Source organism: Hyla sarda, chromosome 3 (genome assembly GCF_029499605.1).
Source record: "Hyla sarda isolate aHylSar1 chromosome 3, aHylSar1.hap1, whole genome shotgun sequence".
Classification (NCBI taxonomy): Eukaryota; Metazoa; Chordata; class Amphibia; order Anura; family Hylidae; genus Hyla; species Hyla sarda.
Genome location: NC_079191.1, coordinates 293,519,545 through 294,511,306, shown reverse-complemented (window position 1 = coordinate 294,511,306; position 991,762 = coordinate 293,519,545). Strand labels below are relative to the sequence as shown.

Sequence of the window (991,762 nt, the reverse complement as noted above, 5' to 3'; positions counted from 1 at the left end):
ACTCCACGGGCTGGGGATAAGTGGGGTGGGGGGGACATACTCCACGGGCTGGGGATAAGTGGGGTGGGGGGGACATATTGCACGGGCTGGGGATAAGGGGGGATGGGGGGGACATATTTCACGGGCTGGGGATAAGGGGGGTGTGGGGTGGGCATATTGCATGGGCTGGGGATAAGGGGGGGTGGGGGGGACATATTGCATGGGCTGGGGATAAGGGGGGGTGGGAGGGACATACTGCACGGGCTGGAGATGAGGGGGGGGACATACTGCACGGGCTGGGGATGAGGGGGGACATACAGCATGGGCTGGGGATAAGGAAGGGGTGGGGGGGACATACAGTGGGGGGAGGGGGGGACATACAGCATGCACTGGGTATAAGGGGGGGACATACTGCACGGGCTGGGGATAAGGGGGGGTGGGGGGACATACTGCACGGGCTGGGGATAACGGGGGGGGGGACATACAGCACGGGCTGGGGATAAGGGTTCTGGGGATAAATGGGGGTGCGGGGTAATACTCCACGGGCTGGGGATAAATGGGGGTGGGGGGTAATACTCCACGGGCTGGGGATAAGGGGGGGGGCGGACATACTCCACGGACTGGGGATAAGGGGGGTGGGGGGGACATACTCCACGGGCTGGGGATAAGTGGGGTGGGGGGGGACATATTGCACGGGCTGGGGATAAGGGGGGATGGGGGGGACATATTTCACGGGCTGGGGATAAGGGGGTGTGGGGTGGGCATATTGCATGGGCTGGGGATAAGGGGGGGTGGGGGGGACATATTGCATGGGCTGGGGATAAGGGGGGGTGGGAGGGACATACTGCACGGGCTGGAGATGAGGGGGGGGACATACTGCACGGGCTGGGGATGAGGGGGGACATACAGCATGGGCTGGGGATAAGGAAGGGGTGGGGGGGACATACAGTGGGGGGAGGGGGGGACATACAGCATGCACTGGGTATAAGGGGGGACATACTGCACGGGCTGGGGATAAGGGGGGTGGGGGGACATACTGCACGGGCTGGGGATAACGGGGGGGACATACAGCACGGGCTGGGGATAAGGGTGGGAGGGACATGCTGCATGGGCTGGGGATAAGTGGGGGTTGGGGGGGACATACAGCACGGGCTGGGGATAAGGGGGATGGGGGGGCATACTGCACAGGCTGGGGATAACAGGGCGACATACAGCACGGGCTGGGGATAAGGGTGGGGAGGACATGTTGCACGGGCTGGGGATAAGGGGAGGGACATACAGCATGGGCTGGGAATAAAGGGGGGTGGGGGGACATACTGCACAGTGCAAAGGCTGGGCATAAGGGGGGGGGGGGGACAAACAGCACGGGCTGGGGATAAGGGGGGGGGGACATCACTCCACACATCTCCCCTCCCCTTGTTCTGCCTTCGGAGGACGCATGTCTGCACTGGAGAAAGAAGACAGAGCAGGGGGCTGGGGATGTATACACTGGAGGGGCCAGGGATGTATACACTGCAGGGGCCGGCAATGTATACGGTGCAGGGGCCGGGGATGTATACACTGCAGGGGGCCGGGGATGTATACACTGCAGGGGTTGGGGATGTATACACTGCAGGGGCTGGGGATGTATACACTGCAGGGGCTGGGGATGTATACACTGCAGGGGCTGGGGATGTATACACTGCAGGGGCTGGGGATGTATACACTGCAGGGGCTGGGGATGTATACACTGCAGGGGCCGGGGATGTATACACTGCAGGGATCTAGGGATGTATATACTGCATTGTGTGAAGGGGGGGGGGGGGTTCAGGACTCCTGAGTGACACATGCTGGGAGTTGTTGTCCCTGTTATGTGTGTGTATGCTAGTGTTTCCGAACCGGGGAATGCTGAGAGTTGTAGTTCTGGAACTACTGAGGCAGCTGCTGGTGTTATACCACAGACTGAAGTCTCCTGAATGACACATGCTGGGAGTTGTAAGGCTGAGTTATATTAGTGTGGTGTGTATAACGCAGGTTTCCAGGGGCTGCAAGGGGAGGACAAACTGCACAGGCTGGTTTCTGCTTTTTCATGGGGTGTTCATTAGCCACAAGAAGAGGACATAGAAATGCATGGGGTTTGAACATGACATGAACATCACTGTATGGACCCCGTGCATCACTATATGGACCCCTGGCATTCTCTTCTATCTCCGGTGGACTCTATATACATCTGTCCATGCCTCCTTCCCTCACCTATGTATTTGCTCGCATGCACTGCTCACCATCATAAACTACCCAAAGTCACCTCTACACTACCTGCCTCTTCCGGAACCACTACAAACTTTAACTGCGCTCTCCTAAACTCTCGATCTGTGTGCAATAAGCTCACCCAGATTCATGACTTATTTCTCACTAATTCTCTTAATCTGCTGGCTCTCACAGAAACATGGATACAACCATCTGACACTGCTTCTCTCGCTGCTTTATCTTATGGTGACCTTCACTTTTCCCATACCCCTAGATCTGACACCAGGCATGGTGGAGGAGTTGGGGTGCTTCTAGCCCCACAATGCACTTTTCAAGTCATCCCCCCATTACCCTCACTCACATTTCCCTCTTTTGAGGTCCACACCCTCAGGCTCTTCCGCCCATTGTCTCTCAGAGTGGCGGTCATCTATCGTCCTCCTGGTTCTCCCCAAATGTTCCTGAATCATTTTGCCACCTGGCTCCCTCACTTTCTTTCCTCAGAAACACCTACACTCATCATGGGTGATTTTAATATCCCCATTGATACCCCAATCTCCTCTTCTGCCTCTCAGCTTCTGTCTCTAACCTGCTTCTTTTCCCTTTCACAGCTTACTGACTCTCCCACACACAAGGATGGGAATACACTGGACTTGATCTTCTCTAGACTTTGCTCTGTCTCTAAATTCACTAATTCTCCTTTTGAGCTCTCTGACCACAACCTTCTCTCTTTCTCTATCAGTAACTCCTATCCTCTTCCGGACACTCCAACCTTGTACACTTACAGAAACCTGCATGCCATAAACACTAGTCAATTTATAGACATTCTACAATCTTCACTATCACCAATCTCTTCTCTCTCCTGCCCTAATCTAGCAGCCAAACATTACCATGACACCCTAAAGTCTACCCTGGATCAATGGCACCCTCTAAATTACGAACCTCCCGACACAGACGGCAGTAACCCTGGCACATGATAACAACCCGCTTTCTCAGGCGATGCTCTAGGTGTGCTGAACGTCTGTGGAGGAAAACTAAGACTTCTTCAGACTATCTGCACTATAAATTCATGCTTAAATCCTATTACTCTGCTCTTCATCTCGCCAAACAAACATATTTTACCTCCCTCATCTCCTCTCTGTCTAACAACCCAAAACGCCTTTTTGACATGTTCAACTCTCTCCTTCGGCCTAAAGTACAGACCCCAATCACTGATCTCTGTGCTGAAGACCTGGGCAAATACTTAAAAACTAAAATCGATGACATTCGTGATGAAATCCTCTCCCAGTCCCCTAAATGTCCTGATCCAATTCCCAGCCACATCTCCTCTTCATCACTCTCAGTTTTTGAGCCTGTAACGGAGGATGAGGTTTCCAGGCTCCTCTCCTCCGCCCGCCCCACTACCTGCTCTAGTGACCCCATGCCTTCACACCTCATCCAGTCTCTCTCTCCTGCTATCAGCTGTCACCTAACTAAAATCTTTAACCTCTCCCTCTCTTCTGGGGTCTTTCCCTCCTCTTTCAAACACTCTGTCATAACCCCACTATTGAAAAAAACATCTCTGGACCCATCCTGTGCAGCCAACTATCGACCCGTGTCAAATCTCCCCTTTATCTCCAAACTCCTGGAACGCTTTGTCTACTCCCGCCTTATCCGCTATCTCTCCGAGAACTCCCTCCTTGACCCCTTACAGTCTGGTTTCCGCTCCCTTCACTCCACAGAAACGGCCCTAACCAAAGTCACTAACGATCTTCTGACTGCCAAATCAAATGGCAATTTCTCTTTACTGATTCTCTTGGACCTCTCTGCGGCTTTTGACACTGTGGATGACCAACTCCTCCTCAGTAGTCTCCGCTCCATCGGTCTCATGGACTCTGCTCTCGCCTGGTTTTCCTCCTATCTCTCTGGCCGCTCCTTTAGCATCTCCTTTTCTGGCTCTACTTCTTCTCCTCTTCCCCTTGCTGTCGGGGTTCCCCAGGGATCGGTCCTGGGTCCTCTACTCTTTTCACTCTACACATCCCCCATTGGAAAAACAATCAGCAGATTTGGTTTCCAGTACCACCTCTATGCTGATGACACCCAACTCTATACCTCTTCCTCCAACATCACCCCTGCACTCCTACAGAATACCAGTGACTGTCTCTCTGCTGTCTCAGACATCATGTCCTCTTTACATCTGAAACTAAATCTTTCGAAAACATAACTTCTTGTTTTTTCTTCATCAACTGATACTGTACCTAACCCTGACATCTCATCTCGGTATGTGGGACTACCATAACTCCCAGGCAGCAGTTATACAGGAGTTATACTTGACTCTCATCTGTCTTTCACTCCCCATATTCAGTCCCTTTCACGTTCTTGTCACCTGCATCTCAAAAACATTTCCAGAATCCGCCCGTTTCTCACTACTGAAACTGCTAAAACTCTCATTATTGCTTTGATTCACTCCCGCCTCGACTACTGTAACTCTTTACTAATAGGCCTTCCTTTATCCAAACTCTCTCCTCTCCAGTCCATCCTTAATGCCGCAGCCAGACTCATCTTCCTCTCCAGCCGCTACACCGACGCCTCCTCCCCATGCCAGTCACTACACTGGTTACCAATTCAGTCCAGAATACAGTACAAAATCCTCAGTCTCACACACAAAGCTCTCCACAATGCTGCACCTCCCTACATCTCCTCTCTCATCTCCATCTACCATCCTACACGTTCTCTCCGATCTGCTAATGATCTCGCACTAACATCTTCCCGTCTCCAAGACTTCACTAGTGCTGCACCGATTCTCTGGAATGCTATACCTCAATCCCTCAAACTCAACATCCATAGTTTCAAACGTGGCCTGAAAACACATCTCTTCAGACAGGCCTATAATATTCTTTAATTGGCCTCAACATATCCTCAACATATCCCCACACCTCTTGTTTGAATAGTTATTGTGTAATATTATGTCTGATACTTGTCTTTGTTTGTACCCCATAATTGTAAGCGCTGCGGAATCTGTAGGCGCTATATAAATAAAATGATTATTAAATTATTATTATCATGTCTACATCCCTGTATGAACCCCGTGCATTTCTACGTCCCTGTATGAACCCCGTGCATTTCCCCATCCCTGTATGAACGCTGACATAGAAATGCACGAGGTTCATACAGTGGTGTTCATGTCCTGTAACAAACCCCATGCATTTCTATGTCCTCTTTATGGGGCTAATGAACACCCCATGAAAAAGCAGAAACCAGCCCGTGCAGTGTATACATCCCCGGCCCCTGCATGGTATACATCCCTGGCCCCTGCAGTTTATACATCCCTGGCCCCTGCAGTGTATACATCCCCGTCCCCTTCAGTGTATACATGCCCGGCCCCTGCAGTGTATACATCCCCGGCCCCTGCAAGGTATACATCCCTGGCCCCTGCAAGGTAAACATCCCCGGACCCTGCAAGGTATACATCTCCGGCCCCTGCAGTGTATACATCCCCGGCCCCTGCAGTGTATACATCCCCAGCCCCTGCAGTGTATACATCCCCGGCCCCTGCAGTTTATACATCCCCGGCTCCTGCAGTGTATACATCCCCGGCCCCTGCAGTGTATACATGCCCGGCCCCTGCAGTGTATACATCCCCGCCCCCTGCAAGGTATACATCCCCGGCCCCTGCAAGGTAAACATCCCCGGCCCCTGCAAGGTATACATCTCCGGCCCCTGCAGTGTATACATCCCCAGCCCCTGCAGTGTATACATCCCCAGCCCCTGCAGTGTATACATCCCTGGCCCCTGCAGTGTATACAGCCCCTGCAAGGTATACAGCCCCGACCCCTGCAGTGTATACATCCCCGGCCCCTGCAGTGTATACAGCCCCTGCAAGGTATACATCCCCGGCCCCTGCAGTGTATACAGCCCCGACCCCTGCAGTGTATACATCCCCGGCCCCTGCAGTGTATACAGCCCCTGCAGTGTATACATCCCCAGCCCATGCACTGTATACATCCCCGGCCCCTGCAGTGTATACATCCCCGGGCCCCTGCAGTGTATACATCCCCGGGCCCCTGCAGTGTATACATCCCCAGCCCCTGCAGTGTATACATCCCCAGCCACTGCACTTTGTCATCCTCCCCTGCTCTGTCTTCTTTCTACAGTGCAGACCTGCGTCCTCCGAAGGCAGAGCAGGGGAAGGGGAGATGTGTGCAGTGATGTGCCCCCCCCCACCCCGCCCCCCTTATCCCCAGCCCGTGCAGTATGTCCCCCTCACCCCCCTTATCCCCAGCTCGTGCAGTATGTCCCCCCACCCCCCCTTATCCCCAGCCTGTGCAGTATGTCCCCCCCACCCCCCCCTTATCCCCAGCTTGTGCAGTATGTCCCCCCACCCCCCCTTATCCCCAGCCTGTGCAGTATGTCTCCCCCACCCCCCCTTATCCCCAGCTTGTGCAGTATGTCCCCCCACCCCCCCTTATCCCCAGCCTGTGCAGTATGTCTCCCCCACCCCCCCTTATCCCCAGCCCGTGCAGTATGTCCCCCCCACCCCCCTTATCCCCAGCCCATGCAGTATGCCCCCCCCCCCACCCTCTTATTCCCAGCCCGTGCAGTATGGCCCCCACAATCCCCCTTATCCCCAGCCCGTGCAGTATGGCCCCCACAATCCCCCTTATCCCCAGCCCATGCAGTATGGCCCCCACAATCCCCCTTATCCCCAGCCCGTGCAGTATGTCCCCCCCACCTTATCCCAGCCTGTGCAATATGCCCCCACCTTTATCCCCAGCCTGTGCAGTATGGCCCCCACACCCCCCCCCTTATCCCCAACCCATGCTGTATCTCCCCCCCACCCACCCTTATCCCCAACTCGTGCTGTATGTCCCCCCACCCCCCCTTATCCCCAGCCCATGCAGTATGTCCCCCACCCCCCCTTATCCCCAACCCGTGCTGTATGTCCCTCCACCCCCCCTCCCCCCCCTTATCCCCTGTCCATGCTGTATGTCCCCTTCACACATAGGAATCATTAGGCAGGGGAGATGAGTAGCAGTGTACGTTGTGGAAACCTGTGTCCTCCGAAGGCAGAGCAGGGGGAGGGGAGGAGCTGTGTACATCCTCTCTCCCCCTGTTCTGTCTTCTGTCTGCCATGCAGAACTGCGTCCTCCGGGAAGGGGAGATGAGGGGGCATGGCTTATCTCTCTCATGCAAACGTGCGACCTCCGGGCTCTGACTTCGCTCCTCCCAGCTCTAGCTTCGGAAAACTTCGGAGAGCTGAGGGGAGCGGTCGCACGTTTGCATGGGTTGCAACATTCCACCTCACAATGGTAGTGAGCAGAGCACGGCTGCTAAATCAGAGTGACAGGGTGAGAAAAAGAGAGACACAGAGAGCTTTCTCTGAAGATGTTTAGCAATAATTACCAGACAGGGAGAGGAGACATCTGCTTAAGTCTCGGCCGATGTCTTCTGTTTTAAGGTGACGGCGTCCTGGGACTGGGCATCGGGCTGAGCAGGTAGAGTCCGGTGGGCCCTGCCAGGCTGCCTGGAGCAGAAAACAGCTATGTCCCCGGCAGCTGCATTGTGGGCTAACAGTTCAACAATTGCAGGCTCCTTAGGGTCTATTCACACATACAGTATTCTGCGCAGATTTGATGCGCAGGATTTTCTGCTGCAGATTTCAATGTAAATTGAATGACTTGAAATCCTGCGCATCAAATCTGGGCATCAAATCTGCGCAGAATACTGTACTTGTGAATAGACCCTTAGGGACATTGCTAGCTGCTGTGATCAAGCTGCATCCTCCTCTGCTCTGAGTGGAGCTGACAGGCCAGTGACCACAGCAGCTGGGGTAAAGTGAAAGTGAGTTCAGAAGTAGTCTCAAGTTCTTAAAATCACAGCAAAGGGTTCTAGACTTCAGAAACATGTCGCTGGCTCATCTTTTGTCAGATGTGGGCTGTGTTCGTCACATGACAGGACATACACAGAACACAGCATTTATGCCCCTAATGTTCCTCAATGAGACACAGTCCATCTTCAGTTTCCTATATCCAGGGGCTGCCATAGAGCATCTGTGAAGGTGTTGTAAAGTGACGTCATCACAGATGCTCTTAGTAATGGCAGCCCCCAGTTCAAACTTAATAAATAAAATGTAAAATACTTTACACATACATGTAATTCCCAAATGAGCTTAATTTATGTTATATCACAATTTTAGTAATATATATATATATATATATATATATATATATATATATATATATGTTTAAAAAAAAGTGACACATTCTCTTTAAGGCTATGTTCACACCTTAGAATTTACACATAGGATTCCGCATTGGAATCCAGCTCGAAGATTCTACTGCAGCAGAGTCCTGTTGAATTCAATGGGATTCTGCTATGCTGTGCACACAGTGTAATTTGCATCCCATATGTTTCCGGCATGGAAATTCCATATATCGGTTGCCACATTGGGGGGACACAGGAACCATGGGTATATGCCAGCCATTAGGGGGCTGACACTAGGCAAAGAAAAAGAAGTCTGCTCCTTCCGTCAGGATATACCCGCCCCCTGGCCCTGAGCTAATCAGTTTTGGCTTAGTGTCAGTAGGAGGCAGACACAGGTACAGATTTCTCCAGACCTCGTCCTTCCTTTTTTGTTTTTCTTGCTTTCTTCGGAATATGGTAAGGTTTTTCCTTTCCTTTGTCATAAGGTGTGCACCGCTAATCCCTTCTCGCCAATGACCAGCGCCAGGTGGTTGTACCCTAGGTTGAGGTCGGTCCCCTCTTACCCCTGCTTGCCCCACTATGGCAGTCTGACATGATGCAGCTTGGTGTTAAACTGGCTGAAGACTTCAGCAGGTGGGTATGAAGTGTCCCTGTGGGTAAGTATGCCCCCCCCCCTTCTCTTTATTTTCCTTTATTTTTTGTTTGGGGTCATTTAGGGATCCCTGAGGGGGCCATCTTTTATTGTGCTGGGCAGGGGGTGACTCTATTCGGGGGGTTTGGGGAGGGTCTGCTGTACTGCGGCTTATTCCCCCTCTCACCTTACCTTGGCTCTGCGGCACATTTGCATCCCGGTGGCAGCCCTTCTCTCCTCCTCTCTGCGGGGGGGGTGGAGGGGAGCTGCAACCGGTAGGCAGAGTCTGCTCCGTTCTCCTCAGTGTCGATAGCCGCCCCATCTTCCATCTCTCTGCCGGAACACGTCTAGGAGCCGGGCCCACAGGCAGCATTAAATTTAGCCCGTGGCCCTGCTTCTCATTGCTCCACCCACTTCTCGGTGCGCACTCCGTAGGTCAGAGCACTCTGCCTACCCCAGCATCTCTGGTACTCTTCTGGTAACCTTGTAGCTTTCTGTCACTCCATGTGGCTTAAGACTTGGAATGCCAATGCCGCTTCTAAGCACTTGCTTACAGAACTTGTTTGCCATTTTTTGGTGCCCGTCTCTTTGGTAAGCGATTGGAGGCGTCCGGTGGCAAGAGCTCTTTGTTTCCCCCAAATTTCGGTCCTTTACCTCGGGCTGCTCGTACTAGCTTTCAGCCTCCCAGGACAGGAATGCCCCCTCTTTCAAGGCTCACACCTCCCATCTTTGGTCTCCCCTCAGGGGGGGAGGGGGGCTTTTGTCTGTCTTTTCGGGACACTTAGTTGGCACAGGTACAGGACGCCTGGGTCCGGGACATTGTTTCTTAGGGTTATCGAATAGAATTTGGTTCTATTCCCCAGGATTGTTTTTTACAGTCCCGCCCCACGTGGTCTCCTTCCCTGGCTGTGGCTTTTCAGTCTGCTCTTCACACCCTTCTCTCCCAGGGGGTGATTGTGCCGTTCCCTTATTGGGAAAATTTTCCATGATTCTATTTGGATCTCTTTGTGGTTCCCAAAAAGGGGGGTGCCTTTCGGACGATTCTGGATCTAAAAAAGCTCAACCGCCATCTGCGCCTGCAACATTTCAGCATAGAGGTTCGTAGATGTGTCCATGGATCCTTGGTGGACATGCAGGATGCTTACCTGCATGTCCCCATTTTTCCGGCCCACCATTTTCTCTGTTTTGCTGTCCCTGCAGGTCACCATCAGTTTGTGACTCTAGCAGCGGTGGTGACCATCCTCCGCTCTCTTGATCCTTTTGCTGGATGCAGTCTCTGCATCACCCTGCAGACTCTGGCCAATTTGGCTGGATCGTCAATCAGGCAAACTCAAACCTCTCCCTGTCTCAGTCCCTAGTTTTTCTCGCGACTGCCCTGATAACTCTTCCGGAGGACAAGAAGCCTTCCCTGAGTGCAGGGGGTTCGCATTCTTTGTCGCCCAAAGCCGGTTTCCATTCGCTCCTGCATGGAGGTACTGAGCAGGATGTTGGCTGCCATGGAACAAGTTCCCTCTACCCAGTTCCGGTATTGTCCTCTCAAGTTGGCCATCCTGTCTCAATAACCACAATCCACCTCCAAAAATGGAACTTCAGGCGCTGAGGGTCTCAATGGTACAGGTTCCCTTTTTCCCTTCACCTAATGATATGGCTCCCTCCCAGGGTGCACTGCTCCCTTCTCTGCTAGTCTCTGTCACCTATTCTCCAGGAGGGTCGTTCCTTTCTGCCGCTTTGCTGGCAGGTCCTGACAACGGACGCAAGCATCCTTTAAAACAGGGTTAGATACATTCCTGAAACAAAATAACATTAATGCTTATGAAGAAATATAAAATCCCATCCCTTCCCCAATATCGCGCCACACCCCTACCCTTCAATCCCCTGGTTGAACTTGATGGACGTATGTCTTTTTTCAACCGTACTAACTATGTAACTTTCCTAGCCTGGGGAGGGAGTGTTCCAGGACATGGCGATTCAGGGCCAGTGGACCCCTCGTGAGCCCCCACTCTCCATCAATGTTGCCACACCAATTCTCTTCGTTTAACGGCGTGGTGGTTAAAACCATGGTACTGAAGGCCCAGGGTTTCTCTACCCGAGTTATTCCTACCATGCTTTGGACTCGGAGGCCCTTGTTCACCAGGATGTACCATCGCACCTGGCGAGCCTGTTTCCGTTGGTGTGAAGCGCGGTCTTTGTCCCCCAATGCCTCTTCCTTGCTGAACCTTCTGGGGTTTTTTTGCAAGCCACTGCGTCCCCTGCGTCGTTGCTATGCGCTGCACGGCGCGGCGCAATGACGTCACTTGTCGTTGCGCCGCGCCGTGCAACACATAGCAACAAGGGCAGCGGCGCTGGCAATGGGTGCCGCTGCCCCTTCTCTCCCCCTGGCTATCGGCACCACTGCCCCATTGCCGGCGCCGCTTCTCTCCCCCTGGCTATCGGCGCCGGCAATGGGGCGCCGGCACCGATAGTCAGGGGGAGAGAACGGGCAGCGGCGCCGATAGCCAACGGGAGAGAAGCGGCGGCAGCAGGGCTCTAGACCCCAGGAAAGGCAGGGGGAGAGAAGCGGGCAGCGACGGCCTCTCTCCCCCTGCCTTTCCTGGGGGTGTATCGGGGTATACGCATGCTTACACACGCACCCTCATTTTACCAAGGATATTTGGGTAAAAAAAAATTTTACCCAAATATCCTTGATTAAATGAGGGTGCGTGTTATAGGCCGGTGCGTGGTATACCCCGATAAATACGGTAATTGATATGTTTTATTATGCAGGTCAAAATCATTATGGAAATAACAAAAATGTACTTACTAAAATTGTCATTTCCTGGTGTCTGTAGGCAGCACAATAACTTATGTTGCGGAGGACAGTCTGGAAACCTAATTAATATACTTTTTATAAGGTTTATTATCTTTTTGCTATAAAAACTAATTTTTGTGAAAAAAATAAAATAAAATCACTATATTCTGAGAGCCAGAATCTTTTTAAATATGTTTTTTTTGTGTTGTGTTAATATTTTTTGGTTACTATTTTTGGGTACATGTGATATTTTAATCACTTACTATTTCATTATTACAGAGGTGGGAGTAACAAAAAATTGGTCAATTTGGCAAGGTTTTTTCTTAATACTTTATCACATTCATTGTTAGGATTAAATAATGTAATAGTTTTATAGGCCTGGTTGTTACTTATGCGGAAATACCAAATATGTATGTGTTGTTATATTCTTAAAAAAATATATATTTATAATGAAGGTTAAGGGAAATGTATATTTTTATTTTTCCTATTTTATTTGTATTATTTTTTTTCTTATTGCTTATTTATTGTCCCACTAGGGGACTGGACTATGTGATCTGCTAATCTTTACTGCAGTGTCAGTGTTACCATCAGCAGCCCGCAATTGCATTTCAAGGTGCGATGAAGGATCATCCCTCTGTTACCTGGTTAGATGCTCCAGTCACTACTAACAACATCATCTAAAGTGTTAACTGTCATGATCAGAGCTCAATGGCAGAAGGCCAGCAGCATTTTACAGTTGGCTCCCACCAGAGTCATTCTCAAGGTGTACCTGGTAGATCCTATTGCCGTTAGTTCCGGCAAAATTTGCCATACAGGTACTTCATTATGCCAGAAAGGGTTAAGGGCTTAAAGTTTGCTCTGAAATAGTGGAACTATTATTGAATTTTTAAAGGGGTTTTCTACCCTTCGACATCTTATCCCCTACCCAAAGGATAGGGGAAAGATGGCTGATTGCGCGGGTCCCGCCACACCACACCTCCTCGTGATGTCATTTGGGGGGGGCATGCCTTGTGCTGCACAGAGATCCAGCGGTGGGACCCCTGCGATCGGACATCTTATCTCCTATCCTTTGGTTAGGGAATACGATGTCTAAGGGCAGAATACACATTTAACACCTTAAGGACCATGTACGTGTATACACGTCCAGGCTGAATGCACATTCAGCCATTAGGACGTGTATACTCGTCCATGGCTCTCGTGGGTGCTGCCCAGTGCACCCACGAGATCGCGGCAGGGACTCGGTTGTAACACACAGCCGGGACCCTGCCGCACTGCCGGGACCGAACTAAACTTCGGTCCCGGCAGTTTAACCCTTACAGCCGCGGTCGGAAGTGACCGCGGGCTGTAAGTGTAATGACAGAGGGAGGGAGCTCCCTCTGTAACCCGTGCAGCACCCCGCAGCGCGATCGCGGGGTGCTGTGTGTGATCCCCGGCGGGCGGGAACCTGCCGCACTGCCGGGACCAAAGACAACTTCTGTCCCGGCAAATTAACCCTTACAGCCGTGGTCGGAAGCGACCGCGAGCTGTATGGAGTTTTGACAGAGGGAGGGGGCTCCCTCTGTCTCTCCTTTAGCACCCTGCAACGACAGCAGGGTGCGACTGCTTACCTGGGCAGCCGGGGGTCTTTACTAGGACCCCAAGGTCTGCCCTGGTTATTGCCTGTGAGGACGTCCTCATATCCTACCTGCTAGTGTAAAACTAGCAGGCAGTATATAGTTGCAATGCTTTGGAATACTAAGTATTCCAAAGCATTAAAAAAAAAGTGTAAAAAAATATAAAATAAATAAAAGTGTAAAAAAGAAAGTGTAAAGACAATAAGTGTAAAAAAAATGTAAAAAAGTGTAAAAAATAAAAATATATTTATTAAATAAATATCATGAAAAATTAAAATGCATAATGTGTGGGATCACACTGCGCACATCCGCAGCATATCACGTGCGGATGCCCGCCAACAGTCACAATAATGAGCTCCCTGCTGCGGCTAGGTAGCTTTATGTGTCCACTCATAGCGGCGGATTTCCCGCCGGCAGTCATGAGCAGACACATTGAGCTACCGAGCCACAGCAGTGATCTCGCCGTTGTGACTGCTGGGGGGCATCCGCGGTGTGAAATAAGCCGCGGATGTGCTCTATGTGCCCCTACACTGCGGTCCCGTTCATACTGCGTTTCCGCAGTGTTAGAGGTATCCGTCAGCATCACATCAAAAAGAGTGATGCTGACGTATACTGTAGCAGCTCCATCCATTTCTGAATGAGACGGGTACAGTATACATTGGCATCCCTTTTTTGACGTGACAACGCACACCGATACTGCAGAAATGCAGTATGAATGGGGACTATTCATATAATGATGCCCTGAAAGCCAAAGGGGGCTCCTCTCCTTCTTGGTCCTACCAGGCGGTCAGGCAACCAGATATGGCCTAAGAAGGGGTACTGCCCAGCCCGGGACTAACAGCGTGATAAAATATGGGCGCATTTCCTCCATTTCAAAAGCGACATACCAAAATGATGTTCCACAAATAAATAATTTGTGGGGAAAAAAGCTAATTTCTATTTTTTCCATTGACTTTGAAATAATTCTAGCCACACAATAAGGGCTCAATGTGCTGATTTTTGCCCTAGGTGAATACTTTAGGGGGTGTAGTTTTGAAAATGGGGTCACTTCTGGGGGTGCGGTATTGTTCTGACAGCTAGAATGCTTTGCAAGATGAAGTACGGACTATAATTTGTATAATGATATCCTGAAAGCCAAATGGTGCTCCTCTCCTTTTGGGTCCCACCGTGTGGCCATGCAACCAAATATGGTCTAAGCGGGGGTATTACCGAACACGGGACGAACAGCGTAATAAAATTTGGGGCGCATTTTCTACTTTTCAGATGCCATGTACCAAAAATGTGTCCCACAAATAATGCATTTGTGAAAAAAAATTGAAATTTAAAATTTTTCCACTGACTTCCATTCCAGCCACACAAAAAGGACTCAAAGTACTCACTTTTGGTTAGAAAAATACTTTAGGGGGTGTAGTTTCCAAAATGGGGTCACTTGTGGGGGTGCGGTATGGTTCTGGCAGCTAAAACCCTACAATCCATTCGGCCTAAAATGATGGCCTGAAAGCCAAATGGCGCTCCTCTGCTTCTGGGTCCTACCACGCCACCAAGGAACCAAATATGGCCTAAGCGGGGATATTTCCAAACACAGGCCGAGTAGCTTAATAAAATATAGGGTGCATTTCTTGCAATATCAGAAGTGATGTACAAAAAATATGTCCCACAAATGATGCATTTGTGAAAAAATGCAAATTTCGACTTTTAACACTGACTTTGTAATAATTCCTGCCAAAAAACTATAGTGTTAAAATACTCACTGTACCCCCTAACGAATGCCTTGAGGGGTCTAGTTTTCAAAATGGGGTCATTTGGGGGGGTGTTCCTATGTTCTACCACCTTCAAACTTCTGCAAACCTTGCATAGCACATAAAAAAAGATGTACCGTACTTTTCAAATTTTCAAAATTTCAAGTTAAATTGTTAGGCTTCTAATTAATTTAAAATGTTAATTAAAAACAAAAAAATGCTGTCAAAATAAAGTTGACATCTGAAAGTATAAGTTTTGTAAACTATTTGGTCAGTAAGTATAAATATATGCAACCTATTAGTGTTAAAATAGCAAAAAATCGTAATTTTTAAAAAAATTTCATGATTTTTTGCATTGTAAAAAAAAAAACTACAAATGATATCGGCTTACTTTTACTATATACATGAAGGACAACTTGTGACAAAAAACAATGTCAGAATTATCGTGCTTGGCAAAACTATACCAGAGTTATTTTCTAATAAAGACAGACATCCCCCATTTGAAAAAACAGGCCTGGTCTTTCAGGGGCGTACAAGTTTATTTGTGCTGTTCCTTAAGGGGTTAAAGAAGAAAATTGCATTAAGGGGTATTTGCATTATTTATTATTTTGTTTTGCTGTGGGTGTTTTTGCAGAAAAATTAATGTTTTCTTTTATCATTGCATACATGTATATAGTAAGTACCCGTTGGAGACGTTTACCACCAGAGTATGCTTCTACTTCTGAAGATGAGTTTGGAACCAACCGAAATTCTCCTAAACTCTCCAGGCCACGTGCCTCTCCAACAATTAAAATTCAGAGGTCGCAAATCAATGGAAGTAGCCCTGTAGTAGCACAATCTGGAGCCTTACATGCATCAGCGCTTAAACATAAAGTGAAAGAACAGGAAGATTATATCCGTGACTGGACTGCACATCGTGAAGAAATAGCAAGGCAAGGAAGCAGCCATTGATTACAGTTTACAATAGATAATGTAGTTAACTTGATAAAGCTGAACAATAATACTAATAATAATGTGTAACAGGTGTTAGTATATTAAAGGGGTCCTCCGGCCCTAAGACATCTTATCCCCTATCCAATAGGATACTCTGTCCCCGTGGTCCCGAGGCTTCACACACAGAGCCTCCAGCGCTGAGTGCAGCTCACACAGGTGGGTGCTACATGAGAGATTGCGGAGGTCCCCAGCAGCGAGACCCCCGCCATCAGACATCTTATCCCCTATCCTTTGGATAGAGGATAAGATGTCTTAGGGCCAGAGTACCCATTTAAAAGTACTGAAATGAACCAATGCATTCAAATGCAGATGGTGATTAGATGTATTCTGCTAGGTGCTGTGATTTCAATATACACTGCTCAAAAAAATAAAGGGAACACTAAGATAACACATCCTAGATCTGAATGAATGAACTGATTGTATGAAATACTTTCATCTTTACATAGTTGAATGTGCTGACAACAAAATCACTGAAAGATTATGAATGGAAATCAAATTTATCAACCCATGGAGGTCTGGATATGGAGACACACTCAAAATCAATGTGGAAAACCACACTACAGGCTGATCCAACTTTGATGTAATGTCCTTAAAACAAGTAAAAAAAATGCTCAGTAGAGTGCGTGTGTGGCCTCCACATGCCTGTATGACCTCCCTACAATGCCTGGGCCTGCTCCTGATGAGGTGGCGGATGGTCTCCTGCGGAATGTCCTCCCAGACCTGGACTAAAGCATCTGCCAACTCCTGGACAGTCTGTGGTGCAATGTGGCATTGGTGGATGAAGCGAGACATGATGTCGCATATGTGCTAAATCGGATTCAGGTCTGGGGAACAGGTGGGCCAGTCCATCAATGCATTCCTCTTGCAGGAACTGCTGACACACTCCAGCCACATGAGGTCTAGCATTGTCTTGCATTAGGAGGAACCCAGGGCCAACCGCACCAGCATATGGTCTCACAAGGGGTCTGAGGATCTCATCTCAGTACCTACTGGCAGTCAGGCTACCTGTGGCAAGCACATGGAGGGTTGTGCGGCCAAACAAAGAAAATACCAGTGCCAATGTCACGTCTGTCACCAGCTCAATGTGAACCTGCTTTCATCTGTGAAGAGCACAGGGTGCCAGTGGCTAATTTGCAAATCTTTGTGTTTTCTGGCAAATGCCAAAGTTTTGCATGGTGTTGGGCTGTAAGCACAACCCCCACCTGTGAACATCGAGTCCTCATACCACCCTCATGGAGACTGTTTCTGACCATATGAGTGGACACATGCACATTTGTGGCCTGCCGGAGGTTATTTTCCAGGGCTCTGGCAGTTCTCCTCCTTGCACAAAGGCAAGGTTAGCGGTCCTGCTGCTGCATTGTTGCCCTCGTACAGCCTCCTCCACATCTCCTGATCTACTGGCCTGTCTCCTGTTAGCGCCTCCATGCTCTGGACCCTACGCTGACAGACACAGCAAACCTTCTTGCCACAGCTCTCATTTATGTGCCATCCTGGATGAGCTGCACTACCTGAGCCACTTGTGTAGGTTGTAGACTCCGTCTCATGCTATCACTAGAGTGAAAGCACCGCCAGCATTAAAAAGTGACCAAAACATCAGCCAGGAAGCATAGGAACTGAGAAGTGGTCTGTGGTCACCACCTGCAGAACAATTCCTTTATTGGGTGTGTCTTGCTAATTGACTATAATTTCCTGCTGTCTGTTCCATTTGCACAACAATTGATCGTCAATCAGTGTTGCTTCCTGAGTGGACAATGTGATTTCACAGAAGTGTGATTGACTTGGAGTTACATTGTGTTGTTTAAGTGTTCCCTTTATTTTTCTGGAGCAGTGTACTTATTTCCTGTTTGTAATGCTTGTTCCTTCAAATGGTAATAATAGGTTGTATATTTTATACTTGTTGTGCTCCACCCTCCTTGGCCTCAGTTTCATGTAAATAATGTAACTGTGATTCAGACCATTCTTGGACTGGGCCCCTTCCTTTCTCACAGTGTCAAGTATCAAGGAAAAGCTGAATCAGAGCATCAGCTGTTTCATTTATTGCACACCCCACAAGTGTAACCACCAGCTATCAGGCATTTATGGCATATACTGTTGATTTATCAAATTGAAAAACTTTAAGTTTTAATGCAGCTTTTTTGATTGGTACAGTCTGACAGTATGACACCCAGTCGACAAACTCTTGTGCATCATCTATATATATATATATATATATATATTTCAATGTGTGTGTGTGTGTGTGTGTATGTGTATGTGTGTATGTTCCAGCATCACATCCAAACAGCTAAAGATATTAACATGAAACTTGGCACACATGTTACTTATATGTCAACAACAAACATAGGATAGGTAATTCCATACAAGTCTATGGGAAATATATGTTACTGCATAACTTCCTAACGACTGGAGATATTTCGATACTATTTGGTCACATGTTACTTATATGTCCACTTAAAATATAGGATAGTTCATTTAACCCTTAACTAACCCCATTTGTGAGGGTCAGGGTTTTTGTTTAAAGTCCCATGCAAATCTATGGGAAATGTATGGAAATGACAGGATATAACGACAAGATATGAGTTCAAGATAGGAGGTCGGGATATGAGGACAGGATATGAGGTTGAGATATGAGGACGCGATAGGAGGACAGGATATGAGGATGGGATATGAGTTTGAGATAGGAGGACGGGATATAATGACGGGGATATGAGTTCAAGATATGAGGTCGGCATATGAGGATGGGATAGGAGGTTGGGATATGACAACAATATATGAGGATGGGATATGAAGTCAAAAGCTTCCTCCTTTGTTGATTCTCCTCCCCAACAAGGATTAGGAAGGAAAAACCGGGCAACGCCGGATACTCAGCTAGTAGGTACATAAAAAAGTCCAAATTGAGCACACCCTGAGGTTCATGTTTCCAATTTGATACACCAAATGCTATTATGAAGTTAGCAAACCATCCATTGTTTGGGATGAGAACACCCCAAAAAAGTGCATACACAATTCCAAAAACCGATGTATTTTGAGGCATATCATAGGAGCTTGCATTTATTTTAAACTGTAAAATTACCCTCATAACATTTTTCTAAATGGGAATTTCCAGCCATTTTCCATTAAATGTATTGGCAACATTCATTGATATTTCATAGGTATTTTTGAGCTCTATTCACGGAGATACAAAATGTAGAACAAGACAAAATCCCGACACTCATTAGAAATCTTCTGCAATTCAGCAAGTGTTTATTCACACATTGCAAATGACAATAAATGGCGTGTTCCCGCCAAAGCCTTATTCAGACTGATATACACATCACGGAAAATGCTTCAACTTTATACAAAGAAACTTATCCCACTTCCGGGGTTTAACCCATTAAATGTAATGGAAACCAGATTGTTTACACAACAGTGATATATCAACAAACAGTAACTATATACATCTTATCCTAAATAGATACATACTAAATGCAAAATGTAGTATACTGATCTTTATGATCTGCATGTTTCTGGATATTCTTCCATTTTCAATGAGGTTGTATCTAAAATAATTTAAAAAATCACATTCGGTACCAATAAAAACAATTTACAAAAAAACATTTACAAAATTGAAGATAGTTCATAATCCCTTTTTAAACCCCTTGGTTTCAGGGTAGACAGTCTGTGGATCCAAAATACCTCCTTTTTATGTAATAACCTTTAATATCCACGCCTCTTCTCGGGCACTGTAACTGATCAATCACTGAGAAATATTATGGCCCATTTTCTCAAAATGATACGGGATGGGATAAAATAAATTAAGAATAAATTAAGAGAGACCCCAATTTGAGGGATTTACTTGTTCCTGCAGATGTGGGGTCACAGAAAAAAGAATGAAGACAAGCAGTCCTTAAAAGTCAACATAAAGGCACATATGCATGCTTACGTTGTGCACAAAGCAGTAATGTAATTCAAGAGGACAGTATACAACATCCTCATACTGGTGAAATCATTAAACATTTCAGTACTTGCTATTCAAGGAAAGTGATTTACACTATTAAATGTCCATGCTGTCTCCTTTACGTTGAAGAGACACCCAGTGTGTAGGAGACTGCATAAATAGACATAAGTCATCCATCAGGTGTAAAAATGTATTATATCCCATCCCGTATCATTTTGAGAAAATGGGCCATAATATTTCTCAATTACGTTACCAAGTGATTGATCAGGTAGAATGCCCGAGAAGAGGCAGGGCTATTAAACAGTTATTATGTAAAAAGGAGGCATTTTGGATCCACAGAATGTCTACCCTGGAACCCAGGGGTTTAGATAGGGATTGTGAACTCTCTTCATTTTTGTAAATGTACCTAATGTGATTTACATTTTAGATCAAGCTCATTGAAAATGGGAAGAGACTATCCAGAAACATGCAGATCATAAAGATCAGTATACTTATGTTGCATTTTGCATTTAGCATGTATCTATTTAGGATAAGATGTATACAATTACTGTTTGTTGATATATCGCTGTTGTGTAAACAATCCGGTTTCTATGACTTTAACACCAGAAGTGGGATGGGCTTCTTTGTATATAGTTGGAGCATTTTTCTTGATGTGTATATCAGTCTGAATAAGGCTTTGGCCAAAACAACGCGTCATTTAATAATTTTAAAATATTTCTAGTGAGTGCCGGGATTTTGTCTTGTTCTATATATTTGAGCTATAAACTGACTGTTTTGGACTGTTAAAGGGGTACTCCGTTGCTGAGCAATTGGAAGAAACTGTTCCGAGTCGGCGACAAGAGCTTGTGATGTCATAGCCCCACCCCCTCTTGATGTTACGCCTGCCCCCTCAATGCAAGTCTATGGGAGGGGGCGTGACAGATTGCTGCACATTAGCTGCACTTGAAAATAAGCCATTTAGGACTACCCTGTAGGAGGCTTTTGTGGATGGTACTTACATTTTTATCCACTTACAGGACTATTCTATCAAATCAATCTTGAACAGTAACCAAAGTGAGGTACAAAAATTGTGAGAAAATTATTGCAATTACTGCCAGACCTTTTCCCATTTGCTCACTACTTAAAAAGGTACATATTTTTTAAATCTTTGAATACACACTTATTCATATTCAATACAGGACTGTGGTGGTAGTTTGAATGGAGTGACTGATGAGCGTGTACTCTACTGCCCTCATTTAAAGTCTGTGAGACAAATGGAAACAGCTATGTGATTGGTGGAGCTTCAGTAAGGTCCAGAGTGATCATAAATGATAGTCTCTATATGAAAATACCAGTACATTTTCCAAGGACATAAGAAACCAGTAGAATTGTATTCAACCTCTACAAATCATTTGTCATGTCTCTTTTTTTCTAGGATCAGTCAAGATTTGGCACTCATTGCACGAGAAATTAATGATGTAGCAGGAGAAATAGATTCAGTGACTTCATCAGGCACTGCACCTAGCACCGCAGTAAGCACTGCAGCTACCACACCTGGTTCAGCTATAGACACCAGAGAGGAGGTAGGAGATCTTCGTAAAGATGCACAGGTTTTTTGTTTTTTGTTATTTGTTATTCTTCTTTGTCTTTTGTTTTTCTTGTACAGTGACCCCCCGACTTATGATGGCCCCGACATATGATCATTTCAACATATGATGGCCTCTCAGAGCCCATCGTATGTTGAAGGCAGCATCGACATATGATGCTGCTGTGTCGGGTCCATCATACAAACAGCTATCTGACAGCGCTGACAACTTCAGCAACTGACAGATAGTTGTTTAATGTGCCCCGTTCTGCCTCCTGTTACTCACATGCTGTCCTGCTAACTCACGCAGGCTTCCACTGTGAGCTCCGTGTAAGCCCCGCCCCCCCAGTGCAGCCATAGCCAATAGCCTGCAGCATCTTGCTGCAGGCATCCAATGAGCTGCTGGCTGCCCTCCCCTTCCTTTCCTATAGAGCTGTAGTCGGCAGGATCGTAATGGAGGACATTCCCCCCTGAAGGTATTTAAAGAACTGTACAGTACTGTATGCGATGTCACACATCACATACAATACATATATACACAATACACCTCATACATCAATGTTTCCCTATCAGTGTGCCTCCAGCTGTTGCAAAACTATAACTCCCAGCATGCCCAGACAGTCAATGGCTGTACATGCATGCTGGGAGTTGTAGTTGTGCATCAGCTGGACGCACCCTGGTTTGTTAAACACTCCCCATACACTCCACATACAATGGTCATCACAGAACCAATTAGCAGTTTCCCATAGAGATATGTATTCAACATACAATGGTTCCAAGGCCCCAGAACCAATTACCATTTTTACATAGACATATGTACTCGACATATGATGGTTTCAACATATGATGGTTCTCCTGGAGTTGAGGAACCACTGTATTTTCTATTCTTTTTGTTATCGATTTCTTTTACTTTTATGGTTTAAAGGTTTGCTTTAATTTTTGAATATAAAATGTCACATTTTGCATTTCCTTCCATTGCATCAGGTGAATAAAGTAGGGCTGCAATTAATAATTATTTGACTGTTTATTGTTTTGATTAATTGACTAATTGGATAAAAATAACCATAGTGGAAAAGAAGATAATGGCCCTTATTTACTAAGAGTGGAGTGTAGGTTTCTTTGTGGGTTTTAATTCCCTACAATTAATTTTCCATGGTATTTACTAAGGTTTCCCTACATTTTCACCACTTTCCCTACACTTTGCTTTTTTTATACGTGCTCTGATCTGTAGGGTTTTCCTTAGTAAATATTTTCCTTAATAAATATTTTGGGGTTTTGTGAAAATGTCGGAAATTCGCCCCTTTTGGGAGACCATGCCCCCTTTTCCCCAGCGGCCATACCCCTTTTTCGCGTTTTCTTAGCAAAATGGAGGGTTAGTCGGTGTTTTTTCAATTCTGGCGCAAAATCTGGCGCAATGTGACAGAATCTGGTGCACAACCCGACAAAACATGTCGGGTTTGCAATAGTAAATGATGGACAATTTATGTGTTAGATTAGGGAGAGGATCGGCCTGAAGGTCTTGTGTGTGTTTTAGGTAAGGAATGCATTGTGTGTTATGAGAGTTTGTGGGGTCGGCTAGATGCTCAGCTTTGCGGAGGCTGAGAAGAGTAGTTTTTTATTATCTCTGAATATGTATAATAATTATTTTAAATATAATTTTCCTTTTTTTTTTTTTTTTCTTGTAAGGGATTCTTACCTTTGGCCAGATAGGAGGTCAGCACATTCCCTGGTTGTCCATCCTATGTGCTAGAGCCTTGCATTGGGATTGGAATCCTGCGAGACCCAATAAAAAAGCCTACTGGCTGAAATGAGGCTGCACATAGTGGCTGTGGTTTCTGTCACGACCACAGTGCTCTCTGCTGACACCTCTGTTCATTTTAGGAAATGTCCAGAGCAGCATATGTTTGCTCTGGGGGTTTTTTCCTGCTCTGGACAGTTCCTAAAATGGACAGAGGTGTCAGCAGAGAGCACTGTGTGGTTGTGACAGAAAAGAAATCCAAAAAGAATAGAATTTCCTCTGTAGTATACAGCCGATAATATGTACTGGAAGGATTAAGATTTTTTTAATAGAAGTAATTTACAAATCTTTTTAACTTTCTGGCATCAGCTGATTTAAAAAAATAAAATAAAGTTTTTCACCCTAGTACCCCTTTAACCCCTTAAAGACACAGCCCATTTTCACCTTAAGGACCAGAGTGTTTTTTGCTCATGTGACCACTGTCACTTTATGCATTAATAACTCTTGGATGCTTTTACCGATTATTCTGATTCCGAGACAGTTTTTTCGTGACATATTCTACTTTAACACAGTGGTTTTCATCGATACTTGCATCCTTTTTTGGTGAAAAATCCCCACATTTCATGAAAATTTAGAAAATTTAGCATTTTTCTAAATTTGAATTTCTCTGCTTGTAAGGAAAATGGATATTCAACATACATTATATATTGATTCACATATACAATATGTCTACTTTATATTTGCATCATAGAGTTTGCATGTTTTTACTTTTGAAAGACATCAGAGAGCTTCAAAGTTCAGCAGCAATTTTCCAATTTTTCACAACATTTTCAAAATCTAAATTTTTCAGGGACCAGTTCAGTTTTGAAGTGGATTTGAGGGGTCTTCATATTAGGAATACCCCATAAATGACCCCATTATAAAAACAGCACCCCCCCCCCCCAAAGTATTCAAAATGACATTCTGAAAGTGTGTTAACCCTTTAGGTGTTTCATAGGAATAGCAGCAAGGTGAAGGAGAAAATTCAAAATCTTCATTTTTTACACTCGCATGTTCTTGAAGACCCAGTTTTTTAAAGGGGTAAAAGGAGAAAAAGACCTCCAAAATATGTAACCCAATTTCTCTTGAGTAAGGAAATACATCATATGTGGATGTCAAGTGCTCTGTGGGTGCACTACAAGGCTCAGAAGGGAAGGAGCGACAATGGTATTTTGGAGAGTAAGTTTTTCTGAAATGGCTTTGGGGGGGCATGTCACATTTAGGAAGGCCCTATGGTGCCAGAACAGCGGGGAAAAAAAACATGACATACTATTTTGGAAACTACACCCCTGAAGGAACGTAACAAGGGGTCCAGTGAGCCTTAACACCCCACAGGTGTTTGACGACTTTTCGTTAAAGTCGGATGTATAAAAAAAAAATTTCACTAAATTTCATTTACGTTTTACATTTTTACTAGGAGTTATAGGAGAAAATGCCCCCCAGAATGTGTAACCCCTGTGGAGTGTTAAGGCTCACTATACCGCTTGTTACGTTCCTTGAGGGGTGTAGTTTCCAAAATAGTATGTCATGTTTTTTTTCCCCGCTGTTCTGGCACCATAGGGCCTTCCTAAATGTGACATGCCCCCCCAAAGCCATTTCAGAAAAACTTACTCTCCAAAATACCATTGTCGCTCCTTCCCTTCTGAGCCTTGTAGTGCACCCACAGAGCACTTGACATCCACATATGAGGGGTGTAGTTTCTTTTTTTTTTTCCGGGTCACCAGGGACCCGTTTGGTCCGGAATAGCTGCAAATCGCTGGTCTCAATTGACCGGCTATTTGCGACGATTGCTGACATGGGGGGGGGGTCAGGACCCCCTTGGGTGATGTGCCGGGATGGCTGCTGATAGATATCAGCAGTCATCCCGTTCCGATCACCACGTCTGGAGATGCGGTGATCAAGGAGAGCTGCACCGTATTGTACGGCACTGTGCACTAAGTACTTCTTAGCAGCACCGTACATTTAGGGCGCATTTCCTTAATTAAAAGTGGCAGTGGCGCCAGCAGGCTGTTCGGGATCTGCAGGATTTTTTACCCCTTCCCTACCCATCACATACCTGTACATCATGGATCGGGTGGGCTGACATGACGGGGGCCCGCGGGTCAGGTCCATGTCATGACCGGGAGATGTCCGCTATCAGCAGCGGACATCTGCCGGTAGTCACGGACATGGGAGATTGCGCCGATGTCTGTCATTTAGCTGTTTTAATACCGTGATCTATACGGATCACTGCATTTAAACATTAAATGCCACTATTCTCTGGTGTCTAGTGGCCCCATAGGACTATGGCTTGCTAGGGAAGCCCGAGGTCTTACCGTGTCCTCGGCGTCTTCTCTGGCTCTGAGATTGCTTAGGGCTCCCTTTTGGCAGCCCTAAGCAATCGAGCACAGATTTCATAGATCAATGAAATGCAATAGCATTACATTGATCTATGTAAGCCATCTGATGATGGCATATGTTAGGCCCCAAGGGGGGCCAAAAAGTGTGTGTAGAAAAAGTAAGAAAATGTTTTAAAAAATATAATAATAGATATAATAATAAAACATTTAAATCACCCCCCTTTTCCCATTTTTTTTATAAAACACTGTACTAACAAAATACATACACATATTTGGTATCGTTGAGTGCGTAATTGTCCAAGTAATTAAATTATTGTGTTTCTGATCCTGCATGTTGAACGGCGTAATCGCAAAAAAAATCCAAACACCAAAATTGCAGATTTTTTGTTACATTACATCCCAAAAAAATCTTAATAAAAAGTGATCAAAAAGCCAGAACTACACAAAAGTGTTACCATTAAAAACTACAGCTCATGCTGCAAAAAAACAATCCCACATCCATGGTTGGAAAAATACAAAAGTTATAGGGGTGAGAACATGGTAATGAACAAAGTTTTTTTTTTTTTTTTTTTTTAACCATAAAACAAAACAAAAATATTCAAGTTTGGTATCATTGGAATCATACTGATTCATAGAATAAATATGGAATTTCAGATTTACCGCATTTTGAACTCCCAAAAAATGATTGCCCTACAAACTTGTGCAATGCCATATTTTTTTATTATTTTGCCCTGCATATAACTTTTTTTCTGGCTTTGTAATTCATTGTATGATAATAAAAAGTGAATCAGTGGAAAGTCCAACTCGTCACACAGAAGATAAGCCGCAAAACAACTTTGTCATTCGAAAAATAAAAAAGTTATGGGTCTTAGAATGTAAGGAGGAAAAAAACGTGAGCCAGAAATCAAAATTTGCTGGGCCATGAAGGGGTTAAATCAGTTAGCCGTCGCGGCTGCCATCACTCACATTTTAATTCCCCCACCTACCTCCTCTTTGCCCTCCCACCAATCATCTTGCTGTTACCTGTCGTGTGTCTTCCGGTGGGCTCCCGCAGGCTCAGATACAGGGTCTCGGTGGGTCCACTTCAACTGACGAGTCACATCCTCCCGCCCTGCAGCATGACATCAGCGTCGTCACTCGTCAGTGCAGCGCAGAGGACGTCAGACCAGCCGTGACCCTGCACCTGAGCCCTCGAGAGCCCACCGGAAGACACAGGACAGGTAACATAGTAACATAGCTTGTAAGGTTGAAAAAAGACAAGAGTCCATCGAGTTCAACCTAAAACCCTACTGTGTTGATCCAGAGGAAGGAAAGAAAAAAAAAGCATGAGGCCCCAATATGGCGATCAGAATAAATCCCTTGATCAACTTTCTATTCCCATAAATCTAGTATTCATAACCTGTAATATTATATTTTTCCAGAAAATCATCCATGAACTTGTTTTTTGAGTCAGACATCACAACATCATGTGACAGTGAGCTCTTACAGTAAAAAAATCTGTCTTTGATGATGGTGAAACCTTCTGTCCTCTAGACGTAGAGGATGCACCCTTGTCATGGTTATCAGCCTAGGTATAAAAAGATCACTAGAAAGATCTCTGTACTGACCATTCATATATTTGTACAATGTGATCATTGACCCCTAAGACGTCTTTTCTCTAAAGTAAATAACCCTGAGCTTGATAACCTGTCTTGGTACTGTAATCCTCCCATACCATCAATTATCTTTGTTGCCCTCCTCTGCACCCTCTCCGGTTCAGCCATGTACTACTCCATATGTGGTCTCACTATTGTTTTATACAGAGGCAAAACTATGTCCCTATATCTTGTCTCTATGCCTCTCTTGATACATCCCATGACATTGTTAGCCTTGGCAGCCACTGCCTGGCACTGATCACTAAAGTAGAGTTTACTGTCCACCAGTACCCACAAGTCTTTTTCAGTAGAAGTTTTACCTAATGTCTTATTATTTAGCACATGTTTGTACATTTTGTTTTTTATGGCCCAAGCCCAACCTTACATTTATCCACATTAAACTTAATTTGCCATGTTTGTGCCCAAGCCTCCAGCTTCCCCAGATTCCTCTGTAATATTATGTTATAATTCTCTGTGGTGATCACCCTACTCAGTTTGGTATCAATCAGGTTTATTATAAACCCTTTGCAAGAGAACTGACCGTGTGCCAACACGTCTTCTGATTGCATTGATCTGCTACGTGCACCGGGTTAGCTGCAATGCTGACCGTTTCGTTGTGTTCCTACCCAGTTTCGTGTCATATGCCAATATAGAAATTCTACTTTGCAATCTCTCTACAAGGTCATTAATAAAAATATTGAAAAAATGAAGACACAGTACTGACCCCTGTGGTACCCCACTAGTAACTAGTCACCCAACCAGAGTAAGTTCCATTGATACCTATCCTCTACTTCCGGTTACTAAGCCAGTTGCTAAGCCATTTACATATATCCTCCCTAATCCCAGCATCCTCATTTTATGTACTAACCTTTTGTGTGGCACAGTATCAAATGCCTTGGAAGAGTCCAGATATATACAGCTTCACCCCGATCCAATCTATAACTGACCTCCTCATAGAAGCTGATCAGATTAGTCTGACAGGACCCATCCCGCATAAACCCATGCTGTTGCTGTGTCAGAAGGTTGTTTTCATTAAGATACTAACTGAGTACCCAGCGCTGCCCGGTTTTTCCTACCTTATCCTTGTGGGGGAGGAGAAGAAACAAAGGAGGAAGCTTTTGTCCTCACATGCCGTCTCTTAATCCTGAACACATATCCCCTCCTCATATCCCGACCCCAAATCCCCTCCTCATATTCTGACCCCATATCCTATCCTCATATTTTATCCTCATATCGCGTCCCCATATCCCATCCTCATATCCTGTCCTCATATCCCATACTCTAATACTCACTTCTAATCCTCATATCCCGTTCTCAGGTGGGGCTGAGTTGTGATGAAGATATTGGAAGCTGAAAATAAAAAAGGGATGTGGCTTAAAGGGTTGGGCGTATTTTTGCAAGATGTAGGTGGAAAGTGTGGCTTGCCAGCCGGACTGACGCAATCACCAGGAGATGCAGAGCGGAGCTTGTGAAGTAATGTAACGGAAGTCCCATAAACTTGCATGGGACTTGAAACAAAAACTCCATCCTTCACATATGGGGGTAGGTTAGAGTTAATTTAACTATTATATATATTTTTATTCCAAACATTGGAAGAAATGATCTCCCGGGAATATAGTGCAATCAGCGGTGCTCTCCTCTCGGTAAGGACAGGTTAATAAATGATAACCGGCAAGGAACGGACTGCACTACCTCGACCCAGCCGGGTCTGAATCGGATGTGATACTCGGGCCGTCTCCCCGTGCTGATTGCACTATATTACCGGGAGATCATTTCTTCCAATCTTGGGATTTTACAAGACCGTCCACCAGCTGGACACGGGACCTGTGCAAGCTGCACTCCTCAACATACCACTCATTGTGGAATCAAGCAAGCTGTGGTGTTGTGCTCACCAATAGGTGAGCAAACCTAGACTTATTCTTCATATCTTTCTCCTTACATGGTTAATTGCGCTTAGATGCGCATCGGTCTGTCTGTTTTTGTGTATTTTCATATTGATATATTTTTATTTGACATATAAGTAACATGTTGCTAAGTATCAAAATATCTCCAGCCGTACGGAAGTTATGTTGGAACATACATTTCCAATAGATTTGCATTGGACTTTAACCCCTTAAGGACCAAGGGCGTACAGGTACGCCTTTGCTCCCTGGTACTTAAGGACCAAAGGCGTACCTGTACGCCCGTGGGAATTTCGGTCCCCGCCGCGCGCCGGGGCGGGGACCGGGCCGGGGTGACTGCTGATATCTATCAGCAGGCACCCCGCGCAAATGCCCAGGGGGGTCACTAGACCCCCCCATAGTCGGCGATCGGCGCAAATCGCAAGTGAATTCACACTTGCGATTTGCGCCGATTCCGGGTCATTACGGGTCTGTAGCGATAGGAGTGAGGTGGCAGGGTTGCCACCCCTCCTATATCTGCTATTGGTGGTCTAGACGCGACCACCAATAGCAGATCGGGGGCGGAGGGGTTTACTTTCGGTTTCTCCGTTCTGCCCACTTACTCCACTACTCCACTCCACTTACCCATCGGCGACGGCAGCGGGCGACGATCGGCGTAAGAAGAGGACCGCGACGCAGCTTCCTGGATCCAACGGAAGCCGGTGAGTTACTTAGCAACAACTAGAGGGCTACAGTCTGAGACCACTATAGTGGTCTCTAAACTGTAACCCTCTAAATGTTGCAAAACTACAACTCCCAGCATGCCCAGAGAGCTGTTAAGGCTTGCAGTTTAGCAACAGCTGGAGGTCTACAGTTTGAGACCACTGCAAAGTGATCTCTATACTGTGCACCTCCAGATCTTGCAAAACTACAACTCCCAGCATGCCCAGACTCTGGGCATGCTGGGAGTTGTAGTTTTGCAACATCTGGAGGTCCACAGTTTGGAGACCACTGTGCAGTGGTCTCTAAACTATAGCTCTCCAGATGTTGCAAAACTGCAACTCCCAGCATGCCTAAACAGCAAACAGCTGTCTCTGCATGCTGGGAGTTGTAGTTGCGATCCCTCCAGCTGTTGCATAACTACATCTCCTATCCTGACTAAGAGTTGTCTCTTCCTTCCTGTGCCACGTTACACCTCAGCAGCCTGTGTAGATGAGTCGTATCAGGGGTGGCGACCTGGGTGCAGCCTGCCGCAGCAAGTCCATCCCACTTTGCGGGGGGCTCTGGTGAAAACCAGCGGCACCTTATAGTCCGCTCCCTGGTATGGCCCACGTCATCATCCACACAGGTACAGCGGATCCACTTCACCTCAGCCGTAACAGTAAGATCTGCCCATGGATCCCGCCAAGGTGTCACTGCCAAGTGTCGAGGATCTCTCTTCAATTGTGGCTCAACAGTCGCAACAGCTGGCTCAACAGGCTCAGCAGCTGAATCAGCTGTCCACCATGATGCAGCAGCTCCTCACCGTACAGCAGCAGCAACAACCCCCTCCTGCGGCTCCTTCAAGGACGGCAACTTCTGGGACATCTCTTGGTCCCAAGCTTCGTTTGTCTCTGCCCAGCAAGTATGAAGGGAACCCTAAATCTTGCAGAGGCTTCGTTACCCAGTGCTCTATGCACATGGAACTCTTGTCTGATCAGTTCCCGTCTGAGCATGCTAAAGTGGCTTTTCTGGTGAGCCTTATTTCCGGTCTCTGGGACAAAGGAAATCCTGTGACGTCCAATCTGCAAGCTTTCCTGTCAGAATTCCACAGTATCTTCGAGTCTTCCTCGGCAGAAACCGCGTTTCTGAATCACTGTCAAGGGGATTCCTCCGTTGGCGACTATACGGTCCAATTCCGGGAATGATGCGGCCCTGTGTGGGACTGGCAACGCAGGACCCACCATCTTCTCTGTGTGAATTGATTCTGCTGGCTATGCATTGATGTGCATTTTTATGAGAGGCAAGAGGAGCTCCGTCAAGAACGTGAACCTGCCCATCCACGCTGTCTTGCCCATTTGGCTCCGGTCTTTCAGCGGCCACCTCTGCCTACTTCTTTGCCTTCTTCAGAAGAGCCCATGCAAGTGGATCAAGTTCACCTGTCTCTACAAGAGAGGTCACACCGTCGAGAAGAGAATCTGTGCCTGTACTGTGCCAGCCTGGAGCATTTTCGCAATGATTGCCCTCTTAGGCCTCAGCATGTACGCACTTAGGGCACGTGGGAGAGGCGTCCCTAGGTATGAATACTCCCTCTCCTCGCTTATGCATGCCAGTCCAGCTCTTCTCCTCGTCCGGTTCCTCATTCCCTGTTTCTGCTTTTGTGGACTCAGGTTCAGCAGGGAACTTCATGGATTCCTCTCTAGTCCATTTTGCAAGGTCTCTGTACATCTCTACTATCAACGGAGAATGCCTGAATTCCGCTGTGAGATTTATCACTGAACCTCTGAAGATGCAAGTGGGCGCACAAGGAGTGGATCAAGTTCTATGTGCTTCCTCACTCTTCTTCCGCAGTTCTCTTCGGTCTGCCGTGGCTGCAACACCATTCCCCTTGTTCTTGATTGCCGCTCCGGGGATGTTTCCTGTTGGGGTCAAGATTTCCGGAACCACTGTCTGGTGACTATTCAACTGAAGAATCCAATTCCTTGTCCCTCTCTGCCGGGTCTGCCGACTTCGCTGATATGTTTTGCGAGAAGCAAGCAGAGAGTCTTCCTCCACATCGATCCTACGATTTTCCAATTGATCTTCTGTTTGGTTTTCGCCCACTCAGGGAAGAATCTATCCTTTGTCAGCTCCTGAGACTAAGGCCATGTCAGAATACATCAGTTAGGATCTTCTGAAGTGCTTCATTCAGAAGTCTACCTCTCCTGCCAGAGTTTTTTTTCTTTGTAGAGGAATAGGACGGTTCTCTCCATCCCTGCATTGATTACCGGGGACTTAATAAGATCACCATCAAGAACCGGTATCTTGATCTTCATCGCACTCATGTGCGACGAGTCCTGTGATGCCTTCGGAGCAACCTCCTCTATGCCAAGCTTGAGAAATGCCTCTTCGAGAAAACCAGTCTGCTGTTCCCTTGCTATATTGTCTCCAACCAAGGTCTCCAGATGGACCCTGACAAACAGTCTTCGGTCCTACACTGGCCTCGACCTTCGGGCCTGCTGTCTATTTAACGCTTCCTTGGCTTTGCCAACTACTATCGGCAGTTCGTTCCTCACTTCTCTACCCTGGTAGCTCTGATAGTGGCACTTGCCAAGAAGGGTGCTAATCCCAAGTCCTGGCCATCTGCAGCGGAAGAAGCATTCTCTCGGTTGAAGTCGGCATTTGCCACTTAGCCCTTGATAAAGCCACAGCCTGTGGCGAAACGTCGGGCGGGCGGGCAATGTGTTAGATTTTTAATTGTCTCACACTATAGATTGTGGACTGCAGCCACAATCTATCTTTTCAATTCACTTAATATAGCATGCAGTGTCATGCCAATCAATGTATTATGGATCAATATGTGTGAGGTTATTTTAATCTTGGCTCATTAAACGTTAAGTTTTATATTGGGTGGGAAATTTAGGGTCTTAGTGACCGCTTAGCGGTCAAATGTTAATAATAATGGCATTTGCCACCACACCCGTCCTGAGGAGACCTGACCCTGACAAGCCCTTCTTCCTCGAGGTGAATGCCTCTTCTGTAGGGGCCGGAGCAGTCTTAAACCAGAAATCCTCCAAGGGCAAATCGGTGACCTGCGGATTCTTTTAGAAATCATTTTCTGCTGCTGAGAGCAATTATACCATCAGAGATCGTGAGCTCTTAGCCATTAAGGTAGCCCTTGAAGAATAGTGTCGCCTGTTAGAAGGATCAGCTCATCCTGTCACTATCTATTCGGACCATGAAAATCTTCTATTTACAGTCCACACAACGTCTGAACCCCCAGAGCCTCCAATGTGGTGGACCAGGATTCTACGCCTCGTCATATTGAGTCTCCTGATCGACTGATTTTGGCAGCTCCGATCAATTTTCAGAAAGTTCCCCCAGGAAAGACTTTTGTACCAACTCGCCTTAGAGCTAAGGTGTTGAACTGGGGACACTCCTCTCTTCTGGCCGAGCATGCAGGAATTCGAAAGTCTATTTTGCTCATCTCCCGTCATTACCGGTAGCCGAACCTGGAGCTGAATTTGTCTGTTCCTGCGCTGTGCCCATGACAAAACCCCTCGTAAAAAGCCGGCGGGTCTTTTACAGCCTCTGCACGTCCCTGAGTGTCCTTGAACCCACATAGCCATGGACTTCATCACTGATCTGCCTTCTTCCTCCACTTGCACAGTCATTGGGGTGGTCATTGATCTATTCTCTAAGATGGCTCATTTTATTCCACTGCCTGGACTTCCCTCGGCTCCTCAGTTGGCAGATCAATTCCTCCAACATATTTACCACCTGCATGGTCAACCGCTTCACATCCTGTCTGACAGAGGGGTTAAGTTCATCTCCAAATTTTGGCAGGCCATCTGTTCTCACCTCAAGGTCAGATTGGACTTTTCACCGGCATATCACCCGCAAACCAATGGCCAGGTAGAGCGGTGAGACAAATTCTTGGGGAGTATCTTCGCCATTTTGTTTCTGCCCAGCAGGACAATTGGTCCAAACTGTTATTTTGGGTGGAGTTCTCCTACCAACCATCAAGATTCTGAATCTACAAGAACCTCTCCGTTCTTTGTTGTCTACTGTCGCCATCCTCATCCTCCTCTTCCTCTACCAGCAGTTGATGTTCTGGTTTGGGACTTCCAAGCCATTTGGCAGGATACCCTGTGCTCTTTAGCTCTCGCCTCCTCCCGCATGAAGTCCCAGGCAGACAAGAAAAGGACATCACCAACAGTTTTTCTCCAGGGGACAAGGTTTTGCAAAATTTCTTTCAAAGTCTTGCGCCAAATTAACCCGGTTTCTTACAAACTGCCTCCTTCCCTTCGCATTACGAACTCCTTTCATGTCTCCCTCCTTAACCCCTTGGGGACAGAGCCCATTATGACCCTAAGGACGGGAGCATTTTTTTTTTTTCAAATCTAACCTCTATCACTTTATGCAACTCTGGGATGCTTTTACTTATAAATTTGATTTCGAGACAGTTTTTTTGTGACATATTCTACTTTATGTTAATGGTAAATTTTCGATACTTAAATTTTCTTGGTGAAATATGCAAAAATTTCAGGAAAAATTTAAAAGTGTTACATTTTTCTAACTTTGAAGCTCTCTGCTAGTAAGGAAAAGGGACATGTCAAATAAATTACACATTGATTCACATATACAATATGATTACTTTATGTTGTCATCATAAACTTGACATGTTTTTACTTTTTGAAGACATCAGAGGGCTTTAAAGAGGGCTTCAAAGTTAAGTTTTGAAGTGAATATGAGGGTATTTATGTTGGAAATTCCCTATAATGGACCCCAATATGAAAACTGCACCCCTCAAAGTATTCAAAATGACATTCAAAAAGTTTGTTAACCCTTTAGGTGTTTCACAGGAATAGCAGCAAAATGGAGGAGAAGAATCTAAATCTACATTTTTTACACTGACATGTTATTTTAGCCCCATTTTTTTTTCATTTTTACAAGAGGTAAAAAGACCCCCCCCCCCCCCCAAAAAAAAAAAACAAACTTGTAATTAATTTTCTCTCGAGAAAGGAAATACCTCATATGTGGATGTAAAGTGCTCTGTGGGCACTAGAGGGCTCAGAAGGGAAGGAGCAACAATGGCATTTTGGAGAGCGAATTTTTTCTGAAATGGTTTTTGGGGGGCATGTTGCATTTAGGAAGCCCCCATGATGCCAGAACAGTAAAAAAAACACATGGCACACTGGCACACTATTTTGGAAACTACACCCCTCAAGGCATGTAACATGGGGTAAATTGAGTCTTTATACCCCACAGGTGATTGACGAACTTTCGTTAAAGTGGAACGTGAAAATTAAAAATTAAATTTTTAACACTAAAATGCTCGTGTTACCCCAAACTTTTCATTTTCACAAGGAGTAATAGGAGAAAATGCCCCCCAAAATGTGTAACCCCATTTCTCTCGAGCAAGGAAATACTTCATAAAGTGCTCTGTGGGTGCCCTAGAGGGCTCAGAAGGGAAGGAGCGACATTGGGCTTTTGGAAAGCGAATTTTGCTGAAATGGTTTTTGGGTGCATTGTCGTATTTAGGAAGCCCCATGATGCCAGAACAGTAAAAAAATAAAAAATAAAATAAAAAACACACATGGTACACTATTTTGGAAACTAAACCCTTCAAGGAACGTAACAAGGGGTACAGTGAGCCTTAACACCCCACAGGTGATTGACAAACTTTTGTTAAAGCGGGACGTAAAAATAAAAAAAACAGTTTCTTTTTTCAATAAAATGCTGGGGTGGCCCCAAATTTTTCATTTTCACAAGGGGTAATAGGGAAAAAAGCCCCCAAAAACTTGTAACACCATTTAGTCTGAGCATGGAAATACCTCATATGTGGATATAAAGTGCTCTGCGGGCAAATTACAATGCTCAGAAGAGAAGGAGCGCCATTGGGCTTTAGGAGAGAGAATTTGGTTGGAACAGAAGTCGGGGGCCATTTGCGTTTACAAAGCCCCCCCGTGGTGCCAGAACAGTGGACCCACCCCCACATGTGACCCCATTTTGGAAACTACACCCCTCACAGAATTTAATAAGGGGTGCAGTGAGCATTTACACCCCACTGGCATTTGACAGATCTTTGGAAAAGTGGGCTGTGCAAATAAAAAAAATTTAATTTTTCATTTTTATGGACGACTGTTCAAAAAATCTGTCATACACCTTTGGGGCGAAATGCTCACTGTACCCCTTGTTACATTCTGTGAGGGGTGTAGTTTCCAAAATGGGGTCAGATGTGTGTGGGGGGTGGGATTCACTGTTCTGGCACCACCGGGGGCTTTGTAAACGCACATGGCCCCAGACTTCTATTCCAACCAAATTCTCTCTCCACTGTTCTAGCACCATGGGGATTTTGTAAATGCCTTCAATTCCAGTCTAATTCTCTCTCCAAAAACCCAATGGCGCTCCTTGTATTCTGAACATTGTAGTTCACCCGCAGAGCACTTTACGTCCACATATGAGGTATCGCCATACTCAGAAGAAATGGGTTAAACATTTTGTTTTGTTTTTTTCCTATTTCCCCTTGTGAAAATGAAAAAATTGGGGTAACGCCAGCATTTCATGAAAAAAAAAATATTTTCACGTCCAACTTTAACGAAAATTCGTCAAAGACCTGTTGGGTGTTAAGGCTCACTATACCCCTTGTTACGTTCCTTGAGGCGTGTAGTTTCCAAAATGGGGTCACGTGTGTTTTTTTTTTTTGCGTTCATGTCAAAACCACTGTAAAATAACCAATTTAGGCCTCAAATGTACATGGCGCTCTCACTCCTGAGCCTTGTTGTGCGCCTGCAGAGCATTTTACGCCCACATATGGGGTATTTCCATACTCAGGAGAAATTGCATTGCTAATTTTGGGGGTCTTTTTTTCCTTTTACCTCTCGTGAAAATAAAAAGTATGGGGCAACACCAGCATGTTAGTGTAAACATTTTTGTTTTTTTACACTAACATGCTGGTGTAGCCCCTAACTTTTCCTTTTCATAAGGGGTAAAGGGAGAAAAATCCCTCCAAAATTTGTAACGCAATTTCTCCCGAGTACAGAAATACCCCATATGTGGCCCTAAACTGTTGCCTTGAAATACGACAGGGTTCTGAAGTGAGATAGCGCCATATGTATTTGAGGCCTAAATTAGTGATTTGCAATAGGGTACAAGGATGGCGCTTGTCTCCACCAAAACCCTACGGCAGTGTTCCCAAACAGGGTGCCTCCAGCTGTTGCAAAACTCCCAGCCTGCCAGGACAGTCAATGGCTGTCCGGCAATATACTTGGAGTTGTTGTTTTGCAACAGCTGGAGGTTTTGTTTTGGAAGCACTGCCTTTTGAGACGTTTTTCAATTTGTTGGGAACTGTAGTTCTGCAACATCTGGAGGGCTACACTTTGGAGACCACCATATAGTGGTCTCCAATCTGTGCCACTTCAGATGTTGCAAAACTACCACTCCCAGCATGCCCAGACAGCCAGTGCATGCTGAAAGTTGTAGTTTTGCAACATTTGGAGGACCACAGTTTGGAGACCACTACACAGTGGTCTCCAAACTGTGGCCCTCCAGATGTTGCAAAACTACAACTCCCAGCATGCCCAGACATCCTATGGCTGTCTGGGCATGCTGGGAGTTGTAGTTTTGAAACTTTTAGAAGGCCACAGTGAAGATCGCTTACCAGCGATCTTCACTGCAGCCTCCTCCAGCGCTGCACTTTCCGGCCGCACTCCTCCTGCTGCCACCGCGGCTGCTCCATGCCACTTTCACTGCTCCTTGCCGCCGATCGATGTCTGGACTATACCGCCACTGCTCCGATAAGCCGGCCATTCCCCCGCTCTGCTTGGACTTTGATCGGTGGGCAGAGTGGGGGAAATTAACGTTAACCCCCGCCCCCAACTGCCATTGGTCGGTCAGTCCTGAGCGACCAATGGCAGGGGATAGGAGGAGGTGGAACCCCTGACACCTCGCTCCTATCCTTTAGGATGGTCTAAGCTGTCTCTTGACAGCCCCGATCATTCTTATTTTCCGGGCTATCGGGTCACCAGTGAGAACCGATTGGCCCGGAATCACCGCAAATCGCCGGTCTGAATTGATCGGTGATTTGCAGCCATCGCTGACAAGGGGGGAGGAGTCTCAGTAACCCCCCCCCCCCCGGCATTGCCACGGGATGCCTTCTGATAGATATCAGCAGTCATCCCTGTCCAATCACCGCCTGGTGAGCGGTGGTGAGCGGAAATACGGAGGGCGTACAGGTACCCCCTCCATCCTTAAGTACCAGGGTGGGGTACCCCTAAGGGTTGCTCTGCGGCCAGACATGCTGGCCGTGAGTGCAACCCTGTTCCGTCCCCCGGTGCCGCTGTCCGCACCTTGGGATGCGGTCGCAGGCATCCGCCGGCCCGTAACTCACCCTGTCTCACTCCTGCTTCCACTTTTTGCTGGTGCGCGCCGGCTCTCAGAAATGTAAAGGGCCAGTCATATCAGGGGTAGCGACCTGGGTGCCGCCTGCTGCAGCAAGTCCTTTCCGCTTATCGGCGGGCTCTGGTGAAGCGGCACCTTACACTCTGCTCCCTGATACGGCCCACATCATCCACACAGATTCACTTCACCACCGCCATAACATTGGGGTAGGTAATTGTCCTTTATGAATGCCAAAAATCTGTTTCCATTGCTGGACCTACAGGTTTCAGCTTCTCAGTTGATGTCAGGATAGTTAAAGGGGTACTCCGGTGCTTACACATCTTATCCCCTATCCAAAGGATAGGAGATAAGATGCCTGATCGTGGGAGTCCTGCCGCTGGGCAAGATCCCGGGGGTCCCCAGCGGCGGGACTCCCGCGATCAAGCATCTTATCCCCTTTCCTTTGGATAGGGGAAAAGATGTGTAAGCACCGGAGTACCCCTTTAAAGTCCCCCATAATAATGACTTCATCCTTTTTTGATGTTCCATCTATTTGTCCTATAAGTAGGTTTTCTGCAGCTTTTGTTTAAGATGGTCAGAAGGGTAAAGGAGTGTTTAAATTAGGGACTGGAGGGGGATGGAACCTACAACATGGAGCAGGAAGATAGTGTAGTTAGAGAGGTGGGACTTATTAATGTACTTGAGGGTGCAGCGGAGGGAGGGATTAGAATAGTTAATAGGGATAGGCTTCATAGGAAAAAAAAACACCTTTGAATTCCATGTTGACTAATACCAGAAGTCTGACCAATAAAAGTGACAAATTTGAGTTGATAATGTCTGAGGAGAATTATAACATATTGGATATAACAGAGACTTGGTTGGACGATAGCTATGATTGGGCAGTCAACATACAGGGTTATAGTCTATTTATGAAGGATCGGACAAAACGGAAACGGGGAGGAATTTTCTTTGCGTAAAGTCCAGTCTGAAGGCCGCACTACGGGAGGATATATACGGAAGGGAAACAATAATGTGGAGTCATTATGGGTAGATATATATGTAGATAAAAATAAAAAAAATCTTAAAGGGATTTCCTAAGCCACCAAATATAATGGAAGAGCCAGAAGATCAATTACTGAGGCAAATAAACAAGGCAGCAAATCAAAATGATGTGATATAATGGGGGACTTTAACTATCCTGATATAAACTGGGAAACTGAGACCTGTGAATCTCATAAAGGAAACAGGTTTCTGACTAGAGCTAAAGACAATTATCTGTCCCAAATGGTGCAGAGCCCGGCCAGAGTGGGCGCCCTACTAGACTTAATATTAACCAACAGACCAGAGTAACTAATGTTCAGGGAGAAGGACAACTAGGAAATAGTGATCATAATATAATACATTATAACTTGTTCTGCAATAACAGAATCTCTCTAGCTGCCACAAAACTGATGAACTTTAGGAAGCTGAAGCACTCTGTGGCCTTTGTTGTTGGGAACATCACAATATATTTCAAAGTGTAGGTTTACTGTTTGTAAGAGAGAGATGGAATTTCCCTCTTCCTTGTTACCAGGGCTGTGGAGTCGGTAGATAAATGTTCCAACTCCGACTCCGGAGTTTTCTGTGCTTCCAACTCCGACTCCCCGACTCCGACTCATCTGTATTAATATGTGAATGTATTTTATACATTCCTTGAAGGGAAGCCAACAGTCTACTGTATTGAACAGTTTGTGTGCTGATCTGCTGCTGAAGATAGGGCAGTGGGAGGATCCAGGAAGGGGCATTTATTATAAAACATGATTTCCCTAGTAGAATCCCATAGTCAAGTTTAAAGGGGTACTCCGCCCCTAGACATCTTATCCCCTATCCAAAGGATAGGGGATAAGATGTCAGATCGCCGGGGTCCTGCTGCTGGGGACCCTCGGGATCGCCACTGCGGCACCACGCTTTCATTACTACACAGAGTTTGCTCTGTGCGTAATGATGGGCTATACAGGGGATGGAGCAGCGTGACATCAAGGCTCCGCCCCTCATGACATCACGGACCACCCCCTCAATGCAAGTCTATGGCAGGGGGCGTGACGACCCCCACGCCCCTTCCTATAGACTTTTATTGAGGGGGCAGGCCGTGACATCATGAGGGGCGGAGCCGTGATTTAACGATGCTCCTGCCCCTGTATGTCATTACTCACTCGCTCTGTGCAGTAATGAGCGCGCGGTGCCACAGCGGCTATCCCGGGGGTCCCCAGCAGCGGGACCCCAGCGATCTGACATCTTATCCCCTAAGGATAAGATAGGGATAGGGATAAGGATAGGGGATAAGATATCTGACATCTTATCCCCTAAGGATAAGATAGGGATAAGGATAGGGGATAAGATGTCAGATGGCCAGGGTCCCGCTGCTGGGGACCCCCGGGATCGCCGATGCGTAATGCGTAATGCTCTGTGCGTAATGACGGGCGATACAGGGGCCGGAGCATCACTACATCACGGCTCCGCCCCTCGTGATGTCTAGGGGCGGAGTACCCCTTTAAGCTAACAATCGAGTTTACAAGTTTTTATAGCCTTAGCTGAATGGCAGCAGTTTTTCCAATGGTTTACAGCTTCAGTCTTGAACTATTGACCCTCCATTCCCTTCACTTATGCAAGTGTCTCTAGTCCTGCAAAAAACATATTTCCTTAATCCCTTATCAGTGAGAGGCTAGGTTACCCATGGGTTCCCTGTAACAGCAGGACATAACACTATGGAAAGTATAAGTATTGCCGCTCCTAATTGTGCGTTGTGTGCCAAATAGTAAAGCACATGAAAAGCATGCTTCTTCACAGTCACTTAACGTGTTCGTTTTACGGTTACATGAGGCACTGCATGCATTGATCTTTATTCTTATAGTAGAGAATTCATTAATTATAACTTTTTGTGAATTGGGACATTTAAACTTGCTTTTTTTTTTTATTCCAATTTAAATTTAGTAGGAGTCGGAGTCGGTGCATTGTTTGCCGACTCCGACTCCAGGTACCCAAAATTTTCTCCTCGACTCCGACTCTGACTCCAACTCCACAGCCCTGCTTGTTACTGTGTTTTGTAATACCATTTAATAAAGAAACAATGTATTCTATTAAAATGAATAAAATAATTCCCCACATTTTTACCTATGTGAACTCATTAACATGAAGATTTGCTTGTGTGAACGTATACAACACAAGACATTCACAAACACACGTAAATGAATTTGTGTATATACTTGAATAAATTCCCATATAAAGATTCATGTATACTGAACTTGTAAAATCAAGAACAATTAATAATTGAACCTACATTATGTCAGTGTGTAATCACCTTAAAATTCATTTATATTAAAATAACCCTGATATAACCTAAACTTTTTAAATTTAACTAGAATAAAATAAAATACCTCTAGAACCTTCAATAATTCACAATAATATTTGAAATCATGTGATTCACAAATTTCTCCATATTAACATAGAAATATATGTATTTTCATGTCAATATGTAATTATCTCTATAAATTGGTATAGAATGAAATATTGTGCACTCATATTTTATTCCATATAAGACCAATTATTATTAACCCTTTATCTTTTGCATTTCAAACATTATTCTATATTTCTTAGAACATAGTATACTTCAATCACTAAACTCCCAGTCACTACAATCGCCATTTATTCACTCACTAAATACACTTTTTCATACATTTAATAATTTGAATATGGTACCATAAAAATTCCCAAGAATTCAATTAATTAATTCAAGACATGTCTTGAAAATATCCAATAGGACTTCTCCTCAATACTTACTTACAAACACTACGGTGTCATTCTCCCAAAGACACATTCCGTAGTACATAACTTGACATATATATTCTTAGCCATATCTATGGTCACACATGGTCCCTGTCAATCAAACTCCAAGCTCGTGCACAAGTCTTTTACTTATACACACCACGTGTAGTTACAATGGAGGACAGACATATGGATTCAAGGTTAGTTAAATGGAGAAGATAGAGAAGAAGCATGCTTACTTTTAAGAGCAAAATGGATTTCTTTATTCTTCATGCTTTTTAAACATATACAAGATGCAACATATATGTAAGTAAATACAATACATTATTTAAACTTCATTAGCTAATGTTAGTCACAAAACTCTTTGCTAATAAGCTATTGTACTGCATCTCTGTTAACCATATCCTTGGGACAAAATAACTTTTATTTTTTCCCCAACTTTTACTTCTACTAAGAGATAAAAGCAGAAATCATTAGTTACATATTCCATTATCATTGCAGAATTACAACAACATATGACAGTGGTCTCCAAACTATGACCCTGCAGCTGTTTTAATACCCCATGATTCTTCTCTCTCTTATTAATAATGTATATGCATACAAACATATTACTAAAAATACATATTTAAATAGCTATACACAGATATAGTTACATAGTTACATAGTCACATAGTTAGTACGGTCGAAAAAAGACATACGTCCATCAAGTTCAACCAGGGAATTAAGGGGTAGGGGTGTGGTGCGATATTGGGGAGGGGATGGGATTTTATATTTCTTCATAAGCATTAATGTTATTTTGTTCCAGGAATGTATCTAATCCTGTTTTAAAGCTGTTCATTTTTCCTGCTGTGACCAGTTCCTGAGGTAGACTGTCCCATAAGTTCACAGTTCTCATGGTAAAGAAGGCGTGTCGCCCCTTGAGACTAAACTTTTTCTTCTCCAGACGGAGGGAGTGCCCCCTCGTCCTTTGGGGGGGTTTAACCTGGAACAGTTTTTCTCCATATTTTTTGTATGGGCCATTAATATACTTATATACGTTTATCATATCCCCCCTTAACCCCTTAAGGACACATGACGTACTGGAACGTCATGTGTCCACTCCCGATCTATAACGCGGGGCCACGGCGTGGCCCCGCGTCATAGCGGGTCGGGCCCGGCCTCTAACAACGGCCGGGACCCGTGGCTAATAGCGCGCGGCATTGATCGCTGTGCCGCGCGCTATTAACCCTTTAGACGCGGCGTTCAAAGTTGAACGCCGCGTCTAAAGTGAAACCGAAAGCATCCCGGCTAGCTCAGTGGGCTGTTCGGGATAGCCGCGGTGAAATCGCGGCATCCCGAACAGCTGACAGGACAGCGGGAGGGCCCCTACCTGCCTCCTCGCTGTCCGATCGCCGAATGACTGCTCAGTGCCTGAGATCCAGGCATGAGCAGTCATCCGGCAGAATCGTTGATCACTGGTTTCTTATGAGAAACCAGTGATCAACATAGAAGATCAGTGTGTGCAGTGTTATAGGTCCCTATGGGACCTATAACACTGCAAAAAAAAAGTGAAAAAAAAAAGTGAATAAAGATCATTTAACTCCTCCCCTATTAAAAGTTTGAATCACCCCCCTTTTCCAATAAAAAAAAAAACACAGTGTAAATAAAAATAAAAATAAACATATGTGGTATCACCGCGTGCGGAAATGTCCGAATTATAAAAATATATCATTAATTAAACCGCTCGGTCAATGGCGTGCGCGCAAAAAAATTCCAAAGTCCAAAATAGTGCATTTTTGGTCACTTTTTATATCATTTAAAAATGAATAAAAAGTGATCAATAAGTCCTATCAATGCAAAAATGGTACCGTTAAAAACTTCAGATCACGGCGCAAAAAATGAGCCCTCATACCGCCCCATACACGGAAAAATAAAAAAGTTATAGGGGTCAGAAGATGACAATTTTAAACGTATTAATTTTCCTGCATGTAGTTATGATTTTTTCCAGAAGTCCGACAAAATCAAACCTATATAAGTAGGGTATCATTTTAATCGTATGGACCTACAGAATACATATCAGGTGTCATTTTTACCGAAAAATGTACTACGTAGAAACGGAAGCCCCCAAAAGTTACAAAACAGCGTTTTTTTTTTCAATTTTGTCGCACAATGATTTTTTTTCCCGCTTCACCATAGATTTTTGGGCAAAATGACTGACGTCATTACAAAGTAGAATTGGTGGCGCAAAAAATAAGCCATCATATGGATTTTTAGGTGTAAATTTGAAAGAGTTATGATTTTTTAAAGGCAAGGAGCAAAAAACGAAAATGCAAAAACGGAAAAACCTCCGGTCCTTAAGGGGTTAAACGTCTCTTCTTAAGACTAAACAATTGTAACTCCTTTAATGGCTCCTCATAGCTAAGATGTTCCATGCCCCATATTAGTTTAGTCGCACGTCTCTGCACCCTTTCCAGCTCCACAGTGTCCCTTTTATGTACAGGCGACCAAAACTGAACAGCATATTCCAGGTGAGGCCGTACCAATGCTTTATAAAGGGGGAGTATTATGTCCCTGTCCCTTGAGTCCATGCCTCTTTTGATACATGACAATATCCTGCTGGCTTTGGAAGCAGCAGCCTGACATTGCATGCTATTCTGTAGTCTGTGATCTACAAGTACACCCAGATCCTTCTCTACCAGTGACTCTGCCAGTTTAATCCCCCCTAAGACATATGACGCATGCAGGTTATTAGTACCCAGATGCATAACTTTACATTTATCCACATTGAACCTCATTTGCCAAGTGGATGCCCAGACACTGTCTATCCAAGTCATCTTGTAACTTATGCACATCCTCTATAGACTGTACCGTGCTACAAAGCTTGGTGTCATCTGCAAAGATAGAAACAGAGCTGTTAATACCATCCTCTAGATCATTGATGAATAAATGAAACAACAGCGGGCCCAGTACTGAACCTGGGGTACACCACTAATTACTGGGGACCAATCAGAGTACGAATCATTGACCACCACTCTCTGGGTACGATCCATGAGCCAGTGTTCAATCCAGTTACAAACTAAAGTTTCCAAGCCCAAGGACCTTAACTTACCTGTCAGACGTCTGGAAGGGACAGTATCAAACGCTTTAGCAAAATCCAGAAACACTACCGTATTTATCGGCGTATAACACGCACTTTTTAGGCTAAAATTTTTAGCCTAAAGTCTATGTGCGTGTTATACGCCGATACCGCCCCAGGAAAGGCAGGGGGAGAGAGGCCGTCGCTGCCCGCTTCTCTCCCCCTGCCTTCCCTGGGGTCTAGAGCCCTGCTGCCGGCCCTTCTCACCCCCTGGCTATCGGCGCCGCTGCCCGTTCTGTCCCCCTGACTATCGGTACCGGCGCCGATAGCCAGGGGGAGAGAAGGGGCAGCGGCACCCATTGCCGGCGCCGCTGCCCCGTTGCCTCCCCCCATCCCCGGTGGCATAATTACCTGGGTCGGGTCCGCGCTGCTGCAGGCCTCCGGCGTGCGTCCCCTTCGTCGTTGCTATGCGCTGCACGGCGCAGAGCATGACGTCAGTGCGCCGCGCCGTGCATAACAACGACGCAGGGGACGCATGGCGGAGGCCTGCAGCAGCGCGGATCCGACCCAGGTAATTATGCCACCGGGGATGGGGGAGGCAACGGGGCAGCGGCCCCTTCTCTCCCCCTGGCTGTCGGCGCCGCTTCTCTCCCCCTGGCTATCGGCGCCGGCAATGGGCAGCGGCGCCGATAGCTAGGGGGAGAGAAGGGCCGGCAGCAGGGCTCTAGACCCCAGGAAAGGCAGGGGGAGAGAAGCGGGCAGTGACGGCCTCTCTCCCCCTGCCTTTCTTGGGGATGTATCGGGGTATACACGCGCACACACGCACAATAATTTTACCATGGATATTTGGGTAAAAAACTATTTTTACCCAAATATCCTTGGTAAAATGAGGGTGCGTGTTATAGGCCGGTGCGTGGTAAACCCCGATAAATACGGTATATCCACAGCCATTCCTCTGTCAAGGCTTCTACTCACCTCTTCATAAAAGCAAATTAGATTGGTTTGACAACTTCTATCCTTAGTAAACCCATGCTGGCTATCACTTATAATACAATTATCCCCTAAGTATTCCTGTATGTAATCCCTTATAAGTCCTTCAAACAATTTACCCACAATGCATGTTAAACTTACCGGTCTATATTTTCCTGGGGAAGACCTAGAGCCCTTTTTGAGGATTGGCACCACATTCGCCTTGCGCCAGTCCCTTGGCACAATACCAGACACCAGAGAATCTCTAAATATCATGAACAGGGGTACAGATATTACTGAACTTACCTCTCTAAGAACTCTTGGGTGCAATCCATCTTGCCCTGGAGATTTGCTTACATTTCTATTACTTAACTTACCTTGTACCATCTCTACATTAAGCCAGTTCAGTACATTACATGATATGTTACCAGCACTGACCTGGCCAATGTCAACTCCTTTTTCCATAGTGTATACAGAACTAAAAAACCCATTCAGTAGCTCCGCCTTCTCTTGATCGCCCGTGACAACCTCCCCATTATCATTATTAAGGGGTCCTACATGCTCTGTCCTTGTTTTTTTTGCATTTATATATCTAAAAAAAATATTTAGGATTAGTTTTGCTTTCTTTGGCTACCTGAATTTTTGCTGTTTTTATTACATTTTTACAGATTTCATTAAGCTCTTTGTACTGTTTAAATGTTATAGCTGACCCATCAGATTTGTATTTTTGAAGGCTATTTTTTTGTTGTTTATTGCTCTTTTAACATCATTTGTCAGCCATGTAGGATTTAGTTTTAATCGTTTATATTTGTTCCCCTTTGGTATATATTTAGCTGTAGATTACACCAAGTATTATTTTTTCAGTATTTCCCTCCTTTTGTAATTCTACCCACAATGATTCCACATCCTCAGAATCATCACACACTGTGGTATCGTTCACACTGACTTTCATACCACTTCTTACATACAGACAGACTCCACCACCTTTTCTGTTCATTCTATCCTTGCGAAACAATGTAAACCCCTGCAGATTGACAGCCCAGTCATGCGAGGAGTCCAGCCATGTCTCAGTGACCCCAACTATATCAATATGTTCCTCCAGTATCAAGGCCTCAAGCTCCCCAATTTTATTTGCTAGGCTTCTGGCATTTGTGAACATACACTTTACATTTCCATCCTTTATGTTTTTGGGGTTAATGGGATTCAAGGGTGTAAGTTTTATTTTCCTATTAACTATTCTAACCCCTCCCTCCGCTCCACCCCCAGGTACATTTATAATTCCCACCTCTCTATCTACACTATCTTCCCCCTCTTTGCTGTAGGTTCCCTCCCCCCAAGTCCCTAGTTTAAACACTCCTCCACCCTTCTAGCCATCTTCTCCCCAAGCAAAGCTGCACCCTCCCCATTGAGGTGCAGCCCGTCCCTACGGTAGAGCCGGTAACCGACAGCGAAGTCAGCCCAGTTCTCCATGAACCCAAACCCTTCCTTCCTACACCAGCTTCTGAGCCACTTGTTTACCTCCCTGATCTCCCGCTGCCTCTCTGGTGCGGCTCGTGGTACTGGTAGTATTTCAGAAAATACTACCTTGGAGGTCCTTGCCTTAAGCTTGCGGCCTAAATCATTTTTAAGGACACTCCACCTACCTCTTACTTTGTCATTGGTGCCAATATGTACCATGACTGCTGGGTCCTCTCCAGCCCCGCCCAGCAACCTGTCAACCCGATCCGCGATGTGCCGAAGTCGTGCGCCAGGCAGACAACACACTGTTCGGCGATTCCGGTCTTTGTGACAGATTGCCCTGTCTGTCACCCTAATAATTGAGTCCCCGACCACTAGTACCTGTCTGGCCTGCCCTGTACTCCTCCCTCCCTCCTTACTGGAGCAGACACCCCCCTGGCGGTCAGAGGCGGTATCCTGCTGCAGTTCTGCTAGCTCTGTAATGGCATCCCCCTCATCTGCCAAGCGGGCAAACTTGTTAGGGTGTGCCAGTTCAGGACTAGCCTCCCTAACACTTTTTCCCCTACCCCTCTTTCTAACTGTAACCCAGTTAACTGCCTGACTGTCCTGCACCTCCGTCCCACTATCCTCCCCCACCTCTACCCCAGAGAGTACTTGCTCAGTGAGCAGGAGACTCCTCTCCATGTTGTTAATTCTTCTCATTGTTGCCAGTCGCCCCTCTAGATGCAGGATCTGGGCTTCCAAACGGACAACTCGCACACATCTCGCACAACAATATGCACCCTCAAACTGTTGTTCAAGGATTGCATACATTGAACAGGATATACATTGGACTGCATTTTCCAACATGGAGGCCATCTAGTTATGGGGATTTCACAAATGTATAGGCAAAAACATATACATAACCAATCTGTCTTCTTACTTTATAGATTATATTTTTTTTTTACTTTTTACCATAAAAAATGTAGCAAAGAGGAAAGACATATATCATTTATTAAATCCCTCACTAACATATAACATAACTAACATTTTTTTACATAATATTGCCAAAATCCATTATACTAGCCAAAAATCAGTCACCATATAATCTATACTTAAGATTATTTAAAACTGGTTTAGCCAATTGCTACCTTTGGTTTAATCATTTCTTTCATAAGAAAATCAGTAAACAATCCAATCAAATCTTTAATTTCACTATGCTCTATTTTTTCTGTGAACTTACCATTTTAATCCTTTTTAACCATTTAACATATGTATTTGTGAAACTGTCACTCATCCTGCCAGAGTCACTTTTCTCTGCAGCTGCCTTAGCTACACTACCAACAGCTGAGCTAGTTAAAGACGGAATGCACTCTGAAACTTTGCAACTAGTTGTCACTTTTAAATGGTCTTTAGTTTTTTCACTACCGTATATACTCGAGTATAAGCCGACCCGGATATAAGCCGAGGCCCCTAATTTCACCCCAAAATCCCAGGAAAAGTTATTGACTCGAATATAAGCCTAGGGTGGGAAATACAACATCCCCCCCCCTGTCATCATCCAGACCCTCATCATCATCACCCTGTCATCATCCCCCTTTCATCATCACCGCCTGTCATCATCCCCCCCGTCATCATCCCACACCCCCACTGTGCATGCTGGGAGTTGTAATTTTGCAACAACTGGAGGTCCCCCCCCCCCTGTGAATGTACAGGGTACATTCACATGGGCAGGGGCATACAGTGAGTATCAGGCTGCAAGTTTGCGATGCAGCAAATTTTGCGCCGCAGCTCAAACTCTCAGCGGGAAACTCGCTGTAATCCCCCACCCGTGTGACTGTCCCCTAAAAACACTACACTACACTACACTAACACAAAATAAAATAAAAAGTAAAAAACACTACATATACACATACCCCTACACAGCCCCCCTCCCCTCCCCAATAAAAATGAAAAATGTCTGGTACGCCACTGTTTTCAAAATGGAGCCTCCAGCTGTTGCAAAACAACAACTCCCAGTATTGCCGGACAGCCGTTGACTGTCCAAGCATGCTGGGAGTTTTGCAACAGCTGGAGGCACCCTGTTTGGGAATCACTGGCGTAGAATACCCCTATGTCCACCCCTATGCAAATCCCTAATTCAGGCCTCAAATGCACATGGCGCTCTCACTTTGGAGCCCTGTCGTATTTCAAGGCAACAGTTTAGGGACACATATGGGGTATCGCCGTATTCGGGAGAAATTGCCTTACACATTTTGGGGGGCTTTTTCTCCTTTCACCCCTTATGAAAAGGTGAAGTTGGGGTCTACACCAGCATGTTAGTGTAAAAAATTTTATTTTTTACACTAACATGCTGCTGTTGCCCTATACTTTCCATTTTGACAAGAGTTAAAAGGGAAAAAAGCCCCCCAAAATTTGTAATGCAATTTCTCCCGACTACGGAGAAACCCCATATGTGGGCGCAAAGTGCTATGGGGGCGCACAACAAGGCCCAGAAGGGAGAGTGCGCCCTGTACATTTGAGGTGATTTGCACAGGGGTGGCTGATTGTTACAGCGGTTTTGACAAACGCAAAAAAAAAAAAAAAAACACATGTGACCCGATTTCAGAAACTACACCCCTCACGGAATGTAATGAGGGGTGCACTGAGAATTTACCCCCCACTGGTGTCTGACAGATCTTTGGGACAGTGGGCTGTGCAAATAAAAATTTTTGTACAGCCCACTGTTCCAAAGATCTGACAGACACCAGTGGGGGGTAAATGCTCACTGTACCACTTGTTACGTTCCTCAAGGGGTCTAGTTTCCAAAATGGTATGCCATGTGGGGGTTATTTTGCTGTTCTGGCACCATAGGGGCTTCCTAAATGCGACATGCCCCCCGAGCAAAATTTGCTCTCAAAAAGCCAAATATGACTCCTTCTCTTCTGAGCATTGTAGTTCGCCCGTAGTGCGCTTCAGGTCAACTTATGGGGTACCTCCATACTCAGAAGAGATGGGGTTACAAATTTTGGGGGGTATTTTCTGCTATTAACCCTTGCAAAAATTAGAAATTTGGGGGGGAAACACATATTTTGGTAAACATTTTTTTTTTTACGTATGCAAAAGTCGTGAAACCCCTGTGGGGTATTAAGGCTCACTTTATTCCTTGTTACGTTTCTCAAGGGGTCTAGTTTCCAAAATGGTATGGCATGTGGGTATTTTTTGCTGTCCTGGCACCATAGGGGCTTCCTAAATGCGACATGCCCCTGAGCAAAATTTGCTCTCAAAAAGCCAAATATGACTCCTTCTCTTCTGAGCATTGTAGTTCGCCCGTAGTGCACTTCAGGTCAACTTATGGGGTACCTCCATACTCAGAAGAGATGGGGTTACAAATTGTGTTTTTTTTCTGCTATTAACCCTTGCAAAAATGTGAAATTTGGGGAGAAACACACATTTTATTGAAATTTTTTTACATATGCAAAAGTCATGAAACACCTGTGGGGTATTAAGGCTCACTTTATTCCTTGTTACGTTCCTCAAGGGGTCTAGTTTCCAAAATGGTATGCCATGTGTTTTTTTTTTCCTGTTCTGGCACCATAGGGGCTTCCTATATGCAACATGCCCCCCAAAAACCATTTCAGAAAAACGTACTCCAAAATCCCCTTGTCACGCTTTCCCTTCTGAGCCCTCTACTGCACCCGCCGAACACTTTACATAGACATATGAGGTATGTGCTTACTCGAGAGAAATTGGGCTACAAATAGATGTATACATTTTCTCCTTTTACCCCTTGTAAAAATTAAAAAATTGGGTCTACAAGAACATGCGAGTGTAAAAAATGAAGATTGTGAATTTTCTCCTTCACTTTGCTGCTATTCCTGTGAAACACCTAAAGGGTTAAAATGCTGACTGAATGTCATTTTAAATACTTTGGGGGATGCAGTTTTTATAATGGGGTCATTTTTGGGGTATTTCTAAGATGAAGATCCTTCAAATCCACTTCAAACCTGCACTGGTCCCTGAAAAATTGTGATTTTTGAAATTTTGTGAAAAATTGGAAAATTGCTGCTGAACTTTGAAGCCCTCTGGTATCTTCCAAAAGTAAAAACACGTCAATTTTATGATGTAAATATAAAGTAGACATATTGTATATGTGAATAAAAAAAAATATTTGGAATATCCATTTTCCTTACAAGCAGAGAGCTTCAAAGTTACAAAAATGCTAAATTTTCAAATTTTTCATCAAATTTTGGGATTTTTCACCAAGAAAGGATGCAAGTTACCAAAAAATGTTACCACTATGTTGAAGTAGAATATGTCACGAAAAAACAATCTCGGAATCAGAATGATAACTAAAAGCATTCCAGAGTTATTAATGTTTAAAGTGACAGTGGTCAGATGTGCAAAAAATGGCCAGGTCCTAAGGTCTAAAATGGCTGGGTCCTTAACCCCTTAAGGACCGGGGGGTTTTCCGTTTTTGCATTTTCGTTTTTTGCTCCTTGCCTTTAAAAAATCATAACTCTTTCAATTTTGCACCTAAAAATCCATATGATGGCTTAGTTTTTTGCGCCACCAATTCTACTTTGTAATGACGTCAGTCATTTTGCCCAAAAATCTACGGTGAAACGGAAAAAAAAATCATTGTGCGACAAAATTGAAAAAAAAACGCAGTTTTGTAACTTTTGGGGGCTTCCGTTTCTACGTAGTACATTTTTCGGTAAAAAGGACACCTTATCTTTATTCTGTAGGTCCATACGATTAAAATGATACCCTACTTATATAGGTTTGATTTTGTCGGACTTCTGGAAAAAATCATAACTACATGCAGGAAAATTAATACGTTTAAAATTGTCATCTTCTGACCCCTATAACTTTTTTATTTTTCCGTGTATGGGGCGGTATGAGGGCTCATTTTTTTGTGCCGTGATCTGAAGTTTTTAACTGTACCATTTTTGCATTGATAGGACTTATTGATCGCTTTTTATTCATTTTTAAATGATATAAAAAGTGACCAAAAATGCACTATTTTGGATTTTGGAATTTTTTTGCGCGCACGCCATTGACCGAGCAGTTTAATTAATGATATATTTTTATAATTCGGACATTTCCGCATGCGGTGATACCACATATGTTTATTTTTATTTTTATTTACACTGTGTTTTTTTTTTTATTGGAAAAGGGGGGTGATTCAAACTTTTAATAGGGGAGGAGTTAAATGATCTTTATTCACTTTTTTTTTTCATTTTTTTTTTGCAGTGTTATAGGTCCCATAGGGACCTATAACACTGCACACACTGATCTTCTATGCTGATCACTGGTTTCTCATAAGAAACCAGTGATCAACGATTCTGCCGCATGACTGCTCATGCCTGGATCTCAGGCACTGAGCAGTCATTCGGCGATCGGACAGCGAGGAGGCAGGTAGGGGCCCTCCCGCTGTCAGCTGTTCGGGATGCCGCGATTAGCCGCGGCTATCCCGAACAGCCCGACTGAGCTAGCCGGCCACTTTCGGTTTCACTTTTAGCCGAGCGGCTCAGCTCTGAGTACCTGTACGCCCTTGGTCCTTAAGAGGTTAAGGGGTTAAGTTTACTCAAATAGTGTAATTCTGTTAACAAATGCATTGACCTGTCACTTTGACAGATGTCAACAGCTAACTCCCTTAAGTCTTCGCTACACTGAGTAGTAAACATTCCTTGTGACTCTGTATCCAGATCAGATGTCAGCAGATTTTGACTCTGACTTGTTACGTCACATTGTATAGCAAAATCTCTTTTGGATACAAAATCACCACCCCCATGTATCAGAACATGATCATGGAAAACTTGTGACATATGTACCAAATTAGCTAGCTTACTTTGTTCTGTAATCTTAGTTTAATATTCTGTGACTAATTTCATCCATAATTTGTGTAAGTCTATTGTAGATACATCTGACTTAAAACAAGGCATGTCTGAAACATGCATTGTACATTTTTCTGCCATAATATAGAGTAATTAAAACAATACTCACAAGATAGCCTCTTGTCTCTCAGTCTGCTTTGCTGAAACGTCTGGCACGTCTTTCCTTTAGCAATTTCCCGCAGCTGAATTATTTTTCTGGCCCACTCCAATGGTCGTCAGATTCTAGGTCCTCGTTTTTCTGGAAAGCTTATATAGTATATGGCATCCGTAAGTCTCACCCCCTGTGCAAGCTGAACAAAGACGAATGGCTGGCGGCCCCAAAATGTTAGATAATTATACCGGTCATATCGTATGACACGGTCACTATTGGAGAAAATTAATTATTTGGATTAAGTAAACAAAAATAACATTTATTATGGGCTCATAGACAAATATGGCAGACAGAACAAATTAGTAAATCTCATGTAAATAACAGTGGCATAAATGTTACAATAAGTTCATTAGGAAGTGTAGGCATGTTCTTAGAACCATCTAACCAACAGGTTTGTGTGGGCTGGATCCATCATGGAAAGTTCATCTAAGATGACTTCCTCCTTCATCAGACTGGTTTGGCTCTGCCTCCTTCCTCCTTAGCTTGGCTTTCTCCATCAGTCTTGCTTCCTTCGTCCTTGATTCTTCATGACTGAGGCCTGTTACTTCATGAATGAGGCTACCCCCTGGTGACGCAGTCTTCTTATATACAATACTTATGGGTGTGTTCTTTACATATGTGGGCGTGATTATACTAAGTCTTATATCCATAAATATACTTATCTCTATATATCTCCTCCTAGTGGGTTGGTTTGAATATATATATTTACCTTAAGGGTGTATACATTATGTCATGCTTAACCCCTTAAGGACATAGGGCGTATCCATACGCCCCGTTTCCAAGTCCTTAAGGACCGAGGGCGTATGGATACGCCCTGAGCATTTCCGGCCCCCACCGCTAGCCGGAGGGGAGCCGGAGCCGGATGCCTGCTGAAATCGTTCAGCAGGCATCCCGGCATATCGCCCAGGGGGGTCATTATGTCCCCCCATGTCGGCGATTGCCGCAGATCGCTGGACAATTCAGTCCAGCGATCTGCGGCAGATTCCGGGTCAATCGGGTCTCCAGTGACCCGATGACCCGGAATTACTGGCTGATCGGGGCCGTCAGAGACGGCCCCGAACAGCCATTGCCAGCAGGGGTGAGGTGGCACTTGTGCCACCTCACAATCGCCCTGATTCGTCGGCCGGATTACCGGCCGACCAATCAGGGCGCCTGCTGCGGGTGTCACTCCCGCAACCCGCTCCGCCCCTCTTCCGGAGGACGTGAGCGGGTGCGGGAAGACGACCCCCGGTGCTGGGGACCCCGATCCCCGGCGTCCCTGTTGGGATCGGGGCCCCAGGAGCAGCGGCGGCGGAGACGACGAGGGACTGACCTGTGCTGCAGGATCGTTGGAGGTGAGTGACAGCCTCCTGCTGTTGCTTAGCAACAGCTCCCAGCATGCAACAAGGGCATGCTGGGAGCTGTAGTTATGCAACAGCAGGAGGCAGACCACCACAACTCCCAGCATGCCCTTATGGGCATGCTGGGACTTGTAGTTTTGCAACAGCTGAAGGCACATTCTTTCTATGTAAAAGTGTACCTTCAGCTGTTGTGTAACTACAACTCCCAGCTTGCACAATCAGCTAAAGTGCATGCTGGGAGTTGTAGTGGTGCATCTGGTGGTTGCATAACTACAACTCCCAGCATGCCCGTTGGCTGTCAGTGACTGCTGAGAGTTGTAGTTTTGCAACAGCTGAAGGCACACTGAGTTAAGTAGTAAACCAGTGTGTCTCCAGCTGTTGCATAACTACAATCCCCAGCATCCCCAGCCAATGTAGTATGCCTCCGGCTGTTGCATAACTACAAGACCCAGCATGCCCTTCCGCTGTCCGTACATGCTGGGGGTTGTAGCTTTTGCAACAGCTGAAGGCACACTGGTTGCAAAACACTGAGTTTGTTACCAAACTCGGTGTTTCACAACCTGTGTGTCTCCAGCTGTTGCAAAACTACAACTCCCAGCATGCACTGATAGACCGTACATGCTTGGAGTTGTAGTTTTGCAACAGCTGGATGTTTCTCCCCCCAATGTGAACGTACAGGGTACACTCACATGGGCGGAGGATTACAGTAAGTATCCGGCTGCAAGTTTGAGCTGCGGCAAATTTTCTGTCGCAGCTCAAACTGCCAACGAGAAACTACTGTGAACCCCCCGCCCGTGCGACTGTACCCTAAAAACACTACACTACACTAACACAAAATAAAATAAAAAGTAAAAAACACTACATATACACATACCCCTACACAGCCCCCCTCCCCTCCCCAATAAAAATGAAAAACGTCTGGTACGTCACTGTTTCCAAAACGGAGCCTCCAGCGGTTGCAAAACTACAACTCCCAGCATGCACTGATAGACCGTCCATGCTGGGAGTTGTAGTTTTGCAACAGCTGGATGTTCCCCCCCCCAATGTGAACGTACAGGGTACACTCACATGGGCGGAGGATTACAGTAAGTATCCGGCTGCAAGTTTGAGCTGCGTCAAATTTTCTGCCGCAGCTCAAACTGCCAGCGAGAAACTACTGTGAACCCTCGCTCGTGTGACTGTACCCTAAAAACACTACACTACACTACCACAAAATAAAATAAAAAGTAAAAAACACTACATATACACATACCCCTACACAGCCCCACTCCCCTCCCCAATAAAAATGAAAAACATCTGGTACGCCACTGTTTCCAGAACGGAGCCTCCAGCTGTTGCAAAACAACTACTCCCAGTATTGCCAGATAGCCACTGACTGTCCAGGCATGCTGGGAGTTTTACAACAGCTGGAGGCCCCCTGTTTGGGAATCACTGGCGTAGAATACCCCTATGTCCACCCCTATGCAATCCCTAATTTAGGCCTCAAATGCGCATGACACTCTCACTTTGGAGCCCTGTCGTATTTCAAGGCAACAGTTTAGGGCCACATATGGGGTATCGCCGTACTCGGGAGAAATTGGGCTTCAAATTTTGTGGGGTATTTTTTGCTATTACCCTTTTTAAAAATGTAAAATTTTTGGGAAAACAAGCATTTTAGGTAAAAAAATTATTATTTTTTTTACATATACAAAAGTCATAAAACACCTGTGGGGTATAAAGGTTCACTTAACCCCTTGTTACGTTCCCCGAGGGGTCTAGTTTCCAAAATGGTATGCCATGTGTTTTTTTTTTTTGCTGTCCTGGCACCATAGGGGCTTCCTAAATGCGGCATGCCCCCAGAGCAAAATTTGCTTTCAAAAAGCCAAACGTGACTCCTTCTCTTCTGAGACCTGTAGTGCGCCAGCAGAGCACTTTTCACCCCCCATATGGGGTGTTTTCTGAATCGGGAGAAATTGGGCTTCAAATTTTGGGGGGTGTTTTCTGCTATTACCCTTTTTAAAAATGTAAAAATTTTGGGAAACCAAGCATTTTAGGTAAAAAAAAAAAAAAATTTTCACATATGCAAAAGTCGTGAAACACCTGTAGGGTATTAAGGTTCACATTACCCCTTGTTACGTTCCCCGAGGGGTCTAGTTTCCAAAATGGTATGCCATGTGTTTTTTTTTGCTGTTCTGGCACCACAGGGGCTTCCTAAATGCGGCATGCCCCCAGAGCAAAATTTGCTTTCAAAAAGCCAAACGTGACTCCTTCTCTTCTGAGACCTGTAGTGCGCCAGCAGAGCACTTTTCACCCCCATATGGGGTGTTTTCTGAATCGGGAGAAATTGGGCTTCAAATTTTGGGGGGTGTTTTCTGCTATTACCCTTTTTAAAAATGTAAAAATTTTGGGAAACCAAGCATTTTAGGTAAAAAAAAATAAAAAATGTTCACATATGCAAAAGTCGTGAAACACCTGTAGGGTATTAAGGTTCACATTACCCCTTGTTACGTTCCCCGAGGGGTCTAGTTTCCAAAATGGTATGCCATGTGTTTTTTTTTTGCTGTTCTGGCACCATAGGGGCTTCCTAAATGCGACATGCCCCCAGAGCAAAATTTGCTTTCAAAAAGCCAAATGTGACTCCTTCTCTTCTGAGACCTGTAGTGCGCCAGCAGAGCAATTTTCACCCCCATATGGGGTGTTTTCTGAATCGGGAGAAATTGGGTTTCAAACTTTGGGGGGTATTTTCTGCTATTACACTTTTTAAAAATGTAAAATTTTTGGGAAACCAAGCATTTTAGGTAAAAAAAAAATATTTTTTTTTACATATGCTAAAGTCGTGAAACACCTGTGGGGTATTAAGGTTCACTTTACCCCTTGTTACGTTCCCTGAGGAGTCTAGTTTCCAAAATGGTATGCCATGTGTGTTTTTTTGCTGTTCTGGCACCATAGGGGCTTCCTAAAGGTGACATGCCCCCCAAAAACCATTTGACGCTCCTTCCCTTCTGAGCCCTCTACTGCGCCCGCTGAACAATTAACATAGACATATGAGGTATGTGCTTACTCGAGAAAAATTGGGTTTCAAATACAAGTAAAAATTTTCTCCTTTTTACCCCTTTCAAAAATTCAAAAATTGGGTCTATAAGAAAATGCGAGTGTAAAAAATGAAGATTTTGAATTTTCTCCTTCACTTTGCTGCTATTCCTGTGAAACACCTAAAGGGTTAATACACTTACTGAATGTCATTTTGAATACTTTGGGGGGTGTAGTTTTTATAATGGGGTCTTTTATGGGGCATTTCTAATATGAAGTTCCTTCAAATCCACTTCAAACGTGAACTGGTCCATGAAAAATAGCGAGTTTGAAAATTTTGTGAAAAATTTCAAAATTGCTGCTGAACTTTGAAGCCCTCTGGTGTCTTCCAAAAGTAAAAACTCATAAATTTTATGATGCAAACATAAAGTAGACATATTGTATATGTGAACCCAAAAAATATATATTTTGAATATCCATTTTCCTTACAAGCAGAGAGCTTCAAAGTTAGAAAAATGCAAAATTTTCATTTTTTTCATCAAATTTGGTGATTTTTCACCAAGAAAGGATGCAAGTTACCATAAAATTTTACCACTAAGTTAAAGTAGAATATGTCACGAAAAAACAATCTCGGAATCAGAATGATAACTAAAAGCATTCCAGAGTTATTAATGTTTAAAGTGACAGTGGTCAGAATTGCAAAAAACGCTCCGGTCCTTAAGGTGAAAAAGGGCTCGGTCCTTAAGGGGTTAACTTGCATTCTGGACATTACTACCCTTCACATATATGGTAGTCCTGTGACTTATCCTAGAATAGTATACTATGCATAGCTCTAGCTAATTAATATCTATCTATAGTATTCAGCTATAGCTTAACTGTTTTAAAGGTCATGGCATCCATTTTAGGTTTGACTCTTGTCAGCCATCTTGTATACCCTCGATTTACCTTTCATGAGTTATAATTGTATATTAAATATTTTTACACTGCGGCAGTGCGGTACTTTGAATGGATGATCGGATCGCTCGCAGCACTGCCACGGCAATCCGGTCATCCAGCATGACGGCCGGAGGTCCCCTCACCTTGCTCCGGCCTTCTCCCGGGGTCTTCTGCTCTGGTCTGAGATCGAGCAGACCAGAGCAGAAGATCACCGATAATACTGATCAGTGCTGTGTCCTATGCATAGCACTGAACAGTATTAGTAATCAAACGATTGCTATAGATAGTCCCCTATGGGGACTATTAAAGTGTAAAAATGAAAGTAAAAAAAAGTTTTAAAAAAAAGGGAAAAATCAATTAATAAAAATGTAAAATGTCATTTTTTCCCCATTTTACCCCATAAAGTGTAAAAAATAATAATTAATACACATATTATGTATCGCCGTGTGCGTAAATGTACAAACTATTAAAATATAATGTTACTGATCCTGCACGATGAACGGCGTGAACGTTAAAAAAAAATTTGCTAAATTTCAGCTTTTTTGTCACATTTTATTAAAAAAAAAAAAAAAACTATAAAAAATATATAAAAGTTTTATATACACAAATGTGGTATCAATAAAAAGTACAGATCATGGTGCAAAAAATTAGCCCTCATACTGCCGCTTATACGGAAAAATTTAAAAGTTATAGGTCATCAAAAAAATAAGGATTTTAAACATGCCAATCTGGTTAAAAAGTTTGCGATTTTTTTTTTAAGCGCAACAATAATAGAAAAGTATATAATCATGAGTATTATTTTAATCGTATTGACCCACAGAATAAAGAGCACATGTTATTTTTACCATAAATTTTACTGCGTGAAAACAAAACCTTCCAAAATAAGCAAAATTGCGGTTTTCTTTTTAATTTCCCCACACAAATAGTATTTTTTTATTTGCGTCATATATTCTATGGTAAAATTAGTGATGTCATTATGCAGGACAATTAGTCGCGCAAAAAACAAGCCCTCATACTAGTCTGTGGATGAAAATATAAAAGAGTTACGATTTTTAGAAGACCAGGAGGAAAACACGAAAATGCAAAAATAAAATTGGCCTGGTCCTTAAGGTCAAAGTGGGCTGTGTCCTTAAGGGGTTAAACACATTCTTCTCCACAGTATTCATAGAGGAAAATGAAATGCCAGGTGAAATACAGCGAGATAAGGTAGAATCCCCAGTACAGGTCACCTGTCTAACCCAGGAAGACAGGAAGTACAGTGCCGCCTACAAAAAATCTAAATAGACAAATCACCAGGTCCAGAAGCCAATCACCCCCGTGTTCTAAATGAATTAAGTAATGTAACAGACAGACCCCTATTTTTAATATTCAAGGACTCTATAGTGACAGGGTCTGTTCCCCAGGATTGGCGCAGAGCAAATGTGGTGCCAATATTTAAAAAGGGTCAAAAGTCGACTGAGGATTATAGGCATGTTTGTTTAACCTTTGTTGTATGTAAATTGTTTAAGGATTTTCTAAAAGATGCTATTTTAGAGTATCTTGATAAAAATAAATGTAGGACCCCATATCAGCATGGCTTTATGAGGGATCGGCCCTGTCACACTAACCTGATCAGCTTTTATGAGGAGGGGAGCTCCAGATTGGACCTGGGGGAATCCCTGGATGTCGTATATCTTGATTGTTCCAAAGCATTTGATACGGTGCCACGTAAAAGGTTGGTGAATAAAATGAGAAGAATTGAGCTGGGGGAGAATGTGTGCAAGTGGGTAAGTAACTGGCTCAGTGATAGGAAACAGAGGGTGGTTATTAATGGTACTTATTCTGATTGGGTGACTGTTACTAGTGGGGTACCACAGGAGTCAGTCTTGGGTCCTATTCTATTTAATATATTCATTAATGTCCTTGTAGAGGGGTTGAATAGTAAAGTAGCAATCTTTGCAGATGATACTAAACTCTGTAAAGTGGTTAACACAATAGAGGACTGTGCACTGTTACAAATGGATCTGGATAGGTTGGAGGTTTGGGCTGGGAAGTGGCAGATGAGGATCAACACGGATTAATGTAAAGTAATGCACATGGGGAGGAAAAATCCAGGCTGGGATTATGTATTAAATGGGAGAACACGTGGGATGACTGATGTGGAAAAGGACTTAGGAGTCTTAGTTAACAGTAAATTTAGCTGTATTGACCAGTATCGGGCAGCTACTGCCAAGGCAAATAAAATCATGGGGTGCATCATAGATGCCCACGACAAGAAAATCATTTTACCGCTGTACAAATCACTAGTCAGACCACACATTGAATACTGTGTACAGTACTGGGCACCAGTGTACAAGAAAGATATAGTGGAGCTGGAGAGAGTTCAAAGTAATATGGGGAATGGGAGGACTACAGTACCGAGAAAGATTTTCAGAATTAGGTACTTTAGTTTAGAAAAAAGAAGGCTTAGGGACAGTACAGGAGATCTCTCCCATGATCTATTAATACCCAGGACTGTATCTTTAACAAGGGGGGCATCCTTTTCGTTTAGAGGAAAAAGGTTTCTACAACAGCACAGACGGGGGTTCTTTACTGTAAGAACAGTGAGATTGTGAAACTCCCTCCCGGAGGAGGTGGTCATGGTGAACTTGGTAAAAGAGTTTAAAAAATGTTAAATGCCTGGATGCATTTTTAACCATCAAACGATGAAGCTTTATTGAAGATTCATGTAATACAAACACAGTATAGAAACATGGGTAAGAACAAAGGATCCGCAGATCCAACAATAAACAAACATTCCAGGTTTGCATAGTCAGATAGTAATATAAAATCCACGGAGCGGATTACCCGCATCAAATACAAAGAACATGAAAGGACTCGTGGCATTCAGGTGAGAAGTGACATCGTTTAAATAAAACATACATACTCCCCCCAACCCCCCCCCCCCCCCGGCAGACCCCGGCAGGCCTCAATAAAGCGTAAAGGTATGTGACATGTTGGGACAGTATGAGGAGGCTAACCATGGTTCCCACAGAGTATTAAAGCCCTCTACCCGATCTTCCCGTATGGCCGACAACTTTTCATTGAGCATGATAGTATTAATTCTGTCTATCACTATAGAGAAGTGTAAATCTGCTTTCTGCCACTGCATCGCAATATGGATGCGGGACGCCATAAGGACATGTTGGGAGAACTTGAATGTGCGAAATACCATTTGGGAGGGTTTATGACTCAACAGGCAAAAAGCAGGGGTGTGTGGGATCCGAGCCCCCAATATGGAGGAGAGCATGTCCAGAACCTGCGACCAGAATGACTGCACCACTGGACAGGTCCACCATGTATGGTGCATTGTACCCCTGGACTGACAGCCCCTAAAACACAAAGGTGAGATTAAAGGATAGATGGCATGTAGGAGTGCAGGGACTTTATACGTGCGGTGAAGTATTTTCAACGATGTCTCCATCAGGGATACCTGCCAACTGCCCCTAGTTATAGCCGTACAGCACTCTCTCCACTGTGACATCGTTAGAGACATATTGGTATCCCTCTCCCAATCCAACATAAATTTCAACTTCGACTCTGCCGGGGGAGAATTAAGGTGGGCATACAGGAGGGAAAGTAAACCCGTCGCAGCAGGAGTGTACAACATATGTCTCTCAAAGGAAGTAGCAGTGACGGGTGTGCGATGTGGGACACAAGAGTTATAGTAAGAGAGAATCTGGCGGGCCCTAAAAAACTCTGACAAGGGTAACTCGTAGTGTTGGCGCAAAGATTCCAGAGTATGCAATGATTGACCCCTCAGGAAATGGTGCATACAGAATAAGCCCTTCCCATGCCACCACCGAAAGGAGAGGGGAGTACAGCCAGGAAGAAAGGAAGAGTTAGAAAGAAATGGAAGCAAAGGAGACGGAGTAGACTGCAGAAGATATTTAAAACGGACCTGACGCCAGAGAGACAAAGCATACATCGTAATTTGTGCTGAGGAGGGCAGGCGGGACGCTATTGGGGCATTGGACCACATCAAGACAGACAAAGAGTGTGGAGCAACCAGCGCCTCCTCCAGACCCACCCACCTCGGGGCGCCCCGCTTAATATTAATTTGGGCCAATTGAGCGCTGCGCGCTGCGTTGTAATATTTAAGGAGATTGGGAACCGACGCACCTCCTAGCCTCTTATTGTAGTGCATTACCGCTCTCCTAATCCTAGGTCTCTTATTAGACCAGATATACTGAAATACTATCTTTTGAAAGGCATCTAGGTCCCCCTTGCTAATCGGTATAGGGAGCGTTCTGAACTAATATAACAAATGTGGTAATATCACCATTCTAATTACAGTTACTCTCCCCATCCATGATATATATGGGTAGTCCCACTTCGATAGATCCTCTTTCAGCGTTTTATACATAGGGGCATAATTGGCATGATATAAGGTGGCGAGTGAGTCGGTTAGCCGAACTCCCAGGTAAGTAAGGCCCCTAGAGGAATCCCTGTACCCAAAATTAAGTAACACTAACTGTCGAACCCGATCTGACACATTACAAAACATCACCTCCGATTTAGCTGTATTTACTTTTAGCCCAGACACTACGGAGAAAGTTTCCAAAACCGAGTGCAAGTTGGGAAGAGACACCAGTGGACCGGTCAAGGTAAGTAAAAAATCGTCTGCAAATAAATTGCATTTGTATTCCTTGTCCCCCACCCCCACGCCCCTAATATTGGCATTGGATCTTATATGGGCCGCCAGTGGCTCCATGGCCAGGGCAAACAAAGCAGGAGACAACGGGCAACCTTGACGGGTGCCTCTCCGTATTTCCAGGGGGGTAGGAGTGGTGGACGGAATTTTGAGGAAAGCCCTGGGGGAAGAGTATAGATGACGTAATACTGTTATGAAAGGTCCCGTAAAGCCGTAAGTATGAAGTACAGAAAACAAGTAAGGCCATGTCACACTATCGAAGGCCTTTTCAATATCCAAGGCCAGCGCTAGCATGGGGGTCTTAGAAGTGGTGGACCAATGGATCAGGTTAATAATTTTGCGCACATTATCTGGGGCCTGCCTCCCCGGGACAAAACCCACCTGGTCGGAATGGACCAGGGAGGGCAAGAACCTATTCAGCCGGGCAGCCAAAATGGACGTCAGCAATTTAGTATCTATATTTAAAAGGGTGATTGGCCGGTAATTAGCAGGTTGCAGAGGGTCTCTATGTGGCTTAGGTAGCACCGTAATATGGGCATCCAAAAATTCACTGGGGAGCGGGGCAGGGGTTCTCATAGAATTAAACAAGGCCATCAGATGGGGGATTAAGTGTTTAGCAAATTTTTTATAGTATGCGGCCGAAAAACCATCCGGCCCGGGTGACTTGCCATTCTTAAGATGTTTAATCGCATCTTCCACCTCCTCAGCAGTAAATGGGCCATTCATAATCTCCAGAGCGTCAGAATCCAAGGTAGGAAGAGCCAAGGAAGCAAGGTAGGAGGAAACCGAAGGGATAGAGGTAGAAGAATCAGGTGGGGGAGAATACAAAGAGGAGTAAAAGGAATGGAAAGCAGAGTACACCAAGTCCGGGTTAGAGGTAGTCACACCAGGGCGAAGTCGCACCGCATGCACTCTATTATAAGAGGTAGTATTACGTAACATTGTCGCCAACAGGCGGTCTGGTTTATTTGCATACCTATAATAAGTGGACCGAGTCCATCTGATAGCTTTGTCCACCTCAACAGAGAGCAATGCATCCAGCTGCACCCTAGTGTGCCTAATCTCAGCATACAGAAACATAGAGGGAGACAGCTGATGAGCATAGGTCAGGCGGAGCAATTTAGCTTCTAAAGCAACCCTAGTCGCTGAGCGGTCTTTTTTAAGACCCGTGGCTATAGATATAATCCGACCCCGCATGTAGGACTTATGGGCCAGCCACAGCCAATACGGCCCACCAGTTGACCCCGAGTTAACATGAAAGTAATCAGACAGCTCAGTATCTAACTGTGCACTCACCCTGGGAATGGTAAGTAAGGACTCATTTAGCCTCCAGCGGAAAGGGACTGTGGAAGGCTTAGCTAAGTGGAACACTGCAAGCACTACATCATGGTCCGACCAGGCACAGGGCACATGTCTCGCATACAGCAGGGAGGGTAGCAGTGGTGTGTTAGCCAATATCCAATCAATGCGTGTATACGTGTGCTGGGATTGAGAGTAATAGGTATAGCCCCGCGCTCTCCCATTGTGTTCTCGCCAAACATCTGCTATGTGCGTGTCACCAAACAGCCCCTGTACCTGTCGGTGCCGGAGCCCGGATCTACGAAGCGGGGCGGTATGAGAGCGATCCAAGTCACTGTTGTACACAAAGTTAAAATCACCTGCCCAAATCAGCCAATCGTATCTCATGGAACCGAGCAGCGAACATAATGTACTAAAAAAAGAAATAGGGTCAGCAGTGGGTGCATATGAGTTAACGACACATAACTGTTTATCATACAATGTCCCTTGTAATATCACATATCGGCTATCAGGATCAGTGGTTATAGTACTCACATCGAATGGCAGTGCGTCATTAAGAAAAGTAATGACACCTCTACTCTTAGAAGGGAAGGTGGACAGGAAGTAACGTTTGTACGATCTATGAAAAAACCTCGGGTGGGAGGCAGGGGTGAAGTGAGACTCTTGGAGGCATATAATATCAGGACGTAGCTTTGCATAGTCTCTAAATGATTTACTACGTTTGTGGGGGGAATTAAAGCCCCTCACATTATGTGATATAACCCTACACATTGTGACTAATCAGCACCATGCAAGGGGAGGTCAGGACAGGAGCCCATAGATAAACAGAACAATAATGCAAAACTTCACCCACCACGGTCAGTAAATGTCCATATAAACAGGCATCCCTCCGATAAGACCTGGAAACAACAAAAAGACAGACAACAAAACACAAACCAAACAGACAAACAATAAAACAAGTCCAAGTGGGGAGCACGGGTCCGGTCCGTCCGGGACCCAGCACACTTCCAAGTCCCCTGTAGGGGTGGTGAGGTCACACTATTCCGGACTATGCGCCGCCATCTGCGCATAGGTCCAAGTCCCATCCGAGGCAAAAAAAAAAAAAAAAAAAAAAAAAAAAAAGTACAGATGCATAGTTCAGACAGTGAGGCAAAAAATACAGGAAACATACAGGAATGGCACCTCGTCAGTTGGAGCAGACCACGAGGCTCACGGGGTAAGCAATTGCAGTCCGGTCACTCAGGTAAATGTTCCTCTGTCAGGTATGCTTCTTAGGCTTGGCAGGCCTGGTCACCGGAGTCCAGGTACGAGTGGGACGGCGGACCCTCTGTGGGAGCGGCGGCAGATCCACGGGCTGAATGTTTTCGGCTTTCAGGGCCACAAGCGCTTCTTTCAGAGTGCGGAGCAGGTAGGAACGGCCATTTAGTTGAAAGGAGAGGGAGAAATGGAACCCCCACCTATATTTCACCTTCCTCTGGACAAGCGCTAAAGTTATGGGTCTGAACTCCCGGCGACGTGCAAGTGTGGAGGGAGCGAGATCGGAGTAGAGCTTCGCAGTGGGCGGCAGGCCCGGCAAAACTGCCAAATCGCGGGCAGCAAGCAGCAGCACATCCCGCACCTCCGGATAATGCAATTTTAGGACAATGTCCCTTGGTAGCTCAGCGTTTTTGGGCCTAGCCAGAGCCCTATGGATCCTGTCAAATCTCAGCAGTTCAGGTTCGAGCTGGGGCGCCAACTCAGAAAACAGATCTGTAAGTACCTTAGCGAAGTCCGTAACCGACTCCGGCAGTCCCCTCAGCCGCAAGTTAGCTCTCCGTGACCTGTTTTCCAGGTCTTCCAGCTTGTATTCCAGGGCCGCCATCTTATCTGCCTGTTCGTCCAAGTCCCGCCGGTCCACATCCACCGCATCCGCCAGTTCATCTATTTTCGCCTCGTTATCCGCCACCCGCTGAGTCAGCTCCTGGATCTGTGACGAGAACGTGGCTACCGCCTGCGAAAGCTCGGCCTTAAACATCTTCTGTATATTGCGGTACAGAGTTGTCGGCGTGAGGTCATCTGGTGGAGGCAGGGCCTCGTCCTCAGAGTTCTCCTCCGACATAATGGAGCTCGCGGCGGCCATCTTGGATTTCGCCCCGGTCCTGAACAGGTCAGGAATAGACTGAGAAAGGCCGTGGGAAAGGTTCTGGAGTTTCCTCCTAGAGGATCGGGAGACACTCATGGTATCCTCGGTGAGCTTGGAGTAGCTGGGGAGCCGTGTTAAGCCGCTGAAAATGGCGGTAAGTGCACAACCGGCACGGAGCTCACATGAGATGCGACTTCCTCAGTGAGCCGCGCGCATGCGCCTGCCTGGATGCATTTTTGAAGACTAATAACATTATACGTTATGGATACTAAATTTATAGGGACAGAAGGTTGATCCAGGGATTTATTCTGACTTCCATATTTGGAGTCGGGATGGAATTTTTACCTCTAAGATGAGGGTTTTTTGCCTTCCTCTGGATCAAGTCAGTAGGGACTCATTAGGGATATAGGTTGAACTTGATGGACTCTGGTCTTTTTCAACCTTATGAACTATATTTATAATAAACCCTATCAGTCATTTCTTGTTCTTACCACCTCCCCTTATTTCTACCCACAGAGACTCCACATGATCATTTTCCTCACCAATGTCCTCATGCAGAAAGGGCCTAAAACAGGATTTTATGTATAAGCAGACCCCTCCCCCGTTCTTACTTGTACAGTCATTTCTGAAGAGACTGTACCCCTGTACATTAACCCCTTAAGGACCAGGCCATTTTACACCTTAAGGACCGGAGCGTTTTTTGCAATTCTGACCACTGTCAATTTAAACATTAATAACTCTCGAATGCTTTTAGTTATCATTCTGATTCCGAGATTGTTTTTTCGTGACATATTCTACTTTAACTTAGTGGTAAAATTTTATGGTAACTTGCATCCTTTCTTGGTGAATAATCCCAAAATTTGATGAAAAAAATGAAAATTTTGCATTTTTCTAACTTTGAAGCTCTCTGCTTGTAAGGAAAATCGATATTCAAAATATATTTTTTTGGGGTTCACATATACAATATGTCTACTTTATGTTTGCATCATAAAATTTATGAGTTTTTACTTTTGGAAGACACCAGAGGGCTTCAAAGTTCAGCAGCAATTTTGAAATTTTTCACAAAATTTTCAAACTCACTATTTTCAGGGACCAGTTCAGTTTTGAAGTGGATTTGAAGGGTCTTCATATTAAAAATACCGCATAAAAGACCCCATTATAAAAACTACACCCCCCAAAGTATTCAAAATGACATTCAGTAAGTGTATTAACCCTTTAGGTGTTTCACAGGAATAGCAGCAAAGTGAAGGAGAAAATTCAAAATCTTCATTTTTTACACTCGCATGTTCTTGTAGACCCAATTTTTGAATTTTTGCAAGGGGTAAAAAGGAGAAAATTTTTACTTGTATTTGAAACCCAATTTCTCTCGAGTAAGCACATACCTCATATGTCTATGTTAATTGTTCAGCGGGCGCAGTAGAAGGCTCAGAAGGGAAGGAGCGACAAATGGTTTTTGGGGGGCATGCCGCATTTAGGAAGCCCCTATGGTGCCAGGACAGCAAAAAAAAAAAACACATGCCATACCATTTTGGAAACTAGACCCCTCAGGGAACGTAACAAGGGGTACAGTGAACCTAAATACGCCACAGGTGATTCACGACTTTTGCATATGTAAAAAAAATATATAGTTTTTTTTACCTAAAATGCTTGTTTTCCCAAAAATTTTACATTTTTAAAAAGGGTAATAGCAGAAAATACCCCCCAAAATTTGAAGCCCAATTTCTCCCGATTCAGAAAACACCCCATATGGGGGTGAAAAGTGTTCTGCTGGCGCACTACAGGTCTCAGAAGAGAAGGAGTCACATTTGTCTTTTTGAAAGCAAATTTTGCTCTGGGGGCATGCAGCATTTAGGAAGCCCCTATGGTGCCAGAACAGCAAAAAAAAAAACACATGGCATACCATTTTGGAAACTAGACCCCTCGGGGAACGTAACAAGGGGTAATGTGAACCTTAATACCCTACAGGTGTTTCACGACTTTTGCATATGTAAAAAAATATATATTTTATTTTACCTAAAATGCTTGGTTTCCCAAAATTTTTACAATTTTAAAAAGGGTAATAGCAGAAAATACCCCCCAAAATTTGAAGCCCAATTTCTCCCGATTCAGAAAACACCCCATATGGGGGTGAAAAGTGCTCTGCTGGCGCACTACAGATCTCAGAAGAGAAGGAGTCACATTTGGCTTTTTGAAAGCAAATTTTGCTCTGGGGGCATGCCGCATTTAGGAAGCCCCTATGGTGCCAGGACAGCAAAAAAAAAAAACACATGACATACCATTTTGGAAACTAGACCCCTCGGGGAACGTAACAAGGGGTAAAGTGAACCTTAATACCCTACAGGTGTTTCACGACTTTTGCATATGTAAAAAAATATATATCTTTTTTACCTAAAATGCTTGTTTTCCCAAAAATTTTACATTTTTAAAAAGGGTAATAGCAGAAAATACCCCCCAAAATTTGTTAGGCAATTTCTCCCGGGTACGGCAATACCCCATATGTGACCCTAAACTGTTGCCTTGAAATACGACAGGGCTCCAAAGTGAGACCGCCATGCGCATTTGAGGCCTAAATTAGGGACTTGCATAGGGGTGGACATAGGGGTATTCTATGCCAGTGATTCCCAAACAGGGTGCCTCCAGCTGTTGTAAAACTCCCAGCATGCCTAGACAGTCAACGGCTATCTGGCAATACTGGGAGTAGTTGTTTTGCAACAGCTGGAGGCTCCGTTTTGGAAACAGTGGCGTACCAGACGTTTTTCATTTTTATTGGGGAGTGGAGGGGGGTTGTATAGGGGTATGTGTATATGTAGTGTTTTTTACTTTTTATTTTATTTTTTGTTAGTGTAGTGTAGTGTTTTTAGGGTACAGTCGCACGGGCGGGGGTTCACAGTAGTTTCTCGCTGGCAGTTTGAGCTGCGGCAGAAAATTTGACGCCGCTCAAACTTGCAGCCGGATACTTTTGCAACCGCTGGAGGCTCCGTTTTGGAAACAGTGGCGTACCAGACGTTTTTCATTTTTATTGGGGAGGGGGGCTGTGTAGGGGTATGTGTATATGTGGTGTTTTTTACTTTTTATTTTATTGTGTGTTAGTGTAGTGTTTTTAAGGTACAGTCGCACAGGTGGGGGTTCACAGTAGTTTCTCGCTGGCAGTTTGAGCTGCGGCAGAAATTTTGCCGCACCTCAAACTTGCAGCCGGATACTTACTGTAATCCTCCGCCCATGTGAGTGTACCCTGTACATTCACATTGGGGGGGGGGGGAACATCCAGCTGTTGCAAAACTACAACTCCCAGCATGTACGGTCTATCAGTGCATGCTGGGAGTTGTAGTTTTGCAACAGCTGGAGGCACACTGGTTGTAAAACACCGAGTTTGGTAACAAACTCAGTGTTTTGCAACCAGTGTGCCTTCAGCTGTTGCAAAAGCTACAACCCCCAGCATGTACGGACAGCGGAAGGGCATGCTGGGTCTTGTAGTTATGCAACAGCTGGAGGCATACTACTTTGGCTGGGGATGCTGGGGATTGTAGTTATGCAACAGCTGGAGACACACTGGTTTGCTACTTAACTCAGTGTGCCTTCAGCTGTTGCAAAACTACAACTCTCAGCAGTCACCGACAGCCAACGGGCATGCTGGGAGTTGTAGTTATGCAACCACCAGATGCACCACTACAACTCCCAGCATGCACTTTAGCTGATTGTGCAAGCTGGGAGTTGTAGTTATACAACAGCTGAAGGTACACTTTTCCATAGAAAGAATGTGCCTCCAGCTGTTGCAAAACTACAAGTCCCAGCATGCCCATAAGGGAATGCTGGGAGTTGTGGTGGTCTGCCTCCTGCTGTTGCATAACTACAGCTCCCAGCATGCCCTTTTTGCATGCTGGGAGCTGTTGCTAAGCAACAGCAGGAGGCTGTCACTCACCTCCAACGATCCACGCAGCGAAGGTCAGTCCCTCGTCGTCGCCGCCGCCGCCGCTCCTGGGGCCCCGATCCCAGCAGGGACGCCGGGGATCGGGGTCCCCAGCACCCGGGGTGCACGTCCCGCACCCGCTCACGTCCTCCGGATGAGGGGCGGAGCGGGCTGCGGGAGTGACACTCGCAGCAGGCGCCCTGATTGGTCGGCCGGTCGACGAATCAGGGCAATCATGAGGTGGCACCAGTGCCACCTCACCCCTGCTGGCTATGGCTGTTCGGGGCCGTCTCTGACGGCCCCGATCAGCCAATAATTCCGGGTCACCGGGTCACTGGAGACCCGATTGACCCGGAATCCGCCGCAGATCGCTGGACTGAATTGTACTGATGGCCGACATGGGGACCCCCCCTGGGCGATAGGCCCCGATGCCTGCTGAACGATTTCAGCAGGCATCGGGCACCGGCTCCGCTCCAGATGGTTGCGGGGGGCCGGTAAAACACATGACGTCGTCATACGTCATGTGTCCTTAAGGACTCGGAAATGGAGACGTATGAGAACGTCATGTGTCCTTAAGGGGTTAACCACCCAGGCATAGCTCACATCCAGTCATGTCTCACTTATTCCCAATATATAATTGTCTTCCTAAAACATTAAAGGGGTAGTCCAGTGGTGAAAAACTTATCCCCTATCCTAAGGATAGGGGATAAGTTTGAGACCGCGGGGGGTCCGACCTCTGGGGCCCCCTGCGATCTCTCTGTACGGGGCCCCGGCTCTCCGCCGAGATAGCGGGTGTCGACCCCCGCACGAGGCGGCGGCCGACACGCCCCCTCAATACATCTCAATGGCAGAGCCGGAGATTGCCGAAGGCAGCGCTTCGGCTCTGCCATAGAGTTGTATTGAGGGGGCGTGTCGGCCGCCGCTTCGTGCGGAGGTCGACACGCCCCCTTCCCGCGGGCTGTCGGGGCTCCGTACAGGAGATCGCGGGGGGCCCCAGGGGTCGGACCCCCCGCGATCTGCAACTTATCCCCTATCCTTAAGATAGGGGATAAGTTGTAAACCACTGACTCACCACTGGACTACTCCTTTAATAGTTACAGCTCTTTCATCTTATTATTGAGGCTTCTGGCATCAGTATACATGCACTTCATGTTTTATTTTCTATTTTCTTTCCTCTGATCATTTATGACTGACCTAACCCGTCACTCCGCTCCACCCCCAGTTTTATTACCTATCCCCAGTTGTTTATCTACACTATCATCCCCCGCTATAAATAGTTTCCCTCCCCATGTCCCTAGTTTAAACACTCCTTTAACCCGTTCAGGACCCATGACGTAACGGTACGTCCCGACACCCTGGGTCTTAAGGACCCATGACGTACAGTTACGTCATGGGCAGTTCCGGTCCCCGCCGTGCGCCGGGCGGGGTTCGGAGCGGGATGCCTGCTGAAATCATTCAGCAGGCATCCCGTGCAAATGCCCAGGGGGGTCATTAGACCCCCCCCATGTCGGCGATCGCGACAAATCGCAAGTGAATTCACACTTGCGATTTGCGCGATTCCGGGTCATTACGGGTCTATAGTGACCCGGTGACCCGGAATGTAAGGGGGATCGCGGGTGTCAAAGACACCCAGGATCCCCCTGAAGCGATAGGAGTGAGGTGGCACGGGTGCCACCCCTCCTATCCCTGCTATTGGTGGTCTAGACGCGACCACCAATAGCAGATCGGGGGCGGGGGGGTTTACTTTCGTTTTCCCCGTCCTGCCCTCCCACAATAGGCGGGGCAGGACGGAGAAACGACAGGAACCGGCGCCGGAGATCCACTTACCGATCCGGGCGGGCGTCGGAGGCTGCAGGCGACGGAGATCGGCGGGCGGCGGGCCTAGCAACATCTGGAGGGTAAAGTTTGAGACCATTATACAGTGGTCTCTAACTGTAGCCCTCCAGATGTTGCAAAACAACTACTCCCAGCATGCCCAGACAGCTGTTTGGGCATGCTGGAATATGTAGTTTTGCAACAGCTGGAGGGCTACAGTTTGAGACCACTATATAGTGGTCCCTAAACTGTAGCCCTCCAGATCTTGCAAAACTACAACTCCTAGCATTCCCAAACAACTGTTTGCTGTCAGGGCATGCTGGGAATTGTAGTTTTGCAACAGCTGGAGGACCACAGTTTGGAGATCACTTTGCAGTGGTCTCTAAAACTGTAGCCCTCCAGATGTTGCAAAACTGCAAATCCCAGCATGTCCAAACAGCAATCAGCTGTCTCAGCATGCTGGGAGTTGTAGTTGCGTACCTCCAGCTATTGCATAACTACTTCTCCCAGCATGCCCGTCGGCGATCAGTACATGCTGGGAGTTGTAGTTTTGCAACAGCTGGAGGCACACTGGTTAGAAAATGCTGAGTTAGGTAACAGAACCTAACTGAAGGTTTTCCAACCAGTGTGCCTTCAGCTGTTGCAAAAGTACAACTCCCAGCATGCACGGTCTGTCAGTACATGCTGGGAGTTGTAGTTTTGAAACAGCTGGAGGTTTGCCCCCCCCCCCCCCCCCAATGTGAATGTACAGGGTACATTAACACGGGCAGGCTTACAGTAAGTTTCCTGCTTCAAGTTTGGGCTGCGGCAAATTTTTCGCCGCAGCTCAAACTCCTAGCGGGAAACTCACCGTAACACGCCAGTGTGACCGTACCCTAAAAACACTACACTAACACATAATAAAGAGTAAAACACTACATATACACCCCCTTACACTGTCCCCCCCAATAAAAATGAAAACCGTATTGTATGGCAGTGTTTCCAAAACGGAGCCTCCAGCTGTTGCAAAACAACAACTCCCATCATTTCCGGACAGCCACTGACTGTCTAGGCATGCTGGGAATTTAGCAACAGCTGGAGGCACCCTGTTTTGAAATCACTCGCGTAGAATACCCCTATGTCCACCCCTATGCAATCCCTAATTTAGTCCTCAAATGCGCATGGCGCTCTCTCACTTCAGAGCCCTGTCGTATTTCAAGGAAACAGTTTAGGGCCACATATGGGGTATCTCCGTACTCGGGAGAAACCGCAGTACAAATTTTGGTGGGCATTTTCTCCTTTTACTACTTATGAAAAGGAAAAGTTGGGGCTACACCAGCTTGTTAGTGTAAAAAAAAAAAATTACACTAACATGCTGGTGTTGCCCTATACTTTTTATTTTCACAAGCATTAAAAGGAAAAAAAGACCCCCAAAATTTGTAACGCAATTTCTCCTGAGTACGGAAATACCCCAGATGTGGGCGTAAAATGCTCTGTGGGCGCACAACAAGGCTCAGGAGTGAGAGCGCACTATGTACATTTGAGACCTAAATTGGTGATTTGCACAGGGGTGGATGATTTTACAGCGGTTCTGACATAAACGCAAAAATATAAATACCCACATGTGACCCCATTTTGCAAACTACACCCCTCATGTAGTGTATTAAGGGGTACAGTGAGCATTTATGCCCCACAGGTGTCTGACAGATTTTTGGAACAGTGGTCCGTGAAAATGAAAAATTTGAATTTTTCATTTGCACAGCCAACTGTTCCAAAGATCTGTCAAACGCCAGTGGGGTGTAAATACTCACTGCACCCCTTATTAAATTCAGTGAGGGGTGTAGTTTCCAAAATAGGGTCACATGTGGGGGGGGGGTCCACTGTTCTGGCACCACGGGGGGCTTTGTAAACGCACATGGCCCCTAACTTCCATTCCAAACTATTTTTTTCCCAAAAGCTCAATGGCGCTCCTTCTCTTCTGAGCATTGTAGTGCGCCAGCAGAGCACTTGACGTCCACACATGGGGTATTTCCATACTCAGAAGAGATGGGGTTACAAATTTTGGGGGGTCTTTTCTGCTATTAACCCTTGCAAAAATGTGAAATTTGGGGGGAAGCGCACATTTTAGTGAAATTTTTTTTTTCTCTTACATATGCAAAAGTCGTGAAACCCCTGTGGGGTATTAAGGCTCACTTTATTCCTTGTTATGTTCCTCAAGGGGTCTAGTTTCCAAAATGGTATGCCATGTGTTTTTTTTTTGCTGTTCTGGCACCATAGGGGCTTCCTAAATGCGACATGCCCCCCAAGCAAAATTTGCTCTCAAAAAGCCAAATATGACTCCTTCTCTTCTGAGCATTGTAGTTCACCCGTAGTGCACTTCAGGGCAACTTATGGGGTACCTCCATACTCAGAAGAGATGGGGTTACAAATTTTGGGAGGTCTTTTCTGCTATTAACCCTTGCAAAAAAGTGAAATTTGGGGGAAAACACACATTTTAGTGAAAAAAACATTTTTTTTTTACATATGCAAAAGTCGTGAAACACCTGTGGGGTATTAAGGCTCACTTTATTCCTTGTTTTTTTGCTGTTCTGGCACCATAGGGTCTTCCTAAAGGCAACATGCCCCCCAAAAACCATTTCAGAAAAACGTACTCTCCAAAATCCCCTTGTCGCTCCTTCGCTTCTGAGCCCTCTACTGCGCCCGCCGAACAATTTACATAGACATATGAGGTATTTGCTTACTCGAGAGAAATTGGGCTACAAACATAAGTATAAATTTGCTCCTTTTACCCCTTGTAAAAATTCAAAAATTGGGTCTACAAGAACATGCGAGTGTAAAAAATGAAGATTGTGAATTTTCTCCTTCACTTTGCTGCTATTCTTGTGAAATACCTAAAGGGTTAAAACACTTACTGAATGTCATTTTGAATACTTTGGGGGGTGCAGTTTTTATAATGGGGTCATTTGTGGGGTATTTCTAATATGAAGACCCTTCAAATCCACTTCAAACCTGAACTGGTCCCTGAAAAATTGTGAGTTTGAAAATTTTGTGAAAAATTGGAAAATTGCTGCTGAACTTTGAAGCCTTCTGATGTCTTCCAAAAGTAAAAACACGTCAATTTTATGATGCAAACATAAAGTAGACATATTGTATATGTGAATCAAAACATTTTTTATTTGGAATATCCATTTTCCTTACAAGCAGAGAGCTTCAAATTTAGAAAAATGCAAAATTTTCAAATTTTTCATCAAATTTGGGGATTTTTCACCAAGAAATGATGCAAGTTACCACAAAATTTTACGACTATGTTAAAGTAGAATATGTCACGAAAAAACAGTCTCGGAATCAGAATGATAACTAAAAGCATTCCAGAGTTATTAATGTTTAAAGTGACAGCGGTCAGATGTTCAAAAAATGGCCGGGTCCTACAGTGAAAATTGGCTGGGTCCTTAAAGGGTTAAAGGAGTACTCCGGTGCACACTTTTTTCATGTTATCCCGTTGGGGCTGCAAAATAAAAGAAAACACACGTTATCTTACCTGCCAACGAGCCCCCGGAGATCCGGTACAGGTGTTCGGTCCCCGGGCTGTATTCTTCTTACTTCCTGTTAGCCCGGCACGTCACACGGAGCTTCAGCCTATCACTGGCCGCAGCGATGTCCCGCCTCGGCCAGTGATAGGCTGAAGCTCCGTGTGACGTGCCGGGCTATCCGCAAGTAAGAAGAATACAGCTCGGGGACCGAACACCTGTACCGGAGCTCCGGGGGCTCGTTGGCAGGTAAGATAAAGTGCGTTTTCTTTTATTTTGCAGCCCGTACGGGATAACATGAAAAAAGTGTGCACCGGAGTACTCCTTTAAGCACATATTTATGTGCTTATGCTGCTGCATAAGGCCGCTCTTAGTGTTTTGGGTCATTCATTTAACCTGTTAACCACACAGGGCGTACGCAGAGCATACCTGTACGCCCTTGTCCTGTTACCGTGGTTTAAAGCGTGCTCACGAGCAGAGCATGCTTCAAACCCAGTGGGTCCTAACTGCAATTAGCAGCCAGGATGCAGCGTTAAAGGGGTACTCCACTGGCCAGCATTCAAAACCTTTAGTTCCGAACGCTGTGTGCGCTGCGGAAGTCGACCATGCCCCCTCATGATGTTAGGCCACTCCCCCTCAATGCAAGGTTATGGGAGGGGGCGTGGTGGCCATTATGCCCGCTCCCATAGACTTGCAATGAGAGGGCATGGCCTGATGTCATGAGGGGTGTGGCCGACCCCTGCTGAGCACACACAGCGTTCGGAACTAAATGTTCTGAACGCTGGCCAGTGGAGTACACCTTTAATGCCAGGCTGATAGGGCCGATGCCCTGCATTAACCTTTTAGACACCATGATCAAAGAATAAAGAGGTGTCATTTTTACTGAAAAGTGCACTGCGTAGAAACGGAAGCCCCCAAAAGTTACAAAATGTAATTTTTTTTATTTCACCCCACAAATAGGTTTTTTTTGTTTTTGTTGTTTTGCCGCAGATTATGTTATAAAATAAGTGATGTGATTACAAAGTACAAGTGGTGAGCCAAAAAACAAGCCCTTATATGAGTCAGTAGGTGCAAAATTGAAAGTGTTCTGATTTTGTTAAAGGGCTACTCCGCTGGAAAACATATATTTTTTTTTAAATCAAGTGGTGCCAGAAAGTTAAACAGATTTGTAAATTACTTCTGTTTAAAAATCTTATCCAGTAGAGTACCCCTTCAAGACCAAAATGGGCTGAGTCCTTAAGGAGTTAAGGACCAGGGTATTATATGGCTTAGGGTGCAAAAAAAAATAAAAATTTGACTGTTTCAGTTTATCCAAATTTGACTGTGATGCATACTTGTACATTTTGTTTTTTTATGATTTTTTTTGCTGTTGTAGATAAAAGTCAACCTGTTAGGTCCCTGAGGCCTTACACATCGACCCCAGGACCTGACTGGCCCGGAGCTGTTCCAATGCTGTTCTCTACAGCCCTCTGTGCTGCCACATTGGAATGCTGTTCCTCTGAAATGTCAAGTCCTAGGGCTGATGTGGGAGACCCTTGGGACCTGACAGGTTCACTTTAAAGGGGTACTCCCCTGGAAAAAATGTTTAATCAACTGGTGATAGAAAGTTAAACAGATTTGTAAATTATTTCTATTTAAAAATCTTAATCCTTCCAGTACTTATCAGCTGCTGTATGCTCCACAGGAAGTTATTTTCTTTTTGAATTTCCTTTCTGTCTTACCACAGTGCTCTCTGCTTACACCTCTGTCCACGTCAGGAACTGTCCAGAGCAGGATACGTTTGCTATGGGGATTTGCTCCTACTCTGGACAGTTCCTGAAATTGATAGAGGTGTCAGGAGAGAGCACTCTGGTCAGACAGAAAGGAAATTCAAAAAGAAAAGAACTTCCTCTGAAGCATACAGCAGCTGATAAGTACTGGAATGGTTAAGATTTTTAAATAGAAGTCATTTACAAATATGTTTTACTTTCTGGCACCAGTTGATTTAATGTTTTTGTTTTTTTCCCAGTAGCGTATCCCTTTAATATGTATTAGTTTGCATTACCAAATATATGCTCAATGGGGGGAATTTATCATTGTATATAGAGCTTTTTTTGTTGTATTTTTTAACTCAAAAATTTGCGCAGGAGGTTTTTTGCGCATTTTTTGCGCAAAATCTGATTTTTTCATGGTCATGTCTACAGTTAAGTTTAACATAGAGCACTTTCTACTGTAGTATCGAATTATTAACTGTGGGTTTTTTTTTACGCCCAAAAATGCGCAAAATCACTTTTCTTGCGCAAATATACACCACCTCGAAAGACACGTAGCGAAGTGTCTATTTTGGGACATTAAGGACTGCTACTCCCATCATGGACAGGCTCTGCCCGTGATGGGAGTTGTAGTCCAGGGGCTGAGGTGCAGATCGCAGCAGGTCATTCTGCAGAGACCCGCTGCGATCCGCATTTATTAAACTTAAAAAGCCTGCGGCACATGCGGCTACACTGCGCTGCCCGCGGCTTCTGCATACACTGTCATAATTCATAATCCCCACCGCCAGGATACAGGAGCTCTGATTGGTCAATAGCTATCCACCAATCAGAGCTCCCCTCTCCTGGCGGGGATTATGAATTATAAGAACTGTATATAGGAGCCAGCGGCACCGCAGTGTAGCCGCATGTACCGCCAGCTTGTGTAGTTAATAAATGCGGATCGCAGCAGGTCTCTGGAGAATGATCTACTGTGATCTGCCCTTGGGCTACTACTCCTATCATGAGTCTGTCCCATGATGGGAGTAGTTGTAGTACCGCAGCGCTGAGAGATGGCACTTGCACATCCCCCGGCTGCAGGACTTTATAGGACTACTACTCCCACCATGGACAGACTCTGCCCATGATGGGAGTTGTAGTCCAGGGGCTGAGGTGCAGATCGCGCGGGGTCATTCTGCAGAGACTCGCTGCCATCTGCATTTAAGTTAGCAAGCTGAGCGGTACATTCGTCTATATACACGGCTTCTATATACACTGACATAATTCATAATCCCCATCGGGAGACGGGAGCTCTGATTGGTCAATAGCTATTCTCCAATCAGAGCTCCCATGTTCCAGCGGTGGCGATTATGAATTATTACAGTGTATATAGAAGCCGCGGGCAGGGCGATGTAGACGCATGTACCGCCCGGCTTGCTAACTTAAATGCGGATTGCATTAACTATACAAAGCGGCAGTACATGCGTCTACATTGCGGCTTCTATATACAGCTGTCATAATTCATAATCACCGCCCCCGGAACACGGGAGCTCCGATTGGAGAACAGCTATTGACCAATCAGAGCTGCCCTCTCCGGCGGCGGCGATTATGAATTATGACAACTGTATATAGAAGCCGCAATGTAGACGCATGTACCACTTAATAAATGCGGATCGCAGCAGATCATTCTCTGAAGATCCGCTGCAATCCGCATTTATTAACTATACAAAGCAGCGGTACATGCGTCTACACTGCGGCTTCTATATACACTCTCATAATTCATAATCCCCGCCGCCGGAACACGGGAGCTCTGATTGGAGAATACCTATTGACCTATCAAAGCTCCCGTGTTCGGGCGGGGATAATAAATTATGTCAGTGTATATAGAAGCCGTGGGCAGCGCAATGTACAACAACCTAAAAAGAAGTCCTGTATACTGTGGTCTAAATAAAATTGGGGAAAACCCAAAACAACCACTAAATAACCTATAAATACGCCACTACAGCGTATAGGGTAAACCCACCAAGAATAAAAATGTATATAATAAAATAAATAAGACAATATTAATCTAATAAATCCAAATAAACATCAAGTTAATAAATATAGTTTTATTTTACAAAAAATACATATATCATACACAAGTGAAAAGAATAATGATGATAATATATAGCTATATAACATACATAAAAATAATAATAATCAATAGCGCAATTTGATAATGTGTATAATTATTTAATAAAATATATATATGTAAATATATAAAATGAGCTTAAAAAATGCAAAAGATGGCAGGGACGGGAAAAGGATGTAAACAAAAAAGGAGTGAATGCGGAGGTCAATTGATCACCAATGGATCATAAAAACACCTGTTGCTATAAAGTGCGTGCAATGTGACACTATGTTTGAAACATAACAAGTGTATTTAACCTTATAAAATACAAGTATGCATAAAGTGCAATGTGCAACACAAAAATATATGTGTATGAGATAAATACAAAAAAGCAGTGCAAGAGGAACAAAACAAAATAGGGTGCTGAGTGTGAAGGTGTCAGAATGTAAATACTTGACCCCACATGTAAAAAGAAGGTAGGTTCCACGTCCCTGCGATCACCTCCAACGCGTTTCACCGTGACCGGCTTTATCAAGGAGTATACTCCTTTTTTGTAAAATAAAACTATATTTATTAACTTTATGTTTATTTGGATTTATTAGATTAATATTGTCATATTTATTTTATTATATACATTTTTATTCTTGGTGGGTTTACCCTATATGCTGTAGTGGCGTATTTATAGGGCAGCGCAATGTAGGCGCATGTACCGCCCGGCTTCCTAACTTAAATGCGGATCGCAGCGGGTCTACAACTCCCATCATGGACATAGTTTGTCCATGATGGGAGTAGTAGTCCCGCAATCTGGGGATGTGCAATTGCCATCCCTCAGCAGCGCTGCGGTACTACAACTACTCCCATCATGGGACAGACTCTGTCTCATGATAGGAGTAGTAGTCCAAGGGCAGAGGGACAGATCTCTGTTCACATTATGCGTTTTGCATAATGGGGACAGAGCAGTGTGTTCCCAAACAGGGAGACTCCAGCTGTTGCTTAACTACTGCCCCCCATTATGGGAGTTGTAGTTTAGCAACAACTGGAGGCTCCCTGTTTAGGAACATGATGCATTATGTGCGCTCTTCCGAGGGGAGAGCGCAAAAAATGTACTAACCCATATTTCTTGTTTTTCTTTTTGTCTCATTTCAGATACGTGAATGCGGAGGACTCAGATTCGGTGGACTACGATAATGACCAGCTTTTTTTTATTTCATTAAAATGGTTAACGAGGGCTGTGGGGGAGTGATTTTTTTTTTATAATTTGTTTTTATTAATGTGCCGTGTTTTTTATAATTGAATTTTCAGGCTTAGTAGTGGAAGCCATCTTAAAGATGGAATCTATTACTAAGCCAGAGCCCCAAAATCAGCTAGCGCTAAACCCCCATTATTTAGGCTGAGGAGGGCCAGTAACAATGGTCCTCGCCCACCCTGGTAATGTCAGGCTGTTGCTTCTTGTTTGGTATCTGTCTGATACTGAAAATAGGGGGAACCCTATGCGTATTTATGTTTTTTTTTTATAAATAAATTTTAAATTTTTTTTAAGTGTCTGGTTCCCTCATTTTTTCAGTATCGGCCAGATACCAACCAAGCAGCAATAGCCTGACGTTACCAGGGTGGGCGAGGACCATTGTTACTGGCCCTCCCCAGCCTAAATAACACCAGCCTGTTACCACCTAGGTCCATGAGCACCATTTTTGACGCTCCGGGCCTGTTGGTACCAGCTCTTCCCAGCACCCCTGTGGCGGTGGGTACCGGGGTAATAATTGGGGGTTAGCGCAAGCTGTTTTGGGGGGCGAACACTAAGTCCCGGCTTAGTAATGGATTCTGTCTACAAGACGCCTTCCACTTCTAAGCCTGAAAATTCAATTATAAAAAACAACATGTGGCAAAAAAAATTTTATAAAAAAAAAAACACTCCCCTTTTATTGACATAAAAAAAAAGCTGTTCATCGTCGCAATAAAAATTCATCGTCGCAATAAAAATTTTATTAAAAAAACACTAACCCTTTTATTGACATTTAAAAAAAAAAAAACGCTGTTCATCGTCGCAATCCACCAAATCTGACATAGCTCTGAACATTCATGGATCGAAATTTTCTAAGAAAAAAAACAACAAAAAGTTTTGTACATTTTTTTGTTTCCACACACCAGCAAAAACGCAAGTAAAAAAACGAAGAAAAAAAACTGACAAAACACAGGAAAAAGCTGGGACAGTTTTTCTGATGTTTTTTGCTGATGGACAAAAAACCTCAATACACAAATCCAAGGAGCCTCTAGGAGAGTAGCAGATATCAATGGGCGCTGGACATACTCGTGGGGTAAAACAACTTTAATCACCCATCATGCAACGCGTTTCACAGATTATCTGCTTCATCAGGCAGAAGTCTTTTATCCAAACTAAATAACCCCAAGCATGATCAAACAGCTTTGGTTTTTGTTTTATGCAATATGACATTAACATGTTGTAGATCTGCAGAAAACCTGCAGATTTGCTATGAATTTCCACCTGTGCATTGCAAAAGGTGAGATGCATTACGAATCCACAGCAGGATTGGCATTCTATACATTGACCAATTAACCTGCACACCCTCAGTTCTGCCCTGATTTTTGTTAATTACATGCAGATGGGATTTTTAGAGAATTCCTAAATTTGCAGGATGTTCAGCGCGGAATCCACACACTAAGTCTGCAGCAATTCATTAACATCTGAATTCTCACCTTTTGTAATGATATATGACTCATTTATGATTATTGTTTGAATGTTTTGTTTATTTATTATAACATTTTTATTTTTTAGCTGGTAGATCGTGTTTTTGATGAAAGTCTAAACTTTCGAAAGATTCCTCCTTCCTTAACTAAATCAGAGGCGACTTTCCGGGCAAATGATTCAAAGCCTCTGCCAATCGAAGCCCCAGAACCTCAAACTATCACTAGAAGAAAAACTTGGAGCAGAGATGAAGTAAGTGCAAATGAACAAGCATTCCAGACTAGCTTTGATTTCTTTTGCCCTGCAAACCATTTTACAATTTATTTATAGAATTATTCATAAAAAAAGTAATATCAAAAATGATGTGAACATGCACCAAGGATGTCCTGTGAATAGAGCCTAAGTTTGATCAGCACAAAGTTAAAGGGGTATTCCAGGAAAAAACTTTTTTTTATAAATCAACTGGCTCCAGAAAGTTAAACAGATTTGTAAATTACTTCTATTAAAAAATCTTAATCCTTTCAGTACTTATGAGCTTCTGAAGTTAAGGTTGTTCTTTTCTGTCTAAATCCTCTCTGATGACACCTGTCTTGGGAAACGCCCAGTTTAGAAGCAAATCCCCATAGCAAACCTCTTCTAAACTGGGTGTTTCCCTAGACAGGTGTCATCAGAGGGGATTTAGACAGAAAAGAACAACCTTAAGTTCAGAAGCTCATAAGTACTGAAAGGATTGAGATTTTTTTATAGAAGTAATTTACAAATCTGTTTAACTTTCTGGAGCCAGTTAATATATATAAAAAAGTTTTTTCCTGGAATACCCCTTTAATCATAGGTTCACTCTTTAAGTTTCTTGGTTTATTTTATTTAGGTAATGGGTGATAGCTTACTGCTTTCTTCAGTATTCCAATTTTCAAGGAAAATTCGACAAACTATTGACAAAACAGCAAATAAAATAAGGTATGGTATGTTGACTTTTGTTTTCAATATGTTATACACAAACCTTGATTCTAAATAATGCTGTGATTAAAGACGAGTAGGTGTTGTATACTATAGGGCATAACATGAGTCTGATTGGGATAATAACAAAAGTATTTATTCACATAAAATACCATGTAAAATAAATTAAAATTATGTATAAAATATACCAATTTAAAAGTATAGAATTGTATACTGTGAACTGTCTATAAGAATATTTAGCAAATGCTCATATGCATAAAATCTTCCTCGAGCTTACTGCAGGGCCCTTGCAGTAGCTTCTACTTATATATATATAGTTATATATACATCAGTATATATTTTTAAATGTCACAATTAGGAACCAGTATTTACACATATACTATATTGGAGCCACAGAGTGCTATAGACTCTATAACAGTGATCTCTATCACTGCAGAAGTGGGCAACTGTATGTTTGGACACAGTCTATATACTTTATTGCCGCTTATCCATTGAAGTAGAAATCCTGTTTGAGAGAATAGTTCATACACAAAGAAAAGTTCTTGAGAAAATCTAAGTAGCTTAAAGAAGTTTTCCACTTCCATAAATTATAATGATACTGTGGTGCTGTGCACCTCTCACCAGTTCCAGACGATGGTCCCTCGGTGCTCTCACAACTTACGCTCTGTGGCTCCAAGCCAGCTCTTTACGTCTGCTGCTGAGATGGGACTGCCGACGAGCCCGGGGAGGGAGAGATCTCTTAACGTGGTCCTGGTAGGTTAGAAGCTGTGGTGGTGAGCGGCTGTGTTTGCGGCAGCATCCTCGTGCACTGTGCTAAGTCTCTGCGGCCGGAGATGTCCGGTATTTCTTTCTCACTGCTAGTGGTAGCGGGGTGGCTCCTTAGTGGTATATAGGTTCCGAGTTGTGCTAGATGCATTTCGAGGCGCATGACTAAGGGAGCTTGCCCCTGAAACGTTGGGCCATGACTGAAGGGAGCACGGAGCTTGTTTCCACCTTTGCTGCTTCAATGTATTGCTGCTAACCTGATGTCCTGCAAGACAACGAACTACCTGAATACACTTGAATAAATCTGAAAGAAACTTTCTACTAAACAGTGAGTCACTAACATTTATGTGCACACTCACCCAAGTCTTTGTTGCCGGCGTGTCAGCTGGAATTGTGCTCTATACACGTGTGTTTAATCATGAACTGTTGAACAGAGAGGCTGGAGCTCTGTCGTATGGGCGTTGTTCATACGTTTAATGTATTGACATAACTCGGTTATAATCGTATTTATTGGATATGCTGGCATATTTCTAAGGACTCAAGTTCAGTGTAAATAGGTAACAGTTAGGAATTTCCAGAGGAATATACTATTATACTATTACTGATATTATTTATATTAGTTTCTGTATTAGGGGAGATATATACAGTGGTCCCTCAACATATGATATTAATTGGTTCCAGGAGAACCATCATATGTTGAAACCATCATATGTCGAGTACATATGTCTATGTAAAAATGGTAATTGGTTCTGGGGCCTTGGAACCATTGTATGTTGAATACATATCTCTATGGGATACTGCTAATTGGTTCTGGGATGACAATTGTATGTGGAGTGTATGGGGAGTGTTTAACAAACGAGGGTGCCTCCAGCTGTTGCACAACTACAACTCCCAGCATGCATGTACAGCCATTGACTGTCTGGGCATGCTGGGAGTTATAGTTTTGCAACAGCTGGAGGTACACTGATAGGGAAACATTGATGTATGGGGTGTATAGTGTGTATATGTATTGTATGTGATGTGTGACATCGCATACAGTACTGTACAGTTCTTTAAATACCTTCAGGGGGGACAGAATGTCCTTCATTACGATCCTGCCGACTACAGCTCTATAGGAAAGGAAGGGGAGGGCAGCCAGCAGCTCATTGGATGCCTGCAGCAAGATGCTGCATGTTATTGGCTATGGCTGCACTGGGGGGGGGGGGGGGGCTTACACGGAGCTCACAGTGGAAGCCTGGACAGCATGTTAGCAGGACAGCATGTGAGTAACAGGAGGCAGAACGGGGCACACGGGGCACATTATACAACTATCTGTCAGTTGCTGAAGTTGTCAGCGCTGTCAGATAGCTGTTTGTATGATGGCCCCTACACACAGCAGCATCATATGTCGAGGCTGCCTTCAACATACGATGGGCTCTGAGAGGCCATCATATGTTGAAATGATCATATGTCGAGGCCATCATAAGTCGAGGGGTCACTGTACATATATATATAGATAGATAGATAGCTATACAATTGTAAGTGATGAAAACATTCTCGAATAAATAAGTGGATAAAATATAGAGATATATTATCGTGTCATTATTTCTATTGGTTCTTGTAATATGAGATCTTATATATAGAGAGCTATGCAACTATAAGTGATGAAAATATTTTCAAATAAATAGATGGATCAAATATAAAGATATATTGTAGTGTCATATATATTTGTCATCAGAGGGTGGTGTTTATCAAGAATAGGAGGAAAAAATATCTTTCTAGTGTCACTATTCTTAGTTAGCATCTTACGAAAAAAAACTTATAGAAATATCTATAGCTGTCTATATGTACCATTATATAAAGCATATAAATATCATATGCAATGTGTACCTAATTGATTAATTAATATTATTGAACAGATCGTGCATGGTGGATATAGTATAATGTGTCTCCTGTGTATTTTGGTGTCTATGTATAGTGGTACTTGACTATTTAGTGTCCCAGTGGGCACGCTGATTAATTTGCTAGTGGAGGACTGGCTATAGGAAAAGGTAAACTCTCGGGCAGGGGGAGTTGAGACACTGGTAACAGCCTGGTCACTGACTCCTCGTGCTAGACAAGAGTCTGCCTCTTGCCACAGAAATCCAAATATTTCCAGTCCTGCATTGAGACCTTTTGGAATTATTGTTTCCATTTCATATATCATTTTCGACTCTGCCCTGGACATTTTGGAAATGAAATCTCCCCCCAGTCAGGATGTACTGGTAGGAGGGCAGCAAATGTGGTGCCTCGAATATGTCTGTTGTGGAATTGTTTGTAGTGTGCAGAAAGTGTGTGTTTCTCAAAACCACGTTTGATATTATAAAAGTGCTTTGATATTCTCTCTCTCAGGATTCTTGATATATGATCTATATATTGTTTGCCGCATGGGCACTGTATGATATAAATATGACACTATAATATATATATGTGTGTGTATGTATATGTGTGTATGTATATGTATATGTGTGTATGTATGTTTGTGTGTATGTATATGTGTATGTGTATATGTATATATGTATATGTGTATATGTGTTGTGATAAGGTGGCAGGGAAAGGGTGTATTTCCTTTGCTCACCCTGAAGAATCTCTCACATGCTTCTTAAGTAATGAGGCAGCAGGGAAGGGAGGTGTATATAAGAGGGAGACTCAGTCTAATCTGTGCTCTCCCTGGGAAACAGCATGTCGCTGTAGGGGGAGACACTCGGACCCTGTTGAGGAAGCACACAGCTGGAATCTGTGAGTGGTCCAAGAAGTGGTGTGAACTGTGAGTAACAGGTTGCAGGAGTCACATGTTTAACTGGCTGAGGGTAGCTCACCAGTTAGTAGTCAGGGCATGCTAATATGTGTAGTCAGTGACCAGATGGTCTAGGATTTTATTTTGTTCCTGCGTTATGTTTGTTTTTCCCCTGCAACCTGTCTAAATAAAGCTGGCAAGGTGCCAGGCTTGCATGAATAACTGTTGCCTGCGGGTTTATTGAGTGGAAACGTGTCCCATGGCAGTGTCCAGGACGATCCCGGAGCTATCCCCAAGGAGGAATCCTTACATTTTGGTGGAGGATGCAGGCACGCCGTTGACAAGGGCAACCAACTGGCGAGTTGGAGAGGAGCCGTTGCTAGGAGCAACCCCCTGCAAGATTACAAGTCGGAGGAGCCCAGCAGAGGAGTTTAAGCACAGGATGGTGTCTGTGGAGGAGCGTTGCTAGGGGCAACAGATCGAGATTTTTTTTTCTGGAAAAAGGACATCGGCAGGCCGTTGCTGGGGGCAATCGGCGTGGGCCACAACCGGTGGTCGCCAGGATGAAGCCGAGGTCCCGTGAGTTGTTGGTGGGCGGAATCCCACTGTGGGTGGACTTGGATGGACGTAAGACTGTGTTTCAGATAATGCCGGAAATAATTCCCTTTGTGAAGTCCCGCCCGGAGCCCGGTAAGACTGTTCAAATTACCTTTAATACATGTTTTGGGGCAGTAAGCCATATGATGGAGGTATGTTCGGAACTTTTAAAGTTGAAATGGTACTGGGCAGAGACTTTTCCTATTTCTGGCAGCTAAGGGATGCCGAGAGTGCACCTGAGAGTTAGCACCCAAAGGTTCTGGAAGTAGGGAGGACTGGGGTGTCTCTACTGGACTGTGTGAATGGTGCTGTATATTGTGAACCCATGCAGGCTGATAATGTTTTTCTTGAAACACTTATGTAAATGTGTTCTGATGTAAAGAGTACTGTTGCCACCTCTCGCAGGACAAAAGAAAACCTGTGTGAGCTGGAAATAGAAGGTAAAAAGAGGGTTTTGTTAGATCCAAAACGTGTAATAAGTCTGGTAAAGACCAGCTGCAGAAAGCCAGACCCTACTGTAAGGTTTATACAAGCTGGTATTTGGGGTTATAAAACAGTTAATGTGTGTATTTCTACTCCCTATGGTACCATAAGTCACAAGGTTGCAATAGAGCCTACCTTAGAGTATGAAGTAGTGCTGGGGAAAGATTTTCCGTTTTTTTCAGCAGTTGTGGGAAGATAGTCAGGTGACTAGAGCAGGAACACCTGATAGGCTCACAACACTTGATTTGCACCACATAGCAGGGGACAGTAACTCAGCAGAGGATGAGGACGGGGAGTGTCAGCAGACCCTTGGTATATGTCAGGTGGGAGTGTGCCAGACCACTAGTGGAGCTGAAGAACAGTCCGCGAGTCAAGTTAAAGAGGTGACTGGAATAGAAGCTACGGAGAGGGTTGTGGAAAAACCAAAACTCCAGAAGAGAGTACCGGTGGAGCTGGGGGCTGCACTTACCGTCACAGGCAGAGTCCTAAGTGAAGAAGATGTGGCGTCTGAACCAGAGAGAGGTTGTAACCAGGAAGGTCGAACCACTGGACCAGATATTGTTGCAGACCCAGAAGCCCTAGTAGTTTTTGCCAGGCCGTGGAGAGAACTGTTCGGGAATCACCCGGATTCGCTGGTGCCAAGAGCCATTGAAGTTGTTGCTAGGGGCAATAAACTTACCGTCAAGGGATTGCCGGTCCAAAGGCAGTGTTTAGCGAGAGTCTCCAGAGTTGCAAACGTGGTGGGAGAGGAAGAGTGCCAGGTGTCGGTGGCACCTATTGATGATAATAACAAGGCACAAGTGTCCGCAACCCCGAAAAAGGGGGAGACTTCATCTAGAGATGGAGAATTGCTGGGTCGAGTGTCTGACAGAGGACCAGAGGATGTCTCAAGGTCTAACAGCGAGAGTGAGGAGACCGCTGTCAGTAAATGGTCTCGGAAAAGACGAGCTGGCCTTGAAAATAAAACTGGAGCAGATCCAGAATCTGGAAGAATCCCTGCAGATGGTTTCTGGGAAGTTGACGGAGAAAGAAAAAGAGGTACATTGCTTGACAGAGGAGAGGGACAAATCGCTTGCTGACTTTAAGAAAGAGCAAGAAGCGAGGCTTCAGCTGGAAAAAGTCATGGAGCACCACAGAAGTGAGTTTGTGGCTCTGCAGGATGAACTGTCCCACTCCCAGGGTCTTGTGACCAGCAAGAAGATTGAAGTGCAGAGTCTGGCTAAGCAGATGTCATTCCAGGAAGCAGAAGTGAGTCTTCTACATGGTGCATATCAGGCTCTGCTGAGTGATCACAAGGCTAGGCTGGTAGCCATGGAAAAAATAGAAAAAAAGAATGAAATGAAGAGGGAAGTTGATGATCTTGCCAGCAATCTGGAGAGTGTCTCTAAAGCTAAGAGACAACTTGAGGAGGAAGTCAAGGCGAAGAATGCCCTTGCACATGCTCTTCATTCTGCTCGTCATGACAATGACTTGCTCCGTGAGCAGTATGAGGAGGCCCTGGAACAAATTGAGACTCTGCAACATGAAAACAAGAATTTGCAACAGGAGATCTCAGATCTATCTGAACAGATTGGTGAGAGTGGAAAATCTATCAATGAGTTAAAGAAGACCAAGAAACAGTTGCTGGACAGTGAAAAGATGATCTCTGCAAAGCTTAAGAGTGAGCAACTGAAATATATAAAGCTGGAAGATGACATGAAAATCTTAAAAGAGAGCCTGGAAGCGCAGAATGAAATGCGCAGAAGGTCCCACGTAGCTGCCTTGGTTTTGCTGGGAGTGCAACTCTACGAGCAGGTGGCTGTGCTGGCGGACAATGAACAGTTAAAGAAACAATTGCTGTCTTCGGAAGATACTGTCAGGGACTTGACAGAGTTACTTGACAGTGAGAGGATGAAGTCCGCTAAGCTCCAGTGTAAACAGTGAAAATGTGAGAAAAAGGAAGAGGACCAGTGTTCAATCCAGTTACAAACTAAAGTTTCCAAGCCCAAAGACCTTAACTTACCTGTCAGACGACTATGAGGGACAGTATCAAATGCTTTAGCAAAATCCAGAAACACTATATCCACAGCCATTCCTCTGTCAAGGCTTCTACTCACATCTTTATAAAAGCTAATTAGATTGGTTTGACAACTTCTATCCTTAGTAAACCCATGCTGGCTATCACTTATAATACAATTATCCCCTATGTATTCCTGTATGTAATCCCTGATAAGTCCTTCAAACAATTTACCCACAATGCACGTTAAACTTACCAGTCTATAGTTTCCTGGGGAAGACCTAGAGCCCTTTTTGAAGATTGGCACCACATTCGCCTTGTGCCAGTCCCGTGGCACAATACCAGACACCAGTGAATCTCTAAATGTCATGAACTGGGGTACAGATATTACTGAACTTAGTTCTCTAAGAACTCTTGGGTGCAATCCATCTGGCCCTGGAGATTTGCTTACATTTATATTACTTAACTTACCTTGTACCATTTCTACATTAAGCCAGTTCAGTACATTACATGATGTGTTACCAGCACTGACCTGTCCAATGTCAGCTCCTTCTTCCCTAGTATATACAGTACTAAAGAACCCATTCATTAGCTCTGCTTTCTCTTTATCGGCTGTGACAACCTCCCTATTATCATTATTAAGGGGTCCTACATGCTCTGTCCTTGTTTTTTTTGCATTTATATATCTAAAAAAATATTTAGGATTAGTTTTGCTTTCTTTGGCCACCTGTCTCTCACTTAGAATTTTTGCTGTTTTTATAAAATTTTTACCGATTTTATTAAGCTCCTTGTACTGTTTAAATTAGGGATGCACCGATATCGGCGGCCGATACATATCGGCCGAAAATAGCTATTTCGGGGAAATGCCGAAACAACAAAAAATGTGCCAATAATGACCCACCTCCCCTGCCCGCCCACAGCACAAGTTACAAACACTGCCAGTGGCAGAGGCGTAGCGTGGGGGGTGCAGGGAGGGCCGGCCACACCGGGCGCAACATCTGGGGGGGGGGGGGGCGCGCTCTCCGGGATAGGAATACTTCTTTTTATGTGCCCGGGCCGGCTCCCGTGTGTGGCTGCAGGCGGGGGCCGGCCAGAGCATATAAAACATAATACAGTACTGTATACTAAAAACCAGGGGGCCTCCAGCTGTTGTGAAACTAAAACTCCCAGCATGCCCGGACCGGCAAAGTCTGTCCGGGCATGCTGGGAGTTGTAGTTTCACAACAGCTGGAGGCCCCCTGATTTTTAGTATACAGTATTAGTTTTTATATGCTCTGGCCGGCCCCCGCCTGCAGCCACACACGGGAGCCGGCCCGGGCACATAAAAAGAAGTATTCCTATCCCGGACATCCCTGTGTCCCCAAAAATCTTTTCGGGACATAAGGATGTCCGCCGGTCACTCACCATTCCCCGGTTTCCTCCTGCGATCCTCCTTCGGTCCCTCGCTTCTCCGCCTCTATGGTCGTACGCACGGGACGTCACTGACGTCCCGTGCGTACAACCATAGAGACGCAGGAGGACCGCAGGATCGTCGCAGGAGATCTTCAGCGCGTCATCTTCAGTGTTCCGGTCACCGCTCCCCCGGTCCCGGCACCTACTGCTATGGTCCAAAGGCCATAGCAGTAGATGTGACCCCGGGCTGGAGGAGCTGTGACCGGATCACTGTGGGGGCAGCAGTACAGACATACAGCCTCCAGCCATACACTGTATATGGCTGGAAGCTGTATGTCTGTGGGGTAGGGGGAAGCTGCCTACTATTGTGGGGGAATTGCTGACCTAATGTGGGGGGGAGCTGCCTACAAATGTGGGGGGAGCTGCCTAATATTGTTGGGGGGAGCTGCCTAATATTGTGGGGGAACTGCCTACTATTGTGGGGGGAGCTGCCTACAAATGTGGGGGGAGCTGCCTAATATTGTGGGGGAACTGCCTACTATTGTGGGGGGGGGGAGCTGCCTACAAATGTGGGGGGAGCTGCCTAATATTGTTGGGGGGGAGCTGCCTAATATTGTGGGGGGGAGCTGCCTACAAATGTGGGGGGAGCTTCCTAATATTGTTGGGGGGAGCTGCCTAATATTGTTGGGGGGAGCTGCCTAATATTGTGGGGGAACTGCCTACTATTGTGGGGAACCTGCCTACTATTGTGGGGGAACTGCTGACCTAATGTGGGGGGGGGGAGCTGCCTACAAATGTTGGGGGAGCTGCCTAATATTGTTGGGGGAGCTGCCTAATATTGTTGGGGGGAGCTGCCTAATATTGTTGGGGAACCTGCCTACTATTGTGGGGAACCTGCTTACTATTGTGGGGGAGCTGCCTAATATTGTGGGGGGGAGCTGCCTACAAATGTGGGGGGAGCTGCCTAATATTGTTGGGGGGAGCTGCCTAATATTGTGGGGGAACTGCCTACTATTGTGGGGGGGAGCTGCCTACAAATGTGGGGTAGCTGCCTAAAATTGTTGGGGGGGGAGCTGCCTAATATTGTGGGGGGGAGCTGCCTACAAATGTGGGGGGAGCTGCCTAATTTTGTTGGGGGGAGCTGCCTAATATTGTTGGGGGGAGCTGCCTAATATTGTGGGGGAACTGCCTACTATTGTGGGAAATTGCCTACTATTGTGGGGGAACTGCTGACCTAATGTGGGGGGGGGGAGCTGCCTACAAATGTTGGGGGAGCTGCCTAATATTGTTGGGGGAGCTGCCTAATATTGCTGGGGGGAGCTGCCTAATATTGTTGGGGGGAGCTGCCTAATATTGTTGGGGAACCTGCCTACTATTGTGGGGAACCTGCCTACTATTGTGGGGGAGCTGCCTAATATTGTGGGGGAGAGCTCCCTACAAATGTGGGGGGAGCTGCCTAATATTGTTGGGGGGAGCTGCCTAATATTGTGGGGGAACTGCCTACTTTTGTGGGGGGGAGCTGCCTACAAATGTGGGGTAGCTGTCTAAAATTGTTGGGGGGGAGCTGCCTAATATTGTGGGGGGGAGCTGCCTACAAATGTGGGGGGAGCTGCCTAATATTGTTGGGGGGAGCTGCCTAATATTGTTGGGGGGAGCTGCCTAATATTGTGGGGGAACTGCCTACTATTGTGGGGAACCTGCCTACTATTGTGGGGGAACTGCTGACCTAATGTGTGTGGGGGGGGGGGGAGCTGCCTACAAATGTGGGGGGAGCTGCCTAATATTGTTGGGGGAGCTGCCTAATATTGTTGGGGGGAGCTGCCTAATATTGTTGGGGAACCTGCCTACTATTGTGGGGAACCTGCCTACTATTGTGGGGGAAATGCTGACCTAATGTGGGGGGGAGCTGCCTACAAATGTGGGGGGAGCTCCCTAATATTGTCGGGGGGAGCTGCCTAATATTGTGGGGGAACTGCCTACTATTGTGGGGAACCTGCCTACTATTGTGGGGGAAATGCTGACCTAATGTGGGGGAGCTACCTACTATTGTGGGGGAGCTGCCTACTATTGTGGGGGAGCTGCCGACTATTGTTGGGGAGCTGCCTATTAATGTGAGGGAGCTGCCTATTAATGTGGGGGAGCTGCCTACTATTGTGGGGGAGCTGCCTATTAATGTGGGGGAGCTGCCTATTATTGTGGGGGAGCTGCCTATTAATGTGGGGGAACTCCCGACCTAATGTGGGGGGAGCTGCCTATTAATGTGGGGGAATCTAATCTAATGAGCGGAGCACTTCATTTTACCAGAAGACGGGGAGAAGTCATTTTCGGTTTCGGTATCGGTTTCGGCCGGACATTTTTTTTTATTTCGGTTTCGTTTCGATTCTGAAATTTCCATTTCGGTGCACCTCTAATTTAAATGTTATAGCTGACCCATCAGATTTGTGTTTTTTGAATGCTATTTTTTTGTTGTTTATTGCTCTTTTAACATCATTTGTCAGCCATGTAGGATTTAGTTTTAATCGTTTATATTTGTTCCCCTTTGGTATATATTTAGCTGTATAGTTATTTAGAGTTGATTTAAAGATGTCCCATTTACCTTCTGTATCAGTATTTGATAAAACCTCCCCCCAGTCTGTCCTGTAGTGCTTCTCTCAGCCCAAGGAAGTTTGCCTTTTTAAAGTTATATGTTTTTGCCTTCACCGCCTGTCTTTGTTTTTTACATTTTAAGTCAAAAGTAACTATATTGTGGTCGCTATTACCAAGGTTTTCCCCCACAGTTACATTACCAACCAGCTCTGCGTTGTTGGAAATGGTCAGATCCAACAAGGCATCACTTCTTGTTGGGTCCTCCACAAACTGGCCCATAAAATTATCCTGCAATAAATTTAGGAATTGTCACCCCTTTGTAGTTTTAGCCAACCCCGGACCCCAATCTACATCTGGATAGTTAAAATCTCCCATTATTACCACTGTACCTGCCCGGCGGCCCTCTCTATTTGTTTATGCAGCCGACCTTCTATCTCTTCAGTGATATTAGGGGGTCTGTAGATTACACCAAATATAATTTTTTCAGTATTTCCCTCCTTTTGTAATTCTACCCACAGTGATTCCACATCCTCAGAATCATCACACACTATGGCATCGTTCGCACTGACTTTCATACCACTTCTTACGCAAAACAATGTAAACCCCTGCAGATTGACAGCCCAGTCATGCGAGGAGTCCTGCCATGTCTCAGTGACCCCAACTATATCAATATGTTACTCCAGTATCAAGGCCTCAAGCTCCCCAATTTTATTTGCTAGGCTTCTGGCATTTGTGAACATACACTTTACATTTACATTTACATTATGTTATTGGGGTTGATGGGATTCAAGGGTGTAAGTTTTATTTTCCTATGAAGCTTATTCCTATTAACTATTCTAACCCCTCAATCCGCTCCACCCCCAGGTACCTTTATAATTCCCACCTCTGTATCTACACTATCTTCCCCCTCTTTGTTGTAGGTTCCCTCCCCCAAGTCCCTAGTTTAAACACTCCTCTACCCTTCTAGCCATCTTCGCTCCAAGCACAGCTGCGCCCTCCCCATTGAGGGGCAGCCCGTCCCTTCGGTAGAGCCGGTAGCCGACAGTGAAGTCGGCCCAGTTCTCCATGAACCTCCTGTTTTTAAAACTCCTCTTTCAAGCCCCCTCTCACTCCTTCTCTTCTGAGCATTGTACTGCGCCTGCGGTGCACTTGACGTTCACATATGGGGTATTTCCATTTTCGGGAGAGATGGGGTTACACATTTTGGGGGGCATTTCTCCTATTACCCCTTGTAAAAATGTCAAATTTGTAAAAAAAAAAAAAAAAGTCATTTACACATCCAAAGTTGTCAAACACCTGTGGGGTGTTAAAGGGGTACTACCGTGCTGACAACTTATCCCCTATCTAAAAGGATAGGTGATAAGTTGCCTGATCACATGGGGACCTGCCGCTGGGGACCCCCGCGATCTCGCACGCAGCACCCCGCTCTTATCAGGCCCCAGAGCGGTTCGCTCTGGGTCTCTTGACTGCTGATCACGGGGCCGGAGTATTGTGACGTCACGGCTCTGCCCCCATGTGACATCACACTCCGCCCCCTCAATGTAAGTCTATGGCAGGGGACGAGACAGCTGTCTCGCCCCCTGCCATAGACTTGCATTGAGGGTCGGAGCGTGATGTCACACGGGGTGGAGCTATGATGTCACGATCACCGGCCCCGTCATCAGACCCAGAGCGGATGTTCGCTCAGGGGCCTGATGAGAATGGGGTGCTGCGTGCGAGGGGTCCCCCGCGCGATCAGGCAACTTATCCCCTATCCTTTAGATAGGGGATAAGTTGTCAGCACGGTAGTACCCCTTTAAGGCTCACTGTACCCCTTGTTACGTTCCTTGTGGGGTGTCGTTTTCAAAATAATATGCCATGTGTTTTTTTTTTTTGCTGTTCTGGCACCATAGGGGCTTCCTAACTGCGACATGCCTCCCAAAAACCATTTCAGCAAAATTTGCTTTCCAAAAGCCAAATGTGACTCCTTCTCTTCTGAGCATTGTAGTGTGCCAGCAGAGCACTTGACGTTCACACATGAGGTATTTCCATACTCAGGAGAGATAGGGTTACAAACTTTGGGGGTGCATTTTTTCCTATTACTCCTTGTAAAAATTTTAAATATAGGGGAAAACCAGCATTTTAGTGAAAAAATAAGAAAATAATTTACACATCCAACTATAACGAAAAGTGGTCAAACACCTGTGGGGTGTTAAGGCTCACTGTACCCCTTGTTACGTTCCCTGAGGGGTGTAGTTTCTAAAATACAGGGTGGACCATTTATATAGATACACCTTAATAAAATGGGAATTGTTGGTGATATTAACTTCCTGTTCGTGGCACATTAGTATATGCGAGGGGGCCTTCAAAATGGCTTTTCAAGATGGGTGGTGACCATGGTGGCCATTTTGAAGTCGGACATTTTGAATCCAATTTTTGTTTTTTCAATAGGAAGAGGGTCATGTGACACATCAAACTTATTGGGAATTTCACAAGAAAAACAATGATGTGCTTGGTTTTAACGTAACTTTATTCTTTCATGAGTTATTTACACGTTTCTGACCCCTTATAAAATGTGTTCAATGTGCTGCCCATTGTGTTGGATTGTCAATGCAACCCTCTACTCCCACTCTTCACACACTGATAGCTACACCGCAGGAGTAATGCTAGCACAGGCTTCCAGGATCCGTAGTTTCAGGTGCTGCACATCTCGTATCTTCACAGCATAGACAATTGCCTTCAGATGACCCCAAAGATAGAAGTCTAAGGGGGTCAGATCGGGAGTCCTTGGGGGCCATTCAACTGGCCCACGATGACCAATCCAGTTTCCAGGAAACTGTTCATCTAGGAATGCTTGGATCTGACACCCATAATGTGGTGGTGCACCATCTTGCTGGAAAAACTCAGGGAACGTGCCAGCTTCAGTGCATAAAGAGGGAAACACATCATCATGTAGCAATTTTGCATATCCAGTGGCCTTGAGGTTTCCATTGATAAAGAATGGCCCCACTATCTTTGTACCCCATATACCACACCATACCATCAATTTTTGTGTTCCAGCAGTCTTGGAGGGATCTATCCAATGTGGGTTAGTTTCAGACCAATAGCTGTGGTTTTGTTTGTTAACTTCACCATTCACATAAAAGTTTGCCTCATCACTGAACAAAATCTTCTGCGTAAACTGAGGGTCCTGTTTCAATTTTTGTTTTGCCCATTCTGCAGCACCTGAAACTACGGATACTGGAAGCCTGTGCTAGCATTTCTCCTGCGGTGTTGCTATCAGTGTGTGAAGAGTGGCAGAAGAGGGTTTCATTGACAATCCAACACAATGGGCAGCCCATTGAACACATTTTATAAGTGGTCAGAAACTTGTAAATAACTTATGAAAGAATAAAGTTACGTTAAAACCAAGCACATCATTGTTTTTCTTGTGAAATTCCCAATAAGTTTGATGTGTCACATGACCCTCTTCCTATTGAAACAACAAAAGTTGGATTCAAAACGGCCGCCTTCAAAATGGCCGCCATGGTCACCACCCATCTTCAAAAGTTTCCCCCTCACATATACTTATGTGCCACCAACAGGAAGTTAATATCACCAACCATTCCCATTTTATAAAGGTGTATCTATCTAAATGGTCCACCCTGTAGTATGCCATGTGTTTTTTTTTTTTTTTTTTTTGCTGTCCTGGCACCATAGGGGCTTCCTAAATGGGACATGCCCCCCAAAAACCATTTCAGCAAAATTTGCTTTCCAGAAGCCAAATGTGACTCCTCTTCTGAGCATTGTACTGCGCCTGCAGTGCACTTGACGTCCACATATGGGGTATTTCCATTCTCAGAAGAGATGGGGTTTCAAATTTTGAGGGGCATTTTCTCCTATTACCCCTTGTAAAAATTTACAATTTGGGGGAAAACTAGCATTTTAGTGAAAAAAAAAATCATTTACACATCCAACTTTAACAAAAAGTCGTCAAACACCTGGGTTACACATTTTAGGAAGATTTCTCTCATTTTACCCCTTGTAAAAATTAAAAAACTGGGTCTACAAGAACATGTAAAAAATGAAGATTTAGAATTTTCTCCTTAAATTAGCTGCTATGCCTGTGAAACACCTTAAGAGTTAACAAACCTTTTTAATTTAATTTTGAATACTTTGAGGGGTGCAGTTTTATAATGGGGTCATTTGTGGGGTATTTCTAATAAAAAGGCCCTTAAAATCCACTTCAAACTGAACTGGTCCCGCAAAAATGTAAATTTTGAAAAATAAATTGGAAAATTGCTGCTATACCTTGAAGCCCTCTGATGTCTCCCAAAAGTAAAAAAACATGTCAACTTTATGATGCCAACATATAGTAGACATATTGTATATGTGAATCAATATATCATTTATTTGGAATATTAATTTTCCTTATAAGCAGAGAGCTTCAAAGTAAAAAAAAAAAAAAAAGCTAAATTTTTTCATGAAATTTTTGCATTTTTCACCAAGAAATGATGCAAGTATCAACAAAAATTTACCACAAACGTAAAGTAGAGTATGTCACGAATGTTACGCCGAGCGCTCCGGGTTCCCGCTCCTCCCCGGAGCGCTCGCTTCACCTCCTCCGCTGCAGCGCCCCGGTCACGTCCTCTGACCCGGGGCGCTGCGATCCTGCTGCTAGCCGGGATGCGATTCGCGATGCGGGTAGCGCCCGCTCGCGATGCGCACCCCGGCTCTCCTACCTGACTCGCTCCCCGTCTGTTCTGTCCCGGCGCGCGCGGCCCCGCTCCCTAGGGCGCGCGCGCGCCGGGTCTCTGCGATTTAAAGGGCCACTGCGCCGCTGATTGGCGCAGTGGTTCCAATTAGAGTTATCACCTGTGCACTCCCTATATTACCTCACTTCCCTTGCACTCCCTTGCCGGATCTTGTTGCCTTAGTGCCAGTGAAAGCGTTCCTTGTGTGTCCCTTGCCAGTGTTTCCAGACCTTCTGCCGTTGCCCCTGACTACGATCCTTGCTGCCTGCCCCGACCTTCTGCTACGTCCGACCTTGCTTCTGCCTACTCCCTTGTACCGCGCCTATCTTCAGCAGCCAGAGAGGTGAGCCGTTGCTAGTGGATACGACCTGGTCACTACCGCCGCAGCAAGACCATCCCGCTTTGCGGCGGGCTCTGGTGAAAACCAGTAGTGGCTTAGAACCGGTCCACTAGCACGGTCCACGCCAATCCCTCTCTGGCACAGAGGGTCCACTACCTGCCAGCCGGCATCGTGACAGTAGATCCGGCCATGGATCCCGCTGAAGTTCCTCTGCCAGTTGTCGCTGACCTCACCACGGTGGTCGCCCAGCAGTCACAACAGATTGCGCAACAAGGCCAACAGCTGTCTCAACTGACCGTTATGCTACAACAGTTGCTACCACAGCTTCAGCAGTCATCTCCTCCGCCAGCTCCTGCACCTCCTCCGCAGCGAGTGGCCGCTCCTGGGATACGCTTATCCTTGCCGGATAAGTTTGATGGGGACTCTAAGTTTTGCCGTGGCTTCCTTTCCCAATGTTCCCTGCATCTGGAGATGATGTCGGACCTGTTTCCCACTGAAAGGTCTAAGGTGGCTTTCGTAGTCAGTCTTCTGTCCGGAAAAGCCCTGTCATGGGCCACACCGCTCTGGGACCGCAATGACCCCGTCACTGCCTCAGTACACTCCTTCTTCTCGGAAATCCGAAGTGTCTTTGAGGAACCTGCCCGAGCCTCTTCTGCTGAGACTGCCCTGTTGAACCTGGTCCAGGGTAATTCTTCCGTTGGCGAGTATGCCGTACAATTCCGTACACTTGCTTCAGAATTGTCCTGGAATAATGAGGCCCTCTGCGCGACCTTCAAAAAAGGCCTATCCAGCAACATTAAAGATGTTCTGGCCGCACGAGAAATTCCTGCTAATCTACATGAACTTATTCACCTAGCCACTCGCATTGACATGCGTTTTTCTGAAAGGCGTCAGGAACTCCGCCAAGATATGGACTCTGTTCGCACGAGGCGTTTCGTCTCCTCGGCTCCTCTCTCCTCTGGTCCCCTGCAATCTGTTCCTGTGCCTCCCGCCGTGGAGGCTATGCAGGTCGACCGGTCTCGCCTGACACCTCAAGAGAGGACACGACGCCGTATGGAGAACCTCTGCCTGTACTGTGCTAGTACCGAACACTTCCTGAGGGATTGTCCTATCCGTCCTCCCCGCCTGGAAAGACGTACGCTGACTCCGCACAAAGGTGAGACAGTCCTTGATGTCTACTCCGCTTCTCCACGTCTTACTGTGCCTGTGCGGATGTCTGCTTCTGCCTTCTCCTTCTCTACAGTGGCCTTCTTGGACTCTGGTTCTGCAGGAAATTTTATTTTGGCCTCTCTCGTCAACAGGTTCAACATCCCAGTGACCAGTCTCGCCAGACCCCTCTACATCAATTGTGTAAATAATGAAAGATTGGACTGTACCATACGTTTCCGCACGGAGCCCCTTCTTATGAGCATCGGATCTCATCATGAGAGGATTGAACTTTTGGTCCTCCCCAATTGCACCTCGGAGATTCTCCTTGGACTTCCCTGGCTTCAACTTCATTCCCCAACCCTGGATTGGTCCACTGGGGAGATCAAGAGTTGGGGGTCCTCTTGTTCCAAGAACTGTCTAAAACCGGTTCCCAGTAACCCTTGCCGTAACTCTGTGGTTCCTCCAGTAACCGGTCTCCCCAAGGCCTATATGGACTTCGCGGATGTTTTCTGCAAAAAACAAGCTGAGACTCTACCTCCTCACAGGCCTTATGATTGCCCTATCGACCTCCTCCCGGGTACTACTCCACCCCGGGGCAGAATTTATCCTCTCTCTGCCCCAGAGACTCTTGCCATGTCCGAATACGTCCAGGAGAATCTAAAAAGGGGCTTTATCCGTAAATCCTCCTCTCCTGCCGGAGCCGGATTTTTCTTTGTCTCCAAAAAAGATGGCTCCCTACGTCCTTGCATTGACTACCGCGGTCTTAATAAAATCACGGTTAAGAACCGCTACCCCTTACCCCTCATCTCTGAACTCTTTGATCGCCTCCAAGGTGCCCACATCTTCACTAAATTGGACTTAAGAGGCGCCTATAACCTCATCCGCATCAGAGAGGGGGACGAGTGGAAAACGGCATTTAACACCAGAGATGGACACTTTGAGTATCTGGTCATGCCCTTTGGACTGTGCAATGCCCCTGCCGTCTTCCAAGACTTTGTCAATGAAATTTTTCGTGATCTATTATACTCCTGTGTTGTGGTATATCTGGACGATATCCTAATTTTTTCTGCCAATCTAGAGGAACACCGCCGGCATGTCCGTATGGTTCTTCAGAGACTTCGTGACAACCAACTCTATGCCAAAATTGAGAAATGTCTGTTTGAATGCCAATCTCTTCCTTTTCTAGGATATTTGGTCTCTGGCCAGGGACTACAGATGGATCCAGACAAACTCTCTGCCGTCTTAAATTGGCCACGCCCCTCCGGACTCCGTGCTATCCAACGCTTTTTGGGGTTCGCCAATTATTACAGGCAATTTATTCCACATTTTTCTACCATTGTGGCTCCTATCGTGGCTTTAACCAAGAAAAATGCTGATCCCAAGTCCTGGCCTCCTCAAGCAGAAGACTCCTTTAAACAACTCAAGTCTGCCTTTTCTTCGGCTCCCGTGCTCTCCAGACCTGACCCTTCCAAACCCTTCCTATTGGAGGTTGATGCCTCCTCAGTAGGAGCTGGAGCTGTTCTTCTACAAAAAAATCCTTCCGGGCATGCTGTCACTTGTGGTTTTTTCTCTAGGACCTTCTCTCCAGCGGAGAGGAACTACTCCATCGGGGATCGAGAGCTTCTAGCCATTAAATTAGCACTTGAGGAATGGAGGCATCTGCTGGAGGGATCAAGATTTCCTGTTATTATCTACACCGACCACAAGAACCTCTCCTACCTCCAGTCGGCCCAACGGCTGAATCCTCGCCAGGCCCGGTGGTCTCTGTTCTTTGCCCGATTTAATTTTGAGATTCACTTTCGTCCTGCCGATAAGAACATTAGAGCCGATGCTCTCTCTCGTTCCTCGGATGCCTCAGAAGTTGATCTCCCTCCGCAACACATCATTCCACCTGACTGCCTGATCTCCACTTCTCCTGCCTCCATCAGACAGACTCCTCCAGGAAAGACCTTTGTTTCTCCACGCCAACGCCTCGGAATCCTCAAATGGGGTCACTCCTCCCATCTCGCAGGTCATGCGGGCATCAAGAAATCTGTGCAACTCATCTCCCGCTTCTATTGGTGGCCGACTCTGGAGACGGATGTTGGGGACTTTGTGCGAGCCTGCACTATCTGTGCCCGGGATAAGACTCCTCGCCAGAAGCCCGCTGGTTTTCTTCATCCTCTGCCTGTCCCCGAACAGCCTTGGTCTCTGATTGGTATGGATTTTATTACTGATTTACCCCCTTCCCGTGGCAACACCGTTATTTGGGTGGTCGTTGATCGATTCTCCAAAATGGCACATTTCATTCCTCTTCCTGGTCTTCCTTCTGCGCCTCAGTTGGCTAAACAATTTTTTGTACACATTTTTCGTCTTCACGGGTTGCCTACGCAGATTGTCTCGGATAGAGGGGTCCAATTCGTGTCTAAATTCTGGAGAGCTCTCTGTAAACAACTCAAGATTAAATTAAATTTTTCCTCTGCATATCATCCCCAGTCCAATGGACAAGTAGAAAGAATTAACCAGATCCTGGGTGATTATTTGCGACATTTTGTTTCCTCCCGCCAGGATGACTGGGCAGATCTCCTTCCATGGGCCGAATTCTCGTATAACTTCAGGGTCTCTGAATCTTCCTCCAAATCCCCATTTTTCGTGGTGTACGGCCGTCACCCTCTTCCCCCCCTCCCTACCCCCTTGCCCTCTGGTCTGCCCGCTGTGGATGAAATTTCTCGTGACCTTTCCATTATATGGAGAGAGACCCAAAATTCTCTCTTACAGGCTTCTTCACGCATGAAGAGGTTCGCGGATAAGAAAAGAAGAGCTCCCCCCGTTTTTTCCCCTGGAGACAAGGTATGGCTCTCCGCTAAATATGTCCGCTTCCGTGTCCCTAGCTACAAGTTGGGACCACGCTATCTTGGTCCTTTCAAAATTCTGTGTCAAATTAATCCTGTCTCTTATAAACTTCTTCTTCCTCCTTCTCTTCGTATCCCTAATGCCTTTCACGTCTCTCTTCTCAAACCACTCATCCTCAACCGTTTTTCTCCCAAATCTGTTCCTCCCACTCCTGTTTCCGGCTCCTCGGACGTCTTCTCGGTCAAGGAGATTTTGGCTGCCAAAAAGGTCAGAGGAAAAAATTTTTTTTTAGTAGACTGGGAGGGTTGTGGTCCTGAAGAGAGATCCTGGGAACCTGAGGACAACATCCTCGACAAAAGTCTGCTCCTCAGGTTCTCAGGCTCCAAGAAGAGGGGGAGACCCAAGGGGGGGGGTACTGTTACGCCGAGCGCTCCGGGTTCCCGCTCCTCCCCGGAGCGCTCGCTTCACCTCCTCCGCTGCAGCGCCCCGGTCACGTCCTCTGACCCGGGGCGCTGCGATCCTGCTGCTAGCCGGGATGCGATTCGCGATGCGGGTAGCGCCCGCTCGCGATGCGCACCCCGGCTCTCCTACCTGACTCGCTCCCCGTCTGTTCTGTCCCGGCGCGCGCGGCCCCGCTCCCTAGGGCGCGCGCGCGCCGGGTCTCTGCGATTTAAAGGGCCACTGCGCCGCTGATTGGCGCAGTGGTTCCAATTAGAGTTATCACCTGTGCACTCCCTATATTACCTCACTTCCCTTGCACTCCCTTGCCGGATCTTGTTGCCTTAGTGCCAGTGAAAGCGTTCCTTGTGTGTCCCTTGCCAGTGTTTCCAGACCTTCTGCCGTTGCCCCTGACTACGATCCTTGCTGCCTGCCCCGACCTTCTGCTACGTCCGACCTTGCTTCTGCCTACTCCCTTGTACCGCGCCTATCTTCAGCAGCCAGAGAGGTGAGCCGTTGCTAGTGGATACGACCTGGTCACTACCGCCGCAGCAAGACCATCCCGCTTTGCGGCGGGCTCTGGTGAAAACCAGTAGTGGCTTAGAACCGGTCCACTAGCACGGTCCACGCCAATCCCTCTCTGGCACAGAGGGTCCACTACCTGCCAGCCGGCATCGTGACAACGAAAAAACTATCTCGGAATCAGAATGAAAGGTGAAAGCATCCCAGAGTTATTAATACTTACAGTGACAGTGGTCAGATGTGCAAAAAATGGCCAGGTGCTACACTGAAAATTGGCTGGTTCCTTGAGGGGTTAGGGACCAGGCCAATTTTATTTTTAGCATTTTTATTTTTTCCTCCTCGCCTTCTAAAATTCATAACTTTTATATTTCCATCTACAGACCCATATAAGGGCTTGTTTTTTGCGTGACTAATTTTACTTTGTAATGAAACCTCTCAATTTACCATAAAATGTACGGTGTACCCCAAAAAAAGTTTTTTAGGGAGGGAATTTACATGAAAACCACAATTTTGTACATTTTGGAGGGTTTCGTTTTCACACTGTACACTTTAAGGTAAAAATGACATGTGTTCTTTATTCTGTTGGTCAATATGATTAAAATGATACCCATGGCTAGATACTTTTATACTTGTACCACTTAAAAAAAAAATCTAATAGTTTTTGTATAAAATCAGTAATCTAAAATAGCCCTATTTTGACCACCTATAACTTTTTCATTTTTCCGTATATAGGGCAGTATGAGGGCTCATTTTTTGCACCATCATCTGTACTTTTTATCAATACCACATTTGCATATATGCATAGATCATTTTTTTATAAATTTTCTTTGGATTAAAATGTGACTAAAAAGCAGCATTTTTGGACTTTTATTTTTTATTTTTTACGTTTACGCCGTTCACCATGGGGGATCATTAACATTATATTTTGATAGTTCGGATGCTTATGCACGCGGCGATGCCAAATATGTTTATGAAAAAAATTTTACGCTTTTTGCGGGTAAAAGTGGGAAAAACTGACAATTTTCATTTTTCAACTTTTTTTTTTTTTTTCCACTTTAATAGTCCCCATAGGGGACTATCTATAGCAATCATTTGATTGCTAATACTGTTCAGTGCTATGCATAGGGCATAGCACTGATCAGTGTTATCGGCTTTCTTCTGCTCGATCTCAGACCAGAGCAGGAGACGCTGGGAGACGGACACAATGCTCGAGGACGTAAATGTACATCCTGGTGCGCTAAATACCGCCGCACCAGGACGTACATTTATGTCCGTTGTCGTTAAGGGGTTAAACAAAAACTCAGACCGACACAAATGAGGTTAGGTTAGGGTTAAATTATGCCCCCTTTTCGGTTTTCTCAGTAAAATGGAGAGTTTTTTTTTTTCATTTCTGGCGCAATGAGACAGCATCTATCACGAAACCTGACAAAAAACGTGGGTTTACAATAGTAAATCAAGGCCATTGAGATCTTATATATATATATATATATATATATATATATATATATATATATATATATATATATGTGTGTGTGTGTGTAAATACTGGTTCCTAATTGTTACATTTAAAAATGTATATTGATGTATCCTAAGTCTATTGTATATAACTATAAGTAAAAGCTACTGCAAGGGCTCTGCAGTCAGCTCAAGGAAGATTTTATGCATATGAGCATTTGCTACATAATCCTATAGACGGTTCACAGTATACAATGCTATACTTTTATATTGGTATATTAATACATAATTTTTACTTATTTTCTATGTTATTTTATGTTAATAAATACTATTGCTATTACCCCATTAGGAATTACAGTATATTTATACACCTACTCATCTTTAATCACAGCAAACCTCATATGCCTCACTAGAGGACAGCAACACCCAATATTTGAAAGCTAGATTGTATTAGGTACACAACTTTTCTCTTGTGCCAGTCCTCATTGGTCCTATTCCCTTTTGTGTCTGGTGTTTAGCAACCTATACCCACGTTTCTTGATTCTAAATAGTAGTTTAATAACAAAAAGAACTGCAGTGAGCATCTTACCCTTTTAACTTTTGTCAGATTTTTTTTGTTTTTGTTTCTTAGAAATCTAGATTATCAATAAGGTAGATATTGCCAGTATAGTACCTTACAGATTGTCTCCAAGCTTCCCCAGTCTTGTAAACAGGATTTTTTTATCCTATTGTTGCATCATTAGGCACATTACTAACTAAACCGAACCTGTCAGGGATTCAAATACTGGCCCGGGACCTGACAGATTAGAAGAACAGTGTTCTGACATGGTTCTTCTCAGTTTATGGCTATCTAGTTAAAAGGTGAAATATAACAAATTGTCACCAGCCATGACTGTTATCCAGTAATGGGAGCAAACACGTCAGTTTCCAGTGGAAAGCAGTGTGAGACCCTAAAGACCTAACAGGTTCTCTTTAATGTCAGAAAGCACCCCTATTGAATTAGATTTTGCCAATCACTTGAAATAATGTGGGAATGTGGGCATCATAGAGGAATGTTAGGGCTCGTTTACACGACTCCCGTTATTGCAGGTTTAAAACGTGTTTCAAGCTATTGTAAAATGAATCCCATTGATGTTAGTGGGATATCTTTACAATCCTTTGTCACCAGTCTGCTCTTATTTCCATTATTTTTGGCAGGAGAAAAGATGCATGCAGTATTTTTTTTACCGTAAAAAAAAATTTAAAAAAAAGGAAGATGAACGCTGTGAAGGATCCTAGAGTCACCCTACCTACTTGGATGGACTTTAGGATATCACTATTTGTACCCCTCAGTTGATTTTGTCCAGTGACATAAAGCTCAGAGTTAAAATACTTTTATTTACTGTTTAAATACACCTTTTTGCACACTTTCGACCTTTTGCACACTGTCCACCTCCTTTACACCATACACCTTTTGCACATGGTTCACCTTTGGTACAATGCAATAATTCTACACATGCTTCTCCTTTTTGCACACAGTACAACTTCTGAACACTTCCACCTTTTGCATTAATTTTATTGGATTAATTCCCAGACTCACTGTCAACTGTATAGTCTTTACTGACCCTTCCCCCTGTGATGTCCTTCCTATAAAAGAAAACCTCCAAACCCCAGTCACCAAGGTGACGGAGTAAAAAACCCCTATTGAAGATTCCCTCCCTAACTATATAAAACTTCACTTTTATTGTACTATTATTAAAAAAGTCCCCTGTAGTGAATAAAATTAGCAGACTATTCCCTCAACTAATGTTGCTTCTCCTGTCTGGAGTTCACAGTAATATGTACTTGACAGTGGCTGCAGACCACTGTCTATTGGGGAAAATGCTGCAATTAAAATGTAATCAATCTGTCTCCCCTACATGTTTCGTGGTATGACCCACGTCCTCAGGGGTTAAGAGACAAATGGCCACGTGTATATGCAAGTGCTTCCTTTTATAACGTCCTTTGGACACTCCCCATACCTTAGAGCCAATGATGATCTCACATAAACTTACCTGTTCCTATGCCACCTATCACTTGACAGTTTATTACAGGTCCCTCGAATTAAAGGATAACTTCCGGCGCTTGTTGATGACAGTCATAGGTCGCCGCACTTACCCGTGTTTTCCTTTGTTTACATGTTCCGTTCCGTAGATCGCTCATGCGCCCTATCTCTGGGCTCTGAGAAGAAGCATTCCTGTAGGGCAGTTCCTAAGGGCGAAGCGTAACTGCTCTACTCAAGAAACCTTTGAGGCAGAATCTAGAGAGTTATCCAGGAGGTTTAGAGTAAGGGGTTACCCTCTAGCACATGTGAAGAAGGCACATAGGAGAGCAAACAATAGTGATAGGAGACAACTATTAACCTCAAATAGAGCAGCTACAGAACACAAAATCTGATGTATTGGTACATATGATGCATATAGTACTAGGATTTTCAGTATCTTACGTAGATTCTGGCCGATTCTATATTCAGATCCAGATCTAAGAAGAGTTGTAGGGGTTAGACCACAAGTAATCTTTAGGAGAGGATCCAATCTTAAGGACATTTTAGTCCGTAGTCATTTATCCTCATTGGGGGAGATCCATAATAGACCTCAGATGGGGGTCATAGGATCTTTTCCGTGTGGCCATTGTGGTTTCTGCAAATACTTACCCAAAATTCAAGAGTTCTCTAACCCACTTGATGGACGTCAGTATCAAATTAGACAATTTATTAATTGTTCAAGTAAAAACATCATTTATGCAGCTCGCTGTAATTGTCGCAAACTCTATGTCGGTAAAACAACGCAAACATTTTGGAGGAGAATCTCCAAACACCTGAGCACTATACGTACAAACAGTGATACGCCACTTGCTAGACACATGAGGGCAGTTCATAGTCTGAATGTATTTGAGATCGAATTTTGGGGTATTTGTCAGAAACAGCTGGGTTCACGTAGAGGCAATATAGATAAAATATTGTTACAAGAAGAATCCAGATGGATCTATAGACTGGGAACTCGTAGCCCCTATGGCCTTAATGAAGGCTTCTCCTTTGCGGCATTTCTATGAGTAGAGATGGTACAATCTCTATAATTTTGATTATTTAGAGTTGGCGATGGTATTATTCTGGGCAAATTTAAGTATCATATAATTTTTGATTGATATATAATTAATGCGGTCCCCCGTTTTTCTATTTGTTTTGCCATATAATGTGTATATATGGATAGATACATACTTAACCAACAAAAGATAGAGGACAACCAAATAGATTATATATAAGTGCAAGTGTATAAATTAATTAAGAAATAATTAATTATAAAGCCATTAGGGTTAAACTATACTACCACTTTATTAATAGTGGGAATTAACTGTTAATACACTTGCTAGATATACAACTATAGAGATTATAATCTACAACTAAATGATTATATGGGTTGTCTATTACAGATCCCTATAAGCCTCCTTTATCTAATACCTTAATCCTAACATACAGATCAAGAGATCCTTGGGATCTATATATGTCACTAATACTGGGTAGATAACTTTCCATCAGCCAGACTCTAAGTCTGTGCAGATGCGCATTGACATCCTGAGATACGGACTTAAGTCTAAGTCCACATGCGCGATCTACGGAACATGTAAACAAAGGAAAACACGGGTAAGTGCGGCGACCTATGACTGTCATCAACAAGCGCCGGAAGTTATCCTTTAACCCGAGGGACCTGTAATAAACTGTCAAGTGATAGGTGGCATAGGAACAGGTAAGTTTATGTGAGATCATCATTGGCTCAAAGGTATGGGGAGTGTCCAAAGAACGTTATAAAAGGAAGCACTTGCATATACATGTGGCCATTTGTCTCTTAACCCCTGAGGACGTGGGTCATACCACGAAACATGTAGGGGAGACAGATTGATTACATTTTAATTGCAGCATTTTCCCCAATAGACAGTGGTCTGCAGCCACTGTCAAGTACATATTACTGTGAACTCCAGACAGGAGAAGCAACATTAGTTGAGGGAATAGTCTGCTAATTTTATTCACTACAGGGGACTTTTTTAATAATAGTACAATAAAAGTGAAGTTTTATATAGTTAGGGAGGGAATCTTCAATAGGGTTTTTTTACTCCGTCACCTTGGTGACTGGGGTTTGGAGGTTTTTCTTGGTTTATTTACCCCCTTTCCCGTCCTGGGCATCCAAGTGTTTGTCCTATAAAAGAAGACACTTGTTCCACAATAAAGAGTTCTGATTTTATACCTGAAGACTGGTGTTGCCTGGTTCTTTGGGTACAAGGATGCAATAATCTCTAGTTCTGCCTGGGGATATTGCCTGGGATATGCTGGGGCTTGTCATCCGGAAGGAGAAGTCACTTTTGGCGGAGTCAGTCCGTCACAATTGGTGGCAACGGTGGGATCTGACTTCTCCAGGATTGACACTGAGACCAGCCCAGCTGGGGGAGATGCAGCCGCTGGCTTGACCCCGGTCTCAGCAACTTACCCTGGCGAGGAAGAGCCTGTAAGGATGGAGGATTTCTGAAGAGAGGTGCAATGGTTCCTGGGTCTCTTCAAAGATCCTCCATGAGAGAGTGTGAACAGGGTCCTTACACAGCTGACCCAACTCTGTATAGCGAAGCTGCAGTATGCCATGGAAGAGATGTCCATGCAAGAGAGAGCCTTAATTCGCTTACAGATTTGGGAAGTTGTTCTTGAGGAGTCAGTGAGAAGCCGAGCACAAGTCCTGCCCACCCAAGAACAGCGCTTCAGGGAACAGGTCCACTTGCGGCTTCGCTACCTCAGAGAGCAACCCACGGGCAGCGAAATGGTTGAGTTGCACAGATTGGTGCAGAAAGAAATGGAGCTCGATGCTCATTATAGTGCCCTGTACTGGTGGGCAAGCTGCAGGCAGTCGGAGCCAAACACAGCCTGTTCTCCGTTAGGGACAGACTTCGGCTGGCCTGGTCTATTGTGGGATGCATTCGAGGAGCGGTGCGACTTTGGCCGTACCGAGGCATACAGACTCTGGGAAATCCAGGACAAGCGGAGAGAGATGCTGCCGCAGTCGGAGGTGCCAGACCTGGAACCGGATCTATCTTGGCTGACGTATCAGGAATGGTACCTCGAGGAAGACTACCTGTCCTTGTTTGAGGGGGATTTCTATGGTCACGAGCCATGTACAGCAGAGGAAACCAGCACAGATGAGATGGCTGGTCTCTGTCTTCCCCTGGATTGCACACCGGACCGCAACGCTCTAACAGTATACGGTCAGGACACCAGAGTGGAAGTGCTGGCATTAGGACTGAGTTCTGCTACACTCTGTCCAGCATCAGACACCAGTGCCAGCTCTACAGCTACAGAGGGGTCAGTGATCCCTGTACCAGTCCACCCTGGATCGCAGGCAGTTGGCCTGGATCCACAGAGACTGTTTAACAGCACAGGAGCAAGCACAGACGGTGCGGCTCCCCAGATGGAGAATTTTATGCCGGGAGATGGAGCAGTCGGCTCATCTCCCCAGCGCAAGAGGTTGCAACCGGATGAGGAGGCAGTTGACCTCCCTCTCCACCTACTGAGCACAGCCCCAGCTGAAGCGCCGGCTTCAGGGCAGAGTCCTACTATACTCTGCTCAACAACGAATACTGCAGCTACAGAGGGAACCGTGATCCCTACACTGGTACAGCTGGGATCGCAGCCAGTCGGCCTGGATCCCCAGCGACTGTTTAACGGTACTGGTGAAAGCACAGTTGGGGCAGCTTCCCCGCTGCACAATTCCATATTGGGAGATGGAGTGGTCGGTTTACCTCCCCAGTGCCAGACATTGCAAACAGGTGAGAAGGTAGTCGACCTTCCTCTCCACCTAGTGATCACTTCTCCAGCTGAGATGCTGGCATCAGGGCAGAGTTTTGCTACAATCTGCCTAGCACTGAAGACTGCTGGCAGGTCTGCAGTTACAGATGGGACTGTGGTCCCTGCATCGGTCCACTCAGGATCCCAGACGGTTGACCCGGATCCCCAGCGGCTGTGTAACAGTGCAGGGGCTGGCACAGTCAGTGCGGCTCCTCAGTGACAGATATTGCAACCGAGTGAGGAAGCAGTCGGCCCCCTGCTCCTTCAACTGGTGAACAGATGGAGTTTTCCTTTGGGAAAGGTTGCTTGGGAGGGGCTCAGAAGCTAGCCTCCTTCCCACAGACTATGGGCCAGGCCAGGCCTTCCCTCTCCCCTGGCCGGGGAGGGGAGGAAAAGCAGAAACATTTTTTGAGGGGAGCCCCAGTAAGCTTCATACAGGGTTTGCTGGTATTGGATTACATTGTTGCCGCACACCCCAACCAAGAGGAGGACCAGGACAACTGCGTCTGGTGGTTGAAGCCCGGATAGCCCCAAGTGGATCCGTTGGGATTGCACCGGGTCTGCCGTTTTATTAGGTGGAGCACTGTGATGGATCCTAGAGTCACCCTACCTACTTGGATGGACTTTCTGACATCACTATTTGTACCCCTCAGTTGATTTTGTCCAGTGAAATAAAGCTCACAGTTAAAATACTTTTATTTACTGTTTTAATTCACATTTTGCACACGGTCCACTTTTTGCACACGGTTCACCTTTTGTACAATGCACTAATTCTACACATGCTTCTCCTTTTTGCACACAGTACAACTTCTGTACACCTCCACCTTTTGCACTCAAGGCACTGTATAGGGAGAGCTATTTTTATTGGATTATTTCCGAGACTCACTGTCACCTGTATTGTCTTTACTGACCCTTCCCCCTGTGATGTCCTTCCTATAAAAGAAGACACTTGTTCCACAATAAAGAGTTCTGATTTTATACCTGAAGACTGGTGTTGCCTGGTTCTTTGGGTACAAGGCTGCAATAATCTCTAGTTCTGCCTGGGGATATTGCCTGGGATATGCTGGGGCTTGTCATCCGGAAGGAGAAGTCACTTTTGGCAGAGTCAGTCCATCACAAACGGCTTTAATAAATTTAACACTGAAGTCTTTGGCGAACGGATACTTTTGAAATGTCATTCGTTCGGACCCATTTTTTTTTTTTTTACTTCTGGGCATGCTCAGAAGAGAACCAGGAAGTCCAGAGAGCATTCCAAGCAAGGCACCCGTGTGAGAAAAGTTCATCTGTCCCTTCAGCTCACATCCCTGCAGATATCCCGCAAATACGGTCCCGATTAATTTCCGCAGCATCCATACTTGTGTAAAGATTACCATTTGGGAAGGTGAGTATAAGGATTGCTGAGATTTTATATGGATTGTGTTTGTTTACTGTTTTTGTGGTGAACATGTGTGTAGATAATGGGAAGTAGCTGTATATTATCAGTGTGACTGATGTTGGGGTAAGTGGGGGGGGGGGGTATGAGTCATAAATACAAATGTTGTAGCCTGTTTTTTTGTGAAAATGTCCCACAGAGACAAGCACCACGTCCACGCTTTGTAAGTATTTTTTTTTAATTACCTCTGATGCAGGGTGTATGGGTGCCTCCATCTGTTGCAAAAATACAACTCCCATGCTATATGGTCTGTCAGTGCATGCTGGGAGTTGTAGTTTTCCAACAGCTCGAGACAGATATTCTTTCCCCACCAGTGTGCTTCCTGCTGTATCAAAAATACAACTCCAAGCAGGCATGTGCTGTGCAAACAATTTTTCACTTTAGTTTTTTCTACCAAACAGGGACAACTGCTCAGATTTGATTCTGAAGTAGAAGAAATGAAGGACCCTGAGTTTATAAGTATATTTCAAATGTTTTCGATACCTTTCAGTCCTCTCTGTTTTATCTCCTATCCTAATGATATGAGATAAGTGTCAGATGGAGTTTGCTTCCAACTCAAGTTGATCTTTAGTTTAGTACCAATTTTGTTTTCACCCAATTATTTATTTATTTTTTTGTTGTGTAAATATTCAGTTATCCGACCAAGAAGACATATCTGACATGGACCCTCAACAGCAGACTGTTCAACAAAGTGTAAGTCTAAAAAACTTGTTCAATTGTGCATTTTTTAAATGGTGTGTTTTTTTTAAAGTACGATGACAATCCTTATTTTGGGTACTACAGGAACAGAACAGCAGACAGCCCAGCAGCCGCCCTAGCAGCAGACTCAGCCATCCCACCAAAGGGGAAAGGGCTCACGTGGGTCTCGCGGTCGAGGGGGAACTGAAAGTATATAAACTTGAAAAAAAAAAAAACTTATGGTATTCTATCTTGGAAAAAGATATGTTTAGGTCTCTGGGGCAATCCACGCACAATTTGTTGTCTTTTTCTATGCTTTCTACAAAATTACCCCACAGTTGTGAGAGAGATTGTTTCCGTGACCTCAGGACGGAGAGGGAGGCACCTCTCAAGTGGGTCAGCACCAACAGCCAAGAATGCCAACAAACATATCCAGCGGCTACAGTTCCTATGCAGATGTTCAGAGCTCAGAGAGCAAGTATTTTTAAATATTTTTCCATCTATTCCTTCCATCTATTAGGGATATTTGTTGAGATTTCTTAAAACCTGTCTAGAGGAAACATTTCTAATTTGACCATAGCAACCTATCCGATTCCTTCTTTCTTTTCAGATGCGTCATGTGATTGGTTGTCTAGCGACAAAGAAACTTTGTCACTAGACAGGTTTTGAGAAATGTCACCCATTGTTTAATGATGTACATATTCAAATAATAATTTTTTTTTTTCAGAACAATGTCGAACAAGCCGCCGCCGACAGGTGACTTAGCTACTGAGACTGGGGGAGAAATAGCTTGTCAATCGGACAATTCTCCCCTACCATGATCTTCCTCTGCTGGACCATATCCCACTAGCATTTCAGCTTCCTGTGGGTCGGTGGTCCACCAGGGAAGATCTGGTAGGAGAAGTCAGAGTGACCTTGAAGATCTTATCAGGTTGTTGCAAGATGCCCTGATAAGATTAGACCAACAGATGACTGAGTTGAGGGACGAAGTCACCAAGCTTGTTGCATGGCAGGAGGGAGCAGTGTCGTCAACAGATCCCCGAGCTGTCACCGTCACTCCGCTTCTTGTCGTTTTTGCTGCTGGACCCTCTGAAGCAGGACATCAAACCTGAAATTAATATATGCAGGGAACTTTTTGATTAAGAGAAAGGTCAAGTGTGGCAGCAGAATCATATACTCTTCTCCTCAAGGTCTGCTCCGAGACTGAATTCCTCTGTTCTTTCATCCTTTTTATGCCCTTTTCTAGGCCTGGAAAAAAGGAGGAGTTAAAACCTGGAAAAAAAGGTTAGGCAGGTGTTAAAAAAAAAAATCGGACAAAAACTAACAAAAACGCGTCAAAACGTGAGTAAACGGGTCAAAAACTAGTCATCCGTTTACACCCATTTTAAAATCCGTTTACATCTGTTAATTTCCATTTTTTGCATGTCCTTTTTTTCCCTTGACGGGAGAATAATGGGATGGGTCTAAACGGCCGTGTGAACATAGCCCTTAAAAAATAAATAAAAAAAATGTCTGTAAGCAATGCATTGAATGATTTGCACACTTATGACTCAATTATGGTGTATCCTAGATATTTATCGTTTGAAATACCCCTTTTAGCACACTACACCTTTTACATGTATGTTATTTATTTTTCTATTTAAGATTATTATTTAAAGACAAAGAAAGGAATTGGGATGAGATTGAGAAAAGAATAAGAGCAGAGAGTGAAGTGCCTATTTTGAAAACTTCATGTGCGGTATGTTTTCACTTTGCAACTGTCACTATTTAAATTAGGTTATGTTTACATTACATTAAGGTTGTTCAGAGCTGTAATCCCAGGGGTATTTTGTTTTTGGTATTTTCTTTACTTACCAATCAGATACGATATGTGCTTCCTTTTGTTTTTTTTGTTTTTTTAATTTGTGCCAAAGTAGTAAGAGGCTCAGCACTTGTACATCTAATCACCCCTTGCAGACGATTTGTCGAGAACATGGCTCCCTTTGATCCTTTCAATTATGATGATGTGGTGAATGTGTGTGTTATATAGGCAAAAAAAGCATAATAAACTGCAGTTTCAGTAGGTCTTTTTGGGAAGGTTTATCAAGCTGCGCCAGACAGACAGACTTTCTATAAAGTCACAAATTTTTCCGCAGAAATGCTCGTGCCAAGGGAGTATGCTCAAACATTGCAATTTCTGTGCAATAATGTGAGGATTTACACTGCTCATGCCATGGGAGTGTGAAGTAGCCTAGAAAAGGGCCCTGGGGTGCACCCTCACCACATATAACATACGGCAAACTTGCGACACATAAAGTTGCACGTAAATTTGTGTGCCGAGCATAACGGCAGCCACAGAGCCAATTAATTTTCTAATAAGCAAAGCTTTGTGTCTAAAACTCTTCTTGGGTCATCCCTTAAGCATCAAACTGAATATTTATGATTTTTTTCAAAACGCGCTTTGATGCAAAATTACATGAATTTGTATAGATGTAATAAACTTGTTTTTCTGTGCAGGAAATTTTGTCAATACTACAAGAACTGAAGCGAATAGAAAAACAGTTACAAGGTATTAAAGTTTTATATGTAGTGACACATGTAAACACAATTACTAATATAATAAATCCTTTTTTTTTTACTCTGCATGATTAAATCAAATGTGCCATTAAAATTGTGCTAGACAATTGTAAATCTGTATATATGTTAAAGTACATTAGATTTGTACCAGAAAAGAGCAAAAATGCATATATCCAACTCCTGAAAAAACATATCTAAACTAACTTTAATAATACATGTTACATACTTGAACTTTATAATACATGTAAAGAAAATAGCAAACTGAAACGTGTCACTTAAAAGAAGTGAAACTCCAACGCATTTTGGGCCGAGCACTAGCTCTTATTCATAGCAGTGATACAACATAAACCAAATGTATAAATACCTTATGGTAAATGACGCTTGATGCACTTGTCCAACATTACCTATAATTTAAGTATAAGAGAACGTTCCACCCTTAAATCGCTCCAACTTAATTTACACATATGTATTAGATAAACATAGAATGTGTCAGCAGATAAGAACCATTTGGCCCATCTAGTCTGCCCAATAATCTGAATGCTATGAATAGTCCCTGGCCCTATCGTATATGAAGATGCTTATCCCATGCATGTTTAAACTCCTTCACTGTATTTGCAGCGACCACTTCTGTAGGAAGGCTATTCCATGCATCCACTACTCTCTCAGTAAAGTAATACTTCCTGATATTACTTTTAAACCTTTGCCCCTCTAATTTAAAACTATGTCCTCTTGTGGTAGTTTTTCTTCTTTTAAATATGCTCTCCTCCTTTACCATGTTGATTCCCTTTATGTATTTAAAAGCCTCTATCATATCCCCTCTGTCTCTTCTTTCTTCCAAGCTATACATGTTAAGGTCCTTTAACCTTTCCTGGTACGTTTTATCCTGCAATCCATGTACTAGTTTAGTAGCTCTTCTTTGAACTCTCTCTAGAGTATCTATATCCTTCTGGAGATACGGCCTCCAGTACTGCGCACAATACTCCAATTGAAGTCTCACCAGTGTTCTGTAAAGCGGATAAAGGGGGGTTCAGTGATCATCCTGGGATCATCCTTGTATGTAAAATTGGTCATGGAAATGTTGGATGTGAAACCACGTATAGAAGAATCAGGTCAAATCCCACAAAACAGATACAAAGTAAACTCAATGGGGTAGATTTATCAAAACCTGTGCAGGAGAAGAGTGGTGCACTTGCGCATAGCAACCATTCAGATCGCTTCTTTGATTTTTAAAGGTGCCTGTGAAAAATGAAAGAAGCAATCTGATTGGTTGCAATGGGCACCTGCACCACTCTTATAACTTTCCCACAATGTTCTTTTACAAGAGGGGGTTAGTCTGCACAAAAAGAGTTTCTTTCCCCCACTTCTCTAAGTGTTCAGTATTCCATGCTTTACCAAAAGGGCATAAAAATGTTTCCCCCCTCCTTTCTGGCCAATCGTGACAGGGATAGATTCCTTACTTGAAAGATTGGGCGATTGGCTTGATCACCTGCTCCAACTCTAGGTATCCAGAACATCTGGCTATATCCAAGACACCAAGGCGTTACTAGAGGCGATGACACAATTGAAATGGGAACCAGGTTGTATGTGGGTAGCATGTGATGCTTACAAATGCATCCTACATACCTGTGCAAGTTAAGCATCAGTCATTGAGCTTGGACTCCAATATTGTTGAGTGGATCAGGCAGTGGCTGAGTAACAGACAACAGAGAGTTGTAGTCAATGGAGAATATTCAGAGCAAGGTCTTGTCACCAGTGGGATACCTCAGGGATCTGTACTGGGACCAATATTGTTTAATATCTTCATTAGCGATATTACAGAAGGTCTCGATGGTAAGGTATGTCTTTTTGCTGATGACACAAAGATATGTAACAGGGTTGATGTTCCTGGAGGGATCCGCCAAATGGAAATGGATTTAGGCAAACTAGAAGAATGGTCAGAACTCTGGCAACTGAAATTTAATGTAGATAAGTGCAAGATAATGCACCTGGGGCGTAAAAACCCTCAGGCAGAATATAGATTATTTGACACAGCCCTGACCTCAGTATCTGAGGAGAGGGATTTAGGAGTAATTATTTCAGAAGACTTAAAGGTAGGAAGACAATGTAATAGAGCAGCAGGAAACTCTAGCAGAATGCTTGGATGTATAGGGAGAGGTATAAGCAGTAGAAAGAGAGAAGTGCTCATGCCATTGTACAGAACACTGGTGAGACCTCAATTGGAGTATTGTGCGCAGTACTGGAGGCCGTATCTCCAGAAGGATATAGATACTGTAGAGAGAGTTCAAAGAAGAGCTACTAAACTAGTATATGGATTGCAGGATAAAACGTACCAGGAAAGGTTAAAGGACCTTAACATGTATAGCTTGGAAGAAAGAAGAGACAGAGAGGATATGATAGAGACTTTTAAATACATAAAGGGAATCAACATGGTAAAGGAGGAGAGCATATTTAAAAGAAGAAAAATTACCACAAGAGGACATAGTTTTAAATTAGAGGGGCAAAGGTTTAAAAGTAATATCAGGAAGTATTACTTTACTGAGAGAGTAGTGGATGCATGGAATAGCCTTCCTGCAGAAGTGGTTGCTGCAAATACAGTGAAGGAGTTTAAACATGCATGGGATAAGCATAAGGCTATCCTTCATATAAGATAGGGCCAGGGACTATTCATAGTATTCAGATTATTGGGCAGACTAGATGGGCCAAATGGTTCTTATCTGCCGACACATTCTATGTTTCTATGTAAGCAGTTAAATATCACTTGGGAAATTGTAGCAATTATGGTTATGATTTACAGGGATACATACTTGATGTTCTAATTTTTCTGCTTCACCGTAACAATTTTGAAGGACATTTATCATTGTTGCTTAGGTAAGCATGGTCAATTTTTTCATACTATAACAGGGGGTTGATAAATTTGGCTCACATAAGCAACAAACAATAAATGACTTCAGAACACACAGTTGTGGGAAAAAAATGTGCTATAGTTACATAGTTACATAGTTAGTACGGTCGAAAAAAGACATATGTCCATCAAGTTCAACCAGGGAATTAAGGGGTAGGGGTGTGGCGCGATATTGGGGATAATTAATAAATATATATATATATATATATATATATTTATATATATAAATATATATTTCTCTATCAGCTCCATTGGGGGACACAGACCTTGGGTATATGCTGCTGTCTCTAGGAGTCTTGACACTATGGTAACCAAAAAGTCGGCTCCTCCCAGCAGGATATACCCGCCTCCAGGCCACTGAGCAATTCAGTTTTTGCTTAGTGTCTTAAGGAGGTGGACACTGGTCTGGTGTTCTCCAGACCAGGTCTCATATTTTTTAGGTTTAGGGAATATGTTAGTGCTTTATCCCTTTTTATTTCTGTTTTCAGGTGGGGACTCAGGAACCGCGGTTCACTGTTTCCCCATTGCGAGAGGTGGCAGGCATCTTGGATGTACTGTTAACCCCCTCTCGCCAACGGTCAGCGCTTGGGGTTGTACCTCATGGGTCCGGGTCCCCCTACCTCCCTGTTCGCCTTGCTATGAGCTTGGCTTGCTGCAGGTGAAAATGCTGACTGAAGACTACATTCTGAAGACTTCTTTAGGTAAGTTCTTCACCATGTGTTCCCCCCACATTAGGCAGGCAGTGTTCCCCCACATTAGGCTGGCAGTGTTCCCCCACATTAGGCAGGCAGTGTTCCCCCACATTATGCAGGCAGTGTTCCCCCCACATTAGGCAGGCAGTGTTCCCCCAAATTAGGCACACAGAGTTCCCCCACATTAGGCACACAGAGTTCCCCCACATTAGGCAGGCAGTGTCCCCCCACATTAGGCATGCAGTGTTCCCCCACATTAAGCAGACAGAGTTCCCCCACATTAGGCAGGCAGTGTTCCCCCACATTAGGCAGGTAGTGTTCCCCCACATTAGGCAGGCAGTGTTCCCTTACATTTGGCAGGCAGTGTTCTCCCACATTATGTAGGCTAGTGGTCTTCAACCTGTTGACCTCCAGATGTTACAAAACTACATCTCCCATCATGCCCGGACAGCCAACAGCTGTCCGGGCATGCTGGGAGTTGTAGTTTTGCAACATCTGGAGGTCCACAGGTTGAAGACCACTGATATAGACAGTGTTTCCCCACAGACATACAGCCTCCAGTCATATACAGTGTATGGCTGGAGGCTGTATGCCTGTGTACTGCCCACTTCAGTGCTCCGACCACCACTCTGGCTATAGCAGTAGGTCTCGGGACCTGTGGTCGGAGCACGGAAAATGACGTGCCGCTGGTCACTTACCAAGCTGTCCAGCGCGCGTCTTCCTTCTTCTCTATCCTCCGGTCCTCTGCACCTTCGTTTCCATGGACGCACACACGGGACGTCAGTGACGTCCCGGTGTGCGCTATGTCCCGGCGGCCCTGCGTTTTTAAACTTAACACGGGGCCGCAGGGACTTAATAGTGATGGGGGGAATTGCCCCGTCGCTACAGGACGGGCAGACACCGGCTCTGCTCTTGGCCCTGGGCCAGCTCGGGGCCCCAAGCAATTGCTTGGTTTGTCTGTCCTGTTGCTACCTCCCCCGCCGAACCCCCGGGACTGACTCGATCGAACCCAGGTTAAGAACCACTGCTCTAGAGTATCTATATTCTTTTGGAGATACGGCCTCCAGTACTGCGCACAATACTCCACGTGAGGTCTCACTAGTGTTCTGTACAGCGGCATGAGCACGTCTCTCTACTGCCTATACCTCTCCCTATACATCCAAGCATTCTGCTAGCGTTTCCTGCTGCTCTATTACATTGTCTTCCTACCTTTAAGTCTTCCGAAATAATTACTCCTAAATCCCTCTCCTCAGATACTGAGGTCAGGGCTGTGTCAAATATTATATATTCTGCCTGAGGGTTTTTGTGCCCCAGGTGCATTATCTTGCACTTATCCACATAAAATGTCAGTTTCCAGAGTTCTGACCATTCTTCTAGTTTTCCTAAATCCTTTTCCATTTGGCATATCCCTCCAGGAACATCAACCCTGTTACATCATTGTGTCATCAGCAAAAAGACATACCTTACCATCGAGTCCTTTTGCAAAAACACAAATTAAGATATTAAACAAAATTGGTCCCAGTGCAGATCCCTGAGGTACCCCACTGGTAACAAGACCTTGCTCTGAATATTCTCCATTGACTGTTGTCTGTCACTAAGCCACTGCCTAATCCACTCAACAATATGGGAGTCCAAGCTCAATGACTGCAGTTTATTGATAAGTCTTCTATGTGGGACAGTGTCAAAAACCTTACTAAAATCTAGATATGCGATGTCTACTGCCCCTCCACCATCTATTTTAATCACCCAGTCAAAAAAATCTATAAGATTTGTTTGATATGATCTCCCTGAAGTAAACCTATGTTGTTTTTCTTCTTGCAATCCATTGGATTTTAGATGTTCCACAATCCTATCATTTAGTAGGGTTTCTATAAATTTCCCCACTATTGATGTCGGACTTACCTTTCTTGTGAATGGGCACGACATTTGCTAATTTTCAATCTTCCGGGACGATTCCTGTTACAAGGGATTGGTTAAATAAGTCTGTTAACGGTTTTGCTAGCTCAACACTAAGTTCTTTTAATAATTTTGGGTGTATCCCATCAGGCCCCTGTGACTTATTTGTCTTCACTTTAGACAGCAAACGTCTTCCTCCCTACTTGAGGTCCTTTTTCTTCTGTAAAAACTGTAACAGAGCTGGATGTGGATCCTCTACCTGTGTGGCTGATGACTCGAACCGTATCGGGGAGCAGAGTCAAAGGTGCCGCTGGTCTTCATGGGCTTGCTTTGGCAGGCGACACCCAGGTCGCTACCCCCGACACGTCTCAACCACACTGGTAACTGGGCAAGGCGAGGTACCGAAGGAGGAGGCTGTAGAGTAGTCAACGTAGCAGATGGACTAGGCAGGAGGCAAAGGTTTGTAGTCAAAAAATGTAGCAGAAGGTCTGGATACATGGGTATGGCCAAACAGGCAATAGGGAATGCTTTCTCTCAGGCAATAGGCACTGAAGATCCGTCAGGGGGGATGTGGGAGGTGCAACAACTTATAATGTGCTGTCAGGTGCTTTTACTAATTATGGGCGTACTGGCCCTTTAAATTTCAAAGCTCTAGCGTGCACGCCCTGAGGAACGGTGACGCGCGCCAGAGCTGAGAGAGTGAGCGCGCTTCAGGTGTGCGACGAGGTGAGTGACGGGCCGGGATTCGCATGTGGGACACTGCGCTCACAGCCGGCGCTTGTGGCCGGAGCGCAGTGTGTAACAGTAACACCCCCCCCCTTTGGTCTTCCCCTCTTTTTATGGCTTAAGAACCTTTTAAGAAGATCCTGATCTAGGATGTTAACCTGTGGTTCCCAAGACCTCTCCTCTGGTCCCAACCCCTCCCTATGTACAAGAAATAAACATTTTCCTCTGATGAGTTTGAAGTCCAGAATTTCTTTGACCTTTATATACATCCGAGGTACCCGAGATGGGAGTAGGAGAAACATCCTTTCTAGAGAATCGGTTATAGATGATGGGTTTCAAGAGGGAGACCTGAAAAGAATTTGGAATCCAAAGGGAGGAAGGGAGATGAAGAGAGTAAGCCACTGGATTTAGGCGTTTTTTGACTTTGTAAGGACCCAAATAGCGTGGACCCAGTTTGTAACAAGGTACTCTGAAGCGGATGTACTTAGATTATAAGCACACTTTGTCCCCGGGTGAGTACTTGGGAGGAGGAAGCCTTTTCTTGTCCGCTTGAAATTTCATATGGGTCATGGCACGAAGGAGGGAGAGACGAGTCTTCTTCCAGATGGAGGAGAAGTTCCGTACAAGTTCATCAGCCATAGGGACACCGGTGGGAGAAGACAAGGGCAAAGGTGGAGGAGGATGAAGTCCATAGACTACAAAGAAAGGTGAAGATCCTGTGGATTCGGTATCCTTTATGGTTGTACAAAAACTCTGTCCAGGGTAGTAGATCGGCCCAGTCATCTTGGCGGGCAGAAGCAAAGTGGCGAATGTAATCTCCCAAGACCTGATTCACCCTCTCAACTTGACCATTAGATTAGTCCAGGGCAGGTCAGGAACAGGTAAAGGATGTAGAAGACCGGCTGGCTTGGCACGAGGAGTTTTGTCCCGGGCACAGACTGGGCAGGAAGGAACAAAGTCTGTGACATCCCTTTTCAGAGTGGGCCACCAATATTGTCAGGATATTAGTTGCAAAGATTTATGGATACCGGCATGACAGAGAGGAATGACCCCATTTCAAGATTTGGAGTCTCAGACGAGGAGATACATAAGTCTTCCCAGGGGGCAGATGCTGAATACCTGCTGGTGCTGCGGAAATAAGACTGAAGAATCAGGAAGAACAATATGTTGAAGGTGTGATTCCAGGTCTTGTACCTCAGAAGATCTTGATAGAGCGTCAGCCCTAAGATTCTTCTGTGCTGGAAGGAAATGAATAAAAAAGTTAAACCTGGAGAAGAATAGGGACCAGCGAGCCTGTAGAGGGTTGAGATGATGGGCAGACTGAAGATAGAGTAAATTCTTGTGATCTGTGTAGATGGTTATTGGATGCACTGAACCCTCTAAGAGATGTCGCCATTCTTTCAAGGCCAACTTAATAGCCAGTAGTCACGATCTCCTATAGTATAATTTCTCTCCGCTGTAGAGAAGGTCGTAGAGAAGAATCCGCAAGTCACAGTCCTGCCCTTGGAAGAGCTTTGTGTCAAGGCTGCTCCTGCACCAACTGAAGATGCATCCACTTCCAAAGTGCAGAAGAGAAGGCAGACTAAGTGCTTGAAGGCTTTCTCAGCCTCTGAAGTCCAGAGCTTTGGATTGGCAGTTTTCTTGGTAAGAGACACGATGGGGGCAACCAAGGTGGAATAGTGGAGAATAAACTGCCGGTAATAATTGGCAAAGCCAAAGAAGCGCTGAATCGCTTTCAGACCAGAAGGTTGAGACCACTTCAGTACAGCAGATAATTTGTTAGATTCCATTTGAAGTCCTTGACTGGTAACAATATACCCCAGAAACAGACTGGTCTTTTCAAAGGTACACTTTTCAAGTTTTGCATAGAGTTGGTTGTCTCGGAGACGCTGTAAAACCTGCTGGAAATGGAGACGATGAATGTGGAGATTGGGCGAATAGATCCAAATAGACAACGACACAGGAGTAGAGAAGGTCCCGAAAAATGCCATTGACAAACTCCTGGAAGACTGCTGGAGCATTATATAGTCCGAATGGCATTACAAGGTACTCAAAATGTCCATCTCGAGTATTAAACGCTGTCTTCCACTCGTCCCCTTCTCTTATACGAATCAAATTATAGGCACCACGAAGATCCAGTTTGAAGAAGATCCTGGCACCTCGCAGCCGATCAAAAAACTCAGAGATTAAAGGAAGGGGATAACAATTTTTTACTGTAATTTTATTCAGTCCTCGGTAGTCGATGCAAGGACGCAACGACCCATCTTTTTTTTTCCACAAAGAAGAACCCGGCTCTGGCAGGAGAAGAGGATTTCCTGATGGATCCCTTCTGAAGATTCTCCTGGATGTAAGTTCATATGGCCTGGGTTTCAGGAACTGACAAGGGGTAGATTTGGCCTCTGGGAGGTGTGGTGCCAGGCAGTAAATCAATGAGACAATCGTAAGGACAATGTGGAGGCAAGACTTCAGCTTACTTTACACTGTAGACATCAGCAAAGTCCTGGAGGAACCAAGGGAAACCTGTCAGAGGACTAGAGGAAGATTTCAACTTGGTCACACATTGCAGTACGGGCCCCCATCGAAGAACTTCTCCAGTTTTCAAATCAATCTGTGGAGCATGGAGTTGAAACCACGGTAGGCCAAGCAATTGAGAAGTATAATGTGGGAGAACGTAGAAAGACAAGTTCTCCTTATGGGAGACTCCGACTTGCATAGATAATGGTTCTGTGCGATATAGCACGGTACAGTCCAGTCTTTCTCCACTGACCGTAGAGAGATACAGTGGTTTTACGAGGCGGTACACCGGCAGATGATACTTATGGACTAGGGAGGCATCAATTAATTTTCCTGCTGAGCCAGAGTCTAGGAAAGCCAGAACAGAGATGATCTCATTAGAACGAAGAAGAAGCTGGACCGTCATATTTAAGCATGGAGAGGTGGAACTCACACCTAGGGAGGCCTCTCCCACGAACCCTAGGTTCGAGTGTTTCCCTGTGGCTGTGGACGCAGAGGACAATCCTTAAGGAAGTGGTCTGCACTGGCGCAGTATAGGCATAGATTTTCGGTTCGTTGGCGAGTTCTTTCCTGCTGGGTCGGGCGAGACCGATCCACTTGCATAGCCTCCACTGCGGGAGGCAACATAGAAGGTTGCGGTGGTTGCTGGAAAACTGGTGCCAGATGAGGAAAGTGCCGAGGTCGTGCAGATTCCCTTTCTTGTCGCAGTTCCTCTTGTCACTCAGAGAGACAGATATCAATCCAGGATGCCAATTGTATAAGTTAATTCAGGTTAGATGCCAATTCCCGGGCAGCGAGGACATCCTTAATTTGACTTGATAGTCCTCTCTTGAAAGTAGCGCAGAGAGCTTAATTATTCCAAGACAACTCCGACGCCGGGGTCCGGAACCGGATGGCATACTCGCCCACAGTGGAGTTGCCCTGGGAAAGACTCAGCAAAGCCAAGAAAGCTAGGGCAGGTTCTTCAAAGACAGTTCGAAATTCCATCAGGAATGCCTGGAGATTGGTAGTGATAGCATCACTGCGATCCCACAGTGGAGTTGCCCAGGCCAAGGCCCTACCAGATAGGAGACTGATGACGAAGGCTACCTTTGTTCGTTCCTTGGAGAACAGGTCCACCATGAGTTCAATGTGCATGGAGCACTGCGTCACGAAACCACGACAGGACTTGGGATCCCCATCAAACTTCTCTGGAAGCGACAAATGGAGATTGGTTCCGGAGGAGACTGCAGCAGCGGGAGGCTGTACTGGAGCTGGAGAAGGCTGTGGCTATGGCGGGTGCTGCTGGGCAGATAGCAACTGCTGCATCATGGCGGATAGCTGGTTAAACTGCTGTGTTTGCTGGGCCAACTGCTGTGACTGAAGCGCCATGATAGAAGCAAGATCCGCATTGTCAGGCAAAGGAACCCCAGTGGGATCCATGGCCGGATCTTACTGTAACGGAGCTGGATGTGGATCCTCTACCTGTGTGGCTGATGACTCGGACCGTATCGGGGAGCGGAGTCTAACGCCTCAAGGCAGGATGGGCTTCCCGTGGCAGGCGACACCCAGGTCGCTACCCCCGACAATGCTCGACCACACAGGTAACTGGGCAAGGTGAGGTACCGAAGGAGGAGGCTGTAGCGTAGTCAACCTGGCAAAAGGTCAAGGCAGGCGGCAAAGGCTCGTAGTCAAAAAACGTAGCAGGAAGGTCTGGATACACGGGTATGGCAAAACAGGCAATAGGGAACGCTTTCTCTCAGGCAACAGGCACTGAAGATCCAGCAGGGGGGGGTGTGGGAGGTGCAACAACTTATAATGTGCTGTCAGGTGATTTTACTAATTATGGGCATACTGGCCCTTTAAATTTCAAAGCTCTGGCGCGTGCGCACCCTGAGGAACGGGGACACGCATGCCAGAGCTGAGAGAGTGAGAGTGCTGCAGGAGCGGGACAAGGTGAGTGACGGGCCGGGATCCGCATGTGAGCACAGTGTGTAACCAAAACTGAACAGAAGTATTCATTAAGGCAGTCACCTTCCTTCCATTGTTTTTTAATTTAGACATTCCTTGTTTTAATTTCCTTTTTTCATTTATATACAGTGGGGATCAAAAGTTTGGGCACTCCAGGTAAAAAAAATTATTAATGTGCATAAAGAAGCCAAGGTAAGATGGAAAAATCTCCAAAAGGCATCAAATTACAGATTACACATTCTTATAATGTGGGGAGAAATGGTGGAAAAAAGCCGGTACAGTGGAGGCGCTCTTCAAGTGGTGAAATTACTGAGAAACTCAGGCGGTGCAGGATAACGATTTTTATTGAAAGTATTGGGACAACGCGTTTCGGCATCTGCTGATGCCTTCCTCAGGTCCACTTAACAATTCCCAAACTCCATTGATGTTCAATGTGAGAGAGCTGAAAGATGATCCTGTGTGACGTCTGCACCGCTGCTGGTATGTCAGCAGCAGCGGTGCAGACGTCAGACAGGATCATCGTTATCCTGCACCGCCTGAGTTTCTCAGTAATTTCACCACTTGAGCAGCGCCTCCACTGTACCAGCTTTTTTCCACCATTTCTCCCCACATTGCATATCGGTTCCTCACTTAAGAGCTCGATGCCGGTGGGAGAGCAGCAGCTCATCCAACATTAGGGCTGCACAGGTCCCAGTGCGGCCCATCCAAGGTCGGTATATCACTGTTGGTGTGGTGGAGGGTGCACATCAGTGAATACATTTCTCTCAGGGAGCGCCCCCTGCACCTTTTTCTCCCCTCTCGTCTCCTAGCTACATTCTTATAATATGTCAACAAAAGTTACATTTTATTTCCATCATTTACAATTTCAAAATAACAGAAAACTAAAAAATGGTGTCTGCAAAAGTTTGGGCACCCTGCTGAATTTATAGCATGCACTGCCCCCTTTGCAAAGCTGAGACCTGCCAGTGTCATGGATTGTTCCCAATCATCATCTGGGAAGACCAAGTGATATCAATATCAAAGGTTTTAAATGCCCAGACTGATCTGACTTTGCCCCACAATCAGCACTAGAGATGAGCGAACTTACAGTAAATTCGATTCGTCACGAACTTCTCGGCATGGCAGTTGATGACTTTTCCTGCATAAATTAGTTCAGCTTTCAGGTGCTCCGGTGGGCTGGAAAAGGTGGATACAGTCCTAGGAAAGAGTCTCCTAGGACTGTGTCCACCTTTTCCAGCCCACGGGAGCACCTGAAAGCTGAACTAATTTATGCAGGAAAAGTCATCAACTGCCGAGCCGAGCAGTTCGTGACGAATCGAATTTACTGTAAGTTCGCTCATCTCTAATCAGCACCATGGGTTCTTCTAAGCAGTTGTCTAGAAATCTGAAACTGAAAATAGTTGACGCTCACAAAGCTGGAGAAGATAACAACACGTTTTCAGATGTCAATATCCTCTCTTCGGAATGTAATTAAGAAATGGCAGTCATCAGGAACAGTGGAAGTTAAAGCAAGATCTGGAAGACCAAGAAAAATATCAGACAGAACAGCTCGCAGGATTGTGATAAAAACTATTCAAAACCCACGTTTGAGTGCACAATCCCTCGAGAAAGATCTGGCAGACACTGGAGTTGTGGTACACTATTCCACTATAAAGAGATACTTGTACAAATATGGTCTTCATGGAAGAGTCATCAGAAGAAAACCTCTTCTACGTCCTATGTCTTCTACAAAAATCAGCGTTTGAACTTTGCAAATTAACATGTAGACAAGCCTGATGCATTTGGAAACACGTTCTGTGCACCGATGAGGTTAAAATTGAACTTTTTGGCCGGAATGAGCAAAGGTACGTTTGGAGAAGAAGGGGAACAGAATTTAATGAAAAGAACCTCTGTCCAACTGTTAAGCATGGGGGTGGATCAATCATGCTTTGGGGTTGTATTGCAGCCAGTTGCACAGGTAACATCTCACGAGTAGAAGGAAAAATGAATTCAATAACATTTTCAGCAAATTTTGGATGCTAACTTGATGCCATCTGTAAAAAAGCTGAAGTTAAAGGGGTACTCCACCCCTAGACATCTTATCCCCTATCCAAAGGATAGGAGATAAGACATCTGATCGCGGGGGTCCCGCCGCTGGGGACTCCCGCAATATAGCACACGGCACCCACCTGTTTCTGCTCCGGAAGCGCTGGAGGGTCTGGGTCCCGACCATAGACTTTCTCCCATAGACTTGCATTGAGGGGATGGGGCGTGACGTCACACGGGGGCGGAGTCGTGACATTACGGACTTCCGTTCCGGTGGTCCGGACCCAGACCCTCCAGCTCTTCCCGAGCAGAAACAGGTGAGTGCCACATGCCCCAGCGGCGGGACCCCGGCGATCAGACTTTAAAAAGAGGATGGCTTCTACCAATGGATAATGATCCTAAACACTGCGAAATCCACGGGGCGTTACATCAAGAGGCGTAAACTGAAGGTTTTGCCATGGCCTTCACAATCTCCTGACCTCAACATAATTGAAAATCTATGGATAGACCTTTCAAGAGCAGTGCGTGACAGACAGCCCAGAGATCTCAAAGAACTGGAAGACTTTTGTAAGGAAGAATGGGCAAAGATACCTCAAACAAGAATTGAAAGAATCTTGGCTTGCTACAAAAAGTGTTTACAAGCTGTGATACTTGCCAAAGGGGGCAGTAAAAGATATAAACTCTGCAGGGTGCCCAAACTTTTGCAGATGCCATTTTTTTTTTTTTCTGTTATTTTGAAAGTGTAAATGATGGAAATAAAATCTTACTTTTGTTGACATATTATAAGAATGTGTTATCTGTAATTTGTTGCCTTTTGGAGATTTTTCCATTTTTCCTTGGCTACTTTATGCACAGTAATACAAATTTTTACCTGGGGTGCCCAAACTTTTGATCCCCACTGTATCTGAAGAATGTCTTATCCCCTTTTTTCACAGACAGAGCTAGTTTTTCTTCTGCCTGTGCTTTAGAAGTTCTTATAACTTGCTTGGCCTCTTTCTGCCTAGTCTTGTAGATTTCCCTATCTTCATTGCTCTGGGTTGTTTTATAATTACTAAATGCTAGCTTTGTTTTTTTATGATTTTGGCCACTTCTGCTGTGTACCACAGTGGTCTCTTCCTTTTTCTGCTTTTACTGACAAGTCTAATGCAATTTTCTGTTGCCTTCAATAATGCGTCTTTAAGTAGTCCCATTTCTCCTGGACTCCATGTAATCCGTTCCAGTCTGATAGGGACTCATTGTATGACTAATCTCTTTTTTGGAAAGTCTGTTTTTCTAAAATCTAAATCTTTTGTTTTTGTGTGGTGTGACTCCTTCACTGTTCTTATATTAAATCACACTGACTGGTGATCACTAGATCCCAAACTTTCGCCTATAATATCATAATATCATATACCAAATCCAAAATGGCCTCCCTCCAGGTTGGCTCCTCAGCCACTTGTTGTAGAGATAATCCCAATAGGGAATTTAGAATATCTGTTCTCCTGGCAGAACTACCGTATTTATCGGCGTATAACACGCACTTTTTAGGCTAAAATTTTTATCCTAAAGTCTATGTGCGTGTTATACGCCGATACACCGCCAGGAAAGGCAGGGGGAGAGGCCATCGCTGCCCGCTTCTCTCCCCCTGCCTTTCCTGCGGTCTAGAGCCCTGCTGCCGGCCCTTCTCACCCCCTGGCTATCGGCGCCGCTTCCCGTTCTGTCCCCCTGACTATCGGTGCCGGCGCCCCACTGCCGGCGCCGATAGCCAGGGGGAGAGAAGCGGCGCCGACAGCCAGGGGGAGAGAAGGGGCAGCGGCATTACCCAGGTAATTATGCCACCGGGGATGGGGGGAGGCAACTGGGCAGCGGCGCTGGCAATGGGTGCCGCTGCCCCTTCTCTCCCCCTGGCTGTCGGCGCCGCTTCTCTCCCCCTGGCTATCGGCGCCGGCAATGGGGCGCCGGCACCGATAGTCAGGGGGACAGAACGGGCAGCGGCGCCGATAACCAGGGGGTGAGAAGGGCTGGCAGCAGGGCTCTAGACCCCAGGAAAGGCAGGGGGAGAGAAGCGGGCAGCGATGGCCTCTCTCCCCCTGCCTTTCCTGGAGGTGTATCGGGGTATACACGCGCACACACCCACCCTCATTTTACCATGGATATTTGGGTAAAAAACTTTTTTTACCCAAATATCCTTGGTAAAATGAGGGTGCGTGTTATAGGCCGGTGCGTGGTATACCCCGATAAATACGGTAGCTATTTTGGTTTTCCAGTTTATACAGTGATCCCTCAACTTACAATGGCCTCAACATACAATAGTTTCAACATACAATGGTATTTTCTGTACCATTGTAACTTGAAACCAGACTCAACATACAATGTACAGACAGTCCAGATCTGCGAAACGTGTCACAACTGGAGGAACCGACAAATCAGAATGGGCATTTTACTGGTAAATCACCTGTATTACTGAAGTGCATGCACTGACTGGCTGTCTGGTACCGCCCCCTACAGTACAGGCAGGAATTACAAGTTCTGTACTACTCCTTACCTGTGCCAGGGTTAGCTTCTCCTTTGGACACCAAGTAAGGGCGGCTCCATTTGGGACACTGTGTGTACTGTATAGGTCCTCTACATAAACCATTGTTTCCCAACCAGGCTGTCTCCAGCTGTTGCAAAACTACAACTCCCAGCATGCCTGAACAGCCAACGGCTGTCCGGGCATGCTGGGAGTTGTAGTTTTGCAATAGCTGGAGGCACCCTGGTTGGGAAACACTGACATAGACAGTGATTTACAGCTCCCAGCAGATCTTTCTTACTTTTATATGGAAGGATTTGCTTTATCTATATTAGTTATCTACTTATTTTTCTTTAATCCTCACTTTTTCCTATTTTTGGATGACATTTTGGGGCTTCAGAACCAATTACCAGGTTTCCATAGAGTTCTGGTCTCAACATACAATGGTTTCAACATACAATGGTCGTCCTGGAGCCAATTAATGTTGTATCTTGAGGGACCACTGTAGTCGGAAGATTGAAGTCTCCCATAATGATATATTCTCCTTTCATTGTCATTTTAGCTATTTCTTCAACTAGTAGATCATCTAATTCTTTAACTTGGCCAGGTGGTCTATATATCACACCTACACGAGTTACTGCATGATTACCAAAATGCAATGTAACCCAAACTGACTATGTTGGCCTCACTAACTTGGATTAAGTTAGATTTTATGCCATCTTTCACATATATGACCACTCCTCCTTTATTGCCTTCTTTGTCTCTTCTGTATATAGAGTACCCTGGTATGGATATGTCCCAGTCATTACTTTCATTAAACCATGTCTCCGTCAGGCTGGAACCCTACTGAGTTATTTTTTTGCAAAAACGCCATTAAAAAGGCCAATTTTCCCACACAGCGTTTTTTCCGTGAAAAAACGCAGCGTCCAGATGTTAGCTGCAAGTCAATAGTAAACTGCAAAATGCCAGTTTCACATGGAGTTTTTCAGTTTGGCGTTTTTTTTAATCCTTTTGTTGTTTTTCAGCAATTTCGTGATCAGAGGCTGGATTTTCAAATCGCCCGACAAAACCTAGTTTGGCATTTTTTTTGCCCTGAAATCGGGGCGTTTTCCTCCCATTGAAGTCTATGGGAGAGCAAAAACGCCAAAAAAAACGCCATGTTGGTATAACATTTTGCAGGCGGTTTTTATTCTTTTTTGGACTTTAGCGATCCAAAAAAATTATGGAGATACCTTTTTTCATTAAAATTCCGTAGGGTACCATAAAAAAATAATAATAAAAAAGATACAGTAGTGATGGAAAAAATTGTATCTAACGAAATTTATCTTTTTTATTATGAAATGTTTATTAATTTAACAGGGATCAATTTATGTGAGTGGGTAAAGCACTAAAAATGTATCCGACAATAATAAAAATTTATTGTGTGTGTTTTTCACATTTTTTAGGTAGTACTACTACTCCCAGCATGAAACACACTGTTACATGATGGGAGTAGTAGTACCTGTACAAATCGCCCTTTGTGATCGTCCTGTATAATGTATAGATGCGGCGGCCGCTCTTCTATGGTCCCTGCACTGACGTATATATACACCTATTCATATTTCCCGCAGAGAGCTGTGATTGGCCAGATGGTTCCAGCCTATCACAGCTCTAGGAATATGTGTATATATACAGCAGTGCAGGGGACCATAGAAGAGCGGCCGCTGCATCCATACATTATACAGGAGGATCACAGCGGGTGTCAGGAGTGATACCCGCTGTGATCTTTCCTTAACTACAAGTACTAATGCTCCCAACATGGAGTACACTCTGCCCCATGCTGGGAGTTGTAGTACCTGCATTAATAGACAGATCGCAGCGAGTGTAATTTCTGCCACATGATGCGATCTGTCTATGAATGCAGGTACTACAACTCCCAGTATGGGGCCAGATCACAGCGGATGTCACTTCTCCTGACACCCGCTGCGATCCTCCTGATGTGAATTTCGGGATCTGCTGTCCTCAGGGCTACAGAGCCGGGAGAACAGCTGATGCTGAGCCGTGGGCATACATCGTATACCTACTGCCCAGCAAGAACTTACAGTGAGCCTGCAATGTGAATACAGAATGAGTATACACATTGCTGGCTCACTTAACCCCTCGCTGAGCTATGCGCAAGCCCCGCAAGGAAAGAGCTAACTTACACTGCTGGACAGTGTAGGTTAACTCTTTGGGCGGTATACACTATATACAGCTATCTATAGATACCTGTATATAGTGTATACAGAAGACGAAGTCCGCTTACTTCCCTCGAGTCCCGGGCAGGTCAGTGTAGCTCTGCCCCCTTGTGATGACGTCATTAGGGGTGGAGCTACAGAAGGGAACCAGGCTAGTAAATCTGAAGCTCTGTTCACATTGTCCGTTTTGTATAATTTAAACAGACCCTTCTGGCAGTGTCTACCCAGACAGGGAGACTCCAGCTGTTGCTAAACTACAACTCTCACCATGCCCAGACGTTGCATCATGGGTGCTCTCCCCAGCGGACAGCGCCAAAAATGTCATAACTAAATTTTTTGTGTTTGTTTTCTTCTCGTTTCAGAGCCGTGTATGCAGAGGATTACGGGGATTAATTTTTTTTTTCTTTTAATAAAATTGTTAACGAGGGCTGTGGGGGAGTGTTTTTTAAAATAAAATAATTTTTCCAATGTGTTGTGTTTTTTTTAATTGAATTTTCAGGCTTAGTAGTGGAATTATTACCCCGGTACCCACCACCACAGGGTCGCCGGGAAGAGCCGGTACCAACAGGCCCGGAGGGTCAAAAATGGTGCTCCTGGGCCTAGGCGGTAACAGGCTGGCATTATTTAGGCTGGGGAGGGCCAGTAACAATGGTCCTCACCCACCCTGGTAACGTCAGGCTGTTGCTGTTTGGTTGGTATTGTGCTGAGAATGAAAATACGGGGAACCCTATACGTTTTTTCTTTTTATTTAAATACATTTAAGAAAACGCATAGTGTTCCCCGTTTTTTTTTTATATATAAATAAATAAATTTAAAAAAACGCATAGGGTTCCCCGTATTTTCATTCTCAGCACAATACCAACCACATAGCAACAGCCTGACGTTACCAGGGTGGGCGAGGACCATTGTTACTGGCCCTCCCCAGCCTAAATAACGCCAACCTGTTACCGCCTAGGCCCAGGAGCGCCATTTTTTTACGCTCCGGACCTGTTGGTACCCTGTGGCGGTGGGTACCGGGGTAATAATTGGGGGTTAGCGCTGAGCCCTGGCTTAGTAATGAATTCCGTCAAAAAGACCTGCTTCCACTACTAAGCTTGAAAATTCAATAAAAAAAAAAACACAACACAGTGGAAAAATTATTTTATTTTAAAAAACACTCCCCCACAGCCCTCGTTAACCATTTTATTAAAAGGAAAAAAAAATGTATCCGCCGTAATCCTCTGCATACACGGATCTGAAACGAGAAGAAAAAAAACACAAAAAATTTGTTATGACATTTTTGGCGCTGTCCGCTGGGGAGAGCACCCATGATGCAATGTCTACCCAAACAGGGAGCCACCAATTGGTGACAAACTACAACTCCCAGCCTTTGGCTGTCTGGGAATGCTGGGAGTTGTAGTTTAGCAACAGCTGGAGTCTCACTGTCTGGGTAGACACTGCCAGAAGGGTCTGTTCACATTATACAAAACGGACAATGTGAACAGAGCTTCAGATTTACTAGCCTGGTTCCCTTCTGTAGCTCCGCCCCCTAATGATGTCATCACAAGGGGGCGGAGCTACACTGACCTGCCCGGGACTCGAGGGAAGTAAGCGGACTTCGTCTTCTGTATACACTATATACAGCTATCTATAGATAGCTGTATATACTGTATACTGCCCAAACTGCTCTAGGAGCAGGGAGGGAGTCCTGTCAGCATAATGACAGGATTCTCGGCGCCTGTATAGTATATATATGGGTACACTATGCCCCCCTGTATACTATACTGCCGGGGAGGTGAGTATTGATGCTATACATCACTCCTCATCTCCTTGCACTCAGTGGACCGGGCGCTCATAATCCGACCCACAGAGTGAGAAAACTGCCACAGGGGACAAAACGGGCTATTTCCACACACCAGGAAAAACGCCAGAAAAACTGCCAACATGCAAGGAAAATTCGTGGCAGTTTTCCTGGCATTTTTGCTGTTGGGGAAAAAATCTCAGTTGAGTCTTAGCCTCACAGCCACTAAATCTACATTCTCAGATGCCATTATTGACCCAAGTTCATTGAGTTTATTACCTAAACTGCAGTCATTTGTAGACAGGACTCTGAGCTTGTCATTTCTTAAAGGGGTATTCCAGGGAAAAAAAAACTTTTTTATATATCAACTGGCTCAAGAAAGTTAAACAAATTTGTAAATTACTACTATTAAAAAATCTTAATCCTTTCAGTACTTATGAGCTTCTGAAGTTAAGGTTGTTCTTTTCTGTCTAAATCCTCTCTGATGACACCTGTCTTGGGAAACGCCCAGTTTAGAAGCAAATCCCCATAGCAAACCTCTTCTAAACTGGGCGTTTCCCGAGACAGGTGTCATCAGAGAGGATTTAGACAGAAAAGAACAATCTTAACTTCAGAAGCTCATAAGTACTGAAAGGATTAAGATTTTTTAATAGAAGTAGTTTACAAATCTGTTTAACTTTCTGGAGCCAGTTGATATATATAAAAAAGTTTTTTCCTGGAATACCCCTTTAACCTCAGTGCTACATAAATGCAAACCATCTTTTTTGTACAGTTCCTTTCTATTCCAAGTAGAGTTATCATGAGACACAAAGCCAAATCCTTGCTCTTGACACCATTTACTAAGCCATAAATTGAACTCCTTAATGCGCTGCTGCCTATCATTCTGAACGTTATGCACAGACAAAACTTCAGAAACAGTGGATGCAAAATCCTGTACATCATTACCAAATGTGATAAGATTCCTTCACCTCTGAAACTTCATTGCAAGCCAGGTCATTTGTCCCTAGATAGACAAGAACAGCCACGTCCCTTTCCTGCTTTGCTTGCTTAAAGGGGTATTCCAGGCAAAAACTTTTTTTTATATATCAACTGGCTCCGGAAAGTTTAACAGATTTGTAAATTACTTCTATTAAAAAATCTTAATCCTTCCAATAGTTATTAGCTTCTGAAAGTTGAGTTGCTGTTTTCTGTCTAACTGCTTTCTGATGACTCACGTCCCAGGAGCTAAGCAGCTCCTATGGGGATATTTTCCCATCCTGCACAGCTCCCGGGACATGACATCATCATTGAGCAGTTAGACAGAAAACTTCAGAAGCTAATAACTATTGGAAGGATTAAGATTTTTTAATAGAAGTAATTTACAAATCTGTTTAACTTTCCGGAGCCAGTTGATATATATAAAAAAGTTTTTGCCTGGAATACCCCTTAAACAATATTAAGAATATGTCTTATTTATTCTAGCAGTAGCACCCGGGAGACATCTCACAAAACCATTTTCCTTAAGCGCCACACTTCTTATGATTGAATCACCCAGCAACAGCTGCTTCCTTTAAGACTTTACTTTATCTTTTTTGTCCTTGGCTGCAGTCTTGTACATTAGACATAGGAGTCGATAGCTCCTCACCTTCTGTGCTTGAGCCAATATCCATGTTGCCCTTGAGAGTGCTGCAAATGAATTATGGAGAACCATAGACTGTGGGACATGTCTTCTATCCACAACTCTAACTCTTCCAAAACCTACAGTAAACCATCTGCCATTTCTAGGGGTCCTCTGTGACAGTGGCATTGCAGCAGTCCTAGTCTAAGTTTGTTTAACAGATAATTTAACCCCTTAACGACGCAGGACGTATATTTATCATATCGCGTCGGTCCCGGCGCTCATCAACGGCCGGGACCGCGGCTAATACCACACATCGCCGATCGTGGCGATGTGCGGTATTAACCCTTTAGAAGCGGCGGTCAAAGCTGACCGCCGCTTCTAAAGTGAAATTGAAAGTGACCCGGCTGCTCAGTCGGGCTGTTCGGGACCGCCGCGTTGAAATCGCGGCGTCCCGAACAGCTGACCGGACACCGGGAGGGCCCTTACCTGTCTCCTCGGTGTCCGATCGCCGAATGACTGCTCCGTGCCTGTCACTTTTGGTCACTTTTTATACCATTAAAAAATGAATAAAAAGTGATCAAAAAGTCCGATCAAAACAAAAATCATACCGATAAAAACTTCAGATCACGGCGCAAAAAATGAGTCCTCATACCGCCCTGTACGTGGAAAAATAAAAAAGTTATAGGGGTCAGAAGATGACATTTTTAAAAGTATAAATTTTCCTGCATGTAGTTATGATTTTTTCCAGAAGTGCGACAAAATCAAACCTATTTAAGTAGGGTATCATTTTAACCGTATGGACCTACAGAATAATGATAAGGTGTCATTTTTACCGTAATATGCACTGCGTAGAAACGGAAGCCCCCAAAAGTTACAAAATGGCATGTTTTTTTTCGATTTTGTCGCACAATGATTTTTTTTTTCCGTTTCGCCGTGCATTTTAGGATAAAATGACTAATGTCACTGCAAAGTAGAATTGGCGATGCAAAAAAATAAGCCATAATATGGATTTTTAGGTGGAAAATTGAAAGGGTTATGATTTTTAAAAGGTAAGGAGGAAAAAACGAAAGTGCAAAAACTGAAAAACCCTGAGTCCTTAACCTCTTCAGGACATAGGGCGTATGGATACGCCCTGCATCCCGAGTCCTTAAGGACCAAGGGCGTATCCATACGCCCGTGGGAATTCCGGCCCCCACCGCTAGCCGGTTGGGGACCGGAGCCGGATGCCTGCTGAAATCGTTCAGCAGGCATCCCGGCATATCGCCCAGGGGGGTCATTATGCCCCCCCATGTCGGCGATCGCCGCAGATCGCTGGACAATTCAGTCCAGCGATCTGCGGCGATTCCGGGTCAATCGGGTCTCCAGTGACCCGGTGACCCGGAATTACTGGCTGTTCAGGGCCGTCTCTGACGGCCCCGAACAGCCAGAGCCTGCAGAGGTGAGGTGGCACTGGTGCCACCTCACGATCGCCCTGATTCGTCGGCCGGATTACCGGCCGACCAATCAGGGCGCCTGCTGCGGGTGTCACTCCCGCCCCCGCTCCGCCCCTCTTCCGGAGGACGTGAGCGGGTGCGGGACGTTCACCCCGGGTGCTGGGGACCCCGATCCCCGACGTCAATGTTGGGATCGGGGCCCCAGGAGCAGCGGCGGCGGCGGTGACGACGAGGGACTGACTCTCCGGCGTGGATCGTTGGAGGTGAGTGACAGCCTCCTGCTGTTGCTTAGCAACAGCTCCCAGCATGCAAAAAGGGCATGCTGGGAGCTGTAGTTATGCAACAGCAGGAGGCAGACCACCACAACTCCCAGCATTCCCTTATGGCCATGCTGGGACTTATGGTTTTGCAACAGCTGGAGGCACATTTTTTCTATGGAAAAGTGTACCTTCAGCTGTTATATAACTACAACTCCCAGCTTGCACAAACAGCTAAAGTGCATGCTGGGAGTTGTAGTGGTGCATCTGCTGGTTGCATAACTACAACTCCCAGCATGCCCGTTGGCTGTCGGTGACTGCTGAGAGTTGTAGTTTTGCAACAGCTGAAGGCACACTGGTTGTGAAACTCAGAGTTTTTTTTTACCTAACTCAGTGTTTCACGACCGGTGTGCCTCCAGCTGTTGCAAACTGCAACTCTCAGAAGTCACCGTACACCATGCACCGTACATGCTGGGAGTTGTAGTATTGCAACAGCTGGAGGCACACTGGTTGTGAAACACTGAGTTAGGTCACAAACTCAGTGATACATAACCAGTGTGCCTACAGTTGTTGCAAAACTACAACTCTCAGCAGTCACCGACAGCCAACGGGCATGCTGGGAGTTGTAGTTATGCAACAGCTGGATGTCCCCCCCTCCCCCCCCCCCCCCCCCAATGTGAACGTACAGGGTACACTCACATGGGCGGAGGCTTACAGTAAGTATCTGGCTGCAAGTTTGAGCTGCCGCAAACTTTCTGCTGCAGCTCAAACTGCCAGCGAGAAACTACTTTGAACCCCCGCCCGTGCGACTGTACCCTAAAAACACTACACTAACACAAAAAATAAAATAAAAAGTAAAAAACACTACATATACACATACCCCTACACAGCCCCCCTCCACTCCCCAATAAAAATGAAAAACGTCTGGTATGCCACGGTTTCCAGAACGGAGCCTCCCATTGTTGCAAAACAACTCCCAGTATTGTCGGACAGCCGTTGACTGTCCAGGCATGCTGGGAGTTTTGCAACAGCTGGAGGCACCCTGTTTGGGAATCACTGGCGTAGAATTCCCCTATGTCCACCCCTATGCAATCCCTAATTTAGGCCTCAAATGTGCATGGCGCTCTCACTTTGGAGCCCTGTCGTATTTCAAGGCAACAGTTTAGGGCCACATATGGGGTATCGCCGTACTCGGGAGAAATTGGGCTTCAAATTTTGGGGGGTATTTTCTGCTTTTACCCTTTGTAAAAATGTTAAATTTTTGGGAAAACAAGCATTTTAGGTAAAAAAAAATTTTTTTTTTTTACATATGCAAAAGTCGTGAAACACCTGTGGGGTATAAAGGTTCACTTAACCCCTTGTTACGTTCCCCGAGGGGTCTAGTTTCCAAAATTATATGCCATGTGTTTTTTTTTTTTGCTGTCCTGGCACCATAGGGGCTTCCTAAATGCGACATACCCCCAGAGCAAAATTTGCTTTCAAAAAGCCAAATGTGACTCCTTCTCTTCTGAGACCTGTAGTGCACCAGCAGAGCACTTTTCACCCCCATATGGGGTGTTTTCTGAATCGGGAGAAATTGGGCTTCAAATTTTTAGGGGTATTTTCTGCTATTACCCTTTTTAAAAATTAAAAATTTTGGGGAAAACAAGCATTTTAGGTAAAAAAAAATTATTTTTTTTTACATTTGCAAAAGTCGTGAAACACCTGTGGGGTATTAAGGTTCACTTTATCCCATGTTACATTCCCCGAGGGGTCTAGTTTCCAAAATGGTATGCCATGTGGGTTTTTTTTTGCTTTTCTGGCACCATAAGGGCTTCCTAAAGGTGACATGCCCCCCAAAAACCATTTCAGAAAAACGTACTCTCCAAAATCCCCTTGTCGCTCCTTCCCTTCTGAGCCCTCTACTGCGCCCGCCGAACACTTTACATAGACATATGAGGTATGTGCTTACTTGAGAGAAATTGGGCTACAAATACAAGTAAAAATTTTGTCCTTTTACCCCTTGTAAAAATTCAAAAATTGGGTCTACAAGAACATGTAAGTGTAAAAAATGAAGATTGTGAATTTTCTCCTTCACTTTGCTGCTATTCGTGTGAAACACCTAAAGGGTTAAAACACTTACTGAATGTCATTTTGAATACTTTGGGGGGTGTAGTTTTTATAATGGGGTCATTTATGGGGTATTTCTAATATGAAGACCCTTCAAATCCACTTCAAACCTGAACTGGTCCCTGAAAAATACAGAGTTTGAAAATTTTGTGAAAAATCGGAAAATTGCTGCTGACCGTTGAAGCCCTCTGGTGTCTTCCAAAAGTAAAAACTCATCAATTTTATGATGCAAACATAAAGTACACATATTGTATATGTGAACCAAAAAAAATGTATTCGTAATATCCATTTTCCTTACAAGCAGAGAGCTTCAAAGTTAGAAAAATTCAAAATTTTCAAATTTTTCATCAAATTTACGGATTTTTCACCAAGAAAGGATGCAAGTATCGACAAAATCTCGGAATCAGAATGATAACTAAAAGCATCCCAGAGTTATTAATGTTTAAAGTGACAGTGGTCAGATGTGCAAAAAACGCTCCGGTCCTTAAGGCCAAAATGGGCTCCGTCCTGAAGGGGTTAAGGGGTTAAACATCTCAGATTTCAAAAATGCAATTTCCTGCAGTAAGGAGAACTGTCTACAGATCTGACAGAATCCAAACCTCCAAAGAGTGGAACATGAAATAAATGCACAACAATTCAAAGCAGCACTTTGGATATACAGCTAATGAGTCAGTGCCTATCTATACACACACTCTCTCACAAGCTCCTCCCCCATCAACAAATGTAACACCTTGCTGAGCTAGGCTCATTAGCAAACACACAATAGCAAACACATGTACAAATTCCTTACCTGTTCTCAAGCAGCGATCAGCAAAAACACATGTTGTAGTTGAAAACTCCACAGGGTTCAATTAGCAGAAGAATTCAAATGCAGTTCTGCTTTTTAACTAAGTCTGGTACTAGAAAGGAAAGATCTACTCCCTCTCTTTTTCTAAAATAGCTAACATTAATCTATGGACACAATTAAAGGGGTACTCCGGTGAAAACTTTTTTCTTTTAACCCCTTAAGGACCGGGGGGTTTTCCGTTTTTGCATTTTCGTTTTTTGCTCCTTGCTTTTAAAAAATCATAACTCTTTCAATTTTGCACCTAAAAATCCATATGATGGCTTATTTTTTGCTCCACCAATTCTACTTTGTAATGACATCAGTCATTTTGCCCAAAAATCTACGGTGAAACGGTAAAAAAAATCATTGTGCGACAAAATTGAAAAAAAACGCAGTTTTGTAACTTTTGGGGGCTTCCGTTTGTACGTAGTAAATTTTTTGGTAAAAATGACACCTTATCTTTATTCTCTAGGTCCATACGATTAAAATGATACCCTACTTATATAGGTTTGATTTTGTCGTACTTCTGAAAAAAATCATAACTACATGCAGGAAAATTAATACGTTTAAAATTGTCATCTTCTGACCCCTATGAGATTTGCGCTGTGATCTGAAGTTTTTAACGGTACCATTTTTGCATTAATAGGACTTATTGATCGCTTTTTATTCATTTTTAAATGATATAAAAAGTGACCAAAAATGCACTATTTTGGACTTTGGAATCTTTTTGCGCGCACGCCATTGACCGAGCGGTTTAATTAATGATATATTTTTATAATTCGGACATTTCCGCACGCGGTGATACCATATATGTTTATTTTTATTTACACTGTGTTTTTTTTTTTATGGGAAAAGGGGGGTAATTCAAACTTTTAATAGGGGAGGGGTTAAATGATATTCATTCACTTTTTTTTTTCACTTTTTTTTGCAGTGTTATAGGTCCCATAGGGACCTATAACACTGCACACACTGATCTTCATCATTGATCACTGGTTTATCATAGGAAACCAGTGATCGACGATTCTGCCGCATGACTGCTCATGCCTGGATCTCAGGCACTGAGCAGTCATTTGGCGATCAGACAGCGAGGAGGCAGGTAGGGGCCCTCCCGCTGTCCTGTAAGCTGTTCGGGATGCCGCGATTTCGCCGCGGCTATCCCGAACAGCCCACTGAGTTAACCGGCAGCTTTCACTTTCGGTTTTAGCTGCGCGGCTCAGCTCTGAGCGCGCGGCTAAAGGGTTAATAGCGCGCGGCGCCGCGATCGGCGCTGTGCGCTATTAGCGGCGGGTCCCGGCTTCACTATGACGCCGGGCCCGCCGTGATATGACGCGGGGTTACCGTGTAACCCTGCATTATATCACGGGAGAAGGACCAAGGACGTACCAGTACGTCCTTGGTCCTTAAGGGGTTAAATCAACTGGCTCTGGAAAGTTAAACAGATTTTTACATTACTTCTATTAAAAATCTTAATCCTTCCTGTACTTATTAGCTGCTGAATACTACAGAGAAAATTCTTTTCTTTTTGGAATGCTCTTTGATGACATCATGAGCACAGTGCTCTCTGCTGATGTTATTATAATAATAATGTATTTATTTATTGTTGTCCTTAGTGGGATTTGAACCCATGGCCCCAGCACTGCAAGGCAGCAGTGCTAACCACTAACCCAACATGCTGCCCTTAGCATACATTTGCTATGCACGGTTGCTAAAATGGACAGAGATGTCAGCAGAGAGCACTGTGCTCGTGATGTCATCAGTGTTCCAAAAAGAAAGGAATTTCCTCTGTAGCATTCAGCAGCTAATAAGTACTGGAAGGATTAAGATTTTTTAATAGAAGTATTTTTCAAATATGTTTCACTTTCTGGCACCAGTTGATTTAAAAGAAAAAAGGTTTCACCGGAGTACCCCTTTAACCCCTTAAGGACGCAGGACGTAAATGTACGTCCTGGTGAGGTGGTACTTAACGCACCAGGACGTACATTTACGTCCTATGCATAACCGCGGGCATCGGACAACCGGCAATGGCCGACGCCCGCGATCTCTAGACTATTCAAGTGTAAAAAAAAATGTAGAAAAATGTAAAAGTAAAAGTAAAAAAAAAGTGAAAAATCCCCTCCCCCAATAAAAAAGTAAAACGTCCGTTTTTTCCTATTTTACCCCCAAAAAGCGTAAAAAATTTTTTTTTATAGACATATTTGGTATCGCCGCGTGCGTAAATGTCCGAACTATTAAAATAAAATGTTAATGATCCCGTACGGTGAACGGCGTGAACGAAAAAAAAAAATTCCAAAATTCCTACTTTTGTAATACATTTTATTAAAAAAAAATTATAAAAAATTAATTTAAAGTTTTTCATATGCAAATGTGGTATAAAAAAAAAGTACAGATAATGGCGCAAAAAATGAGCCCCCATACCGCCGCTTATACGGAAAAATAAAAAAGTTAGAGGTCATCAAAATAAAGGGATTATAAACGTACTAATTTGGTTAAAAAGTTTGTGATTATTTTTTAAGCGCAACAATAATATAAAAGTACGTAATAATGGGTATCATTTTAATCGTATTGACCCTCAGAATAAAGAACACATGCCATTTTTACCATAAATTGTACGGCGTGAAAACGAAACCTTTCAAAATTAGCAAAATTGCGTTTTTCGTTTTAATTTCCCCACAAAAATAGTATTTTTTGGTTGCGCCATACATTTTATGATATAATGAGTGATGTCATTACAAAGGACAACTGGTCGCGCAAAAAACAAGCCCTCATACTAGTCTGTGGATGAAAATATAAAAGAGTTATGATTTTTAGAAGGCGAAGAGGAAAAAATGAAAACGTAAAAATTAAATTGTCTGAGTCCTTAAGGCCAAAATGGGCTGAGTCCTTAAGGGGTTAAATCATGACGTGATACATATACAATCAGTTGCAATGGGACGGATCACAGGGATATGTTATTGTCGGAGAGTTACCCTCTGGTATACTAGACACGCCTTCCTGCAGTGTCTACTTATGACATTATAACCAGCATCCTGCGCCAAACCCACTAATATCCTCTCTCACAAACTTCTGGAGTGATCATTAGTTAACTCCGAAATTCAATCCCCCAGGAGACCCAGTCCCTTCCCCCAGGATCCCGCTTATTCACTCACTTACACTTCATACACACTCGGGTAGCACATAGTTACTTATGACAGGTTTAGTTAATAGACTCTGCGCAAGAATGTTACCTGCCTTTTGCTGGCCATGAGACAGTCGACTAAGGTACAAAGATAGACCAAACGGGGAGACAATGGTTGGTACTGGCTAGGTCACAAGAAATTTGTCCTACCGTAAATCTTAGAGATGATTGGTCTTCCGTCTGCGACCTATCTCTTTGGTCCAACTCAATACCTTGTGTTGAAACTGCCTCTCGATACCATAACCCAGAGTCCCTGTTCGGGCACCAAAACTAATATGGATTTTATCAGTGACCTAGTAAATATCTGACCCCCATCCTAATTCATTAATCAGAATGCATTCACAAAAGTAAATCAAATGGACGCAGTGTCAGTTGTGAATACTTCTTTATCTTTATTTGGCAGTCATCCAGTTATATAGACAGTGCAATTAGCATAAGTTCCCGCCCTCACTAGGGAGGTGTGTATAGCCTTGCAATACCATATAAGGTATGATCTTTTCTTAGGCGCTGGCTAGAACAGGAAAAAAAAATTCTCGTGACGTAATAGATATACATATAGCTAAACTGTTCACAGCATGTTATACCTAATTTTGAATGCCCCCTTTTTTAGTACTGCAATTCTGTTACCGTGGTTCCTAGACGCTTTTTTTCTTCTCCGTTTGGAGCACTCATATGTCTCCCATTAAGTGATAGTATACTTAATTATACTTCCGGCTGGACGTGTGCTCCTCCCTGTTTTTGACATGTGCATCAAGTGTCATTTACCATAAGGTATTTATACATTTGGGTAATGTTGTATTTCTGCCATGATTAAGGGCTAGTTCTGAGCCCCAAACGTGTCGGCGTTCCACTTTTTATAAGTGACATGTTGCTGTTTGCTATTTTTTAACATGTATTATTAAATTTCACAGTTTTAGATATAGTTGTATATACTGTTAGGTTCGACCCCAAAGGTCGAGACGTCTTCTGTCGGCGGATTCCCAATAGTGCGTGGAAGGAAAGCCTGTATGGGGCTGCAGTCACCCAACGTTCCTTCCAATGCTACCTGCCATTCAAAATCACGACACAAACACAAGTGTCTCTGTAAGCTGAAGGCAGAACTGGTCTAGCCCTCTTTTCAAGTGTATTATATAGGCAATTTTCAATAAGACTTGCGCAGTAAACTCTACATTGTAAGAAGTCACAGGAAACTATAAATCTTTTGCAGAAGAAAGTTAGATACAAAATATACATTGCTTAAGCTCAAATATAATGAACCATTGTTTCAAGGACGCATCTGGGGTAGAAAAAGATAACAGTGTCTGCATCCTTAAAGATAAGATGCCCATTGTCTCTTTAATTGGTTCATAAGTTCAGGAGTTAGTTATATAGAAAAATAAACAAGAAGAATAGAATACAGTCACTTAGATCGAGAATAATCATGTCTTACACAAAGATGGGGTTCTCCTCTACCCAATTCCATCAATATACATTTTTTCTACATGGGAAACAGCCCTCTGCTGTCTTTAGTTTTGACCATTCCTGTGCCACATAATCCATCCTCGTTCAGACTGGTGGTGAGCTGACTTGCATTTTTTCTTTATTTCTTTTTATTAGATATGTACATATTAGCTGATTGTTTTTAGCAAGCAACATACGTTTTGCACAGCGAGGAATATATAGATATTTGTTTTTTGCCATCTCATTATGTAATTAAAATTCATAGCCAACAAAGAGTTTATTGGTCGTCCTGGAGCTATCTGCTTGCCCTGTTACTTTTTTTTTCACCATATAGGGGGATACAGGTCTAATTTTGGGGCTTTTAACTGCTTCGACTCACATAGAAAATGAATGAGCTGCTGCACATGTGCGTGATCGCTGCCTAAGTGTTGGACAAACAATTTCTGTGCTTGTTTTCAAGAATGCGGGCACGGTCGCACTGCACCTACATCTTTGGATAGAAAATAAGTTGTTTTGGTGGGACAACCTCTTTAAAAAGAGAATTTTAGAGACACATGCCATGGGATTTGCTAAGATTTTTTGGCTGTTTATGGCTGTTTACCTATTTCTTCCAGTTTACATGTTTTGTATGTTTTCAGCTGTCTCCAGTTATAAAAACCGAAAGAGCAAAAGTAGTTTTGCTGCCTATTGTTACAAAAAATCTTTATTTTTAAGGTTTATGGTCCTGATTTCTTAAAGCATTGCTTGACAAACCCAGGCACCAGGTTGCCATGGTGACTAAGAATTTTGTGGTGGCACTCAGGCTGCAAGGGGTTTGATGAGGGAACGTTAATAACTGAACTGACACACGGGGAGGGGGGTGGTGGTGAGGAAACATAACTGACACACATGGAGGAGATGAAGAGACAGTAGTTACTGTGACTCATGGGGGAAAAGAGGGGGCACAGGAGGAGATTAGGGGACACTAATGACTGACACAGGGAATTGAGGAGACATTAATGACTGAGACAGAGTTGATTATACACTAATGACTGATCATATGGCATCATGTTACATGATGTGCGGCATCCTGGCTCCTAACTTTTTTGTTGGCTCCTAGATTTTTAACAAATTTGTCAAGCCCTGTGTTAAAGGGGTCATCCAATCTTGTCACTTGGCTTTTCCTGTCCACCTCTGGCCTGTTTGCATTAGTGTAACTAAATTTGCATAACTCTCTTTGACTTTGTAACATGATGCTATATGGTCAGTCATTGGTGTCTCTTCATCTCTCCCTGTTCAATGGGAGTTGCGCAAACAGTGTAGCCCCATTGGCTACTGTTTACGTAACTCCCAGAGTTACTGAGTAGCCTGCGTGGCTATGCCGTTTGTGCAACTCTTAGTAAAGTCGCTTCTCTGCCTTTTAGCTTAGATCAAGTGTAGTACCTTTCCTGTTAGTTGGCGGTGTGGAAGACCACCAAGGCAGAATCGGCAACCACACAGAATGATCCAGGTGTACCAGGGTCAGCCATGTGCATCCTGAAGTGACCTGTGCCTTCTGGATCTGACCCTAAGGTTTGGGTAGAGTGAAGGCCGAGGTGCAAAAGTGCCCTGGGAGTGGTGACCCTGGGGTGCTGGAACTCACTTGGGATTGGCAACCCCACTTGACCGATGGCATGAAGCACACACTTTTTCTCTCACTCTTCTGAGCACTCACCTCAAGCGTTCCGGCCTTCTGGCTGTTGATCTGCAGAGAAATTTTATAGATCCAGGAGGTTTTACACTGCGCACTTTCACTTACCGTATTTATCGGCGTATTACACACATTTTTTTAAGCTAAAATTTTTAGCCTAAAGTCTATCTGCATGTTATATGCCGATAAGCCGCTGCAGTTCAATGATTTAAAACGGGCGCTTTAAATCAATGAACTGCAGCGGCTTTTGCAGGTGCAGAGACCTGCCGTCACTGCTGGCTTCTTTGCCCCAGCCTATCCGGGGGTCCAGAGACTGCCAGTCGCTGACCCATTGCCCCCCCCCCCCCCCCTTCTCCGGTTTTTCTAACCTCGCACAAGCCCCCAGGAAAGGCAGGGGGAGAGAGGCCGTCGCTGCCCGCTTCTCTCCCCCTGCCTTTCCAGGGGTCTAGAGCCCTGCTGCCGCCCCTTCTCTCCCCCTGGCTATCAGCGCATTCGTCATTGCATCTCGCAGCGCATAGCAACGACACAGGGGACGCCACACCGGAGGCCAGAAGCAGCGCGGACCCGACCCCGGCAACAGGTAATTATACAACCGGGGATGGGGGAGGCAACGGGGCAGCGGCGCTGGCAATGGGTGCCACTGCCCCATAGGTGCCACTGCGCCGTGGGTGCCACTGCGCCGATAGCCAGGGGGAGAGAAGCGGCAGCGGCGCCGATAGCAAGGGGGAGAGAAGCGGCGGCAGCAGGGCTCCAGACCCCAGGAAAGGCAGGGGGAGAGAAGCGGGCAGCCCTCTCTCCCCCTGCCTTTCCTGGGGGCTTCTGCGGGGTCAGAAACAGTATATCGGGGTATATACACGCACACACATGCACCCTCTTTTTACCAAGGATATTTGGGTAAAAAACTTTTTTTACCCAAATATCCTTGGTAAAATGAGGGTGCGTGTTATAGGCCGGTGCGTGGTATACCCCGATAAATATGGTATTTATTTTATATGTTTTTTGTCACTGTGCCCACGTTTGTGTTCTTTTTTGTGTCACAAGGATTTGGTAGGGTGTGGTAGCCCTTCTGGGTGTCCAGTCGTCTAGGGGAGGTGTGTGTGGGCATTAGGTTCCTCACCTCCCTGCCATACCCCATGGTATTTCTGCTTCGGCGTGAGTACCAAACCGGTTTTACTGGTTCCTTGGTGGCAACCTGGTTAACGCCTAGTTGCCAGCCGGGAACACTTTGCAGTCCCTGAGTAGCTTTGACAAAAGGGGACATTGTACCTGGAACCTCACAGGTGCCTTATGGCCCGGAGGCGAAGGGTTTTGTTTTGTTGGGAGGGCCTCTCTCCTTTCGGAGAAGGGCTTGTGATGGATCTCATCCTCATGTTCGGTTTTTTTTTGTGAACACATTTGCACTTTTTATTTGAGAGCACGTTCCTCGGTTCTTCAATAACTCCCAGTAAAGTCAATGAGAGTTATGCAAATTGCATAACTTCCCCGCTTCGGCTGTTTTCAGCTTTTTCGACCACCTCCAGCCACTGATAACATGCCAGAAGTGGCTGAAGAAAGCCAATTAACAAGATGGGACAACCTCTTCAAATTTCCTTGTGTTGCAGCCAATGAAATTTAATGACCCATTTAGTGTAAAATCTGAGAAAAAAATCTGAGATCTAGAATGTTAACTAAAACATTTAATGGTATAATTCTTTCTTTTCTAGTAATTAATGCAATGATCGATCCGGATGGCTCACTGGATGCACAGAATGCCTTGGGATTTGGTACTTTACACTCAAAGCTGAAGCAAAGTTCCCCATTACACTCTGTCATGTCAGCACTACCAGGCCATTGTCAAAGTGAAAGTAGAACCTCTCGACAAAACATTATACATGCTTCTTCGGACATGGATGGTGCTGAGGCTGATGCTCATTTTGGCATAACCCTAAATAGGTTCAATCCTGATGGCAAAGAAGATGCTACTTTACATGAATAGAATTTGCCTTGTGTTAAATCACACAAAATTGAAAATAAAGTGATGCAATTCTGGCTTCAGTTTTATGCATGTAGGTCTTGTACAGTTGTATGTTAAGCTGTTAAACATCATTTCTTCTTAGAAATGAGCTTCATTCCCATACTACTGTGCTAACAAAGATGCCATTACTCTTCAAAACAGTAGATCAAGCTGATAAATTCTGTCCATACTACATCAAAAGTACAGTTACAAGTATATTTCAAATATGTTGATTATTTTAAGGAAAAAGATACAGTGTGATGTGTTACTGTAAGATCACATGCAAACACACAGATTGTAATGTCACTACACCTGTACTTTCGTTGACTTTACTGACGAACCTGAAGCTCTCAAGGATGCAAAGCGTACCTGTACGCCCCCTGCGCCCGTTCCCTTTCTATAACGCGGTGTCACGCCAGGGGGCGGTGCTGGCGGCCAATGAAAGCCGGGACCCGTGGCTAAGAGCGTGCGTCACAGATCGTCAGTGACATGCCGCATCTAAAGTTAAAAAATATGCTTCCCGGCAGCTCAGTCGGGCTTATTGGGACAACCGCGGTGTCCCGAACAGCTGTATGGACACGAGGAGGGTCCCTACCGGCTTCCTCGTTGTCCGATCACCGAATGACTGCCCGTGCCTGAGATCCAGACAGGAGCAGTCAAGCCGTGATAACACTGATCAATGCTATGCAGTGATCATTGTAAGAGAAAAAGTGGGGAAAAAAGTTAATAAAGATCATTTAACTCCTCCCCTAATAAAAGTTTGAATCACCCCTTTTCCCCATTAAAAAAAAAATTATAATTTATTGTCCACACTATAAAATTATATTGTTAATTAACCTCTTAAGGACCAATGACGTTGTGAAACGTCATGGCACCCTGCGCTTTAAGGACCAATGACGTTCCACAACGTCATGGCCTTTTCCGGTCTCTGCCACTCGCCGGGCAGAGATCGGAACTGGATGCCTGCTGAAATCCTTCAGCAGGCATCCAGGGCAAACGCCGAGGGGGGCCATGTAGGCCCCCCATGTCGGCGATCGCCGCAAATCGCAAGGGAAATCGCCCTTGCGATCTGCGGCGATACCGGGCTGATCGGGTCTCTGGGACCCGACCACCCGGTAATTTCGCATGATCCCGGCTGTCACAGACAGCCAGGACCATGCTGAAGTATCGGAGCGAGGTGGCAAGCCTGTCACCTCCTCCTATACCCTGCGATCTGTCGGTTAGTTAACCGACCAATCGCAGGAGGGGGGGCGGTTACTTCCTCCCGTCCTGCCCGGCCCCTTGAAGTCCGGAGAGGACGGGAGGAAGACCGGAGGACGCGGCGGGGGACGGGGGAGTGCTGGGGACCGGCCCCGGTACTTACCTCGTCCCTGAAGACCCGGATCCTGGCGGCGGAGACGGCGGCAGCGGCGACAGGTGAGTAGATCTTCAGCCGCGGTCGGGCCCTTTACAGCAATGCACGTCGCCGTAAAGCGACATGCATTGCTGTAATGGGACCCTGTAAACTACAACTCCCAGCATGCCCAGACAGCCCTTGGCATCTGGGCATGCTGGGAGTTGCAGTTTTGCACCATCTGGAGGTCCACAGTTTTGGGACCACTGTGCCCTTCCAGATGTTGCAAAACTACACATCCTCAGCATGCCCTTACTGTCCAGGCATGCTGGGAGTTGTAGTTCTGTAACATCTGGCCCTTCAGATGTTGCAGAACTACAACTCCCAGCATGCCTGGACAGTTTTGGCATACTGGGAGTTGTAGTTTTGCAACATCTGGAAGGGCACAGATTGGGAACCACTGTATTAGTGGTCTGCAAACTGTAGTCCTCCAGATGTTGCAAAACTACAACTCCAAGCATGCTGGGAGTTGTAGTTCGGCAACATCTGGCTCTAAAGATGTTGCCGAACTACTACTCCCAGCATGCCTGAGAATGCTGGGAGTTGTGGTTTTGCAACAACAGGAGGCACACTGGTTGGGAAACATTGTCTGTTTCCTAACTCAGTGTTTCCCAACCCGTGTGCCTCCAGCTGTTGCAAAACTATAACTACCAGCATGCACTGATAGACTGTGCATGCTGGGAGTTGTAGTTTTGCAAGAGGTGGAGGTCCCCCCCCCCCCCCCCCCACTGTGAATGTACAGGGTACATTCACATGGGCAGGGGGCTTACAGTGAGTATCAGGCTGCAAGTTTGCGATGCAGCAAATTTTGCGCGGCAGCTCAAACTCGCTGTAACCCCCCGCCCATGTGACTGTACCCTAAAAACACTACACTACACTAACACAAAATAAAATAAAAAGTAAAAAAACACTACATATACACATACCCCTACACAGCCCCCCCCATCCCAATAAAAATGAAAAACGTCTGGTACGCCACTGTTTCCAAAATGGAACCTCCAGCTGTTGCAAAACAACAACTCCCAGTATTGCCGGACAGCCGTTGACTGTCCAGGCATGCTGGGAGTTTTGCAACAGCTGGAGGCACCCTGTTTGGGAATCACTGGCGTAGAATACCCCTATGTCCACCCCTATGCAAGTCCCTAATTTAGGCCTCAAATGCGCATGGCGCTCTCACTTTGGAGCCCTGTCGTATTTCAAGGCAACAGTTTAGGGCCACATATGGGGTATCGCCGTACTCGGGAGAAATTGCACAACAAATTTTGGGGGGCTTTTTCTCCTTTCACCCCTCATGAAAAGGTGAAGTTGGGGGTCTACACCAGCATGTTAGTGTAAAAAAAAAATTTTTTACACTAACATGCTGGTGTTGCCCCATACTTTTCATTTTGACAAGAGGTAAAAGGGAAAAACGCCCCCCAAAATTTGTAATGCAATTTCTCCCGACTACGGAGATACCCCATATGTGGGCGCAAAGTGCTCTGGGGGCGCACAACAAGGCCCAGAAGGGAGAGTGCGCCATGTACATTTGAAGTGATTTGCACAGGGCTGGCTGATTGTTACAGCGGTTTTGACAAACGCAAAAAAAACGAAACCTCACATGTGACCCCATTTCGGAAACTACACCCCTCACGGAATGTAATGAGGGGTGCAGTGAGAATTTACACCCCACTGGTGTCTGACAGATCTTTGGAACAGTGGGCTGCGCAAATTAAAAATTTTGTACAGCCCACTGTTCCAAAGATCTGACAGACACCAGTGGGGGGTAAATGCTCACTGTACCCCTTGTTACGTTCCTCAAGGGGTCTAGTTTCCAAAATGGTATGCCATGTGGGGGTTATTTTGCTGTCCTGGCACCATAGGGGCTTCCTAAATGCGACATGCCCCCGAGCAAAATTTGCTCTCAAAAAGCCAAATATGACTCCTTCTCTTCTGAGCATTGTAGTTCGCCCGTAGTGCACTTCAGGTCAACTTATGGGGTACCTCCATACTCAGAAGAGATGGGGTTACAAATTTTGGGGGGTATTTTCTGCTATTAACCCTTGCATACATGTGAAATTTGGGTGGAAACACACATTTTAGTGAAATATTTTTAACATTTTTTTACATATGCAAAAGTCGTGAAACACCTGTGGGGTATTAAGGCTCACTTTATTCCTTGTTACGTTCCTCAAGGGGTCTAGTTTCCAAAATGGTATGCCATGTGGGTATTTTTTCCTGTTCTGGCACCATAGGGGCTTCCTAAATGCAACATGCCCCCCAAAAACCATTTCAGAAAAACGTACTCTCCAAAATCCCCTCGTCGCTCCTTCGCTTCTGAGCCCTCTTCTGCGGCCGCCGAACACTTTACATAGACATATGAGGTATGTGCTTACTCGAGAGAAATTGGGCTACAAATATAAGTATACATTTTCTCCTTTTACCCCTTGTAAAAATTCAAAAATTGGGTCTACAAGAACATGCAAGTGTAAAAAATGAAGATTGTGAATTTTCTCCTTCACTTTGCTGCTATTCCTGTGAAACACCTAAAACGCTGACTGAATGTCATTTTGAATACTTTGGGGGGTGCAGTTTTTATAATGGGGTCATTTGTGGGGTATTTCTAATATGAAGACCCTTCAAATCCACTTCAAACCTGAACTGGTCCCTGGAAAATTGTGATTTTGGAAATTTTGTGAAAAATTGGAAAATTGCTGCTGAACTTTGAAGCCCTCTGGTGTCTTCCAAAAGTAAAAAATCGTAAATTTTATGATGCAAACATAAAGTAGACATATTGTATATGTGAATAAAAAAAAAATTATTTGGAATATCCATTTTCCTTACAAGCAGAGAGCTTCAAAGTCAGAAAAATGCAAAATTTTCTATTTTTTCATCAAATTTTGGAATTTTTCACTAAGAAACTATGCAAGTATCGACAAAATTTTACCAATAACATAAAGTAGAATATGTCACGAAAAAACAATCTTGGAATCAGAATGATAGGTAAAAGCGTCTTAGAGTTATTAATGCTTAAAGTGACAGTGGTCAGATGTTCAAAAAACGCTCTGGTCCTAAGGTGTAAAATGGCCTGGTCCTTAAAAGGTTAAACTGGTCAATGGTATACACACAAAAAATTCCAAAATTGTATATTTTTGGTCACTTTATACCATAATTGTTTTTTATAAAAGGCGATCAAAAAGTCAGATCAAAACAAAAATGGTACCGATTAAAGCTTCAGATTACGGCCCAAAAAATGAGCCCTGATACCTCACCGTATGCAGAAAAATAAAAAAAAGTTATAGGGGTCAGAAGATGACAATTTTAAACATATACATTTTCATGCATGTAGTTATGATTTTCAGAAGTAATACAAAATCAAACCTAATAAGTAGGGTATCATTTTAATTGTATAGCCCTACAGAATAAAGATAAGGTGTCATTTTTACCGAAAAATGTACTGCGTAGAAACGGCTTGTTGGGATATATTAAGTACTTTGCTGCTCACCTTTTAAACTGTGTTGTAAATCCACAGTAAGGCCCCTTTTCACACTATAAAGTTGTTCTGTTAAAAGATGCGTTATAAACATTCGTTAGAAAAGCCTTAAAACGGATGTTAAACGTCCATTACAAAATCCCATTTAAGTTTATGGGATTTTTTGATTATCCGTTATGACCTGTTATAACCCGTCATAATGGATGTTATGAATAACATGCACTCATTTTTCTTCTGTCACAAGAAACGTGTAAATTAACAGCCGTTATTATTTAACATTGAAGTCTATGGCAAACGGATGAGCCTTTATGTCATCCGTTTACACCTGGTTTATAATATCCGTTATTACTTCTGAGCATGCTCAGAAGAGGTGGCATCAGCAGACTCCTGCAGTGCTGAGGGACTACTACTACTCCCATCATGGAACAGACTTGTTTCCATGATGAGAGTAGTAATTCCTCGGCAGGGGGAGTCTGCCGGTGGCTGGGGAGGCGACATTAGTGTTTGTACTACTACCCCATCATGGAACAGACTCTGTTCCTTGATGGGGGTTGTAGTACATGGGCTGAGGGATTGATCGCACTGGGTCTCACTTCTGAGACCCCATGCAATCAGAAATTATTAAACAGGGGAGCTGGCGGCACGGTCCGCTCCCCTGCGATGTATTATATGTTTTCACTTTAATTTTTAAATCCCCGTGGGTAGCCCTGAATGATCGGTACCGAGGAGCCATTCAGGGCTCTCCGCGAGGTTTTTAAAATGAACATTGTGAGTGGCAGCGGGGGCCATAGGTATATTAAAAGCGCTGTGGGGGGCAAGATATATTGCACTGCAGGGGGGCAGACATATAGACTATATATCTAGCCCCCCAGCGCATTTATAATATGCCCCCCGCAGCGCATTAATAAAGATATGACCCCCCGCGGCACATTTATAAAGATATGACTCCCGCCGGTGCATTTAAAAATATATACCCCCCCCGCCAGCGCATTTATAAACTTGTACCGACCCCGTCGGCGCATTTATAATGTGTACCCCCCCCACCGGCGCATGTATAATATGCCCCCCGACGGCCCATTTATAATGTGCCCCCCATTTCTCATATTATGCCACCGCACCACTATATGTGAAAAGTATTTCTATCAGCAGAGCATAATGCCAGCAGCCAGGGGCATATGTATATAGAAGCGCTGGGGAGGGGAGGTGACATATGCCACCGCAGCGCTATATGTGAAAGGTATTTCTATCAGCAGCCGGCCGACCTGATGATTCTGATAGAGATACTTTTCATTCATAGCGCTGCGGTGGCTTATGCATATAGAAGTGCTGTGGGACAGATGACGCTATATATCTGCCCCCCCCCCCCCCCACAGCTATATACATTTGCCCCTGCAGCGCTATGTATGAAAAGTATTGTATCAGCATCTCGCCGGACAGCTGCTGGCCATGTGCGCTGCTGATAGAAATACTTTTCACATATAGCGCTGCGGTGGCATAATATGAGAGATGCGCCAGCAGGGGGGGTGGGGGGGGGGGGGGCATTACAGTGGGGATCAAAAGTTTGGGCACCCCAGGTAAAAATTTGTATTAATGTGCATAAAGAAGCCAAGAAAAGATTGAAAAATCTCCAAGAGGCATCAAATTACAGATTACACATTCTTATAATATGTCAACAAAAGTTAGATTTTATTTCCATCATTTACACTTTCAAAATAACAGAAAACAAAAAATAGCGTCTGCAAAAGTTTGGGTGCCCTGCAGAGTTAATATCTTGTACTGCCCCCTTTGGCAATTATGACAGCTTATAAACGCTTTTTGTAGCCAGCCAAGAGTCTTTCAATTCTTGTTTGAGGTATCTTTGCCCATTCTTCCTTACAAAAGTCTTCCAGTTCTTTGAGATTTCTGGGCTGTCTGTCACGCACTGCTCTCTTAAGGTCTATCCATAGATTTTCAATTATGTTAAGGTCAGGAGATTGTGAAGGCCATGACAAAACCTTCAGTTTACGCCTCTTGATGTAATCCCCCGTGGATTTCGAGGTGTGTTTAGGATCATTATCCATTTGTAGAAGCCCTCCTCTCTCTTTAACTTCAGCTTTTTCACAGATGGCATCAAGTTAGCATCCAAAAATTGTTGAAATTTTACTGAATCCATTTTTCCTTCTACTCGTGAGATGTTCCCTGTGCCACTGGCTGCAATACAACCCCAAAGCATGATTGATCCACCCCCATGCTTAACAGTTGGACAGAGGTTCTTTTAATTAAATTCTGTTCCCCTTCTTCTCCAAATGTACCTTTGCTCATTCCGGCCAAAAAGTTAAATTTTAACCTCATTGGGCCACAGAACTTGTTTCCAAAATGCATCAGGCTTGTCTATATGTTAATTTGCAAAGTTCAAACGCAGATTTTTGTGGTGAGGACGTAGAAGAGGTTTTCTTCTGATGACTCTTCCATGAAGACCATATTTGTACAAGTATCTCTTTATAGTGGAATAGTGTACCACAACTCCAGTGTCTGCCAGATCTTTCTGGAGGGATTGTGCAGTTTTTCTCACAATCCTGTGAGCTGTTCTGTTTGATATTTTTCTTGGTCTTCCAGATCTTGCTTTAACTTCCACTGTTCCTGATGACTGCCATTCCTTAATTACATTCTGAACAGAGGATATTGACATCTGGAAATGTTTTGCTATCTTCTTATAGCCTTCTTCAGCTTTGTGAGCATCAACTATTTTCAGTTTCAGATTTCTAGACAACTGCTTAGAAGAACCCATGGTGCTGATTGTTGGGGCAAGGTCAGATGAGTCTGGGTATTTAAAACCTTTGAGATTGACATCACCTGGTCTTCCCAGATGATGATTGAGAACAATCCATGACACTGGCAGGTCTCAGCTTTGCAAAGGGGGCAGTGCATGCTATAAATTCTGCAGGGTGCCCAAACTTTTACAGATGCAATTTTTGGTGTAAATGATGGAAATAAAATCTAACTTTTGTTGACATATTATAAGAATGTCTAATCTGTAATTTGATGCCTTTTGGAGATTTTTCCATCTTTACTTGGCTTCTTTATGCACATTAATACAAATTTTTACCTAGGGTGCCCAAACTTTTGATCCCCACTGTGTAGAAATGCAGTGGGGGGCACATTATAAATGTGCCGACGTGGGGCACATTATAAATGTGCTGGCGGGGGTACATTATAAATGCGCCGGCAGGGGGGGTACATTATAAATGAGCTGGCGGGGGCTTTATTATAAATGCGTCGGTGGGGGGTACATTATAAATGCACCGGGTGGGGGGGTACATTATAAATGCTCCGGCGAGGGGTATATATTTATAAATGCGCCGGGGGGGGGTAATATTTTTATTAATGTGCTGTGGGGGTGTTACGCCGAGCGCTCCGGCTCCTTCTCCGGAGCGCTCGCGGCGTCTTCTACCCTGCAGCGCTCCGGTCAGCAGCGCTGACCGGAGACGCTGCTCTGTTGTGCCCGGCAGGGATGCGATCCGCCCAGCAGGACGTGCCCACTCGCGGATCGCACCCCGTCCCACTCACCTGTCCTGATCTCCTGCTGGGTCCCGGTGCGTGCGGCCCCTCTCTCTAGGGCGCGCGCGCGCCGGGGCTCTCTGATTTAAAGGGCCAGCGCACCGCTAATTGGTGCCTGGCCCAATCTTCCTAATTAGCTCCCACCTGCTACATGTGAATAAAAACCCACTTCCCCTTCCTGTCCTTGCCGGATCTTGTTGCCTTAGTGCCCTGAGAAAGCGTTTAGTGTGTTCCCAAGCCTGTGTACCCAGACCTTCTGCTGTTGCCCCTGACTACGACTCTTGCTGCCTGCCCTGACCTTCTGCTACGTCCGACCTTGCTCTTGCCTTGTCCCTGTGTACAGCGCCTGTCTCAGCTGTCAGTTGGGGTTCAGTCGCTATCGGGTGGAACGACCTGGGGGTTACCTGCCGCTGCAAGTCCATCCCGCTTTGCGGCGGGCTCTGGTGAAAACCAGTAACCCCTTAGACTTCGTTCCCCTGGTACGGACCACGCCATCACCCCACTGACACAGAGGATCCACCTCCAGTGTTCTCGCTGCATACCAGTCCGGATCCTGACAGGTGGGCATATTATAAAGGCTATATGTCTACCCCCCCCCCCCCCCCCCTGCAGAGCTATATATCTTGCCCCGCTGCCACTCAGAATGTTCATTTAAAAAAAAAACCTGAATGGCTCCTCGGTACTGGCCATTCAGGGTTCCCCATGGGGATTTAAAAATTAAAGTGAAAACACACAATACATTGCAGGGGAGCAGACCGTGCTTCCAGCTCCCCTGCTTAATAACTTCTGATCGCATCAAGTCTCAGAAGTGAGACCCTGTGCGATCAATCCCTCAGCCCCTGTACTAAATCCCCCATCATGGTGGTAGTAGTACAAACACTTATGTAGCCTCCCCAGCCACGGAAGTTTGTAGGCAGAGGTGTTAAAACAGCCGTACATGAAGGATGTTATAACGGGTCTTAATGGATGAATATGCCCGTTATTTTGATGGACATTATTCAGCCGTTAGCACCAGTTATTTCATCCGTTATTATACATCCGTTTTTTTACACAGAAAATGGATGTTTAGTAACGGATGAATATTCATAGTATGAAAGAAACCTAACAGTAAAGCAGGTTTGTTTATTTAAAAATAAGTATTTGTAATATTTGTAATCTCTAGATTTGTATTACAAAACAGGAGACTCATATTATGCTATTATCTTTCATCTACTACTCCACAGCAGCAACAGTTAATTAAACAGGTGAAACGAAGAGTGATGTCACATATGCAAATGAGTACCATAATCAATCAGCATGTATCAGAGGTGATATGAGTCCCTTCTTGTATAACTTCCTCTTTCATTGCTGCTTCGCAGAAAGATAAATTACCTATATCAATGCTCCATTGTACTTGTTCACTGGCACTGTATACTTAAATCTATTAGTTGTTGTATTAAGTCATTATTATATATACTTTCTCCTGTATATTGTTTTTCTACTTCATTTTTATCATATTTCGTTTAATTTATATTTCATATTTTCTGCCTGTCTTTCTTTTATCTCTGTTCCGTTCACTGTCGCGGTTACTGGAGTGCCATCCGACTTCACTTATTCTCTTTTTCAATTTTTATATTCCTCTCCCAGATCTTGTTGGGGTACTGCCCCCCCCATTATTCAGTTGATTTATTTTACCCCTATTATTACCCCCAATCATTTTATAATATTCTTATTGGTAATACTGCAATTTTTGTTTACCTCAGAAATTCTTATACAGTGCATAGTGAACGTATTCGGCCCCCTGGAACTTTTTTACCTTTTGCCACATTTCAGGCTTCAAACATAAAGAGATAAAACTGTAATTTTTTGTGAAGAATCAACAACAAGTGGGACACAATCATGAAGTGGAACGAAATTTATTGGATATTTGAAACTTTGTTAACAAATAAAATACTGAAAAATTGGGCGTGCAAAATTATTCAGCCCCTTTACTTTCAGTGCAGCAAACTCTCTCCAGAAGTTCAGTGAGGATCTCTGAATGATCCAATGTTGACCTAAATGACTAATGATGATAAATAGAATCCACCTGTATATAATCAAGTCTCCATTTAAATGCACCTGCACTGTGATAGTCTCAGAGGTCCGTTTAAAGCGCATAGAGCATCATGAAGAACAAGGAACACACCAGGCAGGTCCGAGATACTGTTTTGAAGAAGTTTAAAGCCGGATTTGGATACAAAAAGATTTCTCAAGCTTTAAACATCCCAAGGAGCACTGTGCAAGCGATAATATTGAAATTGAAGGAGTATCAGACCACTGCAAATTTACGAAGACCTGGCCGTCCCTCTAAACTTTCAGCTCATACAAGGAGAAGACTGATCAGAGATGTAGCCAAGAGGCCCATGATGAACTGCAGAGATCTACAGCTGAGGTGGGAGACTCTGTCCATAGGACAACAATCAGTCTTATACTGCACAAATCTGGCCTTTATTGAAGAGTGGCAAGAAGAAAGCCATTTCTTAAAGATATCCATAAAAAGTGTTGTTTAAAGTTTGCCACAAGCCACTTGGGAGACACACCAAACATGTGGAAGAAGGTGCTCTGGTCAGATGAAACCAAAATGTAACTTTTTGGCAGCAATGCAAAACGTTATGTTTGGCGTAAAAGCAACACAGTTCATCACCCTGAACACACCATCCCCACTGTCAAACATGGTGGTGACAGCATGATGGTTTGGGCTGGCTTTTCTTCAGCAGGGACAGGGAAGATGGTTAAAATTGATGGGAAGATGGATGGACCAAAATACAGGACCATTCTGGAAGAAAACCTGATGGAGTCTGCAGAAGACTTGAGACTGGGACGGAAATTTATCTTCCAACAAGACAATGATCCAAAACATAAAGCAAAATCTACAATGGAATGGTTCGCAAATAAATATATCCAGGTGTTAGAATGGCCAAGTCAAAGTCCAGACCTGAATCCAATCGAGAATCTGTGGAAAGAACTGAAAACTGCTGTTCACAAACGCTTTCCATCCAACCTCACTGAGCTCAAGCTGTTTTTCAAGGAGGAATGGGCAAAATTTTCAGTCTCTCGATGTGCAAAACTGATAGAGACACACCCCAAGCGACTTTCAGCTGTAATCGCTTCAAAAGGTGGTGCTACAAAGTATTAACTTAAGGGGGCTGAATAATTTTGCATGCCCAATTTTTCAGTTTTTTATTTATTAACCCCTTAAGGACACATGACGTTCTCATACGTCTCCATTTCCGAGTCCTTAAGGACACATGACGTATGAGAACGTCATGTGTTTTACCGGCCCCCCGCAACCATCTGGAGCGGAGCCGGTCCCCGATGCCTGCTGAAATCGTTCAGCAGGCATCGGGGCATATCGCCCAGGGGGGTCATTATGACCCCCCATGTCGGCGATGGCCGCAGATCGCTGGACAATTCAGTCCAGCGATCTGCGGCGGATTCCGGGTCAATCGGGTCTCCAGTGACCCGGTGACCCGGAATTATTGGCTGATCGGGGCCGTCAGAGACGGCCCCGAACAGCCAGAGCCAGCAGGGGTGAGGTGGCACTGGTGCCACCTCACGATCGCCCTGATTCGTCGGCCGGATTACCGGCCGACCAATCAGGGCGCCTGCTGCGGGTGTCACTCCCGCAACCCGCTCCGCCCCTCTTCCGGAGGACGTGAGCGGGTGCGGGACGTGCACCCCAGGTGCTGGGGACCCCGATCCCCGGCGCCCCTGTTGGGATCGGGGCCCCAGGAGCAGCGGCGGAGACGACGAGGGACTGACCTGTGCGGCGAGGATCGCTGGAGGTGAGTGACAGCCTCCTGCTGTTGCTTAGCAACAGCTCCCAGCATGCAAAAAGGGCATGCTGGGAGCTGTAGTTTTGCAACAGCTGGAGGCACATTCTTTCTATGGAAAAGTGTACCTTCAGCTGTTGTGTAACTACAACTCCCAGCTTGCACAATCAGCTAAAGTGCATGCTGGGAGTTGTAGTGGTTGCATAACTACAACTCCCAGCATGCCCGTTGGCTGTCGGTGACTGCTGAGAGTTGTAGTTTTGCAACAGCTGAAGGCACACTGAGTTAAGTAGCAAACCAGTGTGTCTCCAGCTGTTGCATAACTACAATCCCCAGCATCCCCAGCCAAAGTAGTATGCCTCCAGCTGTTGCATAACTACAACACCCAGCATGCCCTTCCGCTGTCCGTACATGCTGGGGGTTGTAGCTTTTGCAACAGCTGAAGGCACACTGGTTGCAAAACACTGAGTTTGTGCCCGTGTGACTGTACCCTAAAAACACTACACTACACTAACACGCAATAAAATAAAAAGTAAAAAACACTACATATACACATACCCCTACACAGCCCCCCTCCCCAATAAAAATGAAAAACGTCTGGTACGCCACTGTTTCCAAAACGGAGCCTCCAGCGGTTGCAAAACTACAACTCCCAGCATGCACTGATAGACCGTACATGCTGGGAGTTGTAGTTTTGCAACAGCTGGATTTCCCCCCAATGTGAACGTACAGGGTACACTCACATGGGCGGAGGATTACAGTAAGTATCCGGCTGCAAGTTTGAGCTGCGTCAAATTTTCTGCCGTAGCTCAAACTGCCAGCGAGAAACTACTGTGAACCCCCGCCCGTGCGACTGTACCCTAAAAACACTACACTACACTAACACAAAATAAAATAAAAAGTAAAAAACACTACATATACACATACCCCTATACAACCCCCCTCCCCAATAAAAATGAAAAACGTCTGGTACGCCACTGTTTCCAAAACGGAGCCTCCAGCTGTTGCAAAACAACTACTCCCAGTATTGCCAGATAGCCGTTGACTGTCCAGGCATGCTGGGAGTTTTACAACAGCTGGAGGCACCCTGTTTGGGAATCACTGGCGTAGAATACCCCTATGTCCACCCCTATGCAAGTCCCTAATTTAGGCCTCAAATGCGCATGGCGCTCTCACTTTGGAGCCCTGTCGTATTTCAAGGCAACAGTTTAGGGCCACATATGGGGTATCGCCGTACTCGGGAGAAATTGGGCTTCAAATTTTGGGGGGTATTTTCTGCTATTACCCTTTTAAAAAATGTAACATTTTTGGGAAAACAAGCATTTTAGGTAAAAAAAATATATTTTTTTTACATATGCAAAAGTCGTGAAACACCTGTAGGGTATTAAGGTTCAAATTACCCCTTGTTACGTTCCCCGAGGGGTCTAGTTTCCAAAATGGTATGCCATGTGTTTTTTTTTTTGCTGTCCTGGCACCATAGGGGCTTCCTAAATGCGGCATGCCCCCAGAGCAAAATTCGCTTTCAAAAAGCCAAATGTGACTCCTTCTCTTCTGAGACCTGTAGTGCGCCAGCAGAGCACTTTTCACACCCATATGGGGTGTTTTCTGAATCGGGACAAATTGGGCTTCAAATTTTGGGGGGTATTTTCTGCTATTACCCTTTTTAAAATTGTAAAAATTTTGGGAAACCAAGCATTTTAGGTAAAAAAAAAATATATTTTTTTACATATGCAAAAGTCGTGAAACACCTGTAGGGTATTAAGGTTCACATTACTCCTTGTTACGTTCCCCGAGGGGTCTAGTTTCCAAAATGGTATGCCATGTGTTTTTTTTTTGCTGTTCTGGCACCATAGGGGCTTCCTAAATGCGGTATGCCCCCAGAGCAAAATTTGCTTTCAAAAAGCCAAATGTTACTCCTTCTCTTCTGAGACCTGTAGTGCGCCAGCAGAGCACTTTTCACCCCCATATGGGGTGTTTTCTGAATCGGGAGAAATTGGGCTTCAAATTTTGGGGGGGTATTTTCCGCTATTACCCTTTTTAAAAATGTCAACATTTTGGGAAAACAAGCATTTTAGGTAAATTTTTTTTTTTTTTTTACATATGCAAAAGTCGTGAAACACCTGTAGGGCATTAAGGTTCACGTTACCCCTTGTTACGTTCCCCGAGGGGTCTAGTTTCCAAAATGGTATGCCATGTGTTTTTTTTTTGCTGTTCTGGCACCATAGGGGCTTCCTAAATGCGGCATGCCCCCAGAGCAAAATTTGCTTTCAAAAAGCCAAATGTGACTCCTTCTCTTCTGAGACCTGTAGTGCGCCAGCAGAGCACTTTTCACCCCCATGCGAGGTGTTTTCTGTATCGTGAGAAATTGGGCTTCAAATTTTGGGGGGTATTTTCTGCTATTACCCTTTTTAAAAATGTAAAATTTTTGGGAAACCAAGCATTTTAGGTAAAAAAAATATATATTTTTTTTACATATGCAAAAGTCGTGAATCACCTGTAGGGTATTAAGGTTCACTTTACCCCTTGTTATGTTCCCTGAGGGGTCTAGTTTCCAAAATGGTATGCCATGTGTTTTTTTTTTTTGCTGTCCTGGCACCATAGGGGCTTCCTAAATGCGGCATGTCCCCCAAAAACCATTTGTCGCTCCTTCCCTTCTGAGCTACCTCTGAACAATTAACATAGACATGTGAGGTATGTGCTTACTCGAGAGAAATTGGGTTTCAAATACAAGTAAAAATTTTCTCCTTTTTATCCCTTGCAAAAATTCAAAAATTGGGTCTACAAGAACATGCGAGTGTAAAAAATGAAGATTTTGAATTTTCTCCTTCACTTTGCTACTATTCCTGTGAAACACCTAAAGTGTTAATACACTTACTGAATGTTTTTTTGAATACTTTAGGGGGTGTAGTTTTTATAATGGGATCTTTTATGGGGTATTTCTAATATGAAGACCCTTCAAATCCACTTCAAAACTGAACTGGTCCCTGAAAAATAGTGAGTTTGAAAATTTTGTGAAAAATTGGAAAATTGCTGCTGAACTTTGAAGCCCTCTGGTGTCTTCCAAAAGTAAAAACTCATAAATTTTATGATGCAAACATAAAGTAGACATATTGTATATGTGAACCCAAAAAAAATATATTTTGAATATCCATTTTCCTTACAAGCAGAGAGCTTCAAAGTTAGAAAAATGCAAAATTTTCATTTTTTTCATAAAATTTGGGGATTTTTCACCAAGAAAGGATGCAAGTTACCATAAAATTTTACCACTAAGTTAAAGTAGAATATGTCACGAAAAAACAGTCTCGGAATCAGAATGATAACTAAAAGCATCCCAGAGTTATTAATGTTTAAAGTGACAGTGGTCAGAATTGCAAAAAACGCTCCGGTCCTTAAGGTATAAAATGGCCTGGTCCTTAAGGGGTTAAAAAAGTTTGAAATATCCAATAAATTTCGTTCCACTTCAAGATTGTGTCCCACTTGTTGTTGATTCTTCACAAAAAATTACAGTTTTATATCTTTATGTTTGAAGCCTGAAATGTGGCAAAAGGTCAAAAAGTTCAAGGGGGCCAAATACTTTCACTATGCACTTTATATTTATGTATTAATTTAACCCCTTAAGGACCAAGGACGTATGAGTACGTCCTTGGTCCCACTCCCATAATATAACGTGGGGTCCCATGGTGACCCCGCATCAGATCACGGCGGGCCCGGCGTCATAGTGATGCCGGGACCCACCGCTAATAGCGCGCGGCACTGATCGCGGTGCCGTGCGCTATTAACCCTTTAGCCGCGCGCTCAAAGCTGAGCCACGCAGCTAAAAGTGAAAGTAAAAAGTGCCGGTTAGCTCAGTGGGCTGTTTGGGATAGCCGCAGCGAAATCGCGGCATCCCGAACAGCTTACAGGACAGCAGGAGGGTCCCTACTTGCCTCCTCGCTGTCCGATCGCCGGATGACTGCTCAGTGCCTGAGATCCAGGCATGAGCAGTCAAGCGGCAGAATCATCGATCACTGGTTTCCTATGAGAAACCAGTGATCAATGATAAAGATCAGTGTGTGCAGTGTAATAGGTCCCTATGGGAGCTATAACACTGCAAAAGAAAAGTGGGGAAAAAAAGTGAATAAAGATTTAACCCCTCCCCTATTAAAAGTTAGAATCACCCCCCTTTTCCCATAAAAAAAAAAACACAGTGAAAATAAAAATAAACATATATGGTATCGCCGCGTGCGGAAATGTCCGAATTATAAAAATATATCATTAATTAAACCGCACGGTCAATGGCGTGCGCGCAAAAAAAATTGCAAAGTCCAAAATACTGCATTTTTGGTAACTTTTTATTAATAAGTCCTATCAATGCAAAAATGGTACCGTTAAAAACTTCAGATCACGGCGCAAAAAATGAGCGCCCATACCGCCCCATACGCGGAAAAATAAAAAAGTTATAGGGGTCAGAAGATGACAATTTTAAACGTATTAATTTTCCTGCATGAAGTTATTATTTTTTTCAGAAGTATGACAAAATCAAACCTATATAAGTAGGGTATCATTTTAATCGTATGAACCTACAGAATAAAGATAGGGTGTCATTTTTACCGAAAAAATGTACTACGTAGAAACGGAAGCCCCCAAAAGTTACAAAACAGCGTTTTTTTTTTCAATTTTGTCGCACAATGATTTTTTTTCCCGTTTCACCGTAGATTTTTGGACAAAATGACTGACGTCATTACAAAGTAGAATTGGTGGCGCAAAAAAAAAAGCAATCATATGGATTTTTAGGTGCAAAATTGAAAGAGTTAAGATTTTTTTAAAGGCAAGTAGCAAAAAAACGAAAGTGCAAAAACGGAAAAAACCCCGGTCCTTAAGGGGTTAAAATTAATAGTTATATCTTCCATAATAAAAAAAAAAAATTGTTTCCCTATTTCATTTATTTACAATAAATGATATTATTAGTTCATACATAATATACGGTATATTACCATTTTTATATATTTACAGGTATGTACTTTATTCATAAACAATTTCTAATGACGAGAAAGTCTTTCCTCACTGAGGAACACTCTCAATCTAAGAATATTTAATACATTACCACTGACCATATACAAGACATGGTAGACCAGTCTGTGTCTAGGTCAGTACAAGGCTCTATAGCCAAGTCTGTGGCTAAGGCTATTACTCAACAACCTCTCAAAAATCCCCTCACCTTAGACCTACTACGCCTTCAGACCAATTCTGGTAAGAAGAGGACTCTACCTCCCAGCTGGCTAGTGGTCTTCAGAAAACTGGCAAATCAGCTGAAAATAGACATTTTATGATGACCATCCTTCCCCAAAAATTAAGAAAATAACCGCTATGGGAGCAGGTAAGTTACCTTTTGAAGGTGCACTACCTTCGTGCAGCCATGAATCAGGTGGCATACAGTCACACCATAGACCCTCCGCCCTAGAGGAAGAACGTTTGAAGCGGGCTAAGACCGCTAAGATATGAAAACCGGTACTCATATGCGGAATCTTCATGCCAGTCCTCCTCAGATCACTGATTCAGAGTTTGATAATCCCAATAATTATGGAGAGTATTCAGATGAATATGAGAGTGTTACCCTCTATGTTGAAAACCCAGGAAATGTGGTCCTAGATAGTAAGGATGATGCACCTATTTGATACATCTCACATAAAACATCCTTGCTGAAGCGAGTGGATCCCCCATCCCAATGTGGTAAAATATTTGATACTATGGCTCAGGCGAGCTCTTGATAAATCATAGTTACATAGTATGGTTGAAAAAAGACATACGTCCATCAAGTCCAACCAGGGAATTGAAGTGAAGGGTGTAAGGGGATAAGGGAAAGAGATGTAGTTTTATAATTCGGCATAAGCATTAATGTTATTTTGTTCCGGGAATGTATCTAACCCTGTTTTAAAGCTGTTAATTGTTCCTGCTGTGACGAGTTCCTGAGGTAGACCGTTCCATAAATTCACAGTCCTCACGGTAAAGAAGGCGTGTCGCCCCTTTAGACTAAACCTTTTCTTCTCCAGACGGAGGGAGTGCCCCCTCGTCCTTTGGGGGGGTTTAACCTGGAACAGTTTTTCTCCATATTTTTTGTATGGGCCATTTATATACTTATATACGTTTATCATATCCCCCCTTAAACGTCTCTTCTCAAGACTAAACAATTGTAACTCCTTTAATCGCTCCTCATAGCTAAGATGTTCCATGCCCTATATTAGTTTAGTCGCGCGTCTCTGCACCCTTTCCAACTCCGCAGTGTCCCTTTTATAAACAGGCGATCAAAACTGAACAGCATATTCCAGGTGAGGCCGTACCAATGCTTTATAAAGGGGGAGTATTATGTCCCTGTCCCCTGTCCATGCCTCTTTTTATACATGACAATATCCTGCCGGCTTTGGAAGCAGCAGCCTGACATTGCATGCTATTTTGTAGTCTGTGATCTACAAGTACACCCAGATCCTTCTCTACCAGTGACTCTGCCAGTTTAATCCCCCCTAAGACATACGATGCATGCATGTTCTTAGTACCCAGATGCATAACTTTACATTTATCCACATTGAACCTCATTTGCCAAGTGGATGCCCAGACACTTAGTCTATCCAAGTCATCTTGTAACTTATGCACATCCTCTATAGACTGTACCGTGCTACAAAGCTTGGTGTCATCTGCAAAGATAGAAACAGAGCTTTTAATACCATCCTCTATATCATTGATAAATAAATTAAACAACAGCGGCCCAGTACTGAACCTTGGGGTACACCACTAATTACCGGGGACCAATCAGAGTATGAATCATTGACCACCACTCTCTGGGTACGATCCATGAGCCAGTGTTCAATCCAGTTAAAAAACTAAAGTTTCCAAGCCCAAGGACCTTAATTTACCTGTCAGACGTCTGTGAGGGACAGTATCAAACGCTTTGGCAAAATCCAGAAACACTATATCCACAGCCATTCCTCTGTCAAGGCTTCTACTCACCTCTTCATAAAAGCAAATTAGATTGGTTTGACAACTTCTATCCTTAGTAAACCCATGCTGGCTATCACTTATAATACTATTATCCCCTATGTATTCCTGTATGTAATCCCTTATAAGTCCTTCAAACAATTTACCCACAATGCACGTTAGACTTACCGGTCTATAATTGCCTGGCGAAGACCTAGAGCCCTTCTTGAAGATTGGTACCACATTAGCCTTGCGCCAGTCCCTTGGCACAATACCAGACACCAGAGAATCTCTAAATATCATGAACAAGGGTACAGATATTACTGAACTTACCTCACTAAGAACTCTTGGGTGTAGTCCATCCGGTCCTGGAGATTTGCTTACATTTACTTTACTTAACTTACCTTGTACCATCTCTACATTAAGCCAGTTCAGTACATTACATGATGTGTTACCAGCACTGACCTGGCCAATGTCAGCTCCTTTTTCCATAGTGTATACAGAACTAAAGAACCCATTCAGTAGCTCCGCCTTCTCTTGATCGCCCGTGACAACCTCATTATCAGTATTAAGGGGTCCTACATGCTCTGTCCTTGTTTTTTTTGTATATATATATGTAAAAAAATATTTAGGATTAGTTTTGCTTTCTTTGGCCACCTGTCTCTCATTTTGAATTTTTGCTGTTTTTATTACATTTTTACAGATTTTATTAAGCTCCTTGTACTGTTTAAATGTTATAGCTGACCCATCAGATTTGTATTTTTTGAAGGCTATTTTTTTGTTGTTTATTGCTCTTTTAACATCATTTGTCAGCCATGTAGGATTTAGTTTTAATCGTTTATATTTGTTCCCCTTGGAATAAATTTAAGGCCAAGAGTCCAAGACGTCCTTACCATCTAAAGTAGCTAGTACACCAGAACTTGATCCCATATTGGTTGAAGGGTACCTCTCATCAAATAAACTTTTGATATATTTTAGATTAATGAATGTTGAATAACTTTCCAATAGCATGTTAATGAAAAATATGCTTCTTTCTATTGTATTTTTCCCGATCAGTCCTGTCAGCAAGCATTTCTGACTCATGCTGGAGTCCTAAACACTCAGAGCTGCCAGCCTGCTTTGTTCACAGCCAAACAGGCTGTGAACAAAGCAGGCTGGCAGCTCTGAGTGTTCTCCTTTGTGAACAAAGCAGACTGGCAGCTCGGAATGTTTAGGACTCCAGCATGAGTCTGAAATGCTTGCTGCCAGGACTGGTAGAGAGACCCCTAGTGGTCATTTCTCCAAAGTGGAAAATTAAATAGAAAGAAGCATATTTTTTTTATAACATGCAATTGTAAACTTATTCTGCATACATTAATCTATAATATATCAAAAGTTTTTTTGATGAGAGGTACCCTTTAAGTACCTCTTAAAGTCCGGGGAAAAAAAATCCAAAAAAGGGGTCAATCAATCCTTTAGGACTTGCCAAGACAAAATTTTTGACCTACTTGGACCACAAACTGAGATCCTGGATCTCTCCTAGGAGGCTTATTCCTCAGGCAATCTGGTGGATGTCAATGTATTAAGGGGATGGGCTTAAAGAGCCATTTGTACTTTTGGCAATGCCAATGCTACTATTTGTGCTGAGCATCGTCACTCAATCCTAATAAAACTAGATCCAAAATTGTCCCACCTGGCTACCACAGAAGTTTTATTATTTGGGGACTCTTTTATTAAAGAGATATGTACGTACGTGGGCTTATTTTCATCTCTGTATAAAGCCCACAGTTCTTTGAAGAAAGAACAACATTTTTGGTAGGGCTGGAAGAGGAAAGGGTCACTCTTCCAGCCGCACATCTCAATCCGGACAATTTTCTAGAGGTCCTCCCGAAACGGAAAGACATACCTTCCCAACCCCTCCTGTACAAACCACCCCCTTTTTTCCATATGGAGGACCAGAGGACAATGTGGTTTTCGCCGAACCACACATCCTACAGGTAAGTCCAATTCCAGTATCATCTTCCCAAATTCCATTAGGAAGAAAATTAATACATTTTCCCCACAATTGGGATATAATTACTTTTGACTCTTGTATTCTCAACACAATAAAAGGTTTCCAAATAGATTTTGTATGCCTTTCAATTCAGATTCTCCTTCCCCATTCTATCCACTTCTCTGCCCTAGATCAGGATTTTATAGATTCAGAATTCAAAGAATTACATGCCAAGGGAGCTATAACTCCGATTTCATTTCAATCCTCGGGGTTTCTGAGCAACCTCTTCCTGGTATAAAAAAGATAGAGGTTTCAGACCTGTAATCAACCTAAAATTTCTGAACAATTTGGTCAGATACCATCATTTCAAGATGGAAGGGATGCATCTTTTAAAAGACCTTCTTATTAAAGAGGATTGGTTAGTCAAAATAGACCTGAAAGATGCTTATCTTACAGTCCCTATTGATCCTCCACATCAACCATACCTTGGTTGAAAAAATCAAAAGTGGCAGTTCACTTGCCTGCCCTTCAGACTTTTCATCTCCCTAGTGTTTCACCAAATTCCTGAAACCCGTGAGGAGCCACGGTGTTCATCTTATAATTTACCTAGACAACATTCTCATCATGGCTCATTCTCTCCCTCTTATTCAACTTCATCTTCAAAGAACATTATCACTTCTGACAAATCTCGGTTTTCTGATAAACCATGAGAAAATCAATTCTTTCTCCTTCAAAAAAATTAGAGTTCCTAGGCTTTATTATAAACACATGTTCAGCTCTTCTGAGCCCCCCCCCCCCCCCCCCAGAAGATTGAAAACAATCTGAAAATAAATTTGCTCTATTTTAAACGGAGATCTAATATCCCTTTGATCTATTGCCCGAATCGTAGAGTTACTTTCAGCTTCCATCCAAGCAATATTCCCAGCTCCCCTACATTACCCAGCACTTCAGTGCCTTAAAGCCTCCCAAAATTTGAGAAACGATTTAGGATATTCAGACAAAATATCCCTTTCACCAGCATCTAGAGAAGAACTGCTTTGGTGGCTGCATCACATCCAGGAATGGAAAAACCATTTTCCATTCCAAACTCAATCTCATTATCGAATCAGATGGGAGACTATTAGGATGGGGTTTTTGTTGTGGTCCTCTTTCCAAAGGAGGGAAATGGTCTTTAGACGGATCACAACTTTATATCAACTGTCTGGAGATGTAAGCATGTTCCTTTGCACTAAAGAGCTTTGCGAAGGACAAATTGCATTGTTGCATTCTGCTAGGGATGGGCAACAAACAGACTGGGAAGTACGAACTTGAAAATTCTGGCCGATATAGCAAAATAAATTTGGCACTTCTGTCTAAAGACAAGGATATCATACTATAAGCAGAATATCTTCCAGGACTTTTCAATTCTGTAACAGATTGGGACTCTCCCTTTCTAATAGATTCCAGTGATTGGAAATTGCTTAGTTTTCAATAAATCAATTCTCTTTGGGTCCACTATAGCTAAAAAAAAAATGAAAAATAGGGAACCTTTTTAAAACATATCGATTTATTTTGTCCTTTAAAAAATTGTAGAAAATTATTTAGATAAAAATATATTAACATTGACCGCCACCAGTGCTATGGAGTATACAACTCCACTGTCCATATAGTCAGTACATTCCATCAATGTCCATGGACAGTCCACACACTATATTCCGTACGTGCTAGATGGTGTAGTAGAGTAGATTAGTAACACACTATTCACGTTGGTCCTTTAACTCACAGAAAGTGTCCTCAAGGTACTGTGCTTAACATGTTGAGTGTTTACATTCAGTTGGATACTTATATTGTGAGCAATGTCCCAGATTATTGGATGTTGTATCCTGATCAATCCGTGTTAGATTATACAACTGTTTCCAGTATAGATGAAAAAAATGTATGATTATATTTCTCATAGTATTATGTTCACATGAGTTATATCTTTCCCAGTCCTTGCTGGCAGTATTTGACGAATTTTTCGACACCTAGGTGTAATTTCTTCCAATGTTGGCACTTTTAGTCATAAGTCTCAGTTCAGACCATGGTGCGTTATTATGTGCAATCTTTCATTATATGCTTATTTGACATACACCATTGTTCAACATATTTTATACCATCAAATAGTGCGTCTGCTGTCACAAAACAATATAATAAACAGATTGTTGGACACCTGGGTGTAATTTCTTCCAAGGTTGGCACTTTTAAATATAAGTCTCAGTTCAGACCATGGTGCGTTATTGTGTGCAATTTTTCGTTATATGCTTATTTAACATACACCATTGTTCAGGATATTTTGTACCATCAAATAGTGCGTTTACTGTCACAAAACAATGTAGGAATAGATATAGCCTATATTCGCATTGTTAGAGCATATTTTAGATTATCATTTATGTAGCATCCTTTTTATTCAATTATGGCTATATTGCTTACATCCACCTACCCGTGCATTCATTCATATGCTGGAATGATTGGAAATAAAGCGGCACTGATCATGATATTAAACCATATATATAATATCCACTGAGCAGTGTCGCTAGTACTACTTGGATTTTTGGATTCCTAGTGTAGTTATATGTAACCTTTATATCAGCATTGATAACCGCTGTATCCTGGTATTATTATACACTGTCAAGTATATTATAGCAAGCACTCACTCATGCCTAGATAACACATTCACTCAGAGTTATCACCAATATGTTTAGTAACTATAGTAGCATGGTATTAAGTTTAGAGCTGGATCCTCCGTGAGGATAAAACAAGCACTCAATATATTAGGGCTGTGTTCAGATACCAATGCGTTTTTTGTGCGTTATGTGTCGTATTATGGTCACTAACATTGTATGAATATTGGACAGTTGTATTGCACATTTATGGAATCCAACAGTTGTTTATATAATCCTCATGAGTGACATTATTGCACAGTTATCCATTTTTATGATCTCAGCATGTAACTTTGTGCTTGCTTAATGCGCTTAATTATAGGCAGGTGAGGTTAGGTGCAGTGACCTGCTGCATCTCCACATTTAGGTCTTACATAGAGGAAACTCCAGGGTATTTACGAATGGATGTAAGTATTCCATAGTATATGGTAAAAAACGCTATGTTAATTGCTAAGTCCCATTTTATGACCATATATTATGCTGCATAGTTCATTCAAGTCCAACATTATGGCACATTATGTGATTGTTATAGGTATTTTTTGAACTGAACCTGATATTGATCCCAGCCGAGTTGTGGATCCTCTTTATGTTCTGGTTCAGATGGATATTAGATCACTTTATATATTCCGGTTCAACGCGTTTCCTTAGCCAGATCCTAAGGAACCGTTTCCAGGCTGATGTTTCGGGATCTATTGAAGTTGATGTCTGACACTGATGGCGGTCAGCATCAAAATTAACTCACTACTACTTCCTTTTGTAGGACGCTTTTCCCACCCCTTACTACAACTTCCCTGGCTCTCCCAATCCTGCAGCTATACATCAGTACTCTGACGCTCCTATTCACAGGTATCGGGTTATTTTTGCTCAGGTGTTACTAAGTGGGCGGGTATACTGATTTGACAGGAGAGTTAACTACGTTCTGTCTAGTCACTACAGGGAAATGTATTTACAAGGTATTTTAAACCTGAATTTTGAAGGTTAAACATCTGTGGATTATTTCGAATATTGAGACAATACTGGAATTTTAGTCTTATTCTATTATTGACAGTGAATATATAGATTACTGAGACTCTTCCTTAGTTTAGAATGGGGATTCAGTGATTTTAAGATACAGGACCTACATTTTAAAATTTAAGGGGTATGTCCGAGATATTTCGTTACATAACAGAGACCTAATTCATGACATTTCTTCTTATTATGTGGATAATCTATACACTTAGTATTAGATAAAACTAGAATAGGCAATAAACTCATTTATGCCTTTAGGTTTAACAGAATCAATATAAAAAGTCCACCTTGCCTCTGTTTGAAGGAGTATTTTGTCCCAGTTTCCACTTCTAATGGGTGGAGGGACCACTTCCAATACTTGGACTTTGAGTCCTTCTGGGGTCCCTTCATGATATTGAGAAAAATGGTTACCCACTCTTTGATGCCTAATGTCTGCAAGATGCTCCTGTATGCGATTTTTCAATTTCCTGTAGGTCTTACCAACATAATTTACTGGTCAAGGGCACTTCAACATGTAAACTACCCCCCCCCCCCGTGTTGCAATTGGAGAAGTGTTTTAATAGAAAACTCTCTCCTGTACTTGCACTTACGGTAGACTGTCCCTTTTCAATAAATGGACATATGGAACATCTCCCACAGGGATAAGTTCCTTTGAGTCCTGTCCTGAGCCATGTATCTTGGCTTTTTAGTGGCTCAAAATAGCTCTTGGTAAGTCTATCTTTAAGGTTCTTCCCCCTACGATAGGTGATTTGAGGGCTGTCTGATAGGATTGGAGATATTATTTTGTCTCCTTGCAAGATCGCCCAGTACTTTTGCAAAATATCTAACCTAGCTTGATTTCTCATCGAATTTGCCTATAATGCGGATTTCTTCATTCTCCTCTGCTTTTGGTTTAGGCCTCAGTAGTTGATGGCGTTTTTTCTTCAATTTCGTCGCACAATGATTTTTTTTTCAGTTTCGCCATAGATTTTTGGGTAAAATGACTGATGTCAATGCAAAGTAGAATTGTTGGCGCAAAAAATAAGCCATAATATTGATTTTTAGGTGCAAAATTGAAAGGGTTATGATTTTTAAAAGGTGAGGAGGAAAAATCAAAAGTGCAAAAACGGAAAAACCCGTGGTCCTTAAGGGGTTAATCGTATTGGCCCAAAGAATAAAGAACACATGTCATTTTTACCGTAAATTGTACGGCATGAAAACAAAACCTTCCAAAATTAGCAAAATTGCAGTTTTCTTTCTAATTTCCCCACACAAATAGTATTTTTTTGGTTGCGCCATACATTTTATGGTAAAGTGAGTGATGGCATTACAACAGACAATGGGTCATGCAAAAAACAAGCCCTCATACTAGTCTGTGGATGAAAATCTAAAAGAGTTATGATTTTGAAGGCGAGAAGGAAAAAACGAAAATGTAAAAATAAAATTGTCTGAGTCCTTAAGGCCCAAATGGGCTGAGTCCTTAAGGGGTTAAAATTCATAGATGTACAAAAACAAATTTTACATTCCGTGTTTAATCCGGCGTTCCCTCAGTACGACAAACTATGTGTAGTTTGTTACCTAAAATCTTACAGTAAAACAGAATCTCTTAGAAATCCTTCTTTCTTCCACCTGTACTTTTCCTGTTGCAAACCTTTCTTACCCTTTTCCTTCTCAACCTTAGCAAGATGGGTTATGCAATCTATGTGTCTAGCTGGTATTGACATCTCTCTATTTGGTGCACATTCCTCCAGAGGAGCTATGTCTACTAAAGTCCTGCAAACAGGAGGATCTCTATCAGATATCCTTAACCCCTTGCTGCAAAATGCCGTTTTTTAAACGGCGCTGCGGCACGGGAGGGTTATGAAGTGAGCTCAAGAGCTGAGCTCGCATCATACCTGCACGGTCCCAGTCAGCAGCCAGGACCCGTAGCTAATGCCAGACATCGCCGTTCAGGCAGATGTCCGACATTAACTCTTTAGACGCGGCGATCAAACTTGATCGCTACGTCTAAAGTGAAAGCTTCCCGGCAGCTCAGTCGGGCTGATGGGGACAATCACGGTAAAATCACGATGTCCCAATCAGCTAGGACGCATCAGGAAAGTGCCTTACCTGAATCCTGTGCATCTGATCGGCGATTGATTGCTCAAAGCCTGAAATCCAGGCTTGAGCAATCAACCGCCGATAACACTGATCAATGCATTGCAATGTGCTGCATGTTATAGTCCCCTATGGGGGCTATAACATTGCAAAAAAAAGCTAAGAAAGATGATTTCATCCCTTCCCTAATAAAAGTTTTAATCACCCCCCTTTTCCCTTAAAAAATAAGTGTAAATAAAATAAACATATGTGGTATCGCCTGATGTGTAAATGTCCGAACTATAAAAATATATTGTTAATTAAACTGCACAGTCTATGGCGTATGCGCCAAAAAATTCCAAAGTCCAAAATAGCCTATTTTGGGTCACTTTTTTTACCATAATTTTTTTTTATAAATAGCGATCAAAAAGGTCCGATCAAAATAAAAATGTTACCGATAAAAACTTCAGATTACAGCACAAAAAATGAGCCCTCATATCGCCCCATAAATTTAAAAAATATAAAATAAAAAAAGTTATAGGGATTAGAAGAGGACAATTTTAAACATATACATTTTCTTGCATGTAGTCATGATTTTTTTCAGAAGTAATACAAAAATCAAACCTATTTAAGTAGGGTATCATTTTAATCGTATGGACCAACAGAATAAAGAAAAGGTCTAATTTTTACCGAAAAATGTACTGCTTAGAAACCGAAGCCCCAAAAGTTAGAAAATGTTTTTTTTTCTTCTATTTTGTCGCACAATATTTTTTTTTCCCATTTCGCAGTAGATTTTTGGGTAAAATGACTGATGTCATTACAAAGTAGAATTGTAAAATGACTGATGTGATTACAAAGTAGAATTGGTGGTGCAAAAAATAAGCCATCATAATGTTTTTTAGGTGCAAAATTGAAAGGGTTATGATTTTTAAAAGGTAAGGAGAAAGAAACAAAAGTGCAAAAACAGAAAAACGTTATGTCCTTAAGGGGTTAAAGCAGCTAATTGGTCCTCTAAATCTACCATCAAGACTTTTACTTCAAACCTGAATCTCATGTTTCCATGCCTATTCTCTAATTATGTCACTATTCTCTCTCTTTCTTTTAATTTGATATTTTTCTATGCTAGCTTTAAACTTGCATAATATGAGTCTCCTTTCTTGTAATAAAATTGGAGATTTTCCTAGCCTTGGTGCTGGAAAATACAGATTTTATTAAAGACAGGAAGCAAATATTATCCCTCCCGATTATCCCAACCCTATGATACAATTTTATTTAATTTCAGCCTTCTAGATACCTATTGATAAAGCAACTGTTTGAAGATTTTTCTGGTTTTATCTCCATCGTTTGGAAATTTGTTTTGGTGTTCTACTTTATCTTCTCCATGGCAATGAAAGAGGAAGTTATACAAGAAGGGACTCATTATATCACCTTTGATACATGCTGATTGGTTATGTTACTTTTTTGCATATGTGACATCACTCTGATTGAACTTTCGTTTCACCTGTTTAACTGTTGCTGCGAAGTAGTAAATTAAAGATGCTTGCATAATATTCGCCTCCTGTCTTTAATAAAATCTATATTTTCCAGCACCAAGGCTAGAAACATCTTCAATATTTTTAACAAATTGTAACAAGAATTCTAAAACTTCACAGTTGCAGTTCTTTTTAAAACTGCTACATGTCTTATTTCTTTCTTGTTAAAAAAACAATGTTAATAAGCATAAATACCTGTAGCATTGAATTTTAGTTGGTCACTGCTCTTTTAAGAGAAATCATATCAGTGGATCATGGAATAAACCAAACCATGAAGCCGCCAGCCATTTGTATCAGGTTGTTCTGACAAGTATATAGAAAAACTGGGGAGTGAATAAAACGTCACTTTTAATAGATCACTTTAAAAGGGAAAACCATATATGTGTATGTATCATGGAGAGAGACTAATGATGTCTCTCCATAGTATAACTCAAAGCTAAATACTGTTAAATGAGTATACACGTGTATTAGGTACTATACAGATGTCCTCCCACACAATCCGACGCGTTTCTGCCACAATATGTGGCCTCCTCAGGGACCAAATGGGGAATTAAATTATATCAGTATATATCATATAGAGGCATCTGTTCCCGTAAGTGTAAAAAACCACACAATGCATATATACATAGGGACCGGTGATACAGTATCCGTCCCTGTTAATGTCTGTGACCTAAACACATAGGGTCCCCAAGTCCTGGGGCAGACAATCCCATAATAATAATGAGCCTTTTTCCGGGTCTGGTCATCCCTGCAAAAGTAATCAAATCGAAGTGCCATCAGGCTATGTCCGGCGTCCATGCCCATCCTGCAAAATCATATATTTTTTACTCACGGTTAGGCGGCTTCTTTATCTCCTGTGCGACCCGCAGTAGCGGGGAGCCGTGCTGTCCCACCAGCTACTGAATGCACATGGAGAGCGGTGGTGGCATGTGACCTCATATCCGCTTCCTGGGGCGGGGGTGCTGAGCTAATGATGCGTCCTCCGACCAACACCATGGGCCGGGGGAGGCGTGTCAGCCGCTCTGAGTCAGGGAGCTGAGACCCAGCAAAGAGGTTAACCCCCTCCATCTTCAGGGCCAGACTAGTGAAACGCTGAACTTGAAAGCTGTCAGCTAGCTATATGTAATTAGGCTTGATGGCTAAGCAAAAACACACTAGTATAGATGGCTGGTACTAACTGTGAAGTGAGAGCCGATATATGCATGATAGCAATAAAAGGGAAGGCTTAAAGAAGAGTGAGGAGAGGCGGAGCTGTAGCATCATCAGACAAATAATGCCCCTATCTATAAAAATCGTATCTACAGCCATGTTGCTCATAGCTGATATTTATGACGTATAAGTGTCTACATTAACTACACCCCATAATTGTTTAAGTGTAGTGGAGTGAAGCAAAGTTATGCAGACGAGAGATCCCAAAAAGGGAGAGGTGGGGGGGGGGGGATGGAACCACACGGTAGAAGATAGGGTAAAGCTGACACAGTGAAAGTATAAGACACTGACGGGATAGGGGTCACCTCCTACAAAATAATAAAAAGGGTGGCCAGGAGTAAAACAGGGGCCTAGGGAGCCCAACACTCAACATAGTAAAGGACTACACTAGCCCCTATGCCTCGGCGGGGTGGCCGCCCTTAAAAGGGTGGTCCCGCTCTGGAACCTAAACTGTCAGATGCTACCAATCCCTAGGAATCTGCTTAGGGGTGTAATATCTCATGGGTTGACTACAACCCCCACTAGCTATCTGACCAACACCCAAGGTAAATTCCCCTGTCACTATGTCTCAATAAAATTGGTGAAGCATAATATCTCATTGAGGCCATTGGGTGTGACCATATCAAGCGTGTATGTCCAGCATGCCTCCCGTTGTGACAACACCATATCAAGATCCCCATCTCAGACTGATGGACATATACTATCAATGCCATAGATGCACAGTTGTTTGGCATGATTAATGTGTCTCTCTTGTTTCTCACGTCGCCAACGTGTTCCAAAGCACGTCTGCAAAGTTCACGTATTGTCTTGCCTACATATATTAGGCAACATGAACATTCGGCTACGTAGACAACTGCCTTGGTGCTACATAAAATTATATATCTTATGAATGCGATTAGATCTTGGCGACAACACAGATTGTGTCTTTTTCATAAACGTGCATGCACGGCAGTGTCCACATGCAAACGAGCCAACAACTGTGCTTCTATTGAGCCACGTAGTGGCAGGGGAGATCGGTGAAAGATGGCTGTGCCTGACCATATCCCTAATACTTTTACCCTTACTATAGGTTATTTGGGGATATTCTCCCACAAACGCTCGGAGATCCTTGTCCATGAGCAGAATTTCCCAATGCCGCTGTAGAACTGGTCCTGATATATTGTCGAATGTGCTGATGATTCTGCATACATTTGACTCCTCTGTCCGAGGCTTAGGGATGTGAAGTTGTTCTCTCAGGATATTTTTTGCTACAGAATAGGCAGATGTAAGTATATGATCGGGATAGCCCCTTTCACGGAATCTCCCTCTGAGATCTCTTGCCTGCACTATAAACTCCGCCTCCTCAGAACAGTTCCTCCTTAGGCGCAGATATTGCCCCTTCAGAATCCCCCTTTTCAGTGGGCCCGGGTGGCAACTATCCCACCCCAGGAGGCTGTTCGTTGAAGTGGCTTTATGGAAAACATGTGTTGAGGCCTCCATGTCCATTTTTTTCAATATTCACGTCCAAGAAGGCCAATGACAGGAAGTCTGCAGTAAGCGTGAAAGTAAGACCAATGTTGTTAATGTTGATAAGCTCCATAAATCCCTTGAGTTGTTAAAGAGAACCTGTCCACAAGATGAACACATCATCTATATAACGTACCCACAGAGGAACCATCTCACTGAACCATTCTCTCTCCTTGACGAACGCTATTGTCTCCTCCCACCAGCCTAAAAAGATGTTTGCGTACATTGGCGTACAGGGACTGCCCTTGGCAGTCCCTTTCAGCTGGTGGTAATAGCGTCCGTTGAAGAGAAAGTAATTATGGCTCAGGATGAATTCCATTAGTGTCAGTATAAATCTATTATGGTTCTGCATGTACCTGGGGTGTGTGGACAGGTAGTAATCCACAGCTTGGAGACCCTTTTGATGGGGAATGGATGAGCATAGTGCTTCCACGTCAACCCCTATTAGTAGTGTATTGTCATCCACCTCAATGCCTTCCAATTTAGACAGTAACTCCATGGTGTCACTGATAAAGGAGGGGAGAGAGGTTAACGAAATGTCTCAGGACTTTGTCCACATACACCCCACGTTCTGTGAAATGCTGCCGATTCCCGAAACAATTGGGTGCCCCTTTAAGGGGGCCGTGCCTTTGTGCATTTTTGGCAAAGCATAGAACGTGGGGGTGATGGAAGCAGTGGGAAACAAACTCATATTCTTTGTCAGTGATTAGCTTATTTATTTTGGCCTCCCGCAGGATATTGATAAGAGTCTCTTTATATCCTGCAGTGGGATTCTGTGGTAGGATCTCGTATGATTCCCTGTCGTCAAGAATCTTATGACACATTCTCCTGTATTGGTCTTGTCCCAGAACAACTATGTTGCCCCCTTTATCTGAGGCTTTAATGATGAGCCTATTGTTATTCTCTAGTTCTTCACCTGTCTTTCAGGGTAAGATAAGTTGTTCCTCAGGGACCTGTAAAGGCTACTCAGATCCCTTGTAACCAGGTCCCGAAAGATCTCAATACAGGAGATGTCATTTGGAAGTGGTTGGGCTTTGCTTCTTGGTCTCAGATCCGTAAAGGGGCCCTCACCCCTATCTCTTTCACTCGTGTCTAGTAAATCCGTGAGATCCTTGAGAGTGGCCAAATCCTCCGTTGACACCCCCAAGTCCAGGCACCTCTTGCGTTCTACGTTTTTAAAGAATTTGTGCCAACTTAATTTCCTTGTAAGTAAATTATCTTTCGTCCAAATTAAGGAATCATATTGGACTGTGGGGACAAACGAGAGGCCTCTACTCAGGGCTCTCAACTGGATCTCAGTAAGGGGATAGTCTGAAAGATTTAGAATCTGGGGAGCACTAGTTTTAGTCAGGGTTATGATTTTCCCCTGCCCACTATTGGGTGGAGGAGGTACAGGTTCTCCCCGTCTAAAAAAAAGGAGGAGGAAGAGGCAGGGTAGGAGGTAGCCAGCATTGCCGGGCTATTTCCACATGTTTCTCACCATTGCTCTAGAATGGGCTCTGCCTATGTATCTCTGAGATCTAACCCTGCGATCTAATCCTGTCTCTCTCTCCACGTTTCCGCTCTCTATCAGAAAGGTCCATCTTTGATGAGGAGAGTTCAGTTTCTGTTTCTTTTGGAGGGTATCCCTTGTCAAAGACCGTATAGGCCTTGTTATCACGGAATTCTTGGAGGTCTATGACAAATTGAGTATGTTTACGTTCCTTCAGGTGGTAACAGAACCTTTCGATTGTACTCTGTAACTGTGTCTCTTTAGTCCCAAATTCAGGGTCACCCCTGAATCTGGCTGTCACCTCCTGTTGTTCCTTCAATCTCCTGCCAGAGACCTCCAGATTCTGTTTATCTTCCTCCAAGAGTATCTGAAGAAATTTAATAGAGCAAGTAGTTTGTTCCTCCTCCCACCTTTTAAAGGGGTACTCCGGTGGAAAACTTTTTTTTTTTTTTTTAATCAACTGGTGCCAGAAAGTTAAACAGATTTGTAAATTACTTCTATTAAGAATTCTTGATCCTAACAGTACTTATTAGCTGCTGAATACTACAGAGGGAATTCTTTTCTTTTTGGAACACAGAGCTCTCTGCTGACATCATGACCACAGTGCTCTCTGCTGACACCTCTGTCCATTTTAAGAACTGTCCAGAAACTGTCCAGAGTAGGAGAACTGTCAGGAACTGTCCAGAGTAGGAGAAAATCCCCATAGCAAACAAATGCTGCTCTGGACAGTTCCTAAAATGGACATAGATGTCAGCAGAGAGTGCTGTGTTCAAAAATGAAAAAAAAAATGTCCACTGTAGTATTCAGCAGCTAATAAGTACTGGAAGGATTAAGATTTTTTAATATAAGTAATTTACAAATTACTTATATTAAAAACTTTCTGGCACCAGTTGATTTACAAAAAAAAAAAAAAGTTTTCCACTGAAGGAGAGGTACGTAGCCTGATTGCGGGCAAAATAGAAACTTGCAGTCCCCAAGGGACTATTTTGTGCTTGATATATGATTCAAAACTTTGAATTTCCCAGAAACTGGTAATGTATGTTTTATGACACTGAGTGAGTTCTTTAAACGCAGCTTTAAGAGACGGCGTGTACTTAGTCTGAATAAATGTTTTGTCTGAAAAAACAGCACAGGCTTCACTTAGCCAGTCATCTACATTGGGTGTACCGGTAATCAGACTAGCCATTGCCAAAAAAGAATTAATTAAGAGTTGTTGAAAAATTTAGGGTATCTACCCACCACTATTAGATGCAAAGCTCCAAGTCACTAAATAATATAGAAAAACGGGGGAGTGAATAAAACGTCACTTTTAATAGAACACTTTAAAAGGGAAAAACATATATGTGCATGTATCATGGAGAGAGACTAATGATGTTTCTCCATAGTATAACTCAAAGCTAAATACTGTTAAATGAGTATACACGTGTGTTAGGTACTATACAGATGTCCGCCCACACAATCCGACGCGTTTCGGCCACAATATGTGGCCTCCTCAGGGACCAAATGGGGAATTAATGTATATCAGTATATATCATATAGAGGCATCCGTTCCTGTAAGTATAAAAAAACACAAAATACACAAAAGGAGCGATAGCATGCACTCACCGCAATGCTGGTATCTATACATCCGGAGGTCCGGGGCACCGGGAGGACATCAGGCTGGAAGCGAAGCGCTCAGAGGCCACGCCGGTTGTTTCACTCGTCTATGCGCGCTTCTTCCGGCCTCTCCATCTACGTAATCGCACTGCGATTTTATGCCATGTGACTGTGAACAGAACCATAGCAGCGAGTAAACAATGACGCTTGACTTAAGCAATGGAAGAAATAGGTGCAAAGGTGAGATTAAAAACATATAAACTGTAAAGTTAGAGGGCTAGGGAGTAGAATAAACAGATTATTATTATATCGTATATAGGAAAGGAGACAAATCGGTACGGTCATTAAAACCTAATGGAACTTGGGCATTGCATTTAATTATCCAGCGAGTCTCCCTCTGTAACAACAGAGAGAGCCTATTACCACCTTTTTGAATTCGTGTCACACATTCAAGACCTCCAAATTTGAGAACATTATAATCATTATCGTGACATTTTACAAGGTGTTCTACTAACCTCGGGATTCCTTTGCCTGTTTTAAGAGCATAGATAAGCTCACGAAACCGGGTAAAAAGCTGACATTTTGTCTTCCCTATATAGAACCTGTTACATGGACACACGATATAGTAAACTATAAAGGTGCTCCTACATGTAATGAGTTGTTAAATTTTATGGGACACGCCACCTAAAGTGCAGAACATTGCCACAATTGCGATTGCTGCAAAGGTGTCTGTCTGTGAGCCAGTTGCTGGGTTCTTTTGAGGATAAAAGCTTTTTTTTCTGTTTGATGTAGTCCACGACAGTTTTATTTTTCCTGTAGGTGATGACTGGTTGTTTTTTTTTTTTTAGCTACATTCGATAAATCTTGGTCATTTTTTAGTATGTACCAGTGTCGTCATAGAGCATTGTTAATCTATTGGTTCATTTGAGTATTTTTAAAGGAGAATACAAATTTCTTGTCTTGATTTTTATTATTTTTATAGTATCTGCATAACATGTTCTTCCGTTCCATTTTACTAACTTTATTGTAGGCTGAATCTATGAGATTCAGGGGGTAGTCACGTTCCATCAGTCTGATCTTCAGTTCTTCTGCTTGTTGCTCGTATTTTTCAGGATTGCTATTTATTCTCTTCAGCCTGATAAATTGGCTGAAGTGGATGCTTTTTTGGTATGCATCGGGTGAGAACTGCGAAGGTGGAGGAGAGAGTTCTTTGCAATACTCTTTCTGTAGCCTTCACTGATGACTCCTTCAGATCTTGCAGAGATTTTAATATCTAAAAACTAAATTACTGATCCTCCATAGACACTGGTAAATTTCATATTCATGTTGAGGTATGTAACGAATTCTGTGAATATTTCTTGTGGACCATACCAGACCATAAGGATGTCATCGACAAACCTTTTGATAAATTTAGAAGCGGAGTTGCGGGTGGAGAAAACAAATTTACTTTCGAACACAGCTAAAAATAGGTTTGCATACGTGCAAGAAATGGGTGTGCCCATTGCTGTGACGGTTTTCTGCCTGAACCACTGCTGGTTGAACTGAAAGATGTTATTATAGAGAATAAAGAGTGTCGATTCTGTGATGAAATCAATATACTCGGCTGATTTACCTGAAAATTCTAGGAAGCAACATATGGCCTGTACACCCGCATCGTGTGGAATGCGGTTGTACAGGCTTTCTACATCTATCGATACAAGCTGGTATGTATCTTGCCAGAAAAAGCTGTCAAAGAAGGTCAGGACGTCATTAGAGTCCTTCAAATATGAAGGAATGGTTTGGAGCAGAGGTCGAAGGGCCCAATCTAAATATTTGGATAGAAATTCGGTCGCGGATCCGATCCCGGCCACTATAGGGCGGCCTGGGGGATCAGCCCGCGACTTGCTGATTTTTGGTAGTAAATACCAATTGGGCTTTTAAGCATAAGTAGGTAGTCATTTTTCTGTTGTACGGTGTTCTAAAACTCCTTTTTCTGTTTAACGTCTTAGTAGTGATCTCAAAGCATTAAGGATTTTGTTCGTGGGATCCATAGTGAGACGCTCGTACACTGCTGCGTCCAAAAGTTGCAAGTTGGCTTCTTTATTGTACTCAGTGGCGTTGCTACCGGGGTGCGGGGGGTGCGGACCGCATCGGGTGACACCATCCTTGACGGGTGACACCACGTCCGCCAGCACAACCCCCACCCGGAACGGAAATCACTTGCCACTTCCAGAGGTTTTCACCGGGGTCGGGGAGCTAGGAGTGACATCTCCCCAGCAACCCCCCGGTCCTCATCTGCACAGCGGCACATGGGTCTCCACGTCCGCCAGCACCCACCCCCGGTCCTCATCCGCACGGCGGCACATGGGTCTCCATGTCCGCCAGCACCCCCATAACACCCCCCCCCCCCCCCCCGGAAATCACTTGCCACTTCCAGAGGTCAGAGGTTTATATTGGCAGCAGTGTGTGGCATCTCTACACCAACCCATCACCCCCCCCCGTCCTCATCTGCACGGCGGCACGTGGGTCACGGTGCACCTGCCACCAGCACCAGGAAACCTCACTTGTAGAGCAGCTCGGAGCTCCCAACCTGCGGCGTTAACCTGTGAGGCTGGGGCAAGGCACCCCGCCACCTAGGCTGCCTAGCAATCCCTGAGTCCCGACGCCCTTCAGCCCCTGGTCCTGCGCAGCACCACAGACAGCATGACTGCCACCACCGGTCCTCCGCTGCTGTCCGGCGACATGCTGGCTAGGAGCAATCCTCCCACCTGGTCTTCACCTGTCAGGATAGGAATAAAAGGAGGTCCAGAGTGCAGGTCATTCAGAACTTCAGCAAGCAAGCCATCACAACTGAAGAAAGCCAGCACAAGGGAGACTGGGGTGCATCTGACCCCTGTAAGGTACTAAAATGATGGAGATGCTACTGGCAGGAGGATGATCCTGCGGATGTATGATGGGGGTGCTACGGCCGGGGAAGGGGGGCCGCAGTAGCACCCTCATCATCTATTGGGAGGATCATCCTTCATACCGGATGATGGGGGTGCCACTCCCAGGAGGATTATCCTGCTGATGTATGATGAGGGTGCTACTGATGTATGATGAGGGTGTTGCACACCCATCATCCATCAGAAGGATCATCCTCCTGCGAGTAGCACATCCATCAGCAGATCATCCTCCTGAATGATGGGGGGTGACACTGGCAGGAGAATGATCCTCCTTATGTATGATGGGGTTTATGCACCCCAATCATCCATCAGCAGGATCATCCTCCTGCCATTAGCACCCCCATCATCCATCAGCAGAATCCTCCTCCTGCCATTAGCACCCCCATCATACCGGATGATGGGGGCGCCACTGCCAGGAGGATTATCCTGCTGATGTATGATGAGGGTGTTACTGATGTATGATGAGGATGCTAATGATGTATGATGGGGATGCTGCACCCCCATCATCCTGGATGATGGGGGGGTGCCACTGGCAGGATGATCCTACTAATGTATGATGTGGGTGCTACTGATGAATGATGACCCCCATCATTCATCAGTTGCACCCCCATCATCCACCAGCAGGATCATCCTTCTGCCATTAGCACCCCCATCATCCATCAGCAGAATCATCCTCCTGCCATTAGCACCCCCATCATACCGGATGATGGGGGGTGCCACTGGCAGGAGGGTAATCCTCCTTATGTATGATGAAGATGCTACTGATGTATGATAGGGGTGCTGCACCCCCATCATCCATCAGCAGGATCATCCTCCTGCCAGTATCACCCCCATCATCCATCAGCAGGATAATCCTCCTTCCAGTAGCACCCCATTATCCATCGGCAGCACCTGGATGGTAGGGGTGCTACTGCCAGGAGGATGATCCTACTGATGGATGATGAGGGTGCTACTGGCAGGAGGATTATCCTGCTGATGGATGATGGGGGTGCTACTGTCAGGAGGATGATCCTGCTGATCGATTATGGTGCTACTGGCCTCCGCCCTGGCAGTAGCACCCCCATCATACATCGGCAGGATCATCCTCTTGGCAGTAGCACCCCAATCATCCATGTTGATGACCTATGTCGATGACCAGCATTTCTTAATTTTTTTTTCTAAAATTGGTAACAATGGCTGGTTGTGACGGAGTGTTTTTTGTAATAAAATATTTTTTTCCATGTTGTGTGTGTGTGTGTTTTTTTTATATTTACTTTACAGGCTTAGTAGTGGAAGCCGTCTTATAGAGAGAATCCATTCATTACTAAGCCGGGCTTGGCTTTAGTCCCAAAACCAGCTAGCGCTAACCCCCAATTTTTACCCCGGTACCCACTGCCCCAGGGGTGCCGGGAAGAGCTGGTACCAACAGGCCCGGAGCATCAAATACGGCACTCCTGTGTCTAGGCGGTAACACGCTGGCATTATTTAGGCTGGGGAGGGCCAGTAACAATGGTCCTAGCCCACCCTGGCAACGTCAGGCTGTTGATGTTTTGCTGGTATCTGGCTGAGAATGAAAAGGGGAATCACCCGTGTTTTTATTTTTGAAAAAATAAAAAAATGTGTAGTCCCGTCTTTTTATTCTTAGCACGATATTAACAAAACATCAACAGCCTGATGTTACCAGGGTGGGCTAGGACCATTGTTACTGCCCTTCCCAGCCTAAATAATGCCAGCCTGTTACCGCCTAGGCACAGAAGCGCCATATTTGATGCTCCGGGCCTGTTGGTATCGGCTCTTCCCAGCACCCCTGGGGCAGTGGGTACCTGGGTAATAATTGGAGGTTAGCGCTAGCTGGTTTTGGGGCTAGCCTAAAAAGTAAAGAGAAAAAAAAAACACAACACACAGAAAAAACATTTTATTACAAAAAAAAACACTCCCACAGCCCTTATTAACATTTCATTTAAAGGAATACTCCGGAGTAATTGTTTAATCTCCCCTGTGCCCAGCAGGGACAAGCACAGGTTGAATAGAAAGGGGGCTTGAGCCCCTGCGGCCCTTTGGATATTTCTCCTACAAGTTCCCTGGGCAATGCTGAGTTGTCTGGGATCATTATATGGCAGGGGTGTCCAAACTGTGGCTCTCCAGCTGTTGTAAAACTACAACTCCCAGCATGTTGGACTATATAGTAGTATATGGTAATGGTAAGTGTTTCCCAATCAGGGTGCCTCCAGCTGTTGTAAAACCACAACTCCCAGCATGTTGGACTATGTAGTATAGGTCAGTGTTTCCCAACCAGGGTGTCTCCAGCTGTTGCTAAACTACAACTTTCAGCATGCCCAGACAGACAATGGCTGTCCGGGCATGCTGGGAGTTGTAGTTTTGAAACATCTGGAGGGCCGCAGTTTGGACACCACTGTTATATGGGCATTTATATAAATTATTATGAGATGGGTCCTTTTTTTTCTGTTCAGCCCCTGCCCCCCAAAATGTCTGTGCTTGTCCCTGGTGCCCTTGCTGCAAAAGTATACAAAACAAACTTGGACTCACCTGCCTACGCTCCCCCATTGCTCCGATATCGCTGTCCCGTTCTCTGGTCCCTGTCTTTTTCCGCTTACTGTGGGTCGGTGACTTACGCTGTGCTCAGCGTATCACCGGCCGCAGCAGGACATTGCTGCGGCCGATGATACACTGAGCACAGCGTTAGTCATGACCCACAGGAAGAGGAAGAGACAGGGACCGGAGAATGGGACGGCGAGATCGGAGCAATGGGGGAGCGTAGGCAGGTGAGTCCAAGTTTGTTTTGTATACTTTTGCAGCCTGGGCACAGGGGAAGATAAAACAATTGCTCCGAAATACTCCTTTAAATAAAAATAAAAAACGCTAGTTATCAACGTAGTCCACCAAATCCATAGTTATCCTCAGCATACACGTATCTGAAATGAGAAGAAAATGGGTTAGTACATTTTGGCAGTGTGTTCCCAAACAAGGAGCCTCCAGCTGTTGCTAAACTACAATCCCCATCATGATGACGAGGCTGACTTGAGGAGGCACAGTATTGTGAGGGTTGGAGGGTGATGATGAAATTGACATGAGAGGGTGATTGGGGGGTTAAGGATGCTTGGGATGGGGGTGGGTGACCATGGAGGGCACAAGGCACAATATATAATATATAGGAGCACTAGTGTATAATTTATTTGTGGGGCATAGGTTGTTTTGCATTCAGAAACCATAGTGTATATTGTATGGTGTGTGTGTGTGTATATATATATATATATATATATATATATATATGGTGGAATGTTTTTTTGTGGGCTATAGTATGTTGTGGTATTATATGCATAGGGTACAGCGTGTGGCAGTATTTAATACAGTATGGGACAGGGTTATATACACAGGGAGTGACGTGTGTGTGGTAGTATTACATTTAGAGGATACAGTGTCTGGTTGGGTTATATTAATTATTGTTTTCACATAGAGGCTCAGAATCCGCCGACACTGTGAGGAGCAATCTAGGTTCTACAGAGTGAAAATGTAGCTGGAACAAGTCCCGGTGGTATGTACTAACTGAATTAGATAAGGAAAAACTATAGAGATGTCACCTGTAGTCACTGATATTATTGTGTATTCTCCTCACTATAGAGAAGATGTCACCTGTAATCACTGATATCATTGTGTTTTCTCCTCACTTTATAGAAGACATCACCTGTAATCACTGATCTCATTGTGTATTCTCCTCACTATAGAGAAGATGTCACCTGTAGTCACTGATATCATTGTGCATTCTCCTCACTATAGAGAAGATGTCACCTGTAATCACTGATAACATGGTGTATTATCCTCACTATGTCCTATCAGAGCTGGAGTCTGCAGTGATGATAGATAAAACAACAACTCACAGTGTTTTGTACAGCGGCATGAGCACTTCCCTCTCTAATGCTAATATCCCTCCCTATACACCCATGAGCACTTCTCTCTTTCTACTGCTTATACCTCTTCCTATACACCCATGAGAAATTTCTTCTTTCTACTGCTTATACCTCTCCCTATACACCCATGAGAAATTTCTTCTTTCTACTGCTTATACCTCTCCCTAAGCACCCACGCATTCTGCTGCCATTTCCTGCTGCTCTATTACAATGTCTTCCTACCTTTTAAGTCTTTTGAAATAAATCCCTTTCCTCAGATACTGAGGTCAGAACTGTTTCAAATATTCTATATTCTGCCCGAGGGTTTTTACGTGTAAGGTGCATTATTTGGAAACCTATCCCAATAAAATTTCAGTTGGCAGAGTTCGGACCATTCTTCTAGTTTTCCTAAATCCTTTTCCATTTGGCATTTCCCTCAAGGAACATCAACCCTGTTACATATCTTTGTGTCATCAGCAAAAAGACCAAAACCATTAAGACCTTTTACAATATAATTTATGAAGATATTAAACAAAATGGGTCCCAGTACCGATCCCTGATGTACCCCACTGGTAACAAGACCTTGTTCTGAATATTCTCCATTGACTACAACCCTCTGTTGTCTGTCCCTCAACCACTAATCATCTAATCCACTGAACAATATGGGAGTCCAAGCTCAATGACTGCAGTTTATTGATAAGTCTTCTATATGGGACAGTGTCAAAAGCCTTACTAAAATTGAGATATGCGATGTCTACTGCACCTCGGCCATCTATTATTTTAGTCACCCAATCAAAAAAAATTTATGCAATGACCTTTCCAGTTTTACCACAACAAACGTTGCATGGTGATGCCATAAAGTGGGTGGTTTACATAAAAGCTTAAACCATGGGACGTTGTATTATATGGCAAACAGGCCATAAAAATACATGAGGCATCCAACTAATGAAAAATTACACACTGGGAAAACCAGTCTATCCATACAATTAGCAACATATGGTAAGCACAAGAAACAAATTATATGTTTTCATTGTGTCCTCTTTTTTCCCCGATTGAGTTTCATAAAGCAAAGTCTGAAGGGAATATTCCACCATGCCACATGGAGTGCATAAGTCAAAGAGGCCAAGTGGATACCAGCAAAGGAAAGCAAAGGAGGCAAAAATTGAATCAATCAAAACTCTTGCTGGATACATGCTCAAATATGTCAAAAGACCAGATGATGGCCAGGGTTCATCAAAAGACACCGGGCCAATTGATCAAGCTGAGTCTTCTGATGATTTTTTGCGAAAGCTTTCTCCAGAGGAGCAAGAAGTGAAAATTGCTGAATCTGAAGAAGAGCAAGGAGGGGAAATAGAAGAACTTCAAGCAGAACAGCAAGGAATGGAACGACAGAATCTGAAGCAGAAGAGAGTGCTGAAAGTGACTCAAGCCATAGTCCTGATACTATGAAAGAGATGAGTGCAGTAAAGGAGGAAGATCTGCAAATTTTATCCGATGTGTCCTTTTGGGAGATACAGGTTCCAGATAATTTTCGAGTAGAAATTGTGAAAAGAGGAAGTGCTTCTTTCCAGAACAAAGATGGTCCTTTTAGTGTCACAAAAAGGCCTTGTAACGACCCGGACAGGGGACTGGAGGTGGATCCACTGGACCAGAGGAGTGATGGCGTGGGCCGTACCCAGGGAACAGAATCTAAGGAGCTACTGGTCTTCACCAGAGCCCGCCGCAAAGCAGGATGGTCTTGCTGCGGCAGGTAGCCCCCAGGTCATTCCACCAGATAGCGACTCAACCCCTCTGGTTGCTGAGATAGCACGGTACAGGAGGAACAGGCAGAAGCGTAGTCAGATGTAGCAAAGGTCAGGGCAGGCGGCACAGGATCAGAAGCGGTAGTCACTAGCAATAGGTCTAGGCAGGCAGCACGGGTTCAGAGGCGGTGGTCACGGGCAAGGGTCGGCAACAGGCAGGGAACACTTTAATAACAGGGAACGCTTTCTCTTGGCACGAGGCACAAATATCCGGCAAGGGAAGGAAGGGGCAGGAACCGTTTATAGGAGACTTTGGGCCAGGCACCAATTAATGGTGCGCTGGCCCTTTAAATTTCATGAAGCCGGAGCGCGCGCGCCTTAGAGAGCGGGGCCGTGCGCGCCGGGACACAGAGGGGAGACGAGGAGCCGCAGAAGGTAGGGGACAGTGTCGGGATGCGGCGCGTGAGCGGGAACCTCCCGCCAAGCTAACCGCATCCCCGTCGAGGATCACTCTGCACTCCAGGTCAGCATGTCTTAGAGGACCGGAACAGGGGCAGTGAGCGTTCCGGTCCAGGAGCGGGGACCGGAGCGCACACTGTAACAGGCCTGATGCAAAAGCTGCTGCAAAGGGAGAAGTTCGTCAACTTTCAAAAGGATGGTTTTATAAGGTCATGCCAAACGGAGAGAAAATTCTGAGGACATGGATGCTTTACTCACCTGTCAGTAGGAAAGTATCAAATGCTTTAGCAAAATCCAGAAACACTATATCCACAGCCATTCCTCTGTCAAGGCTTCTACTCACATCTTCATAGAAGCAAATTAGATTGGTTTGACAACTTCTATCCTTAGTAAACCCATGCTGGCTATCACTTATAATACAATTATCCCCTATGTATTCCTGTATGTAATCCCGTATAAATCCTTCAAACAATTTACCCACAATGCACGTTAAACTTACCGGTCTATAATTGCCTGGCGAAGACCTAGAGCCCTTCTTGAAGATTGGTACCACATTCGCCTTGTGCCAGTCCCTTGGCACAATACCAGACACCAGAGAATCTCTAAATATCATGAACAAGGGTACAGATATTACTGAACTTACCTCTCTAAGAACTCTTGGGTGTAGTCCATCCTGTCCTGGAGATTTGCTTACATTTACTTTACTTAACATACCTTGTACCATTTCTACATTAAGCCAGTTCAGTACATTACATTGTGTGTTACCAGCACTGACCTGTCCAATGTCAGCTCCTTCTTCCTTAGAATATACAGAACTAAAGAACCCATTCAGTAGCTCTGCCTTCTCTTGATCGCCCGTGACAACCTCCCCATTATCATTATTAAGGGGTCCTACGTGCTCTGTCCTTGTTTTTTTTGTATTTATATATCTAAAAAAATATTTAGGATTAGCTTTGCTTTCTCTGGCCACCTGTCTCTCATTTAGAATTTTTGCTGTTTTTATTACATTTTTACAGATTTTATTAAGCTCCTTGTACTGTTTAAATGTTATAGCTGACCGATCAGATAATTTTTTTTGAAGGCTATTTTTTTGTTGTTTATTGCTCTTTTAACATAATTTGTCAGCCATGTAGGATTTAGTTTTAATTGTTTATATTTGTTCCCCTTTGGTATATATTTAGCTGTATAGTTATTTAGAGTTGATTTAAAAATGTCCCATTTACCTTCTGTATCAGTATTTGAGAACACCTCACCCCAGTCTATGTCCTGTAGTGCAGCTCTCAGCCCAGGGAAGTAAAACCTTTTTAAAGTTATATGTTTTTGCTTTCCCCGCCTGTCTTTGTTTTCTACATTTTAAAGTGTAGCTCCCACCAAGTTATATAAGTAGTGAGGGGGGATACCTTTCGTCAAACCGCCCACTGTAATTAAAAGTGACAGGTGGCCACGCCCCCTGAAACTTCTCGTCAACCCGCCCACTGGAAGTAAAGTGACAGTTGCCACGCCCCTTTGTGACAGTCCCTGCACAGCTGCGCCCCCCTTCCTTTCCCCCACAGTCACTGCCATAATCTCCTAAATGGCTGTGACTGTTTATATATATATATATATAAACATGTTCCGACATGTCTTACGACCCTCCTCCCTGCACAGCTTTACCCCCCCACCCCCTTTCTCTCACAGCCAGTGACGTAATCGCCTTAGGGGGGTGAATGGGCATAGTAATACGAATGTCCAGCAGCAGACTGCTTCTACGGCAGCTGTCACAGTTTATAAACATTTCACATTATATAGAAACATTTGCTCAGTATGTTAGTATGTTTTATAGAACGTGTGAATATATATACATTTTATATCAGGTCAGCGCAAAATGTTATATAAATAATTATATCACATTATATAGAAACAGCTACTTTTTATGGTATATTCACACATGTAGATATAATCTGATAATCCATCATCATAGCTGAATAGTTGTCACGATGCCGGCTGGCAGGTAGTGGATCCTCTGTGCCAGAGAGGGATTGGCGTGGACCGTGCTAGAGGATCGGTTCTAAGTCACTACTGGTTTTCACCAGAGCCCGCCGCAAAGCGGGATGGTCTTGCTGCGGCGGTAGTGACCAGGTCGTATCCCCTAGCAACGGCTCAACCTCTCTGGCTGCTGAAGATAGGCGCGGTACAAGGGAGTAGACAGAAGCAAGGTCGGACGTAGCAGAAGGTCGGGGCAGGCAGCAAGGATCGTAGTCAGGGGCAACGGCAGAAGGTCTGGAATCACAGGCAAGGAACACACAAGGAACGCTTTCACTGGCACTAGGGCAACAAGATCCGGCGAGGGAGTGAAGGGGAAGTGAGGTGATATAGGGAAGTGCACAGGTGTAAACACTAATTGGGACCACTGCACCAATCAGCGGTGCAGTGGCCCTTTAAATCGCAAAGACCCGGCGCGCGCGCGCCCTAGGGAGCGGGGCCGCGCGCGCCGGGACAGAACTGACGGGGAGCGAGTAAGGTACGGGAGCCGGGGTGCGCATCGCGAGCGGGCGCTACCCGCATCGCGAATCGCATCCCGGCCGGAGGTAGTAACGCAGCGCCCCGGGTCCGTGGAACCGACCGGGGCGCTGCAGTGAGGGAAGTGTAGCGAGCGCTCCGGGGAGGAGCGGGGACCCGGAGCGCTCGGCGTAACAGTACCCCCCCCCTTGGGTCTCCCCCTCTTCTTGGGGCCTGAGAACCTGAGGATCAGACTTTTGTCCAGGATATTGTCCTCAGGTTCCCAGGACCTCTCTTCTGGACCACAACCCTCCCAATCCACTAAAAAAAAAGTTCTTCCCCTGACTTTTTTAGAGGCCAAAATCTCTTTGACAGAGAAGATGTCCGAGGAGCCGGAAACAGGAGTGGGAGGAACAGATTTAGGAGAAAAACGGTTGAGGATGAGAGGTTTAAGAAGAGAGACGTGAAAGGCATTAGGGATACGAAGAGAAGGAGGAAGAAGAAGTTTGTAAGAGACAGGATTAATTTGACACAAAACTTTAAAAGGACCAAGATAGCGTGGTCCCAACTTATAGCTCGGGACACGGAAACGGACATATTTAGCGGAGAGCCATACCTTGTCTCCAGGGGAAAAAATGGGAGGAGCTCTTCTTTTCTTATCTGCGAATCTCTTCATGCGAGAAGAAGCCTGTAAGAGAGAATTTTGGGTCTCTTTCCATATGGTGGAAAGATCACGAGAAATTTCATCCACAGCGGGCAGACCAGAGGGCAAGGGGGTAGGGAGGGGGGGAAGAGGGTGACGGCCGTACACCACGAAAAACGGAGATTTGGAGGAAGATTCAGAGATTCTGAAATTATACGAGAATTCGGCCCAAGGTAGAAGATCTGCCCAGTCATCCTGGCGGGAGGAAACAAAATGTCGTAAATAGTCACCCAAGATCTGGTTAATTCTCTCTACTTGTCCATTGGATTGAGGATGGTATGCAGAAGAAAAATTTAATTTAATCTTGAGTTGTTTACAGAGAGCCCTCCAGAATTTAGACACAAATTGGACGCCTCTATCCGAGACGATCTGTGTAGGCAACCCGTGAAGACGAAAAATGTGTACAAAAAATTGTTTAGCCAACTGAGGCGCTGAAGGAAGACCAGGAAGAGGGATGAAATGTGCCATTTTGGAGAATCGATCAACGACCACCCAAATAACAGTGTTGCCATGGGATGGGGGTAAGTCAGTAATAAAATCCATACCAATCAGAGACCAAGGTTGTTCGGGGACAGGTAGAGGATGAAGAAAACCAGCGGGCTTCTGGCGAGGAGTCTTATCCCGGGCACAGATAGTGCAGGCTCGCACAAAGTCCACCACATCAGTCTCTAGAGTCGGCCACCAATAGAAGCGAGAGATGAGTTGCACAGATTTCTTGATGCCCGCATGACCTGCGAGATGGGAGGAGTGACCCCATTTGAGGATCCCAAGGCGTTGGCGTGGAGAAACAAAGGTCTTTCCTGGAGGAGTTTGCCTGATGGAGGCTGGAGAAGTGGAAATCAGGCAGTCAGGAGGAATGATGTGTTGAGGAGAGAGTTCAATTTCAGAGGCATCTGAGGAACGAGAGAGAGCATCGGCCCTAATGTTTTTATCAGCAGGCCGAAAGTGAATTTCAAAATTAAATCGGGCAAAGAACAGAGACCACCTGGCCTGACGAGGATTCAGCCGTTGGGCAGACTGGAGGTAGGAGAGGTTCTTGTGATCGGTGTAAATAATAACTGGAAATCTTGATCCCTCCAGCAGATGCCTCCATTCCTCAAGTGCTAATTTAATGGCTAGAAGCTCTCGATCCCCGATGGAGTAGTTCCTCTCCGCCGGAGAGAAGGTCCTGGAAAAAAAACCACAAGTAACAGCATGCCCGGAAGAGTTTTTTTGTAGAAGGACAGCTCCAGCTCCCACTGAGGAGGCATCAACCTCCAATAGGAAGGGTTTAGATGGGTCAGGTCTGGAGAGCACGGGAGCCGAAGAAAAGGCAGACTTGAGTCGTTTAAAGGCGTCTTCCGCTTGAGGAGGCCAAGACTTGGGATCGGCATTTTTTTTTGTTAAAGCCACAATAGGAGCCACAATGGTAGAAAAATGTGGAATAAATTGCCTGTAATAATTGGCGAACCCCAAAAAACGTTGGATGGCACGGAGTCCGGAGGGGCGTGGCCAATCTAAGACGGCAGAGAGTTTATCTGGGTCCATTTGTAGTCCCTGGCCAGAGACCAAGTATCCTAGAAAAGGAAGAGATTGGCATTCAAACAGACATTTCTCTATTTTGGCATAGAGTTGATTATCACGAAGTCTCTGAAGAACCATACGGACATGCTGGCGGTGTTCTTCAAGATTGGCAGAAAAAATCAGGATATCGTCCAGATATACAACAACACAGGAGTATAGTAGATCACGAAAAATTTCATTAACAAAGTCTTGGAAGACGGCAGGGGCGTTGCATAGACCAAAGGGCATGACCAGATACTCAAAGTGTCCATCTCTGGTGTTAAATGCCGTTTTCCATTCATCCCCCTCTCTGATGCGGATGAGATTATAAGCACCTCTTAAGTCCAGTTTGGTAAAAATATGGGCACCTTGGAGACGATCAAAGAGTTCAGAGATGAGGGGTAGGGGGTAGCGGTTCTTAACCGTGATTTTATTAAGACCGCGGTAGTCAATGCAAGGACGTAGAGAGCCATCTTTTTTGGACACAAAGAAAAATCCGGCTCCGGCAGGAGAGGAGGATTTACGGATAAAGCCCTTTTTTAAATTTTCTTGGACGTATTCAGACATGGCAAGAGTCTCTGGGACGGACAGAGGATAGATTCTGCCCCGGGGTGGAGTAGTGCCCGGGAGGAGGTCAATGGGACAATCATAAGGCCTGTGAGGAGGTAGAGTCTCAGCTTGTTTTTTGCAAAAAACGTCCGCAAAGTCCATATAGGCCTTAGGGAGACCGGTTACATGAGGAAGCACAGGGACACGGCAAGGTTTACTGGGAACCGGTTTTAAGCAGTCCTTGGAACAAGAGGGCCCCCAACTCTTGATCTCCCCAGTGGACCAATCCAGGATTGGGGAATGGAGTTGAAGCCAGGGAAGTCCAAGAAGGATTTCAGAAGTGCAATTGGGGAGGACCAACAGTTCAATCCTCTCGTGATGAGATCCGATGCACATTAGAAGGGGCTCCGTGCGGAAACGTATAGTACAGTCCAATCTTTCATTGTTTACACAATTGATGTAGAGGGGTCTGGCGAGACTGGTCACCGGGATGTTGAACCTGTTGACGAGAGAGGCTAAGATGAAATTTCCTGCAGATCCAGAGTCCAAGAAGGCCACAGCAGAGAAGGAGAAGGCAGAGGCAGACATCCGCACAGGCACAGTAAGACGTGGAGAAGCAGAGTAGACATCAAGGACTGTCTCACCTTTGTGCGGAGTCAGCGGACGTCTTTCCAGGCGGGGAGGACGGATAGGACAATCCTTCAGGAAGTGTTCGGTACTAGCACAGTACAGGCAGAGATTCTCCATGCGGCGTCGTGTCCTCTCTTGGGGTGTCAGGCGAGACCGGTCGACCTGCATAGCCTCCACGGCGGGAGGCACAGGAACAGATTGCAGGGGACCAGAGGAGAGAGGAGCCGGGGAGAAGAAACGCCTCGTGCGAACAGAGTCCATATCCTGGCGGAGCTCCTGACGCCGTTCGGAAAAACGCATGTCAATGCGAGTGGCAAGATGGATGAGTTCATGTAGGTTAGCAGGGATTTCTCGTGCGGCCAGAACATCTTTAATGTTGCTGGATAGGCCTTTTTTAAAGGTCGCGCAGAGTGCCTCATTATTCCAGGATAATTCTGAAGCAAGGGTACGGAACTGTACGGCATACTCGCCAACGGAAGAATTACCCTGGACCAGGTTCAACAGGGCAGTCTCAGCAGAAGAGGCTCGGGCAGGTTCCTCAAAGACACTTCGAATTTCCGAGAAGAAGGAGTGTACAGAGGCAGTGACGGGGTCATTGCGGTCCCAGAGCGGTGTGGCCCAAGCCAGGGCTTTTCCAGACAGCAGGCTGACTACGAAAGCCACCTTAGACCTTTCAGTGGGGAACTGGTCCGACATCATCTCCAAGTGTAATGAACATTGGGAAAGAAAGCCACGGCAAAACTTAGAGTCCCCATCAAATTTATCCGGCAAGGATAGTCGTATTCCAGAAGCGGCCACTCGCTGCGGAGGAGGTACAGGAGCTGGCGGAGGAGATGATTGCTGGAGCTGTGGTAGTAACTGTTGTAGCATAACAGTCAGTTGAGACAGCTGTTGGCCTTGTTGCGCAATCTGTTGTGACTGCTGGGCGACCACCGTGGTGAGGTCAGCGACAACTGGCAGAGGAACTTCAGCGGGATCCATGGCCGGATCTACTGTCACGATGCCGGCTGGCAGGTAGTGGATCCTCTGTGCCAGAGAGGGATTGGCGTGGACCGTGCTAGAGGATCGGTTCTAAGTCACTACTGGTTTTCACCAGAGCCCGCCGCAAAGCGGGATGGTCTTGCTGCGGCGGTAGTGACCAGGTCGTATCCCCTAGCAACGGCTCAACCTCTCTGGCTGCTGAAGATAGGCGCGGTACAAGGGAGTAGACAGAAGCAAGGTCGGACGTAGCAGAAGGTCGGGGCAGGCAGCAAGGATCGTAGTCAGGGGCAACGGCAGAAGGTCTGGAATCACAGGCAAGGAACACACAAGGAACGCTTTCACTGGCACTAGGGCAACAAGATCCGGCGAGGGAGTGAAGGGGAAGTGAGGTGATATAGGGAAGTGCACAGGTGTAAACACTAATTGGGACCACTGCACCAATCAGCGGTGCAGTGGCCCTTTAAATCGCAAAGACCCGGCGCGCGCGCGCCCTAGGGAGCGGGGCCGCGCGCGCCGGGACAGAACTGACGGGGAGCGAGTAAGGTACGGGAGCCGGGGTGCGCATCGCGAGCGGGCGCTACCCGCATCGCGAATCGCATCCCGGCCGGAGGTAGTAACGCAGCGCCCCGGGTCCGTGGAACCGACCGGGGCGCTGCAGTGAGGGAAGTGTAGCGAGCGCTCCGGGGAGGAGCGGGGACCCGGAGCGCTCGGCGTAACAATAGTTTGTTTCTACAATATATGTCTATATCATTGAATAGAGACGCCTCTATGTAAGGGATCTTGAATTATTTTAGTGTGGGATCTAAAACATATCATTTATAGTATCGCACATTGCATAATATTAATACAGACTTCTAATATAGTGTTCCATAACCCATAAAATTTATAAATGCCTAATATTGTGTCCCAGCAGCTATAATATTACATTTTCATCCTTACAAACTGTTACTATGTGTCTTTGATATAGTTTTTGATAGATATATCAAACACATTTAATAGAATATGCGGTTTTCTTTTGTACATTTGTAAAGTTAAATAACATTTACAGAAATAAAGTAATACTAGCTCTTAATATTGTGCCCCCAATCAACCATAACATTAATACCACACCCAATATTGTGCCCAACAGTCATAACATGAATACAGTGATCCCTCAACTTACAATGGCCTCAACATACAATAGTTTCAACATACAATTGTCTTTTCTGGACCATTGTGTGACACTCACCGGAGAAGACTGGAGGTGGATCCGCTCAGCACCGCGTGGCAGATGTAGAGAGCCGCACCAGGGAGCGGAATCTAAGACGCCGCTGGTCTTCACCAGAGCCCGCCGCGAAGCAGGATGGACTTGCTGCGGCAGGCAACATCCAGGTCGCTTCCGCTGGTACGACTCGACCACGCGGGCGGCCGAGGTGGTACTTGGCACAGAGAGGAGTCACCGGGAGGTAGGGAGCGGGCAAGCTGTCGGGCTGATGGTAGGTCGTGGGCTGGGTAAAGCTAAGGTCAAAGGCTGGAGACTGGGTGCGTAGTCAGGGACGTAGCAGAAGGTCAAGGGCTGGCGGCTAAGGTACGAAGTCGGGGACGTAGCTTAAAGGTCAGGTAGCACAGGTATGTAAAACAAAGAGAAAAACAGGCGCTCCCTTGTGAAGAACCAACGGGATCACAGGTGTGTGGGAGGGGAGGGAAAAAGTGAAGGCTCACCCTGCCAGGTTGTGTGCACTCCCACACAACCAAGATGTGCGTTTGATATAATGATCTCGGTCTGCAGCCTTCCCAGAGATAGCGGAGAGATGTAAGGCGAACTTCGGAAGAGATGGGAATATCGGCGCTGACCAAGGAGAGGACAATAGAGCCAGGTGTGTAGCTACACACCTGGCTCTATTGTCCTCTCCTTGGTCAGCGCCGATATTCCCATCTCTTCCGAAGTTCGCCTTACATCTCTCAGGTAGCACAGGTAGTCAACAGTAGTGGTACGCTTTCTCTAGGGCAATAGCACAAAGATCCGGCAGGGAACAAGGGAAGTGAAATGCTTAAATAAGGTGGGACCAACTAAGTGACAAATAGGGTACTGTCCCTTTAAATCTCACAGAGTGGCGCGCGCGCGCCCTGGGGGAGAGACGCGCGTGCACCAGCACTGCAGGAGGATGCACGGGAGACGCGCCGAGAGAAGCCCAAGGACGCGGCTCCCGTGCGAGCGGGACGAGGATGCTGCCCAGCGGGAGAGACAGAGGAGGAAGGTAAGTGGCGGGGAGGAGAACGGGCACACAGGAGCGGGAGAGGAGGCGCAGACGGCCCCGCGCAGGGCACCGGGACACGGAGCGGGCCGTGACAGTACCCCCCCCCCTTTGGCCCTCTCTTCCTTTTGAGTTGCAGGAACTTCTGGATTAAGTTCTTGTCCAGGATGTTCTCTTCGGGTTCCCACGACCTCTCCTCAGGACCAAATCCCTTCCAGTCAACCAAAAAGAACCGTCTTCCTCTGGAGAGTTTGGAGGCAAGAATTTGTTGCACTTCAAAAATGTCGGAGACACCAGAGATTGGAGAGGGAGTACAAGACTTGGTGGAAAATCGATTCAAGACCAACGGTTTGAGGAGGGAGACATGGAAGGTGTTAGGGATACGAAGAGAACGAGGCAGGAGCAACTTGTAGGCCACCGGGTTAATTTGACGTAGAACCTTGAATGGGCCCAGAAAACGGGGTCCTAGTTTATAACTGGGCTGTTTAAGGCGAACATGCTTGGTGGAAAGCCACACCTTGTCACCGGGACGGAAAATTGGTGGAGGCCTTCTCTTCTTGTCATCCTGGAGTTTCATACGGGAGGAAGCATGGGTTAATGAACGTTGGGTGACTTTCCAAATGGCCTGGAAATCTCGAACCAGGGAATCAACCGCAGGGACCTCGGAGGAGATGGGCAGTGGGAGAGGAGGGTGGGGATGGTGTCCATAGACAATGAAGAACGGGGAGTTGCCGGAAGAACCAGAGTCATAGTGATTATAAGAAAATTCGGCCCAGGGTAGAAGAGAGGGCCAATCATCTTGTCATGCAGAGACGAAGTGACGAAGATAGGTACCAAGGGTCTGGTTCACTCTTTCCGCTTGACCATTGGTTTGAGGGTGGTACGCAGAGGAGAAATCCAACTTGACTTTGAGGCGATTACACAGAGCACGCCAGAACTTTGAGACAAATTGCACCCCCCTGTCAGACACAATATGGAGAGGGAGACCATGGAGCCGGAAGATGTGACGGAAAAACAAACTTGCTAGCTGGGTTGCGGATGGTAGACTGGGGAGCGGGATAAAGTGGGCCATTTTAGAGAATCTGTCCACTACAACCCAGATTACAGTGCAATTGGAGGACGGTGGCAAGTCCGTGATAAAATCCATGGCTATATGGTCCCAAGGAGATTCCGGAATGGGAAGCGGTTGCAGTAAGCCAGCAGGCCTCTGGCGAGAAGTTTTATTCCAGGCACAGATGACACAAGCACGAACAAAATCGGAGACATCGCGGGGTAGGCTGGGCCACCAATAGTGACGGGAAATGAGGGAGATGGAGTTCTGGACCCCCGAATGTCCTGCTAGGAAGGAAGAGTGGCCCCAGTTCAAGATCTTGGTTCTCAGGTGAGGAGGTACAAAGGTCTTCCCAGGAGGTACCTGAAGAAGGGAAGCCGGTGCTGCAGGAATGAGGCGGTCAGGAGGAATGATGTGCTGAGGCTGCGAGTCTAGTCCCGTTACATCAGAGGCCCTGGAGAGAGCATCAGCTCTGATATTCTTATGAGCTGGACGGAAGCGGATCTGGAAGTTAAAACGAGAGAAGAACAAAGACCACCTGGCCTGTCGGGGGTTCAGCCGTTGCGCGGTTTGCAGGTAAAGGAGATTCTTATGATCCGTATAAATGGAAATTGGGAGGACTGTCCCCTCCAACCAATGACGCCACTCCTCCAGAGCTAATTTAATAGCCAAGAGCTCCTTGTCCCAGATGGTATAATTTCTCTCTGCTGGAGAAAAGGTCTTTGAGAAGAAACCGCAAGTGGACATTTTGCCCTTGGTGGATTGCTGCATTAAGACTGCTCCAGCTCCCACGGAGGAGGCGTCCACCTCCAGAAAAAAAGACTTGTCTGGGTCGGGGCGTGTCAAGACTGGAGCAGAAGCAAAGGCAGACTTGAGTTGGGAGAAGGCTTCTACGGCAGGGGGAGGCCAAGACTTGGGGTCCGCTCCCTTTTTAGTCAAAGCCACAAGGGGTGCTACTAGCGTAGAGTAATGTGAAATGAACTGCCGATAATAGTTGGCAAAGCCTAAAAAGCGCTGAATAGCTTTTAATCCAGAAGGCTGAGGCCAGTTCAGAACAGCGGACGATTTATTTGGGTCCATGCGAAGCCCTTGGCTAGAGATGACATAACCAAGAAATGGGAGGCTGGTCTGCTCAAAGAGGCACTTTTCGAGTTTGGCATAAAGATGGTTGCTTCTCAGGCGACGAAGAACTTGGCGTACTTGGGTCCGGTGAACCTCTAAACTGGGGGAGAAGATGAGAATGTCATCGAGATAGACGACAACACAGGAGTACAGGAGATCCCGGAAAATGTCGTTGACGAATTCCTGAAAAACTGCTGGTGCGTTACACAGGCCGAAAGGCATTACAAGATATTCATAGTGTCCATCTCGGGTATTAAATGCAGTCTTCCATTCGTCCCCCTTTCTGATCCTAATCAAGTTATAGGCACCTCGAAGATCCAACTTAGAGAAGATCTTAGCTCCGCGTAAGCGATCAAAGAGCTCGGAAATGAGTGGAAGAGGATACCGATTTTTGATAGTGATCTTATTCCACCCTCGATAATCAATACAGGGGCGTAGCGAACCATCCTTCTTTTCCACAAAGAAGAAGCCGGCTCCCGCAGGGGAGGTAGATTTTCGGATGAATCCCCTCTGTAGGTTCTCCCGGATGTAATCCGACATGGCCCTGGTCTCGGGCGCGGACAGTGGATAAATCCTACCCCGAGGAGGGGAGGTGCCTGGCAGGAGGTCGATAGGGCAGTCATAGGGACGGTGAGGAGGTAGACACTCCGCTTGCTGCTCAGAAAAAACATCGGCGAATTCTCGATAGTGGACTGGAAGGCCAGGTAGGGCAGAACTGGGAGGAGGAAATCTAGGTTGAACCGATTTCAGGCAACGGTTCTGGCAATCCGGACCCCAACGAGTAACCTCTCCGGAGCGCCAGTCCAAGAGTGGGGCGTGAAGCTGCAACCAAAGAAGACCCAGGAGAGCATCAGAAGTGCAGCGAGGTAGAACGTAGAAGACGATCCTTTCCTTATGAAGCACCCCAATCTGCATCTCGAGTGGAGCAGTCACCTCAAGCACTGCGGTATTAAGGCACTCCCCACTGATGGAAGATATGTACAAAGGTTTAGTGAGCCGAGAGACTGGAAGGCGGTACTTAGAAACTAGGTGAGCGGAAAGAAAATTGCCGGCAGAACCAGAGTCCACAAGAGCGGGGACAGTAAAGGTATTACCCGAGGGAGAAGTGATCTGAACTGGGATATTCAAGCGGGGAGAGGAGTTCCTCTCACCTAGGGTCGCCTCTCCCACGTCTCCTAGGTGTGAGCGTTTCCCTGGCGAGGAGGACGGAGAGGACAACGATTCAAGAAGTGTTCCGGGCTGGCACAGTAGAGGCAATGATTCTCCTCCCTTTGACGGGTTCTTTCCTGAGGGGTAAGACGGGCCCGGTCCACTTGCATGGGCTCGTCAACAACTGAAGATGAGGAGGCCTCTGGTGGGTGTTGCAATACCGGAGCCCAGCCTAGGGAAGCGACGTGGTCTTGGCTGCTGGCGCTCCTGGCGGAGTTCCCCTTGCCTCTCCGCAAAACGGACATCGATGCGGGTAGCCAAATGGATTAAATCCTGAAGAGAAGAGGGGGGGTCACGAGTGGCCAGGGCATCCTTGACCATACTTGACAGGCCCTTCTTGAAGGTGGCACACAGTGCCGGTTCATTCCAGTCCAGTTCAGATGCTAGGGTGCGAAACTGGATGGCGTAATCACCGACTGACGAATCTCCCTGACAAAGGTTCAAGAGGGCAGACTCGGCAGAAGAGGCTCGGGCAGGTTCCTCGAAGGCGCTCCGGAACTCGGTAAAAAAGGTTTGCAGGTCCGATGTAATAGGGTCACCTTTGTCCCAAAGAGGAGTGGCCCAGGCCAAGGCTCTTCCAGAAAGGAGACTGAGGACAAAGGCCACCTTGGCCCGTTCCGATCGGAACTGGTCTGCCATTAATTCAATATGCATGGAGCATTGGGACACAAAACCCCTGCACGCCTTGGAGTCACCCTCAAACTTGTTGGGCAGGGAGAGTCGCAACTTTGGACCGAGAGCAGAGGCTGGAGGCTCTGGTCCAGGAGCAGGCTCGGGAACGGGTTGCCGTGGCTGCGGCTGCTGAAGCTGCTGCTGCTGCATGGTGAGAAGCTGCTCCATCATGGCGAATAATTGGTTCAGTTGTTGAGCCTGTTGTGCCAACTGCTGGGACTGCTGAGCCACCACAGTAGAGAGATTCGCGATGCTGGGAAGAGGCACCTTGGCGGGATCCATGGCCGGATCTTGATGTGACACTCACCGGAGAAGACTGGAGGTGGATCCGCTGAGCACCACGTGGCAGATGTAGAGAGCCGCACCAGGGAGCGGAATCTAAGACGCCGCTGGTCTTCACCAGAGCCCGCCGCGAAGCAGGATGGACTTGCTGGGCAGGCGACGTCCAGGTCGCTTCCGCTGGTACGACTCGACCACGCGGGCGGCCGAGGTGGTACTTGGCACAGAGAGGAGTCACCGAGAGGTAGGGAGCGGGCAAGCTGTCAGGCTGATGGTAGGTCGTGGGCTGGGTAAAGCTAAGGTCAGAGGCTGGAGACTGGGTGCGTAGTCAGGGACGTAGCAGAAGGTCAAGGGCTGGCGGCTAAGGTACGAAGTCGGGGACGTAGCTTAAAGGTCAGGTAGCACAGGTAGTCAACAGTAGTGGTACGCTTTCTCTAGGGCAATAGCACAAAGATCCGGCAGGGAACAAGGGAAGTGAAATGCTTAAATAAGGTGGGACCAACTAAGTGACAAATAGAAAGGGTACTGTCCCTTTAAATCTCACAGAGTGGCGTGCGCGCGCCCTGGGGGAGAGACGCGCGCGCACCAGCACTGCAGGAGGATGCACGGGAGACGCGCCGAGAGAAGCCCAAGGACGCGGCTCCCGTGCGAGCGGGACGAGGATGCTGCCCAGCGGGAGAGACAGAGGAGGAAGGTAAGTGGCGGGGAGGAGAATGCCGGGGCACGGGCACACAGGAGCGGGAGAGGAGGCGCAGACGGCCCCGCGCAGGGCACCGAGACACGGAGCGGGCCGTGACACATTGTAACTTGAAACAAGACTCACCATACAATGCTATGGACAGTCCAGATCTGTGAAACGTGTCAATGACTGGAAGAAATTACCAATCAGAATGAGCATTTACTGATAAAACACCTGTCTTACAAGTAGCACCCCCTACAGTACAGGGAAGTATTACATGTTCTGTACTCTATATCTGTATTTCTGAAGTGTATGCACTGACTGGTGTCTGGTAGCGCCCCCTACAGTACAGGGAGGTACTACAGGTTCTGTACTACTCTCAACCTATGACACAGTTAGCGGCTCCTTTGGACACCAGGTGAGGGCGGCTCCATGTTACTTTTTTAGGACATTGTGTGTTCTGTACAGGACCCCTAAGACGCTCCTGTCCTCTACATGGACAGTTATTACATCTCCCAGCAGATCTTTCTTACTTTTATTTAGAACTTTATCTGTATTAGTTATCTACTTTTATTAGTTATCTACTTTAATTCTCATTTTTCCCTATTTTTGGATGACATTTTGGGGGCTTTAGAACCAATTACCAGGTTTTCATAGAGTTATGGTCTCAACATACAATGGTTTCAACATACAATGGTCGTCCTGGAACCAATTAATATTGTAACTTGAGGGACCACTGTACCAACGCCTAATATTTTTCAGCAGCCATAATATTAATACAGACTTCTAATCTAGCAGGCTGTGACCCATAAAATTAATAACACTGCCTAACATTGGGTCCCAGCAGCTATAATGTTACATTTTCATCCTTACAAACTGTTACTATGTGTCTTTTATATAGTTTTTGATACATATATCAAACACATTTCATAGAATAAACTGTTTTCTTTTGTACATTTGTAAAGTTAAATACCATTTACAGGAATAAAGTAATACTAACTCTTAATATTGTGCCCCAACAGTCATAACATGAATACCACCGCCTAATATCTTTCAGCAGCCATAATATTAATACCGCCTACTAATATAGTGTTCCATGAACCATAAAATTAATAACACCGCCTAATATTGGGTCCCAACAGCTATAATATTTATACCACAGTCTGATATTATGCCCCATCAACCATCATTTTAATACCACTGCCTAATATTGTGTCTCTAGCTGGAAATCTTTTTTCAGCCTTACAAACTGTTACAATGTTTCCCTTTGGTGCATTCTAGGTTTTGTTTTCTTTCTTTGTAAGCCATGATATGCTGAAAGCTCACAACTTAGAGTTACAATTATTTTACACCGCTCTATAAGTTCTTTAGGTACTGTATACATGACAAAGATTCAGGAAAATATTATCCCCCAATAATATACAGCACAATCAGGTATTGTTCCAAATGTAAGGAAAAGAAATATATCCAAATCAAGCTGTATAAATAGCTTTTATCCAGCAGAACCACATTTATTCTGTACAGAAGCCATACATTCCACAGAGTAGTGAAAACGGGGTACAGGCAGGTTTTTCTATTACACCCTTAAAAACGGTGCAAAAGCAGCGGTGCAGTAGAGATCCATGACCCATAACATTAATACCACCCGCTAATATTGTGTCCCATGAGCTATAATATTAATACCGCGACCTAATATTATGGCCCATCAAACATAATATTAATACCATTGCTTAATATTGTGTCTCTAGGTTGAAGTCTTTTTGCAACATTACAAACTGTTACAATGTTTCCCTTTGGAGCATTCAGGGTTTTGTTTTCTTTCTTTGTAAACAATGATATTCTAAAAGTTCACAATTTACAGTTAGTTATTTTACACCGCTCTATAAGTGCTTTAGGTACTGTATACATGACAAAGATTCAGGAAAATATTATCCCCCCAATAATATGCATTGCAAACAGTTGTTGTTCCAAATGTAAGGAAAAAATATCCAATCATACAAATATTACTAACATATAAACCAAAAGAAAATACTATATTGATGATGTTATATAATTATAATACATAAATAATTCCATTTATTATTATCAGTGAGTGTAATAATAATAACAGGACATGTATGAACACATATTAAATACTAGATTAGGGGTATTTTAGGCTTCTGAGTCAAAGTATTTACATGAACAGGTCCCATTCATTTAATATAAAGCTTAATTTTATACAATAAAAGGGTTGCTGGAGAACGCAAGTAAGTAACATAGACAAAATAAATCTGTGGAAAGGATCTCATCCCTAATAATTATATATATAGTCTATAATGAAGGCACTACCAATGTAATTGCCTGGCAGTGCTGAAAATCATGGTATATCCTTAGGATCGGTAACATGTAATGTTCTGCTGAACTGTAAGGTTATACAGCTTCAATGTAGCCAACTATGTCAGGAGGGTCAATTCAAACATACAAGGCCTGAGAGCGTAGGTTTAAGTGGTAGACCAAGCGAGCTACATTACTAGTGTTTGTCATTTGCTGCTGTAGTTTTAAACTCCAATAGTAGAGTTTCATTTATAAAATAAACATCACACAAATTTGCGGTGGATGTACAAATGAGTCTATTATTTTGAGCATTTTTGTGTTTTATTTGCTTTATTTGTAAATTACAGGCAGGCTAATACCGCTCCTAATTTTGGCTAAATAATGGCCAAAATTCCAAGAATATTCCTAGGGGCCATTTGAAGTTTGTATCTAAATAGCTGATAGGAAAACAATACAAGAACAAAAAGGGATGAATTAATTGAAAAATGCACACAACATTCCATGAGATCTTTGAGGCCTTATGGTATATGGTATATATACAGCTGAATAGTTTGTTTATACAATACCTGCATGGGTTTAGCCAGCACAAAGACAAAGTCCTACAACACATTTCAAATTTGCGCTGTTTGGACATAACCAAAGGTAAATAATTTCAAAGTGCACAATTTATAGTTACATTTATTATGCACCCACTCCATAAGTGTTTCAGGTACTATATACATAACAAAGATTCATGAAAATATTGTGCTAACCAAGTAATAACCAGGGAAAACGGGCACTGGGCCTATTGTAAGTAAAAGAAATGTGGCCAATCGTAGAAGATTTAGTAACATAAACTTAAAGAAAATACTATAATAAAAATAATAATAATGATGTTATATATTTATAACACATGATAAATAATGGCATTAAGTGTTGTCAGTGCCAGTTATATTAATAGGACATGTATGAACACATAGTAAATACTGGAGTAAAATTATTTCAGGTTTTGCACATCATTCTCACATGTACGAACATCACAGGACACGCCATGAATTGGCTCTAAACACAGCACAATTCTATGGTATTCTCACAAAGGCCTTATACTTACTGCACTTTCACTAATAAACAGGCGGCATTCTCTAGAGGTGCGGAGACACCTACCTGTAAGCTAGCGGTTTCTCCCTACACACACGTAGCGGCCCTCAACTCTAGCAATGTGTAGGGACGCACCATGAAGAAACTGTAGGCGGTGTAAAAGTTTACAATAGTGGCTCTATAGAATTCCAGTCCTGAAATAACCAACACAAATCTGTTTCGTATCACATGAAAAATGTATAACAGTCCCTTATTGTTGATATTTAATATGTATTTATTCAGCTTTTCTATTATTTGTTGTTGAATGATTTGTAAACACAGCCAACTATTCAGGGTTATATTAAAAACTTTAAAATAACAATCAATTTGTTGCTTTCAAAATAAGCAAAAATGTTGTTTTATGTTAACAATGTCAGTGTGATTACGGTGTTTCCTGTATAGTGCCGCTGTGTGGAAAGTGTTATGGTAACAGTTTTGGGGCGCCAGTGAAACAACCACATTAAAGACTCTATGGATTGCCCTCTCTAAAACCCTAACTGGGTGGAAAAACAGTATATGTGTTTCAGGTTTGCTCCTCTACAAGGCACCTTGGGTCTCTGGGGATCCCTCACAAGCTCGGCTTTTACAACACTCAAGCTGGGGCAGATTTTAGACCCTATGCAAAACTAAAAAGTATGACCTAAATGGTGAAATATTGTACCAAAATACTGTAATGTACTATATAGCAGGACTTCTATGTTTCACCATCACATGAACAATGAACAAATAATACCACACAACACTAAATAAACACTATAGTGACCACCCTTGTTATACCTATCAATGCCAACTAAATAGCATCAAGTAACCCACATAATATTCACCACACCAAATACCATAGTGCAGTACAAAATATTTCCTCTAAGTGCTAAATAAACACGATAATACAACCCAAAGTAAAACACCAACAGCACCAAACACAAAACAAATCCCACAATGCACAAAATATCTATCCAGCAACACAAAACTAATACTAAGACCGCATATAAGCATATATGCTTATAGTGCGGCATAAAATAGCGGAGGTCCCGACATGGTCGCACAGCCACAACATAGTAACATAGTTCATAAGATTGAAATAAGACCAGAGTCCATCAAGTTCAACCTATAACCCTAATGAGTCCCGACTGAGTTGATCCAGAGGAGGCAAAAAACCCTCATACTAGAGGTAAAAATTATTTTACAGAGTTCACCATGACCACCTCCTCTGGCAGAGAGTTCCATAGTCTCTTACAGTAAATAATCCCCATCTATGCTGGTGTAGAAACCTTCTTTCCTCTAGACATAGAGGATGCCCCCTTGTTATAGATACAGTCCTGGGTATAAATAGATCATGGGAGAGAACTCTGTACGGTCCCCTGATATATTTTTACATGCGCAATGATCTAAGGCTTCTCAGCCACATTTATTAAACAAAAAGGTTGTTAGTTTACTTTATGGCCATGAAGTGCCAGTCCGCTAGCCGTAGCACGGCCACCTGTGAGTACATGCCCCCTAACGTCCCTAGTATAAAATGGCGAAGCACTGAGCGGCACCCATTGTCGCAGCAACACCAGTGCCCACAGGGGGAATGACCCACTGGCTGAGCAGACCCAATCCACCTCAAACCAGACCTAGGGCCGAGCCTTCCCACAGACACGGAGCAGAAGCAGCGGTGGCGTTTGCACAGGGTGTAAAGTCTGCCCCAGCTTGAGTGTTGTGCACTTTGAAATTATTTACCTTTGGTTATGTCCAAACAGCGCAAATTTGAAATGTTTTGTAGGACTTTGTCTTTGTGCTTGCTAAACCCATGCAGGTATTGTATAAACAAACTATTCAGCTGTATATATACCATATACCATAAGGCCTCAAAGATCTCATGGAATGTTGTGTGCATTTTTCAATTAATTCATCCCTTTTTGTTCTTGTATTGTTTTCCTATCAGCTATTTAGATACAAACTTCAAATGGCCCCTAGGAATATTCTTGGAATTTTGGCCATTATTTAGCCAAAATTAGGAGCGGTATTAGCCTGCCTGTAATTTACAAATAAAGCAAACAAAACACAAAAATGCTCAAAATAATAGACTCATTTGTACATCCACCGCAAATTTGTGTGATGTTTATTTTATAAATGAAACTCTACTATTGGAGTTTAAAACTACAGCAGCAAATGACAAACACTAGTAATGTAGCTCGCTTGGTCTACCACTTAAACCTACGCTCTCAGGCCTTGTATGTTTTAATTGACCCTCCTGACATAGATGGCTACATTGAAGCTGTATAACCTTACAGTTCAGCAGAACATTACATGTTACCGATCCTAAGGATATACCATGATTTTCAGCACTGCCAGGCAATTACATTGGTAGTGCCTTCATTATAGACTATATATATAATTCTTAGGGATGAGATTCTTGCCACAGATTTATTTTGTCTATGTTACTTACTTGCGTTCTCCAGCAACCCTTTTATTGTATAAAATTAAGCTTTATATTAAATGAATGGGACCTGTTCATGTAAATACTTTGACTCAGAAGCCTAAAATACCCCTAATCTAGTATTTAATATGTGTTCATACATGTCCTGTTATTATTATTACACTCACTGATAATAATAAATGGAATTATTTATGTATTATAATTACATAACATCATCAATATAGTATTTTCTTTTGGTTTATATGTTAGTAATATTTGTATGATTGGATATTTTTTCCTTACATTTGGAACAACAACTGTTTGCAATGCATATTATTGGGGGGATAATATTTTCCTGAATCTTTGTCATGTATACAGTACCTAAAGCACTTATAGAGCGGTGTAAAATAACTAACTGTAAATTGTGAACTTTTAGAATATCATTGTTTACAAAGAAAGAAAACAAAACCCTGAATGCTCCAAAGGGAAACATTGTAACAGTTTGTAATGTTGCAAAAAGACTTCAACCTAGAGACACAATATTAAGCAATGGTATTAATATTATGTTTGATGGGCCATAATATTAGGCCGCAGTATTCATATTATAGCTCATGGGACACAATATTAGCGGGTGGTATTAATGTTATGGGTCATGGATCTCTACTGCACCGCTGCTTTTACACCGTTTTTAGGGGTGTAATAGAAAAACCTGCCTGTACCCCGTTTTCACTACTCTGTGGAATGTATGGCTTCTGTACAGAATAAATGTGGTTCTGCTGGATAAAAGCTATTTATACAGCTTGATTTGGATATATTTCTTTTCCTTACATTCGGAACAATACCTGATTGTGCTGTATATTATTGGGGGATAATATTTTCCTGAATCTTTGTCATGTATACAGTACCTAAATAACTTATAGAGCGGTGTAAAATAATTGTAACTCTAAGTTGTGAGCTTTCAACATATCATGGCTTACAAAGAAAGAAAACAAAACCTAGAATGCACCAAAGGGAAACATTGTAACAGTTTGTAAGGCTGAAAAAAGATTTCCAGCTAGAGACACAATATTAGGCAGTGGTATTAAAATGATGGTTGATGGGGCATAATATCAGACTGTGGTATAAATATTATAGCTGTTGGGACCCAATATTAGGCGGTGTTATTAATTTTATGGTTCATGGAACACTATATTAGTAGGCGGTATTAATATTATGGCTGCTAAAAGATATTAGGCGGTGGTATTCATGTTATGACTGTTGGGGCACAATATTAAGAGTTAGTATTACTTTATTCCTGTAAATGGTATTTAACTTTACAAATGTACAAAAGAAAACAGTTTATTCTATGAAATGTGTTTGATATATGTATCAAAAACTATATAAAAGACACATAGTAACAGTTTGTAAGGATGAAAATGTAACATTATAGCTGCTGGGACCCAATGTTAGGCAGTGTTATTAATTTTATGGGTCACAGCCTGCTAGATTAGAAGTCTGTATTAATATTATGGCTGCTGAAAAATATTAGGCGTTGGTACAGTGGTCCCTCAAGTTACAATATTAATTGGTTCCAGGACGACCATTGTATGTTGAAACCATTGTATGTTGAGACCATAACTCTATGAAAACCTGGTAATTGGTTCTAAAGCCCCCAAAATGTCATCCAAAAATAGGGAAAAATGAGAATTAAAGTAGATAACTAATAAAAGTAGATAACTAATACAGATAAAGTTCTAAATAAAAGTAAGAAAGATCTGCTGGGAGATGTAATAACTGTCCATGTAGAGGACAGGAGCGTCTTAGGGGTCCTGTACAGAACACGCAATGTCCTAAAAAAGTAACATGGAGCCGCCCTCACCTGGTGTCCAAAGGAGCCGCTAACTGTGTGATAGGTTGAGAGTAGTACAGAACCTGTAGTACCTCCCTGTACTGTAGGGGGCGCTACCAGACACCAGTCAGTGCATACACTTCAGAAATACAGATATAGAGTACAGAACATGTAATACCTCCCTGTACTGTAGGGGGTGCTACCTGTAAGACAGGTGTTTTATCAGTAAATGCTCATTCTGATTGGTCATTTCTTCCAGTCATTGACACGTTTCACAGATCTGGACTGTCCATAGCATTGTATGGTGAGTCTTGTTTCAAGTTACAATGGTCCAGAAAGGACCATTGTATGTTGAAACTATTGTATGTTGAGGCCATTGTAAGTTGAGGGATCACTGTATTCATGTTATCACTGTTGGGCACAATATTGGGTGTGGTATTAATGTTATGGTTGATTGGGGGCACAATATTAAGAGCTAGTATTACTTTATTTCTGTAAATGTTATTTAACTTTACAAATGTACAAAAGAAAACCGCATATTCTATTAAATGTGTTTGATATATGTATCAAAAACTATATCAAAGACACATAGTAACAGTTTGTAAGGATGAAAATGTAATATTATAGCTGCTGGGACACAATATTAGGCATTTATTAATTTTATGGGTTATGGAACACTATATTAGAAGTCTGTATTAATATTATGCAATGTGCGATACTATAAATGATATGTTTTAGATCCCACACTAAAATAATTCAAGATCCCTTACATAGAGGCGTCTCTATTCAATGATATAGACATATATTGTAGAAACAAACTATTCAGCTATGATGATGGATTATCAGATTATATCTACATGTGTGAATATACCATAAAAAGTAGCTGTTTCTATATAATGTGATATAATTATTTATATAACATTTTGCGCTGACCTGATATAAAATGTATATATATTCACACGTTCTATAAAACATACTAACATACTGAGCAAATGTTTCTATATAATGTGAAATGTTTATAAACTGTGACAGCTGCCGTAGAAGCAGTCTGCTGCTGGACATTCGTATTACTATGCCCATTCACCCCCCTAAGGCGATTACGTCACTGGCTGTGAGAGAAAGGGGGTGGGGGGGTAAAGCTGTGCAGGGAGGAGGGTCGTAAGACATGTCGGAACATGTTTATATATATATATATATATATAAACAGTCACAGCCATTTAGGAGATTATGGCAGTGACTGTGGGGGAAAGGAAGGGGGGCGCAGCTGTGCAGGGACTGTGCTTGGCGTGACGTCACAAAGGGGCGTGGCAACTGTCACTTTACTTCCGGTGGGCGGGTTGATGAGAAGTTTCAGGGGGCGTGGCCACCTGTCACTTTTAATTACAGTGGGCGGTTTGACGAAAGGTATCCCCCCCTCACTACTTATATATAATCTAATATGTCCCTACCTATTAGTAATCTAGCCCTAACCCCCTGCCTGGCTTTAAAAACATTTTAAATCGCTTTAATAGAGCAGATTTAGTGCTTCTAAATCTGCTCTATCAAGCAGGGCAGGAAGCAGCGCTTCCCAGCAGGCACGACGTCACTGATGCCTTGCTGGGCGCTTGCTTCCGCCCTCAGATCGTCTATGCAGTGCTCCTGTCAGGAGGGCGCATAGATGATCTGCCAATAGCACGGCAGGCAGCTCCGGGGTCTCCTCCTCCCTGTATAGCTGTGCATGTGCTATCCAGGTAGGAGGAGTAGAGGAGCAACGCCGGCCTGCCGTGCACGATATTACTGCCGGTGTGAGGTGGTTTTTTGCACCCCCGTAGATCCATGCGTCCACCTCACACCGGCTAATATAAGACCTCAGATCAGACTTACCCATCCGGAGGATCAGCGCAGCAATGAGTGCTCGCGCTGCCTCCGGACAGGGTAACGGGGGCGGACGGGGCCGCGCCCAAGGCCAATGTTGCTGGCCAATGCGCGCAGCCCCAGCTATCAGCGTGCTCGCTCTTGCCTGTTTGATTGACAGGCGGGAGCGAGCACAGCAGTGTCTGAATTTCGACTCATTGCCAGGCTGAAATGAGTCGAAATTCAGTGGTGACGTCACTGCTGAATGCATTCGGCCACTAGGAGGGCGACCCCTAGTGGCCGAATTTAAAAGTGATTTTAAACTTGTTTAAAATCACTTTTTTTAATTAAAGTATATTAGAGATATGTTGTAGTGCTTAAGTACTACAACATATCAATTTTTGTACTTCATGACAGTGCCCATTTAAGTCAAAAGTAACTATATTGTGGTCGCTATTACCAAGGTTTTCCTGCACAGTTACATTACCAACCAGCTCTGCGTTGTTGGAAATGATCAGATCCAACAAGGCATCACTTCTTGTTGTGTCCTCCACAAACTGGCCCATAAAATTATCCTGCAATAAATTTAGGAATTTTCTCCCCTTTGTAGTTTTAGCCAGCCCCCGACCTCAATCTATATCTGGATAGTTACAATCTCCCATTATTACCACTGTACCTGCCCGGGCAGCCCTCTCTATTTGTTTATACAGCCGACCTTCTATTTCCTCAGTGATGTTAGGGGGGGGGGGGGGTCTATAGATTACACCAAATATTATTTTTTCAGTATTTTCCTCCTTTTGTAATTCTACCCACAGTGATTCCACATCCTCAGAATCATCACACAATATGGCATCGTTCACACTGACTTTCATACCACTTGTTACATACAGACAGACTCCACCACCTTTCCTTTTCATTCTATCCTTGCGAAACAATGTAAAACCCTGCAGATTGACAGCCCAGTCATGCGAGCAGTCCAGCCATGTCTCAGTGACCCCAAATATATCAATATGTTCCTCCAGTATCAAGGCCTCAAGCTCCCCCATTTTATTTGCTAGGCTTCTGCCATTTGTGAACATTATACTTTATATTTCCATTAAGTTTTACACATATAGTCTCACTAATGGGATTTTCTGAGTTATTGGGGTTAATGTTATTATTTGAGTTATAAGGGCTAATTGTACTATTTAAGTTATTGGGGCTAATGGGATTTTTTGAGTTATTGGGTCTAACATTATTATTTAAGTTATTGGGGCTAATGGGATTTTTTGCGTTATTGGGTCTAACGTTATTATTTAAGTTATTGGGGCTAATGATATTTTTTAAGTTAATGGGGCTTATTGTAGTTATTGAGTTATTGGGGCTAATGGAATTTTTTGAATTATTGGGGTTAGAAGTTTTTGGGCTACATTTATTTTTACGGCTGGTTTGTAACCCATGGATCTCCTTATCCACTGCTCTTATCCTCCCCCCACAGGACTCCTCTCCACCCACCATTATATCCTGACCCCTCTCTAACCTATCCATCCCACTGTCTGCTTTCTTTGCTTTATTATCCTCCCCAACTCACCTAGTTTAAATACTCTGCCAACCCTTCCAGGATTCTCTCCCCCAGCACAGCTGACCCCCTTCCATTCAGGTGCAAATTATCCGTAGAATAGAGTTTGTACCCCAATGAAAAGTCAGCCCAGTGCTCTAAAAACTCAAACCCTTCCCCCTTACACCACGACTTAAGCCATGCATTTAACTCCCTAAGCGCCCGCTGCCTTTCCTGCGATGCGCATGCACAGGAAGTATTCCAGAGAACACAACCTTAGAGGTCCTTCCCTTCAGCTTGGCACCTAGTTCCTTGTAATTATTCTTCAAGGACCTCCACCTACCATGTATTCTGTTGTTGGTTCCCACATGGACCACGACAGCTGGATCATCCCCAGCCCCCCCTAGTAATTTGTCCACCCTTTCCACCACATGCCGAACCCTGGCACCAGGGAGAAAGCAAACCATTCGGTTGAGGTGGTCTTGGCGACAAATTATTCTATCCGTCTTCCTGATTATAGAATCCCCTACCACAACTAACTGTCTTGGCCTACCTGCTTTACCATCCCCCACACTACTAGTTGAGCTGTTCCCCCGGCTGTTAGGGAGACCAGTATCCACTAGGGTTGCCATCTCTGATACTGAGGCCCTCGCATCATCGCCCAACTTGGCAATTTTACTTGGGAGATCAGAAGCAGAAGTGGCCTTCCTTTTCCTTGCCCCCTTTCCAGTCCTTCTAACTACATTAACCCAGCTCCCTACTTGGGCCTCCTGGCTAGTTTCTCCAACCTCCATTTCTACCCCACTAACTGCTTGCTCTGTAAGCAGTCTGCTCCCTTCAAGATTGTCAATCGCCCTCAACATTGCATTTTGCTCCTCTAGATCTCTAATACGAGCTTCCACAATACTCTATTTTCTAGAGCTTTCACGCTCATCATTTTAACTTCATCCACGACATTGCATGCCAAGAAAAAGGCTTCAGCATCCAGCCTTCCCATGTCACTGGTTCCTGCCTGATCCATCCCTTGTGGTTCAGTATCCATAAAAAACCACACACTTCATATATACATAGGGAAAAGAGTATCCGTACCTGTTAATGTCTGTGACCTAAACACATAGGCAAAATCGTATTTGTTACTTTCACTGTGTCACTGAGATTTTTACCCTGCGATTTTTGTGGCATAAAAACGCCAGAAAGAATGCCAGAAAAACTGCCACAGTTTTTCCCTGCGTTTTTGCGTTTTTTCTTGCGTTTTTACCTTTGTGTGGAATTTTACGTTTTTGTTTTTTTTTACAAAATAGTTGGGTACCAAAAAAAAAACACACTGTTCCATGCTGGGAGTAGTAGTATCTGTACTATAGACATATCGCCCCGGATGTCAGTCCTGACACCCGATGCGATCGTACATTATATAGAAGAGAAGCGGAGCGGCTCTATACAACGCTCGCACCTCTGCTATGTACTCTGAGTGATGTTCTATTCACATCACTGGCCGTTCATATTTTCCACCCAGAGCTGTGATTGGCCGGATATTTTCCTGCTGGACCTAACACAAATGGTTCCCAGTTCTTTGTCTACACTGCTAAAACTGAATGGCTGGACGGAAAGCACGTGGTGTTCGGCCAAGTCGTTGAAGGCTAAATTGTTCGGCCAAGTCGTTGAATGAATGAGTGGCCGGCCCGGAGTATAGTGCAGAGCAGGGATGCGAGTGCTGTATACAGCCACTCCATCTCTGCTATAGACAGGACGAACGCAGCGGGTGTCAGTAGTGACACCCGCTGTGATGTGTCCTTAACTGCAGGTACTACTTCTCCCAACATGGAGCACACTGTGCTCCATGCTGGGAGCTGTAGTACCTGCATTAATAGACAGATCGCAGCGAGTGTAATTTCTGACACCTGCTGCGATCTGTCTATTAATGCAGGTACTACAGCTCCCAGCATGGAGCAGAGTGTAATACATGTTGGGAGTAGTAGTAGGAAAGATCACAGTGGGTATCACTCCTGACACCCGCTGTGATCCTCCTGTATAATGTATGGATGCAGCGGCCGCTCTTCTCTGGTCCCCTGCACTGCCGTATATATACACATATTCCTAGAGCTATGATAGGCTGGAACTATCTGGCCAATCACAGTTCCCTGCGGGAAATATGAATATGTGTAGATATATATGTCAGGGCAGGGGACCATAGAAGAGCGGCTGGCCGCATCTATACATTATACAGGATCGCAATGGGCGATCTGTCTATTAGTACAGGTACTACTACTCCCATCATGGAACAGTGTGTTCCATGCTGGGAGTAGTAATACTACCGAAAAAATGTAAAAAAAAATAAGTGAAAAACGCACACACACACTACATTTTTATTATTGTCGGCTACATTTATAGTTCTTTACCCGCACACATAAATTGATCCCTGTTTAAAAATGAATAAACATTTCGTAATAAAAAAAAAATTTCACTACCGTATCTTTTTTATTATTATTTTTTTTAATGGTACCCTACGAAATGTTAATAAAAAAGGCATCACCATCACTTTTTTGTGTCGCTAAAGTCGAAAAAAGAATAAAAGCTATGATTTCAGGGCAAAAAACGCCAAACTAGGTTTTGTCGGGCGTTTTGAAAATCCAGCCTCTGAGCCCGAAATTGCTGAAAAACGCCAAAAGGATTAAAAAAAAAAAAAAAACGCCAAGTGAATCTGGCATTTTGCGGTTTACTATTGACTTGCAGCTAACATCTGGACGCGGCGTTTTTTCACTGGAAAAATGCCGTGCGGGAAAATTGGCATTTTTGCAAAAAAAACCTCAGTGGAGTTCCAGCCTTACCCTATCTTCTACCGTGTGGTTCCCCCCCCCCCCTCTCTACCTTTTTGGGATCTCTCGTCTGCTTCACTCCACTCCACTTACCCATAAACAACTATGGGGTGTATTTAATGTAGACACTTATACGTCATAAATATCAGTTATGACCTTCGTGGCTGTAGATACAATTTTTTTTAGGTAGGGGCATTATTTATTCACAGAAAAGGACCTAAAAACATTCTTTATTACGTGCCCCTAAAAAGAAACCAATCAGATTTCAAAAAATTGCTCCAAGAGCCACATAGAACAAAAATACAGCAAACCACATTATTGAGCAGCCAGCTCCCAGATACTGTAAGACTGATAAAGCATATAACACAGTGCGTGCTGAAGATAAATAGACCAAAATGATTTAGATAAATAAGTATATAACTTGTTTCTCCCTGTTACGGATCATCAGGAGAGAGATGTAAACGATTAGGCTCGATCCACCGGAGCTCCTGTACTCATGGTCCAGCTGGGGCTGGCGGCCGCCACCCCCAGCTGGACCATGAGTACAGGAGCTCCGGTGGATCGAGCCTAATCGGTTACATCTCTCTCCTGATGATTCGTAACCGAGAAAAACGCATTATGTACTTATTTATCTAAATCATTTTGGTCTATCCTCAGCACGCACTGTGTTATATGCTTTATCAGTCGTACAGTATCTGGGAGCTGGCTGCTCAATAGTGTGGTTTGCTGTATTTTTGTTCTATGTGGCTCTTGGAGCAATTTTTTGAAATCTGATTGGTTTCTTTTTAGGGGCACGTAATAAGCGTTAATTTTTAATGTAAATTTGTTTTCCCTTAGTCCTAACAGCAGCACAAGTGGGTGTTCTGCCCCTGTGAAGCTGGCAGGACGGTGGAATTTTTAATTCCGCCCAAGCAATTTAAATTAATTAGCCCCCCCATAAAAGGCCTCCTCCCCTAGGGCATCTCGCTTAAATAACAAGTAACAAAAAAGTTTAGGGCGGGAAATTTGTGTGCTGCTGTTAGGACTAAGGGAAAACAAATTTACGTTAAAAATTAACGCTTCCCTTACGTCCTAACCAGCAGCACAAGTGGGGACTTAGCGAGTAACAACACAAATAGGGAGGGACAACGGCAGAGTGGCACTTAGGATTGACTGCCCAAAGGCCAACTCTTCCGATCGTTTGGCATTAACCCTGTAATGACTCAAAAAAGTATTGTGGGTGCTCCAAGAAGCAGCAGCACAAATCTGTTCCAGAGGAACAGACCTTTTCTCAGCAAAGGAAGTAGAGACTGCCCTAGTGGAATGGGCAGTGACAAAGGCAGGAGGAGTTAGCTCCTGGACTATGAAGGTCTCTCGGATTGCCTCCTTAATCCACCTACTTAGGGTAGGTTTAGAGGCTTTCAAGCCCTTGTTCTTTCCAGAAAAAGAAACAAGGAGGTGTTCCAACTTCCTGAATTCTCCAGTTCTTGAGATATAGACTCTGAGAGCTCTAGAGATGTCCAGAGTGTGGTCAACCGCTTCTTCAGGAGAGGATGGATTAGGGAGTAGAACTGGAAGGGAAATAACCTGGTTGGTATTGGAGAAAGTCAGAACCTTAGGAAGGAAGGTAGGTAAAAACCTCAACAGGACTCTGTCCTGTAGAAAAACAGTATAAGGCTCGAAGGCCGAAAGGGCCTGAAGCTCACCCACTCTCTTGGCTGAGGTTATGGCCAATAAAAAAGTGACTTTAAGGGACAAATACCTAAAGTCTACTTCTTCCAGAGGTTCAAAGGGGGGGAACGCATAACCCCCTGAGAACAGTGGTTAAATCCCAACTGGGAATAGGTCTGAGAACTGTAGGTTTAAGTCTTTCAGCCCCTTTGAGGAATCTTCTAACCAGGGATTCTTGTGATAGAGACCTGCCTAGGAAGGCAGAGAGTGCTGCGACCTGAACCTTTAAGGTGGATGGGCTAAGACCCTTGTCAAGGCCATCCTGGAGAAAACGCAGTATTGCAGAAAGAGGAGGATCTGAGGTAACTTCCTCTTTCGTTGCACACCATTGAAGGAAAATCTTCTTTATCCTGGAGTAAACCTTGTTTGTAGACTCTGCTCTAGAGTGTGCAATAGTTCTCAAGACCTCCGCAGGAAGCCCACTCCTTAGTAGGGTCCTGTCAATCTCCAGGCTGTCAGATTGAGTCTCCTCAGATCTAGGCAGGAGCCTGTGTTGTGAGACACAAGGTTCTGCACGTGGGGAAGCCTCCAATAACACCCCTGACTCATCCTCATGAGTTGGGTGAACCAAGACCTCTTCGGCCAGAATGGGATGATGGCAATCACTGAGGTCTGGTCTTGTCTGACTTTCATCAATACCCTGGGTATCATGGAAAGTGGAGGGAATATGTAGGCCAGCCTGAACCTCCATGGGATGGACAGAGCGTCTTATCGCCACCGGATTGTCCTCCTTGTAAAGGGAACAAAACTTGCTCACTTTGGCATTCAGCCAGGTTTTCCAAGTATTGGACAACTGAGGTTTCTATGACAGCCTGTTTTGGCTGAGGAAGTAACTTTGTTAAGACAAACTTCCTTGGGGGAGGGGAGGTAAATTCTATCCTGTACCCCGACTAAATAACCTTCAGAACCCAGGGATCCTGGATTTCTTGCATCCAGGTTGTAAGGAATAAACTTAAACGTCCTCCTACTGGAGGAGGATGGGCAGATAGATTCTCTGCAACAAACACTTGAGGGGAAGGGAGAGGGAAAACGTTGGTGGATGTCAGTGGAGAGTCATAGCTCGGCCTTCCGGTCTTTACCGCGGCCGCGACCTCCACCACGTTTTTGAAAGGACTGACGTCTCTGGGATCTAGGAGGGCCCTGGGACTTCCCCCCTCTTGCTCTACCTTTACCCCGAAAGGCCTGAACAGGAAGGCACCTGCCTTTTTTGTCAGCATAACCTTCCATTATGCGATCCAGTTCAGAACCAAATAGCCAAGTAGGCTCGAAAGGCATCCCACACAAGTTAAACTTGGAGGTGTTGTCCGCTACCCAAGGGCGTAACCACAAGGGACGTCTGCTAGCAGAAGCGAGTGCCATGGACTTGGCAGCTAGCTTAAGGTGTTGCTGGGAGGCCTCGCAGAGGAAGTCTATACCAAGGAGGAGTGTCTTGAAGCTGTCCAAGATGTCTTCCCTGGGGACATTGTTGTCAATCTCGGTCTGTATGCGCTCCACACGCTCCTTCACGAAGTCAGACACTTCTCCCGAGGCAATAGCCACAGAGGCAGACGCTGATTCTGAATATGTGCGTCTGAGAAGGGAATCCACCTTCCTATCAAGCGGGTCCTGGAGGTTGCTTCCATCATCCGCGGGAACCAAGACTCTCTTGGACAGTTTATTTACTGCCATATCAACCTTAGGAGGTGGCATCCAGGAATCAGATTCCGCGTCCGAGAGAGGGTACATCAATTTGAAGGTACGAGTGACAAGCGCAGGTTTATCTGGGTGCTTCCACTCAGCCTTCATCATCTTTTTGCGTGCATCATTCACCTTGAAAACCCAAGGTTCTCTAGAGGTGGATGCAGAGGCTTCCCCTTGGTCAACATCCTGGTCCCTTGACCGGATGGACCTAAGTAATCTCTGCGTCTTTTCCGCAGGGAAAAGAGGCGGAAACATCTTCACCTCAACAGGCTGTTCAGACTGTACAGATGACCTCTGGTCCAACACATCGACCGACATAACGGATTCTTCCGCCACAGAAGGAGGAGTGGATTCAGTTCTAGCTCTTTTGGGAACAAGAGCACTCTTAATTTCAGATATGGAATTTCCCATAAACTCCTTCATCCAGATGAACATGTCCTGGACAGTAGGTTCAGCTGGATTAGAGGGTGGACGGCAACCGGGACACCTGTTATATTCGTAAGCGTCCAGAAGCGGAGTGCCGCAATTGGTGCAAGTTAGATGGCGTTTTTTGGCGCTAGCCTTACGACCACCAGAGTGTGGGTCACTAGAGGAAGGAGTAGACATGACTCTGGAAAGAAAGAAAATAAGTTAGGGATAATAAATAAAATTATTATCGCCCTAACGCCAAATAGAGAGGGAGAGATACCTATAATGCAGATAGGAGCTCTAACCACTAATGCTAGGCTTGTAAATAGGACTAGCTATGATGGCAGCAGAGACCGAATGAAGGTCTCAGCTGTCTTTATATGGGAAGGGGCCCGGAAGCCCCGCCCCCTTCAGAGAAAGACCAGCCTGCAATAGGCTGAAACACCCGGAAGGGAATTTTAATAAAAATTATCCACTGAGCCCTTCCCTAACTAGGAAAGGGCTCACGCCTGAATTTTCACCTAAATATAAAACTTAAAAGGCAGCGCAAAGCGCTGAAGAAAGTGAGGCCGGGACCGGAAGTCGTCAGATGACGTACTTCCGGTCCACGGCTCGCACAGTGTAATGGAGGCGAGCGTGCGGGACACGTGGGACGCCAGGCGGGTAAGAAAAAACCCGCGGCGGCATCCCTAATGCTATGAGGGATCACCGGATCCCTCTAGCAACATAAAATAGTCAAAACAAAATAGTTTTAAGATAAACCAGGCCGGAGGCCCAGATAATATAAAGAGAAAAAAACAGGGGGCAGTTGGAAAAGGTACTGCGCCCCAAAAATATCTCCCCAATACAGGGGAGACATCCAGGCAGGCTCCAAAGGAGCCTGCACCGTCCTGCTGTCCTTACACAGGACAGAAAAAAAGCGAGATGGCCTAGGGGAGGAGGCCTTTTATGGGGGGGCTAATTAATTTAAATTGCTTGGGCGGAATTAAAAATTCCACCGTCCTGCCAGCTTCACAGGGGCAGAACACCCACTTGTGCTGCTGGTTAGGACGTAAGGGAAAGAATGTTTTTAGGTCCTTTTCTGTGAATTATTGATTTTCGGACTAAGTATTCCCTCTCTGTGTTGCAAAAGTAGGGGCATTATTTGTCTGATGATGCTACAGCTCTGCCTCTCCCCCCCTCCCCCTTCTTTAAACCTTCCCCTTTTATTGCTATCATGCATATATCGGCTCTCACTTCACAGTTAGTACCAGCCATCTATACTAGTGTGTTTTTGCTTAGCCATCAAGCCCAATTACATATAGGTAGCTGACAGCTTTCAAGTTCAGCGTTTCACTAGTCTGGCCCTGGAGACGGAGGACGGATATGTTTTTCCCTTTTAAAGTGATCTATTAAAAGTGACGTTTTATTCACTCCCCCCGTTTTTCTGTATAATTTAGTGACTGGGAGCTTTGCATCTAATGGTGGTTAGATACCCTCAATTTTTCTACAACTGTTCTGACAAGGTAAGTTGCTGCATCTAGCCAAACACTATCATCTTGCTGCATAAAAAATGTCCTGATAAAATTTGTCGCCATTGCTAATATTTTTACCATGCTTTGAGGGAGTTGGGAATTACAGTTGCTTGTTGCTTTGGGTATTGTCCATTTGACCAGTTATGGCGCATACGGCCTATTGTGTGGATTATTTTTTTTTTATCGAATTAATGCTATATTGTTCAAAGACTTTTACCAGTTATACATGATTAGTAGGAGTCATTGTGTAACCTTTTTTATTGCAATTTTTAATCCCTATACCAAATGGATATTCTTATTTAACAAACGTATGTTATATTCACAGGACGCACCTATCAGGCATGCATGTCTTGTGTATATTCCATAGTTGCCAAAGATGGGAATACCCCTTTAATTAATCTTTATTTTAGGAGAGCTAGTAATAGTTAAAGGGGGCTGTAATAGAAAAAAAAAGAGCTAATTTATTCTAAGAACAGCACCACACTAAGCAGCGAGACTATGGAACTCTCTGCCAGAGGAGGTGGTCATGGTGAACTCTGTAAAAGAGTTCAAAAACGGGCTGGATGCATTTTTGGAGAAAAATAACATTGCTGGTTATGTATGCTAGATTTATAGGGACAGAACATTGATCCAGGGATTTATTCTAACTGCCATATTTGGAGTCTGGAAGGAATTTTTACCTTGTTGCCTTCCTCTGGATCAACTCAACTGAGTAGGGACTTATTAGGGGTATAGGTTGAACTTGATTGACTCTGGTCTTTTGTCAACCTTATGAACTATGTTACTATGTTACACACCTGTCCTCTTTCATTTCAATTGAACTGAGCTGCAATACCACACACACTTTTTGAAAGGAACTGGCTCTGTTCTAATCCTGGATAACCCCTTTAAAACTTTTGAAAATAGATAAAACTAGTTACACTAAAGAAAAGTTACAGATGAAAAAATGGAATGTCCACCGCAAGACTCAAGAACAATGTTTATTAGGAAGCCACAGTAGACCTCATACAGAGGTATCAGTAAAGAAAAGTTACAGTGGGGGAAAAAAAAGTATTTAGTCAGCCACCAATTGTGCAAGTTCTCCCACTTAAAAAAGAGAGAGGACTAATTTTCATCATAGGCACACTTCAACTATGAGAGACAGAATGTGGAGGAAAGAATACAGAAAATCACATTGTAGGATTTCTAAAGGATGTATTGGTAAATTCCTTGGTAAAATAAGTATTTGGTTACCTACAAACAAGCAAGATTTCTGGCTCTCACACAACTTCTTTTATAAGAGTCTCCTCTGTCCTCCACTCATTACCTATATTAATGGCACCTGTTTGAACTTGTTATCAGTATAAAAGACACCTGTCCACAACCTCAAACAGTCACACTCCAAACTCCACTATGGCCAAGACCAAAGAGCTGTTGAAGGACACCAGAAACAATATTGTAGGCCTGCACAAGGCTAGGAAGACTAAATCTGCAATAGGCAAGCAGCTTAGTGTGAAGAAATCAACTGTGGGAGCAATTATTGGAAAATGGAAGACATACAAGACCACTGATAATCTCCCTCAATCTGGGGCTGCATGCAAGATTTCACCCTATGGTGTCAAAATGATCTCAAGAACGGTGAGCAAAAATCCCACACAGGGGGACCTATTGAATAACCTGCAGAGAGCTGGGACCAAAGTAACAAAGGCTAGCATCAGTAACACACTAAGCCACCAGGGATTCAAATCATGCAGTGTCAGATGTGTCCCCCTGCTTAAGCCAGTACATGTCCAGGCCTGTCTGAAGTTTGCATTTGGATGATCCAGAAGAGAATTGGGAGAATGTCATATGGTCAGATGTATCAAAGTAGAACTTTTTGGTAAAAACTGGGGCCATGTATCATGAGATTTTGAGTGAAAACCTCCTTCCATCAGCAAAAGCACTCATTATGAAACATGGCTGGGTCTTTCAGAATGAGCATGATCCCAAACACACCACCCGGGCAACAAAGGAGTGGCTTTGTAAGAAGCGTTTCAAGGTCCTGGAGTGGCCTAGCTAGTTTCCAGAGTTCAACCCCATAGAAAACCTTTGGAGGGAGTTGAAAGTCTGTTGCCCAGCGGTAACCCCAAAACGTCACTGCTCTGGAAGAGATCTGCATGGAGGAATGGGCCAAAATACTAGCAACAGTGTGTGAAAACCTTGTGAAGACTTAGGCTGCTTTCATACTATGAAGTTCACCCGTTAATAAACGTATGTTATTATGTATTATTAACGGACGTTTAATAACGGGTGAATTAAGGGATGCTAACAAAACATCCTCATGTATGGACGTTTTTACACCTCTGCCTACAGACTCTCACAGCCAGGACTACTACTACTCCCATCATGGAACAGACTTGTTTCCATGATGGGAGTAGTAATTCCCTGGCTGCGGGAGTCTGCAGACAGCTGGGGAGGTTACATTAGTGTGTGTACTACTACCCCCATCATGGAACAGACTCTGTTCCATGATGGGGTTTGTAGGGGTTTGTAGTACAGGGGCTGAGGGATTGATCGCGCCGGGTCTCACTTCGATGCGATCAGAAGTTATTAAGCAGGAGAGCGGGCGGCATGCTCCGCAACCCTGCGATCACAATGTATTTTTTACTTTCATTTTTAAATTCCCCGCGGAGATCCCTGAACGGCCGGTAATGAGGAGCCAATCAGGGATCCCCACAGGGTTTTCAAAATGAACAATGTGAGGGGACATATGTATAATAGAAGTGTTGTGTGTGTATGGGGGGGGGGCATAGAGCGCTATATATCTAGCCCCCACCAGCGCATTAATAAAAATATGACCCACGCCAGCGCATTTATATGTATATATCTATACCCCCCGCAGGCGCATACTGTGACCCCGCCAGCGCATTTGTTCTAGTTTTCTATTGCAGTGCTATATGTGACAACCATACCTATCAGAACGTATTCAGCAGTGGCCCGGCCAGATGATCCTGACAGATATACTATTCATTCATAGCGCCGCCAGTTGTATATGTATATAGATGTGCTGGGGGGGGCAGACATATAGCTTTATCTGCCCCCCACAGCGCTTCTATATACATATGCAGCTGCCGCGATATGAATGAATAGTATATCTGTCAGGATCATCCGCCGGGCAGCTGCTGAATGCGCTCCTGACATTTATAAAATTAGGACAAATGCGCTGGCGGGGTCACAGTATGCGCTGGCGGGGGGTATAGATATATATACTTATAAATGCGCTGGTGGGGGTCACAGTATGCGCTGGCGGGGGTATAGATTTATACTTATAAATGCGCTGGCGGGGGTCATATTTTTATTAATGCGCTGGCAGGGGCTAGATATATAGCGCTCTATGGCCCCACCCCCCACACCCACAACACTTTTAATATACATATGTCACCTCACATTGTCCATTTTAAAAACCCTGTGGGGATCCCTGATTGGCTCCTCAGTACCGGCCATTCAGGGATCCCCACGGGGAATTTAAAAATGAAAGTAAAAAATCGTGATCGCAGGGTTGCGGACAATGCCGCCCGCTCCCCTGCTTAATAATTTCTGATGTGTATAGGTTACAAGATGACTTGGATAGACTAAGTGTCTGGGCATCCACTTGGCAAATGAGGTTTATGTAAATGTAAATTGCAAATGAGGTTTATGTGGATCTGGGTACAAATAACATGCATGCATGCGTCATAACATGCATGCGTCATATGTCTTAGGGGGGATAAAACTGGGAGAGTCACTGGTAGAGAAGCATCTAAGTGTACTTGTAGATCACAGACTACGGAATAGCATGCAATGTCAGGCTGCTGCTTCCAAGTCTGGCAGGATATTGTCATGTATAAAAAGAGGCATGGACTCAAGGGACAGGGACATAATACTCCCCCTTTATAAAGCATTGGTACGGCCTCACCTGGAATATGCTGTTCAGTTTTGGTAGCCTGTCCATAAAAGGGACACTTCGGAGCTGGAAAGGGTGCAGAGACGTGCGACTAAACTAATATGGGGCATGGAACATTTTAGCTACGAGGAGCGATTAAAGGAGTTACAATTGTTTAGTCTTGAGAAGAGACGTTCAAGGGGGGGATATGATAAACGTATATAAGTATATAAATGGCCCATACAAAAAATATGGAGAAAAACTGTTCCAGATTAAACCCCCCCCCCCCCCAAAGGACGAGGGGGCACTCCCTCCCTCTGGAGAAGAAAAGGTTTAGTCTAAAGGGGCGACACGCCTTCTTTAACATAAGAACTGTGAATTTATGGAACAGTCTACCTCAGGAACTGGTCACAGCAAGAACAATTAATAGCTTTAAAACAGGGTTAGATACATTCCTGGAACAAAATAACATCAATGCTTATGCAGAATTATAAAACATCATCCCTTCCCCTTATCCCCTTACACCCTCCCCTTCAATTCCCTGGTTGAACTTGATGGACGTATGTCTTTTTTCAACCATACTAACTATGTAACTATGATCGCATCGGGTGTCAGAAGTGAGACCCGGTGCAATCAATCCCCCAGCCCCTGTACTACAACCCCCATCATGGAACAGAGTCTGTTCCATGATGGGGGTAGTAGTACAAACACTAATGTAGCCTCCCCAGCCACCGGCAGACTCCCGCAGTAGGGAATTACTACTCCCAGCATGGAAACAAATCTGTTCCATGATGGGAGTAGAAGTAGTCCCTCAGCACTGCAGGAGTCTACTGATGTCACCTCTTCTGAGCATGCTCTGTAAAAATAATGTCTGTTATAATAACGGGCATTAAGGGGTGTATTTACTATCGTATGTTGGCCATAAACTTCAATGTTAAAAATAACATACGTTAATTTACCCGTCTCTTGTGATGTGCGAAAAATTAGTGCATGTCACGTTATTTCTCCTGTCACAACTAAGTTAGTCATGACGGGCTATAACGTGTGACAAAGGGTAAGCGAAAAAACCCATTGACTTGAATGGGGTTGTTTAACGTGTGTTAATAATTATGTTTTAGAACGTACGTTTATTAACAGGAGAACCTCATAGTGTGAAAACAGAAAACGTTTGAACTCTGTCATTGCCAACAAAGGGTATATAACAAAGTATTGAGATGAACTTTTGTTATTGACCAAATACCTGTTTTGCACCATAATTTGCTAAATACATTCTTTAAAAATCAGACAGTGATTTTATGGATTTTTTTTTCTCATTATGTCTCTCATAGTTGAGGTATGTTGAAAATTACAGTCCTCTCTTGCACAATTGGTGGCTAAATACTTTTTCCCCACTGTATGTAAGAGGTAGCTAAATGGAATAGTACAGCAGCTTTTATTAACCCCTTAACGACGCAGGACGTATATTTAGGTCCTGCACCGGCTCCCGCGATATGAAGCGGGATCGCGCCGTGATCCCGCATCATATCGCGTCGGTCCCGGCGCTAATCAACGGCCGGGACCCGCGGCTAATACCACACATCGCCGATCGCGGCGATGTGCGGTATTAACCCTTTAGAAGCGGCGGTCAGCCTTCTAAAGTGAAACTGAAAGTATCCCGGCTGCTCAGTCGGGCTGTTCGGGACCGCCGCGGGTCCCGAACAGCTGATCGGACACCGGGAGGGCTCTTACCTGCCTCCTCGGTGTCCGATCGACGAATGACTGCTCCGTGCCTGAGATCCAGGCAGGAGCAGTCAAGCGCCGATAATGCCGATCACAGGCGTGTTAATACACGCCTGTGATCAGGATGAGCGATCAGTGTGTGCAGTGTTATAGGACCCTATGGGACCTATAACACTGCAAAAAAAAGTTAAAAAAAAGTGTTAATAAAGGTCATTTAACCCCTTCCCTAATAAAAGTTTGAATCACCCCCCTTTTCCCATAAAAAAAATAAAACAGTGTAAAAAAATAAATAAATAAACATATGTGGTATCGCCACGTGCGTAAATGTCCGAACTATAAAAATATATAATTAATTAAGCCGTACGGTCAATGGCGTACGCGCAAAAAAATTCCAAAGTCCAAAAAAGTGATCAAAAAGTCCGATCAAAACAAAAATCATACCGATAAAAACTTCAGATCACGGCGCAAAAAATGAGTCCTCATACCGCCCCGTACGTGGAAAAATAAAAAAGTTATAGGGGTCAGAAGATGACATCTTTAAACATATAAATTTTCCTGCATGTAGTTATGATTTTTTGCAGAGGTGCGACAACATCAAACCTATATAAGTAGGGTATCATTTTAACCGTATTGACCTACAGAATAATGATAAGGTGTAATTTTTACCGAAATATGCACTGCGTAGAAACGGAAGCCCCCAAAAGTTACAAAATGTTTTTTTTTTTTCGATTTTGTCGCACAATGATTTTTTTTTCCGTTTCGCCATGCATTTTTGGGTAAAATGACTAATGTCACTGCAAAGTAGAATTGGCGACGCAAAAAATAAGCCATAAGATGGATTTTTAGGTGGAAAATTGAAAGGGTTATGATTTTTAAAAGGTAAGGAGGAAAAAACGAAAGTGCAAAAACGGAAAAACCCTGAGTCCTTAAGGGGTTAATGAACCTTTATGCGCACACAATGCTGTATATACTTTAAAGGGGTATTCCCCTCCTAGCCATCTATGGCATATCCACAGGATATGCCATATATGTCTGATGAATGCAAATTCCCCCTCTGGAATCTGTTCCTGTGTCTAGAACCAGTGCTTCCTTGCTCTGGCTAGCCTGTGGATATGTCTAGGATGGGAATACCCCTCTTGTTAGTCGTTGTCTTTAGAAACAGCACCACACCTGACCATGAGCTTTATCCTTTTACAAATAATTTTAAATGGATTTCTGTACGAAATTCCGCTCTGAGATTCTGACATGTCAACATAACCTAAATGTATAGCTGGTCTCTTGTATTGCAGCACAGCTTCACAACTTATGGACTAGAGCTGAGCTGCAATACCACACAGAAAAAGGACATGTTTGGTTCTGTCTTTAACCTGTTAAGGACCCAGGGCGAACAGTGCAGGTATGCCTTGACACCCTAGTGAGATGGCAGGGGTGCCACCCCTCCTATCCCTGATATTACCTATTAGAAAAAGTTAAAAAGAGAGGGACCGCGCCTCGTGTATTACCCAAGACAATGGAGTGGGACTAAAGGAGTGGCTGGATTGCACCAGACTTGCGGATGGCCGCTCACCTTAGTGAAGTAAAAATGCGCTTATCACCCCTGAATCGATGCTTAGTGGTAGTAGTTACGATGGAAGTGAACTGCGAAGCCCGAAGGGTCACAGGGATGGAGAGTCCAGTCCTGTTATGTGTAGTGGATAAGGGGGAAAAAATGAACCATGCATCAGGGGCTGTTCGGATTTCCAATATAAATAAGATCCAGATCCAAATGTAGCATTAAAGTACGAGGTACTTTATTTTTTTAGCACACCAATGATGTGTTTCGGAGGTGGCACCCTCCTTCCTCAGCTTGGCAATGCCGAAACTCGTCATTGGTGTGTTCAATAAATATAGTACCTCATGGTACTTTAATGCTTCATTTGGATCTGGATCTTATTTATATTGGAAATCCGAACAGCGCCTGATGCATGGGTCATTTTTTTCCCTTATCCACTATCCCTACTATTGCTCGTCATGAAGAAACGATCAATAGCAGATCTGGGGTGGGGGGTTAACTTTTGGTTTCCCCGTTCTGCCCACCCACAATAGGCGGGGCAGAATGGGGAAAGTGACAGGGACTGGCGCCGAAGTCCACTTACCCATCGGCGGCGGCTGCGGGCGACGATTAGAGGCAGAAGAGGACGGCGATGCGGCTCCCTGGATCCTACGGAAACCGGTGAGTTGCTTAGCAACACCTGGAGGGCTACAGTCTGAGACCACTATACAGTGGTCTCTAAACTGTAGCCCTCCAGATGTTGCAAAACTGCAACTCACAGCATGTCCAGATGGCTGTTTGGGCATGCTGGGATTTGTAGTTTTTGCAACAGCTGGAGGGCTGCAGTTGGGAGATCACTGTGCCCTGTCTCTAAACTGTCGCCCTCTAGATCTAGCAAAAATACAACTCCTAGCATGCCCACACAGCGGTTTTCTGTCTGGGCATGCTGGGATTTGTAGTTTTGCAACATCTGGAGGGCCACAATTTGGAGATCACTGTGCAGTGGTTTCTAATCTGTAGCCCTTCAGATGTTGCAAAACTGCAAATCCCAGCATGCCCAAACAGCTTTCTCAGCATGCTGGGAGTTGTAGTTGCGTACCTCCAGGTGTTGCATAACTACATCTCCCAGCATGCCCTTCGGCGATCAGTACATGCCTGGAGTTGAAGTTTTGCAAGAGCTAGAGGCACACTGGTGTGGAAAATGCTGAGATAGGTAACAGAACCTAACTGGAGGTTTTCCAACCAGTGTGCCTCCAGCTGTTGCAAAAGTACAACTCCCAGCATGCACGGTCTGTCAGTACATGCTGGGAGTTGTACTTTTGAAACAGCTGGAGGTTTGCCTCCCCAAGTGAAAGTACAGGGTACATTCACACAGGCGGTTTTACAGTGAGTTTTCTGCTTCAAGTTTAAGCTGCGGCAAATTTTTCGCTGCAGCGCAAACTCTTGGCGGGAAACTCATCGTAAACCCGCCAGTGCAAATGTACCCTAAAAACACTAAACTACCACATAATAAAGGGTAAAACACTAAATATATACCCCCTTACACAATCCTGCTCAATAAAAATGAAAAACATATTGTATGGCAGTGTTTCCAAAACAGAGCCTCCAGCTGTTGCAAAACAACAACTCCCAGCATTTCCGGACAGCCACCGACTGTCCAGGCATGCTGGGAGTTTAGCAACAGCTGGAGGCACCCTGTTTGGGAATCACTGGTGTAGAATACCCCTATGTCCACCCCTATGTAATCCCTAATTTAGTCCTCAAATGTGCATGGCGCGCTCTCACTTCAGAGCCCTGTCGTATTTCAAGGAAACAGTTTAGGGCCACATATGGGGTATTTCTGTACTTGGGAGAAATTGCACTACAAATTTTGGGGGGCTTTTTCTCCTTTTACCCCTTATGAAAAGGAAAAGTTGGGGGCTACACCAGACTGTTAGTGTAAAAAAATGAAAAAATTTGCACTAAAATGCTGGTTTTGCCCCATACTTTTTATTTTCACAAGCGATAAAAGGAAAAAAGACCCCCAAAATTTGTAACACAATTTCTCCTGAGTATGGAAATGCCCCATATGTGGGCATAAAATACTCTGCATACGCACAAGAAGGCTCAGGAGTGAGAGCGCACTATGAACAAACATTTGAGGCCTAAATTGGTGATTTGCCCAGGGGTGGCTGCTTTTACAGCGGTTCTGACATAAACGCAAAAATAAATAAATACCGACCTGGGACCCCATTTTTGAAACTACACCCCTCACGGAATGTAACAATGGGTATAGTGAGCCGTAACACCACAGGTGTTGGACAAATTTTCATTAACCTCTTAAGAATGCAGGGCGTACCTGTACGCCCTGATCCCGGTCCCGGTGTGAAAAACGGGGTCACACCGTGACCTTGCATCACACCGGGTCGGTCCCGGCTGCTAATCATAGCCGGGACCCTGGGCTAACAGCGCACGGCATCGATCCTTGTGCCGCGCGCTGTTAACCCTTCGTCTGAAAACGAAAGTAAACGCTTCCCGGCAGCTCAGTCAGGCTGATCGGGACATCGGGATAAAATTGGGATGTTCCGATCAGCTGGGACACAGGCGGAGTTCTCCTTACCTCTCTCCGTGTCGTCCGATCGTCGATTGATTGCTCCAAGCTTGAGCTACAGGCTTGAGCATTCGAGCCCCTATCTGACTGATCCGTGCAAAGCTATGGCTTTGCAGGAATCAGCATAGGAGATCAGTGTGTGCAGTGCTATAGCTCCCTATAGCACTGCAAAAAAAAAGTGAAAAAAAAAGTTAACAAAGGTTGTTTAACCCCTTCCCTAATAAAAGTTTTAATCACCCCCTTTTTCCCATAAAAAAAACTGTGTAAATAAAAATAAGCATATGTGGTATCACCGCGTGCGAAAATGTCCGAACTATAAAAATATATTGTTTATTTAATTTGCACGGTCAATGGCGTGCGTGCAAAAAAATTCCAAAGTCCAAAATAGTGTATTTTTGGTCACTTTTTTTATCATGAAAAAATGAATAAAAGCGATCAAAAAGTCCGATCAATACAGAAATGGTACCGATAAAAACTTCAGAATACGGCGCAAAAAATTAGTCCTCATACCGGCCCATATGCGGAAAAATAAAAAAGTTATAGGGGTTAGAAGATGATAATTTTTTTCCTACATGTAGTTATGATTTTTTTTCCCGAAGTAAGACAATATCCAACCTATATAAGTAGGGTATCATTTTAATCGTATGGACCTACAGCATAAAGACAAGGTGTTATTTTTACCGAAAAATGCACTGCGTAGAAACGGAGGCCCCCAAAAGTTACAAAATGAAATTTTTTCTTCAATTTTGTCGCACAATTATTTTTTTTTCCGTTTCGCCGTGGTTTTTTCGGTAAAATGACTGAAGTCATTACAAAGAAGAATTGGTGGCGCAAAAAATAAGCCATCATATGGATTTTTAGGTGCAAAATTGAAAGCGTTATAATTTTTAGAATGTGATGAGGAAAAAATTTAAATGCAAAAACGAAAAAACACTGAGTCCTTAAGGGGTTAAATTTGGATGGGAAAATGAAAAAAAAAAATTTTTCACTAAAATGCTGGTGTTACCCTCATTTTTTTTTCACAAGGGAAAATAGTAAAAGAAAGCCCCCCAAAATTTGTAACCCCATTTCTTCTGAGTATATAAATACCCCATATGTGGATGTAAAGTGCTGTGCGGGTGCACTACAATGCTCAGAAGAGAGGGAGCGCCATTGTAATTTTGAAGAGAAAATTTGTCCGAAATTGAAGGCCACATGTGTTTACAAAGCCCCCATAGTGCCAGAACAATGGACCCCCCTCCCCCCCCCCACTCATGTGACCCCATTTTGGAAACTACACCCCTCACAAAATGTAATAAGGGGTACAGTGAGCATTTATGCCCCACAGGTGTCTGACAGATTTTTGGAACAGTGGTCTGTGAAAATGAAAAATGTGATTTTTAATTTGCACAGCCCACTGTTCCAAAGATCTGTTAAATGGCAGTGGGGTGTAAATGCTCACTGCACCCCTTATTAAATTCTGTCAGGGGTGTAATTTCCAAAATGGGGATCCACTGTTCTGGCACCACGGGGGGCTTTGTAAACGCACATGGCCACTGACTTCCATTCCAAACAAATTCTCTCTCCAAAAGATAAATGGTGCTCCCTCTCTTCTGAGCATTGTAGTGCGCCAGCAGAGCACTTTACCTCCACACATGGGGTATTTCCATACTCAGAAGAAATGGGGTTACAAATTTTGGGGGTCATTTTCTCCTATTACCCCTTGTAAAAATGTGAATTTTTTTTTCTCATTTACACATCCAACTTTAACAAAAAGTCGTCAAACACCTGTGAGGTGTTAAGGCTCACTGTACCCCTTGTTACATTCCTTGAGGGGTAGAGTTTCCAAAATACTATGCCATGTGTTTTTTTTTCTGTTCTGGCACCATAGGGGCTTCCCAAATGCGACATGCCCCCCAAAAACCATTTCAGCAAAATTGCTTTCCAAAAGCCAAATGTGACTCCTACTCTTCTGAGCATTGTAGTTTGCCCGCAGAGCATTTTACATCCTAACATGGGGTATTCCCTTACTCAGAAGAGATGGGGTTACAAATTTTGGCAGGCATTTTCTTACATTACCCTTTGAAAAATGTAATTTTGCACTTTAGTTCAAATTTTTTTTTTCATTTACACATCAGACTTTAACAAAAAGTCGTCAAACACCTGTGGGGTGTTAAGGTTCACTGGACCCCTTGTTACGTGCCTTAAGGGATGTAGTTTCCAAAATGGTATGCCATGTGGGGGTTTTCTGCTGATCTGGCACCATAGGGGCTTCCTAAATGCGACATGCCCCCCAAAAACCATTTCAGCAAAATTCACTCTCCAAAATCCCATTTTTACTCCTTCCCTTCTGAGCCCTCTACTGCACCCACCAAACACTTGACATTCACATATGAGGTATTTCCTTACTCAAGACAAATTGGGTTACACATTTTGGGGGGGCTTTTTCTCCTATTACCCCTTGTAAAAATTGAAAATATGGGTCTACAAGAACATGCGAGTGTAAAAAATGAAGATTTTGAATTTTCTCCTTCACGTTGCTGCTATTCCCGTGCCACACCTGAAGGGTTAACACACTTACTGAATGTCATTTAGGATACTTTTAGGGGTGCAGTTGTTATAAAGAGGTAATTTATGGGGTATTTCTAATAAGAAGATCCACTTCAAAATTGAACTGGTCCCTGAAAAATTCAGATTTTGAACATTTTGTGGAAAATTGCTGCTGAACTTTGAAACCCTCTGATGTCTTCCAAAAGTAAAAACATGTCAACTTTATGATGTAATCATAAAGGAGACATATTGTATATGTGAATCAATATATAATTTATTTGGAATATCCATTTTCCTTACAAGCAGAGAGTTTCAAAGTTAGAAAAATGCTAAATTTTCAAAATTTTCAAAATGCAAGTAACAGTGAAAATTTGCCACTGTGTTAAAGTAGAGTATGTCACGAAAAAAAACCTCTTGGAATCAGAATAATCGGTAAAAGAATCCCAGAGTTATTAATGCATAAAGTGACAGTGGTCAGAATTGCAAAAAAAAAAAAAAAGGGCTCAGTACGTAAGGTGAAAAAGGGCTCAGTCCTTCGGAGCAATTTTCACCTTATGGATTTTTGCACTTTAATTTTTTTCTCCCCACCTTCTAAAAATCATAACGCGTTAAATTGTGCACCTGCAGACCCATATGAGGGATATTTGCATCACCAATTGTACTTTGACATTACTTATTTTATAACAATCTGCGGCAAGATTCAAAAAAATTTATTTGTGGGGTGAAATGAAAAAAATTAAAAAACACGCCACATTGTAACTTTTTAGGACTTCCGTTTCTACCCAGTGCACTTTTTGGTAAAAATGACAATGTATCTTTATTCTATATACGTTATAATGATACCCAATTGATGTAGGTTTTATTTTATGACTTTAAAACAAAATTATAACTGCATGCACCAAAATTAGTATTTTTACAATTGTCATCTTCTGACCCCTATAACGGTTTTATTTTTTCGCATACAGGGCTGTATGAGGGCTTATTTGCGCCGTGGTCTATAGTTTTTAACGGTAAAATTTTATTTTAATGTGACTTTTTGATATCTTTTTATTAATATTTTTATGGTATATGAAGTGACCAAAAATGCACAATTTTGGACTTTGGTATTTTTTTTACATGTACATCATTGACTGTGCGGTTTAGCTAACCTTTTAATAGTTCGGACATTTACGCAACGCGGTGGTACCACATATGATATTTTTTATTACATTACATAGTTACATAGTTAGTACGGTCGAAAAAAGACATATGTCCATCAAGTTCAACCAGGGAATTAAGGGGTAGGGGTGTGGCGCGATATTGGGGAAGGGATGGGATTTTATATTTCTTCATAAGCATTAATGTTATTTTGTTCCATGAATGTATCTAATCCTGTTTTAAAGCTGTTAATTGTTCCTGCTGTGACCAGTTCCTGAGGTAGACCGTTCCATAAATTCACAGTCCTCACGGTAAAGAAGGCGTGTCGCCCCTTGAGACTAAACTTTTTCTTCTCCAGACGGAGGGAGTGCCCCCTCGTCCTTTGGGGGGGGTTTAACCTGGAACAGTTTTTCTCCATATTTTTTGTATGGGCCATTAATATACTTATATACGTTTATCATATCCCCCCTTAAACGTCTCTTCTCAAGACTAAACAATTGTAACTCCTTTAATCGCTCCTCATAGCTAAGATGTTCCATGCCCCATATTAGTTTAGTCGTGCGTCTCTGCACCCTTTCCAACTCCGCAGTGTCCCTTTTATGGACAGGTGCCCAAAACTGAACAGCATATTCCAGGTGAGGCCGTACCAATGCTTTATAAAGGGGGAGTATTATGTCCCTGTCCCTTGAGTCCATGCCTCTTTTGATACATGACAATATCCTGCCGGCTTTGGAAGCAGCAGCCTGACATTGCATGCTATTCTGTAGTCTGTGATCTAAAGTACACCCAGATCCTTCTCTACCAGTGACTCTGCCAGTTTAATCCCCCCTAAGACATACGATGCATGCAGGTTATCAGTACCCAGATGCATAACTTTACATTTATCCACATTGAACCTCATTTGCCAAGTGGATGCCCAGACACTTAGTCTATCCAAGTCATCTTGTAACTTATGCACATTCTCTATAGACTGTACCGTGCTACAAAGCTTGGTGTCATCTGCAAAGATAGAAACAGAGCTGTTAATACCATCCTCTATATCATTGATAAATAAATTAAACAACAGCGGGCCCAGTACTGAACCTTGGGGTACACCACTAATAACCGGGGACCAATCAGAGTACGAATCATTGACCACCACTCTCTGGGTACGATCCATGAGCCAGTGTTCAATCTAGTTACAAACTAAAATTTCCAAACCCAAAGACCTTAACTTACCTGTCAGACGTCTATGAGGGACAGTATCAAACGCTTTAGCAAAATCCAGAAACACTATATCCACAGCCATTCCTCTGTCAAGGCTTCTACTCACCTCTTCATAAAAGCAAATTAGATTGGTTTGACAACTTCTATCCTTAGTAAAGCCATGCTGGCTATCACTTATAATACAATTATCCCCTATGTATTCCTGTATGTAATCCCTTATAAGTCCTTCAAACAATTTACCCACAATGCACGTTAAACTTACAGGTCTATAGTTTCCTGGGGAAGACCTAGAGCCCTTTTTGAAGATTGGCACCACATTCGCCTTGCGCCAGTCCCTTGGCACAATACCAGACACCAGAGAATCTCTAAATATCATGAACAGGGGTACAGATATTACTGAACTTACCTCTCTAAGAACTCTTGGGTGTAGTCCATCTGGCCCTGGGGATTTGCTTACATTTATATCACTTAACTTACCTTGTACCATCTCTACATTAAGCCAGTTCAGTACATTACATGATGTGTTACCAGCACTGACCTGGCCAATGTCAGCTCCTTTTTCCATAGTGTATACAGAACTAAAGAACCCATTCAGTAGCTCCGCCTTCTCTTGATCGCCCGTGACAACCTCCCCATTATCATTATTAAGGGGTCCTACATGCTCTGTCCTTGGTTTTTTTGCATTTATATAACTAAAAAAATATTTAGGATTAGTTTTGCTTTCTTTGGCCACCTGTCTCTCGTTTTGAATTTTTGCTGTTTTTATTAAATTTTTACAGATTTTATTAAGCTCTTTGTACTGTTTAAATGTTATCGCTGACCCATCAGATTTGTATTTTTTGAAGGCTATTTTTTGTTGTTGTTTATTGCTCTTTTAACATCATGTGTCAGCCATGTAGGATTTAGTTTTAATCGTTTATATTTGTTCCCCTTTGGTATATATTTAGATGTATAGTTATTTAGAGTTGATTTAAAGATGTCCCATTTACCTTCTGTATCAGTATTTGACAACACCTCCCCCCAGTCTATGTCCTGTAGTGCAGCCCTCAGCCCAGGGAAGTTTGCCTTTTTAAAGTTATATGTTTTTGCCTTCCCCGCCTGTCTTTGTTTTCTACATTTTAAGTCAAAAGTAACTATATTGTGGTCGCTATTACCAAGGTTTTCCCGCACATTTACATTACCAACCAGCTCTGCGTTGTTGGAAATGATCAGATCCAACAAGGCATCACTTCTTGTTGGGTCCTCCACAAACTGGCCCATAAAATTATCCTGCAATAAATTTAGGAATTGTCGCCCCTTTGTAGTTTTAGCCAACCCCGGACCCCAATCTATATCTGGATAGTTAAAATCTCCCATTATTACCACTGTACCTGCCCGGGCGGCCCTCTCTATTTGTTTATGAAGCCGAACTTCTATCTCTTCAGTGATATTAGGGGGTCTGTAGATTACCCCAAATATTATTTTTTCAGTATTTCCCTCCTTTTGTAATTCTACCCACAGTGATTCCACCTCCTCAAAATCATCACACACTATGGCATCGTTCACACTGACTTTCCTACCACTTCTTACATACAGACAGACTCCACCACCTTTTCTGTTCATTCTATCCTTGCGAAACAATGTAAACCCCTGCAGATTGACAGCCCAGTCATGCGAGGAGTCCAGCCATGTCTCAGTGACCCCAACTATATCCATATGTTCCTCCAGTATCAAGGCCTCAAGCTCCCCCATTTTATTTGCTAGGCTTCTGGCATTTGTGAACATACACTTTACATTTCCATCCTTTATGTTATTGGGGTTAATGGGTTTCAAGGGTGTAAGTTTTATTTTCCTATGAAGCCTATTCCTATTAACTATTCTAACCCCTCCCTCCGCTCCACCCCCAGGTACATTTATAATTCCCACCTCTCTATCTACACTATCTTCCCCCTCTTTGCTGTAGGTTCCCTCCCCCCAAGTCCCTAGTTTAAACACTCCTCCACCCTTCTAGCCATCTTCTCCCCAAGCAAAGCTGCACCCTCCCCATTGAGGTGCAGCCCGTCCCTACGGTAGAGCCGGTAACCGACAGCGAAGTCAGCCCAGTTCTCCATGAACCCAAACCCTTCCTTCCTACACCAGCTTCTGAGCCACTTGTTTACCTCCCTGATCTCCCGCTGCCTCTCTGGTGTGGCTCGTGGTACTGGTAGTATTTCAGAAAATACTACCTTGGAGGTCCTTGCCTTAAGCTTGCGGCCTAAGTCCCTGAAATAATTTTTAAGGACACTCCACCTACCTCTTACTTTGTCATTGGTGCCAATATGTACCATGACTGCTGGGTCCACTCCAGCCCCGCCCAGCAACCTGTCAACCCGATCCGCGATGTGCCGAACTCGTGCGCTAGGCAGACAACACACTGTTCGGCGATCCCGGTCTTTGTGACAGATTGCCCTGTCTGTCCCCCTAATAATTGAGTCCCCCACCACTAGTACCTGTCTGGCCTGCCCTGTACTCCTCCCTCCCTCCTTACTGGAGCAGACACCCCCCTGGCGGTCAGAGGCGGTATCCTGCTGCAGTTCTGCTAGCTCTGTAATGGCATCCCCCTCATCTGCCAAGCGGGCAAACTTGTTGGGGTGTGCCAGTTCAGGACTAGCCTCCCTGACACTTATTCCCCTACCCCTCTTTCTAACTGTAACCCATAATAAAGTTGGAAGCCATGGTGTCAAGAATGGGCATAATGGCAGTTTCCTTACTGACAATGCGTCTGGCTCGGAGCATCTGACTCCGTGGCAGAGATTTAATCATGGATTTAGGGTGTTGACTGGTGAAATGTAAAATGGAATTGCAATCAGTGGGTTTGGTGAAAAGAGTAGTAGATAGTTTGTTAGAATCGATAGAGACCAGTGAATTCAAAGTAAATTGGATATGCGGGCAGATAGTGTTCAGAAAAGTGTGGAAATCAAGAAGAGAATCGCCGGAACTGTTCCAAATGAGGAACACATCATCTATGTATCGCCACCACCCCAGGACATTCCTGAAGTGGTGGGACACATAGATGTGTGACTCCTCCAACGACGCCACCACCATGTTGGCGTACATTGGGGCCACATTGGTCCCCATGGCGGTTCCGGCGATTTGTGCATAAAAAGAATCATTAAAGGTAAAATAATTGTTAGATAGCACAAAATCAAGAAGAGAAATAATGAATTGGGTTACAGACAAAGAAAAATCAGGTGAGATCATAGAGGCTACAGCCGCTATACCGAGGTCATTAGGAATGGATGTATACAGAGATACAATGTCGAATGATGCCAAAATGACATCACCCGAGATTGTAACAGAATCAAGTTTTTTGAGAAAATCAGAGGTGTCACGTAAGTATGATTTAACACTCATTGCATAGGGGCGGAGAAGTTGATCCAGAAAAATAGATACACGGCTGGTTACAGAATTGCGTCCGGAGACGATAAATCGTCCCGGAGGGTTAATTAGGGATTTGTGAACCTTTGGTAATAAGTAGAGAACCGGCGTAACCGGATGAGGCACTTTCAAAAAGTCTTTTAAAGACTCATCAATGAGATGTGAATCAAATGCATTTCGTAGAATTATGTCAAGTTTAGCAGAAATATCTTTAATAGGGTCATGAGCAAGAAGGAGATATGTGCTAGAATCGCTCAACTGACGTTGAGCTTCGCTAATGTTTTTGCTACGATCGAGAACCACAATCGCGCCCCCTTGTCAGCAGGTTTTAGGATTAGACTGTGGTCCTGGATCAAAGAGTTTAGTGCCTGTAATTGAGAATGTGTGAGATTAGGGTGAACCAATTGTTGAGGTTCAGACCTCAATGATGCAATTTCTTGACTAACAAATGCACAATATGTATCTAATGCACAAGATGAGACTGGTGGCATAAATTTACTTTTTTTAGGTAAGTCATAATCGGCAAATTTAAAGGAGGCTGAGACTGAGAGTGTGGAGGCGGGTAAAGGCTTCCGGTTAGCCGAATCCGTGAACCAAACTCTGAGTCTAAGTTTACGAAAAAACTGATGTAAGTCAATTTCCAAAGAAAACCAATCAACATAACTTGCTGGACAAAAGCTTAAACCCATGCTAAGTCCAATTGAGAAGAAGATAATGAAACAGAGGAAATAATTACCACGTTTTGTTTGGTTTTTTCACAGTTGTCTTTGGGAGGGTTTTCGGTGGACGGCCTCTGGTTTTTACGGTACCGCCAGTGGCGAGATCCTCCCCGTCTGGTGGGTCGGTGGATGCTGGAGGTAACCCTAAAAAAGGCTGCTGTCGGGTCTGGGATCTGTCATTCGGTACATTGGAGGGTCGATGTAGGGTGAGGTTTAAAGTTCTTAAAGTCTCTAATCCTTTTGGAGCGTTTATTGTTCATGTCGCTCCATGAGTAAACACGTGAATTCTCATAGTCGAGGGAGTCTCGGTGCCACTTCTGACGTTTTAAATTTTCTTGTTCACTCCTAGATCTTTGTAAAGATGTAATCTGTTTTTGCAGAAATGAGTCTACCTCATTCAGTGGTAGGATAGATTTGAGGGAATCTTCTAGGGAGGACATTTTGGTCCTAGTTGTGATGATATCGCATTGTAGAAAATCTATATTCAGAAGAATGAGTTCCAAAGAAAATTTATTGGCAATGGCCTCATATTTAGCTTTATAATCAGGATCACTTGAGTAAGAGTTTTCTTGTGGTTGAATCCGTTGACCTCGTGGAATACGCAGGGTTTTGTAGTATTCGCCCATAGTTGTCAAGTGCAGAGTGAGAGAGAGCATCTTTTTAGATTCGTCCTCATATTGTCGTTGGATGTCAATACTCGAGGGAGTATGCAAAAAGGTTGCATCGCCATCAACGCACGACAATAGCCTGTCAATGTCACCTGTAGTATATGCTGTTGAGCTGGATGGTGCTGCCATACCATTGGGTAAATTGGATGAAGGCGAATCCATGTTCGCAAGAGACACAGTCCAGTGGGTGCTCGCTCTGTAGACCAATAATAGAAATCCAATATGGAGCAGAACACCAAATAGCGGTGGGTGCTATCAGTCAAACCCAGGTCACGGGATGCACGTAGGTATATTCCAAAAAGAACTGCAGCACTCCAAGTTCAGATGAAAATAAAAGTGGCGTTTATTCCATCTAGTTCAAAGGCAACGTTTCAGCTGCGTACCTGCAGCCTTTATCAAGCAAACACACATGCCCTCATTTACTATTCTAAACCTGACTTCTTTTGTCGGGTTTTTTTGTCGCATCTTTGACATGGTGCGCCAGTCTGCGACACGATGCAACATTTTTTCCCGACGGACCCAATGTGGATTCTCCCAAACCCGAAAAAGGGGTGTAACCCGACATTTCTGAGCTTTCCCATGTATTTATAAAGGTTTCCAACCCGAATTTGTTGAATTGTTGTGGATTTTTTCCCGACAGCTCAGATGAGTTGGAAACCAAAACCACCAAAATGCACGTGCGACAAACAAGATGCAACATAATAATAAATACCAGGGGAAAAAAGCAGTCGGGTAAGAAAGCAAGATAGACTTACAACCCGATTTTCTGAGTAAATGAGGGCCACAGTGTACAGGTAGTGATATAAATATGGTGGAAACTGTGACATCATCATTACATCACACATTTGCATAAGAAAACAGAAGCGATCTCGCGATCGGTACAAATATTCAATCAAATGTACATACAGTAGCATAGAACATATCAATAGTGATACAGGGTGATATCAAAATGGTGCATATGTATATAGAATAAACATAATAATAACATGAAAGTGACTCACATGGACGGAAGCTCTGGGCGGAACCTGTTTGATGCAAAAAACAAACGCCGGCTGCGTCATCACCCTGTGACAGGCGCGAGCGCGGCGTGTACAGAGTAAACGGAAGCACAGGAGACCAACCGGAAACAGGCGCATTGGCGCACGCGCAGTAAAGCGGAGAATCCTCCGTGGCCATCATGTAAAGGGCTCAATTAAGGGCAATGTACAAAATTAATGGGGCAGAGCGAACAATACTCCGCGGCCGTCATATTAAAGAGGTCAATAGAGGGCAATATAATATAGATGCAGAAGAACGGCAACCAACATTGGCGCATCAATAAGCAAGAATGTAAATAAATGGCGCAATTAAAGGTGTAGTAGATAATGGAAAAAATGAAAAAAAAGAAAAAAACTGATGAAGAACAGAAATAAAAAGTAATAAAAATAAAAAAAAAACATAAATAAAAAAAAAATAAAAAATAAAAAGTAACTATAGGAAGGGACTCAATCTGTGTCTGCACGTTCAGGGGACCAAAATGATAGGTATAAAAAACTACCGCAGAAGTAATAAGACTCTTTTGGAAATAATAGACCAGGATCCAAAACGTACAGGAGACCATATGCAACCGGACACTGCATTCTGGACTCCCTAGGTGTAAAGTCTGGTGCCCGAAACAAAGATGGTACGGGAACCCGACAGCGGGGAGGCATGGGGTTAACCCATGATATACGAGAAACACCCCAGTCTCCACCAGTCCCATAATTGGGAGTGGCATAATTGTAGCCCTAGCCAGAAGTGTCCCACATCCATGCACACATACATAATCGATCCTAGAAAGGTCTAAATGGTTAAGAGAATAAATGATTAGGTCAAAAGTCAAGGTTGTTATCCCTGTTGCCACTGTATAAATTGTTCCAAAATGGTCAAAGGGCCAACATTTATCCATCCACAACATGGCAAGACCTACAAGATTAGACACTATCTTACTTGTTCGTCTAAATTTGTTATTTACATTCTTTTATGTTTGTGTAACCTCTTATATGTGGGAGAAACCACAGGGGAATTTCGTACACGCCTTAATCAACATCGCTACACCATTCGGAAGGGGAGGAGAGATCTCCCTGTCCCCAACCATTTCGTCGAATGTGGCCACTCAGAGCGGGACCTTCGTTTCGCTCTGGTTGACCACATTCCCCCCTCAAAAGAGGAGGCGATCGTTGCAAACTACGTTGGATTTTCGAGTTACAAACACTCAAACCCAACGGCCTTAATGTGGACTTCCCCATTGCTAATATTTAATCAGTCTAATTATATTCATTATTCATTAACTGTCACGCCCTTAGCCTTTGTATATTGTCACCTGTGGTTATGCTATGAATATACTGTGTAAAAAATGTTTGAACATTTTTTTTGAGATTGTAATCTCCTCTTTTTTAATTTCACTTTCTAGAGACGGCATGACGGAACCTGCATGAACATTCATTCTCCTCATCATTTGTTATATCTGGGAAACAGAAGCTCAACTGGAACCTATATTGTTTTCATTATGTGATTTATCATTCATCAATCATACCTATTACTTTTATTTCTCTATAACTCTTTTTAATAAACTTTTTTGTTTACATTTTTAGTATTTTTATCCCTTTGAGCTATGGATGTACAGACTCCATGATAGATGTGTCTTTGCACAGTGGGTGACCTAATAATTTATTCCCTTAACCATTTAGACCTTTCTAGGATCGATTATGTATGTGTGCATGGATGTGGGACACTTCTGGCTAGGGCTACAATTATGCCACTCCCAATTATGGGACTGGTGGAGACTGGGGTGTTTCCCGTATATCATGGGTTACCCCCATGCCTCCCCGCTGTCGGGTTCCCGTACCATCTTTGTTTCGGGCACCAGACTTTACACCTAGGGAGTCCAGAATGCAGTGTCCGGTTGCATATGGTCTCCTGTACGTTTTGGATCCTGGTCTATTATTTCCAAAAGAGTCTTATTACTTCTGCGGTAGTTTTTTTATACCTATCATTTTGGTCCCCTGAACGTGCAGACACAGATTGAGTCCCTTCCTATAGTTACTTTTTATTTTTTATTTTATTTATGTTTTTTTTTATTTTTATTTCTATTCTTCATCAGTTTTTTTCATTTTCTTCATTTTTTAATTTTCTCCATTATCTACTACACCTTTAATTGCGCCATTTATTTACATTCTTGCTTATTGATGCGCCAATGTTGGTTGCCATTCTTCTGCATCTATATTATATTGCCCTCTATTGACCTCTTTAACCCCTTCAGGACCAAGCCCATTTTGGCCTTAAGGACCAGAGCGTTTTTTGCAATTCTGACCACTGTCACTTTAAACATTAATAACTCTGGAATGCTTTTAGTTATCATTCTGATTCCGAGATTGTTTTTTCGTGACATATTCTACTTTAACATGGTGGTAAATTTTTGTGGTAACTTGCATCCTTTCCTTGTGAAAAATCCTAAAATTTGATGAAAAATGTGAAAATTTTGCATTTTTCTAACTTTGAAGCTCTCTGCTTGTAAGGAAAATGTATATTACAAATAAAAAAAAATTTGATTCACATATGCAATATGTCTACTTTATGTTTGCATCATAAAAGTGACGAGTTTTTACTTTTGAAGACACCAGAGGGCTTCAAAGTTCAGCAGCAATTTTCAAATTTTTCACAAAATTTTCAAACTCACTATTTTTCAGGGACCAGTTCAGGTTTGAAGTGGATTTGAAGGGTCTTCATATTAGAAATACCCCACAAAAGACCCCATTATAAAAACTGCACCCCCCAAAGTATTCAAAATGACATTCAGTCATCATTTTAACCCTTTAGGTGTTTCACAGGAATAGAAGCAAAGTGAAGGAGAAAATTCATAATCTTCATTTTTTACACTCGCATGTTCTTGTAGACCCAATTTTTTTATTTTTACAAGAGGTAAAAGGAGAAAATTTATACTTATATTTGTAGCCCAATTTCTCTTGAGTAAGGACATACCTCATATGTCCATGTAAAGTGTTCGGCGGGTGCAGTAGAGGGCTCAGAAGGGAAAGAGCGACAAGGGGATTTTGGAGAGTACGTTTTTCTGAAATGGTTTTGGGGGGGCATGTTGCCAGAACAGCAAAAAACCCTCAAATGGCATACCATTTTGGAAACTAGACCCCTTGAGGAACGTAACAGGGAATAAAGTGAGCCTTAATACCCCACAGGTGTTTCACGACTTTTCTATATGTAAAAAAAAAAAAAAAATTCACTAAAATTTGCGTTTCCCCCCCAAATTTCAAATTTTTCCAAGGGTTAATAGCAGGAAATACCCCCCAATATTTGAGTATTGAGGTACCCTATAAGTTCGGGTACGGAGGTACCCCATAAGTTGACCTGAAGTACACTACGGGCGAACTACAATGCTCAGAAGAGAAGGAGTCATATTTGGCTTTTTGAGAGCAAATTTTGCTCGGGGGGCATGTCGCATTTAGGAAGCCCCTATGGTGCCAGAACAGAAAAAAAAACACATGGCATACCATTTTGGAAACTAGACCCCTTGAGGAACGTAATAAGGAATAAAGTGAGCCTTAATACCCCACAGGTGGTTCACGACTTTTGCATATGTAAAAAAAAAAAAAAACATTTCCACTAAAATGTGTGTTTCCCCCCAAATTTCACATTTTTGCAAGGGTTAATAGCAGAAAATACCCCCCAAAATTTGTAACCCCATCTCTTCTGAGTATGGAGGTACCCCATAAGTTGACCTGAAGTGCACTATGGGCGAACTACAATGCTCAGAAGAGGAGTCATATTTGGCTTTTTGAGAGCAAATTTCGCTCGGGGGGCATGTCGCAAAAAAAAAAAAAAAAACACATGGCATACTATTTTGGAAACTAGACCCCTTGAGGAACGTAACAAGGGGTACAGTGAGCATTTGCCCCCCACTGGTGTCTGACAGATCTTTGGAACAGTGGGCTGTACAAGTTTTCATTTTCACGGACCACTTTTCCAAAGATCCGTCAGACAACTGTGGGGGGTAAATTCTCACTGCACCCCTCATTACATTCCGTGAGGGGTGTCGTTTCCGAAATGGGGTCACATGTGGGTTTTTTTTTTTGCGTTTGTCAAAACCGCTGTAACAATCAGCCACCCCTGTGCAAATCACCTCAAATGTACATGGTGCACTCTCCCTTCTGGGCCTTGTTGTGCGCCCCCAGAGGACTTTACGCCCACATATGGGGTATCTCCGTAGTCAGGTGAAACTGTATTACAAATTTTGGGGGGCTTTTTTCCCTTTTACCTCTTGTGAAAATGTAAAGTATAGGGCAACATCAGCATGTTAGTGTAAAAAAGAAAAAAATTTAAACTAACATTCTGGTGTAGACCCCAACATTTCCTTTTCATGAAGGGTTAAAGAAGAAAAAGCCCCCCAAACCTTGTAACGCAATTTCTCCCGAGTACTGCGATACCCCATATGTGGCCGTAAATTGTTGCCCTGAAATACGACAGGGCTCCAGGCAGGGCTGTTGCACCAGCTGTTGCAAAACCACAACTCCCAGAATGCATGGTCTGTTAGTGCATGCTGGGCGTTATAGTTTTGCAACAGCTGGAGGCACACAGGTTAGGAAACACTGAGTTAGAAACAGACAATGTTTCCCAACCAGTGTGCCTCCAGTTGTTGCAAAACTACAACTCCCAGCATGTCCAGACAGCTGAAGGGCATGCTGGGAGTTGTAGTTTGGCAACATCTGAAGGGCCAGATGTTGCTGAACTAAAACTCCCAGCATGCCTGGACAGTCAGTGCATACTGGGAGTTGTAGTTTTGCAACAGCTGGAAGAGCACAGATTGGAGACCATTATACAATGGTCTCCAAACTGGGGCCCTCCAGATGTTGCAAAACTACAACTCCCAGCATGCATGGTCTGTTAGTGCATGCTGGGAGTTATAGTTTTGCAACAGCTGGAGGCACACAGGTTAGGAAACACTGAGTTAGAAACAGACAATGTTTCCCAATCAGTGTGTCTCCAGTTGTTGCAAAACTACAACTCCCAGCATGCCCAGACAGCAGAAGGGCATGCTGGGAGTTGTAGTTCGGCAACATCTGAAGGGCCAGATGTTGCTGAACTAAAACTCCCAGCATGCCTGGACAGTCAGTGCATGCTGGGAGTTGTAGTTTTGCAACAGCTGGAAGAGCACAGATTGGAGACCATTATACAATGGTCTCCAAACTGGGGCCCTCCAGATGTTGCAAAACTACAACTCCCAGCATGCCCAGACAGCCAAAGGCTGTCTAGGCATGCTGGGAGTTGTAGTTTTCAGATTCCTAGAAGCAGCAGTGAAGATCTTCACTGCTGCTTCTGAGGACCATATACTTACCTGCCGGTCCCGTCGCTGCTCGTCCACGTGGCCGGTCCCGCGCTGCTCCTCGGTCCCGCCGCTGGTTCAGGTAAGTCCGCCGGTCCCCACGTGTTCCCCCACCTATGCCGCGAGCCCCCGCAGCCATCGTCCCCCGTTCTGCCCGACTTCCAGGGACGGGCAGTGCGGGGGATCTGAACTTTCACCCCAGGTCACTGTGATTGGTCCACAGGGACCAATCACAGTGATCGCTGACCAGGACCATCAATAGATGGTCCTGGGGATGAAGCAGAAGTTGTCCCCTGCTGGAAACAGCGGGACTTCTGCTGGTTAACCCGTGCGATGCTTCGCATCGCCGGGTTAACTGAATGTCATTTATAAACGTCGGAATGCGCGAACGCACTGCACAACCCGGCGTTTATATATGATATTCTGCAGGAAGGGGTTAATATGACGGCCGCGGAGTATTCTTCGCTCTGCCCCATTCATTTTGTACATTGCCCTTAATTGAGCCCTTTAGCATGATGGCCACGGAGGATTCTCCGCTTTACTGCACGTGCGCCAATGCGCCTGTTTCCGGTTGTTCTCCTGTGCTTCCGTTTACTCTGTACACGCCGCGCTCGCGCCTGTCACAGGGTGATGACGCAGCCGGCGTTTGTTTTTCACATCAAGCAGGTTCCGCCCAGAGCTTCCGTCCATGTGAGTCACTTTCATGTTATTATTATGTTTATTCTATATACATATGCACCATTTTGATATCACCCTGTATCACTATTGATATGTTCTATGCTACTGTATGTACATTTGATTGAATATTTGTACCGTTCGCGAGATCGCTTCTGTTTTCTTATGCAAATGTGTGATGTAATGATGATGTCATAGTTTCCACCATATTTATATCACTGTGTGTTTGCTTGATAAAGGCTGCAGGTACGCAGCTTAAACGTTGCCTTTGAACTAGATGGAATAAACGCCACTTTTATTTTCATCTGAACTTGGAGTGCTGCAGTTCTTTTTGGAATATACCTACGTGCATCCCGTGACCTGGGTTTGACTGATAGCACCCACCGCTATTTGGTGTGCTGCTCCATATTGGATTTCTAATATATATACATGATTATATTTCTTTTCAGAGTCCTTGCTCCAACTTCATTATAATCTGGTAAGTATTCAATATTTATTTTTTGTATGATTAACTGTGATTTATTATTTCATTTTTTGTTTTTATTATATATAATTTACTGTAACCTGTTATCCCATTTTTTGGCTCTAATATTACTTCTGATGTAAACTATATAGGTAATAGTTATGTGGTAAAACCTTATGTTTGATGATCCTAATTTACACATCCTTTTTCCACCTCCTTTGGAATGCTGTCTCGCTATGATTCTCGTCATCCATTTTTGCGGCTGGGTGAGTTTTGGAAATAATTATTTGATCAATATTCTATCATAAATGTCAGTTTAAATAAACGCTGCAAAATTAAAACCTTCATTTAGTCCTTTTGGACTTAAACTTTGTAGTCTGGGAATCTACTTGGATTCTTCACACAGCAATTTCTTATCCAAGTTCACACCTTTTGGCCTTAACTTCGGTTGTGCCAGACCCCAACATTTAAAATCAAATACATTCCCGCTATGGCAATCAGAGATATGTCTTGCCAGGGGGGTATCTCCTCCTGTATTCATTGTGCTAAGATGCTTTGACACCCTTCTGCATAGTTGCTGTATTGTTTTGCCCACATATATCTTGGGACAATTGCATTGGGCAATATATATTACTTAATATATAGTCCCTGATTTCATATTTACTCCTGTCCTCCAGATTAATGCAATCTTTTCTTCTGGGCATAATTTTACAGAAACTACAATTACCACATGGAAAAAATCATGTGGTTCTAGACCTCAACCAAGAGGTGGTTGGACTCTCATGTGGAAGCTTTTCTCTACATGTACTTTAACTTTTATAAGTTACCAAGGGATATGGAGCAAGTACTTCTTTCAGGTCCTCATCTACTGACAGTAGGGACCAATATCTCCGTAAGATGTTCAATACTTCCTGGTTGCTCTGATCAAAGGTGCCAATGCACCGTACTAGTTGGTTTGATGCCAGGGTTTTAATCTCATTAAGTAGGATTTCTCTGGGGGTATCACAAGCTCGCAAAGGCTCTGTGTAACACTTTTTTAGGATACCCCTTTGCTCTAAATCTTTGATACAACAGGCTATTTTCTCTCAGGAAGGATTCATGCTTGAACAGTTAAGTTTAGCCCGTAGGTACTGTCCAACCGGTATTCCTCTCTTTAGTGGACCTGGATGGTAACTTCTCCACTGCAAAAAACTGTTGGTGGAGGTAGGTTTCCTGTAAATTTCTGTACTGATGCCTCCATCACACTCTATGGAAAGCTTGTGATCTAAAAAATTAAGATGGTGCTCATGTATTTCATATGTGAAATGCATTCCAATATCATTAGTGTTCAAAGCCTTTACAAAATCATAAAATAAGGTGATAGTGCCGTCTCAAAAAAGCAAAACATCGTCTATAAATCTACCCCAAAATAAAACGTGATTAGTGTACATAGTATACATTAAAATACATTAATGTGCGCAGTGTTAAAGTTTTCTTGCACCATTTTCTGGGCAGACATTCACAATCACTGGAGCGCAGTATCCTGTAAAAAATACAGTGTGCACAGCATCGGGTGCGCATGTAGACCGGATGGCATAAGGACCAATAGGATAAGAGCCCTTACACCCTCACCTATGATTAGTGGTCACCTCCGATGCAATAGAGGAGGATGAATATATCAATCAAATAAAAGAATGCCTCGATAGGCTAGATCAGATATAATGACACCAGATTGGCTGTACAGACCCAGAAAAATCGTATTGAGGTCATCTAGGGGAAGTTTTAAAACCCCTGTCAGCGGCATTCAGCTTTCAGTCCCAGACCTCTTGATAAAGCCACGGATGTGACAAAACTGTTGGGGGGGACCTGAGCATAAATTTTTTAACAAGCAGGATAGCATCCTGCACATATCCTGGCGATCTGCAGACGCCAGTAAATGTGTATATAAACACACTACTAATGAGCAGAGGTCCGCCCATGATGATAAAATGATTTAGAAACCTAGCCATACCTGCTTTTTTAATCACTTGGTGTGTGAGTTTAAAGTGAAAAGAAAGTACAACATTTTAAGTGGTGTGGGAAACTAGGTTTTTTTTGGACCACCTTTCAGTTGGTCTATGAGTAAAATAAGTACTCACTGTAACCCTTGTTAGGTTCCTGGCAGGGTCTAGTTTCCAACATGGTGTCACATGTGGGGGGTTTCTGCTGTTCTGGCACCATGGGAGGTTTGAAATTGCATATACCGGGGGCATGGCTTGGTGCGGCATGTGAGCGGTTGCACCGGCACAGGGCTCTGCTTATATCCTGTCTATAATCCTGGGACTTGGCATATTTATTCTCTGTGCATCCACCTGCTGCTGTCGGAAGGTGCCTGGAGTGCCTGGAGCTGTAAATGACTGGGTGCAAGAGAAACAAAAAGGCCCCGGAGCCGCTGGACGGTGTGGAGGCAGAAGGACTAGGAGGTTCGGCGCCATCTTGCCTTGCTCTGGTGACGGAGCGCTTGCAGCGTTTCACACGTGTCACTAAGCTGGCTGCTGAGGCTTGGGACGGAGCCGGAGTGTACTCCTCTACCATCTCCCCCTGCCCTCATGTGCTGCTGCTGATTCCCTGCTGGCATTACCTACCACTGCTGTGTCTTCCCCTATGCATATTAACCCCTCCACTGCTGTATCTTCTCCTGTGCATGTTAACCCCTCCACTGCCGGAATAGACAGTGTTCATTTGCATACTCCTGCATCCTCCTCTCCTCCTCCTAGCCCCACTCTGAAGGATATTTTTCTGGCCGTATCTAAGGGCAACGCAAAAGTTAAATTATTGCTGGGCAGCTTGCGTGAGGACGTTAATCTTATCCGTCATGACATGTAAAAAGTGTCCGAGATGGTCAGTGCAGTGGAGGAGAGAATGGGAGATATTGAGGACCAGGTCCCTCCTCTCCAGAGAGACATGCACCGTGTGATTACTCATCTGACTGCTCTTGCCGCTAAGTCGGATGATATGGAGAACCGTCTTAGGCAGAATAATGTGCACCTGGTGGGTGTTCCGGAAAAGGCGGAGGGTTGCAATCCTGGAGAATTTTTTGAAAGTTGGGTCCTTAATGCATTTGGCCGGGAGACTCTGACCCTTCTGTTCGCTGTGGAACGCACTCATAGAGTGCCTACTCGCCCTCTTCCACCTGGGGCACCGCCAAGGGCCGCTCTTGTCCGGATTCTCCATTACAAGGATCGAGACACTATCTTACGCAAGGCCAGGGACATGGACTCTCTTGCTATTGATGGTCATCGTGTCTCCTTGTTTCCTGACTTTTTGGCTGAAGTTCAGAAGAGGCGTGCTAAATTTACTGACATCAAACGTCGCTTGCGTGCATTGAATGTGATGTACTCTATGCTTTACTCTGCACGCCTCCGCGTGGTTGCCCTCGGAACTACTCATATGTTCGATACTTCTATGGCAGCTGCGGAATGGCTGGATGGTCATGAGGCTCAGATCCGACGTGCTGGACCTTGAAGTTACCTCGGGACTGTTCTCGGAGCTTATTGGTCATGGCGGTGTGCAGTAATTTCTTGATGGCTGCTAAGTGACCCAGCTACTTGCGTGGAACTAGGAGAGTATCCCCCTGTGTTATCATTTGTGTTTCTTGCCATTCTCATTGTTTCTGCTGGTTATAATTTGTTTTTATTCTCTAGGCACCCTGTACTGTTGCCAAATGTCCTCGTATATTTTCTTATGCTTTTCCAAGCTCGGCCCTGGGCGCAGGATGTCGGTACTGTGACCTACTTGTTACCCATGCTACCTGCTCACCCTACTTGGGCTATTTGTTTGCCTCCTGTTTATTTGGTTTGTTGTTTATCTGGAGTGTTTTTTGTTACCGTGTCTTCCCTTCTGATCTTTTCTGCAGTATTGTCTTTTCTTTGAGATTGCTTGGCCCCCACTTCTGCCTGTTCACATTTGTCCCTGCCTTTTTTCTCTGGTGCTCTCCTCTGTGTGCTGTGGCAGAATGTGTGTTATATTACTGCTTCAGCTCTATGCCTTTCTGTCTCTTCATGGCCTCTGCCCTGTCCTTTTGTTAAGCTTCCCTGTTCTGTTTTTTTTTTTTTTAAAGTATTTCAGCCTATCTTTTATCCGGTTGTCATTTATATTCCCCTGGTGGTCTCATGGCTAATCATCTGACTGTGGTGGCGTGGAATGTAAGGGGTCTTATTGACCCTACTAAACATTTAGCCGTTTTCCAGGCTCTCAAGCCATATCAGCCTGCCATATTGTCTCTCTGAGACGCACCTCACTAGTGATACTGTACATTTGTTGAATAAACGATGGTTCGGCCATACCGTCCATGCCACCTTTTCCTCACATGAAAAGGGTGTCAGTGTGCTTATCCATACTAGTATTTTATTTACGCGTACTTCCAGTCTTATTGACCCGGAGGGCAGGTTTGTGTGTTTATATGGCATGTTTAACCGTCTTTTGTGTGTAATAGTTGCTCTATATGTTCCCCCTCCCCGTACTCGGGTGATGCCTTGCGTAGAGTGGTATCCTTTCTTTCCTCTCAGCCTGATGCACCGCTCCTGGTAATGGGGGACCTCAATAATGTGCTAGATCCAACTGTAGATAGGTTTCCTGCTGGGGGGCGGACTGGGACTACTGGGGCTACAAGCTTGGCTAGGATTTTGGAGGAGGTGGGGTGGGTTGATTTGTGGAGGCGGCGACATCCTGGTGATCTACAGTTTTCTTGCTATTCCAGTTCTCATGGCTCGCTCTCTCGCATTGATTTTGCGCTAGGCAACGATTTGCTTCTTCCCTTGGTTGGGTCGGTGGAATATCTTCCCCGTACCCTCTCTGATCATTCTCCCATCCTCATATGTTTTGTTCTTGATCCCCATCCCAGAATGTGAGGCTCTCTGTGGCGCCTGAACCCTTTTTGGCTTCAGGTTCCCGCGGTGGGTGCTACTATTCAAGCTGATATCGTTGCCTTCCTTGAGATTAATGTGGGGAGCGCCTCCATGTGTACAGTTTGGGATTCCCTAAAAGCATATGTCCGAGGTATCTTTATTAGAGATATTTCGACTTGTAAATCGAAGAATAGGGCTATTCAGACCTCCCTACAGCGACAGGTGCTTCTAGAGGAGTGTAAGTTTCTCGAAGACCCCTCTGACCTTAATAGAGAGAACTGGCAGTCTACACAAACCTTATTGGACGCGCATTTGTTAAAAATGACGGAAAATAGGTGTTTTTTCAACAGCAACGTTATTTCGAAAGTGGCGAGAGTACGGGTCACCTGTTGGCTCGTACCATTAAGGCTCAGTCGGGCTCGACATGTATTCCTTGTCTCTGTGATAGTGCTGAAGGGCTGATCAACGATGATCAGACTATTCTAACTGCTCTAGTCTCCTTTTATGAGGAGACCTATTCCTCTAAATTGACGTACAGCTATGCTGATATTGATCAGTTTGTAGCTGGTATGTTGGACGAGCCTATTACAGTTGAGGAATTGGAGGTAGCATTGGGATCGTTATCTTCTGAGAAGTCACCGGGAGTTGATGGCCTGCCTAATGAGTATCTCAAGCAATACCGAGAGGTGTTGCTGCCCAACTTGCTGGAGGTGTGGCGGGTAGCGGCTGAGGGAACGGGACTACCGAGATCTATGTCAGAGGCTATTATAGTGCTGCTTCTGAAGCCGGGTAAGGATTTCTTTATTGTGTTCTGATGTTAAACTACTAGCTAAGGTTTTGGCCAATAGGTTGCTGAGGGTGATCACTACTTTGATTCACGGGGATCAGACTGGATTAATGCCTGAAAAGTCCACTGCTGACAATATTAGGAGGCTTTACTTAAATTTACAACTGCGCCCTGATGATGCTTCCTGTAGGGCTGTGCCTTCCCTTGACACTGCCAAAGCATTTGACAGCGTCGAATGGAACTTCTTATGGAGTCTTATGCGCCAAATGGGATTTGGACCAGTATTTTTAAATTGGGTTCAGTTGTTATATGCTTCCCTCTGCGCTAGTATTAGGGCTAATGGCCTGCTGTCCCATTCTTTCCCTTTTTATTTGCTATTGCTATAGAGCCACTAGCTGTGTTGGTAAGAGCCTCCCCTGATATTTCGGGGTTTTGTTACGGGATATTGGAAGAGCGTAGTGCTCTTTTTGCGGATGACATGCTCCTTTTTCTGGGCGATGCTCTGCGATCACTTCCCCCTTTAATCAATCTTATTGAATCCTTTGGCAGTTATTCGGGCCTGGCTATCAACTGGGATAAGTCCACACTACTTCCCTTGGATCCTCTCCCTCTGATGCCTATAATTGCTAGGGTTGGGCTACCCATAGTCTCTAGGTTTAAATATCTAGGTGTGTATGTCACAGCTTCTGCCTCTGATTATGTTCCTCTCAATCTAGTGCCACTGTTAGATCGTAGTTCCCAAAAGGTGTCCACTTGGCGCAAGCTTCCCTTATCTATGATAGGCAGGTGTAATTTAACTAAAATGGTTCTCATGCCCCAGTTTTTGAATATTTTGCATAACACTCCTATCTGGATTCCCATGAAATATTTTCATAGGATTCAGTCCTTATTTCGATAACTTATTTGGAATGGCAAATTAGCTAGGATCCGCCTTGAAACGTTACAATGTGGTAAGGAGGCGAGTGGTTTGTCTGTCCCTAACCCCAGGTTGTATTTCTTAGCATCGCAGGTTCAGGAGCTGAAGGGTTGGGCACGGTTGGATACTATGGGACGTACAGGGGCTCTGATCTCACAACGTATCGGGGGTGTGACCCCTCTCTATATGTTGGAAATGGCGGCACATACGCGCCCCCCAGACTTCCCTCCTACTTTTCTTCTTCTCCGTAAGGTGTGGTTGAAGTTTAAGTCTCTCCTCCACTATCCTGTTTTTGTGACATACTCACCATTGTGGTTTAACCCAGGTCTTCCAGAATTGCATTACTGAAGTCATTTGCTCAGCTGCAGGAGGAATTTAATTTACCGCACTCATTCTTCTTTCGTTATCTACAGCTACGGCATGCACTAGATGTGCAGTCACGAGCGGGTGCCTTGACTATCGGTCCCTCAACAGTGGTGACTGGCTTATTCGGTCAGGTTTCTACTAAAGGAGTGATTTCCATGCTGTATAGGGAACTGTTGCTTTCTTACCATGAGGCCTATCCCCTCCATGTTAAGGAAAAATGGGAGACGGACGTGGGTCCCCTGTCAGATAAACAATGGGCACAGATTATGACTATGACCGTGCCTTGCCGTGTCAGAGGCCCACCGGGTATCTCAAGTTTTTCTGCTCCATTGGGTGTATCGCACCCCAACATTTTTACATAGAATTGGGGTATGCCCCGATTCCTGTTGTCCCAGATGCTCCATGTCTGATACCTATTTACTTCGTATGATGTGGGACTGTACTACTTTAACGCAATTTTAGGCTGATGTGGGACAATTGCTTGGGAGAGTATTTGGTTGCCCGTTTCGCTTGTCTGCCTTGTCGTGTGTTTTGGGGTATTTGGATGGTTTGGATGAGGATGGTGGCTTATACATTGGTACCAGTAGAATTCTCTATCAGGCTCACAAGTTGATTGCACAACATTGGCTGCGAGCCACTCCACCTACTATATCTGAGCTTATTACTAAATTGAACCATATTATTAGGTTGGAGAAAGGTGTATATCTTAAACGGAATGCCATACACAAATATGAGCGTATCTGGGGGCCCTGGATTGACACTCCGGGTCTGCCTTCCATAATATCTACGGAGGACCCCTATGGAAGTGTTGTTGGGGGGAGTGAGATAATTTGCCTGTGTTTTCTGTTGTCTTTTCTGTGTCGCTTCTGTTCTGCTTGTCTTGTATGTGTTCGATGCGTTGTTATGTCCTAATGCTGTGAAACTCTTTATGCGTTTCTGTGTACGGCCCTCTTCATGTTCTCTTGTTACCTTCCCTAAATGTGCTTACTGCATGTCACAAACCGGCAGGATAGGTAGTGGATCCTCTGGACCAGAGAGGCGATGGCGCGGGCTGTACTGGAGGACCGTTCTAAGCAGTTACTGGTCTTCACCAGAGCCCGCCGCAAAGCGGGATGGATTTGCTGCGGCGGTAACTACCAGGTCGTGTCCCCCAGTAACAACTCGACCTCTCTGGCAGCTGATATAGCGTGGTACACAGGGAGAAGGCAAGAGCGTAGTCGGACATAGCAGAAGTCAGGGCAGGCGGCAAAGGTTCACAGGCGAGTAGATGGTAGCAACGGGTTCGGCAACTGGCAAGGCAACAAACACAGTAGGGAACGCTTTCTCAGAGGCACAAGGCACAAAGATCCGGCAAGGCAGGAAGGGGGAGGCAGCTTATATATGAAGGACACAGTAGGAGGTGAGGAACCAGCGAACCAATTACTGGTGCGCTGGCCCTTTAAATTTACTGAAGTCGGTGCGCGCGCGCCCTAGAGAGCGGGACCGCGCACGCTGGGATGCAGGAGTGCAGGGAGCCATGCGCCGAGGATCAGGTTAGCCGGGCAGGGACGCGGCAAGTGAGCGGGAACCAGGCGCCACGCCAGCCGCATCCCTGAAGCTGTGGAACCCGCGCTCCCAGTCAGTGCGTCTGACCGAGAGACGCCAGGACCCCGGGACTGAGGGTTGAGGAAGCGGGCACTCCGGTCCGGAGGTGATGACCGGAGCGCTCGCTGTGGTCTCCCCCTCTTAGGTCTCCCCCTCTTTTTGGCACCAAGAAAGCTGAGGATGAGACTGCGGTCCAAGATGTTATTCTCAGGCTCCCAAGACCTCTCCTCAGGACCCCAGCCCTCCCAGTCGAACAAAAAAAATCTTTTCCCCCTAACGACCTTGGTAGCTAGGATTTCTTTGACCGAAAAAATATCTGAGGTACCAGTGACAGGGGTGGGAGAAAGAAGTTTAGGAGAGAAGTGATTAAAGATAGCAGGTTTGAGAAGGGAGACATGGAAAGAGTTATGAATTCTGAGGGAGGGGGGAAGATGGAGCTGGTAGGACACCGGATTGATGCGGCTCTTGACTCTGAAGGGACCCAAGTAACGAGGGCCCAGCTCGTAACTTGGTACCTTAAATCTGATGTATTTCGAGGAGAGCCACACCTTGTCACCGGGACTGAATTCCGGAGGAGCTCTACGACTTTTATCGGCCTGGGACTTCAAACGGGCCAAGGCCTTGAGGAGGGCTGAGTGGGTCTCTCGCCAAATAGAAGAGAAGTCCTGAAGGAGGTCCTCTACAGCTGGTACAGAAGAGGGGGCGGAGGTCCGAGGTAGAGGTGGCAGAGGATGACGACCATAAACCACAAAAAATGGAGACTTATTGGAGGCGGAAGATTGTTTGAAATTATAAGAGAACTCTGCCCAAGGGAGTAAGTCCGACCAATCATCTTGGCAGGAGGACACAAAATGGCGTAGATAATCTCCCAGAATCTGGTTCACCCGTTCTACTTGGCCATTGGACTGAGGGTGATACGAGGAAGAAAAGTCCAGCTTGATCCCGAGCTGACCACAGAGAGCCCTCCAAAATCTGGAAACGAACTGCAGCCCACGGTCAGAGACAATGTGTCTGGGAAGACCGTGGAGGCGGAAGATGTGTCGAAAAAACTGGCCAACTGAGGCGCGGACGGGAGACCAGGCAGGGACACAAAGTGAGCCATCTTCGAGAATCGGTCCACCACGACCCAAATGACCGTCATACCATGGGAGGAGGGAAGATCAGTGATAAAGTCCATGGCGATGTGCGACCAAGGGGTCTCCGGAACAGAAGGGGGCAGAAGAAGACCCGCAGGTTTCTGACGAGGAGTCTTGTCACGGGAGCAGATCGCACAGGACTGGACGAATTCTGTGACGTCTCTCTCCAGCGAGGGCCACCAATATCTTTGGGAAATTAATTGAAGAGACTCCTCAATCCCAGGATGACCGGCAAAGAGGGAAGCGTGACCCCACTTGAGAACTTGTAATCGCTGACGAGGAGGAACATAGGTCTTACCCGGGGGAAGAAGCCGCAAGTCCACAGGTGCAACCGAGATGAGACATTCTGGTGGGATAATGTGTTGAGGAGTGGGTACGTCGCCCACCACATCTGAAGAGCGAGAAAGGGCATCTGCCCTGATGTTCTTGGCAGCGGGGCAGAAATTAATCTGGAAATTGAAGTGGGCGAAGAAGATGGACCAACGGGCTTGGCGGGCATTTAGTCTCTGAGCTGACTGGAGGTAGGCTAGGTTCTTATGGTCCAAGAAAATGGTCACAGGGTGAGGAGCACCCTCGAGAAGGTGTCTCCACTCCTCCAAGGCTAATTTAATTGCCAACAGTTCTCTGTCCCCAATAGCGTAATTCTTCTCGGCGGAAGAAAACGTTTTAGAGAAGAAGCCACAAGTTATGGTCTTGCCTCTGGATGACTTCTGAGTTTGTACAGCTCCAGCTCCCACCGAGGATGCATCCACTTCAAGATAGAATGGCTTGGAAGAATCTGGCCGGGAAAGAACAGGTGCAGAAGCAAAGGCGGCTTTCAGGGATTGGAAGGCCTCTTCAGCGTGAGGAGGCCAGGTTTTGGGATTAGCACCCTTTCTAGTCAAAGCCACAAGAGGAGCCACCAGGGTGGAATAATGAGGAATAAATTGTCTGTAGTAGTTGGCAAAACCCAGGAACCTCTGTATTGCTCGGAGACCAGAGGGGCGTGGCCAGTGCAGAACCGCAGAGAGCTTGGCTGGATCCATTTGAAGTCCTTGGGCTGAGATGAAATACCCCAGGAAGGGCAAGGAGGAACAGACATTTCTCAATCTTAGTGTAGAGGCGGTTGCTTCTGAGACGGGTGAGAGCTTATCGGACATGGACTCGGTGTTGATCCAAATTAGAGGAAAAATAAGGATATCATCCAGGTATACTACTACGCAAGTGTAAAGAAAGTCCCGAAAGATGTTGTTAACGAACTCCTGGAAGACTGCAGGTGCGTTACAGAGTCCAAAAGGCATCACTAAGTATTCAAAGTGACCGTCCCTGGTGTGAAAAGCGGTCTTCCACTCGTCTCCCCTCCGAATGCGGATCAAATTGTAGGCCACGCAGAGATCCAACTTGGTGAAAATTTTGGCTCCTCTGAGACGGTCAAACAGCTCAGAGATTAGAGGCAGAGGGTAACGGTTTTTAATGGTAATTTTATTGAGTCCTCTATAATCAATGCAGGGACGGAGGGAACCATCCTTTTTAGACACAAAGAAAAAACCGGCTCCAGCAGGAGAAGAAGATTTCCTAATAAACCCTCTCTGTAAATTCTCACGTACATAGTCAGACATGGCCTAAGTCTCTGGAGGTGAGAGAGGATAAATTCTGCCCCAAGGTGGAGTAGAGCCAGGTAACAGGTCAATAGGACAATCATAAGGCCTGTGAGGAGGAAGAGTCTCTGCTTGCTTTTTACAGAAGACATCCGCAAAATGGTGGTAAGGCTTGGGGAGACCTGGTGGCGGAGGAACTGGCGGGTCTCCTTTGATAAGAGCAGGCTTGAGGCACCAGTCAGAGCAGGAGGGACCCCAACGCAGAATCTCACCGGTGGACCAATTCAAGACAGGACAATGGCGTTGCAACCACGGTAAACCCAGCGGGAGTTCGGAAGAGCAAAAGGGAAGAACAAAAAATTCTAGAGAGTGACTGAGAGACGCTGGGACCCCGGGACTGAGGGCTGAGGCAGCGGGCGCTCCGGTCCGGTGATGATGACCGGAGCGCTCGCCGTGACACTGCACTTTGTGCGTACTCTCGTAGGTCGTGACCCCCCCTTTTGCTGCTATTATGGCCTTCCTGATCCCTATTCCCCTTATACCGAGTATATGCAACTTATGGACAGATATTGCACTATTTTTCTATTTTGAAGTGTTACACGTATTCTTCTACCGAATTCTTCCAACTTCAATTTCAGCAAAATTCTCGCTTTAAAAGACCAATGGCGCTCCTTCTGTTCTGAGACCTGTAGCGAGCCAGCAGAGCACTTAACATCCACATATGGGGCATTTTCTTAATCGGGAGAAATTGGGCTTCAAATTTTGTGGTCCATTTTCTCCAATTACCCCTTGTGAAAAAGAAAAAAGAAAAATCTATTTAGTGTTAAAAATCAAATTTTCCATTTTCACGTCCAACTTCAACGCAAAGTCGTCAATCACCTGTGAACTGTTAAGGCTCACTATACCCCTTGTTACGTTCCTTGAGGGGGGTAGTTTCCAAAATAGTATGCCATGTAGATTTTTTTTGCAGTTCTGGCACCCTGGGGACTTTCTAAATGCAACATACCCCCCAAAAACCATTTCAGCAAAATTCTCTTTCCAAAAGCCAAATTTTGCTCCTTCTCTTCTGAGCAATGTATTGCGCCAGCAGAGCTTAACATCCACATATGGGGCATTTTCTTAATCGGGAGAAATTGGACTTCAAAGTATGATGTCCATTTTCTCCTATTACCCCTTGTGAAATGAAAAATTTGGGGTAACACCATAATTTTAATGTTAAAAATAAAATTTTCCATTTTCACGTCAAACTTCAACGCAAAGTATTCAAACACCTGTGAGGTGTTAAGGCTCACTATACCCCTTCCTTGAGGGGTGTAGTTTCCAAAATAGTATGCAATGTGTTTTTTTTTTTTTTTTCTGTTCTGGCACCATGGGGGCTGGCACCTAAATGCAACATGGCCCTCAAAAACCATGACAGCAAAATTTGTTTTCAAAAATCCCACAGTTGCTCTTTCCCTCTTGTGCCATGTTGTGAGCCCGCAGAGCACTTCATGTCAACATATGAGGTATTTCCATACTCGAGAAATTGGGCTACAAATGTTGGTGTTTTTTTCACCTAATACCCCTTTAAAAAATGAAAAAAATGGGGCTACAAGAACATGTTAGTGTAAAAAATGCAGATTTAAATTTTTCTCCACCACTTTGCTGCTATTCTTGTGAAACACCTAAATGGTGAACAAACTTTCTGAATGTCATTTTGAATGCTTTGAGGGGTGTAGTTTCTATAATGGGGTCATTTATTGGGTATTTCTCACAGAAAGGCCCCACAAATCCACTTCAAACTTAACTGTTCCCTGAAAAATTCAGATTTTGAAATTTTCATGAAAATTTTGAAAATTGCTGCTATACTTTGAAGCCCTCTAATTTCTTCAAAAAGTAAAAACTTGTCAACTTTATGATGCCAACATAAAGTAGACATATTGTATTTGTGAATCAATAAAAAATGTATTTGGAATATCCATTTTCCTTACAAGCAGAGACTTTCAAAGTTAGAAAAATGCAAAACTTTGGGGATTTTTCACCAAGAAAGGATGCAAGTAACGACAAAAATGTACCACTATGTTAAAATATAACCACGGTCACGAAAAAGCAGTCTCGGAATCAGAATAATCAGTAAAAGCATCCCAGAGTTATTAATGCATAAAGTGACAGGGGTCAGAATTGCAAAAAAGGGTCCTTAAGGAGTTAACAGATCCATACCTGTCAAAAATCATTCCAAAACAACCACGGCTCACATACAGAAAATCTGCATCATTAAAGTCCATCCTGGCCCCCAGTCAAATCAGAAGACAGAAGAATAATTTTCTTCATACCAATTATTCCAGTACTTCTACTATCAAAAAAGGTTCTTACAAATGCCGAAAGGCACGTTGTATCTGTTGTCAACAGATTTCACATGGACACACAGAGTACACATCATCCTCGACTGGTGAAAAATTTCCCATCAAGTTTAATCTTGTCAAACAGACCATGTTATCTACATGATACAATGCCTTAACTGCCCGCTACAATATGTATAAAGCCCGCAGGGCTGTATTTGTGTGAGGGAGGAAGTAATTATCGCATCCTACATTTCCAGGTGGGGCTTATTGGGAACAGGTGGGGGACGTGTGTGTGCATATAACTCCCCCCTCTCCTACAGGGGCGGAGCACGTGACTTTTGTGGAAGTCCAGGGTCAGTGTCTGGTTTGAATTCTGAAAGGTAATATACGTGCGGCATGCATCAGCTGCCGGTTGGCTCTGCCCACAGCGGTGTCGGGGTCCGGGAGCAGCAGGCAGGTAAGTTATTACTGGAGGTGGTGCGGGCTCGGCACCTCGCACAGCCCTGCAGCTGCCTCATGGCGGGATTCCTGGCCGCCCGCCTCCAGTACACATGCATTAAGCAAACTCACCCTGCTCTGCAAATAACAGTAACCAGCCCACCGCACATAGACAGACATATCAAGGTGTTCACAAGCGCTGCAGTCACCAGGAGTTACGCCCACGATCTGGGCTTTCCGCTCCACGATGCACTCTCAGCTTTCCACTCTTCCAGCGGTTGCTATGGCACGTACCTTAGTCTCTGTACGGCTCATGCTCTCGTGGCTTGCTCTGCTTGGCAGATTGGTGCTGCGCTTTCACTCTTACTAGTCATGCACGCACTGTAGCATTCCGCATACCAGTTAAATTATTTGGGTCACACGCTCGTAGCGGTTCGGTACATACGCTCAGAGCAAAATCCATAGCAACCATACAACACACACTCCCATAGCACTTGTAAGGCACGCACGTTCCCAGTAAAATACAATGCACGTACTCACTCAGCATTGTACACTGCACGCACATTCTTTAGTATCGTGCACTGTATGCTCGTTTACAGTAACTATACTATTTTTTTTTTGTTTGTTCGCATGCTCATTGCATTCATGGTGTACGTACACTCATAGATTTATTCTGTTCATACAATTACATCATTTGTGCCGCTCATAAGCTCATTGCAGTCAGGCGGTACATATGCTCTTAGTTTTCCTGTTATACACGTATAATAGGTACACGGTTCATACACTCAGGGTATTTAATGCAGTACGTAAGGTAGTGCTGGTTATTTGCCTGTAGTATTGTTCATACGCTCATCACTTTATGGCCATAGCTTTGTGCTGTTTATCTGCTGTTAGCATTTATATGGTTCATACGTTCATGACATTATATCATTCACATGCTCGTAGTCCCCACTTGCAAGGGTCTCGATGTTTACTCGCTCGTAGCGGTTACATACATAACCCCTCAACATTTTAGGTTCACAAGCTTGTAGCATCGCTAAACGTCATACGTAGCATTTACCTATACATAGGTAGCTTATACTATATATATGCTCATAATATTATACTGTTTCACACTCTCGTTGCTGTCTACACGCTTACAGTTGATACTGTTCATACACTCATTGCTTTCATGCAGTGCATACGCTTATAGTGTGCGGATTATTAACACTTATTATTGTACGATCATGGTATCCATACGATTCATAAGTTTTGGCTTATACTGGTCATACACGCATTACTCTTATAATGTGCACACAGGTAGAGCATATTCACGTTTTGTAAACTCATGATGTGCTATCGTCCGTACGCTCATGGTTTAATTCATAAGCTTATGGCACACTACTCATACGCTCATACGTTATACAGTTTTATATGCCATAGCATTTATACGGTACATATACTTACAGACGATACATTCATAGCATTCATACTTGGAAAACTCGTTTATTCTGCTCACCTCATGGTGGTTGTTCTCCAACACACTTAGTGTTTTTATAAGGTCCACAAACCCTTGACTTTCATGCTGTTCATATGTTCTTGGCATGTACGTGGTCTTACGTTCATTTCATACGATGTTACATTCATGACAGCCAAACGCTTCATACTGTATTACTGGTTCACACGCTCAAACTTCATACTGTTCATTTGCTAAGGGCATTTCATACTGGTTACGGCATTATACTGCCCATACTCAATTATACGGTTCATACGCTCATGGCAGTTACTTTGTTCACACGCTCATGGTTTTATTTGTCATACGCTCACGGTTCTTAAATTGGTCACACGCTCATGGCCTTCGTACATTCAGGGTTCACACAAAGTGTCATGCTGTCTCATGCGGTTGTGGCATGCGCTCGTAGCAGGTATACAGCATTATACTGAGTATAGTATTTATACCTCATAGAATTATACCGCATTCGAATGAGCACTGTAGCACTTAGGCTGCACATGCTAATAGGCGTTATACTGTACTCGTAGTAGTCATACTGCACATTCACTTAGTGTTATATTGCACATACGCTCTTAGCGTTGATACCGTAAGTATACTCATAGCATTATACCGCTCACAGTATCATACCGCATATACGCCCATATACATGCTCATGTCGTTTATATTGCACATATAATTAGAGCAATACACTACACACACTCGCAGCATTTATTTCTGCTTATATGATTGTAGCAGTCATTCTGCTGTGTACTTGTAGCTTTTATTCTGTTATGTTCAGGGTGTCCTCAGGACTGCCATATTGGGCACTGTAGGGGTCTCCTCAGGACTCCGCCATAATGGGCACTGTAGGGGTCTCCTCAGGACTCCGCCATATTGGGCACTGTAGGGGTCTCCTCAGGACTCCGCCATATTGGGCACTGTAGGGGTCTCCTCAGGACTCCGCCATATCGGGCACTGTAGGGGTCTCCTCAGGACTCCCCCATATCGGGCACTGTAGGGGTCTCCTCAGGACTCCGCCATATCGGGCACTGTAAGGGTATCCTCAGGACTCCGCCATATCGGGCACTGTAGGGGTCTCCTCAGGACTCCGCCATATTTGGCACTGTAGGGGTCTCCTCAGGACTCCGCCATATTGGGCACAGAAATTGTTACTAAAGGAGAATGAACGTCGGAATTGTTTGTCAGAATATTCTCCTCCAAAAACGTCACCAAAGGGTTGACAGCCCTGGCTCCGCCCCCTCCATTTCCCCCCCATTCTTCCTCACATAAAGCCTCTTTGTTCCCGATGGCCGCTCTCATGGGGTCGCCCGCAGCCAAGTCCTGCTCCTTCCGTCCGCCTCATCTGGATCCCAAAACAAGTCGTCGCTGACTCATTTCAGAACAACTGATTTTTGATGTGGTGTGGAGGTAATCTGACACGTTTTCAGATCTCATACAATCTCACTATTGCATTTCACTCTGACGTATTAGAAGTAAAATAAATAAATAAATAAATAAAAAAAATTTAAAATGTAAAAATGGTTTACAAAGACCTCTCATGGTTACAGGCACGATGATTTCTTTAAGACCTATCATATCTACAGGCTCGATGGTCTCACGGGAACCTGTGAGGGGTACAGGCACGATGGTGTCACAAAGACCTGTCAGGTCTACAGGCATGATGGTTCATCTGGTCACGTCTGCAGGTAAGGCACGTTGCTCACGCAGGGACCTCTCATCTGCAACAGGTCATCACTCCCAAGTTCAGTTGGGTCAGTACATTGGCTAGTTAGGTTCATCTGTTGGTACAGTTTCAATCAGGTAAGGTGGCTTTGGGAACCTTGTCAGGCGACATGACCCACATGGTCTATCATGTAGATAGGTATTTCTTGTCATTTACCTGTCAGTTTAGTTTTTGCCTCCTAAATAGCAGGGGATTGGTGCTTGTCAGACCTGCCATGAAGTTAGCCTTTTCGTGTCCATTTGAAGTAATGTCACAAGTAGGGATGGTAATAGGTATAGTTCAGTTAGTATGTTTGGCAGGGCATGTTATCATTCTCAGGTCGTTTCTTTACAGATGGACGTTACTACCACAGTTTCCAAGGTATGGTTACCACCTCTAGTAGTACTAGTAGTCACTAGTTGGTTGGGGCTACTCTCTCAGCACACTAGGTATAGTCTACTTCGGGTATGTGAAGATTGACGCTGGGTGTAAGATGCATTATTTCAGGAATTGTATTTATCCTAGCATGGTTGCTTTTTGCCCTCTATAGGCGTGCCCTCATTACGCGGTTATAGCACAACTCAGACCGCTATGCTAGGGTAAGATCTTTGTATAGGTATGTAGGCTACGTTTCCTGTCACTAGTACATGGATGGAGCCTGAACACAAGTATAAAGCCAGCAGGGCTGTATTTGTGTGAGGGAGGAAGTAATTATCGCCTCCTGCATTTCCAGGTGGGGCTTATTGGGAACAGGTGGGGGACGTGTGTGTGTGCATATAACTCCCCCCTCTCCTACAGGGGCAGAGCACGTGACGTTTGTGGAACCCTCCCAACCCTCCCTTATTTTATTCCTTCACTATAGGGCATGCCCTCTATAGGCGTGCCCTCATTACAGGGTTATGGCACAACTCAGACCGCTATGCTAGGGTAAGATCTTTGTATAGGTATGTAGGATACGTTTCCTGTCACTAGTACAGGGATGGAGCCTGAACACAAATAGGACGTACTACTCGCCCCCTTCATCTGCGATTATACCAGCATAGACAAAACATTAAAAAGAAATATTTACTGCATGGAGTCTCCAAGCACCTTGCTCTAACACATCCGGACAGCGATCCCTCGATTTCTATCACACCGATCGATTTTGTTCCTCCCAGAGTTAATAACAGATTTTAACAATTAAAAAGGTTGGAGATGTATTGGATCTACAAAATGCATACCTTGGTCCCCCATGGTCTTAATGAAGTGCGAGAGATCATTTCTTAAATATTCATTCTGCTGCATTGACTTCTCTTCACTTGCATCCCCTGTCACAGAACATTGCATCTTTTTCTACCGAGTCCTTCTGACATCTGCGACTATACATAAATGCGCATGCGCCACATCATTATGCCTGTATGCAGCTTCTCCATTCATAAAATCCATCACTGTCAAGTCTTTATCATTTACACACACCTGATCTCAACATTTCGCCATTTGCGTGAGTTTTATATATATCTTATTTTTCTTACTTTTATTCAGTCAAAATGTTTATTAATACAATGATCTCACTCAATTTAGTGTTTTTAACTATGCTATGTTTGTGATTATGTAACAGTGTTTTTTATGCTTCCGGTGTGCAATCCCGGTTTTTCCATATTGTGTTTTTAACTTGTGCTTCTCACTAAATTTCATTAATACCTGACGAAGAGCCTGGTTCGGGCTGGAAACGCTCTTTTATACGTTGCAAACTCCAAATAAACCTATGCACCTTCTACACTTGAGAGTCCTGCGCCCTGATTGATGTCCCAATTTTCCTCAGAAGTTCCTTCCATCCATTGGCTTTTCACCGGTTTCCCAGTCCAGGACTACCGGAGGGACCCAAAGGGTGCGTTCTCTAACTACATGCCAACACAGATGTTATGCTCTTAGCATAACTTCCAGAGGTAAGGGGCCATCCTTACGGATCTCGTCCTGTGTTTTTTTTTTACATCTTGTCTACCTGGTAATCCGCACGAGGTGCGCACCTTCTTTTCCTTTTCTTCCTTATTCATTTAAAGAAAATGTTGTGTAAATGCACCTGTAAATAGGTATTTATATTCCGTATGTACAGGCTTGGTTAGGGGCATGGCTGAGGGAGTCATTAAGGGTGTGGCTGATGGAGTGGTCAGGGGTGTGGCTGGGGGGGCAGTTAGGGGCGTGGCTTGTCCCACTTTTCTCTCAGCAAAAGTGGAGAGGTAGGCAGTAGCGCTGTAGTGGGGCAGAGAAGAGTTGCCCTGCTGTTGCTGTGCGGAGCCTGCTACTGCTATGCTGGCTACCGAGGAGGAAAGCAGCGTCAGCGACATGAAAGGATGAGGAGCCGGAGCCTGCCCTGAGGACTGGAGGGTACTGTAAAAAAAATATATATATAATATGACTTGGGGCCAGGGGAGAATTCTATTGCAGTGGCAGGTAGCTGGGGCCTGCTGCCCTGGGGCAAGGGCTAAGGCCTACAAGTATATGGGGCGGGGGGCGGTGGCAACAATTAGCAGCAGAGAAAGGCCTACAACTAACTTGTTGTGCCCACATAGTTGTTGTAGGCCCTGTTTTGAAATAGTATCCCCCATTATAGTTGTAGGCCCCTCTGAGAGGGACCCAGGCCTACAACAACTATAAGGGGGCAACTATTAACAGAGGGGCCCACCCAAACTATATGGAGCCCCCAAATAGTTTGGGTAGGCCGCTCTGTTAATAGTTGCTTTCATTGCATAATCCCTAAAGGACACAGGGCATAAGTGTATGCCCTGCAACTACTTTTGCAATTTAAAGCGTGCTCAAAAGCGGAGAGTGTTTCATACCCAGTGGGCCCAGGCTGCTATCAGCAGCAGGGACCCATGGCTAATGGCTGACAACACCGAATGGGCAATTAACCCTTTAGAAGCCTAAATGGCTCCAGCAGGCTAATCACCATGACAAAATCATATCCTTTAGGGATAACATTTTTGTGAAAAAAAATGTGTAAAAGAAAAAAAAAAAGTAATAAATGTGAACATGCTCCTTCCCTAATAAGTTTGCATCATCCCCCTTTCCCCCTTTTTCAAATAAAATTATTTAAACATATACATATGTGGTATCGCCTCATTCATCACACGTGTCCAAACTATTTAAATATAGCATTAATATATTAATTAAGGTCTGGGAGCGGAGTCATGGGCTTATGGGGGGGGGGGAGGGGCAGGCCTTGAGCTGTGTGAGGGGCCCCCAAGTTTCTGATGGCAGCCCTGCTCATATCTATCTATCTATATATATCTATCATCTATCTCATATCTATATATCTATCTATCCATCTATCAATCATATCTATCTATCTATCTATCTTATATCTATCTATCTATTTATCTCATATCTATCTCATATCTATCTCATGTCTATCTATCCATCTCATATCTATCTATCTCATATCTATTTCATATCTATCTGTCTGTCTATCTCATGTCTATGTATCCATCTCATATCTATCTATCTCATATCTATCTGTCTGTCTATCTCATATCTATCTATCTCATATCTAAACAAACGGTCCAAGCTATTTGGCCGCCAAATTGCAAGCTAAGTACCTCACTATTTCATTACTTCATAATTTTATACTTTCATTTACTGCAACATAGCTGAATAGCTTTTCATGTTGTATCTATATACTCATGTTTGATCTATATCTTTGTGCTAGCAGTGTGCTGCCGTATTCTTCTGTTGCTGTATATTTAGCCCAGCAGCCTGCACCTGTAAGCCAGGTCCATATAATAGTTTGGAATCAATAGTGCTGGCCAACTTATTCTTTGTTTGTATTACACATATGGGGGAGTGGCTACCTCCATGTTGGCTCTTGCACCCCACCCACCTCTATCAGGTGTATATAAGGTGATTTGGATGTTTCAGATCCTGCAATGCCTGCTGATCTATTCACACAGAGGCATATTCATAGTGTAGGGTCTGTCCCAAAATGAGGTCACCTTACCGTGGTGGGACGGTCCAAGCTATTTGGCCGCCAAATTACAAGCTAAGTACCTCACTATTTCATTACTTCATAATTTTATACTTTCATTTACTGCACCATAGCTGAATAGCTTTTCATGTTGTATCTATATACTCATGTTTTATCTATATCTCATATCTATCTATCTATCTCATATCCATCTGTCTTTCTATCTCATATCTATCCACCTCATCTGATATCTATCTCATATCTATCTATCTCATATCTATCTCATATCTTACTATCTATCTATCTATCTTATATCTATCTATCTAATATCTATCTATATATCTCCTATCTATCTATCTTATATATATCTATATAGCTCATATCTATCTATCTATCTATCTATCTCATATCTATCTATGTATCTCATACCTATCTATCTCATATCTATCTATCTCGTATCTATCTATCTCATATCTATTTATCTCAAATCTATCTATCTCATATCTATCTATCTCATACCTATCATATCAAAAGGGGGGGCAGGCCTTGAGCCGTGTAAGGGGCCCCAAAAATTCTGATGGCAGCCCTGGGTGGTGTCCAAACTGTAGCCCTCCAGATAATGCAAAACTTCAACTCCAAGCATGTTCAGACTGCCCAGGCATGATGGGAGTCATAGCTTGGCAACATCTGAAGGGTCAGATGTTGCCAAACTACAACTCTCAGCATGCCTGGACAGTCTCGGCATGCTTGGAGTTGAAGTTTTGCAACATCTGGAGGGCTACAGTTTGAACACCACTGTATAGTGGTCTCCAAACTGTGTCCTTCCAGATGTTGCAAAACTATAATTCCCAGCATGCCGAGACTGTCCAGGTATGCTGGGAGTTGTAGTTTTGCAACATCTGGAAGGGCAAAGGTTGGAGACCACTGAACAGTGGTGTCCAAACTGTGGCCCTCCAGATGTTGCAAAACTACAACTCCCAGCATGCTGGGAGTTGTAGTTTCGAAACTCCTAGAAGCAGCAGCATCTTCACTCACTCCTTTTTTCTGCCGGTCCCCGCATGTCCTTCAGGTATCTGCCGACGGTCCCTCCCCCAACACCCCCCCCCCCTCGCATCAACGGCCTCCGCAGCCACCACCGCCGCCATCTTCCACCGCTCTGCCCGGACTTCTAGGGGTGGGCAGAGCAGGGGAACTTTCATCATTTCTTGGTGAACAATTCCAAAATTTGATGAAAAAATTTAAAATTTTGCATTTTTATAAATTTTAAGCTCTCTGCTTAGCAGGAAAATAGACATTCCAAATAAATTACATATTGATTCACATATACAATATGTCTACTTTATGATTACATCATAAAGTTGATATGTTTTTACTTTTCAAAACAGGATGACCGTAAATTCAGGAGTTAGTCCGGCGCAGAGAGGAACCATCAGGGAGCCAGATAAAATCAAAGGATTTATTAGATGCAACGCATTTTGCTGCGCATGCGCAGCTTCATCAGGCATGATGAAGCTGCGCATGCGCAGCGAAACGCGTTGCATCTAATAAATCCATTGATTTTATCTGGCTCCCTGATGGTTCCTCTCTGCGCCGGACTAACTCCTGAATTTACGGTCATCCTGTTTTGATTCTACTTCTACCCAGGAGGGCTGCAGTGGACCTATACATATATTCATTCTACACTTTACCTTGTTGTGTGTGGACACACAACCAACTCTGGTAAGCGGCTTATGAATTACTGTCCCCTTCCCCCACTAACAAGACCTGTTGATCCCCGCACATGAGGCGCCTTCTTCCCTCTCTCTAGATGTTTTTACTTTTGGAAGACATCAGAGGGCTTCAAAGTACAGCAACCATTTTCCAATTTTTCACAAAATCAGAATTTTTCAAGGACCAGTTCAATTTTGAAGTGGATTTAAAGGGCCTTCATATTAGAAATACCCTATAAATGACCCCATTATAAAAACTGCACCCCTCAAAGTATTCAAAATGACATTCAGTAAGTGTGTTAACCCTTTAGGTGTTTCACAGGAATAGCAGCAAAGTGAAGGAGAAAATTCAAAATCTTCATTTTTTACACTCGCATGTTCTTGTAAACCCAGTTTTTCAATTTTTACAAGGGGTAAAAGGAGAGAAATATTCCTAAAATTTGTAACCCAATTTCTCTCGAGTTAGGAAATACCTCAAATGTGTATGTAAAGTGTTCAGCCGGCGCAGTAGAGGGCTCAGAAGGGAAGGAGCGACACTGGGATTTTGGAGAGTGAGTTTTTCTGAAATGGTTTTTGGGGGGCATGTCACATTTAGGAAGCCCCTATGGTGCCAGGACAGCAAAAAAAAAAAACCACCAAAAAAAACACATGGCATACTATTTTGCAAACTACACCCCTCAAGGAACGTAACAAGAGGTCCAGCGAGCCTTAACACCCCACAGGTGTTTGACGACTTTTCGTTAAAGTTAGATGTGTAAATTATAATTTTTTCACTAAAATTATGCTTTTCCCCAAAATTTGTAATTTTTACAAGGGGTATTAGTAGAAAATGCCCCCCAAAATTTGTAACCCCATCTCTTCTGAGTATGGAAATACCCCATGTGCAGAAGTCAAGTGTACTGCGGGCGCACTACAATGCTCAGAAGAGGAGGAGTCACATTTGGCTTTTGGAAAGCAAATTTAGCTGAAATGGTTTTTGGGGGGCATGTCCCATTTAGGAAGCCCCTATGGTGCCAGGACAGCAAAAACACGCTCACATGGAATACTATTTTGGAAATTACACCCCTCAAGGAACATAACAAGGGGTACAATGAGCCTTAAAACCCCACATGTGTTTGACAACTTTTCGTTAAAGTTGAATGTGTAAATGAAATTTTTTTTCACTAAAATGCAGTTTTTCCCCCAAATTTTACATTTTTACAAGGGGTAATAGGAGAACATGACCCCCAAAAATTTGTAACCCCATGTGTGGACATGTATGGAAATACCCCATGTGTGGACATCAAGTGCTCTGCTGGCGCTCTACAATGCTCAGAAGAGAAGGAGCGCCATTGAGCTTTAGGAGAGTGAATTTGTTTGGAATGGAAGTCAGGGGCTATGTGCATTTACAAAGCCCCCCGTGGTGCCAGAACAGTGGACCCCACCATATGTGACCCCATTTTAAAACCAACACCCCTCACAGAATTTAATAAGGGGTGCAGTGAGTATTTACACCCCACTGGCGTTTGACAGATCTTTGGAATAGTGGGCTGTGCAAATGAAAAATTTAATTTTTCATTTTCATGGACAATTGTTCCAAAAATCTGTCAAACATCTGTGGGGCGTAAATGCTCACTGTACCCCTTATTACATTATGTGAGGGGTGTAGTTTCCAAAATGGGGTCACATGTGGGGGGGTCCATTGTTCTGGCACTATGGGGGCTTTGTAAACACACATGGCCTTCAATTTCAGACACATTCTCTCTCCAAAATCCCAATGGTGCTCCCTCTCTTCTGAGCATTGTAGTTCGGCCGCAGAACACTTTACATCCACATGTGGAGTATTTTGTTACTTAGAAGAAATGGGGTTACTAATTTTGGGGGTCTTTTTTCCTATTTTCCCTTGTGAAAATGTAAAATTTAGGGTAACACCAGCATTTACGTGAAAATGTTTTTTTTCTTCATTTTCCCATCCAACTTTAATGAAAATTCGTCAAACACCTGTGGGGTGTTAAGGCTCACTATACCCCTTCTTTGTCAGAACCGCTGTAAAATCAGCCACCCCTGTGCAAATCACCAATTAAGTGCTCTCTCACTCCTGAGCCTTGTTGTGCGTCCGTAGAACATTTTACGCCCACATATGAAGTATTTCCGTACTCAGGAGAAATTGCGTTACAAATTTTGGGGGTCTTTTTTTTGCTCTTACCGCTTGTGAAAATAAAAAGTATGGGGCAACATCAGCATGTTAGTGTAAAAATTTTTCTTTTTTTACACTAACAGGTTGGTGTAGACCCCAACTTTTCCTTTTCATAAGGGGTAAAAGGAAAAAAAGCCCCCCAAAATTTGTAGTGCAATTTCTTCCGAGTACGGAAATACCCCAAATGTGGCCGTAAACTGTTTCCTTGAAATACAACAGGGCTCTGAAGTGAGAGAGAGCGCCATGCGCATTTGAGGACTAAATTAGGGATTGCATAGGGGTGGACATTGGCGTGGGGTGGACACATTCTACACCAGAGATTCCCAAACAGGGTGCCTCCAGCTGTTGCTAAACTCCCAGCATGCCTGGACAGTCAGTGGCTGTCCGGAAATGCTGGGAGTTGTTGTTTTGCAACAGCTGGAGGCTCTGTTTTGGAAACTTCCGTACAATACGTTTTTCATTTTTATTGGGGGGGGGGGGTGGGGGGGCACAGTGTAAGGAGGTGTATATGTAGTGTTTTACCCTTTATTTTGTGGTAGTAGTAGTAGTGTAGTGTTTTTAGGGTACATTCGCACTGGCGGGTTACGGTGAGTATTCCGCTAGGAGTTTGCGCTGCGGCGAAAAATTTGACACAGCCCAAACTTGAAGCAGAAAACTTACTGTAAACTCACCCATGTGAATGTACCCTGTACATTAACATGCGGGGGCAAACCTCCAGCTGTTTCAAAACTACAACTCCCAGCATTTACTGACAGACCGTGTACTGGGAGTTGTACTTTTGCAACAGCTGGAGGCACACTGGTTGGAAAACCTTCAGTTAGGTTCTGTTACCTAACTCAGTATTTTCCAACCAGTGTGCCTCCAGCTGTTGCAAAACTACAACTCCCAGCATGTACTGATCGCCAAAGGGCATGCTGGGAGATATAGTTATGCAACAGCTGGAGGTACGCAACTACAACTCCGAGCATGCCGAGACAGCTGTTTGCTGTTTGGGCATGCTGGGATTTACAGTTTTGCAACCTCTGGAGGGCTATAGTTTAGATACCACTGCACAGTGATCTCCAAACTGTGGCCCTCCAGATGTTGCAAAACTACAAATCCCAGCATGCTTAGACAGCAAACAGCTGTGTGAGCATGCTAGGAGTTGTAGTTTTGCAAGATCTAGAGGGTCATAGTTTAGAGATCACTGCAAAGTGATCTCCAAACTGTAGCCCTCCAGCTGTTGCAAAACTACAACTCCCAGCATGCCCAAACAGCTGTCTGGGCATGCTGGGAGTTGTAGTTTTGCAACATCTGGAGGGCTACAGTATAGAGACCACTGTATAGTGGTCTCAGACTGTAGCCCCCCAGATGTTTCTAGGCAACTCACCGACTTCCGTAGGATCCAGGGAGCCGCATAGCCGTCCTCTTCTGCCGCCTGCTGCCACCACCGATCTCTGCCCGCTGCCACCACCGATGGGTAAATGGACTTCGTCCCCGGTCCCCTTCGGTTTGAAAGCGAAAGTTAACTTTCTTGACGACAATGCAGGGATAGGAGGGGTGGCACCCCTGCCACCTCACTCCTATCCCTTCAGGGGGATCATGGGTGTTGTAGACAACTGCGATCCCCCCTTATATTCCGGGTCAGCGGGTTACCATAGACCCGTATGACCCGGAATCGGCGCAATTCGCAAGTGTGAATTCACCTGCGATTTGCGCCAATTGTCGACATGGGGGGTTTGATCGATATCAGCAGTCACCCTGGTCCGGTCCCCGCCGCACGCTGTACGTCCTTGGTCCTTAAGTACCAGGGAGCTAGGACGTACGTGTACGTCCTTAAGAGGTTAAAGGGGTACTCCCGTAGAAAACTTTTTTTTTTAAATGAACTGTTGCCAGAAAGTTAAACAGATTTGTAAATTACTTCTATTAAAAAATATAAATCTTTCCAGTACTTTTTAGGGTCTGTATACTAAAGAGGAAATGGTTTTCTTTTTAGAACACAGTGCTCTCTGCTGACATCATGACCATGGTGCTCTCTGCTGACATCTCTGTCCATTTTAGGAACCATCCAGAGCAGCATATGTTTGCTATGGGGATTTTCTCCTACTCTGGGCAGTTCTTAAAATGGACAGAGATGTCAGCAGAGAGCACTGTGGTCAGACAGCAAAGAGCTCTGTGTTCCAAAAAGAAAACCATTTTCTCTGTAGTATTCATCAGCTAATAAGTACTGGAAGGATTAAGATTTTTTAGTAGACGTAATTTACAAATCTGTTTAACTTTCTGGCACCAATTGATTTAAAAAAAAAATGTTTTCCACAGGAGTACCCCCTTTTTTTTTTTATTTTTTATTTTTAATCAACTGGTGCCAGAAAGTTAAACAGATTTGTAAATTACTTATATTTAACAATCTTAATCCTTCCGGTAATTAGTCCAGAGGAAGTTCTCTTCTTTTTGAATTTCCTTTCTGTCTGACCACAGTGCTCTCTGTCCATTTTAGGAACTGTCCAGAGCAGGATAGGTTTTCTATAGGGATTTTCTTCTATTCTGGATAGTTCCTAAAATGCTTAGAGGTGTCAGCAGAGAGCACTGTGGTCAGACAGAAAGGAAATTCAAAAAGAAGAGAACTTCCTCTGGAACAAACAGCAGCTGAAAAGCACTTGAAGGATTAAGATTTTTAAATAGAAATAATTTTGAAATCTGTTTATCTTTATGGCACCAGTTGTTTAAAAAAAGTTTTCCAGTGGAGTACCCCTTTAACCCCTCAAGGACGCAGGGTTTTTCAGTTTTTGCACTTTAGTTTTTTCCTCCTCACCTTTTAAAAATCATAACCCTTTCAATTTTCCACCCAAAAAATCCATATTATGGCTTATTTTTTGCGTCACCAATTCTACTTTACAGGGCCATTAGTCATTTTACACCAAAATTCACGGCGAAACAAAAAAAATAATAATTGTGTGACAAAATCGAAGAAAAAACCCCATTTTGTAACTTTTGGGGGCTTCCGTTTCTACGCAGTGCATATTTCGGTAAAAATGACACCTTATCATTATTCTGTAGGTCCATATGGTTAAAAGGATACCCTACTTATATAGGTTTCATTTTGTCGTACTTCTGGAAAAAATCATAACTACATGCAGGAAAATTTATACGTTTAAAAATGTCCTCTTCTGACCCCTATAACTTTGTTATTTTTCCACGTACAGGGCGGTATGAGGGCTTTTTTGCGCCGTGATCTGAAGTTTTTATCGGTACCATTTTTGTTTTGATTGGACTTTTTGATCACTTTTTATTCATTTTTTAATGGTATAAAAAGTGACCAAAATATGCTTTTTAGGACTTTGGAATTTTTTTGCGCGTACGACATTGACCGTGTGGTTTAATTAATTATATATTTTTATAGTTCGGACATTTACGCACCCGTCGATACCACATATGTTTATTTTTATTTTTATTTACACAGTTTTATTTTTTTTATGGGAAAAGGGGGGGTGATTCAAACTTTTATTGGGGAAGGGGGAATAAAATCAAATTAAAAGATTTTCATACATGTGATTCTAAACAGGTTATTTATATGTTAAAATGTCCATGTGGACAGATGGTTTGTGCAATGAAAATTAGACTAAATGAGCATAGAAGTTCCATCAGGTTGTTTAAAAAGAAAATGGAGAATGGAGATAATGTATCAGGAGATTATGGCAATAAAGAGAAATACGGGGAGTCAAGTCTGGGTAGACATTTTGTAGAGAATGTTCATCAGATAAGTGAGTTAAAATGGTTAATACTGGAGGAGATAGAGGGTATTAATAGTGAACAGGTAAAGAAGAGATTAAATCAAAGAGAAGTTTTTTGGATACATTGTCTCGATTCTTTGGCCCCAAAAGGGAGTAATGAAAGCTGTAATTTTAATGTGTTCTCATGAATACTGTCCGATCAGAACCCTGGTTTTAATTATTTAATATTATTTTGTATATAGAAATGAATTCTCGCGAGAAAACGTATCTGTATAAGTAGGTGGTGATGGGTTCACAGGAACTATGTTGAGAAAGGCAGGAGACTCCTGAAACGTCCAGCAGCTTGCATGCTAGTGAGCTTTTCCACACCCCCTCAGAATTAACATCCACATGGCCAGGAACATACCGTCCAACAAGCAGCAAGTCTCGGATGGAGAGTTCTGAAGACACAGAGTGGATTGATCTCTGAACAGTTCATTGAGCACCGGGTGATTATGTTCTGTATATCTCATTGCAAGTTTGTATATGAATGAATATTAAGATAAATAACTTTTTAAGTGCAATTCCCAGTCGTATGTCTGTTTCTACATTTCTCGGTTTATTGCACTCAGGAAACGGAGCCCTGAGAAAAACATAGGGAAGCCACCCAGTATGTGCACACCTGTGGTCTAATTGTATTGAAAAGTTAAATGACCTTTATTAACACTTTTTTTGTTATAGGTCCCATAGGGTGCATTAACACGCCTGTGATCAGTGTTATCGGTGCTTGACTGCTCCTTCCTGGATCTCAGGCACGGAGCAGTCATTCGTCGACTGGTGTCCTGTAAGCTGTTCGGGATGCCGCGATTTCACCGCGGCGGTCCCGAACAGCCCGACTGAGCAGCCGGGTCACTTTCACTTTCACTTCAGACGCGGCGGTCAGCTTTGATCGCCGCGTCTGAAGGGTTAATACAAGGCATCACCGCGATCGGTGATGTCCTGTATTAGCCGCGGGTCCCAGCAGTTGATAGCCGGGACCGACCCGATATGCCACGGGGACACCGCGTGATCCCGCGGCATATATCGGGAGCTAGCGAAGGACGTAAATATACGTCCTTCGTCGTTAAGGGGTTAAGGATGTATTGTTGTGTTGACATTAAAAAAATAAACCCAGGCAAAGTTTGGACTTGGACTTTACCTAGCGTATCGCTGTCTGTACATGTTAAAGCCCAGGCTGCCAATCGAGGTTTGATGCTATTCCTTCCACATATGGTGCTTCGGATGCTGGCATTGGGATTCGTAAAGAGATATAAATGTGTTAATGGGCATTTGCGGCAACCGTTGCTAAGGACAACGGCCGGTTGGAAAAAGTATTGAAAATCTATGTCCTGGGTAAGAACTGTGCAGCAATCAGAGATGGCCAGGATGATTAAACTTTTAAAACAGCTTATCCAGGCTAACAGGAACCTCCAGCTGATGACAGCAAACGAACAGAAAGTACATGAGAAAGCAATGTGTGCCCTGCGGAAACCAATGCCCTGCTGATAGAGGCTAACTGGCTTGCCACGTGGCTGTGGTGCAAAATGTGCAGAGGCCACCAAGCTCGCTTCCCACCACTCGTGCTGCTGTACTGTTGTCCATGCAGAAAATTATGCTCATCGAGGATGTTGAGGCTTATCTCGAGGTCTTCGAAAGAGTGGCAGAGAGAGAGAAAGAAATTACCTGTGGCTCAGTGGGCTGAGGTAGTGGCACCTTTCCTGGTTCTGGACAAGTTTGTCTGCTCTTTGCCCCTGGAGATCCAGCGCTGGGTTGGACAAGGTGACCCCAAAGATGCAGAGCACCTCATAAACTTTGTTGAGAGATGTAAAGCCACCGAGGACTTACTCCAGACCACACCTCCTGGACGATACAGCCCAGGAACAGCAAATCATCCAGAACCTCCAGTAAGACTGTTCCATGCATAAGAGAGGTGAAAAATGTCCCAAAGGTAGGTGGCTCAGGAGGGGAGAGTACAGAGGAGAAAATGGGAACCAAATGGACAGTATGGACTAGGCCAGATTCACAAGGGGATTGGGGATGCATATTATGTTGGCGGTGTCATGGACCTGGGCATATTGCAGCAAACTGTCCCCTTACAGTAGAGCCAATGGAATGTGACTCAGCGAGGCGGAGGTCTTTGTTCGCACGACAGGTTTGCTCAGAGACTGTGTTAGAAACTGAACAACAAATGTGTCATATCAAAGTGAATGACTATCCTGTAGAGGCTCTACTGGACTCTGGGAGCTTGGTCACACTGGTGCACGCCAGCCTGGTAGACCCTGCGTCAGTCATCATGGGACATCTTATAGGGGTCCTTTGCATCCATGAGGACACCAAGGCGTACTCCAGCGCCGTAGTAAAGCTAGAGACTCCATGTGGACTTTCCTCTCACGAGGTGTGTGTTGTGAAGTTCCTTATGCACACAGCAATTTTGGGACGAGATTTCCCCCTGTTTTGGGACTTGTGGCAAACCAAGGTTTCATTTACTCTAAAAAAATAATAATAGAGGTAATGCATGCCCTGTTTGACCCCAATGCTACGGTTCAGGCAGTTGGGGTGACCCAGGAAAATGGGGATAATTTCCCCCTAGCGGTTCTTGCCGGTGAGACTGAGGAACATGAAGAGGTGGCTGCTATGCCTGAACTGAAGGTCTCACAGGATAATTTTGGGAATGCCCAGCTCTGAGATCCCACCTTAGCAAAAGCTAGGGAGAATGTTAAGGTTGTGAATGTAGAACCTCAATATCCCGGGGCTGATACAGTGTTTCCTCACATGGCAGTAAACCACGATTTATTGTATCAGGTTGACAAAGTCCGTGGCAGGTAGTAGAACGGCTGGTAGTGTCACAGCCTTTTCGTAGCATGGTCTGAGACCTTGCCCACAAACATGGCAAGGACCCTGTGAAATAATTGAAAAGGTTGAAAATGTGAATTACAAGGTGTACCAACCTGGTAAATGTAAGCTGGAACGGTTATACCATGTTAACTTAATTAAGTTGTGGAAGGACAGGAAGATCCTAACTGCTGTGGGCATGCCCCATAGTGAGCTCCCAGAGGTCTTTGTGTCAGAGTGCTTGACAAAGTCGCAGAAACAGGAGATCCTGGAGTTCATACAGAGGAATGCTGATGTGTTCTCTGAATTACCGGGGGTGTACCAACGTTATAAACCATGACATTTTGACCGAGCCAAGGGTAAAGGTCAATTTGAAACCTTACCGGGTCCCAGAAGCTTGTAGACAAGCTATATCAGAGGAGGTTAAGAAAATTTTGGACCTCAGCGCGACTGAAGAGTCAAGGAGCGAATCCTATTGTGCTCATCCCAAAACCGGATCGCTCATTACGCTTCTGTAATGATTTCCGGAAGCTAAATTAGGTATCAAAGTTTGACGCATATCCAATGCCGAGAGTTGACAAGTTCATTGAGAGGCTCGGTCATGCCAGATCTTTCTCTACCCTCGACCTGACTAAAGGTTACTGGCAGGTTCTCCTAACAGATAGGGCCAAAATAAAGACGGCTTTTGATGGACTGTTCCAATATGTCTGCCTACCATTTGGTTTGCATAGGGCTCCAGCCACCTTTCAAAGGTTGATTTGTCCTCAAGCCCCATCGTCATTATGCATCAGCGTACCTAGATAACACAATTATCTTTAGTAAGGACTGGGATAGCCATCTAGCGAATGTACAAACCCTAGGAAATGTATAGGTATTGTGGGTTATTATCCTCAGTTCATCCCAAACTTTGCGAGTATAGCAGCTCCCCTTACGGATTCGACAGTTAGGCTACGTTTCTACTAGTTTTTATTCTTTTTGCGTTTTCCCCCCAAAAAAAACTAAACTGCCCCATGTTAGCTGTAAATCAATGAGAAATCTTAAAATTATTTTTCCACTTTGCAATTGGCGTTTTTTTTTATCCTTTTGTAATTTTTAGCCTATGGCGATTTTTTTCCCTGAAATCGTGGAGTTTTTCTCCCATAGAAGTCTATAGGAGTAAAAAAAACGCCAAGAAAAACGACAAGTGGGTTTTAACTTTGGCGTTTTTGCAGGCATTTTTTATTCTTTTTTTGACTTTAGCGATCCAAAAAAAGTGATGTACCTTTTTTAATAACATTTCGTAGGGTACCATTAACCTCTTAAGGGTGCAGGGTGTACCTTTCTATAACGCGAGGTCGGGACCCGTGGCTAATAGCGATCAGTGCCGCGTGCTATAAACCCTTTAGACGCGGCGTTCAAAGTTGATCACCGCGTCTAAAGTGAAAGTAAACTAATTCCGGCTAGCTAAGTGGGCTGTTCGGGACTGCCGTGGCAAAATCGAACAGCTGGAGGACACAAGCGGCAGAATCATTGATCAATGTTATCCTATGGGATAATAATGAGCATTGTAAAAGATCAATGTGTGGCTATAACATTGCAAAAAAGAAAAAGTGAAAAAAAAAGTTAATAAAGACCATTTAACCCCTTCACAGAAGAGTAAGATTAGCTCACTAAAACTTAGCATTTAATAATAACAGCATAAAATAGTAGTCCTCAAGAAAATATTAATCAACACCAAAAATACACAATGGGTGTAATGCCAGGGCCATTAGCCAATGGCCCCAGTCAATAGTTTCCTATAATCACAATAAGTGTCACCAGATAAGACACAAATAATGCAGTAATCAATCCCGACGCATTTCCGCCCCTCCCATATGGATATTTAGGAGCAATCAGGGGAATGGATAGGAAACCAAAGAAATACTTGATACTCTGGCAATAAGTCTGTAAGTGCCAGCTATATAAATGATAAAACGGTCCGATAGGGACCACTCACTCAGACCCACGGAAAGTAGTCCTCCTAGCCGAGACCCGGGATGGAGGTCCCAATTAGCGATGCACGGTATAGGTAGCCAGTGACCAGATGCAGATCCCTCCTGGTTGGTGAATACGTGTGATTCCCTCCAGACAGTAACAGCAATCTGCCCAGAGGTACCACCGGAGGTTAAATGTACTGTTTGGGCGCGAATTACCACGTCCGCCCCTAGAGGGGAGGGGTCAAAAAATGTGTAATTCCTCCCCGCTCTCTATATCCAGAGCGACGGCACCCGGCTGTGTGTGCGGCTTACAATGTAAGGGAGGCTTCGGTGCCAGCGCATGCGCCGTACAACAATAACAAAGCCATGTCCTCCTAATGCGGGCGTACGAAACAGGCGCAGCAGCTTAAATGTGTATATAAAGCCGAGCGTCATAATACACTCCGGTACGGCGCATGCGCCGTACAATAACAACAAAGCCATGTGCTCAGTACTCTGTTTTCTGTATATTGACACCAACGGCCATGCGCTAAGATAAAGCGCTTAGCGTGATTCTGAATAATGTAAAGCGCAAACACTAGGCTGGTGACTAGTCAGAGCCAGTGATGTGAGAATGAATGATGAGAATAAGATATATTAACCCCAGTGCTGCCAATACTGTATTAGTGTGATAAATAAAGAGGTAGCCAGAAGGGACAAAAACAAGACAAATAAAGTAAGGTAAGATACATTGCTAGGTGGACTAAACGTACAAAGGTAGGGACACCCGTAGGATTGCAAAGATATGAAGAGTTAATGGTTTACATGAAGGATGGTAGGGAGGGAAGAAGATGGAAAGGCAAGGGCGTAGTCTGAGCAGACCAGTGTAAAAAATGATGTAGAAATAAGATGAGGATAAAAAGATGAAGGAGGGAGAAAAATGTAGGATGGGAAATATCATAATGATATGAAACAAAAATGATAGATAAATTAATAAGCTTAATTCTGTTCTCCAAAGGGGTTTGTCTTTTTTGCCGGTAACACGACATGACACATTTACCTGCATAAAAGATTTACACTTATTTATTCGGAAGCTCAAGTGGCATAAGTTGTTTAAATACATTGATAATCGTAATTGCCATGAGTTGGGTATTGACCCTGAGGACCTGGCCAATGTGCGTCTTTTGGCTGAACTCTATGATGAGGGCCAAAGACCACTTTGCGAAGGTCCATTTACTGTTCTAAAACTACGTAGTAGGAAATTACCACCCATTGAGAACACACACCATATTGATATATTTTTAGATATGGTTATCCGGGATCTTGAATCCTTAACAAAAGCGCATTCTACACCAAATCTTTCTCGCTCAGAGATGTCTTCCTTGTTGCAACTTGAGAAGGATACATCAATAATTATCAAGCAATCTGATAAAGGGGGTAATCTTGTCATTCTTAGCCATGAACAGTATACATCTATGTGTCTGAAACTGCTTAATGAGAACACGTGCTATCATGTACTTGATCATGACCCCACTAACATCTTTTTACGTCAGCTACAGGAGATCTTGACCCGTGGTCTTGAACTTAAACTGATATCTAAAGAGGAATATAACTTTATGTTGCCTTCTCACCCCCGGATACCAACTTTTTACTGCCTGCCCAAGGTACATAAAGGCCTAGACCCCCTGCGTGGCAGACCCATAGTATCCGGAGTTGACTCCTTGACACAAAATGCAAGCGTATATATTAACCGTATTCTACGGGATTTCGTTACTGCCCTTCCTTCTTACACAAGAGACAGCATGGACCTACTACGCAAAATTGAACGGCTTGAAATAGACACTAACACATACTTGGCAAGTATAGATGTCGAGTCACTATACTCGTCTATCCCGCACGAGCAGGGCTTAGAGGCTACTCATTACTTTCTTAAAACTCGGGGTAACCAATTTTTACCACACAACAAATTTGTTATTGAACTACTTCAATACATCTTGACTCATAATTTCTTTCTTTTTAACAATAAGTTTTACCACCAACTCAGGGGGACGGCGATGGGGAGTCCTTGTGCCCCATCGTACGCCAATCTCCTCCTGGGTTGGTGGGAGGACATCATAGTCTTCCCTGGAGAAACGCCTTGGTGGGTGGATAAGATCCTTCTTTGGACCCGTTATATAGAGGGCATCCTAGTGCTATGGACAGGTACCATTGAGGAGTTCTCCACCCTCATGAGTGTCTTAAACACTAATACAATCGGATTGAGCTTTACACACGAGATCCATACAACGGAAATTGCCTTCCTGGATCTCTTACTCAAAAAAGAAAATAGCAAGATAACCACTACGGTTTAAGCCACATCCACTAACAGTCTTTTGCAATGGGACAGTTTTCACCCTGTGGCCCTGAAGCGAGGTATCCCAAAAGGCCAGTATCTGAGGATGCGTAGAAATTGTTCCACTGAGAGGGAATTTCATCAACAATCAAAGAAACTGCTACAGAGATTTACACAATAGAGCCTCTGAGAACAGCTTTCAATTTTGCAGCATCAAGAACACGGGGGGATTTACTGGTACCTAGACAGAGACAGATTGAATCCAAAACCATCCGTATGATTGGTACGTATGATGACCAGGCTGAACGTGTCAGAGGGATTCTTTCTAAGTATTGGCCAATCCTCCTGGCAGATGAAGATATTGCAGATGTAATACATAAATACCCTAGTAAGGGCCGATCTTTACGAGACAGACTAGTCCACAGCCACTATGAGAAACCGGTTCCTGAACTAACATGGCTACAATGTAAACCATGCGGCACTTTTAAATGCGTTAACTGCAGGGCTTGTTCATCTGTGGTTTGGACCAAAACATTTACCAGTGCTGCTACTAACATTAAATATGAAATAAGAGATTTCGCTAATTGCCGCACTAAAGGGGTAGTGTACCTTGCTAAAGGCACATGCCCTTTTGACTATATCGGAAAAACCAAGAGGGATCTCCGTAGGGCATCAGAGGGATACTCCGCTTGCACGCCACATTAATGAGACACACAGTGGCAGCCCCAAGGCACTACAGTTTTGTGTCATTGAGGTAATCAGACCTCCCCTCAGGGGAGGTAACTGGGATAACTATATTTTGTGCAAGGAAGCGAGCTGGATTAATCGATTGAGATCACAGACACCGCAAGGCGTTAATGAGAGACTAGATTTCACTTGTTTTATCGATACCTAGTTATTATCATTTATTATAATAACCTCATTATTATCATCTCTTTTTTACTCTAGCACATTTGGCTTCTATATTGTGGTACCGGTCAATTATTCTATACCTGCCTTTAGTTTGGTTATATCGGCCTACCATGTTAATTTATTTTTACTGGGAATACATCTGGCTATCCTCATTATCTTATTCCCCTTCTCTGTCCTCCCTTCATTGTTCTCTCACTCTGTCCACTCATTATTGCAAAAATTGGTAGGGTACATCTGTACAACAATCCTGTACAACATTACATCTGTACAACATTATTGCAAAAATTGGTAGGGTACATCTGTACAACAATCCTGTAGGGTTTAAATAGGGTATATGGTTAGGTTCCAGGCGGGTCGCCCTTTGTAGGGCGAGTGCACCGAAGCCTCCCTTACATTGTAAGCCGCACACACAGCCGGGCGCCGTTACGCCGGCACTTGTATGCCGTCGCTCTGGATATAGAGAGCGGGGAGGAATTACACATTTTTTGACCCCTCCCCTCTAGGGGCGGACGTGGTAATTCGCGCCCAAACAGTACATTTAACCTCCGGTGGTACCTCTGGGCAGATTGCTGTTACTGTCTGGAGGGAATCACATGTATTCACCAACCAGGAGGGATCTGCATCTGGTCACTGGCTACCTATACCGTGCATCACTAATTGGGACCTCCATCCCGGGTCTCAGCTAGGAGGACTACTTTCCGTGGGTCTGAGTGAGTGGTCCCTATCGGACCGGTTTATCATTTATATAGCTGGCACTTACAGACTTATTGCCAGAGTATCAAGTATTTCTTTGGTTTCCTATCCATTCCCCTGATGAACCCCGCATTGCTCCTAAATATCCATATGGGAGGGGGGGGGGGGGGAAATGCGTCGGGATTGATTACTGCATTTTTTGTGTCTTATCTGGTGACACTTATTGTGATTATAGGAAATGCTCTATTTGACTGGGGCCATTGGCTAATGGCCCTGGCATTGCACCCATTGTGTATTTTTGGTGTTGATTAATATTTTCTTGAGGACTACTATTTTATGCTGTTATTATTATTAAAGGATAAGTTTTAGTGAGCTAATCTTACAATTTTTGTCCATTGGCTCCGCATACATCTGTATATCTTTGAATTTGCAGTGAAATTTTTTTTTTTCATTTAACCCCTTCCCAATTAAAGTTTGAATCAAGAGAAAATATATAATCAGATATAATTATATGACCAGTCCTCAAAAAGTAGTGATAAGAGAAAAAAGAAAAAGAAAAAAACAAGTGATAATAGTGATAGTGATTTAGGGTAAATATATACGATATTATGTGAGTGAATGAAAAAATCTGAGTGGAAAAAAAAGAGTGATAAGTATGAGCTATGAAGGGTGAGTATAAATGGTTTATACTCTGCAGAGTAATAGTCGGAAAAATTGGGGGTAATGAAAATATTAATAATTACTAGACATCAAAGATAATGTATATAGATAATTAAAATGCCTGCAAAAGACAATAATCTTAAACAATGATATGCATTTATTAAATGATAACAAAATAATAATCAATGCCTGAGCAGGGCCCTTGCTCAGGCATGCGATGTGAATGTTCGAAAATATATAATAATTAAAAAGAGCCAACTATCTCAAAATGTGGAATTAAAAATAGTCCTTTGTAGCCAAAAAAAAGTCTTATAGAATAGATCTGTATGAACAGCAGCAGTATTGAATATATTGTCCAGCGATCAAAGAGTCTGTATAATCAAGTAGCACTCCAATGTAAAACACAGTCACTTTAAACTGTAGCAAATATGTTCCAATGTTTCATTCAGAAGATACAATGTAATTGATCACTGCTATCCACAAGTCCAACAACAAGTGTTTGTAGGATACCAGTGTTGTTAGCAAAGTATAGTTACAGTTGCTAAATTAAATCAGGCACAGTACCTTATAGTTGTATATTCACCGTGATAGTCGGCAGCTGAATGTCTCCAGAGTTTCAGGCTCCAGGGACTGTGGAAGTTCAGTGCCCGCACGGACCAAATCGATCACCACCCTGGCATGGGTAGGAAGGTAACTTTAGTGCCGTAGTTGGAAGGATGCGATAATCCAAATAAATAAATAGCTTTGGTGTAAAGCGCTGGATAAATATGAAAACAAGCAGGAGTATCGTGCTTAGCACAGCTCAGTAGCCGGTCTGTAGGAAAATCAGCAGCGGCTGACGTAATGTCGCATTCTTCAGTAGCCTGATTAGATTAAAAAAATATTTTTAATCTAATCAGGCTACTGAAGAATGCGACATTACATTGTGAAACGTGTCTAGCCTTATTTTATACCTATGAGCCATTTCTATCTCAACCTCGTTTAACATTTTTATCAGCCGATACCGCCTAGACATCGCTGCAGGACCCGGACAAGTGGACCACTGTGAATTAGCGCGCTATTCACACGCCACGAGGACGCCGGACAGCCGCTGCTGATTTTCCTACAGACCGGCTACTGAGCTGTGCCAAGCAATCGTGCTTGTTTGCATATTTATCCAGCGCTTTACACCAAAGCGATTTATTTATTTGGATTATCGCATCCTTCCAACTACGGCACTAAAGGTACCTTCCTATCCATGCCAGGGTGGTGATCGATTTGGTCCGTGCGGGCACTGGACTTCCACAGTCCCCGGAGCCTGAAACTCTGGAGACATTCAGCTGCCGACTATCACGGTGAATACAACTATAAGGTACTGTGCCTGATTTCATTTAGCAACTGTAACTATACTTTGCTAACAACACTGGTATCCTAAAAACACTTGTTGTTGGACTTAAAGGGAACCAATCATCAGATTTTACCCTATATAATGCTTGGCAAAGTGTTAGATAGGGTAAAATTGTTGTCCTCACCATCCCAGGGGGACGCTCCTGCCCCCAGGGATGGTGAAGATATGAAGTTATAAACTAGTCACCGCCGCCGCCGTAAGTAGTCACCTGGGCGGGGAGCTCTTCTCACCAACTCCCGTTCTTCGGCCGGGAGCGACGCCCCCTCCGCTTGATTGATGGGCAGCGTCATTGTTCCGCTCATTGAACAGATGGAGCAGAGCGATGACGCTGCCCGTCATCAAGCGGAGGGGGCGTAGGTGAGAAGAGCTCCCCGCCCAGGTGACTACTTACGGCGGCGGCAGTGACTAGTTTATAACTTCATATCTTCACCATCCCTGGGGGCAGGAGCATCCCCCGGGAATGGTGAAAATAAAGATTTTACCCTATATAACGCTTTGCCAAGCGTTATATAGGGTAAAATCTGATGATTGTTTCCCTTTAAGTGGATAGCAGTGATCAATTACATTGTATCTTCTGAATGAAACATTGAAACATATTTGCTACAGTTTTACATTGGAGTGCTACTGGATTATACAGACTCTTTGATCGCTGGACAGTATATTCAATACTGCTGCTGTTCATACAAATCTATTCTATAAGACTTTTTTCAGCTACAAAGGACTATTTTTAATTCCACATTTTGAGATAGTTGGCACTTTTTAATTATCATATATTTTCTAACATTCACATCGCAAGGGCCCTGCTCAGGCATTGATTATTATTTTGTTATCATTTAATAAATGCATATGATTGTTTGTATATAGATAATTAAAATGCCTGCAAAAGATAATATATCTTTTGCAGGCATTTTAATTATCTATATACATTATCTTTGATGTCTAGTAATTATTAATATTTTCATTACCCCAATTTTTCGACTATTACTCTGCACCCATTCACTCTTTTTGATATCGTATAAACCTTTTATACTCACCCTTCATAGCTTATTCTTATCACTTTTATTTTTCCACTCATATTTTTCATTCACTCACATATTATCATATATATTTACCCTAAATCACTATCACTATTATCCCCTGTTCTTTCCTTTTTCTCTTTTCACTACTTTTTGAGGACTGGTCATATAATTATCTCTGATTATATATTTTCTCCTGTTCATTTCTAAGTCTTTTGGGGTTTTTCAGACCTACCAGTTAACCTCGGAGTAGATGGTTGATTGAGCTGCACTGCCTCTCTGTTATTTATTGCAAAAGTTTGAATCACCTCCCTTTTCCCATTTAAAAAATAAATAAATAAATAAATAAACATATGTGGTATTGCCGCGTGCGGAAATGTCCAAGTTATAAAAATATATTGTTAATTAAACCGCACGGTCAATGGCGTATGCGCAAAAAAATTCCAAAGTCCAAAATAGCGTATTTTTGGTCAATTTTTATATCATGAAAAAATGAATAAAATGAATCAAAAAGTCTGATCAATACAAAAATGGTACCACTAAAAACTTCAGATCACGGTGCCAAAACCTAGCCCTCATACCACCCTCTCTGTGGGAAATATGAATAGGTGTATATATACGTTAATGCAGGGGACCATAGAAGAGCGTCCGGCCGCATCTATACATTATACAGGAAGATCACAGCTGGTGTCAGGAGTGACTGCAGGTACTACTGCTCCCAACATGGAGCACACTCTGTTCAATGCTGTAGTACCTGCATTAATAGACAGATCGCAACAGGTGTTAGAAGACACACTTGCTGTGATCTTACTATTAATGCAGGTACTACAGCTCCCAGCATGGAGCAGAGTGTGCTCCATGTTGGGAGTAGTGGTACCTGCAGTTAAGGAAAGATCACAGCGGGTGTCACTCCTGACACCCAATGCGATCATCCTATCTATTGCAGAGATGCGGAGCGGAGCTCCACATGTCTGCAAAATACTCCAACAGACCAGTGATATGAATAGAACATTACCTATTCATATTTCCCTCTGAGAGCGGGGATTGGCTGCAACCATCCGGCCAATCCCGCTCTGGGCGGAAAATATGAATGAGTGATGTTCTATTCACATCACTGGCTGGCCGGAGAATAGAGCAGAGATGCGAGCGCTGTATAGAGCCTCTCGGCATCTCTGCAATAGATAGGACGATCACATTGGGTGTCAGGTGTGACACCCGGGGCGACATGTCTATTAGTACAGGTACTACTCCATCCAGGGGCGGACATATCGCTTGTGCAGCTGGTTCAGCTGCACAGGGGCCAAACGTGTGAGGGGGCCCACACATGTGAGGGGGCCCACCACTGTTTGAAAGGGCAGCGGGCCCCCTCACACAACACACACATGAGCGCTGCTCACGGCTCTAAAGCGGCCGCGGCGCTAGTATGTGGGCACTTTAGACCAGTGATTCCCAACTGGGGTGCCTTTAGGGTCCATCATGGGTGCCACAAAAATCCGGTGGGTAGCAAATTTATTATTATTCCCCCCTCCCCCTTTTCTTTTTTGTAATCTCCCACCAAGCAGTAAGCGTCATACCACTGACTGATGCGTCATGACGCTTACCGCTGGATGAATCGGATGTCGGGCAGGTACCACCCATGACGTTGGACGCATCCCGTCGGAAAGCAGCCTCCATTCACCACCTTTAGGTAAGATAGTCGGAGGTCCCCGCCAGGGATGTGTGTGGTCTCCGAGATTTGCGTCCTCCTGACTGGTGTAGTGCCATATTTTGTGTTTTGCCGTGGAATGTGTTACATGACTCAGCTGAGACAGCATAATTGTGGTCACATGACACGTGCACCCCCCCCCCCCCCACAGGAACCAATGGTAGGGGGCGGGTGTCTGCGTGTCAGCCAATGGAGCTGTCTTAGTCCAGCACTGGAAAGTGCTAAGTCATGTAACATTCCATGGCAAAACACAAAATATGGCACTCTCCTCCTTAGCAACAGGTTTAACATGCTGGTGCCCCACCTTCTGAAGTCCCATCAATAAGGGCAGTGTTTCCCAACCTGATTGCCACAAGCTGTTACAAAACTATAACTGCCAGCATGCCTGGACAGCTAAAGACTTGCATGCTGGGAGTTGTAGTTTTGCAACAGCTGGAGAGACATTGTTTCGAAAACACGACCTTAGTCAGTGTGTTCCAACCTGGGTTCCTCCAGCTGTTGCAAAACTACAACTCCCAGCATGCCCGGACAGTCTTTAGCTGTCCAGGCATGCTAGGAGTTATAGTTTTGTAACAGGTGGTAGGTAGGTCCTTAGTCCAGTGTTTCCCAACCTGAGCGCCACCAGCTGTTGCAAAACTATAACTCCCAGCTAAAGACTGTCCAGGCATGCTGGGAGTTGTAGTTTTGCAACAGCTGGAGGCACCCAGGTTGGGAAATACTGACTAAAGCAGTGTTTTTGAAACAGTGTCTCTCCAGCTGTTGCAAAACTTGAACTCCCAGCATGCCCGGACAGTCTTTAGCTGTACGGGCATGCCAGAAGTTACAGTTTTGCAACAGCTGGAGGCACTTTTGTAGGTAGGCCCTTTTCCTGTTTCCCAACCTGAGTGCCTCCAGCTGTTGCTAAACTATAACTCTCAGCATGCTCAGACAGCTAAATGCTTTCCAGGCATGCTGGGAATTGTAGTTTTGCAACAGCTGGAAAACACTGGACTAAGGGCCTACCTACCAAATGTGTTACCTACCAAATGGCCTACCCACTAACCAACCAAACATACACCTACCTACCAACCAAATGTATTACCTGCCTACCTAGCAAATGTATTGCCTGCCTACCTAGCAAACATATAACCTGTACTACCTGCAAACATACTACTTGTCTACCTAGCAAACATACTACCTGCCTACCTACCTAGCAAAATGTTCTACCTACCTAACTAGCAAATGTACTACCTGCCAACATACTACCTGTCTACTTAGCAAACGTACTACCTGCCCACCTTGCAAACGTACTACCTGTCTACCTAGCAAACGTACTACCCGCCTACCTAGCAATTGTACTACCTGCCTACCTACAAAACGTACTACCTGGGGGGGGCAGGCACATTCTTTGCACAGGGGCCCTCTGTGGTCTTTGTCCACCCCTGACTCCACCCATCAAAGGGCCCAAAAATTTATTTTCCACTCAAAGGCAAAAAAATTCCAAACACAGGAAAATGCTGTGGCGTTTTTTTCTGGCGTTTTTTTTTCTGGCGTTTAATTGGGCCACAAAAAAAAAAGGACCAGGACTTTGTAAAGGGCAAGTCCTGATCACCCCTAACTTTAAAAAGAGTTGTTTATTGTGTGCCTAACGTGGGACTGGGTGCAGTAATTTCTCAGGAGGTAGATGGAGAAAAGCATCCAGTCACATACTTAAGTAGGAAGCTTACACCTGCAGAGAGGAACTATAGTATTGTTGAGCGGGAGTGTTTGGCCATCAAATGGGCCCTTGAGTCCCTCAAGTACTATTTACTGGGTTGTGACTTTAGGTTGATCACAGACTACTCTCCACTAACTTGGATGTATCAAGCCAAAGAGAGCAATGCCCGGGTCACGAGGTGGCTCCTGACACTACAAAATTTTTGTCTCTCCGTTGAACACAGTATGAAAACTAAAGGGCAATGTCGACGCACTTTCAAGAGTTCACTGTTTGATCGCTAAAAGTGTCTGATTTCGCAAGCTCGAACAGAGGGGAAGGGTATGTGAGACATTGACAGGCGGAATTATTGAGGGTATATATATCTCTCCTAGGATGCTCTCCTATGCTGCTTTAGGCAGTTTGTGGACAGATACGTCTCACCGTTCGGTGATTCGGTGGTTCGGTGAAGGAAAACCAACAGTTTTGTGTGTCAGTGATACCATTATACTGACACATCCTAGTTGTAGTATTGAGGTTCCAGCCCGCTTAGTCTGGGTCATTTCTTCCTGGAGTGGCCAAGTGATGGTCACTCCCATGTACCAGGTGAGGCTGAGTCCAGGCGTTATAAAGCCTGGGTCTGCAGGCCTGTGTGTGGCTGCTGGTGGAATGCCACTTGTAAGAGGCCGTGTTCTTCTGTTTGTTTCATGTATGGGGGCACTTAGTGTGTCTCTGGTATAGTGAGGGTTGTTCCTTGTTTAGGTAGAGCTCAGCCGAGCAGGGTTTTATTTTGTATGTTTGGCCTGACATTACGGCTGTATAGGGGGCGGATTGAACATCGCATATGTTCGCACGGAGCTGCGAACGTGAACAAGCTATGTTCGCAGGGAACCGTTCGTCGGCGAACAATTCGCGACATCGCTAGTCAACAGGCTAGAGATGTCGCGAATTGTTGGCCGACGAACGGTTCCCTGCGAACATAGCTTGTTCGCGTTCGCAGCGCCGTGCGAACATATGCGATGTTCAATCCGCCCCCTATTCGTCATCATCATTTGATCCTATGTGTCACAGTCAGCAGACACATTACAGCCAATCAGCAGCAGAACCTCCCACCTCCTGCACGGACTCCATTTTAGCTTCATTCTGAAGCTGCATGGTTAGAGGGAGGGGTAGGGAACTTGCTCCTGATTTAATAGGGAAAGCAATAGCTAGGTGGTTTATTCAGGGTCCACTACACTCCTGAACCACTAATTTGATCTCTGCTGTAAGGACAGCACCCAAAAAAGCCCTTTTTAGGGCTCAAACATCAGTCTGCATTTTTTTCCCCTGTGTACTCTAATAGCAGAGAAATTGGATAAAGCCACTCAGCTCACTCAGCATTCAGCCCAATATGATCCTTGTAGAGAGACACCACTAGTTCTTAACCGCTGGAGCTCGGAGAAGTGGGCCACCTCCCCATGGCAACTTGTAGAGATGAGGGAGGGTATACAGCTTCACAGCATAACTGTTAAAATTTCAAGCGTTATTCGAATCCATTAAAACATGAATGTGCAAGATAAAAACAGGTGCGCCAACGCGTTTTGGACCTAGAATGGGTCCTTAGTCATGGCAGTTAACTAACAGAACTGTGCTGATTTATATAGTGTACCTGATATGATGTTGGATCACGGTCTTTCCATCCACCTGGGCCGGCGTGTGACGGCAGTTCCGGTGGATGTCAGGTGAGCAAGGCTTCGGACAAACCGAGCCAAATGCAAAACCCATGTTGGACCAATATATAAATAAAGATTGCCACAAATGTGAACGCATATCTAAATTAAGTATACATCAAAGCCAGTGGCAACAAACAAGGCATATGAACATACACTTAGAATGCAATAGCAGTTTTTAGACATTATTAGAAGTTATAATTAGAAAAATTGAAGATAGAAAATTATTATTCATATTCTTGGTAATTAACAATTACAGTCAGGCAGCTAGCTGGGTTACAGTTAGAAAACGGGGTAGAGGCATAAGTGTCAGGGAGGCTAGTCCTGAACTGGCACACCCCAACAAGTTTGCCCGGTTGGCAGATGAGGGGGATGTCATTTAGTGTTGCTCGCGAATATTCGCAATTCGAATTTTATTTGCGAATATCGCATATTCGCGAATTCACTAATATTGCGAATATAGCACTATATATTTGTAATTACGAATATTAGTTTTTTTCGCATATGCGAAAATATATGCGCATATTTAATGGTATAGGGAACTGTGACTAGTGCATTAAAGGACATCTGCAGGGCTCATACATAAAAAAAAAAGTTTACCTCATCTGATAGCTCTTTCAAAGACCTTTCCAACGATACCTCATTTGTCAAATTTGGCCCAGCCATTCTCTTGTAATTGCCACCTGTAGCAGTAGGCAGCCATGTCATAAAGACTACATTTCCCATGACTCCCTGCGTCAGCTTCCTGTTAGCTGCTGCTCTCCCTCCTCCCCTTCGCTCTCCGAAGTTTTACGAATGTAGAGCGGGGAGGAGCGAGGGCAGAGGCTGAGATCGCACGTCTGCAGGACATAATTAAGCCACGCCCCTTGGGTCCGGAAATCTCACTTCACACCCCTCGCTCTACATTACACAAGAAGCAGGGGGAGAGCGAGGATGTATACAGCTCTGTACACAGCTCCGTACACAGCTACGTACACAGCTCCATCCCCCGCACACAGCTCCATCCCCTCCCCCTGCTCTGTCTCCCCAGGACCTCATCTACTACGGGGAGGCTTCAAGTTTGCACGGGGAAAACACAGAGCGGGGGAGGGGAGAGAGGACGTCCGTGCAGAGCTCCTTCACCTCCATAATGATCTTTGAGGAGGACAGACTGCACTGCGCCGAGGATTTCTGTGTGTGAGGAGGACAGACTGCAGGGGAATAAATATCATACTGGGGATGATTTCTATGTGTGAGGGGGGGGGGGACGGGACTCTTGAATGACACATGCTGGGAGTTGTAGTCCCTGTTATGTGTGTGTATGCCAGTGTTTCCCAACCAGGGAATGCAACATCTGTAGGCACCCTGGTTGGGAAACACTGGTGTCATTCAGGAGTCTTCATTCTGTGGTATAACACCAGCATGCTGCCTCTGTAGTCTCATGGGGGTTGTAGTTCACCAACACCTATATTGTATCTCAGTAGTCTCCTGGGAGTTGTAGTTCACCAACACCTATATCTCCAGGGCCAGATGGATTGCACCCAAGAGTTCTTAGAGAGGTAAGTTCAGTAATATCTGTACCCCTGTTTCATGAACGTGGCTTATGTCCTGCAGACGTGCGATCTCAGCCTCTGCCCTCGCTCCTCCCCGCTCTAGCTTAGGAAAACTTTGCAGGGTGAGTGAAGCAATCCCCCGGCGCATTATGGGCATTTGTGACGTACCGTCGACCAAGATGGCGGCTCCATAGAGAATAATAGGTTGACGCTACGTGCGTTAGGGGACCAGGAGATGACTTCCGGTGGCGGCATAGCAGAGAAACGGGACCAGCCAGGTAATGGATCCCATTTAGAAACTTATATAGCTTGTGTTATTTTTTTTATTTCGGTTTCGTTTCGGTTCTGAAATTTCCATTTCGGTGCACCTCTAGTAATACTAGAGGTGCACCGAAATGGAAATTTCAGAACCGAAACGAAACCGAAATAAAAAAAATTGTCCGGCCGAAACCGATACCGAAAATGACTTCTCCCCGTCTTCTGGTAAAATGCAGCGCTCTGCTCATTAGATTAGATTCCCCCACATTAGGTCGGGAGTTCCCCCACATTAGTAGGCAGCTCCCCCACAATAGTAGGCAGCTCCCCCGCAATAGTAGGCAGCTCCCCCGCAATAGTAGGCAGCTCCCCCGCAACAGTAGGCAGGTTCCCAAATTAGGTCAGCATTTCCCCCACAATAGTAGGCAGGTTCCCCACAATAGTAGGCAGCTCCCCCCAACAATAGTAGGCAGTTCCCACACAATATTAGGCAGCTCCCCCCAACAATATTAGGCAGCTCCCCCCACATTTTTAGGCAGCTCCCACCAACATTAGGTCAGCAGTTCCCCCACAATAGTAGGCAGTTCCCCCACAATAGTAGGCAGTTCCCCCACAATATTAGGCAGCTCCCCCCACATTTGTAGGCAGCTCCCCCCCACAATATTAGGCAGCTCCCCCCCCCCCCACAATATTAAGCAGCCCCCCCCACAATATTAGGCAGCTCCCCCCCCCCCACAATATTAGGCAGCTCCCCCCAACAATATTAGGCAGCTCCCCCCAACAATATTAGGCAGCTCCCCCCAACAATATTAGGCAGCTCCCCCCCCAACAATATTAGGCAGCTCCCCCCACAATATTAGGCAGCTCCTCCACAATATTAGGCAGCTCCCCCCAACAATATTAGGCAGCTCCCCCCCTCCCCCCCCCACAATATTAGGCAGCTCCCCCCAACAATATTAGGCAGCTCCCCCCCCCCCAATAGTAGGCAGCTTCCCCCCCACCCCACAGACATACAGCTTCCAGCCATATACAGTGTACGGCTGGAAACTGTATGTCTGTACTGCTGCCCCCACAGTGATCCGGTCCCCGCTCCTCCGGCCCGGGGTCACATCTACTGCTATGGCCTATGGACCATAGCAGTAGGTGCCGGGACCGGGGGAGCGGTGACCGGAACACTGAAGAAGATGATGCGGTCACTTACCAGGCCCCGGCTGGCGTGCGTTCTCCTGCGACGATCCTGCGGTCCTCCTGCGTCTCTATGGTTGTACGCACGGGACGTCAGTGATGTCCCGTGCGTACGACCATAGAGGCGGAAAAGCGAGGGACCGAAGGAGGATCGCGGGAGGACGCCGGGGAATGGTGAGTGACTGGCGGACATCCTTATGTCCCGAAAAGATTTTTCCGGACACAGGGATGTCCGGGATAGGATTAGGAATACTTCTTTTTATGTGCCCGGGCCGGCTCCCGTGTGTGGCTGCAGGCGGGGGCTGACCAGAGCAGGTAAAAACTAATACTGTGTACTGAAAACCAGGGGGCCTCCAGCTGTTGTGAAACTTTGCCAGTCCGGGCATGCTGGGAGTTGTAGTTTCACAACAGCTGGAGGCCCCCTGGTTTTTAGTAAACAGTATTAGTTTTTATATGCTCTGGCCGGCCCCCGCCTGCAGCCACACACGGGAGCCGGCCCGGGCACATAAAAAGAAGTATTCCTAATCCTATCCCGGAGAGCGCAACCCCCCCCCCCCCCCCCCAGATGTTGCGGCCGCCCCCCCTGCACCGCCCACGAGTGCCTCTGCCACTGGCAGTGTTTGTAACTTGTGCTGTGGGCGGGCATGGGAGGTGGTCATTATCGGCACATTTTTAGTTGTTTCGGCATTTTGCCGAAATAGCTATTTTCGGCCGATACGTATCGGCCGCCGATATATCGGTGCATCCCTAATTATTACATTTGGGCCCTAATTTGCTAGCGCTGCAGTTGTCCTTTAACTCTGTGATTGTTTACCCATTGAAACCAATAGGTCGATTGTGGTCTATGGGGATCTCACGGCGTGTAAAGCAGTAAACTAAGCAGGACTGTCTTGGCAGCACAGTGGATGGGAGACCACCATGGGTTTGAGTCCCGGGGGGGACAGAGTTTAACTTTACTTTCCTAGAAACGCTGCTGAGTTGCTCATAGCAACCAGATTGCTTCCTCCATTTTTCATAGGCCTTTTCAAAAATGAAGGAAGGAAGCAATCTGATTGGTTGCTATGGGCAACTGCACACCTCTTCCTCTACACTGGTTTTGATGAATCTCCCACATAGAGGGAGATTAATCAAAACCTGTCCAGAGGAAAAGTTTCTGAGTTGCCCATAGCAACCAATCAGATCGCTTTCTTCATTTTGCAGAGGCCTTGTGAAAAACTGAAAGAAGCGATCTGATTGGTTGCTATAGGAAACTTTTCCAGAAAAGTAAAGTTAATCCACAACACTGTAAAACTCTGTCCCACCCTGGGACTCAAACCCATGGTGGTCTCCCATCCTCTGTGCTGCTGAGACAGTCCTACTTAGCTTACTGTTTTACATGGCTTGAGATCCCCATAGACCACAAAGGGCCTATCGGATTCAATTGGCAAAAAAAATCACAGAGTTAATGCACTAGTCACAGTTCCCTATACCCATTAAATAAGGGAGGGCTCAATATTCACGAATACGCGCATATGCGGAAAACCAGTGTAGAGGAAGAGTTGGGCAGTTGCCCATAGCAACCAATCAGATTGCTTACTTCATTTTTGAAAAGGCCTTTAAAAATGAAAGAAGCAATCTGATTGGTTGCTATGGGCAACTCAGAAACTTTTCCTCTGGACAGGTTTTGATAAATCTCCCTCTATGGGGGAGATTCATCAAAACCAGTGTAGAGGAAGAGTTGTACAGTTGCCCATAGCAACCAACCAGATTGCTTCCTTCATTTTTCAGATTACTTCTTTCATTTTGTAGAGGCCTTGTGAAAAATGAAAGAAGCAATCTGATTGGTTGCTATGGGCGTTTCCAGGAAAGTAAAGTTAAACCAAAACACTGTAAAACTCTGTCCCACCCTAGGACTCGAACCCATGGTGGTCTCCCAACCACTTTGCTGCCAAAACAGTCCTGCTTAGCTTACTGTTTTAAATGCCATGAGATCCCCCATAGACCACAATGGGCCTATTGGTTTCAATGGGCGTAAAATCACAGTTACTGCACTAGTCACAGTTCACTATACCATAAAGTGACCGCGATGATACAGATGCCGTGATCTGTATTGATCACAGCATCTGAGGGGTTAACGGATGTCCTCCATTATGGGCGGGTCCCTGGCTGCTATCAGCAGCCGGGACCTGCCGCGCATGACGCGAGCATCGCTCCGATGCTTGCGGTTATGCATAGGACGTAAATGTACATCCTGCTGCGTTCAGTTCCAGCTCACCAGGATGTAAATTTACGTCCTGTGTCGTTAAGGGATTAATCCATAAGAAATTGTAGTATTTTTAATAACCTACGTGTTCACCCGTGACTCATACTTTATTAATCAGCCAAAACCATGTGCCAAAATCCAACAAAAAAAAATCCAAAATCAGCCAAAAGTTGACTTTGCTGTCAGACAGACATGAAATGTAGCAGGAAAGACATAAGAGGAAAAAACGACTTCAGTAATAATAAATTTGGTGCACAGCTGAAGCAAACACAAATATGGCGCATGATCACCTAAAAAAGTAGATTTAAAACTATGATAGATTTCCCCCTGTGTGTTATTTAAGCCTAAGCCTTACGCAACCGATTTACTGTATAAAATATGGACAATCTGCACCATATTGTGTGAATTTTGTTACTTATTTGCCTCTTTGATTTAAACAGCTGATCATCTGTCCTATACTGTTCCAATGTCGACACTTCTATGGTTCCCTGACAGTTTTTGTTGGACCAGGTCCAGAAATGACGTGTGGACACATGACCCCTACAGTCTGTGATTGACTGTAGCATTTATGAATTGACACAACACATCTTTCTGGAGCCTGAAAAACAGAAACTGGTGAGGTATCAGGAAAGCATCAGTACTAAAGCAAAAGAGAATGGTAAGGTCAATAAAGTAATTTTTTTTGTATGTGATTACAAGCAAAAATAATGTGATCAACTGCTATTTCTAGAGAATGTTGCCAGGAGGTTCGCATTTGCTGTCTTAACATAGATAATATAATGCATTACATAACATTTATTTCCTTATGTTTTGTATGAAAATTATATTTTTTACAACTTTTATTATACAGTAATTATGTTTATTTGTCTGTCTGTTGACATGCATAATAAAGTAGAGCCATTACAATGTTATCTAATAAACCAATAACAGAGATGTTATGACAATTTCAGAATATTTTATTTCAAATGTGAAAACATTTTTTTTTTTTTTTTTTAAGTATTACAGCTAGCTAGTTTGGAGACTGAAGGCAAGATCCCACATGGCCATTGTGTTGCTTTTCTATTTTGGATGATTCTTGAAGAAAACAGTGACTTTACTCTTAATTAGAACTTTTTGTAAAAGCAAAGTTTGGCAGGGAAAGGAACCGAATTGATGGAAGGTGCAGTGCAAGCTGTGTAAATGTTTCCTTCTTACTAATTTGAGGTAGATATTTTATTAGCAGGTAAATGCCACAGCATGTCATTGTGCATCCACATGTCACAAGTCCTGCATTTATAACCTATAAAAAAAAGAAAAATAATACATTTCAGTATATCAGTTTTATTCTATTCTTGCGCAATGTTATTAAAATGCAAAACATACATTATAGTGTATTTCTTAGGCATATTTAAAGAAATCGGTCATCAGTGTCACCTGAACTAACCTGTCAGTAAAAACAGGTAGTGCAGGTGACACTGATGACAACTATACTTATCTGGTCCTGTTCTGTGGTTCTCCAACAATCTTCCGACATATGTGCCATTCCGGACTGACATGGAGCATGGGTGGAGCTTAGTGATGTCATGCTCTGACCATGCTCCAAGTCAGCCCTGGAACGGAACATACAGTGGAAAATTGAGGGAGAACCACAGCATGGAACGGGACCAGGTAAGTATCATTGTGATCAGTGTCATCTGCACTACCTGTCTGTACCAACAGGTTAGTGCAGGTAACACTGAAGACAGATTTCCTTTAATGATGGTCATGCATTTGCATGACCATCATTAAAGGAAATCTGTCTTCAGTGTTACCTGCACTAACCTGTTGGTACAGACAGGTAGTGCAGATGACACTGATCACAATGATACTTACCTGGTCCCGTTCCATGCTGTGGTTCTCCCTCAATTTTCCACTGTATGTTCCGTTCCAGGGCTGACTTGGAGCATGGTGAGAGCATGACATCACTAAGCTCCACCCATGCTCCATGTCAGTCCGGAATGGCACATATGCATGTTCAGCCAATCCGAGCATGTATGTTTATAAGTTTATGTAGTTGTGGGGACTTTAAAGGGGCTTTTGGCTAAAAAGGGCTATCTTATTTAAGATAGCCCTTTTTAGCCAAAAGCCCCTTTAAAGTCCCCACAACTACATAAACTTATAAACATACATGCTCGGATTGGCTGAACATGCATGTTAATGCTATAAGGAGAGGGTTAAAAGCCTCTGAAGGACACCTCTGGCTGCTCCCATTTTCCTAAGACAGAACTATAATCCAAACAGAAAGAAAAGAGACATGCAGGTTGTGTTTACATGTTGCTGCTAATTAGTTGTACTGCAGCTACTTACCACATGTGTTTTTAACAACAAATCACCTAAATCGCAGTAAAAATAACACCATTTTTACAGTGATTTGCATACTTTGCATAATGGCTGTAAAATGCACAATTTTTTAACAATGATTTTGGTAATTTGCAGCAAAAACACATGTGGTGTGCAGCCCCGATAATTAGCTGCAATGTGTGAACACAGCCTCACCATGCTTATTAGAATGTTGGCAGGATCAACTGTGCATCGCCCACTTAAAGATGTATTCCAATTTCAGTAGACCATATTATCAGTGAAAGAATATATGTTAACCCAGCCTAACAGTTCTGAATTACAACAGTTTGTTTTAAAACTCAAGAATAATAAGTAATATTAACCTAAGATAACTGCAATGATAATAATATATAAGATAAAACACCCCATACATAAAATGATTCAAATATTAGAAATTACTAAGGGAGTTCCATGACCATATGAAAGCATAACATTCTAAGCTAAGTTAATTTTTTAAGACCAGGGAACTCAAGATGGCTTTTAATACTCTTTTGATATATCATTCAATTTTATACACAGCCACTTTTGCCACATTTTGTTTAGGTGCTTAAATTTACCCATTAATCTGCACTCAGTACTCCATAATGAGAATGTAAAAACAAAGTTTCTAGAAAAACTAACATTTTTATCCTCTTTGAGATGTTTCTACCTCTGACCATGAGTCTACTTGTGGTAAATTCAGTTGACTGGATATGATTTGGAAAGAAACACCCAGGGCCGGATTAACGTAGGGGTGGATGGAGCTGCCGCTCCAGGCCCCTACATGAAAATAGGCCCAGTGGCCTGCACAGACGGCCCGCATAGGCCGCCCGGCACCCGCGATAAATATGATAACAGAAAAAGAGGGCCGGCCCTGCACTGTCCCAGGCCGGCCCTGCTTCTTACTTAGGGCCCTAGGTCAGGCCGCTGCAGCACTGTTTTCTTTTTATAAATAGTTAGCCTCCGGCCCTTTAAGGTGAGTGCAGGGGCCCTGGCCGCAATGCATCTCTGGGAAGAGAGCCGAGGGATGCTCCTCCCCCTCCCCCCACACTCCTCTGTGTGCAGGCTGCAGCCCTATTGGAGCAGGCAGGTGCTTTGCTTCCTGTTCCATTGCTGACTACATCACCTGCCCGCGCCGAAGGGGAACAGGAAGACTTCCCCTGCCCACCGCTGCGGCCCTCCATACAACAGGTAATTTTCTGGGAGGAAAAGGTTGAGGGGCAAATTGCTGTTTGGGGGGTCAGTGGGAGTTAAATGGGCAATTTCTTAATGTTTCCTGACCAGGGTGCCTCCAGCAGTTTTAAAAATACAACTCCCAGCATGCCTTTGGCTGTCCAGACATGCTGGGAGTTGTAGTTTTGCAACACTTTATCTATCTATCTCCTATCTATCTATCTATCTCTCATATCTATCTATCTCATATCTATCTCCTATCTATCTATCTAATTTCTATCTTATATCTCAGTGTTTGCTGACCATGGTGCCTCCAGCTGTTGCAAAACTATAACTCCCAGCATGCCTTTGCCTGCCCAGACATGCTGGGAGTTGTAGTTTTGCAACACTTTATCTATCTATCTCATATCTATCTATCTATATCATATCTATCTATCTCATATCTATCAATTTCTCATATCTATCTATCTATCTCCTATCTATCTACCTATCTACCTATCTATCTATCTATCTATCTATCTATCTATCTATCTATCTCCTATCTATCTATCTCATTGTTTGCTGACCATGGTGCCTCCAGCTGTTGCAAAACTATAACTCCCAGCATGCCTTTGGCTGTCCAGACATGCTGGGAGTTGTAGTTTTGCAACACTTTATCTATCTATCTCCTATCTATCTATCTATCTATCTATCTCATATATATATATATATATATATATATATATATATATATATATCATATCTATAAATTTCTCATATCTATCTCCTATCTATCTATCTATCTATCTATCTACCTATCTATCTATCTATCTATCTATCTCCTATCTATCTATCTCAGTGTTTGCTGACCATAGTGCCTCCAGCTGTTACAAAACTATAACTCCCAGCATGCCTTTGGCTGTCCAGACATGCTGGGAGTTGTAGTTTTGCAACACTTTATCTATCTTCTATCTATCTATCTCATTATATATATATATATATATATATATATATATATATCATATCTATCAATTTCTCATATCTATCTATCTATCTATCTATCTCCTATCTATCTATCTATCTATCTCCTATCTATCTATCTATCTATCTCAGTGTTTGCTGACCATGGTACCTCCAGCTGTTGCAAAACTATAACTCCCAGCATGCGTTTGGCTTTCCAGGCATGCTGAAAGTTATAGTTTAGCAACAGCTGGAGGCACCCGGGTTAGGAAACACTGATCTATCTATGTATCTAATACCTATATTATATCTGTGTACCCAATATACCAGTGTACCCAGTGATACAGTGTAGCCAATATACCAGTGTACCCAGTGATACAGTGTACCCAATATACCAGTGTACCCAATATACCAGTGTACCCAATATACCAGTGTACCCACTGATACAGTGTACCCAATATACCAGTGTACCCAATATACCAGTGTACCCAATACAGTGTACCCAATATACCAGTGTACCCAATATACCAGTGTACTCAGTGATATAGTGTACCCAATATACCAATGTACCCAATATACCAGTGTACCCAGTGATAGTGTTCCCAATATACCAGTGTACCCAGTGATACAGTGTACCCAATATACCAGTGTACCCAATATACCAGTGTACCCAGTGATACAGTGTACTCTCCCCAGGGCACCGGCTGCTCTTCTGCCCCACATAGTGGATAGTCCTAATGGGCAGGGGCATATACTGTCACTGGGGTCCGGGTATATATACTGTCACTGGGGTCCGGGTATATATACTGTCACTGGGGTCCGGGTATATATACTGTCACTGGAGTCCGGGTATATATACTGTCACTGGGGTCCGGGTATATATACTGTCACTGGGGTCCGGGTATATATATTGTCACTGGGGTCCGGGTATATATACTGTCACTGGGGTCCGGGTATATACTGTCACTGGGGTCTGTATATACTGTCACTGGGGTCCGGGTATATACTGTCACTGGGGTCCGGGCATATACTGTCACTGGGGTCCGGGCATATACTGTCACTGGGGTCCGGGCATATACTGTCACTGGGGTCCGGGCATATACTGTCACTGGGGTCCGGGTATATACTGTCACTGGGGTCCGGGTATATACTGTCACTGTCCCAGCACACCCCCTAGGAGCTTATAGTTAAGCTCACCCATTTGGAATGGATGTTCTGATAATTAATAAATTATCAGTAAGTCTAAGTTTGGAAGTGTTTTTTGTGATTATGATTTTTTTCCCGTGTCCAGCGATCAGTCTCTCATGGTGGAAAGCACCGGCAGAAACTACAGAATATTAGAACAGATTCATTCGGGTACAACGCGAATTCTCAGACCAACTGCACTATGACAATAATGTTAGTGTCACTGAACTGCAAGGGGTTGAATTCCCCATTTAAGAGGAAACTTATGTGGAGTGAGGCGATAAATTTAAAAGCAGACATCCTTTGTCTTCAGGAGACTCACCTGAAGGGAAAGGATGCACATAGATTACAGCACAAAGCTTTCTCCTTCATTACACAAGCACAAGCAGCAGGGAAGAGATCCGGAGGGGTGGCAATAGCAATAAATAATAAAGTGAAGATCGTAGTATCAGGGAGCATAGTTGACCAAGAAGGGAGATACTTAATTAGGTGTAAAATAGATGGAAATCCATATGTCCTGATAGGTCTTTACGCCCCCAACACAAAACAAGACACATTCCTACAGAAGGTCTTACGCAAGGCAGCATTTTCCCCAAAGGAGAGAGTAGTGGTTATGGGAGACTTCAATCATGTAATTTGGCCCTCCATTGATTCCACCTCTAAAATAATCCGATCAAAACCAACAGCAATCTCAAAGGTCATAGCTCAACACAATATCTATGATGTATGGAGAATCCGGCACCCGTTAGAAAAGGATTACACTTTTTACTCATCACCACACAAGATTTACACACGAATAGATTACTTTTTAATTACAAACACAGTGCTTAATATATCAATATCATCTGAAATAAAAACCATTGAGTGGTCAGACCATGCGCCAATTATACTAACATTAGAAAACTCTAGTAGGGAGAGAGTGAAACATCAATGGCGAGCTGACACCGAGACAATTTTCAACCAAGAAATGAAGGGAAAGCTTGATGCTTGGATTAAAGATTTCTATGAGATAAATAAGGGATCAGTATACTCTGAAACCACATTGTGGTGTGCCTTTAAGGCTACGCTGAGAGGCCAACTCATCTCCCAAACGGCCCATATTAGAAAAGAAAAACAGCAGAAGAAAATAGAACTCCAACTAAAACTGACAGATCTCCATAGGCAGAATAAAACAAATTTCAACCCCCGCCTAGTAGAAGCCATAAGTACCGTTACGTCTGAGCTGCATAATTTAGAATTATTCCAGTTTTATTTAGCTCTAAAAAAAATGAAGTTAGGTTTTTATTGGTTGTCCAACAAACCAGGGAAATTCCTGGCAAGTCAGATTAAAGTCAGGGAAGCCCAGAGGGCTAGCAGCTTACTTTCGGGGGTTATATAACCTAAGAGAAAACAACAGCATTACCCAACCATCAATGGAATCTATAAATTTATTTCTGACTAGAATACAGCTCCCATGTCTATCGGAAGAGGAGGGCACAGTACTCACAACATCTTTTACACCAGCAGAAGTGGAAAAAATTATTAATACACTAAAAACTACCAAAGCACCAGGGCCAGATGGTATAATTAATGAATTCTATAAAGCACACACAGCAAGAGATTGTTACCACATTTAACAGAATTATTCAATAACATATTGCATACAGGTCAAATAAGTAAGGAGATGCTGGAAGCCACAATTATAACGATTCCAAAACCAGGGAAAGACCTAAGTGACCCATCACATTTTAGACCCATCTCCTTGCTCAATAGTGATATAAAGGTGTACGCAAAATTAATAGCAAATAGGCTGAATGGTCTCCTCCCCTCCCTGATAAATGAGGATCAGGTCGGGTTTGTACAAGGAAGACAGGGCCTGGATGGGACAAGACGAGTCCTGAACTTGATCTCAAAAGCAGTGTCCGATCGGGTGCCTTCTCTGCTACTATCCTTGGATGCGGAGAAGGCATTCGATCGGGTACACTGGGGATACCTCGAGTTGGTGCTGAGGAAATTTAAAATATCACCCCAGCTGATAGCGGCAATAATGGCGCTCTACTCTCATCCATCAGCTAGGATAAGGTACGGAGGCGCGAGTTCATACCAAATAGAAATCACCAAAGGCACTAGACAGGGGTGCCCCCTATCGCCCCTTCTTTTTGCCTTGATGATTGAACCTCTAGCACAATCCATAAGCAGAAATTAGAGGAATAAGTATTGGAAAAGATACATATAAGATTGGACTTTATGCAGACGATATCCCTGCTATCCATTACAGAACCCCAGCTCTCTTGATTGCCGTTAATGAGAATCTTGGACAAATTTGCGTCAGTAAGCCACTACAAATTAAACATGTCCAAATCAATAGTCCTCCCTTTAACGTTAGATAAGGAAATGAAAGCTGAATTGATGTCAAAATTCCCTTTCCAGTGGGCAGAAGAGGCTATTACATATTTAGGAATCAAATTATGTATCTCTCCAGGACACTCGGTAGCAATGAATACAGGGTCACTATTGGAGAGATTACAAGGAGACATTAAAAGACTAATTAAACTACCCATTTCTTGGGTAGGTTTAATAGCCGTGATAAAAATGGTGTTATTGCCCAAAATATTGTACATGTTCTGCAACCTCCCGTTGAAAATATCAAACATCTTTATAAAAAACACTCCAATCCACCTTATGTCTGGGGTAATAACATCGCAAGAGTGTCTGCAGAAATTTTATATAGGCAGGTTAAGGAAGGTGGACTGGGATGTCCGGAACTCGTAAACTATTATAGAGCAGTTCCCCTTACACAACTACAGAAGTGGTGGCATAATGATATAACGACAAAATGGATAAAAATAGAAACATCCTTAGTGGGAGCAAGGTCACTAAAATCAACACTATCCAGGATCTCAATAGAACAAAATACAATCCCTACAACTAGCCCAACAGCAAAAATAAGTATGGAAATGTGGAAATTTGCTTTAGCTAAAAATATAATTCACCACATCCCATACGATAATATCCCGTTAGAGGTAATAAGAGAAGCGCTCCCAGACACAGAACTCTTAGCATGGGTAAATAAAGGTATTAGCAGCACTAAACGACTATGCCATAACGGCTTATTGTTACCTTTTGAACACATTAGGAAGCAATATGACCTCCCCTCTCAGGATTTTTTTAAATACCTACAGATTCGTCACTTATTAGGAAAATGTAAGGGAAATATGCAAATCACACCGTACGAGAAGTATTTCTTATTAAATAAGGGAGGGAGGGGAGCCATATCAAAAACATATAAAGCATGCCAGTACACAACGCGGGGGATTTCTCTTAGTTTTCAAAGAAAATGGGAAAAAGATTTGAATGTACATATCCCGCCTGAACACTGGACGAAAATCTATGCCCTACCCTCTAGATTGTCACACTGCGCCTCTCATTTAGAAAATTCACGCAAACTGGTACCTTACACCAACACGAATTAAGAAAATGTACCCGAGTGGCAATAATGCACTATGCTGGAGATGTAAGGAGGCCCCAGGCTCGTTTATGCATATCTGGTGGTTTTGTCCCCAAATCCAACCCCTTTGGAAGGAAATAAATAATTTTATAATTTACATGATAGGGGTAGGTTTAAAATGGGGTGCGGGAGTAGCCCTCATTAATATGGGGCTTGAAACCCTCCCCTATAAAGATAGAGTAATTTGTTTCCATCTGTTAGCTGCAGTTCGCATTGCTATAGCTAGAAATTGGAAAACACCGGATCTTCCCAGTAGAATAGAAATTCTGAACACCTTAAGTCATGCATGTATAATGGAAAGATTACGGTTGGATAACTTAGAAAACATGGTAAATTATAAGAGCAACTGCGAGATATGGGACCATTGGAGGGATAAAATCACGGAACTCCAAGCGTGGGTGATCTCAAGCTCTAAGAAATAGAGTACAATTAGGTCTTCACTCTCTGCCTTTAGGTGAACACACCCTTGAGAGAGTTAAAGAGTCGCTGGCAGTGGAATTAAGAGAAAAAACGTACATATAAACGGGTGTGAATGTACCCAGGTTCTCTTCTTACCCATTCCTTTCTCAACTCTTTTCTTTAGCGTTATGAGATCTGTTTTTTTTTCTTGTTGTTGTTGTGTTTATTGTGTAAAAAAAAAAAAAAACATGCATCTGGGTACTAATAACATGCATGCATCATACGATGCATGCATGTTAGTAGTACCCAGATGCATTTTTTTTTTTTTACATTTTATTTTCCATAGGGAGGGGGGGGGGGATTAAACTGGCAGAGCCAGACGGATCTGGGTGTACTTGTAGATCTTGTTTAGTCTTGAGAAGAGATGTTTAAGGGGGGATATGATAAATGTATATAAGTATATTAAAGGGGTTCTCTCTTGTTTATAGAGTTTTTTGTTATTATGTTTGTGTGTTATGTGTGTATAAGTATGTGTTTTTTTATGAGTGTTGTGATTATGTATATATGTATTTTCTTACCTTTTGTGAAGATCCGGAAGCTGGCCCCTTTTTCTTCCACTGGCTTGCTGTGTACCTCGGCCTCCGACATGTTGTGTTCGGTAAGTGGGATGTCAGGTCTGAAGAAGCAATGCTTATGAAGAAATATAAAATCCCATCCCTTCCCCAATAGCGCGCCTCGCACCACACCCCTACCCTTCAATTCCCTGGTTGAACTTGATGGACGTATGTCTTTTTTCAACCTTACTAACCTATGTATTGTGGTTAGTATGTTTTATTCTGTGTATTCGGTTAGCTGGTTTTATCACATGTCACGGTTAGTATGTTTTATTCTGTGCATACGGTTACAGTTATTCTGTGCATGGGATTAGTATGTTATTAGGTGCATACGGTTAGCTCAATGGTTCACAAAGACCTGTCACGTCTGCAGGCACGATGGTTTCACAAAGATCTGTCATTTCTACAGGAATGATAGTTTCACAAAGACCTGTCACATCTACAGGTACGATGGTTTCATAAAGACCTGTCATGTCTACAGGTACGATGGCTTCACAAAGACCTGTCATGTCTACAGGCATGACAATTTTCACAACACCTGTCATGACTACAGGAATGATGGGTTCACAAAGACCTGTCACTTCTACAGGCATGATGGTTCACAAAGACCGGTCACGTTTACAGGAATTATGATTTCACAAAGACCTGTCACGTCTACAGGCACGATGGTTTCACAAAGACCTGTCAGGTCTTCAGGCACGATGGTTATGATGATGTCACGAACATAACATTTTCCGTTCGCGAACGGCGAACGCGAATTTACGCAAAAGTTCGTGAACGGGCGAACCCCCATAGACTTCAATAGGCAGGCGAATTTTAAAACCCACAGGGACTCTTTCTGGTCACAATATTGATGGAAAAATTTTTCAAGGGGACTAACACCTGGAATGTGGCATGTCGGAGGGGGATCCATAGCAAAACTCCCATGGAAAATTACATAGTTGATGTAAAGGTTTTAATCTATAAAGGGCATAAATCACCTAACATTCCTAAATTGTTTGGAATAATGTGCTTTAAAACATCAGGTATGATGTTGTTTCGATCAGGTAGTGTAAGGGTTACGCCCGCTTCGCAGTGACAGACCAAACTCCCCATTTAACGCACCCAAAACAACCGCAAACATTCCATTTGCACAACCGCAAACTCCCCATTTACACAAGGTTGGATACCAAGCCATAGCCATGTCCCGTTCCTTGTCCTCACTGATGTCATTGAAGGTCTCTTCCTCCACCCAGCCACGTTCAACACCAAGGGTCCCCGAAAGGTGACAACAAGCCCCCTGGGACGCCTGCTGTGTTTGGTCTTTCACCTCCTCAAAGCCACCTTCCTCCTCTGACTCCTCTTCTTCAGACTCCTCTCTCTGCATTGCCTCTCTCTGCGTTATTGTAAGGTGTGTTAAGTAGTACTATTCCTAGCAGTTTAATCCCTGTTACGTCCCCTATCAGGGGACGTGTATATGGCATCGATTTTAGGACCCGGGAGATGGAAAAAGATGCTTGGTCGGACCTCCTACTTAAAATTTGGGGCACTGCACGAGCAATGTAATGTGCCACCAGATAGGAATAGTACTACTTAATACACCACTCCTATCAGTTTAATCCCTGTTATGTGCCGTTTTTTTGGTTTTGGGTATAGAAAAAGAGAACGGTGCGCACCTCGTGCAGGTAAACTAAGGTATGATGGTATATAGGCAGATAAATTCTTGGGCCAGCAGGATAGACCCTTACCTTAGGGTGTTATGCTCAGAGCATAACACCTGCATTAGCTTTGAAATTTAGTTGGAAGGTCGGAGCATCCAGGTTCCTCTATGCTCTCTAGGAGTCCAGTGCATCAATAAGAAAAAAAAAACGTATCAGACCGATCATGGAAAACTGGAACATCTGAAGGAGCGCAGACCTCTGAGGCTTGATAAAAGGGTACTTTATTGAAGGTGCACCTTCAATAAAGTACCCTTTTATCAAGCCTCAGAGGTCTGCGTTCCTTCAGATGTTCCAATTTTCCATGATCGGACTGATCCGTTTTTTTTCTTTCCTTTTTTTTTGGTTTGGTTTTTGAAGCCACAGTGCAGCACCAGAGGCCAGAAAAATTAGGCATGTACACATGCCTGAAAAATTAGGTATTGTTGCAGCAGCATTAGCAGCGGCCAGAAAAATTGATGTTTGTTTCCCAGGCAGAAAGTGCCCTAAAACATTGCAGCTTGAACCCTAGTTGGTGGTGGATAAGTCACGCAAGTCATCCGGCATTCGGAGATTAAAATACAGCAGCATGTGCACCATTTTTAGCCCAAGGCAGCTCATCTCATCAGGCCTTTTTTAGTGGAATGTATCGCCCACTGTCAGTCCCTTCGGGATCCATCCCTCATTCATCTTAATAAAGGTTGGCAGTTGGCATTAGCTTGGCAGTATAGATCCCCCACATTAGGTTGTAGTTCTCCCACATTAGGGTTGGCAGTATAGTTCCCCCACATTAGGTTGGCAGTATAGTTCCCCCACGTTAGGCTGGCAGTATAGTTCCCCCACATTAGGTTGGCAGTATAGTTCCCCCACATTAGGTGCAATATAGTCCCCCACATTAGGTGCAATATAGTCCCCCACATTAAGCTAGCAGTATTTTCCCCCACATTGGGTGCAATATAGTTCCCCACATTAGGTGCAATATAGTCCCCCACATTAGGTGCAATATAGTCCCCCACATTAAGCTGACAGTATGTTCCCCCACACTAGGTTGGCAGTATAGTTCCCCCACATTAGGCCGGCAGTATTAGGTGCAATATAGTCCCCCACATTAGGTCGGCAGTAAAGTCCCACCACATTAGGTGCAATATAGTCCCCCACATTAGGCTGGCAGTATGTTCCCCCACATTAGGTGCAATATAGTCCCCCACTTTAAGCTGGCAGTATATTCCCCCACATTAGGTGCAATATAGTCCCCTACATTAGGCTGGCAATATGTTCCCCCACATTAGGTGCAATATAGTCCCCCACATTAAGCTGGCAGTATGTTCCCCCACATTAGGTGCACTATAGTCCCCCACATTAGGCTGGCAGTATGTTCCCCCACATTAGGTGCAATATAGTCCCCCACATTAGGCTGGCAGTATGTTCCCCCACATTAGGTGCAATATAGTCCCCTACATTAGGCTGGCAATATGTTCCTCCACATTAGGTGCAATATAGTCCCCCACATTAGGCAGGCAGTAAAGTCCCACCACATTAGGTGCAATATAGTCCCCCACATTAGGCTGGCAGTATGTTCCCCCGCATTAGGTGCAATATAGTCCCCCACATTAAGCTGGCAGTATGTTCCCCCACATTAAGCTGGCAGTATGATCCCCCACATTAGGTGCAATATAATCCCCCACATTAAGCTGGCAGTATGTTCCCCCACATTTGGTGCAATATAGTCCCCCACATTAGGCTGGCAGTATGTTCCCCCACATTAGGTGCAATATAGTCCCCCACATTAGGCCGGCAGTATGTTCCCCCACATTAGGTGCAATATAGTCCCCCATATTAGGCCGGCAGTAAATAGTTAGGTGCAATATAGTCCCTCACATTAGGTGCAATATAGTCCCCCACATTGGGCCGGCAGTAAAGTCCTACCACATTAGGAGCAATATAGTCCCTCACATTAGGCTGGCAGTATGTTTCCCCACATTAGGTGCAATATAGTCCCCCACATTAGGCTGGCAGTATGTTCCCCCACATTAGGCTGGCAGTATAGTCCCCCACATTACGTTGGCAGTATAGTTCCCCCCACATTAGGTGCAGTATGTTCCCCACAGACATACAGCCTCCAGCCATACAGTATGGCTGGAGGCTGTATGCCTGTGTACTGCGCCCCACTTCAGTGTTCCGATCATCGCTCCTCAGGTCCGGCCATAGCAGGACCGGAGGATTGGTGGTCGGAACACCGAAGCTGATGTGCCGCTGGTAAACACTTACCAACTGCCAGCGCGCGTCCTTCTTGCTTCTTCTCTGTGCTCCGTTGCCATGGGCGCACGCATGGGACGTTCCTAGTTCCTGGCGATCCCCGCGTTTTGAAAGTAAACGCGGGGCCGCAGGGACTTAAGCATCTTTCGGAACACAGGGATGTCCTGAGGCAAAAACACCCGGCGGGCCTCCCCGCCGAACCCCGGAGACTGTCTCACCGAACCCCGAGATCTGACCTCCTGGCTTCTCTTTTATATCCGCCCTCTCATTCACCTTAATTCAGGGGAATTAAGGTGAATGAGAGGGCGGATATAAAAGAGAAGCCAGGAGGTCAGATCTCTCTCTCTGGCTGAGGACACAGAATGCCTGTCTGTGGAGAGACTCATGTGAGTAAAGGTTGCTGAAAGTATTTTTGTTAGGCTGGGTTCACACTACGTTTTTGCCATACTGTTTTCAATCCGTTTTTCTAAAGAAAACCGTATGGCAAAAAAACGGATGGAACAGTATGGAAAAAAAGTAAACCGTATGCGTTTTTAAACAGTATACTGTTTTTAAAAGTGCATACAGTTCCGTCAGTTTTTATTTTAAAAAAACCCATACGTTTTTGAAAATTTTGTCCATTTTTAATGGGAGGGGTCTTGGGTGGGGACTTTAGGATTCAAATGCGCATGTGCAAAGTAAAAACGTATACGTTTTTCCCGTATGGAACCGTATACATGTGCGTTTCCCATTGACGTCCATGTTAAAAAAACGTATGCGGTTGCAGTATGGTTTTTAAACCAGAGACAAAATTGTGGTCAACCACGGTTTTGACTCCGGTTTAAAAAACGTACTGCAACCGCATACGTTTTTTTTAAACATGGACGTCAATGGGAAACGCACATGTATACGGTTCCATACGGGAAAAACGTATACGTTTTTACTTTGCACATGCGCATTTGCATCCTAAAGTCCCCACCCAAGACCCCTCCCATTAAAAATGGACAAAATTTTCAAAAACGTATGGTTTTTTTTTAAAATAAAAACTGACGGAACTGTATGCACTTTTAAAAACAGTATACTGTTTAAAAACGCATACGGTTTACTTTTTTCCATACTGTTCCATCCGTTTTTTTGCCATACGGTTTTCTTTAGAAAAACGGATTGAAAACAGTATGGCAAAAACGTAGTGTGAACCCAGCCTTAGCTGGCAGAGAGAAGCTCTCCAGCTGTTAGTGAGGGTCATCACTGCATAGTTAGTGCTGAACAGGCAAGGTTGTTCTTTTGCACCTGTATTGTTGTTTTTATTTGGCTTGCAACCTTTCTAATAAACCTGAGTCAGATTGCATGAACTTGCTGCTGTTTGCCTGATTTGGATAAAGACAGACACGTGTCCCTTTCCCTCAGCAAAAAGGGTGATCCTTAACACTTCTCACAATATATCTATATATATCTATATATATCTATATATATATATATATATCTATATATATATATATATATATATATATATATATATATATATATATATATGTGTATATATATATGCACCCGTGTATTAGGTTGTTGTGCTGGCTATCTTTATTTTTGCTTGTTTGTACAACTCAGGGGGAATGGCACCCTCTTTAGCTGTGCACCCCTCCCACTTTTTTACAGGTGGTGTTTTAAATTGTTAACCCCTTAACGACCATGGACGTAAATGTACGTCCTGGTTTGGCGGGACTTCCAGCACCAGGACGTACATTTACGTTCCTGTGTATGAATTTTTTTTTTGGTTCTCTGTACATTTTATGGTAAAATGAGAGGTTTCTTTACAAAGTACAATTGGTCACGCAAAAAACCAGCCCTTATATGGGTCCGCAGATGGAAATATAAAAGATATAAAAATATTTTAATCACACCTCAAGAGCATCACCCTCCTGGGTACACAATGAATATCAATTGGGAACAGCCAGTTTGAAACAAAATGACAAATTTATTAAAATACAATAAAAAATATTAATACAAACATAAAATATTTATCAGAGCAATATTAGATGTTACACTGATCTGCCATTGGGCCCTAATGGCAGAATACATTATATCCCTTGCAGCAATCGCTGATGTTTAAAGTGCTAGCAATATTGAATGCCGATAGTTCGGAATAAACTGTTAATCCGGCAGATGTTATGTAAATGAAAACTAAGATGAATAATCAGTCTCGCAATGGATCTAGACTGTACTGCCCACAATCTATGGATGAAAAGTTATGCGCTACCTCACCGTAACAGCTGGTCCTGTATTGCAGCGGGCCGAAGATGGTATATTCCGTAAGGTGCTGTGTAATGGTGAGCGAGCAGTATGATCCTCCTGTGCCTGTTGCGAATGGAGCTCCGGCAAGAGACTTCCAGGTGACTGGTCCGCAATAGCAATTTACACCTGTTCTCGGTTTCGGACCTTTCTCTTTGTTGCAAGACCAGGGCACACGTGGAGTTGTGTAGTGGTTCTAATCTTACGCCCGGTTGGTAGGATGGATTTATTGCTGCAAATGCAGGGAGCAGCTCAATGAATTTGCAGAATATCGGCTCAAATTCAGGCAATGCGTTTCAATTATCGCTCTGTTCAGACTGGATGCCTAGACGCATTTCAGGGTGCTGAAATCGACCCCTTCCTCAGTAGGCAAAATTGGATATAGAGTGGTGAACAAACGACTTCTTTAACCCCTTCAGGACCAAGCCCATTTTGGCCTTAAGGACCAGAGCGTTTTTTGCACATCTGACCACTGTCACTTTAAACATTAATAACTCTGGAATGCTTTTAGTTATCATTCTGATTCCGAGATTGTTTTGCATTTAGGAAGCCCCTATGGTGCCAGAACAGCAAAAAAAAAAAAAACACAAGGCATACCATTTTGGAAACTAGACCACTCGTGGAAAGTAACATGGGATAAAGTGAGCCTTAATACCCCACAGGTGTTTCATGACTTTGCAAATGTAAAAAAAAAAAAAAAAAATTTACCTAAAATGCTTGTTTTCCCAAAAATGTTACATTTTTAAAAAGGGTAATAGCAGAAAATACCCCTCAAAATTTGAAGCCCAATTTCTCCCGATTCAGAAAACACCCCATATGGGGGTGAAAAGTGCTCTGCTTGCGCACTACAGGTCTCAGAAGAGGAGCAGTCACATTTGGCTTTTTGGAAGCAAATTTTGTTCTGGGGGGCATGCCGCATTTAGGAAGCCCCTATGGTGCCAGGACAGCAAAAAAAAAAAAAAAACCCATGTCATACCTTTTTGTAAAAGCAGAAAATATCCCCCAAAATTTGTAACACAATTTCTCCCGAGTACGGCGATACCCCATATGTGTTGCCCCAACTGTTGCCTTGAAATACGACAGGGCTCCAAAGTGAGAGCGCCATGCGCATTTGAGGCCTAAATTAGGGACTTACATAGGGGTGGACATAGGGGAATTCTACGCCAGTGATTCCCAAACAGGGTGCCTCCAGCTGTTGCAAAACTCCCAGCATGCCTGGACAGTCAACGGCTGTCCGACAATACTTTAGTTGTTGTTTTGCAACAGCTGGAGGCTCCGTTTTGGAAACAGTGCCGTACCAGACGTTTGTCATTTTTATTGGGGAGGGGGGCTGTGTAGGGGTATGTGTATATGTAGTGTTTTTTACTTTTTATTTTATTTTGTGTTAGTGTAGTGTAGTGTTTTGAGGGTACAGTCACACGGGCGGGGGTTCACAGTAGTTTCTCGCTGGCAGTTTGAGCTGCGGCAGTAGTAAATCTCCGCCCATGTGAGTGTACCCTGTACATTCACATTGGGGGGACATCCAGCTGTTGCAAAACTACAACTCCCAGCATGCGCTGACAGACTGTACATGCTGAGAGTTTTAGTTTTGCAACAGCTGTAGGCACACTGGTTATGTATCACTGAGTTTGTGACCTAACTCAGTGTTTCATAACCAGTGTGCCTCCAGCTGTTGCAAAACTACAACTCCCAGCATGTACGGTGCATGGTGTATGGTGACTGCTGAGAGTTTTAGTTTGCAACAGCTGGAGGCACGCCGGTCCTGAAACACTGAGTTAGGTAAAAAAAAACTTTGAGTTTCACAACCAGTGTGCCTTCAGCTGTTGCAAAACTACAACTCTCAGCAGTTGTAGTTGTAGATATGCTGGGCATGCTGGGAGTTGTAGATATGCAACCAGCAGATGCACCACTACCACTCCCAGCATGCACTTTAGCTGTTTGTGCAAGCTGGGAGTTGTAGTTATACAACAGCTGAAGGTACACTTTTCCATAGAAAAAATGTGCCTCCAGCTGTTACAAAACTATAAGTTCCAGCATGCCCATAAGGGAAAGCTGGGAGTTGTGGTTGTCTGCCTCCTGCTGTTGCATAACTACAGCTCCCAGCATGCCCTTTTTGCATGCTGGGAGCTGTTGCTAAGCAACAGCAGGAGGCTGTCACTCACCTCCTGCTGCTGCTCTGGGACACAGGTCAGTCCCTCGTCGTTGCCGCCACCGCTTCTGGGGCCCCGATCCCAACATTGACGCCGGGGATCGGGGTGCCCAGCTCCCCGGGTCCACGTCCGACAACCGCGCACGTCCTCCGGAAGAGGGGCGGAGCGGGTTGCGGGAGTGACACCCGCAGCAGGCGCCCTGATTGGTCGGCCGGTAAACCGGCCGACGAACCAGGGCGATCGTGAGGTGGCACCAGTGCCCCCTGCAGGCTATGGCTGTTCTCTGACGGCCCCGATCAGCCAGTAATTCCAGGTCACTGGAGACCCGATTGACCCGGAATCGCCGCAGATCGCCGACATGGGGGGGCATAACGACCCCCCTGGGCGATATGCCGCGATGCCTGCTGAACGATTTAAGCAGGCATCCAGCTCCGGTCCCCAATCGGCTAGCAGTGGGGACCGGAATTCCCACGGGCGTATGGATACGCCCTTGGTCCTTAAGGACTCGAAATGCAGGGCGTATCCATACGCCCTATGTCCTGAAGAGGTTAAATAGTAAATCCACATGTGTGTTTCATCAATGGGATGAGGCAAACCTGTGGGATGGACTTGGCAGCAGAGGACTGAATGGATACAAAAATCTTTATAACAGGATTTAATTCGAAAGACATCTTATATAATTACTATTCTATACATATATAACCTTAAAAAGATATTTAGTCTCCATAACAAATGTTGCATGTATAGTGTCTATCTTAACTCAATTTCTATATTTATTCAGACTCAGATTGGTATAAACCGGTCCTGAACTATAGTAGTTGTGTGTGAATAGGAACATATCTGCATGAAGTGCTGAATTGTAAAAGTAAGAATCAATGAACCGTGAAAGGTGATGTGTAGTGGTGTGAATAGATACCAATATGAAAGTGAACCTTGTGTCCACTAGTGGTGCTGTTTATAGATTCAGTATATGATGCGTAGTGTGAACAATGGTTACTGTAGGAGTGAATAAAAATAAGAATAAATGTTGAAAAATGCAGGTGCAGAATCAATGTGTATATGCGGACATGATAGTAAATGTGATATGAGAAGAATGTTGCGTATATGGTTAATAAAATAAAGTAAAAATGTAGGAAACATTTTTTTAATTGAGTGTGAATAGTGGTGTATGGGTTAAAAGTGGTGATAACAGGTAGATGCCGGATGAACTGAATGAGATACCCTCCTAACGTGTGTAATATTTGTGCAAATGAATAGTTTGAATAGTGATATATATTGACTAGTAATATCGTACTTGAATGATAAAATTGTACATGATAAACACTAGAGATGAGCGAACTTTTCAAAAATTCGATTCGGCCGATTCGCAGAATTTTCCCGAAAAGTTTGTTTCGATTCGAATTTATTCGCGGCGAATCAATGTTAAAAAAAGGCTATTTCTAGCCTATATACAGCCTCTATAGGGGTATAGAACACTTTGCTGTGTCCTAAAACGCATATGGAGTGTGCTGGGTGAAATAATACTGTTATTCAGAATAGCATGCAGATTACCGGCATCGCTCTTAGAATCAGTGCCGCACAGCAGCACAATGACAGAGCCTGGTGGTGGCATCAGTGTCAGGAGACCATATAGTGACTGAATGACATAGCGTGGACATATTGGCAGCAAGAGGCAGCATTTAGAGGCACCAGGGCTTCACAATCCCCCCCAAAAAAACAACACAATATATGAAATTTTTGACAAAGATTTCTCATTGGTAGCACCCGCTATCCAAAAATTAGAAATTTCCAGACCCAGTCCCCACCTCTGCGGCATCAGTAACCCATATATTGCCTGTAGGACACAGCCTGGAGTTGGCTGATGCACCAGTACACACCAGGGCTTCACAATCCCCCCCTCCAAAATCAACAAAATCAGACATTTTTGTCAAAGATTTCTCATTGGTAGCACCCGCTATCCAAAAATGTGAAATTTCCAGAACCAGGCCACACCCCTGTGGCATCAGTAACCCATATATTGCCTGCATGGCACAGCCTGGAGTTGGCTGATGCAAGAGTACACACCAGGGCTTCACAATCCCCCCCCCCCCCCAAAAAAAACCAACACAATATATGAAATTTTTGTCAAAGATTTCTCATTGGTAGCACCCGCTATCCAAAATTTGAAATTTCCAGAACCAGGCCCCACCCCTGCGGCATCAGTAACTCATATATTGCCTGCATGACACAGCCTGGAGTTGGCTGATGCACGAGTACACACCCGGGCTTCACAATCCACCTCAAAAAAACGCAAATTTTTTTGAAATTGTCTGACAAAATACCTTTTTGTTAAAACAAGCGCATATAGAGCAGTTCAGAAGACTCTATAATGCAGGACGGTGGACTACCCAAAGACATTCTTCTATAATATAATAAACCACACAAAATGTTAAATTTTTTTTAATAATTGAAATTCCAAGGCCCCACCTCTGCTGCATCAGTAACCCATATATTGCCTAACGGACACAGACTGGAGTTGACTGATGCACGAGTACACACTACACACCCGTCACCCGGGCTTCACAATCCACCCCAAAGAACCCGCAAAATTTTATCAAAATTGTCGGACAAAATACCTTTTTTAAAAAAAAAACAAGCGCATATACAGCAGTTCAGAAGACTCTATAATGCAGGATGGTGGACCACCCACTTCTCAAAAGTAATAAACCACACAATGTTTGAAATTTGGTTAAAAAAATTATTACATGTGTGTAAGTGCATCTGTCTCCAAAAAATCAGATGGCAAAAGGATTCTATTCGCCAAAAATGATTAAGCAGAGTTAATCCCTCTCCATCTATTTTTTTTTTCATTAAAAAATCACACGCAACAAGCGTTCTGTTGTGTAACGGTTAGCATTCTGCAAAATTCTATTTTATTACCGATAAAATTACCAGTAAATTTAACAATAACACTACCCAAGAGTGTTTAATTACCCCATACATTGCACCAGGAGCAGTCAGGAGTAGGCCTCAGCAGAGGCTTTATTAACCCCTTACCTTGCCCGATCAATTGCGAGATTGAGCAATAACAGGTGTGTTATGGCCTCAGATGTCCTGGGCCACACTAGCGCTCTACTGAACGGATTAACGACAGGTGCGTGTTGCACGCTGAAACCAGTTCGTGATAGGGATCTGTGATTGCAATCATTTAATCTTACAACGAGGAATTTTTGAGGGTCATAAGCTGGCGTTTATTAAGTCCCTGCCCTTTGTACACACCGCCTGTCGCTATAAGCGATTGGATTAGTTAGTGAGTTGGTTAGTGAGGTCCTCAGATCGGCCCAGGCGGGGTAGGAGAAGGCCCTGGCAGAGCGCCGAGAATTTAATGATCATTGTTGAAATTTGCATTAAGCATGTATTTAGCTACTGCTAAACATCCAAAAATTTAAGGCCCAAGGCCAGAGGCACCAGGGAGGCAATTAGTTCCTGAAAGACACAGAATGAGTCTGGAGCATGCATTTGCAGTACCCAAGAGGTTTTCATAACCCCTTACATTTAAAGATCAATGTTGACATTTGCATTAAGCATGTATTTAGCTACTGCTAAATTTCAAAAAATTATAGGCCCAAGGCCTGAGGCACCAGGGAGGCAAGTAGTTTGTGAAAGACACAGAATGAGTCTGGAGCAGTCATTCGCAGTACCCAAGAGGGTTTCATAACCCCTTACATTTAAAGATCAATGTTGACATTTGCATTAAGCATGTATTTAGCTACTGCTAAACTTCAAAAAATTATAGGCCCAAGGCCAGAAGCTTCAGTTTTCCCCTAAGAGCATAGTTGTCCCCCAGATTAGGCAGCATAGATGTCCCCCAGATTAGGACCATAGTTGTCCCCCAGATTAGGCAGCATAGATGTCACCCAGATTAGGCAGCATAGATGTCCCCCAGAGTAGGCAGCATAGATGTCAGCATAGATGTCACCCAGATTAGGAGCATAGTTGTCCCCCAGAGTAGGCAGCATAGATGTCAACCAGATTAGGCAGCATAGATGTCCCCCAGATTAGGAGCATACTTGTCCCCCAGATTAGGCAGCATAGATGTCCCCCAGATTAGGCAGCATAGTTGTCCCCCAATCAGCGTGGGCCGGTCAGAGCCAATCAAAGGGCCGTATGTGTCAAACGGGCCGTACAATATCCAGGTCTGCCCCAGAGGGTTTCATAACCAACAACAATAGAGAAAATTTTGTTGTAGGAGCATGGTCAATCTACTCAGACCCATCTGTCATTGGTGGCTAGAAATCCTGGCTGATCCATCCCCGATTCATCTTGAAAAACGTCAGTCTCTCCACATTTTTAGTGGACAGACGAGTTTGCCTTGGCCCCTGCCGCACTAAACACCCGCTCTGATAGCACACTACTGCTTTTCCAGGGCAAACTCCGCTAGTTGCGACCATAAATCGAGTTTGGCTGCCCAGAATTCCAGCCGATCTTCAACGATTGTTGGCAGGGTCATGTCGAGGTAAGCCATCACCTGCTGGTTCAGGTCCTGCTCCATGTCCACCTGCTGCTGATGAGCAGCTTCACTATGCGGCTGAAGGAAGCTACTCATCAGCGACTGTAGACTCAGGCTGCTGCTGATTGAGACGGTACTGCTCCTGCCACCCCTCCCCTCCCCAGCAGCCGTGGCAGTGGAAGGTGAGCCCAGAGGGCCTCCCGAGTCAGACCTGCGAGTGGGTGGACCATGTGGCCGATAGGCATCGGCCAACCGACTACATAGAAGCTCCCTGAAGTAGGTCAGTTTGTCCTCCCTCTCAGTGGGTGTAAATAAGGCCCCCATTCTGGGCCGGTAGCGAGGGTGGAGATCCAGCTGACGAATTTTGGCAATTCGGGGGTCACTACGTAAGCAACTCAGCATGCATCGTGCCATTTGTGACAGTGACTCACTGGGACTACCTGCCTCCATCTCCACTGCATACTGCCACGGTGTGTCTGGGTCCTCTGTTTTGCCTCCCTTGTAATAACCCTCCAGCTCCTCTGGCTACTCCTGGTCCTCCTCTCCTGTCCAATGACCAGAAACACCGGCCATCTCATCCACCGTAAACTGTGCACCGCTCTGCTCCTCAACATCCTGCTCCAGTTCATCCCCCACAGGACTCATGTAGCCTTCTGATGTAGGCGCAACATCTCCATTGCCGTGATCAGCCATGTTTTCAATAATTTTTTGGAGTAAATGTAGGAGTGGAATTATGTAGTTCATGGCGTAATTCGAGCGACTAACAAAAAATGTGGCTTCCTCAAAGGGCCTCAGCAAACGGCAGGTGTCACGTATGAGCTGCCACTCGTTCACATTGAAGTTACACAGGGGAGTAGTCCTATCTGCTTTTATCATCAAAAAATCCGTGATGGCTTTTCTTTGTTCGTATAGTCTGTCCAACATATGGAGGGTGGAATTCCAACGTGTGGCAACATCACAACTGAGACTATGTTGTGGGATACCGTTCTGAAGCTGCAGCTCAACAAAGTGTGTTTGGCTGTGTACGAGTGGCTGAAGTGCATGCACAGTTTCCTTGCCATTGTCATGATGTCATGAAAATCGGGTGAAGACTTGATGAACTTCTTGACAACCAGATTCAACACGTGTGCCATGAAGGGCGAATGGTTCACACTTCCTTGTCGCATCGCGGCCACAATGTTCTTCCCATTGTCGGTAAGCCATACTGGGATTAAGCCATACTGGGATTTCTTCCGTAATGAACTTCAGCAGTTCCTCCCCTGTGTGACTCCGTTCGCCAAGGCTAACCATGTGAAGGACGGCTTGACACCGTTGTGCCCTACACACGTGGTACGATGAAGGGCCACTGAGATTTGGATGTGCAGTGGAGGCCGAGGACATGGGGGAGGAGGAGGCGCACACTGTAAAAGGACCAACTGCCTGGGAGCGAGAGCGTGGAGGAGGAAGTGGTGTGACCTGTCCAAGTTGCTGCTGTGGCTGTGCAGGAACAACATTTACCCAGTGGGCCGTAAAAGACATGTATTTTCCCTGCCCGTAGTTACAGCTCCACACGTTGGCGCTGCCGTGCACTTTTGAGCACACCGACAGGCTCAAGGACTGGCTCATCTTCTCTTGTACAAACTTATGCAGGGCTGGTACTGCCTTCTTCGCAAAGAAATGACGGCTTGGGACTCTCCACCTCGGCTCGGCACAAGCCATCAATTCCCTGAAAGCTGCAGAGTCCACCAGTTGGAAAGGGAGGGACTGCAAAACCAGAAACTTGGACAGGAGCACATTCAACTTCTGCGCTGTTGGATGAGTGGGCACATACTGTTGTCTCTTGGACATGGCTTCGCCGATCGATTGTTGTCGGAATGGCTCACTACGAGCAGAGGAAGCAGGAGCACAAGAAGGATGGTTTGACACAATGCTCCCTTCGGCTGAGGTGGTGGAGCCTTGGCTGGATGACGGAGGGTGCGGATGGCCACTGGGTGATGCGGCAGGCTGGACCACTACCTCGGAGCCACGGTTATCCTAGGCCGCTTTATGGTGGCGAATCATGTGTTGACGCAGGGTCGTGGTGCCGAGATTGGGACCCTGTCCACGCTTCACTTTCTGCCCACAGATTTTGCATGTGACTACGCTAAGGTCCTCCGGATTCTTTATGAAGAACAACCACACCGCAGAGTAGCTGATTTTCCCACCCGTAGTTCGAACTATTTCACTGCTATTGGCGACGTCTCCAGGAACGTCTTCCACTACCTCCCTGAATGGTAGCTTGCCGCGAAGCAGGTGGTCTCAGCCTGGCACGAAGCACGTGGTCTCAGCCTGACCCGCGGCTAATACCACACATCTCCGATCGCGGCGATGTGCGGTATTAACCCTTTAGAAGCGGCAGTCAAAGCTGACCGCCGCTTCTAAAGTGAAACTGAAAGTGACCCGGCTGCTCATTCGGGCTGTTCGGGACCGCCGCGGTGAAATCAACAGCTGACCGGACACCGGGAGGGCCCTTACCTGCCTCCTCGGTGTCCGATCGACGAATGACTGCTCCGTGCCTGAGATCCAGGCAGGAGCAGTCAAGCGCCGATAATGCTGATCACAGGCGTGTTAATACACGCCAGTGATCAGCATAGGAGATCAGTGTGTGCAGTGTTATAGGTCCCTATGGGACCTATAACACTGCAAAAAAAATGTAAAAAAAAAGTGTTAATAAAGGTCATTTAACCCCTTCCCTAATAAAAGTTTGAATCACCCCCCTTTTCCCATAAAAGAAATAAAACAGTGTAAAAAATTAATAAATAAACATATGTGGTATCGCCGCGTGCGTAAATGTCCGAACTATAAAAATATATCATTAATTAAACCGCACGGTCAATGGCGTACGCGCAAAAAAATTCCAAAGTCCAAAAAAGCTTATTTTGGTCACTTTTTATACCATTAAAAAAATGAATAAAAAGTGATCAAAAAGTCCGATCAAAACAAAAATCATACCGATAAAAATTTGAAATGAGTCCTCATACCGCCCTGTACATGGAAAAATAAAAAAGTTATAGGGGTCAGAAGATGACATTTTTAAACGTATAAATTTTCCTGCATGTAGTTATGATTTTTTCCAGAAGTGCGACAAAATCAAACCTATATAAGTAGGGGATCATTTTAACCGTATGGACCTACAGAATAATGATAAGGTGTAATTTTTACCGAAATATGCACTGCGTAGAAACGGAAGCCCCCAAAAGTTACAAAATGGCGTTTTTTTCGATTTTGTCGCACACTGATTTTTTTTTCCGTTTCGCCGAGTATTTTTGGGTAAAATGACTAATGTCACTGCAAAGTAGAATTGGCAACGCAAAAAATAAGCCATAAAATGGATTTTAGGTGGAAAATTGAAAGGGTTATGATTTTTAAAAGGTAAGGAGGAAAAAACGAAAGCGCAAAAATGGAAAAACCCTGAGTCCTTAAGGGGTTAATACACCGACAGGTGTATAACGTGTGGTATAACACTTAATTTAGCTCAGAGACAGAAAAAGGTGGTCTATGGTACACTATTTGCTTGAATTTAGGCATTTTGCAATCATAAGGCCACTGTTAAGCGTATTTTTACGCAGGAAAACCTTTTTTTTCTTTAATACACCGACAGGTATATAACGTGTGGTATAACACAGAATTTAGCACAGAGACAGGAAAAAAAGGTGGTATATGGTACGCTATTTGGTTGTATATAGGCCCTTTGCAATGATAATGCCACTGAAAAAGCGTATTTGTACGCAGGAAAAACTTTTTTTCTTTAATACACCGACAGGTATATAACGTGTGGTATAACACTGAATTTAGCACAGAGACAGAAAAAAAGGTAGTATATGGTACGCTATTTGCTTGTATTTAGGCCCTTTGCAATGATAAGGCCACTGTTAAGCGTATTTTTTACTCAGGAAAAACTTTTTTTTTCTTTAATACACCAGCAGGTGTATAACGTGTGGTATAACACTGAATTTAGCACAGAGACAGAAAAAAAGGTGGTATATGGTACGCTATTTGCTTGTATGTAGGCCCTTTGCAATGATAATGCCACTGAAAAACCGTATTTGTACTCAGGAAAAACTTTTTTTTCTTTAATACACCGGCAGGTGTATAACGTGTGGTATAACACTGAATTTAGCACAGAGACAGAAAAAAAGGTAGTATATGGTACGCTATTTGCTTGTATTTAGGCCCTTTGCAATGATAAGGCCACTGAAAAAGCGTATTTGTACTCAGGAAAAAAAACATTTCTTTAAACACCGGCAGGTGTATAACGTGTGGTATAAGACTGAATTTAGCACAGAGACAGAGTAACAGGTGAAAAATTGTAAAAAGGCACTAAAGTCCACACTAAAATGACTTATTTCTGAACAGCAGCAGGACCCAACAGTGCAGCACCACCCAAAAAAAAAATCCAGGGATTAAACCCCAAATTGCACTCTGTCACACAATTCTGAGCAGCAGAAGATTTGTGGAGAGAAAAAAAACTCAATAGAGCTGAAAAATGAGGAGATAAGATTTAGGCCCTTTGCAATGATAAGGCCACTGAAAAAGCGTATTTGTACTCAGGAAAAAAAACATTTCTTTAATACACTGGCAGGTGTATAACGTGTGGTATAAGACTGAATTTAGCACAGAGACAGAGTAACAGGTGAAAAATTGTAAAAAGGCACTAAAGTCCACACTAATATGACTTATTTCTGAACAGCAGCAGGACCCAAAAAAAAAATCCAGGGATTAAACCCCAAATTGCACTCTGTCACACAATTCTGAGCAGCAGAAGATTTGTGGAGAGAAAAAAAAACTCAATAGAGCTGAAAAATGAGGAGATAAGATGCTTCAGAAAGTTCAGGCAACTTGGAGATCTGTATGAGGCAGCTGACAGCTATCTGCCCCTCTCTGCTGCAATGCTCAATAACGTGAATAGGAGGTTTAGCTATTAATGATCCTTCTCCTGCACTCCTGCCTTTCCCTAATGCTGATGTGACTAGCAGTTGCAGTGTAACGCTGTGATATGAGCTATTCACACACACACACAGTCCCGTCCTCTCCATCTGAGTGCATAGATGAAATGAAGAGAGGCAAGATGGCCGCCGATTATATAGCGGCTGTGACATCACAGGGGTCAGTGAACACAGGCTGCATCTCATATGTGGTTCAGGGTCAGCCTGCCTACCTTCATTCCCGCCACTGTTTCCCGCCCTCCCATAATCCCCTGCCCCATTTACTCACATGTGGATCCGCCATCTTAGCTCTACAATAGCCTGGAACGCTGTAAAATGGAGTTTAATGAAGCGATTTGTGCGATAGAATCGCGGCGATATTCATATTCGTTGTGAATCAAATTTTTCATGAAATTCGTAACGAATTCGGGTTCGTCAAGTTCGATTCGCTCATCTCTAATAAACACCGTAGAAATTGAAGAACCCGTGGTGTTATATATATTATACTATATACAATAATAATAGTTCTATTTGTAATATAGATCAGGTAAAGTATAAAAAAATAATAATAATAATAATAATAATTATAAATAGACAAAAAGTTAAAAAGAAGAAGATCAAATAGAAAGAAAAAGAAGAAAGAAAAAGAAAAAGAAGAAAAATAATAAAAAGAAATAGAAAAATGAAATAAAATAAAATATATTAAAAGAAAAGAAAAAGAATATAAAAATAAAAGAAAAAGAATATAAAAATAAAAGAAAAATAAATAAAAATAAAAGATTAAAAAAAAAAAAGAGAAAAAGAAAAATAAATGCAAAGAAAAATAAAATAAAATAAAAATAAATATAAAAAGAAAAAGAAAGAGAAAAAGAAAAAGAGAAAAGGAAAAATACTAAAATAATAAAACAGAAATATTGTATGATGGTAAAATAAAAATAAACCTATAGTGAGAAAATGCACATATGAAATATAGCACTATAATGTCAAATAACTGTTAGATTTTACAGAACTAAGTATATGAGCTAACAAATGTTGTACAAATTCACAAATGCACAATAATAAATATATCTTCATCTCCCATTTACTTGAACTAGATTTAATACCTAAGGGTCTGACTCTATCCAAGTCCCCAGCAGGAGACTTGGATGGTCAAGTCTTTAATAAAAAATGGAATGATCACTCGAGATGATTGGTGAGACTCATTATTGACAGGAGAACGGAACTAATACGGTTTTGATGCAGAAATAGAGAAATTGAGAACAGATCTTGAAAAATTTGAACAAAATGCAGAATATATGAAACAACAAGAGTTTTTATGCAAGAAATTAGATTAACTGGAGATAGAAATAATGAACAAAAAAACTTAAAACTTATTGTGGCAGAGAACAAACAATTCAATTAAGTCTGGTAGCAATCAAGGGGAGGATCAAAATTTACTCCTCACACAGAACAGATCTCTTCCACTTATAGATGAGGGACAACAGCATTTTTTAGAGCAGGGACACCAAAACAGGTTTCCAATAAAAAAAATTACCATTTCCACGTTGGAAACCACGTTGGAAACCATACAGGTCATACAAAAATGATTATCAGAATCAAAATTACCACTCACATCACAGACCCCACACTCCAAAAAGATTCACCACTCAACCAACACAGAACCAATCACAACTTCCATCAGTTTCAAATATAACCAACAATATAAAATCAAGGACACACGGTGGTAGCAGAAATCCACCAACCAGTACACACAAACCCAACTCCAAAAAAAAGAACACTCGTAGAAGAATCCGAAATAGAAATCATATCCCAACCACCTTACAAGATAGGGACACAGAATTAGACATTTCTAAAACCTCTTTTATAAATCTAAGTAGTCGTGAGCTTACAAAAGCACAAAAAACACTTCTAGAAAAAGGTTTAAAGTTTGCACCAAGTTATCCTGTAAAAAGATTTGTTGTATACGTGGGATTAGAAAAATTCATTCGCAATTTATGTTTGAAAAAACATTTTGCAAAACATGCATTAGAAAAACAAATAGCAGAAACAGGTTTTATACAAACAGTATGTAAACCCAAATCGTGTTTTTTTCCAAAACACGAAATGGGCCCAGAGATAATTACTTTAAAAAAAACTAGTTTAGTGCGATTTGCGCAAAATGAAAATCCCACGATACACCAAGGGAAATATTAATTTCCAGCAAAAACAGGCTACTAAAGAATAACAGAGCAATAAGGACATAACAATTCGATCAGCTGATAAGGGGGGGGAGGAGTAGTAATACTCAACACAATAGATTACAATCAAGAATGCCTGAGACAGCTCGGGGAGGCCCTTACATACAAGAAGCTGACCAGTGACCCTACGGAAAATGATATATCACAATTACACACACTATGTCACGATGCACTTGGTAAAGGGGTTATCACATCCACAGAATCCAAATTATTATTATTATTATTATTATTATTTTGAGCACCCAAGGGAGATTGCCCGTGTTCTACTGTTTACCTAAAACCCATAAAAACCCATTAAATCCACCAGGTAGACCAATCATATCTGGGATAGGTTCTATAACATCAAACCTATCCCAGTACGTAGATACATTTCTACAACCATTTTTTTCAGAAAACCCAATTTTACTTAAAAGATACCTCTCAAGTAGTGGCCATGGTGGAAGCCTTTCCGTGGGAGGAGCACCACATTATGGCCATTCTTGATGTATCTTCACTTTATACCAGTATTCAACATCATTTGGGCATACAAGCTGTGAAAAATTGTTTATCAAAAGGTGACATCAAACCAGAACAGGTTGACTTTATAACGCGGGCAATTCACTTCATTCTCACTCACAATTATTTTTACTTTAATGGTGATTATTATTTAAAGCAGACTGGTACTGCCATGGGCTCCAAGTTCGCCCTAAGCTACGCCAATCTTTTTATGGCGGCATGGGAACAAGATACCATCAGTCCCAAGCTTGGCGCGAACCTGGTGCTCTGGCTGCGGTACATAGACAATATTTTTCTTATTTGGCAGGGGTCCTTTAGAAGATTTGCATTTCTTTATTCACAATTTAAACACTAACTCTCACAATTTAGTTTTCACTTCCACCATCAGTAAAACACAATAGAATTTTTGGATCTTGAAATTAAAACTAGCGATGGCAGTTTAAAATGTAATACTTTTATAAAACCTACAGCCAAAAACAGCTTTATTGATTTTGAAAGTTGTCATCTTCCACAGTGGTTACGTAATGTCCCTAGTGGACAATACCGCCGTTTGAAAATAAATTGTACTGATAATGACAAATTTTTGGAAGAAGCAGAACAATTGACTGGTCAGTTTCTTGAGAGGGGGGTATCCCCGGGCTGTTTTAGACAAATCACTGGACAAAATAAAAAATTTAGATAAATTTTTTTTTATTTCTTCAGAACCCACCCAGATACCAAAAAAAAAAACAATCCAGAATTCAAATTAATTTTGCTCTCTACACAAAAGTAGAACATATTATAAAAAAAAAAAACACTGGTACACCTTAAAACAGGATAAAATAATTGGAGAATCACTACCTCAACGCCCCCCCCCCCCCCCCATAATATATACAAGAGCACCAAACCTGGGTATTACAGTAGCCCCATTAATTAAAAATCACATTAATCACAACAGAACACAATCCTGGATGGACACGAGGGGGTTCTTTCATTGCGGTACTTGTACTGGTCGCATAACAACCAAGGATGCGAGAAAGACATCCATCGTGCACTCCAGGACAAATAATTTCAAATGGAGAATCGATCAGTGCATCACATGCAATTCAAAAGGGGTGCTGTACATCCTGGAATGTGGTTGTCAAAAACAGTATGTAGGGAGAACTAAGCGACAACTAAAGATGAGGATAGCGGAACACGTAAACAGCTTGCTCTTCTGAGTTTTGCAGTGTAAGAGGGGGCGTGAAAGAGGAGTTTCAAAAACAGAAGTTTGAAAGCAGGAGGTTGAGATCGCTGTGAGTGTTAATTTCTGAACCCACAAGGTCTACAAAAAATTTTAAGTGTAATTTTGACTGTCTGTTTTTGCCTATACATTTGTGAAATCCCCATAACTAGATGGCCTCCATATTGGAAAATGCAGTCCAATGTACATCCTGTTCAATGTATGCAATCCTTGAACAACAGTTTGAGGGTGCATATTGTTGTGCTAGATGTGTGCTAGTTGTCTGTTTGGAAGCCCAGATCCTGCATCTAGAGGGGCGACTGGCAACAATGAGAAGCATTAACAAAATGGAGAGGAGTCTCCTGCTCACTGAGCAGGCACTCTCTGGAATAGAGGTGGGGGAGGACAGTGGGACGGAGTTGCAGGACAGTCAGGCAGTTAGCTGGGTTACAGTTAGAAAGAGGGGTAGGGGAAAAAGTGTCAGTAGTCCTGAACTGACACACCCCAACATGTTTGCCCGCTTGGCAGATGAGGGGGATGCCATTATAGAGCTAGTAGAACTGCAGCAGGATACCGCCTCTGACCGCCAGGGGGGTGTCTGCTCCAGTAAGGAGGGAGGGAGGAATACAGGGCAGGCCAGACAGGTACTAGTGGTGGGGGACTCAATTATTAGGGGGACAGACAGGGCAATCTGTCACAAAGACCGGGATCGCCGAACAGTGTGTTGTCTGCCTGGCGCACAAGTTCGGCACATCGCGGATCGGGTTGACAGATTGCTGGGCGGGGCTGGAGAGGACCCAGCAGTCATGGTACATGTTGGCACCAATGACAAAGTAAGAGGTAGGTGGAGTGTCCTTAAAAATTATTTCAGGGACTTAGGCCGCAAGCTTAAGGCAAGGACCTCCAAGGTAGTATTTTCTGAAATACTACCAGTACCACGAGCCGCACGAGAGAGGCAGCGGGAGATCAGGGAGGTAAACAAGTGGCTCAGAAGCTGGTGTAGGAAGGAAGGGTTTGGGTTCATGGAGAACTGGGCTGACTTCGCTGTCGGTTACCGGCTCTACCGTAGGGACGGGCTGCACCTCAATGGGGAGGGTGCAGCTTTGCTTGGGGAGAAGATGGCTAGAAGGGTGGAGGAGTGTTTAAACTAGGGACTTGGGGGGGAGGGAACCTACAGCAAAGAGGGGGAAGATAGTGTAGATAGAGAGGTGGGAATTATAAATATACCTGGGGGTGGAGCGGAGGGAGGGGTTAGGATAGTTAATAGGAATAGGCTTCATAGGAAAATAAAACTTACACCCTTGAATCCCATTAACCCCAATAACATAAAGGATGGAAATGTAAAGTGTATGTTCACAAATGCCAGAAGCCTAGCAAATAAAATTGGGGAGCTTGAGGCCTTGATACTGGAGGAACATATTGATATAGTTGGGGTCACTGAGACATGGCTGGACTCATCGCATGACTGGGCTGTCAATCTGCAGGGATTTACATTGTTTCGCAAGGATAGAATGAACAGAAAAGGTGGTGGAGTCTGTCTGTATATAAGAAGTGGTATGAAAGTCAGTGTGAACGATGCCATAGTGTGTGATGATTCTGAGGAGGTGGAATCACTGTGGGTAGAATTACAAAAGGAGGGAAATACTGAAAAAATAATACTTGGTGTAATCTACAGACCCCCTAATATCACTGAAGAGATAGAAGGTCGGCTTCATAAACAAATAGAGAGGGCCGCCCGGGCAGGTACAGTGGTAATAATGGGAGATTTTAACTATCCAGATATAGATTGGGGTCCGGGGTTGGCTAAAACTACAAAAGGGGCGACAATTCCTAAATTTATTGCAGGATAATTTTATGGGCCAGTTTGTGGAGGACCCAACAAGAAGGGATGCCTTGTTGGATCTGATCATTTCCAACAACGCAGAGCTGGTTGGTAATGTAACTGCGCGGGAAAACCTTGGGAATAGCGACCACAATATAGTTACTTTTGACTTAAAATGTAGAAAACAAAGACAGGCTGGGAAGAGCAAAAACATATAACTTTAAAAAAGCAAACTTCCCTGGGCTGAGGGTTGCTGTCACGATGCCGGCTGGCAGGTAGTGGATCCTCTGTGCCAGAGAGGGATTGGCGTGGACCGTGCTAGTGGACCGGTTCTAAGCCACTACTGGTTTTCACCAGAGCCCGCCGCAAAGCGGGATGGTCTTGCTGCGGCGGTAGTGACCAGGTCGTATCCACTAGCAACGGCTCACCTCTCTGGCTGCTGAAGATAGGCGCGGTACAAGGGAGTAGGCAAAAGCAAGGTCGGACGTAGCAGAAGGTCGGGGCAGGCAGCAAGGATCGTAGTCAGGGGCAACGGCAGAAGGTCTGGAAACACAGGCAAGGAACACACAAGGAACGCTTTCACTGGCACTAAGGCAACAAGATCCGGCAAGGGAGTGCAGGGGAAGTGAGGTGATATAGGGAAGTGCACAGGTGAACACACTAATTGGAACCACTGCGCCAATCAGCGGCGCAGTGGCCCTTTAAATCGCAGAGACCCGGCGCGCGCGCGCCCTAGGGAGCGGGGCCGCGCGCGCCGGGACAGAACAGACGGAGAGCGAGTCAGGTAGGGGAGCCGGGGTGCGCATCGCGAGCGGGCGCTACCCGCATCGCGAATCGCATCCCGGCTGGCAGCGGAATCGCAGCGCCCCGGGTCAGAGGACGTGACCGGAGCGCTGCCGCGGGGAGAGTGAAGCGAGCGCTCCGGGGAGGAGCGGGGACCCGGAGCGCTCGGCGTAACAGTACCCCCCCCCTTGGGTCTCCCCCTCTTCTTAGAGCCTGAGAACCTGAGGAGCAGACTTTTGTCTAGGATGTTGTCCTCAGGTTCCCAGGATCTCTCTTCAGGACCACAACCCTCCCAGTCCACTAAAAAAAAATTTTTCCCTCTGACCTTTTTGGCAGCTAAAATTTCTTTGACCGAGAAGATGTCCGAGGAGCCGGAAACAGGAGTGGGAGGAACAGATTTGGGAGAAAAACGGTTGAGGATGAGTGGTTTGAGAAGAGAGACGTGAAAGGCATTAGGGATACGAAGAGAAGGAGGAAGAAGAAGTTTATAAGAGACAGGATTAATTTGACACAAAATTTTGAAAGGACCAAGATAGCGTGGTCCCAACTTGTAGCTAGGGACACGGAAGCGGACATATTTAGCGGAGAGCCATACCTTGTCTCCAGGGGAAAAAACGGGGGGAGCTCTTCTTTTCTTATCCGCGAACTTCTTCATGCGTGATGAAGCCTGTAAGAGAGAATTTTGGGTCTCTCTCCATATGATGGAAAGGTCACGAGAAATTTCATCCACAGCGGGCAGACCAGAGGGCAAGGGAGTAGGGAGGGGGGGAAGAGGGTGACGGCCGTACACCACGAAAAATGGGGATTTGGAGGAAGACTCAGAGACCCTGAAGTTATACGAGAATTCGGCCCATGGGAGGAGATCTGCCCAGTCATCCTGGCGGGAGGAAACAAAATGTCGCAAATAATCACCCAAGATCTGGTTAATCCTTTCTACTTGTCCATTGGACTGGGGATGATATGCAGAAGAAAAATTTAATTTAATCTTGAGTTGTTTACAGAGAGCCCTCCAGAATTTAGACACGAATTGGACGCCTCTATCCGAGACAATCTGCGTAGGCAACCCGTGAAGACGAAAAATGTGTACAAAAAATTGTTTAGCCAACTGAGGCGCAGAAGGAAGACCAGGAAGAGGGATGAAATGTGCCATTTTGGAGAATCGATCAACGACCACCCAAATAACAGTGTTGCCACGGGAAGGGGGTAAATCAGTAATAAAATCCATACCAATCAGAGACCAAGGCTGTTCGGGGACAGGCAGAGGATGAAGAAAACCGGCGGGCTTCTGGCGAGGAGTCTTATCCCGGGCACAGATAGTGCAGGCTCGCACAAAGTCCACAACATCCGTCTCCAGAGTCGGCCACCAATAGAAGCGGGAGATGAGTTGCACAGATTTCTTGATACCCGCATGACCTGCGAGATGGGAGGAGTGACCCCATTTGAGGATTCCGAGGCGTTGGCGAGGAGAAACAAAGGTCTTTCCTGGAGGGGTCTGCCTGATGGAGGCTGGAGAAGTGGAGATCAGGCAGTCAGGTGGAATGATGTGTTGCGGAGAGAGTTCAACTTCTGAGGCATCCGAGGAACGAGAGAGAGCATCGGCCCTAATGTTCTTATCGGCAGGACGAAAGTGAATCTCAAAATTAAATCGGGCAAAGAACAGAGACCACCGGGCCTGGCGAGGATTCAGCCGTTGGGCAGACTGGAGGTAGGAGAGGTTCTTGTGGTCGGTGTAGATAATAACAGAAGAACTTGATCCCTCCAGCAGATGCCTCCATTCCTCAAGTGCTAATTTAATGGCTAGAAGCTCTCGATCCCCGATGGAGTAGTTCCTCTCCGCTGGAGAGAAGGTCCTAGAGAAAAAACCACAAGTGACAGCATGCCCGGAAGAATTTTTTTGTAGAAGAACAGCTCCAGCTCCCACTGAGGAGGCATCAACCTCCAACAGGAAGGGTTTGGAAGGGTCAGGTCTGGAGAGGACGGGAGCCGAAGAAAAGGCAGACTTGAGTCGTTTAAAGGCGTCTTCTGCTTGAGGAGGCCAGGACTTGGGATCAGCATTTTTTTTGGTTAAAGCCACGATAGGAGCCACAATGGTAGAAAAATGTGGAATAAATTGCCTGTAATAATTGGCGAACCCCAAAAAGCGTTGGATAGCACGGAGTCCGGAGGGGCGTGGCCAATCTAAGACGGCAGAGAGTTTGTCTGGATCCATCTGTAGTCCCTGGCCAGAGACCAAATATCCTAGAAAAGGAAGAGATTGGCATTCAAACAGACATTTCTCAATTTTGGCATAGAGTTGGTTGTCACGAAGTCTCTGAAGAACCATACGGACATGCTGGCGGTGTTCTTCTAGATTGGCAGAAAAAATTAGGATATCGTCCAGATATACAACAACACAGGAGTATAACAGATCACGAAAAATTTCATTGACAAAGTCTTGGAAGACGGCAGGGGCGTTGCACAGTCCAAAGGGCATGACCAGATACTCAAAGTGTCCATCTCTGGTGTTAAATGCCGTTTTCCACTCGTCCCCCTCTCTGATGCGGATGAGGTTATAGGCGCCTCTTAAGTCCAATTTAGTGAAGATGTGGGCACCTTGGAGGCGATCAAAGAGTTCAGAGATGAGGGGTAAGGGGTAGCGGTTCTTAACCGTGATTTTATTAAGACCGCGGTAGTCAATGCAAGGACGTAGGGAGCCATCTTTTTTGGACACAAAGAAAAATCCGGCTCCGGCAGGAGAGGAGGATTTACGGATAAAGCCCTTTTTTAGATTCTCCTGGACGTATTCGGACATGGCAAGAGTCTCTGGGGCAGAGAGAGGATAAATTCTGCCCCGGGGTGGAGTAGTGCCCGGGAGGAGGTCGATAGGGCAATCATAAGGCCTGTGAGGAGGTAGAGTCTCAGCTTGTTTTTTGCAGAAAACATCCGCGAAGTCCATATAGGCCTTAGGGAGACCGGTTACTGGAGGAACCACAGAGTTACGGCAAAGGTTACTGGGAACCGGTTTTAGACAGTTCTTGGAACAAGAGGACCCCCAACTCTTGATCTCCCCAGTGGACCAATCCAGGGTAGGGGAATGAAGTTGAAGCCAGGGAAGTCCAAGGAGAATTTCCGAGGTGCAATTGGGGAGGACCAAAAGTTCAATCCTCTCATGATGAGATCCGATGCTCATAAGAAGGGGCTCCGTGCGGAAACGTATGGTACAGTCCAATCTTTCATTATTTACACAATTGATGTAGAGGGGTCTGGCGAGACTGGTCACCGGGATGTTGAACCTGTTGACGAGGGAGGCCAAAATAAAATTTCCTGCAGATCCAGAGTCCAAGAAGGCCACTGTAGAGAAGGAGAAGGCAGAGGCAGACATCCGCACAGGCACAGTAAGACGTGGAGAAGCAGAGTAGACATCAAGGACTGTCTCACCTTTGTGCGGAGTCAGCGTACGTCTTTCCAGGCGGGGAGGACGGATTGGACAATCTCTCAGGAAGTGTTCGGTACTAGCACAGTACAGGCAGAGGTTATCCATACGGCGTCGTGTCCTCTCTTGAGGTGTCAGGCGAGACCGGTCGACCTGCATAGCCTCCACGGCGGGAGGCACAGGAACAGATTGCAGGGGACCAGAGGAGAGAGGAGCCGAGGAGAAGAAACGCCTCGTGCGAACAGAGTCCATATCTTGGCGGAGTTCCTGACGCCTTTCGGAAAAACGCATGTCAATGCGAGTGGCTAGGTGAATAAGTTCATGTAGATTAGCAGGAATTTCTCGTGCGGCCAGAACATCTTTAATGTTGCTGGATAGGCCTTTTTTGAAGGTCGCGCAGAGGGCCTCATTATTCCAGGACAATTCTGAAGCAAGAGTACGGAATTGTACGGCATACTCGCCAACGGAAGAATTACCCTGGACCAGGTTCAACAGGGCAGTCTCAGCAGAAGAGGCTCGGGCAGGTTCCTCAAAGACACTTCGGATTTCCGAGAAGAAGGAGTGTACAGAGGCAGTGACGGGGTCATTGCGGTCCCAGAGCGGTGTGGCCCATGACAGGGCTTTTCCGGACAGAAGGCTGACTACGAAAGCCACCTTAGACCTTTCAGTGGGAAACAGGTCCGACATCATCTCCAGATGCAGGGAACATTGGGAAAGAAAGCCACGGCAAAACTTAGAGTCCCCATCAAATTTATCCGGCAAGGATAAGCGTATCCCAGGAGCGGCCACTCGCTGCGGAGGAGGTGCAGGAGCTGGCGGAGGAGATGACTGCTGAAGCTGTGGTAGTAACTGTTGTAGCATAACGGTCAGTTGAGACAGCTGTTGGCCTTGTTGCGCTATCTGTTGTGACTGCTGGGCGACCACCGTGGTGAGGTCAGCGACAACTGGCAGAGGAACTTCAGCGGGATCCATGGCCGGATCTACTGTCACGATGCCGGCTGGCAGGTAGTGGATCCTCTGTGCCAGAGAGGGATTGGCGTGGACCGTGCTAGTGGACCGGTTCTAAGCCACTACTGGTTTTCACCAGAGCCCGCCGCAAAGCGGGATGGTCTTGCTGCGGCGGTAGTGACCAGGTCGTATCCACTAGCAACGGCTCACCTCTCTGGCTGCTGAAGATAGGCGCGGTACAAGGGAGTAGGCAAAAGCAAGGTCGGACGTAGCAGAAGGTCGGGGCAGGCAGCAAGGATCGTAGTCAGGGGCAACGGCAGAAGGTCTGGAAACACAGGCAAGGAACACACAAGGAACGCTTTCACTGGCACTAAGGCAACAAGATCCGGCAAGGGAGTGCAGGGGAAGTGAGGTGATATAGGGAAGTGCACAGGTGAACACACTAATTGGAACCACTGCGCCAATCAGCGGCGCAGTGGCCCTTTAAATCGCAGAGACCCGGCGCGCGCGCGCCCTAGGGAGCGGGGCCGCGCGCGCCGGGACAGAACAGACGGAGAGCGAGTCAGGTAGGGGAGCCGGGGTGCGCATCGCGAGCGGGCGCTACCCGCATCGCGAATCGCATCTCGGCTGGCAGCGGAATCGCAGCGCCCCGGGTCAGAGGACGTGACCGGAGCGCTGCCGCGGGGAGAGTGAAGCGAGCGCTCCGGGGAGGAGCGGGGACCCGGAGCGCTCGGCGTAACAGTTGCACTACAGGACATAGACTGGGGGGAGGTGTTCTCAAATACTGATACAGAAGGTAAATGGGACATCTTTAAATCAACTCTAAATAACTATACAGCTAAATATATACCAAAGGGGAACAAATATAAACGATTAAAACTAAATCCTACATGGTTGACAAATGATGTTAAAAGAGCAATAAACAACAAAAAAATAGCCTTCAAAAAATTCAAATCTGATGGGTCAGCTATAACATTTAAACAGTCCAAAGAGCTTAATAAAATCTGTAAAAATGTAATAAAAACAGCAAAAATTCAAAACGAGAGACAGGTGGCCAAAGAAAGCAAAACTAATCCTAAATATTTTTTTAGATATATAAATGCAAAAAAAACAAGGACAGAGCATGTAGGACCCCTTAATAATGATAATGGGGAGGTTGTCACGGGCGATCAAGAGAAGGCGGAGCTACTGAATGGGTTCTTTAGTTCTGTATACACTATGGAAAAAGGAGCTGACATTGGCCAGGTCAGTGCTGGTAACACATCATGTAATGTACTGAACTGGCTTAATGTAGAGATGGTACAAGGTTAATGTAGAGATGGTACAAGGTAAGTTAAGTAATATAAATGTAAGCAAATCTCCAGGGCCAGTTGGATTGCACCCAAGAGTTCTTAGAGAGGAAAGTTCAGTAATATCTGTACCCCTGTTCATGATATTTAGAGATTCCCTGGTGTCTGGTATTGTGCCAAGGGACTGGCGCAAGGCGAATGTGGTACCAATCTTCAAAAAGGGCTCTAGGTCTTCCCCAGGAAACTATAGACCGGTAAGTTTAATGTGCATTGTGGGTAAATTGTTTGAAGGACTTATAAGGGATTACATACAGGAATACATAGGGGATAATTGTATTATAAGTGATAGCCAGCATGGCTTTACTAAGGATAGAAGTTGTCAAACCAATCTAATTTGCTTTTATGAAGAGGTGAGTAGAAGCCTTGACAGAGGAATGGCTGTGGATATAGTGTTTCTGTATTTTGCTAAAGCGTTTGATACTGTCCCTCATAGACGTCTGACAGGTAAGTTAAGGTCTTTGGGTTTGGAAATTTTAGTTTGTAACTGGATTGAACACTGGCTCATGGATCATACCCAGAGAGTGGTGGTCAATGATTCGTACTCTGATTGGTCCCCGGTAATTAGTGGTGTACCCCAAGGTTCAGTACTGGGACCGCTGTTGTTTAATTTATTTATCAATGATATAGAGGATGGCATTAACAGCTCTGTTTCTATCTTTGCAGATGACACCAAGCTTTGTAGCACGGTACAGTCTATAGAGGATGTGCATAAGTTACAAGATGACTTGGACTAAGTGTCTGGGCATCCACTTGGCAAATGAGGTTCAATGTGGATAAATGTAAAGTTATGCATCTGGGTACTAATAACCTGCATGCGTCGTATGTCTTAGGGGGGATTAAACTGACAGTCACTGGTAGAGAAGGATCTGGGTGTACTTGTAGATCACAGACTACAGAATAGCATGCAATGTCAGGCTGCTGCTTCCAAAGCCGGCAGGATATTGTCATGTATCAAAAGAGGCATGGACTCAAGGGACAGGGACATAATACTCCCCCTTTATAAAGCATTGGTACGGCCTCACCTGGAATATGCTGTTCAGTTTTGGTCGCCTGTACATAAAAGGGACACTGCAGAGCTGGAAAGGGTGCAGAGACGCGCGACTAAACTAATATGGGGCATGGAACATCTTAGCTATGAGGAGCGATTAAAGGAGTTACAATTGTTTAGTCTTGAGAAGAGACGTTTAAGGGGGGATATGATAAACGTATATAAGTATATTAATGGCCCATACAAAAAATATGGAGAAAAACTGTTCCAGGTTAAACCCCCCCAAAGGACGAGGGGGCACTCCCTCCGTCTGGAGAAGAAAAAGTTTAATCTCAAGGGGCGACACGCCTTCTTTACCATGAGAACTGTGAACTTATGGAACAGTCTACCTCAGGAACTGGTCACAGCAGGATAAATTAACAGCTTTAAAACAGGATTAGATACATCCCTGGAACAAAATAACATTAATGCTTATGAAGAAATATAAAATCCCATCCCTTCCCCAATATCGCGCCACACCCCTACCCCTTAATTCCATGGTTGAACTTGATGGACATATGTCTTTTTTCGACCGTACTAACTATTTAACTATGTAATATAAAAAAGGGGGAACAAAAGCACCCCTTATCATCACACTTCTCAAAAGTACACAAAAATCCATCTAGTTTAACCTCTTAAGGACGCAGGGCGTATGGATACGCCCTGCATCCCGAGTCCTTAAGGACGCAGGGCGTATCCATACGCCCGTGGGAATTCCGGCCCCCACCGCTAGCCGGTTGGGGACCGGAGCCGGATGCCTGCTGAAATCGTTCAGCAGGCATCCCGGCATATCGCCCAGGGGGGTCATTATGTCCCCCCATGTCGGCGATCGCCACAGATCGCTGGACAATTCAGTCCAGCGATCTGCGGCGATTCCGGGTCAATCGGGTCTCCAGTGACCCGATGACCCGGAATTACTGGCTGTTCGGGGCCGTCTCTGACGGCCCCGAACAGCCAGAGCCTGCAGGGGTGAGGTGGCACTGATGCCACCTCACGATCGCCCTGATTCGTCGGCCGGATTACCGGCCGACCAATCAGGGCGCCTGCTGCGGGCGTCACTCCCGCACCCGCTCCGCCCCTCTTCCGGAGGGCGTGAGCGGGTGCGGGAAGACGACCCCCGGTGCTGGGGCCCCCGATCCCCGGCGTCCATGTTGGGATCGGGGCCCCAGGAGCGACGGCAGCGGCGAGGGACTTTCCTGCGATGGAGCAGCAGCAGGAGGTGAGTTACAGCCTCCTGCTGTTGCTTAGCAACAGCTCCCAGCATGCAAAAAGGGCATGCTGGGAGCTGTAGTTATGCAACAGCAGGAGGCAGACCACCACAACTCCCAGCATTGTCTTATGGGCATGCTGGGACTTATGGTTTTGCAACAGCTGGAGGCACATTCTTTCTATGGAAAAGTGTACCTTCAGCTGTTGTATAACTACAACTCCCAGCTTGCACAAACAGCTAAAGTGCATGCTGGGAGTTGTAGTGGTGCATCTGCTGGTTGCATAACTACAACTCCCAGCATGCCCGTTGGCTGTCGGTGACTGCTGAGAGTTGTAGTTTTGCAACAGCTGAAGGCACACTGGTTGTGAAACTTAGAGTTTTTTTTTTTACCTAACTCAGTGTTTCACGACCAGTGTGCCTCCAGCTGTTGCAAACTACAACTCCCAGCAGTCACCTTACACCATGCACCGTACATGCTGGGAGTTGTAGTTTTGCAACAGCTGGAGGCACACTGGTTTTGAAACACTGAGTAAGGTCACAAACTCCGTGATACATAACCAGTGTGCCTACAGCTGTTGTAAAACTAAAACTCTCAGCATGTACAGTCTGACAGCGCATGCTGGGAGTTGTAGTTTTGCAACAGCTGGATGTCCCCCCCAATGTGAACGTACAGGGTACACTCACATGGGCGTAGGATTACAGTAGGTATCGGGCTGCAAGTTTGAGCTGCAGCAAATTTTCTGCAACAGCTCAAACTGCCAGCGAAAAACTACTGTGAACCCCCGCCCGTGCGACTGTACCCTAAAAACACTACGCTACACTAACACAAAAAATAAAATAAAAAGTAAAAAACACTACATATACACATACCCCTACACAGCCCCCCTCCCCTCCCCAATAAAAATGAAAAACATCTGGTACGCCATGGTTTCCAAAACGGAGCCTCCAGCTGTTGCAAAACAACAACTCATATACACATACCCCTACACAGCCCCCCTCCCCTCCCCAATAAAAATGAAAAACATCTGGTACGCCATGGTTTCCAAAACGGAGCCTCCAGCTGTTGCAAAACAACAACTCCCAGTATTGTCGGACAGCCGTTGACTGTCCAGGCATGCTGGGAGTTTTGCAACAGCTGGAGGCACCCTGTTTGGGAATCACTGGCGTAGAATACCCCTATGTCCACCCCTATGCAATCCCTAATTTAGGCCTCAAATGCGCATGGCGCTCTCACTTTGGAGCCCTGTCGTATTTCAAGGCAACAGTTAAGGGTCACATATGGGGTATCGCTGTACTCGGGAGAAATTGGGCTTCAAATTTTGGGGGTATTTTCTGCTTTTACCCTTTTTAAAAATGTAAAGTTTTTGGGAAAAGAAGCATTTTAGGTAAAAATTTTTTTATTTTTTTTACATATGCAATAGTCGTGAAACGCCTGTGGGGTATTAAGGTTCACTTAACCCCTTGTTACATTCCCCGAGGGCTCTAGTTTCCAAAATGGTATGCCATGTGGGTATTTTTTGCGGTCCTGGCACCATAGGGGCTTCCTAAATGCGGCATGCCCCCAGAGCAAAATTTGCTTTCAAAAAGCCAAATGAGACTCCTTCTCTTCTGAGACCTGTAGTGCGCCAACAGAGCACTTTTCACCCCCATATGGGGTGTTTTCTGAATCGGGAGAAATTGGGCTTCAAATTTTGGGGGGTATTTTCTGCTTTAACCCTTTGTATAAATGTAAATTTTTTGGGAAACCAAGCATTTTAGGTAAATTTTTTTATTTTTTTTTACATATGTAAAAGTCGTGAAACACCTGTAGGGTATTAAGGTTCACTTTACCCCTTGTTACGTTCCCCAAGGGGTCTAGTTTCCAAAATGGTATGCCATGTGGTTTTTTTTTTCTGTCCTGGCACCATAGGTGCTTCCTAAATGCGGCATGCCCCCAGAGCAAAATTTGCTTCCAAAAAGCCAAATGTGACTCCTTCTCTTCTGAGACCTGTAGTGCGCCAGCAGAGCACTTTTCATCCCCATATTGGGTGTTTTCTGAATCGGGAGAAATTGGGCTTCAAATTTTGGGGGGTATTTTCTGCTATTACCTTTTTTAAAAATGTAAAATTTTTGCTAAACCAAGCATTTTTGGTAAAAAAAAAAATTTTTTTTTTTACATATGCAAAAGTCGTGAAACACCTGTGGGGTATTAAGGTTCACTTTATCCCTTGTTACGTTCCTCAAGGAGTCTAGTTTCCAAAATGGTATGCCATGTCGTTTTTTTTTGCTGTCCTGGCACCATAGGGGCTTCCTAAATGCGACATGCACCCCGAGCAAAATTTGCTCTCAAAAAGCCAAATATGACTCCTTCTCTTCTGAGCATTGTAGTTCGCCCGTAATGCACTTCAGGTCAACTTATGGGGTACCTCCATACTCAGAAGAGATGGGGTTACAAATTTTGGGGGGTATTTTCTGCTATTAACCCTTGCAAAAATGTGAAATTTGGGGGGAAACACACATTTTTTTTTTTTACATATGCAAAAGTCATGAAACACCTGTGGGGTATTAAGGCTCACTTAATTCCATGTTACGTTCCTCAAGGGGTCTAGTTTCCAAAATGGTATGCCATGTTTTTTTTTTTTGCTGTTTTGGCACCATAGGGGCTTCCTAAATGCAACATGCCCCCAAAAAAACATTTCAGAAAAACGTACTCTCCAAAATCCCCTTGTCGCTCCTTCGCTTCTGAGCCCTCTACTGCGCCCACCGAACAATTTACATAGACATATGAGGTATGTGCTTACTCGAGAGAAATTGGGCTACAAATTCAAGTATAAATTTTATCCTTTTACCCCTTGTAAAAACTCAAAAATTGGGTCTACAAGAACATGCAAGTGTAAAAAATGAAGATTTTGAATTTTCTCCTTCACTTTGCTGCTTTTCCTGTGAAACACCTAAAGGGTTAAAACGCTTACTGAATGTCATTTTCAATACTTTGGGGGGTGTAGTTTTTATAATGGGGTCTATTATGGGGTATTTCTAATATGAAGACCCTTCAAATCCACTTCAAACCTGAACTGGTCCATGAAAAATAGCGAGTTTGAAAATTTTGTGAAAAATTGTAAAATTGCTGCTGAACTTTGAAGCCCTCTGGTGTCTTCCAAAAGTAAAAACTCATAAATTTTATGATGAAAATATAAAGTAGACATATTGTATATGTGAATCCAAAAAAAAAATATTTGGAATATCCATTTTCCTTACAAACAGAGAGCTTCAAAGTTAGAAAAATGCTAAATTTTCAATTTTTTCATCAAATTTTGGGATTTTTCACCAAGAAAGGATGCAAATTACCACAAAAATTTACCACTATGTTAAAGTAGAATATGTCACGAAAAAATAATCTCGGAATCAGATTGATAAGTAAAAGCATTCCAGAGTTATTAATGTTTAAAGTGACAGTGGTCAGATGTGCAAAAAAGGGCTGCGTCCTAGAGGTGAAAATGGGCTGTGTCCTTAAGGGGTTAATTAAATTGCTCGGTCAATGGCGTGCGCGCAAAAAAATTCCAAAGTCTAAAATAGTGCATTTTTGGTCACTTTTTATTTCATTTAAAAATAAATAAAAAGCGATCAATAAGTCCTATCAATGCAAAAATGGTACCGTTAAAAACTTCAGATCACGGAGCAAAAAATGAGCCCTCATACTGCCCCATACACGGAAAAATAAAAAAGTTATAGGGGTCAGAAGATGACAATTTTAAACTTATTAATTTTCCTGCATGTAGTTATGATTTTTTTCCAGAAGTCCGACAAAATCAAAACTATATAAGTAGGGTATCATTTTAATCGTATGGACCTACAGAATAAAGATAAGGTGTCATTTTTACCGAATAATGTACTACGTAGAAACGGAAGCCCCCAAAAGTTACAAAACTGCGTTTTTTTTTCAATTTAGTCGCACAATGATTTTTTTTTCCGTTTCACCGTAGATTTTTGGGCAAAATGACTGACGTCATTACAAAGTAGAATTGGTGGCGCAAAAAATAAGTCATCATATGGATTTTTAGGTGCAAAATTGAAAGAGTTATGATTTTTTAAAGGCAAAGAGCAAAAAACGAAAATGCAAACACGGAAAAACCCCTGGTCCTTAAGGGGTTAAAGGACGCTGGAAAAATGACAGAAGCACTCCACTCTCAAAACCAACATGTGAATCTGCAAGCAAATACTGCTGGGAGTGATCTTATATACTGGTCGTGCCAGCAAGTTTCCATTGGTTGCTAGGGAGGTTGCTAACCTCTGACAACTGTGGTTGCAGAACTATCATTGGCTCAGAGGCATAAGAAGGGCGTGGAAAATATTTGCGAATATTCGCAATGCGAATATTTGCAATACGAATATTCGCATGCACAAACTAATCGCCTTAGATTCTCCCCCCCATGGTCTCTAATCATACCAGCAATGCAATTATCTGTCGATGGAGATCACTATAATGTGATCTGTGTTTAAACAAGTTTGGGAAAAAAACAAATATTCGTAATCACGAATATTATTCGCGATATTTTAAATATTCGCGAATCCGTGAATATGCTATATTCGCTACGAATATTCGCATTGCAACACTACTGGCATAGAATATCCCTATGTCCACCCCTATGCAATCCCTAATTTAGTCCTCAAATGCGCATGGCGCTCTCTCACTTCAGAGCCCTGTCGTATTTCAAGGAAACAGTTTAGGGCCACATATGGGGTATTTCTGTACTCGGGAGGAATTGCACTACAAATTTTGGGGGGCTTTTTCTCCTTTTACCCCTTTATGAAGAGGAAATGTTGGGGGCTAACATAGCCTGTTAGTGTAAACAAATAAAATGTACCCCAAAATTTGTAAAGCAGTTTCTCCTGAGTACGGAAATACCCCATTTGTGGGTGTAAAATGCTCTGCGGGCGCACAACAAGGCTCAGGAATGAGAGCACACTATGTACATTTGAGTCCTAAATTGGTGATTTGCACAGTGGTGGCTGATTTTACAGCGGTTCTGACATAAACGCAAAAAAATAAATACCCATATGTGACACCATTTTGGAAACTACACCCCTAATGGAATGTAACAAGGGCCTTAACACCCCACAGGTGTTTGAAACTAGGAAAAAAGCCCCCCAAAATTTGTAACCCCATTTCTTCTGAGTAAGAACGTACCCCATATGTGGATGTAAAGTGCTCTGCTGGCGCACTACAATGCTCAGAAGAGAAGGAGCGCCATTGGGATTTTGGAGAAAAAATTTGTCCGGAATAGAAGGCCACGTGTGTCGCCCCCATAGTGCCAGAACAATGGACCCCATTTTGGAAACTACACCCCTCATGTAATGTAATAAGGGGTACAGTGAGCATTTACGCCCCACAGGTGTCTGACAGATTTTTGGAACAGTGGTCCGTGAAAATGAAAAATGTGATTTTTCATTTGCACAGCCCATTGTTTCAAAGATCTGTCAAACGCCAACATTCTGTGAGGGGTGTAGTTTCCAAAATGGGGTCACATGTGGGGGGGGGGTCCACTGTTCTGGCACAACAGGGGGCTTTGTAAACGCACATGGCCCCAGACTTCCATTCCAGACAAATTCTCTTTCCAAAAGCTCATTGGCGCTCCTCCTCTTCTGAGCATTGTAGAGCACTTGATGTCCACACAAGGGATGTTTCCATAGTTAGAAGAAATGGGGTTACAAATTTTGGGGGCAATTTTCTCCTATTACCCCTTGAAAAAATTTAAAATTTGGGGAAAAACCAGCATTTTTGTGAAAAAATATATATTTTTTCATTTACACATCCAAATTTAACAAAAAGTCGTCAAACACCTGAGCAGTTTTAAGGCTCCCTATACCCCTTGTTACGTTCCTTGAGGGGTGTAGTTTCCAAAATAGTATGCCATGTGGGTTTTTTTTTTTGCTGTTCAGGCACCATAGGGGCTTCCTAAATGCGACATGTCCCACCAAACCATATCAGCAAAATTTGCTTTCTAAAAGCCAAATGTGACTCCTTCTCTTCTGAGCATTATAGTTCGCCTGCAGTGCATTTTACATCCACACATGGGGTTACAAATTTTGGGGGGCATTTTTACCCATTACCCTTTGTAAAAATTGTAAATTTGGGGAAAAAATGCACTTTAGTGAAAACATTTTTTTTTTCATTTACACATCCGACTTTAACCCCTTAAGGACTCAGCCCATTTTGGCCTTAAGGACTCAGACAATTTAATTTTTACGTTTTCATTTTTTCCTCCTCGCATTCTAAAAATCATAACTCTTTTATATTTTCATCCACAGACTAGTATGGGGGCTAGTTTTTTGCGAGACCAGTTGTCCTTTGTAATGACATCACTCATTATATCATATAATGTATGGCGCAACCAAAAAACACTATTTTTGTGGGGAAATTAAAACGAAAAATGCAATTTTGCTAATTTTGGAAGGTTTTGTTTTCAGCCGTACAATTTATGGTAAAAATGACGTGTGTTCTTTATTCTGACGGTCAATACGATTAAAATGATACCCATTATTATATACTTTTATATTATTGTTGCGCTTATAATCCCTTTATTTTGATGACCTCTAACTTTTTAATTTTTCCGTATAAGTGGCGGTATGGGGGCTTATTTTTTGCGCCATGATCTGTACTTTTTTTTGATACCACATTTGCATATAAAAAACTTTTAATACATTTTTTATAATTTTTTTTTTAAATAAAATGTATTAAAAAAGTAGGAATTTTGGACTTTTTTTTAATTTTTTTTCGTTCACGCCGTTCACCGTACGGGATCATTAACATTTTATTTTAATAGTTCGGACATTTACGCACGTGGCGATACCAAATATGTCTATAAAAAATGTTTTTTACGCTTTTTGGGGGTAAAATAGGAAAAAACGGACGTTTTACTTTTTTATTGGGGGAGGAGATTTTTCACTTTTTTTTTACTTTTACTTTTACATTTTTTTACATTTTTTTTTACACTTGAATAGTCCCCATAGGGGACTATTCATAGCAATACCATGATTGCTAATACTGATCTGTTCTATGTATAGGACATAGAACAGATCAGTATTATCGGTCATCTCCTGCTCTGGTCTGCTCGATCACAGACCAGAGCAGGAGACGCCGGGAGCCGCACGGAGGAAGGAGAGGGGACCTCCGTGCGGCGTTATGAATGATCGGATCCCCGCAGCAGCGCTGCGGGCGATCCGATCGTACATTTAAATCACGAACTGCCGCAGATGCCGGGATCTGTATTGATCCCGGCACCTGAGGGGTTAATGGCGGACGCCCGCGAGATCGCGGGCGTTGGCCATTGCCGGCGGGTCCCTGGCTGCGATCAGCCGCCGGGATCAGCCGCGCGTGACACGGGCATCGCTCCGATGCCCGCGGTTATGCTTAGGACGTAAATGTACGTCCTGGTGCGTTAAGTACCACCTCACCAGGACGTACATTTACGTCCTGCGTCCTTAAGGGGTTAATGAAAAGTCGTCAAACACCTGTGGGGTATTAAGCCTCACTGGACACCTTGTTACGTGCCTTTACGGGTGTAGTTTTCAAAATGGTATGCCATGTGGGGGGGTTTCTGCTGTTCTGGCACCATAGGGACTTCCTAAATGTGACTTGACCCCCAAAAACCATTTCAGAAAAACTCACTCTCCAAAATCCCATTGTCGCTCCTTCCCTTCTGAGCCCACCGAACATTTGACATACACATATGAGGTATTTCCTTACTCAAGGGTTACAAATTTTGAGAGGATTTTTCTCCTTTAACGTCTTGTAAAAATAAAAAAAACTGGGTCTACAAGAACGAGTGTAAAAAATGAAGATTTTGAATTTTCTCCTTCACTTTGCTGCTATTCCTGTGAAACACCTAAAGGGTTAACACACTAACTGATGTCATTTTGAATACTTTGAGGGGTGCAGTTTTTATAATGGGGTCATTTATTGGGTATTTCTAATAAGAAAGCCCTTTAAGTTCACTTCATACCTGAAATGGTCCATAAAAAAATTCTGATTTTGAAAATTTTGTGAAAAATTGGAAAATTTATGCTGAACTTTGATGTCTTCCAAAAGTAAAAACATGTCAACTTTATGATGCAAACATAAAGTAGACATATAATTTATTTGGAATGTCTATTTCCCTTACAACCAGAGAGCTTCAAAGTTAGAAAAATGCTAAATTTTTAATCTTTTCATCAAATATTGGAATTTTTGATGAAGAAATTATGTATCGACAAAATTTTACCACTAACATAAAGTAGAATATGTCCCCAAAAAACATACTCTGAATCAGAATGAAAATTAAAACCATTCCAGAGTTATTAATGCTTAACCCCTACAGGGCCCATGACGTAACGTTACGTCATGACACCCTTGGTCTTAAGGACCCATGACGTACAGTTACCTCATGGGCAGTTCCGGTCCCCGCCGTGCGCCGGGCGGGGATCGGACCGGGATGCCTGCTGAAATCATTCAGCAGGCATCCTGTGCAAACGCCCAGGGGGGTCATCAGACCATGTCGGCAATCGCAAGTGAATTCACACTTGCGATTTGCGTGATTCCGGGTCATTACGAGTCTATGTTGACCCGGAATATAAGTGGGATCGCAGTTGTCTAAGACACCTACGATCCCCCTGAAGGGATAGGAGTGAGGTGGCAAGGGTGCCACCCATCCTATCCCTGCTATTGGTCGCCAGAAGCGGCGACCAATAGCAGATCGGGGGCGGGGGGGGTTAACTTTCGTTTTCCCCGTCCTGCCCAACCACAATAGGCGGAGCAGGACGGGGAAATGACGGGACCGCGCCGAAGATCCACTTACCCATCCGGGCGGCCGACGGAGGCAGCGGGCGACGGAGATCGGCGAGCGGCGATGTCGTGCGGGTGGATCGCACGGAAGCCGGAGAGTTGCCTAGCAACATCTGGAGAGTAAGGATTGAGACCACTACACAGTGGTCTCTAACTGTAGTTCTTTAGATGTTTGCAAAACTACAACTCCCAGCATGCCCAGACAGCTGTTTGAGCATGCTGGAATATGTAGTTTTGCAACAGCTGGAGGGCTACCGCTTGAAACCAGTATATAGTGGTCTCTAAACTGTAGCCCTCCAGATCTTGCAAAACTACAACTCCTAGCATGCCCACATAGCTGTTTGCTGTCTGGGCATGCTGGGATTTGTAGTTTTGCAACAGCTGGAGGACCCCAGTTTGGAGATCACTTTGCTGTGTTCTCTAAAACTGTAGCCCTCCAAATGTTGCAAAACTGCAAATCCCAGCATGTCCAAACAGCTGTCTCGGCATGCTGGGAGTTGTAGTTGTTTACCTCCAGCTATTGCATAACTACATTTCCCAGCATGCCATTCGGCGATCAGAACATGCTGGGAGTTGTAGTTTTGTAACAGCTGGAGGGACAATGGTTGGAAAATACTGTGTTAGGTAACAGAACCTAACTGAAGGTTTTCCAACCAGTGTGCCTCCAGCTGTTGCAAAAGTACAACTCCCAGCATGCATGGTCTGTCAGTACATGCTGGGAGTTGTAGCTTTGAAACAGCTGGAGGTTTGCCCCCCCCCCCCGCCCCCCAGGTGAACGTACAGGGTACATTTACACAGGCAGCAAGTTCCTGCTTCAAGTTTGGGCTGCAGCAAATTTTTCGCCGCAGCGCAAACTCCTAGCGGGAAACTCACCGTAACCCGCCAGTGCGAATGTACCCTAAAAACACTACACTAACACATAATAAAGAGTAAAACATTACATATACACCCCCTTACATTGTTCCCCCCAATAAAAATGAAAAACTTATTGTATGGCAGTGTTTCCAAAACGGAGCCTCCAGCTGTTGCAAAACAACAACTCCCAGCATTTCCGGACAGCCACTGACTGTCCAGGCATGCTGGGAATTTAGCAACAGCTGGAGGCACCCTGTTTGGGAATCACTGGCGTAAAATACCCCTATGTCCACATCTATGCAATCCCTAATTTAGTCCTCAAATGCGCATGGAGCTCTCTCACTTCAGAGCCCTGTCGTATTTCAAGGAAACAGTTAAGGGCCACATATGGGGTATTTCCGTTCTCAGGAGAAATTGCACCACAAAATTTGGGGGGCTTTTTCTCCTTTTACACCTTATGAAAAGGAAAAGTTGGGGGCTACACCAGCTTGTTAGTGTATAAAAATTAAAAAATGTACACTAACATGCTGGTGTTGAGCCATACTTTTTATTTTCACAAGGGTTAAAAGGAAAAAAAGACCCCCAAAATTTGTAACGCAATTTCTCCTGAGTACGGAAATACCCCATTTGGGGGCGTAAAATGCTCTGCAGGTGCACAACAAGGCTCAGGAGTGAGAGTACACTATGTACATTTGAGGCCTAAATTGGTGATTAGCACAGAGGTGGCTGATTTTACAGCGGTTCTGACATAAACGCAAAAAAAAAGAAATACCCACATGTGACCCCATTTTGGAAACTACACCCCTCACGGAACGTAACAAGGGGTATAGTGAGTCTTAACACCCCAAAGGTGTTTAATGAAAATTCTTCAAAGTTGGATGGAAAAATTAAAAAAATAAATAAAACATTTTTCACTAAAATGCTGGTGTTACCCTCAATTTTTCATTTTCACAAGGGAAAATAGGAAAAAAGCCCCCCAAAATTTGTAACCCCATTTCTTCTGAGTAAGAACATACCCCATATGTGGATGTAAAGTGCTCTGCGGGCGAACTACAATGCTCAGAAGAGAAGGAGCGCCATTGGGATTTTGAAGAGAACATTTTTCCGGAATTGAAGGCCACGTGTGTTTACAACGCCCCCATAGTGCCAGAACAATGGAGCCCCCACATGTGACCCCATTTTGGAAACTACACCCTCACATAATGTTATAAGGGGTGCAGTGAGCATTTACACCCCACAGGTGTCTGACAAATTTTTGGAACAGTGGTCCGTGAAAATGAAATATGTAATTTTTCATTTGCACAGCCCACTGTTCCAAAGATCTGTTAAACGCCAGTGGGGGGTAAATACTCACTGCACCCCTTATTAAATTCTGTGAGGGGTGTTGTCTCCAAAATAGGGTCACATGTGGGGGGGCACCACGGGGGGGGGGGGGGCTTTGTAAATGCACATGGCCCCTGAATTTTTTTCCCCAAAAGCTCAATGGTGCATTGTAGTGCACCAGTAGAGCACTTGACGTCCACACATGGGGTATTGCCATACTCAGAAGGGATGGGTTTACAAATTTTTTTTTTTTTTTGGGGGGGGGGGGGGGCATTTTGTCCTATTACCCCTTGTAAAAATGTTTAATTTGAGGAAAAACTATCATTTTAGTGAAAAAAAAAAATTTGCACATCTAACTTTAACGAAAAGTCGTCAAACACCTGTGGGGTGTTAAGGCTCACAGGACCCCTTGTTATGTGCCTTGAGGAGTGTAGATTCCAAAATAGAATGCTGTGTGTTTTTTTTTTTTTTGCTGTCCTGGCACCATAGTGGCTTCCTAAATGGGACATGCCCCCCAAAAACCATTTCAGCAAAATTTGCTTTTCAAAAGCCAAATATGACTCCTTCTCTTCTGAGCATTGTAGTTCACCCGCAAAGCATTTTACGTCCTAACATGAGGTATTTCCATACTCAGTAGAGATGGGGTTACAAATTTTGTGGGGCATCTTGTCCTATTATCCCTTATAAAAAAAAAAAAATTTGAGGGAAAACTAGCATTTTAGTGAAAAAAAAAATTCATTTACACATCCAACTTGAACGAAAAGTCGTCAAGCACCTGTGGGGTGTTAAAGGGGTACTCCGGTGAAAACCTTTTTTCTTTTAAATCAACTGGTGCCAGAAAGTCAAACATATTTGTAAATTACTTCTATTAAAAAATCTTAATCCTTCCAGTACTTATTAGCTGCTGATTGCTACAGAGGAAATTCCTTTCTTTTTGGAACACTGATGACATCACGAGCACAGTGCTCTCTGCTGACATCTCTGTCCATTTTAGCAACCATGCATAGCAGATGTATACTAAGGGCAGCATGGTGGCTTAGTGGCTAGCACTGCTGGTTCAAATCCCACTAAGGACAACAATAAATAAAGACTTATTATTATTATAACGTCAGCAAAGAGAACTGTGCTCGTGATGTCATCAGTGAGCATTCCAAAAAGAAAAGAATTTCCTCTGTAGTATTCAGCAGCTAATAAGTACAGGAAGGATTAAGATTTTTTAATAGAAGTAATTTTCAAATCTGTTTAACTTTCCGGAGCCAGTTGATTTAAAAGAAAAAAGGTACCCCTTTAAGGCTCACTGGACCTCTTGTTACGTGCCTTTAGGTGTGTAGTTTCCAAAATAGTATGCCATGTGTTGTTTTTTTTGCTGTTCTGGCACCATCGGGGCTTCCTAAATGTGACATGCCCCAAAAACTATTTCAGAAAAACTCACTCTCCAAAATCCCATTGTCGCTCCTTCCCTTCTGAGTCCTCTACTGCACCCGCCGAACACTTGACATACACGTATGAGGTATTTTCTTACTCGAGAGAAATTGGGTTAAACATTTTAGGAAGATTTCCTTTTACCACTTGTAAAAATTCAATAACTGGGTCTACAAGAACATGTAGCTTGTAGCTTGTCTACTCCCTCCCATTGTATGTGTGCCTAGTCCACACTGGAGGTGACTGAGTAGCAATCTGCAGGTTGGACCTATGGCTGCTGTATTTTGGTTCCTGGTTTTATTTATCTAGCCAGGTATCTTAGGGGATAGGTCCTGCACCATCTGAGAAACCTTGGCGTGGTGTGCGGGCTCAAGTGTGTCCTTCATATAAGGATATACTGGCTAATGTCTCAGTTTTACATCAGTTTTGAGGGTTAGCTAATGTCATTGTTTACATTAACCACAGTAGTGAAACCATATTGTGATCCATAGGTACAGGTCCTCCACTCCAAAGTAGGTGCACAACTGCACTTGGGGTTGAGCACCTTGTATCACCTTAGATCACGTCAATGTAATTGTCTACAAGAACATGCCAGTGTAAAAAACTAAGATTTTAAATGTTCTCCTTCAATTTGCTGCTATTCCTGTGAAACACCTAAAGGGTTAACAAACCTTTTAAATGTCATTTTAAATACTTTGAGGGGTTCAGTTTTAATAATGGGGTCATTTGTGGGGTATTTCTAATATGAAGGCCCTTCAAATCCACTTCAAATTTTGTGAAAAATTGGAAAATTGCTAATATACTTTGAAGCCCTCTGATGTCTTCCAAAAGTAAAAACATGTCAACTTTATGATGGAAACATAAAGTAGACATATTGTTTATGTGAATCGATATATAATTTATTTGGAATATTCATTTTCCTTAAAAGCAGAGAGCTTCAAAGTAAAAAAAAAATCCAAAATTTTAAATTTTTTCATCAAATTTTGGAATTTTTCACCAAGAAATGATGCAAGTATCGACAAAATTTTACCACTAACATAAAGTAGAATATGTAACGAAAAAAAAATCTCGGAATCAGAATGAAAGGTAAAAGCATCCCAGAGTTATTAATGTTTAAAGTGACAGTGGTCAGATATGCAAAAAATGGCCGGGTCCTACAGTAAAAATATGCTGGGTCCTTAAGGGGTTAAGGACCACACCCATTTTGGCCTTAAGGACCAAAGCATTTTTTGCACATCTGACCACTGTCACTTTAACCCCTTAAGGACCCAGCATATTTTAACTGTAGGACCCGGCCATTTTTTGCACATCTGACCACTGTCACTTTAAACATTAATAACTCTGTGCTGCTTTTACCTTTCATTCTGATTCCGAGATAGTTTTTTCGTGACATATTCTACTTTATGTTAATGGTAAAATTTTGTCGATACTTGCATAATTTCTTGGTGAAAAATTCCAAAATTTGATGAAAAATTTTAACATTTTGCATATTTTTTTACTTTGAGGCTCTCTGCTTATAAGGAAAATGGACATTCCAAATAAATTATATATTGATTCACATATGCAATATGTCTACTTTATGTTGGCATCATAAAGTAGACATGTTTTTACTTTTGGAAGACATCAGAAGGCTTCAAGGTATAGCAGCCATTTTCCAATTTTTCACAAAATTTTCAAAATCTAAATTTTTCAGCGACCAGTTCTGTTTTGAAGTGGATTTGAAGGCCCTCATTTTAGAAATACCCCACAAATGACCCCATTATAAAAACTGCAAAGTATTCAAAATGACATTCAAAAGGTTTGTTAACCCTTTAGGTGTTTCACAGTAATAGCAGCAAATTGAAGGAGAAAATTAAAAATCTTCATTTTTTACACTGGCATGTTCTTGTAGACCCAGTTTTTGAATTTTTACAAGGGGTAAAAGGAGAAAAATCTTCCTAAAATGTGTAAGCCAATTTCTCTCGAGTAAGAAAATACCTCATACGTGTATGACAAGTGTTCGACGGGCGCAGTAGGGCTCAGAAGGGAAGGAGCGACAGTGGGATTTTGGAGAGTGAGTTTTTCTGAAATGGTTTTTGGGGGGCATGTCACATTTAGGAAGCCCCTATGGTGCCAGAACAGCAAAGTTGTAGTTCGCCAGCAGAGAACTTACATCCACATACGGGGTATGTTCTTACTCAGAAGAAATGGGGTTACAAATTTTGTGGGGCTTTTTTCCTATTTTCCCTTGTGAAAATTAAGAGGTTTTTTTTTTTTCATTTTTCCATCCAACTTTGAAGAATTTTCATTAAACACCTGTGGGGTGTTAAGGCTCACTATACCCCTTGTTATGTTCCGTGAGGGGTGTAGTTTCCAAAATGGGGTCACATGTGGGTATTTCTTTTTTTGCCTTTATGTCAGAACCGCTGTAAAATCAGCCACCCCTGTGCAAATCACCAATTTAGGCCTCAAATGTACATAGTGACTCTCTCTCCTGAGCCTTGTTGTGCACCTGCAGAGCATTTTATGCCCATATATGGGGTATTTCCGTACTCAGGAAAAATTGCGTTACAAATTTTGGGGCAACACCATCATGTTAGTGTAAACATTTTTATTTTTTTACACTAACAAGCTGGTGTAGCCCCCAACTCTTCCTTTTCATAAGGGGTAAAAGGAGAAAAAGCCCCACAAAATTTGTACTGCAATTTCTCCCGAGTACGGAGATACCCCATATGTGGCCCTAAACTGTTTCCTTGAAATATTGAAATACGACAGGGCTCTGAAGTGAGAGAGTACCATGCGCATTTGAGGACTAAATTAGGGATTACATAGGGGTGGACATTCAACGCCAGTGATTCCCAAACAGGGTGCCTCCAGCAACAGCTGGAGGCTCCGTTTTGGAAACACTGCCATACAATATGTTTTTTTTTTTATTGGGGGGACAGTGTAAGGGGGTGTATATGTAGTTTTTTACCCTTTATTATGTGTTAATGTAGTGTAGTGTAGAGTTTTTAGGGTACATTCGCACTGGTGTGTTATGGTGAGTTTCCCGCTAGGAGTTTGCGTTGCAGCTTAAAATTTGCTGCAGCCCAAACTTGAAGCAGGAAACTTACTGTAAACCTGCCCATGTGAAAGTACCCTGTACGTTCACATGGGGAGGCAAACCTCCAGCTGTTGCAAAACTACAACTCCCAGCATGTACTGATCACCGGAGGGCATGCTGGGAGATGTAGTTATGCAACAGCTGGAGCTATGCAACGACAACTCCCAACATGCCGAGACAGCTGTTTGGGCATGCTGGGATTTGCAGTTTTGCGACATCTGGAGGGCTACAGTTTTAGAGAACACTGCAAAGTGATCTCCAAACTGTGGCCCTCCAGATATTGCAAAACTACAAATCCCAGCATGCCCGGACAGCAAACAGCTGTTTGGGCATGCTAGGAGTTGTAGTTTTGCAAGACCTGGAGGGCTACAGTTAGAGACCACTGTATAGTGGTCTCAAACTGTACCCTCCAGATGTTGCTAGGCAACTCACCGGCTTCCGTAGGATCCAGCCGCACAACGTCGCCGCCCGCCGATCTCCGTCGCCCGCAGCCTCCGGACGGGTAAGTGACCTTCGGCGCTGGTCCCTGTCGGGTTTCCCCGTCCTGCCCCAACTATTGTGGGTGGGCAGGACGGGGAAAACGAAAGTTAACCCCCCCCACTCCCGATCTGCTATTGGTCGTCGCTTCTGGCGACCAAAGCAGGGATAGGAGGGGTGGCACCCCGGCCACCTCACTCCTATCCCTTCAGGGGGATCGTAGGTGTCTTAGACAACCGTGATCCCCCTTATATTCTGGGTCACTGGGTGACCATAGACCCGTACTGACCCGGAATCGCGCAAATCGCAAGTGTGAATGCGCTTGCGATTTGCCGCGATCGCGACACGGTGTCTGATGACCCCCCTGGGCGTTTGCACGGGATGCCTGCTGAATGATTTCAGCAGGCACCTGGTCCGATCCCCACCCGGCGCGCGGCGGGGCCCGGAATTCTCCATGACGTACGCGTACGTCATGGGTCCTTAAGTACCAGGGTGTCATGACGTACGCGTACGTCAAGGGTCTTTAAGGGGTTAAGGGGTTAAGATACCTTTAGGCTAGGTTACCACTTGTTTTTTTTTTTTACACCTAAAAAAACGCCAGCAAAAATGCCAGAAAAACTGCTACAACTTTTTCCTACGTTTTGCCAATTTTTCTGCCGTTTTTTCTGCCGTTTTTGCATTTGAGTGGAAATTGCATTTTTTGGCCCCTTTGGCCCCTGTTGGGTAGCAAAAAAAAAAAAATGCAGTAGGGATGGGAAAATTTTTTTTAACAAAGTTTCTCTTTTTTATAACGAAATGTGAATACATTTTTTTTTATAAAGTGTGTGTTTGTGTTTCACTTTTTTTTCTCAATTTTCTACATTTTTTAGGTAGTACTACTACTCCCAGCATGGAACATACTGCTCCATGATGGGACTAGTAGTACCTGTACTAATAGAAAGATTGCCCCGGGTGTCACTCCTGACACCCGATGCGATCGTCCTGTCTATTGCAGGGATGCGGAGTGGCTCTATACAGCGCTCGCATCTCTCCTCCGTTCTCCGGCCGGCCCGTGATGTGAATAGAAATTCACCTCACTCATTCATATTTTCCGCCCAGAGTGGAGATTGGCAAGATGGTAGCAGCCAATCCCCACTCTAAGCGGGAAAAATGAATCAGTTCTATTCCCATCACTGGCCTGCCAGAGTATAGTGCAGAGATGCGAGTGCAGGAGAAAGCCACTTTGTATCTCTGCAATAGAATGGACGATTGCAGGCACTACCATGCCCAACATGGAGCACATGTAGAACCTTCATTAATAGACAGAGCACAGCCAGTGTCACTTTTGACACCCGATGCGATCGTCCTGTATAATGTATAGATGCGGGTGGCCGCTCTTCGATGGTCCCCTGCACTGATGTATATATACACCTATTCATATTTCTCACAGAGAGTTGTGATTGGCTGGAACCATCTAGCAGTGCAGGGGACCATAGAAAATTGGCCGGCCACATCTATAAATTATACAGAAGGATTGCAACGGACCAGGGGCGATCTGTCAATTAGTACAGGTACTACTACTCCCATCATGGAACAGTGTGTTCCATGCTGGGAGTAGTAGTACTACCTAAAAAATTTAAAAGAAAAAAAAGGGAAAAACACACACACTACATTTTCATGATTGTCGATTACATTTTTAGTGCCCTGTCCACACACATAAATTGATCCCTGTTTATTATAATAAAGATAAATTTCGTGAAATACAATTTTTTCCATCACTACTGTATCTTTTTTTTTTCATGGCACCTAATAAAATTTTATTTAAAAAGGATTGCTAAAGTAATAAGTAGTAATAAGTATCTGGATGCGTTTCAGGACCCCCTTAGGTCCTTTATTCAGCAGCTAGGTATAGTGTGTTTGTGGGTCATTCTCTAAGATGAAAGTGAAAGAAGAGTGAGAGTGAAAGAAGTGCTACAATATATCTATATATACGATTACATTGGTGTGCACCAACTCAGAATATATAGTTAGGGCCACACATTTACATTAGTGTCATTATTCTATATTTTTGGTAACACGTATTTATATGCCTTTATTGTCATCAATTTGCATAATTATTCCGCATATCTTGGGATACACTACATCATTTTAAAGCATCCTTATTTGTGTGTAGCCATGTAATCTTATATAGATATATTGTAGCTCTTCTTTCACCCCCATTTTTTTTTGTCAATGTCAACATAGAAATAAAGATTTAAAGATTTTTTTTAATTCTTTATTTCTATGTTGCTCTAAAAACTTTATCAAATTGAATGTGACATTTCCTCAAAGAGGAGGGGTTTAAGGCATATATATCTTAGAGAATAACCCCCAAACACACTAGCTGCTGAAGAAAGGACATAAGGGGGTCCTGAAACGCATCCAGCTACTTATTACCCAAGTGACCACCACTATCTACAATACTGAGACATAGCACAAGTCTCAAACATATTTGTCCATCTTACCTGCATAACTAGACCTGCCAATCAACCCGTGACAGCGTGCGCTACCTCAAACGTGAGGACACTGCTGGGATCTACTACCTCTGCATCCAGGAGAAGCGCTGCAGTCCACACAACTGGAGCCCACTGCGAATCAAGGAGACAGTCGAGTCTCTAGCAGTGCACTCCCTGCCAGGAGACACCGGAACGTGGGCTACAACTGACACGCATCTCAAGGTACCATCCACCTACCTGCACAACTGTTACTTAAAGGACATCTGCAGCGTGATTAACACTTATCCCCTATCCACAGGATAGGGGATAAGTGTTTGATTGCGGGGGGTCCGACCGCTGGGACCCCCTGTGATCTCCTGTACGAGGCCGCAGCTGTCCCGTGCAGGGGGCGTGTCGGCGCAGCATGACGTTGCAGCCAGCACGCCTCCTCCATACATCTCAATGGGAGAGGCAGGGAGGCAGCGTTCGTGCCTCCCAGTCTCCCCCATAGAACTGTATGGGGACGGGAAGGAGACGGGGCGTCACCAGGGAGGAGACGGTCATCGTCGACGTCTAGGTCAACGCTACGCGCCTTAGAGCTCACCATGAGCGCTAATGGCGGCGCCCCGTTAGGGAGATCTCCGGGGGTCCCAGCGGTCGGACCCCCCGCAATCAAACACTTATCCCCTATCCTGTGGATAGGGGATAAGTGTCATACCACTGCAGTTGTCCTTTAATATTGCAGTACAACTGATAACATTGCACAGAGACATTGCATTTTTCCATACTCCCCAATCAGAGAGTCATAGACTTGTCACCATACCTGGACATTACTGGCTTACTGAACTGAGTCGCATGATAAGAGTGAGCACTCCAAAACAGAACAAAAAGCACAATATACTGCGCAGTATTTTATCCAGGTTGTACTTATTATAGTGTGTGGTCACATTTTATTATTTTATTTTATTACCCTATTTTATTAGCCCTTTTTTGCCATTATATATTTTATATATATTTTATATTGCTATCTTGTGTCCCTGTTGACTCACAAGGGCCCTGTGAGTCACAACACATAACGCTGATTAATATATTATTTTTTAAACATTAATAAATACTATTTGGTTCAATATTCATGATCCTGAGCCCCAATTTCCTCTTTTAATCTGCCTATTGTTCGACACCGTGGGTATAGGTGCCATTTGGGTAGCTCGGGTCCACAGGTTGCTAGTCTAACAAGAGCCTCTCCAACATTTTTTATCTTATATTTTAATAGTTCGGACATTTACGCAACCAGTGGTACCAAAGAAGATTATTTTTATTTTATATTACATTATTTTATTTAAAAATGAGAAATGAGGGAGTAATTCAAACTTTTATTAGGGGAGGGGCTTATTAACTTTTATTATACCACGCAATCTTTTGATGTCATACACTGATAGCATAGCATTGATCAGTGTTATCAGTGCTCTGCTGCTCCAGCCCGATTTCATTGCAATAGTCCCGATCAGCTCCGCTGAGCTGCTGGGATAGCTTTAGTTTCAATTTTAGATGCCATGATCATCTTTGATTGCTATGTCTAAAGGGTTAATGCCGGGCATCGGCCCGATCTTTGATGTCGGGCATTAAACCTGGGTCATGGCTGCTGTAGCACTAGGGACCCACTGGGTTTAAAGCGTTCTCCGCTTGTGAGACCAGGACGCACAGGTCCTTAACAGGTTAAAGGGGAGATTTCTGTCCACCATTTACTGTCATCACATATCATATTATTTTAGCAACTCTGACACAGAACTGTGAAGTAGAGCTCTGCCCTGTTTTCTTAACCCGACTCTCTCTGGATTTCTGACCAGTCCTGCCCACTTCTGCACACATTTTGTCAGGGCTTCTAGAGATAATACCCTTCACGCTATTTCATAACCCTTATGTTTCATTTCATCACCACCTTGTGCCATTTCATCACCACCTGTGCCATTTTATCACAACCTTGTACCATTTCATGAGTCCCCTGTGGCATTTTTGGTACCACTTTTGCATATGTGTGACTTTTTAATCACCTATTACGTTTTTTGGAATGTGATATGACCAAAAAGCAGCAATTTTGGCCTCTTTTTTTCTTACATTTAAGCAGTTCACCGTACGGGATCATTAACATTATATTTTGACATTTCGGACATGTACCAAATATGTTTATTAGTTTTTTTGGGGGGGGTAAAATTGGAAAAAGGGGCGATTAAAATTTTTTATGTCCCCAATAGGGACTATTTATAGAAATCATTAGATTGCTAATACTGTTCAGTGCTATGCAAAGGCATAGCACCGATCAGAATTATCGGCAATCTACTTCTCTGGAAGGCAGACCAGAGAAGAAGAACCCATCAGAGTGGCCAGAGGCAGGTAAGGGGAGGGGGTCTGTGTTTTTTTTTTCTTAGCAGCAAGCTATGGGTATAGCTTTTTTAGCATTTCATGGAATTTTGTCTCTAAAGGACAAAATGCACGTACAAAATAAGAACACCCCATACATAAAATGATTCAAATATTTTAAAAAAAGTTGGTTTAAAATTTCTTTTTTTACGCATTTCAAAATGCTATAAAACACTGTGTGAAGATGCCCTTACTAATTTGCCACAGCACAACTCAAGCTGCTGTGTGAGTGTAGAGGGAGTGCATTGAGATGTCAGAAGTTTAGATCAGTTGGGGTCTGCGTGTTGAACAAGCAAGAAGTGCTCAGCTAGGCGGAAGAAGTAAATACAAAATACATAGGTGTGGGAGCTCTACATAAAACGGAAGGGGCCTGAGTTGAGGATATGTGGCACCCAATGTGCCAAATATAACACTATAAAAATATAAATGAAACAGTCCTACAAGGCTATAGGTGGGAAAAAAAGGGAGAAAAATTGGGACAATTAGAGTGAGAAAAGAAAGGAAGGGAAATCGGGATTGTGTCTAATAAAAATACATTTATTGTGACTAGTAAATTATATAAAAGTGAGATCCCAAGCAGGGCCCTTGCTTAGGACACCTCACAATACAACAAATTTATAATTAGTAATTATATACATTAAAAACTAGCAATGCACAAGATAAAATTAATAAAATATTGGGGACCTATGTAAACTGCGCTATAATGAGCACGATGCGATAGTCCAATTTATGCTGGTGACTTATCGCTAGGGTGATATGAGTCACAGTTCATTAAACAGTTAGTTGGCGCAAGCGGGCGCTAATAGATTAAATCCAGTATGGGGCGGCTGTATACTTCGTGGCTGCGCTCAGCGAGACTCCTGAATGGGAGCCCACTGGATCCTTGTCTACGCAAGGCTGGTCGGATGCGCAGCCCGGCACTCCCTATACCAAAACGGGAGAATAGGAAGAATAGGAGAATAGGAAGTCCGGCATTATGTGCCTCTTACCAGGTTTGTTGGTGGTGGGTTGGTGATGTAAATCCAGTATGTGGCAGCATAAATGGTCCTGTGAGATTCTCCCTCTCTACCTCGATGGCACGCGGAAAGGTGTGAGAGTGGAATGGAGGTCCTGTGCTGGAGGCTTCTTACCGGCTTTGCCGGTATAAGGTTGAGATATTTGTCAATATCTTTAGTGATGCGTCCCAATCTTTGTGCATGCCTGCAGTCTCGGACCAGACGCGTTTCAGGGAGCCTTGTCCCCTTTTTCAATGGTGAGAAGGAAAAGACTGAATGCTCGTGGTTGAAGATAGCAGTCTTATATAGCCAGTTTTTGGCAAGTCATGCAGGTAAGTTACAAACTCCGGTTTTGGATTTTACTGGGAGGTGGATGGGTTAATTAAGGCTAGCATGCTTGTTGGACACCAAGGGAGAAAGGAAAAATATGGAAAATAGATGAGACAGAAATAAAAAATAGGTAAAAAAAAAGACAGATAAAGATAGATAGAGAAAATAGATATAGTATGGGCAAGCTGGTATAGATATGAGGTATGTATGTTAAGTCTGAATAAGCACAAAATTCATGAAATTGCATAAGATATATGCAATTGGGCTGTGTAAAATATGGCATACGCTTCTTTACTGACCTAATGCGGATGATGGGACATGTAGAAGCTTTAGTGATGTAAGAGGAGGAATTTTTTTAGAATGTAGATTGTGTTGTATTGTGGCTAATTGGAGCATACATTTCTAATATTGTGCACTATAAAGGACATATTATTGTAAAAAAAAAAAATTTAAGTAAAAATTTAAGAGCCATACTAAAATTATATGTAAAGCATGTCTATGGGTTAGGCTAGAGCCTGATTTATGTGTAGGGGAAGTGTGTAGGTGAAATCACATTGTATCAAAATGCAAACGGACATTTAGAGGAGGCAAATGATGGTTTTAATGATACAACTAAAATTGGATAAGAGAAAATGATTTTGATGTATTTGTATTTAAGAGTGTGTGTAGATAAGTTTTCAGCTAATATTCATTCTAATATTCATAGGAAACCAAATAATTCCAGGTCTGCATTTAGTCCTCTAGGTTTGAGGCTCCCAAATTCATAAATTTTCCTTGCCTCTGCCCTGGACATCTGTAGGATATAGTTGCCACCTCTACAATTCTTTTTAACCATTTGAATGGCTGCAAAGGTAAGGCCTGATAGATCCGAGTTATGGTATGTATGAAAATGCGCTGATAAGGGGTGTTTGTCATTGCTTTTTTTAATATTGTACATATGCTCTGCGATTCTGGTCTTTAGGGTGCGTTTGGTTCTCCCAATATACTGTTTGTGGCAGCTGCATGTTATGATATAGATAACACCCTTGGAATTACATGATAAAAGCTATTTAATTTCCCATTGAAAATTGCTTGCGGTTGATGTTACTTTCTCAATTAGTTTCCGGGAATTTAGTGGTTTTACAACATGAGCAAATGCCGCACCAGTGAAACCCTTTTGTCGACAACCATGTGTCTGATATACCTTCTTGTTTGGTGAGTATAGTGGGGGCTACTTGAATACTTAGGTTAGGTGCTTTTGTGAATACTATCGGTGGAGTGTTGGGTAGGGATGGGCCTATAACTTTGTCTTGCTGTAATAGGTGCCAGTTATTTGGGCAAGTGGCAGCTTGAGAATAGTACTAAGCTATTTCTTGCCGTTGGTTTGTTAAAAGTGCTACATAATAATTTAGTTGGGGTAGAGGTGACTAAAAGGTCGAAAAACTCGATGCATTTACTGCTGATGTGCGGGGTAAAGTTTAGATTCCAGGTATTAATATTCAGATTACCAATAAAAGAGTTAAGGTCCTCTATAGATCTATCCCAGATTAAAAAGATATCATCTATATAATGTCGCCAGAGCACCAGGCCCGCACCTAATTTTGGAGTAATATTAAAATGCTCCCAATAGGACATAAATAAATTTGCATAATTTGATGCGAACCTGGTACCCATGGCTGTGCCATTTATCTGCAGGAAGTATTCTCCCTCATAGTAAAAGTAATTGTGTGTTAAAATATATTTAATGGCCTCTAAAATAAAAGATATCTGTTCTGGAACAATTTTGGCTTTTAAAAGGAGGTGTTCCACTGCGGTTAGACCTAGATCATGTCTGATCACTGTGTATAAGGAGCTAACGTCTACATATGTAGAGTTCCAGGGAAACTGCTCAATTAGTTGTACCATTTGGGTCGTATCTTTGAGATAGTATGGAGTTGTCTGGACATGTGGTTGGAGAAACTTGTCAATATACTGGAACAGTTTGGATGTTTAGATGACAGTTTGGATATCATACCTGATATGATTGGATGGCCGGGGGGTGTGTGTTCGGTTCTTTAGAATTTTGGGTATGCAATAAAAAACCGATAAATTCTCTTGTGTGCCTAAAATAAATTTAACTTCTCCGCCTGTTAAAATCGCTTTATCTTGGGCATCATTTTTTGAGTTCCCAATAAATGATGGTAATGGATCACCATTGAGTTTTTGGTATGTATTGTAATCTGATTGTTTCAGACATTCTGCATTATAATCAGCAGTATTCTGTATTACTATTCCGCCACCTTTGTCAGCTGGTCGGATAGTAATCTGTGCATTTTTTTGTAGCTCGGAGATGGCCATTCTCTCTTTGTATGTTATATTAGATTTATTTTTCTGTCTGGTGGGAAGCTGTGATAGTTCGCTCTCGACTGCATGTTTAAAAGCAGTCAAAGAGGGGCCTGCTTCTTGTCTGTGGTAAAAATTAGATTTGAGGGCACAGTTGGTGTGAATGTAAAGGTCTGTATTGGGTGGTCTAGGTGTGGTGGGATGCTTAATGAAATATTTTTTTAAACACAATTGTCTAATGTACTTTTCAATTCCGATGTATGCGCTGAATTTGTCTAATGGGTGCGTTGGAGCGAACTTTAAACCTTTATTTAACAGTGAAGTTTGGGCTGGGTGAGACTATGGTCACTCAGATTAATAATGGCACTGGGCTCTACTGTATTTTCCCTATCTTGGATGGTGGTTGTGTCTGGGTGTTTGCTTCTGTTCTTTTGTCTAGTCCTCTTTTTCGAGGGGTGGGTGGGAGGTTGTGTGTTGGTATAGTGGGGAGAGGTGTTAATGGTATTGGGTGTATGTCTGCTGTGATTGTGTGTTTTTTGATTACAAGGAGAGGTAATGGGTTTCTGTTTGGGTGTGATGGGGTTGCGAGGGGCGTGGGTAGTAATGGGGGAGGCCTGTGTTGTGTATTTTGGTGGGGGGGGGGGGGTTGTGAATAAGGTGGATATGAATGTTTTCTCTTGTATGTGTTTGGATAATTGTGTCTCCAGGGAGGGTGATATGTGTGATTGGGTCTGTTGGTCCTTCATGATGAATTGTGTGGCGTTTGTCTAAAAAAGGGGAATTGGGTTCTGTGAGAGGGGTGTTGTAAGCAACACTTGCAGCGGGCACGTTTACAGGGAAAGGTGCCCGGTGCAGCCGCCGCTGACGGGTCAGGGGGAACATTATTAATTTTTAGCCTACTGGTTTGATCCTTAGGGATGATCCCATTATGAAAGGAATATTACCCCCACAACTAGGGGTTACCTTTCGTAGATCTCCCAATCTGAGAAATCTTATTGCCCCCTGTAGGCTAAAAATTAATAATGTTCCCCCTGATCCGACAGCGGTGGCTGGTCCGGGTACCTTTCCCTGTAAACGTGCCCGCTGCAAGTGCTGCTCTCTGATCAGAGTTGCGGACTTCAATACATTGGCCGCACAGTTCAGACTGTGCGGTCACGTATGAACAAGCACGGCTCAAATATTATCAATGGATTTATGTTAGATAGTGTATCTCGTCACTTTTTATTTAAGCATCAGAAATGCATTGATCAGTTAAACGTATTTATATTGGAAATAATACCACAGAATTCTCCAAGCCGTATACAAAGGTTAAATAATAGAGAAGCATTCTGAATATTTACTTTGTCAACCATGGTCCCGGATGGTTTAAATTAACCCCTTAAGGACCGGGGGGTTTTCCGTTTTTGCATTTTCGTTTTTTTCTCCTTGCCTTTAAAAAATCATAACTCTTTCAATTTTGCGCCACCAATTCTAATTTGTAATGACGTCAGTCATTTTGCCCAAAAATCTACGGTGAAACGGAAAAAAAAATCATTGTGCGACAAAATTGAAAAAAACCCACAGTTTTGTAAATTTGGGGGCTTCCGTTTCTACGTAGTACATTTTTCGGTACAAATGACACCTTATCTTTATTCTGTAGGTCCATACGATTAAAATGATACCCTACTTATATAGATTTTATTTTTTCGGACTTCTGGAAAAAATCATAACTACATGCAGGAAAATTAATACGTTTAAAATTGTCATCTTCTGACCCCTATAACTTTTTTATTTTTCCGTGTATGGGGCGGTATGAGGGCTCATTTTTTGCGCCGTGATCTGAAGTTTTTAACGGTACAACTTGCATTGATAGGACTTATTGATCGCTTTTTATTCATTTTTAAATGATATAAAAAGTGACCAAAAATGCACTATTTTGGACTTTGGAATTTTTTTGCGCGCACGCCATTGACCGAGCGGTTTAATTAATGATATATTTTTATAATTCGGACATTTCCGCACGCGGTGATACCATATATGTTCATTTTTCTTTTTATTTACACTGTGTTTTTTTTTTATTGGAAAAGGGGGGTGATTCAAACTTTTAATAGGGGAGGAGTTAAATGATCTTTATTCACTTTTTTTTTCACTTTTTTTTTGCAGTGTTATAGGTCCCATAGGGACCTATAACACTGCACACACTGATCTTCTATGCTGATCACTGGTTTCTCATAAGAAACCAGTGATCAACGATTCTGCCGCATGACTGCTCATGCCTGGATCTCAGGCACTGAGCAGTCATTCGGCGATCGGACAGCGAGGAGGCAGGTAGGGGCCCTCCCGCTGTCCTGTCAGCTGTTTGGGATGCCGCGATTAGCCGCGGCTATCCCGAACAGCCCGACTGAGCTAGCCGGCCACTTTCGGTTTCACTTTTAGCCGTGCGGCTCAGCTCTGAGCGCGCGGCTAAAGGGTTAATAGCGCGCGGTGCCGCGATCGGCACTGCGCGCTATTAGAGGCGGGTCCCGGCTTCACTATGACGCCGGGCCCGCCGTGATATGACGCGGGGTTACTGTGTAACCCCGCGTTATATCAGGAGAGCAGGTCCAAGGGCGTACCTGTACGCCCTTGGTCCTTAAGGGGTTAAACCCTTGAAAATGCTTGTTAACCCCTTGGGGACGGAGCCCATTATGACCCTAAGGGCAGGAGCATTTTTTGCAAATCTGACCACTGTCACTTTAAGCATTAATAACTCTGGGATGCTTTTACTTATAAATTTGATTCCGAGATTTCATGAAAAATTTGAAAATTTTGAATTTTTCTAACTTTGAAGCTCTCTGCTTATAAGGAATATGGATATACCAAATAAATTATATATTGATTCACATATACAATATGTCTACTTTGTTTGCATCATAAAGTTTCAACTTTTCTATATAATCAGACCACAGGTGTGCACAAAATGGGTGGCTTCCCTATGTCTATCCCAGGGCTTCGTATCCTGAGTGCAGTAAAGCGTATGTATAGAAACAGACATACAATTGGGAATTGCACTTAAAAAGTTATTTATCTCAATTTTCATTCATATACAAACTTGCAATGAGATATACAGAACATAATCACCCGGTGCTCAATGAACTGCTCAGAGGTAATTCCACTCGGTGTCTTCAGAACCTTCCATCCCAGACTTGCTGCTTGTTGGACGGTATGTTCCTGGCCATGTGGACGCTAATTCTGAGGGGGTGTGGAAAGGCTCACTGGCATGCGAGCTGCTGGACGTTTCAGGAGTCTCCTCCCTTTCTCAACATAGTTCCTGTGCACCCACAGTATATCTCATTGCAAGTTTGTACATGGATAAATATTGAGATAAAGAACTTTTTAAGTGCAATTCCCAGTTGTATGTCTGTTTCTATATATACGGTTTACTGCATCATAAAGTTGACATGTTTTGACTTTTGGAAAACATCAGAGGGCTTCAAAGTTCAGCAGCAATTTTCCAATTTTTCGCAAAATTTTCAAAATCGGAATTTTTCAGGGACCAGTTCAGGTTTGAAGTGCATTTGAAGGGTCTTCTGGTTAGAAATACCCCATAAATGACCCCATTATAAAAACTGCACCCCTCAAAGTATTCAAAATGACATTCAGTAAGTGTGTTAACCCTTTAGGTGTTTCACAGGAATAGCAGCAAAGTGAAGGAGAAAATTCAAAATCTTCATTTTTTACACTCGCATGTTCTTGTAGACCCAGTTTTTGAATTTTTACAAGGGGTAAAAGGAAAAAAATCCTCTCAAAATTTGTAATCCAATTTCTCGAGTAAGAAAATATCTCATATGTGTATGTCAAGTGTTCGGCGGGTGCACTAGAGGGCTCAGAAGCGAAGGAGCAACAATGGGATTTAGGAGAGTGAGTTTTTCTGAAATGGTTTTTGGGAGGTATGTCCCATTTAGGAAGCCCCTATGGTGCCAGGACAGCAAAAAAAAAAAACACATCGCACACTATTATGGAAACTACACCCCTCAAGGAACGTAACAAGGGGTACGGTGAGCCTTAACACCCCCAGGTGTTTGATAACTTTTTGTTAAAGTCGGATGTGTAAATGAAAAAAAAAATTTTTTTCACTAAAATGATGGTTTTTCCCCAAATTTTACTTTTTTACAAGGGGTAATAGGAGAAAATGCCCCCCCAAAATTTTTAACATCATTTCTTCTGAGTATGGAAATACCCCATGTTTGGACGTCAAGTGCACTGCGAGCAAACTACAATGCTCAGAAGAGAAGGAGCGCCATTGAGCTTTTAGAGAGATAATTTGTTTGGAATGGAATGTGATCCCATTTTGGAAAATACACCCCTCACAGAATGTAATTAGGGGTACAGTGAGCATTTACACCCTACTGGCGTTTGACAGATGGCGTTGACTTTGGAACAGTGGGCTGTGCAAACAAAAACATTTCATTTTTTATTTTCACTGACCACTGTTCCAAAAATCTATAAATGCTCACTATACCCCTTATTACATTACGTGAGGGGTGTAGTTTCCAAAATGGGGTCACATGTGGGTATTTATTTTTTTGGTTTTATGTCAGAACCGCTGTAAAATCAGCCACCCCTGTGCAAATTACCAATTTAGTGTAGTGTAGTGTAGTGTTTTTAGGGTACATTCACACTGGCGGGTTACGGTGAGTTTCCCGCTAGGAATTTGCACTTGCTGCAGCTCATACTTGAAGCAGAAGCAGGAAACTTACTGTAAACCCGCCCGTGTGAATGTACCCTGTACGTTCACATCGGGGGGGGGGCAAACCTCACACTGTTTCAAAACTACAACTCCCAGCATGTACTGACAGACCGTGCATGCTGAGAGTTGTAGTTTTGCAACAGCTGGAGGCACACTGGTTGGAAAACCTTCAGTTAGGTTCTGTTACCTATCTCAGTATTTTCCAACCAGTGTGCCTCCAGCTGTTGCAAAACTACAATTCCCAGCATGTACTGATCACAGAAGGGCATGCTGGGAGATGTAGTTATGCAACAGCTGGAGGTACGCAACTACAACTCCCAGCATGCCGAGACAGCTGTTTGCTGGGTGGGCATGCTGGAATTTGTAGTTTTGCAACATCTGGAGTGCTACAATTTAGAGACCACTGAACAGTGATCTCCAATCTGTGGACCTCCAGATGTTGCAAAACTACAACTCCCAGCATGCCCAAACAGCAAACAGCTGTGTGGGCATGCTAGGAGTTGTAGTTTTGCAAGATCTAGAGGGCAGTATAGATATCACTGTGCAGTGGTCTCTAAACTGTAGACCTCCAGCTGTTGCAAAACTTCAAATTCCAGCATGCCCACACAGCAAACAGCTGTCTGGGCATGCTGGGAGTTGTAGTTTTGCAACATCTGGAGTGCTACAATTTAGAGACCACTGAACAGTGATCTCCAAACTGTGGACCTCCAGATGTTGCAAAACTACAACTCCCAGCATGCCCAGACAGCAAACAGCTGTGTGGGCATGCTAGGAGTTGTAGTTTTGCAAGATCTAGAGGGCAGTATAGAGATCACTGTGCAGTGGTCTCTAAACTGTAGACCTTCAGCTGTTGCAAAACTACAATTTCCAGCATGCCCACACAGCAAACAGCTGTCTGGGCATGCTGGGAGTTGTAGTTTTGCAACATCTGGAGGGCTACAGTCTAGAGACCACTATAGTGGTCTCAGACTGCAGCCCTCTAGATGTTGCTAGGCAACTCACCGGCTTCCGTCGCATCCAGGGAGCCGTCCTCTTCTGCCGCCCGCAGATCTCCGTCGCCGCCCGCCGATTGCCGTCGCTCCGCTGCCTCCGGACGGTAAGTGATCTTCGGCGCCGCTCCTCTTCGTTTTCCCCGTTCTGGCCCGCCTATTGTGGGTGGCAGGACGGGGAAAACTAAAGTAAACCCCCCCCCGCCCCCGATCTGCTATTGGTGGTCGAGTCTAGACCACCAATAGCAGGGATAGGAGGGTTGGCACCCGTGCCACCTCACTCCTATCGCTTTAGGGGGATCGTGGGTGTCTTAGACTCCTGCGATCCCCCTTATATTCCGGGTCACCGGGTCACCATAGACCCGTAATGACCCGGAATCGGCACAAATCGCAAGTGTGAATTCACTTGCGATTTGCACCGATCGCCGACATGGGGGGGTCTAATGACCCCCCTGGGCATTTGCACGGGGTGCCTGCTGATAGATATCAGCAGTCACCCCGGTCCGGTCCCCGCCCGCGCGCGGCGGGGACTGAAATTTCCACGGGCGTACGCATACGCCCTTCGTCCCCAACAGGTTAATATTACCCCTTTTATTTATGGATCCTCTGTATATAATTGGTGATATAATAATATTCTATTGATTATTTCTATATTAATTTTTGTATTAATTTTTGTGGTATTGTATACCTATATAATAACTTTATATGTTTTAAGTAATTTATATAATTTTTTGTATAGTTGCATGAACTTTTGTATGTATTATTATATATGCTTTATATGCTCAAATGTATATGTATGTTTAGAGATATTGTAAAGGGTTAATGCTTCTCCTGCAAGGGGTTAAGTATTCTCACTATAAAAACCACACACTTTGTTGTAACCCTTATGCCTGATGAAGCGGAACTTCCGTGAAACGCGTTGCATTGTGGGAATAAAGAAAAGTAGCATTTTACCTGATCTCCAGCGCCTTCATGATCTCTGCCTTTTTGGAGGAAATCTGTACTGTATCTGTGGGCTGCGCATCTGACCAGCCTTGCGCAGACAAGGATCCAGTGGGCTCCCATTCAGGAGCTGAGTGCAGCCACAAAGTATACAGCAGCCCCATACTGGATTGAATCTATTACCGCTGCTTGCGCCAACGAACTGTTTAATGAACTGTGACTCATATCACCCTAGCGATAAGTCACCAGCATAAATTGGACTATCGCATCGTGCTCATTATAGCGCAGTTTACATATGTCCCCAATATTTTATTAATTTATCTTGTGCATCGCTAGTTTTTAATGTATATAATTACTATTTATAAATTACTTGTATTGTGAGGTCCTAAGCAAGGGCCCTGCTTGGGATCTCACTTTTATATAATTTACTATTCACAATAAATGTATTTTTATTAGACACAATCCTGATTTCCCTTCCTTTCTTTTCTCACGCTAACTGTCCCAATTTTTCTCCCTTTTTCCCCACCTATAGCCTAGTAAGACTGTTTCATTTATATTTTTATAGGTGCAAGAAGCGATGAAATGGCACAAGGTGGGTAAAGCAAGCTTCTTGCTTCAAGAGACAGATTTTATAGAAAGTCTATCTCCTGCACTCAGGAATCAGGGAGAGAAACACAGTACTTTTCTCCACTTGTTCTATCGGTGAGGGTCCTAACACCCAGACCCAAAGTGATCTAAACTTCTGACAAATCTTTATGGCATGATAAAAGTTAATGACATGGAATTTGCCAACAGAAAATCCTATTGCTTAAAAACATGTTTAACATAAAAACTTGATTTAAAGAATTTTTGGTAGATGGTTTTCCTAATTTTCCTATTTTATAAGGCCTAATTTTAAGCTAAAACATCCTGTCCTGTCCTATACATCACTAATCAGCAGTGTCCTTATGATCATCACAGACAGAAGTACAGTGGAAAGTGACACCAGTATATAAATAAGACTATAGCTGAAGTACAGTGGTCACCGTCACCCTCCCTGAGGAATAACCTCTGAACAGGTCTATGTCCATTGCTGTAAAGCAGATCTCTAAATGCTGTTCAAAAAACCTCAGACAAAATGGCTCCCCCTGTAACAATGTACTAAAAAAATAAATAAATAAAAAATACAAATTCAGAAAATAGACACAGATTAGAAAAAAACATGTTTTAGTATCTAATCAGTAAAAAAAAATCTAGGTGATACATTCACTTTAAGTTATTTACATTTTAGAACATCATTTACAAATTAGTATAAAATATGCATTTATGGCAACTTAGGTCAGTTATCTATCCACATATATTTACCCTATTTTGCCACTTCCAGCGGAGGACAACTTTGTGGTATCGTATCCTAGTGAATGTTACCTAAGAAACAAATAAAGGGAATATTTGGTAGCGGTATTTTAAAAAGCCTGGTAGTGAGTTATTAGGTGTTTAAAGGGGTATATTTTGAGGAGTAATTTTGGAGATTGCAAGTGGTCCCTGCAGTCGGCCCCCCCCCCCTACTTTAATATCCTCTCCTTTAAGAAAAGCTTAACACTCGTTGCTCTGTGGCAAGTTACATTATCATCCTAGAAATTCCCTTTTTATCATCACCAGACCTATTTTACATGAAAACAATAGGAAAATTGTCCAACATTTCTATATACACCCGTACAGTGACCATTTATGTAACGGACATGTAACTGTGTATCTTAAATACTTTGAAAAATTTAGCTATCTTCTGAACAAAACCTTTTAGCATCATGATAAGGTGTTATGTCGTTTGCAAGTTTTCAGTTTAAAAAAAATTTCCGGATGCAAATGTAAATGTTCACTAAGGCTGGGTTCACACCACGTTTTGTTAAATACGGTTCCCGTATACGGCTGGGAGGAGGGGGGGTGGGGCTTAATCGCGGCGCCCACACTCAGCCGTATTCGGGAACCGTATTTAATGTATGTCTATGAGCCGACCGTAGTGAACCGCAGCCTAAGGTCGGCTTCGTTTTCGGCCGTATGCGGTTTCCCGACCGCAGGCAAAAACGTGGTCGACCGCGTTTTTGTCTACAGTCGGGAAACCGCATACAGTCCGCCTCCCAGCCGTATACGGGAACCGCCTCCCAGCCGTATACGGGAACCGTATTTAACAAAACATGGTGTGAACCCAGCCTAAGCTAGTTCGTATAGTTCTGTCACAAATATTTACTCTTATTTCCATCCATTTGTTTTTTGGCAGTTTTCTATTTTAAAGGCTTTTGCTTCAAAGGGGTACTCCGGTAGTCAACGTGTTTTTGCGTTTTTGACTTTCCCTATTTGTTTTGTTTCATTTCTATTCTTGTTGTTTAGCCTACTCTATTTCCGTTCTTTGTTGTCTTTTTATCCCCCACTTTGTTTTCTTATCTTTGCTTTCATTTCCTGTTTCTTGCTGTGCTGAAAACTACAAATCCATGCCACATGCCTTGCTGGTTTGGGGCGGCTCCTTTTTTTTTTTTTGTTCCGCCCTTTACCCATCCTACTATTTTCCCGGGTCGGCCCCCTTATACACAGCACTATAATATAATCAGCCTTGGTTGGGATACACTGGCATACACACACAAAAGGGACTACAACTCCCAGCATGTGTCATTCAGGAGTCTTCAGTCTGTGGTATAACACCAGCATGCTGCCTCTGTAGTCTCCTGGGGGTTGTAGTTCACCACACCTCTATAGGGCATATACCAGTGTTTCCCAACCAGGGTACCTCCAGGTGTTGCAAAACTACTACTACCAGCATGCCCGGACAGCCAAAAGCTGTTTGTAATATACTGAATAGGCTAGGCCAGTGTTTCCCAATCAGTGTGCCTCCAGCTGTTGCAGAAGACAGAGCAGGGGGAGGGGGAGATGAGGAGCTGTGTAGGAGCTTCCTGCTCTCATGCACACCTGTGACCTCCTGGAGGGGGAGATGAGGGGGCGTGGCCTATCTCTCATGCAGTTTTGAAAGAACAGAGAAAAAAATAACAAGACATCTTGTCCACAGCCTAATCCTAACGTGTGAACAACAGTCAGAGATCCAACAAATATAGTTACATAGTTAGTATGTGTGAAAAAAGACAGAACTACAGAACTTCCTGGCCCACAAACAGGTAAGAAAAAAAAGACACATGCTACACAAACATATAATACATGTCAATTGCAAAAAACATGAACATTAAAAGAAGATACAAAATAGCCAAAAATCTTAACCACCGGAGTACCCCTTTAAGTTTTTCGAATGTAAAATATGTTTTGTATACAGGGAGTCATTTTCAATCCAGTAATGCTTTAAGGAACTTCTCTTGCTGTGAGGTCCTCCGTCCCAATAATATCCCGAATTTTGTTTAAGTGCATGGCCATCATCAGAGGGCATTCACATAAAAAAAATGTGTCCTATTTTACAAACCAACCACAATATACAGTATGCAATTTAGATCAAACCCAGTACAACAATAGGAGGCTAAAGCCCACCACTTGGATCTGGCTTGAAATAGACAACCCTCTGTTTTTTTTTATAAAAAGACACACATAATGCCTTTTCCCAATCTGCAAATTTATTGAGGACAAAGATCAGAGGGGCAAATTAGCAGTTTGTATAAACACGATAACAGTCCTATCCCCTGGGTTTAATAAAGAATTCTGTCTCTTGTCTCAACCCCATTCCTTATAGACGATAAGCTCTCACGAACAGGGCCCTCACTTCTTTTTGAATAATTAATGTGTAATATTGTAATGTCTGATACTGTATTTGTACCCCCAAAATTGTAAAGCACTTCCTCAGCCGGGGACGCCATGCCGTGAGGACTCCCCCACCTGCCTAGGTGCCGCTGACTTGGCAAAACTGGATCCGAAGTTGCTGGAGGGATGTCTGGAGCCTGGGATGAGATGGTCGGGAGCAACATGAATGATGGAGATGATTATGAGTCTGGAGCAGGGCTGAGTCACGTGAGGAAGGGGAAGCAACTTTCAGAATGGACGCGGGCACCATGCAGAGGTGCATCCAGGCAGACGTCTGATGACCCCATTGTGCCAGAGGAACACTTGATCTGAAGTTTTTATCGGTATGATTTTTGTTTTGATCAGACTTTTTGATCACTTTTTATTCATTTTTTAATGGTATAAAAATTGACCAAAAATGCGCTTTTTTGGACTTTGGAATTTTTATGCGAGTACGCCATTGACCGTACGGTTTAATTAATGATATATTTTTATAGTTCGGACATTTACGCACGCGGCGATACCGCATATGTTTATTATTTTTTTTTTACACTGTTTTATTTTTTTTTTTATGGGAAAAGGGGGGTAATTCAAACTTTTATTAGGGAAGGGTTTAAATGACCTTTATTAACACTTTTTTTTTTAAATTTTTTTTTGCAGTGTTATAGGTCCCATAGGGACCTATAACACTGCACACACTGATCTTTTACACAGATCACAGGCGTGTATTAACACGCCTGTGATCAGTGTTATCGGCGCTTGACTGCTCCTGCCTGGATCTCAGGCACGGAGCAGTCATTCGCCGATCGGACACCGAGGAGGCAGGTAAGGGTCCTCCCGGTGTCCTGTCGGCTGTTCGGGACGGCCCGACTGACGATTCGGGACGATTTCACCGACTGAGCAGCCGGGTCACTTTCACTTTAGAAGCGGCGGTCAGCTTTGACCGCCGCTTCTAAAGGGTTAATACCGCACATCGCCGTGATCGGCGATATGTGCTATTAGCCGCAGGTCCCGGCCGTTGATGAGCGCCGGGACCGATGCGATATGATGCGGGATCGCGGCGCGATCCCGCTTCATATCGCGGGAGCCGGCGCAGGATGTAAATATACGTCCTGCGTCGTTAAGGGGTTAATAAGGGGTGCAGTGAGTATTTACACCCCACTGGCGTTTGACAGATCTTTGGAACAGATCTTTGGAAATAAAATTTTTCATTTTCACGGACCACTGTTCCAAAAATCTGTCAGACACCTGTGGGGCATAAATGCTCACTGTACCCCTTATTACATCACATGAGGGGTGTAGTTTCCAAAATGGGGTCACATGTGGGGGGGGGTGCATTGTTTGGCAGTATGGGGGCTTTGTAAACACACGTGGCTTTTAATTCCGGACAAATTTTCTCTTCAAAATCCCAATGGCGCTCCTTCTCTTCTGAGCATTGTAGTTCGCCCGCAGAGCACTTTACATCCACATATGGGGAATTTTCTTACTCAGAAGAAATGGGGTTACAAATTTTGGGGGGCTTTTTTTCCTATTTTCCTTGTGAAAATGAAAAATTTAGGGTAACACCAGCATTTTAGTGAAAAAAAATTTTTTTTTTTCATTTTGCCATCCAAATTTAATGAAAATTCATCAAACACCTGTAGGTTGTTAAGGCTCACTATACCCCTTGTCACGTTCCGTGAGGGATGTAATTTCCAAAATGGGGTCACGTGTGGATATTTATGTTTTTGCGTTTATGTCAGAACCGCTGTAAAATCAGCCACCCCTGTGCAAATCACCAATTTAGGCCTCAAATGTACATGGTGCGCTCTCACTCCTGAGCCTTGTTGTGTGCCCGCAGAGCATTTTACGCAAACATATGGGGTATTTCCATACTCAGGAGAAATTGCGTTACATACAGGAATACATAGGGGATAATTGTATTATAAGTGATAGCCAGCATGGGTTTACTAAGGATAGAAGTTGTCAAACCAATCTAATTTGCTTTTATGAAGAGGTGAGTAGAAGCCTTGACAGAGGAATGGCTGTGGATATAGTGTTTCTGGATTTTGCTAAAGCGTTTGATACTGTCCCTCATAGACGTCTGACAGGTAAGTTAAGGTCTTTGGGTTTGGAAATTTTAGTTTGTAACTGGATTGAACACTGGCTCATGGATCGTACCCAGAGAGTGGTGGTCAATGATTCGTACTCTGATTGGTCCCCGGTTATTAGTGGTGTACCCCAAGGTTCAGTACTGGGACCGCTGTTGTTTAATTTATTTATCAATGATATAGAGGATGGTATTAACAGCTCTGTTTCTATCTTTGCAGATGACACCAAGCTTTGTAGCACGGTACAGTCTATAGAGGATGTGCATAAGTTACAAGATGACTTGGATAGACTAAGTGTCTGGGCATCCACTTGGCAAATGAGGTTCAATGTGGATAAATGTAAAGTTATGCATCTGGGTACTAATAATCTGCATGCATCGTATGTCTTAGGGGGGATTAAACTGGCAGAGTCACTGGTAGAGAAGGATCTGGGTGTACTTGTAGATCACAGACTACAGAATAGCATGCAATGTCAGGCTGCTGCTTCCAAAGCCGGCAGGATATTGTCATGTATCAAAAGAGGCATGGACTCAAGGGACAGGGACATAATACTCCCCCTTTATAAATCATTGGTACGGCCTTACCTGGAATATGCTGTTCAGTTTTGGGCACCTGTCCATAAAAAGGACACTGCGGAGTTGGAAAGGATGCTGAGACGCGCGACTAAACTAATATGGGGCATGGAACATCTTAGCTATGAGGAGCGATTAAAGGAGTTACAATTGTTTAGTCTTGAGAAGAGACGTTTAAGGGGGGATATGATAAACGTATATAAGTATATTAATGGCCCATACAAAAAATATGGAGAAAAACTGTTCCAGGTTAAACCCCCCCAAAGGAAGAGGGGGCACTCCCTCCGTCTGGAGAAGAAAAAGTTTTGTCTCAAGGGGCGACACGACTTCTTTACCGTGAGGAATGTGAATTTATGGAACGGTCTACCTCAGGAACTGGTCACAGCAGGAACAATTAACAGCTTTAAAACAGGATTAGATACATTCCTGGAACAAAATAACATTAATGCTTATGAAGAAATATAAAATCTCATCCCTTCCCCAATATCGCGCCACACCCCTACCCCTTAATTCCCTGGTTGAACTTGATGGACATATGTCTTTTTTCGACCGTACTAACTATGTAACTATGTAAATTTTGGGGGTCTTTTTTTCCTTTTACTGCTTGTGAAAATAAAAAGTTAGTGCATGTTAGTGTAATTTTTTTTAATTTTTTTACACTAACAGGCTGGTGTAGCCCCCAACTTTTCCTTTTCATAAGGGGTAAAAGGAGAAAAATCCCCCCAAAATTTGTAGTGCAATTTCTCCCGGCGAGAAATGAGAGAGCGTTGAAATGAGAGAGCACCATGCACATTTGAGGACTAAATTAGGGATTGCATAGGGGTGGACATAGGGGTATTCTAACAGTGATTCCCAAACATTCCCAGTGATTCCCAAACAGGGTGCCACTGCCTTCAGCTGTTGCTAAACTCCCAGCCAGTCAGTGGCTGTCCATAAATGCTGGGAGTTGTTGTTTTGCAACAGCTGGAGGCTCCGTTTTGGAAACACTGCCGTACAATATGTTTTTCATTTTCATTGGGGGACGTGTAAGGGGGTGTATATGTAGTGTTTTACCCTTTATTATGTGTTAGTGTGGTGTAGTGTAGTGTTTTTAGGGTACATTTGCACTGGCGTGTTACGGTGAGTTTCCCGCTAGGAGTTTGCGCTGTGGCGAAAAATTTGTCGCAGCCCAAACTTGAAGCAGGAAACTTACTGTAAACCTGCCTGGGGGGAGGGGGGGGGAGCAAACCTCCAGCTGTTTCAAAACTACAACTCCCAGCATGTACTGACAGACCATGCATGCTGGGAGTTGTACTTTTGCAACAGCTGGAGGCACACTGGTTGGAAAACCTTCAGTTAGGTTCTGTTACCTAACTCAGTATTTTCTAACCAGTGTGCCTCCAGCTGTTGCAAAACTACAACTCCCAGCATGTACTGATCGCCGAAGGGCATGCTGGGAGATGTAGATATGCAACAGCTGGAGGTACGCAACTACAACTCCCCGCATGCCAAGATAGCTGTTTGCTGTTTGGGCATGCTGGGATTTTCAGTTTTGCATCTGGAGGGCTACAGTTTATAGACTACTGCACAGTGATCTCCGACTGTGGCTCTCCAGATGTAGCAAAACTACAAATCCCAGCATGGCCAGACAGCAAACAGCTGTTTGGGCATGCTAGGAGTTATAGTTTTGCAAGATCTGGAGGGATACAGTATAGAGACCACTGTATAGTGGTCTCAAATTGTAGCCCTCCAGCTGTTGCAAAACTACATATTCCAGCATGCCCAAACAGCTGTCTAGGCATGCTGGGAGTTGTAGTTTTGCAAGATCTGGAGGGCTACAGGTTAGAGACCACTGTATAGTGGTCTCAGACTGTAGCCCCCCAGATGTTGCTAGGCAACTTACCGGCTCCCGTAGGATCCAGAGAGCCGTCCTCTTCTTCCGCACGACATCACCGCCCGCCGATCCCTGTCACCCGCAGCCTCCGGATGGGTAAGTGGATCTTTGGCGCCCAGTCCCCTTCGGTTCCCCGTTCTGCCCCACCTATTGTGTGTGTGGGGGGGAGGGGGGGGGCAGGACGAGGAAAACAAAAGTCGCTTCTGACGACCAATAGCAGGGATAGGAGGGCTGCCACCTCACTTCTATCCCTTCAGGGGGATCGTAGGTGTCTTAGACAACCGCGATCCCCCTTATATTCCGGGTCACCGGGTCACCATAGATCCCGGATGTCCCGGAATCGGCGCAAATTGCAAGTGTGAATTCACTTGCGATTTGCGCCGATCGCAGACATGGGGGGGGGGGGTCTGATGATCGATATCAGCAGTCACCCCAGGAACTGTCCAGAGCAGCATATGTTTGCTATGGGGATTTTCTCATACTCTGGCCAGTTCTTAAAATAGACAGAGATGTTTAGCAGAGAGCACTGTGCTCGTGATGTCAGCAGAGAGCTCTGTGTTCCAAAAAGAAAATAATTTCCTCTGTAGTATTCAGCAGAAAATAAGCACTGGAAGGATTAAGATTTTTTAATAGAAATAATTTACAAATCTGTTTATCATTTTGGCACCAGTTGACTTAAAAAAAAAGTTTTCCACCGGAGTACCCCTTTAACCCCTTAAGGACGGTGGGTGTATCCATACGCCCCCGTTTTAAAGCACTTAAGGGCTGAGGGCGTATGTATACGCCCATGGGAATTTCGGTCACCACCGATAGCCCGCCTGGGACCGGACCGGGATGCCTGCTGAAATCATTCAGCAGGAGTCCCATGCAAATGGCTGGGTGGGTCCTGAGACACCCCCCCCCCCCCCTTGTTGGCGATCGCCGCAAATGGCCGATCAATTCAGATCGGACATTTGCGGCAATTCTGGGCTGATCAGGTCTCTGATGACCCGATCGCCCGGAAAATAGGGATGATCGGAGCTGTGACAGCCCTGATCATCCTAAGGGATAGGAGCGAGGTGGCAGTGATGCCACCCCCTCCTATCCCCTGCCATTAGTCAGTAATGACTACTGACCAATGGCAGTTGAAAGCGGGGGGGTTACCATTGAAACCCCCTGCTCTGCCCACCCCTGGATGTTGGGCACAGCGGGGGGAGAAGATGGCGGCTGGTACCTGGGGACTTGCATCATCGGTGGCATCAGCGGAGATTAGCGGCGGAGGTAGAGAGACGACCGCACGGCAATGAATATAGCAGTTAAGCGATCTTTACTGCGGCCTTTTAGGGGTTGCCGTTGCCAAACTGCAACTCCCAGCATGCCCAGAAAGCCAAAGGCTGTCTGGGCATGCTGAGAGTTGTAGTTTTGCAACATCTGTAGTGCCACAGTTTGGAGACCACTACACAGTGGTGCCTAAATGGTAGCCCTCCAGATGTTGCAAAACTACAACTCTCAGCATGGCCAGACTGCCCAGGCATGCTGGGAGTTGTAGTTCTGTAACATCTGTCCCTTCAGATGTTGCAGAACTACAACTCCCAGCATGCCTAGACAGTCTCAGCATGCTGGGAGTTGTAGTTTTGCAACATCTGGAAGAGCACAGTTTGGTGTGGTCTTTAAGCTATAGACCTCCAGATGTTGCAAAACTACAACTCCCGCCATGCTGTGACTGTCCAGGCATGCTGGGAGTTGTAGTACTGCAACATCTGAAGGGATAGATGTTACAGAACTACAACTCCCAGCATGCCTTGGCAGTCTGGGCATGCTTGGAGTTGTAGTTTAGCAACATCTGGAGCGCTACCGTTTGGGCACCACTGTATAGTGGTCTCCAAACTGTACTCTTCCAGCTGTTGCAAAACTACAACTCCCAGCATGCTCGGACAGACCATGCATGCTGGGAGTTGTAGTTTTTCAACAGCTTGAGGAAAAGTAGTTGGGAAACACCGAGTTAGGAAACTGACAATGTTTCCCAAACTAACTCAGTGTTTTGCAACCAGTGTGCCTCCAGCTGTTGCATAACCACAACCCTCAGCATGCACGCACAGCTAAAGGGCATGCTGGGAGCTGTAGTTTTTTAACAGCTGGAGGTTTGAGTCCCCCCATGTGAATGTACAGGGTACATTCACACGGGCGGGGATTTACAGTTAGTCTCTTGCTGCAAGTTAGAGATGCAGGAAATTTTCCGCTGCAGCTCAAACTCCCAGCGGGAAACATTCAGACTCCCCCCAGCAGTCTGAATGTACCCTAAAAACACTACACTACACAAAATAAAGGGTAAAAAACAACATATACACATACCCCTACACAGTTACCCCCCTTCCCCAATAAAAATGAGAAACCTCTGGTATGGCACGGTTTCTAAAACGCAGCCTCCAGCTGTTGCAAAACAACAACTTCCAGTATTGCCAGACAGCCATTGACTGTCCAGGCATGCTGGGAGTTTTGCAACAGCTGGAGGCGCCCTGTTTGGGAAAAACTGCCGTAGGGTAATTTTGGTATCCAAGGCAAGTCTTGCTTCCGGGTCCGTCCCTATTAGTGTTGCTCGCGAATATTCGCAATTCGAATTTTATTCGCGAATATCGCATATTCGCGAATTCGCGAATATAGCGCTATATATTCGTAATTACGAATATTCGTTTTTTTTTTGTTTTTTTTTGTTTTTTCACAGTACACATCACAGTGATCATCCCTCTCTGCTTCCAGCTTATGTGGTGTAAGAAGGCTCTAATACTATTGTGTGAGACTGGCGCGCGAATTTTCGCATATGCGAAAATTTGCTTATGCTAATTTTCGCATATACAAATTTTCGCTTATGCTAATTTTTGTATATGCAAATTATGCGAAAATAAAACGAGAATATTACGAATATGCGGATATTCGCGAATATGACGAATATTCGTCCATATATTCGCAAATTGGAATATGGCCTATGCCGCTCAACACTAGTCCCTATGCAAATATATAATTTAGGCCTCAAATGCGCATGGTGCTCTCTCACTTCGGAGCCCTGTCGTATTTCAAGGCAACAGTTTAGGGCCACATATGGGGTATTTTCATTCTCGGGAAAAATTGCCCAACACATTTTGGGGGTCTTTTTCTCCTTTTACCCCTATGAAAAGGTAAAGTTGGGGTCTACACCAGCCTGCTTGTAATTTTTTTTTTTTTTTACACTCTTACATGCTGGTGTTGGCCCATACTTTTCATTTTCACAAGAAGGAAAAGGAAAAAGAGACCCTCAAAATTTGTAACACAGTACGGATATACCCCATATGTGGGCGTAAAATGCTCTGCAGACGCACAACATGGCTCAGAAGTGAGAGCGCACTATGTACATTTGAGGCCTAAATTTGAGGCCTAAATTGGTGATTTGCACAGGGGTGGCTGATTTTACAGCGGTTCTGACATAAACGCAAAAAAATTTATTAATTTCCCATTTTGGAAACTACACCCCTCACGCAACGTAACAAGAGGTATAGTAAGCCTGAACACCCCACAGGTGTTTGACGAATTTTAGTTAAAGTTGGATGTGAAAATGAAAAGTTTTATTTTCTTCACTAAAATGCTGGTGTTATCCCAAAATTCTCATTTTCACAAGGGGTAATAGGAAAAAAAGCCCCCCAAAATTTGGAACCCCATTTTTTTCTCAGTAAGAACATACCCCATAAGTGGATGTAAAGTGCTCTGCGGGCGAACTACAATGAGGAGCGCCATTGGGCTTTTGGAGAGAGAATGTGTCTGGAATTGAAGGCCATGTGTGTTTACAAAGCCCCCATAGTGCCAGAACAGTGGAACCCCCCCACATGTGACCCAATTTTGGAAACTACACCCCTCATGGAATGTAATAAGGGGTACAGTGAGCATTTACGCCCTACAGATGTCTGACAGATTTTTTGAACACTGGTCCGTGAAAATGAAAAATGTAATTTTTCATTTGCACAGCCCACTGTTCCAAAGATCTGTCAAACACCAGTGGGTGTAAATGCTCACTGCTCCCCTTATTACTTTCTGTGAGGGGTGTAGTTTCCAAAATGGGGTCACATGTGGGGGGTTTCTGCTGTTGTGGCATCATGAGAGGTTAGTAAATGTACATGGCCCCCGACTTCAATTCCAGCAAAATTCTATCTCCAAAAGTCCAATGGTGCTCTTTCTGTTCTGAGACCTGTACTGAGCCAGAAGAGCACTTAACGTCCACATATGGGGTGTTTTATTAACCGGGAGAAATTGGGCTTCAAATTGTGGGGTCCATTTAGTAGGGTGTAGTTTCCAAAATAGTATGCCATGTGGGGGGATTTTAGCTGTTCTGGCTCCCACGGGACTTTCTAAATGCAACATGCCCCCCAAAAACCATTTCAGCAAAATTCAATTTCAAAAAGCCAAATTTTGTTCCTTCTCTTCTGAGCACTGTAGTGCGCCAGCAGAGCACTTAACGTCCACATATGGGGCATTTTCTTAATCAGGAGAAATTGGGCTTCAAATTTTGGGGTCTATTTTCTCCTATTATCCCTTGTGAAAAAGAAAAATTTGGGTTAACACCATCATTTTAGTGTTAAAAATCAAATTTTCCATTTTCACGTCAAACTTCAACGCAAAGTCGTCAAACACCTGTGGGGTGTTAAGGCTCACTATACTCCTTGTTACGTTCCTTGAGGGGTGTAGTTTCCAAAATATTAAGCCATGTGGGTTTTTTATGCTGTTCTGGCACCATGGGGGCTTCCTAAAAGCAACATGGCCCCCAAAAACCATGACAGCAAAATTCATTAAAAAATATTCTACAGTTGCTCTTTCCCTCTTGAGCCATGTTGTGAGCCCACAGAGCACTTTATGTCAACATATCAGGTATTTACGTACTCGAGAGAAATTGGGCTACAAATTTTGTGGGGCTTTTTCTCCTTTTATGACTTTTAAAAATGAAAAAAAAATGGGGCTACAAGAACATGTTAGTGTAAAAAACACAGATTTAGATTTTTCTCCTCCACTTTGCTGCAATTCTTGTGAAACACCTAAAGGGTTAACACAGTTTTTGAATGTCATTTTGAAAACTTTGAGGGTGTAGTTTCTATAATGGGGTCATTTATGGGGTATTTCTCACAGAAAGGCCCATCAAATCCAGTTCAAACTTAACTGGTCCCTGAAAAATTCAGATTTTGAAATTTTGAAAATTGATGCTATACTTTGAAGCCCTCTACTGTCTTCAAAAAGTAAAAATAGGTCAATTTTATGATGACAACATAAAGTAGACATATTGTATTTGTGAATCAATATAAAATGTATTTGGAATATCCATTTTCCTTACAAGCAGAGAGTTTCAAAGTTAGAAAAATGCAACATTTTCAAAATGATTTTTCACCAAGAAAGGATGCAAGTAGCGACAAAAATTTACCGCTATGTCTCGGAATCAGAATTATTGGTAAAACATCCCCGAGTTATTAACCCCTTCCCGCAGAATGTCATATATAAACGCCGGGTTGTGCAGTGCGTTCGCGCATCCCGGCGTTTATAAATGACATGCAGTTAACCCGGCGATGCGCAGCATCGCACGGGTTAACTGGCAGAAGTCCCGCTGTTTCCAGCAGGGGACAACTTCAGCTTCACCCCCAGGACCATCCATTGATGGTCCTGGTCAGCGATCACTGTGATTGGTCCCTGTGGACCAATCACAGTGATCTGGGGTGAAAGTTCAGATCCCCCGCACTGCCCGCCCCTGGAAGTCGGGCAGAACGGGGGACGAAGGCTGCAGGGGCTCGCGGGGACCTGCGGCATTCGGGGGGAACACGTGGGGATCGGCGGACTTACCTGATCCAGCGGCGGGACCGAGGAGCAGCGCGGGACCGGCCACGTGGACGAGCAGCGACGGGTAAGTATGTGGTCCTCAGAGGCAGCAGTGAAGATCTTCACTGCTGCTTCTAGGAGTCTGAAAACTACAACTCCCAGCATGCCTAGACAGCCTTTGGCTGTCTGGGCATGCTGGGAGTTGTAGTTTTGCAACATCTGGAGGGCCTCAGTTTGGAGACCATTGTATAATGGTCTCCAATCTGTGCTCTTCCAGCTGTTGCAAAACTACAACTCCCAGCATGCACTGACTGTCCAGGCATGCTGGGAGTTTTAGTTCAGCAACATCTGGCCCTTCAGATGTTGCCGAACTACAACTCCCAGCATGCCCTTCAGCTGTCTGGGCATGCTGGGAGTTGTAGTTTTGCAACAGCTGGAGACACACTGGTTGGGAAACATTGTTTCTAACTCAGTGTTTCCTAACCTGTGTGCCTCCAGCTGTTGCAAAACTATAACTCCCAGCATGCACTAAAAGACCATGCATGCTGGGAGTTGTAGTTTTGCAACATCTGGAGGGCCCCAGTTTGGAGACCATTGTATAATGGTCTCGAATCTGTGCTCTTCCAGCTGTTGCAAAACTACAACTCCCAGTATGCACTGACTGTCCAGGCATGCTGGGAGTTTTAGTTCAGCAACATCTGGCCCTTCAGATGTTGCCGAACTACAACTCCCAGCATGCCCTTCAGCTGTCTGGGCATGCTGGGAGTTGTAGTTTTGCAACAACTGGAGACACACTGGTTGGGAAACATTGTCTGTTTCTAACTCAGTGTTCCCTAACCTGTGTGCCTCCAGCTGTTGCAAAACTATGACTCCCAGCATGCACTAACAGACCATGCATGCTGGGAGTTGTGGTTTTGCAACAGCTGATGCAAGCCCCCCCCCGCCCCGCCACCCCCGTGAATGTACAGGGTACATTCACATGGGCGAGGCTTTTACAGTGGGTTTCTCGCATCTTGAGATGCAGCAAATTTTGCGCTGGGAAACTCGCTGTAATCCCCCGCCCATGTGACTGTACCCTAAAAACACTACACTACACTAACACAAAATAAAATAAAAAGTTAAAAACACTACATATACACATACCCTTACACAGCCCCCCTCCCCCAATAAGAACGTCCGGTACACCACTGTTTCCAAAGCAGAGCCTCCAGCTGTTGAAAAACAACAACTCCCAGTATTGTCGGACAGCCGTTGACTGTCCAGGCATGCTGGGAGTTTTGCAACAGCTGGAGGCACCCTGTTTGGGAATCACTGGCGTAGAATACCCCTATGTCCACCCCTATGCAAATCCCTAATTTAGGCCTCAAATGCACATGGCGCTCTCACTTTGGAGCCCTGTCGTATTTCAGGGCAACAGTTTAGGGCGACATATGGGGTATCGCTGTACTCGGGAAAAATTGCGTTACAAGGTTTGGGGGGCTTTTTCTTCTTTAACCCTTCATGAAAAGGAAATGTTGGGGTCTACACCAGAATGTTAGTGTAAAAATTTTTTTTTTTTTACACTAACATGCTGATGTTGCCCTATACTTTACATTTTCACAAGAGGTAAAAGGGAAAAAAGCCCCCCAAAATATGTAACACAATTTCTCCCGACTACGGAGATACTCCATATGTGGGCGCAAAGTGCTCTGGGGGCGCACAACAAGGCCCAGAAGGGAGAGCGCACCATGTACATTTGAGGTGATTTGCACAGGGGTGGCTGATTGTTACAGCGGTTTTGACAAACGCAAAAAAAACAAAACCCCACATGTGACCCCATTTCGGAAACGACACCCCTCACGGAATGTAATGAGGGGTGCAGTGAGAATTTACCCCCCACAGGTGTCTGACGGATCTTTGGAACAGTGGTCCATGAAAATGAAAACTTGTACAGCCCACTGTTCCAAAGATCTGTCAGACACCAGTGGGGGGCAAATGCTCACTGTACCCCTTGTTACGTTCCTCAAGGGGTCTAGTTTCCAAAATGGTATGCCATGTGTGTTTTTTTTTGCTGTTCATGCACCTTAGGGGCTTCCTAAATGCGACATGCTCCCCAAGCAAAATTTGCTCTCAAAAAGCCAAATCTGACTCCTTCTCTTCTGAGCATTGTAGTTCGCCCATAGTGCACTTCAGGTCAACTTATGGGGTACCTCCATACTCAGAAGAGATGGGGTTACAAATTTTGGGGGGTATTTTCTGCTATTAACCCTTGCAAAAAGGTGAAATTAGGGGGGAAACACACATTTTAGTGGAATTTTTTTTTTTTTTTTTTACATATGCAAAAGTCATGAAACACCTGTCGGGTAATAAGGCTCACTTTATTCCTTATTACATTCCTCAAGGGGTCTAGTTTCCAAAATGGTATGCCATGTGGGTATTTTTTGCTGTTCTGGCACCATAGGGGCTTCCTAAATACGACATGCCCCCCGAGCAAAATTTGCTCTCAAAAAGCCAAATATGACTCCTTCTCTTCTGAGCATTGTAGTTCACCCATAGTGCACTTCAGGTCAACTTATGGGGTACCTCCATACTCAGAAGAGAAGGGGTTACAAATATTGGGGGGGTATTTCCTGCTATTGACCCTTGGAAAAATGTGAAATTTGGGGGGAAACACACATTTTAGTGAAAAAAATAAAAAAAATTTTACATATGCAAAAGTCGTGAAACACCTGTGGGGTATTAAGGCTCACTTTATTCCTTGTTACGTACCTAAAGGGGTCTAGTTTCCAAAATGGTATGCCATGTGAGGGTTTTTTGCTGTTCTGGCACCATAAGGGCTTCCTAAATGCAATATGCCCCCAAAAACCATTTCAGAAAAACGTACTCTCCAAAATCCCCTTATCGCTCTTTCCCTTCTGAGCCCTCTACTGCGCCCGCCGAACACTTTACATAGACATATGAGGTATGTGCTTACTCGAGAGAAATTGGGCTACAAATATAAGTATACATTTTCTCCTTTTACCCCTTGTAAAAATTTAAAAATTGGGTCTACAAGAACATGCGAGTGTAAAAAATGAAGATTGTGAATTTTCTCCTTCACTTTGCTTCTATTCCTGTGAAACACCTAAAGGGTTAAAATGATGACTGAATGTCATTTTGAATACTTTGGGGGGTGCAGTTTTTATAATGGGGTCTTTTGTGGGGTATTTCTAATAAGAAGACCCTTCAAATCCACTTCAAACCTGAACTGGTCCCTGAAAAATAGTGAGTTTGAAAATTTTGTGAAAATTTGGAAAATTGCTGCTGAACTTTGAAGCCCTTTGGTGTCTTCTAAAAGTAAAAACTCGTCACTTTGATGATGCAGACATAAAGTAGACATATTGAATATGTGAATAAAAATTTTTTTTATTTGTAATATACATTTTCCTTACAAGCAGAGAGCTTCAAAGTTAGAAAAATGCTAAATTTTCAAATTTTTCATCAAATTTTAGGATTTTTCACAAGGAAAGGATGCAAGTTACCACAAAAATTTACCACCATGTTAAAGTAGAATATGTCACGAAAAAACAATCTCAGAATCAGAATGATAACTAAAAGCATTCCAGAGTTATTAATGTTTAAAGTGACAGTGGTCAGATGTGCAAAAAACGCTCTGGTCCTTAAGGCCAAAATGGGCTTGGTCCTGAAGGGGTTAATGCATAAAGTGACACTGGTCAGAATTGCAAAAAAGGGCTCAGTCCTTAAGGTGAAAAAGGGCTCAGTCCTTAAGGGGTTAAGGACTCAGCCAATTTTCATTTTTGCACTTTCATCTTTTCCTCCCCCCTTCTAAAAATCATATCCCATATAAGGGCTTGTTTTTTTTTGCATCACCAATCATACTTTGTAATGGGATCACTTTTTGTTATCACATAATCTGTGGCAAAACAAAAAAAACTTATTTGTGGGGTGAAATAAAAACAAATGCCATTTTGCTACTTTTTAGGGCTTCTGTTTCTACGCATTATTTTTTGGTAAAAATTTTACCTGATATTTATTCTGTAGGTCAATACAGTTACAAGGATATCCAATTTATGTAGGCTTTCTTTTCTTTTTTTTTTTTACTACTTAAAAAGATTATAACTACATGCACCAAAATTAGTATTTTTTAATTGCCCTCTTCTGATCCCTATAACTTTTTTACTTTTCCTCATACGGGGATGTTTAAGGGCTCATTTTTTGTGCCATGGTTTTGGTACCATTTTTGTTTTAATGGGACTTTTTGATTGCTTTTTATTAATATTTTTATGATATATGAAGTGACCAAAAATGCACAATATTGGACTTTGGTATTTTTTTTTACGTGTACGCCATCGACCATGCAGTTAAGCTAACCTTATATTTTAATAGTTCGGACATTTACGTACGCGGTGGTACCAAACATGATTATTTAAAATTTTTATTACATTATTTTATTTCAAAAAATGGGAAATGTGGGGTGATCCAAACTTTTATTAGGGGAGGCATATTCACATTTATTACCTTTTTTGTTACACTTTTCAATTCTTTTTAGTCCCCATAGGGGGCTATACCATGCAATCTTTTGATTGCATACACTGATCAATGCTATGCCATAGCATACCGCTGATCAGTATTATCAGTGCTCTGCTGCTCCAGCCTGCATGGCAGGCTTGGAGCGATAAAGTACTGATCGGACAGTGAGAAGAGCACCCTCCCGCTGTCCTCTTAGCTGACCGTTACATCGCTATTTTGTCAACTTTGCAGCGTCTTAAGGGTTTGATGCCGGACATCGGCCCGATCGGTGATGCCCGGCATTAACCCTGGGTCCTGGCTGCTGATAGCAGTCGTGACCCACCGGGTTTAAAGCGTTCTCCGCTTGTGAGGATGCTTTAAATGCCGGTAACAGGACTCAGGACGTACAGGTATGCCCTGAGTCTTTAAGTTCTTGGGAACGGGGGCATACTTGTATGCCCTAAGTCCTTAACAGGTTAATATTAATGGTTAAAAAATGTATTTGTGCCCGGATTTCTCCAGGTCATCCTATATGCAGGGGGCATCTTATAAAGACATCAAGAAAAGGTTGATAGTGGTGTGAGGTGCAAAACTGCGCCCCATGCAATTTTGCGTCCGCCCCTCCCCGAACATACAACAAGGGGAGGGGAAGGCAGAGTTCAACAGGACGCAGTTCTGCACCTCCCTCGGCCCCCGTGCATAGTTTCCTCCTCGCCCCTCCCTCAGGAGGAGAGAAGGGACGTAGATTCTCACATTTGCAGATGACACCAAGCTTTGTAGCACAGTACAATCTATAGAGAATGTGTATAGGTTACAAGATGACTTGGATAGACTAAGTGTCTGGGCATCCACTTGGCAAATGAGGTTCAACGTGGATAAATGTAAAGTTATGCATCTGGGTACTAATAACATGCATGCGTCGTATGTCTTAGGGGGGATTAAACTGGCAGAGTCACTGGTAGAGAAGGATCTGGGTGTACTTGTAGATCACAGACTTCAGAATAGCATGCAATGTCAGGCTGCTGCTTCCAAGGCCAACAAGATATTGTCATGTATAAAAAGAGGCATAGACTCGAGGGACAGGGACATATTACTGCCCCTTTATAGAGCATTGGTACGGCCTCACCTGGAATATGCTGTTCAGTTTTGGGCATCAGTCCATAAAAGGGACACTGTGGAGCTGGAAAGGGTGCAGAGACGCGCGACTAAACTAATATGGGGCATGGAACATCTTAGTTATGAGGAGCGATTAAAGGAGTTACAATTGTTTAGTCTTGAGAAGAGACGTTTAAGGGGGGATATGATAAATGTATATAAGTATATTAATGGCCCATACAAAAAATATGGAGAAAACTGTTCCAGGTTAAACCTCCCCAAAGGACGTGGGAGCACTCCCTCCGTCTGGAGAAGAAAAGGTTTAGTCTCAAGGGGCGACACGCCTTCTTTACCATAAGAACTGGGAACTTATGGAACAGTCTACCTCAGGAACTGGTCACAGCAGGAAAATTTAACAGCTTTAAAATAGAGTTAGATACATTCCTGGAACAAAATAACATTAATCCTTATGAAGAAATATAAAATCCCATCCCTTCCCCAATAACGCGCCACACCCCTACCCTTCAATTCCCTGTTTGAACTTGATGGACTTATGTCTTTTTTCAACCCTACTAACTATGTAACTATGTAACTATGTAACATTTCCCCTCCTACAGTGGGGATCAAAAGTTTGGGAACCCCAGGTAAAAATTTGCATTAATGTGCACAAAGAAGCCAAGGAAAGATGGAAAAATGTCCAAAAGGTATCAAATTACAGATTAGACATTCTAACAAAAGTTAGAGTTTATTTCCATCATTTACACTTTCAAACTATCAGAAAACAAAAAAATGGTGTCTGCAAAAGTTTGGGCACCCTGCAGAGTTAATATCTTGTACTGCTGAGACCTGCCAGTGTCATGGATTGTTCTCAATCCTTATCTGGGAAGACCAGGTGATGTCAATCTCAAAGGTTTTAAATGCCCAGACTCATCTGACCTTGCCCCAACAATCAGCACCATGGTTCTTCTAAGCAGTTGTCTAGAAATCTGAAACTGAAAATAGTTGACGCTCACAAAGCTGGAGAAGGCTATAAGAAGATAGCAAAACGTTTTCAGATGTCAATATCCTCTATTGGGAATGTAATTAAGAAATGGAAGTCATCAGGAACAGTGGAAGTTAAAGCAAGATCTGGAAGACCAAGAAAAATATCAGACAGAACAGCTCGCAGGATTGTGAGAAAAACAATTCAAAATCCATGTTTGACTGCACAATCCCTCCAGAAAGATTTGGCAGACACTGGAGTTGTGGTACACTATTCCACTATAAAGAGATACTTGTACAAATATGGTCTTCATGGAAAAGTAATCCGAAGAAAACCTCTTCTACATCCTCACCACAAAAATCAGCGTTTGAACTTTGCAAATGAACATATTGACAAGCCTGATGCATTTTGGAAACAAGTTCTGTGGACCGATGAGGTTAAATTGAACTTTTTGGCCGGAATGAGCAAAGGTACGTTTGGAGACGAAGGGGAACAGAATTTAATAAAAAGAACCTCTGTCCAACTGTTAAGCAAGGAGGTGGATCAATCATGCTTTGGGGTTGTATTGCAGCCTCTGGCACAGGGAACATCTCAGGAGTAGAAGGAAAAATTGATTCAATAAAATTTCAGCAAATTTTGGATGCTAACTTGAAAAAGTTATCTGTGAAAAAGCTGAAATTGAAGAGAGGGTGGCTTCTTCAAATGGATAATGATCCTAAACACACCTCGAAATCTACAGGGGATTTACATCAAGAGACGTAAACTGAAGGTTTTGCCATGGTCTTCACAATCTCCTGACCTCAACACAATTGAAAATCTATGGATAGACCTTAAAAGAGCAGTGCGTGACAGATAGCCCAGAAATCTCAAAGAACTGGAACACTTTTGTAAGGAAGAATGGGCAAAGATACCTCAAATAAGAATTGAAAGACTCTTGGCTGGCTACAAAAAGCATTTACAAGCTGTGACACTTGCCAAAGGGGGCAGTAAAAGATATTAACTGTGCAGGGTGCCCAAACTTTTGCAGATGCCATTTTTGTTTTCTGTTATTTTGAAAGTGTAAATGATGGAAATAAAATCAAATTTTGGTTGACATATTATAAGAATGTCTAATCTGTAATTTGATGCCTTTTGGAGATTTTTCAATTTTTCCTTGGCTTCTTTATGCACATTAATACAATTTTTTTCCTGGGGTGCCAAAACTTTTGATCCCCACTATAGACTTTTACAGCTGTGATAATCTACGAACAGGGGACTGCGCGAGCGGGTTGTGAGAATCCACGGGCTAGTTCAGGTTTAGTTTGTGCTGTGTTTAGTGACAGCCCAACTCAAGGACGTAGGCACGGGCTGGTTTAGTTTATGTAGGATGTTTACTGAACACGGGGAGGACATAGACTTGCACAGAGTGCTAATTTTGTTTACTAAACACAGCACCCTGCAAAAAAAAGAAACCAGCTGATACATATGTGCAGGGAAGGAGTGCAGTACTGATCTCACCCACTCCCTCTATCCCTTAATACTTGCCTATCCACCCTAAATAGCGGATTGACAACCACGGTGACAGTCCCTCCCTAAATACGTGATGGAAGACACTGTCAATACAGGATACAGTAAGGGAGCAAACAGATTAAAATAAATAATATCTAACACGCACACACAAAAAGTCAATGTCCACTAGTCGAGTCAATACCAGGAGTTGTCTAAGTACAAAAACAAAGAGATCAAACCAAAAGTCACAGATACTGGGTTAACAGGATTAAAGATATATCGCTAGCTACAGGAAAGGACCTCTTTCACAGGCAAAGCCTGGATGTAAACTGTAGGTTTTAATAGGGAGTACACAGGTGGGTTCTGACAGTACCCCCCCCCCTCCCTTTTAGGAGGGGCCACCAGACGCTTAAATTTGGGTTTGGGTTTGTCCAGAGGAGAGTCGTGGAATGTTTTGACCAAGGTGGAAGCATGAATGGAAGAAGCTGGAACCTACAATCTCTTCTCCGGACCATACTCTTTTCAGTGAACCAAATATTGGACCGCGTTTTGTACCCGACAACTGTCCAAAATTAAAGACCTCATACTCCAGTTCTCCATCGATATCAATTGGAGGAGGAGGCACAGAAACATGAGATTGTGTAAGAACGTACAATTTTAGTAAAGACAAATGGAAACCATTATGGACCTTAAAGGAGTACTCCTGCCCTAAGATATCTATCCAAAGGACGCAATCTTTCATGCAGCACCTCGCTATCAAAGAAATTCACCAAACTAAGGCCACACCATTAATCGTGGTCAAAGTACAGGATAGAAGTCACAAGGTAACCAGTACAAGGAATTCACCGAAAAAGTCCTCCTGATCTATTAGATATTGTAATAAAACATAACCTTTATTGTCATATGCTTAGAATATAAAAATATCAATAATTTTAATCAAAAAATGTGAAGCAAAAAAGTGTATTAACAAAAAGAACTGGTATAAGGAGCCCAAGGGGTGTAATATCCAAACCTATGAGGTATTAGGTTGAGAAACATTTAATTAGCTTAACAGGCATCTGGGCAGGCACAGAGGATGAAGATGTAAATAAAAGTGGTGCTCTTGTATGGCAGGATAAATCTAGCAGTAAGATGGTATTACGAAAATGCCTTTTGAGGGACCCACCTCCTTAACAGGGTGGCCTCAACCACGGTGCCGTTCCCTACACTCTCTAAGTGAGGGAGAAAACAATAAACAAGGGGGTATGAGATTAAATTACAGAATGATGAAATAAAGGATATAACACCCAGTGCTCCAAATTGACCAAAAAATGACAAACCGTAATCAAACGTATATATCAAAAGTACAGATGAAGCCAAGAAAAGGGTAATATCCCAATTTTCGCTGCATTTCACCTGCAGTACATGCAGGATCATCAGGAAAACCCTGGCACTTGTTTAAAACAAAATAATTACTTATACCAGAACTCAGATATATCAATATTATTTATATCAACAAGACTGGCTATACAGCATCATGACAGAGACAATACATCAGCAAATAAACAATTATAGCCATCCATATATATATAAGCAGCAGCGTATTAATATATTCCTGGCTAGCACATCCAACAGGGGGCAGACAATTGCCGATATCTATTAGCTTAGTTCAAAATAACAGATGTAAGCCAAAATATAATAAGCCAAAATTTATAAGCCTCTAGGATAGAAATAGATCCACAAGATAGAACCAAATTATGCTGACATTAAAGTTATTTTGTATATATCAATACCGCATATATATCATATAGTGGTCAAGCTAAAAATGTGCTATGCATAATAAATACATCAATGTCCACAGTTGCCACTATGCTTTAAGCCAAATAGATAAAGATACAATGGTCTGCATCAACGATAAGATCCTATAGCTACACATTGGTGATAACTAGTGGATAGAGAAATCCCACGGTGTGTAATGGCACACTGTGGGGATAAATACTTATCGCCCCCTGAGGATTGCGTACTGGTATAAGAACGCCCCACTTGTTAGCCTATTCCACAGGTGTCATGCTGCAGGCTGATTGTACATGGCTCAGTAAGTGATTTATATAGGCCGCGCGGATCACCTAGCTTCCGACATGGTTAGTTGATGTCAGACGCCATGGGTATGTGGAGTGCGCAGCAGTGGAAGTGAGGTAAGTCACGTGTGCATTCCAAATGCTGTGTGTCTGCACAGCACAGCAGCAGTGACAAGGTAAGTCACATAAGCATAGATCACGCCGCATGTTTTACAATTGGTGAAATCAGGGTTGATATACCTACGGCCATCATGAGGGCCCGTGAGATATCCTCACACCCTTTGCAGGATCCACACCGATAGGTGCCGATAATTTTTGTACGTGGCTCAGTAAGTGATTTATATAGGCCGTGCGGATCACCTAGCTTCCGGCATGGTTAGATGATGTCAGACACAGTGGGTATGTGGAGTGCGCAGCAGTGGAAGTGAGGTAAGTCACGTGTGCATTCCAAACGCCGTGTGTCTGCACAGCGCAGCAGCAGTGACAAGGTAAGTCACGTAAGCATAGATCCCATCACATGTTTTACAATTAGCGAAATCACGGTTGATATACCTACGGCCATCATGAGGGCCCGTGAGATATACTCACACCCTTTGCAGGATCCACACCGATAGGTGCCGATAATTTTAGGGCCCAACCATGTCCCCTTGCTCAGTGGACGTGTGAAATGATTATGTATGAGTCTATCACCCATGTTTCTGCCACGTCTGTATGTTATCTGGGGGCGCTTTCCCACCAATTCAGATATTGACGCATCTGACGTAAGAATTTACCAAAATTGGGTGATGATTTGAGGGTAGAGTGTGCTGCTGTGCCGTACGTTCCAATTATTCTTAAACAGTTATCCTCCTTTTTGGGTTGTGGCACTAGGAGAGTACTCCGATCCCTTGGTTAGCTTTGCCAAAGGCCTTTTTGAGGATATGTTCTGGATAACCACGCTCTCTAAATCTTTGTCTTAGTCTGTTTGTCTTAGTTTGTCTAAGTTTCAGATCTAAAAGATTCACGATTTGAGAAATTTCTTCTCATACGAAGATATAGGGCCTTGGGGATGCCACTTTTCCCATTGAAGAAAATTATTACCTGCGGTCGGTTTTCTATATACACAGGTATCTAGCCACCCCAAGGAGTTTCTGTTTAAGACCACATCAAGAAAGCACATTGCTACATTTATACTGCCATACAAGAGCACTATTTTTATTTACATTTTCATCCTTAGTGCCTCCCCAGATGCCTGTTAAGCTAATTAAATTTTTCTCAGCCTAATACCTCATAGGTTTGGATATTACACCCCTTGGGCTCCTTATACCAGTTCTTTTTGTTAATAAACTTTTTTGCTTCACATTTTTTAATTAAAATTATTGATATTTTTATATTTTAAGCATTTGGCAATGAAGGTTATGTTTTATTATAATATCTAATAGATCAGGAGCAAACCGCTATCTTCAGCCTCTGGAGCGAACATCTTCGCTCCGGCTCTGATGAATCATGATCACGGGGCCGGAGTACCATGACGTCACGACTCCGCCCCTGTGTGAAGTCACCCACTGCCCCCTCAATGTAAGCCTATGGGAGGGGCATGTCAGCTGTCACGCCCCCTCCCATACGCTTGCATTGAGGGGGCGGAGCATGACATCACATGGGGGCGGAGCTGTGATGTCACTATACTCCGGCCATTGATCGTGATTCATCAGACTGATGATGGGGCTGATGATAGGGGGGTACTGCATGAAAGATTGCGGGGGTCCCAAGCAATCCCCTTGGATAGGGGATAAGATGTCTTAGGGCCGGAGAACTCCTTTAACCCATTGGGGACCGAGCCCATTTTGACCATAAGTACCAAAGCATTTTTTGGAATTCTGTCCACTGTCACTTTAAGCATTAATAACTCTGGGATGCTTGTACTTATGAATTTGATTCCGAGACAGTTTTTTCGTGACATATTCTACTTTATGTTAGTGGTAAATTTTCGGTGATACTTGCATCATTTCTTGGTGAAAAAATCCCAAATTTCATGAAAAATTTGAAAATTTAGCATTTTTATAACTTTGAAGCTCTCTGCTTGTAAGGAAAATACATTATATATTGATTCACATATACAATATGTTTACTTTGTGTTTGCATCATAAAGTTGACATGTTTTTACTTTTTGAAGACATTAGAGGACTTCAAAGTATAGCAGCAATTTTTCAAGTAAATTTCAAAATCTGAATTTTTCAGGGACCAGTTCAGTTTTGAAGTGAATTTGAGGGTATTTATGTTAGAAATACCCCATAATGGACCCCATTTTGAAAACTGCACCCCTCACCGTATTCAAAATGACATTCAGAAAGTTTGTTAACCCTTTAGGTGTTTCACAGGAATTTTGCTGAAATGGTTTTTGCAGGGCATGTTGCATTTAGGAAGCCCCCATGGTGCCAGAACAGCGAATAACACCCCACATAGCATACCATTTGGGAAACTACACCCCTCAAGGAACACAACGAGTGGTACAGTAAGCCTTAAATAGGCACTGTCAGATATAAAACATTTTGATATGTTGTAAAGCATGCAAAACCAATAGGTTTTGCAATTGCTTTCATTAGAAAATTTTCAGTATTAACTACTGAAAAAGCCAGTCAAAGAATTCCTCCTGGAATGCATCCAGTGCTTTGTCTACACAGCTTTGTCCTGGATTCCAGGATGTTTTTAGAGGGGGGAGGGGCTGTACACACTGCAGACTCATGTGAAGAGAAGGGGAGGGGCAGGAAGACTGCTGCCGACTCTCACACAGCAGACATCTATGAGAGAGGCAGAAAAATGCATTGCAGCCAAAAAAGTAAGTGTCCATGCATGTATGTGTGTGTGTATATATATGTATGTATATATATATATATATATATATATATATATACAGGGTGCCTCCAGCTGTTGCAAAACTCCCAAAATGCCAGGACAGTCAATGGCTGTCCGGCAATACTGGTAGTTGTTATTTTGCAACAGCTAGAGGCTCTGTTTTGGATAAACTGACGTACAAGAAATTTTTTTTTTATTGGGGGGGGGGGCGGCACAGTGTAAGGGTGTGTGTATATGTAGTGTTTTACTCTTTATTTAGGGTTAGTGTAGTGTAGTGTTTTAAGGGTACATTCACACGGGAGGGGGTTTACACTGTGTTTCCCGCTCCAGCGGAAAATTTGCCACATCTCGAACTTGAAGCGGGAAACTTACTGTAAACCCCCACCCATGTGAATGTACCATTTACATTCACATGGGGGGGGGGGGGGGGCAAAGCTACAACTCCCAGCATGCACTGACAGACCGTGCATGCTGGGAGTTGTACGTTTGCAACAGCTGGAGGCACACTGGTTGGAAAACCTTCAGTTAGGTTCTGTTACCTTACTCAGTATTTTCCAACCAGTGTGCCTCCGGCTGTTGCAAAGCTACAACTCCCAGTATGTACTGATCGCCGAAGGGCATGCAGAGATGTAGTTATGCAACAGGTGGAGGTACGCAACTACAAATCCCAGCATGCCGAGACAGCTGTTTGCTGCTTGGGCATGCTGGGAGTTTAGTTTTGCAAGATCTGAAGGGCCACAGTTTAGAGACCACTGCACAGTAATCTCCAAACTGTAGCGTTCCAGCTGTTGCAAAACTGCAAATGCCAGCATGCCCAAACAGCAAACAGATGTCTGAGCATGCTTGGAGTTGTAGTTTTGCAACATCTGGAGGGCTACAGTTTAGAGACCACGTCGGTTCCACAATTTTGCCCTGTGCCGAACAGGGGAATTGAACTTTAACCCCCAGCCCCTGATCTGCTATTGGTTGGTCGCTTCTGACCGACCAATAGCAGGGATAGGAGGGGTGGCATTATATCACATTATATCACCTACTTTAATTTAATACCACAACTACGTCTCTTGTTGGCAAATTTACTTTGTACCTCTTGGGCATTTCTCAGGTTCTTCTGAACCTAGGCCCAAACTGTATTAGTACAGGAAGAAATTTGTGGACAGAACCCGTATACACAGACTAGATCCTGTTGCACGAACTCCACTCACCTGCCTTCAAACTGTGATAGCTGCTAAAGACCTTTTGGAAAAGACTTCGGACATCATTCTTGGACATTCTATCATTATCCTTGTTTCATATGATCTTAAAGGGGTACTACCGTGCTGACAACTTATCCCCTATCTAAAGGATTGGGGATAAGTTGCCTGATCGTGCGGGGTACTGCCGCTGGGAACCCCCGCGATCTCGCACGCAGCACCCTGCTCTCATCAGGCCCCGGAGCGAACATCCGCTCCGGGTCTGATGACTGCAGATCACGGGGGCCGGAGTATCGTGACATCACGGCTCCGCCCCATGTGACGTCACGCTCCGCCCCCTCAATGTAAGTCTATTTCAGGGGACAAGTCAGCTGTCTCGCCCCCTGCCATAGACTTGCATTGAGGGGTGGAGCGTGACGTCACACGGGGGCAGAGCTGTGACGTCACAATTACCGGCCCCGTCATCAGAAACGGAGAGGATGTTCGCTCCGGGGCCTGATGAGAGCGGGGTGCTGCTTGCGAGATCGCGGGGGTCCCCAGCGGCGGGACCCTGCGCGATCAGGCAACTTATCCCCTATACTTTAGATAGGGAATAAATTGTCAGCACGGTAGTACCCCTTTAAAGCTATTTTGACTCAGTGCCAAAGAAATCCACTTTCTCTACAAAGACAAGTATGTGCTCTCTATTACTCCCGGATAAAGTCACTCTTCAAAGATGCACAATCTTGAATCCAGCTACCCTGCTTCCTCTCTCGGGGGGCGTGTGGGGGAGGGATGATGAAGAAAAAGAGACTGAACAAAATGATGAAGACCTCAGTGACCCTAAGCACAATTGTTTAGAGGTTATGGAAATGGCGACATCACATCTACCAACCGTCCAAGGAACACCATTGGTCAATGCAACCTTTACTCTCTACACAGATGGGTCCAGATATGCTCATGAAAGTGGCAACTTCCACACAGGATACTCAGTGGTTAGCCCATTCAAAGTTCTGCGAGCAAGACTACTCCCTCCTTGTGTTTCAGCACAAGAGGCGGAACTCATTGCCTTAGCTGAAGCCTGCCGCATCTCGAAAGGACAAACCGCCAACATCTACACAGACTCTGCCTATGAGCATGGAGCTGGACTTCGGAATAAAATGGGCCTTGAGGGGGTACATGACTGCAAGTGGAACCCTATAAAGAACTTTGAAGCTGTCAGGACCCTGATTGAAGCCTTAAAATTGCCTACACAATTGGCAATCAACAAAGTCAAATATTGGACTCTGAAGAAGCTGAAGGAAATTTCTTCGCAGACCAGGCAGCTAAAGAAACTGCAATACTGCCCCTTGCTCGAGAGGAATCAGGGGTATACATGGTGACAAGAAGACAGAAGAAAGGATCAGAAGAAACAGAAGATGAAAAGGAAAACCCCGGACTCAAGACACTGAAACAGTTCCAGACTCAAGCTTTGGACAAGGGAAAGAGGTATATGGGAGAAAATGGAAGCTGAACTCAGTGAATCAGACGGCCTATGGAGAAAAGCAAGCAAGATTTGTCTTCCCCAAGCCCTTTACCCGGGGGTGACTAAACGGGCTCAGAGGAAGAAACCAAATGATCACTTCTATCAATAAAATCTACCTTGCACCAGGAATAACAACACCAGTTGAACAATATGTCAAGAGATGTGACATTGGCAATACCTGTAACCCTGGAAGAACAGAAGCTACTCCGAAGAAACACTTGTCCAAACCTTGCTATCCATTTCAGAGGATCCACATTGACCACATGCAATTGCCCAAAAGTGGAAAGTTGAGTACGTGCTAGTAGCAGTGGACATGTTCCCAGGATGGACAGAAGCCTAAGGTAACTACTAGCAGAGCTGGTGTGCATATTTGGAGTCCCTGAAGTAATTGAAAGCGACCAAGGACCGTGTCACTCGCTGCGCTCCGTCTGCTAGCTCCGGCCGTTGGCGCAGTCTCCCGGGGTCTCTGCCTGTCGACGGGGCTAGGATTCGCATTGTGGGACGTGCCCGCATGCGAATCCCAGCCTGTCACTTATTCCGCTCTGCTGCTTCAGGAACTCCGCTCTGCCGCGCTCGTCCCCGTCTCCTAGGGCGCGCGCGGCGGAGCTCTGTAATTTAAAGGGCCAGCGTGCTCTTATGTGCACCTGACAATGCATTAAAAGTTCCTGCACCTCCCACACACCCCCTGCCGGATCTTCAGTGCCTATTGCCTGAGAGAAAGTGTTTTCTATTGCCTGATTGCCATACCCATGTACCCAGACCTTCCTGCTACGTTTCTTGACTACGAACCTTTGCCACCTGCCTAGACCTTCTGCTACGTTGACTACGCCTCTGCCTCATCCCCTGGTACCTAACCTTGCCCAGTTACCTGTGTGGTTGAGCCGTATTGGGGGTAGCGACCTGGGTGTCGCCTGCTGCAGCAAATCCATCCTGCTTTGCGGCGGGCTCTGGTGAAGACCAGCGGCACCTTAGACTCCACTCCCCGATACGGCCACATTCATCAGCCACACAGGTAGAGGGTCCACATCCTGTTCGTGACTGACTTCATCCAGGTTTGTGACAGACCGGCTGTCATTGCGGATATTACAAGAGAAAATTTGAGAAATGGTGGGAGCAGACTTCGGACTCCATACCCCATATAATCTCGGAGCAGTGGGAAAGTTAAAAGACTGAATGGCACCCTAAAGAACAAAATCCTAAAAGCCAGTAAAGAACTGTCCCTTCCATGGCCAGAAGTGCTGCCCATAGCTTTGTATTCTGTTAGAAACACACCCTGGCAGCCAACAGGCGTAACCCCATATGAGACACTCTTGGGGGGGGGGGGTCCCTAAGCTAGAATGTTACTACCCTCAGTACCCTCAGTGCAGGAAATGATAGTTTGCTAAAGTTTGTTATTACACTGTGTAATGAGCTGAAAGTAACACGTTGCAGTTTTATTCTTCCATTCAAGATCCAAACGCTGAACCAGGAAGTCACAATCTGCAGCCCGGAGAGTTTGTCCTTGTGAAAAGACACGTGAGGGGGGCCACTGGAACCTAGATTTGAAGGTCCTTAACAGGTTCTACTGACAACTCTGACTTTGGTGAAAGAGGAAGGAAAATCACATGGATACGCCCTACACTGCAAGAGGGTTCCTACACCATGCTCCTGATACATATCCTTTTTCGTATAAGTGGAGTGCAAACCCAGCAACTCAATCAGACTCCACCACACTACTGGGCAGACTTGACAATGACCCAAGAGTTGTATCCCACATTATGATATAACTCTTCCAGTGCCCAAGTGACTAACTTTAAATTTGACTACTGTGACATTGTGAATTGTCCCGAGGTGCCAAAACAATGCCTTATGTTTTTGGACAATTCTATATACACATGTGTGACGGATGACTACTGGGGGGAACAACTGTGACTATTGGAGTGCAGTGGGATGGAACACAGGGACTGACTGGGACTATAGACCACAGAGTGCCAATAGAAGAAAAGACAATACCGGCAAGTCTCTACTGCAGGGAATAATAATTGGATGTTACATAGTCCCCAATGTAAAGAAAACAATAATCTCCACTGTAGAAGCCACATTTTAAACAGGGGCAATGTATGTGGATATTGAACATACTATTTCATCTTATCTGAACCTAATTGATACATCAGATCCAAGCATGACCGAGAGAATTCCCCCCAGGAGAACAACCATCCTGTATGCCAATGGTGCAAGTGCCAACCCAACAGAGTAGGGCTAATATAGTAGTCTCAGGTGAAGGATCAGTCTGGGTACAAAGGGGGGTGGTTCACAATGAGCCGCTCGTCTCAAACCAGTGAAGCATTCCATACCCATTTTTTCTTTATCCCACCTGAACCTGAGACTATTATGCGCAATATATTCTAGGGAGAGATGCTGTGTACGGTAACAGATATCTTTTAGGGGTGAATTGATAGGGATGACCCATATGTTTCTAATGACAGATCAATATATTAATACTAATATGCCATTGCTGCTGGAAAAATATATCTTTTACCTACCCCTTAACCCATATACATCAGCTTGCAATATGCTCGTGACTACGATTGAGGCCTTGCCATGACTCCGATGCAACTGAGATAAGGAGTAGAAAGACAAAATATGTGATGAACAGAGAACTCTGAAATTTCCCAGTGGAGAAGCTTCTGCCAATAAATGAATGGACACTAAATATGCTAATATACACGGACACAATAATCAAACAACCAATCAAAATGTAACATGCTAATTCTGACATCATAACTAAACCTCCTTCTTTGTCCAATGTAAAAACTAAATGTACTTCCTGGAATTAAACAGAACTCTTTTGGGAAACAACTCAGTTTCCTGCTAAGAGAGAGTTATACCAACATCCTGTGTGGTGTATATTTTCTTATGTCGACACTTGGCAGTATATATCAGCACAGTCAATCACATTTGAAAGCCCTCGGACTATCCTTAACAATACTAGTCAAGCCCTCCAGCCAAGTTTACTGGTGCCTGATACCGGTGAACTTGTCTGGACTCAGTCAGCGGATCACGAGCCCATGATTCCTGAGTTTGTTGGGGACTCAGGAATCAAGATTGACATAGTCGGGTTCACTGAAATGGACTATTTTAGTTTTTTTTTCAGTAACGACTTTCCCAATCTGATGGTTGACCAGCCGAAAGTGTATGCCCAACAGTTCATCAGGGGCTCCTATTTTGCTAGGCCCAATGGCTGGTTCCCAGTCAGTGCAGCCGAAGTAATGACCTTTTGGAGCCTTGTGGTGCATATGGGCCTAGTTAAAAAACCAAAGATCAGGCAGTACTGAAGTGGGGATGTCCTCTACCAGACCCCACTCTATAGTATGGCCATGACCCACCCCCGGTTCGAGGCTATTTGGAAATGTTTGCATTATGCTGATAATGCGGCATGGCCCCCTCGAACTTATCCCGCGTATGACCGCTTGTATAAAATCAGGCCAGTCATCAATCACTTCGGGGCCAAATTTTGGGAGGACTATGTCCCTGGAAGGGAGGTCACTATTGATGAGTCTCTCATCAGCTTTAAGGGGAGACTCAGCCTTCGGCAATACATCCCAACCAAGAGAGCACGGTATGGCATGAAGATGTATAAACTTTGCGAGAGTTCCTCAGGGTACACTTGCAAGTTTATAGTGTATGAGGGACGAGATTCCCGTTTTGAACCCCCAGAATGTCCCCCCACTCAAGGTGTTAGCGGGAAAATCATTGGGGCCTTTTGCACCCATTGCTAGATAAAGGTTACCACCTTTACGTGGATCACTTTTACACTAGTATCCCTCTCTTCACATCCCTCGCTGCCAGATTCACGTTCGCTTGTTGGACAGTCCGGAAGAATCAAAGAGGCCTTCCGTCCTATCCCCTGCAGACTCCTATCCCCAGGGGTGAGACCCGTGAAAATCTGTTGCTGGTCCGGTATAAGGACAAGAGGGATGCACTCCTGTCTCTGTGCGAGGTACCGTGGAACCGGTCCTCAAGTTGGATTGTATTCTGGACTACAATCGGTATATGGGGGGAGTTGATCTTTCTGATGTATAACTCTTTTGTACTGTCCCGGCACGCTGGCAACACAGAGACATTCCTGGAGTTCCAAGAGGGAGTTCTAAAGGCCCTCATCTTTGGTAACCGCCAAGGAGTAGGCCAGAGCACCTCTGGAACTTCGGTTCCCCGGCCAACACTTTCCAGGTGAGGTCCCCCACACTGGAAAGAAGGAACGATCCCAGAAAAAATGCCGAGTGTATTGCAAGAGGCGATTTGAAAGGACACCACCACTCAATGCGACACTTTACCCCGATCATCAGGGCATCTGCATTAAGTGTTGCTTCAGAGAGTATCACACTTCCATGGAGCACTAAATTTATACCCTTTTCCCTGATTTTAATTCCCCAGAATTCAACTCCAATGTACCAGTCCAGAGTACACGGTCTTCCAAATTTTAAAACCAAACAACCCCCCCCCCCCAAAAAAAAAATTTGTAATAAGTTTCTAATAGGCTCACATGTGGGTGCTACTGTTAGGTCCGTAAGAAACGAAAGTGCAAAAATGGAAAAACCCTTAATTATTCATCTAAACCAATTAGGAAATTAACCCCTTAAGGGCCCTTGACGTACACTTACGTCATGACACCCTGGTACTTAATGACCCATGACGAAGGCGTACGTCATGGAGAATTCCAGCCCTTGTCGCGCGCCGGGCGTGGAACGGACCGGGATTCCTGCTGAAATCATTCAGCAGGCATCCCGTGCAAACGTCCAGGGGGATCATCAGACCCACCCATGTCAGCGATCGTGGCAAATCGCAAGTGAATTCACACTTGCGATTTGCGCGATTCCGGGTCATTACGGGTGTATGGTGACCCGGAATATGAGGGGGATCACGGTTGTCTAAGACACCCACGATCCCCCTGAGGGGATAGGAGTGAGGTGGCAGGGATGCCACCCCTCCTATCCCTGCTATTGGTCGCCAGAAGCGACAACCAATAGCAGATCGGGGGCGGGGGGGTTAACTTTCGTTTTCCCCATCCTGCCCACCCACAATAGGCAGGGGAAGAATGGGGAAAAGACAGAGGATCGACGCCGAAGATCCACTTACCCGTCCGGAGGCAGCGGGCGACGATGTCGTGCGGCTGGATCCTACGGGAGCCAGTGAGTTTCCTAGCAACATCTGGAGGGTACAGTTTGAGACCAATATACAGTGGTCTCTAACTGTAGACCTCCAGATGTTGCAAAACTACAACTCCCAGCATGCCCAGACAGCTGTTTGGGCATGCTGGAATATGTAGTTTTGCAACAGCTGGAGGGCTACAGTTTGAGACCACTATGCAGTGGTCTCTAAACTGTATCCCTCCAGATCTTGCAAAACTACAACTCCTAGCATGCCCAAACAGCTGTTTGCTGTCTGGGCATGCTGGGATTTGTGGTTTTGCAACATCTGGAGGGCCACAGTTTGGAGATCACTGTGGCCCTCCAGATGTTGCAAAACTGCAAATCCCAGCATGCCCAAACAGCAAACAGCTGTCTCAGCATGCTGGGAGTTGTAGTTGCGTACCTCCAGCTGTTGCATAACTACATCTCAAAACTCACAGAACTAAATAATATTTAGTTTCTAACAAAATTACCAATCACCGAAAAAACACTAAAACATAACTTTTAATGGATAATGTAGCATAAAATTTGTCAAAAACCACCACAGTGCTACTCAAATAAAGGAGCTAAAAATGATAATGCTCAATCACAGGATCTATGGATGTCGATCCTTGATTTAATTCACATATATCACCCAAATGCCATAAATTTGCTCCTCAAATGAGGAGACTTATTTGCCAGATGAAATGCAGATATTATCTCTATAGGATAGAAGGGGTACAGGTAAGTGAGGGGGGATGGGGAGGGAGGACCTAGGGTGGTGCATGCCTGGGGTTAAAGTGGCCAGAGGCCGGACGAAGTGGGTTGATCCCGCATAACTACCAGTGTAGCCTCCGAGCGCTCCAAGAAGACACCGATCCCACCTGTGACCCCGGACTCCATGGATGAATGACCATAGCCTAGCGGTGAGTGCATACTACCTTTCTTCTTTGTATTACTTATAAAGTGGCCACTACCTCAGTGTCCCTACGGTTCAGGCCCTATGCTACCCCTATACCTAGGCGGGTTGGTCTGTCCTAAAAAGGACGGGCCTGCACTGGAACCTACCCCTGTAATCCTAGAAATTCCCTATTTTGATAGACAATGAGGGAACTGACTGTCTCACTGGATCAGCCTGTCTAACTAGGTGAGGGTAGGAGTAGGATAGACAAATGGCCTATTGCCAATAACCGATGTATGTAGGATAGTACCTCACTGTTGTATTGAAAAGCAAATGTTGGATCCACAAATACACTCAAGGTAAGTGATCCAATGCTTGTGGGCCAGTAGCCAACTATAGAAACCAATGAAGTTCTATTTATATAACGTAGCACAAATATATGCCTAGATTATTATTCCCTGTAATAGATGGTACTGAAAGAATATAGGATTGTTCCCAATAAATATACAGACAGCTATGTAAAGATGAACATAGATCTGGAGATAACTAGACAGTTATAATAACCATGGCATTAGGACCCACAATGTGGCCAGCAGCAAATAATAAAGAGTCCAATTTATCTGGATCTTGTAACATTATTAGTGATACAACTTATCTGGATCTTATGGCATTGTTGGTGGTAACGATTCGACGCGTTTCTTGCCCCGATCATCAGGAGACGGTGAAGGGCATGAGCGATGTCAAATCAGATATCTATGATGGTCGGTCCCGGTAGCTGATGAATGCCGGAAGTGATGCCGCCAAGGCATGTTCCTATTTATATGGTGGATGCTGATACCTCCACCAATCACAAAAAAGTTTACCTGCTATGGATGAACCAATCAGTGGCGCTATTACAAACAGCGGTGTGTGTAGCCGGAAGTCCCAGTCGGCGCTACGTCACATCCGGCAAGCTGATACTATAGAGGAATGGAGACGGAGCGTGTATTGGTATCCAGGATACTGATCACGTGAGTAGTCACCTGACAGTTCCCATACCTACGCGTCTTGTGGAACGTACATCCGGGTATAGGATCACATGATGGATTGTAACACCCGATCATGTGACATCCTTCGTCATCTAGGAGGATTGACGTGATGCATTCATTCGCGCAGCCACATACGAATAAGATCCTGGTCATATGACCTGGGTAATTGGAATGCATCATTACGCACCGCAAATAGAAAAAAAAAACAATATTAGTTAATCGGCATGTTAGGACCGAACTGCCACGATAGTGAACCACTGAAAGTAATATGGGAAAGAGGAAAACTTAGATACATTGGATATAGTTATAGATCTTAAGGTAAGTTTTCCGGTTGTATGGGACTATTAGGAGACATGTAATAATAAGAAATTGTTGATAAAAATTGGAAAAAACAAACTGAGGGAGTTATAGATACTGATAAAACTCCTATCAGCCTTATATAATTTACAGCCCTGAATGGGCTGATAGATAAAAATCGGGGGAATGAGCACTTTGGTGCAGATTCCAAAGTAGGCTGGAAAAATTAGACTAGTTGGTCACCTATACACTAGGGTCTATTATAGATGAATAGCCCCAGTTGGTGATCAGCCAAACTCGTCATGGACTAACAAATGTTAGATAAAACTAGTGAATGGCAATGTCTCATTGAGACCATGTGGGGCCACAGATTGAAATCTGTGACTCCAACAGGTCTCTTTTTGAACCAACAGTTGGTCAAAATTGCCGCCTCGCTTGGACGGACGGACCACTTCAATAATGGAGAATTTGAGGCTCTGGAGATTGCCCTGATGACATTCGTGGACATGTCTAGCTATAGGTGTTATTCTAGCGTGCTTGACATAATTGATGTGTTCACATATTCGTCTGCGAAATTTTTCCTATGTAGTCCATGGGGCAACTGCACTGACACAGATACACCACTCCTTTAGATTTGCAATTACAAAAGTCCCTAATGATGTAACTGGTCCCTGTTACTGAACACATTACTGTTTTGGTTTTTTGTACAAAGGGACAAGCACGACACCCACCACATTTGAAGTTGCGACAAATGCGGTGTTGAAGCCATTATGATTCGGTGGCTGGTCTGGTGTAATGACGATGGACTAGTCTGTCCTGGAGGCTACATCCCCTCCGATAGGTAATCAACGGGCGTGATGATAATAACCTGTCTAGATAGGGATCGGCTTCTAAAATGGACCAATGTTTAGATAGGATGTTATACATTTCTTTGGAATGGTCATCATAGGTGGCGATAATACGTGTTACTCCATCAACTGCTGGACGTTCTCGAGGTGTCAAGAGATCATCCCGAGGTTGATCCCTCGCATATTGAAAAGCAGGTTTTAAAGTTTCATAGGGATAACCTTGTTCTTGAAATCTCATTTGGAGTTTCCTAGCCTCTTTATGGAATTCAATATCAGAGGAACAATTACGACGTACTCTCAGGTACTGTCCCTTTGGAATCCCCTTCCCGAGTGCTAATGGGTGGAAACTCGACCAATGAAGCAAGCTATTAGTAGCTGTTGTTTTGCGGAAGAGAGTGGTATAGATGTTGCCGGATTGATCTTTCTGTATCAGAACATCTAGAAAAGGAAGGGAGTCACGACCTATCTCATAGGTGAACTTCAAACCCAATTGATTGACATTAAGATGTTCAATAAAGTCAAGAAAACTTGACTCACTCCCATTCCACAGCAACAAAATATCGTCGATGTATCTAACCCACAATATTGGGTGTCCAGGTGTTATAGTCCGGCGGGAAGACCACGGTTTCTTCCCACCAGCCCAGGAGGAGATTTGCGTACGTGGGGGCACATGGGCTCCCCATGGGTGTCCCCCTGAGCTGGTGGTAGGTCCTCCCGTCGAAGGTGAACAGTTTGTGGGTTAAAATAAATTCGACTAGCTCAACGATAAAGTTGTTGTGCGTTTGAAAGACATTACCTCTGGATGACAGGTAATATGCAATTGCGCGGAGACCTTGTTCATGTATGATGGAACTATATAAGGCTTCAACGTCAATGCTAATCAGAAGGACTGAGCTGTATACTTGTACCCCTTCTAATCGTTTCAGGAGGTCCATTGTGTCTCTGACATATGATGGCAATGAGATGACGAAACTGCGCAGGATCTTATCCACTTACACTCCTACTGCCTCAGTCAGAGACCCATTGCCTGAGACGATGGGTCTCCCTTTCAGTTTTTTTAGGCCTTTGTGTATCTTAGGCAAGCAATAAAATGTAGCCAGCCTAGGGTACTTGGGGTGCAAGTAGTTAAACTCTTTGGAATCAATCAGTTTATTTTGTTTGGCCCCATCAAGGAGAATTTTAAGTTCCTCTAAGTGACTTTTGGTAGGGTCAGAGGGAAGAACAGCATAATTCTCCTCCATGGATAAAATATCCAAACACATTCTCTTGTAATTGGAGTGGTTTAACACTACCAAATTGCTCCCCTTATCTGCCGGCTTTATAACCAATTCATGATTTCTCTCGAGCTCAAGCATGGCCTGAGTTTCTTGAGGAGTCATGTTGGCAAGATAAGGTTTTGATCTAACCGTCAGTTGTTCAATCTCATTAGTCACGACCTTTAAAAATATATCAATACTGGTTAGGTCGGACGTTGGTGGGACCATTGTGCTTTTGGGTCGAAGCTCTGTGAAGGTTCTTTCTCCTGGGTTTCTTTCACCGCTTTCTAATAAGTCATGTAGCAGCCTCACATCAGGAAGATCTTCCTCACTGATCCCAAGTTCCTGGCATTGTTTCTTGCCATGGAGTCTAAAAAATCGGTGCCATTTTAACTTTCTACTAAATAAATTCAGATATTTGATCCAATAAAATTTGTCCAAACGGTTGGTTGGTACAAAAGAGAGACCTTTCTGTAAAACTCTGACTTGGTCGTCCGATAAATGGAAACTTGACAAAAGAATAACTTTCTAATTGTCTACCTCTGATCCTGAGTCCGAGGTGGCTGAGGTTGTGCCACCTCCATTTCTAAAAAAGGAGGATGAAGATGATGGGCAAGGTGGTAAGGCTGATGTAGCCCCACCCATAGGGGCACTTTGGGTATTCCCCACATTTGCCCCTCGTCTGGGATTGCGACAGGGCGGTTCTCCAGTGTCCCATTTGCGACCTCGGGCTACTAGCCCACAAGCATTGTATCATTTACCTCGAGTGAATTTGTGGATCCAGCATTTGTTTTTCAATACAACAGTGAGGTGCTATCCTACATACACCGGGTATTGGCAATAGGCCATTTGTCTATCCTACTCCTACCCTCACCTAGTTAGAGAGGCTGATCCAGTGAGACAGTCAGTTCCCTCATTGTCTATCAACATAGGGAATTTCTAGGATTACAGGGGTAGGTTCCAGTGCGGGCCCGTCCTTTTTAGGACAGACCAACCCGCCTAGGTATAGGGGTAGCGTAGGGCCTGAACCGAAGGTACACTGAGGTAGTGGCCACTTTAACCCCAGGCCTGTACCGCCCTAGGTCCTCCCTCCCCATCCCCCTCACTTACCTGTACCCCATCTATCCTATAGAGATAATATCTGCATTTCATCTGACAAGTAAGTCTTCTCATTTGAGGAGCAAACTTATGGCATTTTTGTGATATATGTGAATTATATCAAGAATCAACATCCATAGATCCTGTGATTGAGCATTATCCTTTTTAGCTCCTTTATTTGAGTAGCACTGTGGTGGTTTTTGACATATTTTATGCTACATTAACCATTAAAAGTTATGTTTTAGTGTTTTTTCGGTGATTGGTAATTTTGTCAGACACTAAATATTATTTAGTTCTGTGAGTTTTGTTTTTGGTCTAATTGGTATGGCTGGATTTTTAGACTCAATAGCCAATAATGAGTCATGGCTTAAAAGTGCTGCATCAGTCTTTTCCGACCAAGAATGGACTCCCTCTGAAACAGAGGTTCCAAACTTGAGGAGCACGTTCCGTGAACTCCACCAATGTTATAAAAATGAAATTAAATCTTGGTGGGAATATCAAACTCTAGACAATTCATCAAAAATAACATCATCCCTAAAGGTCTGCGTATTAAAATACGGCCAGCAGACAGGAGCTGAACCCCTGCTCTCCTAGAGAAATGGGAGAAGGAAGCAACTGATCGCTCAGTTCGCTTTATGCGGATCCTCCTCAAAGAGGAAATTAACACACTATCTACTGCTTCTAAAACTTTAATTGAAGTAGCAAAAAAGGCCCTGACATTCAAATCTGACCCTGATTTCGGTAAACAGGCATCAATCTTACAGGCATCAGTTGAAAAATTCCACAATTACATTCAAGAGAGGAAACATAAGCAGTTCCTCAAAGATTTGTCGGAATTTAAAAACAAAAAGGCCTATAACTTCGAAAAGTATCCACAGAAGGGAAATCAACCACCCTCAGAGATGTCTTCCTCAGACCAAGATACCTCTGATTCTGAATACAACAGGTGGCCTAAACCAATGGGCAAAAACCAACGTGGTAGAGGTTCCAGAGCCCGAGGTCGCAAATGGGGCAGTGGACAACCGCCCCGTCGCAACCCCAGATGAGGGGCAAATGTGGGGAATACCCAAAGTGCCCCTATGGGTGGGGCTACATCAGCCTTACCACCTTGCCCATCCTCTTCATCCTCCTCTTTTTTAGAAATGGAGGTGGCACAACCTCAGCCACAGGATCAGAGGTAGACAATTTACAAGTTATTAATTTGTCAAGTTTCCCTTTATCGGACGACCAAGTCAGAGTTTTACAGAAAGGTCTCTCTTTTGTACCAACCAACCAATTGGACAAATTTGATTGGATCAAAGATCTGAATTTATTTTGTAGAAAGTTAAAATGGCATAGATTTTTTAGACTCCATGACAAGAAACAATGCCAGGAACTCGGGATCAGTGAGGAAGATCTTCCTGACTTGAGGCTGCTACATGACTTATTAGAAAGCGTTGAAAGAAACCCAGGAGAAGGACCCTTCACAGAGCTTCGACCCAAAAGCCCCCTGGTCCCACCAATGTCCGACCTAACCAGTATTGATATCTTTTTAAAGGTCTAGACTAATGAGATTGAACAACTGACGGTTAGATCAAAACCTTATCTTGCCAACATGACTCCTCAAGAAACTCAGGCCATACTTGAGCTCGAAAGAAATCATGAATTGGTTATAAAGCCAGCAGATAAGGGGGGCAATTTGGTAGTGTTAAACCACTCCAATTACAAGAGAATGTGCTTGGATATTTTATCCATGGAGGAGAATTATGCTCTTCCCTCTGACCCTACCAAAAGTCACTTGGAGGAACTTAAAATTCTCCTTGATGGGGCCAAACAAAATAAACTGATTGATTCCAAAGAGTTTAACTACTTGCACCCCAAGTACCCTAGGCTGGCTACATTTTATTGCTTGCCTAAGATACACAAAGGCCTAAAAAAACTGAAAGGGAGACCCATCATCTCAAGCAATGGGTCTCTGACTGAGGCAGAAGGAGTGTACGTACGTTGATAAGATCCTGCGCAGTTTCATTATCTCATTGCCATCATATGTCAGAGACACAATGGACCTCCTGAAACAATTAGAAGGGGTACAAGTAGACAGCTCAGTCCTTCTGATTAGCATTGATGTTGAGGCCTTATATAGTTCCATCATACATGAACAAGGTCTCCGCGCAATTGCATATTACCTGTCATTCAGAGGTAATTTCTTTCAAGCGCACAACAACTTTATCGTTGAGCTAGTCGAATTTATCTTAACCCTAATAGCTTACTTCACTGGTCGAGTTTCCACCCATTAGCACGCAGGAAGGGGATTCCAAAGGGACAGTACCTGAGTGTACTTCGTAATTGTTCCTCTAATATTGAATTCCATAAAGAGGCTAGGAAACTCCAAAAGAGATTTCAAGAACGAGGTTATCCCAATGAAACTTTAAAACCTGCTTTTCAATATGCGAGGGATCAACCTCGGGATGATCTCTTGACACCTTGAGAACGTCCAGCAGTTGATGGAGTAACACGTATTATCGCCACCTATGATGACCATTCCAAAGAAATGTATAACATCCTATCTAAACATTGGTCCATTTTAGAAGCCGATCCCTATCTAGACAGGGTATTATCGTCTAGATAGGGATCGTTGATTACCTATCGGAGGGGACGTAGCCTCCAGGATCGACTAGTCCATAGTCATTACACCAGACCAGCCACTGAATCATCATGGCTTCAACACCGCATTTGTCGCAACTTCAAATGTGGTGGGTATCGTGCCTGTCCCTGTGTACAAAAAACCAAAACAGTAATGTGTTCAGTAACAGGGACCAGTTACATCATTAGGGACTTTTGTAATTGCAAATCTAAAGGAGTGGTGTATCTGTGTCAGTGTAGTTGCCCCATGGACTACATAGGAAAAACTATAAGAGAATTTCGCAGACGAATATGTGAACACATCAATGATGTCAAGCAGGCTAGAATAACACCTATAGCTAGACACGTCCACAAATGTCATCAGGGCAATCCCCAGAGCCTCAAATTCTCCATTATTGAAGTGGTCCGTCCGTCCAAGCGAGGGGGCAATTTTGACCAACTGTTGGTTCAAAAAGAGACCCGTTGGATTGACAGATTTCAATCTGTGGCCCCACATGGTCTCAATGAGACATTGTCATTCACTAGTTTTATCTAACATTTGTTAGTCCATGACGATTTTGGCTGATCACTAACTGGGGCTATTCATCTATAATAGACCCTAGTCTATAGGTGACCAAATAGTCTAATTTTTCCAGCCTACTTTGGAATCTGCACCAGAGTGCTCATTCCCCCGGTTTTTATCTATCAGCCCAATTTTTATCAACAATTTCTTAGTATTACATGTCTCCTAATAGTCCCATACAATCGGAACACTTACCTTAAGATCTATAACTATATCCAATGTATCTAAGTTTTCTTCTTTCCCATATTAGTTTCAGTGGTTCACTATCATGGCAGCTCGGTCCTAACATGCCGATTAACTAATATTGTTTTTTTTTTCTATTTGCGGTGCGTAATGATGCTTTCCAATTACCCAGGGCATACGACCGGGATATTATTCGTATACGGCTGCGCTAATGAACGCATCCGGTCAATCCTCCTAGATGACGAAGGATGTCACATGATCGGGTGTTACATAGTAAGTACGGTTGAAAAAAGACATACGTCCATCAAGTTCAACCAGGGAATTGAAGGGTAGGGGTGTGGTGCGATATTGGGGAAGGGATGGGATTTTATATTTCTTCATAAGCATTAATGTTATTTTGTTCGAGGAATGTATCTAACCCTGTTTTAAAGCTGTTAATTTTTACTGCTGTGATCAGTTCCTGAGGTAGACTGTTCCATAAGTTCACAGTTCTTATGGTAAAGAAGGCGTGTCTCCCCTTAAGACTAAACCTTTTCTTCTCCAGACGGAGGGAGTGCCCCCTTGTCCTTTGGGGGGGTTTAACCTGGAACAGTTTTTCTCCATATTTTTTGTTTAGGCCATTAATATACTTATATACATTTATCATATCCCCCCTTAACCCCTTAAGGACTCAGGCTTTTTCCATTTTTGCACTTTCGTTTTTTCTTCCTTACCTTTTAAAAATCATAACCCTTTCAATTTTCCACCTAAAAATCCATATTATGGCTTATTTTTCAGTCACCAATTCTACTTTGCAGTGACATTAGTCATTTTGCCCAAAAATTCACGACGAAAAGGAAAAAAAAAATCATTGTGCGACAAAATCGAAGAAAATACACCAAGTTTTGGGGGCTTCCGTTTCTACGCAGTGCATATTTCGGTAAAAATGACACCTTATCATTATTCTGTCCGTCCATACGGTTAAAATGAAACCCTACTTATATAGGTTTGATTTTGTCGTACGTCTGGAAAAAATCATAACTACATGCAGGAAAATTTATACGTTTAAAAATGTCCTCTTCTGACCCCTATAACTTTTTTATTTTTCCACATACAGGGCGGTATGAGGGCTCATTTTTTGCGCCGTGATCTGAAGTTTTTATCGGTATGATTTTTGCTTTGATCGGACTTTTTGATCACTTTTTATTAATTTTTTAATGGTATAAAAAGTGACCAAAATACGCTTTTTTGGACTTTGGATTTTTTTTTGCGCGTACGCCATTGACCGGGCGGTTTAATTAATGATATATTTTTATAGTTCGGACATTTACGCATGCGGCGATACCACATATGTTTATTTTTATTTTTATTTACACTGTTTTATTTTTTTTTTATGGGAAAAGGGGGGTGATTCAAACTTTTATTAGGGAAGGGGTTAAATGACCTTTATTAACACTTTTTTTTAAACTTTTTTTTGCAGTGTTATAGCTCCCATAGGGACCTATATGATTTCACCGCGGCGGTCCCGAACAGCCCGACTGACTAGCCGGGATACTTTCTCTTTCACTTTAGAAGCGGCGGTCAGCTTTGACCGCCGCTTCTAAAGGGTTAATGCCGCACATCGCCGCGATCGGCGATGTGTGGTAATAGCCGCGGGTCCCGGCCGTTGATGAGTGCTGGGACCGACGCGATGTGATGCGGTGTCGCAGCGCGACCCCGCTTCATATCGTGGGAGCCGGCGCAGGACGTAAATATACGTCCTGCGTCGTTAAAGGGTTGAACGTCTCTTCTCAAGACTAAACAATTGTAACTCCTTTAATCGCTCCTCATAGCTAAGATGTTCCATTTTAGCTTAGTCACGCGTCTCTGCACCCTTTCCAGCTCCACAGTGTCCCTTTTATGGACTGTTGCCCAAAACTGAACAGCATATTCCAGGTGAGGCCGTACCAATGCTTTATAAAGGGGGAGTATTATGTCCCTGTCCCTCGAGTCCATGCCTCTTTTTATACATGACAATATCCTGCCGGTCTTGGACATACGACGCATGCATGTTATTAGTACCCAGATGCATAACTTTACATTTATCCACATTGAACCTCATTTGCCAAGTGGATGCCCAGACACTTAGTCTATCCAAGTCATCTTGTAACCTATACACATCCTCTATAGACTGTACCGTGCTACAAAGCTTGGTGTCATCTGCAAAGACAGAAACAGAGCTGCTAATGCCATCCTCTATATCATTGATAAATAAATTAATCAACAGTGGGCCCAGTACTGAACCTTGGGGTACACCACTAATAACCGGGGACCAATCAGAGTACGAATCCTTGACCACCACTCTCTGGGTACGATCCATGAGCCAGTGTTCAATCCAGTTACAAACTAAAGTTTCCAAACCCCAAGACCTTAACTTACCTGTAAGAAATCTATGAGGGACAGTATCAAACGCTTTAGCAAAATTCAGAAACACTATATCCACAGCCATTCCTCTGTCAAGGCTTTTTTATAAAAGCAAATTAGATTGGTTTGACAACTTCTATCCTCAGTAAACCCATGCTGGCTATCACTTATAATACAATTATCTCCTATGTATTCCTGTATGTAATCCCTTATAAGTCCTTCAAACAATTTACCCACAATGCACGTTAAACTTACTGGTCAATAGTTTCCTGGGGAAGACCTAGAGCCCTTTCTGAAGATTGGCACCACATTCGCCTTGCGCCAGTCCCTTGGCACAATACCAGACACCAGTGAATCTCTAAATATCATGAACAGGGGTACAGATATTACTGTACTTAGTTCTCTAACAACTCTTGGGTGCAATCCATCTGGCCCTGGAGATTTGCTTACATTTATATTACTTAACTTACCTTGTACCATCTCTACATTAAGCCAGTTCAGTACATTACATGATGTGTTACCAGTGTAGTGGATGGGGGTCTTGTGATATGAAATATACCTTAAAACATTAATCATATATGTCTATAATAATGTAATGTCTATGTCTCTTTAATTCACACTGCTATATTCAATCTTGCATCTCTGCTTCTAGAAAATATCAGCTTAAAAGTAACAGATGGCAAAAACCTTCCTTCCAACGTGGCAGTATTAGGATATTAAGATTGAACTTTGTTCGATTACTAATATTTCTGTTGAAAGGAGATAATGATGGCCATATCAGGATGTGTGTCCTGGACACACACTGATATGGGGATATTGCCTGCTTGTTAATACCCGATCGATAGAATGTCAGGGTGACCACCTGGAAGAAAAGTCAAACTCAGCGCTTAGGCAGCATAAAATAGGGCTATAAACTTATCGCCTGACAGATTGCACACACATACACACACGTCATGGAAAATATGATCAGTAATATGGGTGTTGATTTTATGATGATCTTGAGTCCTTATAAACCCATGTAAGACGTTTGAATAAACAGAAGAGATTTGGTTATCTGAATCGTGTGTCAGTTGTCTCATTTCTCTCCTCAGATGCATGCATCTTCTCATACCTTCCAGTCTGCCCGACAATAGATAAACCAGTAGCCTGACCAAAAAGGCTTTCTATTACAAGTGGCGCCCGAACAGGGACTCGAGTTTGGCCTGATGCCAATTGCGACCAGAGCCATTGGGTTAACCAATCGTTGGATGGAAACAGACGAGAGTTGATCGCCTCCTGTACGGTAGGACAGAATTTTTCTTGTAACCTAACCAGTACACTGTCTCCCCCGCTTGGTTGCCTTATGGTTTAGTCAATTGTCTTACAGGCCACAAAAAGACAGGTATAGTTTTTGCTCGAGTTCTATTTACTGGACCTGTCAAAAAGTGTGTTTATCTATTGTTCGGATCTATGTGTTGATACGAGTGTGTGTGCTTGCTCATTACTTGTTCCCGGGAATGTATGGTGTATAGGTCTCTGGGGAATTGAATAGACCGAGGGCACTAATAACTGTTGCTGCAGAGACTTTTTGTTCTGTCAGTTATCAGGGTATTAGTGGATTAAATTGGGTGTTGGACACCTGGAAATTCAAGGAGTCTCTTGGGAGGCGGAATCTTGAACATACGTGTTGTGCTGCAAAGTATAATACGTGAGTCCCTCGGGTTATAAGATATTCCTGTAAGCCTTCTTTTACACAGAGTGTGTGTGTGGACAGATTCACAGTTTCACCGAGGAGTTGTATTACAGGGAATACTAATAACCCTTCTTCCAGGAATCTGTGAGAGAAGGTATTAGTGATTATTGACGTCTGGCCAACAGCCAGGAGATAAGTGCGTGAGCACGGGAGGAAATTCCCTGGTAATAAGACACCTCTGATCTGCCCAGAGCAGTGTGTTAGTGTATTGTACTTTGTTTGTATATGTCATGTCATGTCCTGATTGTGTTTGTGGGTTAATGCTAGGAGTTTCAGCAAAAGGTTGGAGATTGATTCAGGTTAACGTCCCAGGTTATCCTATTGAGTTGTTGGGGCGTCACCCTGTTTGGCCAGAGTTGGAACCTTTTTTAGTTTTCAGATTGAATATCCATTTTCCAATAGGAAACTGGAGAGTGGGATTGCTTTGGAGCGAAATAGAAAGTACAGCAAGAGCTAGAGGAATTGAACCAGTTAGGTGCCCCTGCCACCAGGAACAGCCAGAGGACTGTGAGAAAGACGAGCAGGAAAGAGCAACAAGGGTCTTTGAACTCCCACTGGGAGGGCCAGAGTAAAGATGGGACAGAAACCGGTAAAGCCGAAGAAGGGGATTTTAGCATGTGATTTGGTGGCAGAGAGAGAAGGTGAAGGGAATGTCAAAAAGATGAGGAAGTTGATGAAAATATGTAATATGCAACCTGTGATTGGTGGAAGGTTGCAACCAGAAGAGTGGCGGAAAGTGCTTAGAGAGAAAAAGGGATTGTTGGTTGATAATGATCTGTTGAAAATAGCAGAAGCATGGTACAATACAGCCAGATTTGTGGAGCAGGAGAATTGGCTAGAGCAGGAGACGGAACATGGGAAGAAGAAAATGTATGTGTATCACAACTGTTCTGATAGAATGCCCCCTGGCAAGACACATGTTATGCTTGTGGTGCCCATAGGCCCCGCCCACTTTCCTCCCCTGGTAAGGACTCAAAACTGCCTGCCCCCTTGTGTCCTATAATATCCAATCCAGCCCCACCCAGGGTGACACCAACTTCCGGTTGTGGCCATGCTGCTACTCCCAGAACTACCTCAATTTCCGCATCCGGAACTGGTGGCCATCTTGGTACTCCCGGAAGCATGGGTACTCCCACTTCCAGCCCCACCTCTATGTATCCCGTACTTAACCCTGATGGCTCATATTATGTTCCACCCACCCCTATCCTCCCTCTCTCCTAGGCAGATGGGTCCGAGCAGGGTGATGAATCAGTCAGAAACAAGTCCGGTATAGCTACCGGCGGGATAGAGGTGGATGACGGCACAGAACCACCCCCTGTAGGGCCAGACCACAGACGGCCGGCAGATTTGTATACTACCCCTGCCCGCTTCCAGATATCTGCCTATAATCCATCTAGTAATCATACCTTCCAGTCTGCCCAACAATAGATAAACCAGTAGCCTGACCAAAAAGGCTTTCTATCGGATGCCCCTACAATGTATGTCACTTTCAACCCAAGTCAAGCAGCCACCCTTGTGTCTCAACTCCCAGACCCAGAGAAACAGCCCATGCCTTTTTACCGAAGGATCAGAGAAATCCAGCAGGCTTACTCTGCTTCATTTAAAGATTTACAGAGCTTATGTCAGATAAAAGCTGGTGACACCTCCTGGCCAATAATGGAACCGCATCTCCAGAAGCGGTATTATCCTGAACACACCAGTTACCAGTCAGGTACGTTTTTCTGTGAGCGCCTCCTAAAGTGGGCTCAAGATAGATTGGCAGACCAAGCTACAAGTGTTCATGGTGTTAGCCAGGATAAAACTGAGTCTGTTGAAAAATATTATGCCAGGCTCAAACAGCTTTTTCATGATTTGGGATTTGATTCAACCAACAAATCCCATACCCAAATGTTATCCTCTGCTTTTGTAAATGGTCTTAAGGACCCAGTGAAAAAAGGCCTTGTCCTCTCACGCCCAGAGTATAGAGTACTGCCACTTGACACCCTGCTACTTGTAACAAAAGGCCTAGAATCCAGTCAAGCCATGACCAGAAAACCTGCCCCTCTCATGGTTACTAGGGACCAGCCCACCGACCATTCCCCACCTGAACGCAGGCAACTCCTTTGCTTTAACTGTAAAAAGCCTGGTCATTTTAAACGTGACTGCAGATCACGAAAAAGATCTGCATCCCCCCAATCCGATGGCCCATCTGACAATCAGGGGCAAAGATCCAATCAGGATCATGTTGTTCGGCTACCATAGGTCCTGGGCAAGCCTGTGTCTCACTCCCCTTCTATGGCAGTTACCTCAATTAATAATGATGGCCCTCTGGCTAAAGTGACACTACCCATTGAAGGGCACCCTACAACCTTTTTAATAGACACAGGTGCAGCCAGAAGTGTAATAAGGGCCCAGGATCTGCCAACTAAAACCTTTCTATCTAAAATAGATGTATCATGTGTGGGAGTTGATGGAGTTCCCCGTACTAGCCCCCTCACCAAGCCCCTCCGTATAGCCAACATACCCCACTTGTTTGCAAGATTTGTGGTCTCAGACACCTGTCCTCTTAATCTACTAGGTGCAGATGTCCTTTCTAGACTCCAGGCCTCAATCAAATTCAGTCAGGATGGTACTGTATCCATCTCATCCCCTCTGGAGGCTGATGATGTATCTGCTCTGTGTTCTCTTCCGATTATGTTGGCTCTTCAACAAACTCCCACCCACGCCATCCCACCAGAGGTGCTTGCCCGTATCCCAGAAAGTCTTTGGTCCACTGGTCCAGAAGACATTGGTAAACTTAGAATTCCTCCTGTTATGGTTACTCTTAAGCCAGGAGCTCCACTGCCTAGGAAACCCCAGTATCCACTCAAGATTGCCCAATCAGAAGCCATCTCAAAACAAGTTCAGACACTTGTTAATAAAGGGGCTCTTATCCCATGCACCTCCCCCTGTAACACGCCCCTATTCCCAATTAAAAAGAAGACTGCAAAGGGGGAACCTGAAAAGTACCGGATGGTCCAGGATCTCAGAGCTGTGAATGAAGCCGCAGTGCTGGAAACTCCTATTGTGCCTAATCCTCACACTCTGCTGTCAAAAGTACCTCCAACTGCTAAATACTTCACTGTTGTTGATTTAAGCAATGCATTCTTCAGTATTCCTCTAGATCCCAGCTGCTGGTATCTGTTTGCCTTCACCCATGAAGGACAGCAATACACTTGGACTGTCATGCCCCAAGGGGCTCAGAACTCACCTAGCCAATTTGCTAAAGCCATGACTCTAATCCTATCCACCTGGCAAGAACCGAACCCATCCGTAGTGCTTATCAGCTATGTGGATGATCTTCTGTTATGTGCTGATGACCTCACATCTGCAGAAAAGCACTCTGAGAGTCTCCTCTGCTATCTAGCAGATCAAGGCTGCAAGGCCTCAATGCAAAAGCTACAGTGGTGTGCCACTTCAGTTGTCTTTCTTGGTCACTGTATTTCACAAGGCACAAGACACCTTACGCAGGACAGGATCAAAGCCATACAGGCTATACCTGTGTCAACAAAGCCTAAGGATTTACATGCTTTTCTTGGACTAATATCTTATTGCAGGTCCTGGATCCCAGAAGCCTCTCTATTGATGCAACCTCTCTACGATGCTTTGAAGACGGATCCCTTCGACCTCTCACAGGAGGCTATCTCAAGCTTCCAGAATCTCAAGGCGGCCATCTCTACAGCACCTGCACTTGGCCTGCCAGACTACGACAAACCTTTCAAACTCTTTGTCTCTGAGAGACAAGGGCATGCCACTGGTGTCCTGGCCCAGTCTCAGGGCAACAAGACACGACCTATCGGATACTACTCTTGCAGACTTGATGCTGTAGCCAGAGGAGGTCCCTCATGCCTCAGAGCTGTCTTTGCTGCACAAGCATTGCTGGACAAAACATCTGACCTAGTTCTTGGTCATGATCTCATCCTCTTGGCTCCTCATGACATCTCTGCAATCCTTAATCAGACTCAACCAAAGCACCTCTCTACAGCAAGACACCTCAGACTGCAGTGCTCACTCTTGATCCCTGATAATGTCACCCTACTGAGATGTAATGTTCTCAATCCTTCCACCCTGCTTCCACTTCCTGAGGGGGGAGATGAGGAGGGTGATGGGGAGAATCAAGGTGAAGAGGTTATGGGTGATCACCCCCATGACTGCTTTGAGCTGATGAAAATGGAAACAACTCACTTACCATCTGTAAGTGAAAACCCACTGCCAAATCCAGACCTTATCCTCTTTGTGGATGGCTCAAGGTTTGCAGATGAACATGGAAAGTACCACACAGGATATGCTGTCACTACAGAGGACACAGTTCTAAAAGAGGAGGCTCTCCCTCCAACAGTGTCAGCACAGGAAGCTGAACTGCAAGCCCTTATCATGGCATGCAAATTGGCCGAAGGCCAGACAGCGAACGTATACACGGACTCCTCCTATTCTTTTGGAGCCGCCCACAATTTTGGCCTCCTATGGAAAAATAGGGGCTTCCTGACACCAGCAGGGACCCCAGTAAAACACGGCAAGGCCCTTAAAGACCTAATGGATGCCTTGCTCCTCCCAACGGAAGTAGCAGTTCTGAAAGTGAAGGCCCATGGAAAATTGAACTCTAAAGAAGCAAAAGGCAACAACCTGGCAGACTCTGCAGCCAAACAAGCGGCTAGGAATTTACAGGAAGTGGAGAGCAGAGTGGAGGATACACCTACATTGGCCTTACAGACCCTACCAGTGGAAAGATCCCAGTTGAAGGTATTGCAGGAGGCAGCAAGTCCTGAAGAAAAGAACATATGGAAGCAAAAAGGAGCTGTGCTGAACAGGAATGGCCTATTTGAAAATGACAGGAAACCATGCCTACCAAAGAGTATGTACCCAGCAGTGGTACAGTGGGCACATGGAGCAGCCCACTTATCAAAGACTCTTATGAATGCTCTAATTCAAAAGTACTACACAGCACCAGGAATTACACCACTAACAGACAACTACAGCAAATCCTGTGCCATTTGTGCTAAGTGCAATCCAGGACGCATGGAGAAGACACCCCAGAAGCATTTGGCAAGAGCCCAATACCCATTTCAAAGGATACAAATTGACCACATACAGATGCCAAAGAGTGGAAGATTTGAATATGCCCTTGTGGTAGTGGACATGTTCTCAGGATGGCCAGAAGCCTACCCAACTGCCAACATGACAGCCAAGACAACAGCTAAAAAGCTTTTGAATGAAGTAGTGTGCCGATATGGAGTACCAGAAGTCATAGAAAGTGACCAAGGACCTGCCTTCACAGCTACAGTCACCAAGGAAATCTGGTCTGCCCTAGGAGTCACTTTATCCTTTCACACTCCCTACCATCCCCAGAGTAGTGGCAAAGTGGAGAAAATGAATGGTACTCTTAAGACCCGAATGCTGAAGATGTCTCAAGAGACTGGTTTACCCTGGCCTGATAGTCTACCCATTGCCCTCTATAGCGTCAGGTACACCCCTAGGGGGGAACACTCTCTATCTCCCTATGAAATTTTGTTTGGCACTGCCCCCAGACTAGGGTGTTATCATCCTCAGCAGCTACAAGTACAATCTGATGCACTTACTAATTATGTGACCGCATTGTCTAGGGAGTTGACTAAAATACATGCCCGAGTGTTTTCTTCTCTTCCAGATCCTGAAGCAGTTACTGGGACTCACAGGCTATTACCTGGTGATTGGGTATTAGTCAAAAGATTCGTGAGAAAGAATTCTCTTGAGCCCAGATTTGATGGTCCGTTTCAGGTTCTGCTGATCACATCTACCTCAGTCAAGGTGGGAGGCAAAAATACTTGGATCCACGCCTCCCACTGCAAGAAAGTGCCGCCACCAGACGAAGAAACCAGTCCGACTCAATCATGAGTATCCTACACTGCATCATGCATATCCTTTGTATAATATTAACAACAGTAGGCAAATGCCGCCCAGATATTGCCATAACTAACAAAAATGGGATAGTACAATTTTGGTTTAACTCTGAAAACACTACTACAGCATCATATGTCTTTGATGCTTGTACAATACTACCCTGCCCAAAGGGTGCCACTAGAACATATAAATGGTATCATGAGGCATATGGGGAGGGATATATATGTGTCACTGGAGGAGAATGGGGGGAAGATTGCAACTCCTGGGTAGCAGCCGCATGGAATTCCGGTCCCTCATGGGGTTACAAACCTAAAAATTCAGTGGCCACAAACAGTAAGGACAAAGAAGGCAGACCGTTATCAGAACGTATGAAATTGGTTAAAATAGGCCCTAGTATGCGGCTTTCATTAACCATTCAGAACCCAGTCCCTAGTGATTCAGGAACTTATGTTCTTGGATGGTGGTTTGGTGGAACTACTCAAGGACACCAGACAAAGTTTGAAATCAAGGATATAAGTACCTCAGGAGATTGGAAAGAACCCAGTAAAGAACCCTTAGTCCGTGCTTTGGAACATCATATTCAGGCTTATAATAAATTTATAGCAATAGCAAACCCCACCTTTGTAGATACCATGGCCATAGAAACAGGTTATTCGGATATTAATCTCTGGCTCGAGTGGATGAGGTATACCGCAGGAAAAGGTAATAAAACAAATTGTTATGTTTGTGGTAGTGCTAGACCTCATTTAGGTACAGTCCCGTTAAATATTCCAGAGCAGGTAGAGGACTGCTTCCTCAGCCTATATACCAATAGCTCCTCCGATCCCACAGATTGTGAACGGTGGAAGAAAGAATATCCTATAACCACTAAAACCCCTAGACCAGGAGAAGGTATCACCATTTACCCTGGAAATTACACTTGTTATGTCATTTCAGGTGACCAAGGCAGATTCCTGGGAAATTTCTCTGATGATTATTGTTCCATCTACCGAGTTATAAATAAAGCCAAACTGCAAGGCCAAGTCCAGTCTCTAGGTGATATCTACTGGTTGTGTGGAGACATGAAACTAAGAACCCGATTGGAAGGAAATTGGACTGGAGAATGCACCCTAACCAAAGTCATCATGCCTGTACATATCTTCAATCATGAGCCTACAGAGGAACCAGAGGTCCACCACAGGAGCAAAAGAGAAGCTCCCAGGGGAAGTCTAGACCCGCATGTATACATAGATGTCATTGGGGTCCCAAGGGGGGTCCCAAATGAGTTTAAGGCTAGAGATCAAGTAAAGGCAGGATTTGAATCTTTCCTGATGCCCCTAGTTACGATTAATAAAAATGTAGATTGGATTAATTACATTTATTATAATCAACAAAGGTTTATCAATTTCTCAATAGAGGCTCTTAAAGGACAAGCTGAACAACTCAGTGCTACATCTACTATGACATTCCAGAATAGAATGGCCTTAGATATGATTCTAGCAGAGAAAGGAGGGGTATGTAAAATGTTCGGGGATACCTGTTGTACATACATTCCAGATAATACAGGCCCCAATGGTAAAGTAACTCTAGCTATAAAGAAACTAGAAAGCTTCTCATCAGAGCTCAAAAGAAATTCAGGAATAGCAGACCCCTGGGACCAATATTTTACTGGGATGGGAGGATTGCAAAAAATGCTGATGCAAATAGGAATATCAATACTAACAATTCTCATCCTCCTAGCCTTAATCGTCTGTTGTGTGCTACCATGTCTGAAGAAATTGTGTGAAAAAGCTGTGGACAGTACAACTCCCTTGATGGCAAACATCGACTATGAAGAATATCCAGACGAACCCCATGAACCCCTGAAAAGATATTCAACTACTCTAGTATTAAATATATAAGGGACAGCATCTGAAAACCTATGTACAAAGTCTGTGGCAAGGGGGGTCATGGAATAGCCATGACTCGTCTAACGTGCAGCAAGAAGAGAGTCGGAGAAGTACATAGGACAGATGAGATAGGAATCTAATTTTTAGGGAAAGAATCTTGAAAATGTTTTAATTTATATTATCAAAAGGGGGAAAATGTAGTGGATGGGGGTCTTGTGATATGAAATATACCTTAAAACATTAATCATATATGTCTATAATAATGTAATGTCTATGTCTCTTTAATTCACACTGCTATATTCAATCTTGCATCTCTGCTTCTAGAAAATATCAGCTTAAAAGTAACAGATGGCAAAAACCTTCCTTCCAACGTGGCAGTATTAGGATATTAAGATTGAACTTTGTTCGATTACTAATATTTCTGTTGAAAGGAGATAATGATGGCCATATCAGGATGTGTGTCCTGGACACACACTGATATGGGGATATTGCCTGCTTGTTAATACCCGATCGATAGAATGTCAGGGTGACCACCTGGAAGAAAAGTCAAACTCAGCGCTTAGGCAGCATAAAATAGGGCTATAAACTTATCGCCTGACAGATTGCACACACATACACACACGTCATGGAAAATATGATCAGTAATATGGGTGTTGATTTTATGATGATCTTGAGTCCTTATAAACCCATGTAAGACGTTTGAATAAACAGAAGATATTTGGTTATCTGAACCGTGTGTCAGTTGTCTCATTTCTCTCCTCAGATGCATGCATCTTCTCATACCTTCCAGTCTGCCCGACAATAGATAAACCAGTAGCCTGACCAAAAAGGCTTTCTATTACACCAGCACTGACCTGTCCAATGTCAGCTCCTTCTTCCTTGGTATATACAGAACTAAAGAACCCATTCAGTAGCTCTGCTTTCTCTATATCGCCTGTGACAACCTCCCCATTATCATTATTAAGGGGTCCTACATACTCTGTCCTTGGTTATTTTGCATTTATATATCTAAAAAAATATTTAGGGTTAGTTTTGTACTGTTTAAATGTTATAGCTGATCCATCAGATTTGTATTTTTTTTTTAAAGCAATTTTTGTTGTTGTTTATTGCTCTTTTAACATCATTTGTCAGCATGTAGGATTTAGTTTTAATCGTTTATATTTGTTCCCTTTTGGTATATATTTAGCTGTATAGTTATTTAGAGTTGATTTAAAGATGTCCCATTTACCTTCTGTATCAGTATTTGACAACACCTCCCCCCAGTCTATGTCCTGTAGTGCAGCTCTCAGCCCAGGGAAGTTTGCCTTTTTAAAGTTATATGTTTTTGCCTTCCCCGCCTGTCTTTGTTTTCTACATTTTAAGTCAAAAGTAACTATATTGTGGTCGCTATTACCAAGGTTTTCCCGCACAGTTACATTACCAACCAGCTCTGCGTTGTTGGAAATGATCAGATCCAACAAGGCATCACTTCTTGTTGGGTCCTCCTGAAACTGGCCCATAAAATTATCCTACAATAAATGTAGGAATTGTCCCCCCTTTGTAGTTTTAGCCAACCCCGGACCCCAATCTATATCTGGATAGTTAAAATCTCCCATTATTACCACTGTACCTGCCCAGGTGGCCCTCTCTATTTGTTTATGCAGCCGACCTTCTATCTCTTCAGTGATATTAGGGGGTCTGTAGATTACACCAAATATAATTTTTTCAGTATTTCCCTCCTTTTGTAATTCTACCCACAGTGATTCCACATCCTCAGAATCATCACACACTATGGCATCGTTCACACTGACTTTCATACCACTTCTTACATACAGACAGACTCCACCACCTTTTCTGTTCATTCTATCTTTGCGAAACAATATAAACCCCTGCAGATTGACACCCCAGTCATGCGAGGAGTCCAGCCATGTCTCAGTGACCCCAACTATATCAATATGTTCCTCCAGTATCAAGGCCTCAAGCTCCCCAATTTTATTTTCTAGGCTTCTGGCATTTGTGAACATACACTTTACCTTTCCATCCTTTATGTTATTGGGGTTAATGGGATTCAAGGGTGTAAGTTTTATTTTCCTATGAAGCCTATTCCTATTAACTATTCTAACCCCTCCCTCCGCTCCAACCCCAGGTACATTTATAATTCCCACCTCTCTATCTAAACTATCTTCCCCCTCTTTGCTGTAGGTTCCCTCCCCCCAAGTCCCTAGTTTAAACACTCTTCTACCCTTCTAGTTATCTTCGCTCCAAGCACAGCTGCACCCTCCCCACTGAGGTGCAGCCAGTCCCTACGGTAGAGCCGGTAGCCCACAGTGAAGTCGGCCCATTTCTCCACGAACCAAAACCCCTCCTTCCTACACCAGCTTCTGAGCCACTTGTTTACTTCCCTAATCTACCCTTGCCTCCCTGGTGTGGCTCATGGTACTGGCAGTATTTCAGAAAATACTACCTTGGAGGTCCTTGCCTTAAGCTTGCGGCCTAAGTCCCTGAAATCATTTTTAAGGACACTCCACCTACCTCTTACTTTGTCATTGGTGTCAAAATGTACCATGACTGCTGGGTCCTCTCCAGCCCCGCCCAGCAACCTGTCAACCCGATCCGCGATGTGCCGAACTCGAGCGCCAGGCAGACAACACACTGTTGGTCGATCCCGGTCTTTGTGACAGATCGCCCTGTCTGTCCCCCTAATAATTGAGTCCCCCACCACTAGTATCTGTCTGGCCTGCCCTGCACTTCTCCCTCCCTACTTACTGGAGCAGACACCCCTATGGTGGTCAGAGGCAGTATCCTGTTGCAGTTCTGCTAGCTCTGTAATGGCATCCCCCTCATCTGCCAAGCCGGCAAACTTACAATCCACGTTACAATCCCTGTAATCCAATCCAAACGTTACAATCCATCATGTGATCCTATACCCGGACGTACGTCCCACAAGACGCGTAGGTATGGGAACGGTGACTACTCACGTGATCAATATCCTGGATACCAATACACGCTCCGTCTCCATTCCTCTATAGTATCAGCGTGCCGAATGTGACGTAGCGCCAACTGGGACTTCTGGCTACACACACTGCTGTTTGTAACAGTACCACTGATTGATTCATCCATAGCAGGTAAACTTTTTTGTGATTGGTGGAGGTATCAGCATCCACCATATAAATAGGAACATGCCGTGTGATTCGGCATGGCGGCATCACTTTCGGAATTCATCAGCTACCGGGACCGACCATCATAGATATCTGATTTGACATCGTTCATGCCCCTCACCATCTCCTGATGATCGGGGCAAGAAATGCGTCGAGCCGCTACCACCAACAATGCCATAAGATCCAGATAAGTTGTATCACTAATAATGTTACAAGATCCAGATAAATTGGACTCTTTATTATTTGCTGCTGGCCACATTGTGGGTCCTAGTGCCATGGTTATTATAACTGTCTAGTTATCTCCAGATCTATGTTCATCTTTACATAGCTGTCTGTATATTTATTGGGAACAATCCTATATTCTTTCTGTACCATCTATTACAGGGAATCATAATCTAGGCATATATTTGTGCTACGTTATATAAATAGAACTTCATTGGTTTCTATAGTTGGCTACTAGCCCACAAGCATTGGATCACTTACCTCGAGTGTATTTGTGGATCCAGCATTTGTTTTTCAATACAACAGTGAGGTGCTATTCTACATACTACAAATACCGGGTATTGGCAATAGGCCATTTGTCTATCCTACTATGCAACAGCTGGAGGCACACTGGTTGGAAAATACTGAGTTAGGACCTAACAGAACCTAACTGAAGGTTTTCCAACCAGTGTGCCTCCAGCTGTTCCAAAAGTACAACTCCCAGTTTGCACGGTCTGTCAGGACATGCTGGAAGTTGTAGTTTTGAAACAGCTGGAGGTTTGCCCCCCCCCCCTCCATCATGTGAATGTACAGGGTACATTCACACAGGCAGGTTTACAGTAAGTTTCCTGCTTCAAGTTTGGGCTGCGGCAAATTTTTCGCCGCAGCGTAAACTCCTAGCGGGAAACTCACCGTAACACGCCAGTGCGAATGTACCCTAAAAACACTACACTACACTAACACATAATAAAGGGTAAACAGTACATAAACACCCCCTTACACTGCCCCCCCAATATAAAGGAAAAACGTATTGTACAGCAGTGTTTCCAAAACTGAGACTCCAGCTGTTGCAAAAAAACGTCTGCCAGCATTTCCGGACAGCAACTGACTGTCCAGGCATGCTGAGAATTTAGCAACAGCTGGAGGCACCCTGTTTGGGAATCACTGGCGTATAATACCCCTATGTCCTCCTCTATGCAATCCCTAATTTAGTCCTCAAATGTGCAAGGCGCTCTCTCACTTCGGAGCCCTGTCCTATTTCAAGGAAACAGTTTAGGGCCACATATGGGGTATCTCCGTACTCGGGAGAAATTGCAGTACAAAAAATGGTGAAAATAGAAGAAATGGGGTTAAAAATTTTGGGGACTTTTTTCCTGAGTAAGAACATACCACAAATGATGATGTAAAGTGCTCTGCGAGCGAACTACAATGCTCAGAAGAGAAGGAGCGCCATTGGGCTTTTGGAGAGAAAATTTGTCCAGAATTGAAGGCCACGTGTGTTTGCAAAACCCCCATAGTGCCAGAACAATGGACCCCCCCACCTGTGACCCCATTTTGGAAACTACACCCCTCACGTAATGTAATAAGGGGTACAGTGAGCATTTACACCCCACAGGTGTCTGAGAGATTTTTGGAACAGTGGTCCGTGAAAATGAAAACGCCAGTGGGGTGTAAATACTCACTACACCCCTTATTAAATTCTGTGAGGGGTGTAGTTTCCAAAATAGGGTCACATGTGGGGGTTCCACTGTTCTGGCAGCACGGGGGACTTTGTAAACGCACATGGCCCCTGAGTTCCATTCCAAATATTTTTTTTCCCCAAAAGCTCAATGGCACTCCTTCTCTTCTGAACATTGTAGTGCGCCAGCAGAGCACTTGACCTCCACATATGTGGTATTCCATAATCAGAAGAGATTGGGTTACACATTTTAGGGGGCATTTTGTCCTATTATCCCTTGCAAATTTTTTTTTTTTGGGGGGAAAACTAGCATTTTAGTGAAAAAAAATATCATGTACACATCCAAATTTAACGAAAAGTCGTCAAACACCCGTGGGGTGTTAAGGCTCACTGTACCCCTTGTTACGTTCCTTGAGGGGTGTAGTTTCCAAAATAGTATGCCATGTGTTTTTTTTTTTTTTTTTTTTGCTGTCCTGGCACCATAGGGGCTTCCTAAATGGGACATATCTCCCAAAAACCATTTCAGCAAAATTTGCTTTGCAAAAGCCAAATGTGACTCCTTCTCTTCTGAGCATTGTAGTTTGCCAGCAGTGCACTTGACCTCCACATATGTGGTGTTTCCATACTTGTGGTGCATTTTGTGGTGCATTTGTGGTGCATATTGTGGTGCATTTTCTCCAATTACCCCTTGTAAAAATGTAAAATTTGGGGGAAAACTAGCATTTTAGTGAAAAAAAATAATCATTTACACATCCAACTTCAACAAAAAGTTGTGAAACACCTGTGTGGTGTTAAATGAGGAGGAAAAAGGAGGCCCTTGTGTCCAGCGCTGCTCGGTCCAGAGATGGTTCAGGCAAGATGTAGGTTTAAAAAAGATTTATTTATATATTAAATAAATAAAACTATTATTTAAAAGTGCATGCAGGCGTGCCTTGAGGGGTGTAGTTTCCAAAATAGTATGCCATGTGTTTTTTTTTTTTTTTTTTGCTGTTCTGGCACCATAGTGGCTTCCTAAATGCGAAATGCCCCCCAAAAACCATTTCAGAAAAACTCACTCTCCAAAATCCCATTGTTGCTCCTTCCCTTCTGAGCTCTCTAGTGCACCCGCCGAACACTTAACATACACATATGAGGTATTTTCTTACTTGAGAGAAATTGGGTTACACATTTTAGGAAGATTTCTCTCCTTTTACCCCTTGTAAAAACTGGGTCTACAAGAACATGCCAGTGTAAAAAAATGAAGATTTCGAAATTCCTCCTTCAATTTGCTGCTATTCCTGTGAAACACCTAAAGTGTTAAGAAACCTTTTGAATGTCATTTTGAATACTTTGAGGGGTGCAGTTTTTATAATGGGGTCATTTGTGGGGTATTTCTAATATGAAGGCCCTTTAAATCCACTTCAAAACAAAACTGGTCCCTGAAAATTGCTGCTATATTTTGAAGCTCTCTGATGTCTTCCAAAAGTAAAAACATGTCAACTTTATGATGCAATCATAAAGTAGACATGTTTATATGTGAATTAATATATAATGTATTTGGAATATTCATTTTCCTTATAAGCAAAGAGCTTCAAAGCTTAAAAAATGCAACATTTTCAATTTTTTCATCAAATTTTGGAATTTTTCAACAAGAAATGATGCAAGTATCGACAAAATTTTACCACTAACATAAAGTAGAATATGTCACGAAAAAACATTCTCGGAATCAGAATGAAAGGTAAAAGCTTCCCAGAGTTATTAATGCTTAAAGTGACAGTGGTCAGATGTGCAAAAAATGGCCGGGTCCTACAGTGAAAATTGGCTGGGTCCTCACGGGGTTAAATGTTTGTCTGTTTTAGTACCAACAACAATGCCACTGGTTCAGGTGGTGTTAGATGGTTTCAACTTGTAAATGTAAGTGCTCAAAATTTCTAAATTTGATAATATATCCGAATATTGTGCTTTTTGTATTATTCATACTGTTTATTACTTATCTATATGGTAAGATTAAGGGTTCTAGGATGATTCCTCAGTCACAAGTGGAACTGACAGGAATATGGTGATTGCATTGAACCACTTCTATTCCTCCCTATGATGAATAGTGGGGTTCCTGCTGACAGGGGAGGTGGGGTTTGCCCCCACCACACCTCTCAGAATATAGCTGTATGGAAATTTGAGGAGAGAAACTAGGTTTCTGACAAAATCAAAGGAGGGTAATTGATATAGATAAATGTTGCTTATGATAAGGAATTCAAATAGTTAAAATAATTGAACTTTATATAATACTTAAAATTACATTTTGGATTACATGCTAGATAAAATAGGGAACTAAATACAGACCGTTAGTTATTTTGAGAATATGTTATTTAGCAGAACTCGTATTTTTATATTAACGGTTCATAATTATTCTGATTGGTTGTGGTTGGTTGTTTGTATCAAGGCAGATAGTATCTGCTCATTGTCTTTTTTCCATTGAAGTATATGGAAAGATTCACTTCCTTATATAAATAGTAAATAGGGGAAATAAGTCTGATTGTCTGTGTGAAAGACATCTGTTTTTTTAAATGTCAAGCTGAAATATCACATGATGGTGTAATGATATGCTTAGATATAAAGAGGGGAGGTTTCTCTAAATAAACAGGTCAGTTATTCTTGTAATAAACTGTTTCTGTGTATTTCTTGATCAGAGCTCATGGCTGATCAGCTTATTCCTCAAATTTGAACCCACACTTGTGACCCGAACCAGAACTTTTTCTGTATAAACCGTCTATATTATATCCCACTTTTCCTATGGAAAATTAAATGCAGGGAGGATTCGCTGTGTCCTTAATGAAAATATGAATCAACTTATATGGAATTGTAAAAAAGTTGGTATATTTTTTGCTGAAAAACATTTTTTGTAGAGGAGCAGTTTAAAGTAAAAAAAACTAATATAGATGAAAATGGCCATTCTAGAGGATGTAACGGACAAGGGCAGGATAAATGAATTGTTGATATCTTAATTTTTGGTTGCCAAACAACTGATTATGAGATCATGGTTTGCCCCACATTCACCAAATTCACAAGGAGGCAATTTGATTGAGTTTTTGGTGATTTATGGAGAGTATAATTGTTGTTGTTTTTTTTTTTTTTTGCTAGTCCAGGGGGGAGAGAGGGGCTGCAAGATTCAAATATTCTGTAAATAAAATAAATTAAAATAAAAAAGTGCTGCAGAATCTGTTTGCCCGATTATAAATGAATATTATTATTAGTGTCATTTCTGATAAATCTGCCAAGAGAATAGAGTGCAGGGCTCAGTGATCAATTGTGGTTGTTGCGAGTACATCCATCTAGTTCCTTGGAAAAGTGTTGCAGGAGGAGAAATAACAGATGACGCTTTTGCACCAAATTTCACACACAAACAAGTCGGAACAACTAACATCTTTTGCCAGACATCATGTACGATTTACATCTTGAAGAAGTCTTACGAACCTATTTTATCTATTGTTTTATTCAACAAACCTTTTGCTAGTGTTACGCCTAGCGCTCCGGGTCCCCGCTCCTCCCCGGAGCGCTTACGGCGTCTCTCTCTCCGCAGCGCCCCGGTCGGTCCCGCTGACCGGGAGCGCTGCACTGTCATGGCCGTCGGGGATGCGATTCGCACAGCGGGACGCGCCCGCTCGCGAATCGCATCCCAGGTCACTTACCCGTCCCGGTCCCCTGCTGTCATGTGCTGGCGCGCGCGGCTCCGCTCTCTAGGGCGCGCGCGCGCCAGCTCCCTGAGACTTAAAGGGCCAGTGCACCAATGATTGGTGCCTGGCCCAATTAGCTTAATTGGCTCCCACCTGCTCCCAGACTATATCTGATCACTGCCCCTGCACTCCCCTGCCGGATCTTGTTGCCTTAGAGCCTAGTGAAAGCGTTACTGTGTTTGTCCATACTGTGTACTTGACCTCCTGCTATTGCCTTATTGACTACGATTCTTGCTGCCTGCCCCGACCTTCTGCTACGTTCGACCTTGCTTCTGTCTACTCCCTTGTACCGCGCCTATCTTCAGCAGTCAGAGAGGTTGAGCCGTTGCTAGTGGATACGACCTGGTCACTACCGCCGCAGCAAGACCATCCCGCTTTGCGGCGGGCTCTGGTGAACACCAGTAGTGACTTAGAACCGGTCCACTAGCACGGTCCACGCCAATCCCTCTCTGGCACAGAGGATCCACCTCCTGCCAGCCGGCATCGTGACAGTAGATCCGGCCATGGATCCCGCTGAAGTTCCTCTGCCTGTTGTCGCCGACCTCACTACACTGGTCGCCCAGCAAGCCCGACAGATCGCCCAACAAGATCACCAGCTGTCGTACTTGACCACCATGACACAGCAACTCCAGTCGCAGCTACAGCAGCTTCAGTCACAGCTACAGCAATTTCAGTCTCAGCTACAGCAGCAACAACCATCTCCTCCGCCAGCTCCTGCACCTCTTCCGCAGCGAGTGGCCACTCCTAGCCTCCGCTTGTCCTTGCCGGACAAATTTGATGGGGACTCTAAGTTTTGCCGTGGCTTTCTTTCACAATGTTCCCTGCACTTGGAGATGATGTCGGACCAGTTTCCTACTGAAAGGTCTAAGGTGGCTTTCGTAGTCAGCCTTCTGTCTGGGAAAGCTCTGTCTTGGGCCACACCGCTCTGGGACCGCAATGACCCCGTCACTGCCTCTGTACACTCCTTCTTCTCGGAAATTCGAAGTGTCTTTGAGGAACCTGCCCGAGCCTCTTCTGCTGAGACTGCCCTGCTGAACCTGGTCCAGGGTAATTCTTCCGTTGGCGAGTACGCCATACAATTCCGTACTCTTGCTTCTGAACTATCCTGGAATAATGAGGCCCTCTGCGCGACCTTTAAAAAAGGCCTATCCAGCAACTTAAAGATGTTCTGGCCGCACGAGAAACTCCTGCTAACCTGCATGAACTCATTCATCTAGCCACTCGCATTGACATGCGTTTTTCTGAGAGACATCAAGAGCTCCGCCAGGAAAAAGACTTAGATCTCTGGACACCTCTCCCACAGTCTCCATTGCAATCTTCGCCTAGGCCTCCCGCCGAGGAGGCCATGCAAGTGGATCGGTCTCGCCTGACCCAGGAAGAGAGGAATCGCCGTAGGGAAGAGAATCTTTGTCTGTACTGTACCAGTACCGAACATTTCTTGGTGGATTGCCCTATCCGTCCTCCACGTCTGGGAAACGCACGCTCGCACCCAGCTCTCGTGGGTGTGGCGTCTCTTGATGCTAAGTCGGCTTCTCCACGTCTCACGGTGCCCGTACGGATTTCTCCTTCAGCCAACTCCTCCCTCTCAGCCGTGGCCTGCTTGGACTCCGGTGCCTCTGGGAATTTTATTCTGGATTCCTTGGTGAATAAATTCCGCATCCCGGTGACCCGTCTCGTCAAGCCACTCTACATTTCCGCGGTCAACGGAGTCAGGTTGGATTGCACCGTGCGTTACCGCACGGAGCCCCTCCTAATGTGCATCGGACCTCATCACGAAAAAATTGAGTTTTTGGTCCTCTCCAATTGCACTTCCGAAATTCTCCTTGGACTACCCTGGCTTCAACACCATTCCCCAACCCTGGATTGGTCCACAGGGGAGATCAAGAGCTGGGGTACCTCTTGTTTCAAGGACTGCCTTAAACCGGTTCCCAGTACTCCCTGCCGTGACCCTGTGGTTCCTCCTGTAACCGGTCTCCCTAAGGTCTTTACGGACTCTGCCTGCCATAAGAAGTGCCTCTCCCCCCCTCCCAGTCCAGTCAGGCAAGCCTCGGTGCCTCCTCATGGCCCCCGTCCTGGTGTCACACTGCCCCGTGCCAGGCCTCGCCCTCTGCCCTCCCTCCCCATTCCCACTCCTGCTGTACTGCCTGCCGTTGAGGAAACCCTCCATTCTTTCCCGGTGTCCTCATCCCAGGGGAGGCAGTTACCGGACAAAGAGAAGGGGAGACCTAAGGGGGGGGGGGGTACTGTTACGCCTAGCGCTCCGGGTCCCCGCTCCTCCCCGGAGCGCTTACGGCGTCTCTCTCTCCGCAGCGCCCCGGTCGGTCCCGCTGACCGGGAGCGCTGCACTGTCATGGCCGTCGGGGATGCGATTCGCACAGCGGGACGCGCCCGCTCGCGAATCGCATCCCAGGTCACTTACCCGTCCCGGTCCCCTGCTGTCATGTGCTGGCGCGCGCGGCTCCGCTCTCTAGGGCGCGCGCGCGCCAGCTCCCTGAGACTTAAAGGGCCAGTGCACCAATGATTGGTGCCTGGCCCAATTAGCTTAATTGGCTCCCACCTGCTCCCACCTGCTCTGATCACTGCCCCTGCACTCCCCTGCCGGATCTTGTTGCCTTAGAGCCTAGTGAAAGCGTTACTGTGTTTGTCCATACTGTGTACTTGACCTCCTGCTATTGCCTTATTGACTACGATTCTTGCTGCCTGCCCCGACCTTCTGCTACGTCCGACCTTGCTTCTGTCTACTCCCTTGTACCGCGCCTATCTTCAGCAGTCAGAGAGGTTGAGCCGTTGCTAGTGGATACGACCTGGTCACTACCGCCGCAGCAAGACCATCCCGCTTTGCGGCGGGCTCTGGTGAACACCAGTAGTGACTTAGAACCGGTCCACTAGCACGGTCCACGCCAATCCCTCTCTGGCACAGAGGATCCACCTCCTGCCAGCCGGCATCGTGACAGCTAGTTCAAGTTTTCCTTCAACTGGCCAATGACAACAGCTAGGTAAGGTCTGTAAGAACTTTCTTTTAAGTACAAACTAATTTGTATTTTTAGACTTTTTTTTGTTTGTTTTAGAAATACCAGTTACAAAGTGATTCCATTTTTGTCAACTTGATCTCGAAAACTATAATACATTAGTCAGAATAATTTACAGACATGGACAAAATTGTTGGCACCCTTCCGTTAAAGACAGAAAAGCCCATCATGTTCCCTGAAATAACTTGAAACTGACAAAATAAAAATTAATAAAAATTCTCTGAAAATTAACTGATGAAAATCAGACATTGCTTATGAATTGTGGCTCAACAGAATCATTTTGAAAACAAAAATAATGAAACTGGCCTGGACAAGAACTATGGTACCCTGAACTTAATATTTTCTTTTACAACCTTTTGAGGCAGTCACTGCAATCAAGCAATTTCTGTAACTCTCAATGAGACTTCTGCACTTGTCTACAGGTATCTTGGCCCGCTATTCATAAGCAAACTGCTCCAGCTGTCTCAGGTTTAAAGGGTGTCTTTACCAGAACATCCACAGACAGGGCCGGACTGGGACCAAAAATAGGCCCGGGCATTTTAGAATAAGCAGCCCATTGTTTTGTGGGAGTCCAAATGCTTGGACCCCCACCAATCACCTAGTTTCAAGTGACTCTACAGCTGTTGCAAAGCTAGAATGTCTGGAGAGCCTATTATGGGAGTTCTAGTTTTGCAACAGCTGGAGAGCCACAGATTGGGGTACATCGTCAGCCATCATGACTGCAGAACTAACAAGTGACTACAGCTCTGATGGGACAGTCAGGAGAATACACAATGGTATCAATGACCTGAGTGATATCTTCTCTGTTGGTCCGTCAAGGCACCAAGACTTCTTCCAGCTACATCTTCTCTGCAGAGTCTGATGCCTGTACATCATTGGTTCCTCACTTTGACAGCAGATTCTAATCCTCTGTATGAAAAAAGTACGATTTGACGATATGGTCACTGTATTCCGGGGGGTGGTATCTCATTCATCAGCTCATTTTTGCCTCGTATCCGGTTTTGTGACCGGACCAAAAACCACGGCATGTCGTGGTTTTAGTCGAAATGTAGTGTGAACCCAGCCTAAGGGTGCATGCACACTACGTTCCTTAAGATACGGGACCGTATACGGCTGGGGAGAGGGGGGCGGAGAGTCGGGGGCGGGGCAACCGCACGCTGCCGTATGCGGTCCCGTATCTAATGTATTTCAATGAGCGACCGGAGTGAAACGCTGCCTCCGGTTGGCTCCGTTTTGCCCCGTATACGGTTTCCCGACCGGACCTAAAAACGCTGTTGACTAAGTTTGTATGTCCGGTCGGGAAACCGTATACGGGCCAAAACGGCAGCTTTCACTATGGTCGCTCATTGAAATACATTAGATACAGGACCGCATACGGCAGCGTGCGGTTGCCCCGCCCCCGACTCTCCGCCCCCCTATCCCCAGCCGTGTACGGTCCCGTATCTTAAGAAACGTAGTGTGCATGCACCCTAACACTGGCAGACACTGTGCCACCTGAATATATCCCTGACACACATTGCCACACATTCATTCTTCTAAGTTCGGCTGAATTCTATCCTCCTGCACTGTCCTCCTTCATCTCCCTCCTCCAGACCCCTCTTTCCTCCTTCGTCCTCCTCCTCCAGACCCCTCTTTCCCCTTTCTTCACCAGACTCCTCTGAACTCCTCCATCATCCTCCTCCAGACTCCTCTGACCTCCTCCATCATCCTCCTCCTCCAGACCCCTCTGTCCTCCTTCATTCTCCTCCAACAGAACCCTTTTTCCTACTTCATCCTCCTTCTCCAGAATCCTCTCTCCTCCTTCATCCACCTTCTCCAGACCCCTCTGTCCTCCTCTACCAGACCCCTCTTTTCCCTCCTTCACAAGACACCTCAGTTCTCCTCCTCCAGAGCCCTCTGACCCCCCCCCCCCGAATTCTTAGGCCACAGAAGACACATGTGGACATGCTACACATTCAGGCACTAGGACTGCTCAGAAATGCACTCATAGATGGCAATGCATTTCCAAGTGAAATCTGCAAAAGGATAGACGTGTCTATTCTTTTAGCAGTTGCCAGAATTGGGATTTCTGCGGCAGAAACAAATAAATTCCCGAGTGTGCATAGTGTAGCAGAATCACCTTGAAAGCAATGAGACTCTGCTGCAGTGGAATGTCCGTGCCATGTGAATATACCTGGCTCCTCTGTTACACTCCCCACCACCAAACCAAATCTCTGTCAGACTTCTCTGTACCCCCCCCCCTAAACCCCTAACTAAGTCTTCTCCAGGCTCCTCTGTCACCTTTCCTTAGACCCCACAAATCTATCATACACACATCTATTATACATACACACACACATCTAACGTACACACATCTATTATGCATACACACAACATACATACACACATCTATCACACACACACATCTTTCACACGCATATAATACATACATACACACCCATATAATACATACATACACACATCATACATAGAAGAATAAACGATGATCCGCCACCAGATGAAAGTTATGCAGCTTTATTTTCTCTGTATCAAAAATAGACAAACATCACACAGTAAAACCGACTCCCTCCATAGTCATACGCGTTTAAAGCGCATGCGCGCTCTTCCTCAGTGACGTCATGGGTCTGACAGGCAAGAGATTTTATTCGTACCAACTCAGGTGAGGAGTAATCAATTCACTCCACTCCATTCAGGTTACTTGCACTTGCCCGTGAGACCTCCCAACTGGACAGAGACTTCACTTGTTAAACACACAATTTAAAAAAGGAGGTGTTATAAAATAATAATAATAACAACACTGTATTCAACACCATGTGCATGGTAACAAATAATTTTTCATCCATTATGAGCAGTTATTATATTTCTCATTCTATTTTCTGATATTAATGTTACAATGTTTGCATCAATAATGGAATAACAATTCCCGTCTGACATTCATGCCAAACGGGGCACGTGTGCCAAGAGTGAATTGCCAGAAGGCTTCCCTATGTTCCAACTTTCTTCTAATGCATCCTTGTCTTATGTCCAGTTTTACCAATTCAATGCCATATATTTTAAATCCAGATATATATCCACCGTGTACCATTTGGAAATGTAGGGAGGCAGCAGATTTGTTCCTATTTAATGCTCCCACATCATTTAGATGTTCTAGAGCTCACATTTTTTATTTCCGAGTGGTATATCCTATGCATTTTAATTTACAATGTGTGCACTCGATCATATAAACCACATTTTTACTATTACAATTCATGTAGTTTTTAATTGCATATTTTTTGCTGCCCTCCGCATTTTCAAACTCCTTCACTACCTTCACATAGTTACAAGTGCGGCATATTTTATGTCCACACTTGAAAAAGCCCTTCTGTGAGAGCCACCCATTTGTATTCGATCGGGACTCCTCTACAAGGCTTGGCGACAAGTGATTTTTTTAGTGTAGGAGCTTTTTTTGAAACTATACGACACCCCTTTTCCAATATTTTGGACACTATCTCATCTTGTTTTAATATGTGTAAATGCCGTAACACTACACTTTTAATTTTATTGAAATGAGGGGAATATGTTAAAGATAAGGTTGGTTTGTTCTCAAATTCACTTTTATTCGTTCTTCCCTGAATAAGATCTGTTCTGTTTTTATTGGATACTACTTTTTTTGCTCTATTTAACTCCTTAAGGACACATGACGTACTGGAACGTCATGTGTCCGCTCCCGATCTATAACGCGGGGCCACGGCGCGCTATTAACCCTTTAGACGTGGCGCTCAAAGTTGAACGCTGCGTCTAAAGTGAAAGTGAATGTATGCCAGTTAGCTCAGTGGGCTGTTCAGGATAGCCGTGGCGAAATCGCGGCATCCCGAACAGCTTACAGGACAGCAGGAGGGTCCCTACCTGCCTCCTCGCTGTCCGATCGCCGAATGACTGCTCAGTGCCTGAGATCCAGGCATGAGCAGTCAAGCGGCAGAATCATCGATCACTGGTTTCCTATGAGAAAGCAGTGATCAATGTAATAGATCAGTGTGTGCAGTGTTATAGGTCCCTATGGGAGCTATAACACTGCAAAAAAAAGTGAAAAAAAAAGTGAATAAAGATCATTTAACCCCTTCCCGATTAAAAGTTTGAATCACCCTCCTTTTCCCATAAAAAAAAAAAAAGTGTAAATAAAAATAAATATATATGGTATCGCCGCGTGCGGAAATGTCCGAATTATAAAAATATATTGTTAATTAAACCGCACGGTCAATGGCGTACACGCAAAAAAATTCCAAAGTCCAAAATAGTTTATAAATTCACATAATTCCTGTGTGTAATCACCATAATTCCTTTATGGAATTATGGTGATTACACACATGAATTATGTGAATTTATAAAAATGTCAGTTTGGTTTTTGATGTCTCGGAACTATTTTGTATTCGATCGGGAGTTCTTTTTGCAGAGAAGTGGAGTCTCGATGGGGGCCAGACACTCCCCATCATTAGCAAACCTAACGATGTCTTACTGGGAATCCCAGGTCATTTTTTTCAAATGCCAATCCATACTGTACAAACATACAGTGGTACGGGAGATTCATTGATGATCTCCTTTTAATATGGGAGGGAGATGAATCTCTCGTACCACTGTTTGTACAGTACATCAATCAAAATCCATACAATTTAAAATTCACTCATCACATGAATAAAAGCAATATAACATTTTTGGACTTGGAATTAAGTAGTGTAGTTGGAGAAATTTTCACAGTGGCCACACATCATAAACCAATCTCAGGTAATACAGTTTTGAGGGCCAACAGTAACCATCCAACACATACAATAAAAGCCATACCAGTAGGTGAATTAACCCATCTAGAATTGCTCTAACAATGAAACATATAATATACAGTCAGACAACCTGATAAATAGATTGAAGGAACGAGGGTACACAAATAAAACATTAAATAGAGCAAAAAAAGTAGTATCCAATAAAAACAGAACAGATCTTATTCAGGGAAGAACGAATAAAAGGGAATTTGAGAAAAAAACAACCTTATCTTTAACATATTCCCCTCATTTCAATAAAATTAAAAGTGTAGTGTTATGGCATTTACACATATTAAAACAAGATGAAATAGTGTCCAAAATATTGGAAAAGGGGTATCATATAGTTTCAAAAAAAGCCCCTACACTAAAGAATCACTTGTCGCCAAGCCTTGTGGAGGAGTCCCGATCGAATACATATGGGTGGCTCTCACAGAAGGGCTTTTTAAAGTGAGGACATAAAATATGCCGCACTTGTAACTATGTGAAGGTAGTGAAGGAGTTTGAAAATGCGGAGGGCAGCAAAAAATATGCAATTAAAAACTACATGAATTGTAATAGTAAAAATGTGGTTTATATGATCGAGTGCACACATTGTAAATTAAAATACATAGGATATACCACTCGGAAATAAAAAATGCGAGCTCTAGAACATCTAAATGATGTGGGAGCATTAAATAGGAACAAATCTGCTGCCTCCCTACATTTCCAAACGGTACACGGTGGAAATATATCTGGATTTAAAATATATGGCATTGAATCGGTAAAACTGGACATAAGGCAAGGATGCATTAGAAGAAAGTTGGAACATAGGGAAGCCTTCTGGCAATTCACTCTTGGCACACGTGCCCCGTTTGGCACGAATGTCAGACGGGAATTGTTACTCCATTATTGATGCAAACATTGTAACATTAATATCAGAAAATAGAATGAGAAATATAATAACTGCTCATAATGAATGAAAAAGTATTTGTTACCATGCACATGGTGTTGAATACAGTGTTGTTATTATTATTTTATAACACCTCCTTTTTTAAAGTGTGTGTTTAACAAACTAAGTCTCTGTCCAGTTGTGAGGTCTCACAGGCAAGTGCAAGTAACCTGAATGGAGTGGAGTGAATTCACTCCCTCTCTCCCTCTCTTACTCCCGAATAAAAACTCTTGCCTGTCAGACCCATGACGTCACTGAGGAAGAGCGTGCATGCGCTTGAAACGCGTGTGCTATGGAGGGAGTCGGCTTTACTGTGTGATGTTTGTCTATTTTTGATACGGAGAAAATAAAGCTACATAATTTTCATCTGGTGCCGGATCATCGTTTATTCTTCTACGTTGGATATCAGCACTTTGCCGAGTGCGGATCCGTGCACAGGAATTGGTAGAGGTGAGCTGAACTGAATATGTACCTTGTCTGTTTACACATCATACATACATAACTAATACATATATAACACATAATACATATATAAAAAAAAAAAGCAAAAAAAGTATACTTTCAGCTACCAGATTGGATGCTCTGTCGGTGCTTTATTAATTTTTAGTATACCTGCTAGCAGAAGATCACGGACTGTAGAGAGTGGTCCGTGTCCTGAATATCAGAACAAAGGAAAAAAGAATGTTGAAACCAGCTCTTCCAAGAAGAACAGTGCTTGCAGTATTAAAACATCAAATATTTAATCTGTATACACAAATAGTAAAAAGGCGGACATCAATCTTAAAAGAGAAGTGAAATGGCAACGCGTTTCAAGCTACATGTAGCTCTTAAACATGGCTACATATAGATTGAAATGTGAATTCGAGTAGAATACAGACATAGTGCACATCTACAATCTTGTATAATGATCTGATTGCTTCTCAGCACAATATCAAAAACTAACAGGTTGTTAGTATACATTTTTGATCAAAAAGTACAAGCCCACTCGCCACGTCAAGGCCACCTATTCAGAGTGGGTCCCTAACATCCCTAGCATAAAATGGCGTAGCACTGGGCGGCGACCACCACCGCCGCAACACAGGTGCCCTCAGGGGGGAGCGACCCACTGGCAGAGCGGCCCCAATGCCTCTCAAACCAGTCTATAGGCCGCACCCGCCCGCAGACACAGCGCCACAGCAGCAACAGACACCGCCCCGCACCACACCAGTGTGAACAAGGTGTAATGGCTCACTTACCTTGCTCTCCCAGTCAGACTGGGAGGCAGCTAGGAGTGAAATGGCCCTAGTGTGGCTAATTACCACCTATATAGGTTTGGGCTGAGGGGGTGGGGAAGAGTGCAGCACATGTTAAAAAAAAAAAAAGGGGGAAGATAGAAATCACAATATGAATTCGAGTAGAATACAGACATAGTGCACATCTACAATCTTGTATAATGATCTGATTGCTTCTCAGCACAATATCAAAAACTAACAGGTTGTTAGTATACATTTTTGATCAAAAAGTACAAGCCCACTCGCCACGTCAAGGCCACCTATTCAGAGTGGGTCCCTAACGTCCCTAGCATAAAATGGCGTAGCACTGGGCGGCGACCACCATAGATTGAAATGTGCTGACGTTTCACTATTCTTTTATAATTGATGTCCACCTTTTTTCTATTTTTAATGTATACAGATTAAACATTTGATGTTTTAATACTACAAGCACTGTTTTTCTTGGAAGAGCTGGAGGCAACTTTCTTTTTTCCATTTTCCTGATACAAATATACACACGTCTTTTTTATACATTGTGGCAGTGTGGCAAGGAAAGGGTGTATTTCCTTGGCTCACCCTGCAGAAGCTCTCACCTGCTTCTTAAGTAATGAGGCAGGAAGGAAGGGAAGTGTATATGAGATGGAGACTCAGTCTAATCTAGGCTCTTCCTAGGAGACAGCATGTGGGCTGTAGGGAAGAGACAGAGCCTGCTGAGGAGTACACAGCCCAAGCTATGAGGGGCTCAAAGAGACTGCCATGAATTGTGAGTAGAAGGTTGCAGGGGACATAAGTTTAACCGGCTGAGGGAAGCTCAGCGGTTGTTAGTCAGGACAAGCTGATCTGTTTAGTCAGTGACCAGACGGTCTAGGATTTTGTTTTGTTCCTGCTTATTGTTTATTTCTTTCCCTGCAACCTGTCTAATAAAACTGGCAAGGTGCCAGATTTGCATTATAAGCATTTGTTTGCTGGTTTATTGAGAAGAAACGCATCCTGTGGCGTGGTCCAGGACGATCCCAGAGCTAATCCCCAAGATGGATCGTCACAACATGCACACACACACACACACACACACATATACATATATATACACACATCATGCATACATAATACATAAATAAAAACATCATACATACTATATGCATACATACACACACATCATACATATATAAAACATACATCATACATACATAATATATACATACACACATCATACATAATACATACATAATAAACGTCATACATACATACCACCCCCTCCCATCCTCAGTCACCTCACCCTCATTCCGCGCACTCGTCTGACATGCGGCCGCCATGTTGGGGTCAGAGGCAGGTCGCGCCGACTCCCTTCTGCTGTGGTGTGTGTATACACCAGCCTGCGTGGTGCATGTCTGTTCATAGCAGCCCCTGCACCAGCAATTTTATCAGCAGTGTGCGTGCCTGGAGCTACACACTAAAAAAAGAAAATACATATTTTAACATTGCGCCGAGACAGACGGCCCACTGGCCGGCCTGGCCCACTGGGCAAATGCCTGGTTTGACCGATGGCCAGTCTGGCCCTGTCCACAGATGTTCAATAGGATTTAGATCAAGGCTAATAAAAGACCACTTAAGAATAATCCAATGTTTTGCTCTTAGCTATAATTCTGTTGGAAGATCCATGACCTGCAACTGAGACCTGACACTAGGCAGCATCCGTGCTTCAGAGTAGGTATAGTGTTCTTTTCTTTTTATGCCTAATTTTTGGGTATGTGAACATAGAGCTGATTTGACTTGCCAAAAAGATCCAGTTTGCAGTGTCTGATCTGTCCAAAAGATCATTCTACCAGAAGCTTTGTGGTTTAGATAATGATCCAAAACACAAAGCTAGAAACACCCAATGGTTAAAAGTAAAACATTGGACTTTTCTGAAATGACCTTCTATAAGCCCTGATGTGAATTCTATTCAATATCTGTGAATGGAGATGAAACATAGCTTAAACACTTTGCTTATGTGCAGAAGTCTCATTGAGAGTTACAGAAATCGCTAGACTTTTGTCCAGGCCAGTTTCATTATTTTGTTTTCCAAAATGATTTTGTTGAACCATGATTTAAAAGCAATATCTTATTTTTCGTCAGTTAATTTTTCAGTAAATGTGTTAAGGCTAATACATTAACCTGTATTTGTGGGAGGGGGCAGAGTGCCTATAAGAAGCCTCAGCTTCAGCTGTGCTGCATGTTTTTCATGATATGAGAGTGCCTATGAGAAGCTTCACCTCCAGCTGGGCTGCAATGTTCCACATTACGTCACGTTCTGTGTACATGCTGTTGCCGGGAGTTCTGATTTGCTGCAGGAGAATCTGTGAGCTAGTATGCAGGAGGGAATGCTACATCAGATATCTAAGGGTGAATTTACACCACGTTTTTGCAATACAGTTCCTGTATCAGGTTTTTGATGAAAAACAGATGCCTCAAAACCGGAGTAATCTGTATCAAAATGTGTGTACAAATTTTAACCTGAATACGGTTAAAAACCTTATACGGTTTGAAAGATGATGTCCGGTTGCATCCGTTTTTTAAGAAAAAAAGGATACGTTTTTAACTTTTCACTCCATTATGAATAAAGTTTTATTTGTTTGATTGAAATTCCAAGAAAAAAAAAACTGTGCAAAGTCAAAAACCGTATGGTTCACACATGGTTCTGTACAGTTCCCATTGACTCCCATGTTAATATAACATAGTATACGGTTTAATACGGTTTTTCACCTGGACCAAAAAACATGGTAGGCTATAGTTTTTGTTATGGAAAAAAAAACGGACAAAACCGTACAAGACACAAAATGGATGCAACCGGATGCATCATTTGGCATACGGTTTTCTTTCTTTTTTTTTTTATTAATCTAATTTTTATTGCGTTTTCAGTTTCTTTAACGTAGGAACAGGAACGTGGTAACATGACACATGAGCATACATCGCAGTGCAGTAGTGATAGAACAATACCATGGGTACTCAAGTGGCACGCAGGCCAATGTGTTAGTGCAAACATAAAAGCACAGAGAGTACTTTAAGAACGTTGCTATTATGCAAAGACACACCAGATAAGGGTAATATCAACTAAACATAGTTGGAAAGGGAAGGGGGGTGGAGGGAGAGAGGGAGTGAAGGAGATTGGTTAATCCCAACTATATACAGTCCAGGCAATATAGAAAAAATTAACAATGCTTTAGCAATGTGCAGAGAGGTATATATGTAATGAAATGCAACAGAAAGAATGATGTTGCGGAATACTTTGTAGTTCCATGATCAATTTAAAATTTAAGAGTCACTTGGAAAACAAGGCTATTTGAAAAATTCCGCTAGGGGGTCAAATAAGTAAGGAGATTAATCATCTCACAGGGTAGGGGACGTGGGGTTTTGAAGTGAGGAGCAGTACAATCGCCAAGGCGCCCACATTTTCAGGAAAAAAGCGCGTCTCCTCATCTCCCAACTCCTCCATCCTACATATGTAATCGATTTTTGCAAACCATGAGTAAATTGAGGGAGGAGTAGACTGTCGCCAGTTTGTGGGTATTAATAGCTTGGCAGCTGTCAGAAGCAAGGTGGGTAGGTTCGATTTTTTGGGGGCAAATGCAGGGTTAGGGGCCAGAGCAGGTGAAGGGGAGCTGAGAATGGGATTTTCACCCTAGTAATCAGTTCAATGGTTCTTAAAACTTCCTCCCAAAAAGGCTTGATTTTAGGGCAATACAGCCAAATATGTGATAATGAACCTGTTTCAGCACTGCATCGCCAGCAAAGGTTGTTACTGGTAAGGTTGAGGCAAAAAAGCCATTCGGGGGTGCGATACCACATAGTCAAGAGCTTGTAGGAGTTTTCTTGGATTCTGACACATCTAGAAAACCCATGAGAGCGTGATAATATTTGCTTGATCTCTGCTTTTGTAAGGCAAGCAACTAACTAGTTGTCGCAGGTGAGGAGCAAGTGAACAGTTCGCCATACAAGCATGAGATGGAGGGAGCATCTAAATACATCTGAAACCTCGAAGGATAAATAGTGCTTGTCCTTACGCAGGTGAGTACTAGATTGTAGTACTAGAAGTACTACAAACCAAGGTAGCTGGTTAGGATCCACAGTTGAAGAGTTGTTGTAGAAAGCGAGAGAAATCTTCAATGCTGCAGCGTGTGGTGAGGGACATAAGACCTTCCCACACATGCAGACTTCGAGTCTGTGCCAATCAGTCCACCTATAAGGTAGAAATGGGAAAACAGAAAACAAATGACAACATGTAAAACACATTATAGAATAGGTATCTTGTGGGAAGGAAGAAATGGGTTAGTATTCTATTCCAAAGAGAGTCCATTTTCTATCCTTGTGGCTCCTCAAATTGAGGAAGGAATTCAAGAGTCCGCCATGTCAATTTGTCTAGGCGTCAGCTTTCCCGAGCGCTTTTTAGCTTTGGATGTGCCAGCAATTTCCCATGTGTAGGGGATGGAATGGTAGGGAGCTTCAGATCCATAACAGCTGCCCAATCCGGAACATCTTCCTCTCCCCACTCCAAACTGGACATGGCATCTGTGAGGTCTGACCGTGTATGAATGATATATCTCTTGCCGCCCGCGGAAAATGATAAGCCAAATGGAAACAGCCATTTGTAGGCTATAGATTTAGAGCAGAGAAGTTCTGTGAATGGTCTCAGGAGGTTGCGTTTAGATGCGTTTAGTAATGCGGGCTAAGTCCTGATAAATTGAGAGCGGAGAGTCCTCAAAGGAGTCCTTCTCAACTTACGAAGGATATCATCTCTCACAGTGGAGTTCAAAACATGACATATGACATCTCTAGGGGCTTCCTGTGACTTGGGTTTAACTCTGAGAGCTCTGTGTGCCCTCTCAATCCCCATGTTGTGTTGGTAGGAGTCTCCTAATACTTGGATGAAAATCAGTTTGAGAGTGGGCATTAATGATTCAGGTAGTACGGATTCTAGAAGTCCCTTTATACGTAGGTTATTGTGCCTTCCTCTATTATCTTGATCTTCCATCCAGTCAATTATTTTGTGAGGTGTAATTGGCACTTTGCGAACGAAGATGTGGAAGATTCGGTGTAGGAGATGAGGTGACTTTGTGTTCTCTCCAATTGCTCGACCCTGTGCCCTACTTGTTTCATGTCTTATTTGAGTTCAGTAAGGTGCCTACGGATAGGATCTAGGGCAGTGGAGATTAGGTCACTCATGAAAGATCTGGAGACAGGCAGTTCAGCAGTTTGGGACTGGTCCTCCATTTTGCTTTCCGATTCTTTGTCTGCTCACTGCCGTTGTCGGCTCGCTGCTTCCGACATACAGATTAGGTGATTCTGGGTCATCATCAGTTGAACCAGTGCAGTCCAGACAGTGCATTTAGAGCAGGTTCAATAAAAGTTAATGGGAGATTCTGATGGTTATTGAGTTAACTAGAAGGAGACTTATAATACGGACAGGTTCGCCGGCTATTGGCTACTGGAATGCCGGGGGGGGGGGGGGGTTGGGAGGAGAGGGGTAGGTAGGAAGGAGATGATGCACCAGATGCTGTAGCAGGAGCAGTAGTGAGGAGCGTGTTTAAAGTAAGATAAGTAGAACGCAGTATTGCTAAAGACAGTGTATGGAGAAATGAGAAGACAAAGCACTAACCCTTGGTTCAGCAAACGTGGAGGGATTTTATTAGGACATCAAAGTGCAGTTACATCACGCGGGAGAAGCTAGAAGACGCAGCTACGGGAGCTGAAGGAGGAGCGGCGACGGCCGTTTCGCGGTCAAACACACCGCTTGGTTATGCCTATCCCCACTGTTGCGCACGGCACCATGTTAAATAGACATGGTATCTGTGGGAGGGCAACAGCTGACAGGTCCAGAGTCATGGCAACAGGTAAACAAATAAGGCTCCTAAAGAGCAACAACTGGCCAGCGGCCAGAGAGCATGTGCAATCCATCTGGAGTTGGATTGATGTTGTTTTGTATACCTGCAAGGCCGACAGGGAAACAGGAGGTACCTGTACAAACACAAAAAATGCGAAAATATATAGCTAAAGACCAATACAAGTCCTATGGAGTGGGAACAGGGGAAGCTGGAAAAGAAAAAGCTGAAAAGGAAAAAGAGCACAGGTTAGATAAAGGCATTAAATTAGTTTCTTTCATTAAGTCCGAGGGGGCCCGTGGCTCTGCTTCTGGATATAAAACTTTCTTCTCTCTGCAGCAAGAGCGTGTGAAGATTTTGACTGGGGAGAGTATTTTTGACTGTCTCTATTCCAAAAAAACGGAGGCAAGTCGTAGATCCGCCATGTACGTCCTTTACACCAGAGCCACACAAGAGAGGCAGCGGGAGATTAGAGAGGAAAACAAATGGCTCAGAAGCTGGTGTAGGAAGGAGGGGTTTGGGTTCATGGAGAACTGGGCCGACTTCACTGTCAGATACTGGCTCTACCGTAGGGACGGGCTGCACCTCAATAGGGAGGGTGCAGCTGTGCTTGGGGAGAAGATGGCTAGAAGGGTGGAGGAGTGTTTAAACTATGGACTGATGAGGAGGGAACCTACAACATAGAGTGGGAAGATAGTGTAGATACGGGGGGGGGGGGGGAACTCAATAATGTACCTGGGGGTGGAGCGGAGGGAGGGGTTAGAATAGTTAATAGGGATAGGCATCATAGGGAAAAAAAAACATACACCATTGAATTGCATGTTGACTTATGCCAGAAGTCTGTCCAATAAAACTGACAAACTGAAGTTGAAAATTTCTGAGGAGGATTATGACATAGTGGGTATAACAGAGACTTGGTTGGACGATAGCTGTGACTGGGCGGTCAACATACAGGGTTATAGTCTATTCAGGAAGGATCGGACAAAACGGAACGGGGGAGGAGGTTGTCTTTATGTAAAGTTCAGTATGAAGGCCGCACTGCGGGAGGATATTTGGGAGGGAAACGATAATGTGGAGTCACTATGGTTAGAAATATATGGAGATAAAAATAAAAAAATTCTGATAGGGGTTTGCTATCAGCCACCAAACATAATGGAAGAGCCAGAGGATCAATTATTGAGGCAAATAAACAAGGCAGCAAATCAAAATGATGTGATAATAATGGGGGACTTTAACTGTCCTGATATAATATAATACATTATAAATTGTTCTACATTAAGGGAATCTCTCGAGGGGGCACAAAAACAATGAACTTTAGGAAGGCAAAGTTCGATCAACTCAGAGAAGCTGATTATCCAATATAAAATTGGATAATGTCCTCAATAAGAATAATAATGACACTAAATGGAAGACTTTTAAAAATATCTTAAATTCTCACTGTAAGATGTATATACCTTATGGGAATAAAAGGATCAGAAATAAAAGAAAACCAATATGGATGAATAAAAATGTTAAGGTGGCAATAAATGACAAAAATAAAGCATTTAAACTATTAAAACAGGACAACAGTGAAGAAGCATTAACAAGCTATAGAGAAAAATGTAACATATGTAAAAAACTGATAAAAGCCGCAAAAATAGAGAAAGAAAGACTCCTTGCCAAAGAGATTAAAACTAACCCCAAAATGTTCTTTAACTATATAAATAGCAAAAAGGTCAAAAATGAAAGTGTTGGCCCTTTATCCCCTTAAGGACTGAGCCCTTTTTCACCTTAAGGACTCGGCCATTTTTTGCACATCTGACCACTGTCACTTTAAACATTAATAACTCTGGAATGCTTTTAGTTATCATTCTGATTCCGATATAGTTTTTTCGTGACATATTCTACTTTAACATAGTGGTAAAATTTTGTGGTAACTTGCATCCTTTCTTGGTGAAAAATCCCAAAATGTGATGAAAAATTTGAAAATGTTGCATTTTTCTAACTTTGAAGCTCTCTGCTTGTAAGGAAAATGGATATTCAAAATATTTTTTTTCTATTCACATATACAATATGTCTACTTTATGTTTGCATCATAAAATTGATGTGTTTTTACTTTTGGAAGACACCAGAGGGCTTCAAAGTTCAGCAGCAATTTTCCAATTTTTCACAAAATTTTGAAACTCGCTTTTTTTCAGGGACCAGTTCAGGTTTTAAGTGGATTTGAAGGGTCTTCATATTAGAAATACCCCCAAAATTACCCCCTTATAAAAACTGCACCCCCCAAAGTATTCAAAATGACATTCAGTCAGCGTTTTAACCCTTTAGGTGTTTCACAGGAATAGCAGCAAAGTGAAGGAGAAAATTCACAATCTTCATTTTTTACACTTGCATGTTTTTGTAGACCCAATTTTTGAATTTTTGCAAGGGGAAAAAAGGAGAAAATTTTTACTTGTATTTGAAACCCAATTTTTCTCGAGTAAGCACATACCTCATATGTCTATGTTAATTGTTCGGCGGGCGCAGTAGAGGGCTCTGAAGGGAAGGAGCGACAAATGGTTTTTGGGGGGCATGTCACCTTTAGGAAGCCCCTATGGTGCCAGAACAGCCAAAAACCCCACATGGCATAACATTCTGGAAACTAGACCCATCGGGAAACATAACAAGGGGTAAAGTAAACCTTAATACCCCACAGGTGATTCACGACTTTTGCATATGTAAAAAAAAATATATATTTTTTTCCCTAAAATGCTTGGTTTCCCAAAAGTTTTACATTTTTAAAAAGGCTAATAGCAGAAAATACTCCCCAAAATTTGAAGCCCAATTTCTCCCAATTCAAAAAAAAAATTGCTCTGCTGGCGCACTACAGGTCTCAGAAGAGAAGGAGTCACATTTGGCTTTTTGAAAGCAAATTTTACTCTGGATGCATGCCCCATTTAGGAAGCCCCTATGGTGCCAGAACAGCAAAAAAAAAAAAATACATGGCATACTATTTTGGAAACTAGACCCCTCGGGGAACGTAACAAGGGGTTAAGTGAACCTTAATACCCCACAGGTGTTTCATGACTTTTGCATATATATATATAAAAAAAAAATAATAATTCACCTAAAATGCTTCTTTTCCCAAAAATTTTACATTTTTAAAAAGGGTAAAAGCAGAAAATACCCCCCAAAATTTGTAACACAATTTCTCCCGAGTACAGAGATACCCCATATGTGACCCTTAACTGTTGCCTTGAAATACGACAGGGCTCCAAAGTGAGAGCGCCATGCGCATTTGAGGCCTAAATTAGGGATTGCATAGGGGTGGACATAGGGGTATTCTACGCCAGTGATTCCCAAACAGGGTGCCTCCAGCTGTTGTAAAACTCCCAGCATGCCTGGATAGTCAGTGGCTGTCTGGTAATACTGGGAGTAGTTGATTTGCAACAGCTGGAGGCTCCGTTTTGGAAACAGTGGCATACCAGACGTTTTTCATTTTTATTGGGGAGGGGAGGGGGGCTGTGTAGGGGTATGTGTATATGTAGTGTTTTTTATTTTATTTTGTGTTAGTGTAGTGAAGTGTTTTTAGGGTACAGTCACACGGGCGGGGGTTCACAGTAGTTTCTCGCTGGCAGTTTGAGCTGCGGCAGAAAACTTGCCGCAGCTCAAACTTGCAGCTGGATACTTACTGTAAACCTCCGCCTATGTGAGTGTACCCTGTACATTCACATTGGGGGGGGGGGGGACATCCAGCTGTTGCAAAACTACAACTCCCAGCATGTACGGTCTATCAGTGCATGCTGGGAGTTGTAGTTTTGCAACAGCTGAAGGCACACTGGTTGTGAAACACCGAGTTTGGTAACAAACTCAGTGTTTTGCAACCAGTGTGCCTTCAGCTGTTGCAAAAGCTACAACCCCCAGCATGTACGGACACCGGAAGGGCATGCTGGGTCTTGTAGTTATGCAACAGCTGGAGCATACTACTTTGGCTGGGGATGCTGGGGATTGTAGTTATGCAACAGCTGGAGACACACTGGTTTGCTACTTAACTCAGTGTGCCTTAGCTGTTGCAAAACTACAACTCTCAGCAGTCACCGACAGCCAACGAGCATGCTGGGAGTTGTAGTCATGCAACCAGCAGATGCACCACTGCAACTCTCAGCATGCACTTTAGCTGTTTGTGCAAGCTGGGAGTTGTAGTTTTCCATAGAAAAAATGTGCCTCCAGCTGTTGTAAAACTATAAGTCCCAGCATGCCCATAAGGGCATGCTGGGAGTTGTGGTGGTCTGCCTCCTGCTGTTGCATAACTACAGCTCCCAGCATGCCCTTTTTGCATGCTGGGAGCTGTTGCTAAGCAACAGCAGGAGGCTGTCACTCACCACCAACTATCCACGCCGCATAAGGTCAGTCCCTCGTCGTCGACGCCGCCGCCGCTCCTGGGGCCCTGATCCCAACATTGATGCCGGGTATCGGGGTCCCCAGCTCCCGGGGTGCACGTCCCGCACCCGCTCACGTCCTCCGGAAGAGGGGCGGAGCGGGTTGCGGGAGTGACACCCGCAGCAGGCGCCCTGATTGGTCAATCAGGGCGATCGTGAGGTGGCACCAGTGCCACCTCACCCATGCTGGCTGTGGCTGTTCGGGGACGTCAGAGACGGCCCCGAACAGCCTGAAATTCCGGGTCACCGGGTCACTGGAGACACGATTGACCCGGAATCTGCCGCAAATCCCTGGACTGAATTGTCCAGCGATCTGCGGCCATCGCCGACATGGGGGGTCATCATGACCCCCCTGGGCGATATGCCCAGATGCCTGCTGAACGATTTCAGCAGGCATCGGGCACCGGCTTTCCTCCAGCTAGCGGCGGGGGGCCGGGATTTGACAGGACGTACTCAAACGTCCTGAGTCCTTAAGGACTCGGAAAGGGGCCATTTGAGTACGTCCTGCGTCCTTAAGGGGTTAAAAAATGATGAGGAAGAAATTATAAACGGGGATCAGGAAAAAGGAAATGTAATAAACATTCTTCTCCACTGTCAATTCGTAGAAGTATAGGAAACAGAGGGAGCACTCAGGGTTTAGGAGAAATGGACAGGCTTCAGGCAGCGGGACGCCACGGACCCTCGTCCCGCTGCCTGAAGCCTGTTCATTTCACCGCTTGCCGAATAAAGCTTCCACTTGCTTTATCTCCTAAACCGTGAGTGCTCCCTCTGTTTCCTATACTTTTACGAATTGAATTGAATCAGCATTCTATGAGGTTGCAGCACGGGAGGATCATGCTGTGTTAAGTGGGACCGCAATTGAGGGACTGCTGCTGCTCAAAAAGTGGTAACAACTGTGAATACCTGTGCTAAGATATGGTAGTTGCCGATCACTGTACCTTATTGTTTTCTATTCTTCTCCACTGTGTTCACGAGGAAAATGAAATGCCAGGTAAAATACGGCGAGATAAGGTAAACTCCCCAGTACAGGTCACCTGTCTAACCCAGGAAGAAGTACAGTGCCGCCTACAAAAAATCAAAATAGACAAATCACCAGGTCCAGATGGCATTCACCCCCGTGTTCTAAAGAAATTAAGTAATGTAATAGACAGACCCCTATTTTTAACATTCAGGGACTCTATAGTGACAGGGTCTGTTCCCCAGGACTGGCACATGGCAAATATGGTGCCAATTTTTAAAAAGGGGTCAAAAGGTGACCCCGGGAATTATAGACCTGTTAGTTTAACCTCCGTTGTATGTAAATTGTTTGAGGATTTTCTAAGAAATGCTATTTTGGAATATTTTGATAAAAACAAATGTATGATTCCATATCAGCATGGCTTTATGAGGGATCAGTCCTGTCAAACTAATCTGATCAGGAGGTGAGCTCCAGACTGGACCAGGGGCAATCGCTGGATGTCATATATCTGAATTTTCCAAAGCATTTGATACGGTTCCACATAAAAGGTTGGTGCATAAAATGAGAGGGATTGGGCTGGGGGAGAATGTGTGTAAGGGGGTAAGTAACTAGCTCACTGATAGGAAACAGAGGGTTGTTATTAATGGTACTAATTCTGATTGGGTGACTGTTACTAGTGGGGTACCACAGGGGTCAGTCTTGGGTACTGTTCTATTTAATATATTTATTGATGACCTTGTAGAGGGGTTGAATAGTAAAGTAGCAATCTTTGCAGATGATACTAAAATCTGTAAAGCGGTAAACACAATAGAGGACAGTGCACTGTTACAAATGGATCTGGATAGGTCGGAAGTTTGGGCTGGGAAGTGGCAGATGAGGTTCAACACTGATAAATGTAAGGTAATGCACATGGGGAAGAAAAATCCGGGCTGGATTAAATGGGAGAACACTTGGGACGAGTAACATGGAAAAGGACTTGGGAGTCTTAGTTAACAGTAAATTTAGCTGTACTGACCAGTGTCGGGCAACTGCTGCCAAGGCTAATAAAATCATGGGGTGCATCAATAGGGGCATAGATGCCCATGACAAGGAAATAATTCTACCGCTGTACAAATCACTAGTCAGACCACACATAGAATACTGTGTACAGTACTGGGCACCAGTGTACAAGAAAGATATGGTGGAGCTGGAGAGGGTTCAAAGACGGGCAACCAGGGTAATATGGAGAATCGGAGGACTACAGTACCCAGAAAGATTATCAGACTTTGGGTTATTTAGTTTAGAAAAAAGAAGGCATAGGGGTGATTTAATAACTAATGCATAAATATATCAGGGGATAGTAGAGAGATCTCTCCTATAATCTATTCATACCCAGGACTGTATCTATAACACAGGGGCATCCTCTACATCTTAAGGAAAGAAGGTTTCTACACCAGCAAAGATGGGGGTTCTTCACTGTAAGAGGAGGTGGTCATGGTGAACTCTGTAAAAGAGTTCAAAAAGGGGTTTGATGCATTTTTGGAGAATAATAACATCGCTGGTTATGTATACTAGATGTATAGGGACAGAACACTGATCCAGGTATTTATTCTGACTGCCATATTTGGAGTCAGGAAGGAATTTTTACTTCTAGTATGAGGGTTTTCTTCCTTCCTCTCGATCAACTCAACTCAACCCGTTGAGCTGAAATAAGTTATTCTTTAATACAAGGTCCAGGGCATTGGCAACAAAAGAAGCAGTATTCCGCTGATTTGCCTGCCACCAGCAGGAACTCTTTGACAGCTCTAACACCTGCATCTAGTGGTATCCTGGTGTATAAAGAATCCACGTCAATCGAGGCTAAACAGTCCCCTTCTTCCAGGACCACGTCTTGCAATGATTCAAGGAGGTCCCCTAATAAGGGTCGCAGCAGCCAGTCAATATACTGGGAAAGGAATTCCGTAGCCCAGCCAATGCCCGCTACTATGGATCTCCCGGGGGGGGTTTGAGGTTTGGCTGGGCTAACAGGAAACAATTTTTTTGCTCACCTGCTGTCTCAGGAAAGTCTGCAAAGTGGACATGACTTTCTGTGTTGGATCCTGTTTGACCTGGATATACGTCTTTTCATCGCTCAATTGTCTGAGGGCTTCTTGTAGGTATTTCTCCTTGGACATGACAACAAAATTGTTGCCTTTATCGGCTTTCTTTATTAGCAAATCGGTGCGGCTTTTTAGTGAGTCCAAGGCAGGTTTTTCCTTTTTTAGCACTCAAATTAGATGTGGGTTTTGGATACACCAGTGCTTTGAGATTGCTTGTGACTGCTGTCGTGAATTGGTCCAGGCTGCTGCCTGTCTGTATCGGGGTGCTGAAGGAGGACTTTTTGCCTCCTGTAAAGGCAGGCACCACAAATTCTCTTGGTTGCTGGACCATGGGCTCACTTTCACTGAGACTGATCAGCAATTCGAGATCTCTAGTCTCTTCAGGACTTCCAGAGAAATGGGCACTGAATCCTACAAACAAGAATATGAGTCTACCACGGTTGAGTTGTGTAAATGCAAAACTGAACTAAGGAGCCGGCGCAGTCAAGAAGAAGTGGACTCTTTCTTTAATAAACTAGAAAACAAACTGATATAACAACAGAAGGAGAGAAAACGAGACAAGTTCATATGGGATTGTTTGGATTTTGAGAGTGGAAAAGTCTTCATGTGGAGACAAGTGGTGAGAGCAGGTCGCAGAAAGATGCAAAAGAAGAAAAAGGTGAGCCATGATTACTGGACCACAGAATCCGAATCTAGTTCCTCAGGGGGGCAATCTGGACCAAGTAAAGGAGGGGATAAACAACAAAAGAAGAGAAAACAAATAGAGAAAAAGAACGTGCAAACAACCTCTGAGTCAGGATAAGGAGAGTAGGCCGCTGCCGGCGGAAGACCAACAAGACAGAGTGTGAAAAGGAAAACCGTAACGTGGAGGGAAAGTGCAATGAAAGGAACTATGTAGTTAATCTCTCAGACACATCGCTAGACAGTGACTGCGTATATCTATTCAGTAAAGGACTCAACTTTTGTATCTCAGAAGAGTTCGATTTCACGTCATTTGAAATTGACTTGTATAAAGGCATCAGAAAAATGAGCCTTTGCAAATATTTTGATAAAAATAGTCCACCTATTGAACAACCAAGCACAGGAGAAGTACCTGATGTCCTGGGTCGCCTAGGATTCTGTGCCCATTTCGCTGGAAGTCCTGAAGAGACTAGAGATCTCGAATTGCTGATCAGTCTTAGTGAAAGTGAGCCCATGGTCCAGTAATCAAGAGAATTTGTGGTGCCCGCCTTTAGAGGAGGCAAAAAGTCCTCCTTCAACCCCCCAATACAGACAGGCAGCAGCCTGGACCAATTCATGACAGCAGTCACAAGCGATCTTACAGTACTGGTGTATCCAAAACCCAAGTCTAATTTGAGTGCTAGGGGAAAATGTGCCTTGGACTGGCTAAAAAGCAGCACCGATTTGCTAATAAAGAAAGCCGATAAAGGTCGTTGTCATGTCCAAGGAGAAATACCTACGAGAAGTCCTCAGACAATTGAGTGATGAAAAGACGTATATTCAGGTCAAACAGGATCCTACACAGAAGGTCATGTCCACTTTGCATATTTTCCCGAGACAGCAGGTGGAGAGAGGAATTCTGTCTAAGAGGTCAGCAGAAACATTGTTACCTGTTAGCCCAGCCAAACCTCAATGGTACCACTTGCCCATAAATCCATGACGGACCCCCCCCCCGGGGAGACCCATAGTAGCTGGCATTGGCTGGGCTACGGAATTCCTTTCCCAGTATATTGACTGGCTGCTGTAACCCTTATTAGTGGACACACCATTGTATACCAAGGATACAGATGACCTCCTTGAATCAGTGAAAGACGTTATCCTGGAAGAAGGGGACTGTTTAGCCTTGATTGACTAGGATACCGCTAGATGCAGTTTTTGGAGCTGTCAAAGAGTTCCTGCTGGCAAATCAGCAAAATACTGCACCTTTGTTGCCAATGCCCTGGACCTTGTATTAAAGAATAACTTATTTCAGTTCAACGGGCAATGGTTCAGACAACACCTTGGCACAGCGATGGGCTGTGTTCTGCACTTTCGCTAATCTATATTTAGCATTTTTAGAGGCCAATCCTTTCACCAGCCGGATCAGTTTTTATAAAAGATACATATCTAAATGATAGCAACACTTTGAACATGCAGTTCACATCAGTCTTCAGCACCTTGGAGATAGCATTTTTGGATGTTCTGATATCAATTAAAGAAAGACAATTTCAAACCAAAGCTATATTAAACCCTCAGCACCTTTACTGTATTTGCACCACAACTCTTTTCACCTGCCACATACGAAAGAGGCAATTCCTTTTAGCCAGTTCCTAAGACTGAAAAAAAATCAACAGTAACACATCTGACTTTGAGCAGCAATCAGATGACCTGAGACAAGAGTTATTATCAAGAGGGTATCCGGCCCAAACATTCAATCATGCCCTCGATAAAACTGAGGCGTACTCAAGAGAGGACCTCATTTTCAAAAATAAAAGCAAAAAAAGTAAGGACAGAATGAGAATCACTTTACTTTTTCCTTTAAATACAACAATTGGCACCAGAAATTCGGAGATCTATCTCCAGACACTGGCACTTAATTGAAGACGACCCTGCACTAAGTGAAGCAGCCATAAGGAAGCCACTTGTCACCTATAGGAAGAGCACAACCATAAAAAACAAGCTGGTCAGAAACAAATTCAGTATGGAATTCAACAACCCCAAAAAGAAGACGTGGCTCGACTTACCCGCTCTAAAAGGGAATCACAAAAGAAGATGATGTTTTCTGTCAGTACATGCTTATAGGCAGAAATTTCAAGATAGGTGGATTGGACATATGTGTCAATGACTTAGTCACCTGCAGGACCCCCAATGTTGTCTATTGCATCATGTGCCCCTGAGGACAGTTCTATGGAGGATCTACAATAAGACCTCTTTTTATGAGGGTACGTGAGCACCTGCGACTGGCAAGAGAATGACTTGGAGTCCCCAGGATAGCGCAGCATGTAAAGGACGTACATGGCGGATCTACGACTTGCCTCCAGTTTTTTGGAATAGAGACAGTCAAGAATACTCTCCCCGGTCAAAATCTGCACATGCTCTTGCTGCAGAGAGAAGCAAGGATGATATCCAGAAGCAGAGCCAAGGGCCCCCTCGGACTTAATGAAAGAAACAAATTTAATGCATTTATCTAACCTGTGCTCTTTTTTCCTTTTCAGCTTTTTCTTTTCCAGCTTCCCCTGTTCCCACTCCATAGGACTTGTATTGGTCTTTAGCTATATGTCTCCACATTTTTTGTGTTTGTTCAGGTACCTCCTGCTTCCCCGTCGGCCTTGCAGGTATCCAATAGCACAAAAGTCCATCTCCAGATGGATTGCGCATGCTCTCTTGCCGCTGGCCAGTTGTTGCGCGTTAGGAGCATTGTTTGTTTACCTGTTGCCATGACTCTGGACCTGTCAGCTGTTGCCCTCCCAGGGAGACCATGTATATTTAATATGGTGTTGTGCGCAACTGCGGGGATGGGCTTAACCAAGCGGTGTGTTTGACCGCGAAACGGGGCCGTCGCTGCTCTTCCCGCAGCTCCCGGAGCTGCGTCTTCTCGTTTCTCCCGTGTGATGTAACTGCCCTAATAAAGTCCCTCCACGTTTGCTGAACCAAGGGTGAATGCTTTGTCTTCTCATTTCTCCGTACACTGTATTTGGACTTTGTTTTCTGAAGAATGCACCCCCTGTCCTAGCTGTACATGGACATCCTAAACTACACTCTGGTGCCCAGAGTCTCTTCCTCCCTGCCTCAGTATTGCTAAAGGACCACTGGGTGGCAGTAGAGGACTGTTTATAGAAACTGCTGTTATTTCAAGTCTGCAGAGTAATATGGTGAATGGCAGCTCAGTAATGCAGAGTTAAAATGAACAGTGAGTTCAAATGGTTAATAATAGTGAAAAAGTCACAAGAGTGTAATCCAGCTTCTTTACTGTGTGCTTTTTCTGACAGAGAAAGAGAGGGGCCACAACTTTGGTAAAGCAAGCTCCGTGTGTCTTTGCAGAGGTGCAGTCGTTTTAAAGCCTTGAGGAGGGTTAAAAGGGCTGTGGGGTCTTTGGTGCCTCCTGTACTATTAATTGAGTTGCACAGCAGCAAAAGGTAGTTCAGGCAGCTGATGGATTGAGCGCCGACAGAGTGGGGCTGGAGCCCTGCTTAGCTGCTGGCCAGGTATTGCGTGTGTCCCGATGCCTCCGTACAGTGAGGCTGGCAGGGAATAGCACAAATGGAGCTGCACTGAAAGTCCCGTGCAGCAAGCTCTTAGATGACCATTGAGGACTCCAACCAGGTAGGGAAGGGTGTACTTACAGCTTAGTGTGTCTCTGTCCCCTGTTCCCGTGGGTGCTTGGCGCTCAATGGAGTCAGTGTGCCGAAGCAGCAGGAAGGGTATAACAGCTCACGTGTAACACGCGGTCTCTACAGGCGGGATCCGTAGATCAGGAATCGGTGGCTCCGGAGGTCGGATGAGGGCTCAAAATGATCCTCAGTGTGATCCTCCACAGCAATAAAAGCCACTTTCCAGACAAAATAGCCCCGTTGTAGCTCAGTGGGCAGCAGTACACCCAGGCCTGGGCGAGGAGCTCTGGGTCCGTGCGTCCTTCCTCGCTCGCGGCTAGCTCCGCCCCTCTGGCATACGGTTTTCAATGGAGAGTCAATGCCTACGGTTTTCAATACGGTTTCCTATTTAAAGCGTATACGGGAACGGTATTGCAAAAATGTGGTGTGAATGCACCCTAAGTAAGATTGTGCCCTGTCACAGCTACAGGCTCCGTTGCTTATGGCACAGTTGCAATATAACCACGAGGCAGGCTCACTACAGTAAGGTCATGTTGGTTCACTTCCATGTGAGCAGTTCGACTGGCTGTGAATCGTTAATTTCTAACGATAATTTGTTTTCCCTTAGTCCTAACAGTGGCACAGAAGGGGTATTCTACCCCCCGTGGACTGGTTAGGACCGGTGGAAATTTTATTGACAACCTTTAAATAAATGCTATAGACCCTCCCACCCCTCCTATATATAGGGGAAAAGAGCCCCACCCCCTTGTGTAATTACAAGCAGAGGAAAGAAACGAATAGACAGAAAGGGAGGGATTGTTGTGCCACTGTTAGGACTAAGGGAAAACAAATTATCGTTAGAAATTAAAGATTCCATTATGTCCTAACCAGTGGCACAGATGGGGATTAAGCAAGTAGATACCCCCATGGGAGAGCACTCATGCCTGGCGGAGGATAATACCGACCGCCCAAATGAGGAATAGCTAGCTATTCTAGAATCTACTCTATAGTGAGAGATCAAAGTGGAGTGAGAGATGAAAGCAGGCCCGTCGCTACAGGACAGGCAAAACAAGCAATTGCTAGGGGCCCCGAGCTGGCTGGGGGGCCCCGAGCACAGCCAGTGCTTGCCAGTCCTGTAGTGACAGGGAAATTCCCCCCCATCACCAGGGCCGGATTAACAATCGTGCTCTTGGAGTTTGAGCTCCGGGCCCCAGAGCTTTGGAGTTCTTCTCACTTCCCCACAATCACGCTCCCCCCACCCCAGCTGCACTTGGTATCTTCCCTTCTCAGCCTTCAGCCGTCTGAGCAGGAGGGGGGGGGGAGAGAGCACAGAGCTGTGAGGAATAGAGACCGCAGAGGCTGTACAACATGGGGCCTGACTACAGTAGGTTTCCCTGCCTGTATATATATGTGTATATATGTGTGTGTGGGGATATATATATATATATATATATATATGTGTGTGTACATATGTGTATGTCTATGTACTGTGCCTGTGTGTGTGTTACTACTGTGGATGACTATATGCAAAGTGCATGTGTGTAGCTATACCAGTGTGTCCCAACCAGGGTGACTCCAGTTGTTGCAAAACTACAACTCCCAGCATGCCAGGACAGCCAAAGGCTGTCTGGACATGCTGGGAGTTGTAGTTTTGCAACCTCTATAGGCCCACTGGTTGGGAAACACTGATCTATTCTATCTGTGTGTGTATGATGCATGTATAGTATCTAATGTGTACAGTATGTGTGTGTATGAAGCATGCATGTACAGTATGTAATGTGTACAGTATGTGTGTGTGTGTGATGCATGTACAGTATGTAATGTGTACAGTGTGTGTGTGTATATAATGCATGTACAGTATGTAATGTGTACAGTGTGTTGTGTGTATGATGCATGTACAATATGTAATGTGTACAATATGTGTGTGTGTGTATGAAGCATGCATGTACAGTATGTAATGTGTAGAGTATGTTGTGTGTGAATGAAGCATGCATGTACAGTATGTAATGTGTACAGTATGTGTGTATGAAGCATGCATGTACAGTATGTAATGTGTGCAGTATGTGTGTATGAAGCATGCATGTACAGTATGTAATGTGTACAGTATGTGTGTATGAAGCATGCATATAGTATGTAATGTGTACAGTATCTGTGTGTGTGTGTGATGCATGTACAGTATGTAATGTGTACAGTATGTTGTGTGTGTATGATGCATGTACAGTATGTAATGTGTACAGTGTGTGTATATATATAATGCATGTACAGTATGTAATGTGTACAGTGTGTGTGTATGATGCATGTACAGTATGTAATGTGTACAGTGTGTGTGTATATATAATGCATATACAGTATGTAATGTGTACAGTGTGTGTGTGTATGATGCATGTACAGTATGTAATGTGTACAGTATGTGGTGTGTATGAAGCATGCATGTACAGAATGCAATGTGCACAGTATCTGTGTGTGTATGAAGCATGCATGTACAGTATGTAATGTGTACAATATCTGTGTGTGTATGAAGCATGCATGTACATTATGTAATGTGTACAGTATGTGTATGAAGCATGCATGTACAGTATGTAATGTGTACAGTATGTTGTGTGTGCATGAAGCATGCATGTATGTAATGTGTATTGTGTGTGTATATAATGCATGCAGTGGCGGATCCAGGGGGGGGAAACGAGGCAATTGCCCCGTCCCGTGCATACGCCCATTGGAAAGCAACGCGGAGGAGCGGAGAAGTGTACAGGACATGCACTGGCCAGCATGGTAAGTGACCAGCGGCACATCAGCTTCAGTGCTCCGACCACTGCTCCTCCAGTCCCGGGAGCTACTGCTATGGTGGCCGGGCCAGAGGAGCAGTGGTCGGAGCACTGAAGTAGGGCAGTAAACAGGCATATAGCCTCCAGCCATACACTGTATGGCTGGAGGCTGTATGTCTGTGGGGGAACATACTGCACCTAATGTGGGGAACTATACTGCACCTAATGTGGGGAACTATACTGCACCTAATGTGGGTGAACTATAGCCTAATGTGGGGAGAACTATACTGCACCTAATGTTGGGGAACTATACTGCACCTAATGTGGGGGAACTATACTGCACCTAATGTGGGGGGAACTATACTGCACCTAATGTGGGGGGACTATACTGCACCTAATGTGGGGGAACTATAGCCTAATGTGGGGAGAACTATACTGCACCTAATGTGGGGAACTATACTGCACCTAATGTGGAGTAAACTATTGTTACGCTGAGCGCTCCGGGTCCCTGCTCCTCCCCGAAGCGCTCGCGGCGTTTCTCTCCCTGCAGCGCCCCGGTCAGACCCGCTGACCGGGAGCGCTGCACTGACATTGCCGGCGGGGATGCGATTCGCATAGCGGGACGCGCCCGCTCGCGAATCGCATCCCAAGTCACTTACCTGTCCCAGTCCCCGGCTGTCATGCTCTGGCGCGCGCAGTGGTCGGAGCACTGAAGTAGGGCAGTAAACAGGCATATAGCCTCCAGCCATACACTGTATGGCTGGAGGCTGTATGTCTGTGGGGGAACATACTGCACCTAATGTGGGGAACTATACTGCACCTAATGTGGGGAACTATACTGCACCTAATGTGGGGGAACTATAGCCTAATGTGGGGAGAACTATACTGCACCTAATGTTGGGGAACTATACTGCAACTAATGTGGGGGAACTATACTGCACCTAATGTGGGGGGAACTATACTGCACCTAATGTGGGGGGACTATACTGCACCTAATGTGGGGGAACTATAGCCTAATGTGGGGAGAACTATACTGCACCTAATGTGGGGAACTATACTGCACCTAATGTGGGGTAAACTATTGTTACGCTGAGCGCTCCGGGTCCCTGCTCCTCCCCGAAGCGCTCGCGGCGTTTCTCTCCCTGCAGCGCCCCGGTCAGACCCGGTGACCGGGAGCGCTGCACTGACATTGCCGGCGGGGATGCGATTCGCATAGCGGGACGCGCCCGCTCGCGAATCGCATCCCAAGTCACTTACCTGTCCCGGTCCCCGGCTGTCATGCTCTGGCGCGCACGGCTCCGCTCTCTAGGGCGCGCGCGCGCGACAGCTCTCTGAGATTTAAAGGGCCAGTGCACCAATGATGGTGCCTGGCCCAATCTTCATGATTAGTTTCCACCTGTGCACTCCCTACTTATACCTCACTTCCCCTGCACTCCCTTGCCGGATCTTGTTGCCTTGTGCCTTGAGAAAGCTACTCTGTGTTACCACTACTGTGTTCTTGACCATCTGCTATCACCATTGACTACGAACCTAGCCGCCTGCCCCGACCTTCTGCTACGTCTGACCTTGCTCTTGTCTACTTCCTTGTACCGCGCTTTTCTCAGCAGTCAGAGAGGTAGAACCGTTGCCAGTGGATACGACCTGGTTGCTACCGCCGCTGCAAGACCATCCCGCTTTGCGGCGGGCTCTGGTGAATACCAGTAGCAACTTAGAACCGGTCCACCGGCACAGTCCACACCAATCCCTCTCTGCCACAGAGGATCCACCTCCAGCCTGCCGAATCGTGACAGTAGATCCAGCCATGGATCCCGGTGAGGTTCCCCTGCCAGTTGTCTCTGACCTCACCACGCTGGTCGCCCAGCAATCCCGACAGATCGCCCAACAAGATCACCAGCTGTCGTACTTGACCACCATGACACAGCAACTTCAGTCACAGCTACAGCAGCTTCAGTCACAGCTACAGCAGCAACAACCATCTCCTCCACCGGCTCCTGCACCTCTTCCGCAGCGAGTGGCCGCTCCTAACCTCCGCTTGTCCCTGCCGGACAAATTTGATCGGGACTCTAGACTCTGCCGAGGTTTCCTGTCACAATGTTCCCTACATTTGGAGATGTTGTCGGACCAATTTCCTACAGAACGGTCGAAGGTGGCTTTCGTGGTTAATCTCCTGTCTGGGAAGGCTTTGGCTTGGGCAACACCGCTCTGGGACTGCGATGACCCTGTCACCGCCACTGTACACTCCTTCTTCTCTGAGGTTCGCAGTGTCTTCGAGGAACCAGCCCGAGCTTCTTCTGCCGAGACTGCCCTGCTGAACCTGGTCCAGGGTAATTCTTCAGTAGGCGAGTACGCCATCCGATTTCGTACTCTCGCTTCCGAATTATCTTGGAACAACGAGGCTCTCTGCGCGACCTTTAAAAAAGGCCTATTCAGTAACATCAAAGATGTGCTGGCAGCACGAGAGATTCCTGCCAATCTGCATGAACTTATCCATTTGGCCACCCGCATTGACATGCGTTTTTCGGAAAGACACCAGGAACTCCGCCAGGAAAAAGACCTTAATCCCTGGGCACCTCTCTCACGGTATCCCTTGCAATCTACCCCTGTGCCTCCCGCTGAGGAGCCTATGCAAGTAGATTGGTCTCGCCTGACTATTGAAGAGAGGTCCCGCCGTAGGGATAAAAATCTATGTCTGTACTGCGCTAGTACCGAACATTTCTTGGTGGATTGCCCTATTCGTCCTCCACGTCTGGAAAATGCACGCACGCAACCTGCTCATGTGGGCCTGGCGTCTCTGGGTACGGAGTCTGCTTCTCCATGTCTCACTGTGCCCGTACGGATTTCTCCTTCTGCCAACTCCTCCTTCTCTGCCGTGGCCGTCTTGGACTCTGGTTCTTCTGGAAATTTTATTCTGGCCTCTTTGCTTGATAGGTACTGCATCCCGGTGACCCGTCTCATGAAGCTGCTCTACATTTCTTCAGTCAACGGAGTCAAGTTGCACTGCACTGTGCGTTATCGCACAGTGCCTCTGCTTATGAACATTGAACCACATCTCGAAAAGATTGAATTTTTGGTTTTGCCCGGCTGCACATCTGAAGTCCTTCTCGGTCTGCCATGGCTCCAGCACCATTCTCCCACCCTTGACTGGACCACCGGGGAGATCGAGAATTGGGGTCCTGCTTGCCGCAAGAAATGCCTCACGTCTGCTCCCAGCCCCGTCTGTCGGGCCTCAGTGTCTCCTCCTGTGCCTGGTCTCCCCAAGGCCTATCAGGACTGTGCCGTGCCTCCTCATAGTCCCCGTCCTGGTGACACTCTGCCCCGTGCCAAGCCTCACCCTCTGCCCCCCTCCCCATTCCCACTCCTTCTGACCGGTCTGCCCAGGACTTCACTGTCCCCCAGAAGGAGACTCTACAATCGCTCCCAATGTCCTCGTCCCAGGTGGAGCGACATCCCGACTAAAAGAGGGGGAGACCTAAGGGGGGGGTACTGTTACGCTGAGCGCTCCGGGTCCCTGCTCCTCCCCGAAGCGCTCGCGGCGTTTCTCTCCCTGCAGCGCCCCGGTCAGACCCGCTGACCGGGAGCGATGCACTGACATTGCCGGCGGGGATGCGATTCGCATAGCGGGACGCGCCCGCTCACGAATCGCATCCCAAGTCACTTACCTGTCCCGGTCCCCGGCTGTCATGCTCTGGCGCGCGCGGCTCCGCTCTCTAGGGCGCGCGCGCGCCAGCTCTCTGGGATTTAAAGGGCCAGTGCACCAATGATGGTGCCTGGCCCAATCTTCCTGATTAGTTTCCACCTGTGCACTCCCTACTTATACCTCACTTCCCCTGCACTCCCTTGCCTTGTGCCTTGAGAAAGCTACTCTGTGTTACCACTACTGTGTTCTTGACCATCTGCTATCACCATTGACTACGAACCTAGCCGCCTGCCCCGACCTTCTGCTACGTCTGACCTTGCTCTTGTCTACTTCCTTGTACCCCGCTTTTCTCAGCAGTCAGAGAGGTAGAACTGTTGCCAGTGGATACGACCTGGTTGCTACCGCCGCTGCAAGACCATCCCGCTTTGCGGCGGGCTCTGGTGAATACCAGTAGCAACTTAGAACCGGTCCACCGGCACAGTCCACGCCAATCCCTCTCTGGCACAGAGGATCCACCTCCAGCCTGCCGAATCGTGACAACTATACTGCCAACCTAATGTGGAGCACTATACTGCACCTAATGTGGAGAACTATAATGCACCTAATGTGGGGAACTATACTGCACCTAATGTGGGGAGAACTATACTGCACCTAATGTGGGGAACTATACTGCACCTAATGTGGGGAACTATACTGCACCTAATGTAGGGGGACTATACTGCACCTAATGTAGGGGGACTATACTGCACCTAATGTGGGGAGCTATACTGCACCTAATGTGGGGAGCTATCCTGCACATAATGTGGGGGACTATACAGCACCTTATGTGGGGGAACTATACTGCACCTAATGTGGGGGAACACTGCTAGCCTAATGTGGGGAGAATACTGTGCACATAATGTGGGGGACTATACTGCACCTAATGTGGGGGAACTATACTGCACCTAATGTGGGGGGAACTATACTGCACCTAATGTGGGGGAACACTGCTAGCCTAATGTGGGGAGAACTCTGCTGCACCTAATGTGGGGTGAACTGTGCCGCACCTAACGTGGGGGGAACTGTGCCGCACCTGACGTGGGGGGAACTGTGCTGCACCTAATGTGCGGGCCTCGTATCGACGTTCGCTCACGTTGTGCTCCCAGCATTCAAGGGCCGGCGATACTACGTCCTGACGCCGGCCCTAGAGCGTGACGTGCGTGAACATCAAGGGGGGGGGGGCCTTCCATGTCCATTTTGCTTGGGGCCCCCAAATTCCTTCAAACGGCCCTGGATGAAAGTGGAGTGAGAACTCCAAGAAGCTTGATTTACAGATGAGTTCCAAAGGAATCCAGCTACTTTCTGCAAAAGAGGTAGCTACTGCTCTGGTAGAGTGAGCTTTGAAAAATTCAGGGGGCTCCAGACCCTGAAAAACATGAGGCTCCGGAATGGCTTCCTTCATCCTTCCTTCTTCCTTCATCCAGCGACTGAGTTGCTTTGGAAGCCCTGTGTCCCTTACGGGCAATAGAAAAAAGGATAAGAAGGTTTTCATCATTACGGAATTCCTTGGATCGATCCAGGTAGATCCTGAGACATCTCGACAGGTCAAGGGTGCGAAGGCCTCTCGTATCTTCTGAGGAGTGGAGCGGAGCTAACACAGGAAGAGAAATAACCTGGTTGATATTAGTAAATGTTGGCACTTTAGGAATAAAAGTGGACAAGAACTTAAGAAGAACCCTATACGGGAGAAAATGAACATAAGGCTCAAAGGTGGAAAAAACCTGGAGTTCTCCGACTCGTTTTGCAGAAGTGATGGCCAACAGAAAGGTAACTTTAAGTGTAAGGAATTTTAAATCTACCTCCTCTAAAGGCTCAAAGGTGGGGAGATGATAACCCGACCGATAAATCCCAAGCATGGATTGTAGGTTGTAGGTTTAATTACAGAGGCTCCTAAAAGGAACCTTCTAAATAGGGGGTCTTTAGAAAGAGACTTATTGAGGAAAGCCGAGAAAGCTGACACTTGCACTCTTAGTGTGGAAGGAGACAGTCCTTTGTCCAATCCATCTTTCAGGAATTTCAGAACAGCAGGAATGGTAGAATCCTTTGGAGACAGTTGGCGTAGCAGACACCAGGATGAGAATGTATTCCATATTCTTCCATAAGATCTAGTTGTAGCTTCAGATCTGGAGTGCGACAATGTTCTCAAGACCGACCCTGAGAGCCCTTCTACTACTGGAAGGGACCGATCAATCTCTCGGCTGTCAGGTTGAACATTTGTATGTTGGAGCAGCTGTGAGTGTCCCCTGACACTATTGCTTGCTCTGGGGGAAGCCTCCAAAACTGACCCTGACTCATCTGAATGAGTTGGGTGAACCAAGCTCTTTTGGGCCAATATGGAATGATGGCTATTACAGAGGCTTGGTCCTGTCTGATTTTCATCAACACCCTCGGGATCAAGGAAATAGGAGGGAATATGTAGACCAGCCTGAACCTCCAAGGGATTGACAGAGCATCTACCGCCAAGGGATTGTCAGAGCATCTACTGCCAAGGGATTGTCCTCTCTGTAGAGGGAACAGAATCTGCCCACCTTGGCGTTGAACCTCGTTGCCATGAGATCGATCTCTGGCATACCCCACCTGAGCATGATCTGATGAAAGATGTCTTCGGTTGGAAGGCCTCTGCTCTGGCGATCTGCTATCACATTGTGTTCCCCCGGATATGAATGGCCGATAAGTGGGTGAGGTTCAATTCTGCCCAATCCAGAATCACACCTATCTCTCTCAGGAGACTTTGTAACTTCATGCCTCCCTGTTTGTTGATATATAGGACAGCTCTCAAGCTGTCTGACTGGATTCTCACAGCCTTGCCCAGGCTACCACATCCGCGGTTGCAGACATTAGTACCAACATTTTCATTAGATAGTGGAGAGTTACCCGCTTGGGAACTAAGAGAGATTGGGCTGTGTCCTGCACTCATAGCTTTCTTTCGGGAGTTAGATGAATAGTCATCGCTACAGAATCTATCGTGAAACCTAGGAATTTCCTTTCTGGAGATATTCCAGAATATAGGCTTCCAAAATCTTTTGTTTGTTACAAGGCAGGTCTGGTTCTTACAAATTTGTCTGGAGGAGTATCCTCCAGATCCACTCTGTACCCTTCCAAATTAATTTGAAGGACCCAGGGATCCTGGATATGGGTCCTCCAAGCGTCTATGAAATGGTGGAGACGTCCACCTGCAGGAAGAGATGGGTAGGGGTGTGGTGAAAGAGTGAGAGCACTGGCTGGTATTCAAGAGCCCCGAGGAGGCCCATAGTCAGGGCGACGAGGATCTTTCACCCTTGGAACTCCTGGGGCATCTACCGCCCCCAATCTTTCTGGGGTTTGGCTTGGGAGCCAGATCTGGCTCCATACCTTTTCCCACGACCGCGAAAGGACTGCTGAGGAAGGGATTTCCCTTTCTGATCAGACAGTCCCTCCATAATGGTCGAGCTCAGTCCCAAAAAGAATGTCAGGCTGATAGGTCATGGCACGCAAGGTGTGCTTAGAGGAGGAATCAGACCTCCAAGGCTTCAGCCATAAGGAGCGACGCCCCGCAGAGGAAAGGGCCATGGTTTTAGCGGCCAACTTAAGCTGTTGAGGGGCGGCATCACAGAGGAAGTCAACGGCTAAACTAGCCGTCTTATAAGAGGCCAAAATGTCATCCCTAGAGACCCCCTGGTGTAGGTCCGACTGAATTTGAGAAAATCTATTTCTCAGAAACTTAGCCACCTCAGAAGAGGCTATCGCCACAGAGGCGGATGCCGAGGCGGAGGAGTAAGAGCGCCGAAAAGCGCAATTGGCCTTACGGTCCATGGCTTCCTGGAGGCTAGAGCCATCATCCGAGGGTACCAAGGTCCGTTTGGATAATTTGGAGATGGCCAAATCCACCTTGGGCACAGGTCACCGGGAAGATACCTGGTCTTCCTGCATAGGGAACATACTCTTAAAGCGCTTGGTAAGCATGGGACCTTTCTCTAGCTTCTTCCATTCTGTCTTCATTAAAGGCCCTAGGCCCCTTAGAGGCAGATGTAGAGGCTTCACCCCCTTTGGCATCATGGTCCCCGGACCTGATAGACCTTAGCAGCTGCTGTGTTTTCTCCGGAAAGAAGAAATACTGGAACTTGTCTTCTTCCTCCAATGAAGAGGACTGGGAGTCATCACGGGCTGCTTCCCCAGACACTTCCATTGATCTTGGAGGCAAAGATGGTCTTGAACGCTTCGCGGACATCATCTGCTTTAGCTCATCAATGGTAGCTCCTATGGAATTCATGTTAGAGGACACAAAATCTTTGACACAGACCACCATGTCCTGGATAGTGGGTTCTTGCTGGGTCTGGTATCTGGCATGACACGAGGGACAGCGAGAAAATTGATAGTTGTCCTCTAGCAAGGTATGACAGTCGTGACACTGTAAGTGATTCCTCTTGGAGGTCGATATTTTTAGAAGGAGCCTCCCGGGAACTGTCAGCAGACGACATACTCTGCAAGATAAGAGCAGTTAAAAAATGGGAAGGGAAAAAAAGGAGAAAATACGTTAATCCCAAAAAAAGCTTTACCACAAGGAAAGCACAAGAAGGCAACAAAAGTCGCAAAATAGCAGGCTATAGAGGCAGAAAAGGCTCAATAGCAATCTCTTAGATAAAGTAGGCTGTGAAACAACAAGCACTACCGCTCAAGGAGGCCGCCAGGCCCTACTGAACGGACTTAAATAGGGCCCAGGTTGATTGAGCCATAAGCCCCTCCCTAGTATGGGATGAACAATACAAAGTTTCCTAATAACAAGAAAAATAAAAGATTAAGCTTAGTAGCCTCAAGGGAAAGAAAGGGATAAAACCCTGCACACTTAAAACTTGGAAAATTAAAAACAGCAAGTTTAAAAAACAGTAATAAACAAGGAGGGCCGGAAGTGACGTCAGACGCCACCTCCGACCCGCCCCCCTCCCCGGAGCGCAGCACGCGCTCACAGGAAGAAGCCAGCGAACTTACTGAGAGCCGGGCAGGAAGAGACGGAGACACTGTCACCTCTGATATGCATAAGGGCGCGGCGCCGAAAGCTAAGCATAGCAGAACAGAGAAAACCGGCATCAGGTAGCACAACGCATAGGCAGCAAAAGCAGGAGTTTGTGTCTGGGTATATGATATATTACTCCAGCAGGAGTTTGTGTTTGGTTATATGATATATTACTCCAGCAGGAGTCTGTGTCTGGGCTGTTGGCTTTTTATAGTGTTGGGAGCTGGTGCTGATTCTGAGACTCTGATCTTTTTTGCACCTCTTTCTACCATCAGACTCCATACTTCTGTAAGTTTTGACTGTCTCATTATACTCAACAGTCTCTTTCCTTGTCCTGTTGTCATCCAGTTCTATATGCTCGCAATTGGCCATGTTACTTTCATATACGTACGAGGCCTTTGCTACCATATAAATCCCGCATTTATGACATCAATATTCTACATGGTGTATGCGCTACCTTATATGTTATATAGTCTGTGCATATATTATATACTCTGCATACATCACCATTATACTTACAGTATGCTGCCACATATATAATCTGTATACATCACCATTGTATATGCTACCTTGTATAATGTAAACATCATCATTATTATTGATACAATGTGTATGCTCCCATACTATATACTGGGGTTTTTTTTTGATTCAAAAGATTTTTATTAAACAATAAAAGAGGTACAGACAAATCATCCGCCAAAAACATATACAAATATCAGTAACAACATGTGAAGTGGAAATATAAGGCATGAGCATATAAAGCGTCCCAAGGGACATGCCCCAAGGATAGCTAGGTACATCAGGAATGCAATGTCAGCCATTTCAGAACGGATAATCCATTAGGATCTGGGTGTACTTGTGGATCACAGACTACAGAATAGCATGCAATGTCAGGCTGCTGCTTCCAAAGCCGGCAGGATATTGTCATGTATCAAAAGAGGCATGGACTCAAGGGACAGGGACATAATACTCCCCCTTTATAAAGCATTGGTACGGCCTCACCTGGAATATGCTGTTCAGTTTTGGTCGCCTGTTCATAAAAGGGACACTGCGGAGTTGGAAAGGGTGCAGAGACGCGCGACTAAACTAATATGGGGCATGGAACATCTTAGCTATGAGGAGCGATTAAAGGAGTTACAATTGTTTAGTCTTGAGAAGAGACGTTTAAGGGGGGATATGATAAACGTATATAAGTATATAAATGGCCCATACAAAAAATATGGATAAAAACTGTTCCAGGTTAAACCCCCCCAAAGGACGAGGGGGCACTCCCTCCGTCTGGAGAAGAAAAGGTTTAGTCTAAAGGAGCGACACGCCTTCTTTACCGTGAGGACTGTGAATTTATGGACTGGTCTACCTCAGGAACTGGTCACAGCAGGAACAATTAACAGCTTTAAAACAGGGTTAGATACATTCCTGGAACAAAATAACATTAATGCTTATGCAGAATTATAAAACTACATCCCTTTCCCTTATCCCCTTACACCCTTCCCTTCAATTCCCTGGTTGGACTTGATGGACGTATGTCTTTTTTCAACCATACTAACTATGTAACTATGTAGTAAAAAAAAAAATAAAATCGAGCCACACACTTAAGTGGGCTACAGTACAGGGTAAGTATAAGGCGGAGCCAAAGTAGGTAGAAAACATGAACAACTGACCCAACAGGGTTCGGTTATATACAAACAAAAACCACCAAGAGAAGAAGAAGGAAAAGAGAGGACAAACAAAACACAACAAAGAGAAAGGGGGGAAGGGGGAAGAGCAACACGTGAGGGGGAAAGAAGAGAAAAGCGAAGAAAAAAGAAAAAGGGAGACACAAGGGGGGAAACACATAAGGAAAAGCTTGGGAATTGGGGGGGGGGGGGGGGACAGGAGTGAGGGAACAGGCAGTCCATGGGGAGAATAGTAATTAATAGACTAAAAGTAGTGCATCTATAGGACAGACCCCTATGGGGACAAACAGAGAGCTCTATAGTCAGAGGAGTCCATGAATTTAGACCACGGCATCCAACGCAACAAAAATTGCTTGGATGCAGATTCTGCCATACACTCCTCCATCCCATAGACATACGATACTTCCTGTATCCATTTGGAAACAGTCGGAGGCTGATTCGACTTCCATTTCTGTGACAAAACCCTTCTTGCTGCAGATAGAAGAATGAAAGTCAGTCCCTTCCTCAGAGATTTAATGGAGCCTGGGATCATTGATAACAAGACAGCCTGTGGGGTCTTAGGGACAACGATTCCAGACACCCTCTTAATGGTCGCCAGGATCCCCGACCAAAATTGGAGAAGACGGGGACAATCCAACCAGATATGAGACATGGTCCCGGGAGAAGCGCCGCACCGCCAGCATACATCCGGCACTGTTGGATAAAAGCGATGCAGCAAGGCAGGTACACGGTACCATCTAGCCAACACTTTAAAGTTGGTCTCTTGTAATTTCACAGAGGCCGATGAGCCATGGCAGAGGGCATAGGCCTTGGACCAATCATGCAAGCCCAGGATGCAGCCCAACTCCCGAGACCATCCCCCCTGGTGAGCCAACGGCTGCGAATGGGTATGACTAAGTAGGAGAGTATAAAGAACAGACACCAGGTGACCCGGAGGGTCTGTAGTCAGACACAGTAATTCAAAGTGGAGTGGGATCCTATGGAGGTCTAATACCTGTTTCCAGGAGGAATAAAAGTGAGAGAGTTGTGTGTACTGCCACATGGGAGGGAGCAGGGGTGCCATCCTGTACAATCTCCAACAAGAATTTCATAGAACCCGAGTGAAGGACCTGAAAGAAAACAAAGCCGTCCCCCTAGATTTGTTTAGAAAGGGGCCGGAAACAGTGCCCGTAGAAAAGTCTGTGTTATCCCGTATAGGTGTAAGGAGACCCTCTTTGCTAAAAAAAAGCGATGGCTAACCTGGAGCACAGACTGCGCTACATACGGGAGGCTTGCCATACGATTAGAGGTCCAGTATGACACACGTATCCAAGGGAGTGATGTGAGCGGGATAGGGGTCGAGAGGGCCTCCAAGTGCACCCAAAGCTTCCCTCGGGAATTGTGGAACCAATTAAGAACTCCAGTGGCTACTGCAGATAGGTAATACAGGAAGGGGTCAGGGAGGGCCAGGCCCCCTTCGGATTTGGGACGCACCAGGGCCCTCTGGGCCATACGGTGGCACGTTATTATATTTTTATACACATACCGTGTGTATGCTACCGCATACATTATGTGCCGTGCATGTAGCATCATTATTGTACATACAGTGTATATGCTGTCATATGTTGTGGGCTGTATATATGGCTTCATGATTATACTATGTTTAGGCTGCCTTGCACATTATATACAATATGTGATATCAGCATCATATATATATATATATATATATATATATATATACCATATTATATTACTATTTACAAATACTGTGTATGTTACCGCCATAAACCTTGAATACACTACTATTCCAATACTATACCATGTATACACTTTTATTATACACGTATTCATTAGTTGCCATGTACATGTTACCGTTGCATAGACATACCGTGTATAAGCTACCATTTTTTCATTATGACCTGGATACGTATTCATTACATGCTATGTGTATGCTACGATTTGTTTGTTACCATGCTTTATGTTATCAAGCTGATGATCCGTGCATTAATGTTCCTATAGCTGATATACAGTGTTTTATGTTACTATAGCTGGTATATCGTGTATTAATGTTACTATAGCGGACATACTGGGTTTACTATTGCTGGTGTGTCATGTATTAATCTTACTATAGCTGATATACTCAGTTTACTATTGGTGGTATATTGTATTTTAATGTTACTATAGCAGGTATTATGTCATGTTGCTATAGTACCGTGCTTTACTGTTTCTATTGTTTTAAAGCTGACATACTGTGTTTGACAGTTCATTTCCCTTGCTCTGCCCGCCCCTGGAAGTCCGGACAGAGCAGGTTAAGATGGCAGCAATGGCTGCGGGGACCAGTGTGGGGACCGGCAGCAGTTACCTGCGATCACACGGGGACCAACACAGGCAGCAGAGGCCCAGCACAGGCAAGTGTCAGATGCAGCAGTGAAGATCGCCATAAAGTGATCTTTACTGCTGCTTCTAGGTGTTTCAAATCTACAACTACAAGCATGCCCAGACAGCCTCCCAACATGTCCTTTCGGCTGTCTGGGCATGCTGGGAGTTGTAGTTTTGCAACAACTGGAAGCACACTGGTTAGGAAACATTGTTACCTAACTCAGTGTTTTGCAACCAGTGTGCCTCCAGCTGTTGCAAACTACAGCTCCCAGAATGCACTAACAGACCGTACATGCTGAGAGTTTGCAACAGCTGGAGGCACACTAGTTGTGAAACACTGAGTTAAGTAACAAACTCTGTGTTTTGCTACCAGTGTGCCTCCAGCTGTTGCACAACTACAACCCCCAGCATGCACGGACAGCCAAAGAGCATGCTGGGAGTTCTAGTTTTGCGACAGCTGGAGGTCCCCCCCTCCCATGCGAATGTACAGGGTACATCACACGGGCGTGGGTTTATAGTGAGTTTCTCGCTGCAAGTTTGAGCTGTGGCAAATTTTCCGCTGCGTCTTAAACTCCCGGCGGGAAACTCGCTGTGAACCCCCGCACGTATGAATGAACCCTAAATACACTACACTACGCCTACACAAAATAAAAAGTAAAACACTACATGTACACATACGCCTACACAGTTACCCCCCCCCCCCCAATAAAAATTTTAAGCGTCTGGTTCGGCACTGTTTCCAAAACAGAGCCTACAGCTGTTGCAAAACAACAACTCCCAGTATTGCCGGACAGTCATTGACTCTCCAGGCATGCTGGGAGTTTTGCAACAGCTGGAGGTACCCTGTTTGGGAAACACTGCCATAGGGTAATTTTGGTATCGGAGCGAAGTCTAATTCTTGCATCCGGGACTGTACCTATGCAAATCCCTAATTTAGGCCTCAAATGCGCATGGCGCTCTCTCACTTTGGAGCCCTGTCGTATTCCAAGGCAACAGTTTAGGGCCACATATGGGGTATTTCCGTACTCAGGAGAAATGTTCTTACAAATTTTGGGGGCCTATTTCTTCTTTCACCCCTTATGAAAAGGTAAAGTTGGGGTCTACTCCAGCATGCTATTGTAAATATTTTTATTTTTTACACTAATATGCTGGTGTTGCCCCATACTTTTCATTTTCACAAGAAGTAAGAGGAAAAAAAGATCCCCAAAATTTGTAACACAATTTCTCCTGAGTATGGAAATACCCCATATGTGGACTGAAAAAAAAAAACTTTTTAACTTTTTTAAAATCAACTGGTGCCAGAAAGTTAAACAGATTTGGAAATTACTTTGATTAGCTCCTTGGGGACAGAGCCCGCTCCCTGTCATAGCGGGTCGGGCTGGGACCTGTGGCTAATAGCACGCGGCATTGATCGCGCGCTATTAACCCTTTAGACGCGGCGTTCATCAAGTAAAGCACTGTCGGTTAGCTCTGGGGGGCTGTTCGGGATCGTCGCAATCCCAAACAGCTGTAAAGACAGCATGAGGGTCCCTACCTTCCTCCATGCTGTCTGATCGTCGAATGACTGCTCAGTGCATGAGATCAAGGCATGAGCAGTCAAGCGGCAGAATCATTGATCAATGGTTTCCTATGAGAAACCATTGATCAATGTAAAAGATCAGTGTGTGCAGTGTTATAGCCCCATATGGGAAAAAGTGAATAAAAATAATTTAACCCCTTCCCTAACAAAAGTTTGGATCACCCCCCTTTTCCCAATAAAAAAAAACGGTGTAAATAAAAATAAACATTTTTGGTATCGCCGTGTGCGGAAATGTCCGAAGTATAAAAATATATTGTTAATTAAACCGTCAATGGCGTCAAAGTCCAAAATAGCGTATTTTTGGTCACTTTTTATATCATGAAAAAATGAATAAAAAGTGATCAAAAAGTCCGATCAATACAAAAATGGTACCGCTAAAAACTTCAGATCACGGTGCAAAAAATGTCCTCATACCAACCCTCATACCAACCCTTTGCAAAATTGAAAGGGTTATGATTTTTAAAAGGTAAGGAGGAAAAAACGAAAGTGCAAAAACTGGAAAACCCTCCATCCCCAAGGGGTTAAAAAAATATTAATCCTTCCAGTACTTATTAGCTGCTGAATACTACAGATGTCAGCAAAAACCTCCATCCCCAAGGGGTTAAAAAAATATTAATCCTTCCAGTACTTATTAGCTGCTGAATACTACAGATGTCAGAGCACTGTGCTCATGATACCCGCAAAGAGCTCTGTGTTACAAAAATAAAATAATTTCCTCTGTAGTATTCAGCAGCTAATAAGTACTGGAAGTATTAAGATTTTTTAATAGAAGTGATTTACAAGTCTGTTTAACTTTCTGGCAACAGTTTAAAAAAAAAGTTTTCCATTGGAGTACCCCTTTAACATGAAAATGGGCTGGGTCCTTAAAGGACATCTGTAGTGCAATATAACTTATCCCCTATCTGAAGGATAGGGGATAAGTTATATTGCACTACAAATATCCTTTAAGGGGTTAATGTTACTAAAGCTGAGATACTGTCCTTCATGTTACCGTAGCTGATATACTGTGCATTATTGTTTCATAGCTGACATGCTACACTTTACCTTATTATACACATATACACATTGTGCATGGTTACTATAGCTGTTTATTCTGTGTTTTACATTACTATAGCAGACACTGTCTGAAACGTTCCCATAGCTGATATACCATGCATTATGGTGACTATAGCTGATACACCGTGCATTATTGTTCTATAGCTGAAATACTATGCTTATGTTACTATAGCTGATACACTGTGCATCATGGTTACTATAGCTGTTATACTGTATTTTACATTATTATAGCTGATTTACTGTATACTATGCATTGTTTTATAGTCTATATACTGGTATTTATGTTACTGTAGCTGTTACACAGTTCATTAACCCCTTAAGGACCAGGCCATTTTACACCTCAGGACCAGAGCGTTTTTTGCACATCTGACCACTGTCACTTTAAACATTAATAACTCTGGAATGCTTTTAGTTATCATTCTGATTCCGAGATTTTTTTTCCGTGACATATTCTACTTTAACATAGCGGTAAAATTTTATGGTAACTTGCATCATTTCTTGGTGAAAAATCCCAAAATTTGATTAAAAATTTGAAAAATTTGCATTTTTCTAACTTTGAAGCTCTCTGCTTGTAAGGAAAATGGATATTCCAAATAAAAAAAATTTGATTCACATATACAATATGTCTACTTTATGTTTGCATCATAAAATTGACGTGTTTTTACTTTTGGAAGACACCAGAGGGCTTCAAAGTTCAGCAGCAATTTTTCAATTTTTCACAAAATTTTCAAACTCACTATTTTTCAGGGACCAGTTCAGGTTTGAAGTGGATTTGAAGGGTCTTCATATTAGAAATACCCCACAAATGACCCCATTATAAAAACTGCACCCCCAAAGAATTCAAAATGACATTCAGTCAGTGTTTTAACCCTTTAGGTGTTTCACAGGAATAGCAGCAAAGTGAAGGAGAAAATTCACAATCTTCATTTTTTACACTCACATGTTCTTGTAGACCCAATTTTTTTAATTTTTACAAGGGGTAAAAGGAGAAAATGTATACTTATATTTGCAGCCCTATTTCTCTCGAGTAAGGACATACCTCATATGTCTATGTAAAGTGTTCGGCGGGCGCAGTAGAGGGCTCAGAAGCGAAGGAGCGACAAGGGGATTTTGGAGAGTACGTTTTTCTGAAATGGTTTTTGGGGGGCATGTTGCATTTAGGAAGCCCCTATGGTGCCAGAACAGCAAAAAAAAAAAAAACATATGCCATACCATTTTGGAAACTAGACCCCTTTAGGAACGTAACAAGGAATTAAGTGAGCCTTAATACCCGACAGGTGTTTCACGACTTTTGCATATGTAAAAAAAAAAAATTTTTTTTTCACTAAAATGTGTGTTTCCCCCCAAATTTCACATTTTTGCAAGGGTTAATAGCAGAAAAGATCCCCCAAAATTTGTAACCCCATTTCTTCTGAGTATGGAAATACCCCATGTGTGGACGTCAAGTGCTCTGCTGGCGCACTACAATGCTCAGAAGAGAAGGAGCGCCATTGAGCTTTTGGGAAAAAAAATGTTTGGAATGGAAGTCAGGGGCCATGTGCGTTTACAAAGCCCCCCGTGGTGCCAGAACAGTGGAACCCCCCACATGTGACCCTATTTTGGAAACTACACCCCTCACAGAATTTAATAAGGGGTGCAGTGAGTATTTACACCCCACTGGCGTTTGACAGATCTTTGGAACAGTGGGCTGTGCAAATGAAAAATAGATTTTTCATTTTCACGGACCACTGTTCCAAAAATCTGTCAGACACCTGTGGGGCGTAAATGCTCACTGTACCCCTTATTACATTCCCTGAGGGGTGTAGTTTCCAAAATGGGGTCACATGTGGGTATTTTTTGGGGGGGGGTTTATGTCAGAACCGCTGTAAAATCAGCCACCCCTGTGCAAATCACCAATTTAGACCTCAAATGTACATAGTGCGCTCTCACTCCTGAGCCTTGTTATGTGCCCGCAGAGCATTTTACGCTAACATATGGGGTATTTCTATACTCAGGAGAAATTGCGTTACAAATTTTGGTGGTCTTTTTTTCCTTTTAACGCTTATGAAAATAAAAAGTAAAGGGCAACACCGGCATGTTAGTGTAAATTTTTTTTTTTTACACTAACAAGCTGGTGTAGCCCCAACTTTTCCTTTTCATAAGGGGTAAAAGGAGAAAAAGCCCCCCAAAATTAATAGTGCAATTTCTCCCGAGTACGGAGATACCCCATATGTGGCCCTAAACTGTTGCCTTGAAATACGACAGGGCTCCAAAGTGAGAGAGCACCATGCGCATTTGAGGACTAAATTAGGGATTGCACAGGGGTGGACATAGGGGTATTCTATGCCAGTGATTCCCAAACAGGGTGCCTCCAGCTGTTTGTAAATTCCCAGCATGCCTGGACAGTCAGTGGCTGTCCGGAAATGCTGGGAGTTGTTGTTTTGCAACAGCTGGAGGCTCCGTTTTGGAAACACTGCCATACAATACGTTTTTCATTTTTATTGGGGGGACAGTGTAAGGGGGTGTATATGTAGTGTTTTACCCTTTATTATGTGTTAGTGTAGTGTAGTGTTTTTAGGGTACATTCGCACTGGCGGGTTACGGTGAGTTTCTCGATAGAAGTTTGAGCTGCGGCGAAAAATTTGCCGCAGCCCAAACTTGAAGCAGGAAACTTACTGTAAGCCTGCCTGTGTGAATGTACCCTGTACGTTCACATGGGGGGGGGGGGGGGGGGCAAACCTCCAGCTGTTTCAAAACTACAACTCCCAGCATGTACTGACAGACCGTGCATGCTGGGAGTTGTACTTTTGCAACAGCTGGAGGCACACTGGTTGGAAAACCTTCAGTTAGGTTCTGTTACCTAACTCAGTATTTTCTAACCAGTGTGCCTCCAGCTGTTGCAAAACTACAACTCCCAGCATGTACTGATCACCGAAGGGCATGCTGGGAAATGTAGTTATGCAATAGCTGGAGGTACGCAACTGCAACTCCCAGCATGCCGAGACAGCTGATTGCTGTCAGGGCATGCTGGGATTTGCAGTTTTGCATCTGGAGGGCTACAGTTTTAGAGAACACTGCAAAGTGATCTCCAAACTGTGGTCCTCCAGCTGTTGCAAAACTACAATTCCCAGCATGCCCTTACAGCAAACAGTTGTTTGAGCATGCTAGGAGTTGTAGTTTTGCAAGATCTGGAGGGCTACAGTTTAGGGACCACTATATAGTGGTCTCAAACTGTAGCCCTCCAGCTGTTGCAAAACTACATATTCCAGCATGCCCAAACAGCTGTCTGGGCATGCTGGGAGTTGTAGTTTTGCAACATCTGGAGGGCTACAGTTAGAGACCACTGTATAATGGTCTCAAACTGTACCCTCCAGATGTTGCTAGGCAACTCACCAGCTTCCGTCGGATCCAGCCGCACGTCATCGCCGCCTGCCAATCTCCGTCGCCTGCAGCCTCTGACGCCCGCCCGGATGGGTAAGTGGATCTTCGGCGCCGGTCCCCGTCGTTTCCCCGTCCTGCCCCGCCTATTGTGGGAGGGCAGGACGGGGAAAACGAAAGTAAACCCCCCCGCCCCCGATCTGCTATTGGTGGTCGCATCTAGACCACCAATAGCAGGGATAGGAGGGGTGGCACCCATGCCACCTCACTCCTATCGCTTCAGGGGGATCGTGGGTGTCTTAGACACCCGCGATCCCCCTTACATTCCGGGTCACCGGGTCACTATAGACCCGTAATGACCCGGAATAGCGCAAATCGCAAGTGTGAATTCACTTGCGATTTGCCGCGATCGCCGACATGGGGGGGTCTGATGACCCCCCTGGGCATTTGCACGGGATGCCTGCTGAATGATTTCAGCAGGCATCCCGCTCCGATCCCCGCCCGGCGCACGGCGGGGACTAAAACTGCCCATGACGTAAATGTACGTCCCTGGCCCTTAAGACCCAGGGTGTCGGGACGTACCGTTACGTCATGGGTCCTGTAGGGGTTAATGTTACAATAGCTGTTATACCATACTTCACGGTATAGCTGATTTAGTGTTTTACTTTACTATAGTGGATAACATGCTTAAAGTTATCATAGCTGATATACAGTGCGTTTAACTACTATAGCTGTAATACTGGGTTTTATGTTACTATAGTGTGTTTCATGTTATCAAACAAGGTAAACTTTACATTAAAATTTGTTGGAACTAAATATGGTGCCTTGCATTATTATAATCGAGTTATAATAGGACATGGGTGTCCCTATAGCTGATATTGTGCTTTACGTTACTGTACCTATATACAGTGCATTCGTGTTATAATTTTTATATGCCATAGTTTACGCCACCATAGATGGCATATTGCGCATTTACTTTATTATAGCTAATATAGCTTGTACAATGTGCATCAATGTTACTGACATGCCAGGCATGAATGTTATTATAGCCAATATACTGCACTTTACGTTACTATAGTTAGTATACTGTTAATGTTATCATAACTGATATATTGTGCGTTATGTTACTATAGCTGATATACCGGGCATAATTCTTACTGTAGTGGATATACAGTGTTACATTACTGCAGTGAATACTGTGATTTGAGGTACTAAAGCTGATATACCATGCATTAGTATTACTAGAGTTTTACACCATGCATACTGCCCAAGTCGGGCACTCGAGGCCTTGTCGTTGTTAGTACCATGTTAGGGGCATGTTATACGCATTCTGCCCACATTCAGTACATATGGTTTTCAGGGTCTGTCGCCTCTCGAATAGTTATACTATGCTCATCTATTCTCGTAGTCTTGTGTTTGTGCGGTTATAAAGCGTGTTGTGGTTAGAGGCAATTTGCCCACATACTATACATCGTTTCATTTTGTCTGTCAGGGCTAGAAGGGTTTCTGCCACGTATAATATACATAACCTCAGTGGGTTGTGTGATGTTTTAGAAGAAGTGTTCTGACTAACTCACGAGCACATAGCCTCACGTCGGTTATGTTTGGTTAAAAGGGACTCTTTTCAGCTACTATTTCAGCATCGGTTCTCCCTGTGTTTCTCAATTTCTATAGTTATCTGGTTGGGTTATCTGGGATTAATATGCCTACAGATCTGTAGTATCAGTGAAATTTCAGGTGTGTAGACATTTCATTATCTTCCACATCATTATGTTTAGGTTTTGTTTTATCACTTTTTAGTATCACTATGTTTCAGGTGTTAATTACTTGCATCTCGAGTATACCTTTCATGTAATTTTGGTTTTATGTGTCAGACTCTTAATGTCTGTCATGTTTGTAGGTTGCCCTCATTGCTACATGTTTCTTACGTGGTTTCTCTAGGACAGGGCAGTCAATCTGTTACCTGTAGGTTTGGTGATGATTCTACATTGTATGCCAGTTTCTGCTTAGTCTTTTTGTCATGTTTTAGGCTGATGATATTATTTATCCCTTCGTTTCTGTTGACCTGTCACGGGTACAGGAAATTATGGTGGCAACCTGCTATGGCTTCAGGTTGGCGACATTTTTAATGTGTACTTGTTAGTTCAGATGGTTACGATTATTGGTTACATCAATTGGTTTTGGTTAGACCTGTCACGTCTACAGGTCAATTACGGTTGCTACCTGTCACACCTCAGGTTGGCGATGATATTATTAGTAATATATACTTGTTGGGTCAGAGGGTTATGATTATTGGTTTAGATCGGTCAAGTCTACAGGTAAACCATGATTATAACCTATCACAGTTTCAGGGTGGCAACTACATTACTAGTCATGTGTACTTGTTTGTTTCAATGGCCATGAATATTGGATACGTTGTTTGGGTTCTCGGCAAGGCCTGTTATGTCTATAGGTCACTTACGGTTACAACCTGTCATGGCTTCAGGTTGGAAACAATTTTTTTTTACATGTTTACTGTCAGATTCGTTTTGTTCACTTTTGGGTATGTTATTTCTGTGAGAAATAGATTTCACAATTATTTTAAGGCAAGTCATTATTCCCACAAGAATCGGAGTTTCATTACTGTCGTGTCTACTTTCTGTGGATTAGTGTCAAGGTATTCTTGTTGCTCATTACATGATTAAATTGGATAATTGTGTTTTGGCCTCTTGGCCTATGGAAGGACGAGGTCAGTGCTAGTAGTAGGCTGTCAAACGGTCTTAAAGGGGTACTTCGGCGCTTAGACATCTTATCCCCTATCCAAAGGATAGGGGATAAGATGCCTGATCGCGGGGGTCCCGCCGCTGGGGACCCCCATGATCTTGCATGCAGCACCCCAGTAAAAATCAGTCCCCGGACGATGTTCGCTCCGGGTCTGATTACCGGCGACCACGGGGCAGGCAGCCTGTGACGTCACGCCTCCTCCCCCGTGTGACGTCATGCTCCGCCCCTCAATGCAAGCCTATGGGACGGGGTGTGACAGCTGTGGTCTCCGGTAATCAGACCCGGAGCAAACATGCTCCGGGGACTGATTTTTACTGGGGTGCTGTGTGCAAGATCATGGGGGTCCCCAGTGGCGGGACCCCCGCGATCAGGCATCTTATCCCCTATCCTTTGGAAAGAGGATAAGATGTTTAAGCGCTGGAGTACCCCTTAAAGAGTAGTCTCATGGTCATCAGGATGAACGGTCATGGTACAGAGCATGTTAGGTGTAGGTGTTATTGTAGCCATTTAAGGATATTTTGTTCCTTGTCATTGTGGCATACAGATATTTTCTCGTATGTCGTCATTCACTTAGGAGGAACCCCATTCAAAACGGTCTTAAGAGTAGATGGGCCACTTGATCCCATGGAATTACATGACTTGTATGGACAAGTCATGTAATTCCATGGGATCAAGTGAACATCCACAAGTTCCATATCACGTTGGGTGATTCTAGAATCTGGTAAGTCTTTCGTTTACCACATCTCGGGTTGCCACATCTCAAGTGTTACGGCTGATGTGTTAGCCTGTGTTTTGGAAGGGGTGACTGCCCTCGTTAAATGTCCCCTTACCCCAATCTTAGGCCAGGACCTCACTGGGCAGTGTCGTGTATTTTATCAAATATGTGGCAATGTTAAAAAGTATGTGTTTTGCGCTCTTTTAGGTGTACTCTTACGCAGCACAAGAGCACAATTCAGGCTGCTTAGTTTACGTAGTTGCTGTTCAGGATAAGACTATTACTGAAGCTCCTTAGTGTTGGTATTTAGGGTTCATGATATTATGGCCAAACAACATAGCCCCGACCACAAGTGTTAAGGCTAATATATTATCCTGTATTTGTGGGAGGGCAGAGTGCCTATAAGAAGCCTCAGCTTCAGCTGTGCTGCATGTTTTTCATGTTGTGGAAGGGGCAGAGTGCACAATTCAGGCTGCTTAGTTCAGGTAGTTGGTGTTCAGGATAGGACTATTATGTTGACATAATAACTGAAGCTGCCTAGTGTAGGTATTTAGGGTTCACGATACTGCGACCACACAACATAGCCCCGACCACAAATATACAATATTACCTTTTCAGTTCAAAGTTATTTCAGGGAGCATTGTGGGGTTTTCTGTCTTTAACCCCTGAAGGACTGAGCCCTTTTTCACCTTAAGGACTCGGCCATTTTTTGCAAATCTGACCACTGTCACTTTAAACATTAATAACTCTGGAATGCTTTTAGTTATCATTCTGATTCCGAGATTGTTTTTTCGTGACATATTCTACTTTAACTTAGGGGTAACATTTTTTGGTAACTTGCATCCTTTCTTGGTGAAAAATCCCAAAATTTGATGAAAAATTGGAAAATTTTGCATTTTTCTAACTTTGAAGCTATCTGCTTGTAAGGAAAATGGATATTCCCAAAATTTTTTTTTAATTCACATATACAATATGTCTACTTTATGTTTGCATCATAAAATTGATGAGATTTTACTTTTGGAAGACACCAGAGGGCTTCAAAGTTCCGCAGCAATTTTCCAATTTTTCACAAAATTTTGAAACTCGCTTTTTTTCAGGGACCAGTTCAGGTTTGAAGTGGATTTGAAGGGTCTTCATATTAGAAATACCCCATAAATGACCCCATTATAAAAACTGCACCCCCCAAAGTATTCAAAATGACATTCAGTCAGCGTTTTAACCCTTTAGAGGTTTCACAGGAATAGCAGCAAAGTGAAGGAGAAAATTCACAATCTTCATTTTTTACACTCGCATGTTCTTGTAGACCCAATTTTTGAATTTTTGCAAGGGGTAAAAAGGAGAAAATTTTTACTTGTATTTGAAACCCAATTTCTCTCAAGTAAGCACATACCTCATATGTCTATGTTAATTGTTCGGCGGGCGCAGTAGAGGAAGGGCTCAGAAGGGAAGGAGCGTCAAATGGTTTTTGGGGGGCATGTCACCTTTAGGAAGCCCCTATGGTGCCAGAACAGCAAAAATAAACCACATGGCATACCATTTTGGAAACTAGACCCCTCGGGGAACGTAACAAGGGGTAATGTGAACCTTAATACCCCACAGGTGATTCACGACTTTTGCATATGTAAAAAAAAAAAAAAATTTTACCTAAAATGCTTGGTTTCCCAAAAGTTTTACATTTTTAAAAAGGGTAATAGCAGAAAATACCCCCCAAAATTTGAAGCCCAATTTCTCCCGATTCAGAAAACACCCCATATGGGGGTGAAAAGTGCTCTGCTGGCGCACTACAGGTCTCGGAAGAGAAGGAGTCACATTTGGCTTTTTTGAAGGAAATTTTGCTCTGGGGGCATGCCGCATTTAGGAAGCCCCTATGGTGCCAGGACAGCAAAAAAAAAAACACATGGCATACCATTTTGGAAACTAGACCCCTCGGGGAACGTAACAAGGGGTAAAGTGAACCTTAATACCCTACAGGTGTTTCACGACTTTTGCATATGTAAAAAAAAATAAAAAAATGTACCTAAAATGCTTGGTTTCCCAAAAAATTTACATTTATACAAAGGGTTAAAGCAGAAAATACCCCCCACAATTTGAAGCCCAATTTCTCCCGATTCAGAAAACACCCCATATGGGGGTGAAAAATGCTCTGCTGGCGCACTACAGGTCTCAGAAGAGAAGGAGTCACATTTGGCTTTTTGAAAGCAAATTTTGCTCTGGGGGCATGCCGCATTTAGGAAGCCCCTATGGTGCCAGGACAGCAAAAATAAACCACATGGCATAGCATTTTGGAAACTAGAGCCCTCGGGGAATGTAACAAGGGGTTAAGTGAACCTTAATACCCCACAGGCGTTTCACGACTATTGCATATGTAAAAAAAAAAAAAAATTTTTACCTAAAATGCTTCTTTTCCCAAAAATTTTACATTTTTAAAAAGGGTAAAAGCAGAAAATACCCCCCAAAATTTGTAACACAATTTCTCCCGAGTACGGCGATACCCCATATGTGACCCTAAACTGTTGCCTTGAAATACGGCAGGGCTCCAAAGTGAGAGCACCATGCGCATTTGAAGCCTAAATTAGGGAATGCATAGGGGAATTCTACGGGGTGGACATAGGGGAATTCTACGCCAGTGATTCCCAAACAGGGTGCCTCCAGCTGTTGTAAAACTCCCCGCATGCCTGGACAGTCAATGGCTGTCCGACAATACTGGGAGTTGTTGTTTTGCAACAGCTGGAGGCTCCGTTTTGGAAACCGTGGCGTACGAGACGTTTTTCATTTTTATTGGGGAGGGGAGGGGGGCTATTTAGGGGTATGTGTATATGTAGTGTTTTTTACTTTTTATTTTATTTTTTGTGGTAGTGTAGTGTAGTGTTTTTAGGGTACAGTCGCACGGGCGGGGGTTCACAGTAGTTTCTCGCTGGCAGTTTGAGCTGTTGCAGAAAATTTGCTGCAGCTCAAACTTGCAGCCCGATACTTACTGTAAGCCTCCGCCCATGTGAGTGTACCCTGTACATTCACATTGGGGGGGACATCCAGCTGTTGCAAAACTACAACTCCCAGCATGCGCTGACAGACTGTACAAGCTGAGAGTTTTAGTTTTGCAACAGCTGTAGGCACACTGGTTATGTATCACTGAGTTTGTGACCTTACTCAGTGTTTCAAAACCAGTGTGCCTCCAGCTGTTGCAAAACTACAACTCCCAGCATGTACGGTGCATGGTGTAAGGTGACTGCTGGGAGTTGTAGTTTGCAACAGCTGGAGGCACACCAGTCGTGAAACACTGAGTTAGGTAAAAAAAAAATGGGTTTCACAACCAGTGTGCCTTCAGCTGTTGCAAAACTACAACTCTCAGCAGTCACCGACAGCCAACGGGCATGCTGGGAGTTGTAGTTATGCAACCAGCAGATGCACCACTACAACTCCCAGCATGCACTTTAGCTGTTTGTGCAAGCTGGGAGTTGTAGTTATACAACAGCTGAAGGTACACTTTTCCATAGAAAAAATGTGCCTCCAGCTGTTGCAAAACCATAAGTCCCAGCATGCCCATAAGGGAATGCTGGGAGTTGTGGTGGTCTGCCTCCTGCTGTTGCATAACTACAGCTCCCAGCATGCCCTTTTTGCATGCTGGGAGCTGTTGCTAAGCAACAGCAGGAGGCTGTAACTCACCTCCTGCTGCTGCCCCATCACAGGACTGTCCCTTGCCGCCGCCGTCGCTCCTGGGGCCCCGATCCAAACATGGACGCCGGGGATCGGGGTCCCCAGCACCCGGGGTCGTTTTCCCGCACCCGCTCACGTCCTCCGGAAGAGGGGCGGAGCGGGTGCGGGAGTGACGCCCGCAGCAGGCGCCCTGATTGGTCGGCCGGTAATCCGGCTGACGAATCAGGGCGATCGTGAGGTGGCACCAGTGCCACCTCACCCCTGCAGGCTCTGGCTGTTTGGGGCCGTCAGAGACGGCCCCGAACAGCCAGTAATCCCGGGTCACCGGGTCACTAGAGACCCGATTGACCCGGAATCGCCGCAGATCGCTGGACTGAATTGTCCAGCGATCTGCGGCCATCGCCGACATGGGGGGACATAATGACCCCCCTGGGCGATATGCCGGGATGCCTGCTGAATGATTTCAGCAGGCATCCGGCTCCGGTCCCCAACCGGCTAGCGGTGGGGACCGGAATTCCCACGGGCGTATGGATACGCCCTGCGTCCTTAAGGACTCGGAATGCAGGGCGTATCCATACGCCCTGCGTCCTTAAGAGGTTAATGCAGTGCTTTCCAAACTGGGTATTGCGACACAGTGTGTCGGCAGCAGTCCCCAAGTGTGTCGCAAGTATAGCAAATGGGGAAGCTTGAGTCCTTTATACTGGAGGAACACACTGATGTAGTTGGTGTTGCTAAGATATTGCTAATTTTCTCACACTGCTTCGCAAGGATAGGGTAAACAGGAAAGGTGAAGTAGTATGTCTGTATGTTAGAAGTGATATGAAAGTCAGTGTGAAAGATGCAATAGAGAGTGATGACTGTGTGGATGTGGAATCCTTGTGGGTAGAATTACAAAAGAAGGTAAACATAGAAAAAAAAATATTTTAGGGTAATCTATAGATCCTTTAACATTGCTGAGGAGATAGATGGTCAGCTGCCCACACAAAGAGGACATTCTCCCCAGGTGAGAACAGTGGTGATAATGGGAGATATTAACTATCCAGATATTGATTGGAGGTGAGAGTTTGGCTAAAACTTTAAAGGGGAGAACATTTCTGAATTTATTGCAGGATCATTTTATGAGCCCATTATATTTTATGGCGTGGACCCAACAAGAAGTGATTCTTTGTTGGATCTGATCATTTCTAACAATGCAGAGCTGGTATTAGCGACCATAATAAACCTTGGTATTAGCGACCATAATAACAGTAACTTTTACCCTAAAGTGTAGAAAACATAGGCATGCTTTGAGGGCAAGAACATATAATTAAAAAAATGCAAATCTATTTGGTCTAAAACCTGAACTTCAGGACATATCCTGTTGTAAGAAAGAAAGAGAGACTAACGAGGGGCGCATCGTGTATTACGTAAGTGATTAAATCTTATATAGAAGGGAAGATAATAAGGGTCCTTCTAATGCCCTAACAGATAATGCACACCCTTGGTGTAAAATTAAATTATATCCACAGAAAGAGTACACCAATTAGGTAAATGAATAAAACATAACTTTTACTTATAAATCAAAAATAAGGTTACCGTAATATCACCATCAATGTGGGGGAATGGGGAAAAGGGTACAGGTGAATACCTAGTCTTGGCTACCTACAATGGGCCCTTCCTAATATAGTATGGATAGGGTGAGGGAATTAAAAGCAGATGGTGGCAGAACTCCAATGCGTTTCATCCTGTAATGTGCAGGACTCATCAGGGAGTAAACATATTACCAATTTATGTTTACTCCCTGATGAGTCCTGCACATTACAGGACAAAACACATTGGAGTTCTGCCACCATCTGCTTTTAATTCCCTCACCCTATCCACACTATATTAGGAAGGGCCCATTGTAGGTAGCCAAGACTAGGTATTCACCTGTACCCTTTTCCCCATTCCCCTACATTGATGGTGATATTACGGTAACCTTATATTTGATTTATTTTATGTTTTGATTTATAAGTAAAAGTTATGTTTTATTCATTCAATGGTATCAGGAGACGGTAGTCCAATCCTGATGTACACTGTAGAAATGGAAACAGAAGAAACTTGACCCTGCAATTTTCAAACTGAAAATTGCAGCGCCTCTCTAAAGGGTCAAGTTTTTCTTATTTCCATTTGAACACTTTAGGACATACCGTATTTATCGGCGTATAACACGCACTTTTTAGGCTAAAATTTTTAGCCTAACGTCTGTGTGCGTGTTATACGCCGATACACCCCCAGGAAAGGCAGGGGGAGAGAGGCCGTCGCTGCCCGCTTCTCTCCCCCTGCCTTTCCTGGGGTCTAGAGCGCTGCTGTCGGCCCTTTTCACCCCCTGCTGAAGGCCGAGGCGCTCTGACGTCATGCGCCGCGCCGTGCATAGCAATGACGCCGGGGACGCACGACGGAGGCCTGGAGCAGCGGAGCAGCGCGGACCGGACTCAGGTAATTATGCCACCGGGGATGGGGGGAGGCAACGGGGCAGCGGCGCCGGCAATGGGTACCGCTGCCCCTTCTCTCCCCCTGGCTGTCGGCTAGCTAGCTAGCTTTAAAAAAATGACACGGGACTTCATAAAATTTGTAAAAATGTAATAAAATCAGCAAAAAATTTCATTGAATGGCAAGTAGCCAAAGAAAGCAAAACAAAACCCCAAAAAGGTCAGAGCATGTAGGATCCCTAAATAATGATAATGGGTGGTGGTCACTAATGATCAAGAGAAGGCAGAGCTGATGCAGGCTGGTCCAGTGCTGGCAACACATCATGTAATGTGTACTGAACTGGCTTAACCCGTACAGGTCATCAGACCCCCCATGTTGGCGATCAGCGCAAATCGCAAGTGAATTCACACTTGCGATTTGCGCCGATTCCGGATCATACGGATCTATGGTGACCCGGAATGTAAGTGGGATCGCGGTTGTCTAAGACACCCACGATCCCCCCTGAAGGGATAGGAGTGAGGTTGCAGGGGTGCCACCCCTCCTATCCCTGCTATTGGTGGTCTAGACACGACCATCAATAGCAGATCGGGGGCGGGGGGGGGGGTTTACTTTTGTTTTTCACGTTCTGCCCACCCACAATAGGCGGGGCAGAACGGCGAACTGAAGGGGACCGAACACCGAAGATCCACTTACCCGTCGGTGGAGGCTACGGGACGGGATCGGCTGCGGTGATCGGTGCGGGCGGCGATGTCGTGCGGCAGAAGAGGACGGCTCCCTGGATCCGACGGAAGACGGTAAGTTGCCTAGCAACATCTAGAGGGCTACAGTCTGAGACCACTATAGAGGTCTCTAGACTGTAGCCCTCCAGATGTTGCAAAACTACAACTCCCAGCATGCCCAGACAGCTGTTTGGGCATGCTGGGATTTGAAGTTTTGCAACAGCTGGAGGTCTACAGTTTAGAGACCACTGCACAGTGATATCTATACTGCCCTCTACATCTTGCAAAACTACAACTCCTAGCATGCCCACACAGCAGTTTGCTGTCTGTGCATGCTGGGATTTGTAGTTTTGCTACATCTGGAGGTCCACAGTTTGGAGATCACAGTGCAGTGGTCTCTAACTGTGGCCCTCCAGATGTTGCAAAACTGCAAATCCCAGCATGCTGAAACAGCTGTCTCGGCATGCTGGGAGTTATAGTTGCGTACCTCTAGCTGTTGCATAACTACATCTCCCAGCATGCCCTTCGATGATCAGTACATGCTTGGAGTTGTAGTTTTGCAACAGCTATAGGCACACTGGTTGGAAAATACTGAGTTAGGTAACAGAAAATTTTCATTTGCACAGCCCACTGTTCCAAAGATCTGTCAAATGCCAGTGGGGTGTAAATACTCACTACACCCCTTTTTAAATTCTGTGAGGGATGTAGTTTCCAAAATGGTGTCCGAAATTGAAGGCCATGTGTTTACAAAGCCCCCATAGTGCCAGAACAGTGGAAACTACACCACATGTTGGAAACTACACCCCTCACATATTGTAATAAGGGGTACAGTGAGCATTTACACCTCACAAGTGTCTGACAGATTTTTGGAACAGTGGTCCGTGAAAATGAAAAATGGGATGTAAATGTTCACTGCACCCCTTATTAAATTCTGTGAGGCGTGTAGTTTCCAAAGTAGGGTCACATGTGGGGGAGGTCCACTGTTCTGGCACCACAGGGGGCTTTGTAAACGCACATGGCCCCTAACTTCTATTCCAACCAAATTCTGTCTTCAAAAGCTCAATGGCGCTCCTTCTCTTCTGAGCATTGTAGTGCGCCAGCAGAGCACTTGACATCCACACATTGGGTATTTCCATACTCAGAAGAAATGGGGTTACAAATTTTGGGGGTCATTTTCTCCTATTACCCCTTGTAAAAATTAAAAATTTGGGGGAAAACTAGCATGTTAGTGAACATTTTTTTTTTAAATTTACACATCTGACTTTAGCAAAAAGTTGTCAAACACCTGTGAGGTGTTAAGGCTCACTGTACCCCTTGTTGTGTTCCTTGAGGGGTGTAGTTTCCAAAATAGTATGCCATGTGTTTTTTTTTGCTGTTCTGGCACCATAGGGGCTTCCTAAATGCAACAGGCCCTCCAAAAACTATTTCTGCAAAATTCGCTTTTCAAAAGCCAAATGTGACTCCTTCTCTTCTCAGCATTGCAGTGCACCAGCAGAGCACTTGACGTCCACACTTGAGGTATTTCCATACTCAGAAAAGATGGGGTTACACATTTTGGGGGGCATTTTGTCCTATTATCCCTTGGAAAAATTAAAAATTTGGGGGAAAACTAGCATTTTAGTGGAAAAAACTAAAATCATTTACACATCCAACTTTAACAAAATGTTGTGAAACACCTGCGGGGTGTTAAGGCTCACTGTACCCCTTCTTATGTGCCTTGAGAGGTGTAGTTTCCAAAATAGTATGCCATGTGGTGTTTTTTTTTTTTTCTATTCTGGCACCATAGGGGCTTCCTAAATGTGACATGCCCCACAAAAACCATTTCAGAAAAACTCACTCTCCAAAATCCCATTGTCGCTCCTTCCCTTCTGAGCCCTCTACTGTGCCCGCCAAACACTTGACATACACATATGAGGTATTTCTTTACTCGAGGGAAATTGGGTTACACATTTTAGGAAGATTTCTCTCCTTTTACCCCTTGTAAAAATTCAAAAACTGGGTCTGCAAGAACATGCGAGTGTAAAAAATGAAGATTTTGAATTTTCTCCATCAATTTGCTGCTATTCCTGTGAAACACCTAAAGGGTTAACAAACCTTTTGAATGTCATTTTGAATACTTTGAGGGGTGCAGTTTTTATAATGGGGTCATTTGTGGGGTATTTCTAATAAGAAGGCCCTTCAAATCCACTTCAAAACAGAACTGGTCCCTGAAAAATTTCGATTTTGAAAATGTTGTGAATAATTGGAAAATTGCTGCTATACTTTGAAGCCCTCTGATGTCTTCCAAAAGTAAAAACATGTCAACTTTATGATGCAAACATAAAGTAGACATGTTGTATATGTGAATCAATATATAGTTTATTTGGAATATTCCTTTTCCTTATAAGCAGAGAGCTTCAAAGAAACTATGCAAGTATCGACAAAATTTTACCACTAACATAAAGTAGAATATGTCATGAAAAAACAATCTCAGAATCAGAATGAAAGGTAAAAGTATCTCAGAGTTATTAATGCTTAAAAAGAAAGTCGTCAGATGTTCAAAAAATGGTCGGGTCCTACAGTGAAAATTGTCTGGGTCCTTAAGGGGTTAATGTAAATATGGTCCAAGATAAATGAAAGGGGTAATCCAGGAAAAAACTTTTTCTTTTAAATTTCAACTGACTACAGAAAGTTAAACAGATTTGTAAATTACTTTTATAAAAAAATCTGAATCGTTTCAGTACTTATGAGCTGCTGAAGTTGAGTTGTTCTTTTCTGTCTAAGTGCTCTCTGATGACACCTGTCTCGGGAACTGTCGAGAGTAGAAGTAAATCCCCATAGCAAACCTCTTCTACTCTGAGCAGTTCCCGAGAAAGCAGAGATGTCAGCAGAGAGCACTGTTGCCAGACAGAAAAGAACAACTCAACTTCAGTAGCTGATAATTATTGGAAGAATTAAGATTTTTTAATAGAAATAATTTACAAATCTGTTAAACTTTCTGGAGACAGTTGATATATGTAAAAAAAAATTTTTTCCTGGATAACCCCTTAAGGACTGAGCCCTTTTTCACCTTAAGGACTGAGCGCATTTTTTAAAATCTGATCACTTTATGCATTAATAACTCTGGAATGCTTTTACCAATTATTCTGATTCAGAGAATGTTTTTTCATGACATATTCTACTTTAACACAGTGGTAAATTTTTGTCATTACATGAATCCTTTCTTGGTTAAAAATCCCAAAATTTCATGAAAATTTGGCATTTTTCTAAGTTTGAAACTCTCTGCTTGTAAGGAAAATGGATATTCCGAATAAATAATATATTGATTCACATATAAAATATGTCTACTTTATGTTGGCATGATAAAGTTGACATGTTTTTACTTTTGGAAGACATCAGAGGGCTTCAAAGTTCAGCAGCACTTTTCCAATTATTCATAAAATGTTAAAAAAATTTATTTTTCAGGGACCAGTTCAGTTTCTTAATGGATTTGAGGGGTCTTCATATTAGAAATACCCTATAAATGACCCCATTATAAAAACTGCACATCTAAAAGTATTCAAAATGACATTCAGAAAGTGTGTTAACCCTTTCACAGGAATAGCAGCAAGGTAAAGGAGAAAATTCAAAATCTTCATCTTTTACACTCGCATGTTCTTGTAGACCCAGGGGTAAAAGGAGAAAAGCGCCCCAAAATTTGCAATTCCAGTTTCTTTCGAGTAAGGAAATAACTCATATGTGTATGTCAAGTGTTTGGTGGGTGCAGTAGAGGGCTCAGAAGGGAAGGAGCGACAGTGGGAATTTGGAGAGTGAATTTTGCTGAAATGGTTTTTGGGGGGCATGTCACATTTAGGAAGCCCCTATGGTGCCAGAACAGCAGAAAACCCCACACGCATACCATTTTGGAAACTACACCCCTCAAGGCACGTAACAAGGGGTTCAGTGAGCCTTAACACCCCACAGGTGTTTGACGACTTTTTGTTAAAGTTGGATATGTAAATTAATTTTAATTTTTTTTCACTAAAATGCTGGTTTCCCCCCAACTTTTACATTTTTACAAGGTGTTATAGGAGAAAATGCCCCCAACATTTGTAACCCCATCTCTTCTGAGTATGGAAATACCCCATGTGTGGACGTCAAGTGCACTGCGGGTGCACTACAATGCTCAGAAGAGAAGAAGTCACATTTGGCTTTTGGAAAGCAAATTTTGCTGAAAAGTTTTTTGGGGGGCATGTTGCATTTAGGAAGTCCCTATGGTGCTAGAACAGCAAAAAAAAAACACATGGCAAACTATTTTGGAAACTACACCCCTCAAGGAACGTAACAAGGGGTACAGTGAGCCTTCAAGGGGTTATCCAGGAAAAACTTTTTTTTATATATCAACTGGCTCCAGAAAGTTAAACAGATTTGTAAATTACTTCTATTAAAAAACTCTTAATCCTTTCAGTACTTATGAGCTTCTAAAGTTAAGGTTGAGGTTCTGAAGTTAAGTGCTCTCTGATGACAAGTGTCTCGGGAACCGCTCAGTTTAGAAGAGGTTTGCTATGGGGATTTACTTCTAAACTGGGCGGTTCCCGAGACACGCGTCATCAGAGAGCACTTAGACAGAAAAGAACTACCTTAACTTCAGAAGCTCATAAGTACTGAAAGGATTAATATGTTTTAATAGAAGTAATTTACAAATCTGTTTAACTTTCTGGTGCCAGTTGATTTTGAAAAAAAGTTTTTTCCTGGATAACCTCTTTAACACCCCACAGGTGCTTGAAAAATTTCCGCTAAAGCTGGACGTGAAAATGAAAAATTTGATTTTTTTTTTACCATAATGCTGGTTTTATCCCAAATTTTTCATTTTCACAAGGGGTAATTGGAGAAAAAGCCTCCCAAAATTGTAACCCCATTTCTTCTGAGTATTGAAATACCCCATATATGGATGTAAAGTTTTCTGGGGGCGAACTACAATATTGGGCTCATGGAGAGAGAATTTGTTTGGAATGGAAGTCAGGGGCCATGTGCGTTCACAAAGCCCACCGTGGTGCCAGAACACTGGACCCCCCCCCCCACATGTGACCCTACTTTGGAAACTACACCCCTCACAGAATTTAATAAGGGGTGCAGTGAACATTTACATCCCATTTTTCATTTTCACGGACCACTGTTCCAAAAATCTGTCAGACACTTGTGAGGTGTAAATGCTCACTGTACCCCTTATTACAATATGTGAGGGGTGTAGTTTCCAACATGTGGTGTAGTTTCCACTGTTCTGGCACTATGGGGGCTTTGTAAACACATGGCCTTCAATTTCGGACACATTCTCTCTCCAGAAGCCCAATGGCACTCCTTCTCTTCTGAGCATTGTAGTTAGTCTGCAGAGCACTTTACATCCACATGTTCTTACTCAGAAGAAATGGGGCTACACATTTTTGGGGGCTTTTTCACATCTTTTTGGGGGCTTTTATTTTTTTTATTTTCACATCCAAATTTAACAGAAATTTGTCAAACACCTGTGGGGTGTTAGGGCTCACTTTACCCCTTGTTACATTCCGTGAGGGGTGTAGTTTCCAAAATGGTGTCCCATCTGGGTATTTATTGTTTTGCATTTATGACAGAACCGCTGTAAAATCAGCCACCCCTGTGCAAATCACCAATTTAGACCTCAAATGTACATGGCACGCTCTCACTTCTGAGCCATGTTGTGTGCCCGCAGAGCACTTATTGCACACATATGGGGTAATTCTGTACTCAGGAGAAATTGAGTTACAAATTTTGGGGGTCTTTTTTTCCTTTTACCGCTTTTGAAAATTAAAAGTATGAGGCAACACCAGCATGTTAGTGTAAAAATAATTTTTTTTACACTAACATGCTGGTGTAGATCTCAACTTTCCCTTTTCATAAGGGGTAAAAGGAGAAAAAGCCCCACAAAATTTGTAGAGCAATTCATCCTGAGTACGGAGATACCCCATATGTGGCCCTAAACTGTTTCCTTGAAATACGACAGGGCTCCGAAGTGAGAGAGCACCATGCGCATTTGAGGACTAAATTGGGGATTTGAATCCGCCACAAAAATACCCTACGACAGTGTTTCCCAAACAAGGTGTCTCCAGCTGTTGCAAAACTCCCGGCCTTGACAGTCAGTGGCTGTCCGGCAATACTGGGAGTTGTTGTTTTTCAACAGCTGGAGGCTCTGTTTTAGGAACACTGCCGTACAATCCTTTTTTAAATTTTTTTTTATTGGAGGGGGGTACTGTGTAGGGGTATGTGTATATGTAGTGCCGCATCTCAAAGTTGCAGCAGAACTCACTGTAAACCCGCCCGTGTGTCACATGGGGGGGGGGCATACCTCCAGCTGTTTCAAAACTACAACTCCCAGCATGCACTGACAGACCATACATGCTGGGAGTTGTAGTTATGCTGGAGGCAAATTGGTTGCAAAACACAGATTTTGTTACTTAACTCAGTGTTTCACAACCAGTGTGCCTCCAGCTGTTGCAAAACTTAAACTCCCAACACGTACAGTCTCTCAGTGCATGCTGGGAGTTGTATATTTGCAACAGCTGGAGGCACACTGGTTGCAAAACACTGAGTTAGGTAACAAACTCGGTTTCACAACCAATGTGTCTCTAGCTGTTGCAAAACTGCAACAATCAGCATGCATTAACAGTCAAAGGGCATGCTGGGAGTTGTAGTTTTGCAACAGCTGGAGGCACACTGCTACAACTCCCAGCATGCCCTTTGGTAGTCTGTGCATGCTGGGAGTTGTAGTTTTGCAACAGCTGGCTGCAAACTTTTTCATAGAAAAAATGTGCCTCTAGCTGTTGCAAAACTACAACCCCCAGCATGAACAGACTACCAAAGGGCATGCTGGGAGTTGTATTTGGAACGCCAGTTGTTGCAAAACTACAACTCCCAGCATGCCCTTTGGCTGTGCATTCTGCGAGTTGTTGCTAAGCAACAGCAGGAAGTGAACAGGCCTCACCTCCTGCTGTATCCTGCAGCTGGGACTGCCACCGCTGCTGCTGCCGATCCTGCTGCTCCAGTCGTCGCCACCGATCCCGAGGGGACCCCGCCGGACCAGGGCAAGGTAGGAGACCCCCGCCAGCGCCGATCTCCGCCGTCCCGATACCCGCCCAGCAGGGTCGTGATTGATCGATCATTCCAATCGATCAATCACGTGATTGTGGGGTGGCACCCGTGCCATCTCACTCCTGCTTGGTATTGTGAATGGGGCTGTCTCGGACAGACCAAATAACCCCTTTTTTTCCAGGTCACCAGAGACCAGATTGACCCGGAAAAGCCGCAAATCGTTGGTCTGAATTGACGCCGACATGGGGGGGGTCTCGGGAACCCCCCCAGGGGTTTGTACGGGGTGCCTGTTGATAGATATCAGCAGTCACCCTGGTCCTCTCCCCGCCCGGTGAGCGGCGGGGACCGGAATTCCCACGGGCGTATCCATACACCCTCAGTCCTTAAGGACTTTATAACAGGGGCATATGGATACGCCCACCCTCCTTAACCCCTTCCCGCTATTGGACGTATGCATACGTCCAGGCGAATTACACGTTCGCGCAAATGGACGTATGCATACGTCCAAGCGATCTCCTGCTCTGCCGCGGGCAGCGCAGGAGATCGCGGGTGGGACTCAGCTGTCAATCACAGCCGGAGTCCCACCGCAGCTGCCGGGGCCGCGATCGCGCCGGTCCCGGCAGCATTAACCCCATAGATGCCGTGATCAGTCTGATCACGGCATCTATGGTGTTTGCAGGGGGAGCGCTCTCCCCCTGCCCATCAATCGCGGCGCCGCGATAAAATAAGGGGGATCGGGGGTGTCCAAGACACCCTCGATCCCCCTTGAAGAGATAGGAGTGAGGTGGCAGGGTTGCCACCCCTCCTATCCCTGCTATTGATCGGCGGAGCGGCCGACCAATAGCAGACTGGGGGCGGGGGGGTTAAAGTTCGGTTCCCCGCGCTATGCCCGCCCATCGGTGTCCGGGCACAGCGGGGGGAACCGTGTAGTAGCGGCGGCGGCGGCGGCGGCGGCGATCACTTACCCGGCGGCGGCGGCGGCTGTGATCACGGCGGCGGTGGAGGTAAGTATGACGCCGCGTGTGCAGAGTCTGTTGCCTAGCAACATCTGCAGGGCGACAGTTTAGAGAGTGGTCTCTAAACTGTCGCCCTCCAGATGTTGCAAAACTACAACTCCCACCATGCCTTGACAGCTGTTTGCTGTGTTGGCATGCTGGGAGTTGTAGTTTTGCTAGATTTAGAGGGGTTCAGGCTAGAGATCACTGACAGTGGTCTCTAAACTGTAGCCCTCCAGATATTACAAAACTACAACTCCCAGCATGCTCAGACAGCAGTTTGCTGTCTTAGCATGCTGAGATTTGTAGTTTTGCAACATCTGGAGGGCCACAGTTTAGAGACCACTGTCAGTGATCTCTAGCCTGAACCCCTCTAAATCTTGCAAAACTACAACTCCCAGCATTCAGGAACAGCAAATGGCTGTCTCGGCATGCTGGGAGTTGTACTTGCGTGCATCCAGCTGTTGCATAACTACATCTCCCAGCATTCTCTTTGGCAATCAGTACATGCTGAGAGTTGTAGTTCTGCAACAGCTGGAGGCACACTGGTTGGGAAATACCGAGTTAGGTAATAGGTTCTATTACCTAACTCAGTATTTTCCAACCAGTGTGCCTCCAGCTGTTGCAAAACTACAACTCCCAGCATGCACGTTCTGTCAGTGCATGCTGGGAGTTGTAGTTTTGCCCCCCCCCCCTCCCATGTGAATGTACAGGTTACATTCACACTGGCGGCGGATTACAGTGAATTCCCTGCTTCAGGTTTGAGCTGCAGCAGCCGCAGCCGCAGCTCAAACTCCTAGCGGGAGACTCAGTGTAATCCGCCGTCAGTGTGAATGTAACCTAAAAACACTACACTACGCTAACACAAAATAAAGAGTAAAACACTACATATACACACGTACACTGCCCCCCCCCCACACCACCACCCCTTCCCCCCCAATAAAAATGAAAAACGTATCCTACAGCAGTGTTTCCAAAACGGAGCCTCCAGCTGTTGCAAAACAAAAACTCCCAGCATTTCCGGACAGCCATTGACTGTCCAAGCATGCTGGGAGTTTAGCAACAGCTGGAGGCACCCTGTTTGGGAATCACTGGCTTAGAATACCCCTATGTCCACCCCTATGCAAATCCCTAATTTGGGCCTCAAATGCGCATGGCGCTCTCACTTTGGAGCCCTGTCGTATTTCAAGGCAACAGTTTAGGTACACATATGGGGTATCGCCGTACTCGGGAGAAATTGCCTAACAAATTTTGGGGGGCTTTTTCTCCTTTTACCCCTTATGAAAAGGTAAAGTTGGGGTCTACACCAGCATGTTAGTGTAAAAAAAAAAACATTTTTGTACACTAACATACTGGTGTTGCCCCATACTTTAAAATTTCACAAGCGGTAAAAGAAAAAAAGCCTCCAAAATTTGTAACGCATTTTCTCCTGAGGACGGAGATACCCCATATGTGGGCGCAAAGTGTTCTGGGGACGCACAACAAGGCTCAGAAGGGAGAGTGCACCATGTAAATTTGAGGTCTAAATTGGTGATTTGCACAGGGGTGGCTGATTTTACAGCGGTTCTGACATAAGTGCAAAACAATAAATACCCACATGTGACCCCATTTTGGAAACTACACCCCTCACGGAATGTAACAAGGGGTACAGTGAGCATTTACACCCCACAGGTGTCTGACAGATCTTTGAAACAGGGGTCTGTGAAAATGAAAAATAAAATTTTTAATTTACACAGCCCACTGTTCCAAAGATCCGTCAAATGCCAGTGGGGTGTAAATTCTCCCTGCACCCCTTATTACCTTCCGTGAGGGGTGTAGTTTTAAAAATGGGGTCACATGTGGGGGGGTCCACTGTTCTGGCACCACGGGGGGCTTTGGAAATGCACATGGCCAAATTCTCTCTCCAAAAGCTCAATGATGCTCCTTCTATTCTGAGCATTGTAGTTCGCCCCCAGTGCACTTCACGTCCACTTATTGGGTATTTCCATACTCAGAAGAGATGGGGTTACAAATTTTGGGGGGTATTTTCTGCTATTATCCCTTGTAAAAATGTAAAATTTGGGGGAAAACAAGCATTTTAGTGTAAAAAAAATATTTTTTTTTTACATATGCAAAAGTCGTGAAACACCTGTGGGGTATTAAGGTTCACTTTACCCCTTGTTACGTTCCCCAAGGGGTCTAGTTTCCAAAATGGTATGCCATGTGTTTTTTTTTTCTGTCCTGGCACCATAGGTGCTTCCTAAATGCGGCATGCCCCCAGAGCAAAATTTGCTTCCAAAAAGCCAAATGTGACTCCTTCTCTTCTGAGACCTGTAGTGCGCCAGCAGAGCACTTTTCATCCCCATATTGGGTGTCTTCTGAATCGGGAGAAATTGGGCTTCAAATGTTGGGGGGTATTTTCTGCTATTACCTTTTTTAAAAATATTAAATTTTTGCTAAACCAAGCATTTTTGGTAAAAAAAAAATTTTTTTTTTTACATATGCAAAAGTCGTGAAACACCTGTGGGGTATTAAGGTTCACTTTATCCCTTGTTACGTTCCTCAAGGAGTCTAGTTTCCAAAATGGTATGCCATGTCGTTTTTTTTTGCTGTCCTGGCACCATAGGGGCTTCCTATATGCGACATGCCCCCTGAGCAAAATTTGCTCTCAAAAAGCCAAATATGACTCCTTCTCTTCTGAGCATTGTAGTTCGCCCGTAATGCACTTCAGGTCAACTTATGGGGTACCTCCATACTCAGAAGAGATGGGGTTACAAATTTTGGGGGGTATTTTCTGCTATTAACCCTTGCAAAAATGTGAAATTTGGGGGGAAACACACATTTTTGTGAAAATTTTTTTTTTTTTTTTTACATATGCAAAAGTCATGAAACACCTGTGGGGTATTAAGGCTCACTTAATTCCTTTTTACGTTCCTCAAGGGGTCTAGTTTCCAAAATGGTATGCCATGTTTTTTTTATTTGCTGTTTTGGCACCATAGGGGCTTCCTAAATGCAACATGCCCCCAAAAAACCATTTCAGAAAAACGTACTCTCCAAAATCCCCTTGTCGCTCCTTCGCTTCTGAGCCCTCTACTGCGCCCGCCGAACAATTTACATAGACATATGAGGTATGTGCTTACTCGAGAGAAATTGGGCTACAAATTCAAGTATAAATTTTATCCTTTTACCTCTTGTAAAAATTCAAAAATTGGGTCTACAAGAACATGCAAGTGTAAAAAATGAAGATTTTGAATTTTCTCCTTCACTTTGCTGCTTTTACTGTGAAACACCTAAAGGGTTAAAACACTTACTGAATGTCATTTTGAATACTTTGGGGGTGCAGTTTTTGTAATGGGGTCATTTATGGGGTATTTCTAATATGAAGACCCTTCAAATCCACTTCAAACCTGAACTGGTCCATGAAAAATAGCGAGTTTGAAAATTTTGTGAAAAATTGTAAAATTGCTGCTGAACTTTGAAGCCCTCTGGTGTCTTCCAAAAGTAAAAACATGTCAATTTTATGATGAAAATATAAAGTAGACATATTGTATATGTGAATCCAAAAAAAATAATATTTGGAATATCCATTTTCCTTACAAACAGAGAGCTTCAAAGTTCGAAAAATGCAAAATTTTCAATTTTTTCATCAAATTTTGGGATTTTTCACCAAGAAAGGATGCAAGTTACCACAAAAATTTACCACTATGTTAAAGTAGAATATGTCACGAAAAAACAATCTCGGAATCAGATTGATAAGTAAAAGCATTCCAGAGTTATTAATGTTTAAAGTGACAGTGGTCAGATGTGCAAAAAAGGGCTGCGTCCTAGAGGTGAAAATGGGCTGTGTCCTTAAGGGGTTAAAGAGGTACTCCGGTGGTTAAGATTTTTGGCTATATTGCATCTTCTTTTAATGTTCATGTTTTTTGCAATTGACATGTATTATATGTTTGTGTAGCATGTGTCTTTTTTTCTTACCTGTTTGTGGGCCAGGAAGTTCTGTAGTTCTGTGTTGGATCTCTGACTGTTGTCCACAGGTTAGGATTAGGCTGTGGACAAGAAGTCATGTTTTTTTTTTCTCTGTTCTTTCAAAACTGCATGAGAGGGATAGGCCATGCCCCCTCATCTCCCCCTCCAGGAGGTCACAGTTGTGCATGAGAGCAACAAGCTCCTACACAGCTCCTCATCTCCCCCCCCCCCCCCCTGCTCTGTCTTCTGAGGACACAGGTCTGCACTGAAAGAAGACAGAGAAGATGTATGTGAAGGGGAGGAAGTGTTATGTGAAGGGATAACAAGGTGCACGGGCTGGGGATGTATGGACTGCAGTGGAATAAATCTCGGACTGGGGATGATTTCTGTGTGTGAAGGAGGGGGGAGGGGGACTCCTGAATGACACATGCTGGGAGTTGTAGTCCCTGTTATGTGTGTGTATGCTAGTGTTAACATACAAACCAGTCTGCCTCCAGCTGTATCAAAACTACAACTCCCAGCATGCCTGGACAGACTTTGGGCATGCTGGGAGTTGTAGTGTTGCAACAACTGGAAGCACACTGGTTGGGAAACACTGTCCTAGCCTATTCAGCATACACATCATGTTACACCAGTGTTTCCAAACCAGTGTGCCTCCAGTTGTTGTAAAACTAAAACTCCCAGCATTCCCTGACAGCCTTTGAGCATGCTGGGAGTTGTAGTTTTGCAACAGCTGGAGGCACACTGATTGGGAAACACTGGCCTAGCCTATTCATTATATTACAAACAAAGTGAATTGTTTCCCAACCAGGGTGTCTTCAGCTGTATCAAAACTACAACTCTCAGCATGCCCAGACAGCTTTTGGCTGTCCGAGCATGCTGGTAGTAGTAGTTTTGCAACACCTGGAGGCCCCCTAGTTTGGAAACACTGGTGTATGCCCTATAGAGGTGTGGTGAACTACAACCCCCAGGAGACTATAGAGGCAGCATGCTGGTGTTATACCACAGACTGAAGACTCCTGAATGACACATGCTGGGAGTTGTAATCCCTTTTGTGAGTGTATGCCAGTGTATCCCAACCAGGGCTGATTATATTAGTGTGCTGTGTATAAGGGGGCCGACCCGGGAAAATAGTAGGGTGGGTAAAGGGCGGATCAAAAAAAAATAAAATAAAGGAGCCGCCCCAAACCTGCAAGGCATGTGGCATGCTGGGATTTGTAGTTTTCAGCACAGCAAGAAACAGGAAATGGAAGCAAAGATAGGAAAACAAAGTGGGGGATAAAAAGACAACAAAGAAAGGAAATAGAGTAGGCTAAACAACAAGAATAGAAATGAAACAAAACAAATAGGGAAAGTCAAAAACGGAAAAACACGTTGACCACCGGAGTACCCCTTTAAGGTTGTTCTTTTCTGTCTAAGTCCTCTCTGATGACACCTGTCTCGGGAAACGCCCAGTTTAGAAGCAAATCCCCATAGCAAACCTCTTCTAAACTGGGCGTTTCCCGAGACAGGTGTCATCAGAGAGCACTTAGACAGAAAAGAACAACCTTAACTTCAGAAGCTCATAAGTACTGAAAGGATTAATTCCCTGGTTGAACTTGATGGACATATGTCTTTTTTCGACCGTACTAACTATGTAACTATGATTAAGATTTTTTAATAGAAGTAATTTACAAATCTACAAGAAAGGATTGGGGCTCAGGGTAAATGATGTATGGGCACAACTGGCTGAATATGTAAAATGATGATATTTATTAATTATAGTAATCAAATTGTTTGTAAGACATGGTAAGTACCGTGACTTACAGGGCCCTTGTAGAGCCAAGGCACTCCCTACAAAAATATAGTATAAAATAAATTATACATGAATATAAAATGTTATTTAAAACATGATAGTATTACTGAGACCAATCAAAAATTAAGGAATATCCAACAAATGGTCCTCTTTAGAGTTTGGACCTCCTTAGATGTTAGTAACTAATAGCAACCCATAATTTATATTGCTGCTGAGGAAAAGACTGAGTATAGTCTTGAAACGCGTCCAGCCCCCAAAATATGACTATTGAGACCACTTACATAAGCCTTTGTGAGTCCCGCACCGATAGGTGTCTCACCCGGTCAGTTGCCAGCCACGTACGCGTGCCTTGTAGCCACGAGGACGCGACCGCTACTCTGAATAGAAGCGCTGGAGCTACAACACTTGGAGCCCACCGCCAGCCACGGCACCTCTACCATAGGAGACGGCAGAGTCCCCCAACAGTGTCCTCTCCCGCAGTGAGAGATATAACAGAGTTTGTTCCAGCAAAGCGCACAGGAGAAGGTGCAGGAGAGATTGCAGTATCTCCAACTATCCCCAAAAGCAGCAGGAGAGACCGCAAGAGGGATCGCAACATCCCCAAAGAGCAAAAGCATCCTGATAAGTACCGGTCCCGGGGCGGTCAGCATAACTGTGTCATTCTACTAACTGTTACAATTGCCGGCAACTATTACAACTTTGCTACCAATTGATATATTAACTCTGTTACCAAGGGATATAACAGCGCTACATTGACATGCTTTAATGAACTGGATACTGACCTATTTAACTATTCATCAAAAGACTCATTAGACTGTGGTTATATTGCAATATATAAATAGCCCCATGGGTTGCTATTAGTTACTAACATCTAAGGAGGTCCAAACTCTAAAGAGGACCATTTGTTGGATATTCCTTAATTTTTGATTGGTCTCAGTAATACTATCATGTTTTAACCCCTTCAGGACCAAGCCCATTTTGGCCTTAAGGACCAGAGCGTTTTTTGCACATCTGACCACTGTCACTTTAAAAATTAATAACTCTGGAATGCTTTTAGTTATCATTCTGATTCTGAGATGTTTTTTCGTGACATATTCTACTTTAACATGGTGGTAAATTTTTGTGGTAACTTGCATCCTTTCCTTGTGAAAAATCCTAAAATTTGATGACAAATTTGAAAATTTAGCATTTTTCTAACTTTGAAGCTCTCTGCTTGTAAGGAAAATGTATATTACAAATAAAAAATTTTTTTATTCACATATACAATATGTCTACTTTATGTCTGCATCATAAAAGTGACGAGTTTTTACTTTTGGAAGACACCAGAGGGCTTCAAAGTTCAGCAGCAATTTTCCAATTTTTCACAAAATTTTCAAACTCACAATTTTTCAGGGACCAGTTCAGGTTTGAAGTGGATTTGAAGGGTCTTCATATTAGAAATACCCCACAAAAGACCCCATTATAAAAACTGCACCCCCCAAAGTATTCAAAATGACATTCAGTCATCATTTTAACCCTTTAGGTGTTTCACAGTAATAGAAGCAAAGTGAAGGAGAAAATTCACAATCTTCATTTTTTACACTCGCATGTTCTTGTAGACCCAATTTTTGAATTTTTACAAGGGGTAAAAGGAGAAAATGTATACTAATATTTGTAGCCCAATTTCTCTTGAGTAAGCACATACCTCATATGTCTATGTAAATTGTTCGGCGGGCGCAGTAGAGGGCTCAGAAGGGAAAGAGCGACAAGGGGATTTTGGAGAGTACGTTTTTCTGAAATGGTTTTTGGGGGGCATGTTGCATTTAGGAAGCCCCTATGGTGCCAGAACAGCAAAAAACCCTCACATGGCATACCATTTTGGAAACTAGACCCCTTGAGGAACATAACAAGGAATAAAGTGAGCCTTAATACCCCACAGGTGTTTCACGACTTTTGCATATGTAAAAAAAAAAATTTATTTTTTCACTAAAATGTGTTTCCCCCCAAATTTCAAATGTTTCCAAGGGTTAATAGCAGGAAATACCCCCCAATATTTGTAACCCCTTCTCTTCTGAGTATGGAGGTACCCCATAAGTTGACCTGAAGTGCACTATGGGCAAACTACAATGCTCAGAAGAGAAGGAGTCATATTTGGCTTTTTGAGAGCAAATTTTGCTCGGGGGGCATGTCGCATTTAGGAAGCCCCTATGGTGCCAGAACAGCAAAAAAAAACACATGGCATACCATTTTGGAAACTAGACCCCTTGAGGAATGTAACAAGGAATAAAGTGAGCCTTATTACCCCACAGGTGTTTCACGACTTTTGCATATGTAAAAAAAAAAAAAAAAATTTCCACTAAAATGTGTGTTTCCCCCCAAATTTCACATTTTTGCAAGGGTTAATAGCAGGAAATACCCCCCAATATTTGTAACCCCTTCTCCTCTGAGTATGGAGGTACCCCATAAGTTGACCTGAAGTGCACTATGGGCGAACTACAATGCTCAGAAGAGAAGGAGTCATATTTGGCTTTTTGAGAGCAAATTTTGCTCGGGGGGCATATCGCATTTAGGAAGCCCCTATGGTGCCAGAACAGCAAAAAAAAACCACATGGCATACCATTTTGGAAACGAGACCCCTTGAGGAACGTAACAAGGGATACAGTGAGCATTTGCCCCCCACTGGTGTCTGACAGATCTTTGGAACAGTGGGCTGTACAAGTTTTCATTTTCACGGACCACTGTTCCAAAGATCCGTCAGACACCTGTGGGGGGTAAATTCTCACTGCACCCCTCATTACATTCCGTGAGGGGTGTCATTTCCGAAATGGGGTCACATGTGGGGTTTTGTTTTTTTTTGCGTTTGTCAAAACCGCTGTAACAATCAGCCACCCCTGTGCAAATCACCTCAAATGTACATGGTGCACTCTCCCTTCTGGGCCTTGTTGTGTGCCCCCAGAGCACTTTGCGCTCACATATGGGGTATCTCTGTAGTCGGGAGAAATTGCGTTACAAATTTTGGGGGGCTTTTTTCCCTTTTACCTCTTGTGAAAATGTAAAGTATAGGGCAACATCAGCATGTTAGTGTAAAAAATTTAATTTTTTTACACTAACATTCTGGTGTAGACCCCAACATTTCCTTTTCATGAAGGGTTAAAGAAGAAAAAGCCCCCCAAACCTTGTAACGCAATTTCTCCCGAGTACGGCGATACCCCATATGTGGCCCTAAACTGTTGCCTTGAAATACGACAGGGCTCCAAAGTGAGAGCACCGTGCGCATTTGAGGCCTAAATTATGGATTTGCATAGGGGTGGACATAGGGGTATTCTACGCCAGTGATTCCCAAACAGGGTGCCTCCAGCTGTTGCAAAACTCCCAGCATGGGTGGACAGTCAACGGCTGTCCGGCAATACTGGGAGTTGTTGTTTTTCAACAGCTGGAGGCTCTGCTTTGGAAACAGTGGCGTACCGGACGTTCTTATTGGGGGAGGGGGGCTGTGTAGGGGTATGTGTATATGTAGTGTTTTTAACTTTTTATTTTATTTTGTGTTAGTGTAGTGTAGTGTTTTTAGGGTACAGTCACATGGGCGGGGGATTACAGCGAGTTTCCCAGCGCAAAATTTGCTGCATCTCAAGATGCGAGAAACCCACTGTAAAAGCCTTGCCCATGTGAATGTACCATGTACATTCACAGAGGGGGGGGGGGGGCACCAGCTGTTGCAAAACCACAATCTGAAGGGCCAGATGTTGCTGAACTAAAACTCCCAGCATGCCTGGACAGTCAGTGCATGCTGGGAGTTGTAGTTTTGCAACAGCTGGAAGAGCACAGATTGGAGACCATTATACAATGGTCTCCAAACGGGGGCCCTCCAGATGTTGCAAAACTACAACTCCCAGCATGCCCAGACAGCCAAAGGCTGTCTAGGCATGCTGGGAGTTGTAGTTTTCAGACTCCTAGAAGCAGCAGTGAAGATCTTCACTGCTGCCTCTGAGGACCACATACTTACCCGTCGCTGCTCGTCCACGTGGCCGGTCCCGCGCTGCTCCTCGGTCCCGCCGCTGGATCTGGTAAGGCTGCCGGTCCCCTCGTGTTCCCCCACCTATGCTGCAGGTCCCCGCGAGCCCCCGCAGCCATCGTCCCCCGTTCTGCCCGACTTCCAGGGGCGGGCAGTGCGGGGGATCTGAATTTTCACCCCAGATCACTGTGATTGGTCCACAGGGACCCATCACAGTGATCGCTGACCAGGACCATCAATGGATGGTCCTGGGGGTGAAGCAGAAGTTGTCCCCTGCTGGAAACAGCGGGACTTCTGCCAGTTAACCCATGCGATGCTGCGCATCGCCGGGTTAACTGAATGTCATTTATAAACGCCGGGATGCGCGAACGCACTGCACAACCCGGCGTTTATATATGACATTCTGCGGGAAGGGGTTAAATAACATTTTATATTCATGTATAATTTATTTTAATTGTATTTGCAATTTTATCTATACTATATTTTTGTAGGGAGTGCCGTGGCTCTACAAGGGCCCTGTAAGTCACGGTACTTACCACGTCTTACAAACAATTTGATTACTATAATTAATAAATATCATCATTTTACATATTCAGCCAGTTGTGCCCATACATCATTTACCCTGAGCCCCAATTCTTTCTTGTAAATTAGCACTATTTTCGTTCACCTTGGGTATAGGTGATATTTTTGGGTAGCCCGGGTTGCTATTGGTTACGGTGAGAACAAAGAGCCACTCCAAATCCTCCTTATAACCTAATTTACAAATCTGTTTAACTTTCTGGAGCCAGTTGATATATATAAAAAAAGTTTTTTCCTGGAATACCCCTTTAAGGGGTTAACCAAAGTGAAAGGAAGTAAAGCTTCTTGGAGAATTCAGTTCAAGGTTTTCTGTAGCCTCGTTTATGATATTTAGAGATTCTTTGGTGTCTGGTATTGTGCCGAGGAACTGGCACAAGGCAAATGTGGTATCTTCAATAAAGGGCTCTAAGTCTTCATCAGGTTCATTGTCTGATGTGGCAAGTGAGTCTCTACTCCATAATCCCCAATACCATATAAAACTAACAACAGATTAGCATCAAGGTGAATAGATGATTAATTAGTTGAATGTAATGTTCCTTATACATGTACTCAGTAGCCTCATTTAGGTCAATACTCATGAGCTAACCATCCTGGTAGCTCATTTCTGTCTCGGGGTCCAATGAACCGACACACAAAATATTCACCACCAATATTTTACCCCTTAAGGACCACAGACGTATGAGTACGTCCCTGCGCCCTGGGTCTTAAGGACCAGGGACGTACTCATACGTCCGTGGGAATTCCGGCCCCTGCCGCGCGCCGGGCGGGGACCGGGCCGGGGTGACTGCTGATATCTATCAGCAGGCACCCCGCGCAAATGCCCAGGGGGGTCATCAGACCCCCCCATGTCGGAATTCACACTTGCGATTTGCGGCTATTCCGGGTCATATACCCGGAAAATAAAGGGAATCGCTGATGTCCTAGACACCCACGATCCCCTTGAAGCAATAGGAGTGAGGTGGCAGAGGTGCCACCCCTCCTATCTCTGCTATTGGTGGTCTAGACGCGACCACCAATAGCAGATCGGGGGCGGAGGGCTTTACTTTCGGTTTCTCCGTTCTGCCCACCCACAATAGGCGGGGCAGGACGGGGAAACTGACAGGGACCGGCGCCGAAGATCCACTTACCCGTCGGCGACAGCAGCGGGCGACGATCGGCGGAAGAAGAGGACGGCGACGCAGCTCCCTGGATCCGACAGAAGCCGGTGAGTTACTTAGCAACATCTGGAGGGCTACAGTCTGAGACCACTATAGTGGTCTCGAAACTGTAACCCTCCAGATGTTGCAAAACTGCAACTCCCAGCATGCCTAGAGAGCTGTTTATGCATACTGGGAGTTGCAGTTTTGCAACAGCTGGAGGTCTACAGTTTGAGACCACTGCACAGTGATCTCTATACTGTGCACCTCCATATCTTGCAAAACTACAACTCCCAGAATGCCCACATAGCAGTTTGCTGTCTGGGCATGCTGGGAGTTGTAGTTTTGCAACATCTGGAGTGGAGGTCCAGAGTTTGGAGACCACTGTGCAGTGGTCTCTAAACTATAGCTCTCCAGATGTTGCAAAACTGCAACTCCCAGCATGCCTAAACAGCAAACAGCTGTCTCTGCATGCTGGGAGTTGTAGTTGTGTACCTCCAGCTGTTGCATAACTACATCTCCCAGCATGCCTTTCGGCGATCAGTACATGCTGGGAGTTGAAGTTTTGCAACAGCTGGACGCACACTGGTTGGAAAATACTGAGTTAGGTAACAGAACCTAACTGAAGGTTTTCCAACCAGTGTGCCTCCAGCTGTTGCAAAAGTACAACTCCCAACATGCACGGTCTGTCAGTACATGCTAGGAGTTGTAGTTTTGAAACAGCTGGAGGTTTGCCCCCCCCCCCCCCCCCCCATGTGAACGTACAGGGTACATTCACACGGGCGGGTTTACAGTAAGTTTACTACTTCAAGTATGAGCTGCGGCAAATTTTTCACCGCAGCTCAAACTCCGAGCGGTAAATTCACTGTAAACCTCCGCCAGTGTGAACGTACCCTAAAAACACTACACTACACTAAAACATAATAAAGAGTAAAACACTACATATACACCCCCTTACACTGTCCCCCCAATAAAAATAAAAAACGTATTGTACGGCAGTGTTTCCAAAACAGAGCCTCCAGCTGTTGCAAAACAACAACTCACAGCCACTGACTGTCCAGGCATGCTGGGTGTTTAGCAACAGCTGGAGGCACCCTGTTTGGGAATCACTGGCGTAGAATACCCCTATGTCCACCCCTATGCAATCCCTAATTTAGTCCTTAAATGCGCATGGCGCTCTCTCACTTCAGAGCCCTGTCGTATTTCAAGGAAACAGTTTAGGGCCACATATGGGATATCTCCGTACTCGGGAGAAATTGCACTACTAATTTTGGGGGCTTTTTTTCCTTTTACACCTTATGAAAAAGAAAAGTTGGGGTAAAATTTTTTTTTACACTAACATGCTGGTGTTGTCCTTTACTTTTTATTTTCACGAGAGGTAAAAGGAAAAAAAGCCCCCCAAAATTTGTAACGCAATTTCTCCTGAGTACAGAAATACCCCATATCTAGGCGTAAAATGTTCTGCGGACGCACAACAAGGCTCAGGAGTGAGAGCGCACTATGTACATTTGAGGCCTAAATTGGTGATTTGCACAGGGGTGGCTGATTTTACAGCGGTTCTGACATAAACCCAAAAAAATAAATACCCACATGTGACCCCATTTTGGAAACGACACCCCTCACGGAATGTAACAAGAGGTATAGTGAGCCTGAACAACCCACAGGTGTTTGACAAATTTTCATTAAAGTTGGATGGGAAAATGAAAAAAAAAATTTTTTTTCACTAAAATGCCGGTGTCACCCTAAATTTTTCATTTTCACAAGGGAAAATAGGAAAAAAGCCCCTCCAAATTTGTAACCCCATTTCTTCTGAGTTAGAACATACCCCATATGTGGATGTAAAGTGCTCTATGGGTGCACTACAATGCTCAGAAGAGAAGGAGCGCCATTGGGATTTTGAAGAGAAAATTTGTCCGGAATTGAAGGCCACTTGTGTTTACAAAGCCCCCATGGTACCAGAACAATGGACCCCCCCCCCCCCACATGTGTCCCCATTTTGGAAACTACACCCCTCATGTAATGTAATAAGGGGTACAGTGAGCATTTACGACCCACAGGTGTCTGACAGATTTTTGGAACAGTGATCCATAAAAATGAAAAATTTAATTTTCCATTTGCACAGCCCACTGTTCCAAAGATCTGTCAAACGCCAGTGGGGTGTAAATGCTCACTGCACCACTTATTAAATTCTGTGAGGGGTGCAGTTTCCAAAATAGGGTCACATGTGGGGGGGTCCACTGTTCTGGCACCACAGGGGGCTTTGTAAATGCACATGGCCCCTGACTACCATTCCAAACGAATTCTCTTTCCAAAAGCTCAATGGTGCTCCTTCTCTTCTGAGCATTGTAGTTCGCCCGTAGTGCACTTCAGGTCAACTTATGGGGTACCTCCATACTCAGAAGAGATGAGGTTACAAATTTTGGGGGGTATTTTCTGCTATTAACCCTTGCAAAAATTTGAGATTTGGGGGGAAACACACATTTTAGTGAAAAAATATATATTGTTTTTTGCATATGCAAAAGTCGTGAAACACCTGTGGGCTATTAAGGTTCACTTTACCCCTTGTTACGTTCCTCAAGGGGTCTAGTTTCCAAAATGGTATGCCATGTGTTTTTTTTTGCTGTTCTGGCACCATAGGGGCTTCCTAAATGCAACATGCCCCCCAAAAACCATTTAAAAAAAACGTACTCTCCAAAATCCCCTTGTCGCTCCTTCGCTTCTGAGCCCTCTACTGTGCCCGCTGAACAATTTACATAGACATATGAGGTATGTCCTTACTCGAGAGAAATTGAGCTACAAATATAAGTGTCACGATGCCGGCTGGCAGGTGGTGGATCCTCTGTGCCAGAGAGGGATTGGCGTGGACCGTGCTAGAGGATCGGTTCTAAGTCACTACTGGTTTTCACCAGAGCCCGCCGCAAAGCGGGATGGTCTTGCTGCGGCGGTAGTGACCAGGTCGTATCCCCTAGCAACGGCTCAACCTCTCTGGCTGCTGAAGATAGGCGCGGTACAAGGGAGTAGACAGAAGCAAGGTCGGACGTAGCAGAAGGTCGGGGCAGGCAGCAAGGATCGTAGTCAGGGGCAACGGCAGAAGGTCTGGAATCACAGGCAAGGAACACACAAGGAACGCTTTCACTGGCACTAGGGCAACAAGATCCGGCGAGGGAGTGAAGGGGAAGTGAGGTGATATAGGGAAGTGCACAGGTGTAAACACTAATTGGAACCACTGCACCAATCAGCGGTGCAGTGGCCCTTTAAATCGCAAAGACCCGGCGCGCGCGCGCCCTAGGGAGCGGGGCCGCGCGCGCCGGGACAGAACTGACGGGGAGCGAGTCAGGTACGGGAGCCGGGGTGCGCATCGCGAGCGGGCGCTACCCGCATCGCGAATCGCATCCCGGCCGGAGGTGGTAACGCAGCGCCCCGGGTCCGTGGAACCGACCGGGGCGCTGCAGTGAGGGAAGTGTAGCGAGCGCTCCGGGGAGGAGCGGGGACCCGGAGCGCTCGGCGTAACAGTACCCCCCCCCTTGGGTCTCCCCCTCTTCTTGGGGCCTGAGAACCTGAGGATCAGACTTTTGTCCAGGATATTGTCCTCAGGTTCCCAGGACCTCTCTTCTGGACCACAACCCTCCCAATCCACTAAAAAAAAAGTTTTTCCTCTGACCTTTTTTGAGGCTAAGATCTCTTTGACAGAGAAGATGTCCGAGGAGCCGGAAACAGGAGTGGGAGGAACAGATTTAGGAGAAAAACGGTTGAGGATGAGAGGTTTAAGAAGAGAGACGTGAAAGGCATTAGGGATACGAAGAGAAGGAGGAAGAAGAAGTTTGTAAGAGACAGGATTAATTTGACACAAAACTTTAAAAGGACCAAGATAGCGTGGTCCCAACTTATAGCTCGGGACACGGAAACGGACATATTTAGCGGAGAGCCATACCTTGTCTCCAGGGGAAAAAATGGGAGGAGCTCTTCTTTTCTTATCTGCGAATCTCTTCATGCGAGAAGAAGCCTGTAAGAGAGAATTTTGGGTCTCTTTCCATATGGTGGAAAGATCACGAGAAATTTCATCCACAGCGGGCAGACCAGAGGGCAAGGGGGTAGGGAGGGGGGGAAGAGGGTGACGGCCGTACACCACGAAAAACGGAGATTTGGAGGAAGATTCAGAGATTCTGAAATTATACGAGAATTCGGCCCAAGGTAGAAGATCTGCCCAGTCATCCTGGCGGGAGGAAACAAAATGTCGTAAATAGTCACCCAAGATCTGGTTAATTCTCTCTACTTGTCCATTGGATTGAGGATGGTATGCAGAAGAAAAATTTAATTTAATCTTGAGTTGTTTACAGAGAGCCCTCCAGAATTTAGACACAAATTGGACGCCTCTATCCGAGACGATCTGTGTAGGCAACCCGTGAAGACGAAAAATGTGTACAAAAAATTGTTTAGCCAACTGAGGCGCTGAAGGAAGACCAGGAAGAGGGATGAAATGTGCCATTTTGGAGAATCGATCAACGACCACCCAAATAACAGTGTTGCCATGGGATGGGGGTAAGTCAGTAATAAAATCCATACCAATCAGAGACCAAGGTTGTTCGGGGACAGGTAGAGGATGAAGAAAACCAGCGGGCTTCTGGCGAGGAGTCTTATCCCGGGCACAGATAGTGCAGGCTCGCACAAAGTCCACCACATCAGTCTCTAGAGTCGGCCACCAATAGAAGCGAGAGATGAGTTGCACAGATTTCTTAATGCCCGCATGACCTGCGAGATGGGAGGAGTGACCCCATTTGAGGATCCCAAGGCGTTGGCGTGGAGAAACAAAGGTCTTTCCTGGAGGAGTTTGCCTGATGGAGGCTGGAGAAGTGGAAATCAGGCAGTCAGGAGGAATGATGTGTTGAGGAGAGAGTTCAATTTCAGAGGCATCTGAGGAACGAGAGAGAGCATCGGCCCTAATGTTCTTATCAGCAGGCCGAAAGTGAATTTCAAAATTAAATCGGGCAAAGAACAGAGACCACCTGGCCTGACGAGGATTCAGCCGTTGGGCAGACTGGAGGTAGGAGAGGTTCTTGTGATCGGTGTAAATAATAACTGGAAATCTTGATCCCTCCAGCAGATGCCTCCATTCCTCAAGTGCTAATTTAATGGCTAGAAGCTCTCGATCCCCGATGGAGTAGTTCCTCTCCGCCGGAGAGAAGGTCCTGGAAAAAAAACCACAAGTAACAGCATGCCCGGAAGAGTTTTTTTGTAGAAGGACAGCTCCAGCTCCCACTGAGGAGGCATCAACCTCCAATAGGAAGGGTTTAGATGGGTCAGGTCTGGAGAGCACGGGAGCCGAAGAAAAGGCAGACTTGAGTCGTTTAAAGGCGTCTTCCGCTTGAGGAGGCCAAGACTTGGGATCGGCATTTTTTTTTGTTAAAGCCACAATAGGAGCCACAATGGTAGAAAAATGTGGAATAAATTGCCTGTAATAATTGGCGAACCCCAAAAAACGTTGGATGGCACGGAGTCCGGAGGGGCGTGGCCAATCTAAGACGGCAGAGAGTTTATCTGGGTCCATTTGTAGTCCCTGGCCAGAGACCAAGTATCCTAGAAAAGGAAGAGATTGGCATTCAAACAGACATTTCTCTATTTTGGCATAGAGTTGATTATCACGAAGTCTCTGAAGAACCATACGGACATGCTGGCGGTGTTCTTCAAGATTGGCAGAAAAAATCAGGATATCGTCCAGATATACAACAACACAGGAGTATAGGAGATCACGAAAAATTTCATTAACAAAGTCTTGGAAGACGGCAGGGGCGTTGCATAGACCAAAGGGCATGACCAGATACTCAAAGTGTCCATCTCTGGTGTTAAATGCCGTTTTCCATTCATCCCCCTCTCTGATGCGGATGAGATTATAAGCACCTCTTAAGTCCAGTTTGGTAAAAATATGGGCACCTTGGAGACGATCAAAGAGTTCAGAGATGAGGGGTAGGGGGTAGCGGTTCTTAACCGTGATTTTATTAAGACCGCGGTAGTCAATGCAAGGACGTAGAGAGCCATCTTTTTTGGACACAAAGAAAAATCCGGCTCCGGCAGGAGAGGAGGATTTACGGATAAAGCCCTTTTTTAAATTTTCTTGGACGTATTCAGACATGGCAAGAGTCTCTGGGACGGACAGAGGATAGATTCTGCCCCGGGGTGGAGTAGTGCCCGGGAGGAGGTCAATGGGACAATCATAAGGCCTGTGAGGAGGTAGAGTCTCAGCTTGTTTTTTGCAAAAAACGTCCGCAAAGTCCATATAGGCCTTAGGGAGACCGGTTACATGAGGAAGCACAGGGACACGGCAAGGTTTACTGGGAACCGGTTTTAAGCAGTCCTTGGAACAAGAGGGCCCCCAACTCTTGATCTCCCCAGTGGACCAATCCAGGATTGGGGAATGGAGTTGAAGCCAGGGAAGTCCAAGAAGGATTTCAGAAGTGCAATTGGGGAGGACCAACAGTTCAATCCTCTCGTGATGAGATCCGATGCACATTAGAAGGGGCTCCGTGCGGAAACGTATAGTACAGTCCAATCTTTCATTGTTTACACAATTGATGTAGAGGGGTCTGGCGAGACTGGACACCGGGATGTTGAACCTGTTGACGAGAGAGGCCAAGATAAAATTTCCTGCAGATCCAGAGTCCAAGAAGGCCACAGCAGAGAAGGAGAAGGCAGAGGCAGACATCCGCACAGGCACAGTAAGACGTGGAGAAGCAGAGTAGACATCAAGGACTGTCTCACCTTTGTGCGGAGTCAGCGGACGTCTTTCCAGGCGGGGAGGACGGATAGGACAATCCTTCAGGAAGTGTTCGGTACTAGCACAGTACAGGCAGAGATTCTCCATGCGGCGTCGTGTCCTCTCTTGGGGTGTCAGGCGAGACCGGTCGACCTGCATAGCCTCCACGGCGGGAGGCACAGGAACAGGTTGCAGGGGACCAGAGGAGAGAGGAGCCGGGGAGAAGAAACGCCTCGTGCGAACAGAGTCCATATCCTGGCGGAGCTCCTGACGCCGTTCGGAAAAACGCATGTCAATGCGAGTGGCAAGATGGATGAGTTCATGTAGGTTAGCAGGGATTTCTCGTGCGGCCAGAACATCTTTAATGTTGCTGGATAGGCCTTTTTTAAAGGTCGCGCAGAGTGCCTCATTATTCCAGGATAATTCTGAAGCAAGGGTACGGAACTGTACGGCATACTCGCCAACGGAAGAATTACCCTGGACCAGGTTCAACAGGGCAGTCTCAGCAGAAGAGGCTCGGGCAGGTTCCTCAAAGACACTTCGAATTTCCGAGAAGAAGGAGTGTACAGAGGCAGTGACGGGGTCATTGCGGTCCCAGAGCGGTGTGGCCCAAGCCAGGGCTTTTCCAGACAGCAGGCTGACTACGAAAGCCACCTTAGACCTTTCAGTGGGGAACTGGTCCGACATCATCTCCAAGTGTAATGAACATTGGGAAAGAAAGCCACGGCAAAACTTAGAGTCCCCATCAAATTTATCCGGCAAGGATAGTCGTATTCCAGAAGCGGCCACTCGCTGCGGAGGAGGTACAGGAGCTGGCGGAGGAGATGATTGCTGGAGCTGTGGTAGTAACTGTTGTAGCATAACAGTCAGTTGAGACAGCTGTTGGCCTTGTTGCGCAATCTGTTGTGACTGCTGGGCGACCACCGTGGTGAGGTCAGCGACAACTGGCAGAGGAACTTCAGCGGGATCCATGGCCGGATCTACTGTCACGATGCCGGCTGGCAGGTGGTGGATCCTCTGTGCCAGAGAGGGATTGGCGTGGACCGTGCTAGAGGATCGGTTCTAAGTCACTACTGGTTTTCACCAGAGCCCGCCGCAAAGCGGGATGGTCTTGCTGCGGCGGTAGTGACCAGGTCGTATCCCCTAGCAACGGCTCAACCTCTCTGGCTGCTGAAGATAGGCGCGGTACAAGGGAGTAGACAGAAGCAAGGTCGGACGTAGCAGAAGGTCGGGGCAGGCAGCAAGGATCGTAGTCAGGGGCAACGGCAGAAGGTCTGGAATCACAGGCAAGGAACACACAAGGAACGCTTTCACTGGCACTAGGGCAACAAGATCCGGCGAGGGAGTGAAGGGGAAGTGAGGTGATATAGGGAAGTGCACAGGTGTAAACACTAATTGGAACCACTGCACCAATCAGCGGTGCAGTGGCCCTTTAAATCGCAAAGACCCGGCGCGCGCGCGCCCTAGGGAGCGGGGCCGCGCGCGCCGGGACAGAACTGACGGGGAGCGAGTCAGGTACGGGAGCCGGGGTGCGCATCGCGAGCGGGCGCTACCCGCATCGCGAATCGCATCCCGGCCGGAGGTGGTAACGCAGCGCCCCGGGTCCGTGGAACCGACCGGGGCGCTGCAGTGAGGGAAGTGTAGCGAGCGCTCCGGGGAGGAGCGGGGACCCGGAGCGCTCGGCGTAACAATAAGTATACATTTTCTCCTTTTACCCCTTATAAAAATAAAAAAATTGCGTTTACAAGAACATGCGAGTGTAAAAAATGAAGCTTGTGAATTTTCTCCTTCACTTTGCTGCTATTCCTGTGAAACACCTAAAGGGTTAAAACACCTACTAAATGTCATTTTGAATACTTTCGGGGGTGCAGTTTTTATAATGGGGTAATTTGTGGGGTATTTCTAATATGAAGACCCTTTAAATCCACTTCAAACCTGAACTGGTCCCTGAAAAATAGTGAGTTTGAAAATTTTGTGAAAAATTGGAAAATTGCTGCTGAACTTTGAAGCCCTCTGATGTCTTCCAAAAGTAAAAACATGTCAATTTTATGATTCAAACATAAAGTAGACATATTGGAAATGTGAATTAAAAAAAAATTCTTTTGAATATCCATTTTCCTTACAAGCAGAGAACTTCAAAGTTAGAAAAATGCAAAATTTTAAAATTTTTCATCAAATTTGGGGATTTTTCACCAAGAAAGGATGCAAGTTACCACAAAATGTTACCACTATGTTAAAGTAGAATATGTCACGAATAAACAATCTCGGAATCAGAATGATAACTAAAAGCATTCCAGAGTTATTAATGTTTAAAGTGACAGTGGTCAGATGTGCAAAAAACGCTCTGGTCCTAAGGTGTAAAATGGCCTGGTCCTTAAGGGGTTAAAGGGGTATTCCAGGCCAAAACTTTTTTTTATATATCAACTGGCTCCGGAAAGTTAAACAGATTTGTAAATGACTTCGATTAAAAAATCTTAATCCTTGCAATAGTTATTGGCTTCTGAAGTTGAGTTGTTTTTTTCTGTCTAACTGCTTTCTGATGACTCACGTCCCGGGAGCTGTGCAGTTCCTATGGGGATATTCTCCCATCATGCACAGCTCTGGGGACGTGACATCATCATTGAGCAATTAGACAGAAAATTTCAACAGCTGATAACTATTGAAAGGATTAAGATTTTTTAATAGAAGTAATTTACAAATCTGTTTAACTTTCCGGAGCCAGTTGATATATATATATATATATATATATATATATATATATATATATAAACTTTTTTCCTGGAATACCCCTTTAACTACAGATGAAACCTAACTAAACTAAATAGTGTATTTAGGTATGAAACTGGTATTACAGCTCAATCAAATAAATGCTGTATAAGTGAACCCATGTGGGTTAAGGGTTTTTAAACTAAAGATCCAGTTAGACGCCTCCCTAAGGAGAATATTGTCCAAATTTCCACCACTTGGACCAAGTTTAATCTGTCTCAAACCCCAGAATTTCAAATTCTTAAGGTCACCACCATGCACCTTTCTTATATGTCGGGCTATTGGTGTATCGCCACCTGTCCGGGTGCCGCTCAGATATTTCGAGATACGTCTCCTAAATTATTGCAGAGTTTTCCTTTATATACAATTTCGGGCATGTAGATGTGCACGCATATACTAACTATGCCTGCAATCTTACAATGAATGAAATCATACAATTTGTAAACTCGACCATCCGCCAGATTGGTAAATTCTTTTCGGCGTGCTACAAAAGGGCATAAAGAGCATTGTCCACATAGGCATGTGCCCATATTGGATTCCTTAACCAGGTATCCTTTCTACTAATTTGAAAATGACTGTGGACCATCAGGTCTCTCAAATTCGGACCTCTTCGATATGTGATATTGGGATGTGTGTGTAATACTGTGATACTCATCGGCTCTTAACCCCTTAAGGACCAAGCCCATTTTGGCCTTAAGGACCAGAGCGTTTTTTGCACATCTGACCACTGTCACTTTAAACATTAATAACTCTGGAATGCTTTTAGTTATCATTCTGATTTCGAGAATGTTTTTTCGTGACATATTCTACTTTAACGTGGTGGTAAATTTTTGTGGCAACTTGCATCCTTTCTTGGTGAAAAATCCCAAAGTTTGATGAAAAATTTGAAAATTTAGCATTTTTCTAACTTTGAAGCTTTCTGCTTGTAAGGAAAATGTATATTACAAATTAAAAAAAATTTGATTCACATATACAATATGTCTACTTTATGTTTGCATCATAAAATTGATGAGTTTTTACTTTTGGAAGACATCAGAGGGCTTCAAATTTCCGCAGCAATTTTCCACAAGATTTTCAAACTCACAATTTTTCAGCGACCAGTTCAAGTTTGAAGTGGATTTGAAGGGTCTTCATATTAGAAATACCCCACAAATGACCCCATTATAAAAACTGCACCCCCAAAGTATTAAAAATGACATTCAGTCAGCGTTTTAACCCTTTAGGTGTTTCACAGGAATAGCAGCAAAGTGAAGGAGAAAATTCACAATCTTCATTTTTTACACTCGCATGTTCTTATGGACCCAATTTTTTTATTTTTACAAGGGGTAACAGGAACAAAATTATACTTATATTTGTAGCCCAATTTCTCTTGAGTAAGGGCATACCTCATATCTCTATGTAAAGTGTTCGGCGGGCGCAGTAGAGGGCTCAGAAGCGAAGGAGCGACAAGGGGATTTTGGAGAGTGAGTTTTTCTGAAATGGTTTTTTAGGGGGCATGTTGCATTTAGGAAGCCCCTATGGTGCCAGAACAGCAAAAAAAAAGCACATGCCATACCATTTTGGAAACTAGACCCCTTGAGGAACATAACAAGGAATAAAGTGAGCCTTAATACCCCACAGGTGTTTCACGACTTTTGCATGTGTAAAAAAAATATTTTTTTTTCACTAAAATGTGTGTTTCCCTACAAATTTCACATTTTTGCAAGGGTTAATAGCAGAAAATACCCCCCAAAATTTGTAACCCCATCTCTTCTGAGTATGGAGACACCCCATAAGTTGACCTGAAGTGCACTACGGGCGAACTACAATGCTCAGAAGAGAAGGAGTCATATTTGGCTTTTTGAGAGCAAATTTTGGTCGGGGGGCATGTCGCATTTAGGAAGCCCCTATGGTGCCAGAACAGCAAAAATAAAAACACATGGCATACCATTTTGGAAACTAGACCCCTTGAGGAACGTAACAAGGAATTAAGTGAGCCTTAATACCCCACATGGGTTTCACGACTTTTGCATATGTAAAAAATGTTTTTCTTTTTTTACTAAAATGTGTGCTTCCCCCCAAATGTCACATTTTTGCAAGGGTTAATAGCAGAAAATACCTCCCAAAATTTGTAACCCCATCTCTTCTGAGTATGGAGGTACCCCATAAGTTGACCTGAAGTGCACTACGGGCGAACTACAATGCTCAGAAGAGAAGGAGTCATATTTGGCTTTTTGAGAGCAAATTTTTCTCGGGGGGCATGTTGCATTTAGGAAGCCCCTATGGTGCCAGGACAGCAAAAAAAAAAAAAAAAACACATGGCATACCATTTTGGAAACTAGACCCCTTGAGGAGCATAACAAGGGTTACAGTGAGCATTTACCCCCCACTGGTGTCTGACAGATCTTTGGAACAGTGGGCTGTACAAAATTTTTCATTTTCACCGAACACTGTTCCAAAGATCTGTCAGACACCAGTGGGGTGTAAATTCTGATTGCACCCCTTATTACATTCCGTGAGGGGTGTAGTTTCTAAAATGGGGTCACATGTGTTTTTTTTTTTTTTTGCGTTTGTTAAAACCGCTGTAACAATCAGCCACCCGTGTGCAAATCCCCTCAAATGTACATGGTGCACTCTCCCTTCTGGGCTTGCTGTGCGCCCCCAGAGCACTTTGTGGCCACATATGGGGTATCTCCGTACTCAGGAGAAATTGCGTTACAAATTTTTTTTTTCCCTTTTACCTCTTGTGAAAATGTAAAGTATGGGGCAACACCAGCATGTTAGTGTAAAAATTTTTATTTTTTTACACTATCATTCTGGTGTAGACCCCAACATTTCCTTTTCATAAAGGGTTAAAGGAGAAATAGCCCCCCAAACCTTGTAACACAATTTCTCCCGAGTACGGCGATACCCCATATGTGGTCCTAAACTGTTGACTTGAAATATGACAGGGCTCCAAAGTGAGAGCGCCATGCGCATTTGAGGACTATATTAGGGATTTGCATAGGGGTGGACATAGGGGTATTCTATGCCAGTGTTTCCCAAACAGGGTGCCTCCAGCTGTTGCTAAACTCCCAGCATGCCTGGACAGTCAATGGCTGTCCGGCAATACTGGGAGTTGCTGTTTTGCAACAGCTGGAGGCTCGGCTTTGGAAACAGTGGCGTACCGGACGTTCTTATTGGGGGGGTACTGTGTAGGGGTATGTGTATATGTAGTGTTTTTAACTTTTTATTTTATTTTGTGGTAGTGTAGTGTTTTTAGGGTACAGTCACACGGGCGGGGGATTACAGCGAGTTTCCCAGCGCAAAATTTGCTGCATCTCAAACTTGCAGCAAGAAGTCCACTGTAAAACCCTCGCCCGTGTGAATGTACCCTATACATTCACAGGGGGGGGGGGGGGGCACCAGCTGTTGCAAAACCACAACTCCCAGCATGCATGGTCTGTTATTGCATGCTGGGAGTTATAGTTTTGCAACAGCTGGAGGCACACAGGTTAGGAAACACTGAGTTTGAAACAGACAATGTTTCCCAACCAGTGTGTCTCCAATTGTTGAAAAACTACAACTCCCAGAATGCCCAGACAGCTGAAGGGCATGCTGGGAGTTGTAGTTTTGTAACATCTGGAGGGCCCCAGTTTGGAGACCATTGTATAATGGTCTCCAATCTGTGCTCTTCCAGCTGTTGCAAAACTACAACTCTCAACATGCACTGACTGTCCAGGCATGCTGGTAGTTGTAGTTCGGCAACATCTGAAGGGTCACATGTTGCTGAACTACAACTCCCAGCATGCATGGACAGTCAGTGCATGTTGAGAGTTGTAGTTTTGCAACAGCTGGAAGAGCACAGATTGGAGACCATTATACAATGGTCTCCAAACTGGGGCCCTCCAGATGTTGCAAAACTACAACTCCCAGCATGCCCAGACAGCCGAAGGCTGTCTGGGCATGCTGGGAGTTGTAGTTTTAAGACTCCTAGAAGCAGCAGTGAAGATCTTCACTGCTGCCTCTGAGGACCATGTACTTACCTGCCGGTCCTGCCGCTGATCCTCCACGTGGCCGGTCCCGCCGCTGCTCCTCGGTCCCGCCGCTGCTCATGGTAAGGCCGCCGGTCCCCAAGTGTTCCCCTCCTATGTTGCAGGTCCCTGCGAGCCCCCGCAGCCATCTTCCCCCGTTCTGCCCGACTTCCAGAACTTTCACCTCAGGTCACTGTGATTGGTCCACAGGGACCAATCACAGTGATCGCTGACCAGGACCATCAATGGATGGTCCTGGGGGATGAAGCAGAAGTTGTCCCCTGCTGGAAACAGCGGTACTTCTGCCAGTTAACCCGTGCAATGCTGCGCATCGCCGGGTTAACTGCGTGTCATATATATATAAGCCGTGATGCGCGAACTACCTGCACATTGCGGCTTATATATAAGCTACTCTGCGGGAAGGGGTTAATATTGGCCAATATCTCTTCATTACATTGAGTGCTTCATCTGACTTATTATTAAAAGTGCTGATGCATCGGATCACTTTGGTTATATCCCCTCCTGGTCGTGTCTTGTCTTGCAGTAGGTCAGTTCTAGAGGTGTTCCTAGCTCTATGAAGGGCTTTCTGGAGGCACTTTTTCAGGTAGCCTCTATCCTTGAACCATTTAAATAGTTTTCGTGACTCATGTTCAAAGGTAAATTCCTGAGAGCAATTACACCTCGCCCTCAAGAACTGACCTACTGAAATTCCCCAGGTACCTGCTGTTCCATTGTAAACATCGATGTTTGAATGCAGCCGCTATAGTCTATCCTAATGATGAGATCTAGAAAATTAATTGATTTGTGCCCATACAGCATACCAATCTCATTGTGATTTAAAACTGAAACAAAATTGTGAAAAAGCTGTCTACCACCATCCCACAAAATCAAAATATCATCAATGAAACGACCCCAGAAAAGAATAAGCTCTGTAAATGTAAATATTGGCCTCAGTGAAAACTATTGTGCACTGTATAAACCACATGGTCTGATCACTGCTAGTTTTACCCTATACAGTGGATTGAAAATAATAGATACTGCAGTCAGCCACTAGTACTACTCCAGCACATAGTACTGTTGTGCGAGCATATACCCTGGTGGGTGTCTGTGTTTCCCTAGATTGTGTTCTAATACTAATCCTGTGGCAGGATTTAAGCAGTTATCTATATCCTTAGAAGTGTGTACATAAACACACTAATGTTGGTTATAACCACCCAATTAGTATACAATCACAGACCCGTGGTTATGTGAGAGTGTTAAGCCGGAGTCGGACGCTATAGTGAAGCAATTGGGATAGTGTTTTTAATTGTGTGTTTTTTCACCTGTTTTATATGGTTTACAATAAAAGGTATATTTTATTAAGGCACATGTTTATATAGAGGGTTTGTCCTAACCCCTCAGGGTTATATTGTTGGTAAATTTTGGATACCTCTGCATATGCTTATTGGTTAACCGAAGTTTCACCTTTGAAATGTACACCCAGACAATCCAGTATGCATATCATTAAATCATGTGAGAGATCACAATAGAGTAAGTATTGATGATTAACCTTCTTACCATGGAGTAAAGAGGAATGAAAGTGGAGGGCATTAACATGTGTAGAAAATTGTCTATGTATTTTCGATAAAGAAACCACTTGGAATTGACATGGGACCTCATCTGTTGAAAATATAACAAAAATGGTATTAGAAAGCAAATCTATGTTTTAGATAAGTCATTCACATGAACACTTTATATAAGTATACACATGCACCAGGGTGCACACATGAGAGGAGAGGAGTCTTTCTCTACAATATCTCCATCCTTCTCACTGCTCCCTGGTTCTTACTCCTTTGGTGCCACTGCTGCATTGTTTCTGATGCCAAAACTCTTCATTGGACAATTGATTGATTGATTTAGGGGGCTGGTCTGCAATCATCTATCTTTAAGGGGTCTGGTCTGAATTAATTTTGGTTTCCGTATGGTAGTCTGTATTTATTTAAGGATCTGGTGTTTGATTTAGTAAGGTGGTCTTGCCTTAGGTTCTATTCACACGGGTGGAATTTCAGTGGGCGGTATTCTACCTGAAATGAAAGCCCATACACTTCTATGGGTTTTCGCACTACCGATGACACTTCGGAATTTCCTCTTGTGGAATTCTGCTAGGGAATTCTGTGAGTGAGAGTGTGGAAAACTATAGAAGTGTATGGGCTTTCATTTTAGGCAGAATACCACCGGCAGAAATTCCGCCAATGTGATTAGACCCTTAGGGTTGAATGAATTATGTGGGCTGGTCTGGGTCTATATTTATTTTTTACGCATTTCCCAAAAGGTATGATATGGAGCCTGTATTAAGACGTAAGTCACACAAAGTCCACATTTAGTGGAGAAAAATAACCCCATTCACTCAATGGCCTTCTGCAGCTACATTCCGCAAAAATATAAGCCATGACTTATATTTTTGCGGAACTTAGAAGGCGTAATTTTAGCTGTGGAATGTCTGCAGCAAAAATTCTACATTGTGAATGAGACCGTGGAATCCCATTGAACACAAAAGGTTATGAACACATGCAGAATTTCTATGCGTATTTACAACCCCTTAAGGACTCAGCCCTTTTTCACCCAAGGACTCAGCCCTTTTTTGCAATTCTGACCACTGTCACTTCATGCATTAATAACTATGAGATGCTTTTACAGATTATTCTGATTCCGAGATAGTTTTTTCGTGACATATTCTACTTTTTGTCGATACTTTGTGAAAAATTCCAAAATTTAATGAAAAAATTTAAAATGTTGCATTTTTCTAACTTTGAAACTCTCTGCTTGTAAGGAAAATGGATATTCCAAATACATTTTATGTTGATTCACAAATAAAATATGACTACTTTGTGTTGACATCATAAAGTTGACATGTTTTTACTTTTTGAAGACATTAGAGGGCTTCAAAGTATAGCAGCAATTTTCTAAATTTTCACTAAAACTTCAAAATCTGAATTTTTTAGGGACCAGTTAAGTTTAACCCCTTAAGGACCAAGGACGTACCGGTACGTCCTTGGTCCTGCTCTTCTGATATAACGCGGGGTTACACAGTAACCCCGCGTCATATCACGGCGGGCCCGGCGTCATAGTGAAGCCGGGACCCGCCTCTAATAGCGCGCAGCGCCGATCGCGGCGCCGTGCGCTATTAACCCTTTAGCCGCGCGCTCAGAGCTGAGCCGCGCGGCTAAAAGTGAAAGTGAAAGTTCCCGACTAGCTCAGTCGTGCTGTTCGGGATAGCCACGGCTAATCGCGGCATCCCAAACAGCTGACAGGACAGCGGGAGGGCCCCTACCTGCCTCCTCGCTGTCCGATCGCCGAATGACTGCTCAGTGCCTGAGATCCAGGCATGAGCAGTCATGCGGCAGAATCGTTGATCACTGGTTTCTTATGAGAAACCAGTGATCAACATAGAAGATCAGTGTGTGCAGTGTTATAGCTCCCTATGGGAGCTATAACACTGCAAAAAAAAAGTGAAAAAAAAAAGTGAATAAAGATCATTTATTAAAAGTTTGAATCACCCCCCTTTTCCAATAAAAAAAAAAAACACAGTGTAAATAAAAATAAAAATAAACATATATGGTATCACCGCGTGCGGAAATGTCCGAATTATAAAAATATATCATTAATTAAACCGCTCGGTCAATGGCGTGCGCGCAAAAAAATTCAAAAGTCCAAAATAGTGCATTTTTGGTCACTTTTTATATCATTTAATAAGTGATCAATAAGTCCTATCAATGCAAAAATGGTACCGTTAAAAAACTTCAGATCACGGCGCAAAAAATGAGCCCTCATACCGCCCCATACACGGAAAAATAAAAAAGTTATAGGGGTCAGAAGATGACAATTTTAAACGTATTAATTTTCCTGCATGTAGTTATGATTTTTTCCAGAAGTCCGACAAAATCAAACCTATATAAGTAGGGTATCATTTTAATCGTATGGACCTACAGAATACATATCAGGTGTCATTTTTACCGAAAAATGTACTACGTAGAAACGGAAGCCCCCAAAAGTTACAAAACAGCGTTTTTTTTTTCAATTTTGTCGCACAATAATTTTTTTTCCCGCTTCACCATAGATTTTTGGGCAAAATGACTGATGTCATTACAAAGTAGAATTGGTGGCGCAAAAAATAAGCCATCATATGGATTTTTAGGTGTAAATTTGAAAGAGTTATGATTTTTTAAAGGCAAGGAGCAAAAAACGAAAATGCAAAAACGGAAAAACCCCCGGTCCTTAAGGGGTTAAAGGGATTTGAGGGGCCTTTCTGTGAAAAATACCCCATAAATGACCCCATTATAGAAACTATGCCCCTCAAAGGATTCAAAAACACATTCAGAAAGTTAACTCTAGGTGTTTCATAAGAATAGCACAAAGTGGAGGAGAAAAATCTAAATCTGCATTTTTTTTACACTAACATGTTCTTGTAGCCCCATTTTTTTTTTTTTAAAAGTGGTATTAGGTGGAAAAGCCCCCCAAAATTTGTAGCCCAATTTCTCTCGAGTATGGAAATACCTCATCTGTTGACATAAAGTGCTCTGTGGGTTCACAACGCGATGTTCCGATCAGCTGGGACGCAGGCGGAGGTCTCCTTACCTGTGTCCACGGTGTCCGATCGGGGTTTGATTGCTCCAAGCCTGAACTACAGGCTTGAGCAATCGAGCCCCTATCTCGCTGATCCGTGCAGAGTTATGGCTCTGCAGGGAACAGCATAGGAGATCAGCTATAGCACTGCAAAAAAAAAAAAAGTGAAAAAAAAAAGTGAACAAAGGTCATTTAACCCCTTCCCTAATAAAAGTTCAAATCACCCCCCTTTTCCCATAAAAAAATAAAAATGTGTAAATAAAAATAAACATATGTGGTATCGCCGGGTGCGTAAATGTCCGAACTATAAAAATATACAATTAATTAAACCGCACAGTAAATGGCATACGCAAAAAAATTCCAAATTCCAAAATAACTTATTTTTGGTCGCTTTTTATATCATAAAAAAATTAATAAAAAGCGATCAAAAAGTCCGATCAAAACAAAAATTGTACCGCTAAAAGCGTCAGATCACGGCGCAAAAAATTAGCCCCAATACCGACCCATACGCAGAAAAATAAAAAAGTTATAGGGGTCAGAAGATGACAATTTTAAACGTATAAATTTCCGTGCATGTAGTTATGATTTTTTCCAGAAGTACGACAAAATTAAACCGATATAAGTAGGGTATCATTTTAATTGCATGGACCTACAGAATAAAGATCAGGTGTCATTTTTACTGAAAAATGTACTGCATAGAAACGGAAGCCCCCAAAACTTATAAAATGGGGTTTTTTCTTCAATTTCGTCGCACAATGATTTTTTTTCCGTTTTGCTGTAGATTTTTGGGTGAAATGACTGATGTCACTGCAAAGTAGAATTGGTGGCGCAAAAAATAAGCCATCATATGGATTTTTAGGTGCAAAATTGAAAGGGTTATGATTTTTAAAAGGTGAGGAGGAAAAAACGAAAGTGCAAAAACCAAAAACCCCTCAGTCCTTAACCCCTTAAGGACCGGGGTTTTTTTCGTTTTTGCATTTTTGTTTTTTGCTCCTTGCCTTTAAAAAATCATAACTCTTTCAATTTTGCACCTAAAAATCCATATGATGGCTTATTTTTTGTGCCACCAATTCTACTTTGTAATGACGTCAGTCATTGTGCCCAAAAATCTACGGTGAAATGGAAAAAAAAATCATTGTACGACAAAATTGAAAAAAAAAACCGCAGTTTTGTAAATTTTGGGGGCTTCCGTTTCTACGTAGTACATTTTTCGGTAAAAATGACACCATATCTTTATTCTGTAGGTCCATACGATTAAAATGATACCCTACTTATATAGGTTTGATTTTGTCGGACTTCTGGAAAAAATCATAACTACATGCAGGAAAATTAATACGTTTAAAATTGTCATCTTCTGACCCCTATAACTTTTTTATTTTTCCGTGTATGGGGCGGTATGAGGGCTCATTTTTTGCGCCATGATCTGAAGTTTTTAACGGTACCATTTTTGCATTGATAGGACTTATTGATATAAAAAGTGACCAAAAATGCACTATTTTGGACTTTGGAATTTTTTTGCGCGCACGACATTGACCGAGCGGTTTAATTAATGATATATTTTTACACACGCGGTGATACCCTATATGTTTATTTTTATTTACACTGTGTTTTTTTTTTAATTGGAAAAGGGGGGTGATTCAAACTTTTAATAGGGGAGGAGTTAAATGATCTTTATTCACTTTTTTTTCACTTTTTTTTTGCAGTGTTATAGGTCCCATAGGGACCTATAACACTGCACACACTGATCTTCATCATTGATCACTGGTTTCTCATAAGAATTCGGCGATCGGACAGCGAGGAGACAGGTAGGGGCCCTCCCGCTGTCCTGTCAGCTGTTCGGGAATGCCGCGATTAGCAGCGGCTATCCCGAACAGCCCGACTGAGCTAGCCGGCAACTTTCACTTTCACTTTTAGCCGCGCGGCTAAATTCATATAAGACCAATATATGGAGGGTTAATCCGGATAATTCACCACAAGATCACCGCAGTGATCCACTAATTCCCTATTTTCCCATATATTAAAAACATATAACTTTATTGATTTGTAATAATCCACACCAATTGAAAGATTAAAAATTCAGAGTGTCTCTCTTCCCATGTGTATCAATATTCAATGAGTACCGCTGTACCGCAATTAATTATAATTCTGTATGCACCTGCAGTGTGACATACAGATAGGGAAGGACACCACAAGAATTAAAATCAGTTTACAGCCCCCCTCGACATGTTTCGCCGTTGAACACGGCTTTGTCAAGAGGTTGTAGGGCTATGAACAAAAAACGCCACTACAGGGGTTTTTATAACCTCCTATCATGACCTCATCATAGAGGAAGTGCCTAATACGGATTGGTGGAAAGTCCGTTCCACCAATCATCTGAAGTTCCCATTGATTGATGGCTGTGCCGTCCTATTCTAGTATCAATATTTCCACCAATTACCTTTATTGTGTACCTATCGTCATGACAACCAAGTCACCTGATATGTGAGGTACCTGCGCCGTCAAGACATCCAAATCACATGATATGATGACGTGCCTGCGCCATAACCTCTGCGCCGGCACTTAGCTGCTCACATCCACCGTCTGCGCGGTGACCCCTGCGCTGTTACTTAGACCAAGATGCTGTCTTCATTCATGGTACGGCGCATGAGTAGATGCTTCTGTCGCACCGCTGTGAGTATCTCATGGACGGTTGCGCAGTGTAACCTGCGCGAACACTTAGTTTTATTTCCATTCTCCCAATATTGTCCATGTACAGTATTCTTACACTTAGTTTTATTTCCATTCTCCCAATATTGTCCATATACAGCATTCTTACTATATGTAAATGGAGGCTATATTATTATACAGTTATATAAGCAGAGGTGGAATGTCTATTATAACAGGATAACATATCCTAAGTTGTTATACGCCAATGTAAATTTGAAATCACAGTCATAAGCTATGTAATTGGATAGATTGATAGTCTCTGGTCATTCTATGCATTCCTATATAACTTGGGTCCTAATCATGTCTTATGGCGTTGAGACTGTTAAGAATCAATAGGTCTCAAGAAGCCCCCTTATTACGGATATGTCATTATACTAATATGTATTATTGGTCATATTGATCATTGGTCTCTTGTCTTACCTTTTCATCTTTTAAGGACAAACCCTCTTGTTAAGGATGTGTCATTAAACTCATATATATTATTGATCATATTTCTTATTGATCTCTTGTCTTGCCTTTTAATCTTATAGGACATCACCCAATTGACATGGATCCAGTTCCATCCATCCGGTAAGTACTTATTCCACAATATCATAAGTGACGCAATCCTGGACCAATTCTCACAAGAATTTAGGGTAATTAATGACTTCAAAAAGGGGGATTTGTTTTTTCATCACCATCATTTAAATTACTCGGGTGGTAATATATATGATTGTTCCAATCACATGATTATTATAGATGATCAATCATAGCCACTTGATATATTATAATTGTATCTCTCATCTCCAACGCCTCAATGGTGGTTGGATTAGTATATTGTAACCTCATCCCTTGTATAGGAAAACTAGAAAAGGACATCTAGCAGGCACTTCCTAAACTTGGTCTATGGACTTGTGTGGTTCAAAGTTGTAATAATAATGGTTGTAATCATAATTAATAACGGCAGGTCTAATTATGAAATAAAGGCTGAGAAGGTGAAACTTTCATTCAAGCCACTAGGACTTAATGTTTTTAATCTTTGTATCCATCTTGCCTCCTCACAAAGCAGTTTCCTATCCAGATTCCCTCTCCTCGGGCCCAAAGTCATCTTGATTAATCCCCAAAATTTGAGGGTTCGCATGCCTCCTCCATGGACTTCCCTAACATGTCTTGCCAATGGTGTATCCACTCCAGTGCGGATAGTACTCAAATGCTGTGAGATGCGTCTCCTAAGTTCCTGTGTGGTTTTACCCACATATAATTTAGTACATCCACACTGAGCGATATACACCACTCCTGTAGTCCGGCAATTGATGAAGTCTCTAATGACATATTTCCTGTTGTCCACTGGGTTGACAAACTCCTTCATTCTCGGCATAAAACCACAAAATGAACAATTCCCACATGAGTGGGATCCTTTTATAGAGGACTGGAGCCAGGTCTTTTCAGGTTTTTCATAGAATAAACTGTGAACCAAATGTTCACGGATATTCTTCCCCCTTCTGTATGTAACTGAAGGGAAAGGTGTAATGACCTCTTTAAGGTCCTCATCTGCTTCCAAAATGGGCCAAAACTGACGTAATATTTGTATAACTTGATGATTGTTCTCATCATACGTCCCTATACACCGTACAGTTCTACCAGTGGGATTAATGGTCATTTTGCTACTCAATAGTTCTTGTCTGGGGGTATCACGTGCCCTAGCAAATGCTCTATGGAGCACTTTTTTGGGGTATCCCCTCTTAATGAATTTCCCATATAATGTCCTGCATTCCCGTAGGAATGCCTCATTGGTCGAACTATTTCTTTTGGCACGAAAGTATTGGCCTACAGGGATCCCCCTCTTTAAGGGGCTGGGATGAAAGCTGCCCCACTCAAGAAAGCTATTTGTAGATGTAGGTTTCCTGTATATACATGTCTGGACATTGCCTCCAGATTCCAAGGTGATTTGTAGATCTAGAAAATTTATTGTGGTACTGTGAATTTCAGAGGTGAAAAACATCCCTATATTGTTGTTGTTTAAGGTATTAACAAATTGTTCAAAAAGTGCCTCAGTGCCATCCCAAAATAATAAAACATCATCAATATAACGTGCCCAAAATAATATATGTGAAGTGTAGTCGTGATGAGTGTCAGTGAATACCATCGTGTTTTCCCACCACCCTAAAAATAAATTAGCAAAATTAGGCGCCCATTGCCGTGCCTTTGTGCTGTAAATAGAAGTGACCATCAAAAGTAAAATAATTATGAGTGAGTAAAAAATGAAGTAGTGACAAAATAAATGTATTGTGCTCTGTGAACTGTGTCCCCCTAGTGCACAGAAAGTGATCTACCGCCTTCAACCCCAAATCATGTTGGATATTAGTATACAGAGCCTCAACATCAAGGCTTGCAATGTATGTATTGGGCGGAAAAGAGATTTCTTGTAGTCTGGATACAGCGTCACCAGTGTCCCTAATAAAGGGTTAATAGCGCGCGGCGCCACGATCGGAGCTGCGCGCTATTAGAGGCGGGTCCCGGCTTCACTATGACGCCGGGCCCGCCGTGATATGTCGCGGGGTTACTGTGTAACCCCGCGTTATATCAGGAGAGCAGGATCAAGGACATACCGGTACGTCCTTGGTCCTTAAGGGGTTAAGGGGTTAACCAACATTTGTAGTAAGAGAAAAAAAACTTCACAAAATTTGTAGCCCAATTTCTCCAGAATAAGGTTATACCCCATATAAGGCTGAAAAGCACAATGCGGGTGCAAAACAGGGCTTAGGAGTGAGACAGCACCGATTACATATCAGGCCTAAAGTGGTGCTTTGCACTGCAATGGTTGAGGTTCTAATGTAAAATCTAAAAAAAACAAAACAAAACTGCAAGTGACCCCAATTTTGAAACTACACCCCTCAAGGAAGGTAACAAGGGGTACAGTGAGTACTTATACCTCACAGGTTTTTTGAACAGTGGGCCGTAAAATGAAAAATTTGATTTTTTTACACTAAAATGCTGGGATTACCCAATTTTTTTTCATTTTCACAAGGGTTAATTGGAGAAATTGGGTTACAAATTTTGGAGTGCTTTTTCTCCTGACTATGGAAACACATCGTTATATGGGGTAACGTGTTGGGTGGGTGCACAACAAGGCTCAGAAGTCATGGAGCTCTGTTTGCATTTGAGGCCTATGGCATATCAGTAGCTGCCATACAGGAAATCTCCTCTGGCATACAGGAAAAAGAAAGCAGGAGCCAGCGCTGCGTCTTCAGGTTTATTAAGAGGTATAAGTCAGGAACATAATAATGCACATGCCGGCACACTGGACAAAATGTGACGCGTTTCGGGTCACGTGACCCTTTGTCAAACAGATAACTGGGTGCATGACAAACACCTATGTGTATGGTTGTTCACAGGTGCAGCTTGACTGGCCAACGGAAACTACTCCCATTAACCCTCAAAAGCTCGAACACTTGTGAAAAAACACCCAACAATAAAAAATACAAATACATGCATAGGTACAGAAACATAAAATGGAAAAAACTTCAAATAATAAGTTAAATTCTAAAACAGAGGTTCAACTCCAGATCAGAAGGATAACTTGTAGAAATGGTGTATGAGTACAGAAACCGAGAATGGTGCCACTTTAATCATAATATAGATTCAGACCATGCGGCTGATAGCTGCGTAAATTGTATATCCAAAAAATGTCTCGATTGCGAAGGGTTTTATCCCGATCACCTCCTCGTTTCTGTTTATACACCATTTCTATACCATGAAAAGAAAATTGGGATACATCACTATTATGTTGATCACGAAAATGTTTCGAGGCACTAGATATGTTCACATGATGGGGGTTTAGGATACCTCTGATGTGTTCCTGAATTCTAAGCTTGAGCTGACATTTTGTGCTTCCTATGTAGGAGAGTTGAAAATAAAGAGAGAGGAAAAAAGAAAAAGAGGGAAATTGCGCCCCTAGTGAAGAGCGTTTAAAAATTGAGTTTACACGTATTCAAGTATTTCAGGGCAACAGTTTAGGGCCACACATGGGGTATCTCCGTACTCGGAAGAAATTGCCTTATACATTTTGGGGGGGCTTTTTCTTTTTTAACCCCTTATGAAAAGGTGAAGTTGGGGTCTACACCAGCATGTTAGTGTATAAAAATAAAAATATTACACTGACATGCTGGTGTTGCCCTATACTTTTCATTTTCACAAGAGGTAAAAGGGAAAAAAGACCCTCAAAATTTGTAATGCAATTTCTCCCGACTACGGAGATACCCCATATGTGGGCGCAAAGTGCTCTGGGGGCGCACAACAAGGCCCAGAAGGTAGAGTGCACCATGTACATTTGAGGTGATTTGCACAGGGGTGGCTGATTGTTACAGCAGTTCTGACATAAACGCAAAACAATAAATATCAATATGTGACCCCATTTTGGAATCTACACCCCTCATGGAATTTAATAAGGGGTGCAGTGAGCATTTACACCCCACTGGTGTATGATAGATTTTTGGAACAGTGGTCTGTGAAAATGAAAAATAAAATTTTTCATTTGCACAGTCCACTGTTTCAAATATCTGTCAAACACCAGTGGGATGTAAATGCTCACTGCACCCCTTATTAAATTCCATGAGGGGTGTAGTTTCCAAAATGGGGTCACATGTGGGGGGGTCCACTATTCTGGCACCATAGGGGCTTCCTAAATGGGACATTCCCCCCAAAAACCCTTTCAGAAAAACTCACTCTCCAAAATCCTATTGTCGCTCCTTTCCTTCTGAGCCCTCTACTGCGCCCGCCGAACACTTGACGTATACATATGAGGTATTTCCTTACTCGAGAGAAATTGGGTTACAAATTTTAGGGTGATTTTTCTCCTTTTACCCCTTGTAAAAATAAAAAAATTGGGTCTACAAGAACATGCGAGTGTAAAAAATGAAGATTTAGGATTTTCTCCTTCACTTTGCTGCTATTCCTGTGAAACACCTAAAGGGTTAAAACACTTACTGAATGTCATTTTGAATACTTTGGGGGGTGCAGTTTTTATAATGGGGTAATTTATATGGTATTTCTAATATGAAGACCCTTAAACTTCCAACCTGAACTGGTCCCTGAAAAAGTACGATTTTGAAAATCTTGAGAAAAATTGGAATATTGCTGCGGAACTTTGAAGCCCTCTGGTGTCTTCCAAAAGTAAAAACTTGTCAATTTTTTGATGCAAACATAAGGTAGACATATTGTATATGTGAATCAATATGTAATTTATTTGGAATATCCATTTTGCTTACAAGCAGAGACTTTCAAAGTTAGAAAAATGCAAAATTTTCAAAATTTTCATGAAATTTTTACCAAGAAAGGATGCAAATATCAGTGAAATTTTACCAATAACATAAAGTAGAATATGTCACGAAAAAACTATCTCGGAATCAGAATGATAAGTAAAAGCATCCCAGAGTTATTAATGTTTAAAGTAACAGTGGTCAGATTTTCAAAAAATGCCCAGGTCCTGAAGGTGAAAATGGGCTGGGTCATGAAGGGGTTAAGCATCCTTATATTATCAAAAGGGTTGCTTTTAAAAGTAGTACAATAATAGAAAATCTCTGTAAATATGGTTATCTCATCGCGGGGGTCCCGCTGCTGGGGATCCCCGCAATCTTGTATTCGCCACCCACCTGTTTGAACTGCCCGCTGCGGTGCCAGCTCACAAACAGCCGGGTGGCGATGATGGGGCCGGACTATAGTGACGTCATGACTCTGCCCCCGCCCCCACTATGCAAATCTATGGGAGGGAAATGGAAGAAAAAACGCCATTTTGTAACTTTTGGGGGCTTCCGTTTCTACGCAGTACTTTTTTTTTTTCATTGCTTTTTATAAATGTTTTATGGTATAAAAAGTGCCAAAAAAATATGCTATTTTGGAATTTTTTGTTGCATACGCCATTGACCGTGCGGTTTCATTAACCGTACAGTTCTGACATTTACGCACGCGGCGATACCACGTTTGCTTTTATTTTTATTTACACACTTTTTTTTATGGGAAAAGGGGTGATTCTGATTTTTATTAGATAAGGAGTTGAACCACATTTATTAACTTTTTTTTTTTTATGCAGTGTTATAGCCCCATCTAGGGGCTATAACACTGCATACACTGATTGCAGGCACTGTTCAATGCATTGCAATAGGAATGCAATGATCAGTGTTTTCTGTGCTTGATTGCTCAAGCCTGGATTTCAGGCTTGGAGCAATCAAATGCCAATCGGACATACCGGGAAGAAGGTAAGGCACCTCCCGCTATCCTCTCAACTGTTTGGGACACCACAATTTCACCGCAGTGGTCCCGAACAGCTCTGCTGAGCTAACTGGCAGCACAGTGTCTCCTTTTAGATGCCGTGGTCAACTTTCATTGCGGAGTCTAAAGGGTTAATACCAGACATCAGCCCGATTGGCAATGTCCGGTATTAGCCGCGGTTCCTGGTTGCTGATAGCAACCGGACCCCGCAGATACAAAGCGCACTTCACAGATTGGGGCCGGCCACGGACTCAAATATAAGGTCCATGGTCGTTAAGGGGTTAAAGTATAAATGCAAAAAATTAATACAGTACCTCTTTGTAATTGTACATAGCCAGGTCTGAAATTGCATGAGCATCTGGTACCCTAAGTCGAGAAAATTCAGGGACACAGGTATCTGCAAAAAAGTACATTATAAGGCAAATAAACTTGGTATGGTGAGGTCTTTATACTTGCATGTATGATCAGAGTTGCTGCAATACTCACTGAAATCATTGCTACATTGCTCCATTAATTCAGAAAATACATGACAATCTTCAAAACCCTATAAAAAAAATAAAGTTATCTTACAATTTAGAAACAGAAACTGTTCTAAATTCATATTTTAGGCCTTGTACCCATGGTGCAGTTTTTTTTATATGGAAATGACCTGGTTTAAAAAAAAAAATTGACATAATAAGTACCATGCACTTTTTTTTAAGTGTACTTGTTAACTTTTTTCTTTACACAGGTTTTGATAAATCTCTCCCTAAGATATTGAATGACTAAGGCTAAGTTTGCACTTTTTTTTTTTTTTACACCTGGAAAAATGTCCGAAAATTCCAGAAAAACTGCATCAGCTTTTTCCTGCGTCTGGCAGTTTTTCTGGAGTTTTTGTACCCTGGTGGCAGTTTTTTTTCACTGTCTTTAGGGTACCACTTTGTGGGCTGGGTGCTGAGCGACAGGTCCACAGAGTGTAAGTAGTGATATATAGTAGAGATGAACAAATTTTTTTTTTAAATGAGTTGCGGTCCGAATTTATTTGCGGCAAATCTCTATTAAAAACGGCCTACAGAGAGCCTCAATAGGGGTGTAGAACACTTTGCCTTGTCATAACACATATAGGGAGTTTGCTTTGTTAGTGAAATAATACTGTTATTTAGTATGACATGCAGATTAAAGGCTTCACTATTAGAATCACTGCCGCAGAGCTTCTGGATGTGGCAGCAGGGTCGGGAGACCATATGGCATCACAAGTGAAGAGATTAAACAGATATTTTTATGTAATTTTTACTTTATTTAATTTGAATTTATTTTCATTTTTTAAAATCCTTTTTTGAGGACCCATTCTGGTGATCATCAAGCTGGTGGTCCGCCACGAGGCAAACTACCACCTGTTCCAGCCCCTGCCTCTCAGTGCCCCCGCCCCCCGACTGTCTTACTATGTGTGGAACTGCAAATGTTTCATTTAATCAGTTATGGTTCATTCTTATCGCTCCAACCTGTTTCATTGCATTCTTGTGGTAATTCCAGAGATAATATACTGTATATGCCGGCATATAAGACGACTGGGCGTATAAGACAACCACCAACTTTTACAGTTAAAATATAGAGTTTGGGATATACTTGCCGTTTAAGACTACCCCTCCTACCGCGATGTACAGTACGTTGTAGTTCCCCCCATATTAAGTAGGCAGTATAGTTCCCCCACATTAGGTAGGCAGCATGTTCCCCCACAATAGTAGGCAGCTCTCCCACATTAGGTCAGCAGTTCCCCCACATTAGGTCAGCAGCTCCCACACATTAGGTCAGCAGTTCCCCCACAATAGTAGGCAGCTCCCCCACATTAGGTCGGCAGCTCCCCACCACATTAGGTCGGCAGCTCCCCCCCACAATAGTCGGCAGCTCCCCCCCACAATAGTCGGCAGCTCCCCCCCACAATAGTAGGCAGCTCCCCCCACAATAGTAGGCAGCTCCCCCCACAATAGTAGGCAGCTCCCCCCCACAATAGTCGGCAGCTCCCCCCCACAATAGTAGGCAGCTCCCCCCCACAATAGTCGGCAGCTCCCCCCCACAATAGTAGGCAGCTCCCCCCCCCACAATAGTAGGCAGCTCCCCCCCACACAATAGTAGGCAGCTCCCCCCCACACAATAGTAGGCAGCTCCCCCCCACACAATAGTAGGCAGCTCCCCCCCACACAATAGTAGGCAGCTCCCCCCACACAATAGTAGGCAGCTCCCCCCCCCACACAATAGTAGGCAGCTCCCCCCCACACAATAGTAGGCAGCTCCCCCCACAGACATACAACTTCCAGCCATATAGAGTGTATGGCTGGAGGCTGTATGTCTGTGTACTGCCCCCCACAGTGTTCCGGTCACCGCTTCTCTGGCCCGGGGTCACAATCTACTGCTATGGCCTATGGACCATAGCAGCAGTCCCAGGACTGGAGGAGCGGTGATCGGAACACTGTAGATGACGCGCCGCCGGTCACTCACCAGGCCCCGGACAGCTCTCGTCCTCCTGCGCCTCTATGGTTGTACGCACAGGACGTCACTGACGTCACGTGCGTACAACCATAGAGAGGTGGAGAAGCACAGAAGGACCGGAGGAAGACCGCAGGAGGACCGGAGGAGGACGTGTGGTGGTCGGGGAATAGTAAGTGACCCGCAGACATCCTTATGTTCCGAAAAGATTTTTCGGGACACAGGGATGTCCGGCATAGGAATACTTATGATTATCTTCCCAACTCCTGTGTGCGGCTGCAGGCGGGGCCGGCCAGAGCATGTAAAAACAAATTCATGTATACTAAAAACCAGGGTGCCTCCAGCTGTTGTGAAACTACAACTACCAGCATGCCCGGACAGCCTTTGCCGGTCCGGGCATGCTGGGAGTTGTAGTTTCACAACAGCTGGAGGCACCCTGGTTTTTAAGTATACTGTACAGTTATTAGTTGGTACATGCTCTGGCCGGCCACCGCCTGCAGCCGCACACAGGAGCCGGGAAGATAATCATAAGTATTCCTATGCCGGACCCCAATACCCAGCGTATAAGACGACCCCCGACTTTTCAGAAGAAAATTCGGGTTTAGAAAGTCTTCTTATACGCTGGGATATACGGTATGACGATGACTGGAGAGGAGGGAATTTTTAAAAAATTTGATTCATCCAATTTGATTTGCTCATCTCTATTGAAGACCCATTGGAGGGCAAGACTGGTGCCAGCAAAAGCCGTAATTCCAGCTTCAGAAGTGTATAATTACTGCTGTGTAAACTATGGAAAATCTTCTAGTTGTATCTTAAAATCTGGTGGTCTGCCATGAGGCCAGCTACCTCCTGTCCCAGCCCCGCCTCTCAGTGCACCACCATGCTCTGAGTGTCCTCTTGAAAAGGGAGGGACTGCAGTACCAGCATCTTGGACAGGAGCACATTCAGCTTCTGTGCCGTTGGATAAGTGGGCGCATAAAGCTAAAAGTGGCTGCAGTGAAGAAGCCCATACTTGTTTTTGAGCTGGCGGTCCTCTGCCAGGCAAGCAACCACCTGTTCCAGCCCCTGCCCCTCAGTGCCCCCCCCCCCCCCCCCCGACTGTGAAAGTGCGAATGTTTCATTTAATCAAGTATGGTTCATCATCATTCCAACCTGTTTCTTTGAATTTTTGTGGCAATTCCACAGGTAATATGTGACGTCGAAGACCATAAGGACTCGGTCTTGAAAAGATTACATTACAAAGATTACATTTATTATTTTATTTAAATTTAAAATTTTGATTAGATTCACAGGTTTAATGTCCCGGGTGCTCGGAGCGTTTACTTTGAACTAATACTGTATGACCACAAAACTTAATCTAACAAGGAGTCACATGGCGGCACAATGACAGAGCCTAGAGGTGGCAGCAGCCCGACGAGACCATAGGGCCTCACAATATAAAAGATTAAAGATATTTTTTAAAATTTTAATTGAAGATTTTAGATAGATTAAAACTTCAAAAGTTTAATTTAAGGTGCCAACAGCATGAGGAGACCATATGGTGGCACAATGACACAGCCTGGAGTTGGCAGCAGCATGAGGAGACCATAATGTGCCAGAATGACACAGCCTGGAATTGGCGGCAACAAGAGGAGACCATATAGTGGCAGAATGACCCAGCCTGGAGGTGGCAACAGTCTGACGAGACCATAGGGCATACCAATTTGAAAGATTTTAGAAAATTTTAATTGAAGATTTAAAATGTAATCTATTTTAAATCTTCAATTAAAAATTTCCAAAATCTTTTCAATTCATCTGATTAACTTTCATTTAATGTGCCAGCAGCATGAGGAGACCACATGGCCACGGTGTGTCTGGGTCCTCTGTCTAGTCTTCCTCATCACCCTGTAGCTCCACAGCCTGCTCCTGCTCCTCCTCTCCTTTCAGATGCCTATAAAAAGTACCCATTTTGCAAAACCTTGCCTGTGCTCCACTGTTCCTCTCCTCCTCCTCCAGTTCAGGCCCCACAAGGCTTATGTGGCCTCGAGATGCAGGCGCCACGTCTCCAGTGCCCTAACCAGCCATCATTTCCTACACATATTGTAGGATATGAATCAGTGGAATGACCGTTGTTCATCCCATAATCCTGGTGACTGACTAATAATGTGGCTTCCTCAAAGGGCTTGAGCAAATGCCAGGTGTCAAGTATGACCTGCCACTGGTTCACATTGAAGTTACACAAGGGAGTCCCCCTATCCGCTTGGATCATCAAGAAATCGGTGATGGCTTTTCTGCTCAGGGAGGACAGAAACCTCCCGTGGAGCAGAAGGGCTATGAATCAGTGGAATGACCGTTCCATGCAATGTCAGGCTGCTGCTTCCAAAGCCGGCAGGATATTGTCATGTATAAAAAGAGGCATGGACTCAAGGGACAGGGACATAATACTCCCCCTTTATAAAGCATTGGTACGGCCTCACCTGGAATATGCTGTTCAGTTTTGGGCCCCTGTCCATAAAAGGGACACTGCAGAGTTGGAAAGGGTGCAGAGACGCGCGACTAAACTAATATGGGGCATGGATCATCTTAGCTATGAGGAGCGATTAAAGGAGTTACAATTGTTTAGTCTTGAGAAGAGACATTTAAGGGGGGATATGATAAACGTTTATAAGTATATTAATGGCCCATACAAAAAATATGGAGAAAAACTGTTCCAGGTTAAACCCCCCCAAAGGACGAGGGGGCACTCCCTCCGTCTGGAGAAGAAAAAGTTTAGTCTCAAGGGGCGACACGCCTTCTTTACCGTGAGGACTGTGAGTTTATGGAACGGTCTACCTCAGGAACTGGTCACAGCAGGAACAATTAACAGCTTTAAAACAGGATTAGATACATTCCTGGAACAAAATAACATTAATGCTTATGAAGAAATATAAAATCCCATCCCTTCCCCAATATCGCGCCACACCCCTACCCCTTAATTCCCTGGTTGAACTTGATGGACATATGTCTTTTTTCGACCGTACTAACTATGTAACTATGTAACTATGTATACTGCTGATGTTGTGCACAAATACTTTAAGTGAAATGTAGCGCATTTTCTCCCCTCATAAGTGCATACCACATAAACTCTCAAGGGCCTAGATACTGTGAAAGGACAGTCAAAAGTACACACCTGCTGCTGTTCTAGACAAATACTGTTAAGCCAGTGGAGTGCATTCTACTGCCCTCATAAGTGCATACCACATACGTACATCTAAGTGTTGTACCATTTTGTTCCTGATAAAGTCTTAAGGGCTTAGTTACTGTAAAAGGCCAGCCAAAAGTACACACCTGCTGCTGTTCTAGACAAATACTGCTTTAAGCGTAGTGGCGCATACTGTACTCCCCTCATATACGCACTAAGTATGTCAGGCAGAGAAGTGCCAGGACGTGCACAGAGGAGTGACAGAGGCCTAAATTCATCAGGCAGAGGTCGCAGCAGACTAGGGGCGAGTGGCAGCAGGAGTTGCAGCGAGAGGCCTGATCTCCCGGTATCAGCTAGCGGTCGTGTCTCAGCCAGCAACCCATCTGCCGTCATCGATTGGTTAACACGGTCATCCACTTTCTCACAAGTGACATCTGATACCCCCAGTCAACAGTCAGTGGGTTCCTCAGACACAACCATCAGTTGACATGGACCGGGAGCAGTCACTGTCCTCCCATTGCCTCTGTCCTATGCTGTTCCCTCCCCCATATAAGTATCTTATCCTGTGAGTTCAGCTCCACTACTCAGTGAGGACGATCTAATAGGGGACAGTCAGCAGCTACTGACCAGCCAAGAAGTGGAGGAGATATCCGCCGCTTCCTCCACTAGGCGGGCAAGTAGTGATGTGGAGAGTGACGTGGGAGGTGGTGTTGCCAGCGTTCAGGGTCCTGAAGCAGACACTGTTGAGGAACCTGAGGAGGACATCAGTGACGTGCAGACACTTGTTGATGATGATGATGAAGCCGATCACAATTGGGAGCCAGGTGCAGAAGGGGCTTCATCATCATCAGGAGAAGAGGGTTGCAGGTTGCCCCTGAGGCAGCAGCTAAGCCAGCAAGGTGGTAGCATGGTTGACAGTCAGCATGGTGGAAGAAGTGGAAATTCTGGAGCCAAATGTGCCCGGGGGAGACCACCTACCTTCCTGGGGTTCCTGGAGACAGCGTCAGTAGCAGTCAATTAGTGCAGACTGTTGGTGGGAACATCAGCTACTCGGCGGTGTGGCAGTTTTTCATCAAGCATCCAAAGGAGGTTAACATAGCCACATGCAAGATGTGTCGGCAGAAGGTGGAGCATGGCCAGGGTCCCAATATTGGCACCATGGCCCTTCGTCAACATATGAAGCATCACCATAAAGTGGCCTGGGAGAATCGAGGCTCCAATGTGGTGGTCCAGCCTGCTGCATTACCCAGTGGCACGCCGCTCCCTGTTTCAGCCAGCCAAGGCTCCACCACCTCAGCCGAAGGGAGCTGTGTGTCATACCCTCCTTGTGTTGCTCCAGATGTTCCTACTCCTACTAGTTTGAGTCAGTCATTCCGCCAGCAATCCATCAGCCAAGCCATGTCCAAGAGACAACAGTATGCACCCACTCATCCAACGGTGCAGAAGCTGAATGTGCTCCTGTCCAAGTTGCTGGTGCTGCAGTCCCTGCCTTTTCAAGTGGTGGACTCTGCATCTTTCAGAGAACTGATGGTTTTTGCCGAGCCGAGGTGGAGAGTCCCAAGCCATCATTTCTTTGCGAAGAAGGCAGTGCCAGCCCTGCACAGTTTTGTGGAAGAGAAGGTGGGCCAGTCCTTGAGCCTGTCAGTGTGCATCAAAGTGAACGGCAGCGCCGAAGTCTGGAGCTGTAACTATGGTCAGGGACAATACATGTGCTTTACAGCCCACTGGGTGAATATGGTTCCTGCACAGCCACAACGCCAACTTGGACAGGTCACGCTACTTCCTCCTCCATGCTCTCTGGCCGTTGGTCATGTGACAGTGGGCGACTCTGCCTTCTCATCCTCCACCGTGTCCTCAGCCTCCACTGCACGGACAAGTCTCAGTGCCCCTTCAGCATACCATGTGTGCAGGGCACGGCGGTTTCACACTGTTCTTAACATGGTCTGCCTAGGCGTACGGAGTCACACAGGGGAGGAACTGCTAAAAATCATTGATAAAGAAATCAGAGCATGGCTTACTCCATGAAAACTGGAAATGGGAACCATGGTGACTGACAACGGGAAGAACATCTTGTCTGCGCTGCAACAAGGAAGGCTTAGCCATGCACCGTGCATAGCACACGTGTTCAATCTGGTTGTCAAACGGTTCCTGAAGTGTTCCCCCCCATTTGCAAGACATCTTAACAATGGGAAGGAAACTTTGCATGCACTTCAGCCACTCGTACACCGCAAAGCACACCCTCCTTGAGCTACAGTATCAGAACGACATCCCCCAACATAATCTGATTTGTGACGTTACCACACTTTGGAATTTTCCCTCCATATGGTGGACCGACTATACGAACAAAGAAAAGCCATCACCAATTTCTTGATAATCCAAGCCGATAGGGGGACTCCCCTGTGTAACTTCAATGTCAACCATTGGCAGCTCATACGTTACACCTGCCGTTTGCTAATGCCCTATGAGGAAGCCACATTATTAGTCAGTCGCCAGGATTACGGGATGAACAACCTCATTCCACTGCTTCATTTTCTACAACACTTGTTGGAAACGATGGCTGGTAAGGGCACTGGAGACGTGGCGCCTACATCTCAGAGCCACATGAGCCCTGTGGGGGCTGAACTGGAGGAGGAGGAGGAGAGCTAGAGGGTTATGAGTTAGTCGAGACAGAGGACCCAGACACACTGTAACAGTATGCAGAGGCAGGGAGTCCCTCCGAGTCTCTAGCACAAATGGCACGATGCATGGTCAGTTGCTTGCGTAGTGACCACTGAATTGTCACCATTCGGCAGCGGGATGACTTCTGGCTCTCCACCACAAAATGGGGGCCTTTTTTTACACCGACTGAGAGGGAGGACAAACTGACCCTACTACAGAGACATCCTACGTTGTCAGTTGGACAATGCCTATCGGCACCATCGTCCATCGTCTCATAGGTCTGACTTGGGGGGCCCTCTGCACTCACTTTCCACTGCCATGGCTGCTGAGGAGGGGAAGGGTGGGGTGGCAGGAGCAGTACCAGCTCCTTCAGCAGCAGTCTGAGTCTACAGTTGCTGATGAGTAGCTTTCTTCACCCACATAGTGAAGCAACTCATCAGCAGCAGGTAGACCTGGAGCAGGACCTGAACCAGCAGGTGGTGGCATACCTTGACATGCCAATGCCAACACACCTTGAAGATTCGCTGGACTTCTGGGCAGCCAAACTTGATTTGTGGCTGCAACTAGCAGAGTTTGCCCTGGAAAAGCTGTCCTGCCCGGCCAGTTGTGTGCCATCTGAGTGGGTATTTAGTGCGGTGGGGGCCATGATCATCCCAAGGAGAACTCGTCTGTCCATGAAAAATGTGGAGAGACTGACCTTTGTGAAGATGAATCAAGCATGGATCAGCCAGGATTTCCACGCACCAATGCCTGATGCATCAGAGTAGATTGACCATGGTGCCACTAGGGCTGCTATCAGAAATTTTGGGGCCCCTTACACAGCTCAGGCCTGGGCCCCCTGGACACCCCTCACAGTACCGCCAATTGCACATATCACGTTGCGCGTCCTACGACATACATTATACCAGTATCAGCATTACAAATCGGGCTGCTACCCCCATGCACTTTTATCCCCTCCCCCTTGATCAACCCCCTGTGCTATATCATTTGCCCCCCTCTGATGCCCCCTGTGCCACTTTATATCCCCCTATGATCCGCCTGTGCCACTTTATATGCCCCCTCTGATCCCCCTCCGTGTCACTTAATTCCATTTCTACCCAGTGCACTTTTCATTATGTTATATTATATTATATTATATTATCGTATTAAAATTATATTATCATCCTCTTCTGACCCCTATACCTTTAGAATTTTTCCATATACTGGAATGTGTGAGGGCGCACCTTTTGCGCTTTGATCTGTAGTTTTTACTGGTACCATCTTTTATTTTTGATGGGTTTATTAAGATCGCTGTTTATTAATTTTTATCTTATATGAAATTACTTAAAATTAGTAATTGTGGACTAATATTGTAATAGTTTGGATATTTACGCACATGCGGCGATTCCACGTTTGAATTCTTAAATTATTTTATTTTAAACAAATGGGAAAAGGTGGTGTGTTAAATGCAGTGTGTGTGAATTTTATAGTGCAGTGTTTTCCAAACAATGTATCTCCAGCTGTTGCAAAAGTACAACTCCCAGCAAGCCCAGACAGCCGTTGGATCTCCGGGCATGCCGGGAGTTGGGAGTTGTAGTTTGTAACAGCTGGAGGCACACTGTTTGAAAAACACAGAGATAGTTATTTGTGTGTGAGTGTGAACATACTATAAGTTACCTTATCATGATAAACACATTCCCCTATACAGCAACTTCTTTCTGGGCCTCCACAGCACAGCAGACACGCTCTTCCCACCTATGTGAGTGATCACATGGTAATGACATCATCTAAGGTCCTCTACCATCCCATACACAGCTCAATGTTTGGCAGTAAATCGCTCCACTGTGCTGCTGTTGCTGCTGCCTGAAACCTCTGCTTGTACAGGGAGGAGAGGACAGATGCAGTAAGCATTAGGTTGCAGCTGCCAGTGGAACCAGGAGGCTGCTGTTTTAAGGCAATCTTCTGCTTCTGTGCTGGGGCTGCTGCAGGGGGGTGTAGTGGGGCCTGGGCCCGTGGGAGCCTGGGCCCCTTACTGGAGTACTGGTTGTACCCCCCTGATGTCGGCCCTGGGTGCCACACCAACACTTCACAAATATGGATAGTGCAAAACAGATTTAAGGCGCTGCTCCCCAGTTACAAACATTTCTCCGCATGAGACCTTTTTTAATCCCCCTTCCTCACCGGGTACTGGTAATGCCACTCACCGCACCACTCTTGGGTCACTTTTAGGACTCCTGATGCTGCTGCTGCCATATCCAGGCTGTCTCATTCTCCCACCATATGTTCTCCTCATGCTGCCGTCACCTCCAGGCTGTGTCATTCAGCCACTATGTTGTCTCCTCATGCTGCCGCCAACTCCAGGCTGTGTCATTCAGCCACTATATGTTCTCCTCATGCTGCCGCCAACTCCCGGCTGTGCCATTCAGCCACTATATGTTCTCCTCATGCTGCCGACAACTCCAGGCTGTGTCGTTCAGCCACTATATGTTCTCCTCATGCTGCCGCCACCTCCACGCTATCATGTCTGTAGTGGTCTGTGTTCACACACAGCTATTGCTTTGCTTGTGTGTGAATAGTTTTATGTTTCCTGGCCAGGGAACTGTTACATTTTTTCTGGCCATTTCAGCCCAGGCCTCTGTTAGCCAATAGCCTTTCGGGTGTGTCTATTTATTGCCAGACCAGCATAGTCTCTGTGCTGGTGATTACGTCATTATATCCTGACTTGCTAAGTTGCTGGACATGCTGCTAACTTGCTACTGCCATTCTTATTTGAGCTTTTAATCTACTATATCTGTTTTAGCTTGCACTTTGTATTATCTGGTTTTAGCCATGTTTTAGATTTTAAGCTGTGTTTGTTTAGTCGGTTTTAGGATTTGCCTTCCTTTCTGTTATGTGTCTGTTCACACTGTGTATTCTCTTGCATACGTTTTTGTGAAGTTCTGTGTTTTATATTTCTGTTTTCCTACTGGGCCAGCATCCTGACCAAACTGCGGTGTGGGGGCTGCTGGTCAGCAGTCTATATGGATTTATTATTAATGGCTATTCCTATAGCGGTGTGGAGTGTCCAGTTTGTGTGTCCAGTGTGAACAGTGTCCTATATTTATATTCTGTGGTGTCTGCTTAGACTCATCCGATTTCTGTCTTGTTCAGTGTGAACTGCGTTCTATAATTATTGTCCATGGGGTATCGAGGATTAGTACAAGATATCTCCGTGCTCCAAGGTGTACTCTGGGAGATTGCGTTCTAGTATCAAGACATCACTGTTTCTCCTGGAGGTTATCTGGGGGATTGCGATAATTCCTGTTTAGCTATAGATCCCTGTTTCTTGTACAGTGGGACTTTGTGTCTATTGGACATTCTGGGAGATTATGCTATATTCCTGTCTGTTCCTATAGTGTGTTGACTTATCCGTTTTCCTGTCTGGTGTTTTGAACACTATTTGTCATTTAGTTCTTTATTCAGATCTTTGGAGTTCTGTTCATGATCACTTATCTATGAGTCCTCTGTTCATGACCGCTGATCTATAGACTCCTCTATTCACGGCCATTGAGCCCCCTGTTCATGTCCACTGATCTATGGTGTCCTCTGTTCATGACCACTGATTTGTTTTCTCTGTACTACTCTCTGATCTGTATCCTCTGAACTTATATACTATAGAGTTGTTTGTTCCTGTAAGTTTTCTGGTTGGTGACCGACTATTTATTAGTGTGTGTTTTTATTAGGCCCCAGCACTTTAGTTCAGAGAGGGACCGGGGCCCAGTTGTCAATTCATCGTTTGGGGTGGATGGGCAAGTAGGCAGGGAGAGATGGTTTTAGGGTAAGTTTAGGGCTCACTCTCCCTGTCCCCCAGTCTGTCCCTGACACATGCTGTGTCATTCAGCCACTATATGTTCTCCTCATGCTGCCGCCACATCCACGCTTTGTCATTCAGCCACTATGTGGTCTCCTCATGCTGCCACCAGCTCCAGACTGTGTCATTCAGCCACTATATGGTCTCCTCTTGCTGGCACCAAATCCATGCTGTGCCATTCAGCCACTATATGGTCTCCTCATGCTGCCGCCAACTCCAGGCTGTGCCATTCAGCCACTATATGGTCTCCTCATGCTGCCGCCAGCTCCAGGCTGTGTCATTTAGCCACTATATGGTCTCCTCATGCTCCTGGGACATTACCTACAAATAGCAATAGCTACCATAAATCTTCAATTTAAATTAGAAAATGTATCTTTTAATCTTTCTTATTGTGAGGCCCTATGGTCTCCTCATGCTGCTGCCACCTCCAGGCTGTGTAATTGTGCCACCATATGGTCTCCTTATGCTGTTGGCACCTTAGATCACCATGTATCATAAATCTTCAATTTAAATTTTACAAAATATCTTTAATCTTTTCTATTGTGAGTCCCTATGGTCTCGTCGGGCTGCTGCCACCTCTAGGCTCTATCATTGTGCCACCATGTGACTCCTTGTTAGACTGTGTTTTGTGATCATACACCATTAGTTCAAAGTGAATGCCAGGACATTAAACTTGGGAATCTAATATAAATCTTTAAATTTAAAAAAAATTGATATCATCTTTTCAAGACTAAGGCTTTATGATGGTCGACGTCATATATTACCTGCGGAATTACCACAAGAATCCAGTGAAACAGGTTGGGGCTATAACAATGAACCATAACGCATTAAATGAAACATTTGCACTTTCACAGTCAGGGGGCGCTGAGAGGCAGGGGCTGGAACAGGTGGTATCTCGCCTTGCGGAAGACCACCAGCTCAAATGTAATACTTCTATTAAAAAATATTAATCCTTTCCGTACTTATGAGCTTCTGAAGTTAAGGTTGTTCTTTTCTGTCTAAATCCTCTCTGATGACACCTGTCTCGGGAAACGCCCAGTTTAGAAGAGGTTTGCTATGGGGATTTGCTTCTAAACTGGGCGTTTCCCGAGACAGGTGTCATCAGAGAGGATTTAGAAAGAGAAGAACAACCTTAACTTCAGAAGCTCATAAGTACTGAAAGGATTAAGATTTTGTAATAGAAGTCATTTACAAATCTGTTTAACTTTCTGGAGCCAGTTGATATATATAAAAATTTTTTTTCCTGGATAACCCCTTTAAGATACAAGTACGAGCCTTTTCACTGCAGCCACTTTTAGATTTCGGTGCCTACTTAACCAATGGCACAGAAGCTGAATGTGCTCCTGTTCAAGTTGCTGATACTGCAATCCCTCCCTTTTCAAGTGAACACTCAGAGTATGGGGGTGTGCTGAGAGGCAGGTGCTGTAACAGGTGGTAGCTCGCCACGCGGCGGACCGCCAGCTCGATGCTCACCAGAATGGGTAATCAAAAAATTTAAATAAATTCAAATTAAATTAAAGTTACATAAAAAATCTGCCACATCCAGATGCTCTGCGGCAGTAATTCGAATAGTGATGCCTGTAATCTGAAAGTCATACTGAATAACAGTATTATTTCACAAACACAGCACACTCCCTATGCGTGTTAAAACAAGGCAAAGTGTTCTACACCTCTATTGAGCCTCTAGACATGACAGCAAGTTTAGCATGTTCCCCTAGCCATCATCCTCCCTCACATCTTAATCTTATGAAGCATCTGGTAAAGAACCTGGTAGAACAGCTCTTCAGAGCATGTCAGTATCACCATCTAATGTGCGGCAATTGCAAAAAGCTATCCTGTCTTCATGGGTCAATATTCCTGCAGAACAATTTAATTGCCTAGTAGAATCTACGATGTAACACATTTCTGTAGTTATCAAAACCAAAAGAGGTCCATCGCAATGCTAGATGGGTGTTTCTAATAAAGTAGTTATTCAGTGTATGTGTGTGTACCCATTTATATATATGGTATAGCAGTAATATTTATATGTATGTTATAGCAGTTTTCTCTATATATACTATATAGCAGTTACATATTCAAATTTTCTAGTTCTCAAAATAAAGTTATAAGATAACAACATGATTTGCTTAGTGCATTATTTTGCTGTATGAATATACTTACAGCATTCATTCCTTGTCCATAGAAAGGCACAACAGCATGGGCTGCATCACCCATTAGAACACATTTACTGTCCATGCAAAATGATGAGCACTTGACAGAGATCAAGGCTTGTGGTGGCAACAGGAAGAAATCTTTTTTTAAGTTGTTCCTTATAGAAAGGGTGGAAAAATATTTTATATTATCATTCAATAAATAATACACTGTTATAAAAGTGTGTAAACTACTGTCAGTACTGTTTAAAACGTCCTTCAATAAACCCCCTTAACCCCTTAAGGACACAGGGTTTTTCCGTTTTTGCATTTTCATTTTTTCCTCATCACCTTCTAAAAATCATAACGCTTTCAATTTTGCACATAAAATTCCATATGATGGCTTAATTCTTGTGCCACCAATTCTTCTTTGCAGTGACATTCGTCATTTCACCCAAAAATCGACGGCGAAACGGAAAAAAAAATCATTATACGACAAAATTGAAGAAAAAATTTCATTTTGTAACTTTTGGTTTCCGTTTCTACGCAATAAATTTTTCGGTAAAAATAACACCTTATCTTTATTCTGTAGGTCCATACGGTTAAAATGATACCCTACTTATATAGGTATGATATTGACGTACTTTGGAAAAAAATCATAACTACATGCAGGAAAATTTATATGTTAAAAATTCTCATATTCTAACCCCTAACCCCTAACTTTTTTATTTTTCTGCGTACTGGCCAGTATAAGGGCTAATTTTTTGCCCCGTGTTCTGAAGTTTTTATCGGTATTATATTTGTATTGATTGGACTTTTTGATCACTTTTTATAAATTTTTTCATGATTTAAAAAGGGACTAAAAATACACTATTTTGAACTTTGGAATTTTTTTGCGCTTTAATTAATGATATATTTTTATAGTTCGGACATTTCCGCACGCGGCGACACATGTTTATTTTTATTTACACAGTTTTTTTTTTTATGGGAAAAGGGAAGGGTTTTTTTATTTATTTTTTTTTTACTTTTTTTTTGCAGTGTTATAGCTCCCATAGGGAGCTATAGCACTGCACACACTGATCTCCTATGCTGATCCATGCAAAGCCATAGCTTTGCACGGATCAGTGAGATAGGGGCTTTATTACTCAAGCCTGTAGCTCAGGCTTGGAGCAATCAATCGACGATCGACTTTGATCGCCGCATCTGAAGGGTTAACAGCATGCGGCACAACGATCGATGCCGCTCGCTGTTAGCCCAGGATCCCGGCTATTATTAGCAGCTGGGACCGACCCGGTGTGATGCGGGGTCACGGCGTGACCCCATTTCAAACACCGGGATCGGGCGTAGGGCGTACAGGTACGCCCTATGTCCTTAAGGAGTTAAAAATGTTTTGGAAGTTTTAGGATTCCAGCTTAATTGTACATTTGATGTGTTCGTAAAATATTAGTCTATAGTGCGCATGTAATAGGGTGCCCTAAATAGAATGGTCCAAATATTCTAGTAATGCGCAAAAAACAACTCCTTGGGTTAATAAAGCCTTAGACAGGTTATACAAGCAAATGTAAAATAATAGTTATTTTGTATTTAACCTCACAATGACCACGATTATGCCTTTTTTATGGCAGTCATTGAGGGTATTTCTTTTATCCTTTAGTGTTTTAACAGCAGGACTTGATAAAGGTGGTGGCATGGGATTGCGAAAGCTAGACCTGTCAGCAAGATAGCTGGCATCCTGCTGGAGATTAACCCCTAACATGCTGCAGTCAATCTCTGTGCCTGCAGTGTGCCTGGGTATGTATGTATGTGTATATATATATATATATATATATATATAATCCCAAAATAAAGCAGCACTACTTATCCAGTCCAACCAAAAAATTGGTGCCAACGTCCCAAAGGACTTGATCAGAGTCCATCCAAGATAAAAACCAGATACAGGCGCAGCACTCCAACAAAATAAGTGATTTAATATCTCATGTCAGCATTACAACGTTTCAGCTCCTCCTGGAGCCTTTTTCAAGCTTGCAAAAAGGCTCCAGGAGGAGCTGAAACGTTGTAATGCTGACATGAGATATTAAATCACTTATTTTGTTGGAGTGCTGCGCCTGTATCTGCTTTTTATATATATATATATATATATATATATATATATATATATATAAAAAGAAAAATTGAGGGAACCGGCACTGTACATAAGTGCCTCACTAGACCACCAGGGAGACCTATTGTTTCTGGACGAGAGTCTTTATTGAGTCCATCAGCTATTTATGTTGACAAATTTCTGCGTCAGTATGCAGTTAATACAAAATCCTATATCAGGGACACTTCTGATTTTCTGTCTAAACTGGGGGACATCCATTTTCCAGATGGAACATGGTTGGTTTCCTTTGATGTGGTAAGCCTGTATACCTCTATCAATCATGATAGAGGTATACAGAGCATCCACAAGGTGTTGAGAAACAACTCACAGACACCGGAGTGCAAAGAATTTATCATAGGCTTGGTAGATATCATCTTAAGTTGTAATTACTTTTTATTTGGAGAGGATTACTATGTTCAATTAAGGGGGACCGCCATGGGTTCGAACATGGCGCCAACTTACGCGAACATAGTGATGGCAGATCTCGAGGAGTCGTCTATATACCCATCCCACCTATTTGAGCATGTCTCAAGGTGGTATCGGTATATAGATGACATCTTCGTTATCTGGACAGGTACAGAGACCCAGTTAAAAGAGTTTTTTCAGGGGCTGAATGCCATAGACGGGGACATAAAATTTACGATGGAATGTTCCCAGGATGGCATCCAGTTCCTGGATACATGGGTTTACGTTGAGAACAATGTTTTGAAAACAGACCTTTTTGTTAAGCCCACTGACAGGAACAATTTATTGATGTTTGACAGCTCTCACCCTAGGAGTATGGTGAAATCTCTTCCATACAGCCAACTCCTCAGAGTGAAGAGGATCGTGGATGATCCAGTAAAATGAAGAAAAGAAAGCAGGAGCCAGCGCACAGTCTTCAGGTTTATTCAAGAGGTATACAAAGGTAACAGGATAGTACACATACCGGCACTCCGGATAGGATGTGACGCGTTTCGGGTCACGTGACCCTTTGTCAAACAGATAATTGGGTAGAGACTGGCTACCTTTTTATATGGTGTTTCACAGGTGCAGCTTGACTGGCTAATGAAAAAAAGTTCATTAACCCTCAATAGCTCAAACATTGTGAAAAACATCGAACAAGCTTTACAGGAAAATGTTACAAAACATGCACAAAAGCACAAATATAAATAGGTTACGTTGCATATTACAAGGTTCTATATGCTAACATAATAACATGTTACATGATTAAAGATAAAGTATGGAATTGGTATAATATTGCAGAAAAGAGGTGTAAGACTAATCGTAATACAGGATAATATCAGATCTAAAATTAAGACCATGCGGCTGGTAACTGCGTAGATTATATATCCAAAAGATTTCTCTGTTGCGAAGGGTTTTAACCCTGTCACCACCTCGTTTCTGCTTGTGAACCAATTCTATACCATGGAAAGAAAAATGGGATGTGTCACGATTATGTTTGTCACAAAAATGTTTTGAAACACTGGATATATTGACATGATGAGGATTTAAAATGCCTCTAATATGCTCCTGAATCCTGATTTTAAGCGGACGTTTAGTGCTTCCTATATAAGATAGGTTGCAAAGTTTGCAACAAATCCTATATACCACAAAGGTAGTTTGGCAGTTTATAAAGGATTTTATGGGCAAGCTGTGTTGAGCAGAAAGTCCAGGTGTGAATTTACACTTATCGGCGTATCTGCAAACAACACATCTTGAGTTGCCACAAGGAAAAAAACCTTTAACTTTGAGCCAATTGTCGGCTCGTGGACGCGCACTGGGTAACATGCTAGGAGATAGCATGCCACCCAGTGTGGGTGCTTTCCTGGAAGAAAAATTACATCCATTTTTAAGAATTTTAGCTAATGTTGGATCTTGGTCCAAAATGGGAAGATATTTTTTTATGATTTTTAAAATTTGATGATATTCGTTGCTATAAGTGGTAACAAAGCAAACTTTGGATGCACTCACAGGTGCATTCACACGTTGCGTTTTAGATACCAGCAAAGAATTCCTTTCTTTTCCACTGACTATAGATCGAGCCCGATCTATGGTCCACCATGGATAACCTCTATCCCTTAACCTAGAAGTAATCAAGGTGGATTCCACATTGAATGAATGGGGAGAGGAACAGTTACGTTTTGCTCTAGTAAATTCACCTACAGGAACAGATTTTATGGTGTGTTGAGGATGGCAGGATTCTGCCCGCAATAGAGTATTGCCGGCACTGGGTTTTCTGTATGTGCATGTATGCACACTGTTATTTTCCGCAGAAAGAAAGATGTCCAAAAATGGAACCTTTGTTTCATGCCAGGAAAAAGTAAAAAACAAGTTGTGAAAATTGTTATTGACATAATCAATGAACTTGTGTGCACGGTCTTGTGTGGACGACCATATGATGATCACGTCATCCACAAAGCGACCGTACCACACAATGTCTGAAAAAAAGGGATTATCCTCGCAAAAAATATACTGGAGTTCCCACCAAAAAACATAAAGGTTAGCTGCAGATGGGGAGGACTTAGCCCCCATTGAAGCTCCTGTTTTTTGTAGAAAAAATTGGTCTTCAAACATAAAAAAGTTATGTGATAAAATGTAATGCAGTGCCTCCAATGTGAATGACTTTAATTCGGAACTGTAAATGGAAAACAAATCCATGACATCCGGATTTCGGATGACATTTCGGATGTCATGGATTTGTTTTCCATTTACAGTTCCGAATTAGTCATCCGAAATCCGGATGTCATGGATTTGTTTTCCATTTACAGTTCCGAATTAAAGTCATTCACATTGGAGGCACTGCATTACATTTTATCACATAACTTTTTTATGTTTGAAGACCAATTTTTTCTACAAAAAACAGGAGCTTCAATGGGGGCTAAGTCCTCCCCATCTGCAGCTAACCTTTATGTTTTTTGGTGGGAACTCCAGTATATTTTTTGCGAGGATAATCCCTTTTTTTCAGACATTGTGTGGTACGGTCGCTTTGTGGATGACGTGATCATCATATGGTCGTCCACACAAGACCGTGCACACAAGTTCATTGATTATGTCAATAACAATTTTCACAACTTGTTTTTTACTTTTTCCTGGCATGAAACAAAGGTTCCATTTTTGGACATCTTTCTTTCTGCGGAAAATAACAGTGTGCATACATGCACATACAGAAAACCCAGTGCCGGCAATACTCTATTGCGGGCAGAATCCTGCCATCCTCAACACACCATAAAATCTGTTCCTGTAGGTGAATTTACTAGAGCAAAACGTAACTGTTCCTCTCCCCATTCATTCAATGTGGAATCCACCTTGATTACTTCTAGGTTAAGGGATAGAGGTTATCCATGGTGGACCATAGATCGGGCTCGATCTATAGTCAGTGGAAAAGAAAGGAATTCTTTGCTGGTTTCTAAAACGCAACGTGTGAATGCACCTGTGAGTGCATCAAAAAGTTTGCTTTGTTACCACTTATAGCAACGAATATCATCAAATTTTAAAAATCATAAAAAAATATCTTCCCATTTTGGACCAAGATCCAACATTAGCTAAAATTCTTAAAAATGGATGTAATTTTTCTTCCAGGAAAGCACCCACACTGGGTGGCATGCTATCTCCTAGCATGTTACCCAGTGCGCGTCCACGAGCCGACAATTGGCTCAAAGTTAAAGGTTTTTTTCCTTGTGGCAACTCAAGATGTGTTGTTTGCAGATACGCCGATAAGTGTAAATTCACACCTGGACTTTCTGCTCAACACAGCTTGCCCATAAAATCCTTTATAAACTGCCAAACTACCTTTGTGGTATATAGGATTTGTTGCAAACTTTGCAACCTATCTTATATAGGAAGCACTAAACGTCCGCTTAAAATCAGGATTCAGGAGCATATTAGAGGCATTTTAAATCCTCATCATGTCAATATATCCAGTGTTTCAAAACATTTTTGTGACAAACATAATCGTGACACATCCCATTTTTCTTTCCATGGTATAGAATTGGTTCACAAGCAGAAACGAGGTGGTGACAGGGTTAAAACCCTTCGCAACAGAGAAATCTTTTGGATATATAATCTACGCAGTTACCAGCCGCATGGTCTTAATTTTAGATCTGATATTATCCTGTATTACGATTAGTCTTACACCTCTTTTCTGCAATATTATACCAATTCCATACTTTATCTTTAATCATGTAACATGTTATTATGTTAGCATATAGAACCTTGTAATATGCAACGTAACCTATTTATATTTGTGCTTTTGTGCATGTTTTGTAACATTTTCCTGTAAAGCTTTTTCGATGTTTTTCACAATGTTTGAGCTATTGAGGGTTAATGAACTTTTTTTCATTAGCCAGTCAAGCTGCACCTGTGAAACACCATATAAAAAGGTAGCCAGTCTCTACCCAATTATCTGTTTGACAAAGGGTCACGTGACCCGAAACGCGTCACATCCTATCCGGAGTGCCGGTATGTGTACTATCCTGTTACCTTTGTATACCTCTTGAATAAACCTGAAGACTGTGCGCTGGCTCCTGCTTTCTTTTCTTCATATTTCTGAGGAGACTGCCGAGCGCAAGGAAAGGTGTAGCTGACTATCTTCCATTTACTTATGATCCAGTAAAAGTAGAGGGGAGGCTGAATGAGATGGGGGATAAATTTATCCGGAGGGGTTACCCAAGGGAACTGATCAGGCATCACACAGAGGGTTCAACAGTTGGACCGGGCAGATACATTAACATCTGGTAAAGATAAGTCGCAACAAACACGTATACCCTTTGTATCCACATTTACCCGTCTGAGTAATAGGATAGGAAGAAGTATCCGGAGACACTGGAGTATCATCTCTGATACTTTTGGGCATATACCTGAATTTCAGGCACCTCCTATGTTGGCCTATAGGAGATCTCTGAACCTCAGAGACAAACTCGTGAAGACGGATGTCCTCAATGTTAAGACCAACTTATCTACACAATATAAGCCGGGTAGTTTTCCATGTATGCATTGCGATAATTGCAAACATATATTGAAAGGTGATATCTTTACTCACCCCAATTCTAATGCACAGTACAAGATTCGCCATCATTTGACATGTAGGTCGGATTTTGTAGTCTATGTCCTGGTGTGCCCCTGTCCATACATTTATGTAGGTGAGACGACTACTGAGTGCCGCTTTAGGTTGAGCAATCATAGGTCGTCCATCCGCACTGGTAAAATTGAACTACCTGTACCTAGGCACTTTAAAGATCATAATCACCAGGTAGAACAGTTGAGATTTATGATTATAGACCATGTCCCTAAACTACGCAAAGGAGGTGATAGGACTAAAGAATTAAAAAAGAAGGAACTCATGTGGATTGACAGACTAGGCTCCCTATACCCGAGGGGGCTGAACAGGGATTTTTGCTTAAAACCTCTCATGTCATGATAACTGAGGGAATACGACTGGTGGCACATAGTATTATGTCCACTTGACTTGAACAGTATACGTTTGGATTTTATCATTTCTTGATTTTAATTATATATTTTTTTATTTTCTTCATTTTTAGTGCACAAAGTTCACTTGAGGATACATCACGTCACCACTGATCGCGACTTCATTCATCGTGTCATCTGAAATTGAGAATTCTTTACTGTCCGGAATTCCAATCTCTTGCATTATATATGGTACTGTAGACAATAAATGTGGATGTTTTTGGTTCACGGGGGATGGCCCCAAATTTCACCGATGTTCTTTGGTGTGATGGCACTGATCTGGGATAACAGTTGTGGAAGGGGAGGAGTTTTCTGTGGGACCTCGGAGGGGAGAGGTGATGACATGGACAGTGGGGGAATCTCTTGAGCTGGACAAGAGATAGGACATAGGTTCATATATGCACCTGATATGGAGTGTGGAAGCTTGGATATAGCCTTTGAACACCCGATGGTATGCAATTAGATGGTCACATATGTGGACGGGATGTCCCAAATGACCGATTATCAAGTACATGATATACACAGGGTCGGGCTATATACGATTATAGATCGTGTATTGACGATCATACCCGTCCTATAAGTGTGTGACTGTTTCAGCATACACTTGGGACATATAGGGTACTGTGGATATATACATTTGTTGATGAATAATACAACTGGTATAATCTATTGATCAAGGTAATTAACTTAGGGTAACCATGGAACTACTTTTGTCCTCTCACTGATTCCTATATGTTCTATGTCATCTCCATTATTCCCTAATCTGAGTGCCCTGATACTTTTCATACCCCACACGGATTTCCCATTGAGATTAGGTGCCACACACCAGTGAATATCGGGCTGATGGGGTACATTTTCAGTGTGTCCAATTCTATCCCTAGTGGTATTGATATGACTTAGTGCCGATGCCAATCTTTTATATATGGTGGAAGGAATGTGAGGGCAGTGTGCCCCTTAGTAAAATGGCCACTGAATGAATATTGAAGATACGGCATTGGCCCTTTGTTTTCTCTATGTAGCCCGACTTCAAGATGTCTGATTCTGTGGTCTCCGGTGTGTGCGCATGCGCCGGGGCAACACAGTAAGCCGGATGAGAGAAACACTTAGAAAGTAATAAGGATGCATGTCAAGTTATACATTTCCGGTCCTGCGCATTAAGTATGTGAAGTCAGTGAAGGGGAAACGCGCGTGAGTGACGCGATGCCCTTCCGGTTTTGCGCAGTAGAGTTATTTACAAACAGAGGACCCGATGATGAAGCAGCGAATCAGGAGGTGAACACATGGCTATGAAGGTGAGGGACCACCCTCTCGGCTGACGTGATGTTATGTTTACATAATGCACTTTTGTATTTAAACACTGTTTTGTATAGATCAACACTTGGCTATGATTTGCATAGATGTCAAATATGGTTTTATGATGCACATGATAGCATAAATGTACTTTTCTATTTTGTATATGGATGTTTAATATTTAATTAATGTAAATGAGGTGATGATGTCACTATGATTAATGATATTTAAGGAAGTGATGTAACACTAATACACTGCTTGAGAAAGGCTTCATTGTGAGGCTGAAACGTCGCATTTGACTTGATGGGTGAATAAACACACCTTTTTTCTGCTATTGGAGTGCCGCTTTCCTTTTTTGGAGTTATATATATATATATATATATACATTGTGACAAACTGTCTTGGGTATTAGCTCTCGGATCGTCCTGTCACTTGCCACGGGACACGTTCCTCACAATAATACCACAGACCACAGTTCCGCATACAAGTCTGGCTCCTCGCCAGCTTTATTTCCTCAGGTTGCGTTGCAGGTAAAACAAAACATAAACAGGAACAAAAATAAAGCCCTAGACCGTCTAGTCACTGACTATACATGTAAGCATGCCCTGACTACTTACTGGTGAGCTTCCCTCAGCCAGCAAAACATGTGCCATCTGCAACCTGATTTAGCCACAGTACCCACTGTCATTTGGGCCCTCACAGCTCCTGCTGTGTGTCTCCAAAAAGGCTGATGTCTCTCCCTACAGCAGCATGCTGTTTCCAAGGGAGAGCACAGATTAGACTGACTCTCCATCCTATATACACCTCCCTTCCCTGCTGCCTCATTAATTAAAAATGTGATGAGAGATTCTTCAGGATGAGACAAGGAAATACACCCTTTCCTTGCCACCTTATCACAATATATATATATATATATATATATATATTCCCTTTTTCTGCATAAAACATAAGAAAATACACAAACGTAGTATCTCCATGTGTTAAAGGAACCAAGCAATATAATCAATTAATTATTTATCCTGCATGTTGAATGCTGTAAAAAAAAAAAAAATAAAACATAAAAAACAAAACCTTGATGGCTGTATTTTGTTAATCCGCCTCTCAGAAAACAGAAATGAAAATTATCAAAAAGTTACACGTTTTTCCCTTTAAGTACTTTAGACAACTAGACACTAGACCACTAGACAACTTATCCCCTATCCAAAAGATAGGGGATAAGATATCTGATCACAGGGGTTCCGCCACTAGGACCTCCCGCGATTTCCCTGCAGCACCCGACGTTCATTTAGAACATCGGCTGCGGCACCGGAGGCTCGTGGCAGCACGGCCACACCCCCTCCCATAGACTTGCATTGAGCGGGCATGGCAGTGACGTCAGCCTTTTTTTCTATAGAACGTCACGTGCTGCAGGGGGATCGAGTGGGGTCGAAGCGGCGGGACCCTCAAGATAAGGCATCTTATGTCCTTTCCTTTGGATAGGGGATAAGATGTCTAGGGGCGGATTACCCCATTTTAAAACTAGGCATAACATAGCAGGCAAAAAAAAGATGGGTTTTGTAATGTGGCATGGCGTAATGCTTCTATTGTACCAAAGTAGTAGAATAGTAAAAAGTTACATTAGTATTGTTGTAATCATGCTGACCCATAGAATAAAGCTATAAGGTTAATTTTACCGTATGGTAAATTGAGGAGATTTAAAACGCTAAAATTGAATGATAAAAATGCATTTTTTTTTTCATTTTCCCTGCAAAAAAAAAAAAAGTTAGCTAATGTAATCATTGAAATATACAAATGCTAAAATGAAGGAATTAAAATGAACAACTTGTACTGCAAATAATAAATGAACATATGGCTTTTTTGACTGAAAAATTATAAAGTTACAGTACTTGAGGTGACAATGGAAAAAAATATGAGCATTAAGGTACAGAAGACCTGTCAGGGAAAAATGTTAATATATATATTTTTATCATCATCATCCATCATCCTTCACCATCCACCAATCAATCATCCATCAATCAATCATCATCCATCAATCAATCATCAATAATCATCCAATCAATCATCATCCATCAATCAATCAATCATCATCCATCAATCAATTATCATCATCATCCATCAATCAAGCATCATCATCGTTCCACCTATCCACAAGGTATAAGTTTCTGATTGTTGGGGGTCTGACCTATATAAGCCTGATCAATCATCAATTTAATGGATTGAAAGTTGAGTATGCTCACTGCCATTCCATTTAAACTCAGTGGAACTGTGAAAAGCAGACGCGCACTGTATTCTTATATCTTTGGAAGTTCTATAAAGTTTGAATGAAGCGATAGTGTGAACACTAAGCTGCTTCTCCAACAGAATTACTTGGAATTGAAGTTTCCTCCTCGCATTTTTATTAGCTGTAACTCTTTAAATCTTCCACATACAGACCCATATGTGGGCTTGTTTTTTGTACTACCTATTATAATTTTTTTTACAAATCTACATCAAGACTAAAAAATATATTTGTGTGGCAAAAAAAAAAAAATGCTGCTACTTTTTGGAGGTTAATGACACATTGCCCCTTATTTACTAACAGCATTCCAACTCTTTTTGTGGGGTTATGTGCCTAAATTCTGTGTAAATTCTGAATGCGCAACAGAAAAAACCCGACAGAATCAGAAACACTCAGAGTGAAAAGAAACTACAAAATGGGCGTGGTTTTCGGGAAAAGAGGTGTGTTCCCTACATTTCATCCAAAATCGCTCATCTTTTCTGAAAACCCCTCATGAAAAATCATGTGAATTTTCTAGGAGGAAAACCCTACACTTTAAAGCATGTATAACGTTTCTGAAAGCTGAGTAAATTAGTAAATACCATGGGGGAAAAAAGGTCGGAACAGCAAAAAACACAACAAAACTTACTCTTAGTAAATCAGGGCCATTATCTTTATTTTATAGGTTGATATGATTACAACGATACCCAATTCATATAGGTTTTGTTTTATTTTACTACTTAGAACTTTTTTGTAAGAAAATAAGTGTGCTTAAAATTGCCCTCTTATGAGCCCTATAACACATTTTTTCCCATTTTCCCAGTAAAAGGAGCAGTATAAGGGCCCATTGTTTGCATTGTGATCTGCAGTTTTTATCGTTACCATTTTTGTCTTGATGGGATGTTTTGGTTGCTTTTTCTTATGTTTTTTCTTGTATATGAATTGACAAAAAATCAGCAATTCTGGACTCTGGTATTTCTATTAAGATAACACAATTCACTACGTGCTTTCATTCTAGTTTTTTTAAAAGGAATTCTGCAGTAAAATAAACGTATCCCCTATCCATAGGATAGAGGATAAGTGTCTGATCGCAGGGGGTCCTGCACAGGGCCCCGGCTCTGCCGCAGCTTTCCTGTGTAGGAGGCGTGCCAGCCGCAGCATGACGCTGCGGCCCTCCATTTAGTTCTATGGGAGAGAACTATGGCAGTGATCGTGCATCCCCGCCTCTCCAATAGAGCTGTATGGGCGTGTCCGTTAAGCTCAGTGAGCTCGACGACATGCGCATTAGCTGGCCCGCAGTGTGGCAATGCCGGGGCCCCGTTCGGGAGATCGCCGGAGGTCCCAGCAGCTGAACCTCCTGCGATCAGACATTAAAGTTTATTTCACTGCAGTTGTCTTTAAATAGTTCCAACATTGCCACATGCAGCGATACCACAAATGTAATTTTGTTTACATTATTTTATTTGATAAATTAGTAAAGGGGGTAATTTAGATTATTATTAGTTGAAGGGCCTATTCACATGTAATAACGTTTTCTTTACTATTATTAGACCCCATAGGTGACTATTGCATGCAACCTTTACACTGCAAACACTGAACAAAGATGTGCTATAGCACAGCATTCATCATTGTTATCTGCGCTCCACTTGTACAGGCTGCTAAGGCTGCCTGCACATATGGGGCATCAATCAGATAGCAGAAAGGCAGGGAGGGACCCTCTGTCCGTCATTTCAATTGATTACCTGAGCTAACCAGCAACAGAATTTAGCACTTTTAGATGCTGCAATTAACTGTGACAGTCTCATAGAGGTTATCGCCGCTGTGCGTCATTAGTGGTGAGTCCAGGCTGCTGAGCATGTTTAAAAGTCCCTTAGCGGACACTTAACATGTATGTCGTAAGGATAGGGGATAAGATGTCTAATTGCGGGGGTCCCGCTGCTGGGGACCCCCGCGATCTCCACTGCACCCCAGTCATCCGATGCATGGAGCCAATTCCGCTTAGTGACGGATGACTGGCGACTACAGCCTCCACGCCCTCTTCATTCATGTCTATTGGATGAGGCGTGATGACCAAGTACTAGCCGCCACACCCCCTCCCATAGACAAGAATGGAGGGGGCGTGGCTTGACGTCACAAACACGGAAGCTCCAAGCTGCCAGCCCAGAGATTCCGGGAGTCCCCAGTGGCAAGACCCTCATGATCAGACATCTTATGTCCTATCCTTTGGATAGGGGATAAGATGTTTTCCGGCAGAGTACCCCTTTAAGGAAAATGTTTAAGGCTACGTTGCAGAGCCTGTTCTAGCAGCAAACAATGGACTTGAGTGACTCATTGCACAATGGACATCCAGAGTCCTATTGACTTTGAATGTGGTCTGTCAAGTTTCCCTCTGGTATCTGCTGTTTTGTAGGAGTCAAGCAGAGAAAAAGATTTCAACCTGCAGTCTTTTTCTCTCCGCTTAACTCATTTGAATGGAATATGTAAATAGAGCTTCCTAAACAGAGTGAATGAGGCCTTGCAGATATGAATGAGGCCTTAGTTGAAAAGCTACTTTAAATAGTATCATGTTGAACAGTATTTTTTTTTTTTAACTTTAAAATGTTACTAGTAGTCAGCATGACCTTATTTAATAATTATACAAATATAAATTTTGCAACAAAAATTATCTTACGGTCCAATTAAGTTTATAGAGTCTGGAAAGTATGTCTTGAAGAAATCCAGTACATCCTCTGCTTTGCAACATTTTTCAAAGTCTTCAAATGGCATGAATAGAGTACATGTAAAAGATTTATCCTGTAGTGTAAAATAAAAGTATATTAAGATAGAGGTTACAATTGCTCAGCGGTGGTAAGTATTGTTCAGCAGATTACTTCTGAATTATTATGTAGCTCTCTAAGGTCTTGTCCACACTGCGAGCATTCTGCTGGTGTCTCATTTTTTCAAGGGATTCTGCTGCTCTGTTTATACTGCGGAATCGATGCAGCGATTCCACAGTCTAACAGAAATAACTTTCACTCAAAGAATGAACATGTTGATTTTTTTTGCAGAAAAGACTACATTGCTCTCTATGGAGACTGCAATGTCTGCGTGGCACCTACTGCAAGCAGAATTCAGCCAGCGAAATTCCATTGGTTTAATGTCCTTAGTGTGGACGTAGCAGAAAGCTCTGCCTGCTTCAGAACCATCCCTGTGGTGAACCCTTCCAAAACATGGTGTATTGAGGGACATGAGACCATTATGTCCCTCACCCTCCTTCATAGAAACAAAATGCACACTAGAAACTAGTGCAGGCACAGAAGAAGGCTGAGTGACATAGTATGCCCCTCCATACGTCACCATGTCATGGACAGAATCACTATATGGACAGCACTGACAGACCATCGTTTGAAGGGCGGGCTACACACATATCTTACTTGCTGCAGATTTTGCAAGCACAAATCTGTAGGTAATCTCATAGCATGTATACAGCAGGTTTTCGTGCGTGAAATCTGAATATATACTGTATGTAAATTTCAAAACAAAAACTTGATTACACACATTTAGGGAGATTTATCAAAACCTTTGTAGAGAAAGAGTGGTGCAGTTGCCCATAGCAACCCATCAGATTGCTTCTTTAATTTTTCAGATACCTCCTTTAACCCCTTAAGGACTCAGCATTTTTCCGTTTTTGCATTTTCATTTTTTCCTCATCACCTTCTAAAAATTATAATGCTTTCAATTTTGCACATAAAATTCCATATGATGGCTTATTTTTTTGCGCCACCAATTCTACTTTGCACTGACATTTTACAAAAAAAACTACAACGAAACGAAAAAAAATTCATTGTGCGGCAAAATTGAACAAAAAATGTCATTTTGTACATTTTGGGGGCTTCCGTTTCTATGCAATGCATTTTTCGCTAAAAATTACACCTTTTCTTTATTCTGTAGGTCCATACAGTTAAAATGATCCCCTACTTCTATAGGTTTGATTTTGTCATACTTCTGAAAAAAATCATAACTACATGCAGGAAAATTTATGCATTAAAAATTCTCATATTCTGACCCCTATAACTTTTTTATTTTTCCGCATACGGGCCGTTAGGAGGGCTCATTTTTTGCGCCGTGTTCTTAAGTTTTTATCAATACCGTTTTTGTATTGATCAGACTTTTTGATTGCTTTTAATTCATCTTTTCATTATAAAAAAAAGTTACCAAAAATACACTATTTTGGAATTTTTTTGTGATTACGCCATTGATCGTGCGGTTTAATTAACAATAAATTTTTATAGTTCAGACATTTCCGCACGCGGCGATACCACATGTTTATTTTTATTTACACAAATAAAAAGCTGCACTGTGATTGGTTGCAGTGAGCAACAAAGACAGTTATTCTTTCAGACACTTAGAAAAATCCCCATAAGGTGGAGCAGGAAGGAGATGAGTAGTGTCTTTCATTTAATTTCTCTTTTTTTTAAATCCAAATATGGCTTAGACTGAAAAAAAAAACTAACCAATAAACTACCACAAATAATGCAGAGTTAAAAAAAAATCTATATATATTATATATATACAGATATACGTTTTATATATATATATATATATATATATATATATATATGTACTAAAATGCAGTGCACACTTATCAGTAACAACATTCTGTATAAAATAGAAAAACGAAGATATGTGAGATGTACTCAATCTGTTGTGGTGACCGAGAACTTTAGTCTGGGTATAATCTCCTGTATACCCGATTAAACATAAATAATAATAATAAAAATAATGGGAAGTGACTGGTTCTCAAGGTCTTGGGTGGTAATTAATAGTGTGATGGTTATAAGTGATGTGATATTGTCTGTGAATATGTGATGGTGGTGGTGGTGATTAAAGGGGTATTCCAGGCCAAAACTTTTTTTTCATAAATCAACTGGCTCTGGAAAGTAGGGATCGACCGATTATCGGTTTGGCCGATATTATCAGCTGATAACCACGATCTTGGGCATTATCGGTATCCGCAATTACCTAACCGCCCCCACCGCACCGCGACCGCCACCCCACCGAACCGCCGCACAGCCCCACGTCGCACCCCCCACCGCACCGCCCCGGCCCCATTGCCTCCCCCATCCCCGGTTTTATAATTACCTGTTCCCGGGGCCCGGGGTCAACGCTACTTCTGGCTCCTGCTGCATCCTGCGTTACGCTGTGCGCAATGACGAGTGACGCATGACAGCTTTAGAGGACGCCACCGGAGCCAGATGTAGAGTGGACCCCGGGCTCCGGTAACAGGTAATTATAAAACCGGGGATGGGGGAGGCAATGGGGCCGACGCAGTGCGGTGGGGCGGTAGGGGGCGCGGTGCGGTAAGGGGCTCGGTGCGGCGGGGGGGGGGGATGTTTGGGCGGCGGTGGCGGCGATAGGACTCAGGACCCCCGGACAGGCAGGGGGAGAGAAGCGGGTGGCGGCGTCTATGGGGGGGGGTAAATAGCCGATAACTTATACCAGAATATCGGTATAAGTTATCGGCCCTAACCTCCACAGATTATCGGTATCAGTATCGGCCCTAAAAAAACGATATCGATCAATCACTACTGGAAAGTTAAACAGATTTGTAAATTACTTCGATTAAAAAATCTTAATCCTTCCAATAGTTATTAGCTTCTGAAGTTGAATTGTTGTTTTCTGTCTAACTGCTCTCGGATGACTCACGTCCCGGGGGCTGTGCAGTTCCTATGGGGATATTTTCCCATCATGCACAGCTCCCGGGACGTGACATCATCAATGAGCAGTTAGACAGAAAACTTCAGAAGCTTATAACTATTGGAAGGATTAAGAATTTTTAATAGAAGTAATTTACAAATCTGTTTAACTTTCCGCAGCCAGTTGATATATAAAAAAAGGTTTTTGCCTGGAATACCCTTTTAATGTATATGATGATATGAATTTTGATAAAATAAAACAAGTAGCAGAAAAAAATATAAAGTGATAAGGGAAAGGTGGGAGACAAAAAGTAGCAGAGAAAAATGAAGTGATAAGGGAAAGGTGGGAGACAATAGGAGAAAAGTATACAAAATAGAGAGAGCTCTTACTTGGATAGATTCAAAGCGTAGTTTATTTGGGTAAATATAAAAATGGAAAAAGCGCTAGGCCCTAGCACTTAAACTTTCCAATGCATATATAATATTTAAAATAAATCATTTATGAATGTACAACATGATCAGTAGACTAAGCACTATGTAAATATACAATTTATATCTTAATCATATATAGATAGACACGGTACTGCGACCGCAAGATGTTCCAAAATAGTCAAATAATCTCGGTACTGCTACCGTAAAGATGTTCCAAATAGTCAAATAATCAACGGTAGTGCGACCGTATGGCACCTGCCACAATTCTCCAAATGAATACTCCAAAGGAATTAGCGGTGCTGTGGCCGCAAATAGCAAATAATCAGTTCGATAGGACACAGTGTATCACTGTGTCCATGTGATACTATGTAGATATATAGACAGAGGAAATGCCGGCAATTGTAAGTTTTTTCGCGTTGCTGTGACCGCGCTGGCTCACTCAGAGTGAGGAGTCCGTGAGTGTGTGATCTTGCAGTGGGCCAGAAAAAAGGAGGCTCCAGCGGTTGCAAGGCTGGGTAGTGGAAAAGGGGGGTTGGAACGACTTGTGGTACTGTTTATCTCTCACCCGGTCACTCCTGTAGGCTCTGCAATGTCGTTCCACACTCTGGGAGCATGGCAGCTTGCTGTGGCTGTCTGCAGTGGCTGGAGCTCGGCTTCTCCTCGTGGTGGTGAGCGCGTTGAGCGCGTGTATGAATACAGGCACGCTGTGATGATCCTGTGGATCGGTATTTGCCTCAAGGTTAGGCTGGTGATAGTAGTGCTTTAGATGGCGTCTACTGCCTTAGTCTGCTGTGGGACTAGACACGTTTCGGACCTTCTAGGTCCGTCCTCAGTAGTCTGTTGAAATAATGCCAAAATGTGCCTCATATACAATCCAAGTAAAAGATGGAAGGAAGACGTGGTAATCAAAGTCCGGACGCGGGTCCAATAGTGAAAAACAGGAATGGACCCGCAATCTGGGTGGTAGAGAGGGTAAGTAAATAGGAGAGATAATAATTGAAGATAATTAGTGCTGTGTGTATAGAACGAGGTTGGAAACCAGAACTCGCTAATTATATGTATATGTTTGTACAGATACATCCACTAGGATGTATCTGTACAAACATATACATATAATTAGCATGTCTTCCTTCCATCTTTTACTTGGATTGTATATAAGGCACATTTTGGCATTATTTCAACAGACTTCTGAGGACGGACCAAGAAGGTCCGAAACACATCTAGTCCCACAGCAGACTAAGGCAGTAGACGCCATCTAAAGCACTACTATCACCAGCCTAACCTTGAGGCAAATAACGATCCACAGGATCATCACAACGTGCCTGTATTCATACACGCGCACAACGCGCTCACCACCATGAGGAGAAGCCGAGCTCCAGCCACTGCAGACAGCCACAGCAAGCTGCAACGCTCCCAGAGTGAGGACCGACATCGCAGAGCCTACAGGAGTGACAGGGTGGGAGGTACACAGTACCACAAGTCGTTCCCCCCCCCCATTCCACTACCAAGCCTTGCAACCGCTGGAGCCTCCTTTTTTCTGGCCCACTGCAAGATCACACACTCAGGGCCTCCTCACTCTGAGTGAGCAAGCGCGGTCGCAGCACCGCGAAAAAACTTACAATCGCCGGCATTTACTCTGTCTATACAGCTACATAGTATCACATTGACACAGTGATACACTGTGTCCTATCGAACTGATTATTTGCTATTTGCGGGCACAGCACCGCTACTTTGTAACTTAATTCCTTTGGATTATTCATTTGGAGAATTGTGGCAGGTGCCATACGGTCGCAGTACCGTTGATTATTTGACTATTTGGAACATCTTTACGGTCGCAGTACCGAGATTATTTGACTATTTTGGAACATCTTGCGGTCGCAGTACTGTGTCTATCTATATATGATTAAGATATAAATTGTATTGTCACGATTCGGCTGGCTGGAGGTGGATCCTCTGTGCCAGAGAGGGATTGGCGTGGACCGTGTCGGTGGACCGGTTCTAAGTTGCTACTGGTATTCACCAGAGCCCGCCGCAAAGCGGGATGGTCTTGCAGCGGCGGTAGCAACCAGGTCGTATCCACCGGCAACGGCTCAACCTCTCTGACTGCTGAGATAAGCGCGGTACAAGGGAGTAGACAAGAGCAAGGTCGGACGTAGCAGAAGGTCAGGGCAGGCAGCAAGGATCGTAGTCAGGGGCAACGGCAGGAGGTCTGGAACACAGGCTAGGAACACACAAGGAAACGCTTTCACTGGCACAATGGCAACAAAATCTGGCGAGGGAGTGCAGGGGAAGTGAGGTATAAGTAGGGAAGTGCACAGGTGAAGGTACTGATTAAAACCTCATGCGCCAATCAGTGGCGCACCGGCCCTTTAAATTGCAAAGACCCGGCGCGCGCGCGCCCTAAGGAGCGGGGCCGCGCGCGCCGGGACAGCACAGACGGGGAACGGGTCTGGTAAGGGAATCGGGATGCGCATCGCGAGCGGGCGCGTCCCGCATCGCGAATCGCATCCCGGCTGGGAACATTATCGCAGCGCACCCGGTCGGCAGGTCTGAACGGGGCGCTGTGAATAAGAGAACGCTGTGAGCGCTTCGGGGAGGAGCGGGGACCCGGAGCGCTCGGCGTAACAGTACCCCCCCCTTGGGTCTCCCCCTCTTTTTGGAACCTGAGAACCTGAGGATAAGACTCTTGTCCAGGATGTTGTCCTCAGGTTCCCATGATCTCTCCTCTGGGCCGCAATTCTCCCAGTCAACCAAAAATAATTTTTTACCTCTGACCGTCTTGGATGCCAGAATTTCCTTCACCGAAAAAACGTCAGAGGACCCGGAAACTGGAGTGGGAGAAACAACTTTGGGAGAGAAGCGGTTAAGGATGAGTGGTTTAAGGAGAGAGACATGGAAAGCATTGGGAATACGGAGAGAAGGAGGAAGAAGGAGTTTGTAAGAGTCAGGGTTGATCTGGCACTTGATTTTGAAAGGACCAAGATAACGTGGTCCCAGTTTATAACTGGGGACACGAAAGCGGACATACTTGGCGGAGTGCCATACTTTGTCTCCGGGGGAAAAAATGGGGGGAATTCTTCTTTTCTTATCGGCATGTTTTTTCATCCGGGATGGAGCCTGTAAAAGAGAATTTTGAGTCTCTTTCCATATGGTGGAGAGGTCCCGAGTCACTTCATCAACAGCGGGCAAACCAGAGGGCATGGGAGTGGGGAGGGGGGGAAGAGGGTGACGGCCGTACACCACAAAGAATGGGGATTTAGCGGAGGATTCGGAGACTCTGAAATTGTACGAGAATTTGGCCCATGGTAGAAAATCTGCCCAGTCATCCTGGCGGGAGGAAACAAAATGTCGCAAATAGTCACCCAGAACCTGATTAATTCTTTCTACTTGCCCATTGGATTGGGGATGATAAGAAGATGAGAAGTTTAATTTGATTTTGAGCTGATTACAGAGGGCCCTCCAGAATTTAGACACAAATTGAACGCCTCTATCCGAGACGATATGCGTGGGCAACCCGTGAAGGCGAAAAATGTGTATAAAAAATTGCTTCGCCAACTGAGGCTCCGAAGGAAGACCTGGAAGAAGGATAAAATGTGCCATCTTGGAGAATCGATCAACGACCACCCAAACAACTGCGTTGCCATGGGATAAAGGTAAGTCAGTAATAAAGTCCATACCAATCTGAGACCATGGTTGTCAGGAACAGGCAGAGGATGGAGGAGACCAGCAGGCTTCTGGCGAGGGGTCTTGTCCCGGGCATAGACTGTACAAGCCCGCACGAAGTCAACAACATCAGTTTCCAGGGTAGGCCACCAATAAAATCGAGAGATGAGCTGGATGGATTTTTTGATGCCAGCATGGCCTGCGAGGTGTGAGGAGTGTCCCTACTTGAGAATCCTGAGGCGCTGGCGTGGAGAGACGAAGGTCTTCCCTGGAGGAGTTTGTCTGATGGAAGCTGGAGATCAGACAGAGAGAAGTGGAGATCAGACAGTCCGGAGGAATAATGTGTTGCAGGGAAGCTTCCACTTCAGAGGCATCTGATGAACGAGAGAGGGCATCAGCCCTAATGTTCTTGTCAGCAGGGCGAAAATTAATTTCAAAGTTAAAACGGGCAAAGAACAACGACCACCTAGCCTGGCGAGGGTTCAGCCGTTGGGCAGACTGAAGATAAGAGAGATTCTTGTGGTCAGTGTATATAATAACTGGATATTTGGATCCCTCCAGCAGGTGCCTCATTCCTCAAGCGACAATTTTATGGCCAGTAGTTCTCAATCACCAATGGAGTCGTTTTTCTCCGCCGGAGAGAAGGTCCTAGAAAAAAAACCACAAGTAACAGCATGCCCGGAAGAATTTTTTTGTAGGAGAACTGCTCCAGCTCCCACCGAGGAGGCGTCTACCTCCAATGAGAAGGGTTTAGATGGGTCAGGTCTGGAGAGTACGGGAGCAGAAGAAAAGGCAGTCTTGAGATGTTTGAATGCGTCTTCCGCTTGAGGAGGCCAGGACTTAGGGTTGGCGTTTTTCTTGGTTAGGGCCACGATAGGAGCCACAATAGTGGAAAAGTGTGGGATAAATTGTCTGTAATAATTGGCAAACCCCAAAAAACGTTGGATAGCACGGAGTCCGGAGGGGCGTGGCCAATCCAATACGGCAGATAGTTTATCTGGGTCCATTTGTAGTCCCTGGCCAGAGACTAAGTATCCTAGGAAGGGAAGAGACTGACATTCAAAGAGACATTTTTCCATTTTGGTATATAATTGATTGTCCCGAAGTCTCTGAAGAACCATGCGGACATGCTGGCGGTGTTCTTCTAGGTTAGCAGGAAAAATCAGAATATCGTCTAGGTAAACCACAACACAGGTATATAGAAGATCATGAAAAATTTCATTTACAAAGTCTTGGAAGACGGCAGGGGTGTTGCAAAGGCCAAAGGGCATAACCAGATATTCAAAGTGTCCATCTCTGGTGTTAAATGCAGTCTTCCACTCGTCCCCCTCCCTGATGTGGATGAGATTATATGCACCTCTTAAGTCCAGGTTGGTAAAGATGTGGGCGCCTCGTAGGCGGTCAAAGAGTTCAGAGATAAGAGGTAGGGGATAGCGGTTTTTTACAGTGATTTTATTAAGTCCACGGTAATCAATGCAAGGGCGTAGGGAGCCGTCTTTTTTGGAAACGAAAAAAAATCCAGCTCCGGCAGGGGAGGAGGACTTGCGGATAAACCCCTTTTTTAAATTCTCTTGGATGTACTCCGACATGGCTTGAGTTTCCGGAGCAGACAGAGGATAGATTCTGCCCCGGGGTGGAGTAGTACCAGGGAGGAGGTCAATAGGACAGTCATAAGGCCTGTGAGGAGGCAAAGTCTCTGCTTGTTTTTTGCAAAAAACATCAGCATAATCCAGATAGGCCTTGGGGAGACCAGACAACGGGGGAACCACAGGGTCTGACAGTACAGGGAGCAGGCTTAAGACAGTCCTTGTGGCAAGCAGTACCCCAGTTCTTGATTTCCCCGGTGGTCCAATCAAGGGTTGGGGAACGGCGTTGAAGCCACGGTAATCCAAGAAGAATTTCTGAAGTGCAGTTAGAGAGGACCAGAAATTAAATTTTTTCGTGATGGGGTCCGATGCACATTAAGAGGGGTTCCGTGCGGTAACGCACAGTACAGTCCAATCTTTCATTATTAACAGAGGCGATGTAGAGGGGTCTGGCGAGACTGGTCACCGGGATGTTGAACCTGTTGATGAAAGAGGCCAAAATAAAATTTCCTGCAGATCCGGAATCCAAGAAGGCCATAGCTGAGAAGGAGAAGGTAGAAGAAGAAATCCGCACAGGCACAGTAAGACGTGGAGAAGCAGAGTTCACATCAAGAGCTGTCTCACCTTTGTGCAGAGTCAGCGTGCGTCTTTCCTGGCATGGAGGTCGGATAGGACAATCCTTCAAGAAATTTTCGGTACTGGAACAGTACAAGCAATGGTTCTCCATGCGGCGTCGTGTCCTCTCTTGAGGTGTCAAGCGAGACCGGTCAACTTGCATAGCCTCCACGGCGGAAGACACAGGAACGGATTGCAGTGGACCAGAGGAGAGAGGAGCCGGGAGAGAAACCGCCTCGTGCGAACAAAGTCCATATCCTGGCGGAGCTCCTGACGCCTTTCGGAAAAGCGCATGTCAATGCGGGTGGCAAGATGAATAAGTTCATGCAGGTTAGCAGGGATTTCTCGTGCGGCCAGCACATCTTTAATGTTACTGGATAGGCCTTTTTTAAAGGTCGCGCAGAGGGCCTCGTTATTCCAGGACAATTTGGAGGCGAGAGTACGGAATTGGATGGCGTACTCGCCAACAGAAGAATTACCCTGGACCAGGTTCAGCAGGGCAGTCTCGGCAGAAGAGGCTCGGGCAGGTTCCTCAAAGACACTTCCAATCTCCGTGAAGAAAGAGTGTACAGAGGCAGTGACAGGATCATTGCGGTCCCAGAGCGGTGTGGTCCATGACAGGGCTTTCCCAGACAGAAGGCTGACTACGAAAGCCACCTTTGACCTTTCAGTTGGAAACTGGTCCGACATCATCTCCAAATGCAGGGAACATTGCAAAAGAAAACCACGGCAAAATTTAGAGTCCCCATCAAATTTATCCGGCAAAGATAATCGGAGGCTGGATGCGGCCACTCACTGCGGAGGAGGTGCAGGAGCTGGCGGAGGAGATGATTGTTGAAGCTGTGGTAGTAGCTGCTGTAGCATCACGGTCAGTTGAGACAGCTGGTGGCCTTATTGCGCTATCTGTTGCGACTGCTGGGCGACCACCGTGGTGAGGTCGGCGACAACTGGCAGCGGGACCTCAGCGGGATCCATGGCCGGATTTACTGTCAAGATTCGGCTGGCTGGAGGTGGATCCTCTGTGCCAGAGAGGGATTGGCGTGGACCGTGTTGGTGGACCGGTTCTAAGTTGCTACTGGTATTCACCAGAGCCCGCCGCAAAGCGGGATGGTCTTGCAGCGGCGGTAGCAACCAGGTCGTATCCACCGGCAACGGCTCAACCTCTCTGACTGCTGAGATAAGCGCGGTACAAGGGAGTAGACAAGAGCAAGGTCGGACGTAGCAGAAGGTCAGGGCAGGCAGCAAGGATCGTAGTCAGGGGCAACGGCTAGGAATACACAAGAAAACGCTTTCACTGGCACAATGGCAACAAGATCCGGCGAGGGAGTGCAGGGGAAGTGAGGTATAAGTAGGGAAGTGCACAGGTGAAGGTACTGATTAAAACCTCATGCGCCAATCAGTGGCGCACCGGCCCTTTAAATCGCAAAGACCCGGCGTGCGCGCGCCCTAAGGAGCGGGGCCGCGCGCGCCGGGACAGCACAGACGGGGAACGGGTATGGTAAGGGAATCGGGATGCGCATCGCGAGCGGGCGCATCCCGCATCGCGAATCGCATCCCGGCTGGGAACATTATCGCAGCGCACCCGGTCGGCAGGTCTGACCGGGGCGCTGTGAATAAGAGAACGCTGTGAGCGCTTCGGGGAGGAGCGGGGAACATGTATATTTACATAGTGCTTAGTCTACTGATCATGTTGTACATTCATAAATGATTTATTTTAAAGCCCAGCGCTTTTTCCATTTGTATATTTACCCAAATAAACTATGCTTTGAATCTATTCAAGTAAGAGCTCTCTCTCTCTATTTTGTATACTTTTCTCCTATTGTCTCCCACCTTTCCCTTATCACTTTATTTTTTCTCTGCTACTTTTTGTCTCCCACCTTTCCCTTATCACTTTATATTTTTTTCTGCTACTTGTTTTATTTTTTCCCTACCTTTTCCTCCCTTTTTCTTCTCTCTTTTTCATCCATTTCTTCAACTTACCATACTCTACAAAATTCATATCATCATATACATTAATCACCACCACCACCATCACATATTCACAGACAATATCACATCACTTATAACCATCACACTATTGATTACCACCCATGACCCTGAGAACCAGTCACTTCCTATTATTTTTATTCTGTATAGAATATTAATCTTTATTAGCAAAAGATATACAAAATACATGAATACAAAAAAGACAATAAAAATTGCTCAAACAAGAGCAACTTCCTACAGAAATTTGAAGGAAGGATAAAACCACCCTCAAGAGGGCACATATGTATAAATGGTAGACAGATAGTACTGCTCAGTCCGTCTAGAGCCCCAACCTCATGTGTAAACCATATATGTGGCAGAAAAAACAATACCTAGTGTACAGAATCAAATTACACTAGAACATCAAAGCAAATTAATGCTGCTCTGTACATTATACACATAGGCCAGCATTTATCATTGTAGGTGTAAGTGAAGCATTTATCATTGTAGGTGTAAGTGAAGCATTTTTCTACACCTTTTTTTGTGTGCTGGTAATGTGTAGGAGCACCAAATTTATTAAAATGTCACAGACCATTTTCTGAAAAGTCTGGGCTGGTGTAGTTTTAGAGACTTTTCAGTGGCTTTGCACCTTTTTTGCGCCTTTTCACAAAAAGACACAATTCATAAAACCCTTCCATATCATGTGTATTGCCAAAATCAGTGGATTGCAACTCAAAATCAGCAGAAATGTGTAAACCAAAAGGCGCAAAGAAGGCGCAAATTAACCCTGCTTGCACCTTTTTTGCGCCTTTTCTAGTTACAAAAAACTGTCTAAAGACAATGATAAATGTCAGCCATAATGAACTGGCTATCCTACAGAGCAAGTATAGCATTAGATTCAAAAGTAAAATAAGCAAACCAGTGCCAGATACCAGACGGGGATCAGACAGATGCAAGTATGAACAGATCACAACATGTGCCCCCACAGAGCCCCATGTGTTCCGTCGCTGTTCGGCAACTTCCTCAGGGGTAAAAATGCCCCCAAAAAAACGCCCATTCTGTGGCCAGATGTTAGCTGCAAGTCAATATGGAACTGAAAAATGCCATATCTACTTGGCGTTTTTCAGTTTGGCTAATTTTTTTAAATCCTTTTGGTGTTTTTCAGCTTGTGGGCTCAGTGGGTGATTTTTAAAAATGACCTCATGTTGAGATTATGGCATTTTTTTCTGGAAAATCCTAACATGTTTCTCCAATAGAAGTCTATGGGTGCAAATTTTTTTAAAATTCTTTTTTACTTTAATGGATATAGCTATTTTTATAGATTTCCATAGAGTACCATTAAAAAGAGTAAAATAATTGATACTGTAGGGATGCCTGAATTTGTAGGAAACAACATTTTTAATTTTTAAAATTAAAAAAATGTTTTTTATTGTAGAGCAGGGAACAATTTTTGTGAGCGTGCAGGGAACATAAAATGCAACACTTTACTTTTTTTTAGACCCATTTATTTAATTTTTTTGGGCATTTAGATGTGTTGGCCTGAATAACTGCGGGAGTTAGAGGAGAGCTGCAGAAGGGGACATCAGTGTTATGTATAATACAATTGATAATACAATAGGCCATTTCCCTATCGGTTTCCCTAATTTTATGAAAATCTGAACATTATCAGAGGTTTCCCATCAAAATTTTAAGATACTTCACATTGTCATTTGTGGAGGCAGAGAACAGTAATGGCCGGGACAATAATGTAATGTGTAATTGTGAAGGAACGATCAGTGGCGTTGCTAGGGTTGTTGTCACCCGGTGCACACACACACACAAGCCACTGGTGTAGCACATTGTGAAAAATTTCAGAAAAATAATAAAATATACCAGTTGACACAGAATGGGAAAGTTTTCAAAATTTAAAACGACAGCGCCCTGAATGGCTTAACACACCGTACCCTCTGAATATAATTCTACCACACACTGTAACCACTGAATATAATAATACCACACACTGTACCCACTGAATATAATACTACCACAAACTGTACCGACTGAATACTACCACACACTGTACCCTCTGAATATACTACCACATACTGTACATTCTGAATATAATACTACCACACACAGTACCCACTGAATATAATACTACCAAACACTGTACCCTTTGAATATAATACTACCACACACTGTACATTCTGAATAATACCAACACACACTGCACTCTCTGAATATAAACTTGCCACACCATACCCTCCAAAGAAAGTACTACCATACACTGCACTCTCTGAATATAATACTACCACATACACTGCACCCTCTGAATATAACCTTGCTGTACACCCCCCTGAATACAATACCACAACATTTTGTGGCTCATAAAAACCATACCACCTCAGAAATTCTGTTTAATATACACAATACCTCTGAAATGCAAAGCACTCTGTGCCCCTCATATATAGTAATAATGCCCCATCCTGTGCTCCACATATAAAATATAATAATTTCCCCTATGCCCCCAACATAATAATGCCCCCTGTCCTGTGCCCCCACATAATAATGCCCCCTGTCCTGTGCTCCCATATATAATAATTTATGCCCTGCCCTGCACACCCCACATAATAATAATGCCCTGTCCTGTTGGCACCACATAATGGCCCGTCCTGTGCCCCTCACATAAATTGCCCCATCATGTGCCCTTCACATATGTTGCTTTGTCATGCCCCTCACATATAATGCTCTCTGACATGTTCCACTCACATAATTCCCCAGTGACTCCCACATATAATGCCCCAGTGCCCACTCACATATAATGCCCCGTCATGTGCCCCACACATACAATGCCCCCTCATGTGCCCCTCACAAAATGCTCTGTGCCCCCTCACATGTAATGCCCCAGTGCCCCTCAAATATATTATCTCCTGTGCCCCCTCACATGTATTGTCCCTGTGCCCTCTCACATATAATGATCTGGTGACGGATTATGGGGGTGCTACTGCTGGGTGGGGGGTTGCTTGTGGATGAATGGGATGCTACTGCCAGGAGGATGGTGCTGCTGATGGATGATGGGGGTGCTACTGCATCCGCCCCTGGCACCATTCCCCCCCGTGCAGTAGCACCCCCATCAACCATCAGCAGCACCATCCTCCTGGCAGTAGCATCCCCAACATCCACCAGCATACCCGCCCCCAGCAGCAGCCCCCCATCATCCACCAGCTGATGCTATTACCACAGAGGGTAGGGGGAATGGGGCTGCGTTGCTGGTGGATGATGGGGTGCTACTGCTGGGGGAGGTTGCTGGTGGATGATGAGGGTGCTACTGCCAGGAGGGGGGGCAGCAACACCCCCCATTCCTCCTACCTACCTGTGGTAATAGCATAAGCTAGCACCCCTCATCATCTTTTAACTCTACAAAACAACCCCCGACAACCCCCCCCCCCCCCCCCCAGCACACCTTTTTGTCCCTGCCAGTAGCTTACCAGGGTCAGGCTCTGTTCCTGGCTGGCTGGTGGCTAGTTTGCAGACCGGTTGCTGCGCCAGCCTTCTTTGCTCCGACTGTTTTGAGGTGCACTGGTCCAGATCAGTGTGGATGGCGCATCACGTCAGCGCCGTCCTACTAGCTCCGCCCAATGCTGTTGACATCGCCTCACGCATATCCGAGATGTGCCGGTGTGAGGTGAGATTTCTGACCCCATGCAAAAACTGAACCACTCCTCCCCTCAGCTCTTTACCTCCACCCCTCAGCTCTACAAAGTTTTCCAAGGAAGTGTACGGGGGATTGAAGGGTTGATGCTGGAATCGCGCAGCAATCTAAGGACCGGGGGGGATGTGCAATGCTACTAGAATCTCACCACAATCTGAGGACAGGGGGAGGGGGGGTGAACTGGATGTTGGCTGTGTGCTGGTTGTTGGGGTGCCACTGAGCACTGGGGGGGGTGTGCTAGTGACTTGGTGTCACCCCATCAGCCTGGTATCATACGCCGCATTTTCTGTTCCCTGCCTGCTCAAAAAATTTGTCCCTGCTTTGAAGTACAAAAAAAAAATATTATTTGTTTCCTACAAATTCAGGCATCCCTTCTGCATATCTCCTATATTTTTTTTTAGTTTTTGGCACCCAGCTAAAAAAAAAAAAAAAAAAAAAGAGAACGCCTGCACTTTGCCTGCACTGCCAAAGGGGCAAAAATGCTATTTCCCCACAAATGTAAAAACTCCAGAAAAATGCCAAAATGCAGGGAAAATCAGTGGCAGTTTCTGTGGGGTTTTTTTCAACCTAAAAAAACACGCCAGAACAAAACCTCAGTGGAATTCTAGCCTTAGGGAACTTTCACACACAGCTTTCTTCTTATTGTGAGTCTGTGTACATTTTTCATGTACTGTAGTTTCTGTTTATTTTCCCCAATATAGATTACTACTGGGCATGTTGGAGGGTGTACTCTGTTGCTCTATCATTTGTAATAAACCCTCAGCAATATTACTTTGGTTTATCCTAACCCCTTAAGGACGCAGCTCATTTTCACCTTAAGGACGCAGGCTTTTTTTGCAAATCTGACCACTGTCACTTTAAGCATTAATAACTCTGGGATGCTTTACCTTTTCATTCTCATTCTGAGATTGTTTTTTCGTGACATATTCTACTTTCGTGGTAAAATTTCGTCAATACTTGCATAATTTCTTGGTGCAAAATTCCAAAATTTGATGAAAAATTTGAAAATGTAGCTTTTTTTTTTTTTTACTTTGAAACTCTCTGCTCTTAAGGAAAATGGACATCCCAAATAAATTATATATTGATTCACATATACAATATGTCTACTTTATGACTGCATCATAAAGTTGACAAGTTTTTCCTATGGAAGACATCAGAGGGCGTCAAAGTATAGCAGCAATTTTCCAATTTGTCACAAAATTTTCAAAATCAGAATTTTTCAGGGACCAGTTCAGTTTTGAAGTGGATTTGAGGGGCCTTCATATTAGAAATGACCCAAATGACCCCATTATAAAAACTGCACCCCTCAAAGTATTCAAAATAACATTCAGTAAGTGTGTTAACCCTTTAGGTGTGTGGTATCCCCGTACCGTATAGTATACCGTACCTTGTATGGTGGTCCCCAAAGCCAGAGTTACTACGTTCCGGTAGGGTCCTCCTTGTGGGATAGCCCCTAGTCACCTCTTCCTTCTTTAATTTTGTGATGTTTGTGTGTGTATATTTAATTGTGTATATAATGTCGCAGGACCTTTGGTCATGTGACTAATGTTAATTCTCTTAGGGTATGCTAAAGGACCTTCCTAGGTCACCTGTGTGGTCACATGTTTAGACCATAATCCCTTGTGTACAGTGACTGACAGATCGTAAGGACCAATGAGCTCAAGGCCAGCCGCTGCCCATATAAGGGAGCTGCCAGCCAATCCTCGATCTCTTGGGTTCCGGACTATCAGAGAGGAGAGATCCGTGCAACTTTCAAAGACAAGACCAGGCTGAAGCCTGACTATACTGCAACTTACCAAATCGTGAGTTGCAATACAACTCCCCGATAAAGTCTGCGTGACTGCTGGACCTAAAGTCAATCCCCTAAATCCAGCGGAACAGCGCATATAAATGTATGTATGTGAAGTGTTCTGTGGGTGCACTAGAGTGCTCAGAAGGGAAGGTGCGACAATGGGATTTTGAAAAGTGAGTTTTTCTGAAATGGTTTTTGGGGGGCATGTCACATTTAGGAAGCCCCTATGGTGCCAGAACAGCAAGAAAAAACCCACATGGCATACTATTTTGGAAACTACACCCCTCAGGGAACGTAACAAGGGGTCCAGTGAGCCTTAACACCCCACAGGTGTTTGACGACTTTTCGTTAAAGTTGGACGTGTAGATTAACTTTTTTTTCATTAAAATGCTGTATTTTTCCAACATTTTACATTTTTACAAAGAGGTAATAGGAGAAAATGTCTCCAAAATTTGTAACCCCATCTCTTCTGAGTATGGAAATACCGCATGTGTGGACGTCAAGTGTACTGCGGGCGCACTACAATGCTCAGAAGAGAGTGAGTCACATTTGGCTTTTGGAATGCACATTTGGCTGAAATGGTTTTTGGTGGTGTCACATTTAGGAAGCCCCTATTGTGCCAGAAAAGCAAAAAAAAAAAAAAAAAACAGGACCTCTCAGGAAACATAACAAGGGGTCCAGTGAGCCTTAACACCCCACAGGTGTTTGACAGACTTTTCATAAAATTTTTGATGTGTAAATAAAAACATTTTTTTTTTTCACTAAAATGCTGGTTTTCCCCCAAATTTTACATTTCTACAAGGGCTAATTGGAGAAAATGCCCCCCAAAATTTGTAAACCCATTTCTTCCATGTGTGGACCTTCAGTTAGGTTCTGTTACCTAACTCAGTATTTTCCAACCAGGGTTCCTCCAGCTGTTGCAAAACTACAACTCCCAGCATGTACTGATCACAGAAGGGCATGCTGGGGGATGTAGTTATGCAACAGCTGGAGGTATGCAACTACAACTCCCAGCATGCCGAGACAGCTGTTTGAAGATGCTGGGATTTGCAGTTTTGCAAAATCTGGAGGGCTACAGTTTAGAGACCACTGCACAGTGATCTCTAAACTGTGGCCCTCCAAATGTTGCAAAACTACAAATCCCAGCATGCCCAGACAGCAAACTGTTGTGTTGGTATGCTGGGAGTTGTCGTTTTGCAAGATCTGGAGGGCCACAGTTTAGAGACCACTGCACCGTGATCTCCAAACTGTAGACCTCTAAATCTTGCAAAACTACAAACTCCAGTATGCCCAAACGGCCTTCTGGGCATGCTGGGAGTTGTAGTTTTGCAACATCAGGAGGGCTAAGGTTTAGAGACCACTGTATAGTGGTCTCCAAACTTAAGCCCCCCCCCCCCCAGATGTTGTTAGGCAACTACTCACTGGCTTCCGTAGTCTTCACCAGGGAGCCGCACAAGGGAGCCGCACGTCATCGCCGCCCACCGCCACCAATCATGTAAGGGACCTCCACCGCCACCGGTCACGCTACAGTTCCCCCGTTCTGCCTGGATCACCGTCGGTGGGAAGAACAGGGGAACCAAACTTTAACCTCCCGGCCCCCAATCTTCTATTGGTCGTCGCTTCTTGACAATCAATAGCGGGGATAGGAGGGGTGGCACCCCTGCCACCTAACTCCTATCCCTTCAAGGGGACACCCCTGATCCCCCTGATTTTCCGGGTCACCAGACACTGGTGTGACCCAGATCGGCCGAAAATCGCCCGTCTGAATTGACCTGCGATTTCCGACATGGGGGGGGGGGGGGGGGGGGGAATATGCATGGGATGCCTGCTGATAGATATCAGCAGTCATCCCGGTCCGGTCCCTGACCGGCTATCGGCGGGGACCGGAATTCCCACGAGCGTATCCATACGCCCTACGTCCTTAAATGGGCACTCTCATTAAAACTAATTTTTGCTATTGCACTCCTTATGGTAAATAAAAAATATTTCTAAAATACATTGTTTTAAAAAAATGAAGTTTTCTATGTTTTATTTGTGCTTAAAAAAAGCTCAAGAGCACATTTCCCCCCATCTTATACACAGACTTTCCAAACACAGGAAACCAGGGCAACCAACAGCATATGGCAGTTAAGTGTGAGAGGAGCTATGATTGGATGAGGCTGGACACACCCCCTTCAGCACTCAAGGCTGCACTTTCTGTGTTTGGGCTTCAGTCCAAAGTCTGTGTATAAGATGGGTGAAAATGAGCTCTTGAGCTTTTTTCAAGCACAAATAAAACATAAAATAAATAAATACAATACAAAACTTCATTTTTTAAAACAAAGTATATTAAAAATATTTTTTATTTACCATAAGGAGTGCAGTAGCAAAATTTTGTTTTAATGAGAGTTACCCTTTAAGGATTCAGGATACAGGGCATATACATACGCCCTGTATCCTGAAGAGGTTAAAGATGCACTCTTTGTTAATTTAGACTATTTTATTTGTTTTATTCCTGTGACTGCATCAATGTTTATTATGAAAATTACTTGGCCATATTATCCACAGAAAATCCCGAACCACATAAAATCATCGTTTTTTTTTAACTGTAGTTTTTATTAAAGGGTTTAAATTTTTGTGCTACAAGGAAAGTACAATAACAGTAATGCAAGTGGTTACAAAATGCAAGAAAACCTGGAATGGGAGAAGCCAAAATACAGACAATTAAATAATATAGTATCCAGTATCAAACCAAGAGAAAGAAATAACGCAATACAATTACTAAAAGAACGGGTAGTGGCAAATGCAAAAGGCCCAGGACAGACAAAGAACACCACAACATAAAGCAATTCCACACAAAACACCAGGGAGGCAAAAAGAAGGGAAGGTCAAAATGAGAATAAGGGGGAACAAGGGAGGGCATTCAAGGGGGTTGACGATCAATAAAGTGATCCCATGGACCCCAAACAGACTGGAACAACGGGACAGTATTGTTAAGCGAGGCAGTTAATTACTCCAGGGATCGGATTTCACGCACCCGGGCCAGTAAACCATTCTGAGACGGTGGAAGCGTTCGCTTCCAGTATTTAGCTATCAGTGTTTTGGCAGCTAAAACAATATACTGGAACAATTCAAACAATCTTTTAGCCAGGGCATTATGGGACAGATGCAGGAGGTACACTAGAGGATCTAGGGGGCAGCAACTCCCATAATGGAGCTAATCAAAATATCACAGTTCTTAATGTGTCAGAACAGGATGTCAGTCCTAGGTTTTGACTTCCTGTGAACTACAGGATGACATCTTAACCTATCAGATGCCTCCCCTACCTTCCTAGCTTTGTCTGCTATTTCTGTAATCAGACTATACTGTAGTTATACACCATCCCTAAGGCTGTGTATACACATTGTCCCTCATTTACTAAAGTCCAACAGACTCTTTTTCTCAGTTATAGCTCCTGATTTTTGTCACAACGTCTGTGCGACTATTTATGCAACCAAATTTTATGCCGCACAACCGACACTTTAGAAACCACTCGTAGTGGGTTTTTTTCCACTCGGAATTGGACGTGTTTTATGCAAAAATGGGCGTTTTACCGACAATAACTAAAAAATACTCGGAGTACTTCCAAAATCACTCAAGAAAAAGTGTGAGTTTGCCTCACACAAAAACCGACAGCCAAGAGTTGTTTTATAACCTAAAAACATTTTGTACAGTTACACTTTTATGAATAAAATATTGAATGCTTTTGTGATAGTGAATGTTTATATATATTTTTTTCTTTTTAACACATTTGCAATATTAGGTTTAAATCAATTTAACACCCAAGCTGATAAACAAGGATTATTTTTGCAATGTTTGAAAAATTATAACATATGAACACTTTTGATTCATGAAAACATTTTTAAACAAACAAGTCTAAACCATTTTGACTCAACTAATTTCTTTAGCTCGGAGTTTATTGACTAGTGAGACACAAAAAAACGTGCGACAGAAAAATAACTGACATGTGCGACAGAATAGTAAATAAGCCTAAAAAAAAGACAAGTGATATTGAAAACACTCCAGAATAAACACTCCACTCTTAGTAAATGAGGGCCATTGCATCTTTTACTGTGATTTTGTGGTTTTTGCTTACTGGCCTGGCTTGGGTACATGGCAGCTGGCTGGACTGCCCAAACACTGAGGATACAGGTAGAAGGGGGGTGAACTACTATAGACAGAGGTGTGGTTCACAATCCTAAATCATACAAAGGTGTTACAAAACAGGAACCAGGGGATAAAGTCCAGTATTCAGGCAAAAGTCAGGAAAAACTAGCAGATTACTGTATTTAGGGATCTCTGTGCAGCTGTGCGGGAACTACACTCTCGTTCAGGCATCAGGCACCAGGTAGAACAGAGTTACATAGGCAGTGTCTGGCCAGAACGGAAATGCATTAGTGAGTGCACACTGGCTCTATAAGTTTCAGCCAGCGCATGGCCACTAGAGGGTAAAGCGGAACCTGCAGCAATGGCTGAAGCAGCAGGAGACAGTCCATAAAAAAGAGGCCATAAAGCACAGCAGACCCGTGGCACAGAAAATGTGTACTGATGCTGGTAAGATTAGGACACATGGCGGTGGTTGTCAACCAGCAATGTTACAAATAAAAATTAATAAATTATGCAAATTTGGTAAAAACGATTTACCATAATTTTAGAAAACCACAGGTCAAATCACTTTTGCCTGGCAATATTTTCTCTAATAATGCACTTTGAATAAGAAAACACATAAAGAGCAGAGCAAGGACATGCAGGGCACATCCACAGCATATTTCTGGCCAATTTCTACAGCAGAAGCGGACATTGTTGTTCGCCCGCAGAGCACTTTATATCCACATATGGGGTATTTCCATACTCAGAAGAAATTAGGTTAAATATTTTGGGGGGCTTTTTCTCCTATTACCCCTTGTGAAAAAAAAATTTGGGGTAACACCAGCATTTTAGTGAAAATTTTACGTTCAGAAATTTGTCAAACCCCTGTGGTGTGTAATGGCTAACTGCACCCCTTGTGACGTTCCTTGAGGGGTGTTTCACAAATAGTGTGCCATATGTTTTTTTTTTTTTTTTTTTGCTGTTCTGGCACCATAGGGGCTTCCTAAATGTGACATGCCCCCCAAAAACCATTTCAGAAAAACTCACTCTTCAAAATCCCATTGTCGCTCCTTCCGTTCTGAGCCCTCTACTGCACCCACAGAGCACTTAACATCCACATAATAGGTATTTTTCCTTACTTGAGAGAAATTGGTTTACAAATTTTAGGAAGATTTCTCTCCTTTTACTCAAAAATTCAAAAACTGGATCTACGAGAATTGGGTTTACAATAGTGTAAAAGAAGAAGATTTTGAATTTTCTCCTTCACTTTGCTGCAATTCCTTTGAAACACCGAAAGGGTTAACACACTTTCTGAATGTCATTTTGAATACTTTGAGGGGTGCAGTTTCTATACTGTGGTCCTCTGATGTCTTCCAAAACAAAAAAATTGTCAACTTTATAATGCAAACATAAAGTAGACATACAGTGACCCCCCCGACCTACGATGGCCCCGACATATGATGAAATCGACATACGATGGCCTCTCAGAGGCCATTGCATGTCGATGTCAGCATCGACATACGATGCTTTTTTATGTCGGGGCCATCGCATTAAGTGCTATCCGGCAGCGCCAAATGCTTAAGCTGCTGCCGGATAGCAGCTTAATGTTCCCCGTGTGGTGCGGTAAGTATTACTTACCCCTCCACGATGCTCCGGGGTGCCCTCCGAGTCCAGCGCTGGTCTTCCGGTGTCTTCTCGGCCCTCTCCGATGACGTCAATACGCTGCTGCGCACGTCATCCAATAGGAATGGCGTACGCAGCGGCGTAATGACGTCGCTACGTAGGCCCAGTAAGGACTTGCAGAAGGCAGAAGAGGACCGGAGAAGACAGCATAGGACTGGAGAAGACAGCGGAGAGCCGAGCAGAGGCCGGGGTCACCATCGGGAGCGGCGGGGACACCATCTCGAGCGCCGGGGACAGGTGAGTACAGCTTCCTATACTTTACATTGCACGAATCCCTCAACATACGATGGATTCGACAAACGATGGCTAGTTTGGAACGAATTACCATCGTATGTTGAGGGACCACTGTATTGTATATGTATAAATCAATATATAATTTGGGATGTCCATTTTCCTTATAAGCAGAGAGTTTCAAAGTTAAAAATGCCACATTTTTCATAAAATTTGGGAATTTTTTTTTTTACCAAGAAATGATGCAAGTATTGAGGAAAATTTACCACTAACATACAGTAGAATATGTCATGAAAAAACAATCTTGGAATCAGAATGAAAAGTAAAAGCATCCCAGAGTTGTTAATGCTTAAAGTGACAGTGGTCAGATGTGCAAAAATATATAAGCTATCTATACAAGTTTTATATAAGTTTTATTTTATTGGATTTTAATATTTTATCCACCATATATCTACTGGCACTGCTGCAAGGGCCCTGCAGGCAGATGCCATAGACATCATATACAAATAAATATATCATTGTTTAATCTATATTGTATCCTACAATTTTTATATATCCAACTGTGATATATTATACAATTTCTGTACATGCTTTCATCCATGAGCTTATAAAAGACCAGATTCGAGGAAAGTGCTCACCCCCCTTCTTCCATATATTCGCTCTCCAGGCCGCATAGGGTACGCGACCATACACATTATTACTCATCTGGCACATTAGAGTTTTTCAACTTGCTTTTGAGGTTTGAGCTACCTCTCCTTTTTATATTATTTGATTAAAGGTCTAAATAAAATGCATATACAGTTTATATATATATATACACACCGTATTTATCGGCGTATAACACGCATTTTTAAGGCAAAAATTTTTAGCCTAAAGTCTATCTGCGTGTTATACGCCAATAAGCCGCTGCAGTTCAATGATTTAAAGTGGGCGCTTTAAATCAATGAACTGCAGCGGCTTTTGCAGGTCCAGAGACCTGCCATCGCTGCCCGCTTCTCTGCCCCTGCCTATCCTGGGGTCCAGAGACTGCCAGCGCCACTGCCCCATTACCTCCCTAATCCCCCCGGTTTTTCTGACCCCGCACAAGCTCTCAGGAAAGGCAAGGGGAGAGAGGCCGTCGCTGCCCGCTTCTCTACCCCTGCCTTTCCTGGGGTCTAGAGCCCTGCTGCCGCTTCTCTCCCCCTGGCTATCGGCGCCGCTGCCCCATTGCCTCCCCCATCCCCGGTTTTATGATTACCTGTTGCCGGGGTCGGGTCCGCGCTGCTTCTGGCTCCGGTGTGGCGTCTATGCGTCGTTGCTATGCACTGCAAGGCGCAATGACGAGTCAAGCGACGTCACTTGTCATTGCGTAGCGCAGTGCATAGAAACGACGCACTGACGTCACACCGGAGCCAGAAGCAGCGCGGACCCGACCCCGGCAACAGGTAATCATAAAACCAGGGATGGGGGAGGCAATGTGGCAGCGGCACCGATAGCCAGGGGGAGAGAAGCGGCGGCAGCAGGGTTCTAGACCCCAGGAAAGGCAGGGGGAGAGAAGCGGGCAGCGATGGCCTCTCTCCCCCTGCCTTTCCTGGGGGCTTCTGCGGGGTCAGAAACAGTGTATCGGGGTATACACATGCACACACACGCACCCTCATTTTACCAAGGATATTTGGGTAAAAAACTTTTTTTACCCAAATATGTTTGGTAAAATGAGGGTGCGTGTTATAGGCTGGTGCGTGGTATACCCCGATAAATAAGGTATATTGCGTTTATTAGAAAAATCAACCCAAAAAATGCTGGTATAGTACAAAAAAAATCCCATAAAACTATGGAGGGAATTTTTCAAGGCTCACATAAAAGTCTTTCTGCCATATAAATGTTGGCAAATTTTTACGCAAGCCCCATTTTGCCACTGTATTGCTTCACACCAGTTTTCTGTTGTAAGCATTGATCCATTCCCTCCTATGTGTTCAGGCATCCTAGTTCCAACATTGAAACAGAAATATTGATATCTTACCAGGTTAGGTAATGCAATCATCATAAATGTATTTCTTGGCCATATGTGCAAATAGTTAGGTTCCATGGCAAACTGGAAAGTAAAGATACAAGAAAGTAATCATGTGACATAATAAGGGTGAGTTCACACAGGTTGGATTTGCTGTGAAAGAATTTTGCAGGGTGACAGGGTTAGTACAGTTTTGCACTTAATGGTTAGGATTTGTTGTCCATTTGTCTGCCCTACATTGTTCTACAGAAATTAGCCTTGTTTAAAATGTTTTGACTTTTTAAGCTAGTTTTCTGGACTCAAGCATTGATTGAAATTCCACCTATAAATCTGACTATTATGTATTGCATTATGCAGGCAGACAAATAAATACCAAAGACCTCACAATTTTGTGCAAATTTTCCCCACATAACTTTGCTTAACCCTTTAGGGACTCAGCATATATTCACCTTAAGGACTCAGCGTTTTTCCGTTTTTGCATTTTCATTTTTTTCCTCATCACCTTCTAAAAATCATAACGCTTTCAATTTTGCACATAAAATTCCAAATGATGGCTAATGTTTTGCGCCACCAATTCTAATTTGCAGTAACATTAGTCATTTTACCCAAAAATCCACGGCGAAACGGAAAAAAAACTTCATTGTGCGACAAAATTTGAAGAAAAAATGTAATTTTGTAACTTTTGGGGGCTTCCGTTTCTACGCAGTGCATTTTTCGGTATGAAAAACACCTTATATTTATTCTGTAGGCCCATACAGTTAAAATGATACTCTACTTGCTCTTCTGAGTGTTGCTGTGTAAGAGGGGGCGTGAAAGAGGAGTTACAAAAACTGTGATTATCTGTTGTGCGGAGTGAATCTGTGGAGTGGGTGCGACTGCCTATAGCCCACATTCATATTTTGGGTACGTTTTTCTCTTTTGCACATAGTGGGATAACTGTTAGAGTTTAAACACTCTTTTTCATTTTTTTTTTTTTTCTCTGTTCCACCTCTAGGGGGAGGAGGAGTAGATTGGGCACTGGTGTAAAAATCTTGGCTTGGGACTCTTATTGAGAGCTTGCTCTTCTGAGTGTTGTTGTGTAAGAGGGGGCGTGAAAGAGGAGTTACAAAAACAGGAGTTTGAAAACAGGAGGTTGAGATCGCTGTGAGTGTTAATTTCTGAACCCACAAGGTCTACAAAAAATTTAAAGTGTAATTTTGACTGTCTGTTTTTTCCTATACATTTGTGAAATCCCCATAACTAGATGGCCTCCATGTTGGAAAATGCAGTCCAATGTACATCCTGTTCAATGTATGCAATCCTTGAACAACAGTTTGAGTGTGCATATTGTTGTGCGAGATGTGTGCTAGTTGTCCATTTGGAAGCCCAGATCCTGCATCTAGAGGGGCGACTGGCAACAATGAGAAGCATTAACAACATGGAGAGGAGTCTCGTGCTCACTGAGCAGGCACTCTCGGGAATAGAGGTGGGGGAGGACAGTGGGACGGAGTTGCAGGACAGTCAGGCAGTTAGCTGGGTTACAGTTAGAAAGAGGGGTAGGGGAAAAAGTGTCAGGGAGGCTAGTCCTGAACTGGCACACCCCAACAAGTTTGCCCGCTTGGCAGATGAGGGGGATGCCATTACAGAGCTAGCAGAACTGCAGCAGGATACCGCCTCTGACCGCCAGGGGGGTGTCTGCTCCAGTAAGGAGGGAGGGAGGAGTACAGGGCAGGCCAGACAGGTACTAGTGGTGGGGGACTCAATTATTAGGGGGACAGACAGGGCAATCTGTCACAAAGACCGGGATCGCCGAACAGTGTGTTGTCTGCCTGGCGCACGAGTTCGGCACATCGCGGATCGGGTTGACAGGTTGCTGGGCGGGGCTGGAGAGGACCCAGCAGTCATGGTACATATTGGCACCAATGACAAAGTAAGAGGTAGGTGGAGTGTCCTTAAAAATGATTTCAGGGACTTAGGCCGCAAGCTTAAGGCAAGGACCTCCAAGGTAGTATTTTCTGAAATACTACCAGTACCACAAGCCACACCAGAGAGGCAGCGGGAGATCAGGGAGGTAAACAAGTGGCTCAGAAGCTGGTGTAGGAAGGAAGGGTTTGGGTTCATGGAGAACTGGGCTGACTTCGCTGTCGGTTACCGGCTCTACCGTAGGGACGGGCTGCACCTCAATGGGGAGGGTGCAGCTTTGCTTGGGGAGAAGATGGCTAGAAGGGTGGAGGAGTGTTTAAACTAGGGACTTGGGGGGAGGGAACCTACAGCAAAGAGGGGGAAGATAGTGTAGATAGAGAGGTGGGAATTATAAATGTACCTGGGGGTGGAGCGGAGGGAGGGGTTAGAATAGTTAATAGGAATAGGCTTCATAGGAAAATAAAACTTACACCCTTGAATCCCATTAACCCCAATAACATAAAGGATGGAAATGTAAAGTGTGTGTTCACAACTGCCAGAAGCCTAGCAAATAAAATGGGGGAGCTTGAGGCCTTGATACTGGAGGAACATATTGATATAGTTGGGGTCACTGAGACATGGCTGGACTCCTCGCATGACTGGGCTGTCAATCTGCAGGGGTTTACATTGTTTCGCAAGGATAGAATGAACAGAAAAGTGGGTGGAGTCTGTCTGTATGTAAGAAGTGGTATGAAAGTCAGTGTGAACGATGCCATAGTGTGTGATGATTTTGAGGAGGTGGAATCACTGTGGGTAGAATTACAAAAGGAGGGAAATACTGAAAAAATAATATTTGGGGTAATCTACAGACCCCCTAATATCACTGAAGAGATAGAAGTTCGGCTTCATAAACAAATAGAGAGGGCTGCCCGGGCAGGTACAGTGGTAATAATGGGAGATTTTAACTATCCAGATATAGATTGGGGTTCGGGGTTGGCTAAAACTACAAAGGGGCGACAATTCCTAAATTTATTGCAGGATAATTTTATGGGCCAGTTTGTGGAGGACCCAACAAGAAGTGATGCCTTGTTGAATCTGATCATTTCCAACAACGCAGAGCTGGTTGGTAATGTAACTGTGCGGGAAAACCTTGGCGACCACAATATAGTTACTTTTGACTTAAAATGTAGAAAACAAAGACAGGCGGGGAAGGCAAAAACATATAACTTTAAAAAGGCAAACTTCCCTGGGCTGAGGGCTGCACTACAGGACATAGACTGGGGGGAGGTGTTGTCAAATACTGATACAGAAGGTAAATGGGACATCTTTAAATCAACTCTAAATAACTATACATCTAAATATATACCAAAGGGAAACAAATATAAACGATTAAAACTAAATCCTACATGGCTGACACATGATGTTAAAAGAGCAATAAACAACAAAAAAATAGCCTTCAAAAAATACAAATCTGATGGGTCAGTGATAACATTTAAACAGTACAAAGAGCTTAATAAAATCTGTAAAAATGTAATAAAGACAGCAAAAATTCAAAACGAGAAACAGGTGGCCAAAGAAAGCAAAACTAATCCTAAATATTTTTTTAGATATATAAATGCAAAAAAACCAAGGACAGAGCATGTAGGACCCCTTAATAATGATAATGGGGTGGTTGTCACAGGCGATCAAGAGAAAGCGGAGCTACTGAATGGGTTCTTTAGTTCTGTATACACTATGGAAAAAGGAGCTGACATTGGCCAGGTCAGTGCTGGTAACACATCATATAATGTATTGAACTGGCTTAATGTAGAGATGGTACAAGGTAAGTTAAGTGATATAAATGTAAGCAAATCCCCAGGGCCGGATGGACTACACCCAAGAGTTCTTAGAGAGGTAAGTTCAGTAATATCTGTACCCCTGTTCATGATATTTAGAGATTCTCTGGTGTCTGGTATTGTGCCAAGGGACTGGCGCAAGGCGAATGTGGTGCCAATCTTCAAAAAGGGCTCTAGGTCTTCCCCAGGAAACTATAGACCGGTAAGTTTAACGTGCATTCTGGGTAAATTGTTTGAAGCACTTATAAGGGATTACATACAGGAATACATAGGAGATAATTGTATTATAAGTGATAGCCAGCATGGGTTTACTAAGGATAGAAGTTGTCAAACCAATCTAATTTGCTTTTATGAAGAGGTGAGTAGAAGCCTTGAAAGAGGAATGGCTGTGGATATAGTGTTTCTGGATTTTGCTAAAGCGTTTGATACTGTCCCTCATAGGAACTGGTCACAGCAGGAACAATTAACAGCTTTAAAACAGGATTAGATACATTCATGGAACAAAATAACATTAATGCTTATGAAGAAATATAAAATCCCATCCCTTCCCCAATATCGCGCCACACCTCTACCCCTTAATCCCCTGGTTGAACTTGATGGACATATGTCTTTTTTCGACCGTACTATGTAACTACTTATATAGGTTGGATATTGTCGTACTTCGGAAAAAAATCATAACTACATGCAGGAAAATTTCTATGTTAAAAATTCTCATTTTCTAACCCCTATAACTTTTTTATTTTTCCGCATACGGGCCGGTATGAGGGATAATTTTGCGCCGTGTTCTGAAGTTTTTATCGGTACCATTTTTGTATTGATCGGACTTTTTGATCGCTTTTTATTAATTTTTTCATGATATACAAAGTGTCAAAAAATACGCTATTTTGGACTTTGGAATTTTATTTGCGTGTACGCCATTGGCCGTGCAATTTAATTAATGATATATTTTTATAGTTCAGACATTTCCGCACACGGCAATACCACATATGTTTATTTTAATTAATTTTTTTGTTTTTATGGGAAAAGGGGGGTGATTCAAACTTTTATTAGGGAAGGGGTTAAATGACCTTTGTTAACTTTTTTTTCACTTTTTTTTTTTGCAGTGTTATAGCTCCCATAGGGACCTATAACACTGCACACACTGAACTCTTATGCTGATCCCTGCAAAGCCATAGCTTTGCATGGATCAGTGAGATAGGGGCTCGATTGCTCAAGCCTGCAGCCTCGGACGCTGCGGAGAGAGGTAAGGAGACAGGCGTGACCCCATTTTAAACACCGGTACCGGACTCAGGGTGTAGGCTTGCATTGAGGGGCGGAGCGTGATGTCACACACCGGCGCAGGCGTGACGTCACACGCCGCCCGCCCTGTAGTCGCCCGTAATCAGACCCGGAGCGAACACGCTCCGGGGACTGATTACAAACGGGGTGCCGCGTGCATGATCCCGGGGGTCCCCAGCGGCGGGACTCCCACGATCAGGCATCTTATCCCCTATCCTTTGGATAGGGGATAAGATGTTTAAGCACCGGAGAACCCCTTTAAGGCCCCAATGGGCTGCGTCCTTAAGGGGTTAAGGATCAGGGATGCAGGGCATATGCATACACCCTGCGTCCCCAAGAGGTTAAATGTGCATTTTCCTGGCCCTCCAGTATACCATGGACATACCCACAGACCCAATTTTAGTGCCTTATAACCCCTTAAGGACGAAGCCCATTTTGACCTTAGGGATCAGGCCAATTTTCATTTCTGCATTTTTGTTTTTTTCCTCCTCTCCTTTTAAAATCCATAACGCTTTTATTTTGTCACCTACAGACCCATATGAAGGCTTGTTTTTTGCGAGACCAATTGTAATTGTAATGACCTCTTTCATTTTATCATCAGATGTACCATGAAACCAAAAAATTTATATTTTTGGGAAGAAATTTATAAGAAGACTGCAATTTTGCTTCTTTGGGGGGGGGGGTTACACAGTGCACTTTATAGTAAAATGATACATTATCTTTATTCTGTAGGTCAATGTGATTAAAACAATACCCAATTTATATAGTTTTTCTATTATTGTACTACTTTAAAACAATGCAAACTTTGTTTTAACAAAATTAACATGTATAAAATTTTCGTTTTCCTGACCCCTATTTAACTTTTACATTTTTTCGTATACAGGGATGTATGAGGGCTCTGAATCTGCAGTTTTCATCTGTACCATTTTTGCTTTGATGTGTCTTTTTGATTGCTTTTTATTTTTGGTGTTTGATTTTTTTCATGTTTATGCTGTTTACCAAGCAGGATCATAAACATTATATTTTAATAGTTTGGACATTTACGCACACTGCGAAAACAAATATGTTATATTCTTTTGTTTTATAGCAATCATTAGATTGCATTTACTGCATAATGCTATGCCTATTGCATGGCATTGTACAGTGTGATCGGCAATTCACTGATATAGCCTGGCTAAATCAGACTACATCAGTGAATCTGCAATTGGCAGCAGGTAAGCGGATGCTCCTCCGCCATTTTAGCTCATGGAACTTCCGTGATCACGGGGATTCCGTGAGCCCCTCTGAGTTACAGGAGATTTTTGTTTCACTTTTGACGCTGTGATTGGCATTGATCATGGCATCTAAAGGGTTAAAAACCAGCAGCATAATTAACAGTGAGTGTCTGTCTACTAATAGTAGCCAACACTCACTGTTCTGATGTGAGCACAGCTCCTGCACTAGCTTCAAAGCCACTTAAGGACTCATGGCGTATAGGTATGTCCTTGGTCCTTAAGTACCAGGACACAACAAGATAACACCCCATCCCAATAACCTTGCTTTCCCCTTTTTTCTACTTCCCTCTTTGCTCTTTCTCCTCATTTCTGCCTTTACGTGTCCTATACAGGTATTTATTTTACATGTGCAAATATTCACCCATTGTTTCCAAGATTAATGTTTGATTGCCACCCTTTGCATTACATTGATGCTTGTAAGCCTTGTAAGGCTAATGTGGTACCAATCTTCAAGAAGGGCTCTAGGTCTTCGCCAGGCAATTATAGACCGGTAAGTCAAACGTGCATTGTGGGTAAATTGTTTGAAGGACTTATAAGGGATTACATACGGGAATACATAGGGGATAATTGTATTATAAGTGATAGCCAGCATGGGTTTACTAAGGATAGAAGTTGTCAAACCAATCTAATTTGCTTTTATGAAGAGGTGAGTAGAAGCCTTGACAGAGGAATGGCTGTGGATATAGTGTTTCTGGATTTTGCTAAAGTGTTTGATAGGTAAGTTAAGGTCTTTGGGCTTGGAAACTTTAGTTTGTAACTGGATTGAACACTGGCTCATGGATCGTACCCAGAGAGTGATGGTCAATGATTCATACTCTGATTGGTCCCCGGTTATTAGTGGTGTACCCCAAGGTTCAGTACTGGGCCCGCTGTTGTTTAATTTATTTATCAATGATATAGAGGATGGCATTAACAGCTCTGTTTCTATCTTTGCAGATGACACCAAGCTTTGTAGCACAGTACAGTCTATAGAGGATGTGCATAAGTTACAAGATGACTTGGATAGACTAAGTGTCTGGGCATCCACTTGTCAAATGAGGTTCAATGTGGATAAATGTAAAGTTATGCATCTGGGTACTAAGAACATGCATGCATCGTATGTCTTAGGGGGGATTAAACTGGCAGAGTCACGGGTAGAGAAGGATCTGGGTGTACTTGTAGATCACAGACTACAGAATAGCATGCAATGTCAGGCTGCTGCTTCCAAAGCCGGCAGGATATTGTCATGTATCAAAAGAGGCATGGACTCGAGGGACAGGGACATAATACTCCCCCTTTATAAAGCATTGGTACGGCCTCACCTGGAATACGCTGTTCAGTTTTGGTCGCCTGTTCATAAAAGGGACACTGCGGAGTTGGAAAGGATGCTGAGACGCTCGACTAAACTAATATGGGGCATGGATCATCTTAGCTATGAGGAGCGATTAAAGGAGTTACAATTGTTTAGTCTTGAGAAGAGACGTTTAAGGGGGGATATGATAAACGTATATAAGTATATAAATGGCCCATACAAAAAATATGGAGAAAAACTGTTCCAGGTTAAACCCCCCCAAAGGACAAGGGGGCACTCCCTCCCTCTGGAGAAGAAAAGGTTTAGTCTAAAGGGGCGACACGCCTTCTTTACCGTGAGGACTGTGAATTTATGGAACGGTCTACCTCAGGAACTGGTCACAGCAGGAACAATTAACAGCTTTAAAACAGGGTTAGATACATTCCTGGAACAAAATAACATTAATGCTTATGCAGAATTATAAAACTACATCCCTTCCCCTTATCCCCTTACACCCTTCACTTCAATTCTCTGGTTGGACTTGATGGACGTATGTCTTTTTTCAACCATACTAACTATGTAACTATGCATGCATTTCTGTCAATATGTTGGATTCAGCGACTGGCTGGCAAATTTTAGCATGGGGAGAAAGCACACAGTGGTGGTCCTCCTATGTAACCTTGACCCTCCCCCCAATATGACCCCTGGCCCAGCTGACCCCTGGTTGGATTGCGTGCTTATGACCCCCTTGAAATGGTAATTTATCCTTTCTGTCACCTTAGATGACTCTTGTTCTCTGTCTCTGAATACCTATAACACGTCATTCCTATATAATTATCCTTTTCATGCCAATATGAACTGCTCAAAAAAATTAAGGGAACACCATCGCACTTATGTGAAATCACACTGTCCACACAGGAAGCAACACTGATTGACAATCAATTCCACATGCTGTTGTACAAATGGAATAGACAACAGGTGGAAATTATAGGCAATTAGCAAGACACCTCCAATAAAGGAGTGGTTCTTCGGGTGGTGACCACAGACCACTTCTCAATTCCTATGCTTCCTGGCTGATGTTTTGGTCACTTTTGAATGCTGGCAGTGCTTTCACTCTAGTGGTAGCATGAGACAGAGTCTACAACGCACACAAGGGGCTCAGGTAGTGCAGCTCATCCAGGATGGCACATCAATGCAAGCTGTGGCAAGAAGGTTTGCTGTGTCTGTCAGCGTAGTGTCCAGAGAATGGATATGCTACCAGGAGACAGGCCAGTACATCAGGAGATGTGGAGGAGGCCGTAGGAGGACAACAACCCAGCAGCAGGACCGCTACCTCTGCGTTTGTGCAAGGAGGAGCAGCACTGGCAGAACCCTGCAAAATGACCTCCAGCAGGCCACAAATGTGCATGTGTCCAATAATACGTTCAGAGACAGACTCCATGAGGGTAGCATAAGGGCCCGACGTCCACAGGTGGGGGTTGTACTTACAGCCCAACACCATGCAGGATGTTTGGCATTTTCCAGAGGACACCAAGATTAGCAAATTCGCCACTGGTGCCCTGTGCAGATGAAAGCAGGTTCACACTGAGCACATGTGACAGATGTGACAGAGTCTGGAGACACCGTGAAGAATGTTCTGCTGCCTGCAACATCCTCCAGCATGACCGGTTTGGCGGTGGGTCAGTAATGGTGTGGGGTGGCATTTCTTTGGGGGGCCGCAAAGCCCTCCATGTGCTTGCCAGAGGTAGCCTGAGTGCCATTATGAACCGAGATGAGATCCTCAGACCCCTTGTGAGAACATATGCTGGGGCCGTTGGCCCTGGGTTCCTTTTAATGCAGGACAATGCTAGACCTCATGTGGCTGGAGTGTGTCAGCAGTTCCAGCAAGAGTAAGGCATTGATGCTATGGACTTGCCCGCTCGTTCCCCAGACCTGAATCCGATTGAGCACATCTGGGACATCATGTCTCGCTCCATCCACCAACGCTACGGTGCACCACAGACTGTCCAGGAGTTGGCAGATGCTTTAGTCCAGGTCTGGGAGGACATCACCGAGGATCCACCACCTCATCAGGAGCATGCCCAGGTGTTGTAGGGAGGTCATACGGGCACGTGGAGGCCACACACTACTGAGTCTCATTTTGACTTGTTTTAAAGACATTACATCAAAGTTGGATCAGCCAGGGCAGGACTGGCCTACCGGATTACCGGGGAAATTCCTGTTAGGCCGCTCTCCCTGTGGGCTGGCACAACAGTGTCAAGAAGACGGCCAGTGTAGGAGCAGGAGGCAGAGGCTAAAGCCGCTCTGTCTCCGGCTCTGACCCGGCCGCTTGCGTACGATTATAGTTAGCTTTAGTTACCTATAGTTGGCAGACAGAGGCCCAGCCCCCAGATGATGAGTGATGCGGCTGCCATAAAGATACGGCAGCCGCGTAATGACGTTCCCAAGAATCAAAGGGTCGGCGTAACTACGTCCTGCGTCATTACGCGGCCAGTGTATCTGTATGGCAGCCGATCTGGGTGGCTTAACAGAAGAGCCGCGGCCACCTCTGAGCTCCTCTGAAGAACTCTCATATGTCTCTGCCCGGCCCCCAGAGTGCAGGAGAAAGGAATGAGCGCCGGCCCTCAGCCTCACCATGTCCGTGATGGCCTGCTGCCTTCAGGTGCGTCCACTGTCCATACCCTCCCCCCAGCACAATCACACTGCAGCTGCGGGTCAGTGCACATTAAGTAATAACGACACATAGTGATAATCCAGCGGCACTGCACCGGCCCATGTTACCCGTGATTTATTATCCTCATCGTGCTGTCACTGTGTGTATTAACTCTGTGCTGTCACTGTGTGTCTTAACCCTGTATTGTCACTGTGTGTCTTAACCCTGTACTGTCACTGTGTGTCTTAACCCTGTGCTGTCATGTCAATGTGTGTATTAACCCTGTGCTGTGATGTCACTGTGTGTATTAACCCTGTACTGTGATGTCACTTTGCATAATGCACAGTGACATCACAGTACAGGGATATTATACACAGTATTGTCACAGTACAGGGTTAAAGGGGTTATTCAGCGGGAGGGTATGGTTTTCAGAACTATGCCTGTACCTTGTACAAAATAAATAAAAAATAAACCTGTGCTCATCTCCAGCCCCCCCCCCCCCCCCCCCCCCGCCATGCCTCCGTTATCCTGTTCTGGTTACCAGGTGCAATCCTTTTCCTGATAGAGAGTGTGACACCTGAGCCTGGAGTGATGTTGGGGCCCAGTGTGCTGTACTACTGAGGTAGGACATCGCTGTGGACTAACGGTAGTATGACACACTGGGCCCCAACATCACTCTAGGCTCAGGTGTCACACTTTCTATCAGGAAAAAGATTGCACCTGATAACCAGAACAGGACAAAGGAGGCATGGCGCGGGGGCGGGGCTGGAGATGAGCACAGGTTTATTTTATACATATTATTTATTCATTTTATTTTTTTATTTACAAGGTATGGGAATAGTTCTGAAAACAAAACCATCCCGCCAGATAATCCCTTTATTATACACAGTACAAGGATAATACACACAGTGATGTCACAGTACAGGGATAATACAAGTCACAGTGATGTCACAGTACAAGGATAATATGCACAGTGATGTCACAGTACAGAGATAATACACACAGTGATGTCACAGTACAGGGATAATACACACAGTGATTTCACAGTTCAGGGATAATACATACAGTGATGTCACAGTACAGGGATAATGCACACAGTGATGTCACAGTACAGGGATAATGCACACAGTGATTTCACAGTACAGGGATAATGCACACAGTGATTTCACAGTACAGGGATAATACATACAGTGATGTCACAGTACAGGGATGTCACAGTACAGGGATAATACATACAGTGATGTCACAGTACAGGGATAATATACACAGTTATGTCACAGTACAGGGATAATATACACAGTGATGTCACAGTGGGGGGGGGGGGGCTGGAGATGAGCACAGGTTTATTTTATATATATATAATTTATTCATTTTATTTTTTTATTTACAAGGTATGGGCATAGTTCTGAAAACAAAACAATCCCGCCAGATAATCCCTTTATTATACACAGTACAAGGATAATACACACAGTGTTGTCACAGTACAGGGATAATACAAGTCACAGTGATGTCACAGTACAAGGATAATATGCACAGTGATGTCACAGTACAGAGATAATATACACAGTGATGTCACAGTACAGGGATAATACACACAGTGATGTCACAGTACAGGGATAATACACACAGTGATGTCACAGTACAGGGATAATACACAGTGATGTCAAAGTACAGGGATAATATACACAGTGATGTCACAGTACAGGGATAATACACACAGTGATGTCACAGTACAGGGATAATACACAGTGATGTCACAGTACAGGGATAATACACACATTGATATCACAGTACAGGGATAATAGACATAGTGATGTCACAGTACAGGGATAATATACACAGTTATGTAACAGTACAGGGATAATATACACAGTGATGTCACAGTACAGGGATAATACACACAGTGATGCCACAGTGCAGGGATAATACACACAGTGATGCCACAGTGCAGGGATAATACACAGTGATGTCACAGTACAGGGATAATATACACAGTGATGTCACAGTACAGGGATACTACACACAGTGATGCCACAGTGCAGGGATAATACACACAGTGATGCCACAGTGCAGGGATAATACACACAGTGATGTCACAGTACAGGGATAATACACAGTGATGTCACAGTACAGGGATAATACACACAGTGATGTCACAGTACAGGGATAATCCACACAGTGATGTCACAGTACAGGGATAATACACACAGTGATGTCACAGTACAGGGATAATACACACCGTGATGTCACAGTACAGGGATAATAGATTTGGTTAGTAACAATATACTAGTATTATTGGTAATATTGGTCTCGGTAAACAGGAGTTGGTCAGTAATTGGTGCTGCAGGGACAGCGCAACCATCTCACATCCGATCGGATCACTATGTGAAATCTGCAGAAAAGTATGTGGGGCCTCATGTTCGCTTAAGGTTTTACAAAGTCTAGAGCTGCCTCTGCTGTGCCCAGCAGCTACAACTACTTTTATGTGCTAAAGTGTGCAGACTGTAGCCCTTCCCAGCTTTGACACAGTATCAAGTCCACAACATTATAGAATGGAAGCCTGACAAATCAAATGCCAGCCTTCCCTCACAGGCTGTAGTACATAGAACCTGTCTAGTAAAAACCTGGTATTTGATTTACCAGGCTTCTGTCATATTTATACCGCCTGCGCCCTTTGACCAGTGGGGCTGGTATGCAGTTATTTCCAGGGCTGGTTTTTATCCCCAGTCCGGCCCTGGGATCAGCCTGTATTGTGGATTTTCCACATTGATTTTGAGTGTGACTCCATATCCAGACCTCCATGGGTTGATACATTTGATTTCCATTGATCATTTTTGTGTGATTTTGTTGTCAGCACATTCAACTATGTAAAGACGGAAGTATTTAATACGATTAGTTCATTTATTCAGATCTATGATGTGTTATCTTAGTGTTCCCTTTATTTTTTGGTGCATTATATTTTATAGGACCCCTTTTCCTTTTCTGCCTTTCTATTTTGACCTGTTGTCTCCTTATTTTTTTTTTTTAAATAAAAAACTTTGATAATGAAAAAAAATATATCACTTTGTAGTTGCCTTGTAATGTGGAATAAAGGCTAAATCACATCGAAACATGATGCAACTATCTATATACACTTATTGACTAAATAAAATAAATGCACCAAAAGGGAGTTTTTGAAATTAAGAGAAACTTTATGTGTGAATGTATGATGACATATGTAAGTGATTACAATATTAGAACGAAAGGATTCGTTTATTGGGGAAAATTCTACAATTTAAAAAAATAAAATGCTCTAATACCATGTTGAGCCACCTCTAGGATGGATACAAGTTGAGATACTGTTGGGCATGGAGGCATACAGGTTCCGTATGGCATCTGGGGCACATTTGCCCACTTATGTTGCAGTTGGGCCATTAGATCCTGCACACTTGTGGGTTGCTGAAGTTGGCATCCCAGCTGGTCTCATAAATGCTCAATCAGCAATAAATCTGGTGACTGGGCAGGCCAAGGAATTGTTGCAATGTTGAGGAGTCTAGGCAAGCTGAAAAAGGACTGTTGGAAGTCCTGCAATCAGAGGTAACACATATTACTGAGCTGTTAGTGTTCCTGGTATCATTACTAGAGGTGACCGACTGTCATTTGCAATTGCCCCCCAGATCATCACACAAGCAGTACGCGTAGTGGGTCGCTCCACAGCAAAGGCAGGAGTGCTCACCAATAGGCCTCCATAATCAAGTCCGAGCTTCATCAGAACCCAGAAAAACTGCATTGGTTAGACGATACAGTTGCAGTCCATAGAAATTCAGGTTTCTTTTTCACGACACCAATGCAAACAAAGGCGATGGTTGCAGACTGACAGTGACAGAACACACAATGGTCATGGCAGACACGGGTGTTTAACCCCTTAAGGACACAGGGCATACCTGTACACCCTGAATCCGCTCCCTTTCTATAACGTGGGGTTGGGCCTTTCTATAACGAGGGTCGGGCCCAGCCTCTTACAATGGCAGGGACCCGTGGCTAGTAGCACGTCACCAATTGCGGTGCCGCACGATATTTACCCTCTAGACGTGGCGTTCAAAGTTGATCGCCATGTCTAAAGTTGTGAAAAAGCAGCTCAGTCGGGCTGATCGGGACCATGGCGGTGAAACCATGAAGTCCGGTTCAGCTAGGACGCATCAGGCATCTAGGCAGGAGCAGTCAAGTGACAGAATCACTGATCAATGTTATCCTATGGGATAACAATGATGAATGTAAAATATCAGTGTGTGCAGTGTTATAGCCCTAGTGAAAAAAAAAAGTTATTAAAGATCATTTAACCCCCTCCCCTAATAAAATAAAAAATAAATTGCTTAAATAAATAAAATTAAATAAAATTGCCATAGATAGTAAAAAGGCCAATCTACTAAATGACTTCTTCTCTACTGTATTTACAAAGGAAAATTCAATGTTAGATAACAAGGGAGAGAACAAAGTAAATTCTTTAGAAAATCTCACCATTTTTAAACCAAGAACAGGTGCGGTGCCGCCTTAGTAACATAAACACACACAAATCACCGGACCCAGATGGCATCCATCCCAGGGTTTTGCAAAAATTTAATACGGTGATAGACAGACCCCTATTCCCTATATTTAAAGATTCTATAATGACAGGGATTGTTCTACAGTACTGGCGCTTAGCAAATGTGGTACCAATATTCAAAAAGGGGTCAAAAAGGGATCCTGGGAACTATAGACCTGATTTTTTAGGGTTTTCTGAGAGATGCTATTCTGGAATATCTTAATGAAAATAACCTTCTGACACAGCACCAACATGGGTTTATGTGAGATCGGTCCTGTCAGACTAATTTGATCAGCTTCTAGATTGGACCGGGGTAAAGCTGTGGATGTTATATATCAGGACTTTTGTAAGGCATTTGATACTCTGCCACACAAAAGGTTAGTATATAAAATGAGGATTCTGGGACAGAGGGAGGACATATGTAAATAGGTTAGCAACTCAGTGACAGGAAGCAGAGGGTGGGGATCAAAAACACTTACTCTGAATGGGTGACAGTTACTAGTGGGGTACCACAGGGGTCAGTACTGGGTCCACTTCACCGGAGTGAACCACAGCCTCCGGTCGGCTTTGTTTTCGGCCGTATGCGGTTTCCCGACCGCAGGCAAAACGTGGTCGACCGCGTTTTTGCCTACGGTCGGGAAACCGCATACGGCCGAAAACTAAGCCGACCAGAGGCTGCGGTTCACTCCGGTAGGCTCATAGACATGCATTAAATACGGTTCCCGAATACGGCTGAGTGCGGGCGCCGCGATTAAGCCCCACCCCCCTCCTCCCAGCCGTATACGGGAACCGTAGTTAACAAAACGTGGTGTGAACCCAGCCTTATAGAGAAAATCAGCTCCTCTTTGGCCAGTATGGAGCTTCTAGGATTAGAATGCAATGGTAGTTCATTAACTTCTGAAGGACCCTAGATATTAGAGGCAGGGGAGGAAATGCATATCACATACTGAATGTCCAATCCTGAGCCAAAGCGTCTACTGCTAGCAGTCCTTTGGATTTAGGGAATAGAATAGATCCAACTTGTGATTTCTCCTGGTTGCAAAGAGATCTACTTGAGGAACCCCCCACTTCTCTGTAATCATTCTGAATGCCCACGGAGCTAGAGACCATTCCCTTGGGTTTAATATGTGTCTGCTCAGGAAGTCCGCCTCCAAGTTCCAGACCCCATTGAGATGGACTGCTGAGATAGAGCACCTTGTTTTCTGCCCAAGAAAATATTTGATGCGAAATTGACTGGAGAGCTGTGTACTTTGGACCTCCTTGACGCCTTAAAAAGGCCACTGCAGTCATGTTGTCTGGATATGGTGATTCCTGCAGATCTCCTCCAACTCTTTGAGTGTCATCCATATTGCCAGTAGCTCTTTGAAGTTGGAAGATTTTCTTGCTGTCTGAGGATCCCACTTCCCTTGGACTACTCCATCCCTACTTGAGGGATGGAGTGAGCACCCCATCCCCCTGCACTGGCATCTGTTGTTATGAGTAACTGGTTTGTCCGAAATAGACCCCTTCCTGAGAAGGGCAATCACCTCTGCTAAGACCTTGGTGAAAATTCGAGGCGCAGATGACAGACCAAATGGAAGACAGACAAACTGAAAGTGGCGGACCCTGGACCCCCACCGGATGGCAAATTTCAAGTATTTTGGGGAATTTGAATGGAAGGGAATGTGGTAATATGCATTGCGAAGATCGATAGTCGCCTTCATCGCCCCCTCCTTTATTAACTGAACTGCAGACTTCATAGTTTCCATTTTGAATTTTTTGTAAACCACAAATTTGTTCAGGGGTTTCAGGTTTATAATTGTACGGAACTTCCAGTTTGGTTTGGAAACCAAAAACAGGGAAGAATAATCACCTAGGCCCCTCTGAAGGAGAGGAACCTCCTGGATAGCACCCAGGCTGAGAAGGTCCTGAACACCCTTGAGAACCAATTTCTGGATTTTTCGACTCTGCTGAGTAACAACATACCTTGGAGGGGGAGGTGATGACAACTCGATCCGGAGGCCCTGAGATATTATCTCTATTATCCAGGGATTGGGAATTAGAGACTCCCAAACTGGGGCAAAATGGGAAAGCCTTGCCCCCACTGGCCTGGCATCATTGCTTAGGGTTGGAAGAGGACTGACCGGGGTTAGTAAAGATATTTCTACCTCTACCTCCATTCCTGTAAGACCAACGTCCCGTTTTCCCTTTACCTCCTCTGAAAGATTGGTCTGACTGGGAAAAAAGACGAAAAAGAGATTTTTTAGGTTGGACCTTATCTAAGGGTAATCCTTTTTTCTTGTCTGCTGCTTTTTCCAGAATAGAATCCAACTCTGGAGCAAATAAAAATTTTCCATGGAAAGGAAGGGAGCAGAGTTTACTTTTTGAAGTCATGTCTCCCGACCAAGATTTCAACCAAAGTACACGCCTAGTGGAATTGGAAAAAACAGCAGTACAAGAAGCAAGCTTTACCGATTCTGCAGAGGCATCTGATAACAAATTAGATGCCATCTTAAGCAGGGGCAAGGATTCCAAAATCTGGACCTTAGGGGTATCAGACTGGAGGTGGTATTCCAGTTGGTCTAACCAAACCCCTAAAGTTCTGGCCACACAGGTAGAGGCTATACTATGCCTTAACAGTGAGGAAGCAGCCTCCCAGGTCTTTTTAAGCAAACTCTCTGCCTTTCTATCCATCGCATCTTTAAGTTGTGTAGCATCCTCGAAAGGCAGAGAGGTACACTTTGTTACCTTAGCAACCGGGATGTCTACTAATGGTATTGTGTCCCAGGTAGTAGAGTCTGCATCATCAAAAGGATAACGCCTTTTAGACCCCTAGGAATAAAAGCATTCTTTTCTGGCTTTGCCCATTCATCCTTAATAATTTTATACAAATTTGTATGAACAGGGAAAGTACGCCTGTCTCCTAGGCGTCCAAAAAGCTCATCCTGGATAGACTTAGTCTCCTGAACTTCCTATAAATTCAATGTAGTAAAGAACAGACTTAATTAAGGATTCTATATCATCAGAATTAAACAAGAATTTTTTCAAAGAAGAATCTTCCTCTTCAGGAGGATTTTCCACATATTCTCCTTCTTCCAATTCTGGAGATACACTTTCTTCAGAATCGGAAAAAGACACCGTTTTAGTCTTTTTTTACAGACATTAACCGAATTAGTGGATGCCACAGGGGTAACAGCTGTAAAGGAGGCTAATGCAGAGTGTATCTCTGAATGAATCATGGATTTAAATTCTAGCATAAGCATTGGAGAGTCATCTTCAACTACTGATGCAATGCATGATTTACACAAAGGTTTAGAAGCAGATTCAGGAAACTCCTTATAGCAAATTACAAATTTCTTAGGTTTAGATTTTTTCGGTTTAACAGAAGAACCTGCAGAATCCTTGTCTCCCTGCAAATACAAGGAAGAGAAGGATAAAACACCATGCAATGAAGATAGGCCAGGGCGAACCCATAGGCCCTCAGTACTCATGAATCCTGGGATCACTGGAGGATCTGGAACTTTTGCAGGTGAGCTCATGATGCAGCCTCGTATTATCCAACGCTGGAATCAGGTAGAGCAACTTCAATCCGGGAGAGGGGCTTCGTATAGGAAAAAAGCCGGTCTCAAGATTCAAATTACCCACCCCAGCGCGGCCAGAAGTGACGTCAGACACCAGCATCCCAGCCAGAAGGAGATTTGCAAGCTCCTTGCCGGGAGAAAATAAACTTAGAAGCGCTCTTACAAGGCAAAGATTTCCTCGCTGAAAGCAGAGACCGCCGCAAGGACACCGCACAGAGAAAATCAGATCCCGCACACTACACAGTGCTCCCGGAGCGAACCTACAAAGTGGACCGGACCAAAAGGGGAGAAAAAGACAGGGGGTGTGCTGTGCCAGCACCCCAAGTCTGCAAGGCCCCGGTAAGGACCTATCAATTTTCTTCATGCTGGAGAGCAAAAAAAAAACCTTGCACCTCTCAGCTCCTTCCCTGACAGGGGCAGGAAAAAACACTGGTGTGGAGAGGAAGGGGTGGGGAATTTAACCTCTCAGTGTTTTTTCATGTCCCAATCAGGAGGAGGAGATAATCTCATGGGTGCTGTCGTGGAGACGTGGGGGGAAATCTACAATTTTGTGCTGAATAATAAGACATTAGGTAAAACTTCTACCAAAAAAGACTTGGGGGTACACGTGGACAGTAAACCTCGACTTTAGCAGTCAGTGCCAGGCAATGTCTGCCCAGGCTAACAAAGTCATGGGATGTATCAAGAGAGGCATAGAGGCACGTTACAAGGATGCTGTGTAAATTACTAGTCAGACACATATGGAGTATTGTGTCCAATTCTGGGCACATGTATGTAAAAAGGACATAGCCGAACTAGAGAGGGTGACAAGAATAATAAATGGTAGGGGAGGATTACAGTACCAAGACAGCTTACCAAGCTTGGGGTTATTTAGTTTGGAGAAAAGACGTCTGATCACAATGTAAAAATATATGAATGGACAGTAGATCTTTCTAGTGATCTTTTTATACCTAGGCCGGCGGTAACCATGACAAGGGGCATCTTCTACGTCTAGAGGAAAGAAGGTTTTACCATCAGCACAGACAGATTCTTTAATGTAAGAGCAGTCAGACTATGGAACTCTCTGCCGCATGATGTTGTGATGTCTGACTCAATGAATAAGTTTAATGGGGGCCTGGATGTTATTCTAGAGAGTAAGGAAGGAATTTTTTCTCTGTCATGGGGCAATCGGCATCAACCTCATGTTTTTTTTTTTTGCCTTACTCTGGATCAACACAGTAGGGTTTTAGTTAGTGGACTCTTATCTTTTTTCAACCTTACGAACTATGTTACTATGTTACCACTGCCTGCTGTCCGTTGGCTACTACAACTACTACCAGTCCACCACTGTCTGCTGTTGCCTTGTTATTACAACTGCATTGCAAGTACGTTTAGAACTTATTTGCCACAAACCAAACTTTTTTTTAAAGTTTGTTTAGCTATTAAAAGGAAATTGCTTAACTGAAGCAAGTGCAGAGGAGGAAGACCAAGGTATCTAATAGTATGGGTAAATTAAAACATGAGAAAAGACGTCTTAGAGGAGATATAATCACAATGTAAAAATATATCAATGAACAGTACAGAGATGTCTCTAGTGATTATTTTATAACTATGCCGATAATCATTAGACAAGTGCACAACAGAAATGTTTGTTTCTTTTCGTTATGTTTCATTTTGTTCAGTTCATTTTTCTGTTCGGCAGTTCTTTCGGATTGGATACTTTGTATGATTCGTTATTTGGTAATAAATCAACACTAACTTTTTGGACAGATTTGGAATTCGGACTTTTATTTTCGGTATTGTTTTTTCATTTCGCTTCTTTTCGTTACTTGAATTGTTTTGTTCTTTTTTGTTTTTGCACCGTGGTACCACGAATAAGAAAAGATGCTGTAGGGATGCTAGAAAAAGTTAAATTATTTTATTGGGATCAGGTGATCCGCAGAGATCAGAACATTGGAAGACAGGTAAGATAATGTTTAACTTTATGTGATTTATTAATACATGATGTTATGTGGAATGAATGAATGTTGCCTTGAAAAATAGTAATTGACAAAATCACAGACATAATTAGATAATTGCCATATAGAACGTTTGTGGTTTTGTCAATAAAAAAAAAATCTTCCCACGGCATGTCAACCTAGTAACCGAGTTCAGAGGGGGCGTGGCCTGGCAGCCGAGGTGTAAGGCCGCACTGTAAGTGAGCTCCTACCTTAAGCCTGAACCAGCGACATACCACAGCACGGACAATCGCACTAATCTGCCCGAACTGGATCTCAGGAGTTCCTGCCCCATCTGCTATCATGCCCGGCCAGAGAAGGAAGCCTGCACGCCAAGAAATGCTGGCAAAGTTCAGCTTCACATGCGGTGGGTCCCGGTCCCAAGATGGCGCTGCCTGCTCCTGTGCGTCTTCTCCCCCGTTCTTACAGCCAGCAGAGGGGAAGCTGGCCGGGACCGCTTCCTCACTTACCAGATGCTCCTCGTCGGTCCCCGTGCACCTCCGGTCACCATCTGCGTCCTCTCCTGCCACGGGACCTCTCGCTACGGCAAGGAGCTCTCCATACAGCAGTGATGGCTTCCCCGCCCGGGGGACTCCAGCGGCGTCCGCACAAGGTAGCAGTGCTTCTCCGCCGCACTCCCCTCAAACAAAGACCCAGGTACTCCACTCAAACAAAGACCCAGGTATTCTGTTCTTTCTTTTACTGGGGGAGACTGGACTGTGACTGACTCTTTACAGGTGGGTGAAGAAGAGGCTCTGGGGGCCCTGTCAGTTTCTGGGTATTCCCTATCAGACACCACCATAAAGGCCATACTGCTTGTCCTGCATAAAACCTTTTTCAAGCACATGAATAAAATGGTGGCCCCGCTACAGTCCACCATAGAGGATATTGGAGTCAGGGTGAATTATATAAAATCTAAATTTGGGGAATTTTCAGACTAGCACAATATAATCATTGATTTCCATAATGACTTGGAGGAAGAAGGTGGCTGATCTTGAAGATAGGAGCTGCCGAAACAACATTAAACTTAGGGGAGTCCCCGAATCAGTCCTGCCTTCTAAGATAACCCAGTACGTCCGGTCCCTAATCAAAGCCATCGGACTGTTCCCTCACTGAAATTGAGGTGGACAGGGCACATAGGCTCCCTCTTCCCAGGCATCTCTGTGACAACACTCCAAGGGATGTTTTAGCTAGAGTTCATTTTTACACCATTAAAGAGAGGTTAATGGAATGCGCACGGTAGAATAATGGACTGCCTGCCCCCTTTCATGGGATTGTGGTCTACGCAGACCTCTCAGCGGCCACCATGCAAGCTAGAAAGCCACTTCAGCCTGTGACGCAAGCTCTACGTTCTGCGAAAATTGCTTACCGTTGGGGATTCCAAACCCGCTTGCTCATCAGCAGAGGTGACAAAATCCACGTTGTCCGCTCCCTGTCTGATGGACAATCCCTGCTTGCATCTTGGAACATCACGATTGCTTCTACTGACTCGACTAGGAAGGACTCTGCTCCTCAACTTCTTCAAAAGGACTGGTCCTAAGCTTGAAGCTCTTGTATGGTTGACCTTTCCATTCCAGATTATGAACATCCCAGGCTACAAGTGTTTTGCCCCTTGGCATCAGGATGGACTCTTGTCCCCCTCTCCGTAACTCTGGCTCTCCATTGTTGAGTCTCCTGTTCTTTTTGTTTTCTTATTTTTCTGCTACTACTGTTTTCTTTTTTTGTTGCAACTCCTTTTGCTCCATCCTGCTCTACTGTCCTGCCCTCTTTAATAGACCATGCGTGTGCTGGCTGGGAGGCCCACATTGTTGTCCTTACTCTCATTCCTTGCTTTTCAGTATCTTCTTTGATTTTGATTTACCATAGTAATTAAGATTGCCAGTATTGACGTCAATGGTCTTAATGCCCCACATAAGCGCTCCTTTTTATGGAAGGAAGCCAAATTATTGCATTGTGACATTCTCTGTATCCAAGAAACCCATCTCCTCTCCAAAGACACGCATAGACTCAAACACCCCGCATACCCTCATGTCTTTCATTCTACTTATTCTTCCAAGGCTAGAGGGTTCACTATTACTGTTCGCAACACTGTTACCTTTTCACTGCGGAGCTGCATTACTGATCCTTCGGGTCGTTATGTTACTATCCAATGCACAGTGAATCACCTGCCCCTTACTATCACCTCTGTTTACACCCCAAACACTGGCAAACTATGGTTTTTAAAGTCTGTTTCACAAATTTTACGTAGATATCCCTGGGGGTCCAACATTTTTTGTGGCGATTTTCATCTTATTGCCAACATTAGTTTATACACTACTTAGAGCTCCCGCCTCTCACCCTAGAACCCTGGTTGCATTCAGAAGACATTTACGATATATGGCACATACATCATCCCTCCACCAAAGACTACACATTCCTGTCTGGGGTTCACAACTCCTATTCTCGCCTCGATATGTTCCTGGTGGATAGATCCCTGTTAACTCACACTACCGACTATTCCATAGAAGAGATTAAATGGTCCGATAACTTGGCTGTCACTGTGACACTGGCGGATGGCATCCTTCCTTCCTCTGCTCACATGTGGAGATGCAGTCCCTTCCTTCTATCCCACCAAGAATATTCTCAACGTCTGAAAGGAGATATACAGGAATTTTATGCGCTTAATGCCCCCTCCACAAATGACCCTTTTATCTTATGGAACTGCCATAAAGCAGTTGTCAGAGGGTTATGTATTAAATACAGTTCCGCTCTCAAGAAAAGTAGGGACAAGCAACTACAAGACACACTTAACCTTCTCCGCACTGCGGAATCCGAAAATAAACAAACACCCACTCCTTCTTCTGCGCAAAATGTATCCTCCCTTTGCAATGTACTTTGGGGTCTTCTACTGTCAGACTACGAAAAGGCGCACAGGAAATTGGGGGCTACTTACTACTCACAGGACAATAAATCAGGAAAACCTTTAGCACACAGACTAAAAGCCAGAAAGCTTAAATCTAAGATTCCCTTTCTAACCCACCCTGTATTAGGCGATAAACTCTATACCCCTACTGATATAGCTAATAGCTTTCAAGCTTATTCTCAACTTTATGATTTAGAATCCTCTATTCCTCCTTCCCTGAACTATGGCTCCATGCTCCAAAACTATCTCTACACCCTTAATCTTCCCCGCATTTCCCCAACCCAACTAGAGATTCTGAACAAAGACATTTCCCTTGCAGAACTTCACAGAGTCATCCAATCTCTACTGAGCAACAAAGCCCCCAGGCCGGACGGCTTTACCTCTGCATACTTCAAAACATTCTCCTCAGTTTTATCCCCACATTTCCTTACATTCTTTAACCAGGCTATGGCTCTGGGTTCCCTTCCAAAAGAGAATCTAGAGGCTTTAATTACTACCCTCCCAAAACCTGGGAAAACTATGGATGTACCCCAGAACTTCCGTCCAATATCGTTACTCAATTAGGACAATCAGGATAAGATATACGCCAAAATTTTGGCCAACACATTAGCCCCTCTCCTCCCCTCCCTAGTCAGCTCAGATCAGGCTGGTTTTGTACCCGGAAGGCAAACATCGGACAACACAAGGAGGTTACTTCATGTGTTTCATCATATACTGGGTGGGCAATTTATATGTATACACCTTAATAAAATGGGAATGATTGGAGATATTAACTTCCTGTTTGTGGCACATTAGTATATGTGAGGGGGGAAACTTTTCAAGATGGGTGGTGACCATGGTGGCCATTTAAAGTCGGACATTTTGAATCCAACTTTAGTTTTTTCAATAGGAAGACATGTGACACATCAAACTTATTGGGAATTTCACAAGAAAAACAATGATGTGCTTGGTTTTAACGTAACTTTATTCTTTCATGAGTTATATACAGGTTTCTGACCACTTACAAAATGTGTTCAATGTGCTGCCCATTGTGTTGGATTGTCAATGCAACCCTCTTCTCCCACTCTTCACACACTGATAGCAACACCGCAGGAGAAATGCTAGCACAGGCTTCCAGTATCCATAGTTTCAGGTGCTGCACATCTGGTATCTTCACAGCTTAGACAATTGCCTTCAGATGACCCCAAAGATAAAAGTCTAAGGGGGGCAGATCAGGAGACCTTGGGGGCCATTCAACTGGCCACGATGACTTTCCAGGAAACTGTTCATCTAGGAATGCTCTGATCTGACACTCATAATGTGGTGGTGCACCATCTTGCTGGTAAAACTCCGGGAACGTGCCAGCTTAAGTGCATACAAAGGGAAAAACATCATCATGTAGCAATTTTGCATATCCAGTGGCCTTGAGGTTTCCATGATGAAGAATGGCACCACTATCTTTGTATCCCATATACCACACCATACCATCAATTTTTGTGTTCCAACAGTCTTGGAGGGATCTATCCAATGTGGGTTAGTGTCAGACTAGTAGCGGTGGTTTTGTTTGTTAACTTCACCATTCACATAAAAGCTTGCCTCATCACTGAACAAAATCTTCTGCGTAAACTGAGGGTCCTGTTCCAATTTTTGTTTTGCCCATTCTGCAGCACCTGAAACTATGGATACTGGAAGCCTATGCTAGCATTTCTCCTGCTGTGTTGCTATCAGTGTGTGAAGAGTGGGAGAAGAGGGTTGCATTGACAATCCCACACAATGGGCAGCACATTGAACACATTTTATAAGTGGTCAGAAACTTGTAAATAACTCATGAAAGAATAAAGTTACGTTAAAACCAAGAACATCATTGTTTTTCTTGTGAAATTCCCAATAAGTTTAATGTGTCACATGACCCTCTTCCTATTGAAATAACAAAAGATGGATTAAAAATGTCCGACTTCAAAATGGCCGCCATGGTCACCACTCACTTTGAAAAGTTTCAACCCTCACATATACTAATGTGCCATAAACAGGAAGTTAATATCACCAACCATTCCCATTTTATTAAGGTGTATCCATATAAATGGCCCACCCTGTAGAGTCGTCTTCTATTCCCGCCTTAGTTGTGGCCTTGGATGCCGAGAATGCGTTCGACCGGCTCCGCTGGTCCTTCGCCTTCTCGGCCTTATGAGCTATGGGTTTTCAGGGAAACATCTTATCTGCTTTCTTGGCTTTATACTCCATTCCCTCAGCCCGGGTACTGGCCAATGGCTGCCTTTCGGATCCCTTCGGGATAATGAACGGCTCCCGCCAGGGTTGCCCACTGTCCCTCTTAATATACATTCTATCTATTGAGCCCCTAGCACAGGCTATCCGCCAAGATCCTCGTATTTCGGGGATTCAGATGGGCCCACAACCACATATTGTCACACTGTATGCTGACGATGTTATCCTGACGCTGTCTAATCCAGAGACCTCATTACCCGCAGTCATAGACAACATTGAGACCTTTGGCCTCTTATCTTACTATTCCCTCAACAAATCCAAAACCCAGGCCCTCCCTCTTAACCTCCCCTGTCCTATTCTAGACACTCTTAAATCTAAATTCACATTTGATTGGAAAACATCCACAATAGATTACCTCGGTATAAAACTATCTTACCCACATGACTCTGTTTACTCGAGCAACTTCCCACCTTTGTTATGCTCTATTTCCTCAGAAGCCAACTCATATCTGCACCACGAAACATCTTGGGTGGGCAGTGTGGCCGCATTTAAAATGTTTTTACTCCCTAAGTTTTTGTATTTTTTTAGAACACTCCCCATTGCCTTACCAGACTCCTTTTTCATAGAGGCCCAGAGGATCCTTACCCAATTTATTTGGGCAGGTAAATCTCCTAGACTCTCGCCAACTATCCTCTCTAAATCTAAACATGCCGGGGGCTTAGTTTCCCCCCAACATAAAAGCATACTGTGTAGCAACCCAGATCTCCTCTTTCCACACTTGGTGAAATACTGACTCCAAGGATCCCTGGGCGGCCATAGAAAATTATTTTGTCCTCTCCATTCACAACCAGAGACTTTCACCTCCCATTTTGGCATCTTCCCTCCCCAAAAATAGATAATCCTATTCTCCGTCAAGCCCTCAAGATCTGGAAAATTTACCTCATCTCTGTAAACTCCACCACAGCATCCTCTATCACCGACCTCCCCTATCTTTCATTCAAGCCTGTATCCCCGATTTGAACCTGCAATCATGGCTATTAGCTGGCATCACCGAGGTTCGGCATCTTTACCAAGACCAGTCTCTTACTACATTCCAACACTTACGCTCCACATATAACATTCCTAGGGGAGATTTCTACAAATATCTCCAAATACGTTATTTCCTTTCTACCCTCTCTCCTTCCCAAATTAACCCAGATAGGCTAACTTTCCGTTATTGTGAAAAAAGGTCCACTGGCCTTAAACTCCCATATACTCATACATTGCCTTTACACTACCTGTTGGCTACTGTATACTTCTTAATGTATTACAATTTTAGGATGGATACAGCTTACATCTTTTGTTAGCTGATCACAAGTGTAAAACACATATCTAACATATTTTACATGCTCTAGATATTAGAGTGTTTAACCTTCCTCTAGGTTCCTCTAGGTTTTTTTTTGTTGTTTTTTTATACATTTTTATTTTTCCAAAATTTAGCTCTTTACATTACAAATACACAATTCCATTCAAATACATAAAACCCACTCAGATTCCCACCATCCCCCCTCCCACCAGCCATTCCCCCTAGCCCTTCCATTCTAAATATACTCTGTTATCTTTTCTTCTTCTGTTTTTATTATATATTATATCATAGATTTTAATTTTTTCCACAGCACAGCTCCATTCTTTTATACTAGTACCTTCAGGGGCAAACCATTTCCTAAGTATACAGATTTTCATAATACCTAATAATTTATTAATTAATTTTTTTTGTTTACTCAGCCCTATTCCGAGGATTGCTGTTCTAATATCCCTAGAGATTTGGATCTTAAAATTTTGGTCTATTTTATTAAAAATTTCTTCCCATAATTTCTGTACAGGAGGGCAACCCCAAAGCATATGTATCAGATCTGCGTCGGGTACTTGACATTTAGGGCACTAGGAATCCCCTCTTTTTGCAATACTCTGCAGAAATTTCAGTGTATATGGTAATCTATGAATTATTTTTATTAAAGATATTTTGTGATTTCCATTTATTGATGCGTGGTTAATATTATAAAAAATTTCTCTCCATTCTTCATCAGAAATCTACCCTACTTCTTCCATCCATTTATCTCTCCTTTTTGGGGTCTTACGACTAGATGAGATTTCTACAATTTCCATAATTTTTTTCGTACTAACCTGAAAACTAAAGATAGTGTCCATCATTGTGTGTTCCTCCACTACCCATCTTGGATTGTGTCTGTCTTTATCCCATGCGTTCCTCACTTGTGTGTATTCAAAAAAAGAACTCCTTTTTATCTTATATTTTTCAACCAATGTGTCCCACCCAATTATTGTTTTATCCGAAACTAATTGTGCTGCTCTCTTAATTTCATATTTTTCCCACTTTACATAATCCCTTATTTTATTGAGTTCTGAGAAATAAAAATTTTCCCAGACCCGTGTGTACACTAAACTACCTTTTATCCCTAGTGCTTTCCTCAACCATTCCCATGTTTTATTCAGTAATCTTACCAAATATACTTTATTTTTTCATAGTGTTTCACTAATTCAAATAAACTCATCTCCATGACTTCCCATTTATCTAGAAATTTTTTAATACTTATAGACTCCCTCTGCATAAGCTCTACCTGTGCCGCTATATAATACCATTTTAATACAGGGATACTCAGACCTCCCATTTGGACTGGGGAACATAGTGATTCCGTTTTCATGCGAATTTGTTTTTGGCCCCATACCAATTTTTTATTTCTTTTTGTAGTAGTTTGAAATACTTATCACCAACCCACAACGGAGCAGCTCGGATCACATGTAATGCCATTGGCAACAATATCATCTTCGCCATTAATATCCCATCTGCCATACCCAGAGGAAGTTTTTTCCAAATCATTACTTTTCCTCTAATCTTATTTTTAAGTGGGACTATATTTAATTGTGTAAAATGTTTTAACTCCCGAGAGATTTTTATCCCCAGGTACTCTATACTGTCCCTCTTCTGTATTATCGATGTTCCATCTCTGTCATCTACTCTTTCGGATAACTGCAGTACTGCTGACTTCCCCCAGTTAATTCTAAATTCGGAGAGGATGCCAAATTCCTCTACCATGCTAACTACACCTGTTATTTTCTTTTCGGAATCCTTAATAAACAGAATTATATCATCTGCATAGAGTAGAATTCTGTCACTCTCTCCCCCAAGGCCAAATCCCTCAAACATTTCTGTCTCTCTAAATTTTGTGCAATTGGTTCTACACATAATGCAAATAGTATTGGGGACAGGGGACACCCCTACCTTGTACCCCTTTGCATTTCCACCGTGTTACTTGTTAATTTGTTGTTAAGATTAATCCTCGCTTTGGGTTTATTATATAGCATCTCCACTACTCTCGAGAATTTTTCCCCCAGATTCATTCCCTGTATAACACCGAGAAGGAAATCCCACTCCACCCTGTCGAACGCTTTTTGCGCGTCGAGCGACAGGATGGAGTGGGATCCCCCCCCCCTCCCCCACACGTTGCATGTTTAAGTAGACTCTTCTTATATTACTATACATACTTCTCACTGGGATAAATCCTTTTTGTTCTTCACCTATCAGACTGGTAATTACTCTTTGCAAGCGTTTAGCCCATACCTTCGCGTAGATCTTTAAATCTTTGGGATCAGGGAGATGATTGCTTCAGACATTGATGGGGGCATCACACCTCTCACTAAAGATTCGCGGAGAACTTTGTGTAATAAAGGAAGCAGTGGATCCCCAAATGTTTTGTAGATTTCAAAAACCATACCATCTGATCCTGGCGCGGAATTACGCGAGAAGGAGTTAAGTGCTTCTCTGATCTCCTCTAAGCCGACACCCCGCTCCATAATACCTTTTTCCACTTCCTCCAAAACTGGTAAATTAAGTTTTGACAGATATTCCTGTATCTCATTCTTCGAAGCCTCTCTTTCCTTCGAGTATAATTTCTGATAATATTCTACTGCTAATTTCCCCATCTCCACAGGATCCCTAACTTCCACTCCCTCCTTGTTTCTTAAAGTATAAATGCTTCTGTTATTTTTTGTTTGTTTTTAATCATACCTAGTACTAACTTGCTTGGTTTCCCCGCTTCTGAGTATGTTTTATAACCCTTAACCTGTTAAGGACCCAGGGCGTACCTGTACGCCCTGAGTCCGCTCCCGATCTATAACGCGGGGCCACGGCGTGACCCCGCATAATAGCAGGTCGGGCCCGGCCTCTAACAATGGCCGGGACCCGTGGCTAATTTGATCGCGGTGCCGCACGCTATTAAGCCTTTAGACGCGGCATTCAAAGGTGAACGCTGCGTCTAAAATGAAAGTGAAACAATGCCGGTTAGCTCAGGAAGCTGTTCGGGATAGCCACGGCGAAATCACGGCATCCCGAACAGCTTACAGGCCAGCAGTGGGTCCCTACCTGCCTCCTCGCTGTCCGATCGCCGAATGACTGCTCAGTGCCTGAGATCCAGGCATGAGCAGTCAAGCGGCAGAATCATCGATCACTGGTTTTTTATGAGAAACCAGTGATCAATGTAAAAGATCAGTGTGTGCAGTGTTATAGGTCCCTATGGGAGCAAAAAAAAAGTGAAAAAAAAGTGAATAAAGATCATTTAACCCCTCCCCTAATAAAAGTTTGAATCACCCCCCCTTTTCCCATAAAAAAATATACATATGTGGTATCACCGCGTGCGGAAATGTCCGAATTATAAAAATATATCGTTAATTAAACCGCACGGTCAATTGTCTCACATTGATTTTTTTTTCTGTTTCGCCGTAGATTTTTGGATAAAATGACTGACGTCATTACACAGTAGAATTGGTGGCACAAAAAAATAAGCCATCATATGGATTTTTAGGTGAAAAATTTAAAGAGTTATGATTTTTTGAAGGTAAGGAGGAAAAAACGGAAATGCAAAAACGGAAAACCCCCGGGTCCTTAAGGGGTTAAGGAAGAGAGCGTGCTGCACCTTTTTCAACAACATTTTCTGGTATAAGTCCTGCTCCTGTCTAAGTTTTCCCCAATTCTCTCTGAAGGGGGAGTTAGTGAATTCTTGTTCTGCTTGTTTAATTTTTCTCTTTAATTCTATTTTGTTCTGTTTACATTTCTTCTTGAACCTTGCAATATTTCTACAGAGTATTCCTCTGAGGAAGCATTTTAGAGTGTCCCAAACAACGAGCAGGTCCGCCGACCCCTTATTAGTTTCCCAGAAGAAAATTATTTCCTCTTTCCCTCCTCCCACCACCTCATCTATTGTTAACCAGTGGGGGTTAATGTACATACTTCTTGCCAACCCTACATCTTTCACCCTTTTTTTAATAAAACAAACTACCATTGTGTGGTCTGAAAGACTTTTAGGTTCGTATACTACCTCACTAATTTCCCCCATCGCTTCACTGTTGACCAATACATAGTCTATTCTCGAGGCTGTCTTATGAGTATTATTAAAGCATGAATATACTTTTTCCACTGGGTGCAGTTCCCGCCAAGCATCTAACCACTTCATCTCATTACACCATTTTTTTTGTTGTGTTTCTATTTCTGGTAGTTCCCTACCTTGCCAGTGTAATTGTTTATTCATCTCTCCGTTTATATCCCCCAACACATACAGACAGTAGTTCTCCATATCCCCAACAAATTCTATTAGCTTCCCAAAGACCTCCGCTGTAAAGGGTGGGGGTACATACATGAATGCGAGGACCACCTTCCACTCCTCCCAAGTAGCTTGTAAGAATATATATCTACCTCTTCCATCTTTTACAGACCTTGTGACTTGTATATCCATCCCCCTATGTATTAATACCGTAACCCCTGAGGATTAATTTGAGTAGGTGGAGTGTTATATCTCTTTTGCCCAGCTGCGTGTAAGAAGATTTTCCGTTTCTTTTGTAAGGTGTGTGTTGACAATACACACTAATGCGGGAAGATACTTCCTAATCCTGTCGAACATTGCTACCCTTTGTTACTTTTCTCCTTAACCCCTCCTATATTCCAGATTATGATTTTATTTTCCTTTCTCAACATCTTTCCCCTGTCACTGAGGTTGAACATTCCCCCCCATAATTCTCCCTAAACAGGAGCAGGACATTTAGGTCCAGGATAACGGCTGGTTTCCCCTCTCACCCCCCTTCCCCTTACCCATGCAGATCCATGTATTATGCATGAATCTCCTAACTTCACTTACTCCCTACATGTCAATGTGCCCCCCCACCCAAACTATGTAAGGCCCCTTTCACACTGCTGGTATGAGCCATCAAATACGGATGGAAAACTCCCTTTTTATTTTTTGCAGTTTGACAGACGTAATTTTGACGGGTCATAACAGACAATAACGGATCCCGATGGACCCCATTATAGTCAATGGGATCCGTCGGGTGCCATTACTTTTGGAGAGAAAAGCCGGCTAAAAAGATGGTGCAAACACTATTTTTTCTCTGGCTTTCTTTGATCCTAAAATAACAGGCTTCACATTGCCGGAGACTGAATGTAATGAATTTTTCTGAATGTAATGAATTTTTCTGTTCCCTGAATTTTTCGGTTCCCTGAACAGCTGATGAATCCTGAACAGCTGATGAAAATGCTGAGTCACCTCAAGCACTGTGCTCTCTCTGAGTGTAATCTTATAAATATATATATATATATATATATATATATATATATGTGCACAGACAGGCTGAAAATATCTGTTCCCTATATATATATATATATATATATATATATATATATATATATGTGTGTGTGTGTGTGTGTGTGTGCACAGACGGGCTGAGGAGATCTGTTACTTAGCTGTGTCTCTTCTGGCAGCTAGGAGGCTGCAGAGGTGTCAGATTACACTCAGAGAGAGCACGGTGATTCAGCATTTTTATCAGCTGTTCAGGGTTCATCAGCTGTTCAGGAAACCGAAAAATTCAGGGAACAGAAAAATTTAGGGAACAGAAAAATTAATTACACCGGCAAGCTCTTTGATGCAGATCATAGCCCCACTGACAGTTTGTGAGCAGGCTTCTTGTGCTCGAACACAGGCAGTGCGTGCACACCCCTACACAGCACCCAGTGCAGCAGCTATCTCCCATACTGGTCGTCTGTCTGCATAAAGATAGATTTTTTTTTTTATCTTTTATTTTTAGTAAAATTTACTTTTATTTTAATAAATGTATATTTAAAAAAGTAATCTAATGAGTATTTCTCAAAAAAATAAAAAGTTGTTAATAAATGACAGTGCCTCTCTAATAAAAGTAAATTAACTCCTCCCTAATAAAAATTTTAAATAAAAAAGTTATAGGGATCAGAAGAGGACAATTTTAAGCATACTTATTTTGGTGCATACAATTTTTTTTAACCCCCTAGAGATGAGCGAACTTACAGTAAATTCGATTCGTCACGAACTTCTCGGCTGGGCGGTCGCTGACTTTTCCTGCATAAATTAGTTCAGCTTTCAGGTTCTCCGGTGGGCTGGAAAAGGTGGATACAGTCCTAGGAGAGTCTTTCCTAGGACTGTATCCACCTTTTCCAGCCCACCGGAGCACCTGAAAGCTGAACTAATTTATGCAGGAAAAGTCAGCGAGCCGATAAGTTTGTGACGAATCGAATTTACTGTAAGTTTGCTCATCTCTAATCATAAGCCTTTTAATTTTGCACCTACAGATCCATAGGATGGCTTTTATTTTTTTGCACCACCAATTCTACTTTGTAATGACATCAGTCATTTTACCCAAAAATCGACGGCGAAACAAAAAAAAAAAAATCATTGTGTGACAAAATTGAAAAAATTCCATTTTGTAATTTTTGGGGGCTTCAGTTTTTACGCAGTGCATTTTTCGGAAAAATGACACCTTATCTTAATTTTGTAGGTCCATAAGATTAAAATGATCCCCTACTTATATAGGTTTGATTTTAAATCATAACTGCATGCACAAAAATGAATACGTTTACAAATGTGACCCCTATAATTTTTTTATATTTCCGCATACAGGGTGGTAGGAGGGCTAATTTTTTGCGCTGTGATCTGAAGTTTTTATCGGTACCATTTTTGTTTTGATCGGACTTTTTGATCACAAATACGCTATTTTGGACTTTGGAATTTTTTTACAGGCACGCCATTGACCATGCGGTTTAATTAACAATTTTTTTTTAATAGTTCGGACATTTACGCACGTGGCGATACAACATATGTTTATATTTATTTTAATTTTATATTTAATACCCGGTTTTTCCTTCCTAATCCTTGTTGTGGAGGAAAATAAACAAAGGAGGAAGCTTTTGACTTCATATCCCGTCCTCATATATTGTTGTCATATCCCAACCTCCTATCCCGACCTCCTATCCCGTCCGCCTATCACATCCTTCTATCCCGTCCTCCTTTCCCGTCCTCATATCTCGACCTCCTATCCCGTCCTCCTATATCGACTTCCTATCCCGTCCTCCTATCCCGACCTCCTATCCCGACCTCCTATCCCGTCCGCCTATCCCATCCTCATATCTCAACCTCCTATCCCGTCCTCCTATCCCGACCTCCTATCCCGACCCCTTATACCCGACCCCGTATCCTACCTCGTATCCCGTCCTCCTATCCCAACCTCCTATATCGACCTCCTTTCCCAACCTCCTACCCCGACCTCCTATCCCGGTCCTCCTATCCCGGTCCTCCTATCCCGGTCCTCCTATCCCGGTCCTCCTATCCCGTCCGCCTATCCCGTCCTCCTATCCCGTCCTTCTATCCCGTCCTCATATCTCAACCTCCTATCCAGTCCTCCTATTCCGACCTCCTATCCCGACCTCCTATCCCGTCCTCCTATCCCGACCTCCTATCCCGACCTCCTATCCCGACCTCCTATCCCGACCTCCTATCCCGACCTCCTATCCCGACCTCCTATCCCGTCCTCCTATCCCGTCCTCCTATCCCGTCCTCCTATCGCGTCCTCCTATACTGGTCCGTAATATGTGTACCAGTTATTGAAATATCTCCAGCCGTACAGAAGTTATGTGGGAACATACATTTCCCATGGGACTTTAAACAAAAACCCTGACCCTCACAAATCCCCCATTTGATAGTTAAGGGTTAAATTAACTATCCTATATTTTAAGTGGATATATAAGTAACATGTGACCAAGTATTATCGAAATATCTCAAGCCGTTTGGAGGTTATGCAGTAACATATTTCCCATTGACTTGTATGGGACTTTAAACATAAACCCCGCCCCTGGCAAATGGGGGTGAGTAAGGGTTAAATCACATATCCTATGTTTGTTGTTGACATATAAGTAACATGTGTGCCAAGTTTCATGTTAATATCTTCAGCCGTTTGGACGTGATGCTGGAACATACACACATACATACATTCACACGTTGAGTTTTATATATATATAGATTTTTTTTTTTATGGGAAAAGTGGGGTGATTAAAACTTTTATTAGGTAAGGGGTTAAATCACATTTATTAACACTTTATTTTCACTTTTTTTTTTTTCAATGTTGTAGCCCCCAAAGGGGACTACAACATGCAATACCTCTTACACTGATCAATGCTATGCCATAGCATAGCATTGATCAGTATTATCGCCGCTCGACTGCTCCTGCCTGGATCTCAGGCACGGAGCAGTCATTTGGAGATTGGACAGCGAGGAAGCAGGTAGGGACCCTCCTCGTGTCCGTACAGCTGATCGGGACACTGCGGTTTCACCGTGGTGGTCCCGATCAGTCCGACTGAGCTGCCGAGAAGAGGTTTTCAACATTTCAGACGCGGCAATCAACTTTGATCACCGCGTCTAAAGGGTTAATACTGGACATTCCTGCGATCGGTGATGTCCAGTATAAGCGATGGGTTCCAGCTTTCATTAACCACCGGGACCGACCCGCTATGATGGCATGACCCCACGTTATAGAACTGGAGCGGGCGCAGGGCATACAGGTATGTCCTGCGTCCTTAAAAGGGTACTCCGGCGCTTAGACATCTTATCCCCTGGGGACCCCCGTGATCTTCCACGCCGCCCCCAGTTAGAATCAGTCCCCGAAGCGTGTTTGCTCCTGGTCTGATTACTGTCGATCCCGGGGACGGATCATGGTGACGTCACGGTTCCCCCCCGGTGTGATGTCATGCTCCGCCCCCTCAATGCAAGCCTATGGGAGGAGGCATGGACTTAGCCTGAGGACCTCCAGCGGTTCCGGAAGCCGTTAAAGGTGGGTGCTGCATGGTAGATCCCGGGGGTCCCCAGCGGCGGGACCCCCGCGATCTGACATCTTATCCCCTATCCTTTGGATAGGGGATAAGATGTCTAGGGGCGGAGTACCCCTTTAAGAGGTTAAAGTAGTAAAATAAAACCTACACAAATTGGGTATCCTTGTAACCGTATGGACCTACAGAATAAAGATAAGGTGTCATTTTTACAGAAAAGTGCACTGTGTAGAAACGAAAGCCCCCAAAATTTACAAAATGGCGGGGTTTTTTTTTCAGTGTAACCCCCAAAAAATTTTTGCGGTTTTGTCAAAGATTTTGTTCTAAAATTATTAATGTCATTACAAAGTACAACTTACGCAAAAAACAAGCCCTTATATGAGTTTGTAGGTGCAACATTTTAAGCATTATGATTCTTAGAGGAGGAGGAGGAGGAGGAAAAAAGAAAAGTGCGACAACGAAAATTGGCCTCGTCCTTCAGGCCAAAAAGGGCTTGGTTCTTAAATGGTTAAGCATAATTTAAAATTAATTTATAACCTCTTACTATTTAAAAACGTACCTCTCCATTTTTAGGAGGAATTGTCAATTCCTTGTATCCATGAGGAATATACACATGGCTGTAATTGAAACGTTTCTTATTCATAAACTGCTTTCTTACAGATGAGAAGGCGCCATCACATCCCACAATCAAATCTGCATGTGTCTGCTTTATAATGCCCTGCTTCCTAAAAAACACAAGGACAAAGAGACAAAAATTATGCAGTAAAATATATAATGTTAAGCAATGGCGAACTTACAGTTTAGCAAATCCGGACCCTGCATGCACACTGCCTCCTCCTTACTGGTCCAACTGCTGACAGCCCCTCCCTTTCCCTCTCTCTTCTGTTAGTACAGGTCCTGTGTAAGGGGAGATGGAGAGGACAGAACACTAAAGTGAAGTGCTGTCATTTGTTCCCTGCTGAGTTTGAGAGAGCCAGAGGAGCTGTAACAGACCTTGAGTGACCACCATGTGTCATGCTAATTAGATGCCCCAAAAATGAATCACTATGTTTAATATGTTTAACCCCTTAACCCCTTCCCGCTATTGGACATATGCATACGTCCAGGCGAACTACACTTTCGCGCAAATGGACGTATGCATATGTCCAAGCGATCTCCTGCTCAGCCGCGGGCAGCACAGGATATCGCCGGCGGGATTCAGCTGTCAATCACAGCCGGAGTCCCACCGCAGCTGCCGGGGCAGCGATCGAGCCGGTCCCGGCAGCATTAACCCCATAGATGCCGCGCTCTCCCCCTGCCCACTAACGGCGGCGCCACGATAAAATAAGGGGGATCGGGGGTGTCCAAGACACCCTCGATCCCCGTGAAGAGATAGGAGTGAGGTGGCAGGGGTGCCACCCCCTCCTATCCCTGCTATTGATTGGCGGAGCGACCGACCAATAGCAGACTGGGGGCGGGGGGGTTAAAGTTCTGTTCCCCCTGCTATGCCCACCCATCGGTTTCCGTGCACAGCGGGGGGAACCATGTAGTAGTAGCGGCGGCGGCGGTCACTTACCCGGCGGTGGAGCTCCAGATGATGGCGGCGGCTGTGATCATGGCGGCGATGGAGGTGAGTATGGCGGCGGCGTGTCCGGGAGTCTGTTGCCTAGCAACATCTGCAGGGCGACAGTTTGCAAAACTACAACTCCCACCATACCTTGACAGCTGTTTGCTATGTTGGCATGCTGGGATTTGTAGTTTTGCAAGATGGGGTTCAGGCTAGAGATCACTGACAGTGGTCTCTAAACTGTAGCCCTCCAGATGTTACAAAACTACAACTCCCAGCATGCCCAGACAGCAGTTTGCTGTCTTAGCATGCTGAGATTTGTAGTTTTGCAACATCTGGAGGGCTACAGTTTAGGGACCACTGTCAGTGATCTCCAGCCTGAACCCCTCTAAATCTTACAAAACTACAACTCCCAGCATTCAGGAACAGCAAAAGGCTGTCTAGGCATGCTGGGAGTTGTACTTGCGTGTCTCCAGCTGTTGCATAACTACATCTCCCAGCATTCCCTTTGGCTATCAGTACATGCTGAGAGTTGTAGTTCTACAACAGCTGGAGGCACACTGGTTGGGAAATACCGAGTTAGGTAATAGGTTCTATTACCTAACTCAGTATTTTCCAACCAGTGTGCCTCCAGCTGTTGCAAAACTACAACTCCCAGCATGCACGCTCTGTCAGTGCATGCTGGGAGTTGTAGTTTTGCCCCCCCCCATGTGAATGTACAGCAGCTCAAACTCCTAGCGGGAGACTCAGTGTAATCCGCTGTCAGTGTGAATGTAGCCTAAAAACGCTACACTACACTACCACAAAATAAAGAGGCACCCTGTTTGGGAATCACTGGCTTAGAATACCCCTATGTCCACCCCTATGCAAATCCCTAATTTAGGCCTCAAATGCGCATGGCGCTCTCACTTTGGAGCCCTGTCGTATTTCAAGGCAACAGTTTAGGGCCACATATGGGGTATCGCCGTACTCGGGAGAAATTACCTAACAAATTTTGGGGGGCTTTTTCTCCTTTTACCCCTTATGAAAAGGTAAAGTTGGGGTCTACACCAGCATGTTAGTGTAAAAAAAAAACATTTTTGTACACTAACATACTGGTGTTGCCCCATACTTTAAAATTTCACAAGCGGTAAAAGAAAAAAAGCCCCCAAAATTTGTAACGCAATTTCTCCTGAGTACGGAGATACCCCATATGTGGGCAAAAAGTGCTCTGCAGGCGCACAACAAGGCTCAGAAGGGAGAGTGCACCATGTACATTTGAGGTCTAAATTGGTGATTTGCACAGGGGTGGCTGATTTTACAGCGGTTCTGACATAAGCGCAAAACAATAAATACCCACATGTGACCCCATTTTGGAAACTACACCCCTCACGGAATGTAACAAGGGGTACAGTGAGCATTTACACCCCACAGGTGTCTGACAGATCTTTGAAACAGGGGTCTGTGAAAATGAAAAATACAATTTTTTATTTGCAAAGCCCACTGTTCCAAATTGCCAGTGGGGTGTAAATTCTCACTGCACCCCTTATTACATTACGTGAGGGGTGTAGTTTTAAAAATGGGGTCACATGTGGGGGGTCCACTGTTCTGGCACCACGGGGTCTTTGTAAATACACATGGCCAAATTCTCTCTCCAAAAGCTCAATGATGCTCCTTCTCTTCTGAGCATTGTAGTTCGCCCCAAGTGCACTTCATGTCCACTTATGGGGCATTTCCATACTCAGAAGAGATGGGGTTACAAATTTTGGGGGGTATTTTCTGCTATTATCCCTTGTAAAAATGTAAAATTTGAGGGAAAACAAGCATTTTAGTGTAAAAATTTTGTTTGTTTTTTTTACATATGCAAAAGTCGTGAAACACCTGTGGGGTATTAAGGTTCACTTTATCCCTTGTTACGTTCCTCAAGGGGTCTAGTTTCCAAAATGGTATGCCATGTGTTTTTTTTTTTTTTTTTGCTGTCCTGGCACCATAGGGGCTTCCTAAATGCGACATGGTCCCCGAGCAAAATTTGCTCTCAAAAAGCCAAATATGACTCCTTTTCTTCTGAGCATTGTAGTTTGCCCGTAGTGCACTTCAGGTCAACTTATGGGGTATCTCCATACTCAGAAGAGATGGGGTTACACATTTTTGGGGCGATTTTCTGCTATCAACCCTTGCAAAAATGTGAAATTTGGGGGGAAACACACATTTTAGTGAAAAAAAATAATAATTTTTTTTTACATATGCAAAAGTCGTGAAACACCTGTGGGGTATTAAGGCTCACTTAATTCCTTGTTACGTTTCTCGTGGGTACTAGTTTCCAAAATGGTATGCCATGTGTTTGTTTTTTTTTTTTTTGCTGTTTTGGCACCATAGGGGCTTCCTAAATGCAACATGCCCCCCAAAAACCATTTCAGAAAAACGTACTCTCCAAAATCCCCTTGTCGCTCCTTCGCTTCTGAGCCCTCTACCGCGCCCGCCGAAGAATTTACATAGACATATGAGGTATGTGCTTACTCGAGAGAAATTGGGCTACAAAATAAAGTATACATTTTATCCTTTTACCCCTTGTAAAAATCCAAAAATTGGGTCTACAAGAACATGCAAGTGTAAAAAATGAAGATTGTGAATTTTCTCCTTCACTTTGCTGCTTTTCCTGTGAAACACCTAAAGGGTTAAAACACTTATTGAATGTCATTTTGAATACTTTGGGGGTGCAGTTTTTATAATGGGGTCATTTATGTGGTATTTCTAATATGAAGATCCTTCAAATCCACTTCAAACCTGAACTGGTCCATGAAAAATAGCGAGTTTGAAAATTTTGTAAAATTGCTGCTGAACTTTGAAGCCCTCTGGTGTCTTCCAAAAGTAAAAACACATCAATTTTATGATGCAATCATAAAGTAGACATATTGTTTATGTGAATCCAAAAAAAAATATTTTTGGGAATATCCATTTTCCTTACAAGCAGAGAGCTTCAAAGTTAGAAAAATGCTAAATTTTCAAATTTTTCATCCAATTTAGGGATTTTTCACCAAGAAAGGATGCAAGTTACCACAAAAATTTACCACTATGTTAAATTAGAATATGTCACGAAAAAACAATCTCGGAATCAGATTGATAAGTAAAAGCATTCCAGAGTTATTAATGTTTAAAGTGACAGTGGTCAGATGTGCAAAAAAGGGCTGCGTCCTAGAGCTGAAAATGGACTGCGTCCTTAAAGGGTTAAGGACCCAGTCAATTTTCACTGTAGAACCCGGCCATTTTTTGAACATCTGACCACTTTCACTTTAATGCAGTAAAAAGAAAAAAAGGAACAAAGGGGGCGCTATCTCAGTGCCGTAATTATGATAATATTAAGAGATATGCTTAAACGAGTGAAAAAGGGGTTCATGAATTATGCATTGCACATGAGTAAGTTTTTTGCACTCACCTTGTCGTGTTGCGCTCTCTCAGGCACAACACTGGTGTCCGCTTTGTGAGTGCATTTACTCTTTGGGTTCCTCTGGGCTGCCAAGCATCTAGCCCGATATCCTGTGGTATCGGTCTGGTAAGGAGTAGTATTGGTGCTGGAGGATTTCCGCAAGGTGCTTTTCCAGCCCAGGTGTGTAAGATAATGCTGCTTCTCTGGGGCGCCTCAAAGGTGCTGGTGCTCGAACCTTCGACCCAAGGCTGGGTTGTGGAAGGATGAGGCAAAGGTTGGTGGTACTTTTAAAAAACTTTAATGAGACGAAGCGTTTCGCAAGGGGTCCCTTGCTTCATCAGGTCATAGTGAAATGAAATACAGACATTCTTTATATACACTAAAATATTTTAAAAAGTGCGGGAGTTTGTGACATGTGCACATGTCACCTGAGTGCCGGATGTGACGTGTCGGCTGGGAGCGAGGGTGTTCATTCATAAAACTGATACTATATTGTTTATGTACGTGACTCTGCCGGTGTATCAGTAGGTTCGTATGTTTTGTAAACCTAAGGTATTATTTGAATGGGATTAGGAAGTCAGAAATGCTGTACGGGTTTGGTTGAGCATTTTGTGTATACATATGGAAATACCGATTGCTAGTGTAGTGGATATCATTTGTTCGGTGCCAGTTTAAATGCACAGTGAATGACATTCAATGGTAGGGCCCATGTGTGATGGAGCCCTTAGTTTAACTGCTGAGCCCTTTTGTTCGGCTGTGTTTAAATCCTGCATTTTTGTTGCGGAGAATGAGTGAATGAAGTTGTTACACTATTGGACTTCAATTGATCACAGTGTAACTGTCTGTTATACTTGTAAGTGTTACTTTACACAGAGTTAGACCGTTGTTTGAATGGCATTATACTGTACTGTATTGACAGTTTTCTTGTGAAGATGACATCATTCATAAAACTGAAGCTTTTTAACCTTTATTTTACACCTTAAGGACCAGAACGTTTTTTTCACATCTGACCACTGTCACTTTAAACATTAATAACTCTGGAATGTTTTTACTTATCATTCGAATTCCGAGATCGTTTTTTTGTGACATATTCTACTTTAACATAGTGGTAAATTTTTATGGTAACTTGCATCCTTTCTTGGTGAAAAATCCCCAAATTTGATGAAAAAAATGAAAATTTTGAATTTTTCTAACTTTGAAGCACTCTGCTTGTAAGGAAAATGGATATTCAAAATAAATTTTTTTGGTTCACATATACAATATGTCTACTTTATGTTTGCATCATAAAATTTATGAGTTTTTACTTTTGGAAGACACCAGAGGGCTTCAAAGTGGACATTTTTCACAAAATTTTCAAACTCACTATTTTTCAGTGACAAGGTCAATTTTGAAGTGGATTTGAAGGGTCTTCATCTTAGAAATACCCCACAAATGACCCCATTATAAAAACTGCACCCCCAAAGTATTCAAAATGACATTCACTAAGTGTTTTAACCCTTTAGGTGTTTCACAGGAATAGCAGCAAAGTGAAGGAGAAAATTCAAAATCTTCATTTTTTACACTTGCACTTGCAAGGGGTAAAAAGGAGAACATTTTTACTTGTATTTGAAACCCAATTTCTCTCGAGTAAGGACATATCTCATATGTCTATGTAAAGTGTTCGGCGGGCGCAGTAGAGGGCTCAGAAGGGAAGGAGCGACAAATGGTTTTTGGGGGGCATGTCACCTTTAGGAAACCCCTATGGTGCCAGGACAGCAAAAAAAAAAAAAAAACACATGGCATACCATTTTGGAAACTAGACCCCTCGGGGAACGTAACAAGGAGTAAAGTGAGCCTTAATACCCCACAGGTGATTTACGACTTTCGCATATGTAAAAAAAAAAAAAAATTTTTTACCTAAACATTTTTAAAAAGGGTAATAGCAGAAAATACTGTATATACTCGAGTATAAGCCGACCCGAGTATAAGCCGAGACCCCTAATTTCAACCCAAAATCCCAGGAAAAGTTATTGACTCGGGTATAAGCCTAGGGTGGGAAATACATCATCCCCCCTGTCATCATCCAGACCCGTCAGTAACATCCTCATCATCATCACCGCCTGTCATCATCCAGACCCTCATCATCATCACCTGTCATCATCCCCTTGTCATCATCCCACACATCCCCCCTTCATCATCCCCTTGTCATCATCCCCACCCCCCTTCATCATCCCCTTGTCATCATCCCCACCCCCTTCATCATCCCCTTGTCATCATCCCCACCCCCTTTCATCATCCCCTTGTAATCATCCCACCCCCCCCTTCATCATCCCCTTGTCATCATCCCCCCCCCCTTCATCATCCTCTTGTCATCATCCCACACCCCCCTTCATCATCCTCCCTCAGTGGTCTTCAACCTGCGGACCTCCAGAGGTTTCAAAACTACAACTCCCAGCAAGCCCGGGCAGCCATCGGCCTCCCCGGTGAAGATAGCAGCCCGGAACCACTATCCCACCGGACCACCTCCTCTCCGGACAGTCCTGCAGCACCGGACCAGCGCCGAGCGGAGGTGAGTACTGTACAGAACTAAAGGGGGGTGAGAGGGGGCTGGATGATGTCGAAGGCCGCAGTGGTCTTCAACCTGCGGACCTCCGGAGGTTTCAAAACTACAACTCCCAGCAACTCCCAGGGAGTTGTAGTTTTGAAACCTCTGGAGGTCCGCAGGTTGAAGACCACTGCGGGTGGAGAGTTCACTCGAGTATAAGCCGAGGGGGGTGTTTTCAGCACAAAAAATCGTGCTGAAAAACACGGCTTATACTCGAGTATATACGGTACCCCCAAATTTGAAGCCCAATTTCTCCCGATTCAGAAAATACCCCATATGGGAGTGAAAAGTGCTCTGCTGGTGCACTACAGGTCTCAGAAGAGAAGGAGTCACATTTGGCTTTTTGAAAGAAAATTTTGCTCTGGGGGCATGCCGCATTTAGGAAGCCCCTATGGTGCCAGAACAGCAAAAAAAAAACAAAAAAAAAAACACATGGCATACCATTTTGGAAACTAGACCCCTGGGGGAACGTAACAAGGGGTAATGTGAACCTTTATACCCCACAAGTGTTTCACGACTTTTGCATATGTAACAAAAAATTTTTTTTTTTTACCTAAAATGCTTGGTTTCCCAAAAAATTTACATTTTTAAAAAGGGTAATAGCAGAAAATATCCCCCAAAATTTGTAACAGAATTTCTCCCGAGTACGGCGATACCCCATATGTGACCCTAAACTGTTGAAATACGACAGGGCTCCAAAGCGAAAGAGCGCCATGCGCATTTGAGGCCTAAATTAGGGATTTGCATAGGGGTGGACATAGGGGTATTCTACGCCAGTGATTCCCAAACAGGGTGCCTCCAGCTGTTGTAAAACTCCCAGCATGCCTAGACAGTCAGTGGCTATCTGGCAATACTGGGAGTAGTTGTTTTGCAACAGCTGGAGGCTCCGTTTTGGAAACAGTGGCGTACCAGACGTTTTTAGTTTTTATTGGGGAGGGGAGGGGGGCTGTGGAGGGGTATGTGTATATGTAGTGTTTTTTCGCACGGGCGGGGGTTCACAGTAGTTTCTCGCTGGCAGTTTGAGCTTCGGCAGAAAATTTGCCGCAGCTCAAACTTGCAGCCGGATACTTACTGTAAACCTCCGCCCATGTGAGTGTACCCTGTACATTCACATTGGGGGGGGGGGGGGGGAGAGAAACATCCAGCTGTTGCAAAACTACAACTCCCAGCATGTACGGCCTATCAGTGCATGCTGGGAGTTGTAGTTTTGCAACAGCTGGAGGCACACTGGTTGTGAAACACCGAGTTTGGTAACAAACTCAGTGTTTTGCAACCAGTGTGCCTTCAGCTGTTGCAAAAGCTACAACCCCCAGTTTGTACAGACAGCGGAAGGGCATGCTGGGTCTTGTAGTTATGCAACAGCTGGAGGCATACTACTTTGGCTGGGGATTGTAGTTATGCAACAGTTGGAGACACACTGGTTTGCTACTTAACTCAGTGTTTCACAACCAGTGGGCCTTCAGCTGTTGCAAAACTACAACTCTCAGCAGTCACCGACAGCCAACGGGCATGCTAGGAGTTGTAGTTATGCAACCAGCAGATGCACCACTACAACTCCCAGCATGCACTTTAGCTGATTGTGCAAGCTGGGAGTTGTAGTTATGCAACAGCTGAAGGTACACTTTTCCATACAAAAAATGTGCCTCCAGCTGTTGCAAAACTATAAGTCCCAACATGCCCATAAGGGAATGCTGGGAGTTATGGTGGTCTGCCTCCTGCTGTTGCATAACTACAGCTCCCAGCATGCCCTTTTTGCATGCTGGGAGCTGTTGCTAAGCAACAGCAGGAGGCTGTCACTCACCACCAATTGCTGCTCACGCACACAGGTCAGTCCCTCGTCGTAGCCGCCCCTCTTGGGGCCCCGATCCCAACAGGCATGCCTGGGATCGGGGTCCCCAGCTCCCGTGGTCTTCTTCCCGCACCCGCTCACATCCTGCGGAAGGAGCGGGTTGCGGGAGTGACACCCGCAGCAGGTGCCCTGATTGGTCGGCCGGTAAACCGGCCGACGAATCAGGGCGATCGTGAGATGGCACCAGTGCCACCTCACCCCTGCTCCCCTTCAGAGACAGCCCCAATCAGCCAGTAATTCCGGGTCACCGGGTCACTGGAGACCCGATTGACCCGGAATACGCCGCAGATCGCTGGGCTGAATTGACCCCCCTGGGCGATATGCCGCGATGCCTGCTGATCGATATCAGCAGGTATTGGGCACCGGCTCACCTCTGGCTAGCGGCGGGGGGCCGGGAATGGACAGGACGCACTCATATGTCCTCGGTCCTTAAGGACTCGGAAACGGGGGCGTAGGAGTACATCCATTGTCCTTAAGGGGTTAAAAGTACCACCAACCTTTGCCTCATCCTTCCACAACCCAGCCTTGGGTCGGAGGTTCGAGCACCGGCACCTTTGAGGCGCCCCAGAGAAGCAACATCATCTTAGACACCCGGGCTGGAAAAGCACCTTGCGGAAATCCTCCAGCACCAATACTACTCCTTACCAGACTGATACCACAGGATATCGGGCTAGATGCTTGGCAGCCCAGAGGAACCCAAAGAGTAAATGCACTCACAAAGCGGACACAAGTGTTGTGCCTGAGAGAGCGCAACAAGACAAGGTGAGTGCAAAAAACTTACTCATGTGCAATGCATAATTCATGAACCCCTTTTTCACTCTTTTAAGCATATCTCTTAATATTATCATAATTAGGGCACTGAGATAGCGCCCCCTTTGTTCCTTTTTTTTCTTTTTACTGCATCCATACCATGGGACTCTGTGAGTGCCCCGGAAGGCCCCCCATCTCCTTGGGGTCCAGGAACAAACGGCTGCAATCCCGAGCTGACCCCCCAAAAAGTTCTTCTTTCTACTTAACTATCAAGCAAATATGGACTATTTTAGCTCACACCTGGAAAACCGTGAGAGACTTATTTTGGAACTCACAGGTCAGCAACACCATGACATTAGTAATGGTGAAAGTAATTCTGACACCAATCTTCAAACAATGTCGATCTTGTTCCATAAATTAGAAGATCTGCTACAGGATGAATTAAGACACAGCACAGATATTGATTTCCTGAACATATATATGCATGAAAGACTAGCCCTGTGGGGCCTCAGGCTTACCATTGATCCCACTTTCAAAAATGACATTGAATATGTTTCAGAATGGGAAGATGTTTTAACTGAATGTTCACATATTATGCTGCAACATATATGTAATAAACACATGACACTCCGCACCAAAATAACAAATGACCTTGAACACACCATTTTACAGCTACAGGATTTCACAAATCACAAAGAATTCTGTAGACTAGATGTGTCCAACAGGATTAGTAGGTTGCAAAAGGATCTTATTACAAAAAAAGCAGAGAAACTAAAACGTGATCAGGATGACAAAAAAGAAGGGATCTACAGAACCTGGAATAGAAAACCCAGTGCAGAATCCTCGGAAGATCTCCATAAAAACAAAAATAATAAAAATACAAACCTAACAGCCACTCCAGTTCTACATAAATGGAGGAAGAAACCTGGATACACTCCACGGGTACCCCCTCACATAAAATCCAGGACATTACAACCCACGGAGGATAGGACCGAAAACTGCAATAAGAAGACCCACAGCACAAGGACCTACATCAATACGAATAGAGGTAGCATGGACAACAGAGGCAATACGGACAATATTGGCAATACAAATAAACCAAAAAGCCAGAAGTCCACCATCTGTGAAGAAAATAAGGTCACAAATGAAACCGACAAAAATAAGAATATTACTAACATCATCCAAGATAAGGACCGAAATATGACTCCCAAAGGGAAAGAATGTGACAGTGAAAATCAGATACATTGACCACTGAACACATCACAGCGCCTGACCAATTCCTCCCTGAGGATGGGCTTCCAGCAACTCCTATCCAGAAAAAGGTTCAGATCCTGGAAATCAGAAGCAATATTGACCGATTGCAAGAAGAATTTGGACGGAGCTGTCCAAGTGAATGTACAGATGCCACAGCCCTACAACTTTCACCATCTACAAAAAAAGAAAGTGCTCCAGAAAACGAACTGTCTATCCTCACTATACATGTGGTATCTCTCTCAAGATCGGATCTTGAGATCAGTTTGGTTAATACACCCATCCCACCCACCATAGTGGGAAACATTACCATTGTCAATAACTCAGGGTCAGGAATAGGAGCCCCAGTTCCATTCCTAAAACCATGTGAAATGGCAACAACACAGAAGGTTTTTTTTAGGGACAACCACGAATCCAAAAGCGAAACAAAAAAACATGGATTTCTTCTTCACACCGAAGAAACAAACAAAAACAAAAAACACAAACGATGCTCATAACTATGCTCATAATCACATCAAATCCATACTCAAAAAACATTTGCATATTTTACAAACGGACCAGATCCTTGTGGAAACATTACCAGGTGCTACGAACCTCACATTCAGGAGGCCACCAACTCTAAAAACAATTCTAGCAGCAAGCAGATTGAGACAACAGAAGAAGAAAGTCAAGAAGAATATACATGTGCAAGAAAAAACGATGCTTATGTTGAAACATCCTCAAAGCAGGCATAAAGACACATACGAGCTTCACTTCAGGTGAGGTATTCCTCATAAAACCGACTAAACTGCTGTTCCAACTATGTAATCTTTGTCATTGAATGCTGTTGTGGACAACAATATGTAGGTCATACAACCAAGAGTTACATCTCAGGCTAAACAATCATAGAACAAACATAGACCTTCCTCCTGTAGTACAGCTGTTTGGGATGCCACCGCGGCGATCCCAAACAGCTCCCTGAGCTAGCCGGGCACTTTTACTTTCACTTTTAGCCGCGTGGCTCAGCTTTGAGCGCGCGGCTAAAGGGTTAATAGCGCGCAGCACAGCGATCTGTGCCGCGCGCTATTAGAGGCAGGTCCCGGCTTCACTATCACGCCGGGCCCGCCGTGATATGATGCAGGGTCATCGTGGGACCCCGCGTTATATCATGGGAGTGGGACCAAGGACATACTCATATGTCCTTGGTCCTTAAGGGGTTAATATATATATATATATATATATATATATATATGCACCTACAAATCACCTCACACTAATAAGCGCATTCCAACATAATAATTCCATCCATGTACATACAAATAAATACATTTTGAGCCTGTGCAGGCTCCCTGTTCATATATACATATAACGCACGTGAAGGTGTATCTATGCGTATACAGCGCCAGTTATGTGTATATGTGCCCACAGCGCATAGATGGTGACATCCACACACGCACAGCGCACATATCATATAATCATTTAGTACTACTACACCAGTCTAGTATAATGAATTAATATAATCAAATATAATAATTGCCCACGGCACATCTAACACATCGCCTACTCAACACAAGTCACATCTTTATACATATGCACATACATTGCCATTATATTACTATTATCATTGATGTCATCTCCACAAGAAAACGATTATATTACTATTATCATTAATGTCATCTTCACAAGAAAACTGTCAATACAGTACAGTATAATGCCATTCAAACAACGGTCTAACTCTGTGTAAAGTAACACTTACAAGTATAACAGACAGTTACACTGTGATCAAGTGAAGTCCAATAGTGTAACAACTTCATTCACTCATTCTCCGCAACAAAAATGCAGGATTTAAACACAGCCGAACAAAAGGGCTCAGCAGTTAAACTAAGGGCTCCATCACACACTGTAGTACATGGGCCCAACCATTGAATGTCATTCACTGTGCATTTAAACTGGCACCGAACTAATGATATCCACTACACTAGCAATCGGTATTTCCATATGTATACACAAAATGCTCAACCAAACCCGTACAGCATTTCTGACTTCCTAATCCCATTCAAATAATACCTTAGGTTTACAAAACATATGAACCTACTGATACACCGTCAGAGTCACGTACATAAACAATATAGTATCAGTTTTATGAATGAACACCCTCACTCCCAGCCAACACGTCACATCCGGCACTCAGGTGACAGGTCATTTTGTCGATACTTGCATCTTTTCTTGGTGAAAAATTCCAAAATTTGATGAAAACATTGAAAATTTGGCATTTTTTTTTTTACTTTGAAGCTCTCTGCTTATAAGGAAAATGAATATTCCAAATAAATTATAAATTGATTCACATATACAACATGTCTACTTTATGATTGCATCATAAAGTTGACATGTTTTTACTTTTGGAAGACATCAGAGGGCTTCAAAGTTCAGCAGGAATGTTCCAATTTTTCACAACATTTCGGATGTGTAAATGAAAAAAAAAATTTTTTCACTAAAATGCTGGTTTCCCCCCAAATTTTACATTTTTACAAGGGGTAATAGGAGAAAATTACCCCCAAAATTTGTAACCCCATTTCTTCTGAGTATGGAAATACCCAATGTGTGGATGTCAAGTGCTCTGCTGGTGCACTACAAAGCTCAGAAGAGGAGGAGCACCATTGAGCTTTTGGAGACAGAATTTGGTTGGAATAGAAGTCGGGGGCCATGTGCGTTTAAAAGCCCCCCGTGGTGCCAGAACAGTGGAACCCCCCCCCCCACATGTGACCCCATTTTGAAAACTACACCCCTCACAGAATTTAATAAGTGGTGCAGTGAGCATTTACACCCCACTAGCGTTTGACAGATTTTTGGAACAGTGGGCTGTGCAAATGAAAAATTACATTTTTCATTTTCACGGACCACTGTTTCAAAAAACTGTCAGACACCTGTGGGGCGTAAATGCTCACTGTACCCCTTATTACATTACATGAGGGGTGTAGTTTCCAAAATGGGGTCACATGTGGGGGGGGGGGTCCATTGTTCTGGCTCTATGGTGGCTTTGTAAACACACGTGGCCTTTAATTCCGGACAAATTTTCTCTTCAAAATCCCAATGGTGCTCCTTCTCTCCTGAGCATTGTAGTGCGCCAGCAGAGCACTTTACATCCACATATGGGGTATTTATATACTCAGAAGAAATGGGGTTACAAATTTTGGGGGGCTTTTTTTTGTATTTTTCCTTGTGAAAATGAAAAATTTTGGGTAACACCAGCATTTTAGTGAAAAAAAAAATGTTTTTCATTTTCCCATCCAACTTTAATGAAAATTCGTCAAACACCTGTGGGGTGTTAAGGCGCACTATACCCCTTGTTACGTTCCATGAGGGGTGTAGTTTCCAAAATGGGGTCACACATGTGGGTATTTCTTTTTTTGCGTTTATGGCAGAACCGCTGTAAAATCAGCCACCCCTGTGCAAATCACCAATTTAGGCCTCAAATGTACATGGTGTGCTCTCACTCCTGAGCCTTGATGTGCACCCGCAGAGCATTTTACGCCCACATCTGGGGTATTTCCGTACTCAGGAGAAATTGCGTTACAAATTTTGGGGGTCTTTTTTTCCTTTTAACACTTGTGAAAATAAAAAGTATGGGGCAACACCAGCATGTCAGTGTAACATTTTTTTATTTTTTTACACTAACTCCCAACTTTTCCTTTTCATAAGGGGTAAAAGGAGAAAAAGCCCCCTAAAATTTGTAGTGCAATTTCTCCCGAGTACGGGAATACCCCATATGTGGCCCTAAACTGTTTCCTTGAAATACGACAGGGCTCCGAAGTGAGAGAGCACCATGCGCATTTGAGGACAAAATTAGGGAATGCATAGGGGTGGACATAGGGGTATTCTATGCCAGTGATTCCCAAACAGGGTGCCTCCAGCTGTTGCTAAACTCCCAGCATGACTGGACAGTCAGTGGCTGTCCGGAAATGCTGGGAGTTGTTGTTTTGCAACAGCTGGAGGCTCCATTTTGGAAACACTGCCGTACAATACGTTTTTCATTTTTAGTGGGGGGGGGGGGGGGGACAGTGTAAGGGGGTGTATATGTAGTATTTTACCCTTTATTATGTGTTAGTGTAGTGTAGTGTAGTGTTTTTATGGTACATTCACACTGGCAGAGGTTTACAGTGAGTTTCCCGCTAGAAATTTGCGCTGCGGCAAAAAATTTGCCGCAGCTCATACTTGAAGCAGGAAACTTACTGTAAACCTGCCCGTGTGAATGTACCCTGTACGTTCACATGGGGGGGAACCTCCAGCTGTTTCAAAACTACAACTCCCAGCATGTAGTGACAGACAGTGCATGCTGGAAGTTGTAGTTTTGCAACAGCTGGAGGCACACTGGTTGGAAAACCTTCCGTTAGGTTCTGTTACCTAACTCAGTATTTTCCAACCAGTGTGCCTATAGCTGTTGAAAAACTACAACTCCCAGCATGTACTAATCGTCGAAGTGCATGCTGGGAGATGTAGTTATGCAACAGCTAGAGGTACGCAACTACAACTCCCAGCATGCCGAGACAAGCTGTTTGGGCATGCTGGGATTTGCAGTTTTGCAACATCTGGAGGGCTACAGTTAGAGACCACTGCACTGTGATCTCCAAACTGTGGACCTCCAGATGTTGCAAAACTACAAATCCCAGCATGCACAGACAGCAAACTGCTGTGTGGGCATGCTAGGAGTTGTAGTTTTTCAAGATCTAGAGTGCAGTATAGAGATCACTGTGCAGTGGTCTCTAAACTGTAGACCTCCAGCTGTTGCAAAACTGCAAATCCCAGCATGCCCGAACAGCTGTCTGGGCATGCTGGGAGTTGTAGTTTTGCAAAATCTGGAGCGCTAAAGTCTCAGACTGTAGCCCTCTAGATGTTGCTAGGCAACTTACCAGCTTCCGTCGGATCCAGGGAGCCGTCCTCTTCATGACATGCCGCCCGCGCCGATCACCGCAGCCGATCGCGTCCCGCAGCCTCCACCAACGGGTTAGTGGATCTTCAGCCCCCGGTCCCCTTCGGTTCCCCCGTTCTGCCCGGCTTATTGTGGGTGGGCAGAACGGGGAAAACGAAAGTTAACCCCGCCGCCCCCGATCTGCTTTTGGTCGTTGCGTCTGACGATCAATAGCAGGGATAGGAGGGGTGGCACCCCTGCCACCTTGCTCCTATCCCTACAGGGGGATCGTGGGTGTCTTAGACAATCCCCCTTATATTCCGGGTCACCGGGTCACCATAGACCCGTATGACCCGGAATCGGCGCAAATCGCAAGTGTGAATTCACTTGCAATTTGCGCCAATCGCCGACATGGTGGGGGGTCTGATGAACCTCTGCGCATTTGCGCGGGGAGCCTGCTAATCAATATCAGCAGTCACCCCGGTCCGGTCCCCGCCCGGCGGGGAAGCGAAATTCCCAAGGGCGTACAGGTACGCCCGGGGTCCTTGAGACCCAGGTACAGAAGGCGTATCCATACGCCCTGGGTCCTGTACGGGTTAATAGCATCATGTTGGCCATTTTGTCTCTACTCTAATTAGACCACAATTCTGAAGTTTCATCTCTACAAAAAGTGCCAGCCTGAGAGAATGTTTCTTGTCTCTTTAGTTATTTATGGCTATTTAGATAAGACTGATAAAGTCTAGTTACACTCTCCAGACGACACTACTACAATTCACCCAAGGTAAAAGGGGGGTGAGATAAGAAACTGTAAAATAACTATGTCTCATCCGAATGAACATTAGTTCTATATATATATATATATATATATATATATATATATATATATGTAATCAGTAGGACATATGATATTGTCATATACTGTTAGTATTGTAAAGGACATCAGTATATTACTATTATCTTGTATATGATTCTCATAGGGCTCAGTGTTTATATTCCTAAAACCTGATGGAAAGGTCTAAAGTATGTATAGACTTTGAGAATGAGTCTTTGCACAGGGCTACTTTGCCAGTCTTGTGAATGTTATTGTAACTAATAATCAATTACCAAGACTAGACAGACAGATTCATGGGACTCTTATCTCTCCAATAAATTTGAATGTCTAATAGGCTCCAAGACATCTATGAGAATCCAGGTTTTGATTACTTACAGATGTCAAAAATGGCTCCATTCGTCAAGTGTAGAATGTGGGTTTAAGACCAATTATTGACAGTTAACCCTTAATGGTAATGATGCTAATTGCTTATGCAATAGCACCCCCTAGTGTATGGGTAGTTGACATTACACCGACAGGAAAGGCATTAAGGGTGATATGCTCAATGCATTCTGGGTATTATAGTGATGTCATAGTCATTGCCATATGTACACGTCCAACCTACATTCATTGGGGAATTCCAATTTAGGAGGGTGTGTCTAACAAATTAAAAAGTCTGGTAAACCAGATGTTGGGGACTGTGAGCTATAGACTGAACTGTAGACTGTAGGCTGAAAAGGACAGACAAAGAGGTCTTCCACTGAAAGAGGTCCACAAGATGGAAGCCATGAAAGCCAAGTGAGATCCCAGCAGTCAGACTGATCACACAGTACCAGACCAATGGCTATCCATGACGAAGAGATGGAGTTCTATCCATGACGATGAGTTCAGCGTTCCTAAGAGCCGAAGCAAGGTTCTTACATAAACTTGGTAAGAGACACAAAAATGGTATTCCATTTAATTAAGACTAATTTGGATAGTGTGGATGGAATTATACCATTTAGATTGGCGAATAAATTAATAAAGTTAAATAATTAATTATCTCCATATTGAGATTATAGTTTTAGGATATTGTGAGACTTCATTCTACCTGCAGAAGAATCACGACTCATGATCTATCAAAGCAATAAATAATTGCTTAGACATTGATAGAATTCCTACTCGCCAAGCTATGTGTTATAAGAATTGTTATATTTCCCACACAGGAAACTTGCTTCAAGTTCTTCCTCCTAAAATATAGAGCAAGATCATATATCTCTGCTAATTGTCTTAATAGTCTTACGAAAGTCATGTATAGAAAATAGTCCTGAATGGGGTGTAAGTAGATCATAATTCGTATATATTTATATCCTTATGGATTTGCTCATTCTTGGAGTCATGTGATTTGTAGTTGGTTAGAAGGGGGTGGGGAGTGTATTTAGCATTCCATATTGATATGTCTATGGTTAGATATTGCCCATTTTAATATCATGAGGTTCCTCTGGATAGAGTGATATGTAACCTTTTTCTTATATGATATTCCTAACCTAGTAGCTCTTGTTTTATTTTGACAAATTACTTACTACTCACATGTATTGTTCTACTTTATGTACTCAATTAACAAGCTTATGTTTACTAATATATCTAACTGATATTTATTTGCACATATCATCGTTTGTTACTCATTTATGTTTATAACCTTATCTTTATATATAAAACTCAATGGGGAGATTTATCATTATTTGTCTATTGTAGACAGAAGTCTACTCCTTTACACTGCTTGTCTATTGTACACTCTTGCTCAGAATTTACTAAGGCTGTACAATCCTTTATAAATAAATCTTATGCAGATATAGAAACGCCCCCCCCCCCCCCTCGCACTACCGTGCACTCCTTCTCTACCGTACACTCCTTCTCTACCTCACAGGAAAAGTGGATGTAGGGATTTTGTTCTATTGCTTTGAGGCCAGGATTCCATTAAGGTTTTTTCTCCATCAGAAAAAACGCCAGAAAAACTGTCCAAACTTTTTCCTGCATTTTATTCTTGCGTTTTTGCTGGTGTGTGGAAACAAAAAAATGTACTAAACTTTTTGCTGTTTTTTTTCTTCGGAATTTAGATACATGAATGCGGAGGACTATGTCAGATTTGGTGGATTGCAACGATGAACAGTGTAGTTTTTTTTTTAAATGTCAATAAAAGGGTTAATGAGGGCTGTGGGGGAGTGTTTTTTTAAATAAAAACATTTTTTCAATGTGTTGTGTTTTTTATAATTAAATTTTCAGTAGTGGAAGGAGTCTTCTAGACAGAATCCATTACTAAGCTGGGGGTTAGCGTTATCCCCCAATTATTACCCCGGTACCCACTGCCACAGGGTTTCTGGGAAGAGCCGATACAAACAGGCCCAGAGTGTCAAAAATGGTGCTCCTGGGCCTAGGCGGTAACAGGCTCCCGCCGGGAGACGGGTGCTTTAATTGGTGGATAGCTATTAACCAATCAGAGCTCCCCTCTCCCGGCGGCGGGGATTATGAATTATGACAGCTGTACATAGAAAGCACAGTGGGGGAACAGGGGGAACCTGTAAGGTGAAGTGGGGGGTGAGTTCTGGGGAGAGGAGACATGCTGATACTACTTTGAATGGGAGGGGCATTTTGGTTCTCTTCTTTTTGCAATTTAAGTGCAGGCATCACAATACCAGGACACTGAAATACACTGAGACATTCGGTCATTCAGAGTAATCTTAGTTTGAAAATGCCACTGAAACCCCTGTAATTAGTCCTAAGGGAGGGTTCCAGCCGGGCAGGTGACACATCTCTCCCTATATAAATGGTCTCCAAACAATTTATATCCTTTTCTATACTATATGTGCTATACTATACTATTTTAACATGTACGCACTCTTTCACACATCACAAGAGAAGTGTATTTGCAAACCCTTAGGTGTGCAGGGCCGCCGTCAGGGAGGTACAGCCCATACTCTGGTAAAGGGCCCGGAGCCCCAGGGAGGCCCGGCTGGCCACAGACTTTTTTTGTGTGTGTCAGTGAGTGACTGGGGGGCGCACCCTTCCGCAGCCACAGTTTTGTTTTCTTAGGAAGCCCTAAGACAATACTGGTGGGGCTGCACTCCTCTATCTAGTTACTGGTGACGAGCGGCATTGCCCATATTCGAATTCGCGAATTTCGCGTATTCGTTATATTAGCATATTTGCATATGGGAATATTCGCATATTCGCGTAATTCGAGGAAGAAAACAGTGAGGTGGTGGGCAACTATACTATTGGTTGCTAGGGATGTTGTTGATAACCTCTGACAAGTGTATTTGCATCATTCTCATTGGCCCACAAGTGAAAAGAAGGAATATGCGCAAAAAAGCGAATATTCGCAATTTCGAATAGATAGCAAAGATATTCGCAATAAAAATTTGAAATGCGAATATTCGCGCCCAACACTAATTTTAATGAGCCGACTGGAGATAGTGGCTGGACTGAAAACCGGCGTATGGGGATATCGGATATGGGGCAAAAATGAGCCGACCGGAAACACTATCTGACTTCAGTTAGCTCAGTCTAATGAATCAGATGGGGGCCGGGTCCAGCTGAGATATGAGAGCACCTAGTTTTGACATCTCCCATCCAGATCCGGTGACCGTTTGAAGAAAGATGATTGACCCCCCTGGCAGCCATATACTTTCCTGTGCCCCATTGCTCCTCTGGTCTGGAACCCAGTTCTATAGGCTATAGCCCTAAGCAGTAGGTCCCCCAACTGGAGAAGCAGTGGAGCACAGAAGCTGCAGATACCTGACGCGGATGCTGTGGCTGGGCCGTCTAGAGTCCTCCTCGTTCTCCAGTCCTCCAGCTGTCCCGCCGCTTCCTCTCCTCACGCCTGGCTAGGATGTTGATGTAGAACAGGATGTGCCTGTGCGCTGCACGAAGCACTGCACTACCTCCCGGCAACCACTGCTCTTACAGAAGCAGTGGCTGCCGGCTACAGCAGACCCATGTCAGCTATCAGTAAGTAAATTAGAAATTGGACATGAAGGATCCGTTCCGGGACAATGGGACATGACCCCAAATAGGGGAATGTCCCACCGGATGCAGGCATGACGGGAGCCGTATATCAGCAACAGCTGGATGTTCGGGCTCTGTACAGAATGTGACTGATTTATCTTCTTGTGAGAAACAGTGACTAGAGATGTTATGCAACACAGGCAGGAGTTATTTACTGAGGGCTGCTTCCCAGCTTTACAAAAAAATCCTGCAGTGCCGGGAAGTTGAATGTACAAGCAGGACTGGTGCAAGGATTTTTGCCACCCTAGGCAAAAGCCAATTTTGCCGCCCCCTTAACTACGCCTATTAGTCCCACCCTTTGACATGCCTTTTGACACTGTAAGAAACCTCCTAATGTAATATTCTTACTACTGGGGTGACACACTGTAACAAACCCCATCCTCATGTTATTAACTTACTGCTGGGGTGACACTGTAACAAATATCCTCCACATGTAATATCCTTACTACTAGGTTGACACACTGTAACAAATCTCCTCCTCATGTAATCACCTTACTACTGGGGTGACACACTGTAACAAACCCCCTTCCTCATGTAATCTCCTTACAACTGGGGTGACACACTGTAACAAACCCCATCCTTGTGTGATCTCCTTCTGGGATGACACACTGTAACAAACCACCTCTTCATGTAATCTCCATACTACTGAGGTGACACACTGTAACAGACCTCCTCCTCATGTAATCTCCTTACTACCAGGGTGAAACACTGTAACAAACCCCATCCTTGTTTAATCTCCTTCTGGGGTGACACCCTGTAACAAACCACCTCTTCATGTAATCTCCTTACTACTGGGGTGTCACACTGTAACAAACCCCATCCTCATGTTATTAACTTACTACTGGGGTGACATGCGACCTCCACTCCAGCTCATCTCAGTCCCGCCTCCTCCACAGCATTACAAAGGGCCTTCAACCACTATTACATCTATCCTGCACGGTCACATGATGGTCACATGATAGTGACATCATCACAGGTCCTATATCATCAGCATCTAGGCAGCAGAGGGAGGGGGTAATGTGACAGCGCTGTGCTCCTGACAGCAGGTAACTAGTAGTGTTGCTCGCGAATATTCGCAATACAAATTTTATTTGCGAATATCGCATAATAGCGAATTCGCGAATATAGCACTATATATTAGAAATTACTTATATTTGCTTTTTTTTTTTTTCACAGTACACATCACAGTGATCATCCATCTCTGCTTCCAGCTTGTGTGATCTAAAGAAGGCTCTAATACCACTGTGTGAGACCGCCGGGCGAATATTCGCATATGCGAATATTCGCGAATATTGATCTCTCCCTTCTTTTAGCTTGCGGGCCAATGAGAATGATGCAAATACAGTTGTTGGAGATTAGCAACATACCCAGCAACCAATAGGAAAGTATCCCACCCCTTCGCTATGGATGGATTCACACCGCGTTTTTACCCATACGGGAGCGCATATGGCTGGGGGGAGCTAAAACCGTGCGCTCCCGTATCCCGGCCGTATGCGCTGTATGGTAATTCATTTCAATGAGCCGACCGGAGTGAAACTTTCACTCCGGTCGGATCATTTTTGGCCACTTTGAGCTTTTCCAATCGGACCTAAAACCGTGGTCGACTATACAGTGGTCTCCAAACTGTAGCCCTCCAGATGTTGCACAACTACAATTCCCAGCATGCTGAAAGTTGTAGCTTTGCAACAGCTAGAGGCACACGGATTGGAATCAATGAACTAGAGTCTGTTTCCTAACTCAGTGGTTCCCCACCAGTGTGCCTTACAGCTATTGTAAAAAGGAGATTTATTATACTTACCATAAAATCTCTTTCTCGAAGGATCCATTGGGGGGACACAGACCTTGGTATATGCTGCTGTCTCTAGGAGGCTTCACACTATGGTAACCAAAAAGTCGGCTCCTCCCAGCAGGATATACCCGCCTCCAGGCCACTGAGCAATTCAGTTTTAGTCCCAGAGCAATAGGAGGAGACCGACAGGTCAAAGGAAAAAAAAAACATGAACTGTCCGAGAACCAGAAGAAAAAATTAACTGAACACTCCCTCGGAAAGATAACCGAATAGGAACCCCAGAAAAGGGCGTGAGCTGTGTCCCCCAATGGATCCTTCGAGAAAGAGATTTTACGGTAAGTATAAAAAATCTCCTTTTCTCTATCGGCTCCATTGGGGGACACAGACCTTGGGACGTACCAAGGTGGGCAGAGAAAAAAGGTCAGGCAGTCGGCTGTACCACCGCTGCCTGCAACACTTTACGGCCCAGACTAGCATCAGCCGATACGAAAGTATGAACCTGGTAGAATCTCGAAAAAGTGTGCAAAGACGACCAGGTGGCCGCTTTACAGATCTGTGAGGCTGAGGCCTTGTTTCGAAGAGCCCAGGATGCTCCCACAGAGCGGGTGGAATGAGCCAAAACCCTGAAGGGTGGGATCTTCCCCTTGCAGCGGTAAGCTTCCGAAATAGCACATCGGATCCACCGAGAAATGGTGGCCTTGGAAGCAGGCTGTCCCTTTCGACGACCTTCCGTAAGGACGAAAAAAGAATCGCACTGACGAAAGGAAGAGGAGACAGAAAGATAAGTCCAAACAGCCCGTACCACATCCAATTTGTGGAGCAAGCGCTCCCTGGGATGAGAAGGAGCAGAACAAAAGGACGGAAGGACAATGTCCTCGTTGAGATGAAAATCCGAAACGACCTTAGGTAAGGACGGACGGATCTGGACGGAAAACAACCTTGTCCTGATGAACTATCAGGAAAGGAGAACGGCAGGAGAGAGCTGCCAGTTCAGATACTCTCCTAATGGAAGTAATAGCTATAAGAAAAGCCACCTTCCAGGATAGGAGGCGAAGGGGAACCTCCCTAAGAGGCTCAAAAGGTGCGTCCTGGAGAGCGCCCACAACTAAGTTCAAGTCCCAAGGGGGAGAAGGGGACCGGTAAGGGAGGACAGCATGCGCCACGCCCTGAAGGAAGGTCCGGACATGCGAATTGGAAGCCAGAGGACGCTGAAAGAGAATGGAAAGGGCCAGAACCTGACCCTTAAGGGAGCTGAGAGCCAGTCCTTGTTCCAAACCCGACTGCAAAAAGGAGAGGAGACGGGAAACGGAAAAGGTAATTGGAGAAAAGGTCTGAGTTTCGCACCAACGAAAGTAAGCCCGCTAGGTACGGTGATAAATTTTCGCAGAGGAGGGCTTGCGAGCCCTGAGCATGGTGCGAATTACCTGGGAAGAGAAGCCGCGGGCCCTTAGAACCGCGGTCTCAACCGCCACACCGTCAAATGCAGCGACTGTAAATTGGGGTGGCAAAGCTGACCCTGAAACAGTAGGTCTGGACGAAGTGGAAGACGGAACGTCGTCCAGAAGCCAGACCACGTCGACGTACCATGCCCTTCGAGGCCAGTCTGGAGCCACCAGAATGGCGGGGACTCCTTCCGCCTTGAGCTTCCTCAGAACCCTGAGAAGGGAACTGGTAGGGCAGGAAAAAGCCCGACCACGGAATTACTAGGGCATCCACGGCTAGAGCCAGGGGGTCCCTGGACTTTGACACAAACGTCGGAATTTTCCGGTTGTGTCGAGACGCGAAAAGATCCACGTCTGGGGTCCCCCAGAGGTCGCAGATCTGTGCGAACACCTCCGGAAGAAGGGACCACTCTCCGGGGTCGGCTGAGGACCGACTAAGGAAATCCGCTTCCCAGTTGAGCACTCCCGGAATGTGAATCGCTGAAATGACCAGAACTTCCTGTTCCTCCCAGAGGAGGATCTTTGTCACCTCGGAGATGGCTGCTGAGCTGCGAGTGCCGCCCTGCCGATTGATGTATGCCACAGCCGTGGCGTTGTCTGACTGGACACGGACAGGGTGGCCCTGAAGCAGGGACTCTCCATGCTTCAGACAAAGATATATATCGCCCTCAGTTCCAGGATGTTTATGGAAAGAAGGGCTTCTTGGGGAGGCCAGAGACCTTGGACCATCTGATCCCTGAAAACACCCCCCCATCCCGACAGACTGGCATCTGTCGTGACCACCTGCCAGTGGAGGGGAAGGAACGAACATCCCTGAAGAAGAAGGGGGGAGCAGAGCCACCAGCGCAGAGACCAACGGGTTCGGAGAGGGAGAACAATCTTGCGATCGAGAGAAAGAGGAGACCTGTCACACCGGGCAAGAATCGCCAGCTGAAGAGGATGGTAATGAAACTGGGCAAAGAGTACGGCCTCCATGGCTGCCACCATCCGACCCAGGACTTCCATGCAAGTATGGATGGTGACCGGGGATGGTATCCGGAGGGAGCGGACTCCCGACAAGAGGGCCAGACGTTTGTCCGGCGGGAGGCGAATCCGAGTCGAGTCTAGTCGAACTGAAGCCCCAAGAAGATTAGAGACTGGATGGGGGAGAGAACTGACTTGTTGACCATCCACCCGAAGCGACATAAGGTCTGAAGAGTGAGGCCCACGTTCTCCAGAGCCTGGGCTCTGGTGGAGGCCTTGATGAGGAGGTCGTCCAAGTAGGGTATCACTGATACCCCTCTTGACTGTAACAGAGCTATCACAGGCACCAGAATCTTGGTAAAGACTCGTGGGGCTGTGGCCAGACCGAAAGGGAGAGCCACAAATTGATAATGACCTTCCGGAACCGCAAAGCGGAGGTAACGCTGGTGTCCGGGAAAAATTGGAACGTGGCGGTAGGCATCCTTAATGTCCACCGAGGAAAGAAACTCCCCTTGATCCATAGACGCCACCACCGAACGGAGAGATTCCATTCGTTAATGGTGGACAAGAAGATGTTGGTTGAGACGTTTGAGATCCAGTATTGGCCCCACAAAACCGTTTTTCTTGGGAACCACGAAAAGATTGGAATAGAAACCCCAAAAGCGTTCCCTTGAAGGAACCGGGACAATGAAACCCTGGATGAGAAGGGACTGAAGGGCCTCCCGAAATTCCCTCACAAGCGAGGGAGATCGGGGAGCACGGGACTGAAAAAAAATGATCCCTTGGAAGGGAGGCAAATTCTATCCGTTGGACACCACGTCCCTGACCCAGGAGTCCTTAATGTGCATGGTCCAAAAGTCTCGAAAGAGCAAGAGGCGACCTCCCACCCGAGAAAAAACTGCGGGTGGGGGCTTCCCTTCATGCAGAAGTGGGTTTGCGGTTGCCCGATTTGGCCGCAAAACAGGCAGAACGGTTGGTGTCCGACTTCCAAGAGGGACGCACCTTGAAAAAGGGGACTTTCTTGTCACGTGGAGGCGCCTGGCTGGACCCTTTAGAGGGGCCAGAAGTCCAAAAGGACCGAACGGAAGAAGACTTTCTGCGGAAAGAAGTGCTAGACTTGTTTTGAAGTAATAAAGAGCTCTTGCCACCTGTCGCCTCAGAGATAATCTCATCTAGGAGCTTGCCGAAAACTCGGGAACTGGTAAAAGGAATCTCGGTGAGAGACTTCTTAGATGCTGTCACGATTCGGCTTACGGGTTGTGGATCCGCGGTGTCAGCGAGGGATTGGCGTGGACCGTGCTAGTGGACCGGTTCTAAGAGGCTACTGGTTTTCACCAGAGCCCGCCGCAAAGCGGGATGGTCTTGCTGTAGCAACCAGGTCGTATCCACTAGCAACGGCTCAACCTCGCTGACTGCTGAGAAGGCGTGGGACAGAAGGACTAGGCAGAGGCAAGGTCAGACGTAGCAGAAGGTCGGGGGCAGGCTGCAAGGTTCGTAGTCAGAATGGATAGCAGAAGTTCAGGTACACAGGCTTTGGACACACTAAACGCTTTCACTGGCACAAGGCAACAAGATCCGGCAAGGGAGTGCAAGGGAGGAGATCAGATATAGCCAGGGAGCAGATGGAAGCCAATTAAGCTAATTGGGCCAGGCACCAATCATTGGTGCACTGGCCCTTTAAGTCTCAGAGAGCTGGCGCGCGCGCGCCCTAGAGAGCGGAGCCGCGCGCGCCAGCACAAGACAGCAGGGGACCGGGACGGGTAAGTGACCTGGGATGCGATTCGCGAGCGGGCGCGTCCCGCTGTGCGAATCGCATCCCCGACGGCCATGACAGTGCAGCGCTCCCGGTCAGCGGGACTGACCGGGGCGCTGCAGGGAGAAAGACGCCGTGAGCGCTCCGGGGAGGAGCGGGAACCCGGAGCGCTAGGCGTAACAGATGCAGCATCCGTGTTCCATGCTTTAAGCCAAATGGAACGACGGAGGGCCACTAGATTACCAGTGGCAAAGGCAGCGCAGCGAGCTGAGTGCAAGGAAGCAGAACACAGAAAGTCGCCAGCTTTGGAACATTTGAGGGCCAGAGCAGACAATTCTTCCAGGGGAGATCCCGAGAGAATGCCCTGACGGAGTTGGGAATACCAAACCGTAAGGGCCTTAGACACCCAGGTGGAGGTGAAGGCAGGAAGCAGGGAGGAACCCGCTGCTTCAAAGGCATACTTCGCCAAACTCAACCTTTTCGTCTGCTGGATCCTTGAAGGCAGCTGCATCCGCCAGCGGCAAAGTAGTAGCCTTAGAGAGGTGGGAAACCGGAGGATCCACCGACGGAGAGGAAGTCAACTTGGAGACAAGGTCCTTGGCGAAAGGATATCGCACTTGAACTTTCTTCAGTCCCTGAAACTTCTTCTCAGGGTGCTTCCAGGCAGATTCTAGAATGGCATCAAATTCAGCGTGAGAGCTGAACACTTTGGGTGCCGGTCGGGCATGATGAAAAGATACTTCTGGAGCTACGTCCAAAGTTCCTGGGTCCTCTAGGTTAAAGGTGTCTCTTATGGCCGTAACCAATGAGTTCAGCATGTCCATGAGTCCGAACGATCCTCTGAATCGGATGCCGAATCGGAAACCTCGTCTGCCAGTTCTCCAGGAGAGTGTGAACGAGTGGAGGCAGCCCTAGAAGAGGGAGACTCCGACCGGGTACATGGCACAGGGGAGCCAGAGCGGTGACCACGGGAACGTCCTCTGGAAGAGTGACACGTGTGGCCTGAAGAAGCGGTCGCGCAAGACCTGCGAGAGGAACGCCCGTGTCTACCATAGGAAGCATAGGGAGAAGGGGAACGGGACCTTCTAGAGGGCCGGTGAAGAGTAGACCTCTCCAAGGCAGTCACCACAGAACGGGAGACCTGTGCCAAGTCGGATATAGACTGGGAGAGGGAGGAAACCCAGGCTGGAGGGGCGGATGAACCCACCGGGTCTGAAGGAGAACCTGGGTTAGAAATAGCAAGGGGGTCTGGAGGAGCAGTGGAGGAGGCAGAACAAGTGGGTTCAGCAGAACCTGGCATTTTAGCAGAGCAGATTTTACAAGCGTAATGAGTAACTAATATTCCCGCTATCTGCTTTGAGGGAAGGACAGTTCTGGGCACGGACATAGAAAGAAATGAACAGTCTCACTCAAGTCTGTGTCCCTAGGCAGCTGCTGTGAGGAGAACTCTGCACCGTGGCTGTGAGGAGAGAGCAGGCCGGGTCAGAGGCAAGGGCGCTGTGATTGGCCCCTGCACGGCCCCAAACGTGCGCACAGCGCTGATTGGTGGCTCAGTTCACGCTACTGAAGCGCTTATCCGGCCTGGTGGGCGGAGCTAACGGAGAAACTTAGTAATGGCGCCCGCTCCGAACCCCGAGCGCACACGCCGCCTGTAGAGAGCTCCTATGCGCCCGGGGAACGGAGTGGGTGAAGGGCCGTCGTCAGCCGCGGCTGCCGAAAGTGAAAGTAAAAAGGCGCACGTGCCCGTAAAGAGAGGCCTGTGTAACACACATTGCCCAATAAAGTGCCCCTTACTGTGAAAAAATGCCCCTTAGCTCCACTGCTCCCCCAAAAATAAAAAACAATCCCCCTGCAGGGAAGAATAAAGTATCCCACGGCCAGCCCCAGCTTCAGTAAGGATAGGTCCAAAAACAGGGGTCTCCAGCTGTTGCAAGACCTAGGGAGAGAAAAAATACTAACCTGTGCTGAAGAACTTACCTAAAGAAGTCTTCAGAATGTAGTCTTCAGTCAGCATTGTCATCTGCAGCAAGCCAAGCTCATAGCGAGGCGAACAGGGAGGTAGGGGGACCCGGACCCATGAGGTACAACCCCAAGCACTGACCATTGGCGAGAGGGGGTTAACAGTACATTAAGATGCCTGGCACATCCCGCAATGGGGAAACAGTGAACCGCAGTTCCTGAGTCCCCACCTGAAAAAAGAAAGAAAAAGGAATAAAGCACTAGTGTTGCTCGCGAATATTCGCAATGCGAATTTTATTCGCGAATATCGCATATTCGCGAATATAGCACTATATATTCGTAATTACGAATATTGTTTTTTTTTTGTTTTTTTCACAGTACACATCACAGTGATCATCCCTCTCTGCTTCCAGCTTGTGTAGTCTAAAGAAGGCTCTAATACTACTGTGAGAGACTGGTGTACGAATTTTCGCATATGGGAAAATTTGCATATGCAAATTTTCGCACATGCAAATTTTCGTTTATGCTAATTCAAGCATATGCTAATTTTCGCATATGCGAAAATATAACGCGAATATTACGAATATGGCGAATATATGACGAATATTCCTCCATATATTCACGAAATATTGCAAATTCGAATATGGCCTATGCTGCTCAACACTGTAAAGCACTAACACATTCTCTAAACCGAAAAAATATAAAATATGAGACCTGGTCTGGAGAACACCAGACCAGTGTCCACCTCCTTAAGACACTAAGGTAAAACTGAATTGCTCAGTGGCCTGGAGGTGGTATATCCTGCTGGGAGGAGCCGACTTTTTGGTTACCATAGTGTCAAGCCTCTTAGAGACAGCAGCATATACCAAGGTCTGTGTCCCCCAATGGAGCCGATAGACCATACATCCTGGGAGTTGTAGTTTCTCTTTCAGTGCATTCTGGGAGTTGTAGTTTTGCAACAGCTGAAGGTTTGCCCCCCCCCCCCCCATGTGAATGTACAGGGTACATTCACACGGGTGGGTTTACAGTGGGTTTCCTTCTACCAGTTTGAGCTGCGGTAAATTTTCCGCCGCAGCTCAAACTCCCAGCGGAAAACTCACTGTGAACCCTCGCCTGTGTGAATGTACCTTAAAAACACTACACTACACTAACACAAAATAAAAAGTAAAACACTACATACACACCCTTACATGCCCCCCCTCCCCCAATAATGTAAAACATCTCATACTGCAGTGTTTCCTAAACAGAGCCTCCAGCTGTTGCTAAACAACAACTCCCAGTATTGCCGGTGTGAGGTGGTTTTTTGCGACCCCGTAGATCCATGCGTCCGCTCCTCCCCCAGCTCTCCGAACATTTCTGAAGCTAGAGCTGGGGGAGGGCAGAGCAAGGGGAGGGAGGAGGTTCACGCCCCCTCCCTCATCTCCCCTCCCTGAGCTTGGCTGGATGCAGATCTCTACGGCACGCCCCCTCCCTGAGGGCATAGATCTCCACGGCAGGTCCCCTCCCTCATCTCCCCGAGCTGAGGACGTAAATCTCCACGGCAGGTCCCCTCCCTCATCTCCCCGAGCTGAGGACGTAGAGCAGTGCTCCCAATGAGCTCTATGTGTAAAGGGGGACATACTGCACGGGCTAAAAAGGGACATACTGCACGGGCTAAAGGGGGACATACTGCACGGGCTAAAGGGGGACATACTGCACGGGCTAAAGGGGGACATACTGTATGGGCTAAAGGGGGAAATACTGCACGGGCTAAAGGGGGACATTTAGCCTGTACAGTATGTCCCCCTTTACACATAGAGCTCATTGGGAGCACTGCTCTACGTCCTCAGCTCGGGGAGATGAGGGAGGGGACCTGCCGTGGAGATTTATGTCCTCAGCTCGGGGAGATGAGGGAGGGGACCTGCCGTAGAGATCTATGTCCTCAGGGAGGGGGCGTGCCGTAGAGATCTGCGTCCAGCCAAGCTCTGCCCTCCCCCAGCTCTAGCTTCGGAAATGTTCAGAGAGCTGGGGGAGGAGAGGACGCATGGATCTACGGGGGCGCAAAAAACCACCTCACACCGGACAGCCATTGACTGTCCTGGCAGGCTGGGAGATCGCGTATCATAAGCTGGAGATTCACTGGCTACTGCAATCTCTCTGATGGAGTAGAACTCCACCTGACAACAGGAATATACAAAAAGAAAAAAAGGAGAGAGCGGACCTTGCTTCCAGCACCACAAATTCTTAAACTATAACCAGACCTCTGTAAAACAAAAATAGAGAAACAGAAACACAGCCGCACATCCAAAATTTGTATTTTGATCTATTTGCTTTTCAACATAAATTCAATAACTAGCAGGTTGTTAGTATACATGTTGATCAAAAAGTACAAGCCCACTTGCCACGTCAAGGCCACCTATTCAGAGTGGGTCCCTAACCTAACACTGACATAGCGCTGGACGGCGGCAACCGCCAATGCGACACCAAGCCCACAGGGGGGGGCAACCCAGTGGTCAGGGAGCCCCACTGCTGTCCGACCAAGCCCCTGGCTCCGGGCTACTCCACCTGACAGACAAAGTACCACAGTAACAATGACTGCCGCAGAGCCCCACATCAGTGTGAACACCTACAAAGTGGTCCCTGCCAGAGGCCTGTTAGTTTTTGATAATATGTTGAGAAACAAATAGATCAAAATACATATGGTGGATGTGCGGCTATGTTTCTCTATTTTTTGTTGTAGATTGTAGTCTCTCCCCTCTTCTATGGCCAGCACCCATTCGGCCCAGGCATTTTTAATTAGCAGGAGACTGCATAAGGGTTTCCTCCTAACATTCTCCCAGCCCTCTGGTAGGGTGCACATGGTATGTTTTACACTGGTGTGGTTCTCTGTGGTGGCCATTGTTTCTGTGATGCTTTGTCTGTGGGGTTGTGTGACCTGCAGCCAGGGGCTTGGTCGGGCAGCAGTGAGGCTGTCTGGACACTGGGTCGTTCCCCCTGTGGGCTTGGTGTTGCGGAGGCAGTGGTCGCCGCACGGCGCTATGCCAGTGTTAGGTTAGGGACCCACTCTGAATAGGTGGCCTTGATGTGGCGAGTGGGCTTGTATTTTTTGATCAAAATGTATAATAACAACCTGTTAGTTTTGGAAATTGTGCTGAGAAGCAAGTAGATCAAAATGGTGGATGTGCGGCTATGTTTCTCTATTTTTGTCGATAGCCAGACCTCTGCTGTTAGGGTTTACTTACTTCACCGAGGGAAGCTGCTTCAAAAACGCTCCCCTGGTGCCAGCTGTCAGTGCATGCTAGAAGTTGTAGTTTTGCACCAATTGGAGGCTCCCTGTTTGGGTAGACAATGCATTATGGGTGTTCTCCCCATTGGAGAGCACCAAAAATGTCATAACCAATTTTTTTTTTCTTCTCATTTCAGATCCATGTATGCAGAGGATTACAGCGGATTCGAGGAACCAGGGCTGTGGGGGAGTATTTTTTTTTTTTTTTTTATAATTTTTTTTCCAATGTGTCGTTTTTTTTAATTGAATTTTCAGGGTTAGTAGTGGAAGCTGTCTTATAGACGGAATCCATAACTAAGCCGGGGCTTAGCGTTAGCCCCAAAAACAGCTAGTGCTAACTCCCAATTATTACCTTGGTACCCACCGCCACAGGGGTGCCGGGAAGAGCCGGTACCAATCTGGCTGTGAATAAAACTACGGGGAACCCTATGCGTTTTTTTAAATGTATTTGTCTATGAAAAAAAATGCATAGGTTTTCCTGTTTTATTCTCAGCCAGATACCAACCAAGCAGCAACAGCCTGACGTTACCAGAGTGGGCGAGGACCATTGTTACTGGCCCTCCCCAGCCTAAATAATGCCAGCCTGTTACCACCTAGGCCCAGGAGCACCATTTTTGATGCTCTGGGCCTGTTGGTACCAGCTCTTCACGACACCCCTGTGGCGGTGGGTACTGGGGTAATAATTGGGGGTTAGCGCTAGCTGTTTTAGGGGCTAACGCTAAGTCCTGGCTTAGTAATGGATTCCGTCTATAAGACAGCCTCCACTACTAACCCTGAAAATTCTATAAAAAAAAAAAACACATTGGAAAAATTATTTTATAAAATAAAAAAACACTCCCCCACAGCCCTTGTTAGCCATTTTATTAAAAGAAAAAAAATACAGGTAATCTGCCGTAATCTATCATATTCGTCGTAATCCTCTGCATACACGGATCTGAAATGAGAGGAAAAAAATTGGTTATGACATTTTTGGCGCTCTCCGTTGGGGAGAACGCCCATAATGTAATGTCTACCCAAACAGGGAGCCTCCAATTGGTGCAAAACTACAACTCGCAGCATGCACTGACAGACCGTGAATGCTGGGAGTTGTCGTTTTACAACAGCTGGAGGCACACTGGTTGGAAAACCTTCAGTTAGGTTCTGTTACCTGACTCAGTATTTTCCAACCTGTGTGCCTCCACCTGTTGCAAAACTACAACTCCCAGCATGTACTGGGAGATGTAGTTATGCAACAGAAGGAGGTACGCAATTACAACTCCCAGCATGCCGAGACAGCTGTTTGCTGTTTGGGCATGCTGGGATTTGCAGTTTTGCAACAGCTGGAGGGCTACAGTTTAGGGACCACTGCACAGTGGTCCCCAAACTGTGGCCCTCCAGATGTTGCAAAACTACAACTCCCAGCTTGCCCAGACAGCTGTTTGTTGTCTGGGCATGCTGGGAGTTATAGTTTTGCAAGTTTTTCTCATGCGCGAGTATATCGAAAATAAATTTGCGCCAATGCGAAAATAAATTCACAAGATACAACTACAAAAGTAATGCGAAAATACTTACACTGATGATGATTTCTTCCTTCCTCGCAAATTGGCTGCGAACCATGTTAATAGATGATACTTGTATGGCTTGTACTTCTGCTTCTATCAAGTTATACTGGTATACTTGCTATAAAGTTCATAAATTTTCACATATGCGAATTTTTGAATATGCGAATATTCGCATATGAGGAAAAAACGCGAATATGCGAATTTAGCGAATATATGATGAATATTCCTCCATATATTCGCAAAATATCGCGAATTCGAATATGGCCTATGCCGCTCAACACTAGTGATTGGTACATTGCCACAAATCACTTTCAGGAAAGGCCACAGTCTTGGCAATAGTCTAGTACAGAGTCATTCTTTTGGCACTTAGCTTAATAAAATGGTCATGGTCTATTTTAAATGTAATGTGACTTGCTTACTGGTAACACAAGCATCAGCGGACCCTGCACTACCACAGTGTTCCCCCCAGGGCACCACACTAAATGGAAAAAAATATATTGGGCCCCACGTTTTAACCCCTTAAGGACGCAGAGATTTTGCACTTTTGCTTTGTCCTCCTCACCTTCTAATAGCCATAACACTTGCAATTTTCCACCTATATCAATGTTATATTTTATTAGTTTGGACATTTATGCATGTGGCACTTACATTTATATTTATTTTTGTTTAGATGATATTAATTTAAAAAAATGGGAAAACTTTTATTAGGGAACTTTTTTCACAGTTTTTTAGTCTCCATAAAGCACTATTACATGCAATCTTCAGATTGCATACACTAAACAATGAATTGCCATAGCACAGCATCAATGAGTGTTATCGATATTCATTTGTTACAGGCTGCTGATGAAAGAAAGGGAAGAGACTTCCCTCCATCCTAACAGCTGGTCCGGACCCTGCCATTTCATCAAAGGTCTCCCAATTAGCTACCCTGAGCTACCGGGAAGTGATTTTCAATACTTTTAGACACCAGAATCAATTTTGATTGAAACACCTAAAGGGTTAATGCCGGACATCAGCCCGATCGGCGAACATACCCCCCAACCCGTATGAAGTTTCATAGATGGGAGTGGGTGCAGGGCATACATTAACGTCCTGCTTCCTTATGGTGTTAGTCACTGAATATGTGTCTTTTTCAGTTCTATTGCCCCAATTGTATAAAATCTGTCAGCTTCCAATGCAAGTCTGGCTTTACAAACATTTGAGAAGGAATAGATCATTGTAAAAAAACTTGTAAAAAAAAAATTACTTTGAGTCTGATACAATGTCACGATTTTAACATGAAAGTTCAACTGGAAAGTGGAAACATTTAGGAACCACAGCAACTCCACCATGTTAGACCATGTAAAGTTAGTCCCAAGTTAGAGTTAGTCCCAAGTACTGAGGCACATCATGCATAAAAAAAAAAAGAAAAAAACTGTGCTTGAAGGCCCTCACGAATCTCATCCAACATTTAGTGTCTGACCTCACCTCATAAATGCTCTTTAAATGAAAGGTTTAATTTTCCCACAGATACAGTCCAAAATCATGTGGAAATTGTTCTCAGAAAAGTGGAAGCTGGTATAACTACAAAGCCGGAACCAGCTAAATATTAAAGCCTGTTCATTTAGAGTGAGCTAAAAGCTTCTGCAGATGGTCTGTGTCCCAATATTTTTCCATGTATTGGTATCTGCAAGTTGACATATATATAGGCAAAACTATTGTAAACTCTTGGGTCCAGTACCACGGTTCTATGAATTTAGACACAGAAGGAAATCCAGCTCTATGGGTGCAGCATTAAAACGGGCAGTTCATATAGCAACATACATGTAACAGACAGTAAACACCAAAGCGTTTTGAGTCTTCACGCACCCTTAAACATGCCATTTTAAAACATAGAATCTTAAAACCTTTTATAAACCCATATGGGATGACATGATTATAGTGTCATTCACGCTACAATCACATGTTCCCACATGGGATTATAAAAGGTTTTATTTTTCTAATGTTTAGTATGCCATGTTTAAGGGTCCGTGAGACTAGAAATGTGTCAGAGTTTACCGCTTGTCACCTGTATGTTACTACAGAATCTTGACTAAAGTTCCCGTTTTTATGTTCAAGCGGCAGGAGGAGTTAGCGGACTACTTCTATTATTTGGTCCTAAGAATTAATTGTTTTATCTTTCTGGTAGTTAAAGAAGCACATACCGTATGATGGCCCTTGGTTGCAGGACATCAATGGATAATAAACAAAAGTAAAGAGCCTCCAGCTCCAATAAAAAGTTAACTTTATTGCATGTCTAAAAACCAAAAAGTATATCCCAACACATTTTGGATATTTTCTAGTCCTTATTCATGGGTGTTTGTTAAAAAAAATCAACAACAAACCACCTGCATATAAGCCAACATGCCACCTCCATATGTGTCCTTGATGGAAAATTTAAGCAGGAAAACGATGCTCCACCTAGAGCATTATTATTATTGTTTCATGTGTTGCTGGAACATCAGTCCCTTTTTCAGTTTTTATCCATACTTAGTTGGAGCAAAATGTAACAAATTTGTTAGCCCTGCATTCTGCTCACCATGTTGACACACAGAAAATGCCTGCTTAACCAATCTTTGGTTGAGGTGGATAATCACTGCCACAGCTAGTGATTGGTTAAACAAGCGTTTTCTTCATGTTGAGAGAGGGACCAAAAATAGCTGAGGCTTAAAGGCCTCACATAATTGTGGTGTACGGGCTAAGGCTGACATATAATGAAAAAAAATATTATACTCACCAACCCTGATCCCCTACCACATCTATTTTCACAGTGCCTGTTCCCAGCTGAGCATAGTTTCCTGCTAGGATAATTGGGCAGACTAGAAATGCCGAAATGGTTCTCGACAGATTCTATCTTTTTCTATTCTCTTTACACACTTTTTCTTGTATCCTGTCAGTGGAGAGCTGTTGTGGTTTCATTTTGCTTGTGAATATGGCCTGAAACGCCTTTAAGTTTAAGAATCTGTTTCTTTCTAGCATTATATAATTACAACAATAAGTTATATGCTAACATTTAATTAAAAAAAAGTTAAAAAAAACCTGTTGTCTATTCACTTCTGTCAGCACAAGGTCAACTTGGCTAACTCAAGGTAACAGTGGCTCTCAAGTATCATTGTAATAAATAATTATAATATCATGAAATATAATTATAAAAAAGGAAATAATGTACTGCTTACCCCTGGAAAACCAAAGAACCAGAGTCTACATTGCAGTCAGTCAGTTTGTGTTCAAAGTGCAACTTCACATTCGAAAACTTTTCAGCAGCTGTTAAACAATCAAAAGTATATATTGGTATAGTCACACAAAAACAATGGACAAACTACTGAGATGCCCAGTTCCTGGTTCTCTCCAGCGCCAGGGGTGCAACAAAACGTTCTGCTGCCTGAGAGGAAAAGTGTCCATATCTGTAGACATGATACCCATCATATAGAGCAAGAGAAGTATTACTGTGCAGTGTGTGTGTATATATATGTATATAAATGTATATGTGTATATATATATATATATAAATATATATGTGTGTGTGTGTGTGTGTGTGTGTGTGTGTGTGTGTGTATATATATATATATATATATATATATATACACACACACACACATACATACACATATACAGTACAGACCAAAAGTTTGGACACATCTTCTCATTCAGTTTTCTTTATTTTCATGACTATGAAAATTGTAGATTCACGCTGAAGGCATCAAAACTATGAATTAACACATGTGGAATTATAGACATAACAAAAAAGTGTGAAACAACTGCAAATATGTCATTTTCTAGGTGGAAAGTGTCCCCAAGTGCAGTCACAAAAACCATCAAGAGCTACAAAGAAACTGGCTCACATGCGGACCGCCCCAGGAAAGGAAGACCAAGAGTCACCTCTGCTGCGGAGGATACGTTCATCCGAGTCACCAGCCTCAGGTTAACAGCAGCTCAGATTAGAGACCAGGTCAATGCCACACAGAGTTCTAGCAGCAGACAAATCTCTAGAACAACTGTTAAAAGGAGACTGTGTGAATCAGGCCTTCATCATAGAATATCTGATAGGAAACCACTGCTAAGGACAGGCAACAAGCAGAAGAGACTTGTTTGGGCTAAAGAACACTAGGAATGGACATTAGACCAGTGGAAATCTGTGCTTTGGTCTGATGAGTCCAAGTTTGAGATCTCTGGTTCCAACCACCGTGTCTTTGTGCGATGCAGAAAAGGTGAACGGATGGACTAATTGTGTTAATTCATAGTTTTGATGCCTTCAGTGTGAATCTACAATTTTCATAGTCATGAAAATAAAGAAAACTCTTTGAATGAGAAGGTGTGTCCAAACTTTTGGTCTGTACTGTGTATATATATATATATATATATATATATATATATGTGTGTGTGTGTGTGTGTGTGTGTATGTATATATATGTATATGTATGTGTGTGTATATATATACATATATATATATATATATGTATATGTGTGTATATATATATATGTATATACATATTTATGTGTGTATATATACATGTAAATATACATGTATATGAGTTTATATGTGTATATATATATATATGTATATGTATGTGTATATGTATGTGTGTATGTGCATATGTGTGTGTGTGTATATATATATATATATATATATATATATATATACATACATACACACAGTGACCCCCCCCCCGACCTACGATGGCCCCGACATACGATAATTTCAACATGCGAATGCCTCTCAGAGGCCATCGCATGTTGAAGGCAGCATCAGCATACGATGCTTTTGTATGTCGGGGCCATCGCATAAACGGCTATCTGGCAGCGCAGACTGCTTCAGCTGCCGCCGGACAGCCATTTACAGTGCCCTGTGTGCTGCGGTGACGATCACTCACCTGTCCTTGGGGCTCCGGTGCGTCCTCTATGGGCTCCGCTGCATCGCCGGCGCTCTCCTTCGTCATCATCACGTCGCCGTGCACGCCGTCCCGTCATCCAATAGGAGCGGCGTGCGTAGTGACGTGATGGCGGCGACGGAGAGCGAGGATCCCGGGGAAGCAGAGAAGTCCCGAGCATCTGGGACACCCCGAGGACGTGGCGACAGCGATGGAGGGCGACATCAAGGGTAGCGGTGACGGTCCGGAGCGGCGGGGACAGGTGAGTATAACTTCCTATTCTTTCCATTGCACGGATCCCTCAACATACGTTGAGGGACCACTGTATATGTATATGTATGTATATATACCTATATTAACGGAAAACTTTAAAACATCACTTTTATTATTTACTTATTAAAAATTATAGCACATGTGGTATTCAATTTTTGACATCGGCCGCCACCAGTGTTTGTGACAACAGTCTATTGTGCCAAGTTGAACCATTTCACAGTCCATTTCACAATATAAACAGGCAGTTCATCACTCAGTATGTAGGAAGAGTGCCTCTAAGTCCACAGTTTTTTATATATACCTGCTGTCGGCACGGTGTGCAAACTGAAGTGCTATCAAGGTGCTGTAATATTGCCGAAATTGCACATTGTCCCAATACAGCATAAATAATGTATTCCGTAGAAGGCTGTAAAGGTGCACTTGTTATTGTAAAGTGGTGCACTCTATCCCATATATAGCATTGTATAGTCTATGGACCTGAATGCACATAGTCCCAGCCTTGCATATAAAGTGAAAGATAGACAGTCCCAATATTGCCTCACTGCACAGTGTCCCGATATTGCACATTGACCTTAAAGGGGTACTACCGTGCTGACAACTTATCCCCTATCTAAAGGATAGGGAATAAGTTGCATGATCACGCGGGGTCCCGCCGCTGGGGACCCCCGCGATCTCGCACGCAGCACACCACTCTCATCAGGCCCCGGAGCGAACATCCGGGTCTGATGATGGGGTCGGTGATCGTGATGTCACAGCTCCGCCCCCCTGTGACATCACGCTCCGCCCCCTCAATGCAAGTCTATGGCAGGGGCGAGACAGGTCTCTCGCCCCCTGCCATAGACTTACATTGAGGGGGCGGAGCGTGACGTCAAAAGGGGGCGGAAACATGACATCACGATACTCCGGCCCCGTGATCGGCAGTCATCAGACCCGGAGCGATGTTCGCTCCGGGGCCTGATGAGAGCGGGGTGCTGCGTGCGAGATCGCAGGGGTCCCCAGCGTTGGGACCCCGCGCGATCAGGCAACTTATACCCTATCCTTTAGATAGGGGATAATTGTCAGCACAGTAGTACCCCTTTAACACACACAGACCCAGTATGGCACATTTGTTAGCAGGTATATAGGTACTTATTTCCATACAGTATTTATCTGTTCCATAGCATGTCCATATTTTGGCATATTGCCCTCAGCTGCATCTTGGAGTTAGCTGCCCTTTGAAGTCAGTGCAGATGGCCCCCTAAGTCCTTAATGTTGCAGATCCTATGCGTTTCCGCCGCCTTAATTCATCAGGGATCTTTTAAGCTGTACGATCATCTTTCATATCTTGAGCGGCACTGATGGTGGCCGTCATCAGTGCCGCATGAGAAATGAACGATGATCGTACAGCTTAAAAGATCCCTTCCAGCCATTCCAGCATTTTATTTCAGAGAGAGAGTTTCATTGCAGTGAGAGAGAGAGCAATGTGTGTGTTGCACAGAAAAACAGCTTGACAGCGGTGATTCCGCACAAACCAAAATCATTACAGAAATGCACTGACAGGGAAGGGAGAGAGATAGAGAGAAAGTACACTTTTGGGTGTAATACACAGCAACTCTACTGCTGCAGTGGGGTGAACAGCAACTTTAAAGCTTATAGGGGCCAGTTAGACTGAGCACTAAAAGCCATTGTCACCTGCTGTTAGTGCCTAATAATACTGTACTGGGTTCTACTACACAGCGATTCTGTACTGCTGCAATGGGATGTACCTCAACTCTAAAGCTAACAGGGCCCATTTAGGGTGAGCACGAAAAGCCATAGTCACCTGATTACAGTGCCTAATACAGGTTGAGTAGCGGAGCTTATTGTCCTCTCATAAGTGTAACCTGTGCGTACATAGGTGGTGTACATTTTTTTATCCTTCCTGAAAAACTAATTTGGGCCTACACCACCAAGTATTGATGTGATGCAAAGACCTCTAAAAAAGGTGGAAGGGAACAACGTATGGTCCATTGTAACAGATGGGGGTAAAAACTTCCCCTGTAAGGCCCAGCTCTCACACTATTAATTCCCTTCTTGGCAAGTGTTACTCATCCTAAAAAGGGCAGCCCCACACAGGAACCTCTCCCTATTTCCAAATAAAATCCCAGTGTTTTAGGTGGAAATAGGGAGAGGTTCCTGTGTGAGGCTGCTCTTTTAAGGGCGAATAACACTTACAGTAGGGCCTTACAGGGGAAGTTTTTACCCCCACCTGTTACAATGGACCATACATTGTTCCCTTCCACCTTTTAGAGGTCTGTGCATAACATCAATACTTGGTGGTGTAGGTGGCATGGTGCTTTTTGCACACCTTTCCTTTTGTTAGATGGAAAAAAAAAATTGGGGTCCATATATTTTATTCTAAGAATAATAATAAAAGTTACGTTTTACTTAATGCATATCCTCAATACTTACTTGTGCACACCAACACTTTGACAAAAGAGACCGTTTTATTCTGCCTACCTGCCTCAACTACTACTCTGATCCTGCCACTCGCCTGATGCCACACATCTGATGCCAAGTTCTCCTTCTTTCACCCACCTTTGTCACCAGGTACTGGTATTAACACCTACCACCCCACTGTAACTACGGTCAGGGACAATACATGTCCTTTAGGGCCCACGGGGTGAATGTGCTTACTGCACAAACACAAGAGCAACTTGGACAGGTCATGCAGCTTCTGCCTCCATGCTCTCAGGACATTGGTCCTGCGACAGTGTGCGACTCCGCCTCCTCCTCCTCCACTGTGTCCTCAGCCTCCACTGCATGGACAAGTCTTACTGCCCCTCCAGCATACCATGTATGCAGGGCACGATGGTTTGCCTTGGCGAACGGAGTCAGACGAGAGGAACTGCTAGGTCATTCATCAAGAAACCAAATCATGGATTACTCCACAAAAACTGGAAATGGGAACCATGGTGACTGACAACGGGAAGAACATCTTGTCTGCGCTGAGTCAAGGAAGCCTGAGCCATGCACCCTGCAGGGCACACGTGTTCAATCTGGTTGTCAAGCGGTTCCTGAAGTGTTCCCCCCCCCCCATCTGCAAGACATCCTAACAATAGGAAGGAAACTTTGCATGCACTTCAGCCACCCGTACACTGCAAAGCACACCCTCCTTAAAGGGGTACTCTGGTGGTTAAGATTTTTGGCTATATTGCATCTTCTTTTAATGTTCATGCTTTTTGCAATTGACATGTATTATATGTTTGTGTAGCATGTGTCTTTTTTTCTTACCTGTTTGTGGGCCAGAAAGTTCTGTAGTTCTGTGTTGAATCTCTTACTGTTGTCCACATGTTAGGATTAGGCTGTGGACAACATGTAATGGCTTTTTTTTTCTCTGTTCTTTCAGAACTGCATGAGAGATAAGCCACACCCCCTCATATCCCCCTCCAGGTGGTCACAGGTGTGCATGAGAAAAAGAAGATAGCGGGGGGGGGGGGGGGGGGGGAGAGAGGACATACACATCTCCTGCTTTGTCTTCTGAGGACGCAGGTCTGCACTGAAAGAAGACAGAGAAGATAAGAGTGTTGTCTGAAGGGGAGGATAACAAAGTGCATGGGCTGGGGATGTATAGAAAGCAGGGAATAAATCTTGGACTGGGGATGATTTCTATATGTGAAGGGAGGGGGGGGGACTCCTGAATAACACATGCTGGGAGTTGTAGTCCCTGTTATGTGTGTATGCTAGTGTTTACAAACCAGTGTGCCTCCAGCTGTTGCAAAACTACAACTCCCAGCATGCCTGGACAGACTTTGGTTATGCTGGGAGTTGTAGTTTTGCAACAGCTGGAGGCACACTGGTTGGGAAACACTGCCCTAGCCTATTCCGCATACAAATCAGGTTACACCAGTGTTTCCAAACCAGTGTGCCTCCAGCTGTTGTAAAACTACAACTCCCAGCATTCCCTGACAGCCTTTGGGCATGCTGGGAGTTGTAGTTTTGGAATAGCTGGAGGCACACTGATTGGGAAACACTGGCCTAGCCTATTCAGTATATTACAAACAAAGTGCATTGTTTCCCAACCAGGGTGTCTTCAGCTGTATCAAAACTACAACTCCCAGAATGCCGGACAGCTTTTGGCTGTCCAGGCATGCTGGTAGTAGTAGTTTTGCAACACCTGGAGGCACCCTTGTTTGGAAACACTGGAGTATGCCCTACAGAGGTGTGGTGAACTATAACCCCCAGGAGACTACAGAGGCAGCATACTGGTGTTATACCACAGACTGAAGACTCCTGAATGACACATGCTGGGAGTTGTAATCCCTTTTGTGTGTGTATGCCAGTGTATCCCAACCAGGGCTGATTATATTAGTATGCTGTGTATAAGGGGGCCGACCCGGGAAAATAGTAGGGTGGGTAAAGGGCAGAACAAAAAAAGAAAAAAGGAGCCGCCCCAAACCAGCAAGGCATGTGGCATACTGGGATTTGTAGTTTTCAGCACAGCAAGAAACAGGAAATAGAAGCAAAGAGAGGAAAACAAAGTGGGGGATAAAAAGACAACAAAGAAAGGAAACAGAGTAGGCTAAACAACAAGAATAGAAATGAAACAAAACAAATATGGTAATTCAAAAACGGAAAAACACGTTGACCACTGGAGTACCCCTTTAAGCTGCAGCGTCAGAACGGCATCCCCCAACATAGTCTGATTTGCGACTTTTCCACATGGAATTCCACCCTCCATATGTTGGACCGACTACACGAACAGAGGAAACCCATTACCGATTTCTTGATGATCCAAGCGGATAGGGGGACTCCCCTGTTTAACTTCAATGTCAACCAGTGGCAACTCATACGTGACACCTACTGTTTGCTTAGGCCTTTTGAGGAAGCCACATTATCCAGTCGCCAGGATTACAGGATGAACAACGTCCACAGCTTCATTTCCTACAACACGTGTTTGAAATCATGGCTTGTTAGGGCACTGGAGACAAGGTGCCTACATCTCATGACCACATGAGCCCGGTGGGGGCTGAACTGGAGGGGGAGGGGGAAAGTTGAGCACAGGCAAGGTTTTGCGAAATGGGTGGTTTTTATAGTCATCTGACAGGAGAGGAGGAGCAGGCTGTGTAGCTACAGGGTGATGAGGAAGACTAGAAAGAGGACCCAGACACACCGTGGACATGTGGTCTCCTCATGCTGCTGGCACATTAAATGAAACTTTATAGGTTCATCTATTTGATATCTTCAATTTAAATTTTAAAAAGTATCTTTAATCTTTTCAATTGTGAGGACCTATCGTCTTGCCAGGCTGTTGCCACCCCCAGACTAGGTCATTCTGCCACATTATGGTCTTCTCATGCTGCTGCCACCATGTGGTTTCCTCATGCTGCTGGCACATTAAAAACGAAACTTTTTAGCTTCATCTATTTGAAATCTTCAATTTAAATTTAAAAAGATATCTTTAATCTTTTCAATTGTGACGCCCTATGGTCTCATCAGGCTGGTGCCACTTCAAGGCTAGGTCATTCTGCCACTATATGGTCTCCTCTTGCTGCCACCAATTCCAGGCTGTGTCATTCTGCCACATTATGGTCTCCTCATGCTGCTGCCACCTCCAGGCTGTGCTATTGTGCCACCATATGGTCTCCTCATCCTGTAGGCCACCATGTGACTCCTTGTTATATTGGGTTTTGTGGTCATACAGTATTAGTTCAAAGTAAACGCTTCAGGCACCCAGGACATTAACCCCTTAAGGACCAAGGACGTACCGGTACGTCCTTGGTCCTGCTCTTCCGATATAACGCAGGGTTACACAGTAACCCCGCGTCATATCATGGCGGGCCCGGCATCATAGTGAAGCCGGGACCCGCCTCTAATAGCGCGCAGCGCCGATCGCGGCGCTGCGCGCTATTAACCCTTTAGCCGCGCGCTCAAAGCTGAGCCGCGCGGCTAAAAGTGAAAGTGAAAGTTCCCGGCTAGCTCAGTCGAGCTGTTCGGGATAGCCGCGGCTAATCGCGGCATCCCGAACAGCTGACAGGACAGCGGGAGGGCCCCTTCCTGCCTCCTCGCTGTCCGATCGCCGAATGACTGCTCAGTGCCTGAGATCCAGGCATGAGCAGTCATCCGGCAGAATCGTTGATCACTGGTTTCTTATGAGAAACCAGTGATCAACATAGAAGATCAGTGTGTGCAGTGTTATAGGTCCCTATGGGACCTATAACACTGCAAAAAAAAAGTGAAAAAAAAAAGTGAATAAAGATCATTTAACTCCTCCCCTATTAAAAGTTTGAATCACCCCCCTTTTCCAATAAAAAAAAAAAACACAGTGTAAATAAAAATAAAAATAAACATATGTGGTATCACCGCGTGCGGAAATGTCCGAATTATAAAAATATATCATTAATTAAACCGCTCGGTCAATGGCGTGCGCGCAAAAAAATTCCAAAGTCCAAAATAGTGCATTTTTGGTCACTTTTTATATCATTTAAAAATGAATAAAAAGTGATCAATAAGTCCTATCAATGCAAAAATGGTACCGTTAAAAACTTCAGATCACGGCGCAAAAAATGAGCCCTCATACCGCCCCATACACGGAAAAATAAAAAAGTTATAGGGGTCAGAAGATGACAATTTTAAACGTATTAATTTTCCTGCATGTAGTTATGATTTTTTCCAGAAGTCCGACAAAATCAAACCTATATAAGTAGGGTATCATTTTAATCGTATGGACCTACAGAATACATATCAGGTGTCATTTGTACCGAAAAATGTACTACGTAGAAACGGAAGCCCCCAAAAGTTACAAAACAGCGTTTTTTTTTCAATTTTGTCGCACAATGATTTTTTTTCCCGCTTCACCATAGATTTTTGGGCAAAATGACTGAATTCATTACAAAGTAGAATTGGTGGCGCAAAAAATAAGCCATTATATGGATTTTTAGGTGTAAATTTGAAAGAGTTATGATTTTTTAAAGGCAAGGAGCAAAAAACGAAAATGCAAAAACGGAAAAACCTCCGGTCCTTAAGGGGTTAAACTTGTGAATCTAATCAAAATCTTCAATTTAAATAAAAAACAAATCTCTTCATTCTTTTCAATTGTGAGGCCCTATGGTCGTTGTCATATTAACAGCAGAATTACCACAAGAATCCAGTGAAACAAGTTGGAGCGATAACAATGAACCATAAGTGATTAAGTTAAACATTTGCACTTTCACAGGCGGGGTGGTGTGGAGAGGCAGGGGCTGGTAGCTCGCCTTGCAGAGGACCGCCATCTGGATTTTAAGATACAAGTACAAGCTTTTTCACTGCAGCAACTTTCTAGCAGTATGCGCTCACTTATCCAATGGCGCAGAAGCTGAATGTGATCCTGTCCAAGTTGCTGGTACTGCAGTCCCTCCCTTTTCAAGTGGACACTCAGAGCAATTTAAAATTAAATGAAATAAAAATTAAATAAAAAAATCTCTTTAATCTCTTCAATTGTGACACCATATTTTCTCCTGACCCTGCTGCCACATCCAGATGCTCTGCGGCAGAGAATCTAACAGCGATGCCTGTAATCTGAATACTGAATAACAGTATTTTCTCACTATCACAGCACACTCCCTAAGCATGTTACAACAAGGCAAAGTGTTCTACACCCCTATTGAGGCTCTCTGCAGCCCAGAAATAGCAGTTTTTAATAGCGATTCGACGCAAATAAATTCAACAGAACAAATTTTTTTGGAGAAAATTCGGTGAATTGCCCAAATAAAATTTTTACAAAATTCCCTCATTTCCAGTACTGAAACCACAAAAGGTGCCAGACAGACAGCATGTAACATGGACAGATATAATATACCAGCCAGGTGATAAGCAGTGCATGGGTTCCTCCAGAAATTACACTCAGAGTCCTTTATGTGATTTTCTGCAAACTCCTGTTCAGCTTTAATGTCTCTTTTACTGAGGAGAAGGTTCTTTCTGGCCACTCTGCCATATCTTACCCACTGATCAATATAAAACAATGTGTCTGAACCTTCTCCGGGATAGAGATGGGTATGCCATACTTACCTCTGGAACTAGAAAACATGCTTGTTGATGCACTAGATAAAAGATTGATTGACAGGGATGAGTTTCAGTTCCTCCTACCCAAAAAACCACAAATAGCTACTTTCTACGCATTACCAAAAGTCCATAAGGGGCTTAGTCCCCTAAAAGGACGACCAATTGTATCTGGTATCTCCTCTATTACACAGAATTGTGGTATATATGTGGACAGGATTCTAAGTTTGTTAATGCTCTGCCATCTTACAGATGTTCTACTGGCATCAATAGATGTAGAGGCTTTATATAGTAGTATACCACATGAATGGGGTTTAAAAGCCACTGAACATTACTTAAGATCACGAGGTACTTCCTGTCAGGAACATAGTCGTTTTGTATTATCCCTCCTTCAATTTATTTTACAACAAAATGATTTCATACTTGTCCGTCATATCTACCCCCAACTCAGGGGCACAGCTATGGGGAGCCCTTGTGCCCCCACATATGCAAATGTGACCCTGGGTTGGTGGGAGGATAATAGTGTGTTTGGGGAGGAGGAGAATCAATATACATCACAAATTCTGTACTGGGGAAGATACATAGACGATGTGTTTGTATTATGGAAGGGTACGGAGGCCTCGTTTAAAGATTTTGTTTCATCCCTCAATCAAAATCCTATTGGGCTGAGGTTTACATCAGAGAGCAGCTCAGTCTCCCTCCCGTTTTTGGATGTGTTAATTGAGAAAGACGGAAGGGGGAGCCTTAGGACAAGCATTTATAGGAAACAATAAACCAACAATTTGTTAAGGTATGAGAGTCACCACCTCAACCCACTTAAACACGGGATCCCCAAGGGTCAGTATCTACGACTGAGACGTAACTGTTCAGACAGGGAGAATTTTATTAAGCAGTCGGCTGATCTGCGAAAAAGATTTCAAGAAAGGGGATATCCCGATGGGGTCCTCAGAAAAGCCTTTAAGTATGCACTTAGAAGTGATAGGACAGAACTCCTTACCCCCAAAACTAGACCACTTAACAATGACAAACAAATCCGCATGATAGGCACCTTTGATGAAAGGTCTGAACAGGTTAAGAACATTTTGGGTCGATATTGGGGCATTTTAAAAACTGACCCCTACCTGAAAGGCATCTTATCTGACCATCCGTCCATGACTTTTCGAAGAGGTAGATCCATCAGGGACTTTGTGGTCCATAGCCACTTTGAAACGGAGGTAGCGTCTGGATCTTGGTTGACAAGAAAACCCACAGGCACGTTTAAATGTGAAGGGAACTGCATAGTGTGCCCTTTTATGGACAAATCCAAGACCTTTAAAAATAATCTCACAGGTGAAGAATTTAGGATCAGGGATTTTGCAAATTGCAAAATGACTGGAGTGGTATATCTATGTAAATGTACATGCCCATTAGGTTATGTGGGGAAAACCAGTCGTGAAATACGGAGGAGGGTGGGGGAACATCTAGGTGACATACGACATAGGCGGGATACAACTATAGCCAGACATGTGTGGGAACAACACAATGGAGACCCCAAGGTACTTAAATTTCAGGTGATAGAGATCATTAGACCTAGCACAAGGAGAGGCAATATCGATAAAAAGATATTGAGGAAGGAGGCGGAATGGATTTTCAGACTAAAGACTCTGAGACCTCATGGTCTTAATGAGAACCTTCTATTCACATCCTTTATCGAATAGGGATAATTTACAGTGATTTTTCTATAGGGTGTAAGAGGAGTAGTTGCTTAGGCCATAGGGGATGAGGAGATGGAGTAGATTACCTTTTCCCCTTGTATTATCTATGTCTCCTATGTAGGAGCTAAAATTCATCTGGTGACTATTGTGAGGATTATCAACACTGAATAAACTATAATTTGTTGACTGGCTGTGATTGTGGAATTGTGGGGATGGGAATACCACATATGTTTGTCTCCTACTTTCCTTTCCAGAGAATGTAAACCTGATAGACCCATCACTTAACTAGGAAGGGAAAGTCCTCGTGGGTTGAGGCCATCTGTTAAGTAGGTGGGTCCCTCAAAAGGTAGGGATAGAGGGGTTATCATCTAGATATAGGGGGGGCATTTCTGTCTCCCCACTTTTATTCAGTACTTAAGGCTTCTCTATACCTTTGTTTTTTTGTCCTCCACCATTCCTATTGAAATACTGTTTCCAAATTAGATCTTAAAATTTGTTGTTTAAACCTTTGTCTGTTTACCATTTGTACTGGGCCCTTTGGTCTGAAGGTAATAATATATACCGATAGTGAGACACATGTCAATATTAGAATAATAATACTTAGGGTTAGTTGATTGGATTGGATAGGACATTAGTTGGACATAGCTATAATAAGTTTTGAATTACATATAGTCTTCTGGATAATTGGGCCATTTTGGGCTAAAAACATCAAAAAGAAAAGTTATTTAATCCATCTTTTTTATAGCTATTTTCCTTTCTTTTCTTTTCTTTGGTAATCACAATGGAAAGACAAGGTATGTGGTGGTCATAAATACATCCCGAGTTGCGTCCACAATCACAGGTCTTCATAATATCTATCACCTGCGGTTCCTTATATAATTGGTTAAATAAACCTCCCCGGATGATATAAGTGTATACTACTAGGGCTACTTACCTTGTATATGTCACACGATCTGGTGTGGATTGTTGTCGGACATTTCTCACTACGGAGATCCGATCATGCGCATTGAGTAAGTAAAGAGATTTAATAGTGAAGCGCTGTACCGTAATGATCCTGAATGCGCGTGCGCAGGATTGGGTAACACCATAGAACATAGAGGTAGGGACTTAGCGCATGCGTGTGAGGATGAGCGCTTATCCGGAAGCCCTTCTGCGCTGCCCCGGAAGTGTACGCCGACCGGCTTACTTAATGTGAGCACATCGGATCTCACACATGCCGCCGGAGACATAGGAGTGCGTTTATCGTGGCGCACGGTATCCATTGTAGGTACTAGGCGGGCATGAGACAGGTACCTCGGTAGTTGGGGACTATGCTATGAATAGGCAACTCCTGAGACTGATGGATATGCACTGCTCTTTTATCTAGCATTTTGTCTATGGGGATGCAGTGCAGTATATTGTCCATAGCGTATCATGAGAGTGATGTCAATCAAGTAATGGTATGTAGCCCCCTTTGGGGAATATTTGCATTATTAATGTATGCCTCATTGGAATAAGATGCAAATGGTTTATTTATATGTTTATTCATTTAGGCATCCGCGGTACCAGAGACAATCTAAATTTTATCTCTTCTATGATGATTGTATCCGATTAGTTCCTTGAGAAACCCCATGAGTTGGGGGAAACGCGTCGGAACGGACAATCGTAATATTTTACCTTACCACCTATTTCACGTGGTGTGGGGATAGGTCCTGACTATCCATATGTATATGGTACCATGGAGAATGTGTTACTAGTGGATTACAGTTTATTTTGCCACTGGTATAGCCACAGTATTTATTCAGTGTGGCAAGAGTCATTTTCCCTCCAAAGGTGCCCATCACTAAATTGTGGACCTATGTCTCTTTGGTTTGATATTTGTCACTATTATGTCACAAATTATAGTTAATATTGCTTTCTGCTTTTAATGCATATCATAAAGTTTACCATTTTAGGAAAAGGTTTTTTTTTTCAGTTGCTGTGATCTGGTAGGGAGTGGAACCTTGTTTTGATTTAGTTTTTGCTGTGAAATAACCACTGCCATAAAGCCTAAACTGTTTAGTGGAGATTTATCAAAACCTGTGTAGAGGAAACGTTGCCCATAGCAACCAATCAGATCCCTTTAATTTTGCAGAGATCTTTTTAAAAATGAAAGATGAAATCTGATTGGTTGCTATAGGCAATTGGACAATGTTTCCTCTGCACAGGTTTTGATAAATCTCCCCCATAATGAGTGCTGCAGTAATGGTTGACCTTCTGGAAGTTTCTCCCAATTGCACATAGGACGTTTGGAAATCAGCTGAAGTGACCATTGGGTTCTTGGTTACTTCCTATACCAGAGCTCTTTCCCCGAATTACTTAGTTTGATAAGGTTGACAGCTCTACACCCTGCTCCAAATTATAATGCAAACTATATTTTTCTCATTTACGTAAATAATTGATGCAAATAACAGTCAGCATAATTCTCATGTTATCAAATATTAAGAGTACAATTCAAATTTTATTGAACAAACCTCCTATCCAGTATTTCTTTAAACATAAAAACTTACAATGCATTGTTCCAAATTATTACGCACAGGAACTTTCAAAGCACTTTATAGGTTGTTAACCCCTTCCCGCAGAATGTCATATATAAACGCCGGGTTGTGCAGTGCGTTCGCGCATCCCGACGTTTATAAATGACATGCAGTTAACCCGGCGATGCGCAGCATCGCACGGGTTAACCAGCAGAAGTCCCGCTGTTTCCAGCAGGGGACAACTTCTGCTTCACCCCCAGGACCATCCATTGATGGTCCTGGTCAGCGATCACTGTGATTGGTCCCTGTGGACCAATCACAGTGATCTGGGGTGAAAGTTCAGATCCCCGCACTGCCCGCCCCTGGAAGACGGGCAGAACGGGGGACGATGGCTGCGGGGCTCGCGGCATAGGTGGGGGAACACGAGGGGACCGGCGGCCTTACCCGAACCAGCGGCGGGACCGAGGAGCAGCGCGGGACCGGCCACGTGGACGAGCAGCGACGGGACCGGCAGGTGAGTATATGGTCCTCAGAAGCAGCAGTGAAGAACTTCACTGCTGCTTCTAGGAGTCTGAAAACTACAACTCCCAGCATGCCTAGACAGCCTTTGGCTGTCTGGGCATGCTGGGAGTTGTAGTTTTGCAACATCTGGAGGGCCCCAGTTTGGAGACCATTGTATAATGCTCTCCAATCTGTGCTCTTCCAGCTGTTGCAAAACTACAACTCCCAGCATGCAATGACTGTCCAGGCATGCTGGGAGTTTTAGTTCAGCAACATCTGGCCCTTCAGATGTTGCCGAACTACAACTCCCAGCATGCCCTTCAGCTGTCTGGGCATGCTGGGAGTTGTAGTTTTGCAACAACTGGAGACACACTGATTGGGAAACATTGTCTGTTTCTAACTCAGTGTTTCCTAACCTGTGTGCCTCCAGCTGTTGCAAAACTATAACTCCCAGCATGCACTAACAGGGTACATTCACATGGGCAAGGGTTTTACAGTGGGTTTCTCGCTGCAAGTTTGAGATGCAGCAAATTTTGCGCTGGGAAACTCGCTGTAATCCCCAGCCCATGTGACTGTACCCTAAAAACACTACACTACACCAACACAAAATAAAATAAAAAGTTAAAAACACTACATATACACATACCCCTACACAGCCCCCCTCCCCCAATAAGAACGTCCGGTACACCACTGTTTCCAAAGCAGAGCGTCCAGCTGTTGAAAAACAACAACTCCCAGTATTGCCGGACAGCCGTTGACTGTCCACGCATTCTGGGAGTTTTGCAACAGCTGGAGGAACCCTGTTTGGGAATCACTGGCGTAGAATACCCCTATGTCCACCCCTATGCAAATCCATAATTAAGGCCTCAAATGCACATGGCGCTCTCACTTGGGAGCCCTGTCGTATTTCAAGGCAACAGTTTAGGGCCACATATGGGGTATCGCCGTACTCGGGAGAAATTGCGTTACAAGATTTGGGGTGTATTTTCTTCTTTAACCCTTCATGAAAAGGAAATGTTGGGGTCTACACCAGAATGTTAGTGTAAAAAATTTTAATTTTTTACACTAACATGCTGATGTTGCCCTATACTTTACATTTTCACAAGAGGTAAAAGGGAAAAAAGCCCCCCAAAATTTGTAACGCAATTTCTCCCGACTACGGAGATACCCCATATGTGGGCGCAAAGTGCTCTGGGGGCGCACAACAAGGCCCAGAAGGGAGAGCGCACCATGTACATTTGAGGTGATTTGCACAGGGGTGGCTGATTGTTAAGGCGGTTTTGACAAACGCAAAAAAAACAAAACCCCACGTGACCCCATTTCGGAAACTACACCCCTCACGGAATGTAATGAGGGGTGCAGTGAGAATTTACCCCCCACAGGTGTCTGACGGAGCAAATGCTCACTGTACCCCTTGTTACGTTCCTCAAGGGGTCTAGTTTCCAAAATGGTATGCCATGTGTTTTTTTTTTTGCTGTTCTGGCACCTTAGGGGCTTCCTAAATGCGACATGCTCCCCGAGCAAAATTTGCTCTCAAAAAGCCAAATATGACTCCTTCTCTTCTGAGCATTGTAGTTGCCCATAGTGCACTTCAGGTCAAATTATGGGGTACCTCCATACACAGAAGAGAAGGGGTTACAAATATTGGGGGGTATTTTCTGCTATTAACCCTTGCAAAAATGTGAAATTTGGGGGGAAACTCACATTTTAGTGGAAAAATATATATTTTTTTTACATATGCAAAAGTCGTGAAACACCTGTGGGGTATTAAGGCTCACTTTATTCCTTATTACGTTCCTCAAGGGGTCTAGTTTCCAAAATGGTATGCCATGTGTTTTTTTTTTGCTGTTCTGGCACCATAGGGGCTTCCTAAATGCGACATGCCCCCCGAGCAAAATTTGCTCTCAAAAAGCCAAATATGACTTCTCTTCTGATCATTGTAGTTCGCCCGTAGTGTACTTCAGGTCAACTTATGGGGTACCTCCATACTCAGAAGAGAAGGGGTTACAAATATTGGGGGGTATTTCCTGCTATTAACCCTTGGAAAAATGTGAAATTTGGGGGGAAACACACATTTTAGTGAAAAAAAAATATTTTTTTTACATATGCAAAAGTCGTGAAACACCTGTGGGGTATTAAGGCTCACTTTATTCCTTGTTATGTTCCTCAAGGGGTCTAGTTTCCAAAACGGTATGTTATGTGAGGGTTTTTTACTGTTCTGGCACCATAGGGGCTTCCTAAATGCAACATGCCCTCCAAAAACCATTTCAGAAAAACGTACTCTCCAAAATCCCCTTGTCGCTCTTTCCCTTCTGAGCCCTCTACTGCGCACGCCGAACACTTTACATAGACATATGAGGTATGTGCTTACTCAAGAGAAATTGGGCTACAAATATAAGTATACATTTTCTCCTTTTACCCCTTGTAAAAATTCAAAAATTGGGTCTACAAGAACATGCGAGTGTAAAAAATGAAGATTTTGAATTTTCTCCTTCACTTTGCTGCTTTTCCTGTGAAACACCTAAAGGGTTAAAACACTTACTGAATGTCATTTTGAATACCTTGGGGGGTGCAGTTTTTATAATGGGGTCTTTTGTGGGGTATTTCTAATATGAAGACTCTTCAAATTCACTTCAAACCTGAACTGGTCCCTGAAAAATAGTGAGTTTGAAAATTTTGTGAAAAATTGGAAAATTGCTGCTGAACTTTGAAGCCCTCTGGTGTCTTCCAAAAGTAAAAACTCGTCACTTTTATGATGCAAACATAAAGTAGACATATTGTATATGTGAATAAAAAAATTTTTTTATTTGTAATATCCATTTTCCTTACAAGCAGAGAGCTTCAAAGTTCGAAAAATGCAAAATTTTCAAATTTTTCATCAAATTTTAGGATTTTTCACAAGGAAAGGATGCAAGTTACCACAAAAATTTACCACCATGTTAAAGTAGAATATGTCACGAAAAAACTATCTCGGAATCAGAATAATAACTAAAAGCATTCCAGAGTTATTAATGTTTAAAGTGACAGTGGTCAGATGTGCAAAAAACGCTCTGGTCCTTAAGGCCAAAATGGGCTTGGTCCTGAAGGGGTTAAGAACTGAAAATTGTCATTTGTTGTGTTTGCAGCATACTTATTAAAATCAAAAGCTATTTCAATCAAACTTTTTACAACATTTTAACTTTTTAAAAATGTTAACAGATAATGTTACATTTTAACATAGGACCCCTTATTTGATAGGAGCTTCACAAGTCTTGCATCCATTGAACTTGTGAAATTTTGGACAGTTTCTGCTTGAATTTGTTTGCAAGATGTCAGAATAGCCTCCCAGAGCTGCTGTTTGGATATAAACTGCCTCCCACCCTCATAGATCTTTTGCTTGAGGATGCCCCAAAGGTTCTCAATAGGATTGAGGTCAGGGAAGGATGGAGGCCACACCATGGCTTTCTCTCCTTTCATCCCCATAGCAGCCATTGATGCAGAGGTATTCTTTGCAGCATGAGATGGTGCATTGTCATGCATGAAGATGATTTTATTACGGAAAGCATAGTTATTCCTGCTGTACCAGGGAAAAAAGTGGTCAGTCAGAAACTCCACATACTTTGCAGAGGTAATATGTCATGACTGATTGGGGAACAGGGAGAGTGAGCCCTAAAATGACCCTAAAAACACTTTCCCTGCCTACTTGCCCATTCATCCTAAGCAATGGATCAACAACTTGGAGCCGGTCCCTCCCTGCGCCCAAGGGAAATGGGGTAAAAACAAACAACATACATAGTCGGTCATAGGCCAGAAAAATAAACAGGAGAACTACCAGATATACCAAACAAGATACAAATACTAACAGGGCAGAATATAGGTAACATAGGACTGTTCACACTGGGACACAGAACAAACAAACGGGACACTCCACAAAAGGAGTAGCCATTATAACAAAGAAAACCAAACTCTACAACATAGAGGAACTCTGGTCAGGATACTAGACAGGATATTTGCCAAGATTCAAAACAGGATATATTTCAAAACCAAACTCAATTAAGAGGAGGAACGCAGAAAAGAATTCTCACAGTGTGAACACCGACAAAGCAGAACAGACACTGTATATGGCTGGAAGCTGTATGTCTGTTGGGGGGAGCTGCCAATCTAATGTGGGGGAACTGCCTACAAATGTGGGGGGAGCTGCCTACTATTGTGGGGGAGCTGCCTACTATTGTGGGGGAACTGCTGACCTAATGTGGGGGGAGCTGCCTACAAATGTGGGGGGAGCTGCCTACAAATGTGGGGGGAGCTGCCTACAAATGTGGGGGGAGCTGCCTACAAATGTGGGGGGAGCTGCCTACAAATGTGGGGGAAATGCTGACCTAATGTGGGGAAATGCTGACCTAATGTGGGGGAATTGCCTACTAATGTGGGGGAGCTGCCTACTAATGTGGGGGAACTGCTACTAATGTGGGGGAACTGCTACTAATGTGGGGTAACTCCCGACTTAATGTGTGGGAGCTGCCTACTATTGTGGGGGAACTGCCGACCTAATGTGGGGGAGCTGCTGACCTAATGTGGGGGAGCTGCCGACCTAATGTGGGGGAGCTGGCAACCTAATGTGGGGGAGCTGGCAACCTAATTTGGGGAACTGCCAACTTAATGTGGGGGGAACTATACTTCCTACCTAATGTGGGGGAACATGCTGCCTACCTAATGTGGGGGAACATGATGCCTACCTAATGTAGGGGGAAATACAAGGTACATCGCGGTAGGAGGGGTAGTCTTATATGGCGAGTATATCCCAAACTCTATCCCGATCACAGGGGTCCTAAGCGGCGGAACCCCCCGCGATCAGACATCTTATCCCCTATCATTTGGATAGGGGATAAGATGTCTAACAGCAGAGTACCCCTTTAACTGCAGGTACAACTGCTCCCAACATGGAGCACACTTTGCTCCATGCTGGGAGCTGTAGTACCTGCATTAATAGACAGATCGCAGCGTGTGTTACTTCTGACACCTGTTACCATCTGTCTATTAATGCAGGTACTACAGCTCCCAGCATGGAGCAGAGTGTGCTTCATGTTGGGAGCAGTAGTACCTGCAGTTAAGGAAAGATCACAGTGGGTGTCACTCCTGACACCCACTGCGATTGTCCTGTATAATGTATCGATGTGGGCAGCACAGCCTCTCTTCTCTGGTCCCTGGGGCACTGCCGTATATATACACATTCATATTTCCTGCATAGAGTTGTGATTGGCTGGAAACATCCAGCCAATCACAGCTCTCTGTGGGAAATATGAATAGGTGTATATATACAGCAGTGCAGGGGACCAGAGAAGAGCGGCAGTGCCGCCCGCTTCTGAGGATTGCAATGGATGTCAGAAGTTACACCCGGGGCGATCTGTCTATTAGTACTACTACTCCCATCATGGAACAGTCTGTTCCCTGCTTGGAGTAGTAGTACTACCTAAAAATTTTTAAAAATAAAGAAAACAACATTAAAAACACACACACACACACTTTATTAAACACATTACTAAAATACATTACTAATAAAAAGTTAAACAAAATTTTATTATAAAAAACATACTATTTTTAGATTTAAATGGTCCCTTTCTACATTTTTATTATTATCGGCTACCGTATATGCCGGCGTATAAGACAACTGGGCGTATAAGATGACCCCCAACATTTACAGTTAAAATATAGAGTTTGGGATATACTCGCCATATAAGACTACCCCTCCTACCGCGATGTACCTTGTATTTTCCCCTACATTAGGTAGGCATCATGTTCCCCCACATTAGGTAGGCAGCATGTTCCCCCACATTAGGTAGGAAGTATAGTTCCCCCACATTAAGTTGGCAGTTCCCCAAATTAGGTTGCCAGCTCCCCCACATTAGGTTGCCAGCTCCCCCACATTAGGTCGGCAGCTCTCCCACATTAGGTCGGCAGCTCCTCCACATTAGGTCGGCAGCTCCCCCACATTAGGTTGGCAGTTCCCCCACAATAGTAGGCAGCTCCCACACATTAAGTCGGGAGTTACCCCACATTAGTAGGCAGCTCCCCCACATTAGTAGGCAGCTCCCCCACATTAGTAGCAGTTCCCCCACATTAGTAGGCAGCTCCCCCACATTAGTAGGCAATTCCCCCACATTAGGTCAGCATTTCCCCACATTAGGTCAGCATTTCCCCCCACATTTGTAGGCAGCTCCCCACACATTTGTAGGCAGCTCCCCCCACATTTGTAGGCAGCTCCCCCCACATTAGGTCAGCAGTTCCCCCACAATAGTAGGCAGCTCCCCCCACAATAGTAGGCAGCTCCCCCCACATTTGTAGGCAGTTCCCCCACATTAGATTGGCAGCTCCCCCCAACAGACATACAGCTTCCAGCCATATACAGTGTATGGCTGGAGGCTGTATGTCTGTACTGCCCCCACAGTGTTTCGATCAACGCTCCTCCGGCCCGGGTCACCATCTACTGCTATGGCCTATGGACCATAGCAGTAGGTGCCGGGACCGGGGAGCGGTGACCGGATCACTTAAGATAGCACGGCCGGTCACACACCAGGCCCCGGCCGGCGTGTCCTCCTGCGGTCTTCCTGGTCCTGCGCTCCTCTGCCTCTATGGTTGTACGCACAGGAAGTCACTGGCGTCCCATGCGTAAGACCACAGAGACGGAGGACCGGACCGCAGGAGGACCTAAGGAGGGTCGCAGGAGGACGGCGGGGAATGGTAAGTGACCTGCGAACATCCTTATGTCCCGAAAAGATTTTTCGGGACACAGGGATGTCCGGGATAGGAATACCTATGATTATCTCCCCGGGCCGGCTCCCGTGTGTGGCTGCAGGCGGGGGCCAGCCAGAGCAGGTAAAAACTAATACTGTATACTAAAAACCAGGGTGCCTGCAGCTGTTGTGAACTACCAGCATGCCCGGACAGCCTTTGCCGTGCTGGGAGTTGCAGTTTCACAACAGCTGGAGGCCCCCTGGTTTTTCGTATACAGTATTAGTTTTTACTTGCTTTGGCCGGCCCCCGCCTGCAGCCAAACACGGGAGCCGGCCTGGGCAGATAATCAGAAGTTTTCCTATCCCAGACCTCAATACCCGGCGTATAAGACGACCCCGAGTTTTCAGAAGAAAATTCGGGGTTAAAATGTCGTCTAATACGCCGGGATATATGATACATTTTAAGTTCCCTGCCCGCCCACATAAATTGATCCCTTTTTAAAAATGTATTCTAATTTCGTTATAAAAAAAATATACATTTCGTTAAATACCTTTTTTTCCATCCCTGTATTTTTTTTTTTTTTATGGTACCCTATGAAAAAAAAAGGTATCTCCATCCCTTTTTTGTATCACTAAAGTCCAAAAAAGAATAAAAGCAGCCTGCAAAAATGCCAAAGTTAACACCTTAAAAGGGTATTCCAGGAAAAAAACTTTTTTTTATATATCAACAGGCTTCAGAAAGTTAAACAGATTTGTAAATTACTTCTATTAAAAAATCTTAATCCTTTCAGTACTTATGAGCTTCTGAAGTTAAGGTTGTTCTTTTCTGTCTAAGTGCTCTCTGATGACACCTGTCTCGGGAAACGCCCAGTGTAGAAGATGTTTGCTATGGGGATTTGCTTCTAAACTGGGCGTTTCCCGTGTCATCAGAGATCACTTAGGCAGAAAAGAACAACCTTAACTTCAGAAGCTCATAAGTACTGAAAGGATTACGATTTTTTAATAGAAGTAATTTACAAATCTGTTTAACTTTCTGGAGCCAGTTGATATATAAAAAAAAGTTTTTTCCTGGATAACCCCTTTAACCCCTTAAGGACACAGACCATTTTCACCTCTAGGACGCAACCCTTTTTTGCACATTTGACCACTGTCACTTTAAACATTAATAACTCTGGAATGCTTTTACTTATCAATCTGATTCCGAGATTGTTTTTTCGTGACATATTCTACTTTAACATAGTGGTAAATTTTTTTGGTAACGTGCATCCTTTCTTGGTGAAAAATCCCCAAATTTGATGAAAAAATTGAAAATTTTGCATTTTTCTAACTTTGAAGCTCTCTGCTTGGAAGGAAAATGGATATTCAAAATACATTTTTTTTTATTCACATATACAATATGTCTACTTTATGATTGCATCATAAAATTGACGTGTTTTTACTTTTGGAAGACACCAGAGGGCTTCAAAGTTCAGCAGCAATTTTACACAAAATTTTCAAACTCGCTATTTTTCATGGACCAGTTTAGGTTTGAAGTGGATTTGAAGGGTCTTCATATTAGAAATACCCCATAAATGACCCCATTATAAAAACTACACCCCCCAAAGTATTCAAAATGACATTCAGTAAGTGTTTTAACCCTTTAGGTGTTTCACAGGAAAAGCAGCAAAGTGAAGGAGAAAATTCAAAATCTTCATTTTTTACACTTGCATGTTCTTGTAGACCCAATTTTAGAATTTTTACAAGGGGTAAAAGGATAAAATTTATACTTAATTTTGTAGCCCAATTTCTCTCGAGTAAGCACATACCTCATATGTCTATGTAAAGTGTTCGGCGGGCGCAGTAGAGGGCTCAGAAGCGAAGGAGCGACAAGGGGATTTTGAAGAGTACGTTTTTCTGAAATGGTTTTTGGGGGGCATGTTGCATTTAGGAAGCCCCTATGGTGCCAAAACAGCAAAAAAAAAAAAAAACACATGGCATACCATTTTGGAAACTAGACCCCTTGAGGAACGTAACAAGGAATTAAGTGAGCCTTAATACCCCACAGGTGTTTCATGACTTTTGCATATGTAAAAAAAATATATTTTTTTTCACTAAAATGTGTGTTTCCCCCCAAATTTCACATTTTTGCAAGGGTTAATAGCAGAAAATACCCCCCAAAACTTGTAACCCCATCTCTTCTGAGTATGGAGGTACCCCATAAGTTTACCTAAAGTGTGCTACGGGCGAACTACAATGCTCAGAAGAGAAGGAGTCATATTTGGCTTTTTGAGAGCAAATTTTGCTCGGGGGGCATGTCGCATTTAGGAATCCCCTATGGTGCCAGGACAGCAAAAAAAAACACATGGCATACCATTTTGGAAACTAGACCCCTTGAGGAACGTAACAAGGGATAAAGTGAACCTTAATACCCCACAGGTGTTTCACGTCTTTTGCATATGTAAAAAAATATATATATTTTTTACACTAAAATGCTTGTTTTCCCCCAAATTTTACATTTTTACAAGGGATAATAGCAGAAAATACCCCCCAAAATTTGTAACCCCATCTCTTCTGAGTATGGAAATGCCCCATAAGTGGATGTGAAGTGCACTGGGGGCGAACTACAATGCTCAGAAGAGAAGGAGCATCATTGAGCTTTTGGAGAGAGAATTTGGCCATGTGCATTTCCAAAGCCCCCCGTGGTGCCAGAACAGTGGACCCCCCCACATGTGACCCCATTTTTTAAAACTACACCCCTCACGGAAGGTAATAAGGGGTGCAGGGAGAGTTTACACACCACTGGCATTTGACGGATCTTTGGAACAGTGGGCTGTGCAAATTAAAAATTTTATTTTTCATTTTCACAGACCCCTGTTTCAAAAATCTGTCAGACACCTGTGGGGCGTAAATGCTCACTCTACCCCTTATTACATTCCGTGAGGGGTGTAGTTTCCAAAATGGGGTCACATGTGGGTATTTATTGTTTTGCACTTATGTCAGAACCGCTGTAAAATCAGCCACCCCTGTGCAAATCACCAATTTAGACCTCAAATTTACATGGAGCACTCTCCCTTCTGAGCCTTGTTGTGCGTCCCCAGAACACTTTGCGCCCACATATGGGGTATCTCCGTACTCAGGAGAAATTGCGTTACAAATTTTGGAGGCTTTTTTTCTTTTACCGCTTGTGAAATTTTAAAGTATGGGGCAACACCAGTATGTTAGTGTACAAAAATGTTTTTTTTTTTACACTAACATGCTGGTGTAGACCCCAACTTCACCTTCTCATAAGGGGTAAAAGGAGGGAAAAAAAATAAAAAACTTGTTAGGCAATTTCTCCCGAGTACGGCGATACCCCATATGTGGCCCTAAACTGTTGCCTTGAAATACGACAGGGCTTCAAAGTGAGAGCGCAATGCGCATTTGAGGCCTAAATTAGGGATTTGCATAGGGGTGGACATAGGGGTATTCTACACCAGTGATTCCCAAACAGGGTGCCTCCAGCTGTTGCTAAACTCCCAGCATGCTTGGACAGTCAATGGCTGTCCGGAAATGCTGGGAGTTTTTGTTTTGCAACAGCTGGAGGCTCCGTTTGGGAAACACTGCTGTAGGATACGTTTTTCATTTTTATTGGGGGTGGTAGGGGGGGGGGGGCAGTGTACGTGTGTATATGTAGTGTTTTACTCTTTATTTTATGTTAGTGTAGTGTAGTGTTTTTAGGTTACATTCACACTCACGGCGGATTACACTGAGTCTCCCGCTAGGAGTTTGAGCTGCAGCTGCAGCTCAAACTTGAAGCAGGGAACTCACTGTAATCCGCCGCCAGTGTGAATGTAACCTGTACATTCACATGGGAGGGGGGGGCAAAACTACAACTCCCAGCATGCACTGACAGAACTTGCATGCTGGGAGTTGTAGTTTTGCAACAGCTGGAGGCACACTGGTTGGAAAATACTGAGTTAGGTAATAGAACCTATTACCTAACTCGGTATTTCCCAACCAGTGTGCCTCCAGCTGTTGCAGAACTACAACTCTCAGCATGTACTGATTGCCAAAGGGAATGCTGGGAGATGTAGTTATGCAACAGCTGGAGGCACGCAAGTACAACTCCCAGCATGCTGAGACAGCCATTTGCTGTTCCTGAATGCTGGGAGTTGTAGTTTTGCAAGATTTAGAGGGGTTCAGTATGGAGATCACTGACAGTGGTCTCTAAACTGTGGCCCTCCAGATGTTGCAAAACTACAAATCTCAGCATGCTAAGACAGCAAACTGCTGTCTGGGCATGCTGGGAGTTGTAGTTTTGTAACATCTGGAGGGCTACAGTTTAGAGACCACTGTCAGTGATCTCTAGCCTGAACCCCTCTAAATCTTGCAAAACTACAACTCCCAGCATGCCAACACAGCAAACAGCTGTCAAGGCATGGTGGGAGTTGTAGTTTTGCAACATCTGGAGGGCCACAGTTTAGAGACCACTCTCCAAACTGTGGCCCTGCAGATGTTGCTAGGCAACAGACTCCCGGACACGCGGCGCCATACTCACCTCCACTGCCGCCATGATCACAGCCTCCGCCGGGTAAGTGACCGCCGCTGCCGCTGCCGCTGCCACTACACGGTTCCCCCCGCTGTGCCCGGACACCAATGGGTGGGCATAGCGGGGGGAACCGAACTTTAACCCCCCCGCCCCCAGTCTGCTATTGGTCGGTCGCTCGGCCGATCAATAGCAGGGATAGGAGGGGTGGCAACCCTGCCACCTCACTCCTATCTCTTCAAGGGGGATCGAGGGTGTCTTGGACACCCTCGATCCCCCTTATTTTATTGCGGAGCCGCCGTTGATGGGCAGGGGGAGAGCGCTCCCCCTGCAAACACCATAGATGCCGTGATCAGAACTGATCACGGCATCTATGGGGTTAATGCTGCTGGGACCGGCGCGATCGCGGCCCCGGCAGCTGCGGTGGGACTCCGGCTGTGATTGACAGCTGAGTCCCACCCGCGATCTCCTGCGCTGCCCGCGGCAGAGCAGGAGATCGCTTGGACGTATGCATACGTCCATTTGCGCGAACGTGTAGTTCGCCAGGACGTATGCATACGTCCAATAGTGGGAAGGGGTTAAAGGGGTACTCTGGTGGTTAATTTTTTGACTATATGGCATCTTCTTTGTAAGTTTAGGTTTTTTGCAATATACATGTGTTATATGTTTTGGTAGCATGTGTGTGTTTTTCTTACCTGTTTGTTGGGCAGGAAGTTCTGTAGTTTAGAGGGTTTTCTTTTATTGTTGTCCACAGTTCTGAGTCTGTTGTGGACAAGATGTCACAGCTTTTTTTTTTCTCTGTCTGCATGAGAGAAATAAGCCACGCCCCCTCATCTCATCCAGCTGAGTACACAGCTCCTCCCCTCCCCTCCCCCCTGCTCTGTATTCTAAGGACACAGGTCTGCACAGGAGAAAGAACACAGAGAAGATAAGTGTTATCTGAAGGGGAGGATGAGAAGGTGCACGGGCTGGGGATGTATGGACTGCAGGGGAATAAATCTCCTACTGGGAATGATCTCTATATGTGAAGGGGGAGGGGGGGGAACTCCTGAATGACACATGCTGAGAGTTGTAGTCCCTGTTGTGTGTGTGTGTGTGTGTATGCTAGTGTTTACAAACCAGTATGCCTCCAGCTGTTGCAAAACTACAACTCCCAGCATGCCCTGACAGACTTTGGGCATGCTGGGAGTTGTAGATTTGCAACAGCTGGAGGCACACTGCTTGGGAAACACTGTTCCAGCCTATTCAGCATACACATCCAGATGTTGCAAAACTACAACTCCTAGCATGCCCAAAGGCTGTCAGGGCATGCTGGGAGTTGTAGTTTTGCAACACCTGGAGGCACCCTGGTTGGGAAACACTGGTGTATGCCCTACAGAGGTTTGGTGAACTACAACCCCCAGGAGACTACAGAGGCAGCATGCTGGTGTTATACCACAGACTGAAGACTCCTGATTGACACATGCTGGGAGTTATAGTCCCTTTTGTGTGTGTATGACAGTGTATCCCAACCAAGGCTGATTATATTAGTGTAAGGCTGATTATAATGGTATAAGGGGGCTGACCCGGGAAAATAGTAGGATGGGTAAAGGGCGGAACAAACAAACAAACAAAAAAAGGAGCCGCCCCAAAGCAGCAAGGCATGTGGCATGCTGGGATGTGTAGTTTTCAGCACAGCAAGAAACAGAAAATAGAAGCAAAGATAGGAAAACAAAGTGGGTGATAAAAAGACAACAAAGAATGGAAATAGAGTAGGCTAAACAACAAGAATAGAAATGAAACAAAACAAATAGGGTAAGTCAAAAATGGAAAAACACGTTGACCACTGGAGTACTCCCTTTAAGGACCAATACAAGAAAACCAGTACGCCCCTGAAAGACCAGGCCTGTTTAAGTAAATCTTTTTTTTTTTATGTGCTATGCAAGGTTTGCAGAAATTTGAAGGTGGTAGAACATAGGAACCCCCCCCAAATGACCCCATTTTAAAAACTAGACCCCTCAAGGTATTCACTAGGGGGTACAGTGAGTATTTTAACACCAAAGTTTTTTGGCAGGAGTTATTACAATATCAGTGTAATTAGCTTTTTTTCACAAATGCATCATTTGTACATTTTTGTACATCGCTTCTGATAATGAAAGAAATGCACCCTATGTTTTATTGAGCTGCTTGGCCCGTGTTTGGAAATACCCCCGCTTATGCAATATTTGGTTCCTTAGCCACGTGGTAGGACCCAGAAGGAGAGAAGCATCATTTGGCTTTCAGGGCATCATTTTAGGCCAGATGGATTATTGGCCACACTTCATGCCTGCAAAGGGTTTTAGCTGCCAGAACCATAAAGAACCCCCACAAGTGACCCCATGTTGGAAACTACACCCCCTAAAGTATTCACCTAGACCAAAAGTGAGTACTTTGAGCCCTTTTTTGTGTGGCTGGAATGGTTACAAAATCAGTGGAAAATCTTTAATTTTTTTTTCCACAAATGCATCATTTGTGGGACATATTTTTTGTACATTGCATCTGAAAAGTAGAAAAATGCACACCCTATTTTATTACACTGTTCATCCCGTGTTTGGTAATACCTCCGCTTAGACCATATTTGGTTGCATGGCCACATGGTGGGACCCGAAAGGAGAGGAACACCATTTGGCTTTCAGGATTTCATTTTATGATATCATTAGGCTGCACTTCATCTTGTAAAGCATTCTAGCTGTCACAACAATACTGCACCCCCAGAAGTGACCTTATTTTTGAAACTATGCCCCCTAAAGTATTTACCTAGGGCCAAAGTGAATATGTTGAGTCCTTATTGTGAGGCTAGAATTATTTTAAAGTCAATGGAAAAAAATAACAATTAGCTTTTTTCCCCCCACAAATTCTTTATTTGTGGGACATCATTTTGGTAAGTCGTTTTTGAAATGGAGGAAATGTGCCCCATATTTTATCACACTGTTCGTCCTGGGCTGGGCAGTACCCCTACTTAGGCCATATCTGGTTGCCTGACTGCCTAGTAGAACCAATAAGGAGAGGAGCCCCCTTTGACTTTCAGGGCACCATTATATGAATTATAGACCATTATAAGAATTATAGAACAATACCGCACCCCTACAAGTGTATTGGCTGAACCAGGGACCTCTCTGATTGGTGCTTGGTCGGCTAGCAGTGACGCGCAGCTGTCTGGACAGGTAAAGTTCCTGATCGATATATCAGTCATGTTGTGGGAATAAGCACCCACTCATGGCCAATATATCCATCACTGGGCGTTAAAAAAAAATAATCTTGAAAAAACTGGTTTATTTTGTTGGAGGGGGGGGGTTGAGTGATAGTCCCCATTCATAATGCATTTCTGCAGTATAGGTGTCTGTTGTCATGTCAAAAAAGGGATGCCAATATATACTGTAGTAGTCTCATTAAGAAATGAATGGAGCTGCTACAGTATACATCAGCATCACTTTTTTTTACATGATGCTGCCGGATACCTCTAACATACTGCTGAAATGCAGTATGAACAGGATGCAGTGTAGGGTCACAGAGCGCATCCGCAGCATATTTCACACCGTGGATGCCCCCGGCAGTCACAAGGGTGAGATCACTGCTGCGGCTGGGTAGCTCAGTGTGTCCTCTTATGACTGCCAGCGGGAAATCCGCCGCTATGAGTGGACACACAGAGCTACCCAGCCGCAGCAAGGTACTCATTATTGCTGGCGGGCATTCGCAGCATGTAATATACTGCGGATGTGTGCCATGTGATCCTACACATTATGCATTTTTATTTTTCATATTTATTAAATTTATTTTTATTTTTTACATTTTTTTTTACATTTAAAAAAATGTACACTTTTTTTTACACTTATTGTTTTTACACTTTAACACTTTATTTTATATACATTTTTTTACACTTTTTTTTTTAATGCTTTAGAATACTTAGCATTCCAACGCATTACAGTTATATGCTGCCTGCCACTGGCAGGCAGCATATCAGGATGTGCCTCTGGCAAAACCTGACAGGCAATAACCGGGGCAGACCTGGGGGTCCTTGTAAAGACCCCGGCTGCCCAGGTAACTAGCAGCACAGAGGGGTGCTACAGGAGAAAGACAGAGGGAGCCCCCTCCCTGTGTCAAAACTCCTTACAGCTTGCAGTGGCTTCCGACTGCGGCTGTAAGGGTTAAACTGCGGGGACCGAAGTTTACTTTGGTCCCGGCAGTGCGGCAGGCCCCCGCTCACTGGGAATCACACACAGCACCCCACGATCACGCTGTGGGGTACTGCAGAGATGACAGAGGGAGCTCCCTCTGTCAAAACACTCACAGCCCGCGGTCACTTCCGACCGCGGCTGTAAGGATTAAACTGCGGGGACCAAAGTTTACTTTGGCCCTGGCAGTGTGGCAGGGTCCGGGCTGTGTGTTACAGCTGAGGCCCTGCCGTGATCTTGTCGGTGCACTGGGCAGCACCCACGAGAACCATGGACGTGTATACTCTTCCTGGTGCGAGAACGTGCATCCTGCTTGGACGTGTATACACGTCCATGGTTGTTAACATGTTAAAACCCACATGGCCGTTTTTCTTGGCGTTTTTTTACTCCCATAGACTTCTATGGGAGAAAAAAAAGTCAAAATTTCAGGGAAAAAACGCCATAGGCTCAACATGCTGCGACTTTGCAAAACCGCCAAGGAGCTGAAAAAAGCCAAAAGTACAGATCATTGTGGCACGAACTCTAAGACACAGGGACTCCTAAGCAACACTATTTATGCAAAAAAAAGTGCATCTGAACATAGTGTTAACATATTCCACACTACTTTAGAGTTCACACAATAAATTTACAAACAAAATCATAAACAAATTAACAATTCAAACAAGAGGAGTGATTGTTACAAAAGCTTACACGCTATAAGGAAATGGACACTATGTTATGTGTGGTTGGCAGGAGAGAGCTAAATACTTTACTTTTTAGAGGCACTTTATTTTTTTATGTAAAATTGACTTTTTACTACCGTATATTTAAAAAAGTCATGTTATCATCTAGTCAACACAATATAAAAAGTTTTATTTATAATTAAAGAATATAAGAGGTACAAACTGAATCAGGCACTGCCCCTGTTAGGCTGGGTTCACACTACATTTTTACAGTAGTACAGGAACTGGATCTGGCTGGGGGGGGGAGGGGCTGGAGGTGCGAAAACTGGGCACTCCCGTATCCCAGCCGGACCCTTTCCCCATTTGACTCTGGTCGGCTCATTGAAATGAATTAGAAAAGGGCCGGGTCCATCTGGGATACGGGAACGCCTGGTTTTCACTCCCCCAGCCGGATCCGGTTCCTGTACTGTAAAAACGTAGTGTGAACCCACCCAAACACGATTCTATACAGATCTTGTACAATTTAATAACGGCCAATTAAATCTGTTATAAAGGGGTGCCAATAATCCATATAGCAAAGACGTCCAAATTAATGTATCAAAGTATACAAAGGAATAAGGATTCTGCACCCAAAGAATGACAGATTAATTTATTGATCCAGAATAGAAAACAGATCACAAAGGGAAATGATCCAAGTGGGGAGTGAGAGATACAGCTGTTGTGTGCGTGGGGGGTGCGTACCACTGGGGAGACTAGTTTCATGTAATTTCTGATGCTTCTTCCGGTCAGGTGTAGGTCCTCCTATAGTGTAATACCTATTTAGATGCACACATGAATGGAAGCAGGGCTGGATAAACGAATGGGCTGATGGAGCTGTAGCTCCAAGCCCCTACCTGAAAATAGGCCCAGCTGCTCGGTAAAAAAAAAAATATATAGTTTTCCATATGCGCTGACTGCCCAGCTGCCACCCGCACTTAGACTCGGGATCAAGCACTTACATTGGTGGCTTGTTGTGAGACAAGTGGTGCAGCTCTGACACCGCCTACTGCCAGCTGATAAAGTGGAAGGCAGTGTGAGCTTATCCCCTGCATTCCCTAGAGCACACAGTGAGACAGGGGGTGAGAAAGTGCTCCTGTGCGTCAGTAGCCATCAAGCTCTGCCCCGCTGCTGTGCGTCAGTAGCCATCAAGCTCTGCCCCGCTGTTGTGCGTCAGTAGCCATCAAGCTTTGGTTCCAGGCAGAAGTGATGGGGAGCGGAAGTGACTCTTCAGGGGGCCAACATTTGAAACTTACAAAGATAAGGGTAGGGGAACCAACATCCTCTCTTTGTCTATGCTGTGTTTCAACTCTAACCATGGACTCACAGGCCTCCTCCAGATCTGACTCTGCTGAGCAGCCTGTACCTTCAGTTCCTGTGAGTTATATATTTTCCTGCATACCTTTTTCAGACACTATAGACTTGATTTGTCTGATTCTCATGATTTGGCTTTTGGCAGAAAAGTTCTGCAGGCCCTCCCCCCCCCCCCCCCCCCCCCCAATGATGTTTATTTAGTGTTTATCATGTCGGCTGTCATGGTGGACAAAGTGTAAAGATATCATTATTTACTTACCGATAATTCTTGAGTACACCATGACAGCCTCATTATACCCCTCCCTTTGGTGGTGTTTTTTTTTTCTTTTGGTGTTACTTTTCCTGGTGTCCTTTATTAATTTGTAAAACACTAGGGAGGAGCTTTTAACCTCTCTGTTTCCTGTTCCTATTAGGTCCTATGGGACCATCTCTCATGTGGGCTGTCATGGTGGACTCAAGAAAACCGAATTATCGGTAAACAAATAATTATTTTTATTAAAAATTATTTGTAATAAATCTTTTTATAAAATCCACTCAGGGAGGGAATAAGTAAAAAAAAAATTAAAAAAAAAATAAAGAACACTTTCTTATCTTGCTTGCTCCTGCACTGCCGATATAACAGAGCTCTGATCCTCACTGTCTGGCTTTGGGGATGTGATGTCACCCAGCCACTCATCCAATCAGCATCCGAGGCAGGACATCGCAGCAGCCACTGATTGGCTGAGAGGGCATGCAACATCATGTCACCAAATTCATAAGCTCTGGACAGCAGGACACAAAATGAACGACAAAGCCAAAAAAATATTTGTGCAAAATCGAAAAAAAAAAAACACCATTATGCAAATTTGGGGGGGGTTTCGTTTCCACTGTATGCAATGCATTTTACAGTAAAATTGACACGTTATCATTATTCTGTAGATCTATACTATGACAATGTTACACAATTTCTATAGGTTTTGTTTCATTTTTCAACTTTTAAAAATTATAACTTTGAAAATGAGTATGCTTAAAATTGTCCTCTTCTGACCCCTATAACTTTTTTTTTTTAACTCTGTATACACGGATGTATGGGGATTCATTTTTTGTGGTATGGGGACCTGTTGTATAAAACAGTATTTTTGTTTTCATATGACTTTCCTCTGCTATATGAAGTGACCAAAAATGCGCAATTTTGGACTTTGGAATTTTTTTTTTAAGTTTTCACAATTGACCGCACGGTTTAAGTAACGCTATATTTTCATAGCTCAGACACTTATGCACGAGGTGATACCACATACATTTAGATATATATATATATATATATATATATATATATATATATATTTTTTTTTTTTTTTTTTTTTACATTATTTTATTCATAAAATGGGAAAAGGGGGGGGGGGTTGTTATACACATTATAATTTTTTTTAGTCCCCATAGGTGACTATTACCTGGAGTGTTAAGATTCCTAACACTGTTCAATGTTGTGCTATTACACAGTATTGATTTGTGTCATCTGCGCTTTGCTGCTCTAGACTGCCAAAGCAGGCTACAGCACCAGAGAGAAAATAGTCCACCATGTTCAACCTATATCCCTAATGAGTCCCTACTGAGTTGATCCAGAGGAAGGCAAATAACCCTCATACTAGAGGTAAAAATTCCTTCCCGACTACAAATATGCCAAATCTCTGGATCAACGTTCCGTCCCTATAAATCTAGTATCCATAACCTGTAATGTTATTACTCTCCAAAATTGCATCCAGGCCCCTTTTGAACACTTAACGAGTTCAGCATGACCACCTCCTCCAGAAGAGAGTTCCACAGTCTCACTGCTCTTATAGTAAAGAACCCCCGTCTGTGCTGGTGTAGAAACTTTCTTTCCTCTAAACTTAGAGGATGCCCCCTTGTTATAGATACAGGCCTGGGTATAAATAGATCATAAGAGAGATCTCTTCACTGCCCCCTAATATATTTATACATTGTTATTAGTCACATAGTTTCTGGGTACTGTAGTCCTCCCGTTCCTTGTATTACTCTGGTTGCCCGTCTTTGAACCCTCTCCAGCTCCATTATATCTTTCTTGTACACTGGTGCCCAGTACTGTACACAGTATTCCATGTGTGGTCTGACTAGTGATTTGTACAGCAGTAGAATTATTTCCTTGTCATGGGCATCTATACCCCTATTGATGCACCCCATGATTTTATTTGCCTTGGCAACAACTGCCCGACACTGGTCACTACAGCCAAATTTACTGTTAACTAAGACTCCTAAGTCCTTTTCCATGTCAGTTGCCCCAAGTGTTTTCCCATTTAATAAAATAATCCCAGCCTGGATTTTTCCTCCCCATGTGCACTACCTTACATTTATCAGTGTTGAACCTCATCTGCCACTTCCTAGCCCAAACCTCCAACTTATCCAGATCCATTTGTAACAGTACACTGTCCTCTATGGTGTTAACCACTTTACAGAGTTTAGTATCATCTGTAAAGATTGCTACTTTACTATACAGTCCCTTGACAAGGCAATTAATAAATATATTAAATAGAACAGGACCCAAGACTGACCCCTGTGGTACCCCACTAGTAACAGTCACCCAATCAGAATAAGTACCATTAATAACCACCCTCTGTTTTCTATCACTGAGCCAGTTACTTACCCACTTGCACACATTTTCCCCTATATCAACCCTTCTCACTTTATACACCAACCTTTTATGTGGCACCTTATCAAATGCTTTGGAAAAATCAATATATACGACATCCAGTGATTCCTCCCAATCCAGTCTGGAGCTCACCTCCTCATAAAAGCTAATCAGGTTAGTTTGACAGCACTGATCCCTCATTAACCCATGCTGATATGGGGTCATACACTTATTTTTATCAAGAAACTCCAAAATAGCATCTCTTATAAAACCCTCAAACAATTTACATACAACGTAAGTTAAAGTGACGGGTCAAAAAGTGACCCCGGGAATTATAGGCCTCTTTTTAAATATTGGTACCACATTTGTAATGCGCCAGGGGTCTGTCTATTACATTACTCAACTCCCTTAGAACACGGGATGAATGCCATTTGGACAAGGTGATTTGTCTATTTTGATTTTTTTGTAGGCGGAATTGTACTTCTTCCTGGGTTAGACAGGTGACCTGTACTGGGGAGTTTACCTTACCTCGCTGTATTTCACCTGGCATTATATTTTCCTCAGAATACAGTGGAGAAGAATGTGTTTAATATATTTGCTTTTTCCTGATCCTCATCTATAATTTCTTCCTCATCACTTGTTAAAGGACCAACACTTTCATTTTTAACCTTTTTGCTATTTATAGAATATTTTGGGGTTAGTTTTACTCTCCTTGGCAATGAGTCTTTCTGTCTCTACTTTTGCGGTTTTTATCTGTTATTTACATATTCCACATTTTTCTCTATAGCTTTTAATGCTTCTTCACTGTTGTCCTGTTTTATTAGTTTAAATGCTTTATTTTTCTCATGTATTGCCCTCTTAATTTTTTTTATTCATCCACATTGGTTTTCTCCTATTCCTAACCTTTTTATTCCCATTATTCCTGTTTGTGAGTTTACATTCTGTCTGGTATATCTGGTTGTCTGTTATTGTTCCCGTTTTGTTTCTGGCCTGTGACCGACTATGTATATTTGTTTTTTACGCACACTGCACTGTAGTGCAGGGAGGGATCGGCTCCAAGTTGTCGATTCACCATTTAGGGTGGATGGGCAAGAAGACAGGGAGAGTGTTATTAGGGACAGCTTAGGGCTCACTCTCCCTGTCCCCCCAGTTGGTCATGACAGAATGACCAACCTACCCACTTGCTCTGGTGCCTCTTTCCGTGTTCCTGGATTCCGTTTTCAAGTGGACCAGATGCAAGAACCTCTTCGGCCTGTCTGCTGCAGTGATGGCGTATCTCCATTTAAGAGCCAAGCTTCTGCGTCCAGGTGGCAATCATGGAGCCACCTGGGCGCCCAGGTATTTATAGTAAAAAAATTTCTGGTATTTTTTTTGCTTGTTTTGTGTTGTAATGTCCGTTTATTTGTTTTTGTATTTTTCTGTTTAGGTGTGTATTAACACACTAGTTTGTTCTGAGCAGTTTGCTATTCTCCCTGGATAGGGAATAGTTAATACTCTGAACTAGAGATGAACGAATCAAATCTGACGAATCCGAATTTCCTGAAAAATTAGATTTGTAACTAATCCGAATATCGCCATGATTTGATAAAACGAGTCGCTTAATTAAACTCCATTTAATGTGGTCCAGGGCATCTAAAATGGTGGCTACACAAGTGAGGACATGGGGCAAGGAATTCTGGGAAGGTGTGTAGGAGGGATGACCTTGAATCACATGGTGGCATGCAGCCTATCAGCAGCCAGCCAGCTCCTGTGATGTCACAGCCCTATATAATCATCAGCTATCGCTGCAGACAGGCATTTGTGGGATTCTTAACAGAGAGAGCAGACAGTGTGTGTGTCCCAGAGAAAAAAAAGATTTACAGCAGCGAATTGCCTCAAGAAAGAGAGAGAAAGAGAAAGTAGACTTTTTCTGTTGCTGTACTGGGGAGTACTAAAATCTCTACTGCTGTACTGGGTTGTACTACTCTAAAGCTAATAGGGGCTAGTTAGTGTGAGCACTAAAAGACCTAGTCACCTGCTTTTAACGCCTAATACAGGTTTAACCGTACTAGTGTGTATTGTCCTCACATAGGTTGAACCTATACGTACATGCAGCAGGTGTACTTTTTTTCCTGTCAAACTCATAAGGGCCAGTTACTGTTAAAGGCCAGCAATACCTAGACACCTGCTTTTAACTCCTAACCCAAATTGTAAAGTTCATTTAAAATCTTCAATTAAAATTTTAAAAAATATCTTTAATCTTTTCAATTATGAGGCCCTATTGTCTTGTCAGGCTGCTGCCACCTATAGGCTCTGTCGTTGTGCCTCCATGTGATCTCCTTGTTATATTGATTTTGTAGTTCGACAGTATTTTTTCAAAGTAAATGCTTCGGGCACACGGGACACTCAGCCAGTGTGTGTGTGTGTGTGGGGGGGGGGGGCGCTGAGAGGCAGGGGCTGGGGCAGGTGGTAGCTAGCCTCACGAAAGACCGCCAGCTCGATTTTAGGAAGAGCTTTTTCATTGCACCAACTTATACACTGCAGCAAATTATACACTATTGGAGCCTTTGGAGCATGAAATAGCCATTTTTAGTACCGATTCGCCACAAATTAATTAGGATCAAAACATATTTTTTCATAAAATTTGCTGAATCGGCCTAATCGACTTTTTCAAAAATTTGCTTATCGCTACTCTGAACCAATGAGAACTGAGATGGGTCTATTTTACCAGAGTTCTCCTGCATTCTGGCTGCTGGTTATTTGTGCAATACACTTCATGTCTGCTTGAGCATGCACCTTGTATTTATCTTGTGATATTATCTGAGTTTTAGCCATGGTTAAATAGTCTTGTTTATTGTAGATTTTAGTCTGTCTATGTCCTTTCTGCTTAGTCTGTGTTCACACTGTGTTAGTCTAGTGTTACCTGTGCTCTGTATGTTATATTCCTGTTTGGTATCATGGAGTCTATTTAGACTCATCCGGTTCTGGCCTAGTGTTTTGTGTTTTATATTTGTTTACTACTAGATTAGCATTCTGAACAACCAGTGGAGTGTGCCCCGCTGGCTAGTAGTCTATTTGGCATTAGTATTAATGTTTACTCCTTTTCTAGAGTGGGCAGTCTAGTGAGTTCATGATTTCTAATCTTTTTAGTTTTATGTACATGCACCGATCATAGAATACATGATCACTGATCTAGGGTTTCCTCTGTGGTTTACCATTGGTCTATAGTGTCCTCTGTGCTACTCACTGATCTTCATCTGAATTCTTAACTTAATCTGTTCGTGTTAGTTATCTGTGTCCAGTGTGAACAGTGTCCTATGTCAGTTCACTATATCCTGTCCTGTTTGTGAGTTTATATTCTGTCTGGTATATCTAGTTGTCTGGTAGTGTTCCCGTTCTATTTCTGGCCTGTGACCGGCTATGTATATTATTTGTTTTTATGCCCACTGCACTGTAGAGCAGGGAGGGACCAGCTCCAAGTGGTCAATTCACCGTTTAGGGTGGATGGGCAAGTAGGCAGGGAGAGTGGTTATTAGAGAAAGCATAGGGCTCACTCTTCCTGTCCCCCTAGTCGGTCATGACAGATTGCCTTGAACTTATGAAAATAAAAATTCAAGGGCCATGATAGAATATCAGAGAATCCATGGTAAATGCCGAGTTTTAAATGTAAGTTTGCTCCAAGTTGTGCAAAGATGTAATACACCAGAAAAGATATATGGTCATCACACAGAATGACGATCTACTTCAATAAACCACTCTATCTGAGCTGTTGGTTCAGAAAGTAGAGTTGAAGATATTCACTGAGATGTGTAAGATGGCTGAAGGTAAGACATTATGTGTAAACTGATTACAGGTAAACTTTTATTACCGTCCAAGTATGGGCCTATTGGTGGAGTAGAAGTTTTCTTGAATCGTTGGGCAAACAAATCAAATGTAGAATCTGTAATTTGTAGTTCAAGTGTTCAAAGTCCTAGAGCTACCAGAGAAGGTGGCCATTATAAAAGATCAGACCCACATGAAGGTAACAGCCCCAGAAGCCAAGGGGACTGGATGGTGGAGAAGGCTGCTAAGGCTGCAGTACTCCTGTCCTTCCACAATTATGGTACAGAGTGTACAGGTGGATGGGAAGTGTGGATCTGTCTGGTTAGGTCTCTTACAGGAACCTGCAATGCATGCTGGGAGAGACTAATGGAAGGAGAAAGAGGGGGTACAGGGTGAGGACAGCATCTGGAGAGTTGGTAAGAAACTGTGTGTGCCAACAGCCTTGTACCCCATGGTAACATATATTTACCCATACACTAAGCAAAGCGGAGCTATGTGTGATGTAGTATCAGCACGTTGGGTGGCCTCAGGATTTAACTATGCAAAGAGGAGGTATGTACAGACTTGCATTATTTGCATCTGTTATGGCCTAGGTAAAACAAAAAAAGGTACCTGTCTGACACTCCATGACCATCTTACCTGTTTCAGAGACTATGAGTGGACTTCATCTAACTGCCTAAGGTGGACCAATATGAGTATATCCTTGCCTGACTGTACTGATTCCCTGCCCATAGATACAGTAAAGAGAATAACTAAGAACCTTGTGTAAAGTTGTGCCTAGATAAGATTCTTTAATTGTTACCCATTCCTTAACACCTTAAGGACTCAGCCCATTTGGGCATTAACCCCTTCACGACCCAGCCCATTTTCACCTTCAGGACCTGGGCATTTTTTGAACATCTGACCACTGTTACTTTAAACATTAATAACACTGGAATGCTTTTAGTTATCATTCTGATTCAGAAATTGTTTTTTCGTGACATATTCTACTTTATGTTATTGGTAAAATTTCACTGATATTTGCATCCTTTCTTGGTAAAAAAAAAAATCTAAAAATGTCATGAATACTTTTGGAAGACACCAGAGGGCTTCAAAGTTCAGCAGCAATTTTCCAATTTTTCTCAAGATTTTCAAAATCGAACTTTTTCAGGGACCAGTTCAGGTTGGAAGTGGATTTTAAGGGTCTTCATTTTAGAAATACTCCATAAATGACACCATTATAAAAACTGCATCCCCCAAAGTATTAAAAATGACATTTAGTAAGTGTTTTAACCCTTTAGGTGTTTCACAGGAATAGCAGCAAAGTGAAGGAGAAAATTCAAAATCTTCATTTTTTACACTCGCTTTACGGGATCTCACTGCTGCCAATGAAGATGCCGCCCTGCTGCTGGAAACTCACCGCTGGGGACGCACCACCGCTGGGACCACCTGGAGGACGCCGCTCGTGCCGGGACCGCTCGGGACACCGCATGGCCGGGTAAGTGACGCCAGGGGACGGGTAAGGGACACTTTGCAGAGCGGTGTGTGTCCCGATCCCCGTGATCGGGACTCACACACCGCGCTGCTAAGTATTCTGATAGCGAAACGCTGCTATCAGCTAGTCAGATTTGACTAGCTGATAGCAGCGATCGCTGGGGGAGGGTGGGGGATGAAACCCCCCGTGGTCGCATGGTAAGATGGCTGGCTATCAGTGATAGCCACCATCTCACCGGGCGCTGCGGGATGCCGCGAGTAGCGGCAAAAATGTTCATGACGTACCTGGTACGTCATGGGTCGGGAACACCTTCCCACTCATGACGTACAGGTATGTTATAGGTCGGGAAGGGGTTAAGGACTCAGCAAATTTTATTTTCGCATTTTTGTTTTTTCCTCCACAGACAAGTATGAGGGCTTTTTTTTTGCATGACCAGTTGACCTTTGTAATGACATCACTCATTTTACCATAAAATGTATGGTGCAACCCAAAAAATATTTGTGTGGGAAAATTTTTAAGAAAACCGCAATTTTGAAAATTTTGGAAGGTTTTGTTTTCACACTGTACAATTTACGGTAAAAATGACATGTTTTCCTTATTTTGTGGGTCAATACGATTAAAATTCTACCCATGATTACATAACTTTCTATTATTGTACCGCTTAAAAAAAATCTCAAACTTTTTAACCAAATTAGCACATTTAACCACTTAAGGACTTAGACCTTTTTCACCTTTTTTTGCAATTCTGACCACTGTCACTTTAACCCCTTCCCGCAGAATGGCATATATAAACGCCGGGTTGTGCAGTGCGTTCGCGCATCCCGGCGTTTATATATGCCATTCAGTTAACCCGTGCGATGCGCAGCATCGCACGGGTTAACTGGCAGAAGTCCCGCTGTTTCCAGCAGGGGACAACTTCTGCTTCACCCCCCAGGACCATCCATTGATGGTCCTGGTCAGCGATCACTGTGATTGGTCCCTGTGGACCAATCACAGTGATCTGGGGTGAAAGTTCAGATCCCCCGCACTGCCCGCCCCTGGAAGTCGGGCAGAACGGGGGACGATGGCTGCGGGGGCTCGCAGGGACCTGCGGTATAGGGGGGGAACACCAGGGGACCGGCGGCCTTACCTGGAGCAGCGGCGGGACCGAGGAGCAGCCGCAGGACCGGCCACGTGGACGAGCAGCGACGGGACCGGCAGGTGAGTATGTAGTCCTCAGAGGCAGCAGTGAAGATCTTCACTGCTGCTTCTAGAAATCTGAAAACTACAACTCCCAGCATGCCTAGACAGCCTTTGGCTGTCTGTGCATGCTGGGAGTTGTAGTTTTGCAACATCTGGAGGGCCCCAGTTTGGAGACCATTGTATAATGGTCTCCAATCTGTGCTTTTCCAGCTGTTGCAAAACTACAACTCCCAGCATGCACTGACTGTCCAGGCATGCTGGGAGTTTTAGTTCAGCAACATCTGGCCCTTCAGATGTTGCCGAACTACAACTTCCAGCATGTCCTTCAGCTGTCTGGGCATGCTGGGAGTTGTAGTTTTGCAACAACTGGAGACACACTGGTTGGGAAACATTGTTTCTAACTCAGTGTTTCCTAACCTGTGTGCCTCCAGCTGTTGCAAAACTATAACTCCCAGCATGCACTAACAGACCATGCATGCTGGGAGTTGTAGTTTTGCAACATCTGGAGAGCCCCAGTTTGGAGACCATTGTATAATGGTCTCCAATCTGTGCTCTTCCAGCTGTTGCAAAACTACAACTCCCAGTATGCACTGACTGTCCAGGCATGCTGGGAGTTTTAGTTCAGCAACATCTGGCCCTTCAGATGTTGCCGAACTACAACTCCCAGCATGCCCTTCAGCTGTCTGGGCATGCTGGGAGTTGTAGTTTTGCAACAACTGGAGACACACTGGTTGGGAAACATTGTCTGTTTCTAACTCAGTGTTTCCTAACCTGTGTGCCTCCAGCTGTTGCAAAACTATAACTCCCAGCATGCACTAACAGACCATGCATGCTGGGAGTTGTGGTTTTGCAACAGCTGGTGCACCCCCCCCCCCCCCCCTTCACATGGGCGAGGCTTTTACAGTGCGTTTCTCGCATCTTGAGATGCAGCAAATTTTGCGCTGGGAAACTCGCTGTAATCCCCCGCCCATGTGACTGTACCCTAAAAACACTACACTACACTAACACAAAATAAAATAAAAAGTTAAAAACACTACATATACACATACCCCTACACAGCCCCCCTCCCCCAATAAGAACGTCCGGTACACCACTGTTTCCAAAGCAGAGCCTCCAGCTGTTGAAAAACAACAACTCCCAGTATTGCCGGACAGCCGTCTACTGTCCACGCATGCTGGGAGTTTTGCAACAGCTGGAGACACCCTGTTTGGGAATCACTGGCGTAGAATACCCCTATGTCCACCCCTATGCAAATCCCTAATTTAGGCCTCAAATGCGCACGGCGCTCTCACTTTGGAGCCCTGTCGTATTTCAGGGCAACAGTTTAGGGCCACATATGGGGTATCTCTGTACTCGGGAGAAATTGCATTACAAGGTTTGGAGGGCTTTTTCTTCTTTAACCCTTCATGAAAAGGAAAAGTTGGGGTCTACACCAGAATGTTAGTGTAAAAAAATTAAATTTTTTACACTAACATGCTGGTGTTGCCCTATACTTTACATTTTCACAAGAGGTAAAAGGGAAAAAAGCCCCCCAAAATTTGTAACGCAATTTCTCCCGACTACAGAGATACCCCATATGTGAGCGCAAAGTGCTCTGGGGGCGCACAACAAGGCCCAGAAGGGAGAGCGCACCATGTACATTTGAGGTGATTTGCACAGTGGTGGCTGATTGTTACAGCGGTTTTGACAAACGCAAAAAAAAAAAAAAACCCACATGTGACCCCATTTCGGAAACGACACCCCTCACAGAATGTAATGAGGGGTGCAGTGAGAATTTACCCCCCACAGGTGTCTGACGGATCTTTGGAACAGTGGTCCGTGAAAATGAAAACTTGTACAGCCCACTGTTCCAAAGATCTGTCAGACACCAGTGGGGGGCAAATGCTCACTGTACCCCTTGTTACGTTCCTCAAGGGGTCTAGTTTCCAAAATGGTATGACAAGTGTTTTTTTTTTTTGCTGTTCTGGCACCATAGGGGCTTCCTAAATGCGACATGCCCCCTGAGCAAAATTTGCTCTCAAAAAGCCAAATATGACTCCTTCTCTTCTGAGCATTGTAGTTCGCCCATAGTGCACTTCAGGTCAACTTATGGGGTACCTCCATACTCAGAAGAGAAGGGGTTACAAATATTGGGGGGTATTTCCTGCTCTTAACCCTTGGAAAAATGTGAAATTTGGGGGGAAACACACATTTTAGTGAAAAAAAATATTATTTTTTTACATATGCAAAAGTCGTGAAACACCTGTGGGGTATTAAGGCTCACTTTATTCCTTGTTATGTTCCTCAAGGGGTCTAGTTTCCACAATGGTATGCCATGTGAGGGTTTTTTGCTGTTCTGGCACCATAGGGGCTTCCTAAATGCAACATGCCCCCCAAAAACCATTTCAGAAAAACGTACTCTCCAAAATCCCCTTATCGCTCTTTCCCTTCTGAGCCCTCTACTGCGCCCGCCGAACACTTTACATAGACATATGAGGTATGTGCTTACTCGAGAGAAATCGGGCTACAAATATAAGTATACATTTTCTCCTTTTACCCCTTGTAAAAATTCAAAAATTGGGTCTACAAGAACATGCGAGTGTAAAAAATGAAGATTGTGAATTTTCTCCTTCACTTTGCTTCTATTCCTGTGAAACACCTAAACAGTTAAAATGATGACTGAATGTCATTTTGAATACTTTGGGGAGTGCAGTTTTTATAATGGGGTCTTTTGTGGGGTATTTCTAATATGAAGACCCTTCAAATCCACTTCAAACCTGAACTGGTCCCTGAAAAATAGTGAGTTTGAAAATTTTGTGAAAAATTGGAAAATTGCTGCTGAACTTTGAAGCCCTCTGGTGTCTTCCAAAAGTAAAAACTCTTCACTTTTATGATGCAGACATAAAGTAGACATATTGTATATGTGAATAAAAATTTTTTTTATTTGTAATATACATTTTCCTTACAAGCAGAGAGCTTCAAAGTTAGAAAAATGCAAAATTTACTAAACTAAAAGCATTCCAGAGTTATTAATGTTTAAAGTGACAGTGGTCAGATGTGCAAAAAACGCTCTGGTCCTTAAGGCCAAAATGGGCTTGGTCCTGAAGGGGTTAAACATTAATAACTCTGGGATGCTTTTAGTTATCATTCTGATTCCGAGACTGTTTTTTCGTGACATATTCTACTTTAACATAGTTGTAAAATTTTTCTAACATTTTTCTAACTTTGAAGCTCTCTGCTTGTAAGGAAAATGGATATTCCAAATAATTATTTTTTTTATTCACATATACAATATGTCCACTTTATGTTTGCATAATAAAATTGATGTGTTTTTACTTTTGGAAGACACCAGAGGGCTTCAAAGTTCAGCAGCAATTTTCCAATTTTTCACAAAATTTCCAAACTCACAATTTTTCAGGGACCAGTTCAGGTTTGAAGTGGATTTGAAGATATAAAAACTACACCCCCCAAAGTATTCAAAATGACATTCAGTCAGTGTTTTAACCCTTTAAGTGTTTCACAGGAATAGCAGCAAAGTGAAGGAGAAAATTCACAATCTTCATTTTTTACACTCGCATGTTCTTGTAGACCCAATTTTTGAATTTTTACAAGGGGTAAAAGGAGAAAATTTATACTTTTATTTGTAGCCCAAATTCTCTCGAGTAAGGACATACCTCATATGTCTATGTAAAGTGTTCGGTGGGCGCAGTAGAGGGCTAAGAAGCGAAGGAGCGACAAGGGGATTTTGGAGAGTACGTTTTTCTGAAATGGTTTTTGGGGGGCATGTTGCATTTAGGAAGCCCCTATGGTGCCAGAACAGCAAAAAAAAAAAAAAAAACATGGCATACCATTTTGGAAACTAGACCCCTTGAGGAACGTAACAAGAATCAAGTGAGCCTTCATACCCCACAGGTGTTTCACGACTTTTGCATATGTAAAAAAATAAATAAAAAAATTTCACAAAAATGTGTTTCCCCCCAAATTTCACATTTTTGCAAGGGTTAATAGCAGAAAATACCCCCCAAAATTTGTAACCCCATCTCTTCTGAGTATGGAGGTACCCCATAAGTTGGCCTGAAGTGCACTACGGGCGAACTACAATGCTCAGAAGAGAAGGAGTCATATTTGGCTTTTTGAGACCAAATTTTGCTCGGGGGGCATGTCGCATTTAGGAAGCCCCTATGGTGCCAGAACAGCAAAAAAAACAAAAACACATGGCATACTATTTTGGAAACTAGACCCCTCAGTGAACGTAACAAGGGGTTAAGTGAACCTTTATACCCCACAGGTGTTTCACGACTTTTGCATAAGTAAAAAAATATTTTTTTTTTACCTAAAATGCTTGTTTTCCCAAAAATTTTACATTTTTAAAAGGGGTAAAAGCAGAAAATACCCCCCCAAAATTTGTAACACAATTTCTCCCGAGTACGGCGACACCCTATATATGACCCTAAACTGTTGCCTTGAAATACGACAGGGCTCCAAAGTGAGAGCGCCATGCCCATTTTAGGCCTAAATTAGGGATTGCATAGGGTGGACATTCTACGCCAGTGATTCCCAAACAGGGTGCCTCCAGCTGTTGTAAAACTCCCAGCATGCTTGGACAGTCAACGCCTGTCCGGCAATACTGGGAGTTGTTGTTTTGCAACAGCTGGAGGCTCCGTTTTGGAAACAGTGGCGTACCAGACGTTTTTCATTTTTATTGGGTAGGGGAGCTGTGTAGGGGTATGTGTTTATGTAGTGTTTTTTTACTTTTTATTTTATGGTAGTGTAGTGTTTTTAGGGTACAGTCGCACGGGCAGGGGTTCACAGTAGTTTCTCGCTGGCAGTTTGAGCTGCGGCAGAAAATTTGCCACAGCTCAAACTTGCAGCCGGATACTTACTGTAAACCTCTGCCCATGTGAGTATACCCTGTACATTCACATTGGGGGGGAACATCCAGCTGTTGCAAAACTACAACTCCCAGCATGCGCTGACAGACTGTACATGCTGAGAGTAGGCACACTGGTTATGTATCACTGAGTTTGTGACCTAACTCAGTGTTTCACAACCAGTGTTGCAAAACTACAACTCTCAGCAGTCACCGACAGCCAACGGGCATGCTGGGAGTTGTAGTTATGCAACCAGCAGATGCACTACAACTCCCAGCATGCACTTTAGCTGTTTGTGCAAGCTGGGAGTTGTAGTTATACAACAGCTGAAGGTACACTTTTCCATAGAAAAAATGTGCCTCCAGCTGTTGCAAAACTATAAGTCCCAGCATTCCCATAACGGAATACTGGGAGTTGTGGTGGTCTGCCTCCTGCTGTTGCATAACTACAGCTCCCAGCATGCCCTAAGCAACAGCAGGAGGCTGTCACTCACCTCCTACTGCTGCGCCGGGACACAGGTCAGTCCCTCGCTGCCGCACCGACTCACGTCCTCCGGAAGAGGGGTGGAGCAGGTTGCGGGAGTGACACCCGCAGCAGGTGCCCTGATTGGTCGGCCGGTAAACCGGTCGACGAATCAGGGCGCTCGTGAGGTGGCACCAGTGCCACCTCATCCCTGCTGGCTATGGCTGTTCGGGGCCGTCTCTGTCACCGGGTCACTGGAGACCCAATTGACCCGGAATCGCCGCAGATCGCTGGACTGAATTGTCCAGCGATCTGCGGCCATCGCCGACATAGGGGGGCATAATGACCCCCCTGGGCGATATGCCGTGATGCCTGCTGAACAATTTCAACAGGCATCCGGCTCCGGTCCCCAACCGGCTAGCGGTGGGGACCGGAATTTCCATGGGCGTATGGATACGCCCTGCGTCCTTAAGGACTCGGGATGCAGGGCGTATCCATACGCCCTGCGTCCTGAAGAGGTTAAAATCCATCTTTTGTCGACCTATTACTTTTTCATTTTACCTTATAAGTGGCAGTATGAGGGCTAATTTTTTTGCGTCGTGATCTGAACTTTTTATTGATACCACATTTGCGCATATAAAATATTGAATACAATTTTTATTAATACATTTTTAATATGATGTGACAAAAAAAGCAACAATTGTGGACTTTTTTTTTTAACGTTTAAGCCGTTCCCCATACGGGATCATTATTATATTTTGATAGTTCGGACATTTAAGCACGCGACAATACCAAATATGTTAAATTTTTTTTACACTTTTTGGGGGTAAAATGTGAAAAAGGATCAATTTACATTTTTATTAGGGGGAGGGGATTTTTCTATTTTTTTCTCCTTTTTTTTACACTTTAACTCTTAATATTTATAGCAATCACTTGATTGCAGATACTGAACATGCATAGGGCAAAGCTCAGTATTATTGGTCATCTTCTGCTCTGGTCTGCTCGATCTCAGACAAGAGCAGAAGACCCTGGGAGACGGACGGCCTTTATGGATGATCGGATCCCTGTGGCAGCGATGCGGGCGATCCGATCATCCAGTTTTCTGACCACACTGCCGCAGATGCCGTGACCTGCATTGATCAAGGCATCTGAGGGGTAAATGGTGGACATAAGCGCAATGTCCACTATTACCGGTGTGTCCCTGGTTGCTGATATCAGCCGGGACCTCCCGGGCATAATGCAAGCTGCATTTTTTTTATTAATATCTAGTAAAAGTTAAGTTTAATTATATCCAAGCCTCATTGGTATTCTTCAAGTTGGTTCTATATTCAACATATTTCTACCAAGGGCACAAAAAATTAGTGGGTCCTGGTACCCCCATTGGTTGCCAGAAGTGTGTTGAGTTAACAGTTATCAGATAATGTATAGATGTCTTACATTGCTGTGGCTGTTTCTGAGGAGAAGTTAATGATATTGGATTGTTAGGATGTGACATTTGATAAGAAGAGTCAGTGGGTGAATATTGGTGTTTCTTTACTAATACAGTGGAATAAGAATCTTTATGATGATAATATTATAAGGAAAAAGAAACCTTGGTGTAAGAATATAGAAAGGGTAGGTTTGTCCAGGGGGATGAGTAAATGGTATCTTTCATAAGGTATGGGATGCATGGGACTTTTGACCACTAGTTTCTAGAAGGTACCGGATAATAGAGGTTGTAGTTTATTTTCTATAGGATATGGCCTGCATAGTTTAGTTGGTTAAATTCAGTTAGTTAAGGGTGTTGAAAATGGGTTTTGGGAACAATTTTTACATAAATTTTTAATTAATATTTAACTAATATTAGTAGGATTAGTTTTTGTTTAATGCATGTATCTACTCCATCGAGTTGGATTATGTATGATTTAAAGGGGTATTCCAGGCCAAAACTTTTTTTTATATATCAACTGGCTCCGGAAAGTTAAACAGATTTGTAAATTACTACTATTAAAAAATCTTAATACTTCCAATAGTTATTAGCTTCTGAAGTTGAGTTGCTGTTTTCTGTCTAACTGCTTTCTGATGGCTCACGTCCCGGGAGCTGTCCAGCTCCTATGGGGATATTCTCCCATCATGCACAGCTCCCGGGACGTGACATCATCATTGAGCAGTTAGACAGAAAACTTCAGAAGCTAATAACTATTGGAAGGATTAAGATTTTTTAATAGAAGTAATTTACAAATTGATATATAAAAAAAAGTTTTTGCCTGGAATGCCCCTTTAAAGAAATTACAAGTAGCACATAAATAAACGGGTATACATATTGTGAGTATGCATAAACATAGACCTAGTAGACAGGTACCTCCCTAAACATTAGAAATTGCTTTAGTTCTGACCTTACTAATGTAAGTACATTCACTGAAACAGTTGGTATGATGTAATGTCCATAAAACATGTCAAAAGATAGATACATGTAGCCAGGAAAGGGAAACCTTGAAGTCTAAATATGAATAAAAGAGGGAAAATGAGCGTCCCTATCAACCAAGCTGTAGGTGTCTTTTTGGTTTGAATGAATGCCTTCCTGGTGAATGTATGTCAGCTCACAGACAAATATGAGGATGCTGAGAATATTGCTGTAATAATATCAGTAGTGACTTAAATGAAAGGGTAAAGATCGTTCCTTTCATTTAACCCTAGAGGACCCAGGGTGCTGAGTTTTAATATCCAATGCACTTCTCTGCGTAATAAGTGGAGGTGTCTATCGTCCCCTTGCGGCACACATTCAACTCTTTCCAGTCCGGCAAATTGTAAATGGTTTGTAAATGGTTTGTTCATGTGAACAAGAAATTGAGTGGCTTCTTTGCCAGTTCAGAATGAGTAGAGATGCTCTACAGTTATCAGATAATGTATAGATGTCTTACATTGCTGTGGCTGTTTCTGAGGAGAAGTTAATGATATTGGATTGTTAGGATGTGACATTTGATAAGAAGAGTCAGTGGGTGAATATTGGTGTTTCTTTACTAATACAGTGGAATAAGAATCTTTATGATGATAATATTATAAGGAAAAAGAAACCTTGGTGTAAGAATATAGAAAGGGTAGGTTTGTCCAGGGGGATGAGTAAATGGTATCTTTCATAAGGTATGGGATGCATGGGACTTTTGACCACTAGTTTCTAGAAGGTACCGGATAATAGAGGTTGTAGTTTATTTTCTATAGGATATGGCCTGCATAGTTTAGTTGGTTAAATTCAGTTAGTTAAGGGTGTTGAAAATGGGTTTTGGGAACAATTTTTACATAAATTTTTAATTAATATTTAACTAATATTAGTAGGATTAGTTTTTGTTTAATGCATGTATCTACTCCATCGAGTTGGATTATGTATGATTTAAAGGGGTATTCCAGGCCAAAACTTTTTTTTATATATCAACTGGCTCCGGAAAGTTAAACAGATTTGTAAATTACTACTATTAAAAAATCTTAATACTTCCAATAGTTATTAGCTTCTGAAGTTGAGTTGCTGTTTTCTGTCTAACTGCTTTCTGATGGCTCACGTCCCGGGAGCTGTCCAGCTCCTATGGGGATATTCTCCCATCATGCACAGCTCCCGGGACGTGACATCATCATTGAGCAGTTAGACAGAAAACTTCAGAAGCTAATAACTATTGGAAGGATTAAGATTTTTTAATAGAAGTAATTTACAAATTGATATATAAAAAAAAGTTTTTGCCTGGAATGCCCCTTTAAAGAAATTACAAGTAGCACATAAATAAACGGGTATACATATTGTGAGTATGCATAAACATAGACCTAGTAGACAGGTACCTCCCTAAACATTAGAAATTGCTTTAGTTCTGACCTTACTAATGTAAGTACATTCACTGAAACAGTTGGTATGATGTAATGTCCATAAAACATGTCAAAAGATAGATACATGTAGCCAGGAAAGGGAAACCTTGAAGTCTAAATATGAATAAAAGAGGGAAAATGAGCGTCCCTATCAACCAAGCTGTAGGTGTCTTTTTGGTTTGAATGAATGCCTTCCTGGTGAATGTATGTCAGCTCACAGACAAATATGAGGATGCTGAGAATATTGCTGTAATAATATCAGTAGTGACTTAAATGAAAGGGTAAAGATCGTTCCTTTCATTTAACCCTAGAGGACCCAGGGTGCTGAGTTTTAATATCCAATGCACTTCTCTGCGTAATAAGTGGAGGTGTCTATCGTCCCCTTGCGGCACACATTCAACTCTTTCCAGTCCGGCAAATTGTAAATGGTTTGTAAATGGTTTGTTCATGTGAACAAGAAATTGAGTGGCTTCTTTGCCAGTTCAGAATGAGTAGAGATGCTCGCGCATGCGGGTGTCACGATGCCGGCTGGCAGGTAGTGGACCCTCTGTGCCAGAGAGGGATTGGCGTGGACCGTGCTAGTGGACCGGTTCTAAGCCACTACTGGTTTTCACCAGAGCCCGCCGCAAAGCGGGATGGTCTTGCTGCGGCGGTAGTGACCAGGTCGTATCCACTAGCAACGGCTCACCTCTCTGGCTGCTGAAGATAGGCGCGGTACAAGGGAGTAGGCAGAAGCAAGGTCGGACGTAGCAGAAGGTCGGGGCAGGCAGCAAGGATCGTAGTCAGGGGCAACGGCAGAAGGTCTGGAAACACAGGCAAGGAACACACAAGGAACGCTTTCACTGGCACTAAGGCAACAAGATCCGGCAAGGGAGTGCAAGGGAAGTGAGGTAATATAGGGAAGTGCACAGGTGAAAACCCCAATTGGAACCACTGCGCCAATCAGCGGCGCAGCGGCCCCTTAAATCGCAGAGACCCGGCGCGCGCGCGCCCTAGGGAGCGGGGCCGCGCGCGCCGGGACAGAACAGACGGGGAGCGAGTCAGGTAGGGGAGCCGGGGTGCGCATCGCGAGCGGGCGCTACCCGCATCGCGAATCGCATCCCGGCTGGCAGCGGGATCGCAGCGCCCCGGGTCAGAGGACGTGACCGGAGCGCTGCAGCGGAGGGAGTGAAGCGAGCGCTCCGGGGAGGAGCGGGGACCCGGAGCGCTCGGTGTAACAGTACCCCCCCCCTTGGGTCTCCCCCTCTTCTTGGAGCCTGAGAACCTGAGGAGCAGACTTTTGTCAAGGATGTTGTCCTCAGGTTCCCAGGATCTCTCTTCAGGACCACAACCCTCCCAGTCTACTAAAAAAAAATTTTTCCCTCTGACCTTTTTGGCAGCCAAAATTTCCTTGACCGAGAAGACGTCCGAGGAGCCGGAAACAGGAGTGGGAGGAACAGATTTGGGAGAAAAACGGTTGAGGATGAGTGGTTTGAGAAGAGAGACGTGAAAGGCATTAGGGATACGAAGAGAAGGAGGAAGAAGAAGTTTATAAGAGACAGGATTAATTTGACACAAAATTTTGAAAGGACCAAGATAGCGTGGTCCCAACTTGTAGCTAGGGACACGGAAGCGGACATATTTAGCGGAGAGCCATACCTTGTCTCCAGGGGAAAAAACGGGGGGAGCTCTTCTTTTCTTATCCGCGAACCTCTTCATGCGTGAAGAAGCCTGTAAGAGAGAATCTTGGGTCTCTCTCCATATAATGGAAAGGTCACGAGAAATTTCATCCACAGCGGGCAGACCAGAGGGCAAGGGGGTAGGGAGGGGGGGAAGAGGGTGACGGCCGTACACCACGAAAAATGGGGATTTGGAGGAAGATTCAGAGACCCTGAAGTTATACGAGAATTCGGCCCATGGAAGGAGATCTGCCCAGTCATCCTGGCGGGAGGAAACAAAATGTCGCAAATAATCACCCAGGATCTGGTTAATTCTTTCTACTTGTCCATTGGACTGGGGATGATATGCAGAGGAAAAATTTAATTTAATCTTGAGTTGTTTACAGAGAGCCCTCCAGAATTTAGACACGAATTGGACCCCTCTATCCGAGACAATCTGCGTAGGCAACCCGTGAAGACGAAAAATGTGTACAAAAAATTGTTTAGCCAACTGAGGCGCAGAAGGAAGACCAGGAAGAGGGATGAAATGTGCCATTTTGGAGAATCGATCAACGACCACCCAAATAACGGTGTTGCCACGGGAAGGGGGTAAATCAGTAATAAAATCCATACCAATCAGAGACCAAGGCTGTTCGGGGACAGGCAGAGGATGAAGAAAACCAGCGGGCTTCTGGCGAGGAGTCTTATCCCGGGCACAGATAGTGCAGGCTCGCACAAAGTCCCCAACATCCGTCTCCAGAGTCGGCCACCAATAGAAGCGGGAGATGAGTTGCACAGATTTCTTGATGCCCGCATGACCTGCGAGATGGGAGGAGTGACCCCATTTGAGGATTCCGATGCGTTGGCGTGGAGAAACAAAGGTCTTTCCTGGAGGAGTCTGCCTGATGGAGGCAGGAGAAGTGGAGATCAGGCAGTCAGGTGGAATGATGTGTTGCGGAGGGAGATCAACTTCTGAGGCATCCGAGGAACGAGAGAGAGCATCGGCCCTAATGTTCTTATCGGCAGGACGAAAGTGAATCTCAAAATTAAATCGGGCAAAGAACAGAGACCACCGGGCCTGGCGAGGATTCAGCCGTTGGGCAGACTGGAGGTAGGAGAGGTTCTTGTGGTCGGTGTAGATAATAACAGGAAATCTTGATCCCTCCAGCAGATGCCTCCATTCCTCAAGTGCTAATTTAATGGCTAGAAGCTCTCGATCCCCGATGGAGTAGTTCCTCTCCGCTGGAGAGAAGGTCCTAGAGAAAAAACCACAAGTGACAGCATGCCCGGAAGAATTTTTTTGTAGAAGAACAGCTCCAGCTCCCACTGAGGAGGCATCAACCTCCAATAGGAAGGGTTTGGAAGGGTCAGGTCTGGAGAGCACGGGAGCCGAAGAAAAGGCAGACTTGAGTCGTTTAAAGGAGTCTTCTGCTTGAGGAGGCCAGGACTTGGGATCAGCATTTTTTTTGGTTAAAGCCACGATAGGAGCCACAATGGTAGAAAAATGTGGAATAAATTGCCTGTAATAATTGGCGAACCCCAAAAAGCGTTGGATAGCACGGAGTCCGGAGGGGCGTGGCCAATCTAAGACGGCAGAGAGTTTGTCTGGATCCATCTGTAGTCCCTGGCCAGAGACCAAATATCCTAGAAAAGGAAGAGATTGGCATTCAAACAGACATTTCTCAATTTTGGCATAGAGTTGGTTGTCACGAAGTCTCTGAAGAACCATACGGACATGCTGGCGGTGTTCTTCTAGATTGGCAGAAAAAATTAGGATATCGTCCAGATATACAACAACACAGGAGTATAACAGATCACGAAAAATTTCATTGACAAAGTCTTGGAAGACGGCAGGGGCATTGCACAGTCCAAAGGGCATGACCAGATACTCAAAGTGTCCATCTCTGGTGTTAAATGCCGTTTTCCACTCGTCCCCCTCTCTGATGCGGATGAGGTTATAGGCGCCTCTTAAGTCCAATTTAGTGAAGATGTGGGCACCTTGGAGGCGATCAAAGAGTTCAGAGATGAGGGGTAAGGGGTAGCGGTTCTTAACCGTGATTTTATTAAGACCGCGGTAGTCAATGCAAGGACGTAGGGAGCCATCTTTTTTGGACACAAAGAAAAATCCGGCTCCGGCAGGAGAGGAGGATTTACGGATAAAGCCCTTTTTTAGATTCTCCTGGACGTATTCGGACATGGCAAGAGTCTCTGGGGCAGAGAGAGGATAAATTCTGCCCCGGGGTGGAGTAGTACCCGGGAGGAGGTCGATAGGGCAATCATAAGGCCTGTGAGGAGGTAGAGTCTCAGCTTGTTTTTTGCAGAAAACATCCGCGAAGTCCATATAGGCCTTAGGGAGACCGGTTACTGGAGGAACCACAGAGTTACGGCAAGGGTTACTGGGAACCGGTTTTAGACAGTTCTTGGAACAAGAGGACCCCCAACTCTTGATCTCCCCAGTGGACCAATCCAGGGTTGGGGAATGAAGTTGAAGCCAGGGAAGTCCAAGGAGAATCTCCGAGGTGCAATTGGGGAGGACCAAAAGTTCAATCCTCTCATGATGAGATCCGATGCTCATAAGAAGGGGCTCCGTGCGGAAACGTATGGTACAGTCCAATCTTTCATTATTTACACAATTGATGTAGAGGGGTCTGGCGAGACTGGTCACCGGGATGTTGAACCTGTTGACGAGAGAGGCCAAAATAAAATTTCCTGCAGATCCAGAGTCCAAGAAGGCCACTGTAGAGAAGGAGAAGGCAGAGGCAGACATCCGCACAGGCACAGTAAGACGTGGAGAAGCAGAGTAGACATCAAGGACTGTCTCACCTTTGTGCGGAGTCAGCGTACGTCTTTCCAGGCGGGGAGGACGGATAGGACAATCCCTCAGGAAGTGTTCGGTACTAGCACAGTACAGGCAGAGGTTCTCCATACGGCGTCGTGTCCTCTCTTGAGGTGTCAGGCGAGACCGGTCGACCTGCATAGCCTCCACGGCGGGAGGCACAGGAACAGATTGCAGGGGACCAGAGGAGAGAGGAGCCGAGGAGACGAAACGCCTCGTGCGAACAGAGTCCATATCTTGGCGGAGTTCCTGACGCCTTTCAGAAAAACGCATGTCAATGCGAGTGGCTAGGTGAATAAGTTCATGTAGATTAGCAGGAATTTCTCGTGCGGCCAGAACATCTTTAATGTTGCTGGATAGGCCTTTTTTGAAGGTCGCGCAGAGGGCCTCATTATTCCAGGACAATTCTGAAGCAAGTGTACGGAATTGTACGGCATACTCGCCAACGGAAGAATTACCCTGGACCAGGTTCAACAGGGCAGTCTCAGCAGAAGAGGCTCGGGCAGGTTCCTCAAAGACACTTCGGATTTCCGAGAAGAAGGAGTGTACAGAGGCAGTGACGGGGTCATTGCGGTCCCAGAGCGGTGTGGCCCATGACAGGGCTTTTCCGGACAGAAGACTGACTACGAAAGCCACCTTAGACCTTTCAGTGGGAAACAGGTCCGACATCATCTCCAGATGCAGGGAACATTGGGAAAGAAAGCCACGGCAAAACTTAGAGTCCCCATCAAATTTATCCGGCAAGGATAAGCGTATCCCAGGAGCGGCCACTCGCTGCGGAGGAGGTGCAGGAGCTGGCGGAGGAGATGACTGCTGAAGCTGTGGTAGCAACTGTTGTAGCATAACGGTCAGTTGAGACAGCTGTTGGCCTTGTTGCGCTATCTGTTGTGACTGCTGGGCGACCACCGTGGTGAGGTCAGCGACAACTGGCAGAGGAACTTCAGCGGGATCCATGGCCGGATCTACTGTCACGATGCCGGCTGGCAGGTAGTGGACCCTCTGTGCCAGAGAGGGATTGGCGTGGACCGTGCTAGTGGACCGGTTCTAAGCCACTACTGGTTTTCACCAGAGCCCGCCGCAAAGCGGGATGGTCTTGCTGCGGCGGTAGTGACCAGGTCGTATCCACTAGCAACGGCTCACCTCTCTGGCTGCTGAAGATAGGCGCGGTACAAGGGAGTAGGCAGAAGCAAGGTCGGACGTAGCAGAAGGTCGGGGCAGGCAGCAAGGATCGTAGTCAGGGGCAACGGCAGAAGGTCTGGAAACACAGGCAAGGAACACACAAGGAACGCTTTCACTGGCACTAAGGCAACAAGATCCGGCAAGGGAGTGCAAGGGAAGTGAGGTAATATAGGGAAGTGCACAGGTGAAAACCCCAATTGGAACCACTGCGCCAATCAGCGGCGCAGCGGCCCCTTAAATCGCAGAGACCCGGCGCGCGCGCGCCCTAGGGAGCGGGGCCGCGCGCGCCGGGACAGAACAGACGGGGAGCGAGTCAGGTAGGGGAGCCGGGGTGCGCATCGCGAGCGGGCGCTACCCGCATCGCGAATCGCATCCCGGCTGGCAGCGGGATCGCAGCGCCCCGGGTCAGAGGACGTGACCGGAGCGCTGCAGCGGAGGGAGTGAAGCGAGCACTCCGGGGAGGAGCGGGGACCCGGAGCGCTCGGTGTAACAGCGGGTACACAACTTTTCTTTTGTCTTGCTTATGTAATAAAAAATGCAAGAACAAACAAGTGTACACTGCATAGGAAAATTGGCAAAAAATGATTTGTGACACACAAATATTTTGTCCTCCCAATATAAAATTTGCCATATTATACTTACAATAATTGCACTGTCTACATGGGAAATTTCCCCTGGGGTTATATTTTGTCAGACAATTTGGTGGTGATTTTTTTTTTTTTTTTTTTTTGTGTGCCAAGTTTTGCAGATCAGGATCATGTTCAAACTTGTACCAATTATTATTGATACTACATATGATCTGCTTGTTCATGCAGGTGAACAAAAAACTAATCTATCCATTTTTTCAGTGTGGTTTTAGTTTTTTGGTATTAAAAGGTCACTTCTATTTTTAATTTACGTTTTTTTAAGCGCTCTCACTATTACTTCATCTGGATAACCCCGTTATTTAATACTATCACTTAGCTCCAGGGCCTGTTTGTAGACCTCTGTGTTACTATTGACCATTTTTAAATGTATCAATTAGCTGCAACTGATGTTACTTTTAATGTAGGGAATTTGTAGCCAATTGTCTCAAGATACCCCTTTTCTCAATATTTAGCCTGATGTCCAAGAAATCTAATGATTATCCTCCAACTGGTAAAAAAAAAAACCTGTTTACATCATTAACTAAATTCAAGGATGTGGAGAAGGGATATGATTATATTTCTGCATAAGCATTACTGTTGTTTTGTTCTAGGAATGTATCTAACCTTACTTTCCTGAGGTATACTGTTCCATAAATTCACAGTTCTTATGGTAAAGAAGGCGTGTCGCCCCTTGAGACTAAAGACTGAGGGAGTGCCCCCTTGTTTTTTGAGGGGGTTTATCCTTGAATAGTTTTTCCCCATATTTTTTGTATGAGACATTTATCTACTATTTATCGATATGATCAACGTATATAAGTAGATAAATAGCTTAAACGTCTCTTCTCAAGACTAAACAAATGCACAGACGGGGGTTCTTTACTGTAAGAGCAGTGAGAATGTGGTGGTGTTCATGGTGAACTCTGTAAAAGAGTTCAAAATGGGTCTGGATGCATTTTTGGAGTGTAATAACATTGCTGGTTATGGATTCTAGATTTGTAGGGACAGAATGTTGATCCAGGGATTTATTCTGACTGCCATATTTGGAGTCGGGAAGCAATTTTTACCTTCCTCTTGATCAACTCAGTGGGGACTCATTAGGATTATAGGTTGAACTTGATGGACTCTTGTCTTTTTTATGTTTTGGCGCAATTCAGGCGCAAGCAGCATATTTAGCAACTTTTATGCATCTTTTGATATAGACAGTTTCACTCTTTTAGCCTACCCATAGAAATGTTTCTTTTTTTTATTCAAACACTTTTAATTTAAATATAAAGTATAACAATACAGAAAGCTGGGGGAAAAACGTCCCAGAACATTAAAAAGGGGATGCACATACGGGGAAGTAAATTAAATAATAAATAAATAAAAATACAAGTAAAAATGAAATGATAAAATAGGATAACAGAGGAGAAAAAGAAAAGTAAGAAATAAAAAGCAAAGTAAAAAAAAGTAAACATAAAGCAAAAGAGAGCAAAGATACACCACCTAGTAAGATACAGTGCCGTGGATGTCCAGTAGTACTAAAGAACCAAAGCAGCGTAGCACCATTGAGATATAAGCGGCAAGAGGCAAGTATCAAAACTGTAAGGAAAAAACAAACAAAAAAAACAAGACTTCCATTAGCATATATAACTCAATGTAGGTCACGAGGACCTACCAATGTCAGAATGTAACCAGTAGTCCCAGCATTGCAGGAATTTGAATTCCTTCCATGTACGATTGGCTATCAGTCTTTCCATGGAGCAAGAGAAATTAACTTTTGCCACCAGAGCTGAGAGTTCCGGAATGTCCTGTGATTTCCATGAGGCAGCTATTAATGTACTTGCTGAGGTAAGGACATGAAAAACGATGGTTCGAGAATCCATAGGTAAGTCTTGTAAATTGAGTGCTAAGAGAGCCATGCCTGGGTCTTTTGGAAAAGAACGGGTCAGAATCTTGGAGAGGAGGTCAAAAACGAAGTTCCAGAATGGGATTATTTTAGCACATGTCCACCAGATATGAAGAAAAGTTCCCATATGAGTACCACATCTCCAACACATGGGGTTAGTAGAACCATAAATATGAGACAAACGTTCAGGCGTGTAGTACCACCTGTACAAAAGTTTAAGAGAAGATTCTACATGGGTACAACATTTAGAGCGCTTGCATGGAAGAATGTATAAATCTTTCAATTGTGCACTATATATATACCTAAATCCCGTTCCCAATCGGCTTGGAAGGGGAATGTCGTGGGAGCAAGTGAAGATTGCAAGGCTCAGTATGAGATGGATATCACACCCTTAGTGCCTGAGTGATTGGTAATATATGTATTGTAGAGTCTGTCAGCCGATTCAGCCGGCCATCTCTGATGTGAGATGCAGTGACGTAATTGTAAGTATTTGTAAAAGTCATGTGCTGGGATCTGGAACTTGGATGTAATAAGATTAAATGGTAGTAAAGCACCCCGTTCAGAAATATCTCCCAGGCTAATTATGCCTCTGTGTGTCCAGTCAGAGAATGAGCTATGAGGAAGAAGAAGAGAGAGTACAGAAAGTGGGGTAGACTTTGAAAGAGATAAGTGAAAGTAGATTGGAAGATAAGGCAAAAAGCCACAGATCGAGAGTAATCGAGATTGTAGGGCTGAAGGTGGAAATAGGAGATTTGGTGATCGCCACCTTCCAGAGCAGGTGATGCTGTGAGGGGACCCCCGCTATGGCAGTCTCCATAGGTAGCCATCTAGCATCTGATTCATTCCTTCACTACTGCTGCAAGGCAACCAGATGTGCAGCTCTATAATAATTAAGTAAATCAGGGCAACCTAAGCCTTCCATATGAGTAGGTAAAAACAGTGATCTAGCCGAGACTCTCACCAGTGACCCCTGCCATATAAATCTCATTAGCAGAGATTGAAGCCTTTTAATAGACATTAGAGGGAATTTTAGAGGCAAAGTGCGGAACAGGTATAGAATACAGGGTAATAAGAACATCTTAACCACAGATATACGACCACACCAGGAAAGAGAGAAACGAGAGTACATTTTAATATCTCGGGTAAGCTGAGCAGATAGAGAAGGTTGGAAGAGACCAGAGCAGAAGGAGAGGGAGTCAGAAAAATGCCTAAGTACATGATTCCTGTAGTAGCCCACTTAAAAGGATATCTCTGTGTGAGCGCTAGAATATCTTTTTTGTCCAAACTAGGGAGGACCGTAGACTTGGAGATGTTAAGTTCATACAAGCTAGCGGCACTGAAAAGATCAATTAGGGATAGAACAGGATCCAGAAAAAGAAGAGGGTGGGTCAATGCGATCAGGACGTCATCATCGAAGAGACCTATTTTATGGACATCATTATCCACCTAAACACCCGTTATTAAAGGGTGACATCTCACCCGTTCAGCGAACGGTTCCATCACTAGCGTAAACCAAACCAGGGATAGGGGGCACCCCTGGCGAGTGCCATTAGTAATGGAAAAGGGGGAGGACAGGGCGCCAGAGGTAAAGACTCTCGCCGAGGGGAAAGTATAAAGGGCCATAAGCGCAGAAACAAGATGAGGGGGAAAGCCAAATGTATCCAGGACCGCTCTCAGATACTCCCAATGCACCCGGTCGAATGCCTTCTACGCATCCAGAGAGAGGAGCAGAGAAGGCGTCCGACCAAGGTGAGCAGCTGCAAGGACATTCAGCATCCTTCTGGTGCCATCAGAGGCCTGCCAACCCTTCACAAAACCCACCTGATCACCATGCACCAGGGATGGGAGGATATCAGCTATACGGACTGCCCACAGTTTGGAGTACAATTTAAGGTCTGTATTTAAAAGCGAGATGGGGTGAAAATTTGGAGGTTCGTTGGGGGGTTTACCGGGTTTGGGGAGTGTCACTATTGTAACGTCGAGCATCTCGGCTGCCATGGCACACGTTTTGGCTATAGAATTAAAGAGAGTTGTAAGGTGGAGGGCAAGGAGGGGAGCATGCAATTTGTAGAATTCTTTCACTAAACCATCAGGTCCCGGGGACTTGGCACCTTTCAATGTCCCGATCGCATCAAGCACCTCTGTGGAAGTAAAGGGGAGGGAAAGAGTTTCAATAGCAGAGGTAGATAGAGAAGGCAAGGAGACAGAGCCAAGGAAAGAGGTTATAGAGTCAGGGGTAGGTAGATTATTAGGCTCAGAGCTAGAGAGATTATATAACGTACCATAATAGGTGGCAAAAGCATCAGAGTTGCCCTGAGGGTCGAAAGCCCTCAACCCATCATGTAATGTAATGTAGGCTAAACAGCGTTTGGTTTTCTTTCTTGTGTTTTAACTTGTCTAGCGAGCACCTTGCCCGGTTTGTTGGCATACCAGTATGAGTTGAGTTCAAGACGCCTGAGCGCCAAATCAAATTTATAAAGGTCGAGCTTATGTAAATCAGCAGATAGTGTGGCTATATGTGAAGCAATATCTGAGGAGAACGACAGTTTGTAAGTCTTCAAACTCCATGTATGGCCAGTCTTTTCTCTCTGGTCTGTCGCCTGTGGTGGGCGGTCTGGCTCAAGAGCACCCCTCTGATTGTCGCCTTGAATGCGCACCACAGTGTGGTGACATTTGGTACCGACCCAGTGTTAGTGGCAAAATAAGATGCAATAGCTTCCTTCAAACGGGGCTGATATGTCGGGTGTTCAAGGACATATGGGCTAGCGTGCCACAAAGAGGGCGTGGTCCGACCAGGAGATGGTATGAACCTGGGATTTGGAGGTAAAATCCAGTAGGTGTCGGGAAACTAAAAAAATAAAAAAAATCTATTCTAGTGTAAACTGAATGGGGGTGGGGAAAAAATGTAAAATCACGGCTACTAGGATGTTGAAATCTATGGATGACCAGAGGGTAGCTTTGAAATCACCGACCACAAGCAGACAAGACGCGGGATTGAAGCTCGCAACTTTGTTCAGAACATGTTTAAGAAAGGAATGTTGCTTCCTAAAACTTTTTCTTTTTGACCATGCAGTGGTCACGTATTTATCATTTGCGACTTTTGTCAAAAGTCACTATTTTGTGCGCAAAGGTACTTTTTTTTTTTTTAGGCGCAAAGCTACACCACCCACCAGTATGCGTGAGAATCACTTCTACCTACCGCAATTCAACCTTTAACCTCTTGTGGACGACATCGTCCCACTCCCCTTCTATGACATGCGCTCAGGAGCTGAGCGCGGGTCATATCTTGGTGGTCCTGGCGGCTATCTGCCACCGGGACCCATCTCTAATGCCAGACATCACCGATCATGGTGATGCCCAGCTTTAAACCCTTAGACACCGTAATCAAATTAGATTTTAGCATCTAAAATGCAATAAAAAATGTCATACCAGCTCTGTGAAAGTAAAAAAACCTAACCTGCCAAATTCAGGACCTGGGAAAGTGTCTACTTCCCTCCCTCACAAGCGTCTAGAAAGTGTATGTGGTAGAGCTTTTCCTACCACAGCAGAGTTGCGCAAAATTTATCATCCTGCTGCACCTTCTTGATAAATAATATGCACGCTACAAACCAAATACCCAAATACACGTGGGAAAATAGCTCTACCGTAGACATTCTTTGATAAATCTGGGCCTATGTTACTATGTAATTCTTTTATTCTTTCCTCATAGCTAAAATGTTCCATGTCCCATATTAGTTTAGTCATGTGTCTCTGCACCTTCTCCAACTGGTGACCAAAACTGAACAGCATATTCCAGGTGAGGCCGTACCAATGAGTTGAATGTGTGCCGCAAGGGGAAGATAGAAATCTCAACTCCAAGCGAATTGGATTTCAAAACTCAGCACTCTGGGTCCTCTAGGGTTAAACAAAATTAATGTTCTTTACCCTATTATTTAAGTCACTACATGGATCGAATTTTTATGTCCTATATGCCATTTCTATTTATATGTTTGACTGTGGGTGTTATATTATTTAAGAATTTATGTTTCATTTTATGTATACATATCCTTCCATTCACGTGTGGATATAAATAGATATTCCACTATAGGAGGACGTACACTTGGCCAGAAGACGCGTCTGCTATGATGCAAAACTAGTTGCTCCAGTGGTACACCCCCACACACACACACACACACAAGAGCTGTGTCCCTCACTCCCTGCTTGGATCCTATCCCTTTGTGATTTGTTTTCTATTATGGATCAATAAATGAAGCTATCCATCATTCTATGGGTGAGAGAAGAATCCTTTTTCCTTTCTATACTCTTACCTTAAAAAAAATTGCCATACCAATGACTTTGTATTTTATAGTATTTTGGTATCCATAATGCAAGCCAGTATCCAGTATAGAATATCTGTGCTGTGCAGGCTCACACTCTCAGACTGTTTTTCAGTGTCTGCGAGTCCCTGATTGGCTGAAGCCACACACACTTCCCTCATCTATATTCACTGCTCCCTAACCATGTGATCCGCTCTGGGTAGTTCAGAGCAGCAGCTAAAAGAGCAAGAATGCACAGTTCTTAGCTGAGTATCGAAGTATATTATGTGTGATACTAACTGCAGCTTTGTATGTGTGATACTACAAGGTCTTAGCTGTGTTTGCATTTGTAAAACACTGTTTGAACAGCTGCTCTGCCATTCAGGAGTCTGAGAAAGCTGGAAGGCACACATGGTCTAATAGAACAGATAAAAAAGATGCATACAAACTAATGCACTTTTATCACTAAACCTTTGCACTAATGTATAAAGATGTTTATTTTTACACTTTTTAGACTCACCATTGTGTCTTAGGTATACTGCAGGCAACTCCAATAATCCTCCTCTGTGTAACATGTATGGCATGAAAACAGAAGAGGGAGTTACAGAGAATCTTGCAGTGATTAGATTAAAAGACCCAGCACAGAAGACTCAGGGAGGAAGATGTGTCATGCAGAGTGAGGAACACGTCCCCTCCACAAGGGAAGATGAGTGAGCAAAAGATATAGCGTATTTGTTGGGTAAACAATATTAATATATCAATTTTAGAATTTCAGAATGAGAAGACTTACCATTAAGCAGTTCTTTATTTAAATTTGCTCTGTTGACTGACAGGATATACTGTAAAGTAAGTAATGATTAAGGTCATTATTGTGTATAAAAGATTGTGTATAACAGCACATAATTTTGGACACAAACGCATAAATTATGAAAACAACAATAATTTTGTTACATCTTGTACTGATATTGTACTGAGTCACAGTGCAGTGTCCTGGTGCCTGTGTCCCTGCACAAAGATAATGCTGAAAATATATACAAGTGAAACTCGAAAAATTTGAATATCGTGTAAAAGTCTCATGTATTTAATTAATGCAACTTAAGGAAAGGAAGCATGAAGGGCTTCAAAATCTCCTGATAGACGGTTATGTTGACCCTGGACTTCATGAAGCACACCAGCAGTGGACATGGCTCCCCAAATCATAGTAATTGTGGGGGCTTTGGGGTTTTCGTGAGAAATTATGACAAATCACGACTTGAACTATCTTGCTTTGCATGTAATGAGTCTCTCTCATATATTAGTTTCACCTTTTAAGTTGCATTACTGAAATAAATGAACTTTGCACGATATTCAAATTTTTCGAGTTTCACCTGTCCACGTTGTTTTCCACTAGAGTACCCCTTTAAGGCACATAAGAAAGCCTGAGAAGGAAGGGAGATCAACCTGGTCACACCCCAAACCCTAAGCTCTAGATGTCACTACATCACATAACAAGACTTATAAAAGTTCAGAGTGGACAAATTTAGCGCCCAATGTGTTGATAGTTTATCATGTTAGTGCTTGGATTTCTTATTCCTACTCAAACTACCACAGGTACAACCCATTTGACAAAAGGGTTGTTGAATTCACAGGTTATGTAGACCACACTGCTATGTGACATTACTATTTATCCTTTATTTATTTCAATTCTATAACAGTTAAGATCAGAGATAAATGATATTGTTAGTAGAATCAAGTAGAAACACTATCACAGAATGTGGTATGTCAGCCAGTTAGGGCCATATTAAGGCTGCCTGAAAGACGGAGCACTTCATTATGATGGCCCCCCGACAGTTCCCCCACATTATGTGCAGTATAGTTCCCCACATTAGGGGCGCAGTACAGTTCCCCTTCCCCCCCCCATTAGGGGCGCAGTACAGGTCCCTCCCCCCCCCCATTAGGGGCACAGTACAGGTCCCTCCCCCCCCCATTAGGGGCGCAGTACAGGTCCCCCCACCCCCCATTAGGGGCACAGTACAGTCTCCCCCCCCATTAGGGGTGCAGTACAGTCCCCCCCCCCATTAGGGGCACAGTACAGTTCCCCCCCCCCATTAGGGGCGCAATACAGGTCTCCCCCCCCCATTAGGGGCACAGTACAGTCCCCCCCCCATTAAGGTCGCAGTACAGTCTTCCCCCATTAGGGTCGCAGTACAGTTCCCCCCCCCATTAGGGTCGCAGTACAGTTCCCCCCCATTAGGGTCGCAGTACAGTTCCCCCCCATTAGGGGTGCAGTACAGTTCCCCCCATTAGGGGCGCAGTACAGTTCCCCCCCCCATCAGGGGCACAGTACAGTTCCCCCCCATTAGGGGCGCAGTACAGTCTCCCCCCCCCCCATTAGGGGCGCAGTACAGTCTCCCCCCCCCCCCATTAGGGGCGCAGTACAGTCTCCCCCCCCCATTAGGGGCGCAGTACAGTTCCCCCCATTAGGGGCGCAGTACAGGTCTCCCCCCCCATTAGGGGCACAGTACAGTCCCCCCCCCATTAGGGTCGCAGTACAGTCCCCCCCCCATTAGGGTCGCAGTACAGTTCCCCCCCATTAGGGGCGCAGTACAGTTCCCCCCCATTAGGGGCGCAGTACAGTTCCCCCCCCCCCTCCCATCATGGGCACAGTACAGTCCCCCCCCCCCCCCATTAGGGGCGCAGTACAGTCCCCCCCCCATTAGGGGCGCAGTACAGTTCCCCCCCTCATAAGGTGCACTGTACAGTTCCCACCCCCATAAGGTGCAGCATAGTTCCCTCCCCCCGTTAGGTGCCGTATAGTCCCCCACGTTAGGTGCAGTATAGTTCCCCCCCATTAGGTGCAGTATAGTTCCCCCCATTAGGTGCAGTATAGTTCCCCCCCATTAGGTGCAGTATAGTTCCCCCCCATTAGGTGCGCAGTACAGTTCCCCCCCCCCCATTAGGTGCGCAGTACAGTTCCCACCATTAGTTGCAGTATAGTTCCCCCCCATTAGGTGCAGTACGGTTCCCTCCCCCGCATTAGGTGCAGTATAGCTCCCCACGTTAGCTGAAGTATAGCTCCCCACGTTAGGTGCAGTATAGCTCCCCATGTTAGGTGCAGTATAGCTCCCCACGTTAGGTGCAGTATAGCTCCCCACGTTAGGTGCAGTATAGCTCCCCACGTTAGGTGCAGTATAGCTCCCCACGTTAGGTGCAGTATAGCTCCCCACGTTAGGTGCAGTATAGCTCCCCACGTTAGGTGCAGTATAGCTCCCCACGTTAGGTGCAGTATAGCTCCCCACGTTAGGTGCAGTATAGCTCCCACGTTAGGTGCAGTATAGCTCCCCACGTTAGGTGCAGTATAGTTCCCCCACATTAGGTACAGTATAGTTCCCCCACATTAGGTACAGTATAGTTCCCCCACATTAGGTCCAGTACAGATCCACCACAGACATACAGCCTTCAGCCATATACAGTGTATGGCTGGAGGCTGTATGCCCGTTTACTGCCCCACTTCAGTGTTCCGACCACCGCTCCTTCAGTGTGGGGACCCCGAGGACCGGGGTCACAATCTACTGCTATGGCCTATGGGCCATAGCAGTAGGTCCCGGGAGCGTAGGACCGGAGGTCGGAACACTGAAGAGGACGTGCCACTGGTCCCTTACCATGCGCGCTCTGCTCCACTCTCTTTTCTCGCACGGGCGCATGCACAGGACGTCAGTGACGTCCCTGCGTGCGCTATCTTCCGGCGGCCGCCGCAGCGAGGTAACCGCCGGGACATCCTTGTGTCCTGAAAAGATTTTTCGGGACACAGGGATGTCCCGAATGTGACGGGGGCTCCCTGCGGGCACAGGGCCCGGAGCAGGTGCTCCATAGCGCCAATGATGATCCGGCCCTGCAGCCAGTGGATATTAGTAATCAGGTCCACAATGGGACCTCTCACTCAGATCTCCGGTGGAGAATAACACTGGGTAGAAGACAAGACCAATTGCAAAGATGCAGTGATAAGGTGATGTCTCTTCTTCTAGCAGCTGCATGGAGACGGATTTCCATGTTGTTAAATAGACCTATTTGGCACATGATTTCCATGTTAACAATGTGGGAATCAGTCTCCACACTGTTGCCAGAAGGAGAAGAGACATCACCTTATCACTGCATCTTTGCAATTGGTCTTGTCTTCTACCCAGTGTTATTCTCCACCTGGATCTGAGTGAGTGGTCCCATTGTGGACCTGGTTACTAATACCCACTGGCTGACACTGTATCTACTACTTATTGCAACCTTATAATTACTACCCTTATCCTGCATAATTATGTCCCCTGATGAACCCTGTTATTTTTGTTGTTATCACAAACAGGTGAGAAACGCGTGGGATATAAGGGACACAAATTGTATTTAATGTTTCATAGGCAGAAACTGGTTTCAGTACTTGGATGTATTTTCTGTGGGTTGATATGATTGGCCTTTTTGCTTGGCCTACACCATATAGCATTGTATATTCTGTGATTCAAGTATTTTGCTTAATTTTTTTTATTTATTTGTTATTGATCTATGTTTTGCACACTTGTCTGGTGCCGGAAGATTACTATATTTTATTTGGTAAAATATTAAAAGTTACATTTTAATGAAAGCCCTACCACATTCTCGCTGCAAAATCTTTGCAAGGATAAATTCTGGGCAGAGATCCCAAGGACAGCCAAAGCCTTCTATGGGACCATGCAAACATTGCCAGCCTCCACAGCCAGCAATATATTCCACTCAATATTCCACCAAAAGAATAAACATGTTCATTCTTTTGGCTGTTAATTTCAATGGTGGAAAACTCCACCACTGACAATTCCTTGGCATGGACTGTTCAGCGGAATCCCATCCAGCAACTGGACTTTGTTGTACCAGAACTCAAAGTGGAATTCTGCTCTGGAACATCCGTAGTGTGTATGGACCCTAAGGACAGGGTCACACAAGCTGTATTCTGTGACCCTATCCTAAATAGGATGAGTGAATTCAGCCTCACAGAAACTATAAGATATAAATTGTTTGGTAAATAACGAATTTTGCTACTTACATAAAAATGCTTTTAAATTATTAAAGTTCACCTTGTCTAATATAAAATTATTAAAAGGAAAATTGAGGCTCAGGATCTTGAATACTGGATAGACATTTAATTAATTAATTGTTTAAAATATGTAATGTGCTCCGTGAGGCACAGGGCCCCTGTGGGTCAGCGGGGACACAAAATACAATTTAATAAATGATAAAATTACATAGATAGCATAGAATTTATTCTACAGGGTTATGGAGTGCTGTATAAAGGTACTTGCTTCCTTCTAAATTTCTTGTATTACTGCATAATCTTCACACTACATGGCTTCTGATCCTAAAACATCATTTTATATTAGCAATATATAGAAAATAGGAGAGGCTCCTATCTGCTAGTTACCTTGATCCGAGCTTCTCAAATGGCACCTATACCCACGGTGTCGGAAAGTAAAGTGATTAAAAGGAAAATTGAGGCTTAGGATCTTGAATACTGGATAGACATTTATTAATTAATTGTTTAAAATATGTAATGTGCTCCGTGACGCCCTTGTGGGTAAGCGGGGACACAAAATACAATTTAATAAATTATAAAATTACATAGCATAGAATACATTATAATATAAAAATATGTAATAAAATACAATCAATAGAAAAGCCACATGTCTGTGGATATTCCAGCCTGTAAGAATAAAATAGTGGTGCACGTGTATTTTGAATAGAAACGAATATGTAAAGTGCAGAATTGTACTATTCAATGTGCTGTTTGTAGAATGAGTGGTCTCCGTTGGCAACAATGTAACAATTATTGTGTGGTAACAATGTAGCAATGTCTAGTATACTAGCAGTGTTTATGAGCAAACAGTAGCAATGTTAAGTATACTTGCAGTACTGAAGAGCTGAAAGACAGATCGCCACTTAGAGACTCTGCCGTCTCATATGGATAGCGGTGATAGTGGTCTTCAATGATGGGGACTGCAGCGCTTCAATGAGCCGTGAATTTTTTGAAATCGCGTAGAATGCGCCGAGAGAATGTTCAAATTCACGGTACTATTATGTGTGGCATATGCTGATAGAGACTCAGCAGTCTCAGAAGTTAAAGCAATAATGAAAGATCCAGTTTTTTTGAGGCTGTACAGGTAATCCCCGATGCGGTCAGAGGGTATGTGGCGTCCTTGTGGCTGTGGCAATGCGCATAAGTACCTGGGGCTTAGCGGATGCCGTATAAGCGCAATAGCTGTATTCCAATATAGACGCTGGATATATGTGGCATTAGTAGCGGAGCTGGACGCATTTCAAGTCCTCCATAGGACTTTTCTTCAGCAGCTTTAAGAATCTTAAAGCTGCTGAAGAAAAGTCCTATGGAGGACTTGAAATGCGTCCAGCTCCGCTACTAATGCTACTAAAGAAAAGTCCTATGGAGGCAGTGGTGGGAACAGAGTAGGAGGGATACCCAGGCAGACTGCTCGGAGGCCTACGACAACCAGGTCGTGAAGGCAGTGGACTCCCTAAATGAATCCCAGGGAGCCAGATGGCAAAAAACTGTGTGTGTCTGTCCCTATCATACGCTATAAGCTCCTCCATACTACGAAGCTTATTCAATGTTTCCAAAAACTCCAGCCTCGATGGGGGGAGTAGGGGACTTCCAGTGTCGAGGAATAACAGTGCGAGCGGCACTCAAAAAGTGACGCAACAATCCCCCTTTAGCACGTGGAATGAAGGAGGGATAGAGCGATAGGAGGGCAGGAAGCAGGGAGGGTATGATAGAGTCAGAACAAATTTGGTTAAACCAGGCGAATACAGACATCCAGAACGGCAGGATGCGGGGACAATCCCACCAAATGTGGAGATAGGACCCCACAGCATTACTACAACGCCAACAGGTGCTCGACACCGTCGGGAACATGGTATGAAGCCTATCCAGACATCTGTACCACCTTGAAAGTATCTTGAAATTACTTTCCTGGAATGAGAGGAAAGAGAGGTTTTGTGTGTTAAAATAAACAGCTAATATACATCCGAATCCGATATAGAGATATCCAATTCCGTTACCCACTTAAGGATGTAAGGGGGTTTAAGATCGGTCTCCTCCTCCGTTCGCAGCACTCCGTAGAATTGAGAAACAACATGGGAGGGGGAACTAGACGCCACACACAACCGCTCAAAAGGGGTAGGCTGCCTAAGAAGCTGATCTCTCGGGTGTAGGGAGTTGTAGAACTGACGTAGTCTCCCATGTAAGAGCCAGGTACACGAGAGGCGGAACGTCACAGGAGGAGGTCCAATCAAATCTGAACCGCTAAGGGCTTGATGTATGCGAGTGAAGGAGGTCACCGGGAGTCCTAGGAGAGTGTGAATGCCCTGAGGGTCTGCAAATTGGGGACTGCTAAAGAGGGGGGTGAAGGGACCAGGTCTACTAGATAATGTCCGCTTCTTCAATACCAAGTCCCAGATGAGAAGCAGGACCCTGGAGAGGAAGGGAAGATCCGCGCTCGAGGGGCGGAGATCGGGAGGGATCCAAGGCAGCGCTGCGGGATGGAGAGGGGACAAAAATGTCTCACGGGCAACCCATTATTTGGAGCTGGAGAGCTGACAGAGATCAACAATCCTGGTGCAGACCGTGGCCAAGTAGTAAAGACGGAAATCTGGGAGCCCAACACCTCCCTTTTCCTTACGTCTAATCAGTATCCGATGAGCCAGTCCTGGGCCCCCAGGGGACAACAGAAACCGAGAACAAATGCGTTTCAGATAAGCTACAGGAATACAGATGGGCAAGGTCTGCATCAGGTAGAGCACTCTTGGAAGCACATCCATCTTCAAAGCAGCCATCTTCCCAAACCAAGATAAGGTGAGAAGGTGCCATTGCCTCAGGTCGGATTCAATATTTGACAGCAGGGGATAAAAGTTAAGAGAAAACAAGGAATATAGGTCAGCAGTGAGGTGGACCCCGAGATAACGGAGGGAGCGATGTTGGAGATGAAACAGGAACTGAGGATGTGAGCCATGCAAGGGTGTCCGGGGAAAGGGAAATGTTCAGTAGTTCGGATTTGTGGGTATTCACCTTGAAGTTGGATACAGCACTGAAGGCCGAGAGTTCAGAGAGCACAACAGGGAGGGAGGTGTGTGGGGAGGTGACACAGTTAGAGATCGTCAGCATAGAGGGACAATTTATAAGGGCAATCCTTAAGCACCAAACCCGGAACGGAAGGATTCTGTCTCAGTGCCACCACCAGATACTCCATGGTAATCACATATAAAAGGGGAGAGAGCGGGCAACCCTGACGGGTTCCATTGTGGATGGCGAACGAGAAGGAGAGCATGCCGTGGACACGAACCTGAGCCGACGCCCCAGCATATAGTGCCATGATGGAACGAAGGAAAACATGACCCATGCCAAGGGCCTCTAACGCTAAGTGCAAGAAATCCCAACTAACCCTATCAAACACTTTCTCAGCGCCAATGGAAAGCAAACCCATAGGGATATGGTGAGATCTGGCGGCAGCAACGAGCAAGATCGACTTTAGGGTATCGTCCCTGGCCTCCCTGCCCACCACAAAGCCCACCTGGTCATTGTGAATCAGTGAGGGGAGCAGGGAGCCCAGGCGTAATGCTAGAAGCTTGGCGTACAGCTTGAGGTCTATATTTAATAAAGATATGGGAAGATAATTGCAACATAGGCCAACATCTCTATCCGGTTTAGGGATCACAACTATATGTGCCATCAAGGACGGAGGAGGGAAGGAGGCTCCCGCCGCCACCACATGAAAGGAGGCAAGCATGGGAGTCGCCAACAGATCACTGAAAGTTTTGTAAAAGCGTGCCGTAAGGCCGCCAGGGCCCGGACTCTTGCCATTTTTCAGGCCGGAAATCACAGATAATAGTTCCTTAGTCCTCAGTGGCGCCACTAGTGCCTCCCAGGAGTAAGGAGAAAGTGCAGGCAATTTATGTGACAAAAGATATGTTCTGATCTTGTCCCAGAGAGCAACAGGGGGAAGATCAGCATAGTGGCCACGGATTTTGTAGAGGGATTCATAATAAGAGCGTTATTCCTCCACAATATGAGAGGTGGTGTGGACCCTACCCCCAGGAAGCAGAATGCAGAGAAAGCACATACGAGGAGGAAAGCTTAGGGTTCAAGGCTCGAGACAACCATGTGCCACAACGGTCAGCGTACTCATAATAACCCCTATGGGCACGTTCAGCGAGACAAAACGATTTCTTGTCTAAGCAGGACAACAGTTTTTGTCTAGTAGTGGAGATGCGGGCTTGAGTGTCTATGGTAAAGTGCCGCTTATTGAGGGCCACAAGGGAGGCTAGTTCCGCTAAGATATCTGCCAGAGTCTGAGAAGCTATTTTTTTAAGTTGAGCCCCAAGGGCAATAAACACCCCCCTAAGCATACATTTAAGAGTCTCCCATATAACCGGAGCTGGGGTGTCATCTGAGCTATGGATAACAGCAAAATCAGAGATTGTCCAACGGATCTCAGCACTGCACAGCTCATCCCTGAGGAGATTGTCATTGAGCCTCCAGGTAAATGGGCGAGGTGCGGGAGGGGAGAAAAAGAACTTGGCAAGGATCGGGGCGTGATCAGACCATACCCTATTATCGATGGATGAGCGCGGGGAAAGGGACAGGAGGGGGTGACTGACAAATATCATGTCTAACCGACTATAAGAGCAATGTGTGGGTGAGTAGTAGGTGTAGTCCCTATCATCAGGGTGGAGGACCCTCCACAAGTCTATGAGTTTTCGAGAGTGGAACTCCTTACGTAGTCTACGGAGTGCTGCAAAGGAAAGCGAAGACCTACCAGAGGAAGAATCAACCGTCGGGTCCAAGATCCAGTTGAAATCACCTCCCATGATGACCCGAGAGGAACCAGCAAAGGAGTCCAGGCGAGCCAGGAAGTATAGAGCAAAAGCAACTTGGCCCTGGTTAGGGAAATAAACAGAAATGAAGTGAACACTTGGGAGGCATGAGAGAATTGCACAAAAAGGTACCATGGGGTCCTCGAGTACCTTAGTGACAGAGGGCATGAAGCTCCGATGAAAGGCTATAGACACGCCTTTGGACTTAGCAGAGGGGTACCAGACAGGATAGTTACGATTTTTTATGGAGGCTAGAAAATGGGTTTCCTGAAAAAGGGCCACAGATACACCCTTCTTATGAAGATAATGGAGAAGCTGGCGCCTTTTTTCTGGAATATTAAGGCCCCTGACATTAAAGGAGCAGACAGCTAAAGAATCCATAATTAGGATAGGAGGTGAGGGAGAGGGGGGGGGGAGACACAAAAGTGGTAAGGATAGGCACAAGAGGAGGGGAAGGGGACACACAAGGAAAGGGGGGAAACAGGAGCAAGAAAAGAGAGTAGGGAGAAGAACAGAGACATCAGGAGCAAAAAGAGAGAAAAAAGAAGAAAAAACAAATGCGGCCAATCAGTGGCCCTAGAAGGTCAGTATACCTGTAAATGTAAATACCAGCCTGGTGGACATCAGCGCTACTTGGGGAAGTGAAAGCCTGAGAGAAACAAATCCCGCAATAGAGCTGGAAACAAGGTAACTTGAGCGCCCTCATAGTCCACCGTTCCATGATTTGTGGCAGCCAGCATGATTCTAACTTTTTCCTTGAAGAAATGCATGTGGCATATGACATCCCTAGGAGGTGCGTTGTCTGGTGGCTTTTAGCCTAGGGAGTGATGTATGTGGTCTAATTCCACTGGGCCCTGGAAGTCAGGAGGCAACAGCAGTGCAAAAACCTTCTGGGCCGCAGCATCAAGGTCAGAAGGAGCTACCGACTCAGGGACGCCCTGCAATCTAATATTATTACGGCGGTGCCGGTTCTCGAGAAAGAAGCTCAGCAATCTGTAAGGAATGTTCCTGTAGTACCTTAGAATGAGAGTCCACACAGTCCTGCAAGGCATCATGGCGCTCGTCAAGATCAGTGAGGTGTTGCCCCCCAGTGAGCGTAGCTCCCCTTTCACGAGCTCCGTCTCCTTCTTGTAAGTGCTTTCAAGCCGGGAGATGCAGCGCTCAAAATCTCGCTTGCTCGGGAGAGCCCTGAGGTAAGACTTAATGTCGCATTCACTGCCCGGCTCCTCACCTCTGGGAGAGTGGTGGGGAGACCAAACCCGCTCGGTTCGGATCTCCAGCCAGGGACTTAGAGCTTGTGGCGGTGGCCATCTTGGTTGCAGAGACGCCAATCTCCAGAGTGGGTTAGCTGCCAAAGAAGTGGGTAATGGCACCGGAGTCACCTGTGAGTTGGTCAGCAATGTTTCTGCATTTCTTATGCCGAGGCATGAGCACGGGGTGACAGGTTAGCGCTGCTGATATAGCAAGGTAGGAGCAGACGGGAGAGCGGAGCGAAGCAGAGCAAGTCCTCACTCCTCCATAGGCAAGCCACGCCCCCCAATTCTGCACTTTACATATTCGTTTCTATTCAAAAGACATGTGCACCACTATTTTATTCATACAGGCTGGAATATCCACAGACGTGTGGCTTTTATATTGATTGTATTTTATTACATATTTTTATATTATAATGTATTCTATGCTATGTAATTTTATAATTTATTAAATTGTATTTTGTGTCCCCGCTAACCCACAAGGGCGTCACGGAGCACATTACATATTTTAAACAATTAATTAATTAATAAATGTCTATCCAGTATTCAAGATCCTAAGCCTCAATTTTCCTTTTAATCACTTTACTTTCCGACACCGTGGGTATAGGTGCCATTTGAGAAGCTCGGATCAATGTAACTAGCAGATAGGAGCCTCTCCTATTTTCTATATATTGCTAATATAAAATGATGTTTTAGGATCAGAAGCTATGTAGTGTGAAGATTATGCAGTAATACAAGAAATTTTGAAGGAAGCAAGTACCTTTATACAGCACTCCATAACCCTGTAGAATAAACTACTGAGTCAAATATCTGCATGTTTTAGGCTTTTAATGTTACAGACAACTATCACTATAGCACTATTAGCCTAATAGTATTGTAATAGGCATATGCATGAAAACTATAAAAATCTACCAAAACATCAACCACATATGAGAACACAAAATAATACCTGGTCATGTTTCCCATAGGGTATAGAATACTTTTTACCATTAACTGAATGAATCATTCTTGCATACATTGGAATACCATTGGTCACAATCTGCAAAAAATAAATAAAAAAATATATAATTAAGTATTTTAAAATCTGGGACATCTGCAGTATCCTGGTACCCATGCCCCAGCTACACACATGTGAAGCTGTTGTGTGGCTAAGGAAGCTTTTGCTATATGCCTATATCTGTGTTAGGAGTATTGGGAGTTAACTTGCAACTACTGTTTTGTACATTGTACTGCCATAACAGCACATGCTGAGATATCACAGATATGTAAGGGATAAACAATTGCATACCATTTGTATAAGAGGAGTGACTCATCATGACATACTCCCCAACTAGTTTCTGTGCAGAAACTTCTGAAATGGCTGAGGGAGGAGTCCCTATTCCAAGATCCCTCTTCCCAGAGAACTGGACCCAAAATCAGTCCAGTCTAAGGCTAGGTTCACATGGCCGTTGTCTTCCATCATGCTTTTATCCTGGCACTTCCTCCTAAATGGACAATTATACTAACGGATGCAAACTGATGAAAAAGGATGCCATTTAGTGGCATCCTTTTTCATTCGTTAGTATGAAAAGTTAGCCGCCTACAGACTCCCACAGCTGGGACTACTACTACTCCCATCATGGGACAGACTTGTTTTCATAATGGGAGTAGTAGTTGCCGGCTGCGGGAGTCTGCAGGCGGCTGGGGAGACTACATTAGTGCTTATACTACTTCCCCTATCTTGGAAATCATGGAACAGTCTCTGTTCCTGTTGGTGGTAGTAATACAGGGGCTGAGGGATTGATCACATGTATTATAAATATGCCCACTGGGAGGGGAGGCGAATTAATATATACGGGATTAAATTTGTGATTATCACAGTAGTAGTTTAAAAACCCCACTGGGAGCCCTGAATAGCCACTCTGTGTCGGCCATTCAGGGCTCCCGGCGGGGATTTAAAATCAAAAGTAAATGCACTCTATACATCGCAGGGGAGCGGAGCAAGCTGCCCGCCCACTTCCCTAGTTAATAACTTCTGATCACATCAGGTCTCAGAAGTGAGACCTGGTGTGACCAGTCCTTCAGCCCCATACTACTACCCCCAACATGGAACATACTCTGTTCTATGATGGGGGTAGTAGAACAAGCACTATTGCCTCCCCCAGACTCCTGCAGCCGGGGGAACTACTACTCCTATCATGGGAAAAAAGTCTGTTCCATGATGGGAGTAGTAGTAGTCCCACAGCACTGCAGGAGTCCATTGACTTCACCTCCTCTGAGCCTGCCAATGGATGACATAAAGGCTCATCCATTTGCCATAGACTTCAATGTTAAAGGGGTATTCCAGGCAAAAATTTTTTATATATATCAACTGGCTCCAGAAAGTTAAACAGATTTGTAAATTACTTCTATTAAAAAATCTTAATCCTTTCAGTACTTATGACCTTCTGAAGTTAAGGTTGTTCTTTTCTGTCTAAGTGCTCTCTGATGACATCTGTCTCGGGAAACGTCCAGTTTAGAAGAGGTTTGCTATGGGGATTTGCTTCTAAACTGGGTGTTTCCTGAGACAGGTGTCATCAGAGAGGACTTAGACAGAAAAGAACAACCTTAACTTCAGAAGGTCATAAGTACTGAAAGGAATAAGATTTTTTAATAGAAGTAATTTACAAATCTGTTTTACTTTCTGGAGCCAGTTGATATATATAAAAAAGTTTTTGCCTGGAATACCCCTTTAAACTTATAATACCCATTTCTATTCATTTCGATAGGAGAAAAAATACTGCATGCAACGTCATTTGCCCTATCAAAAAAAATGGAAAGGAAGCAAACGGGTGCAAACAGGTGATAAAGGATTGTAAAAAAAATCCTACTGACATCAATGGGATTATTTTACAGCCATTTCCAACCCAATTGGAAAATTATCGAACAGATTGATAAAGGGCATTTATTAACTGGGGCAAATGTTAATGTGAACGAGCCCTAAATCTGGCTTTAGCACTAGAAACAATGGGAGTCTACTGCAACTGAATTTCTAAGGGGAATTCCACCATGTGAACAAGGCCTTAAAGGGGTACTTACCCTTTATACCCTTATAGTTTTTATTTTTTTAACCCCTTTTAGGACATAGCATTTTTCCGTTTTTGCACTTCTGTTTTTTCCTCCTTACCTTTTAAAAATCATAACCCTTTCAATTTTGCACCTAAAAATCCATATGATGGCTTATTTTTTGCACCTCTAATTCTACTTTGTAATGACATCAGTCATTTTACCCAAAAATCGACTGTGAAACGAAAAAAAATCATTGTGCGACAAAATGGAAGAAAAAACGCCATTTTGCAAATTATGGGGGCTTCTGTTTCTACGTAGTACATTTTTCATTAAAAATGACACCTTATCTTCATTCTGTAGGTCCATACGATTAAAATGATACCCTACTTATATAGGTTTGACTTTTTATTACTTCGTAAAAAAATCACAACTACATGCAGGAAAATGTATACGTTTAAAATGGTCATTTTCTGACCCCTATAACTTTTTTATTGTTCCACGTATGAGGAGGTATGAGGGCTAATTTTTTGTGTCGTGATCTGAAGTTTTTGTTTTGATCAGACTTCTTGATCGCTTTTTATAAAAAATTTTATGTTATAAAAAATGACCAAAAATACGCAATTTTGGACTTTGAAATTTTTTGCGTGTACGCCATTGACTGTGCAGTTTAAATAACAATATTTTTTTATAGCTCGGACATTTACGCATGCGGGGTATACCACATATGTTTATTTTTATTTTTATTTACACAGTGTCACGATTCGGCTGGCTGGAGGTGGATCCTCTGTGCCAGAGAGGGATTGGCGTGGACCGTGCTGGTGGACCGGTTCTAAGTTGCTACTGGTATTCACCAGAGCCCGCCGCAAAGCGGGATGGTCTTGCAGCGGCGGTAGCAACCAGGTCGTATCCACCAGCAACGGCTCAACCTCTCTGACTGCTGAAGATAAGCGCGGTACAAGGGAGTAGACAAGAGCAAGGTCGGACGTAGCAGAAGGTCAGGGCAGGCAGCAAGGATCGTAGTCAGGGGCAACGGCAGGAGGTCTGGAACACAGGCTAGGAACACACAAGGAAACGCTTTCACTGGCACAATGGCAACAAGATCCGGCGAGGGAGTGCAGGGGAAGTGAGGTATAAGTAGGGAGTGCACAGGTGAACATACTGATTAAGCCTGCTGCGCCAATCAGTGGCGCAGTGGCCCTTTAAATTGCAGAGACCCGGCGCACGCGCGCCCTAAGGAGCGGGGCCGCGCGCGGCAGGACAAGACAGACGGGGAACGGGTCAGCTACGGGAGCCGGGATGCGCATCGCGAGCGGACGCCTCCCGCATCGCGAATCGCATCCCGGCTGGGAGTGATATTGCAGCGCACCCGGTCAGCAGGTCTGACCGGGGCGCTGCGAATGAGAGGATGCTGCGAGCGCTCCGGGGAGGAGCGGGGACCCGGAGCGCTCGGCGTAACAGTACCCCCCCCCTTGGGTCTCCCCCTCTTCTTGGAGCCTGAGAACCTGAGGATAAGACTTTTGTCTAGGATGTTGTCCTCAGGTTCCCAGGATCTCTCCTCTGGGCCACAGCCTTCCCAATCCACCAAAAATAATCTTTTCCCTCTGACAGTCTTGGAGGCCAGAATCTCCTTCACAGAGAAGACGTCAGATGAACCGGAAACAGGAGTGGGAGAAACAACTTTGGGAGAGAAGCGGCTAATGATGAGTGGTTTAAGGAGAGAGACATGGAAGGCATTGGGAATACGAAGAGGAGGAGGAAGAAGGGGTTTGTAAGAGACAGGGTTAATCTGGCACAAGACTTTGAAAGGGCCAAGATAGCGTGGTCCCAGTTTGTAACTGGGGACACGAAAGCGGACATATTTAGCGGAGAGCCATACCTTGTCTCCGGGAGCAAAAATGGGGGGAGTTCTTCTTTTCTTATCAGCAAATCTTTTCATCCGGGATTAAGCCTGTAAAAGAGAATTTTGGGATTCTTTCCAAATGGTGGAAAGATCATGAGTCACTTCATCCACAGCGGGCAAACCAGAGAGCAAGGGAGTAGGGAGGGGAGGAAGAGGGTGACGGCCGTACACCACGAAAAATGGGGATTTAGCAGAAGATTCGGAGACTCTGAAGTTGTATGAGAATTCGGCCCATGGTAGAAGATCTGCCCAGTCATCCTGGCGGGAGGAAACAAAATGCCGTAAATAGTCACCCAGGACCTGATTAATTCTTTCTACCTGCCCATTGGATTGGGGATGATAAGAAGAAGAGAAGTTTAATTTGATCTTGAGCTGTTTACAGAGGACCCTCCAGAATTTAGACACGAATTGGACGCCTCTATCCGAGACGATATGCGTGGGCAAACCGTGAAGGCGAAAAATGTGTACAAAAAATTGCTTTGCCAACTGAGGCGCTGAAGGAAGACCAGGAAGAGGAATAAAATGTGCCATCTTGGAAAATCAATCAACGACCACCCAAACAACTGTGTTGCCACGGGATGAGGGCAAGTCCGTAATAAAGTCCATACCAATCTGTGACCAAGGCTGTTCAGGAACAGGCAGAGGATGAAGGAGACCAGCAGGCTTCTGACGAGGAGTCTTATCCCGGGCACAGACAGTACAGGCCCGCACGAAATCAACATCATCAGTCTCCAGAGTCGGCCACCAATAAAAACGAGAGATGAGTTGCAAGGATTTTTTGATGCCCGCATGGCCTGCGAGGTGGGAGGAGTGTCCCCATTTGAGAATCCCGAGACTCTGGCGTGGAGTAACGAAGGTCTTCCCTGGAGGAGTTTGCCTGCTGGAGGCTGGAGAAGTGGAGATCAGACAGTCAGGAGGAATGATATGTTGCGGAGAGACCTCTACTTCAGAGGCATCAGAAGAACGAGAGAGGGCATCGGCCCTAATGTTCTTGTCAGCAGGGCGAAAATGGATTTCAAAGTTAAAACGGGCAAAGAACAACGACCACCTAGCCTGGCGAGGGTTCAGTCGTTGGGCAGACTGGAGATAGGAGAGATTCTTGTGATCAGTGTATATGATAACTGGAAATTTTGATCCCTCCAGCAGGTGCCTCCATTCCTCAAGCGCCAATTTAATGGCCAGTAGTTCTCGATCACCAATGGAGTAGTTTCTCTCCGTCGGAGAGAAGGTCCTAGAAAAAAAAACACAAGTAACAGCATGCCCGGAAGAATTTTTTTGTAGAAGGACAGCTCCAGCTCCCACAGAGGAGGCATCTACCTCAAATAGAAAGGGTTTAGATGGGTCAGGTCTGGAGAGCACGGGAGCAGAAGAAAAGGCAGACTTGAGATGTTTAAATGCGTCTTCCGCTTGGGGAGACCAGGACTTAGGATTGGCATTTTTCTTGGTTAAAGCCACGATAGGGGCCACAATAGTGGAGAAGTGTGGAATGAATTGTCTGTTATAATTGGCGAACCCCAAAAAACGTTGGATAGCACGGAGTCCGGAGGGGCGTGGCCAATCTAAGACGGCAGAAAGTTTATCTGGGTCCATTTGTAGTCCCTGGCCAGAAACCAAGTATCCTAGAAAAGGAAGAGATTGACATTCAAAGAGACATTTCTCCATTTTGGCATAAAGTTGATTGTCCCGAAGTCTCTGAAGAACCATGCGGACATGCTGGCGGTGTTCTTCTAAGTTGGCAGAAAAAATCAGAATATCGTCCAGATAAACCACAACACAAGAATATAGGAGATCACAAAAAATTTCATTAACAAAGTCTTGGAAGACGGCAGGGGCGTTGCACAGGCCAAAGGGCATGACCAGATACTCAAAGTGTCCATCTCTGGTGTTAAATGCAGTCTTTTATTCGTCCCCCTCCCTGATGCGGATGAGATTATAAGCACCTCTTAAGTCCAGTTTGGTAAAGATGTGGGCGCCTTGTAGGCGATCAAAGAGTTCCGAGATAAGAGGTAAGGGGTAGCGGTTTTTTACCGGGATTTTATTAAGTCCGCGGTAATCAATGCAAGGGCGTAGGGAGCCATCTTTTTTGGACACAAAAAAAAATCCAGCACCGGCAGGAGAGGAGGACTTGCGGATAAACCCCTTTTTTAAATTCTCCTGGATGTACTCCGACATGGCTAGAGTCTCTGGAGCAGACAGAGGATAGATTCTGCCCCGGGGTGGAGTAGTACCCGGGAGGAGGTCAATAGGACAGTCATAAGGCCTGTGAGGAGGTAAAGTCTCTGCTTGCTTTTTGCAAAAAACATCAGCATAGTCCATATAAGCCTTAGGAAGACCGGAAACCGGGGGAACCACAGGGTCACGACAGGGGGTACTGGGAACCGGTTTAAGACAGTCCCTGAGACAAGAAGTACCCCAGTTCTTGATTTCTCCTGTGGACCAATCAAGGGTTGGGGAATGGCGTTGAAGCCACGGTAATCCAAGAAGAATTTCAGAAGTGCAGTTGGAGAGGACCAAAAATTCTATTTTTTCGTGATGGGGTCCGATGCACATTAGGAGAGGTTCCGTGCGGTAACGCACGGTACAGTCCAATCTTTCATTGTTAACAGAATTGATGTAGAGGGGTCTGGCGAGACTGGTCACCGGGATGTTGAACCTGTTGATGAGAGAGGCCAAAATAAAATTTCCTGCAGATCCGGAATCCAAGAAGGCCATAGCAGAGAAGGAGAAGGTAGAAGAAGATATCCGCACAGGCACAGTAAGGCGTGGAGAAGCAGAGTTCACATCAAGAACTGTCTCACCTTTGTGCGGAGTCAGCGTACGTCTTTCCAGGCGGGGAGGACGGATAGGACAATCCTTCAAGAAGTGTTCGGTACCGGCACAGTACAGGCAAAGATTCTCCATGCGGCATCGTGTCCTCTCTTGAGGTGTCAAGCGAGACCGGTCAACTTGCATAGCCTCCACGGCGGGAGGCACAGAAACGGATTGCAGAGGACCAGAGGAGAGAGGAGCCGGGGAGAGAAACCGCCTCGTGCGAACAAAGTCCATATCCTGGCGGAGCTCCTGACGCCTTTCGGAAAAACGCATGTCAATGCGGGTGGCAAGATGAATAAGTTCATGCAGGTTAGCAGGAATTTCTCGTGCGGCCAGCACATCTTTAATGTTGCTGGATAGGCCTTTTTTAAAGGTCGCGCAGAGGGCCTCATTATTCCAGGATAATTCGGAGGCTAGAGTACGGAATTGGATGGCGTACTCGCCAACAGAAGAATTACCCTGGACCAGGTTCAGCAGGGCAGTCTCAGCAGAAGAGGCTCGGGCAGGTTCCTCAAAGACACTTCGAATCTCCGTGAAGAAGGAGTGTACAGAGGCAGTGACAGGGTCTTTGCGGTCCCAGAGCGGTGTGGCCCATGACAGAGCTTTCCCAGACAGAAGGCTGACTACGAAAGCCACCTTAGACCTTTCAGTAGGAAACTGGTCCGACATCATCTCCAAGTGCAGGGAACATTGCGAAAGAAAGCCACGGCAAAACTTAGAGTCCCCATCAAATTTATCCGGCAAGGATAATCGTAGGCCGGAAGCGGCCACTCGCTGCGGAGGAGGTGCAGGAGCTGGCGGAGAAGATTGTTGCTCAAGCTGTGGTAATAGCTGCTGTAGCATCACGGTCAGTTGAGACAGCTGGTGGCCTTGTTGCGCTATCTGTTGCGACTGCTGGGCGACCACCGTGGTGAGGTCGGCGACAACTGGCAGTGGGACTTCAGCGGGATCCATGGCCGGATCTACTGTCACGATTCGGCTGGCTGGAGGTGGATACTCTGTGCCAGAGAGGGATTGGCGTGGACCGTGTTGGTGGACCGGTTCTAAGTTGCTACTGGTATTCACCAGAGCCCGCCGCAAAGCGGGATGGTCTTGCAGCGGCGGTAGCAACCAGGTCGTATCCACCAGCAACGGCTCAACCTCTCTGACTGCTGAAGATAAGCGCGGTACAAGGGAGTAGACAAGAGCAAGGTCGGACGTAGCAAAAGGTCAGGGCAGGCAGCAAGGATCGTAGTCAGGGGCAACGGCAGGAGGTCTGGAACACAGGCTAGGAACACACAAGGAAACGCTTTCACTGGCACAATGGCAACAAGATCCGGCGAGGGAGTGCAGGGGAAGTGAGGTATAAGTAGGGAGTGCACAGGTGAACATACTGATTAAGCCTGCTGCGCCAATCAGTGGCGCAGTGGCCCTTTAAATTGCAGAGACCCGGCGCGCGCGCGCCCTAAGGAGCGGGGCCGCATGCGCCGGACAAGACAGACGGGAGCCGGGATGCGCATCGCGAATCGCATCCCGGCTGGGAGTGATATTGCAGCGGACCCGGTCAGCAGGTCTGACCGGGGCGCTGCGAATGAGAGGATGCTGCGAGCGCTCCGGCGAGGAGCGGGGACCCGGAGCGCTCGGCGTAACACACAGCATTTTTTTTTATGGGAAAAGGGGGGTGATTCAGACTTTTATTAGGGAAGGGGTTAAATGATCTTTATTCACTTTTTTTTTCACTTTTTTTTTGCAGTGTTATAGCTCCCATAGGGGGGCTATAACACTGCACACACTGATCTTTTACACTGTTCACTGCAAAGCCATAGCTTTGCATTGATCAGTGTTATCTGCAGTTGATTTCTCATGCCTGGATTTCAGACTTGCAGCAATCAATCACCGTTTGGACACGCAGGAGGCAGGTAAGGCACCCTCCTGCTGCGTCCCAGCTGATCGGGACATCGTGATTTTATCGCAATGTCCCGATCAGCCCGACTGAGCTGCAGGGATACTTTTACTTTCACTTTTATACGTGGCGATCAACTTTGATCGCCGCGTCTAAAGAGTTAATGCCGGACATCTGCCGAAACGCCGATGTCCAGCATTAGCGCGGGTATGAGGAGAGCTCAGCTCCTGAGCTCACTTCATAACCCCCCGTGCCGCAGCGCCGTATAAACCCGGCGTTTTGCGGCAAGGGGTTAAATCAACCTGTGCCAGAAAGTTAAACAGGTTTGTAAATTACTACTTTTTAAAAATCTCAATCCTTCCAGTAGTTATTAGCTGCTATATGCATCATAGGAAGTTGTATTTCTTTCTGGAGTTCTTTTCAGTCTGACCACAGTACTCTCTGCTGACACCTCTGTCTGTATCAGAAACTTGTACTCTGGACGGATTAAGATTTTTACAAATCTGTTTAACTTTCTGGCACCAGTTGATTTAAAAAAATTTAAAAACAAGTTTGCCACCGAAGTACCCCTTTAAGTGCAGGTGCCCCAAATTGGACACAATACTCCAAATGTGGTCCAACTAGTGATTTATACAGAGGCAAAACTATGGTCTTGTCCCAAACCTGTATGCCTCTCAGTACATTCCATGACTTTGTTAGCATTGGCAGCAGCTGCCTGCCACTAGTTACTAAAGTTGAGCTTACTGTCCACCAGTACCCTCAAGTCCTTTTCAGTAGTAGTTTCACCTAATATTTTATCATTTAGCACACAATTGTACATTTTACTTTTACAACCCAAATGCATAACCTTACATGTATCCACATTAAACTTCATTTGCCATGTCTGTGCCAAAAATAATATTAACCCCTTAAGGACTCAGGGTTTTTCAGTTTTTGGACTTTCGTTTTTTCCTCCTTACCTTTTAAAAATCATAACCCTTTCAATTTTCCACCTAAAAATCCATATTATGGCTTATTTTTTGCGACACCAATTCTACTTTGCAGTGACATTAGTTATTTTAACAAACAACAAAAAATGTGGTCTCAAATGGCTGGAGGTGCTCAACCCCAAATGCAGTTGTGCATTTATACTTTGGCCCCTGTTTTGCTTATCAAGCACAGGTAGGATTAGCGTTAGGTCTCGCACCATCTTGAGAAACCTTGGCGTTGGTGTGCGGGCTCTGGTGTGTCCTTCATATAAGGATACACTGGCGAATGTCTCAATTTTAACATCAGTGTTGAGGGATAGCCAATGTCATTGTATACATCTACCACAGTAGTGCACCCATATTCCTGTATTGTACATTAGTTATTTTACCCAAAAATTCACGGCGAAACAGAAAAAAAAATCATTGTGCGACAAAATCGAAGAAAAAACGACATTTTGTAACTTTTGGGGGCTTCCGTTTCTACGCAGTGCATATTTCGGTAAAAATGACACATTCCCTTTATTCTGTAGGTCCATACAATTAAAATGATACCCTACTTATATAGGTTTGATTTTGTCGTACTTCTGGAAAAAATCATAACTACATGCAGGAAAATGTATACGTTTAAAAAATGTCATCTTCTGACCCATATAACTTTTTACAGGGCGGTATAAGGACTAATTTTTTGCTAATTTTTTTTAATTCATTTTTTAATGGTATAAAAAGTGACCAAAAATACGCTTTTTTGGACTTAGGAATTTTTTTACGCGTACGCTATTGACCGTGCGGTTTAATTAATGATATATTTTTATAGTTCAGACATTTACGCATGCGGCGATACCACATATGTTTATTTTTTTTTTATTTACACTGTTTTATTTTTTTTTATGGGAAAAGGGGGGTGATTAAAACTTTTATTAGGGAAGGGGTTAAATGACCTTTATTAACACTTTTTTTTATTTTTATTTTTGCAGTGTTATAGGTCCCATAGGGACCTATAACACTGCACACACTGATCTTTTACACAGATCACAGGCGTGTATTAACATGCCTGTGATCAGTGTTATCGGCGCTTGACTGCTCCTGCCTGGATCTCAGGCACGGAGCAGTCATTCGTCGATCGGACACCGAGGAGGCAGGTAAGGGCCCTCCCGGTGTTCTGTAAGCTGTTCGGGATGCCGCGATTTCACCGCGGCAGTCCCGAACAGCCCGACTGAGCAGCCGGGATACTTTCACTTTAGAAGCGGCGGTCAGCTTTGACCTCCGCTTCTAAAGGGTTAATACCGCACATTGTCGCGATCGGCGATGTGTGGTATTAGCCGCGGGTCCCGGCCGTTGATGAGCGCCGGGACCGACGCGATGTGATGCGGGGTTGCAGCGCGAACCCGCTTCTTATCGCGGGAGCTGGCGCAGGACGTAAATATACGTCCTGCATCGTTAAGGGATTTTACTTCCACAAAATATTTGTTAATTATTTCACTGTAGACTTTGTGGTAAAATTAGTTATGTCACTACAAAGTAAAATTGATAGTGCAAAAAACATGCCCTCATATGTGTCTGAAGGTGGAAAATTGAAAGTGTTATGGCTATTAGAAGGCAAGGAGGAAAAAGCAAAAGTGCCAAAATGAAAAATCCCTAGGTCCTTAAAGGGGTACTCCGCCCCTAGACATCTAATCCCCTATCCAAAGGATAGGGGATAAGATGTCAGATCGCCGGGGTCCCGCTGCTGGGGACCCCGGGGATCGCTGCTGCAGCACCCCGCTATCATTACTGCGCAGAGCGAGATCGCTCTGCACGTAATGACGGGCAATACAGGGGCCGGAGCATCATTATGTCAAGGCTCCGCCCCTCATGACGTCATGGCCCGCCCCATCGATACAAGTCTATGGGAAGGGGGCGTGGCGGTCGTCACGCCCCCTGCCATAGACTTGCATTAAGGGGACGGGCCGAGATGTCATGAGGGGCGGAGCCATGACGTCACGCTGCTCCGGCCCCTGTATCGCCCGTCATTATGCACAGAGAAAACTCGCTCTGTGCAGTAATTATGGCGGGGTGCCGCAGCGGCGATCCCCGGGGTCCCCAGCAGTGGGACCGTGGCGATCTAACATCTTATCCCCTGTTCTTTGGATAGGGGATAAGATGCCAGGGGCGGAGTACCCCTTTAAGGGGTTAAAAAATGAAAGTATCAAATAATTTAGCCTGGGCCTTCCTAAAGTCTTGAAACAAATAGGTAATGGTTAGAGTGACCAGATATTGTAGCTGGAAATTGATATTTTGGTAATATTCAGTTGAAGTCAAAATTATTCAAACAGTCCCTATCAGAAACATACAGCAACACTATGCTTTGGGGAAATGGATCAAACATATAGCATTTATCAATGTTGGTGTGAGGTAAAGATTTTACCCCAGTTATCTTGGTGTATTGTTTGCACAGTTCCTCAAAATTTACCTAAAAGGTGCACAGGACTTGATAAACCAATCTCTGCAGCTCACTGGTTTCTATAATTGCACAACATTTAAGTGTTGTGTTATAGCATACACTTTTGTACGTGTCCTATTGGGTGGTGTAGGTTTGCGCAAAAAAAAATGTACGGTTCACCAAACAGTAGACAGCTTTGAAAGATGTTCTACCAAAAATTGAGCAAAAAATGCAATTGCGCAAAATTTGTAGGGACGTTTAGAGCATTGCAGTGGTGTAAAGCCAATGATAAATGCCCCCCTATTAGACTACATTCAGTCCAAAAACCTAAATGAGGCAGGTTCCTGCCAGGAACATGCCACGCTATACAGATTGCCAATGTGTAAAGGTAACATGCTCAAAACATGATATGAATCTAACTAATGATGATATGATACTAACAAAGATATGAAAAATCCCTAGGTCCTTAAAGGGGTACTCCGCCCCTAGACATCTAATCCCCTATCCAAAGGATAGGGGATAAGATGTCAGATCGCCGGGGTCCCGCTGCTGGGGACCCCGGGGATCGCTGCTGCAGCACCCCGCTATCATTACTGCGCAGAGCGAGATCGCTCTGCACGTAATGACGGGCAATACAGGGGCCGGAGCATCATTATGTCAAGGCTCCGCCCCTCATGACGTCATGGCCCGCCCCATCGATACAAGTCTATGGGAAGGGGGCGTGGCGGTCGTCACGCCCCCTGCCATAGACTTGCATTAAGGGGACGGGCCGAGATGTCATGAGGGGCGGAGCCATGACGTCACGCTGCTCCGGCCCCTGTATCGCCCGTCATTATGCACAGAGAAAACTCGCTCTGTGCAGTAATTATGGCGGGGTGCCGCAGCGGCGATCCCCGGGGTCCCCAGCAGTGGGACCGTGGCGATCTAACATCTTATCCCCTGTTCTTTGGATAGGGGATAAGATGCCAGGGGCGGAGTACCCCTTTAAGGGGTTAAAAAATGAAAGTATCAAATAATTTAGCCTGGGCCTTCCTAAAGTCTTGAAACAAATAGGTAATGGTTAGAGTGACCAGATATTGTAGCTGGAAATTGATATTTTGGTAATATTCAGTTGAAGTCAAAATTATTCAAACAGTCCCTATCAGAAACATACAGCAACACTATGCTTTGGGGAAATGGATCAAACATATAGCATTTATCAATGTTGGTGTGAGGTAAAGATTTTACCCCAGTTATCTTGGTGTATTGTTTGCACAGTTCCTCAAAATTTACCTAAAAGGTGCACAGGACTTGATAAACCAATCTCTGCAGCTCACTGGTTTCTATAATTGCACAACATTTAAGTGTTGTGTTATAGCATACACTTTTGTACGTGTCCTATTGGGTGGTGTAGGTTTGCGCAAAAAAAAATGTACGGTTCACCAAACAGTAGACAGCTTTGAAAGATGTTCTACCAAAAATTGAGCAAAAAATGCAATTGCGCAAAATTTGTAGGGACGTTTAGAGCATTGCAGTGGTGTAAAGCCAATGATAAATGCCCCCCTATTAGACTACATTCAGTCCAAAAACCTAAATGAGGCAGGTTCCTGCCAGGAACATGCCACGCTATACAGATTGCCAATGTGTAAAGGTAACATGCTCAAAACATGATATGAATCTAACTAATGATGATATGATACTAACAAAGATATTCGGTAGTGAAACAAGACAACAGATTTTATTAAATAAATATTTACTGTACCTTCTCTTCTAAGTCAACAGCTCTGAGAGCTTGCCGACCTCGGTATGACAATGCCAAATTAATGCTTCTTCCACTAACAGTTTTGTCTGTTCTGATATCTATTACAGAAACAAATGTTGAAAAGTACATTAAATTTAAAGGGGTATTTTGGGTTCTTAAAATTATCTTCTATTGTGCTGGGCCACCATAAAAAAACACATATTTACCTACCTAATTCCCTTTAGAAGTTCCCCTGTGGAGTCTTCTGGTCCCCCACTGTACACTCTGGCTGCTAATTCTGTGATGGACTCATCTAGGCAGTGACAGACCACTCACCACATTTTCTCAGAAGTAGCAACCGAAGTGTTCAGCAGGGATCCAGAAGACTTCTCCGAGGGATCCCTGAAGGAGCGAGGTAGCTAAGTATGTGTTTTTTTTTTTAACTATTTTTATCATGGCCCTAGCACAATAGGAAATCATTTTTAGTAACAGACATTGGCTGTGTGCAGTCGTGTACCTCAATGAAAAAAAATATGTAAACAAATTTATATAAATAAATAAAAAAAGCTTTTATTTTTCAATAGCAAATTATCCCAGTACAGCCTTCATTTTACCATAGCAACCAATGACAGTGCAACATAAATTTTTTCTAGAGGAGTTTAAAAGAAAACAGTTGATCTTTGGTACTATGACCAAAAATGATGAGTACAATAACCTGACCCCATTGTACTGTACTGACATTCCTGCGCCTGACCTTGCTCCTGGCCCTGAATGTGTACTCCTGCCTAAATCTTACTGTGATACCTTGATGCCTGCCCATAACATCCCCTGGGCATTAACCTTTCTTTAGCAGACCATTCAGGCCCATGCATCGGTGACTCCTGGTCTGCTGGCCCAGCCCATTCCCCCACCTGAACCATTCTTGGAACGTGACCTGTTACCCTCTAGCACCTAAATCCAGATTCCAAACTTGGGCTAGCACAGAGGGGAAAAATCTAGGAGGTACTTAGACACCTGAGTAGAGATGAGCGAATCAAATCTGATGAATCCAATTTCGTTACGAATTTCATGAAAAATTTGATTTGCAACAAATGCGAATATCGCTGCGATTCTATAGCACAAATCGATTCAATAACTCCATTTAGTGCGATCCAGTCTCCAGGGTAAAATAGCAGCTCCACATGTGAGGACATTGGGCAAGGAATCCTGGGAAGGCAGGAACAAGGGTAGGTGGGATGACCCTGAATGACATGCAGGATGCAGCCTATCAGCAGCCAGTCACCCCTGTGATGTCACAGCCCTATATAATCGGCAATTTTTACTGCAGCCATTAACCTTTCAATCACTTTCTATAGCATTGTATTACAGAGAGGGGCAGAGAGCTATGTGTTGCCTCATACATTTGGACAAGCTGGCTCAGCTGGAGAAACCTTAGCAGAGGATGGAGGAATCATTTTTCAAAGCAACTCTGTCTTTGCTCCACAACATGTTATACTAGTCTGTAGACGGTATAATACCCAGCAGTCCATTCCTAATAGTCTTTGAGACACTGTTGTGTACTACTGGTGTTGTGCAAAAATATGTTTTTTAAGTGTACTGTAGCGCATTTTTCTGCCCTCACAAGTGCATACCACATACCTACATCTAAGTAGAGTACTATTTTGTACCTGTTAATCTGTCAAGGGCCTAGATACTGTGAAAGGCCAGGCAAAAGTAATCACCAGCTGGTGAGGTATGTGGTATGCACTTATGAGGGCAAAAAAATGTGCTACAGTACGCTTAAAAAACGTATTGGAGTAAAACCTCCAATACATTTTTTAAGCGTACTGTAGCGATTTTTTGCCCTCATAAGTGCATACCACATACCTGCATCTAAGTAGTGTACTATTTTGCAACTGTTAATCTGTCAAGGGCCCAGATACGGTGAAAGGCCAGGCAAAAGTAATCACCACCTGCTGCTGTTCTATACAAATAAATACTGTTTTAATCATAGCGTATTGTACACCCCTCATATACGCACTAAGTATGTAAGGCAGAGAAGTGCCAGGATGTGCACAGAGGAGTGGCAGAGGCCTTAATTCATCAGGCGCAGGCAGAGGTTGCAGCAGACTAGGTGCGAGTGGCAGCAGGAGTCGCACCAAGAGGCCTGATCTCCTGGTATCAGCTAGTGGTCGTGTCTCGACCAGCAACCAGTCTGCCGTCATTGGTTAACACGGTCATCCACTTCCTCACAAGTGACATCTGATACCCCCAGTCAACAGTCGGTGGGTTCCTCAGAAATAACACTCAGTTGGAATGGCCTGGGAGCAGTCCTTGTCCTCCCATTGCCTCTGTCCTATGCTGTTCCCTCCCCTAAAGAAGTATCTTATGCTGTGGGTTCAGCTCCACTATTCAGTGAGGATGATCTAAGAGAGGACCAGTGCCACGCCGCTCCCTCTTTCAGCCAGCCAAGGCTCCACCACCTCAGCTAATGGGAGCTGTGTGTCATACCCTCCTTCTGTCGTTGCAGATGCTCCTGCTAAGTCTACTTTTAGTCAGTCATTCCGCCAGCAATCCATCGGCAAAGCCATGTCCAAGAGACAACAGTATGCGCCCACTCATCCAACGGTGCAGAAGCTGAATGTGCTCCTGTCCAAGTTGCTGGTGCTGCAGTCCCTCCCTTTTCAAGTGGTGGACTCTGCACCTTTCAGAGAACTGATGGCTTGTGCCAAGCCGAGGTGGAGAGTCCCAAGCCGTCATTTGTTTGCGAAGAAGGCAGTACCAGCCCTGCACAATTTTGTGGAACAGAAGGTGGTCCTGTCCTTGAGCCTGTCGGTGTGTACCAAAGTGCACGGCAGTGCTGACGTCTGGAGCTGTAACTATGGTCAGGGACAACACATGTCCTTTACAGCCCACTGGGTGAATGTGGTTCCTGCACAGCGACAAAACCAACTTGGACAGGTCACGCCGCTTCCTCCTCCATGCTCTCAGGCCATTGGTACTGTGACAGTGTGCGACTCCTCATCCTCCACCGTGTCCTCAGCCTCCACTGCACAGACAAGTCTCAGTGCCCCTTCAGCATACCATGTGTGCAGGGCATGGTGGTGCCACGCTATTCTTCACATGGTTTGCCTTGGAAAACGGAGTCCCACAGGCGAGGAACTGCTAAAAGTCATTCATAAAAGAAATCGGAGCATGGCTTACCACACGAAAACTGGGAATGGGAACCATGGTGACTGACAACGGGAAGAACATCTTGTCTGCGCTGCGACAAGGAAGGCTGAGCCATGCAAGACAAGCCTGTTCAATCTGGTTGTCAAGTGGTTCCTGAAGTGTTCCCCCATTTGCAAGACATCCTAACAATGGGAAGGAAACCTTGCATGCACTTCAGCCACTCGTGCACCGTAAAGCACAGCCTCCTTGAGCTGCAGCGTCAGAACGGTATCCCCCAACATAGTCTGATTTGCGACGTTGCCACACATTGGAATTCGCCCCTCCATATGTTGGACTGATTATACAAACAGAGAAAAGCCATCAACAATTTCTTGATGATCCAAGCAGATAGGGGGACTCCCCTGTGTAACTTCAATGTGAACCAGTAGCAGCTCATACGTGACACCTGCCGTTTGCTCAGGCCCTTTGAGGAAGCAACATTATTAGCCAGTCGCCAGGATTACGGGATGAACAATGTCATTTCACTGCTTCATTCCCAACAACATGTGTTGGAAACGATGGCTGGTCAGGGCAATGGAGACGTGGTGCCTACGTTTCATGGCCACATGAGCCCTGTGGGGGCTGAACTGGAGGGGGAGGGGCACAGTGGAGCACAGTTTAGGTTTTGAAAAATGGGTGGTTTTTCTCATCATTTGACAGGAGATGAGGAGCAGGAGCAGCCAGAGGAGCTAGAGGGTTATGAGGAAGGCAAGACAGAGGACCCAGACACACTGTGGCAGTATGCAGTGGAGATGGAGGCAGGGAGTCCCTTGCACAAATGGCACAATGCATGCTCACTTGCTTGCGTAGTGACCGCTGAATTGTCACCATTCAGTAGAGGGATGACTTCTGGCACTCCACCTTATTAGACCCTCGCTACCGCCACAAAATGGGGGCCTTTTTTACACCCACTGTGTGGGAGGACAAACTGACCTACTACAGAGACCTCCTACGTAAGCAGTTGGCTGATGCCTATCGGTGCCATCGTCCATCCTCTCGCAGGTCTCGGGGGGCCCCTGTGCTCACCGAGGGGTGGGGTAGCAGGAGCAGTACCAGCTCCATCAGCAGCAGCCTGAGTCTACAGTTGCTGATGAGTACCTTTCTTCACCCGTATAGCGAAGCAACTCAGAACCGCTGGACTTCTGGTCAGCCAAACTTGATTTGTGGCTGCAACTAGCAGAGTTTGCCCTGGAAAAGCTGTCCTGCCCGGCCAGTAGTGTGCCATCAGAGCAGGTGTTTAGTGCGACGGGGGCCATAGTCACCCCAAGGAGAACTCGTCTGTCCACGAAAAACATGGAGAGACTGACCTTTGTGAAGATGAAGCAGGCATGAATCCACCCACCTAAGCCTGATGCATGAGTAGATTGACCATGGTGCCACACAAACACTTCACAAATATGTATAGTGCCAAACAAATTTAAGGCGATGCTCCCCAGTTACAAACATTACTCCGCATCAGACCTTTTTTCACCCACCTTCCTCAGCGGGTACTGGTATTGCCACCTACTCTGTCACCGGGTCCCTTTCAGGACTCCTGATGCTGCTGCTGCCACCTCCAGGCTGTCTCATTCTGCCACCAAATGGTCTCCTCATGCTTCCGGCAACTCCAGGCTGTGCCATTCAGCCACTATATGGTCTCCTCATGCTTCTGCCAACTCCAGGCTGTGCCATTCAGCCACAATATGCACTACTCATGCTGCCGCTAACTCCAGGCTGTGCCATTCAGCCACTATATATTCTACTTATGCTGCCGCCAACTCCAGGCTGTGCCATTCAGCCACTTTATGGTCTACTTATCTGCCGCCAACTCCAGGCTGTGCCATTCAGCCACTATATGGTCTCATCTGCCACCAACTCCAGGCTGTGCCATTCAGCCACTATATGGTTTATTGATGCTGCTGGGCCTGGGAGATTACCTAAAAATTTTTAAGGTAGCCCTAGCCACCATAAATCTTTAATTTAAATTTAAAAATTCATCTTTTAATCTTAGGGTTTGTGAAGCCCTATTGTCTCCTCATGCTGCCGCCAGCTCCAGGCTGTGTCATTCAGCCACTATATGGTTTACTTATGCTGCTGGGCCTGGGACATTACCTAAAAAAAATTATGGTAGCACTAGCTACCATAAATCTTCTATTTAAATTTTAAAATTCATCTTTTAATCTTAGGGATTGTGACGCCCTATGGTCTCCTCATGATGCCGCCAACTAAAGGCTGTGTCATTCAGCCACTATATGGTCTCCTCTTGCTTCCACCAATTCCAGGCTGTGTCATTCTGCTAGATTATGGTCTCCTCGTGCTGCTGCCACCTGTAGGCTCTATCATTGTGCCACCATGTGACTCCTTGTTAGTTTGGGTTTTGTGGTCATACAGTATTAGTTCAAAGTAAACACTGGGACACTAAATTTGGGAATCTCATATATATCTTCAATTAACATTTTTAAAAATCAATGTAATCTTTTCAAGACTGAGGCCCCATGGTCGTCAACGTCATATTACCTGTGGAATTATCACAAGAATCCAATGAAACAGCTTGGAGCGATAACAATGAACCATAACTGATATGAAATGAAACAGTCGCACTTTCACAGTCAGGGGGACGCTGAGAGGCAGGGGCTGGAACAGGTGGTATCTCGCCTGGCGGAGGACCTCCAGCTCGATTTAAGATACAAGTATGAGTTTTTTCACTGCAGCCACTTCTAGCTTTATGCGCCCACTGAATGTGCTCCTGTCCAAGTTTCTGGTACTGCAGTCCCTCCCTTTTCAAGTGGACACTCAGAGTATTGGGGTGCGCTTAAAGGCAGGGGCTGGAACAGGTGGTAGCTTGCCTCATGGCGGACCGCCAGCTCGATGCTCACCAGAATGGGTAATCAAAAAATTTTAATAAATTCAAATTAAATGAAATAAAAATTACGGTACATAAAAAAAACCTGCCACATCCAGACGCTCTGCGGCAGTGATTCTAATAGCAATGCCTGTAATCTGCATGTCATACTGAATAACTGTATTATTTCACTAACAGTATACTCCCTATGCGTGTTAGGACAAAGCAAATTGTTTTACACCCCTATTGAGGTTCTTTGTTGGCCAGAAATAGTAGTTTTTAATAGCAATTCGCGCAAATAAATTCAACCTGAACCAAATTTTTTTGGGAATCGGCCGAACCAAACTTTAAAAAAATTTGCTTCTCTACTCCTGAGTTTTGTGAAATGCCAAACTAGTTGGGTAGCACAGCGGGTTCACACCCATTGTCCCATTACAGAGTTCTTATAAGAAAACGTATTACGGGTACATTCACACGAGCGGATTTACTTCCTAACTTGCAGCATATTTCTGGCTGCGAGTTTGAATGTGGGCTGGCTCTCCGCAGTAAAGTTTTGGCAACGGAATATCCACTTGCCATGGGTTTCTGACTAGGTCAGATTGAAGCAGAAACATGAGTCTCCATTTTGACTCTGGCAGCCATATTAAGCAGATGCATGCAAAGATTAACTTTAACCTCTTAAGGACGCACGCCGTGACCCCGCATCATACTGGGTCGGTCCCGGTGGCAAATGATAGCCGAGACCCTGGGCTAATAGCGTGTGGCACTAATCGTTGTGCCGCGCACTATTAACCCTTTAGAGGCGGCAATCAAAGTTGATCGCCGCGTTTAAAACGAAAGTAAAAGCTTCCCGGCAGCCCAGTCGGGCTGAACGGGACTACCTTGCTCCGTCACGTCCGATCGGCATTTGATTGCTCCAAGCCTGAGCTACAGGCTTAAGCAATCAACCCCCTATAACGCTGATCCATGCAGGGATCAGTGTAATCCCTGGCTTTACAGGGATCAGTGTAAAAGATCAGTGTGTGCAGTGTTATAGCCCCCTATGGGAGCCCCCTATAACACTGCAAAAAAAAAAAGTGACAAAAAAAGTTAACAAAGGTCATTTAACCCCTTCCCTAATAAGTTTGAATCACCCCCCTTTTCCCATAAAAAAAAAACTGTGTAAATAAAAATAAACATATGTGGTATAGCCGCGTGCGGAAATGTCCGAACTATAAAAGTATATAGTTAATTAAACCGCACGGTCAATGGCATACGCGCAAAAAAATTCCAAAGTCCAAAATAGCGTATTTTTGGTCACTTTTTATGTAATGAAAAAATGAATAAAAAGCGATCAAAAAGTCCGATCAATACTTCAGAACACGGCGCAAAAATAAAAATGTTATAGGGGTCAGAAGATGAGAATTTTTAACGTAAAAATTTTCCTGCATGTAGTTATGATCTTTTTCAGAAGTACGACAAAATCAAACCTATATAAGTAGGGTGTCATTTTAACCATATGGACCTACAGAATAAATATAAGGTGTCATTTTTACCGAAAAATGCAATGCGTAGAAACGGAAGCCCCAAAAAGTTACAAAATGAAATTTTGTAACAATTTTTTTTCCGTTTCGCCGTGTAACTTGATAAAAGCAGCAGAAGGGAGGGATCAATATTCGTGAATATTCGCATATGCCAATATTCGCCCAGCGGTCTCACACAGTATTATTAGAGCCTTCTTTAGACCACACAAGCTGGAAGCAGAGAGGGATGATCACTGTGATGTGTACTGTGAAGAAAGAAAAAAAGCGAATATTCATAATTTTGAATATATAGTGCTATATTCGCGAATAAAATTCGAATTGCGAATATTCGCGAGCAACACTAGTCTCAAACTGTAGCCCTCCAGATGTTGCTCTGCAACTCAATGACTTCGTAGGATCTAGGGAGCCAGCCGCACGACATGCCGATCACGTCCCGCAGCCTCCACCGATGGGTAAGTGGACTTCGGCGCCCGTTCCCCTTCGGTTCCCCATTCTGCCCCTCCTATTGTGGGTGGGCAGGATGGGGAAAGCAAAAGTTAACCCCCCCCCCCCCCGCCCCCGATCTGTTATTGGTTGTCACTTTTGACGCCCAGTAGCAGGGTTAGGAGGGGTGGCACCTCTGCCACCTCACTCCTATCCTTTCAGGGGGATTGTGGGTGTCATGGACAACCGCAATACCCCTTATATTCCGGGTCACCATAGACCCGTAATGACATAGAATCACAAGTGTGAATTCACTTGCGATTTGCCGCGCCGACATGGGGGGGGGGGGTCTAATGACCCCCTTGGGCATTTGCACGGGGTGCATGCTGATCGATATCAGCAGTCACCCCGGTCCGGTCCCCACCCGGCGCACAGCGGGACCGAAATTCTCACGAACGTACATTTACGTCCTGGGTCCTTAAGAGCCAGGGTGTCAGGACGTACCAGTATGCCCGGGGTCCTGAACAGGTTAATACCATGTCATATAAGTTACTAACATTAGCTTATACTGTAATGCTTGCTAATACACTACATATATATGTTCATATTTGATTGAATATATATATATATATATATATATATATATATATACACACATATAATCATTATGTTTATATACTCATGTATGTTCAATAATCGTAACCAATAAATCTGCATATTTTAAAATACCTGTGTATCATTTATGATATTGCAAAAAGAACTGCCAAGCACGAACCAATGAACTAAACAATTCTGGTAAATAGTCGTGCCCAGAGACATCAACTGCATGGTTTATATTTTTTGATATTCATGAGGTCACATATTTTTTTTGGGTGACCATAGGTCATAAGGTTATAATGGCATCATGACCTACCACCATAGTGGTGTAATAATTGTGAGACACTGCAGAAAATCCACCGCAGACACCAATATAATCAATAGGTCTGTGGCAGATTTCCAACTGCGAAATCCGCTGTCAAAAATCTGCCCCATTTAAACTCACAGCTGGAAACACACATCAAATGACTTCAATGGGGTCCACTGAGAATTTTCTGCTGTGGAAATTCCAATGCAGAACACCTGCTGCAAGACACTCACTGGTAGCCCGCCTGTGTGAATGTACCCTTACAATTACCTCAGGCTTTCAACTGTATGGTATTTGTGACTGGGCAATGAGACATGGTACAATCCACAGAACACAAGTTCCCAGCTCATCGCACCTGCAAACGGTAATGATTCTCCCCACCTCTGAGCACGGACAGCCGGAGCACACCAAGGAAATCCACGCATACAAAGAAGTTCCAGCTCTACGAAGTGCAGTCCAAAATATCAAAAAATGTTTATTGAAGCATCAGGATACAAAAAAGTGAAACATATTGGGCTAAGTCCAACATGTAAGACTCCAGTTTTCAAAACTCAGTTTTACATTTCAATATATTTTATTGAAGATGTTATACAGCATAAAACTCAAACAGCAGTATACAGAGTTACTGGGAACATGCTGACATCTATTCTAGCATGTTCCAATTCTACAATAACAAAAGGCCGATAATGAAAGTTCCAAAACAATCCCACAGTAAATGAGACAAGATGGCCGCTATCATCTAACCAAGCCAAATATATGACTGTTGTTTTCATGCTGGTAGAGGTCACATGTCTCACTATATCTGTGTGGTCATATTATATTTTTTCTACAGATGGTAATATTAAAGTTACTGCATAGTGCCATCTGCAGGGGAATTTGCAGTGCTGGCAAGGGGGGGGGGGGTTGGGGTCTCCCTCTGTCCTGGGGAGTCCATTTATTCCCATTGGTTAAGAAGTCCATACCGTGGGGTTACTTAATTGACAGCGAGAGATCATAAAAGCACTTGGGGACAGGAAGTAGAGATGGTTGATGGGAACAGAGGACCCTAGAAGATGCCATGAGGTAGTAAGCCATGAGGTGGTAAGCCTCCAAGATGTGGGCCCTGAGAGACCGTCCCAGGTGCTGCTGTGTGTGGCCAGAATGGCCAGAATTGTGACCAGTATCCAGAGGACCTCGCAGCTTGCTGGACCAATACTTGTAGTAAACTTGACTTTGACTTCTAATTAGACTTGACTTGTAATTAGACTTGACTATGTGCAGGACTTGAGTAACTTCAGTGACTGCAGACATACACTTGTAGACTTACTGGAGAAAGCTTTGTGGCCTCCAGATGCTGAACACTTGTCCTGAGATCTCTGATAGCTGCTTCAGCAAAGACTTGTTCTCAGCAGCAGGTGGTAAAGCTAAGAGAGTTAAAGATGGCACCTCTTTATATAGTGGGGGGCTGGACTAAAGCCCATTGGTCAAGCTGTGGGTCATAGGTTAAAGCTGGTGCTCTCTTGGAGTACATGTTGCACCAAATCATGTAACTGCATAACATGTGACAGGCTTACTCACAGGTCCTTGAGTCCTCCACAGGCCCTGTATACTCTCTAGAAATAAGGATCATTTCTATGCTCTTAAAGGAACATACACCAATAAATCTGCATAGTTAATAAATCCTGTGTGTTCTCTCATGATATTGCAAAACATACCGCCATAGCATAAACCCCTTTGTATCCAGTCTCTCCCAGCAGTGAAACAGCAAGGAAGTCTCTGCTAACTATAAGAGGGAAGTATACAAGCGATAGTTTGAGCTGTGATTGTTTTGAGCTGTATACAAGAGTGTGAAGTATACAAGTGAGTGTGGGTATAAAAGTGAGAGGTACTTAAAATTAAGGGAATACTGTAAGAAGTATACAGCACTGCTGAGTGTGATCTGATTTTTTATTTTTTTTATTTACTGAAATTTTTGCAATCCCCAAACCTAGAATGTGCCTCCATGTTGGAAAATGCAGTCCGGTGTGCATCTTGTACAATGTATGCAATCCTTGAGCAGCAGTTCGAGGGTGAATATTGTTGTGTGAGATGTGAGCGAGTTGTTCGTTTGGAAGCCCAGATCCTGGATCTAGAGGAACAACTGGCAACATTGAGACGCATTGACAACCTGGGGAGGAATCTTCTGCTCACTGAGCAGGCACTCTCGGGGGTAGAGGTGGGGGAGGACAGTGGGACAGAGATGCAGGACAGTCAGGCAGCTAGCTGGCTTACAGTTAGAAAGCGGGGTAGGGGAAAAAGTGTCAGGGAGGCTAGTCCTGAACTGGCACACCCCAACAAGTTAGCCCGCTTGGCAGATGAGGGGGATGCAATTTCAGAGCTAGCAGTACTGCAGCAGGATACTGCCTCTGACCACCATAGGGGTGTCTGCTCCAGTAAGGAGGGAGGGAGGAGTGCAGGGCAGGCCAGACAGGTACTAGTGGTCGGGGACTCAATTATTAGGGGGACAGACAGGGCGATCTGTCACAAAGACCGGGATCGCCGAACAGTTTGTTGTCTACCTGGCGCTCAAGTTTGGCACATCGTGGATCGGGTTGACAGGTTGCTGGGCGGGGCTGGAGAGGACCCAGCAGTCATGGTACATATTGGCACCAATGACAAAGTAAGAGGTAGGAGTAGTGTCCTTAACCCCTTAAGGACTCAGGGTTTTTCAGTTTTTGCACTTTCGTTTTTTCCTCCTTACCTTTTAAAAATCATAACCCTTTCAATTTTCCACCTAAAAATCCATATTATGGCTTATTTTTTGCGTCGCCAATTCTACTTTGCAGTAACAGTCATTTTACACAAAAATGCACGGCGAAACAGAAAAAAAATCATTGTGCGACAAAATCGAAGAAAAAACGCCATTTTGTAACTTTTGGGGGCTTCCGTTTCTACGCAGTGCATATTTCGGTAAAAATTACAAAAAGTCACATTTGGCTTTTTGGAAGCAAATTTTGCTCTGGGGGCATACCGCATTTAGGAATCCCCTATGGTTCCAGGACAGCAAAAAAACAAAACACATGGCATGCAATTTTGGAAACTAGACCCCTTGGGGAACGTAACAAGTGGTAAAGTGAACCTTAATACTCCCCAGGTGTTTCACAACTTTTGCATATGTAAAAATGCTTGTTTTCCCCCAAATGTAAAATTTTTACAAGGGATAATAGCAGAAAATACCCCCCAAAATTTGTAACCCCATCTCTTCTGAGTATGGAAATACCCCATAAGTGGATGTGAAGTGCACTGGGGGCGAACTACAATGCTTAGAAGAGAAGGAGCATCATTGAGCTTTTGGAGAGAGAATTTGGCCATGTGCCCCCAGTGGTGCCAGAACAGTGGACCCCCCCCCCCACATGTGACCCCATTTTTAAAACTACACCTCTCACGGAATGTAATAAGGGGTGCAGTGAGAATTTACACCCCACTGGCATTTGACGGATCTTTGGAACAGTGGGCTGTGCAAATTAAAAATTTAATTTTTCATTTTCACAGACACCTGTTTCAAAGATCTGTCAGACACAATGACTTGTTACATTCCGTGAGGGGTGTAGTTTCCAAAATGGGGTCACATGTGGGTATTTATTGTTTTGCGCTTATGTCAGAACCGCTGTAAAATCAGCCACCCCTGTGCAAATCACCAATTTAGACCTCAAATTTACATGGTGCACTCTCCCTTCTGAGCCTTGTTGTGCGCCCACTGAACACTTTGCGCCCACATATGGGGTATCTCCGTACTCAGGAGAAATTGCGTTACAAATTTTGGAGGCTTTTTTTCTTTAAAAAAAGTATGGGGCAACACCAGTATGTTAGTGTACAAAAATGTTTTTTTTTTACACTAACATGCTGATGTAGACCCCAACTTTACCTTTTCATAAGGGGTAAAAGGAGAAAAAGCCCCCCAAAATTTGTTAGGCAATTTCTCCCGAGTACAGAGATACCCCATATGTGGCCCTAAACTGTTGCCTTGAAATACGACAGGGCTCCAAAGTGAGAGCGCCATGCGCATTTGAGGCCTAAATTAGGGATTTGCATAGGGGTGGACATAGGGGTATTCTAAGCCAGTGATTCCCAAACAGGGTGCCTCCAGCTGTTGCAAAACTCCCAGCATGCTTGGGCAGTCAATGGCTGTCCGGAAATGCTGGGAGTTTTTGTTTTGCAACAGCTGGAGGCTCCGTTTTGGAAACACTTCTGACTGATACGTTTTTCATTTTTATTGGGGGGGGGGAAGGGGGGTGGTAGAGGGGGCTGTGTACGTGTGTATATGTAGTGTTTTACTCTTTATTTTATGTTAGTGTAGTGTTTTTAGGCTACATTCACACTGACATTCACACTGAGTCTCCCGCTAGGAGTTTGAGCTGCGGCGTAAAATTTGCCGCAGCTCAAACTTGAAGCGGGGAACTCGCTGTAATCCGCCGACAGTGTGAATGTAACCTGTACATTCACATGGGAGGGGGGGGGGGGGGGCAAAACTACAACTCCCAGCATGCACTGACAGAACGTGCATGCTGGGAGTTGTAGTTTTGCAACAGCTGGAGGCACACTGGTTGGAAAATACTGAGTTAGGTAATAGAACCTATTACCTAACTCGGTATTTCCCAACCAGTGTGCCTCCAGCTGTTGCAGAACTACAACTCTCAGCATGTACTGATTGCCAAAGGGAATGCTGGGAGATGTAGTTATGCAACAGCTGGAGGAACGCAAGTACAACTCCCAGCATGCCGAGACAGCCTTTTGCTGTTCCTGAATGCTGGGAGTTGTAGTTTTGCAAGATTTAGAGGGGTTCAGGCTGAAGATCACTGACAGTGGTCCCTAAACTGTAGCCCTCCAGATGTTGCAAAACTACAAATCTCAGCATGCTAAGACAGCAAACTGCTGTCTGGGCATGCTGGGTGTTGTAGTTTTGTAACATCTGGAGGGCTACAGTTTAGAGACCACTGTCAGTGATCTCTAGCCTGAACCCTCTAAATCTTTCAAAACTACAACTCCCAGCATGCCAACACAGCAAACAGCTGTCAAGGCATGGTGGGAGTTGTAGTTTTGCAACATCTGGAGGGCCAGAGTTTAGAAACCACTCTCCAAACTGTCGCCCTGCAGATGTTGCTAGGCAACAGACTCCCGGACAGGCAGCACCATACTCGCCTCCACCGCCGCCATGATCACAGCCGCCACCGCCGTCATCTGGAGCTCCGCCACCGGGTAAGTGACCGCCGCCACTACACGGTTCCCCCCGCTGTGCCCGGACACCGATGGGTGGGCATAGCGGGGGAACCGATCTTTAACCCCCCTGTCCCCAGTCTGCTATTGGTCGGTCACTCCGGCGATCAATAGCAGGGATAGGAGGGGTGGCACCTCTGCCACCTCGCTACTATCTCTTCAGGGGGATCGAGGGTGTCTTGGACACCCTCAATCCCCCTTATTTTATCGCGTCGTCGCCGTTGGTGGGCAGGGGGAGAGCGCTCCCCCTGCAAACACCATAGATGCCGTGATCAGAACTGATCATGGCATCTATGGGGTTAATGCTGCCGGGACCGGCGCGATCGCGGCCCCGGCAGCTGCGGTGGGACTCCGGCTGTGATTGACAGCTGAGTCCCACCGGCGATCTCCTGCGATGCCCGCGGCAGAGCAGGAGATCGCTTGGACGTATGCATACGTCCATTTGCGCGAATATGTAGTTCGCCTGGACGTGTGCATACATCCAATAGAAGGAAGGGGTTAAACAGTACAAAGAGCTTAATAAAATCTGTAAAAATTTTATAAAAACTGCAAAAATTCAAAATGAGAGACAGGTGGCCAAAGAAAGCAAAACTAATCCTAAATATTTTTTTAGATATATAAATGCAAAAAAAACCAAGGAGAGAGCATGTAGGACCCCTTAATAATAATAATGGGGACTACAGATGCAGTCTATAGAGATTACTACCGGCACCACTCTAGGGTGTATTCCACATGTTGCATTGATGGAAACAAAACACAGGGAAACCGCACGAAAAGCCGCACAGGTGCGTCCCGGGTGCAATAGCGCTAGTAAAAGGCCAAGCAAATCCACATATGAGAGAGATGTGGAGAAAAACGCAGCACTCACCGGGTTAGATGCAGATAAAATCAACTTCTTTATTGAAGAGACAAACAGCGGCTTGCTTGTGCGGGGGAGCAGGTGAACAGGCATGCAGGGGGGAACGCCTGTTCACCTGCTCCCCCGCACAAGCAAGCCGCTGTTTGTCTCTTCAATAAAGAAGTTGATTTTATCTGCATCTAACCCGGTGAGTGCTGCATTTTTCTACATATCTCTCTCATATGTGAATAATAATGGGGAGGTTGTCACGGGCGATCAAGAGAAGGCGGAGCTACTGAATGGGTTCTTTACTTCTGTATATACTAAGGAAGAAGGAGCTGACATTGGACAGGTCAGTGCTGGTAACACATCATGTAATGTACTGAACTGGCTTAATGTGGAAATGGTACGTTAATGGTAAGGTAAGTTTTGTAATATAAATGTAAGCAAATCTCCAGGACCAGATGGATTACACCCAAGAGTTCTTAGAGAGGTAAGTTCAGTAATATCTGTACCCCTGTTCATGATATTTAGAGATTCACTTGTGTCTGGTATTGTGCCAAGGGACTGGCGCAAGGCGAATGTGGTGTCAATCTTCAAGAAGGGCTCCAGGTCTTCCCCAGGAAATTATAGACCGGTAAGTTTAACGTGCATTGTGGGTAAATTGTTTGAAGGACTTATACAGGATTACATACAGGAATACATAGGGGATAATTGTACTATAAGTGATAGCCAGCATGGGTTTACTAAGGATAGAAGTTGTCAAACCAATCTAATTTGCTTTTATGAAGAGGTGAGTAGAAGCCTTGACAGAGGAATGGCTGTGGATATAGTGTTTCTGGATTTTGCTAAAGCGTTTGATACTGTCCCTCATAGACGTCTGACAGGTAAGTTAAGGTCTTTGGGTTTGGAAACTTTAGTTTGTAACTGGATTGAACACTGGCTCATGGATCGTACCCAGAGAGTGGTGGTCAATGATTCGTACTCTGATTGGTCCCGGGTTATTAGTGGTGTGCCCCAAGGTTCAGTACTGGGACCGCTGTTGTTTAATTTATTTATCACTGATATAGAGGATGGCATTAACAGCTCTGTTTCTATCTTTGCAGATGACACCAAGCTTTGTAGCACAGTACAGTCTATAGAGGATGTGTATAGGTTACAAGATGACTTGGATAGACTAAGTGTCTGGGCATCCACTTGGCAAATGAGGTTCAATGTGGATAAATATAAAGTTATGCATCTGGGTACTAATAACCTGCATGCATCGTATGTCTTAGGGGGAGTTAAACTGTACTTGTAGATCACAGACTACAGAATAGCATGCAATGTCAGGCTGCTGCTTCCAAGGCCAGCAGGATATTGTCATGTATCAAAAGAGGCATGGAATCGAGGGACAGGGACATAATACTCCCCCTTTATAAAGCATTGGTACGGCCTCACCTGGAATATGCTGTTCAGTTTTGGTCACCGGTCCATAAAAGGGACACTGTGTTGCTGGAAAGGGTGCAAAGGGGCATGGAACATCTTAGCTATGAGAAGCGATTAAAGGAGTTACAATTGTTTAGTCTTGAAAAGAGACATTTAAGGGGGGATATGATAAACGTATATAAGTATATTAACCCCTTAAGGACGCAGGACGTAAATGTACGTCCTGGTGCGGTGGTACTTAACGCACCAGGACGTACATTTACGTCCTAAGCATAGCCGCGGGCATCGGAGCGATGCCCGTGTCATGCGCGGCTGATCCCGGCTGCTGATCGCAGCCAGGGACCCGCCGGCAATGGCCGACGCCCGCGATCTCGCGGGCGTCCGCCATTAACCCCTCAGGTGCCGGGATCAATACAGATCCCGGCATCTGCGGCAGTGCGCGATTTGAATGAATGATCGGATCGCCCGCAGCGCTGCTGCGGGGATCCGATCATTCATAACGCCGCACGGAGGTCCCCTCTCCTTCCTCCGGCTCCCGGCGTCTCCTGCTCTGGTCTGTGATCGAGCAGACCAGAACAGAAGATGACCGAAAACACTGATCTGTTCAATGTCCTATACATAGAACAGATCAGTATTAGCAATCATGGTATTGCTATGAATAGTCCCCTATGGGGACTATTCAAGTGTAAAAAAAAATGTTAAAAAATGTAAAAGTAAAAAAAAAGTGAAAAATCCCCTCCCCCAATAAAAAAGTAAAACGTCCGTTTTTTCCTATTTTACCCCCAAAAAGCGTAAATTTTTTTTTTTATAGACATATTTGGTATCGCCGCGTGCGTAAATGTCCAAACTATTAAAATAAAATGTTAATGATCCCGTACGGTTAACGGCGTGAACGAAAAAAAAAAGTCCAAAATTCCTACTTTTTTAATACATTTTATTTAAAAAAAATTATAAAAAATGTATTAAAAGTTTTTTATATGCAAATGTGGTATCAAAAAAAAGTACAGATCATGGCGCAAAAAATGAGCCCCCATACCGCCGCTTATACGGAAAAATAAAAAAGTTATAGGTCATCAAAATAAAGGGATTATAAACGTACTAATTTGGTTAAAAAGTTTGTGATTTTTTTTAAGCGCAACAATAATAGAAAAGTATGTAATAATGGGTATCATTTTAATTGTATTGACCCTCAGAATAAAGAACACACGTCATTTTTACCATAAATTGTACGGCGTGAAAACGAAACCTTCCAAAATTAGCAAAATTGCGTTTTTCGTTTTAATTTCCCCACAAAAATAGTGTTTTTTGGTTGCGCCATACATTTTATGATATAATGAGTGATGTCATTACAAAGGACAACTGGTCGCGCAAAAAACAAGCCCTCATACTAGTCTGTGGATGAAAATATAAAAGAGTTATGATTTTTAGAAGGCGAGGAGGAAAAAATGAAAACATAAAAATTAAATTGTCTGAGTCCTTAAGGCCAAAATGGTCTGAGTCCTTAAGGGGTTAATGGCCCATACAAAAAATATGGAGAAAAACTGTTCCAGGTTAAACCCCCCCCCCCCCAAAAGGACGAGGGGGCACTCCCTCCGTCTGGAGAAGAAAAGGTTTAGTCTTAAGGGGCGACACGCCTTCTTTACCATAAGAACTGTGAATTTATGGAATAGTCTACCTCAGGAACTAGTCACAGCAGGAACGATTAGTGCGGAGGTTAATTGATTTACTCATTTAACCTGTGTTTGTGGGAGGGGCGGTACTCACTCTTAAAAGCCGCAGCTCCCCTCGGTCAGTACGCCACGGCTCTCGCGTTGTTTGGGTCCGTGACGTCAGACGCCAGAGGAAGTTCCCCTGTCGAAGCTTCGTCGCAGGTTAGTAAAAGGCGCTGGGTTAGGGGGTGTCGGCGGAGGGTCACCGCTGGTGTTCAGGTATTCGCAGGGCTCCGTGGTGACCCCCCCGTGCTGTTGTGTGCACTCGCTTCTGGCTGCTTAGCTTTGCACTCCGGGGGGCATGTCTTTGCTGTTTGACAGGTGCCGGGTACCCTGCCTGTCGCATGCCTGCGCTGTTTATTTGTTTAGTGGCCACGCGGGGCTGCTGTCAAACATTGCTTGCTTCCTGTTGCTCGGCTCTGCACGTCGGGGGGGGTAATGTGATTTGTTTGGGGGGGGGGCAGCGGGAGGTGTCTTTGGAGCTCAGGTCTTCTATGGGGTTCCGCGGTTACCTCCCGTCCCGTACTGCTGCCTGATTCATGCCGGTGTTGTTTGTGTGTTACAGTCCCAGCCGGCTGCCTGTGTTTTACGCTGCTTGTTGCATCTAGCCTCAGTAGGTTTTTCTTAGTCATGTTGTGATAACAGTACACGTTACTGCTAGTCTGAATGCTTGTCGCTACCACACGTTTGTGTTTCTCCTTTACAAATGAACTCTGCCTCGTTTTTGCTGAATATTCTACCATTTATGCTATTTATTTCTCAATCGCTTCTCAAATCCCATGCTATTTCTCATTCTATGTATTTTTCACTGTTGCTACTTATATCACTTCTATTTGTTGGCCGCTTTGTCTACTAAGTTTTTTAAACCGTTTAGTTATAACTCATGAGTCTTTGCTGCGGTTTGTTAGCACGCTACTTGCTCTTTACAGCATCGTTAGTCTTTGCCGGTAGGTTGGTAAAAAAAAAGAGAAAAGAGTAGGTGTTGTTAATGCTGTTTGGTTTCCTATGGGGGGGGGGGGAGGGGGTGGAGGGGCTTCTGTTTTTAGTATAAAAAAAAAAAAAAGGGTGTGAAATAGTGGACCTTTAGTTTCCATTGGTCTATACGGTTTAACTTGTATGTCGTGGTTTCATTTCCCTGCTGCTTTTCTTAGTTCACTGTTAGTTCTCTTTATGTCTTTTCAGTTGCATGCTAATAAATCACTGTGTGCTTAGCTTCCCAGGTTACGTTTCCACTTCATACGATGCTGATTCACTACTACTACTCCGCTGCTGGTATGATATTATAACTCTGTCTCACATTGTCGGTTTTCCTCTGCTGTTTTACTTCATTTTATGGCCTGGTCTCTTTATGGCGTTTATTGCTAGTCATAGTAGTTACCATATTCGTTGTTTTGCTTAGTTGGCTAGTAGCCTTGTCACCAATGTGCATTGCACGTGGGTTGTATCTGTGCTGCAATGGTATACGCTGTTAACTGGTTAAGTGTGTTTGTTATGTCTGCTGGCCTAAAAAATCTCTGTCGTGGTCTCCCGGTACGCTCTGTTGGGTGACGGTCCACGCCGGCTCTTATTCAGTTATGTGGTATGTTTACCTTATTTGTTTCTGTTCATTACATTTAGCTTCTCCTCTCTCTAGCACTTATTCGCTGTCTAATTAGGCGCCCTCTGTAAACCAAGTACTTGTCTTGTTGTTCCCGCCGCTTTCCTTACTAGTCTATTTTTCGTTTTACCTCACTGTGTTCCTAATCGTCGCCGTGTTTTGTGGCTTACTCGTGTTCAGTACCCCAGTCGCAAGTATCTTTGGTACTCGTGGTTGCCTACGTGCAGTTGTTCCTTACAATTTTGTCTAGGTCAAGCTGTGTGTTTACGCATGTTTTTCTGTTTCAGTATATTTGCGAGAAGTCTACCTCCTGCATTAGAGCTTCATCTTCTTCATTCAGCATTGGTTGTGTAACTGTCTAGGCTCGAAGTTCGTCTTTGCGTGAGTCCGTTACTCCCTTGTCCTTGGCTCGGTCGCTTTGAAGGTATGAAAAAAAAAAAGTTAATAAATAAAAGGTATTAGTTAACGTGCAGCTTGGTCTGTTTTCCCCATTTCCCCTTCGGGACTCGGTGCATATCCTTCCCACTGACTCAACTCATCCTTGGGTCTTCGTGTGGGTCCGCGTTAGCCGTTGTGTTTCAGTTATATGCCTGTGTGTTTTATCCAGCAGTTGTCCACGCTCGCTCTAGTGGCTTGACGTCTGCCGTCATCAACGTCGTGTTAGCATAACCATCCTCGTACAGGTATGTGCAGTCTACGCTGTTGGTGAGTTGTAATAGATGTTCTCTTTATACGGCTCTCCTTTGGGCTCACAGTATTTACTCCGGTGGTCTCATCTCGCTTTAGCTTCTACGTTGGTCCGGCGCTCTGTTCGTGTCAAGGTTGACCTACGTCGCTCAGTAATCAAGGTTGGTAGACTATTCCTCCAGGCGCTGTCTTAAGTAGGTTTGCGGTTCTTATTGTTTTCTTTTAGGCACAGTCTGTTTGGAACTTCAAGAAGCACAGGTATTCACGTTTTAGTTTGTTACCCATCACGTCCTTGGGTATGCTTTTACCCCCTGCCCACCACGTCTCTGGGCCAGGGCTTCGTTTGTCACGAGTAACTCTCACGTGTCACGCAGTTAGCATCTTTTGGTCACTACACGGCACCCTTCACTTTCTAGTCTAATTACGTTTTAGACTTAGTTCCTTCACTACTGTTGTGTGGCATCCGTGGCTTTGGTTCCGGGTTGGTCTTGCGCTGATAGGTGAATTTCACTATGGTTTGCTGCTGCCTTCCTGTGTCAGGGTTTGATTGTTATGTGTCTAATTTTCAGAAATGTCTCACACTTCAGACATTGAAGATGCAGCCTCTGTTCTGGACAACGTCACTAGAACATCGGATCTGGGTAGCGTCCCGTCACTTCGCAACTGGACTATTCCCAAGCTGACGGCTGAACTCGTCCGCAAAGGCATCCCGTTCCCGGCCACTGCCCGCAAGGCAGAACTTTATCGCTTATTGGTCTCGGAGCAGTCGGGACTTTGTGATCAAGCAGGCACTAGCAGCGGAGAAGTGTCCATGCAGACACTTAATACGTCCATCCTGCAGTTGCATACTTTAATTAACTCGCTGTGTTCTAGAGTTGACACTTTGGAATGTAAGAATTCGGAAGTTCCCGCTTCTGCCCCAATAGTTGGTTCGGCTCCTGCCGTTCCGCAGACGTCCGTTCCCCCTCAGGTTCCTGCTACTCCGCAGGCTTCAGTGTTACCGGTTGGACTTAACATGCTCGTGCCTAATATCGCACCAGCTCATATCATCCTGGCTAATCTGAAGAAGGACATTCTCGATGGTAAGGACGTTAACCTCGCTTCCTTGCTTATTGCATCTCGCGATGTTTCCGAGAACAAGACTATTGCTTGTGGTGAGGTGTCAGTGATTCTGAAAGCTAAGGACGTAAGGTTAAGTCGCAAGCTTACACTAGCTGAATTCAGTATGGCGTTCACCATTTATCGTGACGTCTTGTGCTCAGTCAGGCCAGAAAGACGCGAAGAGCTTGACATGTATCTGTACAAAGTCACAGAATTAGCTCATAAATATGGTGGGTCCACGTTTTATGATTATCATAAATCGTTTTCAGCTAAGGCGGCGGCTGCTCTAGTACAGTATAACTACACAGTCAATTGGGCGTTGGTTGACACCGAGATTTTCTGCAATCATTTTGCAGGTCTTAAAGCCCCAGTTTGCTCTCGGTGTCAATCCATCACCCATACCACCGAGTAGTGTAATACCGTTAATTCCCCATCCGAAGTGACTCCCGGCACGTCCTCACCCACATTTCAGCCTAGGAATCAGAAACAGGCCGGCTTGATTGACAAACTAGGTAGACCCATTAAATATCTCGGAAAATCGCAAATTTGCAATAATTACAATTTCGGGTCTTGCAATTATAACCAGTGTAGACTTTTACATGTCTGTGCAGTCTGTTTCAGGGCCCATCCTAAGTCCAGTTGTCCACAGAAGTCGAAAGCATGACTAGCTGTGATAGAGGTCTTCTGTTTAGAATATTTTCTCGCTGATCACCCAGATAAGAGTTTTGTTCAATTTTTGATTAATGGTTTCTGGTCAGGTTTCCATACAGGTTTTGTTACTTTACCCTCTGCTACGTACGAATGAGACAATTTATGTTCTGCTCTAAGGGACCCTATGGTTGTAGATACCCTGTTACAAGCAGAAGTAGACAAGGGTTTTGTCATTGGTCCATTTGATGAGCCCCCCTTTGACGTTTGGAGAGTAAGTCCGCTAGGGTTGGTGGCTGGGAAATTCAGCAATAAACTACGTTTAATTTATGATTTGTCCGCCCCTTACTCTGCACACACACCTAGCTTAAATTATCTTATCCCCGCTGGAGAATTTTCCTTGAAATATGCTTCCATAGATGAGGCAATAGCGGTCATCCTGAGCATGGGCGGTAACACGTGGCTGTCCAAGATCGATATATCCGATGCCTTTAAGCTCCTGCCCCTTTTGCCTCAGTTATGGAAGTGGCACGGTATTAGGGGGCGTAACAAGTATTATTTTGCTGTGAAATTAACTTTTGGCTCTAGAAGCAGACCTTGGTTGTTTGATAAATTTGCACAATCCCTACACTGGCTCTTGGAAAACAGGTTTGACTGTTCCCATGTTATCCACTACTTGGACGACTTTTTGTTTATTGAACCGGGTAACGTGTGCCCCAGAGATTTGAGAACCTCGTTAGCAGTATTCCAGCAACTGGCTGTTCCGGTGTCAGATAAAAAAGTTGAGGGCCCTTGCAAGTCACTGACCTTTTTAGGTATTATTCTGGACACACAGGCCATGGAAGCCAGATTACCGCTTGACAAGCTCTCCCGTATTAGACAGACCATGCATGTTCTTGCCAATTCACCCCGAGTGACCAAGGTGCAATTCCAATCCATTCACGGAATGTTGAACTTTGCCATGCGTGTAATTCCACAGGGTAGGAGTTTTGTGTCCAGGTTGTTAGACGCTATGAATTCTGTACCTGGCCAAAACGATGTAGTCATATTTGACAAACACGCGGTTGCTGATTTCGCATACGTGGCATACGTTCTTGGCCGACTGGAATGGGGTATCCTTTTTCACCCCTGGTATCGACAATGCCTCTCCTTTAGTTTTCTCTGATGCTTCCTCCTCAGTGGGTTTTGCAGCTATTTGGGAGAACCATTGGTTGGCTAGTGCTTGGCCAACCGAAGTATCCCTGTCTCCAGGTTTTAGCAGGTCCTCAGCATTGTTCGAGTTGTACCCAATAATTGCCAGTGTGTGGGGTCACCTATGGTTTAGGAAGTCAGTTCTGTTAGTTTCTGACAATGAAGCTACGGTGAATATTCTACTTAAAGGTAGATCCACATCCCCACAGGTTATGTCTTTGATGCGTAAACTAGTATGGTTGTCATTGTCGCATAATTTTCACTTCTCTAGTGCTCATATAGATGGTGTTAGAAATACGGCTGCTGACGCACTATCTAGGTTCAATTTTGCACTCTTCTTCCAGGTGATGCCAGAGGCCGATCCATCAGGATGCATGGTTCCAGCGTTCCACGATTTGATTTTGAATTAAATGCCTATATGTCTGTTGGTCAGGATTTGATTAATAGTTCACTTTCCCGTAACACTCTGAGAGTTTACCGTACGGCCTCTAATCTGTTTACCAAATTCTGTCAGTCTCACCCGCATGACAACTTCCTTTCTGTGTCTTTTCTTTTAGCCTTTATAGGATTTTGCCACTCCTCCTTACGGCTGGCATATAACGCCATAAAAATTCATTTGGCAGACATACAACACTTTGTTACCTTGAAGTTCCCGGATAGGGCATCACTGTTTACATTGCATGCAGTCAAGGCTGCCCTTAAAGGGGTTGCTAAAAGCAAAGTACCAAAGCCTCCAGGTAGGCAGCCCATTTCAGGGTCTCTGTTTAGGCAGCTGGCAGATGCCCTGGATCACTCCCCGTTTGGTTTACGTAATAGTTTGACACTAAAGGCAGCCCTCTTCTTAGGTTATTATGGCTTTCTGAGACCGGGCGAGTTCACGTGTAAAACTAGCACCGCACAGTTTCTCAAGTTTGGGCAATTGCAGCGGGCCACGGATCATTTCACTCTCGTATTGCACGACACAAAGACGTCACTTCCCGGTCAGGAGGTGCACGTTAAATATTTTAAAATCTCTCACAAGTGGTGTCCGGTGTTGGTCTTCAACGCATTACTTGCTCTCCGTGTTCATGCTGCTCTTACTTACTCAGTTTTTGTACGTTATTTACGTGTTTTAGTTAAATCCTTAGTTCACGATGCTTTAGTTATATCCGGTCATTCGCTTCGGATAGGGGCAGCAGCATCCGCCTCTCGTCATGGTGTTCCTGCTCATGTTATCAGGAAGTTAGGTCGCTGGAAGTCCAGCGCGTATATGCGTTCTGTTCCAAAGCCGAAGGTGGAGATGCAATATGCTTTTGAATCGCTTGTATTGTAATGTCTAATAAAGCTTTGTGTGTTGATTTCTGAGTTTTGCCCTCTTATTTTCCAAGGTGTACCCTTACGCGGCAGTATATGGCACAATTCAGACTGCCTAGTCTTAGCTGAGTTAGTTTTAGTTAGGTAGGCTCGCTATTCTATAGCACCGACCACAAATACATTTAAAACAGGGTTAGATACATTCCTGGAACAAAATAACATTAATGCTTATGCAGAAATATAAAATCCCATCCCTTCCCACAATATCCCACCATACCCGTACACTTCAATTCCCTGGTTGAACTTGATGGACGTATGTCTTTTTTCGACCGTACTAACTATGTAACTATAAATCGATGAGCTATTAAATATTCTGGGTAAATAGAATTGCAATTGCAGAGAGATGAATTGCATTGTTTAGATATTGTAGCAGTTTATAAGATCACATATTGAATTACTGGTGACTGTAGGTCCTGATGTCACAATGACATATTAACCAGCCGACATAGTGGGATAGACACAACATTCAAATGGGTGTCATCCCGTGGGGGGGAACTAACCCTATATTCAGGGAGTTGTCCACAGGTATGATTTACATATGAAAAGTGGTCTCACCGTGCACAATCCCATCCAACAAATTTAAGAAGGTCCCCACGTGGGTCTCAATCGTGTGAGAACAATAATACTGACAGTTTCGGAATGCAGGTCCTTAGTCATAGTCATACAACACTAATGGAAACATGAGGCTTATATAACAATACTTTTTACAAAGAACCTCCCTTCCCATGTGGAAAAACTTCCTACTGATTATAGAGACACAGGGGGAGATTTATCAAAACCTGTGCAAAGGAAAAGTTGCTGAGTTGCCCATAGCAACCAATCAGATCGCTTCTTTCATTTTGCAGAGACCTTGTTAAAAATGAAAGAAGCGAGCTGATTGGTTGCTATAGGCAACTGGGGAAAGTTCTCTCTGCACAGGTTTTGATAAATCTCCCCCACAGTTCTTAAATGCAAAGTACCAACAAACAGGAAGTATAGGATATTGTTCTAAAAACATGATAATATAATATAAAAACATAATATAAAAAAAAGTGCAATGAACAAAACGGAAAAAATAAATATACATGAACCTTACATCCAATGCATAGCTATTGTGCATAAATTAAAATCTTGTTATACAGAAATTTATATAAATATAAATAGATGTAAGATACAGGTAGTATGGGCATGGGTTAGAATAGTCTAAATAAAACAAATATTAATATTTATTAGAGGTGCACCGAAATGGAAATTTCAGAACCGAAACGAAACCGAAATAAAAAAAAATGTCCGGCCGAAACCGATACCGATACCGAAAATGACTTCTCCCCGTCTTCTGGTAAAATGCAGCGCTCCGCTCATTAGATTAGATTCCCCCACATTAGATTGCCAGCTCCCCCACATTAGGTCGGGAGTTACATAGTTACATAGTTACATAGTTAGTACGGTCGAAAAAAGACATATGTCCATCAAGTTCAACCAGGGAATTAAGGGGTAGGGGTGTGGCGCGATATTGGGGAAGGGATGAGATTTTATATTTCTTCATAAGCATTAATCTTATTTTGTTCCAGGAATGTATCTAATCCTGTTTTAAAGCTGTTAATTGTTCCTGCTGTGACCAGTTCCTGAGGTAGACCGTTCCATAAATTCACAGTCCTCACGGTAAAGAAGGCGTGTCGCCCCTTGAGACTAAACTTTTTTTTCTCCAGACGGAGGGAGTGCCCCCTCGTCCTTTGGGGGGGTTTAACCTGGAACAGTTTTTCTCCATATTTTTTGTATGGGCCATTAATATACTTATATACGTTTATCATATCCCCCCTTAAACGTCTCTTCTCAAGACTAAACAATTGTAACTCCTTTAATCGCTCCTCATAGCTAAGATGTTCCATGCCCCATATTAGTTTAGTCGCGCGTCTCTGCACCCTTTCCAACTCCGCAGTGTCCCTTTTATGGACAGGTGACCAAAACTGAACAGCATATTCCAGGTGAGGCCGTACCAATGCTTTATAAAGGGGGAGTATTATGTCCCTGTCCCTTGAGTCCATGCCTCTTTTGATACATGACAATATCCTGCCGGCTTTGGAAGCAGCAGCCTGACATTGCATGCTATTCTGTAGTCTGTGATCTACAAGTACACCCAGATCCTTCTCTACCAGTGACTCTGCCAGTTTAATCCCCCCTAAGACATACGATGCATGCAGGTTATTAGTACCCAGATGCATAACTTTACATTTATCCACATTGAACCTCATTTGCCAAGTGGATGCCCAGACACTTAGTCTATCCAAGTCATCTTGTAACTTATGCACATCCTCTATAGACTGTACCGTGCTACAAAGCTTGGTGTCATCTGCAAAGATAGAAACAGAGCTGTTAATACCATCCTCTATATCATTGATAAATAAATTAAACAACAGCGGTCCCAGTACTGAACCTTGGGGTACACCACTAATAACCGGGGACCAATCAGAGTACGAATCATTGACCACCACTCTCTGGGTACGATCCATGAGCCAGTGTTCAATCCAGTTACAAACTAAAATTTCCAAAGACCTTAACTTACCTGTCAGACGTCTATGAGGGACAGTATCAAATGCTTTAGCAAAATCCAGAAACACTATATCCACAGCCATTCCTCTGTCAAGGCTTCTACTCACCTCTTCATAAAAGCAAATTAGATTGGTTTGACAACTTCTATCCTTAGTAAACCCATGCTGGCTATCACTTATAATACAATTATCCCCTATGTATTCCTGTATGTAATCCCTTATAAGTCCTTCAAACAATTTACCCACAATGCACGTTAAACTTACCGGTCTATAGTTTCCTGGGGAAGACCTAGAGCCCTTTTTGAAGATTGGCACCACATTCGCCTTGCGCCAGTCCCTTGGCACAATACCAGACACCAGAGAATCTCTAAATATCATGAACAGGGGTACAGATATTACTGAACTTACCTCTCTAAGAACTCTTGGGTGTAGTCCATCCGGTCCTGGGGATTTGCTTACATTTATATCACTTAACTTACCTTGTACCAACTCTACATTAAGCCAGTTCAGTACATTACATGATGTGTTACCAGCACTGACCTGGCCAATGTCAGCTCCTTCTTCCATAGTGTATACAGAACTAAAGAACCCATTCAGTAGCTCCGCCTTCTCTTGATCGCCTGTGACAACCTCCCCATTATCATTATTAAGGGGTCCTACATGCTCTGTCCTTGGTTTTTTTGCATTTATATATCTAAAAAAATATTTAGGATTAGTTTTGCTTTCTTTGGCCACCTGTCTCTCATTTTGAATTTTTGCTGTTTTTATTACATTTTTACAGATTTTATTAAGCTCCTTGTACTGTTTAAATGTTATCGCTGACCCATCAGATTTGTATTTTTTGAAGGCTATTTTTTTGCTGTTTATTGCTCTTTTAACATCATGTGTCAGCCATGTAGGATTTAGTTTCAATCGTTTATATTTGTTCCCCTTTGGTATATATTTAGCTGTATAGTTATTTAGAGTTAATTTAAAGATGTCCCATTTACCTTCTGTATCAGTATTTGAGAACACCTCCCCCCAGTCTATGTCCTGTAGTGCAGCCCTCAGCCCAGGGAAATTTGCCTTTTTAAAGTTATATGTTTTTGCCTTCCCCGCCTGTCTTTGTTTTCTACATTTTAAGTCAAAAGTAACTATATTGTGGTCGCTATTACCAAGGTTTTCCCGCACAGTTACATTACCAACCAGCTCTGCGTTGTTGGAAATGATCAGATCCAACAAGGCATCACTTCTTGTTGGGTCCTCCACAAACTGGCCCATAAAATTATCCTGCAATAAATTTAGGAATTGTCGCCCCTTTGTAGTTTTAGCCAACCCCGGACCCCAATCTATATCTGGATAGTTAAAATCTCCCATTATTACCACTGTACCTGCCCGGGCGGCCCTCTCTATTTGTTTATGAAGCCGAACTTCTATCTCTTCAGTGATATTAGGGGGTCTGTAGATTACCCCAAATATTATTTTTTCAGTATTTCCCTCCTTTTGTAATTCTACCCACAATGATTCCACATCCTCAGAGTTCCCCCACAATAGTAGGCAGCTCCCCCACAATAGTAGGCAGCTCCCCCACAATAGTAGGCAGGTTCCCAAATTAGGTCAGCATTTCCCCCACAATAGTAGGCAGGTTCCCCACAATAGTAGGCAGCTCCCCCCAACAATAGTAGGCAGTTCCCACACAATATTAGGCAGCTCCCCCCAACAATATTAGGCAGCTCCCCCCACATTAGGTCAGCAGTTCCCCCCACAATAGTAGGCAGGTTCCTCACATTAGGTCAGCATTTCCCCCACAATAGTAGGCAGCTCCCCCCAACAATAGTAGGCAGTTCCCACACAATATTAGGCAGCTCCCCCCAACAATATTAGGCAGCTCCCCCCACATTTGTAGGCAGCTCCCCCCACAATATCAGGCAGCTCCCCCCAACAATATCAGGCAGCTCCCCCCCCCCCCCCCACAATATCAGGCAGCTCCCCCCCCCCCACAATATCAGGCAGCTTCCCCCCCCCCACAATATCAGGCAGCTTCCCCCCCCCCCCACAATATCAGGCAGCTTCCCAGCTCCCCCCCCACAATATCAGGCAGCTTCCCAGCTCCCCCCCCCCCCACAATATCAGGCAGCCCCCCCCCCCACAATATTAGGCAGCTTCCCAGCTCCCCCCCCCCACAATATCAGGCAGCTCCCCCCCCCCACAATATTAGGCAGCTCCCCCCCCACAATATTAGGCAGCTCCCCCCCCCCACAATATTAGGCAGCTCCCCCCCCCCCCCCAATATTAGGCAGCTCCCCCCCCCACAATATTAGGCCTCCCCCCCCCACCACCACAATATTAGGCCTCCCCCCCCGCACCACAATATTAGGCAGCCCCCCCACCACAATATTAGGCAGCCCCCCCCCACCACAATATTAGGCAGCTCCCCCCCCACCACAATATTAGGCAGCTCCCCCCCCCACCACAATATTAGGCAGCTCCCCCCCCAATATTAGGCAGCTCACCGCCCCCCCCCCCCACACACACACACACTTGTAGGCAGCTCCCCCCCACATTAGGTTCCCCCACCCCACAGACATACAGCTTCCAGACATATACAGTGTATGGCTGGAGGCTGTATGTCTGTACTGCTGCCCCCACAGTATTCCGGTCACCGCTCCTCCGGCCCGGTGTCACATCTACTGCTATGGCCCATGGACCATAGCAGTAGGTGCCGGTGCCGGGACCGGAGGAGCGATGACCGGAACACTGCAGAAGATGACGCGGTCACTTACCAGGCCCCGGCTGGCGTGCGTTCTCCCGCGACGATCCTGCGGTCCTCCTGCGTCTCTATGGTTGTACGCACGGGACGTCAGTGACGTCCCGTGCGTACGACCATAGAGGGGGAGAAGCGAAGGACCGAAGGAGGATCGCGGGAGGACGCCGGGGAATGGTGAGTGACCGCGGAACATCCTTATGTCTCTAAAAGATTTTTCGGGACACAGGGATGTCCGGAATAGGATTAGGAATACTTCTTTTTATGTGCCCGGGCCGGCTCCCGTGTGTGGCTGCAGGCGGGGGCCGACCAGAGCATATAAAAACTAATACTGTGTACTAAAAACCAGGGGGCCTCCAGCTGTTGTAAAACTACAACTCCCAGCATGCCCGGACAGACTTTGCCGGTCCGGGCATGCTGGGAGTTTTAGTTTCACAACAGCTGGAGGCCCCCTGGTTTTTAGTATACAGTATTAGGTTTTATATGCGCTGGCCGGCCTCCGCCTGCAGCCACACACAGGAGCCGGCCCGGGCACATAAAAAGAAGTATTCCTAATCCTATCCCGGAGAGCGCAACCCCCCCCCCCCAGATGTTGCGGCCGGCCCCCCTGCACCCCCCAAGAGTGCCTCTGCCACTGGCAGTGTTTGTAACTTGTGCTGTGGGCGGGCAGGGGAGGTGGTCATTATCGGCAGATTTTTAGTTGTTTCAGCATTTTGCCGAAATAGCTATTTTCGGCCGATATGTGTCGGCCGCCGATATATCGGTGCATCCCTAATATTTATACATTAAATCATGCCTGTGATTCAACCCATCCACGTACCGTGTTCCTAACCTGAATGGGAAAACCTGCTCGATACCCATACATTTCAGGCTGGTTGCATCTCTGCCATGTTTATTCAAGAAGTGTCACCAAACCGCAGACGCATTGACCCAATGTGAATTGTTACAGTAGAACAGGTGTCTTCAGCAGACACGTGGTGCAACCCCCATACATACTGAACATTGCAGTGGGTGCACCAAACCAAGTAAATGACATAAGGTGTGTTACAGTTTATGAATTTATCTTAAACTGCTGATTATTTTTAACTGAAGTAAAAGTATTTCCTGCATTCATATGCCAACACACCTTACAGATATTGTGGCCACATCTGTAACAGCCCACTACACTTAACCAGGTTTGCTGTTATTTAGACGTTACCTTCTCAGAAAATAAGCTAGGGGATAATTGTTGACTTAAAGGGGTACTCCGCCCCTAGACATCATATCCCCTATCCAAAGGATAGAGAATAAGATGTCTGATCGCGGGGGTCTTGCCACTGGGCTTACTCCTTCCAGTACTTTTTAGGGGCTGTATACTACAGAGGAAATGTTTTTCTTTTTGAATTTCTCTTCTGTCACCACCACAGTGCTCTCTGCTGACCTCTGCTGTCCATTTTAGGAACTGTCCAAAGCAGGAGAAAATCCCCATAGCAAACATATGCTGCTCTAAACAGTTCCTAAAATGGACAGCAGAGGTGAGCAGAGAGCACTGTGGTCGTGACAGAAGAGAAATCCAAAAAGAAAAGTGTTTCCTATGTAGTATATAGCCCCTAAAAAGTACTGGAAGGATTAAGATTTTTTAATAGAAGTAATTTCCAAACCTGTTTAACTTTCTGGCACCAGTTGATTTAAAAAAAAAAAAGTTTTCCACGGGAGTACCCCTTTAACCTGTTGGGGACGAAGGGCGTATGCATACGCCCTTGCGTCCTGGTACTTAAGGACGAAGGGCGTATCCATACGCCCGTGGGAATTTCGGTCCCCGCTGCGCGCCGGGCAGGGACCGTGCCGGGGTGACTGCTGATATCTATCAGCAGGCACCCTGTGCAAATGCCCAGGGGGGTCATTAGACCCCCCCATGTCGGCGATCGGCGCAAATCGCAAGTGAATTCACACGATTCCGGGTCATTACGGGTCTATGGTGACCCGGTAACCCGGAATAGAAGGGGGATAGCGGGTGTCTAAGACACCCACGATCCCCCTAAAGCGATAGGAGTGAGGTGGCACGGGTGCCACCCCTCCTATCCCTGCTATTGGTGGTCTAGACACGACCACCAATAGCAGATCAGGGGTGGAGGGGTTTACTTTCGTTTTCCCCGTCCTGCCCTCCCACAATAGGCGGGGCAGAACGGGGAAAATGAAGAGGAGCGGCGCCGGAGTCCACTTACCCCACCGGAGGCTGCGGAGCGACGGGGATCGGCAGCGGCGTGCGGCAGAAGAGGACGGCTCCCGGATGCGACGGAAGCCGGTGAGTAGTTGCCTAGCAACATCTAGAGGGCTACAGTCTGAGACCACTATAGTGGTCTCTAGACTGTAGTCCTCCAGATGTTGCAAAACTACAACTCCCAGCATGCCCAGACAGCTGTTTGCTGTGTGGGCATGCTGGAATTTGTAGTTTTTCAACAGCTGGAGGTCTGCAGTTTAGAGACCACTGCACAGTGATCTCTATACTGCCCTCTAGATCTTGCAAAACTACAACTCCTAGCATGCCCACACAGCTGTTTGCTGTCTGGGCATGCTGGTAGTTGTAGTTTTGCAACATCTGGAGGTCCACAGTTTGGAGATCACTGTTCAGTGGTCTCTAAATTGTAGCACTCCAGATGTTGCAAAACTACAAATTCCAGCATGCCCACACAGAAAACAGCTGTCTCGGCATGCTGGGAGTTGTAGTTGCGTACCTCCAGCTGTTGCATAACTACATCTCCCAGCATGCCCTTCTGTGATCAGTCATGCTGGGAATTGTAGTTTTGCAACAGCTGGAGGCACACTGGTTGGAAAATACTGAGTTAGGTAACAGAACCTAACTCAGTATTTTCCAACCAGTGTGCCTCCAGCTGTTTCAAAACTACAACTCCCAGCATGTACTGACAGACCGTGCATGCTGAGAGTTATAGTTTTGCAACAGCTGCAGGCTCACTGGTTGGAAAATACTGAGTTAGGTAACAGAACCTAACTTAAGGTTTTCCAACCAGTGTGCCTCCAGCTGTTGCAAAACTACAACTCCCAGCATGTACTGACAGACCGTGCATGCTGGGAGTTGTAGTTTTGCAACAGCTGGAGGCTCACTGGTTGGAAAATACTGAGTTAGGTAACAGAACCTAACTGAAGGTTTTCAAACCAGTGTGCCTCCAGCTGTTGAAAAACTACAACTCCCAGCATGTACTGACAGACCGTGCATGCTGGGAGTTGTAGTTTTGAAACAGCTGGAGGTCCGTCCCCCCCATGAGAACGTACAGGGTACATTCACACGGGCGGGTTTACAGCAAGTTTCCTGCTTCAAGTATGCTTCGCCACAGCGCAAATTCCTAGCGGGAAACTCACCGTAACCAGCCAGTGTGAATATACCCTAAAAACACTACACTACACTAACACCTAATAAAGAGTAAAACACTACATATACACCCCCTTACACTGCCCCCCCCCCTCCCCAATAAAAATGAAAAACGTATTGTACGGCAGTGTTTCCAAAACGGAGCCTCCAGCTGTTGCATAACAACAACTCCCAGCATTTCCGGACAGCCACTGACTGTCCAGGCATGCTGGGAGTTTAGCAACAGCTGGAGGCACCCTGTTTGGGAATCACTGGCATAGAATACCCCTATGTTCAACCCTATGCAATCCCTAATTTAGTCCTCAAATGCGCATGGTGCTCTCTCACTTCGGAGCCCTGTCGTATTTCAAGGAAACAGTTTAGGGACACATATGGGGTATCGCCGTACTCGAGAGAAATTGCTCTACAAATTTTACCCCTTATGAAAAGGAAAAGTTGGGGTCTACACTAACATGCTGGTGTTGCCCTTTACTTTTTATTTTCACAAGAGGTAAAAGGAAAAAAAGACCCCCAAAATTTGTAACGCAATTTCTCCTGAGTACAGAAATACCCCATATGTGGACGTAAAATGCTCGGCGGGGGCACAACAAGGCTCAGGAGTGAGAGCGCACTATGTACATTTGAGGCCTAAATTGGTGATTTGCACAGGGGTGGCTGATTTTACCGCTGTTCTGACATAAACCCGAAAAAATAAATACCCACATGTGATCCCATTTTGGAAACTACACCCCTCACGGAATGTAATGAGGTGTACAGTGAGCATTTACGCCCCACAAGTGTCTGACAGATTTTTGGAACAGTGGTCAGTGAAAACGAAAAATGTAATTTTTTTGTTTGCACAGCCCGCTGTTCCAAAGATCTGTCAAACGCCAGTAGGGTGTAAATGCTCACTGTACCCCTTATTACATTCCGTGAGGGGTGTAGTTTCCAAAATGGGGTCACATGTGGGGGGGGTCCACTGTTCTGGCACCACGGGGGGCTTTGTAAATGCACATGGCCCCTGACTTCCATTCCAAACAAATTATCTCTCTAAAAGCTCAATGGCGCTCCTCCTCTTCTGAGCATTGTAGTTCGCTCGCAGTGCACTTGACGTCCAAACATGGGGTATTTCCATACTCAGAAGAAATGGGGTTACAAATTTTGGGGGGCATTTTCTCCTATTACCCTTTGTAAAAAAGTAAAATTTGGGGAAAAAACAGCATTTTAGTGGAAAAAATTTTTTTTTCATTTACACTTCCGACTTTAACAAAAAGTTGTCAAACACCTGTGGGGTGTTAAGGCTCACCGTACCCCTTGTTACGTTCCTTAAGGGGTGTCGTTTCCATAATAGTGTGTGATGTGTTTTTTTTTTTGCTGTCCTGGCACCATAGGGGCTTCCTAAATGGGACATGCCCCCCAAAAACCATTTCAGAAAAACTCACTCTCCTAAATCCCATTGTTGCTCCTTCGCTTCTGAGCCCTCTAGTGCACCTGCCGAATACTTGACATACACATATGAGGTATTTTCTTACTCGAGAGAAATTGGGCTACAAATTTTGCAAGGATTTTTTTCCTTTTACCCCTTGTACAAATTCAAAAACTGGGTCTACAAGAACATGCCAGTGTAAAAAAATGAAGATTTTGAATTTTCTCCTTCACTTTGCTGCTATTCCAGTGAAACACCTAAAGGGTTACTGAATGTCATTTTGAATACTTTGAGGGGTGCAGTTTTTATAATGGGGTCATTTATGGGGTATTTCTAACCAGAAGACCCTTCAAATCCACTTCAAACCTGAACTGGTCCCTGAAAAATTCCGATTTTGAAAATTTTGCAAAAAATATTAAAATTGTTGTTGAACTTTGAAGCCCTCTGATGTTTTCCAAAAGTAAAAACTCATCAATTTTATGATGCAAACATAAAGTAGACATATTGTATATGTGAATCAATATATAATTTATTTGGAATATCCATATTCCTTATAAGCAGAGAGCTTCAAAGTTAGAAAAAATGCAAAATTTTCAAATTTTTCATGAAATTTTTGAATTTTTCACCAAGAAAGGATGCAAGTATCGCCGAAAACTTACCACTAACATAAAGTAGAATATGTCACGAAAAAACTATCTCGGAATCGAATTTATAAGTAAAAGCATCCCAGAGTTATTAATGCTTAAAGTGACAGTGGTCAGATTTGCAAAAAATGCTCCCGTCCTTAGGGTCATAATGGGCTCCGTCCCCAAGGGGTTAATGCAAGTCTATGGGAGGGGGCGTGACGGCCACCACACCCCCTCCGATAGACTTGTATTGAGGGGGCGGGACGTGACGGCACGAGGGGCCGGAGCTGAGACGGTACGGTGCTCCGGCCCCCGTCATCACGCACAGAGATTTTCCTCTGTGCTGTAATGACCGCGGGGTACTGCTACTGAGAACGCTGCGGGACCCCCGTGATCAGACATCTTATCCCCTATCCTTTGGATAGGGCATAAGATGTCTAGGGGCGGAATACACCTTTAAATGGGCACTTTTTGCTATTGCACTCCTTTTGGTAAATAAAAAAGATTTCTAATATACTTTGATTAAAAGAATTAAGTTTTATATGTTTTATTTGTGCTTAAAAAAAGCTCAAGAGCAAATTTTCCCCCATCTTATAAACAGACGTAGGACCAAAGCCCAAACACAGGAAGCGCAGCCTGGAGGGCTGAGGGGGGGGGGGTGGCTGTCCAACAACAGCATATGGCAGTTAAGTGTGAGAGGAGCTATGATTGGATGAGGCTGGACACACACACCCCTTAGCACTCCAGGCTGCACTTTCTGTGTTTGGACCTTGGTCCTAAGTCTGTGTATAGGATGGGGGAAAATGTGCTCTTGAGCTTTTTTCAGCACAAATAAAACATAGAAAACTTCATTTTTGTTAAACAAAGTATATTAGAAATGTGTTTTATTTACCATAAGGAGTGCAATAGCTAAAATAAATTTTAGAGAGTTACCCTTTAAGGTTCTAGCTTTTTTTGGGGACCATCCTCACCCGATTCCGCTATATTTCACTCATTATCTTATCTTGATGGATGGAGTACTGCAAATTTTTTATTGAAAACTGATTTTATTTGGTTAACCTATTAAGTTTAAAACACACCGGGTCAGTCCTGGCTGCTAATGATTGTCGGGACCCTGGGCCAATAGCGCGCGGCACAACGATCGCCAAGTTGATCGCCGCGTCAAAAACAAAAGTAAAAGCTTCCCGACAGCTTAGTCGGGCTGATCGGGACTATCGCGATAAAATTGTGATGTCCAGATCAGCTAGGACGCGAGCGGAGGCGTTTGATTGCTCCAATCCTGAGCTACAGGCTGGAGCAATCAACCCCCTATTACGCTGATCCATGCAAAGCTATGGCTTTGCAGGGATCAGGGTAAAAGATCAATGTGTGCAGTGTTATTGCCCTATGGGGGCTATAACACTGCAAAAAAAAAAAAGTAAAAAAAAAAGTTAAAGGTCATTTAACCTCTTCCCTAATAAAAGTTTGAATCACCCCCATTTTCCCATAAAAAAAAGTGTGTAAATAAACATATATGTGGTATCGCCACTTGCGTAAGTGTCCGAACTATAAAAATATATCGTTAATTCAACCGCACAGTCAATGGCGTACGCGCAAAAAATTCCAAATTCCAAAATAGCGTATTTTTGGTCACTTTTTATGCAATAAAAAAAAAGACTAAAAAGCGATCAAAAATTCCGATCACTGCAAAAATGGTACCGATAAAAACTTCAGAACAAGGTGCACGGTGAGCTCTCATACCGGCCTGTACACGGAAAAATACGAAATTATAGGGGTCAGAAGATGACAATTTTAAACGTATATAAGTAGGGTACATTTTAACCATATGGACCTACAGAATATAGATAAGGTGTCATTTTTACCAAAAAATGCACTGCGTAGAAACGGAAGCCCCCAAAATTACAAAATTAAATTTTTTCTTCAATTTTGTTGCACAATGAATTTCTTTTCTGTTTCGCTGTGGATTTTTTGGGTAAAATGACTAATGTCACTGCAAAGCAGAATTGGTGGCGCAAAAAATAGGCCATTATATGGAATGTTATGGGAAAATTGAAAGCGTTATGATTTTTAGAAGGTGATGAGGAAAAAATGAAAATGCAAACACAGAAAAACGCTTAGTCTTTAAAGGAGATATCTAGTGGTGAACCCAGTGGTGAACAACTTATCCCCTATCCTAAGGATAGGGGATAAGTTGCAGATCGCGGGGGGTCCAACCGCTGGGGCCCCCCGCGATCTCCTGTACAGAGCCCCGACAGCCCGCGGGAAGGGGGCGTGTCGAACTCTGCACGAAGCGGCGGCCGACGCGCCCCCTCAATACAACTCTATGGCAGAGCCGGAGCACTGCCTTCGGCAATCTTCGGCTCTGCCAGAGAGATGTATTGAGGGGGCGTGTCGGCCGCCGCTTCGAGCGGTGGTCGACACCCGCTATCTGGCCGGAGAGCCTGGCCCCCGTACAGAGAGATCGCAGGGGGCCCCAGCGGTCGGACCCCCCGTGATCTCAAACTTATCCCCTATCCTTAAGATAGGGGATACGTTTTTCACCACTGGACTACCCCTTTAAGGGGTTAAACTCACTACTGAAAGGAGTAACAAAAGTTGGACAATAATATTTACTTATTTTTTACAATTATCCTGTCTCTGACTGGAATCATCCCCTTCCTTTCTATGTTGACCAGATATTCCTCTGTTCACTTTGTGATTTTTCCCAGATACAGTCTTGGCCGTAAATGTTGAAATTTTTCAAGAAAATTAAGTATTTCTCACAGAAAAGGATTGCAGTAACACATGTTTTGCTCTACAAATGTTTATTCCCTTTGTGTGTATTGGAACTAAACCAAAGAAAGGGAGGAAAAAAAACTAATTGGACCTAATGTCACACAAAACTCCAAAAATGGGCTGGACAAAATTGTCACCCTAAACTTAATATTTGGTTGCACCCCCTTTGGAAAAAATAACTGAAATCAGTTGCTTCCTATAACCATCAATAAGCTTCTTACACCTCTCAGCCGGAATGTGTGACCACTCTTCCTTTGCAAACTGCTCCATGTCTCTCTTATTTAAAGGGCGCTTTTTCTCAACAGCAATTTTAAGATCTCTACACAGGTGTTCAATGGGATTTAGATCTGGACTCATTGGTGGCCACTTCAGAACTCTCCAGCACTTTGTTGCCATCTATTTCTTGGTGCTTTTAGACGTATGTTTGGGGTCATTGTCCTGCTGGAAGACCCAAGATTTCGGACGCAAACCCAGCTTTCTGACACTGGGCTGTACAGTGCGACCCAAAATCCATTGGTAACCCTCATATTTCATGATGCCCTGCACACAGCCAAGGCACCTAGTGCCAGAGGCAGCAAGACAACCCATAAAACATCATAGTACCTACAGTGAAATATGGTGGGGGTTCAGTGTTCTTTTCTTTGTAGGCCTCATTCCGTTTTCCGTAAAAAGTAGAATGATGTGCTTTACCAAAAAACCTTATCTTGGTCTCATCTGTCCACAAAATGTTTTTTCATTATGGCAAAATGTAGTCTTGCTTTTTTATGTCTCTGTGTCAGCAGTGGGGTCCACCTGGGTCTCGTGCCATAGCGTTTCATTTCATTTAAATGTCAACGGATCGTTCACACTGACACTGATGCTCCCTGAGCCTGCAGGACAGCTTGAATATATTTGGAACTTGTTTGGGGCTGCTTATCCACCATACGGATTATCCTGAGTTGGCACCTTTCATCAATTCTTCTCCTCTGTCCATGCCCAGGGAGATTAGCTACAGTGCCAAGGGTTGCAAACTTCTTGATAATGTTGCGCACTGTGGACAAAGGCAAATCTAGATCTCTGGAGAAGGACTTGTAACCTTGAGATTGTTGATGTTTTTCGACAATTTTGGTTCTCAAGTCCTCAAACAGTTCTGTTCTCCTCTTTCTGTTGTCCATGCTTAGTGTGGCACATACAGACACACAATGCAAATACTAAGTTAACTTCTCTCCTTTTTATCTGCTTTCAGATGTGATTTTTCTATTGCCCCAGGGGAGTTTAAAGGAGAATCACATGCTTGAAACAATCTTATTTTTCCACAATTTTGAAAGGGTGGCAATAATTTTGTCCAGCCCATTTTTGGAGTTTGGTGTGACATTATGTTCAATTTGCTTTTTTTTCCTCCTTTTTTTGTTTATTTCCAATACACACAAAGGGAATAAACATGTTTATAGCAAAACATGTGTTGCTGCAATCTTTTTCTGTGAGAAATACTTCATTTTCTTGAAAAATTTCAGGGGTGCCAACATTTACAGCCATGACTGTATCAATTCCTTTCTATCCCTAGGTGTTACTTTTCTGACCACATTTATAATCATCCATTCGGGGTACCCCCCTATCACGGAGGTGCTTACACACCAACTTTTTCGCCCTCCCATAGTTTCTCATCTGAACTATTTTCTTTTGGATCTGATTAATTCCCCAATTGGTATCGCCTTTTTGGTGTGTGTGTGTGTGTGTGGGATGGCAGGTCCAATTTTTCCACTACACTTGCTACTATACTATACTGGGACAGCTTGCCTGACTCCAGAGGACTGAGGCTGCGGACCTGGCAATTACTACCATACCAAGCGCTTTAGGTGTTGTGCTCTGAGCGCAACATCCTCCGGTGAGTTTAACCGAAAATAAGTGTAAACTTTACCCCTAACGTCCTTCACTAGGGGCGCAAATTCCCCTCTTTTTCTCTTTTTTCTCTCTATGCTTTAACTGTCTATGTAGAGGACAGGAGCTTCTTCAGGGTCCTGTACAGTAAACATAATGTCCAAAATAGCTATCCCTGGCACAGGTAAAGAGTAGTACAGAACATGTAGTACCACCCTGTACTGTAGGAGACAACCAGTCAGTGCCTGCACTTTAGGAATACAGGGGTTTTACCAGTGAAATGCCCATTGTGATTGGTCGGTTCTTCCAGCAATTGAAACATTTTGCAGATCTGGATTGTCTGTTGCATTGTATGTTGAGTATGGTTTCAAGTTACAATGGTCCAGAAAAAAACATTCTACGTTGAAACTATTGTATGTTGAGGCCATTGTAAATTGAGGGATCACTGTAAATGGCTCATGTTTCCATTCTTCTCCCTTCTGCCATGAGGTGGGGCAGGGGGGGTGGTGGTGGTAGGCCATTATGTTTCTGTAAGGGGAGGTGCTCTGTCTGACCAAAACCAGAGGAGGGATTATTATTTGTTTTTCTTTTTCTTTAATTTTTTTATTTCCATTTTTTTCTTCTTTCTTTTCTCTCTTCCTTCTTCTTTCTCCTCCCCTCTTTTGTTACTTCTCCCCTTCCCTCTCTCTCTCTCTCTCACCTCTCCTCTCCCCCATGTTGGAATGGGGTCGATTGACTTGATTCCACTTGATCTAGTGAATGAATGAAAGATGAATAGTCTCCCTTCAAGGGGAAAAAAAAAAAAAGGTGTATAACAGTTGAGTCTGTAAAATAACATGAGCTGACTAAAGAATGAGTAATGGCTACTCCTCGAACTTGTTGATCTTGGAGGGTGCGTTATAAACGCACTGGTAGTAGAACACAAGATAGTCAGGGAGGAATGGGGCGCGTAAGCACAGCATCCCTCACTGGCAAGGGGAGTAAGCTATTAAAAAAAATAAAAAGATGGAAATATAAAGGATGATATATACCTTAAAAATAATAGGCAGCAAAGAATGGGTGGAAGAGAATGGTTGAATAAATGAGAGTAAGAAAAATGAGAGATGTGGAAGGGCACAGACTGCAAGTTGGAACTGGGGGATGGGGGGAGGCGTTAATATCCATTCCTTTCATGTAGATATGTGGTGTTCTTTTTCTTTTCTTTTGCACAGCGATTGGGGGGGGGGGGGGGCAGGGCCAGATTAAGGCTGCCTGGAAGACTTCATTATGATGGGGCCCCCCAGACAGTTCCCCCACATTAGGTTGTAGTTCCCCCACATTAGGTGCAGTATAGTTCTCCCCATTAGGTGCAGTATAAGTCCCCGCACATTAGGGGTGCAGTACATTGTATAAATCTTAGATTGGGACTCAATCTGAGCGTGCTCAGTCTGAGTGGGCTTTGGTAAGAGAGTTAGAAATCTGAAATATCTCTGCTGTATGGAGTGAATTGTGCTGCTGTAGGGAGTGAATATCTGCTGTGCGGAGTGATTTGTGTGAGTACTTAAAGTTGCACATAAGGGATCACTGCTAGAATCTAAACAGCCTTCTCACCCCTAGTCAGTCTGAGTGAGCCTTGGTAAGAGAGTTAGAAATCAGAGTTTTTGAAAGCAGTTGTTTGAGATTGCTGTGAGTGTTACTTTACTTACACTGTACAGACTTTAACTCACAAGGACTACAGAGAATTCATTTGTAATATTTACTGTCTGTTGTTGGCGATTAATCTGTGAAATCCCCATAACTAGATGGCTTTCACGTTGGAACATGCAGTCAGGTGTATATCCTGTTCAATGTATGCCTTGAACAGCAGTTTGAGGGTGCGTTTTGTTGTGCAGGGTGTGTGCGAGTTGTTCATTTGGAAGCCCAGATCCTGGATCTAGAGGAGCAACTGGCAACACTTAGATGCATTGACAACTAGTGTTGCTCGCGAATATTCGCAATTCGAATATTATTCGCGAATATCGCATATTCGCGAATTCGCGAATTTCGCGAATATAGCGCTATATATTCGTAATTACGAATATTCATTTATTTTTATTTTTTTCTTTACAGCACACATCACAGTGATCACCCCTCTCTGCTTCCAGCTTGTGTGGTGTAAAGAAGGCTCTAATACTACTGTGTGAGACTGCCGAACGAAAATTCGCATATGCGAAAATTAACATATGCTAATGTTCGCATATGCGGATTTTTGCGTATGCTAATTTTGTATATGCTAATTTTCGCATTTGTAAATTTTCGCATGCGCGAATGTTCGCATATGCGAAAATAAAACGAGAATATTACGAATATGCGAATATTCGCGAATATATGATGAATATTCGTCCATATATTCGCGAATATTCGCGAATTCGAATATGGCCTATGCCGCTCAACACTATTGACAACATGGAGAGGTGTCTCCTGCTCACTGAGCAAGTACTCTCTGGGGTAGAGGTGGGGGAGGATAGTGGGACGGAGGTACAGGACAGTCAGGCAGTTAGCTGGGTTACAGTTAGAAAACGGGGCAGAGGGAAAAGTGTCACTGAGGTTAGTCCTGAACTGGCACACCCCAACAAGTTTGCCCGGTTGGCAGATGAGGGGGATGCCATTCCAGAGCTAGCTGTACTGCAGGAGGACTCTGACCGCCAGGGGGGGTCTGCTCCGGTAAGGAGGGAGGGAGGAGTGCAGGGCAGGCCAGACAGGTACTCGTAGTGGGGAACTCAATTATTAGGGGGACAGACAGGGTGATCTGTCACAAAGACCAAGATCGCCGAGCAGTGTGTTGTCTTCCTGGCGCTCGAGTTCGGCACATCGAGGATCTAGTTGACCGGTTGCTGGGTGGGGCTGGAGAGGACCCAGCAGTCACGGTACATATTGGCACCAATGACAAAGTAAGAGGGAGGTGGAGTGTCCTTAAAAAATGATTTCAAGGACTTAGGCCGCAAGCTTAAGGCAAGGACCTCCAAGGTAGTATTTTCTGAAATATTACCTGTACCACGAGCCACTTCAGAGAGGCAGTGGGAGATTAGGGAGGTAAACAAGTGGCTCAGAAGCTGGTGTAGGAAGGAGGGGTTTGGGTTCAGGGAGAACTGGGCCGACTTCGCTGTCGGATACCGGCTCTACCGTAGGGACGGGCTGCACCTCAAAGGGGAGGTGCAGCTGTGCTTGGGGAGAAGATGGCTAGAAGGGTGCAGGAGTGTTTTTTCTTTTCTTTTGCACAGCGATTGGGGGGGGGGGGGGGCACGGCCAGATTAAGGCTGCCTGGAAGACTTCATTATGATGGGGCCCCCCAGACAGTTCCCCCACATTAGGTTGTAGTTCCCCCACATTAGGTGCAGTATAGTTCTCCCCATTAGGTGCAGTATAAGTCCCCGCACATTAGGGGTGCAGTACATTGTATAAATCTTAGATTGGGACTCAATCTGAGCGTGCTCAGTCTGAGTGGGCTTTGGTAAGAGAGTTAGAAATCTGAAATATCTCTGCTGTATGGAGTGAATTGTGCTGCTGTAGGGAGTGAATATCTGCTGTGCGGAGTGATTTGTGTGAGTACTTAAAGTTGCACATAAGGGATCACTGCTAGAATCTAAACAGCCTTCTCACCCCTAGTCAGTCTGAGTGAGCCTTGGTAAGAGAGTTAGAAATCAGAGTTTTTGAAAGCAGTTGTTTGAGATTGCTGTGAGTGTTACTTTACTTACACTGTACAGACTTTAACTCACAAGGACTACAGAGAATTCATTTGTAATATTTACTGTCTGTTGTTGGCGATTAATCTGTGAAATCCCCATAACTAGATGGCTTTCACGTTGGAACATGCAGTCAGGTGTATATCCTGTTCAATGTATGCCTTGAACAGCAGTTTGAGGGTGCGTTTTGTTGTGCAGGGTGTGTGCGAGTTGTTCATTTGGAAGCCCAGATCCTGGATCTAGAGGAGCAACTGGCAACACTTAGATGCATTGACAACTAGTGTTGCTCGCGAATATTCGCAATTCGAATATTATTCGCGAATATCGCATATTCGCGAATTTCGCGAATATAGCGCTATATATTCGTAATTACGAATATTCATTTATTTTTATTTTTTTCTTTACAGCACACATCACAGTGATCACCCCTCTCTGCTTCCAGCTTGTGTGGTGTAAAGAAGGCTCTAATACTACTGTGTGAGACTGCCGAACGAAAATTCGCATATGCGAAAATTAACATATGCTAATGTTCGCATATGCGGATTTTTGCGTATGCTAATTTTGTATATGCTAATTTTCGCATTTGTAAATTTTCGCATGCGCGAATGTTCGCATATGCGAAAATAAAACGAGAATATTACGAATATGCGAATATTCGCGAATATATGATGAATATTCGTCCATATATTCGCGAATATTCGCGAATTCGAATATGGCCTATGCCGCTCAACACTATTGACAACATGGAGAGGTGTCTCCTGCTCACTGAGCAAGTACTCTCTGGGGTAGAGGTGGGGGAGGATAGTGGGACGGAGGTACAGGACAGTCAGGCAGTTAGCTGGGTTACAGTTAGAAAACGGGGCAGAGGGAAAAGTGTCACTGAGGTTAGTCCTGAACTGGCACACCCCAACAAGTTTGCCCGGTTGGCAGATGAGGGGGATGCCATTCCAGAGCTAGCTGTACTGCAGGAGGACTCTGACCGCCAGGGGGGGTCTGCTCCGGTAAGGAGGGAGGGAGGAGTGCAGGGCAGGCCAGACAGGTACTCGTAGTGGGGAACTCAATTATTAGGGGGACAGACAGGGTGATCTGTCACAAAGACCAAGATCGCCGAGCAGTGTGTTGTCTTCCTGGCGCTCGAGTTCGGCACATCGAGGATCTAGTTGACCGGTTGCTGGGTGGGGCTGGAGAGGACCCAGCAGTCACGGTACATATTGGCACCAATGACAAAGTAAGAGGGAGGTGGAGTGTCCTTAAAAAATGATTTCAAGGACTTAGGCCGCAAGCTTAAGGCAAGGACCTCCAAGGTAGTATTTTCTGAAATATTACCTGTACCACGAGCCACTTCAGAGAGGCAGTGGGAGATTAGGGAGGTAAACAAGTGGCTCAGAAGCTGGTGTAGGAAGGAGGGGTTTGGGTTCAGGGAGAACTGGGCCGACTTCACTGTCGGATACCGGCTCTACCGTAGGGACGGGCTGCACCTCAAAGGGGAGGTGCAGCTGTGCTTGGGGAGAAGATGGCTAGAAGGGTGCAGGAGTGTTTAAACTAGGGACTGGGGGGGAGGGAACCTACAAAATAGAGGGGGAAGATAGTGTAGATAGAGAGGGGGGACTTATTAACCCCTTAAGGACCAGGCTAATTTTCACTGTAGGATCAGAGCGTTTTTCGAGACATATTCTACTTTATGTTGGTGGTAAAATTTTGTCGATACTTGCATCATTTCTTGGTGGAAAATTCCCAAATTTGATGAAAAATTTTTTAAATTTAGCATTTTTCTAACTTTGAAGCTCTCTGCTTGTAAGGAAAATTCCAAATAAGTTATATTTTGATTCACAAATACAATATGTCTACTTTATGTTTGCATCATAAAGTTGACATGTTTTTACTTTTGGAAGACATCAGAGGGCTTCAAAGTTCAGCAGCAATTTTCCAATTTAAAATAAAAAATTTTAAATCGGAATTTTTCATCGATCATGGACCAGTTCAGGTTTGAAGTGGATTTGAAGGGCTTTCCCATTAGAAATACCCCACAAATTACCCCATTATAAAAACTGTGGGTTATAGAAACTGGAACTATGGGTGGAGGGTTAATTTCCACAAATATTATTTACAATTGATCACGAAGTGATCACTGAAACCCTGGTTTACCACCCACTAATAATTAGAGTACCTAAAATATGACTAATATAACTATTATACGCCAAACAAGTTAAAATTAAATGGACATATCTCCATCCAGTATTTGTCTCAGTATTTGCTTGTATTGATGTATTGTTGTGGCTGCAGTCCACAAACAATATACTGGAGTGTCCACTAATGATTAAAACCTAACACACATCACCCACCCCATTCATTGGTGCTCAGCATGATTGACAGTCATTGATCCAATCACACAATATTGTGTCATAAGGTCCAATTAATTTATGTCAGAATGATGGACACTTTTTTGTCCAATCAATCCTCTGATGTACACCCTTACCTTTCCCATTGGTTAGATTATCCTCTACGTAGCTGCGCGGACTTACTTGCGTGAACTGATAGATCTCCACTGCGCTCACACATCTCTGTGCGCCGGCGCTAGGTCTTTGTTTATCTTTTAGCCGATTGGTTACAAACAATGTTGCTGACGTACCTGCGCAGTATAAGCTGCGCGAGCTAACAGTACATGAAGCAAACTGTTCCATAACTGATTGGCTAGACAGTTTCAGTAAGATGATTGGCTGTGCACATTCAGTGACGTATATGCGCAGTATATCCTGCGCAAGCTAATAGTGTGAAGGCAGGGATTGATAACAATGATTGGCTGGACTAACAGTGACGTATATGTGCAAGTCTAAGCTGCGCGAACTGCTAGTAGATAATACAAATCCACAAGACTTAGATGTATCATTCCTGCGCAGACAAAGCTGAGCAAACTGTTAGTTTAAATTACTGCCACTTCATTTTTTTGTGATATCACCATTTCTGCATTATACATTTAGGTGCAGAGACAATGTTTAACCTTTTTACGTCATATTCACACTGTCACTCATTAATATCACAAGGGTAAGTATATATTAGTCATCAGGATAAGTATACAAAAAAAACGATGAATAATATAATTATATATCACAAACCATTTTCTTGTGATCTTAATTATTAGCTTGAATAATGGACCCTCCACAGCATATGACAGTAATGAGAAATTCAATTAATTAACAACCATGCTGTAATATCTTCCAAAGATTACAGTGAGATCAAATTTCCATTTAACTCACCTCACAATAAAATTGTAAATTGACATCACTATTGGGCTCAATTGGCACTATACATGTAATTTATTTTGTTTTATTTATTCTTGCAGGCAATTTATATATCCATCCTATAGAAAAGCGGAAAAAGTGAAACCCTTGTTTAACCCCTTAAGGACCAAGCCCTTTTTCACCTTAACCTCTTAAGGACGCAGGGCGTATGGATACGCCCTGCATCCCGAGTCCTTAAGGACGCAGGGCGTATCCATACGCCCGTGGGAATTCTGGCCCCCACCGCTAGCCGGTTGGGGACCGGAGCCGGATGCCTGCTGAAATCGTTCAGCAGGCATCCCGGCATATCGCCCAGGGGGGTCATTATGCCCCCCCCATGTCGGCGATCGCCGCAGATCGCTGGACAATTCAGTCCAGCGATCTGCGGCGATTCCGGGTCAATCGGGTCTCCAGTGACCCGGTGACCCGGAATTACTGGCTGTTCGGGGCCGTCTCTGACGGCCCCGAACAGCCAGAGTCTGCAGGGGTGAGGTGGCAATGGTGCCACCTCACGATCGCCCTGATTCGTCGGCCGGATTACCGGCCGACCAATCAGGGCGCCTGCTGCGGGCGTCACTCCCGCACCCGCTCCGCCCCTCTTCCAGAGGGCGTGAGCGGGTGCGGGAAGACGACCCCGGGTGCTGGGGACCCCGATCCCCGGCGTCAATGTTGGGATCAGGGCCCCAGGAGCGACGGCGGCGGCGAGGGACAGCCTGCGATGGAGCAGCAGCAGGAGGTGAGTTACAGCCTCCTGCTGTTGCTTAGCAACAGCTCCCAGCATGCAAAAAGGGCATGCTGGGAGCTGTAGTTATGCAACAGCAGGAGGCAGACCACCACAACTCCCAGCATTCCCTTATGGGCATGCTGGGACTTATGGTTTTGCAACAGCTGGAGGCACATTTTTTCTATGGAAAAGTGTACCTTCAGCTGTTGTATAACTACAACTCCCAGCTTGCACAAACAGCTAAAGTGCATGCTGGGAGTTGTAGTGGTGCATCTGCTGGTTGCATAACTACAACTCCCAGCATGCCCGTTGGCTGTCGGTGACTGCTGAGAGTTGCAGTTTTGCAACAGCTGAAGGCACACTGGTTGTGAAACTTAAGAGTTTTTTTTTTTTTACCTAACTCAGTGTTTCACGACCGGTGTGCCTCCAGCAGTTGCAAACTACAACTCCCAGCAGTCACCTTACACCATGCACCGTACATGCTAGGAGTTGTAGTTTTGCAACAGCTGGAGGCACACTGGTTTTGAAACACTGAGTAAGGTCACAAACTCCGTGATACATAACCAGTGTGCCTACAGCTGTTGCAAAACTAAAACTCTCAGCATGTACAGTCTGTCAGCGCATGCTGGGAGTTGTAGTTTTGCAACAGCTGGATGTCCCCCCCAATGTGAACGTACAGGGTGCACTCACATGGGCGGAGGATTACAGTAAGTATCCGGCTGCAAGTTTGAGCTGCAGCAAATTTTCTGCAACAGGTCAAACTGCCAGCGAGAAACTACTGTGAACCCCTGTCCGTGTGACTGTACCCTAAAAACACTACACTACACTAACACAAAAAATAAAATAAAAAGTAAAAAACACTACATATACACATACCCCTACACAGCCCCCCTCCCCTCCCCAATAAAAATGAAAAACGTCTGGTACGCCATGGTTTCCAAAGCGGAGCCTCCAGCTGTTGCAAAACAACAACTCCCAGTATTGTCGGACAGCCGTTGACTGTCCAGGCATGCTGGGAGTTTTGCAACAGCTGGAGGCACCCTGTTTGGGAATCACTGGCGTAGAATACCCCTATGTCCACCCCTATGCAATCCCTAATTTAGGCCTCAAATGCGCATGGCGCTCTCACTTTGGAGCCCTGTCGTATTTCAAGGCAACAGTTAAGGGTCACATATGGGGTATCGCCGTACTCGGGAGAAATTGGGCTTCAAATTTTGGGGGGTATTTTCTGCTTTTACCCTTTTTAAAAATGTAAAGTTTTTGGAAAAGAAGCATTTTAGGTAAAAAATGTTTAATTTTTTTTACATATGCAATAGTCGTGAAACGCCTGTGGGGTATTAAGGTTCACTTAACCCCTTGTTACATTCCCCGAGGGGTCTAGTTTCCAAAATGGTATGCCATGTGTTTTTTTTTTGCGGTCCTGGCACCATAGGGGCTTCCTAAATGCGGCATGCCCCCAGAGCAAAATTTGCTTTCAAAAAGCCAAATGTGACTCCTTCTCTTCTGAGACCTGTAGTACGCCAACAGAGCACTTTTCACCCCCATATGGGGTGTTTTCTGAATCAGGCGAAATTGGGCTTCAAATTTTGGGGGGTATTTTCTGCTATTACCCTTTTTAAAAATGTAAAACTTTAGGGAAACCAAGCATTTTAGGTAAAACATTATTTTTTTTTTTTACATATGCAAAAGTCGTGAATCACCTGTGGGGTATTAAGGTTCACATTACCCCTTGTTACGTTCCCCGAGGGGTCTAGTTTCCAAAATGGTATGCCATGTGTTTTTTTTTGCAGTTCTGGCACCATAGGGGCTTCCTAAAGGTGACATGCCCCCCAAAAACCATTTGACGCTCCTTCCCTTCTGAGCCCTCTACTGCGCCCGCCGAACATTTTACATAGACATATGAGGTATGTGCTTACTCGAGAGAAATTGGGTTTCACATACAAGTAAAAATTTTCTCCTTTTTACCCCTTGCAAAAATTCAAAAATTGGGTCTACAAGAACATGCGAGTGTAAAAAATGAAGATTGTGTATTTTCTCCTTCACTTTGCTGCTATTCCTGTGAAACACCTTAAGGGTTAAAACGCTGACTGAATGTCATTTTGAATACTTTCGGGGGTGTAGTTTTTATAATGGGGTCATTTATGGGGTATTTCTAATATGAAGACCCTTCAAATCCACTTCAAACCTGAACTGGTCCCTGAAAAAAAGCGAGTTTAAAAATTTTGTGAAAAATTGGAAAATTGCTGCGGAACTTTGAAGCCCTCTGGTGTCTTCCAAAAGTAAAAACTCATAAATTTTACGATGCAAACATAAAGTAGACATATTGTATATGTGAATAAAAAAAAAATTATTTTGAATATCCATTTTCCTTACAAGCAGAGAGCTTCAAAGTTAGAAAAATGCTAAATTTTCAAATTTTTCATCAAATTTTGGGATTTTTCACCAAGAAAGGATGCAAGTTACCAAAAAATGTTACCACTACGTTAAAGTAGAATATGTCACGAAAAAACAATCTCGGAATCAGAATGATAACTAAAAGCATTCCAGAGTTATTAATGTTTAAAGTGACAGTGGTCAGATTTGCAAAAAATGGCCGAGTCCTTAAGGTGAAAAAGGGCTCAGTCCTTAAGGGGTTAAGGACCGGAGCGTTTTTTGCAATTCTGACCACTGTTACTTTAAACATTAATAACTCTGGAATGCTTTTAGTTATCATTCTGATTCCGAGATTGTTTTTTCGTGACATATTCTACTTTAACTTAGTGGTAAAATTTAATGGTAACTTGCATCCTTTCTTGGTGAAAAATCACCAAATTTGATGAAAAAAATGAAAATTTTGCATTTTTCTAACTTTGAAGCTCTCTGCTTGTAAGGAAAATGGATATTCAAAATATTTTTTTTTTGGGTTCACATATACAATATGTCTACTTTATGTTTGCATCATAAAATTTATGAGTTTTTACTTTTGGAAGACACCAGAGGGCTTCAAAGTTCAGCAGCAATTTTGAAATTTTTCACAAAATTTTCAAACTCGCTATTTTTCATGGACCAGTTCAGGTTTGAAGTGGATTTGAAGGTCTTCATATTAGAAATACCCCATAAAAGACCCCATTATAAAAACTACACCCCCCAAAGTACTCAAAATGACATTCAGTAAGTGTATTAACCCTTTAGGTGTTTCACAGGAATAGCAGCAAAGTGAAGGAGAAAATTCTAAATCTTCATTTTTTACACTTGCATGTTCTTGTAGACCCAATTTTTGAATTTTTGCAAGGGGTAAAAAGGAGAAAATTTTTACTTGTATTTGAAACCCAATTTCTCTCGAGTAAGCACATACCTCATATGTCTATGTTAATTGTTCGGCGGGCGCAGTAGAGGGCTCAGAAGGGAAGGAGCGTCAAATGGTTTTTGGGGGGCATGTTACCTTTAGGAAGCCCCTATGATGCCAGAACAGCAAAAAAACACACATTGCATACCATTTTGGAAACTAGACCCCTCAGGGAACGTAATTTTTACATTTTTAAAAAGGGTAATAGCAAAAAATACACCCCAAAATTTGAAACCCAATTTCTACCGATTCAGAAAACACCCCATATGGTGGTGAAAATTGCTCTGCTGGTGCACTACAGGTCTCAGAAGAGAAGGAGTCACATTTGGCTTTTTGAAAGCAAATTTTGCTCTGGGGGCATGCCGCATTTAGGAAGCCCCTATGGTGCCAGAACAGCAAAAAAAAACACATGGCATACCATTTTGGAAACTAGACCCCTCGGGGAACGTAACAAGGGGTAACGTGAACCTTAATGCCCTACAGGTGTTTCACGACTTTTGCATATGTAAAAAAAAAATTCTTTTTAACCTAATATGCTTGGTTTCCCAAAATTTTTACATTTTTAAAAAGGGTAATAGCAGAAAATACCCCCCAAAATTTGAAGCCCAATTTCTCCTGATTCAGAAAACACCCCATATGGGGGTGAAAAGTGCTCTGCTGGCGCACTACAGGTCTCAGAAGAGAAGGAGTCACATTTGGCTTTTTGAAAGAAAATTTTGCTCTGGGGGCATGCCGCATTTAGGAAGCCCCTATGGTGCCAGAACAGCAAAAAAAAAAAACACATGGCATACCATTTTGGAAACTAGACCCCTCGGGGAACGTAACAAGGGGTAATGTGAACCTTAATACCCTACAGGTGTTTCAGGACTTTTGCATATGTGAAATTTTTTTTTTTTTTTTTACCAAAAATGCTTGGTTTCCCAAAATTTTTACATTTTTAAAAAGGGTAATAGCAGAAAACACCCCCCAAAATTTGAAGCCCAATTTTTCCCAATTCAGAAAACACCCCATATGGGGGTGAAAAGTGCTCTGCTGGCGCACTACAGGTCTCAGAAGAGAAGGAGTCACATTTGGCTTTTTGTAAGCAAATTTTGCTCTGGGGGCATGCCGCATTTAGGAAGCCCCTATGGTGCCAGGACAGCAAAAAAAAAAAAAAAACACATGGCATACCATTTTGGAAACTAGACCCCTCGGGGAACGTAACAAGGGGTTAAGTGAACCTTTATACCCCACATGTGTTTCATGACTTTTGTATATGTAAAAATAATTTTTTTTTTTTTACCTAAAATGCTTGTTTTCCCAAAAATTTTACATTTTTAAAAAGGGTAATAGCAGAAAATACCCCACAAAATTTGAAGCCCAATTTCTCCCGAGTACGGCGATACCCCATATGTGGCCCTAAACTGTTGCCTTGAAATACGACAGGGCTCCAAAGTGAGAGTGCCATGCGCATTTGAGGCCTAAATTAGGGATTGCATAGGGGTGGACATAGGGGTATTCTACGCCAGTGATTCCCAAACAGGGGGCCTCCAGCTGTTGTAAAACTCCCAGCATGCCTGGACAGTCAGTGGCTATCTGGCAATACTGGGAGTAGTTGTTTTGCAACAGCTGGAGGCTGTTCTGGAAACAGTGGCATACCAGACGTTTTTCATTTTTATTGGGGAGGGAGGCTGTGTAGGGGTATGTGTATATGTAGTGTTTTTTTGCTTATTTTATTTTGTGTTAGTGTAGTGTTTTTAGGGTACAGTCACACGGGCGGGTCACAGTAGTTTCTCGCTGGCAGCTTGAGCTGCAGCAGAAAATTTGCCGCAGCTCAAACTTGCAGCCGGATACTTACTGTAATCCTCCGCCCATGTGAGTGTACCCTGTACGTTCACATTGGGGGGGGGGGGGGGACATCCAGCTGTTGCAAAACTACAACTCCCAGCATGTACGGTCTATCAGTGCATGCTGGGAGTTTTAGTTTTGCAACCGCTGGAGGCTCCGATTTGGAAACAGTGACGTACCAGACGTTTTCATTTTTATTGGGGAGGGGAGGGGAGTTTTATAGGGGTATGTTTATATGTAGTGTTTTTTACTTTTTATTGTGTGTTAGTGTAGTGTTTTTAGGGTACAGTCGCATGGGCGGGGTGTTCACAGTAGTTTCTCGCTGGCAGTTTGAGCTGCGACAGAAAATTTGCCGCAGCTCAAACTTGCAGCCGGATACTTACTGTAATCCTCCGCCCATGTGAGTGTACCCTGTACATTCACATTGGGGGGGGGAAACATCCAGCTGTTGCAAAACTACAACTCCCAGCATGTACGGTCTATTAGTGCATGCTGGGAGTAGTAGTTTTGCAACAGCTGGAGACACACAGGTTGTGAAACACCGAGTTTGGTAACAAACTCAGTGTTTTGCAACCAGTGTGCCTTCAGCTGTTGCAAAAGCTACAACCCCCAGCATGTACGGACAGCGGAAGGGCATGCTGGGTCTTGTAGTTATGCAACAGCCGGAGGCATACTACATTGGCTGGGGATGCTGGGGATTGTAGTTATGCAACAGCTGGAGACACACTGGTTTACTACTTAACTCAGTGTGCCTTCAGCTGTTGCAAAACTACAACTCTCAGCAGTCACCGACAGCCAACGGGCATGCTGGGAGTTGTAGTTACGCAACCACCAGATGCACCACTACAACTCCCAGCATGCACTTTAGCTGATTGTGCAAGCTGGGAGTTGTAGTTACACAACAGCTGAAGGTACACTTTTCCATAGAAAGAATGTGCCTCCAGCTGTTGCAAAACTACAAGTCCCAGAATGCCCATAAGGGCATGCTGGGAGTTGTGGTGGTCTGCCTCCTGCTGTTGCATAACTACAGCTCCCAGCATGCCCTTGTTGCATGCTGGGAGCTGTTGCTAAGCAACAGCAGGAGGCTGTCACTCACCTCCAACGATCCACACTGCAGGACTGTCCCTCGCCGCCGCCGTCGCTCCTGGGGCCCCGATCCCAACAGGGACGCCGGGGATCGGGGTCCCCAGCACCGGGGGTCGTCTTCACGCACCCGCTCACGTCCTCCGGAAGAGGGGCGGAGCGGGTTGCGGGAGTGACACCCGCAGCAGGCGCCCTGATTGGTCGGCCGGTAATCTGGCCGACGAATCAGGGCGATCGTGAGGTGGCACCAGTGCCACTTCACTCCTGCAGGCTCTGGCTGTTCGGGGCCATCTCTGACGGCCCCAATCAGCCAGTAATTCCGGGTCATCGGGTCACTGGAGACCCGATTGACCTGGAATCCGCCACAGATCGCTGGACTGAATTGTCCAGCAATCTGCGGCAATCGCCGACATGGGGGGACATAATGACCCCCCTGGGCGATATTCCGGGATGCCTGCTGAACGATTTCAGCAGGCATCCGGCTCCGGCTCCCCTCCGGCTAGCGGTGGGGGCCGGAAATGCTCAGGGCATATCCATACGCCCTCGGTCCTTAAGGACTTGGAAACGGGGGCGTATATATACGCCCTATGTCCTTAAGGGGTTAAACCACTAGGGCTTTTCATTTTTAAATGGTATATCCACCGCGCCTCCTCACGTAATAGTTTCTTATTCAAGTTTCCTCATCTGGGTCGTAATTTACAATGTTGCAGTCCCCAGAATTTCAAATTCAAGGGATTTCCTGGATGTATTTCCCTCATATGTCTTGAGATTGGTGTATCAGCACTAGCGTTAATAGTACTGATATGTTTGGATATACGTCTACGTAGCTCCTGCACTGTCTTGCCCACATATAATTTAGGGCATGGGCATTCTGCCACATAAACTACTCCCTTTGTTTCACAATTAATGAAATCTTTGACGATATATGTTTCATTATCGACAGGGTTGACAAATTGTTTCGTTTTTGGCATGTAGCGACAAAAAGTGCAGGAGCCACACGAATGAGAACCTTGAATTGTGGACCGAAGCCACTCCGTACTCGACCTTTCCTGGTACAGACTCTTCACCAGTTGTTCCTGGATGTTACGTCCCCTCCGGTAAGTAATTGACGGTTGTGGAGTTACAACTTCTTGTAAGTCTGAATCCGATGTTAACATTGGCCAAAATTTCCTCAATATCCCCAACGCCTGTTGATTATTTTGATCATAGGTGCCAATACACCTTATGACTCTATCACCTGAGTTTTTAGTTTTTTCTCGTAGCAATGTTTCCCGTGTAGTCACTCTGGCCCTGGCATACGCTCTGTGTAGAACTTTTTTAGGGTATCCCCGTGACGTAAATCTACAATAGAGGAGATTGCATTCCTCTTGGAACTCTTGATCATTTGAGCAATTTCTCTTCGCCTTTAAGTACTGACCTATGGGTATCCCCCTCTTTGAGGGATTTGGGATGGTAACTCTGCCAATTGAGAAAATTATTGGTGGAAGTGGGTTTTCGAAATATTTTAGTATGAATGTGACCAGATGAATCTAAAGAAATCGTTAAATCCAAACAATGAAGGTGGGTCTGGTGAATTTCAGAAGTGAAGTGCATACCAATGGGATTAGTGTTCAGTCTCGCAACAAAAGATTAGAATTTATGTTCCGTGCCATCCCAAAAAATCAAAATATCATCGATAAATCGTCCCCAAAATAAAATATGTGATGTAAATTGTGTATTTTTGTGAGAAAAAAACAATTGTGTCCTCCCACTACCCAAGAAATAAATTAGAATAATTTGGTGCACAAGGAGTGCCCATTGCTGTGCCCTTTGTTTGAAAATAAAATTTGTGATCAAATAAGAAAAAATTGTGAGTAAGTATAAAGTGCAAGAGTGACAAAATAAATTGATTATGTTCAGTGAATTGTGTACCTTTAGTTTTCAAGAAATATTCTACTGCAGTTAAACCTAAACAGTGATCAATGTTTGTGTGTAGTGATTCCACGTCCAAACTGGCACTATAAGTTCCAGGAGGAAATGCGATCTCTTGCAGTTTCAAGACTGCATCTTTTGTGTCTTTTATGTAAGACGGGAGCGTACTTACATGTGGAGCCAAAAATGTATCTACATAAATGCTAATGTTTTGCGTTAGGTTGTCACAACCTGACGCAATTGGTCTGCCAGGGACAGGGCAACTCAACTTATGCAACTTAGGTAGTGCATAAAAGGTTGCAATTGTCGGTGTTGGGTTAAAGAGGAATGTGTGCTCTTCCTTACTAATCAACTGGTCTTCTTCAGCCTTACATAATAATGTTTTTAATTCATCCAAGAATTTGGGGAGGGGATTGACATCTAGTTTTTTATAGGTATTCCTATCATTAAGGAGATGCATTACCATTTCCCTATAGTAGTCAATATCCATTAAAACCATGTTTCCATCTTTGTCTGATGGCTTACAAATCAAGCTATCATTATCCTCAATTTCTTTCAGTGCTCTCTTTTCTTCCTTACTTAAATTAGATCTCACTCTATGATTGTATGGTTTCAATATGGACAATTCCTCTGATACCATATGAACAAATGTATCTATAGCCGGGTATTGTGATAACAGTGGAGTAAACCTAGCTTTGGGTTTTAAAGATGAAAATGGTGGTGCCACATTAGTTACTCCTGTTTCATTTTCCTCCAATAGATCCTCCTACATATTGGTCACCAAAACATCTCTCCTTTGATTAGCACTTAAATAATTTTCAGGATTTTTATGATATTTTTGTAACGCCAATTTCCTGGCGAATAAATTGATGTCTTTCACCCACTCAAAGACGTCAAATCTCGGAGTGGGCTTGAATGACAAGCCTTTTTGAAGTGCCGATATATGCCGTGATGTAAGTATAAAAGAGTAAAGATTACAAATTTGCAGTGCACTTTGATGTTAGTATCCCTTGGGCTGAAGGTTGTATGCCCATTTGTCCCGATCTCTCAATTGGATCCCTGCTTCTAAAAAATGATGAGACATAGTTGGAGTTTGAATTGATGGCATATTGGTAGTTGCGCCCCCTTGTATGGAAATAGGGGCTGCTAAAGTCATTGTTGGATGAGCAAGCATAGGAGTTAAATTTACTCTGGTAGAGGATGATTGTCCAGATTATGTAGTATCCCCATTGGGCATGTTTTATACACATGGCTGTTGTTGATTATTAGTATTATTGGTCACTGTATAAATAGGCTGGGGATTTGGTCCCTTCTTTGTATTTTGCGGCTTGCGATAAGTTCTAGATCTAGACCTAGTGTAAGGTTTTCTAGAATTATTTGTCGAACCCCCTCTATCTTAAGCACCAGAGATATCTGAATCAAAGATATCTGTATATCTATTATACGTTTGGTCTTGCTGCCTGGATTTTAAATATATGCGTCCTGTTTCAAAGTCGCGTTTGTGGCATATGTACTTTCTATGTTTGCGCTCCTTTATATCTGTTTGAAAGCTTTAAATATGCTTTTTCAATTTCAATTCTGCTTGTGCAAATTCTGAATTGGAACGAAATATCTGTATTTCGCCAATTTGCTTTTGCAATTGTTCACTAATCTGATTGAAAGCCTTCCTTTCATAATCTAACAGATATTGAAGCATGCGCAATGAGTTCTCAGTAAGTAAATTTTGCCACCCGGCCAAAAATTCAGGGTCGTCTTGGTGTGAATTTGGGGTAATATTAATACGCAAGCCCCTATATACGATTTTCTGTTGGAGAGGCTGAAGAAGACCAGTTGATTAGTGAGGAAAAGCACAAATTTCTCTTTAACCCAACACCGACAATTGCAACCTTTTATGCACTACCTAAGTTGCATAAATTGAGCCGCCCACTTTGTGACAACCTGACGCAAAACATTAGTATTTATGTAGATACATTTTTTGCTCCACATGTAAGTATATTGCCAGTTTGGACGTGGAATAACTATACACAAACATTGATCACGGTTTAGGTTTAACTGCAGTAGAATATTTCTTGAAAACTAAGGGTACACAATTCACTGCACATAATCAATTTATTTTGTCACTCTTGCACTTTATACTTACAATTTTTTCTTATTTGATCACAAATTTTATTTTCAAACAAAGGGCACAGCAATGGGCATTCCTTGTGCACCAAATTATTCTAATTTATTTCTTGGGTGGTGGAAGGACACAATTGTTTTTTCTGACCAAAATACACAATTTACATCACATATTTTATTTTGGGGACGATTTATCGATGATATTTAGATTTTTTGGGATGGCACGGAACATCAATTCAAATCTTTTGTTGCAACACTGAACACTAATCCCATTGGTATGCACTTCACTTCTGAAATTCACCAGACCCACCTTCATTTTTTGGATTTAACGATTTCTTTAGATTCATCTGGTCACATTCATACTAAAATATTTCGAAAACCCACTTCCACGAATAATTTTCTCAATTGGCAGAGTTACCATCCCAAATCCCTCAAAGGGGGGGGATACCCATAGGTCCGAACTTAAGGGCGAAGAGAAATTGCTCAAATGATCAAGAGTTCCAGGAGGAACGCAATCTCCTCTATCGTAGATTTACGTCACGGGGATACCCTAAAAAAGTTCTACACAGAGTGTATGCCAGGGCCAGAGCGACTCCACGGGAAATATTGCTACGAGAAAAAACTAAAAACACAGGTGATAGCGTCATAAGGTGTATTGGCACCTATGACCAAAATAATCAACAGGCGTTGGGGATATTGAGGAAATTTTGTCCAATGTTAACATCGGATTCAGACTTACAAGGAGTTGTAACTCCACGACCGTCAATTACTTACCGGAGGGGACGTAACATCCAGGAACAACTGGCGAAGAGTCTGTACCAGGAAAGGTCAGGTATGGAGTGGCTTCAGTCCACAATTCAAGGTTCTCATTTGTGTGGCTACTGCACTTTTTGTCGCTACATGACTAAAACGAAACAATTTGTCAATCCTGTTGACAATGAAACATATATCATCAAAGATTTCATTAATTGTAAAACAAAGGGAGTAGTTTATGTGGCAGAAAGCCCATGCCCTAAATCAGTGTTTTTCAACCACTGTGCCACGGCACACTAGTGTGCCGTGACATAGTGTACAGTGTGCCATGGGAAAAACACCCGCCGGGTGTTTTTGCCGCGGGACATCTCTGTGTCCCGAAAGTTGCTTTCGGGACACAGGGATGCCTCTAAGTCCCTGCGGTACCGCGGTTACTGTAAAATCGCAGGGACCGCTGGGAGGTAGCGCACGCAGGGACGTCACTGACGTCCCATGCGTGCGCCCATAGCAACAATCGTGGAGGACCGGAGCAGCGAGGAGGACGCGCGCTGTCAACTTGGTAAGTGTTACCAGCGGCACGTCTCCTTCGGTGTTCCGAGCACCGCTCCTCTGGTCCCGGGACCTACTACTATAGCCGGACCAGAGGAGCGGTGTTTGGAACACCGAAGTGGGGCAGTACACAGGCATACAGCCTTCAGTAATACACTGCATGGCTGAAGGCTGTATGTCTGTGGGGGAACTATACTGCACCTAATGTGGGGGGACTATATTGGACCTAATGTGGGGGGGACTATACTGGGCCTAATGTGGGGGAACTATACTGGACCTAATGTGGGGGGGGACTATACTGGGCCTAATGTGGGGGGACTATATTGGGCCTAATGTGGGGGAACTATATTGGGCCTAATGTGGGGGAACTATACTGGACCTAATGTGGGGGGACTATACTGCACCTAATGTGGGGGAACTATACTGCACCTAATGTGGGGAGCTATACTGGGCCTAATGTGGGGGAACTACAACCTAATGTGGGGGTAACTATACTGCCAACCTAATGTGGGGGAAAATAAGATATATGCAAGATAAGATATAAGCAGTGTGCATAGGAATTGGTTCATAGTTTTTTTTTTTTTTTTTTAAACTATAGTCCGGCCCTCCAAGGAGACAAGTGCAGTAAGTACGGAGTGACAGTGAGACAGATAAATAGATATACCGTATTTATCGGGGTATACCACGCACCGGCCTATAACACGCACCCTCATTTTACCAAGGATATTTGGGTAAAAAAAGTTTTTTTGCTTGTGTGCGCGTGTATACCCCAATACACCCCAAGGAAAGGCAGTGGGAGAGAGGCCGTCGCTGCCCGCTTCTCTCCCCCTGCCTTTCCTGGGGTCTAGAGCCCTGCTGCCGGCCCTTCTCTCCCCCTGGCTATCGGCGCCGCTGCCCGTTCTGTCCGCCTGACAATCGGTGCCGGCGCCGATAGCCAGGGGGAGAGAAGCGGCGCCGACAGCCAGGGGGATAGAAGGGGCAGCGGCACCCATTGCCGGTGCCGCTGCCCCGTTGCCTCCCCCCATCCCTGGTGGCATAATTACCTGGGTCGGGTCCGCGCTGCTGCAGGCCTTCGGCGCGCGTCCCCTGCGTCGTTGCTATGCACGGCGCGGCGCACTGACGTCATGCGCTGCGCCGTGCAGCGCATAGCAACGACACCGGGGACGCACGCCGGAGGCCTGCAGCAGCGCGGACCCGACCCCGGTAATTATGCCACCGGGGATGGGGGGAGGCAACGGGGCAGCGGCGCCGGCAATGGGTGCCGCTGCCCCTTCTCTCCCCCTGGCTGTCGGCGCCGCTTCTCTCCCCCTGGCTATCGGCGCCGGCAATGGGGCGCCGGCACCGATAGTCAGGGGGACAGAACGGGCAGCGGCTCCGATAGCCAGGGGGTGAGAAGGGCCGGCAGCAGGGCTCTAGATCCCAGGAAAGGCAGGGGGAGAGAAGCGGGCAGCGACGGCCTCTCTCCCCCTGCCTTTCCTGGGGGTGTATCGGCGTATAACACGCACATAGACTTTAGGCTAAAAATTTTAGCCTAAAAAGTGCGTGTTATACGCCGATAAATACGGTAGTGCATTGCGTTTTTTCCCTTTTTTTATTTTTTTTTTTTTTTTGCACGTCAACCTCGGTAGCGGTGCCCCACGGAATTTTTTTTTACCCAAGGTGTGACCCGACCCGAAAAAGGTTGGGAAACACTGCCCTAAATTATATGTGGGCAAGACAGTGCAGGAGCTACGTAGATGTATAGCCAAACATATCAGTACTATTAACACTAGTGCTGATACACCAATCTCAAGACATATGAGGGAAATACATCCAGGAAATCCCTTGAATTTGAAATTCTGGGGACTACAACATTGTAAATTAGGACCCAGACGAGGAAACTTGAATAAGAAACTATTACGTGAGGAGGCACGGTGGATATACCGTTTAAAAACGAAAAGCCCTAGTGGTTTAAACGAGGGTTTCACTTTTTCCGCTTTTCCATTTAAATCACCTCACAATAAAATTGTAAATTGACATCACTATTGGGCTCAATTGGCACTATACATGTAATTTATTTTGTTTTATTTATTCTTGCAGGCAATTTATATAAATTGCCTGCAAGAATAAATAAAACAAAATAAATTACATGTATAGTGCCAATTGAGCCCAATAGCGATGTCAATTTACAATTTTATTGTGAGGTGATTTAAATGGAAATTTGATCTCACTGTAATCTTTGGAAGATATTACAGCATGGTTGTTAATTAATTGAATTTCTCATTACTGTCATATGCTGTGGAGGGTCCATTATTCAAGCTAATAACTAAGATCACAAGAAAATGGTTTGTGATATATAATTATATTATTCATCATTTTTTTGTATACTTATCCTGATGACTAATATGTACTTACCCTAGTGATATTAATGAGTGACAGTGTGAATATGACGTAAAAAGGTTAAACATTGTCTCTGCGCCTAAATGTATAATGCAGAAATGGTGATATCACAAAAAAATTAAGAGCCAGTAATTTAACCCCTTAAGGACCGGGGGTTTTTCCGTCTTTGCATTTTCGTTTTGCTCCTTGCCTTTAAAAATCATAACTCTTTCAATTTTAAAAATCCATATGATTGCTTATTTTTTGTGCCACCAATTCTACTTTGTAATGACAGTCATTTTGCCCAAAAATCTACGGTGAAACGGAAAAAAAAATCATTGTGTGACAAAATTGGAAAAAAAGCAGTTTTGTAGCTTTTGGGGGCTTCCGTTTCTACGTAGTCCATTTTTCGGTAAAAATGACACCTTATCTTTATTCTGTAGGTCCATACGATTAAAATGATACCCTACTTATATAGGTTTGATTTTGTCGTACTTCTGGAAAAAATCATAACTACATGCAAGAAAATTAATACGTTTAAAATTGTCATCTTCTGACCCCTATAACTTTTTTATTTTTCCGTGTATGGGGCGGTATGAGGGCTAATTTTTTGCGCCATGATCTGAAGTTTTTAACGGTACCATTTTTGCATTGATAGGACTTATTGATCGCTTTTTATTCATTTTTAAATGATATAAAAAGTGACCAAAAATGCACTATTTTGGACCTTGGAATTTTTTTTTGCGCGCACGCCATTGACCGAGCGGTTTAATTAATGATATATTTTTATAATTCGGACATTTCCGCACGCGGTGATACCATATATGTTTCTTTTTATTTACACTGTGTTTTTTTTTTTTTATGGGAAAAGGGGGGTGATTCAAACTTTTAATAGGGGAGGGGTTAAATGATATTCATTCACTTTTCTTTTCACTTTTTTTTGCAGTGCTATAGCTCCCATAGGGACCTATAACACTGCACACACTGATCTTTATCATTGATCACTGGTTTCTCATAGGAAACCAGTGATCAATGATTCTGTCGCTTGACTGCTAATGCCTGGATCTCAGGCACTGAGCAGTCATTCGGTGATCGGACAGTGAGGAGGCAGGTAGGGGCCCTCCCGCTGTCCTGTAAGCTGTTCGGGATGCCGCGATTTCGCCGTGGCTATCCCGAACAGCCCACTGAGTTAACCGGCATGGTTTCACTTTCGCTTTTAGCCGCGCGGCTCAGCTCTGAGCGCGAGGCTAAAGGGTTAATAGCGCGCGTCGCCGCGCTGTGCGCTATTAGCGGTGGGTCCCAGCTTCACTATGATGCCGGGCCTGCCGTGATATGATGTGGGGTTACCGTGTAACCCCACGTTATATCACGGGAGCAGGACCAAGAATGTACCTGTACATCCTTGGTCCTTAAGGGGTTAACCCCTTCATGACCCAGGGTTTTTCCATTTTTGCACTTTCGTTTTTTCCTCCTTACCTTTAAAAAACCATAACTCTTTCAATTTTGCACCTAAAGATCCATATGATGGCTTATTTTTTGCGCCACCAATTCTACTTTGTAATGACATCAGTCATTTTAACCAAAAATCTATAGAGAAACAAAAAAAATTCATTGTGCGACAAAATTGAAGAAAAAACACAATTTTGTAACTTTTGGGGGCTTCCGTTTCTACGCAGTACATTTTTCGGTAAAAATGACACCTTATCTTTATTCTGTAGGTCCATACGGTTAAAATGATCCCCTACTTATATAGGTTTGATTTTGTCGTACTTCTGGAAAAAATCATAACTACATGCAGGAAAATTTATATGTTTAAAATTGTCATCTTCTGACCCCTATAACTTTTTTATTTTTCTGCGTATGGGACAGTATGAGGGCTAATTTTTTGCGTTTTGATCTGAAGTTTTTAGCGGTACCATTTTTGTAATGATCGGACTTTTTCATCACTTTTTATTCATTTTTTCATGATATAAAAAGTGACCAAAAAGACGCTTTTTTGGACTTTGGAATTTTTTTGCGCGTACTCCATGGACCGTACGGTTTAATTAATGATATATTTTTATAATTCGGACATTTACGCATGCGGAGATACCACATATGTTTATTTTTATTTTTATTTACACAGTTTTTTTTTTTTTAATATGAAAAGGGGGGTAATTCAAACTTTTATTAGGGAAGGGGTTAAATGATCTTTATTCACTTCTTTTTCACTTTTTTTTTTGCAATGTTATAGCTCCCATAGGGACCTATAACACTGCACACACTGATCTTTATCATTGATCACTGGTTTCTCATAGGAAACCAGTGATCAATGATTCTGTCGCTTGACTGCTAATGCCTGGATCTCAGGCACTGAGCAGTCATTCGGCGATCGGACAGCATGGAGGCAGGTAGGGATCCTCCGGCTGTCATGTAAGCTGTTCGGGATGCCGCGATTTTCCCACGGCGATCCCGAGCAGCTCCCTGAGCTAACCGGCATTAGTTTACTTTCACTTTAGACGCGGCATTCAACTTTGAACGCCACGTCTAAAGGGTTAATAGCGCGCGGCACCGCGATCACTGCCGCGCGCTATTAGCCACGGGTCCTGGCCATTGCTAGGTGCCGGGCCCGACCCGCTAAGACGAGGGGCCACGCCGTGGCCCCACGTTATAGAATGGGAGCCGACCCATGACATACATGTATGCCATGGGTCGGGAAGGGGTTAACCCCTTAAGGACAATGGACGTACTCCTACACCCCCGTTTCCGAGTCCTTAAGGATCGAGGACGTAGGAGTACGTCCTATCCATTCCCGCCCCCCCCCGCCGCTAGCCGGAGGGGAGCCGGTGCCTGCTGAAATCGGTCAGCAGGCATTGCGGCATATCGCCATGTCGGCGATGGCGGGTTAATCGGGTCTCCAGCCATAGCCAGCAGGGGTGAGGTGGCACTGGTGCGACCTCACGATCGCCCTGATTCGTCGGCCGGTTTACCGGCCGACCAATCAGGGCCCCTGCTGCGGGTGTCACTCCCGCAACCCGCTCCGCACCTCTTCCAGAGGACGTGAGCAGGAGCGGGAAGAAGACCCCGGGAGCTGGGGACCCCGATCCCCGGCGTCCCTGTTGGGATCGGGGCCCCAGGAGCAGCGGCAGCGGCGAGGGACTGACCTGTGTCCCGGAGCAGCAGTAGGTGTCGAGTGACAGCCTCCTGCTGTTGCTTAGCAACAGCTCCCAGCATGCAAAAGGGGCATGCTGGGAGCTGTAGTTATGTAACAGCAGGAGGCAGACCACCACAACTCCCAGCATTCCCTTATGGGCATGCTGGGACTTATAGTTTTGCAACAGCTGGAGGCACATTTTTTCTATGGAAAAGTGTACCTTCAGCTGTTGTATAACTACAACTCCCAGCTTGCACAAACAGCTAAAGTGCATGCTGGGAGTTGTAGTGGTGCATCTGCTGGTTGCATAACTACAACTCCCAGCATCCCCGTTGGCTGTTGGTGACTGCTGGGAGTTGTAGTTTTGCAACAGCTGAAGGCACACTGGTTGTGAAACACTGAGTTAAGTAGCAAACCAGTGTGTCTCCAGCTGTTGCATAACTACAATCCCCAGCATCCCCAGCCAAAGTAGTATGCCTCCAGCTGTTGCATAACTACAAGACCCAGCATGTCCTTCCGCTGTCCGTACATGCTGGGGGTTGTAACTTTTGCAACAGCTGAAGGCACACTGGTTGCAAAACACTGAGTTTGTTACCAAACTCAGTGTTTCACAACCAGTGTGCCTCCAGCTCATGCAAAACTACAACTCCCAGCATGCACTGATAGACCGTACATGCTGGGAGTTGTAGTTTTGCAACAGCTGGATGTTCCCCCCAATGTGATACACTCACATGGTACACTCACATGGGTGGAGGTTTACAGTAAGTATCCGGCTTCAAGTTTGAGCTGCGGCAAATTTTCTGCCGCAGCTCAAACTGCCAGCGAGAAACTACTGTGAACCCCCGCCCGTGCGACTGTACCCTAAAAACACTACACTAACACAAAATAAAATAAAAAGTAAAAAACACTACATATACACATACCCCTACACAGCCCCCCTCCCCAATGAAAATGAAAAACGTCTGGTACGCCACTGTTTCCAAAACGGAGCCTCCAGCTGTTGCAAAACAACTACTCCCAGTATTGCCAGATAGCCACTGACTGTCCAGGCATGCTGGGAGTTTCACAACAGCTGGAGGCACCCTGTTTGGGAATCACTGGTGTAGAATACCCCTATGTCCACCCCTATGCAAGTCCCTAATTTAGGCCTCAAATGCGCATGGCGCTCTTTCGCTTTGGAGCCCTGTCGTATTTCAAGGCAACAGTTTAGGGCCACATATGGGGTATCGCCGTACTCGGGAGAAATTGTGTTACAAATTTTGGGGGGTATTTTTTTTACATATGCAAAAGTTGTGAAACACCTGTGGGGTATAAAGGTTCACATTACCCCTTGTTACGTTCCCCGAGGGGTCTAGTTTCCAAAATGGTATGCCATGTGTTTTTTTTTATTTTTTTTGCTGTTCTGGCACCATAGGGGCTTCCTAAATGCGGCATGCCCCCAGAGCAAAATTTGCTTTCAAAAAGCCAAATGTGACTCCTTCTTTTCTGAGACCTGTAGTGCGCCAGCAGAGCCCTTTTCACCCCCATATGGGGTGTTTTCTGAATCAGGAGAAATTGGTCTTCAAATTTTGGGGGGTATTTTCTGCTATTACCCTTATTAAAAATGTAAAAATTTTGGGAAACCAAGCATTTTAGGTAAAAAAAAAATTTTTTTTACATATGAAAAAGTCGTGAATCACCTGTGGGGTATTAAGGTTCACTTTACCCCTTGTTATGTTCCCCGAGGGGTCTAGTTTCCAAAATGGTATGCCATGTGTTTTTTTTTTTTTGCTGTCGTGGCACCATAGGGGCTTCCTAAAGGTGACATGCCCCCCAAAAACCATTTGTCGCTCCTTCCCTTCTGAGCCCTCTACTGCGCCCGCTGAACAATTAACATAGACATATGAGGTATGTCCTTACTCGAGAGAAATTGGGTTTCAAATACAAGTAAAAATGTTCTCTTTTTTTTACCCCTTGCAAAAATGCAAAAATTGGGTCTACAAGAACATGCGAGTGTAAAAAATGAAGATTTTGAATTTTCTCCTTCACTTTGCTGCTATTCCTGTGAAATACCTAAAGGGTTAAAACACTTACTGAATGTCGTTTTGAATACTTTGGGGGGGGGGGGTGAAGTTTTTCAAATGGGGTAATTTGTGGGGTATTTCTAAGATGAAAACCCTTCAAATCCACTTCAAAACTGAACTGGTCACTGAAAAAAAGTGAGTTTGAAAATTTTGTGAAAAATTTCTAAATTGCTGCTGAACTTTGAAGCCCTCTGGTGTCTTCCAAAAGTAAAAACTTATACATTTTATGATGTAAACATAAAGTATACATATTGGGGGAGATTTATCAAAACCTGTGCAGAGGAAAACTTGCCCAGTTGCCCATAGCAACCAATCAGATTGCTTCTTTCATTTTTCACAGGCCTTCATAAAAATGAAAGCAAGCTGATTGGTTGCTATGGGCAACTGGTTTCCTCTGCACAGGTTTTGATAAATCTCCCCCATTGTATATGTGAACCAAAATTTTTTTTATTTTGAATATCCATTTTCCTTACAAGCAGAGAGCTTCAAAATTAGAAAAATGCAAAATTTTCATTTTTTTCATCAAATTTGGGGATTTTTCACCAAGAAAGGATGCAAGTTACCATAAAATTTTACTATGTTAAAGTAGAATAGGTCACGAAAAAACTATCTCTGAATCAGAATGATTACTAAAAGCATTCCAGAGTTATTAATGTTTAAAGTGACAGTGGTCAGATTTGCAAAAAACGCTCTGGTCCTTAAGGTGTAAAATGGCCTGGTCCTTAAGGGGTTAAACTAACAGTTCGCGCAGCTTAGTCTGCGCAGGAATGATACATCCAAGTCTTGTGGATTTGTATTATCTACTACCAGTTCGCGCAGCTTAGACTTGCACATTTACGTCACTGTTAGTCCAGCCAATCATTGTTATCAATCCCTGTCTTCACACTATTAGCTCGTGCAGGATATACTGCGCATATACGTCACTGAATCTGCACAGCCAATCATCTTACTGAAACTGTCTAGCCAATCAGTTATGGAACAGTTCGCTTCATGTACTGTTAGCTTGCACAGCTTATACTGCGCAGGTACGTCAACGACATTGTTTGTAACCAATCGGCTAAAAGATAAACAAAGACCTAGCGCCGGCGCACGGAGATGCGTGAGCGCAGTGGAGATCTATGAGTTCACGCAAGTAAGTCCGCGCAGCTACGTAGAGGATAATCTAACCAATGGGAAAGGTAAGGGTGTACATCAGAGGATTGGACAAAAAAGTGTCCATCATTCTGACATAAACGGCTGATTAATTGGACCTTATGACACAATATTGTGTGATTGGATCAATGACTGTCAATCATGCTGAGCACCAATGAATGGTTTAGAAAATGATGTGAGATCACTTCCTTAGATGACATCACTAAAATAGGAGGTTATAAATACCCAAACAGGGCTCTATCACATGCCATTGACCCTTTAGCCCTTCATAAAGCCACTGCTTGTGGTGAAACGTCTGGGTGGGTGATGTGTGTTAGGTTTTAATCATTAGTGGACACTCCAGCATATTGTTTGTGGACTGCAGCCACAACAATACATCAATACAAGAATGTAGTGACGTGCAATACAAGAGACAAATACTGGCTGGAGATATGTCCATTTAATTTTAACTTTAGGTACTCTAATTATTAGTAAGTGGTAAACCAGGGTTTCAGTGATCACTTCGTGATCAATTGTAAATAACATTATAAAAACTGCACCCCTCAAAGTATTCAAAATTACATTCAGTAAGTGTGTTAACCCTTTAGGTGTTTCACAGGAATAACAGCAAAATAAAGGAGAAAATTCAAAATCTTCATTTTTTACACTCGAATGAAGAGGTAAAAGGAGACAAGTCCTCTAAAAATTTTAACCCAATTTCTCTCTAGTAAGGAAATACCTCATATGTGTATGTCAAGTGTTCAGCGGGCGTTTTAGAGGGCTCAGAAGGGAAGGAGCAACAATGGGATTTTAGAAAGTGAATTTTGATGAAATGGTTATTGGGGGCATGTCACATTTAGGAAGCCCCTATGGTGCCAGAACAGCAGAAAAACTACACCCCTCAAGGCACGTAACAAGGAGTCCAGTGAGCCTTAACACCCCACAGGTGTTGGATGACTTTTCATTAAAGTCGGATGTGTAAATGAAAAAACATTTTTTATACCATTACCATTTTTATAAAGGGTAATGGGAGAAAATGCCCCCAAAAATTTGTAACCCCATCTCTTCTGAGTATGGAAATACCCCATATTAGGACATAAAATGATCTGCGGGTGAACAACAATGCTCAGAAGAGAAGGAGTCACATTTGACTTTTTGAAAGCAAATTTTTCTGAAATGGTTTTTTGGGGGCATGTCGCATTTAGGAAGCCCCTATGGTGCCAGAACAGCAGAAGAGGAGTTGGTGTCTGAGGAGGATGATGACACAGCGGGTATAACAGAGACTTGGTTGGACGATCAACATACAGGGCTGTCAACATACAGGGTTATAGTCTATTCAGAAAGGATCGGACAAAATGGAAAGGGGGAGGAGTTTGTCTTTATGTAAAGTCCAGTCTGAAGGCCTCACTGCGGGATGATATACGGGAGGGAAATAATAATGTGGAGTCATTATGGGCAGAAATATATGGAGATAAAAATTATAAAATTCTGAGAGGGGTTTGCTATAACCTACCAAACATAATGGAAGAGGCATAAGATCAATTAATGAAGCAAATAAACAAGGCAGCAAATCAAAATGATGTGATAATAATGGGGGACTTTAACCTCTTAAGGACGCAGGGCGTATGGATACGCCCTGCATCCCGAGTCCTTAAGGACGCAGGGCGTATCCATACGCCCGTGGGAATTCCGGTCCCCACCGCTAGCCGGTTGGGGACCGGAGCCGGATGCCTGCTGAAATCGTTCAGCAGGCATCCCGGCATATCGTCCAGGGGGGTCATTATGCCCCCCCATGTCGGCGATCGCCGCAGATCGCTGGACAAATCAGTCCAGCGATCTGCGGCGATTCCGGGTCAATCGGGTCTCCAGTGACCCGGTGACCCGGAATTACTGGCTGTTCGGGGCCGTCTCTGACGGCCCCGAACAGCCAGAGCCTGCAGGGGTGAGGTGGCACTGGTGCCACCTCACGATCGCCCTGATTCGTCGGCCGGATTACCGGCCGACCAATCAGGGCGCCTGCTGCGGGCGTCACTCCCGCACCCGCTCCGCCCCTCTTCTGGAGGGCGTGAGCGGGTGCGGGAAGACGACCCCGGGTGCTGGGGACCCCGATCCCCGGCGTCCATGTTGGGATCGGGGCCCCAGGAGCGACGGCGGCGGCGAGGGACAGCCTGCGATGGTGCAGCAGCAGGAGGTGAGTGACAGCCTCCTGCTGTTGCTTAGCAACAGCTCCCAGCATGCAAAAAGGGCATGCTGGGAGCTGTAGTTATGCAACAGCAGGAGGCAGACCACCACAACTCCCAGCATTCCCTTATGGGCATGCTGGGACTTATGGTTTTGCAACAGCTGGAGGCACATTTGTTCTATGGAAAAGTGTACCTTCAGCTGTTGTATAACTACAACTCCCAGCTTGCACAAACAGCTAAAGTGCATGCTGGGAGTTGTAGTGGTGCATCTGCTGGTTGCATAACTACAACTCCCAGCATGCTCGTTGGCTGTCGGTGACTGCTGAGAGTTGTAGTTTTGCAACAGCTGAAGGCACACTGGTTGTGAAACTAAAAATTTTTTTTTTTTACCTAACTCAGTGTTTCACGACCGGTGTGCCTCCAGCTGTTGCAAACTACAACTCCCAGCAGTCACCTTACACCATGCACCGTACATGCTGGGAGTTGTAGTTTTGCAACAGCTGGAGGCACACTGGTTTTGAAACACTGAGTAAGGTCACAAACTCCGTGATACATAACCAGTGTGCCTACAGCTGTTGCAAAACTAAAACTCAGCATGTACAGTCTGTCAGCGCATGCTGGGAGTTGTAATTATGCAACAGCTGGATGTCCCCCCCAATGTGAACGTACAGGGCACACTCACATGGGCGGAGGCTTACAGTAAGTATCGGGCTGCCAGTTTGAGCTGCAGCAAATTTTCTGCAACAGCTCAAACTGCCAGAGAAAAACTACTGTGAACCCCCGCCCGTGCGACTGTACCCTAAAAACACTACACTACACTAACACAAAAAAATAAAAAGTAAAAAACACTACATATACACATACCCCTACACAGCCCCCCTCCCCTCCCCAATAAAATTGAAAAACGTCTGGTACGCCACGGTTTCCAAAACGGAGCCTCCAGCTGTTGCAAAACAACAACTCCCAGTATTGTCGGACAGCCGTTGACTGTCCAAGCATGCTGGGAGTTTTGCAACAGCTGGAGGCCCCCTGTTTGGGAATCACTGGCGTAGAATACCCCTATGTCCACCCCTATGCAATCCCTAATTTAGGCCTCAAATGCGCATGGCGCTCTCACTTTGGAGCCCTGTCGTATTTCAAGGCAACAGTTAAGGGTCACATATGGGGTATCGCCGTACTCGGGAGAAATTGGGCTTCAAATTTTGGGGGGTATTTTCTGCTTTTACCCTTTTTAAAAATGTTAAGTTTTTGGGAAAAGAAGCATTTTAGGTAAAAAATATTTTATTTTTTTTACATATGCAATAGTCGTGAAACGCCTGTGGGGTATTAAGGTTCACTTAACCCCTTGTTACATTCCCCGAGGGCTCTAGTTTCCAAAATGGTATGCCATGTGGGGTTATTTTGCGGTTCTGGCACCATAGGGGCTTCCTAAATGCGGCATGCCCCCAGAGCAAAATTTGCTTTCAAAAAGCCAAATGTGACTCCTTCTCTTCTGAGACCTGTAGTGCGCCAGCAGAGCACTTTTCACCCCCATATGGGGTGTTTTCTGAATCGGGAGAAATTGGGCTTCAAATTTTGGGGGGTATTTTCTGCTTTAACCCTTTGTATAAATGTAAATTTTTTGGGAAACCAAGCATTTTAGGTAAATTTTTTTATTTTTTTTTTACATATGCAAAAGTCGTGAAACACCTGTAGGGTATTAAGGTTCACTTTACCCCTTGTTACGTTCCCCGAGGGGTCTAGTTTCCAAAATGGTATGCCATGTGGGTTTTTTTTGCTGTCCTGGAACCATAGGGGCTTCCTAAATGCGGCATGCCCCCAGAGCAAAATTTCCTTCAAAAAAGCCAAATGTGACTCCTTCTCTTCTGAGACCTGTAGTGCGCCAGCAGAGCACTTTTCACCCCCATATGGGGTGTTTTCTGAATCGGGAGAAATTGGGCTTCAAATTTTGTGGGGTATTTTCTGCTATTACCCTTTTTAAAAATGTAAAACTTTAGGGAAACCAAGCATTTTAGGTAAAAAATTTTTTTTTTTTTTACATATGCAAAAGTCGTGAATCACCTGTGGGGTATTAAGGTTCACATTACCCCTTGTTACGTTCCCCGAGGGGTCTAGTTTCCAAAATGGTATGCCATGTGGGGTTTTTTGCTGTTCTGGCACCATAGGGGCTTCCTAAAGGTGACATGCCCCCCAAAAACCATTTGACGCTCCTTCCCTTCTGAGCCCTCTACTGCGCCCGCCGAACAATTAACATAGACATATGAGGTATGTGCTTACTCGAGAGAAATTGGGTTTCAAATACAAGTAAAAAAATCCTTTTTAACCCTTGCAAAAATTCAAAAATTGGGTCTACAAGAACATGCGAGTGTAAAAAATGAAGATTGTGAATTTTCTCCTTCACTTTGCTGCTATTCCTGTGAAACCCGTAAAGGGTTAAAACGCTTACTGAATGTCATTTTGAATACTTTCGGGGGTGCAGTTTTTATAATGGGGTCATTTATGGGGTATTTCTAATATGAAGACCCTTCAAATCCACTTCAAACCTGAACTGGTCCCTGAAAAAAAGCGAGTTTCAAAATTTTGTGAAAAATTGGAAAATTGCTGCGGAACTTTGAAGCCCTCTGGTGTCTTCCTAAAGTAAAAACTCATCAATTTTATGATGCAAATATAAAGTAGACATATTGTATATGTGAATTAAAAAAACATTTTTTGGAATATCCATTTTCCTTACAAGCAGAGAGCTTCAAAGTTAGAAAAATGCAAAATTTTCTAATTTTTCATCAAATTTTGGGATTTTTCACCAAGAAAGGATGCAAGTTACCAAAATATTTTACCACTATGTTAAAGTAGAATATGTCACGAAAAAACAATCTCGGAATCAGAATGATAACTAAAAGCATTCCAGAGTTATTAATGTTTAAAGTGACAGTGGTCAGATTTGCAAAAAATGGCCGAGTCCTTAAGGTGAAAAAGGGCTCAGTCCTTAAGGGGTTAACTATCCCGATATAAAATGGGAGGCCGAGACCTGTGAATCTCAAAAAGGAAAACAGGTTTCTGACTATAGCTAAAGATAATTATCTGTCCCAAATGGTGCATGGTCCGACCAGAGGGGGCACCCTACTAGACTTAATATTAACCAACAGACCTGACAGAGTAACTAATGTGCAAGTAGAAGGACACCTAGGAAATAGTGATCATAATATAATACATTATAACTTGTTCTTCAATAAGGGAATTTCTCGAGGGGCCACAAAAACAATGAACTTTAGGAAGGCAAAGTTTGACTCAGAGAAGCCCTTAACAATTTAAAATGGGATAATGTCCTCAAAAACAAGAATACTGACACTAAATGGGAGAGTTTTAAAAATATCTTAAAGAGTACCTGTCATCAACAAAAACTTTTAATATGTTGTTCATAATCATTAATGAAGACATATTGTAATATATCTTCATTAAAAAATATTAATATTTATACCAGTTTTTTCATTTTATACTTTTGGCCACTACGGGTCTCTCTTCTATGCCTGGTCTGCAGGCAGCTTCCTATGCTTTTCATAGTAAGTGTACAGCTTTTAGGACTAATGCTGAAAGGGCCCTGGTCCTTCCACCGGAAGTTCAGTACTCTCAGCTCACTGTGAGCTACAAGCCTGCACATGCCTCTCATATAACAGAGGCCAGTCACCTCCCCCTCCTCCTGCTCTGTGTTCTCCCTGCCCCTCACCACACGTTATCTTATACATTGTATTATCTCACTGCACTCCCTGCTCTGTGCCCCCCCCCCCTGACATTCATCTAAATTACTCCCTCTGTAATTGCTCCCACCGCCCCTGGTTCTCAGCATTGACTTTTTAGTGCAGAGAGACACAGGAGAGAGAGACAGAGGCTGCCGTCCCTCCCCTGTACTTAGTCTGTATGCACACTGCAGAGCAGTGTTTCCCAAACAGGGTGCCTCCAGCTGTTGCAAAACTACAACTCCCAGCATGCCCGGACAGCTGTTGGCTGTCTGGGAATGCTGGGAGTTGTAGTTTTGCAACAGCTGGAGGCACCCTGGTTGGGAACCACTGCTCTGCAGTGTGCATACAGACTAAGACATACAGACCTGTATGCATACAGCATACAGGAAGACTGGTAGAAGCACAGTCCCGGCCAGGCTTCATGTGACATCATGCCTGCCGGGACCCGCCTCCTTCCACCCCTCAGAAAGACAGTGCTCCGGAGCTAATGAAGAGGGATAAAAAAAGGTATTTCCACAGCGTTTTAAACCTCAATAAACACAGGGATAGGCATAGTTAGAGTAAGGGACAAATGGGGAGGGGGATCAGGGAAAGTTTAGTTGATGACAGGTACTCTTTAAACTCTCACTGTAAGATGTATATACCTTATCGGAAAAAAAAAGGGTCAGAAATAAAAGAAAACCAATATGGATGAACAAAAATTTTAAGGGGGCAATAAATGACAAAAATAAAGCATTTATACTACTAAAAGAGGACGGCAGTGAGGAAGCATTGAAAAGCTACAGAGAAAAATGTAAAATATGTAAAAAAAAACAGATAAACGCCACAAAAATAAAGACAGAAAGACTCATTGCCAAAGAGAGTAAAACTAACCCCAAAATGTTTTTTAACTACATAAATAGCAAAAAGGTCAAAAATGAAAGTGTAGGCCCTTAAAAAAAATTATAAAGAAGAAATTATAAACGGGGATCAGGAAAAAGCAAATATATTAAACAAATTCTTCTCCACAGTGTTCACCGAGGAAAATGAAATGCCAGGTGAAATACAGTGAGATAAGGTAAACTCCCCTTTACAGGTCACCTGTCTAACCCGGGAAGAAGTACAGTGTCGCCTAAAAAAATCAAAATAGACAAATCACCAGGTCCAGATGGCATTCACCCCCATGTTCTAAAGGAATTACCGTATTTATCGGGGTATACCACGCACCGCCTATAACACGCACCCTTATTTTACCAAGGATATTTGGGTAAAAAAAGTTTTTTACCCAAATATCCATGATAAAATGAGGGTGCGTGTGTGCGCGTGTATACCCCGATATACCCCCAGGAAAGGCAGGGGGAGAGAGGCCGTCGCTGCCCGCTTCTCTCCCCCTGCCTTTCCTGGGGTCTATAGCGCTGCTGTCAGCCCTTTTCACCCCCTGGTTATCGGCGCCGCTGCCCGTTCTGTCCCCCTGACTATCGGTGCCGGCGCCGATAGCCAGGGGGAGAGAAGCGGCGCTGACAGCCAGGGGGAGAGAAGGGGCAGCGGCACCCATTGCCGGCGCTGCTGCCCCGTTGCCTCCCCCCATCCCCGGTGGCATAATTACCTGAGTCGGGTCCGCGCTGCTCCAGGCCTCAGTCGTGCGTCCCCAGCGTCGTTGCTATGCACGGCTCAGCGCTCTGACGTCATGCGCCGTGCCGTTCAGCGCATAGCAACGACGGAGGCCTGGAGCAGCGTGGACCCAACCCCGGTAATTATGCCACCGGGGATGGGGGGAGGCAACAGGGCAGCGGCGCCGGCAATGGGTGCCGCTGCCCCTTCTCTCCCCCTGGCTGTCGGCGCCGCTTCTCTCCCCCTGGCTATCGGCGCCGGCACCGATAGTCAGGGCGACAGAACGGGCAGCGGCGCCGATAACCAGGGGGTGAAAAGGGCCGACAGCAGCGCTATAGACCCCAGGAAAGGCAGGGGGAGAGAAGCGGGCAGCGACGGCCTCTCTCCCCCTGCCTTTCCTGGGGGTGTATCGGCGTATAACACGCACACAGACTTTAGGCTAAAAATTTTAGCCTAAAAAGTGCGTGTTATACGCCGATAAATACGGTAAGTACTGTAATAGACAGACCCCTATTTTTAATATTCATGGACTCTATAGCAACAGGGACTGTCCCCCAGGACTGGCGCATGGCAAATGTGGTGCCAATATTTAAAAAGGGGACAAAAGGTGACCCCGGAAATTATAGGCCTATTAGATTAACCTCTGTTGTATGTAAATTGTTTGAAGGTTTTCTAAGAGATGCTATTTTGGAGTATATTGATAAAAATAAATGTATGACACCATATCAGCATGGCTTTATGAGGGATCGGTCCTGTCAAACTAACCTGATCAGCATTTTTGAGGAGGTGAGCTCCAGACTGGACCAGGGGCAATCGCTGGATGTCGTATATCTGGATTTTTCCAAAGCATTTGATACGGTGCCACATAAAAGATTGGTGCATAAAATGAGAAGGAACGGGCTGGGCGAGAATGTGTGTAAGTGGGTAAGTAACTGGCTCAGTGATAGGAAACAGAGGGTGGTTATTAATGGAACTTATTCTAATTGGATGAATGTTACTAGTGGGGTACCAGAGGGGTCAGTCTTGGGTCCTGTTTTATATATTTATTAATGACCTTGTAGAGGGGTTGAATAGTAAAGTAGCAATCTTTGCAGATGATACTAAACTCTGTAAAGCGGTAAACACAATAGAGGACAGGGCAATGTTACAAATGGATCTGGATAGGTTGGAGGCTTGGGCTGGGAAGTGGCAGATGAGACAGATGGGAAGTGGCAGGTGGGCTGGGATTATGTATTAAATGGGAGCACACTTGGGACGACTGACGTGGAAAAGGACATGAGTTTTAGTTAACAGTAAATTTAGCTGTAGTGACACATAGTGGGAAATAATTCTACCACTGTACAAATCATTAGTCAGACCACACATTGAATACTGTGTACGGTACTGGGCACCAGTGAACAAGAAATATATAGTGGAGCTGGAGGGGTTCAAAGGCGGGCAACCAAAGTAAATAAGGGGAATGGGAGGACTACATTACCCAGAAAGATTATCAGAATTAGGGTTATTTAGTTTAGAAAAAAGAAGGCTTAGGGGCGACCTAATAACTATGCATAAATATATCAGGGGGCAGTACAGAGATCTCTCCCATGATGTATTTATACCAAGAACTGTACCTTTAACAAGGGGGCATCCTCTTTGTTTAGAGGAAAGAAGGTTCCTACACGAGCCCAGACAGGGCTGTAAGAATAGTGAGGGGCATTTACTAATCTTTTACTATGTAGTCTGGTTTTTACCCTGTTTTTTTCTACTTCATTTTTGACTATGTGCGACAAATTTACTAAATTGTTGCACGGCATTAATAAATTTGGCACACATAGGCAAAAGTGGGAAATTTACTTCATGTAGTAGAAAAAATAGTCTGTTCCTTTTTCCTGCTGTCTGAATAGGTTTGGCTGCTAGGTTTCCTTCTGGATCTTTTGTTTTTGAGTTTTTTTTTAGCTGTTTCACCACATCTAAATAGTTCAATAACTACAGTGGTCCTTCAAGTTACAATATTAATTGGTTCCAGGACAACCATTGTAAGTTGAAACCATTGTATGTTGAGACCATAACTCTATGGAAACGTGGTAATTGGTTCTAAAGGCACCAAAATGTCATCCAAAATAGGAAAAAGTGACAAAGAAAAATAAGTAGATAACTAATATAGATAAAGCAAATCCTTACATATAAAAGGAAGAAAGATCTGCTGGGAGCTGTAAATCACTGTCTATGTCAGTGTTTCCCAAGCAGGGAGCCTCCAGCTGTTGCAAAACTATAACTCCCAGCATGCCTGGACAGCCAAAGGCTGTCCGGGCATGCTGGGAGTTGTAGTTTTGCAAAAGATGGGGCCACCCTGCTTGGGAAACACTGGTCTATGTAGAGGACAGGAGCGTCTTCAGGGGTCCTGTACAGTACAGGCAATGTCCCAAACAAGTAATGGAGTTGCCCTCACCTGGTGTTCAAAAGAGCAGCTAACCCTGATACAGGTAAAGTGTACAGAACATGTAATACCAGACACCAGTCAGTGCATACACTTAAGTAATACAGGGGTTTTACCAGTGAATGCCCATTTTGATTGGTTGGTTCTTCCAGCCATTGACACGTTTCACAGATCTGGACTGTCTGTAGCATTGTATGTTGAGTCTGGTTTCAACTTACGATGGTCCAGAAAAGACCATTGTATGTTGAAACTATTGTATGTTGATGCCATTGTAAGTTGAGGGATCACTGTAAATTGTAGTCATGGCTCAGAAGTGGTAAATGGCGTTTAGTGTGTATGTGTGTGTGTGTGTTTATTCCATTTTTTTTAACACAGTTTTTTTCTCCCTAAATGTACTTACACTTTTTTTTTTTTTTGGTTACTTCTTCTACAGATCTGTGTATCCTGTGGACTCCTTCAGATTCGGTGGACTACTTTGACCGCCAGCGTTTTTCTTTGCTTGATGTTAATAAAATGGTTAACGAGGGCTTGTGGGGGAGTGTTTTTTTGTAATAAAATTTTTTTTAAACCTTTAAACCTGTTGTGTTTTTATTTTATTTTACTTTACTAGACAGGCTTAGTAGTGGAAGCTGTCTTATAGACTGAGTCCATTACTAATCTGGGCTTAGCGTTAGCCACAAAAACAGCTAGCGCTAACCCCCAATTATTACCCCGGTACCCAACACCACAGGGGTGCCAGGAAGAGCCGGTACCAACAGGCCCGGAGCGTCAAAAATGGCGTTCCAGGGCCTAGGCGGTAACAGGCTGGCGTTATTTAGGTTGGGAAGGGCCAGTAACAATGGTCCTCGCCCACCCTGGTAACGTCAGGCTGTTACTGTTTGGTTGGTATTTGGCTGAGAATAAAAAATAGGGGGACCCTATGCATTTTTTAAATATATTTAACTATTTATTTAAAAAAAAAAAAGCATAGGGTCCCCCCTATTTTCATTCTCAGCCAAATACCAACCAAACAGTAACAGCCTGACGTTCCCAGGGTGGGCGAGGACCATTGTTACTGGCCCTCCCCAGCCTAAATAACGCCAGTCTGTTACCGCCTAGTCCCAGGAGCGCCATTTTTGACGCTCCAGGCCTGTTGGTACCGGCTCTTCCCGGCACCCCTGTGGCTTTGGGTACCGGGGTAATAATAGGGGGTTAGCGCTAGCTGTTTTTGTGGCTAACGCTAAGCCCAGGTTAGTAATGGACTCTGTCTATAAGACAGCTTCCACTACTAAGCCTGTCTAGTAAAGTAAGAAAAAAACACAAAAGGTTTTAAAAAAATTTTATTACAAAAAACACTCCCCCACAAGCCCTCGTTAACCATTTTATTAAAATCAAACAAAGAAAAACGCTGGTCATAGAAGTATTCCACCGAATCCGAAGGAGTCCACAGGATACACGGATCTGAAATGAGAAGAAAACAAAATAAATGGGTTAGTACATTTATTATCACCTGCTCACACATCTCCCGCCCCGCACGACTACAACTGCCAGCATGCCCTTACAGTAAGGACATGCTGGGAGTTGTAGTTGTGTGGTGCAGGAGATGTGTGGGCAAGTGACAAGCTTGTCCCCTGCCCCCAGCTGCAGGACTACAACTCCCAGCATGCCCTTACAGTAAGGTGGGGCGGAGGCCGGGCACAGTGTTTCCCAACCTGGGACTTGTAGTTTTGCAACATCTGGAGGCACCCTGGTTGGATAACACTGTTTTAGGCCAGTGTTTCCCAACCAGTGTGCCTCCAGATGTTGCAAAACTACAAGTCCCAGCATGCCTGGACAGTCAAAGGCTGTCTAGGCATGCTGGGAGTTGTAGTCTTGCAACATCTGGAGGCAACCTGGTTGGGAAACACTGGCCTAAAACAGTGTTTCCCAACCAGGGTGCCTCCAGATGTTGCAAGACTACAACTCCCAGCATGCCTAGACAGCCTTTGGCTGTCCAGGCATGCTGGGAGTTGTAGTCTTGCAACATCTGGAGGCACCCTGGTTGGGAAACACTGGCCTAAAACAGTGTTTCCCAACCAAGGTGCCTCCAGATGTTGCAAAACTACAACTCCCAGCATGCCTGGACAGCCAAAGGCTGTCCAGGCATGCTGGGAGTTGTAGTCTTGCAACATCAGGAGGCACACTGGTTGGGAAGCTTGGGCAACTTACCGGCTTCCGTAGGATCAAGCGCTGCACGACACTGCCGCGCGACGATCTCCGTCAGCGATCGTTGCTGGAGCCTCGGAAGGGTAAGTGAACGTCTTCGCCGGTCCCCTTCAGCTGTTTAGTTTTGCAACAGCTGGAGGACTACAGTTTACAGACCACAAACCAGTGGTCTGCAAACTGTGGCCCTCCAGCTGTTGCAAAACTACAACTCCCAGCATGCCTGGACAGCCAATGGCTGGGACCTGGGACTTGTAGTCTTGCAACATCTGGAGGCACCCTGGTTGGGAAACACTGTTTTAGGCCAGTGTTTCCCAACAAGGGTGCCTCCAGATGTTGCAAAACTACAAGTCCCAGCATGCCTGGACAGTCAAAGGCTGTCTAGGCATGCTGGGAGTTGTAGTCTTGCAACATCTGGAGGCACCCTGGTTGGGAAACACTGGCCTAAAACAGTGTTTCCCAACCAGGGTGCCTCCAGATGTTGCAAAACTACAACTCCCAGCATGCCTGGACAGCCAATGGCTGTCCAGGCATGCTGGGAGTTGGAGTCTTGCAACATCTGGAGGCACCCTGGTTGGGAAACACTGTTTTAGGCCAGTGTTTCCCAACAAGGGTGCCTCCAGCTTTTGCAAAACTACAACTCCCAGCATGCCTGGACAGCCAAAGGGTGTCCAGGCATGCTGGGAGTTGTAGTCTTGCAACATTTGGAGGCACCCTGGTTGGGAAGCTTGGGCAACTTACCGGCTTCCGTAGGATCCAGCGCTGCACGACACTGCCGCGCGACAGTGCCGCGCGACGATCTCCGTCAGCGATCGTTGCTGGAGCCTCGAAAGGGTAAGTGATCGTCTTCGCCGGTCCTCTTCAGCTGTTTAGTTTTGCAACAGCTGGAGGACTACAGTTTACAGACCACACACCAGTGGTCTGCAAACTGTGGCCCTCCAGCTGTTGCAAAACTACAACACCCAGCATGCCCTGACAGCCAAAGCCTTTGGCTCTCAGGGCAGGAGCCCGGGCTGAGATTACAGTGCAGCCGCCCGGGCTCCTCATACAGTCTCCCCGCTACCCCCCCCTTGTCTCCCGCCCGGGCTCCTCATACGGCCTCCCCGCTACCCCCCCCCTTGTCTCCTGCCCGCGCCGCTCAGCTCCCGCTGCTACAAGACTACAACTCCCAGCGTGTCCTCACTGTAAGGGCATGCTGGGACTTGTAGTCTTGCAACAGCAGACAGATGGGAGTTGTGTGGCGCTGGCAGGTGAGGGGGGGGGGGGGGAAGTAAATCACTGTAGTGTCCCGGTAGCGCAGTGAGGGTAGCGGGGAGAAAGTATGTCAGAGCCCGGGCGGCAGTAGCTTTTCCTGCTCCATGTTGGAGCTGGAGTAAATTTAGTCATTTTTTACGGCCGTTGCGACAGTTTATTGCGCAACTGCGACTGTCTCAGTTAATAAATTCCTGACCAATGCAAGTAAAAACTGAAAACTAGCATAAATTAAGCAGGAATTTTTTTTTTCACTTTCTAGCTCTTGCTAGAGAAAGTCGCACAGAAAATAGGGTAGGCGCAATTGCGACAGTTTTGCGCCAAAAATAGTCAGAAAAAAATGACTAAAACCCTTAGTAAATGCCCCTCAGTGAGACTGTGGAACTACAGTGCATAGTGAAAGTATTCGGCCCCCTTGAACTTATCGACATTTTGCCACATTTCAGGCTTCAAACAAAGATATAAAACTAATTTGTCTCTAAGCTGTCTCTGCATGCTGGGAGTTGTAGTTGCGTACCTCCAGCTGTTGCATAACTACCTCTCACAGCATGCCCTTCAGTGATCAGTAAATGCTGGGAGCTGTAGTTTTGGAACAGCTGGAGGCACACTGGTTGGAAAATACAGAGTTAGGTAACAGAACCTAACTGAAGGTTTTCCAACCAGTGTGCCTCCAGCTGTTCCAAAACTACAACTCCCAGCATGCACGGTCTGTCAGTACATGCTGGGAGTTGTAGTTTTCAAACAGCTGGAGGTTTGTCCCCCCCCCCCATGTGAACGTACAGAGTACATTCACACGGGCAGGTTTACAGTAAGTTTCCTGCTTCAAGTTTGGGCTGCGGCAAATTTTTCACCGCAGTGCAAACTCCTAGCGGGAAACTCACCATAACACGCCAGTGCGAATGTACCCTAAAAACACTACACTACACTAACACATAATAAAGGGTAAAACACTACATAAACACCCCCTTACACTGTCCTACCCCCCCCCCCCCCCCCCCAATAAAAATGAAAAACATATTGTATGGCAGTGTTTCCAAAACGGAGCCTTCAGCTGTTGTAAAACAACAACTCCCAGCATTTTCGGACAGCCACTGACTGTCCAAGCATGTTGGGAATTTAGCAACAGCTGGAGACACCCTGTTTGGGAATCACTGGCGTAGAATACCCCTATGTCCACCCCTATGCAATCCCTAATTTAGTAATCAAATGTGCATGGAGCTCTTTCACTTTGGAGCCCTGTTGTATTTCAAGGAAACAGTTTAGGGCCCCATATGGGGTATCTCTGTACTCGGGAGAAATTGCACTACAAATTTTGAGGGGCTTTTTCTCCTTTTACCCCTTATGAAAAGGAAAAGTTGGGGGCTACACCAGCCTGTTAGTGTAAAAAAAATTAAAAAAAATTTCCCTAACATGCTGGTGTTGCCCCATACTGTTTATTTTCACAAGCGTTAAAAGGAGAAAAAAAAGACCCCCAATATTTGTAACGCAATTTCTCCTGAGTACGGAAATACCCCATATGTGGATGTAAAATGCTCTGCGGGCGCAGAACAAGGCTCAGGAGTTCTGGCAGCACGGGGGACTTTGTAAATGCACATGGCCCCTGACTTCTATTCCAAACAATTTTTTCCCAAAAGCTCAATGGCGCTCCTTCTCTTCTGAGCATTGTCGTGCGCCAGCAGAGCACTTGACGTCCACACATGGGGTATTTCCATACTCAGAAGAGATGAGGTTACACATTTTAGGGGGCAATTTGTCCTATTATCCCTTGTAAAAAAAAAAATTATAATTTGAGGGAAAACATAATCATTTACACATCCAACTTTAACGAAAAGTCGTGAAACACCTGTGGGGTGTTAGGGCTCACTGCACCCCTTGTTACATTGCTTGAGGGGTGTAGTTTCCAAAATAGTATGCCATGTGTTTTTTTTTTTTGTTTTTTTTGCTGTCCTGGCACAATAGGGGCTTCCTAAATGGGACATGCCCCCAAAAACCATTTCTGCAAAATTTGATTGGCAAAAGCCAAATGTGACTCCTTCTCTTCTGAGCATTGTAGTTTGCCAGCAGTGCACTTGACCTCCACATATGTGGTGTTTCCATACTCAGAAGAGATGAGTTTACAAATTTTGGGGGGCATTTTCTCCTATTACCCCTTGTAAAAATGTAAAATTTGAGGGAAAACTAGCATTTTAGTGAAAAAAACTAAAATCATTTACACATCCAACTTTAACAAAAAGTCTTCAAACACCTGTAGGGTGTTAAGGCTCACTGGAAAATAAGCCATAATATGGATTTTTAGGTGAAAAATTGAAAGAGTTGTGATTTTTTAAAGGTAAGGAGGAAAAAAACGAAAATGCAAAAATGGAAAAACCCCGGATCCTTAAGGGGATAAACAAAAAGTCGTGAAATATCTGTGAGGTGTTAAGGCTCACTGTACCCCTTTGTTACGTTCCTTGAGGGGTGTAGTTTCCAAAATAGTATGCCATGTGTTTTTTTTTTTTTTGCTGTTCTGGCACCATAGGGGCTTCCTAAATGCGACATGCCCCCAAAAACCATTTCAGAAAAACTCACTCTCCAAAATCCCACTGTCGCTCCTTCCCTTCTGAGCTCTCTAGTGCACCCGCCGAACACTTAACATACACATATGAGGTATTTCCTTACTCGAGAGAAATTGGGTTACACATTTTAGGAAGATTTCTCTCCGTTTACCCCTTGTAAAAATTCAAAAACTATGTCTACAAGAACATGCCAGTGTAAAAAATGAAGATTTTGAATTTTCTCCTTCAATTTGCTGCTATTCCTGTGAAACACCTAAAGGGTTAACAAACCTTTTGAATGTCATTTTAAATACTTTGAGGGGTGCAGTTTTTATAATGGGGTCATTTTTGGGGTATTTCTAATATGAAGGCCCTTCAAATCCACTTCAAAACAGAACTGATCCCTGAAAATTTTCGATTTAGAAACTTTTGTGAAAAATTGGAAAATTGCTGCTATACTTTGAAGCCCTCTGATGTTTTCCAAAAGTAAAAACAGGTCAACTTTATTATGCAACCATAAAGTAGACATGTTGTATATGTGAATCAATATATAATTTATTTGGAATATTCATGTTCCTTATAAGCAGAGAGCTTCAAAGTTAAATAAATAAGTAGAATATGTCACGAAAAAAACAATCTCAGAATCAGAATGGAAGGTAAAAGCATCCCAGAGTTATTAATGCTTTAATTGAAAGTGGTCAGATGTGCAAAAAATGGCCGGGTCCTACAGTGAAAATTGGCTGGGTCCTTAAGGGGTTAAAGGGGTACTCCGGTGAAAACCTTTTTTTTTTTTTTTTTTTTTATCAACTGGTGCCAGAAAGTTAAACAGATTTGTAAATTACTTCTATTAAAAGAATTTCCACTGTAGTATTCAGCAGCTAATAAGTACAGGAAGGATTAAGATTTTTTTCTGTTTGAAACACAGAGCTGTCTGCTGACATCATGAGCACAGTGCTCTCTGCTGACATCTCTGTCCATTTTAGGAACTGTCCAGAATAGGAGAAAATCCCCATAGCCAACATATGCTGCACTGGACAGTTAATAAAATGGACAGAGATGTCAGCAGATAGCTCTGTATTTCAAGAAGAAAAGAATTTCTGCTGTAGTATTCAGCAGCTAATAAGTACAGGAAGGATTAAGATTTTTTTATAGAAATTATTTACAAATCTGTTTAACTTTCTGGCACCAGTTGATTTAAAAAAAAAGTTTCTCACCGGAGTACCCCTTTAATCCACGGGATTTTCCATGTGAGCATTGACACACAAACTCTGCTGTAATTCCACCACATGTAAAAGTAATCTAAGAGTATCAATTCACATAGGAGGTAGTGCGGCACTGCGTGAGTGTGCTGGATTTGGAATGGCAGGTAGGAGTTGGTGTAGCTGTAATGCCTCAGGTGGTGCTCAGATAATCCAAGCAAAGTTCATAGTATCCGTGAAGAGAAATGAAAATATCGGCACTCACCAGTGTGGCTGCAGGGTCTTCTTTATTGAGACATACTCACATGCGGGGTACAGAAGAGAGGGGAGTGGGGGGACAAGTGGTGGCGACCGAGCTCTAGTTTCGCACACTTGGTGTGCTTCGTCCTGGTGAGTGCCGATATTTTAATTTCTCTTCACGGATACTATAATCTAAGAGTATCTTCACATGCAGCAGATGATGCAGTATTTTTCTGTGACTAAAAACCCCTAGATATTAAAGCAGCTCTTCTTAAAGGGGTACTCCCATGGAAAACTTTTTTTTTAAATAAACTGGTGCCAGAAAGTTAAACAGATTTGTAAATGACTTAATCCTTCCAGTACTTTTTAGGGGCTGTATACTAAAGAGGAAATGCTTTACTTTTCAGGTTTCTCAGATGTCATGACCACAGTGCTCTCTGCTGAAATCTCTGTCCATTTTAGGAACTGTCCAGATCAAGAGAAAATCCCTATAGCAAACATATGCTGCTCTGGACAGTTCCTAAAATGGACAGCAGAGGTCAGCAGAGAGCACTGTGGTCATGACATCAGAGAAATCTAAAAAGTAAAGCATTTCCTCTGTAGTATACAGCCCCTAAAAAGTACTGGAAGGATTAAGATTTTTTTAATAGAAGCAATTAACAAATCTGTTTAACTTTCTGGCACAAGTTTATTAAAAAAAAGTTTTCCACCGGAGTACCCCTTTTTTTTTTAAAACACAACTTTAGTAAATGGTTCTTAACTGGGGTCAAGAACCTCACAGAACGCACCCTCATCTAATAAACAGGTGCCCAAAATTGGACAATTTTTTCTTATTTAGCACATAATTGCACATGATGTTTTACATCCCAGGTGCATAATCTTACATTCATGCACATTAAACTTCATTTGCCGTGTCTGTGCCAAAACCACCAGCTTTCCGAGATCCCTCTGTGATATTATGTTCTCCTCCTCTGTGGTGATCACCTTACCCAGTAGTTTAGTGTCATCTGCAAATATTGCTAAATATTGTAATTCCTTTACAAGGTCAACAATAAACATATTGAAAAAAAAGTGGACCCAGTCATGGGTCTCCCACAGTACCCCACTTGTAACTGTCAACCAGAGTGAGTTTTACGGATAACCACCCTCTGCTTCCTCAATACCTCACAGCAAGTTTTACTGTGTATGTGGTCACTACCATGTTCTAACTTCTGGTACCAAGGCTCTTTGTAGGTCCACACATATGCTTAGTGCATCCTCCAAATGCAAACTAACAGCCAGGAAGACATGTTTGGTGCCCAGTGATACTAGCAGGGACTAGTGTCTCCCCCCCTCCAACGCCTGAGAGGCAGTGGAGACACAACAGCAGGGATGAACATAAGAGCAGTATAACAATAAACATAAGAGCAGTATTGAAATATTTAGTTACATCCCCCTCCCTTTATATTATCCTATTGCAAGCCCATGCATTTCTGCAAGCCACATTTAAGAGTGGGACAATTCCATAAATCCCTGCATCAAATCTGACAATTGTGAACATACCCTGGGATTCCAGTAATCACAAACCACTTATAGGGGTACCCTGTTGGAAAACATTATTATTTTTTTTTTTTAATCAACTGGTGCCAGAAAATTAAACAGATTTGTAAATAACTTCTATTTACAATTGTGATCCTTCCAGTACTTTTCAGCTGCTGTATACTACAGAGGAAGTTCTTTTCTTTTTGAATTTCTCTTCTGTCTGACCACAGTGCTCTCTGCTGACACCTCTGTCCATGTCAGGAACTGTCAGACGCAAGAAAGGTTTGCTATGGGGATTTGCTCCTGCTTTGGATAGTTCCTGAAATGGAGAGAGGTGTCAGCAGAGAGCACTGTGGTCAGACAGAAAGGAAATTCAAAAAGAAAAGAACTTCCCCTGGAACATACAGCAGCTGACAAGTACTAGAAGGTTAAACTTTTTTAAATAGAAGTCATTTACAAATCTGTTTAACTTTCTGGCACCAGTTGATTTAAAAAAAAGGTTTTCCACTGGAGTACCCCTTTAAAAGTATGAGAGTATTATATTATCATTAGGCATGGCACAGTATTTAGCAAAGTTAGTTTATATAATTTATGAATGCTTTCTATAAAGTCAAAAACAACCAAACTTACCCTCTCTTGCTTCATAAAGGTCAACGAGAAATCCTTTCTTTGCAAAGAAACAAGCATTTAAGCTCCCAACCTAACACACAAAAAATATATATTATATATAATTTTAAGTGATCCTGTCATTATCAGAAATGTCAGCACTGTAGTGAAATCTAATTCGTAATATAAACTCCTGTAGTCTCACTGCAATCTGTCTGCTTCTTGCTCTCTCCAGCCACTTCTCTCTTTACTCCCCTTTTTAATCTCCATAGACTTCTATGAGCAACATGTAACTGATCAATTGTGAGCTATCCCCTTATTCATACGGATTTGAGCTTTTCAAAGTGATTGATGAGTTTAGAGTAAAGAGAAAGCAAGAAAGGAGTCTGAAAAGCTGAGAAAACTGAATTTCTTTCTCTGATAACATATATTTTACAAAATGTCTTATGTTTGGTTGTACTATTGATTTGTTAAGTTTGATGAAACGACAATTCCTATTTAAGGCAGTAAAACAGCCCATTTAACCTCTGCGGGACGTGCACCCCGAGTGCTGGGGACCCCGATCCCCGGCGTCCCTGTTGGGATCGGGGCCCCAGGAGCAGCGGCGGCGACGACGAGGGACTGACCTGCGTGCCGTGGATTGTTGGAGGTGAGTGACAGCCTCCTGCTGTTGCTTAGCAACAGCTCCCAGCATGCAAAAAGGGCATGCTGGGAGCTGTAGTTATGCAACAGCAGGAGGCAGACCACCACAACTCCCAGCATTCCCTTATGGGCATGCTGGGACTTATGGTTTTGCAACAGCTGGAGGCACATTTTTTCAATGGAAAAGTGTACCTTCAGCTGTTGTATAACTGCAACTCCCAGCTTGCACAAACAGCTAAAGTGCATGCTGGGAGTTGTAGTGGTGCATCTGCTGGTTGCATAACTACAACTCCCAGCATGCCCGTTGGCTGTCGGTGACTGCTGAGAGTTGTAGTTTTGCAACAGCTGAAGGCACACTGGTTGTGAAACTTAGAGTTTTTTTTTTACCTAACTCAGTGTTTCACGACCGGTGTGCCTCCAGCTGTTGCAAACTCCAACTCTCAGCAGTCAATGTACACCATGCACCGTACATGCTGGGAGTTGTAGTTTTGCAACAGCTGGAGGCACACTGGTTGTGAAACACCGAGTTAGGTCACAAACTCAGTGATACATAACCAGTGTGCCTACAGCTGTTGCAAAACTAAAACTCTCAGCATGTACAGTCTGTCAGTGCATGCTGGGAGTTGTAGTTTTGCAACAGCTGGATGTCCCCCCCCCCCCCCCCCCCCATTGTGAACGTACAGGGTACACTCACATGGGCGGAGGTTTACAGCAAGTATCTGGCTGCAAGTTTGAGCTGTGGCAAATTTTCTGCCGCAGCTCAAACTGCCAGCGAGAAACTACTGTGATCCCCCGCCCGTGCGACTGTACCCTAAAAACACTACACTAACACAAAATAAAATAAAAAGTAAAAAAACACTACATATACACATACCCCTACACAGCCCCCCTCCCCAATAAAAATGAAAGCGTCTGGTACGCCACTGTTTCCAAAACGGAGCCTCCAGCTGTTCCAGCAAAACAACAACTCCCAGTATTGTCGGACAGCCGTTGTCTGTCCAGGCATGCTGGGAGTTTTGCAACAGCTGGAGGCACCCTGTTTGGGAATCACTGGCATAGAATTCCCCTATGTCCACCCCTATGCAAGTCCCTAATTTAGGCCTCAAATGCGCATGGCGCTCTCACTTTGGAGCCCTGTCGTATTTCAAGGCAACAGTTTAGGGTCACATATGGGGTATCGCCGTACTGGGGAGAAATTGTGTTACAAATTTTGGGGGGTATTTTCTGCTTTTACCCTTTTTAAAAAATGTTAAATTTTTGGGAAAACAAGCATTTTAGGTAAAAAAAATTTTTTATTTTTTTTACATATGCAAAAGTCGTGAAACACCTGTGGGGTATAAAGGTTCACTTAACCCTTTGTTACGTTCCCCGAGAGGTCTAGTTTCCAAAATGGTATGCCATGTGGGTTTTTTTTTTTGCTGTCCTGGCACCATAGGGGCTTCCTAAATGCGGCATGCCCCCAGAGCAAAATTTGCTTTCAAAAAGCCAAATGTGACTCCTTCTCTTCTGAGACCTGTAGTGCACCAGCGGAGCACTTTTCACCCCCATATGGCATGTTTTCTGAATCGGGAGAAATTGGGCTTCAAATTTTTAGGGGTATTTTCTGCTATTACCCTTTTTAAAAATGTAATTTTTTTGGGAAAACAAGCATTTTAGGTAAAATTATTATTATTTTTTTTTTACATTTGCAAAAGTCGTGAAACACATGTGGGGTATAAAGGCTCACTTTATCCCATGTTACATTCCCCGAGGGGTCTAGTTTCCAAAATGGTATGCCATGTGGGGTTTTTTGCACCATAAGGGCTTCCTAAATGCAACATGCCCCCCAAAAACCATTTCAGAAAAACGTACTCTCCAAAATCCCCTTGTCGCTCCTTCCATTCTGATCCCTCTACTGTGCCCGCCGAACAATTTACATAGACATATGAGGTGTGTGCTTACTCGAGAGAAATTGGGCTACAAATAAAGTAAAAATTTTGTCCTTTTACCCCTTGTAAAAATTCAAAAATTGGGTCTACAAGAACATGTGAGTGTAAAAAATGAAGATTGTGAATTTTATCCTTCACTTTGCTGCTACTCGTGTGAAACACCTAAAGGGTTAAAACGCTGACTGAATGTCATTTTGAATACTTTGGGGGGTGTAGTTTTTATAATGGGGTCATGTATGGGGTATTTCTAATATGAAGACCCTTAACATCCACTTCAAACCTGAACTGGTCCCTAAAAAATATCGAGTTTGAAAATTTTGTGAAAAATCGGAAAATTGATGCTGAACTTTGAAGCCCTCTGGTGTCTTCCAAAAGTAAAAACTCATCAATTTTATGATGCAAACATAAAGTAGACATAATATATATGTGAACAAAAAAAAATGTATTCGTAATATCCATTTTCCTTACAAGCAGAAAGCTTCAAAGTTAGAAAAATGCAAAATTTTCAAATTTTTCATCAAATTTACGGATTTTTCACCAAGAAAGGATGCAAGTATCGACAAAAATTTACCACTATGTTAAAGTAGAATATGTCACGAAAAAACAATCTTGGAATCAGAATGATAACTAAAAGCATCCCAGAGTTATTAATGTTTAAAGTGACAGTGGTCAGATGTGCAAAAAAACGCTCCGGTCCTTAAGGCCAAAATGGGCTTGGTCCTGAAGGGGTTAATGCAAATACTGAATGTTCGAAAATGCTGATGAAGGCTTGAATCACTCAGCAGTCTTTAGCAGTTCCAATACACAAAGTGCATTGGAACAAAGTTGTTTGTAGGTCTGCAGGTTCTTTGGACAGAGGAGGAGATAGGACTCTGGTTCAATAGTACCAACTGGGGCAGGGACACACACTTGCAGGAACTTGACTCTTTTACTTATCAGCTTGGCAGCAAGTTCAGAAGAGAAAACAACAATAAAAGTTTTTCCCAGTAAGGGTCTATTCACACGTGTGGTAGCCCTTGGGGGGGAATATAATACATTGGGGGTGTTGCTTAGGTATATGAGGTGTTAATTTAACCCCTGTCACTTGTGACGCCAGGGTGTGGGTTAATACGCTGAGGTAAATCTTCGGCCTATCGCCACCCTTCCCAGAAACGATAGGTGCGTGATTAAATGAATGAAGGTCCACAATAGGGATGAACTTGAACTTGCATAAACTTTACTGAAGTACTTGCGGTACATCCAATTAACAGCAACAGTCTCAGTAATACAGTCTCTATACAGCTCAGCAATGATTGACAGATGCTGCGGACCGTTGACTTATCCTAGGGTTAATAGAATTAGGAGTTGTGCAGAGATCTGTCCGGATTTAGGGGTCTAATTAGGTCCGGTGATCCTGTGAAGATAACAGGGATTAAGATAATTCACAGTTCTGTATGGATGGCCGTTGCCGCAAGGCTTGGGCCTGGTCACTGCTGAAGATAGCTGCGCAGATCCTCCTCTATCAGCAGCCCACGAGGAAAAAGAGAGCTTAATGGCCGCTGCTCCCTTATATGGGCAGGGCCGTTTTGGATTGGTACGTGTCAGCTGTCACTCACCGTTACAATGCATGGTGGGACAACACGTTGTGATAGATTTATATGTGTGTATATATAAATTTTATATACTGTATATGTAAAATGCCCAATTAGGATAAAGATGTTATTTTGTCCACTCCTCCCCTATCTGCTCAATCTCATATCCCCCTTCCCATCGTCTGAATACTGAACAAAAGAGACTTGTGAAGAAGTTACAAGAAGTTGAGAGACACGAGGAAAAGGCACATCCCCCATGATATTTGCCCACTCCCTATATGCTAGAACAGCCCACTAGGGAGGGTTGCAGAGGCGAAAGCTTCAGGGGTGCAGGAATACAGGCGCTGACCAAGAAGGGGACCAGTGAAGTCAGGTAGATATCAAACAGCTTTAATCCAATGCGACGCGTTTCACCACGCTTGCGCGGTTTCATCAGGCATAGCAAACACTTCGCCGGAAGGGGTTTATATATACACACAGGTATTAACCCCTACCTGACTTGGTGAGATTAACAAAATACAAAATTTTTTTACCTTAATAAAAGAACACAAAAAAAATATATATATACATATAATAAAAAAAATGCACAACAATACAACATTACAACATTAACAAATGTGCGGCCTTAAAAATAAGACAAAACATTCAATAAAAAAAACTGATTTATGACCAATTGGAATCACAGACTGCAAGCCATCGTATTGCATGAGTCACCTGCCACTATAGAAGTAAAGTGCAACTGAGTCTAAGAAATGCGATATCGCATAATGTATATTGTGCCCAGGGTCAAACATGTATTTATAAATTTTATAAATACTGACCGTAACGATCCTGCACATCTCCCGTCCCCCCTTAGTGAGAGGTGAAGGGCACAAAACTGCACCTCCCCCGTCCCACCTTAGTGAGAGGTGAGAGGCACAAAGCCGCACGGTATGTACCTACACCTGTGATTATAAAAAATTCCCATCAAAAACAGGGAAAAATAATTATATTATAGAAAATAAAATAGATAAAAAAAATATGTATAGTAATATATATAATAAAAATAGAAAAACCACATGTCAAAATCTACCTGAAAGGGAGAATGATGATGTAGATATATATCCAGGAACGACTAATTAATCTCAGCAGTCTAAACGGGCACTATCCAAGAAATATCTCCCGAAAGAGGGCAGAGAACGGGAAGTTATGTTATCAAGGAAAGGGAGAAAAGAAAACTTATATATTTTTATATATTATATATTTTTCTACAAAAAAAAAAAATATATATATATATATATATATATATATAACTAATGGACCAATATATGAAGAGTGAAAATAAATTTTCATAATCAATTAAAGTGGTGGAGTCACTAACTGGAAAAAAAAAAAAAAAATATTATATATATTATATATAAAAAGAGGGGGGAGGGAAAAATAATTATTTGACATTCTCTATGGTCTCATTAAGGCCATTCAGGACCAATGTGACGAGTTTGTGGATCCAATAGGATTCACGATTAATGAGACGTTGGTATCTATTAACACAATCTGATGGAATAGTTTCGAGAATTATTCATTTTAAAAAATCTAGGTTGTTATTATGCTTAAAAGTAAAATGTTTTGAAACACTATGTAGTAGTTATTTGTATTTAATGTTCCAACGGTGTTTATTCATACGGGACCGCACTGTTTGTACAGTGCGGCCCACGTATTGGAGATCACAGCTACAAGTTAATAGATATATTGCAAATGTCGTATTACATGTAACTTTTTCTTTAATCTTATATGATACTTGAGTAATAGAAGAAAGGAAAGAAGTAGTGGATTCTTTAAATAAACTACAACATAAACAACGAGGGCCTCCACAGGGAGCGCAGAAGCCATCATTATATGACCGCAATTGCGGTTTTCCTTTGAATCTACCAGGGGCCACCATGTTTTGTAAGTTGCTTGCCCGTCTAAAAGTAATTCTAGGGGTAGGGGGAATTAATTCTCCAAGAACAGGATCTCCAAGTATAATTGGCCAATGTTTATGTAATATTTGTTTGATTTTTAATGCTTCTTTATTATAATTGGTCACAAAATTTGTTTTAAATTCAAAAGAGTTATCAGATTTACTAGTAATTTGTGCTTTTGGAATTACTAAATCCGATTGTTTTTTATTTCTTATTTTGTTATAAGAGTTAGTTAGAAGTTTCTTTGGGTAGCCTTTTTCAAGGAACCGTCCCCTAAGGACAGCAGCCTGAGCAACAAAGTCCTCATTCGAGGTGCAGTTCTTCCGAATGCGCAGGTACTGTCCATAGGGGACGCCCCTTAACCATGCTGGATAATGTGCGCTGCCAAAGTTGAGAAAACTATTGATATCAACTTTTTTTAAATGTGTTTTAGTGATAATTTGACCTGTATTCGATTTAGACAACTCCAAATCCAAAAATTGGATGGAGTCAGAGGAATAATGCATTGTAAATTGTATGCCCCAAGAATTCTGATTTAACTCATGAACAAAATTTTCTGCCTCCAAGAGGGTACCCCCCCAAATGAAAAAAAGATCATCTATAAATCTCCGAAAAAAATATACAAACTTAGAAAAAGCCCGAGACTGTGCCATAATTAGGGACTCGAATCGCCCCATGAACAAATTTGCATAACTTGGGGCGAAACGAGTCCCCATGGCACAGCTCCGGGTCTGCCTATATAAATTATCATCAAAGGAAAAAATGTTGTGTTCTAAAATAAACCGAATAGAGTTTAACAGAAATGTGGCTTGATCTCTAGATAAAAGGGGGTAACTAGTTCTGTATCTATATTTGAATAAAGAGAACAAACATCTAATGTTAGAAAAGAGAAATTTGTTGGTAAAGATACTGTATTAAGCTCGTGTATGAGTTGAGTAGAATCTCTCAAATAAAATGGCAAATGAATTACATATGGCTGCAAAAAAAGATCTATAAAATGAGAGAGGTTAGCTGTCATAGATCCCACCCCTGATATGATAGGACGTCCGGGGGGGGGGGGGGGGTTTATGGAATTTTTGTGTAGTTTGGGTAAATAATAAAAATGCGGTGTGTTATAATTCTTAATAGACAGAAAATGTAATTCTTTTTTATTTAGCAGAGAATGATCAGTGGCATTTTTAATCAGAGTGCAATAAGATTCAAAATAACTAATGGATGGATTAGTGGACAAAACTTCGTAATAGTTTTTATCTGATAAAATATGAAACGACTCCTCCACATATGCAGTACGGTCTAAAATAACCGTACCCCCCCCCCCCCCTTATCTGCGGGACGAATAATAATATTCTCATTATTTTGTAGGGTTTTTATAGACTTGCTGAGATTATCTACATCTTGTCCTATAAAGGATTCTTCACATAATTTATTAAAATCTTTATTGACTAAAGAATAGAAAGTATCTAAAAAATTGCCTCTATGATGTAGAGGATAAAAGTTGGAATGTGGTTTCACAGTTACATGTCTAATTATAGAATTATCCTGATGAGGATCAGAGATATTTTCTGTAAATACATTATCATGATTCAAACAGTCCCCTTGATAAATTGAGATAAATTAAGATCTTTATTTGACTATCATTGATTTTTTGTGCAGCAAGGTCGGGTTTTTTTGAGATGGACCGACCCCCTCTGCAGCCTCTATACCTATTTTTCTTTTTACTGATTTTTTGTTGTTCTGTGGTAATACAGGTGCTATCGGGAAGTAATGTGTGATTGGAAGGTGATCTGGATTCACTGAAATTGATGTTAAGACAGTGTTCACAAGTGGGGTTCGGGAGGCTAAAAAAGAAGGTGCAGAAGACATATCAGAAGTGTTCCCAATTTCAGAATCTTCGTGTACAGTAATGATAGAGGAATTCAAAAGGTCCTCAATATCCTTGTGATGTGCTGGACTCAATGGTATTAGAGGGGGAAGGAGGGGACAGACCATATCTGGAGACGGACGATCCATAGTATTTAAAGCTGATCCGTCTGAACTAGGACCAGAAACATTGTGCGTTTTTATAGATTTTTTTGCAATCAAAGGTTTTTCCAAAATTCCGTGAGTACTAACTGTGATCTTTCTTTTTACCTCTATTAGAGGGTTTTTTAAAAGAATATCTTTAGGTTTGTGAAATACAGAATTAGTGATAGTGCGTGGATGTTCAAATTTCCGTGTGTGTTCAGGGTTATGTTCAGACGTGAATTTAGTTACATTTTGCGACATATTGGAATTTTTGGTGTGGAAACGATTTTCATTAAAATTTCTTTGATTATTGGGATTTGGAGAAGAAAAATTGGTCTCACCATATTTATTTTTTTGAAAATTTGGCTTGGGCCATTTATGTATTTGGCCACAAGCATAGTCGTTCCTGTCAACTTTTTTATTTATAGTTTTGATTTCTAATTTTTGTAATCTGTTAAGAATAATCCCATCGGTTCTCTGATATTCAGGGTAGATGGAAAATGCCAATAGATTATTCTTAATATCACATGCCAATTTTTTGGCTTCCATTGCTGCAGATCTACGTTTAACAATGAGTAATTCCATGAGACCTCGGGAGGATTTTTCACAGTATTCATCCCAATATGTGGAGAAAGCAGAGTCCTCTGGAAAGGAGGACTCGAACGGTAACCTTAACCCACTTTATTAACCACTTTATTAATTATGAAAATTTATTTTCACTCTTCATATATTGGTCCATTAGTTATATATATATATATATATTTTTTGTAGAAAAATATATAATATATAAAAATATATAAGTTTTCTTTTCTCCCTTTCCTTGATAACATAACTTCCCGTTCTCTGCCCTCTTTCGGGAGATATTTCTTGGATAGTGCCCGTTTAGACTGCTGAGATTAATTAGTCGTTCCTGGATATATATCTACATCATCATTCTCCCTTTCAGGTAGATTTTGACATGTGGTTTTTCTATTTTTATTATATATATTACTATACATATTTTTTATCTATTTTATTTTCTATAATATAATTATTTTTCCCTGTTTTTGATGGGAATTTTTTATAATCACAGGTGTAGGTACATACCGTGCGGCTTTGTGCCTCTCACCTCTCACTAAGGTGGGACGGGGGAGGTGCGGTTTTGTGCCCTTCACCTCTCACTAAGGGGGGACGGGAGATGTGCAGGATCGTTACGGTCAGTATTTATAAAATTTATAAAAACATGTTTGACCCTGGGCACAATATACATTATGCGATATCGCATTTCTTAGACTCAGTTGCACTTTACTTCTATAGTGGCAGGTGACTCATGCAATACGATGGCTTGCAGTCTGTGATTCCAATTGGTCATAAATCAATTTTTTTATTGAATGTTTTGTCTTGTTTTTAAGGCCGCACATTTGTTAATGTTGTAATGTTGTATTGTTGTGCATTTTTTTATTATATGTATATATATATTTTTTTTTTTGTGTTCTTTTATTAAGGTAAAAAAAATTTGTATTTTGTTAATCTCACCAAGTCAGGTAGGGGTTAATACCTGTGTGTATATAAACCCCTTCCGGCGAAGTGTTTGCTATGCCTGATGAAATCGCGCAAGCGCGGTGAAACGCGTCGCATTGGATTAAAGCTGTTTGATATCTACCTGACTTCACTGGTCCCCTTCTTGGTTAGCGCCTGTATTCCTGCACCCCTGAAGCTTTCGCCTCTTCAACCCTCCCTAGTGGGCTGTTCTAGCATATAGGGAGTGGGAAAATATCATGGGGGATGTGCCTTGTCCTCGTGTCTCTCAACTTCTTGTAACTTCTTCACAAGTCTCTTTTGTTCAGTATTCAGACGATGGGAAGGGGGATATGAGATTGAGCAGATAGGGGAGGAGTGGACAAAATAACGTCTTTATCCTAATTGGCCATTTTACATATACAGTATATAAAATTTATATATACACACATATAAATCTATCACAACGTGTTGTCCCACCATACATTGTAACGGTGAGTGACAGCTGACACGGACCAATCCAAAACGGCCCTGCCCATATAAGGGAGCAGCGGCCATTAAGCTCTCTTTTTCCTCGTGGGCTGCTGATAGAGGAGGATCTGCAAAGCTATCTTCAGCAGTGACCAGGCCCAAGCCTTGTGGCAACGGCCATCCATACAGAACTGTGAATTATCTTAATCCCTGTTAACTTCACAGGATCACCTAATTAGACCCCTAAATCCGGACGGATGTCTGCACAACTCCTAATTCTATTAACCCTAGGATAAGTCAACTGTCCGCAGCATCTGTCAATCATTGCTGAGCTGTATAGAGACTGTATTGCTGAGACTGTTGCTGTTAATTGGATGTACCGCAAGTACTTCAGTAAAGTTTATGCAAGTTCACACTCCGATCCCCCCCCCCCCCCCCCACCTACAAACAACTTTGTTCCAATGCACTTTGTGTATTGGAACTGCTAAAGACTGCTGAGTGATTCAAGCCTTCATCAGCATTTTCGAACATTCAGTATTTGTATTAAATGGGCTGTTTTACTGCCTTAAATAGGAATTGTCGTTTCTATAAAGTCATCATCCCAGTCTGGGAAGGGTGGCGATAGGCCGAAGATTTACCTCAACGTATTAAAGGGGTATTCCAGGCAAAAGGTTTTTTTTATATATCAACTGGCTCCGGAAAGTTAAACAGATTTGTAAATTACTTCTATTAAAAAATCTTAATCCTTCCAATAGTTATTATTATTATAGTTAATAGTTATTAACTTATTTTAATGACAAAGGTGATATAAGCTTGAATGATTTGAAATAAAGGCCAGTGGACAGCACACAGAACGCTAAAGCACAATGGCTCTGTCTGAGTTATTTCTCTATGCTTCGGTATGTACATTATGTACAAGAAGGATGAGTTGATCCACAACAGATGTCGCCCAACGGGTGGGACTGGGCTATTTCGTTCATAATCTAGTCGCGCTGAATTGGGGAATCATTTTGAACCAAAGGACATGGAAGGCAGTGGATCATCTCCACAAAGGAAGGCAGTGGATCATCTCCGGAAGTACGGTAAGAACACCTTCTTGTACCTAGTCACAGTGCTCCTGCCCTGCCCCTCCTTTGGTTTAGCTTGATGCCTTAAGATGACTGGTTTGTGATGAAGAAGAGAAAGATAGATAAATTCTCGTCCAGCCAATTACCCATGTATAAGATATCATAATGTATCTATCTTACTACCCGAGTGTGTATGAAGTGTGTGTGAGTGAATAAGTGGAATTGGGACTGTTCATTGGGGAGTTGAGTTGCGGAGTACGTTGTCGTAATTAAATCATTGGGATGTTAAGGCATCATCAGAATGGTTAGGACAGAAGAGTCATAAATAGATAATAAGTGACCCAGGATGGATTTGGTGCTGGTCGCCTGGTATAACGTCATAATTGGAGCTTGTCTAGGACTGGGGGTACAAGGGATTTTCCCGGCAATAGCAGACTTCTGGAACTTGTCCCATTATAACTGATTGAATTGATTGATATGTGTCTTGTCTTGTTTTGTCTTAATGTGTCCATGGAAATTAGCTAATTCAGACGAAGAGGGGGAAATAACTTCCCTTCTGATTCCAAATCTAATGTATTAGTGTTTTAAAGATATCTCCTAAAATTAAGGCGTTTTTGAAAGGGTTTTAGTTTGCAACAGCTGGGGACACCCTAAGCTTGTTGGTTTCTGGTTTTTAGGAGACAGAGGGGGCTATATAGCTGCAGGGTTTGTTTTTTTTGGAATGTGCAGGAGAAACCTAATCTCACTTATAGAATTGCATATGGAGAGGAAGTGGAGGAAGGGAATTACACAGAGTTGTATGGAATGAAGGAAATGAAGTTTGATGGAAAGCATGTGGTGAGTTCAAAATGGAATTGATAAATTAAAGATATTAAGGCAGTTGCAAGTTTGAAATATATTGATGGTTGATGGGATAAGAATATATATCAGTGTAATATACAGTTATATATAACAGTGTGAGAAAAGTTGTGATTTGACTTAGTTATGTCGAAGTTCTCTGAATGGATATAGATAGGCAAAAGAATGTGTAGCAAATAGATATGCATGAGGTGTGGACTGAAAGTATGATGCAAATATTTAGGTATTGAAGTTAACACCGATGTACAGACATACATTTGTTTATAAACTGGTGACAGGATGGTGAAAATTATCATATTTTCAATTAAGAGAGTCTTTGTACTAAGCAGGGGGAGGGACTGTGAAAATTGGTCTGTATAATACTATTATTATGGAGCTAAGAATCCCTTATGGAGTGACACCTTAAAATCATAACCCAGATTTTACCTCTCTTTATTTCATGAGGCCGCTAGTCTCTGCCACGTGTTTACTCCTATGGGGGGCAGCCTCCCAAAAGTGAAGTTCCTCCCCCAGTAGCCATTTTAGTTCATACAATTAGTTCTCACCTCCACTCCCCTGCAGCCATTTTTAACACATCTTGTCAATTGAAACATATATGATAAATTAGGAATACACAGAGTATGGCCAGTGAATGGATTTAGGTGAAACTGTGTATGTACATGATTATGTCATATTGAAACTACTTGATGATATTTTATTAATCTCTTAATAAGTTTGTTTTCGCAGGAGTGCAAGATGGATAAAAAAAAAAAAAAAAAAAAAAGGGAAATTTATCTGTGATTATATTATAGGAGTAACGAGAGAAGGAGAATAAAATAAAACGTAAAATAAATGAAAAAGTGATCACTGTTTAATCAATGAATATTACTTTAAGCATTTAAAATCAGCTAATGGTTTATTGATTATAAATAATGCGCATTGAAGATGATTTTTTCCCCAATTTTTTTAAAGAGCTCTGTATATATTTTTATTCTTTTACATTTTATTTTTAGTGAGAATGTGGGCCCTGTCTGTGTGTGTTATATGTTGAGTATTTGTAAATGTTGGTATTGTTACATGTTACATGTGTATGGTATGTCTCCATGTAGGCACTGATTGGTCAAGAATTTTTGAGGAATGAACTAAAGAAATACAAAAAGCCAGACTCAAAGGGGTGGTGACCAGTGACATAAAGGAGTAGGAGGATAAAGGCGGGGCTTATAGGAAGATTGACAGAACAGCCTTGGACTAAGGAAACACAGTCACATTAAATAGAAAGAAGTACAAATCTACTGTTTAAACTTGGATGTGTTATAATAGTACCTGCATACACAATGTGATATACCTATACATTCTACATTGTATTTATTTGAATAACATCAATTTTAAGTGGATAACTTTATAATGATATTTAGTGTAATATGAAGATGCTGATTGTCTTGAACTTATAAGATAAAAAAAAAAAAAATGATTAAATAAATAAAAAATTCAAGAGCCAAGATAGGATATCGGAGAATCCATGGTTAATGCTGAGTCATAAATGTAAGTTTGTTCTAAGTAATGTAAAGATGTAATACATAAGACAGGATATATGGTGACCACACGCAGAATGAAGTTCTACTGCAATAAACCACTCGATCTGAGCTGGTGGTTCAGAGAAGTAGAGTTGAAGGTATTCACTGAGATGTGTAAGATATCTAAAAGTATGACACATTGAGTACAGGTACACTTTAACCCCTTAAGGACTCAGGGTTTTTCCGTTTTTGCACTTTCGTTTTTTCCTCCTTACCTTTTAAAAATCATAACCCTTTCAATTTTCCACCTAAAAATCCATATTATGTCTTATTTTTTGCGTCGCCAATTCTACTTTGCAGTGACACTAGTCATTTTACCCAAAAATGCACGGCGAAACGGAAAAAAAAATCATTGTGCGACAAAATCGAAAAAAACCCGCCATTTTGTAACTTTTGGGGGCTTTCGTTTCTACGCAGTGCATATTTCGGTAAAAATTACACCTTATCATTATTCTGTAGGTCCATACGGTTAAAATGATACCCTACTTATATAGGTTTGATTTTGTCGCACTTCTGGAAAAAATCATAACTACATGCAGGAAAATTTATACGTTTAAAGATGTCATCTTCTGACCCCTATAACTTTTTTATTTTTCCACGTATGGGGTGGTATGAGGACTCATTTTTTGCGCCGTGATCTGAAGTTTTTATCGCTTTGATTTTTGTTTTGATCGGACTTTTTGATCACTTTTTATTCATTTTTTAATGGTATAAAAAGTGACCAAAATATGCTTTTTTGGACTTTGGAATTTTTTTGTGCGTACGCCATTGACCGTACAGCTTAATTAATGATATATTTTTATAGTTCGGACATTTACGCACGCGGCAATACCACATATGTTTATTTTTTATTTTTTTTACACTGTTATTTTTTTTATGGGAAAAGGGGGGTGATTCAAACTTTTATTAGGGAAGGGGTTAAATGACCTTTATTAACACTTTTTTTTTAATTTTTTTTGCAGTGTTATAGGTCCCATAGGGACCTATAACACTGCACACACTGATCTCCTATGCTGATCACTGGCGTGCATTAACACGCCTGTGATCAGCATTATCGGCGCTTGACTGCTCCTGCCTGGATCTCAGGCACGGAGCAGTCATTCGTCGATCGGACACCGGGAAGGCAAGTAAGAGCCCTCCCGGTGTCCAATCAGCTGTTCGGGACACCGCGATTTCACCGCGGTGGTCCCGAACAGCCCGACTGAGCAGCCGGGTCACTTTCACTTTCACTTTAGAAGCGGCGGTCAGCTTTGTGTGGTATTAGCCGCGATGTGTGGTATTAGCCGCGGGTCCCGGCCGTTGATTAGCGCCAGGACCGACGCGATATGATGCGGGATCACGGCGCGATCCCGCTTCATATCGCGGGAGCCGGCGCAGGACGTAAATATACCTCCTGCGTCATTAAGGGGTTAATTACCGCCCACAAGTATGGGCCTATTGACGTAAGAGTGTTGTTGAATCCTTGAGCGAACCAATCTGTAAATTTGTAATTCAAGTGTTCAAAGTCCGAGAGCTGCCAGAGAAAGTAGCCATCGTAAAGATCAGAGACACATGAAGGAAACAGCCCCAGAAGCCAAGGGGATTGAATGGTGAAGGAGGCTGCAAAGGCTGCAGCGCTACTGTTCCCCCACAATGATGGTACAAAGTGTACAGGTGAATGGGTAAAGTGGAATTTTCTGGTTAGATCTCTTGCAGGAACCAGCTATGCATGCTGAGAGAGACCAATGGAAGAAGAAAGAGGTGGTACAGGGCAAAGACGGCATCCGGAAAGAGTTGGTCAGAAAATGTATGTGCCAGCAGTCTTGTACCCCATGGTAACATATATGACCCCATACACTAAGCAGAGGGGAGCTATGTGCATAGTAATGTCAGTACATTGGGTCGCCTCAGGATTCAACAATGCAGAAAGAAGGTTTGTACAGACGTCATCATTTACATCTGACAAATGACCTAGGTAAAAACAATAAAGGTACCTGACCAACACACTCCATAAACATCTTACCTGTTTCAGAGAATATGAGTAGACTTCATCTAACTGCCTGGGGTAGGTCAATATCAGTATCTCCTTGTCTAATTGTACTGATCCCTAACCATAGATACAGTAAAGTATACAATTAAGAACCTTTTGTGAAACTGTACCTAATTCAGATTCTGTAATTGTCACCCATTTCTTCAAAACCTATGCAGGAAATAAGTGAGGAAAGAGAAGATTGCATATGATGATCCCGTATAGATGTATCTCTGATAACTGTTAAATCTATGTCTGTGCATAACCATGGTTGTTCCAAAGGGAAAGATAATCACAACGAATTGTTAGGATGTGACGTTGTATGAGGAGAATCAGTAGGTGAACATGTACAGATAGCGGGGTGCAACAAGTGTTTCAGGGAGTAATAATGTTATAAAGGAAATGAGTACTTGGTGTAAGATTATAGAAAGGATAGACCTAGCTAGCGGGATGAGTAAATGGTAACTATCGTAAAGTATGGGATACTTGGGGATATGAAGTTTATAGTTAAATTAGAAAGGAATTAAACTGGGGAATACACATTAGTCAAGACACGTCTGCCTATACACACTTTCATTAACGAACGTACAAACAAATCTACACCACACTTTAGAGGAAAACGTGCAGCCCCTGCTGGGAGTTTTGATCCCTTTGTGTTTATTGATGTTAAAGGAGTCCCAAGGGGGGTCCCAGATGAGTTTTATAACTAGAAGTCAAATAAAAAGACGGAGTTGAGTCAATAATATCCCAGATTTCCATGAGTAAAATTAATTATATCTATTATAAACAACTAAGATTAATACATTTCTTTGTAAATGCTCTTCAAGGTTAGACCGAACAACTAAGAGTCACATCCGCTATAATATTCCAAAATGGTACGGCATTAGATATGATGTATGGTGTAAAAAGGAAAAAGGGGGGTATACAAGATGTTTGGGAGACTTGTTGCACATATATCTCAGCTAATATAGGACCAGTAAAATAACCATACTCATAATTCTAATAATCTTGCTTTGTTGTGTGTTGTGTTTTGCCTGGCCTAAAGAAGAAGTGTGAGACGACCGACAAGAATGCCACGCCAGTGATGACAAATGTGGACTTTGAGATTACAAAGCTTCAATGCCATCTCTAAAATCAGTAAACCTTAACGACAGTATCTGACTCCATATGTGTAAAGTCTGAGGCTAAGGGGGTCCATGGTTAAGCCATGGGTCGTCTAAAGTACAGTGAAACGTTCGAGAAAACACATTGGGGCAGATGAGTTAGGATGATGGAAATTAGGGAAAGGGAAAATTGGTCATTTTTAGGGGGGACTGTGATAGATTTATATGTGTGTATATATAAATTTTATATACTGTATATGTAAAATGCCCAATTAGGATAAGGACCCCACATTCCTGTTATTTTGTCCACTCCTCCCCTATCTGCTCTCTCTCATATCCCTCCTCCCATCGTCTGAATACTGAACAAAAGAGACTTGTGAAGAAGTTACAAGAAGTTGAGAGACACGAGGACAAGGCACATCCCCCATGATATTTGCCCACTTCCTATATGCTAGAACAGCCCACTAGGGAGGGTGGGAACTTATGTTAATGACAAATGTGATCTAAGCTTGAACGATTTGAAATAAAGGCCAGTGGACAGCACACAGAACACTAAAGCACAATGGCTCTGTCTGAGTTATTTCTCTATGCTTCATTATGTACAAGAACGATGAGATAATCTACAATCACTGGGACCTCCTAAGGTCCTAAAGCAAAACCATAGAGTTTTACCCGATCACATGACCCACAGGTCCTGCTACGCTACAAACAGGTAGATAATTCACTATATACACTTTTTATACTTATAACTGTATAAGTATCAGATAGAACTATTATATATCTAGTGACTAAGTGAGAGGTGACAAGGGGAAGACTAGAAAAGAGGGAACCCCGACGTCCTAGGGACTCTGACTATAGGGACCTCTATACAGGTAACGTATAGGATACGGTAGCGGGACACCACAAATCCCCTTACTTAAAATAAGTCGACCTCAACGCCTGTCCCCTAAGGCAGAGGAAATAGGACTAAACAGGATTATATATATATATATATATATATATATATATATATATATATATATACATATTTTTCTATACATCCTGACAAAACTTAAGTAAACATTAAACACATTCTCTGGATACTCTTACTAGTATCTTAACTAGACAATAAGAATCTATCTAGACATTTTGATGCTACCTAGACAGTGATGAAGCTAACCTTTAGTTTCTAGCTCCTTAAACATTTATTATAGCTCTCTATAACATTTATGAGGCTAACTAGACATTAGTACAGCTCTCTACTTTTAGCTTCAAGCTGACTATACATTTTGAAATCTCACACTTTTTCTTTCTGCCAACTATAAGTTACCTGTTAGTACACGAAAGGTATACTGGCTAGCCGGAAGCTAGGTCACAGTAAGATTGGCTGCTAGGGTCTATCGGCTACATGCTACTTACCCCTTGGTGCACTTCCAAATAACCTACCTAGGTTACCTTTAGAAATACGTGTTTAATTCTATACGCGCAAGAGCACCTACTGGCCAGGTAGAGCATCTCACACACGTAATACAGAGAAAAGAAATATAAGTGTACCTAACAGTGGCAGGAATTGGATATCAATAGGCTACAATTCCTTTGTTTCTTGAATGTGAGATATATTTTATTTTTGTGTATGTACTGAAATAGACTGAGGTAGTACATTTAAGTCAGTAGTTTAGAGTACTGAAAAGTTATAGGCAGAGCATTGAAGCGGGTTATCAAAGGTACTATGTGTGCAGTTACTAAATGTGAATCTTGGTACCTTACGGGTAATTTGCCCTGTGTAGTCCTTTGAGACCACAGCAACACCACCTCCGAGTCTGGGCTTCAAAGGCAGTTCCCCGATCCGTGAGGACCGATTCGGGACACCCCAGAGGTTGGATCCAATGACGATAGAAGAGCTGAGCAGCAGTCTTGGTGGTAAGATCCTTGACAGGGACCACGACCACCCACTTGGAATAATGATCCACCATGGTTAGAGCATGACTGTAGCCAGATCGAGTGGGGGCCAGCTTCACATGATCCAAGGCAACAATCTGGTTCAGCCTCTCCGTACAGATGGGATGTAAGGGGGCTCTTGCGTCCCTTCGGGGATTCTTGATAACATTGCACACGGAGCATTCGGCACACCATTTCTCGATGTCTCCCCGCATCCCAATCCAGTAAAATCTACTTCTGAAGGTGGCCTCTGTCTTATGGACCCCGAAGTGTCCGGATTGATCATGATAGGCATTCAGGACCATGGCTGCATCTCTTCTGGGAACCACAATCTGATGTATGCGGTCTCCGGAGACTGGGTCAAGGGAATTTCGGTATACCAAACCCTTGTGCAGGAACAGGCGATTCCTCTGCCGCCACAGCCGCTTCAATTCAAAGTCCCCTTGTGTATTGTGCACCCGAGTGGGCACTTTCTTATGGAGGCAATAGTCCAAGAGGTCCCTGATAACCCGGCTTTCATCCTGAAGTGTCTTCCATGTAGAAAAATCTTCAGGGACTTTGGGAGATTCAGGTCCGTCACCCTCCTGGGCAGTTAGAGCACTCTGGCTCACAAACCTTCGGTAGAAGGGAGGCATCTCCACATCTTCCCACACATCTTCAGAGAGGTGCTTCTCCCGGGGCCATGCGAGAAAGTACATCTGCATTAACATTGGCTTTTCTGCTGCGGTACTTAATGTTGAAATCATAGTTCGCCAACCGAGAGGCCCAGGAGAGGCCCGAGAGGCCCAACTTAGCAGTGTTCAAATGGGCCAAGGGTTTGTTATCAGTGTAGACCGTGAAGGGAGTAGCAGCCAGATAGTCCTTAAACTTCTCAGTAATGGCCCAGACCAGGGAGAGGAGCTCCAGTTTAAAGGAGCTATAGTTGGCGTCATTCTTTTCGGCACCTCGGAGATGTCGGCTGGCATAGGCAATCACCCTCTCCTTGCCATCTTGCACCTGAGATAAGACTGCCTCCAGACCCTCGAAGCTAGCGTCTGTATATAAACGGAATGGCAGGCTGTAGTCAGGATACGCCAAAATGGGGGGGTTCCGTGAAGAGGCATCTTTTTGTTCTTCGGCCCACTGTATGGGTAGCCTCCCATTATAATTCTCCCGGGCAGTCCCTCTCAGTAACTCGGTTAAGGGCCCAGCAATTTGAGCAAAATGGGGGATGAAGCGTCGGTAATAATCAGCAAATCCCAGGAAACTTCGGACGTCTCGCACCGTCCTGGGGGTAGGCCACTCTTTCACAGCACTCACTTTGTCCGGATCAGGCTGAACTCCTTGAGCACTGACGACATGTCCCAGATAGTGTTCTTGTGGCTTTAGCAAGTGACATTTGGAAGGTTTAACCTTGAGTCCATGTTGGATAAGGACTTGGAAAACTTCTTTCAGGTGGTCCAGGTCTTCCTGATATGTCCGGGAATAGACGATGACGTCATCTAAATACAACAGAACACTCAGAAGCGTTGGAAAGTAGCCGGTGCATTGCACAGTCCAAAGGGCATACTTTTGAACTCGAAGAGTCCCATATGGGTCACAAATGCGGTCTTCTCTCTATCCTCTTCCGCCTTTGGCACCTGCCAGCAACCGATCATTAAATCCAATGTGGAAAAGTAGGCGGCAGACCCCAATGCAGTCAAAGATTCTTCAATACGGGGAAGAGGATAGGCATCCTTATGAGTTATGCCGTTCAACTTCCGGTAATCTACGCAAAAGCGGATAGTCCCATCTTTTTTCTTCACCAGGACTAAAGGTGCAGCCCAAGGACTCTGGCTTTCTTGGATGACATCAGCCTCTTTCATCGCCACGATCATCTTCTTTATGGTCTGATACATCCCAGGAGCCACAGGGTAATGTCTCTCCTTAATGGGTGGACTGTCCCCAGTGAGAATCCTATGTTTGATCATGGTGGTCCTGCCAAAGTCTGTGGGGAACTTGCTGAAAGCTTCTTGATATTTCTTAGCTACCTGGATGACTCCTTCCACCTGTTCCTTGGGGGTATCTTCGCCTCCTATTTGTAGTTGGCTCCACCAAGGTTCCACAGGATTCTGGTCAGGTCCTCGTTGGGCCACTTGTGACTTCGAGACCACATCTCTGACGTCTAAATGGTGCAGGGTAGCCACAGGGGTATACTTGGGTAGTCGGACGGCAACTTGAGAGAGATTAATAAGTCTCACCTGAACTTTCCCATTACGTACTGTTACTAGGCTTCTAGCGGCTCGCACCAAGGGACAATCTTCCAGTAGGATGGGTTCCAAGAGCGCTTGATAATCTTGATTTTTCACCCCGGGTCTGGCACGACACCAAATAACTGTCTCAGTCTGTGGCTGTAGACTAACGGCACGTATATCTTGGATCCTTACTCGACAGATTTCTCCTTGATGATTCACAAACTTCTGTTCTGCTTGGAGGATTTTGAGGTGGTGTTGGGCAGCTTGCCGGCCTGGGAGTGACAAGTGAGGGAGAGATACATACAGTGCACAGACAATATCATCAAAACAGTGCCTCATAATATTTATTCCTAAGATGAAGTCAGCTGCCCCTTCATCCCTAACATAGGTGACAATCACACCCTGCCTTTCTAACACATGCTTTCCCACCTTCACCGTGGGCTCCCAGTAGCCATGCCTGGGTACTGGTTTCCTGTTCCCTGCAATTACTCAAAACTCTGCTTCCTTAGGTTCACACAACCTTTCTGGGCCCCAATACTTATAGAAAAAACCCTGCGGAATAGTGGAGGTTTCCTAGGTGGTGGTGTTGCAGATCTAGAAGGATTGGGCCGTACAGCCATTTCTTTAACCTCTTCAGGACACAGGGCGTATGGATACGCCCTGCATTCCGAGTCCTTAAGGACCGAGGGCGTATCCATACGCCTGCGTATCCATACGCCTTCTGCCTGGTAAAGTCCAGGTAAATTGAGGGGACCGGAGCCAGATGCCTGCTGAAATCATTCAGCAGGCACCCTGGCACATCGCCCAGGGGGGGTCCTGAGACCCCCCCATGTCGGCGATCGGAGAAAATCGCATGTCAATTCAGACATGCGATTTTATCCAATTCCGGGCTGATCGGGTCTCCGGTGACCCGATCACCCGGAAAATAGGGCTGATCGGAGCTGTCAGCAACAGCCCTGATCAGCCTAAAGGATAGGAGTGAGGGGGTTGCCCGTTCTGCCCGCCCCTGGATGTCGAGGGGCTCTGGGAAGAAGATGGAGGCCGTACCTGCAGGAGAAGATGCCTGGGGACCTGGGATCTTCGCTGGAGCCTGCTGGATCTTTGCTCAGGTAGGGAATCGACAGTGGGGGGGGGGGGGTAATTGAAAGTGAAAGTAAATCGATCTTTACTGTGGCAACCACTAGGGGAGCCAAAATGCAACTCCCAGCATGCCCAGACAGCCAAAGGCTGTCTGGGCATGATGGGAGTTGTAGTTTTGCAACATCTGGAGGGTCACAGTTTGGAGACCACTGTTACAGTGGTGCCCAAACAGTAGCCCTCCAGAGGTTGCCAAACTACAACTCTCAGCATGCCTCGACTGGCCAGGCATGCTGGGAGTTGTAGTTCTGTAACATCTGTCCCTTCAGATTTAGCAATTTTCATGAAATTTTTGAAAATTGCTGCTCTACTTTGAAGCCCTCAAATTTTTTCAAAGAGCAAAAGTATGTCCATTTTATGATGCCAACATAAAGTGGACATATTGTATTTGTGAAGAAAAATAAAATTTATTTGGAATATCCATTTTCCTTACAATTAGAGAGCTTCAAAGTTAGAAAAATTCAAAATTTTCATGAAATTTTGGGATTTTTCAACAAAAAAGGATGCAATTAACGTCGAAAATTTACCACCAAAATAAAGTAGAATATGTCACGAAAAAACCATCTCAGAATCAGAATATTTGGTAAAAGCGTTTTCGCGTTATTAATTTGTAAAGTGACGGTGGTCATAATTGTGAAAAAGGGCTCAGTCCTTAAGGTGAAAAAGGGCTGCGTCCTTAAGGGGTTAAAGGCCTTGGCTAACTGCTCAATGTCCTGTTTAATGTCTTGTAGGTCAGCTGTCCAAGGGCTAGAAGAAGGTGTTGGCAGGGCAGGCTGAGAAGGGACAGGTGGCCCGGGGCGAGGGCCCCGGAGATTCTGTAACGGGAACACTAGCCTCCTCTGTCTGAGGTCCCGATTCTATCACTTTAACCACTAGTTTATTAAAAGCTGGGCAAGCCATGTCGGGATTTTGCACGGCCAGCATCCTAAGTTGGGCCTTGTCCCATTTGTTCAGTGCCCCTTCTATAAAATGGTGGCAACACCCTTCTGACTTGGGGTGGAGAACCCATTGGTGGGGTCACTGGAGCATTGCCCCCTTGCTGTTCAGATGGGGACTGTGGCGCTGCAGGTTCAGACATCTTTGTATTTGGTACGCTGGCCCTTTAAATAAATCTTGAATTCCTAGGTCCTGAGGAGATACGCAGTTGTTCTCTAATCTGGAACTTGGGAGCGTAGATTTCAAATTTGAGAGCGGTGACTTGAAACTCAATAGCTTTTAATTGAAATTTGAGTGCGTTGATCGGCAGCTGAAGTGACTCTATAGAGGACTTCAATTCGGCAATCTGGTGTCTCAGAGTCCTGTACTGTTCCTGCTCCTTACAACTCCCAACCCACTGTCGCACTGTGAGCCTTTTCCCGCGCTGAACTCTCTCTCTTTGTTGTTTTCCGGCACTAGATTCCTAAAAAATGGCCGCCCCAGCACCGAGGGCTTCGGTGGGCGGGGTCTCTGGATCACGTGCGCAGGAAGGCCCCTGTAACTGTAGTAGGCACACACCCGAATCCTGTTCGTGCGACGCCAAAAAGGCTTTGTGGTAGCCCTTGGGGAGGGGGGAATATAATACAGTGGGGGTGTTGCTTAGGTATATGAGGGGTTAATTTAACCCCTGTCACTCATGACACCAGGGTGAGGGTTAATATGCTGAGGTAAATCTTCGGCCTATCGCCACCCTTCCCAGAAACGATAGGTGCGTGATTAAATGAATGAAGGTCCACAATAGGGATGAACTTGAACTTGCACAAACTTTACTGAAGTACTTGCGGTACATCCAATTAACAGCAACAGTCTCAGTAATACAGTCTCTATACAGCTCAGCAATGATTGACAGATGCTGCGGACCGTTGACTTATCCTAGGGTTAATAGAATTAGGAGTTGTGCAGAGATCCGTCCGGATTTAGGGGTCTATTTAGGTTCGGTGATCCCGCGAAGTTAACAGGGATTAAGATAACTCACAGTTCTGTATGGATGGCCGTTGCCGCAAGGCTTGGGCCTGGTCACTGCTGAAGATAGCTGCGCAGATCCTCCTCTATCAGCAGCCCACGAGGAAAAAGAGCGCTTAATGGCCGCCGCTCCCTTATATGGGCAGGGCCGTTTTGGATTGGTTCGTGTCAGCTGTCACTCACCGTTGCAATGCATGGTGGGAGAACACGTCACTGGGACCTCCTAAGGTCCTAAAGCAAAACCATAGAGTTTTACCCGATCACATGACCCGCAGGTCCTGCTACGCTACAAACAGGTAGATAATTCACTATATACACTTTTTATACTTATAACTGTATAAGTATCAGATAGAACTATTATATATCTAGTGGCTAAGTGAGAGGTGACAAGGGGAAGACTAGAAAAGAGGGAACCCCGACGTCCTAGGGACTCTGACTATGGGGACCTCAATACAGGTAACGTATAGGATACGGTACCGGGACACCACACACGTAAATTATTATGCGCAGATTTGATGCACAGATTTTATACGCAGCTTTTAGTTGTGTTCAGTCATTTAGTTTACATTGAAATCTGCAGCAGAGGGGGTTTAACCTGAAACAGTCTTTCTCATATTTTTGTATGGACCATTTATATACCTAGATACGTTGATCGTATCCCCCCTTAAACGTCTCTTCTCAAGACTAAACAAATTGAATTATTTTAATCTTTCCTCATAGCTAAGATGTTCCATGCCCCTTATTAGTTTAGTCGCTCGTATCTCAACCCTTCCCAGCTGCACTTCACTTTTATGAACTGGTGTGAGCATTGTGGTGCAATGGAAGCTGCCCAACAGGGAAAGAGTCTATAGTGATATGTCATGAGAAGAAATTCTATCACAGTGAACCATGCTGGTAGCTAGAGAAAGCTACAATGTTATTGAGTAGACGCTTTGCAGTGGGACTTCTGTAGTATCAAATAAGAGTATTGTCACAAAATAGAGTTAAAGAGCAGGCTTGGGGAACGTGTGAACTATTTAGTCTGTGTATGGTGTGGGCTGTGTGAGGGTACAGCCACATGTAGTGGAAATGTCGCAGAGTTCTGCAGCATTTTAACACCAAAATCTACAAATAGTTTGCAGCTACAGATCATTCACATTTAAATACATTTCAATGTATTTAAAAATTCTCAGCATTTCTGGTGTAAAGTCTACAACCTTGCAGATTTATTACAGATTTTTACCTTCCCTTTGTAGTTAAAGGGGAAAATCTACATTAGCATTTCCACAACATAAGTGGAGAGGCTGCAGTTTTAATACCTACATCACAGGTTAATTTCTGGGTGGAAATAGTCCTTAAAGGGTTACGCCCCCTCCCGTAGGCTTGAATTGTTGGGGGTGGAGCATGACATCACACAGGGGCAGAGCCGTGACGTAATGATACTCCAGCCCCGTGATCGTGATTCATCAGACCTGGAGCGATGGTCGCTCCGGTGGCTGATGATAGCGAGGTGCAGCATGAAAGAATGCGGGGGACCCCAGAGGCGGGACCCCCGCGATCAGGCATCTTATCCCCATCCTTTGGATGGGGATAAGATGTATTAGGGCCTGAGTAATATAGCCGGAGTAATATAGCCATGTGTGTTAGGGCCGGAGTATTAGGGCCAGAGTAATATAGCCATATGTGGAACAATGTGGGATGTGTGAGACTTTAGCCATGTAACATAGTAACAGAGGTTGATAATGTTGAAAAAACTGGAGTCCATCAAGTTTAACCTATATCCCTAATGAGTCCCTACTGAGTTGATCAAGAGGAAGGCAAAAAAAAACCCTCATAAATTCCTTCCCAACTCCAAATATGGCAGTCAGAATAAATCCCTGGATCAAAGTTCTGTCCCTATAAATCTAGTATACGTAACCAGCGATGTTATTACACTCCAAAAAATGCATCCAGACCCTTTTTGAACTCTTTTACAGAGTTCCCCATGACCACCTCCTCTGGCAGAGAGTTCCATAGTCTCACTGCTCTTACAGTAAAGAACCCCGTCTGTGCTGGTGTAGAAACCTTCTTTCCTCAAGACGTACAGGATGCCCCATTGTTATGGATACAGTCATGGGTATAAATAGATAATGGGAGAGATCTCTGTACGATCCGTTGATATATTTATACATAGTTATTAGGTCGCCCCTAAGCCTTCTTTATTCGAAACGAAATAATCCCAATTCTGATAATCTTTCTGGGTACTGTAGTCCTCCCATTCCCCGTATTACCCTGGTTTCCAGTCTTTGAACCTACTCAAGCTCCACTATATCTTTCTTGTACACTGGTGCCCAGTACTGTACACAGTATTCTATGTGCGGTCTGACTAGTGATTTGTATAGCGGTAGAATTATTTCCTTGTCATGGGCATCTATGCCCCTATTGATGCACCACATGATTATATTTGCCTTGGCAGCAGCTGCCCAACACTGGTCATTACAGTTAAATTTACTGTTAACTAAGACTCCTAAGTCCTTTTCCACGTCAGCTGTCGCAAGTGTTCTCCCATTTAATACATAACCCCAGCTCGGATTTTTCATCCCCATGTGCATTACCTTACATTTATCAGTGTTGAACCTCACCTGCCACTTCCCAGCCCAAACCTCCAACCTATCCAGATCCATTTTTAACAGTGCACTGTCCTCTATAGTGTTTACCGCTTTACAGAGTTTAGTATCCTCTGCAAAGATTGCTACTTTACTATTCAACCCCTCTACAAGGTCGTTAATAAATATATTAAATAGAATAGGACCCAAGACTAATCCCTGTGGTACACCACTAGTAACAGTCACCCAATCACCCAATAACAACCCTCTGTTTCCTATCACTAAGCCAGTTACTTACCCACAGGCACACATTTCCCCCCAGCCCCATCCTTCTCATTTTATGCACCAATCTTTTATGTGGCAAATGCTTTGGAAAAATTAAGATATACAACATCCAGCAATTGCCCATGGTCCAGTCTGGAGCTCACCTCCTCATAAAAGCTGATCAGGTTAGTTTAAAGCCATGCTGATATGGAGTCATACATTTATTTTTATCAATCTACTTCTACATAATAGCATCCCTTAGGAAACTCTCAAACAATTTACATACAAAAGGAGGTTAAACTAGCAGGCCTATACCATATTTATCGGCGTATAACACGCACTTTTAAAGAAATTTTAGGCAAAAAGGCTGCCGATAAGTCTTCTGGTCACTGATTTAAAGCGGCCGCAGCAGATCAGTAACCAGCGGCGTCTCCTCCCCGCACTGTCACTTGTTTTCTCCTGCACTATCCACAGGTACTGGTGTGGAGGATAGTGCGGGAGACGCTGAGCCCTACCTTGTCCGGACCTGCCCTACCTTTTAATCAGCGTCTCCCGCACTATCCACCAGTACCTGTGGATAGTGTGGGAGAAAACAAGTGAGTTTCACTTTTCATTCCCCCTTTTCCCTACCTCCCCCTCCCTCATCATTCCCCCTTTTGCCTGCTTTTTATAGATTTGTTTATTTTCTTTACCTGTCTGCGCTTCGGCAGCTCAGGTCAGGCGGGGGTTCTTGCAGGCTGCGGTCAGTGAAGCTGATGAGTGACTTCCTCTGCCGGCTTCTATGCGCGGCATCACGGATCTCACTTTTCATTTCCTGTAGTCGACGCCTGCAACTCCCAGCATGCCCGGACAGCAGTTGGCTGTCTGGGAGTTGTAGTTTGGCAACATCTGGAGGTCCGCAGGTTGAAGACCACTGGGGGGATGATGAGACGGTAAATGATTATGAGGGGGGGGATGATGAGACAGGGTGGGGGGATAATGATGGGGGACATGATGAGACAGGGTGGGGGAAATGATCAGGGGGGAATGATGGGGGGCATGATGAGACAGGGTGGGAGATGATGAGACAGGGTGGGGGATGATGAGACAGTGGAAATGATGGGGGGACATGATGAGACAGGGGGAAATGATAAGGGGGGAATGATGGGGGACATGATGAGACAGGGGGAAATGATAAGGGGGTGGGGAATGATGGGGGAAATGATGAGACAGGGGGAAATGATAAGGGGGGGAATGATGGGGGACATGATGAGACAGGGTGGGGAGATGATGAGACAGGGGGGAATGATGGGGGATGATGTGGCATTTAGTCCAAGTAATTTATTTAACTTTTTTTTTTTACTAAAATTTCCCTGCTAAAATGGGGGTGCGTGTTATACGCCAGTGCGTATTATACGCCGATAAATACGGTAATTCCCAGGGTCACCTTTTGACCCTTTTTAAATATTGGCACCACATTTGCCATGCGCCAGTCCTGGGGAACAGTCCCTGTCACTATAGAGTCCCTGAATATTAAAAATAGGGGTCTGTCTATTACATTACTTAATTCCTTTAGAACACGGGGGTGAATGCCATCTGGACCTGGTGATTTGTCTATTTTGATTTTTTGTAGGCGGCACTGTACTTCTTCCTGGGTTAGACAGGTGACCTGTAAAGGTGAGTTTACCTTATCTCGCTGTATTTCCCCTGGCATTTCATTTTCCCCGGTGAATACAGTGGAGAAGAATTTGTTTAATATATTTGCTTTTTCCTGATCACTGTCTATAATTTCTTCCTCATTTATTAAAAGGCCAACACTTTCATTTTTGACCTTTTTTTATATAGTTAACCCCTTCCCGCTATTGGACATCTGCATACGTCCAGGCGAATTACACGTTCGCGCAAATGGACGTATGCATACGTCCAAGCGATCTCCTGCTCTGCCGCAGGCAGCGCAGGAGATCGCGGGTGGGACTCAGCTGTCAATCACAGCCGGAGTCCCACCGCAGCTGCCGGGGCCGCGATCGCGCCGGTCCCGGCAGCATTAACCCCATAGATGCTGTGATCAGTTCTGATCACGGCATCTATGGTGTTTGCAGGGGGAGCGCTCTCCCCCTGCCCATCAACGGCGGCTCCACGATAAAATAAGGGGGATCGAGGGTGTCCAAGACACCCTCGATCCCCCTTGAAGAGATAGGAGTGAGGTGGCAGGGTGACCGACCAATAGCAGACTGGGGGCGGGGGGGTTAAAGTTCGGTTCCCCTCCGCTATGCCCACCCATCGGTGTCCGGGCACAGCGGGGGGAACCGTGTAGTAGCGGCGGCGGCGGCAGCGGCGGTCACTTACCCGGCGGCGACTGTGATCACGACGACGGTGGAGGTGAGTATGACGCCGCGTGTCCGGGAGTCTGTTGCCTAGCAACATCTGCAGGGCGACAGTTTAGAGAGTGGTCTCTAAACTGTCGCCCTCCAGATGTTGCAAAACTACAACTCCCACCATGCCTTGACAGCTGTTTGCTGTGTTGGCATGCTGGGAGTTGTAGTTTTTCAAGATTTAGAGGGGTTCAGGCTGGAGATCACTGACAGTGGTCTCTAAACTGTAGCCCTCCAGATATTACAAAACTACAACTCCCAGCATGCCCAGACAGCAGTTTGCTGTCTTAGCATGCTGAGATTTGTAGTTTTGCAACATCTGGAGGGCCACAGTTTAGAGACCACTGTCAGTGATCTCCAGCCTGAACCCCTCTAAATCTTGCAAAACTACAACTCCCAGCATTCAGGAACAGCAAATGGCTGTCTCGGCATGCTGGGAGTTGTACTTGCGTTCCTCCAGCTGTTGCATAACTACATCTCCCAGCATTCCCTTTGGCAATCAGTACATGCTGAGAGCTGTAGTTCTGCAACAGCTGGAGGCACACTGATTGGGAAATACCGAGTTAGGTAATAGGTTCTATTACCTAACTCAGTATTTTCCAACCAGTGTGCCTCCAGCTGTTGCAAAACTACAACTCCCAGTATGCACGTTCTGTCAGTGCATGCTGGGAGTTGTAGTTTTGCCCCCCCCCTCCCATGTGAATGTACAGGTTACATTCACACTGGCGGCGGATTACAGTGAGTTCCCTGCTTCAAGTTTGAGCTGCAGCAGCCGCAGCTCAAACTCCTAGCGGGAGACTCAGTGTAATCCGCCGTCAGTGTGAATGTAACCTAAAAACACTACACTAACATAAAATAAAGAGTAAAACACTACATATACACACGTACACTGCCCCCCCCACCACCCCTTCCCCCCCAATAAAAATGAAAAACGTATCCTACAGCAGTGTTTCAAAACGGAGCCTCCAGCTGTTGCAAAACAAAAACTCCCAGCATTTCCGGACAGCCATTGACTGTCCAAGCATGCTGGGAGTTTAGTAACAGCTGGAGGCACCCTGTTTGAGAATCACTGGTGTAGAATACCTCTATGTCCACCCCTACGCAAATCCCTAATTTAGGCCTCAAATGCGCATGGCGCTCTCACTTTGGAGCCCTGTCGTATTTCAAGGCAACAGTTTAGGGCCACATATGGGGTATCGCCGTACTCGGGAGAAATTGCCTAACACATTTTGGGGGGCTTTTTCTCCTTTTACCCCTTATGAAAAGGTAAAGTTGGGGTCTACACCAGCATGTTAGTGTAAAAAAAAAAAAAACATTTTTGTACACTAACATACTGGTGTTGCCCCATACTTTAAAATTTCACAAGCGGTAAAAGAAAAAAAGCCTCCAAAATTTGTAACGCAATTTCTCCTGAGGACGGAGATACCCCATATGTGGGCGCAAAGTGTTCTGGGGACGCACAACAAGGCTCAGAAGGGAGAGTGCACCATGTAAATTTGAGGTCTAAATTGGTGATTTGCACAGGGGTGGCTGATTTTACAGCGGTTCTGACATAAGTGCAAAACAATAAATACCCACATGTGACCCCATTTTGGAAACTACACCCCTCACGGAATGTAACAAGGGGTACAGTGAGCATTTACACCCCACAGGTGTCTGACAGATCTTTGAAACAGGGGTCTGTGAAAATGAAAAATAAATTTTTTTATTTGCACAGCCCACTGTTCCAAAGATCCGTCAAATGCCAGTGGGGTGTAAATTATCCCTGCACCCCTTATTACCTTCCGTGAGGGGTGTTGTTTTAAAAATGGGGTCACATGTGGGGGGGTCCACTGTTCTGGCACCACGGGGGGGCTTTGGAAATGCACATGGCCAAATTCTCTCTCCAAAAGCTCAATGATGCTCCTTCTCTTCTGAGCATTGTAGTTCGCCCCCAGTGCACTTCACGTCCACTTATTGGGTATTTCCATACTCAGAAGAGATGGGGTTACAAATTTTGGGGGGTATTTTCTGCTATTATCCCTTGTAAAAATGTAAAATTTTGGGGGAAAACAAGCATTTTAGTGTAAAAAAAAAATTTTTTTTTTTACATATGCAAAAGTCGTGAAACACCTGTGGGGTATTAAGGTTCACTTTACCCCTTGTTACGTTCCCCAAGGGGTCTAGTTTCCAAAATGGTATGCCATGTGGTTTTTTTTTTCGGTCCTGGCACCATAGGGGCTTCCTAAATGCGGAATGCCCCCAGAGCAAAATTTGCTTCCAAAAAGCCAAATGTGACTCCTTCTCTTCTGAGACCTGTAGTGCGCCAGCAGAGCACTTTTCATCCCCATATTGGGTGTTTTCTGAATCGGGAGAAATTGGGCTTCAAATTTTGGAGGGTATTTTCTGCTATTACCTTTTTTTAAAATGTAAAATTTTTGCTAAACCAAGCATTTTTGGTAGAATTTTTTATTTATTTTTTACATATTCAAAAGTCGTGAAACACCTGTGGGGTATTAAGGTTCACTTTATCCCTTGTTACGTTCCTCAAGGAGTCTAGTTTCCAAAATGGTATGCCATGTTATTTCTTTTTTGCTGTCCTGGCACCATAGGGGCTTCCTAAATGCGACATGCCCCCCGAGCAAAATTTGCTCTCAAAAAGCCAAATATGACTCCTTCTCTTCTGAGCATTGTAGTTCGCCCGTAATGCACTTCAGGTCAACTTATGGGGTACCTCCATACTCAGAAGAGATGGGGTTACAAATTTTGGCGGGTATTTTCTGCTATTAACCCTTGCAAAAATGTGAAATTTGGGGGGAAACACACATTTTAGTGAAATTTTTATTTTTTTACATATGCAAAAGTCATGAAACACCTGTGGGGTATTAAGGCTCACTTAATTCCTTGTAACGTTCCTCAAGGGGTCTAGTTTCCAAAATGGTATGCCATGTTTTTTTTTTTTTTGCTGTTTTGGCACCATAGGGGCTTCCTAAATGCAACATGCCCCCAAAAAACCATTTCAGAAAAACGTACTCTCCAAAATCCCCTTGTCGCTCCTTCGCTTCTGAGCCCTCTACTGCGCCCGCCGAACAATTTACATAGACATATGAGGTATGTGCTTACTCAAGAGAAATTGGGCTACAAATTCAAGTATAAATTTTATCCTTTTACCCCTTGTAAAAATTCAAAAATTGGGTCTACAAGAACATGCAAGTGTAAAAAATGAAGATTTTGAATTTTCTCCTTCACTTTGCTGCTTTTCCTGTGAAACACCTAAAGGGTTAAAACACTTACTGAATGTCATTTTGAATACTTTGGGGGGTGCAGTTTTTGTAATGGGGTCATTTTTGGGGTATTTCTAATATGAAGACCCTTCAAATCCACTTCAAACCTGAACTGGTCCCTGAAAAATAGCGAGTTTGAAAATTTTGTGAAAAATTGTAAAATTGCTGCTGAACTTTGAAGCCCTCTGGTGTCTTCCAAAAGTAAACACTTGTCAATTTTATGAGGAAAATATAAAGTAGACATATTGTATATGTGAATCCAAAAAAAAAAATATTTGGAATATCCATTTTCCTTACAAGCAGAGAGCTTCAAAGTTAGAAAAATGCAAAATTTTCAATTTTTTTCATCAAATTTGGGGATTTTTCACCAAGAAAGGATGCAAGTTACCACAAAAATGTACCACTATGTTAAAGTAGAATATGTCACGAAAAAACAATCTCGGAATCAGATTGATAAGTAAAAGCATTCCAGAGTTATTAATGTTTAAAGTGACAGTGGTCAGATGTGCAAAAAAGGGCTGCGTCCTAGAGGTGAAAGTGAAAGAACATTTTGGGGTTAGTTTTACTCTCTTTGGCAATGAGTCTTTAGTCTCTTTTTTTGCGGCTTTTATCAGTTTTTTACATATTTAAAATTTTTCTCTATAGCTTTTTAATGCTTCTTAACCCCTTAAAGGGGTACTCCGCCCCTGGCATCTTATCCCCTATCCAAAGGATAGGGGATAAGATGTTAGATCGCCGTGGTCCTGCTGCTGGGGATACAGGGGACGGAGCAGCGTGATGCCATGGCTCCGCCCCTCATGACATCACGGCCCGTCCCCTTAATGCAAGTCTATGGCAGGGGGCGTGACGACTGCCACGCCCCCTCCCATAGACTTGTATTGACAGGGGCAGGCCGTGACGTCACGAGGGGCGGAGTCGTGACGTAACGATGCTCCGGCCCCTGTATTGTCCGTCATTACGTGCAGAGCAATCTCGCTCTGCGCAGTAATGATAGTGGGGTGCTGCAGCAGCGGTCCCCGGGGTCCCCAGCAGCGGGACCGCGGCGATGTGACATCTTATCCCCTATCCTTTGGATAGGGGATAAGATGTCTAGGGGCGGAGTACACTCTAAGGACACAGCTCATTTTCACCTTAAGGACACAGGCCTTTTTTGCAAATCTGACCACTGTCACTTTAAGCATTAATAACTCTGGGATGCTATTAACTTTCATTCTGATTCCAAGATTATTTTTCGTGACATATTCTACTTTATGTTAGTGGTAAAATTTTGTCAATACTTGCATAATTTCTTGGTGAAAAATTCCAAAATATCATGAAAAATTTGAGAATTTTGCATTTTTTTTAACTTTGAAACTCTCTGCTTATAAGGAAAATGGACATCCCAAATAAATTATATATTGATTCACACATACAATATGTCTTCTTTATGATTGCATCATAAAGTTGACATGTTTTTACTTTTGGAAGACATCAGAGGGCTTCAAAGTATAGCAGCAATTTTCCAATTTTTCACAAACTTTTCAAAATCAGAAATTTTCAGGGACCAGTTCAGTTTTGAAGTGGATTTGAGGGGCCTTCATATAAGAAATACCCCACAAATTACCCCATTATAAAAACTGCACCCCTCAAAGTATGCAAAAGGACATTCAGTAAGTGTGTTAACCCTTTAGGTGTTTCACAGGAATAGCAGCAAAGTGAAGGAGAAAATTCAAAATCTTCCTTTTTTTCCACTCGCATGTTCTTGTAGACCCAGTTTTTGAATTTTTACAAGGGGTAAAAGGAGAAAAATCTTCCTAAAATTTGTAACCCAATTTCTCTCGAGTAAGGAAATACCTCATATGTGTATATGAAGTGTTCTGTGGGTGCACTAGAGGGCTCAGAAGGGAAGGAGCGACAATAGGATTTTGGAGAGTGAATTTTTCTGAAATGGTTTTTGAGGGGCATGTCACATTTAGGAAGCCCCTATGGCGCTAGAACAGCAAGAAAACCCCCACATGGCATACTATTTTGGAAACTACACTCCTCAAGGAATGTAACAAGGGGTCCAGTGAGCCTTAACACTCCACAGGTGTTTGACGACTTTTGGTTAAATTTGGATGTGTAAATGAATTTTTATTTTTTTCTCACAAAAATGCAGTTTTTTCCCCAAATTTAACATTTCTACAAGGGGTAATAGGAGAAAATGCCCCCCAAAATTTGTAACCCCCTTTCTTCTGAGTATGGAAATACCCCATGTGTGGACTAAGAGTGCTCTGCTGGCGCTTTACAATGCTCAGAAGAGAAGGAGTGTCATTGAGCTTCTGGAGAGAGAATTTGGTTGGAATAGAAGTCGGGGGCCTTGTGCATTTACAAAGCCCCCCGTGGTGCCAGAACAGTGGACCCCCCCACACGTGACCCCATGTTGGAAACTACACCCTACACAGAATTTAATAAGGGGTGCAGTGAGCATTTACACCCATTGGCGTTTGACAGATCCTTGTAACAGTGGGCTGTGCAAATGAAAAATTTAAATTTTCATTTTCACGGACCACTGTTCCAAAAATCTGTCAGACACCTGTGGGGCGTAAATGCTCACTGCATCCTTTATTACATTCCATGAGGAGAGTCCATTGTTCTGGCACTATGGGGGCTTTGTAAACACACGTGGCCTTGAATTCCGGACAAATTTTCTCTCCAAAATCCCAATGGCGCTCCTTCTCTTTTGAGCATTCTAGTTCGCCCGCAGAGCACTTTACATCCACATATGGGGTATGATCTTACTTAGAGGAAATGGGGTTACAAATTTTGGGGGGCTTTTTTCCTATTTTCCCTTTTGAAAATGAAAAATTTTGGGTAACACCAGCATTTTTGTGAAGAAAAATAATTTTTCTCATTTTCCCAAACTTTAATGTAAATTCGTGAAACACCTGTGGGGTGTTAAGGCTCACTATACCCCTTGTCACGTTCTGTGAGGAGTGTGGGGTCACATGTGGGTATTTATTTTTTTGTGTTTATGTCAGAACCGCTGTAAAATCAGCCACCCGGAGCAAATCACCAATTTAGGCCTCAAATGTACATTGGGGGAAAGTTATCAAAACCTGTGCAGAGTAAGAGTAGTGCAGTTGCCCATAGCAACCAGATAGCTTCTTTCATTTAAGAAAAAAAAACTTTAAAAATGAAAGAAGCGATCTGATTGGTTGCTATGGGCACTCTTCCCCTGCACAGATTTTGATAAATCTCCCCCATAGTGCGCTTAATCCTGAGTCATGTTGTGCGTCCGCTGAGCATTTTACGCCCACATATGGGGTATTTCCGTACTCAGGAGAAATTTGCGTTACAAATTTTGGCAGTCTTTTTTTTCTTTTTACCTCTTGCGAAAATAAAAAGTATGGGGCAACACCACATTAGTGTAAAAAAAATTTTTTTTTTTACACTAACCGGCTGATGTAGACCCCAACTTTTCCTTTTCATAAGGGGTAAAAGGAGAAAAAGACCCCCAAAATTTGTAACGCAATTGCTCCAGAGTCCGGAAATACCCCATATGTGGCCCTAAACTGTTTCCTTGAAATACGACAGGGCTCCGAAGTGAGAGAGCGCCATGTGCATTTGAGGACTAAAAAAGGGATTGCATAGGGGTGGACATTGGGAGTCACTGGCGTAGAATACCCCTCCAGCTGTTGCTAAACTCCCAGCATGCCTAGACAGTCAGCGGCTGTCCAGAAATGCTGGGAGTTGTTGTTTTGCAACAGCTGGAGGCTCTGTTTTGGAAACACTGCCGTACGATATGTTTTTCATTTTTACTGGGGGGGGGGGGCAGTGTAAGGGGTATATATGTTGTGTTTTACTCTTTATTATGTGTTAGTGTCAGTGTAGTGTTTTTAGGGTACATTCGCACTGACAGGTTTACAGTGAGTTTCCCTCTAGGAGTTTGTGCCGTGGCAGAAAATTTGCCACAGCTCACACTTGAAGCAGGAAACTTCCTGTAAACCTGCCCGTGTGAATGTACCCTGTACATTCACATGGGGGGGGGGGGGGCAAACCTCCAGCTGTTTCAAAACTACTTTTGCAGCTACTACTACAGCTGGAGGCACACTGGTTGGAAAACCTGCAGTTAGGTTCTGTTACCTAATTCAGTATTTTCCAACTGTTGCAAAACTACAACTCCCATCATGTACTGATTGCCGAAGGGCATGCTGGGAGATGTAGTTATGCAACAGCTGGAGGTACGCAACTACAACTCCCAGCATGCCGAGACAGCTGTTTGGGCATCCTTGGATTTGCAGTTTTGCAACATCTGGAGGGCTACAGTTTAGAGACTACTGCACACTGATCTCCAAACTGTGGCCCTCCAGATGTTGCAAAACTACAAATCCCAGCATGCCCAGAGAGCAATTGGCTGTCTGAGCATGCTGGGAGTTGCAGTTTTGCAACAGCTGGAGGCACACAACTACAACTCCCAGCAGGGAGGGGGAATAAGAAGTCATTGCTTATGGAATGCAACCTTACCTGGTGGCGGATCCTGCAGGCTGCGGAGGGAACTGACTTAGTAGTTTAACCCCTTAACCTCTTAAGGACATAGGACGTTCTCTAACGTCCCCGCTACCTGGGCTTTAATGCCCAAGGACGTTAGAGAAGATCGATGTAATCCCCCGCCCGTGTGATTGTACCCTAAAAACACTACACTACACTAACACAAAATAAAATAAAAAGTAAAAACACTACATATACACATACCCCTACACAGCCCCCCCTCCCCTCCCAATAAAAATGAAAAACGTCTGGTACGCCACTGTTTCCAAAATGGAGCCTCCAGCTGTTGCAAAACAACAACTCTCAGTATTGCCGGACAGCCGTTGACTGTCCAAGCATGCTGGGAGTTTTGCAACAGCTGGAGGCACCCTGTTTGGGAATCACTGTCGTAGAATACCCCTATGTCCACCCCTATGCAAATCCTTAATTCAGGCCTCAAATGCACATGACGCTCTCACTTTGGAGCCCTGTCGTATTTCAAGGCAACAGTTTAGGGTCACATATGGGGTATCGCCGTACTCGGGAGAGATTGCCTAACAAATTTTGGGGGGCTTTTTCTTCTTTAACCCCTTATGAAAAGGTGAAGTTGGGGTCTACAACAGCATGTTAGTGTAAAAAAATAAATTTTTTACACTAATACGCTGGTGTTGCCCTATACTGTTCATTTTGACAAGAGGTAAAAGGGAAAAAAGCCCCCCAAAATTTGTAATGCAACTTCTCCCGACTACGGAGATACCCCATATGTGGTGCTCTGGGGGCGCACAACAAGGCCCAGAAGGGAGAGTGCACCATGTACATTTGAGGTGATTAGCACAGGGGTGGCTGATTGTTACAGCGGTTTTGACAAACGCAAAAAAAAAAAAAAAAACACATGTGACCCCATTTTGGAAACTACACCCCTCATGGAATGTAATGAGGGGTGCAGTGAGAATTTACACCCCACTGGTGTCTGACAGATCTTTGGAAGAGTGGGCTGTGCAAATTAAAAATTTTGTACAGCCCACTGTTCCAAAGATCTGACAGAAACCAGTGGGGGGTAAATGCTCACTGTACACCTTGTTACGTTCCTCAAGGGGTCTAGTTTCCAAAATGGTATGCCATGTTGGGGTTATTTTGCTGTCCTGGCACCATAGGGGCTTCCTAAATGCAACATGCCCCCCGAGCAAAATTTGCTCTCCAAAAGGCAAATATGACTCCTTCTCTTCTGAGCATTGTAGTTTGCCCATAGTGCACTTCAGGTCCACTTATGGGGTACCTTCATACTCAGAAGAGATGGGGTTACAAATTTTGGGGGGTCTTTTCTGCTATTAACCCTTGCAAAAATGTGAAATTTGGGGGGAAACACACATTTTAGTGAAATTTTTTTTTTTTTTTTTTACATATGCAAAAGTCGTGAAACCCCTGTGGGGTATTAAGGCTCACTTTATTCCTTGTTACGTTCCTCAAGGGGTCTAGTTTCCAAAATGGTATGCCATGTGTTTTTTTTTGCTGTTCTGGCACCATAGGGGCTTCCTAAATGCGACATGCCCCCCGACCAAAATTTCCTCTCAAAAAGCCAAATAGGACTCCTTCTCTTCTGAGCACTGTAGTTCACCCGTAGTGCACTTCAGGTCAACTTATAGGGTAACTCCATACTCAGAAGAGATGGGGTTACAAATTTTGGGGGGTATTTTCTGCTATTAACCCTTGCAAAAATGTGAAATTTGGGGGGAAAGACACATTTTAGTGAAATAAAATATATATTTTTTTACATATGCAAAAGTCGTGAAACACCTGTGGGGTATTATGGTTCACTTTACCCCTTGTTACGTTCCCCAAGGGGTCTAGTTTCCAAAATGGTATGCCATGTGGGGATTTTTTCTGTTCTGGTACCATAGGGGCTTCCTAAATGCAACATGCCCCCCAAAAACCATTTCAGAAAAACGTACTCTCCAAAATCCCCTTGTCACTCCTTCGCTTCTGAGCCCTCCACTGCGCCCGCCGAACACTTTACATAGACATATGAGGTATGTGCTTACTCGAGAGAAATTGTGCTACAAATATAAGTATACATTTTCTCCTTCTACCCCTTGTTATAATAAAAAAAAATTGGGTCTGCAAGAACATGCGAGTGTAAAAAATGAAGATTGTGAATTTTCTCCTTCACTTTGCTGCTATTCCTGTGAAACACCTAAAGGGTTAAAACGCTGACTGAATGTCATTTTGAATACTTAGGGGGGTGCAGTTTTTATAATGGGGTCATTTGTGGGGTATTTCTAATATGAAGACCCTTCAAATCCACTTCAAATCTGAACTGGTCCCTGAAAAATAGTGAGTTTGAAAATTTTGTGAAAAATTGCTGCTGAACTTTGAAGCCCTCTGGTGTCTTCCAAAAGTAAAATCACTTCAATTTTATGATGCAAACATAAAGTAGACATATTGTATTTGTGAATAAAAAAATTTTTTATTTGGAATATCCATTTTCCTTACAAGCAGAGAGCTTCAAAGTTAGAAAAATGCAAAATTTTCTATTTTTTCATCAAATTTTGGAATTTTTCACTAAGAAACGATGCAAGTATCGACAAAATTTTACCAATAACATAAAGTAGAATATGTCACAAAAAAAACTATCTCGGAATCAGAATGATAGGTAAAAGCATCCCAGAGTTATTAATGTTTAAAGTGACAGTGGTCAGATGTTCAAAAAACGCTCCGGTCCTAAGGTGTAAAATGGCCTGGTCCTTAAGGGGTTAAAGAGGCACTGTCATTGTTGAAAACTTTTCATATATTGCAGTACTCATTATATTATGAAATTTCACAATATACAACTGTTAAAAAAAAAAATTACATTTTCACCCGAAATTAAAGCTCAAAATAGCCGCCACAAGGGGTCGCCTGTCTTTTAGCCAGACAAACTAGTCTAGATTTTGCAGCATACTGGATACTGGCCGTAAAGCATACTGGTATCCAGTATAGGAGATCTCTATAGTGTGTATGCGCAGGCACGCACTGCCTGTAAACGAGCACAGGGAGTGCGCACACACAGGCAGTCACTCAGCCCCCCCCCCCCCCTCCTTCACTGCCTCCAGAAAAGCATCAAGGTTAGTTGTAAATTCATCCCCTGCAGAGGCCTTACCTGCATGTTGCAGAGGACCCCTGCTGTGGCTCTGTCCCTGCTTGCAGCCCCTGCTGCGGCTCCGTCCCTGCTTGCGGCCCCTGCTATGGCTCTGTCCCTTGCTTGAGGCCCCTGCTGCGGCTCCGTCCCTGCTTGCGGCCCCTGCTGCGGCTCCGTCCCTGCTTGCGGCCCCTGCTTGAGGCCCTGTCCCTGTTTGCGGCCCCTGCCCCTGCTTGTGGCTCCGTCCCTGCTTGCGTCCCCTGCCCCTGTTTGTGGTCCCTGCCCCTGCTTGCAGCCCCTGCTCCGTCCCCGGCTTGGTATCTAAGTGACTTAGCTATCTTCCCAGACAGGGCCTCTGCACATGGGGATACGTGCACTGCAGAACATTGCACCCTAGTGTCTTACACAGATCCAAGTACGCAATGCTCTGCAGTCTGCACATACCCCCACCTGTATAAGAGTGTACATACACACACTGCTATACACATGGGGGGGGGGATGTGCAGAGCATTGCACCCTAGTCTGTAGTACAGACTAGGGTGCAATGCTCTGCACATACTACCCCCCACCCCCACCCCCATGTGTATAGCAGTGTGTGTATGTACATTCCTATACAGGTGTGGGTATGTGCAGAGCATTGCACCCTTGTCTGCAATACTCTGCACATACATGCACACACACTGCTATACACATGGTGGGAATTTGCAGACTGAAGAGCATTGCACCCTAGGGTATTCTAAAGACTAGGGTGCAATGTTCTGCAGTCTGCACATACCCTATGGGAGCTATAACAAAAAGTAAAAAAGTGTAAAAAATAATTAACACCTTCCCTAAATAAAAAATGTAAACACCCCCCTCCCTCTACCTTTTTTGAAATAAAATTATGTAAAAAAAAATAAAAAAAATGTACGCACAAATGTACTACAGACAAGGGTGCAATGCTCCAGGTGTGAGTATGTGCGGAGCATTGCACCCTTGTCTGCAATTCTCTGCACATACACCCCCTGTATAGGAATGTACATACGTGCACACACAGTTATACATATGGGGGGTATGTGCAGACTGCAGAGCACTGCACCCTAGGGTCTTCTACAGACACCAGGGTGCAATGCTCTGCAGTCTGCAAATACTGCCCCCCCCCCCCCATGTGTATAGCAGTGTGTGTATGAACATTCCTATACAGATGGGGGTATGTGCAGAGCATTGCATCATTGTCTCTGTATTACAGACCCTAGGGTGCAATGCTCTGCAGTCTGCACATACCTACCCATGTGCATAGCAGTGTGTGTATGTACATTCCTATATAGCTGGGGGTATGTGAAGACTGCAGGGCATTGCACCCTAGGGTCTTCTACAGACACTGGGGTGCAATGCTCTGCAGTCTGCACATACCCTCATGTGTATAGCAGTGTGTGTGTATGAACATTCCTATACCGGTGGGGGTATGTGCAGAGTATTGACCCCCCTTGTCTGTAGAAGACCCTAGGGTGCAATGCTCTGCAGTCTGCACATACCCCCACCTGTATAGGAATGTACATTCACACACTGCTATACACATGGGGGTATGTCGCAGGGCTGGATTATCATTGGAGCTTTTGGAGCTCATGCTCCGGGCCCCGCATGGCCAGGAAAGAAGGGGGGCCCCCTCTGCATCATGCAGGTCCTGGTTGGCAGTCACTTAAAGGAGTAGCCCAATGGTGAAAAATTCTATACAGTTAGCAAAAGTTTAAAAAGTTATATAACTTTGTAATATACTCACATAACCCATCTGGAACGGAAAGTACCTTTTTCAGTGATTTCTCTCTAGACAGGAAGCGCTGCATAATCCAGCATCTCGACCTACACTTCTTCTACAGCCTGTGGTCAGCTGTCATCCCTTTCCTCATAGTTCTCAATATGTGAGTGCTCACCAATCACAGCACTCACACATTGAACCAATCACAGCACTCACACATTGAACCAATCACAGCACTCACATATTGAACCAATCACAGCAGTCCTGCTTGAGCCTGGTCACGTGGGTGCCGTGCTGTAAGCCAGGAGAAGTGTGAGGGGGAGAATGAGGACTGACACAGCCCCTCCCCTCCCAGCTCTGTTTACGCAGGACCTAACTTATCATGGGGAGGTTTCAAGTTTGCACAGGGAAAGCACTGAGAGGGGAGGGAGGACGTGTGTGAGGAGACATATTACACAGGCAGGGGAATAAATATCATACTGGGGATGATTTATATATGTGAGGGGGGGGACTCCTGAATGACACATGCTGGGAGTTGTAGTCCCTGTTATGTGTGTGTATGCTGGTATTTCCAAACCAGTGTGCCTCCAGCTGTTGCAAAACTACAACTCCCAGCATGCCCTGACAGACTTTGGGCATGCTGGGAGTTTTAGATTTGCAACAGCTGGATGCACACTGGTTGGGAAACACTGTTCTAGCCTATTCAGCATACACATCGGTTGTAAGTCTATCTTGCTTTCTTACCCGACTGTTTTTTTTCCCCTGGTATTTATTATTATGCTGCATCCTGTTTGTCGCACGTGGGTTTTGTTGGTTTTGGTTTCCAACTCCTCTGAGTTGTCGGGAAAAAATACACAACAATTCAACAAATTCGGGTTGGAAACCTTTATAAATACGTGGGAAAGCTCAGAAATGTTGGGTTGCGCCCCTTTTTCGGGGTTTGGGAGAATCCACATCGGGTCCGTCGGGAAAAAATGTCGCATGGTGTCGCAGACTGGCGCACGATGTCTGCAACTTGTCGCAGACAAAGATGCGCCAAAAAAAACTGACATAAGAAGTCGGGTTTAGAATATTAAATGAGGGCCATCATGTTACACCAGTGTTTCCCAACCAGGGTGCCTCCAGATGTTGCAAAATTATTACTACCAGCATTCCCTGGTTGGGAAACACTGGCATACACACACATACAGGGACTACAACTCCCAGCATGGCATTCAGGAGTCCCCCCCCCCCCCCCCCCCCCCCACACACACACACAGACACACATAGAAATCATCCCAGTATGATATTTATTCCCTGTAGTCTATACACCACCAGCCCCTGCAGTGTAATATGTCTCCTCACATATAGAAATCATCCCCAGCCCGTGCAGTGTAATATGTCTCCTGACATATAGAAATCATCCCCAGCCCCTGTAATGTAATATGTCTCCTCACATATAGAAATCATCCCCAGCCCCTGCAGTGTAATATGTCTCCTCACATATAGAAATCATCCCCAGCCCCTGCAGTGTAATATGTCTCCTCACATATAGAAATCATCCCCAGCCCCTGTAATGTAATATGTCTCCTCACATATAGAAATCATCCCCAGCCCCTGCAGTGCAGTATGTCTTCTCACATATAGAAATCATCCCCAGCCCCTGCAGTGCAGTATGTCTCCTCACATATAGAAATCATCCCCAGCCCCTGCAGTGTAATATGTCTCCTCACATATAGAAATCATCCCCAGCCCCTGCAGTGTAATATGTCTCCTCACATATAGAAATCATCCCCAGCCCCTGCAGTGTAATATGTCTCCTCACATATAGAAATCATCCCCAGCCCCTGCAGTGCAGTATGTCTTCTCACATATAGAAATCATCCCCAGCCCCTGCAGTGCAGTATGTCTCCTCACATATAGAAATCACCCCCAGCCCCTGCAGTGTAATATGTCTCCTCACATATAGAAATCATCCCCAGCCCCTGCAGTGTAATATGTCTCCTCACATATAGAAATCATCCCCAGCCCCTGCAGTGTAATTATGTCTCCTCACATATAGAAATCATCCCCAGCCCCTGTAATGTAATATGTCTCCTCACATATAGAAATCATCCCCAGCCCCTGCAGTGTAATATGTCTCCTCACATATAGAAATCATCCCCAGCCCCTGTAATGTAATATGTCTCCTCACATATAGAAATCATCCCCAGCCCCTGCAGTGCAGTATGTCTCCTCACATATAGAAATCATCCCCAGCCCCTGCAGTGTAATATGTCTCCTCACATATAGAAATCATCCCTAGCCCGTGCAGTGAGGTATGTCTCCTCACACATCTCCTGCTCAGTGCTTTCCCTGTGCAAACTTGAAACCTCCCCATGATAAGTTAGGTCCTGTGTAAACAGAGCAGGGGGGGAGCTATAAGCAATAAGAAGTGCAGAGATTTAGCACAGTAGGGTGTGATATGGACAGGCTTTGGGGGTGTACATTATGTTACAGACTTGAGAGGAAGTAATTTTTTTCAGAGTGAAGAGGATGATGGGAGCTCAGGCTCCATAACCAGGAAGTGCTGCTATTTTCACAGTGGGATAGCATACAAACGGGACAGGGCAAACATATAATGAAAAGTGCGGTGGCATCATGGAGTCAAGGTCTAACCTGTGGCAGGTACTTATTTTCAGATTTTTCACTATTGGATATCTCCTTTAAAAACAAGAATCTCCACACAGAACATAATGGCAGTGACTGTCCAACCAAGACCTGCTCTGTACCTTCTGAATGCTGGAGGGTATGATTTATTTAAGGACCTGTGGTGATGTCACGATCATGTGACTTGGGGGCAGAGCTAAAGTCCCCGAAGCAGCCAGGAGAGTAGAGTGTACGTGGCGATTTCTTCCTGCAATCTGTTGGTGTGAAGTCACTGTAGTACACAGCAGAGTTTCCTAACCAGGGTGCCTTCAGCTGTTGCAAAACTACAACTCCTAGCATGCTAAAGGCACCCTAGTCAGAAGACACTAATATACAGTATATACATGTGAGCTCCAAAGCTGCACTCACTATTCTGCTGGTGGGGTCACTGTGTACATCAGTGTTTCCTAACCAGGGTGCCTCCAAGTGTTGCACAACTACAACTCCCAGCATGCCGGGACAGCCAAAGGCTGTCAATGGCTGTTTAGGTATGCTAGGAGTTGTAGTTTTGCTACATCTGGAGGCTGGTGAGGTCACTGCGGGAGATTTATCAAAACCTGTGCAGAGGAAAACTTGCCCAGTTGCCCATAGCAACCAATCAGATCGCTTCTTTCATTTTTCATAAAAATGAAAGAAGCAAGCTGATTGGTTGCTATAGGCAACTGGGCAAGTTTTCCTCTGCACAGGTTTTGATAAATCTCCCCCACTGTGTACATACATTACATTACGTATCCTGTACTGATCCTGAGTTATATATCAGACAGGAGGCTCATATCTTATGCATTAATCTTCCTTTATTAATGCCCATAGCAGAAATTCAAAACTCTTTTAATGAATTTTTTACTAAAAAACTTTTAAAACCACTTAAAACTACAACTCCCAGCAGTCCATAGGGTGTATCGACCAATCCCTGGCCGGGATGCTTGGTATATAAGGGACTGCTTCCATTGTCTCCTCCTCTTTCTTCTGCTCATAGCAGAACTTCAGATAAGTATTATCACTGTTTGTTTTACTGTCTGGGCATTTCAGGTATAGGTCTGTATTTCTCTAATCCAGTCCTCCCTGTTGCCCTGTACTTCCATTCTACTCTATTATATTTCATATTGCGATTATACAACTTATATGTTCTATACTCTGACTTGTCACTCTCTTTACTATTGCTGCGCCCTTTATACCCCGCTCCGGGTTTCCCCCTGTCATCGGCACACGCCGTCCCTGTGCGGCGCCTGTCACAAGTTTTTCAACTCACTTTTTCTTCAGCGCCATCTTCGGCGCCATTTTGTTTACTTCCTTCTTCTTTCCCCTTTTTCGCGCTCGCTCTTTCCCGCGCCTTGGTCCTATTCAGCGCGGAGAGGAGGTGGGCGTGTCTTGGCCAGCTAGCTCGCCCTATCTCTGCACAGGGAGCGGTAATCTCGCGAGATTACGCCGCTCTGCGATATTCAACGCTCCTCCCTGCACCGCAATCTCCAGTTCAGTGAGAACGGCGTGAGGGACGGAGCCTGGACTAGTTTTTGCTGTCGGTATTTACTGGGAATTTATTCCCCCTTGCCCCTTACTGTCCCCAGCTTACCTCTATAGAACCCTTTGTGGACACTAACTACTACAGCCCCTGGGTAGATTCATATACCCCATACTGGTTAACATTATGGTAGATGACAAGACTACTAGTTCCCCCAGGGTAGAGGATCCTACCTTGGATGCACCCCTTTACCTGACTGCTGCCCAGATCCAAGATCTGATAAACAAATCAGTGCAAGCAGCAATGTCCTCTGTCCTGCCTCCCAAAAGTTTGCAGCATCCTGCACATGCCTCTCAGAAACCCTCATGCAGTGGCGAACCACCCTATAAAAGGGGTAAAGCGTCACAGAAACGCAATCATACCATCATGGTATCTGACTCCCCGGCAGGGGAAGTAAATTCTATGCACCAGGCAGTTCCCGACCCGGCCTGCCGACCCACTTTGCCTCCAGACTCTAATAGACCCCTGGGCCCCGGGGAGTTGCGCAAGCAGGGGCAACGATCCGCTAGACGGACCAAACCGGATTCATTTGTAGATTCTACAGATGAAGAATCCTCCGCAGAATCCGAAGTGGCTGATGCCAATGAGTCTGACAGTGCAATAGAGGATAGTGGGCATATGGCGATCCCTGAGGACGCTAACCCTGTACCCCAGGGTGACATTGTGTTAGACTCTCGTGGAGAGCCTTTCTTTGACCCAGAGGCTATAACCCATCCACGCTCTGGAGACTGGGCTCCCACCCCTGAAGTGTCCCAATATATAGAACATTGGGCTCGCAGGTCGGTGGATAAGGCTAACCGCAACAAGTTAAAGGCGGAATGCCCCCGACCATGCATTCCCAAGAAGGTGGTGCTTACGCCCGAAATTGACCCCATACTTTTAAGATACCTCACTAAACATGGAAAATATTCCAAGAAGGGTATCGAGAGGTCCTTTAGGACCATCCAAGATCGAATCTTGGACCTCTTCGGCCCTGTCACTATGATTCTCAACTTATCGGAACAGGCGGCGGCAACTGATCAACCGATCGATCTGCTGCAACTTAGAGGTTGGACTCAAAGAGCAGTATGTCTGCTCGGGTGTGCAAACACCACTTGTGCGACTGAACGTCGACGGTCAATCTTGATGAGACTTGACCCACAACTCTCTCATTTAGCGGAGACTGAGCCCGGACCCGCTGCCGAGGGCCTTCTCTTCGTAGATACCCTTATCAAGGATATCAACAAGATGGTCGGGCTGTATACCAGCCTTGACAAAGCCCAAACATCCCTTAAGAAATCGGGCTCGGCTAAGGTTTTCACCAAGGCCGGCAGAAGCAGGAGCCGATCTGCCGACCGCAACTACACTACTAGGCCGTACAACAGAGCTCCGGCTCCTCAGTACAACCAGGCTCCGCAACCATACCCTGTGCCAGTCGCACAATCATCACCCTTTTTCCCGCCCCGCGGACGTCCTTGGAGAGGACGTGGAGGAAGAGGTTATCCCCGCTCCCGACATACTACCGGTGAGTACAATACACCTGAGTTCTTTTCCCATTCCCGTAGGGGGCAGACTGCAACATTTTATCCACGCATGGTCAGCAATTACTGCAGACGCATGGATACTCCGGACAGTGGCAGGGTATCAAATAGAATTCTGTTCCCCACCAGACTTGACTTTAATTCCACATCCCATCCGGTTCTCTGAACTAAACGTTGCTCTTATAGACAACGAATTGCAAGACCTCTTGTCTAAACAAGCGGTGATGGAGGTGGACCCCCTTTCCCCGGGGTTCCTCAGCAACCTCTTCCTAGTCAAAAAGAAAGGGGGAGGTTATCGCCCTGTCATAAACTTGCGAAATCTCAACCAACATGTCGTTTATCGACATTTCAAGATGGAAGGAATCCACTTCCTGCAGGACCTTCTACAACCAGGAGATTGGTTGGTAAAGGTAGACCTGAAAGACGCCTATCTCACGGTTCCCATCCATCAGGCCTCCCAACACTTCCTACGCTTCCTGTGGAGAGCCAGAATGTGGCAATTTACTTGCCTACCCTTCGGTCTCTCATCCGCCCCATGGTGTTTCACCAAACTTCTGAAACCGGTGGTGGCAGCCCTACGGAGCAGAGGAGTGAGATTGATTATATATCTAGACGACCTGCTCATCATGGCTCGTTCCAAACCTCAAGCGGAGGAACACGCCGGCTGGACGGTTCAATTGTTACAACACTTAGGATTCATCATCAATCACGAGAAGTCAGTTCTCGTTCCAGCTCGGGAGATGGAGTTTTTGGGATTCTTGGTGGACACCGATCATGCTGTCCTCAAATTACCCAAGGCCAAGCTGACTACCATCCGCAAGGAAATCAGGGTCGTGTTACACAAACGACGAGTGTCGTTACGTGTGCTAGCACGCCTGGTCGGACTTTTATCAGCCTCCATACAGGCCATATTTCCCGCCCCTCTCCATTATCGGGCCCTTCAAAGGCTCAAGTCATTACATTTGCGACAAGGGCTTCGTTACGCGGACGAAGTTCCCCTATGTCCGGAAGCCATAGTAGAACTTCGGTGGTGGTTGCGTCATGCCGTCGAAATGGAACGGCAAGACCATCTTCAGTCCCACTCCAGACTTCATTTTGGAGTCGGATGCAAGTCATCACGGTTGGGGTGCTCGATGCGGTCTCTCTTCAACAGGAGGGACGTGGTCCGCAGAGGAGTCTCTGCTGCACATCAATGCGCTGGAACTTCTGGCAGCATTTTTTGCCATCAGGAGCCTTCTACCTCGGGCATCCAATTGCTGTGTATTGTTGCGCATGGACAATATGTCTGCGGTCCAATATGTCAATCGCTTGGGGGGTCCCAGGTCCCGAATACTTGTGGACCTCGCGAGGGAAATTTGGCATTTTTGCCTTGCCCGCAGCATTGTCCCGATAGCGGAATACATTCCGGGGGCTTCCAACATGGTGGCGGACTGGAACTCGCGCTACTTGACAGATTCCAGCGATTGGCGGCTGGAGCGATCAGTCTTTCAGACCATTTGCCGCCTGTGGGGTCCACTCTCTATGGACCTGTTCGCCTCCCGACTCAATCATCAACTACCCCGCTTTTACAGCTGGAGGCCGGATCCAGAAGCCTACGCTGTAGACGCCTTTCGCCACATATGGCCCCGGGGGACGCACTATGCATTCCCACCGTTCTCAATGATCCTCAGGGTGCTTCTACATATAACGAACCTGAGGGCGTTGGTGGTGGTGATCACTCCCTGGTGGCCAACACAGCCATGGTTTCCCCTTCTTCTGGGGATGACTGTGGATTTTCCCAGATTGCTCCCTCAGCTCCCTCATCTCCTGTCCAATCCGACAGGGGATCTTCATCCTCTGATCACAGACCACACCCTGCATCTCCTCGCATGGTTGGTTTCGGGGTGCCAGACGCAGATAACGACCTTTCAAGATCAGCTAGGGACCTCCTTGCCTTGGCCTGGGCCCCCGGGATTAGATCGGCATATCGATCAGCCTGGAGACTCTGGGTAAGTTGGTGTGATCAACGGCAAGTTGATCCCGTTCAGGCGCCTGTTTCTGTAGTGGCCAACTATTTGGCGGATTCTTTTGAATCCGGAAAATCTTATAGTTCTATCAATGTGTACTGATCTGCAATCTCTGCTTATCACACTCCAGTGGATTCTCTACCAGTAGGCAAACACCCTTTGGTATGTCGCCTCCTGAGAGACGTTAAATTTAAACGTCCTCCTCGCCCCAAGTATCAAGCCACCTGGGACGTATCTAAAGTCCTATCCATGTTCTCGGCATGGGAGGACAATGACGCACTTTCTCTGAAATTGCTGTCGTTCAAGCTTACGGTGCTTTTATGCTTGATCTCCATCAAGCGTGTTTCGGACGTTCGGGCTTTAGACATCTCCAGGCGACAATTCTCGCCATTAGGAGTTAAATTCTCTGTCGTACGTAGGACGAAAACCGGACTTCACTCGGTTTTCTATCCTTCTTTTCCCGCACATCCACGCTTGTGTGTGGTCCGCTGTCTTCAGTCATATGAGTCTCAGACAGCTTTGCTACGTTCCTCGGAATCCTCCCAACTCCTCATCTCCTACGTTCGTCCTCACCAACCGGTGGCTTCAGCTAATCTAGCAAGGTGGGTACGCTCTGCTATGGATATGGCAGGGATTGACGTTTCCCTGTTCGGGGCCCACTCGGCCAGAGGTGCGATGGCTACTAAAGTGGTCACCGCGGGAGGTTCCCTGGCAGATCTATTGATGGCAGCGGATTGGTCTTCAGAGACCACCTTCCGTCACTTTTATTTTAGACCGGAGGAACACATATCTATGTCGGTTCTGTAATTTGTCTGTCATGTATTTATATCATTCTTATATCTAGCTTTGAACTTGCATAAGATATGAGCCTCCTGTCTGATATATAAATCTAGATTTTCCTAGCTTGTGACGGAAAATATTAGTTATATGAAGACAGGAGGCGAGTATCTTCCTGCCCAACCCAACCCTGTCATGGTATTCCTTTTTCTTTCCAGGCTACTGAAGACGGCATACTACATGTCGGAGGCTGAGGTGTTCCGGAATTTTCCCTATTCGTTATGGTGTCCCCGTTGGGACATGGTTTCGGCCCGGTGATTCGAGGTTCTATGGAGTCGGTTTGGGTTCTATCGTGATTCCAGGTTCAAGTTGCGGCTACAGTTTCGCATCAAGAAAGAGGAGGAGACAATGGAAGCAGTCCCTTATATACCAAGCATCCCGGCCAGGGATTGGTCGATACACCCTATGGACTGCTGGGAGTTGTAGTTTTAAGTGGTTTTAAAAGTTTTTTAGTAAAAAAATCATTAAAAGAGTTTTGAATTTCTGCTATGGGCATTAATAAAGGAAGATTAATGCATAAGATACTCGCCTCCTGTCTTCATATAACTAATATTTTCCGTCACAAGCTAGGAAAATCTAGATTTATATCCCGTATTATACTCCAGAGCTGTACTCACTATTCTGCTGGTGAGGTCACTGTGTACATATATTACTTATCCTGTACTGATCCTGAGTTATATATCAGACAGGAGGGTCATATCTTATGCATTATTCTTTCTTTAATAATGCCCATAGCAGAACTTTCAGTATTCAATTCAATGTAAAAGAAAAACTACAACTCCCAGCAGTCCCAGGGCCACAGCAGCCACTCCCAGCCTGTAGCCCTTATATAAGGGACTGCCCAAGTATGGATCCTCCTCTTTCTTTCTGCTCATGGCAGACTTTACACAGATAAGTATTGCTATATATATGTGTATATTGTCTTAGGTATAGTATATAGGAGTTTTACACTTGTGGCCTGGTGGAGACTCTCCTCTACCGGCTGCTTATGTCTCTGTTTTTCCTGTATACTTTTCTATTATTATTCTTATTCTTTTTCTGTTTTTTCTCTTCATTACCGGTCCCTATCGGTGGATTGCGGTGGCGCTTGGCGCTACCTCTGCTTTTCCCCCTGGACCCTCTATTTTGGTCCTACCCTGGTGTGCGCTATCTTCTGACGACGCCATTTTTTCCTCCTTCTTCTTCCTGCCCGCGCTCTTTCGCGCGCGCGGGCTAGGGGCGGATCTTCCTCAGCGCGGGCTGCGTCTCATCTCACGGCCTTCTCTGAGACTGGGGCGTGCCCATCTGACGCGTCGGGTGGGCGGTTCCAGCGCGATCCAATAGGGACTCCAGGAGACGTAGTCTCGTGAGACTTCGTCCCTGGAGCCGAATATCCTAAGCTCCCCTCACACCGCAGCGCCAGTGCAGTGCTATCGGTGTTGGAGGTAGGAGCCTGGGCTAATCTATAGTGTCCTATTGTGGAAAACGGAATTTATTCCGTTCTCAGTTATTAATTCTCTCTTCTATATCTATATTTAGTGAGTGCTAGTCCCTTATATATATATATATATTTTGCGAGTACTACAGATAATAAGCTCGCACCAGTGTAGTTCTATATATATTCTATATCTATTCTAGGAAATACAGTATAACATGACTGAAGACTATTCTTCCACTTCCAATAGGGGTGATGAACTGGCATTAGATACAGCGCAATTTATGAGTGCCTCACAAATTCAGGACCTCATAAATAAATCAGTTCAGGCTGCTCTGGCATCCGCCGTGGCACCCTCTAGATCACATCCAGTTCAATCCCTCACCCCTATACCGCTGCCCCACAGCGGTGAGCCGCCTATAAAAAAGAGTAAAGCTTCGCACAAACGGAAGCATACCATGGCGGCCCCTGACTCCCCGGCAGGGGAAGTAAATAATATGCTCCAGGCAGCTCCCCCCACGGACTGCCGCCCCACGCATCCTTCAGACTCTTCCCAACCCCTGGGCCTCAGGGAGTTACCAAAGAGGCATAGGTCCGCCAGGCGGACGAAACCCGACTCCTATGTAGATTCCCCGGACGAGGATTCGTCCGATGAGTCGGGTGAGACTGAGGTCTCGGAGTCTGACTTTGCTGACGAGGATGCTGGGACATCGGCGCTCAACGATGACGCCAACACTGAATCTCAGGGTGAAGCCATTCTGGATGCTCTGGGGGAGCCACTTTTCCACCCTGATGCCATATCCCACCCCCGTTCTGGGGATTGGACCCCGTTGCCCCATGTGTCCCAGTACGTAGAGTTCTGGGCACGCAGGTCACTTGAAAGGACCAATCACAACAAACTCAGGGCAGAGTGCCCAAGACAATTTATTCCTAAAAACGTGGTATCAACCCCAGAGATAGATCCCATTTTATCCAAATATCTGATGAAATCCGGCAAATTCCCCAAGAAGGGGATTGATCGGTCTTTTAGGACCATCCAGGACCGCATTCTGGACCTACTTGGTACTCTTACAAAAATATTAAATTTGTCTGAACAGGCAGCGACGACAGGCCAACCTGTCGATTTGACCCAGCTTCGTGGGTGGGCCCAGAGGGCTATTTGTCTGGTGGGCAGCGCCAACACCGCTTGCTCTGTTGAGCGCAGACGCTCCATTCTCATGCGGCTTGATCCGCAACTGGCTCACCTAGCCGAGTCCGAGCCAGGTCCAGCAGCAGAGGGTATGCTGTTTGGAGACACCTTAGTGAAGGACATCAATAAGTTTGTGGGGCTATTCAACAGCCTAGATAAAGCCCAAACCTCATTAAAAAAAATCGGGAACAAACAAGATTTTTCCCCTGGCCGGCAGAAGTAGGGGCCGTTCTGCCGGCCGCACTTCCACCTACAGACCCTATGTCAGGGCAACTGCTCCACCGCAATACCCTCAGGCTCCCCCTCCATACACCGTGTCAGTGGCGCAGCCAGCACCATATTTCCCACCCCGTGGTAGACCGTGGCGCGGACGTGGAAACAGAGGTTACCCCCGATCTTGTCCATATACCGGTAAGTGTTCCACGCACTCCACTTTCACACATACCTGTGGGGGGACGACTGATACATTTTACCCACACTTGGTCTGCGATTACGGCAGACGCGTGGATACTAACGACGATAGCAGGTTTCCACATAGAACTTCTGTCCTTACGAGAAATGCGCGTGATCCCGCCCCCTATCAAATTTGCAAACCGCAACGTTGCTCTCATAGACAACGAAATAGAAGACCTGGTGTCCAAACAGGCAGTGGTGGAGGTCGACCCATCTTCCCCGGGGTTTATCAGCAACCTCTTCCTAGTAAAGAAGAAAGGGGGCGGCTATCGCCCCGTGATAAATCTTCGGGACCTGAACCAACATGTCGCCTATCGACATTTCAAAATGGAGGGCATACATTGCCTTCGGGATCTTCTTCAACCGGGGGACTGGTTGGTAAAGATGGACTTAAAGGACGCCTATCTCACCATCCCCATGCATCCATCTTTGCAACAACTTCTTTGCTTCCTATGGAGAGATCGAATGTGGCAATTTACGTGCCTTCCTTTCGGTCTGTCGTCCGCCCCGTGGTGTTTCACCAAACTCCTGAAACCGGTGGTGGCGTCCCTAAGAAGCAGAGGGGTGCGTCTGATCATTTATCTAGACGACCTCCTTATCATGACTCGCTCCAAGGCACAGGCCTACCGGCACATGAGGTGGACGATATCTCTATTAGAAGGGCTGGGCTTCTTGATCAACCAAGAGAAATCGATTCTCATCCCAGCTCAGGAAATGGAATTTTTAGGCTTCTTGGTGGACACCAATCAGGCCGTTCTCCGTTTGCCCAGAGCAAAATTGGCCCTCATACGCAAGGAGATCAGAGCGGTGCTGCACAAAGGCTTCCTATCACTACGGGTACTTGCCCGGCTGGGGAGCCTTCTAGCGGCCTCCATTCAAGCCATATTTCCGGCCCCTCTCCATTACAGGGCCCTCCAGAGGCTCAAGATCCTTCATCTGCGACAGGGTCTCAGATACGCAGACGAGGTGTCCCTCTCTGCGGAAGCCAGGGCAGAATTGCAGTGGTGGCTTCGCCATGCCGTCGAGTGGAACGGCAAAACGATCTTCAGCTCTTGTCCGGACGTCATCATAGAGTCGGCGAGGCTGGGGCGCTCGCTTCAGCGACGCTTCTACAGGAGGGAGCTGGTCCATCGAGGAATCTCTCCTACACATCAATGCAATGGAACTGCTGGATGCGTTGTTCGCCGTCCGGAGTTTCTTGCCAGAAGCTTCCAATTGCTGCGTATTATTACGCATGGCCAATATTGCAGCGGTGCAGTACATCAACCGCTTGGGGGGCACCAGGTCCAGGGTCCTCGCGGATATTGCCAAGGATTTTTGGCACTTCTGCCTCTCCCGCAATATTATTTCCTATGGCGGAGTACATCCCGGGGATTTCCAATACAGTAGCAGATTGCAATTCCCGTTATCTCCTAGACTCCAGTGACTGGCATCTGGATCGTTTAGTTTTCCTGCAACTGGATCTGCTTTGGGGTCCGTTGGGCGTGGATCTATCTGCGTCTCGCCTCAATCACCAGCTACCTCGATTCTTCAGCTGGAGGCCAGACCCGGAGGCGTCGGCAGTAGACGCTTTCCGACAATCTTGGACAGGGGAGACACACTATGCGTTTCCCCCATTTTCGATGATCCCCAAAGTTCTCACACAGATAGCGAACCAGAAGGCTACGGTTGTGTTGATCACCCCCTGGTGGCCGATGCAACTATGGTTTCCGATTGCTCTGGAGATGGCAGTGGATTGCCCCAGACTGCTCCCTCTTTTTCCGCAGATCCTCTCTAATCCGACCAGGGGTCTTCACCCTCTGGTAGCGGACGGCAACCTAACTCTCCTAGCATGGTTGGTTTCGGGGTGCCCGACACAGACTGCGACCTTCCAAAATCGGCTAGGGACCTCCTCGCACTGGCCTGGGCCCCCGGGACTCGATTTGCATATCGATCAGCCTGGAGACTCTGGATACGTTTGTGTGATCAACGACAGGTTGATCCCGTACAAGCGCCTGTAGCAGTAGTGGTAAATTATCTGGCGGACTCTTTTGAGTCTGGTAAGTCCTACAGTTCCATCAATGTGTACCGATCGGCCCTTTCGGCTTACCACTATCCGGTGGATGCTTTGCCGATTGGCAAACACCCCCTGGTATGTAGGCTCTTGCGGGGGATTAAATTTAGGCAACTGCCTCGTCCTAGGTATCAGTCCACTTGGGATGTTTCCAGGTTGCTTGATATGTTTGCCAGGTGGGGGGACAATGAGGCTTTGTCATTGAAGCTTTTGTCCTACAAACTTACTGTCCTTTTATGTCTGGTCTCCATTAAAAGAGTCTCGGATGTAAAGGCCCTAGACATTTCTAGGCGTCAATTTTCGCCTCAGGGGGTCAAGTTCTCAGTGGTCCGCAGGACCAAGACAGGTATTCATTCAGTTTTTTTATAGACGTTTGTTATAGACGTTTCCCTCTTTGGAGCGCATTCTTCCAGAGGGGCGATGGCTACTAAGATAGTTACGTCGGGGGGCTCCCTCACTGACCTGTTGATGGCAGCGGATTGGTCATCAGAGACCACGTTTCGTCATTTTTACTTCAGACCTGAGGAGCATGTCTCCATGTCAGTTTTATAATATGGTTGTTGGATAACTTACATAGTTAGTACGGTCGAAAAAAGACATATGTCCATCAAGTTCAACCAGGGAATTAAGGGGTAGGGGTGTGGCGCGATATTGGGGAAGGGATGGGATTTTATATTTCTTCATAAGCATTAATGTTATTTTGTTCCATGAATGTATCTAATCCTGTTTTAAAGCTGTTAATTGTTCCTGCTGTGACCAGTTCCTGAGGTAGACCATTCCATAAATTCACAGTCCTCACGGTAAAGAAGGCGTGTCGCCCCTTGAGACAAAACTTTTTCTTCTCCAGACGGAGGGAGTGCCCCCTCGTCCTTTGGGGGGGTTTAACCTGGAATAGTTTTTCTCCATATTTTTTGTATGGGCCATTAATATACTTATATACGTTTATCATATCCCCCTTAAACGTCTCTTCTCAAGACTAAACAATTGTAACTCCTTTAATCACTCCTCATAGCTAAGATGTTCCATGCCCCATATTAGTTTAGTCGCGCGTCTCTGCACCCTTTCCAACTCCGCAGTGTCCCTTTTATGGACAGGTGCCCAAAACTGAACAGCATATTCCAGGTGAGGCCGTACCAATGCTTTATAAAGGGGGAGTATTATGTCCCTGTCCCTTGAGTCCATGCCTCTTTTGATACATGACAATATCCTGCCGGCTTTGGAAGCAGCAGCCTGACATTGCATGCTATTCTGTAGTCTGTGATCTACAAGTACACCCAGATCCTTCTCTACCAGTGACTCTGCCAGTTTAATCCCCCCTAAGACATACGATGCATGCAGGTTATTAGTACCCAGATGCATAACTTTACATTTATCCACATTGAACCTCATTTGCCAAGTGGATGCCCAGACACTTTAGTCTATCCAAGTCATCTTGTAACTTATGCACATCCTCTATAGACTGTACCGTGCCACAAAGCTTGGTGTCATCTGCAAAGATAGAAACAGAGCTGTTAATACCATCCTCTATATCATTGATAAATAAATTAAACAACAGCGGGCCCAGTAGTGAACCTTGGGGTACACCACTAATAACCGGGGACCAATCAGAGTACGAATCATTGACCACCACTCTCTGGGTACGATCCATGAGCCAGTGTTCAATCCAGTTACAAACTAAAATTTCCAAACCCAAAGACCTTAACTTACCTGTCAGACGTCTATGAGGGACAGTATCAAACGCTTTAGCAAAATCCAGAAACACTATATCCACAGCCATTCCTCTGTCAAGGCTTCTACTCACCTCTTCATAAAAGCAAATTAGATTGGTTTCACAACTTCTATCCTTAGTAAACCATAGGGGCTTGCTAAATGCAACATGCCCCCCAAAAACCACTTCTGAAAAAAGTACTCTCCAAAATCCCCTTGTCGCTCCTTCGCTTCTGAGCCCTCTACTGCGCCCGCCGAACACTTTACATAGACATATGAGGAATGTGCTTACTCGAGAGAAATTGGGCTACAAATACAAGTATACATTGTCATTTTGAATACTTTGGGGGGTGTAGTTTTTATAATGGGGTCATTTGTGGGGTATTTCTAATGGGAAAACCGTTCAAATCCACTTCAAACCTGAACTGGTCTCTGAAAAAAAGCGAGGTTCAAAATTTTGTGAAAAATTGGAAAAGTGCTGCTGAACTTTGAAGCCCTCTGGTGTCTTCCAAAGGTAAAAACACGTCAATTTTATGATGCAAACATAAAGTAGACATATTGGAAATGTGAATAAAATAAAAAAATATTTTGAATATCCATTTTCCTTACAAGCAGAGAGCTTCAAAGTTAGAAAAATGCAAAATTTTCAAATTTTTCATCAAATTTTGGGATTTTTCACCAAGAAAGGATGCAAGTTACCACAAAATTTTACCACTATGTTAAAGTAGAATATGTCACGAAAAAACAATCTCGGAATCAGATTGATAACTGAAAGCATTCCAGAGTTATTAATGTTTAAAGTGACAGTGGTCAGATGTGCAAAAAACGCTCTGGTCCTAAGGTGTAAAATGGCCTGGTCCTTAAGGGGTTAAGCTCTTGTGTGTCTTGGGCAGACAGTAAAAGACAGGAAGTCTCTCCTGAGTGCTCAAGATGAATTTATATTCGTTATCATTGAGGATATCTTCCTCTAAGGCTTTTTTTTTACAGATATTTAATAAGTGGGCACTAAATTCTATAGTAGGATCTTTTGTTAATTTTTTATATGTCGTACCATCATTTAACTGTCTTTGACATTCATTTATATAGTCATTAGTATTTAAAATCACAATACCTCCCCCCTTATCGGCGGGACGTATTCCAGGGATGTGGAAATCCTATAGCCCGACGCCCGGAACAAGTAGTTTTGGGCGCCGGGCAGGTGAATTGTTTATAGATTTAGCCCTGTATCGTTCTAGCAGGGACAGACAGACTTCCCCCTTATTTTTCTTTAATGCCGGTGTGAGGCGCAGGAGCGGGTATAAGTCTGCACCTCACACCAGCGTTCGGGGGCGGCGGCCTCCAGCTGACTGCAGAGCCCCCTTATCTCCCCTCCCGGAGGATGCAGCTCTACACAAGAAGACACAGGAGGGTGAGAGAAAGGACTGTAGACAGCTCCGTACACAGCTCCATCCCCCGCACTCAGCTCTATCCCTCCCCCTCCCTCTGTCTAGACAGGACCTAATCCACCACGGGGAGGTTGCTTGTTTGCACGGGGAAAACACAGAGCAGGGGGGAGGGGAGAAAGGAGAGGACGGAAATCTCACCTCACACCGGCCGGGACTACAGCTCTGATGTCCACTCATGGCGGCTCAGGTGAGGAGACCGAGAATACAGGCGGCAGAAAGGGTGGTTGTATATGTATGGTGTGAGTGTATGTGTGATGTGTGTATGTAATGTATGATGGGGGGGCAGCGGCAGGTGTATGTATGATGTGTACATATGTATGGTGTATATCAGTGTCTCCCAACCAGGGTGCCTCCAGCCGCCGCAAAACCACAACTCCCAGCATGCCCTGGGCACGCTGGGAGTTGTAGCCCCGCAACAGCCGGAGGCACCCCGGCCGGGAAACACTGGTGGATATGTATGGTGTGAGTGTATGTGTGTATGATGTCTGTGTGATGTGTATGTAATGTATGATGTGTGTATAATGTCTAAGTGTGATGTGTATGTATGTGATGTATGGCAGCGGCAGGTGTATGTATGATGTGTGCATATGTATGGTGTACATGTATGGTGTGAGTGTATGTGTGTATGTAATGTATGATGTGGGGGGGCAGTGTCGGCGGTGTGTGTGTGTATGTATATGGGGGCAGTGGCTGGTGCATGTATGATATGTGTATGCATGAATGTTTTGTATAGGAGCGGACTGTCACGTTGGGCATTAGGGCAGTTGTGCCATCTAATTTTATTTATTTTTAGTGGCACCCGCACTAAATTGCACCCCCAGAATCCCCCCTTCATACTCACCCGCCAACCAAGAGCCCCACGGATGCACGCAAACACGCCCGAACCAAAACTACAACTCCCAGCATGTTGCACCATAACCTAACCATAACAAAACTTATATATTTTGTTATTAGAATCTTAGCTTTGAACTTGCATAAGATATGAGCCTCCTGTCTGATATATAAATCGAGATTTTCCTAGCTAGTGACGGAAAATATTAGTTATATGAAGACAGGAGGCGAGTATCTTCCCTCCCTTACCCAACCCTATTACGATTCTTTGTTTTCTTTTCAGGATATTGAGCACATTGAGTGTTTTCCGGAAGGCGGCTGACCTGTTTGTTGCAGACGGTTTGGGTTCACTACAGTCCCCGTCGGGATGAAGTTCGGCCTTCGCTGGCCAGGTTGTCCGGATTGTCTCCGAAAGCTACGGTGGTGGACCGGATGGTCGTGGATTTGAGTGGCGATGGAGAGGTCCGAATGCAGTTTTGGGTTCCTTTCCGGTGGTGATTCGCATTCAGAAAGAGGAGGATCCATACTTGGGCAGTCCCTTATATAAGGGCTACAGGCTGGGAGTGGCTGCTGTGGCCCTGGGACTGCTGGGAGTTGTAGTTTTTCTTTTACATTGAATTGAATACTGAAAGTTCTGCTATGGGCATTATTAAAGAAAGAATAATGCATAAGATACTCGCCTCCTGTCTTCATCAAACTAATATTTTCCGTCACTAGCTAGGAAAATCTCGATTTATATCCTGTAGATATTTTATTAAAAAATATAAAACATTACAATAATTATAAACAACACCTTAACAATACAAACAACATACAATATATACAATATTTAAGTAATGAGTCCATATAAGTCCTTAAATGTTCCAGCTACATTCTCACCAAACACACCACTATGACAACAACCCCACAAATGTAAACTACCAAACAGCACTTAACCCCTTAAGGACGCAGGGTTTTTCCGTTTTTGCATTTTCATTATTTCCTCATCACCTTCTAAAAATCATAACGCTTTCAATTTTGCACATAAAATTCCATATGATGGCTTATTTTTTGCGCCACCAATTCTACTTTGCAGTGACATTAGTCATTTTACCCAAAAATCCACGGCGACACGGAAAAAAAATTCATTGTGCGACAAAATTGAAGAAAAAATTTCATTTTGTAACTTTTGGGGGCTTCCGTTTCTACGCAGTGCATTGTTCGGTAAAAATAATACCTTATCTTTATTCTGTAGGTCCATACGTTTAAAATGATACCCTACTTATATAGGTTGGATATTGTTGTACTTCGGGAAAAAAATCAGGAAAATGTATATGTTAAAAATTCTCATCTTCTAACCCCTATAACTTTTTTTTTTTCCGCATATGGGCCGGTATGAGGACTCATTTTTTGCGCCGTTTTCTGAAGTTTTTATCGGTACCATTTTTGTATTCATCGGACTTTTTGATCGCTTTTTATTCATTTTTTCATCATATAAAAAGTGACCAAAAATACACTATTTTGGACTTTGGAATTTTTTTGCGCGCACACCATTGACCGTGCGATTTAATTAACGATATATTTTTATAGTTCGGACATTTTTGCACGCAGCGATACAACATGTTTATTTTTATTTAAACAATTTTTTTATGGGAAAAGGGGGGCGATTCAAACTTTTATTAGGGAAGGGGTTAAATGACCTTTGTTAACTTTTTTATTTAACTTTTTTTTTTGCAGTGCTATAGCTCCCATAGGGAGCTATAGCACTGCACACACTGATCTCCTATGCTGATCCATGCAAAGCCATAGCTTTGCACGGATCAGTCAGATAGGGGCTTGATTGCTCAAGCCTGTAGCTCAGGCTTGGAGCAATCAACCGACGATCGGACGCCGCGGAGACAGGTAAGGAGACCTCCGCCTGCGTCCCAGCTGATCGGAACATCGCGATTTTATCGCGATGTCCCGATCAGCCCGACTGAGCTGCCAGGAAGCATTTACTTTCGTTTTCAGACGCGGCGGTCAAATTTGATCACCGCGTCTGAAGGGTTAACAGCGCGTGGCACAACGATCGATGCCGCGTGCTGTTAGCCCAGGGTCCCGGCTATGATTAGCAGCCGTGACCGACCTGGTGTGATGCGGGGTCACGGCATGATCCCGTTTTAAATACCGTGACCGGGCGTAGGGCGTAATAATAATAATAATAACAACTAATAATAATCATAACAATTCTAACCCTAATACTAATAATTAAACTAAAAACCCCTGGCCCTGTTGCATTTTTCTCACCCAAAGTAAATAAATAATTAATTTGTGTCACAGACTACCAAACACCACAAACAGAAAATAAATGTTCCCCTTCAGATTGTTCCTCACACACAGTTTCCCATGGAAGCAGCGCCAAGTCAAGTCCCAAAACTTCAAGGGGATCCTGATAGAATTCGAAAGCCCTAAACCAACCTCCAGATCCCAACTTGGGCAATCCTTGAACGCCAATGGCCTCTGGAAATGAGAAGACAGAACCCTCTTGTCAAGGAATTTCCTCGACAGAGTCCTAATCTCCCACATCCCCAGACCCCACCGACGAATAACCTTCAGAACCGGGGTAGCATGACCCGGGAGATGCCCATGTGGTGTGTGAAGATCCTTCACTTGCCCTCCTGTCTCCCATTCTACCCATGGAGGAGCCATCTCTTTCCAGAGGTTTGCAATATTGGTCTTAAGAAAGGTATTCACTAGGAATACCACGGGGTTGACCATACACAACCCCCCCTAGTCTCCTCGTATGGTAAGTAACCTTCCTCTTCTCTAGGTTCAGTCTATTTCCCCATAACATTTGGAAGAGCACACTGTAGACCCGGGTCCAGAGAGGTTCTGGCAACATGCATACACTGCCCAGATATATCAACAAAGGAAGCAGGAATGTTTTGATAAGGTTAACCCTTTCCCGGAGGGTCAAAGACCAACCCTTCCACTGATCCACCTTCTGAGCGACGATCTTAAGCCTGCTGTCCCAGTTTTGTTTGGGGTAATCCCCTTGGCCAAATTCGATGCCAAGGACTTTTGCAGATTCCTGGGGCTCTGGAAGGGTGTCCGGGAGATCAAAACCAGGATCTCCCCTTCCCAGCCAGAGACTCTCACACTTATCCTGGTTGATCTTGGACCCGGATGCCACCGAGTAGTGGTCCACCTCTGACATCACCCATCGGCCCTCCTCCTGCGAGGAGACAAACACGGTGACATCATCAGCATACGCCACCACCCTCAGAGCCGAATCCGGCACCGCCAGGTCCATTCTCACCCCCGACAACGGTCCACAATCAATCCTCCTAAGAAAAGGATCAATTGCAAACACGTGCAGCAAAGGGCTCAAAGGACAACCCTGACGGACGCCAGACCCAACCTCAAAAGAGTGGCCAATCCAACCATTCACAAGCGGGAAACTCTCTGCCCCTGCACACAAGATCTCAAGCCAATCAACAACCCCCCCCCCCCCCCCCGGCAGCCCATATCTCAGAAGAACAGACCAGAGGTAATCATGGTTAACCCAATCAAATGCTTTCGCCTGATCCAAGGACAGCAAGTACTCCTTCCAGTGGCCAGCCCTACCCTGCTCCACAGCCTCTCTGACACTGAGCACAGCACTAAAGGTACCAGGGAAAGGAGCCAGGGTGCAAACTCCACCAGCCGATTAAACAACACTTTTGCCAGAATGCCAATTCTCAATGAGGGACGGGTCTTTAACCTTTGACAGAATGATCAGTGCTGACCTCCTCATTGACTTTGGCAGAGTACCCGAGGATAGACACTCATTAAATACAGCAGTCAAGAGGGGAACCAAAGTGTCCTTAAAGGTCTTATAGAACTCAGATGTTAAGCCATCTGGACGGGATGACTTCTTCAGGGCAAGCCCATCAATCGCCATCTTGACTTCCTCTTCCCAGATCATCTCTTTCAAAACATCAAGAGAGGGGTCTACTCCTGGTTCAGGGATGGTTTCAGCCAGGAAAGCTGACACCTTATCCCGATCTAGATCCTTCCTCGCCAAAAGTTGGGAGTAAAAGAATCTGACGTACTATCAATCAGTCCTGAAAGGACTTTACTATTCACTGACATCTTGCAGTTTCTGTAAGGGTCGGGCGAGCGGTACTTCGCGAGGTAATCCCTCTCAAAAACCAAAGATGCATGCCTATCGTACTGACACCTCATCAGCAAGGACTTCACTCTGGAGATATCCCCTCGGCTACCTTGAGTCGAGACAAGGTGCTCAAGTTTCTTCCTTAGGCCCTGGTACAAGCTGTACCTGTTTAGGCTTCTGAGGCCTGAGAGCTGGTGGAAGAATCTTGCAACCCTTTTTTTTTTTTAAGATCTCCCACCACTCTGACTTACTGCTACAAAGGCCCAGCAATGGTACCTGACTCTGAAGAAAATTCTCAAAGGACTGTCTTATATCCGCTTCTTCCAAGAGAGACGAATTCAGCTTCCAATAGCCTCTGCCCATCCGGGGGGTCTCTGTAACATTCAGAGAAAATAAAATTAAACAGTGGTCTTAGAATTCCACCTCCACAACAGACACTGCTGAAGAGATGGCTTCCTCCTTTAAATAAAACCTGTCTATTCTGGACCTACAACTACCCCTATGATGGGTGAATCCCGCATGGCCTGGGGTGTGCCGGATGTGGACATCCACCAGGCAAGCCAAACTCGCTCTGCTATTAAGGGGCGACGCTATCATAAGTCAGCTTGTCTCTGGAACCTCCCTTGTCTTGGGGCCTCGTGACAGCATTAAAGTCCCCTCCAAAGACCACCTGCCGACTTGTAAAAAGATAGGGCTTGATCCTCATAAAGAGACACTTCCGGTCCCACTTAGACTATGGGGCGTAGATGTTAATAAGGCGAAGTTCTTGTCCCTTCATGAGGAAATCTAAAATCAGACACCTCCCCATTTCTAACTCGATAACCTGTCGGCATTCTACCGCTGCAGTAAAAAGGACCGCCACTCCACTATACGTCTCTGCCGCAAGAGACTAGTAGGAAGGCCCATGCCTCCACTCCCTTCTGGCTTTAAATATTGATGACATATCTGTTAACCTGGTCTCCTGCAAAAATAAAATGTCGGCATTCATACGGCTAAAAAAATCAAAGGCCGCAAATCGAGCCGTATCTGACTCAATGCTGGCGACATTAATGGATGCCAGCGTCAACGGAGAGGGTGCCGCCATCGAGGGTGATAAAGTCAGACGGCTTTCTTTTTCCCACTTCCCTTCTCACCCTCCACATCAGAAGAACTCTTCAACCTCTTAAGAGATACTGAAGTATCCATCACACCAAACACATTTTTGCTTTCCTCGTCTCCAGACTCCAGGCCAGTCCCCTCCCCCGAGAACATAACCTCCTCAGGAGAAGAGGACTCGGTGCCCCCTGGAAGCCCCACCGTCACCTTCAGAACCTCAGCCTCCCCTTCCGAAGAAGAGGAAGAGATGTCCTTGAGGGGTCGGAATCGATTGGAAAGGCCAATCAGAGGGGAGTTAGTTTTGCCTTCCTTTGGCACTTGAACCAGGGTGGGAGAAGATCTTAAATCTCCCCTTTTTCTACTTGTACCCCGCTTTCAAGTCTCTTTCTGCCATCCCTCATCATCCTCCTCCATGCTATCTGAGGAGATGGCACCTTCCTCATTCTGGATCCTCCTTACCTCCTTATCCAGCTTGTCATTCCTCAGGGTCTCAGCAGCAAGGTTAGATTCTGGGACAGGATTAGAGGTCGTCCCGGTAACCCGGGCTTTCCCCATCACCCTATCCCTTTGGCGTTTATCAAGATGTCTTAGTTGGGCTGGTGTTTTTTCTTGCTGTTCCTCACTGACCCCTCAGTTCCCTCACCTCTGCTAGTCCCCTCCCCAGAAGATTCTGGCTCTTGATCTTCATCCGCTTGGGCCAAGACCGCAGAACGAGGACAATGACTGAATGGGTGACCTAAGTCCCCACACAGGTGACACCTAATCTCTGCACAAGATGTGGCAAGATGGCCTACACCCCCACACAAGGCACATTTCTGTACCATACAGTTTGCACTGAAGTGTGTGGGGTCACCAAACCTGTGACAGAGCTTCGGCTGACCCCGGTAGAAAATCTGGATACGATCCCTACCAAGAAAGGCAGAGGATGGAATATAGGTAACTGTATTTCCTGAACGCTTAAGTTTTACAAAAAACGTCCAGGCTCCTGACCAGATGCCAAACTCATCCCTGTTCTTCTGGGGAACTCCCATGAATACCATCCTAACCAGGTGATGATGTCTACACAAGAGAGTGATTTGTTACGGGTCAAAACGGTCACTCTTGATTTCGTTTTGACGAGACAATGCCTGCACAGCAAAGTCTCGCCAGCCGGGCTCATTCTTTACAAATTCATAGTTCGACCAGAAAAGCTCAAGCCCCTCCGGCCAAACAAAACTGATATTGAATTCAGGAGAACCATAGGGATGTATCAAGGCATAGATATCAACCGCCTTGAAGCCCATCTTTAGCAAGAGCTCAACCACTTTGGTCCTTGATGGACACATATCTTTGCCCTGCCACCGAAGACGAACCACATTCCTACGGTTACTACCTGGCCCAGCTGTTGGGAGGGACCATGCAGTATCCCCTCCTCTTTCCTCTCGGAAGGCAGAGAGACCGTGCCTCTCTATCCAGAATGACAAATCAACTGCTCTACCCTCAACATTGATCGACCTTTCCCCCTTTTTCAGAGCATCCAGGAGACGTTGTTGCAATAAACCGTCCCTAGAGTCAGGAGACGAGGAAAGCATCCTACTTCCCGCCAGCAGTGACATTTGCATAACCCCTAGGGTCTGTCACCACTGGGGGGGGGCAACCGGACCAGACCCTACACCACTAATGACAACATCCCCACCACACCCAACAACAACATTAGCACCAACCCCAATAACATGGTCCCCAACAACATTTTTCCTAGCCCCATCACCACCACCTCCAACAAGAGCAACACCACCATCTCCCCCAAAAACACTTTCCCTGGTAACATCAATTTCCATCCTCTCCCCAGTCACACATGCTGCACCCCCATTTACCTTCTCATTCACACTGGCTGGACCAGAAACAGCAGATGATGATGATGATGATTAATTTTCCGTCTGTTTTGCCTTAGCATCACGGGGCACTAGGGCTGGGACAACCTCCGCTGGCCCTTTAAGGGACCGGGCAGCATGCTTACCCAGTCTAGAGGAGGCCCCAGCCCTGTTCTTATTAGTGCCCTCCGCTTCATCAGCAACTTCTCCAGTCTTATCAGGGCGCCGCTGATCAATGGGATCAGCAGCGCCAATGCAAAACAAAATTTTTCCCTCACTGCTCCATCCCTGCTACTGCAAACAGGCATGGAGCTCTGCACCCTTTTAGTACCTGTACTCTCCCCACACCTTTGCACCGAGTCCACCACAGAACACGGGCTGGGCTGGATAATGGGGCTCGCACAGTGAGCTGACCCTGCAGCCGACTCAGGGTTTACAGGGAGGGGGGAGTAGATGTAACTCACCACTTCTTGCTGCTTTGGCTTGGTATTTTTTTTCTTCTTACCCCCAGGGGCCTCGTCTGGAAGCTCATCGCTGAATACCAGGTTCTGAGGACACACTGGGGATTCCAGCATTCTGATCTGGGCCATTAGCTGCCCTCCCTGGCCGCTGCTGCCACTGTCCTCCCCTGAGTCGGCAGGTGACACTGCTGGCTGCTGTGCAGAGGGCCCACTATACGGGCCTGCTGGTCTTGCTGCAGGCTACCAGGTGGGTCTGGCTGTTGGTCTCCATCCATCTCCTCCGCATCATCCACCTGGCTCTCAGGTTGCAGCCCCATCAACCTTCTCTCTTTGTTTTCAGCCCTCTCCCTGAAACGGTCTTCATTTTCAAGTTTTTCTTTAAATGGGCCACTCATCTCCCGTAATATTGCTTTTCTCTCCTCCAACACTTCAATTTCAGACACAAGTCTTTTTATCTGTGCCTACATTTCTGCTTTTTTCCTTTTGGGGGTAACGTCAGCCCTGGAACGGGCACACCGCAGTACTTATTACCCGGGTGCCATAGGTGGAAATAGACTCCCGGATCCTCAGCATGCCCCAGCCTTCCTCACTGAGGTCGGCTTCACTTCCGTGAGCACTCTGCCTTTTTTCCGAAGAACCCAGCTTTCCGCTGGCAGCACTCAGCTTTCCTGGGGTAGATTCATCCCTGCGGCTTCTCGTCTCAGTGGGGGGAGTCGGAGCCACATTGCTGAGACTCCGGGTGGAACGCCTCACTCCCAAATCCTCTGATGTAAAGGCCGCTTGCTGGCCTCTCCTGCCCCCCTTCGGCCTATTCCAGGGAGCAGGAGCCTGGGCCTCGCCTCCCTCACTCATCCCTGGAAACCCACTCCCTCCCTGGGGAGGAGGAAGCAGACTCCAGGTGGAAAAGATGGAAATCCCTGGAGCTCAGGAGACACAGCACAGCTGAAGCACGACCACACCCACCACTAATTGGTCTGCACTCCAGAGCTGTACTCACTATTCTGCTGGTGAGGTCACTGTGTACATACATTACTTATCCTGTACTGATCCTGAGTTATATCCTGTATTATACACCAGAGCTGTACTCATTATTCTGCTAGTGGGGTCACTGTGTACATACATTACATTACTTGTTGGGGGTTGATGTCAGTGAGCATTAAGTGGTGAGATTAGGAGACGACAGTGAATGGCGTAAATGTAAAAAAAAATACCAAAGTCTAGAATTACTGCTTTTTGGTCACAACATATACCATAAAAAAAATTATAAAATACGATCAAAAATTCCTATCTATACAAAAATTATACTGATAAAAACTACAGTTCATGGCACAAAAAATGGTCCCTCATACAGCCTTGTATACGGAAAAATAAAAGTGTTATAGGGACCGACCCCATATGACGCAGGGTCACCTGCACACAGACATGGGTGCAATGCTCTGTAATCTGCACATACCCTATGGGAGCTATAATAAAAAGTAAAAAAAAGTGTAACAAACAAACAAAAATTAACCCCTTCCCATTAACCCCTTCTCTAAGTAAAAGATTGAATACCCCCCCCCTCCGCCTTTCCCATTTTTTCAAATAAAATAATATATTTAAAAAAAAGTATGTGGTATCACCGCATGCATAAATGTCTGAACTATTAAAAAATAATACTGTCGATGACGTACACGTAACTGAATTCCCAAATTTTTGGTCACTTCATATGCCATAAAAAAATTATAACAAACGATCAAAAAGTCCAATTAATACAAAAAATGGTACCAATAAGAACTATAGACCAAGGCGCAAAAAGATGAGCCCTCATACATCCCCGTAGGCCAAGTATGTGCAGAGCATTGCATAGGGCCTCTGAGTCTGCACAGTCACTGCTATTCACATCTGTACAAACACTACAGGGAAATGCTCGGCACATACCCCCATGTATAGCAGTGTGTACTACACATACATACACTGTTATACATGGGGAATATGTGCAGAGCATTGCACCCTAGTGTCTGTACATTCCTATGTTATCATTGGGAACAGGTGCGAGTGGGATTAAAAAAACAGTCCCTCGCCGGGCTCTTCTTTGTACAGTACAGATTGCCAGCAATTAGATGACAGGTTAGACCTCCAGGGGCTGCAGGCATTGTCTCCCCTACTCCAGCAGCTGCAGAACTACAACTCCCATCATGCATCTACAGACTGCTGGGCATTACAAGAGTTGTAGTTTTGCACTAGCTGGAGGGTCCAAGGTTTCTGACAATTCCAGCCTGCTTCTCCAATGTATGTGTTTAACTCCTGCCCACTACCACACTAACATATATCCAATAAAAAAAGTCTTTGGATGCAAAATCCCTTCCACACTACCCCCCAGCTTTCCCAAGCTCCTGAATGTGCCAGGAGCTTGAGAAAGCTCAACTGCACATCAACTGCATGGCCCAGATTATTATATGATTTCTGATTTTTCCCAGTGCATAAAGTAATATAGCTATAAGCAGATATGCCATTCAGGAGCATGGAAAAGCTATGTCAGAGATTCTCACCTAGCTTTTCTATGCTCCAGAGTTGCTTTTTTGCTTATAGTTAAATTACTTCATGACCAGGCAAATTTCAGAAAGCATGCAATTATCCCTAGAATGGACGCCATGTGGTTGCTGAACTAAGCATATGTGCTATTCAGGAGCCTAGAAAAGCTGTGTGAGACCATCAGATCTTGTAAGGCCAGGTTCACAATGCGGAATCTCCATCCAGACTAAATCCGGTCGGAGACTCTGAGTGCTTGCAGCACTGAGTGAATAAGTCTGCACTAGGACCACAGACACATCTCGGTCCCCATAGCTTTACTAGGAAAAGATAAAACAGATAGAAAAGTATTTATAAAAATACTTTACTTTTCTCTAAAAAATCCTTACACTAATTTTCTAAAGATCTATTCTTATATTTATACATTTTATCCTGTTATGAACTCGCCATAATGTCTTAGGAATACTGCAGGCAAGCTCCAAGCATCTTCCTCTGTGTAACATGTATAGCATGAAACCAGAGAGGAAAGGATTACAGAGTAGAGTGCAGTGATTGGCTGACTGGAGACTCAGAGCAGATGAATCATCACTGTGAGGGAGACAGTGAGACACGCCCCCTCCAACCTGCACAATGAAAAAGTTACTCCCCAGATAAATGCTTATATCTCTGCATATATAGATCCAAGACGCATAAAATTATGCACATGATCAGGATTAGGTTCAGAGTAACATTTCATTTTTTTTCTTTTTTTGGCACTATAACAGGTACGCTTTAAGGACTTTTAACTTAACTTTTAAAAATCACATCCCTTTCCATTTGCCACCTAAAAATCCATATTAGGGCGTATTTTTTGTGCCACCAATTCTACTTTGCAGTGACATTAGTCATTTTACCCAAAAATCCACGGCAAAACTGAAAAAAATAATAATTGTGCGACAAAATTGAAGAAAAAATGCCATTTTGTAACTTTTGGGGGCTTCCATTTCTACGCAGTGCATTTTTTGGTAAAAATTATAACTTATCTTTATTCTGTAGGTCCATACGATTACAATGATACCCTACTTATATAGGTTTGATTTTGTTTTACTTCTGGAAAAAATCATAACTACATGCAGGAAAATGTATATGTTTAAAAATGTCCTCTTCTGACCCCTATAACTTTTTTATTTTTCCTCATATGGGGATGTATGAGGGCTCATTTTCTGCGCTGTGATCTGAAGTTTTTATCGGTATCATTTTTGATCAGACTTTTTGATTGCTTTTTATAAATTTTTTAATGGTATAAAAAGTGACCAAAAATACACTATTTTGGACTTTGGAATTTTTTTTACGTGTACGCCATTGACCTTGCGGTTTAATTAACAATATATTTTTATAGTTTGGACATTTACGCATGCGGTGATATCACATATGTTTATATTTATTTTTATTTACACAGTTTTGCTTTGTTTTTTATGGGAAAAGGGGGGTGATTTTGACTTTTATTAGGGAAGGGGTTAAATCACATATATTAACAATTTTTTTCCCTTTTTTTTTTTTGCAATGTTATACATTTCACACACTGATGTGAACACTGATGTTAACATTTAACACACTGATTTCTTACACTGTTCACTGCCATGCAATGTTATCGCCGCTCCACTGCACCTTCCTGGATCTCAGGCACGGAGCTGTCATTCGGCGATCGGACACACAGGAGGCAGGTAGAAATCCTCCTGGTGTCCTGCAAGCTGTTCGGGATGCCGCATTTTCACCGCGGAGGTCCCGAACAGCCCGACTGAGCTGCTGGGATGCGATCGGTCTGGTATTAGCCGCGGGTCCTGGTCGTTAATGCCGGGACCAACCCATATGACGCGGGGTCATTGCGGGAGGCGGCGCGGGACGTAAATATACGTACTGCGTCTTTAAGGAGTTAAATGCTTTTATTTTTGTCATTTGTTGCCCCCTTAACATTTTTATTCATCCATATTGGTTTTCTTTTATTCCTGATCCTTTTATTCCCATAAGGTATATACGTCAGTATTCTTGTTTTTGAGGACATTATCCCATTTTATATTGTTAAGGGCTTCTCTGAGTTGATCAAACTTTGCCTTCCTAAAGTTCATTGTTTTTGTGGCCCCTCGCCCCCCTTCCCTTATTGCAGAACAAGTTTTATGTATTATATTATGATCACTATTTCCTAGGTGTCCTTCTACCTGCACATTAGTTACTCTGTCAGGTCTGTTGGTTATTATTAAGTCTAGTAGCTGATGAATTATCAGTGGAAAGGGAAAGTTTTCTACCCTGGGATCTGGCAAGTGATCAGTTGTTCATCTTGAGAAACCAATGAACTGGTGGGAATAAAAGGGAGAGCGGCAACCTAAAGGTCTCTTACAGTCCTGGGCCCCTATAGAGTCTCAAAAAAAATAAACATAACTTCTGCAACATTCAAGTCTCGTACCGCTTAGTGTGGCATAAAACAAAATCTTTATTTTGTGTGGTGGTAATGTGTAAGTGCACCAAGTTTATTAAATGGTTTAGGGCATGTGTTAAAGGGGTATTCCGGGCAAAAACATTTTATCCCCTATTGCCCCCTCCCATAGACATGAATGGAGGGGGCATGGCGTGACGTCACGTACCCAGTCCCGGAAACCTGGAGGTTTCTGAAACTGGAGATTCAGCATAGAATGTGGGTGCTGCTGGGAGATCACGGGGGGTCTCAGCAGCAGGCCCCCCGCGATCAGACACCTTGGATAGGGGATAAAATATTTTTGCCTGGAATGCCCCTTTAACACATGCCCTAAACCATTTAATAAACTTGGTGCACTTACACAAAATAAAGATGTAGAACAACCTTTCAACTAAACTACCCTTGATAAATCCCCCCGATGGAGTGGCATAGTTAACTTGATAGTTTTATGCCACTTTTTTTTATTCTTTTTTTTTATTTTATTACACTTTAGTACATCACTTTGTACGGCTCCTCCTCTGTGACTTTTTCACCGACTTTTTAACCCAATGCACCAAAATGTGTGACTTTTTACTAATGTTGTCCACAGCCAGTTTTGTAAGCCATGTCAAAGCTGGTGTAGATCTGTGAAAATCCCCCATAATAAAAAGTTAACCAGACTATGACATAGCTACACAGTTAAAAAATAAACTTCTAAAGCAAAAGTCACAATTAAAAGCCTCTTAACAGCAACTGAGATTAATCATGCAACAAATTATCACCACAAAAACAGGGCAAAACCAATGATAAATTCCTCCTTGTGTGTTTGCATTCAAGTGTTTGTGCCAATGTCGTGAAAGAAAATAAAAGGGAATTTATGAATGCTTACACCAAAAAATTGGCGTCAAAAAGTTACAAATTAGCATCACTTTTACTGGCATGCAAGTATTAATAAATAACTCCCAAAGTCTTCTTTTCTGTGATAACCTACAGTATTGTACATTAAATCTATATCTGGACAGAAAGTAAAACTATATCAAGAAGGGGGGGGGGGAGGATATTTATCAATGCTTGATACTACTTTACAGAAAAGTTTAGAGCAATGTGAAAATATTTACCATTTTTCGAACAAGTTTTTTGGTGTCAACCATTGATAAATCTTCTCTTCCCCCATTGTCCGTAGACTATAAGGTCTATTTTAAAGGGAATCTGTCACCATGAAAATGTTATTCAATCTATCAGAATCATGTTATAAAGCAGGAAGAGCTGAGTAGATTGCCAATGACAGGATCATTCACTGAACTCCAAAGCATGGAAAGATAAGAGATTTCAATCAATAAATGTCATACCTAAGTTTTTTTTCTCAAAGATATATACCAATCTGCTCAGCTCCTCCTGCTTTATAATATGATGTTAGTAGATCAAGCGGCATGTCAAATGTGATTGGTTCTGTTTAAATATTGTATATTAACTTGTTTTGTTAAACACATACATATATTATGGTTGTTATAAACTAATTTATCAGAGTATACATTTGTTTCAATAAATCCATTTGTAAGTATGTGTAAAATAATTTATGTTTATTCATGTATTGTGATACTTCTATCAAGATGTCCACAAACAACACTTAATGTAAAAAAAGAAGAAATTGAAATCATTTTTAGTCCTGATTTTAAATTTTACTTACCAAACCACCGCCAATAATAGAAATTGTCTTCTGATTTGCACTTTTTTCCATGATCTTGAATCTTGAATTTTGCTGTGCGCTCTAAACTGCAATAAGATTACACTAACAAGTCAAGCATTTGTGATCATGTTTAAAAGAATTGCAAAACTGCTGACACATCTCTGAGTAAAGTCTATATTTGCCTGTAACCACAAACAGAGCTAAGCGAGCTAATGTTTAATATAAGGTCAAGACCTATATGTAATGTTGGTGGTGGGCAACCGTCAGAATATAACTAATAAAAAAATCATCACCATCAGGAAAGGTTTCCACTTGTTTTGTTTTTTTTACAAAAACGCCAATAAAAATGCCCATTCTGCCGCATGGCGTTTTTTTTGTGAAAAAACGCTGCGGCCAGATGTTAGCTGCTGAGTCAATAGTTAACTGCAAAATGCCAAATCCACTTGGCGTTTTTCAGTTTGGCGTTTTTTTTAATCCTTTTGGCGTTTTTGGGCTCCTTGGCAGTTTTTAAAAAACGACCCCTTGTCGAGACTTTGGCGTTTTTTTCGGGAAAATCTTGGCGTTTTTCTCCCATAGATGTCTATGGGAGTGAAAAAACGCCAAGACAAACGCCATGTGGGTTTTAAATTTGGCGTTTTTTCAGGCGGTTTTTATTCTCTTTTGGACTTTAGCGATCCCAAAAAGTGTTGGAGATACCTTTTTTATTAAAATTTAGTAGGGTACCATTAAAAAATAATAATAAAAAAGATACAGTAGTGATGGAAAAAATAGTATTTAACGAAATATCTTTTTTATAACAAAATTTTTATAAATTTTTAAACAATTTATGTGCGCGGGTAGGGCACTAAAAATGTAGCCGACAATAATAAAAATGTAGTGTGTGTGTTTCATGTTTCACTTTTTTAAATTTTTTTTAGGTAGTACTACTACTCTCAGCATGGAAAACACTGTTCCATGATAGGAGTAGTAGTTACCTGTACTAATTGAAAGATCGCTGGGGTCCGTTGCGATCTTCCTGTATAATGTATAGAGCGGCCGCTCTTCTATGGTCCCCTGCACTGACGTATATATACACATATTCATATTTCCCGCAGAGAGCTGTGATTGGTCAGATGGTTCCAGCCAATCACAACTCTGTGGGAAATAGGAATATGTGTATATATACAGCAGTGCAGGGGACCATAGGAGAGCAGCCGGCCACATCTATACATTATACTGGAGGATCACAGCAGGTGTCAGGAGGAGTTACACTCGCTGCGATCTGTCTATTAATGCAGGTACTACAGCTCCCAGCATGGAGCAGAGTGCACTTCATGTTGGGAGTATTAGTACCTGCAGTAAGGGACAGATCCCATCGGATGTCACTTCTCCTGGCACCCGCTGCGATCAAAGTGACTGTCGGGATCAGCTGTTCTCAAGGCTACAGAGCCGGGAGATCAGCTGATCCTGAGCAGTAGATATACATCCTATACATACTGCCCAGCAAGTCCTTTTTTTAAGGACGCAGTGTGGCTTGCCAGGAACCGCCTCATGATCAACAGGGAAAGCATGTCCATCCGGGACTGGCGCAGGTTCATCAAGAACCTGCTTAGAGACTATTCCATCATGGACAGCCCAGCCGTTGATGAGGAAGAAGAGGAGTGAAGACCCCTCTCCTTCTCCCATGTCTCCCTGAAGATACAGCCCAGCAGTTTGGCCCTGTTATCCGCCCCCCCCCCACCCCCACATAGTCGCCCACACCCCTACCCCGATCACAGATTGTATTGTTTTGTTTTTCGATCTCTTGTGCCTTTCTATTACAGGATTGAGCTGAGTGTTAGAGTAGCATGGTGTGCGATGTATAGCTTAGGGAACCTTTGCTGTGTATTGTACTATCATGCTTTGTGTGACTGTAATTTATTGTATGACTTGTAATGACTGAACGGAAAATAAAGCTCTTTCAATCAGAAACTGCCCAGCAAGAACTTACAGTGAGCCTGCAATGTGTATACAGTATACACATTGCTGGCTCACTTAACCCCTTGCTCAGCTGTGCGCTATACACCAGCCCAGCAAGGAAAGAGTTAACTTACACTGCTGGGCAGTGTAGGTTAACCCTTTGGGCGGTATACACTATATGCAGCTATCCCCGCGGGTCCGTGTAGCTCCGCCCCCTAGTGATGGTGTAATTAGGGGCGGAGCTACAGACGCAATCCAGGCTGGCAAGGGTATAAGGCTCTGTTAACATTGTCCGTGTTGGATAATGGGAACAGACCCTTCTGCCAGTGTCTACCCAGGCAGGGAGACTCCAGCTGTTGCAAAACTACAGCTCCAAGCATGCCCAGACAGCTGGGAGTTGTAGTTTTGCACCAATTGGATGCTCCCTGTTTAGGTTTGACATTGCATTATGGGCGCTCTCACCTGCAGAGAGCACAAAAAATGTCCTAACCTATTTTTTTTGTGTTTTTTTCTTTCTTCTCGTTTCAGATCCGTGTGTGCAGAGGATTACGACGGATTCGATGGATTACCACGGATGAACAGGATTTTTTTTATATTTTAATAAAATGATTAACGAGGGCTGTGGGGGAGTGTTTTTTAAAATAAAATAATTTTTCCAATGTGTTGTGTTTTCTTTTTTATTGAATATTCAGGCTTAGTTATGGAGGCTGTCTAATAGACAGAATCCATTACTAAGTCAGGGCTTAGCGCTAGCCCCAAAACAGCTAGCGCTAACCCCCAATTATTACCCTGGTACCCACCGCCACAGGGGTGCTGGGAAGAGCCGGTACCAACAGGCCCGGAGCGTCAAAAGTGGCGGGGGAAAATAGGGGGAACCCTATGCGTTTTTTTTTTTTTTATTTATGAAAAAAAAAACGCATAGGGTTCCCTGTATATTCAGTATCAGCACGATACCAACAAAGCAGCAACAGCCTGGCGTTACCAGGGTGGGCGAGGACCATTGTTACTGGCCCTCCCCAGCCTAAATAAAGCCAGCCTGTTACCACCTAGGCCCAGGAGCGCCACTTTTGACGCTCCGGGCCTGTTGGTACCGGCTCTTCCCGGCACCCCTGTGGCGGTGGGTACCAGGGTAATAATTGGGGGTTTGCGCCAGCTGTTTTTGGGGCTAACACTAAGCCCCGGCTTAGTCATGGATTCCGTCTATTAGACAGCCTCCATAACTAAGCCTGAATATACCATTAAAAAAAGACACAACACATTGGAAAAAATATTTTATTTTAAAAAACACTCCCCCACAGCCCTCGCTAACCATTTTATTAAAATTAAAAAAATAAAGTTCATCCATCGTAATCCATCGAATCCGTCGTAATCCTCTGCATACACGGATCTGTAACAAGAAGAAAAAAAAACACAAAAAAAATAGGTTAGGACATTTTTTGCACTCTCTGCAGGGGAGAGCGCCCATAATGCAATGTCTACCTAAACAGTGAGCCTCCAGCTGTTGCTAAACTACAACTCTCAGCATGCCCAGACAGCCTTTGGCTGTCTGGGCTTGCTGGGAGTTGCAATTTAGCAACAGCTGGAGTCTCCCTGTCTGGGTAGACACTGGCAGAAGGGTCTGTTCCCATTATCCAAAACGGGCAATGTGAACAGAGCTTCAGACTAGCCTGAATATGTATGTAGTTCTGCCCCTAATGACGTCATCACTAGGGGGTGGAGCTACACGGACTGGCAGTGACAGAAACGAGGGGGGGAAGTGGACCTCCTGTTCTGTATACACTATATACAGCTATCTATAGATAGCTGTATATTCTGTATACCGCCCAAAGGGGCTATAGGAGCAGGGAGTCCTGTCAATCTGGTGACAGGATTCCCAGCGCCTGTATAGTATACACGGGTACACTATGCCCCCCTGTATACTATATGGCCAGGGAGGTGAGTAGTGATGCTGTACATCACTCCTCATCTCCTTACAGTCTGTGGACCGGCGCTCAGCATCCGACCCACAGAGTGGTACCTGAAGGCAGTGAGAAAACTGCAACAGGGGACAAATTTAGTTGTTTCCACACACCAGGGAAAACGCCTGAAAAAACACCAGAAAAACTGCCAAAACTTAGGAAAAACCTGTGGCAGTTTTTCTGGTGTTTTTGCTGGCGTTTTTTTAGGTGTACAAAAAAAAACAAATGGAAACCTAGCCTCAAGTCTCTGTCTGTGCTCCACTCTCTGTTCCTGGCCACTCCCAATGTTGCTTCTTCATCCAAGGTCTTCCTGCTCTGCCCACACATGTTCACACTTCGGAATCTCCACGCAGAAAATTCTGGAGACTGCAGGCGTCGGTGCTAGGACTGCACAGGAATACACAGTCTCTTAGACGGCTATGCATTCTGTGCGAAGTCCGCAGAAAGAAGGAACAGGTTTATTCTTTCTGCTGACACAGAAAATGGCATTTCCATGTCAGAAACATCTGAACATCTTGAATTCAACAGGACTCTGCTGCAGTGGAATCAGGGAAATTCTGAGATGTAAACATAGAGCGGGTATATATGCACTCTCTTTGTCCCTTACACCCCAGTCTTTGCTTAGTATCTCCTATTTAAGCCTGCCTCATCCACTTTCTGATGGCTTAGCAATATTGTATAAATCCATAGCTATAGTTAGTTTGTATTCTTTGAGATCCTGAAGTTATCAGAGCCTGATTTAAGCCGGCATCCATTTATACTTCTACCTAAACACATTTGGGGAGATTTATCAAAACCTGTGCATAGGAAGATTGGTGCCGTTGCCCATAGCAGCCAATCAGATCGCTTATTTCATTTTAAAAAGGGCCTGTGCAAAATTAAAGAAGCAATCTGATTGGTTGCTATGGGCAACTGAGCAGCTTTCCCTCTGCACAGGTTTTGATAAATCTCCCCCTACGAGCTCTGCTATAACTAATTTACTCACCATGTACCTGTTTAAATTCTTCAGTGCTGATCTGTTGCTCCAGTGTTTTGATCTAGTTGCTGGGCTGTATCACCCACTGAAACTCCAGGCTGCTGATCTGCAATACTTTCAGGTTCTGCTTTCGGTTTCTGACTGTTTAACCCATACTTGGCTGAGCTGAGTTTCCTGCTATTGCTTAGCACTGCTGACCTTCTGCACCAAAATTATGGGTTTAACTCCTGCCTGTCCTTCTGTTTTATGCTGTCCCCCCCATGTTTTCCTGGGCTGCTGACCATCCATGCCAGTGTCTGGACCCTATACTTCTGCTTTCTTTGGGTCAGTGTCATCCTGTCTGTTACCTACATCTGGACTCTTACTTATGGTTGCCTGAACCAGTATCACTGGGTTCACTGTGTCACCAGCTACCTGCATTAAGACCACACTCAAAAAGCAACCTGGTTCCCTTTGACAGATAACACCAGCTTCAGCATCATGGAGCAGGATAAAAGGGTGAAAACCCAGAGGGTACTTTTAGAGCAGTGGTTCTTAACCTGGGTTTGATCGTACCCCAGGGGTCAGGTGAATCAGTCCCGGGGGTTCGGCGGGGGAGGTCGCAACAGGACAGGTAAACCAAGCAATTGCTTGGGGCCCCAAGCTGGCCAGGGGCCCCGAGCAGAGCTGGTGTTTTCCCATCCTGTAGCGACGGGGCAATTCCCCCCATCACTATTAACACCCTGCATTAAGTTTAAAAATGCAGGGCCGCCGGGACATAGTGCACACCGGGACGTCACTGACGTCCCGTGCGTGCACCCATGGAAAAGAAAGGCGCCGAGGACCGGAGGATAGAGAAGGAGGAAGACGCGCGCTGGCCAGCTTGGTAAGTGACCAGCGGCACGTCCTCTTCGGTGCTCCGACCACCGGTCCCGAGACCTACTGCTATAGCCGGAGCGGTGGTCAGAGCACTGAAGTGGGCAGTACACAGGCATACAGCCTCCAGCCATACACTGTATATGGCTGGAGGCTGTATGTCAGTGGGGGAACACTGCCTACATCAGTGGTCTTCAACCTGTGGACCTCCAGATGTTGCAAAGCTAAACTCCCAGCATGCCCGGACAGCCATTGGATGTCTAGGCATGCTGGGAGTTGTAGTTTTGCAACATCTGGAGGTCTGCAGGTTGGAGACCACTGGCCTACATAATGTGGGGGAACACTGCCCGCCTAATGTGGGGGAACACTGCCTGCCTAATGTGAGGGAACACTGCCTGCCTAATGTGGGGGAACACTGCCTGCCTAAAGTGGGGGAACACTGCCATTGTTGCGAAAATGACATGAGAGTGGCACTTGCCAAGGTAAAGCTGCGCATTTCTGAACTGGTCTCAGAAAGACAACAGCAGAAGTCACACTGATTTGCAGTAAATATTCATTATGTTTTTGTGTGAAAATCATGTTTTCATGGTTTTGTTCTTTGTTCTTAATGGTTTTGTTCATTTTGTTCACCTATGTATAAATATATATACTTAAATATATACCTCCTATGTTTTTAATTTGAAAAAATCATATTTTATTTTTCCAATTAAGAGGGGTTCAGTACCTCCAACAAGGTTAAGAACCACTGTTTTAGAGGGTCATATATCTTTTGGGTAATGTTGGTGGCCCACTTACTTTGCGCACATAGCAGCTATCCAAGAATTTACGAACAGGGATACTCCTGGTAAATTCTGGCTAATTACATGGTGCATATTAAAAATGTAATGTAGGAACATATCTTTCCAGCACTTTCTGGATGCTTAGGGTCGAAATCACTCATTGAGCTCTGCACCCAAGCCACAGATTAGTTAACATGCTTGTTTAGTAAACAATAGTAAGTAAACAATGCACAGCTAGTGGTCAGAGGAGGAGTGGGCTCTGCACAATTTAGACTTTTAAAAAGTAGCACTACATAAATATGCCATGCAAAGGCATGAGAGTGAAACCACTCCCCCTTTTTCCCTAAACACACAACTCTGGTGAGGACAGCACAAGTATATGCACTAGTAAAATGTCACGACTTGGGTATATTAGCCAGTCTAAATGGATTGTGTGAGCCTTAGTTACAGGTGCAAAAGCTTTAGTTAATGACCCCATTAGACTCAAAATACCCCCCCCCCCAAATGCACCATCGATTACAGTCTATGGCTCCACTCTCTGCTGCCTTTGAGGCCCCCTTCAATTCTGCTCTGATTCTGCACATCCAGGCCCGTACTATTTCTTGCCATCTCTATTTCAAAAACATTTCTCAAATCTACTCTTTTCTCAACTTTGACTCAACTAAACTGCTGGTACATGACCTCATTATCTCCCACTTGGACTACTGGAACATTCTCCTTGGTGACCTTCCTTCTTGCTCCCTTCTAATTCATTCTCAATTTTGCTACCAGGCTAATCCACCAATCCCCTCGGTTATCCTTTTCCTCTCCCCTCTCCCAATGCCTTTATTGGCTACCAATTGCCCAACAAATTTAGTATAATTTATTAGCAATGACTTGATCTTCCGATATCGCCCCTCATGTAATCTTCTGATTTGCACTTTTTTTCCCCATGATCTTTAACCCCTTAAGGACCGGGGTTTTTTCCGTTTTTGCATTTTTGTTTTTTTGCTCCTTGCCTTTAAAAAATCGTAACTCTTTCAATTTTGCACCTAAAAATCCATATGAGGGCTTATTTTTTGCGCCACCAATTCTACTTTGTAATGACGTCAGTCATTTTGCCCAAAAATCTACGGTGAAATGGAAAAAAAAATCATTGTGTGACAAAATTGAAGAAAAAACGATTAAAATGATACCCTACTTATATAGGTTTGATTTTGTCGGACTTCTGGAAAAAATCATAACTACATGCAGGAAAATTAATACGTTTAAAATTGTCATTTTCTGACCCCTATAACTTTTTTATTTTTCCATGTATGGGGCGGTATGAGGGCTCATTTTTTGCGCCGTGATCTGAAGTTTTTAACGCTACCATTTTTGCATTAATAGGACTTATTGATCGCTTTTTATTCATTTTTAAATGATATAAAAAGTGACCAAAAATGCACTATTTTGGACTTTGGAATTTTATTGCACGCACGCCATTGACCCAGCGGTTTAATTAATGATATATTTTTATAATTCGGACATTTCCACACGCGGTGATACCATATATGTTTATTTTTATTTTTATTTACACTGTGTTTTTTTTTATTGGAAAAGGGGGGTGATTCAAACTTTTAATAGGGGAGGAGTTAAATGATCTTTATTAACTTTTTTGTTCACTTTTTTTTTGCAATGTTATAGATCCCATAGGGACCTATAACACTGCACACACTGATCTTCATCATTGATCACTGGTTTCTCATAAGAAACCAGTGATCAACGATTCTGCCGCATGACTGCTCAGGCCTGGATCTCAGGCACTGAGCAGTCATTTGGCGATCGGACAGCGAGGAGGCAGGTAGGGGCCCTCCCGCTGTCCTGTCAGCTGTTCGGGATGCCGCGATTAGCCGCGGCTATCCCGAACAGCCCGACTGAGCTAGCCGGCAACTTTCACTTTCACTTTTAGCCGCGCGGCTCAGCTCTGAGCGCACGGCTAAAGGGTTAATAGTGCGCGGCGCTATTAGAGGCGGGTCCCGGCTTCACTATGATGCCGGGCCCGCTGTGATATGACGCGGGGTTACTGTGTAACCCCGCGTTATATCAGGAGAGCAGGACCAAGGACGTACCAGTACGTCCTTGGTCCTTAATAAAAATGTTGTTGTGATCATGTTTAAAAGAATTGCAAAACTGCTGACACATCTCTGAGTAAAGTCAATGTTTACCTGTTACCACAAAAACAGCAAAGTGAGCTAATGTTTAGGAAGAATGAAGATCCTCTCACCATCTCTAATCAGCAAAGCCAGGTCTCCATACCAATAAAGCAAAGATGAAGGGGAGGCCAGCGATAGCAATAAGGCTAAGTTTCCACTTGTTTTCTTTTTCTGTCCCAAAAAAAAATAATACAAAATACAAAAAAATGCAAAAAAAAGAAAAAAACACCAGAAAAAACGCCGCGGCATTATCCTGCATTTGTCATTTTTTCCTTGCATTTTTTCTGGCATTTTTGCCTTTGTGTGGAAATTGCATTTTTGGCCCCTTTGGCGTTTTTATATTATATTTATATTTATAACGAAATTTATATTTTTTAGGATGAAATTTTTATTAATTTTTAAACAGGGACCAATTTATGTAAGCGTTCAGGGACCTAAAAATGTAGCTGACAATATAAAAAATTTCTAAAAGAGCCATTTAATTGTAAAAATTTGTTATTTTTTTATAATTAATTTAGTGAAACTTTTTATTAGTAATTAATTTTAATTATGTGTTTAATAAGGCTTAGTAGTACCAGTACTAATAGACAGATCGCCCCGGGTCTCACTTCTGACACCCGTTGCGATCTGTCTTTTAATGCAGGTACTACAGCTCCCAGCATGGAGCAGAGTGTGCTCCATGTTGGGAACAGCAGTACCTGCAGTTAAGGACAGATCACATCAGGTGTCACTCCTGACACCCGCTGAGATCCTCCTGTATAAGCTATAGAAGCTGGCAGGTGGCCGCTCTTCTCTGGTCCCTTGCCTTCTGTGATGTGAAGTTATCTTCACATGAAAGATTTGTATATGCTGCTAAGAGCGGTGATTGGCCAACACCATCTGGCTAATCACTGCTCTCCGTGGGAAATATGAATCTGTGATGTGAAGAGAACTTCACATCACAGAGTAAAGTGCAGGGGAGCAGAGAAGTGCGGCCGTACTGCCCGCTTCTATAGATTATATAGTAGAATCGCAAAGGGCATCAGAAGTGACACCCGGGGGATCTGTCTAAATTGTTAAATCAGGACATCGGGAAGCTACCAGCCTGTGCTCAATGAACGGCTTCTGCATCCCGCCGGCTGCCAGCTATAGGGACAGATACCATTCCTTTTAGCCCTTTCTAAGGACAAATAACACTATTCTAACAGTCTATCCTTTAGCTATTAGATACTACTGTCCTACACAAAGCGCATATAACCATCATGACCCCATATCTTACTCCAAACTCCTTTTCCATACTGCCGTCGGTAAACCTACTCCAGCTAACATATATGTTAACCCTCCAGGTGTATACATACGGTAGACAGAAAAAAATGGATTATACATGGGCAGGCCAGCACAACAGGTAGACAGCAAGTGAACATGTGTTTCAATATAACGACAAAGTCTAACGCATGTCAGGACAGTATTTGGAGGAAATCCAATGGTCCCACACCCTCTCGAATACAGAGACCACATCGTCCCTCATAGCATTCAACTTTTCAGACAACATAATGGTGTTGACTCTATCAATCACTCTCTCCAGTGAGAGGTCAGGCGCCTTCCATCTCCCCACCACATGAACCCGAGCCGCCATCAAAATAAATTGGGATAAGCGAAATAACCTATAAGCCATGCGGCTAGGCCGCTTGCTGAGAAGGCAGAAGGCCAGTTGGAGCGGGCAGGGAAATTCAGTGACCTCCCTGATCATATGGATCATGCCCGTCCAAAAGGATCTAGCAATTGGACAAGACCACCAAGTGTGGTACATGGAGCCCAGATGGTCGCAGCCTCGGAAACAGAGCGGCGAGGAGGTCGGAAAAAACCTGTGTAGTCGCGTGGGAACAAGATATGTTCTGTGCAAAATCTTGAGAGAGGTCTCAGTAAGAGAGACCTGCCAACTACCCCTGCTAAGAGAATCACAACAGGAGTGCCATGCATCGAGGGATAGTGTAGTACGAAAATCAGATTCCCACTTTCTCATAAAAGGCAATTTAGTATCGGGTGGGGGAGAGTTCAGGAGACTATAGATTACAGACAACATTCCCCTTCGAGTAGGAGAGTATTTAAAAACACGCTCAAAATCAGATAGAGTAGAAGAGAAGGAAGGAGACGGAAGAGAAGAGGGGAAAGAGCGTAGAAAAGATCTGCAAGATTCGGAGACCATCAGAGGCCGGAGGGTCGTAACGAGAACGAAATTCCTCCAGCATCTGAAGGCGACCCCTCACCAAAAAGTCATAGCGACAGCGGAGACCCTGGTCAGACCACCACCGAAAATCAGAGGATCGCAGGCCCGGAGGGAAGAGGGAGTTATGAAGCAAAAGAGTTAAGGGGGCCGAGAAAGATTGAAGTTTGAAGCGGAACCGGACCATCCTCCAGAGAGATAGGGAATGGAGAGTGAGCAGAGCGGATTATTTCTTTTTTATTTTGGGCTCAGGGCGAGCAACCAAAAAAGCAGATTGGCTGCTTTGCCCAACAATCAGATTGGCTTTCCTTTTAGAGGCTGAAGGTAGCCCAGCCTTTACACTGCCAACGGATGCCAAAATAGGGGAAATTTGGGGAATACACATTTCTTATAATACCCTATCGAGAAAAGACGCATCAGGTAAAAGATGCACTAGGAAAGTTAAATAAAAAGTGCAACAGGCTCCGTCCTGCATCCTGTAAAAAAAAAAACCAGATGCAGCAACAGAGCCTGCAGACGTCTCTACATGTTATCCTATTAGCACGTTAACAGATGCATTTAGGCTGTTTCAACTTTTTTTTTTTTGCGTTTTTTCCCCCCCCAAAAAAACCAAAACGGCCCCCATGGAGGCCAGATGTCAGCTGTAAATCAATGAGAATTCGGAAAATTCTTTTTCCACTTTGCGTTTTTCAATTTGCCATTTTTTTTAAATCTTTTTGGCCCAATTTTACACTTTTTTTTAACTCCGGTTTTGCAAAGTCGCAGCATGTTGAGCCTATGGCATTCTTTCCCCTGAAATTGAAAGAAAAATGAAATGTGGGTTTTAAAGGGGTTACCCACCACAAGGTGATTTTAGTGCGTACCTGCCAGACAGTAATGGACATGGCTTAGGAAGGATCTATGCTTGTCTTGGGGCTAAATGGCTATGTTGTGAGATTACCATAACACTGTGGCTAGCTTTTTGTGAACTGGTATTTCCTGTTTTTCTTTCTTGACTACAAATTAGGGATCGACCGATATCGATTTTTTAGGGCCGATACCGATAATCTGTCACCTTTCAGGCCGATATTCCGGCATAATTTATCAGCTATTTCAAACCCCCCCCCCAGGCGGGGCAGAAGCCATTGCAGATCAATGATTTAAAGCGGGTGCTTTAAATCAATTAACTGCAGCGGCTTTTGAGGTGCCAGACACCGCCGCCACCTGCTTCTCTACCCCTGCCTGTCCTGGGGTCCTGAGTCTAACCACCACAGTTGCCCCATCGCCTCCCCCTAATCCTCTGCCCACATACCGCCGCCGCTGCCCCATTGCCTCCCCCCATCCTCTGGCCACATGCTGCTGCCCCATCGCCTCCCCCCCATCCTCTGCCCACATGCCGCTGCCCCATCGCCTCCCCCCCCATCCTCTGCCCACATACTGCCGCCACCCCATTGCCTCCCCCCCATCCCCGGTGTTATAATTACCTGTTCCCGTGGGAACACGATCCTTCTGGCTCCCTCGGCGTCCTACACTGTCACTGTGCGCACTGACGGTGACGTCGCGTTGGGGACGTCACTCGTCATTACGTAGCGCAGAGCACAGCAATAGCGCAGGAGCCAGAAGGATCGTGGACCCTGAGAACAGGTAATTATTATACCCGGGGATGGGGGGAGGCAATGGGGCGGCGGCAGTATGTGGGCAGAGTATGGGGGAGGTGATGGGGCGGCGGCGGTATGTGGGCAGAGGATGGGGGGGAGGCGATGGGGCAGCGGCATGTGGCCAGAGGATGGGGGGAGGCAATGGGGCAGCGGCGGCGCAGGTCGTCTCTGGCCAGGGCATTATCGGCATATCGGCAAGGTAATTGCCGATAACGATAATGTCCAAAATTGCGATTATCGGCCGATAATATCGGCCAAACCGATAATCGGTCGATCCCCACTACAAATCCATTTTCCTCCCTCCCACATATCAGCCACCCCACCCACTGAAACAGAAATAAGCTGCATCCATTCAAAAGATCTGTGGTTTTCAATCAGGGTGCCTACAGCTGTTGCATTAGTTGCAGATTGACCTCTCTCCCCCACAAAGCGATCCCTCCACCCATTAAAGCAGACAGGCTCCCTGTCATCAGCTGAATGAGTCAGGTCTCGGCCACATTGCAACCTGGGAAAAATCTGAGACAACAGTAATTTTGTATGCTGTTAAAAATAAATATTGGGGTGAAAATCACAGAAGAATTGTGAGAAAACCGTCACACACACAGGTATAGACAATATATTATGAACTACACTAACTTTACAGCCCCTGTAGCATAGTCAAATAAAAAAAAAATCCCTGGAATACCCCTTTAACTTTGGTGTTTTTGCAGGCGGTTTTTATTCTTTTTTGGGACTTTAGCATCCAAAAAAGAGATAGCTTTTTTAATAAAATTTCGTAGGGTACCATAAAAAAATAAAAAGTAAATAAAAAAAAAAGATACAGTAGTGATGGAAAAAATTGTATCTAACAAAATGTATCTTTTTTTATAACTAAGTTTTTATTAATTTTTAAAACAGGGATCAATTTATGTGGGCGGCCAGTGACCTAAATATGTAGCCGACAATGATAAAAATGTAGTGTGTTTGTGTTTTTCATTTTTTTTTTTTTTAGGTAGTACTACTACTACTCCCAGCATGGAACACACTGTTTCATGATGGGAGTAGTAGTACTTGTACTTCTGACACCCGTTGCCATCCTTCTTTATAATTTATAGATGCAGCCTGCCGCTCTTTAATGGTCCCCTGCACTGCAGTATATACAGTCATGGCCGTAAATGTTGACACCCCTGAAATTTTTCAAGAAAATGAAGTATTTCTCACAGAAAAGAATTGCAGTAACACATGTTTTGCTATACACATGTTTATTCCCTTTGTGTGTATTGGAACTAAACCAAAAAAGGGAGGAAAAAAGCAAATTGGACATAATGTCACACCAAACTCCAAAAATGGTCTGGGCAAAATTATTGGCACCCCTAACTTAATATTTGGTTGCACACCCTTTGGAAAAAATAACTGAAATCAGTCGTTTCCTATAACCATCAATAAGCTTCTTATACCTCTCAGCCGGAATGTTGGACCACTCTTCCTTTGCAAACTGCTCCAGGTCTCTCTTATTGGAAGGGCGCCTTTTCCCAACAGCAATTTTAAGATCTCTCCACAAGTGTTCAATTTTAGATATGGACTCATTGGTGGCTACTTCAGAACTCTCCCTTGCTTTGTTGCCATCCATTTCTGGTTGCTGGTTGTATGTTTGGGGTCATTGTCCTGCTGGAAGTCCCAAGATCTTGGACGTAAACCCAGTTTTCTGACACTGCGAACCAAAAACTGTTGGTAATCCTCAGATTTCATGATGCCTTGCACACATTCAAGGCCCCCAGTGCCAGAGGCAGCAAAACAACCCAAAACATAATTGAACCTCCGCCATATTTCACTGTAGGTACTGTGTTCTTTTCTTTATAGGCCTCATTCCATTTTCGGTAAACAGTAGAATGATGTGCTATACCAAAAAGCTCTATCTTGGTCTCATCTCTCCACAAGACGTTTTTCCAGAAGGATTTTGGCTTACTCAAGTTCATTTTGGCAAAATGTAGTCTTGTTTTTCATGTCTCTGTGTCAGCAATGGGGTCCTTCTGTGTCTCCTGCCATAGCGTTTCATTTCATTTATATGTCGACAGTTCGCCCGGACACTGATGCTCCCTGAGCCTGCAGGACAGCTTGAATATCTTTGGAACTTGTTTGCTACAGTGCCATTGATGGGGATGACCCTTATGTTTCTAATGACTGATCAATATATTAATATTAAAATGCCATTTCTGCTGGAAAAATATCAGTTCCCTTACCCTTTAACCCAGATACATCAGAATGCTAAATGCAAAACATTTAATCTTATCGCTTTGCCTGTAACTAAGACTAGAGCCTTGAGATGGAGACAATGGATACAAGACTTTTAAACATAGGACTGTGTGGAAAGATGCTGAAATCTTAAGCTAAGAGGACTTGCAAGATAATGATTTATGCTACGCCACGCTCAAAGGACCAATCAGCATACAGAACGATGCATAATTTTACCTTTTACCCTCCCCTTTTTCTCCGTATGTAAAAACCAAATTTACTTCCTGTAATAAACAGAACTCCCTGGGGTACCGAGGAGAGAACCCATACCAACCTGGCCTGGTGTGAATTTTCTTACGTCGGAAATTAGTACTCACAGATTAAGGCCGCACATTAATCCATCCCTGAAAGTATGGATTGCAAACTTCTTGATTATGTTGCACACTGTGGACAAAGGCAAATCTAGATCTCAGGAGATGGACTTGTAACCTTGAGATTGTTGATATTTTTCCACTAATTTTGTTCTCAAATCCTCAGACAGTTCTCTTCTTCTCTTTCTGTTGTCCATGCTTAGTGTGGCACACACAGAAACACAATGCAAAGACTAAGTTAAGGGGGTACTCCGGTGAAAAACTTTTTTTTTAAAATCAACTGGTGCCAGAAAGTTAAACAGATTTGTAAATGACTTCTATTAAAAAATCTTAATCCTTTCTGTACTTATTAGCTGCTGAATACTACAGCGGAAATTCTTTTCTTTTTGAAACACAGAACTGTCTGCTGACATCACGAGCACAGTGCTCTCTGCTGACATCTCTGTCAATTTTATGAACTGTCCAGAACAGCATATGTTTGCTATGGGGATTTCCTTTTACTCTGGACAGTTCCAAAAATGGACAGAGATGTCAGCAGAGAGCACTGTGCTCATGATGTCAGCAGACAGCTCTGTGTTTCAAACGGAAAATAATTTTCACTGTAGTATTCAGCAGCTAATAAGTATAGGAAGGATTAAGATTTTTTAATAGAAGTAATTTGCAAATCTGCTTAACTTTCTGGCACCAGTTGATTTAAAAAAAAAAAAGTTTTTCACCGGAGTACCCCTTTAACTTCTCTCCTTTTTATCTGCTTTCAGGTGTGATTTTTATATTGCCCACACCTGTTACTTGCCCCATGGGAGTTTAAAAGAGCATCACATGCTTTTTTTAAAATCAAATATGTGTTTTATTTTTCAAACTAGAACCAACACAAACAAACAGCATAGGGCAGACGCAGCTGCCTGGAACAAATAATAAGTAGTAAAAGCAAGTTGTACAGTAAATAAAGAACAACAAATACAAAATGTAAGCCATTCAGAGAATGAGGTGCAGAATGAACGAACATTAAACAAAAATTTTACTTGAGCAGCAGACCTCCCAGTACCAGGTAAAGGGAGAAGGGAGGGAGGGGGGAGAGGGATAATGGTGGAGATTTATCAAAACCTGTCCAGAGGAAAATTTGGTTTTGACAATAGAATTAATCATATCATCAACTTCCTTCCAGAAGGAAGCTATTACAGGGCATGACCACCAAATGTGCAGGTGAGTCCCTACGTGTTGTGTGCATCTCCAACAGAGGTTCGAATCCGATAGATTGTAATTATACAAGAACTCAGGGGTCCTTTACCAGCGCGATAATATCTTGTAATGTGATTCTTGGAGCCTGATGCAATGTGAAAACCCATGTGAATGACGCAGTATTAAGGCTATCTCCTCTTCAGTGAATAATCTATCCAATTCCTTGGCCCAAGATGCAATAAAATGTGGTGGAGACTGGCTACGTGCAATCTCAATGAAGTTGAGACACTTAAGACAAACTGCGCTGCTTAGGTTGAATGCTAGATAATAATAATTGTTCAAATTAAGTTAGATTTCTAAGAGGGAGGTATTTCTCTTTAACCACTTAGGGACCATGGGCGTACAGGTATGCCCTCGCTCCCTGGTTCTTAAGGACCACGGGTGTACCTGTACGCCCATGGGAATTTTGGTCCCCGCCACGCGCCGGGCAGGGACCGGACCGGGGTGACTGCTGATATCGATCTGCAGGCACCCCACGGAAATGCCCAGGGGGGTCATCAGATCAGTGCAAATCGTAGGTGAATTGCGATTTGCGCTGATTCTGGGTCATACACGTCTATGGTGACCCGGCGACCTGGAATATAAGGGGGATGGCAGTTGTCCGCGATCCCCCTGAATATCCCTGCTATTGGTCGTCAAGAAGCGACAACCAACAGCAGATCGGGGGGCGGGGGGGGGGGGTTAACTTTCGGTTTCCCATTTCTGCCCACCCACAATAGGCGGGGCAGAATGGGAAACCGACAGGGACCGGGCGCCAAAGTCCACTTACCCATTGGTGGTGGCAGCGGGCAGCGATCGGTGGTGGCAGCAGGCAGCAGTATAGGAGGACGGCTATGCGGCTCCCTGGAACCTATGGAAGCCCGTGAGTTGCCTAGCAACATCTGGAGGGCTACAGTCTGAGACCACTATACAAAAATACAACTCCCAGCATGCCCAGACAGCTTTTTTGCAACAGCTGGAGGGCTGCAGTTTGGAGATCACTTTGTAGTGATCTATAAACTGTAGTCCTCCCTGATCTTGCAAAACTACAACTCCTAGCATGCCCACACAGCTTATTACTGTGTAGGCATGGTGGGATTTGTAGTCTTGCAACATCTGGAGGGCCACAGTTTGGAGATCACTGTGGCCCTCCAGATGTTGCAAAACTGCAAATCCCAGCATGCCCAAACAACAAACAGATGTCTCGGCATGCTGGGAGTTGTAGTTGCGTACCTCCCAGTACATGCTGGGAGTTGAAGTCTTGCAACAGCTGGAGGAACAATGTTTGGAAAATACTGAGTCATGTAATAGAACCTAACTGAAGGTTTTCCAAACCTGATCTGATCATTTCCAACAACGCAGAGCTGATTGGTAATGTAACTGTGCGGGAAAACCTTGGTAATAGCGACCACAATATAGTTACTTTTGACTTAAAATGTAGAAAACAAAGACAGGCGGGGAAGGCAAAAACATATAACTTTAAAAAGGCAAACTTCCCTGGGCTGAGGGCTGCACTACAGGACATAGACTGGGGGGAGGTGTTGTCAAATACTGATACAGAAGGTAAATGGGACATCTTTAAATCAACTCTAAATAACTATACATCTAAATATATACCAAAGGGGAACAAATATAAATGATTAAAACTAAATCCTACATGGCTGACACATGATGTTAAAAGAGCAATAAACAACAACAAAAATAGCCTTCAAAAAATACAAATCTGATGGGTCAGCGATAACATTTAAACAGTACAAAGAGCTTAATAAAATCTGTAAAAATGTAATAAAAACAGCAAAAATTCAAAACGAGAGACAGGTGGCCAAAGAAAGCAAAACTAATCCTAAATATTTTTTTAGATATATAAATGCAAAAAAACCAAGGACAGAGCATGTAGGACCCCTTAATAATGATAATGGGGAGGTTGTTACAGGCGATCAAGAGAAAGCGGAGCTACTGAATGGGTTCTTTAGTTCTGTATACACTATGGAAAAAGGAGCTGACATTGGCCAGGTCAGTGCTGGTAACACATCATGTAATGTACTGAACTGGCTTAATGTAGAGATGGTACAAGGTAAGTTAAGTGATATAAATGTAAGCAAATCCCCAGGGCCGGATGGACTACACCCAAGATTTCTTAGAGAGGTAAGTTCAGTAATATCTGTACCCCTGTTCATGATATTTAGAGATTCTCTGGTGTCTGGTATTGTGCCAAGGGACTGGCGCAAGGCGAATGTGGTGCCAATCTTCAAAAAGGGCTCTAGGTCTTCCCCAGGAAACTATAGACCGGTAAGTTTAACGTGCATTGTGGGTAAATTGTTTGAAGGACTTATAAGGGATTACATACAGGAATACATAGGGGATAATTGTATTATAAGTGATAGCCAGCATGGGTTTACTAAGAATAGAAGTTGTCAAACCAATCTAATTTGCTTTTATGAAGAGGTGAGTAGAAGCCTTGACAGAGGAATGGCTGTGGATATAGTGTTTCTGGATTTTGCTAAAGCGTTTGATATTGTCCCTCATAGACGTCTGACAGGTAAGTTAAGGTCTTTGGGTTTGGAAATTTTAGTTTGTAACTGGATTGAACACTGGCTCATGGATCGTACCCAGAGAGTGGTGGTCAATGATTCGTACTCTGATTGGTCCCCGGTTATTAGTGGTGTACCCCAAGGTTCAGTACAGGGCCCGCTGTTGTTTAATTTATTTATCAATGATATAGAGGATGGTATTAACAGCTCTGTTTCTATCTTTGCAGATGACACCAAGCTTTGTAGCACGGTACAGTCTATAGAGGATGTGCATAAGTTACAAGATGACTTGGATAGACTAAGTGTCTGGGCATCCACTTGGCAAATGAGGTTCAATGTGGATAAATGTAAAGTTATGCATCTGGGTACTAATAACCTGCATGCATCGTATGTCTTAGGGGGGATTAAACTGTCAGAGTCACTGGTAGAGAAGGATCTGGGTGTACTTGTAGATCACAGACTACAGAATAGCATGCAATGTCAGGCTGCTGCTTCCAAAGCAGGCAGGATATTGTCATGTATCAAAAGAAAACCGAATGACCAGGGAGTCAGGAGTTTGTCTGGCGCAGAAAGGAACCATCAGGCAGCCAAGTAAAATCAATGGATTTATTAGATGCAACGCGTTTCGCTGCGCATGCGCAGCTTCATCAGGCATGACAAGAGAAGGCTGGTAACAGATATATATACCTCCAGGAATTAACCATTAGAGTACTTTTTGAATGAGTTGTTACATAGAATTACATATCCACATATAAATGTGACAATGTATGAAAAATATATAAATAGATATAAATAAATATAAATAGGCAAACAAAAGTCACAAAAATAATAATGAAACAACAATATAAAAGCACAATGCAATCATATAAACATATAAATATAATATAATTATCGCATGTGGTGTGAATATACCACCACAAGCGACTCAAGGAATCACACCGCTTAGTCACCGGTGCGGCATTCAACAACGGTGACTAAGCGGTGTGATTCCTTGAGTCGCTTGTGGTGGTATATTCACACCACATGCGATAATTATATTATATATATATTTATATGATTGCATTGTGCTTTTATATTGTTGTTTCATTATTATTTTTGTGACTTTTGTTTGCCTATTTATATTTATTTATATCTATTTATATATTTATCATACATTGTCACATTTATATGTGGATATGTAATTCTATGTAACAACTCTTTCAAAAAGTACTCTAATGGTTAATTCCTGGAGGTATATATATCTTTTACCAGCCTTCTCTTGTGATGCCTGATGAAGCTGCGCATGCGCAGCGAAACGCGTTGCATCTAATAAATCCATTGATTTTACTTGGCTGCCTGATGGTTCCTTTCTGCGCCAGACAAACTCCTGACTCCCTGGTCATTCGGTTTTGATTTTACTCTTACCCAGGAGGGCTGCAGTGGACCTTCTTCTATATCTCTTCTGCTCTTAACCTTGTTGTGTGTGGGCGCACAACCAACTTTCGTAAGCGGCTTGGGAATTACCGTCCCCTACCCCCACCTGCAAGATCTACTGATCCCGCACATGAGACGCCTTCCTCCCTCTCTCTAGATGTATCAAAAGAGGCATGGACTCAAGGGACAGGGACATAATACTCCCCCTTTATAAAGCATTGGTACGGCCTCACCTGGAATATGCTGTTCAGTTTTGGGCACCTGTCCATAAAAGGGACACTGCGGAGTTGGAAAGGGTGCAGAGACGCGCGACTAAACTAATATGGGGCATGGAACATCTTAGCTATGAGGAGCGATTGAAGGAGTTACAATTGTTTAGTCTTGAGAAGAGATGTTTAAGGGGGGATATGATAAACGTATATAAGTATATTAATGGCCCATACAAAAAATATGGAGAAAAACTGTTCCAGGTTAAACCCCCCCAAAGGACGAGGGGGCACTCCCTCCGTCTGGAGAAGAAAAAGTTTAGTCTCAAGGGGCGACACGCCTTCTTTACCGTGAGGACTGTGAATTTATGGAACGGTCTACCTCAGGAACTGGTCACAGCAGGAACAATTAACAGCTTTAAAACAGGATTAGATACATTCATGGAACAAAATAACATTAATGCTTATGAAGAAATATAAAATCCCATCCCTTCCCCAATATCGCGCCACACCCCTACCCCTTAATTCCCTGGTTGAACTTGATGGACATATGTCTTTTTTCGACCGTACTAACTATGTAACTATGTAACTATGTAACAAACAGTGTGCCTCCAGCTGTTGCAAAAGTACAACTCCCAGCATGCACGGTCTGTCAGTAAATGCTGGAAGTTGTGGTTTTGAAACAGCTGGAGGTTTGCCGCCCCCCATGTGATTGTACAGGGTATAATCACACCGACAGGTTTACAGTAAGTCTCCTGCTTCAAGTTAGAGCTGCGGCAAATTTTTCGCCACAGCGCAAACTCCTAGCGGGATACTCACTGTAACCTGCCAGTGCGAATGTACCCTAAAAACACTACACTACACTACCACATAATAAAGGGTAAAACACTACATATACACCCTCTTACACTGTCCCCCCCAATTAAAATTTTAAAGTATTTTACGGCAGTGTTTCCAAAACGGAGCCTCCAGCTGTTGCAAAACAACAACTCCCAGCATTTCTGGATAGCCACTGACTGTCCAGGCATGCTGGGAGTTTAGCAACAGCTGGAGGCACCCTGTTTGGGAATCACTGCCGTAGAATACCCCTATGTCAACCCCTATGCAATCCCTAATTTAGTCCTCAAAGGCGCATGGCGCTCTCTCATTTTGGAGCCCTGTTGTATTTCAAGGAAACAGTTTAGGGCCACATATGGGGTATTTCCGTACTCGGGAGAAATTGCACTACAAATTTTGGAGGGATTTTTCTCCTTTTACCCCTTACGAAAAGGAAAAGTTGGGGTCTACACCAGCCTGTTAGTGTAAAAAAATGAAATTTTTACACTGACATTCTGGTGTTGCCCCATACTTTTTATTTTCACAAGCGGTAAAAGCCAAAAAAAGACTCCCAAAATTTGTAACACAATTTCTCCTGAGTACGGAAATACCCCATATGTGGGCGTAAAATGCTCTGCGGGCGCACAACAAGGCTCAGGAGTGAGAGCGCACTATGTACATTTGAGGCCTAAATTGGTGATTTGCACAGGGGTGGCTGATTTACAGCGGTTCTGACATAAAAGCAAAAAAATAAATACCCACATGTGACCCCATTTTGGAAACTACACCCCTCATGGAATGTAACAAGGGGTATAGTGAGCCTTAACACCCCACAGGTGTTTGAAGAATTTTCATCAAAGTTGGATGGGAAAAGGAAAAAAATGCTGGTGTCACTAAAATGCTGGTGTTACCCTAAATTTTTCATCTTCACAACGGAAAATAGACAAAAAGCCCACCAAAATTTGTAACCCCATTTCTTCTGAGTAAGAACATACCCCATATGTGGATGTAAAGTGCTCTGCCGGTGCACTACAATGCTCAAACGAGAGGGAGCGCCATTGGGATTTTGGAGAGAGAATGTGTCCGAAATTGAAGGACATGTGTGTTTACAATGCCTCCATAGTGCCAGGACAATGGATCCCCCCCCCCCCACATGTGACCCCATTTTGGAAACTACACCCCTTGCGTAATGTAATAAGGGGTGCAGTGAGCATTTACCCCCCACAGGTGTCTGACAGATTTTTGGAACAGTGGTCCGTGAAAATGAAAAATGTAATTTTTCATTTGCACAGACCCCTGTTCCAAAGAACTGTCAAACACCAGTGAGGTGTAAATACTCACTGCACCCCTTATTAAATTCTGTGAGGGGTGTAGTTTCCAAAATGGGGTCACATGTGTGGGTGGTCCACTGTTCTGGCACCACTGGGGGCTTTGTAAACGCACATGGCCCCTGACTTCCATTCCAAACAAAATCACTCTCCAAAAGCTCAATGGCACTCCTTCTCTTCTGAGCATTATAGTGCGCCAGCAGAGCACTTGACATCCACACATGGGGTATTTCCATACTCAGAAGAAATGGGGTTACACATTTTGGGGGGCATTTTCTCCTATTACCCGTTGTAAAAATGTAAAATTTGGGGGAAAAGCAGCATTTTAGTGAAAAAAAAATTCATTTACACATCCAACTTTAACAAAAAGTCGTCAAACACTTGTGAGGTGTTAACGCTCACTGTACCCCTTGTTACGTTCAGGGAGGGGTGTAGTTTCCAAAATAGTGTGCCATGTGAGGTTTTTGTATGCTGTCCTGACACCATAGGGGCTTCATAAATGTGACATGCCCCCCAAAAAACATTTCAGGAAAATTTGCTTTCCAAAAGCGAAATGTGACTCCTTCTCTTCTGAGCATTGCAGTGTGCCCGCAGTGCACTTGACGTCCACACATGGGGTGTTTCCATACTCAGAAGAGATGGGGTTAAAATTTTGGGGGGCATTTTCTCCTATTACCCCTTGTAAAAATGTCAAATTTGGGGGAAAAGCATTGTTTCAGTGAAAAAAAAATCATTTACACATCCAACTTTAATGAAAAGTCGAAAGAAGAGATCGCAGACGGCACTCACGGAAACAGCAAGAAGTTTTATTCGGTATCGCTGGTCCACGCAACAACAACGACAGGTAAGTCGACCGGTTTCGCGCTACACAGAGCGCTTACACGTGACCTCTGGAGAGGTCACGTGTAAGCGCTCTGTGTAGCGCGAAACCGGTCGACTTACCTGTCGTTGTTGTTGCGTGGACCAGCGATCCCGAATAAAACTTCTTGCTGTTTCCGTGAGTGCCGTCTGCGATCTCTTCTTTCAAGTTTCCTACGCTTATGCTTATGGCGGACTGAGTACCGGATTTGTGGCATTTGGACGTGTAGATGCAGTGATCCAGTAACTCCGGCAGAATCGTGAGTGCGGCAGTGCCGACCTTCCTTCTTCTACATGTGTTTAATGAAAAGTCGTCAAACACCTGTGGGGTGTTAAGGATCACTGTACCCCTTGTTACATTCCTTGAGGGGTGTAGTTTCCAAAATAGTATGCCATGTGTTCTTTTTTTTGCTGTCCTGGCACCATAGGGGCGTCCTAAATGTGACATGCCCCCCAAAAACCATTTCAGAAAAACTCACTCTCCAAAATTCCATTGTCGCTCCTTCCCTTCTGAGCCCTCTACTGCGTTCACTGAACACTTGACATACACATATGAGGTATTTCCTTATTTGAGAGAAATTGGGTTACAAATGTTAGGAAGATGTCTCTCCTTTTACCCCTTGTAAAAATTCAAAAACTGGGCTTACAAGAACATGCGAGTGTAAAAAATGAAGATTTTATAATTTTCTCCTTCACTTTGCTGCTATTCCTGTGAAACACCTAAAGGGTTAACACACATTACTGAATGTCATTTTTAATACTTTGAGGGATGCAGTTTTTATAATGAGGTCAATTGTGGGGTATTTCTAATACGAGGGCCCTTCAAATCCACTTCAAAACCGAACTGGTCCCTGAAAAATTCTGATTTTTAAAATTTTTTGAAAAACTGGAAAATTGCTGCTATACTTTGAAGCCCTCTGATGTCTTCCAAAAGTAAAAACATGTCAACTTTATGATGCAATCATAAAGAAGACATGTTGTATATGTGAATCAATATATAATTTATTGGAATGTCCATTTTCCTGATAAGCAGAGAGCTTCAAAGTAAAAAAAAAAAAAAAAAAAAAAAAGCAAAATGTTCAATTTTTTCATCAAATTTTGGAATCTGGATGAATCTGGATGAATCTGGATGAAATTTTACCACTAACATAAAGTAGAATATGTCACGAAAAAACAATCACGTAATCAGACTGAAAGGTAAAAGCATCCCAAAGTTATTAATCTTTAAATTGACAATGGTCAGATGTGCAAAAAACGCTCTGGTCCTTAAGGGGAAAATGGGCCTGGTCCTTAAGGGGTTAAACAATGTACAACAATGGGAGAAATGTCTGCAGTGTAAGAATGAGGGCCTCCAAACGGGCAGTACAGACTCTAAAGTGTCTATTAGGGGCAACACTCCATCCTAAAAAAATTGCACTGCTGTGAGACTCCTCAGCTTGTCCCACATTGACTGAAAAACAGGGGAGTTACATCCCACGGCCGCAGGTATGAGACTGACAGGGAGGAGAGGGGAGACAGAGGGGGCAAGAGTGGGGGATATGTCCGCCCATGTGGAAGATATTCCTTGAAATAGGAGGTCTTCTGAGTCAGATATGTACCTCGTGTATGTAGGGAACCAGAGATCCTTAACTAGTGTGCTGGGTTGGTGGCTAGTCCAGTCGCCTTCAGAGTCATTAGATACTGTCAATGGCTTTACTAGATCGAGCCATCTCTCCATCTACTGCCTAAGTAGAAGACTGCGGGCCAGTCTAGGTCTGCCCGACCTCCAGACGTACCTAGAGATTAGAGTCTGAAACTGAGTAAGTATTGGGGGAGAGCTATAGGAAGCATTCTCATATTGTACAGTATTTTAGGGATGACATAACACTTCACTACATTCTTCTGTCCAAACCACGATATAAGCAGGAGGTCATATTCTGAAAGAAGTTGTTTAACCTCCTTAATAAAAGGGGATAAGTTGGCATTGTAAATTTCTTTTATGGAAGGTGGGACATGAGCCCCCAGATATTTAATTGTTGAGTGTGCCCACGGGAACTGTAAGAGCTTCTTGAGTTTGGTCACATGAGACGGAGGCAGTGTGACATTAAGCAACTCTGACTTTGGGATATTCACTTTAAAATTAGATATATAACCAAACTCGTCAAATAACCGAGCAAGGCAAAGCAGTCCCTCAGAAGGCTCACACAACAGGAATAATAAATTGTCTGCAAAGGCAAGTACCTTCAGCTCTCCTCCTTTGGTGACCAAGCCCCTGATCGCGGGCAACTGGCGGACCTTTTGCCAACTAATCCTATCAAATGCCTTCTCGGCGTCAACCCCCGAGAAGGACTAGTGAGTGTCTGGATACATGTGCCTCATGAATGCCTTTCAGGAGCCTAATGGTGTTCGAACAACCCTCTCTTCCTGGGACAAATCCAGACTGCTCATGTCCAATCAGCTGAGGGAGGTACTTTTTTATGTGTAACGAGAGCAGTTTGGCCCAAATTTTTAGGTCTAGATTTAGGAGAGAGATTATTCTGTAACTACCTCATTTCTCCAAATTTTTACCCTCCTTAGCTAACAATGTCACATGTGCTTCCAGAGTTTGTTTAGAAATGGGTTCGCCCTGCATGAGAGCCCTGCAGAGATCTGTGAGGTGTGGGACTAAGATGCTATCAAATGCCTTGTAGTATGAGAGAGGCAGACCATCAGGGCCCGGACTTCTGCCCGGAGGAAAGGATGATAGAAGTCTTTTTATCTCCTCATCCGACACCGGTGCCAGGAGTTCCTGTGCCATGAGGGTGGATAAGATTGGTAGTTTGAGATCTCGGAGGAATTCCTCTGTGAGTTTCAAACTGTCCTCCTTCTGTGACATAGTGTCTGTCTCTCTCAAGTTGTAAAGGGCTGAGTATCCCTGAATATATTGGCCATGGCCAAAGATGTCATGTGGACTGTGCCTGTATGCGATCTCATAGCGTGAATTTATGTTTTCGCACAAGCCTTTTTCAGCAAGGCAGACATTAGTTTCCCTCCTTTATTCCCATGGGCGTAGAGCTTGTGTCTATAGTGTCGGTAAGCCTTAGGGTATTTAAGCTGTAAAAGATCTCTCAACTTCTCTCTAAGGGCTCTCAACTCCTCCTGAACCTCCACCAGTCTGGAGCATTTATGGGACCTCTCCAACATGGCAATCTGCGACATCAGAGAGGAGACGGCTCCATTCTTTTCTTTTTTGAGCCCCAGGATATAAGTATTCCTCGTATATTAGATTTGTGCAGTGGCGTAGGGACCGGGGTGTGGGGGGGTATGTCCAGTGGGGTATATGAACCCTAGTCCGGTTCACTAGCACCCCCTCCCCCTTCCTCATCTGTCCGGTTCACTAGCACACAGTGGCATAATTAATTCTGGGGGCACAGTAGTATAATTAATTCTGGGGCACAGTGGCATCATTAATTCTGGGGCACAGTGGCATCATTAATTCTGGGGCACAGTGGCATCATTAATTCTGGGGGCACAACGGCATCATCTGGGGGGACAGCGGCATCATTTATTCTGGGGGGAAAGCGGCATCATTTATTCTGGGAGCACAGCGGCATCATTAATTCTGAGGGCACAGCGGCATAATCTATTCCTGGGGCACATGATTTCAATAATTCTGGGGAACAGTGGTATAATTCTGGGGGCACCGCGGCATAATTTATTCTGGGGGCACATGATTTCAATAATTCTGGTGAACAGTGGTATAATTAATTCTGGGGGCACAGCGGCAAAATTTATTCTGGGGGCACATGACATCAATAATTCTGGGGAACAATGGCATCATTAATTCTGGGGGCACAACGGAATCATCTGGGGGGACAGCGCATCAATTATTCTGGGGGGACAGCGGCATCATTAATTCTGAGGGCACAGCGGCATAATTTATTCTAGGGGCACATGACGTCAATAATTCTGGGGAACAGTGGTATAATTAATTCTGGGGGCACAGCGACATTATTCATTCTGGGGGCACAGCGGCATTAATTATTTGGGGCACAGTGGCATAATTAATTTTGGGGGCACAGCGGCATAATTAATTCTGGGGCACATTGGCATAATTAATTTTGGGGCACAGTGGCATCATAAAATCTGCACTGAAAAACAAGGTTATATACAAAGGGCGCAGTGTGTGGTAGTATATTCAAATGGCGCAGTATTATATTTAGAGGGTGCAGTGTGTGGAAGTAATATAATCACAGGGCCCAGTGTGTGGCAGTACTATATTCAGGAGAGCACAGTGTGTGGCAGTATTATATTCAGAGAGCGCAGTGTGTGGCAGTATTATATTCAGAGAGCACAGTGTGTGGCAGTATTGTATTCAGAGAGCGCAGTGTGTGGCAGTATTATGTTCAGAGAGCACAGTGTGTGGTAGTATTATATTCAGAGTGCGCAGTGTGTGGCAGTATTATATTCAGAGTGTGCAGTGTGTGGCAGTATTATATTCAGGAGAGCACAGTATGTGGCAGTATTATATTCAGAGAGCGCAGTGTGTGGCAGTATTATATTCAGAGAGCACAGTGTGTGGTAGTATTATATTGAGAGTGCGCAGTGTGTGGCAGTATTATGTTCAGAGGGTACAGTGTGTGGCAGTGTTATATTCAGAGAGCGCAGTGTGTGGTAGTATTATATTCAGAGTGTGCAGTGTGTGGCAGTATTATATTCAGAGTGTGCAGTATGTGGCAGTATTATATTCAGAGAGTGCAGTGTGTGGCAGTATTATGTTCAGAGAGTGCAGTGTGTGGCAGTATTATGTTCAGAGGGTACAGTGTGTGGCAGTGTTATATTTAGAGAGCGCAGTGTGTGGTAGTATTATATTCAGAGTGTGCAGTGTGTGGCAGTATTATATTCAGAGAGTGCAGTATGTGGCAGTATTATATTCAGAGAGTGCAGTATGTGGCAGTATTATATTCAGAGAGTGCAGTGTGTGGCAGTATTATGTTCATAGGGTATAGTGTGTGGCAGTGTTATATTCAGAGAGTGCAGTGTGTGGTAGTATTATATTCAGAGTGTGCAGTATGTGGCAGTATTATATTCAGAGAGTGCAGTGTGTGGCAGTATTATGTTCAGAGGGTATAGTGTGTGGCAGTGTTATATTCAGAGAGCGCAATGTGTGGTAGTATTATATTCAGAGAGTGCAGTGTGTGGCAGTATTATATTCAGAGTGTGCAGTGTGTGGCAGTATTATATTCAGAGTGTGCAGTGTGTGGCAGTATTATATTCAGAGAGTGCAGAGTGTGGCAGTATTATGTTCAGAGGGTATAGTGTGTGCCAGTGTTATACTCAGAGAGCGCAGTGTGTGGTAGTATTATATTCAGAGAGCGCAGTGTGTGGTAGTATTATATTCAGAGAGCGCAGTGTGTGGTAGTATTATATTCAGAGTGTGCAGTGTGTGGCAGTATTATATTCAGAGGGTACAGTGTGTCATAGTATTATATTTAGAGGATGCACTGCGTGTTAGTATTATATTCATGGGCATACTGTCTGGCATGGTTATAATAATTATTGTTTTCATATAGAGGATCAGAATTGACATAGTGAGGAGCCGTCTGGGCATCAATTTCTTAGATTTAGCTGGACCTGGTGGTATGTACCAGCTGAATTATATAAAGAAAGACTGTAGAGAAGACGTCACCTGTATTCACAGCTATGCAGTTATGATGTGTGAAACTACAACTCCCAGCAGAACCTTATTACTGCTTAGGTCATACTGGGAGCTGTAGTTTTAAATGGTAAAAACTTCTCTAGCATTTCACCATTCTTGGCAATTGGTATATTTAATTATTATACTGGAAATAAGTTTCTTAAACGTGCTACTCCACTGGCGTCCATCACAACAGGCTAAAAAAATTACTAATGCGGAGGTGGGTGGGGGGGTCATCTGGGGGTGACACCATTTTCTACCGCACCGGGTGACACCAACCCTAGCAACGCCACTGGATTTGTGTGCCTCCCAGACTAATGGGGTCGGGGGACCCGACTCCACATTAACCTCTTCAGGACATAGGGCGTATGGATACGATATGGATTCAGTTCAGCGATCTGCGGCGATTCCGGGTCAATCGGGTCTCCAGTGACCCGATGACCCGGAATCACTGGCTGTTCGGGGCCGTCTCTGACGGCCCCGAACAGCCAGAGCCTGCAGGGGTGAGGTGGCACTGGTGCCACCTCACGATCGCCCTGATTCGTCGGCCGGATTACCGGCCGACCAATCAGGGCGCCTGCTGCGGGTGTCACTCCCGCACCCGCTCCGCCCCTCTTCCGGAGGACGTGAGCGGGTGCGGGATGTGCACCCCGGGTGCTGGGGACCCCGATCCCCGGCGCCCCTGTTGGGATCGGGGCCCCAGGAGCAGCTGCGGCGGCGACGACGAGGGACTGACCTGCAGCGTCTGGATCGTTGGAGGTGAGTGACAGCCTCCTGCTGTTGCTTAGCAACAGCTCCCAGCGTGCAAAAAGGGCATGCTAGGAGCTGTAGTTATGCAACAGCAGGAGGCAGACCACCACAACTCCCAGCAATTCCCTTATGGGCATGCTGGGACTTATGGTTTTGCAACAGCTGGAGGCACATTTTTTCTATGGAAAAGTGTACCTTCAGCTGTTGTATAACTACAACTCCCAGCTTGCACAAACAGCTAAAGTGCATGCTGGGAGTTGTAGTGGTGCATCTGCTGGTTGCATAACTACAACTCCCAGCATGCCCGTTGGCTGTCGGTGACTGCTGAGAGTTGTAGTTTTGCAACAGCTGAAGGCACACTGGTTGTGAAACTCTAGAGTTTTTTTTTACCTAACTCAGTGTTTCACGACTGGTGTGCCTCCAGCTGTTGCAAACTACAACTCTCAGCAGTCACCGTACACCATGCACCGTACATGCTGGGAGTTGTAGTTTTGCAACAGCTGGAGGCACACTGGTTGTGAAACACTGAGTTAGGTCACAAACTCAGTGATACATAACCAGTGTGCCTACAGTTGTTGCAAAACTGCAACTCTCAGCAGTCACCGACAGCCAACGGGCATGCTGGGAGTTGTAGTTATGCAACAGCTGGATGTCCCCCCCCAATGTGAACGTACAGGGTACACTCACATGGGCGGAGGCTTACAGTAAGTATCTGGCTGCAAATTTGAGCTGCCGCAAACTTTCTGCTGCAGCTCAAATTGCCAGCGAGAAACTACTGTGAACCCCCCGCCCGTGCGACTGTACCCTAAAAACACTACACTAACACAAAAAATAAAATAAAAAGTAAAAAACACTACGTATACACATACCCCTACACAGCCCCCCTCCCCTCCCCAATAAAAATGAAAAACGTCTGGTACGCCACTGTTTCCAGAACGGAGCCTCCAGCTGTTGCAAAACAACTCCCAGTATTGTCGGACAGCCGTTGACTGTCCAGGCATGCTGGGAGTTTTGCAACAGCTGGAGGCACCCTGTTTGGGAATCACTGGCATAGAATACCCCTATGTCCACCCCTATGCAATCCCTAATTTAGGCCTCAAATGCGCATGGCGCTCTCACTTTGGAGCCCTGTCGTATTTCAAGGCAACAGTTAAGGGTCACATATGGGGTATCGCCGTACTCGGGAGAAATTGTGTTACAAATTTTGGGGGGTATTTTCTGCTTTTACCCTTTTTAAAAATGTAAAATTTTTGGGAAAACAAGCATTTTAGGTAAAAAAAAAAATTTTTTTTTACATATGCAAAAGTCGTGAAACACCTGTGGGGTATAAAGGTTCACTTAACCCCTTGTTACGTTCCCCGAGGGGTCTAGTTTCCAAAATGGTATGCCATGTGGGTTTTTTTTTGCTGTCCTGGCACCATAGGGGCTTCCTAAATGCGGCATGCCCCCAGAGAAAAATTTGCGTTCAAAAAGCCAAATGTGACTCCTTCTCTTTCGAGACCTGTAGTGCGCCAGCAGAGCCTTTTTCACCCCCATATGGGGTGTTTTCTGAATCGGGAGAAATTGGGCTTCAAATTTTTAGGGGTATTTTCTGCTATTACCCTTTTTAAAAATAAAAATTTTTTGGGAAAACAAGCATTTTAGGTAAAATTTTTTTTTTTTTTTTACATTTGCAAAAGTCGTGAAACACCTGTGGGGTATTAAGGTTCACTTTATCCCATGTTACATTCCCCGAGGGGTCTAGTTTCCAAAATGGTATGCCATAAGGTTTTTTTTTGCTGTTCTGGCACCATAAGGGCTTCCTAAAGGTAACATGCCCCCCAAAAACCATTTCAGAAAAACGTACTCTCCAAAATCCCCTTGTCGCTCCTTCCCTTCTGAGCCCTCTACTGCGCCCGCCGAACACTTTACATAGACATATGAGGTATGTCCTCACTCGAGAGAAATTGGGCTACAAATACAAGTAAAAATTTTGTCCTTTTACCCCTTGTAAAAATTCAAAAATTGGGTCTACAAGAACATGTGAGTGTAAAAAATGAAGATTGTGAATTTTCTCCTTCACTTTGCTGCTATTCGTGTGAAACACCTAAAGGGTTAAACCGCTGACTGAATGTCATTTTGAATACTTTGGGGGGTGTAGTTTTTATAATGGGGTCATTTATGGGGTATTTATAATATGAAGACCCTTCAAATCCACTTCAAACCTGAACTGGTCCCTGAAAAATACTGAGTTTGAAAATTTTGTGAAAAATCGGAAAATTGCTGCTGACCGTTGAAGCCCTCTGGTGTCTTCCAAAAGTAAAAACTTGTCAATTTTATGATGCAAACATAAAGTAGACATATTGTATATGTGAACCAAAAAGAAATGTATTCGTAATATCCATTTTCCTTACAAGCAGAGAGCTTCAAAGTTAGAAAAATGCAAAATTTTCAAATTTTTCATCAAATTTACGGATTTTTCACCAAGAAAGGATGCAAGTATCGACAAAAATTTACCACTATGTTAAAGTAGAATATGTCACGAAAAAACAATCTCGGAATCAGAATGATAACTAAAAGCATTCCAGAGTTATTAATGTTTAAAGTGACAGTGGTCAGATGTGCAAAAAACGCTCCGGTCCTTAAGGCCAAAATGGGCTCCGTCCTGAAGGGGTTAAGGTCAAAGTACATACTAAGATGTTTCCCTACGTCCCTCCTCACCCTTGGGTCCTCCAGGAGGTATTTGTTTAGTCGCCACCTAGTTGGCAAGGGGGAGGGTGAAGAAAGAGAAAGGGAGATGGTGATAGGCGCAAAGAGGGGCCTACCCAAACTATATGGAAGCAACTATTAACAGAGGGGCCTAACCAAACTATATGGTAGCAACTATTAACAGAGGGGCCTACCCAAACTATATGGAAGCAACTATTAACAGAGGGGCCTACCCAAACTATATAGGGGCCTCCATATAGTTGTGGTAGGCCCCTCTGTCAATAGTTGCCCCTATAGTTGTGGTAGGCCTGGGCCCCTCTCAGAGAGGCCTTCAACTATATGGGGGAAAACTTTTAGCAAAGAGGGGCTTACAACAAATATGTGGGCCGGGGCACAATTTGCCCCTACATAGTTGTTGTACGCCCCTTTCTGCTGTTAACCGTTTCCCCCGATGCTGTATCAATGTGCAGCGGCTGTGCGCAGGGGTGTAGCTAGAAACCACATGGCCCCGATGCAAAAAAATTACCTCGGGTTCCCTACCCCTCCCCCCTGATCCCCCAGGGCCCAGGTATTTTATAATAAGCAGCCCATTTATTTGGTGGGGGTCCGACTGCTGAGACCCCCACCGATCACCTCGGTTGAAGTGGTTCTCCAGCTGTTGGAAAGCTAAAACTCCCATCATTCTGGAGAGCCTCTGGCAATGGGATTTGTAGTTTTGTACCACCTGGAGAGACACAGCTTGGACACAGTTTTACCCATCCTCACTGCAGAACTTACAAGTGACTACAGCTCTGATGGGACAGTAAGGAGAATACACAATGATATCAGTGACCTGAGTGACGTCTTCTGACTTGAGTGATATCTTCTCTGTTATCTTTTCTTCTTCATCGGGTCCAGAGACCAGGTCTTCCTCCAGCTCCATCTTTTCTGCAGAGTCTGACATCCAGACATAATTGGCTCTTCACTTTGTCAGCAGATCCTCATCATCATCCTCTGCATGAAGACAGTAATCATTAGAACCTTGCCAGAAAGTGTACCCTAAATAAAATACTGTCCAACAATGTACCCTGAATATAATCCTGCCACACACTGTACCCTGAATATAATCCTGCCCCACACTGTACCCTGAATATAATCCTGCCACACACTGCACCCTGAATATAATCCTGCCACACACTGTACCCCTGAATATAATACTGCCACACACTGTACCCTGAATACAATACTGCCACACACTGTACCCTGAATATAATACTCCCAAACACTGTACCCTGAATATAATACTGCCATACACTGTACCCTGAATATAATACTGCCACACACTGTACCCTGAATATAATATTGCTATATACTGTATTCACTAAATATAATACTGCCACACACTGTACCCTGAATATAATACTGCCATACACTGTACCCTGAATATAATACTGCTATACACTGTATCCACTAAATATAATCCTGCCAAACACTGTACCCTGAATATAATACTGCCATACACTGTACACTGAATATAATACTGCCACACACTGTATCCACTAAATATAATGCTACCACACACTGTATCCACTGAATATAATCCTGCCACACACTGTACCCTGAATATAATACTGCCACACACTATACCCTGAATATAATACTGCCAGACATTGTATCTACTGAATATAGTACTGCCATACACTTTATCCTGAATATTATACTGCCAGACACTGTATATACTGAATATATACTTTACCCTGAATAAAATACTGCCACACACTGTATCCACTGAATATAATCCTGCCACACACTGTACCCTAAATATAATACTGCCATGGGGTTAATGGAGTGGAGTGGGGGGGTAATGGGGTGGGGGGGGGGAATGGGGTGTGATGGAGTAGAATGGGGGTGTGATGGAGTGGGATGGGGTGATGGAGTGGGTGGTTGTTTTTTTTTTTTATGTATGAAATGTATGATGTTGGGGGTGCTGCAGCGGGTGTATGCTGTAGCATAGCAGCCATGGTGCAGGCCATACCAGGTGACACCAGGCTAATGGGGTGACACCATGACGCCCCTCCTCAGCTCCTCAGATAGCTCCATTCGCCAGCCACCAACATCCCCCAAACACTCCCGCCCCCGGACCTCTCACGTAGCTGGGTCTGCCATCAAACCCCTACCCCCCCCCCCCCGTCCACGTGTAGCCGTTTCCACTTTGCTACCAATCCCCCATGGCACCCTCATCATCCAGCAACACCCCCCTCCCCAGGAGTAGCACCCCCATCAGCAGATCCTGCTGGTGGATGATGGGGGTGCTACTGCCCGGAGGACCCCCATCAACCACCCCATGATGCATCAGCTAATGGATAATGCTACTATGTGGGGGGTGGGGTGTTGCTGGTGGATGATGGAAGTGCTACTGCCAGGAGGATGGTGCTGCCAATGGATGATGGGTGGGCTACTACCAGGGTGGCAGTAACACCCTCATCATCCATCGGCAGCACTCCCTTCCTGGCAGTAGCACCCCCATCATCCACCAGTAACACCCCACCCCAATCACAGTAGCACCCTCATCATCCATTGGCAGCAATATCTTCCTGGCAGGAGCACCCCCATCATCCAGCATAATATACCAGGGCACAGTGCCATAATTAATTCTGGGGGCACAGTGGTATAATTAATTCTGGGGGCACAGTGGTATAATTAATTCTGGGGCACAGTGGCATCATTAATTCTGGGGCACAGTGGCATCATTAATTCTGGGGGCACAACGGCATCATCTGGGGGGGACAGCGGCATAATTTATTCTGGGGGGACAGCTGCATCATTTATTCTGGGGGCACAGTGGCATCATTAATTCTGAGGGCACAGCGGCATCATTTATTCTGGGGGCACATGACGTCAATAATTCTGGGGAACAGTGGTATAATGAATTCTGGGGGCACAGCGGCATAATTTATACAAAGGGCGCAGTGTGTGGTAGTATATTCAAATGGCGCAGTATTATATTTAAAGGGTGCAGTGTGTGGAAGTAATATAATCACAGGGCCCAGTGTGTGGCAGTACTATATTCAGGAAAGCACAGTGTGTGGCAGTATTATATTCAGAGAGCGCAGTGTGTGGCAGTATTATATTCAGAGAGTGCAGTGTGTGGCAGTATTATATTCAGAGAGCGCAGTGTGTGGCAGTATTATGTTCAGAGAGCACAGTGTGTGGCAGTATTATGTTCAGAGGGTACAGTGTGTGGCAGTGTTATATTCAGAGAGCTCAGTGTGTGGTAGGATTATATTCAGAGAGCACAGTGTGTGGTAGTATTATATTCAGAGTGTGCAGTGTGTGGCAGTATTATATTCAGAGTGTGCAGTGTGTGGTAGTACTATATTCAGGAGAGCACAGTGTGTGGCAGTATTATATTCAGAGAGGACAGTGTGTGGCAGTATTATATTCAGAGAGCACAGTGTGTGGCAGTATTATATTCAGAGAGCACAGTGTGTGGCAGTATTATATTCAGAGAGCACAGTGTGTGGTAGTATTATATTCAGAGTGTGCAGTGTGTGGCAGTATTATGTTAAGAGGGTATAGTGTGTGGCAGTGTTATATTCAGAGAGCGCAGTGTGTGGTAGTATTATATTCAGAGAGCGCAGTGTGTGGTAGTATTATATTCAGAGTGTGCAGTGTGTGGCAGTATTATATTCAGAATGTGCAGTGTGTGGCAGTATTATATTCAGAGAGTGCAGTGTGGGGCAGTATTATGTTCAGAGGGTATAGTGTGTGGCAGTGTTATATTCAGAGAGCGCAGTGTGTGGTAGTATTATATTCAGAGTGTGCAGTGTGTGGCAGTATTATATTCAGAGTGTGCAGTGTGTGGTAGTATTATAGCAATGAAAAAAGAAAAGAAGTTGGCGACTCACCGGAGCTGGTTTTCAGGCAATTTCTTCTTCATTAGTACTCACATACATGGGGAGAGAAAAGACGTACAGGGGGTGCAGCTGTCTGGTAATGGAACCGTTTCACATGCTTAACATGCTTTGTCTGGTGATAGGTGCATGGTCAGAGACCGTGATAGTGTCTATACCTGTGGCCGTGAGGGAACTGAGTAGAGGTGCCTGAATGAGGAAGTAGTCCAAGCATTGGTAGGAGTTGTGGACGGATGAGAAAAATTAGTAATCTCTGCCCGTAGGATGGAGATAGCGCCAGTTGTCTAGAAAAGATAAATCAGACAATCTAGATTGTAGTTTTGCTATAGCATGATATGATGGCAGGGCTGCCATCAGAAATTTCGGGGCCCCTCACACAAGTCAAGGCCTGGGCACCCCCCCTGTTCCATGTAGAGATGCATGGAGGGGGTGTGCCGGCCACAGCTTCCTGTGGGGTACAGACGTCAGCTTCCAGCAAACTGCCGGGCCTGTGCAGGAGATCGCGGGAGGGGTCCCAGCGCTTGGACCCCCCACGATCTATAACTTATCCCCCTTATTTTTCACCAGACTATTCCTTTTAAAGAGGGGCCTACCCAAACTATATGGAAGCAACTATTAACAGAGGGGCCTACCCAAACTATATGGAAGCAACTATTAACAGAGGGGCCAACCCGAACTATATGGAAGCAACTATTAACAGAGGGGCCTACCCAAACTATATATGGGCTCCATAGAGTTGTGGTAGGCCCCTCTGTTAATAGTTGCCCCTATAGTTGTTGTAGGCCTGGGCCCCTCTCAGAGAGGCCTACAACTATATGGGGGGAAAACTTTTAGCAAAGAGGGGCCTACAACAAATATGTGGGCCGGGACACAATCTGCCACTATATAGTTGTTGTACGCCCCTTTCTCCTGTTAACCGTTTCCCCCAATGCTGTATCAATGTGCAGCGGCCGTGCGCAGGGGTGTTGCTAGAAACCACACGGCCCCGATGCAAAAAAATTACCTCGGGTTCCCTACCCCTCCCCCTGATCCCCCACCCCCAGGGCCCAGGCATTTTATAATAAGCAGCCCATTTTTTTGGTGGGGGTCCAACTGCTGAGACCCCCACTGATCACCTTGGTTACATAGTTACATAGTTACATAGTTAGTACGGTCGAAAAAAGACATATGTCCATCAAGTTCAACTAGGGAATTAAGGGCTAGCGGTGTGGCGCGATATTGGGGAAGGGATGGGATTTTATATTTCTTCATAAGCATTAATGTTATTTTGTTCCAAGAATGTATCTAATCCTGTTTTAAAGCTGTTAATTGTTCCTGCTGTGACCAGTTCCTGAGGTAGACCGTTCCATAAATTCACAGTCCTCACAGTAAAGAAGGCGTGTCGCCCCTTGAGACTAAACTTTTTCTTCTCCAGATGGAGGGAGTGCCCCCTCGTCCTTTGGGGGGGTTTAACCTGGAATAGTTTTTCTCCATATTTTTTGTATGGGCCATTAATTTACTTATATACGTTTATCATATCCCCCCTTAAACGTCTCTTCTCAAGACTAAACAATTGTAACTCCTTTAATCGCTCCTCATAGCTAAGATGATCCATGCCCCATATTAGTTTAGTCGCGCGTCTCTGCACCCTTTCAAACTCCGCAGTGTCCCTTTTATGGACAGGTGCCCAAAACTGAACAGCATATTCCAGCTGAGGCCGTACCAATGCTTTATAAAGGGGGAGTATTATGTCCCTGTCCCTTGAGTCCATGCCTCTTTTTATACATGACAATATCCTGCCGGCTTTGGAAGCAGCAGCCTGACATTGCATGCTATTCTGTAGTCTGTGATCTACAAGTACACCCAGATCCTTCTCTACCAGTGACTCTGCCAGTTTAACCCCTTCCCGCAGAATGTCATATATAAACGCCGGGTTGTGCAGTGCGTTCGCGCATCCCGGCATTTATAAATGACATTCAGTTAACCTGGCGATGCGCAGCATTGCACGGGTTAACTGGCAGAAGTCCCGTTGTTTCCAGCAGGGGACAACTTCTGCTTCACCCCCAGGACCATCCATTGATGGTCCTGGTCAGCGATCACTGTGATTGGTCCCTGTGGACCAATCACAGTGATCTGGGGTGAAAGTTCAGATCCCCCGCACTGCCCGCCCCTGGAAGTCGGGCAGAACGGGGGACGATGGCTGCGGGGGCTTGCGGGGACCTGCGGCATAGGAGGGGAACATCAGGGGACCGGCGGACTTACCTGGCGGGACCGAGGAGCCGCGCGGGACCGGCCACGTGGAGGAGCAGCGACGGGACCGGCAGGTAAGTACATGGTCCTCAGAAGCAGCAGTGAAGATCTTCACTGCTGCTTCTAGGAGTCTGAAAACTACAACTCCCAGCATGCCTAGACAGCCTTTGGCTGTCTGGGCATGCTGGGAGTTGTAGTTTTGCAACATCTGGAGGGCCCCAGTTTGGAGACCATTGTATAATGGTCTCCAATCTGTGCTCTTCCAGCTGTTGCAAAACTACAACTCCCAGCATGCACTGACTGTCCAGGCATGCTGGGAGTTTTAGTTCAGCAACATCTGGCCCTTCAGATGTTGCCGAACTACAACTCCCAGCATGCCCTTCAGCTGTCTGGGCATGCTGGGAGTTGTAGTTTTGCAACAACTGGAGACACACTGGTTGGGAAACATTGTTTCTAACTCAGTGTTTCCTAACCTGTGTGCCTCCAGCTGTTGCAAAACTATAACTCCCAGCATGCACTAACAGACCATGCATGCTGGGAGTTGTAGTTTTGCAACATCTGGAGGGCCCCAGTTTGGAGACCATTGTATAATGGTCTCCAATCTGTGCTCTTCCAGCTGTTGCAAAACTACAACTCCCAGTATTGTCGGACAGCCGTTGACTGTCCACGCATGCTGGGAGTTTTGCAACAGCTGGAGGCACCCTGTTTGGGAATCACTGGCGTAGAATACCCCTATGTCCACCCCTATGCAAATCCCTAATTTAGGCCTCAAATGCGCACGGCGCTCTCACTTTGGAGCCCTGTCGTATTTCAAGGCAACAGTTTAGGGCGACATATGGGGTATCGCCGTACTCGGGAGAAATTACGTTATAAGGTTTGGGGGGCTTTTTCTTCTTTAACCCTTCATGAAAAGGAAATGTTGGGGTCTACACCAGAATGTTAGTGTAAAAAAATTAAATTTTTTACACTAACATGCTGATGTTGCCCTATACTTTACATTTTCACAAGAGGTAAAAGGGAAAAAAGCCCCCCAAAATTTGTAACGCAATTTCTCCCGACTACAGAGATACCCCATATGTGAGCGCAAAGTGCTCTGGGGGCGCACAACAAGGCCCAGAAGGGAGAGCGCACCATGTACATTTGAGGTGATTTGCACAGGGGTGGCTGATTGTTACAGCGGTTTTGACAAACGCAAAAAAAACAAAACCCCACATGTGACCCCATTTCGGAAACTACACGCCTCACGGAATGTAATGAGGGGTGCAGTGAGAATTTACCCCCCACAGGTGTCTGACGGATCTTTGGAACAGTGGTCCGTGAAAATGAAAACTTGTACAGCCCACTGTTCCAAAGATCTATCAGACACCAGTGGGGGGCAAATGCTCACTGTACCCCTTGTTACGTTCCTCAAGGGGTCTCGTTTCCAAAATGGTATGCCATGTGAGTTTTTTTTGCTGTTCTGGCACCAGAGGGGCTTCCTAAATGCGACATGCCCCCCGAGCAAAATTTGCTCTCAAAAAGCCAAATATGACTCCTTCTCTTCTGAGCATTGTAGTTCGCCCATAGTGCACTTCAGGTCAACTTATGGGGTACCTCCATACTCAGAAGAGAAGGGGTTACAAATATTGGGGGGTATTTCCTGCTATTAACCCTTGCAAAAATGTGAAATTTGGGGGGAAACACACATTTTTGTGGAAATTTTTTTTTTTTTACATATGCAAAAGTCGTGAAACACCTGTGGGGTAATAAGGCTCACTTTATTCCTTATTACATTCCTCAAGGGGTCTAGTTTCCAAAATGGTATGCCATGTGTTTTTTGTTGCTGTTCTGGCACCATAGGGGCTTCCTAAATGAGACATGCCCCCCGAGCAAAATTTGCTCTCAAAAAGCCAAATATGACTCCTTCTCTTCTGAGCATTGTAGTTCGCCCATAGTGCACTTCAGGTTAACTTATGGGGTACCTCCATACTCAGAAGAGAAGGGGTTACAAATATTGGGGGGTATTTCCTGCTATTAACCCTTGGAAAAATGTGAAATTTGGGGGGAAACACACATTTTAGTGAAAAAAAATATTTTTTTTTTTACATATGCAAAAGTCGTGAAACACCTGTGGGGTATTAAGGCTCACTTTATTCCTTGTTATGTTCATAAAGGGGTCTAGTTTCCAAAATGGTATGCCATGTGAGGGTTTTTTTGCTGTTCTGGCACCATAGGGGCTTCCTAAATGCAACATGCCCCCCAAAAACCATTTCAGAAAAACGTACTCTCCAAAATCCCCTTGTCGTTCTTTCCATTCTGAGCCCTCTACTGCGCCCGCCAAACACTTTACATAGACTTATGAGGTATGTGCTTACTCAAGAGAAATTGGGCTACAAATATAAGTATACATTTTCTCCTTTTACCCCTTGTAAAAATTTAAAAATTGGGTCTACAAGAACATGCGAGTGTAAAAAATGAAGATTGTGAATTTTCTCCTTCACTTTGCTTCTATACCTGTGAAACACCTAAAGGGTTAAAATGATGACTGAATGTCATTTTGAATACTTTGGGGGTGCAGTTTTTATAATGGGGTCTTTTGTGGGGTATTTCTAATATGAAGACCCTTCAAATCCACTTCAAACCTGAACTGGTCCCTGAAAAATAGTGAGTTTGAAAATTTTGTGAAAAATTGGAAAATTGCTGCTGAACTTTGAAGCCCTCTGGTGTCTTCCAAAAGTAAAAACTCGTCACTTTTATGATGCAGACATAAAGTAGACATATTGTATATGTGAATAAAAAAATTTTTTATTTGTAATATACATTTTCCTTACAAGCAGAGAGCTTCAAAGTTAGAAAAATGCAAAATTTTCTAATTTTTCATCAAATTTTAGGATTTTTCACAAGGAAAGGATGCAAGTTACCATAAAATTTTACCACTAAGTTAAAGTAGAATATGTCACGAAAAAACAATCTTGGAATCAGAATGATAACTAAAAGCATTCCAGAGTTATTAATGTTTAAAGTGACAGTGGTCAGATGTGCAAAAAACGCTCTGGTCCTTAAGGCCAAAATGGGCTTGGTCCTGAAGGGGTTAATCCCCCCTAAGACATACGACGCATGCAGGTTATTAGTACCCAGATGCATAACTTTACATTTATCCACATTGAACCTCATTTGCCAAGTGGATGCCCAGACACTTAGTCTATCCAAGTCATCCTGTAACTTATGCACATCCTCTATAGACTGTACCGTGCTACAAAGCTTGGTGTCATCTGCAAAGATAGAAACAGAGCTGTTAATACCATCCTCTATATCATTGATAAATAAATTAAACAACAGCGGGCCTAGTACTGAACCTTGGGGTACACCACTAATAACCGGGGACCAATCAGAGTACGAATCATTGACCACCACTCTCTGGGTACGATCCATGAGCCAGTGTTCAATCCAGTTACAAACTAAAATTTCCAAACCCAAAGACCTTAACTTACCTGTCAGACGTCTATGAGGGACAGTATCAAATGCTTTAGCAAAATCCAGAAACACTATATCCACAGCCATTCCTCTGTCAAGGCTTCTACTCACCTCTTCATAAAAGCAAATTAGATTGGTTTGACAACTTCTATCCTTAGTAAACCCATGCTGGCTATCACTTATAATACAATTATCCCCTATGTATTCCTGTATGTAATCCCTTATAAGTCCTTCAAACAATTTACCCACAATGCACGTTAAACTTACCGGTCTATAGTTTCCTGGGGAAGACCTAGAGCCCTTTTTGAAGATTGGCACCACATTCGCCTTGCACCAGTCCCTTGGCACAATACCAGACACCAGAGAATCTCTAAATATCATGAACAGGGGTACAGATATTACTGAACTTACCTCTCTAAGAACTCCTGGGTGCAATCCATCTGGCCCTGGAGATTTGCTTACATTTATATCACTTAACTTACCTTGTACCATCTCTACATTAAGCCAGTTCAGTACATTACATGATGTGTTACCAGCACTGATCTGGCCAATGTCAGCTCCTTTTTCCATAGTGTATACAGAACTAAAGAACCCATTCAGTAGATCCGCTTTCTCTTGATCGCCTGTGACAACCTCCCCATTATCATTATTAAGGGGTCCTACATGCTCTGTCCTTGGTTTTTTTGCATTTATATATCTAAAAAAAATTTAGGATTAGTTTTGCTTTCTTTGGCCACCTGTCTCTAGTTTTGAATTTTTGCTGTTTTTATTACATTTTTACAGATTTTATTAAGCTCTTTGTACTGTTTAAATGTTATCGCTGACTCATCAGATTTGTATTTTTTGAAGGCTATTTTTTTGTTGTTTATTGCTCTTTTAACATCATTTGTCAGCCATGTAGGATTTAGTTTTAATCGTTTATATTTGTTCCCCTTTGGTATATATTTAGCTGTATAGTTATTTAGAGTTGATTTAAAGATGTCCCATTTACCTTCTGTATCAGTATTTGAGAACACCTCCCCCCAGTCTATGTCCTGTAGTGCAGCCCTCAGCCCAGGGAAGTTTGCCTTTTTAAAGTTATATGTTTTTGCCTTCCCCGCCTGTCTTTGTTTTCTACATTTTAAGTCAAAAGTAACTATATTGTGGTCGCTATTACCAAGGTTTTCCCGCACAGTTACATTCCCAATCAGCTCTGCGTTGTTGGAAATGATCAGATCCAACAAGGCATCACTTCTTGTTGGGTCCTCCACAAACTGGCCCATAAAATTATCCTGCAATAAATTTAGGAATTGTCGCCCCTTTGTAGTTTTAGCCAACCCCGGACCCCAATCTATATCTGGATAGTTAAAATCTCCCATTATTAACACTGTACCTGCCCGGGCGGCCCTCTCTATCTCTTCAGTGATATTAGGAGGTCTGTAGATTACCCCAAATATTATTTTTTCAGTTTTTCCCTCCTTTTGTTATTCTACCCACAGTGATTCCACCTCCTCAAAATCATCACACACTATGGCATCGTTCACACTGACTTTCATACCACTTCTAACATACAGACAGACTCCACCACCTTTTCTGTTCATTCTATCCTTGCGAAACAATGTAAACCCCTGCAGATTGACAGCCCAGTCATGCGAGGAGTCCAGCCATGTCTCAGTGACCCCAACTATATCAATATGTTCCTCCAGTATCAAGGCCTCAAGCTCCCCCATTTTATTTGCTAGGCTTCTGGCATTTGTGAACACACACTTTACATTTCCATCCTTTATGTTATTGGGGTTAATGGGATTCAAGGGTGTAAGTTTTATTTTCCTATGAAGCCTATTCCTATTAACTATTCTAACCCCTCCCTCCGCTCCACCCCCAGGTACATTTATAATTCCCACCTCTCTATCTACACTATCTTCCCCCTCTTTGCTGTAGGTTCCCTCCCCCCAAGTCCCTAGTTTAAACACTCCTCCACCCTTCTAGCCATCTTCTCCCCAAGCAAAGCTGCACCCTCCCCATTGAGGTGCAGCCCGTCCCTACGGTAGAGCCGGTAACCGACAGCGAAGTCAGCCCAGTTCTCCATGAACCCAAACCCTTCCTTCCTACACGAGCTTCTGAGCCACTTGTTTACCTCCCTGATCTCCCGCTGCCTCTCTGGTGTGGCTCGTGGTACTGGTAGTATTTCAGAAAATACTACCTTGGAGGTCCTTGCCTTAAGCTTGCGGCCTAAGTCCCTGAAATCATTTTTAAGGACACTCCACCTACCTCTTACTTTGTCATTGGTGCCAATATGTACCATGACTACTGGGTCCTCTCCAGCCCCGCCCAGCAACCTGTCAACCCGATCCGCGATGTGCCGAAGTGATTCTCCAGCTGTTGGAAAGCTAAAACTCCCATCATTCTGGAGAGCCTCTGGCAATGGGAGTTGTAGTTTTGTACCAGCTGGAGAGACACAGCTTGGACACAGTTTTACCCATCCTCACTGCAGAACTTACAAGTGACTACAGCTCTGATGGGACTGTAAGGAGAATACACAATGATATCAGTGACCTGAGTGACGTCTTCTGACTTGAGTGATATCTTCTCTGTTATCTTTCGGGTCCAGAGACCAGGTCTTCCTCCAGCTCCATCTTCTCTGCAGAGACGTCCAGACATCATTGGCTCCTCACTTTGTCAGCAGATCCTCATCATCATCCTCTGCATGAAGACAGTAATCATTAGAACCTTGCCAGAAAGTGTACCCTAAATAAAATACTGTCCAACAATGTACCCTGAATATAATCCTGCCACACACTGTACCCTGAATACAATCCTGCCCCACACTGTACCCTGAATATAATCCTGCCACACACTGCACCCTGAATATAATCCTGCCACACACTGTACCCCTGAACATAATACTGTCACACACTGTACCCTGAATATAATACTGCCACACACTGTACCCTGAATATAATACTGTCACACACTGTACCCTGAATATAATACTGCCATACACTGTACCCTGAATATAATACTGCCACACACTGTACCCTGAATATAATATTGCTATATACTGTGTCCACTAAATATAATCCTGCCAGACACTGTACCCTGAATATAATACTGCCATACACTGTATCCACTGAATATAATGCTACCACACACTGTATCAACTGAATATAATCCTGCCACACACTGTACCCTGAATATAATACTGCCACACACTGTACCCTGAATATAATACTGCCAGATACTGTATCTACTGAATATTATACTGCCAGACACTGTACATACTGAATATAATCCTGCCACACACTGTACCCTGAATATAATCCTGCCACACACTGTACCCTGAATATAATACCGCCATACACTGTACCCTGAATATAATACTGCTATACACTGTATCCACTAAATATAATCCTGCCACACACTGTACCCTGAATATAATACTGCCATACACTGTACCCTGAAAATAATACTGCTATACACTGTATCCACTAAATATAATCCTGCCACACACTGTACCCTGAATATAATACTGCCATACACTGTACACTGAATATAATGCTGCCACACACTGTATCCACTGAATATAATACTGCCCCACACTGTACCCTTAATATAATGCTGCCCCACACTGTATCTACTTAAAATGATCCTGCCACACAGTGTACCCTGAATATAATACTTCCACACACTGTACCCTGAATATAATACTGCCAGACACTGTATCTACTGAATATAATCCTGCCACACCCTGTACCATAAATATAATACTGCCACACACTGTACCCTGAATATAATACTGCCACACTCTGTACCCCTGAATATAACACTGCCACACACAGTACCTTGAATATAATACTGCCACACTCTGTACCCCTGAATATAATACTGCCACACACTGTACCCCTGAATATAATACTGCCACACACTGTACCCTGATTATAATACTGCCAGACACTCTATCTACTGAATATAATACTGCCACAAACTTTACCCTGAATATAATACTGCCACACACTGTACCCTGAATATGATACTACAGCACACTGTACCCCTGAATATAATACTGCCACATACTGTACCCTGAATATAATACTGCCACACACTGTACCCTGAATATAATACTATCACACACTGTATCCACTGAATACAATACTACCACACACTGTACCCTGAATATAATACTGCCATACACTTTACCCTGAATATAATACCGCCACACACTGTACCCTGAATATAATACTCCCACACTGTACCCTGAATATAATACTGCCACACACTGTACCCCTGAATATAATAGTGCCACACACTGTACCCTGAATATAATACAGCCACACACTGTACACCTGAATATAATACTGCCACACACTGTAACCCTGAACATAATACTGCCATACATGCATACACATCATATATACATATACACCCCCTCTTATCCTCTGTGTCCTCATTACTCCTCATCGCCAAACCTCTCATCACCCCCATAACCCCCCTGCACCTCTTATCACCCCCATAACCTCCTGCACCTCTCATCACCCCCATAACCCCCCTGCACCTCTTATCACCTCTTATCACCCCCATAACCCCCCTGCACCTCTCATCACCCCCATAAACCCCCTGCACCTCTTATCACCCCCATAAACCCCTTGCACCTCTTATCACCCCCATAACCCCCCTGCACCTCTTATCACCTCCATAACCCCCCACCACCTCTCATAACCTCCCCCTGCACCCCTCATCAACCCCCTAACTCCCTGCACCTTTTATCACCCCCATAACCCCCCCTGCACCTTTCATCACCCCGCCAGCACCACTCATCACCTCCATAACCCCCCACCACCTCTCATAACCCCCCCTGCATCTCTCATCACTCCGCCTGCACTTCTCATCACCCGCATAACCCCCCTGCACCTCTCATAACCCCCACCACCACCTCTCATAACCCCCCCTGCATCTCTCATCACCCCCCTGCACCTCTCATCACGCCCATAACCCCCCCTGAGTGGTGGTCAATGATTCGTACTCTGATTGGTCCCCGGTTATTAGTGGTGTACCCTGAGGTTCAGTACTGGGCCCGCTGTTGTTTAATTTAATTATCAATGATATAGAGGATGGCAATAACAGCTCTGTTTCTATCTTTGCAGATGACACCAAGCTTTGTAGCACGGTACAGTCTATAGAGGATGTGTATAGGTTACAAGATGACTTGGATAGACTAAGTGTCTGAGCATCCACTTGGCAAATGAGGTTCAATGTGGGTAAATGTAAAGTTATGCATCTGGGTACTAATAACCTGCATGCGTCGTATGTCTTAGGGGGGATTAAACTTGCAGAGTCACTGGTAGAGAAGGATCTGGGTGTACTTGTAGATCACAGACTACAGAATAGCATGCAATGTCAGGCTGCTGCTTCCAAGGCCGGCAGGATATTGTCATGTATAAAAAGAGGCATGGACTCGAGGGACAGGGACATAATATTCCCCCTTTATAAAGCATTGGCATGGCCTCACCTGGAATATGCTGTTCAGTTTTGGGCACCAGTCCATAAAAGGGACACTGTGGAGCTGGAAAGGGTGCAGAGACACGTGACTAAACTAATATGGGGCATGGAACATCTTAGCTATGAGGAGCGATTAAAGGAGTTACAATTGTTTAGTCTTGAGAAGAGACGTTTAAGGGGGGATATGATAAATGTATATAAGTATATTAATGGCCCATACAAAACATATGGAGAAAAACTGTTCCAGGTCAAACCCCCCCAAAGGACGAGGGGGCACTCCCTCCGTCTGGAGAAGAAAAGGTTTAGTCTCAAGGGGCGACACGCCTTCTTTACCATAAGAACTGTGAACTTATGGAACAGTCTACCTCAGGAACTGGTCACAGCAGGAAAAATAAACAGCTTTAAAACAGGGTTAGATACATTCCTGGAACAAAACAACATTAATGCTTATGAAGAAATATAAAATCCCATCCCTTCCCCAATATCGCGCCTCACCCCTACCCTTCAATTCCCTGGTTGAACTTGATGGACGTATATCATTTTTCAACAGTACTAACTATGTAACTATAATACTGTCACACACTGTAACCTGAATATAATACTGCCACACACTGTACCCCTGAATATAATACTGCCACACACTGTACCCTGAATATAATACAGCCACACACTGTACCCCTGAATACAATACTGCTACACACTGTAACCCTGAATATAATACTGCCATGCATGCATACACATCATATATACATATACACCCCCTCTTATCCTCTGTGTCCTCATTACTCCTCATCACCCTCATAACCCCCTGCCAAACCTCTCATCACCCCCCTGCACTTCTTATCACCCTCATCACCCCCCATGTACCTCTCATCACCCCCTGCACCTCTCATCACCCCCATAACCCCCCTGCACCTCTCATCACCCCCATAACCCCCCTTGCACCTCTCATCACCCCATAACCCCCCTGCACCTCTTGTCACCCCCATAACCCCCCTGCACCTCTCATGACCCCCCCCCCCCCCGCACCTCTTTTCAACCCCATAACCCTCCACCTCTCATCAACCCCCTTCACCTCTCATCACGCCCCCTCCCACACCACTCATCACCTCCATAACCCCCCTGCACCTCTCATCAACCCCATAACCCCCCTGCACCTCTTATCACCCCCATAACCCCACCTGCACCTCTCATCACCCCGCCTGCACCTCTTATTACCCCCATAACCCCCCTGCACCTCTTATCCCCATAACCTCTCATAATCCACCACCACCTCTCATAACCCCCTGCATCTCTCATCACACCCCCTGCACCTCTCATCACCCCCATAACCCTCCCTACACCTCTCATCACCCCCAATGCACCTCTCATCACCTTCATAACCCCCACCACCTCTCATCACCCCCCCTGCACCACTCATCACCCCCCCTGCACCACTCATCCACTCCCCTCTGCACCACTCATCCACCCCCCCGGCACCACTCATCACCCACACCCACCCCTGCAACACTCATCACGACCCCCCTGCACCACTCATGTGGGATCTACTAGATATGGAGTCTAAGAGAGGATTCAGAGTGATATTTATGTCACCTCCCAATACAATAATACTGCCATACACTTTACCCTGAATATAATACTGCCACACTGTACCCTGAATATAATATTGCCACACTGTACCCTGAATATAATGCTGCCACACACTGTACCCTGAATATAATACTGCCACACTCTGTACCCCTGAATATAATACTGCCACACACTGTACTCTGAATATAATACTGCCACACTCTGTACCCCTGAATATAATACTGCCACACACTGTACCCGGAATATAATACTGCCACACTCTGTACCCCTGAATATAATACTGCCACACACTGTACCCTGAATATAAGACTGCCACACACTGTACCCTGAATATAATACTATCACACACTGTATCTACTGAATATAATACTACCACACACTGAACCCTGAATATAATACTGCCATACACTTTACCCTGAATATAATACTGCCACACACTGTACCCTGAATATAATATTGCCAAACTGTACCCTGAATATAATACTGCCACACACTGTACCCCTGAATATAACACTGTCACACATTGTACCCTGAATATAATACCAACACATACTGTACCCTGAATATAATACAGCCACACACTGTTCCCCTCAATATAATACTGCCACACACTGTAACCCGGAATAGAATTCTGCCATACATGCATACACATCATATATACATATACACCCCCTTGTGTCCTCATCGCTCCTCATCACCCACATAACCCCCCCGCCAAACCTCTCATCACCCCATAACCCCCTGCCCCTCTTATCCCCCTCATCACCCCCCATGCACCTCTCATCACCCCCCTGCTCCTCTTATTACCCTCATCACCCCCTGCACTTCTCATCACCCCCATAACCCCCCTGCACCTCTTATAACCCTCATCACCCCCCCCATGCACCTCTCATCACCCCCATAACCCCCCTGCACCTCTCATCACCCCCATAACCCCCCTGCACCTCTCATCACCCCCATAACCCCCCTGCACCTCTCATCACCCCCATAACCCCCCTGCACCTCTTATCACCCCCATAACCCCCTGCACCTCTCATCACCCCCATAACCCCCCTGCACCTCTCATCAACCCCATAACCCCCCTGCACCTCTTATCACCCCCATAACCCCCCTGCACCTCTCCTCACCCCGCCTGCACCTCTTATCACCCCCATAACCCCCCTCTCATCACCCCCTGCACCACTCATCACCTCCATAACCCCCCACCACCTCTCATAACCCCCCCCCACCACCTCCCATAACCCCCCTGCATCTATCATCACCTCCCTGCACCTCTTATCCCCCTCATCACCCCCCTGCTCCTCTTATTACCCTCATCACCCCCTGCACTTCTCATCACCCCCATAACCCCCCTGCACCTCTTATAACCCTCATCACCCCCCCCCCATGCACCTCTCATCACCCCCTGCTCCTCTCTTCACCCCCTGCTCCTCTCTTCACCCCCATAACCCCCCTGCACCTCTTATCACCCCCATAACCCCCCTGCACCTCTCATCACCCCCATAACCCCCCTGCACCTCTCATCACCCCCATAACCCCCCTGCACCTCTTATCACCCCCATAACCCCCTGCACCTCTCATCACCCCCATAACCCCCCTGCACCTCTCATCAACCCCATAACCCCCCTGCACCTCTTATCACCCCCATAACCCCCCTGCACCTCTCCTCACCCCGCCTGCACCTCTTATCACCCCCATAACCCCCCTCTCATCACCCCCTGCACCACTCATCACCTCCATAACCCCCCACCACCTCTCATAACCCCCCCCCACCACCTCCCATAACCCCCCTGCATCTATCATCACCCCCCTGCACCTCTCATAACCCCAATAACTCCCCTGCACCTCTCATCACCCCCATAACCCCACCTGCACAACTCAACACCCCCCTGCACCACCCATCACCCCTCTGCACCACTCTGGTCAGGTGATTCGAGTAGACGTGCGTGCTTGCGCGTCACTACTCCAATCAGCCTTGGCCTATCCGGCCCTGCCATAATTCTTAAGGGGCCGCACCCTAGAAATAGGTAATTCAATAGAAATGTGCTGGCCCCCCGGACTATGAGGCCCAGTCATAGTCCTTGTGGGCTCCCAGTGGTCAGTGAGTGACAGTCGCAGTCACTCACTGACAAGCAGGGCCGCCATCAGGGGGGTACAAGTGACAATCCAATATTTTAAAAAAAGGTCCAGGGACGTCTGGGCCTCCTGAGGCTCCGGGCCCCATACAGGTCCTGGTCACAGTCACTCCCTGACAAGCAGGGTCGCCATCAGGGGGGGTACAAGTGACAATCCAGTATTTAAAAAAAAAAGGTCCAGGGACGTCCGGGCCTCCTGAAGCTCCGGGCCCCATACAGGTGTATGGGTTGTACCCCCCTGATGGCGGCCCTGCCTTGGACCACTATAGAAACAAAATGGGTTTATATAATAGAGAGAGGCGAGGGGGGGGGGGTCAAGTAGGGGGAGTGATGGAGGCTAGGTGGGGGGAGGGGGAAGGGGTAAGAAAGGAAAGCAGGGGAGGAGGGAGGAGAGGAAGGTGGGAGAACCTGCAAGGATGAAGAACAGGGGAGGGGGCAGGTGGCAGGGATTAATATGACATGGGTAAGCAACCTTAACTTCAGAAGCTCTTCTTGACTGACCCACACCCTTTCATTGATAGGGTCCAAATGTGCGCACATTTTATTGACGACATCATATGTCTGGAAAGGCACTGATAATGAACTACAGAGCTTCATGGACGGACTGAATGTCAATGATCTCAACATCAAACTCTCCTACAAGGTGGGTCGTACTCACATGGATTTTTAGATGTATCATTTTCAGTTGATCAAGAAGGTTTTGTGCAATCCGATTTATTTAGAAAACCTACTGCTACCAATTCATTATTACATGCCCAATCGTCCCACCCACAGAGTCTCATTAAGGGAATACCAATGGGTCAATTCCTGAGACTCAGACGTATCTGTTCTACCGATTCTATCTTTGAAGCTCAGGCTATTGAACTGTGTGATCGTTTTCGGGAACGGGGGTACAGAGAACAATGGATACGGAGGGCTTACCTCAGGGCTAAACATTCAAAAAGAGAGATGCTACTTCAACCAAAATCAAGAAGCAAGAAAGACAACCAGGTGAGGTTGATTACATCATTTCACCAACAAACTTCACAAGTAAGAGATATTCTCTCTAAATATTGGAAAGTCCTGCTAATGGATCCTGTTCTTAGGTTATACCTACCCAATACACCGGCCATTACATTCCGTCGAGCCCCAAACTTGAGGGACAAATTGGTACGCAGTCATTATCAAGCACCACAACAACCCGGCATTTTCGGAGCAAGCAAACCCAGGTGGGGATGTAAACCCTGTGCGAAATGTGTTGCCTGCCCCAATATATGTACTTCTGAAGTTAAGGTTGTTCTTTTCTGTCTAAGTGCTCTCTGATGACACATGTCTCGGGAAACGCCCAGTTTAGAAGCAAATCCCCATAGCAAACCTCTTCTAAACTGGGCATTCCCGAGACAGGTGTCATCAGAGAGCACTTAGACAGAAAAGAACAACCTTAACTTCAGAAGCTCATAAGTACTGAAAGGATTAAGATTTTTTAATAGAAGTAATTTACAAATCTGTTTAACTTTCTGGAGCCAGTTGATATATATATAAAAAAAGTTTTTTCCTGGAATACCCCTTTAAAATAGGATCATGTGGGGAGAACAATATAGAGTAAGACTGATGTGGACTTGTGTACAAATAATATAGGGCCAAATGACTGTTAAGAGCAATATTAAAATATACAGCAGTTAAACCTTGAGACTAAATAAACAGAGGTAATAAGTCCTTGTCTCCCCTGGAGAACACATGAATCATCCAAAAGGAGGACGACAGTAAGGGGAGTAGTCAATGTGGCACACAGAGGGGCCAGTTCAGTGGGGAGTTTCAGCCACAATGCACACAAACAATAGTGGCCACAAGTCATTAACAGTATAAACCTTAACGATCATACTATACCCAGTATAACAGACAGGAGTCCCCCCATGTTCCAACAAACCGATATGTGGGCGAACGCTTCACTGATGGCATCACCTACAGTGGAACACAACACTCTGCATCATCGGAGAGAAGACCTGGAGAACTTCCATAACCCTGCAGTCAAAATGATCTTCAGCGGGGAGGAGGTGGTCCCTTCACAGGGGTTTTCTTCGGCTTGCTGAACTTCTGTTTAGTCACCAGTTTCCAGTCCTCCTGCCTCGGTAGAGGGGGTAGCGCAGGTAGATCAGTCACCAGGAGCAAAGAAGGGATATCTAATTGCAATTTCCAATGCATTCCAGACTGTACCCAAGTCCTCTGGTGTGCGGACAGTTATTCTTCTTCCATTCAAGTTAATAGACAGTCCATAGGGAAAGAGCCAGGAATAATTTATATTTCTGCCTCTCAGATATTCAAGGAGAGGCTTACGAAGCCTGCATTTTGCCATGTGGTCGGTGAATTATCTTGAAAGAGAGCAATTACATCCTCACCGTACATGAGCGGACGGTGCTTTCTAGCTGCTTGCAGGATGGCTGTGGTGTCCAAGTAAGAGATAAGGCCGCATATTGGGCGCAGTGCCCGGTGTATCCGTTCAATAGCAATGTTCGCAGCTCTCTCAGGTCCCAATAAAGTTGCGAAAATGTCCATAGCCACCTTACGTAGTTCTTCAGGGGCCCATGACTCTGGAAGACCTTTAAAGTGAATGTTTTTTCTCCGGCTCCCATATTCCTGGTCCTCAATGAGGGATAGAGCCGAGTTAACATGAGCTTCTAGACGGTGTTGTCTCCCCACTAGCATCTCAGACGGAGCCGTTACCCCGGAACAGGTGGCCTCCAGCGCCTCAGTGCAGTAACCGATGACGTGTACCTCAGTTCTAATTTCTGTGAGGTCGGCAATCATAGTCACTGGATTTAAAGTTTTGGACAGTGCTTCCCTTTAAAAAGGTTTTAAGGAAATGTTGCATTACTACTGCAGGTGCTACGTCCTCACCATACACTACGTCATCTTCCTCATAAGTGTGAGTAGAGGCGGTCCCCTGCGCCATCTTGGGCTGTCTGGTGGGAGAGACGGCATTCTTCTTCCGAAATTTCGCCATGTCGGCTTGGTTTTTTTCCGGGTCTAGTCGATTCATTAGGGTCACAGTAAGTTCTGAGACCGATTTTGCCCATTTTGAAGCTGATAACAATGCAGTGTAAGGAGCGTGCTAAGGAGGAGAGCTCTGCGCTCACACTTCTATCTCAGTCCGCAGCTAGGCTCCCGAGCATCGCATGCTTGAAACAATCTTAATCATCCACAATTTTGAAAGGGTGACAATAATTTTTTCCAGCCCATTTTTGGAGTTTGGTGTGACACTATGTCCAATTAGCTTTTTTGCCTCCCTTTTTTGGTTTAGTTCCAATACACACAAAGGGAATAAACATGTGTATAGCAAAACATGTGTTACTGCAATCCTTTTTTGTAAAAAATACTTAATTTTCCTGAAAAATTTCAGGGGTGCCAACATTTATGGCCATGACTGTAAATTTTCTGTTACAGTATTTTACTATTCTGCGAGCTATCTTCTTTCTGGTGGTGGTAATGATAGGGATGACCCTTATGTTTCTAATGACTGATCAATATACTAATACTAATATGCAATTGCTGCTGGAAAAATATATCTGTTACCTACCCCTTAACCCATATACATCAGCTTGCAATATGCTCGTGACTATGATTGAGGCCTTGCCATGACACCGATACAACTGAGATAAGGAGTAGAAGACAAAATATCTGACAAACAGAGAACGCTGGAATTTCCCAGTAGAGAAACTTCTGCCAAGAAATTAATGGACGCTAGATATGCTAATATATACGGACACAATAATCAAACAACCAATCAAAAAGTAACATGCTAATTCTGATGTCATAACTAAGCCTCCTTCTTTGTACAATGTAAAAACAAAATGTTGGCTGTTATTCACGAGCACCGGATAGTCTGCTGTATGCCCGCTGACCTTTGGTAAGGATCCAGCCCGTGAGTGACATAACCCCACAGGTGGAGTGGTGCTGACAACCTTCTCCTTTTGGATAAAAGATAAATGTACTTCCTGGATTAAACAGAACTCTTTGGGGCAGCTACGAGTATGCTAAGCAAGAGTGTATACCAACATCCTGTGTGGTGTATATTTTCTTATGTCTACACTCAGCAATATATGGCAGCACAGTCAATCACATTTGAAAGCCTCCCCTCGGACCATCCTTAACAGTAAGTGTTCACTTTTTGAGTGTGTTGTGTCGTGTTGTGTGTTTTTCCATTCACTCCTTCTTTTGGCTGCTCACTTGTACTTTCATTCACTCTGAATTATGTGTCTTTATGTCTTACATGTTGCATGTTTTAGTCTTTTGTTTTCATGCTCATGCGCATGTGCCAGGTCCCGTTACCATGGGCGTTGTTAAGACGCCCGGCAAAGGTACACCTTGTTTATGTTAGTCACGTGGTTCAGATCATGTGGTCTACCCCCATGTGAGCTAGCAGAGCTCTGCACTGCTTTAGGGCGGTCACATGACCACAGTCACCTGATCGCATATCTGTTCATGTGCGCTATGACTTCATGGAGGCGCCGCCGACTGCAGTGCTGGACTGCAGACTCGGCCCTCCACTTCCGGTAATGTGACCTCCACTTCTGGGCTACAAGCGCACCTTCCGGCTGCCCTTCTTATACTGCCATCAATCGTCACGTATGAGGCGCATACTCTGCCTTCCTGTCATCAATGGATTTTGGCACGCATGATTCATTCCATTATGTGAGTACCACACATGCTATTAATCAGTCAGGGTATACACTGCCTGTAATTGGCCACCACCTCCCATATATACTGACTTTTACCACCTGGTTGACACGCCCCCTGACAAAGCTGCTTAGCGACTATGCTCTTGGGGTTCTAGGTTAGAGGTATTTCCAATAGGGTGCATTGGTCATGTGGGTGCATTGGTGTGTTGCAGCACTGCTCATTTCCTTTTCTTGCCTTTGTTATAGCATCAGAGTCACGGCTATTGTTGTAGTCATAAGTTCTTTCTGTGACTCCCACCTGTCTTTTTAACTGTAATTTTTATTAAAGATTTTCATCAAACAAGGAAAATACAACAAGGATAATGACGGTAGTGAGAAAAGCAAAGTAGCCCAAATCGGGAAATCCCCAAAAATATAACAACAGTATATAATAAGTATACAATATCCAGGCTCAACCAATGTAAAAGGGTAATGCGATTACTAGTGCAAACCAAGAAAATACATAATAACATTCAAAAAAGACCACAAAAACAAACAAAAAGACACAAGACAACAAAAAAGGGGGAAGATCACTAGGAAGGAAGAAGGGGAACCAGACCTGACTATGGTCCGACCAATAAATCGGTTCCAAAGACGTGGCAGTAAGCATTGTGCATCATGAGGAGGTTACAAAAAAATTATCGATACTCGTATGTAACAGATGCGGGTGACAATAAAAAGAAAAAGACCGATCCGTCGGATGATTTATACGCCAGAGATTGTATAAGGAGGAAGAACGCAAGATGCAGGGGAGGGAGGGGAACCTGCCAAGGAGTGCCGGTCCATAGAAGGAGAAAAAATCAAATTAAATCACCCCCCAACAGCCATGCAGATGTAGGATATTTGTGAAGCTTAGCAAGGACCCTACGTAAGAAAGGGATCTGAGAATAGTTAGGGGAAAATTAAAATAGCCACCCCTGCAACCTTCCTGTCTGAGGTAGCCGAAAAGGCTCGGGGATAAAGGTAATGTAGAAACTGAAAGGAGCCAGTGTGGTCAAAGTGCGTCTCCTGGATAAAAGCAATGTCTGCCTTCAGCGTCGATAAATCCCGCTGCAATAGGCGTCTCTTAGAGGGGGAATTGATGCCCTTTACGTTTAAGGAGACACACTTAGCCAAAGTGGATACCAAGGAGAAAAGAACGCTAAGAAACAAGAGCACTAACCAAAGCTCAGAGAGCAAGCCAGAATGTCAGGAAGCCAGAGGACTCACAGTAGAGTCCAGGAGAATGGAATCCGATCCCAAGGAGCCTAGGAAAAGAAAAGAAAGGAGGGAAGATGAGCCGAAGACCAGAGGGGAGACTAGACAAAAAAAGAGAGACAACAGGACAAGAAAACAGAAGCCACAAAAAAAAACTAAGAAAACAAAACAAAGAACACATCCAAAAAACAGACCAATATCCCAAAGGCCAGAGAAGAGGCAGAACAAGAACAACACCTGTAAGGCGTCAGTCCAGTTGACACCACCTCGGAGGGGGAAGTGAGAGAACGACTAACCAGAAGAGAACAAAGGAAACGAGCGCCTCCACCCCCCAAGGGCATGCCAAACAGAGTACTAAAAAGCAAAAAAGTTACCGTAAATAGCAAATATCATGTCTACAATAAAGGCAAATGAGAGAGAGAAAAAACAGTAAAGCTGAGACATTGGTATAGACAAATATGGATCAATAACAGTTCAGTTCAGGGGGGAACCGATTACCACCGGGTCCATCATCACAGGAATAAAATCGTCAGTATGAGCAAACAAGCCAGCAGTGCAGAACATCTTCAAGTAGGAGCAGCCGCTGACTGCGGACCGGTTTCCACACTGGAGGTAAAGGAGGGGGAGGGGAGTCAGAACCCAGTCCACTACAGAGGGGACAGGAAGATCTAGAGTAGCACAGAAAGCAGGAAGGTCAGTGAAGGCCCATAGAACAGCAGAACGTCCCTCATGGCGGGCATGCAGGGCAAATGGAAAGCCCCACCTATAAGGCACTTGATGACTCCTCAGGACGGCAAGGAGAGGCTGAAGCATCCTTCCTCCAAGTCCTGAAACAATTGAACAGGAGCCCCATCAAAATCAAAGTCCAGAGGGGAGCATACTTTAGCCATAAGAGCCTCCTTAAGTTGAAAGTCATGCACACAGCAGATAACGTCCCTAGGGGAACCAGAATAAGACTTGGGGCGAAGGGCCCAGTGAGCTCTGTCCAATTGTTAGCACCAGCAGGGTTAACAGGTGCTGACAAGGTGTTGTTGCAAGGTTGCCGGGTTAAGCCCTGCGGTCTGAGTGGCTAGCTACTGATTGACCACATGTGCAGGCATCAGACACTGGGAAGATGCCTGTGAAAGTGGTCATTACCTGAGTAGCTAGCATTCCCTTAAAGGAGTACTTCGGTGAAAACCTTTTTTCTTTTAAATCAACTGGTGGCAGAAAGTTAAACATATTTGTAAATTACTTCTATTAAAAAATCTTAATCCTTCCTGTACTTATTAGCTGCTGAATACTACAGAGGAAATTCTTATCTTTTTGGAATGCTCTCTGATGACATCACGAGCACTGTTCTCTCTGCTGATGTTATTATAATAATAATAATAATGCTTTATTTCTGGTTGCCTTTAGTGGGATTTGAACCCAAGTCCCCAGCACTGCAATGCAGCAGTGCTAACCACTGAGCCTCCATGCTGCCCTTAGCATACATCTGCTATGCATGGTTGCTAAAATGGACAGAGATGTCAGCAGAGAGCACTGTGCTCGTGATGTCATCAGTGTTCCAAAAAGAAAGGAATTTCCTCTGTAGCATTCAGCAGCTAATAAGTACTGGAAGGATTAAGATTTTTTTAATAGAAGTAATTTACAAATATGTTTAACTTTCTGCCACCAGTTGATTTAAAAGAAAAAAGGTTTTCACCGGAGTACCCCTTTAATTCCTTGTATACCCGGCAACTTGACTTCTGGCTTCATATATTTGGTTCTTTGGTTATAGCGATTTGGCACCTCTTCCCATTTCTGGCTTGACTCGGTCTGACTGACATCGACTTTATGTGTGTATGTTTAGTTTGTCTTTGTTAGTTGCTTGTTTCCCTGTTGCTCCTGACAACTGACAGGATTGTATTATATTGTGTTGACATTCGACTCCCCTCACTTATTTAGGAAGGGATTGTCGACCAGTTTCCGGCCTATCATTTAGGATAGGCAGACAAGTAGGCAGGGACAGGGGCGCGGGTAAGCTTAGCGAGCACTCCTTCCCTGCCCATACGTGATATTTTCACAGGCCCAAACTACTACCTGCATCTGCTATGATGGAAGCAATGACTGGGTTAATCCCTGCATTTGCTCTACTAAGGCAATTAGTGCAATCTCTTGCTGAGAGGGTTCAGGCTCAGGAGACAGCTAATGGTCAGTCAGTGGTCTGTCCTCCAGCTGTTTCAAGTGACCCTAAAATTAATCTTCCTGACCGTTTTTCTGGTGACCGAAAAAAAATTGTTGTTTTCAGAGAGAGTTGCAAGCTATATTTTCGCATGAGACCACAGTCTACTAGCACAGAGGACCAGAGAGTAGGACTTATATTGTCTTTGTTGCAAGGAGACCCTCAAGAGTGGGCTTTCTCCTTACCTTCCTCAGCTCCTGAATTAAGTTCAGTGGATGCTTTCTTTTCTGCTTTGGGCCATCTTTATGATGAGCCAGACCGTGCAGCCTTTGCAGAATCGCAGCTAGTCAATCTTAACCCCTTAAGAACCAAGGACGTACTGGTACGTCCTTGGTCCTGCTCCCGTGATATAACGCGGGTTTACACGGTAACCCCGCATCATATCACGGCGGGCCTGGTGTCATAGTGAAGCCGGGACGCGCCGCTAATAGCGCCGTGCACTATTAACCCTTTAGCCGCACGCTCAGAGCTGAGCCGCGTGGCTAAAAGCGAAAGTGAAACCATGCCGGTTAACTCAGTGGGCTGTTCGGGATAGCCGTGGCGAAATCGCGGCATCCCGAACAGCTTACAGGACAGCGGGAGGGCCCCTACCTGCCTCCTCGCTGTCCGATCGCCTAATGACTGCTCAGTGCCTGAGATCCAGGCATGAGCAGTCATGCGGCAGAATCATCGATCACTGGTTTCCTATGAGAAACCAGTGATCAATGATAAAGTGTGTGCAGTGTTATAGGTCCCTATGGGAGCTATAACACTGCAAAAAAAAAGTGAAAAAAAAAAGTGAATGAATATCATTTAACCCCTCCCCTATTAAAAGTTTGAACCACCCCCCTTTTCCCATAAAAAAAACAACACAGTGTAAATAAAAATAAAAATAAACATATATGGTATCACCGCGTGCGGAAATGTCCGAATTATAAAAATATATCATGAATTAAACCGCTCGGTCAATGGCGTGCGCGCAAAAAAATTCCAAAGTCCAAAATAGTGCATTTTTGGTCAATTTTTATATCATTTAAAAATGATCAATAAGTCCTATCAATGCAAAAATTATACCATTAAAAACTTCAGATCACGGCGCAAAAAATGAGCCATCATACCGCCCCATGCATGGAAAAATAAAAAAGTTATAGGGGTCAGAAGATGACAATTTTAGACGTATTAATTTTCCTGCATGTAGTTATGATTTTTTCCAGAAGTACGACAAAATCAAACCTATATAAGTAGGGTATCATTTTAATCGTATGTAGCTACAGAATAAAGATAAAGTGTGATTTTTACCGAAAAATGTACTACTTAGAAACGGAAGCCCCCAAAATTTACAAAACGGCGGGGGTTTTTTTTTTCAATTTTGTCGCACAATGATTTTTTTTTCTGTTTCACTGTAGATTTTTGGGCAAAATGACTGATGTCATTACAAAGTAGAATTGGTGGCGCAAAAAATAAGCAATCATATGGATTTTTAGGTGCAAAAGTGAAAGAGTTATGATTTTTTAAAGGCAAGGAGCAAAAAACGAAAATGCAAAAACGGAAAAACCCCCGGTCCTTAAGGGGTTTAGCAGGGAAAGAGAACAGCAGAGGAGTACTGTGCGAATTTTCGGAAGTGGTGCACGGCTTCAGGTTGGAATGATCCAGCCCTTAGGTGTCAGTTCAGACTAGGATTATCTGATGCTATTAAGGATGCTTTTGTAAGTTATCCATCACCTGACTCATTAGAACAAGCCATGACATTAGCTATACGACTTGACAGACTATGAAAGAAAGAAATCGAGAGCGGACTTTTAATTCTGTTCCACACTCTCCTTCCTCCATGTTTCCATCTTTTCCTGTCCCTCATGTCTCTGCCGAGGAACCTATGCAGATAGGGAAATTTTTCCCTCAGCAGAGAAAATCAGTTCGGAAGAAAAGCACGTTTCTTTTGTGGAGACGAAGGACATCGGTTCCAGAATTGCGTCAAACGCCAGCACCTAAATGACAATTAAGGAGGTCATTTAGGCGCACAGGTACCTCCGAATTTATCTTCAAAAATTTTGTTACCAGTGCAAATATGTTTTCAAAAGAGAAAAGTATTTGGTAAAGCTTTTGTTGATTCTGGTTCTGCTGCTAATTTTGTGGATCTAAAATGTATTAAGTCTTTAAATATACCTTTGAGACAGTTGGAGGACCAAATTCCCATTTCTGGTGTGGATTATACACCCTTGTCAAGGGGTTGTGTCAGTTTTTCTACTCCCGAAGTGGGATTATTGGTCGGTTGTATGCATTTTGAAAAAATCACCTTTTTTGTTCTTAAAAATTTGTCTGTAGATGTTATTCTGGGTTTACCCTGTTAAGAAATCATAACCCTGTTTTTGATTGGACCTCAGGGGAACTTATCAAGTGGGGATCTGAGTGTTCTAACAAATGCATTACCATCTCTCTTGCTACTCTCGGTGTGGGTAAAAGTATTCAACCCGGATTTAGTCCAGATATTTGTGACGTTTTTTCTGAGGAGGCCTCCTCTTTGCCCCCACACTGAGATTATGTCTGTGCTATTGAACATTTACCTGATGCCTTGTCTCAAAGTTTCAACATTTCTCAGCCTATAGACTCTAATCCTGAGACTATTCTTCCAGAAGGTGTGGTTATCTCTGCAGTATCTGACGATTTAACATCGGAGATTTTGAGTAATCAAGGTTTGGTTTCTCCAGAGATTCCAAGAGGCAAAATCTTTGTACCTAATCAGTTTCGCCTCCGTATAATTGAGGAATCTCATTGTTCACCATTAGCAGGTCATCCTGGTATCCATGGTACAAGGAGATTGCTTCAAAAGAGATTTTGGTGGTCAACCCTGAACAGGGATGTGAAGCTTTTGTTGCTTCTTGCGATGTGTGTGCCCGAGTTAAGACTCCTCGGATTCGTCCTGCAGGGGAGCTGTGTCCATTATCTATTCCTAAGAGACCCTGTACCTATACTGATAGGGATAACCCTGAGGTCAACACCACTATGAGTAAACTGTGCACAGTTTGGGCTCTGGTTCAGAAGAACCTGGAAAACGCCCAAGTACTACAAAAGAAATCGGCCGACAAGAGACGTACTTGCGGCATAAAATTTAAAGTTTGTGATAAAGTGTGGTTATCTACGAAAAATCTTCATCTCAAGGTTCCGTCTAAGAAACTGTCATTTAGGTTCATTGGACCTTATGAGGTAATTGAAGTTATTAATCCTGTGAGTTACAGATTAAAATTACCATCTTCTTTTAAGATTCATAATGTGTTCCATTGCTCCTTGTTACAACGTTCTGTTCCTACTCAGTCTCCAGTCCCGAGTCTGCCTCCTCCGGTTGAGGTTGACGGAGAGCTTGAGTATGAGGTCGCTAGAATACTGGATAGCAGAAGGGTACAGAATTCTGTCCAGTACTTACTTCATTGGAAAGGTTATGGTCCGGAGGAGAGATCGTGGGTTCCGGCCTCTTTTGTCCATGCGGCCACTTTAATTAAGAAATTCCACGATTCTCACCCAGACAAACCTAGACCCAGTTTTAAGGGTCTGGTGGCCCCTCTTAAAAGGGGGGGGGGATACTGTCAGCACCAGCAGGGTTAACAGGTGCTGACAAGGTGTTGTTGCAAGGTTGCCGGGTTACGCCCTGCTGTCTGAGTGGCTAGCTACTGATTGACCACATGTGCATCTCCCTATATTACCAGGCATCAGACACTGGGAAGATGCCTGTGAAAGCGGTCATTACCTGAGTAGCTAGCATTCCCTTAATTCCTTGTATACCTGGCAACTTGACTTCTGGCTTCATATCTGACTTCTCTTTGGTTATAGCAATTTGGCACCTCTTCCCATTCCTGGCTTGACTCGGTCTGATTGACATCGACTTTATGTGTGTATGTTTAGTTTGTCTTTGTTAGTTGCTTGTTTCCCTGTTGCTCCTGACAACTGACAGGATTGTATTTTATTGTGTTGACATTTGACTCCCCTCACTTATTTAGGAAGGGATTGTTGACCAGTTGCCGGCCTATCATTTAGGAAACAAAACAGGGTGACCATAAGTTCAGGAGTTAGTCCGGCACATAGAGGAACCATCAGGGAGCCAGATAAAATCAATGGATTTATTAGATGCAACGCGTTTCGCTGCGCATGCGCAGCTTCATCAGGCATAACAAGAGGAGGCTGGTAACAGGTATATATACCCCCAGAAATTAACCTTTAAAGTGCTTTTTGAAAAGTTGTTACATAAAATTACATGTATACATATAAATATAAAAATATGTAAAAAAACAAGCAAGAGACATGAATGCACAAACAAAAATCACAAGAATAAAGAGATAAAACAATAATGTAAACCAACAATAAAACCGCAATGAACATATAAATATCGCATGTGGTGTGAATACACACCACATATGACTCAAGAAGTCGCACCACTTGGAGGGATGTTTTTTCAGAGTGTATAATATATATATATATATATATATATATATATATGAAAAAACATCCCTCCAAGTGGTGCGACTTCTTGAGCCATATGTGGTGTGTATTCACACCACATGCGATATTTATATGTTCATTGCGGTTTTATTGTAGGTTTACATTATTGTTTTATCTCTTTATTCTTGTGATTTTTGTTTGTGCATTCATGTATATTGCTTGTTTTTTACATATTTTTATATTTATATGTATACATGTAATTTTATGTAACAACTTTTCAAAAAGCACTTTAAAGGTTAATTTCTGGGGGTATATATACCTGTTACCAGCCTCCTCTTGTTATGCCTGATGAAGCTGCGCATGCGCAGCGAAACGCGTGGCATCTAATAAATCCATTGATTTTATCTGGCTCCCTGATGGTTCCTCTCTGCGCCGGACTAACTCCTGAACTTACGGTCACCCTGTTTTGATTCTACTTCTACCCAGGAGGGCTGCAGTGGACCTTTACTTATATTCATTCTACACTTTACCTTGTTGTGTGTGGGCGCACAACCAACTTTGGTAATTACCATCCCCCACCCCCACTAACAAGATTTGCTGATCACGCACATGAGGCGCCTTCCTTCCTCTCTCTAGATATCATTTAGGAAAGGCAGACAAGTAGGCAGGGACAGGGGCACGGGTAAGCTTAGGGAGCACTCCTTCCCTGCCCATACGTGACACCAATTTTATCTTATGAGAGTAAGGTTTGCCCAAAATGTGATTAAAGATGGCCTTCAATGAAACGTGCAGATCCTCTTCCAGAGTCGCTTTATGAAGGCCGCGCACCCGAATATTATTGCGGCGGCCACAGTTATCAAGATCCTCCATGTGGTCATGAAGGTCGCTCAGGAATTCTGACTGGGAAGCAATAGTAGACTGAAGATGGGTGACATAGGTTCTGGTAGAATCATGCACTTCTTCCAATTCCTCCACTCTAGCAGAAACATGCTGTAGACCTTGTCGGAAGGGCAGAGATCTCCGCCCAACAGGTGTCTTTAACCTCAGAAATTAGGCACTTGAAATCCTCCTTAGTTGGGATCTGAGAAAGCAATTGACTCCAGGGGGAGGGATAGGGGAGCCCCATGACAGTGCCAAACAGTCCCAGCAGCCCTAGGCTCAGAGGCAGGAGAGACAGCTGCAGCTCCTGCAAGTCCCTGTTCAGTCCAGGAGTAAAGGAGACCAGAGAGGAGGACGAAGGCGGAAAGTATGGTTGCCGCACTGTAGGGAGCCCGGAGAGTCTCGGCAGCAGCAGAGGGAGTGTGCGGCAGGCCAGCGGTGTGCTCACCGGCACGGGAGCGCGACCGCGCTGTATAATGAGAAGGGGCCCAGAGAGATGGTGCACCCACAGAGCTGGACCAAAGACCAGAGGCGGGCCCTGTAATGGCGGACACGCGGCCCGCAGTGGTGACAGAGGAAGGCTGCAGGAACCTGGAGATGGAGCCTGAGCTGCGGAGGACAGGGACGGATACTTCTTGGACCCGCGGGAGGTTCCCCCATCAGGTAAGTTCCAGTCACGGCTGGAGATAGCTAGTTTTAGGCTTTAGGGAGCGGAAGCACTGCAACTACATGGCCATCTTCATTGAGCGCCTCACCACGCCCCTCATCTCCCACCTGTCTTAAAGTTATTGTTACAGGGGTGGCATTCCTGTGCCTTAGGTACATGCTATTTGGGGTGGTATCTCTATCCACATCTGTGATCCTATTTCTATCCCCTATGCAATACATGTCTTTAGTACAATTGTACCATGATACATGTCCTCATATACATCTGCACAATTATGTGTTATTTGTAATATTGCTCTCATCTCCCTCTCTTCTGCCTGAGTATTCTCTTGTACCTACCCATTGTATGTTTTTTAATCGTGTGTCTATGGACTTTTGTATTCTAATAAAGTTTGCTTAAATTTGAATAAGTATTGTTTCATTATGGTCTATAATATTGGTGTTGGTGTTTTGGTCTGACCATATAATATAGGTTCTCAGATAGCCTTAACTTTTTGGGTAACTATTGTTTGTCTGTGTGTGCCACACTAAGCATGGACAACAGAAAGAGGAGAAATGAACTGTCTTGAGACTTGAGAACCAAAATTGTGGAAAAATATCAACAATCTCAAGGTTACAAGTCCATCTCCAGAGATCTAGATTTGCCTTTGTCCACAATGCGCAACATTATAAAGAAGTTTGCAACCCATGGCACTGTAGCTAATCTCCCTGGGCATGGACAGAAGAGAAAAATTTATGAAAGGTGTCAACGCAGGATATTCAAGCTGTCCGGCAGGCTCAGGGAGAATCAGTGTCAGCGCGAACTATCCATCGACATTTAAATTAAATGAAACGCTATGGCAATAGACCCAGGAGGACACCACTGCTGACACAGACATAAAAAAGCAAGACTACATTTAGCCAAAATGAACGTGATTAAGCCAAATTCCTTCTCGGAAAATGTCTTGAGGACAGATGAATACAGTACGTGGATACAATCAAAAAAAGAGGAACTTCCCAAACAGCACTTCTCCACCCAGGAAAGGTGCAAAGACAACCTAGTAGAAAGCTGTCCACAGTGTAAAATTAGTAGTTTATTGCAACAAAAGTTTTGAGCCCGTACTGTACTCTTCATCAGACATAATGTCAGAAATGACTAAACACAGTACTTTAAAAGCCCGGGGAAAGGACTTCAGCCGGGTTAGAGGTCACCATACAATGAATAAAGTACATAAAATTAATTAAAAACAGTGAGCATTAAAACCTAATGGTTAGTATAATCCATATGGCAAACAGTAATAAGAGGCACACAAGTAATATAAAAAATATAGTGCAAGTAGTAATTTTCTGCAGCGCTGGTACCCGCGCTAGTGGCACCTGCTGTCAGCAGCTGGATGAATGGGTATCAAAGCGAGGCTTGTAAATAAACAGTAGTAGGAACACGCAATCCTATTTGCCAGGCTGCGCTGACTCTAATCCAAGTACGGGACTGTATTGTTAGTGGTGATGCGTTCTGTCACAAGGTGAATGGACAGATCACTGCCACTAGCAGCAGCGTTTAGATAAGAATGATTATTAAGGCTACTGAGGAATACCACAATAGTGGTGAAACGCGTTTAGCCTCGATTTACTACTATTTGCCATAACCATATATTGCTAATATCAACCACCTAATCAGCCGATACCGCCTTGTAAGCGCTGCAGTACCCAAATCTGCAGCCCACCAGTGAATAGCGCGCTATTCACACCACGAGGACCCCGGCCTCCAGCTGCTCGCTGTTTTTGAGACCGACGGGCGAACAGTGCCAAGCGCAAGAACATTCACTTACCCTCTGATATCGGATGCCGGCTCTCTATAATACAGAGATGAACACCACATGATCTTGAGCCAGTGTACCAACTTCAGCATTTCTCTGGAGGAACCCCTATAACCATACCAGGTTGGTGGTTGCCCTTGCTTGAGTCCGTGCAGGCACTAATCTATCACAGCCACCGGAGTTTGCCGCTCCGGAGCCAGTCAGCTGCCAAGAAACACGGCGAAGACTTCTAATAAGGTACCGCTCTGAATATTGTTACCATCTACATTCATAGTAACCGGCTCTCTTCTATTTAAGTGAATGTTACAATTCAAATGATTGCTACAACTGTCACGACTGTATCGCTCATCTGCTACATCTAATAGACATTTTACTTTCACTTTGCTGCTATTACAGCATACTAGCTGTATGTGATGAACAGTTCTAATCCTTGTGGCTATTAAATCAGATTACAATCACCATACTGATTTTGGATATTGGCTGCCATTGAAACTATTCATGTACTATTTTTTATGAACAATTTTTTTTATATAGGTTGGCAATTATTTTTACTTATTTTTTACAAAGCATAAGCATTTAATACCTGGGCAAGGGCCCTGCCCAGGTGTTTTAGTATTTTTCTTATTCAATTAATAAATGTATATCATTGTTTAAGCTATTTATTTTGCAGGTATTCTTTATCTTTATCTATATTATAATTATTTTAATTATTTTAGTAATTATTTTAGACATTATATCTGGTGTATTATTATTTTTTATCTGTCAATTACTATTCTTTTTTCTCTAATCTTTTCCCCCTTGCTATTTCTCCCTGCTATTTCTCCCTTTTTTTCTTTTCACTATCCTTGAGGACTGGTCATATAATTCCTTTATTATATAATTTTCTATAGATAAGAATGGACCCAGCGGCAAGTATAAGAGCAATATAATGTTCATTGAAATACGATTTTAAAAAGTAACACGTATAGCGCATCCCAGCGGGACCAGTCAGCAGTGACTATACACAATGGGACCAGCCCCAGTATATTACAACAGCAATATTTACAAGATGCCAGATGGCTAAATGGTTTGTTAATTATGTTGAGCGCTCCAAATATTAAGATGCGTGTAACAGTGCAAACATGTATGATTGTTAGCAAGGTAAAAAAAATAGTAGCAAAGGTTACAAAGTACCATGAATATGTAAATAAAATGGATCGAGATGAATTGTGGCAAAAAAGGTTGGATATGTAATGCTGAGTATGTTTAAACAGCTCCAGGATAGGGGGAGTGGATAGAATAAAAAGGTGTATATAGTGGGAACACATGACAAAAAAATTGGTAAAGACAGGGGAGATCCTAAATACAACATTAGGAATATTATGACCAAAGTGAACATATTCTGTTGGGGCAGGAAATATTAGTAATGAATGGTAAACCAGAACTTATTATTACCATTCATAATAATAAGTTCTGGTTTACCATTCTTTACTAATATTTCCTGCCCCAACAGAATATGTTCACTTTGGTCATAATATTCCTAATGTTGTATTCAGGATGTCCCCTGTCTTTACCAAAAATTCTGTCGCACGGTAATTTCTGTCACATGGTTCTGTTGCACAGTAATTCCTGTCGCAGGGTTTTCTGTTGCAAGGTAAATTCTTTCGCAGGGTTTTCTGTCACAGGGTTTATTTGACTTCTAATCATAAAAAGTGGCAATACATCGTAGGACTACTCGTTTCTGAAGGACTTCCTCCATCCTCAGGTCCGAGTAACAATGTGTGGATACAGTACTTTATATATACATACTTCCATGAATACGTTAACCCATTAAATATTTGAAGTTTGCTGGGTCTCAATGCCATTGGAGGCTGAGTAGGACATCAGCCTCCAGAGTCTATTGGTGGTGTATAGGAATGAATGGGCTAGATCTATAACATTGTGATTTTTGAAGTATCCAAGAGAGATACAGCACACTCCTGCTATGCGCACACCTGTGTCACGGACCCGCTGGCACCGCCCCGGCTTCCACAATAGATCCAACACAAACGAATGTCCAGCACCAGGTATGCGGATAAAATCTTTTCGTATATTAGAATTTCGCAGGACAAACAGGTACAAGTGGTCTTTCTGACGCGTTTCGCGCTTAGATGCGCTTAGTCATAGAATAAGTCATCTAATAAACGAAAAGATTTTATCAGCATCTACCTGGTGCTGGACATTCGTTTGTGTTGGATCTATTGTGATTTTTGGCCCATTGCGGTCTATGGAGATCATCCGGCAAACGGGATAGAAAGTTGAACAGCAG

At 44.3% G+C, this 991,762-nt stretch overlaps 3 protein-coding genes across 12 annotated transcripts in view; 2 read left to right on the top strand and 1 right to left on the bottom strand.

Moving 5' to 3' along the window:
• The window catches only part of CEP170 (centrosomal protein 170), a 539,078-nt gene extending 389,089 nt beyond the window's left edge, over positions 1 to 149,989 (top strand). The window contains exons 12-18 of the mRNA XM_056566907.1: positions 15,833 to 16,088; positions 21,498 to 21,645; positions 82,867 to 83,028; positions 83,645 to 83,733; positions 115,349 to 115,442; positions 116,201 to 116,252; positions 149,665 to 149,989. Of these exons, the coding sequence (XP_056422882.1) occupies positions 15,833 to 16,088; positions 21,498 to 21,645; positions 82,867 to 83,028; positions 83,645 to 83,733; positions 115,349 to 115,442; positions 116,201 to 116,252; positions 149,665 to 149,936 (1,073 nt within the window). The 3' untranslated portion in view covers positions 149,937 to 149,989. The remainder of the gene's footprint in view (positions 1 to 15,832; positions 16,089 to 21,497; positions 21,646 to 82,866; positions 83,029 to 83,644; positions 83,734 to 115,348; positions 115,443 to 116,200; positions 116,253 to 149,664) is intronic.
• A 154,940-nt stretch (positions 149,990 to 304,929) lies between these two features.
• KMO (kynurenine 3-monooxygenase) lies at positions 304,930 to 927,201 on the bottom strand. Of its 9 annotated transcripts, XM_056566897.1 has the most exons (16): positions 927,171 to 927,201; positions 922,290 to 922,375; positions 848,903 to 848,972; positions 761,540 to 761,637; positions 747,741 to 747,830; positions 736,453 to 736,501; positions 672,916 to 673,003; positions 636,446 to 636,611; positions 600,339 to 600,410; positions 575,570 to 575,691; positions 561,798 to 561,945; positions 548,014 to 548,071; positions 547,842 to 547,924; positions 535,531 to 535,632; positions 378,936 to 378,995; positions 304,932 to 305,375 (listed from the first exon to the last, which is right to left on the bottom strand). In XM_056566897.1, the coding sequence occupies exons 2-16, from the start codon at positions 922,338 to 922,340 to the stop codon at positions 305,196 to 305,198; spliced, it is 1,437 nt and encodes a 478-aa protein (XP_056422872.1). In that variant the 5' UTR covers positions 922,341 to 922,375; positions 927,171 to 927,201; the 3' UTR covers positions 304,932 to 305,195. The 9 variants fall into 9 exon arrangements, with proteins under 9 accessions (XP_056422874.1, XP_056422877.1, XP_056422878.1 ...); XM_056566896.1 differs by lacking the exons at positions 922,290 to 922,375; positions 927,171 to 927,201 and adding an exon at positions 893,542 to 893,640; XM_056566898.1 differs by lacking the exons at positions 922,290 to 922,375; positions 927,171 to 927,201 and adding an exon at positions 890,555 to 890,734.
• LOC130362430 (uncharacterized) lies at positions 893,329 to 899,341 on the top strand. Of its 2 annotated transcripts, none has more exons than XR_008891416.1 (2): positions 893,329 to 893,362; positions 899,213 to 899,341. XR_008891416.1 is itself a non-coding variant. In XM_056566906.1 (2 exons), the coding sequence occupies exons 1-2, from the start codon at positions 894,818 to 894,820 to the stop codon at positions 899,218 to 899,220; spliced, it is 1,386 nt and encodes a 461-aa protein (XP_056422881.1). In that variant the 5' UTR covers positions 894,483 to 894,817; the 3' UTR covers positions 899,221 to 899,341. The 2 variants fall into 2 exon arrangements, 1 of the variants encoding a protein (XP_056422881.1); XM_056566906.1 differs by lacking the exon at positions 893,329 to 893,362 and adding an exon at positions 894,483 to 896,195.
• Positions 927,202 to 991,762: the final 64,561 nt, after the last annotated feature.

Coding starts and splice junctions, on each gene's coding strand:
- KMO (XM_056566896.1), bottom strand. CDS start 893,625: ATGCTGGGAGTTGTAGTTGTGCAACACTTGGAGGCACCCTGGTTAGGA. Junction 848,973..893,541: donor GTGACCCCACCAGCAGAATA/GTGAGTGCAGCT, acceptor TTTGTGTGTTAG/GTTGGGAGCTTAAATGCTTG. Junction 747,831..761,539: donor CTGTTGACTTAGAAGAGAAG/GTACAGTAAATA, acceptor TATTTTTTGCAG/ATTGTGACCAATGGTATTCC.
- LOC130362430 (XM_056566906.1), top strand. CDS start 894,818: ATGGTAGATGACAAGACTACTAGTTCCCCCAGGGTAGAGGATCCTACC.